At 41.5% G+C, this 1,153,433-nt stretch overlaps 2 protein-coding genes, 1 long non-coding RNA gene and 1 other non-coding gene across 20 annotated transcripts; 2 read left to right on the forward strand and 2 right to left on the reverse strand.

Moving 5' to 3' along the window:
* Positions 1-8,745: 8,745 nt before the first annotated feature.
* Positions 8,746-195,743, forward strand: USP6NL (USP6 N-terminal like). 4 transcript variants are annotated; one of them, XM_045874435.3, is made up of 15 exons: positions 8,746-8,884; positions 26,718-26,804; positions 113,251-113,318; positions 115,377-115,459; positions 125,728-125,767; positions 137,005-137,085; positions 144,595-144,702; positions 150,097-150,206; positions 153,076-153,124; positions 154,697-154,817; positions 157,606-157,700; positions 158,367-158,432; positions 158,525-158,624; positions 161,300-161,452; positions 192,166-195,743. In XM_045874435.3, exons 2-15 carry the CDS (start codon positions 26,801-26,803, stop codon positions 193,572-193,574), a joined length of 2,487 nt encoding a protein of 828 aa, XP_045730391.1. In that variant the 5' UTR covers positions 8,746-8,884; positions 26,718-26,800; the 3' UTR covers positions 193,575-195,743. The 4 variants fall into 4 exon arrangements, with proteins under 4 accessions (XP_045730391.1, XP_054363343.1, XP_045730393.1 ...); XM_054507368.2 differs by lacking the exon at positions 8,746-8,884 and adding an exon at positions 14,758-14,906; XM_045874437.3 differs by lacking the exons at positions 8,746-8,884; positions 26,718-26,804 and adding an exon at positions 109,206-109,348.
* Positions 101,555-101,663, reverse strand: LOC123845082 (U6 spliceosomal RNA). Its single transcript, XR_006790927.1, has one exon. It is a non-coding gene; the product is annotated as a U6 spliceosomal RNA (small nuclear RNA).
* Positions 195,744-208,744: 13,001 nt separating the features above from the next.
* LOC123841954 (uncharacterized) lies at positions 208,745-320,793 on the forward strand. 2 transcript variants are annotated; one of them, XR_010411715.1, is made up of 8 exons: positions 208,745-212,706; positions 214,501-216,896; positions 219,994-220,069; positions 220,514-220,677; positions 222,048-222,169; positions 277,542-277,608; positions 311,391-311,470; positions 320,439-320,793. It is a non-coding gene; the product is annotated as an uncharacterized LOC123841954 (long non-coding RNA). The 2 variants fall into 2 exon arrangements; XR_006790331.3 differs by having other exon boundaries at positions 208,745-216,896.
* CELF2 (CUGBP Elav-like family member 2) lies at positions 304,562-825,872 on the reverse strand. 13 transcript variants are annotated; one of them, XM_045874438.3, is made up of 15 exons: positions 825,511-825,870; positions 704,852-704,887; positions 463,153-463,349; positions 414,343-414,425; positions 383,780-383,828; positions 375,819-375,953; positions 367,372-367,451; positions 363,141-363,299; positions 359,540-359,603; positions 350,354-350,488; positions 324,292-324,411; positions 317,783-317,980; positions 313,264-313,407; positions 309,889-310,060; positions 304,562-308,514 (listed from the first exon to the last, which is right to left on the reverse strand). In XM_045874438.3, exons 1-14 carry the CDS (start codon positions 825,561-825,563, stop codon positions 309,933-309,935), a joined length of 1,581 nt encoding a protein of 526 aa, XP_045730394.1. In that variant the 5' UTR covers positions 825,564-825,870; the 3' UTR covers positions 304,562-308,514; positions 309,889-309,932. The 13 variants fall into 13 exon arrangements, with proteins under 13 accessions (XP_045730394.1, XP_045730395.1, XP_045730397.1 ...); XM_045874439.3 differs by having other exon boundaries at positions 317,783-317,962; positions 324,280-324,411; XM_045874441.3 differs by having other exon boundaries at positions 317,783-317,962; positions 825,511-825,868.
* Between the last annotated feature and the right edge of the window lie 327,561 nt (positions 825,873-1,153,433).

Genomic DNA, 1,153,433 nt, shown 5'->3' on the forward strand with positions numbered 1-1,153,433 from the left:
GAAAGTATTTGCAAATCTCCTATCCGAGAAGGATCAAAATACACAAAGAACTTTTACAACTCCGCAATAAGAAGACAACCCAATTTTTAAAATGGGCATAGGATTGAAAAGACATTTCTCCAAAGAAGATACACAAATGGGCCAATAAACACGTTAAAAGATGCTCAGCATCATTAGTAATTAGTGGAATGTAAATCAAAACCACAAGACATCACTTCACACTCACAAGGATGGCTATAATCACAAAGGCAGAAAATAAATAGTGTTGGCAAGGATATTGAGATATTGCAACCTTGTCACTGCTGGTGGGAATGTAAAATGGGTCAGCCCGCTATGGAAACCAGTTTGGTAATTCCTCAGAAGGTTAAACATAGAATCACCGTAGGATCCCACATTTTCAGTCTTAAGTGTACATCCAAAGTAACTGTGTAATAGGTACTGAACCAGATACATGTACACACATGTTCATAGCAGCATTATTCACTATAGCCCAAAGTTGGAGACAACCCAAAGGTTCATCAGTGGATGAATCAGTGAGCAAATGTGGTATATCCATTCAATGCAATATTATTCAGCCATAATAAGGAATGAAGGACTGGTACATGCTACAATGTGTATATGTTATGCTAAGTGAAAGAAGATGGACACAAAGATCACATATTATATCATTCCATTTACATGTAACATCCAGGGTAAATCCATAGAGACAGAAAGCAGGTTAGTAGTTGCCAGAGCCTGGGGAGAGAGAAAAGGGAGAGTAACTGGTTACTAGGTGTATAGTTTCTTTTTGGGGTGATGGATATGTTTTGGAATAACATACAGGTGGTGGTTGTACAACATTGTAAATGTATTAAACACTACTGAATTGTTCACTTTGTTTTTTTAAAAATATTTTTTATTTATTAATTTGACAGAGAGAGAGAGCACAAGCAGGGGGAGCAGCAGAGGGAGAGGGAGAAGCAGGCCTCTCTCCGAGCAGGGAGCCCAATACAGGGCTCGATCCCAGAACTCTGGGATCATGACCCAAGCCGAAGGCAGATGCCCAACTGACTGAGCCACCCAGGGGCCCCTGAATTGTTCACTTTGAAATGGTTTATGTGATGGGAATTTTACCTCTACATTAATCTTCTATGAATGAGTTAGTAGGAGCAAAACATGCAGACATGTATTTAATACCTGTTACCAAGTACTTTTCAGAATTGAATTAATCAATACTCCAATTCTGAGCTCAACATTCAAAATTGATAGGGCAGAAATCAGTGTTACCTGAAGAGTGAGTGGGATGTATTGGAAGGTAAGATGGGCAAGCAAGGCTTTAAATAACTTTGCCTCATACAGTGAGAAACTTAATTTCTTTTCAAGGATTTTAGTTAGTGTTTAGTCCTGTGAATGTATCCCTGAGAGAGTCTCAGTTTGGTGTTAGGATGTTTGCTGTTCGTACATCTAACACTCCAACGCATGCTAATCCCCATTTTCGACAAAGAGAGACCAGGCTTCAGGCTCAGTTCCCTCTGTGAGCAATGCTATCTAAGTGGTCTTAATATCATTCTTGTTTTCTGTACGTTTATTTTTACTTTTATCTTCCATTTATGTTATGTGACACCTGTTTTCCACTTTAGTGATTTGCATTATACTTTAGATAGTGATGCAAAATTTCCTATTTAAATTAAGGAGGAATGTGAGTCAACTTAAAGAGAAACAATACATAAATAATAATATAAATGGTATGAGGACTTGGGGAAAAACGTAGGACTCAGATGAGCACTGGCATAAAGAAACACTTTAGATTTGGAATATGAGAACCTGAGTGTCTCACTATGCAGCCAACTCTGGACACATCCCTAAGCCCCTCTGAGCTCTCAGTTCCTGCCTACCTCACAGAACTGTTATGGCCGATACTTTACAACTTTACAAATGTTAATCATTATTATTAAATTATTTGTGTTGGGTAACATCTGTATTGCAAGGGCTGCATTTCCCAGAGTCCCTTGCCAGCATGGTTCTGGTAAGGTGTCCTGGGATTTGAAAGGAGTAAGGAGCGTCCCTTTCTTCCTCTGGCGGCAGGGGCTGACATAGGTCTTTGGCAGATGTACGTTTTTCGGTGAAGCAAGACACAAAGAGTGCCCCTGACAGGTACCAGCTTCTAAGCTGCAAGGGAACTGTGACATCGGCCGTGATTTCATGTCATTTCCTGTGATTTCTGATTGTGGGTGCAGCGGCTGCCTGACATTGATCGGGTCCACACCTGTGGTGGACTAACCTAGGACTCAGTGCTGGTCCCCTTCCCCCATTCGCTCCTTCCAAAGATTGTGTGCATCTGATTCCCTGTGTTAAATATCTTCCTGCTGGTGATACCTTGACTAGTTTCCTGAACCCTAATGGAGATATGATTAGTTTTATTGAATTTTTTAGAAAGCTTCTGTTTAATAATAATCCAATAAGAGTTAACATTTGTTGAGTGCTTACTAACTACTAGGCATTGGGGTAAGCCCTGTATGTGCATAATCTCATTTAGTTCTTTTAAGACCGCTATGAGGTAATTTCTATTACTATCTTCATTTTGCAGAGGGGGAAACAGGCAGAGGGTTACTCCCTGACCTAGGTCTCCGAGCTGACAAACAGTGGAGGAAGGATTTGAATCAAGTGTTCAAGGACTCCACACTATATTTTCTCACTCCTGCACAAAAAAATGTTACTTCAGGTCTCCAGTAAAGTCTACTTCATGTCTGAAACCAGAACTGTTTTGGAATTCAGAAGTTTTGATTTTCAGAAGGGTGACATAGCACATATACTTACTACATGTTACTTGCGGGCAGTGTAAGTGGGATCTTGGCCAGGACCTTGTAACCAAACACCCTGATAGTTCTGTAATGGGATGACGGTTCATATGAAATCAAATAAAGGCCATAAATAGCCGAAGGAAAGTCCGGTTGCTACCAAATGAGTTTAGGTGCCACACTTAGGGGGAAAAACACTTTTGGTTTTCAGAGCTTTTTAGATTTCAAAATTGCTGATTAGGAATTATGGACCTGCAATCTTCATGAAGTTAGCAAATAGAATAGAGAAGTTGAGTAGATAAAAAAAAATTTTTTTTCCATCTATTGTCTCATTTTAATTGAATCTTTAGTACTGGCTATTTGTGACCACTTCTTTCCTTTTTTAGCCAAAGCATGTGGGCAGGAACTTATTTCATGTCTGTCTAAGTCACATTTAATTGTAAGTACCTTTACTTTGCAGACACCAGAAGGTTAAGGTCGTTATGATGTTTCACATTGTCCAGAGTCAAAGGAAAGAGCCAGACAAAATCAGCAGAAACATGCTCTGGAGTACCTGAGGATCTCTTATATAGTTCACCTTGTTCTTCTATAACTTGACCTTCTTATTTATTGTTTTAGCTTCAATATAGCTAACTATAGCTTTAGCACTTTATTTTTAATCAACTTATTCCAGTTATCAATATGTGGGTAGCAAACCACCCTACACTCAATGGCTTAAAACAGCAATTACTTTTTTTTTTTTTTAGTATTCCAACTACATGGTTTTAGTTGAACAACTTGCTTTACAATCTTATAAAATGTTATCTGCTGATCATGTACATTAGCATCCCCAAGACTCCTCCTTAAAGCAGGTTCCCTGGCCCCATGGAGACCTGTGGACCCTGAACCGTGAATTTTAAAACTAAACATTTTTATTTTGCAGTAATTATATATTTATAGCAAGGTTGCAGAGATAGTACAGAGCATTCTCCTATACTTCTCAGCCAGTATCCACTAACATTAGCATCTTACAATGGAATGGTACATTTATTAGAAATAGTGAACCAGCTCTGTCAATTGCAAGCGAACAAGCAGAAGGCGGTTTGAAACAGCAATTACTTTTTGCTCCCATTGTTCATGGGTTGACTAGGCTCACCTGAGATGGCCTTATTTGGGGTTTCTCATGGGGTCACAGATACTCAAGGCATCTGAAGGCTCAACTGTGCTGGATGCCCAGGGTGGCTCACCCACATGCCTAGCAGTTGATGCTGGCATTGGATGGGGGCTCGACAAAGGTTGTCACCTATAAACATGAAAGCTGAGTTCAGGGAGGGAGGCCACTAAGGGTATTTCAGAGACTTGGGCAAAAGCTGTAGGACCTCTTACCATTCTGGTCTTAGAAAATGTATAGCATTTAAAAAAAAAAAAAGAAAAAATATAGCATTACTTCTGCCCTATTCTTCTTCTTTTTTTTTTTTAGATATTATTTATTTATTTGAGAGAGAGAGCACAAGTTGGGTGAAGGGCAGAGGGAGAAGCAGCCTCCCTGCTGAGCTGGGAGCCCGATGCAGGACTCGATCCCAGGACTCTGGGATCATGACCTGAGCTGAAGGTAGACACTTAACCGACTGAGCCACCCAGGCGTCCACATCTGCCCTATTCGTTTGGTCAAAAGTGAATCACAGAGCCAGCCGAGATTCAAGAGGAGGACGGTATGCAAAGATGTGAACATTGGAGGCGTGGGTCACTGGGGACCATCTTTGAAAATTAGCTGCCATACACTTTATATAGATTTAGGTACACAAGGGTTTAAAAGTTAATTAAAAAATCATACACACAGAGGCAAAAGTTTTGTCACCCTAAAACAGGGACAAAAATGCCTTGAAGTTGTACTTCATGTTTATTTCAATATCATATAGTACTTTTTAATACAACTCTGTTTGAGGAGATTTAAAAAATAAAGGGCATGGCACCTAGGAGGTGGTCAAATGGAGACTTCAAGTATGGCAACTTTAAGTCGAGCGGGGAGAAGCAATTCTCTAAAGCTAGAAAAACATATAATGAGACACTTTCCAAATGATATAGCATCACTGTAGATTTCTGGCAAACCATGATAACCATTTTTTGGGAGCAGGGTGGCTGGTGAGCATAAGGGCAGAGGAGATAATGAGAGTCAGCCTTTGTAGTTGAAAAACAGTCATTCTTACTTATTTTTTGTTTTTTTTTTTTTTGAGTCATAGACCCTTTCGAGCTTATGATGGAAGTTAGGAAATTTTTGCCGAGAGAAAATGGATATTTTATACCTTTGTTCCTCCCTCCCTCCTCCTTCTCTTCCTTCATCCCTTCTACAATTATTTATAGAGAGTTGTTTCTGTACCAGACACTGATCTGGACCAAGGGATAAAATAGGGAAGAAGACAGATTAAGTTCCCCAATCTCATGTCATGCACATTCTTAAGCTAGAAAAAAAGCCCCGGGGGCATACTTGGGTGATGCAGATAGTTAAGCATCTGACTCTTACTTTTGGTTCAGGTCATGGGATCGAGCCCTGCATTGGGCTCTGTGCTCAGCATAGAGTCAGCTTGAGATTCTCTCCCACTCTGCCCCTCCTGCTCATGCTGCCTCCCTCTCTCACAAATAAATAAAATCTTAAAAAAAACCCCAACAAACCCAAGTACACCAATAAATAAACAAGACAACTCCAGATAGTTGTAAGTAATGAACTATGAACACAACATCTTGCATACAATTTTATGAGGCTCACATTTCTTCCACAAATTTTTTCCTCACTGCATCAGTAACTTCTCTTTTGAACCAAAAGATAACATTTTCATATGAGCAGTGTTGATGTGGCTGTTGGTTATCCATTGCTTTTTTACTTATACCGGGTGCACAGACATGGACTGGTCTTTTTCCCAATAGTGAAGAACAATTATATGCAGTGTCATTGGAGGTGACTTTCCTAACTAATGGGAAGAGCATCGGTTCCTTATGAAATTTCAGAAAGGACTGCTGCTAGTGAGGGTGAAAATGTGCAGAGCAGAATTTTCCACAGCTTTATTACCCCCTTCTTCACCCTCCTCTCCCCCAACCCAGGGAGCTATCTGCTTACCCCTATTAAAAAAAATTGGAATGGATCAGATAGCCATGGATTCACATTTCGAATTCTCAATTTACAGGAGACTCAAAGGACCTACACTTTCATCCACATTCTGATGATGACAGTGAAGGATGGATGATTTGGAGGATTTTCTTCTCTATGTTCTTATGTTCTCACCTCAAATTGTACTTCTGGCTTTAGTAATTATAGCATCCTATGGGGGGGGGGTTTAAACATGCACTCTTACCTTTGTCAACATTTTAAGTATTTCCATTATCATAACTCATAGTTTTTGCAAAAATGAAATGCAAATATCCCTCTATCTTATTCCATTATAGTACCTGAGATGTAGTTCTAAACCTTTGGTATTTGTGAAATATTTTAATTGGCAACACAAACTTACTCTGTAGGTCTTTTGACTTTTTGGTGCTTTATTGTTATCAAGCTTTTACCCTTTGTATTTTAATATCTGGCATTTCACATTGGAATGAATATAAAAATGGGATGAATCTAATATAAATATAATTACTTAGGGGTCAGCAAAATATGGCCTTGTGGGTCATACCCATTTATTTCCATAAGTAAGTTTTTAGTGGAATAAAGGCACACTCATCCTGTTATATATTGTCTACAGCTGTCTTCATGTTTACTCTATTTCCCCTTTAAGAGAAAGTTTGCCCATCCTTGATTTAGGGGAAAAATGATTCTATCTTTATATCCTTGATAATCACTGACATAAATTCTATGTTTATCGTATGCCACAGATAAGTGAATTTGCATGCCTACCCCAGTGTGAAGCCCTACACTGGGGATATAAAAACAAAAATCTGTGTTTGCCATTTAACAATACCTCCAAGATGCTTAAACATACAAAAATCATGGCAAGCCCCTGAAGTTATACCTACAAATACTGGTTTTATATTGAAGTGACAGAACTCACTGGTGACACTTTGATTTGGGGGAAAAGGTGGGGATTTCTGAACTTTAACTGTATTAGAGTCAGACTGCTATTATTGAAGCATAAAATTGAATCAGTGGTGCTCATAATTAGGTCCAAAATAAAGTTTTAAAAAATTACCCATATAAGTTATGGAAAAAACATATCTGAAATTTCCACTTTATTTTGCCAAATAAGCCTGTGGCCAGGGTTGTTCGTTCCAAAATCCCATTAACTCATTGAGTAGTGACTTGGGGTTCCTGTTTAATGATGTCTGCAGTGATGTCCCTTGAGTAACATTTTCTCGTGTGTCTCTGTGGTTCCCAAGGTCTCCTTAAATGATAAGCACTCAGCCAGACATGGCCATTTAATTCAATAAACATTAATTGAGGACCTACAATGTGCAAAGCAAACTGCTGGTCTAGGGGGACTACAAAGCTGGATGAGTGGGGGCTCCTGCCTTTCAGAAATTCAGGTATCTCAATCTGGGTAATCGCTAATCAGAGCACTCCAGAACTTTTGGAGAAGTGTTTGGGTATTGAAAAAGTTTCCCATGTCCTGCCAACTCTTGATCTGTTTTTACCCCAATTCATATATCCAGTTTTGGATCAGCCTTATTAAACGCTAGTCTTCACAAATCTGGTTTAAATGAATAGCCAAAGGGAAGTATTAATTTAAAGAGTATATGTGCGAGTAAGACCAACACTTGTGAGCTACAAGGAGCCTTGGCGACCATCGAAGACCCAGTCTTACGCAGTTGGTGAAGTTTGCATCCTTCAACAGAGGCTGTGATCCCACTTCCTCTGTCCATCCTCTGTTTCCATATTGCACCCAGCACCCAGTTTTTTGGTGTCCATTTTCACCAGCTGGAAAAAAGATAATGACAACAGTGCAGAGTTGCCAGCGTTAGTAACTCTAGTTCCTGGAATCAAGGACAGGAAGCCTTTGTTATTTGCACACCCTAACTTTTCTAGCTTCTATTGAATAAATCACTTAACTGTCAGCTAATTACAGTGTCGGAAAGTTTACATCATTCATCTTTTTATGGCACCTCTTAATGGGAGACTCTGGAGATTAAAACTCTTGACAATTTCCATGATATAAAAAAGGAAAGCTGACCTAGAGAAAGATGGGACAAAAGATGAACATTTGGGAAATTTTATGCAGCGATGGGATCTGAAACAGTAGCCTATTTAAAGTCGTGCTGATTTGAACACTTAAAGTTCCTGAAAAATGACAGAAATGTGATTTCTATAAGAAGCAATACCATTTTATTGAAGGAATGATCATTTTGCACCTACTAACTACCCGGTACTCGCTTGTTCCAGGTGATAACCTTATGAGGAAAGTACTATTATTATGTCACTTTACAGACGAAGAAACCAAGGCGCAGAGAAAATCAGAGTGTCCCAGTTCTGCCGGCTAGTAAGATGAGCCAGAAATGGAAAACGCGGCAATCTGGCTGCAGAGATCATGCTCTCTCGCCCACTACTCCATTGACCTCACCCCTGCTCGCACCCATCCCTTGACCTTTTCAACTGGACAGCTTAAGTGGGTCGTTTCCGCGCGCTGCCTCGAAGCCCCGCTTCAGGTTCAGGGTCTGCAGTGCGGAGCGGGTCCTTCTTCCCTCGGCCGCCGAGGGTCAGAGGCGCCGCTTCTCCCCGCAGGATCTCGGGGAGCTGCGCCCTCGTCCCGCAGCCCTGGAAGCGCGCCCCCGTGGACAGCGGGAACGCGGGAGCGGCGCGCACGTGCCGCCGGGAAGAGGCCGCCCGGCCGCGCCAAGATGGCGGCGGCCGCGGCCGCAGCGGCGACGGTTGGCGGCGGCCCGTGAGGCGGGCGGGGCCGGCGGCGCGGAGGCGGGGTCCCGGGCGAGCCGCCCTGGGAGGCGGGGGCCGTTTCCATAGCGGCGGCAGGAGGTGTCGCGCCGGGGAACTTCCTGGTTCCCGGGCTCGGCTTCGCCGGGATCCTCTTGGAAGGAAACAATGGGGCGGAGGGCACTGCGGTAGCCGCCGCCGCGCCGGGACCTGTTCGGCTGCCCCGACTCCCCGCTCTGCCCCCTCCCACAGCCTCCGCCGACGGGACCGGCCGGAGGTAACTTCATTTCCTCGTCTCCCACCGCAGGGGGCCGGCCGGCCGGCGGCGGCGGTCTCCGGGGTTTCCTCCGGGCAGGGGCTGGGGTTGGCCCCGGGGAGCCGGACGCCGCCATTCCCGGCCCCGGGGAGGTGGACGGAGCTGCGGCTCCCTGCCTCAGCCGTCGAGGGTCAGGCTCCGGAAACGTGTGCGGGGCCGCCCTGGTGCCGCCTGGAACCTCGATCGTGGGGCTCTGCGGGAGTGATTGGCAGGCTGGCGGGCGCCGTGTGGGGGGCGCTGGGGCGCAGGGGGCGTGCGGGCAGGGTCTGTGGCGGACGGTGCGCAGGGGGACCTGATGGCCGGTGAAGGGGGCCGGTGGAAAGGGCCAGGGTCTACCAGACCCGGGGAAGGGGGAGCCCCGCTGCCTCCCCCTCCCCCGCGGAGCCAGCTCGGGTCCCCGGGAGACGTGTCTCCTTTGCAAGTTTCAGTTGCGTCCTGCGGAGTCCAAGTGGGCAGGACTGAGGCAGACTTCGTTCTTTTAAATTATTGCCTTCGTGCCGCGGAACTTTGTTTCGACTAGGCTAGAGGAGGATGGGGTGAAAGAGGGATCTGGAGAGCCTGGAAATCTGTGCGCCTTTGCAAAGTTTGCAGAGTAGTTTAGAGCTAACAGCCGTGTGATGGTGCAGCATATCTAATGCGTGAGAATGGTTGCTCGCAGGTATTTTAATGCCAGGAAATGCGAGGAGTCTCTGAATCCACATTTCTATAAATTGAAAGACATTTCTGTAAATTGGGGATTAAGCTCTTTCCGCCTCCCCCCCCCCCGCCCCTTTCCCCGCATTTTAATCCACAGTTGATTTTTAGTCAGTAGACTAACAGCAGTGAAATGAGTCCCTTAGGGGACTGGGAAGGATGTTTGAATTGGGGCAATACCCAGTCATGGGAAATAATGTGACACAAATGGGGGGAAAAAGTGGGTACACGATCTAAAATATTTTGCTTGCTGGAAGAAAGCGATTTTAATCCTATATTAATCCATTTATAAATGGAATTAAGTCTGTAGCTCAGAAAAGTTGAACAGAACTTTAGAGATCATCGTGGCCAATCCCCTCATATGTTGAATCCCTGGGAAGTTCTATTAGAGGGAAGTCAGGGTACTTTTTTCTTTTGTGAAGTCACTTTAGTAAGAATTAAGCTAGCCAGCATCAAATGAACAGTGGTTTATTTGCTTTTCTCACTCTGTCAGACCCTAAAATTAAAAATATTTCTGAGTTTGCCATTTTTGATAATAAAGTTTGTAAACATAGTTATGTTTTTACTTAAAATGAATATTGACCCTATATTGTATTCTACATAGAAAATTGAAATACGTCAACATATAAAAGAAAAAAAATATGCTAATAAAATTATAAATTAACTTTTTAAAAGAAAACAGGTATCCCGAGTTAACAGAAATTCCTTTGCTGATTATATAAAGAATTAGTGAGTACTCACAAAGGCATTTGAAGAAGCATCTTTTGCCAAACGTTAAGAATTTGGGCCCTGAATCTTGGTGTTTGTGCCTACTTACTGTTTTGAGCTAGCCTGTCAGACTCCCTGGTGTACTTTTTTCTGAAAAGGATAGCCCATTACCAATTATAAGTGTTTTGACATGAAATACCTCCTAGTGAGGACAACTGCCACTGGTTAAACAATCCAGTGAGTAGAAGTGTCAGCTTTGCCGCCATCTGTTAATTGACTGGTCATCCTTAGCATTTTTGGGGAACCAAGACAACTTCCTGGCAGGGCGCATTCAATCTGGGCCTCCAGTGCCAAGCAGAGGGTTGTACTGGTTAGTCTTGGCCACTATGTGCACATCTGTCTAGAGTTCCTGTTATGTTTTGTAGCCTGTGAAGGTGGTTGAAAAAGAGACCAGTAAATTAAAGTTAGTGGCAAATTGAAAACAAAATTACTTTGGTTAAAATGTGCTAGGCATGTTAAGGCGGTCTGAAGCTGGCGGAACACTTTGCCACAACATTAAAAGTTTGGGAATTGCTACTTCACTTAGAGAGAAAGAGGCAGGTGATTACGTTTTCTGGTTTATGTTTGCAATTTCACTGTAACCATTCTTGTTTTGTTTTAGTGCAATGGTATTGTTATCAACACTATTCTGACCATTTATTACCGGAAAGTTATAGATTGTCCCTTCAGGGTGATTTTTGAAAGGCATATTGCATTTAGATGCAATTCACTTGTATTTAGAGTCTCTTTTTTTCTTCATTAAAAAGTATCTCACTTTTTACAGTGTAAGTCAATAAAAAAGTAATATTAACTAGAAAGAAAACTGTCTTCTGCCACATTTCATTATAGTACATGGGGGTCAGAGCATGGGAATGAGAGTTGCAAACACTTGGATTCTCAACTAGTCTGTGCCATTTCCATGTAAATAACTTGATTTTTCATGTAAGTAACTTACTTTTTAAAGGCTTGTTTCTTTTGGGGCAGAATCATAAATGCAGATTTGTTCATTCAGCAAGTATTTCTTGAGTGCCTTCTGTGTACCTCATGACCTCACATGAGGTACCTTGTTTTCCACCACAGGGGCATCAGTCCTTTGAAGTAAAGTACAGGGAGCTATAAAACCTCTGACTAGGGAACCTAACCTGACTCAGGGGTGCCGGGGCAAGCTTTCCTGAGGAAGTGACTTGTAAGAGCTGAAGGATGGAGGAGATAGTAGATGAAAAGGGGAGGGCAGTGGGTGAGACACTCTGAGGATAAGGGAAGAGCATGTACACGGTGCCTGAAGAGTCTGTCATGGAGGTTAGATAAGGATGCTTGTGCATGAGTTAGTTCCTCACACGGCTTGGCAGCAACCACGGTTCGTTGTGTAGAGAAGGCTCTTGGCACCATACTCCAGTCATCTGAATGAAGGGCTCAGTCTTGTTCCACAGCCATTATGGAAAGGGAGTCAGTCTAGTTGACTCTCGCCACAGTAGACTGGAAATGACTCTCTGTACAATTTGGTGTCTAGTTTTTTTTTTTTTTTTTTTTTTTTTTAACTCTGGCACCGTTCACTTGTGAGTTTCTGTATCTGAAAGACAGGAATTAAATGTTAAATAAGATTCTTTGATATCTTTACAGAGATACTATATGATATGAATATAGCATTTTGATTTAATTTTGCTAGCATTGTTTCTTTGGAAGCGCTTAGGCTACCTCACTTAAAATATCTACTTCTCACAAAATGGTAGTAGCAATCCACCCTAAAAAAAAAAAAAAATATATATATATATATATATTATATAAAAGTGGCAGGTAGTTTCATTTGCTTATAGGAAGATCAGGAGTGACTGGAGTTTCATATCTTGTTTGCTTATGTGGTTTTGGCACTAAATAGATACTTAGTTATTCTCTGAAAGAGGTACATGTTGCACCTGTGTCTTGCTGACATTTGTGTGTGTAGAAAAAGTTGTAATTGTATCCTGGAATTTTCCTTTCACTAAATTAACAAGTGAATTAAAAAATACTAGAGTAATGTTTTTCATGAAATAAGTGAAAGAATATTGTTTTTAAGTTTCTTAATATGTTAAATTCAATAATTTTATATAGATCAGTAGTGGCAAATTAATATTTTATTATGGAATTAATGCAGTATTTATAAGCTAGTTGGCTCTCTGGACTTTTGCTCCTGTTTCTTTTTATTTGGTTTGGACATTTTAATGCTTGTTAGCATATCTGTAGTAAGATAAGAAAAGAGAAGGTGAAATAAGATTTTGAGAAGTCAGTCACAATGGGAAAAAATTGAATAGATGTGGTTAAAATTTTATAAAAGTTAGGTATATGTGCATTGGTTAGATCTGTGTATTTTGCTTATGACTTATAAAAATGAATTGGCATACAATAACTATTGACATTAATGTTTAAAAATTAAAAAAAATCTATTTGTCTTACCTGTTTTTCATGTTTCTTTTTTCTCATTTTAGCTTTGTTTTGGATTGTCCTATTAGAGGTTGGTGGGCGGGTTGAGAGGAGAGTGCATGGGGCACAAGTGCGGGGGGGTGGGGGGGAGGGGCGGAGGGAGAGGGACAGAGAGAATCCCAAGCAGGCTCCACAGTCAGTGTGGAACCAGATGTGGGGTTTGATCTCACGACTCTGAAATCGTGACCAGAGCCGAAATCAAGAGTCAGATGCTTAACTGACTGAGCTACCCAGGTGCCCCTGGATTGTCTTTTTAAAAATGATTATTTCATTTACCTCTTTTTTATTAGCTTGGGATTATGTATTCCTTTGCTGTTCCTTAAGTGTTTGCCTAAGAAATTCTAATATGTTTTCTCAGCTTATCAGAGTGTAGTATTAATTGAGACTTCCACTCTTTTTTCCAGAGAGTGAAACATTTTAAAACATTTAAAAATATTTAAGTTAATTTTCTTTCTTCTTTTTTTAACCTATTTCGTTGTTACTATGTTTTAAAATGCATATATGTTTTAAACCCCAAAGATGTATTTCTGTTGTTTTACACTGTTATAATTCAGTTAGACTTCATTTTCTTTTCCTTCGTTCCTTCTTGTGTTACTGACCGTCCAACTGAAATAGTTTTCCTTCTGCCTGAAGAATACTCTTTAGTATTTTCTTTAAAATAGATATTGTATTGACAAATTTTCAAACTTTTTGTTTGAGAATGTTTTTATTCCACCTGCATTCTTGAAAGATGCATTTTGCTAGGTATAGAATTCTAGACTAGGGATACATACATACATATTAGTCCTTTGGAAAAGAGATTATTCTCTAATATTTGGCTTTGTTTCTATTGACAAGTCAATTATAGTTTATCACTTTTTTATTGGTAATTTGTTTCTCAGGCTATTTTTGAGATTTTCTTTTGTCTTTGGGTTTCAAATAATCCTCCCCTTTTTTGCTTGGGGTATATACCTTTTGATGCTGCGTCTGGATGTCTTTCATCAGTTTTGGATAGTTCTCAGCTATCATCTCTTCAAATATTGCTTTTTCCCCATTTTCTTGCTTGCTCTTTCTGAGACTTCAGTTCCATGGTGATCAGAGCTCACCAACTCCTGTATGTATTTCACTTGTCTTCTGTATTTTCCACTTTTTTGTTTTTTTTCTGTTCTGGATATTTTCTTGTGGTCTGTCTTCCAGTTTACTAAGTTAGGCTTTACCTCTGTCTAATCTGCTCTAAATGTTATTCTCCGGGTTCTTAATTTTGGTTAATTGTATTTTGCACTCTAGAATTTCAGTTTGGTTCCTTTGAAAATCTGCTGTGCCGCTTTCATAATTTCTAATTCCCTATCAAAATTTTCAAGCTTTGTGCATATCTCTTTGAACAGAGTAAGCTATCCCAAAGGTTTTTTTCTGTGATCTTTTATTTCTCGAGGGGTCTTATATCCCTGTGTGCCTGCTTATCTTTGATTGTGTACTGTTTATTCTATTTGAAAAAAATATTTCTAGAAGTAATTATAGATTAGGTAAAGGCTTTTCTAGTTGCTTTTGCCAGGCACTTGGGATTACCTTTATTCAAACTGAGGTTTTTTTGTTTGTTTGTTTGTTTTGAGTCTATGCAAGGACTGGTTTAGTGTACTTCTGTGTTATCTCTTCTGGGATTCAGCTTTTTGGGGTCTTATTCTAAAGCAGGGGATGGCTCCCTTGGTGGATCTTGTGCTTTGACATTTTGTCTTCCTTCCAGTTTTTTGATTAGGCAAGCATTTCCAGGAGGTAAGAAACCCCAGCATGCCCTGCTCCTCTCTGTTCTCTTGGACTCTGCCTGGTAATTCCTTATTACCTTGTCAGTTCTTTGATTACCATCCTACCCCACCTTTTTTTTTTTATTTTAAAGATTTTCTTTCTTCCTTTTTTTCTTTCTTTCTTTGACAGACAGAGAGCTTGCACAAGGAGGCAGAGCGGCAGGCAGAGGGAGAGGGAGAAGCAGGCTCCCTGCTGAGCAGAGAGTCCAACGTGGGGCTCCATCCCAGGGCCCTGGATCATGACCTGAGCTGAAGGCAGTCACTTAATTGACTGAGCCACCCAGGTGCCCCCCCCTTTTTGAGTTAAGGTATAATATACATATAATAATGTGTACTAATCTTAAATATATGCCATGAAGAATTTTTATAAATGTAATGAAGTGTATAATCATATCCAGTTGTTCAGTACATAGAACATTTTTGCCACCCCAGAAGGCCCTGTCGCACTCCTTCACCATCCATACCACCTTCCTTCCCTGCCTCAGGTAACAATTACTCAGTTTTCTATTACCATAGACTAGTTTTGCGTTTTTTGGTTTTCTTGTCAAAATAGTATCACACAGTATGTTCTGTCTTGTGTCTGATCTGGCTTTTTCATTCATCATTGTATAGTATCAATGAAATTCAGCTATGTTGTTGCACGTAGCAGTAGTGTTTCTCTTTTATTGCCCTGTAGTTGTTCTAGTTACTGTGGCACCTAAAAAATTGCCTCAAAACTCAGTGATGTAAACAGGGACAACATTTATTTTCTGCACAACACTGTAATTTGGGCAGTGCTTGTCTTAGCTTCATTTGGTTTCAAGTAGGGCTGCTTGAAGGCTGGGCCTAATAGTATTTGAAGGTTTGCTCACATGTCTGGTTGATGACAGAAAGTGTGCTCACAGCTCAGTGGCAGTGTTCCAAGGGCTAGAGTCCTGCACCCACGTGCAGTGGGGAGAGGGGTGGAGAGCCCTTGAGCCAGACAGATGCTAGATTGCCTCTGATGACTTGGCTTTGAAGCTTAATGCAGTTTTACTTCCACTGCAGTCTAGTCTTTGAAGCAGTTATGAGCCTGCCTAGGTTTTTTAAAAAAGATTTTATTTATTTGATGGGGGTGGGGGGGGGGAGAGAGAGTTAGCACATGGTGGGGGAGGGGCAGAGGGAGAAGCAGACTCCCTGCTGAGTGGGGATCCCGATGTGGGGCTCCATCCCTGGACTCCGGGATTATGACCTGAGCCAGAGGCAGATGCTTAAACTGATTGAGCCACCCAGGCGCCCCTAAATAAATAAAATCTTAAAAAATATCATTTCAACTTATTTTTTTAAAAAATAAGACCTGAAAAAAGCTGAATCAGTACTAGTATACGTAAGATACTTAGTTTACCAAAGCATTTTTTCGTGCATAATCCCTTGACCATCTTGAGTGGTGGGTGGGTTGGAAATTTTAGCTCTCATTTTACAGTTGAAGAAACTGAGTCTCAGAGCAATGAAGTGACTTGATCTGAAGTCCTGAGCTGGTTAATGGCAGAGCTGTACCTCTTGCATCTAGGACTTCTTACATGTTGAGTGATTTTCTTGCAAGGCTCACATTTACTGAATTCCAGATTTTATTGACTACATGAATTTTCCTCTCTTCAACTTTATGTATTTACATTTTATGGCTCATAAATTTGCTCATTTTCATTCAGCACAGGGTCTTTGCATGAGCTGAAGCTCTTCACACCCATTTCCCTTACAGTACTTTTGTCCTGGATGTGTTTGGTTAGCGGCAAGATGGCTGGGACCAGGTTTGTCTTGATTTTTTATCTTAAGCCCCTTGAGAAGTTTTTGCATATTGTCTACCTAAGTATTTATTGAATAGATGGATGGATTCTTGTGTTTAGAATCTAACTAGAGATAGTCTGGAATTTTTAGCTGACTTTTTAAATGATGCCAGGCCTCTGAAAATCAGATATATTGTATCCTTCATTTTAGCTTTTATCTGTAGAGCTCAGGCATTATGTGCAGTTCTGATAGTATGTATCAACTGCATTAGGCAACTACAACATGTGAACAAATTACAAGCAGCTTTTGAAAGGTTCTGCCTCTGTAACTGTAAGTAAGGAAGTTCCGGAAAGGACATTTGTTTTCTTTCTTTCTTTTTTTTTTTTTAAAGATTTTATTTATTTATTTGACAGAGAGATGCAGCAGGAGAGGGAACACAAGCAGGGGGAGGGGGTGAGGGAGAAGCAGGCTTCCCCTGAGCATGGAGCTCAATGGAGGGCTCCATCCCAGGACCCTGGGATCATGACCTGAGCTGAAGGCAGACGCTTAACGACTGAGCCACCCAGGCACTCCAGGACGTTTGTTTTTCTAAATACCTAGAAGTTGACCTGTTTACCAGTGTATAGCTACTAGAATTTGATAAGTCCTTGTGGAAACCTAACTCAAATTCTACCTGCAGAAGGGGAAATTAGACCTCATTCTTATCTGATGCTTCATTAACATACACGTGTAAACAAACCGAGGAAATCAAATGATTTCACATTTCGCCCATCTTATTCTCTGATCTTATTAGCAGGAAGTACGTTGTTGATTTAGTGAATAGGATAAACAAACCTCTTTTCTCTCTAGCAATGATGGAAGATTGCTTTACTTCTCTTGAGCTGGGAAAATATTTAAAGCTGTTCAAATTTAGCATTGTGTTTCAGGGAGTATAAATTGCAGAAAGAGCATTTTTTTATAGAATGACCAAGAATTGGGAAAGTACAGTGGGGACACTTTCTACATCAGTGAATGATGAGTTTAATATTAACTGAAGTTATTTCTTTATCCGAATGAGAAGGCATTACCTGGGAATGTGCCTTGACATATATATTTGAACTAATGAACTATGAATCTGAATTAAGAAAAAAGGTAGTAGAATTACAATGATGTAAGTTTCACAGGGATAGGACCTTTGTTTTGTTCTTGGCTGTGTCTCCAGAGCCTAGAACATTGCCTGGCTCATAATAGCTGCTCAGTAAATATTTATTGAATGAATAGTAAATTTCTATATTATTTATCTGTTTTAAATTTAAAAACCTAACATTAATCATTTAAGTGTTTGTTTATAACCCTTTGGGAAATAAATTTAAATTGGTTGAGGCATCATTTCTGATAATTCTTGCTGACTGTGAGAAAGTTGCATAAAGTACATTGCTGAGCACTCATTGACTCCGACATTAAATTTTCTTGAGACATTTAAAAATGGATACATGAGAGTCCATTACATGTAAATTGCCAACAGTTCATTTAGTCCATCCCTTACTATTGGACATTTAAGTTGTTCATAATTTTTTTTTCCTGTTACAAATAATGCTTCAATGAAGGAAATTTTCTTAAGCTCTTTCTTGGGATGGCAGTTCAACAACACATAGCAGTGTTGCAAAACAGGATCTAGGAATTTCTACTAGAAAATGAACTTGGGGGGGCGCCTGGGTGGCTCAGTTGGTTAAGCAACTGCCTTCGGCTCAGGTCATGATCCTGGAGTCCCTGGATCGAGTCCCACATCGGGCTCCCTGCTCGGCAGGGAGTCTGCTTCTCCCTCTGACCCTCCCCCCTCTCATGTGCTCTCTGTCTCTCTCATTCTCTCTCTCTCAAATAAATAAATAAAATCTTTAAAAAAAAAAAATGAACTTGGATTGTACAAGTCTGAGGATGAGATCAGAAGCTTTCGTGATCAGACAGCAGAGTTCAGCCAGCACAAATGATAACAATTCTTTGCTGCTTTTACGCGTGGATAATGTATAATCATCAGTCTTTGCACATGAAAGCTCTCTTGCAATTTGTAGTGGAGCTGCCTCTCACTTGGTATTGTCTTTTACTTTTAAAGAATGAATGAGTCACTACAACTCTTTCTGCCTCTTAATCATAGTTTAAAGATTACAAATGCATTTAACTCCTTTATATAGGTGAGAACACATGTTATGTTACGTTTCTTAAAAAATATTTATTTATTTATTTGAGAGAGAGAATGAGCAGGGCAGGGGCAGAGGGAGAAGCAGGCTCCCCACTGAGCAGGGAGCCCGACATCGGGGCTCAATCCCAGGACCCTGGGACACTTAACCGACTGAGCCACCCAGCAGCCCCATGTGGTGTTCCTTTTATTTATAATCATTTCACTTATGAATTTTATTGGGAGATTTTTTGCTTTTTCATATTAAAATATCAAAATATTATATTCATACAAAAAGCTATGTGTAATGTGTGTTACATAATGGTGTCCATACTATCCGCTCCTTCAACTTAAGTGATAGAACATTATCAATACCCTCTTGGATCACATTTTCCTGCTTCTCTTCCTCTATCCTACTACTTGTCCTGAGGAAACCAGCAGCCTCAACATTAGGGTCTAGCATTCTCTTGCTTTTCTGCATAGTTACAGTATATGTGTGTATGTCCCTAAACAACTTATTGTTAATTTTACGTATTTTGGAAATTTATGTAAATGGTATCAGTATGTGTGTGTGTGTATGTTCACAAATTTAGTGAGTAAAGTTTTCTAGTAAAACTAAAACTCACAAATTTAATTTGCATTTAAAGTTAATATCCTTATTCTCTGTATTAGTCATCGTTTGCAATAATAATGCTGTGTAACAAACCACTGCAACATTTCAATGGTGTAAAATGACACACATTTGTTTCTAGCTCATAGGTTTGGCAGTCTCTGCTGGGTTTGGCTGGGTTTGTTTATAGGCTGTGGGTTGGGTTCAGTTGTGTGCTAGGTTTCTACTCATTCTAGGACCAGTCGCTATCGGGGGTGCATTGTAGGAGAGCAAGAGAACTCAGACAAGCGCAATGCTCTTAGAACCTCCTCTTAGAACAGTGTCAGTCCAACATGTAATATGGCCAGGGCCCCAAATCCATGAGGTGGGGAGTATACGCCACCCCTAGGGAAGCCACAGCAAGAGCATGGGTGAAGGAAGACATATGAACAGAGGATAGTGTCTGCCATATCTTCCTCCTGAATAACAGCATAAAAACTTGGAATATTTCCATTCTTATTACCTCCTTTCTAGATTACATGCTGTTGTTCAGGACTTTAGGTCCCTTTTTTTTTTTTTTTCTTGGTAACTCCTAATGTAGAAATCATACCTCTAAGATTTGTTTGCATTTAGTCATGTTTACAGGTTTTTCTCTCCCATCTTTCTTATATTTCAGACCTTCTCTTTGGCATCATTTTCCTACTTTGTGACTGTAACTTTGGACGCATGCTTTTTTTTTTTTTTATTATCATGTAATGTTAATTACCATACATTACATCATTAGTTTTTGATGTAGTGTTCCATGATTCATTGTTTGTGTATAACACCCAGTGCTCCATGCAGAAGTGCCCTCTTTAATACCCATCACCAGACTAACCCATCCCCCCAGCCCCCTCCCCTCTAGAACCCTCAGTTTGTTTCTCAGAGTCCATTGGCTCTCATGGTTCGTCTCCCCCTCCGATTTCCCACCTTTCATTCTTCCCCTCCTGCTATCTTCTTCTTCTTCTTCTTCTTCTTCTTTTTTTTTTTAACATATAATGTATTATTTGTTTCAGGGGTACAGGTCTGTGATTCAGCAGTCTTACACAATTCACAGTGCTCACCATAGCACATACCCTCCCCAATGTCTATCACCTAGCCACCCCATCCCTCCTACCCCCCATCTGTTTACTATATCTTCCCTCAGTTTGGGTCTGAAATTTTCATTATTTTGTCATTTTTCTTGAAAAGATAGTTTAGCTGAGTTGAGGATATAATTATAGTTAAGAGTTTCTTCCTCTTAGAACTTTGAAGATATTCTAGTGTCTTCTGGCTCCTCTTGTTGCAGTTGATAAATCAGGTGTAAGTCTAATTGTTGCTTTGTAAGCAATCTGCCTTTTGTTTCTGGTTGCTTTTAAGAACTCTTTGTCATTGATGTTTCACAGTTTCACTATGGTATCTCTAGGTGTCAATTTCTCTTTCATTTATACTTTCTGGAATTTGCTGAACTTGAGTCTGTGCATTAGTATCTTTCATCAGTTCAGATAATCTTTTTGCAGATTCTCTCTCCCTCATTCTTAATGTTCTCTTTCTAAAACTCCAGTTAGATACACATACTAGATATTTTAATTGATTTTTCATGTCCCTTAATCTTGCTTTGTATTTTTTCTTTCTTTGTTGCATTCTGGATAATTTAAATCTGTCTTCTGGTTCATGGGCACCTGGCTGGCTAGTTGGGAGACCATGTGGCTCTTGATCTTCAGATTGTGAATTTAAGCCCCATGTTAGGTATAGAGATTTCCCCCCCCAAAATAAATATACTTAAAAAAAAAAAAGGTTATCAGATCTATCATGTGGTTCATTAATTCTCTCTTTAGCAGAACCTACTTTGCTGAACTTGTCTGTTGAGGTTTAATTTTAGTTATCCTGTTTTTCACCTGATTTTTTTCCAAATCTGTTGCCTTCTTTTTTGCTCATATTTTCCATTTCCTATTGTATTTTGAAACATTACTGTCCTTTCCTTTTTCAATGTATTTGTGATTACTTACTTCTGTTGAATCTTGCTTATGCCTATTTTTAAAAGTTTGAGCTAATTTTTACTGTAACTGTATCTGTGGAAATGCTTGTGAGACCTGGCTTAAGAGTGCTTTCTCCCAGAAAGAATTTGCAGTTGAGGACACTGTTAAACCAGAGTGGCTTGATTTCTAGGCTTGAGATTTTTATAACATACAAGTGTATGGATTTGAACTTGAAACCTGTGTGAAGATTGGTTTTGGTTACAGATTTCCAGTGAATTCTCCCTTCCCCTCCCCAGACACAAATAAACCTAGATTCAGGAGAGAATTCTTCTGCTTTTCTTTGGGGCAGACTTTTTTTTTTTTTTTTTCATAGTTTATTCTTTTTATTGAAGATGTAGTTCTGCAGGGGCCAGGCTTTATGTGCTTAACTGTAGTCTGACTTCCCATGTTGTACAGTGTGAAGCTTTGACTTTGTCCCATGCTTGACTGTCAACACTGAAAGCCCTTCAGCATTGTCCAATACAATTTTCTGTGATAATGGAAATGTTACACATCTCTGCTAATACATCAACCCAGTAGACATTAGAAATGTCTAGTATGACAAAGGAATGGAATTTTAAATTTTACATAGTCTTAATGAATTTAAACTTAAAAAGCCACATGTGGCTAGTGGCTACAGTATTGGATGGTGCAGCTTGGTTACGGGAGATTGTCAAATAAATGCCTCTAGGGCCATTGCTGGCAGCCTTGCCTACTGACCACTCTCTCTTTGTGCTCCTGTTCGTTTTTTTTGGTCTCTAAGGATTTTTCTTAGTTGCTTATGAGCTTTGCTATGCATTTAAAAGAATAATTCTTGTATTTTATCAAATATGTTTGATGTCATGTAGCAAGAGGGTTCCCAATCCATTTGGACACAGGAATCTCAGAAACAAATACCTGACAGCTGTATTTTTAGTTGGAGAAGTACTTATCTTGAATGATAAAAATTGGAAAGTTCACAGTAGAGTAGTGGAAGTTCTTCAAATGGAAACTGACCGTGAAGTTAAAAATTGTGAGGAAGAATTAATTAAATACTTCTTTGCCATCCTTCTTATTCTACCAAAAATTTAAGGATGTGAAAGATAAAAATGGAGCTGTGGCTAAAGTTCTTAAAGTCTTACACATCATCTTCACCTTCTTGGTGTGAGTAAGTTATTTTACTTATACAAGAGCACTTGAATGAAAAGGTGTATATATTTAATTTAGAATTATTTTGCATATGGATGGAAAAAAACAAATGAATTTGAGAGATTGTAGGGAATGGTGGTGGCTAAGGGATAAGAAAAGACTTTGACATTCATTCAATGCTGAAAGTATTTGTTTCACTTCTGGCTTTAACAGGGCCTGTATTAGTTATTTAATTGGGGGGATTTCAAAAAATCTAAATAATGAGTCCTAGCTATTTCTCAGGTAGACCCTTTGCTGAATACTTTAGAACTGTGTGGTTGGTTTTGATGTTTATTAATAAAAAATGCCTAGATTCTTTTTTTTTTTAATTTTTTTAAAAAAATTTGTCAGAGAGAGAGAGGGAAAGAGGGAGCATGCATGCACAAGCAGAGGGAGAAGCAGGCTCCCTGCTGAGCAAGGAGCCTGGTGTGGGGCTCCATCCTGGGAACCTAGGATCATGACCTGAGCTGAAGGCAGATGCTTAACCAACTGAGCCACCCAGCCATCTCTAAAAAACACCTAGATTCTTTGTAATAATTTTCGGTTATTTTAGGATTTGCTTGCTCTTTTTGGAGCCATAGGTACATTTGATTCTTTTTTTAATTTACATTTTTTATTGTGGTAAAATATACATAAGATTTAACATTTTAACCTTTTTTAAGTGTCCAGTTCAGTGGCATTAAGTACATTTACATTGATGTACAGCCATCACTATCCATTTCCAGAACTTCTCTCTTCCCAGACTGAAACTCTGTCCCCATTAAACACTAACTCCCCATTTTCCCCCACCCTCAGCTTCTGGCACCCACCATCCTACTTTCTGTCCCTGAATTTGACTTTTCTAGGTGCCTCATATAAGTGGAAAAATAGGTTGTTTGTTTTATATATGACTGGCTTATTTCATTTAGCATAATTGTTCTCAAGATTAAATTTGATTTTCTAAATTTATAATTTGTTATGAGAGTAAAAGAATGGAAATCCCATCAGCTTATAGTGGAGATTGGCATTCTTGTGTATTTCTTTCAGTAGGAGAAGTTAGTAAACAATAAAATAAGTTACTATCAATTTGGTCTCCTGAAAGAATATTATTAGAAATAATAGAATGTGATACCATATGTTGTGGTTTATAATTCTATTAAATTTAAGTTTTAAAATAATTAAAACTGGGACTGCTGAGCTAGTTCTAGAATAGATTATCTGGTGTTATAAAAACCAGAAGTCTTTTCAGATCCTTTGAGAGGTTTTAACTGTCTAAAAGTGTCAGAAATTATTTTAAGGTCGTGTAGTGCTTGCAATAAAGAAAAGGATTTGGTGGAGTTTGCTTTACTTTTAAATAGACCCTGAGTTCCCTGTCAGGATGGGTTGATTATCCTTAGGCTGGCTCACCATTCATGTATATCAAGTTTTTTTTTTTTTTTTAAAGATTTTATTTATTTATTTGAGAGAGAGAGAATGAGAGAGAGAGCACATGAGAGGGGGGAGGGTCAGAGGGAGGAGCAGACTCCCCGCCGAGCAGGGAGCCTGATGTGGGACTTGATCCAGGGACTCCAGAATCATGACCTGAGCCGAAGGCAGTCGCTTAACCACAGGCGCCCCATGTATAGCAAGTTTTGTTACAAAAGTTAGAGGAGTCACTTGAAAGAATCTGTATTAGTTTAGCATGAGTATAAATTCTCATGCTGAGAATAAACAGCATGGCTCAAGTTCCTAGAAAATGAGTTTAAAGGACAGATTTTATGGAAATACTCCAATATACCTTTTATGTGAAACTGTGGAATTAAGACAAATTACTTTTTTTCCTTCTTGGATGATGTGAAAAACAAAGTTAGATTTTTTTTTTCTTTTTTGTATGTCCAATGGGAGGGGATAGCATTTAGAGAAGGAGAAAGAGAATGTGCACACGTTATCTTATGTTCTTCTGAACTGCCTTGTTGCTTAAAGAGTTCCCAGACTACCTACTTTGAGAGTAGATAGGAAGATCTACATTTCAAAGCTGTGATTAGGGGTAAGGAATCTTGAACCAGTATATTCAGTTATAAGTAATTTCAAAGTATGTTTCTATATAAGAACTGCTCCATGACATTTCACAGTAATTCCAATACATGCATTGCTGCATATTTGTAAAGTATATTTATTGCTTTAGATAGTAAGGTTATAAATCCACTGTTTATACGTTTTATTATCCTGGCATATTTGAGGTTACTATTTTCAGTGCTAAGAAAATTCTTGATGTCTTAGGAACTTCAGTCCTTGAATACGTATTTGTTTTTTTTTTTTTTTAAGATTTTATTTATTTATTTGAGAGAGAGAATGAAATAGAGAGAGCATGAGAGGGGGGAAGGGTCAGAGGGAGAAAAGAAGCAGACTCTGCTGAGCAGGGAGCCTGATGCGGGACCCGATCCCGGGACTCCAGGATCATGACCTGAGCTGAAGGCAGTCGCTTAACCAACTGAGCCACCCAGGCGCCCTCTTGAATACGTATTTGTTCAGCATTTTACGATTATGGGTAGGAAGGGCACACTACTTAGTACAGAGCTCTTTGATGTTGCCCTTTAGGAATTTTAAATGTAAGATAAAAAACTTGATATAAACAGGAACAAAAAGTCGCTGGCCAAAGAGACTAGATTCTACAAGAGTAAGTAAAGTCCTGGATCATCTGTGAACGTTTAATCTCCTTTGTGTGTCTGTGACGTGGGATTGCTTTCCCATGTCATCATCATTCAGCATGTTCCAGGGGCATCATGTTTGACCTCATAGTTTCCTGGGAGGGAAGACCGGTCTGATAGACTCAGTGAAGCGCCATCAAGAGAGTGTATTTATAGTGAGAAACTTGCATCGTGTATTCTAAAACTAACATGTAGATTATATGTTGTTTTAGATTTTCCATACAACTTCTCATTTCCTTTGGGATAATTGGGTTATCTGGAAATGAAAATCATAGTATTTGCTGCATAGATAAAGAAGAAAGTGTGTGGGATGGGGGTCAGGTGACAACGTGGCAGCACTATGATTATATGCCATTGCTAATTACAGTATACGAATCATGCTGTGCATACAGATTTTCATTTTGTAAATTTGTATTTCTCACATATATTACATGACATGAGTAAAGAAGTATATAGATGGGACAAGCATTATTTCTTCAAAAAATGTTACCCTAACTTTAACCTATTTCAGAATCAGAGGTCCTTAGTATTATGCTATTTTCTTAATTGATTTAGAAGATCAAGTAATCATCACTTCTTGTAGTTGCAAAAAGTAGTTTATCAGTTCGTGAAGAAAGCTGTACATGAGGAAGCACAGTGCAAATTTTGTGTCGAATTTTAATTTATCTGTGGAATTTTATGTATTAGATTTGGGGAGGCACTTGTCATTCATGGATGTGTTGAAATATAACATTAGTATTTCAACACATCCATGAATGTGTTGAAATATGCCTTTATGCCTCTTTTTCTTTAATATATTAATGAAGTAAGGAACATATAGTTCATATTTATACTAATACAGGGTGATACTTTATCTTATACTGAAGTGAAAAGAACCAAATATGAAAATTTTCATGTAGTACTTATGAAGTGTATTTTAAGAATACTTACAGAAAATCCCTTGAAAGGAAACGTGCCCCACATAGTTGGGTAGATGTAATGGCGTTGTGTGGTGAGAGAATTTTTCTTTCTATTTTGCTGCTGTTGCCAATTTTTTAAAACTATGAAACCATATTTTATAATGAGGAAAAGGCCCATTATTAGAGAACGTTTATAGCAATAACTTTGGTCATCTTTATTTGATAGTGTATATGAATTATTTATGTGTAATAAAAAAAAAATTTAGCAGGCGTGATGTGCTATATCTAGCCTAGATAGAGTGCTTCCTTTCTAGGATTTATTTATTTGGGAAGGTGGGAGGGATTAAGATTTTAGTAAGTGAAGACCAAGGACACCTATTAATATGTTTCTGTGTGATAATTACTTTATACATACTATTTGCTTTTGAGATAACTTCTTAAAGACAAAGGAAAAGGGGCGCCTGGGTGGCTCAGTTGGTTAAGCGACTGCCTTCGGCTCAGGTCATGATCCTGGAGTCCCGGGATCGAGTCCCGCATCGGGCTCCCTGCTCGGCAGGGAGTCTGCTTCTCCCTCTCCCACTCCCCCTGCTTGTGTTCCCTCTCTCGCTGTGTCTTTCTCTGTCAAATAAATAAATAAAATCTTTAAAAAAAAAAAAAAAAGAATTTTTGTTAAAAAAAAAAAAAAGACAAAGGAAAAGATGAATGTTTTAAAGATTGGTAATTTTTTATATTTAGATGACCACCAGAGGGTTCTTTTGGGAATAGAAAATTGTTGAAACCAAATTATTTTCATTTCCTTTTAGAAAATTTTATTTTAAATGCTGATGTTTAGAAAAGATGATTTTTTTCTCTTTGTTTTCTCACCAGGACATGTATTCTTCTGAGAAGCCTTGGGCAGCAGATTTTGGTTTACTCTCCGATTGGGACAGCCTACAGAGACATTTCCAGTCATGAGTAAGTGTCCGTCTTTGTTTCATTTCAGGGGCCTCAGGAGCATTTGTGGAGTACTCAAAAAAAAAAAAAAATTTGTTATGGGACAAACTGGAATTATGTCACTTCGTCAGAGATTGGATAATCTGGTTCAGCCCGATTGTGCACCTGTCTCTATTGAAACAAGGAGATCCTTTCTGTGTTTCATTTATTCAGAGAAGTTAGATGTGCTGAGGAAATCTGTGTTGTTAGTTTCTTGGCTGATTTAGTTCTATTACCCAAAATATTCTGTTGACTTAGTCATTGGAAAGGGACTCGTTAGAAATGTGAAGAGGGAAACAGACTCATAAATATATACGACAAACTAGTGGTTGCCAGAGGAGAAGTGGGTGGGGGAAAAAGAAAGAAAAATGAAGAGGGAAAATTTAAATTGACCATAATTATCAGAGGTTTAATTGTGTGAAGCTTAATCATTGGATAACATGTGTTAGTATTATATTTAAGCAAAAAAATAATCTCTTTGTTAATGTCTTTGATGGAATGAGAACCAAGTCTGTCCTATAAGACTTAGCAAATTTGATACAGATTTTATCTTCTCAGTTGTAAAGGGGTTGTACTATACGTAATATTTTCTGCCATTCCAATCCACTTTTTCCTGTGAAGAGGAGAGCTGGATTTTACTATTTTGTATTAACTGTTTACTTTTAGAGAGTGAGGAAAGAGTTAAGATTTTTACTCTGATCACATGACAGTTTGATGTACTTTTAAAAAAAGTACAGAGTTTTTGATTATGGGAACTTTGGAATAGAGTGAGCATTTCCTTCTGGAATATAATGTTAGTTTAAAAATTTTCACATGTAATTCATAATGATTATATTTATCTTAATATGGATAGTTATTCTTATCGATTGAAATAATTAGGCAGTTGATAAATGAAAGTGAGGCTGTTATTGTGAAATCTTTGAGTGCTTTCTACTAATAATATTGCAAGATGTGTGCTTTGATTTTCGAGACTTTTCAGTGGGCTCCTTTTTCAGTGGTGTACTTTGAATAAACCAGGATAGTTGCTAGATGAGTTCAAATACAGATTGAAGAAGAAGCAGCTTTTGATATTTCAGCTCCATTCATACGAAATTTTGTGAGAACGTTTCTCTAACGTAAAGTGCCAACTCATAGTAAAGATGATAATGTGAGTTTATGAAAACTAAGAAATGTCAGACATTTTAACTTAAAAATGCTTACTACATTTTGGGAAATGTACATTTGACTTTGTAATTTTAGTTGTTCAGTTAGCATCACTGTTACAGAGTTCTTTGAGGACAGGTGCCCTGTGTCTTTCATTTTTGAATCTCAGCGTCTAACAGTGTCCTGTACACTGCTGTCCCTAAAAATTCAGAGCCCTGTGCTGACAAAGGCAGAGGTGAGGGATAGCTCGTTAGGTGACTCATAATAAACTATCTGAACCACATATAGGTTTTTACTTGTGAGTTACAATGCCTGTATTTCGTTTGTAAGATTTTTATTGGTTCTTTTTAAATATCCACTAGTTCTTTTTTTGTTTCTGCTTGTTTTTATTTAAAAAAATTTGGTTCTTTTATTATTCTTTTATCTCTTTGTCTATCTTTTATGTGCTTATTTTGAGTCTTTTTCAGATCACTTTATTATTATTATTTTTTTTTATTTTGTCTCCAGTGAATTTATATTGTGGTTGTTGATACTCTTGGTGTTTTCATCGTGTTCTGCAATCTTGCAGGCTCAGTCTGATGAAAATTCTTTCTCTTTCTCCTGTGTCTTTGTCTTTTTGTGATTTTCCCTGCTGGTCTGGCAGCTTTGCAGTTGTCTCTGCCTGCCTTTGGAGTTCCCAGATCAGAATCAGGTCTTGTGTTAGTGGATCAGAGCTCCAGCGCCGTGGTGATGCTGGTGATATCACAGATTCTCTCCCTGAGTCACCTGGCATTAGGTCAGCAGCTTCCTCTGCGGTAACTTCAGCACCGTTAGCAAAAGCCCTTTTCAGTCTAGTTTCGTAATCCAGGATGAGTGCCGCCCCTGCCCCTGGTTTTAAGCAAGGAGCCTGGCTACTGACCCTGCTTCACTCGGAACTCTTTTGCATACAGTTACCCCATGGGATTTACTTCCTGCTGCCTTTTCCTGCTTTGGGGCCTTGCACTGTGTTCTGTTAGATTTCTGATCTAGAGATGTTGAACATGTTTTGGGGCATAGGTAGGTCATTTTAGTGACTTGTTTTTATACTTTATCTGTTATTTCTCTGTGTTTGTTGTGAAGACAAGGGAGACACAAAGATTGAACATGCCATTGGAGGTTTATGACCATGAAGTCCAAACTTCTTATTTCACATTGAAGATTAAAAGGGCCCCAACAGTTTCTGCTTAGTTCTCTAGCTGCTAGTGTTCCTCTTCGTCATGCTTGCATCACTTTCCTTGCTAGCCGAGCCCCATCGTGCTTCCTCCCTGTAGCACCCTGCTTGCCTCACTCTAGTTCCTGTCCTACTGTTTTAAAATCACGTGGTTGTTCATTCTTATCTTCATGTAATGTGTAAGATCCTTGAGGGCAAAAATTGTGCTAAACACTTTTCCTGGTACTTAATAGGTGCTCAATAAATAATGCATGGATTTGGGTGTTCCTAAGTAACATCCTTTAGTATGGGGTAGCTATTCCATGTGTTACTATTTTTAGGTGAAATTTAAGCTGATCCCATGTAAAGGGAGATTGAGGGGCGGGGTGGGGGCAGGGAATGTGTGTGTTGTGCGTGTGTGTGTGTGTGTGTGTGTGTGTGTGTGGAGTGTGGCATAGGATAGAGTGTTCCGAGAAAGTGGAGCAGTGTGAGAAAGGCATGAAGGCGTGACTACATGTAGTTGAGCATTTGGGAGCATAGAGATGAGGAATGACAGAGAGACGGGGAGAGATAAAGCTGGAGGAGGTGCAGTCAGAGTTTGGGGCAGGGACGTTCCAGGAAGTTTGCATTTCACCATGTAGGGCTTAGGAGCTGTTAAAGGATTTCAGTTAGGGGAGCAACTGAAGATTTTGTTACAGAAAAATTACTCTGACAAATAGACATTTTGGTTAGATATAAGTTTAAAAAGATTGGTTACAGGCAGTTTGACTTCTTCTAGATTTTTTCTTAGTTTTCCGCCCATTTTAGGCTTTCTTTGAAATAGACTGTGAGTTGCGTTTCTTATTCTTGCCAATGTGATGGCTTTTTCTACTGACAGAAGTTATTCTTGAGTAGACCACCGTAACCATAGGTTAGGGAGTGTTACAGTGTCTATATTATGATGCAGTTTCTAGGGGGTTGTAAGTTTTCAAAAAGGTGGGAACTGAGTATATCAGAGTTTCAGTTTTTGAAAAAAAAATAGTGAAGAATCATGGTACAGCTTAAAAAATAGGAAGATACTATCATTAAAGTCTAGATAGAATTTCCAAACCTAGATTTGGGTGAGAATGATGGGTAACCAAAGTTTTTTTTTCAATATTTCTTTAGAGATGAAAAGAAAGGTTGATACTTATGTCTGGGTGGGTTTCTCTCAGAAGCATTTCCTAACCCTTCCCGTGTCATGAAGCACATAGGACGTGGTAGAAGTTGTACTGCATGTGGGGTAAACTGATGGAGTTGTTTGGGGCTTAGGCAACTGGCTCTGACACCTCAGACCAGGCTGCTACTTGTGCCCAACTGTCCTGAAAGCAGCGGGGATCCCCTTCTCTGCACACCCTGGCACCCCGGTTGGGATGCCCCAGCTAAAGCCTAGAGAATTGCTTAAATGTTTTAAGATGTTTTTCAGCTTTTAGTTTAGATTTTTAATATTCTGCCCAGTTCTGAGGCTAGATATTTATCTGGTGGAAAATGTATTATATGGTGCTGCTATGAGTTGTGCGTTTCGTTGTGGATTGTTGACTTTATTACAATCCACAAAAAGCCTTTTGATTTTCAGTGCTTAAATTGTGTTTTTTTTTTCTGTATTTGCATATGTTGCAATGTTAAACACTTGTCAAGATTTTTTTCAAAATTTTGTTTTTTAAATTTTTTATTGTTATGTTAATCACCATACATTACATCATTAGTTTTTGATGTAGTGTTCCATGATTCATTGTTTGTGCATAACACCCAGTGCTCCATGCAGAACGTGCCCTCTTTAATACCCATCACCAGGCTAACCCATCCTCCCACCCCCCTCCTCTCTAAACCCTCAGTTTGTTTTTCAGAGTCCATTGGCTCTCATGGTTCGTCTCCCCCTCCGATTTCCCCCCCTTCATTCTTCCCCTCCTGCTATCTTCTTCTTCTTCTTCTTTTTTTTTTTTTTTAAACATATATTTGCATTATTTGTTTCAGAGGTACAGATCGATGATTCAACAGTCTTGCACACTTCGCAGCGCTCACCATAGCATATATCCTCCCCAATGTCTATCACGCAGCCACCCCATCCTTCCCATCCCCCACCACTCCAGCAACCCTCAGTTTGTTTCCTGAGATTAAGAATTCCTCATATCAGTGAGGTCATATGATACATGTCTTTCTCTGATTGACTTATTTCGCTCAGCATAACACCCTCCAGTTCCATCCATGTCGTTGCAAATGGCAAGATCTCATTCCTTTTGATGGCTGCATAATATTCCATTATCTTCCATTCCACATCTTCTTTATCCATTCATCTGTCGAAGGACATCTTGGCTCTTTCCACAGTTTGGCTATTGTGGACATTGCTGCTATAAACATCGGGGTGCACATCAAAATTTTGTTTTATCAGATGGTGCCAAAGATGAAGTATTTGTATGAAAATTGTTATATTTAAACTGTGGCTATAATTTGAAATGGACCTCTTAGATCTTTTTTTTTTTTTAAGATTATTTATTTATTTATTTGTCAGAGAGAGCACAAGCAGAGAAAGCGGCAGGTGGAGGCAGAGGGAGAAGCAGGCTCCCCGCTGAGTGCGGAGTCCGATGTAGGACTCAATCCCAGGACCCTGAGATCACAATCTGAGCCAAAGACAGACACTCAACTGACTGAGCCACCCAGGCATCCTGGACCTCTTAGATCTTTAATGGAGATTGTAACAACAGGAGTAGTTCTTGTAAAGAGCATTGCTCAACAATTTCAAATGATTATTTTGGTGGAATGGGTTAAGCAAAAACAAGCCAAAAAGCACCAAAACCCAAAAATGATTATTTAGGGTACTATTTAGTTTTATTTTAATGTATTTTAACTTGAAAAAATAAAGCTTATCTGCTCTACTATTTTTAAATTTTATCTTATATATTTTACTTCACTTTCTTCAGGAAACTTTTGCTCTGTAACTAATAGTGACTTATTTTCTAAGGATTTCTGTGTCAATTTTCTTCTGACTTGGCAATCCAGGAGTGAATCTCTTGCATTGGAGTGTTTGATCCTGCCCTTTGGCCTAAATAAAGGAGTGAGTTTTTTGAGGTCACTTCTGAATATGAAACATTTCTCATTTAACTGAGGAAAAAGTAATGGCAGTGAATAATTTGGGATGCAGTATATTTATGGCTTTCTAATAGAGTAGGAATAAATATCTTCGTTCTGTGGAGCAGTGGACTAAAAGTTCATGCTGAAGTGAAAACAATTTAATATTTGTTAGAACAGGTAATGTTATAAATAAGTGAGTAGATTACTAAGTCCCTCAGTGGTGGCATAAGGATTCTTCTGAGTCTTATTAAAGCAATGAATAATACAAGGCTTTCCCTAAGTATTGGCTAAAATTTCTGTCTAGGATAATTATGTAGCTATATATCTTGTTTTATGGAATAGCTGTGTACCTTAGAAGTTGGGTAGAGGTTAAAGAAAAGAAAACTTAAGTTGAATTGTATTTTGAATACTGGGGTATTTGCATTTAACAGAATCTTGAAAGAAATCCCTTTGTAAAGTATATATATCTATTTGTCGTATTAAGACTCATTTATGTTTGATAAGTTTGGATTTTGGAAGATAACCATTCTTAAAGAAAATATATACTTGACCCTTGAACAACACGGGTTTGAACAGTGCCAGTCCACTTATAACATGGAATTTTTGGATAAATACAATATAGGACTGTATGGTGACAGATGGTAGGTACCCATGTGGTGAGCATAGCATAATGTAGAGTTAGAGTTGTCTGATCACTGTAATGTACACTTGAAACTAATGTAACATTATGTGTCAACTCTACTTAAAAAAAATACAGTGCAGTACTCTGAATGTATTTTCCTCATGATTTTCATAATAACAGTTTCGTCTCTAGCTTACTTTATAGTAGGAATATAGCATACAGTACATATGATGAGGTATATGTTAATCAACTCTTTATCTGTAAGGCTTCTACTCGAGTACACTATTAGTAGTTAAGTTTTTGGGGAGTCAGAAGTTATAGGAAGATTTTCAACTGTGTCAGGGTTCGATACCCTTAACTCCCGCCTTGTTCAAGGGTCAACTGTAAAATCAGAATTTTAATTGGGGGGGGGATTTGGACGTGGATAGAGACTTTCTGGTTGTCATAGTGACTGGGGAGACCTGCTGGCATATAGTGGGCAGGGCCAGGTACAGTGTATAATAGTTCCTGTTGAGAAACAGCATTTGTCTTTTTTTTTTTTTTTTTAAAAGATTTTATTTATTTATTTGACAGAGAGAGAGACAGTGAGAGAGGGAACACAAGCAGGGGGCGTGGGAGAGGGAGAAGCAGGCTCCCCATGGAGCAGAGAGCCTGATGCGGGGCTCGATCCCAGGACCCTGAGATTATGACCTGAGCCGAAGGCAGACGCTTAACGACTGAGCCACCCAGGCGCCCCCAGCATTTGTCTTAGTTATCAGAACCATGGCAGCAGTACATGGTAGGTAAGGTGATGAAGAATGCCAACAAAAATTGCTTCTCAGACAATTTATTAGATCAGTTTCTTAGTTTAAGATACTTCATTGTGTTAATACTGACCATTGAAAATGGAATATACTTTACTTTTAGCTAATTTATCATCTTTTTGACCACTTGCTGCAGAAAAGTGAGTAATTCTTACAGTTTGATACTCTGGGAAATTTAATATGAATTTAAAGTAATATTTCTTATAGAGTATAGTATTAAGTTTTTGTTAGGAGATGATTTGCATTATCTTGTATCTTTTTGTTTTGTTATGTTTTCAAACTTGTAACAAGAAAAGTTGTAAAAATAGAACCCAAATTCTTCACATACCTTTTATTCGATTTACCAATTGTTTACACTTTGTCCATTTGATTCTTTCTTGCTCTCCCCCTCTCTCTCTTCCTCTGTCACATACACTCACACATCTGTATATATATATATATATATAAAAAATTGATTTGTAGTTAAAACATTTTCTGTGAAAATCTAATTTCCTTTTATTAAAAGTCATACAGATTTGTAGCATAAATGTCACTTACTGTAATATTACAATATAATCTCAGTAAAGCTTGTAAATTACTTTTCCTAGTTAAATCTTAAAATTTCAAACCATTTACCTAGTGTTGTTATGCTATTGTTTAAAAATGACATTATTTACATAGGTTTTGTAAGCCTGTCATTAACATTTTTATTTTTGATCTACAATATATTACATAATATAGATAAACTTGGTATCTAAATCAGCTTTAATTAAAATTCTTCAGTATAACACAAACGAGGGTTCTCCAACCTCTATATAATAGTTTTAAGATACTTTGTTCTTAAGAGAAATTCTTTTAAAATCCCGTTTTGAAAGAGTTAAGTTTGCCAGTGGCAGTCTTCTTTTTTTTTTTTTTTAAAGATTTTATTTATTTATTTGAGAGAGAGAGAATGAGAGACAGCATGAGAGGGAGGAGGGTCAGAGGAAGAAGCAGACTCCCTGCCGAGCAGGGAGCCCGATGCGGGACTCGATCCCAGGACTCCAGGATCATGACCTGAGCCGAAGGCAGTCGCTTAACCAACTGAGCCACCCAGGCGCCCGCCAGTGGCAGTCTTCTTTAAGAGTCCCAGAAACCTGGGTTGGCTGTGCTATTAACTAACCATGTTATGTATGGTCATTAGCTTGACCTCTTTAATGTGCCACCACACCCTGTCCCCCCCCCCCCCCCGAAAACCTTCTACCGCACCCCTCCCCATGTCCTTGTCATAAATATGGGAACTGGACTACATTGTCTGGAAGCTTTCTAGCTCAAAAATTTATGATTAAATCCATGAGAAAATTTTCATTTCCAATTTTGCCTTACAGGAACACAGCTATTGAATGAAACAAGAAATGCCTCTATTAAGCTAAATTAAGAAAACTTAAACATGCAGTTTTCAGGGTTTTGAGGCCTGTGTGTGTTGCTCCTCATTGGAATCTGTGTCCTGGTTACTTTCAGAGGTACCTTTGTTCCAAATGTAGGCACATGTTCTCTGTTCATTCTGCTTATTCGCTAGGCAAGCAGAGATGGAGGGGAATGTATATTTAACATTAGTACTCTTGAATATTCATCTTGTTATCTCATTAATTTCAGAAAATAGTTTGATTTATACAGTTTATATTTGAATCCATGTTATTAGAAGTGATGTACTGGTTTAAAATATTCCATTTCTCTTTTACGTTAACTTCTCTAAAAATGAATTTCTGTATGAAAATATCATATATATGACTTTTGGTATTTTGTTTATTGAAAGACATAATGGAAAGCACAACTTAGTGATTTTTTTTTTTTTTTTTTTTGGTACTGTTGTTTATACAAGTTCAACAAAGGTAAAAACCGCATCAGGGAAGGTCTAGGGAAATGACACCTTACAACAATGGCACTGATGAAGGCATAACTTTACAACTAGGAAATAGCTGTGTTATAAACCTTAAATGAGAACTCAGATCACTTCAAAGGAGAGGAAAAAGGAAAAGAACAGTTGTGTTGGATCATTTATTCTACTTCTTGACTCACTGTATAAATTAGATCTGTGTAGAGTACAAGAGCTCATGCTGGTGCAGAACCCTCCTGAGTGCAAAGGCTGAAGTCTGAATTCTAAAATTTTGAGAAATAGATGAATTCTATGCAGAAGAAACTTGGCAAAATGTCTTACTTTGACTATAAATAACATAAGTGATATGTATTATATGGTCTGGCTAATAAATCTACATATATTAACATTGAGTGTTTTCTTTTTTTTTTAAAATAGAGTCTGGACAGCTATATATTACCCTTTTTGCCTTAAACACAAATAGACATTTTCTATTAAGGGAATCTGAGCCTGTCAATTTGTATGATGGATGTCATTATATAATTGTCTCCTCATTTCCCAGAAGTGTGAAAAATTTCTAAGCCTCTATCTTTCTCCCTCAAAATTTAACTAAAATAGTGTTTTGATACTCTTTTTTCTTTTTTGGAGATGGACAAGGTGACTATGGAAGTAATTCTTTCTAGTCTCTCTTTAAAGCTGTTGGTTAGGGGCGCCTGGGTGGCTCAGATGGTTAAGCATCTGCCTTCGGCTCAGGTCATGATGCCAGGGTCCTGGGATCAAGCCCCGCATCAGGCTCCCGGCTCAGCAGGGAGCCTGCTTCTCCTTCTCCCTCTGCCTCTCTCGCTGCTCATGCTCTCTCTCTGTATCTCTGTGTCTCAAATGAATAAATAAAATCTTTAAAAAAAAAAAAAAAGCTGTTGGTTAGAAAGGGTCAGGAATAGAGTAAAAACATCTTCTCAATTCTTCGCCTACCCCAGTCTCCCTCTCCTACTTCAGGCACTGAGTCATAGGTTAGTTATTAAATTCATGTTCAAAGATAGTGATCATGTGCAGACAGTTGATTGTAGAGTGCTATTTTTTGCCCTGAATTCAGAAGCTGACTTCTGCTGGCATTACCTAGGTATCCTGGAGTCAAACTAGTTTTCTTTCACACTCACACATTTGGAACAATCAGGTGTTAAATTTTAAGCAGTGGAACCTGGAAAGATTTCGGTAAGACACTAATGTACACTCATACACATTTGTATTAAATTGTGGAGCATTTGGAGTCACAGTGTCTTTTAAAAAATACAGTTGCCTGTTGGCAGATTCTAGCAGAATGGGATAGAAATGGAAGTTACAGGACGTGTTAGCAAGGGTTTTGACAATCAGTCTCCAATAAAATACCGTTTGATGTCTTCACTGGTTAACCTTGTTATGTTCTAATGCAAAGTGAGGTAGAATATGTTTGATTGATTCTAACCTAAAAGAAATTTGAGAATGCAGACATGTGCACATACTTGAATTTTTTAGGTAAATTCACAGTAGTTGGTCTTGTGTATTTTCTTTAGGTAATAACTTTTTGTCTTGGTCCAGGTTACCCCGTACAGAGTCAGTAGGGCCATTGTGATTTTCTTGTTTTTGCCCAAATCAGCCTGAGACCTTTTATGGGAGCTTTGTACTAATATGTACCTATAGGTGTATGTACTGATATATATGGGGAACTTTGCCCAGAACAGGAGAATCACCCCACTCCAACTTTTTAGGTACCCAAACTGACTTTGTTAAGAGGAACTTGGATCTCAAATGATTCCTTAGTAGAAGTAACTCTGTAGGTAAAAAAAAAAACAAAACTAATTTAAAATGTTTCATTTGTATTACAAAGGTGAAGTCATTATTGTCTTTTCCCCTAAAATGTGATGTAAAAATTGTTAGCCATCAGAGGTTTTGGTTTAACTGAAGAGATGTGCTTTTCTAACTCAGTGCTGAGCTGCATTCTGATGGAAAATGACAACGTTGAGATCTGCAAAGTGTTCGTCTTATTTCTTCCTTTGATTAGTGTGTTTCTCTTCTTAGGTGAAATTCTGCCTCTCCTTCCCAACCAGCGCAACCTAATTTTTTTTAATCGGATCAGTCCTTTATTTTTTTATTTCTGAAAATATATTAAAAAATACATATTACTTATTTTGGAATTATATGAGAGTAGGTTGCATATATCATACTACTCTGCCCATTTGTCCTTTAGTGTGTAATTCTGAAGAACAAGGACGTTCTCTTTCCGTAACCACAGTAAAATGACTAAATAGGTGAATTATGTTTATCTAGTCTACAATCCTGTTGTCCTTTGAGTTTCCCAACAATGTCCTGGAGAGCAGATTTGCCCCCAGTGCAGGGCCCAACTGGGTGTTACCCACCAGCTGCATTTCTTTGTCAGCTAGACTCTAGTCTCCTCGGACCTGGGATAGTCCCTCAGGAGTTCTTAATCCTTCGTGATACTGGTGTATTTGAGGACTGCAGCCCAGTTGTTTTGTAGAGTAGCACTCAGATGAGGGTTGTCTGTGGGTTCCTGTAATGAATGGGGTCCGTCCTAACGTGTGTGATGGTTTGGGGGTGTTCCTTCAGGAAGCTTGTCCGGAAGAGAAAGGAAGACTGCATGGTGATCTCTTCACTTTTTTCCATTTAGCTCTTCAACAGAAAAACTTGGCATTTCTTCCTTAATTAAAATAGGATTCATATCTCTTGCATAAGAATAGGATTTATTGCTCTACTTTACTAGTTTTTGTTTTTATTACGAAGGCTTGAGAAAAATGGCAGTGAGATATTTTCTAGAATATGAGATGAGCTGGAAAGGAGACAACATTGAGCTTTTATCAAGAGAAATTTCTTTCTGCACAATTCCTGTTTTGAATTATGACAAAATCTCACTGTTGAACAAATATTTTGAACGTAAAAGGTATAGCACTATTGAATTTGTTTTGTAGCAATAAACAGCTGAAGCTCTTTATGTATCACTTGAGATTGCTTCACTAAGGATTAGCTTTTCTTATAACCTGGTGCCTCTTTGTCTTTGTCTTAATAAATTTTCTTTAGCTAAAAATAGAATAAATGAACATATCAAGACTGATTCTCATTAGGTTCTAGAGATTTATGGATTATATTAGATTTTAATGTGAAATGTCAGGATACTTACCATCTATAGTTATGACTCTTAAAAGTTTAATACTTGCAAGGTGTAGTGAAAGCTAGAAAATTAATTTGGAATATTGCAAAGTATAAGATTTAAATCTTGCTTTTTTAACAACTTTGAGACACATGATGCTATAAATTGATTTCTTAAAATATTTTAAGAGACATGGTGTTTGAATCTGATTTTAAAACAAATTTTAAGGAAGGGAATATATGATTTTGAATAAGTAATAATTATGTCTTTTAGTATTAACAGATACTAATGAGCACCTCCAAGTATACTGCTGCTGGGTTGGTCTTTGGGGATAAAGACATGAACAAGACAAACATGGTGGGTGGCCTCTTAGAGCACAGAACTGGTGGGGAAGATGAGTACTGCACGAGTAGCATGGTATTATTAATATCAAAAGGGGAATGCAGGAGTCTGGGAGAGCAAGGGAACCTATCTGCACGGAGGGCAGGAAGACCATTGTTAGGAAATCATATTCCAGCTGAGGTCTGGCTAAGTGAAGAGGAGGAGGGAGAGGGTTTTTTAAAAAAAAAAAGATTATTTATTTGAGAGAGAGAAAGAGCATGTTTGTGCTTGTGATGGGGGAGGGGCAGAGGGAGAGAGTCTTTCAAGCAGACTCCCCCACTAAACATAGAGCCCCACGTGGGGCTTGATCTTGAGCTCAATCTCAGGACCCATGAGATCATGACCTGAGCCAAAACCAAGAGTTCCCACTTAACAGACTGAACCATCCAGGTGCCCTGGGAGAGGGTTCTTAATAGAGGGAACAACATCTGTGAAGACCTGGAGTTGAGAGGTTGAGATTAAGAAATGAAGGAAAATTTAGCATTGGTACAAGTAAGTAGTGGGAGGAGATTAAGTTTGTAATTTTAGTTTAGATAAACACCACAATGTTGCCTCCATCTTATATTTTATTTCCACTCCTGTCACCAAAACTAATCTGTTTCCTTCGTCTTTACAGTCCCCTTTCCCGTTGTACATTAAAGTAAATACATTTGGAGATGGGGAGAAAAAGTCATTGTAACCCCATTACGTTAAAGCAGCCGTTTGCTTTTTTGCATATGACCCTGTGGTCTTGTCCAGATTGTGTGCGTGTGTGTGTGTGTGTGTATATTTTTAAAATTTATTCATTTATTTGAGAGTGGGTGGAGGGGCAGAAAGAATCATCAAGCAGACTTCCCGCTGAGCACGAAACCTGAAATGGGGCTGGATCTCATGACCTCAAGATCATGACCTGCCTGAGCCGAAACCAAGAGTCAGATGCTCAACTGACTGAGCCACCCAGGTGCCCCCAATACTATATATTTTTATATAATTGGATTCATAATGTATATGCAATTTTATATTTCAATTTCTAACATTGAGTTGTATTTAGACAGTTATCGTATTTCTATAATTGTTTTTCATAATGCAAAATCCTAATTATCATAGTCCTTAAAGATAATGATGCATGGTAACTTATTTAACTGTTTCCCTATTGTTTGGTTATTTAGGATGCTTCAATTTTTAAAAATGTTTGCAGAAGGAGTATCACTGGTGAATTTGCCCCTTTTCTTTAATAAAACAAATTAGAACGAATTCCTTAGGCTAGATTTATAGTATTGAAATGTTTTTGCCTATGTTTGCCTGTCTTTCTTAAAAGACTGTACTAATTTACAATTACTGTGGTCATTGGTATACAAGGATATATTTCACCATGACTAGTTTAGTGGGCTCAAAATGGTATTAAAAGTTGCTTTTAGTGGCATATGTTTGATTTTTAGACAGGATAACTTTTGTCTAAATTGTGGTAAAATATATATAACATAAAATTTACCATCTTAGCCATTTTTAAGTGTACAGTTCAGTAGTGTTAAGTATATTTACATTGTTGTGCAACCAGTCTCTAGAACTCTTTTTATCTTGAAAAACTGACACTTTGGGGGCGCCTGGGTGGCTCAGTCGTTAAGCATCTGCCTTCAGCTCAGGTCATGATCCCAGGGTCCTGGGATCGAGCCCCGCATCGGGCTCCCTGCTCAGAGGGAAGCCTGCTTCTCCCTCTCCCACTCCCCCTGCTTGTGTTCCCTCTCTCTCTGTTGCTCTCTGTCAAATAAATAGATAAAATCTTGAAAAAAAAAAAACCAAAAACAACTGACACTTTGTACTTACTAAACAACTTCCCTTTTCCCTTCCTCCATCCCTTGGCACCCACCATTCATCCTACTTTCTGTCTCCATGAGTTTGATTAGTCTAGATACCTCATGTATATGGGATCATAAAGTATTTGTCTTTTTGTGACTGGCTCATTTCATTCAGTGTAATACCCTCATAGTTCCATCCATGTTGTAGCAGGTGCCAGAATTTCCTTCCTTTTAAAGACTGAATAACTATTTCGTTGTTTGGATTACCACATTTTGGTAATGGACAAGTTGGTTTGCTTCCACCTTTTGGCTACTGTGAGCAATGCTCCTATGAACATAGGTGTACAAATACCTCTTTGAGACTCACCTTTCTTTTGAGTACATACCCAAGTTCTTTTGAGTATATACCCAGAAGTGGAATTGCTGGATCATATGGTAATTCTGTGTTCAATGTTTTGAGGAACTGCATACGGTTTTCCGTAGCGGCTGCACCATTTGACATTGCACAAGGGTTCCAGTTTCTCCACATCCTGGCCAACTCTTGTTATTTTTTGGTTTTTTTGATAGCAGCCATCCTAATGGGTGTAGAGATGCTATCTCATTCTTAGGATAACTTTTTTCATCTGTTCACTATTTACATTTTTTCTTGTATCATATCATTTTAAAATAGACCTTTCTCCCAAAATGCGTATTGAAAAATCACAGATTTTAACTCTGGATGATGCTTTTGCATCTCCAAAAATTTATTATGAAGCAATGTAGTTTTTTAATATATGTGTTGGAACTTTATATGTTTCTCTGGGGACACAGGTCATTTTGTGATGGTCAGCAGAGAGAGATAATGCATAGTGTAGTATATAGAAAAGTCAGAGAGAGAAAAAGGTTTCGTAAAGGGAGGAAGAGTGGAGAGTAACAGGTACCAAAGATCAGTTTTGCCTGATGTATTGTTCTGTCAGGGACTCTGTTGGTGGTCTTACTTCCTGTTAAAATTAATGTGTTATGGTGAATTATAGATTTTGTATAGTGGAAACTCCAGAAAGATCTTTGTGAATGTTAGAGGGACTTCTGTGTTTAAATACACAAGCACTTTTGTGAATTCTATGGAAATGCCTATGTCTTTATATTTTTCATACATATGTATTTGTGCATGTGGACATTTGATCTTAAAGGCGATGTTATATTGAATTATGATTCATCTAGATTGAATTATGATTTATTCCAAGATTTGACTGCTTTTTAATATGTGTTTTTTATGGTAATGAATTTTTAAAAACTAATAATGTTATTTGACAGCTTTTGTAGATTCTGGGGTAGGTCAGATTGCTTGGATGCTGTGTTTTCTTTGAGTTCTTGATTTTGAAATAAAGTCATATTTAAGTTTCCTCATTATGATTAGAAAGTCTCTTTACCTTCTATATTTGTGTGTCCATCTGCATGTGGCTTTGGGAAGTCAGAAGAGTCATTTCTACATAAAGGGAAGCTTTCTTTAAAAATTCAAAATGTGGTAATTCAGAAATTGGAATATGTTCAGTTATAATGTGCTATGTATATATCCTTTAATTCCTACTATTTTCCACTTAAAGACACTCCCCTGTCATCTTGTACTTACTTGCAGGAGTTATTTCAATTGTAATTCAATAATTAATTGTATAATTATGTGTTTAGTGTCATTTTCTCTTGGTAGAGTAGAAGGAGATTGATCACCCTTGTAATACCAGCAACTAGCATTGTACCTAGTCTCTGCTTAATAGTTTTTGTATGGATGAGCAAAATTTTATTGCCTTTAAAATGAACTTACGATATGTCAGTACATGAAGAATTTCTAGGTGTTGTGAGGATAAATTGGGATATATTTTCATTCCCCATGTTTGTGAATCGTACTTTGCACATATTTATGACAGTTTCCACTGAGCCACAGAAAAGTATAGAAGCTTCACCAAGCTATTGATGTTTCTTGGCTGCTTGTTATAAGCAAAATGAATTGCCCTTTTATAAAATACCTTTAGAAATAGGTTTTGAAAAAACTGCTAATTACATTAGTACAGTTATTTTTGTTCATAAACAATTACTACCATCTAATATGCCTTGATATTATGTGAAAGAAGGATAATGTCATCCATAACACGTATTTTGTGGCTCATTCCACATCCTGCAACTTCAGGACATTTTACCTTCCTATCTTTTTTATTTTGTCTTACTTTTTTTCTGTGAAAAAAATCTGCAAAGATAGTTCATTAGCTTTGACAGCGTTAATTTTTAAATACCCCATATGAATTATTAGGAATTACTGTAAGAGCACCTGAGCACTATTTGGACAGAAAATATTACAAACATTTGGTATAGAGAAAGGTAAGTGGACAAAAGTCAACAACTTTTATTTTTATAATCAACATACATTTTATTCCATATTGATGAGTTTATAGCAATTGATTCTCAAAATTGTAGAACAAAGTATTTATATACCACCTGTAAAATCTAAGTAGAATGACAAAGAAATAGAAGTCTATTAAGCTGATTTATTAACCCAAGAGGAGAGAAGTCAGAAATGGGTTTATAGTTTAATATTCAAAAGCCTATTCTATTTGCTGGCCAGTTGACATCTTGAATATTTACAGATTGTTTTTGTCACAACAAGTTTGGCCTCTCACATTTCTTTTTTCTCATTTATCTACATGTTCTGAAAAAACTGACAGTAGTTTAATTCTAAAATATATTTCCAGGAAAGCCAAAACAGTTTTCTGAAAAGTGCATAGAAAAAACCCTAAATCATTGCCAAGAATGAAAAGATGCTGGGTTGTTATTCATATGATCAGAAAAATTTTTGGACAAAGCACAGTGCAAATACCCTTGTCTGTGTTTATTTTAGAAAAAAGATGTTGATGAAATATTTTAAAGTGTGAAAACATATCAATTCCAAAACAGTATGTATAATGTTACCTAATTTTTGTAAAATCAACAAAAAAAGTACATGGATAAGTCTAAAAGGTTGTTAGCAGTGCTTATCTCTGTATGGCGGGCCTAAGAGAGATCTTATTTTCTTTGGACTTGTTTTCATATACTTTTTTCTACTGTGAACGTGCATTATTTTTGTAATAAGAACTACTAGAGATGTATATTTACAAAAAGAAGAAAGTAGAGCTCTTCTAAGTTAGTTTGTAATTCTTCAAGATTCTAGGGAGTTGGTCTGAATTATCCACAATGTTATTTGTGAGGACTAGTAGTATAATTTTGTTTTAAGATATACTGAGTCTTGGGCACCTGGGTGGCTCAGTTGGTTAAGCGACTGCCTTCGGCTCAGGTCATGATTCCGGAGTCCTGGGATCGAGTCCCACATCGGGCTCCTGGCTCAGCGGGGAGCCTGCTTCTCCCTCTGACCCTCTCCCCTCTCATGCTGTTTCTCTCTCTCAAATAAATAAATAAATAAAATCTTAAAAATATATATATATACTTCTTTTCATGTGGGGCCAAGAAAGATGGTCCAGTGAATTTGTTCATTGTTTTATTAAATGAATGAGAGAAAGAATACAAATGAGGTCAGAGTCAATCTTGTTTTTTCTCTCTTCCTGATGTTTTGGTTTTTTTGGTGAGTGAGGAATGGTGGGAGAAGATTTCTTTCCTCTGCGTAGCTGATTTTTCTTTATATCATTTGACATATAGTTCCTGTTATTGATCCCTTTTGAGCAGAAAGAAGTTGACTTTGGCCTTGTGTTTTCATTGGGAGAAAGGAAAATGGCATAACCTGGAGTGTCCCAATAGGTGTGTGGGGGAGTGCTCTTACTGTACTGCCTCTGGTTCTTCTCTCTGGGCTCTTGTCTCATTATGGGCTCTCCCCGGCCTCCTCTCTCATGCCCCACTCTGGGAATGCTGGATTGGGAAGTGATGGGGAGGAAAAATAAGATTGTGCTTTCGGCAAAAACTAATGATGTAATGTATGGTGATTAACATAACATAATAAAATAAAATAAAAGATCGTGCTTTCGGGGGTTAGCCAAGAGTTTGTGGTTTTGGGGGTGGCCATGCTAACAAAAGACAAACGTAGGAAACAAGATTGAAGTAAGAATTTTTTCTGTTGTAAAAAAGAACTAGCTCACAGCTGATTGCAGGCAGTCCATTGGGAGGGCCCCTATTCCATTTCTTGTCTCTGGAGCCACATTGGGGCTCTCATGTGTAGACAATGTTTTTGTTTTAAGCACTCCAGTTAAGGTCTGTACTTTTTTGGATTTATCTTTGTATTGTTTCAGGTATAGATTATTAAGTACATATTAAATATAGATTTTCTTTGTCATTTTCAGAGACTATATTTTAGAACACTTTTAGGTTTACAGAAAAATGGAGTGGAAACTACTGGGAGTTCTCTTATATCCCCTAAGAATACTCCCCGCCTTCCCGGTTTCCCCTCTTACTAACATCTTGCATTTGTATGATTCATTTACTGCAGTTAATTAGCCAGTATCAATGCATTATTGTTAACTAAAGTCCATAGTTTACATTAAGGGCCACTCTTTGTGTTGTACATTTTATGGGTTTTGACAAATGTATAATGACATGTATCTGCCATTAACAGTAGCATACAGAGTAGTTTCACTGCCATAAAAATTCCCTGCGCCTCCACCTATTCATCCTTCTCTTCCTCTTCTCACATCCCTGGCAATTACTAATCATTTTACTGTCTCCATAGGTTTGCCTTTTCCAGAATGTCATATAATTGGAATCATACACTATGTAGCCTTTTCAGATTGGCTTCCTTTACTTAACATTTAAAGTTCCTCCATGGTTTTTGTGTGTGTGTGTTTGTGTGTTGGTGTGTTTGTGTGTGTTTGTGTGTGTGTGTGTGTGAATAGCTCATTTACTTTTATTGCTGAACAATGTTCTGTAACCTGGATATAGCAGTTTGTCTATCCATTCACACACTGAAGAACAAGTGATTGCTTCCAAGTTCTGGCAATTACAAATAAAACTGCTATAAACATTCATGTACAGGTTTTTGTGTAGATATAAGTTCTTAACTCATTTGGGCAAATAACAAAGAATAACAATTGTTGCATAAAATGGTAAGAATTTGTTCAGTTTTGGAAGAAACCACCAAACTGTTTTCCAAAGCGGCTGTATCATTTTGTATTCCCGCCAGCAGTTAATGAGAATTCCTGTTCCTCCGCATCTTCGACAGCATTTGGTGTTGTCAGTGTTTTGCAGTATAGTCATTCTAATAGATGTGTAGGGGTATCTCGTTGTTGTCTTAATTTGGGAAATTTCCTAATGACATGTGAGGTTGAACCAACTCTTTTCATATGCTGAATTGCCATCTGTGTATCCTTTTTGGTGAGAGGATACGGAATTTTAAAAACCAAAATATAATTCATTTTTTTAAAATAGTAAAATGTGTTCTGTATAGAAAAGTATAACAAAATGAAGACAGTAAAAATTCATATGTAATGCCATTATTCAGGGGAAGAATTGTTGATAACATTTTGATATTTTTTCTTTGTGCATACATCTTTCTCTCTCTCTGTGTGTGCATGGGTGCGTGTGTGTGCGTGTGTGTGTGTGTAATTCCGTAATAGTGGAAGCATAATTTTTGTACCTTTCATGTTTACTTGTACACATTAACTTTCCCTATGTCATTCTTCTAGAACACAGTGGTCCTTGGCTGAATGTTAGGATCATTTGAGGGAACCTTTAAAATTTGTGATGCTTGGGCTGCATCTCGGACAGTGAAGTCCAAATCCCTGTAGATGGACCAAGGCATCATACTTTTTAAAACTTCCCAGGTATTGGGCGCCTGGGTGGCTCAGTCGGTTAAGCGACTGCCTTCAGCTCAGGTCATGATCCCAGGGTCCTGGGATTGAGTCCCGCATTGGGCTCCCTGCTCTGCGGGGAGCCTGCTTCTCCCTCTCCCTCTGCCTGCTTCTCTGCCTGCTTGTGTTCTCTCTCTATCTCTCTGTCAAATAAATAAATAAATAAAATCTTTAACAAAAAAAAAAAAACAAAAAACTTCCCAGGTATTTTCTATGTGTAGTGAAGATTGAGAACCATTGGTCTCAATATTTAAGAAAAAATGTAATTCCTCAAAGATAACATGAACTGTGATACCCTTTTTATAAAGTTTGGAACAACCACACTGCAACACAGGGGTGGGTGTCTGTGTGTGTGTGTGTGTGTGTGTGTGTGAAAGAGGGGGAGGAGATAATATTAGATAGATATAAGGGGAATCAAGAGAATCAAGGGAGTTTTATTAGGAACTCTTTTTTTCTGGATACAGGATGTTTGTTACTTTGGGTTGAAGCAGGGGGATGGGTTGGTGGTTGGGGGAGGGACTGTAGATTAAATGCAGATTATTGTTAATGTCATAGTTTTTGTTTTGGGTGGTTGCTTTGTGCTGTTTATTATTAAAAATAAATAATTGAGTATATAAATAAAACTGGGCCATGCACAGACCAGTGATAAGAACCAAGGACTTTGATTAAACCAACTCTTTGTGCCAGAGGCCCAGTAAGGAAAAATAGTAAATAAGCAAAACTGTTACATTCCTCTTATAAATGTACTTAGTAGGGTTTGATTATCACAGTGGTTTGATACCCAGTGCCATCCATTTGAAAAATGAACAAGGTAGGGGTGCCTGGGTGACTTAGTTGGTTAGGTGTCTGGTTCTTAATTTCAGCTCAGGTCATGATCCCAGGGTCTTAAGATTAAGCCCCATGTCAGGCTCTGTGCTGGGTGTGGAATGTGCTTAAGATTCCCCCCACTGTGCATGTTTTTTTTCCTCTTTCTCTCTTAAAAAAAAAAAAAAAAAAAAAAAAGGAAAATGAACAAGCTATTCCTCAGTAGCCAGAGATTTTATATGCTTTTTTTTCTGAAATTCTGTATCCATTCCACTTTCCTCACAGAGGTTTTTTTCCTAATGTACTTTGTCAAAACAACAAATATATGATGAATCTTGATGAATAATTATTCAGTTTAAATGAATTTTTTATTGGAAACTCGTCTTAATGAGTGGGGTGGGCTGATGTTACTTATTGTGCTTTGATTACAGGAATTGTTGGATTATTTTTGTTCTCGGTCTCCCATGTTTTCACCTCCTGGAGCACTGCGCAGCAGTGAGGTGTCTGAGGGTTGGCCTTTTTCTTGTGAAGTGGATCAAAGGTGGTTGCGTCAGGGGAGGTGGAAACAGAGGGCCCCTGCTGCCTGCATCTTCTCAAGCAGCTCAGCTGTAGTGATGAGTACATGTACAAGTTAAGGATCTGGAAATTAATTCTTAAAGAGTGCCCATGCCAGAGTAAGCCCAGAGGTGTGTGTGTTTTTAAAATTTGCATTCCAGGAGGATTCAGAATGATCTCTGGGGCAAAGAAAGCATATGAGAATGCATATAAATGTGTGTATACGTATATACACATATACAGACCTAACAGGAACACAGCATAGTACAAATGTGGAATTCTTTTTTACATTATTTGGGCCTTTAAAATCCTTTGCTTTGTATGATTTAAACATACATGAATATGAATACATATATATCCTTTACAAACAAATAAATATGCATATATAGGGCTAGGTAGTCAGAATTTAAGTTTAGTTTGAAATAATTTCAGACTTAGGAAAATGTTATAAGAGTAACACAGACAATTCTCCTATTCTTTTACCTGGATTTCCTAAATGTAAGTTTTTTTTTAAAAGATTATTTATTTATTTATTTATTTGACAGAGAGAGAGAGAGAGAGACAGCAAGAGAGGGAACACAAGCAGGGGGAGTGGGAGAGGGAGAAGCAGGCTCCTCACTGAGCAGGGAGCCTCATGTGGGGCTTGATCCCAGGACCCTGGGATCATGACCTGAGCCGAAGGCAGATGCTTAATGACTGAGCCACCCAGGCACCCCCCAAATGCTAAGATTTTACCACATTTATTTTCTCATTCTGTATTAATGTAATTTTTTTTCTGGACCCATAGGGGGTAAATTGAAGTATTTCCCCCTAAATACTTCAGGGTGTATTCCTAAAGTCCAGGCTGTTCTGTTATGTAACTGTAGTGTCATGGTCATAGTCAGGAAATTAACACTGATAACGTGTAGATGGTGTTCACACTTTCCCAGTTGTCCCCAGATATCATGTATTTCCCCTCATCCCTTTCTGGTCCAATATCTAACGTGGCATCATGTGTTACGTTCTAGTTAACCTGACTCTTGAGTCTCCTCTGATCTGTAATAGTTCCTCTGTCTTTTTTGCCTTTCATAATCTTGACATTTTTTTTTTAAAGATTTTATTTATTTGTCAGAGAGAGCGTGCACGCACAAGCAGGGGAAGCAGCAGGCAGAGGGAGAAGCAGGCTCCCCACTGAGTGGGGAGTCTGATGGGGTACTTGATCCCAGGACTCTGGGATCATGACCTGAGCCGAAGGAAGAAGGAAGACCCTTAACTGACTGAGCCACCTAGACGCCCCCGATCTTGACATTTTATTTTACTTTTTAAAGATTTATTTATTTATTTATTTATTTATTTATTTGAGAGAGAGAGAGGTGTGAGAGAGAGAAGAGATCACGAGTGGGGCGTGGGGGGTAGAGGGAAAAGCAGATTCCCCGCTAGTCAGGGAGCCTGATGGGGAACTCGATCCCAGGATCATGACCTGAGCCACCCAGGCACCCTGACCTTGACATTTTAGACTACAACTTGGTTATATATACTATATTAGAATATGTGGTCAGATGCATTTACTGTTGCAACATGTGATAAAAAAAGAACAGAATGAGAGAAACAAAAAGCTATTGGTTGCTTAGCAGAAGTTAAGGACTGACAGTAGTGAGTCAAACTAATTACTTGCGATTTTCATTTTCAAAACTAATACTGTTATCAGTGAGATGGGGAGTGATGATAATTGGAAATTTATGGAAATATGAATATAGATAGTCTTCTCTTCCACTGATCAGATATGGAGGAGAGAGCTGACTGAAAATAATGCCCTATAGAGCCCCTTCCCTGCATGGAAAGAGAAAAATACTGGGAGAGAGCAAAGCTAACAGAAAGTACTTTTCAAAAACATTATGTTTTTCTAGAAGAGTGAAAGTGATTTCTCTGGAGCTGGAAATGCAAAGAACTGAAAAGAAAGTCAGTGTATATACCTAACATGGGCAAGGGATAGAAAGAACTGGGAGAACTTGATTTAAGGAGTTTGATTTAGATGGTGATTTGTCTTTATCAGGTCTTCAGAGGGAATCATTAAAGAGCACAGTTTTGATTTCAGGTTTAAAACTTGGTCTTTGACTCATCTGAACTTTCTGATTTAGTTTGCAAATACAGATATTCTCTTTTAAAGAAAACAGGTAGTTAGGATAATTGCCCAGTTTTGTCCTCCATTTGCAAACAGTTTCTCACTGCCATCGATCTGTAGCACTGCCTTAAATTACCACCCATATGGAGAATACATTACGGGTGGATATATATGCACATGTTATATAGCACCTCTTTTTTGAAGAGCTCAAAACTTCACCCTGAATTTTAAAACTATACATTTTGACAAGAAAGGCGTGATATCAGAGAAAGCGGAAGCCTTTGAAAGGTTTTGGATTCTATGTTTTACTTCCAACCTTGGTTGATTGACTGTGTACCCCAGTTGTCCAATTGAAAAATGGGAAAATAACAAATAAGCCTTTAAGTGTGAAGGCAAACTGCCTTTGATTTGCTTTGGGATCCATTATGTAATGATACATTAAGGATATCAAAATGATAAATGGGAAAGAAGGAAAACAGGGGAGGACAGTTGACAGTATGGTAAGGGGAACAAATTGCTAGGGGAGATTCACTTTAATAAATAGAACTTGTAACCACGTTAACCCGAATGTCAGTTCTCTCTTTTAGTTAACCCTATAGGTTGACTTTGAAAAGGGTAGGTATGTGGTAAGTAGAAGATGTAACGAAGGTATTCAGTATTAACTGAGCATCGGTGCAACTTGGCTATTGAAAACCGTGTGCCCAAAATGGCAGTTATGCTCAATTTTTAAAAAAATCTCTGGCCCATGCCTCTTCTGGTGAGGCCAACGAATTTACGAACCCTTTAGGATTCCTAGTGTGAAGTGTGAATGTAGACTTCTCTTCAGGTACTAGGATGTCAGTCAGAGGTGTCTCTGTGAGGAGGAGGGCAAGGAATTTATAGGATAGTTTTCGAAGTTTCATATCTATTAGGCAGACCTGGGAGCGTGGAGTTATTAGCAAGATAGAATTTTATTTTTATCCACATTTTATTTTCTGTGTTTCAAGTATGAGATTTTTGAGAAATTGGAAAAAAGTATTAAGGCTTTGCAGTGCAGGGTATTTTGGTTGACTACTTCTGAGTGTTTTTAAAAACTTGCACATAGCATCTGTGATTGGCTATATGAGAATTTATAGCATAGCACTTTATTTCTCCTGTCATGACTTTTGTGAGAAAATGTTTTCATTCACTGTACTTAGTGATTTGCAGCAGATTACCCACATTTTGTTTTGTTTTGTTTATAACCCGTTAATGCTTTGCAATGTGATACATTTGGACTTTGAGGATGGTGGTTTTCACATGTGCTGAAATCACTTTGAATCCATTTCAAGAAGATACAGCCTATCCTTTTGTTGTTTCTTATTAACTGCTTCAGAGCCTTCATGGATAGCTAAGCAAAGCATGTAATGTATTTCTCTGAAGTTGAACTGTGCTCCTGCTTGAGCTTCTGAAAGCAGAAACAGCAGTGAGCTCTTGGTGATGAAACCTGTTGGATTTCTGGAGGAAGCAGCGGAGTCTTTGGCTTGTTAACTAGCAATGATTCAAGTCTTGCAGATTGTAAAGGAGCTGGTGACACCATCGAGGCAAAAAGCAGCCAAAGTGAAGGAAGGTAGGAACATCGTCAGAATGAACAGTCGGAGCACTCAGAGGTTTTTACAAATATCGACCTAACGAACAGCTATAAAAAAGGAGTTTTGAGTTATCACGTATGCTTTTGCTCTTCTTATATAATGGTAACTGAAAAGGATCAGGTAATGGCATAATTTTAAACATGCCTTATTATTCCTATTTTTAAATGACAAATTAGAAGCATATCTTCTTATTAAAAGGTATGAAGAATAAGGAGAGGTTATGACATATCTACTGCAATAGTATTTTTCACACTGGAAAAATCCTGTTGTATTATGTATTTTGGAGGTAGGAGAGTAATTTATATAATCCTCTCTTAATTTTAAAATACAAATGTTCCTGGCAGAAATCAGAAAGGAACAAGCTAGGATTCTGCCTGTAGCAGGGCAAAAGAACTAGATGGTTCTTATTTGTGTGGCCAGCTGATGAAATAATAGTTATAAATATTAATTCAGCCACTGAATGGTAGTTTTTTTTGCCTTTTTGAGTGAATAATTACTTTTTTCTGTTTATGATTATATGCTTAATCAATGCTGCTTATGTTTAAGATAGTTCTTTATAGCCTGTGTCAGTTTGGGATATGTTGAAATACATTTTCAAAATCTTTCTAAATTGCCATGTCTGACTTACAGATCTTAAAATGAACTAATGCAGATACACCTTTGAAGAAATACTTGTGTTTTTTACTTTTTTAAACATTTGAAATAGTAAATCTCCAAAATGACAATAAGGAATTGATTTTAAAAATGCAAGTTTATAAACTTAGTTTATAATGCTGTCAATTTCATGAATTTAATCTATGATTTAAAATCAGTCAGTTGATAAATTTGCCTATCAGCTTTTTCACATGTAAGATATAGCATTCTGTCTTTATATGATTCAAATAGCATAAATATACCTCAGATAATATAAAATACAGATTATTTTGGGTTTTTAAAAAAACTCGATATGATCTGTGTTTAAAGTAAAGCTTATGAGATTCCTTAAGTCTTGTGCAACATTATTTGGGATGATGGTATGAAATAATATTGTGACATATACTATAATCAGCCACATATATAGTATTACAGCTGAAAGAAACCTTAGCCCATCTTGTCTTTTCTCATTTTATGGAAGGACATGGTATTTAAATGGACAGAAATGCATGCCAAATGCAGAGAAACTATTGTCATTTACCTTGGAAAATATAATATTTAGGATACTTTACAATTACTTACTCCTGTTTGCTACTTTATTTCTCCTTCTTTTTCTTCTATAATAAAAAGGACTGCATTCCTATCTCTGAATAGCAGGATTCTAACAATTAGGCATTAAAAAAAAAGCTGACTGCTTTTACTAATTCAGGAGAATATAAATTAGTTAATTGCAGTCTGTTTGAAAATGTCAGATTCATACGGTTTAACCTTTACAGATGGAATTTTTTTTATTGGAATGTTTCTTCTAGTTTATATGTTTTCGGTCATAATCATAATTACTTGGAATACATCCAGGGAAAAAAGTAATAATATTCTTCTTGTTTTTCAAAGTGCATATACATATACAGCATGATCATATTTGATAGGAAATGCCATATGAATATAGGAAAAATAGTACTAAAAGATGCTATATACTAAAGTAGTAGAACAGCTTTTGTTCTTAGATTCTTTTATTTTTTTTCAGGCAGAATTTTCTATGACCAGGCAAAACAGAGGCATCTTATATATAGATTTTTTTTTCATTCTTTCTTCCAAACCTATTCTTACAGTGTTTTTAATCATTTAGCTAATATATTTACTGTTAGTTTTATCCTTTTTAAAAATATTGTTACATTTTGCCAATTTTTAATATTGATAAACGGAAAAACAAAGTTCTATAAACAAATATAAAACAGTGACCTATAAAAAGAGTTTTTAAACTAAAATCTTTAAAATACAACATGAATTTGGATGAATGTAGAGCAACATTTAAAGTATTTGTTCACATTCATATGAGTAAATAGTATGGAAAAATTGATGTGTGAAGGAAAGTATCAAAGTTGGGGATGAAATAATTATGATAAATGGCTTGAAAAATTTTCATAAATTAGTTTTCCTTGGTATGAGATAGTAAGCAAACTCAATATATTTTATTATAAGTAGGATTCAAGGGTATGGTGAAGGATTATCTTGAGAAAGGAGGGAGATTATACAATATTCATGAATATTTTCTTTAAAAATTTCAAAATATCTGCCAAATCACTGCTTTGTCATTTATTGAAGTATCAAGTATCCCAACCTACCCAGCACTTAGTGAAATACATTACTAAGAGTTCATGTTAATGCTCTTTAGGAAACTTAGAATTTTGCAGCAGTTAGCATTATAAGGAAGGGAGAGAACTAGTAATGTTATTTGAAGGATAATTTTGGTGGATCTATAATTCTTTCTTCCAGTAATACAGTGGGGAGCTGATGGAAATGATTGACAGTTGTAAGATGGTTGAAATACAACCTTGGGCAAAATAAAGGAACATTAGGCAAAGGATAAGTGCTCTTTGGAAAAGTATCCTTGTCTTATGGGAGAGAGGGTCACATATACATGTATGCGCTCACTGGTTTGTCCCTTCATCATGTATTTATTCGTAAAGCCCTTATCAGGTGTCCACTATTTGCAGGTCACTGTGTTAGTCACTGGAGACACAAAAAAAGATACGATCCCTGCCCATGCCTGGGGCATAGTACACACTCAGCTATTTGTTGAATGAATGAATCAGTCAATGAATGGAAGAATATAAATTTGTTAAGATAAACTAGTTTGAGAGTTAAAGCAGTGTGATCTTGTAGACCAAGGAAAGGGATGGGATAAGTGATTTATGCTAAGTGGAAACACAAACTGTCACAGTTTTCCTCTTGAATGTCCTGGTGAGGCTCCATCTTCAGGGCCACATTTGAGTAGATTTGGAAGGCTGAACCCCATTGAGCAAACTCAAGTAAAACTGGACAGTCTGTTCAAATGTACATAAGGCACACATGCAGTCATTGTGGCTGTGTATTAGTGAGGGGCCTGGTTTTCTCCTTTTTTAAAAGCTTCATGTCTATTTGGATAAAAATATTTAAAAAATAGTACATGTTTCCCTATCTTGTAAAACGGAAGTCTGCTAAATATAAGTATGATTCAGGTTCTTCATTAAAAAAATTTTTTTAGGTTGCAAAACCCGATGACAGTCTTCATTAAAATTATTCTTAAAGGAAGAGTAGATTTAGAGTGAGACCCTGAAGATCCCCCCTGTTAGTAAAACATAGAAGCTTTGGTATCTGTCCTAATCTTTTTATTCCTACTTTCATTCCTGAACACCTCTCCTCTACATTATTAAACTAGCCTCCTCACTCATTTTATTTGATAAACATTCACTGAACACTTATGACTTCTTAGATGCAAGGGTACAGTATCCTCAAGAAATGCATGTGCAGTGGCAAGAGACAAAAGTCAATAATTACAATAGTATGATAGGTATTATAGTAGACAGTGTCGTGGGAACCCCATGGGGAACTGGCCCTAGTTTGGTAATTAGAGCAAAGGAATTAAACTCTTTAGTGAAGTGACAGATGCTCTCATTTGAGCTAAGTATCAGAGGATGCATAAAAAGCTAGCGAGCTGGGGGCAGGGGATGGGGGAGAGTGTATACAAGCATCCTAAGCAAAATGAGTAGTAGAGGGTTGCTCAGGTACCCAAACATGAAGAGACTTACATACCATGTGAAGAAGTTTGGAAACTTTTAGATGATAATGGGAGAAGGTGAGAAGAAGACTGGGCATGTGGTATTCAGTCATTTAACTCTCTATTCCATCCTTCCATTGCTATCTGAGATAACTTTCTGAAAACAGTTTGTCATGGAACCTGGAATTTGGACTTACCCTGTATTTCTACTGTATTACTGGGTCTCTCCATGCACCGTCTGTGCCGGCTCAGCAGAATGCTTGCTGTTTCTCAGACATGCTGCTCCATTAGGATGGGGGGTTCTTTCCCTCCTCCAACAATTACATCCCTTACCAGGTCAGCCTACGAGGCTCAAATGCCACCCTTCTAGAAAGCATTCCCTAACTTTCTCCCCTCACCCTTTTAGGTCAGAATTAATCATTCCTGTGTGTTGTTTCAGCATTTTACTTTTGCCTATTATTATACCTTTAACATTCTGTACATTATGGTTATAGTTGTTAAGTTGGTCAGTGTTACTTGAAATAGTTGACCCTTGAACAGTATGGGGGTTAGGGGTGCCAACCCCAACACAGTTGAAAATCCACATACAACTTTAGACTCCCCAAAACTTGACTACTAACAGCCTACTGTTGACCGGAAGGAAGCCTTACTGATAACATAAACTGTCGATTAACACATATTTTGTGTGTTATATATATTATATACTGTATTCTTACAGTAAAGTAAGCTAGAGAAAAGAAAATGTTACTAAGAAAATCATAAGGAAAATACACTTACAGTACTGTTCTGTATTTATACTATAACTGTACATCATCTGTTTACAAGATGAATCATCTGTCAGTACCTACATCAGTATTGTCTTAATATGATACAAAACATTGTAGCTGTCATACGTCTTACTAACACTAGACATCAGAAATGGAAAGATAATGTGAAAAAGAAATGCATATCAGGTATAACGATTCGCGCATTGATAATAAGAAAGCAGCAGTAAGATTGCTTTATGGTAGCCTTGTGTAATCAATATGATTGCTTCATGGGAGCCTACCCTGTATGCTAATGAATAAATCATATAAAATTTTTATGGCACACAGTGTTACGGTCATATTCATAATATAAGAAACATTGTTAGGTTTTTGAAGAAAAAGCCCCTACCTGTGATGCTAGGCTGATATGCAATTCTTCCAAGTATACTGTATAGTAATGTAATTCTTTGAAAGCAAAGTTATAAACAGTAAGGAAACTAACACATTATTAATTTCATATTAAACATCACCCACCTTATGCTTATCTAAGGATAGGCTATCCACTTCCATATGAGTCTTGCAACGATGTTCTACATGATGAATACTTAAGTGATGATGGTGACACAAAGCATCTCATGCAGTTCTTGCCTATAGTTACTAGATGTTCACATGAACACACATACACAACAGATTAGTGTACTAACTGTATGGCATGATGATTATTTACTGTTTATGAAGTAGAAGTGGATCATCATAGAGGTCTTCATACCCGTTGTCTTCACATTGAGTAGGCTGAGGAGGAAGAGAAAGCAGGGGTTGGTCTTCCTGTGTCAGGTGTAGCAGTGGAGGGGGAGGGGGAGGCAAGGGAAGCAGGCACAATTGGTGAAACTGTTTGGAAATACATCATAATTTCTGCCTGGCTTTTTTTGGCTTTTTCGTTTTTCTAAAAATGTTTCTCTCCTGTATCAACCCTTCTTCCACCATTTACTTTAGTTTCAGTGCCTGTATCATAGAAGGGTCTATGTTGTAAAAGAAGTCAAAAGCAGTTTTGAATAATTGGACCCCTTCTGCCAAATTATCTGATTTCAGTTTGTTTTCTGGCTCTGCTGCTTCTATGTCTCCTTCCTCATTGTCCAGCACTGGTTCGGAAGCATTCATCTCCATCAGGTCATCTCTTAATTCCTCTGATGTGGTATCTGTTAGCTCTTGAATTCCTCTAAGTTCCATATCTTGAAACCCTTCACCCCCTGCCCCCATCTTTTTTTGCCATATGCACAATCTCTTTCGTGGTTTCCTTGATTGGCTCTGTTGTAAATCCTGTGAAGTTGTGCACGACATCTGGACTCACAATGGCATCTTGAATAGTGTAATTATTTCCAGACTTTCATAATGTTCTTCTCTCTGTCTCTCTCTTCCATGGCGATAACAATCCTTTCTTTAGAGTGCCATGTAATGAGCCTTCAAGGTCCTTATGACCTCCAGTCTAGAGGCTGAATTAGAGATGTTGTGTTTGGGGGCAAGTAGACCACTTTGACAACTTTGGTGTTGAACTCATGGGGTTCTGGGTGGCCAGGGATATTGTCCAAGATCAAAAGAACTTCAAAAGGCAGTCTTTTACTGGCAAGGTACTTCCTCACTTCAGAGACAAACCATTGGTGGAACCAATCCAGGAAAAGGGTTCTTGTTGTCCCATTGTACAACCCAAAGACTTGACAGCTGGTGTTTATCTTTTCCCTTCAAGGCTAGGCTTTATAGATAGGGACACTCTGATCATAAACCTGACTCCATTTGCACAAAACAGTAGAGTTAGCCTGGGGCGCCTGGGTGGCTCAGTCGGTTAAGCGTCTGCCTTCGGCTCAGGTCATGATCCTGGGGTCCTGGGATGGAGTCTCGCATCAGTCTCCTTGCTCTGCGGGGAGCCTGCTTCTCCCTCTCCTCCCCACTTGTGCTGTCTCTCACTATCTCTGTCTCTCTCAAGTAAATAAGACAAAACAAAACAAAACAAAAAAACAGTAGAGTTAGCCTGTCCCTTCCTGCCTTAAATCCTGATACTTTCTCTTCCTTACTAATAAATGTCCTTTGTGGCATTCTTTTTTTTTCTCTCCCCAGGAAAAAAAAAACCCTGCATTAGAAACGTGTTCAGGCAGATATCCTGTCCCCTCAGTGATTTTTCTTAAGGGTATCTGGAAACTTGTCTGCTGCCTCTTGGAGGGCAGAAGCTGCTTCTCCTGTTATCTTGACATTTATTAAGCCAAACCTTTTTCTAAAATTATCAAACCATCCTTTGCTGGCATTAAATCATCTGACTTTAGATCCTTTATCCTCTTTTTGCTTTAAGTTATCGCATAATGACTTTGCTTTTTCTCCAATCATATTAGGCTCTGTATAGGTGTGCCTTTCTTATAGCAATTCTGCACCCACATAACTGCTGCATTTTCAGTATGAGATAAAAGGTATTTCATGCAAGGTTTTCATGTCTGCTGGCATAGCTGAGACAGTAGCTTTACAGATTTCCTTTTCCCTCTTTTTCTTCCTTTTTCTTTCTTTCTTTCTTTCTTTCTCTCTCTCTCTTTCTCTCTCTCTCTCTCTCTCTCTCTCTCTCTTTTTCTTTCTTTCAAAATGATCCTTATGCTGGATTCATTTCTCTTGAAATGGTGGACAGCTGCAGTTGCAGACCTCAGTCTATGGTACATATCAAACAGTTTTCCTTGTGATGTCATGACTGTTCCCTGCTTGTTGGGAGCACTTCCAGCATCACTAGTGGCACCTGGTTTAGGTCCCATGGTGTTATTCAAAGTGTATGGTATAGTACTAAACTTGATGACAAATACGCGAGAACCACCAGAGATTACTTTTTACTGCCATACACAGTTTATAGGAGAGACAAACTCCTCATGTGGAAGTGATTAGCATCACATGGTTGGCGTTTTAAGTGGATACTTGCAACACTTGAACTCACCACAGTAGCAGCAGGGGGTGGCTATGAAATTATTACAGTGGTACAGTATATACTACAGTTAATTTTATGCAGATGATTTAATACTGCATCATTTTTTAAAAAGATTTTATTTATTTATTTGACAGAGAGAGACACAGCGAGAGAGGGAACACAAGCAGGGGGAGTGGGAGAGGGAGAAGCAGGCTTCCCGCGGAGCAGGGAGCCCGATGTGGGGCTCGATCCCAGGACCCTGAGATCATGACCTGAGCCGAAGGCAGACGCTTAATGACTGAGCCACCCAGGCACCCTTAATACTGCATCTTTACGTTTGTTTACATTTGATTATGAATGGTGCTGTGTATGGTTTGTAAGTGTGTGCATACGTTTTGATAAATTTTAACTTTTATAATAGATTCGTGTCTATTTTATGGTAGTAAATGATAAAATTGACTAGTATCTACATATATTTTATACACTCATGACACACCTTTTTCTTAGTTTTTTCAATACATTTCTAGGCTATGCTGTTTGCGAATTTTTTCAGATTGTCTCAAATCTCCAAAAAGTTTTCCAGTATGTTTATTGAAAAAAATCTGTGTAGGACTGTACAACTCAAACCCATATTGTCCAAGGGTCAACTGTAATGTTTTGGCTCTGAACGTTTTTGCTTCCATTCTGTGTTTTAGCTGTGTTTTAGAAAAGAGTTAAGATTGTCAGAAACTGATCTTTAGATATATGAAATACCATAGCTAATAACGTAACAGTGGTCAAAGAAAGGTGTGATTCCTTTTGAGATATTTTGTAATATCTGATAGATAATGGTTTTCAGCTGATAGATAATGGTTTTCCGCTTATATTTAAAATACACATATTTTGCTGCACATATTGACTAAGCTTGAGAAGCTGAAGTCACAGTATGTAGTATTCTTTTTTGTTTTAAAGATTTTATTTATTTATTTTAGAGAGAGAGAGAACATTCATGTACAAGTGTGGGGGGGAGGAGCAGATGGAGAGGGAGAGAATCTCAAGCATACTCCCTGCCGAGCCCGGAGCTGGGCCCGGGGCTCCATTCCAGGACCCTGAGATCAGGACCTGAGCCAAAATCCAGAGTTGGCCACTTAACCGACTGAGCCATGTAGGTGCCCCAGCATCTAGTATTCTTGATTTAGTTGTTTGTTTGAAGTTTTTTATGATTTACAAAGAATTTCAAGCTCTTGGCCAAAAAAGAATTACTTAATAAAAAGTTGAGAAATGACTACTTCTGGCAAAAGCTGTTCCTTGCCCACCCAATATCCACTCTCCCTCAAATCTTTACTAATGACAAAATTTTAATTTTGTTTGGAGTGATACTGTGATCAGTTAAAAAAAGCAAACCACTTAAACTATATTTTCTGAGGTGGAAGTGAAAGGTTGCTGGAGATTTCTGGGAATGTTTTGCTTTCTGAGATAGTTGTCACCTCTGCTTCCTTGTTACATCTTTTTTTTTCCTACCTGGAACATGAATGTAATTCCTGGAGTTGTAACAGCCATAATGTGACCATGAGGACAAGACCAACATGGTGGAAGAGAAAGGTAGAAGTCCGGTCTTCTGTGAAACCAGTGGGACCAGTGAGCCACCTGGTTTTGCACCATCCTGATTTACCTCTAGACCTCTTAGTTTATTACGTGCAGTCAAAGCAGTCCTCACTAGTATGTATCCAATCTGATAAAAAATAAGAGGCAAAAGCATATCTTTTAAATAGCAGAGTTTCTTAGCATGCAACTCAAGCCCTGTTAGAATCTATTTTGTTTTTTGTTGGGGTTGGGTAGTCTTAATGAGGAATATCATTTATCCTAAGTTAAAACACAGATGTGGCCATTATAATAGGATGGGAGGAAATCAGAAGACCTGTGATCTAGTTCTACCATCATGTGACTTTAGGCAAGTTAGTGAACGTCTCTGTGTCATGTGTCATGTATCTATCTTATTATGAAGTGTCCTCTAAGATCTCAGAGAGTACTGACATTCATATTCTGTTACTTTTCCTCTTTTTTTTTTTTTTTAGATTTTATTTATTTATTTGACAGAGAGAGACACAGCGAGAGAGGGAACACAAGCAGGGGGAGTGGGAGAGGGAGAAGCAGGCTCCCCACTAAGCAAAGAGCCCCATACGGGGCTGATCCCAGGACCCTGAGATCATGACCTGAGCCGAAGGCAGACGCTTAATGACTGAGCCACCCAGGCTTCTCTCTGTTACTTTTCTTTTCTTTTTTTTTTTTTTTTAAAGATTTTATTTATTTATTTGAGAGAGAGAGAGAATGAGAGACAGAGAGCACGAGAAGGAAGAGGGGAGAGGGAGAAGCAGACCCCCTGCTGAGCAGGGAGCCCGATGTGGGACTCGATCCCGGACTCCAGGATCATGACCTGAGCCGAAGGCAGTCGCTTAACCAACTGAGCCACCCAGGCGCCCTCTGTTACTTTTTTTAAGGCCATTTTTTCCCCTATTGTAACCTCTTAGGTTAAAATAGCAGATTCATAATGTCTACCTGGCTGTCTTCACTGTTTCCACACACACACATAGTAAATTGTGTTGCAGAAGTCTTAGAAAGTTGTGTAATTGGCTTAAGTATAAAAAGCCTTCAGAGATTTTTCACAATTTACTGCTATGTTGATACACAGTAATGTGAGTGATTTAATAAAGAGAAAGGCAGCGCAGAAGAGGCTAATTGAGATCATGGACTATATTCAGGTAGATTGGGGTCTCAACCCTGCAATTGCTTCGCACTTTTTAGCTGTGTGACCTTTGGCAAGTTACCTAACATCCCTGTGCATCAGATTCTTTATCTGAAGTAGGGATGATAATAGGATGTACTTCGTAAGAGTGTTGTGAGGATTGAAATGAGGATTGATACAAAGGACCTGCACAGTGGCTGGCATGTAGTGAGAGCTAAATGTAAGCTGCTGTTAATGTTTTTGTTGGTTCTCATTTTTTTTTTTAAGATTTTATTTATTTATTTATTGGAGAGCGAGTGAGAGAGAAACAGCATGAGAGAGGAGAGGGTCAGAGGGAGAGGCAGGCTCCCCGCTGAGCAGGGAGCCCGATGCGGGACTCGATCCCAGGACTCTGGGATCATGACCTGAGCCGAAGGCAGTCACTTAACCAACTGAGCCACCCAGGCGCCCGGTTCTCTTATTTTTATTGTCATTCTTATTGCCATTGATACTGCACTCCTGATATGTTATTTGGCTGCTAACTTGCTTATAGGTGTTTGTGTCCAGGACAGAACACAGGGTTCTTTGTGACAGTGGTCGGACTCAGTATAGTGATGTTTAATCTTTATAACAGTTTCATTTCATTTATACTTGGAAAACTTTAAGCAGTGCATTTATTCTTTAAATTTAGAAATGTAATATTTGAAGTCAAAATTGTGTGTGTGTGTGCTGTGGGCAAAGTTAATTGATAAAAATTTTATCAAAACTTTGTGTTAGGGAAGTATATTTCTATGTGCAGATCTTAATTAATAACCTGTTTTAAAAGGTACTGTTTTAAAGAAACATGGGTCCATTTTATTGTTCATTGGTCCAGTGTGTCATTGTCTTAACTGTGGTGAAGAATTTTGGAAATAATATAATGAATTTTACAATTACTCATTGCTTGAAACTCTAAATTATTTGAAAAGTTTTCTTTAGGTTGTTTAACTTAAAATTGAATGCAGTGGACATCTCGAGCAACATTCCTTTCTTCCTCGTCAGTAAGGCTGTACTCTGTAGTAATTAAGAGCGTCATCTGAACTCTATCCAACATGGTACACTAACCACTAATGCATGGTTATTTAAACTTCAACAACTCAGTAACTTAAATATAAAATTAAGGAAAATAAAAAATTCAGTTCCTCAGTCATGCTAGCCCCATCGTAAGCACCCAGTAGCCACGTTGCAGAAAGTCCTGTTGGACACCACTGGATAGATTGTATAGCCAGACCGCCTGGGCTCATGTCTTGAATCCACTACTTTCTAGTTATGTGACCTTGGGCAAGTTACTTAATTTCTCTGTGCCTCAGTCTCCTCATATGTGAACTTGGATTAATAACAGCAGACAAAAGTTCTTAGAAGGTTGTTAATGGGGATTAAATGAATCAACATTTGTAAAGTGCTTAGAACAGCCCCTGGCACATAGTAACTATGTGTTTGTTAAACAAATGTGCATGGTGTGTTCAGATTTATCACAATTTATCACACTTTATAGTTAGTAATGTGTAGTGATTATATTTTTGTCCCTGATGTATTTTTTCATTGACCGTTAGAGAAAAAAGTTTATATATACCAACCTGTTTGGGTGCATTTTTCATTTTTATATTGGACCACTGTTTCGAATAATGTTTCTCTCACACATTTTAGCTTAAAAATTCATCGTGAGTGTTCTTTGCTCTCAGGGTGAAGCATAGTCTGCTTTGTTAGGCATTTTGGGAGTTCCATCCTGCCTATCCCAACTCACTTTTCACTACCATCAATTCTAGCTCTTTGTTCCATTTTTTAAGTTAATCGCTACCTTACTTGTTAAAAATACTTAATGGTGATGGTTTCACTCTTGAAATGGTATATAAGCTGTGCCAGAATATGTAGTGCTAGGATCTGTGCATTCAGTAAATGCTCAGAGTATGCTTGTTGGATAAAAGAATCTTCAGATTTTTAAAATGCAGTCAGTATTCCTATTAATATCAAAACATACTTGTTCAGGTAATCTCTGAAGTAAAGGGAATTCAGAACCCATTCTACCATCTGTGATGTCAGTATCTGAAATGTGCTCCATTGCCCAAGACTCTACCACTTGTCTATATTTGTCTCAGTGGGGAGGGGTCTGGATAATAGTTCTTGTCACTGTAGGTCACTACCGTACAATATGGTGACATGTAAAGCACCCTCTGGTGACACATTTGGTGATTTTCTGGATGATACATTCTTAAAGGATGCTGATTTTATCTTGGTTTCCTCACTTCTTTAAATGATCTTCCAAACTCTTTGGTCTGCTGCTTGTTGCTTTTCTCTGTGTTTTTCCTGATTATACTCAAGTGCTTATCACAGGGATGTAACAAAAGGAGGGAAAAAAAGTTAAAAGGAAAAAAATACCATTTCATGTAACAAGTAAAACTTAGTTTTTATTTTTTTATAATAATGACATCTAGGTATAATTTAGGTTATTTTTCACTTTAAACAGGTTATTATCTCCATTAAGAGGAAAAAAGTGTAAAAACTTGGATGTAAACTTCTGCTGTAGAATGGTGTATGCCCGTGGTGTAAGATGGTGCGGAATCTCTGTGTGTTACTACAAGTTGCGTCATGTGAAAGAATAGCAGTGGCAAATCCATGGTTATCTATGGATTGGTGCATTTTGGATTGCGTGTACGATCACAAATACATGTTGTGCAAGTTACCATGTATTGCATGTTATATGATGGAGAAAAGAGTGATTATTATAAAACTAGTGATGTGAGTCAAATTTATATGTGGTCTTGCAGTGTAATTGGAGATTCTCAGACATCTTCTCTAAGACATTCGGTGTCCTCTGTTGCTTTCTTAGGTTTTTTAGAGATGGCATGGGGGAATAGTTGGGTACTGGTAGAAAAGAGGTACTAAGTTCTACCTGACAATGATTTAGATAACTCTTTGCATGTATCTTTGCTTATTCTCCTATAACATATGTTCTCATGCTTACTTTTTAAAGTGCTGTGCCTTTATTAAGCTTTGAGCTTCGTGAGGGTAAGGACCACAATCCATTCATTGTTTTGGAGAAAAGTTAATTCTGAGGAATGCAGTAGTTCATGAACTTGCCTGGTATTTGTTTCTCTATAGCTTATTAGCAAAGTGATGAATGCACATATGGATAATAGGTAATTGGGATATTTAATCAGTTACCTAATGACTGAGAGGATTTGATTCTTACTTTATATTATTTTATTACTGAAACAGACTGGCCAATAGATATTATAAACGTTCTCTAGAGAACAATTAGGTTTGCAATGAGTTGTTTTACTTAGAATGCTTCTTGGAATTAAATGTTTATTTGTACCACTATCTTGATATAATCTAAATGTAATTTAAAAGTACTGCAGTGTCTTCATTCAGATAACTTGTTACCCTTTAAAAATGGGCTGCTCGAGTATTGTTTCTCTTCCATTTGGCAGATACCAGATGCAGTAATTAATAAAGGTCATTATGCTACTTAGTCATGGCAAGCTTTTAATGACTATTACCTGAACATCTGTTAGTTTCATCACTGCATTTACCAAAAATATCCAACACAGTATAGATGCTGTACTTTGGAAATCTGACTCGGGCTAATCTAAAATACTATTTAAGAACATTTTAATATTTTTAAAATTTTAAATAATTATGAGAAAGCTCTTATCTTTCTGTAAAGTGAACAATCAAAAATGTCAATGAAACACTTTTGGAATGGTTATACTTGATAAGCCTGGCATCCTGTGGGCTGAATTCTCAGTGTCTAGGAATTGTTTGTCCAGAATTGGGTGGGGGGAGCTGTGACTTTCTCATGCATTCTGCTTATCCTCTGAAACCTTGACTGGAAATGTGGGGTTTGGAGTGGAGTTGAAAGGAAAGAAGAGTTCATCCAGACTCTGCTGGAAGAAAGTTGAAGAGTGAGAGAGGGTATATTGATTATGAGGTTTTCAAAAATAGGACCAAGTATTTTTTAAATTTTGAAACAATTACAGTGCTCGATTTTGACATATACTACAATTGAAATAATTACAGAGTCACAGCAGATAGCAAAACATCATACTGAGAGGTCCCATGTACCCTTCATCCAGTTTCCCCCCCACGGGAATATGTTACAGATCTGTAATTAAATATGAAAACCAGGATATTGATATTGTTGTGACTTAACAGATTTTATTCATATTTCACCAGTTCTGCATGCATTGTGCATGTATTATGCATGTATTATGTAGTTTATACAATTATCACATGTATGGATTCGTGTAACTACCAAGCTTAAAATCAGGCAGAATGGCTGAAAGTCCAGTGAGGGTGCACTCTGCAGGGTAGTTACAGTGGTAGAGTGATGCCTTGAGTAACTCAGCTCTTTTCATTTTTCTCCTCAGTCATACTCAGTCTTTGTCCTGATGTTTACAAGATAGCTGCTACATCTCCATCCTTAGGTCCCAAGAGCCAGACCAGAAGAAAAAGGAAAAGGGGAAATCCAGAACAGGTGTCACCTGTATGAAGAAGGCATAGCGTTTCCTTAAACCACCAGCCAGAACTGTATCACATGACTACAAGGTGGCCTAAGTAGCAGGTCTTTTTTAACTTGAAACATTCTTGCTGAAAAGATTTGGGGTTCTGTTGGAAAGGAAGATGTAGGAGTATTGGATAGGCAACTAGCACTGTTCGTTGGAGAATGCAGATTTAAACAGCAATGAAATATGTGTGCCTAAGACTGGCTAAAATTAAAAAATAAGAATAATGTTCAGTGTGATGAAAGAGGTACTAATATATTGTTTGGTATACTTTTTTGGTGGGCAATTGTGGTATTCTTTATCAAAATTAAAAGTTGTCTTTCTTCTGGCCCATTATTTCAAATCTGTGATTCTGTTTTGTAGAACACACTGTTCCTGCATATGTACATAGAGATCTTCACTGTGGCATTGTTTATATAATATGAAACCACCTGAAATTATCTGAATAACTATCAGGAGAAAGATTAGTATGTAAAGATATATCCATTCAGTGGAGTACAGTACAGCCAGCCATTAAAAATAATAAGCTTGAGGGGTGCCTGGGCGGTGCAGTTGGTTAAATGACCAACTCTTGGTTTCGGCTCAGGTCGTGATCTCAGGGTTGTGAGATCAAGCCCTGCATTGGGCTCCCTTCTCAGTGGGGAGTCTGCTTGGGATTCTCTCTCTCCCTCTGCCCTTCCCCTTGCTCATGCTTATGTGCACGGGCTCTCTAAAATAGATAAATCTTTAAAAAAGTAATAAGCTTGATTTGTATGAACAGACCTGGAAAATAGCCATGAGATATAGTGAGTAGAAAAAAATTACAGAACAGTGTGCATAGCTTGGTTCTATTGCCTGCCCTCTAGTATGTATGCATGTGTTTATGTATGTGCTCTTCTGCATGAGTGCGTGTGTGAATGTGTATGGTATGATTATACCTGTTTTGGAATATCTGGAAGAAAAAGGTTTTATAGAAACACACCAAAAACAGTTAACGTTGGGAAGTGGGTTCGGGAAGGCAGTATGTGGGAAAGAGATTTCATTTTCTTTATACCCATCTGTATTGTCTGAATATTTTATAAGTATGTAATAACTGTTCAGTTAGGAAATGAAGTGTTCTATAATGTAAATTTTATTTTTTTTTTGGATGCTTGAAGCACAAACTTTTGTATTTTAACTTTCTGGATGAAACTACTTAAATTTTTATTTTGCCATTTTATGCCATAGAGTATACTAAATATTTTTTTCTGAGTAACTCAGGGCCTAATGAGATATTTAGGGCTGCTGAATATACTCCAAATAGATTTAGATTAAATGCTTTTTAAATCTTCCTTATAAATTTTTTAACTTTCTGAACTCTTAGGCAGGCAGTTACTTGTCCATTATCAGTGTATCTGCCTCTAATAGCCCTTCCTATTTCTGATTTTCTGTTTTAATCTTCTTTGACTTGGGAATGAAGCAACCATCAACCTGGTTTTAACTGTGTCTAAAAATAGTTCTGAATAAGAACAGGATAAATTAGTTCTGAATGAAAGTTTTGGAGGGATGTTCTAAGAATGTACCTGAACTTTATTGTTTGAACACCTGTTTTTTAAAGGCCTTTTTTCTTCTTTGGTTAGCTGTGTTTTATTTGTGGGGGCTTGGTATGTGAAGACTGCTATATCTCTAGGGATCTTTTACAAACAGATAACCCAACAGTGTCCTCTCCCATTTGGAGAACTTTAGTAGTAAGGAAAGGGCATAGGAGGTTTTAGGCTGGGGTTGTATAAGAAAAAAAAAAACCAACAAACCCTGAACCTTCAAATATTTGCATTTTCTTTTTGTTCCTTAATGATAAGATGGTTCTTCCCTTCGTTGCCAAGTTCATAATTAACCATTGTAATGTGTTCAGAGCCTGTAGGTCACCTGGGGTTTGAATCTTGGCACTGTCAGGTACTAGCTGAGTGACCTTTCTGATCCTCAGTTTTCTTACATTGTAAAGCCTATTTTACTTACTGTCAATACATATTTTATAATTGCCTAGAGGACACACTCAGATTGCTGTGAACATTAAGGGGAGATGGTTTATGGGATGTATCTGGTACACAGTGAGAACTCAAATAGTGTAGTGTATCTTGATTATAGGGTCCATGGATGGGGAGTGTAGGGGATGTGTTGGGAATTTCACAACCATAAATTGGGACCAGACTTTCAAGGATTATTTTTGACACACTGAGATTTATCCTATAGATACCCAGAAAGCAGCAGGATATGAAGTTAGCATTCAGGTGGTGTAGGGTAGAGGGACATAGAAGTAGGATTCATCATTTTGGGAATATATATCATCACTCATGGGAGAGAAGATGAGGAGAGAGAGAGAACCTAAGGAAACCCTGTTAGTAGGGGAGACAGACCCTTGAGATGACAATATTCTCCTGTATGAGGACATTAGTGCATATACTTGTACAGGTGGAATTTAGTCGGGAGCAGGGGAAGAAGAGGGCAGGGCTTCAGAGTCTTTTTGGTTGCTTTCCAGTAGGGCTCTTGCCAGCCTTACATCCACTTTGTTAGTAGCTGTGCATCTGGATGTAGCTGGAGAATCCATCACAACATTCTGACTAGTTGTACTTTAAATTCATTATCATGAACTTTAGGGGGCTTTTCATGCTGCGTAGCAGTCATATTACCTTACTGCCTTCATATCAGTGACGATCTCTGTTTCCCTCCTTTCCTCAAACCTTCAACATCTCCTCCCCATACCGGGTTCTCAGCTGGTTGTCATCCTTCTTTACTAAGAAACTTGAAGGTAATTGCTTCAGTGGACTAACAGACTAACACTGTCATAGTTAGGTACATCACATCAGCTGAACCCATGTACCGTGCCGGTTCTTATTGTAGATGAACTGTCTCTGCTCCTGTGTAATGCAGCCCCTCTCCTTGTGCACTATTCTCTGTTCTCTCATCCATTCCAAAACGTAGCTCACTCAGCTCTCTGTTATTTCTGTTTGTCATTAGTGTCCCTCCTCTAATGGATCATTCCCATCATTACACTGTATGTTGTTATTTCTCTCATCAAATGAAAAATTTCTTCATTTGACTTTACCTCCCTTGCCAGCAGCTATTCCATTTCTTTGTTTCCCTTTGCAGTAAAGCTCCTCCAAGGAGTTGTCTGTACTCACTGTCTTCAATGTCTGCTCTTCCATTTTCTTTTAAATTCACGTTAGCCAGACTTTCGGCCCCATGACTCCAATTTAACATTGGTGATAATCCAATTTAAAATTTGCTTTTAACATCGTTAAGTCTTATTTGAATTAGAATATGTTATTCACACCACTTTAAATTCCTGTGTTAAGTATAATGTATTTAGGGAAATGTGTAGACTTTACCACTCATCTGTAGTTGCTATGGTTGTATCATAAAGAGGAACTTAAAATGGAAACAAATTTTAATTGCTGTTCTATCATATTGGGTACCACGCTTGTTGGCTTTGTAATATTGGGCCCCATATGTCTCTTTTTGTGACTGTTTCTTAATCCTTCCTACTACTAAGAAGTTGTCTAACTTTGACCAAAGCAGGTGGTTTCAGGTTTCCTCTAATATGTTAAATGAAGTTGTGAATGAATAACTGAGCTGAGTGAGCATGAAAATAATTAGTGTGCAGGAGGTGTAGTATAGAAAGAAAACAAAATATTCAGCAAAGTTAATCTGATGCATAATTAATTATATCCATAATTGATATGGAGTTGTATGGTTTAGCTTTTAGTAATCTGTTCAAAATTCTTTTGAGGATATGGAGTTATTTTAGAATTATTTTAAAATCCTCTGGTTATGACCCCTAAGGAAATAGTCAGTGAGCTTTTTTCTTTCACAAAAGGAATATAAAAAATCCAGTTCCTCAGTTGGTGGTACCCCTGAAGTTGAGAGTAAGATTAATTGGCTCAAAAGTGTTGAGTCTAATTAATTTGTTGTTAAAGAGAGATCTAGAGAGGTCTCACTCTTCCTGACCTTTCTGTATGCTAAAATCTCCCACTGTGTGGATTGGTCTATTTTTCCTTTTATCTCTCATTTTTGGCTTTATATATTTTGAATCTATGTTATTAGGTTCATATTTACATCTTCCTCCTGGCTTGATTCTTTTGTTGCTATGAAATGTTCCTTTTTATCTCTGGTGATGATTCTTGCCTCAGTCTGCTTTGTCTAACATGCATACAGTGATAACAACTTTAAATTCATGTTTGCATGGTATATCTTTCCCCATTCTTGTTACTTCCATCCTTATATTTAAGATGGGTTTTCTCCTCCTCCTCCTTTTTTAAAGATTTTATTTATTTGAGAGAGAGAGAAGAGAGCATGAGGAGGGGGCAGAGGTAGAAGCAGACTCCCTGCTGAGCAGGGAGCCCAATGCAGGGCTTGATTCCAGGACCCCAAGATCGTGACCTGAGCTGAAGGCAGCTGCTTAACCGACTGAGCCACCCAGGTGCCCCAAGATGGGTCTCTTCTAAGTAGTATATATCTGTATGGTTTTTAAAAAACTGATTATTTTAGGGACACCTGGGTGGCTCAGTCAGTTGGGTGTCTGCCTTCGGCTTGGGTCATGATCCTGGGGTCCCAGAATTGAGCCCCGAATTGAGCTCTCTGCTTGGTGGGGAGTCTACCTCTCCCTCTCCTTCTGCCCCTCACCCCACTTGTGCTCTCTCTCTCACTCTCAAATAAAGGAATAAAAACCTTTAAAAAAATAAAAACTGATTATTTTAATCTTTTAATTGGAATGGCTCAGTCTGTTTACATATTACTGTCATGTTTGGGTCTAAATCTGACTTTCTGTCTTCCCACCTATTTAAAATTTTTTTCCTGTCATTTCTTACCATCTTTTACATTATTCAAATAATTTTTATTATCCATTTTCATACCTATTAGTTTGTTAGTTATAAATTCTTTTTTTTTTTTTTTAAGATTTTATTTATTTATTTGAGAGAGAGAGAATGAGAGACAGAGAGCATGAGAGGGGAGGAGGGTCAGAGGGAGAAGCAGACTCCCTGCCAAGCAGGGAGCCCGATGCGGGACTCGATCCTGGGACTCCAGGATCATGACCTGAGCCGAAGGCAGTCGCTTAACCAACTGAGCCACCCAGGCGCCCTGTTAGTTATAAATTCTTTTGCTACTCTTTGGTGTTACCCTGGATTGTATTATTCATCCTTGACTTATTAGAATATATAATAAATTAGTGCTGTTCCCCACTTCCCAGAAAAATCTAAGAATCTTAAAATACTTTAACTCCACTTACGTCTCACCTGCCTTCAGGCATTATTCATGTATGCTTTAAATCTTTATATATTTTAAGCCCCATGTTCTTTATATCCATGCATTTACTTTTCTTTTGCTCTTTGTTTCTTCCTTCATGTCTGTTCTTCCACCAGGGCTTATACTCTTCCATCTGAAAGACTCCTTTTTATTATTTTATATATGGATGCTGACCATTAAGTATGTCAGTTGTTGTTTGTCTGAAAATATACCTTATTTTTGGATTCAGTTTTTCTTTTCAGAGTTTTGGTTTAGAAATTTGCTATAAGTCTTACTGCTGTGCCTTTGAAGGTTATCTGTTTGTTTTTTTTTTTCCTCTTAATGCTTTTAAGGTTTCTTCTTTGTCTTTAGATTTCACAGGTTTTACTATGATGTGTCCAGGTGTTTTTTTCCTTTGCATGCATTTTGCTTGAAGTTTGTGTTGCCTTTTGAATCTGTGGATGCCATTTTTTTTTTTTTTTTTAAGATATATTTATTTGACAGAGGAGAGAAAGAACAAGCAGGGGGAGCGGCAGGCAGAGGGAGAGGGAGAAGCAGGCTCCCCGCTAAACAGAGAGCCTGATGTGGGACTCTGTCCCAGGACACTGAGATCATGACCTGAGCTGAAGGCAGACACTTTACCGACTGAACCACCCAGGCGCCCCTGGATTGCCATTCTTGCATATTAGCTCTTTAAAGCTGTTTCTGCCCTATTATCTCTATCTTCCCTTTTGGGACTCTGATTACATGTATATTAGACCATTTCCTGGTGTGTATATGTGTCCTATGCTCTTTCATGTATTTTCCATCCTTTTTTCTCTTCTTGTTTCAGGGTATATATTTTTCTATTGATTTGTATTCTAGATTATTAATCCTCTCTTTAGCTGTGTCTAATCTACTGTTAAGCCTGTCTGTTGAATTTTTAATTCAGTGATTGTATTTTTCAGTCCTAGAATTTTCATATGATTCTTAAAAAAAAAAAAAAAGATTACACATCTTTGGTGAAAATCTCCATCGTGTTATCACTTTTCCTGAACATACTAATTACAGAATTAAAAAAAAAAATCTGTCTGAAATGGCAATATCTGTCTTACCTTGTAGTTCTCCCCCTCGCTGTTTTTGGGGTATTATTTCTTCATATGCCTGCTAAGTTTTTATTAAATGGTAGCTATTATATATGAAAAATTTGTAGAGATTTTGGATAAACTTGTAGCTCTTGGCAGGCAGTTAGAGAAGAGGCAGAGCAACTTAGTCCATCATACCTGAGCTGTCTGAATTTTAGGATTTATAAAAAAGGCCTTGTTTATTTCTAGCTCTCCATGAATCCTAGGGTATAGTCATTCAGGGACCTCAGCTGGAAGTCTGGGGTGCCTATCAGTTTCCTGCCGAATTGATGGGTCCCAAACTCCAATTTTTGTCTTCTTAGGACTTTGAGACTGACAACAACTCTGTTTAGCTTTTTAACTGCTGTTAGTACTGTCTGCTTGGCAGTCTGTGATACTTATGAAAGGGCAAATGTATTGAGGAGTTAAGGAGCTGAAATTTTAGGTTGACTTCTGTTTGTTTTCTTTCTCTGTGGGATTTTGGCCCTCAGGCCCTGGCTGTCCTAGCTACCCTGAGCTCTAGTGTGAGACGGAGAAATGCTGATTTTCTGTCCTTAGCAGTTTTATCTGGAGTGGGCAGTATTTTTACTCCTTTTCTCTAGTGCAAACTGCCCTCCCCCCCACCCTCCGAAGCAACCCATCTTCCTTCATTCTTACTGTCTGTAATACAAATATGATGGCTGGAGATCTGGCAACTATCTTTGCACCATGAGGTGACTTTGAGGATATAAGCCTTAAAGAGGATGTGAAGAAGAAAGAAGGATTGAAGAGCCTGAATTCCTGTTGACTCTGAGTCCTCATATCAGACCTAGATGATTTAGTTCTAGATTTCCTAGACATCAGGAAAGAAATCAGCATCTTCTCCTGTTTTAGCCTTGCGATTTTAAATTTTGTGATATTCCCAGATGAACTTAATACCAATTAATAAAGTGAGGGTTCCTGGAATCAGAATAAGTATATACTCACATAACATACTAAGAGTCACTACTTCTTAGCCTTTTATTTAGTTGTGACATACATAGGAAGTGACACGCACCCGAGTGAATAATCTTGTGGACAGGTCCTCTAATATATCTGGCGTACTTGCCCAAATGCTGTCACTTTAATTCCACAGAAGGAAACATGAAAATTCAAGTTAGTGAAAGGAACGTTCCGATAAGGAAAGACTTGACAAATCAAGTGTTGTTAGTTATTGTTATTGGCAAGTTACTTATGACATACCTGCCACACTAACCCAGTAGACCATACGGGGGGATTACAGTACACTGTCTTGAAACAGTGTTTTCCTTCCATTCAACAAATAGAATTCCATGGATAAAATATGGTTGTAGACTAATGTGGTGGTGGGGGAAATGAAAAAAGCAAGGGGTGATTGAAAAAAATATTCAGAAATTAGTGAGACATTACATGTAGAAGGATCAAAGAAAAAAAATGTTAGAGACGATGCTAAGCTTTTGAACTTAAAATCTGGCACAGTAACGATATTGGTACAGAAATAGGCAAATTAGGGAGGGGTTCCTTGCAAGGAAATAAATGTTTCATTACTTAAAATTAAGAATATGTTTAATTTAAGAAATAATTCTTCCTCTTGGTAGATATGAATTCTTTGCATAATGTGGATTGTATTACACCAACATAAAAGAATTTTATCTTATTCCCACCCTAAAGGCTGTTGCAGGACTTTACCTAACCTGAGGTTGCAGCTGTTCCCTTACATATTCCAAAGCTGTCTATCCATAGACCGTATTTTAGGAACTAGTTTTAAAACCATTTACATTCGAATGTATGTGGTAGAACTATGACTCCATTGAAAACAGGAATTCAGCATAAAGCAGCATTATTTCCTTATTTTGACAAAGATTATAATTAGCATCTTAGGACTTATGGTAGTATCTGTTCACATTTTTGAGGTATACACTTAAGAATGACTCACTATCTTGACTCACTTGTTCAAGTTCACTGTCACTCAAAAGCTCTTTCTTCCTGCTTTTCTTTTTCTGGCTTTTCTTTTTTTCCCCAATGAATAGAATTATTGTAATAAGTCTCACATTGCTGAATATAACCTTTGTTTTTTCTTAATTGCTGCGCATATGCCACGCCTCTAGGCATATTCAAAGCTTTTACTTTTGATGGCTGGCATTTCGCTGTTCAGTCTTGGCAGGAAGTATAGTATAGTGAGAGCTAGTAGTGTGTAAGAATAGTGAGACAACAAGTTCACTTGTTAATAGAATGAATGTATAAATAATACATAATTTATGTTAGTGAACATATGCATCTTTTGTTTAGGAATGTACTATAAATTTAGTTGTACCCAATTAAAGCCTATTCCAGGAACTACCATCAGGCTTCATAATTGAGCTGGCCTGATTGTTTGAAAGAATATTTGATCAAACAAGATTCCAGGCAAATAATCGGAATAGTCCTTAGAGTTTATGATAGGATCCAGCCAATAACTTGAGACTCGGTGAACAGACCTAAACAATCCATTGTAGAAATTCAGTGAGTTTTGCTACACTGCATATAGACATTAACACTTGATTACTTGCACAAGATTTGGAGACATAGAGGCCTATTTGTGGTACCACTGCTTTATGACTATATAATCATTGTCCAATATTAACCTCTCCAAGTCTCAGTTTTCTCATCTCTACAATGGTACCTGTGTCACTAGGGTTGTGATTGGGATTAAATTAGAAAATTCTTGTTCATTCATTTAGTCATTCAGGAAGTTTATTGAATCTCAGTGATGTGTCAAGTACTGTGCTAGGCACTGGTTTAGAGTGGTAAATAAAATGATATGGACTGATCTGTGGGTTCGGTGGAGAAGACTGAAAACAAACAAGGAAACAAAGAAAATAATTATAAATTGTGGTATTTTCTGTGAAGAAGATATCAAGGTGCCATGAAAGAGAACAACTGAAGGAAGAAGAGGTAGCTCTTAGGTTGAGATGGGAAGAGTGGTAGCTGTGAGCCATATAGAGAGCCAGAGAATTCCAGACAGACGGAATAGAAGAATCTGGGATGGCCCTGAGGCAAAATGAAAAAAGGGGGATGCTGTGCTATTAAGAACTAAAATAAGGCCTGTGTGGTGGGAGTATTGTTTGCAAACGGTGAAAAGTGGGATAAATAGCTGTTTGTGATCTGTGCGGTGCCTACCCATGGGCCCTGATTGATGTTAGTTGCTATCATTGTTACAATTATAATCATTTCTTACTTTATTTAGAGGTCACTTAAAAACTTGAAGGAAGCAAATAGCTTCCAAAGTAGATGCAACAAAGTCAGTGCATTGAAACCTGTGTTTGCTGTTTAGAGAGACCATTAGCCCCTCACTCAGAGCCTGTTGATTATTTTTCATATTGTGCACATAAATTTGGTTATTTGATTTTATAACAGCCTAGAAATGGCAAACTGGGTGTAAATTTAGAGATTCTCCAAAAACAGCAAGGCATTAATAAAAATAAAACTCAAAGTGATTAGTGATTGTTAAAAATGTGAGATGATGAAATCTTTTTTAAAAAGATTTATTGAGGTATAATTTGCAAACAATGAAATCCATCCATTTGAAGCATGGAGCTTGATGAATTTTGATAATTTTATAAAGTCATGTCATCACCACCACATCTTGAATATAGAAAAGTTCCATCAAGAATCCTAAAAATTCTTGTTTTCTTATGTCTCTTTGCCCTACCACCATCCTCACTCAGGCAGCCCCTAATCTGTTTTCTGTCACTAAAATTTAAAAAAAAAAATTTTTTTTTAAAGATTTTATTTATTTATTTGACAGAGAGAGAGAGAGAGACAGCGAGAGAGGGAACACAAGCAGGGGGAGTGGGAAAGGGAGAAGCAGGCTTCCTGCCGAGCCGGGAGCCCGATGCGGGGCTCGATGCGGGGCTCGATCCCAGGACCCTGGGATCATGACCTGAGCTGAAGGCAGTCGCTTAACCAACTGAGCCACCCAGGCGCCCCTAAAATTTTGCATTTGCTAGACTTGACTATAAATGGAATTATACATTATGAGGCTTTTGTATTTTATTTATGTTGCTGCATGTATTAGTAAATTTGTTCCTTTGCTTTGTTGAGGGGTATTCCAAGTAGAGATCAACCATAATTTATCTTTTTGCCAGTTTATGGACATTTGGGTTGGTTTCTTTTCTATTATGAATAATGCTTATATTAACCTTCACATAAAATTCTTTATGAACGTGTTTTCATTTTGGGCACCCAATCTAATAAAGATTTTCTCCTATATTTTCTTCTAGAAGTTCGATAGTTTTTGCTCACATATATAAATCTCTTGTTAGAGTAGGGCATTAATTTTCTACAGGATACCTGGAGGCCAGTGTAGAGGAAGTCTTGGCCAGCTGTAGGGAAAGTCAGAGGCCTGTCCTGGCAGCATTCCATAAGAAGCCAGATTGATCCAGATAGGCGCAAGATGGTGGATGCCACATGACAGGAAACCCCTGACCACATAAGGAAGAAAAGGCAGGAAACCCTGCTTCCAAGAAATCCCTGTCCCAAGTAATGAATATTCCACTCCCTAGTTCACAACTCTCAATAAAAGATAGAAACCCCCAGGGTGTGCAGCTCTCTCTCTTGAACTTGCCTTTTCTCACATTTCCAGAGTATACTTTTCACTTTAATAAACTTTCCCACTTGTGTCAGTGGTCCACTGTGTTGCGTATCTGTCCTTGAATTCTTTCTCGTGACAAGACCAGGAACCTTTGGTGACTCTTTTGGGATGGGCCAAGTCAAGGCCCCAGGGCCTGGGGTCTCCCCATTTCACCCAACAAACACTGACTTACTTTAATTTTTGTGTATTGTGTGAGATAAGAGCCAAAGTTCGTTTTTTTTCCTCTATAGATACCTAGTTATTCCAGCATCATTTATTGAAAAGATTTTTTCTCCATGAATTATTTTGAAATCTTGAAACTGTGAGATCATGTTATCATTTGTAACCATTTTCTTTCAACAAGAATTTAAGCCTGACAATAGAGCTTATTCAAATATAAATAAATCCATCTTGTAATCTTACTGATAAGTATATATTTTAGGAGGCTGTGGGAATAATGAAAGGAACTGCTTTTCAGGGCTAATTCAAGTTAATAAGAATGTGCTTGCTGGTAAGGTTCAAGTGCTGGTAAGTTCTGAGAATTTGTAAATTGCTAAGGAATGAAATTCTGTGCCAAGTTAGTGATATATGATTATCTTTAGGAAAGTCAATTAGAAAAATATTAGAGTAAAGGTGGTCTTCCTTACATTTGCAGACTTTAAAAGGAGACCTGGGCCAATTAAAAAAACAAAAAAGGAAAAAAATCTACAGTGGTCACTGATTCTAAGAAGAAAGTAATGACAAAGAAATTTACATTGAATAAATAAAAATATACATAGGAGCTGTTTAAGGTACCCTCTGAGTTTAAGGATTTGAATGAAAGATGGAAGAAAAGGCTTGTAACCTATAATGAATGAAAAAGAGTAGTAAGTACTTTAAAAATAGTGTCAGGAAGAATCAAATGCAAATGAGTTGACATCTGTGAACAGTGTGGAGTATGATAAAAAACACCTTAAAAAACATAGTTTGATTCCTGGAAATCTGTAATGACTACATAGGCCTGCTATTCAGAGCAGGTCATGTAATGTAAACATGAGAGAGAAGGAGTATGTTCCAGACTTTTTTTCTTCCGTCTGCTTGTTTTGGTTTTTGGTTTTTGGCTTTGTTTGTTTGTTAAAGCAGAATTATCTTCAAACAGAAGAGAGAATAGAAACGAGAGGTAATTGAAAGCCAGGGTAGGTTAGGGGATAATAGCACCTTTTAAGTTCAGGTCTTTAGGATTAAATGAGTTATTGACTCAGACTATTTTGGAATAATTGTAAATAGTCTTAAGAGTAATAAAATACAGAGAAGATACTGGGATCAAAACTCAAAAGAGGAGTAAGGGTAGATTCTGGTTACTAGAAACGATTGAATTTCATGATAATTGTAATCAGCATTGTAGCTTGGTTTTATTAATAATGGCTTGTGAATGGATTTAAAAGGAAATGATCATCTTTAGGAGCTTTTCTGGGCATAATAAAAACAAACTAATGCAAATTTCTTGTTTTGCTGTCACTGAATAGACATCTGAAGGAAATGTTGGAGATAGGTTTTGTTTTGTTTTTTTCACATTTCTTCTTTTAAAAAATTATTGTGGGGGGCGCCTGGGTGGCTCAGATGGTTAAGCGTCTGCCTTCGGCTCAGGTCATGATCCCAGAGTCCTGGGATCGAGTCCCGCATCGGGCTCCCTGCTCCTTGGGAGCCTGCTTCTCCCTCTGCCTCTCTCTCTGTCTCTCTCATGAATAAATAAATAAAATCTTTAAAAAAAAAAAATTATTGTGGGGGCAAAATTGGTACATAACATTATGTAAGTTTTTCTTTTAACGTTATGTAAGATTTAGGTGTACGACATTATAATCACCATTATGATCACCACTAAAAGTCTAGTTACCATCTCTCACCAAACAAGTGACCTCTTTCACTCATCTTACCTGACTGTCCACCCTCCTCCTCCAGTAGCTACCAGTCTGTTCACTCTATCTGTGAGTGTGTGTGTGTTTTGTTTGTTTGTTTTTAGATTCCACATATGAATGAAATTATGTGTATATATCTTTCTCTGACTTATTTCACTTAGCATAATACTGTGGGATTCATCCACGCTGTTGCCAGTGGCAGGATTTCATTCTTTCTAATGGCTGAGTAGTAGTCCATTTGCTTAATCTATTTATCCAGTGGTGGACACTTAACGTTGTTTTCATTTCTCAGCTATTGTAAATAATGCTGCACTGAAAACAGGGGTGCATATATCTTTTTGAATCAGCGTTTTTGTATCCTTCAGCTAAATACCCAGAAGTGGAATAACTGGATCATATAGTAGTTCTATTCTTAATTTTTTGAGGAGCCTCTCCACTGCTTTCCATAGTGGCTCTACCATTCACATTGCCATTAACAGTGCATGAGAGTTCCCTTTTCTTCACATCTTCTCCATCACTTGTTATTTCTTGTTTTTTTTTTTTGATACTAGCCATTTTGACCAGTGTGAGCTAATATCTCATTGAGGTTTTGAAGTACATTTCCTAATAATTAGTGATGTTGAACATCATTTCATGTGCCTATGGGCCATTTGTATGTCTTCTTTGGATAAATGTTTATTTATACCCTTTGTCCATTTTTAAATTGGATTATTTGTTTTTATGCTACTTATTTATATGAGTTCTTTATATATTTTGGATACTAATCCCTTATTGGAGATATGATTTGAAAAATTTTATCCCATTCAGTAGGTTGCTTTTTCATTTTGATGATGGTTTCTTTTATTCTGCAGAAGCTTTTTAGTTTGAGGTAATTCCATTTGTTTATTTTTGCTTCTATTTCCCTTGCCTTTGGAGTCACATCCACAAAAATATCACTAAGACCAACGTCAAGGAGCTTACTGTCTGTTTTCTTCTAGGAATTTTATGGTTTCAGGTCTTTCATTCAAGTCTTTAATCCATTTTGAGTGAATTTGTGTGGTGTAAGAGAGTGGTCTAGAGTCATTCTTTTGCATGTGGTTGTCCAATATTCCCAACACGATTTATTGATGAGGCTGTCCTTTACCAATATATGTTCTTGGGTCCTTTGTCATAAATTAATTGTCCATATATGTACGGGTTTAATTCTGGGCTCTGAATTATGTTCCATTGATCTGTGTGTCTGTGTTTATATTAATACCATACTATTTTGATTACTGTGATTTTGCAGTATAGTTTAAAATCAGGGAGCATACCTCCGGCTTTGTTTTTTCTATGTCCAAGATTGTTTGGCTTCAGGTGATTACATACAAATTTTAGAATTATTCATCCTCGTTCTATGAAAAATGCCATTGGCATTTTGAGAGGTATTGCATTGATTCTTCGGGCATTATGGACATTTTAACAATATTAATTCTCTAATCCATGAGCATGAATACCTTTCTGTTTATTTGTATCTTCTTCAGTTTCTTTCATCAGTGCTCATAGTTTTCAACGTACAGGCTAAATTTCACCTCCTTGATTAATTTTATTCATAGGTATTTTATTCTTTTTGCAATTATAAATGGGTTTGTTTTCTTAATACCACTTTTTGATAATTTATTATTAGTGTATAGAAATGCCACTGATTTCTGTATGTTTATTTTGTATGCTGCTACTTTACTGAATTTATTTACTAATTCCAAGAGGGTTTTTGTTTTTTTTTTAAGGTTTATTTATTTATTTTAGAGAGAGAGAGCATGTCTTAGCTGGGGGCAGGGCAGAGGGATAGAGAGAGAGAGAGAGTCTCAAGCAGACTCTCTGTTGAGTGTAGAGCACCACATGGGGCAGGATCTCACAACCCTGAGATCATGACCTGAGCTGAAATCAAGAGTCGGACACTTAACTGACTGAGCCATGCAGGCACCCCAATTCCAAGATTTTTTTTTTTTTTTAAGATTTTATTTATTTATTTGTCAGAGAGAGCAAAAGCAGGGAGAGCAGCAGACAGAGGGAGAAGCAGGCTCCCCGCTGAGGAAGGAACCTGATGCAGGACTTGATCAAGGACCCTGGGATCATGACCTGAGTCGAAGACAGATGCTTAATCAACTGAGCCACCCAGGCATCCCTCCAAGAGTTTTTTGATGACATCTTTAGGTGTTTTCTATAGAGTATCAGGTCATCTGCTAATAGTGACAGTTTTACTTCTTCCTTTCCTATTTGGATGCCTTTTGTTTATTTTATTTTTTTTCTTGCCTGATTGTTGTGGCTAGGACTTCTAATACTATTTTGAATAAAAGTGATGAGAGTGGGCCTCTTCGTCTTGTTTCTGATCTTAAAGGAAAGATCTTAGCTTCTCACCATTGAGTATGATGTTAGCTGTGGGTTTGCCATTTATGGCCTTTTTTGTGTTGAGTCCATTGCCTCTATATCCACTTGGCTGAGAGTTTTTAATTGTAAATGGATATTGAATTTTGTGAAATCATTTTCTGTATCTATTAGTGATCATAGGGTTGTTATCCTTCATTTTGTTAATGTTGTGTATCATGCTGATTGGTTTGTGGATGTTGAACCATCCTTGCACCCTTGGAATAAATTCCACTTGACCATGGTGTATGATCCTTTTAAGTATTGTTGAATTTGATTTGCTCATTTTATTGTGGATTTTTGCATCAGTTCTCATCAATGCTATTGGCCTGTAATTTTCTTTTGTTGTGTCCTTGTCTAGTTTTGGTATCTTGGTAATGGTTGTCTCATAAAATGAGTGTGGAAGGAAGTATTCCCTCCTATTCAGTTTTTTGGAAGAGTTTGAGAAGGATAAGTATTAAATCTTCTTTAAATGTTTGATAGAATTTACCAGTGAAGCCATCTGGTCATGGACTTCTGTTTGTTGGGAGATTTTTGATGACTGATTCAATCTCCTTACCAGTAATTAGTCTATTTAAGTTTTCTATTTCTTCAGTATTCAGTTTTGGGAGATTACATGTTTCTAGGAATTTATCCATTTCTTCTAGGTTGTCCAATTTGTTGATGTATAATTGTTCCAGTAGTGTCTTACGGATCCTTTGAGTTTTTGTGGTGTCAGTTGTAAGTTCCCCTTTTTGTTTTTTATTTTGTTTGTTAGAGCCCTCTCTTTTTTCTTGGTTAGTCTAGCTAAACATTTGTTAATTTTGTTTGTTTTTTCAAAGAACCAGCTTTTAGTTGCATTAATTTTTTTCTTTCTTTTTTTAATTTCAATTTTATTTATTTCTGCTCTAATTCTTATTTTATTCATTTAGTGACTTTGGGCTTTCCCCCCCCCCCCCAGCTCCTTTAGCTGCTCCTTTAGCTCCTTTAAGTTAGATTGGTTATATGAGATTTTTCTTGTTATTTGAGGTAGGCCTGACAGTTACAATATACTCTCTTAGAACCATTTTTGCTGCATTCCAAAGATTTTAATAGGTTGTATTTTTGTTTTTATTTCTTTGATGACTCATTTGTTGTTCACAGCATGTTTAATTTGCACATTTTTTTGTGTTTTTTTCCAGTTTTCTTTTTGTAGTTGATTTCTAGTTTTATACCCTTGTGGTTGGAGAAGATGCTTGATATGATTTCAGTCTTCTTGAATTTGCTGAAACTTGTTTTGTAGCCTAGCATGTGATCTGTTTTAGAGAATATTCCATGGGCACTTAAGAAGACTGTGTATTCTGTTGCTTTGGGATGCAATGTTCTGTATATGTCTATTAAGTCAATCTGGTCTAATGTGTCATTTAAGGCTGATGTTTCTTTTTTAATTTTTTGTTTGGATCTATCCATTAATGTAAACGAGGTGTTAAAGTATGCTACTTTGACAGATGTCAATTTCTCCTTTTAGGTCTGTTGATATTTGGTTTATATATCTTGGTTGTGTGCAGATATGTTGCATGCATATGTTCTTATAAATATTATGTCTTCTTGTTGAATTGATTACTTTATCATTATGTAATGGCCTTTTTATCTACTATTACAGTCTTTGTTTTAAAGTCTGTTTTGTCTGCTGTGAGTATAGCTACTCCAGCTTTCATTTCATTTCTATTTGCTTGGAATATCTTTCTCTATCCTTTTACTTTCAGTCTGTGTGTCCTTCTGATCAGAGTCTCTTGCAGGCAGCATATAGGTGGGTCTTGTTTTTTAATCCATTCAGCTGTTCCATGTCTTTTGCTTGAAGAGGTTAATCCATTTACATTTAAAATAATTATTGATAGAGATGTACTTACTGTAATTTTGTTCATTGTTTTCTGGCTGTTTTCATAGCTCCTCTTTGTTCCTTTCTTTTTCTCTTTCTCTCTTCCTCTGTGGTTTGATGGCTTTCTTTAGTTTTATGTTTAGATTTCTTTGTTATTTTCTTTTGTGTATTTGCTATAAGTTTTTGCGTTGTGGTTACTGTGAGGTTCACATATAACTTCTTATGTATATATAGACTGGTTTTAGTTGATAACAACTTAAATTTGAGTACATTCCAAAACTATACTTTTTTCTCCATGCCTCCCACATTTTATATTTTTGGTCTTATTTTAGATCTTTTTTGTGTATCTCTTAACTAATTACTGTAGTTTAAGTTATTTTTACTACTTTTGTCCTTTAACCTTCATACTTGCTTTATAAATGATTTATCCACTACCTTTACTTATATTTACCTATATTCTAGTAAGATGTTTACTTTTGGATATTTTCTTGTTATTAAATAGTGCCATTTCTTTTTGGTTTAGGGAACTCCCTTTAACATTTCTTATTAGGCCAGGTTAATGGTGATGAACTTCTTTAGCTTTTGTTTATCTGGAAAATTCTTAATCCTTCATTTCTGAGTGATAATCTTGCCAGGTAGAGAATTCTTAGTTGGAAGTTTTTCCATTTTAGTATTTTGAATATGTCATGCCACTCTCTTCTGGCCTCCAGAGTTTCTGCTGAAAAATCTGCTGTAGCCTTATGGGATTTCCCTGTGTGTAATTAAGATTTTCTCTTTATCTTTTAACTTTTACCATTTTAATTATAACCTGTCTTAATATGGATCACTTTGGGTTCATCTTTTTTGGAACTGTCTAGGCTTCCTGGACCTGTATGTCTGTTTCATTCTTCAGATTGGGAAAGTTTTCAGCTATTATTTCTTCAAATAAGTTTTCTGGCCCTTTCTCCTGCTCCTCTCCTTCTGGACTTCTTCTGTAATGTGATTGTTATTCTACTTGATGTTATCCCAAAGGTCCCTTAAGTTATCTTTGTTTTTTAAAAATTCTGTTTTCTTCTTGCTGCTCTGTCTGGGTGAGTCCTGTTGCTTTGTTTCCTAGTTCACTGACTCAGTCTGCTCTATCCAGTTTGCTGTTGAACTCCTCTAGTATTTTTCAGTTCAGTTGTTGTATTCTTCAGCTCTGTAGCTTTTGTTTCAAACTTACTTAAATTTTCGGTCTCTTTGTTGAGGATCTCACTGTCTTCATGCTTCTCCTGAGTACAGTAAGCATCTTTATGACCATTACTTTGAACTCTTTATTAGGGGGTTTGCTTATCTCCATTTCATTAATGTCTTTGCCTGATGGTTTTTTTTTTCCCATGTTCTTTCTTTGGAACACATTCCTTCGTCTCTTCATTTTTCTTCTTTGTGTTTGTTTTTATGTATTAGACAAATCAACTGCCTTTCCCAGTCTTGAAGGAGTGGCCTTGTATAGGAGATTTCATGTGGAGCCCAGAGCACAATCCCATCTCACCAGCAGATCTCGAAACTCAAGGGGTGTTCCCTGTGTGGGCTGCATGCACTCATCGCATGTGGCATGGGGGGTGGGGAGAAAACTGGCGCCTGGCCCAGATGTGACAGCACAGCTGGCTGTGCTGTGCAGATGAGTGGGTTTTCAGCTGGGTGCCCCACTGGCTCTAGCAGGTTAGAGAGATAGTTCCAAAATGGAGCCTGCTGGTGCTGACATTAGCAAGGTAGGATGAGGTTGTAAAAATGGCACCACCTACTAGTGTCTCCATCCCTGGAGAAAGTCTCAGTGGTTCCCTGCTTGTATGGCAGGTGTTTTAACATTAATAAGTGGGTCTCCACATATGATCTAGGTACTTTTCAGACTGGTGTTGTTTACACTGGGTCCTGGAGTGAGTGAGTCTGTATGACAGCTCCTTAAGAGTGGGTTCTCCATTCCCTACAGTTTAACAGCTTTCCTGGACGTAATCCCTATTGGTTTTCAAAGGCCAGTATTTAGGAGGCTCTTCTCTCATTGAGGGTGTACGTGCTGGGTGCCTGATGTAGAGCACAAACCCCTTACTTGTGAGGGAAAAGTTCTTTGTTCTTGAGATCCCTCCTGATTGTTCCTGGGGTATGTTTTTGCTTTGCTTTGCTTGCCTCTTTCTTTCTTCCTTCTCCCCTTCCTTCCTTCCCTAATTTCCGTTTCTTTCTTCCCTTCCTTCCTCCCTTCCCTCCTTTCCCTCCTTCCCTCCCTCCTCTCTCGTGCTGTCTTTGCCTTTATGTCCTTGATGCTGTCCTTTGTTGTGGAGGCTCTGTTCACCCATTTTTCTGGTCTTTCTCAGAGCAACTTCTTCCATATGTAGTTGTGTCTTTGTTGTACCCATAGGAGGGAGTTAGTTCAGGATCTTACTATGCTGCTGTATTGAGCCCAACCCACCAAGATACAGGATTTATTTGGGTGTTAGAAATGTATTTGATAAAGGCTTCTGGGATGCCACCACAGACTATAAGAAGTGATAGGTCTTGTAAGGATTTTATATTTGATTGATGAAATCATATTTAAATTAATTTATTCATGTCAGAGTCAAGGTTTTTGCTAATATGTCCTAGGATCTTAACTTATTCAGCAGTCTTTCAGTGGCCAGCATGAAAATTTTATTGTAATCACTGGGTTTGTGAAGGAAGAGAGAGAGTACAATGTTGATAGAGATAGCTAAAGTAAGGTTATAAAATTAAGATTTGCCAAGATCTTTTCAGGCTAGAATAATAGACCAAAGTAAAAACAAGATTAAAAGTGATAAAATGTCATGTTCTACACTGTGTTCTACACTGTGTTTGAGATAGCCCCTAAGAGGGGCCTGAGATACTTCAATTAAGTGTATGCCAAATACGAGCTCATTAAATTGACTACCAGCCAGGAAAGAAAAGTGAATTTAGATGCAGATCAAGAAAGGTAATAGAGCTGTTGTTTTCTTCACATCAGACATGCTCTGGGATTTTCTCTTGAATGTGGGTGTCACATTTCAAAGGGGACTTTAATAAAACATCATGTGTGGAACAGTGTGAATATCTTAGTGATTTGTATTTATAGGTTTATCATGTGGAAAAGCCTAATTTTGTTTAGAACTGAAAGGATGACATTTCTAATAATAATTAAAACATTTCAAGATGGAATAGACTGACTTGTGAGTTTGTGAAATTTTCAACTCTGGAGGCATTAAAGGAGAAATTCTGTGACATCTTATTAAGTATGTTATCGAGAGGATATTAACATTTGTGGGAAGTTGAACTAGATACACTTGAAGGTCCTTTACAATTCCTTTAACTTTTTTTTTTTAACTTAAATTTTTGTTTTGATACCTCTACAGTCAATTTTTATCAATCTTATCCTTAAAACTTTATTAATAACAAATACCCTACCTTATATGGCACTAAAAGTTATAAAATACTTTTATGAGCCTGATTAAATGTGTTCACAAGAATTCTACAAGTTGGGCGGTTTAATGGTTTTTAAGCAGCTGTATCTTAATGACTGAGAGTGTGGCTTCTGAATCCCAGACCATCTAGGCTCTGCCACCTGCCATGAGACCTTTGGAAACATGAGCCTCTCTTTCCTCATCTGGAGTTGGTGATAAATTATTCTCTCTATATGGTGTCTACACCATAGGGTTGTTTGAGTTTATGATCACATGCTTGAGAATATATGCTTAGAACATGATATGCTTAGGGGCACCTGGGTGGCTCAGTCGTTAAGCGTCTGCCTTCGGCTCAGGTCGTGATCCCAGGACGGTCCTGGGATCGAGCCCCGCATCGGGTTCCTTGCTCTGCGGGAAGCCTGCTTCTCCCTCTCCCACTCCCTTTGCTTGTGTTCCCTCTCTTGCTGTATCTGTCTCTGTCAAATGAATAAATAAAATCTTAAAAAAAAAAAAAAAGAACATGATATGCTTAAAATAGTATCTGACACGTAGCATTTAGTTAATGTAAACTGGTCCTCTTATTGTCATTATTTCTTTTTTACAGGTGAAGAGACTGATCTCATGCATTTGTAACTTGCCCAAGTTTACATCAATAATAAGTGGTAGAGCAGTTATTAAGAATTCTGTTGAATTGAACAAAAACAAAATAAGAAATGGAGTGAAATTACTGGTCTATGGACTCATTTTATATTAATGTGTGTAAGAGTATTAATTTCATTTTAATTTGTTAAATGAATCCGTCAGACTCTTGTGAAACTATTATTACAGATTTTGGGGAAAGCTTTGTTTTATGTATGTTTACATATATACACACATTCCAGGCAAAATTCAGTAGGAAAATACTTTCTAAAGCATGTTTTAAATAAAGATAACCATGAGAAGGGGGGGAAAGATGGCAGAGGAGTAGGGGACCCTATTTCAGCTGGTCCCTGGAATTGAGCTGGATATCTACCAGAGCACTCTGAGCACCCACGAAACCAGCCTGAGATGTAAGAAGATCTGGATCTCTACAAACAGAATATTGCAGGTGGTTGGTTTTGAGGTATGAAGCGGAGAGCCATGATTCTGTTGGCAGATATGGGAGGATAAACGGCAGCGGGAGGGTGCCTGGCCGTGGGGATCCTACACCGCCGGTGAGTGACAGCCTTGTGCGCTGTGGACGGGCACAGACTTGCAGACCCGTAGCGTTGGGAAAAGGACTTCAGGGCAGTCCCCGGGGTGGAAACCGAGAGCGGCGGGGTTGCGTGCACGCGAACCACAGCCCCCCGGACGGAAACCCGGAGTAGCGAAGTTGCTCACACTCGAACTGCAGCCCCCGGGACGGACACCCGGAGCGCTGGGGTCGCGCTGGTGAACTGCAGCCCCCAGGGTGGAAACTTGGAGCGGTGGAGTTGCGCGTGCGCGAACTGGGAGCAGCTGGTGGTTTTAGAAGCACAGAGGGCAGAGACGTGCCCCAACCTGGAGGCAGGACTGGGAGCACTGCAGAGGGGCGCACAACCAAGGATGCTGCAGTTTATAGCAGCACAGACAGAAATGGAGGTCGTGTGTCCTGGAGGGCTCACTGAAGAACAGACTGCGATCTCTCTGCTTTGAGGCAGAGGGTTGGAAACGGTCTCTTCTGCTCTGACTCGCAGAAGAGACGTGGAAGGCCGCCAGGGAAAGGCGCCAGAGAACAAAAGCCCCAAAGACTGATTCCTGCTGAGCCCATCCCCCACCACAGGGGGGCAGGGCAACTCCGCTGGAACAGGGTTGCCTGAGTAACAGCGAGGCAGGCCCCTCCCGCAGAAGACAGGCTGGGAAAACAAGAGGCCAGCAACCCTAAGGTCCCAAGAAAACAGCTGCATCTTGCTTGGGTTCTGGTCAATAATTTGGACTCTATACATTCCCTCAAGCACCCATCAACAGAATGACTAGGAGGAGGAGCCCCCAAAACAGAAAAGACTCAGAGATTATGACTTATGCTGCAGATTTACAAATGGATGCAGATATAACCAAGATGTCGGAGATGGAATTCAGTCTAGCATTTGTGAAGACAATGGCTAGAATGGAGAAATCAATTAATGGCAACATAGAGTCTCTAAGGCCAGAAATAAAAGGTGAGTTGGCAGAACTTAAAAATGCTATCAATGAGATCCAATCCAATCTAGATTATCTAACAGCTAGGGTAACTGAGACAGAAGAGAGAATAAGCGACCTGGAAGATAAAAAGGGAAAAGAGGAGGCCAGGGAAAAACAACTCAGAATCCATGAAAATAGAATCAGAGAAATAAGTGACACCATGAAGCGTTCCAATGTCAGAATAATTGGAATCCCAGAGGGAGTGGAGAGAGAGAGAGGACTAGAAGATGTATTTGAGCAAATCGTAGCTGAGAACTTCCCTAATCTGGGGAATGAAACAAACATTCGAGTCCTAGAGGCAGAGAGGACCCCTCCTAAGAACAAGGAAAACAGGCCAACACCCCAGCATGTAATAGTAAAACTTGCAAATCTTAGAACCAAGGAAACCATCTTAAGGGCAGTTAGGGGGAAGAGATTCCTTACGTACAGAGGGAGGAACATCAGAATAACGTCAGACCTATCCACAGAGACCTGGCAAGCCAGAAAGGCCTGGCAAGACATCTTCAGGGTACTAAATGAGAAGAACATGCAGCTAAGAATACTTTATCCGGCAAGGCTTTCATTTAGAATGGATGGAGAGATGCAGAGCTTCCACGACCGGCAGAAGCTGAAAGAATATGTGACCACTAAGCCGGCCCTGCAAGAAATATTAAGGGGGAGTTCTATAAAAGGAGAAAGACCCCAAGAGTGATCTACAACAGAAATTTACAGGGACAATCTATAAAAACAACGTCTTCACAGGCAACATGATGACAATTAATCCCTATCTTTCAATAATCATTCTCAACGTGAATGGCCTAAACGCTCCCATAAAACGGCACAGGGTTGCAGATTGGATAAAAAGACAGGACCCATCCATATGTTGTCTACAAGAGACTCATTTTGAACCTAAAGATACATCCAGACTGAAAGTGAAGGGATGGAGATCCATCTTCCATACCAGCGGACCTCAAAAGAAAGCTGGGGTAGCAATTCTTCTATCAGACAAATTAGATTTTAAACTAAAGTCTGTAATAAGAGACACAGAAGGACACTGTATCATTCTTAAAGGGTCTATCCAACAAGAAGATCTAACAATTGTAAATATCTATGCCCCCAACATGGGAGCAGCCATCTATATAAGCCAGCTGTTAATCAAATAAAGAGTCATATTGATAACAATACGTTAATTGTAGGAGACCTCAATACTCCACTCTCAGCAATGGACAGATCATCTAAGCAGAAAATCAACAAGGAAACAGGAGCTTTGAATGATACATTGGACCAGATGGACCTCATAGATATTTACAGAACATTCCACCCTAAAACAACAGAATACTCATTCTTCTCGAGCACACATGGAACTTTCTCCAGAATAGACCATATACTGGATCACAAATCAGGTCTCAGCCGATACCAAAAGATTGAGATTATTCCCTGCATATTCTCAGACCACAATGCTCTAAAACTGGAACTCCATCACAAGAAAAAATTTGGCAGAAATTCAAACACTTGGAAGCTAAAGACCACTCTGCTCAAGAATGTTTGGGTCAACCAGGAAATCAAAGAAGCACTTAAACAATTCATGGAAATCAATGAGAACGAAAACACATTGGTCCAAAACCTATGGGATACTGCAAAGGCGGTCCTAAGGGGGAAATACATAGCCATCCAAGCCTCACTCAAAAAAATAGAAAAATCCCGAATTCACCAACTAACTCTACACCTTAAAGAACTAGAGAAAAAGCAACAAACGACGCCTAAGCCACGCATTAGAAGAGAAATAATTAAAATTAGAGCAGAAATCAATGAATTAGAAACCAGAAACACAGTAGATCAGATCAATGAAACTAGAAGTTGGTTCTTTGAAAGAATTAATAAGATCGATAAACCACTGGCCAGACTTATCCAAAAGAAAAGAGAAAGGACCCAAATTAATAAAATTATGAATGAAAGGGGAGAGATCACGACTAACACCAAGGAAATAGAAACAATTATTAGAAATTATTATCAACAACTATATGCCAATAAACTGAGCAATCTGGATGAAATGGAGGCCTTCCTGGAAACCTATAAGCTGCCAAGACTGAAACAGGAAGAAACTGACAACCTGAATAGGCCAATAACCAGTAATGAGATTGAAGCAGTGATCAAAAACCTCCCAAAACACAAGAGTCCAGGGCCTGATGGATTCCCTGGGGAATTCTAGCAAACATTTAAAGAAGAAATAATACCTATTCTACTGAAGCTGTTTCAAAAAATAGAAACAGAAGGAAAACTTCCAAACTCATTCTGTGAGGCCAGCATTACCTTAGTCCACAAACCAGGCAAAGACCCTATCAAAAAGAATTTCAGACCGATATCCCTGATGAATATGGATTCCAAAATCCTCAACAAAATCCTAGCTAATAGGATCCAACAATAAATTAAAAGGATCATCTACCACGACCAAGTGGGATTTATCCCCGGGATGCAAGGGTGGTTCAACATTCGCAAATCAATCTATGTGATAGAACACATTAATAAGAGGAGGGAGAAGAACCATATGGTCCTCTCAATTGATGCAGAAAAAGCATTTGACAAAATACAACATCCTTTTCCTGATTAAAACTCTCCAGAGTATAGGGATAGAGGGAACATTCCTCAAGTTCATAAAATCCATCTATGAAAAACCCACAGCGAATATCATCCTCAATGGGGAAAAGCTGAGAGCCTTTCCCTTAAGATCAGGAACACGTCAAGGGTGCACACTCTCACCACTGTTGTTCAACATAGTACTAGAAGTCCTAGCAACAGCAGTCAGACAACAAAAAGAAATAAAAGTTATTCAAATTGGCAGAGAAGAAGTCAAACTCTCTCTTTTCGCAGACAACATGATACTTTATATGGAAAACCCAAAAGACTCCACCCCCAAATTGCTAGAACTCCTCCAGCAATTCAATAATGTGGCAGGATACAAAATCAATGCACAGAAATCAGTTGCTTTCTTATACACGAACAACGCAACTGTGGAAAGAGAAATTAGAGAAACGATTCCATTTACAATAGCACCAAAAACCATAAGATACCTCGGAATAAACCTAACCAAAGAGGTAAAGGATCTATATTCTAGGAACTACAAAACACTCCTGAAAGAAATTGAAGAAGACACAAAAAGGTGGAAAAAGATTCCATGCTCATGGATCAGAAGAATAAACATTGTTAAAATGTCTATGCTACCCAGAGCAATCTATACCTTCAATGCCATCCCGATCAAAATTCCAATGACATTTTTCAAAGTGCTGGAACAAACAATCCTAAAATTTGTATGGAATCAGAAAAGACCCCGAATCGCCAAGGAAATGTTGAAAAAGAAAAACAAAGCTGGCGGCATCACGTTGCCCAATTTCAAGCTATATTACAAAGCATTGATCACCAAGACAGCATGGTACTGGCACAAAAACAGACATACAGACCAATGGAACAGAATAGAGAACCCAGATATGGACCCTCAACTCTATGGTCAAATAATCTTTGACAAAGCAGGAAAAAACATGGAATGGAAAAAAGCCAGTCTCTTCAATCAGTGGTGCTGGGAAAATTGGACAGCCACATGCAGAAGAATGAAACTGGACCATTCTCTAACACCATTCACAAAGATAAACTCAAAGTGGATGAAAGACCTCAATGTGAGACAGGAATCCATCAAAATCCTAGAGGAGAACATAGGCAGTAACCTCTTTGACATTGGCCACAGCAACTTCTTTCAAGATACATCTCCAAAGGCTAGTGAAACAAAAGCAAAAATGAACTTTTGGGACTTCATCAAGATAAAAAGCTCTGCACAGCAAAGGAAACAGTCGACAAAACAAAGAGGCAACCCACAGAATGGGAGAAGATATTTGCAAATGACACTACAGATAAAGGGCTGGTATCCAAGATCTATAAAGAACTCCTCAAACTCAACACCCAAAAAACAATCAAGTCAAAAAGTGGGCAGAAGATATGAAAAGACACTTCTCTGAAGAAGACATACAAATGGCTAACAGACACATGAAAAAATGTTCATCATCATTAGCCATCAGGGAAATCCAAATCAAAACCTTACACCAGTTAGAATGGCAAAAATGGACAGGGAAAGAAACAACAAATGTTGGAGAGGTTGTGGAGAAAGGGGAACCCTCTTACACTGTTGGTGGGAATGCAAGTTGGTACAGCCACTTTGTAAAACAGTGTGGAGGTTCCTCAAAAATGTAAAAATAGAGCTACCCTATGACCCAGCAATTGCACTACTGGGTATTTACCCCAAAGACACAGATGTAGTGAAAAGAAGGGCCATATGCACCCCAGTGTTCATAGCAGCAATGTCCGCAATAGCCAAACTGTGGAAAGAGCCGAGATGCCCTTCAACAGATGAATGAATAAAGAAGATGTGGTCCATATATACAATGGAATATTACTCAGCCATCAGAAAAGATGAATACCCAACTTTTACATCAACATGGATGGGACTGGAGGAGATTATGCTAAGTGAAATAAGTGAAGCAGAGAAAGTCAATTATCATATGGTTTCACTTATTTGTGGAACATAAGGAATAACATGGAGGACATTAGGAGAAGGAAGGGAAAAATGGAGGGGGGGCGGAATTGGAGGGAGAGATGAACCATGAGAGACTATGGACCTGAGAAACAAACAGGGTTTTAGAGGGGCGGGGGGAGGGAGGATTGGTTAGCCTGGTGATGGGTATTAAGGAGGGCACATACTGCATGGAGCACTGGATGGATCGTGGATCACTACATCAAAAACTAATGATGTATTGTATGGTGACTAACATAATAAAATTAAAAAAAGATAACCATACTTTCCAAAAGATTTTTGGTGCTTGATAGCATTTAAAAGGAAGTAGGCAATTAACTTTGGCTTGTGTTGGCATTCCATTCTATTTGCCAAGCAATTTGAGCTTCTGATTTCTAGATCTGTCATTAGATTTCTAGAGGGATATAAGTCAAACTGAAGGCATCTCCTAGAAGAAAAGTCCAAATTGGCTCATTTATAGTGTTGAAATAAACAAAAATGATCTCACTAAAATTCTGTTCTATCTTTAGATAATCACCTCTAATAATTAATTCGTTAGATGCTCTGTGGTTTTCTAGTCGTGTTAGAAACAGTTTGCATGGTGCAGTAACATAGTTGTCCCCTGTAGATTGTGTGATGTGCTTTAAGAAAGATTGTTACTTTTGTCTTTCTCTCCTTTTTGGTAGGGTCCTGTGGGGAACACATCTCTTACGGTAATGATTCTTTTATTCATTTATAAGGTTGTAAACATCTTGAGGGCAGATAGGATGTCTTAATAATCTGTGTTCCTCAGTACTTGCAAAGAGCCTTTGTCCACGTTGAGTTTGTGAAATTAAGCCAAGGAACTCGTTAGATTGGCTGTATTAAAAATGGTCAGTTAAAGTAACTTACCATTCACAATTATAGTAATGTAATCCATTTGTCAGCAAGTTTATTAAAGTTATGTTCTTGAAAAGAACTGCTGTAGGCAAAATTGCATTTGACAAGATCAGTATTATATGAAAAAAAAGTTTAAGGGATAAAAAATACCCTCTAAAGGGCTTTAAAGGCATTTCAAGAACACTATAAATGAAAGTTCTAGGAGACATCCATTTCGAAAACAACCTACATTTGTCAGCAATAAAAATCCCATTGAGTAAGTAAGTGAATTGGTTAGGAAAGTTGTAGTGTGATTTGCTAAGGCAAATTTTCCTGTAAATTTTGTTATTTGGCTTGTCCTTTTTTTTTAAGTAAGCTCTATGCCTAACATGGGGCTCAAACTGACAACCCCGAGATCAAAAGTCGCATGCTGTACTTACTGAGGCAGCCAGAGGCCCCCAGGCTTGTATATTTATTTTTAAGATGTTTGAACTAGCCCATGATAGCCTAAAACTTAATGACTTTAGCATTTGTATTATCCTTTTTTTAATTTTTTGCCGTTCTCAGTAAAATATTGGCTGTTTCACAATCATTGTGTTGGATAAAAACATGTTTCCCTGGGCCTGGCTTTCTATTCATATATTGAGAAGGTGGGATATAGATTCTTACTTTTCCTCTTTCTGCACCATCAGAGCCCCTCTGCCTGGCTGGCCTGCTAGAGGAGAAAGTCCTAATTGGTTTTCTTGTCGTTAAGGGAAGGAAATGGTTACACACTTGACATAGTTTTTATCTCTTTGAATTTACATTCTTCCTTTCCTTCCTTTGGAACAGTAAGGAAAACTGTAAGATGAAGGCATTCTATTATAAAAGCTGAAGTGGCCCTGTACTTGACCCTCCTCTTGTTTCAGGTCCCTACAGGCTAGAAGAAGGTTGTGGTAGAGAAGGGAACATTCGCTAGTGCAGAGGGAGCTACGCTGGAGTAGCATGAAACCTTAACCTTCTCCCGAGGAGGGACTTTTCTCTTAACATTAATTATCTTTACAATTGTTAATATTTTTTTTTTATATTTTGATAAGGTGGTACATGTACCTGGTAAACAACTCAAGATGTACTAAAGGTTATCCATTGGAAAATAAATATTCATTCACTTACCTAGTGTTAATCTCCCCAAGACAAGCACTGTTAATTTTGTGTATTTATGTGCATCTCTAACCCCTAACAGGGTATTATATGCACTATTCTGAACCTTGCCCCCACTTTTTTCCCTATTTCCAGGTTATTTTGGAAATGAATCCAAATCATTATGTAATTTTGCATCATGATTTTTAATAGCTGAATTAATGGACATTTATGTTGTTTCCAGTCTTTTTTGATGGATTGTGAAGTTGGTCACGCTTATTTTCTTGTAAAAGAGGAATTGGGGTGGCTGTTATAAATGCATTCTGTAACTTCAGATGGTATACTCAATGAGTAGGAAGGAGACAGTGCTTTCTAAGAAGTGTTTTCCTTAATGAGAAGGATGGCAGGTCTTTTATGTAAAATGTGTTTTTATAATCAATCTCCTTGGAGTATGGTGGTATTTCCTGTGGAAATTGGTATAACTCATCAGGTACAGCATTCTCAAAGAGACTTTTTCCCCCTACTTAATCATGTCTTTGAGTTTTACTCTACCTGCTGTATATAAAAAGTTCATTTAGAGTCTGACCGAACCTGTATATAAGTTTTTGGCCAGGTAATTGAGAGTGAGACATTGGGATGGGGATGAGATATGTAGCTTAACAGTAAAGAAGCCTAAGTTGGAATTTTCAGGATATCCAGACAGGATGTCATCTGGAGCCCAGTGGCAGCCCTTTGCTCTTCTTTCATGGGTCAGTTGCATCTAAGATGATTGTCTTTAAAAAAATCCTGAGTATAATGGTGCTGTTTTCTTTGAAATCTACATTCTACTGCTGCTATTTTTCTCAATTATCTTTTATTCAATTCTGGGAAAATAATGTATGTGGTGGATTATATAGGCATAATATTGAAGGAATATGTATTTGGATGTGCTTAGATTTGTTTTTAAAATTGGCTTTTTGAGCAGAATTTGCATCATTAAAAAAGGTTTTCATTTGCCATTATCTTAGTCATTTAATTCTTTGATTCTGGTCGTAATGAATGAATACCCAAGTAATGATGATATGTTAGTTGTATCAGAACCAGAGTTATTAAATTTTTACTATGTTTATTTTGCTTTCTTTATGGCCTCAAACTAATTTTAACCCCTGAATTGTCTCCTTTTGTTCTTTTCCTGCATATACTTAACTTTTGCCCCAGGGGATTGCCTTCTGCTCCAGTTGTAGAGGGTGGGTATCATGAAAGGAGAAATGATAAAAGTTAGGAGACCTGCCTTTTTTTTTTTTTACCCCAGCGGTGGACATGACTGTTGAGATGCATGCTGTTAAAATAGATGAACCTGTGTATTTATGTGCATCCCTAACCCCTGACAGGGTGTTACATGTACTATTCTGAACCTTGCCCTTTTTCTTCTATGGATCCTACCTCTTTACTAACAATTCATGGCTTTCTGTCCTTGTCCACATGGTTAAGTTTCTACCATCTCCTAAGGCCTGGCTCAGATGTTGCCTTGTAGGGAAAGTCTTTTTTGGTCTTTGCTTTTTTCCTGTTAACTTCTCTGTAGCATTTTTAAAAAGACCTCTATGAGGGAGCATTTGTCACATTATTTACAGTGATTTTTTTTTTTAAAGATTTTATTTATTTATTAGAGAGAGAATGAGAGACAGAGAGCACGAGAGGGAAGAGGGTCAGAGGGAGAAGCAGACCCCCCCGCTGAGCAGGGAGCCCGATGCGGGACTCGATCCCGGGACTCCAGGATCATGACCTGAGCCGAAGGCAGTCGCTTAACCAACTGAGCCACCCAGGCGCCCTACAGTGATTCTTTATGTGTCTGATCCCCCCAAGAGATTGTGATCTTTATGAAGAACTACGTTTTATCCATATTTATTTTCACAGTAGCCAGGTGCAGTGGCAGGAATTTTCGATTTAGTGAATATCAGAAAACTTAATCCATCTCATTTTTCCAGGGGAAAGCTGATCTTTATATTCTTAATCTGATCTTCATTCACTTACATGACTTATTACTTGGTATTCCAAGTGGAATTTTAGGTGTCCATAGAGATAGGGGAGAATTATTTTGATGACTGTAGATAACTTTCTTCAAAAAATGTTTTATAGATTTCCATCTAAAACCTCCTAAGAGAACTGGGGAGCAGGTTTGTTTTTCAGGCAGCATACTATTTTATTTAAAGAGCTTAAAATGTGTTTGGGAAAGAATGTTTTTTAATTTGCTGACTTATGGTATTAATGTGATCTGTCTTTATATTAAAATATAATTTATAATAAAAGTAATATATGCTTATTAATGACCACGGAGGAAAAAATACATAAGTGTAAGAATAAAATAAAATCTGTAGTTCCTCCTCTCAGAGGTTAAAATGTTTGTTAGCATTATGGTGCATGTCATTCTTGTCTTTTTTTTTTTTTTTTAAGATTTTACTTTTAAGTAATCGCTACTCCCAACCTGAGGCTCAAACTTAACAACCCCAAGAGCAGGAGTCACATGCAACTGAGCATATTCTTGTATTTTTCTTTTTGTGGGTTTTTTTGTTTTCCATGGTAGTTGATAATTTATTGTTTTATTGTTTGGTATTGAAGTAACTTTAGTCTTCATATGGCATAGTTCTGGAGAAATGTATCATTTAAGGGCGCCTGGGTGGCTCAGATGGTTAAGCGTTTGCCTTCGGCTCAGGTCATGATCCCAGGGTCCTGGGATCGAGCCCCGCATCGGGCTCCCTGCTTGGCAGGGAGCCTGCTTCTCCCTCTCCCTCTGCTGTTCCTCCTGCTTGTGCTCTCTCGCTCTTTCAAATAAATAAATAAAATCCTAAAAAAAAAAAAAAAGAAATGTATCATTTAAGACCTCTGTAGATCACATCTAGAGGGTTTATGTTGTGTTACCATAGCAAATCAGAAGTACTTCCAAAATATTACCAGCTTTGTTTTTGAGGCCACTAAATTTTGCATGGGTTTTTTTTGTTTGTTTGTTTTTTGTTTTTTAAGATTTTATTTATTTGACAGAGAGACAGTGAGAGAGGGAAAACAAGCAGGGGGAGTGGGAGAGTTGGAGAAGCAGGCTTCCCACTGAGCAGGGAACCCGATGCCGGGCTTGATCCCAGGACCCTGGGATCATGACCTGAGCCAAAGGCAGACGTTTAACGACTGAGCCACCCAGGCGCCCCTAAATTTTGTGTTTTGCTTTGGTTTTATTTCACTCCCACCATGGGATTTGGTGTTTGTGAAATGAGTAGAGAGAAACAAAGCTACTTTGATAGGCACTAGCTAGGCATGTAGGCTCACTCGTCTGCCAGGTGACCTGCTTTTGTACACAGTCCATGATTCAGATTCATGCCTAAGGAATATTGCCAATTGTTACATGTGATTACCTTTAGGAGTGTTGAAACTGATGAAACATTAAAATTTTTCAAATGCCAATGAGGAGAGCTGGAATGGTTTGTACAATATTTATATACTCTGTAATTGCCAGTAGTAGGTGTGTTGGAAATGTTGTTTTTTAAAGTTTGATATAATTTAGAATTAATGAATCTTTATACTGAAGAACCTATGTGTTGTACTTAGGGGGAAAAAAGATGTAGTCAAAAGGGTTTAAAAAAAATAAATATAGTCCTGGGTTATATTGAATAGAGGGTATAAATCAAAGACAACTAAAAACCCATTGACAGGGAGCCCATGTTTCCCTGCTCCCTGCCTGGGGTCTGGTGATTGGCAGATGGTAAAGCATTAAAAAAAAAAAAAAAAAAAAAGGTTTAATTCTATCAATTTGAGCTGCTCCAGTTTAACATTTGGAAAATTTTGCTTACTTGTTTGTAATGACCACAGACTAGGAAAATGCATTTTATGTGCATAAAACTCCATGGCAGCTTTCTGGTATCAGTGGAAGGAAATTTTGAGACCTTGGGTATCTGAAAGTGCACAGGAATAAGTAATTTTGGGAAGTCATTTTCAGATCTAGGAAGATTTTTCTTTTTATTGGAGGAGGATATTCAGTTGTGGAAACACAACCAGCACACATGTAGGTTTGAGCACACTGACTCAGCTAACCCACTTCCTGGTTATGGTGCATTAGTTTCTTGGTAGCGTATACCTTTTTAATTTACAGATATGCAGACATATTCTCTTTCTGTCTTCACTTTTGTGGCATAATGGGCAAGAGGACAGGCTTTGTAGCCTTCCAGATAATGGGTTTGTATTGAGGCTTTGACCCTTAACATGGCTTGGACAAGTTGCTTGACCTCTTAAGTTTCATTTTCTCATCTGTAAAATATAAATGATAATAGGGCTGTTTGAACATTCAGTGAGCTATTGTATGTACCTAGCACAGTGCCTGCTGAGTAATAAAAGCTCAATAACATGAGCTTTTAATAAGCACATTCTTATTCCTTCCTGAGCAGCCTTCATTTTTGCTACATCTTCTGGCCAGTTTTCTCTTCAAAACCACCTCCTTGGCTTCTTATTGACTGGAGGGCATTTCCTTGGCCTCTTGCCCTGATTTAATGCTACTTTGAGGATCCCTTTTGACAGATTCTCTTGACAAACGTTTGTTCATTTGCTTGCCATTTCATTTATCCAAAGATTATGTGGAGTGATTAAGAGCACTCTGGGGCCTTATTGCCTTAGTCCCAATGCCACTTCTATAACTTCAAAGCTGTGAGATCTTGCTAGTTAATTAACCTAACAATTTTCTTGTCTGTGAAATGAACAATAATGATACCTACCTCATAGTTTGGATGTGAGGTCATTACACGAAATAACATACATAAGATGTTTAGATTGTGCAGAAGAAATGCTAGCTGTTATTATGAGCCAGACTGTTGCTTGATGTTTATTTTATCTAGTCTCCTCATCAGTGACTTTCATATGTGTATAGCACTTTTGATGTTTATTATATAAAATAAATCTCACTTATACAAGGCACCCCAACACAAAATTATTGGTATAATAACAGTAACAATGTAAAGAATGGGGCACCTGGGTGGCTAAGTCGGTTAAGCATCTGCCTTTGGCTCAGGTCATGATCCCAGGATCCTGGGATCGAGCCCTGTATCAGGCTCCTTGCTCAGTGGGGGGCCTGCTTCTCCCTCTCCCTCTGCCTGCTGCTCCCCCCGCTTGTGCTCTCTCTCTCTCTCTCTCTCTGTCAAATAAATAAATAAAATCTTAAAAAAAAGTCATGTTAAGTGTTATATTAAATACACATACGTATGTGAGATATGCATATATGATGTTCATAGGTTTTGTTAGGGGAGGTGGTGAATGCAACTCTATGTTATGAGGATTATGTGGTGCTGTGCTTGGAGCTTAGGGCACTTTTTAAAAAAAATTATTTGAATGAATGACAGCTTCAGTGTGATATGAACACTTAATATTTATTATTTCCCAAGTTGCTGGCATTTGATGGCCATATTATTATTATTTTTTTAAGTAGTGTCCATGCCCAGCGTGGAGCCCAGTGCAAGGCTTGAACTCACAAACCTGAGATCAAGACCTGAGCTGAGATCAGGAGTTGGCTGCTTAACTAACTGAGCCACCCAGGCACTCCTCGATGGCCTTATATTCTGATTTGAATCTAAGGGCCATTCAGGGACTAAATAATACTTGCATTGTCATACTTTTTTTTTTAAAAAATGTATTAATGCAATTCTTTCTGTGTGCTACTCTGTTGTTCTAAGTGATACTGAGTTCTTGTTTTTGTATGCCATTTTAGGCACAGTTTGTTATTTGCATATCTTTTTTGATTTAAGGAGTGGAAAAGTTACCATCGGATTGAGAACAGGGTTTGCCAAATTATCTGTGGAATTAGTTATGTACTATTAAGGTGGGCATTCTATGAATTCTCTTCCATCCCCTTTGCCTTATATGTGGCCTATAAGAATCTGCTGTAATTGTGTCATTACTCGTTAGTACCCAATGGGCTGAATTCAACACGAACTTGTAGTGAATATAACTGTACATGCATAAAGTTCTGAATGAGCTGAAAGAGTTGTGAAAGTCAAGTAAATGAAGTAGATTCAACAGAATTCTTTCCATAATCATAGAAATTAATTATGAGGGCATTTGAGTTAGTATCTACTAAATGCATAAAGTATTTTAGCAGAGTTAACTTTAGTATCCATATGGTGATTAGTCGGTCATATATTTTTGCTGTTTTTTGTCTTTTTTTGTGTGTTTTTGGAATGGTTCATGAATTTGCGTGTCATCCTTGTGCAGGGGCCATGCTAGTCCTCTCTGTATTGTTCCAATTTTTCGGTATGTGTGCTGCTGAAGTGAGCACTGCGTGTTTCTTGAACATTTCCTATTATTATCCTAAAACAAACAACTTATAGGAGGTATGGTTGCTTAGGATCACAAAGAATATTTCATTTAAGTGGTTCTTGAACTCTCTGCATCATTGGAGTCTATTTTGCACAAATAGTAACAATTCAGTGTGGTAAGTTTAGAAGGCTACTGGAAAGTAGAAAGCAACTGTGAAGAATCCATAAGAATCATAGATATTTTGTTTCTAAGAAAAAAAATGTAAGGACTAGCAGAGGTGAGAAGAAATATAAAAAAGATCATCCATTTTTAATTCAGCAAAATAGCTTGGTGGTTAGAAATAGGGCTTTGAAGTCAGGTAGTCTTGACATTTAAGTCCTGTTCTGCCACTTACTTCCCCAGGACCAGAATGACTTAACCTCTCCACACCTCAAGCTCCCCATATGTAAACTGGGGATAGACATACAACTATCAGAGTATGTTGTGTGAGGATTATATGAGGTTATATGTAGTAAATGCTCAACACAGTGTCTGGCACGTAGTAAACTCTGACTAGACAGGTTGTAAAGTATCCACAAACGGAGTTGTTACCAATGAGTCTTGTGTCATCTTCTAAAACAATCATACTGCTGGAAAAGCAGCTAAGGTATAATCCTGAGTTTGCCAGCAACTGTAGGCGGATCTAAGTGAGTAAAATGACTCATAGCTTGTCTTGGTGCTAAGTATCTGTTGTTGGCAATTTTGTCATTCAACCCTGCCCCCAAATGTGGGAGTTGCACTCATATTCAACAGCTAGTAATTATGCTTCTCATCAGTAGTAATGGTATTTAAATATTGTTACATCACTCCGTATCCTTTTTCTCTGAATCACCTTATACATAAGCGTAGGAGTTTCTAGTCTGATTTGGGGAGTTCTGGGGAACCAACAGTGATACTATTTCTTCTCTTTGAGAAGTAAGACACAAGAGACTGACAGATGGAGAACAAAATGTCTCCTCTATTGGCTGATCTGAGGACATGACATTAGATCTGAAGTGAAAAGGGCTTATTAGCCCATCTTGACTTAGACCGACCCACTGGGTGACTAGCATAGCCGAGCAACTGCAGGCCTCCCCTCAGGACAGGTGCCTTCATGCATGGAGAGTAGACCAGAGGGCATGCACCCAGAGTGGTGAGAGAGAGAGCAAGGAGCTCAACCAAGCCACCCTCAAAAGTCCTGCCCCCATAAGAGGAATGAGGGAAGAGTGGGGGGAGAGTTCTGGAGTGTTCCTTTAGCTGAAGTGTCTCCACATGGACTTGAGGCATGATGGTAGCGCACTCAGCCAAGTGAACAGGACCTTCCTGTCAAGAAAGTGAGACTGTGATGTTCTGTGAGTAGATTGGGGAGCTAGATCAAGGAAGATGTGAGTAGAGGAGTAGACTGGAACACAAACACACGCAAGTCTCTGGTTTTCTTCACCTTTCAAGAGGCTCCTCCTTTATCTGTCTGTCTGTCTATCTGTTGATAGATCGATCTGTCCCCTTCCTTCCTTTCCTTCTTTCCTTCTTCCTTAATGGATATGAAGGACTTGTAAGTAAACAGAAGTGCGAATTAGAAATAAATTGTGACTTCTCATATCTGAATTTTACAGTCTTAATAAAATTTTTAATGCTACCTTGAAATAGAATAAAAAAACAAAGCTGGTAATCTTTAGTAAAGGTATATTTTTGCAGTGAAATTATATCTGTATAATAGTTTAAAATCTAATTGTTGGGGCACCTGGGTTAATCAGTTGAGCGTCCGACTCTTGGTTTTGGCTCAGGTCCTGATCAGGGTTATGGGATCGAGCTCTGCCGCTGTCAGGCTCTGCACTCAGCATGGAGCCTGCTTAAGAGATTCTCTCTCTCCCTCTCCCTCCCCTTCAGCTCCTCCCCTGGCCTGCTAACTGCCAACTAAATAAAGTAAAAATCTAATTGTTAAAAATGAATTGATATATTAAGTGTTTAGCTGGTTGAATAGTTCACAATAGTAATTAATTTTGAGGAGTTATTTTTATCTTTTTAAGAAATATTTGGTGAGTATCTGCCCTGTGTTAGGCACTGTGATAGATACTAGCAATACCAAGATGAATGAGATAACTGTCTTTTCATGGAGCTTACAGTTAAATAGACATGCCAATAAGTATATTCAATAAGGTATTATGGGTACCAGTTTGGAAGTACGCTAGAACAAAAGAAGCAGGCCAGTTCTCCCTTATGCCAATGGGCATTGGTAAGGTGGGTCCACTAGAAGCAGGCTGTAATTCATGATTGAATTTGAGAAAAAAATGATCTTCTCAATTATAACAAATCTTTGCCAGTAATTGTTTTTAGGACTTTAAAAGTTATTTTGTTTCTCATCTTTCTAGAAAGTAGGAAGCAAGTAATAGAAGCCTACCCAGGAATTATTAAGACTATAATTTTAAGTATCTTTTTAGTTATGGAAATATTAAATACCTCGCTAATACCGGGTGCTCTTTGTTTGAAATATTAGAGCTGTGTCCTGTTTTGAAGGGTCTTAAAGTGTATGCTTACAAACAAAGTAACAAACAGCCAACCTATCAGTTATAAAATGTTGATCTTTTTATTTGTATAAGGAAGACCCAGACTTTAAGAATTGTGGGGGAGACTGTGAAAGGGAGCTTGAGATGGCAGTTGGGAAACTGATTGGAAGAGAAGTCATTTGAGCATTAGCTTTACAAAGGTACTCACAAAAGAAGGCCAGTGGGTACCCCTTGCTTTGGCCTGTATAGCACTATAGGTCTGTACAGGTCCCCTTGGATCACTGTGGAGGAAAGAGGGAGATCAAGCCAGGAGAACTTTGCTCCCTCTCTCCTCAACCTCACCTACCTGCCTTGCTGGGCAGTTGGGCTTCTATATAAGAATTTGAAGAAATGTGTTCTGCAAATTTAATGAAAAATTTAAAAACTATTCATTTAAAGCATGATATAGTAGAAAATATTGATACCATGCTGGTAGTGCTATAATAGAAGTATTTTGAGTGGAAAGATAAAAATAATTTACACTGATAATTAAAGTAAAAGCTAAAGTTGAAGAGTATTTAAGCTTATTTATTTTGAATGTGTTTTATGGTATCAGACAATGCATATTAAACCAGAGAAATATGAAGCTATTGTATGGATACTTGTGTGGCTGTTTTGAGAGCAAATCTGGGCATTTCTGAAGACTTTGGGTTATGGCATTGATTCTTTCATGTATTTAGCTTCTAGCCTTTGGCTGTCCCTTCCTTGATCACGATTATTTATAGGAGTTTTATAATTGCAGCTATGACACAAATCTTTTGTTGTCTTATTCCCAGTGAACATGAGAAAGAGAGAAGGAAGCCAATGACTTTTCTAAGATTCTTAACTCTAGTGGAGGGAGGAAGAAGGAGAGAAGAAGGTTTTGGAGGTTGTACAGTTTTTGATAAGACATTGTTTAATATGGAATTGAGTAAGTTATGAGAGATGGAAGTGGGACCTGGCCGGAGTGCAAAGTAATGTTGCATTATAGATGACCTCCCAGTGGAGGGAGTAGAAGGGACATGAGGAGACACTGGGTTAGTTCTCACAGGACCGGCAGGTGGTCGGTATCCCACGGGATCCTGGCATGCTGTTTCAGAATAAGCTTTCTCTGTGGGGGGAGGGCGGGTATTTGGAACTTGTAGGTGCCCGCACTTAATGTCATCTTACACAGAATGACCAGTTATAATAAGTGGTATTTCAGATTCTCTTGTGACTAGTGCATCTTCCTTTATTTTGTTTTTAGTTATGTTTTAGTGTTAATGTGCTTAACTCTGCTTATTCCTCCTTCGAGTATTCCTTCCAGCCTTGGATCTAGAGCATGACAAAATTTAGCAATGGTGCCTATTACGATTTTACCATGAAAGATTTTACCATATATATATATATTTAAGATTTTATTTATTTATTTGAGAGAGAGAGAATGAGAGACAGAGAGCATGAGAGGGAGGAGGGTCAGAGGGAGAAGCAGACTCCCCGCCGAGCAGGGAGCCCGATGCGGGACTCGATCCCGGGACTCCAGGATCATGACCTGAGCCGAAGGCAGTTGCTTAACCAACTGAGCCACCCAGGTGCCCCGATTTTACCATATTTTTGATATGTCTTAGTTCACAGCATGCTAAGAAAGTGATCACAAATAACTGAAACCATTGCGTAGGCACCCTTGGTGCAGAGGGCCTCTTTTGGTTGAAAGATGTGGTGGAATGAAGGAACTCAGATCATGGACAAGAATAACTTATTCAAATTATTTCAAGAAAAAAGAGCATCCTTTGTATTGAGCAGGAAGTGAAAGCCACTGGGAACTGAAGCATGAAGCAGCTTCAGGGAGAGGTCCTTCTGTCTCTTTTTTTAGACTGAACTGTCTCTGCGATGGTGACTCGCTTTGCTCTGCACATCAGGTACTGTTTTCCTCTCTGCAACAGTTGCTTTTTCTCAGCTTCCTGGTAGTTTCTGCTTCCTCTGTTTTTCTGCTCGCCTTTGGTCACCACTGCCTCGGAAGCTCTTTACCTCATGATGTTTCATCTTTAACTCCCATTAAAAATGGCCTCTCATTTTATCCTAGTTCACATATCCTTAGAGAAGACTGGTCGAATAGATTACATTAACGCATTAGGAAGCTTTATAGCTGTGGAAAGGTTGAGGTAGATCTGTTGAAGTATTTGAGCCAGCTGAACTCTGTGTTCCGTGACAGTGTGCTGTACCTTGCCAATTAGCCACCACAGTGGGGGTAGTGGCATTCTGGAAGTTGGGAGATGCCACAAACCAGGTCACTGAGCCCTTACTTCTTCCCTCTAAGAATCGGTTGCTAAGCCCTTATTGGCACACCACTGGGTAGATCTATAGGTGTTGATATGCACAATCTCCAAGATGTACTATTAAATGAAAAAGAGTAAAGTGTAGAATTATTTATAGAACAATTCTAGTTTTTGACTAGCAAAGGGAAATTGACGTCTGTGTGCATGCACGTGGGTACATGCAGGTTCCTGTATAGTGCAGAGCATGTTTGTCACAGGTCACAGTAGCTGCTTTTAAGAAGGCGGCTTAGGTTTGGAGTGGGGTCTGTGTGTGCAGATCAGAGTTTGGTTTTGGACACTTTGTCTGCAGTTGCTTGTGAAGATTAAAAGTTCATAAAATTCTTGTGTAATCAGAATCATGTCAGTATCATATAATCATAATAATGTCAGTATCATTTACTCCAGTCTCAAATATTACGATGTACATAGGAAGGAAGTAAAATCCTACTGTTGAAAGTGTCGAGGTCACATGAATTCATTTCTCCTATTTGCCAGTCCAGTTCAAATGTACAAATGCCTTTTGTACATTTCTTTATATTTGACTGTGACTTTTAGCACTTTCTGCTTTGCTTGTTCTAAGATTTCTAACAGTCCTTTCACCCTCTTTTTGGAGTCTTTCATGTATAAGCTTTTACCGTATCGCTAATAATACCCACTTTCTTCCTGAAGACACCTTGTATTCCCTATTCTAATTTAGGCTGGCTGCTCTCTAGGCAGTTACACAGTGACATCTGGAAATGTCTAATTTTAGCCTCCTGAGATTTCATGGGTCCTGTGTCTGACCTTCTTTTTGGTTCTGTTAAAGAAAATATTATTCTGGCACTTGTTAAAACAACAAAGAAGACTTTGTTCAGGACGATTGCAGTTAGGGTCAAGACGGTCAGCAATAGTGGAGAGAGATCGGGCTCCCCTCCAAACGGTAAGGACAAGTAGGGGTAATACAGGCAGAGTAAAGGATTCAGCGGGTAGAGGTGACATCAAGGGTACCAGAGTCCTTGCTACAGTGACTGAACAGGATTCTGGGTAAAGGCATGCCAGGGTGACCAGCTATCAGGGTGTGGGGGGACTCCTGCTACAGCTGGGCTAGGCAGGCTGGAGACAGGATGAGGCCTCGTCAGGAAGAGGGTTTGGAGGGGCCTGACTAAAGTTTGAAAAAGGAGACAGTCTCTGTCCATTCTTTCTGTTGTTGTCTTGCTTTTCTGTAGTGTATTCTGAAATTCTTTTTAAAAGAAACATTGCATAGGCAGTGAACTTTGAATCATTGTATTGGTTTCCTATCACTGCTACAACAAATGACCACAAACTTGGTGTCTTAAAACAACATAGATTTATTCTGTTACAGTTCTGGAGGCTAGAGTCTGAAGTCAGTTTCACTGGGCCAAAGACAAGGTGTCAGCCTGGCTGGTTCCTTCTGGAGCCATCAGGGGAGAATCCGTTCCCTAGTCTGTTCTAACTTCTGGAGACCGCCTGCTTTCTCTGGCTAGTGACCCCTTCCTTTCTCACAACACTGCAACCTCTTGCTTCCATCGTCACACCTTCTTGTCTCCCTTTTATGTGGTGCCTTATGATTATGTTGGGCCTGTCTGCATGATCCAGAATAATCTCCCCATCTCAGGAGCCTTACTTAATTATGTCTGCAAATCCCTTTTGCCATATAAGGAACATTCACAGGTTCCAGAGATTAGGATGTGGACATCTTCTTGGGGGGGTGGTGGAGTTCATTCTTGAGCTCAGCACAACTCATAATATCTAGAAATGTTTTTATTTTTTCTTCATGCTTCATTGATAGTTGGGCTTGGTATAGAATTCTAAGTAAATGATAATTTTTTCCTCAGAACTTTGGAAACAGAGTTTCATATGTTTTAGCTGGTAAACAGTTTGGTATCAGTCTGATTCTCATTCCTTGGTGTATGACTTGAAATTTTTCCCTCTCCCTAAGCTTCTGCGATCTTTTGCTTATATTAAATATTACAGATGGCTTAAGCTGAGTGTAAACTTAATGCATTAGTGTCCAGTTAAGTGTAATTAATGTTCACAAGCATGCCTCTAACATGGCTATTACATGCAAAGTGGTTTCCAAATTGTAGGTCCTTGACCATTTGAAAGAAAGAAGGAAGCATTGAAGGGAAGTAAGAAAAAATAAATAGAATGGAATAGAAAATTTCATAGTGCCATCCTACAGTAGTTATACACATTGTTTCACAAAACATTTGTTTCAGTTGTATATGTGTGGTGTGTTAAAACTTTCCAAAACCTTCCAAAATTTAGCATGTATTCACTTAGTGTCTGAAACAGAGGCTGAGTTTTCACATTAAAAATTATGTTAAGACGTAAAATGTACTTGAGGAGAACATTCCTACTTAGCTTTAGTTTAATGTTTTTAATAAAAATTGTCTTTGTTGCTTCATGACAAATTTTATTAAAAGTAGTAGGCATGTGGCTAATTTTGCAGTACAAGATGAAGGCATGTTATAAAGCTGCTTGTTTCAAGCTCCTGTTTGTTGTCAGATGGAATGCTGGGTGTAGGCTGGTATGGTTCATACTTGGGATCTAGCCTGAAAGACATGTTTTTACTCTCAACAAACATCATCTTTGTTTGACTATCTGTAGTCCGTGTAACCACAGAAAGGTCTTTTCTTCTCCCCTAGAAACGTTTTCTTTCTTGTGCTTGTTTCACAAATAGTTTAAAGTAGAGCTGCCTTCCACTTTTCTGTTTCAGTTTGTTGCAAGAATGTGTGAGGCACCACCAAACACTCCTGGTGTGCTTGAGAACTGTAAAATAATAATGAAATCTTGGAGTAGATAAGTTTACTTTATGAGGACTGAAGCTACCGTTAATTCCCAAGGCCAGACCAGTTGTCTAACAAAGGGTAAAGTACTTCCTAAATTGGAAGAGTTGATTTTTTTTTTTTTTAAAGATTGTATTTATTTGACAGAGAGAGATACAGCGAGAGAGGGAACACAAGCAGGGGGAGTGGGAGAGGGAGAAGCAGGCTTCCCGCGGAGCAGGGAGCCCAATGCGGGGCTCGATCCCAGGACCCTGGGATCATGACCTGAGCCGGAGGCAGACGCTTAACGACTGAGCCACCCAGGCGCCCCTGGAAGAGTTGATTTATATATAGTAATTATCTGTCAGAATGTACAGTAGGAAAAGTGTTGTCAGTTTTGTTTTAGTGGATTTGAAATTTACTAACTTTGACTGACTTGTTCATTACAATTTGGGATTAATTGAATGATACTAAGCTACAATGCCTGCTTTTAAAAAATGTCATTCAGGAGGATGCTTGCTTCTTAAAAGTTCTTGTGTTTAAAGGGAATTAGAGGTCTTCTTAAAATGTTATAGTTGTCAGTTTTTTAAATGCTTCATAAGATGCGATAGCAGTCATTATCTTCCATAAATTTGTGCCCAGGTGTGTTTTCCTGTATACTTGAGTATTTAATGTCTTTTGATTTTTACTGCTTCAAATATGCCTTTTTTACTTTGGAACGTTGTTACGTTAGATGTGAAGTCAATAAAAATAATTTGATTTAATTTGGCTTGAGTAATGTAATAGAGATTTTTAAAATTTAATAATGACATGTGATGTAAGTACTGAGGAACACAACTGTCACTGTTTAATAGGTGCCTGGAACTTTGTGCACACTTGAGCACAGACACAAGACAGCTGTTGATATCCCTTTGTGGTCAGTGTTTTAGGGCAGACTCTTTGTTCTTGGAATGGAATTTCTAAATAAGCACTCACAATGAAACCAAAGGGAGGGTTCTAGTGTAATTCTTAATAAACTTCTCAACTCTAGATCAGACAGTGTGAAACAAAATATAACTACAGTGAATGCTGTATAGGGATATTACTTCTTACTCTAAAGATGATTGCCTCACAATGTAGATTACTAAATAATGTCTCTACTACTCCCTGTTGGAAAGAATTGGCATTTAGATTTAGTCTCTTCAGAGAAGCAGGTTTGGCTATATTTTATAAAATCAGTCTGACTTCAAATTCATGCTTTTTTTAGAACACATTTGTCAACATTACAGAATTTTCTCTCCACAGGGAAATGCAATGATAAGAAATTTCTAAGGGAACTTAAAGATTTAGAACTTACTTTATTTGATTTGGAGGACTACTCTAATCATACTAAAGTACATGATCTTTCATAAAATTAAGATAGAATTTCAATCAATTCCAGTATGGCCTCTATTAAATGCTTAGATTTTCCTTTCTGGAAATCTGTAGACTATAGAGATGAGCTGTGGAAAGCTTTCTATCTTATAGTTCACCACAATGATGCTTTCTTGGGATACTTTGCATCTTCTCAACTCCATACTGTTTCCAGTTCTTGCCTTTATATGTTTAAACTTGTCATTGTTAAGTAGGAAATAGGGTTGAAACTCCTAGGATGGGTAGCAGGAATGAAGGTCTGATACAGAATATATTCAAAGAACACACTCATCCATTGAATTTGATCACCATAGATACTCACGCTTAGTTGTTCTGATAATGGAAGTGGAATTTAATAAGTAGTCAGCTTTCTTAGTTCGAGTTTAATTTCTATTAATTTACTTTCCCCCTTTGTAGAAGTGGGAGTGTAATGTTGTGAAGCTGGGCAACAGAAGAGGGAAAAGGTATTGACAGAGTTCTGTAAGTCTAGAATAGTAGGGTAATGAATATATAATTGAGTTGATTATCCTAGACTTCTGATTACATTAGTTCATTGTGAAAATCTAAACAACTAATCTGCATTTTTGTTAATTTTATTGAACCATTCCATTATTTATTCACTTTTCCCCCAAAGGATAGCATATTGACACTTTGTAGTCTGAGAAAAGCAGTGACATAAATACACTTTTTCCTCAAATAAATGTTTAAAAATTTACAAATTCCCATTTTTACCAGTTTTTACTATTATATTGATGACTTCATTGGCCTAAATCCCTAGAGGTAGAATTGTTGGGGTATGCCCATTTTTAAGATTCTGCAGACATATTATTAAATTGCTTTCCCCAAAGATTTTTATACACTAATAAGTCACCCCTCAGAGTAAGCTACTGCAGATTTCCCCATGCTATTGTCAACATTGAGTAACATCAATCCATTTTGTGGTCAGTCTAAGATAAGTACAAAGATATTTTAAAACTTGTATTTCTAATACGTTTGTTTTTTTTTTATCCCCATGCCTTGGCTTTTAAATTTAGATTTTATTTTTATCAGAGCTATACTTGGTTTAAAGATTCAGCAGTCTGTACAGCTTATTTTGAAAAATAGCTGACTGCCATACTCCTCCCTCCTCACAGCCCACCCCACAGAAGTAACCACCTTCCACTCCCCGGGCTGCTTCGTTTCTGTTCTCTTCCGTAGTGCTAGATGGCATGCCTGGATTGCCCCTTCCGCTTCTGCAGTTTCAGGCCGTATCTGCTGGTCTCCTGCTGCGGAGAGGATATGGTTTTCTTCCCTGCACCCAACCCCTTCCACGCTCGTGCACATCCTTTCAATCTCAGGGAATTGACCCCTTTCGTCAGTACTCTGTGTTCAGCCCCACCCTTCCCGCTCCTCAGGAGCCACCATTTGCTGGGCCTTTGATGGAGGGGATTAGTGAGTTTCAAGAAGAATGGATATAAAATGTATGTTCCATCTGGCATCTTTCCCTGGAGGTCCTTTCTTGTGTCTTTAGTAATCATTTTTATAAAGTAATCCTTAAAATTATTGGCCATAGAGTCAAGACTATCTGGATTTGAATTCCAGTTTTGCTCTTTATTAGTTTTGTGACCTTAGACAAGTTCACTAAAATCGCTAGGCTTCATTTTTTGGTCCATGTGATAGAATTCATATGATACCTATCTTAGGGTGTCCTTGTGAGAAATAAACGTGATAAGGCATGTAAAGTGTTTTTCACAGTATCTGCTGCCTGCAGATATCTTACTATCTGCCAGAGACTTACTGAGAACACAGATATGCTTCTGGCTGCTATTGTTACTCTTGTGAATTTCTTGCTCATGGCCTTTGCCCAGATTTCCAGTGGAATGCTTGTCTTTTTCTTCCTGATAAGAGGTGCCTTTGATATAGCCTGTTACGGGTCTTTTGTTTTTCTTTACGGTACTTGTGATGTCTAATCATATGCATACTATTTCATGTTATGATCTCTACTGCTGTAGTCAGATTTGTGTTTTTCAAAGATACATGGTGGTAGTAAGAGAGAAGGGTATGTGTGTGCTGTAAGATGGAGATTATCATAGTAGTTGGGACAGTTGATGAGGGGGACCTCGGAGGCCAAATGAAGAAGTAATTCTTTTCATCATGTAGGAGAAATATATTTTTTTTTAACTCCTGAAGTATATCTTATACTGGTTTGTTTTGTGGACAAATTACCTCAGTTTGTAAAAGCCTTCTTGAATGTTCTTCTCATCGTACACCCAGGTGGATTTTATCTGAAAACTTAGAGCTTTCGGTTTGTTTCTACTTTAATACTTATTTCTCTGAAATTAGATCCAAAATTGCTTCTTGAGGGATAAGATTTATCGTCTCCCCTACGTTAATGCTATGTTAACAAATTTGCTTTCTTTTAAATATCATGTATATTATTGAAATGGTAGATGCATTGATATTTCAACGTTGGTAGTTACAGATACTTAACTCAGCCTTTTATTTGATTTTGCTGGTTTGTCCTTTTAGGCAATACCGATTTATTGTTTTATTTTTGTTTTGTCTTAGTTTTATAATTAATTAACTTTATGGTTCTTTAAAAAACGGTTCATCTAAATTTGATCTCTCCACAGATTCGGACCAGGATGTAGCACTCAAACTTGCCCAGGAGCGAGCTGAAATAGTTGCTAAGTATGACAGAGTAAGTATTCATATTTACCCTTTGAATAAGTTTTATTAGAAAAAAAACATATAAATAGAAATGGATTTGGTGTTTGGAGAGCTTAAATTAAATTACAGAAGCAGTTTGTTTACTTTATGTGACAATGGAAGTCGTCTTTTTTTCTCTGACTTCATCTCCAGATTCTCTCTCCGTCTTTCCCTCTGCTCCAGCCACTCTAATCTCACACCAGGCTTGCACCTACCTCTGGGCCTTTGCATTGCTGTTTCTTCTGCCTAGAACACTTTAATCCTGGATATTCTCCTGCCTCATTGCCTCACCTTTTTCAGATCTTCACCCAGATCCTGCCGTCTTAGTGAGGTCTTCTCTGACCACACTGTTTAATAACCCCCTTCCCCAGCTCTCTGGATCCCTGTTCTCTTCTTTATTTTTCATTATAGCCCTTATTATATCAGCATACTTCATATTATATTTACTTTGTTTGTTGTCTGCTCTCACTCCTAGAACGTAAACTCTGAGGGTAAGGATTTCTTTTGTTTGCTTTACTCTTGTATCCTAAATATCTGGAGTAGTTCCTAACTCATGCTAGGTATTCAGTAAATATTTGAATATGTCCGTATATAGAATTAAATACCCATTTTATTTATAATTTATATATGCTATTAAAGTTTTAACATGGATCTGAAAATTTGAACTTATACATTATGTATACTCTCCATTACCATTTTATCTCTGTTAGTTATGGAATCTGGTTTTTGATGCCCTAGAATATCACAGTTGTTGACAGTTTACGTATCTCCTTATTATTACTTTACCCCTTGAGGTCTGTAATAGGTTGTAGGCAGTGATTTATAAATGTCATGTTTTATATTTATCTCAGTTGCATGTAATTTCATATCTGTTATTTTTAATTATTTGTGAGAATAATAGGAGCATGAAATTATAGAAAGCCATCTGGACTGTGCCCTGCTCCCAGGGAGGCCATACAGGCAGGCAGTGCTCTACTTAATAGTTACGTTCCTAGAGTTTGTTTTTAAATTGGTTGTTTGGAGCATCAGACACAATTTCCCATTATTGTGAGTAGGTTTTAGTGGAGTCTGGAAAACCTAATTAATTTATTTAACTGCTTAGTTAATTTAAAACCAATAGAATTATCATTCATTCATGCTTGTATGCATTTTTTTTTTCCATGCAGTTAAGTCACACTTAGAAACTAGGCTAGCCATTGTGCAGTCATTGATAAAATATACGCACATGGAGGGGTCCACAAGACAGTTGGGTATTGAATCTGAAATTTGATGGATTGGTGTAGACATTTGAAGTTCCTACTCTAATCGGTGCTGGTTAACAGCTTCAAAAGTAGAGTGAGAAGAGCAATGGGCTGAGGGCAGTGCTGTGGGCACACTGACAGTTAAGAGGGACCCATGAAGACCCATCAAAACAAGAGTTGGATGGTATGAGGAGAACCAAGAGAGGCTGGTATGATGGAGTTTGAGGAATGGGGAGTGAGCAATACTGAGAAATGTACTGAACAGAATCCACTAGATAAGAACTGAACAGTGTCCACTGGATGATCTGTCCAAGGGCAGATCATTTTTGACCTTGGCAAGAATAATGTCAAGGCTGATGTAGCTGTGAAGTAAAGAAGTAGAGACACAAGATGGATAGCTTACTGTTCTGAGAAGTGTGGATGAAAGGCAAGAAAGAGTTTTTCCTATGACATGTTTAGTCAAAAACATTAAAGTTTGGCAGTTCCTTCTTGAGTGGCTTTCTTACCCTTCGTTGCTCTGTCTTTCCCAGTTGACTTCTGACACAAACCCAAGTCTGATCAGGGCTTAGCTGCGTGTCAGCTGTTGGTGGAATACGGGATCTTCTGAAGCTTGTAACTGGGAAGTAGTGATTATATTGCCAAAAGTAGTTTGTTTTTTTTTAAAGTTAATTTAGGTTGGTAGTGTCTCATTTTTAACTCTTATTATTAATTCTTAAAAAAATTAACTCTTGTTTTGTGGTCTTCTTGTTTTAAGTAATTATTCAGTTTTATAAATTCCCAATAATACCCTTCTTTGTCCCCTATTACAGGGACGAGAAGGTGCAGAGATTGAACCTTGGGAGGATGCTGATTACCTTGTTTACAAAGTCACGGATAGATTTGGCTTTTTACAGTAAGTTGCATTGTTTGAAAGCTAACTTTTTTATTATAGTGTTTCTATGGTGACCTATTATATTGATTTTCTTTATTTTTAATCGCACAGCTGTGAATAAGATTCCAGGAGTAGTCCTGCAATGTGCTTTTTGTTATTAAATTCCTGGCATTTTTCGGGGCGCCTGGGTGGCTCAGTCGTTAAGTGTCTGCCTTCGGCTCAGGTCATGATCCCAGGGTCCTGGGATCGAGCCCCATATCAGGCTCCCTGCTCAGCAGGAAGCCTGCTTCTCCCTCTCCCACTCCCCCTGCTTGTGTTCCCTCTCTCGCTGTGTCGCTCTCTGTCAAAAAATAAATAAAAATTTACTTTAAAAAAAAAAAAAAATTCCTGGCATTTTTAACCTCTATGATTAACATTGAACTATATAGTTAAGAATACAATCTTTAATATTTGTTGTATTTTAGTAAGAACATAAAGTGCAATAAATGAGTTATATTAATAATCTAGCAGAATTAAATGGAAATGAATAATAATTTGTATTTCAAAAATAATTACAAAACATTTCATTTTATGTAAATGCATTTTTTAAATAATTAGCAATTAGAACTTTAGTGTTATGCAGCCTAGAAATGAACAATGAGAGGAAATGCTGTTGATCTTTCCCATAGTTATAAATGTCTTTGTGTTATTGCTTCTCAGAATTAATTCCATTTATCCTGAGTATGTTATATAAAGAGTTGAGAGAGGTCTAGACTACTGTAAAGGGGCTAAAGTGATTTTGACTCTTGAAAACATCCTGCTAGTGATGCAAATTCTGCCTGTTCCAGTTCTGGCATTGTTTGGGCAGATCCCTACAGGCTAGAGACTTCTCTTCATCTCTATAGTTTGTTTGCTTCCATCCAATTTAGTGAGTAATTTCTCATTCAAATTTATTCTTTTCCAGTCTGATTTACTATAAATAGGAAAAAGCCAGAGTTTTTTTTCTTTTTAATTTTAGGATATATGATTACATTTTGAAGGAAAAAATATAATTTCTTGATAGTTCATAGCAGTAACTTGTAGTACTCAGACTTTGTTTTCTCCTTCTGTTGAGTTTTCTTGCATTTAGAAAGTATTTTTTGGTATCTTCTTTTTCTTTGGGTAGAACAAGCAAACAAAGTTAAGAGAAACAGCTCTGGGAGTTAGAGAATGTGTGCCCTTCTTGTGGCTTCACTTGTTGCAGTTAACCCTTTCATGCCTCATCTGTAAAATGGAATCATCACTGCTCTACATACTTTATAGTTGAAGCTTTGAAGAAATAAAATGGTAGAATGCCATATAAAGGTCTGGACAAATATAAGGTGGTGTTATTATACCCAATGACATTAGCATAACCAGAGTGTTCTCTTGAGTAGTTATAATTAGAAGACTTTGAACTTTAACAGACCAGCAGAGCAGTATTTAACTATGATGAAACGCTCTTCTTAAATTAAACCCCCACTTCCACTTTTTTTTTTTTTTTAAATAAATCAAACTTGGCCACAAATGTGGCAGGAAATGGTTACACATTTGTGTGGGTTAGTGTGCAGATCTGAGATATGGGATAAAGTTTTAAAGGACAGTTTGAGCTTTTAGCCCCATCAAGATCAGTGGATCCCAAACTTGTCTGCACACTAGAATCAGCTGAGAAATTTTTCTTAAAAATAAATTTCTGGGCTCTATCCCAGATTTTGATTCAGAAGGTGCAATATAACTTAGCTTATTTTGGCCTTCTCAAGTGACTGTATATTGGGAGTGAACCACCAAAGGAGATGTTTATATCATAAAATGGTCTAATATAGTATAAGCGACATGTGAAAAACCTGTGCATTCCAAAAGGTTCTAGTAGTTACCTAAAATCTCTTTTCTCATTGCTTGAAACATGTTTAGTCCATCCATTATTTATCTTACTAATATTAGCTAGTATTTATTGAGCACTTACTGTGTGTCAGGCACTGTTCTAAGCCCTTTACATGGATAACTCATTTATTCCTCTCCAAAACTCTTTGGGGTAGGTACTCTTTTTATCTTTTTTTTAGATGAACCTGAAGCAGAAAGCGGTCAACCACCTGGCCCAAGTTGTGTTGACTGTGTCAAATGTGGGCTGTAGACTTCGGCAGTCTTATTACAGCAGGGCCTGTGTTCTGAACTTCTGCAGTATACTGCCTGTTACTACTCTCCTGTATTTTAATTAATTAAATAAATAAATAATTAATTAATTAATTTTTAAGATTTTACTTATTTATTTGTCAGAGAGAGAGAGAGCACAAGCAGGGGGAGCGGCAGGCAGAGCAGGCAGAGGGAGAAGCAGACTCCCCCGCCAAGCAGGGAGCCCGATGCGGGACTCGATCCCAGGACCCTGAAATCATGACCTGAGCTGAAGGCAGCCGCTTACCGGACTGAGCCACTCAGGCATCCCTCTCCTGTATTTTAAATGAGAGAAACACAAAAGTGCTTTGACACGCCTAGAAAGAAATTTGAAGGCAGTCACTTGTATGAAGGTATATACATCAGATAGCTAAGCTCACCACTTCTTTGAAAATGAAGCCAATTGGTACCAGTTCTCATATGATCACACTAATTTTTTAATTTATACCATCGTGCAGTCCTGAAGCATCCAGCACAAATGAAAATAATGAAGCAGAGAAATGGATTTTAGTGTAATGTTAGGCTTTGTTAAATTTTACCAAACTTGATTTTTGTTACAATGCCTACTTTAAGTAAAACACATTCTCCAGAGGTTGCTGCTGGTGCCTTCCACTACTTGTCACTGTAGCCTGAAGTTTTTTTTTTTTTTTTGCACTATTGAATAAAGTCAGTTGGCCTAGGCATTTAGATATTGCCTTCTATCACACCTTGATCGAAGAGCCTTTCTTTCTGCTGTTTTAGTTCTCTGCAATTTTTGATTGGTTCTGCAGTGAAATTGGGTTTTAAGTGTCAATGTCAGTACAATACAGTGGACAAAAGTAACTTTGTGATCTTCTCTGAAGGCTGCTGACTTCATATCTAATTACAGTTTTAGTAACTTAAATTGCTTGTTATGATATGTGGCAGTATTAACAAAAGCAGTATAGGCCTAACTTGGCTTTATAACAGATTTCACAATAAATATAAAAATGGTTGCCAAACCAGCTTGGCTTGATGCTGCAACGGGAAGGTCTTTGTTTAGGATTCAGAAATGGGGAGTTATCCCTGGTCTGGATGCCTGTGACAGAGTTACATCTGGAGAATGGAGAAATCAAGTGTGTTTAAGAGTTAGAGAAATTTTGAAATTTGAACTTTCAACATTTTTATCAAAAATAGTCACTGCTGGTCTGTTCAGCTTGGAATGCTTGGAATTTGGATAGTGATAGAGCTTTTAGGTCAGAAGTTATTAATAGAATTAGAAGGAAATTGTATCAAAAATAAAGATAAAATTAATATCAAGCTTCAGATTTTCAACTAATCAAAAGGTGTATATTTGAAAAAATTAGCAAATTGTCTGTAGTTTACTATGACTATATAAATATTTGAAAGCCAAAATAAAGGTGTTTTTGTTTTTAAAGAACTTCTGTTTTGATGACAAGAGCTTGCGAACTCTTTCTACTTGTCTAATCCTTTTGATTAGAGTAAATCTAAACTTAGATAGACTTAACTGCAAAAAACAAAATTTAGTCAACATACTCAATTTACTGATTTTAGCAAGTTAAGTTTTAAGTTACCCGGTGAAATTTTGTCTCACAGAAATATGCCACCTGAGGTATTGAAAAATTACAGGCACATATACTCTAGTTAATAATTCTTTTAAGTTTAAAGCAGATGAAAACAGATTGAGTTAAGGCCCCTCTCTTTCCAGGGATGACTGTGTTGTTGTTTTTACTTACTGTGTTTCTATGAGGTATGGCTTCTTGTTGTCAGCGTGGCATTTTCTTTTAGCAACTTCTATGTACCTCTTTCCTTTAGAGGACAAACCTTTGTTTTTTAAAGTGGGGTCAGGCAAACATTTTCTGTGAAGAGCCGGATAGGAAATATTTTTGGCTTTGTGGACCTTGTGATCTTTGTCATAATGATTCAACTCTACTGTTGTAGCGTGAAAACAAGCACAGACAATACACGAATGAGCATGGTAGTGTTCCATTGAAACTTTATTTACAAAAGTGGGCAGTGGGCCGGATTTGACCCATGGGGCTGTAGTTTGCTGACCTAAAGGAATATTCTGTACACATCCAGACTTTGGTCTTTCTTTTCTTCTACTTGGAGAATATGTAAGTGGCAAGGGGAAGATGCATCTATGCATGCCGGCATGTGTTCACCCTTTTATTCCATACTTTCACTCAGCAACATTTAGTGCCCTCCTGCAGCCTGCCAGCCACTGTGCTTGAGGCCGGTGCTGTGCTTTACATGTGTATTTTAGACATTGTGTGTAGCTTTTGGAAAGGCAGCAATCCCCTGCTTTCTCCTTGGAAGGCTGTGAAGATTAATGCACGCCATCACAGAAATCTGAGGAGGAAAAGTTCTATGGCGATCAGTGTTGTGCACACAGCAGATTTTGTATAAAAGGTTTTAGGTATGGGGCAATAATGCAAGAAAATCCATACAGGAAAACTTGACCACATCTTTGCTCTTTCATCCATCTAAGCAGTCTCAAGACTGTTTTCACAATTCAGCATCCATCCATTATGGAGGGAATGGACCTCATCAGGAATGAGGCCACATAAGACAGACCCACAGCTAATATCATACCCAATGGTGAGAAGCTGAAGCTTTTCCTCCGAGACCAGGAACAGAACAAAGATGCCCACTCTTGCCACTTTTAATCACATAGTTAGGTAAGAAAAAGAAATAAAAGTCCAGACTGGAACAGAAGAAGTAAAACTGTCTCTATTTGCAAATGAAATGATTTTATATATAGAAAACCATTAAGACTCCACCAAAAAAATTGTTAGAACTGATAAATGAATTCAGTAAAGTTGCAGCATACAAAATCAATATACAATAATCATTTGCATTTTTATATATAGTAAAAGCTATCAAAAAGAAATTAAGAAAATAATTCTGTTTATAACTGCATCAAAGAGAATAAAATAGCTAGGAATCAGTTTAACCAAGGAGAAAAAGATATACTCTGAAAACTGTAAGACACTGATGAAAGAAATGTAAGATGATACAAATAAATGGAAAGAAGTTCCATACTCATGGATTGGAAGAATTGATTTTGTTAAAATGTCCATACTATCCAAAGCTATCTACAGATTCAGTGTAATACCTATCAAAATGCCAATGGCATGTTTCACAAAAATAGAATGTGTACGGTCTTAAAATTTGTATGGAACCACACAAGACCAAAATAGCTAAAGCAATCTTGAGAAATAAGAACAAAGCATCATACTTCATGATTTCAAACTCTATTACAGAGCTTGAGTAGTCAAAACATTATGGTATTGGTGTAAAAATAGAAACATAGATTGATGGAACAGAATTGAGAGTCCAGAAATAATCCTATGCAAATATGGTCAGTTAATTTACAACAAAGCAGCCAAGAATATACCTGGGGAAGGGACAGTCTTTTCAGTAAGTGGCGGTGGGAAAACTGGGCAGCCACAGGCAGAAGAATGAGTGTATTAAAGGCTTAAGTGTAAGACTGGAAACCATAAAACTCCTAGAAGAAAACATAGGCCCTAAGCTCCTTGACATCGGTCTTGATTTTGATTTTTTGGATCTGATACCAACAGCAGAGGCAACAAAAGCAAAAATAAACAGGTGGGACTACGTCAAACCAAAAAGCTTTTGTACAGCATATAAAAAGGGCAGCCTACCAAATGAGAGAAAGTATTTTCAAAATAGGTATCTGCTAAGGGGTTAATATCCAAAATATGTAAAGAACTCATACAACTAAGTAAAAAATAATCTGATTAAATAATGGGCAAAGAACCAGAATAGACATTTCCCCAAAGAAGACATACAAATGGCTACCAGACACATGAAAAGATGCTTAACGTCACCAATCATCAGGGAAATCCAAATCAAAGTCACAATGAGCTATCACCTCATATCTGTTAGAATAGCTGTTATTAAAAAGACAAGAAATAACAACTTTTGGCAAGGATGTGGAGAAAAGGGAACCCCCGTGCACTGCCTGTAGGAATGTAAAATGGTGCACCTACTATGGAAGACAGTATGGAGGTTCCTTAAAAAATTAAAAATAGAACTACTTAGGGACGACTGGGTGGCTCAGTTGGTTAAGCATCTGCCTTCACTTAGGTCATGATTCCAGGGTCCTGGGATCGAGCCCCACATTGGGCTCCTTGCTCAGCAGGGAGCCTGCTTCTGACCTCTGCCTGCCGCTTCCCTTGCTTGTTCTCTCTCTCTCTGTCAAATAAATAAATAAAATCTTTACCAAAAAAAATTAGAACTACTTATGATCCAGCAGTTCTACTTCTGGGTATTTATCCAAAGGGAAATCACTATCTCAAAAAGATTTTTATACACCCCCTGCCCCGTGTTCATTGCAACATTATTTACAATAGCCAAAACATGGAAATAACCTCTAAGTTGTCCATTGATGGATGAACAGATAAAGAAAATGTGTTCTCACACACACACATACACACACACACAGCCATAGAGGCATATTATTCAGCCACAAAACAGAATGAAATTTTACCATTTATGACAACATGGATGGACCTTGCGGACATTATCCTAGGTGAAATAAATCAGATAAAGACAAATACTGTATGTTATCAATTATATGTGGAATCTAAAACAACCAAACAAAAGGGGCACCTGGGTGGCTCAGTCGTTAAGCGTCTGCCTTTGGCTCAGGTCATGACACCAAGGTCCTGGATCAAGCCCCACATTGGGCTCCCTGCTCAGCGGGAAGGCTGCTTCTCCCTATCCCACTCCCCCTGCTTGTGTTCCCTCTCTCACTGTCTCTCTCTCTCTCTCTTTCTCTCTCTGTTAAATAAATAAATAAATAACTTAAAAAAAAAAATTAAACAACCACACACACAAAAATGAACTCATAGATACAGAGAACAGGTTGCTGGTTGCCAGAGATGGAATGGGGAGTGGTGGCGGTGCTGGGAGGTAGGCAAAATGGGTGAAAGTGGTCAAAAGGTACAAATTTCTAGTGATAAGGTAAATAAGTCCTGGGAATGGAGTGTACAGCATGGTGGCTATAGTTAATAATACTGTACTGTATATTTGACAGTTGCTAAGGGAGTAGATCTTAAAAGTTTTCCTCACAAGGGAAAAGCCAAAAAATGTGTAGCTGTGTGGGGTGATGGATGCTAACTAAACTTAAAATAGTAATCATTTTGTGATATATATATATTACATATATATATCTCTCAAATCATTATGTTGTACACCTAAAACTAATACAATGTTATATGTCAGTTATATCTCAAAAAATTTAAAAAATAAATTTAAAAAATGCATATGAAAAAACACTTGGTTAGTGGGAGTTCAGTAACTGTTTGGGGATATGATGGTGTTCCTGCACAGACAAGCACATCCTGGGGTGGGGGTTGTGACAGGGCAAAAGGAAATAATGTAAAATATTGAGGTGGAGGGAAATCCAACACCAAGTCTGTCTACTTCTGGATATCGCCTAAGGCCGACTTTGGTTGTATGTATGCTCCTGCATCTCGCTCTCCCAGGGTTTTCAGTAGTATGGTTCGGTGTCAGGGTGGGGCAGGATGCTGAGAGCAGTCCTGTCTCATCTTGAAGCTCACAAGTGCGTTCTGTAGGACTTGAGCACACAGGCCACACGGCCTGAGCAGATAGATGATCAGCATCATTCCACAGACAAGTGCAAAATTTGGTTCTGATTCAGTGTTGGGAATAGGCACAGTGAGGTTTGTTAGTCTTGTTTAGTAAATAGGAGGACACCAAAGAAATGTACCCAGTACCTTCAAAGAACTAATCCTTTGGTAAGCACCCAGAGTTGGCACTTCATTTGGAGTTGGAAAGTTCAAATAAACAGTTATCAGGGTCTGCTCAAATCAGCTGTACAAAAAGTACAAAAAGTTACTCTTGCCCAGGGCAGCCTACTCACCCCAGAAATACCGGTCTTAGTGTGCACAAAGGGTTCAGATGTTCCTAGTCTTTCAAGATGTCACTGCTGACCCTATTCATCTAAGAAATAAATTCCAGCGGTGCTGATAAGCCCTTTTTCTGCCAGTAAGTGAAGAATGGATAGATGTACTTTTAAATTAGAAGTTACATCCTGTGCCATTCATACATCATTGGCTTTAGTAATCAGGATTACAGATTAGCAGGGAAATGTAGACTCTGAGCATAATGAAAGATATAAAAAAACCAAGGTGTCACCTTCAGTAAAGGTGAGTGGACACTTTACATTAAAAAAAAAAAAGACTTTTATATTAAATCCTCAATTTTTTTTTTTTTCTTCTTGAGAATTGGTTTCTTAGGCCTTTCTTCATATACTGCTGCAGAATCTGAAGATCTTGTTCATCTTGGTTTGAACCCACAGGGCTAGAGAGATAGAATTGAGCGTCTCTGTGATAGGCTAAATGACTGTGACTAAGTGAAATGTTAGCTTTCTTATCTCTGAAGTGAAGGGTTTGGCCTATCTCTCTAAGATCTCTTTTGGCTGTTACACTTTCTGTCAGTTCCATTGCTATAGGTTGGTTTGTGGTTCACCTAAGGACTCTTCAGAGTAGCAAAAGAGTGCCTTTGAACATACTGGACTCTTGAATACTAATGTACTATACTCTTAAAAATGGTATTATGTTTAAAAGCGATTCATTGTATTCTAAAAAAAAATGGTATTATGTGGTTCAAGAGAAAGAAAGACAAGAATCTGTGTCATTGCGAAAACATCAGTATTACTGAGGTAGCAGTTCAAAGCACAGAACTTTGTTACAGATAGCTCATTGTTTTTATATTACTGGCAGTTAATACAAGAGTCTCAGCATGCTTTAGGTTAGAGCTGATATCACAGTATTACTGTATCAGAGAAATGAATTTGGTCTTTTGTTGTATATTTAAAAATCTCATCCCCGTTGAAGTTTTGACAAATGAAACTTTCCTAATTTATAGAATTAGATTTTCCTTTCCCTTTTTCTTTTCTTTCTTTCTTTCTTTTTTTTTTTTAAGATTTTATTTATTTGACAGAGAGACAGCGAGAGAGGGAACACAAGTAGGGGGAGTAGGAGAGGGAGAAGGTTTCCCGCTGAGCATGGAGCCCGATGCGGGGCTCGATCCCAGGATCCCGGGATCATGACCTGAGCCAAAGGCAGACACTTAACCGACGGAGCCACCCAGGCACCCCAGATTTTCCTTCCTCATTCATAAATCTTTTGGAGGCTATTTTATTTCCTTATAGCGTTTTAAAAATATATATATATATTTATGTAAGGTTTTACTTATTTATTTGAGAGACAGATAGCAAGAGAGAGCAGGAGTGGGGAGGAGAGAGAGCAGCAGGCTCCTCCCTGAGCAAGAGCCTGATGTGGGGCTTGATCCAAGGATCCGGGGATCATGACCCAGGCTGAAGGCAGACACTTAACCGACTGAGCCACCCAGGCACCCGGATCCATATACCATTTTTTTAAAAAGCAATCAGTTGTTATAGGCCATAGTTTGAGCCAGAGAGTGGAGGTGATGTTGTAGAGTAGAGGTTGGTGAACTATAGCCTGCAGGTCACATTCAGCTCACCACCTGTTTTTGCAAACATTTTGTGGGAATAAAACCACACTCAGTCTACTATTACCTGTGTCTACGTGTGCAATACAGCATTACAGTTGAATAGTTAATGACAAAGACTGTATGGTCTGCAAAGCCTTATGTATTCACTGTTTAAATATTTACCTTCACAGAAGAAGGTTGCTGACTCCTGGTCTACAGGAGTGTTGTCCAGTAGGACATTCCTGCAGTGGTGGGAATATTCTTTCTATATACACGCTGTTCAAAACGATAGCCTCTGTCTGTGTGACCACTGTCGTGCACTTGAACTATGGCTAGGGTGAGACTGAAAACCTGAATTGTTAATTTGAACTTAACATTTTAGATTAAATAGCCACATGTGGCTGGAGATGACTGTCTTAGACGGCATATGTCTAGAGATTTGAAGATGGGGACCTTGTGGGTTCAGAACCGCTAATTGTTTTATATTGAATTTGGCAGAATGGAAGCTTATGTAATATGATCCATTCTTGTGATGACGATACATGGTTATATATCATATGTACCCACAGGTATATGATTTTTTAAAAGTTCACTATGATTTCAGCTATTTCATATATACTATTTTTCATTTGCAGTGAGGAGGAGCTCCCGTATCATAATGCAGCTATGGAACGGGTGAGTCCAGCTCTGCATGTATTTATCATTATCAGTGAATTATGTTTATCAGAGGAATAAAATCTCCACCTTTGTGATTTTGAGTGCCATGTTCTATGTAAATGGTGCAGGCATTCAAATTTCACTCTAAGAAAGTAATTAACGGTGAAACAATTTTAGGAGATTTTTGGAACTTCTGATAGATACTTGAAAAGGAGAAAGGTAGCAGTTATCAGAGACTTGTATTCTAGACAGTTCTCAGTCTAGGAGTGCTTCACATGTACAGCCTTTGAAGAACACAAGCGCTTGGGACCCTCCTGAGTCTGTTAGGTCAGACTCTCTGGGCAGGAGCTCACGTAGGTCATTTGTGGAAAGCTTCACAAGTGATTCTCATGTACTCTGTAGCTCATAAAGCAGGATTCTAGACCAGGAACTTTTTGTAATAGAACTATTCCATGAGGTTGTAACCAAATTTCCTATGAACAGCAACAACAGAAGTTTGCTTTAATCAGATAAGTCTATTAGCTTTTAAGGACTTAAATCTTATGTAAGTAAACTTGTCACTTTTTTTTTAAAGTTAGTGTTTCCCCTTTTTTCATTATACTTGGCTAGGCAGCTGGTCCCATAGCTGTGTGTGCATGAGAACTAGGGATTGAATGTTTTAAGGTTGGTCAGAATCTCCCTCCCCTTCTCTGTTTTTTTCTGTACCAGGAAATGAATTGCAGAATGAAAAGCAGGCTACTGATTGGGATTATCTTCGGTTTATTTTTGATGGGGGAAGGAGGCTGAGTTTCAGATAATGGAGGTAAAGAATTGGAATGAGAATCTTGAGAAATACTTTAGAAAATCTTCCTAAAATAAACAATTTCTGAAAATAAGAAAATGAAGCATACCTTTAAGATGCAGACAGAATTGCCATTTGAAGATTCTTATAGGTACTTTCTACAGTTGAGTTCTCTTGTGACTGCCTCATTTTCTCCCAGTATCATAACCTTGATGTTTTGGCAAATGAATTTCTTTCTTACAGTAGATACATTATTGAGTAGCAACTGTGTATCAAGCACTGGACTAGGTACTGCCTAGAATACTAGGGTCAAATAAAGAGGTAGTTTCTGCCTTTGAGACACTCACTGTCCGTCCAGTGACTAGAGGAAGATCAAGTGAGACAAAAGGTGGGAGATTATTGGTGGCTTCTGTCAGTCCAGTTTGAAATGGGAATCTGAGAATCTGTTCCCACTCTCTGACCATTTTCCCTCTTGTCTAGTGTCCTGACTTCACTGATCCTTGGACCTCACTGATAAAACCACTGTTATATTATCCTTCACCAAACTCATGTCTTCATTCCCCTCTCTCTACAGCTGAAATTCTACTGTAGGTCAGTACAGTCACTCCCATACACCTTCACCTCCCTCGCCTCTCTTGCTGCCTCTGGACTAAAGTCCAAGCCAACTTTCAGGCAGGAAAGCATGCTGTTACTAGTCAATTTTTGCTCCATTTCAACTATTGGAACATTCTCTTTCCTCCTCAGACTTCCAGTACCTCCTCTGTCCTCTCAGCTCATGTTCTTTTTATTTCTTATAAGAAAATAGAAGCAGGCAGAGAACTTCCACAAACTTCCACAACCACAGCTACCCACCTGTCTTCATCTGTGCTTATAGGCCCTCATCACTGTGAGTGATTAGACTTGTTCAGGGACATCACTCGAGCTATCCTTCCCTCCCTCTCCCGAATTCTTTCTCTTTCTGCTTGATTGTTCCCATCAGAGTAAAATTTATTACTTCTCCTGTAAAGCAACAACAATAATACCAATCTTCTTTTGCCCCATTTCCTCTGTAGAACTACCCTGATTCTCTTTTGCTCTTACAGCAAAACTCCTCGAAAGAGGTGTCTATACTCTCTTTTCCATTTCTTTCCTGCATTTCCTTCTTGCGTGTCAGATTTTTAACTTCCCACCCTTATCCCCACCCCCTTCTGGCCTGTATTAGGGTCTCTAATTGCCTTTGTACTGTGTCATCCAGTAGGCAGTTTTCAGTTTTCCTCTTGACCTACCAGCAGTTTTTGATGTGGTTGGCTACGGTCTCATTCTTACACATTCTTTCTTCCCAGCCTTCAGACCCTCAGGTTCTCCGCATGTTCTTTCCTTACAGGTTGCTTGTTCTCAGTTTCCTCTGCTTGTTCCTTCTCATCTCCTGGATCTCTGTACTTTGAGGTACCCCAGGGCCCAAGCCTTTGGAACTTCGCTTTCCTGTCTGTATTTTTTCCTTGTTAATCTCATCTCGTCTTTTGGTTTTAAATGCCAACCGTATGTTGATGACTTGGCTCCCTGAATCCCATACTTGTATATCCTTGCATATACATTTAAATGTCTACACTTAGATGTCTGACTTAATCTGTGCACTTAGATGTCTAACAAATGCCCAAACAGGAGTTTCTGTTGTTTTCTCTCTTTTTTAAAAGATTTTATTTATTTATCTGACAGAGAGACACAGCGAGAGAGGGAACATAAGCAGCGGGAGTGGGAGAGGGAGAAGCAGGCTTCCCGCGGAGCAGGGAGCCCGATGCGGGGCTTGATCCTAGGGCCCTGGGATCATGACCTGAGCCAAAGGCAGGCGCTTAACGACTGAGCCACCCAGGTGCCCCTGTTATTCTCTTTAAATCCATTCTGTTAACAGACTTCCCTGTGTCAGTAAATGGGAGCTCTACTCTTCTGGTTGTTCAGTCTAAAACTTCTAAGTTATCTTTGACTTTCGTTCTTTCATAGTCTGCATTTCATTGGTCAGCAATCCTGTGAGCTCTGCCTTCAAAATGTATTCAGAATTTGATGACTTACCATCACCACTTCTGCCACCCTGTTCACTGTAACCTCTCTTCTGGAACTTTCTATCTTCCTGCTTCTGCTATTTTCCCCCTTTCTCCCCCATGATCTTCCTGTTCACCAAAAGAGATAGAATGAGCCTGTTAAAGTAAGTAAGATCATGACACTCTGATTAGAACATTGTGTTGCCTCTCAGTCATATCCACAATAAAACAGGAAGTCCTTAGAGTGACCTTCAAAGCCCTGTATGATGTGCTTTTTGTTAAGGCTTTCATTTCATCTTCATTGCCTTCTCTTCCTTACTCATTGGCCTCCGTAGTGGTTCCAGAACATGCCCGCCATATTCCTTCTTTGGCTGCCTCCTCTCTGGGGCACTTCCCGGCCTTGTCCCACAGTAGCTACGAGACACCTTCCATTTCCTTTGCTATTTACTCACGTATCACCTTCAGAATAAGACCCTCCTCCCTGACCATCATATCTAAAATTGGGAACTCCCTCCCTCCACACATGCTAATTATCTCTCACCTTCCTCTGTTTTTCTCTTTAGCACCTAACGCTATTTCACATTCTAAATATGTTACTCGCTTCTTTTTTTGTCTGTTTGCTCACTAGGTTGCCATCTCTATGGGTCGGTTATCTACTCTGTTCACAGCTGTACCCCCAGAACACAGAGCCTTGCATGTAGTATATGCTTAGTAAGTGGTGGCTTAATGCATAATCCAATGAATGTAACAGCTGCTTTATAACACTAAATATGGACTTAAATACTTTTGAATGTTACAGTGGCCTTTATTTGAGAAATTAGGGAGAGAAGAATCGGAAGGTATCTTTTAACAATAGATACCCATATTTGGCAAAATATAATCTGGCAACCCAGTATAGACTTCTGCCTTCATTGCCCCTGCTTGTTTTTCTTTTGTATAGTTTTCTGGTGCAGAAAGTTCAGAAGTCTGGGAACTGGTGATATAGATGATTCAAGAAGGGTGACAATGAGGGAAAGAAGAAGTAGAAGACAAAAACTAATGCAGGATGCATGCTTGAAGGAGGTTGTCTTTACATTTTTGTTTTTTAAGAAACTTGCCTGTAGAATAAAAGACCTACCCAGTTATGCTTATAATTAATTGGTTGTTTACTTTAAAGAGTTTAATAGGAAGTCACTAAAAAAATCTTTGCATACCTTAATAATTTAACATTAAGACATAATTTTATATTCATTTGCCAATCTTTTACTGGGAAAGAGACAGGATTCTGAGGCTGCTCATTGAGATTCCATTTATGCCTTTTGTATAAGTTTTGTCTAAAGCTGCTCTCCTATTACATGACCTGCCTTTTATACTCTTGGTCTCTTTAAAGTGGAATGAGAACTCTAGACACACACAAAGCAGTCTGAGACTGTAAACTTTTTAGTTTATCAGAATTTCCCCCAATTTTTCTGGTTTAAGTTTAGTTCATTATTCTTCAGTGACTTCCTAGTCCTAATGGCCAAGCCTGCAGTTTCCAGGAAGCTAATAAAAAATTCTGCATGTATTACTTCATTGAATAACATCAATGGAAATAGTACCTTGCTGAATCCTACACGTATTTATTAATCTTTACAAAGCATACACTTGAAGCATGTACTTACTGTCTTTTGGGAAGACTTGTACACTAATGCGTGGTCAAGTAATCGTGGTTTTAGTTCCAGCTTTGCCATTATTTTGCATAAGGCCATTCTCTGTTTAAAATAGGGGTAGTAGTCGGCAGTCCCCCCAAGAGGATCAGTGTTGATATTGCAGAGTGCTTTGGATTCCCCCAAACAGGCATTTAAACAAACAATCACATTCATTATATTTACCCAGCAGAGAACAATATTAATAATGGATTATATTGTTTCTTTGAGCTTAATTGATGTTTTTAATAAGGAGGAAAGGATATGTAAGGCTATGAATTTTCATGAATTCAGCTATTCCTTTATGTAATGCGGTATTTTGCATAGCTTATAGAATATTGGAGCCTATTCATATCTTTAAAAACTGTATCTTAATTTTATGTGGTGTGAAATCTTACTCAAAATACATGACCAATAGACTTTTTAGTGTCGTTATTCTGTCAAAACAGGACTCTCCTTCCTGTACTTCTTGTCCTCTCCTGACCTCTGCTGGTGAGGTCTAGGTGCGTGTGACTCTGGTCCACTGTCCTCAGTCACTTGTCCTAATACTCAAACAGGAGAGACAAAAAAAGCATCTGAGGACTTGAACTTTAGTAAAGTTCCAAAATTTCTTATTCTAGAAGAGAAGGCCATTTAACATCCACCCATGTGTTGTGTATATGTGTAGCCATTACTGTTGGGGTTATTAACATGTTAACAATAGGAAGAGCCTGGGACTTCACAGGAGATAAGTTAGTACCATGTGGATGATTCCACAGTTGCCAAGTACTTACTGTTCAGTTGGTCCTGCATAGGGTTAAAAATATAGTCTGAGATCACTGGAGATTGAGAAGCAGCAAAGAAGACATTGGTCCCAGCCAGTTTTAATCCTTATACCTTCCTTGCCTGGGTAGAAGGGGCCAGTCCGACTCAGAGGGGCATCAACTTAGGACAATCAGGTATCAGATTGCAAACTCAAATGGAAGTTTAGTCCTTTTCTGAAAATAGCTCCTGGGAAGAAAAGTGCACAACAGTGTACCATTTTCATAGTCAGTGGAGGTAACGGAGAGATAGCAAAGGGAATATAGGATAGACATAAAGACCTTGGCATTATTTTCCTTTTGATACATGTTGTTTTGACATTCTCAGGGGAATAGAATTTTCTTATACTATGGTCTCCTATCTGATTTTAACAATTGCAGTGATGAGCTCACCTAGTATCCAGATCTTAGTTTTTGAAAACCATTCCCCATTAAAAAGAACCACTGTTTTTTAAAGAAGTGGCTGCTCTAGGTTTAGGGTAGAAAAAGTATAAAGTAAAGTGACCATGATTATTTTGTGCCAGATAGGGGGGCATGTCTAAAAGATGCACTTGAAGGGGGAAATCTCCAACCAGATAAGAGGCAGTTCTGCCAAATTTGAGACAACTTGAGCTTCTAAAAGAATAATGATGATAGTGGATTATAACACATTGAATAAAATAGTTCTTTTATACCATAGTGCTATTTCAAAGGGAGGAGGGGCTAGAAGAGAAAAACTTTTAAATAGAAAAGTGTCAATTAATAATATAGAAGGAATCATAAAAAAAACCCACCACATCATTTTAGCACCATCAGAATCAGAATCTATTCAGGCAGGGATTATTAGTGGATGATAAGACCATTGAATAGAATTGTTAAGGAACAGGATGTTCACACTCCCTCAAAGTGTGCCACACAGATTACAGTTGACCATTGACCATACAGTGGAGGCAGGGGTGCTGACCCCTCATGAAGTTGAAAATCCACATACAACTTTTTTTTTTTTTTAAAGATTTTCTTTATTTATCTGAGAGAGAGAAAGATAGCGAGAGAGAGAGTACAAGCAGGGGGGAGGGACAGAGGGAGAAGAAGAAGCAGACTCCCTGCTGAGCAGGGAGCCTGACACAGGGCTCCATCCCAGGACCCTGAGATCATGACCTGAGCTGAAGGCAGACACTTAACCGACTGAGCCACCCAGGCGCCCCTACATACAACTTTTGACTCCCCCAAATCTTAACTGCTTAGCCTACTGTAGACTGGAAGCTAACATAGATGGATAACATGAATAGTCAATTAACTGTTAATAAATACATTTATTACATTTATTAATATGTATTAATCTACTTTATATGCTCTTATGTATTAGATACTGTATTCTTACAATAAAGTAAGCTACTGGTTTAAGTTTAGTTCAGTTTAGTTAAGTTTAGTTTCTTTTAGAGGAAAGAAAGTGTTATTAAGAAAATTGTAAGGAACAACAATGAATCATGGAACACTATGTCAAAAACTAATGATGTAAGGTGTGATTAACATAACAATAAAAAAGTAAAAGAAAATTGTAAGGAACAGAAAATACATTTACAGTCCTGTACTGTATCACATATAAGTGGACCCATGCAGTTCAAACCCATGTTGTTCAAGAGTGAACTGTAGAAGTATATGGTGCACTGTTCTAACCTTCTGTAGGTTTAAAGTATTTCAGAACAAAAGTTAGGAGAAATAAAGGTGTCTGTATTTGAAATCAACAGTTATCTAATTCCAATTTTGTATAGACTTCTAACATCAGTAGTTCTGTCTTTTGGCACTGCTTTGAAAAGTGTTGCCAACATGATGGACTGATACCATTTTTACCATTATGCTACATAAGAGATACTGTTATAATTCATTTCTGGTTATTTCTATGTTACAATGATTGAATTGCTGTCAAAAGTATTTATGATCTTGTTCCATCCATTCATCCTCTTTCTCCTTCCTACCCCTCTACCTCTGGGGTGACAGAATGCTATTATTTGTTTCACAGTGCTGTTTGCTTATCTTTTTTTATATAAATTATGTTTAATTTTAAAATATTTATTTGACTTTTTAAATATAACTGCCACTATTTTAGGTGATGAAATTAAATCAGGAATATATGATATGGTTCCTGTTCTCAAGGAGTTTATACTTGAATAATAACAATAATGATAAGATTTGGGCATTTAGGGCAACTAAAACACAGCTGTTAGGTGTTACAACAATAATCATAATAATTCTTATTTTGTAAACAAGACAACTAAGATACAGAGAGATTAAGCAGTTTGCCCCAAATGAAACTATGAGAAGGAGCAGAATTCACATTTGAATCCAGGCCAGCTGGGTCCTTGGTCCATGCCATAAAATGCTGAGTAAACAGTTAATTTTGCTTGGAGCATGGAGGCATTTGAGAAAGGTTCCAGACCTTTGACATTTGACTGGGTCTTGAGAGGATACGTTTTACCATATGATGGTGGGGAAGAGCATCACAGGCAGACAAATAGCAAACTTTGGTTAAAGAGGTATAAAAACACATCATGTGCTGGGAATGACAAATATTTCAGAGTGGCCAGATGATACAAGTAGCAAGAAGTAAAACTGGAAGGTGAATGGGACCATATTGTGAAGGGTCCATAAAGTTTGAACTTCATTTGTAGATAGTGAGTAGCCATTGAAGCGTTTTTAACTGTGACACATTTTAAAAAGTTGTAGTAGGTGGGATTGAAGACCATCAGGGCTACGAGTAAGGAATTAGTGCCTTCATCTAGGAATTAGGATTGCTGAACTATGTCAAGATTCTCACTTTCTCTTCTATTCTAGTTTGTCTTGGTGTTACTGAGTCCATGACAAGATGGTGTACCTTACCCTGTTTTTCTAGAGCATTCACGTTCACATTTGTCATTTGTGATTTCAGTTACTTCTTACTTCAGAATAAGTTCTGGAACAGTTAGTGGTAGCATGTTTGGTGATAAAGTATATTTTATCTACGAGTTAGAGATTCATGAGTGGAGGGGGGGCAGGCGGGACAGTCACTTGCACTCAAGTCAGGTGTGGCTGAATTGATGGCATTATGGAGTTAACATTTAAACTTGATGGAACTACTGACACTTAATTTTTAAATCCTGCAGCCCGGGGCTTTTCCCAACATGTATCTTTTTTTCCCCCCCTTCCCTTTGGGGAAAGAAAAGCATACTTATTAATGGTTTTTAAAATTGTGTGTGTGTGTGTATTTTGTTCTTGCATGTTATTGTGTAGCATTTAAAATTGTGTATATGATAAGAAATAGAATACAGAATATGCCTTTAAAAACAAAGAGTAACTAGTTCTTAAAATGATTCATTGATAATTCATAGTCATAAAGGTGAAGGATAGCAAGAGACCTGCTAGGTCTCAGCAGGGTTGTTCCTGGCAAAGTGTATGTTATTATACTCTTGGGTTGGCTTGAATTATTTGGTGTTTTCCTGTTGGTGGAGAAAGGGATTGTGCTTTGAAGAAGTCAGGGGAGGAAGTGCAGAAGAACAAAAAAAATACTAAACTTAAATCAATCTTGATTTTTCACAGCTTGGCCTTCTCTAAAGTCACATTTAACAGAAACATTAATTAGATTTCAGTGCCCCACTGAGCTTTAAAATTAAACATATTTCTGGAAACATCAGCAACATTTTATCACTAATAATATAATGAAGAATATGCTTAGTCTTTTGAAAAATGGGAATTATAACAATATGTTTATTGCTCATGAGTGATCTTTTATTATGAAAAACACATCACAATTTTTAGAAAGAGTTAAGAAGTAATTAAAGAGTTTTAAAAATATGCCTAAAAATAGGGGCACCTGGGTGGCTCAGTTGGTTAGGCGACTGCCTTCAGCTCAGGTCATGATCCCAGGGTCCTGGGATCGAGCCCCGCATCTGGCTCCCTGCTCCGCGGGAAGCCTGCTTCTCCTTCTCCCACTCCCCCTGCTTGTGTTATCTCTCTGGCTGTCTCTCTCTCTCTGTCTGTCAATTAAATAAATAAATAAAATCTTAAAAAAAATATGCCTAAAAATAAAATTCTCTAAAAATATTTTCATTTTTGGAAAATGAGGATCTTTTCCTAAAATCAGGATTTTCTTTGGGATTTTATGCTTTTAAATCTAAAAATATTGGTGGTGGGCATATGCCATCTGCCTGTGTGAGGCTGGGTGGAAGACCGTTGATAAGGAGCTTTCCTCGGAAACTGTGGTCGCGTGAGCTGCGAAGAGGACACGTGGGAAGCAGGAGACCTGCTGCGGTGGCTCAGAGGGCAGGTCCTGAAGCCTAGCTGCCCGGTTGTGAACCGCTCTTCACACTTGAATTTACTGCATAGGGAATCTGAAAGCCATTAGACTGCCTTGTGCCGCTGTTTCCTTATTTGTAAAATAGGGATGATTATACGTACCTCACAGGGTTGTAATGAGCACACTGTTTTGAGCACAGAGTAAATCTTCAGAACTGTTTTCTTTGCTGTCTAGTCTTTCATTTCCTGTGCTTTTGATTCATAAACCTATTACACTTACAGAGGCCTCCAGAAAAGAAAATGTGGGCTTTGGGAATTAACAAAATAGCGGAATCTCAGCTCACTCATAAGAAACGATCACATTGGGCTCTTTTCCTGAAAATGAAATAGGTGCCTGCTCTGTGCCGGGGACTGGGGAAACCGCACACGTCTCCGCCTTCATGAGGCGCAGAGGTGTTAAGGGAGAATGCAGGTTAGGCGTGCAGCAGCTGTGGGCTCCCTAACTCGGAAGCCAGGTAGGAGACAGTCCTACCACCTGGTCACAGACAGGCAGATCACTGCTGACTTCTTGGCTGAGAAGGGTGTTTCTCCCTGTCTGAAAGGATGGAGTACAAATGTGCCTTCTGAGGGTTTAGGCTTCCACAGAAAAGGGACAGAGGAGCTGTACATGCCCAGATCTTTTTCTAAACTTACTAATTAAGTCGCTTTACCACCTTATGAGTGAATAAGAGATTGGACAGCAGGCCCGAATAATTAGGAAAAAACATCCCTTCTCCTGGAAACCAAAGAAGGGAGGAAGAAGCATTATCTGTACCACCTTTCCCATTCCCCAGCTTTGCTCCAATTCCGATTTGGTGTGACATCCAAGACCCCTGCCTATATTTTCAGCCTCATCTCCTGATGCTTCCTTTTTTAGCCTTTTAGAACTACTGTCGGCCGCCCGCGGTGCTGCACCGTCTCAGAACGACATTTATCCGTGCTTCGTGGAATATTCAGTCCCACGTTGCACTTGATAAAAATCCTAATAATCTTTCAATTCTTCATTTAGGGCTTACCTTCTTTAACATTTCTAGGTGGATTTGACTGCTTCTTCCATTGTGACCTTGTGGTCACCTTTTCTGACCGTATGTTGTCATACCTGTCACAGTACCATCCATGTCCACGACAGTTGCCCTGACTTGCCCTGAACTTTCTTCAGGGCAGCAACTTTTACTTACTTTTGGATAAATTTTTCACTAACAAATTGCTAGTTAGATATTAATCTCTCCACAAATAAATACCCAGTTCTCCTTTATAAAGAATCATCTCCATCATTGAAAACATTAGGATGCTAGAATTCAGTAAAATATAAAAGAAGAGAATGGAATTTTGAAGTTTTTTTTTGTGGCTGCTTTAAAAATATTGCAAAATATTTTAGAACTGCCTTTTGGTTTAATTTTGTAGAATACATAGGGTTTTCAGTGATTAGTTTAAAAACATTGGAAAATTTAAACAATTCCTTTCTCTTTACCTGTCCCATTGGAGCATCTCCCATGTATCTTAACTTCGGCTATGGAATACTATTGCTACAACTATAATCACTTATCTAAGTTTTTAAAGTTAGATAGTGTATTTGCTTATCTAAGAGCTTAACTGTTTTAGTGTTTTTTTTTTTTTTTTTTTTTAGCAGCATTTTCTTTGACTTTTTTTTGTAATTTGTAAGTATGGAAGACTCAAACAGTAACAATGAATTTCAATTTTATTTTAGCAAAAGCAACTGGAAATTGAAAGAACTACTAAGTGGTTGAAAATGCTAAAAGGATGGGAAAAATACAAGAACACTGAAAAGGTAATTAAAATGTTACTTCTATCTGAAACTACACAAATTCAATGTGAATTTTCCCGATAAAAGTTTCTCTTAAGTTATGGAAGTATATTAATACTTTAATTTAGGGGCGCCTGAGTGGCTCAGACGTTAAGCGTCTGCCTGCAGTTCAGGTCATGATCCTGGGGTCCTGGGATCGAGCCCCGCATCGGGCTCCCTGCTCGGCGGGAAGCCTGCTTCTCCCTCTCCCGCTCCCCCACTTGTGTTCCTGCTCTCGCTAACTCTCTCTCTGTGTCAAATAAATAAATAAAATCTTAAAAAAAAAAAAAACTTTAATTTAGTTGGGATGCCTCAAATTAGGAGTCTTTGTGTCCTAACAGAATATCCAATACAGATAGGTTTCAGCAGTTTAGAGGCTGTTCCGGGTAGTCCCGAGGGAGGATGGTTTCAGGAGTGATTTGCTTCAGCTGCTCCATTGCGTTGCCTGTGCCTTAGTTTCGTTTCCTGTCTCTGCTCTGCCTTCTGCAGTGCCAGCTTTCCCTTGGGGTTGGTTTCCCTCTGGGGTCAGAACCCGTGCTGCAGCTCCGGGCTTCACACCCACACGTCACACTGCTCAGGAGGAGGGCTGGCCTTGGCAGCTTTCCCTGAAGCAGGAACAATCTTTCCAAAACCTTCTAGCAAACCTCCCCTTAAATGTTTTTGCCCTGCAGAGTTGGTGCTGAGTTTTAAACCAATTAAAACATAACATACACATCTATTACTGTCACCACCAGCCTCATCACAAAAATCTTTAAACATTGGGGAGCTGCGAAGTTCATGGTGGTGGAAGTTTTTTTTTTTTTTTTTTAAAGAGAAAGGGGCTTTCTTGAAATAAAGTTGGGAATATCAGAGCTAACCCAAGAGAAGCAAAGTTAAGTCCTTTACTACAGGACTCCTCAGAGACTTTACTATTATAACACGTGGTCGAGGGACCACACCTTCAAGACGGACCTTAAACTGACTGAAACTTACTCGACTGTGGAAATCTTTTTGTCATAGAGCATCTTGCAGGACTAATGCCCCTTTTCTTTTTGAGCATCCTAAGTACCCTTATTTAAAGTCTGTTAGACTCTTTTATTATTTTATTTTCATCAGGAGTTAGCTCATTTTGGGGTTGTTGATTTTATTGTGTGTTTTAGCATTAGGTTGGAACTCAAGATGTTCTTTTGAGAGGAATCAGTTCAAAGTAGAATGAGAGGAATCAGTTTTGAAAGGAATCAGTTCAAAGTAGAATGTTAGTTATGCAGAGTGGCCTAAAGTTGGCACCTACTTTACCTCATGTCTGTGGGAAGATTGCTCAAGTGGTAATTACAGGGTAAATGTTGATGCAGCGGCACTTACACTTTCATCTCAACATTTGGTCTAATAAGATATTTGTAGAATTATACGGCTTTGTGTTCTCCTTGAGTATACATAGATCTATGAAAGTATGTAAGCCAGTGTAAAAATGAGCAATTCTACCAGGCCATTATTCTGACAGCATGTCTGACTAATGTAGTTCCTAGCAAGAGAGATTTGAACAGAACTGTTTCTTTGATGTATAATTTTAAAGCACTTTCCCACAACTATAATGCTGGAATTATTTGATAATATATATGGTCCAATTTGGTGTGCAACAGAATGTACTTTCTAAAAGAATTGCTGCTTTCAGTTCATATCTCATTTTAAATTGCACTGAGGCAAAAAAAAAACGTAGCATGTGTTTTTCTTCTCTTTCAAGAGGAGGTGAAGTTTTCTCTCCACAGATTCCTTACTTACATAATGGTAACACAAAGAAATTTCTGCAAGTGTCTTGAAATTAAAATATAGCTGTGATAGAGAATATTTGGATCTTTAGAACCCAAGCTTTAATGAAAGGCAGTTTCCATTAAGGTTGTTTGTGTTGCCTGTGTGTCTCACAGTTCTCACGGTGCCTGGTTCAGTAGTACTGAGTTTAAAAAATATACTCTATTAAATGAAGTCATCTCTGTTAGCTGGAGACATTATGATTTAATTAGTCATGATGTAATTGTGCCTAAGCTATGTCACAGCAGAGTACCTACGACAGATACACTTTTTTCCTTTTTTTTTTTTTAGTCAAGTAACTGAATGGACCTTATATTAGTTAGCGTTTTATTTTACTGATGGGAGAATGGAGGCACCAAGTTTATAAATAAATTTCTCAAGGTCACACAGCTTGTTCGTTGCAGCAGGAGATCCCATGCCCACACTCAAGGGCTCGTTTACCGTACCATCTTTCATGTTTGCTTTCCCTTTTGGTGTTTGTCAATAAAAAGTCAGAAGGAAATAGAATGTAGTTATAAGAGCCAATAGGGCCTTGTGTATGGTTTAAAACTTTTTTAGATCTGGCCGTGGGGGACTCATGCCTATCGGAGGCAGAGATGAAGGAGTTATAATGGAGCAGGGATGCTTTAAGAAAACGGAGAGACAGTAAAGAGATAAGCAGCTCAGCATGAACTCTTGTTTCATGGTAATACACTTGGAGTGTTGCAAGTCCCCCAAATGGAGCCCTGCTGGGTGGGCTACAAAGTTGGCTACTGGCCAGTGTGTGATGTGGACTGGTGCATTCATCACTATTTTGAAATCACTAAGGTTAGAAAGAGGTATTGAAAATGTTAGGTCAGTCAGTGGAATTGTTTTTTAGTTGATGGATGTTTAAATATATCTTTGTGACTGAAATAGACTACTTGATTCTGTTGGCAAGGGAACAAAGATACTGAAAGCAAAAGGTGGATTTCAGGGAACCTTCATTTATTTTTCCTTAAAGATTTTATGTATCATATCCATAAAATAAATTTCTAACAGGATTTTTAAAGGTAGTACTTTTTAACTTGGAATATTATTAAATATTATATCTTAAATCCAACATACATTCTATATCATGATTGTTAAAACTCTGGTGTCTGGGGGCACCTGGGTAGTCAAGTCGGTAAAGAGTCCAGCTCTTGGTTTCAGGTCAGGTTGTGAGATCGAGTGCCATGTCAGCCTCCATGAGCAGCATGGGGGTCTCCTTGAGATTCTCTCTCTCTGTCTCCCACTCATGCTCTCTCTCTCTCTCAGATAAATAAATCTTAAAAACAAAACCAGAAACTGTGGTCTCTGAAGTCAGACTAACTGAATTTCAGTTCTTCTACAGTTTATTAGTTGTATGGTTTGGAGGTAGTTATTTTTCCACATCTTCATTTTCTCATCCGTAAAATGGGGATGATAATAATAGCATGTTCCTCTTTAGGAATGTGATAGTACAGCCTCCTTGCTCGGCTGGGAGCCTGTTTCTCCCTCTGCCACTCCCCCTGCTTGTGTACTCTCTCTCCCTGGCAAATAAATAAATAAAATATTAAAAAAAGAAAAGGGAATGCGATAGTATTACAAGGAATAAGTTGACATAGAAACACATATACTGGCTCCTAATAAATAATCAGAAAATGTTAGCATAACTATATTACTAAAGTCATTATTACTAGATTCATTTATTTTCCTCACCCTCATCTCCTCATTTCCCCTTCCTGGCAAATCCATGTGGATCCTTAGTATTGATCTTCCCTAACTCTGTAATGTAAAATTCATTCCTCCCTTCCTCTGATACAATATTTCTCATACAGTCTCAAGGTGAGAGTTTCTGTGTTGGACCAATAAGAAGTAGCCACCACATTCACTGCCCTCACCCCAGCATCTTTATTCCTCAACTTTTTCTGGTTTTCCCCTCCAATCTTTTGTGTCCTATGACATAAGGGCTAACAGCTCCTGCACATTTAGACAGTATAGTGCCTACTGTTCTCCTTTTCCCACTCTGGCCCCCTCTGGGGAGTCTGTCTCTGTCACGACTTCTCCTATCAGGGTGTGACGCTCAGCTCTGTAGCAAGGAGTATTTTATAATAAAGGGATATCAGTTTATGGTATCAGTGTATCTGCTTACACATAGATCTTCCCTGCTACTGTGAGCTCCACAGAACTTTTTCATGTTTATAGCCAGAGCACCTACCTAATAAGTGTTGGCCACAAAACCCGCAGTCATTACGTAGTTGCTTTTTAGAATGAGTGATGATGTTCATTTATGAGTTGGAATAAACAGCTATCACCTGCTGCTGCTGAAGTCTTTTTTAGCTGTAATCTCTTAAGAGGCAGTGGGATTTGGCAGAAGTGCCCTGAAATAGGACTAAGAAGGCAAAATTCTTTGACCTAGGCAAGCCACTTCTCTGTGCCCTGGTCTCCCAGCATTTAAGGTGGAGTAGCACTTGCTTTGCCTACATTACAGACTCTCATAGAAAATATGAGATATTACTTTGTCAGTTGAAGGATTCTCAACAAATGTAAACTGGACACTGTCTGGAGAATAAGCAAATTTTATTTGTATCTGTCATACTTGATATAATTCCTACTTTGTTTTACAAAATTTCTAAAATTTCTATGATAGGTAAAAATTTGTGAAAATTATGTTACCATAATGTCAATCTGTCATATAAGAGTTGTGAGTATTTGAAAAACAAATAGGCATAATTTATTTTTTTTCATAATTTAAAATTCTTATTTTAGGATCTCATAATTTAATCCTTTTTCTGGTATATGTGACTTTGTGTACCTCCTAAAGCTGAATTCCAGATACATCCCTTTTTATATTCCCTTTTTTTTAAATTGAAGTAGAGTTGACACATAGTGTTACATTAATTTTGGGTGTACAGCATAATGATTTGACAACTCTGTATGTTATGCTTACCTTTTAAATACAGTTTCATTATCATTTTAATGCTTTCTGCTCTTGGATTCCCTTAATATTTTCTGATCTGTGTATTTTAGTAAGTTCACTTGAGCAGAACAGTGGGTACTAGCTACATGCAAAATGATCTTGGAAAGATGGTCTTTGTTTTTTATAAAATGTAAAATAAATATCTTTTGCTGAAAGATGGTGACATCTTGTGTGTGCCTTGGGCACATTACTTAACTTTTTTGTGATTCACTTATACCATCTGTAAAATTGGGATAATAAAATCTCATGGAATTGTTGATGTGATTAAATGAGAGAAACATCTATTTTTAGTTTAAAATAGTTTCTTGCATATAGTAAATGCTCAGTAGAAGTTGTGCCTCATTTTTCATTTTAGCCCTGGACTAGCACTGGTCCATTAATTTTTGCTTTCTACCTGAATTTCTCTATTATTTTTTTTTAAGATTTTATTTATTTATTTGACAGAGAACACAAAAAGCAGGGGGAGTGGCAAGCAGAGGGACAGGCTTCCCGCTGAGCAGGGAGCCCAATGGGGGACTTGATCCCAGGACCCTAGCTAGGATCATGACCTGAACTGAAGGTAGACGCTTAACCGACTGAGCCACCCAAGTGCCCCTGTTATTTCTTCTTAATATAATCATGATAATTTGATTTTTTAAAAAATTTACTCACTTTAAGATGAAAAATAGACATTTATGTATAGTTGTTGAATACAGAATTGGATGAAAGCAATAAAATAATGTCTGAAGTCTTTTCAAGTAATAGAGTTTGAGAAATACATGTCAGGACTCTCGTTTTACTCATTGAAAACATCAGCCTAATGGAGATTCACATCCATCAAAGTTAATCTGCTTACCTGCCATCATATTCTACTTGGCTATTAAACTTTCACTTTTCACATTTGTGGTAGTTTCCACACCTTCCTATATTCATATTAGATGCTTATAGTACAGCATCTTTACTTTAAAAGTTTAGGAGATAATTTGAAAATACTTTTCGTGGGTGATACTCCTTTAAAAAGTATAATGGTAGGGCACCTTGGTGGCTCAGTCGTTAAGTGCCTGCCTTTGGCTCAGGTCATGATCCTGGGGTCCTGGGATCGAGCCCTACATCGGGCTCCCTGCTCGGCGGGAAGCCTGTTTCTCCCTCTCCCACTCCCCCTGCTTGTGTTCCCTCTCTCGCAGTCTCTCTCTCTGTCAAATAAATAAATAAAATCTTTAAAAAAAAAAAAAGCATAATGGTAAATATTACGACTTTGGAATGAATGTAGATGACAAACTTTCTTTAGGAAGATAAATCGTAAATTCATTTTTTTAAAAACCACACTCAGTTTGCAGTTAAAGGTGGTAAATGTTTAATATGTGGGAAATGTTGCAAGTAGCAGAGTCTGTTTTACACAGAACTTTCTGTATATATTCTTCCAGTTAGAGCTACTGCATGAGTTAAAAAACTTCCAGGATTCTAATCACTATCTACTAAGATTTCAAATTTGAGGCATAGTATGTTTATACCAAAAGAACAAAGCTGAAACTCCTTATGGAATTATCTAATTGAATCAACTTCACAATATCCACTATTTCACAGTAAAAGTTGTTCTACATTGTTACTCATTCTAAGCCACATCATCATTTTTATAAAGCTACATCATGACTTAGCTTTAGTTTAAAAAAGTGAAGTAGTATATAGCAGTAATTGAAACTCTGCTTCTTAACTCATAACTTGTCAGCATTTCAATTATTAGAACTTACATCCTATTTTCTTAGCCATACTATTAAAATATATTATTTTGATCATAAAGGTAATTGTGTACCTATTCTTACCTCACTCCCTAAGGTTTCTGCCATAATTTGTTTAGTCATTTCCTTGTTTGGGCATTTTCTTTTAAGTTTCAAAGTTTTATTATGCACAACTTTGTAATGACCATAATAGATTTGTATGTTACTTTGAATAATTAGCTTTGAAGAAAAAAGATACAATTATGGGAAGATGGAGAAGTAGATGAAGTCTTAGGATTCAGAGTGACAGCGTATAAGGACCTAAAGAGTTGACAAACTGATGATTTATTCCTTATCTCATTCAAAAGTGATGACAGGTTATTCCTGGAGAACTGCCAAAATCAAAAAGAGGAGAGGAAAGCGGGAGTGTGGGGTGGAGGCATGGAGGGGAGGGAGGGAGGCACAGGGTGGTTGGAGGTGGGAGGAAAACTGAAGATTGCGGGTGGCATTAGCTGAGTTATGAGCTAGACAGGATATGTTATGTTGATAGGTTCTGGAAAGCCCCAGAGAGAAGATGCTGCAGGAAAAGATATTAGGGCTTACAGTATTCTCTCCACTCCATGAAAACACTTTGGGCACAAGGCAATCTTTTTGCTATTTGGGGCCTTTTAGATGTATGGGGGGAAAAGGAAGAAAGTATGTAACTAGTTGATGATATCAACAGGGAATGTGTAAATTAGATGTTCACACCTTAAAAAAGAGCACTGATTATGCTTTCATGCTGCATGAGAAGCACCTTCGTAATGGTATGAAAATACCAATGTACTAGGCGTACTTAACATTTTCATCTTTGTGTATTCTGCCTTCCTGTGTATAGGCCTCCCTGCTAGGATTTGAAAAGTAGAGATGATGGGATCCAAGTGTGCCATGTCAAAATGTATCAGTTGTCATGGATACTTTGAAAATAAAGGACCAACAAATATTAATTAGTTTGATTTGAGGGGTCAGTCTTAGATTTTTGTCATTTATAACCTTCAATTTGTTTCTTTCAATAAGTTTCATAGGAGAATTTACAAAGGAATCCCACTCCAGCTCAGAGGTGAAGTCTGGGCTCTGCTTCTGGAGATCCCTAAAATGAAAGAAGAAACAAGAGACCTCTATACTGTGAGTATTTAAAGCTAACTTGTTATTTTGAAATTGAAAAGTAAAACCTATTTCTTTTCACTTTCAAGGTGATGTAAGATATTCGTATCATTTGAAGTTATATTAACATGATACTACATTGAGTTGTATAAGCCTATTTTCCTGATTGTTTGGTTTAGTGCAATCTACTTCCTAACTTGCGAACAAATACTTCAGGGAAAATGTTATTTTCTGTATCAGTCAGTAAGTATCCAGTGCTTTTCACATATTTGAAAAGAACAGTGTTGGGGCGTATTCATGAGGAAAATTGACTAACACCTGATTGTAACTGCTCATATGCAGTGTAGTGTTAATAAAGAGATCTACAGTGTCCTTTCTAGACTTTGTAGGAAAACAGCAGTGGGATTCAGTTTATCCAACAGCTGCCTGTGTGTGCTTGACTATTTTCTTCTGGGTGTGAGAAAAGAATTTTTCTCCAAGACTAGTAGGGATCTCTAGGTTTTGTTATTTGTTAATCAAAAGTCAAACTTTTGACTCCGTGATCCATAGTGCTTTCCTTAAATTAGTTAATACATTACATTTACCTCCTTGTCATCTCAGCTATACCCTTTCTAAATCTAAAGTTTATATTAACATTTGAAAGGAATGATTATCTAAAAATCTTTTTGAAATATGTTCCTCAGAAAATGTATATAAATAGAATAAAATGGATAAAAGAACAATTATTTATAATTTAAACCCAATACCAATTATAAAAGGAGCCTTGGAATACTCTTGATATTTTCTTTTCTTTTTCAAATAATGTGTTTGTGTGTGTATATAATGTTGTATCAAGATGAAAGATAATAAATACTGGTTAATTTAAAGAGTTACTTTTTGTGTGTCTAAAAGATTTTTTAAATTAGCTGTTTGGGCCCTACACAGACTATGAGTTTATGTCTTAGGGTTTTAGAGTTTCAAATTATTTTAGTCTGTTGATTAGATATTTGCTTTTAGTATCATGGTTTTAGAGCCAGTATTGAAAATGGTGTCTGAGAAAACATATAAAATCTAGCCCCAGCACCTAGTACAGCGTGCCGGTATATGGTAGGTGCCCATTAAATTCTTGTTTAATTAATGAGAGGAGACAGTTATTTTTCTTTAGCATGCTGTCTTTGTTTCCTCGGGCTGCCATGAAGTGCCACAAACGGAGTGGCTGCAGACAGCAGGGTGTCTTCTCTCACACCTCTGGAAGCTAGTGGCCTGATACCAGGGTGTCTGCAGGACCCTGGTTCGTCTCAAGGCTTGGGGGAGAGTCCTTCCTCGCCCCTTCCTGGCTTCGGGCATTGCCAACGCCATTCCAGGGCTTGCAGCTGCCTCAGTCAGCTCTCTGCCTCCCTCTTCACACGACCTTCTCCCTGTGTGTGTCTGTGTGTCTGTGTGTCTGACCTGATAAGGACGCAGGTTACTGGACTTGGGGTCCACCCTAATCCAGCATGATCTCGTCTTCAGTCAGTTACATCTGCAAAGACCCTATTTCCAAATCAGGTCCATTCACAGGTTCTGGGTAGATGTGAGCTTGGAGAAGGGGCACTATTCAATCCAGCACACATTCTAATAGCAGAACTGTGCTTTCAACGATCTTTTAGACCTTTTCTACATAGAATAAAATGATCCAGGCACTGATTAACATGAGAGATCTATTTAGTAAATGCCAGGCATACAAATAACAAAAACAAAAGAAATGACTTGCCTTCCAGTACTTTCAAGGTTATTTTTTCTAACACTATGATGGAAAAAAAATTTTTTTTAATTTTTTTATTCTTTGAGTTTTCCCGGCGCCATTATTTGATGGTCCTTCTTTCCCACTCTTTCTTACTCTCTCTCTCCAAAGATGGTATGAGTTGCTCTGTTCAGGTTGGAACTTCAGGAGGAATAGAACTATTAAGATTTTTCTCTGGTGGGTGAGACTTGCTGGTGCCTGAGCTGGCGCCCTCATCTACCTCTTCCTCCTGTTCTTTTAGGTGTACCTCAGTGTCATTTATCTCTCTTGTGTGTCGTGCTAGATCTCACACATGGCAGAAGTTCAGTCCATCATGGTTAACAGCCTCACCTACAGCCTTCCTGGGGCTTCATAATCTTGTTAGCCAAACACACTGCGATATTGTGGATCTTTCCAGCATTCCACAAATGCTTTCCACTGTACCTCCACTTCAGGTTTATAGGTTCATTAGATCCTGTTTCTTTTAAATAAAATATATATTCTTGTATTATTGTGACACTCATGGGTCTCAGCCCACCCAATCTCAGAGATAACTGTAGAAGCTGCTTTATTTACCTCCTTGCACTAAGATAAGAAATATGCTTGATTTCCTGTATTCTGTACATTTGTTTGTAAATATTCTAGGACCTAATCTTTCTGACCTACTATTTTTTACCTACTAACTGAAATTTGTTTCTGTCTTGAGGCCTTTTTGTGTTGGATTTTCTTTTCCTCTAGAGAAACTGATACTATAGATGTATTTGGGTGATTTTCTGCCTTTGAACTAAATTTTATTGTAAAGCACATTTTATCATGTCCTGTCAAAACATTTTCTTTCTGTGTTTTGACATCTCATTTTTTTACCAGGAGACTTGTAGAACAATCATTGAAACCTCTTTACTTGCCCATTACCTTTAAAAAAAAAGAAAGAACAAATATGAACAGATTACCATTTTTAAACTAAATTTTGGTAATATCTTCTGGATCAACTTTTATCAGGGATAGTGTACAGTAATATTTTAGTGGTCGTGTGATTTTAATACAATACTATAAATATCTCCCTGTGTATTTAGGACTCTGAAGTATACTCTTGTTACTCTTCATGATTTTAAAAGCTACAGAAGCTGCCCTTGTCTGAGCTCCTGCCTCAAAACATAGAGAGTACATGTAGTCACAAAACACTTGACACATACACACATATTCCAGATAGCCTACTTCTTTCTACTTTTAGCTGAAGTCAGGAATTAGCAGTTATATTTTCATATGTATTTATTGGAGTTGATTCAGGCAGAGATCTGTATCACCAGTACATGGTAAACGAGTCAGTATAATATATGTATATAAATGCATAATTATACATTAGTGTGGTTAAGTGTAGATTAATATAAATTTTAATCTCTTATCTAGTTCAACTTGGGAGATTAAATATCCTCACTCAGCTCCCTTACCCCGAAATGCCATGAAACTGACAGCAGGGAATTTTTGTAAAGGCAAAAGCCCACAAGGAGTAAGAAATAGGAGAGAGAGTGGCTGCCAGTGTCTGGAAACCAGACAGACATTTACTAAACTCAGCAAACCCGAGAAAATGGAAGCCCGGGCTGGCTGATTTCGATCTCAGAATCTCCAGAAGGCTTGCTAATTGTCAGCTGCAGGTGCCTCTGGGAGTGGCGGTGAAGCTCAGAACTGTGGAAGTTGTCCAGAGTCCGTCACAGAAGCAGTTAGATCCTCGACGTCCCCCTCCCACCCTGGCCACGGGTCCAAGGTTTACCATTTGGAGAGAATGAACCAGAGGGCCTCTGGACCGGAGAGGACCCATGGTCCTGAGGGGTGGGGCAGGGGGGGCGAAGAGATGGCACAGAGGAACTGCATGTCCTGAGCTGGGGGCATCCTGGCCTCCTTCCCATGCTGCTCCCAGCACATTGGCGGCCAGGTGCTTATCTTCCTGACCAGAGACCAGAAGAGACTTCTCTGAGGAATCTGCCCAGCCTAAGGACATAAACCCAGAGATACTGACTTCAGGGAAACTGCCCAGCCAGATCATTCTGCAGTGGAGAGACAGTCGTGAAGCCCCACCTCTGCACACAGAGCTTGCCGTCAGCTTTTTAGTGTTCTACTTTTAAATATAAGCAGACAACGAAATACCACTGTTTCCTTGAGGAAAGGAGCTAACATTAAAGATACACGAGAACAAATGGAAAAAAGAAACGTGTAAGAAACAGACTATAGAGCAGCAAGAAGAAAACTTAAAAAAACGATCACAAGTATCTTCAGAGGGATCAAAATAGATATTACATCCATAAAGCAAGTATAGAAGCCTATAAAAAAGAACCTTTGAGAACAACAAAGAGCTTATTAATCATAAAAAATTATAATAGAACTGAAAGATTTGAGAGAAGGTTTGAGAGTAACAATTGAAGGAATTTCCCAGAAAGTAGATGATAAATTCAAAGAAATGGGAAATAATACAGAAAATATAAGAAAGTTAAATGACAGCCGGAGATTCCACACTCTAATAGTAAGAGTTCCAGGAAGAGAAAATGGGAATGCAGGTGGGAGGGATGAGGAAATCGACAAAGGAATTACTGAAGAAATCACTCAGAACTGAGAGACGTGAGTCCGAGTTTATAAGATTGAAAAGACCCATCAAGTGCCCAACCCTGTGGATAAAAATAGATGCAAATCAAGCACAGAAATGTAAAGTTTCAGGACATGGAGAGAAAAATGCCTACGAGCTTCTAGAGAAAAAGCAGATTTCATACAAAGAAACCAGAATTAGAGCGGCAACACTGGAAACTAGAAGACAGTAAAGGCAATGCCTTGTGAGCAAAAATATTTTCCAATTTAGAATTCTAAAACAGCCCAACAGTTAAATAAGAAGGAGGTAATATCAGACTTCTGAAGTTTTCAAAACAATTTATCTTCCATACACCCTTCCACAGGAGCTACTGGAGGATGTGCTCCTCCAGAACAAGGGAATAAACCAAGAAAGAAGACATGAGACCCAGGGAACAGGAGACCCAAGCGAAGGAAGGCCTAGCCGCGGGTGAAGGGGGACCCCAAGACCCTAGCTGTGCAGCAGGCTAAGAGGTCCAGGAGCCCAAGGCTGGAGCAGGGTTGAAGGCTCTGGAGAGACATCTACACGAAGTTGAAATCGGAGATTACCTTTTCCATTGCGACAGCACCAGAGGAGATGGATGCAGTTTAAAGTGAGTTTGGGATTGGATTAGCAACAAGCATGTAGAAAATGAAGCAAATCAAGAAACAAGGCAATGATTAGCTCGAAGGAAAACAAAAATATTGTGTTGGAAAGAAAAAAGAAATCCTAGCGGACTGTGTGGCTCAACTGTGAAGAGCTTTTACGTAGTCTTATTAGCAAGGCAGACTCCGAAAAGTGCTTCATTCCAAATTAGAATCTAACTGTATTGTTAAGATGGGGGGGGGAAGGTGGCGGGAGGAAGGAAAGGATGGGTGTGGGAGAGTTGGGGCATTGGTGGGAGGGAAGCTCTTCATTGTGTGCCTTTTCACATTCGTTGGTGAACCACAGGTGTGCTTTTCCTAAACCAAAACAGTTTTTTAATGATAATTACTTTATGATTTATTATTTTAATGAGAATTGTCTTCAACAACTGATTTCCATAAAAATGTGCTTTCTTCCCCCCTTTTTTTCTCTTCAGAAATTAAAACACAGAGCACGGGGTTGTTCACCTGATATCAGACAAATAGACCTTGATGTCAACCGCACATTTAGGGACCATATTATGTTTAGAGACAGATACGGTGTTAAGTAAGTAAACATTAATGTTATGAAATGTAAATAGCATTTATAAAGAGTGTTTATTAAAGTCTTTGTTAACTTAAAACATGAGTGAGTAGAATGTCTTGTATGAACCATAATTTTGATGCAGGTCCTAAAGGTTTAAGCTTTTGCAGATCGTTTGGTCCGTGTTGTGTGAAACCTAGGATCTAGGCTCCCTTAAATTTTTTAACCTTTGACGTAGTAGATGCTATTCGGTTGGTAAAGAGTCATTTTATGATCTGGGAATTCTTAAAAATGTAGTAGCTACTTTTATTAAAATCTTAGTAAAGAAATGGGAGATTGTGTTACTTTTTGAAAACTATGTCAGCGACAAATAGATCCCTATAAACTTGACCCCAGTGCATAGCTGAAACTAAAACAAATGAGGAATGAATGACTGAAATGAGTATTACAGTTTACGAATGAGAGTTTTGCTGAACTCTGTATCGGCTGAGTTCAACAGGAGAAACGGAAACCAGTAAGAGACGTGTATTCAGAGATTTGTTGAGAGGAATTGGCTTGTAGTGGGGGCTGACTAGGCAGGTCCCGTATCTGGAGGGCAGGCCACCAGCAGAGACAGTCCAGAACTCCTGAGCACAAGCGGAGCTGCTGTCCACAGGAGGAGCTTCTTCAGGGAGGCCTCACATCTGCTCTTACAACCTTTCACTCGATTGAATCAGGCCCACCAAGATTATCTAGGATCATCTCCCCTACTTAAAGTCAACTGCTTATGGACTTTAATCACATCTAAAAAATGCCTTTTTTACAGCAACATGTAGATTAGCTTTTGAATAATTGGGGGTTGTAGCCTAGCCAAGGTGAGTGACATCAGTGGTGTACTGACCGTTAGAGTACATCCTTGTCAACTCAGTTTCCAAATACAGGTAATACAAGGTCATACTTCACCTAACATGATAGAACTCTTTTGCCTAGGACTGAAACTAGTCTAACCCTTTCCCCCCAAGAGGATGCGAAGTCCTTGGTAATGTTTACTCTTTTGCTTTGACATTCTATAACCTAAATACCACAATATAAAATAAACTGTTAATAATATATCTGTCTAGGGCGCCTGGGTGGCTCAGTTGGTTAAGCAACTGCCTTCGGCTCAGGTCATGATCCTGGAGTCCCGGGATCGAGTCCTGCATCGGGCTCCCTGCTCCGCAGGGAGTCTGCTTCTCCTTCTCCCACTCCCCGTTTGTGTTCCCTCTCTCACTGTGTCTTTCTCTGTCAAATAAATAAATAAAATCTTTAAAAATATATATATATATCTGTCTAATATAGCTAATATGTTAGATGAAAAGGGAAAAGGAAGGAGGAAAACAAAAATATTTTTAAATATATATAAACACATATACCAAAATAAGGAAAAAATGCTCAGAACAATTATAATCTATCTTTTTCTTTCTTTCTTTCTTTTTCTTTCTTTCTTTCTTTCTTTCTTTCTTTCTTTCTTTCTTCTTTCTTTCTTTCTTTCTTTCTTTCTTTCTTTCTTTCTTTCTTTCTTTCAAGATTTTATTTATTTATTTGAGAGAGGGCAGGAGAGAGAGCAAGTGGGGTGGGGGGGGGAGGAGTAAAGGGAGAAGGAGAAGCAGGCTCCATGCTGAGCAGCGAGCCCGATGTGGGGCTCGATTCCAAGACCCTGGGATCATGACCTGAGCTGAAGGCAGACGCTTAACCGACTGAGCTACCCAGGCACCCCTATAGTCATCATTTCTGTGGCTAGGCACATAGTTATGGCTGGTTTCCGCTACCTATTTCATATTCCCTTTGCTCTCCACAGGACCTCAGCTGGTCATGGTTCTCAACCTGGTGGGGTGACCTAAATTTTAATTCTGGACCTTGAGCAGTCCTGCTTGAATTAGATTGCTGTAGTTTTCCATTGACTTTAATCACAAGGCTTGGCTATACTAAGAGACACCCTAAGTATTCTCCTGTGTTCTAGTCCTACTCTTCCTTACATCTGTTGTGTAGTAGCAACTCAGTTGCTCCAACCAGTACAGTTACCTTCTTTGCTTGTTGATTCAGAGAGACGTGGAGCCCAAAGTGATTGGGTGGCAGTCTCAACTTCTAGTTCAGTGGAATCATCGTGTCTCCTGGTGGAAACATTTCTCCCTTTGGAACTAGGACTTCTAGACCAGCAGAGCTTAAGGCTGATGGGATGGGAAGCAAACCGTTTGCTAGTGGGCTACTAGGGATAATAGTGGGTAGAGTCATCCCCATTTCTGCCCCTTGAATCTTGGACCCCAGCATCGTGGCTGTGGGAGAGAGAGCGCTAGATATTGGTGGCTGATTGAGAACATATATGGCCTCCCAGAGGATGTGCCAGCCCTGCAAGGTATTGTACCTAGCCTGCACTGTAACTGAGGCTTCACCGGGCCTCCATAGTTCTATCAGGCTGGCTGCTCCTATGGGGATGATTTTATAGTGAGAATAGTTGCCCTCCTTTGTGAAGCCATTTTTGTTTTTTGGTATACATTCTATCAGAATGAATGTCAGGGGCACCTGTGTGGCTCTGTTGGTCAAACGTCCGACTCTTGATTTTGGCTCAGGGCATGATATCGGGGTCATGAGATCGAGCCTCTCATAGGGCTCTGTTGCTGGGTGTGGAGCCTGCTTGAGATTCTCTCTCTCCCTCTGCTGCTCCACCCCCTTTAAGAAAAAAAAAAGAACGAATGTCATCTAGTCTTAAATTTAGACTGTACAGAGTATTTGTTTACATTTGAGCTTGGGATCATTTATTACAGTAGTACTTTTGTCTAGATTATCTATTTTCAGGCAAACTTTCTTTTTTTGTTTATAATTTTAAAAATATGTGAAATAACCAAAATATATTCAATATAAACTTTCTTTTCTCTAGGCAACAGTCCCTATTCCATGTTCTTGCTGCATATTCTATTTATAACACGGTAAGTTGGAGCATACCCACTCAGGGCTCTTTGAGTTGTATTCTGAGGAACAGGAGGAACTCTTTGGGCACCCCCTGCCTTTGTGGATCTTTTCAAGGCTTCTCTGGTGACCTTGGGATCTTAGAACAGAGCTGATTCAGAAATGGGAAAAACCACTTTATGCCAGTGAATCTCTCATTTTACCCTCTTTCTCTGGGATTGTTCTGTTGTGGTGTTGTTTGTCTTATTTTTATTTTACACAGTCGTGCTGAGAATGAGCAGGGATAGAAGTTTAGGAATTTGGTGGGCAGATGAATTTTTGCTCAACCTTGCTCACCCTTCATCACTCCTGGGAGTTTGCGTTTCAAGGTCACATTTTGTTTACTCATTGAGGGCCAAACAGGAGACCATGTGTACCTACTTGCTAACCCTAGGAGTAGGCTACAAGTAAACTTTTTGGTAATAGAACATGTTGTTCTTAACATATCTATCACTCGGGGGAGATGATAATTTGGGGAAAGATAATTAGTGTTGAACCTAATGTGGATGTTAAATGCTTATTGATTAGGTTCTAGAGAGGACAACCTTGAACCTTGGGTGTGTAATTTCTCTTAAAACCTTTAAGTTACAAGAAATTTCAAACTAGGGCAAGTTAAAAAAAGAGTTTATTAAAGGCCTTTTTTGTAGAAAGGAAGTAAAAGTTGGGCCTCATGGAAATTGGAGCTGGAAAGTGAGAAGCCTTCACTGAGAAAGAGCTACTACACTTTCTGTCTCCTGCTCTGGGGCCACACAGTAACTGATTATCTCTGTAAACTGCTTGTTCTGCTGTTTCTCCAAATTGCTTTCTTTGCCTACTTTTCAGTTTTCCCATGGCTTAAATTGCACCCACAGACTCAACATGACCATTCTGTTTAAATGCATCTCACCATCTGATTACAGATATCCTGGAGAGAGTATGTGATTAGTCAGTGCAGCCAATTAACTCTTCCCCTGGGGTCAAGTGACCTCTTCTGCTCCATCAGCTTTGGTTCATATGGCACAAACATGAACCTCTAAGGCCATATTACTAGCAGGGAATACAGGGAGAGTAGGCAGTTCTCAGAGAAGGGACATAGACTGGCTGGGTATCCCAAAATGTGTCTCTGTAAGGGCCAGGAAATCTAGAGGAGACAAGACAGCAACTTGGGAACTATAGAAGGAGACAAGACAGCAACTTGGGAACTGTTACAAGGAGAGAAACTTGGCAGCATTTGAACAAAGAGGAGGAATATTGAACTGAGAATAATATATACAAAGGAAAAAGAAACTTTTAGTTTTCTTTACAGAAGGTATAATGGTATTGAATAGGGCACAATAAAAATACATGTAGCTTGACACTTTGCCCATGCTTCTACATTTATTTTTGAATACAGATTTATTCTTTTATAGTATATAGCTCAGTGTTGTAAAGCTGTAGTCTTTATCTGTAGAATTGTCCATTATTTCATGTGTCTAAGCATTTTCTGATTATTTTGTTGGGCAGGTTTTTATATGTGCGTATGCATGTAATTGGATCTTAAAATCCCCAGTTTCTTTGTTCTCATTTATCTTCAGGAAGTTGGATACTGTCAGGGGATGAGCCAGATCACAGCTTTGCTCCTTATGTATATGAATGAAGAAGATGCCTTCTGGGCCCTGGTCAAACTATTCTCAGGCCCCAAACATGCTATGCATGGTAAGAAAACCCATATAGTTCACCAAAAACAATAAACAAGGAAGGGAGAAAAAGGTAAATTAAATTCAAAGTTTGAAAGATGCTTGGTAGGGTTAAGTACAAAAACTTAATGTCTGGGGCTGTTCAGTCAATTAGTGTTTGTGAGTCATTTCTTATCTCCTCCTTTATTGAACTTTGCTAAACTTTTCTGTTCACATTTATATTCCTTTATGTTTACCTCAAGGTACACTGTTGGCATTTTGAGATTCCTTCCTTACTTGCCCCCAGTCAGAAGAAACTAATTTAGGTTTGGAGGAATTTAGGAAAGCTATATTAATGGTAGAAATAAAAGATGCCTTTGACTAAAACTTTTAGACTGTCATGCAGTTTTCATTTCAGTGAAATGTGTGTTTTGGTTCTTTTAGCCGTAAAATTGATTCCATTTTACAATAAAAGGCTGCTGATAACATGTTGTGGGTATTTCATTATTTAATATCTCAAAACTTGCATGAACGTTTGGTTTACAAGTTAGGAGATTGTTTTTAATAACCTTTCCCTTATATCTGCCAAGCATATACAAGAAACTTTAGAGTTTGGATTGCATCTTCTTTTGGAAATAAAAGTGGCATTTGCCCATTTAATGCAAAATGATTTTCCCAGTGCCATCCATGTGATAATACCAAATTAAAAACAAATTTTTAACATGAATCACTTGAAGAATAGATCATCTAAGTTCCTTTTGTGAGTAAGCTTTATGTGGTGAGGAACCTGTCACGTGTTTAAAGTGATATTTTAACATTTTCAAAATTATGACTATAGTTTATTAATTCTCACATTCTTACCATGTGGTTTTTGTGGTGGTATTTTGTGTGTGTGTGTGTGTGTGTGTGTGTGTGTGTCCCCGTGGTTGCACATTTGGTCATCTCCCTCACTTTTCCTTGTGAATATTTTTTAAATGAATACTACTACTAATGATAACTGTTTCTGGACACTTTGCATCCCATCAATAGACTCCAAAAGTAAGACGCAGTATATCGAACTGCCATCCAGCAGTATCTTTTGAAAAGGCATCTTGAAGAAAAATAACTCTCCCTCATCCACCTTTATTTTGATTTACCATGGAATAAATGGTGTTGCTGATCTGTGTTGAAGTACAAAGGGATGTTACAGTTTCAGTAGTACGTTAATTACTTGGAAAACTGCCCAAGTCTAGGAAAGTCATTTCTTTTGAACACACCTGATAAGCTTACATTCAGCAGTTGTCACCAGTCTAATCTATAAAGTAATATTAATTTTACTATCCTAATATTTGCATTTACTGTGCAGGTTAGGTCATTATTTTGGATAAGTTAGTATTTAGAGATACTTGTTTGTAAGTCTGCCTATGGAATTTTATCACTGAGGGTTGCCTCAGTTCTTTGCATCTTTTACATGATAGTGATGTCACTTATAAATGTCCAGAATAAAGTGAGGGCTGAAGAAAATGAGATTTTAAAATACCAAGTCTGGGATATCACTACAAGTGAAGTAATGTTAATTATCTTAGCATCCTTGAGCTAGTATTTATTACTGAGGGGCATTGCCTTTTTCAAAATGAGACTTTTTCTTGAAATTCTTCTAATTCCCATTCCTATCAAATTGACCATCAAAGTGGCACAGATAGACAATACATATTTTTTTATGACATCAGAAAATGTTACTATGGGAGGAATAGAATCTCTGTCTCTGGAAATTTTTACACATAAGTATGTTGCTTGAGTTCTTGGAGGAATGCAGTTTCACTTTTTGAAAGCAGGTGTTTTTGTGGGGAGAAAAAAATGGGACTCCAAGATCAAATAAGTCTGGCAGAGTGAGTTAATCAAGCACACAAAGTTTCTTTAGTTTATAAAGCATGTTAGAAAGATTGAGAAGCCCTTATGCATCCTGAATATGCCAGAAAGGTTTGTGGAGCACACAGTACTTCCCCTGGATTCTTTTTAAAAAACTTAGGACATCTATTAACATCTTTCAAAATTACATAAAACCCAGGTTGGAAATAACTAATGTGGAGAAATGATAAATCTGTTGAGTGTATAACCTTTTTAATGGATCGTGTAGAATATCTGAAAGGAAACTTGTAAATAAAAATAGATGTAAAGTTCTATGAGTTAGATACACAAAATCAGTACTAACTTACCATTTACAATTAGTTTCTTCCTAGAAATCTTAGAGATTCTGTTGTATAATGAGATGGGATAAACTCTAGTTTCTGATACAACATTGATCATTAGTGTCATTATGTCTTAGCTGATGTCAGATATCACAGAAGGGATTAAAAAGTGATAAAAACCTTGGAAGCATGATACTAATGAAGTTTTTAGAGTAAACCTGAAAAAAGGAATAAAATGTTTGTTATGTAGCATACTGACAATAAAACAAAATAATTCCTCAAGATTAGAATAACTTATAAGAAATTTGTGCATTTAAGATATGCTTTAAGATACTTGAAGAGAACAGACAATCCTGATAAATGGCTTCAGTTTTCATTTTTTTCTTGGTTTCTAAATTTCCCTTTTAATTCAGAAATATTCTGTCCTCTTTTATATTTTTACAAGGTTATAGGAGATCTTTACCAAACAGGTACTAGATTGCAAATTTCATTGCCCAGAGCTTACACACAATTATTTCCTTGGTGAGGAGGATAAGTATCTTAGTAACTACTGGATTTTTGTTGTTGCTGACAGTTAAAAATGAAAGAAATGTGTTGCATTTTGAAAGGGGTTTTTGTTGCTATTGTTTATGAAATACTGTTTTTATGTTTGTATTCTAGGCTTTTTTGTTCAAGGTTTTCCTAAACTCTTGAGGTTTCAAGAACATCATGAAAAAATACTGAATAAATTTCTATCCAAGCTTAAGCAACACTTGGTAGGTAGATGTGACATTGACTTAACACCCACTTACACCAAGGATAAACCTAGAAGAATTGAGTGCAGCCTTTGGTCCCAATTGCTTTATTGATTTGCGGTGTTGTCCATTTCATTTACTATGCATTTGTAATTCCCAGGTGTTTGAAGAGCATGAGATTTGTGGAATTTAGTATTGATGAATCATCACAGCCCTAACTCATAAAATCAAACCACTTCTTTGCAGATGAGATATACAAATGGTGCAGTTTTTAACGATATGTGATTTCTTGGTAATTTTGGAGGCCTTTTTATTGCACCAAAAATACTTTAAGGGTCATACAAACTCTGTCCTTAGTGAACCATAGACATGCTGTACTATGAAACATGATAATTTAGTGAAGCAGAGATACTTCACTGTAAAATGTATTATAGAGAATCAAGATGTTATATTACAATCCTATAGAAGAAGGATTTATTCTTAAGGTGATTTCCAAAAGTGAGATTGAGGGAGAAAGAAAGTAAGGAGAAAAAACTAGAAATACTCCAGCATGCAAAAGATTTGGAATGAAACGGTGTTATGTTTAGCTTTGACAGCTACCTCCAACAGCTTTCGTAACTTTTAGTATTAGGTTGTCATATTTTATTTGCTGCAATCCAGAAATTTGAAGTCTTTGTTTTTTTTCAGGATTCTCAAGAAATCTACACAAGTTTTTACACAATGAAATGGTTTTTTCAATGTTTCCTTGATCGTGTGAGTATTTCTTTACAAAACCCAATCATAAAATTATAAGTACCAGACAAGAGTGAGCTGTTAATCTTATCTTGTTTTGTTTTTAATTATAGACTCCTTTTACACTAAACCTCAGAATATGGGATATCTACATCTTTGAAGGAGAACGAGTTCTTACCGCTATGTCTTACACAATCTTAAAATTACACAAAAGTAAGAAAATGTTTAAGTATAAAGATTTCACAAAGATCAAGGCTTGATTTAACTCTGATTTCTCATTCCTCACCCAACTTCAGATTTATTTTCTTTTAGTGGTGGATTTAAAAAATTCTTGAAAGTCAGTGAAGAAATCATGTTCAGGTGGTAATCGGCTTCCATCAGTTCTTTCTCATGGCTAGAAGCTGATTACATTGCAGAGGTCTTTGATTTTTTTTTTTCTCTATTTCAGTTTAATTTTCCCATTTAAGCAGTAGAAAGCAATGTGTTGGTTTCACTAATAATATTATTCTTACTAAGTATTTGTTTCCTTATTCCTAATACTGCTTTTCATCAGTCTGAACTTCTGGTTTGTAATCAGAGAAGAGAGAGACCAAAGAAACCAGGCCCTTAGTTCAGAAGTCTGGTGAAGATATTTTCCATCACTGTTTCCTCCATCCAGGCAAAAGCACCCATATCCAAGCTGTAGACCAGAGATGGGGCACCTCCTCCTGCTCATCTCTCTGCTTGACTGCATTGTGGCCTCTGGGGCAAGTACAGTCACTTGTTGGGTTAATGCAATATTCGGCTGCAGTACTTCAAGGGCTCTATACATTTGGCACGTGGTGTCTTACTTTAAAAATCAAGAAATGAGAGTTTTCTTCTTGAATGTGAAGAACCTTATTATCTTAAAGTCTCAGTTCAGTCTTTAAAATTAAAACTCCTCCTAGTCCGTCGTCTTGTAACTCTGCAGAGAGGAGAATCATTGAAAGCTTTAGAACTTCATGGAGCACTTGGAGTCTAGCTCTTACAACGTAGTTCCACATTCACTGATCATTCTCCTCCCTTAGGTTATTCTTGAATGATCTTCTGTTCAGCTTCCCAACTAAATTATAAGCTAATTGAGTAGTTGGGGGTCACGTTTTGTGAGGTTTTTTTCCTGCTGTGCTTGACGTTGCTCTAAGTACATGTTAGGTATTTTAATATAAAATTGTTTGATTGCTTACTTGAAAGGCAGGCCTTTGGACTGTCCAAACTTTAGAGAGAAATGAAAACTCCCTGTAAAATCAAGTCTGTATTAAAGATAAGGATTCAGAAGTGCTGTGGTTCATTTCCCTTACACCCAGTCCTCACTCCTCCAGCATGCAAACCACAGCATCCAGAGAACTGTCTCCCAAGACTCACGATCTGTCTGAAAACTGCAGGAAATCTGTCTCTGTCTCTCCCCCACCTGACCCCCCCACCTCCTCCTCTTCTCTTTCCCTCCCCTGCCCCTCTTCTCCTCTTCCCGCCTTTCCTTTCTTTCTGGATTATGAACTGACCAAGATGTGGAACAAAAGTATACTTTCTATTAAAATATGTGCATATTGGTTTAATGTTCACTAAACAGCAAGAAAGTGGAAACATGATGTTGTATTTCTCCATAGCTCTGTTCTCCGTCTTAAATTATGTTTTATTTATATGAGCCTTGATTAATTTTGGCAAGTGAAAAGTTTCTTCACCCTTTGCAAATAAACTTTAAAGCACAATACCTACTTTATATCCTATCATATCATCACACTAAATAGCTGTTGGAAAAAATGTGTCTACTGCTATGTAGTTTTTTCTCAGGAAGACAAGAGCTCAAGGACTTATATGAAGTTTCTTCACCGCCATATGAAGCTTCGAAAACTCTGTCTGGGCACCTTAACCAAGAGTTTAGCTAAAGCTCCTAAGATTTTGTTCTTGTTTTTTTCCTGATTGTTTTAACAATATTTAGAGACATTGTTACGGGAAGTTTATCACACACTGGTTTTAAACAGTAAAAAAAAAAAAAAGTAATAACCTAAATGTCCAGTATTAGAAGACTGATAAGTGAGTTATAGTACATTATAGTATATCTGATGGACTCAAAGTATAATCAGTTTTTTAAATTGATAACGTGTGTACACACATCTACTTGTAGGGCAGTGGCTAGTGGGATCGTAGCTGATTTTTGCTTTCTACTTTGTATCTGTAATCTGAAGTTTTTTAATTTTCTTTTTTTATTTTTTAAGATTTAATTTATTTATTTGACAGCACAAGTAGGCAGAGTGGCGGGCAAAGGGAGAGGGAGAAGCAGGCTCTCGCCTGAGCAGGGAGCCTGATGTGGGGCTCGAATCTAGGACCCCGGGATCTTGACCTGAGCCGAAGGCAGATGCTTAACCGACTGAGCCACCCAGGTGCCCCTGTAATCTGAATTTTTTTAAATAAAACTAATTTCATAAGTAGAAATACAAATAAAGTTAGTAATCAGATTTTTTGGAAATTCTGAAACCGTAAATATAGAGACTTGAAATAGGTTTGCCTGTGGGAGGTGGAGTTCTGTAACAGTAAAACAGAAAGCCCTCATGTCATCTTGGGTGGCCTGTTTCTCTAAGAAGTGCTTGCTCTGGGTCAATATTAATGTCTAAGGTGTGATGTTCTTAAATAAACCCATGAAAAGGTATTTAGCAGTAATCACCTCTCCCTTTCTCCCCAAAGAGTAGATGTGACTGCTTGGGTATCAGAAAATACTTTTATTTTAATTGAGTATCAGTGATGTTTACAGTACAGTTTACATAAGTTGTATGCTGTGCCCTTTTTAAAAAATACTGCACCAGAATAGAATACGTTACCGTCTCAACCTGAGTAACTGTTGACTCAGCATTTGTATTTCTCTGATTTGTTCTTAGAACATCTAATGAAATTGTCTATGGAAGAACTTGTAGAATTTCTTCAGGAGACCCTGGCAAAGGATTTTTTCTTCGAAGATGACTTTGTAATAGAGCAACTTCAGATTTCTATGGTGGAACTAAAGCGTGCAAAATTAGACCTTCCAGAACCTGGTAAGAAATATTCAAACACTTTCTATATAAGTCATAATTAAAGTTGGGAAATGATGCAGTGAACACGGGCCATTTCTGTTTCAGAACATAAGCATTATGTGTACTTGTGATGGCAAGCTGTTTATGGCTTTGTGCTTATTTTAAGAAAAAGCAAATAAACGCATTAATGAAATCTGCCTCTCCTAATAGAATAACTGTACTATCCCTGTTTAAATTTAGAATGTTTGGATGGCAAATACTGATCAAGAGAAGTAATCATGGTGCTTTAAATGAGCTAAACAATAACCTTTACTTTCAGCATCTCATTTTGTAAAACCATAAGGAATAGCAGAGAAAATAGAAGATCTATTTTATAGAAGAGGACCCAGATACTGCAATGCTTCTGTCTGAAGCTACAGAACCAGCAGATGGCGTTATTGACACTGGAGTCTGAGCTTTCTGACTGCTGATCCAGGGCACTTGGCAGTATGTCGCAGTGTAGATAATAGATTTTATTCGCTTATTTCAAAAGCTCTTCCAGCACCTCCTAGTAGATTTTCTGTGAGGTGCTGGGCAAGAGATTCAGCAACTGAAGAGAAAGACATGCTTCTTGTCTCAGGGTGCACACAGGAGACACAGAATTTATATAACTGATAACAAATGAAGTGTAAGTAAATAGGATAAATGGGGGAAGGATCAAAGGAAGGGTCGGATGAAAGGGAAGAAAAAAGAAAATGTGGAAATATCTCAGCAGGAATAACTTTTTTAAAGTTTTGACCTGGTATTGCTTGACAAGAAATTGTTTCCTGAGAAAAAGTCATTTTTCGCCAATTTCCTTTCTTGTCTTTGTTCCAAGCCAATCCAGCTGTGATGCCCTCAGGTAGAGTAGGAGGTAGCATTTCCCGGTCAGTGTGGCACATATTTTGATGTCTTCTTGAAGATGTCTGTACAGAAAAACAAGCAGAGATGCGTTCATGGAAAGCACATCTTTTCCCCTTTGGTAAAAACCAAGATGCTCTGCTTTTAGTTACTTCATTTTGAGGGGTCTAATTGGTATTCCTCCGAGTTCGTTCTGGGTCATCAAGATTCACTAGAAAACAAACTTACACAGCAATGATTGATGGTAGTCAGAGGCCTTGTGCAGCATCACCCGTGCTAAGTGAGGACACCCCTCTCATGTTCAGTGTACTAATGTCCGTTCCCCACTGATTCTTTACCGTAGCAGGGAGCGCCCGTGGAACAACAGTGACTAAGTATTCTTGCCACTTTAACATTTATTTCAAAATATGATGCCTTTTTTTTCCCAAAAAAGTCAAGACATGTTTTAGTAAAAGACATACAGAGAGAAAATATTGCAGAATAGGATGATTTAGCATCTAACTAGGAGCTATTACTTTTTGAATGCTTAGGATGGGCCACAGGCTACATGCATTATCCCATTTAATCCCTAAAAATAGCTCAGAAAAAGTACTCACCTGCCTTTTACACGTGAATAAACTTAGTAGTATATAAGATCTTTTTACTAGGAGGTGGTAGAATGGGGATGGAGAGGGGAGTGCGGATAAAGGGAGAGGGAAAGATAAATAACACCAGGCACATTGGCTAAAGCTTGCCCTGATCGTACTGATAAGGTGCAAAGTGGTGAGGTAGCTCTGCACTTTAGGACAATAATCTGTCTCTCATCTGTATTTCTACTACTACTACATTTACTTTCTGGGCTTTGTGTTCTGTAGCCTGCCCAGTGTCATCCTCTTTAAATTACTGCAAGCTATATATGGAACATTAAGATAATTAAGTAGTCATTGTAGTAAGAAATTTTAACATCCTATCATCTTAAAAACACACATGAGCATGTTATTTCTTTGTAGCTCCTTATGAGCTGCCTCAGTTTGCAATTTGTTTTTCCAGACCCACAGAACACATGGTATTTTAAATTGTTATTTTTTTTTTCTGGTTGGATAGAGTTTTCCATTGTTTTGATGCACATTTCTTTAATTTTGATTGCCTTTTTATTGGGCATTTTAATTTCTTTTTCTATAAACTTCCCTGTTCATCTTCTGCCCATTTTTCTCTTGCTGTATTTATGCACGTTCTTCCTAAGTAAAGGAAATTGGCCAGTTTATTATATGTGTTATAGATACTTTTCATATAGAATTCTTAAAAATTTAATCCCTGTATGGCATCTCACTTCTGTGTCTTAGGTAAAGAATTTTCCACATGCTGAATGAAAAATATTTGGTTACCCACATTTTCTCCTGCAACTTTTTTTTTTTTTTTATGCTTAAATCTTTAGTCCATCTAGAATTACTTTTGGTTTAAGGGAAGAGTTTTAAGGGTGTGTCTTTAATTTCCACAAATTTGTGAATTTTCCAATTTTACTTCTGTTGATTGACTTCTAACTTCATCCTGTTGTGGTCAGAAGATACTTTGTAGAACATCTATCTTTCAAAACGTGTTGAGACTCAATTTGTGACTTAACATACGGTATGTCCTAAAATGGTTCATCTGCACTTGAGAAGAATGTGTATGCTGGGGGTGCCTGGGTGGCTCAGTCGGCTAAGCATCTGCCTTTGGCTCAGGTCATGTATCGCAGGGTCCTGGGATCGAGCCCCACATTGGGCTCCCTGCTCAGCGGGGAGCCTGCTTCTCTCTCTGCCTGCTCCTCCTGCATGTGCTCTCTCCTCTCTCTTTCTCTTTGGCAAATAAATAAAATCTTAAAAAAAAAAAAAAAGAATATGTATGCTGTAGTTGGTGGGTTAGGGAGTTCCGTAAATGTCTGTTAGATCTAGTTGGTTTATTGTGTTGTTTACGTCCTCTATGTCCTCATCTTCTGCCTGGTTATTCTGTTACTGTGGGCCAGGCATTGAAGTTTCCAGCTATTTTTGTTGAACTATTTCTCTCTTCAATTCTATCAGTTTGTCTGGCATATATTTTGATGGTCTATTATTAGGTGCACACATGTTTGCTGTTATTATATCTGCTTAAGATATAATGTTCTTTTTTGTCTCTTGTAACCTTTTTTAGATGTATAGTCTGTTTTGTCTGATTTAGTATAGCTACCCCTACTCCCCTTTGTTACTGTTTGCTTGGAATGTCTTTTTCCATCCTTTCACTGTCAATGTGTTGGTATCTTTTGATCTGAAGTGAGTCTCCTGAAGGTAACATATAGTTGGATCATGTGTCTTTATCCATTCTGCCAATCTCTGTCTTTTGATTTAAGAGTTTAAACTGTTTACTTTTAAAGTAATTACTGATAAGGAAGGACTTCTGTCATTTTGCTGTTTGTTTTCTATATACTTTGTCCTTTATTTCCTGGATTACTATCTTTCCATTTGGTTGATTTTTATTTATTTATTTATTTATTTATTTATTTATTTATTTTAAAAGATTTTATTTATTTATTTGAGAGAGAGAGAATGAGAGAGAGCAAGCACATGAGAGGGGGGAGGGTCAGAGGGAGAAGCAGACTCCCCGCCGAGCAGGGAGCCCGATGCGGGACTTGATCCAGGGACTCCAGGATCATGACCTGAGCCGAAGGCAGTCACTTAACCAACTGAGCCACCCAGGCGCCCTGATTTTTTTTTATTGTGAAATGTTGAAATTACTTATTTTCTTCTGTGTATATTCTATAGCTACTTGTGTGTGTTTGTGTGTGTGCGTGGTTAAAGGAGTTATATTTAACATCCTAAAGTTATAACTCTCTAATTCAGATTTGGATTAACTTCAATAACATACAAGAGCTCTGCTCCTTTACAGCTCCATCCCCAGCCCTTTCAGTTGTTGATGTCCCCATATGACATCTTTATACAGTCTGTGCCCAAAAACATAAAGTAATAATTCTTTTATGATTCTTTTATTTTTTTATTATTAACATATAATGTATTGTTTCAGGGGTACAGGTCTGTGATTCATCAGTCTTACACAATTCACAGCACTCCCCACAACACATACCCTCCCCAGTGTCCATCACCCAGCCAGCCCATCCCTCCCACCCCCCTCCACTCCAGCAATAATTCTTTTAAATGCATTAGTCTCTTAAATTATGGAGAAAACAAAATGTGGAGTACAAACTGAAGTTACAACAATACTAGCTTTTAGACAAATAATTGTTTTTTTTAAACCATTATTCTCTTAAATCATATAGAAAAACAGAAAGTGGAGTTACAAATCATTGTTATAGTAGTAATAGCTTTTATAATTCCCTGTGTTTTTACCTGTACTCTGATCTTTATTTCTTTTTTTGATTTAAATTCAATTAACCAACATATAATACATCATTAGTTTTTCAATGATTCATGAGTTGTATATGATAGCTAGTGCTCATCACATCTTTATTTCTTTTTATGCCTTTGAATTTCTGTGTAATGTCCTTTCATTTCACACTGCACCCTTGAACATTTCTTTCAAGGCAGGTCTAGTGGTAATAGACTCCCTCCACTTTTGTTTATTTGGGAATGTCTTAATTTTTCCCTCACTTTTGAAGGACAGTTTTAACAGATATAGGATTCTTGGTTGATAGTTTTTTTTTTTTTTTCTTTTTAATGCTTTGAATGTATTGGCTGACTTCTGGCCTCCAAAGTTTCTGATGAGAAATCTGCTTATAACCTTATGAGGATGAGGATACCTTTTTTTTTTTTTACTTTTTATTGTTATGTTAATCACCATACATTACATCTTTAGTTTTTGATGTAGTGTTCCATGATTCATTGTTTGTGCATAACACCCAGTGCTCCATGCAGAACATGCCCTCTTTAATAGCCATCACCAGGCTAACCCATCCTCCCACCCCCCTCCCCTCTAGGACCCTCAGTTTGTTTTTCAGAGTCCATTGGCTCTCATGGTTCATCTCCCCCTCCGATTTCCCCCCCTTCATTCTTCCCCTCCTACCATCTTCTTCTTTTTTTTTTTCTTAACATATATTGCATTATTTGTTTCAGAGGTACAGATCTGTGATTCAACAGTCTTGCACAATTCATAGCGCTCACCATAGCACATACCCTCCCCAGTGTCTATCACCCAGCCACCCCATCCCTCTCACCCCACCCTCCACTCCAGCAACCCTCAGTTTGTTTCCTGAGATTAAGAATTGCTCATATCAGTGAGGTCATATGATACATGTCTTTCTCTGATTGACTTATTTCGCTCAGCATAACACCCTCCAGTTCCATCCACATCGTTGCAAATGGCAAGATCTCGTTCCTTTTGATGGCTGCATAATATTCCATTGTATATATATACCACATCTTCTTTATCCATTCATCTGTCGATGGACATCTTGGCTCTTTCCACAGTTTGGCTATTGTGGACATTGCTGCTATAAACATCAGGGTGCACGTACCCCTTCGGATCCCTACATTTGTATCTTTGGGGTAAATACCCAGCAGTGCAATTGCTGGATCGTATGGTAGCTCTATTTTCAACTTTTTGAGGAACCTCCATACTGTTTTCCAGAGTGGTTGCACCAGCTTGCATTCCCATCAACAGTGTAGGAGGGTTCCCCTTCTCCGCATCCCCCCCAACATCTTTCGTTTCCTGACTTGTTAATTTTAGCCATTCTGACTGGTGTGAAGTGGTATCTCATTGAGGTTTTGATTTGGTTTCCCTGAAGCCGAGCGATGTTGAGCACTTTTTCATGTGTCTGTTGGCCATTTAGATGTCTTCTTTGGAAAAATGTCTGTTCATGTCTTTTGCCTATTTCTTGAATTGGATCATTTGTTCTTTGGGTGTTGAGTTTGATGAGTTCTTTATAGATTTTGGATACTAGCCCTTTATCTGATATATCATTTGCAAATATCTTCTCACATTCTGTCGGTTGTCTTTTGGTTTTGTTGACTGTTTCTTTTGCTGTGCAAAAGCTTTTTATCTTGATGAAGTCCCAATAGTTCATTTCTTGCCCTTGCTTTGCTTGCCTTTGGCGATGTTTCTAGGAAGAAGTTGCTTCGGCTGAGGTCAAAGAGGTTGCTGCCTGTGTTCTCCTTCAGGATTTTGATGGACTCCTGTCTCACATTGAGGTCTTTCAACCATTTGGGTCTATTTTTGTGTGTGGTGTAAGGAAATGGTCCAGTTTCATTCTTCTGCATGTGGCTGTCCAATTTTCCCAACACCATTTGTTGAAGAGACTGTCTTTTTTCCATTGGACATTCTTTCCTGCTTTGTCGAAGATTAGTTGACCATAGAGTTGAGGGTCCATTTTTGGGCTCTCTGTCCTGTTCCATTGATCTGTGGGTCTGTTTTTATGCCAGTACCATACTGTCTTGATGATGACAGCTTTGCAATAGAGCTGGAAGTCTGGAATTGTGATGCCGCCAGCTTTGCTTTTCTTTTTCAACATTCCTCTTGCTCTTAGGGGTCTTTTCTGGTTCCATACAAATTTTAGGATTATTTGTTCCATTTCTTTGAAAAAAGTGGATGGTATTTTGATGGGGATTGCATTGAATGTGTAGATTGCTGTAGGTAGCATTGACATCTTCACAATATTTGTTCTTCCGATCCATGAGCATGGAACGTTTTTCCATTTCTTTGTGTCTTCCTCAATTTCTTTCATGAGTATTTTCTAGTTTTCTGAGTATAGATCCTTTGCCTCTTTGGTTAGATTTATTCCTAGGTATCTTATGGTTTTGGGTGCAATTGTAAATGGGATCAACTCCTTAATTTCTCTTTCTTCTGTCTTGTTGGTGTATAGGAATGCCACTGATTTCTGTGCATTGATTTTATATCCTGCCACTTGACTGAATTCCTGTATGAGTTCTAGCAGTTTTGGGGTGGAGTCTTTTGGGTTTTCCACATAAAGTATCATATCATCTGCAAAGAGTGAGAATTTGACTTCTTTGCCGATTTGGATGCCTTTGATTTCTTTTTGTTGTCTGATTGCTGTGGCTAGGACTTCCAATACTATGTTGAATAGCAGTGGTGATAGTGGACATCCCTGCCGCGTTCCTGACCTTAGGGGGAAAGCTCTCAGTTTTTCCCCATTGAGAATGATATTTGCTGTAGGTTTTTCATAGATGGCTTTTATGATACTGAGGTATGTTCCCTCTATCCCTATACTCTGAAGAGTTTTGATCAAGAAAGGATGCTGTACTTGTCAAGTGCTTTTTCTGCATCTATTGAGAGGATCATATGATTCTTGTTCTTTCTTTTGTTAATGTATTGTATCACGTTGATTGATTTGCGGATGTTGAACCAACCTTGCAGCCCAGGGATAAATCCCACTTTGTCGTGCTGAATAATCCTTTTAATGTACTGTTGGATCCTATTGGCTAGTATTTTGGTGAGAATTTTTGCATCCATGTTCATCAGGGATATTGGTCTGTAATTCTCCTTTTTGAGGTGGTCTTTGTCTGGTTTTGGGATCAAGGTAATGGTGGCCTCATAAAATGAGTTTGGAAGTTTTCCTTCCATTTCTAATTTTTGGAACAGTTTCAGAAGAATAGGTATTAATTCTTCTTTAAATGTTTGGTAGAATTCCCCTGGGAAGCCATCTGGCCCTGTGCTCTTGTTTGTTGGGAGATTTTTGATGACTGCTTCAATTTCCTTAGTGATTATAGGTCTGTTCAGGTTTTCTATTTCTTCCTGGTTCAGTTTTGGTAGTTGATACATCTCTAGGAATGCATCCATTTCTTCCAGGTTATCTAATTTGCTGGCATGTAGTTGCTCATAATATGTTCTTATAATTGTTTGTATTTCTTTGGTGTTGGTTGTGATCTCTCCTCTTTCATTCATGATTTTGTTGATTTGGGTCATTTCTCTTTTCTTTTTGAGAAGTCCGGCCAGCGGTTTATCACTCTTGTTAATTTTCAAAGAACCAGCTCCTAGTTTCGTTGATCTGTTCTACTGTTCTTTTGGTTTCTATTTCATTGATTTCTGCTCTGATCTTTATTATTTCTCTTCTCCTGCTGTGTTTAGGCTTTATTTGCTGTTCTTTGTCCAGCTCCTTTAGGTGTAGGGTTAGGTTGTGTACTTGAGACCATTCTTGTTTCTTGAGAAAGGCTTGTATTGCTATATACTTTCCTCTTAGGACTGCCTTTGCTGCATCCCAAAGATTTTGAACAGTTGTGTTTTCATTTTCATTGGTTTCCATGAATTTTTTAAATTCTTCTTTAATTTCCTGGTTGACCCATTCATTCTTTAGTAGGATGCTCTTTAGCCTCCATGTATTTGAGTTCTTTCCGACTTTCCTCTTGTGAGTTCTAGTTTCAAAGCATTGTGGTCTGAAAATAGGCAAGGAATGATCCCAATCTTTTGGAACTGGCTGAGACCTGATTTGTGACCTAGGATGTGATCTATTCTGGAGAACGTTCCATGGGCACTAGAGAAAAATGTGTATTCTGTTGCTTTGGGATGGAATGTTCTGAATATGTCTGTGAAGTCCATTTGGTCCAGTGTGTCATTTAAAGTCTTTATTTCCTTGTTGATCTTTTGCTTAGATGATCTGTCCATTTCAGTGAGGGGGGTGTTAAAGTCCCCCACTATTATTGTATTGTTGTCGATGTGTTTCTTTGCTTTTGTTATTAATTGCCTTATATAATTGGCTGCTCCCATGTTAGGGGCATAGATATTTACAATTGTTAGATCTTCTTGTTGGATAGACCCTTTAAGTACGATATAGTGTCCTTCCTCATCTCTTATTACAGTCTTTGGTTTAAAATCTAATTTGTCTGATAGAAGGATTGCCACCCTAGCTTTCTTTTGGTGTCCATTAGCATGGTAAATGGTTTTCCACCCCCTCACTTTCAATCTGGGGGTGTCTTTGGGTGTAAAATGAGTCTCTTGCAGACAGCATATTGATGGGTCTTGTTTTTTAATCCAATCTGAAAGCCTGTGTCTTTTGATTGGGGCATTTAGCCCATTTACATTCAGGGTAACTATTGAAAGATAGGAATTTAGTGCCATTGTATTGCCTGTAAGGTGACTGTTACTGTATATTGTCTGTGTTCCTTTCTGTTCTATGTTGCTTTTAGGCTCTCTCTTTGCTTAGAGGACCCCTTTCAAGATTTCTTGTAGGGCTGGTTTTGTGTTTGCAAATTCCTTTAGTTTTTGTTTGTCCTGGAAGTTTTTTATCTCTCCTTCTATTTTCAATGATAGCCTAGCTGGATATAGTATTCTTGGCTGCATATTTTTCTCATTTAGTGCTCTGAATATATCCTGCCAGTCCTTTCTGGCCTGCCAGGTCTCTGTGGATAGGTCTGTTGCCAATCTAATGTTTCTACCCTTGTAGGTTACATATCTCTTCTCCCGAGCTGCTTTCAGATTTTCTCTATGTCTCTGAGACTCGTAAGTTTTACTATTAGATGTTGGGGTGTTGACCTATTTTTCCTGATTTTGAGAGGGGTTCTCTGTGCCTCCTGGATTTTGATGCCTGTTTCCTTCCCCAAATTAGGGAAGTTCTCTGCTATAATTTGCTCCATTATACCTTCTGCCCCCCTCTCTCTTTCTTCTTCTTCTGGGATCCCAATTATTCTAATGTTGTTTCGTCTTATGGTATCGCTTATCTCTCGAATCCTGCCCTCGTGATCCAGTAGTTGTTTATCTCTCTTTTTCTCAGCTTCTTTATTTTGCATCATTTGGTCTTCTGTATCACTGATTCTTTCTTCTGCTTCATTTATCCTAGAGGTTAGCACCCCCATTTTTGACTGCACCTCATGAATAGCCTTTTTGATTTCAACTTGGTTAGATTTTAGTTCTTTTATTTCTCCAGAAAGAATTTCTTTAATAACTTCCATGCTTTTTTCAAGCCCAGCTAGTATCTTTAAAGTCATGATTCTGAACTCTAGATCTGACATCATACTAATGTCCGCATTGAGTAGGTCCCTGGCAGTCGGTACTACCTCTTGTTCTTTTTGTTGAGGTGATTTTTTCCGTCTTGTCATTTTGTCCAGAGGAGAATAGATGAATGAGAGAACAAAATGCTAACAGGGTAACAATGTCCCCAGAAAATATACTCTAAACAAATCAGAAAAGACATGAGGTCAGGGGAAAAGAAAGGGAAAGAAAGAAAAAAGAAAAAAATAAAGGTAAAAACAAAAACAGAGCAAAGCAAAAAGAAAAACAGAGTATGATCAAATATGATCAGGCTGGTGCATAGATCAGTGCCACACACTAGATTTTGGTTGTCTTTTGGTCTGTTAGAAGAAAGTGCCTCCCAAATTTTAAAGAAAGAAAACTTATATATGTACAAAAATAAGGGTTGGTATGATGAAGGGATGGAATATGACTGTAAAGATGAAAAGTATAAAAAATTTCATAAAAGGAATTGATAAGAAGTTGTTTGAAAAAAGAAGAGGATTTAAAAAAAAAGAAAAAAAAGGGGAGAGAATGTGATCAGGCAGGAGAGTAGAACAAAGCCATACACTAGAGTTTTAGGGTATATTTTGATCTGTTAGAAGAAACCGTATCTCAAAATTTTAAAGAGAGAACAACTTATATATATATGCCAAAAATAAGGGTAACTACTATGAATGGATAGAATATGACTCTCAAAATGAAAAATAAAAATGTTTTTTAAAAAAGGGATTGATAAGATGTTGGTTGAAAAAGGGAAAAAGAAAAATTAAAAAAAAAAAAAAAGTTAAAAAAAATTAGCTTTGAAAGACTAAAGAATTATGGTAAAAAAGCCATGGATTCTATGTGAAGTATTCCCCTAGCGCTGGAGTTCTGCCCTTTTCATTGATAGGTAAACTTGGTCTTGGCTGGCTGTTCTTGCTGATCTTCTGGGGGAGGGGCCTGTTGCCATGGTTCCCAAATGTCTTTGCCGGAGGCGGAATTGCCCCGCCCTTGCCAGTCCAGGCTAAGTAATCTGCTTGGGTTTGCTCTCAGGAGCTTTTGTTCCCTGCAAGCTGTCCATTCGGCTTTGGAGGCCGAGAATGAAAATGGCGCCTCCCAGTCTCTGCCCTAGAGGAGCTGAGAACTCGGGGCCCAGCTCCTCACTGAGCCCCCAGAGAAAAGCAGTCAATCACTCCCATCTCCCCGGTCTCTGGCCGCACTCCGCGCTCACCCGGCCTGTGACTGAGCGTTTCTATCTCTGACACCTGGACTCGGTGTGGAGACTCCAAACCCAGCAGATCCCTGCAGTGCGCTCCTGTGCCGCTCCTCCCAGGGGAGGAAAGGGAGTCTCCCCGGATCTGCCGCTTGTTGGGTCCCTGCTGGAGGAGCAGTGGCCCAACTGTGCCGCGGATCACAGTTTTTGGCAATCCTGACCTGAGACCCCACGCCTCAGCTCTGTCTCTGCAGCCGGCTTCCCTGCTCCGATACCTGGGAGTTCTGCTGTACTCAGGCACCCCCAGTCTTTCTGTGACCCCAAGGGTCCTGAGACCACACTGTCCCACGAGGGTTCCACCCCCAGCTTACCCACTGGAGCGACGTCCCTCAGCGGAGCCGACTTCTAAAATTTCCGATTTTGTGCTCTGCGGCTCTATCACTTGCCAGAAGCGGCAGACGGAAGCCCCCTCCCCCGCCGTCTATCCTCCCGAATATTGCCTCGGATTCACTTCTCCGCATGTCCTACCTTCCAGAAAGTGGTCGGTTTTCTGTTCAGAGAGGTGTTGCTATTCTTTTCTTCGATCTTCTGTTGAGTTTGTAGGTGTTCAGAATGGTGTGATCCCTATCCAGCTGAATTCCTGAAACCAGATGAAATCCAGGTCTCCTACTCCTCCTCCACATTAGGTTTTAATCCGAGGATACCTTTTATATGACAAGTTGCTTCTCTCTTCCTGCTTTCAAGATTCTGTCTTTTGAAAGTTTGATTGTAATGTGTCTCAGTGTGGGTTTGAGTTCATTTTATTTGGAGTTCTTTAAACTTCTCAGATGTTTATATTCATGTCCTTAATCAAATTTGGGAAGTTTTCAGCCATTATTTTGTCAAGTATTTTTTCTGCCCTGTCCCCCTCTCCTTCTGGGACTCCCATAATGCATATGTTTGTCTGCATGATGGTTTCCACAGTCCCTTAGGCTCTGTTCACTTTTCTTCCATCTTTCTTCTTTCTGTTCTTCAGACTTGATAATTTCCATTGTCCTGTCTTAAAGTTGGCTGACTATTTCTTCTACTGCTTAAATCTGCCTTTGAATGCTCTAGTGATTATTTAATTTCATTTATTGTATTTTTCAGCTCCAAAATTTCTGATCTCTTTTTATGTGTTCTCTTTATTCATGTTATCATTTTGCTTATACATGATTTTCTTAACTTTATCCACATCTTCCTTTAGTTCTTTGAGCTTCTTTAAGACATTTATTTTAAAGTTTTTGTCTAGTTTATCTACCATTGGTCTTTTTCAGGGACAGTGTCTGTTGATTTATTTTTTTCCTTTGAATAAGCCATGCTTTCCTGTTTCTTTGTATCTCGTGATTTTTTTGTTGAAAACTGGGCACTTGTATACAATGATGTGGTAACTCTGGAGCTTTCTCCCTTTTCCCCAGGTTTGCTGTTTTTTTGTTGTTTTGTTTGTTTGTTTTATTATTGTAGGTTGTGTCTGTGCCAAGGATCAGCCTGAAGTGTAAACTTAAGTTCTTCTCAGAACCTTTTCTGAAACTTTCCCTGCACATGAATAGTCACTTTCTAATTTTACCCATATATGTAGTAGTTTTCGAATGTCCTAGTCTTTAATATCTGCTTCCCAGAAGGGGGAAAAAGTAAAGAGGAGAAAAAAGGGACTGGCCCTTTAAAGTCCCTGAAAGTCGCCTAGAGGGGCTTGCAACAGTGGGGGGAGGTGCAACAGAAGTGGCCTCCACCTCTTTGTCTACAAGTCTCTGATGGAAGCAGCTATCAGCAGCCAGAGCACAGCTCTCCAGTATGTGGAGGACGAGTTCTTTTTGCCCATCCTGGTTCTCCAAGCTGCATGCACACTGCTCCAGGAACAGTGTGAAGCTGGCCTGCCCTGTGGCCGGGGGTGGGTATGGGCAGTGTCTACAGTGCTGAGAGCTGAAGTTGACCAATATTAACTGCAGTTTACCATTCAAGCCTTTTCTTGGCAATTACAAGCTTTCAGTAGACACCAGAGTTCCAGAGTAGTTCTATAGACAGATCCTAGGTGGGGAGACAGATTCCTGGCGCTTTTTATTCTGCCATCTTCCTAGAATCCTCTTCTTTTCAATGTATTTCTTTCTTTTTTTTTTTTTTTTTTAAGATTTTATTTATTTATTTGAGAGAGAGAGAATGAGAGGGAAGAGGGTCAGAGGGAGAAGCAGACCCCCCGCTGAGCAGGGAGCCTGGTATGGGACTTGATCCCGGGACTCCAGGATCATGACCTGAGCCGAAGGCAGTCGCCTAACCAACTGAGCCACCCAGGTGCCCCTTTTCAATGTATCTCTAATGTTATGGAGCAAGTTTGATTCCCTCACATTTTCTAAGATTCTAGAGTATAGAGTTATCAACAAATAATAGTGTTTTTTCTTCCTTTTAAATATTTATGCTTCTTACTTATTTTTCATCTCAAGAAGGTACCAAACTTACTGTTTTTTCCAAATTAAAAAAAAAAGTGGATGTTGAGTTGTTTTTTTTTTTTAATGGTTTTTAGGTACAAATGAGTTAATCTTTTTATTTTTTTCTTTTTAAAACCTTTTAGTATGGTGAATTTTATTAATGTATTTTCTAATTGTGAACCATCATTACACTTCTTGGATAAATTTCACTTAGTTGTGATAAATTATTCTGGTAAAGTACTCATGATTTATACTTGCTAATATTTTACTTAACTTTTTTGTTCTTGTTATTCCTGTGTGGATTGCAATTGACTAAAACTTCTGTGTATTATCAGGTTATTCTAGCATCATACTTTGGAAAGTTTCTTCTTCCTTTGTGTTCTGGAAAATTTTATGTAGTATTAAAATTGTCCCTTAACTGTTCAAAATACACTTATGAAACTGTCCTAGTCTGATATGCTTGTTTTATGGGGAATCACTCTTTGATAACTTTATCCTTTCCTGGTTATTGGTTATTGTTTTGTTACTTGTTTTGTCTTCCGAGGTCAGGGTGCATCATCTATTTTTTCTTAGAAAGTTGTTCACTTCAGTTTCTAAATTTATTTGTATAAAGTTTTACAAAAAGCTTTTCAAACATACACAAAAGAGTGTTAAAGACCCCCCCCCCATGTATCCATCACACAGCTTACTGAATAATTTTTAAGTGAAAATAAAGACCTCATGATATTTCACCCTAAATACTTTAGTCTCTATGTCTAAGAAACAAGGACTTTCTCCTGGCTAAGCACAGTGCCATTATCAAACCTCATAAAAATAACAATATAATTCTCAAATATGATCTAATACCAATTCCATATTAAAAGTTTTCCAGTTATACCCAAAACTGTCTTAGCTGTTTTTCCTCCACCAGGTTTTAGCCAGGGACCCACTTTGTTTATATGCCTGTTAGGTCTCTTAATGTGCAACAGCATCTCCCTCTCCCTTGCTTCTCACCCCTGCCTTTTATTTTACTCCTTTGTCAGTGATGTTTCCCATTGCCTCAGAGAATGAATGTCACCTATTTTGGAGTAGTCTGAATTTTCTTTCCAGTAGTCATTTAACTGGTTCCTGTAGCCTCTATATTTCCTATCAGCTTAGAAGTTAGATGTAGAGGTTTAGTTAGATTCAGATGAAATAGGAGGCAAATAATGACTAGTTTTATTACTATCAGTGATACTTCTTGATCCCTGGCTAAAAGGTAGTGAAAACCAGATCTCTTTCTTTTAAAAATAAAAGATTTTTTTAATTGCAAGAACTTTTCAATTAGCAAGTGATCTGTGGCATAATGTTTTGACACTTTACAGGTATCCACTTTCCTTTTAATCTTTCCCCTGATGGTTTTAGCTTCCATTAATAATCCTTGCCGAAAACAAATTATTTCATTACAGATTGTAAAGTAGTTATTTTCAAATTCCATTATTTCTTTTACATTTATCAACAGATTGTCTTCTGTAACAGAGTTTTCTCTCCTTCATCAACAGGGGCTCTTTAGTTACCCTAAGATGTATTTCCTACTGAAAAGACAGAATAAATGCTTAATTTTTTCTTTTACCAATTTTCAGAGTTAGGAGTTGATGTTCTTGATTATCTCCAGTGGCAGAGAGTGAGCTTTTGTTTTGGCTTTCTCACTGTGAATCCATGGAATTTGATATATTCTTAATATTTCAATCAGATATAATTATTACTGTTTTAATGTTCACATTGTTCTCACGTGGGATCTCCCTTAAACTGATTTCTGTGTTCTTCTGACTCAACACTATTTGTCTTTAAATACTTCCTTTTATGTGCAACAAGGTATTTCTGGCTTACCCTAAAAATCCCCTATTGCTCAGATTTATTACACAAATAATTTATGAATATATCCTCATAAGAACTCTAAACAATCTTTGCAGTATGTTGAGTGAAGTATGAAGGCTTTCCATTACTTCAGGTTGGGGAATATTCTTTGAGTCCTTTTCCGTTGCTTTTACATATAAACTTGTGTTGAAAGCACTTATATTTACATAAATGTACACAGCTTTTTTGTAACTTTTATCAACAAATGTTTCCTTCTCTTCCTAATTTGCTGTTTATATTCTTGTTTGTGTTGTTAGTCTTCGTTTGTTAGGAGTATATCAAACCTTTCCTTTATGTCGCTTATCTGATTTCCAGCCATTTGTGCTCTGTCTTACGTTATTTCTGTTTTATTAATTCTATCATGCCTTTCTTTTTGACCGCTGCTGTAGTAAAAATGTACAAAGTAGTTAGAAAGTTTCAGCTCTCCATCTCTTAATGTAACTCAACTCTGAAGACCCCAGTTTAAATAAACTGTATGTCAAGTTGACAAAGCATTAAACTGACTCCCATTGTTTCCTGCATACCCCGTTGGCTCACGATCTTGAGGTGGAACTATCCCTTGGTTCTCCTCAGCTATCTATCTTCTATTCGCAGGAGGCCGTCTGGCAAAGATGTTATCAGTTAGGGAAGTCACTCTGGTTAGAAAGCCCATGTTGATCCACGGTGACTGCCCATTCAGCCCAGCTCTAGCTTATGACCATATGACCTTGAAGAATCAGGAGCATATTTTTCTTAGAATAATTGAGAGAGCCATTTTAATTTTTATCTTTTATTTTAGGTATCAGAAAACATGAAACTTAAGGAACCTTGTTAAGAAAGGAAAGCATTTTGTTGCTTTTAGCTGTGGTGCATGTCCTTTTTCATCCTAGGGAAATTGGGATTTTTTATTTTGTCTCTTTACAGCAAAACTTTGCTGGCTTGAGGATTGCCTTTTCTCTTTTGTATGGTTTTTTTGTAATGGTAACCAAAATTTTGACTGGAATGGGGGAAGAAAATGTTCATTTTCCCATTTTTCCTGCGTATTTCCTATCATGGTAAAATGTTCAACTTTACCCCATCTTCTTAGTCTCCAAAACCTCCCCGTTACCCCCTCCTACTAGCACTCCATCCAGTGACAGTCCGTTTAGATGTTCAGACACCAAGTTCTGTGTTTCTTTCGATTCCTCCTCTCCAGCCTCACTCCCGGGGCTGCGTCGTCTGCACTGGAAGCCCTGACTCCTGTGTTGCTCACCTCCTTGTCTTGCCAGAGTCATCTGGTGAAACGGCCAGCCCTTCAAGGGGCACTTCTGTGCTCAAGGGAAAAGATCCAGGCCCCTTAGTTTGACCTAAGATACTCTCCTGGTCTGCCGTCTGCTTGTTTTCCTATTTCCATCCTTCCTACCTCCCCAGACACTTTTAATATAATAACAATAACGGCAAACTTTTGAGTCTTATAAGATAGCCTTCTTGCAAAATGCTTTCTTTACATACACGTGTCACTTAATTTTTTTCAACAGCCCTTTGGAATAAGATTATTGACTCAGGTTTGTTAATATCCTTGAGGACAGTTTTTGGTGCACAGAATTATTGAGGTTTCTAAAATTAGTATTTGATTTCTTATAGTTACAAATCCCGAAACCTAGTTCTTCTTTAGTTTGTTATTTCAGCTTATAGAAGTCAGTGGGAAAATTTGCCATTCTCTTTTAAAGGGCACGTTAATGTTTGGTTAATGTTTGGTTCCATTTAAAAATGAACTCCTACAAACATTTTTTTTTTTTTAAGATTTTTATTTATTTATTGAGAGAGAGAGAATGATAGAGAGAGAGCATGAGAGGGTGGAGGGTCAGAGGGAGAAGCAGACTCCCTGCCGAGCAGGGAGCCCCATGCGGGACTCGATCCCGGGACTCCAAGATCATGACCTGAGCTGAAGGCAGTCGCTTAACCAACTAAGCCACCCAGGCGCCCCTCCTACAAACATTTTAAATTGCATTTATAAATTTAATATATGCAGTTCCTTAAACATCAACTTTTAGATTTAAAAACAAAACCTTGCCTAGTTCTTAAATAACTTCTAAATGTGATAAATTTAAGAATTTGCTGAACCTTGAGTCCCTTAAAAATTAGTTACACTACTATTTATAAATTTCAAATCATAAGTTCAAATCAGTGACTTAATTGGCATGAAAAAGCAACTTGGCCAAATTCTCTTAATGTAAATATATGAAATACTAAATATGGAGAGATTCCTTAATGCAAAAAATACAGAATTAATCCTGTGTTTAATTCTCTTCAGTTTTTCTATGCTTAATTCTAGATCTTTATGAATGAAAAAATGAATTTCAAATACATTTGAAAGGTACTTTGTTTGTCAGTTGAAATATAAGCCCGGACTCCAACTGAATTTTCTCGTCAGTGACTGAACTTCCACTTTTTATTGTCACTGGGTCCATGCCCCTCAGATGGCTTAGCCACATAGTCCAGACACTGCAGATCCCGCTTGCACATCACCTAATTCTTTGTTCTCCTTGAGGAAGTCCGCAGCTTTCCACCCAGGAGGTTTGGACTTTTGCATTTTTTTGCCTTTTACTTTCACCTTTTACCTTTAAAGATCTTTGAACATGATGGAGTCCTGTGTTCCTTTGTTTTTTATCTGGAAGGACCGTAAACCTTTTTTTTTTTTTTTAAGATTGTTTTTACACGCACGAGAGAGAGAGAGAGGGCGTGTGCACGGGGGCGGTGGGGGGCAAAGGGAGAAGCAGGCTCCCTACTGAGCAAGGAGCCCGATGCGGGACTCAATCCCAGAACCCTGGGATCATGACCTGAGCCGAAGGCAGACGGTTCACCGACTGAGCCACCCTGGCCCCATGGAAGGACCATAAATCTTATATTAAGAGACATTATTTTAATTTGGAATAGTTTTCATGCTCGTTCTGCCATCAGTAGTAGTAATAGTAGCTTATAGATGAGGAAACTCGGGCTTTGAGGTTAAGCACTGCCCAAGGTCCCTCCCCGGTGACCAGGCCTGATTGCCAGACCAGTACCATACCTTACGGCAGACTGGCTGCTGCCCCTCAGGGTCCGCTGCCATGTCGTGCACTCCCATTTTATTGCCTTGGGATATGCTTCTCCCCCAAGGACACCCTGAACAATTCTCCAGGTGCCTCTGTCCTCTTCCATTCTGTTTTAGTTTTCACAACTTGGCTTACGCATCATCTTCTCCTTCTGAAGCCTTGTCAGCTAGTCGCAGCCTCCCAAATCACGGAACTCAGACCCCTGGGGTTTTGTACATGATGTGTACCCAGTGCATGCTCACAGTGCTTTGCTGCTCATGTTCACTTGAAGTCTGTGTTGGACAGTGAGTTCTTGAGGACAGTGACATGTCTTCATGTGACCAGCACCTACTTCAGTGCCTGGCATATAACAAGCATTCAATCAGTATTTTTTCTTTTTGTTTTTTTTTTAAAGATTTTTTATTGATTTATTTGACAGAGAGAGAGACAGCGAGAGAGGGAACACAAGCAGGGGGAGTGGGAGAGGGAGAAGCAGACTCCCCACTGAGCAAGGAGCCCGATGCGGGGCTCGATCCCAGGACCCTGGGATCGTGACCCGAGCTGAAGGCAGCCACTTAACCGACTGAGCCACCCAGACACCCTCAATCAGTATTTTTTAATGAACTCATGAAGTTTTAATCTATTTTTTAGATAATAAAGACTACCATCTACAAAAGGTTAGCTAGTATGAGGCAGTTTTTGAGGTAATGGAACTATTTTGTATCCTGATTACATACACACACACAAAGGAGTCAACTGTATTGTCAGTTAAAAAAAATAAAAACTATCCCACTTTTTGAGGGTTTAGGTGGGTTTTCACTTTTATTTGTTTATTATAATAGAATTTGATATTATATGTGCTGAACAGTTTATATATATACACATATATGTGTGTGTGTGTGTATATATATATATGAATTGAAACACTAGGAAACACAAAGTGCAGATTTAAAAAATTAAGTTATTTCAGGGGTGCCTGGGTGGCACAGTCAGTTGAGTGTCTGACTCTTGGTTTCGGCTCAGGTTAGCTCTCTGCTATGGACTGAATGTCGGGGTCATGAGATCAAACCCTGCATGGGGCTCTGTGCTCAGCGGGGAGTCTGCTTGAGATTTTCTCTCCCTTTCCCTCTGCTCCCCCCACGCTCATGTGCTCTTGCTCTCTCTAAAATAAATACATAATCTTAAAATTATTTCACAAACATCTATTGAATTTATGTGGTATTATATAGATTTATAAATGTGTTTAAATAATTCTCTCTGCTTCCCCCGTCTTTCAAGTTTTGTCTGATGAGAAAAAAAGTCAAGCCTGTGAACTAACTATGATAATTAAAGAACACATTTTTTTTTTTTTACTATCATAGCTGTAAATACAGCAAACTATTTCACTATAGAAAGGAGGTTTGTTGAAGGTTATAATAATCCTTGAATTGTATATATTTATGGCTAATAGTACATTAAACAGAAATAAAGCCATTTGATTTTTCAGATATAAACTTGAAATCGCTGATTTTTGTGACCGTATTTTCAAACTCAGTTGGACTTAATATTTGGTCTGGAAAGGAGTAAGATGGCTCCCAGAATAATTTTCCTGACAACAGCCCCTGCCATTTCTTACTGAAAACTGTTTAGAACAGTCAGAGTACATATATTCTGTCGTTGAAATTTAAAAGTAGGATCTTCCTCACAAGAGAGAGCACTTAGAGCACTTTGCTGTAATTCTGTGTCTCTCTTGTTGGGTGCATAAAGCTGGTAATACCTTCTGAGACATTTGACCTATAAGGTTTGTAGTTTAGTGTAGTGTCCACGGGGTGGCAGCAGAGACCTGAGTAAGATCAAAGATGGACAAACCTGAGGGGATTTGAAGGATTCTCCAGTTTTGGGGTTTTTTTGGGTTTTTTTGGGTTTTTTTTTTAGGGATGGCTAGAGTAATCTTTTTATTGGCTTTCTTTTTTTTTTTTTTTTAAGAAAAAAATGTTTAAAAAAAACCCCACCTAATAAACTCTTTTGCCTTTATTAAAATATATCAAGTTGGCACTGGCATAAAAATACCACTTTTGATGGAACCCTAGTAAAAATATCATTAATGTGGTATTTTCACAAAGGTGTCCCTGTTATATATGATAGGAATTGTGGTGCTTTCCTACCCGTTAAGAGTAGGGCAGTAATTCTTTTAGACACCCCTGTTTTCAAGGGGAAGAAGAGAATTAAATAATAGGCATGGAGTTTATAGTGGGGTGAGCACAAACAGTATTGTGGCTACTGAAGAGTTCAGAATGAAGTATGGAAAATAAATATTAATATATATTGCCGGTGTATAGCCATTTGTTTTGACATCAGTTATGTTCCAATCTTACAGTCACCCTTGATTGCTTGGGCGAAAGGAGATAGGTAAACCAAGCAAAGCCAAGTTCAGCAGTGTTCGTGTGTATGTGTGTGGGGGGGTTCCAGTAGGGTAGGATGGGTCTAAGGATTGTACAAGAATGTTTAATGCTTCTTTAGATCACTTTTGTGGGAAAAGGGCAAAGAATATTATTAGCTTATGAAAGTATTATGGGTGATGGCATTTGTCCTTCCTGAGGGGTCTACACAGTCTGTCTTCAGCTCAGTGAGGTTGAATAATTCATCTTCAGGAAAGCATTGCCTTTATCACAAAGTCAAGTAGAGTTTTCTTCCAGATTTCATAATTACCAAGCTCGGATTGCCCTGGCATAGGGTCCTTGAGTTTGGGTACTACCTTTGGAGTGGAGTGGCCTCTGCCTTGCCCAGTTTTTGTGAAACTCCAGCAAGTCCCCGCTCAGACACGAGTGTCTCTAGGAAGGGAGATGCTGCTCCGCTCCTCCGTTCCCTGTGGCCACCTCCACTTTCTGCTCTTGTGCTCTCCTTCCTTCTCTTTCTCCTCCTCCTTGTCATTCACCTCCCCTCTCTCCCCCGCTTTCTCTCCTCACCTCTTCTTTGCCCCCTTTCTTCTCTGGTCACTTCTTTCTGCCCCTTCTCATACCCCCTGCCCTTGAGAGAGACAACCCTTTTCCGCAGCCGGCGTTGCTCCCAGGGCCAAGGACCTGCGCTGAGATGCGGGCCACATGTGTATGTTTGATCGCTGTTGGGTTACTGAGAATTCGACACCAGTTAGAGATGTTTGGTCAGTTATGGGGGTAACTCGAACATGGCCTACCGTGTCCTCAGTCAGCAGGTATTTATGGAAAGTAGATGCTGATGCCAGGATCCTGAGCCATGTCAGTTCCACCTGTTGATCTTTAGCACCTCCCAGGGCACAGATCACTATGGAAAGGAGGGATGACCAGACACTGTTGTAAATGAAGCAAATCCCAGTCTGCAGGCTGGCCCTGGCACCTGTGAATATCCTGGCCCTCCATAGTCTCACGTGTGTTATTATCTTTAAAATTGGGATGAATTGGGTTTTTGAAGTCCCTATATTTTAGAAGGCTCTTTCTTATATCTCTGTCTACTGCCTCTTTCAAATTGTTTTTACGTTCTTCTATGCTTATTGAAAATCTCTTTGGGGGCAGAGAGGCCGTATCCTTTAAATGTCTTTGTACATTTGAGGTATTCACCCTATACCTCCTACCCGGCCCTAGTACCTAATGAGAGATTGCCATTTAGAAATTAATTAAATGCAGTGTCACTTTGCACTGGATTTTTTTCCCCTCTAAACCCTGCTACATCTAGTTTCTTAGCTGGTAGATCTTAGGTATTTATAACCATTATGTTTCTGTGCTGTTTGTATGGACAGTGTGTCAGTACTCTACTCATATTAATTACATACGAATGAATAGACATTTTGTCACCACCTCACTTGTAATTCCATTACTATCTTAGATACTAGAGTTTGGGATCTGAAAGAAGTCACTTTAAGTAGGTTATTGTCTACTAGGGGAAAGGGACCTGTGTTTTGAGCTACCATGAAGGAGCTTGGAGATGCTACTTTCCTGGTATTTTAGAACAGTCACAGAATTTTTTCCCCAGTATGGATTTGAGCCTCTTGCCCATTCAGTAAATAACATGTTAAAGTTTTCTTTTAATTCTATGATGTGTAGATGCGCAGAACATTAATGTCCCTTCCTTAGAAAACTTGCTGTATTGACTTGAATATAAAGCGGTGTTAAATGTAAGGTGAAGGGGCGCCTGGGTGGCTCAGTCAGTTAAGCGTCTGCCTTCGGCTCAGGTCATGATCCCAGGGTTCTGGGATCGAGGCCCGCATCGGGCTCTCTGCTCAGCTCGAAGCCTGTTTCTCCCTCTCCTTCTGCCTGCTGCTCCCCCTGCTTGTGCTCTCTCTCTCTCTGCCAAATAAGTAAATAAAAATTTTTTTTAAAGATTTTATTTATTTATTTGACAGAGAGACACAGCAAGAGAGGGAACATAAGCAGGGGGAGTGGGAGAGGGAGAAGCAGGCTTCCTGCTGAGCAGGGAACCCGATGCGGGGCTTGAACCCAGGACCCTGGGATCATGACCTGAGCCAAAGGCAGACGCTTAACAACTGAGCCAGCCAGGCGCCCCTAAAGAAATAAAATCTTAAAAAAAAATAAATGAAGGTGAATACTTTTCTTACCCTTTATATTGAAAAATTAAATCTCCCATGAATGTATGTATGTCACATACCTTTCCATTTTGTTTCATGCATGAATTACCACCTTGGTCTCTCCATTACCTTTTTCTCAATCTTCTTATTCCTTCTCTTGAGAAATATATGCCTTATATCTGTAATCCCACATTTTTACTCTGTGTCCTCTTAGTCTTTACCAATATGTGCTTTTTATATAACTAAAGGATTTCAGGGTGGAAGTCTACAGATACTAGAATACAGCCTTATTTTCTCCAGAGATGTTCCATTTTCTCTCACGGTCCTTTTTCCTCTCCACTTTCTTCCTTCTACCTCCCCCAAGTTTTTTGTTTGTTTGTTTAGTCTTTCCCCTGGATTGGTCCCTTACTAACACTTTCTACTCTGGTTCAGTTAGTCCAAACCTGGAATCTTGCTTAAATTCTGGGTTACACACTTACAAAGATGCCCTCTCGTGTCCGTCATTGTCAATAAGTCAGTCTACCTGAATGTCTATGGAAAATGCTATGGAAGCCAACCCTAGATTGACTGTCCCTAGCAATACCGTGGCGACCACAACACAGAAAATGACATATGGGAATCTGCGAAGTAATGGAACTCTCATTACTGTGGATCTGTTACTGCCTGTGTCTACCTTCCACATTTGTTTTGTTCAGTTGTCTTTTTGATGTGGTTATGTAAAATAAATTTTAATTACTATAGTTGATTTCATTACATGTCAACATTGAAAATATGCTAGGAACATAAAAGCAGATGATTATAAATACTGAAATATGTGATTTTTAACTAGCAGAAAAAGGCAATCCATAAAATTAGTGTTTAGTACAGCAACTCAGTTTTGAGATTGAGGATGTAGACTCTAGGGTAATATCTTCATTCAGGCTGCTGTAATAGAAATACCACAGATTGGGGGCTTTAACAACAGAGGAATATTTTCTCATAATTCTGGAGGCTGGGAAGTCCAAGATCAAAGTGTTGGCAAGGTTGGTTTCTTCCCTCCTTGGCTTTAGCTGGGTGTCTTCCTATGTGGTCTTCCCTCTATACCTGTCTGTGATTGTACATCTCTTCTTAGAAGGACGTCAGCCATATTGGATAAGAGGCCCACTCCAGTGTCCTCGTTTAACCTTAATTACCTCTATAAAAGGCTTATCTCCAAATGCTGTCATATTCTGCGGGATTGGGGGTTAGGGCTTCAAAACATGAGTTCTGAGGGGACACAATTCAGCCCTTACAATGAGGTAATTTTTAGGCACAGACTTTGCTGAAGAAGGGAAAACACAAATCTGTCTTCTGGTGAATTATCCCCACCTCTAGTGCCCAGTCCACCTCAGAGGACGCAGAGCACGCAGCTCTCCACTAGGGCAAACACGCTAGGCACGGCCCGCCGCCTCACACATGTGACGCAGGCTCAGACTCTCCCTCCCTCCAAGTGTCACCTGTCTGCGATATTTGGGAAGGTGTGACGACAGAAGGAGAAGGGCTGTCCCCCACCTGGCCCAGAGCCCCCTGTCTGACCGCTACTTCTCCAGCAGGGTGCCGCCCCTGCTCTGCCAGGGGCCACTCCTCACTCCACTGTTGACCACAGCTGGGACGACCCCGTGGGCTGCAGTCCTCGGTGCAATATGGCTGCTTTCCTAGAAGCCTTTGCGGAGGGGGTGGTATCATACCTCTCTTTGTGGCCCCATCCACTGCCCCACTCTGAAGAGAGGTGAGGGCACTAATCCCATCATGAGATGTAGAGACCCTTATGACCTAATTACCTCCCAAGCCCCATCTCCAAATACCATATTACATTGGGGAATTCCAGTATATGAATTTTTTTTGTGGGGCGGGGCAGGGGAGACACAAACATTCAGTCCATAGCAGAGAGCTGACCTTGGAAAAACCTAATTACAAGTGAATCTGGCTTTCATGGGTTGTGAATCGATACAGATGGAAACACTGAAGATAGGATATGTGCATCCACAGTGCAGGCTGAGAAACATTTGCAGCTTTCATGCGTAGACTGATGTTCTGGGGAGGCCCCATGCATGCGCGTTGCAGCACCAGTTCTTTTTGAAGTCTGGTGTTGTTGTTGTTGTTGTTGTTGTTGTGTAATACTGCTCTGGAGAATGTGTGGAACATTTTCGGTTATTGCCCATGAACTGCAGTGCTGGTGGCTCTGGGTGCCTGCTGCCGAAAGCCACTGGAGTGGTGGAGGAGTGGAGCAGCTTAAAGGGCTCAGCGGGAGAGTCTCTACAACTAATCCAATTTTGTCCTGTAGCAGCACATCTCGCAGGCAGGAATTAACCACTCTCTGGGCACCACTGCTTTCCTTTTCTTCTTGATGGTTATGTTTTTCATCAGGCTCCCACTCACCCACCTGGAAAGGGCGTCGTGGTGATTGGCTGATATTTTTATCTGATGGAATATCAACCAGCCATTGAATTAGCCACTCAGGTTACTGCTTTGTGCCCTTAGAAAATTGTCCTAGTGGGGACCAAGAGGAAATTCGTAAGTTCAGTTTTTCTTTTATATAGGTCTTTATATCTTCTTGATAATTTGTTTGTTGGTATCATCTGCCTACAGGGAAGAAGGAATTCCTGTATTTATCTGGGACACAATGGATAACTACTTGTAGAGCTGGTGAAAGCTTTTTTGGGGCCACAGATTTTAATTTTATTTTTGTTGATAGTTTTTTAACCCGATAGGCTAAATAACTCCTTGTGAATATTCTCGACTCGTGCTGCATTTGAGTCCCCTTTTTACTTTGATTCTAGCTGTTTCCTATGAGGCTAGTCAGACACTGAACTGGAATTGCCTCAGACTATTTCACAGACAGCATTCATAAACACGGACAACTTTCAGAGGTTGGGTTATCACTTAAAATATTGTGTCCACATACTGTAAAATGCCTTTTTTATAAAAAGATATGAGAACAGGGACACCTGGGTGGCTCAGTTGGTTAAGCATCTGCCTTCGGCTCAGGTCACGATCCCAGGGTCCTGGGATTGAGCCCCGCGTCTGGCTCCTTGCTCAGCGGGGAGTCTGCTTCTCCCTCTCCCTCTGCTGCTCCCTCCGCTTTTGTGCTGTCTCTCTTTCAAATAAATAAAATCTTAAAAAAAAAAAAAAGATACGAAAGCAATATTGGTTGCACCCTCTGTCACTGAGCAGTATCGAGTGCCGTCTTTAATCCCGGAGGCCCTTTGCTCTGCTCATCCCTCACAGCCCACACCTAGCACATGAGCAAGTGTGTGGACCCGACCTTACAGTGTATGTGAGAAGCAGCCCCTTCTCATGAGTTCCATCCAGAGGGCTCTGGAATCAGCTCTGGGTTTGAACTGTGCATCTGCCACTTTCCAGCTGGAGCCCCTATGCAGGTTCACTGGTGCCTTGGTTTCCTCTGTAGAACGAGAGTCACAGTGGTGGCCTAAGTTATATGCCTGTTGCTAAATGCTGTGTGTACAGCTTTTTGAGCGGTGGCTGACACGTGGTAAGTGCGTAATGAATATTAGTTATTACTGTTACTGTTATCAACAGTAATTATTACGTAATCAAAGTCCAACCCACCAAGGTGAACTTGGTAAGATAGGTATCAGATGATGTTTCTGTCTTGCTGAAAAGCCCTCCGTGAGTTGCAGTTAACTCGGAAGGAAATTCAGAGTCCGTACTGTAGTCTTCAAAGCCCTGTGTGATGTGATTCTTGTGTTCCTCCAGGCTCATCCCCGGCTGTTCTCTTCCTGTCTCCCCCTCAAGGCACAGGATGCCTTTGTTCCTGCCAGAACTCTGCCGTGTTCGGTCCTGCCCCACCCCAGATCACTTTGTCTCCTCCTGATGCTAGCTGTCTTCCTAGCTCTGCACAGCCAGCCATATACGCTCCGTGGGGACAGGGGCTTCAGCCTTTGTGTCCTCTCTGGATGGCCAGCACCCTGAGCAGTGCCTGGTACATAGTGTTTGCTCGATACGTATGTATTAATGGTACATGAACAAAACAAACTAATTGCCAGTTCACTGTGTGTGCTTTCACATGTGCTTCAAAAATATCTCTGGAGTTTAATGAATGTGGCATAAAAGGCAGAACTGGAATGAAAACACGGGTCCTGGTTCCCATTCAGCATCTGCCACGACCGATCTCACGGCTCTCTGAGACTCTGCTTCCCACTCTAGAATACAGGCAGAACTAGGTCTTGAACCCTCGGACTCTGAGCAGTTGCCCAGCTGAGGGAAGAGGACACAGGGTGACTGTCCACTTTCATCAGAGCAGCTGTGTTTACATTTTCTTTATATATTGGGGCTTCATATGAAATTCGGTTTGAAAAAAAAAAAAGAGTCTGCTTTTAAAAAGTTTAAGAGCTACTGGATTAGAAGAGCACAAAGGTTGGGGCACCTGGGTGGCTCAGTCAGTTGAGCAACCAACTGTCGATCTCAGCTCAGGTCTTGATCTCAGGGTCGTGGGCTCAAACCCTGCATTGGGCTCCACGCCCAGCCTAGCGTGGAGCCTGCTTAAAAAAAGGAAAAGAAAAAAGATAGGAGCACAAAGGTCATTTTTAGCCTAATAATTCTGATTCCAGTAGCTTAACTCTTTAAAGGATATTGTTTCTTCATCATTTTCTGTTCTCTAACCCCCCCAAAAGAAAAATTCACTGAATATTTTTTTTAAATATCTTAGAAGTAGGATATGTGGGTAAATAACAAAATTATCATCCATCAAGACTGTGAGCTACATGAAAATAAAGACAATGTCTGTTTGCTCATGTCTCGTGGACGCATCACTTAGCACAGTGCCTAAAGCCGAGCTCAGTAAATATTGTAGATGGATGCGTGGGTAGATATATGAAGAGAGCAACAACATATTGTTAAGTGAGAATACATTATTTTGTAATATAAACCATGGAATGTTTACAAATGAAGTCTGTTGTTTTTTCAAGAGGATATTTATTGGATATCTACATTATAATCATTTTAATTTTTTAAAACTCTTTTAAAGTTTTGTTCTTTAATTCCAGTAGAGTTAGCATACAGTGCTATATTAGTTTCAGGTGTACAATATAGTGATTCAACAGTTATATATTACTCAGTGCTCATCATGATGAATGTGCTCTTAATCCCCTTCACACATCCTCCACCCACCTCCCCTCTGGTAACCATCGGTTTGTTCTCTGTAGTTAAGAGTCTGTTTTGGTTTGTCTGTCTGTCTCTCTCTCTTTTTTTTTTTCCTTTGCTGCTTTGTTTTCTTAAATTCCACATGTTAGTGAAATCACATGGTATTTGTCTTTCTCTGACTTACTTCATTTGGCATCATACTCTAGCTCCATCCATGTTGTTATATATGGCAAGATTTTATTTTTTATGATTAATATTCCATTATGTATGTATATTACCACATGTTCTTTATGCATCTATCAGTGGACATTTGGACTGCTTCCATATCTTGGCTATTGTAAGTAATGCTGCAGTAAACATATGGGTGCATGTATCCCTTTGAATTAGTGGTTTTATATTCTTTGGGTAAATACCCAGTAGTGCAATTACTGGATCTTAGGGTCGTTCTACTTTTAACTTTTTGAGGAACCTCCAATACTGTCTTCCACAGTGGCTGTACCAGTTTGTATTCCCACCAACAGTGCACGAGGGCTCCTTTTTTTCCCCCACATCCTTGCCAACACTTACTATTCATTGTGTTTCATTTTAGCTATTCTGACAGGTGTGAGGTGTTATGTCATTGTAGTTTTGATTTGCATTTCCTTGATGATGTGTGATGTTAAACATCTTTTCATGTGTCTTTTGGCCATCTGGATGTCTTCTTTGGAGAAATGTCTGTTCATGTCTTCTGCCTATTTTTAAATTGGATGATTTCTTTTTGGTGTTGAGTTGAATAAGTTCTTTATATATTTTGGATACTAGGTCTTTATCTGATATGTCATTTGCAAATATCTTCTCCCATTCCGTAGGTTACCCTTTAGTTTTGTTGATTGTTTCCTTTGCTGTGCAGAAGCTTTTTATTTTGAGGTAGTCCCAATAGTTTAGTTTTGCTTTTGTTTCCTGTATCTGAGCAGACATACCTAGAAAAATGTTACTACGGCTGATGTTAGAGACATTACTTCCTGTGCTCTCTTCTAGGATTTTTATGGTTTTAGGTCTCACATTTAGGTATTTAATCCATTTTGAGTTTATTTTTGTGGTGTAAGAAAATGGTCCAGTTTCATTCTTTTGTATATAGTTGTCCAGTTTTCCCAGCACCAGTTGTTGAAGAGACTGTCTTTTTCCCATTGCATATGCTTTTCTGCTTTGTTGAAGACTAATTGACCATCTAATTGTAGGTTTACTTCTCAGCTCTCTATTCTGTTCCATTGGTCTGTGTGTCTGTTTTTGTGCCACTACCATACTGTCTTGATCACTACAGCTTTGTAATAGGACTTGAAGTCTGGAATTGTGATACCTCGAGTTTTTTGGTTTTTGGTTTTTTTTTTTTTCAAGATTGCTTTGGCTCTTCAGGGTCTTTTGTGGTTCCATTTTAGAATTGTTTGTTCTAGTTCTGTGAAAAATGCTGTTAGTATTTTGATAGGAATTACACTAAATGTGTAGATTGCTTTGGGTAGTATAAACATTTTAACAATATTTGTTGTTCCAGTCCATGAACATGGAGTATCTTTCCATTTCTTTGTGTCATCTTCAATTTCTTTCATCAGTGTTTTATAGTTTTAAGAGTACAGGTCTTTCACCCCTTTGATTAAATTTATTCCTAAGTATTCTTTTCGGTGCAATTGTAAATGGGATTATTTTCTTAATTCTCTTTCTGCTGCTTCATTATTAGTGTATAGAAGTGCAACAGATTTCTGTACATTGATTTTTGTATCCTGTGACTTTACTGAATTCATTTTAGTAGCTTTTTGGTGGAGTGTTAAGGGTTTTCTATATATAGTACAAGTCATCTGCAAATAGTGACAGTTTTACTTCTTCCTTGCCAATTTGGATGCCTTTTATTCCTTTTTCTTGTCTGATTCCTGTGGCTAGGACTTCCAGTATTGTGTTGAATAAAAGTCGTGAGAGCGGACATCCTAAAACTGTTTACTGAATGGCCAATTTATTGTACCTTCCTTTAGTTCTTCATTAATTTTCTGATGTAAGTTATGTAAAATATAAAACTAAAAGTACCCAGTATGATTTTCTTTCTTTTTCTTTTTTAATTATTTTTTTTCCTTTTTTGCATTTGCAGTAGGATCATTTTAGAGTTATTAACTTTGAGATGGAGTACTCTTTCTTTTTATCATGATGTTATACTATGGCAGGTACTTGAGATAATAATACTAGTAATAATAACAATAATAAGCTGTTTTGGGACAACTTTGAGACTACAGTTGGTCATCACCTGCCTTTTCAATTTGGCAGACCTGCTTGAATTTGATAGGAGAGGTTTTACTGAGATTTCAAAACCGTTTTATTTGAGGTAGGTTAAAGCAAAAGTAATGTAATGGTAAGACATTGAACTACTGACCTGCACGATTGTTTTAGTAATAAAAATGAGAATATCAGCTTTGCATTTTTGAAAAAGCCTGTAACAATGTATCTTAAGAAAACATAAGAATTACATGTTGCATAATTGTATAAACCTTACTCATAAGTTCATAAATATTTCCACCTGCCTGCTGTCTAAAAAGATTTTGCATTTTGCTATGTTTTAGTATCAGTGTCTCTAAAAAATGCTTCTTCTAAACCCCTAAAATTCTGTGGCATATATATATATATATGTATGTATATGAGTGCACATGTGAAAAGCATGCAGTTGTTCATGGTGTGGTTCTTATATTTGATACTATTTACCCCTGTATGTATATTACTTATGAATCTATCTTTCCCTTTAGGTAAAGAGGATGAATATCCAAAGAAACCTTTGGGACAGCTTCCACCTGAATCTGCTTGCATTAGTCACCTGAGCAATGGACAAAGAAGTGTGGGCAGGTCAAGTCCCCATATGAGCAGCAGAAGAGAAAGTGGCTCATCGCCTCACAAAAAACATGAGCATTCCCCTCACCATCAGAGTAGAATTGGTACACCAGAACGAGTAAGGGCGCTAAGACGGAAATCAGATGATGAAGACAGTAAAAAGCTTAAAGATGAAGCAGATCTTCAAAGAAAACTTCCATCAGGTCCACAAGACAGTTCCAGGCAATATAATCATGCAGCTGCTAACCAAAATAGCAATGCCACTTCAAATACCAGGAAGGAATTTGTGCCCAAGTGGAATAAGCCATCAGATATTTCAGCTATTGAAAAAACTGCCAAATATGTTATCGAAGGCAAAAATAGGTCAGCACACCCCGCACTTACAGTCACCATCCCAAGTTCTGCTGATACTCGGGCATCAAATGTAAGGCAGAAGATGAAGGTCTTGGATGCTGATGAAGGGAAACGGGGCTCTACTGCGTCCCAGTATGATAACGTACCTGAAAATGACAACAGCGTTTCCATTGAAGAGGCACTAGAAAGAGCCTACTCCCAAAGTCCAAGGAACATGGTTTACTCTCACAGCCCGAGGAAGCACGTGGAGCCAAGTTCTAGTCCATCAAAAATATCAAACAAGTTTACTTTTAAAGTGCAGCCTGCAGGTTATGCAAAATACCCATCTCTGTTAGATGGGGAGGAGCACAGGACAGTGCACCCTCCATCCTACAGTAACCCCCCTGTTTACCATGGAAATTCTCCCAAACGCATCCCTACTGCTAACAGCAGCTTTGCATCTCCACAGTTTACCCATGGGACTCAAATGAATCCTTCCCGGAGACCTTATGGCTCTACCCTGTCAGTCGATATTTCTCCAGAGAAATCTTACAGCCGCCCGCTTCCTGTGGTGCTGCCCTCCAGCCGCATAGAAGTTCTTCCCGTTGACACTGGTGCCGGGGGATATGCAGGCAATTCAGAGTCACCAAAGAATGGACAATTCATCATTCCTCCCATGGATTATCTGCCAGATAACAGAAAATGGTCGGAAGTTAGTTACACGTACAGACCCGAGACTCATGGACAGTTGTGGACTCAGGATGCTAACCGTGGCCACTTGAGCAATTTACCAAAATATTCCGCCTTTCAGCATGTTCCCTTTCAGGACCATAGCCTCCCGGCAGTTTCAGTAGATAGTCCAGTGCGATATAGAACTTCCCCAGGTTTAGAAGATGCCAGTTCCTCTGGGTATCAATATTCAGGGCCCTCACCTCCAGTGTATCACTACAGAAATCGGGATGGACTTTCTATTCAAGAATCAGTATTGCTGTGAGAATTTATCTATACTTGGTAAAGACAAGAGAATAGAAACCATTTGAAACCTACATTGCTATGTTTATAATTGCCAAAGCAGTATTTTATACTATTGTAAACATAAACATCTTGCACAATTCCAGTGTATGCTAGTAATAAGAATATATAGGAGTGTTTCATCCCCATGTAGATGCTGCTTATGATGAGCATTTTTAAATTGCATCATCACTGAACCTGTTAAAAAGAATTTAACATGGAAACATAGCAATAGCATTTAGGGATGCACGCATAATGATAATTCATGACTTGGTTTCATTTATATCTTTCTCCAAAACCTGAGCATTTTTGCGCCATTAGCCCATCCTGTTTTGAGTAACATTAGAAAGCACTGAAAAACTGTGTAGAATAGATATTTTTAAGGCTTTAGTGTGTGTGTCTTTCAGTAGATACCAGAAGGCCTCCATGTACACACATTTGAACACAGAACTAAAGGAACATTAACAAAATTAATTTTGATCTACATCCATGAAATGATTTACTCTTCTTCCTTTCCTTAACTTGTCTTTCAGCCAAGTTCCCCCCCGCCCCCATATTTTTCCCCCAGGTCCTAGAGTGCCATCGGGTTTTGCCCTGACTTCATGCAGCTTCTCTGCAGTTGTGGCCCTCTTCTTTCCTTCTGAAAATTAAAGACACTGGAGAGAGAAAGGCTCACCACTGAATGGTGCTTAAACCCTGGGGCACTTGGAGTAAGTTCATGGCCAAAGGTGGGGCGCTGCTCGTACCCCACGATCAGTTTTAGAGCAGTTTTGGTGCATCTGTGCCCTTTGTTCTGGTCTGCCTCTTGTGAAGCTCAGAGCAGAATGCTCGTTGCCAGATGCAGGGAAAGTGCTGCAATCCTGCTCTCTGTCGGTGCTAGCAGGAGGGGTTGCAAGTTAGGCTCCTCAAGCACTCACATGGGGCAGCAGAACAGACTCCTTTGAAATCCATTTGAAAGCAGGATTAACAATATGGTTACTTCTTATTTCTGCCCTTTAAATTCCTGCAGGGCCTGGGCTGTTCATTTACATGAGCTTTTTCTGGCACTCTTTCTTTAAAGGTTGGTAATCAGTGGATATTGCTACATTTAGGCCATTAAATTATCATTGTGTAAACTTGTAAAAATGATCCTAATTATTAATAGGAGTCTAAGGTTTTAATCTTTTTTAAAAAATAGTATGACTTTCATACTTCCAAAAGTCTCCTTTTTTTCTTTTGCAGTGAAAACAAATTCAGGTTCATGGTTAAAAAATTAACAGTGTCTTTTAAAAATAGTCTATTACACTACAATTAGCAAAACATGGGGACAGTTTTGGGCACCCCCAGAAAGCCTGACTTTGTGTTTAATTGGAGAGCTGGTTTTCAGCATACTTCCCTCGGGTTTGAGCAAGGACGAGAGTAGAAAACCTAACATCGAGGGCTCTTCTTGTTGCAAGTTGGGGCTTTAAACTTTCAAGGTACCGAAGTATGTCTTTTCAAATGAGAGTAACATTTGTTTAGCTAGCGAATGTGACGATATTTTTTATGTATATAATGAGTCTAATGTAATTTTAATCAACTTGGTAATGATGTTATTAAACAGCAAAACAAATGGCAGTGTGTTAGCAGCTCCCTGCTCTATGCTAAAGTGCACACAAAATCCCGCTCTCCCTGGGCTCTTGATTCAGATCGTGTGGAGGCTTAGAAAGAAATGTAGATAAAACATGTAGCTGAGGATATTAATTCCAATTTTTAAACCATGATTCTGTGAACTTGTAATAAACCAAGCTGTATAATTTAGGTTATGATAGTAGCATCTGAGCTGCTCCAAAATATATGTGTCAACAGTGGTAAATACTGTAGATTTATATATATATATACATATATATATGCAAAATATATATATACACACACTATTTTCTTATGTCATCTATGACATTTTTATCTGTATACTTTTTTTGATGTGATTGTTTTTAACATGCTAAAAGTAATAAGTATATTTTGTGTCTTTCATGTGCTTTTTTTCATGTGGCAGAAGTGCTCTGTATCTCTGATGCTTCTAAAGCTAATTTTCTTCTAATTGAGGAGATACTGCTCAGTGTTTGCCTACACGACTTTATATATCTATCACAGTTGTATGTTAAATGCTTTATTAATTTTCGGGAGTACTGTACTTAGAACTCACCTTTCCTTTATTTTATCCGCCATTATTAATAGCAATAAGGTGTTTCCAGTCTTCCCCACTATAAAATGTAGTTCTCTATTAGCTTTTCAAGTAGGAAAATTTAATTTGAACTTATTTTGCTACCATACAATTTTAGTCTTTCAAATTTATCTTTTAGTAAGACATAAATAATGGAATGATGATAAAAGATGAAATAGTATTAGTAAAGTGGGTTAAATAGAATCATCAAACTGTATTTGGTGAGGATCCTCATGGAGCGGAGGCTGATCTTAATGCATCGCTGGACCTGCTGTAGATATTTTGCCGTTATTCACTCTCTTCTTTACAGCAGTCACACTATAAGCACTTCAGTATGGTTTTTGTTGTTTTAATATTTAGTTTGAAAAGTTAAAGCGACTACACCCAGAGTCTCCAAGGGTTTTAAAACTTTGACTCTTTCAGGTACTTTTTTTTTTTTTTACCAGATTTTAAAAAAATAGCTTTTTAAAGCTGAGAGAGATGTATATATGTAAATGTAAAAGTCAGATATCAAAGTATTGTAGGGGAAGAAAATAAATTATTTTTCCTTCTATCCTGCTGGGTTCTCCAGCCAGGCCCTATACATTGGTCTGACAAAAGCAGATCAACAAGAGAAAAACAGAAGCTTATTAACAGGTGCATCCTGCATTCACATGGTGCCCAGCCCTGAGCAACTCAAAGGAGGGTTGGACTTGGGGTCTGTGCACCTAACTTAACAGGGAGAGGGAGGAGGAGAAAGGCACTTATGGGAAAGCAAGGGACTATTTGGAAAGCTAAGTGGGCCCTTAGGAGAAGTGATGGGCGGTGTGATAGTGTGTGGCAGGGGCTGAGTGTGGTGCCTGGAGAGAGCAGAGTTGCCCGGGGAGGGGATTTATGACAGGGATTTTGAATTTTGGGGGAAGGCTCTGCTTTCAGGCAGATAAGCAATTTCAGAACTCAGATGCCTTCAGCTCAAAATCGTTCTTATGCCAAAGTGGTGTATTTTGGGGTGACGTGCCCTGATCCCCCTCAGTGGCAATGATAGAATGTTTCCTGAAAGAATTGAAAAAAGATTGAATAGGACATTTCAGGAGAAGAAAAATATATGTTTACAGGATGTGGTGTGATTGCTTTAACTTTTTTCGTTTTAAGGAGATTCTAATACTAAATTTTATGTCATACTGAGTGTAATTTTACAGTGAAGTTTCATATTTGTCATTTCAGATCTCTCCCTCAGGGCCCATTGAAATACAGGCACAGAAACAGTACCTCTTCAATACTTTGCTGAGATCTCCTTTCATTTCCATGAATAGAGAAAAACATGCCATGCCCACAAATAAGGATTTATACACAGAGGACCTACAGCTCAATCTTCTGGAAGTATTATTACTCTCAGTTATCTTTCTGACTCACACCTTTATTTTTAGTATGCATTTGATTGTGGGTTAATTAAGATTACAGTTTGGGGATTTTTTTTGTTTGGCTGTCCTATAATGGATTTTAAATATCCCTCTGTAATATGGATATTAATGCTTATCAATCAGGTGGTTTTAATAAGCCAGACTTTATTTTTTCAGTGACCCAAGATAGAATAAAAAGAAAGGACTCCACTTAACATTTAGTTATGAATATACTTTCAGAAGGATTTTCAGTTATCCATAAATCTAAGCATAATTGCTACCATTTTACACATAAGAACAATGAGGCATAAAGGAACAAATTTTAGATTTCATAGGAGTGCATCTCGACCCTCACTACTCTTTAGAATTATCTGGGGAACTTAACAAAAAAATGTTCTTCTTGGTTTCTACCTCAGGCACTTAAGTCAGAATCTCTGGGGTGGAACCCAGGCATCAGGTAATTGTATTTTTTTCCCCTTTCAGTCAGCAAAACTCTTTAAAAAAAAAAAACCTTCTAAATTTGATTTTGATTGTCTTATGGTCCCAGTATGAACTGTCTTTTTATTTTTATTTATTTATTTATTTTTGGATTTTATTTATTTATTTGAGAGAGAGAATGAGAGAGAGAGAGCATGAGATGGGGGAGGGTCAGAGGGAGAAGCAGACTCTCCGCTGAGCAGGGAGCCCGATGTGGGACTCGATCCCGGGACTCCAGGATCGTGACCTGAGCCGAAGGCAGTTGCTTAACCAACTGAGCCACCCAGGCACCCCCAGTATGAACTGTCTTAAAAATTCTTAACAGATCAAAGTTTAGAAACTGATTTCAGGTAAGTTAGGAAAAATTCCACTGGAAGGATTCATGTTACCAGCCATCTCTGTAAATTTTGATGAACTACTGACAGTTGTGCAAAGTATAAATGGCTTCAGATGAAAGGTTGCATGACCCTGTACCTTCTCTCATCACTGCTTACAATAGTGCCTCAAACTAGGTAGAGCTTTACTAAGGTTTCCATTTTCCTGGACAACCTCTGTCATTTTCCTTAAGCGACATGCTAAAAATAGGCCTAAGCTATTTGCAAACCTAACTGCATTTTCCCTATGTGAACAGCTGAGAAAATGTGCATAGTCTGGTTATTCACCCGGCCAGGCGGCATTTTATTGAGCACCTGCAGTATACTCGTTGTCTTAGGGCCTGTGCTAGGCTCACGCTTCCAGATGGGAGACGTGCTCTTTAAGTTGTGTGCCTCAATTCAGTATTGGAGACATACACAGGTGATTATTACAGGCGTAGAAAGGCCACGGCTCGGGAGGGTCAGTGGAGGTTGGTGGGGGAGTTGCCTCACTGCTAAGCCTGAGGATTAGTAGAACAGACGGACGAAGGGAAGGGAGAGCCAGGACATGGCTGCCGAGGGCATATGGCGTGAGCACCTGCATAGTATGTAGGGGGACGTTTGCCACTGTGATGTGTGTGTGTGCAGGGGGGGAGTGGAGTGTTCCACAGAGAGACCAGATGATGGGGCCCTTCCACACCATTGAACTCGATCCCGGAAGCCGGTTTTCTATGGTATGTTCACATTTCCTGTGTGGTCTCTAGAGGCTACACAAGAGGGAGCAAACCTGGAGGAAGTTAGGAAGAGTGCAGCAAGTGTTCTATCCAAAAGGTGGTACAGAGTGTAAAGGGAAGCAGTTTCAAAGAAAAGGTTGATTAATTTGAGAACTAATTACTAAGAAAAGTTGGCCCAACTTAATAATTGTTTGAATGTAATCATAATAAGAAAAATAGTGAATGTTACTGAGTGCTTGCTATGTGTCCGGCCCTGTGCTGAAGCATTTAACGTGCATTAACTCATTTAATTCTCACGATAACGCTGTGAGGGATGTGCTCTCTAAGTCCCTGTTCCCGTGGGACAACAGGTGGTTGAGGTAGCTCGCCCCACAGGACACAGCCAGCCCATCATGGAGACAGGACTTTAGTCCACGCCATCTGAATCTAGAGCCTCTGCTTCCTCCCCAGCCCAACAGCTTTAAGAAGCTATCATTTCCCTGCCATAAAACTCACCCACATTAGTGTACACGTCAAGGATTTTTTAATAAACTCACACAATTGTTGCAACCATTACAAATGCAAGCCAATTTCAGAACATTTCCATCACCTCCCAAAGCTCTCTTGTTCCCATTTGCAATCAATCTCCATTCCTGCCCCAGCCTCAGGGGCATATTAATGCTTATCAATCAGGTGGTTTTAATAAGCCAGACTTTATTTTTTCAGTTTTAATAAGCCAGACTTTATTTTTTCAAATCTACTTTCTCTCGCTCGCTCTGGTTTGCCTTTTCTGAACATTTCATGTACTTGGAATCAGACAGTCTGTGCTTTTTGTATCTGACATCCTTCACACTTAGCATAATGTTTCTGAGTTTCGTCCATGCTGCAGTGTGTATTAAGAATTCCTTTTTATTCCTGAATAGTGTTCCATTGCGTGACTATACCACATTTTGTTCATTCACTCTGCCAGTTGTAGACATGTGGATTGTTTTCACATGCTGCTGTGACCATTTGTGTACAAGTCTTTGTGTGGACATGTTTCCGTTTCCCTTGGGCTGTTGCTGGCGTTAAGGTAAGTTTATGTTTGACTTTTTAGGAAAGTGCCAGACTCTGTTCCAGAGTGTACCATTTTAGACCACCATCAGCATTGTATGAGGGTTCAGATTTCTCCACATCCTCACCAACACTTGTTACTTTCTATTTTTTTTATTATAGCCATTCTAGTGATATCTCCTTGTGGCTTTGATTTGCATTTCTCTAATCGCCAATGATGGTGAACCCCTTTTCATGTACTTAGGGGCCATTCGTGTATTTTCTTTGGCGAAATGTCTGTTCAGATCCTTTGCTCACGTTTAAATGGGGTTATTTTCTTATTATTGAATAGTAAGAGTTCTTAATATATTCTGGATACAAGTCCTTTTATAAGACATGATTTGCAAATATTTTCTCTCAGTCTTATGGTTTCTTTTGTGGTGCAAATGTTTTTAATTTTAATGAAGTCCAATTTTTTCAGTTTTTCTTTATGAATCATGCTTTTAGTATTGTATCTGTCTGCCTAACCCAAGGTCACAAAGGATTTTCTCCTATGTTTTATTCTTCTAAGAAGTTTTATAGTTTTAGCTCTTACATATGGGTTTATGAGCCATTTTGAATGAATTTTTATGTATGGTGTGAGGTAAGGACCTAAATTCAGGTGGATATCATTTGTTACAAAAAGACTATGCTTTCCTCATTTGAATTGGGGACCTTGGTACTTCTGTCAAAAGTCATTTGACCATATTTGTAAGTGTTTATTTTAAGGTTTGAAATCAGAAAGTGTACATCCTTCAACTTTATTCTTTTTCAAATGGTTTTGGCTATCTTGGGTCCTTTACATTTCTCTATATATTTTAAGATGAGCTTGTCATTGTCTGGGAAAAAAGAAAAAGGAAGAAGAAAAAAAAAACTGCTGGGATTTTTGCTCGGTGTTACTCTGAATTCATGGATCCATTTGGGAAGAAATGCCATCCTAACAGTGTTGAGTCTTCCAATCCATAAACAGAGATTGTCTCTACATTTATTTTAATCTTCTTTAATTGCTCTCAGCAGCATTCTGTAGTTTTAGTATGTCTTGCACTTCTTTTGTTAAAATTATTCCTAAGTATTTTGTTTTTCTTGCTCTTGTGAATGGATTGTTTTCTTCAGAGCCCACATGCTTCCCCATCATTCTGTACTGCCGAGGGGAGAGCGAGTGATGAGCTTGAGTTCGGCAGTGCCCAGGTTGGGTGGTAGGCTACATCATGGGGCCACCATCTGATAGACAGAACTCAGAAGATGAAACAGGCTTAGGTTTAGTGAGAAAATGACATGTTTTGACATGTAGAATTTGAGGAATAGGGAGTTGACAGATGGTGTTGTCTGACAGACAGCTGACCGTTCCAGAGAGATTTGGGACTTGCTTGCCAGCACGTAGGAGGTAAAGCTGTGAGAGAGTACTTGTCTAGGGAGAAGATGAGCAAGCTAAGGATGGGGAGATGGGGGGGGGGGAGTTGCTGACATTTAAGAGGTGCCAGAGAGAAAGGAGTGTGTGAAGGACTCAAGAGGGAGTGGTCACGGACTGGCTCTGCAAGAGCTCAGTGCCCAGTGACTGACCATTGAGCTTTGGAGCCAGACTGGCTCGAGTTTGCACTTTGCATCAGTGGTGAAATTGTGATGTAACAAAGCCACAAAATCCCCGTCCTCGTGGAGCTGATGCTCTGATCCACTTCCTCATCTGTAAATGAAGACTGGTGTTTATTTCATGGAACTGTGAGTTGGATGAGTTACTTTGTGTAAAGTGTTCAGCACAGCATCATCACAGTGATAATTTCAAATGTGATCTGTAATCACATGCCACCACCATGCAAGGTTTAGTGACAAGAGAGCATGGACTTTGACTCCCAGAGCTGAGTCTGGTGAGGAGCACAGAGGTGGACAGGCAGGAACATGACTCCTCCATGGCTGGAGGAACAAGAGTTCCCAGAAGGAAACGATCAGCAGCAGGATGGCCTGGTGACTGGGGCTGAAGAGGATTTGGATCTGACACCTGCTGTCATTCCTCAAGCCTCAGATTGAGGGGTTGGCAGGCACAAGTGGGAGGTGATGCGGCTCTCTCTGGAGGTTTCCTTGAGAAAGGAAGGGCAGGTGCTGAATAGGAGCTGTAGGGACTGATGGGTAAAGGTAGGGAGTGGGGGGAGGGATGTATTTACGCGGAAAAAATCATGCTAGTTGGAAATCAGTTTTGACCGTTCAAACACACTTCAGTACTTCTACAAAGCAGCCCCTGGTTTTATTCCAGTTTGCTACTTTATGTATTCATGAGTATTAAAACACCAATCATTAAACTTCCTGTAATTCAGAGTTTTCACTTTAATTTGGAGGAAAATCGGCATAATCAATATAAAGCAGGCTGTATCAAGAAAGCGCTTACGTACTGTCCATGAATATCCCTGACGTTGTAGAGCACTAACTTAGATCTTGCTGTTTCCTAATAAGAGAGGCATTGCAGAAGTAGTGTGTGTGCAGACGATGGAGAGGTCGGCTTCTCTGTAAGGTCAGTAGGAGTCTGCAATGAGCTGCTAAAGCTAAATCACTCTCGAATGAGTACCTAAGCTCTGCCACAAATCCATGGTGTGACCTGGGGCAGATCACGGGGCCCTCTGGAATTCCGTTTTCTGGTCTGTCATCTCTGGAGGTGGGGAAGGAGAGTTTGTCAAGGGTTCTGCCCCAAACACTTAAGAGGAGAGTGCCTGAGGCCTCTTTGTCTGCTTTGTGCCAGGTACCTGGTCAAGTGCTTGGAGAAGTGTGGTAAGCAAGGGCCAGAGGTCCCTGCTCTCATGGAGCAGATAGTCTTGTGGGGAAGGCCCACATGAATTACATGGTTACCAGCACAGTGGACCACCCGCATGGGTGGCAAGGACCCGGGAGGACGAGCCCCTGGCGCACGGAGGGCCTGTGATAATGGCAAGCAGGAAGATGATGCACAAGGGAAACAGTGTGGCCTGAGTTGGACACGTGGGGGAAGCAGCCACAGTGATGGGCAGAGGATGCTGGCACACTGCCGTGGAAGGTGCCCCAGTTCTCCCAGTGCAGCCCGGGAGTAAGGAGAGCAGAGTAACAAACACTGATACAAACAGCTCCTAACATGCAGACAGATTTAAGTTGTCACCCATGTCTGCACCTATGAGTCATGCCCTTCGTGGAGCCACCTTTGAGAAGGAAGGACAGCGGTGGCCCTGTGCATTTGCAGTTTGGTAGAGAGAACTGGCATTCATCACATCTGCGCTGTGGTCTGAGTTTGCCGCTTAGCAGCAGTGTGATCTTGGGCAAGTCCTATTCCCTTTCTGGGCCTCGCTTTCTTCCGCTATAAAATGTGGGCATTAGAGCTGGGACGGTTAGGAGGAGGTGGTCTAAGACGGTGGATCCCGGCCACGGCTGCATATAAGAATCACCTGGAAGCTGCCAAAAATATTCACGCCTGGGCCTGCCCACCCCAGACCAGTTAAGTCGAAATCCCCAGGGTGGGGCCCAGGAATTAGAGTTGCACACCTATAGCTCAACAACCATTGTGTAGCATACACTGCAACAAAACCCTATGTGTTTTTCTAGCTCCCACATCCTTGCTTCATATTAAGGCATTTTTATTTAGAAGTTTTGAGAGGTGTGATGAAAAAAAACTTGGGCTTGAAAACAAGCTTGGAGACATCTCAGCATTTCCACCAGCCTTGCTGGACCTGTCTCATGAACAAAATAGGAAAAATGAGGTGTTCCCTATAAGATTGTTCTGAAGATTAATTCAGATAATGCACATGTCACACAGTGCTTGGAACAGAGATGCTTTACAGATGTTCAGTGATGAATGTGTTTGTATGAGGAAAGGGCTGTTATTCATATTTTAAGAGGGTTTTTTTTTCCTTTTAGACTTGTAAAGTACCCCCAAATGGAATATGGGCAAAGAATATTAAAAGAACATGTACAGGGGCGCCTGGGTGGCTCAGTTGGTTAAGCGACTGCCTTCAGCTCAGGTCATGTTCCCAGGGTCCTGGGATCGAGTCCCGCATCGGGCTCTCTGCTCTGCGGGGAGCCTGCTTCTCCCTCTCCCACTCCCCCTGCTTGTGTTCCCTCTCTCGCTGTGTCTCTCTCTGTCAAATAAATAAAATCTTTAAAAAATAAAAATAAAAAAATAAAAGAACATATACAGATAAAGAAGCCCAAAGCTATTAAACATATTCTACATCCCCATTAATTAAGGAAATTGAAATTGAAACGGTGATTGGCAAAGACAGCAGAAAGGATGTCCATGCCCTGCTAGGGAGAGGAAAATTGCATCCCCAAAATGTACCGCTTTCCAGTGTCCACATTTATATGTTGTACTCTTTGGTCCAACAGTATTGCTTCTATGAACAAAAATACAAGTGGGGAAAATACATGTGAAAGAATATTTCTTGTACCGGTATTTGTAACTGAGAAAAATTGGAAATAACTTGAATGTCCATCAATAAAGGATAGGTTAAATTATGGTATAACTACATGAAAGAATACTGTTCACCCTTTAAAAATATGTGGGTAGCTTTACATGTATTGATACGGAGAGATGTCCATGATTTATTGCTCTGTGAAAACAGCTACAAACAGTATTCACATAGCCCTTGGTTGGCTTTCCAGCTTCTGGCTTCAGCTCAGATCAGCCTTGTGGTGTTGATGGTCATGGGTGCCTTGGCCATGGGGGCTGCTCACCGATGGTTTAGGAACTGTGGGCTCTCTAGGAGGGCCGTGGAAGTTCGGTTTGCATGAAGGCTTTGGAGCCTTTTAGGACAGACAGGAAAGAAGGGTTTAGAACGTGGGACGTAAGAATCTAGTTGAAGCAAGACAGGGAGGTGAGGAGGGGAAAACACCCCTAAGAGGGGGCGGGGCAAAGCAGAACATATACTCCCAAATGGGGTCACCATTTAGGCCTTTACCAAAAGTGAACATGATAGGGCTTCGGGGGAAATTCAGCAAATGCCAGCCCTCATCAGACAGCCTCTCAGACTGCTGCTCCTTCCCCTTCAACAGCGTCATTTGCTCCTGGTTTTTCGTGGGGGGAGGGGGAAGAAGGAGGGGCAAGAAAATCACAGAGGTTCCTGGCCCCAGCCCTGACAGGCAGCAGGGGTCACTGGCCAGGAACCACACCCCAACTTCCTGAGGCCGGTGTGGGGATGAAAGGGCACTCTTGTTCCTACCTTTGAAGCTGAAGGTCAATGATGCTCGGTCAGTGAAAGTTAGAAAAGCAATAATAATAATTTTTTTTTGAAAGGCAGAAATCTTAGAAATATGAACACCTGGAAACACGGGGGGAGTCAGATGCCTCATACTCTTTTCCTGCTGCATGAGTCAATATTGGATTTAAGGGCTTCTATTTAAAAGTCCATCTGGGAAGCCAATCTTTTCCTCCCTGGCTGGCCCTGATGGGAAACAATGGCAGGTGTTTGTTGGTACCAGAAAGGGGTAGAAGAGGTTTTAAGCCCGGACTTGTGCCATATTTTAAATATCACTGGATGCTCCATTAGTCCAGGGTAGGCTATTCCTTTGGATTTTATGGATCAGTAAAATAAATATTCCCCAAGATTTGAGGCACTGTCATAGGGCTGTCCATTTTTTATTTTTCAAACAGGTTTACTAAAAATAGGATAAAGACTTACACATGAAAAAAAAGAAAGCATAAACTCAAAAAATGTTCTTTACATTGAATATAGTTACCCTTTTAATATACTGATTTTTTTTAACACCTCATTGCAGGCAGGCAAAACGGTACGGCTCAGCTCTGATGCACACATCAGCATTTAAAGGCCACTGAATTAGTGTCTCAACCCCAGATGATATGATTAGATTGTTGTGGTTTGTAGAAAATTAAATTCTTTAGCCAAACCAGATGCTAAGCTTCTGCCCAGAATCAATATGCTATTAGAAGTCCCGGAAACTAATAAACATACCATAACTATTAATTTATGGATAGGTTGTTGGCAAATAACCTCAGAGAAGGAATCCAGGATTGAAACAGCTCTTGGAACACCAGATGGAGTGTGCAAGTTTAATCAGAGTCCTGGGAAGGGATCTGTGCCGTGTGTTTTAAAAATCCACTGTAATCTATGAGTTAAATCTGAGATGTGCTGAGAGAAGCATAGAGAAGTAGAACCTAATTGAAGCTGATACAGGAAATCATAACTCATGCAAAGAAACGCAGGTGTTAGGTTTACCGTGAAGTATGTTGATGAGAAGCAGGGACAATGGACCTCTCCAGAATCTTGTCACCGGGCAGCTTCACCAGAACACATGAGGCCAAAAGGAACCTGGCCTGAGCAAGCAGATGTCCCCCATTTCGAGTGGCAGAGCTGACACTCTGTGCCTGTTGGGGCACCTCGCAAGATGATGGGCCACAGCCAAGCCCAGGAGGCTTGTCTGTCTGTGGCAGGCTCAACCCCTAACACTCTTCCTGTTATGTGATGGGTAGTTTACAGATGAAGAAACAAGCCCAGATTTGTCCAGTGACTTGACCTCGAGCAAAGGACCAGAGCTCACCTTTCCCCACCGCAACTCCATCCCACAGCAGATGGAAGGTGGACTGTGGCCAGAGAGCCCTCTGCCCAACGGGGAAGAGGACAGAAACCCAGTCACATGTGGAACCAACCAGCCAGCAAGCCCTGGCACCAATAGTCAAGAAATGGCATTTTGGCCCAGTTAATATGGGTGAAAATAGCTTACCGACATTTAAGATTTAACTGCAGCTCCGTGTAGATTGGTCTGTGTAATGATGTCCCTAAGTAACTCTACATTCATTCATTCAACACAGTGTTATTGGACGCCTGCTGTGTGTCCCTCGGAATAAATGAGTGTCCATCAGAATAAAGTGACATTTTGGTTTACTACACTCCCAATTAAAAAAAAAAAAACCTATTTGAAGTCCAATACGCCTGACTGTATTATTGCAATAACTTGCTACTCAACGGCACGATCTCAAATTGTACCTTTAAAGCCCACTCGGATTATGTCTTTCTCCTGCTTTACACACCTTCAGAGGCTCCCCATGACCATCAAATTGAATGTCCTCACTCAGCCTGGCTTTCGAGGTGGCCCATGACCTGGCTCTGTTTGGAGCCCCAGCCTTCCTGGAAATGACTCCGTGGTGCGCTGGGGGGTAGCAAAGTTGGATGTTTGGGTGAGAAGTAACGGGCTTTGCTGGCATAAGAGATCAGCAAAGAGCTGGACTCTTAGCTTTGTGCTCCAAACTCCACAGCACTCTACAGTGGGAAGGCCACCTTCCACGGTGCCCAGGTCCATCACCCGCCAGGCCACTGGCAAAATTACAGAGCATGGTTTGCCTTTAGTGTTCTCCACACCCTTCCTGTCTAATCTGTAACGCTTCGTACCTCCTCCTGCATCTGAGACTCTCACCACTTCTGGAATCACTCTCTTGCAGACGTTAACATATTTATATTCAAATAAGGGTGTCAAATCTCAGTTATGGGTATCTATCTGGTGGCTTAGAGTTTTCATAGACCTTGCTCTTCTTACAGTTTCAAGGTAGAAACTTTTTAGGAAAGAGTCAGTTTTTAAGTTGGAAGCTAGACTGCACCATCTCTTGTCCAAGTCGCTGATTCTTTTTTTTTTTTTTTTTAAGATTTTATTTATTTGAGAGAGAGAGGGCAGGAGAGAGAGAGAGAGCAGAGGGGAGGGGCAGAGGCAGAGGGAGAAGCAGGCTCCCTGCTGGGCAGGGAGCCCGACACAGGGCTCGATCCCAGACCCTGGGATCATGACCTGAGCTGAATGAAGTCAGACACTCAACCAACTGAGCTACCCAGGCGCCCCCAAGTCACTGAATCTTGAATTTTTAATTTTAATGTGCATAGAAATCACCTGGGGGGGGGTGATTTTAAGATAAAATCTTAAAAAAACAGAAAGAAAAGAAATCACCTGGGGATCTTGCTGAAATGCAATTTGCTCCGAGGTTCTCTAGCCCTTCCGAGCTCCCAGGTGATGTTGATGCAGCTAGACAGGGGACCACGCTATGAATAACAGAAAGAAGTTCAAGTTCCTGAGCCCCATCCCACCCATGCCAGGGGGCCAAGCATTTTCCTGGGGCCTGAGGCAGCTGGCCAGTGTGGCTCATAAAGCACATAGTAGTTGGCCTCTGCAGAGCTCATGGCCATCAGTGAGATGGCTGTATGTCTTCTCCATCTGAGTCTCTGCAGACTTCATTCATTTCACAGCCCTGCGCCTTTGGAGGCTCTAGTCTGGCTGTTGGAGATGGTGCTTCTCCTCTGTAGAAGGCCACTCAGCAAGTTCTTGAGGAGAAAGAGTAAAGCATTGCCCTTTGGGGGTTCCTGAGGCAGCTTCCTGCAAGTGAAAGAAGTACCTGTTGCCATTTCCTCCCTAACACATAATTTTTCTTCCTTTTCTACCATCTGAGCAGCAGCTCCTGGGTGTATGACACTCAGCCCTCCTTTACTTCTATCTGTGTGTTTCTATGGAAAAGGAAGATGATAAAATTTAGCTAGAGCAGGCTGTAGTTGGGAAGTTATAACCTACCTAATTCCTTAATTAAGCTATCAATTAAAGCTATGTCTGTACCACCTGCTATGCCTGGGCCTCGTGCCATGTGGTGGATGCCAACTCTGACAAACCCATCCCTCCGAACCCAGAGCTCCTGACTCGTTTGTTTCCAGTAAATCTTTAGTCATCGCTCTCCTGGCCTTCCCCCATCACTTTTTCCTAAAGTACTTTTTGAAGTTCACATGCAGATAGGTTGCCCAACCCCATTCGTCATGCATATGGGGTTACAGAATGTCGGCCTCTGCCAGCAGATTTCAGCTGGGCCTTCTGAAGGTTATAACTTCTGCAACTTCTCTGTTGACCATCCGGCAAGGAGCCAACCGCCTTTCTTGCCGTAGAGGCCCTGAGCTTCACCCCAGAGAGAGGCATGGAGTAGACTGCTCCGAAAGAAAAAATGGAGTCAAGGACACAGAAAATGAGGCTCCTCTGAAGGTAAGCTCCATTACAAACCTCTCTTACCTAGGTGGATGTTAAATAGGCATTTGTTGAAAGAGTGAATGAGTGAAAATAAGCAAGAAGAAAAAAGCTGTTGTATATGAAGCACGGTTGTCATTGCCAAATGCCTTGGTTGTTTTCCTGTTTTCCCCCTCGTTGCCTGTATGGCTCTTGTCTGGAATAGCTGGGCTCTCTGAGACATCTGCGATGTCACCCTCCCGAGAAGGTGAGGAGTAGCTCAGTTCACGGGGTCGCGGCAAGTTCTTCAGCTGTAGAGTGGTCCCTGCAGGTCGTGGGGCTTGTGGACCTGGTCCATGTCAGAGTTTATGGGATTAAAACCCATAAACTGTGACCGCCCCCCCCCGCCCCAGCTCAGCATGCTTTGTGATTTATCAAGCTGTTGACTGACACATCTGGGAAATGTTTACTCCACTGTGAGTAACTCAGAGACCTGCCACTGACTGCGTCAGAGGGCCTCCCTAAGAACTAGCATCCCAGAGGTGAGACTTGACCTCTAACTCTGCTCTATTCTTCACCTTGGGCGAGCATCTTTATCAAAGAGATGAACTCTAACCCCCACATGCAAATGAGGATGATGCCTACCACCAGCAGGAGGCGGAGCCACATGCTAATGGTGATTCCACTGTACCTGCACCTAGTGAAAGATGAGGGGAAAGGTACCCATGGGGCCGCCATCTTTCCCTTCCCTACTGAAGAAGTACAAACGTTTTCTCCATTTTAGTTTCAAAACCAAGCAAGGATCCACACATGATCAGCTTGGGTATTTTCTAGATCATTTAAAGCAAAGAAATAGTATGCTGTATTCCCTTCCCCCACCTCCTCCAGTGAATGCTTATTGAGCATTTGGCATGTATTAGGCACTGTTTCTAGGTACTGGGAATACAGCAGTGTACAACAGACCCCACACCCTCCTGGGCTTACATTCCATTCCAGGAGGGGAAACAAGGCAAAGTCAATAATACACAGTGTGGTAGACAGTGAGAAGGGCTATGGCAAAAATGAAAGCATGGGGGAGGGAAAGAGAGAGTTGGGAGGGGTTGCAATTATAATTAAGATGATTGGCAAAGACCTCCTGGAGAAGTTGACTGGAAGAAGCTGAGGAAGCAAGCCATTCAGATATTTGTTAAGAAAAAAAAAAAAGAGTCTTTGGGACAGAAGGGATAGCCAGTGCAAATGTTCTGAAGCAGGAGCAGGCCTGGTGTGCTTGAGGAACCAAAGGAAGGCCAGAGAAGCCAAATCCAACAATGTGCCGGAGGCCGGGTGGGGAGGGGTGGTGTGGTGGTGGTGAGAGAGAGATGGGAGAGAGAAGTCCAGAACAGGGGCCAGATCATTAGATCCTGAGGTCATTAGGACTGGGCTTTCATCTGAGAATGATCAGAAACCACTGGTTATTGAGGAAACAGTTGATGTGACTTCTGTTTAACCACAGTTCTCCTGGCAGTGGGTCAAAAAGCTGGTCAGGGCAGTCTGCACATCTCGGCCGGGAACTAAGGGGGGGTGGTGATGAGAGCTTGGACAAGGTAAGAGAAGCCAGTGGTGAGAAGTGGTCAGTTCTGAATCTATTTTGAAGGTAGAATCAAAATGCACTGCCAGTCAGTTGCACGTGGAACGTGAGAGAAGGAAAGGAGACGGCATCCCCCCAGCAGTTTGGGGGTTTTTCGGCTAAGTGGAAGGATAATGTGCCATCAGCCAGGATGGGGACGATGTGGGAGGCATGGAGGGGATGCAAAGAGCTCAGTGCAGGGCATATTAAACTTGGGATAGGATGTCAGGAGAGTAAGAAAAGCGTACCTTCATTGAGCTCTTCTTGTATGTCAGGCACGGGGTGAAACATCTCGCATATATCGTCCAATGTACTCCTTACGACAGCGCTGTGACCATCTCTGTTTTAGAGATGACAAAACTCGCAGTTGTGCCCATTCGCAGCCATACAAGACCTCACGCCACTATAACAACAAAAAGTAGATCTTTCCCCTTTAAATTTTCTGTCCTGGCCGCACAACTTCCTGGTTGGCATTGGCTCATCAGCCTGTTAATGAAGATAAGAGTTTGCTTCTTGCTTCTTGCTCCTTGCTTCTACTGAACAGTGAGAGATTATCAGCTTTGTTCTGCTCCTGGAGCCTTGTCGATGCTCCATAAACAGTAGCATGAGGGAGGGAGGAAGCATGTGGAAGTTGTAGGCACCAGCCAGCCATGCCTGGACCTGACGGGGCTCCTTGTGAGTGGAGGAGCCCAGGGATGGGGTACATCAGCTCACCAGGCGCATGGTGGGTGCATGAGAGAGCTAAGCTTGGCAACTCAAGAGAACAGAGCATTCAAGTTAGCAACCAAGTGACCAGCTGGGCTTTGTAACTACAGGTGTCTCAAATAGAAAGTAAGAGTCAGCCCCAAGGAGGCGAGCAGCATGAAGCGAAGTGTGAGCAATGGGGGCGGAGAGGCTGTTCAAGGCTAAGTCTGTGAGACCAGGTGTGCTTAGGTGTTCCTTTGTAGGTGAGCTCCTCTAGCTGGGGGAGTTTTCAAGAGGCCAAGAGTGTGTGCTGAGAAAAAGAGAAGTAGAAAGGGCTCTGGTGGTGCCCCACTCAAGGATTGTATTAGTTAGCTATGGCCAAGTAACAAATCACCCCAAACCTCATGGCTTGAAACAACCATGAACATTTATTATGTCACCCAGTTCAGGAGCAGCTGAGAGCATCTCAGAGGCTTCTTTACTCCCATGCATGGCACCTGGGCGGGAAGAGCTGGAGCTCCTTGTCCTCAGGCGTCTCTCTATGTGGTCTCCACTCATGGTCTTTCCAGCATGGCGTCTTCCAGATGGTGACACTTCCTATATGGCAGCTCAGGGTTCCAAAGCTGTATGTCCCCAGAGAGAGAGAGAGAGACAACCAGGAGGAAGCCATACCCCTTTTCTGGCCTTGCCTTGGGAGACAGGCAGCCATGTCTCCTGCTGTGGTCTGTCAGGAGCAAGCCCCGCCACCCCCCCACCCCCAGCCTTTCTTCACAGGGAGGGGAATCAGACTCCACCTTTTGTCGAGAGGTGTATTTAAGAATTTTCTGGCATGTTTCATAACCGCACAGAAGCCTGTGACATAGTCTGGCGTCCTCCTAATTATGCTTGTGTCAGTAGGAAGTCTCTTGGTCCCTGCAGTGGCTGGGGATTCACATCGGATGTGTGGAGGGATGATGCAACACGCGGACAAGGAGCTCGATTTTCTGAGACGAGATACTGTGCCTACGTGGGTACCAGGAAGACTCCCAGGCCTAGAAACACTGTTTTCTGTGACTCGGGATGGCTTATATCGAGTAGATTGTGAGGTAGTGACCCCACAGGGGTACAAGGTGGTGTTAGGGAATGCAGGAAACAAGAAAGGGGCCTTGACTTTGGCGTGTGTTTGATTTGTGAAGGCCTGTCCTTGGAAGACAGTGGTGTTCTAAACCTGCTGTCGCCACCAGTTAGTTGTCTCCATGACTGTTAAAACCATTGGCAGTCGAGTGCCGGCACCACCAGACCCTCGTTCTACTGACCCCAGTGTGAATGGCACTTGGGGTTCCGCGTGTGGAAATTGGACTATGGATAATTGTTTTGTTAGAGGGGAATTGGGAGGTGTAACGCATTCAAATGTATTTCTGAGCAGTATTCGGAAGCCTCCTGTAAGGACACTGATTGCAGGCGATGTTTGCCTGATGCCAGCTAATTAGGAAAAGCCATTCTGAGCCTAGCTTGAGCGAGCCCAGGGAAAGATAAACAGAGTCGCTGTAGCTGGTGCATCGCCGCACCCCAGCGAAGCTCGCAGTCTCCTTACCCTTGATCGAGTTTATTCTATGCACAGACTTCTGCTAAAGGCCGCCGTGTCCCAGCGTGCCGGGCCATCGCCAAAGCGGAGTAGCACTAATAGCAGGAGTTCTATCTGCTGCTGCTGAATGAGCAAGAGGAACCTGACCGTCACCAGGAGTGAGTCCTTGGACTGTTTGGCATGGTCCACAAATGGGTCCAGACATCACCACTGCGGGATCGATGCGGGCTGGTGGGGCTTTTCCACTTTGGGGTCCAGCATTCCAGACCGACTTGTTCGAGGCCAGGCAGATGCCTGTGAGGTCAGACCCCAGGCAAGCATCTCTTAACGTGGGGTCGGTGGGATGTCATCAGGTGAATAGTGCAAGTGTTAGGCAAGAATAAGTTAATCAGTACGCAAATAAAAGAAGAGAGAAAGAGAAAGTGAGCAAATATATTTGGAGAACTGGGCTCAAGAAAGGGAGTTTTTTCACTTCTTTTGAAACAGGATCTCTCAGAGCCTTTAATCTGCCACTATGCACTGTGCCTGCCCGAAAGGAGATGAGGCGTTTTCCACGCCTCATTTGACCAGTGGAACCATCTGCCTGTGACCACTTTGGGTGACTAAGTATTCTAGCAACGACTTCGAGATGTGCTATCCTCCACCAGAGCTGCATGAAGGGTAGCCCCAGACCGGTGGTCTGCTGTGGGGGAAGTACAGAAATTGAGAGAAAGCTCTTAGCATCTTTTCTAGCAAATGCACAGAGTATTTTGTATTTGCCTGTTGAGCCTGAAAACAATGTCGTGGGGCTTATATTTTGTATGTCTTTTTTTATTATTATTAATTTTATGTTCCTAGTAGTTGACTTTTAGGACAATTTACAGAAAATATCCATCTGCAACACACTGAAAATGTACAAAAGCTGTCCTTGCCTTCATAATCTGAGAGCACGCCCACCAATATCTAGATCTTTCAGGCACCACATCAAGAGTGCAAAGGTTATCCCGGAGGGGCTCTGGCCTATCTCCTAGCATTCCCTATCCCTGCCTGTCGTGGTCCATCCACCCTGTGGCCCAGAACGAGGAGCCACGGCATGTGCCTCGTCTGAAGAGCAGTTCAGGAAGGGCCAGAAGGAGACAGCCTTGGCCCCATGCGACCTGCCACGTGTAGCCCCGCTCACGTGCCCGTCGCCCTCCCACCCTGGGAATATTGCTGACAGCTCTTTGAAAACTTAAGAAAGTATGACAGGCTTTCAGGAATGGTGACTTCCCACCGTGGCACGGAGGCACGGGAGGATTTAAGCAGCTTGCTTTAAACAAGGCTTGGCTTTTGTTCTCCCTAATCGTGCTGGTCATGTGGGGTTTTTTTTCCCCACAGCTTTCTGAAGTGTTCTCCAATAGAGGACTTCAAGCTTTTAAAAACAGTAATTTTGGTAACAATGGTAATTACTTTAATTGGAGTTCTTTAAAGGTGGATCCTTCTTTCCCACCTCCTCTTAAGACGTGAAGCATGCTGTCACCCATTGCGTCACTCCAAATCAGCGTGGTAGTTTTTCCTCTTTAGAGCTATTAATGGGCAAGGTAGGAGGGGAGTCAAGAAACTTCCAGAACTCACTATTTTTTAGTCTAAAATAATGACAAGTAATTTTTCCCTTGTTTCCCGGAAGTGGTAGATAATCAGCTTTATGTGTAGAAAAATATGCACGTTGCATATGACTGGGCTCCCCAGTTAGGCCTTTCACAGAGGATTAGGGCTCTTAACGCCCCACTGGGCTCCATTTCGTCACAAAGCCTTTGGCACAATCTGTTGGGCTGTCATGTTTCTGGGGGCCTTGTGTAGTTATTAAGTGACATTAGGTAGCCCTGCATAGGGTCTTTTATTCCCAAATAGCCACATTCTTTAGAGTAGTTGTTTGAGCTGCTTGACACACCCTAGGGAAGTAGGTCAAGTATCATAACCTTCCCTTTCTGTAGGAGACGGGTGAAGGGCAGCAGAACCTTCCTGAAGGAACCCTGTGGCTGTGGGGTCAGGGAGCTCACAGTGATACCTCCAAAGACCAGCCTTCCCTCGGGGCCCATCTGGACAACCTCCTCTGCTTACTTCCTTTCCTATGACCATGGGCCAATCCTTTGGCTCTCGGACTTCTGTTTCATGCTAAGTTGTGACGTCCTGATTGGTGTTGGGTGAAACTGCTGTGAAGTGTGTCCATCACACATACCTAGAGCAGAGGAAGCCTGGGGAGCTTTGAACTTGGCCTCTGCAGCTCCTTCTGGATTGTGACGAGCAAAAGCAAGTAATTTGCATTGTCTGGTTGTCATTCATTTATGTTTTCACGTCCTTTCTTTGCCCCTTGTCCACATTTTAGGAAGATAATAAATATAAATGTTTCCTCTATAATTTTCTTCCCTCCCTATACCTATATCAATTTCTATTTATCTATTGTAGGGGAGGAGAAATTCTCCCCTACCCTCTCTGGGTCTGCAGCTGGGTCTAAAAATTAAATTGACATAAGACAGATTGGCAGGAGAAAAGCATACAAGTTTAATTAAATATTTGTGTGTATGTGGGAGCCATCTTAAGATAATGAAGGCCTGAAGAAGTGACCAGAACAGGAAGTTTTCATACCTTTTAGATAAAGAGACAATAAATTTTTACTTATCAGAAAGACAGAGGGGTTTGGGCTAGGAGTAGTAAATTATGCAGAAGTATCTAGGAAGTTACGGGTCTGTTTAACATTTGCTTGTACAGATCTTTCGGCCTCCATTTCCTGGTCTCTGGTAACAAGAATGTTTCTTTCCTCCTGGGACAGGGCGGGCACTTTCATATGGGAGTTTTACCTTCTGCTTTCAGGAAGAAAAAGGAGGGTCCAAGTGTCTTACACCTGCTGTTTGTTTCTTTCCCTTCCTCCCTCCCTCCCTCCCTCCCTCCCTCCCTTCCTTCCTTCCTTCCTTCCTTCCTTCCTTCCTTCCTTCCTTCCTTCCTTCCCTTCTTTTTCTTATAGGCTCCACGCTCAACATGGAGCCCAATACAGGGCTTGAACTCATGACCCTGAGATCAAGACCTGAGCTGAGGTCAGGAGTCAAATGCTTAACTGACTCAGCCACCCAGATGCCCCACACCAGCTGTTTCTTAAGTCTTTTAACTCAAAATAATCAATATGCCAAAGTGGCCTCCTTTGAGGTGACATGCTCTGAACTCCTTCACCATCCGTCCTTTACCTATGTCTGTCTGCCTGCCTATCCACCCACCCATCCATCCATCCATCCATCCATCCATCCATCCTCCCACCTGTGTCTCTGCCTGCCTGTCTATCCATCATTCATCAAGAGCCTGCATGTCCAGGCCTAACCAGTTTGTGACCACACCTCAACCATACTTCATCTTTCCATGATTTCCCCAGCTGCTTGTTAGTCTTGGGAATTGTTAACCTTGGGTCCCCTCTGTGCTCAGGGTCTCAGTCCTCCTGAGATCTCTCAGAGGTCCAGTTTGGGGGTTGTAGTGTTGCATACATGCTCTATCTTTGGGCCAGGCCACCGTTCCTCTCCCTCAGGCTGTTGTCCTTAGCAGAATGCCAGCTTTGGCACTTGGCACTGTATTTTAGGTACAGAACAGGCTTTTCCCTTAAATTCCTACCCCACAACAGAAACCAGACTGGGTTGACGAGCTAGGGAGGAAGAGAGGGAAGGAAGTACAGCATAGGTAAGTGATAAGCCTACTGGACGTGGCAACCCTTAGAGTCTCTAGGTGGGTCTGTCCTGGGGTCCTTTCCTGGGCTCCCCCATCTGGCTTCCTTCCCTTGGAAGGCTTTGTGTATGTCCCTGATTCAGGGTCCAGCCCAGCTGCTGGGAGGCCCAGAAAGAATGTCCATCTCTCCTGTCAGAGGCTGGCCTCCCTGATCCTTGTTCCCCATCTCAAGACCAGCCTGTTCCCAGGATGATTGATAATAAAAACAACCCCTAGGTTTGAGGGATACCTGTTGGCCTCTGGAGTGCTCCCTTGCCTTTTGATCCCTGACAAAACTGGTCCATCCAAAGTGGCTGTCTAACACGAGTCCTCACTGGGCCTTAAAACTAAGCTTAGTGCCACAGCATCCCCAAAGGCTAAGTGACGACAAGCCCCACCCAGGTTCCCTGCCCTGGCCTTTCCTCCTTAACTGGTGGGGGAATTCTCCAACCCAGTCTGGCCTCCTGCAGACACATCGCCCCACCGGCTGCAGGTATAGTCACCGCAAACCGATTCCTCCACCTCTTGCCGACTAATTAATTTTCTTTTTCAGGTCCAGGTCTGATTCTGCCATTTACTCTGTGCAGAATGTGGAGCTTCTCAGCCTCAAGCATCCACATACAGGCCAACAGACTCAACAAGCATGGTGAGTATTTGCTTTATATTCAGTAATCGAAGTAATGGTTTTGTTGCGGATTGTCGAATGTGACAGCCAAGAAAGAATTCTTGCGATGTTCAATGGTGCAGCTTAGTAAGTTTATGGAAGTAGCACAGGGACAAGGCCTGTGGACAGAGAGGGCTGCACTTTTGCTGTGTGAGGCTGGTGGTTGTACGCTTGGTGCTCAACAGGAAGGGGATATGCAGGGAGTATTAGATCATAAACATCTTCGAATTTCTGCTCGTAAAACTACTTTTGCAAGATTTCTCTGCTGCTTATCATTCAGCTCGACATTAACTATGGGTGAGATTTACAGGCAGTCATGAGACCCTTTAAGAATGTAGCAACCAGCACGTATTTGATCCTTATCGAAACTAGGCAGGCTGTAGGTCAGCCTTCCGGGGTAAGGGTGAACATTTTTCTGCTTCTATCCCTCATCGGTTTAAAGGGGAATTCATGGGGCGCCTGGGTGGCTCAGTCATTAAGCGTCTGCCTTCGGCTCAGGTCATGATCCCAGGGTCCTGGGATCGAGCCCTGCATAGGGCTCCCTGCTCCGCAGGAAGCCTGCTTCTCCCTCTCCCTCTCCCACTCCCCCTGCTTGTGTTCCCTCTCTCACTGTGTCTCTCTCTGTCAAATAAATAAATAAAATCTTTAAAAAAAAAGGGGGGGGGGAATTCATTGAAGGAATTCATGTAATGGTTCCTTTCAAAAAAAGAAAAAATCAATCTGCCCCCAAAGGTGAATTCAAATTTCTTCTTTTCTTGCATGTTTAAAATGATTTTGAAAAGGTAGCAAGCAAAACCCAAAAAAGCCTTAGTTAGGGCCTGGGGTTCTCTTTGGGCATCCTGTTCCTCTCCTTAACTTTCTCTCAGGCTAACAACTGATCTTCCTGCCCGAGCTGCTTTGAGACAAGTCTCTATATGGTGCCGTGAGGCTTACCCCTGGAAGCTCTCTGACCCCATCCCCTATTCCGACTGTATTTGCCTTCTCTATCCATTCCTTCCTGTCCTCTTCTGGGCGGAGGTGAAGGAGACCATACTGTGTGTCCAGTTTTAGCTGGGGCACAGCAAGGGGCCAGAACCCCCTTTCCTTGGAAGCAGTCAAGTGGGAGGGAGCTTCCTTTCTCAGTTCCTGGCCTGCAGACGCTCATTATGAGAAAGTATTTAAAACTTGGAAATGAGGCCAAAAAGTGGACGGCATGTCATGTCAGTGTCGAAATGAGCATCATTTGATAGGTCTGCCCAAGGATTACTTAAGGATGTGCAGCAGTGGTTCTCAGTTTGTCATGACTGGTGGGGAGTGTGGGAGTGTGGGAGTGTTGCTGACAAGTAGCAGGACAAAGGCCACGATGCTGCTAAACATGCCACAAACCACAGAGCAGGCTCTCACTGCAAAGAATGACTCCATTCCCTGCCTTCTGTCGATTAAAGGTCTCAGAAATTCTGTGTGAACTTTAGATTTTTGACAGACAGAGATGGCACTGATTTCTGTTTGGTGGAAAAGATAACCCAAAGGTGGCAGTTCATTACTCCATAGGACAGGAACCGGTTTCGTATTATTTTGTATTAACCTAGCCCTCAGATTCTAACAGCCCTTCATTAAATTGCCCATAAATATCAAGTTCCTCAAATGCTCTGGGAGCTGTTATTTCTATTTTCATCATTAATTAACCAATTGAATGAAATCTTTGACGTGTTTATTTCCATCCTGTAATAGTTAGCTGTTGCTGGGTAACAAATTACCCCACACCGTCGCAGCTGAACCCGATACTAAGCGTATTATTTTTGCATAGTGTCTGTTGGGGCAGGAATTAAAGAACACCTTAGTAGGATTGTAGGGCTTGGGTTCTCTCACAAGGTTGCAGTAAAAGAGCCAGCCAGGGCTCTGCGGCCATCTGAAGGAGGCCGGCGGCCATCTGAAGGAGGCCATGGCATGGCTCCTGTGCACCGTTGGCAAGTCCACGCTCTTTGTCGGCAGAGGCCTGCTCAGGTGCCCTCATGACGTGGCCGCTGGCTTCTCCCAGAGCAAGGGCCCCGAGCGAGAATTAGAGGAAGCCACAGTGTTAGAGCTACCTCGGAAGTCGCACGCTTCAGTTCTCCAGTGTGCTGTTGGTTCTGTGGGTCAGTCCCATTCTGGAAGGGATGGACAACACAGGCCTGAGAACACCAGAGGGAGGGATCTGTAGGCGCCATCTTGGAGGCTGGCAGCTGCACTCGCCCTCTGTCCCGCAGCGGTTCATGGCCTTCCCATGTGCAAGGTGTGCTCAGCCTCTCCCAAGGCCCCCAAAGCCTCATCCTCATGGAGCATCAGCTTATCCATACTGACAAGGCTCCTTGAGCCCTCAAATCCACTTCTCTCTGATCCGAAGTTTGTGAACTAGAGACACAAGCCATCCACCCCGTCCCACACTCAATGACAGACAACAATGGGACAAGCAGGCGACGATGCTGTAGGCCATCCTGTTCGTCCAGGGGGGAAGGTGGGGATGCACCCAAGTCACGGGCTCAGAGCACTTGTGAAAGGCAGGCAGCACCAGCAGACAGCTCCCGGGGCAAATTCCGTGGCTCTTGCACCCACTCCACCTGCCTCTGTTTCTCCCTCTGGGTCATCCTTCCTTTTCCTGGGGCATCCTTTTCTCAGCCTGCTTCCCACCTGTATCAGGTCTGGGGTCCAGAGGCATCATTTCAATGTGTGCTCTCTGTGCCTTCCAGCCCATGCTGGCCATGTTTCTCCCACTATGATTCTCTGTAAGACTTTGGGGCTCATTCCACTGGAAGAAAAAAATAACCCTCAGCTGTCATAGACACCCGATGGAAGACAGGGTTTTTCCAGCCACCCTGTCTGTGGGACTTACTATTTGTTATAGCAGCCCAAGCAGACCAAGACCCAATCACACTTCTGGATTCATCTTTAGACCAGATTTTCCTGACAGCGCCCTGCACTTGTCTTTGGCCCGGGAGCCCTTTCTTAACTTTGACACCATTTGGCATCGGGAGAGGTCGAGAATTTCCCAGACCAGGACGTCGGGCTCCCTTTTGTCCAAGGGCCCTTCCTTTAGCTCCCTCTTCCTCTTGCCTTTTACCAGAAGCAGCAAGAAGGCAGATGGCACCTCCTGCGCTCGGTGTGGACCGTCTCCTTGGCCAGATGACCCCGTGTGTAAGGTACATTTTCTACTTTTCCTGTTCCTTTAGGTGGTGAGGCTGGGAGGCTTCCTGCCACGACTGCATAACTGTTTCTACGAGTTTTCTCTGTCCTTGAAGCCCTTACTGGAGGCCCTCCTCAAAGACAGTCATGCTTCTGTGGTCGGGTTTTCAAGGCCATTCAAGTTTTCACTGACACGTCCCTCAGAGTCCTACACGACCAGGTTCCAAACCACAAGGGAACTTTCCTCGAATGTCCCCCGACTTATCTGGAACTTGCATACCAAGAAATGAGGGGTCCTTCTTAGAAAACCAACTCCCACTTGCTCCCTGCAACCCCCTTCCCCTCCAACCCTCTTCTTTTTATTTTTTCTTCTCTCTCTCTCCTTCTCTCTCTCTCCCTCCTTCATGGAGTGGGATGTGATTTGTTGGTCAGATACACTTTATTCTTCTTGTCTTACCCAGAGGTCACAGCTCTGAAATTTTTGGCTAAGCACTGAAGCCACGGCAGGTCCTTATCTGATGTGGGAGAGGCGGGGGTCCCTGGCCAGGGGGAGAGCAGGAGCATTCTCGCCCATGAACACGTCACGATGTCGTTTAGAGCCCGATCATGCCGCCTACCATTCCAGGTACGATTCCATTTCATTGCTTTATGGCTCGTATGAAGCAGGTTTGCTGATGAGAATACAGAAAGGTCATGTAATTACCTCAAGGGCACATGGCTTGTGGCAGAGCCAAGATTTGAAAATAAGTCTTTGGCACAAGCCCATGACATTTCTATCACATCCAACAGCGTATTGTCTAAGGGTCCCCTCAGCGTTCAAAGAATGGGTTTCTCTAAGTCGGCTCCGCCACGTCCCTGGGTTCCGTGGTGGAAACACCAGGTGCTGGGGGGTGGGCTTCAGTTAGACAGGTGGAAAGGCACATGGCTGTCCTCTGCAGGTGCTTACAGGAGAAGGTCAGGTCAATGCCAATGACTTAGTAGGCCCACCAGGTTGACTAGGCGTACGCTCGGGGAGGTACATGGGGAACGTGTGACACCCAGAATACAGTGGTTGCTGCCCCACAGCCACCAACCCTCCACTCCATCACGTGGCTCCTTGGAGTTGCGCCTGAGCCACCTTTATGTGTGGCAGCCAGAGGGGGCTGGTGCTGCCCCTCATGGCCCTTGCTTGAAATAGCTTCCTGCCCCCACTGTTCGCAGGAGGGAGCAGCACCTGCTGTCTGGTCCCATAACCGAGATCAGCCTCGGCCAGAGAAGGGCCGGCAGAGTATGATTTGTTCATTCGCACTCTCTGCTCCTGCCACGTGGAAGGAGGCATGACAGCCCACTCGTGGGTGCAAATAAACCTGTGAGGGTGTTGCTAACATTGGAAGAGGCATACATGGGTTTTGGGGTCAACCAGATCACGGTTAGCATTGTGACTTTGGGCAGGTGACTTAACCTCTCTGAGCCTCTGCGTCCTCATCCACCAAGTGGGATGCCAACCTCTTAGATTGTTCTAAGGGTTAAATATCAAGCATTTGGTGCCATGTTGGACAAACTGGAGGCATTAAAAAATATGTTTCCTCATTTAGGAATAAGAAAAGAGGTTTTCATTTGGGAAAAAGGTCTTATGAGTGTGCAAAAAAAAATTAGCTCGTCTCAGCTTAATATAGAAAAAGATATTGCAGGAGCATGAACTTCTATGCCTCCCCCCTGAAGAGTAATGAGGGTCCCTCCTGTGTAGGGTCAGGCGGTCTGCAGGTCATGATGCTTGCTGGGTCCATATTATGGACCCAAAGCTTGTGTCCTCCCACCAAATTCATATGTCGACTTCATTATCCCAAGGTGATGGTATTAAGAGGCGGGGCCTTTGGGAGGTGATTGGGTCATAAGCAGGGAGCCCTCAGCTTTCATGGCCGCTGTGGGTGCAAGAGAAGTGCTGTTTGGGGAAATGATCGGTTTGCCTTCTGGCTGGTTGATGGATGCAAGATGAGCATTTCCTCTCTTATTTAGAGCTCTGATACAACCTGGACATCCGCATGCTTCCCAGTGCCGCCAGCCCTTTGGAATATTCATAGTCTGTGCCTTCACGTGTGCTTTCCACAGGACCTGCTCTGCGCCAAATTCATTGCGAGGTGTGTGCCACCTGCATGTGGTTTATCTTACTGACTCCAGTGGGTCGGAATCCCTCGGAGAGCTTCGGAAGGTCTGATGCAGTTTGGATGCCAGTATATACACTCTCCACAGAGGATGAGACACCCTGTAGCCTGGCCTCCTCTGTGGAGAGTTGGACTCAAGTTCGGGTCTGTGGATGTGTGCTTGAATAGCTGTGGGAAGGAAGCAGGGCGACTGTCCCAGGTGTGCTTAGCTGCAGGGAGCCCAGGAACCCCTTCCTGCCTGGCACATTCAAGGGAGCCTGAGTCAGAAGGAGCAGGACCGAATGGGGAAGCAGGTAGGACGTTAGCAGCAGCCAAGTGAACGTGGGTCTCACGGTGCAGGTCAGGGTCCCAAAGCTGGGGTGGATTCTGCAGGAACCCACAGCCACAATCTCGAAAAGTAGCCTTTTGTCACCTTCTGCCCTGGAGCCTTAGGCAGGAGACCAAAGCAAAGCACACCCCAGGACATCAACAAGGAGGAGGAAAGAGCACAGTGGCCGGGAAGGGCCATCAACCCTGTCCCAGCAGAAGCCCCTCCCATTTTTGTTTCGCCCCAGAAACTAAAGACCCATTGCTTCAGTCAGTCACTCATCATCTGTCAGCCCCGAGTCCATCCTTCTTTGCTCCTCCGGGAACACTGAAGCTGGACCCTGCGAGCGTTTCTCCTTTGCCTGCTAGAGGAATGCTGCCCTTCCAGCAAGTTCCTCTGCGTTTCCCTGCCAGCCTGGTGTCTCTGACGGGGTCAGGATCCCAGGCTCAGGATGGGGGTGGTCCCCGTCCTGCTCCGTGTTCCCTTGTGTCCATTCTCCCTCTGCCATGATGTCGCCCCGTTCCTGCTTCTGCCCCCTTCTGGGCCCCTTCGGGTTCCCTCCCAGCCTTTCCATAGTTTCAGGTCACGGTTCTTTATCTTAAATGTCCCCACTCAAATGACCAGGGCAGTCTGTTTCTTCGGCCTGGACCCCTTCCTTTACTGCAGGGAAATGAAAGGGGCCAAAATAAATCCTCCTTTGTTCCTAATCCTTTAAGGAAATGAAATCCTCAGAGGAACTGTAGCCCCCAAACTTCTCCTTTATTGCATACGGGGTGTGTTTGGAGACTCCGGTGGGGTGGGGTGGGACACAGAACGGACCTGGTATTTCTGCTGGGGTCCTGAGCTGGGAGCACTCGTGGCTGGGGGCGCGGGGGCAGCCACCCTGCCTGTCTCGTGGAGGCTGAGGTGGAGTGAGCCCTCACAGACGTGGTGGCACAAGGATGGAAAGCCCCTCTCGTTCTGTTTCTGTCCATCATTCAGCTGAGCCCCCTTCTCCAACTGCACAGTTAGTTCTGTGAGCCAGTAAATTCCTTCCTTCCTCTCTCCTTCTGTCCTTCCCTCTTTCCTCCCTGCCCCCCACCTCCCCTCCCCCTTCCCCTCCTCCCCTCCTTCCCTTCTTCCTTCCTCCTTCCCTCCCTCCCCCTTCCCTCCCCCTTCCCCTTCCCCTTCCTCCCTTCCTCCCTTCCTCCCTTCCTCCCTCCCTCCCTCCCTCCCTTCCTTCCTTCCTTCCTTCCTTCCTTCCTTCCTTCCTTCCTTCCTCTTCTTCCGGTTGTTTTTTAAGTGGGGGTGAAATTCACAGACCATAAAATTAACGATTTTAAAGTGAACAGCCCAGGGCATTTAGTACATTCACAATGTCGTACAACCGCCACCGTGTCTAGTTCCAGAACATTCTTGTCACATCAAAAGGAAACCTCACAGCCATGGAGCAGTCACACCTCATTCTCCCCTATCCCCCAGCCCCTCACAACCACTAGTCCACCTCTGTCTCTCTGGATTTGCCGATTCTGGATATCTCGTATGAACACAACCATACAACACGTGACCTTTCGTGTCTCTTAATACTTTTCACTTGAAAACTTGATGTTTTCAAGGCTTACCCACATTGTTATCAGTTTGACAGACAGTTGGGTTGTTTATCCCATTTGGCTATTGTGAATACGGCTGCCATGATCATCTGTACAGATGTATTTGTCTGAACATATGTTTTTAATTCTCTCGGGTATAAGCCTAGGAGCAGAATTCTTGGGTCATACGGAAACTCCATGTTTAACTTTTTGAGGAAATCACCAAACTGTTTTCCATGGTGAAATGGATTTTCATAACCTTAAATCAAGCTCTAACAAAACACCACAGGCTGGGTGACTTTCAAACGACAGACATGTATTTCTCCCGGTTGCAGAGACTGGGAGTCAAAGGTCAAGGTGCTGGCGTGGTTGGGGGAGGGTCCCCTTCCAGGTCATAGGCTTCTTGCTGCGTCCTCACTGACAGAAGGGACTGGGGGGCTGTCAGGTGTCTCTTTTACAAGGGCACGAACCCCCTCCCAGAGCTCCATCACACCAGGCGTCAGACTTCAGGTGTGCCTTTGGGGGGCACACATGCAGGCCACAGCCATCAGAACCACAGGGGTCACTGAGGGACTTTAAGCTGAGAAGTGACAAGGTCAGATCTGTGCTTTCAATCCTGGCTCTGACTACCCTGTGGTGGGCAGAGAAGCAGAGCTGCAGGGAGATGGGTAGAGAGGCAGCTGTTTAGGAGAGGGGTTCACACCCCACAGACTTGGGGAGAACTGGTGGGCAAGAGAGGAGCCCCGTTTCTGGGCCCGGGGTGGGGGTGGGGGCAGAGAATAGCCCTCAGCTGCCAAAACTCAAACTGGCCCACTGATGTGGGTGCCATAGGGTGGCGGGCAGAATGGGCAGGCCCTGTAGTCAGGCGGTGGGTGGGCGAACCACAGCTCCAGCGTTTACCAGCTCTGCAACATTGGGGCATTCCTAATGGCTGTATGTCTCAGTTTTTGCGGCTATGAATCGGGGACAATAGGATAACCTGCCCACGTTACAAATGAGATAATCAGTGTGAAGTCCTTGGTACAATGTGGGAGGCAGAAGGCCCTCCTCAACAAAGACGTCCACATCCTACAATCCCGGGAAGCTGTGTTATGTTACACAGCAAGAGAGACTTCGCAGATCTGATTAAGGTTATGGACCTTGAGTAGGGAGATTATCCTGGATTGGCTGGGTGGGGCCAGTGTAATCATGTGAGTCCTGTTTGGGCTATATTGTATCCTCCCCAAATTTATATGTTGAAGTCCTAACCCCCTTTACTGCAGAATGTGACTGTAGTTGGAAATAGGGACTTTACAGAGGTAATTAAGGTTAAATTTGGTTATTAGGGTGGGTCCTGATCCTATATGACTGGTGTCTTTCTCTGATACCCCCTGGGACCAGGTGCTACTGAGGATTTCATCAAAACAATCCACTTGAGGGGCACCTGGGTGGCTCAGCCGTTAAGCGTCTGCCTTCGGCTCAGGTCATGATCCCAGGATCCTGGGATCAAGCCCCGCATCGGGCTCCCTGCTCTGCGGGAAGCCTGCTTCTCCCTCTCCCACTCCCCCTGCTTGTGTTCCCTCTCTCGCTGTGTCTTTCTCTGTCAAATAAATAAATAAAATTAAAAAAAAAAAAAACAATCCACTTGGGCCCTATTCAAATGTATTCTACTTAACCAGAGCATCTTCTGACCCGTGGCACTGCCCAAGGGATGACCAGGGCCCTCCCACCCCATTTCTGGCTCCTGGGCAGGTGTCTCCCACCTAGGATGCAGAGGTATCAGCCTTGGAATGAGCCAATCCTTTAACATCTTCTTTGACATAAAGTCTAAAGACTTTCTTTGGATATTAGTTGTCACCCATTTAACCCATCAAGGACCCAAATCCCTGGATCAGATTGGAACATTTCACAATCTCATCTACCCAGCTTGAGTTTTCATGAATTTGGCTTACAAAGGGGAGGTGGTGGAGAGTGGAGGAGGGTGCAGATTTGGTTCCCTCTGCTCCAGATTCCTTCAGAGAGCAGAATTAATGGAAGTATGCCAAGCGTGCTGTGTCTCATTTAGAACATGTTAAGTTGCAAGCAACAGAAAGCCAGCCTAAATGGCTTGAACACATACAGGTTTATTGTTCTCACATAACCAGAGGCTCAGAGGTCATCATTGGCTGCCTCTGGTTCTGCTAATCTTCGATGTTTACCCAAGGTCTTTCTTTGCCTCATGGTTGCAAGATAGATGCTACAGCCCCAGACATCATGTCTGTGTTCAAGGCAGAAAGAAGAGGTGAAAAGTAGAACCTACCATGTCTGTCCCTTTAACAGGAAAAGTAGAAGTTTTTCCCAGAAATGTTCTCAACCTACTTTCATTCTCAACCTCCTTGGCTAGAAGTGGGTCATAGGGCCACCCCTAGTTGCAAGAGAAGCTGTCACATCGAGGAACAGGATTGTTGTGGTTTATGATCTGGTGCTGGGCGTGCGGCCACCGCGGATCCAGAGGAAGAAAGTTAGTGGAGGCAACTGACAGGTGGCTTTCTCTGGGCTTCTTTTTGAGAGTCGCCTCTCCATGCAGAATGTTTTAGGTTGAGGTTAGTTTACAATGCTTTCTTCACACCAGCTGTCTTATGTAGGCAAAGTTGTTTCTACAAGTGATACTATTCACATCCCGACTGAGCGGCCCGGTGGTTTGACCTTCGCTTGCCAGGTTAGAGGATGCCACTAAATCCTCTCTATTTACCAGCTATTCTGCTCAGAATGTGTGAGTATTTAGAGAGGAAATAAGGCAGATGGGTCTGAGGCTTCAGGAGGAAGTTGAAGGTGTGAAGGAAGGAAGTCCTTCATTAACAAAGGAATCTTTTCAATCCCAGCCAGGGGTTTGTTAGCAAGCCCAGGCACCAGTGGGGTTGCCCATGGGAACCAAGGTGGACTTTCTTCGCCACCGGGTGGTGGCAGGTGGCAGGTGGCAGGTCATGAAGAGGGTACGCAGCCCGGCTGCCATGCTTCTATGTAGATTTCTTCTTTAGTTACACATTTCGGGGGGAGGCGAGCAAACAAGGGATAGGGGATTAGAGCCTGATTATTACTCAGGGAGACTTCTTTCCCTGGAGGCCCCTGGAGAGAGATCTCGTACAGGCCACTGTTGCTGATATTTCTCATTCTAAAAAATAAAAAAGAAAGATTTTTCAACCCAAGACAAAATTAGGTGGTGGCTTATGAGAGGGAGAGTTTCTCATGAGTGGACACCACATTGTTCTTATAAATAAAACCTATGGTAAGTTTAAAATAGTATATGTGTTTGTTTGTTTAGCTGGGAAAATAAAAAACTTTCACTGGTTCTTAGGCCTTCCCATCTCTCAGCTTTTCTGGTCGGGGGGTGCTTTTCCTGGACCCACCAGGCCACGGAGCAGCCAGGAGGCTCACGGGAGGGTCCACGGCGAACCACTTTGGCCCCTAGGGGGTGGCCCTGCCAGATGCATCTCTTTTTCAGTGATGGAATCAACATGTAAGCTGACTTGCACCTAGGATTCTGATTTTTGTTTCCCTGATGTCATCCCCTTAACTTGACCAGATGCTGATTTTCGGCTTCGTTAATTATTCCGCAGGAAGGGTGCAAGCCTCGCTCCCGGGCAGATGCGGAAACAGTCCCTTCGGGAGAGGACTGGCAACTTGTAGCAGGGGGAGCCTGGCTCTGACCTCACGATGGAGCTGAGGAAGCCAGGGTCGGGTTTCCTCCAGTTGGGGCGGGGTGGGGGGCTTACTTCCTGCTCCCTGCCAGGGCCGGGGGCAAAAATCAACATTTAGGCATTTGTGAAGGAAAGGGAAGTGGTCCTGCCAGGAATTTAGCTCAAGGTGGTGGTGCTGTTATTTCAGGAACCTAATTGGATCTTTCCCCCTTATGTCCAATTTGCCTTAATTTGGGTCTCTCCAGAAGGCTCTGTTTTCCTACTTGTTCGTGTGAATTCAGTCCCATTCGCTTCTGCTGATGGACTCGCCGCAGAGTGCTCGGAAGCCGTGTCCCTGCGGTCCCTATCTGCCGGCTGGGCTCAGCGCACACCTCAGCTGCAGCAGGAGGCTGGTTGTGTAACAACGTGCTTTCCATTCCCCGCCTCCCGCCCTGACCACAGAGCAGAAGGTCTGCATGCGAACGTATGTGGGGAAATACACGCATGTGTACATATCTATGGATATATATAGAAGTATGTGCATGCATGGAATTTGCTTGTATTTATAAAAAGTAATGACAAAGCCAAAACTGCAGAGGTGCGGGGGACAGGGAGAAAAGCTGGGTTTCTCCGGTCAGGCTGCCCGTGGGTCTGGATGAGAGCATCCCTGCTTTGGCCTGCCCCCAGCAGCCTGCCCCCCTGAGCTGAGGAGTCTGCAGGGCCAGGCGCAGTGGAGCTGACACCCTCCCTTCTAGATCATGGGACTCGAATTTCCTACCTACATGGCTCCAAGCCCACTCTGAGGGCCCATCCCAGGACCCTCCTCCCATGGGCAAACAGCACCTCAGGGAGGCACACTGTGCCCCCAGAGGGCTGGCCAGGGCCTGACACACCCGCAGGTATGTGTGCAAGTCCTCTTGTGGGACGGGAGGGTGTGAGAGATGGGAAGAGTCGGGGAAAGATGGGGCAGGCTCTCCCCAGGCCGCCATGTTCCAGTTCAGAACTCTGGGGAGCCGAGAATTTTTTTTTTTTTTTTAAGATTTTATTCATTTATTTGAGAGAGAGAGAATGAGAGAGAGCATATGAGAGGGGTTAGGGTCAGAGGGAGAAGCAGACTCTCTGCCAAGCAGGGAGCCCGATGTGGAACTCGATCCCGGGACTCCAGGATCATGACCTGAGCCGAAGGCAGTCGCTCAACCAACTGAGCCACCCAGGCGCCCGGGAGCGAGAATTCTGAATGGGAGATTGGTCTCCATGTCCGTGGCAAGAAGCCCTCATCTAAGTAGGACGAGAGGACATAGTCTATTTAAGAATTTGGTGGCTTGATTTATAATTTGAAATACCTATGGGATATGGACCTCTGTCTGTGACCTTGTCCTGGGGCCCCCGAATATCAAGGGCAGTCTACTAAATTCACCTTGCTTTATTCATTTGACTTCGGAATCACATAGATATTTTACATAACTATGAAGTAAAATTTTATTTATGAAATTAATTTTATTAAGAAGAAGGCAAAACGAAACAGTGGAACTGCACTGAGTTTTGAACTGGTGACCTTACCTCCCAGAGAGGAACTATTTCAAGTGACTATAAAACACAAGAATTTAACTCTGTGTCCCAAGTTGGGCTATATTCTGAGAAAAAAACTGTGAACCATTTTTTAAAGTTATATTCCTGGATTCTGTTGTTCGTGGTAGTGTCGGGCATTTTTATTCTGAGACTTTTGTGGGTGCATCGTGGAGTAGAGCACCCGAGTTCTTTTGTGGGTGTAGTGAGGGAGGACAGGACTATTTGCCCCGGAAGGAAGGACACATATTACGCTTAGTGACGTAAATAAAAACCCCATAGGCCTGAATTTGAATTGGAAGTTTTTGCACGAACTCATGTATTTTATCTTTAAAAAGAGAAGTATTTCATGGTTTGGTCCAGTAAAGAGGCTTGGGGACAATGGAAACCACCAGAACCCAAACGGAGTGTCTAAATATCTAAGACTATTTCCTGCCAGGGGGAACCAGAGCTCTTCCAAGTTTGGGATGGGATGTGTTCGAGGTGAGCTCAGGTATCTCGACATCCCCAAGAGCTGGGATGTTCTCAAAGATGCTGACAGGGCCCAGCTGGTGTCATGAACCAGACTGAAGAGGCTCCCAACGCCACTGCAGCTGGAGGATCTCAGGGCTATTTTAGGGAACAAATGGTTATACAGTTGCCCCCAAAACTTACTGCCCTCCAGTGAGCTTTCAGACTATTTGCTTCTGGTTCATTCCATGGGCACACAGTCTACTCAAAAATCTCTCTTGGACACAGGTCCTCTTTTATTTAACGGCTTACACGGCCAACCGCATCCTGCTCCTTTCAACGTGACTTTCTTGAGGGCGTCTGAAATGATGAGTCTGCGTGGAAAGCAACAGCCTTCATCTGACTGGTGCTTCCAGACTAGATGCCGTGGTCTGGCTGAGAAGGCTCTGCAAGGGGCCGATGAAAAGAGCTCTGAGCTTGCCGCAGGGGGTACTACCATGGGGGAGGGATCATCATGGGGGAGGGATGTGGGGGAGGGAAGCAGCTGGATTTTCCAGTCAGTTTGGATTACAGGCCACAGACAGAGTGGCCTCGCTCAGCAGAGCTGTCCCCTTAGCCAAGCTGTCCCCGTCCATCTTTGCTGGCAAACGTACCCAACTTGATGTCTCTCTTACAGTGCCTTGCTAAATGCATCAAGGATCAGTCCCACCCATTTGAAAAATCACTTTTCCTAGAACTACAGGCTCCTTAGGTGCCTGGTCCATCTTCCGAGTTATCGAAGGCAACTGATCTGCCAAGTATTTCGCCACCTAGTAACACGGATCAGCAGCTCCCTGGCCTGCACTGTGCCTGCTGCCCAGGTGCGAACACTGTCTGCCCGCGGGGTTGAATTTGACCTATTCCATCACATCTGCATTCCCGCCCAGACCAAGGCAGAATAGGAGGAAGTGGAGTGCAAAGAATTTCTTTGTGAAAATAATCTGTAACTTGCACAAATCATTCTGCCCATAGTCCATTGGCCAAAATTTAGCCATAGAGTCACACCTACATGCACAAGAGCCCGGGAAATGTCACTTCTACCAGAGATGCCAAGTGCCCAGCCAAATTCAGAACAGGGGTTCTGTTATTAAAAGGACAAAGGGCAAAATAGATCCTGGGGTGCAATGAACGTTTCTGCCCTTGGGATTAGAGCTCGCCCCGGGGTATTTTTCCTTAAATCTGTGCTGTCCGGGACATAGACATTTTCTGTCGCTCAGAATCTCATCATGCAGCTCCTGGTTTAAGTCAGATAAGGGGGAGGGGCATCAGTTGGGGTGATGTCCTCTCTTCTAGATGGCCATTCTGATCTGGATTCCCAGCTGCCCTGAGGCTGGTATTGATAGCAATAGTAGTAGATGACCATTTATTGAACATCCATTGTGCAGTGGATTTTTTTTTTGTGATTCGCATGCATGTTCTCAATCTTCACAAACCCAACAAGGTGAGTCTTCAAATGGCCACATTCTACACTAGGAGACTGTGCCCAAGACTGTAATGGAGAGAGCTTTCTCACCAACATTCTCACTCCCCAGGGTTCCCATCATGGGGGGCCAGCACGGTCCCCTAAAAGGAAATGAGAAGCTGGCTGATCCTGAATGACACTTGCATTAACTTGTCTTTGCTGCGGGATCAGTATGTCTTGGAAACTAGTGATTTCCGAAGTGGGGGTCCATGAGTCTCGGAGTGGGGGTGGGGGTTGGGATGGCTCATCGGAATGCAGGAAGACAATGCCAGAATGTTCATTTGTATTTATTTTTACCTCATCCTTTAACCAGTTCTCTTGTGTGCATGCTTTCTAACGTGCACACCATAATCAGCACAGTAGTAAATGTATTTAATTTACAAGTAGATATACAATATGGAAGTGCTTACGAGGCATTTGCAAATGGTGGGGTGCTTGATTTAAAAAGCTTGGAGACCACTGATATCCATTGCTGCTCCCCCGGCAACCTGGTGCTCTCACGCCCAGGGTGGCGGGAGGGGGAGTGGAGGGAGGAGGGATGAGCATTCTGTGGCAACCATGCTTTGTTCCCCGGGCCAGAGTGCATGGCTCTGCCTGACAGCCTGAGGAGCTGGGAAGGTGCACAGTGTTGACCCATCCCAGGCAGCACTCACTTCCCACGGCCAATTACAAATCCATGCAGAGCCCCCAGAAGGTGCAAACCATTCCTCAAGGCTCCCCCGGGTTTGCTTTCTCTGTGAAACATGCACCTCCCTTGGGCTCCTTCTCACTCCTTCTGTGTGTCTCCTTGAAGTTTGCAGCCCCAACCTCACTCTATCCTGTGTAGGCAAGTGGGCAAGTCCCATTTATGGACCCAGAATTTTCCAATGAGAGTGCCAGCCAGGCCAGCACACCCCTTTCTTGCTACTACTGATCCCCTCATCGCAAAAGTCCCTGTGTTCTGTGTAACAGGGGTGATGGGTCCACTGTTCTCCCTGTTAGGGGCTGAATTGTGTTCCCCCCAAATTCATATGCTGAAGTGCTAACCCCCAGTACCTCAGAATGTGGCCCTCTTTGGAGATAAGGTCTTTACAGGGTCATCAAGTTTAAGTGAGATCATTCCAGTGGGTCCTAATCCTACATAACTGGTGTCCTTATAAGAAGGGCAACATTTGGAGACAGAAGGTCACGGGACCATGCAGGTGGGGACTGACAAGCCAAGAAGCACCAAGGATCACCAGCACACTCCCAGAGGCTGTTGGAGGGGAGAGGCCTGGGGCGGGATTCCCTCCTGCTCTCAGAAGGAGCCAGTCCTTGATCTTGGCCTTTGCCTTCCAGAACTGGGAGATAGTAGGTTCCATTGTGGAGCTGCTTCAGTTCACGGCAGTCTTAGCCAACTACTACACTCTGCTCTCTGTGGAGTCCCCGCCTTGTTGGGTTCAGTCCCATCTTGGTAAGGGAGTGAGGGCTTCTGTCTGCCCATCGGTGGAGGGCATCCAGGTCTCCATCTGCTGCTCAGGGAGGCTTGCGAGTGTCTAGGACATGGACATGGCCCCAGGACGGAGTCAGTGGAGACATGGGGGTTCCAGGCTCTGGTCTCGCCTTCATCCTTCTAGACCGTCCTGCACTTCATTCCTGCTTCATTGCCATGAGGGTATTCTGTCTCCTTCCTCTAGGCCCAGCCTTACTCCCTCCAAGTGGAAAAACTGCCCGTAGCAGGGCTTTGTCTCTTGTCTGCTAGTAATTTGCCTCGTCACAGAAAAACTGACTTGCCCCTGGGATACAGCAGACAGTTGCTCCCAGATCGAGAGTGAGGACTGCGTTGTGCCTGAATTGCAAAGGTTTTTAAATGAGGAGTCACACAAAAGTATAAATACTAAGTTCTATCAAGTCATTCACTGAAAAGGGTAGAAAAATATAAAATCAAGGCGACCTCAGTAATTGAGGATGCTGGATCCCTGTACTGCATGCTTGGGCTGCCCTCAGCCTCTCTTTCTGCATCTCTTCGGGGAAAGCTGCCTCTCCTTCTCTGGGTAGAATCCACAAACATGGCCACAGAACTTTCCAGACTCACAATCCTCTCATTTTTCCTCATGGGCTCTGTTTCTAAATTCTCTGAGACTTTCATCTTCTCTGCTCCGAATCCTCTCTTTTCTCCAATACTGGAGCTGGAGTTCCTCGGATGAAGGAAGTCTCCACCATCACATTTGTCCTGTCTTCGAGAGGCAGTGGGAGCAGTGGGTAGAGATGCCCAGCCACGTGTGAATTCCATGAGGCCCCGTCTCCCACCAACTGTGGGCCCTTGAGCAGCGACTTCAGCCACGTGTGCCAAGATGCTCGCCTGTCACCTGGGGAGGTACTGGTGCCTGCTCATGGGGCTGTTGTGACAATTAATGAGTTAGCTCTCGTAACAGGGGTTTAGTAAATATTACTGTGCTCTGACAGCCCATCTCTGGGGCCCAGTTGTCATAGTACACATTTGCTGTTTGAATAAATACGTCCTTCCTGCTATCCTTTCCTGGTGCCCACCTTCAAATTAAAACACTCCAGAGATAGTGCTTCAAGCATGGTCCTTGCCGGGTGTTTCAGTCTGGGTCCAATCAGGAGACAGACACCACACAATCACTGGAGCAAGGGAAGTTGAATATGAGGAATTATTAAGCCGTGATGGAAGAGTAGCTGTCCCTCTCCCATACTCTACTGGCCGCCCCTTAGCATCGCACTCGCAACAAAGGAGAAATGCCACAGTCCCGCCCGCTATCACTGCGCAGGTACTCAGGGGGAATCTGGACCCACTAGGCAATAAATCGACAACTGGTGCATGGGGTGAAGATTGTGGTATTTATCCACAAGTTAAAATTATATGAAGAAATTTAAAATCATGTTTTAGAAGACTATTTGATTCCTTGAAAGAATCTTTGTGAGACATTAAGTGAGAAAAGCGAATTACAAAAGCAAATAGTACAATGGAACCCTAGTTTTATAAAACAGAGAAAGAAAAAGAGCAAAGCTCTTCATTTCACAGAAAAAGATTCCTGGACTTCTTTTCCTTCCTCTCACTGCCTATCAGCCCCCCTTCTACCCTTTCCCGTTATCTGGTTAGAATGATAAAGTGAGAAACAGGTGGGCCAGGGCTGGCCACCTTACATAGTAGAGAACGGAGGGTTTTAATTCCTTTTCTGTCGACTGCCTCATCCCTCACCCAGGAGGAGTTGGGAAATTAATACTGAGCTGTATCGAATTGCAACCAACACATACTCGTGGGTACTTTCCCCATCCTTTCTGCTCTTAGAAGTCCCCCAGGGATCCTGGACTGGCCTCTCCTCAGACCCAAAAGGACCAGAAAGGCTTTGTACGCTGGCTTCAGGAAGGGCGTGAGGAGATACGATTCTCCTTATTATGTAGATCAGTGTGTGTCTGTGTTCTCGTGGGAAAAAAAAGCAGCCTGTGGTTGACGGTGCTGGTTAGACCATGTTTAAAGTGGTTCTTTGCTGCTCTGCTTCTCAGAATCTCTGTGAGCTCTGGGAATCTCTCTGTGGTGTGCAGCATGTCCCGGCTTTTATTTTAATTCATGTGTTTGCTTTGCAGGACACAGTTTGGAAAATGCTGCAGTAGAAAAATAGGAAAAACGTCTACACACATTTTTTTATGTGTGTTAAAATGCATTTGATCTCATAGCGTCTTTTCTTATACTAGTGATTGACTTCTGTTACAAAGTGTTTGCTCATAAAAATATCACTGCATATATGTACACATAGATACATATACACACGCATCCATGCACATGCGCACACACATTTGTATACATGCATGCACACATACATGCACACACAAACACACATACACATACACATACATACATATGCATACATGCATTTACACAGATGTAATACGTGCACACACATAAACGTGCATATATACATATATAAGCACTGACAAATATTGGAGGATTCTATGCTCTAGGGGCAGCAGCTTCCACCTTTTGGGGTGAAATTCTGGATGACTGAATCCATCTGTGTGGTTTTCTCCACCATTTCTATGGTTATTTATTCCTTTGGTATTAAGGCAAGAGTAACTGTGAAATGCCTTCTCTTGGGTTTCCACTGTGGCATTTAAAGCCTTCTGCTGGGTGCCACTCGGAAGGAGAGCCCCTGTGTGCTCCCCATCAAGGTGACCACACAGAGGCTGTCTCCCACGTCAAATTTCTTGATGAGGCAGCGTCAACGCGAATGTCAGCGGGGAAGGTCCCCTGACCCACTAATGGGCTGTGTCCTGATTCGGCAGGACCTGCTTTCCTTTCAAGGGCCACGCTGCTGTCTTCTGAGCCGGTGAAGCCTTGACCCTCTCTGACAATGATTACTTCATGTCAAAAGGGAGCCATGCTGAGCTGTCTAAATCTGACGGGAAAAGACAGAGCAGCTCCCATCCAACTCTGGGCCATGAGGCTCCAGTGGAGGGTTAAAGGTTCTGGAATGTTCTGTGGAAAGACTTAATAGCCTTTCCCGTGCTCCCTCCTGCTAGCCTCCTAAATAGGATCTCACCAGGCTGCAGCGTCCCTCTGTGGGAGCACAGGCCTTCAGACAGTGGCACCATCCTGGGGCCCAGGCCCGTGCTCTGAAAATAGGGCAAGAAAGATGGCCTGGGGCTGCTGGCTGACCATCTTCAGGGCAAATAACCTGCATCTCCTGGAATTTGTTCGAGGAGGAAGTGGGGAGGGCGCTCTCTAGTCTAAGGAGAAATGACCCATTTAAAACCCTAGGTGTGGATTTCGCACGGGGCTAACCAGCACCATCGCTTGCCTCCTCCCACCCTTTCCCAGGCTGTTGCTTACGAAGTGCGGACCGCGTGCTCTGGGCTGCCCTGGGCCTGCTTGGAAGGAGGGATTCGTCCCGGAGAGTGACAGAGGGCATCTCATAGCTGGGGCTCCCAGCGCGAACGGACCCCGGGGAAAGTCACCAAGAGCGGGAGGGCCTGGCTCCAGGTAGCGCCTCCTCAGGCAGAAGCTGGTGGAGCTTCAGGTTAGAACTTCCAAGCTCAAAAGCACCAGCGCCGTTCAACTCTGATTTCTCTTGCTTTGCTCTGCTTATGCGCACGGGGGTGGCAGCAAGGAGATCGCCTGCTTCCTGGTGGCACCAGACCCTCTCTCTTGTGCGCTTTATGTTTATACACACGAGTGTAGAATGAAGGTGGCTGGTCACAGCAATGGCTCGTGCTTTTAGAAGGCTTGCTATGTGCCCGAAAGAAATGCTTTCAATGGATAATTTTGTTTAAGCCGTTCTTCTTCTTCTTCTTTTTTTTTTTTTTTTTAAGATTTTTTATTTATTTGACAGAGAGACAGAGCACAAGCAGAGGGAGCGGCAGTGAGAGACAGAAGCAGGCTTTCCTCTGAGCAGGAGGACAGCTCCTGACAGCTTGAGCCCGGCCCGGGACTCAAGCCCAGGACCCTGAGATGAAGGCAGCCGCTTAATCCACTGAGCCACCCAGGCATCCCTAATTTTCATTTCTTTTAAAATCAGAAGAAACGCAATGTCAGTGGGGAAGGTCCTCTGACCCACTAATGGGCTGTGTCCTGATTCGGCAGGACCTGCTTTCCCTTTCAAGGGTCACTCTGCTCTTTTCTCAGCTGGTGAAGCCTTGGGTCCTGGGTCCTGGGATCGAGTTCCACGTGGGGCTCCCTGCTCAGCGGGGGTCCTGCTTTTCCCTCTGCCTGATGCTCCCCCTGCTCGTGTGCTCTCTCTCTGACAAATAAATAAAATCTTTAAAAAAAAATAAAATGAGAAGAAACAAACAAACTTTTAGGTTGAAAAAAAAAGTTGTCATATACGCTATTAATGTATTCATCTTTGTACCAACACAGTTGTAAAATATAATTTTTATCTGAATTTTTGGAGGATTTGCCTACGAAGGTCGTTCTGAGGTCCCGCTGTCTGCTTTGCTCAGTGCGGATCCCCAGGGCCCTGACCAGGGTTTGCACCCAGTGGGCACTGAGTGAAAAGGAAAGGGACAGCTGTAAGGAAAATAAAATGCATCGTGACAGTGATGCTCATGGGGAGTTTCGTGGAACTCATCCCTATAACAGAGCCTGAAAGATGCAGAGGAGATCAGGCTTAAAAAAAATAAGGAGCAGGAGTGAGGTGGAAGAGACTGCTGCCAAAGAACAGAAAGGGCGCCTGGCTCTTTCTGGGACTCTGTGAGCCTGCCCCGGGGGCGGGGGGAAGCAGGGAGCGGGCATCCTAACTGTGAGCTCCGTTCCCGGGGAAAAGCACAAAGCAAGCAGTGGAGGGTCCTGGCCTTTGGCTCATTTAAAGACAATTGAAATAAGAAGGCAAGATGACAATAAAGAGTTTCCTGGCACCCCAGCAGGAGAGCCTTACACTGCAGGATCTGAGCTTGCAGCGGGGAGGGGGGCTCCGAGTCCTGCCCGCAGGGGCACCCTGCCTCTTTTAAGTTGCCCCAGTTGAGCAGCCTATGTGGGGTGAGCAGAGGGAGGAGAGAGCCTGCACACATGACCTGCTCCAGAAAGATGCACAAAAGCACATTCTATTTATATGTTAGAAACGGAGAGTAGCCGCAGGATTTTTGAGAGGCGCGTGCCCTGGCCTCTGCCTCCCTCGGGCCATCCCCATCCCCAGGGGGGTGGATGCAGGCAAAGCCCCTGCTCCGAGTGGCACACAGGGGGGTCGGGGGGGACACTGGCAGCTGGGGCACGCCCCCAGATGCTGCTCCTGTGACAAGCCCGTGAAGGGAAGGGGGCTGCATTTGCAAGCCGACGTTTGATGTTCAAGTGCAACCTGGTGCTTTGTATGCTGCTATTCACTGTTATTATGTGATGGCACGTGATTAGCAGAGCTGCATCCCTCGCTGGGAACCTCCTCCTCCTGCTCACAACCCCCACAAAGCCCTGGAAGTGGGTTGGGATCATGGGGGGCGGGCACACGTGAGCCGGTTCCAAAGAGGCTTTACCCCTGTGCGGCTTCCTTTGATCAATGAACACCTGCAAGGCAAAGGTCTGCTGCTGCCGAGATGTGCTCACATACTCCGCCAGAGCTGGGCGTGGGGGTGGGGAGGGAGACACCATTCCTTTAACACCCCATAAAACAACCCGAGACCCCATTTACACCCCCATCCCCACTCATTCCAAAGGCCACTTTCTTCTAGAATAATTGGGGGTTGTCTCACTTCTGCTCCAGCAACGACCACGCTGCTGCCTGCTTTTCCGATGCCCCCGGGGAACAGAACTACCAGCCCGGGGATTCTGCCCACTTCCTTTGTCCCTTGGGGCGCATCAGCCCCGGGGCATCTTCCTGACAGCTTGGGACGGTAGAGGTGGATTCAGTGCAGAGCCGACAGGCGGCCAGTTAAAATGCGGCCGTTCCTGTGCTAAGGGGGCCCCCTGTCAGTCCTTCCAGAGGCTGTCTTTTTATTGGGGTTCTGCCCAAGCCCTCTTCATTCCAGAGCTCCCTGTCTGTCCAATCATCCAGGGAAATTCTACTTTTATTTCTTGCATAGCTCTTGCTTTTTTTATGCTGAGCTTTGGATCCTGCTTTGGCTAGATCCCTTTTATCTGGGTGAGGCCTTTTGAGGGAAGGAGCAGGAGTTTTAGACCCCAAAGACCCAAGAAAGCCTAGATGGGGTTTGTCCACCTCCCCTGCAGCTCTCTCCCCTCCCTGCACAGCAGTGATTAGGATCTGCCCGAGGGCGCCATCCTGAGACGGATGCTAGGGTCCTGGGAGGGCAGTGACATCACACGTCCTAGTAGCCTCCCTGATTTTGTGGCGCATTGGGGCGGTTTGCCAAGTCGCCGGGTGAGGTTATCATGTTTGGGGAGCGAGGCCATCTTGTGAAGTGTCCTTACTCCTCACTGCTCGGTAGGATGGTTCTTGCATGGAAAAGTTCTGCACTGAGATCATCTTTGGTCTTGGATCCAGCTGTTAGATCTGGACAGGGAAGCTTTGCCTAGTCATTTGTGGCTCTTCTCCATGTTCCAGATGGGGGTCACATCTGGTTTAGAAAACCGAGAACCCCAAGGAGATCATCATTGGATCTCTATAAAGATCAGGGTCCAGGTGTCCTCCCACGTCCTGGCTGAAGTCTGAGGGTGGGGCAGAGCCTCAGGGGTTCTGAGTGAGTCTGAGTCAGAGAGGACAGGCCAGGACATGGGCTTCCTGAGCGGGTTGGTCTCGTGTGCGCACATGCACAGGAGTGCACCTCCTCGCACAGACACATGCGCACATGCAGACAGACACACATATATGCATGTGTACACATGCATATACTCACACAAACACGTGCGTGCCCACGTATGCATCACAAGCACACCCTTACGGCTTTGCTGTGGTCACAGTCACACACATAGATCGTGTGCCTAGGGATTTGTGTGCAGACCAGGTTAGCTTTGGAAAGAAGAGTTCTTGAAAGGTATTCTGTCCAAGTGTGTAGGTGGTGGATGACAATGGCTACAGTAGAGGTAGTCCCCCAATCAGGCTTGTGAGAGCAGGCAGTCTTTCAGGGGATGGGAAGAAGATGAGGTTTGGAGGGGTCAGGGAAACAGAAGGATATGAGCTGGGTCTTCACAGATAGGTAGGAGTTGGAAATAAATGAAAGGACACGGGGCATTTAAGATGAAGGAGGCAGTGTAAATGAAGGTTGAGGACGTTAGTATGTCTGGTGAGAGTGGGCTGGTGGGACCAGAAGGGCAGGTGGATGGGGAGAACAGCCGTGGAAACAAGGTTGGGCAGATAGAGTAGGTCAGACAAGGGGGCTCGAAAGTCTGCACAGTGGGGTGAACATTTGAAGCCATTGATGTTTCTTGAAAAGAACAAGAAGAAAAGGAATAGATATTTACTTGCACTTCCCAGTCAGTGGATTCTATGCCAGGTGCTTTACATTGATTTAACCTTCACTGTAATCCTGTAAGGCAGGATATTATTATTCTTAGTTTTACAAATGAGGCAGCTGAGGCTCAGGGAGATGGTATCACCAGCTCGGGGTGGTGCAACGTGTAACTGATGTGGCCAGTTCCAAACTCACTTCTCCCGGTTCCAAAGCTCCTGTTTGTTCCCTGCATCATGCCGCCTCCCAAGAAGAGCAACGGAGCTAAAATTAATTTAAGGAAAGATTCATCTAGCTGCAGCAAAGACACAGACAGATTGGAGGCTGGGGTCAGGGGACTTTCTATTGAAATGAACGAGAGTGAGATGAATGTACAAGATGAGCCTGGAACAACTTTTCACACCAGAAAGTGAGGAAACTATCAAAGTGGACACAGTAGCCAAAATGGTTCCTACCGGCCAAAGATGAGGCCATTCGAACATCACTTAGGGTAATAACTACAAGGAATTGACTGCAACGGATTAAAATACATCAGAGATGTTTATCTCCAGGCCTCTATAACGATGCTAAAAGGAGAGAGCTCATTGGCCAACTCTTGACGTTAGGCAAGCGGTTCATTCTTTGGGAAACGTGTATAAGAAGGGGAAGTCTCAAGCATTCCTTCTGTTTTTTTCCCCTATGCAGTTTCTCCTCTTAGAAGCATATTAGCTAACACATGAAGAAGGAGCTAGAGAATTAGGGCAGAGCCATGTGTCTAACGAATGAGTGGATCTGGCACCAGCGTCTGCTCGAATCACAACAAGAGCTCACCAGGTGGATACCGTGCCTCCTCCTGGAAAGACCACCACTGCTTCGGATGTTTCTTGCCAAAACCAATCGTACCTGAATTGGTTTAAGTCTCTAGATCTAAATATGAACTCGTAGGAAATTCAAAGGACAAAGAAACATATTAAGTGACGTCTTGGGGATGCGACCGGCAAAACCCAGACCGTGGGATCGCTGACTGGGTATTTGATCATAATCAGAAATTGATTTCATTTCTAGAAGGAATGATAATGGTTTTGTGGACTTGTGCTGAAAAGCTCTGATCTTTTCAAGAAACCATCTGAAGTATTTACAGATGAGATGAGATGATGTCAGGGGTGGGAGTTAGGAAAGTGGAGGGGAAGTTAGGGATAAAACAAGGCTGGCTATGAGTTGGAAATTGTTGAATTTAGGTGGTAGGAAGGCATGGAATTACCTTCTCTACATTGGCATATATTTATTTATTTATTTATTTTTATTTTTATTTTTATTTTTTTTTAAAGATTTATTTATTTGAGAGAGAGAGAATGAGAGAGAGAGAGAGCATGAGAGGGGGGAGGGTCAGAGGGAGAAGCAGGCTCCCTGCCGAGCAGGGAGCCTGATGTGGGACTCGATCCAGGGACTCCAGGATCATGACCTGAGCCGAAAGCAGTCGCCTAACCAACTGAGCCACCCAGGCGCCCCATTGGCATATATTTAAAATGTGCTTCAGGTGGATGATGCTGTTGACGCAGTGCCGATGGGAGAGTGTGTATAGCGAGGTGGTTTCAGAAGGGATGGGAGAACGAACCAGAGCTGGGTCCCGGGCACCAGGGGGAGGGAGAGGCATGGTTGTGTCTAAGCCTGTAACTGCCCCCCCCAATCAGTGTGCCCCCAGCAGTACGGCCTGGCACGACCCAGGCTCCTGACTGCACACGAGCATAACTGCTTGGGGGGAGCTGAGAACTGCCGCTTGTTCATGATCTGTTGCTGTCCCAGCTCCGAGGTCACCTCCCCTGTGATGTCTCCTGCAGGCAATCATGCCCTTGTCCAGGCTCTCCAGCTCCCCATTCAGACTTGCCCGGGTGACAGTCTCCCTTGCATTTTAGTAGGTTGTGTTTGGTGCCTTGTCCCTGCCTGCCACGCATCCCCCTGGGGAAGGGCCTATGAGGGAGACCGGCACAACTCCCACATGGGGGGCATTCACAACCTGCCTGTTGGTCATGAACGGGACTGCCCCCTCGTTCCCCTGGCAGGCGAGGAGAAGCAGGCAGTGGCCATAAACGGAAAGCACAGGGTGCAGACTGGACTGCCCTTCATGGCGTCTGACCCTGGCCAGGAGGCGCTCAGAACCCAGACCCTCAGCTGTTTCCATGGCCCCATGAGCAGCTGCTTCTGAATTCCTTCCTCTGAGTCAAGGGCACTGAGGACCTGGGACCACAGTGATCCTGAAGGTGCTTCCCCTCGGGTCACGCTCGGGGTCCAGGTACCCCATGTGCCCCCCACTCTGCTCTGGGAGTTCAGAAGTTGCCAGTATAGGCAGCCTCGCCCTGGGAACGTGGGGAGAAGGTCCAGCGATGGGGAGAACTCAGGCCCACCCAGCGCACCCTGGAGGCATCCCAGTCTCTGCTCAGATTTTGGGGGGCTGGGCTGCCTGGGGCGCCACCTTCTGCCAGCGCTGCTGAGACCCCATGGGCTCCCGGGGGTCTTGGACCCGTTCCAGGCCGAGTAGTTACAGTCTGCCTGTTAAACTCCCTCTGCAGTCTCAATTGGGTAGTGTTGTCATTGAGTTTGCTTTTTCAAATCAGCTTTCAGAGTGACGTCAGCTGACTGTGCTGCTAGGAGCTGTCTCACAAGGTGGAGACACAGAGCAGAACCACGGGCCTTCATTCCCGAGCCCCGGTCCCTGTCCCCACTGCTGCGGGCTGAGACCCCTCGGGGACAGATGCTGGTGGCTGGGGTGAGGAGGTGCCGGGGGCCTTCCTGTCCACTTGTCATGTTCAGCTCACAAAGGCGCAGAGCAAGAGGGCTGTGGTTCTGAGTGGCAGACTCCTAGTGTGGGTCTGCCCGGTAGCAGCCCACCAGGGTCCAGCCTGGCTCTCCGAGGGGCGATGCCTAAGTGGGATATACCGCTGCCACATCTCCTGATTTTAACATGATGCACTTTGGAGTCTTGGAATTGTTTTAGTCTGTGAAGTCCGGTCGCCTACCTCCAGGCTGACCATGTGGCCCACCCAGGTTCCCTTGGCTCCATGGCAGCCAAGCAGCGTCAGCATGAGCAGAGCAGGGCCCTCCCCAAACCCTGGGTCAGAAGGACCTAGAGAGTATCCAGCCCAATCATGGTCAGACATCCTATAGCCACAGAACCCTTCTTGAAACTTGTGTGTAGCAGAGAGCAAAGTGGGGCTGCTTGATTCATTTCCCCTCCCCCATGCCCTCCTTCCCACCCTCCAGTGCTTGAATCTCACGCCTGGTGCAGATCATGGGGTCTTTTGGGCAGTGGTGCAATGAGGCAGAATCCTGGGGCCCCTCAGAGCACGGCCCGAACCCACTGTCCAAGTCCAACCTCTCATTGTGCATGTGGGAAACCGAGGCTTGAGGTCACATGCCTGTGATGGGCAGAAGCGGGACCAGAACTCCCTCAGCTCCTTATGACCTGTCCAAGGTTCTCCTGCAGCAAAGGCACACCCCTTTCTGTCTCCTCTAGCACCCCTGAATCTGAGAGCAGGCACATAGGGGTGCCTGGCACCCTCAGCAGTGCCCACTCTCTCAGGCTGGGCACCCCTTGTGTGTCTGTGGAGTCATGGGCATGAGGGCCTGGAGACCGAGAGCTTGATGCTCACATCTGGCTCTGTGGTGGTGCACCCATCAGGAGAAGGACAGCATCTGAAGGTAGGCACTTGTGTAAATAAGCAGGAGGAGCCTGGCTCGGCTGGAGCAAGGCTCCAGAATGGGGATCCCTGCCGTCAGTGGGGTCGGCATCTGGAAATAGGGACACTTGCTTCCTGCTGACCCAGTGAGGCATGGGGGCAGGAGGCCTGGCCATTCATTCTCCTGGAAGGCATCCTAACACTCCTCTCCCAAAATATCACCATCTAAAGGTCCCTTGGTTTCAAAGAAGACTGGAAAACCACCCACCAAAATGGTAATGATGGCAAATACTTCATAGCACGTGGGGCCCTGGGAGAGGAACACGTGGAAGTCACAAGAAAGAATGAAGTGGGAGATTAGGAGGAGTCCCCTTATACCCCCCCACACCCCCCAGTTAGCGACGGGGGCATCAGTGATTGCCTGGTAAGAAAGGAGGGTTTCAGTGGGTTCTCTTCCTATCTGGGAGCCCTGTGCAGAATCATGAGTAGTGGTTAAGGCTTCAGGCTAAGCGTTGCCTCCTCCCGCGTGTCTGACACGAGCTCTCAAGTGCTCCTGGGAGTTGAAATGAACCAGGTAGGAGTGAAAGCTTGGGAGCCAGGTGGTGGGGTTTAACACACTGGCCGTGAGCTTGGACCGCTTCACTTCTCTGAACCTCAGTCTCCTCGTCTGTAAGATGGGATGATAGCCGTGCCTACATCACTAGGCTTGCTGGGGCATAAAATGAAACCATCTGTGGAGGAAAACAAAGTGCCCGGCACAAAGATGGTGCCCAGCAAATGTTAGCTTTCTCCTACTGTCTTAGACATGACTTATCAATCAGTAGTTTCCTCTATGATGAGTGATGGGGCCCAGGAACTTAGGAGAAGGGGGTGGTAGGACACAGGGGACTCGGAGAGTGCGAGTCAGGGGCCTGAGTCTTTGCGGGGTTTCCTCTTGGTGGCCCTCCTTTCCCTGCCTGGTGAGCGGTAAGGAGATCTGCTGGGGTGCCTCAGTAGGAGAGCTCTCGGGGTCACAGGGCCCTCTTGAACCCTAGCTGTGGTCCCTCTACTTGCCACGGTGATGGCTCTCTCCTGGTCCCCCAATATGTGACATAACTGGGCCGGCCAAGGCCATAGACTGTGAAACTTTCATGTCCCACTTGCAACCCCGCACCCCATACATCCTCTTTTCTCAAATGGCAGGCTGTCAGGATTCCTCCCTCTGCAGGTTTTATGATGGATGGGAAGGTAGGAGGGACGAGACTTAGGTGGGTCAGACTATAGGGGAATTTGCTTGAGGGGTCCTGATTTGCCTGGGGACATCACTCCCCTGCAGAAGATATCCCAGCCTGGTGGGTCAGGAAGGCCCAAACCATGAGTCTCTGTTTCCATTTGTTTTAGTGTGAGTGATTTTAATGGGACCAGTTAGACAATCCACCTTATGTGTGTAAGGCCCTTGACAACACTTGTCATGTGTGGTAAGAACCATCTGCTGTTGTTCTGTAAGAAAATAAATGGCCGGCCGGCCTGCCATGAAAGACTGCTCCTAGCTTTCTTGTGCCTGGAACCCCTAGACCGTGTTGCTCTGCTTTATGCACTTTCTTAAAGTCGGCCAATTTCTAAGCAAGTAATCATGTTTGGGGGGGGGGGTTAGGGCTCAGGGTCAGACGGGTGGACAGTAAGGGGCACTCCATTTTCTTATGGCCCCTGGCAGAGGTCACAGTGGAGTCCTGGCCAGAAATTGTTTCAACCCCAGAATGTTCCCTGCTTTCTAGCAGCTGCAGACACGTAGGGGCCCGTTTGGCACACATGGCTGCTCAGAGCATCTTGGTAAACTTCCGTATCCCGATTATCCTGTCACTGTCAAATCCTTCCCTGTCCCTGGAGAAGGGGTCCTCACTCAGGCCCTGTGGTTCCAAATCAACACACACCAGCTGTGCTTAGCTGTGTCCCCTTTTCCTGGCAAACAGCCCCCACAGCTTCTAAAAGCCTCTTCTGGCTCCAGTGATCTCACACACCCCTGCCTACCAGGGAAATCAGCCATGGAACCTTCTGGAATGATAAATTCCAGAACTCTGGCTTAGTCACTAGGATGCACAAATGAATGTCTATTCTGTTTATAACCACTACATCCTGGTAAATCCATTCTTCATGCTCCAGATCTTGCATGGTCAGGAGAAAGTTCTTCCAAAACACTAAAAACTTTGGGGCTAGAGTCAGTGACCTTTTCCTCTCCATTTCCTCTTCAGTGACATGGTAGAAGGGTTGGTGTCTCTCCTTCACTTCTCTTAGGCCATTAGTGGGAGGAGATGTTCCATTATCTGAGCTCTAATGAGCCCAGTACCTGGAGAAGGGCCTGTGGGGGTGATTTAATTTGAAACTCAATGGTCCAGTTTTTCTAGCTGGCTTTATTTTGGATCCCAGAGCCCACAGAGTGGGGGTGTCCTGTCACAGTCAGATCAGCACCTGGAGTTTTGAGGGTGATCCAAGGCAGGGAGGGAAGAGGAAAGGATGAGGGAGGAGAGAAGAGGAGGAAGGAGGAGGGAGGGAGGGAGGGAAGGAGGGAGGGAGGGAGAGAGGAGAGAAGCCAAGTTCAAAGGAAGTATTGCCTGTTGTTTTTGTTAATAACTATGGCCCTTAAAATTGTCCAGGCCCAGGTAATGGTTCCTGCATGTTCTGTGGTTTGCAGCTTTGGGGGCCTAATCATATTCCTTCAGCTTTTATAGTTGATTCAAATGTTGTGGAGAAAAAATTTGGCTGGCCTGTGGGCAGCTTGGTGGCCTACTTCCATGTGGTAATGGGATGGTTCCTGTCTGCTAGTCTAGAGCCCAAATGGCCAGGGGGTACAGGTGGCAATCTGAGGACAAACCTTATGAAAAAAAAGAAGAGTGAGCCTGATTTTTATGTTTCTCACCAAACCTGTTGTGTATTCACCCATCAGCACATTCCTCATTAATTCATCCATTCAACTCACATTCGTGATCTACAGAGAATAGCCCTCTCCTGCAAGCGCTCCCCACACATACACCATGTCCCTGGGTTCCATCTTTGATTATCCTTTGTCCTTGCTCCTCTTTTCTTCCTTCATTTGCGTTAGAATGGGAGAGTTGGACCGTCTCTTTCCCAAGGCCGATGTTCCCTCTGGCTTCCTCAAGATCCAAAGTTCCTTTTCTCCTGGCTCTCTTCTGACATTATTTAAGTGTTTGGGTGATGGGCATTCAGGAGGGCGCTTGTCTTGATGAGCAGTGGGTGTTGTATGTAAGTGATGCATTCTACTCCAGAAACCAATCTTGTGCTGTATGTTAAGTACCTAAAATTTAAATGAAAAAAAAAAAAAAAATTCCACTGGGGTCCCTCACCTCTCAGGTGTGACTCCATCCCTCTCCTCCCATACGCAGCCCAAAATGGCCAGGAATGTCCCCTCACCTCCTCTTCCTATGGAAACTGGGCTTTCAGCCCTACACTCCCTGCAAGTGCTCTCACCCAGGGCACGATGGCCTCAAGATAGATGAACCTCACGGCCACCCTCTGTCCCTGCCGGTTTGGCCATACTACCCTGCTGAGCACTCCCTTGTGGGAACATTCTGGTCCCCTGGCTGTGGTTGCTCTCGCCTCCCTGGTTGGCCCTTACTGACTTCTCCTCCCGGTCCTTAAATATCGGTGCTTCCCAGGGCTCCGCTCTGCCTCTTTCTCCACCCGCATCATGCTATTTCAGTTTACGTGCACATCCCCACTGCTCCCCAGACCTCGAGCTGTCCTCTGCTCCGAGGCACCCTCATCTGCCGCCTGGACTGCCAACGCCACCCACCCTTGCTCCTCCAGCTCTTTTTCCGCCACGAAACCAGAATGATCTTTCTAACGTCACGCAGTTTGTCACGCCTCTCTTCTTCTTGAAACTCTTCTTTAATCTCAAGGTCACCTCAAAGCTAAGGTCTAAAATATTTCACCTGACCTACTGGTTCCTTCATGATCACACTTGCTCTTTGCAGGTGTTTTCTTTCTGGAACACTCTTTCCAGGATTGGGTACCTGGCTAGCAAGTAATAAGCTCTCAGGGGCTAAGTTGTGTGCCCTAACCTCCAGAATGTGACTATCTTTGGAGACAGGGTCTGGAAAGAGGTAATTAAGTTAAAATGAGGTCACTAGGTGGGCCCTAATCCAATGTGATTGGTGTTCTTATATGAAGAGGACATTAGGACATAGACATGCACAGAGGGAAGACCACGTGTAGACACAGGGAGAAGGTGGTTATCTACAAGCCCAAGAGAGAAGCCCCCAAAGAAAGCAACCCTGCCAACCTCTGGCCTCCAGAACTATAAGAAAATAAATGTTTAAGCCCCCCAGGCTGTGGCACTTTGTTATGGCAGCCCTAGCAGATTGAGACATGGGCTTTAAATGGGCTTAAATGTCACCTAGTCAGGGAGGGGCCTTCCTTGACTCACCCTCATAAATTCTTCCTCTATCCTCCATTTCCCTTTTGTAACGCTTCTTATGTGTGGAATTCCGTATTCGTCAGTGGCTGTGTTCCTGGCAAGTCCTTAAGGTTCTATGAGAGGTGGAACTTGTGTTTGTCCTGCTTATGGCTATATTCAGTGTCTAGAACATTATCCGGTGTCTAAAAGATGTGCCAGTAAGTATTGGTTGCATGACTGACTGAATAGACAAGCTGACATATTTTAAAGCATTGCTGGGAGGGTCCTCTGAGCTGGAACACCACCGGCTTCATGCACGCTGATTTGAGGGGGTGTGAGGAAGGCCACGCGGAACCCTGATTCCTTGGTCTCGTCTGTATCCTTTGCCCTCCTTGTGTAGGAGTGAGCTAAATGATAGCAAAATTTTAAGATATTATTAGAATAGTAGTGTGGATTTGATAGGCAGATCCTATTCACCTCTTTAGTGAAGAACCTACCTGGAAAACAACAGGTAAGAGGAAGGTGTTGACAGAGAGGAGGTGGAGTTGGGGAAAGCAGCCAGAGGGCGTCAGGGTGGGGTTGGGAGCATGGGGGGTGCATGGGGAGGAGGATGCCGGAAAGGTAGGTTTTTGCAAGGAAGACACTCTTCAACCATGACTCATTCTCGGGTAGGGTCTCCCTGGAATAAAGAGGGGTCCAACTCTTTACTGGCTGCTCCTGTTTGGTAGCTATTGAGTGAGACAGATGTGGAGGGAGGGATTCTAGAAGGCTCCCTGAGACATACCCCAGGATATGTCTGTTTAGACTAAATTTCTCCTTGTAGTACTTTGTCCTTTCAAAATGAGGATGGGAGAGGTACCAAGGTTCCTCAGAACAGGAAGGTAAAGAGGCATCTCTGGTCTCCTTTTCTCATTTTCCACATTTCCCCTTTCCAGAGCATCCCCTCACCTAAGCTTTAGGGTGACCCCTCTAGCCCAGGAGCCCACCCCTCCTTGAAATCTGTCCCCTCTGGGGCTGGGTTCTGGCCCACGTGTGCATCACATGACCCCTTTCTGCTGGCATTGGACTGAGATGGGCCCATGGGCCAGCCAGATTCTGACCCCAGGGGTTCAGAGGTGGCCAGCTGGCTTCCGCAAACAGCTGGGTGTGTGGGATATTCACCTACCGTGGGCCTTCACGGCCCCCTGTGTAGGCTGAGAGGTGGAGGACACCGGGCTGCAGAGAGAGGGGAACGAAGAAGAAGAAGAGGGTGCAGGCAGAGTGGATGGGAAGCAGGAAGACCCTGGGAGAGGCCTGGGTTTCTGGAGATTTTCTAGGTCCTTGTTTCAGAACTTCCCTTAGGCCTGCCTAAGTGTATTTCCATGACGGACCCCTCCGTCCTTGTAGTCTGCCACTCCTTTTCTCTTAGGCTGGTGTCAGCTCGTTTATTTCCTTGTGACCAAAGGTACCTGTGACCTTTTGATCTTCTCCCTCCTCCTTGCTTTTTTCTCTCTCCCCAGCTGGCCTCTCTCTTCCCTCCCCTGTCCATCTCTTTTCCCTTCCCTTCCCTTCCAGTCACTGAGCCCAAGGGAGGGGAAGTGTTGGGGACAGAACTAACATGATGGGGTTAGTTCCTGTCAGCCTCAGCCATTTGGAGGGGGCGCCTCCAGGCTCCGTTTGCTGGCCTCTCATCACTCACACCCCAAATCTCGATCTGCTTCTTGGAGCTAATAAGTATATCTCTCTTGTGCTCCCAAGTTCAAAGCCGCTACCCTAGCAATGGAAATAAGCACTTGTTTTTATATAGTTATATCTAGGGCCATTTTCATTTATATTTTTATATGTGTTGCTTTTCCCCAAGAGATCCTAAAGAAGATATGAGTTCCTGGGGAGGGTCCTATTGTCCTCATTGGGTAGAAGTACCACAGCATGTGTGTATATATCTGTGTTATATATAGAAGAGAATCACAACAGTGTGATTTTAATGAAAGAGGGAGGAAGTAAAAACCTTTAAAACACGTCGCTGATCAAAATTTCTCAGCCCTCTACTTCATATTTGTTCATCTTCCTGAAAGAAAAGTGCTACAGTAATGACTCAGACATGCTGGGCTCAATCTCTCTTTATTGAAAATGTGTGTTGTTTTTTTTTTTTTTTTAAAGGAGTTTAATTGAAGTAGCAACATCAGCCAGGCTCGCTTTAATCACAGCCTTCCATTTGTGTGGCGAGTGGCACCGAGCTCCGGAGAGCCACTGACTGGAGCAGGGGAAGCCTTCCTCCCGGGAGGGTTCCAATGGCTTTCATCACGTTTAGTTTTTCTTTTTCAGTGAACGTATACTAAAAATATAGGGTGAACAGGTGGATTTCCAGAGCGCCACTTGGTGTGAAAGCCTACTATTATTTATTCTGCCCCCCCTCAAAACGTCCTTTTGAGTCTTTGTCTCATTGGTTTCCTGCCCTCCCAGTGTCCGTGCCGGATTGTGGGACTCAATGGGGGATGCCCACAGTGCTGGTGTTGGCAGTGCCTGGGTCAGCATGCCTTTGGACTTGACCCGCTGTGCCCCAAGGACACCTGTGCCCACCGCTGTTTGGCATCCATCTCCCTGTCTCCTCCCGAGGAATGTCTTCGGGTTCCCGTAGGCTATGCCCAGTATGCTGACTCCATGGTCCATCTGCTGGTGCTGCATGTCAGCTGTCCCTGGTCCTCTGGCCCTAGCATTTGGGGGAACAGCCTCTATTTCCATCTTGCACCAACTTGGGAGCAGAACTCAAAACGTATTCATTCCTGCATGCTTTAGCAGGAGTGTCCCCGTAGGATTTACAGATGCTCTTGCCAGTAAGACAGATAGAGGGGCTGACATCACAGCAAACTACTTAAAGATCCATTTAGATGTTTTTTGCTCTCAATCTTTTCTCGCAGGGTTTTTATATCTCCCTGTTCTCTGGAAGTCCGTGACCTGGGTGGCTGCTCTCTCGTCGTTCATGCAGAGCACTGCAGCCTTGCCCCAGCTTCTACTCCAAAACCTGCCCCCAAACCCCGTTCCGGGGCTACACAGTTAACTAGACCCACTTTCCATAAAAGGCAGTTAGGCGATCGTCCGATAATTACGTCACTCTCCGTAAGTGACTTATCCAAATATTCATTTCAAGGTGATTTCTCTGCCTAAGAGAAATAATTGGAAAAAAATTTCTTTTTTCGTCATTGACTTTTTATTTGGTGGTTGTAAACGTTGTGTCATATCTAACACCCATTAGACGCCACCCCTTTGGATTCCCATAGATACCACGCCGTCCGTGAATGCTTTCAGGAAATTCTTTTGAATACCCTCTCTGTGCCAGACGCTGGTGTGGAAAGCTGACTGGGGAAAACTTGGGGCACAAAGGAAGAAAGGAAGCAAGGCCATCTGGAGGAGTAGAGGTGGCCATGAGCACACACTGGTGGTCTAACCAATCCACCAGCCTCCTGCCTGGTGTCAGCGTCTTCCCATTGCTGACGAGAGAAAGCTCGTCCCTCTCAACCCGGTGTGCGAGGCCCGCGGCAGTCGTCGGGTACCTCCCACTACTCCTCTGCACTTCCGCCAAACTGGCTAGTCCCATATAATGCCACTAACTGGGTGCTCTTAATGTGGCTCCTTATTTTCTGACCAGCTCACATCTTCCCCCCCACCAAGCATCCATCACAGGCTGTGTGCACCCTACACATACCACCTTAATCCCACCCTATCCATATTGTAGGAAGCCAGAATGAGAGGGCAGCACCCTGAGCTGGGCCTGGCTCCCTGTCCTAAGAGAGGGGGTTTGGCGCTTCCCTACCTCTGCACTATTTGGGGCGGCTGCTGCTGTCTCTCTCTGTGACATTTCTCTTTTAGTCTCTAAGACCTGAGCTTGTAGCATTTCTCTTTCTTTAAAATTCCTGTGGCCTCTACTCTCTCTCTTCCTCTGCCCAGATGGATTATGAAGACTCTGGAAGACCCTCAGGCAGCTCACCAAGCCCGAGGCTTTTTGTTAACATTGTGACTGTCTCCAGCGAAGTCTTGGCTGGGCTCTGCTAAGACTCTCTGCCTCCTCTTTACTGCCTTGTCTAGGAACCTTTCCAGTCTCGTCTGCAACTCCGGGCCTCCCACTCCCTTTCTGCTAGCAGGTAAGACATTTAGCTTGGGTTTTCCCAGAACTCTTTTCTCCAACAGACCTGCCTCCCCTTTCTAGAAGATATCTTTGCTTGAAAATTTTAGATCAGAAGAAGAGGCTCATACCCACCTCTCAAGTAGATTCTAGAACCAAGGTTCTAAGACCTTCTTACTCTGGGAGGCTATTCCAATCTCCATTCCCATACCCCTTGCCCCTGTAACAGCTCTGTAGCAGGGCAGGCCCCACCTCTGGCTCTGTGGGACCCTCAGTATGATTCTGACACAGTGGGACCTTGCACCAAAGTTTGGAGAGCCAAGATGGCGGCCTCTCCCACTTTTCTCATGTCACTCAAGCTCCTTATCTCTTTCCCAGAATATGAAGTAAAGAGTGAGTGAGAGACAACCGAAAGGACTCTCTTGTTATTTTTTCAACCATTAACAATGGCTTGTAGCCCACACTCAAGATGAGTCTCTTACTTGGGTTGACTGGAGCTGGGACTTACTCTATGCCCTTAGTTGTGACCAACTTGGCCACCATCCCACTAAAGCAAACAGACATGAGCACGGGAGATACCAAGGATGTTCAGATGGATCTTAAGGTCTTTGGTGAGAAATATAAACTTGAGAGGTGGGGATAGAAGAAAAATCAGATGTTAGATATCCACCTTCCCCCTCTCCTCCAAATCCGCCATCCTGGTCTAGAAATCTTGTGACTTGTACCATCAAAGAATGGAGCCATCTTGGCTCAGACCTTTGGGATGACCCCTCATAGATGTCCCCTAGGCCACCTTTCCTGCTGTATTGGCTACTTCTTTCCTCCCCATACAATTTTTCTGCTCTTTTAACTCCTTCCTCTTTCCTCCAGACCCCTGATTCTCCTTCTCCACTCCCCACCACCAGCCTCCACCAGAATTCAAGGAATTTCACATTCCTCCCACCGTCTTGTGATCGTTCACTGCCTCTGGATACAGCTGTGAGCCAGCGACGCCATCCATTTTGCTGCTTGGCAGAATAAAAGGGGGTGATGGTGGTGATCTGCTTTCAGTGACGGCTGTCTTTTCCTTTGATTTACTTTACATTCCTAAAGCCAATCACATACATCTCAGATTGCAAGGGGTGATTTCTGCAGCAAGTCCCATCACTTTCACATTTGAGACTCAAGAGATGCTCTGCTGGTGTCACTGACCCTATTACGCTGTAAAACGTCCTGCTGGACGCACCCCCCACTGTGCCTCCTGGCATTGTGAAGACCTCTTCTGTTATTTTGGCTCTGAAGGGCCCCATGCCCAGCCCCTTTCTGGCCATAGGACAGGGTGAGCTTTGGGGCGGGGTAGTGCAGCCACACTTAAGGTTGGAAATTACTCTGAGGTGGTCTTCTCTGGGACCTGCCATCTTGCAGACAAGAAGCCCGAGGCTCAAAGAAGTCAAGTGACCTGCCAAATCCCACTGTCAACAAAAGGGTGGCAGAACTGGGCATGGAAGTTGTCCCACCTGACTCTCCAGCTGGTGCTCTTTCCCTCCCATGGACCCAGGACCCAGGCACGCTTTCCTAGCTGGGCAGCCCCAGCGACTTCTAATAAGGTGGAGTCCAGCCTTCCAGTGCCCCCGGCAGTGGTACCCAGCTTCTTCTCCAATCCCTTCACGGGGGAGCGTGCCGTCTCCTGAGGCAGCCCACATACCTTCGATGAACACGTCTTTCCTTTACAGAATTGAAATTTGTCTTTTTGTTGCTTGCATTGGAGGCCCTGGTTCTACCTCTTGGGGTCAGTCCTGAGTTGCTCTGACCCCTCTTATGGTGATGACAGTTGTCGTGGGAAGCCTGCAGCCTCTCCCTTGGTTTTCTCTTCTCCAGGTGAAACAACTCTGTTTCCTGTCTACGATTCTGACACTAATGTCAAGGTGTGTGTGTGTTTTTCCTACACCATCAGACCGTTAGCTCAATTCTGACACTGTCTACTTGCACGTATCCTCAGATCCTACAGGTTGAGGGTTGGGTCCTACAAGTCTCCCCCCGCCCCATTTCAGATGCAATTCCAGGTCCAGGTCATCACCTGTGCTCCTGACTGGCTAGGGATCAGAGGTTCCAGCAACCCAGGCTTTGGGTTCAATTAACTTGCTAGGGTGGCTCACAGAACTCAGAGAAACATTTTACTTACCAGATTTCTGGTCTATGAGAAAGGATAGTAAAGGAACAGCCAGATGGGAGAGATGCGCAGGGCAAAGAATGGGGAAAAGTCACCGAGTTTCCATGCCTTGTCTAGGCGCCCCACCTCCCAGCACCTCCGCCCATTCACTGACCCCAGAGCTCTCTGGACCTGTCCTTTTAGTTTTTATGGAGGCTTCATTACATAGGCACGATTGATTACATCATTGGCTGTTGGTGATTAACTCAGTCTCCAGCCCCTCTCCCCAACTCAGAGGTCAGCGGAGGGACGGAAAGTTCCAACCATCCAATCACATGGCTGGCTCCCCTGGTGGCCAGCCCCGGTCGTTAGGTGAACTTGATGCTTTCCAAAAGTCACCTCATTAACACGACAGTGACACCTTTATTGCTCTCACCACCTAGGGATGTCCAAGGGTTTTAGGAGCTCTGTGCCAGGAACAGGGACAAAGACCAAATATATCTTTATTATAACTGGCTCTATCACAGTCCTCCATTGTGGAAAGCCTTCTTCCAGAGGTCTCCTTCCCTGTCCCCTGGGGCTGAGATCCAGATGTTCTGCGTGGTGGGCCCAGAGGACTGAAGATCACCTGCTTCCCTTGGTGGCCGCACTGTGCTGCCCTCTGCTTTCAGATCACCCCAGTGCGTGGAGCAGGAGAGGAGACCACCCTGTTTGGGGGTCCTGCTCCAGGAGCTTCTGCTGCTCACCACTGCCGCTTCCCAAGCTGTTCCTCTGCTCTGCATGGCCAGGAGCAGAGCCGGCGGAGGAGCAAGGCATCCAGATGCTTCTGCTAGTCGCAGAAGCTGAGCTAGAGCCAGGGCTGGGCATCAGGGAGGGCGGCTCAGCCAGCCTGGCTCCCGGGAGGAGCTCCAGGGAGGAGCCTGCTTCTGAAGCAGACAGATGAAGAGGTCAGCAAGGTGCTCTCTCCACACGGCAATTAACTGGCGAAGGTGGCCCCGCGTGGATATTTCAATCGCGTGGTTGGGGCCCTTTGCCATTCGGGCTTGGGCTCCAGAGGGGGGCCCGCAGCACGTTCCCACAAAATGTTGAACAGTTGGCATTTCTGGTGGAAAAGCCGATTTTTGGAAGGGTGATTTCTTAGCTCCTCTAATTAATGAGAAGCAGAGATTTCAGAATGGCAAATCGAACTCCCTCTGGCCGGATGCACATTTTTTTTTTTTTTTTTTTGCTCTTCTGCTTCTTTGCTTTTCATGCCTTTAAGTCTTTTTTAAGAGACTAGATAATTATAATAATAATAAACCCTTAGGTAGACTCCATTTTTCAAATGTAATGGGAATACACAGGGCTGAACAGAGGGGCTCCGAGAGGCTCCAGGCCCCAAGGCTTGCCTTGGAAAGCACGGGGCCCAGACCCTTCTCTCTCCTTTGGTCTCCTTGCTACAGTCATCCTTCAACACAGGCTGGATGGTTTCCGTGCTCTCAAAAATCCTAAAGAGTCCCCACTTCCCTGTAAAGTAGGATCCAAATGCTCCACACTGGCCTCCAAAGTCCTCTGTGGTTTCCCACTCTTCCAAGACAAAAGGAGCCCCGTTCTTCCTTCCTTCCTTCCTTCCTTCCTTCCTTCCTTCCTTCCTTCCTTCCTTCCTTCCTTCCTTCCTTCTTTTCTTTTCTTTTCTTAAAAAGATTTTATTTATTTATTTGAGAGAGGGAGCATGAGTGGGGCAGGGGGGGCACGAGGGGGAGCAGAAGGAGAGGGAGAAGCAGACTCCCCACTGAGCAGGGAGCCCAATGGAGGACTTGATCCCAGGACCCTGGGATCATGACCTGAGCCGAAGGCAGATGCTTAACCGATTGAGCCACCTAGGCACCCCACAAATATTGAGCTCCCGGGGGGATGTGATGTTCTCATCCTCAAACCCTTTGTGGGCTGGATGGGGGGCCCTGGGTGCCATGCCCTTTCTTGAAGGGCCCAGCCCCCGCAGCAGCCAGCCTCGCTGTCCTGCCAGGGGCCTCAGTGTCACAGAACATCAGAGCTTGGTTTAACCTGGTCACTTTATTAAAGGAGATAGGTCCAGGGAGGGCACAGGGCATCCATATCACCCAGCCAGTTACTGGCCGTGCCTCCCACTGCCATGCTGGGAGCATGGTGGTTACTCTCCTTGGTTGAATATTCTCCCCCTGGCTTCTTACCATGGTCTCTGGCATTTGCTTGTCAGGGAAAATGAATTCAGCGTGAACAAATCTTATTGGAAGAGAGACCCATGGGGAATGGGTCCCATTTCCCTGGTGGCCTTTGTCCCGTTCGTTCTCACTGACTCCAGAGGCAGTCCCATCATCACGGTTGTCCCAAGGCCCAGCTGGGGCTGGGTGGGCTGGCCTCCCGGGGTGGCCCAGACTGCTGCTCCTGGTGATCCGAGGTGATTATCCCCCCATAAAAGTGATGGATGGTCTCTTACCAGACTGTAAATCCAAAGCTAAGCAGTTTGCACTCATCTGCAAATCAGCTCTTTCTGTCCTGTCTCCCTGATCGTGGGATTGTGTGATGCAGCGACTGTTCCCAGGATTCATGACTTTAATTATGCTTCTTCCAGGGGCCTGAGTTTATTGCGGAGGCTGCTGGGCCAGTGGATTCCTTCTCGCCTTTCATGTGCTCACCCCACAGGAGTTCTGACAAAGTGCTGATTTTCCAGTCTCATTAAAAGTAGCCCATTAGGGTGAATGGGGCCTGGGGCGAGCATTTGCACACCTGAGTTCTTGGAGTGTTTGTGGGAAGCCCCGGGCCAAGTGGGAGTGTCTAGGATGGCGCTCTAGTCCCAGGCCCATCACCTGGCCTGCTGTGTGATCTTAGGCAAGTCCTTTGACTTCTGGTTTCAGCTTTCTCCTTTGTAAGTAGTCCACAACCCTCATTGGCTGTCTGGGAATTGACAAAGTAATAGGGAAGCACTTGGTCCTAACAGCGCACCTGCTTATTAAGCAAGTGCTCACATGGGCCAGGCTCCTTAATGCTCGCAGAACTCATTATTTCCCACTTGACACACAGCAGAGCCAAAGCTCAGAGGGATTCAGTGATTTCTCCAAGATCCCATGGCAAGAGAGGGCAGAACCACACAGAACCCAGGTCTGTCAGTGTCCACAAGCAGCGTGCTTTACCATCGGGCTTTGCTGCCTTGTATAACTTAAAATGTCAGCTCCTCAGTTTCCCAGATCAGTAAAATGGGGCAATAAGTCGGTCTCTACCCTCCCTCACACGGATAGTCTGAGGCCAAAGGGACTTTAAGGCTCTTTGGGGGAAAATTCCAAATATGCTCAATTTTACCAGCCCCTTGCAATGATTAGTTCTCCCCTAGTGGAATGCCTGGCCAGGACGGAGCATGGAACAGAGCAAAGGCCAGTGGCCTGGGAGGCCTGCCTGGGTCCCTGGGTCATCCCTGCACGCTCTGTGCTAATGGAGGAATAGCCCTTAAAAATCTCCAGCGTCGGACCCTCATGGATAAAATCAGAAGCTTTCAGAATGTCTATCTGCCCGGACCCTCCCCAGACCAATCCACTTGGCCTGTGAGTGAATCAGATGTGCACACAGCTGAGAACCACAGGCCCCATAGCCTCCAGGGGCCAGCCAGTCCCAGATTGCTGTGTTTTTTTTTTTTTTTTTTAATTTTTTTTTTTTTAATTTTTTTTTATTCTTATGTTAATCCCCTTACATTACAACATTAGTTTTAGATGAAGTGTTCCATGATTCATTGTTTGTGCACAACACCCAGTGCTCCATGCAGAATGTGCCCTCCTAAATACCCACCACCAGGCTAACCCATCCTCCCACCCCCCTCCCCTCTAGAACCCTGTTTGTTTTTCAGAGTCCATCGTCTCTCATGGTTCGTCTACCCCTCCGATTTCCCCCGCTTCATTCTTCCCCTCCCGCTACCTTCTTCTTCTTCTTCTTCTTTTTTTTTTTCTTAACATATATTGCATTATTTGTTTCAGAGGTACAGATCTGAGATTCAACAGTCTTGCACAATTCACAGCGCTTACCAGAGCACATACACTCCCCAGTGTCTATCACCCAGTCCCCCCATCCCTCCCACCCCACCCCCCACTCCAACAACACTCAGTTTGTTTCCTGCGATTAAGAATTCCTCATATCAGTGAGATCATATGATACATGTCTTTCTCTGTTTGACTTATTTCACTCAACATAATATCCTCCAGTTCCATCCACGTCGTTGCAAATGGCAAGATCTCATTCCTTTTGATGGCTGCATAATATTCCATTGTATATATATACCACATCTTCTTTATCCATTCATCTGTCGATGGACATCTTGGCTCTTTCCACAGTTTGGCTATTGTGGACATTAGATTGCTGTGTTTTTATAACGTATCGGGTGTCTGCTATCATTCTAGAGTCAAATCAACTAACATATGATCTACCCTTGCACCGCGAGTAGATTAACGGGGGTGGAGTAGCTCTACGATGAGGGCTGGGGCTTGGAATCAGGTGTCCCCAGTTTTATTTTTATTAATTATTTTAAAGTATTTATTTATTTGAGAGAGAGAGCAAGTGAGTGAGCAGGGGGGAGGGGCAGAGGGAGAGAGAGAGAATCTCAAGCAGGCTCCACGCCTAGTGTGGAGCCTGACATGGGGCTCGATCTCATGACCCCGAGATCATGACCTGAGCCGAAATCAAGACCCGGATGCCTAACGGACTGCACCCCCCAGGTGTCCCCCGGTGTCCCATCTTTGATCCTGGCCCTGGGCCAGTCCACTTTCTGTGAAAACAGAGACACCAGTTTCCCTTTCTCACTCCACTTCCTCTTCTGGCCAAAGAGGCTGTTGCCTCCTCGGCCAAATTGTCATGAATGGAAAACCCGGTGGAACGTCCAGCCGTGCAGCCGGGACTGATTTATGAAGCCAGCTGTCTCGGCACAGAGAAACCTCCTGCGCCCTCTGTTTTGTTAGCACCTCCTGGTACTATTATTTCAGGCTGCAATGAATTTCAATTCTGTGTCTGTTGTTTTTAAAAATAATTCATGCCACCCCATGAAGAGGTTGAAGTGCCCCTGAAATGTCATTGAGCTGGTCCCTTTATTTCCAGCCTGGAAGGCTGAGCCTTCATATGTTCCATGTGGCCCCCTGGAGGCACACATGTGGTGAGCTGGCAGAAGTGGGACAGACTGGGGCTTCGGGGTCTGACTCCCATCCCATTCTGTCACGTGAGCCATGTGAGTCTGAGGGTGTGGCTTATACTTCGGGAACCTCTGTTTACTCTCTGTCAAATGCGAATCAAACGACGGAACCTGCAAGGGTTCTGTGTGCAGAGAAAATGATCTAATTCCATAAAATGTGTCCAGCCTTGATGGGCTGTGAGAGGCAGTCCAGGCTCAGTGCCAGTCCCGGAGGGCAAGACGGGGGGGATGAGACAGCTCCACCGGTGACCTTCCTGCCCCGAGCTCAGAGACCGTCCCAGCTGTTCCTTCCTCACTCCCGGGGCTTCCTCAGGAGGAAGACACAGCAGGTGCACTGTCTCAGGCTCACCGTCCCGTCCCACGTGATGGGCAGCATCTTGTTCTTTAAGGAGAATGGGAGGACCACAGGATGAAGCAGGATCAGCGCGGAAGTCTCCACATTGATTTTTTGGATGTGATTTTCATTCACTCACGCGCTCAACCAATGTTTATTGAGAACCTACTTTGTACCAGGCGCGCTTCTAAGTCAGGGGATGGCCCGCTTTCTCCATGAGGGGCCATATGTATTGATGGTCTCTGTCACAACAGCATTTAGCCATGTAATTTGAAAGCAACCGTCGATAACACGAAATCAAATGAGCATGTGCAACAAAACTTTGTTCATAAAAACGGGCCACAGGCCAGGTTTGACTTGGGCCAGACTTTGCCCGGCTCCTGCTCTGGGGGCTTGGAGTAGCTCAGGGGAGAATAGAAGAGACCAAGGAAGAAACAGAAGCCCTGCCTCCCCGAAGTTTACATTCTAGGGGTAGGACAGACAAGACACAGTAATGAGTACATCTCCCCGGTATTCTAGGAGGGGAGACCGTGCTGTCAAGAGGCAGAGCAGGGTGGGGCCATGCGTGCAGAGCTGCTGTGTGCGTCTCGGCTCAACTCTGCATCCAGTGAGCTCTCGGGGGTGGCTGGGAACTGGCCATGAGGGGGTTATTTACACTGTGGAATTGAGCAGCGGCTGGGAAACCAGTTGTTATGCATTTGGCAGCGCATCGCAGGTATAAGGAATGGACGGTGCTGGGGTTCAGTGGCTGAAGGACTGGTCACGGTGGGCCCCAGTGAATAAGTGACATTTGAGCTGAGCCTGGAAGGCTATCTGGGGAGGGAGCTTTCCCACGCCGAGGAAGCAGCCATGGTGGGAACATGTGTGGCATGCCGGAGGCCCAGCCAGGAGGTCAAGGTGGCTGCAGAGGGTCAGCAAGAGGGAAGATGGCAGGAGAATGTGTCTGGGCGGTGGGGGCGGGGGGGGGTGGCGGTGGGGAGAGGAGGAGATGCAGACCGTGCAGCTCACAGTCAGGAGTGTGGAAGCTACCAAGGAACTCCAGGTGGAAAAACATGGCGGCCGCCTGAGAAGTAGTGCCCCACCATATGCTGACACATCAGATGTTGAATCCCAGGGAAAGAGAGGCGGGCACCAAGTGCTCAGGCTTTAGGGCTGACTCACTGGAAGGGTAGTGTTGTTATTAACTGAGGGAAGATCAGACAGACTTTGGACATAAGTCTGAAAGGTCTGTTTGAAGTCCTAGTGAAGATGTTGACGAGACAGTTGGGTGTTCAAGTCTGTCGTTCAGAGGAGAGATCCAGGCTACAGAAGCAAAGGGGACAGTTGTCCACATATGGGTAGTAGCTAACTCGAGGTCAGCAAAGGAACGAGTGTAGCTGAAATATGGGAGGGATTCAGTGACCACACCTTGGACGCTTTTGAGGAGATGTGAAGAAGACAGAAAAATGAGTGACCACCAAAGCAGAAAGAAATTTTTTTCTTTTCCAAACAAAAAGCGCTGGAAATCATAATTCAAAGTCAGCTCAAATTGTCCCTACTCTGGGCACCTTCTGGAACCACTCCAGCTCCGTGGACTCTCTTCTCCCACGAGCACCTCCAATAGCTCCTGTATAGGCCACTCATTTGGCACCTCTGACATGCTGCCTTGGGTCCAACCCCCTGTCCCAAGACAGGGTCTTGCCACCTCCCTGGGCTCTAAGCCCCTTGAGGGCAATGACTGTGCTCTGGATCTCTGTGTCCCCATACAGTCTGGCAGGCAGCTTTGCACACAGATAAATGCACACCAAGTGATTAGCAGATGGGCTGAAGTTGGAGACAGTGACAGGATTCATACGTTTACTGAGCACCTAACACGTGCAAAGCAAAGGGCTTGAGCTTTTTCTAGGAGAGCCAAATTGCTTTGAAAAATCTATCAGAATATCAGGTCAAAGAAGGATTCTAGGAGAAAAAAGTTTGAAAAAGAATGGGGCACCCGGGTGGCTCTGTCAGTCACGCATCCAGCTCTTGGTTTCGGTCATGATCTCAGGGCCGTGAGATCCGGCCTGTGGCCTCTCATCGCTCTCCCTCGAGATGAGCCATTCCCGGAAGCCTTCTCCAGGCTGCATCACCATGCGCCCCTCTTGATTCTTCCTTCCAGGAACATGAGACTCATTGTCGACGTGAACCCTAGAAATGCAGACGAGGGGCCTCAGTGCTTAATAGGTGGTCTGACACCTACTACTTGATTTTTTTTCTTAACCAGCGATGCCATTCCCTTTTGTCCTCGAGTGGTCATTCACATGGAAAGTTCTGGCCTCATTTTTCTTCTGCATGGTACCCACAGTCAAGAGGCTCCCCCGCAAATGGCCACTGTGTGGTGTTCTTGGTGCATTTTCTTGTCAGTGTCTCTGCCTCTCTCCCTCAAATCTCTGCGTCGGTTCTTGAGGGCAGGGCTGGTGTCTTCCATTTCTGTGTAAGTCTGTGCGCTCTGCGTGGCCACCAGGTGACTGACTGATCCCTCTTTAAAGCTCAGAGGACTGTATGCTTAAAACTTTTCCTAGAAACCAGGACTCAAAACACTGCCTGCATAGGGTGGAACACGATGGTTATTTGAATGAAGGGAACCTTTGAAAAATGCCCTTTCCTCACCGCGGGCCTTTACAGAGAAACAGACCTTGCTGACCGTGGCCTTTCCTGTGGATTTCATCCTCCGTAGCTAGCAGCGCGGGGGCTGCCTCTTGGAGTTGGCCTCTCTGTGGTTTCTGCCTCTCTGGTGTCCAGGTTTATGTACCACTCAGCAGTTTAGGCTGTTGGCTAGCCCCTCACGCCCTGCCGCCCCACTCAATCACAGACCCCAGAAAGGTCCAGAGCTGAGAGTGCTGGGCAGAGCCTGGCCGCTTCCCTGGCTGTGGACCCCATCCTGGGAGGGACCCCACCTTAGTCGCAGCACAGCCCAGCACAGCAAGGACGCTGGTGGCAGTCCCAGTGTGTGTGTGGCCCGGGGCAACCCATGTCTTCCAGCCTCAGTTTCTTACTGAATATGAGAATAAGAACCACAGCACATAGTAGCTGTGGTGGGTTGGAGAGCGGGACCCCCAAGTTCATGTCCACCTGGAACCTCAGCACATGACCTTATTTGGAAACTGGGTCTCTGCAGATGTAATGAAGGGAAGAATTGGGATGAGATCAGTTTGGGTTGGGGTGGGTCCTAAGTCCAGTGAGAATGTCCTTCTAAGAGGCAGGAAAGGACACACAGACACAGGAGAAGGCCGTGGGAAGACGAAGCCAAGACATGCCAGGAACCTCCAGATGCTGGAAGGGGCGAGAAAGGACGAGCTTTCAGAGGGAGTGTGGCCCTGCCGACCCCTTGAGTTGTGGCTTCTGGCCTCCAGCACTGGGAGAGAGAAACCTCTTTTGTTTTCGACCACTAAGTCTGTGGTTCTCGCTATGGCAGCCCCAGGAAACGAATCCGTGTGTTCTGCACAAGGTACAGTGAGTTATTCCCAACTTCCTTTTAAAGAGAAGGCTGGACTGTGTCCATAGGCTTCTTGGGGAGAGGAGCAGGGGTGTCCCTGGAGGGAGATCCCCAGAAAGTTGGCAGGTGATCAGTGGAGGCTCCTTTGGGGCAGAGCAAAGCCTGGTGGGGGCTGGGGTCGGGGTGAGGAGTCAGTGCTGCAGAAGGGTTAACGTGTCCCTTCCCATCTTTCCCATGCCTACCCACACTGACCGCACACAGCCAGCAGTCTCCCAGAAACCCCAGGCCCTCCTGAGCCAGGAGTGGAGGAGCTTCAGAGGTGGCTTCACTGAGCGTGGGCCCACGGTGTCCCCAGGAGCAGGAGAAGTGCCCGCAGACTAGGAGGGGTGGGGTGGCGAAGGTCAAAACACACCCCCAAGACTGGGGTCCTTGGCTCCTTGTAGCTAGGCCAAGTGCCCTGGGACCTCTGTCAACTTGTCCTCTGTCCTACCTGTGCCCCAGGTCAGCTGGGGGACCAGGGTCTGCCGGGGACCCCCTCCCGACCCGCCACCCACCCACCCCCACTGCTTGGCCCTCATCTGTCATAGGCCTTCCTTGGCCCTGCTCAGCCATGCTTCTGGGGTCCACAGCTTTGCTCGGGGAGCCCCAGCCCCTGCTTGCCTCTCTGACGGGACCCAGATGCTGCCTGGACCGATTAGCCCCTCTTCTTGCCCTGCTGTCCACCTACAGGCTGAGGGCCGAGACATCAGGCACACGGCCTCCTGTCTGTCCCTCCTTTGTGCCCCCTCTTCCCTCCTCATCGTCCTAAGAGCCCCTCTCCACAAAAGCACCCCTTGACCCAAGGATCCAAGGAAGAGAGGCAGTGAACGAGCCAGCCCCTGGGTCTTATAGCATTGCCCTGAGCCCCTCACTGAGAACCTGTGACAAGATGTCCCAGGAAGAAAGCACTGAAGAGTCCCCTGCTCCTGGAACTTTCATGCTGGTGCGAGGATGCTGAGAAAGGGTGTGCTTGGGGCGGGGGGGGGGGAGGGGGGGTGGAGCAGGGAAAGCAAGGGGCCCCTCCAGGTGAGGGGAGCTACAGAAGGCTCTGGGCGGAGGGGACTGCTCAAGGGGAGACCAGGGAGATGGGGGGCAGAGGTGAACTGCTGTGCAGGGGTGAGAGCTGCTCAGAAGCAGGTCCTCTCAGGGCAGTGCTAAGTTTCCTGGTGGATGGCCTACAGAGGGAGGGGAAGAGGGAGTGGCAGTGGATCTAGGGTCAGGGCTGTCGGCAGACGTGGGGTGATGTGGGTCACACGCTGTGGTGGGTGGGGAGTCACCCAGCATCTGGCCCTCTCCCGCCCATCCTCTCTGCAGCCTCTAGGACTGGCCCTGGGATGGGGGGAGGCTCATGAAATAGAGCCCGGTTATGGGCTCGGCCAAGCAGCTGACCTACGTGGATAGGTGGGCACATTGCTGCTCCTGTCAGGCAAGACAAGGCAGCCTCAGCCCGCCTAGTCTGGGCGCCGCGGGGGCAGCCAGACCACCGCGTGGGCCACACCAGGGCCCTGCGTTTTCTCCCGAAGCCAACGCTAAACCAGTGATTGACAGGCAGGAAGTAATTGCACCACATTTGCCTTTTTAGAAGATTGTCTGGAGGTCATGTGGAGGATGGATGGATGCGGCCCAGCCCAAGGAGGGCGGAGGTAGGAGTTTGCTGAGACTGAGTGGAACGTAGCCTCCATGGGGGTGCGGAGAGGTGGGGGGCAGGTGAGAGCTGGCCTCAGAGGTGAACTGGGACCGGAGCCTGTGGTCACTGAGGATGCTGCCAGGCGTGGGGGTCACACACAGGCCACGTGCGCTCCGGGTATCGGGGCTGGTGCCCCCACACTGTGGGCCCCCAGTAAATACTCGCTCCAGTCCCTCGTGGCTCCCCCTAGCCTCGCCTGCCCTCTTGCCCTGCATTTCCCACCCCCACCCGTCCCGCCTGGGTCTGGGGCCCTCTATGCACCAGGCTCCCTCTCAGACTTTTTCTCCGTTTGAAAACAGATGTCCCTGATGGGCTACACAAGCACTGTGACTCTCTAACTCTACCGAATGTGTAATTATAGCAACACAAGCATCAAATTACCAAGGACAAGTAGCTGCAAAGTAATTATATGATTCTTTGTTACTTGGAGGGTTGGGGTTCCCCCCGCTTTCAAAGCTGATTCCTTTAAAAGCTCCGGTTTGGTGGGGGGTGGGGGAGCAGGTGGCAGATGGGCAGGACCAGACTGCTGAGGGGGTTCAGCATCCTCTAGGAGTGGCCAGGGTTGAAGTGAGGGAGATCTGTGCCCCTCTTCCTCCTCCCAACCCCCTCGCAAGTGGTATCCCTCTTCCCTCCAGGAGAAGGAGGGGAGAGCTGGCCTGGGGTGGTGCCTGGGGTGCCGAAGTGTCAGGGACATAGGGGAGGAGTTGGGGAGGAGGTGGGCATGGGGGAGGTTATTCCTGGGGTCTCCAGAACCACCATGAAGGGGTGCAGTGCAATGACACTGTATCCTCAAGATGAACCCCAGCCCCTTGGTCTCACCCCATCACACGCTTCCCAGGGACACTTCAGCCTCTGCCAAGGCATGAGAGGCAGACGTGAGAAGGCAACCTCAGTCACCCAGCCTCAGCCACGGATGGAAGGATGCACAGTCCCGGCTCTGGCCACGTCCCCCAGTGGACGGAAGGCGGAGGGGCAGGATTCCACTGGGGCCTTCGCAGTGCCCTTCTGGTCCCAGCTCTCCCCATCCGCAGGCGTTCATTGCTGTTTGTGGTACTGTTGTCCCTCCCACGCGCCCTGACCAGCCGCTGACCGCCTCACTGGGACCCCTGCCCGGCTCAGAGCTGCCCCCGCTCACGCGTGTGCAGGCGTCAGGCTGCCCTCCGCATTGGCCCTGCTCAGGGTTGTGCGCACAGTAGGTGGGGAGCGGTTGGAGAGTCAGAAGGAAGTGTGACCTGGCCATAAGAGGCAGGAAATCCAGTGGGAGAGGACCGCAGGGACCACGACGAACAAGACCTGTGCCTCTCCCACAGGCTCTCATGCCATCCTTGATGTGAAATTGTCTGCCCCACACCTCTCATCCACTTGATCCGCTCTGTTAGAATTTACGCTCACTTGACATAATGCCCCTGAAGGATTTGGTCAGCTCCCTGCACCAGTGTGCCTGTGGATCCTTCCACCGGTACCGGACCCTGTGGTGCTCTCACCACCCTGGGTCCCCGTGTGCCCAGCCAGGGACCAGGTCCCAGGGAACTGAGCTTGTGGACGTCCTCAGGCATGCAGGGCGGCCACTGTTGAACACTCTCTCTCCATCACACCCATTATGGTTTAGATTACAGAGCAATTATCCTTCTGAGCAGCTGTGTAACTCACAGGTCACATCCATTCAGCTTGCTAATGGTGTTCAGCAGACCCACGCTTGGGAGAGCCCGGGAAGTCGGAAACAGGCCAATGCCCTAGCACCAGGACACTCCTTGGTGCTGTGGAGAAGTGATAGGACTCTCTCCATCCACACTCCTAGGTCCATGGATAGGAGTAGGGCTGGGGTCCAAAGGGGGTTTCCCTCCAACCTCATGGGTAGCACACGGCCTGGGCCAGAGGAGCTCAGGCCATAGAGCGTGCCCCCACCCAAAGTGGACAAGGCATTTTGGCTGGATTCGGGTGTCATAAAATCAGCTCTTTGACCCAAGTGCTTATTTGACTGGGGGGGTCAGAACTCCATTTCTAGGTCTCCAGAGGGCAGAAACCCAGAGGTCATGCCATCAAAACATGGTAGTCCCAGGGGGCTCCCTGTCCACACAGCCGTCTGTCTCTCTCTCTGGGGTGGGGTATTGATTGGGGTATTTGGAATTCTAGAGTCCTAGACCTCAAGAGGATGGCCTCCCAAAGCACTTAACTGTGTTTAGTTTAGTGAGACTTAGAACTTAATTACCCAGGGGCGCCTGGGTGGCTCAGTCGGTTAAGCATCTGCCTTTGGCTCAGGTCATGATCTCCAGGTCCTGGGGTTGAGCCCCACACCGGGCTCCCTGCTCAGCTAGGAGTCTGCTTCTCCCTCCCTCTCTGCCCCGCCCCCTCTGCTCAGGCTCTGTCTTTTGCTTTCATTCTCTTCCAAATAAATAAATAAAATCCTCAAAAAACAAACAAAAACTTAGGATCTAAGATCTGGAGCCTCGTCTCATGCTCTCCTCCGTGTCCCTCTGGCTCAGCATAACCAGTTTCACGTGCAACATCATGTACTGTATTGCACCCCTGCCTTGGAACCCGCTCTCCTGGAAGGTTCCATGCCACTTTTATCCAGACCGCGTCCTCCTCTGTGGCTCAGTTACGCTCACATCTTCCCAACGGGGCCCCTGGCCAACTCAGCGGGTGAGAATCTTCTTTTTCCCAAAAGGAGAGTCTATGTGTTTTTGCCCTCAAACTCCTCCCCTCCCCAGCTCTCCCAGGATTCTTCCCAGGGGTCTGTTAACCTGAGGAACTAAGGAGAAAAAAAATCAGCAGAAAGAGCCAGTCATGCCCCCAGGCTCGACACTGAGACAGGGCCTGCCATTTGGAGCCAGGTGGGATCTCTTTTCAAAGAAGGCCTTGTGGATTTGTGCCCAAATTCTGGAAAGGGAGGGCCGCAAGTGGAAAGCAGGGAAACAGTTTCACTGCATATCTGAGGGGCACCAGGAGCCAAGGTGGCCCCCCGGGGTGCTCAGTGACCTGTCCTGTGTGGATCGCTGCTGGAGGGCCTGCCTGGGAGCTGCAGTGGGGTGCAGACGAAAGAGAGAAGAGCACCTGCTCGGGCCCTGGGCCCTGTGGCTCCCACGTCTGCAGAATGACACGTGGGAGGTTGTGCGCAGCTGACCTGGTGGCCGCTGGAGGCGAGTGGGAGAGGTGGACCATGGCCAGCCCCTGGTGGCCGAGGATGGCGCTCATGAGCACGTGGGAGAGGTTCTCAGGCTGGGGTTGCCAAGGCCCAGGGACGGCAGGTGGGATGGAGCCAGAGAAATCCTGTTTTATCACTGGTATGTTGATTCCTATTTTTGAAAGGGAAGACTGGGATTACATACGCAGATGTTGTCTCTGGGTCTGGGTGGTGAGTCCCATGAGGTCAGGTGCTCGCGGTCCTACCAGCCTCCTCCTCATGGAGTGAGTGGCCTTCATCATTAATTCAGCTACATTTTGCAGCAAGGTAATTATGGAGAAGATGCCAGGAAGCAGCATTGCCCAAAGCTAGCCAGTCTATAGGTGCTGGGTTTTGATCCTCTGGAAGCATCTTTTGAAGAGACATGCCTCCAACTTTTTCCAGGCTAAAATGACTACACTCCTGCTCTCTGGAGTGGAATTTTGGAGAGTTTTTTTTGCATTATATCAGATTCCAAATTATTTTCTAGGGATAGTTGGCTTTTCTTTCCTTTTTTTTGTCTCTCTTCCTGTTAATTTTTCTTCCCTCCTGCCTTTGACCTCGCCATCGTCCTTCCTATGGGTATTTATTGAGCACATAGTCATTGAGAGGGAAGGTGTCAGACTGCAATCAAATCCTGGCTTCACTGCTTACTAGGTGGGAATGTTGCATGAATTAGTTGCCCTCTGTGTCCCTCAGTTGTCACAGCTATGAAATGAGGGATACAGTGGGCTGTTGGCAGGATTGAATGGCTTGCTATATAGAAAATGCTTGGCACAGAGCAAGTGGTAAATAACAACGATGTTAGCTATGATTATTTAGCACAGCAGGTGTGGTGGTCATGCCAGGTGGACATAATTGGTGTTATCCCTGCCTTCATGGAGCCTACAGTTAGTGCTACAAGATGTGCCCTCCATTCCCTAGCTCAGCAGATTGTGGTAACTCAACATCCCTAACTGCACTGGCTGAGTCAAATGGCTGAATCCTAGGCTGTGCAATTGTAAATTGACCATCACTTAATACCTTTCACATGTGGCTGAGAGACATGTTACATTTTTTAAATCAATTTTCATTTTATCTGAGTAAAGCATGCACATTATCAAACAAGTTAAATGATAACTAAAAATTTAAATCAGAAAAAAAAAAAAAGACTCTTCTGGCTCCTATTGCCATCCTATCTTCTTCCTTCTTCCTCGCCTGGGTGGCTCAGTCGGTTGAGCACCTGCCTTCGGCTCGGGTCATGGTCCTGGGGCCCTGGGATCCAGCCCCGTGTCAGTCCCCCTGCCTCTCCCCCTGGTTTGTGCTCTCTCTCTTTCAAATAAATAAATAAAATCTTTAAAAAAATACTTTTCATTGTCTTTATTATTTCTTGTAGTATTTAATGCCACATTCTTAAATAATATAAGTATTCTGTATTGCGATTTGTCAGTTTTGTGGAAGATGAGGAATTTTACTTCCTTACACCTGTCTCGTTTCCTATCCTCCCACTCTGGTTAAATCACATTTTTTATTAGCTCTTTCTTCCATATTTTCTGTGGTGACTCTGTGAATATTGTTCATTGCTGAGTCAAGTAATGTACCGTGACAATATTTTATTTCTTGGTCAACTTTTATTTTTCTTAGAGTTAATAACTGCATTATTCTGTCGTCTGTTTAGGTTTTTCCTATCCAGTTGCAGATTTTATTTATAGGCAGTCCCCCCCCCAAGTTCTATTTCAGTCCTTAAAATTTCTGTTTCCCCCAAGTTCGGTTTGTTTTGCTACTTCTCTTTCACGATGAAGACATTCCTCCAATGCCTTGGGACCCTTTGCAGTCCATTCATATTTAAGAGTGATTGATGTACAAGAAATTGATTGGAGCTTGTGGGCCCCTGTGGGGCTGCCTGCCTCGGGAGCTGTACTGGGTGTGGAGTGGGTGGCCAGTGGGCTTTCTCCTTGGAGCCCCCCATGTATCATTATCTGTTGGTCTTTCTTTTCTCCAGGGTGTATCAGTTTCTCTAGAGAAGGATCCTCTATTCCCTACCTAGGAATATCCGCCTGTTTCCTGGAGTTCTGGAGCCAGGACGGAGCAGAGTTTGGGTTGTTTCTCCTGTCAGTGTGCAAGCCTTCATTCAACCCTCTTACGTACGGTCCTGGGCCCTCCACCATCCCCTCCTCAACACCTGACAACCATGAATCCCCTCTCTGGTTCAAGGTCCTAGCGTTCCTGGGGGGTGGGGTGCTTTGGTTACCAGAATGGGTGGACTTAGGGCCTGGGAGTCTAAGTTCTCCTCCTACAGACTTCCAAACAAACTTCTTGCTTTCACTTGTTCACTTTTCCCTGCCTTTCACTGCACCTCTGCCTCTGGTCCTGGGGGCTTTCTGGGCTGCACGGCAGATCTTTCTTCTTAATCCAACTCTTTACTGTGGGCCCTTAGGTATGACCTTCCTGCTCCCAGCTTGGTCATGTCCATCTGTTTTTTTGCCTTCACTTTGGGTCATTCCGTTACAAAAATCCTTTCATTTCATTGAAGATGAAGTCTGTATTTCTGTTTTTTTTCTTTACTATTTGGGATGAATATAAAAAGAAAAGTTGTCAGAAATGCCTTTATGTGGTATCTTGAAGCTAGTTGGAAACAATATTCAGTAAAGATCCCTGAAAGATCCATAGTCCTTCCATACATCTAAATGATCTAAAATAGTTTTTGGAATTTAGCCAGAGCCACTAAAAACTGCACACCTGAAGCCTAGTGCATTGTGGTTCTTGAGTGGCCGAGTTTCATATTGGTGTGAAGCCACCATCCTATAATAAGTCCCAAGGAACTCATTACTGTGTGTCCTAGAAGGAAGCATTTGAGGACACTGATCAATACGTTAAACGTTCTTCTCTTGCAAGGATCCTCAGGAGAATTTCTTCGTCTCATCCTTGAATGGTGTCTAATTGTTTTTTTACTGAGTGGCTGGTTTGCTTTTATTTTTTGATCTGGGTAAGCGTCCCTTTTCCCTTGGCTTCTCCATAGCTCAGAGTATGTAGAATTGAATTTGGGGTTCTCGTCTCATTTCTGTTGATATTTTATCTCCACTCATTTGTCTTTGCCTTTGTTTCTTCTTTCTCATCCACTCCCGGTTCTTGTTCTCTTGTTCTATCATTTATGACGGTCCTCATAAACTAGGACGTTTTGAGGAACAGATCACCCAAGCTTCTGTGACCCACACCCAGAACCCTGATCTCTGATCTCCTAGTTTTGGGGTCAGCCCCTTTGAGACAGAGTCCAGGTGTTTCAAAGCTCTGTGATCTATGGATTTATCATATTCTAAGTATTGGTTTCCCACTTCTGTCCCCCTTCCCCGGACATCGACTGCCTCTAGGTCCAATCTGGGCATGAATAAGGGATATATACTATGGTGGATCCTGAAGAAATGTGGAGAGATGGGAAGTCAGGGTTCTCTCCTTATAAGACAAGCACACTAGGATCTATCCAACCAGTGGGGCTTCACTGGATGCTACCTGGGCATACAATGCTAAAATATATGGTGATACCAAATGCTATTTTTGTCATGAAAGACATAGCTTGGAATTCCATTTTCAGGGAATTCTTGGGATGGCCAGATCTCTTTTTCCCGAAGTGAGCCCATAAAGAGGAAGGGCCCCGGGCCTGTCTGTCTTGGGCCAGGGGTGGAGCAGTTCATTCTGTGAGGCCAAAGAAGACAGTAGTTTGCCTAACATTCTGGTGTCCAGTTGCTACTTTTCTTTCTAAGGGAGGTTTCTATTGCTTCCTGTTGTCTGATGTTGATAGTGCGGTGGGGATGGCCTTAGTCTCTGATTTGTTATTCAGTTACAATTTTGAGTTATCTTTAATTTCCTTCTTATCCATCTGGCCTCCCCTTCCTCACTGAGGGATTTGGGACTTGACAGGGACTTCGCCCAACTCCTTCCCAAACCAGTGGTCCAACTACCCATTAAAGATTCTATTAGCTTCCTATTGCTTCTATAATAAATTACACAAATTTAGTGGCTAAAACAACATGAATTTATTATCATTAAGTTTTGGGGTAAAAAGTCCAAATAGGGCTCACTGGGCTAAAATCAAAGTGTTGGCAGAGTTATATTCCTTTGTGAAGGCTCTAGGGGAGGATCTTTTTCTTGCCTTTCCTACTTTCTAGAAGGTGCACATTCCCTGGCTTATGGCCTCCTGCCATCCTCAGAACCAGCAATGGCAGTATTTCTCACATTGCACAGCTCTGACGCTGACATTTCTGCCTTCCTCTTCCACATTTAAGGACACTCGTAATTTCAGTGGGCCCGCCCAGATAATCCAAGGTCATCTCCTTATTTAAGATCAGTTGATAATCAACCTCAATTCCATCTGCAACCTTAATTCCCCTTTGCTATGTAATATAACATATTTGCAGGTTCCAGGAATTAGGACGTGGACATCTTTAGGGGGCCATCACCACAGGGATCAAGTATTTAGTGAACACTAAGTGCCAGGAGTTGAGCTGACAATGGACAACCTGGAAGGCAGCTTGATGTCCATGTGTCCCGATTGATCTAATCATCCCCACTCACCACTGTTCCCAAACTTATTCCTCTTCATGGATTATTGTTCTAAGTCGTACAAAATAATGGTACAAGGTCACTTCCAAAATACTGACACTGATGAAGCTGAGATGAGGAACAGTCCCAGCACCACAGCGATCCCTGCATTGTCCTTTTAATTCATTTACTTTAAGAAATTGTGGTAAGATACACACAGCATAACATCTATATACTCATAATCCATCTTTTCTCTTGTTGATGGAAAATTAGATGGCTTCTAATTTTTTTCTGCTGTAAACAATATGGGAATGAACAGTCCCAGACATATTTCCTTGGAGACATGAGCAGCAGTTCTGTACTCAAGAAGGGCATGCCTGGGTCACAGATCCTGAGAATGTTCAACTTTGCTAGATCTTGTCAAGTTTCTATCCAAGGAAGATGCCACCAGTTTATTCTCCCACCAGCAGTCTGAGAGTTCCTTTCTCTCCACACTGAAGAATCCGATTTTTGTTCTGAAAAGATCACTCTGGTCAGAAAGCACAAAGTGAGTTGGGTGGGGGTTTGGGGGGGGGGTGGTGGGTGGTGCAACAGAGGCCCAGGCATCTCGGGGCCAAGAGCCAGGTCAGCCAAGTTTAAGTTTCCTCAGCTAAAAAACTTGTCATGGACAACTTTCTGCAGAAGATGCTCCGCTGCCTGTTCTCATTGTCCCTTGCATCGTTGGGCTGGCAAGAATGGGATGATGCACTGCTCAAGTGTTATCAATCAAATGGCAAATTGTGTGGGCCACCAAACTTCTATTCTTTGTAGAAAATTATTATTTATTTTTTATTGAACAAAACTCAAGGCCGAGAGGGTGCTCCGTTGTGCCCTTCTGTGGTAGGCGTGTTTTCTCTGTTTTGGCTCGGCCCCGGGCTGTTTGTTATGCGTGCGTTGTATTGCAAATGTGGAGCAAATGAAGCCCAAATATGAAATTAATACTGTGATCTGTTTTTCTCTTTTGTTGTCATAACAATCGGTGGCTCTTGAAGCAAAGAGAAAGTTAGAATCGTATGAAAGGTGTTTACACCATGTATACTCCATCCTGCGTTATTATTTATTGCTATAGTAAGTGTATTTAACATTAGCTTAGGGAGGGTTAACTGCTACTGGTTTTTGCCTGATGGTTTTTCTGCTCACCCTTCCAACCTGGTTTTGCTTTTGACCTTGACTTTTCCTATAGTTCTGAGCAGGAAGAAAGAGGGAGTTTGGGTCAGATGCCTAATGACGTCATGACTCCTTATGTTTAAGCATATGACGCCATATGTCAAGCGTCCTTCGCTTTTCTCCCCAGTCCTGAGAGCAATGTTAAGTCAGGAGTCTTGGTTAGAAACAAAGCAGGACCTGGAGTGCATTTTCCTCCTTTCTTTGCCCCATTCCTATCCTCTACACCTGAATAGGAGGCCCATCTCTCCAGGAGCAGAGATGAAGAGAAACTGAGGAAAGGAGACCTGGAGGAATTTATGCCTTGCAGAAGTGTGGGAATCAATATGACAAATAGAGAATCGGGATGCTGGTCCCCTAAGGTCATTCTCTATTTTACTCTATTCCCAAGGTTAAATACTCAGCTGCTGAGAGCCTTCTCTGGCTGAGGTCCTTACCACTCCAACCGTCACAGGCTACAATCTGCTGGGTCACAGGGCGGCCGACATAGTGAAGCTGATATGGTGGGAAACCCCTCTCCCCCACAAACTAAATAAACTTACCCACTTGGAGGCCCACTTGGGGACTATCTGGTGTTGTAAGCTCTTTGAAGGCAGGTGCTGACCTCCTTTTATCAGCCTACAATTCCTAAAAAAACATAGGGCACACACGAGAAACTCTGGAACTTCATCTGTTGCTTGTTTGGGTCATCGTAACGTATCTTAAGAATATGCTAGTAGTGCGGGAAGATTGTTTAAAAATGTACAGCTCTTGGTGAGTGGTGCCCATTTTAGAGATGATAGAATGAAAGGGGATATTTCTTTCTTTTTTTTTTTTTTTAAGATTTTATTTATTTATTTGACAGAGAAAGACACAGCGAGAGAGGGAACACAAGCAGGGGGAGTGGGAGAGGGAGAAGCAGACTCCCTGCCGAGCGGGGAGCCCGATGAGGGACTCGATCCCGGGACTCCAGGATCATGACCTGAGCCGAAGGCAGTCGCTTAACCAACTGAGCCACCCAGGCGCCCGAAAGGGGATATTTCTCACCCTTCTTAGAAGAGTCAGTCCTTCAGAGGATCTTTGTCTGTTTTCTTCTTCGTTGGGGTAGAACATGGGCAGAGGGGGCCACATGGCAACCCCCCACCTAGGCACTGTGCAGGAAAATCAGCGCCATTGAGGCCCTAGCTGATGACAGATTTAAAAAAATGTCCTATTGTTGTCCTTTACTGCCCAGGGGACCTTGAATTAGGCCTAAAGCCCAGGGCAGAATGAAGGCCCTTTCTTGGGTGAATCTCTTTTTGAGCACAATAGACGCAAACTTAGAACGGGCCTTGGTTATGTCAGAGATACAGGCAAAAAAGAGCCCATTAGTTCTAAGAAAAATCAACCTTTCTCTGAAGGCTAAAGTTATTTTCCATCTCAGATTCTTGTATTCGGGTGTGAACACGCGCGCGCACACACACACACACTCTTAAAAAGAAAGGATAAAGAGAACGAAAATGGGTTTGGAGGTCCAGGTTAGCGCGTGAGTGGTCACAGTATTATTACGCAGGAGGCAGATGCTTGTGACTATGGCAACTTCACTCCAGAGGGAGAAGTGTGAAATGGAAGGAATATTAATCAGGTCGGGGGAGGGAAGATGCTTAGGGAAGGGATGGGAGTGGCAGGCGGGTCCAAGACGGTTGGGTAAGGCTGGGTCTGGTGCACCTTTGGGAAAAGCTGTCATGCACTTTAGATCTCCCTTGTTTGCTCTGGGCCCCACTTTTCTGCCTGGATGCCATCCCAAGTCTAGGGCAGAGACCCCTCTAGAACGTGGGCTAAAGACAAACATGAAGCAAGGTGCAGTCGTTCCCAAACATGGCCTTTTTGCTTTTATGACTAAGCTGATGGAAATATTCCATTGTAGTCATATTTTCCCTCACTCAGTCATCTGTCCCTCAGATCTAGTCCGTGTGTGGCCGAAGCCAGCACTGTCTCAGTGGACCTAAATTGCTTAGAAACTGTCACATCCACCACCTCAGTTCCGTCACCAATTCTGCCTAGAAGAGTTCCTATCACGGTGTGTTTATTTTCATGCCAGATCCTTCACTGAGGTGTAGAGATGTGAAGTAACTTGTCCAGGTTCACATAAAGAGTGAATACCTCCCTTCAGAGCCCTTTGCCATTCTGCTTGTTTAAACAAGTCCCAGTGTGTCTGTGTGTGACGAGGGACCACTGGAGCTTTGCTGAATTTTCTTTGGTTGAATTCCCTTGTGTCTACATGGTCTGAATGTCAGTGACTAAAACAGAGTTACAAGACAGCAGCTTGTGGTAACTGCTCTTACAGAAATGTGTACTTCCTACCTTACACAATATAGGACAGTTTCATGTGTTCCAAATCAATTCCTGACAGTACCCAGCTCTGTGGATCGTGCAGATAAAATGCCCCTGTTATGCTTCCTTTAAAAACACTTAGGAAATGTGTGCATTTTTATTTGTGTGGCAAGATGATATTGTGAAATATTAACATAATCTCCCATCTCGCAAGGACACACATATTTTGCCCTTGGCACTTATCCTGCTTGAGGGTATCGGAAAACAGGCCTCTGCTTTTCCAGAGTGGCGTTGGCCAGACTTAAAGAATAAATATGCAGGGTGCTCAGTTCAACCTGAATCAGATCAATGACATAGAATTTTTAGCATAATTATATCCTCTGCAGTTTTGGGGACGTATACTAAAAAATTGTCATTTACCTGAAATTCAAATGCAACTGGGTGACTCGGATTTTCTCTGGCAAGCCTACTCCAAAGGAAGGCGAAATCAAAGAACCAGAGTAACAAAGGCTTGGCTTTTAAGTTTAAAAACTGTGGGTTAGCGTAAAATAAAAATACTAGGAAGACTACTTGCTGAGTGGTTTTACTTTTCTGCATGAGAAGAAAAGAACTCGGGCGTGGGGAAGGGGCAGAGGCTGGGGCCAGAAAAGAAAGAGGCAGGGGTGAGCGTAGCTGTTCCCCAGGCTTCTCTTCACCCTGCACAGAGCAATACATTCCCCATCTACCCTGGGGGACCGTGGAGCAGCCCGGCCAGGGAACGGGGATGTAGGCGTGGCTTATGGCAGCCCCGCCCCTGTCCCAGAGTGCAGTGCGCAAGGAACTTCCCAGGGTTCCCTGCGGCTCCACAGGTCGGTCCGGCCTTTTCGGAGGCAGAAGTGGTGTCCCGGCATGGCGTTAGCAGGTACGTGGGGCCGTCCCTCCCCTGTGCCGCGTGGGAGCGTGTCCTTCTGCCCCCCAGTATATCAGCGCGCTGTTCGTTGCCTCTGACAGCTGGCTGCGCTCTGGTAGCCGCCCTAGCCGCCAGGGCACGTCCAGTGGGCGGTGGGAATGAACCACACTTGCCCTCCCGGGCCAGGCAGGTAGCACCTGTGTGCTGCGGTGGTTATCAGGGAAACCACGGAGCAAAACCTGTGCTGTTTTACGGGCTGCGTGGTCTTAGACAAACACCTGACACTCGGCTGGCTTACCTGCAATACGGCGGCAGTAATGCCCCTTCATGGGGGCATTGTGAGGATTAAATGAGATGATGTATATAGCGCCAGTATAGTGCAATGCCTGGCACGTAGCCGGGGTGCCGAAGGTCCCTTTCGTTGGGTAGAAGCAGTTTGTCTTTGGGCAACCCCCTGACCGCACCCTCTCTCCTCCTTTCAGGCTCTTGAAGCCGTGTATCCTGTCCTTTTAAAATCACCTCTCAGCGAAGGGCCGTTCAAGTTTCCAGGTGAGAAAACATTGTTGTTTAACGTCTTCAGGATAATTGACTTTTTGCCTTTTATCTAATTGTGGAATGCAAGGCTTCGGTTTCTGAGTGAAGCTTGTTAAGGGAGGGATTTTTGGAGCAGGGAGCCCTTCCTTGCTGTGGAAATCACAGTAAATGGCGGGAGCAGCCTGAGAGGAGCAGGGTGTCAAAATGCTAGGCCCCGGGGCTGGGCACTGGTCCTGGCAAACAGTGATGCTCTTGTGTGTCCAGCAGTTGGCCGGGAGATGCCTGGCGGCAAAACTGCAAACTGTTACCCTGTGACTTTCAGGGTCACACTGCAAGCAGATGTCTATTCTTGGTTGGGGCAATTAGCCTGAAAGTGGAAAGTCAGCAGGAAGAGAACAAGACCTTCACATAGGGAGGGACATGACTGATGGACATTTGGTTCAGTTTTCAGCTGCAAGGGAGGGAAGGCGGCTAATTAGAGGAGGTAATACTACCTGGGGATTTCAGCTGATCCAGGTGGAGTAGAAGGAGTCATTGCTCCTCGTAGGAAATTTTGTTGTGGTGGTTTTGAGGCAGTCACTTTGACATGGGCATGGCAAGAAGAAAAAAAAAAGTATTCTTTATTACCAGGTAGTGTGCATATTCAGACATTCTGACCCTTAACGCATCCTGAACTTCATTCTTACTCCTGAGGGAAGCTCAGGGGTGCACTTAAGCCACGAATGGGATAAGGATGTGAAGGGCATCAGGGATAGGGTGAGGGTTTTTGAGCAAAATAAAGATTGAAAATGAAAATGTATAATAGGCTTATAAATTTAGCTATGAAAGATGTTCCTGTGTCAAGTAGCCATTTCAGACATAGTTTCACGGATGAATGTGGAACTTGGCAGTCCTCTGGCCAGCGTGGGAGAGGGAGAAGCGACTAAAACCTTCCTACCTGATAGAAATCCCAGGCTTCTGTCATCAAGTGGGGAAAGGAGGAAGGCTGAGGGAACAAATGGGATTTTGAATGGAATGGAACCTCGTGGTGAAACAGCCTGGCTTTCCCAGAGTCCCCACACAGACCTCCTTTTGGGAAGGGGAGAGAGAAAACCCCATCCTGCATCTTAGTATAGGCCCTTTTCCCTCCTGTTGACACCTTCGAAGGGTGAGCCCAACCATTCCTGTAACTAACTCTACCCATTACTCAAGTCTCCCAGAGCTGTTTCTGTCCCCCACCTCCTGAGATCAAGTCCAGGAGAGATTTGAACCTGACATGAACGCATTTAATTACCCAAGTCCCCTCCCAGAATATGCTCCTACTCCTCTTGTATCTATCTCAAGGATATTTGCTACCATCTTTTCCCCCCCTTCTTGTCATGCTTAAACTTCCTGTAAATGTCACACTTGATATTTTGCTATGTTTGAAGTACCTTTAAACCTGTTTTCCTTTTCTCTCATGTTGACTGCTCCTTTCTTCTCTGTTTAGCTAAACTATTACAATATCCTTGAGCCTAGTTTTTTTTTTTAAAGATTTATTTATTTGTTTGTGAGAGCACATGCTCAAGTGGGGAGAGGGGCAGAGGGAGAGAGAACCCCAAGCAGAGTCTGCGCTGAGCATAGCACCCGATGTGGGGCTTGATCCCATGACCCTGAGATCACGACCTGAGCTGAAACCAAGAGTTGGTCACTGACGTACTGTGTCACCCAGGTGCCACTAATTGTGTCGTAATTACACATCTCTGTCCAACTAGTCTGTAATCTTCTCTTAGACAGGAGCCCCCAGAACACTTAACGGCTTAGTTTCTCTACCAGTGTTTCCCAAAGTGTGTCTTAGAACACTGGTTCTGCTGGATGTTAATCAACACTTATAAACCTGCTCATGGCATTATAAGTACTTTGCTTGTAGGTAGGTATTGTTATTACCAAATCCATTTTGTCGATGAAGAAAATACTAGCTACTAAATGGCAGAGCCATCCAGAGTTCAAACACAGGTAATACTATCTTCTCCATCAGGCTACAGGTATATTGCCTCTCAGGTTAATAGGAATTATGTGATACAGAGTTTCAAGAATGAATGCCCAATTTAATAAACACTGGATTAAACTAAGTTAAATAGGCGGATCTTTGCTGCAGGGTACGAGACTTCTCAGAGCTTTTTGTATGTTAATGCACACTGTGAATTTCCAAAGGAAGGATGGAATCAACAGCATTCCTTACACGTTCTTGGCTACCAAACCTTATTTTTTCCCCCATAGATTATCTTGGACGTCAATGTCTGTGGAATATAATTTGGAAAATATTACTTTAAATCAGTGTTTCCAAATTCATACCACATTATAATTAATAAATTATCCAAATTTTAAACTGGACAGTTGTATATGTGTATATTATATATTTATCACATTCTCCCCTACCCTGCCCTCAGTTTTATTGAGATATAATTGACATGTATCCTTTACAAGTGTGCAGCATCATGGTTTGACTTACATTTATTGTGAAATGACCACAATAGGTTTAGTTAGCATCCATCATCTCATTTAGATATAATAAAAAGAAAAAGCTAAAAAAAAAAAAGCTAAAAAAAGAAAAAAATCTTTTTCTTTGTGATGAGAACTCAGGATTTACTCTTTTAAAAACTTTCCTATGTATTATACAGCAGTGTTAGCTCTAGTCATCATGTTGTACATTACATCCCTAGTACTTATTTGTCTTATAACTGGAAGTTTGTATCTTTTGACCATCCTCCTCCAATTCCCCTAGTTCCTGTCCCCAACCCTCCCACCTTCTCTTTTTCTGTCCCTTTGGGGTTTTTCTTTTTTCTTTTTTTTGATTCTACGCATAAGTGAGATCATATAGTATTTGACTATCTGTCTGACTTATTTCACTTAGCATAATGTCCTCAAGGTCCATCCATGTTGTCACAAAAGACAGGATTTTCTAGTATTTTTTTATGGTGAATAATATTCCATTATATATATGTACACCACAACTTCCTTATCCATTCATCCATCTGTGGATGCTTAGGTTATTTCCATGTCTTGCCTCTTATTTATAAATAATGCTGCTGTGAACCTAAGTAAGGATGCAGCTGTCTTTTTGAGTGTTCCTTTTCTTTTTTCTTTCTTCTTCTTTTTTTTTAAAGATTTTATTTATTTGAGAGAGAGAACGAGAGAGAGAGAGCATGAGAGGGAGGAGGGTCAGAGGGAGAAGCAGACTCCCTGCTGAGCAGGGAGCCCGATGCGGGACTCGATCCCGGGACTCCAGGATCATGACCTGAGCTGAAGGCAGTCGCTTAACCAACTGAGCCACCCAGGCACCCTTGAGTGTTCCTTTTCTTTGTATATACAGTTGACCCTTGAACAATGCAGGGGTTGGGGGTGCCAGACCCTCCCCCCACAGTAAAAAGTCTGTGTATAAGTTTTGACTCCCCCAAAACTTAACTACTGATAGTCTCCTGCTGACTGGAAGCCTTACTGATAACATAAACAGTTGCTTAATATATATTTTGCATGTTATGTGTATTATCTACTGTATTTTTACAATAAAGTAAGCTAGAGAGAAGAAAATGTTAAAATCATAAGAGAAAATACATTTACAGTACTGTACATATATTTACTGAAACAAATCTACATATAAATGGACTCACATAGTTCACACCCATGTTGTTCAAGAGGCATCTGCATTCCCAGAGGTGGAATTGCTGGATCAAAGAGTAGTTCAGTTTTTAATTTTTTGAGGATTCTCCAAACTGTTTTGCATAGTGACTGTACTAGTTTTTAATCCCAGGTGCACTGCACAAGAGTTCCCTTTGCTCCACATCCCTAGTATCTGTTGACATTCAAACAGGTGTGAGGTGATATCATGGTTTTGATTTGCATTTCCCTGATGATAGTGATGTTGAGCATCTTTTCATGTACCTGTTGGCTGTTTGTATATTGCCTTTGGAAAAATGTCTATTCTGTTGCTCACTTTTTTTTAAATAATTGAAGTATAGTTGAAATATAATACTAGTTCCAGGTGTACAACATAATGATTCAACATTTACAAACATTATGAAATGCTTGCCACATTAAGTGTAGTTACTGTCTGTCACCAGAAGAAGTTATTACAATATTATTGAATATATATATATACACCTTATGCTGTACTTTTAAGCCCCATGACATACTTACTTTATAACTGGAAGTTTGTACCTGTTAATCCCCTTCCCCTGTTTTGCCTATCCTCCCACCCTCTCCCCTCTGGCAACCACCAATTTGTTCAATGTATTTATGACTCTGTTTTTATATTTTTGTGGTTGGTTCGTTGTTTTGTTCTTTAGATTCCACATAAAAAAGTGAAATCATTTGGTATTTGTCTGATTTATTTCACTTAGTCTAGTACCCTCTAATTCTATGTTGTCATAAATGGCAAGATTTCATTTTTTTTTTTATGGCTAGGTGATATTCCATTGTATATGTATATACCACATCTTCCTTATCCATTCATCCAGTCGTGGTCACTTGGGTTGTTTCCATATCTTGGCTATTGTAAAGAATGCTGTAGTAAACATAGGGGTGCATATATCTTTCGAATTAGTGTTTACGTTTTCTTTGGGTAAATACACAGAAGTGGAATTACTGGATCCTGTGGTATTTCTATTTTTAATTTTTTGAGGAACTTCTATACTGTTTTCTCACAGTGATTGCACCAGTATGAGTTCCCACCAATAGTGCACACGGGTTCTCTGCTTCACATCCTCACCAACACTTTCTTATCTTTTTGATACTACTCATTCTTACTGGTAGGAGATACCTCATTGTGGTTTTGATTTGTATTTCCATAATGATGAGTGATGTTGAGTATCTTTTCATGCGTCTGTTGGCCATCTGTATGTCTTCTTTGGAAGAATGTCTCTTCAGGTCTTTGGCCCATTTTGCAGATTTTTTTTTTTTTTTTGGTTTATTTTTTTGGCCTTGAGTTTTATAAGTTTTTGTATATTTTGAATATTAACCCCTTGTTGAATATATCATTTACAGATACCTTCTCCCATTCAGCAGGTTGCCTTTTCATTTTATTTATGGTTTCCTACACTGTGCAAAAGCTTTTTATTTTGTGATAGTCCCAGTAGTTTATTTTTGCTTTTGTTTACCTTTTCCTCAGGAGACATATCCATAAATATGTTGCTAAGGCTAATGTCCAAGAGATGACTGCCCCTGTCTTCTTTTAGAAGTTTTACCGTTTAAGATCTCACACTTATATCTTTCATACATTTTCAGTTTATTTTTGTATATGGTATAAGAAAGTGGTCCAGTGTCATTCTTTTACATGTAGCTGTCCCGTTTTCCCAACACCATTTATTGAAAAGACTGTCTTTTCCCCATTGTATGTTCTTGCCTTTGTTGTGGATTAATTGACCATGTAGGTGTGGGCTTATTTCTGGGCTCTGTGTCCTGTTCTGATCTGTGTGTCTGGTTTTTTTTGGCCAGTACTCTACTGTTTTGATTACTGCTGCTTTGTAATATAACTTGAAATGTGGGATTGTGCTGTCTCCAGCTTTTGTTTTTCTTTCTCAATATTGCTTTGGCCATTTGAGGTCTTTTGTGGTTCCAAATGAATTTTGGGATTATTTGTTCTGCTTCTGTGAAAAATGTTGTTATTTTGATAGGGATTGCACTGAATCTGTAGATTGCTTTGGGTTGTATGGCATTTTAATGATATTAATTACTCCAAGCCACGAACATTGCATGTCTTTCCATTTGCTTGTGTCATCTTCAGTTTCTTTCATCAGTGTCTTATAGTTTTCAGAGTACAGGTCTTTCACCTCCTTGGTTAAGTTTATTCCTAGGTATTTTATTTTTTTGGTGCAATTGTAGATGGGATTATTTTCTTAATTGCTCTTTCTACTATTTCATTAGTAGTGTATAGAAGTGCAACAATTTCTGTATATTGATTCTGTATCCTGCAAGTTTACTGAATTCATTTATTCTAATAGTTTTTTGGTGGGGTCTTTAAGGTTCTATCTAGTATGTCATCTGCAAGAAGTGACAGTTGTATTTTTTCCTTACCAATTTGGCTGCCTTTTATTTCTTGTCTGATTGCTGCAGCCAGGACTTCCAGCACTCTGTTGGATAAAAGTGGTGTGAGTGGGCATCCTGGTCTGGTTCCTGATCTTAGAGGAAGCACTTTTAGTTTTTCATCAGTGAGTATATGATTTTAGCTGTGGGCTTTCATATAGTGCTTGTATGATACTGAGGTATGTTTTCTATGAACCCACTGTTGAGAGAGTTTTTATCAAGAAAGGATGTTGTAGTTTTTCAAATGCTTTTTCTACATCTGTGGAGATGATCATATGATTTTTATCCTTTCTCTTGTTAATGTGACATATCACATTGATTTGCAAATATTGAACCACCCCTGTATCCTAGAATAAATCCCACTTGGTGGTGAATGATCCTTGTAATGCATGTTGTTGAATACCTCACTAATATTTTGGTGAGGATTTTTGCATCTATATTCATTAGGGATATTGGCTTGTGATTCTCTTTTTTTGTCATGTCTTTGTCTGGTTTTGGTATCCAGAGTTCAACTTTGTTAATTAGTAATTGATCTGTTGAGATTTTGTATTTCTTCTCGATTCAGTCTTGGAAGATTGTATGTTTCTAGGAATTTATCCATTTTTTGTAGGTTGTCCAATTTGTTGGCATATACTTTTTTTTTAATATTATAACTCTGTGTTTTTGTGGTATCAATTGTTATTTCTCCTCCTTCATTTCTGATTTTATATGTTTGAGTCCTGTCTCTTTTTATCTTGTTAAGTCTGGCTAAAGGTTTGTCAGTGTTTTTATTTTTTTTCAAAGAAGCAGCTCTTGGTTTCATTGATCTTTTCCATTTATTCTATTTCATTTATTCCTGCTCTGATCTTTATTATTTCCTTCCTTCTAACTTTGGGCCTTGTTTGTTCTTTTTTTAAGCTCCTTTATTTGTAAGGTATGATATTTTTCTTGTTTCCTGAGGTGGGCCTGTATCACTATAAACTTCCCTCTTAGAACTGCTTTCACTGTATCTCAAAGATTATGGATCATTGTGTTTTCATTTGTCTCCATGTATTTTTTTTATTTCCTCTTTGATTTTTTGGTTGACTCATTGGTTGTTTAGTAGCATGTTGTTTAGCCTTGATGTGTTTGTGTTTTTTTCCAGTTTTTTTTTCTTGTAATTTATTTCTAGTTTCATACCATTGTGGTCAGAAAGATGCTTGATCTGATTTCAGTCTTCTTTTTTCTTTTTAAAGATTTTATTAGAGAGAGAGAGTGCGCGTGCGTGTGTGCAAGAGCAGAGGGGAGGGGCAGAGAGAGAGGGAGAGAGAGAATCTTAAGCACACTCTGCGCCCAGCGTGGAGCCTAATGTGGGGCTCAATCCTATGATACTGAGATCATGACTGGAACCGAAACCAAGAGTTGGATGTTCAACCAACTGAGCCACGCAGGTGCCCCTGATTTCAGTCTTAAATGTATCAAGACTTGTTTTGTGGCCTAACATGTGACCTGTCATGGAGAATGTTCTATGTGCACTTGAATATGTATTCTGTTGTTTTTAGATGGAATGTTCTGTATGTATCTGTTAGTTCCACCTGGTCTAATGTATTGTTCAAAGACATTGTCTCCTTGTTGATTTTCTGTTTGGATGATTTATCCATTGATATAAAGTGGGGTATTAAATCCTCTACTATTACTGTATTATTGTCAGTTTCTCTTTTTATGTCTTTTAATATTTGCTTTATGTTTTTAGGTGCTCCTATGTTGGATGCATAGATATTTACAATTGTTATATCCTCTCCTTGGATTGATACTTTAACCATTATTTAATAACCCTTTTTGTCCTTGCTACAGTCTTTCATAAAAGTCTATTTTGTCTGATACAAGTATTGCTACCCTCGCTTTTTTCTGCTTCCATTTGCATGGAATATATATATTTTTTCCATTCCTTCACTTTCAGTCTGTATGTGTCTTTAGGTCTGAAGTGGGTCTCTTGTAGGCAGCATACAGATGCATCTTGTTTTTATCCATTCAGTCATCCTGTGTCTTTTGTTTGGAGCCCTTAGTCCATTTACATTTAAAGTAATTATTGATAGGGATACACTTATTTGCCATTTTTAAAATTGTTTTCTGATTCTTTTTGTGGTTTTTCTCTGTTCTTTGTTCTCTTGCACTCTTCCCTTGTGGTTTGATGGCTTGCTTTAGTATTATGCTTGGATTCCTTCTCTTTATTTTTTGTGTATCTACTGCAGGTTTTTGATTTTTGATTACCATTGAGTTCATATATAATATCCTATGAATATAGCAGTCTATATTAAGTTGATGGTCACTTAAGTTCCAACTCATTCTGAGAAAAGCACTAAATTTTACTCTCCCCTCCACGTTTTATGTATATGGTGTCATATTTTACATCTTTTTGTTTTGCGTATCCCTCCACTAATTTTTGCAGATAAAATTGAGTTTACTATTTTTGTGTTTTAATCTCCATACTGATTTTATAAGTAATTAATTTATGTTTACAGAATGTTTGCTTTTAGCTGTGAAATTTTTTCCTTTCTTAATTTTCTTCTAATTATGGCCTTTTCTTTCCACTTAAAGAATTCCCTTAATATGTCTTGTATGGCTGGTTTAGTGATGATGAACTCCTTTAACTTTTATTTATTTGGGAAACTCTTTGTCTTTCCATTTCTGAATGATAATCTTTCTGGGTAGATTTTTCTTGGTTGTAGTTTTGTTTTTTTTTCCCCTCAGCATTTTGAATGTATCATGTCACACTCCCTTTTGGCTTATAAAGTTTCTACTGAAAAAATGAGCTAATAGCCTTATGGGTTTTCCTCATATGTAATTGTTTTCTTTTTTTCTTGCTGCTTTTAAAATTTTCTCTTTTTCATTACCTTTTGCCGTTTTAATTATTATGTGTCTTGGTGTGGACCTCCTTGGGTTCTTCTTGTTAGGGGCTTTTTGTGCTTCCTGGACATGAATGTCTGTTTCCTACTCCGGGTTAGGGAAGTTTTCAGGTATTATTTCTTCAAATAAATTTTCTGCCCCCTTTTTTCTTCTTCTGGGACCCTTATAATGTGAATGTTATTATGCTTGATATCATCACAGAGGTCCCTTAACCTATCTTAATTTTTAAAGTTGTTTTTTCTTTTTGCTGCTCAGCTTGGGTGCTTTCCACCACCCTCTCTGTCAGATTGCTGATCTCTTCTTTTGTGTCCTCTAATCTGCTGTTAATTCTCTCTACTGTGTTTTTCATTTCAGTAATTGTATTCTTCAGCTCTGACTGGTTCTTTTTTATATTTTCTCTGTCTTTGTTGAAATTTTCACTGAATTTATCCACTCTTCTCTCAGGTGTGGTGAGTATCTTTATGACCATTACTTTCAGCTCTTTATCAGGTACTTTGTATATCTCCATTCCATTCAGCTTTTTTTTTTTTTTTTTTTTCCTGTGGTTTTGTCTTGTTCTTTTGTTTGGAACAAATTCTTCTGTCTCCTCATTTTGTCTGACTCTGCGTTTTTTCCTATGTATTAGGTAGGTCAGCTCCATTTTCTGGTCTTGAAATTAGTGGCCTTATGTGGAAGGTATCATAGTCTTCTGAGACCACTAGAACCAGATGCTCCCAGGGTGTCACTTGTGTGGGCTGTGTGTGCCCTCCTGTTGTGGTTGAGCTATGACTGCTGCAGGCCCACCGGTGGGCAGGGTTTTTCCCCTCTGTGGCTAACTGAGAAGCCCTGCTGCAGCTTCTATGGGTGTGCTGGTAGGCAACGCTGACCCTCAGCCTGGCTGTCTGCAGTGATCTGCCCCTATTGCTGTGGGTGCACTGATGGGAAGGTCCTGCCCCCACTGTAGCTGTTTGAGAGACCAGCTCTTGTTGTAGCTACTATGGGGGTGCTGCCGGGCAGGGTTTGCTTCTGGCACACCTGGCTGAGAGGCCTGGCTGCAGCTAATGCTGGCATGCTTGTGTGGGGGGTGAGCTCCCCCACTCCTTAAGGCAGAGTTGATTGGGAGGGCAACTTGTTTCGCTGGGTCTGCCCTCCCTGGGTGTTGTGGGGTGGCAGTTGCTTTGGAGGGGGGCATCAGTCCTGACCAAGGCTGTCCATTGGGTGTGGTGGTGTGGGAGTCACTTTGGAGGGACACCTGTCTGGGTGGGCTGATGGTGTGGGCAGTCCACAGGGGAATGCTGGGGCTGCAAGTGGTGTTAGCAAGGTAGATGGAGAGTGTGAGAACTGGTTCTTGCACATGTCCACCTATCTAGGATGAAGGAAGGTAAGGAAAATGGTGCCCGCCAATACTTTTCGAAGTTCCTACAGTTCTCTTCCCCTCTGGCACAATGTCCTAAAATTAGTCAGTAAATCTCCTTTATGTATAACCTATGCACTTTTCAAATTGCTACTTCTGTGCTGGGTCTCATGCTGAGTGAGACTATATGCTGGCTCTTTAAGAGCAGAGACTTGGTTTCCTATAGTCCTCCAGCTCTCCTGGAGTTAAGCCCTGTTGCTTTTTATTTATTTATTTATTTATTTTTATTTTTAAATTTTTTATTGTTATGTTAATCACCATACATTATACCATTAGTTTTTGATGTAGTGTTCCATGATTCATTGTTTGTGCATAACACCCAGTGCTCCATGCAGAACGTGCCCTCCTCTGTACGCATCACCAGGCTAACCCATCCTCCCATCCCCCTCCCCTCTAGAACCCTCAGTTTGTTTTTCAGAGTCCATCATCTCTCATGGTTCGTCTCCCCCTCCGATTTCCCCCCCTTCATTCTTCCCCTCCTGCTATCTTCTTTTTTTTTTTTTTTCTTAACATATATTGCATTATTTGTTTCAGAGGTACAGATCTGTGATTCAACAGTCTTGCACAATTCACAGCGCTCAAGCCCTGTTGCTTTTTAAAGCTCCAGCAGTTACTACGTACTGATTTTCAAAGCCAGATGTGATGGGGACTCATCTTTCAGTGTACCTCCCAGGGCTGGTGTGGGCCTTGATCCCAAGCCTTGCTCCTCCATGCTTGTGCTATCCCTTCCACTTGTGGGTAGCCAGGTTGGTGTTTTGGTTCCTGACCATGTTTCTACTTCTGTTCTATTCAATGTGGGTTTGTCTATGACTTTAGTTGTGGAAGATCTGTTCTGCCACCCTTGTTTTCAAAGTGAGTTGTAATACATGTAGTTGTTGCCTTGGTGTATCTTGGAGCTGGTGAGCTCAGGATCTTCATACTCTGCAATCTTCCCTCTCTTGTCTTTTGCCCTCTTTAATTGGATTATTATTTTGTTATTGGATTGTATGAGTTATTTACATATTTTGAATATTAGACCCTTATCAGATACATGCTTTGCAAATATTTTTTTCCCATTCTGTAGATTGTCTTTTTACTTTGTTGATTGTTTTTCTGTGCAGAAACTAAATTTAGAATTTGATGTAGTCCCATTTGTTATTTTTTTTTTTGTTTTTCTGTGCAGAAACTAAATTTAGAATTTGATGTAGTCCCATTTGTTATTTTTTTTTTTGTTTTTCTGTGCAGAAACTAAATTTAGAATTTGATGTAGTCCCATTTGTTATTTTTTTTTTTTATGGCTTGTGCTTTGGGTGTCCTATCCACAACATTGCCAAGATCTGTGTCAGGGAGCTTTCCCCCTATGTTTCCTTGAAGGAATTTTATGGTTTAGGGTCTTATATTTAAGTCTTTAATCCATTTTGAGTTAATTTTTGTGAGTGGTCTAGTTTCATTCTTTTAGATGTGAATATCCAGTTTTCCCAGCACCATTTATTATAGAGATCAGCTTTTTTCCATTGAGTATTTGTGGTTTCCTTGTCAAATATTAGTTGACCATATACACTTGAGTTTATTTCTGGGCTCTTGATTCAGTTCCGTTGATCTGTTGTCTGTTTTTATGCCAGTCCATAAAAACTGTTTTGATGCAGTGCTTGAAATCAGGAAGTGCGATGCTTTCCATTTTTGTTCTTCTTTCTTAGGATAGTTTTGGCTATTTGGGCTCTTTGGTAGTTCCATATAAATTTTAGGGTGTTTTTTATATTCTCTAAAAAATACCATTGTAATCTTGATAGAAATTGCATTGGATCTTTAGATAGCTTTGGTAGTATTGACAATTATAACAATATTCTTCCAACCCATGAACATGGATTACTTTTCTATTTATTTGTGTCTTCTATGATTTCTTTCATCAGTGTTTGGTAGTTTTTAAAGTAAAGATCTTTCACTTAGGTTAAGTTTATTCCTAGGGATTTTATTGCTTTTGATGGTATTGTAAATGGGATTATTTTATTTCCTTTTCAGATAATTTGTTGTAAATTTATAGAAATGCTGTTGATTTTTGCATTTTAATTTAACTTTGGTTAATCTTTTCTATTGTTTTCCTGTTCTCTATTTTATTAATTTCTTCTCTGATCTTTATTATTTTCTTCCTTTTGCTTACTTGGGGCTCAATTTGTTCTTCTCTACTTCCTTAAGGTGTAGAGTTAGGTTGTTTATTTGGGATCTTTCTTGCTTCTTAACGTAGGTGTTTACAGGCATACCTCGGAGAAATTACAGATTTGATTCTAGGCCACTACAATAAAGCGCTATCTCAATAAAGTTATTCAGATTCATTTTTTGCTTTCCCAAAGCATATCCAAATTATGTTTGCACTGCACTGTAGTAAGTGTGAACTAGCATTATGTTTAAAAATGTAATCAAAACTTTATCATTTTAATTAAAAAATACTTCATTGCTGACAATGCTAACCACTGTCTCAGCTTTCAGCAAGCAAGTCATAATCTTTTTGCTGGTGGAGAGTCTTGCCTAGACGTTGATGGTTGCTGACTGATCAGGGTGGTGGTTACTAAAGGTTGGGTTGTCTGTGTCTATTTCTTATTTAATTTTTTAATTTCATTAAAAATTTTTAATTCCAATGTAGTTAACATAGTGTTTTGTTAGTCTCAGGTGTACAATATAGTGATTCTACAATTCCTATATTACTCAGTGCTCATCAAGATAAGTGTACTCTTAATCCCCTTCACCTATTTCACCCATCCCTCCACCCATCCCCCTGCTAGTAACCATCTATTTGTTCTCTGTGGTTAGGCAGTTTCTTAAAATAAAACAGCAGTGAAGTTTGCTGCATTGATGGACTTTTCTTTTCATGAATGATTTCTCTGTAGCAGGGAATATTGTTTGATAACATTTTTCCCCAGTGGAATTTCTTTCAAAATTGGAGTCATTCCTTTCAAGCCTCCCACTGCTTTATCAACTAAATTCATGTTGTATTCTAAATCCTTTGTTGTCATTTCAACATTTTCGTAACATCTTCACCAGGAGTAGATTACATCTTGAGAAACTACTTTCTTTGTTCATTCATAAGAAGCCACTCCTCATCTGTTAAAATTTTTAGCATGAGATTGCAGCAGTTCAGTCATGCCCTCAGGCTCCCTTCTAATTCTAGTTCTTCTGCTCTTTCTACCAGTTACGTCTGCAGTTACTTGCTTCACTAAAGTCTTGATCCCCTCAAAGTCACCCATGTGGTTTGGAACCAGCTTCTTCTGTATTCCTGTGAGTGTTGATATTTTGACCTCTTCCCACGAATCATGAATGTTCTTAATGGCATCTAGAATGGTGAATCCTTTCTAGGAGGTTTTCAATTTACTTTGCCCAGATCCATCAGAGAAATCACTATCTGTGGTAGATATTGCCTTATGAAATGTATTTCTTAAATAGTAACACTTGAAAGTTGAAATGACTCCTTGATTCAGGACTGCAGAATGGCTGTTGTGTTAGCCAACATGAAAACAACACTAATGTCATTGCACATCTCCATCAGAGCTCTTGGGTGACCAGGTACATTGTCAACGAGCAGTCATATTTAGAAAAGAGTTTTTCTTTTTTTTTTACCCTGAGCAGTAGGTCTCAACATTGGGCTTAAAATATTCAGTAAACCATGTTGTAAACATATGTACTCTAATCCAGGCTTTCTTGTTCCATTTTTAGAACATAGAGTTAGCATAATCCTTTTTTTTTAAATTTTATTTTGTTAGTCACCATACATCATTAGTTTTTGATGTAGTGTTCCATGATTCATTGTTTGCGTTTAACACCCAGTGCTCCATGCAATACGTGCCCTCCTTAATACCCATCACTGGGCTAACCCATCCCCCCCCCCCAAACCCTCAGTTTGTTTCTCAGAGTCCATAGTCTCTCATGGTTCGTCCTCCCCTCCGATTCCCCCCCTTCATTTTTACCTTCCTACTATCGTCTTTTTTTTTTTTAACATATAATCTGTTACTTGTTTCAGAGGTACAGATCTGTGATTCAACAGTTTTACACAATTCACAGCGCTCACCATAGCACATACCCTCCCCAATGTCCATCACCCAGCCAATGCATCCCTCCCACCCCCCCACCACTCTAGCAATCCTCAGTTTGTTTCCTGAGATTAAGAGTGTCTTATGGTTTGTCTCCCTCTCTGGTTTCATCTTGTTTCATTTTTTCCTCTCTTCCCCTATGCTCCTCTGTATTGTTTCTCAAATTCCTCATATCAGTGAGATCATATGATACTTGTCTTTCTCTGATTGACTTATTTCACTTAGTATAATACTCTCTAGTTCCATCCACGTAGTTACAAATGGCAAGATTTCGGTGTTTTTGATGGCTGCATAATATTCCATTGTATGTATATACATCTTCTTTATCCATTCATCTGTTGATGGACATCTTGGCTCTTCCCATAGTTTGGCTATTGTGGACATTGTTGCTATAAACATTGGGGTGCACGTACCCCTTCGGATCACTACATTTATATCTTTGGGGTAAATACCCAGGAGGGGTTAGAATAATTATTAAGAGCTCTGTGGTTTTTGGAATGGTCAGTGACCATTGGCTTCAACTTAAGTCACCAGCTGCAATAGCCTTTAACCAGAGTCAGCCTGTCCTTTAAAGCTTTGAAGCCAGGCCTTGACTTCTTCTCTCTAGCTATGACAGTCCTTGATGGCATCTTCTTCCAATAGAAGGCTGTTTCATCTGCATTGAAAATCTGTTGTTTAGTGTAGTCACTTTGATTAATTATCTCAGGTAGATCTCCTGGAGAACTTGCTGCAGCTTCTTCATCTGCACTTGCTGCTTCACTTTGTACTTCGATGTTATGGAGACGGTGTCTTCCTTAAATATCATGAAACAACCTCTGCCAGCTTCACACTTTTCTTCTGCAGCTTCCTCACCTCTCTCAGACTTCATGGGGTTGAAGAGAATTCAGGCTTTGCTCTGGCTTAAGGGAATGTTGTGTCTGGTTTGATATTCTATCCAGACCACTAAAATTTTATATCAACCATAAAGGTGTTTTGCTTTCTTATTATTTGTATGTTCACTGGAGTAGCACTTTTAATTTTCTTCAAGAACTTTTACTTTGCATTTATAACTCAGTTAACTGTTTGGCACAGGAGACCCCGATTTCAGTCTGTTGCTGCTTTCGACATTCCTTCCTCACTAAGTTGAATCATTTCTACCTTTTGATTTAAAGTTAGAGAGTTCACTTGAACACTTAGAGGCTAGTGTGGGGGTTATCAATTGGCCTAATTTCAATATTGCTGTGTCTCAGAATAGGGAGGCCCAAGGAGAGGGAGAGGGATGGAGGAAAAGCTGGTTGGTGGAGCAGTCAGAACTCACATAACTTGTGTCAATTAAGTGTGCCATCTTGTATGGGTGTGGTGTGTGGTGCCCCAGAACAATTACAGTAGTAACATCAAAGCACTGATGAGCACAGCAAATATAGTAATAATGAAAGAGTTTGAGACTTTGTGAAAACTACCAAAATGTGACACAGAGACATGAAGTGAACAAATGGTGTTGGAAAAATGGCACCAACAGAATTGCTTGATGCAGGGTTGCCACAGACCTTCAATTTGTAGAACACCCAGTATTTGTGAGGCACAGTCAAATGAAATGCAGTAAGATAAGGTATGCCTGTTTTGTTATGAAGTTTCTTCTTAGAACTTTTTTTGGTCCATCCAACAAGTTCTGGTATGCTGTGTTTTCATTTTTGTTTCTTAAAATACTTTTTATTTCTCCTTAGTTTCTTTAATCCATTGTTTGTTCAGGAGAGTGTGGTTTAATTTTTATTATTTGTGAATTTTTCATTTTTACTCTATTGAATTCCAGTTTTATCTCATTGTGGTCAGAGAAGATGCATGGTATGATTTCAGTCTTCTTGAATTTGCTAACCCTTGTGTTGTGGCTAACATATGGTCTATCCTAGAAATTGTTCCAAGTGCAGTTGAGAAGAATGTTCTGCTGTTGTTGGATTGAATGTTCTGTTATGTCTGTAGGACCATTTAGGCTATATCATTGTTTGAATCCATGGTTTCTTTATTTATTCTCTACCTAGGTCATCACTCCATTGTTGAGAGTGGGGTATTAAAGTCCCCAACTCTTAATGAAGTGCTGTTTAGTTCTCCTTTAGCTCTGTTAGTTTTTGCTTTGTGTATATAGTCACTCCAATGTTGGGTGCATAAATATTTAAAATTGTTATGGTTTCTTGATGTATTGATCCCTTTATCATATATAATGACCTTCTTTTCTCTTTTTAAACCATTTTCGGTTTAAAGTCTATGTTGCCTGATAGAAGTATAGCTACCCCAGTTTTTGCTTTTGTTTTTGGTTACCATTTGCTTGAAGTATTTTTTTCCATCCCTTCACTCTCAGACTGTGTTTGTCTTTAAGGCTAAAGTGAGTCTCTTGTAGGCAGCATATTGTTGGATCTTGTCTTTTTATCCATTCAGCCATTCTCCATCTTTTGACTGGAGAATTTAACCCATTTACGTATAAGTAATTATTGATAAGTAAGGACTTACTATTGGCATTTTGCTCTTTGTAGTCTTGACTCAAGCTAGTTGTTTTTTTTGTTTGTTTGTTTATATATAGATCTGTTGTTCCTTATTTCTTACTGTGCTGCCTTTTATTTTGTTTTGTTTTGATGTCTTCTGTTGTCAGTATGCTTTGACTTCTCATGTTCTTTGGTGTAATTTCTACAGGTTTTTCCCTTGTTACCATGAGGCTTACATAAAATATCTTAAAACTCTGATGCTGTTTTAAACTACCAACAACTTAACCACATGTAATTCCTGTGCCTTACACTTTTGTTTCTTCTCCCTTTTACATTTTCGTGTTATACTTTTCATATTTTTTATATTGTGTAACTAATACTTTTTGTATTTATGGTGATTTTTACTACTTTTTTTAACTTTTAAACTAGAGTTGAAAGTGAATTACATACTACCATTACTGTATTACAGAATCTAACTTCGATTGTATACTTAAAATTACCAGTTTTACACTGCTTTGTTATGTTTTTATGATGTTGTCTAATATCCTTTTGTTTCTGCTCAAACAACTCCCTTGAGCATTTCTTGTAAGGCAAATCTAATGGTGATTAATTTCTTCAGTTTTTGTTTGTTTGGTAAAGGCTTTATCCCTCCTTAATTTCTGAAGGACAGTTTCACTGGGTTTGGCATGCTTAGTTGACAGTTTTTTTTCTTTTAATATTTTGAATATATATCATCCCATTTCTTTTGGCCTAAAAAGTTTCTATTGAGAAATCTGTGGATAGTCTTATTGGCATTCCCCTTTGTATGTAACTTCTCTCTTTTCTCTTGCTGTTTTAAAAATTCTTTCTTCCTCCTTTGACTTTTGACAATTTAATCATAATGTGTTTCTGTGTAGACCTGTTGTGGTCACTGTGTTGTGGTTCACCCTTTTTGGGGTCCTTTGGGCCCCTTGTATCCGGAGGTCTTTTTCTGCCAGGTTGGGGAAGTTTTCAGTCATTATTGCTTTAAATATACTTTCTATCCCTTTCTGTGTCTCTTCTTCTGGATTCCCATAATGTGAATATTCTTTCTTTTCATTGTGTCCCATGAATCTCACAGGCTTTTATCACTGTTTTTCATTCTTTTTAAATTTTTGTTCCTGAATAATTTCAAATGTCCTATTTTTCAGGTCACTGTTTCTTCTGCATGGTTGAATCTGCTTTTAAGGCTCTGTATTGAATTCTTCAGTTCAGTATTGTATGTTTTAGCTCTAGGATTTTTTTTTTATGGTTTCTGTTTCATTGTGGAGTCCTTATTTATTCATGCATTGCTTTCCTAATATTTAGTTTTCTGTGTGTTTTCACTAAACTTTTTTAAGGTGATTATTCTGAATTTTTGAAATTCATAGATGTCCATTTTTTTTTTAAGGGTCAGTTTATTAGAGCTTTACTAGTTTCTTTTGGTGGTATCAAATTTACGTAATTTTTTGTGATCCTTGATACCTTCCATTGGTATCTGCACATTTGAGTAAGTGGTCGCCTTTAAGTTTTTGCAAGTTTGCTTTTGTAGAGGTAGTTTTCATGTATTAGTTTGGTTTGGGTTTCTGGATGTGTCTGCTAGTAATGTCTTTGGGCTGGTGGGGCCTGCTTTTAGGGTCTGTTTTGGGGGGAAGGAACTGTTTGAGTTCTGAGGTCAGAGTGGAGGGTTGGGCCATTTGCTGAGAATAGCTGGATAGGACTGTTGGCTTGGTTTCCTGCCAAAGTGAGGATGTAGGATGGGTTCCTTAGTTGCCTAGATTCTTTGGTCAGGCTTACTAGATGGTCCGGACTGGGTACTATACTCATCAGCAGTAGGTGGGACTATGAATTAGCTTTCTGCTGTTTGGGGACCAAGAGTGTGCACTGAATATCTTGGTTAGGTGAGGCCACTGGTTTTGCTCTGCAGACGGGGAAAGCCACATGCTGTGCTCTCTGTTCCGGTGCCATGGTAAACAGGGCTTTTGAGTGGGCTTCACACTTCCTGGTAAGGTTCTTTTGTCAGGCCGACGGAAGGCTGTATTCAGCAATAAGTGGAGCTATAAATTAGTTTTCCTGCTCAAGCATAGCAGGAGAGGCAGCTCCAAGGCCACTGAGGCTCCTTGTAGTCTTGACTCAAGCTGACCTGTGCCCCAGGTTCCTTGGCCAAACAAGACGCCTGGCTTTGCTCTGGAGGTAATCAGCTCTGCCCACCTGCCCCCTGGCTTGAGCATCACTGAGTTATGCAGCAGCTTCAAGATGTTCTTGAGGGCTCTTCCTGTCAAATGGGGCTGGGAGCCATACTCTGCAGCAGATGGGGCTATGACTCAGCTCTCCTGCTTGGGTGGGACTCAGAGGGCAACTCCTAAATGTTCCATAACAGGCTTTCTGGTTGGGAGGGGCTGGGAGCCATCCTTGATAGTAGGTGAGGCTGACTCAGCTCTTCTGTCTGGACCTGGGTAGACCAGGCTCCAGGGCCAGCAGAACTCTTTATTAGAGGACCTGAGTCCAGCAGACCCACGCCCAGCTGAGTTTCCTAGTCAGACTGTGTCACTGATTTGGTTCTGCAGATGAGCAGATCCGCTGGTTGGCAGTACTACTTGGGCTCTACAGGTTGAACTTAGTCTCCCGATATCTGAGTGCTAGTTGTTGTACACCTGTCCCTGCTTCTCTGTCACAGTCAGATTCCCTGTGATCAAGCCCCACAGAATCTCCTGTATACCCTATGGGGCAAAACCAGAGTAGGGGCTCCCATGAAGCAACCCACAGTGTTCGGGATGGGGTTGGGAAAAGAGAACCCCTGGGCTCTGTTTTCCCACTGGAGGAACCATATGCTCAGAGTAGACTTCTTGGCATTGTGCTGTGCTGGCCTGGGGGAAGGGCAGTGTGGTCAGCGTGTAGTGTGCCTCTTACCCTTCCGGTGTGGTTTGTATTGGTCTCTGTGGTGTTGGGGGGTGCTTTATCCTCGCTCCTGTGTTCTAGGATTCTCTCAGTGGTGTCTTATCCGTGAATAGTTGTTAGTGGTTCTTCTTGTGAGGGGGGAGTGAAGTCTGGAACAACCTAAACAACCTATGGCCATCTTAGTGATACCAGTCCTGTCCCCTTCTTTAATGACAGAGTCCCCAGTATTTCCTTTTTGGTTGTTCTCGCCAACTTGAGGAGGCTGCCTTTCTCACCTTTCATCCCAGGAACAGGGAAATTGAATTGAATTGGAAATCCCTTTTTCTCTGGAGGCCGCTCTGCAGAGGGTGGGATTCCAGGGAAAGCCGGCAGAGGTCACCAGCATGTTCTGGCGTCGGGGCTGAAGTTGCTCCTAAGAATAGGGGTGGATCTAGCCCTGTTGGAGAGCTGAAGGAGGCTCCTGGATGGTGGGGCACACTCACAGTGGGATGGGAAGGTGGGCCGAGTAGCAGCTGGGTGGAGAGCAAGCTTGTGCACCCTGGAACTGCATACAGGTGGATGGTGACTGCACCTTCGGCTCTGCAGGACGTCTCGTGCCACAGCCTCCATCCCTTGTTCCCGCCAAGGCTCTGTCTCCCCTACTGGTCCCCTCCCAGGCTCATTGTACTCTTGAATGGGAAGGTTCTCATTTGTTTCAGGTCAGAGTTTTTGAAGAGGTGGAAGTAGGGGATGGAACACGTTCCGTGGACTGGTAGGGGTGTGCCGTAGTTGGCCCGTTTGGAGACATGACCTGAGCACGTAGGGCCACTTCGCTCAGCTCTGCCTTTTGTAGAGACTTTGGTTTATAGAGGACTTTAGGGCCAGCTGCTCTGCTGCCGTCATCCATTTTATTTCACTGTCTCTCAGGACATACCTTTAAGCTCTAGCCGGGGAGACATGGTGTCTGATAGCGCTGAGCTCTGCCAAGGACTAGAAAACCGGAAACAGCTGCCATCTCTTTGTGGGTCTTCAGTACCTAATTCCATGTGGGCACCATGGGATATGCTGTCTGTTGTGCAGAGACAGTGTTTTGTCTGGACTACTACTCTTTCTCATTTGAAGGGTTTCTCCTCACGGGACACAGATGCTAATTACGGCCGTTTCCTGGAGGCAGGATCATGCATTACTTCTCCTTGCAGTCCCTCCCCCTCCTAGAGGGCCTCATGTGTGGTAGCTGCTTACTACGGATCTTTTGAATAAATGAATGATTAACTGATGCTGCACTATTTCTATGGTAGCTATTGACCTGTTGGGACACATCACTGGATACATTCCTGGATGCCAGAGCTAAGTGGCATCCCAGTAGCAGCATCAACTTTTTGCCTTTTCAGGGCCGTTCTAGTGACTTAGTTGTACCATACTGCCTGTGGGCTGGTCCAGGCCCCATCCTGCTCACGGTACTCAGCTGGCAGATTGAACAGTAGCTGCAAATTGGAGTTGACCTGCTGCTCAGCAATGCCTTAGGATCATTTGCCTTTATTCGTAGTTGTTTTTTATTGATTTGTACTTCATTCTGTAGCTTTTCTGGTCTCTTTATATCTAGGAACAGTCCCTAGATACAAAATATTTTGGAGAAGGTGCAAAATTTAGCCTAAAAAACGATGACAGTACACTGAAGGTGTCCTGACCTAATGGTAGGAATGTCCTTCCATTCAGGACCCAGTGGCTGATTAGCCCTGTGGCAACAAGGAAGAACCTGCATATTTGGGACCCACAAGCAGATGAGTGTTCTTCTTTGTCCCTACCTGTGTCTCAGGCCTCCTATAGTGGTTCCTGACTTTTGCCAAGAGGCCTCCAGTTTCCACCATCCTCAGCCCATACCATAATCAGACCTCCCTCTCCATGGGTATTTCCTGAGTTGTCCATTTAATAAGGAATGCTGTTCTCCAGCCCCAGCAAGATCACCTGCTACATTGATATATCCATCTATCTATCCACTCACCTACTCTTTTACCCTTCTATCCAACCACCCTCCCTCCCGCCTTTCTGCCTTTCCATCCATCCATCCATCCATCCACCCACCCACCCACCCACCCATCTAGCCACTCATCTTCCTATTCGGCCTTCCATCCATCCAGCATTTTTGAACAGTGACTATATGGCAGGTACTGTGTGAGGCACTGGGGATACAGTGATGAATGAGAGACAGGCTTCTCCTTCAAAGAGCTCACGGTTTAGCTTCAGGAGACAGACATAAGCAACGTGTAAACAGCGCACAATAGTGAATGTTACGATGCATTGTGGACAAAGAACTATGAGAAAATAGAAGGGGTAGAGAGACGAGGAAAGAAGAAAGGAGAGAATGACTTCAAAGGCAGTGAATATTTGTCACAAGGCTTAAGTACTGATAAGCCTCTTTCAGAGTTACCTTCTTCTAAAGCAGTGTTTTAAAAATCTTTTGTGCTTTTAGTAGAAAAATGTCTTTTTCTTAAATAAAATTTACATGAAACAACCAATAAATAAACCAAGCAAAAGCAGAGTGCCTTTGGTTAAATTGGGGGTGGGGTGAAGATGGGGGTGGTGGTCTAGAAAGACCTCTGCCTGGCTGCATCCAGGCTTCTGAAAGCCCTGCCCTCTGCTCTTCTCAAGGTGGTCAAAGTTGTTTGATTCTGGTTGTTGCTGAGGACACAGCTTTGTCTTGGAAGGGCATAGAACCTATAGGTTGTTGCAGGCAAATCCCTAGATGATTTTGACACCCACTTAGGACCCAGACTGGATAGCTGGACTTTTCTTTTGGGGAAGAGAGACCTAATTATAATACTTAGAGGTAGGAAGGGGTGGATTAGAGTGAGGAATCAGTTGTCCCTTTTGAGAATGGAGTTAGTTCTTGGTCCTCACGGCTTAGAGCAGGACTGTGTGGGTGTGCTAGCCTATAAGGTAGGGTGGGCAAGCTTCTAGTGTATCGTTTCTCATGAGGAGAAAAGCCTCTTCCAGGGCCTATTAGTGTAGAGAGCTCTCTGCGAGGAGCTGTGGGATCTGGTTGCGCCTTGTCCGTGTTTGTCCCAAGAACCCAGGGAGAGCTGTGGGTCTCTCTGGGGTTGGCGGAGAGGACGCATGGTAGGAGAGAGTAATAGACCAGGCCAGCAGAGAGGAGCTGACTCAGTTGGTAGATACGACCACTGTTACTTCCTGAGTACTGGCAATGTGATAGATCCTGCTCTGAGTGTTTTCTGTGTATTGGCTTAATTAATCTTCATAATCACCCCATGTGGAAAGTATTTTTTTAACCCGTTTTGCTAATGACATTAAGGCACAGAGAGGTTACGTGGATAATTAGTGGTAGAGCTGGTATTCAAACTGAGGCAGAATGGCTCACTGGAGAATGCTCCTTTAACACCAGCTTCATGTTAGAAAGTTCATGCAGTCTCAGAATAGGGCATTTTTATTTGGGGCTTTAACTATAATTGACCAGTCTTTTAGATTTATAGATCTAATATCTATATATTTGTGTATTTTTTATTTTTAAAAACATCCTTAGGTATGAGTTGGTACCAGGCTACTTTGCTGCCCCACAGAAAAAGATGAAAAGAAATGTAGCCTTTCCCTAAAGTCCCACCTGCAGACCCTCAGGCCTCACTCTGAGCCAGGTCTCCCAGCGTACAGCCCCTGGGTGGCTAGTCCACAGCGGGGGGAACCACTGAATTGGGGCTAAGATGGAGAGGGCATCTGTTGGTGTCCCTTCTTCCCTGACCGAACCTCAGAGCTCTTCTCCCCATTATTACCTTGGATGTCTTCTCTTAAAAGAAGAAGATGCCTTCTAGCTATGTGACAGGTGCTTAAGGCAAGACTATGAAAAAAGTACTTCCTAGGGCACCTCCATGTGTAGCCAGCTTTTCAACACTTGAGCCCAGGTCATTTAGAGCAGTGGTTCTCAAAATGTTAATTTTTTCTTCTTCTTCTTCTTTTAAACAGAACCTCTTTCCTCTAACCCCAAACTACGTGGCTCCAGGAAGCATAGTCTGTCAAGACCTTTTGATATAACTACCCTTGACTATTTCTCTGATCCTTCACTTTCACTAGAAGTTGTTTTGTTTTTGTGCCAAATTGATGAGTAGGAGGTTTGGGGTGGGAGGAGGCAGAGACTGGAAGAAGAATTTCGGATTGTCTGTGGATTTTCATTAGCCATGCTCTCTCTGTCCCTCATTATCAGGGATTACTAAGATTTGTTTTATAAAGGATTAGGATGTCTGTGCCATTTTGCAAGTAGAAGTTGAGGAGTTTTTCTTAGAATCAAACATTAATCAAGAAAAACAAATCTAACATAAAACCCCAAAGCAAAAAAATCCAAGAGAAAGCTCCATTCTGTTCAGACTTATGGCCTGTAGGAAAATTTTCAAAAGTATTTCTTCAAGGGGCCAAGCAGCAGGACTCCCATTTAAGCTTTGCAGCTGTTGTAGGATGTCTCCCTCACATATGGCTTTGAAATTTTACCCTTCTTCTCCGGAATGATCAAACACCCTCTCTTGCTTTCTCTCCTTTTGCAGTCCTGAATAGAGGCGCCATGGCGCTCCAGCAGCGTAGAGAGAGTTTCCAGTGTCACATCACTTTGGAAAAGCACTGACGCAAACCAGCATTATTCCTGGAGCTGCCTTTCTTTGTCTCCTTTCTTCTGAGCCTGAAGAGATCACACTCAGAAAGGCAGTTGGGTTTTCTAGTTTAGGGCAGATTCTAGACGCTTTCCAAGGGCCTTGGGCCGTGAAGGGATTGCTCTCTCCTGCCACCCATCGTGCCCTGGGTAGAGGTTTGCCATGGTCACCAGGAAGGGGATGGTTTTCCAGATGTCTCTTGCTAAAATGTGCTCGGAAGAACTTCCCCCCACTCCATTTTGTTTCCAAAGAAAATTTATTGAATATTAAGTCATAAAGCCAGTGATATAATTTTAATGAAAAATATCCTGTATCACTCAAGACTTAAAAGAACAAAAAAACCCCTTAGAAACACTGCCTTGAAAAATAATCACATTAACTTTACACACAACAGAGTCCTTTCTTAAGCTTTATTTAAGAAATCGAGTACTATATAGTTCAATATATATAAGACACATCCAGTATTGTGTTCCTGATAGCAAGTGCATAGATTTTGTTAAGATATCATTTCACTCGATATAAACGTTTTATGGTCACATGAAGATAATATTCCCAGTGATTTTGCCCAAGCATGAGAGGAGAAAATAGAACACAGCAAAAGTAGTGAGCTACAACAGAGATGAGAAACAAAAACAGCGAATTAGCAGAACAGTCGATTCCTGATAAGTGAATAAGCTGATTGCTTGGTCACAATGTTTTATTCACTTATCAGGAATGTTGCACAGTACATCGATGTTCACTGTGTTTCCTAGCCTGCAGCTGAGAGGCCCAGCCCGTGGGTTGTTGGGAAGTGTCATGGGCTGCCGTCAGCACGGTAAATGGTGACAGTCCTGTAATCTCCCAAGGTGGTCCGTGGGTGGCAAACAGATACACCTTGCTAACTAACACTGCAGCGATGTTTTACAGAATCAAAATGATAAGAATGAATTTAAGCAGGGACCAACTTTACAGTCATGAGTGCTTAAGGAAACTAGCATTTTTGTCCCCTTCTTTGGAGAATTACGATTTTTGTTGTTTTTCTAAAAAACAGCAACAAAAAAACTGGCTTTGTCTTTCCCTTCTTTTACTTAGCATGAGTATTTTGCCTTATACCAAATGGTGGATGGATATATATATTCATTCTTGTATTATAGATTTTAAAAATAAACACTTGCATCTTGGAAAGAATTGATCACCCTCTTTACCCCCTTCTCCCTCCCTCACACCCTCCATCAAGAAAAAAAAAAAAAAAAGGAAATCACACCCTTCGCCCTCTCCCCACTAAGGTAAGCAGTGGTTTTCAGAGGCAATCTGATGAAGGCTATGAGATTTAAAGCAGAACTATTGGCAGGAAGTCAGCTCCCATCTGTGCAGGTTTGGAGCTGGTGGAAGTCACTTCACTGAGGTGTTCGGCCTATGGGGGAAAAGAGCCTCCTTTCCTCCACCTCACCAGGTCCCTCTGTTGTTGAGCCGACTAGAAAAGACCATTTGGGGCCAGAGGGGCCGCCGAAACCAGAGGGTGAAGGGCTTGAGCACCTGCGGGGAAAATCTCATTGGCAGCGGGAGGAAGGCTGCCCGGTGCAGGGTGGCCTGAGTCAGACAGAGTTTGTGCGTCTGAAAAGCTGGAAGGAGAGAGAAGACAGAGGGAGCAAACATCAATGGGATCTTTTAAGAGCACTTGGAGAGCAGTCCGATTCCTGAGCATAAGAGATGGGCAGAGATGGGAGGGTGGCTGGAAGCTTCGGTTTCAGAGGGCATACAAGGAATAGTTGTTCCTTTAGTTCTCTTTTGGTAACTGGGGTTGGGGTGATAATGGGGGACAAGGTGTTCATTCAGGAGGGAGTTGTGTGGATGCATATGGCATCCTTGGCTTTCGTTTGGAAATGGATGATGTATCATGAAGACGTGAGCATGAGAACCTTTACCTCCTTCCCCTCCCACCTCACCAAGTAAGAGCTTCCTTTTGAGCACTTGGAAGTAGTCCCTTTATTTTCTGTTATTTTCAATAATTAAAGCTGCTCCTGGATTCAATCAGCTCTTAAAAAGAAATAATTTAAATTACTTTTCTATACATAGGTGTGACTGATAGGAACGCGTAAACTTAAGTTTAACCCTTTCCCATCTCTATTCACCAGGTCAGTGTGTCGTTTCTTCCCTTAGAGCTCAGCTCTTTGAAAAACGCGGTTAGTCCCTAGGAAGAGTTGGTAATGATACGCCTTTAGACTTGTGGGGAGGTGGAAGGAACCCTAGCTCTGCTTCTGCTCCTCTTAATATTTCTTAAAGTGACGCAGCAGCGAGCCCTAGGAACTGCATCTGCGGGGGGGGGGGGGGGGGGCGGAGGCGGGGACAGGTACCAGTGGGGTCAGAAGACCGGAAGAGGTCTGGGCAAATCCAACTCTGCAGGCAGTTATTTAGGTGAACCACAGAAATAAGTATCAGTCTTGGAAGCGGTGGTTAGAATGGGCTGTTGTACAGAAATCAGAGGTGGCTGGTGTGCATTTTCCCCTTTTCCCCAAATCAGATATTCACTTAGGTGGAATCGACTGTATCTTTTTACACAACATATAGAAAAAAAACAGATACGTGAAACAGTGAGGTGTGTAGATGTATCACCAACATATAATGACTACCAACAATACAACACGCAGAGAGAGAAACAAGTATTAGGAAAATGGTTTAATATTGGAGACAGAAGCAAAAAACTGCATCACACAATAACGTACGTTACAAAAATAAGTTTGACTGTTTCAACTACACGGTTATGTTCACAATGAGGACAGAAGAATCAGAAAAAACTTTGATCTAAACAGCAAAAAAGCAAACCCCTAAAGTTGTAACTAATACATTTATCCACTTAAAGTGACTGAGTACTTCTAAATCTAATTACCTTATTGTGTAACTGCACAATACAGAATAAAAAGTGAAACTTACCGCTGTATTTTAAGACAAAATTCTAATGCTAGATATAAGCAAAGGGAAAAAAGAAATCAAGCCAAAGTTTTTAATTCTCAAAAGAAAAGCAACTTTCTTTCTATCAACCAGAAATCAGACCTGGAATCAGTCAGGGGCCACTAGAGTAAGCCACAAAAATTTCCATTTTTTTTTAATCTCCAGTATAAAAAGTTCCACTGGTACAAAATGCGTAAGTACAATCAGTTGTAGAAATAGGAAAGCCTGCGTATTTTTTTTTTTTGGCTCAAATTCCATCAAACAACAAAATCCAAATGCATCAATAAAACAAACAATACTCGTAAATGGTCTTACAGTTTCCACTAGGTTGCATTAACTTTGGCTTTTCTCAGACAATATTTAAAAACTATTTTGTAATTCTAAACAAAATGATATTATTAATCTACAAACAACAATTCTCACAGCACAAAAAAACACAAATACATTTTTTTGTATGACATTATTCAAAAAGGTAATGAAACTACAGGTTTTTTTAAAATTTTATTTCTTCTTGTTAATTAGCACTTAAGATAATAAAAACAAACAGTAAAATGAGTCCAGAGTAGCACAAGCCAAAGAACTATAACCCCTATGGTGAAAGAAAGATGAACTTGTTACACCTTTGAGGACTGCCATTTTATCACAATTCTCTAATTTAGTGTAAAAATGACTATTCTCTACACTTGATTTTAAAAAAAGCAGTTTCCCTGTGTGTTTTTCCTTCTGGCACAGGCCCTTTGCACCCTTGCAGCTTTTTTTTCCTTTGATAGTAAAAGATAAAGTGAGTAAAAGGACAATTTGTCTCTGAGGAGGGTCAGCTTTTAAACAATGCAAACATGCAGGAAAAAAAAGACTTTCCCCTGAAATGTACTGTTTTGGTCGCCTGCAAAATAAGAAACACCCAATGTGAAGTGCCCATCCTGAGCCTCTTGTCACCGGCATTCAAGCTCCTCTGGGGGAGATGCAGGTGGGTGAAAGGAGGACAGTCTGAAATTCAGATGGTGGTGTTCTCTTGTGTGCTGTGCGTCCACAAACCACCCTATGCTGTATGCGAGAGAGAGATGTGTGCGGACTCCTGGTATTAAGCTGATGGCTGCAGGAAGTACAAAATAGCCCTCAAAGGATGAAGGAAGGCCCCAGCAGTAGTAAACACGTGTGAGGATAATACAGATCATTTCATTGTAAGTGCATGTGCTATAAGAAGGAAACTTGTTTTATGTTTAGTTTTTGTGGTTTTTTTTTTTTTTTTTTGCATCGTTAGAGGCTAGTCCTTTCCATCCCAGGGCTATCACGTCCACATTAAACTGAACAGAGTGGTGAGTGGGAAAAGGAGGAAGGAAAGGGAGCCAGCAGTTTCTGAACTCCTTTAAAGACAAAGACGCTTCCAGGGCCTGCTTTCAAGAAGGCAAGAGTTTGTGTTGGGGCCTCAGGGATGACACTGGGATTTGTCAAGACAGTGAGAGTTCTGTTCAACGCGAAGTCGAAGTCAAAGTAAATGGCACTTTATAGAGTGGCAGCAGGATCTGGTGCTAGGTATTTGGTCAGTAACTGTGATAAAGAACAGAATTGGACTTAGATGGTCAGTCCCCTTTCAATGATTTCAATTAATAAAATCAACAAAAAGGCAGGGAAAGAAAGGACTATCAGCTTCTAACCCCAGGCACCTTGCTTAATCAGAGGTATCTCCTGGGATCAGAGAATGCCCAGCACAGTGGCTGATTAGAAACATCATTAATTGGGAGTATTTAAGAAACAAAATCCTTTAAAATACTACCCCATCACAAAGTCGTTTAACTGGAAGGCATATGAAAATATTCTGAACTAGAACATACCCCTACACCTGATCTCAAAAGCATATAGAATTTAAGGTTAATAATGTAGGTGCTGAATCTACCTACCATCTCCCTTAGAAGGTTTATCCAGTCAACTGTTTCTAATTAAAACCAGAGAAGGAATTTCAGCAGCACATTAGTTTTTTTAAAATGACCAGAAATAATCAAAACTAAAAAAAAAAAAAAAAAAAAAGGTGTAGGGAGGAAAAAAAAATGGAGAGGGTGAAAATATATTTTTTCCCTTCAGATTTGCCTTGTGTTTTTTTTTTTTTCTTTTGGATCTCAACCAGTGGGTAAAAAAAAGTAGGAAAGACAAAACTCAAAGATGTATGGGGGGGAGGGGAGGGGAATCCAAATTATAAACACCCTGGAACAAACAGAAATGACAAGGGTATAAAAAGTTACCAACGCTCCAGACAGCTCTGGGTAGAAAGGGTTAGAAGTTCAAAACTTTCTCACCTTAGAGGTTTCCATATATTATGAAGGAAATACATCGTGAGGTTGCCATCACAGCATTGATGTGCAGAGCGGTTAAAAAAGTGAGACATGGGCACTTATACAATGTCTTACAAAAAACATCATAGAGAAATAACAAACAATAACAATTTCAGGCAACAAGACCACAGGATAGCAAGTTAACAAACTTTTTAACCTCTTTTTTTTTTGTTTTTTGTTTTTTAAATATTAGGGATTTATACAAAACACATAATAAAATACCCATGTTATCAAATTACTTCTCACAAGAAACACACTGAAGCTCTAGGAAGGAAGTACCTTTGGAATTTGGCACTATATATTTTCACTTTTTTTCTTTAAAAGAAAAAAAAAATCACATTTTGCTGAACACAAACACATCTAAATAGTCCACAATAAAAAAAAATGACATCAATGCTTTACAAGCCAACACAAAACTTATTCTGGAATAGGTTTTTTTTTTTTTTTTCCCCTCACATGAAATTTTTTTTTAAGCAAACTTTTTTTTTTTGAAATTCTTTAAGTAAACCAATTCTAACCTTGTCTTATCAACAGAGAACATTAAGACCGTAAGACTCATGATTGAAACCACAACTTAATTCACAGAAGCACCAACATAACACAGTTTACAGTAACCTTTCTCCTGTACATTGAAACAGTATAAAATATAGGTAATTTCATGTGCATTAAACCATGGATTGTCTAACTGTGAGTCAGTTCAGCAAAAGGTGACACAAATAGGTAGCATTTGCCCCAAAACAGGGTAAATATTTTTCTTATACTAATCTACAAAAAGTGGTTCTATATATATATCTTAATGAGAAAGTGAGCCACCTAAAATGGCCTTATCAAAAAACTTTACACTGCCTGAAAAATGTAAAAACTATTACAGACCTCTAGAGACTTAAAATCAGACAGTTTTTTTTCTCAAACTGTTTTTGGAAGTAGTCTGTTAGAAACCAACATTCTGTGTCCCTGGACACATATTGCTATTGTTACCAGTGACCGGGAAGAATGCCAATCCCTGTATAATACTTTCAAGTCTGTTTTATGAAAAGAAAAAAAAAATAAGAAAGAAACGTTTTTGCCACAGGTTTTTTTCTATAATTTGTCTAATAATAAATTTCAGTCTTGCATGAATGCAGCAATGTTTTTCACATTGACTTCCCAGAATTCATAGCTAGATGAGGTCACATGCAAATTTCAAAGGTCAAACTAGATCAAAGGTCAGTAGGAGAACCAAATGTGATGTGAGGTCAGAAAGACATCAGAAACAATGACGGGACGATGAAACTTTTTTTTTTTGAGACGCCACAGGGACATGCTAGGCAAACGGTGAACTAACGGGCATGAAGATGTCTAGGGAGAAAACAAGGGAGAGTAAAAAGTTACACAGAATCTACGCAGCAGCAACAAAATCACTCTTAAGGGTGCAGGAGAAAAACTAATGCAAATCTTAGGTCATCCCGGGAGTCTACGAGCCATTCCCGTAATTTGCATTTCTTACAATCTTTATCCACAGCACAATGGAACCCCAAGAGAATCCATCCGGAGGAGGAGAGGGGATGGATTCCAGGAGTTTTGGGGTGGGGGCTGGCGAGGGACAGGAGGGGAGGATCCAGTTTCAACGGATGTAACATATGGGGGAGAGTCAGACGACCGAACTATAAACTAGATAGATCATGGAAGCTACAAACAAAATCGTCAGACAGATACGAACAACAAGAGGGAAAAGCATGAACTGTAGGCCTAGGGTTCAACGGTGAAAAAAAGCCCATTCCTAGAACGATTCCTCTAGAGACTACTTCAAAAGGATCTAGCTAGCACAGAGAACTGCTCTTTAGGTACCCAATAAGTTAACAATAGGCAATAAATAACTTCCATTATTTCTGAGGCAGTAAAAATTTTGTACAAAAATAGAAATGCTTTTTTTACAAATAAAATTTACAGGCCTGTGGCTTTCTTTTTTATTTATGTATTTATGTATTATTTATTTATTATTAAATTTATCTTTCAAGAAACATCAAGTATTTTCACTCATTTTTATTTTATTTTTAAACCCTGTAGCTTTAAGAAACAGATCTCTAAATCTTTTTTTACATTAATCCTTTCTAAAAACTAAAATAAAACAACAAAATAGACAACCAGTGTAATAATCTGACCAATAAATGTCATGTTTCTTTGAACCCTAAAATAAAATCCTACTTGTTAAAACAAACCAAATGTAGTGGAAAGACGTTTGTATTGTTTTAAGTGCTTCTCCTGGCTTCTCTCTCGAGCTAGGCCACCACCTTAACCTCTAAACGGTTGGCGCCCTCCTAGGGATGGGCGCGGACAGGAGGGGTGAATTCACCAGGCAGTGCTCTGGGGCACCAGGGGTCTCAGAGTTAGAATTGCACGTTAGCCTTTGTTTGCCTTTTAAATTCTCAAGATGTCATTTATTTATGTGTATTTTTCTTTAAAAAAAAAAAGCAAAAAACGAGAACAAAACGAAAAAGGTAAAAGGAGATTCAAATTGCAAAACAAAGGAGAATACAGTGGCACAACTGGAAGAGGAGTTTTACTTGATAGAAACAAGGTAGCCCAAGTTTTTAATTATGGCGAACTGGGTGGGGGGCGGGGGAGGGGACATGGAGGCCTTATTGTAAAAATAACCGTCTCTCTTGGTAAAAGTTGGCAATGTGGTCCTCCTCTGCCTTTCCTGTTGAGAACAGGCTGGCTTGTGGGACTTACCCTAAGAAAGCTAAAATAAGAGCAGGGAGCCTCTGGGGTTAGGCTCAGTAAGGTTTGCTGTCGTTTTTGGAGCGCTTCAGCTGGACCTTCAAGCGTTTCATGCCAATCTGAAAGCCATTCATAGCCTGGATAGCAGCTTGCGCGGACACAGGATTGTCGTAGCTAACAAAGCCTGGAAGACACAAGGGGAAGGACGGTGGCAATCAACACGGAGAGGCAGCGGAGTAGACAGCAGGGAGCAGGACGTCGTGGGGGCGGGGGCTGGAGAGTGTCACTGTACGTGGTGGGCAGCGTGGGCACATCCTGTGGGCTCGGCTGGGAGCAGCTCTGCTCAGTTCAGTGTGTGCCGGCTGTGGACGGACGGGGTGTGTTTTACGGCCACCCCTGGGAACATCCACTGAGAAACAGTGAAAAAAGCTGGTCGGACTGGGAATTGGGTATCATGACAACAACGCCCTCCTCTGTGAAAAGCGAAATCTCAGACTCTCAGACTCCTGGTCTGTTTACTGATTTCGGTCAAGTCTGTGTTTCAAGCCCCTTGAAATCCTTCGGACAGAACCCCTGGGGGTGCTCACAGAGGCAGAGGCATAGATACTCCGGGGCTCGCAGGGTCCCCAGAGGCTCACGTGTCCCAAGCAGGTGTGGTTTAAATGAAGGGCTGGTAACGGTACACTGCAAACACCCCGACTCTCATTCCAGTTCCCCGTCTGTGTCCACACAGCCCACACCTGTTCGACTGTCGGATGGGGTCAGTGAATTAACTCTAAGATAATTTGTACTTGATTTTTAACATTTTGGAGTTATTTCTGAGAGGGACCTATGGACCCAAGGGAAATGCCGGCCCTTTCTTATCATCTCAACTTCCATTTTCAAAGCTCCACTGCATTCAACAGACTGGAAATTGCTACCTTATACCCCCTAAGAATAAAGAGTCTGAACAGCTTAGGGCTTAAGAGCCATCCTCACAGACTTCCCAGTGTCTTTGTCTGTACAAAATGGCAGGGAGGGCGTGCTTTTGAGAAAGGGCCAGTGATGCTCTGCAAAGACCCAGAAACAGACTTCTGATCACATAGTTTGCTCTAACACTGGCGGTGGGGGTAGGAGGGTACATGCAAAACTTTCTTTAGGTAATGCTGATGTAAAGGTGTTGAGTTTGTACTGTGCCTACTTCTCGTGTTGAAAGGAAGCTATTATACTGGGTGAATTTCAGTTCTCAACATCAGCTGTTCAGAAGGTTCTATACTAAGCTTCAACTATCTGCTATTAAAGTCTAAAGCTAAAGAGAAAATTCCTTTACAAACTGGAGGAGGAAGAAAAGGACATAAATATACCTTCAGCAGAGTTCTCAGCCGATAAAAATGAGCATATGGTATAATGCAGAAAAGCTTTTCATTGGCAGGCTGTACTGCAAAATGGTGGTACAGATTTTTACTAAATCTAATTCCCAGTATAAGTGCTCTCGAATCCAAGAGTTTGGCTCTGATTTTCTCCTTTCCTTCTAGGTCGTTACCCAGAAGCAGCAAGATGATTAAAGAATGGAAATGGGTCAAGGGTGAAATGGATAATGAAACCCGGCCAAGAGGTTAGCATGAAAGAATGGGCTACCTAAGGCTAGCAAATCTGGGACCGCCCCCCCCCACCCCCCCCCCGCAAATTAGGCCGGCTAACTGAGAAATGTAGGTTTGGGATGCTGCAGCTTTTGATAAAAATTGAAAACAGTGCATAGTGCTAAATACACTTGTCTGCTGACATTCATCGGTATAGCCTGCATTATTACACCTTGGTTGATACAATCTCTTTTCAAGGCACTAACTGTTTTTCTCAAAATCAGACCCTGAAGCACAATCCCTTTCTGATCTGCAAATAAGCCCAGGACATTGCTTAGTGATGAGTATAAAAGTCTGTCTCATAACCTCGCGCAGGGAAGCTCCGAGTGGTAAGCTCCCACCGAAACACACACGCCCCCTATGTAACCACTCCCTTTCCATTTCACTTGTTGGTGCGCCATCACAAGGGGGTTTATGTACTTGTCATAGTAGCAGCGATAGTGGGGTGGGTTCAGGCTGACACCCTGGCCACTTGGGTAAAAACAGTGACTTTCAATGGTTGACATACTAATTCCCCTAACAACAGAGGCTTCAGACCTTCCTGGATGATGGCACAGAGATCAGAAAGACGTTACGATAATGGGGTTTTAGAAGCCAAAACATTCTCTCTACACCCGTTGCCCATTACCAGTTAGCCGGTACTAAGTCTGAATACCACTCCTACCACCTTTGATGCTTTTCTTCATACCATATAGTTCTCTTTGTATTTCCTCTGGTCTGGATCTACTCCACTTTGTTTTGTGCTGTTACTGCCTACTCCCTCCCTGAATTACTAGACTGGAGGAATGATGAGGGCAAATGTTCAATCTCAGACTGGGCCAGAACTTGCCAAGCAAGTAATCTATACTCTGAACATTCTAGACTCTCAGCCACTTTGGAGACCAAAGGGGTTCAAAAAGCAAAACAAGAAATAGATTTAATGAACGCTATGCTCCTGCTTCTAAAACATTAGGGCCAGTGGAGAGTGTGCCTCTCAGGGAGCACAGACTGCCCTAGGAGGCAGAGTCTGGGCTGCGTGAGGAAGGAGGGCACGACGGCCCAGGCCACTGAGGACCTGGGTTTTCCAGCGTTCTCTGAATGCTTGCATCTCCGGGCTCTGCATCCACTCGGGCAGGCCCTGCAGAGCCCATCATCCCAAATTCTGGCTCCCGAATCAGCATAATGCAGCACTTCCCGGGACCGGACAGGCATCAACTCCCCGTCCCAAGCTTGGGGGCCTGCAGGGTGGTGGGCAGCCTGGCCACACCCCTACTGTGAAGGTATGTGAGAATGTAGGAAGCCTTCCCATACCACATGCTACCCGGATCCACAAGTGCCAGAAGCCTCCCGCACCTAGAAGGCTACGGAATTCGTGGCAGAGTGTCTGCAATACTACTCTGTATCAGGATCGCCTAAACTACGCTATGGTCCATTAACTATCTCCCTCTGCTCAAGTTCGTGGTTCCATCGGTGGGGCTTGAGGAAACTAGTGAAAGATGACTAGCCGCGTGCAGTAAGACCCTGAGTAGCACAGTACACAACATCATCTAAGGCATGGGCATTTAGTTTCATTTCCCAGATCCTTCCTTTTTATGTAGCCCCTTCCTCTGCTTTTGACTAAATGACTTTGCCCGATCTGCTTACATGGATCCAGAACACCAGGAAACAGCACCACCCAGGGAAGGCCCTATCTGGACTTCTCAAATATTTGCCATTTACATTTTCCTTCCCATGACTCCTCACACTTGGGAATGTACTGTAATATTCTGGCTTGGTTTCTTTTGCATACCAAAGCACTTGCTCAGATTGGTCTGTTTGTCAATGAAGACTTTAGCAGAGATAACATTTCCAAAAGGCATGAACATCTGCAGAATGTCCTGGTCTCCAAACTCCTGTGGAAGGTGGTAAATAAAGAGGTTTGCACCCTCTGGACCTAAAGAGGAAAAAAAAATCAGAGTAAGGTATTCTTCGCTTCTTAGTTCCCAAGGCCTCTTCTTAGGACTGCTTTTTAACAACAGATAGCCTAAGCATTTGCCTTTCTCTCTCATACTAGAAGGGAATGAGATAGATGGATAAATGTCAAGTGCTGGTATGTCTTTCAGGACGGGAATCATCCTTCAGATGTTCCTGATTTCCAAAGACACTGGTCAGCAATAGCTGTCTTTTCACTGATCATCTTCTGTGGCTCGCATTTGCTTAGTGTACATATTTTCAGTCTCCTCTTCTTGGGGGGTGAGGGTGGTCCCCATGGGGTAGAGGTGGGGAGGAGAACGCAGGAGTGGGTTTTTCCTGGGTGGCTGTGTTCTGTTGTATGTATAGACGATCTCTTGGAGTTGAGAGTATCCTGTGTGTTCTAAGCAAATTGCAGCAATTTAGAATAATGGATATAGCAGTAGTGTTGCTTGGATTTCTCAATCATTTACCTAATTATCCATCCAGTTTTGATTTGCCAAATCTCTTAACACAGTCTAATAATCATTTTTATTAGAAATGACTGGCAGTGAGTCAAGGCAGGGAAAAATAGGTAGCTAGAGTTTCACAGCTGTGATAGGAATTATACCACTGGGGATTAGCCTTGGAAATGAACGCACAAGGTGCAGAAGCTAGGCAGTGACCAAGCTCAGAGATGTCACTTTCCAGAGAAACAGGAAGCAAGGGCAGAGTACGGAAGGTCCTCTCAGCTACACTGGTTAGAGAGGTAAGCTCTCCTCCTTGTCTTCCCCATCTCTCTAGCCACCTGCCCAAGAGCCATCCGAAGGTGAAAAGGAGGGAATCTGAATGACCTGATGGGAGGCAGTCATCTAACATAGAACAGGCAAGGAGGCTTTCCAGGTCCAAGGCCGCCTGGGGTAGTTACCAATCCCACCACCCCCCCCACTTGTCTGGAGAGGCCCCCCCCCCCCCGCCAAGGGCTGGATGTCTCTAAGATGTTCTAAGTTCGGGGCGTGGTGTCTGGGAGGGAAGGGTGCTCACAAAAACCGATGAAGTAACCTTGGCAGCTGACTCCTGGAACCTTCACTGGCATCCAGGGGAGGAACCAGAGCTGCCTGCCCCACTGGGATGCCGCAGGGGGTGTGGTGGTGGTTAGTATTTGGGTCTAAGAAAAGTAAAACTGGAGAAAGAATAACTTTGTAAAACTAAAAGAGAAGAAACATCTTTGTAAAGAAGAGTCAAACCAAGTTTCTCCCCACAGAAAAAGAGTGTTCTAACGTGTGGGACTTTTCCCAAGGATGTCTTCTGGAGGCAAGTTTCTAAAGCCACAGAGATGAAGCATTTCAGTTCAACATGACCACTTTAACTTTCTGTGTCGCTCACAATTCCCATGGACATATCCACATTCCAGTGCCAAGGAGGCAGTCTGTAATTCAAGGGACACAGTTGTAGGTCTTAGGTCCCCAAATGTTTCCTGGTTTACTTAGTATGACTAGGTGAAAAACCAAAACATGGGAAAGGGGTGTTTGGAGTGCCACCAGGCCGGGCACGGCTTCGGCAGTGTGTGCTGGGCAAATCTGGCACCACCCAGATTTCATGTGCCTTCTCAGTAAAAGGTCCACATGTACAAATGAGGATTTATGGGACCCACTGCAACTTAATGTACTCTGTCAGATTACTGGCTACGCCTGGACAGTCCTGGCATTCTAGAACACTGTACATTCCGACTGTATCTGTGCCACATGGGGGGACCAAGAAACTATGAAAAAGGTCAATCTAAGGAGGCTCTGTTCTTTATTCACCATTTTCTCAGGTAAAGTGCCACCAGCATCTCCTAGTGTAGACCCCACAGTTTTCATCACCCAGAAATAGTTTGATTTTGCAAACTGCCAAAATTGTGAACACTAAAATGAGAAAAAGGTGACTCGATGTGGAAAACCTCTCTTCCGTGCAACGAAGGCGGCTGTTGCCATAGATACCAAGGGCCGAAACACAAAAACACGTTTTTGAGGGTTCCACCTATGTATCCACCTCACTGTTGCTTTTAGTAAGAACCTGCTGACAAATCACGCATTCCTCGGATCTCTCCCAGTACATGTCATTTTAACTTACTGGAGTTCTCTGTTAGAGTGTTGGTCCCAGCTGGCTGGGTGCTCACATTTTGTATTTCTCAGCTAGGGCACTTGGTCTAGCACAGAGCATTGGGGTATCTGTGGCCAACGGCCAGCACCCACCAGCTGCTTCGTGGCCTTCCCGAGGCTCTACCTACTTGTGTGTGCGTGACCGCCTCCTGCAAATCAAGGAACACGGGAAGGTATTATTCAGGAGTGACAGGAAAGGTGGTCAACTTTCCTGGATTGAGGTCGATAGGGATGCCATAACCCTTCAGACGATTTAGCTGGGGAATATATCAGAGCCACTTTAAAACAACAACAGTAGCAAAGCCAGCCTGGCTCATTTTCCTATGGGAAAATATATACTAGGGTACATGACTAAATGCATCAACTTGACTTTCAACTCTCTGAACTAAAGGACAAAACCATAGAGCAGAAAATCTAAAAATCTGTTTAGTTGTGGAATTCATTTTTTTTTCCTTCCAAGTATAACCTGCTTTGAAAATTATGTTGTGGTTAAACTAATATTAGGATGGTTTACATTTCTTGAGAACACATCAACTGGGTGAAAAGAAGGTGATCAGAAGAGAGGTATGAGAAGGTGGGAGATGATTAAAAACGCTAAACAAACCAAAAAACACCACCACCACCACCAAAAAAATCAAAACTAAACCATGCAACTGGTACCCCAATACCTAAATGTCAATGACCCCAGGTTGGCAGCCATTATTCACATTAATCCCGGACGGTTAGCTACTGCACAGGCAATCGCAAAAAGGCAAGGCATGGAGATGTGGGGCAGTGAGCTGCGGTGAAGCAGCAGAGAACAGTTGTCTCAGGGCCCACACTCTATCCTTGCACCAGTACATGGCGAGTCCACTGGTGACGTGTTTCTCGGTGACATCCGTCATGTCGCTTGCTCTAAGGCTCTGCTGGGCAGTGGAGCAGTGGCCAGGATTCTTTAAGAATCCGGCCGGGAACTGGCTTTTATGTTTTCGCCTAAGAACATCATTATCTCACAGACCCCTCCTACCACAGTCATCATGGCAGTCCGACCCCAGACAAGGGACCTCAGTGCAGGCCCTTCTTTGGGAAGGCAGGGTATTTATGACGTAGGGTCTCCACATGCCTCAGGAAATACAGTTGCCTGAACGGTGGTGCAGGTTTTTAAAAATCTACACTAACAGTCACAGCTAAGAATAAAGAGAAAGTTGAAATAATGAAGAATTTAGATTTTCATATATCTCATTTTTAACGATCTCTTACTTATAAATGGAAACAAACCTTTGTTCTACAAGAGTATCTTTAAAGCTGTGTCCCTTTTAAAGTTCACAACTTTACAAAGTGAAAACATTCTATTCTTATAGAACACCATATTTAAAATACTCAGACAAGAACAGTTTGGAAATGTGGGGTGAGGATAAAGAAGGGAAAGAAATTTGTACAGACTTCCTCAGCAGTACTTCCCTATTCTAGCCTCTTATGCCATACTCCCAACAGGTGTGAAAGAGAATAAATATCATCATGGTGCAGAGTTTGCTTGAAAGCCATTTCTACTAAGGAGAAGAGACCAAAGGAAGAAAGGAAAAGACAAGCTCTCCCTCTTTGGACTGGTTCATTAACTGTTCTAGAATTAGCTTGAATTTATTCTTAGCATTCATTTCCTGAGACTCACTTTGCCTCATTGGCAGAGAAGCAAGACCATCAGTCACATACTTACTTCCTCAGAAGACCCCCGATTCAACACAGACCCAGCCGATCCTGATGGTGCGTTTCATCCTTACCCTGGAAACTTTCGCCTATGAAGAGTCCAGCTAACCAGCCACAGGGCGTGGGGACGCCCAGATACCTGGGACATGCCTGGGAAGACCATCGACTGACCCCTTCCGCTAGGGAGCAGTTAATGTGTAGGGGACGGCCCCTGCTGACTTGGGAGAGCGGGTTCCTGCCAGGTTTCTGAGGGCAGCAACTACTAGGTAACTGCGTAGAAGCACGCAGTGGGTGAGAAACAAGTCTGAGGAGGGAAATTAAAAGACTGATGAAAAATTACAGCATAAAAGAAGTACGAGCCTGAGGAGGACAGGAGAGAAGACTCAAACCAATGGCTTAGTCGTGTTAGGTTTTCTAAAGGAGAAAAACGAACCCCACCCCATGAAGGGCAGAAGTAAATAACGGCTTTCTCCTAGGACGCTGGCTCCGTCGAGTTTCTCGGAGGCCGGCCGTACGGGCGCCTCGGCCGTCCGGGCCCGGGCGAGCACCTACCTTCCTTCTGGCTGCCCGCGGCGCTCTGCTGTTGCAGCAAGCTCTGGCTGTACAGAGTGGGCAGTGCCGCGGCCGCGTACTGCTGAATCCCTGAGTAGGCCTGCGTGAGGGCGTCCATGGTGCCCGCCGTGCCATTCGTCAAGCCCGTGGCGCCAAGTCCTCCATTCAGAGCCGCCATACCTGAGAGCATTTGAGCAACTTTACAAAAAACCCAACAATAGAGAAGAGAAATAGCACTTTTCATTAGTGCTTTCCAAAGGAAGTTAGAGAATCATTTGACACAAGTAACAGCAAGTGCATGCAGCTAGCACAGCGATGAACCCAACATGGAAGTGAACACAGAACTATGAGGCAGCACGTTGTCACAACGGGGAACACACAACAGAACCCACGAAACCCGCTGAGCAATGATGCCGTCACTCCCTAAGGCCAGTGAGCAGACTTCACGGAGGCACGAAGTGAGACAGGACGTTGCAATTCCATGCACGGTGCTACTGGCAAGTACTGGTATCGTTTTGAAATGAGAGCCTTTTCCTCCGTAGAGCCCAGAAGCATGTAAGAAAACGTGAGTGACGGGCTTTAACAGCTGTGCACTTAAATCCATTTCCTGGGCGCTCTGAGGAGCATGGGATGGCTCAAGGGTTTGCGGAGAAAGGGATAAAACTTGTCTCCATCAGCGGGCTGATGAGATGGTCCCGGAGGCCAGCTCTGTCCCCAGGGAACCTGTGTGCAGCCCCCTGAAACAGCTCAGGGATGTCGTCAGGGACAGGCCCTTAGGAAGACTCGTCTAGCTGATTAAGAATGAAAGCCCAGCAAAAATGGGGACCCTTAATCTAACTGTAGAGAACTGAGGCTGCTTCCTCAGTGGGAAAGGCTCCAAACAGAATGGGGCCAACTTAAGCAGCAGACACACACGCAGATATGAATCCGGGTCACGGGAGCGTGCACCCCTGAAAGCGCTCCATGTCGTGTTTTCCCATTAACTGAAGTGATACCCGTGTCTGTAAGCTGGATCTTGGCTATTCACGGATGGGAACTGGATGCTGGCCAGCGCTTGAGTTTTTTTTTGTATCTTGGCTGCTCTTTTGCTCTGTTATGGTTGCTGACTGTGCCACATTTTCCCCGAGTACTGAGTCAAAACAAGCAACACTTTATAGAGTGCTAACTTTCGTATGAACTCAGGAAATGGAAGAGGTGACATCATAATAGCCTTTAGTTGCCTTTATGATTAAAACATTTAAAAAAGATTTGTTTTCTGGGAAGAACTTACTGAAAACATTAATGAAACTCTTGAATGGATTAGGACTATTGATTAGGGCTATTGAAATAGCAAAGATGACTAACTGAAAAACAAATTGGCAAGAAGTCTAATGAGGACAGAGGACCAGATAAAGATGCTTAAGAAATGATACAGAGGAATCCAATACCAGAATCACATCAACACCCACCAGTGTTCTTGCGTGCCATCCACAGAAGATGGAGCAGGTGGGGAGTGTTCTACGTACTCTCAGCATGCCTCGGTTACTCTGACAACTTCATCTCATCTCTTAGGTGAAAAGGACTACACACAAGATATGAATTAGACCATGGCTTAACAGCAGAGGAAATGCATAGTGCCTCAAGTCTGGTATTCTTCCAGGGGGGCTTGAGGGGACAGAAGTGGGCACAGGGTGAAGTCACCAAGTACAGTCTCCTCAGTACAGACACCGCACGGGGGGTGGGGGTGAGGAGCCTCTGAAAGACAGAAGAATGGAATAAGCCTCCTGAAAAAGGAAATCCTTGCGGGTGGATCTAGCAAATACAAACGAAGCTAAGAAGGTGCCGGCCAGCAGAGGTCCTGTGGACTCTGCTTTAAGTTTCTTACTGAGAAGCATTCTATGCTCTAATTTTTTTTGGTCAAATAAATGCTGTTAAAGAGCTTGGAACTAGTGTGTCCTCCGAATTAAACAGTCCCTCAGACAGCAGCTGATCCCATTTACCCGACTCAGGCCTCTCTCCTCCTCCGTCCCTGGTATTCGTAGGGCTGCTGAAGGCTGGGGAGTAACTTCACTTTTCTCCTTTCGGTCTTATTTTATCCTCACCTCCCAATATTTGTGTGAATGCAAAGAAACAGCAATGGTTCTTTTCTAGAAGGTGAGAGGAGGGTGTAAAATAACTCCGGAGGAGCTGGGCACAGTTCAGTGCTGTTTGTTTCATTTCCGTCAGGCTGCGACTAGGTGCTAGGGACACAGACGATCACGCCGTGGGGCTCAGCCCTCTAGAAAGCCGGATCCCTGGGTGGGAAGGAATTCTAGCAGGGGAGTGAGGGGTGACTTGCCACTCTACTTCTACCCCGAGGCAGGAGAGTCTAGGTGTGCATCGTGGCGAACGGGGCTGCTCGGAGCTCTGCTGCTGTCACCGGAACGGTAGAGCCCTGCATCTCTGGTGCCTTGTCAGCTAAGGGCCTGGCGGTTTGCAGCCAGTGGGCCTCCCTGTGCGTCGTAGCTTCCCCAGAGGCCGGACACACGGTGGGTGTTTCACTGCAGGGCTCACTGTGGCCCTGGACTCCCTTCCTCTCTGGTACATGTCTCCCTTTTTTTTTTAATCATCCAGGTCAGGTGAATTTTCTTCTCTTTCCACCTTTCTGCCATTTTTTTTTTTTCCTCTTGAAACACAGAAGCAGAATGAACTTCAGTGCTCCTGAAAGACGGGATGGGTTTTAGGACTAGAGTCATCGTGAGGCCTGCAGCCCTACCAAGTGACATTCCAGCACATCGTCACTCCGTTCCTGCCTACACTTCACGGTCCTTGGCCGTGTTTTTGGACTACATCTCAGGGCAAATCTGCTTTCTGAAGGGCTCTGCTTACTTCAAGTGATGCCACACGTGCGGGAGGTAGTTGTAGCTGGCTTGACCTGCCTGAAGCGAGGCTGGAAATGGTATTGGAGGCACCAATGGGTGCCGATGCGGAAGAGGGGACTGGTAAGGGCTCTCCAGCCCGGGCCTTTCCTCCTCCATGGTATAACCATCCTTTTGAGCAAAAAATAAGGGTACAAATTCTGGCAGGTGCATTGAGAATATTAAAAACCAAACTATCCTGGAGGTTCTGGGGGATGTGTTTGCCAAAGCCAAGGTAGAATAAGGTAATTGATTACCTGGCAGAATTTGAAAGACCATCAAAGGAAGATTTATATTAAATAATTATTATATCAAAGATAACACTTGTCAATTCAGCTGCTGGTATCTGATTACATGCACAAACTTTGGACAGTGTTTACAGAGGTTTGAAGAAAGTTAAGTTGAATAAATGTCTCACCTTAAAAGAATGGGAATTTTCTTTAAAAAAGCCAAATGGATCAATCATTTCATCCCATTAAATCTAAATTCCCATGCATGCTGTTTGGACAAGGAACAAAATGACAGATGTGCCAATCTCAACAAGGGAGGATCTTTGCACACGGTCTGTGGACAGTCAGTACATATCCTGACTACTGAATCATAAGGAAAATACATTTGTAGTACTCTACTGTATTAACTGAAAAAAAATATGCATATCAGTGAGCCCGCACAGTTCAAACCTATGTTGTTCAAGGGTCAACTGTATTTCCATAAACACTATTCACCAGGCACTTGTGCTTGGTTATATTCTGACAAATCCTAATTTTAAGCACTATATGGTAAGCCATTTGGAAGAATGGTGTGATCTGAACAAGGAAAAAAAAAGTATGTCACTTGACCTACGTTAAAACACCTACACAAAGTCAGATACGGACTCTTGGGTGGATATATCTGCAAAAATATTTTGTTTTAGTTCAGATGTACAAAACACATCTTATGTACAAAACATGTCTTGAGAACACTCAAATAATCCAAAACTGAAAGCTCTGTTAGTCAATCACCACCCACATTCCTTACCTCTGATCTTGGCAACTTTTGCTTTTAGCTTTAGGCTTCTACTCTACTTTTTTTAAGCCCCTCCATTCATGAATGTATAAGGGAAGAAAAGGGCTATCAAATTTGAGTTCAATTCAGCTACTTGTCTTCTAACCAAAACTTTATTTTGGGAGGAGAGGGGCCCTGTGGCAGTGAAGAGGGTAACATTTTTACAAAGATGAGTTAATTGGGAATTAAGGGGATTCCATCTACCTACATTCTTCCTGGCTCCTTTGTCCATGGGAAAGAGACGGCTCTCTTTGGACAACCGGAGAATTCTTTCAGTAGCAAGTCATTGTTCCTGGGATGGAGTAAGGTAGGAAACAGCAGTGATATGGAAGCTGTGGCCACCTTTTTTAAAAGCTGCCTCTATTCCAGTAACGTCTTTTGAGTACCTTCTTTGAGAGTTATTCAGTAGGATGGGCAGCACGATCACATTCAGGCAGGGTGGTCTGAAAGAGGACACTCTATGTATTTCCGTTTCCTCTTAGTATTTGAGAAAAGGAACAAATACCAGCTCCAAGCCAGTGTTGGGATTGTTAAATAGCTCTGTGCTAGTAACATTTACCAAATCAGAAGGAATGTAGTTTTGTTTGTGATTTTTGTAAATGAGCAATTAAACATTTTCCTGGTTCACACCGTCTGGTAGGGGCTGTTTGAAACGAGACACCTTCTCAATTCCCCGTCAACTATCCATATTTGTTGTGCCCCAATTGCAAAAAATTTAGAGAACAAAACATTTTAAGCCCGTTGTCCTTGCCAGAAGCAAAATTTGTGACACAGAGCCCACACAAGGACTAGTCCTAGTTTCTTGGCCTTTCAACAGAGCCCCTCTCTAGTCCCTCATGGCACTGATGGGAAAACACCAGCAAAGCACGAGAGACTGGGATGGAGAGAGACAGGACCACACAGACGGGAGGACAGCACACAAGCAGTCATGAGCACGTGCTGAGGAGGACAGCCATTCCCACTGGCCTGTTACTTTGCAGACCAAGGACAGGACAGGCAGGCGATCAAATCAAAGTCCTTGTTTTAGGGGAACTAGGTCCTGGGGCAAGAGAAGCAGCATGAAGGGATGTGTGCAAACACACTTGTCTGCAACCGAGGGGAAGGAAGTGGGTTGGAGCGTCTGCAGAACAAGGTCAGAAACAGGAGTCAAGGCAATGACGGCTCCTCCTGGGCCGTTGGGAAGTGGGGAGCTGGAGGCAGTTTTACTGGAATAAAACATTCCGTTGTCACATGGTTACCACTTCGTGTACTGTTTGCTAATCAAGTCTATCCTATCTGGAAGGAATAATCTTTTTCTTTTCTTTTTGGCCTACAGTAAAACTCAGTCCCAGTTTTCATTTTTCTCAGCCATTTTTCTCTAAATAAAAGTGTTTAATAAAACTTGAAAATTTGATAAGTTCTAGATTCCTTTTTATCAAACTACAAGGCATTCTTTTTGAGATTTTAAAGTACAGAACGATTGGGATTTTTTTGCTTTAAAAAAATTGTATCATCTGATCATCCCTTAAAGACTGTTCACTTCTTGGATCATGGCTGAAACCAACTTGCCAAGGACCCCTTTCTGAAAGCTGAAAGTGGGCAGGCGTTGGGTTGCCCAGGCTGCATGGTAGGTCACTGGGCCCCCAAATCAGAATCTCTTCGGGCTCTCCTGGGTTGGGCTACTCTCGACTCAGGACTGAATTGAGGGAAAAGCAAATGAGGTGTCCCCCTCTGTGGGCGGAGGATCACTTTCCCCCAGTGTAGAGGCCAATGCCAAGCACAAGGCTAAAATAGGACTTGTTCTCTGTCTGGGGACTATCTCCAACCCCCCCAACCCCCCCTCCAGCCAAAGATCCAAAATGGCAGAAATCGGCAAGCTGTGTAGGACAGAACCTGGAGTTCCTCAGTGAGTCCCTAGGTTTCAGGCTGAAAGGATTCTGTAAGCCGGCTGCCCGACTCTGCCTTAGCCTGCCAAGGTAACATGCGCCTCTTCAGAGATGAAGATGCTTGGGGGGGGCGGGGGAGTCCTGTCTGTGGGTGCTTACAGATCCCGTACCGCGGCCGGTGGGGCTCTGCACTCCGCTCTATTTCCTTTTTTCCAAGGCCTCGTTTTTCCTTCTCTATATATGTCATGACTCTTTAGAGCAAGAGGACACCCGGAAGATCATCTAATCCAGAACTTTCCATTTTCAAATGGGACTCTGAAGCCTGAGGTGGGCGGGCCAGCATTTGCTCAGGACTTTTGCAGGTTGGGAACTGGACCCATGCGTCCTGACTTCTAGTCCCATTTTTCTATTAAAACACACTGCCTCTCAGAAGAAGAGACCCCAGCCAAACCCAAACCACCCCCGTGTGAAACCTGTAGCTATCCGTGCGCCACAGGAACCTAGGGATGGATGCACATTCTGCATATTAGAAGAGACTGGGGGTGGTGGGGTTGGGTGGTCTTGGAGGCAGAGTGAGCGTAGACAGCATTTGCCTAGCACGGCATGTGCTCCTCCATCCCAAGCTGTAGTTCTCCCTGTTCCCTCTCCTTTGCAGGTCGTTACTGGGGGAGAATTTGGGGGGAGGCTGTCCACCAGAGCAGCAAATACTCACTGTTTAGGGTACCTGCTAGTGCGTTAATATTATTCAGCCCAACAGTGGCTCCCGCCAGTCCTTGCAGCGTCCCAAGGGAGGTCAGAGAATTCATGGCTGCACCAGCAGTGGAGTTGGGGGTTGAAGCAGCCACTGAAACACAAAACAGGACAGGAAGACGGGGAGAGAAAGCACCAGATGAGTGAAAGCCAACCGGCCCCGGAAAGTACTCGTCTTCCCACAACGGACGGAGTAGGGGCCGCTCAGGCACCAGGACCCCGGAGCCGCTTCCCTCCAGGCTGGGGCCTTATCCAGGTTCACCAGGGACCAGCACCCGGACCAGGGCGGGGGGGGGGGGGGGGGGGGGGCAGTTCTTGGCTTTCTCGGTTTCTGCTTCAGACTCTGCATTTTCTTTTCTCAACGAAATTTTGAAAAAAAGAAATCCTCCATCTTCCTGAATTTGACTAAAGACTTCAGGGCCCAGGTGGTGGTGATAACAGAGTGAGGAGGGGTACGAGATAAAACCATTCTGTTCCAAACTCTCTCTTAACTACCCCTCCCCCCACCCCGCCTTTTAGGTAACAGGTTTATTGGGATGTCATTCACATACCGTAAAATTTATCCCTTTAAAGTATACAATTCAGTGGGTTTTAGTCTATCTGCAGAGTTACACAGCTAGCACCACCATCTAACCGAATATTTTTCTTACCCCAAACAAACCCATCCCCATTAGCACGCATTCCCCGTTCTCCCCTCTCCACAACACCCGCCCCCCACTGGCACCCACCCCTCTACTTCTGGTCTCTATGGGTTTGCTTCGCCTGGGTATTTCATATAACTGGAATCATACGAATTGTGATCTTTTGTGATTGCTTTCCTTCACTTAGCAAAATGTTCTCAAGGTCCATCCACGTGGCACAAGTCAGTACTTCATCCCTCTCTAACTGCCGAGTAATAAATACTCCGCTGTACGGAAACACTATATTCTGTTTATCCATCCATCAGTTGGGGACATTTTGATCGTGTTGACTTTTGCGCTAGTATGAATAATGATGCTCTGAACATCTGTATACAGCTTTCCTGTAGCCAGATGTTTTCATTTCTCTTGAGTGTATATGTGTGTGTGTGTGTGTGTGTATATATATACACACACACACACACACACACCCAGGAGTGGGATTGCGGGGTCATATGATAAATTTATGCTTAACGTTTTGAGGAACTGCCAGACTGTTCTCCAGAGCAACTGCACTCCCTATCCCTTTTACACTTACAGTGGCTTCTGTAAATAATATTTCAAGTATCTTACATTTGTATACAGTTGTATAGCTTTACACTCCGCTGACTTTTTCCACGTACATCACTTCCCTTTATCCTGGTGACGGAGGGTAAAAGCTAAACTGAACTCCAACCAGTGCTAAAAGAAGCATCTGGTCCATTTCTAGCTGTGAAATCGAGGATGGCCAGGAACTTTATCCATCCTTCTGGAATGTTCCTGCTCAGCTGGAGCTCATCCTTGTTCTGCCTTCAGAAGCCACATACCGAGCATTGCTTGAAATGCACCTTGCTTGGGATCCCTTCTGGATGAGGTCAGATCAAATGCCCAAAAAATGAATTCCCCACCTTGTCACATTTCTGTCCACACATGGCATTAGCTTTCGACATCTCATAATGTGTATGTGCTTTCTTTCTCTTTTTAAAAGAAAATTATATATAATCCAGTGTTTTTCATCCTTTGTATTAGGAAACTTTTCAAATACACACACAAGAGACAATAACATGGCAAACTCCTGTAAACTCGGGTCCACATTCTAGAATATCTGAGAAGCAACTTACTCTATTTTAAGGCATAAATTCACACCTTATGTCACCTCACCTCTATATACTTCAGTATGCAACTCTAAAAATTGTGGATGTTGTCTTTAAAATCACAAAACCATTATTACACCTCACAAAAAGAACAATGGTTCCTTGGCTTCATTATGTGATAGTATCTTCAGGATTTTTTCACCTGTGTACATGGATAAGATGGGCATTTATTTTCTCTTCTTGTGCTGTCTTTAGTTTTGCTAATTAACTTCTGCTAACCTCATAAACTGACTCAGTGCCTTTATTTTTGCATTTTCTGGAAGAAATTATATAAATTTGAAATTACCCGTAACTTAAATGTTTGGGAGAATATGCCAGTAAAAATGATACGGACTTTGTATTTCTTCATGGGATGATTTTAAAATACAGATTATATTTCTTTAATAAACAGGATTGTTCAACTTTTTTCTTCTCTACCTAGTTTTATTAAGTCAGTGCTTTCTAGGAGCTTGTATATTTAAGTTATCAGATTTATATTGGCACAAAATTATTCATATTATGCTCTTAATAAAATTTTAACGTTTACATTTAAGTCCTATTTTTTTTTTTTTTGTCTGCCTGAGCTGTCCGTTACTGAGAGAAGCATGTGAAAATCTCCCACTATGTTAATACCAGTTTCTCCAGGTCAATATGGAAATTTTTTGGAATACACCTTGAAGCTTTCTTGCTACTTGCATAGATGTTTGTAAATTATTCTATCTTCTGGTACAATAAACTTTTCGTGGTGATCTTCTTATTTCTACTTTTACCTTGAAATCTGTTCTGTATGATGTTTAAAAAAAAATAAAGCACCAGATTTTTTGGTTATTTGAATGGTGTCTCTTTTGCTATTATTTTGCTTTTTTGTCTGTTTGTATTTCACCTCTATCTCTTAGAATCAATATATACACAGGTTTTAAAAACTATAGCCTAACAATTTAACAGTCTTTTACTAGAAATGTAAAATTTGTGCTATATGTCCTGCCTATAATTTTTCTTCTTCTTGCCTTCCTTTAGGACTATTACTACTCTTTTCACATTCCATTTTCCCCTCCACTACTCTGAAGGGAATGTATACTATTTCTATTCTTTTATGTACTACTATAACAATTTTAACAGTTAAACGTAACTTATGAAAATCAAAGGTAATCATTACCTTTATTCCTTTGCCAGAACATTTGCCAGAATGTCTTTCCATTTGTGTATGTTTTTAGGACAATGTCTAGAGATTTTAAGTGGTTGACTTTTATAATTTTCACCAGTTATGGTGGTTTCACCGGAGAAACGGTTCACAGATATGCTCATATTATTGTTCTAGAAGTACTTCCCTGGTGTCACCTAAAACTGTGTGAAAATTCTTCAGGCTTTTATTCCTGGTTTAGAATCAGAACGTGCATAGTTTTTACCCCTTACTCCCTGGCACAGCAGTCTGGTGAGGGCTGTCACATGTAGACTGAGGCAAGATTTAAATGTATTTGTCCATGGGAAACAGTCCAGCTAGGGGACTTCTGTTTCCGGTAATTAGGTGGTCTAGGTTACCAGGGAGACTCTTAGTAGAAAAAAAGAATTAAAAAAACTAAAATGCTTAAGAAGATATTTTTAAAAATACTGTTAATCGCATCAGTAACTGGAAACTTAGTAAGGAGCACTTAGAAATCAAGGACTCAAGTGAAAAGGGGGAACCCAGAGAAGTCATAGTGCATTGAAGGCAGCTTTCTCCTTAAGGGCATTTGGTGAACCATATAAATTTTGGCTTTAGCCAAAGCATCCCAGTGCCTAAGAAATACCAGAAAGTCTAGGGCTTATCTGAGGTATAGCATCTGACAGGACACCACCCCCACATAAGTCTGGAACCCCAAAAGGCTAAACAATCTAAGGATCAACAAAGAATACTCCCTCTTTGCCCACTATAGGGAAAACTGCTTGTTTCAAAACTTAGTCCTGAGGCTGAGGAGGATGAGGGCAATTTCTCTGATAATGTTTAACAATAATCAAGCCCTCATGTGAGTTTGCAGCCCAACTTTATTTAATCTGAGTGGTCAAAAACTCACATGTCTAGAACTTAGAGTGATCCCAGGCCTGTACTTCTAGCATCTTCAGAATCAAATATAAGTCATCCTTGAAAGGACCTATTTTCACCCCCAAAGAATTCCCAGAAATAAAGTCTGAGATAGTTAAGTTGACAGTAAAAAAAAAAAAAAACCCACAAAATATACAAGTAAACCAAGTACCAAGAATAAGCAGCAGCAGAAACAGAGTTAGACACCATATTTCGATCTACCAAGATTTCAGATATTGGACTTGTTAGCACACAACAGAAAGGAAGTGCGTTTAAGATGTTGGCAGAAATTTAAAAAACTTTGAGAAGTGAAAAAAGCATGTGATTATAAAAAATGACCAAGCACACTGACAACTAAATGAAAATCCTAGAGGGGCGCCTGGGTCGCTCAGTCGGTTAAGTGTCCGACTCTTGGTTTCAGCTCAGGTTATGATCTCAGGGTCATGACATCAAGCCCCAGGTCAGGCTTAGTGCAGAGTCTGCTTGAGATTCTCTCCCTCCTGCTCATGTTCTCTAAAATAAAATCTTAAAAAAAATCCTAGAAATGAAAAATATAATAATCAAAATACAAAATTCATTGGGTACATAGGTTTAACAGTATATTAGATACAGTAAAAGAGAGAATTTAGGGAGCTGGAAGACAGATTTGAGGAGTTATATATAACAGAAATTGAGGAAACATGAGATACTGAAATGCTGCAGAACAGATCTAACATGGCTAGATGAAGTTCAGGAGGAAAAGAGAGAATGGGGAGAAGGCAGTATGAGAAGAGTTAATGACTGAGAATTTTCCAAAACTGTAAGATGCCCTGCCCCCTCTCCAAAATCCATACATTCAGGAATTCCAATGAATTCCAATCAGGAAAAAGAAAAATACATAATTAGATGCACTACAGCAAAAAAAGCATAAAGCAAACAAACAAAAATGCAGAACACCAAAGACAAGGAGAAGATCTTAAAAACAACTAGAGAGAAAAAAAATGCCTTCAATAAGACATTGAAGTGACAATTAGATACCTCAGTACCTGGCATCTCAACACTAGTAATGGAAGACAGATTAGGAAAAGGTGCTGAGATAAACTGTCAACTTAGAATATCCAACAAAAATACACTTCACAAATTAGGACAAAATAAAGAAGTGATTGTCACATAAAAGCTCAGACTTTTTTTTTTTTTTTTTTACCAATAGATCCTCACTAAATGAAGTTCTGATGGATATGCTTCAAACTAAAGGAGAACATTCCTAGATGAACAAAAACTGAAAGAATTTGTTGCTAGCAGTCCCTGTGTTATAAGAAATACTAAAGCAAGTTCTTCAGGCTGAAAGCAATATCCCGGACAATAATATAAATACACACGTACACACAACAATACCACCACCACCAATAAAGGTAATTATGTAGGTACTTAAGTATAATTGCACTTCTCTTTTCTTCTCTTAATTGACTGAAAAATCAACTGCTTAAAGCAGTGTGTACTAATTGTACTGTTGGGCCTCTAACATCTTAGAAGTATACTCCACAATAAAAGCACAAAGGAAGTGGGTGGGGGAGACAAAGATGCATTGCAGCAAAGGAAACTATACCAGATAGTAACCACAAAAAGAGGTGCAGAGAACTAGAGATGGTAAATAAGGAGGTTACAAACTCCATAGATACATACCTGCTCTCCTTCTTTATTTAAAGTACAAAAAGTAATAATAGTAACTATATGTTATATAGTATAAGATATATAGTTACCTAATATATTGTAACTATATATTAGGTAACTCTATGTTATACTATATAACTGTAACTATATATATATATATATATATATATATATATATATATATATATTAGTAACATACATAGACACAATATGTATATAAATAGCACAAAAGGGGATGGAGTTACAGATAGGAGGAATGTTTCCGTATCTCACTGGCATTCAGTTGGTATATATCTGAAGTAGATTCTGGTAGGACAGGGCACATGTGGTAAATCATAGAGCAACCACTAGGAAAAGAAACTTTAAAAAATATGGAGGAAAATCACTGAAGAAATTCAAATGTTATAACTAGAAAATATTCACTTGGTGCTATAAGCCATAAAGGAGAAACCAAAACAAAACAACTTGAGACACATGGAAAACAGGAAAACATCACACACAAATGTAACCTGATAAGAACATTAAATGTGAATGAACTAAACAATCCAATCAAAAGGCAGGGATTGTTAAATTGGATTAAAAAAAAAACAAAAACAAAACACAAAACCTAGATCTGCCTATACTGTCTACGGCAGACACACTTTATTTTTTAAAAAATTTATTTATTTATTTATTTGACAGAGAGACATAGCGAGAGAGGGAGCACAAGCAGGGGGAGTGGGAGAGGGAGAAGCAGGCTTCCCGCTGAGCAGGGGGCCCGATGCGGGACTCGATCCCAGGACCCTGGGATCATGACCTGAGCCGAGGGCAGATGCTTAACGACTGAGCCACCCAGGTGCCCCGGTAGACACACTTTAGATTCAAAGGCACAAACAGGTTGAAAGGAAAAGGATGTGAAAATCTATCCCATTCACACAGTAGCCATGGGAGCTGGACTGGCGATAGTAACGTGAGACAGAAGAGTTCTGCAACAGTCTGAGAGAGAATGAAGACCTGGTCAATTGCCTGCATTGCAAAGGACTCTGATATACTTCCATGAAAATGTGCATCTCTGTCCTGATGAAATTTAGCTAATAAGAGCACTCCGGTGCCGGCATGTACGGACTGTCAGAAAACCCTTGTTCAGGACTCCGTTTTTCCCTACGCCCTCAGAGTCCTCATTCAGATCTAAGAGAAGGGAAAGGAATAGAAAGGAGCAGGATGAGGAGAGGAGATATTCCTCAAACAGCACAGGAAATGACTACGAAGCAGATGGGGATAAGGTTCGGAGGGGAGTAAATGGAGTAACCGGATCAGAATATCCTCGCACTCCTCTGAGCAACTCAAGCTTCTCTTGCCAGAAAGGCCCCCAGACTCAGTTGCTGTCCACACCAATGACGACGGATGGGTGCCAAAGCACTCAGGTCAGTAACCTGGAGAAAGCTGCCTGTCAGTAAGGGGCACCAGCACAGCCCTGGGAAGACTTAGGACACCCGTCAGCACGCTGCTGTGGGATATTCTCCGTAACGGGGGGAGACAAAACATAATACCTCAATCTCTGCAACTTAACATTTTTCAGACCTCTTTTATAACCCAGACCTCATTAGTCTCTAGTCCTTCCTGCCGCCCCTCTGGGCGGTCACCCTGCATCTCCTCTGTGGTGGCAGGACAGGGTCATGGGGGTTGGCTAGCATGGGCATCCCTGAGGAGGTCAGGAAGACGTTTCCGGCTGGGCCTCACAGATCCTGAAAAGCGAGGCTCTGGCTCTAAGTAACACATCATGACGATCTCCTTACCCCCTTTTACAGACAGAAAACCAGAGGCAAAATGGGGCTGTAGCTGAGACTGAGCGCTCGGGACCCAAATGGTTTCATCTCCACAAGCTTCTGTTTCATCATTTTTAAGGGGGGGTAAAACAAAACAAAACAAAACACCCAACTTAAAAGGTTGTGAAGACTCAGTAAGGTGATCTACGTAATGAACTGGGCACAGCGTCTGGTACCATCTGGGGATTTTTAGACTGCCGTCGATTACTGGGTACAGACCAGCTGAGGGGACGTGCCTATGTGGGATACGTCTCCTAAAATGAGGAGCAAGGAGGTAAGCTGTCTACAGAGCTTCAGTCACTGATGACCGGACAGGCACAGGGTGACCCCCTTCTTCCTCACAGCGAGTCACTGAGCAGAGTGTGTGCACAGGCCCCGAGCCCCTCTCCGTCCGGGCGGCCGCCCAGGGACCCCCCGCTTGCGCTCAGCTGCCAACACCCAGAGCGGCAGTGAGCACACGTGTCCGGCACCCACTTCTGGCTGGAGCTTCACATGGCGGCAGGGGGCAAGGAGCCGGCCACCCCTCAGGCCCTGTGGGCGACCTGTCACAGCCCTCCCCTCTCTAAGATGGGCTCAAGGAAGGGTGGCAGAAAGCCTGGCAGAAGCCTGTCTTGATGATTCTCAATTACGATGGCGAGCAGCGAGCTGGAGGGCTCTGTAGACATGCACGCGCGGAGTGTGGGCATGGGGGACACAAGCGAGGAGGGGGGCTGGGAAATCCAGCAGGCCCGCTTTCTCACAGACGCTACAAAGAGGGCTCGTTAGGTCTCGGTTTGCTCTTCATTTAGAATCCCAGGAAGGCTGGATACAGCGAAGTGGGCCTGCTATTCTGTGGTGTGGGGCTCATGCTGGTAGAAGGCTGGGAGCGGTGGGGGGCTGGGGATCAAGCAGAACGGTAACACAAGTGAACTAAGTAACTTGCCTTTGAATGAAAAGACTCCCTGTGCTCCTTAGCTTCGGGCAGGACTCTGAAGATTCACCCCGAGTCTCCGCTGGAAAAGACATCTCAGCTGCATCTCTAGCCACCTTTAAGAGTCCTTTGAACTCTAGCAAATTGTCCACTTAAAGCAAGAAACCTCAAACTTGTCACACAGCCCATCTCAATCATGTGCTGTAAAACCAGATATTCAGCAGACACACAACAGAAAAAGAGACCCCAGACACGGAAGACAGACACATGAAATGCCCTCCGACCCTCATATTTTCCTATTTCTGTGTCGGCCGGCTGGCAAGATGCTGCCCTGGCTAACTGCGTGCTGCCCACCTAAAATGCCCTTTGGTCTCCCCTGACAACGGTATCCTTCGCTTTCTCAGTTAAACTGTTCATGACGTGTGCCAAAGGGACACTGGGGGGGGGGGATAAATACACAGGGGTCTTTGTTGTCCACGGCGCCTCTTTCAGGAGAAGGCTGCTCGGTGCACGACCAAGCCAAGCACAGCCCTTGCTCGCACACTGCAGACGTCACTTGTCACATGTCACATCGTAAGCCTGTTTTACTCCTGCTTAGAAGCCACGGATGAACCCAAAGAAGTCATGACTGGCCGGCTAGCCAGGAAATACAATGGCCACGCAACCAACAAAAGTCCTGCATTTATTACCTCGCGCGACAGCACAATTCTGGGCCTTCTATGAAGAAATGTGGGAGGGTGAGAGGGTTAGTGGCTAGGGGAGGGGGACGAGGCGGGAAGGGTGAGCACGTGCCCGCTTCCACCTGGTCACGGGATTGCTCTGCTCTTCTGAACAGGTTAATTCATTGTTGGGAAGACGCCATGCTCAGTTAATTCCCAGACACCTGTCGCAATCTAAGTGATAAGATGGGTTCTTTCTCCTTGGAACGGTGCTAGATCTTGGATCAACAATATATTGAGGAGAGTGTCTCCACCCAGGTCAGAGCTTCAGGTCACAGAAGGAGTGCCTAGATTGTTAGGTCCCTCGCCAGGCCAGAGTGAAAGAAGGAAGGAGGGAAAGAGAGAAAACAGTCCTAGACGAGCCAGAGGAATAACCAGCTGGCTCACCCACCCAGCCCAGAGATTTCTCTCCCTCAATCTCCATCAACAGTAACGGATAGAGCTGACTTCCACACACATTCCTTCATTTCAGGTTGGATCCTCTGAGACAACCCACGAACTAGACTGGGAGTCTCTTCTCCACCTTGAAGATGGGAAGCAGAGGGTCGGGGGCTGAGTGGATTTGCCCGGCGCACACAGCAAGAGGCGGTTCGCGATGGGGCCAGCTCTGTAGCTGTGTGGGCAAGTCCCCGGTGAGGAGGCCCTCGGGGTACCTAACAGCTCTGGGAGAGGGGCTATTTGGGAAACTTTCTCAAAGCAACCCAAAATACAAGCGAGTTGAATCTTACCTAATTTACAAAAAAAAATGTTTCATTTGGTTTCTTTTTATGTTTATTCCGGAGATAAATGCTTATTCTTCTTTTTCTGAGCTTTCTAGAGAGAAAAGGCCTTTTGCTTCACTTTCCAGGAAGACATCCCCCTCTCTCTGCTGTGCGGATAAACCGGATGTTCCCCCTTCCAGCCCCCACCAGCCTCGATCTCCCCAATGGGAGTCAGGTTGCCTAATGTAGCTGGAGAGACTAGAAAGGACCTGACATCCACGGGGCCGCTGAATTAAAACACAAGACATCAGCAGGTGCTTGATGAAGGCCTTCCTGTTCTCTCTTCTCTTTCTGTTCTAATTTCTACATTACTGGGAGGCCATTTAAGTTTATTTGGGTCCCAGGGCTATGTCTGGAGAGAGACAAGATTTACTACTATATGCTCTATGGTTCCCCCCAAAGATGTCTGTGTCCTAATTCCTGGCACCGGTGACCATGTTAGGTGACATGACCAAGAGGGATCACAAGCTGCTATTCAGCAGGCTTTCAGATGGGGTGATCACCTGCCTGGGTTCCTGCCAGTGGAAAAGCGATTGGAAAGCACTGGAAAGAGGGCGGTGTGAGAAGGACTTGCTCTGGAGATGGAAGAAGGGGCTGTTTGTCCAGGAGAAGTCTGCAGCCTCCAGAAGCTGGAAAAGCAGGTAAACGGATTCTTCCCTAGAGCTTCCAGAAAGGACCGAGCCATGGTGATACCCTGGTCCCAGCCCAGTGAGCATGTTCAACTTCTGACCTACAGTCGTAAGATAAGACCTCTGCATTGTTTCAAGCCACTAAGTTTCAGGCGGTGTGTCAGAGTGGCAACAGAACTCGAATACATTCTCCACTTCAGTTCCAGCAGGCCTCAAGCGAATCACGGCGGCAGCTCGCACGGAGGGCTGAGCATGTGTGGCCTTTGTTCTAAGCATTTACATGCAGCAGCTCATGTAACTGTTTACAGTTCTCCTACGAGGCAAAATTACCGGTGGAAGCGCACACCCAGCTATAGGTTGGAGAGGCAGGATTTAACCCAGCTCTCTGGCTCCAGAAAGTTAACATTATGCTGAGAACAACTTAAATTCCTATTTTGCATCTTGCATCGCTCTGTAGCTGCTGTTGAGATGGCTTTACAGAAGCAACGAGCTCGCAGTCATTGAGACTGACCCTTGATTTTGGGGCTCTGGCCCTTCCCTAATCTGTAAGACCTTGGGCAATCCCTCCACTTAGCTGAGGTTCAGGATGATCCTCAACATGGGAATAATGCGACCCACCCTGAGAAGTGACACATGATACTCCAAAGGTCAAATGAGGTGGCACTGATGTCTGACGCACAGTACATGACCGATAAACACCGCAGAGGCTCTGTCTCCGAAGGATGCGAATCCGGTCATCCTGTCCTCGGATTCACGTAGAGCCGACATTTCCCTGTCGAGGGGCAGGTGAAGGCACGGATGCCCACCGGCCCTGCAGCCTGGGTCCGTTGGCCTTGTCGTCAGGCATCTCAGGCCGTGTGCCCCACTCCGAGAGCAAGGAAGGGGGTGAGCAGGCCTGCCAGTCAAGCTGGGGAGACACATGGTGATGCAAAGGCAGAACTGAGCCCAGAGAGGAGACGAGGCGAAGAGCCGGTTTGGGGTGTTGGCGTCAGAAAGGTATTCTCTGTAGCTCAGGAGACCAAAATGAGGCTCACGGGGTGAAAGCCTCAAGGAGGCGGGTAGAGCGCAAAGGAGGGCAGTCTGCAATGGCAAGTGGCCGCAGACGCATGGCCCCCCCCCACCCTGTTCGTGGAATTAGGAAAGCAAAGGTGGTCAGGTGGTCCCGTTTCCGGGGGTTTGTGCGGACCCTGGGCCTGCGCTTGATGGCTCTGGAGCTCTGATAATCCAAGTTTGGAAAAGTTCTTACTGTTTCTGCTAGTGCTAAGCACAGGCTGGCTGCATCCCTTGGAGGGGAAAAAACCAGGACTCCAAGCAGGCAGAACTCGCCGGGTATAAGGCGGCACTTTGGTGAAGGTTCCTGTCTTCACGGCCCACAGGGTAACTGAGGGATGTGAAAACCCATGGCCTGTGTAGGCCCGCAGACTGACGGGGTCCACACCGACATAAGCCCAGTCAAGCTTAAGATGCAACGTAGCTTCTACCTTCTCCTTTCCTAGGAGAAGCAGCCGCCCCACAGAGCACAGCCGATTCAAATCCTCAATGACTCCATCACAGAGAAAATGACGAGAGAAAGACCAGACTTTGGGGGCGGAAACTCTCTGACCTGGGGCCCAGGGCTGCTGAGATGCTCTGAGAATTGTCCTGTCCATGGGAGGCAGGGACCACACTGTCCTTTGAGGGCGTGGTAACCATGCACACATTTAGCGGAGAAAAGTCACTTTTTAAACATGACAGTCGAGGACCTCCTACACCACAATCACCTGGAGGTGACCTCAGACTCCTGGAACCAAAATCTCGGGGTGCAGGGTGCAGGACCTGATTTAACCTGCCCTCCTGGGGTGGCTCTTGCTCACTGAAGTGTGAGAGTCACTGGTCTCAGAGGCGTCCAGGCGCTTCCATCAGACTGGGTGTGGAAAAGTCTGGGGCCTGAGAAGGTGAGAAGTTTTGGGGAGGTAAGGTTTGGCTTGTGGTAAGAAGGGTACAAGAGTAATGGACAGATAATGGGCACCAGATATTTGACGAATGAATAAATGAAAATAATACTGAATGCTGAGGCAGGTACACTGAAGGCTGTGTCCAGTTTTTCTTAGGACAAAGCCAATTGAAGACCTTGATTAGCGCGGCCAAGGGGATGCCATTCGGCGTTACACTGTGCCTCACAGAGGGTCCCCAAGGCCACAGCTGGGCTGTCGGCTAAGTGAAAGACTCTCCTCTAACTGTTCTTGTTGCTCACAGGCCACAGAGAGTGTGGGCAAAGCCAGTTGTTACCCTGTCACCAAGACAGGCAGAGCTACCCTTCCATCCTCTGACATAAGTCTTTCGTAGAAGGAACCAGATGCTCGCTCTCCTTTTCCATGCTGGCACTCCTATGGGCCTCCTCGGTGGACGGGGGTGGGCACAGGGCCCAGGGCCAGGACCAGCCTGGAGAACCTGCCCCTCCCCTTAAACCGAGTCAGAGACACACAGGTAAATACCGGCTCCTTCTCCTTCTGTGCAGAAGGTGGGATGAAGGTCAAGAGTCCCAGTCTGGGGTGAGGTGGCTCCTAGCACCTTCCTTTTACAGGTTCCAGACCCAGAGAGAAACGTAGACAGATGGCCACGAGGGGCTTAGGAGTCTCTCCCACTTACCACTTCCCCATTTACCACGTACCTCCTACCCAAACGGGGCCCCGTCCTCCTTGTCTGCTATCCGTGTCTAGCTCCCATCGACCCCGAAAATGAGCGTGCTTCCCAGGAACCCAGTGCATCAGTTTCCCCACGTTTTCCCCTTGCCCTGGACAGCAAGAGATTCTGCTTTGAGCTACAACAAAACAACATGGACAGCAGCCGGCGAGAATCTGCCTTCAGCGCATTCATTAAACATTTCCACCCACGATCGGATGGCAAAAGCAAAGTGGCTTTGTGCTTTAGAGAATGAAATAACTGCAAACGGCAAACTGTCTACCTCGACCACACATACTGAGGACGCGGGAGCCCTCGGTCGCCCTTCTGCCCCAAACAAGCTTGGACGCCGTCTGTCGCCAGCTCAGGGGAGCCCGTGAGGAGGCAGGATAATTAGGCAATGACACGAGCACCGTCATTATTAGCTAATCACAACCCTGGGGCGTTAACAAAACACGGAGCCTCTCTTCTCCCAGGGGGCCAATTACACCACAGGAACCACGCCTCTTATTTTAATTTATTCCCTATGAGGTTTTTTGCGGGGTGGGGATAGAGGGAGGAGGGGAGGAGGCTGTTTGTGTCAGAAGGTGGGGTGCAAAGGTGTTCTGATGTCACTACTCGATGGTCTGTAACAGGCATGTCGTTGGTCCCACAAACATCTGTCCCCCATCGCTTCACCTCCCAAGGACAGTGGATGATGCGGCTTTGGGCGACACGGGGCCAGCCCGGTCCCCCCCAGGTCTCCGGGAGATGCGTGAGAGGAACTCTCATGTCTAGAGGACTGGCTGAAGCAAGCCCCTTGTCTGGACCCTGACGGCCTCCGAGGCCTTATTAGAAGGCAGCAGACACAGTGGAAGGTGACAAAGTGGTGCAGGCACGGAAGGAGCCCACGGTCTTCTTCCCTTTAATTTCTATTTCCACATGCTTGTTGGAGCTCTCACTAGCTGATACTCTGAGGAGAGACATTCGTCAGTTGTCAGCCAACCTGGAGACCTCCCCACCTTGCCTCGGTTCCAGTGTCCTCCCCAGTCCCATGAAGACAGACGCTTAAGAAGGAAGGCGTCAGGGGCACCTGGGTGGCCTGGTCGTTAAGTGTCTGCCTTCAGCTCAAGTCATGATCCCGGGGTCCTGGGATCGAGCCCCGCGTCGGGCTCCCTGCTTCTCCCTCTCCCACTCCCTGCTTGTGTTCCCTCTCTCGCTGTCTCTCTCTCCGTCAAATAAATAAAATCTTTAAAAAAAAAAAAAAAAGGAAGGCATCACTTGGGCCACAAGTGTGAAAAAGTCCCTTCATATAAACTCAGTGGACACGGATCTAACAAGACCAGAGCCAAGAGAAAACTGGACCTGTTTTCCCTTCTAGCGATATTCTGCTTGAGGATTTACCAAAATACAAGTATACACATGCCCTCAGATGGCCCCAGATGTTTGTTTTTCAGATGATGGTGAACACGAATTGAAAAAATTGTTGATTTCCTCACAAGGGCAAGAACATGTGAATGGAAAAATCCAGAACTGCAACTCCAGGTCCTCCGGAGTTCCTGCTTTTGCATGTTTTGAGGCATGGCAGGACGGACTGTCATCACATCTGCCACTCTCAGCCCGTGTTCCTTCAGCAAGTCATTTAACCCTGCAGCCTCCCGTGGGCTTCTCAGGATCACGAGCGAGGCACCCGGACAGATGATCCTCAGGACTCCTTGTAACCGCAGAACGTGCTGATCTGACCAGCTCTGTGCTCCTGCGAGAAGGTGTGGGAAACGAGCCTCTGTGGGAAGCAGGTGCATGTTGGCGGGTCACTGAAAACCTGTCCGAATCTGGGTTGGGGAGGCCCAGGTACGGGGGGCAGTTTGCACAGAGGGACAAGGCACTCATTTCTGGGAGGCAGATCTTCCTTTGGATGAGAGGCCAAGGTCGGCCAGGGCCATGAGCTCAGCCAGCAGGGTCCTCGAGCGGGGAGCCGTGGGCCGCAGGTGTGCGTGAGCGGGGCGGCTGCCCTTGTGAACGGCCGCCAGCTCGCCCAGGGCCTCAGTGCCCGACTACGTGGCGGCCGCTCCGAGGACGTCCTGCCCCGTCATGGTTCCCTCACGCTCTCGAATCCACGGTGTGTTGGTTCTATAACCTCAAGTCCAATTTGAGGTGCTGTGGGAAGTTCACCGCCCACTTGTTCAGCTGAGCCCCAGAGTAGAGAAAAGGAAGGAATGGGTCTCCTCCTTGCATGTACATTCTAATACTTTCAGAAGGGTGGGAAGACATTTTTTCGAGGGCAAAAGGTTCAGCGGAAAATATCCCTGGATCTTCTTCTAGTTTTAACCTAGTTTCCTGTTGTCAACAGAACTTTTTATCATCCCAAAATAATGAAATAATTTTTCCCATAAGATACTTAAATGTTGTCCTTTAAAAAAAGCGACAGTGTGCATTCTACATACGTATTAACCTCAATATTTCCGTAAAGGGGAACAATTCCACTTCACAACTGAGAAAGCTAAATAAAGATGAAATGACTTGCTCTAAATAAGTCTTTCAACTCTTGGTCAAGATGTCCACATACTCTAGAAAGAAAATGAAATTGTAACTCCTCTAGTACATTCTCCAGATTACCTATTTTTTTTTAAACCTCTGCCCTGGGTATGAACTTTTTTGTCTCTAGCACTACATATTTAAGTTCTTAACCTAGACGTGATGGAAGTACCTCTCTGTTCTAAATTCCTTGCATCCTCACCAATCCTGACCTCTGTGTGCTCATGTCTCCTTGGGGAAGGAGGTGTTCCCTCTCTCAAGGCTCCACTGTCCCTGTCCACAGCGCCGACTCGGGGTTCATGCCCCATCACGCACATTGTTATGCACACACAGTGTGGGGGGAGAGCAAGGCGGGGCAGGGTCCCCTCTCCCAGCTCGTAACAGACCCCCACGCAAGGCCCCGGCGCCGCGGGACACCCACTGAGGAGGGTTTGACTCCATCCTGCCGACCACCTTCCGACTCAGCCCATCCTTTCCCCCCTCATTGGCCTCTTCCTATTCTCTTTCATTCTGGCTCCTCTTTTAGCTTAGAAACAAGTTCCAGTTTTCTTCATCATCATCTCCGTCCTGATCCTGATGCTTTTATAGACTTTTTTTTTTTAATCACTGCGTTTCATAACACTATCACATATCAGTATGTCATTCTTGTCTCTGGTCCCACATTCCTCGTGTCTCACTGCCTGCAGAGCTGTGACATCTACTCCACGGCAGTGACCGGCCACGCCAAGGGGGGACCGAGGGCCTAACTGCTTCTGTGCGCTCACCTCTGTCACCTTCCTGCTTGAAGCTCCTCTGCCCGGTCCCGAGACCCCGCTCCCAGCAAGTGGTTCCTCCCGTCTGTCCCACAAATAGTCATCAGCCAGCACGGCGTACCCAGTCTCCTCCTCAGCTATGTTCGGTGATTCTAACTCAATGGTATCATCCACCCCCACGCTGAGATCAGTCCACCTCACCTCCGTAGCTGATTTTCAACCCACTCCTCTGACTCTGAGCTCCATGACAAACTCAAAGCCAGATACCCAACCGCTTGGTGGGTGCATTTGCACGAAAGGCCTTTTCACAGGTGCTTCAGCTCAATCGAATGCAAAATCGAATCACCATGGGCTCGAGCTTTCCCTCCTCCTGCCTTCCCTCTCTCTACTAACGAACACACCGTGACGCGGGTCCCCCACACCACACGCTTCTGTCCCCTTCAAGCCCTCCTCTCTGTCCTCACTCACATCCAGTCAGTGCTCAAGTCCCATGGCGCACTTCCTTGTGCTCAAAGTCCTTAGATGCTCTTCACCGTCCACCAGAGAAAGTTCTGGCTCCTTAGCCACAGAGTTCAGGGCCCTCCCTGGTCATCACTTCCCATACTTCTCACGCTTGTGAACAAGGAGAGGAGTTTCCATTTGCTGGCCAAGTCCTTCTTCTGTAGTTTCTCACGTTTGACACATTTGCTAGAACTTCTATTCCTTCTTGACATCTCAAAATCCTACCCAGTCTTAAAATTTGGGCTCAAATGTCAGCTGTTCTATTGAAAATGTCCCCACCTCCTCAAGACAGAATCTGTCCTGTCACTGATACCTCGTACCTTACCTGACTTCCTGCTTTTCAACTAGATTGATCCGGGTGGTGCATTTTGCTTATTTTTTTTTTTGCATGTGGCCACTGCATCTAGTTTATAGCAGTTCGTGGGATTAAACCATCTATGAACTAAAGGTTCCTACTTTGTTGCTTTCAAGTCTTAAAACATGGAACTTAGACCATAAACCTCTGGGAAGCTGTGACCGGCAACTTTTGTTGGCAAAAGTTGGTTGCATTTCCCACCTGATATAAAATATAATTAAGCGATTAATACATGCTTTTTACCAGTGCTACCTGGTATCAGACAGCAACATGGGTAGTTTAGTGGGGAAGAGAATCTCGCTCTGTTGTACAGAAAATAAACCTCTGAGCTTGTACACACGTCAGCAAGGGATCTGATGTGGGTCTGCCACACAACGTGGGAGACTGTGCAGAACGTTATTTACAATGAATCACTAATACTGGGCCAGCACAGAACCCCAGAGCCGCTCCAAGCAAACATACAAAGAACGAGAGCCAATATCTGAAAACATTAAAAGGTGTACCCCAAACAAGGCAGGAACAAAGCACTGAGTGGTAAGGGGGAAGATAGCCCTAGGCACGCACACAGGACCCGTCTGCCCCCAGGGCGACGGGACAAGCAGGGCTCGGGGCACAGGTAGAATCGGCTTGCATAAGTCCAAGCATGGGCTCTGCAGAGAAGTGGTGATCCATAAGTATCTCTACCCCCCTCAGCCGGGCAGCTGTAGGAAGCTTTAAATTAGTTCAGGACTGTCCGGAGATGGCAGTCTGCCCCACGTCAGGGGCACCTCACCAACCGCGACACCAGGATGACTTAGGGAATGAGCTGCCTTTCTGCAGATGTGGCCCAACGGACTTCTCATTTTCTTGAGGCTGAGTGAAAACATCAGGGAATTCCATATCTAAATGCCCAGCGCACCCAGAGCCGAGTGACACTCCCCTGGTTGGGAGGCATTTACATGTTGTTTTTTGTCTGTTTTTAAACCCTAGAGGTAGGATGATCAATGCCAAATAAAGAAGCACTACTAGACAGACAGACAGATCACTCCCAGTTACTTTTTACCCCCCAAATAAGTTTTGAATGCCTAAGAACTTTGGAAATCATTTGGTTTTTGTGAAATGCTTGGGTTGAGAAGCCACAGAGCAGAAGCCCATGTATACTTACTCTCTGGACTCCTACCACCTGCCACATCTACTCTAGGGGTGCACACCTTCTCAGGGCTCTTCGCTCTGTTAAAGGTGCAGAACAACGGGCAAAGCTTATGGAAGAGGGAGAAAGCTGAGGAAGAAAATTCCTCCCTTCCCCACTTGTCTAATTCACAAAATTTTAACAGAACGTAAACAAAGTGTTGGTTATGGTTTTTTAAAGGGTGTCAATGTTATATTTTATATTTCAAGGCTCACCAAATCATTTGACTATAGTGGACATTTGGCTTTTTGAGAAACTAATGCTAGAATATAAACTACGTAAGGGCGGGGGTTTTTGTCTGCACGGTCCACTGTGATGAGTTTCAAATGCCTAGAACAGTCGTGGGTGCGCAGGAGACATTCAGCAAATGTGTGTGGAACAGATGAAAAAGTATACCCGAAAATTATAGTTACTATGGTGGCATTTTATTTATGGAGCTTTTACATTATGTTCAACTCCATTAACGTCAATGAAAATAAAGTGAGCCCTGTAATGTCAGGAACAAGTTAACACATGGAAACCTTCTAGAAAAAAAAATGTTGAGAGTTGCACGAAGTGAGCCAAGAATGGGATTGTCCGTTCTCTTTCTGTAGCAATAGGGTGTAAAGCTGTTAGATTCAACCCCACAAATAAACAGCAAATTTTAACAACCCTCCTGACTAAAACACTTAAAAAGTGTAGCTAATGATGGGGAAAACTGACTGTTTCGAGACTTTTCTTTGGTAACAAGTAGTGAAAAAAGATGAGTGTCTGGAGGAAAATGGGAGGGTCAGGGACGCCGGTCAAGGCTGAGGACAGTGTAAGTAGGAACAGCCTGGGCAGCTGACTGGGCTCTTGCTTTCGCTGAGCGGTGCGGGCCGTGGAGGGCCACGTGGCCGAGCGAGGCACACGTGCTTCAGGTTGCTGCTGGAGGGTGATCTCTCGAAAGCCCGCACTCAAGTAGATGGTTCTTGACAAAATGAAATGCCTTTATTCGACTCTCATGCTTATATCGTGACATCAGGACGTTTTGAAAGCCAATCTTCGTATAGTGATGAGAATAAAAAAAAAGTTTATGTGATTTTGTACTAACGGAAAGTGGTATGGTTCGTCCTTCAGGAACCTGTCAGACCCGAGTATTCGTCTGGAAGGTGTGGCTCCTGTGGGATTCCGGACGCACCGGGTCACGGGTCAAAGGTGGGTGGGGGGACCCTGTCACTCGTCACCATGGCAGAGCCGGCTTCCCCCTTAGAGATGGGTGCCGAACAAATGCTTTAAAACACCTGCATTACAACATCGTCATTTGGCTACGCGACTGAATTAAAAACCACCTGACAGTCTGTGATGAGCTGTTCCCAAAGCAGGGCGGATTACAAGTAAATAAACCGTTCCTACTTTGAAAGAACTTACTATCTAGACGGTGAGAGACAGGGCATGTGCTCAAACCGTCCTGCAGAAAAAGTACGTGAAGTGTTCTAGTACGAGTGTGAAGAATGTACCTGGGTGGCCCAGGAGGGTAGATGGCATTTCTAGAAGCCTCTTCCCTGCTTGACACTGCAGGTTTCCCTTTCATCTCCACCCACGAGGAACATCTAAGGGAGCTCAGGGTTAGAACTAGCGAAGTATTTATGCTAGAAATGTAATGTGGAAACACTTAATTTTTCCTGGAAGGCTTCTGGTGGAGGGGGCATTGGCAATGATTCCTAAAAGTCTTCGAGTATTAAAAGCAATTTTTATCAATTCCTAGAAAACATTCTTTTCCTGCAGCTTAATTTACGTAGCATAAACTACACTTTTTATGATGTGCCTTAAGAACACCAAATTGACACCCATAGATTAATCTTCCCAAGCACTGACACTGCAGTAAATCAGCGATGTAGGAGATTTTCACAGGAGGAAACAGGAAAAGGCACATCCGGCCGAGAAGCCAGCAGGAATAAAGGCATAGAGGCCGACAGTGTGTTTGGGGAGGATGAAGAACGGCCTGGTTTGGCTGGAGAGGTGCTGGTGGGGGGCGGGTGCTGGCAGGACAGTGTGGAGGAAGACCAGGGAGCACCCTGAATGCCATGCCAAGCGGCCTGTTTGACTCCAGGGCGCGCCGAACCACACGGAAAGTGTCTGATGGAGCCGTCTTGTTTTGCCAACAGTGGGCACAACGGACGGAGGGCCAGGGCGGACGTGGGGGCCGCTCTGACAGCACAAAGGGAAGACTAGAGCTGCGTCCACCTGGAGGGGGGAATACAGGACGTTCCAGAGAAGGAACCAGAACTGCCTGGATGCGTGGAGGATGAGACGCACAACCAACCTGGAGGCTGGTCTGAAGTGGCCGAGGAAAGCGGAGATGAGCCATGTCGTGGCGGCGCTGCTCTGTGGACCGAGTGGCTCTCAGGCTCCTGGGGTTGGGGGATCCCTGGAGCGGCCTCGGGGGGACATGGCCTCTCCCAGGGCCCCCTGTGTGTCTGTCCCTCTCCCGGCTCTTCACACTCCACCCGGCGCTCCTGTCCCCCACGTGTGACAGCTGGGCGGCGGAGGTGCGGGGCCCAATCACACCCGTGACACGGGTTCCCGCAGGGTTTGCACGCAGATACACATGTGGGGGACAAACGCCTCTGGTCACGCCGAGAGCCTCTGGGGTGACCCTGAGGATAACTCCTCATGCAGCTGCCCTGGTGACAGGGGCATGTGACGCTGAAGGGAACCACTCACCGTTCCTTCTGACCTGAGGACCCCAGGAGGTGAGGATCACATGGAAACAACTCTAGGCTCCGTGAACCTTAAACAGCCCCCGAGGAGGGGCCACCATGTCCTCGGGACTGTGTCTGTCCCCGCCTTCAAGGAGGCAGGCCACCTCTTGAAGACGGAGAGGAAAAAATATTGCCTCGGATGTAAAGGGAGAACTATTTGAAAAGCCAACGGTGGGAATGGAAAAAAATATCCTCCCTAACATTTTAAAATGCCTTATATACTATCAAGGAAATTATCTATTATCCTGAAGTGTGCACTTGATTGAGTGTACTTGCGGAAGCATTTGGAGAATTTTAGAACATCTTAAAAAAAAAACAGAAGGCAGTCAGTGGAATAACGGGGTACATGAACGCAGTATTATGTTTGAGACAGAAAATGCCAAAGACACGTGCCTGGGTGCTGAGAGTAATGCTCCCTCTCTCAAGCTCTCAAAATCACCCGGCAAAAACAACAAATCCACGAGCGGGGGAGAAGACCAACATTACCATCTTTCTTTAAGACCTCACTGCACACCTTGTAGACAATTTCTTCTTTATACCAACACAGAGACACATTCCTCAAAAGCAGGTTCAAAATTTGGAGAAGAAATGACCCAAGAATTAATTAACTAAATAGGAGAATGAAGTAAACAAAGGAAAAATTATCATATCAAAATAAAAGACAAGAAACACGATTAAATTAGGCTTCAAAAGACCCGTGAGAAACCCATAAAAGGCGTAATATGCATTTACCTGGTTTTTATTCTTTCATGATTTAATTTCTAATTTTATTCACTACCATCTGATAATTGCATGAAACACTTATGCTAACCATGGGCAATTTAAACTATTTTAATTTTTATTTCAAGGCCACGAGACAAAGGAACCTATTTATTGCCTAAGGGGATTTTTTTTTTACCAAAAATTACAGCTTAATCTTTCATGTTTTAAAGCATAGATTGTTTAAAATCATTTATAATAATGCTGTAGGGAGACTGTGCCTGGGTATGCAAAACTGAAATGCTAAATTTACAATTATTAAAAAAAATAATAGTTTGGGGGATTGACTTGTCCCTTTCCTTTCAAGACGGATTGGTCTGAAGTGTAGGGGACAGCTTTAAAAACAGGGTAAAGCCAAGGCCTGTGCGGGACCCAAGCAATGGGGCATCAGTGCATTTCACAGATGGACTGAACATGATGGTAGGTCCTGTTTTTTATTATTTAAAAGCAAATAATGGCATTAGCCTTGGGAACTACTTCATACACCTTTTATTTCATAGAAAATTGCTCTGATGAAGTGGGGGGTCATGAATTCTACCAGCCGCATTTTCTGTGACTTGGAAAAAGTCCCTGGTGGAAATTAGAGAAATAATTTACTTTCACTTAAATGCCAGATTTTTTTGGTTATGCTTAAGAAAAATAATTGACATGGAGACTTAAAATCCTTGCTGCTGCTACAGGTCAGGATTCTAATGAAATACTTTCAGCTGTTATGCAAAGCATTGCTCAATAGAGAGGAGGAAAACCACTTTCAATGGTGCCCCAGCAGAACTTAGGGAAGGGCAGAACGCCTCTTTGAGAGCAAAGGTAAGGACACTTTGCTCTGGGGAGAAGGAAAACAGATCTCAAGACACATTTTCCCTTTCGTTAAGAGCTCAGGAAAAACCTGAAAATGGTCAAATGTGTTTAAAGTTCCTTAAACACACAGGCCATCTTCCTCCGCTGTCTGAGTACCCCCCACTGGAAAAAGGTTCCAGCGTCTTTGAGCTGCTGACCCTACTGGATGGAAAGCGTGTGGATCCAGGGACATGGCGGCCCCCTCCTCTCTGCTCCCGGCACCATGGCTTCCTTGCTGGTGAGTGATGGTGCCAGTGCCCTCCCACCTTCCCGCTTGCTTGCTCGCTCTGTCTTCACCTGAATGCTCCTTCCCTAGCCAACCAGGTGGCCTCCAGCTCCATTCACTCTCCACCACGGTCGGTCTGGTGTGTCCTCACAGCACCGCCTGGCCTGGCATATATGGGGGGCGCTGACCTGCTTATTTTCTGAGATCCCCGAACCAAGTGGAAGACGCCTGAGAACAGGGGGCACGTCTGCTCTGCTCCCCGCCCCCCCTGGCCCCCTGCACCCGGGCCAGGGCCTGACACCAGACAGCCCCTCGTATCTGTTATCTCTCAACTCCGCTGTCTACACTGACCAACTCATGTCCTGTGTGCACTTGACTTCTTAAACTGACAAGTCTTCTTTTAAAGAACGAAATATTCAAATATTAGTTCTGATTCCCCAGAGCCAAGGCACATTCCAGCCCAAATATCACAATGGGAGAACATATCTTAATAAAGTCAAATGAACTCTCACAAGCAAACAATAGGCCACATATCATTAGCCAAACTGTCCACTTATGATAATGGTCCGTCTCTGGAATGGCAGAATAATTTCTATGTCACTACAATACTCAAAATATCAAAGTTAAAGACTTTTAGGGCTGATGGTCCAAACTGTGGGCTAAATGGCTCCTTGCCATTTAAGGACAAATTTTTTTTCCCTACTTTATTACCAATAATTACCAATTATTTCCTACTTTATTCCCTTTATTACGATGTGGTCAGCTTCTGCTGGTTACTCTTGATAAAAGGAAGAGAAGATGAAGACCAAGGTTGGAAAAATTATAATTTACTTTTGCCAAATATAGCTAACATTGATTTGCCTTTTTTTAAAAAAGCTACTAATCCTCTTTATTTATTTATTTTTTCTAAAAGATTTTATTTATTTATTTGAGAGAGAGAATGAGAGACAGAGAGCATGAGAGGGAGGAAGGTCAGAGGGAGAAGCAGACTCCCTGCCGAGCAGGGAGCCCGATGCGGGACTCGATCCCAGGACTCCAGGATCATGACCTGAGCCGAAGGCAGTCACTTAACCAACTGAGCCACCCAGGCGCCCCCCTCTTTATTTTTATATAAGCAAATAAAAAGCAATCAGATTATAATGACTTTCAGTTTTTTTCTCTCCAAGTAAAACAGAGTTAAAAACATGAGCTTCTATGGTGAGCACTGTGAATTGTGCAAGACTGTTTAATCACAGATCTGTACCTCTGAAACAAATAATGCAATATATGTTAAGAAAAAAAAAAAAGAAGATAGCAGGAGGGGAAGAATGAAGGGGGGGAAATCGGAGGGGGAGATGAACCATGAGAGCCAATGGACTCTGAAAAACAAACTGAGGGTTTAGAGAGGAGGGGGGTGGGAGGATGGGTTAGCCTGGTGATGGCTATTAAAGAGGGCACGTTCTGCATGGAGCACTGGGTGTTATGCACAAACAATGAATCATGGAACACTACATCAAAAACTAATGATGTAATGTATGGTGATTAACATAACAATAAAAAACAAAAACAAAAAACCCACATCAGCTTCTGACTAAAGATACAATAAAATGTGTGTATGATACTTTGTGCTCTTTTAATGTAATCATCCCATAGTCCCCATAGGGGAGATAAACATCCTTATTTAAGAAAATGTTTTTCAATCTGATTTATAAAAAAGGTAAATCAGCGAGGTCAAATGGTTAACTTGCTTTTAAGAAAAGTCAGTACTATTTTTATAAAGGGGAATTTATGTCAAAGATGCCTATTTCTTTTTTTTTTTCTTTAAGATTTTATTTATTTACTTGACAGAGAGAGTGCGTGCGCACAAGCAGGGGAAGCAGCAGAGGGAGAGGGAGAAGCAGGCTCCCCGCTGAGCACAGAGCCCAACACCGGGCTCGATCCCAAGACCCCAAGATCATGACCTGAGCCGAAGGCAGACGCTTAACCGACTGAGACAACCAGGTGCCCTGAAAAAGGTCTATTTCTTAAACAGGGTCATCGGAGGATTTATTTAAGTAACAAGTTTATGTACTGCATTAGAGTTGTGACTTAATTTGCTGGAAAAAAACCCAAACAAACAGCTGAAAGTTGATTTTTTGGAAATACCATCTACTATGCCAAACGAGGCCCGCATATGGTAACGGTACATTTTGGAAGACATTTTAGAGAACCAAGTCAACACAGCTCTGTGCTACTGCTGGGGAGGACAGGGCACGCACGATGAGTTCCCCCGACCTCTCCTAAATGTCCCTGCGGCGCGTCTCTGCAGCCTGGACTTGGGGAAATGTGTGCCATACCCAGGGTTTCATCACCAAGCCACAAGCTTGGCTTCTGAGGGGGGCACAGGCTCCCTGGGCGGCCCCACTGCTTCCTGCGGTCAAAAGCCTTAAGAAAGCCGGCCTGCCGTGTTTTTTGGGTTCTCCTGAAAGCGAGCCCCGCACTGGCCCATGGGAGTTTCTTCAACACCCTGCTAGTGTGCTGGGCAGAGCCGGCAGAGGGCCGTGGGCTTTGCAGGGCTGGGAGGGAGCCCGGCCAGCGCCCGGCCGTCCTCCTCCATGCACCCGGGGCAGGGGGAGCCTCATCTATCAAGGCCTAGAAAATTCAGAGAGGAAGAAAAGCCAGCAAAACAGTTTTTAAGACACAAATCATGGTATCTAAGCAACCACATTATGTCTGGCTCGGATGAAAAGAAAAATGGCATCTGCTTTTGAATAAGGCGACAACATTTCCGAAGAGAAAGACTTTAAATTGCATCGCCCAGAAGGCGACTGGGAGCCAACAACAAGGATGTTCCTCTCTAGACCGTGGGTTTTGAAAGCAAACGGGCAGGGGCAGGATGGAGTGGCTGCGAAAACAGGACGCCGGAATGATTAGCGATGTTGAGATGCAGCAGAGAGTTCTTGAATGGCTAAGGACCACGACAAAGAGAGCCGAACACACAGGAGGGAGAGAGGGAGGCCCTTCCTGGAGGCGCCCGCTGGAGCGCTGACCGGAGTGGGCGGGGGCCGGCCACCAGCTCGGTGGTGGAGTCCCTCCCAGAACACTCTCTTCCTTGTCTGCCTGGGAAAATCAAATGCACAGGCCTTGGCGCTCGGGGTCTTTAAAAACTTCACACGGGTCCAGCCCCCCCACCCCCGACGCCCACAGCCTGCGCTGGGCGCCGCCCTCCCCGCGTCCCCAGAGGGAGGGCACCCCCTTACCGGGACTGGTGAGGGCTCCCAGGGCGCTGCTTGTGGTGGACAGAGGGTTTGCATTGGTGGTGGTGGCTGAGGTCTGGGCCGCGGCCGCGGCGGCCGCCAGCGTTGCCAGGTTCTGTAACTGCAGAGCATTCATGCCTGTGGAGGGAAGAGAAACGCCGCGTGAGCAAGAGGCCCGCTTGGCCGGGCTCCAAACACGAGGGCAGCCGGCGAGAGCAGGGGCCCCGGGCAGCAGGCCCTGCGAGGGCACGCTCTGCCCAGCTGCCTTGGTGACTCGGGCGCCCCCGCGTGTCCCAGCGGAGCCACCTACTGCTTGCCCGGCTGCCTGTCCGCACCCAGGCTGCGTCCCCGACCGCCCCCTCCCAGGGCCGCAGAGATCATCGGGAAAGACGAGGAAGATTCTGTGTGTGCGCTGGCCACGCAGCTGTCCGGAAACTGTGAGCCGAGGGCTGGGCGGCTGCAGGATGAGCCGCCGGGGAAGCCCACTGCTGGCACCAAGAAGGTTAAAAGCTGCTCTGAACTTGAACTGCTGTGGCTTCCTGGTGCTGCCACCTTACCAGCTGTGGGACTCGGGGCGAATGGCTTCCCCTGGTTTCCTGCTTAGTGAGCGGCACTCTTCCCTGCTGCTCACCTCCAAGGGCAGGTGCCGCTTAAATGAGATGAAGATCGCAAACTGCTTAGCACTGTGATGGGCACCGCATCAACACCCGTGTTAGCGACTCTTACGGATGTCCTCTCTCCACACTTACTGTAAACGTGAACCCTAAAATGTGACCACGGTAGGAACTCACCAAACATCTGAGGAATAAAAAAGCGAAGGAATAAAAACGGCAATGCTGTCCTATTTTTATCTGTAAAGTGCTTGTATTTGCATTTTCGTGTTTTAAAGAAGGAAAACGTCTTTAACCAGAATGGATCTCTGGCTAGTGAAAACGAAGAGAGCAGTGAAAACAGCAGAGAGAAGTGAAACTTTGCAAGAACACGAGGGTGGGATCAGCTGAGATCTGGAGGTGTCATCTGTCATGGGGAGGCTGCCTGGCCTGGGGGGGGGCTCGGGGGTGGTGCCCGCATCGCCTCCCCACCTCTGTTTTGCAACCCAAGGGTCTCTGAACATTCAGTCTTGTCCATGATTCACTTCACACTAAAGTACAAGCAGGCAACCATGGTTTTCTCCCTACACAGAGGAATTTTATACAGAAAGATACTAGTGTTAAGTAATCCGCTTAATTTTACTTTCTTCTCATGTCTCAAATCCAGGTACTTAATAAATGCCTACTGAGCAAATTTAATCTGCTTTAGAGAGACTGGCCAGATCACAGCTTCCTTCTGTGTTGGGGGTGGTGGTGGATGGAAGGATGAGAGAATGTTCTAGCAACATACCTGTGAAAGCCCCTAGCCACGGGCGTGGAGCCCTCCGCCTAAGCACGGCTGCGAGCACCACTGCTAGGCTCACTTATCCTGCTCCTCCAGCCTGGCTGCCTCAGTCACAAGCCACTTTTACTCAGAAGAGAGTTCCTGATGTTTTTGCTGCAAAATGGCTCCTCATTTTGCTCAAAATGACACTGTCTTCTTCCAGGAGACATCCAGCCTTCTTGGCTTAGGGGGGAAGCCAAACACCTGTTTCTCAAAATCCACTTAGGGCCTGGGGATGCTTCAAAGCAGGACACAAGTTTTTGTGGAATCCTGCTAACCTCTGCAAGGGAAGTGCAGACTTCCACCAACCCTGTTTTCTCCAGTTAATGCAACTGGAGTGAGGACCAGTTCCCAGCCCCGACCCCCCACATTTCTGCTTTTCTTGATGCAGAGGCGTCCCTTCCTTCACCCGGTCCTGTGTGGCCAGGGCCTGGGCTGCACAGCTTTCTCTGCTGGCGACAAAGAGCCACGATTTCCTAGAGGCCACGCCTCGGCAGGGGCACCCATGGTTCTGAGTAGAGCAGGTGCCAGGCAGGCTTCTCATGCTTCACACGCGCTCCCTTCCTTAGTGTTCGTAACAAACCTGTGGGACCAAGTCACTGGTGGCCCTCCCCACACCACAGGCTGAGAAAACAGAGCCCGGAGAGGTCCAGCCCTGGGGAAGCAGAGCCTCTCACAGCGAGCCTGGCCTCTCCCTGCCACCGCGGCCTCCCCCCGATAGCTCCTTCTGGCCTTCTGGTTCCATCTGCAGCTCTTCTTTCCTCCTCTTCCTCAGGGCGCTTGCTCTCCACTTACTTCACTCAACTCTGCACCCTGAAATTTAGGGGGGATGGAGCAGAGGAGAGAAGGGTGGTGAGCATAAGACTTCCGAAGGAAATGTGCCTGGGGCACTCGAAGTCCACGTTGACCAGCTCCTCACACTAGCCACCACGGCCCGGTGCATGTCCGACGGTGGGCACAGGGGGAAGCTGCAGGGGGATGGCAGAGCCTGGCACCACCAGGCCTCAGTCCCACTTGCTGGCCTCCCGGGATCTGATGGGCAGCCTTCTCAGCGCTCCCTGCTTGGTTCGGGGCTCGGGTCCCCGGGAGCGAGGCCTGGGGTGCGTGGTCTCCAGCGGGAGCTGAGAATGGAGTTAGCCAGGAACTGGACCACACCTGTGTCCTGCATCTGGTTCTCTAAATCACAGAATCGATCCTTTAATTTCTTAATGTGATTTCCTTTTCCATCCATTACCAGAATCCCCAACATCACAGATCACTGGTTCCAGATTCCTCGGGGAACAAATGGGCCGTGACCTCCTTCTCGTGAGGACCGAGCGTGTTGCAGGGCTCTGTCCCTTCGGTGTGGTCCTCAGCTTTAGTCAGGGTTCTTAACCGCCGTCTGCCAAGGGGAGGCCGGGGGGCTGAAATCATGTGAAGAAGCGTGTGTAGCATGGGCACCATGTTCCTGGGGACAGAGCCTCGAGGTGAAGCAGCTCCCACCTACCAAGGGGCATGAGTCCTGGCAGAAAATCATCAAGCTGGAGGCCTGGGCTCAGGCAGCGGCTGTGTCTGGGCTGGAGTGGGGGGTCTGAGGAAACCAGGACTCGGAACAGACTGTGCAGAGGAGGGGAACCGAGGACAGAAACAGCTCTAGCTCCCGTTCTGAAGACGGATGCACAAACAAGACCGTGCAGGGAAGCCAGACGAGCCAGGGACTCTCTCGGAACTTCCAGGCTGAGGCTGAACCCAAGGGGCACGCACACTGAGCCGGGACCCAGGAGCCTAAGGCAGCGGGTCAGCCCCCTCTGCAGGGCTCACTGTGGGCTGGCCACGGGGCAACAAGGCTCCCGCTCCCTGCGGCGTGGCCTTCTGTCCAGCCCGATGGAGGCCCAAGGCTGGTCCTCTAGTGTGTCCCTGTAGGAAAACAGCCTCCCATGGGTGGTGAGGGCCCTCTAAATGCTGCTGGCCCACCACCCTGGTTACAGGGCCAGTCCTGGGGTACGACAAGCGCCTGACAAGTTCCTCCAGGGCACAGGGATCTGGACCCTTCCCTGCCAACAGCACACAGCCCTGGTGGCAGATGCTCGGCTCTTCCTGCCCCCTCCTGTGCTCCCACAGCCAGTGTGGACATCACACATACTATCGGTTCTATTGAGGGAAGGGCCTTGGGGGCCCATGCTGTCTCCAGAAAAGCCACCTGCTCTGAGTAGGGAAAGCAGCCCTATAGCTATGCATGTGAGGCCCTCGATCCTCTCCCTCTTCAACCACACCAGACCGTCTGGGGCAACTCTGGTTCTCCGACGTCAAGCATCTGCACACTCAAGCACACTGGCCTCCTCTGGGCCCAGCCAACACTGGTGGGGCTCTCTGCATCCCCATTTTGGTTCTTTTCTGTCGTTTTCTTGTGTCTTTGGGGTGTGTGAGCCACCCTGTTCCTTCCTCGCTCAGCTCCCTTCATGGACCCTCCGGGCTGTCCGCCCACTGGTCACCCTCTCCGTCACCCCCGCACGGTGATCTGGAGGGGGCGCCAGACAGAGCGGCCTGGCCAGGGGGCTGGGCCCCAGCCTGGGGAAAGGCTGTCTCCCAAGAAAAGCAACCGCTTTTAACCTCACCAAGCACTCTGCTCCGAGGGGCGCCACACAAACCAGGGGCAACAATCTGGGTGACTAGAAATACAAAACATTTAAATACATTTTATGAAATCCCACAGCATGCCAAGACCAAGATGGTAAAAAAAAAAATTGGGAAATATAGGCATTCAACTTTTCATTCGTTACTTGGGAAAATAAAAATCCTTCTCCAGACGAAGAAATGATGTACAAAACAGATGTGCAATATGCCTACTTGAAATTTAAGATTTAAAAAAATTATTTATAAGGAGAAGGGCATGAAAATTTAATTTAATGTTCACCTTAGGTAATTTTGTGTCTTATTGTTCATAGCAATTACCATAAATCTGCATATCAATAAGCAAGAACAGATGTCAGTTGTTACAAGTGCTTGCCAATCAGGTCTGTTAAAAAGTGACAGATGGGTGGTTATGGAATGTTCTCATAAGGCCTATTAGCACATTCGCAGTGAGAGGGTGGGAGGCTCCGCTCCAGGAAGGCCTGGTGATCTTCTTCGCGAATCCAGAGCCCCCACCTCGCGACTCAGGTGCCTCCAGGCGCAGAGACCCTCAGGTCTCCCGCGCACCAGCTTCTGCAAAGGTCTCCCCCTCTTGTCCTCTTGTCCCAGACGTTCTGGGACGGCCTTCTGGAGAGACAGGATCCCGCGCCGAGGAAGGGAGAGCGGCTTTGCTGTTTTGAGCACTGTGCTGTATACTCTGTTACTTTTAAAACTTAGGCCAGATTTTCTGGAAGAGAATTACTACCAGCTTCACGGACTCGGTGGAGTGCAGCAGTTCTGTCTCGTCTATCAACACGTAAACTCCTTTTGGTCGTAGCTCCGCAAATGCACAGATAAACTCTTCTTCTTCTTTGTTGCTCTGTAAATGTTTAACTTCTTTAATGACGCCTCCGCGTGCTGGGGGTGGGGAGGGGGAGCCAAACCAAAACTGCCCTAACAAAACCCAGCCCACTCTTAACACATGTGCAAGGCCTTCCAGAATGAAGGGAGGCCGCTTTCCTGTGCTGCTTCTCTGTGCACTGTTTTGGAGCGTGCTCTGCATTCCTGACCTATGGCTCGGGTTTGTTATTTGGCCCGTGAAACCATGTGCAGAGGAAGGTCACTGCAGTCTGTGTTGCGGAGACACGGAGCACCGGTTTACAGCTTTGGCACAGTCCGGAGCTCGGGTTCGGATGCGCCTGAAAGTTGGACCTGCCCCTTTCTGGCGCAGTGACTTGGGGCAAGTTTGTTAATGACTTTCTAATCCTCGGTCGCCCCACCTGTGAAGCAGGATGCTCGTGCTCCCTGGGATCTCTGTATCTGGGTCCGTCCTGTGCCCTCGCCCGCGGCTGTGGTCTCACAGCCTTATTATTTGACACTTTTCTACTTCAGTTTTTTCAACGGCAGTGGGGTAACGAAGTGCAGGTTTTGTCCTTGGCACGCTGTGAGGATAAACTGCGTGATGATTTCAAGGAGCGCCGTTAAAAACAAAATTGTGAAATAGGACCCTTGCTTATCTATCTAGCACGGTGCTCTTTTGAGAGGAATGCGGTTAGAAGAGAAATTCATGACCGAAAAGTCACTTTTCCCTAATTCCTTCTTCTTCTGGGAAAAAAAAAAAAATCCAGACTCTTAGCCCAAAGTTTCTGAGATTTCAGAAATTCATGGGACAAATATCACAGCTGAGTGAGAAATGGACAAGTTTTTCTTAGAGGTTTTAAGAGGGAAAATAAAATCAATCAACTTTAAGGATGCATGGAAAGTACAGGTGAAAGCATTCAGCTTCTAAAGATTTGAGCCTAATCTAGTTTCTGCTCTTAAATTCTATATTCAGTAAAGGTTCCCTTCTATAAAATCACGAAGCACATGTGAAGTTATTTTTAGTTTGAAAGGGAAATGGTAAATTATTTTGGGGAAACAAGTATAGTTGATGCCTCATGCCATTTTATTGAGACAAATACTTCATGACTTGTCATCGATAATTTTTCTCTTTTTTTGGCTTTATTTTCTGCTCAAACAGAAAGTGTTTTACTCATTCGAATGAGACATTTTAGACTTCAGTGATAAACTTCAATCTCCTGAAGGATAGACTGTTATATCTTGAGAGTTGTTCACAAAAAATTATTGCTGGTTTCTGAAATGATGTTTCTCTCTCTTTGGTGACAGCGTTCCAAGCCAGACTGCTTGAACTTTACAAGTGGAATTTATTTTATGGCGCCGTAAGACGTAAAAACTGCTTTTGAATCATGCAGGTGCCCATCTGAACTGTGCCACAATCTCAGCCCCTCAACAAGCACTTTAACCTCAGGTGAGATTTGGGATAAGTGGCCTCTTAAGATTTCATCCTATCGTGTCTACCGGATGTTATGGACCATGCGCTAGGTCACGTTTGATAGTGTACCAACTATTGCCAAATCCTCGACAACTCAACCGTGAAGATACCATCATTAGTTTATATAATGTTTTCTTGGCTTAGAAGGTAAGGCTAAAGTCAAATTTCTCAATTGAAAGAACAGGGCGTTTAACTTAAGCTTCCCTGGGAATATATCCAAAATATCAATTTCCATTTGTCGATTTATAAATGTAGTCACCCATCCACTCCAAAATAGTCAGTAGCACCTCTCAGCAGGGCCAGGCTGAGTGCCTCTTGGCTTGGGAGTGTTTGAGGAAAGTAAGGAAGGAAGGGCTTTAGGGCACCCCTCCCATATTATGTGGGGTGTCAGGGAAGCCTCCTTTATTTTTTAAAGATTCATTTATTTTAAGAGAGGGGGGGGGAGAGATCGCGAGAGCGAGCGGGGGGTGGGGGGGTAGTGGGGGAGGGGCAGAGGGCTAGAAAGAATCCCAAGCAGATCCTGCACTGAGCACAGAGGCCAACGTGGGGCTCGATCTCATGACCCTGAGATCATGACCTGAGATGAAATCAAGAGTCAGATGCTCAACTGACTGAGACACCCGGATGCCCCAGGGAAGCCTCCTTCAGAGAGGTACTTCTATTACCAGTTCACTTTATAATACTGGTCTGGATGACTGGGAAAGACAAAAGTTAAGCCCAGCTTTGGGAGAGGATGAAAGAGCAGGAGGCCATATAACTTGATTTTACTGGCAAAAAAAAAAAAAAAAAAAAAAAAAAAAATATATATATATATATATATATATATATATATTCCAAACCAGTATTTCAAATAGGAAGATGAAACTTGATTTTCCCTATGAATGAAGAAACCACCTTTCTAGAAATCACCAAGCAGATGGAGCCCTGACATCAACATCCTTGATCTAAACGTTCAAGGTGATGGTAGACAATGGACGGCTCAGCATTTGATTTCACAGCCTGTGCAGACTTAGTGTGCTGAATTTTAGATGTTGAAGGTTCAAGAACGGGGTGTTTTGGATGGCCCAGAGCATTTACGGAATGCCTTTAAATTCGCCACCTGCTCGATGCACCTTCTAAAGTGACTCCCGGATAGCCTTAGTTTCTAAATGAGCGCGCAGAGCATGTAAATGCTAACATCCTGACCTGTGGCTGGCAACGCAGAGGAGACCACCGTCTAATGAAAAATGACAGGGCGCTCTGTCCACCCGGGAAGATGTGCTTGGCAGTTGCCTCAGGACCCAGTGACCTTCTCTGCATAATTCAACTGTTGGAGTGGGAGAGCCAGAGGCTTCCTCTAAGGAAAGACCCTAATTTTGGATCTGGGTGGGTCCATACCATTAGAAGGAAAAATAAATCTTGCATTGGCTGAAAATATGACAAATCTTCACATTTATTGTAGAGCTTGCAATCTGGAGGTTTTCTCTTTAAAACACAGAGAACTCCCTGGATATTTTACTGTTGTCTCTCCAATTCCCTTCGCAGAACTAAAAATTAACTATTTGGTGTGATCCTTAGCTCCAAGGCCAGTTTCCCAAACTGTATTCATAAAGATACTGCTGAAAGACTGAACTACTTACCATTTTAACATCTATTTTTTCCCTAGTAAACCAAAAGCAGTATTACAATACAACACACTGGCAGTGTCAGAAGATTTAAAGCCCAGCAAATAATTCTGCATTTTTTTTTTTTAAACTGTAGGCCAATATATTCTGTCAGACGACAGGTTCCCCTTAGCCTGTAGGGCTGCAGGGGAAGGCTGGGCTGAGGATCACAGAACACATGTGAGGACAAAGTCCTTCCAGATCCATTCAAAGTGAAACAAACAAACAAAACCAAGGATAGCTTTTTAGAAAAAAAAAAAAAATGAGAAAAAAGGAGTTCTCATAGTGACAGGAAAAAAAAATCTAGCTTCTATTCTGTACTGTCAGGTTTCATTTCATTGAGTCAGGGTGTCCTTCATTAAAAACAAATGGTGCTTGATTCTAATGTGCCAAAAATCTGTTCTTCTCCTTGTCCTCTCCCCCCCATCTTTCTGGAATCAAACGAGGGAAAAGTGTCCTTGCTGTTCCTCACGGCAGGTGAACAGCACCTGTGTTCTGATAGATTGTGCGCGCTGCCTTCCCTGGCCCCGTGGAAGTTAGGGTTGGAGCCTGGAAGGGGACGCCGTAGGAGTGACCTTTCACTAATCACTGCACCTCAGTGACTACTGACATAGCTCATTATACAAAGAAATCCTTTATGACCCAGCTTTCAAATCCAGCCCCACTTTGATTTTCTCGAGAACAAAGATTATACTTGCACATAAAAGCTTCTGATGTACACTTCTGTCAACTGGGGTACCAAAGTAAAAAAAAAAAAAGGCACCCTGTTAATTGTCTATGGTTATCAGGGGACTGCAAACTGTATCAAAGATAGGCCTGCAATCTTGGCTTTCATTATGGAGGTCAGAATATTTGTTGACTGCTTATTAAAATTTTAGAAGGACGTCAATCATTTTGGCTGCCCTGGATAGAAGGAATCTTATTGGAAATTCCCCAGCAATCGATCCCATTAAAAAACAAAACCAGCAGACAACTCTGGAGGATACGACGGAGGGCTTCGCAGCCCCTCCGGCTCCCACAGTTTGAGAAGCCCGACGTGGGAAAGCAGCCCCCCAGCAGCGGACTCTAACTGTAACACCCGAGTCCGAAGGCGAACACGGCTGCTCATTGCTCTCTGTTCTTCGTTTTTCCTGCTTGTTTTCTTGGCCCTCTGAAGCCAGCCAAATTCAGACAACAGCACGGTCCAAAGCAAAGGCATGTGTCATGACTTACCAGCCATCTGCTGAATGCCACTGAACGCACCCAGGTTGCTGGAGGAGGTGGCTTGCTGCAGAAGCTGCAAAGGGAGGGAAAAGCGGACCGTCAGACCAAAGCGGAGACAGGACCAGGCAGCTTCCGAACCAGGGGCGGGGGGCGGGGGGTGGGAGGGTGGGAGGGGCGTCCAGCTCCCTGTACATTTATACAGTCGCTTGCTGCTTCCTATTCATGGGATGAAGATTCCCACAGTTGGGGCTGTAAATCCATATTAATGTCTAATCTCTATTAAGAAAGAGAGACACCGGGGAAACTCAGTAACACTGCTACCTAAAAACAATCAATTTAGTCTTTTTAACAACCAGGTGTTACATCTATTGAAACCAACGTGGCGTGACTAACGCGGGCTCTCTGTAGCCTAGCGGTTACCACAGCTCAGCTCTGTCAATCAAGGCCCATCCCTCGGTCCAACAGCTCAGCGGCCTTCATCCTCCATGGGAAGCACCTGGATTCATCGACTCTTGGGCCAACAGAGACATCACCACGGTAACTACAGACACACACATACCTATGCACAGCCACACAGGTACGCCTGTGACCACAGACCAAGACAACGGTCACCCATCTGAAGCTGGTCTTCATTGGCAGAGGGGAACATACAACTTGTCAGGATTTAGAAGTATCTGGTGTGATGTACAATGACACTGTGCATTACAGGTATGTCGTTATCTTTTTAAAAAAAAGGTTAACATCCCTGTCTCTGCGTTTTTCCCTGGCGCTTTCAAAAACACATCTTACCCCCCGAATCAGTGGGTATCACAAGGTAAAGGCAAGTGGTTACTGTTGTAAAGTGCTGAATTCAGCTGAATGATAGGTTAATTTAGGTGCTATACTGCTAACGTAGGTTTACTGATATCCTCTTTTTGATAAGGTAGATCAATACAGGCTTCGTTTGGAGGTAGGAGCAAACATATAGTTATCTCCTATGCACAGATGTACACAGATACCAAAAAGGCAAAGATTCACCAAATTTATTATTGAGAAATGTTATGAGACTATGTGCTTAGGAGGAACAAGACCAATTTGTGATTTTTTAAAAACAGCTTTCAGAATTTAGTTGGAGCACTGGAGAACCACACAGAGAGTCATTCCTCTGGGCAAGGGTAGGTTTTTTCAGTTCAATACCAAGCAAAGTCTACAACTTGGACAGGACTCAGAAATGGGCATCTATCCACTGACTTAAAAGCACCAAGTGGAATGGAATCTCAGTGGCTGATTCAACCTGAGTCTCAGTTACAATGATATTATGGGGATTAACAGTGACTGGTACCAGAAGAATGTGATGTTTACTCATCCCTCCTGACTCGATGAAATGCACTGCCGAGGTATTACACACAGACTCAGACACGCACACGAGGAACAGTGAGGAAGAGGCAGCTAGGGATTAACCATTTTGATAGAGAGAAATCCCTTCCTTTGGTTTGATGTCGTGGGTTTCCCATTCTCTTGTGGTTACAAGCCCTTACTCCCTTTCCTACTAGGTATGTTTAAAAATTAAAGCGAAGTAAAATTAATAAGCTTTACAGCTCATTGAGGAATTAATACTACCTAATGAGGTATGTGGAAATACCTGCAGTGTCCTTAAACTATTACCCAGGACTCTATCCACTGATAACCATTCTCCGGTGGGCCAGAGTCAGAATCTACCCCTCAACCCACAAGTAGGGAATGTCTTAGAGGCTCTTCCAAAGAAATGGACTTCCAACTGAAAGGGGCAGAACAAATATGGCCGAGAAAGAATGGGAGCCCACAGTAGGAGCAAACATAATTAAGATCATAAAAAAAGTTTTTATAAATGAGGTTGAGATGAATTCTGAATTCTTTTCCAGGGCACAGAAACAATTTGCAGATGCGGTCAAAGAAACGTGTGCCAGAGATTTTCGTCCTCCGTGAGCCATGGGAGAGGTGCCAGAAAACTGGGGACAGGCGCAGGTGTCTGGGTTTTTAGAAACGATGGAGCAGGAGGCTGGATTCTTAGAAATTATGAGAAGGTGAGCCTGACATCAACCTCTGATCCCAATTCTGATATCCATAAACAGATGGCCTGTGAAAAACTGAAAAGCACAAGTTTGGGGAAAACAGCTGACTGTTAAGCTAGACTCATTTCTTGTTTCATAAACTCTTAGAATGAGAGACCAAGAAAACACTATGGCAAAGCAAATACAGATTTTTAGCTCTGATGAAATCGCTCATGATGTCTTTGTGGATATGACTGAGAAATGGCTATAAGGTGACGGTAAAGTCAGTCGATGTCTTTATTAAAGGCTCAGCTGAAGATGGGAGGAGCGGGTACCTCCTTCATGAAGCAAATGTGTACCGAGTAGGAAGTACAGCCAGACCCCACTGGGCACGGGCCCGGCTGCGTAAAGGGAGGAAAACGAGCCAGAGCAGAGGGCTGCGATCCCGCTCGACAGACCGGTCTAGGTGCAGTTGCATAACCTCTCGGAGCCTCTTTCCTCCCCTACACGGGAAGGCTCTTCTTACCTTTCACAGTCAGAGGGAGGACTGTCGTACAAACCGCGCAGGCTCTGCTACAGAGTAAGGCTAATGGATCCTGCAGTCCCGGGAGGGACAGTTAAAATGTCAGGTGACAGAATTAGGAGAGAATACACATACACGCATGCATGCACGCACGCACACACGGGCACACCCCAAGAGGCTAGGACACCGGGCCCAAACTTGCGATATGAAACTATAGTAATCAATGTGAAGTCCAGCCTGTAGGTGCCAAAGCAGAAAAACGGGGTAGACCACCACGATTTAGCAGTGGTTCATGTAAAAATAAATAAGAAGCTGGACCTTCTGCCTCACGTGTGACGTGGTTAGCACGAGGACCCCTCTCAGGCCACGCAAAAATATTTTAAAGTCCACACTAGGGGTCACTGCCCTGTGTGCTGTTTAGATCTTACCAGGGGAACCGACTTAAATTCTGGTCAATGGATTTTACTAAAGACATAGACGGAGATGGGGTAGCACAAGGAATAGCAGGAACGTGAAAGTTTAAAACAATGTCACGTAAAGGAATGGTTGAAAGAACTGGGTTTATTTGCCCTGCAATAGGATCTCATTTTTGGGTTCCGAACGGATGGGAGAAACGTTTGATTTTGTCAGCGCGGTTCCACAGGGAAGGGCCCGGACCACCGGATGGAAGGGCCCATGGGGCTTCGCGGGGAAACCTCGATGGGACGCGCTAACCTCTGGGGCCACACCTGCCTTGGGGTCGCTGAACTGCCGTCAAGCGTGCTGCGTCCCTTCTTATGCAAGATGTTATGAGGTCTCTGAAACACACCGGTTAGCAATTTAGCCTCGTGGGACTCGCCTCAGCCTCCATCAGGCCAGAATGACATGAGTCATGTCCTCACGCTACTCAGGTTACCTTGGAAAAATTTTCTGCATCAATGCTGATTTCAAATGATTTCCTGAGATTCAAAATGCCCCCACATGGAATTCTTTTGAGAACTTGGCGGGGGGGTGGGGGTGGAGGCGGTTTCGGGAGGCACAGCGGGGACGGCCCCCCTCCGCCCTTTCGGGGCCCAGGCGCCGGCGGTCCAGCACTTACGGCCAGGTACTGCGGGGTGAGTCCGCCCAGACCCGTCAGGTTCCCCCAGGTGGCAGTGTTGAGCTGCTGCATCTGCTGAGCTAGCTGCTGCTGGAGGCGCCGCTGCTCCTTGTCCTTCTGAGTATCGGCGAACTTGACTACGATGGGTGAGGAGCAGCCCTGTGGTCAGACACAGCGGAAAGTGAAGAGCGGGTTACCGCCTGGCTGAATCCTCTCGTGACACTCAGCCCTGGGTCTAGCTCTCTCATCTCAACTATCTCTGAGCACACGGAACCGTCTGGAACGGTTGTATTTTTTTTTTTTTAACAGTCTGATACTCCTTCTTCTTCTCTGACCAGTACCATCAAGAGAAACTTCCAGACACTGTCACTGGTTTCTCTGGGGATCTGGCGGGCGGTGAAGCCATTTGCTCTCTTGCTCTGGTTATTAAACTGCCTCTCCTCCTCTCTTCGTGTGTCTTCCTCCAACTTTTCCAGGACCTCCTCAGAGACAAGAGACCTTATCATCGTTCTTTAATTAGGCTTCCTGGTGTGCTTGTCTGCAAGATAGACTTGTCTGTGTGTCTGCCTGTTTCCGCACGTGAGCAGGGGACAAAGGAGAGACGCTTCCGTGGGAAGGAAAACGTCCCTCGTTCATGTATTTATTTTTTTCACTCTTCCCAATTCTCAGTGCTGCATTTTTGAACTTTGGAAAGCGGGTGTCCTCCCGACCCAGCACTACAGATAGGGAGAAGAGGGTTTTGTTTTAGGAACGCGGATGAGGGCAGGACAGGTTCCGAGAACACAGGCACTGCCCAAGGTAACTGTCCGTGTTTTCAGAGAGGTCTCTCTTCCTTCTCTGACGGACCTACTCTGTCCACCCTGCTCAAGGCCCCTGCAAGCCACAAGGCTCGGAAGTATATTCTAGTGAAAGGAGCTGGATCTGAAATGGCAGGAGGCGTCTACTTGGCTTCTATCATCAACGGATCTCACCATTCTAGGTGCTTCTTTTCAGTTTTCATTCCCTTTAAAAGGCAGTGAGTAAGGGCAATGAGTGAGCGCATGGCCAAAGATTATAAAATAGGACGAATTCATGTCCGAGATGGATAAAATCATTAGGGAAAATAAGGGCCTGAACTTCCAGCATGAAGACTTCCCTCCCTGGGCCCCTCTGGAACATTCTCCACTCAGTCAACACTCAGCAGAGACATGGGCTCCTCCCTCCCTACCCTTCTCTTTCTTACTACAGCTTGCCTACACATTTCATCACCATTAAAGCCGTTAAATTTTGCTGAGGTAAAAAGAAGTCATTCCACCTAGGTGTTTTAAAAAAAAAAACTTTCATTGAAACTCAGCATGATAATGGGCCTCTCTCTCTCTCCTCTCAGAAATTTTATATTCCTACTTAAATGAGCTCTCTCTCTCTCCCTCTTTCCCTTACCTTCGGGTCATTTTTCTTTCTCCTAGAAAACAAACCTGCGTGTGTTTTGTTTTATCACCTTGGGTAGTTACTGGGGATGGAGCTGTGAATATGTGAGGCTACTGTGTCTGTTATTACCCAAAATTAAAAAAAAATGTGAGAAAATCGAGGTGGCTGTTTCAGTTTGAACTTCCAGCGTACTGGTCTTCAGCTCATAGCCACAGCCACAGGACAGAATGTTAAATGTCAGTCAACCGCATGAAAATAATATTTCCACCACTTAAAAAATCTATACTTCATTTTTCTTCTCTTTGTTGCTTTAAAGAGAGCAAATACTCTGAAGATGGAAATTATACAGAGGGAGGGTTTGTATGGAAAGGGTTGTTACTGTTGTATCAAATTTGTTCCATAACAAATCATAGCATCTCCTCCTAAGAGTACATTTACTATTTTTTTTCTTCCTTAAATACCAAAAAAAAAAAGAAAAAGAAAAAAAAAGATAAAGAAGCAAAAAATTAGGCCCAAAATAACTTGTTTAAACCATAAAAAGGAAAAACGGGATGGGCGTAGATTGGAGGAAAGTGGAAAAATAGAAGGTACGATATAAAAATTATTTTAAAGAACATGTTCTTTTAAACATTCAAATCATTTTGAATTCAAATTTCTTAGATAATACATCTTGGTTAAAGATGTGAGCCAGAGTCCTGAAAATAACAAAATTAGTTAAAAAAAAAAATCCAACAAACTTCGGTTGTACAACTAGAATGTGACTGGCATACTACACAGTCTTCCATTTAAATGTCAGTATTTTTTAAATTCAACAAGAAATTTCAGTGTCTGAGGGCCCCTCTGTCTGAGCATGGGTGTCCAGATTTAAAAACAAGTGCACCAAATTTGATTTTTTAAATAATAGAGATGTTAATACCAAAGGATCAAGGATTTCTTAAGAATGAATATGCCCCAATCTCTATAGCAGATTCTTTTCATTCTAAGCCTATTCTTCTTTGGTTCTGGCTCATACCCAGGTCTGTACTAAGTTCCTGAGCTCTCTCCCTGTAGGAACACAGGAGAACACAGACCAGCATCCTCTGCAGCTTTACTCAGGGGGGCACTGATGGAGGAACTGGGGTTAGAGCTGAAAGAATTTAGGTTAAAAAATCATCTAAGGTACAAATCACTAAATTACAGGAAATAAAAATGATTAAGAATGAAGCACATGTATGGAAGATAATAAATACAGGTGAAAACTTTTTTTTTCTTCCCTAACCGTACTTTCATTTTTATCTCCAAACTGAAAGGTAGCTGGGATTCAGACTGATCCCCAATAGCGGAGCAGCCGGAGAGAAAGTGGGGGACAAACACAGCATTAAGATGTGACTGCGTGTCGTACAAGACTGCATCCCTAGGTATTTCAAATCCTGCTAATTATCTCCTATTGTGGCCGATTTTCACCTGAGCTTGCCTTCAGGTAGGGGGGTGTGAGTGTCTTAAAAATGCATTGCACTGAAAGGAAAACACAGTGATTATATAAGATATGTTAGGAATATCAAAGTCAAAATGAAGCTCGAAAAAGACAATAGGCTTTGCAATGCTGATATCAAAACTCAGAAAAATACAGTAAACACTTAATGACAAGGCCATGCACACTCCTTTCCCCCCTTGTCCACCCACCTTCCACCTCACTGTAAAAAAAGTTGCCCACAAAACATGACGCAGAATGATCACTTAGCTCCCAGCATGCTTTGGGAGATGCAGCATTGCAAAAAACAAACAAAACAAACAAATAAAAAAAATAATTAAACCCCCCAAAAAACGGAGGTAAAAAAAGCGCAAACGATCCATAAAGAAATTTTTGCACATTAAATAAAATTGAAAATATTTTGCTTTTCAGAAGATGAAAACGTAACTTCAGGTAACACCACAGGGCCACCTCCAGAAAAGATCACCCATACACAGATATACAGAGTACAGAACATGCACTCCCAAATGATTCTACCAGACAATACAGAATAAGTAACAGCATATCACTCTTGGAATGCTTTTGTGCAAAATTCTGAAAGGCCAGACCCAAATCACAGACTAGAAGTACAGAGCCATCTATCTACGTGTGTGGGTGAAACGCCCACATCAACGTATCGATCTTCCCCCAAAGCTAGTATCTCTCATTAGGAGACCAAATTTGAGCCTTTATGTTTCTTTTATCGTGCGTTTTTTTGGGTAAAAAGACAAATCTAATTTTTCAAGGGATTCTCATACATTAACATTTTCACTGGTTAAACAGTGTAGGAGAAGTATTAATTGTCTCCTAACATTCTTGATGCAAAAAACACAATTCTGTTTGACTAAAGAGAACTTGACCCCACATTTAAAAAAAAAAAAAAAAGAACAGAAAAAAAGAAAAAGGGGGAAAAAAAGAACCCTGTGATCGGCACAGGGCAGGCTGCAATTTGGAGGGAGGGCTGTCAAGGTTGACTCCATACCAACCCTGGACCAGGAATGGACTGGATCCTTTAGAGGTCGAGAAGGAGTCTTGGTTTAAATTGCATCATGATGCTACGTTGCAGGGCCTGAGGCCAATGCAATAAAAGGCTCAAAAAAATAATGTACAGCACGTGGAAGGTTTTACTAAATGCATTTCAAGTCATTAGGGGAAAAATTCAGAGAAAGAGAGCGAGAGAGAGAGCGAGAGAGAGGATGAATATGAATGAATGGAAGAGATGGTGAAAGTGTCCATCTGTGATTGTCATGTGAACAATCCGCACAGGAGAGAGCTGCTTTCCCATTCCCCATCATTTGCACAAAGAAAACAAAGAAAGGGCAGATGATACAGTACCTCCATGGTCTGAGACTGATGCATGGCTTTGATTGCATTCTGTGCCATTGCCCTTGTAGAAAATGTGACAAACGCACAGCCTGTGGGAAACAAGGGGACAGGGAGCAGGAAAGACAAAAAACAACAAGACAAAAGGGTTGGACGCTTGTTAAACCAACACAGTCTACGAGAACTGCCACAGGACGCCACTGTTCTCAGTAGTACATAAAAATCAACAACTTCTCTTGGTTTTATCGTAGTTTGCTTTTTACTCACAGTGCTGACTTGCTAATCTGACCAAAGCAGAAAGGTTTATTGACTAGTTTATTTTTTAAAATGGAGACGAGGGGAAAGTATTGGGCACTTTTTTTTTTTTTTTTAAAGCCACGGGGTGGGAGGTTTGAAATTAGCAAGATCTAGTTTGCATTTTCTAAAATAAAAAGTTGCTATTTTACATTTTTCTCCTTGGCTGATCATCTTTACTTAGGGCATCCACACATTCGGGCTTTTGGATTTCAAATTCTAGTGTTGATTTTTAAGCAGCAAATAATAAAATCCTCACACCAAGGGCCATTTAGCAAATAAATGCCAAAGGCTCAAAATGTCAGCAAATAAATACATCTCATCTCTTCTGGATAGTTAAAACATATATATGTATACGTATACATTGATGCGATTCCAATGCAGAGAAATATACCCCATCCTGCAGGAACTGTTTGGTAATTATTAATTACAAACAAAAACAAATGCTCTGTTACTCTGAGAATAGTCAATAGTGCACATAAGGCAAAACTTTAAAATCTGCGTTGGATTTCTTAGTTGTAGAAAATCTTTATGACTTTTCCACGTTGTGGTTTCGGGTATGCATCAGAGATCTGACCTAAAGTCTAACATCCACAAGACAATGTAGAGTTCTCTGCATGTTTCCTGTGAGACCCCTTGAACTTTCCATGGTTCTTTATTTCTCGTGCCATAAACTAACCAGAACCCACACTGCCTGCTCCCACTCCTGGTGGTAGGTGCTGGCCACCGTGCAGGTCACCGCTCCAACGACATGGCTCATTGCCCTTTTCGCTAATAAAAACACTGCCTTCTAAAATTTACATTTTATTCATCGTGCACCCTTGGGCTTCTTAGAGAAAAAGACTGTGAAATTAATGCAGATTCAGGCTGATTTTATAATAATACCACAGCACACTAAAAGCTTAGCTAAAGCAATGCAGACTTATTTCACTTATGATCTCTAATGACTTTAAAAGTGCATTGATTTTCAGCTTCTTTAGCTCTGCACAGTTTGAACTTAGGTATCAGAGAATAATTCAGTGTTCCACTCAATTTCTTCAAAACATTATTATTATTACTACTTAAAAGGTTTCCAAATGAAGCAGATCTAAACACTGAGAGGCAGAAGCCTGTTGTCATCTCCGCGTGAATGCGTGAAAGTGGGATTCTGGCATGATTATTGCCCCTGTGGCCAGTAAGCCAAAGAGAATGTCCTACATCCAAAAAAACCCCAAAAAACCAAAAACAAAAAACAAAAAAAAAAACCCACAACAAAACCAAAACCCAGCAGATTGTCTGGTTTATGTGAATCAATTTGTGAGCCATAAAATATATTTTCTTCTTTTGCTCTGCATATGTACCTGGTGAGATTATCAAGTCAATACCATATTAGCACCTTTTAATCAAACAGTAATAAGAGAAAGCAACACCTGCCCATTATTCCCAAAGCACAAAAACATCCAGTCATGAAAATAAGTCAATGCATTTTTTTTTTTTGCATCATGCTGTAATTTTTAATACAACAAAACTCTCAGTACACGGGAGAGTCATCTCTCATTGACCTCCCAGTTCAGCTGGCCTTACAAAGCCTGAGGTCTAGCTTGCTATGAATGTCGAGCTGTTTCATATACTTCTCTGACATTATAGCAGCTAGTGAAGCTTACTATTAAACACACTGCCTGCACCTCCACTGGCTGTAGCTTCTGTCATCAGTGAAAGCGATCTGGAGCCTTCTCTGAGGCATCTAGAAGATGTGTGTGACAGATGACAGTACGTCTATGGGCTTCCATATTGCGAACTCCGCTCTATAATTCAAGAGCCCCAAAGTTACCATCCGTCTTAAATACCCCTTCAAAAACATTGTGATTATCATCGACATTATTAACAGAGGAGATAATGCTAAGATGATTCTTCTTCCGTATCTTGAGACCACAGTGGAATTATTTGCTTTTGCAAATAATCTAATGGAGATATATTTGACATCATGTGAAACCTGGCCTAACTCTGCTTTTAATAGTCAAGAAGATTGTTTCATTCACTTTATTTGCTCTTATTATCCAGGAACATGTGCCAAACTGACAGTTTCCAAATGGAGGTTAAGAATGCATTAAAAAAACAAACAAACATGTAAAACGTCAACAGAAATCAATAAGGCACAGTTTATGCATTTACCACAATTTCAGAACAAGCAGAACTTTTTAAGTAACTTAGTGAGAAAGATACAGCAATTAGGAGGTCTCAGAAGTATTAGCAATAGAACAATAAAATTCCATCTCTATAAACTTGAACCATTGCTCTTTCCTCTCTGAAACCTGCAATTAAAAGCTCGACTGATGCTTCTAATTATATAACTCTTACTGCATCCAAAAAAATGATCTGACAAATCTGATGACTCCTTTAACCTTTTTACTCTATTGGCAGTGGTGCAATAAGAGAGAACCTGTCTCCTCAGGGGCTCTGTCAAGTTCGGGGCTGTGTGCTGTGTTCAATTACTTAAGAGGGAAAATTACTGTCGTTTGTAAAGTGAGAGCGTGTGTTGAAAATTTCCCTCTCTCTGCCATTTTGGATGAAGTTCTGCAACTTCAGAACCCAATGTTTCATGGCTTGGTAGCTTGTTAACCTTTGTAGTTTCTGCTCTAGTAGTCCTATGGCTAGATTTTAATTTTCTTTTCCATGGCACTGAAAACATGGTGGTGGCTTTAGGATTAGGCCTCAAAATCTGTGGCTTTTCACTAATATAGGGTCACATAAGCTTCTTCCATCAAGACTGGCTGTCAGCTGCTTCTGCAAGCCAAGGAACTGACTTCCCATTGGACAAAAATAATTTAGGTCAACTGGCCCCTTCTACTAAAAATGAGCTTCTGGGTGCAGTGGAGTCCTTTGAATCTTGAAAGGATAACTGCTCTGACCTTGTGGAGTCAGCCCTCTGCTGTTCTAGAATGTCTCAGGGTCAGCCCTCTTCTGTTCTACATTAGTGGGTGTACTGTCTAGGTAGTCAGTTCTCTGGCTACTGACTAAAATGCAGGAGAAACTAGAATGGGGAAAAAGATCACATATACCAAGATAATGAAGCTTTGTTGTTGTTGTTAGGTAAGATAGCCTGTATATTATTGTCTGAAAGCCTCTCCAAATACATAATAGCTGAAAAAAGTAAAGAAAAATTCCATCCTTAACTGCAGCCAACCTGTAATTTACCTTACAATTATTTATTGTCTCTACTTTCAGAATGTCAGAGATTGCTCACAGAAATGAAAGGAACCGAACTCCTCCCAGTTCGGTGAGGTTGCCTTCTTGCTGCTAAAACAGATAAATGATTGACTGGGGAAAGGTTTCTCCAAGTAATTTCCTCCTACAGACAGGATCTAAGGAAAGCACGTGGCCCTGTCACAGAGAAGATTCTGGAACACATCTATTACACTTGTCATCTCAACTGAAAAGCTCTGTTCACACAGGTGTTCTACCTTTTCTCTCAGCTGGAGAATTTTGAGAGAACTAGGTGAATTCTTGGTCTGCACCAGAAATAAAGGAAGAGAGAGTGAGAGAGAGAGAAGGAAGGAAGGAAGAAGGGAGGAAGCAGGCACTTTTAAAAGCACGTACGATGCCAGGGCCTCTTGCTTTTCTGCCTCTTCTTTGAAAGAGAAGCAGCAGTCTGCTCTATTTCAACTGAGGGAAGTGTAATTTAAAGTAACTTGTGCGGCATGAAGGAGCTTTCGGCCTATGGAAGACTTGTTTATAAATTCCTGTTTGGCCAAAGAAAGTTCTTAATGCAGCCAATTCTCCTCGCTGTATCTTTTTAGCAGTGGCAGAGTTTATTAAACATATGCTATCAGTATAACATGAGAGCATCCAAACTAATACTCAAACGCACCATCACCAGCGCTGGGTTAGTTTATTTAGAACTGGCGTGGAGACACAGCTCGTTTATCCACCTGAGGCTGAGTGTAGAGCAGAACTGACTAGTTTGCAAAAAATCTCACCCCCGGGAGGAGGTTCAGAGACTGCACTCAGAACGAGTTGACAAACTACAGGTAATAACCCAGGGGTATTTGATACGAGTTTCCACATATGTTTAGATACTAGGTGGGCACGCCTAAGATGTCTTGATCAAAACCGAGTCTGCTCTGTGTACGTGTTTTAAAAGTCAAAAGCCCTGTCCTAATATTCTGATCAGATATAATGGAAACAAATGAGGATTTAATGGCTAAATCCAAGCTGTGCTTGCCAACATCCCTGAAAATATTGCCAATTTCATTTGTCAAGGGTTTTGGCAGGAGAATGTTGGAACACCATAAACACAGCTGGAATATTCTTAAACAAGCAGAAAGTTACCTTACATGGCAGTGAAGATCTGACTACACTTTATGGGGAAAGAAAAATGAGATAAACTCTTTAATTGTCTCCAAGTTAGAGATAATCATTGCCACGGTGCAGACAACCCTGTAGACTGTACCCAAATTGTCCATTCTGACTGTGGGATTATGGGTAAGGGAGAACATGTGTATTTTAGGAAATCAACAGGCTGAGGAGACACTGACAGATAAATGCCTTGGCTGAGAAGGCTCCAGCTTTCATTTTGAGAGCAAACGTCCCATTTGACTTCCCATGCATGGACTCGTGGTATGCTGCTTGCGTTCTTGAAGAAGGTTCATTCAGCAGGCCTGGGGGGCTGACCTGCTATTGCAGAAGGATCTGAGTAATATGAAGGGGCTTGAAAGCATCTCAAACCAGGTTTTCCAAATTAGAAAAGATGGTAGAACGGGTTATTGCCCCCAGAGGGGAAAATGCATGTTTAGATGTGGGCATAGTGCGTAAAGAGAGTCAGGCGCCTGATATTTGCTGAGTGCTGGTTTCAACGTGCTTGGTAGATGCTAGGTGCTGTCCGTAGATAGCCATGACATTTCCTGGGGGGGCGGGGTGGGGTCTGATCTGGAGCATGGCGCAAATCTGATGGGACTTTACAAATGGTCTTTCTTGCCAATATGGAGATGATGATTTTTGTTTTAAAGACAGTGATTCTAAGCCAAAGTCCAGAGCTGTGGGTCCTGCAGCCCACTACTCCGCATCAGTGGGGGACCCTGATCCTACAAGCCTGGAGAAGCCTTGGCTTCGTACCCTGCAGGGAGGCAGAGAAGCTACAGGGGTGGCAGAGAAGGCATGACAGGAGATGCCTATGGGGGGAGCCAGCGCCCCTAACTGCCTCTTTTGTCTTCATTCTTGTAGCGGAACTGGGCAAAAGCGAAGCCAGAGATGTGAACCACTTTTCTGTACCTCAAAACTTTTTTTCTCACTAGTTTATACTCGGTTTAGTATTAGAAGGTGCTTTTCAGAGCAGCCAATCTTTCCTTTCACTTAATTTTTATTTATTTATTTGTGTCTTAAACAGCTGAGCCAGCAACAGGCATGGAGACCAGAAATGCTGAGCACCCTTTATCTGCAGAGCCGCTAATGGGAGACACTTATTAATATTTGATTGAAAACTGCAATTCTTTAATAAAAGCAAAATAGCACGAAAGACAATTATTGTTCTTTTAACAAATACACTGATTCAGGAGCCGTCCCCTGTACCCAGGAGTCCCTGGTTCTCACTAATTGAAAAACCTACCGCTGTCTGGCTTTATATTTCAGAACAAATGCTTATAAATGAGAATTTCCTTTTTTTGCCGTAGGGAATTCTCATCAGTTCACCAGAAATTACTTTTCTGTGAAGAAGAAGAAGAAGGAAAAAAAAAAAAGCGGGGAGGAGTATTCTACTCTTTACACTGAGCCAGCATCTGCATAAAATACGGATGAGAGTGGCTCGCGTAACTTGTCTCAAATCGGCTGCTCCTGGTGTCCAGTGCTGGCTCATCAACCACATGGCAGATCAAATTAGCCAAGCTCTCTCGCCAAGTACTGCGTCCTGCTCTTTCCTGCGAAAGCTGGGGCGGCTTGAAAATCTCATCTGCGGAAATAACTCATGGAGGCTCAAGGAGCTCTAGACACTGCAGGCACCAACGCTATTCATTACCGTCTCCGCCGGAGGGACGGAGAAAGTGCCGGGTGGACCCGGTCCCGCAGAGGGAGAGCAGAAGCCGAGGTCTCTCCTAAGCCGCGTGGATGGCCCGCTTTGGCAGGAAATCCGCCACATGCGCTGGGAGGTGAGTGGGGCAGCTGTGGTGACTGCTGCCCTTTACAAAGGGGGAAACTGAGGCACAGAGCTAAGGACAAGGAACTGACTATGGTTGCGGTTCACGTCAGAAGTCCTGGGACTGGATTTCGGGGTCACTGGCCTCTGGGCCACTATAAGTTTCACTACGATTAATTTAAGGGCCTTCCTTTCTGTTCTTTCTCCACGCTGTGTGTCCTGGCAAATGGGAAACCGCTAAGACAGAAGTGTGACTGAAAATAAGAAGAGCAGAGAAGGGTGGTTCGGATTGCTACACTGGCAGCAGGGCAGGGACTGCGGCAAGAGGATCACGTGTTTCTCCCTGTTTTCTTCTTCGTCTAGCCACACTGCCTTTCCCTGCAGGGTTCTCCCCCCCCCCGCCCCCCTCCCCCCGGGCTGGTTGGCCTGAGCGGGCGCGTACCTATCAGGACTGCCAGCACAGTCAGATGACCCCACGTGGCTGGAAGGCTCTCGGGGCTGGGTGTGCCGGGGGATGGCACGATGGTCCTGGCACCCTCCTCTCCTGTGCGCTGCCGGCCCCGGGGCTGCTGTGGGCGGCGCCGGTAGCAGCGTGGGCGGGCAGCTCCGGCTCCGCCCCAGGCACTGTGTCTGCGCATCGTCTGCGCATCGTCTGTGCATCGTCTGTGCATCGTCTGCGCCTGCGCATCAGGGTCCCGCTCGGCGCCCATCTCGTGCAGCTGCCAGAGCCGCCCGTGCTTGCAGCGAGGCCGACTGACAGCCTTTGCAACTATCGGGGAAGGCTCCAGCTGTCCCTCCCTTGCCTCCTTCCTTTTAAAACCACCTTCGGAAGAAGACCGAGGCACCGCAAGCTGGAAGCTGTTCACCTCCTCCTACTGTTCCCCTCGGCTCCCTCCCGTGCGGGGCTCTGCAGGTGGGTGTAGGCGGGAAACTTTTGTTCTCTGTGCCTTCCATTCTAGCAGCTGACATCGTGAAGTTTTGTGTGTCAAAGCCAAAAGAACAAGTGTTCTTTCTCACATGGTGCTGCATTCAGCTAAAATGAGGGAGATGGGGGAAAATCCGTGCTTGGGGACTTAAGGCCCAGGCTTTTCTTTCAGCATGTGGTCAGAGACTGGGAATGAAAAGAAGTTTCTAATTAGCCCCAAGGAAGCTGCGTCGGTAAGTACATTAATAGAATGAGATCCTCTCTGTGTTGCAAACATATGGATTTCTTAGAAGAAGTGGAACGTACGTTTTATATATACACTCTGACTCCAGCCTCCTGGGCTGTCTCAGGAAACACAGTCTGATGGGGGTGAATGCTCAGTGACAGCACTTAGGAGTGGTTTAGGGAAGGATCTGTGTGACGCTGTCCAAGGAGAGGCAAACATGGAAAGCGAACACTTATTTCCCGCTGCCTTGGATAGCTGCTTGCAAAAATACTGGTTTTTGTCAGTGCTCGAAGCCACCATATCTGCTTCTGTCACGGTGACAAAGAGGAGCCTACAATCTTCTGGACCAAGTCATCTCTCTGCCACTTAATGGACTTTCTGCGCTCAGGCCTCCCGAAGTTTTGTTCTTTAAAATAAAACCCTCATAGCCCAGGATAGGCCCAGTGCTTCTGAGTGCCTACCTGCTCTGCGCTACATGGGAACACTGCCGATTTTCCTTGGTTTCTATCGCTGTCAAGAGGCCCATCCCCTTCATGTTTCTCTCGGGCAGAGGCAGGAAGCCAGAGACTAAGATGAAAACAACCCATATTCTTTCCTCCTCCACATCCCTCCCTCACCCCCAAAACATACTTCAATCTGAGATCGAAAGAGGTGTATAACGACAGGGCAGCCTGTCAGCTTCCCCGCTGGCTGGGAGAGCCTGAGCTAATATGCCTTCAAAACCTTCTTGACCTGAGAAATACAAGGCGATCCCTTCTGCTACGGTGAAAAGTTCACGGTGGATAACTTGATCACACGGGACACATTACAGGGTAACCTCTCGCTGCGTGCGGTGGCTATGTCTACCTTGATTGTGACACAGAGTTCCAATTAGCATTTAAGGGAAGAGACTTTATAGACGGCACACTCACCTCGACTCAGCCCGTCGGGTCCCCGGAGAATCCGGCATTCTTCTATCTGGCCAAATGGAGAAAACATCACCCTGATATCATTCTCATTACATTTCTTCGAAACCATTCCTATGAACAATTTTCGGTCTTCCACAGCTAGGAGATAAAAATAATGAATGAGCAAAGGCCATTTTTATCCCTTTTCATGTAATCAATGCTTCATTACCACATCAAGCTGGGGGCCCCCAGTCATGTGAGAGGAAGCAGCGCCCCAAGGCCAGCTCTTCTGACTTCCATGCCCCGCCCCCCAGCTCTGCTCTCCCACCCAGACCTTCCCAGACACTGCCTTCCTCTGTGAGCTCGTGCTTACCCCTACGACACCTTCAGAGGACAGGAAACCTACAAAAAGTCCTCCCCTTCCCGCCCTGTTTGGAGACTCACAGTGCTTACTAATATGTTAAAGCTCCATGCAGTTGCTAAATGCTACTGTGACAGAGAGATATTTTGGAATATGCCTTTGAATTTTTTTGTAGGTGTTCCTTAACTTGAATGACCGAGAAAGAAAAAGGGTCAGGGAAAGAAAAATGGGATGAACAGAGGAAGTGCGATAGGAAACAAAACTTTTAATAGGGCACTCGGAGAAAACCTTCTCCCCCAATTTCAAATAGCTTTGCCCCATGGATCCAGACAATAAGAAGAGATAAGGGAGATGCTCATCTCTCTGGAGAGCCAGTAAATAACCTGTCTGTCCATCTGTCTGTCACACTGGCTGTGCAGCTCTAACCTGGACAAGGCATGGTCTGCACCTGCAACTGAAGAGTAAGCCAACTGTAGGGAGAAAACAGGGCTGTGGCTACTTGAGAAGCCCATCGGGACGGCCAGATGCTCAGGGTGGAGCCCTTAACGGACAACGACACGCCCATTCTTAACCTTGGAAACTGCCAGGAGGGTAAGACTGGGGAAGGTTTACCTCTGATGACCTGGGAGATTTTCCTCAAAATCTACAAGCTTGCGCTCAGGATAAGTGGCCTACATTTAGCCTCAAAGGCTCAATTATCACTGATTTCAGGACAGTGTTCGCAGCCTTTTTTTAGGAAAGAGAAAAAAAAAAAAAAAAAACCCGTTCTAGACGTCCATGGGGAAGAGTCTTGCTTACTTCCTGTGTTGCATTTTAATCCATTTCTCGGGACCGGGAGCAAGGGCAGCTGGAGGTGGTAGCACCTGAGGCAGGCCGGCTTAGGGCCTTGCCGTCCACCGCTGTGTTCGTACCTCCGTGTTGTGTCTGTCTCATCATCTCTCCATTGCTCTTCAACTGGCTTTTATCTCTGTCTCCCTTATTCCTGCCTTGGACAGTGTCTCATTTTCATTTAAACAACAAGAATGTATTTTAGGCTTTCCAGGGCCAGGTGCTCTTGGTGCCTGGGTCGAACTGGCCTGGACACCCCCGACCCCGCGCTGGGGCCCGGGAGAGATCTGTGGGGGAAGCAGGGATGGGACACAGGGAGGTTTGCTCTGAAGCCACACCCGTCCACGAGGGGAACCCTTCTGCCTGTGGTGTCCACTGCAGTAGCTAAAGCCACGCGTGGCTCCTGAGCCTTGAACCGTGGCCAGTGTGACTGAGAAACTGAATTGTTATTGTGATTTAACTGTAACTAATTTAAATTTAAAAAGCCACAGGTGACATTCTAGTGGACAGCGCAGCTCTGAGAGGCCTGAGTGAGGCAGCTAAGTGCTCCTTCCTGTACAGCCCAGACTGGAAGGGAGAGACTTGAAAGATGTTTTGTCTCACTCTAAAAGACACCCACCCCACCCCGTGGGGCAGGGAGGGAACTTGCCTGGGGTCATTCAGCAAGGAGGGGGCCTAACCTGGACCACACCTGCTGCCCCGCTCCTGGCTCCAGTCCTGTCCCCGGTGGTGCTGTTTCCTACGAGAGCAGAGGAGTGAAAGGAGGCCTCCAGGGGTGGGCAGGGCCAGGTCAGGAGACTTGCCTGGTCCCAGCCCTGCCATTGAGTTGATGTGAGACCTTGGGGAGTGAGAAAACTTCTGTGGACCTTGGTCTTATCATCCATAAAATGGGTTTCAACTCTTCTCTATCCTTGCTGTCTTTCTTAAGGAACAGAGAGAAGTGGGGCGGGGTGGGGGGGTGGGCAGAAACGCTGAAGCCCAGAATCCCACCCACCAGCCGCGCTCTGCACTTGGGCAGCTCCTGAGATAGTGCAGAGAAACTCGGGCTCTGAGGACCATTGGAAGCCACGATGCCACAGCACCTTGAGCTGCCGATTGTGTGCCAAGAGCTTGAGAAAGGCATGTAAGCTGGCCTTTAAGGAGCACAGGGAGAGACTGGTAGAAGCATGGGGGCAGCACAAGGTATAAGGAAAGGAACACCCTGTCCTGGGTGTAACTGCTACCCAGCAATGGGTACGTCAAAGTGGACGTGGGCAATGGCATCACTGGCTCTGAGTCGTAGGGGGAAGCTGGTGAGGACCTGCCTTCCTCCCTGAGATAACAATCTTACATTTAAGAAGCGCTTTTCTTTCCCATCAAGCAGGTGAGCTACCAGTGGTCTATGGGTTAGTGGTGGGAGTAGCATCTGTGCTCACCAACAGCGGGGTCACCAGGATGACACGGTGGCCCAGAGGGAACACGGCATCCCCCCGATGGGAAGGAACGGACTGAAGCGCTGCAGAGCAGGGAGCGGCCAACTTCTAGTCGCAGTTGTAGCCTTCTCCCTGCCCCCCATCTCTAGGACCTCTACCTGAGGAAGCTGTGGCTAATATCTTCTTGAGACTAAAAAAAAAAAAAATCCTATTGAATTTCTTCTTATTTTGAAGGATCCCGTTTTAGTTCTTTCAAACAAAAGCAAATGATAAATTGCCAGTGAGTCCTTGGTTTCACTGGGAAACCTATCATGATGGCATGGAGCTAAAACACTGCAGGTTTGGAGCTCCAGGGTGATGCAGGCATAAGCTAAATGTGCAGCTCCCGAATAAGCTTAAAGGATGATTTTTCCTAAGAGGCATAGTAAGAACTGGAAACAACTGCTCAACAAACCCTGGCTTCCGAGGCATCCCGCCGGCTAAACCTGGGCAGGGAGATGGAAGAGAACGCTCTTTTCAATGCTAAGTAGCAGCCAAGGAAATAGAACGGAAACCTACACCTCCCAGATGCTTTCCGAAATGCCGATGTCCTCCCAGGCGTGCGCCCCATCCAGGAAGCTGGATGTTTGCAATCACTAGAGCCCTAGTACCTCTGTGGCTCTAACAGCTGGGGCCGTGCGTGCTTTAAGGGCAAACGGGGAGAACTACTCACTCCCCGCTTTCTTCCCCCTCGAGTTTTCCCAGTGAAAATTTATTTGTAAAACCTATTCCTGGGATTCCCAGTCTGAGGATCCTTAAACAGCTTTGTCAGCATTTTAAATAAACATAATTATCGTGCATTCACTGAACTGTCCATCAATTTTTGATGAGTTTCTTGGTGGGGTTTTTTCCACCAAGTGGAAGTGAGTGCGGCTCATTTAGGTTTTCAATCCACGCGAATGCGGATTGCTTCAACAAACCTGTGTTTACAGTATCCTGTTAAGTGCTTTACGGAAATTAAAAAAAAAAAAAAAGGAAGGCAAGAAAGAAAAGCCTACTTTCCTTCAGGATAACAGATGAATGAGCAAGGGGCGATACTTTTTACCCCGAGTGCTGTGCGGGTGGGGCGACCCCATCACTCATTACGACCGGACTGGAAGCTATTCCATAACCAGGGACCATTTCAAGCTCTCCTCCCGTGGCATGAGAATGGGTTAATATTTTAAGTTTTAAGTGGGGACTTTTTTAAGTTCGAGGAATAGAAACTTCGTTTTTGAAAAATCCCTAATTGTAAGTCTGTGCGAACACCCTGGTGTACAATCTGTCAAAGTCACACCTGGATTCAGGGCGGCCTGAATTAATTAACAACTTTTCAATGTGTTAGTGCTAACATATGGCATTTAATTACTGCCTCCAAATCCGTGAGTCTCTCCACTTTGAATTTCAAAATTATTTCTTCCTCCTCCAGTGCATTGGAAAGTGACCGGATGGGGATGCCCTGTGATTCCCATCTTTACTGGAGGCTTGCAAACCTGCAACCTCCCTGACCACGTTCCATCATTTTGACCCTGTGAGCTCTGAACTCAATGCATGGACACCAGGGGTTTCAGAGGCCTTGAGAAAAGAGAAAGGGCTTACTTGGCATTTCTGGATGTGAGGCTCTAAGGAGCCCCGACAAGTTGTGAGGTTGGAGGGTTCAAGCAGGATGCATTTATGTTCTGTCTACAGAGTAAAACAAAACAAAAACACCAACCCTTTCAACCAGAAGCACGACATAAGAGTGAACACTGGCTGGTCGCTGAGACCCCCAGCACAGAACCAAAGGCAACCTCTATGCTTTTCTTATCACTTACTGCTAGACAAACTTCAGATCCGGCAACTGCATGTACTTTTCAATCTTGCACAGGTGGTACCTTTTCCTGCATAGCAAACAAAGCTGGAAAAGAGGCCTTCCCATGGTATACAGAATGAAAGATAGTAACTATGTGCTAGGGTATGCTGCAATCCAGAATCCACACCTCCTCAATCAAGCCTCTTCCCCTGCCATTACTCAACTGTATGCAGTGGAAGAATGGTAAGAAAACTTGGAGTCTGTGAAATTTGGGTATTTATTCAGTGTGTTCTTCCTAAAGACCCCAGTATTTTATTGCTGATCCAGAATGGGATTTTTTTTTGAACACCTGGCACAGTTAGAAGTAAAATGCTATGAGTTTGCAGAAATATGCTAGAGGCTGCAGCTTAAATCAGAGCCAATTAAGAGGGCAGGCTCTAGGAGACCTGGAGATCTGGAAAGCCTGTGTAGGAAAATGCTGAAGGGCGGGGCAGATCCAAGAGCAACCGAGTGTGTTTGGGCTTACCACAGTGGTTCCCTTTGTCAGAATCTCTAGATGGATGAAGGCTTCAAAGAGCGATTGCTTTCTGGAATTCATTTGTCCATCACTAATTAATCAGTGATTAGCAGCCCTTTCTTGCTCAGCAAATACAAAGTTTCCGAAAGCCGAACATACTGATAATGAAGATGGTTACTGTCTAACTGTGATGAGTCCTTTGTGCTATCCATAAATGTCAGCAAACTCAATAAAGGTGCAATTAGAGCTCGTTATCTCTCTTTCACAACTCCAGGAGCTATTGAGAGCATCTGAGCCAAAGAAATCTTTGTGCTCTATGAGCTTTGGAAACCACGCTTACCTGTCAAAACTGCCATGTGAAATCAGAAAGGACTTGCACCTTTTATCACTTGCTTTCGAAAATGATACATCACTCCTGATTCCTCAGCCAGGTCCAAGGAGAACCCTGAGGCCTGTTCCGTCTCTCAAGGTGAGGCACAGACTTTGCACCTCCATAAGGAAAAATGCCTTAAAAGGAGCTTTCAGTCCACTTACACTTTTTGACTCCCCCCCCGCCCCCCCCGGAAACTCAGAAAGTGAAGGTCAATCTATAAAGCAAAGGAAGAACTGGCCCAACGAGAAGGTGTGTGGAGGTGGTTTTTCCTTCGTGTGTCCGGAGCCGTGCTTTGGTAGGAGCAGCAGCCTCGGCTGCCCACAAAGCATAACACCGCCGCTCACCTCCCACAAGCGCACCGATGACTTAGCAGAGCAAATATTCACTAAGTGCCAGGCATTAGGCCAAATTCTTTGTAGATGTTAACTTATGTACTCCTCGAAGCACCCCGTAAGGTGGGCGTCACAAGAAGGATTCAGACTGCGGACCACCGAGCGCCCCCCTCTTGCAGCCAGAGATATGGGGCCTGGGTGAGGTTACAGAACCTGCCCAAGGACCCAGTCAACACGTGCATGGTCAGGCAGGGGTCAAGTCTGAGCTCCTCGAGATAGCTTTTACCTGCTACCCTGAGTTGCTTCCTGAACAATGGCATTTTTAGGTATCTTTGCATCTTAGTAATAACAGTGTCTAATCCTGCTTGGCAAAATGGTTGGCTGAGGGCGGTTCTACTCTGTTGCTGCCATTCTAAACCCAGAGCAAACATCAGCTTCGGAGTCCAGAGCTGACACTAGAAGCAAGGGTGACCAACCAGTTGAGACCTCCAGGTCGCTAGCCTATAGAACGGGTTCTCTAAGTCAGGCGTTGTGTCCACACAGCGGCAAAGCTAAAGAAGAAACCCTTTCATGGCCCAGCTACTTGGGTATTCCAGGTCAAACATCTCCAGAGGAGTTATCTAATTCATCCTGTTTTTATAACAGTGACCCAAGGTTCAGAAATAAGACCACACCTCCTTCATGGCCCTTGTCCTGACCCAGGCTAGAGAATTAAGAGTCCAAAGACAGGGAGCATCTCTTAGGGGCCAGGAGCTCCCAGATGACTTCACAGACAGGGTTCATCCCCCGAATACACAACTCCTCTCTCCCATGAGGAACAGAACAGACTGTAAATGTGTACTTCTGGAGCAAAAAGGCTCAGGAGTCAGCATGGGCACCTGGCCTTCTGCCTGTAGATACTCTCAGTGCAGAGCCCTATGAGGCCAGAGAAAAATCCGGGAGGTAACAATAACCCACATTTTAGAGAAGTGGTGCTCTATTGTTTGCAAAACACTGTTGTATCTTATGTGAGTCAAACAAAAAACAAAAAACACCTATCTATGGAGGTAGTGACCATGACCCCATTTCATGAATGAGGAGATCCAAGTTTGGTTGTTAAGTGACCGTTAGATCAGTAGACTCAACGTCAGTAAGTTCCATGGGGTCAGGGCAGTGTCTTTCTTAGTCCTTCCCCTTATTCTGCTTCAGACTCAGGGCCAAAGCCCAGCCCCTAGCAACAGGCCCCACCCACAGTAAGTCATCACGGGGTAACTGCTGAATAAAGGGGTGAAGTCACCTGACCAGGGTCCTGCAGGAAAGCAGGGTGAGGTTTCGGACCCTCTGATGCTGGATGCTGCCTTTGCGGTATGTGGTACGGGAAGAAGGGAACAGACTCTCAGACAGGGGTGCAGTGGTGGAGGAGATGGGTGGGGAGAGGGGGTAAGCGCCCAAGTCTACTCCCTGACGGATCAATCAGGTGCTGGTGGTACCATGCTCTGACTTGGAATTTTCTTCAAAACTTCCTAGTCTGTGAAGAAGCCAGAAAATGGGATGCACTACAATTAGCAAAAAATGCCTTGTGGAGAGATTTAGACCCCAATCATAATTTACATTTGCAGATATGCAGATCTCTGAGTGCATGGCTTCTGCCCTGATTACTAATTAATGAGGTGCCAACCTGCCTGTGGAAGCAAACAGTGCTGATTATGTCAGTCTTGGGGGACGGAGACGCGTTGAGGTCTGAGAAGGTAGAAGATTCCTTTAACATACATTTCAGTGAATTCAAAGAACAAAATGGGGACAGAAGGCGGGTGTAAACGGAAGCAGAAAGTTAGGAGAGAGAAATGTGGCTATTGGCCCTTCCGCATCTTGGAGAGGTAAATCTCGATGATTTCACAGACATCATCCCATGCATATTTTAGTACTGAGCGTCCATTTATGTAATCAGCTGGCTGAATTCTGAATGAATTTGGATGCAGATGCATCGGTACAACTTAGAGAAGAGTGCCATAGAGGAACACACCAAAGGAGGAGAAAAGACAAGCAGCATTCTTGGAGGGTAGGCCCTTTCCCGCTCATCCACTTTACACACCCTGAGGTCCTTCCTCTCCATCAGGTGTCCTGGGATGCTTGCTCGGTGGGAGGGGATCAACAAGAGGCAAAGGCCACAGAGTTACCACACAGAGCAAGCCCCGAACAGAGGGACACGGAAAACCATTTCTTGCAATGTCTTCAACAGATCTTTACACCAGAGACGTATCCCCCACTTTTCCCAGAGCAGGAAGCACATGGGGCCGGCTCCTCCCTCCCCCGTCTGACTCCTTCATTGAAAGAAACAGACAGTATTACATGAGACAGTTGGTCACCACCTACCGTTTGACTTTTCACTATCTGCAGGTTTCATCTGAATGGGATGATGCATCTAAAAATACAAAAGTGAGAAAGTAAAGGCAGATTGAACAACTGTATGAACAGTCTCAGAAACCCCACACTATTAAACTTGAGTCCTCAAACTGTTACAAGGACACATCAGTAATAACAGGATCTCTCCCCGTCAAAAGTAAACGCATGAAAATGCAAGCCTGTGGTGACGTTCAGGAATAGAACCCTTTTGAGTCACTGGGCCCTGCGACACAGGATTGGGCTTTGTAGTCGGACCTGAGTTTGAAACCTGGTTCTGCCACTCAGTATAGTTTCTGCCCATATCTTATAGGCAGTTCTGGCTCTGCCGTTCATCATCATTGCCACATGATTTTGGGCAAGCGCGCTAACTTCTCTGAGCCTCAGTTTCCTTATCTGTGCAACAGAGGTAACACCTGCACGGCAGGAATGAAATGAGCAAAGGCATATAAAGGGGGCGCCGTGAACAGGGGCCAGGACATGCTGGGAAAAATGAACTACTGTTATTCTGTAGTATATTACACATTTAAATGCAGATTGTCTTTGTTTTTCTTCTGGCCATGCTCTCTGCTGCAGGGATTTTTCTTAGACCTCAAAATTATGAGTAATTTGAAGGTCTAGCAGTTGATTGATTTAGGCGCTATTACGTAATTTTTCTCAAATACAAAGTATGACAGAGGAATGCAGAGCTACTAAAGGGATGGAGGAGGGAGGGGAGGTGGGAGGGAGGGGCAGGAGGCATGGATCTGACGATCAGGTTCGCTTGGTAGGTGTGCAGGAGTGAGAGGAACCTGAGACAGAGTGGCGCCAAGGTCCTGAATCGTGGTGCCCCTGGGTGCTCTGTGGCTCTTTACACAATGCCCATCTCACCACCGTGCACGATCCACGGAGTTTACTCCAAGCGCAGAATGCTACCACCATTTCCAATTAAAATAAATTCATCCAACCACTTTCAAAGGTCCTCTCGCTTTATATTTCATCATACCCCAAGGAACCTCAGAGCCACAGTGTAGATGGAATCACTGGCCTTGCAAATGCTTTTATTATAATGGGTCCCGTTCTCTCTGAACCTTTAATTCCCCCAGTGGACTTCCATCACTTGCAAGCCCCAGCTCTGGGTTTTATCTAATTTAAAGGAAAGGGGAATGGTACTTGGCTCTGGCACTTAAATGATGGAAAATTATCATCAGGCAGTTAGGGCCATGTGTAGCTAATGCCTGGCAGGGTCTTCAAAACACAAGGGGAATGGGAAAGAGGGAGTACTATCAGGGGACGAGAGGCTAAATAATTCAGGGCTGCTTCATTTATCCTTTTTTTTTTTTTTTTAATGTTTTATATATTTATTCATGAGAGTCAGAGAGAGAGAGAGAGAGGCAGAGGGAGAAGCAGGCTCCCCGCCTAGCAGGGAGCCCGATGCGGGACTCGATCCCAGGACCCCGGGATCATGACCTGAGCCGAAGGCAGACGCTTAACCATCTGAGCCACCCAGGCACCCTGCTTCGTTTATTCTAAAAGGCAAGATGCTCTTATGCATAGAACATAGGCCTTTACATGTGGGGTCTACTCGGATTCCCACTCCATTAACATACTCAATTTGTGGAGGAGAGACTAGAATGAGAATGGAATGTTCAGGGGTCAGCAAGTAGAGCAATCTTTTCAGAAAAGACTGGAATTTATCCCTAAAAAGCAGACAGAAGTAAAATGTGGAAAAGTCCTGGTTTGGGCTGGGTAAGGTGGGCTCTATCCTACAGCTAATGCTTGGGGAAGATGGGCTGAGTCCATCTCAGGGTAGGGTAGCTTCTACCCAGGGTAGAAGGTGGCTACCCTTCTAGCATGGCTTTATCCATCTCTTCAGCAAAGATGGGTGAAGTACCCACTGTGTCTCAGGCTCTAGGCTAGGAACTGGGGAACAAGGCCCAATAAAGAATTTCAGGCCCTTCGGGTGCTCAGTGTGTATGGGGGAGGCTGATGTGTCAACAGCCCCAGGAGCAACATGGGAAGTGCTATGCTAGACAGAAGAGCAAGGGGGTGCAGGAGCTCAAGGGAGCAAGCACTTCATTCTGCCTGGGGAGGAAAGTGAAGGCTTCTTAGCAAAGGGGATATGTGATTCGAGTCCTAAAGGTCAAGTTGGACTTGCTCGCAGAAGAGGGGGAAATGGCATCTGAAACCAAGAGAATATCCTGTGCAAGGCACAATGGTGAGAAAAAGCATACTTCCTCCTAGCAAGGAGGCCAAAATGTGTGTGGGGAAGGGCGCAAGAAGGAGATGCGAAGGCAGTTGGCACCTGGGTCTCAAGAGGATCCTGTGTACTAAGGAACTGAAATTGTGTCTAAAAGTCAAGTCAGGCATAGAAGATTCAGGTAGCAAGGGCAACAAGATCAAATCTAAATTCCAGAAAAGTCCTTTCTGGCTACGATGTGGTGGATAAATTGGGACAGGGTCAGGGGGGGCCGCTAAGAGGCTACTGCGGACATGCGTGTGAAATCGATGGTCTAAACCTCAGAGGCAACTGGCTGGTTGTGGGGATGAGGGGGAATGAGAACCATCACGGGAGCATGGCTCAAAGAGGGGAAACATGAGAAAAGTAGTTTTGGGGGAGACTGATTAGTGCAGGTCTGGACATGCCACACTCGATGTGACTGGGGCTGGAGACAAGTTGGGTGCCACAGAGCACCCAGGCTGTAGTGACGGCTCTGGGGCCATGGGCATGGGTGAAACTGTCCATGAGGGAACGTACAGTGAAAAGAGCCAAGAGCCAAGGACTATCAAGAGAACCATAGAGAATATCAAGAAAAAGGAAGCGAAGAGGTTTTGAGCAGGAATAACTGGTTACGCAGGAGCCCCGCGGGAGAGCTGTCAGAACAAGGTGATGGTCAGAGCATGCTACGATGGAAATGCCCAAGTATCCTTTTGGATATGACAATACGATTTTCTTCTGGGAACTGATCAAAAGCAGTTTCTGTGGGGCGGTGGGGCCAGAATGCCACACTGCAGGAGCTGGGGAGTAATAGGGAGGAGAGCAGCAGGAGATACGAGAACTGCACACGACTATCTCAAGAAGATTCGCTCATTGGAGTCTGGGGCAGAGGATGAGGATGTGGCATCTTTCTTTTCCAGAGAGCAAAGACAACAGGCCAACGTGCTGAAAAGGGTCAGATGAGAGTCACAGGTTGAGGCAAGGAGACAGGAGGTGAGTGTACCTACACTATGTACAGGACACAAAAATGAATGAAGAGGACTCTTGCCCTCAGCGAGCTTCCTATCCATCATGGCAGCTGATGTGCACAAAGAGAAAGAAGAACAAATAGTGGCAAACATCAGAAAAGGGGCCTAGACAGAGTGCTATGGGCATTCAGCCGGACCTCTGATGTGCACGGAGGTCTGGGGCAGCAGCTCTGGGAGCTTCTGCAAGAACAGAAATCGTTCTGCTCTAAAGCTGTCAAGGGCCTGGGGAGCATTCAGCCCAATGCTCTTCATTTATACGTCTGAAGGGAACCGTGACTTCACGCACAGCTGACTGACGACAGAGTTGGGATCAAACATCTAAGCTCTCTCCATTTCATTCAGGGCCGATTACCCCCAGATCACACTGCTTCTCTACTAAATGTCCAACATGGGACTTGGACGCACGAGCCTACAATGAAGGACCGCAGGCCCCACCCACTGAAGGCGCTGCCGTACCCCACCAGGCGGAAGTCACCTTCCCTCCTTTGACCTCCCTGAACACTTCATCTACGCACTTTATGATGAGTATTACTCCAAGACTTGACTCTTGGTTTTCCTGCAGCTGCCGAGAGACTCAGCTCCGTTTCTGACCTGAGACTGCCCCGAAGGCTCTGGAATGTAAGATCAGTGGTAAGAACATGGCCATTGCCACTGCAGACTTGAACTTTGCTCTGGTCCTCCCCTGGCCCCGAGAGAGAGAAAGTCAACTTCACATAGTTGGATTGTCGGAGCATGGTGAATTCTGAATGGGCGGTCACCCTCCTTCAGAGGAAGGTGGTGAGGACTTTGGGAAGGAAGATGAAGACTGTGGGGATCATGTGTGTACAGCACTGTGACCTTCTTGGAGAGGGGTGTTCAATCAGTACTATATTAAGAATGGCTCATTATCATGGACAGTGCATTTGAGTTATACATTTATGGGATATAAACATCAAGGAAGACCAAAAAAAATGGTCTGGAGGAGTTGTTTTCGTAATGTTGTTGCACTTCCTCAAAATTTCATTATTCCAAAGAAGTCTGGGAGATTTGTTGAGTGGAGCGAGAAAGTGACGGAAAGGAGCCGGCATTTAGTGGAAAGTTTCAAGGTGTAATAAAGGGATTCCTTTCCTACGACAGGAAATGGTTCAAAGATTTGACACAGTCAGACTAGCACTACGCATTTGTTCACTTATTTCTTCGTTTACCAGATGCCATGTTAGTGAGATGCTGCGAACTCACGGATGGAAGAGTCTGGTCCCACTGGAGCTTATAATACAGTGGTGCTGACAGCCACATCAGTGGCACACCCACGCGGAGACACGCAGCGTGGGGACTCAGAGATGCTGGACGCAGACACAGGGAGGGCGAGCCAGAGAAGGTGTCTGAGCCAGAGCAGAGTTTGAGTTCAGTCCTGAAGGAATCCTAACGCTCACCAGGACCCGAAGGAAGGATGTTTCAGAGTAGAGAACACACTCTGAGGCACAGAATAAGAGAAAACCAGCCATGTTGCTACAAGAGAATGATGTGACGACCTTCTGACTAAGAGAGGAAGCAACAGAAGTCACTAAAGAAGGTCATTCACCGAATACGAAATACCTAAAGCAGCATAACCAGGCTAAGAGTGAGGGATATGCTCAGGGATTGGAGAATTTCAAGTAAGATGAAAACAATGCAAGTCTACTCAAGCTTGAATTAAAACTTGGAACCAGACTGGTGGCCAGCAACCCTACCCTCACCACGCCATCAAGAACGAAAGATGAAACCCAGGGTGTCCAAACCACTGCTTCTCTAGACTATGTCTGTTGCGAGGGGGGAAAATGGCTACCCCTGCACCCCCTCCCCCCCGCCTTTGGGGGATGGGCAGGGGGTGGGGCCCGGAGCCTGTGTTCTGCACCTGGAGGTCCCAGCTGACAATAGCAGACTGGACGAAGGACCAGGGAATTTGGCAGTCATGCTTCCAATCCCCTAATGCCTCACCAGTCCTAAGGCAATCTCAGAGTCAGGCTTGAGGGTGGTTCCCTAGGGGAGGACAATCTTCAAGAATTTTTGCAAGTCTCCTAAGAGACACACACTAATGAAGTTGAATCTGCATCTCCATAAGCATACAGGGTGGGCAGAGTCTGGAAAAAAATCTTCAGGGGTCTGTATTGTCATGATCTAACCAATGGCACCTCTGTTGGAGGAGTCTAGGAATCGTACACACACCAGCCTGTGACACCCACAGGGCGGTTTTCCCGAGGCACAATGAAACCAGAGTGCCCAGTCTATTACTAGTGTTCAAGTCAGCTTGTCCTTGGAGCAAAGCAAGACCATGGGATTCCCTGTTGGCAGAATACTTGTCCTGGGGACATGCCAAGATCAATCGTTTTGGAAACGGATCCTGTTCATGGCAGTAAATTTGACTTAACACATTTCATCAAGTTTGCATTTCTATGAAGAAAGCCTTCTAAATCTATTTCCTCGAAGATTTCTTTGCACATGAATTTGTCATTTTATTGTAGAACAACATTTTGCCTCCAGTTACGCATTAAGGTACTGGTTAACTTCTTGGTCTCTAGCCCTGTTTGTTTTTTAAAAACAGATGAAATCTAACAAAAAGGGGAAATTTTAAGAGCTCCTTCCCTCCTGGTGGGAGGAGGGTGTGGGGGGGATGACTGGAACCGAGCATGTTCCTTAGAAATCAGTTTAATTTCGGTGACATCTGTGTAGTAAGTGTTCCATCCCACGTACAGAAGGTGGAAACTCCCAGAGAAGAGGAGAGTTACTGCAGTTCACTGAGCTCCATTTCTTGGGGACCTGATGAGGCTTCCAGTGAGTTGGGGCTTCTTGAGGTTAAGGGCTGAATCTTGCACCAGATTGGAGTATGGCATCAACAACGACACCACGCAGGCTGCCGTCCCGACGTGGGCACTCTCGTGGGACGCTGTCGGTGGGCGTCGGGGCACGCCAGCCTTCCAGTATAGAGCCTCCCCCTCTCTCCCCCTTTCTCCCAGCGCCTCCTGAGTGAGCGGCCCTTGGCCTTCCCTCCCCTTGTCCCCCCCCCCCCCCAACCCCTGGTCTTCAGAATGGCAGGTCTCCTGATAGGACCCGACGCTCCTCACTCCTGAACGCATTGACCTTCGACGCATCACAGAAGCACCCGGCTGCAGCTCGTGAAAATGAACAGGAGGACGGAACGTTGGAGCAGAGCCGTCACGCCAAGTCCGTGGGGGTCACCGCACGTACAGGGAGCTGTGCAGAGCCCCGCCCGCATCACGGGTCCTGTCACATCACAGCGACAGGGATGGGCTGGCCCACAGAGCAGCGGCTTTCACGAGCTATGCTCTCGGGAGTCCCCATTATACCTGCAGTCTGGCGGGATTTCGCCAAACCTCTCCGCCCCGGTCCTGTGGTGAATGAGGGGGAACCTCTGAGTTTCGACAGCCAGTGTTAACCCCGGCCTCGTCTGGGAGCTGGAGGGCCTGGGGGAAGGAATCAGGCTGGTTTCTCACACCGAGGGGAACTCGTGTTGAAACTTGTTTAACCCCAGCCATCACCCATTGATGAGTTAACCACCTTTAACACGAGATTCAATAAAACATGCCATTTCTTAACCTAAAGTGGGTTTTACAGTCACTCTTCTGCATCTCATTATTAAACCTGTCTTGACCCCTGAGGGAACAGCCGTGATGGTACATATTATAAGCTCACTGCCCATAAAATATTTAAAGGGAGAGAAGGGGGGTGGAAAGACGTGACTTCACACGAGAGCCATGCACCAAGTGAGAAAATGACAGGACTCCAGCCCTTCAAGACCAACGGGAACTTTTCTCTCCCTCCGTGATGATGCACATACAGCTCGTGCAGACCACCTCCAGCCTCACTGTACAGGACACCGTGAAGTACCCAAAGCACCTGTACTTCCTGCATTTTTCTGAAAAAAGGTGGTAGAAGTGGCAAAAAGGAGTTTCAAAAGATTTGCCTTCCACTGGAACGTGCCATGCCCGCAGATCGAAGTCCGTATTGCCGGGGGGTCTGCCGTTACGGCGAGGCACCCGAAGCCACGTTGGCCGGCCCGGCTCTCCAGGTGGGTGACTGCGGCATTTTCGGTCATGGTTCTACTAGGCTCGGCGTCAGGGAGGGTGGAGAGAGACCAAGGTGGCTTCCGGAATGTTGACGCAGCCTTACTGAGGACTATAGTGTGGTCAACTTGCGAAGATACCTTTAACAGAATGGCACCTCTGCAAGGAGTCGGAAGACCCAAATCCGTGTGCTGCATCAGCTACAACCAGCCCATAGCTACACCTGGTAGGTGAAGTAGAGAATGCAGGCAATTTTTGTGAGATGTTTTTTAAAAGATTTTATTTATTTTCAGAGAGAGCGAGAGAGCACAAATGGGGGGGGGCGGGGAGAAGGCAGAGGGAGAGGGAGAAGCAGGCTCCCCACTGAGCAGGGAGCCCGATGTGGGGCTCGATCCCAGAACCCTGGGATCATGATCTGAGCTGAAGGCAGACACTTAACCGACTGAGCCACCCAGGTGCCCCCAATTTTTGTGAGTTTTTTTGTTTCTTTTTTTGTGTGTGAAAAACAGAGGAAATCCTTCCTTCTCGTTTTTCCTGTGCCAAACACTGTTGTAGGCTCTTTATGTGTCTAAACTGTTCCAACAACCCTGAGACAGGTATAAATGGGGAGCCAAGGAGGGTTGGGGAGCGAGAGAGCAAGGGATATGTAACCTGGCCAAGCCCGAGAGCAAGTCAGCGGTGGAACAGGGATTGAGACTCAGGCTTGTCCCAGGCTGGAGCTTCCGTCCCCAACACTCCTCCATGCTGCCCCTAGCATATATCCACACAGTTGTGCTGCAGGTGAATCTCGGGTTTCTAAGAAACAGCAAAATTACCCTAACTTCCCTCTTCTACACTAAACATAAAGATTGTCTAACTGTAAGTTTCTTTCCTCTTAGACTCATATATGAGCATGTGCAGTGTGCATGTGTATATGTATGGATATATACAAGCGTGTGTATTGCACATGCACGTAAGAAACATTGTAAGTTAGCCTCAGAACAGGAATTACTGTGTTGCCTCCATGGAAAAGGTAGGAAAGAAAACTCAAATGGCTGTAATGATGGAAAGAAAAAACCCACAGCCTTAGAGCCATGTATGGAAATTACTGCCCCAGCCAAGGAGCCATTTGACTGTGAAGGAGCTGTGTGTCCTAATGCAGAGGTTCAGTGCTGATTCTCCCACAGTCCCTTCATCAGGCCCTCCTAAACAAGACACACACGATGGAATCAGACCCTAAGATGTGTTTCATGGCCAAGCTATCTGAAATGTTCCCTACCTATATTGAGAAGTGGACTGATGAAGACCAGCCTTTACTATCACCTATTCTCAGAGAGGAAAATAATTTTGAATCCCTGACATTAACTGATCCTACATTTTGTGGTTTCCTCCCAAACTGGTAGTACAGTAAAGTACACTGGAATCTATAAATAATCAATCAGTGTGGACCACTTTTTGTTGGCTAAGCATCATTCACACCAGAAAGCCCTGGCAGTGGGTTTCCTGTTAAGCGACTGGATTGTATGATGCCCGTCTATTTGAATATGGCTTTGGAAAGTCTGCAGAAAATGGAGTGCGGAGCTGCCCTCTCAAGACGGGATTCCTTGGTGGAAGCACAGTGCATGGGATTCATCTACACTTTGAATCCCAGGGCTACTCCAAATTGCTTTTGTGTATGGCCACCAACGGAGTTAACACAAAAACTTGGCAACCAGTATTTGCTAACCTAAATTTTTATAGAAGTGATCTAAGCCAAGGAAAAAAGTGGCTTTGAACATGATGACAATAAAGAAATAAAAGTCACCTTTTCTCTTCCCAAAGCAAATCACAAGTCGGGGAGAAAACTCAGAGTGGAAAGAACTATTTCTTCCTGATAGCCACTGACCGATACACGTGAAGTGCAGAGCGCTGAATAAAGTCATTACTATCATTATTATTTTAGCTAGCATAAAGGTTTCCCTGAGGTGGGGAGAAAAGGTCCCTTCCAAAGCCAGGATAACATACTGGAAGGAATGGCTTTTCTTGCTCACCTGGGAGGGATGCAGCGAGTTTCATTCAACTCCCAAATCCAGGAGAAAAACCTACAGAACCCAAATTATATATCTGCTTTTGGCCCATCGGGCTGCAGGGTAATGACACTATCTGTTTACATTTCTAGTACAGTCATGGTGCGATACCAGAGGGGGAAAAACAAGCAGCATAACCATTCAGTCCTGGAAAATATATATTTTTTTAAATAAAATAAGTAAAATAAAATATGGCGGGAAAATTAGATTACTCTGGGTGGAATTCTAGGAGGGAATTTGGAATCTGTTATGGTGATTAAGTCATCATTTCTGACAGATTACTCTAATTGGCTGTCAAGTGACATTCCACAACCCCATCTGTAACTCGGCGTCCTAGTCACTCAGCCTATGTTACCTTCTGTACATACACCATATACACTCAAGAGAAGCCAGGGCCCGGCATTTATTATACTCATTAGCTGTGATTAGGTTCTGTGTTTTCATACTAAATAGTAACACAAGCTTCCATTTTGCTTTATGTGCTCTTAAAATTACAAGAAAAATGAATAGGCTCAAAGGAAGAGGCATGGGATGTGAATGAAACAGAATTGTTACAACAAAGTGGGAGTGTGTCACTTTCCGCTTTCTGGAGCCTGGCTATTCAAGAAGGATGTTGCTCTGTTCTTAGTTTGACTTTTCTTGGAACTATAGTATATTACTTAGAAAGGTTAATCTCTGTCTCTCTCTAACCCTCCAGTCAAAGTTGGTACCTCATTAGCTGTTATTTCTGTAGAAGGGCTCTGCTATTGTGTTTACCAACATTATTGTGAATAGAAAGCCCTTTCTTTGATGACAGCTCAGGCCTCCCCTCCTCAGTCACCGCATCTTTGGGATATAAGAAGCAATTTATCCAAGCATTTGAGCTCCCAAATAAATTTGGTGAAAAGCAAAGCATAACTAGTTAAAATTGTAAGACTGCACCTTGCTTTGTCTAGAATCTTGAGATCTATATATTTTAATGACAAAAAAACCGGAGGGCATAAAACAGTTCTAGAAATGAAGACAAACGGGCAGACTCACTGTAAGGAAAGGCTTGTAGGATTACAGTGCTGTGGGGACCGCCCCAAGTACCGCAGAAGACCACACGAGGCTTTCGTATGACAGCTGGAAGATCACAATCACTACTGATTAATGAGCCAAAATTAAGAGAAAGGTAATAATTTGCCCTTATTACTAAATGGGAAATATACAGATATCCTTTCTAATCATGATTTCTTTTTGATTGTGGAATTGTCTTCCAAAACCAATGGATGCTCCAAGAGTCATTCTTCCAGATGTTACCCAGATGCTAAATTAGACATGCTGCTTAATTGAGCCATGCAAAATACACACTGAAATAATAATGCCTGGCCTGGCCATTAAGGAGTGGTTTAATGACCTGGGTAGTTCATTTATATTTCCAATACTATGACTCCACATGCCACAAACTTAGCATAATCTCATACTTTAAGACAAATGAGTCTGGTTTAAAAATAAATTATCCTTCTGACATTAGCCTTTGCCGGTAATGGCCATCTTTGGGCTCAGCTCTCACACAGCCTTGGGATAAAGGAGAACCCAGCCTGCCAGGCTCACGGTGGCTCCTTTCTCCAACAGTCCTGTTTTCAGGTCGTTCACCACTACCTTGTTCTCCCCACCCTGTGAATGGGGATGAGCTGAGCCCTGTGTTTGTGCCTGGGTCACTGTGCCTCTCCAGCTGGCCTTCACTCTGCATGGGGATCCCTGCTTGTTGACCTGGCCCTTCTGTGACTGTTCACTCCCTGTGAACCCAGCCCGGAGTCCTGGCCAAGCGGGGGGCTCGCCTCCTTCCCAGGGCTCGACCCTGTTACTGGCAATCCCTGGTACTGCTTCCCAGAATCCTCTCACTCAGGTGCTTTTGGCCACACCCCTGCAGCGTCCCCGCAGGAAATACCCTTTGGATGGCGCAACCTGCTGGACTGCACTTGAGTTCCGGTCAGCCACTGGAAGCTTGCATGCTGGATGAGACAGCTGCTGGGTGTGTTTCCCCAGACCCTTACCTGACTGCCGCTCTGGCTTGGCCCTACATTTGCTGAGTTTTCTTCCCCTAGGAATTCTCCGTGTAGATCTCATTTCCCTGCGATTTGTTTTTCTTCTTTACTCCTCACTATTTCCCCTGCGGCCACCTTGTTAGCTCTTGGTTCCTGCTCCCTCAGACTCCTGAAATGACCCCCTCACCTCTTCTGGTCCTTGCCTTCCAAGTGTCCCATACACCACTGCCTTTTTAATTTGCCTAAAACTCTGGTCTAGTAATTTCTGTCTCTTGCCCAAAAACTTTCCATGATCTGCCAAATTAAATTCCAGCTCCATGGCCTTTCAAACAACTCCATGCTTTGACCCCAAATTACCTTTTCAGGCTTATTTCTCATGACTGCTCAACATTTCTCCTCAACTCTAGTCAAACTGGACAACTTCATCCACATGCTTATCCACAAAAAGGCACAGCGTCCCTCCTCAGGCATAAAGAGACAGTATTTCCTTTGCCAACATAACCGCTGTATATTCGTCACCTAGGAACACCTATATGTTATTAGGTTGAATGGTGTGCAATTGCCATTTTGTAGATCATAAATAATTGAATATTGACAACTTTATAGGCTGCAACCTTGTCTACTGCGTGGCAATGAAACTGCATTATGTCCTTTTCAATGGACTCATGAGAAGCTCCCAGTGTTCAATTGATGTAGGCTCTTCCCTTTGTGAGGTTTGGAGAGATTTCCAGTAATTCATGTGCAATATTTACAAGCTGTATGAGCTCAATTAAATGTGAACTTGATGACACAAAGCAAAACCCCTCCCCATACCAACCGTGGAGTTTATGGGTGTTCCACATGCAGCACGGGGCTCCCTGCGCCCACTCTCTGCAGCTTCAACGCTGTTAAGATTAGCGATGCCTTATCCCTTAATCTCAGGTTCCCTTTCAACTTCAAGGCAAACTAAAGCCACCACAAGAATACCCTTCTATCAAGCAAATCTTTAAAACCTCTGGTTCAAAACTAACTTGGAAAACTTAAGCCGCTGTATCTTCTCTTGAACCTTCTGACGGGGTACCGGTGTCTCATCAAATCCATGGAAAAGCCCCACTGAATTTTGTATTCTACTGATCCTTCCCTAGCTTAGCGTCAGAGTCCTGAATTGTTTGAGTGGCTCTGCCAGCCACGTTTATTAATTAGTGTCTAACATTTCCGTATCTGCAAGTTGCAACCTCTCATAAAAAATGCATGGTTTGATTGGCTTAGGAATGACAACTCCATTTACATCAGACAAATAAATACGATACCTCACTCAGGAGCCTTTCTCCATTTGTTTATTTAGCTACCTCCATGGCCTTTGGGATTTATACTAAGTGAATGGAAGCAGATAACTAGTGTAATTTCCTCTCTTAATCACGTTTAGGCAAGAAATGATTAAGTATCTTTTTTTTTTTTAAACAAATGAGGCTGGTTTTTAAAAAATTATTCCCTACTAAAAATAGATGGCAAGTTTGAAAAAAAAATGCCTTAAGGGCTATTTCATATTAGCCATGTTTAAAATGCAAATCCATTAAACATCTGATATTGTTTTTAGCAACTCTATTTATTCATCTCATCTTCTTATAGTAGTCCTAAACTTTGGTTGATATTTTGCCAAATGAAGATCTCTCCTCCAGTGCAGCTAATTCTTTATGAGTTCGAGTTTAATTTTACTGTCTCATTTTGCTTCCTACCTTCTATTCTCAGGTGTGAGATCGTTTACCAACTTTGGAAATTACTTGTTGGCAGTGCTCAGGGAAATTATGACAGTTCAATTGTTCTATAAATACCCTTACCCTGAAGCTCAGTCTCCTGAAGATCAGATTCTGGTTTAGGCCTTCCAATATACAGTACTGTAACCAAAATTCAAATGGCAGAGGAAAACTCAGAGAGGGGATACATTAAGAATATGGGAGACATTTTATATTAAGGAAGAAAGGCAAGAAGCCTTTCTTGACAGCACTTGATCTGCATTGGCTCATCTATTTTGATGCTTTCTTCTCTGAATGAGGTCTTGGGAAATTTGGGATGCTTTATTTTCTCTGTAGTGGAGAGTTACCAACACAAGGTCTGGGTTTGAGTCTTGGCTCAACTTGGCCAATTCCAAGTACCTATGGTCAAGCCACTTGACCTCCTTAACCCTTGGTAAACTATTTGAAGCAAGGATCATAATGGAAACCTCAATGCATGATTTTGAGGACTGAATCAGATTAAATAATAAGCTGCAGAGAAACCTAGGATTATAAACTCTTATTTTCTTAATTCATTTAGGTGTTACAACCAGAGTAAAAAATGCATTGTGACCACATGTGTTTGTGCCTCACCAAAAATGACTGTCTTCTGGATTAAAAATGTTTGAATAAAAAAAAAAGAGTAGAGTAGGGGTCTAACCTGACCAAAAGGATTGTAACAGAGAGCCCAAGTATCAAGACCGCTCTCCCACTCCCTCTTGTACTCCACCAGTTTGTAAAGAACTCTTGAGATTTTTTTTATATTGAGAGAGTGTCGATGAATAAAAGCTATTCCTGAGAGTTCATGTATTCAACACCTATTTGTTGAGCAGCATCTTTAGTATGAGGCTGGGCTCTGAGAGCTCTCTCTCCTTGAGGCATCTTGAGCTTACTACGGGAGAGACAGGTAGTTGAACATCTGGGGAGAGTAAGATTCAGCAGTGACAGGTTGAATCTCAGCATCTGCTACAGTGGATTACAGTGAAGGAATATTCGATTCCACCTTCACAGAAGTGAAACAACACTTGCGTGGGATCCAATGGCTGGAATGCAGTGTGTGAACAAGAGCGTCATAGAAGCTGGAGAAAAAGTAAGGGACACAGTGTGGAGGTCGGATCTCACCCTTAAGACCACCAGGTGTGTCCATTTTTTCTGCCGTAAGACACAACACAACCACGTTCACACACTCCTGCAGCGCACTGGGGGTAACATGCAACCGCAGTGTCCTAATTCTACTCCATCCCCTCCCACTCAAGGGAGTGCCTGGAAGATGAATGAGTGTAGTCATTATAGGGAGAACTTTGAGAATCTCTTAATCCCTTCTGTGCTTTTACTAGCTGTGGTGACAACTCGTCCCAACTGATAAAGAGGGCAGAATTCCAGAGATGCTGCTAAGGGAGAATACAGGATTTCCTTGCTGATCAGAAATGGGGTACTGAGATGGGGTGGTATGGGAAGAGGAGGGGTTGAGGATGACTTCTGGCTTTTTGTCTTGGGTGGTGTCCCCAACCACTCAGACAGGTAGTACGTGAAGGGGGCCTGGGTGCTTAGTTTTACTGCTGCCTGTGGACCAACTGCATGGAACTTTCCAGTAGCAGCTAGAATCAGAGAAGTTTGATATCAAGATCAAGATTTGGGAGGCAGCAGGGCACTGGAAGCAGAGGATGAATGACGGAAATCAGAACTCGTGCAGAGTGAGAACGAAGGGGTGAAAACAGAACCCTGGGGCAAGCCTAGTTCTTGGCTTGCTATCCTCATGAGAAACAGCACCGTCCTTTTTATTGGGAGAAAGTAGGTTTTCAGTGACTTCTCTTCGCTGTGTAATGAAAGCTCCTGGAAGGCTTATGGCTTAAGATGTCTTTATAGGTTCTCTTTTACACTCAGCTCTGCTCCACCCCGGCTTCTTCAGCGTTTCAAGCTTTAGGCTTATCCAACTTTCCCTTGGGTAAATTGATACCATGCCTAGCCAGCCAGTGTATTTATTCTTTCATTGTTTAGAATTTTGTTAAAGTCAGAGCTAAATTTTCATTTTCCCACTAAGGCCTTTTAAAATTACCATGGGAAATAATTAACATCGACATTACCAGAAGACTTGAAGGGCATATCATGTTCAGAGGAGAGTCAAGCTAAGATGCTTATGAATGCACCCAAAAAACTCCAACTACAACATCTGTCCAACCAAATGCTGTCAAAGATACTGAAGGTCATGGTCCATGGGATGCTATTTTGGGACCCAGGCACTGTGTACAGATGCCTTCGAGAGACCTGCTTCATAAGAGGTCCATGACTTGTATGCAAAGTGTTTTTCCATTTTCCTTTTCCCATCCCTGAACATGAGTGGCTATCTCCTGTGAGGCGAATTACATAGAAATATAACATGAGCATGCCCTTACACACCGACACAACACACTTCTGCTTAGCCAACATCGTCAAAGTACCTTGAGGAGGCATCACCAAAGATTGCTACAAAGACCAAAATGTCTTCATCCTTGCTCGCTCACTCCCTCCCTTTCACGCAAAGGAGATTTCATGGTTAGTCAACTGGGTTGAGAGTCTAGAGCTCATCTTCGCTAATGAGCCAATGTGCTGACTGTGGCCGCCACATCCTGCTGCTATGAGGGGTATGGACTTGTGCTTCTTGCCAAGGCCAAGGGTGAGGGGCTCAGCCCCTGGGACTCAGGCATAGTGACTACCGATGGGAAAGCATGGTGTGTCAGTCTCCAAAAATGCCTGGTTAGGAAGGAGAAGCTCCGCTGCAGCCCCAATCTATTAATTCATCTCTAATCAGAGACTGAAACACAGAAGTGGGGAGAGCAATGCGAGGATGAAACCCAGCATCTGCTGTACACTCCTCCCTGGTCCTTCAGTATCTCCCTTCTCAAGAGGGGCGGTCTGCTCCCCTCGCGAGTCTGGCTGGTCTTGTGCTTGGACCATAAGCTGACAGCAGGCAGCACAAGGGTTGTGGCCTGACTTCTGAGGTGACGTCAGAAAAGAATGATGCTGATGATGTTTCTGTCCTTGGGGCTGCACAAACTCAGTGGAGGGCTTTTCCTCATGAGCCAGTCATTTGGTTGTGATCAACGAAATAAACACAAGGTGTTGGCTTGCCTAAGTTCCCAGGGAGGCCTGATATTTGACTCTCCCCTCCTATGTGCCTTTCCCGGGTCCCCTTTTCCTAGGGAGGCCTGATAATTTGACTCTCCCCTCCTATAGGCCTTTCCTGGGTCCCCTTTTCCGTGCCGGTCTAACACACCCTCAGCAGGTATGGCACCCCACATGCGTCCTCCCCTCGGGGTGCACTCATCTCTCGGTCTGGCCCGTCTTGACTTCCTTTCCCATCTGGTTCCTCTGGTCACTTTCTGCTTCTCATTCGGTCACATGTTGACGCCGGTCTGACAAGGCAACAGCGGGACTTAGGCACACGCTGGCTGTGTCGGTTTGAATTTCTCTGTGAAACAAATGACTCTGGGCTTAGAGACTGCTGCCCAGGATGTCTGTTGTATTTCCAGGGATTGTGAGCAACCCGACGTGGGAAACACGTCTCCAGATGCACAAGAAGCAGGGGTGGAACCCAAGAACCCGCTCCAGGGAAATCCCACAACCACTCTATAGGGCAGCTGACGTTCTTTGTAAGCCTCCCCAATTAACACACGTATACAGGTTTATAAAGTACCTCCTCCTAGGAGGCAGTATGTTCTACCCTAGCATCATGTGGTCGTTACATTTTCTTTGTCCGCGCGCGTCTCTCAGGCTGTGGCTGTGGAGAGAGACAGGGCAGTAAGGGCTTTGCTCCCCTGTAAGGACCTGCAGGTCCATGAATGGTCAAACAGCAAGGACTCTACACGCCTACGGTTTCTGCAAGGTGGGACCGCACTGCCGAGTATTAGGGATTAACTCTGTGTGGCAGCAAATTGTTCCTCTTGCTTTAGAATGAGCTTATTCTGGCCAGAAAACCTGCGCTTAAAATAGCACCAAGTCCATTCATCCTCTTAGAGGCTGGGGCATATTAATTCTACGTAAGCCTCACTCATGCGGGATTTTCCGGCAGGTCTTGGAGAGCCGATGGCATGGAAAAGACCCAGTTGCCCATATCCAAAGAGGCTGCCGGACAACAAAAGACCTCCTCATATGCCAGTGACCTCTTTACCTCCTTCCCGACCTGTCCCACATGGTCGGGTCACCCAGATCACTTTCGGAAGCCTGCAAGGAAATGAGGGAAGGTGGTTCTGCCTCCAGTCACAAAGCAGCTCCGCCCTCTTGAGCACTGAGATGCGGAAACATACCCACCCTCCTGCAAGAGGTACGCATGCATATGCAGTCAGAGCTGTCTAAAAGTGAACTGTGATAGAGTCCCAGGATAACAGTCCTGGTGAGCCCTGGTCCTACCGGTGCATACGCATCAAACTTTGCTATGCGTACACAGAACCTGGGATCTAGGGCAAATACAGGTCCAGGGCGAGGCCCCAGAGTCAGCGTATCTAACACATTCTTGATGATTCCAGTGCTGCTGGCCCATGGACCACACTCTGAGTAGCAAGGCTACCTGCACTTGTGGGAGGGTAACCAGCAGGTGGGAGTGCTCCCACGCATCCAAATGAGAAGAAGGAACAAGGTTAATCGAGTGCTCCCACGCATCCAAATGAGCAGAAGAAGGAAAAAGGTTAATCACCATCACCTTACCCTGGGGGTTGATGGTGATCATTCTCCAACAGTGGTTTCCAAAGTTGGCTGAACACTGGGATCACTTTAAAAATACCGATACAGGGCTCCCCGCCCCTGAGAGAGTCTTATTTAATTTGCCTGGGGCACAGCCCAGGCATATATAATTTCAAAAGCTCCCCAGGTGAGTCTATGGTGCAGCCCGAGTTACTAATCACTAGAGGCAAATGGACTTAACTTGGGATGACTTTCGCTTTTCTTCATCCCTTCTGTAAAAGTTCATCTAGTTCACCTGTCATTTTAGGTAAATGGCCAGGAAGAACATTATTCCTGAGTCTTTCTCAGAGGGTGGAAAGGAGAAAAGAATCACCACGTTCGGCTGCCTCATATCATACAGTGGTAATGCCACGGACAGGGGTCATTTGGGTCCTGAATTTCTGATTCTTTAAGTGACATGTTTGGTATAATCTCGTACAGGAATTGTGGGGGCGTGAGGTGTGGACAAGAGCAACAGTCTCGCACTGCTCCTCCCACTCCACCTCGCCACCTATTCTGGGATTCTGCTTCCTCATCTGTAACATGAGGGGTGGGCAGTACTGTCTCCAAAAACACTTTTAGCTTCCACAGTCCATGACCTCTGATGAGACGGGGTCTATTTTCCTCCACATGCCCCCTCTTCTTCTGCTGACCCAGAGAACCACATTCAAGTAAACAGAAATCTACTGAAAGCAGCCCCAGGATTTCCTAGGTTTGGGACTCTTCTTTTCCTTACTGGATGATATTTAGTTTTGGTTAATGACCTCCAGGTTTTCCATCTGGGCAATGCTGACTCAGGAATGATTTGGGTAACTCAGTGAATAGGGTTCTTTAATTGATGCCCCAGTGGCACCTGTGAGTTTTGGTAGGCTTTGTGATTATAGTTAATGCCTCCATGAGCTGTAGAAGAAATCTAAGATACGGCTCGTCCAAATCTAGGCTGAAGCGCCTCTCCCTATTTAAATGCTAGTTTGTAAATATTAGTGAATCATCAGATATGAAGAATGGTTAGGATTACAGGTGAAGTTAAACTGAATTAGAGGACAGTTGTCTTTCACATCATCCTTGTATCTAGGTGGAGGAGGTAAATTATTAGCCAGAAGAGACATTCCATGATTTGTTAGGGAACTTTTCTGTAATAGTCAAAACTACTTTAATGCTCTTAAATTTGGAATGATAGTCTTCTCGTTGAAAGCGCAACCAGAGGGGGAAAACAAATTATTACTCACTGTTTTATTATTTACCTATTATTTTACTATTTTCATGAGCTCAGGTGTATAATTAAAGCCCTGGGCACAGTGCCCAAGATATAGTAAGTGCTCAGTAAACGTTAACTATTACTATTGCTACTTGGTTAAAATTATCTAAATTCTGAAAGTCACTGAAAAATATCGGTCATTTAGACAAAACATTTACAAAACCAAAATTTGCCAGAAACAAACTTCTGGAGTTCTAGAACTACTGTTCTGCACTTACACCCAGCTTACAGTATATATGCAATGACAGTAATTAACTTTCTATTTCCTGATCCATGTGACTCGAGGGCACTGGGTCCACGGTGCACTGGACCTCATGCACCACTTAGTACAAAACATCTGGCATGGTTTCCTGGTACTGTATTTATATGTATGCTTTTCTGAAGAAACTAAATACAGTGTATGTATGGGTAAGCGCACAAAGGGCAGAATTTGACCCGCGGTCACCCAGTTTAACTTTCAGGGTGGAGGTGAGTTTCTAGGGAACCTAGTTCCTCACTTTAATTTGGTCCTTCCGGTCCCTGATAAAGGATGGGAGCATAGGACTCAGTGGCCCCGAGATCACAGAACTCCCGGTCTAACTCCATGAACCATAACACGGCGTCCTGGCTCCTGCTGTCACCACCAGGCCCGTGGCAGTGGTGGCGGGCACGTGACCAAGTCTCCATGACACACCCATGTATCTACATTCACGTCAACAAAGCAATCGTGGCATGATGCCCAGACGGAATTAACCAGGTAACTTGCCCTCCTGTCGCACTCAGCCTTTGGTCCTACCTTGCCTGCCGACAACGGGGGGGAACAGAGCAGGTGGCTGGATGGGGACAGAGAGAGGACACCCAAGCCTCCTGGACTTGAGGGAAAGCCCCTGACTATGTCGTGGCTGTGAGCGTGGCCGCAGAGGGGGCTGTGTGCGACCCCATCCGTGGCGCCTGCTGCTTCTTTCCTAGTGTGCTCTTCTGGGGTGCAGTGCCTGGCTCCCTGTTTTCAGAAGCAGAGGATTCAGATGCTTCGGGGGCCCTGCAGACTCAAGAGTAAAATACCGGGGCGGGGGGCGTGATGATTGAGGGTGGCTGGAACGTCCACCTCTTTGCCAGCCCTCCTGCACGGCCACGGCCTGCCTGCTGGCTTGCTGCTTCATGCTCGGATGGTGAGCCACGGGGTTTGTGCCTGATCTTCTGAGATGAGCCCAGCCCCCACTCTGCCCTTCCCCTACGGATGGACACAGAGCCAAGAGATGGAGGGGAGGCCAGATGGACGGAGCAGGGCATTAGAATGCAGATTGGGGACTGGGACCGAGAGCCTGTGGCTGCAGATAAAGAAAAGGACCCTAATAACATGAATGTTAATGAGATGGTGTTGGTAAAGCTACATTCCTCTGAAGAAAGGTGTTGCATTTATAATCACTTTTGCAAAGCAGTTCCTCTTACAGGAGTGACTGCCTTTGATGGGTAGCTCCCTCTTTGAGAGCCTGGTGTGAGGAACCTCAGATCCAAGTCACAGCAAATGGCTCTCGCCGCACCCACCCATGAGGCCGGTGGTGTCAGCCTGGCCAAGAGAGCTTGGCTTCGCATCTCTGGCAAAGCGGTGGCATCACGTGGCATCAGGACCGGCTCTTGGGGGAGGGCACCAGCTGCCTTCCGGGGAGGCCTGCTTATTAGCGAAGCACCAGGACCCAGATGCTCTGCCCCTCGGGTGAGCTCACCGTGTGACACGGCCAGCTCTAGCGGTCAAAGAGCTGAGGATACAGATCTAGTTCAGGACAGCTCCCAAGGGAGCAGACGCGGGCGTTCCGAGGGGATCGATGGAGCGATGGCAGTACTAGGGGGGAACACTAGCCGCTGGTCTCCTGAAACGGCGGGACCCAGCCGGGCCCAGGACCCGCAAGCCTCCGCGCCACCAACAGTGGCCTCCAGGGTCAGGGGCTCACGGTCACCAGCTGTCTAACCCTGGACAGTCACTCCTGAGTTTCCGTTCCTCACCAGCCAGCGGGGCCTTTGGCTACATGCCTTGTGGAGATGCTGTGACAATTCCAAGTGATAGAGTCACAGAGCCTCCCCATGGTGCCTGATTCCGTGGACAGCCAGCACACGGCGACTTCTGCAGTGGTTTTGTTGCTGTGCTGTGCCGGCCTCCCGAGTCACGCTCCCTACCCCTAGGATGTGGTGAACATCGTGCCGAACCCACTCTCAGGAGACCACGCTCCTGGGGAGTTTTAGCAACTGTGGCTCTAATTCTAGTGCTGTCACTGCTTGGCTAGGGGAGGTCAGAGAAGTTAATCTAATCTCCCAGTGCCTCAGTGTCCTCAGTATAACAAGGTGAACGCTATCAATACATCACCTGAAATATTTTTAGAAGGGATAGCCAACAACACTGTAAAGCCATCTACAAACACAGGTGACTCACTCACCCCTGTTAACTGGGGACAGGAATCAAACAGGTGACAGATATCCACCAATAATCCTGAAGCCTCATCAGGTTAAGTGCCCTTACTTGTCAAACCAAGGCTGTAAGCAAGGAATTAGACTGGCTCGTTAGCCCTCATCACCTCCCCCTCCTTCCCGATGGTGGGAAAGTTATGAGTGGTGGACTCTCTGTTGGTTCAAAACCAGAGGGGCATGAGAAGTAGATGTCCAGAGAATCTGAATGGTCCAGATTCTTCTGTACAAGGTACAGTTGGCCCTTGAACAATGGGAAGGCTAGGGGCACCATCCCCCGGTGTGGTCAAAAATATGTGTATAACTTTGGACTCTCCAAAAACTTAACTCCAAAAGCCTAACTACTACCAGTCACATAAACAGCCCATTAACATGTATTTTGAATGTTATATGTATTATATGTTGTACTCTTATAGTCAAGTAAGCTGGCAAGAAAAAAGTGCCATTGAGAAAATCCTAAGAGAAAATACATTTTACAGTACTGTATTTATATATAAAAATCCACCTGTAAGTGGACCCACGCAGTTCAAACCAGCGTGGTTCAAGGTTCAACTGTCTTCTGAAGTTACTGACGCACAGCTGAAGCAAGTCATGTCCATCTGCCTGCCTCCCTTAGATGAACAGGCAGGCAGACAGACAGATGTACACACAGATATTCTTCCTTAAGTAGGACATCACTGTAGAGAAAGCACAGGAGAACAGTCCTGCAAGACTAGAAAGGACTCTAAGAACCACTGAGTGCAACCACTTCGATTTGCAGAGGAAGAAAGGAAGCACTTTCCAGAGCGCCTCGGAGCTGGTGGGGAGGGGACGGCAGTACATGTGTGTGTTGAGTACTGGTGGGAAGTAATGACAGTCAGGGACGATACAGAGTGTCAAAGAGAACATTTGTCACCGTGTCCCTTCTCTGCAATCTCCTGCAGGCAACTGTTTATTGTTTATGCTTTCATCTTGGTGACTTGTGGGTAGGGAGAGCAGTAATGATGCGGTCCTGAGATACTGCTTTATTATCAAAACAACTTTAACAGCTTATGTCATAATACTAATGAGACCCCCTGAGCACCTGTGCACAGTGACAGTCTGCGGCTCAAATGAGCAAAGGGTACATGAAGCTTCTTTCCCTGCCCGCCTCCCAGGGGCTGGCCTGCTTGCCTTGCACTCACCGCACTGGATCTGGCCCGCTGGGGGTTCTAAGGCTCCCTTTGATCCTGGCCTCTCTTCCCCCAGCTCGGCCATTCTCCGTGTTGTGGTGGGTGGGGAAGAACCCTGGGGAGAACTCTCTCCACACCCACCCAGGTCACATACTTTTTCATGGCCTGGAGCTTGAGGCTGAGAACTGGCCAGCCCACTTGCACTGGACACAGTCTCCTGAGCTGTGCCCACCCCACCCCGTGACAGATGCCCATGGTCTGTCTGGCACGACAGGAATGTTTTCAGGGGACGAGTTCTCATGGGGACTACATAATACTCTGAAGGCATAATTTGAACTATTTTCCAACTTCATTATTTTTTTTTTTTAATTTCCCCTGGGGTTGTAAGTTCAAGCCCCACATTGGGTGTAGAGATAACTTAAAAATAAAATCTTTAAAAAAAATTAGAAAAAAACCTTTCCCCTTTCATTTGATTGTCATAACTCCTTCCTCTGCAATTCCATCCAGAACTTTAATCAAATTCATGGATTCTCCCCACAATCTTCTTCTGAAATCTTATCAACCTCTAATGGAACTGGGATCTAATGAGTGAATTTAATATTCTCGAGGTAGTCTCGGGATATCAAAGAGAAATAAGTACCTCTGAAATCTATTCTTTTTTTTTTTTTTTTTTGCCACTGTGCCACCCTATTGTGTCCTCACATGTCACCAATGGGATCGCAGTCCTGCTTCATGACACGGGGCAATTCTGCACCCTCGGCTGGGCCCCTGAGCTCAGGCATTTGCACAGATGCTCTCTGAAGCCCTCACAACAGTCTGGGTAACTAGGTATGTAGTTGAGACTATGCTGTTTGCAAAACCAGGGAAGCAAGACCTTCCACCCAAGTTCCATTTTACTTGAGCGAGAGAATGAGAGAGAGAGAGCATGAGAGGGGGGAGGGTCAGAGGGAGAAGCAGAGTCCCTGTTGAGCAGGGAGCCCGATGTGGGACTCGATCCCGGGACTCCAGAATCATGACCTGAGCCGAAGGCAGTTGCTTAACCAACTGAGCCATCCAGGCACCCCGCTGCTCCCCGTTTTAACCCTGGGCCGGCTGGGCTGCTTCGCTTGGTCATTTCCAACTTTTCACCACCAACGACCCCTCATTTTCTCCCACAGACTTCCTTGTATTGAGTGGGTCCTATTTTAAAAGTAACCAGGTTTTCATTTTAGTTAATCAAAGCCATACATCACTACGTGCCGATCAAAGCTACTAAACTGAATGCCTGCCAGCCTAAAGCAGAAGTACCCTCTGCTCAGTCAGGTGGCAGGTAAAAATTTTATGGTGCGTGAACTAGATGAGTTCCAAGGGCTTTTTGTGAAGTATTAAAAGGTGCTTTCCCAGACCTCTTGCGATTGGCTTGCAGACTGGGAACCAACTGGGCCCTGAGATTCTTTCAGCACCCCTGCCATGCCTGCCCGATCTCACTTGGGGCTGCTTCTTTCTGTAGCTTGAGCCCTTCTCCACGCTGGCCTGGCTCCAGGCGGGCAGGTGCACCCCCAAGGAGCTGCTCCCTACCCACACCTTGACACTCACTCTCCATCACAGTCACTCACAAGGTCATCTTAAAAAAAAAAAAAAAATGGTCCTTACTTTTCGTTTAGCTTTCATTTCTGCAGAACTTAGGGTTATACTAAAAACAATGCAGGCAGCAGGGGAATAGCTGCTTTGGGCAGGTCCTACGAGGCCAACAATTTCGGCCCAGGCCCCATCGAGCAAATGCAAATCTCAAGAACGTAAACCAAATCGATGTTCCCAGTTTACACACTACATGGCACATGCTTTTGGTATGTTGGGTTGCTACCCGAGAGGAGTTCACACCTATACAGCCTGTCAAGTAGAAACAATGTCTTCGAAACACATTTCTTCAGGGGCTCAGAAAGCATTACATACATTATCTCATTCAGCGCCTCCTCTTCTGTTAAGAAGGTGGAAGGCAGGGAGGGATTTACACCATTAAACGGCAGTTTTCAAGGGCCCTCGCACATGCACTGAGCACTCGCCATGATCCTGACTCGAAGCAGAGACCAGCCAACAGACGAACCAGCGTAAGAAGGATAGAGTTCACGAAGCCTAATGCAAGAAAGGGGACTACAAAGTAATGAAGGCTATGTTGGCCGGCCAGACAGAAAATGGGATTTTAAGCTCTATCTTCCTGGTTTTATTTATTTGGCTGAATTAATACCCGCATGTGGATGTGTGTGAATATATATCCATCTTAAGTATATAGAGACGTACACAGAGCTCTGGGTATAGGATATAAATTACCTCTCTCTCACACATGGAAGAGCAAATCTATATTCATCTTGGATTTTGGAGCACTTGGAACACTTGTGGGCAAAATCGCCATTTTTCGGGAACAAAACTTGACTCCTCTGGAAATATTTTGTGAAACTAACTCATTTGGGCACTAAATATCCAAGAGCTGTTTATTTTTTTTTTATTTTTATTTTTTAAAGATTTTATTTATTTATTTCAGAGAGAGAGAATGAGAGACAGAGAGCATGAGAGGGAGGAGGGTCAGAGGGAGAAGCAGACTCCCCGCCGAGCAGGGAGCCCGATGCGGGACTCGATCCCGGGACTCCAGGATCACGACCTGAGCCGAAGGCAGTCGCTTAACCGACTGAGCCACCCAGGCGCCCTGTGATTTTCCTTTCTTGATATTTGAAATGTTTTTTTTGTTTGTTTTTTAAGATTTTATTTATTTATTTGACAGAGAGAGAATGAGAGACATAGAGCACATGAGAGGGGGGAGGGTCAGAGGGAGAAGCAGACTCCCCGCCGAGCAGGGAGCCCGATGTGGGACTCGATCCAGGGACTCCAGGATCATGACCTGAGCCGAAGGCAGTTGCTTAACCGACTGAGCTACCCAGGCGCCCCCAAGAGCTGTTTATTAAGCATTAAGCATGTACAGGCATGGTGGGCTTGCTTTGTTTTGGGGTGATTCAGTTATAAATAGCGTGGCTCCTACTGTATTCTCTAGTTACCGGAGCAGTTCTGGGCAAACAATAAAAATTCGATGAAGACTTGTCGAATGAGTGCATGAATGTTCTGTGTGTTCTACATGATACACGATTTTGAGGACTGAATCCTGCTCGTGCAGATGTTTTGGTCGTTTCTTCCTGTTTTAAGTAAATGGCATCAGAGAAGAAACTTTATCTAGCCCGGCCTAGTTAGGCTTAGATTTAAGTGAGATGGTTTTGGGGCAGGGGGCGGGGAATATCCATGATATGATGAGATGGGGTTTGAGGGATTTTATGACAGAAATAATAATGATGAATGATAAAAATAATCATCAAGGCTCTGAGAACAAAGGCTTAAATACTTATTAATAATTAGAAGAGGTGGTTCAAAGAAAATGAGCACCTCAAAATGCATTCAATGGGCAAATTGAATTTGGTCCCAGTGAGAGCCTAGCTGTTCTGTTGAGAGAATATTAAACCCCCAGCATTCCACTCTTAAAGGACACAGGGGTACAATTCTATGGAGAGTTGCATGGAAAGCCACCTGGGAGGAAAGAGAGTGCCTACCCGCGTCGGTAAATGATCTCTTCAAGGGCAAGCCAAGAGGGGCTCATTCACTTCATGTGGGTGAACACACTTGTCCCAAGAGGCAGTTTTATTTACAGCTTCTTCCTACTGGATGAGGCTCATTTGTTTTTATATCTCCAATCTACGTGCAGTCCTTGCTCACATTGCATGTGTTATTATAAAACACCTTTCAGTAAGCCACCACTAAAATGGAGTGCTCTAAACAAATGTTCTCTCAGGGCAGTAACTCCTTAATATAAACTGCACTTAATAAAACTGGTCGTGATTCTAGAAAGAAAGGAAGGAGTAAGGCATAGGCCGAGAAAATGTCTGGAAGAAATTTGCAATTAATATTTTACAAGACATTTAGATTCTGATTCCTCCTTGCTGTTAAAATTTAAGAGCTTTTTCAAAACTGTATTCCTCTCTGTTATTACCTCCTTAATTAAATTAATTTATACAGTGAATGCTCTAATGATACTGCTGTAGATTTTCAATCAGAAAGCCTTATTGCTAGAGACAGTATGTGTGAAGACCTTGAAAGAAGAATGACCTAAGGCACAGTGCAGGCATGGGCACGGGGCTCTGGGGCCCTGGACGTCTGACTATTGAAAAGATCGTGGGGGCTTTCCTGCGCCTCAATTAAGGTCTTTATTTTATTTTTTAATTAAGCTAAATCAAGTCGGTGAGAACAAAATGAATCTCGCAGGTCGCCTTCACAAAGATTTCTCTCTGGGAGATACAACGGTGGACGATGACATTTTCTACTGACTTCTTCTACCAGGTAGGCTGTGCCTTCCTGAACAAAAGAAGCCACCTCTGAGCCCGACTTGCCATCCTGTCAACAGGCGGAGGCAACCAAAATCTGTCCAGGAACACGAGTGACTCGGCTTCGGCAAAGGTCAGGTTTGCAGCCAGCCCAAGGGCTCGTCACGTGGTCCTGCCTGACATACCAGAGGTCTTCTCTTCCGGGTGATGGGAGTCTCACTCACTATGCAGCTGAAGGGCAGGCATGCGCACGCACGAACTGCTCTAGCTTAGTGCCTGGCACACAGTAGGCACTCGAGACTCCTTAGTGTTTTGTTAACCTAACGGGATGTCAGGAGTAAATGAGGCATTGTGCCTGAGATGTGATCTGCTGCTCAAGCATCAGGCCTCTCTTTCCAGAGGACGGCGGGGTCAACCCAGGGAAAGGACCCCCAGATGCTCATTCTTTGCTCCTCCCTGTGCTGAGCTGTTGAATTGGCGCCCTTTGTTTCCAATAGTGTATTTCTAGGATTTCTGGTGAGCATTTCAGAGGATGAAAGACCCAGTGTCTTCCTCAGTCACATGGCGTGAAAAATGTGCACTTTCACTCTGCACTGATCTTTCGCCCTATCCCCCCGTCCACTATGGAAAGGGTCTCTACGACCCACACATGGCATGAAGGAAGGGTGCCTGAATAAGATATCCCATCAGCATTTTTTTCCTCTGCCATACTGAGTTCTTTGTTTCTCTCAAGACCAAAAGACGGGTCCCTAAACGTCAATCAAGTTTGGAAGCACGATAAAAGTTCTCTATGATACAAAACATCAGCTGCAAAAGAAAATTAAACGGGGGGGGGGGGGGGCGGGCAACCCAGCGCTATTTGATCTTGTTTTAAATGGAAAGTTTTGGACACTTTAGGAAAAATAAAAAAAGCAGCAAGTGCCTTTTTAATGGATTTTATCCGCAGGAAAAATGATAAACAGAAAAGCTTTAAAGTGTCAGCTGCTGATGTGTTTTTCTTTATCCCTTTTATTTTTATTCAGAAAGAAATTGAAGGCATATGGCAAAGTGCATCATTAATTTCTTATTAATTTCATAATCTGAAGGCAACCAGTTAAAATAGTAGTGCTACAACTTTAAATTACCGAACTCACTTGGTAGTTAATGAGAGATTTAGCACAGCAGGGGGTCTGTTAAATTAAGTTGTGCCTTCACATCACAGTGAGAAAACAGGTGTATATTGGTTTAGAATTATGGAAATGTTGACTAATTCCAAGGCTTGTAATCAAACAGCAAGGCACCCTGCAATATTTTTCCCCCCAAATATGCATTAATCTTTTATGTCTGGTTCCATTTCTTTCTGTCCACCGAAAGCTCACAGCTGAAAGGAAACCAACTTTCATGTTTTCCCGATAGCTGTTCAGGGTGATGTTTATCAGACAGAACTATCCGTAAATGCAATATATGGAACCCTGTTCCCACTTACCTAACTTGAAGTGGCAAATGTACCAGCACTGTGTGCACTGTGAAGGCTGGGAGCCTACAAATCAGACCTGGCTTCTCACGATTTCCCTTTAACCCGCCACAGGTAATGGGGCAGATGAAGTTGAACCGGAGAAAAAGAAAACCAAGAAACAATCCCCAAGCCATCTTTTTCAACTCCAGAATCCTTGCACTTAATGGGTCTCCAAAATCACCATTCCTGACTTCCACATGCAGAATTTTTAAGAAGAGAAAAAACAGAATATATGCAACATTTTTTTTTTTTTTTTTAATACTGAAGATGCTACTTGTTTGCTAGGAAAGGGTCAGAGTAAGATGTCCCAAACAGAAGCAGACTTGCCAGCCCCTTGTATGTTTTTCAACATGGCCCACTCATCATATTAACTCTGGGCTTCTTGAGAGTGTCTTCACCACTAAGGACGGCATACTGGGGAGTTGTGCAAATTTTAGTGGAGTGGATGAATTTAAATTACCCAAGCTTTGCATTAATTTAAAATAGAATGTGATTCGGCATTAATATACCCTAAATGCTAAATAAATTCGTCATCTCAGGAGTTTTTTAAAATATACCAGAAGGGATTTTGTGTGCTGATTATTATAAAGTATTTCTTTTTAAAAGAAGGACTACAAAGTGGTCTTTGGGTTTGATTAGGAGACTGAGAAATTTAAAAAAAAAATTTTTTTTTTCCTATTGTCGGCTGAGCCAGTAAATATTTGTCTTGGTTGCTTCATTTGATAATGTGATCTAACACTGCAGGCTTCTAGAATTTATATTGAAAAAAAAATCCATTTATAAGGAAAACAAAGCTGAAATAATATTAAAAAAAAAGTCACTGAGCAAAAGCACTTAGATATACTAAAACCTGCCTTACTAAAAAACCACCTTAAAAGTTTCAGGGAGAAGTAGCAAAATGGGGAGGGAGGATTCTGCTACCACATGCTTGCTTTTCTGAATCCTCTGCTCTTTGATTTGCTTTAAGGAAAAGGGAGGAGCCACAGAGGTGGGACTGAAGACCATGGTTCATAATTTATTACTTTTGGGTGGCTAAGAAGCTAATGGTTTGAAAACTTTTTCTTGAGTGTCTTGCCACTATAAAATACTATGAAATTTTCAATGGGCCTAAGGTGATTGAAACAAATGCTCTCCTTTCTGGGGGTGATGGGGTATAAAATGCCTATGTGTGCATATGTTAGCATGTGAATACACAGGTGTCCGCGTATGTCTACAGAGACAGCAAAATGGCAGCTGAAAACATTAGGGACACTGTATTATCTTTCTTATACTCTGATCAAACCAGGTTTCAGTGAAATTATTATTACACCACTTACCACAAGTTAGAACCAACGCACATCCGTAGGATATTAAATGAACTCATCACTGATATTTGGGTCAATGGGGAAAATACGCAAACAGCACAAGACACTTTACACCAGCATGCAATATATAAAATTGCCACAAAACCCCAGAAATAACGTGTTCTGATGCAGTAGCTACATACATCAGTTCACTTCTAGTGAATTGTACTAATCATCAAATATTACCAGGAATGAAATGGAAAAAAATTGTAAGCTTTGTATTTTCTGTTCACTATCAATAAGAAGCCACAAATTAGGCATTAAAACATTGACTTTGTTAACCATCGTTGACTGTTGAGAAACCATTAGGAGGTTTAATATTATGGCTGTACAGGGTACATTTTGTCCTTTCAAAAGAAAATCTAAGACTAAATTTCAAAAGGGGCTCCTGGTGAGTAAAAGCTTTTCCTTTTCCATCTGCTTTTCTCGTGTGTGTTGGATTTTTTTTCCCCCCTTTTAAAATCTTAGCCCACCCAATACTCTTTGGCAGCCGCTGCTACCCAGTGGGGTCACTCTGATTTTCTAACGAGGGGACATACTATTTGAGAGCTCTTTCCATCAGCATTAATGCCAGTCCTTCTTTATGGGCCGGCCAGCTGGTTTGGCTGCTGAGGGGAAGAGAGGGGTCAGCACACACTCCTCAAAAGACCAAAGTCATTTTTGCCACTAAGAGCCCATAACTAGAACCTTCAGTTGAAAGGACCATTTTCAAGCAATAAAGTGATTTTGGTACAAAAGTAAACCGACTCACCCCAGGTAAAGTTTTAATATTGTGCAGTGCATTCTGGGCCTCAAGTGCAGCTTTTCTTGTATAAAATGTTACGAAACAACAACCTACAGAGAGAAATGAAAAGGTTTTAGAAATTTCTGTGAATGCTTTGCTTAGATATAATGGAGACTATGGCGAACAAATAATCTACTTAAAAGGATGCACAATGTAAAAATAATAAAGTGCATGAGAACAGTAATAACATCTCAAGCTTTTACCAGTGCCTTTCACCCAAACCATATTTATTAGCTTTACCCACGTTGGAGATCGATTCATAACTCTGTGCACCAACTACCTGGAACACAGCTCTTCAGGAATGAGGGGGGAAGTGGTGGGTGACATGTTAACGGGGCTTGTGTAGCTACATACAGAGAAGTGTTTAATCACAGTGACAATGGCAGGAACTTACAGTAATTACAATTTCCTTAAAGAATATTCTAGAACGTCACATTTTTATTTTTATTTTTTTATTTTATTTTTTTTAAAGATTTTATTTATTTATTTGACAGAGAGTTAGACAGAAGAGCACAAGCAGAGGGAGTGGCAGAGGGAGAGGGAGAAGCAGGCTCTGCACTGAGCAGGGAACCCGATGCAGGACGCGATCCCAGGACCCTGAGATCATGACCTGAGCCGAAGGCAGACGCTTAACCATCTGAGCCACCCAGGCGCCCTAGAACGTCACATTTTTAAAACACTCTCTAGACTCAATGGTTTAGACCACTGGATTATAAGGTTCTGAAAATCTGGGATACTGCTTTCTTCTTTTTTATCTTCACCATTGTGTATATCACAAAGTTCCATATATGAGATACTCAGTATTTGTTGGCCAACACGCAGGGCTATTTTAACCAGTTTGGAAATTCAGTTACGGTATGGGTGGGCACACGCCCGTACCCATGTTTGCACACACTGTCCCACGTCTTATTAGATATGGCTACGGCACATCAACCAGCAACTTTTGGATTCCTTATTTCCAAGAGCAGATGGGAGTCTGGGAGTCCGGGCTGAATACCCCCCGGGAGAGGCCACCCAAGCCCCTCTTCCCAACCAACTTCCTCCACCAAAGAAAATGGTGCTGAAGCCTTGTACCATTACTTCTGCATTCTGAAGGATGGCTGACCCCTTCTTCAGTTTGTAGCCAAAGATACTCGTTAACGCAGCTGTTTAAATTAGATAGTGATACCAGTTAATGATCTGTTCATCAGCATATAGGTTCTTAGCACAGCCAGGCTTGGGAAAAGGGGGTGGAAAAAATGTTTAAAATTTTAAAGAAAGAAGATAATGCCTCTGAGCTGTCTTTGTAAGTTGTGCTGAGGCAGAAAAGGGGGGGATGCACTCATGAAGACTGTAAATATTTGACCCTGAGTGTACTAGAGGGTCCTAAAGCATGGAGCCAGAGAGTTGGGGAGGGCTTTGAGAGGTACTCACACCAAACAGAGTATATACACCAAGTACCATGACAGAAATGCACAGAACTCTGGCATCAACCTTAGTTCTATTTAGGGGAATAAAGTAAATAAGACCAAGGACAGTAAAAAAAAAAAAAAAATGGCAGAGTTGACAACAGGGAGTTGGCATTGCAAGCCATCAAAGGTTGGCTCAGGCATTCCGGTTTTTCAAAACAAAAACTCATTCAAAAGAGTACAGAGGGGCGCCTGGGTGGCTCAGTCAGTTGAACGTCTGACTCTTGATTTTGACTCAGGTCATGATCTCGGGGTCATGGTATTGAGCCCTGTGTCGGGCTCTGCACTCAGCTCGGAGTCTGCTGGAGATTCTCCCCCTCCCCCTTTGCCCCTCTCCCATTCATGCACGTGCACTCACTCATTCTCTTTCTAAACAAATAAATAAAATCTTTAAAGAGTGGGAGAAAATAAAGTTCAATTCCATTCATTCAGCATTTCTAAATACATCTACGGTGCTTCCTCCTCATTTAGATAAGAAATTTGGAAACTTGTCATATATTCGATTTTGTTTTAGTCTACCAAGATTAAATATACAAAATACACAAAACCTTCACCTTCTGGACAAAGCACAATACAATCTTTGCTTCTTGGCACTCAAACTACAGTCATCCAAGGATTAGAAACTTCTAAAATGTAGGAGTTCAATTACATGATGGAAGAAATTGAAAATCATTAAGTTTCTTGAAAGAATCATAGATAGTGGACTGACCATTTTTATTATTATTTATTTATTTTTGAGAGAGAGAGACTGAACTGGGGGGGCAGATGGAGAGGGAGAGAGAGAGAATCTTAGGCAGGGCCCAAGCTCAGTGTGGAGCCTGACATGGGGCTCAATCTCAGGACCCTGGGATCATGACCTGAGCCGATATCAGGAGTCGGACACTTAACCGACTGAGCCACCCAGGTGCCAGACTGACCATTTTTTTAGATGAGTTTTTCACTTTAGCTATTTTGACTCCTGTGACCAGAGTTCATTTGACCTGATTGTAGTTTTTTTTTTTTTTTTTTACTGAACTGTTCAATTTAATGAGTGACTCTGGCTTTAGTGGCATGATGTGAGCCCAAGACCAGCTATAGGAATTGCTTCGGATCTAGGAAGAAGTTTAAACAGGGAAGTCAAGTCCCTGCTTCCAGCAACCCACTGCAATCACTCTAAGAAGAAGAAGAGGAAGACAGAAATACCAACTATGCTTCACTGGGCTTGGCCTAGTAAGAAAAGCAGAGAGAGACATCGTAACCTCTGCCTTCTGAAAGCCCCTCACAGAAGCTCAGGAACTTCTTCTCTCCCTCTCCTGGGCTTATGGTGTTGGCTGCTGGAGAAGGGAGCAATGGGGAAGCTCGAAACTTCAACCACGATAACCAGAGCTTCTGGATAGGGGCAGAGTCTGATACCCTCATGCAGACAGATTTTGGGACGGGGTTATTTAGAAGAAAGAAGACTTAACAGTGGAGTGGAAGTCATAAGGCATGTGCTTGCCTGGAGAGAAAGCAATTCAGAAGATGAACAAGAAAGCCAGGGTGGCCAGGCTCAGAGCTGAGAAGGAAGTGCAGACCAGCATACAGGGATGGTGGAAGGGCGGGCAGGGGCACCGAAAATGGCGAACTAAAGACAATGGTAAGATAAAAGCGCAAGGAGCAAAGATGATGCTCCTGAGTAAACCCCGTGTGTGGGTCCAACCGGAAGAGCTCCGACCAAGCTGCAACGGTCTTGGGAATAAAAGAAGTGCTCCTGCCTTCAACGTCTGAACAAAATCCCTACTACTTCTCACTGCCTGAAATCCGCTAGGAAGGTACAGTTTGTTTCAATTTAAGTATTAAAATGCTCCCCATGGGGATGGAAACATCTAATTGTTCTTAGCTATTTACATCTTCGTGTCAATTTGGCTAAAGCACTTTCCTCTTGAACAAAGTCTGTAGTGAATAGAAGGTGGTGCGTGCGTGTGTGTATGTGTGTGTGTGTGTGTTTAGAGAAAGGACAAGTGAGCAGTGTGAGATAGGGAGGCAGAGAGGAAAGGAATGAGGAGATGAGTCTCATGTCCAAAAGGGCAGATGGGAAGATACCCCAAATCTCAAACTCTTCCCAGGTGCATCCAGTGTCCTCTTAGCTTGTGCAATCAGGGTTACCTCGACAGACCCTCTTCAAACTGCGTAGCTCTCGCCTCCTTTACCCATTGAAACAAAGGTTTTTTAGAGATTATGCCAAGCTAAGGTCTAGTTGTAGTTGTAATAATACACAGGAGAACATCCTGGTTGATACTGGTGATCTGCTTCCCGACCCCCAAACCAATAGCTCAGCCCCTCGGTGCTGTGCTTGGGAATCAGACTTAGCACCTTTGGAAAACGTGGGCACAGCTCCTCCCCATGACCCCAGGCGTGGCGAGCAGGGGCTGGGCTGAATTTCTGCCTCTGCTTGTAGCCTCAGCTGTTTACCCTCATGCACTGAACTACTTGCACAAACACGGGGGTTTTGGGGAAGACAACAGGATTGGGAATATCACCTCAAGACTCCACTTTCGGTTTCATATATTTGGTTCCTGAGTGACTTAGACAGAAATAGCTTACTTCCTCTATACCTTAGTTGCTTTAGTTTCATTACCTCTTAATCCGAGAATAAAAACCAGGGCTGCCTAAAATCCTTCTCAAAACAACATGGATATACGGCCAAAGTGTTTTGTTTAGAACAAGTTTTTAAAAAGTCAAAATTATTCTTTACTTTTCTTGAGCTAAAAATAACTTACACTTCATTTCAGCATGCATACTAATTCACCTAATAAAAACAGTGTTTGATTAAAGTTCTCTTAAAATTTGCAGGATAAATACAGAAGTACAAATTCAAGTAGCCACCTTAGATATGGTAATTTGTGGTTTTCCCCCCAAAGAGATATTAGTCTGTACACCACCAATATAAGACTCTTATTTCTGAGAGTACCCTCCCAGCTAATAACGAGTCTTTTTCATCCATCCATCACTTGATACACTCACTTAAAATCTTAGATTCATTGACCTGCAGGGATTATTTCAACAAAAGGAAGGGAGAAATACTATTTGCCTTGATGTAGTCATTATCATGGCAAAAGGTCAGGAAGCTACTACAGATCCCAGAAAACCCATGACGGTTCAGCGAAGTTGGGATTTTCTTTCTTGCCTCCCCTCTCTGGATGTACAGCTGTTAAGGGAACCACCTGTCTCTTAGATCTCCCTGCACCAGCTGTAACTCAGGTCTGAAATTTACTGGATTCATTTTCAGGTCAGCTGCAACACCAGATGGCTCCGCAGTCCGATTCAGACCTCCCTTCTTAACGGGTTCTTTTTCAAACATCCTTGTAAGGTGGGTGGTTAAACACCTACATTCGCAGGTGTTCTTCCACAGCCCGCGGCTGCAGCAAGCACCAAGGAGACAACCCCTCCGGCGTCAGCAGCGTTCTGGAATCCCCCTCTCCCAGTTGCCCGTGGAGTGCCGAAGAAGGTTCTGCTCCATGTCTGAGACCAGAAGTGACCTGGCAGGAGGCTCTGGGGGATTAGCGGGGGCTAATGCAGTCTGGCCAGTCAGGTGCTGCGACAGGCCCTCCAATTTCTGCTCAGTGCGGCTGAGTTACGCTGGCCCTGCATGTCTCTACCTTGTCACACAGCCTCACAAGCAGGTGTGCTGGACGAGTCCTGCCACCTTTATCCACCCGTTCAGGAGTCTCTGCCCGTTGCAGAAACTCTAAAGGATACACATGATGTCCCGCCCACACGTTCCTATATAGCATCTCACTTTTCAACAGTTTTGACAATTCATTGTATCATTAAGGGCTTTGCATTTCGGAGCCACCCTGCCCACCCCAAATCCATCTTTCACGGGTCTATTTATCAATACCTCCCTGTGACTCCTCACCAGGGCTTTTTCAATTCATGGGTGCCATAGGTTTGGGGGTAAAACTTGGGAGGTGATTCCAGAACCAAATACCAGTGTGTTAGGCCCACGTGGAGCCTAACAGGTGCCCCAGGAAGGACTCCTCTGCTGATCACCACGAGACGCTGGTGAGTCTGTACACACCTTGGGGAGGGGTAACCTCTGAAAGCTGGCCGACCACTCACATCTCCCTGGGAATTCAATTTGCTGCTTAGCTTGGAACATACCTAGCAGAGCTCCCAGGAAGGCGACATAAGATACATCAACTTTGATGGTAAAGAAGGCCTAGAAAGATCTTGGGGGAGCAGAGAGCCCTCTATGAAGGCCAGCCTCTGGTTGGTCAGCAAGCAGCAAGTAGAGGCTGGGCCCCGAAAGAGTGAGTCAGAGGGACTGGGAGACTTTGGTCACCCAGATTCCCACACTTTGACAAGTTTAGCAATGTGGTTGCATATGTTCTGCATATGAAGCAATGCGCAATCAGCATTATAATTAATTGTGTGATATGAGTAGACCATTTTGTCTCAGAAGTTGAGAGTGGCAGTTCCCACAGAGGCTAAGCGCTACCTTCTCCAAACAGGGTAGTTGGTGTCTGACTATATCTCTTCACAAAGAGTTTTCTGCTGTCATGAAGAGTTCCCTCTGGTATTTTGCCGGCTTAATTGCAGAATAATTTGAGGCACTGTTAGGTTTTTGCTGTTTCCAAAGATAAAGCCCCAAGCAAGACAGGCCAATGGTAACTACATACACACACACACACACACACACACACCACACACACATCAGTAGTGTATTTAAAATCATAAAGACACTCAACTTTACTGAAAGACTTTAATTTTAAATGATCAAGTAGATTTATCCTCCAAGAAACCATCTGGATTATCACAAATCTTTTCAAACCACAGCTGTTTCTCTTGAAAATCTTTACTTGGAAACTCTTGGTAATAATACTCACAAAGAAAAATAAATGCACTGCTTACGTAGAGATCACCAGTTTCTATCATGGCTTGCCCTGAGTCAAACAGCACTCTTGTTCATATTCTTCAGTTGGAGGGCAGTGTGGACACAGCCTTAGAGAATGATACCAAAAACCAGGTTTTAAAATTAGCTCTGGGGCGCCTGGGTGGCTCAGTCGGTTAAGCGACTGCCTTCGGCTCAGGTCACGATCCTGGAGTCCCGGGATCGAGTCCCGCATCAGGCTCCCTGCTCAGCAGGGAGCCTGCTTCTCCCTCTGACCCTCCCCCCTCTCATGTGCTCTCTCTCTCTCATTCTCTCTCTCTCAAATAAATAAATAAAATCTTAAAAAATAAAAAAATAAAACTAGCTCTGCCCTTAGGAAAACCGACACCATACTCATTAATGAAATTTCCTCTGAGGTTTCCAAACCTTGCCGCACTGGGGAGGGACGGAACGAAGGATTAATATGCCGTGGAGACGCCATTTTAAAGACAGCTTTAAGTCTTTTACTCTAAACTATGGATGACAAGGCAGTTTGTACTACAGAACCCAGGCTTAAAGACGGGAGGTCAGTGACTTCAACGGTTTTCAGTTATTGGAATAGTCACTGGTCAGCTACCGGATGGAAGGTTCGGATCCTGCGCCAACAACCTACACTCACAACGCGTTGCACAGGGAGCCAGCCCTCCACACAGCTACTCTACTGGAACTCCTCATGATTCTCCTGGAGCCACCAGCCTAGACTGAGGTAGTTGCTCCTTGAAAGGTACTCTCATAAATAGGAGAAAGGGGCTTTCTGGAATGTTCTAGTCGTAAATGTTGATTCTTCTTTTTTTTTTTTTTAATTTTTTGATGCTACTCTTTTGTAATATCTTAATGTGGAAGATGGTGGAACATCTTCTGAAATACGTAATTTTCCGTATTAAGTTATTATAACTGAAGAAGAACATCAGGATGGAGGAAAGGCGGCAAAAAAAAAAAAAAAGATTTCCCACAACTCTGGCTAAGCTGATAAAATAAAAGTATATCACGTTTGGAGCGTACAGGTGTTGTGCCCTGAACACCTGTCTCCCATGTGAACTCCATCCATGGGGCTGTTCACATCCTCAAGTCCATTCAACATACCAAACACGGGAAATTTACATGACTTTCTAAATCTCAGCCAATAAAACACTTGAAAACAGCCACAAAATGATCATCTGATGACTGAACGCTGTACTTAACTTATTTCCGTTAAAAACAAAGTAATAGTCCTGGCAGACATATTTAGCTCAAGATACATATGAATTCAGGACATCGGCAAAGCCATCATGTTGTGAATTGAGAATTCCTTTCAAGGCTGCCTTTGAATTCCGAGGGGCCGACAGATCAAGGGACGAAGGCTAAATTAGTGAACCCGCTATGTTTTTATTCTTTCTGTGAATGAAGCTCTCTTTTGTATGCACATTTGCAAGCAAAGCAGGTGCCTGCCTTACACAAGTTGAACTGCAATTGGGATCTTGGCTTCTTGTCAAGTCAGGAGCACACAAACCAGTTTAAGTCAAAAGAGGACATACTTCCCATACTTGATTCCCCTTGTAATCTCTTTTCTCCCCCAATCTTAGCCACTATATAGAGAATTTAATACTTTTTTTTCAGAGTCCAAAGGTTGCTGATCTAAGTGGTACATTTTGTGCTCAAGTGAATCTTCCACACACTAAAGTTTTCGACTATCAATCACTGGCCTCACCCTTGCCAAGACCCCCGACTTTCAGTTTCTACAAAGCAGTTAAAGGTTAAAAAAACCCCATCAAAAATCCCCTGAATTAAATTTTTAAAGAAAACTCAGCAATGACCTTAAAAACAAAACAAAAACAAAAACGGGAAGTAGTTTTCCAGTGGTCTAGAAGGTGACCCCTTAGCAACTTGAGGAAAAAGACAATGACGGGATGCCATTCTTAAACCGACAAAGACCCTTCGGAAGGCGAACTGGTCCACTGGAGAGGCATGGATGGATCCCCTTCCTCAGCCCAAAGCCTACCCTCCAAGAGCTGGCCCTGACAGGGAAGACCCCCCGCAAATGCAACGTTGTTAAGTCATGGCTGCCATGGTCCTAGGTGTTTATCCCTTCTACTCTGTCCTCACAACCTGGCTTGCTCTAGAGGAGCGCAAGATGGGCCGTCACCATTAATGCTCTGATTTCACAAGCCACATTTAACATCCAGGCCCCTTACTGGGCACGTTTCTGTGAACCTGTGTACCACACCTTCCTTAGCGTAGCTCCTCTGAACTTGGGACGCGGCACCAGGACGGCCACAGTGAAGGAAAGGAATAAAACAAAAGCAGCAATCAAAGCAGACATTAGTTAGCTATGGGAAGGGCCTGCAAGAAGATGAAGGGGTTTTGTTCTGCACCGCACCCCTTTTTTGCTTTAAATTCAAAACTGGGGGAAAAAAATTAGAGGAAGTTAACAGGTAATGGCTTTCTCTTGGCTTCTGTACCTCTTCCATGGATGGGATTTTCCAATTAGTTAATGCTAGTCACCTAACTCTCCTCCCACGATCACACAAGTAGCTAAGAGCAAAGGCATCACCATCCGGGTAATTACTGATTGACGGCACCTTTCAACGTCAATGCCGCCGATCAGAGGAGAAAATGCCATGAGCCACCAAGAGGTTCTGCCTTCCTCTGAAAGATCCCCAGAACGGCGGCCACCTCCTTTCATGGCACCAAAAATATCTTCTTATAACCTAGACACCCCTCGTTTTAAACTTCGGACAGTCTCCTGGGACAAGCTTTATTTCCCTCCCTCTAGTTGAGAGTGGGACTTCCCTGGCTAGAATGACAGCTGCCCAAAACAAATGCCACATCCTGTAGAAATCAACTTTTAATAAAACCGCATCCAATTAGCCGACCCGGACTGCCGTCCCCAGCAGGGTTACTGCTCTACAGCAAACCTCAGCCAATTTTCCAACCAAGGCGAGAAGAGGGATCTCACCCACTCCGAGCAGCCCCGACCGCTTTCCTCAGACTCCATACCTGACCCGCCGTGACCACATTCTGTTAACTGGCCACCAGATCTAGGCCACCACCAACCTCCTGCTGCCCTGGGGCCTTCTCCTGGAGGAACCATCTCCTGATACTCCCATGGCCCTGTGAACGAACTCAGGCACGCTTTCTAAATCTTCTGCCAAGAAAATTGAGTTTTTCTTTCTTTCTTTCTTTTTTTTTTTTGACCTAGATTAAATCTACTGCATTTTCAAGCCTTTTGGGAAAGCAACTGAGGACGAATGTGCAGAGCTTTGTGTGCCCTGCAACACTTCCTCACCATTATTATGTAAATCCCAACAAGAACGCAGCACAGATCGAAAAAGACATCAAGGGCAAAGATGCTGGAATCTGCTCTCTCCCAGTCCCTGGGCCTCTGAAAAAAACCCACTTATGTTGAACCACTTCAAATGTCTAATAGCTGTAAAAGTATCTGAAGAATTTTAATGTCACCTTTCCCCCAGATAGCACGAGCCCTGCATTTAGCTGTTTCTTGAATGCTCCAACTCCGCTCTAAGCATGGGAAGGCCAGAGGCTTGGTGCCTTTGCTTGTGAAGGAGCCATGGGGGACAGGATGAAGCAGGCGAGCAGCCTCCTTTATTGGGAACGTCATTAGATCTCTGGAATGCAAGGTAACAGGCGAACTGTGGATTTGGTTTTCATTTTTTAAAAGACTAATTCTAGAGTTGACAGGAGGACCTTATTTTTTCTCTGAAGGTAAGAAAAACAAAGTAACTTTAGGTCGAACCTGACAAGCCAACTGGAAGGATGGCCATAGCAAGTAGTCTCCCCAAAACCGGCGTGGCGGCCCGGGTCAGTCTCCTCAGAGTCTGGGTGATGAGGCGGTGATGGGTACCCATGGCGACGGCAGGAACTGCTCCTTCTCCAAGGGCCTGGCCACTTGAGTGGGGCGTCAGCGTCAGTTCACCAAGAGAATTTCACAGAGATGAAGGAAGGCATCCCAGGGTTAAATGTGGTAGAAGGTAGTTCTACCCTGAATCCAATTAAAAAGGATTTAGGTTCCAAAGTACTGAGGGACCTCATTAAAAGGAAGTTTCTAATATAAGTTTATTTCGTAGGATGAATTCTCTTGAGGACAGGATGGCATTATAATTAGGAGCCTAGCAGCAATGAGAGTAAGTTGAAATCATATCTGTTTTCCTAGGATTCTCAATTCAGCACACTGGGCTGTATGATGCTTTCTGGCCAGACCAGTCTCGTGAGTCTCAACTTCTTGATCCTGCTTCAATGGTGGGGTCACTTACATTCATGGACACCTCACATACGGGCCCTGTATCGTTAGCTTGGGTAAAATAAAGCTCAGCTCAGTTATTTCAGCACTCATCTGTGGTACCGCTGTATTCTATTTTACGGGCCTGTTCTAAGGCTGGGGCTGCACTGTCCTAAGAGGTATTTCAATCTGAGTTAGAACCAAGGTATTTTTTTTTTTTTTTCCTAGAATCAGAGTGTGGAAACTCCTATCTACTTCCTACCTCTGGTCTCTCTGGTCACCCTGAAATGGAGAGGCACAAAACTGCATCCTGGCTAAGGTAAAGATCTGTACTGATTCTGGTCTTTTTCCTGTGGTGGAGGATTCGGAAGAGCTGATATTTATGGCCTTGATAACTGTCTCACCCAGTCCCATGGTAACTGAGTCATCTTTCATGTGCATGGAGATCAGGGAGGGAGATATTTTTACAAATTGCCTGGAACAGCAGAACTCATATGAGAAATGCACTTTTGTAGCCGACTATAAATTGATGTTCCGGGGATAAAAGGCAAGTATCCTTGGGCCCGGAGTTCTCATGGCAGAGACTATGACAGTTTTCAAAGCGACGCCGAATATTTCTGTCCTGCTTCATTCATAAAGCTTGCCGGTGAGTGAAGGAGTCACCCCTTATCAGCATTTTAGACTGACTGGGCATTTGACAAATTTCTTAACCTCTTTCAACCTCTGTTTTTTTATTTGTAAAATGGGGTTAGTAACAGCAATTACACCACAGGGTTATTCTATTAAACAACATAATTGATGAAAATGGAGGACACAGCCCTTGACATAGACATCAGAGTGCTTAATAAATGTGCCAGATTATTGTCCACCTTGAATTGGTTACGTTCCTCCAAAGCCCCATGCCCAAAGAGACAGGTGAGGGACAAGGCAGCATCGCCCCAATGTCACAACACAGGAAACCGAGGCATAGAAAGGCCACATCAACATGCCTGCCACAATGTCGCATGGCTCCCCGCTGGTCTCTCGATGGAGGGAGACAAGGGAGCCTCTTTTGTAAGTGATGACCACTCACCCTTTAATAGGGTTTGGAATTGATTTTGTTGTCTTGCTTTCTGAAGTAATTACTTGGAACTAGCCAAGTTCACCCATTTGCATGGTCTTCGACTACTCCGAACATCCATTTACATGGCCTCTGAAGTGTCAATCAATTTTAATGGAATCATTTTGATGACTTCCCTATTCAGGGGCCAACAAAATTTTAGCCAACTGTACACTTGGTGGTACTCCCCCAAGGGGCAAAAATTCCCTAAAACAGTTTGTGATGTGAAATAAAGCCCGTCGCCATCTAATGGGCACACTCGGGTTTCATTATTATAAAAGGAGTTTAACCACAGGCTTGTCACTTCCCTTGATGTCAGCAACAACAGAGGAGGGAAAACAGGGACACGGGGCTGCACACAAGGAGAGGGCACTCTAAATGTCTCGGATCAGGGGACGCAGGGGAAGAAAATGTGAGGAAGAGAACTGGGGTACATGTGTCCAAAGTGTATTTAGGCACCCCCTGAATAGAGGGGTTTCCAGGGGCTGGATTTCATTTTGAGAGTTGCCATCACCGTGAAAAGACTCGAGAAGAAAATCACTGATCGTCTTATAAACTGCTGTCTTAATCACAGTGGAGGTGTGGCCTTAGTATCAGGCCTATCTAAGGACTGCTGAAGGTCTCTGAGTGCCGGGGGGCCACGTTGAAAGGCTCCTTGGTCCCCTGCACAAGGCGCAGCACGGTGCTGGGCATCTACTTCTTGATGGATTGTCCTGGGGCCATTTTCCCATCTGTCTGCCCCACAGCAACACGGCTTTCTTTCAGACTTCATGTTCCACGAGCCTTCCTGATTGGGGCGACCAGAGATAAAAACCGTCCATGCAACACACTGTTCACCTCCGGAGAAAGGGCTCTGGTTTAGCCGACCAATTTCTGAGCTAAGATAGGTGTGGTCTACTGGTTGAGTGAGACAGATTTTGTTCCATTGGTTTAGTAAGATCATGTATACAGAGCACCAAGCTCAGAATCTGGCACCTAGAACCCATGGAAGAAAGATTAGCTGCTTTTCTTCCTTCTACTGTAGGGTATCATTTTAGGGGCACCAGGAAGCCTTCTTCTACATCTAGGATGATTCAAGAATTCATGCCAGTGGGGACACTTGGGAAAGTGGAAGGGGGTAATGTCAGTGATTATCCCAGGACAACAGGTGGGAACCACAGGGCGACTGCAGACAAAGCTCCACACACCCTCTCCATCACTCTCCTGGTCCTCACTTTCCACCCTGGGGCCCAAATCCAACGACACAGACTGTGTGCCAAAGACCACCAGGCCTCGTTGTTCTAAATCTCACCCCTCACATCTACTGAGTGCAGCCTTCCATTTTTCAGGAAACTAAGTAAGTATAACAGATTATGGATACAAGAAAAATATAATACACGGTCCATGCACTTGATGTATTTAATATTTAGTTGTAGACTTAAGTGCTCATTCTTTAGCAGGTGGAGAGAAGATTCATCTTCTTTGCCTACAGAATCTCTCCCTAGAAAACCTCAGAGGGAAAAGTGAAATATCTCCTTGATTTCAAGATTACAGAAAATTCTACACGCCACACACTGATTAGCAGCCATTTGGTTTCACTCGAGAAGAACATGCCATCTATCAGCCAGCCTTCCCCACGCCGCGCACACACTCAGAAGCGGGATTTGATCTAAAAACTTTCATTTCTCTCAATCATTACCAATGACACTTATTCTTCTGTGAAACCTTTAGAGAAAAGAGAAAAGGAATCTCCTGCAGCCTCCCCCTTCCATCCTGAGATGACTGGTTGAAGATGGATTTCCAAGCTTGTAGCTCTTTTGGACTTAAGGGCTGCTGCTTGTGTGGATTTTGAGCACAAGATTATTAAGACCCGGATGGGAGGCAGGGCAGGCTGCAAAATCCTCCGCAGTGAGCTACAGGGCGCTGGGCACCACAGATCAGTTCCACTGCCAAGCCTCTGCCATACTCACTCGGCGGCCTAATTGTGCAGATAATAAATGATAATGACACTTCTTTGCAGTTGGAGGAGATCCTCCCCCATCATGAAGGGTCTCATGGTTAGTTCTAGATTTTATTCAATCTTAGGAAGATCAAGAGCTCAGGCAATCCCCAACAGTGGAGGTTAGGGGGATCTTTTATGGTTTGTCCTGGGGCACTTTTCATGTTAGCGGGAGGAAGGGTCACCTTCTCAACTGTAATTGTCTTGGGCTAATGTTAAAGTTGGTGTGAATTCGCTGAGCACGCTCTGATCCGTCAGGAGGGACGTGGTCCACATGACTGCTGGGTAGCCGAGAAAGTCGTCTGGGATTCCAGTGTGCCGTGAGGAGCAACAAACAGAATTCCTCACATCTCATGTCATTCTTCTGACATGTGCAGAAGGCTGGGTGGAGAGCTTTCCCTCCTTCATGTTTGGACTGAGGTCACTGATAAACAATTCAATCACTCTTCATCTAATTCTGTTGTGCTTTTTAATTCCTATGGTGGTAGGTTTCTAAAAGATTCAACGTTATGACGGGAGGCAAAGTAAACTCCTAAGATTTCATTCCCAGTCCATCTTACACACTATGTGTTAAGAGCTGTCATAGCTGCTATATTCCAAGTATCTGACATAAACCGTAAAGTAACTCTGGGTCTAAAATAAACCGTAGAATAACTGTATGGACAGATCTGTAATAGTGTTTACCCGGGGGAGTCAGAGCATAACCTTGTCTATACAACATGGCCGACAGCCAAATTCTAAGGCTAAAGATAGTCAAACAAGGGTGCCAGGAGTTAGATTCGGTTCATCTGGTCTGCCACCATGCCTTATAACATGATTCCCAGCCTTGGACTGCAAAAATGCACATAATACCTTTCTACAATCCAATTGCATCTTATAACAGTGTTTCTCAAACGTTCCTAAAGATCACCACCACCTGGAGTGTGTGCAATAAAACAGATTCCTGGAACCCACCCCGGGGTCCTACTGGGTGTGGACGTCCCGGGCAAAGGGCTGGAAATCTGTACAGATGTCCCCAGGGAGGCTTACTCTCTAAGAAGTGTGGGAAGCTCTTCAGGGAAAGACCCCCATGGCAGACGCCACCTGCTGTGGCCACACGCTCATCCTCTCCTTCCACCGGCCAGGACTGGCGTGGAAGTGCATTTGCTAGCCTCTTGCCGTGTAACTCACGGCAGTCTAAGGGAAGGTGAGTGCGGGGGATATTTGCTGCTTCAGGGACAGAGCTGTTATTATTTTTTTAAGATTTTATTTATTTGATAGAGAAAGAGTGAGAGTGCACGCACACAAGCAGGGGGAGCAGCAGGGAGAGGGAGAAGCAGGCTCTCCACAGAGCAGGGAGCCCGACGCAGGACTCGATCCCAGGACCCCAGGATCATGACCTGAGCTGAAGGCAGACGCTTCACCGACTGAGCCCCCCCAGGAGCCCCAGGCCAGTTAATAGATGGGACCTAACTTCTCCGTATCTTCCTTCCTTTTCTTCTGGATGGATCAGACAGGGAAAAAGTAAAGGCCCCCGGGCGAAGGCAGAGCCAGAAGATGCAGCTGGCTGGATCCCAGACCAGCAGGTGGGGGAAAGCTGCCCACCACCAAGAACACCCAGAAAGGCTTAGTAACATGAGCAAGAAAGAGACTTCTGCTGTGTCTGAGGCCCTGACACGGTTCTGGGTCTATCACAGGATGTGAGCCTACCCCGGTTACTGCAACACCTAGTGGTAAAAGATACAAAAACACAGTTGAAACAATAACAAACATGTCAGGCCACTCTGCCCACACCTTCAGCACACCTGCCTGACGTGGCTGATACAAACACGCGGGGAGGTCGGAGTTATGTTTCAGAAAGTCAGAAGGCGGTGGATGGCTCTAGAGAAATCAGGTAGATGAAGTGCATGATGCATTTAAGTTGGTTTCATGGTTAGAATACCTCCTCTTCCTCCTTCTGTTTCTTTTTTTTGAATGAACCACTTGGTAAAATTAGCTAGACTGAGAGGAAGAGGTAATACTTCTTGATAGGCAGGTCTACATTTCAGTCCTCAGCGATGAGCAATTCTTAATTCCACTGGCTTGTAGGATGAGATTTAGTCCACAAATAAGTTTTTTTTTGTCCTCTCTTTCAGTTTTTCCTCCCTTACTCTTTCCAGGAGCACTTTTTCAAAGTTGCATATCCAGTAATTCAGGCTTACTCCCAACTCCCTTCCTCTACTGCCCTAACCCATTAGCATTCTCAAATGACTGTGGGCACCAGGCATGGGGTACTGTGCAGGTGTGCACAGAAATCTGACCTGCAGAGGTTTTGGGGGGTCTGGACATGGCAAAGGGGAGGAGCATTATCCTGGACCATTTTCCTGGGGTGAGATATGAGCTAGCGAGAGGTGTCTTCTAGCCCTTCTGGTGCTTGCATAGCTCTGTAATTGTTTTAAATCCCTCTTAAGAATATTCAAAAATAAGCACATGCTCCACTGTAACAGTGTGTACCAGACACCAAGGTGTATGCAATGAGTATCTACGTAGCAGGTATTTGAAAAAATTTAATAAATTCACCTCTTTTTTTAATCCTCCTTGGTTGTGATTTCATGTGAATCTAAACAGGTGTACAGAAATATATCTTTGGGGGCGCCTGGGTGGCTCAGATGGTTGAGCGTCTGCCTTCGGCTCAGGTCGTGATCTCGGGGTCCTGGGATCGAGTCCCGCATCGGGCTTCCTGCTCCTTGGGAGCCTGCTTCTCCCTCTGCCTCTCTCTCTCTGTCTCTGTCTCTCATGAATAAATAAATGGAAATCTTTAAAAAAAAAAAAAAAAGAAATATATCTTTGGTCTAAGAAGAGGCTTTCAGTATTGTGATCTAAGAACAAAGGAAAATTAGTATTTTGAATGGAGTTAAGGGTGGGGTTGAACAGCAGAGAGACAGCTATGTATAAACGTGACCCTGAACAAGTTTGCAAGGCAGCTGGAAATCCTCCAGGCTCACCGGTTCTTGCAAACTATTTATAAAGCTTCTTTAGTGGCCCCGAAGAGTTAACGTCCTCCCCCACCAGCCCCTCACGGGAGCACTTCCTTAATGCTGGAAAGTTTAGGTGAAGGTGAACACCCATTCATTCTCTGCAACCACAATGAGAAATCTGGAAGGACTGTCAAAAATCTGTCCCTGGAAGACCTGCCCTCAGAGATCTTCTCTGGAATGCACCACACCTCCCATGACCCAGTTTTGTGGCATTGATGCTGGGGCATTTCTGGGTGCTGGCTTTTTCATTCTATTAAAAAAATTTAATAAATTCACCTCTTTTTTTAATCCTCCTTAGTTGCGATTAAAAAGCCGGAAAGCTCCCAGGTGAGAAATTCAGGCCATACAATCAGGACACATCTAGGTTATCTGACGCCTCAAGACTCTGGTTTTCTCTCATTAGTCTTCATCACGTCCCCTGTTCTATGCTAAGCCTTCCTCAGTACTGCTGTAGAGAAGCAATGAATAGATTTCATAGAGAGTTAAAAAAAAAAAAATTCTAAGTTTCCAGGCATCGGGGCTAACTTCTTGCCTGTCAGCAACTTTTAAAATATTGATGGCTTTTTCCTCATAACAGACAAGCTGAGAGGAGTCTGGAGGGCCTGCTCTAAACTGTGACTAGAAAGGGACTCCATGTAATTAAATGTATTTTTCAAGAGAAGGCATACTCAGAAAGGAGGGCAGGGGGCCACATCCATCAATCCCCCTTGCTAAGCCCGATGTGTCTAATCCAGACTGTAGGCAGAGCAGTAATCTATGGGCCTGCTCTGCTCCCAGGCCTGACAGCTTCTGGTACTTGTAGCTGGTAGCAAGAGGAAGCAGGACCCATGTTCAAGTAATGAGAGGGGCAGCCCTTGGCTGGAGGGATGGAAGTCTGTTCGGAGGGAGCGTGCTGCATATTCAAGAGGGAAAGAAGAGGCAAAGGGACAATTAGCAACTGAAACAAGGAGGGTAAAAACTCAGAGGAACAAACAGAAAGCATCTCACATGTCTCCTTAACCAAATGGCTTTTCGCGCCTCCAGTCAAAGATGCTGGCGCCAGAGAGAATACTCCTGGGTTCTAATAAAACTATCATCTTTGTCTTGTTAATCTCTCATCTGTAAAAAGTAATCACACAACTGTACATCAGACTCATCCCTGCTCTACAAACCCCTGTCCATAAGGTATCCTTGCTTACCCAACAGGTATGTGATGCTTGGTCCGCAAGATGAGAACTGCCCCAGAATGCCATTTGTTGTATTCTTTTTTCCTATACACAGAAAAACTTACATTCCACTTTTGCTTCAAAGACAGGTCATGTAAGTTCATCAACAGAACTTTATATAAAAGATTCTATTCCAAGTCTTGGGTCTTCCTCGAAACATCAGTAAGTTGTCTATGGATTACTGCTAACATCTTGGTAAACAGGAATAAATATCCCTTGAGACTTCAAGTTTATGGAAAAACAAAAAAAAAAACAAACCCAAAACCCTATGGTGTTTTTCCTTTAGATGAGCTTTGTAGAAGATGCTAGATCTGAAGCAGACCAAATGACCTCTCTTTCAGGTCTTCTTCAATAGCTGGCTATGAAAGTAAAACGTGAAAAAGTAGATACTGGTCTAGAATCTTTTTTTTTTTTTTTTTTCAGATTCACATAACTTCAGATATCTTTTGATTGCTTTCAGAACAAAAGAAAACTCTAAGCATCAGCATCCTTGTTTCCAAGGGGCCTACCTAGGTCTAGAGGAGGGAAGGAGAAGTCTCCTCTAGTCAAGTTTATCTAAAAACAAAAGATCAAACAAAGGTAGAAAAGACATTGGCTCCAGATTAAGTGATCCGTCCCCCAGGCCGCTGCCCTAAGCTTTTTCAGGCTCCTAGGAGGTCTGACCATCACAACCCGTGTGTTCCCTCTAGGAAGATAACAAAATACAACAGCCCAATTCAGAAAAGGACTTGCTGAATACTGTTGCTTTATCAGCTCCTGCCTTTGGCTCCCATGTTTCAACTGCAGCAGAATAATTATTTCTGAGATTGTATGCTGCCATACGGAATAAACTGTAACCTGGAGAGATACCTGACTGATTACACAGCCATCTTTTGCACATTTCATCAGTCTCAAACAGCAGATAAAACAACTATCTCATGTGCACCACCAGCAGGTTCCAGATGAACCCTGCCGAGTTCAAACCGGTGGAACCAACTATCAGCTGATTCCAATTTAAAGCAATAGATCACTGGCAACGTTGACAAAGTTAGATGGAGTCTGCTTACCAGGTGACCTTGCCTATACAGTGGAACTCAACTTTTCCATTAAAACAGGGTATCTTGCCACCGCCTCGAAGCTGCCACAACAACACATTTGTGAAATATCAAGAAATATCCTTAAGAAATCTGTCAATGGCATCAGAAGAGATATAGAAGATCCCTCAACAACACATGACTTAACATCAGCAGTAAATACACACCCATAAAGGAAGCATGCAGGAATTGGGAGATTTGGGTCTCCATGCACCTAAATATCCATTTGGGAATGGAGATTTTTTTAAAGATTTATTTGACAGAGAGAGAGAGCGAGCGAGAGCAGGAGCACAAGCAGGGGGAATGGGAGAGGGAGAAGCAGGCTTCCCGCTGAGCAGGGAGCCCGATGTGGGGCTCGATCCCAGGACCCCGGGATCATGACCCCAGCCGAAGGCAGATGCTTAAAGACTAAGCCACCCAGGCGCCCCGGGAATGGAGATTTAAGGGGTGCTTGCCCCTCCCCCTGCCTCTGACTGCAGGTTGAACAGGACTGAGATTCTCTGCAGGGGCGGCAGCCCCGCCCCTCCGGAGCCCGTCCGTCGGTGTCACTTCTACTGTGTATTGTTTAACAGAGGGTGGTTCACCGAGGGACAGGGACGGTCAATCAATGTTACTGCTGCTTCCCTTGGACAGACGTGGACAATGAACTGTACCCTGGAGAGCGCAGAAAATGATTCTGGTTTTCTCTTTCCCCGGTGACACTGGATAAGGAACCCTTTGCTCCCCTAGCATCTGCTGCTTTTATGGGAACTGAAACTCGAGATGCGAATGGTTGCTCCTGAAGCCACAAAGCCTTTTTCATGGAGAGAATGGGTGTAGTGCTCCACCCTGCAATGGAAGGACCCTGGAATTTGCAGTACCGCCTGGTGTCATGGCTCAGGCACTGGCCCGAGTCCCACAGGGTGGCTTGAGTTCCTGATGTCCGAACGCGGGCAAGTCACCGACCTCCCTCAACCACAGACCCCTGTGCTATACACCAACCCCACCCTGCCCAGTCTTGGGGCCACTGCGGGGAATAAAGGAGAGGACGAGGTGACATGCTCTACGGACAGGTGGAGTCCACGCGGACGGAAGTTCTGATCAAACAGGCGATCAGAACGCTCTAGTTTAGGGCGCCTGGGTAGCTCAGTTGGTTAAGCGACTGCCTTCGGCTCAGGTCATGATCCTGGAGTCCCGGGATCGAGTCCCGTATCGGGCTCCCTGCTCGGCGGGGAGTCTGCTTCTCCCTCTGACCCTCCCCCCTCTCATGTGCTCTCTCTCTCTCATTCTCTCTGTCTCAAGTAAATAAATAAAATCTTTAAAAAAAAAAAAAAAAGAACGCTCTAGTTTATATAAACCTGGATGGGCCGCAGCAGAGGCTGAGCAGCTTCGGGCAAAGTAGTCTCCGTGTCTTCTCTCCCTTTACAAAGACGCTAACAAGGCTCGTGTGCCGCTCAGGGTTGCCGTGGAACGACAGGTCTAAATGACTCTAAATTACATATTCATGGATTTATATGATAATACAGCCGCTAACCAATAAAAATAGCCCAATTATGAATTCAGGCTATACGAACATGCAAAGAAGAAAGTCATTTTCAAGGGGCTAATTTTTTCCCTTGAGGTGCTGGTGCCCCTCAGACCCGGACCAAAGAGGTTTAAATGAAGACTCTGTTCTGCCATGTTTAAGAAAGAGCATTAATATCTTGTGTGACTACATCTGTGAATGAAGACACCCAAAAAGCCATCATGTTTTCAACATAGGTTAATAATAAGTCTATTTTTCCACCCACTCTTTGGCCCAGCTGTAATGTTCTTGGCCTCAAGTGGGAGGCAACGTGGAACAAGGAATCAGAGGACAAATGATACACAGCATCGCAGTGCCAGTTCATATAAAATATTACCAGGTTGGAAATGGCTGTTTATTGTCTTAGTGACTGTGACTCCTTCCCCCTCCCTTGCGGTGGGCAGAGGGTTGTGGCAACAAGGCCCGCCAACAGAGCTTGGTTTACAGTGCCCAGGTAATGGCAAATTAATTTTTCCTAATTCCAATCAGATGCCAGCCAACCCTTGAAAGACAATTTATCTCTTGTCTTGTTTTCTTTGGCGACGCTGTTTGCTGTAAAAGCAGGTTTGTCGGTCTGGATGAATGTGGCCGGGGTACGACCAAACCTGACGATCAGGGAAGAGGAAGAGTTTATAAAAAGAAAGGATTCCAAGGCACGGCTCTCAGACCTGGTGACCCAGCACAGACAAACCGCAGAAACGGCGTCAGGGAATGGCAGATCTGCCTCACTGCTGGTCGGAACCACCTGCTTCGTGCACAATCTCCTCTGGGTGCTGGGTGGGCTTCTGTTTTCTCCACTGCAGAAAAATGAGCCAAACAGCAGTTAACACTCTCAGAAAGCACTGTGGGGGATATTCTAGGAAAAGGTCAGCACAAAGTGTCAAGGGTGACATTCCTCTGTTGTAAGAGAATGAGAAATATTATCACACCTTAGAGAAGTGATAGGAAGTGAGCTTAAGTTCAGAGTGGAACACGGATAGTAAGTATCAGATATTTCCATAGCCTCCCAAAGGGCACTCCCGAAGCTCCTTCTCAGCTATGGGAGGGAGAGACATTGTCGTCTCTCTACTACCCGGGGGTGGGACTAGTCACCACAATGCCTAAAAGGAGCTGTTGGAAATGATAATTCAGAGTAGAGGCCACTGAGATCAAAGCTCACCTCCGTTCCTTCCTGAGATTATGGCATGTCCAGCATAGAGCCACTGGTATTTTTATAACCCATATGGCGCTATAAAATATGACCGTGTATTGTTTTCTGTGAGATAGGCTCCAAATAGAAACGGAGTCGACTTCCTCCATGGCAAATAATACCTATGGGTATTCGCAACCATGTTACTTTCTTCCACATTCAGAAACTGCTACCTGACTCTGTATCTACTGAAATGTAACATTCTATTCCTAGTAAAAGAGCATCACATGTGAGCACATCACTCAGCTTTGCTAACAGCAACACAAGGAGCTAAGTCACATGTTCGGGAGAGTTTACTTTAGGGATCCAGACGGTTTCTCTTAACCCAGCCTCCTATACTTTTCCTCCTATGCTTCTGTGATCAGGATTGGGACCTGGAATGTTTCAGGGTACCCTCTGCAGAAAACGTCATGGTTCTAAAGGGGCTGGATGAATGTAAAGGTCGGCTTACTTGAGTCCCTAGGCAAAAATTTTCGACGTTTTCATTTCAAAATGAAAACAGAAAATTTTTTACTTTTTAAAGCTCGAGGTAAAAAAAAAAAAGTGAAAAGTTGTAAAACAGAAAAAGCACCAAAACGAGATCATGAGTCTGATCCCCAGGTGACCACATTCCTAGCCTTGTGACTATTTAAACTGTAAATCACCATCTGCTCCTCCATAAAATGAGGATGAGCACACTCTTCAGCCTCCTTCCCAGGATTCTACTGAGAATTAATGCTGTATAAATCTGTGAACGTGAAGCACCATATAAGCACATGTGCTCTAGCTTTTCTTGGAAAAGCTATTCCATTAACAAAGTAATACAAACATGCGTAAAACAGTGCCTTAGATCACTCTTTTGGTTAAATGGGCACTATTTATTTCTCACAGCAGAAACTGTATTGGACCCACAGAAGGTGTTCTCTCTCTTATGCTGAAATTCTACCATTAGGAAGGTCTGATTCATAGTTCGGGTCCTGGCGTTGCGCAAACAACAGCGGCGAAGGGGCATTGGCAGGAGCACAGATCTCAGCGTTAATTCAATTATACCCCGTGGTAGAAACCCGTCCTTAGTTACTGCAGTCTGTGCTGAAATGTTCTTCTCTACTCTTTTAAACATAATTGCTGCACTTATCTTGTCAAGGTGAGACTTCTGAGTTGTTCTCTTCATTCACATAAACCTGCGACTGCTTGCAGACCCTTAGTTGTAAGATCTGGAGACCGAAATTAAGTGCCTTATCCATCCAAAACACTTCCCTCCCCTTGTACCTGGTTCCCATCCACGCCGGAACCACATCCCCCACCCTGGGAAAGGCTAGTATGACATTCCACGGGACAGTCCCCACAAGCTCCATGAGGGGCTCACCAGTGGGGGCATTTGTGTTGAGGGCAGTGAACTACCACGCCTAAGTCTCAAAGAAATGGCCTGCAGAGGGTGTTGGAAGCAATGTTAAGAAAAACAAAACAGAACCAGGTCATGATTGCATTATCTTTACATTAGCCGGGCTGAAATCTCAGGGATCGCCAAAGTGAGTGGAAAATGTGATGACAGGAACACCCAACTGCATTTATTTAGCGCCTGACCCTTCCTCAAAGCATCTCTCCCTGTCCAAGTCCTTCTGACGTCTGGCTGCACATCTGATTCACCTGAAATTTTGTAGATGCTGCTGGGGCCCTTGTGCAGAGAAGTTAATTCAGAATTCCTGAGGGTGGGGTCCAGGCGCTGATACTTTCGCTGCTTCAATTCTCTAGGCGATTCTCATACAGACATTCTCGCAGGCCAGCGCCTCTCGTTGGAATCTCCTACCACCATCGTGAAAAGCGCCCTGAGAAGGTATACGACTTACTCCCGGTCACACAGGAGAACATTCTAGGTCTGAATCAAAGAAGTCTTGGCGTCCTTTCCCAATCAACACACTTACTTGTAACGTTATAACAGACCATCAGAGACGTGGCTGTGATGGGAGATGTCTACGGAGTAGCAGGAGCTCCCCCCAAATCTAGTCCATTGGTCGTAGCAACTGCCACAGCCTCCCTCCGCCGGTCAGAGGCACGGTGGCAGGGCCAGGCAGGATGGTGGTGGCACACTCTCCCTCCCGGCGACAAGCAGGTGAGAAATGGCGTGCTGGCGGAGATGGCAGGTGCCCTGTCATGCTGCTGGAATAAAGGGGGGCAGCCTGGTGGTGCTTCTAAGGAACTGCATCGTTTTCTCTCACTTTGAATGTCGCTGGGACAAAGTGGGGGGTCTTCCTCGGGCGGGGGGAGGTATGGGCACTGCGGGTGTGAGCCGGAGGAGCCCCATCTGAACCATGGCCGGGCTCCCACACCCCGCTTACTCCGAGCAGGTCTGACGAGACCACAGCCCAAAGGACCACACAGCTGTGCACGTGGGACAGCTGGCTCCTTAAAACTGATGGATGGGATTCCACGGGGGCACAGGGGGCTGGAGAGAGGAACAGATGACGATTCCTCACTGCCAACTGGCTCCTCTGGGCGAATGGCGGTAGCTCAAACAATGCTGCCTCCATACCTCCACAGGAAAATTCCCTGCGTTGTCAAGTTTCTAAGAGGTGAAAGCGACACGGGGACAGGGACTCTGCATGTGAGCGTGGGGGGAGGGGTGCAAGAGAAACCAGAGAAATAGCATCTGCGCCTACACGTATCCCTCCCTCCTTCTTACTTGAGATTTCTCTACATTCAGACTGCGGATAATCAGTTTGCTTGGAAATCTAAACACTAATGAAATAACCATTAGCTATTTCTTATTTACAAAAGCAGCCTGGTGATTTGGAAAAGACCTGAGCTTTGAGAATGAGGATGCCTGAGGGTATATATTCCGAGGAGTCCGCACTAAATGAAAAGCAAGGGCAGGCAGAGGGCTCGCTTAAGCTCTCATTTCCTTCTTGAGACTACTACGTATGGAGCTGGTCCCATGGCGAGTCCTGGTCCAAGGGTGTCTCCCCTATGATGACACGAGAAACTGGCAGATCTGTGACAGTCTTCCTTCCCGGGGACACCTCTTGAGACTGCGGTCCCAGGGTTCTTGTGATCCAGCCTCTTATCAACAGGAAGACAGGTTGAGCTTAACTGAAGCCAGCGCCTTCCCAAGCCACCCATCTTGCCTCATTTACTTTGTATGTTAGAAGTGCATGGGCAGGATTTTCAAAGTAAGACTAGTCACTATAAAGCTGAACAGGGAAGAAGAGAATGAATGTTTGTGAGTGCCCACTATGTCCCAGGCACTGGGCCAGGCACTTCGAGCTCAATGCATCGGGTCCCACGTGTAGATGAGAACACAGATTCAGAGTGCATAAGCAGCTTTCCCAACCCTCCCACAGCTAGCAGGTACTGGAACTGGACTCGAAACCCAGATTCACCTATCAATCATCTGTCCATAACATGGACTTTTTAAATGTACTGCTCAGTGGCATTGTGTATGTTCACAATGCTATGCAACCATCACCACCACCCATCTCCAGAACTTTTCCATCTTCCGAAACTGAAACTCTGTGCCCACTAAACAACCATCATTCCTCCCCTCTCCTGGTGCCTGGCACCCAGCACCCGGCACCCACCATTCTACTTTTTGTCTCTCAGAATCAGACTACTCTAGGTACCTCAAATAAGTGGAGTCCTTTCAATGAATTTTTTTGAAAAGAGATAGAAAACCCAAAAAGTCAGGAGTTTAGTCTTGTGCTTTCTCCTCTCTTGAATGCGTCCAGTATTTCAGACAGGTTTAGGAAGACAAAAAAGCTGTCCTTACCACATCCGTTGATCCAGTCTACTTTGTGGAATTTTTTTTATTTTAAAGAATAAGTCTATTGAGAGGACCTCCCATTGAGAGTCACCACTGTGATTAGAGGCCTATTTCTTGAACCAGGTACAGCAATGGGTTGTGGGAAGACAAAGATAGCAATATAAAAACCCCTGCCTTTAGAGTCATTCTTTAAAGGGACAATGTCGACTCTCATTTTCAAAATGAGACATAGAGAAGAAAGAAGGAGATACAGTAGCTCAGTTAGGAGTAGGACTAAAGCATCCTGCAGATGATCAAATCTCTCCACTTGCTTTTTAGCCTAGAATATTCTTCATTGATGGGCTAAAATTTCATCAATACCTTTTCAGGGTTGATTTCAATTAAGTGTGTGTTGAATAGACATATAAAGATTGCTTTACACTCTACACATCATATATTTTTCTAAGAGCCTCTGAATGAGATGTGAATAAATCCTCAGAATTTATAGATACTTAGAGGAGCTAAGATCTGTGCGTAAATAAGTTAATACACGGTGGAAGGTGATAGGGTGAATGCAAGAGGCACATATGAGTCTTTAAGAAGTTGGAGAAAGAAAAGATTATTTTCAACCTGGAGATTTACTAAAAATTTGTTGGAAAAGGCAGGTCCTGAAAAAAAAGGCAGGCTGTAGAGAGAAAGAGATGGAGTCCAGGAATTCCATTTTATAAAGAATCAATCTGTAGGAATGGAGATTATGAAGGCAGTTAGGAAAAATGGGGCATGGGGGATTATGGAAGATTCTGAAAAACATCGCTAAAGACTCTGAGCTTTACTGACTGGGCAATATGGTGCCACTAAATGCTCATGTACTCTTATCAGTATTGTGACTCCTCTGGATAAAAAGGCACCCTGAGAAACGAATCCGGAGTAAGAAAAAGAATCAGGAAGAAGAGACCTCTGCTTCTGGTCTAGATGGATAACCTTCCAGCCTGAAAACAGCTGACTGCTCTAAAGAGTTTCCAGGCCACAGAGCAGGGATCAGGAAGCCAGGTGGAACTTGGCAGATATCCTGAGCTGAGAATTTGGAGCTGAGAGTCTGGGGAGGAAAGACAGGTAGAACTCACAGAAAGAGTACTGAGAGGAGAGAGCGACAGAGACAGAACCTCGGGGATCTGAAGATGCTCCCCCGAAGGACTTAGTAGAGTACCTATCAGTGCACATGAGTAAAGAAACTATCAAAGATGGTGGGGTGGGGGGCACCCAAAAGGATTAAAAACTAAGAATAGTGCCATTCCCACCAGCCAGACTGGAGAAACGACTTCATGGCACATTGAATGGAGAACTCAGAAAGGCCTGATCTCAGAAGTAGGAAAGAAGTAGCCCTAGGCTGGGTATTGTTCCAGACCTGCCTAATACACCCCAAAAGCAAGATTCGAAAGACTGAATTGCTCTCAAGTATCTTAACTGCACTGCAGAACAGAGCTCAAAATTTTTTAGAGGCATACAAAAATTCCCAGAACCCAGTAAGATGAAATTCATCATGTCTGGTATCTTGGTAAAGATTTCTAGGCACACAAAGGAGGAGAAAAACATGGTCCATTGTGAGAAAAATCAACTAACTGAAACCACCCAGAACTGATACAGATGTTAGAATTAGCAGACAAGGTCATTAAAATGACTTTTATCCCTGTATTTGTATATTTCAAAAGATAAGTAGAAATTTGGAAAATATCAAAAGGGCCCAAAATGGACTTCTAGGGATTATTTTTTTTAAAAAAGATTCATTTATTTGAGAGAGAGCAAGACAGAGAGAGCACAAGCAGGGGGAGAGGCAGAGGGAGAGGAAGAAGCAGACTCCCTGCTGAGCAGGGAGCCCAACACGGGGCTCGATCCCAGGACCCTCGGATCAAGACCTGAGCTGAAGGCAGACGCTTAACCATCTGAGCCACCCAGGCACCCTGGACTTCTAGAGATTAAGAACTATAATGTCTGAGATAAATGAGACAGTGGATGGGATGAAAGGCCGATTAAAGATTAAAGAAAAAATTAGTGAACTGTGTTTCAAAATGCAATCTAGGGAGACGAATTAAGAAGAGGAAGAGGAGGAGGAGATTAGTGAGCCATAGGATGACTTCGAGTGGCCAAGTATGGGAGTAACTGGAACCCCTGAAGGAATGGAGAAAGGGGACAGAAAAAATATCTGAACAAAGTAAGGGCTGAAAAATTCCCAATTACTATGAAAACTATAAGCACACAGATTCGAGAAGCTCAATGAAGCCCAAGAAATAGGAAGAAAACTAAATGAAGACACTTTATAATGAAATTTCTTAAAACCAGTAATAAAGAAAAAAATCTTAAAAGAAGACTGAGGAACGAAGAATTATTAATGAAGAAACAAAGATAAGGATGACATCAAATTTCTTATCAGGAACAATACAACTGAGAAGACTGTGAATCACTCACAGATACAGAGAATAGACTGTGGTTGCCAGAGGCAGGGGATGAAGGGTGGGGGAAATGGGCAAAGGTGGTCAAAGATGCAAACATCCAATAGTAAGAGGAATAAGAGCTGGGGATCTAACGTACAGCATGGTGACTAAAGTTAAAAATATTGTACTGTATATTTGAAAGTTATTAAGAAAAATCTTAAAAGTTCTCTGCACAAGAAAAAAAATTTGTAACAATGTGAAGTGATGGGTGGTAACTAAAGCTATTGTGGTGATTATTTTGCAATATATACATAAATCAAATCATCACGTTTTATACCTAAAACTAATACAAAGCTGTATGTCAATTCTCAATAGAACTGGAAAAAACAAAAAATAAAGTACTGAAGGAAAAATATCTGTCAACCTAGAATTCTATACCCAGTGAAAATATATTACAAAACAATGGTGAAATAAATGTTTTTAGACATACAAAAGGTGAAAGAGTTTACCAACAGATGATCCACCCTATAAGAAATGTTAATTGAAGTCTTTCATTAAAGGAAAATGATACCAGAAGGAAACAGGGGTCCACACAAAGGAATGGAAAGCCCCAGAAATAATAACATGGGTAAATATGTAAAATATTTTCTTATTATTTAAATCTCTTTAAAAGAAATCTGACCACCTCAATAAAAATAACTATGTAGTGTGGGGTTTATGACATATGCCGAATTTGAATGTATGATAATAATAGTGTAAAGTCTGGGAGGGAAAAATGGAAGTATACCACTGTAAGATTTGCAAACTATATGTGATGTTGTATACTTTCATTTGAAGGTAAATTGCAATAAGGTAAAGATCTATACGATAAACCCTAAGGCAACTCCTAAAATAACAAAGCAAAGAGTTTTATAGTTAATAAAGAAGATAAAATGGAATAAAACAATCTTAAAAGGAGGCAGAAAAAGAGGAAAAGAGAATAAAGAACAGATAGGAGGAATAAAAAGCAAACCATGAAATGGTAGACCTATACTCAACTTTATCAACAATCACATTAAATATTCATGAAGTAAATACTTCGATTAAAAGGTAGAACTTGTTACAAAGATTGAAAAAGGAGTAAGACCCAAATGTTGGCTATCCACAAGAAATTCACTTTGAATATAAAGATACAAATAGGTTAAAAGTGAAAGAATGGAGAAAGACCACTGCAACCCTCGTTAAAAGAAAACTTGAGTTTTCTATATATTGGTACCTATCAAAGTAGATTTCAAATCAAAGGATAATACCAGAAATAAAGATTATTTCAAAATAAGAAAGGGGTCAATTCATCAAGAAGACATAAAAATTCTAAACATTTATGCACTGAATAAGAGAACTTCCAAATACATAAAGCAAAAAAAATGATAGAACTGAAAGGCTACACAGAAAAATCCACAATAATATTTAGAGATTGCGATAGTTTTTTTCAATAATTGATAAAATGAGGACATAGAAAATCAATAAGGATACAGAAGATTTGTACAACACTATCAACCAAGCCGACATTTGTAGAATATTCAGTCCAATAACAGCATGATATCAATTTTCAATCACACATGGAACATTTACCAAGACAGGCCATATTATGGGGCATGCAATAATTCTCAACAAATTTCAAAGTCTTCAAGCCATTCAAGGTGTGTTATGTTCCAATCACACATGGAACATTTACCAAGACAGGCCATATTATGGGGCATGCAATAATTCTCAACAAATTTCAAAGTCTTCAAGCCATTCAAGGTGTGTTATGTTCCCTGACCACAGTGAAATAGAATTAGAAATCCATAATAGGACAATCTCTGAAAAATCTTCAAATGTTTAGAAACTAAATGACATACTTTTAATAACCATAGGTCAAAGAAGAAATCAAAAAGGAAATTAGAAAGTAAATTTACAACTGGATGAAAATGACATCACAACACATCAAAATTTGTGGGATGTAGGTAAAGCAGTTCCTAGGAGAGAAGTATTAAAAGTGGTCATCAAGAAAGGAGAAAGATTTCAAATCAATGACCTCAGTGGAACTTAAACAACCAGAAAAATGAGAGCAAATTAAACCCAAAGAAACCTTAAACAACCAGAAAAATGAGAGCAAATTAAACCCAAAGAAAACAAAGAATAAAAATCCAAGTGGAAATCAGTAAAATTGAGTAAACAAAAAAACAAAAACAAAAAATCAAGAAAACCAAAGGCTAGTTCTTTGAGCAGACAAATAAAATTGAGGTATTTTTAGCCAGAGGAAGGAAAAAAAGAGATAGCATAATTTATCAATATCAGGAATGAAAGAGGTGACAGCACTATAGATTCTACAGATATTAAAGGGATAAAAGAACATTATATGCAGCTTTATGCCCGTAAATTTGACAATTTAGATGAAACAGACATATTATCTGAAGGAGAGAAACTCAACAAGAAACATATAACCTGAACAGACTTATAGGTACATATATACATACATTCAGTACATTTATGTCTATATATACTAAAAAAAAATTGAATCTGTGCTTAAAAACTTTCTTCTCAAAAAACAAAACAAAACAAACTTGAACCCCAGATGACCTCTGCATGAATTCTACCAAACATTTAAGAAAACAGTAATACAACTCAACACAAACTTTTCCAGGAAATTGAAAAGGAAGGAATACTTCCCAAGTCACTCATGAGGCCAGGATTACACCAAACCAAAATCAGCTGAAGAAATTAGAAGAAAACCGTTTAACAATATTCTCTTGAACACAGATGCAAAAATTCTGAGTAAAATTTGAGCAAACAGAATCCCATAAGGGCTGCACATCATGATAAAGCGGGGTTTATGTCCCAGCAATGCAAGGCTACTTTATTTTAAAATTTTATATTTATTTATTTATTTATTTATTTATTTATTTATTTATTTATTTATTTATTTATTTATTTATGTAATTTATTAGAGAGAGAGAGAGCACATGTGCGCATGCACACACAAGCAGGGGGAGCAGCAGAGAGGGAGAAGCAGGCTCCCCACTGAGCAGGGAGCAGGACTTGGGGCTCCATCCTGACCTTGAGATCATGACCTGAGCCAAAGGCAGACGCTTAACCGACTGAGCCACCCAGGTGCCCCATTTTGTTTGCAAGGCTACTTCAACATCAAAAATCAAACTGTGTGATTCACCGAATTTCTGAACTAAGAAAGAAAGCCATAGGATCATCTCAGCAGATGCAGAAGGAGCAACTGACAAAACCCAACATGCATTCCTGATTATAATTCTCAGTGAAACAGGAAACAGAAGGAAATGTCCTGAACTTGATAAAGGGCATCTATGCAAAACCTATAGCTCATATCATACTTAATGGTAAAACAATGATTTTCTTCCAGGAATAAAAACATGATAATGATGTCCATTCCTACCATTCTATTCAACTCTGGAGTGTTTAGCGAGTGCAAGCAGCTGAGGGAAAAAAAAAAAAAAGACACCTATTTTGGAAAGGAAGTAAAACTGCCTTTTAATGTGTGCGTATGTGACTGTGTTAGGTTTTCTTTGATACAAAACCAAAAGCATCATAAGTAAAAGAACACATTAATAAGACTTCATCAAAACTAAAAACTTGTGCTTTTAAAAAGAAACTGTTAAGAGATTGCAAAGACAAGACAGACTGGCAGCAAGTGTTTGTAGAACATGGACCTGGTGAAGGCCTTGTATACAGAGGAGGTCAGAAATCTCAAAATTCAACAGTAAGGAAATCCAATTAAAAAACTGGCAAAATATCTGAACAGACACTTCACCAGGAAGAAATAGGAATGTCAAATAAGTGCACAAAGAGAATGATTAACGTCTTTAGTCATATGAGAATTAAAACCACAATGACATATACCAATAAATATCTATTAGAATGATTAAAATTATAAACACTGATTGTTCCAAGTGTTGGCGAGGACATGAAGGGACTGAGACTCCTGCACTGCTGGGGAGAATGTAAAATGTTACCATCATTTGAGAAAACAGTTTGGTAGTTTCTTACAAAGTTAAATCTACACCCACCATAGGATTCAGCCATTCCACCTCTAGATGTTTCCAAGAGAAACAGAAGCACACAAATATCTGTACGTGAATGTTCACAGCAGCCTTTTTTGTTAACAGTAAAAAACTGGAAACCACCCAAAGGCCTTGCACAGGAGAACTGAAAAACACTAGTATATCCATTCAACGAAATGTGACTCAGCCATTAAAACAAAGTACTGATAGGCATGAAGTACTGATACTGAGTCTTGAAAGACTTAACGCTGAGTGAAAGACATCAGGCCAGAAAAAGGCACATCCTTATGACTGTAGTTACATGAATTCCAGGAAATAGAAACTTAACAGCAACAGAAAGCATCACTGGCTGCCTGGGGGTGGGAATCAGGTAAGGAAGGGATTGCAACAGAAGAAGAGGAAGTTACTAGGGGTGATGAATAGGTTACTTTCCTTGTGGTGATAGCTTCAGAGGTGTACCCACGTCAAAATTTACCAAATTTTACACTTGTAGTAGTGTCCGTTGTGTTTTGTATTTGTTATGCCTCAAGAAGGCTGCTGGGCTACACACAATAAGAAGGTGGTATGAATGGCAGTGAGGAAAGGAATGGAAAAAATGGCTGGAAGAATACAACATGCTCAAGTTCCGAAGATCTGGAGCTTGGCTGGCAGGAAAGGAGGTGGCACCATCAAGAGCGACAGGGACAAGCAGCAGAAGACAGGCACGTTCAAGCTGTGGGCATGGGGTACATCTCGTTCCAAGGCGCAGTTTAAAACCTCGGCCTAGAAATCACAGGCCAGAGATACAGCCTTGGGACGCTCCATCCTTTCCTTCAACCCCCCCACCCCACCCCCCAATCCCTCTTGTGTGGATACATTTTCTTCTGTGTTACAGTCTGAGTCCTCCAGGGAAGAAAAACCCCACTTTGGAAAGTTCCACTCACCTACATGTGACCTTCAGGGAATTTCTAGGCTCACACCCAGAGGTAAAACCCACCAGGTCCTCATTTCACAGAGTTCTAAAAACGCACTCAGCAACGTGAAGCTTTCAGAGCCTTATAAAAAGCTGTATGCGTTGGCGCTAAGTGAATAAAGTGATGTATGAAAACTCGAAGGGAACAAGCCATGTGCGCCCCAGGATCTAAGAAACTAGAAATGGGTAAGACCTATGAAGTCATTTCTCTGTTTGCTGTCCCACTCCCTGTTACATCAGTCCCTGCCAGAATGGCACTGTTCCTGAGAACTGCAATGTGGCTCTCCACGCCGGAGCCAAAGGAAACATCTGTAAGTCTGGCGGGGTTTCAGGTGAGCGTGCTGCTCAGAGGGCACGGAGCCTGCCCCGGCAGGAGACTCGAGCTACAGAGTCAACTGCTTTCCTCCTTCCTTGTTTTATTTTAAATGTCAAAGCTTTTCACACTACGGTGACACTCTAAAATGATTCTCTTACTTCCGTTGCTTCAGTTGAAACAATATTTTTTCATGCTCCATAGAGTGCCCACCAGCTGATTCAAAACCAGGAATGCAACGGGGCACTCTATTTCAATGTGCCATGAAAAGGAAAAGGAGGAAAAAACAGGTGGACGAAGCTGGTGGGAAAAAGTATCCCTTTCTCTTGAATGTTCTTGCATCACTCATGCAACCGATGCCTAGGACAGTTCGAACGCCCCGTAGTAAACAAGTTCTATGAGGTTCTATATGGTGTACCAATGGACTAAAATAGCCCCTGATTGCCTGCCAGAAGCTTCCAGTTCAGTAAGAACAGTGCCCAGGCACCTGCAGCATGACAGAAAGCACTGTGCGTGGGGAGAGGGAGACAGGGTGCCACAGGGATTTCAGTGGAGATTCTAATGAGGTGTCCAGAAGGAGCTTTTATGGATGAAATGACATTTGTGCTAGGCTTTGAAAAGGCCAGCATATAAACAAGCGGAATTGGGAAGAAGAAGGAATAACACCTCTGGGAAGAGGAAACGGACGGGACACAAGGCATAGAAGCCAAAATCCAAGAAGTGCTCGGGGAAGAATTCAATATCCCTCAACAAACATTATTAAGCACCTGTTGGTTACCCGCTGCACCAAGTGGCAGGCATACAAAGATGCCAGGGGAGTGTGCCTTTTGAAGTGAAATGGATGATTTCAGTATAATAATAAACACCACGAATAGAGACACACCCAGCGTGCTCTAAGGAACCCCCAGGAGCATGGAGTCTCAGGACAAACTACTTAGGTCTCATTTCCTCACGTGCCTCTTCACTTAGATGTGTTTGTTTGCTCAGGCTCTATTTTTTCAGCTGCAACATGGGCTCAGTACATAGTATTCGCCTCCTAGGAGTGTTGTGAGCATCTGTGCAATCACAGGACCTTGTAAGACTGTAATCCTGTCACCGTCACCCTTTGTACAGGACCTGGCGCAGGGCAGATACTCCACATACATACCACTGGTTGTTGGGTTCAGACTCCCCAGAACTGATCCTGATTTTGCTGAGAGGCCAGTTTGTTCTGGCTGCAGGCTGTAGCAGCTCCCCTAAACTCTCTGAACTTCAGGGTTCTCTCCCAGAGCGGACGCGGAGTAGTAACGTGCCGCTGCGCTGGGGGTTCTACGTATGATCCCCGCGAACCCGCGCAACCATCGGGGCCATTTTGTAGATGAGGAAACCAAGGCATGGGGGCGTCCAGTAACATGCTCTTGGTCACAAGCCAAGCAGCCTGGGGAAGTGGGTCAGAAACTAGCACTTTACCTCCAGGGCCCCATTCATAATCCCTGGAGCCGCGTGGCCTTTCTGGTTCGACCACTGGCTGAGTCCAGCAGTGTTTTATTGGAAGCTGTCATTTTATTTGGTAGGAAAGGGTGAGTAAAAGCTAAACACGGCATGGAGATTAACCTGCACCAGGAAAAGCACACACCTAAACATCATACCTCACATCTGTACAGAGTTTTACAATTTAGAAAACACTTTCACTGGTGTGGTTTTTTGTTGTTATTGTTTGTTTTTGTTTTTCCTTCTGACACCACATTGCTGAGGGCCATACGTAGGCTAATGAATACAGCCTCATGTAATGGACACCTCAGCCCTGTATATTTGGGGGTGCTGACAGAGATGACCTAGGGGCAGTCATCCCCGGGGACAGAGTGAAAGGTTTGTTTCAGAACAGGGCACCCCTGGGCACCCCACCATTCTCCCACGAGACCCTGAGCTCCCTGTGGCCGTGGGCCACACCTTCCGTCTCTGCATCCCCAGGACACGCCACACTGCTTGGCACAGAAGGCTCTTCAAACACGTTCTAAGAACGGTTAAAAGCCTCTCTCGGCTTTTCAGCAGTAACTCTGTAAAAACAGGTAAGTTGGTGTTGGACCAGAGAGACGGAGTCTTCCCCTCATCCATTCAATCTGCAGCTAATTCCAAGGGCCCATTTCATGCCAGGCACTGAGCTTGGCACTGCTGTTTCAGGGATTAAAAAAGACACAGACTTCTAACAAGGAAATTTATGCTGGTTGCATGAAAGATACTTATGAAAATAAGTATTATAAATTCTCCAGGATTTTCAAAGTGTGCCTGGGGCTTTGATTTTTACGGTGCGGTATTATGTGCCTATTTTTATTTGAATGAATGCCAGGGAAGTAAATGGGAGGCTAAATTGTCTTTTGAACTCCACATACAATATTAAGGCTTAGATGTAAGGTCATCTGGAACCCACATGGTGTAGGTAAAAGAAGTAGGAGCATTATGAAAATTACTATGAAGGATGTGTTCGATTTTAAGACCAGATCAGCAATTTTCTCTGGCATTATCAGCCTTGCTCCAAATATCACTTAATCTTTGTCTCAGGTTCCTCTTTTATAAAGTGGGGGTGTGCTCTGCCTGGGGCAGTGGGGGAAGTGGCTGGTGGGGCAGGCAGGAGAGGATGTGATAGGGCTTAACGGTTTCCTCACTTTGAAGTGTTCTAAAAATAAAGCGTTTTCATGGCGAACACGGCACGGAATATTATGTCAACACAGCATTCCGTGTTGCTAGGGCAGTCCGACCGATGGTTTTTACAAATCCTCACGCGGCTCTTCAGCTAATGCAGGCAAAGGGCGAGCCACAGAGAGGCAGGCCTTTCTCTTTTCGTCCGAGCATTCTAGGCAGGGCACCCTGAAGGGAGGAGGCAGGCCTTCCAAACGACTCATCAGCCTAGGTTCAACAATCAGACTCTGCCATTGGACGCAGACTCTTCTGGTGGCCTCTTAAGCTGTCACAGTTTTATGTGCCTTGGAGTTTAATCTGTGGAGTAAAAGCCTGACATGTCCCACTTAAAAACTGTTCTCCTAAGTCCAGATTAGTGAACAATTAGGTAGCGAGGAAAACCCAAAAGACCTGATTTTTTTAAAAATGTGGCTTTAATTTATTCATTACTTTTTCTTAAGTCTTCCTCCCGAGAGATGAGAGCAAAGCCTGGACTCTCGGAGGCACTGCCTCCGCGGGGACGAGGGCGCGGTGGCCGGACCCCCTCAGCTTTCCGCCCCCCAGGGGGCGGCACACAACCCATATTGGACTTGCAAAACAGCTAAGCCCCGCCACCATCTGGCAGCTGTACGGGGCGCCGCGTAAAATGAACCGGTGGTCACAATCCAGTTCCCATTAGACAGATGTCCACTTCACAAAGAGAGCACCACACTCAGCATTGGGCTTGGCAAAGAGGAGAGAGGCCTGAGCCTGGAAATTGCGTTTCCTGGTTCCGCCCGAGCCAGGTTGCTTGCTCGGGGGTGCGGAAGTGGGCCAGAGGGAGGATGGCAGGTAGGATGGCAGCAGCTCTCAGAGGACTACTTTATGTTCATTGACCTGTCTCACTCCTTAGAAAACACCTTGAAACACTTCTCCGAGGTCTTCTCACTCAACCTGCTGAGAAGCAATGTTTTCATAAACTAGGTTTTGGTTTATTGAGCCACCGGGTGGCTGAACTCTAAGACCACCACCGGGACATTGGGACCTCACCCAGGGCCTGATGGAGACTGCCCGCAACCCTCTCTCCAGCTTCCATCTCAGTCTCAGGGAGAACACGCAGGGCAGGGCAGGCAAATTGCCCCAAATGAACAAGTTAGCATTCAATCCTAAAGAGAAAGGGCAAAAACAGTGGTCCTTTATCTCAAAACGTCCTATCTGCCTGGACAACTCATGAACATCTTGCAGAGGACTTAAGAAAAGAGAACCCCACTTGCTGTTCTGCCATTGACATTTTTGATTTAATCTAGAGAGTGAAGCGAAGTTGATCGGTTCCCCTGCCAGCCTAAAGGAAGTGGGAGGTGCAAAGGAGAGGTATGTTTCCTGCAATGGCAGGGGTGTATAAATTAGGCAATGCTTTCCATTGATTTTTTTTTTTTTAACACATCCAAACAGTTTGGTTCACATCCTCTTTTGAATAACCGAAAATTCTTTACAAAATACACACACACATACACACACACAAATACCAAATACCCAGCTATACAAACACCAACTAACCTGACTTGAAGGAGAATCTTTAAGCAGCAACCCAGAAGGTGAAAAACAGGCACTTTTACCGCTTTATTGGGTTGCATTAACTCTGCGCTATCCTGGTGTCAATTACTACGATGGTTCTCAATATTAAACACAATCCAATGTGCCGAGCAATATGACGTAAGGCCTACAGTTATTATCCAGAGTCCATGGAAATTTGGGCCAAAGCAAGATAATCAGACACAATTACTCTGAAAGAAGCTGTTGTCCTCAAGGCTAGGACAGGAGGATCAAGAATTTGGAATAATTGCTTGGGTTTGGAATCTATAGGAGGCCCTCTACAGAGTTTCAAATATTTGTTTGGCCAACATTTATACTCTGTCCCCAGAGATCACTGGTTTTTACTGATGACCCCTCCCCCTGCTCCCTCCCTACCACGTTCTTTTCGTTCCCTGTAAAATGTCTATTTAAATCACGTCTAATATTTTCTAGCAAACTAGTTGAGAAAGAAGCCTTAGGTTTCTGTGCAAAAAAAAATTTTGCAAACCCTTCCTAATACACACAGTCTACAAGTCTGGATGCTATGACTGCTTTTCCATCCCTGTCTTCTCATGCTCTACTTACTATATGCTACTTCCTGTCCTTTATCCACTTCCCACCATATGCCAGGCCCAGCACCAGGCACTTAACATTCAGTAGTCTATGGATAATTTATTCCTCTGTGGTCTACTGCAGAGGGAGTAACACATCCATCTGAAGAAATGGTGTTGGAAGAAACGAACTTTGTGTCGCTACAAAGTTTAAAACAAATGTATGTGTGTTGTATAAGTATACAAACACAAGTACACACATACCTCCTACAAAGGATTCGTCACTCTTTAGCATCAACTGGATGTAGATCCATCAGGCAGGGGCCAGACATCCTTCCACAGGACCCTGTACCAAAGACGTTACACGGGAAGAGGGTCCTGGGGGCCAGCGGACATATCCTCCATATCTGCACTATCCTACAGGAGGGCAGCAGACCACTCTGCATTTAATGGAGAACCCTCCAGAAGGTTCATTTAGTGAAAACATTAGCCTCTTCCTGTCCTCAACTCCCTACAGGGAGGAGAAAGAAGAAGGAAAATTAAAGATAAAGGGGAAAGAGGACATATGGGGCACGTTGCTGGAAAGATCAACATCGGACTCCTTCCCCTAACTCTCTTGCTTCACCTTTCTTATACAAACAGCCCAAGATTTTCTGCACATGGGGCCACTTGAGTTACTTTTCGAAAGAGACAATGTTCTCATGCACAAAATGGGACACTGTGTCACCCAAAGCTGACTCCATTTCCAAAGAACTTATGGCCATCCTGTCTTTAATACTGTTCCAATTCCTTCTCTCCTTCTGGGTCAAAGAATGTGGCCTCTTCATCTCTCTGTTCCCAGCCTGAAGTCCTACGCCTTGCACACAGTAGGCGCCGATAGATGTTTATTGCCCTGTGATGGTGCTTTGGTAAACACGGTGTTAGTTTTCTGGGCCACACCTTTCATCTTTTCTAGTCTACATGAAATGGGATCCATGGCTTTCAAGGTTCCAAATCCCTGCTACAAAAGCTGCAGGCATGAGGCCTCATGGGAGCGCTGGCCAGAGGTCCACTCCTGAGGGCTGTGAGTTAGCGAGCTCGCCATCTCTGTAACTTTCATCATGTTCTAAGCTCACCACCTCTTCTATGTCAAAGTTTGGCTCAAACTCTACACTTTGCTGCCGTGCCAACATTTTAAGTCTGAGCAGCAGAATCCAGGGGTTTAGCATTAATTGAAAGAGCTTATCTATATATAGCCTCACTCTGCACTTTAGCATCTTCAAAACTTCAATCATATTCTTTTTTTTTTTTTTTTTTTGAGAGCACAATCCCTCTCTTTTTATGTTTTGCTACAGCCTTCCTCCCTTTTCATTCTTGTGACTCAATGCTCTCAGGCCTTTTAAGTTAACCTCCTAGACCTTTCCATATGGGCTCACCTTCCTAGACCTCTGTGATTCATGCTGCTCTCCTCTGGAAGGCCTCCATCTCCTTGATGCATTTTCAATACCATTTCCTGATATCGGGCACGGTGGCCTATAGAGGAGCGAAAAAGCTCTTTGTGCAAGGTGGTGGATTACCTGTTCTTTATCACTTGGTGTCTGCTATTTTCATTTGTAACGTTTAGCATTTGGGGCCGTTTTGATCATGAACTTGTCGGAGGCATTGTTTCTCATGCCCCCCACCCTCCCTATGACTGTGTCCCTCTAGTGTCTCTGATGCAGCTCCCGTTAAACTATTGGACTTTAGGAAGCAATTTTTTTCACCCAAAACTAAAAAGAAAGCAGAAAAACAAAAAACAAAAACCCAGCAATTCATGGGCCTAGCCATGTATGTGTCTGGTTGCAGGACTCATCCTCCATAGACTTAAGGTCTACCACACCCCAAAATACTTTATAATGATCAGCTTCTGGGTCAATCAAGGAGTGTGATGAGTGGATACTCCCTTTCAATCCTTCATTTCATCTCTGACTCCAATTTATGATCCCCCTAATGGAAATAGAGAAATTACATTTCTTTATTCTTCAAATTGATCACTGTCCAAAGTATATTTCTCTGATCGGGTTTCTCCAATTTGAATTAATGCCAGAACGTGGAAACTGGATTAGGGGCATCTTTCTCAGGAATTTACATAGAGAGTGAAAAAATATTGATCCTAATACCTCTTCCTGTGGTGTCTCAATTGCCGTCCCCATTCTCCCAGACCCATTAGTTTTTACCATTATAATCTGGCCCTGTTCAGCTAACTAGCTCTCTTTTCCAGCTGTAGCAAAAGCTGCTTCTAGGCTGCTACCTATGTGTCTGTCTACGGGCCTTGAGAAATCCATGTACCCCATAATTCATCATGCCACGGGTACCTTTATTGTGTGTTTTCTTCCCCACCATGTGCTCACCAAAGTAGACTGGACAAACCCTCACGCCCTGGACGGCTCTAACTCTTTAACACATATAATTGGCCTAGTTCACTGCAAATTTCTCTAGTGTGATACCTCATGTATCACCGAGATACCTAATGTCTGATTTTCCACTGAATTTCACAGTGGGGGTCAGAACATTTCCAATTCTCTTGACCAAGTGTCCAGAAAGCCAGTGGACTACCAGCCGTCATTTCTGTTCCCAGAATATGAAAACCGCTATCAATCTGTTGCTAAATCCTATTATTTTAGCCTATCTTCTACTCTCTTCCCCCCCCCCCCCCCAATTTGGCCAATTCTCTTTTCATCCCTTTTTAGTCTCCAGTGGTCTTGAAGGTCATTTGATTGTTGTGCATTCATTCATAGTGGCCCATCCTGGCACACTTAAGTCTGGAGGGAGAGCGGGTCTCGTAAGAGGTTTGGGCTAGCCAATATGAGAAAAGAAAGCATATGAATGGATGATCTCAGCATCAGTGAAGTTTGGACAAGGAACAAAGAACCCGAGACCTCATGCCTAAATCTTGTTAGCATCTGGGGCCATATGTCCAAGAAGATTCAGTCTCTAAAGAATCTATGAACACAGGAAAAAGGGTTGTAGCTGTACAAACAGCATTGTGCATTTCACCGTGGTTGGGATGATTAAAGATAATACACTTTTTCACACAAGCTATGTAATGACTTTATTTATATTTTTAATGCCAGCATTCTAAACATCTCTAAAATCTAACTTAACTATGGTTTAACAATAAATTCTAATTAGAAGCAATGCTTGAAGGAGGAAGAAAGCAAATCTTTCAACCTGATTGCCTGATCATCTGGAGCATTTGGAGTGGAAGTGAGGAAGGGAGGGTAGGTCATGGTACGCCAACTCTCAAGCCACGCATATGTGTTTCAGAGAACTGATAGCACCACTCTAAGAAAGCACTCTCTTTCTGGCCAGGAACCCAGACTTCTCATTTCCAAAGATGGTTTCATAATGACCCACAGTATGGTAAGCCAGAGTGGTTCACTTGTGTAACTGATGGGAGAACATGTCTAATGTGGAGAAATCTCGTTGGGGGCAAATAAAAAGGCAAATAAGACCTCTAGGCAGGCAAACTACAAATGCACTCACTGGGAAATGCAAATTGTGAGATCATCTAGATTTAGCTCTTTTAGTCAACCTGTAACATGTGTTGGACGGATCCCAACAGACAGAAGCCATAGAGCCCTGGGCTTACTTTTCATGTAAATTTCTACCAAAAAAATCCATTTCCCTTTCATCCAGAGTCTCTTTTCTTTATTCTCTTGCTACACTGATTCCAGAAAGGCAAACCTACCAGGGACAAAATGGCTGGGGACCAGCTGATGTCCCAGACAGAGGAGAAGAAAATAAAATGGTTAGAAGCAGCCTTAAGTAGTTTCTTTTCTTTCTTGATATTGGCTCTCTCTGGCTCCCTCCTTCCTTTTCTTCCTCTTTTTCTCTCCAGAGATGTAAGGATCAAAATATGCCTAGGACAGATACTATCTGCCAGGGGAGAAGCTGCCCTTTGATAGAAGTGACAGAAATTCAGAGCTGGGCTAGACAGGCATGGTCCAGTGTCAGCACCAGAGTAGGGGGTATTTAAAAGGATTCCTTCTCACTATAAGCCAAAGGAGGCTAATTTAACATTTTTCTTAATTTATCTCCATCAGTGCTGTGGGTGCAGTCTGTATAAGTCAAAATAATTTAGAAGTCCATTTAAGAAAATGAATCGTTAAATCTTTCACACAGCCATATGATAAAACCCCTGAAGCCCCCACACCACCCTCACAGACATGTGATAAGGATCCCTGCCTGCATGAATATAAAAATTCTGACTGCATTTTACATTTATCCTGTAGGACCTCAGTCAGCCAACAATGAAGAGATGTCACAGGAAGTTACACAGTGATTTCTGCTAACGTAAAATTAATTCAGGATGAAAGACCCTTCCTGTGGGCCACTCAGGCAGCACTACCCAAACTGGGGCTGTCCCAGAAAATCTAGGGCAGCAACCCTAGCTTCCAAGAGATTTAGGGCAGAAATCCCATCCCTACTTGTGTGCTCTGAAATGTAAAATTGGTTCATCTTTTTGCATTTTGAATTCTTTCTCAATTACGGATTTCAAGACGACATCGCTTACATAAACTGGTTCCAAGTCCATTTCTGGTACTTAAGGGAAGTTTCTGACAAGAGTTCTTTGAGGAAGAAAGGAGAGGTATGAAACATGAAAATGTCCCCACCCCAGTCCTCCAATGGGATTCCTTCAATAAAAAGGTCAAAGGTGTTCTCTGCAAGCCTTTCACATTTTAAAGATTAAGGTTCAAGAAGACAGCTCCTCTCTTCAGACTATACCAGCAGCATGCACCACTGTCCTCTCCCTGAATATGCAAACTACAGGTAGCTTGTAACACTGTTACTGTAAGGATAAAGGAAACGGAGATGCATTCTCTGAACGAGCTTGAGATGATACATAGTTCTAAGTCTCTTACAGGTTCTGGAGCTTGCTCTCATTCTTCCCTAACACGGAAGAATGTTCTGGACTGGGGGGCAGGGAGGGTGAAGGGGCTGTCCTCTTGTCAAATTCTGAAATGAATAAGATTAGGTTTTGGTGCCTTTCATCCTTCTCCTGGAGAGGAGGCCAAACTCCGATGTTACTAATGAATTCCTGCAGCCTGAAGTAGAGGCATCTGGAAGGGAAGGGGCAACTCATGGTCTGTCCTAGTGGAGGAGCAGTGCGGGAGGGACAAGGGTCGAGTCAGGCGAGGCGAGCTGCTGTCCAGCGAGCCTAGCTGCAGCCTGACCATCAAGAAGATGAAATACCACCAAACGCCACAACCACTACGAAATTGCTCTCTGGAAACTTAATAACTCTTCCCAGAGGAGCCGTGAATTTAATTTTTGTTCCACCCAGAACACTCTGGGCTCTAGGTGCTAGAAGAGCTGCAGCTACATGGTCCTTCCGCCGCGACCTCTGAGCACATTTCGAGAAAAAAGGAAGTTTTGTTCTTCAGGCCTGTGGCACACAGTGATATAGTTGACAAAAGCCACTTCCTGTTTCTAGCTCTCTTTGGGGTAAGAAGTTGCAGGGGGAGGGAGGGAGGAAAGGAGGGAGGGAGGGAAGGAGGGAGTGAGGGGTGATCAATGAGGCATGAGGTCAGGAACGAGGGCCTGGTTCCATCCTCCAATTTCAAATGTTAAATGATTTCATTCTAGTTACTGAGCACAGACCCCTCAGCTTTCCTTCCTGCAAAATCAGAATAACAACATTTAACTTAACACTCAGTAATAATATTTAACACTTGAGCTTATTAGCACAATGTAACTAGCGTTCACGACGGAATATGCTTTTTCAGGGTGCTATGATCCCGGGGTACGACTTTGAGGAGAACAGAGCTATCAAGAGAGCAACGATCCGAGGAACATAGTTTACCAACACATGGAGGCTCTGAGCTTGGGCTCAATGGACACACCGCTGTACCTGCCACCTGGTGCATGGGGCCTCACTCGCGATTGATCGCCAAGCCCAGACCAGAGCTACCCCTCTGCCTTTATCAGCTTCCCTGCCTTAGGTCTCAGAGGACATTCTCTCACACCGAATACCCTTCCTGACCTTCTCCCGCACCTGTCTAGGTCCTCTCCAGCAACAGGTGATCCCGTGTCTGGGCTCACTCACAGAACCACAAGCCTCAGGGCCCTACTGCCCAATCCTCACCATCCTGGTGTCATGGGGCCTCCCTGCTCTTCAGCAATCCTGCTCTTCTTCTGCGTTGGATTTTCCAAAGCAGTCGTTTTAAATCTTTTCCCTTCTCCTTATGACTTCTGTTCCACTGGCCTCCTCAAGAATGAGCTGTCTACTGAGAAGACGAGGGCATCTGTATTGTCTACTTCCCCCCATGAGACTGAAATGTGCTTGTTGCTACTTCCTTCTAACTGCTCTGCTGTCTCAACTGAGGTCCCTTTCTACCCTTTTCCCTGTGCTCTTCAGCCACTCTTTCTATCTCCTCAAACACCCTGATTCCTGTCTTTCTTATGCTTTCAGTATGTCCTTTTGCTTCACCTTTTTATTATTTTCTTAAAAAAAAAAAAAAAAGGCCAGCCTACTAGAAAGGGCAGTCTCTACTCACAGCCCCACATGTAAACCTACACTATCCGTGGCCTCCACCTTCTGAAATGCTCTCACGCCCTCCCGACCACCAAAGCCACTGGCTTTGCTTGGCCCACATCCTTCTTGGCGTTACTGTGGCACCTCAGACTCAACGGGATCAAAACTGAACTTACTCTTCCTCTCTCTCCCGTTCCCTCCACTGCTGACTGCTCTCCCATGCCTCCCAGTGAAGGCCAAGTCCTCCTGCTCATCCCCACCTCAGCTGAGTTATCAAGCCTCCCTTCTTTCCACCACCATCATGTCTGTGTCACTCAGGAAGCGCCTTCTCTGCGGCCCCGGCCACCGGCATCTCTGTTCAGGCCCCGTGCGCGTCAGCCAACACACTGCCCCGGTCTCCTAGTCTCTGTTCCCCTGGCTGCCAGAGCCTTCACAGACCCTCCACTGTCTCTCCAATCAAATTCTAATACTCTGGCCTGAGAATGAAGGCCTTCTAAGAACTGGCTCCAGCCTCTATTTCCAGATGTCGTGACCTTCTCCTCTGCCATTTCATTTCATGGACTTCACATTTCCTTTGAACTCTGGCAGGACTCATAGCTCCCAGAACCTGCCCTGCACTTTTTCACCTCCCTGCCCGAAATCAGGCTGGTCCGTCCACTTGTAATGCTCAACACTGTCTTTACTTACTGAAATCCTATTTTTCTCTTTTGAGATTTGGAAAAGATGCCATGTCTTTCTGTCTCCACAGCTGCTAAGTATTCATTCCCTCCCCGAACTTCCAGAGTTCAAATAGGCTCCTCTCTTTCTTATCCTTATCCCATGGTCTTCAATATTATCGTGACCTGTGCACTGGCCTCATGGTCCCTGTTAGATTTCAAGTTCTTGGGGACAGCGATGATAACAGCAACTATAACAGTAACCATCGCCTTAGTAACACAAGCTCCTACCACCTTTCAGCTCTGTGCAAAGCATATAACTTCATCTTAGCAACCCTAGGAGGAGAGCCCCCATCCTCAGATGAGATCAGGTAACATGCCCAAGGCGGACACCCAAGGAGTGGTAGAGCCAGAAACAGAATTTAGGCTTGTCTGTCTTCAAAACCAATGCTCTTAACTACTAGGTGGTAATTTCTCACCACCCACAGACTCAACCAATAACTACTAAATAAAACATCATCTCCATGAGTCCTGGTAGATGGGATAGTTCACCAAGCTGGGTTCCTCAGAGTTGCAGACTCTGCCTAGCCAACACATACATTAACAGGGAGAAGGCACAGACAGTTTAGGGTCTCTTAGAGGACGCTTTAAAAATATAGAAGAAAGTTTTTATGCTTCAAGACTTAGGAACATCAGGTGCACAATGAAAGAAAAACCTAATTCACCTGGATTGGGTAATAACCTGATTTTGTCTGTTTCCTTGGAACCACTCATGTCATTGAGGCAATGAATCAAGACTACTCCAAGAGCCCTACTTAGATCATTTAGACCATGTTTAGTAGAAAATTCTGTTATCTGACGCTATGCCACCAGCCCTGGGAAAACATGACGACCATACTCTGCTGACAGAGGACCAATGCAAATGCGGGGTCCTACTGCACGTGTGCACATGAAAATACCGCATGGCACACACAGGTATGAGGTAAAGACAAGCTGTGGTTGCTGCTCTCTATATGCAAGTGGCTAAGGGCTGTAATCCTCGGAAGGGAATGTCATTATGCAGCTCAAATCCCATCACAACAAATACCGTTACAACAGAGATATCTGTATAACAAAAATCCTTTCAAGCTTTGGCTGAAAGCCCACGTACTTCAAGCAATATTTGATGTGAGATTTGGAGTCCACAGTAATGGGAATTGGCCTATATTTCCAAAGGTAAGATTTTAACGATTTCATCTGTAAATTCTCTCCCACGGTACCATGAGTTGGAGTGATGTATGATCTAAGCCCATGAGCATGAAAACCAAACACAAAGCCAAGGACCAAATCAACCTTGCTCGTGAAGGGCAGAAGTCCTTCCTTTCATCTGGGAGCACTGAGGTACAGGAGAAGGCCTCTGAGCCACACCCTGAAATGGAGCAGAACAAAGATGGTGTGTGGCCTCATTTCCCTGAGGTGAGCACATGGTGGTACAGTGTGTGAAGACAGAAGGACTGTGTTCAAATTCCGACTTACTAGCTGGGCCCCCCTGGACTGTTGCTTAACTTCTACAGAGCCTCCATTTCCTCATCTGTAAAATGTGACAAACAGCACCTAATTTCAAGATTTCGGCAAGAACTGAAAGAACTGACTCCTAAAACAGGGCCTGGTGCATAGCATACGTGCTCACAAAAGTTCGTTCCCTCCTCATGCCTCCTCTCCCCTCCAAGACTCTGGGCTTATGCAAACTATTTAAACGAGGTTAGTTGTAAGACCTAGTGAATGAGGTCAACAAAATGTATAGTTTCAAACACAGCCTGGTCAAGACAGTGCTCAGTGGAACGCTGGGGAAAAAAGAGAAAATGGTAGAAGAACTAGAGCATGCACACTTTCATGACTAAAAGGAGGGTCTTCTGGCTAATGTAAGCTCTGTGTAAAATCAAATGCAAGTAATCAGGCAACAAAAGAAATGAGCTTTGATCATATATATCAGAGGTCATCCTGAAAAATGCTGATAAAATGAAATTTGGAGGCATGTCTTCCTAGACTGGGATGTACTATGGCTAAAGCTCCAAAACACTCGCTTACTGCCCCTGGCCTAGTTCTCCGTGGGTGTCATTCTAGATGGCAGGATGGCCCTTATTTGCTGACCTTTTAGCTCTAGTCCAGTGCACTGTACTGTCTTTCCTCGATAGGATGCTACAAAAATTAAATATTAAAACAAATTCTAATCTTCTCCATTTGGGACACATGCAGGTAAGTAATTCAGGAATATTATCGATAGACTTCTCAACATTGCCCCAATTTGTGACATTTTAAATGCTACTGAATTTTAGATATGTGATTTTTTTTTCAAATTATGGGACAATCGAGTTTGTGGGGACAAAATTCCACGTAAGCTATTTGGAGAACACTCTTGGTGTTACACGTCTTGAGACAGAAAACGGGAGTCCTAGGGAACATAATCTGAAGGCATGTCTGTTCACCCTTATAAAATGAGTACTGGCTTTAAAATTCTTCAAAGGTTTCCCGAAGTGCTATCAGACCGCAGCAACTAGAGAGAACATGAGGTGGCCCACCATTTCTCAGAGCATCAGTCTCAACAATGATCTACTCCTCTCCCTTCACCTTGACAGTAAGAAAGAGGCTCCGAGAAAAGTGTGTGCTAACATTCATGTGTTCAACTCAAGGATATGTACGTTCAAAGCCAAACAATGAGTTTGCAGGACCTCTCCTGAGAGGCAACAGAAAAATAAAATAATAGGGCAGACCCAAATTCCAAGGCACAGAGAAAAAAGAAAGTGCAAGAGCCACTGAAAAGACAGGGGAGCCCTGGGTAGACAGCCCAAGACATCAAGAACAGAAAGAACAAAAATACGAAAGCAAGATTACAACAGCGACAAAGACCAAATGGTAGCAGCCGAGGAGATATTTTTAAATTTAGTTTGCACAGAGCTTGCAAAGGACGATTCCAACACACGGAAGCTTCCGCCCGGTAACGAGCTTTCTGGTCTCTATTTTAATAACTGAAACCCCCTCTCCCCATCACCCTCGTCTTAAAATGGAGGCAGTAAAAACCACCAGATTGTACACTTGAATCTTACCACTGGTAAGGGCGTAAACCGCAAGCATTTTTGAAGGTGTGCTAACTATTTCAGGCCACTAGGGCGCTTCTTCCCGCCCGAAAAGGCACATTTCACTTAATGACCCCCATCTAAACCCCAAGAATTGATGTCCCTCTTAAAAAGTGTACCCTTTCTTCCTTACACCAGTGGCACCACACTAACTGTTCGGGAGGCATTTCAGGGTCCCCACAGGCGACGGAAAAGTAAAATGCAATTGTAATTGCACGGGCAACAACGGGGAAGGCAGGGGGAGAAAGAGTTAGCTTCTGCAACGCAAGGCTGAGAAACACGGTTCCTTAGAGAGGCATCCACTCCACCCGAGAGGAGCCTGCGCTGCCGAGGAAGCCACCTCGGGAGAGCAATCACGCGCCTGGACAGAGGCGCGGCCGCGCGCTCCCGCCGCTCCTCCCTCCCGCGCGTCCCGGGCCGGCTCGGTCCACCTGTCCGGCAGGCGGGCGGGCGGGCTGACGGGCGGGGGCGCGGGTGCCGGCGCGGGGAGGAGCCGGGCTGGCCGGAGGACCGGGGCGGCGGTGGCGGCTCCCCTCTTGGTCCTCCCTCCCGCGGGCAGCCCCGCCGCCCCCCCCCCCCCGCGGCGTCCCCCGACTGCACGCCCTGCGCCCTCCCCTCCCCCCGCCAGCCGCACGCGTCCCCCCAGCGGTCTGTACCTTTGCTCTGGGGAGGGTTCTGACTCCGGTCCCGGAGGACGTTGATCTGGTAGACGGCTCCGTAAGGCTCAAAAAGTTCTTTCAGCTCCTTTTCCGACCAGGACCGGGGGATCTGTCCGACAAACATCTTAATGGCATCTGGGTCTGGTTGGTCTGAGTGATCCAAAGCGCCGTTCATCTTGTTGGTTGTGCCGTTACTGTCAAAAAGGGAACCGGGAGCCAGAGTTAGGGCTGCACGGTGAGGGACAGGAAGAAAAAGAATGGGGGTGGGGGTGGGGGCGGGGAGGCGGAAGGAGGAGGAAGAGGAGCACGGGGCAAAGTGCCTAATGAGTCGGAGAAATTTGATGAACTAAAACAAAGCACAGGCACCATTAGGTTGCTCCGCGGCGGCAGCGGCTGCGGGCTCTCACTGCAAGCTGCTATTCAGCATCGCCGCCCGAGCACAGGGCAGCGCCCCGCCGGCTGTCACCCGGGGCGTGGACATCTTGAAGCCCGGCTCGGGAGGCAGCTGCAAGTTAAGTGCAGGTCTCGCTCTGCAAGGCTGCCACCAACGCATCCGCAGCGCTATCAGCCCCACACTGGCTCTCGTGTGCAAAGAAGGGCAGGGCTGGATTTCTGCTGGATTCTCCCCCGCCGCCGCCGCCGCCGCCCCCGCCCCGCCTTTTGGAGGTTTTTTGGAAGAGAGGAGAGAGGTGGTAATAATAAAGTCACATGAAAAGAAAATGAAACACTTGGCAGCCCGTCAGATGACTAATGCAAGATGCTGGTGATGAATTTGCAGAGTGCGCGAGGCATCCATGTGTGCATCAAATTAGTACGTTGTTGCTGCTCAGAATGGAAAGTGCTCCAGCAGTGTATCTCGGAGCGGCGGATTGGCTGCCCACGCTGGAGAAAAGGACCGGGGCGGGGGCTCCCGTTTAAAAAGCACATTGTTTATGGGATCCAGGCACAAAGGGTTTAATTCAGAGAGGAAAAGGCGATCTCAGAAATGCCTGCTTTGTGCAGGGAAAAAAAAAGAAAAAAAAAATGCAGCCCCAGAAAGTTGAGTTCCCACTAAAGGACACTGAATATTTCAAATCTTTCACACTCCATAAATTGCTCTCTGTATATCTGACTTCCAGATGTTGTACTTGAGTTCTAAACAATCACACGTTTGGGAGAGAAAAGAGAAAAGTCTGCCTTTTCTTCTCTTAGCTTCAGTAAATATTTGGGGCTGATACAAAGGCGAGACCATAAGCTTTTACATACCAATCTTCTTTAATGCTGTTTTCCAAAACCCTCATTTGGAAGAGAGAACACTCTCATTTAGAATTCTGCCATTCTAGTCAACATCATGTAATATGATGATGAAGGCATTCATTTTTTTTTAAGATTTGGATCCCTCCTATTTGAGCTGCAATAAACAGTAAAGCAAAATCCCCTACTTTCTTCATTCCTCCCAACACTCCTTAATGCACCCTAAAGCCACCTACTCTGCCAAGTGACAAGGCTGAATGCCCTGAGCAGCATTCATTTGCAGTACTGTGTTCTTGATTTAACATCCCATCCTGTGAAAATAAAATGCACCTAAGCAAGTGCAAACCCTGCAGATATAGTACCGCCAAAGGCACTCCCATGACCATGGGCCAGCCCCCAGCTCAGGAGGCAGAAAGGTCAGAAAGGGGCCACCTGGACTTTACTTCACTGCAAATGGCAGGTGTTATTTCCCGGTAGCCTGGGGGTAATAATTAGAAGATAGTCAAGGATCTTAAGCAGGGTTCCTTATTAGGTTAAAGACCACAATCCAGGACCACCAGAGCACCTCTAGTCTGCTGTGGGCCTAGCTAGGGTTACCCTGAGCCCCAGATAAAAAAAAAGACCCTGGGTGATGGCTAAAAGACAAACAAAAAGCCTGCAGAAAGGAGAAATCCTGAATTCAATTTAATCCCGAGAGGAAAATGATGGCAAATACTCTTCACTAGGTCCTGGCTCCAATTTCCACTTCTTCTCATTCTCCCTAGTTTACCACTTAATTTTTTTTTTTTTTATTCTTGAGATAAACAATCAGACTAACTTGAAGCACTTTCAGAGCTTTCTCTAATCAACCTTATTGTTATAAAAAATGTTCTGCTGAATAAAATTTTGAGGGCAAAATCTTCTTTCAACAATTTAGGTGCAATGTGATGCTTGTTTATGGTAGAGGTTGATCGTTTATCTTGTTCTTAGGCACCTATATACTTCTTTATGAATCACCCTGTGCAAATTCAGTGAACGCTGTAACCCCACCGAGCTGATTCTGGCACACTGGAGGTGGCAAAGCCCCACGCAGAACAGAATGTCGTGCTCACAGCTCGCTGAGAGCAGAGAGTGTGGCAAGATGTATTTCTGGGACAGGAAGGGCTGTGGTTACTGCTGCTGACAACCAGCTAGGATGAAAAGAGGAAGGCACTGCCACAGGTCTCAGCTAACAGGGAACGGAAGTTCCAAAAATGGGGCTCTTGCATCTCGGCTCTACAGAGCACAGTTAATACAATGGAGGCATTAGGGGACGGTATCCCAGTCCTCATGCCTGAACTTAGAGCAAGCCTCCCATAATTGCCTTCCCCGTAAGGGGCTTTTTCGTTTCCTCAAAAAATACTCACCAAGGCGCCTAAAGGAAGGGAAGCGGACAAGAGGGCTTACGCCTCATGCCTTTGCTCTTTATGTTGGTAGGTGCATATTTATAACCCTTCCCCATCAGCCATCCTGCAGAGATGCCTGCAAGACCGCCAATCATCCTGAGGCAGTGGGCTGTCAGGGCTCGGGGCATGGGCTCTGAATTCCGGGGCCAGTCCTTCCGATCTGTGCCACTCTGGGCCTCAGAGTCGGGTGTCTGCTACAGAACATAGCCCAGAATAAGTGTCTAAGAAGTGTTGGCTTTTTCTACTGTTAAATCGCATCTTTGCAATTGTGATGCACTCGGAATGAGTGACAATTACAAATCTTCTTTTCAATCCCCAATTTTTCATAGTGGAGACTCAAACACAATTCATATCCTAAATAATAATGCCTATTCTTTAGTGAGGACATACATGCCAGATACTGTGTGAGGTGCTTTACACTCATTATTTCTAATCCTTGTAACAACCCTAGGAGAAAATTTTATTTTCTGGATGCAAACATCAAAGAATTAAGTTCCTTTCTTAAGGTTACTGGCTTATATACTGTAGAAGCAGAATTCAAACCTAGTCCCAATGGGCTCCAAAGCACGAAATATTTCTAATCCATCATGTGGCTGAACACTGTGCCAGGTCTCCCTTGGGCTGAGAGTGAATGGCTCAGGGTAAATCTAAGAGAAGACAAGGCCAAGAGCAAATCCTATTGGGTCCCTAGAATCACACTGTCAAATAAAAGGCAGCACTAAAGGAAACACACACACACACACACACACTATCTATGAAAAGGAGGGGGCCAAGGGCTGAACTTGTGGCTCCATTAAGACTATGTTAAAACACACATTTTTCTCAATCATCACATAACAACGTCTCCATCTCCACAGATCTCCTTCCTCTCTCCATCCCCACAGGGTGACATCAATGAGCACCTCTCATCCACATCTACACATTATTTCCCAACTACTTGCCATTTTGCAAACAACTGTTCCAAAGATTACCATCGAATGCTAAGCGCATGACAATCCGTTAAGTAAATTCAACAATGTCTATTTCTTACACAAACTACCACAACAGCACATCTTCTCAATCAAAAGCTTCTGTGCAGGACAGGTGGTCCTAACCTCGCCGACCCCACATTGCTGAATGCCTCACCGAGACCCTAATGGTACTACAAAGGACTGGTTAACTTTGCTCTAATGCAGGCAAGCTCCTCCTTCTTTGGACTCCCAGCTTTCTTCCTGGCTGATGCTTGTTTCTAGCAGAGACTTACTGACTTCTTTTGTCCTCAAGAGGCTGTAAGCGCTGACACTTCTAAGGAAGCCAGAAATTATGTGTCCAACAGTTAAACCTTTGGGGGTACTTGCCAGAGGCCACAGAGAGCCAATGTGCTCTTCACAGAGGGGTAATTATGGGAACAGATAACCCAAATCTCAGTAAGATCATCTATTTACTAGACTCTGACCTCAGGCTTAGAAAATTAGACTAGCTCACTTCTCTGTATTCCCTAGCCATCTTTAGCACCTATTACAAGGCAGGAATTAGATTCAAATTCAAATACTTATTGAGAGCCTCCTCTTTGCCAGAAAACTCTGCCAGGTACTTGACATACGATATCACAACAGCTCCACAAAGTTGGCATGAACAGGGAAAATATGCATTCCCTGTTCTGGAAATGATGCCCCTGAGAGTCATGGAGGTAAAGTGACTTTTCCAATGTCACACCCCTAAGAAGAGGCGTCTGCAGAATCTGGACACATTAAGATGTAAAGGCTAATTGTCATTGCTCAGTATTCCATAAACTGGGTTTCTCAAGGCTGAGGTTTCCTGAAGACTCAGTGGCCACGCGCAGGCACCGGACGAAAGCACATACTTCTCGGCTGGCATCTCACCTACAAACTGCAGGAGACTGAGCGCCAATTCTGCTCTTGCCGGCTGTAAGGCTCCTCCAGGACAGATGCCATATGGAATCGGACCATGAGTTAGAGAGCACCAAGCCAGCAAGCATTGGTGGTATCAGTCTCAGAGCCAAGACGAAAACATAATGATGTTTGGGGGGAAAAAAAATGAGTGCGCTTACTTTTTTGCTTTTAGCACAGGCACTGACCTACTTCCCTACTCTATTTTTGCGTAAAGAAAACTAGATCAAAGGAGGACATGCAAAATCTTCTGAGGTTCCTCTAAGCAGTCAAATGTTACTAAAATTATAATAATTTTTCAACATATCATTGTTATTAATTCCAGGACAATAAGCTTTTATAAGGCCCAGTGAAGTACAGGTTTCCTTTTGGAGAGTGGTAACAAAACACCGAAGGTTCCTTTCATCTTGTTGCCTAGAAAGCAACTTTCTGCGTTGTATCTCCTCTAATCTATAGGAAAACTAGAATAACAAACTTACAAAATGGGTATAAGAAATGATAAGTGGCTGTAAGTAATTGTACTAATGTTGGGGGAAAAAAAAAAAGACATAAAATGCCCCTTCAGAAGATATACCAAAAGGATGCCTTGTCTTGGAAAAATTTTGTATAAACACAGCTAATCTCCCTAATGGTTTATCAACAATCTTACTGTTCCTTATCCTCTTCATCTACCTGATTTTTGTTTTTTAGAGGATCTTGTATCCATGCTGCCCAACCCTGGGCAGTGATGGAAATGTTCTGTAATTGCACAATCCAACATGGAAGCCAATAGTTATAAGCGGCTACTAAACACCTGAGAAGGGTGTAGTGCAGCCGAGAAGCAATTTTTAATTTTAACCTTAATTAAATACCTCTAGATGCAAATATACTTAAAAAAAAAAAACTAATGAGAGTTGAAATTCACTAAAATATTATTTCATCAGGAGGTTTTGAGAAAACAAGAATAAGGGGCCAGGAAAATGACACCAAGGCAGGAGCGTTGTGTGTGGGGTAGTGGGCTGCATGGCCGGGGTTCTCAGCACAGCTCAGCATTACATTCACTGAGGGGTCCCAGGTAAACCACGCCACCACTCTGGACCTCGGTTTCCTTACTTGAAGAACAAAGAGAGAGAGAATCGTTCTCATCTGGCTCGTTTCTCTAAACCTGCGACTCTGCTTTGGGCCCAGATGATGATGTATAGAGAAGATAATTTAGGTAATATGACCAGCTGCCTACAGCCTGAGGGCAATTCCCCGTCTGTGTCTGAATGCAGTCCCCTGGGGCTCACAGGTGACGGAGGCACAGGCTGGAGAGCTGACGAGGTGCCACCTACTCCTTGCAGAGCAGCCCGCAGGCTCAGATGGAGCTGCTGAATGGGCTGATGACTCAGGGTGGTTACCAGAGCATCATCTCTTTCAATTTGTGCCAATTCGTCCCAATAGCCCAACTGCAGTCCCATCACTTCAGTCAGATGACAGGCCACTCTTTCAAAGGGCTCAGGAATCGTTTTTTTTTTTTTTTTTTTTATATCACTTGTACTTAAGTAATAGCACATGGAGAAACAGGCTTTGTTTGGTGATCACAGGAAATTGTCCAAGACTGAGCTGCATAAGGCAAAGGCAGAAGGAAGCTGGCGAGGAGCCTGGAGCCTTCTGGCGGGCATGGGCAACAACAGGATGGGCATGAAATTCAGTACTATGAACCATCTTCCACACTGTCCAGGTTGTTGTTGCTTATCATTTAAAAACACAATTCTCTCCTCCATCGACTGGCAAATGTGGCGCCCAGGGTCCAGCACCAGCCACTTCCCACACCGCACCACGAGCAACCCGGCAGAGACCTGGACATGGCCCCGCTCGGAAGGCACAACCCTCTAATTCTAAACCTTCCACGGCCTCTCACTTTGGAGAAAGGAATCACCTGTCATCAAACTTCAAGCTCTGGGAATTGTACGTCCTTTTGAAAATGTACTGTTTCGGGGTCACCATGATGGAGGAAAACGTCCATCTTCTGTGGCTACCTTTCAACACAGCACCTTCGCCACCGGACTGACACAGCTACGGTTTAATTACAGTGGGATTCTGAGTCGCTGAATGGTTTTGGTAAACATAACAAGACTCTCTGGATGTGTGCTCTCTCACCAAGAAGATGACAAAACCAAGGGCATTCCTGTGTTTACCTGGGAGGTACTGTCACCTCGGGTCACCAAAGTTTTGCGAGCCCAGGCCACGCCTGTTACAGGATGGGACCCCAAATCCCCGAGGAGCGACATCTGGAGGCCAGCTGCTGAACTCACAGAAGATTAACTGGAGCAAATCATACCCTAAGTCACTGAAGGAGGAGACAACGCCTTTCTCCGAAGGGTCAAATTGTAAATAAATACGTGTTCCTCTTAAGCAAAGTTCAAGTTTCCCATAAGAACACGTATGCAGAATACATTCATCCCTGTGCTCTGACAAAGTGGAAAAAATATCTAGCTTGTGAAGAATGTACAGGACATCGATTTCATTCACAGCTGACTAGGGAAGAGCACACCTGTGATAGGGCATCCTGCTGGATTGCTGGACTTAATGTTGGATTGTATTTGGAGGGAGGTCTAAAAGCTATACATTTGTTTACCAGGGTGAAATGTAACCTTGACTCGTAGGAAGTGACTCCCGCAGAAAAGACCACACAGCACAAGCGTCTGGACTCACCAAGTAAAAGGGAAACCTTATTACCTTATCTCAACTTGACGGCTAGTAAAAAGCAGATAGCTGGAAAACCCCCACAAAGAAGTAAATTTGGAGGCTTCCGGGGGGTACCTGGAGTCTGAACATACAACAGTCCTCTCTGGGAAGGCAGTGAGGTGTCAGCTCTGGATGGCCCCTGCCCAGGGAACTCATTTCACTCAGTGATTTATCAGAAAGGGTTCAGTGGACTTCAGAGCAGAGCACAAGGCATTTGTATAGGGAGAAGTTTTTTAGACGAACTTTTAGAAATGGCAACAGGGAAATAATAGTCACAAAGAAGATTTATATTGGGCTTCACATTTTCAAAGTCCTCGAGGAGCTCACATTAATTAATCCCCCCCTAAGGCTGAGGTCAGTATTACTGCCCCCACTTTGTAGATGGGAAGAGGGAGTGGGGGGCCCCCTGGCTCTGGACACATGCCCCTTTCTAGGTGCCCTCCCCGTCTGATTTACCTCCCCATGGCTCAGTGCTGTGGAATCCACCTGTCTGCCTGGGCAAGTCACTGTACCTGGTCCTTCTGGCTGATGGGGAAGATGCTGGTTTGGTCCCATCACGTGAGTGAAATGTGAATCATTATGAAATGAAGACAAATGTGGGGAAACTCCCCATACTGAACACGGATCTTCACCTAAGATGTCTCCTGTAGTCACCTGCTAGCAGCAAATGATGAAAATAAGGGACATACACGGAGAGGGCAAACAGCACGGACACCACGTCAGGTGCCCCATCCCTAGGTATGAGCCACCGTGTTTCTTGAGGCACGTAACTCCTGCTGCCGGCCCCGGCTAAACTATTTTGCCAGGAGTTACTGATGCAAGAGGAAGCCAGCAGGGAGGGCTGACAACACTCTCCACTCCCTGGTGGCAAACGTGGACGGTTCTCCTTTGCCCGTTTCTGTCAAACCCACTGGGAATTGATTCTCCCCCCAAATCTTGTTTTCTTTCCTTCAGATGACGCAGGTACGGAAGACCTGCTTTATGTCAGGCACGGTGCTAGATTTGAAGGAGAGTTGAAAAAGAGGTCACTGATGCCCCGAAGCCACTCGCAGCCAACGAAAAGAGAGTGCACAACGTGGAACCAAAATACGAAGCGATAGTGCCCAGAACAGAGGGACAGACGAGGGCCTGCAGTAAGCCGGCCACAAGTGGGGGACTGGGCCACGGGGACTGGCACGTGGCATTCCAAACATGCTTCTCAACACGCTTCACCCTGGTGGTCAAAGCTTTAAGTGGCATATGAACCAATCAGAGGCAAAGGAAGAGGAGCCAAACGGTTTCAAAGAAAAAAGGCTATGGTAGGGGGCTGAAACTTGACAGAGAGCAGCCCCAGCGCCCCCTCCCTCCCGTGGAGCTTGCACTTGACACGGGGGACCATGACACGCTGGGGAGACCCATGGCTGGGACGGCCATCATGGCACTGCCCCCCTCGAGCTGGGAGGCACAGCCCTGGCTGCCCACCTCCACTGACCATGCCAGAAAGTGGGGGCCCACCAGCATCCACAGAAGCCCTTGCACCTCTCCTGTGGCATGACGTCCCACGGAGGCCACCTACCCTGTCGCTCCTGTTGTTCACCACCCTGTGTGTGGCAGTCCCTTCCCTCCTGGTCCGCTCAACCCTCCAATCTGCTCTTCTAGAGTTGCAGCAAACAGAAGGCTCTGGACCACCACAAACAGCGTACCGAACAAGAATCCTTCCCTGTCTTCTTTTCCTCCAGTTTGGTTTCACGTGTGACTTCTGTTTTTCTGAGCGGCTCCGTAGGGCCTCCTAACCCTGCCCCAAATCTGAGACCAGGAACGACACCTTACACAGAACACACACATCATGCTCATCTCCTGCTGGCCCGGACCTCTCCCCATCTCAGACCGCCGAACCTACAGAAACAGTAACTCACTGAGCCCCCAGTCCGGTACACGGTGAGACTCTGAAATTCGCGATGTCAAGGATGTCTTCCTCAATCACTAATTCAATAGGTATTTATAAAGTGACCCCACGATCCAGGCATTCTTCAAGGTGCTGGAGAGACAGCAATGAATAAAATGAGGTAAAACTGCCTTTAAGGAGCTTATTTCGGGGGGGGGGGGCATAAAATGACAAAATAGGAGAATCTTCCAAGAGATTAGAAAGGGGTCATTCATTTCAATGGAGAAAAATGAAGCCCGGGATGGAAACGTGGAGTGTCGGTTGGAGGGGTGCAATTCTAAGTAAGATGTTTAGAGAAGACCTCATTTGGAAGGTGAGCATGGGGCCTGTCCAGACTCAGTGTGCCTAACATATATTTTCTGAATCAAGAGATTTAATATAGCAAGAAGGTTTTAGAGTTGTAAAATTTAAGTCACATGTTATGCAATATTATAAAGAACCATGATTATAAAGAACCATGTTATCCCACTTGGCACTGTTCTATTGAATCTGAGGATCGATACACCTATTACCAATGAGTTACTGAGTCACGCCTATTTTTCTCTAGATGCCCTCTGGGTCCACTTGCCCCGGCACTGCCACTGTCCTAATTCTGGCCATTCTGGTGATAAAACCATTGCAAAAACCATTCAGGGGGCTCTCCTACTTTGGTCGAAAGGACAAAGACTTCACTGACCTCTGTGCTTGCCCTGTATTCAGAACTCTATCTACCCTCCCGTTAAATATTGATTATCTGTCCATTCATTATTCATTTTATCATTTATCAATGGCAAAACTGAATCTCAGGCTGGTCCCTCCTCAACTTGCTTTTGGCCTACCTTCCTTGGTCAGAAATGATGTGTAATCAAGGAGTACAAGTTAAAATGAATGGTGGCCTAAGGGATGCAGCCAGCAGTATAAGGCTTGATATAAATGTGCTGGAGGTTAGTGATGCCACGGTTTCCTTCCACTGATCTGGAAAATCTAAAGTTGACAGTATATCTAGGAACTAATTACGTCATATTAATGACCGTTCAGATCACAGAACGGCATCCATTTGTGGGAGAAGATACGTATTTCTGTAGACTAACAATTTGTTAGGTTCAGATGTATTTCTTTTTTGGGGGTAGTGCCTTCAAACTCCCGCATTTGTGGAATGCCAGCAAGAGAATTCAGGAAAAAAAAGGACCTCCGAGCAGTCAAAACGTGTGTCACCAAGTTCCCGCCCTGATGTTTATGCCCTTTCAATTCTTTGGGGAGCTTCTTGATCCATTCCTCAAAGATTCTTATGCTTTATGTTGGTTTTTCGCAGCCTTGATCATCTGCCTTTCAGACCCACAGGAGACTGCAGGTAGCAAAGGAGAGGGTTTGCAATCGGTGGCCCAGAGAGTGATGTCGCTGGCTGATTTCGAGGGGGCGCAGCTGTGGAAAGCCCACTCCGAGCTGGGGCTGACCTCTGTTCTCCACGGGTTCCCAAGGACAGCTTCACAGCGGAATAATTAACTTGTATAATGGCAATTTTGTCTCACTGAAAGGGCCACATTATGCTCAATAACTCCGGGTAAGAAGGCAGGGAAATATATAATTCATCGTTAAGAAGGATTCCTTCAAAATGAGACAATAAGGAACTTGCGCCTTAAAGGATACACTTTCAACTCGAGTGCAAACTTAACTAACAAGGCTGACTCATCCTGCAGGGACCTCAGGAATCTGAGACTTTACTCTCTCATCCTAACACATGATGTGCCTCAAAATTCAAGATCTGGGTACTAATTTGCTGTCGTTAAATGCAGCGGCTGATTTTGCCAGGACACTTCAGCTTTTGGGGGGTTAATTTTCCCAAGTTGCCTGTTCTATTTTTACCAGCTTGTTTTACCAGCTCTTGTTGCATTTGGCTGGGACAAGTGAGGGAGTTGGGTGGGAATCTGGGGAGAGAGGAGTTGCTCCCTTTGGGGGATTTTGTTTTCCTAAAGTAAATTATGTTTGTTCACTGATCAAGAAGTAAACCTTAGTTCTTTCTCTTTAGGACATCACAAAAGATGATGTTCGGGGTTTGAAAACTGGAGATTAAAAAGCCCATAATGGATGCCTGTGATACCATTCAAAGAACTAGTCATGAATTTTCTAGAAGCTTTCTGTCCCAGCATAAGAAAAGGAAACAAGAAGCTCTATAGAGATTGCACTAAATTCCTAGATAGCAATCCAAAACGTTCGTCTCTCCCATAGTCTGCTTAAAGAAATTTGCAAAAGTAATGGAAAAACACTGCCAAGTCTGTAGCATTACTCAAGGAAGACTTCCAGAATTCCATGCACGTCAGCTCCTTGGGTATGTTTCCCTATGATACAAACACACCAGTTGGTCACGCTACAAAACTACATGTCAAAAGGCAAAGTCCAAATGACATTCTACTTTGCTAGTTTTCAAATTCCGACATCACGTCTTAAGATGAAATCAATACCAAATACCACGTTTTGATTCAGAAATCTATAAGCCCCCCTCCCCCAGCATCTCATAAATTCCATTTAGCATCTTAAACCACCAATTAAAATAGGCTTTGACATTTAATTTGCTTATTTCTTTAAAAAAACACCATCAGATCTAACCCCCTAAACAAATAAGAATAAAAATCGGATTATGTGCTAAATTATAATAGCTGTTATTCTAAGAGGCTGAATATCATTATATCAAAATTCCCCATAGTTGATTTTTTTAAAGCCATTTCTTCATTTTTCGACACTACATCTGGCACAATGAATACAGATGATCATTTGTTTATGTATCTGTCTAACTGCCTTTCCCAAACACAGCCAGATGGAGTCTTTCAGAATCAAATTAATTTCAGATTAATTCACTCTGGACCCACTCCAGTTTCATGACTCTTCGCTTTGAGGCATCAACCAAATTGATGTGAAGTCATGAACTTAAAAGAGCACAGGTTCCTTGATATCAAGGGGGAATAAATAGTACAAGTCAGTGGTCGCTCCCCGTTCCCAGAAAGAAACCCATCCTAAGGCCTGACCAACGTTTCACCGTGTCAGAGTCATCCGAGAAGAATTTCCTTGTGGATCCATATAGGAAAATGGTTAATTTCACATCCAGTATTCACAAGGCCTTGGGATGATTCCAGTAAAAATGAGCGACCTAATGACTAACGTCAGGACCCATTACGTCATGGTAAACTTGCCATATACGCAGAGCCAGGTACGGCCCCCCCGTGAAGCGACAGAGTTAATTCTAAACACCCAAAGTGCACATTCTCCCTCTCGAGCTGTGGGTACTGAACTAGACACAAATGTAACCAGGCTTTGCATGCTGTCAATCTCGGTGGATGCCTTTATTACCGTACTTGTTTCAGTTGCAATTTGGGTTTCCATGGAGACACAACAGTCAGCTCTAGAAAATTATAAGATAAATGTCAGGTGGTGATAACGGTGTTAATGAAGCTTCGGTGACAAGCAGCTCTGTGTTTCAAATAATAAGCTTATTTCTATTAGCATATGTATAACCTGTCGAAAAAACCTGGAAGAGAGTATTAAAAATGCAAGATCTATCTGTCTATATTTAAGAGGAGAGGGGATAGACCCCTCTGGAGTGACTTAAATTTGGTGGGTCAACCTGAACAAGAAAAAACAAAAGTAACGGCTGGTTTTGTGGGAAAATTAGGCACCAGTGATGGCTCCCAACGATGCTTTCACTGACATGAGGCAACACCTTACTTCACCCAGTACTGGATGTTTTTCTTTTTCTTTTTTTTTTTTTTTAAAGATTTTTTTTATTTTTATTTATTTGAGACAGAGAGAATGAGATAGAGAGAGCATGAGAGGGAGGAGGGTCAGAGGGAGAAGCAGACTCCCTGCCGAGCAGGGAGCCCGATGCGGGACTCGATCCCGGGACTCCAGGATCATGACCTGAGCTGAAGGCAGTCGCCCAACCAACTGAGCCACCCAGGCGCCCAAATAAATAAAATCTTATTTTTTTTAATTTTTTTTTTAAGATTTTATTTATTTGAGAGAGAGAGTGAGATAGAGAGAGAGAGCATGAGAGGGGGGAGGGTCGGAGGGAGAAGCAGGCTCCCTGCCGAGCAGGGAGCCCGATGCGGGACTCGATCCCGGGACTCCAGGATCATGACCTGAGCCGAAGGCAGTCGTTTAACCGACTGAGCCACCCAGGCGCCCTGGATGTTTTTCTTATAAGGTGGTTAATCTCTTTTGTTTCTGGAAGAGCTCAACTCACGAGGTCTGACCATGGCAGACCGCAAGCTTCTGAGAAATAAACGCCAAAACCAGCCTCGTGGTTGGCTAACTACCACTGGGTCGCTAGAATCCAGAATCTGAAACCACCTTTGAGTAGTCTACTGCTAAACGTGTGCCGCCGAAATTTTCCCCAGAAGGACCTGTCAGGTCCCTCAAAACTGCCAACTGTGGGTTTCCGTAAGCTTGATGCATTGGACACACACAGTTTCATGCTGTGGAAACGTGAAAACAGTGCAAGGCCAGATTTTAGGAAAAGTCCGTGCAGGAAAAAGAAGTTTCCTTTTGTTTGGAAAAGATGATTCAGACGTGGAACACATTTTTTACGTTCTCCTTGTGAATATCCTTAAAGATCCTCAGGTATGACAAGGGTGATAATTCTGCCAATCAAAGACAAAAGAAAGACCCGCCCACAAGAACTTCTTCACAATTCAATGCTCAGTGACCTGGCCATAGGGCCTGCTGTTCTTTCATTCCCCCATATTCTTCCTTCGTTTATTTAACAACTTTAGTGAGTGTCAGGCACTGTGTTTCAGAACTCACTGATGAGTTAAGACACAGTCACTGCCCTTACGTTTCTCATTGCTTAATGGCTTGTGCAACTGAACGTCCAAGTTTGAACCAAGTATCACAATATTTTTTTTTTTCCCCTCCCCTGTCCAATGTTTGGTCCCTTTTGAAGCGACTACATGACTATATTTTTTCTGGGGCAAAGCAACTCCTTTTGCTATAACTCTACATTGGGATGAGCTGACTGCTGCAACCCTCCCCTATCCACCCTATCTCTGTCTGGATTTCTATAACAAAAATACCATAAGCTGGGTGGCTTAGAGGCAACAAGCATCTACTTTTCCCAGTTCTGGAGGCTTTAAGTCCAGGGTCCAAGTACCAGCAGATTCAGTGTCTGATGAGAGCCCACTTCTTGGTTCATGGACGGCTATCTTCTTGCTGTGTCCTCACATGATGAAAGGGGTGAAGGAACTCTCTTTTCTAACAGCACTAACCTCATTAGGAGGGTTCCACCCTCCTGACCTAAGCACCTCCCAAAGGCCCCATATACCTTTTGATACCATCACCCTGGGCATTAGGTGCCCACATATGAATTTTGGGGAAACACACTCATTACTACTCTCGACTCCTTTCCTCCCACTCCACTTTCCAGGAAGAAGATGGATGGGGTCAAACCCAAGGTTCGGGATGTCACTGGGCTTTGGTGCTAGGGCAGAAACGTGTGGTGCAGCTTTTGAAGAAGTTACAAGTTACTGTTTCCCCATGAAGCATTTTTCTTTTTAGAATGTTCTCTTCTAACTCCATATGGCTGGTGTACCATGTACCAGGGCTGCCTCCCACTCCAAGGAGTGGGTGCCTCTCCCAGCTTTGCAAGATCTAGCATGACAGATGGAGATCCAGGGGGAAGTGGAAACAGAATGGTTCAATCCTAATGCTCCGGTTTTTAGGAGAAAGGTTATACGACTTTCCCTAACAGCCCGCCCCTACAGTCTTTCCTCCCTGACTGAAATCACCATGAGGCTTTGAAGACCCAGGGATCTCAAGCTAGGGTTTGGTCCACAAGAAACAGCCTCAGGCTTCCATTTAGGGTAAGGCTTAGCTCATAGAACACAAAGATCTCCTGGCTCTCTTGTGGCCAAGCTGCCTCTCCAGAGACAGGGGTCCCACCCACGCCACGGCTTGTCGCCACACAGTGTCCCCTGCGCATGCATTACGGTCCCGGTTCAGGTGTAATAAAGCTGACAGAAGACTCCAGAGTTCAAAATCTTCTCCACCTCACTCAAGAGTAAGGAATATATCCTTACCTCAAAGCAAAATAAAACAACACAAAACCAACCAAAAACCAGCAACAACAACAACAAAAGCCTATAATATCATCACACACTCCAATGCTCCTCGATTTCTCTTCCTGTTATCCCACCCAGGGAAAAAGGATGGGAGGAAAAATAACTCAAGAACACATATAAATTCCAAGACATTAGCAATGGGATTCTTTAATAGGGCCAAAGGGGTCATCCGAATCCGGGGAACACAAAGGGAAAGTCATGAGGTTTAAGTTTAATAAGTCAACTTCAACTATGGGGCTTATAGACTGAAAACTTTTCAGTTGTAAATCAAGTAATGTGATACTATGTTACTAAAAACTGGATGAAGCAGCATCTGTGGTCATGGAAACAAAAAGATTATACACAGCATGCCTCTGACCAACCAGTTAAATATCCTCAACCTTTTAGGGGCTTTCTTTTGACTAGTACTCCTCATTTTCTTTTGCTCCTGTTAGAACTTTTCACAAAATTTCACATCAATCTTGAAAGGCTTTGGAGAGTCAAATCTTGAGACTGAAAAGTCACCTACAATGATTATTGTTGATATTTTGAAATTATTGAAATAATTATAGTTATCTTTAATAACACCATCACAAAGCATATTACAATAGTTCTTCAATTTTAAAATGACAGCTCTAAACTGGGGCAACCAAAATTACGATCATAATTTTCCAGAACTGACAATATTTGCTAAATAGACTCCTTGAAGAGGAGGAGGTTATACGCGTGGGAAATAAATAGGAGATTACAATTTAAGTGTGGCGGAGTTTTAACAGTGAGTGCAAAAGTGAAAGCAGAAAACAAATCGCTGCCTAAGTTTTTGTTTCGTTTTCTTCTTGTTGTTGCTTAATGTTGAGAGGTTTGACTACATTTAGGTGGCTTAGCCTTAGGGGACAGCAAGTAGGGGACAGGTGCCCACTATGACCAGCATAGCCCCACCCTCTGCTTTGAAAGGTATCACAAACAGCTTTCCAATTTTGCGTGTTTGTTTTTATAGACAATGGTATAAGGACAATCAAATCACATACACTGAAGAGGTATTACCATAATCATTCAAGTCATTAAAAACTACTATGGAAGAAGCCCTTCCAAGATAACGTGGAATAGATTGTAAGTTCCTCTGGGACTTGGGGTGACAGGGTTCATGCTTCTCTGAAAATGGGACACACTACAGAAATAGCATTTCAGTCAGTAACTATGCCAAGAGCATGACGATTTTAAGCCACAGACAGTGGGATACCTATGATCTTGTCTTTAGCTGCAGGTTTACTTTGAAAATCATGATCCGTTTGTTTTTCTAGAAAACTGATGGAGGGAAAGCAAAACTACCTGGAAAGATTCATGTCTTATGTTACCAAAAACAACAATGAAACAAAAACACCACTGAGGCTGAAACCCGAAAACTCATCAAGGACAGGATGATGCAGAAATTTTAAAAACAACACCCAAATCACTATGAAAATGATTTTAATTCCCCTCCCAAGGTCATATGGCAACAATTTTGGAAACCACATTTCCCCTGGGAAATATAACTGTGTGAGGTTTTCTGTGTCCACAGTATCATGAATATATTTAACAGCACAAGGCGCTGGGATTTTGGAGATCAGCTGACTAGAGACAGTACCCCTGAAGGAAGGCATGAATCCCCGAGGACAGGATGCATTCCTATGGAGGGAGAATCCAAGATGATAATCATGTACCTGCTGTAACTATACACATGCTTTGAGATCAGTGTGTTTTTGAGGCCTGCACATAGAGGTTTCATTAGCGACCCAAAATATCACGATCTCTGTGGACATCTTGGCAACTTTCCACCTCAGCATACAGGGACCAGGAGTGCAAAGCACAGAAAGATCTAGAAATAACAGGAATGCCAGATGTGTCCTAAAGCTATGCTCAGAAAGAGCAAACCCTCATGTTTACTTCAGATACTGCTCCTGGAAATCCCACCCCCTTTGGTCGTGAGACTTACAGTCATGTGTATTGCATTTACAAAAGGGATTTGTTCTTTTGGGAATTTTCACCTAGAGGACATAAAACCTAAAGATCTGTGGCTTTGGCTGTGTGGGAAAGTCAAAATGCATCAGCTGATGAAGGCAGGGGATCTCCTTAATATGCACATTAATAATTTAGGTGTGGGAGGGAGGCATTGGGCGTAAATCAGTAGAAGGTTCCCCTGGTAAATGGGTTACTTGTGATAAATGGGTTCTAGCTAGGAGGCAGTTCACCTGTGAATCCGGGATGATGAGATTTACTGAGGCAATTTTTAATTCACAAACTGGACCTTATTGACAGGCTACCAGCATTGTTTTGGGTTTGTTTTTAAGACAACAATCGATAACAATGGCAACTTGCTTGGCTGACTGGAGGGAGATACTGCTTTTTTTTTTTCTTTCTCTCTTTAATTAACAATAACATTCAAGACCCTGACAGAGAATAATGGTAAAATAAATTATGGAACCACTTACGTATGAAACCATACATTATTAAAACTACTCTAAATGGGTCCTTAATCTAAATAAAGATGGTCATTTTAGGAAGCCAAGCATCTCAAGAATTAGAAAGGACACAGTGTTATTCTGACCCAAAATATAAAAGGTGTGTCACTTTGCCAGCCGACCAAAGTATCAACTGCCCTTGACTTTTATTATGATTCATGTATGTCTCTACCGCTGCCTGAGTCTCAGCTTCAATTAGTTACAGCCTTGTATTTCTGTTGGCTAAAGACAGGAGAAAGAAGCAATCGGGCAAAATTCACTTCCAATATTTACACTTTGCGTATCCCAAATGGTCAACAAAAGCAATTCTATCCATTCTATACAGTGTGAATGAGCGCAAGGACCACCTTGGGCAAAGCATGAATGATGATGCATGATGGGTCACGGTGCAGGATTCTCTTTGCTGCTAAAAATACCGACTCTAGGATGGCTAGCCTACCTTTCACTGTGTTAGTTTTAAGACTAGGCATCCTAATGAATGCAGTAGGAAAAGCACAGGAACCCCTTATTAAACCAGGTCCTTGCCATACAGGTTCCGTTTTTACTGCTGCTTAACTTAACGTCAATAAACAAGAACGCAGGGTTTTCTTGGGCAGCTCTGATGGTGCTAAGCTCTAGAACTCCTTTAAATTTTTTTTTTTATTTATTCATTTGAGACACAGAGATACAGAGAGAGAGAGAGAACATGAGCAGGGAGAGAGGCAGAGGGAGAGGGAGAAGCAGGCTCCCCGCCGAGCCAGGAGCCCGATGTGGGGCTCGATCCCAGGACCCTGGGATCATGACCTGAGCTGAAAGCAGACGCTTAACCATCTGAGCCACCCAGGCGCCCCTCTAGAACTCCTTTAATGTAAGTTTTATTTTAACCTATGTATAGAGCTCTGACACCATCAGGGCAGCTGTCATTCTGATGTGTGGCTCTCCACGGGGTAGAACCTTCTTTGCTGCCACCATGACCACTGCCCCTGCCGGGAGGAAGGAAATCTCACCACGTGGGGAGCCTGGGCATGGCTTTGCTTGGCCGTTTTACACACATAAAAATGAATTTTCAAGTGACACAGGAGCTTGCAATCTCCAGTCTACGCCATGGAGATAATTATGATCAGAGCAATTTCCTCTCTATAAAAGCAGCCAACAGTGATTGCATATACTCCTATAACTTACAGTCCACATCCAATGCAAGAGAAATCCACTTGCCTCACATCCATTGCCACGTGATTATGAAACACCGAGCTCAATCATTTTAACAGGCTTACCCTACTTAACAAAGACATCCTGGTTTGTATGCATGGGGGCCACGCTCAAAAAGGCTTATGGGGACAAGCTTTGCACAAGCATTTTATTTTTTAATGACTACAGAAGCTCTTGGGGCTCATCATATTAAAGGAAACAAAAAGGGAGGGAAGTAGCATTGGTTTTTAATTACTTCTACCTCTGAAGCTAACTGTGTTCAAGCAAGAATTCTTTGAACATCCAGAAACCAACCCAAGTGCAGACTTTCTGACTTGGCCAGTCGTCAAGTTCTGCCCATACCACTGCCCCAGGCATGGAGATTTCTCACTGACGGGACAAGGCAGACACTAATAAAAAGTTGAAGTTCCTCTCCCCAAGGCATCATCCTTTGCAAAAACAAAACCCTGAAAATCTCAGGTAGTAATTTCTCTTCAATCCATCACTTCTTATTCATTTCTGTGGTCATCACCCTAAAGTATCTGTGTGTCTAAGCAGAGAGCCTGATGCATACAAGGGATGGGTGGGTGGATGGATGGATAGATCAGATAAATAATCTGTCTCCTCAGGTCCTGATCTAAAATTCTAAGGACTCCTTGTAACTTTTATTAAGGCACCATTCAATCTGAGTCAAAGTTTGTAAAACCGTATTTACCATTTTGGCTCCAACCTTTTCTTTTAAATAACATCCATTCTGATCTAGTTCGGTTTTCACGTGCTATGGCCTTGGGCTGACTGCTGGCACTGCCTTATTTTTTCACCTAGGAGACATGAGGGAGATCAGGCAAAGATAAAACTGCACAGCTAAACACACTTAGGGACATGGCTGTGGGTTGTAAATGGAAGAAGAGCAATCTAATGACACGGAGAGCCAAGGTGCCTCTGGATTCAGAAACAAAGAATCCTGACCAGTGACCCAACGATATACTCCAATCCACTTTGCGTGTAATTTTCCTTAGCCAGCTGAGGATGAATAGCAGACACACAGGCCACACAAGGGATAATAACAATAAAGTGAAAGGGGAAAACAGTTTCTGGTCTGCATTGTAACAAAAATGATTCCTCCCTTTATTAGGAAAGTTTGATTGCTTAAATCATCACCTTTTACACCTTAAACTTACACAATGTTATAAGCCAAGGATATGTCAGTAAAGCTAGAAAAAAAGAAAATTCAAATAAGTCTGATTATCAAGATCTGAAACACAGCAATGTTTATTCATTATTTTATCCCTTTTATTATTTTTTTTTACAATATATGTAGAGATATATTTGTTGTGTAGAGATATATTTGTTATGTTAGAAAAAAGATATCCTAGTGAAAAGCTTGGGGTCAATTACATGTTGAGCCCTTCTGGAAAAATTCATATGATTGCATGTAAAATACTAAAAAGATACCATTATTTGAATCACTCATTCATTCAGTATTTATTGAGTACTACAAACTGTTTCTAGAAGTGTGATGATTGGAAAATAGGGAGGGTGTTGATGTTAGCCAGACCCTAGTTGAAATCCCAGCTCTGTAGCATTCTTGCTCCCTAACCCTGGGCTAGTTACTCAGAGTCCCAAAATCTTCCACTAGACAATGAGTTTGCAAGGACCTCTCTCTCTGTGCTAACAGCACTTGGAAAGAGTATGGGTGCTCTTACAACATTCTTTGATTTTTTTTAGTCAAGTAATACATGAATATGGAAAAAATGCATACACGAGTAAGGAATAACTGTTTCTCATGCAGGGTAAACAGCAGTATACAAAAGCCACATTTTATTTTATTTTATTTTATTTTATTTATTTTTTTTTTTTTTAAGATTTTATTTATTTTTTAGAGAGCGAGCGAGAGAGAAACAGCATGAGAGGGGAGAGGGTCAGAGGGAGAAGCAGGCTCCCCGCTGAGCCGGGAGCCCGATGTGGGACTCGATCCCAGGACCCTGGGATCATGACCTGAGCCGAAGGCAGACGCTTAACCGACTGAGCCACCCAGGCGTCCCACAAAAGCCACATTTTAAATGAAAGCCACGTGGCCTAACACCATCCCAAGCATCCAAGATGCTAACATGAAGCTTAGCCAGTATTGAAAATGATGTTTAAGGAAGAAGAATGAAGGCCCTTCGTCTATACGAGAGGGGCCTGGCTGGATCCTCTGGATGCTGCTGGGTTTCCATGTGGCTGTGCCACCCTGGGGCTGAAGGGGGTTCACAGCCCCCTCTCTCTCCGCACCCCTGCTCTCTCCCCACAGTCACCATGCACCTACCCGGCAGCTCACTTCCTCTCCGTGCTTCGTCCCTCAACATCGTCACCCTTCCTGAGCGTCTGATTTGAGAATATAGATTTCCCAGAGCAATCCCGCCCTTGAAAATCTCCACCCCACCCAACGGTTCTGTGTGAACAATCTTACCTGATTCTCATATTAAGTGTAATCACTCACCAGGCAATCGTGTTTCCGAACGTGGGAGCCCCACATACAACCTGCTATTATTTGCTTGGTCAGGACAAAAATGCATCTCAGAGCCGCTTATGAATCCCGATGCCCCTGGAAGCCCATCTGAAGAGCAGCCAGCTTTTCCAGTGATACATAAAAGTATCTCTGCCACACAGATGCCTGAGACTCATTTGTAGACCAATTACAAGACTGGAGTGGCAGCAATGTTTTACATTTGTTCTGTTTTGTATTTTTAGCCCTGGCTTTTTCCTTTCGTGGATTATGGTAAATACAACATTTGCTTCCAGAATGTGGGACTTGCTAGGATCATAAAGGAAAGTGCCTAACAAGCAGATTACCTTTGGCTATTGCATTATAGGGATGCAGACAGTTACACTAAGTGGCTGGCTTTAGTCATATTCCAATTCTATTAAGCTGCCTTGCTTAGAAACACAGAAATAAACAAGGGAACCTCAGTGCACAGTGTTTTCAACTCCTGGCCCCCAATTAACACATCCCATGGGAGGCCTTCTCTGGGGAGGAGGGGGGAGAAGTCTCTTAAAAAAAAAAGTCTAGGTTTCTGTAAGTTTGTTCTTGAAGTTTCTTTTTTCCCTTACCATCGTGTCATCTGCTTTCTCAACATCAAGCTAACAAAGGAATCTGGAGAACAAAGTAAAATAAGCCCTATAATTCTACTGGAAACCACACACTATGCCCATTTTATGGAGCCAAATATGAACGATTTTGCATGGAGCACTGTGTTTGGTCCTGGGCGGATGACATTCCTCGTGACTTTACCTCCCACAGCTCAATCTGTTAATACAACATCAAATTACAATCTATGTATTTTGCCTACTCGCCCAACTACACAAATCATGGTGAAGATGAGTGGCATATTTTCTTCTCCTCTTCCCCACAAGCCTGTTGCTCTTCTGACCTTGCCATAAATTAGCAAGATACTGAGTTGTCAAGGTAGAATGTCTTCCAGAGGCAATTACAGTGAAACTTTGTTCCAACATTATGACATGTGACATTTTCACTAGATAATGTCCATATGAAACACACCAACGGAGGGCCCAGTGCATGTACCTGCAGATGAAAGGGAAATGTGCCATGTGGCCAAACATTAAGGAGCTCGCGGTCCGGGCCGTGATGCCAGGGATATCTGGTAGTGCTGTGAACAGGTTACTGAGAGAGAGAGAGGTCACCTGCAAGTCTGTGCATTTTATTTAACAGTTCCCTCTTTCTTTGAGGAATAAGGTAAAGATGTTTTTCACTGCTCTAAAAATAACATTAAAAAAAAAAAGTCAGGGGTAGCTTTTGAAGAGAAATGTATTTTAATAAAAGATGACAATACATGTGAAGAGATGCTCTGAAGAGCACTGGAAAGGTTGACACAGGGTCTGGGAAAGACGGATGCCTTGGTAAGGATTTCGACCCAGGGGATAAACTGCATGACCTATCACAGGGCACGCTAGGCTGTGTGTGGGGCGGAGGTCACCGACGTGAGGTACTCAAGAGATTAGAAAAGTGGGATGAGGAGGGGACAGAATGACATGCATGTTAGAAAACTTCCAACTAAACCACCTGGGGTGAAAACCGCTCCAAACACAGACATCCTAAATGCCGACAAGGGTAGGTAGAGAGTACAGCAAGAAATGTGGGGTGTGAGGGGAAGCAAGCCAGGCCAAAACATGGCGTCAAGGGAATGGGAAACCAAGCACTGAAATCTCAAGCTGTGCTGGTAGAGTCCCCAGGACCTGGTAAGAGGTGCACGTGGGTTTCTGAAAGTCTCTAGCATTTCAAGAGGGTGAAGATTTTCAAATATAGAGGAGTCATGATTATTCAACATGAGCAAAATACTTGATTGAGCTGCATGTCAGGATCAAAAGAAAGTAACAGAAAGAAGCCCCTCAGGAATTGGTGGGCCGAGGACCCCTTTGGCATCTCAAATATCTACGTGATGTGGAGTTCAAGAGTGACAGGTGGAGGCATTCCAAAGAGAACAGGAAGAGGTGAAGGAGGCAGCAGGGGAGGACGTTCTCCTTGGGAGGAGGGCATACCCTGGCTTCCCTGTAACCCATTTCTAACTGACCTGACCTTAAATCTCTCCCACCCGCTTATGCTACACATGATCACTGAGTTCTTTATTTCTGAGCCTGGACTTCTAAGCCCTTGTCATCACCGCTCTCTTCAGGATCGCCTATACATACTTTTAATCTTGACATTCAAATTATTCACCCTTGGATCCGAATGGCAATTCCAGTTCTTTCCCTATTTCCCCTACCAGAACCCTCGGCCACAAGCTTTTATATCCTGTTGTCTGCCTCTGCACATTTCTTCATTCCATTTCTGTACCCTAGAATTAGCTTCCTACTCCATCAAGAAGCAAATTACCATTCAAGATACAGAGAGTGATTAATTCTTCTCCAAACCAACCATACAGTTCTTGTCTATATAAGCGATCTGATGAGTAATCACATTTTATGTAATCTTGTATATTTCCACCTTATATGTTTACCTCATTATTATATTATTTAACACATGGGACTGTGTGGTATAGTGCAAGATCTCACACCTCGGAGTCCAAAGACCTTGGTTGGGGTTGCAACACCAGTGCTCACAAACAGGGCTGTGGAACATGAAAATACATCTGGGGTACAGTCTTTCATTAATAAAATGTTGCCTGTAATAATGTGAAACATCATAGTTGCTTTAAGGATCAAAAAAAGATGTTGCATGTGAAAGTACTCCACAGACTAAGACAATATTATACAGTTGACCCTTGAACAATATGGGTTTGAACTGTGCAGGTCCACTTATACACACATTTCCCCCCCAAATACAATACTGTCGATGTATTTCCTCTTCCTTGGGATTTTTCTTGGTAACATTTTCTTTTCTTTAGCTTACTTTATTGTAAGAATACAGAAAATAATAGAACATACAAAGTATGTGTTAATCAACTCTATGTTATTGGTGAGGTTTCCCGTCATCAGTAGAAGGCTATTTGTAGTTACATTCTGGGGGAAGTCAAAAGTTATATGCGGATTTCTGACTGCATGAGGGCTGGTGCCCCAAACCTGCATATTGTTTAAGGACAAACTGTCTACTACATCCTCTGTTTTGATCTTTCTTCCCACCTAGACTCTCAGTGTCTTGAGGGCAGGAACCAGGTCTAAACAGTCCTTGGGATTTTTTTTTTTTTTTAAAGATTTTATTTATTTATTTGACAGAGAGAGACACAGCGAGAGAGGGAACACAGGCAGGGGGAGTGGGAGAGGGAGAAGCAGGCTCCCCACTGAGCAGGGAGCCCGATGCGGGGCTTGATCCCAGGATCCTGGGATCATGACCTGAGCCGAAGGCAGACGCTTAATGACTGAGCCACCCAGGCGCCCCAGTCCTTGGGATTTTTAACTTCATCTATCAAGGCACCTCAGGATCTAAGTAAATGCATCAGGAATTAAATAAATATGCAATGATTCATTATTTTGCACTTCAAAGTCAGTGGCAAAGGGCCTGAGGAACCAAGGCCTGTTGCTTTTGTCTCACCAGTGCTCCAGGAATGCCTGGTCTACACCACACTAACTCATTTTCCACTTGGCTCCCAGAGGAGGCTTTTGACAATGCAAACCTGTCTCTGTTGCTCCAGCTCCCTTAGATAATCTTCAAACTCTTCAGAATGATCAAAATTTTTTAGGAGCTGGTCTGGGGCTGATTCCACAGCCTCTCTTTTACCCCTGTGCATGCCCCTCAAAGTCTGTTCCAGACCTGCTGGTTTCCAATGGAAGGAACTCCCTCTTCCCCCGTCCTACCATGTGGGGCTGCCTCAGCTCCATTCCATTGGCCGAATCTTATTTTGACCTTGAAACACTCTTTAAGGAAATCTTCTCTCTCACTCCAGTCCCTGACTCCAGAATACGTCAGAGTACCACAGTACCAGATACATGACTTAGGGGGCAGGCTTCCTGACAAAGGGGGCATACCTTCAAATATTCACTCCCAGAGCTCAGCACAGTGCCTGGCACAGGGTGAGTGGTTAAAATTTATACTGAATGAATGACTCTATGGATGAATTTAAAAAAAATTAAGTCAGCAACTCTACTTTTAATGCAACTGAGGGATGGGCATTATTTCAGAAAATTATAACAAATATGAAGACATTATATCTGAAAGAGCTAAATTTATGTGTTAAGCAGAATTCAGTATTTTGTACAACTCTTCAACATATCAAATTTTTTTTTCGTGATTAAAAATATGTTCTTATAAGATGTGGTACATATACACAATGGAATATTACTTAGCCATCAGAAAGAATGCAATCTTGCCATTCACCACGACATAGATGGAGCTAGAGTGTATTATGCGAAGCAAAATAAGTCAGAGAAAGACAAATACCGTATGATTTCACTCATATGTAGAATTTAAGAAAATACAGATGAACATATGGGAGAGGCGTAAAAAAAGAGAGAGAGGGAAACAAACTATAGAGACTCTTAGAGAACAAACTGAGGGTTGATGGAGGGAGGGGTGGGGGGTGGGTTAAGTGAGTGGGTGTTAAGGAGGGCACTTGTTTTGTTGAATCACTGAATTCTACTCCTGAAACCAATATTGCACTGTATGTTAACTAACTAGAGTTTAAATAAAGATTTGAAGGAAAAAAAAAAAACATGTTCTTATAAAATGAAATGAGTCTTGTCAAAGCAAACACAACCACTGAAGAAGAGAGTTGCCTGAGGCTAAAAGGTAGACCAAGGCAGAATGGAGATGATTCTACGTCCACAGTATTTTACAGAAAAGCATGCTAGATAGACAAAATGGGCCACTTATATATACATCAAGGGATGAAGTCTAAAATACAATTCCTGTTCTTTTGGGTACCCAGAAATGGGAAAGCATAAAAAACTACCAACCAGATTTCTTTTAAGGCAAGTTTAATTACTGTTCAGTATTTCTGATTAACTGATTAAGCAGGGAGACTTTTCTAAGACAGAATGCTGAGCTCACCCTCCCATAAAAACTGGAAGTGGGCATTTTTACTTTGACTTTAAGTGAAATCCCAAGAAACTGTTTCTGGCTTAAACTCCTAGAAAAGAATGCAGATGAGAAATTGAAGATGGCTTAGTCTAGAGGCGTAACAGCGGTGGTGAGGAAAAGGGGACTAAGAAGGAAAGGCAGCGTGGAGGGATTTATTGAGAGTCTGGTCTCTATGACTTGAGAGAGTGCTGAATAAAACATAATTGAATGAGGAGGCCTAATTTAGGGTGCTGGGAATGGAAAGAGGCGGGGGGAGGGGAAAGAATAGGAATTTGGAGAACTAGGATTTACAGGATAAGGCAAGTAACCAGATGTGGGGGCAGGGGGAAGAGAGAAGAGGAAAGCAGAGAAGATTTGATAGGTTTTATAACCTAGAAGACTCAAGAGGATTCCTCTTAGCTCCCTGACAGTCATGGCCCCTAAAGGAGGGACCAGAATAATAACGGAAAAACGTATACATTAATTGCCCTGAAATAACTCACAAAAATTGTTGATAGTAACTTTCCCCCTGTAGGTCTCGCTTTTACATAAAAATTACATAATCTCCATGAAAGTTTCATCCCAAAAAGTAACTGAAATATTTATAAGGAAACAGTAATATGGCCCCTTTTAGCACATAATGCCATTAATATTCATGTAAGGTTTTTTAGTTATTTAAAAATATTCCTCAAAAAGTAGATCAGTGGTTCAAAAATAATCCTGAATTTTAACAGGATTTCTTTTCTCATTCTTTTAGAACTATTTTTTAAACTGTGTTTTGTAAAGATAAGCTTTCCTGAAATGTAATTTTTATAATTCAAAAATTTACAGTTACAACTGAAGTACAAAAGACTCCTAAAATGTATAAAAGGATTTAAAGGTACTGGCAAGCTACAAAATCCTGGTAATTTTTTCCCATTGTTTGAAATCATACTGATTTCAATATAAACGGAGCATTTGCTCATCTCGGTTTCTTTACAAGTAATATTCTCAGAAGCATTATTGTTTCTGTAGATACTCTCTATATGGGGCGGTTGTGAAATTCTCAATGTGATGATGGTAATTCATTTTCATGACTTAAGTAATTGAGCCTATCTTTAGAGTTATTAATTATAATTACCTTATACTGTACTTCCAAAGGAAAATAGAATAAATAGGATGTAATCACTCCAACCATACTGTAAAAAACAGTAATTACATATTAACTTCCCATCAGTTCAGTCACATACGACTGCACGGAATTCCTTCAGTACGTTCGAGGCTCAATTTACACGATAAGCACGGACTTTCCCTTACGCTTGATAATTTACGGCCTTTTCCAACCACCAAGGTTCATCTGAAATCATTATACACTGCTTAGGAGGGAGAACGTGGCTCTTGAGTAAGAGATGGTTTCCTCCTGAACGCATGCCATGCACTTCACCATCCCCACTCCCTAAAAGAGAACAGGGTTTGACATCTGTTCAGCAAAAGCAGTTCGTGATACCTGCCCCAATCCTTTTACAAGAGAAATTTGGCAGCATATATTCAGGCTAATGTCTTCGGTTAGATTATAAAGTCTTGGAGGGCCGGCTTCATTTTGGTAACCGCCATGGCACGCGGCACCATCCTGCGTGTTCGATGCCCTTGGAATGTGTCTGCAGAAGGAATAAAATCAAGTCTCTAAAGGAAAAGACATGGGAGAAGCACGTAAGAGTTATGTTGCTTTGGACAGCGCTGGATGCTCACAAGTTTGCTGTGCTTCAGCTGGAAGCTGGGTCTGGGTGGTTGAGAGCTGCGGGTGGGGCACAGAGCAGGTGTTCTCCAGCATGGCCCGGCCCCCTCTGGGGACTTTGGCCTTAGCCTCAGGGCAAAGGTAATTCTATTTTGTATCTCTGTTCATTTTTTTTTTTTTTTTAAGAAACACTCTAGGGGCACCTAGGTGGCTCAGTCGGTTAAGCATCTGCCTTCGGCTCAGATCATGATCCTGCAGTCCTGGGATCAAGTCCTGCATTGGGCTCCCTGCTCCGTGGGGAGTGTGCTTCTCCCTCTCCTTCTGCCTCTCTTCTCAGTTTGTGCTCTCTCTCTCTCTCAAATAGATAAATAAAACCTTTAAAATAATTCTAATATTTAATAGGTACACAGCTCCAAGAAACAACAGCTGGTGGGAAGTAAAAATCCTATAATTATTACTGTCAATATTTAAATGCCTCTTTTATGGGGATTGCCATATTTTGCTACAGTATAGCTTCACAAAGTGCTAACTTTGTTCAGATCATTGTTACCATCCTAAATTGAGCGTTTACTGGTTGGTAGATCCACCAGTAAATAATGCATTTGTAAATTCCTATCATCCTTCAGGTATATATTATAAAGAAACACATTTGAAGCTTCCAAGATTATAGATCAATGAAAGAATATGGGTAATTCTATTAAGAAAAGTTTACCTGTCTGTTGAAGTGCGTGTAGAAATGGTTGTGGGAAAAGGTCGATAAGTTATTTTGTAGAACCTAATTTGCCTTACTTTTTTGGGAAGGGCATATAAAAAATATATATATACTGGCTTCTTCTAAGTAACAATAAATAATGATGATGATAATCAGAGCTACTACTGAGAGCTTATTTTATGCCAGGTCTTTGGGTAAGCATTTAACAGCTATTAAGTTATTTAATATATTCTCTATCCCTATTAGGTAAGTACTATTATTGAGGCCATTTTATACATGAGAAAAACGAGTCTAAGAATTAAGTCCCACAGCCACAGAGTCCAGTGAGGGAGTCATAACATGAACACAGAACTGTCTGACCCCAAAGACTAAGCCTAGCACTGTACTCATGCACAGCCCTGTATGGATATGGCCTCTAACCTCTGGGATTTACAAGCATCCAACTACTGAAGAATATACCTTCCATTCAGAGTCCTTAAATCCCCGAAGGGCAATCCCAGGAGATCTGAGGAATATCACACAGGACATTTCTTTTTTCTTTTTTTTTTTTTTATTCTTATGTTAATCCCCATACATTACATCATTAGTTTTAGATGAAGTGTTCCATGATTCGTTGTTTGTGCATAACACCCAGTGCTCCATGCAGAATGTGCCCTCCTCTATACCCACCACCAGGCTAACCCATCCTCCCACCCCCCTCCCCTCTAGAACCCTCAGTTTGTTTTTCAGAGTCCATCGTCTCTCATGGTTCGTCCACCCCTCCGATTTCCCCCTTCTTCTTCTTCTTTTTTTCTTAACATATATTGCATTATTTGTTTCAGAGGTACAGATCTGAGATTCAACAGTCTTGCACAATTCACAGCGCTTACCAGAGCACACACCCTCCCCAGTGTCTATCACCCAGTCACCCAATCCCTCCCACCCCACCCCCCACTCCAACAACACTCAGTTTGTTTCCTGCGATTAAGAATTCACATAGGACATTTCTAACTCACTCTAATCTATTGACTTCTTTAAAATTCCCCAGAGAGGATATCCCAGTGTCCTCAGCAATGTGAGCCCGTAGCAATCTCTAGTATCTCAAATGATCAAAAAAAAAGTTTCCTCTATCATAACTTTTATTTGAATTAATGTATTCTGGAATCATGCGCTTTCCAAGTGTGCCTTCCTTCTCCTTGGATTTTTCTTATGTATGTCTGTATAATATGTGTGTACATGTGCAACACACACACACATTCATTCAAACTAGGTAGCATTTTGAGAACAAAAATACTAATTTTATCTGAATATACCCCTACATAATTAGGTAATTAACCCTTACTTTATGACTGGCTAACAGCAAAGCAGCAGAATGATATGCGCCCTGAAGCAGAAGTGGCCTTTGTTTCAAAAATTCCAAATATTCTACAGTGTAATAGGGGATATTTTAAGTGCTATTTAATACTAAACATTATTTTTTTTAATTCATGAAGTAGGATGGACTCAGCATGGGGAAAAATCCAGATGGAAGGAGGAGTAAAGAGTAACACCCAGAATACTGCTAATTACCGTTAGCACCACTCCGCAATTAACCATGTACTAGACTGTGGTTTCTTTGTTACAGTCCTGAATTATTTGACTATTAACTTTCATACATGCCATTTTCGCAACCAGACTGCAAAATTCTTAGAGCCTAGGAACAATGTTATGCTATCAGCTCAAGTGTGTAGCACAGGGCCTTTCTCTTAGGGACAGAATGAACACTGGTGAACTGGCTGATTGGTTGAAAATGTCAGCTCCCGGTTTTCAGGCATCTGCCCGAGCCTTACCATCCAAAGCCGAGTCACATTTCTAAACACGTGTAGAACAGCACATTCAGGCTCCACATCTGCTTCTGTGCATTTCTCTCTTCCCAGCATCTAGTGAAGCACCTGGTACGTTAGAGACCATGATAAATATTTACTCAATGGATGCAACTACTCTCAAAGAGCTGAGAATCACCGAGAAGCTCAGAAGTCCAAGATCACAGGCTTCACCCCAGAGAGTCTGCTCCTGGGGGTCTGGGGAGAGATCCTAGACTCTGCACCAATGCCCCCAGGGACACTGGTATTTACAGACCTCACACAAGCACAAAGCTTATCCATCTGCTGCCAGGACTCCGCAAAAGGTCCTTCCTTGGTCAGGGCAGCCCATCTATTTGGCCACAATGCAGGGGAGCAGTTTTGGCCAATTTTATAAAGGCAAGACCGACGAGAAACATGACAAAGGCACAGCAGCTGACAGCACCGCTTGCCCTGGGACCTCAGTTTGTTATCTTTTGAGAAAGAAGAAAAAAAGGACTCTGGATATTTAGAATATTTCTTAGAAAGGCAAGAGACTTCCCAGTAGTGTATATCATGGCCATTGGTACAATTATTTTCATTCTCAGAAAATCTGCTTGCTAAGTCATGAACTAGAGTGGAGACAAGTTGGGAGAAATGCATTTTCCATCGACAAAGCTCATTTTTTTTGGACAGACCGAAAGAAACATAATGTACAAGCCATGTACTTGGTCCAGGCTCCTCACCACCCCTATGTCATGCACACATACACACAAAAAGACAAGTCAGGGAAGGGAGAAACTGCTAAAAAGAGGTGCGCAGGTTAATATAGAAACTGCATATGAATTATTTTAAAAGAAGCACCGAGATATTGATGGCACTGTGGGGGAAAAATTAGGCAGTATTTTAAGCTAAGATGGGGCATAAAATATCACAAGACACTGTACCCGAACGGGGTGGTGTAGGTCACGTGACTTCTTGGGAGGAACCGTGCTTGAGAGGCAGGACCAGGGACCCAGTCTTCCTCTCGGCGTCACTTATCCTCAAAGCATCAGTCAATATGAACACCTACTCTTTTAGAACTCTGGGGAGTTCTAAGAAATTGCATTGGAGGATCACATGAGAACCTCAGATCTCCAACAGTCCTGATGCTGGGCACTGTGATTTGGGTTTTATCCTCTCAAGCCAGTGGCCAGAGTGGTTTCAACTTTTTAAAAGGAAAGCGTTTCAATCCAAATTTACAGACACCTGTCCCTTCAGTTTTCCAGTTCTGCCTCATCTCTTCCAAACAGGAGCCATCCTCTGTGCACCGTGGAAGGTGCAGGCAATGGCAAGGTACCCACGTATTCCCGATTCTCTCCACTTGCCCTACTTGTCGGGTCCTGCTACCCACGGAAGCACTAAAGCTTACAAACAAGCTTTCATACCAAAGGTCTGTGGCGCAGCAGGCACTCTCCTCAAGGTGCAGGGACGGTGGTAAAGTGGAGCCACACAGTCCCTGCCTTCACGGAACGTGCCTAGCATGGAGGACCGGCTTCCCCCTAGCTAACCACAAGAAAAAGGAGTGCAGAAAGGAAAAGTCCATCATGCCTTGGGAGACCCCAACAGGGATGCCTGACCAAACCCAAGTCCCACGCCTCCGATGAGGTAAGAGTGAGTTCTATTTAAAGCCTTCCTTGTGGCTCTCTCAAATTTCCAAGGGGAAGCATCTTCTTGGGGAAAACTTTGCGACCGGCTCTTTCAGAGTCCCCAAGAGCAAATCCACCACACCTCTGTACGATGAATAAGCTGAACCATGGGATGTGAACACAGCTCTCTGAAGAGTAACTGTAGACTCACAGGGAAGTAGGACAGGCACAAGTTCTTGCAGGGGAACAAAGTTTCTTCAGGCTGGAATGTTTGGCTTTACTGCAACATGTCCTTCACTCTGGCAGGAGATGGGGAGGGGAGCAGTATTCGTCTCCTTAAGGGAGTGTGATGACATCCTTAGTAAAACAAATATCATTATGCCCATAACTCCAAGCTGGACAGAACATAGCCAATCACATAAAATTCTAACCAAAAAAACCCAAAACAAACAAACAACAAAAAGAAACCACGGGAACCTATGTGTGACAGAGGAAAGCCAACTGTGAAAGCATGACAAACTTTGCTACACGAGTATTACTTTTTTCACTCTCTGCTTAGTGCTTGCTAACTTGGGGCAGGGGCATCTTGAAAGCTTTCAAAGTTCTTTGTAGGTTTAGTCCTAAGGAATGACTCCTCCTCTGTGAGGCAGCTGTGTCTTTTCCAAGGAAGAGGCTGGGTAAGGGAAGTCAGGCAAAAAGTACCAATGCTCCGGGATGGGGGACAGGGTGCAGCACAGAACTTACTTGGACCTTTGGTGATTCCAATTTCCTCTACAAAGCAGAGACTGCTCTAATGAGTATCATATCCAATTTGGATACTTACTGGATTAAATAAGGTGATATAAATGTATCTTGGATTAGCCTATTGTATATTATTTCCCCTTTGTTTTTAAGAAATATGAGGTTTTTATTAAGAAATATTGGCTTTTTCCCCCCAAGAATGTATTTATTTATTTATTTGTCAGAGAGAGAGAGAGAGAGAGAGAGACAACAAGCAGGGTGAGCATCAGGTAGAGGGAAAGGCAGACTCCCTGTTGAGCAAGGAGCCCAATGTGGGACTCGATCCCAGGATCTGGGATCATGACCTGAGCTGAAGGCAGATGCTTAGCCGACTAAGCCACCCACACATCCCAAATATTGGCTCTTTTGTTCAGAGGTGAGCACATTCCATATCTTTACATGTATATACAAGACTTCCCTCTCACAAGGATCATTATTGTGATCACCATAAATTGCATGATCATTGCGCATGCCTCTAAATTGTGAAATGTGAAGAACCCTGTACTTTTACTGTTGTTCTTGGTACCAGAGCAGATACTACTGGATCAAAGAGCCAGTATTTCGATGGAAATAAAGGTCAACATTTGAAGAAAAGAACCAACATTTCATTGGGGGAGAATCAGTATTTGAATGAGGGGATCAAGATTTGAATGGGGTACCTCTAATAGCTCTTACTTTCTAGATTCTGTTTAAAGAATGATCTAAGGTAAGAAATCAAGGGTCTTGCCATCTGTCAATTCAGGGTTCCAAGACACCATTATTTTACTGGATGCTCCTTCCTTCATGGTTCCTTATGCATTCAAGGATCTCTTTAGGAGAAATAAGAGGTCTCTTCCTTCCTTCCTTCCCAGACTCTCCTACTTTCCTAATTAATGACAGAACACTCGCTGGATTCTAGGGTAGAGCACACATGTAACCTCTATGTTCTTCAAGCTCCTTACAGTTTTATAGCTTCGAACATAATGGCACTAATTAATGGCATTTCTATCACTCATATGTGGCCCAACATTTCCATCAGTCCTTTCGGTAATACCCTAGCTTACATAACCATCAGTACCAGAATCCTGAGGTTACTCAGAATCCTTACTTGTCCCGTTTTGAGGCTGAGAAACTTAGCTGGTGCTTGAAGAGGGCAAACGTCACTGCACAAATGACCAATCTTTTGGATGCATGCTTCACAGAGTCCCCTGGGTCCACTTGGTGGCCCTGTTCTTCCGTGTTCTAGGACACCCTTTGGACGTGGGATCAGTTAACACTGTGTCCATTTTCTCTCCTAGGCAGGCATTTAGCATGGCTTTTCATTTAATTCTTTTGCCGCTGGAGTGATTTTGCTGCCGTCAGACTGTATTATGGATATTAGGTCTTGAATGAGCTGTAACTTTCTGCAATTGAAAATTTATAACACAAAGACAATTTCACTGGGCTCTGTCGCTGTTTAACACACAGTCCCTTGAGTACTCAGGGATTTCTATGACATTACCTCTACTGCCCACATGTGCTGAATTACGAAGGTGGCTTATTTTCATTCCCTGGCTGTTCTCCTGAGCCAATTCAGCTTCGTTGGGATAAAAATATATGTCCATATTTCCTTCCCTTGATATTCTACCCTCATCTGTACCGGGCTTTTGCCCTTGGAAAACTATGACCTGCGTGTAAAAAACTGGTACAAATGGACAAATAAGATAATGATTAAAACTGGCCTAGAAGCTTGTTTTAGATATTGGATCTTTAGCAAAAAGCAAATCTTTTGGAAGGATATCGATGATTTTTCTCTTCCATGTAACTGACTACACCCTAGTGGACATGTGAATTGGCAGTGAAATTCCTAAAAACAAAGCAGGATGGAGTGAATCAGGATAAAGCAGGATGACCTGAGGATAACTCAACTGAACCACATATTTACAACAGATAATAAACTGTACTTTCTGTTAAAAAAAAAAAAAAGTTTGAATAATCACATTCTCCACTTTTTAAAAATGAGAGTTTTATCATTAACACAAGATTTAAAGGTCAATATCCATCCACATTATTATTCAAAATCTATTATGGATTTTTTTGTGAATTAGTGTTAGAAAACCAGTTCTTTCATTAAGAGCGATCATTCGGAAGTGCTGGCTTTTATGTCTCACCAGCTGCAAAGCTAGAGTCTCGGGCCAACCCTTTAAATGGTCGTTCTTTTTCACCATGCAATCTTCTCTTTCCCTGAAGAAATCACCAAGACCAACTTACTACCGAGCTGCAACTAGCTGCAAAGTGTATCCTGTGTATAACATTTTGTTCTTCCCCGTCATTCCAAGGAAGCAACCACAAGATAGCTGAGAACATCTCACAGTGGTTCATGGACCCATATTAACAGAGTATATAGACAAAGCTGGGAAGGTAGTGGGAGCCTGAAGAACAGAAGATTCTTTATCCACAAAATTCGTGGTGGTGATTTGTTATCTTTGGACTTTATGAACAGTTACAAAGACTGGTATCCAAGTCAGCTTTCAGAAGAAATCTATAAAGTCTAAGATAACCACCAGCGGCTAACTGGAACCTTTTCTCAGCTAGGAGGATGAATCTCAGGGTTTAAAGTTTAGCAACCTAATAAAAAAATAAAAAATAAACTAAATAAAATAAAAATAAAAATAAAACTTAGGAACCTAAGCCCTGCAAAGATGTCATGGCAGTTTTTGCTTAGTGACCAAGCATACAGTGTCCATCATCAACCCTGAGGCTCTCAGACCAAACATATGAGGGCTGGCTTCCTTTAGGACAAACTTACAGGCACTGAGATCTTTGAAACTGTCTTCTTGTCCTCAGGCTTCTAAGGCATCATGACCCCAACTCAATCCTCACTATCCTGCCAAGTTTTTGAAGAAGTCAAATACTCAAACTTTCAAGCTGTTTTGCTGTGAACTGTTTTCAGTGGAACTGCAATTTGATGCAACTTATTTTGCTTTACAGTACTTTTTCGTTAAAAGACCACATTTACCTGTAACAGTGGCTGAGCTTGTCTTGGACGTTCAGTGAGTATCTCTCTGTCTTATTAGTCAATGCACTAAACTGCCATCTTAGGGGTTTCTCATATTTCTAATGCATTTCAACATCCAGTTGTGCATAAACCAGAAGTGAAAAGGTGCAGCAGGAAAGAGAATGAAAGTGCCCTAATAACAGACTAGGCTTCATTAATACTCATTCTCCCAACAATGAGTTGTTTAGTGTTTACAAATATACAAGCACCTACACAAGTACACATACACAAATACACACAGATACAAGCACACAGACCTATACAAATATGCATATACTAATGCGTGCCCATATACAAATGTACACATACAATGCACATACACATACGAATGTTAAAGATTATGCTAGTGGCGTTACAGGGAATAAAAAAGAAATACACTGTACTCTCAAAAATATGTATTCTGGCTAGAAATAATGAAAAGCACTTACACTTCAGAACTCAGGGCCATTAATACAAATATATATTACATATACATATATATATGTATACACACACATACAGAACAATAGAGACATAGGTATATGCACTTCAGACCTCAGTACTTTTTTTTTTTTTTAAGATTTTATTTATTTATTTGAGAGAGAGAATGAGAGACAGAGAGCATGAGAGGGAGGAGGGTCAGAGGGAGAAGCAGACTCCCCGCCGAGCAGGGAGCCCGATGCGGGACTCAGTCCCGGGACTCCAGGATCACGACCTGAGCCGAAGGCAGTCGCTTAACCAACTGAGCCACCCAGGCGCCCCAGACCTCAGTACTTTTAATACAAAGTAGCCATAAATGCTTTAGAAGAAGAAAATGCTATGGGGCATCACAGAAAACAAAACTATAGCATGGCAAGTAAGGAGGGAAAAGCAGGCAGTCTGTGAGGATCCTCAGGGATCTCATGAGACAGCTTGTACCCCAAATGGTTTCGTATTAGGGAAATTACGACAATGCTGGCATAAAGTACGTGTCTGCTGAATGAATGGCTGAAAGTATGAATGAGCACAGATAACTGCAGAGCGGGAACACTCAGAGTATTACAAGGCTGCAGGTAATATAAAATGCCAACCACTAATAATGTGTCCATCCTAAAACTGGCCAAACCTCCCAGACTCACCTGGCGTCCACCGATACGACGGTTTCCTTCTCTTCTCTTACTAATACGCTGCATTTTGGGTCTCAGCGTTGATTTAGACACAGCTCTGTGGATCATATTAATGAGCTGCAACCAGAGTTAACCAAGGGAAAGGCAATTTTTTATACACATCATCAACGTTTCAAGATGTTTTCTTTTTTTCTGAAAACAGTTGAAAAGATGATTCCTGTCTTCTAACTACCAGTACACACATATCTACTTGTACATATAACGCTATCTTGGAAATTTCTGGAGATAGATCAGACTCCTCTCTTACTCCTCGTTTAATATTAGAATCTACTCTGCAAGGGCTGTATTGATCTTGTAAGTACACTGGCCCCTTGTTGGCCTCTTGAAACATAAGAGCAGTCACGTGTGAGCAAGTACTTCACAGATGCAGAGGTGACACAGGGTTCTGGAAGGATTCAAGATTCCTTGGTCATTAGACAAGAAGCTGTGAAAGGTGATGGAAATAAATACAGGACACAGAATTACAAACTCAGGTATAGGTTTAACTGTCTTCTAAGATACTGGTCATCATCAGTGAATCCTTGTTACCTGTGATGGTTTTCTAGACAGCATGTTTTAGTTACTCAAAGGAGGTGTAAAATGGCTCTAAGCTGCCAGAGTCATACAAAAAAATATTTATTTATTTTTTTGTCAAATGGAGAGAAAGATCCTATTCTGAGTGATGGCAAGAAGATTTGAGGAAATATACTGAGAATTATAAGCGGATGTTGACAGAACGAGAGGAACGGTTAGCAGAAGCCACACAAACCCAAAGGCTGCGATTTTAAAAACAGGAAATTCAAGTAAGCACAGAGCATTACTCTGTTTGAAAAATAGCAGATGTATAAATTAAGTTGCCAAGGAAGACATCAAAAACAAACAGTATAAATGAGTTTTAGGAGACAAGTAGACACTTTAATGGGGGCAGCAGGGATTTAAGGCTATAGTGACAAAGGAAGGAGGTGGGACAGAGACACTGAGAGGTGACAGGCAGTGTGACAAAACGCCATCACTATTTTAATAGCATCAACTCTGGACCACTGTGCCATTTTAGAGTAACTGAAAATGAAGAAGCCACGTTATTAGATAATAGATCATCGGTTTATTAAGAACAGGAATGAAAGGAGGAACTCCATCCCTCACAGGAGGAGTATTTTCAAAATTTAGTTGTGAAGGGTGAGTTATCCTTTCTGAGTGATTCGGTTGCTTGTGTGAAACTCATTTTTTACCGAAATTACCCATCGTACACCTGCCTCTCCGTATCAATGTATCATACCCAGAGGCTCTTTCCCTGTGGCCACGTCACAAATAATACAAGTCTCTGAATAATCCCAATTCCTGGTTCACAAAAGCTTAGATTTATGCCCAAGCAAGTTAATTTTATAGCCCACAAGAGAAATGACTCTTCTTCCGGAGCCAAGGGTATGACGCTCAGGAGCCCAGCGTGCACAGCACCTGCTGTTCAATGCTCTGTGCTCGCCTGGGCGCAGAGGTCCCCATGCTGCATTTGTGTAAGTTCCTGGCCATTTCCACCACTCATCAGGTCAGTTTCAAGAGAGAGCCTGTTGAGCCTGAAACCATCATCCTCAATGGTCCATCTAAGTGGGTCCCGTTAGAAAGGGAGTCATTTAGATCGAAGTAGCTTATAACAATGTCCTGTGGTCAGCAAGCAAATTCTGTTGTGCACCTGTTTGTGATCTACCTGTGGTTCCAAGAGAGAATTTCAGTCCACGGTTTCCTCCTCCATCCTGGTCTACAAGAACCCACCTCATGCTTTTCTTTAAAATGAGCACATGTGAATCAGAGGGAAGTATTATGTTGTCCACAGGCTACCGAAAGTAATTATTAGAGGAATTTATGAAAACATATTAAGGGGATTTTGAATCCGTTGAACATCTTTTGAAATTTTACATGTGATTACAGACTGTAAGCTCCATGACAGGAACCAAAAATGTTATATGAACCACTGTATTCCCAGATCTACTTGCAGTGCTGGGCACAGAGCAGGAGTGCATTACTAAATTTCCTCTTTGCCTGAAATAAATGGTCAATAAGTTTTGGAAATTTTCAAGAGTCACTCAATGTTACATTTTAAAATGCTGAATCAGTTTCTGTTTTAGATATGAAAACATCAAGTGAATTACAATACATATTTGTATTGCAATTTATTTTCAACCAAGCAACATTTACCCCAACCCATTTCTATCTTTAGTAGGTATAAAGAAGCTAAGTGATATTATCCTTTCCCAACCAGGCACGAAAACAGTTGGAGTCAATGTCATTTCACAGGGAAGTCATTAAGAATAACAAGCACGGCCATGTTAAGCGTGTGTAGGTATGTATATACATATAAATCTAATCTTTGAATTTGAGAGACAAGGTGGGGGAGGGAGGAGGGGGTGAGAAAGAGAAAGGGAGGGGGAGAGAGAGAGAGGAAGAGAGAAAAGGAGGGAAAGAGAGAGAAGAAGGGAAGGAGGGAGAGAGGGTGAGGGGGAAAGAGAAAGAGAGAATACATATCCTCATGTTCCTGCATATATTAACTTCATAATGATGCCATGTCTCGAATCTTTGTTAGACATCCTCCACCAGAGGTCAAGGTCTGGCAGAAGTACTTTCAGACTGTGACCTGTCAATGCCCTCATCCCTGAAGAAGGCTGGCCGCTGTCCTAAATGGTAAGAATGGCCAGTTCTTTTCCATGAAGAGCAAGTATTCCACAATACTAAGGAACTGCCACCATGAAGTTCTCAGCAGCAGAAGCCTTAACGATCATTACAGAGTATCATCACCAAACGTGCCTCCTTGGCCCCCCAATGCCTCAGACTCGGGCTCCCCCCACACATACTCCCACGTAGTTTCTAGAGTCATGACGGACTGTTCTGGGGCCTGTTATTTTCAAACTTCTTTTTCAGTTTTTTGTTTTTGTCTTCTTTAGTGGCTCAATGATGGGAATAGGAAGAGTGTCAGAAATGGTAACCATAAAGGACTCCTCAGAAAAGGACTGAAGATAGAAAGCATCGTTCACAAGCCTTGGCAATGTGTACCACGGTGTGTAGCTTGAGGAACTGCCCCGTCACGTCCCTGGTGCTGGCCTTTCAGAATGTCCACAGACACAAGAACACTTTAGAAGCCACGGATCTCCCTGCTTGTGGAAGAGGTCTCCTCCCTTCACATCTGTGGCTTTCACTCCACAAATCTGCAACTGGAGACTGAGGGACCGGGAAAATGGAGGCAACTCCGGAGGTCAAGTTTATCTGCCCTTATTTTTCTTCTTTCTCCTTGGCGACTTGAGAAAGACTGATACTCCAAGTTGTACATTTCAGCGCCAGATATTGCAACTATACTACAAGGTTTTTAAGGACAGAGAGATGCTTTCCCTTCTCCGGGGAGCTTCCCTCCCTCTCGCCTCCAGCCTATGCTGGATCAGGACCCCTGCTCCTGGCTCCCATGTGCAAATCATTTATTTCATGACAGCAAGTTCACACTTGATAACAGCTTTGTGGATGTGTGTCCAAGATTGTTATTTTCCTGAGGACCAAAGTCCTATTTTGTTAGGCAATGAGCTTGGCCATCATCAACACTTGATATGCGTAACTAAAGCTTGAATTGATCTGCATGAGACCATTTTTTTTCCCATGACTTCTTGGTTTGAAGAGGCCCATTCCTCCTGGTTTAAAATGAGCAAATGTAGGAGAAGGGAAAAAAGGAGGCTCTGCTCCCTCAATTATCAAGTTAGGAAGGTTTTGGAAAACTAACTATGGAGGGATTACTTTCTGAAGACATTTTTTTTAAAGATTTATTTATTTTAGAGAGAGCGAGCGAGTGCAAGTGGGGGGAGGGGCAGAGGAAGGGAGAGAGAATCCTCAAGCAGACTCCCCACTGAGCACCAAGCCTAACATGAGGCTCCATCCCAAGATGCCAAGATCATGACCTGAGCTGAAACCAAGAGCTCGATGCTCAACAGACTGAGCCACCCAGGCACCCTTGAAGACATTCTGAATGAGCACAAATCTGTGAGTTTCTGCAGTCACAGTTTGAAGGGCACAGGTGGTTGGAAACAGGCACAAAGAGTCAATTGATTTTAACATTAGGTTTTTTGACTTTGTCTAACAGGCGATTTCTGAACATCATAAAAGCGTTCTTAATTTGGCTCTGTATTGTGTAAAGCAGATGTCCTTGGTTACTAAACTGATTAGTAAGTGGTTTATATTATTCTAATGGTTACCATCATTATTGCAAAAGAAAAAAAATTCCAGTTGAGTAAGGCTGCAAAGCAAGAATGTTCTGCACAGTATTGGGGCTGAGAGGATGTCATATGCAGAAAGGATCCAGGTATGCAGACAAGGCCTTGCTGCAGAGATCCATTTGCTGTGCAACAGCGCTATGCATTTTAAAAAAATGAATGTTCCATTCGGTGGCTGCTTAAAAAATACGATGGAAGGCAGGACAGAAACCAAAGGTAGCTCCCAGAGATGCCTTTACCACCTGGAGCATGGATCTCACTTGGATCTGAAGCACTCCAGACCTTTTAAAATGGGCTCGCGTTCTGCCATGATTCTAGGCTATGTGGTTACCTGGTAAATACAGATAAAATAATAAAAAAGGATGACACCGCTGCTCCGTACCCCCGTCATCTGTATGAGACCTTCCTCAGTAAAAGGCATAATAATTTCCATGAAAGACATAAAAATCTCTATTCTCTCCTGTCTTCAGACCATTTCTCTCAGCACACTAGGCTCTATGTGCCCAGGACACGACCTCCCAAAAGACTTTCTCTGCAAAAAGCCCTATGCGGGGGCGCCCTGCATTCAGAAAGAGACAAACAGCAAAAACCATTCTTTTCTTCGAGTCAAAGACAGCAAGGAAATAATCTATCCTCTCAGCACTGGGCACTATTTCCTCATTCCACTGATCAGAGCTTGTAACTTATGCTTATTTTTGTGATTGTCTGGCTAACACCTGTCTCCTCTATTTGACCATGAGCTCCATGAGAGCATGAAGCAGCTTTGTTTTTGGTGATTCCTGTTTCCCCAGCAGAACATGGAGTCTGGTACTTAGTAGGACCTCAAATCTTTGTCAGGGAAGGGAGGAGGAGAGAGAGGGACAACAGTAGAGAGGAAGGAGAAAGGGGTAAACTCCAAAAGAGAAAATGCTGCTTAATGGTTGGGTGTTAGAAAAATCTGCCTGGGGCGCCTGGGTGGCTCAGATGGTTAAGCGTCTACCTTCGGCTCAGGTCATGGTCCCGGGGTCCTGGGATCGAGTCCCGCATCGGGCTCTCTGCTCCTTGGGAGCCTGCTTCTCCCTCTGCCTCTCTCTCTCTGTCTCTCATGAATAAATAAATAAAATCTTAAAAAAAAAAAAAAGAAAAATCTGCCTGCTTGATTTCATGCAAATAGTCCAGACCTACACATGGTCAGACATCTTACATGTGCTGGATATTCACAAGCCCAGAGAGAGTGGCCAGCCTCAGCAAACACTAGGATAGGTCTTAAAATTTTATACCAATCATGTAATTGGACCTATCAAGGGAGAAATTGGTTTGCTATGCCTGGGAATTGGTGGGAATTTCATTATTTCTGAATTTGCAAAATAGCGTTTGGTTGAAAGGTCTAATTGTGTAGACTTGTCAACTTCTAGGGCCAGATCTGGGTCCAAGTTGGTGGACCTGAGGGTCTTTGTCACAGAAACCGCAGACACTGAGCTCATTTACTGGCTGAACATCTACCTGCAAGCTCTTGGCGCCTCTGTAAATGGACAGCCTAAAAGCTGCCGATTCGAGAGGCACTGGTTGGCCAATCCATGCGCTGTCTGACCCACACCTGCAGTCATTCTGCACTTCAAGGACTGCAAGCTTCAGACAGGAGCACCGCTGAAGTATTTTTAAGAGCCCGAGTGTCGGCTCTAGTGCTCCTGCTGCAGGTCTCGATATGGCCCTTCTCCAGATCGTCATCTAGGAAATCAAGGGCCACACCACCAGAGCAGGTGGAGGGGCTGGAAGGATTGGAGGTTGGGATGGGGGGGTGGAGGATGAATCAAGAGGCCCCAGATGCAGGAAAGGTAGAAGCAGAGGCTCTTCTGGAGTCTCATGGCTGAATGGAGCATTCCCATTGTCCTTGGGTTTTTGAAGAGCAAGAGTGCCCTCCCAGGGCAAGCTGGTACTTGGAGGTGGGTCTTTGGAGATGCTTGAGATTTTCAGGAATTTCAGCTTCAGAGATGGTGGGGGTTAGTGTGTCTTCAAATGATATAAAGTAAGCCTGAAGTCTGATTTTTCTCTTGGTAAATTCCTCTTTTTTCCACAACAATGGAACTGAAATCCCATTAGAACATTAAGAACCTAAGAAGAAAACCCAGCAAAGTTTTACTTTCTGCTTCTCGAAGGCAGGAGCACAGGGATTGAGGACGGTCTTGCCGTTTGATAAGTCAACTACTCAGGAAATATCTACTCCCCAGCACTAGAATCAGGGAGTCCTGTTTTCCTTCAGTGTGTAAATCAACTGCTAAAGGCGCATACTTTGTCCGCAACTGCACTTCCTGGTACAGAAACTCACAGAAGTCAGTATTCCCTGCACCTGGGGAAGGTGCTGGACACACAACAGGTGCTCCAAGAATGTTCGCTGTCTTGGAGGAACCTCTCCCTTCCCCTGTGGAATTAGCACTGTACCTGCCTCCACTCAAATTCTGGGTATGTCCGGAAAATTAACTGTTGGGAAACTGAAGGATGAAGAAGAAACACAGTGGATCCTGGTAGTGTTACAGGATTGTATACAGTTACCAAAATGCATCACCTATACACTCAAAGAATGAATTCTACTGTACGTAACTAATACCTTAGTAAACAAAGGGGGGTGGGGATCCAACAACCAAGTTCATAGTGCACAGCCAGGATTTGGATGGAAATACAGCCATCCTCTTGACCAAGAAGTGTTCCAGCCCATGCGCCTGTTAGCAATTTGTATTTCTTCTGTGAAAAGCCTATTTGTATCCCTTACCCATTTCTTTATTGGGTTTTTGAATTCTAAATTATAATTTGTAAAAGATTTTTAAATATTAAAATATTAACTTTGTCAACAAAAAGAAACTAAAGATTTATAGTGCAAACATGACATTTCTGAGGATATTTCCTCCCAAAATTGATAGAATAATTAATAGACTGTTAGAGGGAACCATAAATTTGATTCATGCTACAACAGAAATTTTCTCTATTATTTTAAATGCTAGGGAAAGGTCCATGAGAGTGCTTTCACAAGAAGTTATGTTTGCTATCCTGAATCACTGAAAGCTATGGGAATGCAAGGTTTCTGAGCATGCCACTTAGGATGGAAACAAGAATTTATCTAGCTTTCTCTGAAGCAGCTGGTTGACACTATTCCTCAGGAAAGATGGATGACAGTAAAGTAAAATCTGAATTTTAGAAAGCACGTTGACTGAATTCCACCTACTCAATTTATTGCTCTCTTTTATCAAATCCTCTTCAATTGATCTGTTCCGGTTTACTCAAGAAATGTAAAGTTTCAGGGGAAAAAAAATCATGCCTCTGAACCATCACACCTTCGTTGTTAATACGGGGAGACAGAGGTGTCAAGGTTACAACTGCCTTTCTGGTGCATCTTCTTACAGAAAAATCATTAGTCCCCATTTAGCTTCAGCTTTGTTTCTGTATCTGGTCAACCGGAGGGTGGCCCGGGAAAGTGCCTTCAGCAGCCCACCCTGCCCAGTGACTCTGCTCACCTTTCTTTATGAAGTCACCCGCTGAGACAGGCAGGAGCCCAGAGCGCCTCCATCCTCACCACAGAGAGTGACAGAGGAGTTAAGTGACTTGAGAAAGGTCAAACCACCAGTCACTGGTCAGGACCAAAATAGAATCGGGGTTTGCTGACCTCCTTGTCTCCTGCTCAAATGCTTCAAGGACAAGAGAAGTGACTCCTGAGCTGTAAAATAAGACTACAGCTTTTGATTTTCTCATCCTTGAAGAAGATGAGCTGAGGCACTTCTTTAACTTTTTTTTGCGGATATCCAAATGAGAGCTTGTTGAATTGGTGGGGGAAACCAAAGGCCAAGAATCCAAAAATTGGTGACTTCAGCTTCTCCAGTGACTAGCTATAACCTTAAGCAAAAATGTGAGGCTGTCGTGCCATGATTTTTCTCTGTGAAATGGGGACGTTTTACCATGTAATGAATATACCAACCTTTTAACATAAGTAACGTATCTTTGAGTCCTGTTACTCAAAGCTGTGGGAATGCAAAGTTTCTGGGCATGCCATTTACGATGAAAACAAGAATCAAGAGGAGCAGACATCCCGAAAACACTACTCTGCGTGTTGGCTTAGGACTACTGAGAACAGGAAGGAATCAACACATTTAACCGGGGTTTACTTATTGTGCAATTGGGCGAGGAGCCCTGGGCTCTGACACTACTGAAATAGATCACCTTTGCTGTGCAAATCAAGCCTGACACAGGGCCTTATTTAATTCACAGACATGCTCATATTTCTGCAAAACTGAAAAAAAAATAGCTTTTAATTACTATTTGTAGAGCATCTAAGACAATTAAATGCTTCTGATTACCCTTTTGTTTTTTAAAAACATAGACTCAGAGAGTAAACATTTCTACACAGCCATTAGAGCAAAATGCCTTTTGAGGGAGAATGCTTTGAATACATTCTGCCTTATAAAAAAAAATGTATAAAAGGACAGCACAGAAAAAAGCTGTGAGGCATGACATGGCCCATCATGTTGTGCATGCATGAGTTAGCTCTTACACGATCAGAACCAGAAGCTCAGATGAATGCTTTTCAACCTAAGCCTGATGCTTCGGAAGTTCAATGTCACATCACCTGGGGTCAGTGACAGGGCCACTGAAAGGTGGATCTTCTCTGGGGAGTCAGGTATTTTAAAAATATCCAGGCAAATATGTTATCACCTAGAGTGGAGACTCTGTTCTAGGAATCATGTTCACATCCTGATCCTGTCGTAACTGTAGTCTTTGTTTCTATCCTAAATATTAAACAGTCAAACATAAACCCCCGATAGGTTGTCCAGCACGACCTCAAGTGAGACCCAGGTGAGGAGGGGAGTTTCAGAGCACCTGCAGGGAGTAACAGATAAGCGGGAGCCACAGGAAGAGAGCAGGATCCCTTTGTGCATTCTCAACAATGGAGAAACGCTGGTCTTTCTGAATGATGCCTAACCCATTCCTATAGTGCTTTACCCTTTATAGAATACTTTGACTTTGTGATAGCAATAGGATTTATATCATTCTACCCATTTGGCAATGAAAGTACTTGGAATGGTGATTCTTCCAAAGCCACACAGGTAGTAAATGTCCGAATTCAAACGCAGGTCTTCTAAACCAGCACACCCCATTCAACAATACCTCTTAATGGTCTTTATAAAAGATGCAAGTGAAGGGCGCTTGGGTGGCTCAGTCGTTGAGCGTCTGCCTTCGGCTCAGGTCATGATCCCAGGGTCCTGGGATCGAGCCCTACATCGGGCTCCCTGCTCCGCGGGAAGCCTGCTTCTCCCTCTCCCACTCCCCCTACTTGTGTTCCCTCTCTCGCTGTGTCTCTCTCTGTCAAATAAAAAAAAAAAAAAAAGATGCAAGTGAAGAGAAATGACATAAAGGAGTAAACTACATGATGTTAGAGAAAGAATCACTGGTTGTCAGTGTGATTTACAAATCATGTCTTGAATTGCTGGGAAGAAGCCTAACACAGTGCTTTGAGCATGGAGTCAGGAGCCAGACCACCCAGATTCAAATCCAGGTTCTGCCATTATCAGTTGTGTGATCCTGGACAAATTACTCAACTCTCTGTGGCTGAGCTGCCTTATTTTTTTTTTTTTTTGGTACAACATAGTGATTCAACAATTCTATACATTCCTCAATACTTACCACGATAAGTGTGGTTCCCATCGGTCACCATACCTTATTTCAATATTACTGACTATATTCTCCATGCTGTACTTTTCATCTCTATGTCTTATTCATTGTATAACTGGAGGTTTGTATCTCTCAATTCCCTTCCCTTATTTCACCCCTCTCTCTTCCCCCTCTGGCAACCATGAGTTTTTTTCTCTGTACTTATGAGTTTATTATTTCTTTTTGTTTTTTTCTTTTTTTTTGGATTCCACATATAAGTGAAATCATATGGTATTCATCTTTTTCTGACTTCTTTCACTTATCGTAACATCCTCTAGGCCCATCCACGTTGTAATAAATGGCAAAATATCTCATTCTTTTTTATGGCTGAGTAATGTTCCATTACATATGTGTGTGTCTGTATACACACATGCCACATCTTTATCTATTCACTTAGCGATGGACACTTAGGTCGTTTCCCGATCTTGGCCATTGTAAATAATGCTGCAATAAACAGAGGGGTGCGTGTATCTTTTTGAATTAGTGTTTTTATTTTCTTCTGATAAATATCCAGTAGTGGAATTAGAAGATCATATGGCATTTCTATTTTTAATTTTTTGAGGACCCTCCATACTGTTTTCCATAGTGGTTGCACCAATTTACATACTTAACAATAGTGCACGAGGGTTCCCTGTTCTCCACATCCTCATCAACCCCTATTTCTTGTCTTTTTGACACTATCCATTCTGACTGGTGGGGGACGGTATCTCATTGTGGTTTTGATTTGTATTTCCCTGATGATGAGTGATGCTGAGCATCCTTTCATGTGTCTGTTGGCCATCTGGATGTCTTCTTTGGAAAAATGTCTATTCAGGTCTTCTGTTTTTTAATTGGACTTTTAGTTTGGGGTTTCTTGGTGTTGAGTAGTATAAGGTCTATATATTTTGGATATTAATCCCCCTACCTGATCTATCATCTGCCAGTATCTTCTCCCACTTAGTAGGCTGCCTTGTCATTTTGTTGATCATTTCCTTCACTGTGGACAAGCTTTTTATTTTTCTGTAGTCCCAATAGTTTTTGTCTTGGTTTCCCTTGCCTGAGGAGACATATCTAAGGCTGATGTCCAAGAGATTACAACCTATGTTTTCTTTTAGGAGTTTTATGGTTTCAGGTCTCATATTTAGGTCTTTAATCCATTCTGAGTTTATTTTTCTATCTGGTGTAAGAAAGTGAGTCCAGTTTTCCCAGCACCATTTATTGAATAGATAAATTGGGTCCAGTTTTCCCAGCACCTTTGTCATAGATTGACCAGATAAGTGTGGGTTTATTTCTGGGCTCTCTAATCTGTTCCACTGATCTATGTGTCAATTTTTGTGCCAGTAACATACTATTTTGATTACTACAGCTTTATAGCATTTCTTGAAATCTTGGATTTGATACCTCCAGCTTTGTTCTTTCTCAAGATTGCTTTGGCTATTTGAGGTCTTTGTGGCTCCATACAAATTTTAAGATTTGCGGTTTTAGTTCTTTGAAAAAGGCCATTGGTATTTTGATGGCAGTTGCACTCAGTATGTAGATTGCTTTGGGTGGTATGGACATTTCAACAATGTTGATTCTTCCAATCCATGAGCATGGTATATCGTTCCATTTGTTTGTGTCACCTTCAATTTCTTTCATCACTGTCTTACAGTTTTCAGAGTATACGTCTTTCACTTCCTTGGTTAAATTTATTCCTAGGTGTTTATTCTTTTTGATATCAATAGGATTGTTTTCATAATTTCTCTTCTGGCTACTTCATTATTAGTGTACAGAAGCACAACAGATTTCTGTATATTAATTTTGTAACCTGCGATTTTACTGAATTCATTACTAGTTCTAATAGTTTTTGGTGGAGTCTTCAGGGTTTTCTATAGTATCATGTCATCCATAAATAGTGACAATTTTACTTCTTCCTTACCAATTTGGATGCCTTTTGTTTCTTTTCCTTGTCTGACTGCTGCAGCTACGACTTCCAATATTATGTTGAAGAAAAGTGGCAAGTGTGAATATCTTTGTCTTCTTCCTGATCTTACAGGAAAGCTTTCAGTTTTTCACCATTAAGTATGTAAATTTCCTTATTTTTACAGTGAATGTGATAGTAGAACCTACAGGTTCACTGACTTTATTTTTTAATAAAAAAATTTTTTTTATAGGTAGAACTTTAAGAGCAATGTTTTTTTTTTTTAACTTTTATTTAAATTCCAGTTAGTTAACATACAGTGTAATATTAGTTTCAGGTACAGAATATAGTGATTTGACAGTTCCATACATCCCACCAGGTGCTCATCATAACAAGTGCACCCCTTAATCCCCATCACCTACTTAACAGCCACCACCCCCCCACCTCCGCCGGCCGTGACCATCAGTTTGTTCTCACTACTTGAGATACAACCTATTCCCTAGGCTCACGGGGATCACTCTTCTCTCAACAGCTGAAAAAACTGTGGACTGATTTTACCAAATAATTACATGGGTTGATCCAAGGAAGAAACCTATTCAGCCAAAGTGGTGACCACTCCTCCTTGTAGCACTACCATCATGGCTTCCGACCTGCAGCCCCTCCCGTCAGTCTGGTTAAGCCCCTAAGTCTGAGGCCTCACATGTACAGCATATATATGAATAAACAGACTTCGCATGGAATAAGCCCATCAGACTCATCAGCGAAACCTCTGCATCTTAAAAATCATTCAGTCTCAAAAACGATGTCCAAGATAGAGTGCTGAAAATGATCTATTTGGATAAGACCCAGCCGTTTACTGCTAGTTAAAACTGCATATGGCTTGGTCTTTTGATCTTCTGAAGGATTATCTGTAACTTTCTGTGGTCTAGAGTTGTTGCAGGGAAGCAGTTCAAATGCATTAATTTATAATAGTGAAAGGATTTTATCTTAGAAATTACTAATCCCATCCCACCGGATTATGGCTATTTAAAAAAATCATTTGCTATTTTCCTGCATTTATCATGTGAAAACCAGGATATCCTCGCACCATGCTGGCTCCAATAGGGTGAATGGTCCTTCATGCTTTGCCTTCACGTAACAGTTGTCAAAGCAAAAATGTCAGATGGGCTTCAAAGGAGAGTGGTAGAAGATGTGAAAAATCAACCAATTTTTCACTCTATGATAGGGTGAAGAGACCTTCATAAAATCGATTCCTATGAAAATTATATCTTTCGTACCACTAACAACTAGCAGCTCCAAACTGGATTAACAATGGTGATAAGTAACTCGAATCTACGTATATTTTCATCACACATTTCAGTATTTTGTTTCTTAGGGCTATTGTTTTTCCTCTGCAGCTCAGTCAAGTGTCAGCTATGACTTTTTGAGTAGCTTTGAGTAATGGGATCAGCTAATGTTCTGTACATGAAGAAATTCCATATCATTTGCTTCTCTAAAAATACTGCTGCCTGCCACTGGGGCCAATCAACAGTGATGAATAGCTAAAGGGACAAGTAGGTCTCTAAATTTACTTCGTATCTGACAGCACTTCAGCAGATACGGATAATGGGTCCCTATGACTCACAAATGCAACTCCCTCCTACTACAAGCAAGCCCTTTCTTTTCCAGATGAGAAAGGGCAAGGATTCCTAATGACCCAATACGTTCTTCCCTTCTCCTTTTCAATAAGCCAACAAAAATTCGTTAAACGCCTGTAGTATCAGGCTCTATGCAGCTTCTGGGCTGGATATAAAAAGCTGAAAAAGACACACATCCTTTTAACCGTTGTAAGTCTGTTAGTATGTGGCTTATGACTCTATCTGAACTAATGTTACCAATCAAAATGAAGCTGAAAAAAATATAAATTTGTGTGCATGCACATCTCCCTGTTTCTAACTCACTGACCTTCAGATACTTGAGTTGGTTAATCTGCATATTGGACAATTTGCAATATGCGGATTGCCACACATTCATGTAGAGCCACTTTTATTCTCTAGGTGTCTAATTTGGATTCACCCATTCAAAAATGTTTATAAGGCTCCTAATATGTGCCAGACACTCTGCACTGCATGTTGGGAACTCACTGGTGATACAAAACAGACAGAAATACATGAAGTTATTTACCCATTGAACTGATGACCTTACAAAAACATGTAATTGTGAGGTGTTGGTTATATGTTTTGGCTGATCAGAGCTTATAATTACATGCTTCTTACTAAGATTATTGCATTTTCTGCTGTGGGTGTTTAGACAAGGTAACATCCTTTCCGGAGTATCAACATTTTTGTGAGGTCTAAGATGTTAGGATACATTTAAATTTCTACCAAAGAATTAAAGGGCCTTGGCCAGCCCATTACAACTAGACAATCACTTAGTAAGACCCTTTTCTCTTCAAAATCCACCACCATCACCACATAGAGAGCAGTGTTCGATTGCACTGAAATTCCACCCATGTGTTTTAATCTCAAGTTCTCCTTTGATTATGACTGTGAGAGTAGAGCTAAGTGACAGTGTTAGCTAGTTTTAAATAGCCACAAGTGATTTACAACAAATCCAAATTTGGTGTTATCCAAAGATTTGACATAACATGTAAAAATGGTCAAGTGTTCTTCAACATGCTATATATTTACGGATACTGTCAGTTTTTCTCATTAACACCCCTTCACATCTGTTTTATCCTGGTATTTTACATAAATACTATTGGCCTCTAATGCTGTGGATATTAAGAAATTATTATTTTTGTGTTCAAAACCTTTTTAGAGGTCTTTCTGATCATCATTCACTCTCCTTTAATTTATCGTTTTTATTCTCAGTATGTTCTGTGCACCAGGCCCTTTGCTAGGCACCAGGACTAGAAAGACAAATGAGACACAGATAATCCTTAATTGAGCTATTATATCACGTTAAAAAAAATTAAGCAGGAGAAACAGGGAGGAACATAATAATCAAAGCATAGAAGCATTTCCCAGAATTGGATTTGTTATGAGCTGTTTTTGCCCAATTACTACTTTAATTGAACCATCTATAATTCCTTCCACTTATATTTTTAGTGTAGAGGAAGCCAGACACAAGATGTTACCCATGAAGCCAGAAGCCAGCACATTTTTTGACAGCAGAAGCTCCCTCAAGTCTATTAAAATCACCAGAAGAAAGAAGAAATCAACAAGTGATGGTTCTGGAAAATGACATCTAACAAGTCCAGAACCGTGGTTTTGTTTCTTATGCTCCTGGCCTGGCAGCATGGGAGGGGGGGTGGGAGACCCAAGGCAGAACCCTAACTCCGGCAATTATGCACATGGGGACCTAGGTCAAGACAGACTGCCATGTTTCCTAAGGCGTCTCAAGAATCCAGCCCTTCCAGGACAGCAGAGGCCCTTCCCAACCCTGATTTAAGGAATACTTGCTTCTGATACAAGATGTTCAGGACAGTTCAACATCATCTCCCCACTTGAGTATGCAGTGTGTATGCACACATGCCCATATGGAAGACCACCTCTCCTGCCACTGCTATCCCCACCACTCTGTCTTTAGCATAATTTTAATTAATGAGAAAAGTCCATCGAATGTTATCATCCCCCTTCTTCCACCTTTGGATACACTGCTATATTCCCTTACCAGCCAATTAGTGATAGCATACGGGAGAATGAATCCTGTAATATTCAGTGCCCCCAATTCCCCAAGCACCATCTAGTGGTGATGATAATTATATTAATGGTAATGATGATGCTGATGATGGTATTCTCAATGAATTTAAAACACCTAAAAAGGCCATCTTAAGAGTGAGTGGAAAAGAATCTTGATTTTTCCTTTTGGAAACATTTCCTAAGAAACGAAGTGCTCGTATTACCTTGACAAGAATCACCAAGGTCTCGAGGTTAGAATGCAAGGTAAAGCCATCTCTATTTTAAAATAAGAAGATATTGATTCACTGAGCAATTGAAAATTGCATTTCCCTGTTCACTGGCTTTCCAAATACTGGTAGTAAGACAATAAGGTGTTTTTGAAGTCAGGGCCCAAGCTTCAGGTATGGGCTTCATGTGTGAAAATGCAATGCTTTTTCTTATTAAGTCTCAGTTTCAAAACTACCCTCCATCATTATTTCATTGCGCTTGCCATGTCTTTTGTCTGTAAGTAATTTTTTTAAAAAGATTTTTATTTATTTATTTGAGAGAGAGAATGAGACAGAGAGAGAGAGCATGAGAGGGGGAAGGATCAGAGGGAGAAGCAGACCCCCTGCCGAGCAGGGAGCCCGATGCGGGACTCGATCCCGGGACTCCAGGATCATGACCTGAGCCGAAGGCAGTCGCTTAACCAACTGAGCCACCCAGGCGCCCCTGTAAATCATTTTTGTTGACCCAACTTCTCTTGCCTCCCAAATGCCTATGTTAGAACTGATTATTACCAGTGCTTCCCCCTAAATAAGTCTTGTTGTCCAGTTTATTGCCATGTGAATTCCTTCTCCTTAAATAAACATAAAGGCGTGGTAGCTCAACCAACAGCTCTAGCCTTCCAGTTAAACGTGTGTGTTTGCGTGTGTGTGTATAAAGTCAGTTAGGAATACACATGTGTGCGTAATACACACACACTTCACTAGAAAGATCAGTCTGGCCTCATTTTTCTTCAACTTCTGTAGTTTCTGATTCTCTTTCTAAAATCGAATAACCCATAGCCTCAAGTTTGGTATGTGTCCGAGTTACGGATCTCTGGAGAATGCCCTCCACTTCCCATGTCAGAGCTTGAAGAAACTAAAAGGCTTACGACCCCCGTGGCTGAGATGAACAGCAACGTGGAGGAGCCTAGAAATCAAGATTTTCTTAAAGAGACATTAACATCCAATAAAAACGTGGTATGTAGAAGAGTGTCAGCTCAGAATCTGATGGACATCGCCAAAATTCTGTTGTATTGCATGTGTATTTGAAGGTGTCAATATGGAAAGTCCCCTTGAAAGCCTAAAATGCATGTAAGAAACAAGTAAATAGATCTAAAAAAAAAAAAAAAAGGCTACCCTGAGGTATCCCCAAAATATTTCATGTGTCTTCTTTACAAAAACCGGGTCTATCACACATGTTGTATGGACTCTCGTTGGAGAACTGGCCTCTTCTATCCCAAATATTTGACTATTGTAAGTCAACGAAATTCTTAAGATGCAACTTCTACTTTATAGGAGAAGTCTCTTTCTAAAATGTATTACTGTCTGATGTATTGATTTGTTCTCAAATTGCTTGTGGAAACACACTGAGTTTCAATGTATCCACTAGAAACTCAGGGCATTTTGCCTGTACTATGGACACAGTGGAGGAAGATTCATTCATATGATTTCAATCATTTTTCATCTATAACCTCTATGACATAAGGGCAAGTTGCTTAGTGAAAGAGAGAATGCTTTCACATCAGCCAGACAAGCATTTACAATCCTCTGCAATCCAGAAACCAAGAATAGTTTCCCATTTAAAGAAAAAGAAAAAGAAATCCTGTTTATAATTGAAAATAGCCTTCCTCTGCAACTCTGTTAGGCTTTGCTGGGAAGAGAAAAATTTCTTAGTTTATGAGGCAGATTGCACTGAATGTGGATCACAGAAAAACTCTGCTCATTCTTCTTATGAATCAATCTTAACTATGCTGACAAATATTCATCATTTACTTTTTTTTTTATTTATTTGACACAATCATTTACAAAAGCATCAAAACAGTGCCTCTAATCTCTGTGGCAACTTTCTTTCTAGATGTTGCTAGAGGACGTACCCGGCAGAGAGGCAACTCTGTGTGGTCGTTATGCCCATCTTCAACAGAGAAATTTAGGAAACAAATAAAACAACCAAGAGCAAGGGGAAGATTAACATTAGGAGCCCCAGAGTAAAAAAAAATACCATTCCACTAACACTACATCTTAGTATCTCATCAAAGGATTTCCAATCACTTCCAAATGTCAGCTCCCACTGCAGAGGCAGATGAGACAGTAGAAACTGAAGGGCACAGACTCAATGTTCAGTGTGGTTATCTTCCAGTCCTCGAGCCCCTCTCCCAACACGCTTGCTACACATCCGCGTAGTTGTGCCATTTTGAGCAGGAGGATATACAGTAAAACCTGTGTTCTACTGCTTTCCCCAAGGACCTTGTGCCTTGTTAGCCATGGCCACGGCGGCCACACTCTCAGACGCTACACTACGAGGGGCTTACGGTCAGGTCGGCACACTGGAGGATATTCTTCCTTTGGCACATTTACTCTGCTCTTCTAGAAGTGGCCCTTCGTTGTGCGCACCAAGAATGGCAGTCCCCTCAGAGAACACTACCCAGATCACGCTGGCTGCTCTCCTGCCTTCCTCCCTGGGCCGACAGCAGATGCAAGTGACCAAGCCTCCCTCCTTCCCTCTCGTCTCTGATGCTCCGCCTCAGGCTGCCACCTCCGATTCAAGTTCTTCCGCTTCTACTTCACAAATTAACATATTTACAGACCTAACAGTGTCTAGACCAAGCAAAGCCATGGTGTAGGAGCCTAGACAGGGTTTGGCCCACACTTAGGTGAAAGACTGGGCAGAGCGCAAGAGGGGAGAGTGGCTTAAAACATAATTCTGTTCCATGACATTTTTTTCTGTTCCACTCAGCGATAGAGAGAGCGAGCCTCTCACATGGAGAAACATATTTTTGTAATGCCTCGAAAGACAATGCATCAGGGAAGGAATCACATTAATTTTTCTGAGACATCTAGGAAAATACAAAGCATCAAGATGACAATCCAGGCAGTCCTGGATTGGCTGGATTCCCATGTGCTTCCTAGACTCCTACCAATAATTCACCTTTGCTAGGAAGGAAGGAAGGGAAGGAGGGAGGGAGGGAAAAAACAGAAAAATACAAAACATCTGTACCCAGTAGTTATGAAAAATAACAGGCATAAAGAGCAAAAAATCTGTTCACTGAATGAAATCACTAGAAACCTATAAAACGGACAAACCAAAGTAGAAAGTGAGGCCGAAAACCAACCTGCTTCGCCCGTTAAGAGGGAGGCAGCTGGGGGTAATTCAGAGAACACGGGCTGCTCTGGGGCACACCTGGGGTACAGTCCTGCGTCTGCCACGTGCCCACAGGGGACTTGGATGTCACTAAACTTCAGACTCTTCAGGTAAAAATGAGAGCACGAAGTAGGTTATATTTAAAGGCGCCTTCAGCTTTGAAGTTCTAGATAGAAACTCCTTGAGTCCATACACTAGGTGTGTGAGAGCCCAGGGATTCCTGGTACCTCAGATGCCCAGGTGCGTCTACTGTTTGAGAAACGGAATCAGGGTCCTGTCACAGATCCACGTGTATGTGGCAATTTGTCCTATGACTGAGCAACACCAATTAGTGGGAAATAGATGGGTTATTTAGGAGATGGTGTTGTAAAAACTAGCTTTCTGTAGAGAGAAAATGCTGGATCGATACCTCTCCACCATAAAAACAGAACAAATCTCCCAAAAGCTCCCCCCCGAATGTCATAAAGGTCTAGATGTGAAGTATAACCATGAACCCAACAGAAATAGCTATTGGAAAGTATTTTCGATAACTGGGGATGAAGAAGTATTTCTTACGCATGATGTTCTTCTAAATCACAAAGAAATACAATGATGGATCTGCCTACAACAAAAGACACCAGACAAAACTGACAGGAGATAACTGCCATCTCTAAAAACGGACAAAGGAGGAATATCTAGACTATAGAGGAGATCCGCAAGAAACAAACGAACAAAAAAACAACAGAAAAATTTGCATACAATATGAACAGACAATTCAGAGAAGGAAAAGCTCAAATGGTGAAGAAGTATATAAAGAGAAGTCCAAGCTCACTAGGACCCCGAGAAATGCCCATTTACATGACAAGGACGCAGCCAGCATCAGAGTTGAATGGGAAAGTCAAAGAGAGCCACGTGGCAGCTTGGGAGGTTGCCAGGCTCCACCTCCCACAGTGGTGGGAGGATGGGCTGCCCCCGCTGCTCTGCAGAGCAGTCCTCCATGCTTGGGGACACAAGCGTGCTCATGCCCCCAGGATCCTGACAGCGCAACCCACACAGGCTCTCCCACAAAGCCAGAGGATGACATGAAGGTGCACCCCAGCACTGTTCCGGAGGCAGCAAAGACGACATCACTACGGAAGCGAAGGGATAAAATGTGGCGGATTTCTGGGATGGCACATCACTCGGGAGCCACAAGGAAGGAATAAGATGCACACCCAGCAGCATAAGCAGCTCTAAACCCAGAGATGATTGGAAGAAAAAAAAAAAAAAGGAACCAGAATCTATAATATTGCCTATGTATAAGATTCATCTGTGCAAGTACGTATTTTCGAAGGTCACACATACATCTAAAGCAACATTAACTGCATGACAGCAGTGACCTCCGAAGGGCATGGGAATGGGGACAGGAGCTGCAGGGGGAGAGAGATGCATGAATGGAGGACAGTGATTCTGTCCACCAGCTCGGGACACCTGAATGGGCAGTGGGAGGACCTGGAGAAGGTGGTAGGGCAAGGAGGGGGGAAGCTGGCTGGAGGCTGACCTGTTTGCTTCTCTTGAAAACTGGAATGTGGACAGGTTGAAGGTGTGAGAAGCCAGAATGCTGGACTGAAAGCTTTTGAAAGAGGATTCATCAGAGGAGTTGAAATAGTTTCACTTCCAGAAATACACGTTGGTTAAAACACAGCATGGTGTTCAATCAGTAAGATCAGTTAAGTACGGCTCGAATACTGATACTTATTTACCAGGTACTTGAGACTGTAGCAGGCGTAGATTCAAACTAAAAGCAGCCCTGCTCCAGATGTGTTGAGATACCCACAGTCCTCTGACACCTCAGCTACCTAAGCCCCCAAATCCATAGGACTTATCGCATGAGCCGCATGAGGACTTGGGATACTTCCCATCAGTGTGAAACATGGATCAAGGGGAAAGTCTGTTTTCAAGAACAAAGGTCACAGGCTGGTGGACCACGGGTCAAATCCCGCTTAGACAAGGTTACTGAATTAGCTGCCAACATTTACATTTTGCATTAAGAACAGATCCCTCGGTCCATGCGGAGAACTGGAGAAATCCGGGACAACGGGCCCGCATGCCTGGACCTGCTAGAGCCACCTTCCTAGAGCAGGTGTGCAGCCCTTTGTGTGCAAGAGCCCCCTCTCCCCCCCCGGCGCAGTGCCCACCAGGCCCGCACGGGCATCTGGGGCTGGTGATGCCGCCACGGCCGGACACGACACGCAGCTGTGCAGCCCGGAGCCACAGAGGAAGCTGGTTGTTGGAGCGGAGCAGGTCACTGATGGAAACAATGTAAGTCTTAGCTTTATACAAGCATAAGCCCATTTCAAGTGGGACATCTGGAAGGGCTTTACTCCCTCCGGAATGCACCAGAATTAGCAGAGGAAATGGGGCAGGGAAAGGAAAGCAGTCCCGTTCTCCTGTGTTTGGAAGATATTCAAGCAGATGGGGTTCCAGAATGACCTTTCGGAAGGAGGTGAGAGCAAGCCTGGACAGAGAAGACGCCTGCACGCCAGCCCTCCCAATCCCCGAGGGCCAGTAACCCCCTTCACAGTCACTGTAACTACAAATCCTGGCTCCCTGCTCAGCGATTAGCACCGTCCATCAAGAGGACAAAAACACCAGCAATGACTGTTTTGTTCCACACAGCAGTCATTGTTTAATTTTTATATTAATTTTCTCACTCTTGCTTCACACATGTCCTTCAAATGTCCTGCGGATGCTGGATCCTTGTCCCCATTACAAAACTTGTATGGAAATGAAGGTTTTGCTTATGTTCTAGGATTAATATTACAAGTGTCAAGATGAATTTAAATGTCCTTTTTTTTTTTTTTTTTGCTTCAGTCTGTCTTTAAAGGGGCTAGCACCTTCTTCAAATGATCAGGGCATATATGATAAGGTGCACATATGGGATTGACAAGGACCTTGGGGCAATTCTTTGAAATGGAAAGCCCTGGTACAAGTAGCAATGTTCTATGAAAACAGTTGAGGCACTGCTTACATGCACTTTGTTCTGATTTGTGTTTCATCAGAGACCATCAGTAAGTGAATAACATACTATAGTCAGGTAACAGTAAGAGCTAAGAAGAAATCTTAAAGGTAGGAGCTTGCATGTAATTGGGGTGTAATACTGTCGTGCGTGGTCTACAGTTAAGTTGGGGGGGCTCCAGCCTGGGTGGATATCGGGGAAGAGTGGGCACGAGGTGCTTGGAGAAGCACAGGGAGGCCAGTGTGAGGAGCATTCTGAGTGGTGGAGGGATGTCCTGACATGGGGAGCAGGCAAGGCAGAGAAGGTTTAGTGTGAGCTGGGGCAAGGAGAGAACATCGGTGAGGTTATGGACTTAGAGAGGTATCCAGTGCCTTGAAAGGAAACCAAGAGTCGACCTGTAGTGGGATGGCTGAAAAACACAGCTGGATGCCAGAAAAGGCCAGGGGCTACAGAGGTATTCGGGGGTTGCCGGTGTTTTGGGAATAAATGAAGTCATGGCCGACTCATCCCAGTAGCAGCTCACACCTGTTCTCTGCGCCAGCAACTACTGCCGATTTACCCACACACCATCTCCATGACACCCCCTCGGAGAAGGGACTTCATTATTCCCTCCACTGAGGAGGGAACAGGACCTCAAGAAGCAAACCAGCTGATTCAAGGTCATGGCTAGAAACCTGCAGAGTCAGGTACCAACCCAGATAGTCTGGCTCCAGAACCTCTGCCCCTCATCACTCATGTAGAACAGAAAAAGGACGACTTTTAATTTTTCACCCAGTGAAAATGTGATGTCTTGGTCAATCTGGATTGCAGAAAGTCATTTCCCATCACACAAACCCAACTGGACTTGTGTCTGGATCACTGATTTAATTTTGCCAATCAGGAAATCAGAGGACTGGAAAGAAGATCCTGGGCTCCACTGCTTCTTAGGCAATCAGGTTTTCATTCTTTCACTGTGGATCTGCAGAGAAGGTGATCCCACAGCTGTAAGTGGCTGTCTACCCTGGGGTCCCACATCCCTCATTCCTCAGCAGGTCACCTGTGCCTGTCCCCATGCCCCGGGGCCAGGCTACACACCAACTGCATACATAGACGCGGAGGCTCTGAACGTCCTCCAGTTTCCCCTGATGACTCCCACACCTACCAACTCCACAGAGCATTATCAGAAAATGAACTATAACTTGTGTCTAATGATTTTTGTTCTTCTTAGTGCATTTAGTGGGCTTTTTTCTTAGTTCAAGGGTATTTTTTTTCCCAAGACTGTTTTTTATCTCTCTAAATACATTAGGTTCACAAAGTAAACCTCACCAGAACATTTTGTATGTATTTACTGAAAGTTGAAGCCCAGTTTTTTTTAATATGAATGTTACAGAATGTGATCATCTGAAAGAAAATTATAATAGTTTATAGCACATGACAAAATGCAAGCAAGTCACTTAGAAATACTAGAAGAATAAGACTCTAAAAATTCCTTTCGCGGCGCCTGGGTGGCTCAGTCATTAAGTGTCTGCCTTCAGCTCAGGTCATGATCCCAGAGTCCTGGGATCGAGCCCCGCATCAGGCTCCCTGCTCGGCAGGAAGCCTGCTTCTCCCTCTCCCACTCCTCCTGCTTGTGTTCCCTCTCTCGCTGTGTCTCTCTCTGTCAAATAAATAAATAAAATCTTAATAAATAAATAAAAATTCCTTTCCTCCAAATGCATGGAATTGTATATGATGACATAACCTATGGTGCATTAATCGTGGTATGATGTGAAAAGCAGTCAATACCAGTGACAATTGGATTAGTGCTGGAGATAAAAGGTTAAGAGCAAAATTCAGGTGTCAGTCCTTATTTCTTTGTCTAAGTATTTCTCATGCTTTGCTGAATGAAAACAGAATGACCCACCATAAACAGCATTACCTGACTTCTCACATTTCAGGAGAGGATAAACTTAGGAGTTACTCAATTTTGCTCATCTAATTTAAAATACCCAATAACTTATCCTTCTGATCTTAATAACAATATATCTTACAATAGTTTTTATTTGATAGAAATCAAAGTCTCTATCATTGGACTGCCAAATACATGCAAGTGTGAATTCACCCACTGGTTATCTATTTATTGGATATTTATTGGGCTTCTACTAAGGACCAGTTATTGGAACCTACAATCTTAAAGAGAACGACCATACAAATAAGTATGTACCAGGTACAGGGTTTAATTTAATGTGTCGAGTGCTTTACAAAGTTTATAGAGGTCATTATGAAGACCCTATGAGAAAGATACATGCTGTGATCCCCATTTTACAGATGAGAAAAATGAAGTTCAGGGAGGTCAAATAAATTGAGTGTCATTGTTCCTGGTGAAATCGGGTTTCAAGCTCCGGTTTACATAGTTTAAAATCCTGCACCTTTAAAAAAAAAAAGCACTAGACTGTACTGTCTCTTAAAAATTATTAAAATGTATAAAAAATGTATCCAACTATATACTTATCATGGAAGTAGATAAAAGGAAACAATGTAGCCCTGAATGTATAGGAAGCCATCACAGAAACACTACATCTGAGTTGAATCTTAAATGATGAATAACTCAAAGATGGAAGCACGCTGTGGGGTTGGCTGTGGGAAGGCAGACATTTTTTTCAAATACCAGTAAGAGGTCTTATGCAGTTGAGTGACAAGCGTATATAAGTTGCTAACTAAAAAGCTGGAAAAAAGCAAGCTGGAGCCACATGGTGAGGTGCCTCTGGAAATGCTAAGCAGTTGAAACTTCAGCCACTGGGCCAAGGGAAGCGCTAGAGGAATGCAAACAGGGAATGACATGGCTGGGTTCTAGAAAAATCCGTGACTTCAGCATGGAGGCAGGGAGGGTGGCTGAAGAGAGTAATTGTGCAAGGGGGTGAGAGTATGTTCTTGCATGATGAAGAGAAGGGGACTCAGTTTTAAAAATGCATTTAATAAGAAAACAGGATTGAGAGTTCTGTGAGCTGTGGTCGAGGGAGGGAGAAGGTGTTAAGCAGGATTCTGATGCGCTGTTTGGGTGACTTTTTTAAGGCTTCTGAGGACAAATTAGAGGGGGAGTTAGGAATTCCATTTTACATGGAATGTGGCTGCCTGTGGGACATATGGAGATGCCCAACAGAAAATTATTGGAATTCAAGAAAAGAAAGTAGGGCTTGAGATAAAGATTTAGAAGTCAATGTAGTATGTATGGGTGATGTTTAAAGCCACAAGCATGGCTGAACTTGGCACCTGGAGGATAGCTGGGCCCAGAGTTTCAGGGACAAACAGCACATCCCCACCATATAGGCCACCATCTGCTTCTGATGCTAGAACAGAAGCCCATGTATTTTAAAATCTGAAAACTCTTTAGTATACTGAAGCCTCAGTAAGACAGAGTTTAACTTCCAAAAGAATCGATAGCACATAGATTTGTTCCATATTCGGCTAGGGCAGAAACTGTTTACATAGGGAAAGTAAAGTTACTCTGTGAACTGAGAGTTGCTTAGATATCTTAATTTTTTTCTTAACTCATACCCCCCAAAATAACCAGTTAATACCTTTTTCTTTCAATCGATGATTTTAAAACTTGCATATTAGGGAAAGTATCTTGCAATCTATTGAAGATCTATTTTTATCATGGACTGAAAAGCTTAAGTAAACAACAATGGCTATTTCTGTGAATTTATTTCTGCTTATGCAATGGATGCACTGGATTATAGTCTGACTAAGGGCAAGCGTCAAACTTTGCAAACTCTGAAACCTCAGCATGGTGAAGGGAGAAGGGGACGTTCTCGCTCTACCCCAGGAGCTCAATCAAGAGCTCTGCCATTAGCATTAATTCAATAAAGGGCCCCACTGCTTCTGTGTGGAAGAAATTACACTTTTAAAGAATACATATATTAAATCTGGACTATAACTTTATTATGGGAGTTTGATGTGTTCTCCCAGGAAACAGCTTTAAACCAGGATACGTCAGCAATAATGATATTTTTCCCGTCATTATCCAAATTGTCAACAAAAGGAAAGATCATTATGATCCCATATAAGAGAGAAAGAATGGAGCAATAAACTAGATGCATTTCCCACAGGATGATATAAAGCAGAATTATTCTAGGCAAGGGAGAGACAATGCTGGGGAGGTAGAGGTTGGAAGTTTTTCTGTTGTGTCAGAGAGGTGAAAATATACCAGTCAGCCAGTCAGAAAGGGCAAATCCTTGCTGCTTAGAAAGCAACAGCTGATTTTTTACAAAGAAATTTAGACAATGCCCTAGTTAATAGAGAAAGCCACATGTTTTACTGTCCAGGTTGTCAATTTCTCTGACCTTGAAATGCCTCCCTGCCTTGGGTTCTAGGACATACAGCAACATGGGACTCTCCCTTGTTGGGCTGCTCCTCCTTGGTCTCCGGTGCTCTAGTAGGTGAGGGGTTATTAAGCACCTTCACTCACACTCATGACTGAAATCATTCCTGTCTATACACATGCACAACTTGTATCTCCATCCTGGCCTGTCCCACGTAGTCTAGACCTGTGCATTCAAATTACCTATTGGACATGTCCACTTGGGTGTCTCAAAGTATCGCAGCTCACTCCACATACCTAACACGCAGCACTCCTGATCATTTTCTTCCAACCTTGGCTCCCTCCCAGGGACTAGCTCTCCCCACTCCACCACCACCTTCACTCACTCAAGTACTCAAGAAACTCTGAGCCATCACTTAAGCCTCTCCCCCTCTCACCCTCCAAATATAATTCATCATAATGTCCCATTGATTTCCTCTCTCACTGTCTCCCAAGATTCAGAAACAAAGTATTTTAGAAATAATCATCAAGTCTCAAAATCTAGATGGCACCAAAGACACTTAGTGGAAAAAGTACTTCTTGGCCTGCTGTTTTGACATTTGGTCATCTGCATTTTCATATGGATTTTGTTTCATTGCTTTACACTTTTCATTTCACAGATGAGAAGAAAACCAGACACCTGGTATACGAGACCTCTCAGTACTACAAACACAGAAGGAGAGATAGATTTTCCTGCCTCTCCTGAGCTATCTGTTCATGGGTTTGAACATACGTGAATGCTAGCCACTTCTCTGCTTTGAAAATGTCTCATGCTACAAAAATGTTATGGGACCTCTTTCTGGACAGGAACATGTACATTATTACATTCACAGACTTAGGTTTAATGCTCAGCTGGTGGTTGGGGGGCAAAGAATAGAAGATGGGGTGTCATTTTTCCTTTTAGGTACATGAATGAATTTCATGGACTTCTAAAAGTTCCTTTTCTATTTCCTAAACAATATAATCCACCTATATTTATTAGGAATGCCTATCTGGCCCGGCATGAAGAAGGCCCCGTGTCACTTGTGAAGAATGTGCTCATTTCTAGGAATGGAAAAGGGGGAAAGAAGCATTTCCATAATTAGTATCACCCTCAGCCGATATCCCAGGGCACCACCTTGTTGGCCCTGGGTGATTATGCATGATAAATATAAATTGTGTTTCCGATAATCAGGATAATTATGTAATACATACTAAATTCAGAATCCTATCGCTAAAAATGGTAGCAACCTACCACTGTCAAATAAAGACTGTAATTTACACAGCAGTGAACAGAAATAAGATATTCCATGAAGAAAGGCCAAATCTATAGGGGTAATAACATAGGAATGTGCTGAACTGAGAAATAATTTTACGTGATCATGAGTCACAGTGACTATAAGATTTCAGTCAAATTTAACTGATTACATTGGTGTTAATGCCATCACTCCTAGCCAAAAGCAGAAATAGAAGGAAACCTGGAAGTCCATGTGCAGGCACTAGTCTTCTTTTTAATCCATCTCTGAAATGTGTTTGTCTTAGGCAGACACCAGGTAAAACGCCAATGAAGAGAAAAAAAAAAATCAACCCCGAGATAATTTTAAATGAGAAATAAAATCTGGAAGGAAGCCATGCCAGAATTTATTGAAAAACAGATTTTTCTCCTTCAAAAATGTTATTAAAAAATACGAATGTTTTTGTGACTTATTGCCAAGTTTATTTTGTAGGCTCTCTGCTACTCAGATGCACCATACTGTACAATGTGATGGATGGGGGCTATTAATAATTTTTACTGAAGAGCAGAACAGCCCATGCTACACACCGCTATTAAAAAGGTGAGGTATTCTGAGAGTACATTCATTTCCTCATAAAGTCACATGTCACATCTCCCCCTGGATTTTCAAATAGTTCCTTCCGACAGACTCGTGTACTCTGCGGGTCCTGAAGGATGGGCTGGCTGGTGGGAAAGGGCTGTCACTTTGCCCCAAGAGGACAGTCCTAGTTCTCTGGCCAAATTTCCATCTGAAGGCATGCCTGTGTTTTGGACAGTGTAACCCTGTTTGTATTTCTGTCTGTTATCTGCATTTTAAACCAAACCCCGTTTTATATATTCTGTTCCTACACTGCCCTCCAGCTGGGGGAGGCATGGCATAGGCGTGGGGAGCCTGTCCACTCTCAGTCCTGGCCAGCTCCCTGGGGGGGCATTATCACCACAGACAGAGTCCAGCCTTGGTCCCCCTGGCTTCCCATCAGCCCCATGACCAGCCACACTGAGGAAGGACTCGGAGGCTTATCAGCGGATAGAAAGATCAGAGAGACCACTAACTGGGGTCTTAATTATTGTTGCTGAGAAAATAATATACTCATTATACATATTTGTACATATCATGGATTCCTTGTCTTATATTTTTTTAAAGTTTTTTATTGTTGTTAATCCCCATACATCATTAGTTTTTTTTTTTTTTAAGATTTTATTTATTTTTGGCTTAAATAAATAAAATCTTTAATTATATCTCTTTGGGGTTTGGCTTAAAATGCAGATAACAGACAGAGAGAGAGAGAATGAGAGACAGAGAGCACGAGAGGGAAGAGGGCAGAGGGAGAAGCAGACCCCCCGCCAAGCAGGGAGCCCGATGCGGGACTCGATCCCGGGACTCCAGGATCATGACCCGAGCCGAAGGCAGTTGCCCAACCAACTGAGCCACCCAGGCGCCCACATCATTAGTTTTTGATGTAGTGTTCCATGATTCATTGTTTGTGCATAACACCCAGTGCTCCATGCAGAACGTGCCCTCTTTAATACCCATCACCAGGTTAACCCATCCTCCCACCCCCCTCCCCTCTAGAACCCTCAGTTTGTTTTTCAGAATCCATCGTCTCTCATGGTTCATCTCGCCCTCCGATTTCCCCCCTTCATTCTTCCCCTCCTGCTACTTCTTTTTTTTTTTCTTAACATACATTGCATTATTTGTTTCATAGGTACAGATCTGAGATTCAACAGTCTTATATTTTTAAAAAATGAGAGAGTGCCCACAGTAACTGACTCCTCTTTCCTGGGACGGACAAGATTTCAGGGGCTACCATCTCTTTTTCTTCATCTTGCTTTTTTTTTTTTTTTTTTTCCCTCTCTTCCCTTGCTAAGTCCTCCTTTTCTGAGGCTAGCATCTTCATCTCTCTCCAGCACACTGGGGTTTGAGCTGAAGTCCAGGTTCTGCTGCCCCAGGGGTGAATGGGGCAGAGCAGAAGTGAGAATCAGATGTATCCCTTCACCTGCTAAGGCTGGTATACCTGAGCCTTTACTTTGGGCTGAACCAGAGCCAAGGGCACACTGGATCTTGACCCTTCACAGAAAGAAAAGGCAATGGCTCCCGAGGGCCTGTCTCTGTCCATGGCAAAGAACATCCTATTCACCAGCTTCTTTATCCCAGTCCTGCTTGGTCCACTCAATACAACAGGTGGGTAACAAAAAACCAGCTCACAGTTCAAAAAGACAAAACTCTAAACCTTTACTCACTCTCTGGCTTTCTTTGAATAATAATCCTGAATTTGCTTTTCTGGTTAGTGTCTAGGGACAACCTGTCATTTACTCGCAAGGCCTCATCACCTGTGATGAGTGGTCACTGCCTGTCAGACTTTAACAACTGAAGCACGATCACAGGAGTGCAACACCCAGCTTTACGGGACTTGTGTTAGAATTTCATGTGGTTGGGGGCAAGATGGGTCATATTCCAGAAGGCGGAGCCTGGAGAAGATACCGACCTAGGGCCAATCTGGGAAAGCCCCAATTGTAGGTGATTGTAATGGCAGAGTTTATCAGTAGATGGGAGAGACCGGCCAGTTGCATTGTATTAGAAAACCCTGGAGAAACTCAGGTACCCACCAGGATCCTAAAAATCGGAATGGAAGAACAGGTCATGGTGCATGCAGGCACTGGTCACAAGGAACTGATGCAAAGATTCAGATTCTGGAACTAAGGCAGAAGGTCCCAGACAGATAGTTAAAGGTGGCTTGTGACTTAGCTACTGAACTAGCGTACTTCACTCCTTCAAATCTCCTGGTTCTGGAGTTTAGGGTCGAGTGGAAGCCTATTATAGTGGGAGGCAAGTATTTTTAGGTCAAGGAATAGAACCAAGCAGGTCATCTTATTGGGTATTTTAATTTTCCCAGGCCAGATTTCCATCTCCCATCCATTTCTCTTACCCTAAACTCCCCTCTTCATAAATTTACTTTAAAACCTTTCTGATCTTTCTTCACATGGATCAAGAGTAGGCAAAGGGCTTTGAAAAGCAAATGGAATGACTTTATGGATACATAGCCAAAGGGAAGAGATATAAGCATTTTTAAAGGTAAGTTTCTTATATTAACAGTTCAGTGAAATAATTCTATCTTTGCTCTCTTGATTTTTATTACAATACCCACAGACCACAGAAAAGAATGGGAAGGTCAGCCCAACTTTTGTTAGGATACTAATGGGAAAGGTTATAAATCACTACATTGCACGAAGATAGAAAAATATGGAAACTGTCAAGATAAAACATGGTCAGGAGAATTTTGTGAGGAACAATAGTATTCCTCAGACCACATTTTTTTGAACCAGTGATTAAAAACTTCATTTCCTTGTTGGCTTTAACATCTAGCAGATTGGCATGCGTTTGAAAGCATAAGGAACTAGTACTAAAGAAATGCAAGAAGGAGAAGGAGGATTTGGTTAGTAATAAGCTTATTCCAGACCTCTTCAGATTAAGGTCAAGTATAAAATTCTCATTAGTTTCCAGTTTATTTAAATCAGGGCAGCCATGATTTGAAAGTCACCTCCATCATCCTGAGCTAAGAAGTGTGTGAGTAGGTCCACAAAGCCCAACAGGAAAAGTTATCTGTGGTTTCCTCTTTTACAAAGATACTTAGAATTGCTAGGCTCTAAGATTTTTTTTTTTTAAAGATTTTATTTATTTTTTAGAGAGCGAGCGAGAGAGAAACAGCATGAGAGGGGAGAGGGTCAAACGGAGAAGCAGGCTCCCCGCTGAGCCGGGAGCCCGATGTGGGACTCCATCCCAGGACCCTGGGATCATGACCTGAGCCGAAGGCAGACGTCTAACCATCTGAGCCACCCAGGCGCCCCTAAGATTTTTTTTTTTAAGGTTGTATTTATTTTGAGAGAGAGAGAGAGAGAGCATAAGTGAGTGCCAGCAGGAGGAGAGGCAGAGGAAAAGAGAATCCCAAGCAGACTCGACACTGAGTGCTAAGCACAGAGCCCTGATCACAACCCTGAGATCATGACCTGAGCCAAAATCAAGAGTCGGACGCTGAACTGACTGAGCCACCCAGGTGCCCCGATTTTTTTTTTTTTTTTTGCTTTTAAATCATTTTGGTCAAATTCTCTGAAAAAGGGTTCCACGGAGAAAAGCTTTGCTAAAACCCCACTCTGCCAGCCCTCCAAGCCTAGGCTGCCGTCAATTAGCGCATGAAACAGACTGGAGAGATGGCAGCATTTTCCCTCTTTGATTGTTAACTGCTTTCATTTTCCATTTTATTTAAGATACTTAATTTGTTTTTAGTGATTTACTCTTCTTTGTAATTAGATGTAGCGATTAGCAAGCATCTTTTCCTTGGCAATGCAGTTTCCCTTCAACGGAAATGAGCTTAAGTTAACATCACAGTTACCACTACCAAGTGTAAGGATTTGTAAAGGGGAAAACAACCGACTAGACTCCCTCTCTTGTGATTAAGTAATGCAAAGGAGAGGTAAGACAAAGAAAGAGGTAATTAGTAGGAGGGAGGAACAAAATGGAGATTTTTAAATGCAGAATCCATTCATAACACAACACTTCTCAAGAGAGCTGTTCTAATAGATTACCTTGCCGAAATGCATTATTTAAGTCTTAGTTGTTTGGAGCGAGAGGTAAATGCATCTTCTCTGCACTGGGCGCATGATGCCTTTCGAGTAAATGCAGGTCAATGTGAGGCTACTTACTTGTCTTTGCAAAATCAGATATGATGTCAGCACAAAGGCAGAAGGAGATAAAAGGGGTTATTAATACCTAAGAATGTGACACAGATGCCCAAGCATACTGTGTGACAACACAGAATAAATATGGCAAAACATTAAATTGTGAAGACCAGGGACTTTTTGTCTGGATCCTCTTTCACAAAGGGTTTCATCCCTTTTGTCCTAAGTGTTCATCTCATATTTTGTAAGAATCTCATCTCAGTGTCTGCTGTCATCATGATGAATGCCGGAGCCTGGCTTCTCCTACTGGGGAGGATCGCGTGTCTGCCTCTGTCACTCTTTTTTTTCTGGTCTCCAAACAACCCACCTTTTTCCATTTGAAAGGCAATAAGGCCTTTTCCCAAGCTGAGAGGCTGTTTCCGAATGACAACTCCCTGTCACAGTTAAAATGTGAGCAAAAGACATGGAGGTTTACACGCCTCTGGTGAATCTCAGCTGCCCCGACCCTCTGCGGGTCACGGATTAAAACATCCCTCGGCTGCATCCTGGCTCCAGGTAAACCAGCGTGAGTGGATGGAGAAAATAAGCCAACCCGGAAGAGCTGAAACACGGGCCACACACAATCACAGAGGGCTGCTCTGACGGCACTCGGCATTTCCGTGCAAATGACACGTTCTGGAATTAGGCAGCAGACCACCAGTTTGCTGCTTCCAAAAAAAAAAAAAAAGCAAGGATTCTCCTTTTAATTAAGTCACAAACTCTGGCACCTAAGTTGGCGTGTGTGAGCATACCTGTGTGTGCGCACGCTTGCCTCTTTCACGGTGGAGGATCTCAAAGTATTTTGCTCACAACACAGGAAGGAACTCCGTAAATCCCCTGCACAGAGTATCACAGGGCGATGTATCAGGGCCAGTGCTGACGTCGGTGCATAATTAAAAATACCAACAAAAAATGAACGCAGATACAATTAAAAAGGATGAGTGACTGCTAGGAATAATAAATAACTTCCAAGATCAAAAGCAAACCGAATCCAGTTATTACTCTAACCAAAAATATCAAAATGTAATTATACTGTTTCCACACATCATTATTTGCCATTCCGGGAAATTAGGACGGACACATTAATTAATGGACAAAATGATATTCAATTAAAACAAGTGCAGTGCATCCTTCAAGGGTTTGCACGAGAATCCTTGCCAGCATCCCCGGCTCTAGGAGTTTTTACCAAGAAGTCTTGCGCATGTTTATCTGATGTTTAAGGTTTATCCGCCAGGGACATATTCTTCCTTGTGAAGATTCAGAAACCAAATGACAGATGTTCTTGGCAGGGGCACGCTGTAGGCAGGCCTTTCCCACAGTGCTTGAAACGCTCTCTCTCTCCCCCTTTTTTTTTTTTTACCTTTAAAAATAAATCAGCAAATGTATTTAACATAGAGACACGGCTCTTGTTTCCATTTGCTTTTTGTTTCCCTTCCAGAGAAAATGTTTTCAGGCAAAGGCTGGTTGCTATGGAAGCTTTATTGTCAACCACTTCAGTCTTAGAGGGTTGGAGAACATTCAACCATTTGAGTCACCTGATCTACTCAACATTCCCAAGTTCATTATAATAAGAATGAGGAAGAGGCAGGCAAGGTGATTTCAAAAAAAAAAAAACAATGCAGCGCTTTGCCCATAAATGGACAATGCATAGCTGAGTCATGGGGACCTCAATAATCAGGACTGCTTCTGACACACTTTTCTTTCCAAAGCGACTCTTCTAAATGATGGCATTTTAGAAAAATAACACAGATTCTGAGATTTCTAAAAGAGTGCGCAGTTCCTGTCATTGTTACGTGCTTAGTGTAAAGTTAATGCCCTGCTCTTCAATTCGGTCAGGCAGCTAGGTCTCCAGCAAGTTAATTTGCCATAGAGATGCGTTTTCATAAACATGAGTACAAATAAAGCATTGGAATCCACAAAAACTAGTTTTCCAAACTGGCGTGAAAAATGGAATGGCTTCCAACCTACCATTTGGACGTCCAGTCTCTGGGAACTCATGTGGGCTGTCATGTGGTCGATAGGATCTCATCCCAATACCATTAGCAGAAATGAACTGTAACCAATTGTAAGCAGCTACTAATTGCCCATGACAATGATGGAAAATACCAGCTCAACCTCAGAAGAGTTCATTTAGGCTGAGTGGTAGAGGTACAGTCTGAAGCTCTCATAATTATATCACAAGCTGACCTTATTAATTAGCCATTCTGGAGTTCCAGCTGTAAAACAGAGATCAAAAAAGGAGTGGTAGGCTGGGATCACATTGACAACTTGGGTCGAGTTAAAGGAACTGACTGGCTGATTGAGCTGGAAAAAAGGGCCTGGATAAATAGAAGTAAAGAATGAAGTTTTTCCCCGGTGAATTCAAAATTGCTCAATTGTTCTGTGCATGTGGATTATTATTAGCATCAAGTTTGTTCACAAGTTTGCTGGATGTATCAGAACCATTTCTGGGAAGCCCAGTTTGATGGCATCTCTCATCTCCATTCCTAGCTTATATATAGGCGCGTATTTACTTTAAATACCGAAATAAATTAAAACTGATACTAGCTTGAATTTCACAGTACCCTTTGTGAGGACAGAGATACCCCGGGGTGAAAACAATGTTGCCTGTCAGGACTTTTAAGGCTCAACTCCAATCCTGGGAATAGGCAGTTGGAATTTGCACATTAACTAATTCCCAGACACCAAACTGTTGCCATATGATAAACACCCTCTGAAAAGGAAATAGGCCAAGTGTCCCATAAGATGATTGACAGCAGCATTAACTCCTTCTTCTGTCAAGAAAATCAACAGACTACAGATGCAAAAAAAAAAAAAAAAAAAAAAAGGCTGGAGGAGACCATTATAAGTGACCACATCATTTTGCATCTATTGGCATGCTAATTCCCCAACAGAATAGGAAATTAAGACTGATGCCAATCATGATGCACAGCCTCCTGTCACACACTCTGGAAGTGGGGTACCGCAGTGGGCATCATCCAAAATGCCAGGAAGCGCATCTCCTCTTTAACTGAGAAGTGCAAAGGCAAGTGAAGTTGCAGATTCAAACATGGCGAAAAATAAGCTCTCTGGGTCCCGTGTGTGGATGGCTATTCACGCAGCTGTGAGGGTGGGTGTTCGTTTATCAGTCTGAGATGCCATGGCTTGAAATTAAGGCGCAAGAGGACCAAGTGGTGTCCGCAAGGTCCTCTTGCAAGAGCCTGGCTCTGTTTTGGTCACTTCCATTCTAATGAAGGGAGCTGAAAGTTGAATTAAAATCCTCCAGGCTCTTTGAAAAGTAGAGAGGGAAAAACCTTGGCCATTGTGTGGTGTTAAGAAAAATGACCTAAAACTTACAAGTAAGATGGGTCAGGGTAGTATACCAGGTTCTTCGTTGTCACAACGGGGCACTGTTAGACACTTCTGCCCCACGATTATTTTAAAACTCTCTAGAATGTACCTGTGTCTGATTTTGATATGTACTAATTCATTTGATAGTACAGATTAACTTCTAGATACATGTTTGGCTCAAAAGAGAACCCCAAAGGTGTCATTTATTACTTTCTAGGATATTAATCAGTTTTATATACAATCAAGAAAATTTATGCTAATATTCTTTTCTAAATGCCTATAAATACCCAGTTACTCAAATGCTTTGTAAATCTGTGTTACCATCTTACCGGTTTCCTCACTGATGAGTTAAATAAATCTTTGACACTTGTTCATTCTATACTTGACTGAGAGCTACATTTGACCATTTTGGAGACAATCCTGACAGCAAGGTCACTGTTAGTCATTGAGGAGGATTCTAATGCTTACCTTTCTCCACTTTTCTATGGGTTAAATTTTACAAAATGAGTTCAGAAACTACTGGACTGGTGTGTATATAGGCTTCCCCCCCCATCTTTGATTTGACTTTTCCTTGTATTGCTCTCCTATCAGCAGAGAACATGCTCATTTGACTGCAGAAACCTACATTTTAATATTTCCTCACAAGTATAGTTTAGCTACTTAAAAAAAGCCAAGAAAGGCATTAAAAGAAAAGTCAGAGCACATTAATTTTCTCTGAGGGGCTGTCTCACGTGGTCATGGCCTCCTTTCTTGTAGGTCCTGGGCATGTGGGTCACTCTTCTCTCAAGGCCGACAGAGGTTGATTAACTTCTATAAAAGAGGCCACGTTTCTCACAAAAGCCTTTGTTCCTGTGCCGCAGAGCCCCCAAGGGCAACTGCCTCACCCACATCTCCTGAGAGACCCGAAATTTCACTTTGTGCCCTCAAGTGCGGGGACACCATAGCAGCTTGTTCAAATGACGAGCCCTGCATTTGTTGGGGGAGGGGCGAGGCCCACTGTCCCCGATCATGAGCCCCCTCCTCCAGGAAGTTAGTGGGACAAAAGTCGAATCAAACGTTCATGCTGTGGGCATACTGCTTTGTACCTTTTTCTGGAAATCGTCCTTTGCGGTAGGAATTTCAGAAGGTAACTCAGCTAATTGATACTTAAAAGTCTACCCATGACAGTACATGAACTAAGGGTGATAAAGGAATGATGCCAAATGCAACAATTCTCTTTTTAAAAAATATGACCACGTTACAGAAAATTTAGGCAATAGAAGACGACATACAGCCTAAGACAACCACTATTAGTGTTTTGATGTATTTCCAGCCTGTATTTTTTAAGTTTATTGTACACACACACACACGATTTTTCACTTACACTATGTCAATTTCACCTATAAATTGGTGAGGGTAAAGCCTAGCCCTCACTGACCTGCTTATGAAATTCTACTAGATCACTTATGTCCTAGTCAAGTTCTGACAAACAGAAAATAGTAAATAAATATTAGCCATTTCTCCTGATTATTATTCTAATTATAAGTGGCCGAAAGATATTCCATTAAGCGGAAAGGGCATAATTTCTTTAGGTATTTCCTTATTGCTGGATATTTAGATTGTTCTCAATTTCTTATGATCATAAATAATGCTGTAACTTCATTACCTACATTTCTAAATTACAAATCTATCTTTTGGTGATCTCTCAGCTGTGTCTGTTAAAACATCTGAATATTGTAACCTATGTTTCTTTTTAAACTATTAAATAGAAGAAACATGGAAATTCCTTTAATTTTTAATTGGGAGGGGGAAGAGAAGTTTTTTAAAGAGGAGTATCCAGGATCAGACACGATTTACTCTGTATTCTCTAATTCAATATGGAAGGGAAATGCTATTTATATTCTTTTAAATATTTATGTATATAGAAATCTCTTCAACTTGCCAGGTCTCTGAAGTGCCTTTTGCCCTCGACACCGTCAGAGTTAAAATGCTCCACGGGCCACTCCTGATTGCTTCTCCTTTTCTGCTAACTACTTACTCCATAAAGCTTTTGCTGCCTGGCTTTTGCCTCTACCAGCCACTGAACGGACTCTTCTCAAGATCACATAGCACTACTCCTTTTTAAAGCTTGTCCTTCCTTCAGCTTCCATGACCGTGTCCTCCTGAGTCCACTGCCCCCTTCTTCGGGGGGCTCCTCAGCCTGCCCTTCTCAATGTAGGGCGAAGGAGCTGTGATGGTCCTTGACCTTCTTCTGGCACATACCCTCTCCCTGAAATGTTGTGCTATCTCTAGACTGGAGTCTAATTCCAGGATTTTCAGTTACTATACCCTTTTCCCCTCCCAAGTCCTATGGGCACCTCAAACTAAGCGAGTGCGAAACTGGTCATCTTTGCTGTGGTCAACTGGCAACCTCTGCCATGGCAGACTGTGTCTTCCAAAGGTGGCTGCCATGACCACCCCATCCCACGGGCTCTTCTGCAGCAGAAACTGCCACCCCCCCGACCCCCTCATGGAGAACGGGAGTCCAGCGGGAAGGGGCGCTGTTTGACTTTTGAGGCTAGGTCACAGAAGGCTGTGCAGCTCTTGTTGGTCCTACTGGCCCCCTCCCCCTACAGCAGTGTTCTCTCTGAAAACCCAGGAGCCGTGCTGCAGGAGGCCCAGCAAGCGTGGCCAGGCGTAGATGCGCTTCAGCCACCGGCTCCAGCTGAGCTCGGCTTTTCAGTGAACCAGTCCTATACATCATAGGGCAAAGATTCTCCTTCTCCCCCAGGCCTTACCATGGCCTATAAAGACTTACACAAACAGGAACATAGATTCTAACAGCTCCATCCCTGAGATGACCCTAGCCCTCCCTTAAAGTATCTGCCTGCGAAAACTCAAAGCTGCCAAAAACATTTAACATTTGTTCCAACACCTTTGCATGGACCTTTGTCTCCCAGCCTCTGTGGAGAGTAGGAGCCTAACTTCCATTAAGCACCAGTTAACAAACCCAGGTGGGTGTCACATGGACCAATCCCTCCTCCTTCCAGCTTTTTGTCATTTTTCATTTCCTGACTCTGAGCCCTACCCTCTCCCTGTTCTGAATCATTCTACCTTTAAAACTCCAGTCCCCTCTGTACAAATCAAAGTTGAGTTCAGTTCATGCTGGACTCTCTTTTCTGCTCTAATGGTATATACTAGTGATTAAAGTCTGTCCTGACCACTTTACCTGGTGTGGGGCCTTGTTGATCTTTGAACAGGCACATATAAGTGAAGAAGCTGCCGACGATTCCAGTCCTTAGCCCACTGAGACACTGGCAGTCGTCTGAACCTTGCCAGCTGAGGCCCCAGACACCATGGCTATTCCCTGTGCAGATTCCTGACCTGCGGATTCCAAACTGACAGGGTCATTGTTTAATGCCGCAAAGTTTGGGATGATTTGTTATGCAGCCGTAGGTACCTGCTACATCCAACAAACGCACCAATTCTTCCTGGCTCCCTCTGCTGCCTGAGGCATAGGTCTTGGCATATCCATTTACAGGCTGGGGCAGAGTCTAGATGAGCAGCAATACCCCACATCGGCTCTGCCACCGTGCTCTGCTGCCTCTAATCCATTCTGTCTATTACTGAATTAATCTTTTTAAACCACAGGCCTAACCATGTCATTCCCTTGTTACAAAGCCTTTAAAAGACATCCAATGTCTAGAGAGAAAAGTCCAAACTCTTCAGCGTGGCATGCTAAGTCCTCTAAAATGTGGCCTAAATTGATGCTCCCTGCCTTATCGCCCATTTTACACTGCCCATTTAAATCCAACTGGATTAGTCACTCTTCTCCAGAGATGTCCAAAATTCTTCCATGGCTTTGCCTCAAACGCCTCTTCTCATCACCAGGAGGATACCTTTATGCTTCCTTTCACGCATAGCTCTGCCTCACCAAATGTCCTCAGCACTTAACTGCCTTCGTCCTGGTCTGTCCACCTTTCATCTTGTATGGATATTTGGTTTTGCATCTTTTCTCCTCTACTCTCCTGCCGACTTCATTAACAGCGCATATCCTGTCTTGGATATTTCTCTATCCCCATTGCCTAATACACTGCCTTGCACAGAAAGGGCATTCAGTATTTCTATCATTGCTGAGAGTGTATCAGAAACGCAGACTTTATTGGAAGGGAAAAAAAGTGTAATCATCTGCCTGGAAATTTGTTCAATCTTAACATTTAATGAACACAAATAAAGTTCAAGGCCATCGGAATGTTCACCTCTGGTTTGTCCTTCGGAAGTTCTGGGAAGGCAGCACTCCCTAACTTTAGGTAAAAAAAAAAAAAAAGAAGCTTCGAGTGCAGTTTTAATTTCAGGTGCCTCAAGAAGAGGTCTGTAAAGGAACATACTTTTGCTAGTGCTGTGTGGTAATACAGTTGGTTTAAAATGCATGTATTATGAACCCATTTCTGTGGGAATGTATTGTTGTGATAGGCCAGTTATTCCCAGTGATTGAATAATAAAGAGTCAAATCCAGTCATAAATGGGATGCATCTCATTCCAGGCCCTGCTGGAATGCACTGGCATTTGATAACGAAATGATGGACAGGTGCGGCTTGTTGTATAATAATGAGGCGATTTCCATGTCAATCGCGATGCCTTCGAAAGGCATCATTTAGGAGGGGAAGCCAGTTGCTAATTTCTTTCATCTGTGCAACTCTGGCTAGCTCTTTCCAGCAGTCAACGACATATATGTTTATGCCTCTTGCAAAAAAGCTGGGAGTTTTCAGGTTTCAGATGAAAGTGTTTTCTCAATGGGTGATGCTAGATTAGCATCCAGACACCACCTAAATATGTAAGAAACACACCTCTCATCACCTAGGGACCCTTTCTTTGTTGTTCATTCTGTTTGGTAGCTGGTATCTGAGGTAACCCACATACTGCGTGAAGATAAATGATTTCACCAAACTTAGCAAAAATTCTGAAATCCAAATGCTAACTTTATAGATACAAGATAGCCCTGAATTCCTGTGCTATTTGTTCTTGAGTATTCTGGCTAAATTCCTTTCAGAGCCTGGAATTGTACAATTCTGTTGTCTCCTACAGCCCCAAGTCTCTCAAAACCACCTCACATCAACACAGTGACACACAGTCCAGCCAATGTTTCCAGAAAATCAAACCCTTGATTCTTTTAAAAAACCCAATTCTTGAGGATCAATTTCCCTTTCGCTGGTTGCTCCCCTCCCCCCCATGAGCGCCTGCCCCTTTAAGAAGGCTGAAAACACCTTTCCCTGGAATTTGCAGAAATATATTTTTAAATGAAATTTTATTTTGGTCTCACCATGCAGGAAGCTATTACCCGTCTGTTATCTTTATGTGCGTGATTAGGAATAATAGCTGATTTGTGAAGTTATCTATTACGGGAAATAATCAAGATTAATGAGCCCTGTGGCACTTGCTGAATGCCTCGAGAGATTTATTGCTCAGGCTGTGCATTTCTCTTGTTGTGCTGTTGGTGCTGTCAGGTTTTTTTTTTTTTTTTTTTTTTTACAAACGCAAATGGAGACATGGATTAATTGTGGAGAGGAAAAGAGCTCTTTCAATGTTATCAAAAATTGGGGACTGCTTGGTCCCATCTCTCTCAGTGACATGGTTTTATTTTATATAATGTGGTTGGAGTCCAGTCCCCATCTGGCTTTAGACCCAGGTAGGGAAAGTTTAGCTCACACCCTCCATGGCTCATGGGCTGTCCACATGGGAGTCCTGTCTCCAAGTGGAGACTGACCCTAGCTGGACAGAAAAATACGGCTGCCGCTGCTGACAGTGCCCAGTGTCAATCACTTGCTCGACCAGGGAGGGGTCATTCCCCGCCCCCCCTCCCCCCGGGGGGACTGCCCCCTAGCTCCGGGGCTGCCATAGACGGCAAAACGAATGCCACGGTGCCGATGTATCTTTGTTCTGAACGTCTGGATTCATTGAGGACAGTTCTGTGTCCTATGCATCTCTGGAAATGGAACGGTGATCCTGGATTCAAATGAAACGTCGGCAGGACTGCTGCTATATTGTACCAACTGGGTAGTTAACATACAGTTGCAAAGACTGTTTCGAACACAAAGCAGATAGGAGGTAGAAACAAAAAAGCTCCAGTGGCCAGCTCCCGTTCGGGAGAAGCAGAAGAAGGTGTCAAGTAAGGGCAAAGGTGTCTTTGCCTGCCCGCGTTCGAATCGCTCTCGGCAACATGCACCCCCACCGTATGTGAAGTCTTTGAGCCTCAATGGCCCATTTGTAAACTGTGGAAATAACAGTACTGGCAGCACAGGTTGCTGGGATGGCTCAAATGAATTAATACATGCACCAGTACTCAGGAGAACTTCATAAATGTCAGCTATGGTTATTGCTTTATGTAAGTTTGTCAAAATGTATTTGCAATCCCCTAGACCCTGCATCCATGGTGTTCTAAAATACTGGTTCAAATCTGCAAGTGCCCAGTCTCCTTTCGTTTTTTTTTCCCCCCCAATTGACAAAGTAAGGGTAATAAGGGATGAACCCCAAAGAGGAGTGAAAAGGTCTAGCTTCTAGACCCAGCTCGGTCACTAACAAGCAGTATGATGTTGGTAAAGGCACTTCCCTATCTTTGGGTCTAGTTTTCCAGTCTATCAAATACAGAATTGGGAAATGATCTCAAGTGTCTTCAGTGATGGTATCACATAAACCTATAGGTTGTACTCCCTTTGTGTTAGGGGGAGGAACAGCACCAGGAGTAAATGCAAAATCAATGTAACATACCTGAAATTTTATGTGAATGGAAGACAATCCTATCAAAGGTATATCTGAATATTTAGAAGATTGCTACCCTTACCCACTAATAAAGCCACAGGGTGTTTATCTGTAGACATTTTAGTAAGTCAGAGCCTCTAAAAACTTACTTTGCAAAATACAGGAATAGCAAAGCCTCCCAATAGGATACTTTTAATGTGCTCAAGCTTGCATTTCCATAATGATATTAAAAGGGCCATTGGGTTTATTTAAAAGCATATATACTGATGACCTTAGCAGTTAGACGATAATGGCCTTTTTGTTGAAGGGGTTTATAATCTAGACCATAATTCTCACATTCTCTTGGCCGAACTTAGAATACTGTTTCTTTTTTCTTTTATGTTTTTCCCAAAGACTTGTTAATTACCAGGTAGAGCCGGAGCTTTCAACACCAATAGGAAATTGGCTATTTTTTCCAGCAATATATTTGTTTTCAATTTAAAAGCTCAAATTGCTGCTTGTGGATTATACCACTTATAAATTCAAGAGTATGATTTCTTCATTTCTGTCTCCCAACCTTACCCTTGAGAATGCCTGCTAACGTACTATCTTCTTAAAGCCCTAATCAAATTCCAAGATGTCATCATCAACCTTTCCAAATGATACTCATTTCCCCCTTCACAGAGCCCCCCAGGCCTTCACACCTCGAGTGTAGAATTCTGCATGGCACACTTCATTGTGCGCTATGGCATTCTGTCATTCAGCCCAATGAGACTCTAAGCTTAGGGACCATTTCTAGCCCGCATTTACTCAAAAAATACAGTCAACCTTGTGTCTGTGTATTCCTCTATCTGTCCAACTAGATAAAAAAAAAATACAAGGACTAGGTCTTCATTACTGTTTGTTTCCATGGTTTCTGACACATACCATCCATAAAGCTGCTGCTCAATACAAGTTGTAGAACTAAATGATTTCACTTGTTGGGGTTATCCCCAGCTAGAGAAGAAGAAAGTGGATTCTTCTGGAGGGAAATGAATTATCCAAGTGGTAGTTTTTTTTTTTTCCCCCCTATGCCAAAAAGTTATTTGCTCAGACCACTGACAATCAGTATAGAATGGATCCATCAGTGGGCTGGTGACTGCTCTGAACCCCTGATTATGGGGTTCAGCCCCCTGGATTGAGAGAATGGTAAATGAAGCCTAAAACAGCCCATATTTGGTTGTTGTGATTGGTAGCAATTGGCAAAGGGAAGCATGAAGACATGGTTACCACTCGCCAGGCTCTGTTTCAAAGCCCTCTCCATCCCTTCTCTAATTTCCTCTTCCCTACCACCAAATGCAAAAGCATTATTCACCACCACCACCCCCTTTTAAAGACAAAGGAATCGAGGTATAGAGAAGCTACGTGGCTTGCCCACATAAGTGTTGGAACCAAGACTCCAATTCGAGCTGAGTGCAGAGTCCTTGCTCTGAACCACTCAACTTTGCTGGAAGGGTCAATGACAAATGCATTTCTCACCCACTGCAGGAAAAGAGGAATCAGAAACATGGAAAAGACAAAAAAAAAAAAAAAAAAAAAGCAGAGGGTTGAGCTGAGGTTTTAGAGGGAGGGGGCATGACATGCCACCTCGGTAAGAGCTCTCAGGGAGAGTGTTCCACCGTTCACAGGCTGGTTGTTGGGCACATCCCCATTGATGCCGATGACAGAATCAAATACATAGTAGAGTCCCCAAACTGCCCTGAGCACCAGTCCCCACTGGCTTCTCCACCTCTCTCTTAAATTCAATCACATTTAAGTTCAAGAGCTCCTATAAGCCACTTGCAGAGCGAGCCAAGAAACTGAAGTACACATTTGCTTCCTATTATTAGGAATCTGCCAGTTGGCATAGCCCCCAATAATGGGCATCTGTCAAAATGATAACAGTACTTTCACCAGCTCGTTTTTATTCTCCCAACAGAGGTGTCAGCTGTCAACAGATTCTGGGGTATGAACAGAAGGGTCATTATGACCTCTGACCTCACTGCCAATCAGGATAGGAAAAAAAAGAAAAAGCACAGCCAAAGGAAATGATACATATTGGGACAGGACCTGGGGTTAGAATCCTTCCTCACAGGTGACAGTTTCTGTGGAGGGAGAATAGAAACATTTTTTTTCTGGAATAAATGGAATTCTTGATCTGGCATCTGTTTGGAGACATTAATATAAAGTGAACCTCATCCCGTTCTAAGTATTAGGACACTAGTGATTTCATAAGGACTGGGTCTTACATGCCAAGGGGCTATCTGAAGGATGGCCAAGCTCTGGTGTGTTTGCTTGGAGGTCTGGCTTGCTTTGGCAGCTACAATAAACATCTTAGAGTCAGCAGGCTGCTTCTACCATGGGTAGAATGGATTTTATACCATAGGCAACCAAGTCACAAACCATGGGATTAGCTGTAGACTGCCATGTGCTTCACATCAAGAGTAGAACGAATTTAGGTTTCCGTTTATATTTGGAAATGTGACATACTGGCCGTGGAGATTTGTAGTCAGGAAATCACAGCATTTTAGATGTAGAAGGGACCTCAGAGCTCATTTAAGTAACCCCTTCGTTTTATAGATGGGAGCAGAGAAAGCCAGGTGGGAGAAGTGAATTCACACACAGTTCCTTGGCTGTTCACAACAAAGAGAAGTCTGGAACCCAAGTTCTAGGATTCTTAAGGCATCACGTTTTCCACCCTGCAGGGAAACATGGCACACGGCCTTGCACGAACCAGTACTTTGTTGCTCAGTAAATAGCTGGGTGATCTGGAAATCTAGAAAACCTGGAGGGAAGAGAGTTTGGAGAGAGGTATCACCACCTGGGCCAGGTCATGGGACTCATGTCCGCCATTATTTCAATGAGAGACATGAGCTTGCCCATTGGCTGCAACTGGACAGATTTTATTAAGGGTCCTCTGTTGGAAAGAGCTGCAGGCTGCATATCATTTTGGGGTGTGCTTTTTGGAGAGTAATTAATTAGAGTTCTGAAATCAAAGAGCACTTGTGGGTTAAGCGGGGGGGGGGGGCGGGGGCGGGCAGTGTGTAAGGGAGCAGGGAGGACTGGAGTCCAAAAATTATTTAACCTCCCTTATTCCTCTCTCCTCCATGGAACCCTGGCTCCAACCAGAAGAAGGAACCCTGAGCCCCATCCCCAGTCCACTGGAATACTGACCATTCTCTGATAAACTGGCCAAAGTTGCAGGAAAACTCAAAAGTTCCGGGGAAAGAAAAGCAGGCCTGGATAGTGTGATATTGACCTCGGTAAAAAAAAAAAAAAATGTGTGAGTTACAAGTTATGGAAGAAAACCCCAATATAATGGGGAAATCAGAGTCCAGGGACAATGCATCCATTAAATGACCAATATACCCTGAAAGTCTTTCTTTCCCAGGAAAGGATACCAAGAATTCCCAGCTCGTACACATGAGAAACCCTTCAGCAATACTTATTTACAAGAGTGGTCAAGAGACTGTGTCAAGTACTTTAGAGAAAAATAAACCTATCAAAATACCCTAGTCCAAACTGCCATCTACTTCTACGCGGATCCCTCATGAGAATCTTCACATGGAGGTAGGTCCCAACATGTCTGTTTAGTGGATTCTCTCTCTTTTTTCTATCTCTGCCCTTCCAGGTTCTGGCTGGAATGTGAATCTCCAATTTGCCACAGTGGCAAGACAGGGAAGCAGGCTTCTGATGTAGGGTCCTTCCTAGGAACACATTCTATCATGAATGCCATGCTCTCATCCTAGCATTCGTTAGCCAGCTTTTTAAAGTCAGATTATCCTAGGTATGACTTAGCTTAATGTCAGTACAGACAGTGAACTTGAATTTTCAAGAGACACTCTTTCAGTTATGATACTGAGATTGAGACATCCACCCTCCCCAAGATTTCTTCTCTCCTTCCAGGCTGGTCTAGTAAACAGGACATCACTTGGTAAAGCTAGCTTCTTCAAACCACCTTACTTTCTAACTGATGCTATTCAACATGCGACCAGACCCTGCTATATGAAAAATCTTATCTGTAACAAGGTAAGTTGGTAATCCTTCACTTTACTACAGACTTTATGACAAGGTTGAGGTGGCCCTCTCCTCCAAAATAAGCACCTTTTAAAGAACCATTTTTGCACATTTCTACGAAATAGATGCTCAAGCAACATTTCAGAAATTCAACCCCAATTTTTGCAAATACCGAACAAACTCCTCTAACAAAGCCAACTTAGAAACAGAACACAGAAACTCGTGTGCCTCTAGGAACCGACAGCTGGCTGTCATTCATTCGAATGACAACAAACATGGGTCAAGTGACAGTTCATAGGATTTCCTTTCCATTAAGTGACTATATAAAGACTTTGATTCAAATTAAATGCTGTCCCAGCAAAGGGACACCATTCTCCTCTACCCCCAGGACAGCACCTTCCTTTCCTTACCACGTAAGTTTTTTTTTAAAAAGATTTTATTTATTTATTTATTTATTTGACAGAGAGAGAGAGAAAGAGCACAAGCGGGGGGTGGAGGGGAGTGGAAGAGGGAGAAGCAGGCTTCCTGCTGAGCAGGGAGCCCGATGTTGGACTTGATCCCAGAACCCTGGGATCATGACCTGAGCCAAAGGCAGTCACCAACCAACTGAGCCACCCAGGCGCCCTTTTAAACGAAGCACATAGTGAGGTTCTCTCAACAGTATGCAGTGAAAAGGCCCTTCAGTATCTGACTCAGTATCATGCACACATTACATGCTCGCAAAATGAGTGTTTGAGAGGAAGGTAATGATCAACACATACAGAAACCTCCGGGACTAATACTGGTGCTGCCTGAAATTTATGAGGTCATACACTTCTCTAGATGCCCCCTGTAGGTCAGGAATCTACCTTCTGGGTGATCTTGGGTCAACTTCCAACTCTACATTCCTTATCTAGTAGAGGAAATAGAATAGTCATATATGTAATCATTATAATAGTAAATATATGTAATCATTCGCTCATTCATTCCATGAATATGTACTAAGCAATTGGAATGAGCTAGGAACTGGGCACTTACCCAGAAATAATTCATTAAAGATGGTAAAAGACTTATAAGCAGACAGATTTATTTAAACAAAGATAGAGGGGCGCCTGAGTGGCTCAGATGGTTAGGAATCTGCCTTCAGCTCAGGTCGTGATTCCAGGGTGCTGGGATGGAGCCCCGCATCGGGCTCCCTGCTCAGCGGGGAGCCTGCTTCTCCCTCTCCTTCTCCTGCTCCCCCTGCTTGTGCTCTCTTGCTCTCTGTCAAATAAATTTAAAAAATCTAAAAAATATAAAGAAAAAGCAAAAGGAAACTTTTAATGGGGTCTCTACTTGGAGCTTTAATACATGACCCAAGTCTCATAATGAGTCTGTATTACTTCCCTTTTTTAGGTGAAAAAATTAAAGTCTGTGAAAAGTGAAATGAACTGCTTAAGGCAACCGTGGCATTGCCAGCATTTGAACTACTGTCTGCCAGTGCAAAACTCTTCCCATTCTGTTACTAGCGCTCACCAACATGGAGAAAACGTTTACAAACCGGGGAGCAAATGACTTTTATAATCTTTGTTATTCAGCCAGATTCATTTTTTTTAGTGTTATGACTCATACAAATGGCTAGCAACTAACAGATCCCAAAGTAATATTTTTTATTACTAAATGGTATTGCTGTTTGCACTGTACTGTGGTAATTCTGATCACACACAATGATACAGCCGGGTGATAGCAAAAGCCAACCCAGGAGATGAGGCTGAGTGACAGCTTCTCTTTCTATTTTGAATAGCTAAATTCCACTGATCTGCATTTTCCCCATATCTTGTTGAGGTGATAGCTGTACATCAACCCAAAAGCTAGATATATGCTAAAACCAACGTCTACTGATAAAGTATGAAGAAATTATAGAACAAGAAATGCTTTAGGTCATAGGACTTTATTTCCAGTAGATTCTAAAAAAAAAAAAAAAACTTACGAAATTTACATGTTTTTCTAATGTGCTCCCCTCCCCCAAGTCCCTCTGAACAAATTTAAGAATGTTTTCGTTTTTACTTCAAGGCCAATAAATCAGAGAGGATTCTTAAAATCACAGAGAGGGCAGGGAGGTAAAAAAAAAAAAAAAAAAGGAAAAGAAAGGCAGGGTAGTTTTGTACATTCAGGGCATGAAGGACATACACTGCTATCACACCTCAACTGTGCTCAAGGAATACAAACAGCAGCTGAAAGGAGGAGGCAATCTGCTCAAGCGAATTTATCAATTGTAAAACAAATCTCTTTTGGTCCAAAAGTGTTTGCTTACTTAATTCTTTAATCATATTACATTTCTACCAAAGATGGGAGTAGTAGAATTCCCTGAATGAAAGAAATGGACATGCCCAAGAGCACCATCACTCCCAGATCATGCCTATTGAGCATCCACAGCTCTGGAATCTCTCCCCCACAGGTCAAGAGCACAGTCCGGGGAAAAGAATACAGACCTGCTGCCTTGGATTCTTCTCTATAATTTCTGCAGGCAGTGCATGAAGAGACAGAACCATTCACACTTTTGTGATCCGATACAATAACTCCTTCATCCAGCTTTTAATGGGTGTTAGATTTCTATCTAGCCTTTCTGAGTAGTAAGTTTGTAGGGGGTATAGACTGATTGCGAAAGATGGGAGGAATCTGAGAGAAAAAAAGGTCTGAGATAAATAAAACTGCCAACTCTAGAAATCAGTCCAGCACTAAAGTGAAGCCAGTGAAAAATACATTTAGGAAATCTCTCTCTTCCAGGACTTGGGACCAGGTATTCTCTATTCATCTGCACCTTTAACGTGGGCAGAACTTGTTCAACTCCGGAAAAGCAATGAATTCGTTCCCATTGCAATCATTTTCTCTGAGCAAAGCATACATTTATGAAAGGTGAAATCTGTAGCACCCATGAGAGAAATGTTGTTGAACTCTGCTTCCCATTGCATACATTCCCCACAAACTGCTTTTAGGATAATACAAGAAAGAGTAATTACGTAGCAACTGGAAGAGGAAATTAAAAGAAAATGTAGGCCGAATGTCTTCAAGAAACCCTCGATACCTCTATCAGACTGCGGATTGCCCTCCAGAGGAATGAACCCAAACCTTAAATGGAAGAAACATAAAGTCTTGTAAACAATGACCTTGAACTAGCAGAAAATGGTCTGCTGCAGTCTACCTATGCAGGTCACTTCCCAACCCTCATTTGAAACTTTCATTCCCTATGCTATGCTTTTCTCAAGGATTATTTTAGGCTTTAGTTGCAAAGCTCCTAACGTTTTTTTTTTTAAGCATTATTTATGTCTACATCCTGATGTAACAGTTTGAAAATCAGACTCCTACAGATTTTGCTTTGACTCACACAATTTCTAGGGGAACTGGAATCCATAAAAGTGAAATGAATTTTATGTTTATGTGTACTGTATAGTTAAGATTATGGGTCAGTCGTTCATAATTCATCTGTCAAGAGAATCACCCTGTACTTCAATAGATCTCAGAGGGCATCAGCATGTTTAACACACTCGGCAATACATAACTTTGGAAATAATGAATTTCCAGTTTCCACTTTACATTTTACTAATTGAACTAAAACACATATTTTTATAGGGCTCAGAAGACTTGCATCATTTTCGGGAGACAGAAGAATACATATACAAGACTGCTTATTTGGAAGATAGAAATTTCTAATGCCAACAAGGTGACCTAATTACTTTTGATATTTTGCTCACATTTATGGTGTCAAGTGTCTAGTTATAAACGCATTCCAGAACACCTTCAAAGCTGGACTAATCAGGACTAACCCACCAGGAATTATTCAGGAATTTTTCCAGTGTAAATATTCCCCACTTCACCTGAATTTGCCTTTAAGAAGAAAAAAAAGAAAATATGAGCAATTAAAATCATGGTAAAAACTTCCATCAGAATAAAAGCAGCCCATCACCCAGTTACCCCATGATGGGCATGAAGGAGGGCACGTGATGGAATGTGCACTGGGTGTTGTATGCGACTGATGAATCACTGAATTCTACCCCTGAAACTAATACACTATATGTTAATTACATTGAATCTAAATAAAATAAAAGAAGCAAATGAGAGGTCTCCTGTTCTGGCATGTTCTGGCGTTGGCACATATTCCTCCCATCTTACACAAACTGTTCCTACAACCATTCTGTACACGGAAAATCTGGTATTTAAAACGATAACCCTGGGCATCGTATGAACCACAATCACCACGGAGACATTAGCTTGTCCCAGAGTTAATGGTTTTTAAAACTGCAAAGAACTCAGGAAATTGCCACTTTATAGTGAGGAAATTGAGGCCCAGAAAAATAGTCATTTGCCTAAGGTCACTGAGCATTAAGTGACAGAGCAAGAATTCAAAGCCAGATCTTATCTACAAGCCCAACAGTGCTCTCACACCTTTCTCCTTTACTCTAACCTGGTTTTTTTTTTCACTTTTATTTTATTTTTTGTATTTTATTTTATTTTTTAAATACATAGATTTTTATTTTTATTTTTTATTCTTATGTTAATCCCCATACATTACATCATTAGTTTTAGATGTAGTGTTCCATGATTCATTGTTTTCTGCAAAGCTACATGCTCTCAATAACCAGTTAAATTTGCAAGGCAAGTTCTACCCCCCCATCCCCTTTAAGCCTGAAATTCTGCTATTGACTACCAATGCCTTGATTTGTGGATCTCAAACCAGGTGATTTAAATTTTCCTCAGGCTTAGGAAGCTGAAAACAGATAATGCCCACAATCCAAGCAATGCCTGTTGTCCATCGAGTTTCACTTGAATGAAGGCACATCATTTTAGAATACGCCACGAGAGGCTCAAAACACCCACGCAGCTAGAGCCAGGCTCTTCCAAGCGGATGCGGGGTGCCATGTGTTGCACTGTTAACTCAAACTTCCCTTGTTATCAGTCACTACTTAACTTAGTTCTGGATTGTAAAACATCCTTAGAAGGCTCACTTCAGAAACATCCGAGCAGGGAAAAGCAGCTGTGGATCTAGATCTGTCCGTGGATATTAAAACAAGCATGCACACTTAAAGCCCTCAGGCCAGGTCCATGCAACTCTTGCTGTATAATGTATCAAGCCCAGCCCCTTGCAATGCAGATGCACTGCCTTTTCCTTACACTGGCCAAAGGACAGATTCTGTCCCCTTGTGTTTGGTGCTAAATCTAGCCGCCCTGACCATCATTTAGGATTCTAAGATGAAAGCCCCATTGCTTCCAGCATCCTTCCTCCATCAGCAGTGAGGTGCCTTTTTTTTTTTTTTCCCCAAGATTTTATTTGAGAGAGAGAATGAGATAGAGAGCATGAGAGGGGGGAGGGTCAGAGAGAGAAGCAGACTCCCTGCTGAGCAGGGAGCCCGATGTGGGATTCGATCCCAGGACTCCAGGATCATGACCTGAGCCGAAGGCAGTCGCTCAACCAACTGAGCCACCCAGGCGCCCCCATCATTTAGGATTCTAAGATGAAAGCCCCGTTGCTTCCAGCATCCTTCCTCCATCAGCAGTCAGGTGCTAAGCTTTAGTTCAGTGAGGCATGTGTCCACCTGGAAATATTGTTAACAAGCTTCCTCCATCTATGGTGATAAGTATTGATAAGTATTCCATCTACTTTTTAAAAAAACCTAAAGAACTACTTTTTTATGTCTACCAGCAACCTAACTGGACTTTAAAATGAAAAACAAACAAACCCCAAAACCCAAGAAATCATGACTTTTATTTCTGAATAACTCAAGATTAAAAAACAAAACAAAAACTTAACTTTCTGAAATAATCAGTGTTTTTTCACACTAAAAAAACGATGCATCATTTTTAAGAAGCTTTTAGCAAAAACAGGAAGAAAAAGAAAAGTTTTCTTGATTTGCTCATTTGGAGACTGTGAATGTTAGCAGTAAATTAAAGATTGCAGTTAATTGAGATGTTGCTCTAATACTAGTCTTTTTTTCTTGCCTAAAAAGTTTCTAACCATTATTTCATAGTATCTGCTTGCCTGCCTCCTTGATGATTACCACTCTTGGCTCCTAAGAATTCTGAGAGCTTCTCACTCCCCATTTCATCCTTGCCGATGGATGAATGTCAAGGGCTCTGCTGCACGTATTTTATTCCCCCAAGACAGGTCTCTAGTAAATGCTAAACCAAATGGAAACAAAGAAGAGAGAACATACATTCGCTTTTTAGACCCTGGACACCTGAATTCATCTACTCTATTTACACAGCAACCTCCCTTTAAACGTATGGGTGGGTCTTTCTAGAGCAAAACCCCTCCCAGAGGCTGGTGTCGAGGGTCACATGACAGTCTCTCACAGACTTCCCTGATTACATCTGCCAGATGTCTATATGCTGGGGCTCCACACACTCGCTCATGGAATCTGTGATTCTTTATAAGGTGTTGTGCCACGGATCATCTTTTTATTGGGCAATTTTCACACTAACCTCCACTCTTTTCTGTTTAAAATTTGTACGTGCACATGATGAGCCAGGGGGATGCTGGAAGGTGGGCGCGGGGTGGGCACTATGCTTTCTCTATTTTATAAAATATAAACATGTCTTCAGATGACTTACAAATGCCCCTTATAAATGAAGAGCCACACAGTGGGGCTCATCCGTGTCTCTGCCACCCAGAAGTAGTCGCAAAGGAAGAAGAGGACAATCACATGGTCCTTGGCAAAGGGAAAGATCATTCACTCACAGGGCCCAAAGATGAGGACAGGGGAACGTCCTCCCATCCTAACAGCAGCATAGCCAAAGAATATCATCAAAAACATCCTTCAGGTGCACCTGGGTGGCTCAGTCGGTTAAGCTGATTTCAGCTCGGGTCATGATCTCAGGGTCCTGGGATCCAGCCCTGCCTGGGATCGGCGCTGGGGGGAGCCTGCTTGGGATTCTCTCTCTCTCTCTCCCTCTCTCCCTCCCTCTGCCCCTCCCTGGCCCTCTAGCTAAAAGCAAAACTAAACAAAACAAAAACAAAATAAAATCTTTGTTTCTTTCAGAGTCAAGGAGGTTTTTTGGGAACCTACACGTAAACCACTTTTATGAGAAAATAAATTCCAAATTCAAATATGTGACTTCAAATGAATGCTCTCAACTAATCTGCCACTTAGAGGCCATCCAGTTGTGCCGCTTTAGATAACCGAATGCAATAACCCACAGTTATTATGGGTATGCCTATGTCTGGGCAAAGCTATCCAGTGAGTATTCACTAAAGAAATGGTGGTTCTCCTAGGCAGAGGTTCAAACAGAAATTTGCCCATTTGATCATTCAGATTTGTAATGCATGATTTATACCTTTTGTGGTGTTCAGAACCGCCACTTCTCTCTCCACTGCATTTGACGTATTTCTGTACCACAAGCTTTATCTCTGCTTACACAAATGTTGCCAAATAACACCGGATCACAGAGTGACCGTAGGAAATGAAGGGCATCTTTTAGTACGTTTCAAAGAATAGCAGGTAATTTATTTCACACTGAATATTAATTAGGGAAACCGAGAACAGCAACCAGACACGGGCTAGAAATCTTTCCCTTTAATTCCAAGGGGTTCTAAGGCAGTGCTAGGTAGTTTGAAAACAAAGGTATTCAATGATGAAATTTTACTTTAGAATAAGCAGGCATACTTTCCAAGAATGGAGAACTAGGCTAAAAGCCAGAATCACTAAGTCATTTCCAATCTTTGGCTGTTTTTTAAAAACTCCCTTGAACAGTAATACCCACTCCCTTTGAGCCTATTTTGAAAAAGTTTTAGACCCCTCAGGCGTTAATAGTTGAACTTTTGGTATCTGATGACTGAGAGTATACAAGAGGATATAAGATGTTGAATTTAGTAAAGATAATTTTTTTTTAACCGATCAAAATAGCAACGAGATTGGACAAATGTTGTAACACAGACATACTCACATAGACTTCACATGTGAGTCTACAGCCAATGCTTGATGTGTTCAGAGATCTCAGAACTTTTGGTAATAACTGCAGTCCCCTCAGGGGCCTGGGGCACAGAAGTTGGAGGTAGTCTTTCAAATCCCAAGATTCCAAGTTCTAGGACTCTTACGAAAATATTCCCACTTTCTTTACATTTGGTTATATTGTGAAAATGTTTTTTGAATTATTTCAAAATTAATCGCCAAAATAAAGACTGTAAAGAAATTCTAAACAAAATTGTAACTTTGCTTCCCAGAACTATGTAAAACACAAAAGTACATCGGTGGGCTTCCATGTCTGTATGTAACCCCGTGACCCTCCTCTACTCTACTGTACCCAGGGGAGGTCCCCTCCTCTTCTGCAAGGTGGGTGTTAGGAAAATTAGCATGCTGCAGTGCTCAAGGCCATTTCCATACCATGCTAAGCCCTCACCAGTGAGCCACAGTGGACTCAAATATGAAAACCTCTCCAGCTGAAACCACACAGTCAGCATATCGAGTGTGTAGGCACAGCGCCTGCTATTCCGAAGGTATCAGTGAATTTGGCTGGTCCTCTAACTGTCCGAAGCTAGTAACTCATTAAACTTAGACATCTTTTAAAAACCAGATGACAGGGTGCCTGGGTGGCTCGGTTGGCTAAGCGACTGCCTTCGGCTCAGGTCACGATCCTGGAGTCCCTGGATCGAGTCCCGCATCGGGCTCCCTGCTCGGCGGGGAGTCTGCTTCTCCCTCTGACCCTCCCCCCTCTCATGCTCTCTGTCTCTCATTCTCTCTCTCAAATAAATAAATAAAATATTTAGGGGCGCCTGGGTGGCTCAGTTGGTTAGGTGACTGCCTTCGGCTCAGGTCATGATCCTGGAGTCCCGGGATCGAGTCCCACGTCGGGCTCCCTGCTCAGCAGGGAGTCTGCTTCTCCCTCTGACCCTCCCCCCTCTCATGTGCTCTCTCCCATTCTCTCTCTCAGATAAATAAATAAAAAATCTTTAAAAAATAAAAAAAATAAGATTTTATTTATTTGGGCGCCTCGGTGGCTCAGTTGGTTAAGTGACTGCCTTCGGCTCAGGTCATGATCCTGGAGTCCCAGGATCGAGTCCCGCATCGGGCTCTCTGCTCAGCAGGGAGTCTGCTTCTCCCTCTGACCCTCCCCCTCTCATGCTCTCTCTCTCTCTCATTCTCTCTCTCAAATAAATAAATAAAATATTTAGGGGCGCCTGGGTGGCTCAGTTGGTTAGGTGACTGCCTTCGGCTCAGGTCATGATCCTGGCGTCCCTGGATCGAGTCCCGCATCGGGCTCCCTGCTCAGCAGGGAGTCTGCTTCTCCCTCTGACCCTCCCCCCTCTCATGTGCTCTCTCTCTCTCATAAATAAATAAATAAATAAATAAATAAATAAATAAATAAATAAATAAAACAAACAAACAAACAAACAAAAAAACCAGATGACAAGTCCCAAATGGAGTTGCTTATGCTAAACCCCGTATCACCAAACTGAGACTTAACTGAGTTTTGGCTCTCCCAGAAATGGAATCTTAAACCAGCCCATCAGGAACTGCCTCATCAGCACAAGTTTGGTCATCTGCCCGATAGACCCCTGCCATCTCCTAAAGGAAACTGATCTTGCAATAGCCAACCTGCTTTTTTGCCTAGTGTAAATCCATGTTCCTTCTCCCTTCTGCCTAGAAAAGTCTTTCATTATGTATAGCTCTGTGGAGCTCCTTTCTCTCTGCTACATGAGATGCTGCCCAATTCATGAATATTTGAATAAAGCCAGGAAGATCTTAAAAATTTACTCAGTTGAATTGCGCTTTTATCAATATACACTAAATGCTAGGAAATGTCCCGTAACTGTTACATGTTGCAGAGATTCCTACAAGTTCACTGCACTATTTCAGTTCCTTGCCACTACTGTTATCCATCCATTTTAAACTAAATGGATCAATATTCCTAGCAAAAGTCATCCGGAAAGACAAAATCATGAGAATGGGGGGGAGGGAAAGATCCCCCCACCAAAAGCTTTCCTAGAGTTAAATGCTACAGTACTTTGAGACCAAACGGTCAAGGCTTCAGGGATAGGTCCATCCACAGGGAGAGCAATCTCCGAGGCAGACGGAGTCACACTGAGGGTAAGCATTACACTCCTAACTTTTGAGACATCCCAATGTTTTGTTTTGTTTTTTTTAAAGATTTTATTTATTTATTTGAGAGTGAGAATGAGAGAGAGAGAGAGAGAGCATGAGAGGGGGAGGGTCAGAGGGAGAAGCAGACTCCCCGCCGAGCAGGAGCCCGATGTGGGACTCGATCCAGGGACTCCAGGATCATGACCTGAGCCGAAGGCAGTCGCTTAACCAACTGAGCCACCCAGGCGCCCCCTGAGACATCCCAATGTTTTATGATTAAAGTATTATGGCTATGATTTGGTATATTTTAGTTTAAGCATGTTAATATTCATTTTATTATAAGAATCATATTTATATAATTTGCATAATATGTATTTTGTATAATATAGAATTTATATTTTGTATTACATATTTATATATATTCTTATAAAAGTATAATTTGTGAGATAGATAATGCAACATAATTCTATTAATATTAGTATAGCATTTTAATATAGTTATTCAAAATACGCTCTTTTCATTTTTCCTCCATTTTAAAATACACTTTATATTTCAGGGACATTTGCTTCCACCTCCAGTTAATGTACCTCTGATTTATAATGAGAAAACAGAACTCACCTAAAAGGACATCACCCAAATGGATATTTCAAAATGACAGTAATACTTGCTCAGCCTATGAGTATTTTTTTTTTTTTTTTTAAGTATAGTTGACACAGCACAATGTTACATTAGTCTCAGGGACACAACACAGTGATTCCATAGGTTTATACATTCTGCTGTGCTCACCACAAGTGTAGTTATCATTTGTCCTGATACACGGCTATTACAGTATCATTGATAACACCCCTTATGCTGTGTCTTTTATTCCTGTGAATTACTCATTCCATCACTGGAAGTCTGTATCTCCCAATCCCCTTCACACATTTTGCTCAAACCTCCACACCCCCTTCCCCGCTGGCAACCATCAGTTTGTTCTCTGCATTCATAGGTCTGATTGTGCCTTTTGTTTTTTCATTTGTTGTTTTTGTTTTAGATTTTACTTATGAGTGAAATCATATGGTATCTGTCTTTCTCAGTCTGACTTATATCACTTAGCATAATACTCTCTAGGTCCATCCATGTTGTCTTAAATTGCACAACCTCATCCCTTTTTATGGGTGTGTAATATTCCATTTCTCACATGCGTGTGCACGCGCACACACACACACATATCTTCCTTATCCATTCATCTACTGATGAACACTTAGGTTGTTTCCATATCTTGGCTACTGTAAATAATGCTGCAATAAACACAGGGGTCCATGTATCTTTTCAAATTAGTGTTTTTCTTTTTCTTTGGGTAAACTGGATCACACAGTATTTCTATTTTTAATTTTTTGAGGAACCTCCATACTGTTTTTCCACAATGGCCGCACCAGTTTGCATTCCCACCAACAGTGCACAAAGGTTCCTTTTTTTTACCACATCCTCACCAACACTTGTTATTTCCTATCTTTTCTATTTCAGCCATTCTAAGCCAAAATGTCTTTCAAACTTAATGATTATATTCTGCTAACTTCATTTGGGTAGAAAACTATTCTTGTGTGTCTATCTGTGGGGGGGCCGCCTTTATACAGATTCGTTTGTTTTAAAATCCAGAGGGACGGAAGATCAGGCTCGGGAAATGACAGCAACATCATTCTGCCCCCAGCCCCTAGTCTGAAGTGCCACCCAGAGTTGGAATAGTCAGTGCTCAGACCCATGTGCTCAGACGCGAGGCTGCCGGGCCTTTGCAGAGGCCAGTGGTCATGCCCCAGCCTCACAGACTCGGCACAGACCTGAGTTTACACACAGAAAACAAATGCCCAAGTCCTTAACACCATCAGCTGTGATTGTGGCACCCAAATCTTCTCCTCAAGGCAAAGAAACATCTTGTCCCATGCACTTAAGAGAGGTTCTCTAAATTTCTGTTAGATGCAGACAAGGAACAAAACTCTAGGAGAGCACAATGAGCATGTCTTTCAAATCAGCGCCTCCTGCAGGTCAAGTGTGTATCAAACAGGTACTTTGATCTGGAAGAAAAATTGCCAAAGAAGAAATGAACAGTATTGTTCCACTTTGCTCCCAGCAACTCTTTCTTCTCTTTTACTTGGAAACGTGCAATGCAGCTCTACGTGCTTGGACAGCCTGATCCTCTGTGGCATCAGAACAATACAACGTGCGGGCCATCGCTGAGCTGCGCCGGTCACCATAAACCCTTCTGTCTGCTTCAGTGCAGCACCGATCCAGCAGAACAACGCTGGTTAGGACTTCTGTTCACTCATGGTTTTCTCTGCACAGATCTCAAAACATTTTTCTGACATGACCCCACTTACGCAGGACTTAACAGGAGCAGGCTCTGCAGGGATTTCAGATCAGATTTTTCCCTGCCCTGGGCTCCTGGACAAAGTGCTGAGGTGACAATATCTAGGCTGTGAGGAAGTGGAAACCAATCCTACACCTTTCCATGTTCCTAGAGCCTCTGGGAAGCAAACCCGTGTTATTATTGTCATTCTGCAGAAGGACGAAGTCCAGCACGACAGCAGGTCAGAGAAATGTCCCACGAGGCAATGCCAGGAAGGAAGGAGAACTTCCTGGTCTTCAGTTGGTTCCATACTGACAGATTGTATGAATATATGACAAAGCACAACAATAAAGACAACCCCAAGGATCTGGGTTTCGATGTGAAAGATCTCTTGGGAGAAGCAGCCCGTTATTTCAACTGAGATGTTATCGTGGGTAAGAGACAAAGTAGGGATCGACTACAAAACTGGGCGTCCTTCACAGCCTGAGGACGAGAACCCATGCCTGCCCCCAAAACCCAGGTGGAATTCGAGAAAACTCTTGGTGGTTCAGATAAAGGGAAAACATTTTGATTTAAATTAAAGCAGAATGAGCCTTGACAAAAACGTAAATGAGATTAAAGTAAAATCTCTGTTGTATTTATGTGGCTTTGTGAAATGACCAGGTTTTCCCCTAACAGCCATATTTCTCAAATTATCTACACGCCTTTCCTCGCCTCCCATCCCACAGCTAACCCAAATCTGGTCTGTAACCTCATCATCACTCTACCGAGGAACTGCTCAGTGCTTTTTGGAAGGTGTCACTCTTATCTGACCCCTCACTTAGGTGACATCTGTCCCCTCCATCTTCCTTCACACAACACCCCCCATGTTCTCTTCGGTGCTACTGGCCCCCTTCCTCTGTCTCTTTTACAGGCTCCTCTTCCTCTTCTAGGCCAAAATTACTGGTCATCCCAGAGGCTGGGGCGTGGATCCTCTCTCACTTTATACTTCCCCTTAACTGATTTCGCACTTGTGCAAGATTTTAATAATTAAAGATCTTACACCCAACTAAATGTAAATGAATCACAATGTTAAAATTTCCAGCCCAGAAAGCTCTGTGGGGTCCAGTCCCACATACCCGACAGCCTACTTGATACCTCTTCTTGGATACTTCAAAAATCACTTCAAGTGGAGGAATCTTCCTTTGAAATGTAAGAGTGGTAAGGCTGGTCCTCTGCTTGAAACCCGTGTTGCCTTCCCCTGCTCTTAGGATCAAGACAAAAATCTTCAACAGGCCTACAGAGCATACATCAAGCATCCCTGCTCTTGTCTCCAGCTCCATTTCAGTCTGCTCCTCTTGCCCTCTGCACTGCAGCCCCACGAGCCTGCATTTAGTTCCTAAAATAAAACAACTCTTCCCCTGCCTCAGGGCTTTGGCACGTGCTGTTCCCTCTTAATTTTTCTTCCCTCACATTTTGCCTGCTGAACCCTCTGTATTCCAAGAAAGTGGACATCACCACTTATCATCTGTTACCAATAAGCCCTTTAATTTTTTTAATTAAAAAAATTTTTTTTAAAGATTTTAATTATTTATTTGAGAGAGTGGGCAAAAGAGAGAGGAGCATGACTGGGGGGAGGGGCAGAGGGACAGGTTGATGAGCAGGGAGCCTGATGCAGGATTCGATACCAGGACCCTGGGATCATGACCTGAGCCGAAGGGCAGACGCTTAACTGACTGAGCCACCCAGGCACTCCAGCCCTTGATTTTTTAAAAACTGTTTTGGAATGAATTTAATGAATAATTTACAAAAGAATGAAGGGAGAGTGGAAAGAACTTTATTAGAAATGTTAGGAAGAATTTAGGGGCACCTGGGTGGCTCAGTCGGTTAAGCATCCAACTCTTGATTTTGGCTCAGGCTGTGATCTCATTGGGTCATGAGATGGAGTCCTCAGTGGGGCTCTGTGCTGGGCATGGAGGCTGCTTGAGATTCTTTCTCCCTCAGCCTCTTTCCCCTCTCTACCACTCGCGTGCTCTCTCGCTCTCTCAAATAAATACATACACACACACTATTAAAAAAAAAGGAAATATTAGTAAGAATTTAAATGGCAAGCCCAAATTTGTATTCCCTATTTTCCTGACTGTGAAGGTCCAAACATCCTAATTGGGCTTCATCTTATGAATCCAACTGGCTGCCCATCAATAGACTTGACTGAGCCTAGAACATACACATCTTGCAAATGCTAATTCCAGTTTCCAATATGCATCTCTAATGAGTTCTACCTTGTTATTACTTCTGGTTCTTCTTACAGTTGCCTCATCAAAACAAAGTATCTTTGAACATTTTGATGGCTCGTAATTCTGCTGATAAGAGCACAGTCATTTTCTTGGCTTAATTGCACCATATTTTCCTTTTTAGATTTACTAATGCCACCACGAATGAGAATGACAATCTGATGATCTTATTTTCCATTTCTACACCATCTATTTCTTCTAACCACCTCTGTGTACGTACCACATTTGTCCACTCAAGAAGCATATGAAGAAAATTTTTGGTGCATAAACATCCTCAAAGATGAAAGAATACGGGCAAAATGCATGCTAAAGTACTGTTGGATGATTAACTGGATAAGAATAACGTATTTTCATTTTGTCCTTTGAAATGCATAGTTGGCTCACTGATTCCTGAGTTGGGGAAAATTCACATAGGATATCTCTGTCTGAAGAATCACTCTGAGATTTTACAATTTCACCACCATTAGAGTCTAGAGAGCTTCTATAGGTCTTTCTGCATTTACCTTCTAACCATGTAATAATCATGAGATGACTTCCTCCGTCAATTTTCTTCACCATCATTGGAGAAAACATAAAATTCGGAAAGTTCACTTATGTTCAATTAAAGATTTTTAAAAAATAGGTACAAAGATGGTGTCTCTAGACTTCTTTTATACCTTCTTGAAAGATGATACAAAACCATAGTAATGCAGTAAGAAAACTCAAGGACAATATAATGAATATTTATTTCACTATTTTATCATCTGTATAGATTATTCCATCATTCTTTGCATTTCTATTCCAATGTTTTCTAGTTGTTTTTTTGTTTGTTTGTTTTAGCATGGTCAGGAATAATTGATGAGTAAGGATGCACTCATTCTCAGATGATTAAATAGCAAATTATTTCAAGATAGGAAAGATCATTGTGATCCTACAATGTATCTTAGATTTGTAGGAGTCCAGTGGAACCACATGGTAATGGTAAGATAGAATCTATTGTTTCCTGCTTTAGAAGAAAAAGTAAATTTTCTCTTTGCTCCTTGGCAGACCTCTAAGAGAGCTAAAATTTATGAAACAGCAATATGTAAAAACAGGTAAAACTGCTCAAAAAAGAAATTCCAAAAATGAAAACGGGATCCAATGAACCCTGATGGTAAACTGAGGGTTAAAGACACCTACTCACATTTAAAATCAGCATTGTTGCTGTTATCTTCAGGGAAGGTTTTCTGGACCTCCCTAAGGATGTCCGACTTCCCTGTTACGTATTTCCCTATCATTTTTCTCTTTCAGAGCACTAAGCACAGCTCCGATTTGACATTTATTGGTCAGATTAGTGTGTATTTACTCAGTGTCTGCTCTTTCACAAAACCATCAAGATTAGGAGGGCAGAGACTATTGGGATCTTGATTTCCCGTCTAACTTCAGCACCTGGAGTCAAGCACGGCAGCGATCTTAGGGAAGTGAGTCCAAACTCAGTTCTGTTTTTATCTCTCCACTATGTGAAATAATTTTCATTGCCCATTGCCGTTTCATAGTTTCTCTCTTTAAGATTATATATTTTCTTTCTCCCCCCATCCCACCCCCGACTGCATGATCACGGACAACAGGAAAGGAAATACCCGCTGAGCCCCGACTGGGGTCAGGTGACTTACACTTACTGGTTTTTAAAGTCTCAAAATCTTACAAAGTGAGTATGATATATTCTCATTGTACAGATGGGAAACTGGTGTCCAAAAGGTTAAATCATTTGTCCAAGGTCACAGAACCAATGAACAGGAAAAGGGAGATTCAAATTCATGCCTGATCTGACTCCAATCTGTGTTCTCCCCATTCCAGCCACTGAAACATACACCAGGGAAGCGTGTTCTATTTCTTCTACAAGGATCCACAAACACGGAGGTTCTGGCTTGGGAGGCAACGGGTACTAGGTGGTATTGTCTAGAGAGCTAGGATTCCATTTAAATCAGTATTTAGATTTGGTTTATCTGTGTGGGTTGTTGTAAGATTTTCTGCAAGGTTTGTTCTCTCCTTGCCTTCCGTGTGCAATGTTATTTAAAAGTAGAATATACGCCACACAGGCATGGAGCATTTTCATCTTCCTTGGAAAACAGAAAGTCAGCTCCAATGGATTAGTAATGGCAATGTGCTATGTAGATGTTGCACATCTGTGGAAGTTTTCCTCAGCAAATTTAAGAAGTTCCCCAATGAGGGATTTGCCTCTTACTGGCACCTCCAAAATATATTTCCGCTGGCTATCATAATGCTTGTTGCCATAAAACATAATGACTTCAAGTACGCCCAGTGTTTTTAAATCTGTGAAATATGTGCACATTTATGCACTCACATAAGAGGTTATAATGGCTCCCTGCTTAGAGCTGACTTCACCTAAGACATTTCCATTAGATGCTTAGGTTCTTCCTTTCAAAATGAAAAGGCAAATTCATGAGACGATATCCTTACGAGCCATAAAAAGGTTAGAGTGACATTAAGTGACTAATAACTGGATGTAGGAGGGAATTGGGAGTGAAGGGAAGTCGCAAATTCCACTCCCTCATTATAATCTCTACCTGTAGGCAACTGCATCTATCCTGCCCTGTGATGGTGATTGCGTACCCCAGGGGAGCGTCACCCAGACTGTGCTATTTACTGCCCAGCAACACACACTCTAGAGGGTTTGATGGGGAGGGGCCTCAGCATTAGCTGGGGTTCTTTGCTCACAACACATACACAAGTCTCTTTGTCTCTCCCCACCCCCACTCTTGGGCACACAGGAAATTGGGGGATAATTTGCTATGACCCCACAGATGACTCTGACAACTGTGTCCCTCCTGACCCCTGGAAGACATGTGTAGATCCATAAGGTGTAACCCATGTACAGCCCCTCCCCAGGCTGACTTTAGATCTTCCTCTACTCTACCAGGTCTGGGAAGGGGAAGAGCTAGGTGAAAATGCAGGTTGCTCAACAGGAGGTCTGTGGATGACTTAGGGCAGGGAGGGCATGAGTGTTTTACCACTGAGGTCGAGAGCCAGGAATCTAGAGACACACTGCCTGGGCATGAATATGGACTCTGCCACTTGTGTGGCCCAAGATCCTTGGGTAAGTCCCTTGTACCCGCCAGGTCTCAGTTTCCTTACCTGTGATGTGGAAATGACAATATCGATTGCTTACACCTGTTGTAGGGGTTACAGGGCTTCATCTATATACATTGAACGGCAGCCTACCCAACACAGCAAATGTTAACTATTATTGTTATACTTGTCATAGACATAAAAATAAAGAGGGAGCCTGCATTTCTAGAAAATAAATGAAATTTAAGGGGGAAAAAAGTAGTTCCCAGACATCGGATGGGCACGGAGACACGGAGTAAAGCCAGACTGTCCTTCTCAAGGCTTTCTGCATCACTCGGAATAAAGCCAAAGTCCTTCCAAGGCCCTCCAGGCCCTACGTGGTCTCGACCCCCTTTACCTCTGTGACCTCATCTACTCCCACCCCCACCCCACCTTACTCCCTCTGGCTCACCCTCCACCCTGCCAGGCACACTCCTGGCATTTCCACTCCATTGCCTACCCCACGTGACCGCCTGGCTAATACCCCTCCATATCTTTCCTGTTTTTGTCCCCATACCTCCCCTTTGATGAAGCCCACCCTGACATCTGTTTAAGATTGCAACCCTTCCCCCAACAGATCTGCCACTCCCAATTTCCCTTACTCTGCTTTATTTTTTCCCCATGGCACTTATCACTTTCTCATGTAAATTACGGGTTATTTTTAGTGTCTATCTGCTCTTCCCCCCACTGGATTGTAAGCTCCCAAAGGGCCAGGGGATTTGTTGGTTTTGTTCACTGATGCTCCATAAATATTTGTGGAACTTAATATTCTAGACTGACTTTAAGTTTTCCCCTACTGGTTTGAAGAAGAAAACCTCATCCTCTTCCCATCTTGCCTTGGCTACATCAAAACCCCTTATTATTCAAATGATCCAGGAAATCCCTAACCATTCCAACAGACCCTTTGCTGGGTAGTAAAGGAACTAGTGTTGAATCTGTTTCTACCCATCTCTTTCCAAAAGAAATCTGAGGTAGTTTCAGGGGTAAGGAATCTCCCTTCAGCAATATGGGAATTTACCTTCAGACCTACTGGAAGACACCTGAAGGGAACAAAATGATACTCTTGCCTTTTTTTTTTTTGGCAAAAGCAATCACTGTGATTAAGAAATATACACTTTCATATACAGCACAGTCTCCATTTCCAAGACAGGTAGAGATGCTCTGGTAATAGAAATGGCTGTCTAATTCGTGGCTCCCCCCAGATCCCAGTACACGCTGGCTGTCTCCAAAGAGATAACGTTCTCGAACGGAAGGTGCGGTTCCCAAGGCAGGAAGAGAAAACCAACCTGAAACTATTATCAATTGTTAAATGGCCCCATTCCTTTACCACCAAGGTGCTTCATGCTAATAAAGATGAGCTTGAGAGGATTAGCAGGGATATTCCAGGTGACAAATTACACACACATCCTGAGAAAGAAATATTCCTGGAGTTGACACCAGGCCTGCAAAGCCTTTGCCGCATTTTTCTGCCTGGTCTAAGTTTAGACGATCCTCTGACCACAGGAGGGAAAGTCTGCACTGTGCCAGGCTTACCCCAGCTCACGCGACAGATTTTCATCTCTGTGACTTCAGGTCACATTATCACATGAATGAACTGCTATTTAGGTCAGATGAGACTCTCTGCCTAATTGAATGTGCATCTTATCCTTGGTGTTCATGCTCTATATATCAGGATTTTAGATAGTTATTGGGGGATGGGGAAGAGAGAAAATACTGGCTTCGAGACTCAAAAGGGACTGTGATAATCATCCTCAGTCTGACACAGAACAACTCAAAATGCCTGAATAATTTAAAGCCTCTCATTCTTGAATGTTGGGTTTACTTTTAAACTGAATCACTACTGTTTAAACTGATATTACTTATGTACTCCCTTCTTCCGCAGTGTTAAACGTATTTTTTAAACTAAGAAGTATTGCTTCATTTTAACTCTGAAGTTAAATTGGAAGTATTTTGTATGGCGGAGTTTCTTAATGTTATAACAGGCAAACAAAAATAACTTTGGCTAAATGACCACAGAGCTCCATGAGGGGTGTACAGTAGAGAGGGACCTGCTAAACTTAGCGAATTAATCCAAATCCTACATGTGGTTGAAGAGAAACGAAATCCCAGAGTCAGAAAAAAATGTCAAGTACTATGAAGTGATTCCGACCACCTAACCCAGACCCAAGATTACGTTAAATCTATCAGTGGAATGAGATGGTTCAGACATTGAAAAGGCGTGATAAAGAATCGTTTACCAAAACCAAGAAATATACACTCGGAGGAGGGAATCAGGTGCTGGAATAGGGCCTGGTACCCAGCAGACCCTTAAACTATTTGTGGAACAGACTCTCAAATGAAGTTTCCTATAGTTCAGTTGAGTGGATACAATTCCACTGGATGAACTCTGCTCTTTAGGAGCCATATTAGAATACTATATAGAAAGCAAAAAGCAGGGCGCCTGGGTGGCTCAGTCGTTAAGCGGCTGCCTTCGGCTCAGGTCATGATCCCAGGGTCTTGGGATCGAGCCCTGCATCAGGCTCCCTGCTCAGCGGGAAGCCTGCTTCTCCCTCTCCCCCTGCTTGTGTTCCTGCTCTCGCTGTCTCTGTCAAATAAATAAATAAAATCTTTAAAAAAAAAAAAAAAAAGAAAGCAAAAAGTATAAAATCCACCCCACTCCCCCAAAAAACAAAAAGATGTTCAGGCTCTATCTTTCAGTAAGACTGACTTAACTGGTTGGGGTGGGACCCAAGCATCTGTGTTTTTCAAGAATTACCCAGGTGATTCTAATGCACAGCCAAAAATAAAAACCACTGATCTATACAACACTGAATTCTTAAACCTAAACATTTTTATATAATAATGTTTTATCTACATTGACAAGCAAGAAGCATATTCCAAGGACATTTCACATCAAGTCAGGAAATAAACCTCATATCTAGGACGCTTTAACTTAAAATGCAATTCCCAAATTACTCTGAGATAGAAATGCTATGCCCAGTGCCTCATGCACAGTGGTGCTTTCAAATAAAAATTGGTAAATAAAATCCTACAGCTTTAACTACTGATGCAACTGTGTTTCCATGTCTACACTTTACAGATAAATCACAAGAGCTGTGGCAGTTGCTGACCCATCTCAAACCAGCATCTCTCATTTAATGATTTCAAATCACTTCACAGATCTCCAGTGGGGGAGCAGATGTCGAAGACACAGCACTTGCCCCCCTTACATATAACGTGTTCCTACACAGCCTGTCTCAAAACCCATCAAACAAGATGGTACTCGAACTCAGGTCACCTGAGGAGAAAGCTAAAGTGGGCAGATCTGGGGCTTTGAAATGCAGAGAACGTTTAACATTAAGAAACTCCGCCATACAAAATACTTCCAGTTGTACTTCTCCTGTAATTATTTGACTGGTAAGGACCAAATCTGGTATGGGGACATGTCACGCCTCGGGAGGTGTGAATCGTGGTGGGAAAGTGGTTCTAAGGCTGACCTATCTTGGAAGAGTTGTGCTTGAGGGTCAATCATGCAGAACCTAGAAGCTGAATCCAATTACGAGGTGTATCCATGTGATCTTAGGTATTTGAAGAAAGTAACACCCCCCTCGGGCACCTAGGAGACCCCAGGGCTGTTCAGTGACTTGATGAGACAAATGGCAATTTGACTCTTTGGATACCCTGCTCTCTGGGCACAGGCAGTCCATGGCCTCCTCTCCCCCCCTTGACTGGATGGCTCCTCTCTTCCTCTCCCATTTGGAGCATAAGCTTCTAATTAATTGCAAAGATGAGTGTTTCAGATAAGCTTTTAAAGGAAGAGAACCCAAGACAGAGAACTATGGCCAAGTCCGCTGTTTCTGAGTTTCTACTCTGTGCAGTGCACTTGAACCCTGAAGCTTGTGGTTCATCATATCAAGTCAAATCACTGAAAGGGAAGGGGTCTAGGTTCTTCCTGACACACCCTGGCAGGAGACAGAAACCCTGCACGTTGAAGGGATTTCAGACATTCAACAAAATGGGTTTGGGAGGCCTAAGCTGCCTTAGGTAAAAGTCCCTCTCTGGTTCCCTCCCAGCTTCCTTCTGGCTGAATTCATTCACCACATTTCCTTCCTCCCTCCTGACCCTTTACCTTAAAGCATGGGGTTATGTGCTTACTGCAACTGCGCACACCTTTCCTCCCTCCTTGCCTCTGTCCCAGGTTTCAAGGCCTTGGGGCAATGAAAGGAACGTGGTCACATAGATGAAACAGTGACAACACACCAGAGGTTGTCCTTCAACCTTGAGAAGCACAGCCTTGAGAAGCTCTCCCTCTGTAGGGGAACTTTGCTTCATTGCGGGGCAAGGATCCCCTTGTCCTGAGCACCTGCTTATCAAGGGCTCTTAATCTGCCTTCCACTTCATGCCGACATTGCCCTAAATCCCTCAAGGCAGGCCACATTTATTAAGCCCACTGCAAAGACAGACAAACTGAAGGACAGGGTCACCATCCCCATTTAGACATTAGATTCAAATCCAATTAAAAAGGGATTGAGGATCTGAACACAGATTATTGGCTGACTTACTGAAACCACATCATCACATGGTGAAGCCCTATGATCCAGCAGACAAGGTGGGGGGGGGGGGGGCGGTACAGAACACCTGTATTCCAGGGGCAGTTCTGCTCCCTGGTGTGGGACCCGGAAGGAGGTCCTTCACATGTTTGCAGCACCACCATCACACCCAAAATACGGTAAGCAGGGCTTTGCCCAACTGGCTCAAGGGGGTGGCTGAAAAATAACGCTTGACACTTTAATGCAACACATTATCACTGAGCTATTAAAGCCAGTAGAAGCGAAGTGGAAAGCAGATGTGCTGTAACTCACTGCAATGAGTCCTTTAAAAGTTTTTGTCATTAAAAAAAAAAAAAGTTTTTGTCAAGGAAACCTACAGGAGAACAGTTGCAGCTGAATGCATTCTACCGACGGACAATGTGCCTCAGCTCAGGCCAGCAGGGTCTGCTTTACTTCTTATCTACTGCACTGCATTGAAATACTAAAATCTAACTGGGGGGCATGCTGAATTCTCCCGTGGCTCCAGGGGAGGGCATTTCAACATTAGATCTAGGTGGGTTTTTTTTTTCCCCTTCAAATAATATATTTCCAGTTGGTTGGGAATAAAGTTTTTTTTTTTTTCATTTTGTGTAGACTCCTCTTTATTTCTAGGCAATCTAAGACCTAGACTTGAAGAAAGGCGGAGGAAGAGGAGAAGAAAATTCCATTTAATATATGTCCTGCTAACAGTAAGTAGAATTAGTCTTGCTGGGTTTTTTTTGTTTAGATTCAATTAGCCAACATATAGTATTAGTTTCAGATGTAGTGTCCACTGATTCATCAGTTGCATATAACACCCAGTGCTCTTCATATCACGTGCCCTCCGTCATGCCCATCACCCAGTTACCCCATCCCCCACCGACCTCCCCTCTAGCAACCCTCAGTTTGTTTCCTATGATTAAAAGTCTCTCATGGTTTGTCTCCCTCTCTGATTTCTTCCCAGTTTTCCCTCCCTTCCCTTATGATCCTCTGCACTATTTCTTATGTTCCACGTATGAGTGAAACCACATGACAGTTGTCTTTCTCTGACTGACTTATTTCACTTAGCATAATCTCCTCCAGTTCCAACCATGTCGATGTAAATGGTCTTGCTTCTTATAATTGTTCTTTGTGGTGCACTGCTAGCAAATGTCAGAATCTCACTGGATGCAGTATCTTAAAACGCATCACTCTGAGAAAAGGTCTGGGGAAACAGGCCAAGCAGAAACATTTTGTGGCTCTTGTATTCCCCAAGTCAGTACCCTGACAATCGTCATCCCTAGTTGGGTCCTCACCCTTAAAAAGCCAGCTTCAAGGGTTTCACTGGAGGGGGAAAAAAAAAAAAAGGAATATTTCAATGCCTTTGAGTGTATAATTAGTGTTTGTATCCAAAAAGGCCAGACATTCTTGGATTAACACTTATTCAAATGAAATCCTCCCCCACAAGACCCTGTCTTATAAGAGTTCCGTGGTGAGTAGCTGTTTATCATGCCATTAATTTGTTTTTCTTTTTCCTCTTGTTCTCTCTACAGATTAACATTTAGCAAAATGAAAATTTCCTCCAGGTAATTACCTGGCTGTATTTCAAGGCATTCATAAAAACGACTGTTCCCTCTGGTGAGGGATTCCGCTCATCAGGCACAACAATTAGGGCAGTGGGTTTGGGAGCTCGCTCTGCTCTGCCACCCTGGGCCAGCAGCCCCCTCCCAGACCCAGGCCTGAGATGCCCTCAAGGTCCCGGGCTCATTAGCTCCAGTGGCATCTCACTCAAAGTCAGGTCTGGGACCTCTTACTCTTTCAGGGGCTGTATCTGCTGCCTCTCGAGATGGATTTTTCATCAGGGCCGAGAGCTTCCCTATTACCCAGATGGTTCCAGAGTCTACTGGTGCAGCTGTCTGCTGATCCTCCTAGCATGGCCTCCCCTGGGCCCACTGTTCCATACTCAGTTGAGAGCAGGTGACTGGATACGCCCACTCAGCTGGTGCTGATGCTCTTCTCCTCCTGGAGGGGTGGAGGGTGGGAGAGGGAGGCCCCTTCCCCAGTGCGTGGTTAGGAGCCTGGCCTTGACTCTACATTTTCCTCCTAGGAGCCTCACCTTTCACTGTATATAAAAGTCCCCTAGTCCTAAGACCTCCAGGTTTCGGGGTTTTTGGGGGGCGGGTAGGGGAGGGGAAAACTAAGTTTCCAAAGTCAGTTCCAATGTCTATGCCCTTTCAAAATTTTATTCTTTCAGTGGAATGCCCTGATTGATTGCAAGGATTCCCGTCTAGCACTGGCTCTTATTTAGCATCTTCTTCACCTCTTCTGGGAGTCATGGTCCACTATTTTAATGAAAATAAATCCTCCAACTCTGATTCTTCTTACATGTACTCTAAGGCTTCTATCAGAAAATAAATCCACTTTTTGGTAAACATTTCATTCTTACTCGTAAAATTTATAACCGTTGACTCCCTTCCTTTCCAAGCCAGATAATTTCCCCTTCCTGTTAAGGGATCCTCAGAGATCCAACTACATCCCCTCCCTCCTTCTTTCTCTCCCTTCTCTCATTTTGCATCATGAGTGTGTTTTATGGGATTTATGCTCAAAATTGCATTTTACACTTTATCTTGTACAGATGGTCATGGTATTGAGATTCTTGTACAAGCTACCTGAGTACAAACTACAGAGCATGCTATTAGCCATGGGTTCCTAGCTATGTATTTTATTTTTATTTTTATTTTTTTAAAGATTTTATTTATTTGAGAGAGAGCGCGCGCACAAGCTGAGAGGCAGAGGGAGAGGGAGAAGCAGACTCTCTGCTAAGCAGGGAGCCTGACGAGGGGTTCCACCCCAGGACCCTGAGATCATGACCTGAGAAGGCAGACGCTTAACCAAATGAGCCACACAGGTGCCCCCACCCCCTTTTTTAAGATTTTATTTCTAGCTATGCATTTTAGAAAAGGCAGAAGATCTGACCATTCATTCTAGCCATTCCTATCCTATAGAAACAACAAGGCCTCATTTATGGAATAACCCTAAAAATACCATGGAGTGTAAAAGGGCATATATAAATGCAGAATGAATTACCTGTGTGACTATAAACTACATTTTAAATAGTTTTATAGGGTAATGGAATATAAAGTACCATGGTACACATATAAGTCTACCAAAAAAATCTCCAGTTTCCTTCAGAGATTTTTGATCTACATGGGAGCTCAGTATTCTCCATTTTCAATGGACAAACACACTGAAAGCAATTCTGCTGAAAACAAACAAAAACTCTTTCTAAATGCATTTCTTGGATTTAGGCCATTGTCACAAAATCACTACTCTTCTGTGTGGCTCCCCTGGCTGCTTTTAAAGCTTTGTTTTCAAATACAAAAGCAGATTTGAGCATTGCTTGTAGTGAGTGCTGTAGATGGGATTTAAATAATACAGCAGTTGCGACTGAACAGGAACCTTCAGAAATGGCTGGACAGGGGATAGACTAGATGGGGAGAGGGAAGACGGAAGAGATTCACTTGTAAGACTCTTCAAGATGGTGGCTAGCATTGGCACTGGGTGTATGGAATATGTGGTGCTTTCTCAATGCTCTCAAAGAGTTTGGGTGAGCAGCAGGGATTAAAATCAGGTGTTTTCCAAAAATAAAAAGTTTTGTTTTTCCTCTTCAGAACCTATTCTACAGAATATCAGGGTTAGAATAGGTCTTAAAAACCATCGAGGACCAGCACATCTATCCTGCTCACCTACTCAGGAGCTCCTAAGGCATGAGGGCACATGGATAAGAAGGAAATTATTGAAAGGAGGAAATGCATTTATGTGAACTTACGTTATCCATACCTATGTTAAAACTATTCCATATAAAATGATCACATTTTGTCAGGACAACAATTCACTTTATCATTCTTTCAGTTATTCCAATTCAGAATCTTGGTAGAAATGGGAATTTGCCCTATTTATAAAGTGCTCTGATTACGATGAACTTGTAGTACTAACTGCAGAGTAAGAATGAGTATCAATTGGACTTTTAAAGGCATTCTACAAATGAATAGCCTACCTACTTGTTTTGTGTGAATGTGTATGTATCTGTCACCCATACTTACCCTGTACTAGTAAAGGACACAGGGAGAAAAGACAGATGAAGCATGAGTTAACACCTTTCGATCAACATTTTTTTTTTTTTAAAGATTTTATTTATTTATTTGACAGAGAGAGAGACAGCTAGAGAGGGAACACAAGCAGGGGGAGTGGGAGAGGGAGAAGCAAGTTTCCCGCCGAGAAGAGAGCCTGATGCGGGGCTCGATCCCAGGACCCTGGGATCATGACCTGAGCTGAAGGCAGACGCTTAACGACTGAGCCACCCAGGCGCCCCTCGATCAACATTTTTTTTCCTGTTTTTTTCTGGGCAACTAGAAATCTGTATGAATGATACATATGACACATGGAGTAAAGATTATGACCGTTATGGTAATTTCTACATTTCAATCAATTTTCATCATCTACTATAGCTAGCTCATGGATTTATATCTCATAGAATATGCTGGAAAAGGGAGTTTATGGTCTTCCCTTAATAGTATCGTAAACTTGACTGTTCAGATCTTTATTTGACCTTCACGTTTCACCTAAGCGGTATCTGCGCACAGAATCTTCTCTGGTCAACTGTGAGATAAAATCAATAAGGATAATGTAGTAGATTTTTCATAAATTGAAATTACTGAAAAGATAGTCCTATTAATATTCACTGAGATTATCTACACAATTTTAAAAATTAGGATGAAAACTGAGGTTAGATTTTTTTTTAAATGTCTTTCCTTGTCAAAATAAAATCTTAGCACCTTAGGCACATCCCTCCTTGTGTAAGAGCCTCAGCCCTAAATATCAACTGCATCTTCCCAAAGACACTGAAGTAACTACGGGATGGTAAAATAACCCAAAGAAAGATGAAAGATGGAATCATTTGTGCAGGAGGGGCAAAATGGACTAAGAGGCATGGATGGATCCCATGACCACTGCTGTATAAATATGCACCGGCTTCGTAGGCGTCCTAAGGCACTGACTATGCACACCCTGTGTGCAGGCTCTTTAAGTACCTTATTACTCCTCACAACTCGAGCATCTGGGTTAAAGAATCTGTTGCTTTCTAAACACATCAGCTGTTATACATTGAAATTAACTGTGGCTATCTTTGGGCAGTACCAAAATGGGATATTTGTTTTTCTGTATTTTCCAAATGATCCAAGTGTAGTTCCATTATTTATAATGTATCATTAATAACTATAAACAAACTGCCAAAAGTACGTTCAAAATGAGCTAATTGAAGAATCAACATACATCTATGAATGCGCAAATAAATTGGTTCCGTCTCTTTTCAACATGTGTTTCTTGGGACAAGAAATAACAGAAATGTATTGATATAAAAGAAAAAAAATCTTTAGACTACAAACGGGAGAAAAGAAAAAGACAACAACATGAGATCTCCTCCTGATCCAGCCACAGCACACAGCTGAAATTGACTGTGAATGTGCTGGAATAGTTTTATTTTCTTGGAAATCTCTCAGGTGGAAGAACACACCAACAGCCATTTTCAGGGATGGATCCATGCACTAGGAAGCCCTGAAGGAGACCAGAGCATCCATCTACTTAACTGAAGAAAGACTGTTGAGGAAAAACTAATTAACAGTTGATCTAAGGAACAAAAGAATGCTCGTGTTACATTTTGTTGAGAAATTGGCTGTAATAATAATAATAAATGTCCAGAGAATGGGTCACATAATTATAGCATTTATGGTGGATAATTTAAAGGCATAGATGAATTGGATTCTTCTCAAGGACTCCTTCAACCTGTGAGAATACAGCTTCTTATCTTATGATCTTGGTTTTCCATAAAATAACAATCTTTGAAATAGCAGACCCTCTACTATAAAATTATATTGAAGAGGTGTTTTGTGTGTGTGTGTTTTTTGTTTGTTTGTTTTAATAACTCAGGCTTCAGGCAGGAGGAAAGTTAAGTAGGGTAACATGGGATTTCACGCTCAGGACAGCAACCAGCTCTGAGGCATTCATATGGAGCAGTCTGTTACCGAAACAAAAAAAACTAGATTTTGACATTGGAAGACCTCTACTACCTCACTTGCTGGCTGTGACACCTGAGTCCACCCACTTCATCTTCCTGGGCTCCAGTCTCCTTCTGTCTCCCGCTGCAGTAACAGGGCCATCTAATTCACGGACTCGTTGTTTGGATCAGACAAGATACAGGTTGTATAAAAACTTTGTAAAGGATCCTACCCTCTAAGTGTCAGAGAAATTTATAAGGACCCAGAGAAGTGCCAATGAACAAGACCATTACATGATAAAAAGCAAATTATATTTTATCTATCTGCAGTTAGCTTTTCCCTTTTAAATATGACGCTGCTTGGTTCCGAACAGGGCAAAAGTCCATTTGCTAAAGCCAAAGGACAGCATCCAAGGCCCCTGCAACAATGATCATCTCCTAAGGAAACATGTATCAGCACTTCCCAGTTTGGTGGTTTCTAAGGCCGAATAACACAGATAGGTATTTGTATAATTACTTCTAGGGGTGCCTAGGTGGCTCAGTCGGTTACACATCTGCCTTCGGCTCAGGTCATGATCTCAGGGTTCTGGGATTGAGTCCCACAATGGGCTCCCTGCTCAGTGGGGAATCGGCTTCTCCCTTTCCCTCTCCCCTTCCTCCACCCCCGCTTGTGCTTGCTCTCTCTAATAACTAAATAAAATCTTAAAAAAGAAATGTCTATCTTAGGTGTCTGCATCAACCAAGGTCAGATCACAGCAACTACAAACTAGAGTATCTGAGCTAAATTTTGTAATGTCTTTGAAAAAAAAGGTTATGGTCTCCATTGGTTAAAGTTTTCTCAGAGTTCTGCTGAACAGTCCACAGACCCGATTTAACAAAGCAGGAAGTATCAACAACAAATGCACATAACACACATAAGAAAAAAATCTTGGAAGTCTAGGAAGCAGTTTGGGTCATTAAATTATGTGGTAATCCTCTATAGTAGACAACAGGAAGACCTTTTATTATGAAGCTTAAGCATTTCATCCTCAGTGAAGCCTTGACCAGCTCCACCCCGAATTGAATCAAATCCCTTGCTTATATATCTTAAACTAGCTTGTAATTGTGTCTTTGTGTGATTACTGGAGGACTACCTCTCTTCCTCTCAAATAGAAGCTCCATGAAGGCGGTCATCACATCTGTTCTGCAACCCTACCTGGCCCACAGTACGGTGCCTGTCATTTAGCAGGTGTTCAACATGCACTGAACGAATAAATCAAACGCAGCATCTGATTAGGGGAGGCACTGGGTTGGGTTTCATAAATGCGCACTGCTTAGTTAGGTTATCGTGTGTATTCTAAGCCAGCTGAGCTGGAGAGGCCAGCCCAAAAGAAAACAACCTATAGGCGACTACCCCTGCTGGATTTAAATATTTTCCATAAATAATAAATGGATAATTGAAAGAGAACGGTCTATGTTTCCATTGCTTTCAATATCCAAAATGAAGTTAGCATCCCATATGAAATGTGGCAGAAAGTGTATTTTCAAGAGACCATCCTTGTAGGGCCCCCATTCCACCCAACACAAGTTCTCTTTCAAGAAGGATCTAAAAGGCTAATGTTTTCAGGCAGCATTGCCCCCCCCCCTTTTTTTTAAGAAAAACTGGAAACCGAGGACTATGGAGATTTAGCCTGGAGTCCTTACCTCTCCCAGGCCCTGCCATCTTCCACCTTTAAGAAAGTCCCCACGCTCAAAGATCACGCCGGATCACACAGTGTACCCACCCGAGCTTTCGCGCACTAAGTGCAGACCCAGGCCTGGGAAGCAGGTGGGTTGTGCCGGGTGTGGGTTTGTTGCCCTGCCCTCCCCTCACAAATGGGAGTTTTATGCAGAGGGAGTGAGGACACAAGGCAAGGAGGCAGGCAGGTGAGAGACATGTTCACCAGGCTAGTGGGTGAAGGTGAAGAGGGGTGGCAGGTAAGGGATGCCGGGCAGTCTGCAGAGCTCTGAGAGCCAGAGTGGGAAGGGTGAGTACAGGTGTTCTGGGAAGAGGCGTGGCCCCACAGGACGGCCGGAGCCCCACTGACCGGGCCACGCGGGGCGGAAGGGAGCGGAGAGGGGCACGACAGTCGGGGGACAGAGTGACCACGTGACGACTGACAAACATGGGCTCTACAGAACCAATACAAGAGAAAATGCGAACAGTGGAGGAGAGCACATATGGGGTCTGCACGGAGCTGTGGGTCAGGGAGAACGGCCTCGCAGAAGCAGACCCAGCCCAGCAGAACCAAGGGAAACCCACACCCTCGGCTCATGAAAGGCCACGTTCTGACAATACCAACGTGCCCTACTCTCCAGTTTCCACCCCTTTGTAGTGTCAAGCATCTCCTGCGTGTCCCAGAGGTATGTGAAACCCCAAACCATCCAGATGCCCCAACGACGCGCTGTCATGATTGTTAAACCTTGCATGTTCTTCTACCATTCAAAAGACATCAGCGCGAGCAGGATGTTTTCAAGCCTCTGGATTCAAGACACTGGATTTCTCTCTGGGAACTGCAGGGACAGAGGCTGGGACAAACACGCCATGGAGTTCCCCGCCCTTAGCAGGAGGCCAGTGGGTCAGGAAACCCGGAGGAAGCCTGCCTGGGCTGCAGACCCTGAGGAAACCACAGACGACTGCCTGTCCCTGGGGACCCCCAGCAACGGCCCGGCCCCACTGGTGGCATGGGGGACCAGCAGTGTTTATCACCCCTCTGAGGGAACACAGGGTGGTACAGCTCCAAGATGGCAGGACCGGTGCTCCATATTGTTCTCATTCCCCTGCGTCCCATTCATGAGTCTCTACTCTGCCCCCCAACTGTGGGAAGAGTCAGTGAAGGCTGTCACACCAAGCATTTTCCTCCCTGTGACACCTGGAGTGCAAACACAACCTGTTCCAAGAGAAAAACCCAACCACCTGCAGGACATGGGCAGGACATTCCAATCCACGGTGAAACCGTGGACCTTTCCATCCTCCCTTCTCTGAGTCCAAGTAGACTCTGGAAGCAGGGCATGGTGCTTGAAAGGAGAGGGGCACAAATGAAATGACAAGGTAAGTTTGACTGGGACAGGGAAAAAGAATGAAGAGATCCAAACTCAAGCAAAGGAGAGGACAGAACAACAACAACAAAAAGATCAAGTTGGAGGGGCGCCTGGGTGGCTCAGTCGTTAAGCGTCTGCCTCCGGCTTGGGTCATGATCCCAGGGTCCTGGGATCGAGCCCCACATCAGGCTCCCTGCTCAGCGGGAAGCCTGCTTCTCCCTCTCCCACTCCCCCTGCTTGTGTTCCCTCTCTCACTGTGTCTCTGTCTAAATAAATAAATAAATAATTTTAAAAAAAGTTGGAAGGAAAAAAGGAATGAAAAGCACCAAATGAAGGCAGTTTTTGAGTGGCTCAGGCTAAGGTAAAAATCAAAGGACCAGGCTTGCAGTGGTGTTATTGTTTTTCTGGAGACTGTGTCCTTAAACTCTCCCCACCTACTTCTGCCATAAAACGAGGAGATACAAGCAGGGCATCCACGCTCACATCATCCTGTTGACATGAGAACACAGCAACGGAGCCATGATGGGGTCCAGCCCACTTGAACACACTGTTACCTTCCAAATAATTAAAATATTGCTAAAAGTCAAGTTGCTGGGACTCTCAGTCCCGGCTCGCATCTGCCATCCAACACTTGGGAAGTCTGCAGAGGGCGTGTGGGGGGAAACATACGCAGAGATGTGATTTCAAAAAAATAAAAAAGGCACATAAATGAGTACAGCTATCAAAAACAAGGCTGAAGTTTGTTTTTTATTTTTTTTCTTCCCCAGCAAGGAAAAAGTAAAAGACAGAACAGTTTGTACAAGGTTACATAAGAACATGCAGAAAACAAGAAATGGTTTCTTTCTTGCCAATGTTTCAGGGTAATAGGTTACACCCCAGATCCCACTCAATTCTGTACACATTTTGCAGCTCCTCTAGCTTCTGATACAGGAAGGCAGCGTGCACGGACAAAGGGAGGACTGTAAAATACCTAATTTCTGTTTTCCCGACAACTTCTATGATGTTGTGCTCCCTGCCACTCATTTAAATGAGGTACTCTGAGCTCAGAACATGTACGTGCAACACACTGATGTGTGTGTGCAGTTTGGAGTTTTTCACCAACTAATTCACATACCTGCACTGGTAATTAGAGTCAGTGAATGAGAACCAGATTGGCGGAAACAGAAAATGACAATGCTCTGTAATGGACCACATTAAAAAAGTTTGGATTGCCCCTCAAGAAGACAGAAGATGACCGGGTTCTTAAATTCTACCTTCGATGTTTTATGGATGTGTTTTCACAGCTCAGTGGATCTTAATGAGCATAATATCACTGTCAAGTGGGGGTGATCTACCTCTTTCCAGATGCCAATATTCCTCACGTGGGGGTGGAGGGGGGGGGATGACACGGAAAACAAGGGTTGGTGGCACGGGGACGTTCACTCTCACAAACACACACCCTGCAATGAGGAGTGAGGTTGTGCATAGTGACTGAGATGCACTGCGTCCAGAAAGCTAACCATCTCTTTATAAAGGGCATGTCTGGTTTCATTGTTTGCCATATTTACATATGCCCTATGAAACAGCTAAAAATGCACATCCTGCTCATTGCCAATTTTGAAAAAGCAGCAATCACCCCAATGCAAAGGGGAAAAAAAAAGTCAACTTTTCTATTGTCAGTAGCGTGAATAACCTGCAGCTATAAAACTCTACTCTTTCCTCTGACAGAGCCTCGGAGATTAATAGCCTCCCCGGCTCAAACTACATCTCCTTGGCACTTTCTAGTGACTGAGAAAAGCAACATGACCCACAGAATATTGCTAACTGGAATACGGCCTCAGGGGGGCATTGGGGGAGGGGCAGAGGGCGAACAAGGAACGTGAAAGAGTACAAACTGGCAAGCAATAATTCTGACATTTGGAGATGTGGCTTCATGGGCTTGTTTAAATTATGAATGACTGACTTCAAATAAACATTAACTTGAATTTTCCATAAATTTGAAAGGTGACATCTCAGAGGGAAAAAACAAACAAAAAAACAAAAACCAACCCCAAACTTGTGACTTTTCTGTAATATTTCACCCTAGAAGTAATTTAGCCACAGAACGCTGGGTGAATGAGGCAGTGAAATTTTGTCTGAATATAATAAGTAATACAGAATGAAAATTTCTACATTCTAGAAAAATCTAACCAGAAATCAGCATTCAGTACAGGCAGGCACTGAGGCCTTAAGTAGTGACAAAATTACTGATGACTGGGGTTTCCTGCTTTGGAAAGGGAACCGATATTGTGTCTCTCGTATCTGCACAGGAAAGAACAGCTTTCTACATCCTTTATCTCTGAGGCTTCCTGAGGAATCCGAGATGATGATACCACCAAGGGTTTTCACGGAGCCTCGCAAGGTCTGCTCCTCAGTGATACCACAGGATGTTCCACCGGAAGTTTCCAGGGCCACTGAGAGTCTAGAAACGCCCCTCTCTTCTGGTGTCCACGATGCCTACCGGCCATATTAAATGTTCTGACAGTTCCTGAATTAAAGAAGTAGAGACTTTAAGCCTGCGTTTGTAAGCTTGCTGGATTTTTGCTGCAGAGTCCTTTTCATCCAGCAAACACCCTGCTAGTGTTCCACGGAACCCACTTTGGAAAAAACACTAATCTAAGAACAACTTAGGTGCTGGCTGAGGGCAGAGAGTGGAAATCAGACTGAGAAGACTTGGTAGAAAATATATCTAAAGGTCTTCAATATTTTCATATACAAGTCTCCCTTGCCAGTGGTCAAAGGTCAGTGGAAACTGAAACTCAGGATTTTTTTTTTCTATTTTAATGAAGGAAAATATCATTTTCCTCTATAATTTGTTGATGCTCAAATAGGAAGAGTTTAAAGGACGTGCAAAACAACCCATCTCTCTACCCTCCCCCCCCACCCCGCCCCAAATTCTTTTCTGGTGAAGATATATCCAAGTGCTAACAAGTTGGAAAAACAGGAGGGAAATAAACAATGCATTTGGCAATGGGATAATTCCAAACAATCCTTCCCCTGCAAGTCCAATTTGTTTTGTATCATTTCTCCATAAATCTTTTTCTTCTCCCCAGTGACTCAATCAAATGTGAGCTTGGTGGAGGCAATTTCGATCAAATTTAAAATTTTTAGAAAACGAAGCAACAAGCCGAAAGCTTCAGCTGTCTGTTAATGGGTGGAGACACGGAGTGAAATGAGATTAATGATAAGGGACTTCTAAAAACTCTTTGGGAGGTAGAAGGATCCTCATTCACATATTAGTCCTGAGGGTTCTGTTGGCTATTATTAGTGTTCTCTCTAAAATGAGCCAGGAAAAGAACGGGTAAGGGAGGGGAATCTTGGAGGTGAAAATGACAGCACATCAGGGACACAGGAACCATGAAAATTAGCACGGAGCCCACACGCCCAGGACATAAAAGAAATCAGGACAGTCTTAATGAGATTCAGGCAGTGCACTTAATGAGAAGCTTAATACACTTTATCTTCCCTTTATATTTCATTTCGGTGTCATTAGACGCAGCGAACCAACAAGTATTTATTGAGTGCATACTCGGTGCCTGACCCCAGGGCCCAGCGCTCTGGGGAGGTCTCAGATTGGTTCGGGACATCGGGTGTCCTGGCCGGCAGCAGCAGAACCACCTGGGAACTCGTTAGAAATGCCGATTCTCAGCCCCACCTCCCGGACCCACAGCATGAGAAAGTCTGGGCACAGCCTGCCCTGCATTCAAGGCTTTTCGCGTGCCCCACAGCAATTTGGTGCTAACGTGCACTGACATTTGGGAATCATTGGCCTACGGTCTGGTAGGGAGACATGAAAACCTTCAACAGTAGCAGGTAAGGAAATGGAGCCAAAACGTGCAGACAGCTCAGTCTCACTGATCACACAGACTTCTAAGGAGCAAGCCATTGCCATTTAGAACAAACTCAGGACATTTTTTTCTTTCTCTCCCCTCCAGCCCTAGAAGCTTATGCAAGACGAAGGAAGAGTGTGGGCTCTCATCACAACAACTCAATGAGCACACAAGCTAATGGGTGTTCTGAGTGTCTTGGCCAGATTCAGTGCTACAGAAAGATCAATTTTTATTCTTTAAGTAGGCTATAAACATATATCGTACCTTAAGGGGGTCTCTCTCTGTGTTATATTTGTTATTTTCAACGAGTTGAATGAGATACAGTTCTGTGTTCTGGGGGAATACATTTGCATTTTATTGCCCTATTTAAAGCCCTTTTACTACTCTCTACCTGACAGCCATCCTAGCATCGCTTTGCTAAAGAATATTTCTTCAGAGCGAGCAAATATTTTTTTAAATGATAATAGTAATAATTACAGTTAACATTTATTGAGCATTTTATTACGTGCCACGTACTTGATATAAACCATCTCCTAGAATTCTCAAACTCACGAGGTGGCTGTTATTCATCCCATTGTACAGGTGAGGAAATTGAAGATTGCAGAGATAAAGTCTCTCTGGTACACAGTGCGCTCAAGAGTGAAGGTAAAGTTCAAATTCAGGTGAACCTGACTGTAGGGAGCAAGTCTTTAACCACTGCATCATATTCTCTTGAATTATTTAGTGTACTGGAAGGCACTGGGACATTATCTTCACCAAAGTTAATATTAGCCTCACTTATTTTTGGCAATTGCATGAAATGGAATAAACAGACAAGAGGAGGGCTGGAAGGTACCTGAACAATCTGGAATCTTACGTCCTAATGTGCAACACCACAAGAAGAATAAAACTAATGTACAAAAACATATAGATATACTCTGTCAATATCCCTTTTGGTATTGTGGTATCTCATGTTTTAGATAAGATTCTCAATGGCAGATTCTTGTCCTTGGATATTTATTATTAAACTAATAGAGGGGCACCTGGGTGGCTCAGTTGGTTAAGCGACTGCCTTCGGCTCGGGTCGCGATCCTGGAGTCCCGGGATCGAGTCCCGGTATCGAGTCCCACATCGGGCTCCCTGCTCAGCGGAGAGTCTGCTTCTCCCTCTGACCCTCCTCCCTCTCATGCTCTCTGTCTCTCATTCTCTCTCTTGCAAATAAATAAAATCTTAAAAAAAAAAAATTAAACTATTAGAGCTCTATGTGTATAAAAGTGAGGTCCTTATTAGTAGAACCACAGAAATAAGATATCACTACAATATTATATCCTAGGGTATTATAATACAAGGCTATTATCACGTACTTGGCTAATAGGGTCCATACTGTCACAACGTATTAAAGCCAGACTGAGTAATAAAAATGACAATAATATAACCATCATCTTTGGTACTTTGGGGGGAAAACAGTCTTCAGATGAGGCCTCCAAAGCACCTGCCTATAGCATTACAGCAAATTTATATGTGAAGAAAGTGTGCTAGAGAAAGGCGTACACACATGTATGCATAAATGCCTGGAAATCTCTTGCAAAATGCAGGAAAGATTAAAAGCTGGCCCAATATAGGCTGACGGCAAAAAGATTCTGAGTGATGTCAAGAAGAATAAAATAACCTGCTCACTCAACAGTAATTTACTGAGCGCCCAGCACGTGGCTCAGTACTATTCCAGGCAAGAGGATAAGACAAGAAGTTCTCTGCTGTCTAGGGGCTTGCGTCCCAGAAGACGAGGTGGAAAATGTACAAATAAGTAAATCTATACTGTAAGGTTAGAGAGAAACACCATTCAGGGAGATGAAGTAGAGAAGAGCATAGAAAGGAACGGGGCTGCTAGTTGACCATGAGGGTCAGAGACAGGCTTCCGATGAGGCAACATGTCAAGCAGACACTTAAAGGAAGTGCAAGCCGTGCAAAACATCCGGGGGAAGAGGGGACAGCAAGTGCAGGGCACCTGAGGGGAAGGTGGAGAAGGCAGGGACTGAGAGCAGCGGGCACGCAGAGCCTTCAGGACAGTGTAAGGACACTGGATTTTGTGGAAGGTGTGACAGGAAGCCGCTGGGCGGGGGACTCGCATGATCCACCACCCAGGGCAGGACCATGTCCTGGGGAGGCAGCGACGGCGTAGCGATGGCGGCTCGGGGCAGTGGGAGCAGAGGGGCCTGAAGACGAGTGACTACGGGATGGGCATGGGGTGCAGGGGATTTGTGCGGGAGCTGCACGTGGAGAACGACAGAGAAACTGAAGAGCTGACGGCTTGGCCCCGTGTGGCTGGGTACTCGTTAGTGAGATGGGCATGGGAGACAGGAGAGCTGATCGAGAGTTCGGTTTGGGACGAGTCTGAGGTGCCGGAGACACATCCAAGCGGGCACGGACAAGGGGGCGGTTGGCTATTCAAGCTGCTGCTGGGAGAAGAGGCTGAGTGGAGACACAACGGATGCGATCATAGAGGAGATGACACAAACAATCCTTTCTGGTGAGGGGCAAATGAAGATAGATAATTCCAGAACAATTATTCTCTCATGTCTCTCTCACCCAGCTTTCCCTGAGGCAGTGTGGCCGAGAGAAAGGTGAGGATGACCAGAGACACGCATTCCATCCCTGGCCCTGCCTAGGACACTGGGGTTTGCTGTCCATATCCTTCCCTTCTTACCTACAAAATAAATAGGAGTAGGAATGACACCGCGACAGACATTGACAGGTCTTGGTGAGGATATGGAGAAGCCAGAAACTCCTACCACACTGCTGGTGGGAATGTAAAATGGTGCGTTCACTGTGGAGACAGCTCAGTAGTTCCCCCAAAAGATAAACACTGAATCACCCTATGACCCAGCGGCTGCATTCCTAAGCACAGACCCAACTAGAAATATATTCACACCAACACTTGTACATGAATGTTCACAGTGGCGTTATTCCTAACAGCCAAGACAACCTAAATGCCCTTCCGCTGATGAATCAGGTGGGGTCTACCCATGCAGTGGAGTAATCCTCATTCATAAAGAGGGATGGAGTACTGGTCTACCCTGCAACATGGGGCACCTTGAAAACATAGGCTACATGAAAGCAGCCAGACACAAAGGTCCACACAGTGCGTGACTGCATTTATGTGAAATGTCCAGAACAGGCCAACCCACAGACACAGAATAGACAGTGCTTGCCTACGGGAATGGGAGGCAGGTTGAGAGGGGACAACAAAGGGGATATGTAGGGCTTCCTTTTGGGGGTGATGAAAATATTCTGAAAATATGCTTTTGGGGTGATGATGGTCACACAGCTTTGGAATACACTCAGACCATTGCACACTTTAGAAGGCTGACTATTACGGTATGTGAATTATATCTCAAATAAAAACAAACTAGAATAACACTAGAGGGGGAAAAAAAGACTGCCAGTTTCTCAGAGCAAAAGAAAAGGAAAGCAGGCTGACCTCTGTTGTAAGAGAAACATCAAGGTGACCCTTTCAAGTTGAGAGGGAACAGTGAAGTCACTTGTGAGCTGGGATGGCCATGACGCCTGCCATTCCTGTGCTCACGTCCACCTCAACCACCACCCCAGTCTTCAAACAACTTGAACATTTAAGCGCCCCGTGTAAAGTTCATTTAACTTACAGCACTGTGTCAGGCTTTAAAAGGCTCTGAATTAAATAGAGTGTCTCCTATGGAATACTCACTGAAACACGAACAGAAGGGGGGTAAATATAAAATGTCCTTTCTCTCCCCCCCCCCCCCAGAAAACCAACTCCTTGGTAATTTCCTGATGTATCAACCTAGCGCTAAGCTCCCAACTTTCCTGTTCATCTTATTAATGAAATACTAATCACGCAAAAATACATCATCACAAACATTCCAGACTACCCTGATTCTAACCATTGCTAACTGTGGACCCACAACTGTGTCCCAATGATTAGATCATAACATAATTTTAGTAAAATCCAGATACAGGGTGATGAGACTAAGCTTAGGAAGCTAGAGCTAGGTATGCCCCAAAGACATGAAAATCAAAATAATCCTGGCAGAACTCTTTTTACATATACCAACTGGATTGTGACCATCCAACCAGATCAGCTTACACACTTTAAAATCTCCAGGATCCATTCAATTCCAAAGGGATTCCTGTTATGTTGGGATGGAAGGTTACAAAGATCCTACTGGGTAAACATTGTAGAAAAGGGCCCAGAGAGATCTTTTTACACAAAGTAACTTTCTCAAGAAAATGATCTGGAAAAACCAGATGTGAAAAGTTTGTGTAACACGATGGCGCAGAAGAAACTGGACATGTGTTGAACTAAGAAATAGTTCTATTTTTCACATGAAGTCTTACAATCTCAATCCCGCCTCTCTCTGCAATTTTAACGTTACTTTCAAAGCCTCATGAAAACGAGAGGGTTTGGGAACTTTCTCTGGTGTGGTTTTCCAAGTGCTCCTGCTCTAGGTTTTAAAGGGAAATCCCAAAGAATGTGTGTTTATAGTAAGCCACTATTCACAGTTCTTGGGTCTTGATGTCACCTGGTCACCTCCCCAGCTCTGTCCTCCTTAGGAGTGGAGACTGTGTCCTCCCTCCCTGTTGGGGTCTGCTTCTATGTCTTTGTGGTCTCACTACCTGTTATGGAGTATCTGTGTCTCCCTCTCTCCAAATCCCTATGTTGAAGCCCTAACCCCCCAAATGATGTTATCTGGAGGTAGGCTTTGGCGAGGTAATTAGGTTGAGATGAGGTCATGAGGGTGGGGCCCCCTCTGCGGGGATGAGTGCCCTCGTAAGAGGAGGAAGAGACCAGAGCCCTCACTCTGCCTTGCATGGAAAGACACAGCAAGACGCTGGTCTATGGCCATGGCCATAGGAAGAGGGGCTTTACCAGACACCGGGTCTGCCAGAACCTTGATGCTGGACCTCCCAGTCTTTCACAGTGTGAGAGGTAAGTGTTGCGTAAGCCGCCCAGTCTGTGAGAAATTGCTACAGCCTCCTGGACTAAGACACCGTGAGTGGCAGGAGGCCAGAAGAACAGCAACCACACAACCTGTCACGGAGATGAAGCTCAACAGCAGGCACCACGAAGCTGGAGGGTGGAAGAGAGGCTGAGAGGCAGAAGACGCAGCGGCTGGAAGAGAACTCGCAAAATAGGAAGCTAGGAAAAAAAACGATCTTTTCTGTGAATGGGGAGACAACTCTGAGTAACAGATAGTGACTGGCACAGAAGCCAAGCCTTTAATATTTGCTGCACCACAAAATAACAACGAAAATCATTAGACAAGGAAAAGGGAGAGACCAACCAGACCAGAGTGACAAATAACAGAAACAAAATAAATTACTACGTAGGAAATACAGCCTCAGACAGGGTTTTCCTGGTGGCTCAGAGTTCTACCGCTCCATAATTAAAATTCCATAGAAATTATACCTTTTAAAGTTTCCGTCAACTGTTGTTACTTTCATTCTGTGATGCAACTTATTAGATGTGAAGATGTTATTATGGCAGATTAAGATCTTACCAAGTACTAAACCTAAGTCAGTGTGTTGATGTAACAGAGAACCTCTTTTATAGCTTCTCCTAAAACAGTGTCTCGGTCTTGTGAATGCTTGCTCTGTATGGTCTCCATGTTGTCGGAGACGATTCAGAAAACACAGGGAAGGTGTGGCCAGGTCCACAGATACCGTGCTTCCCTTCCGCCTTGCCCTGCCTCGCCTGGCACTTCCTCCTTCCTACTTTCCCTTAGAATCACATGGTCCCATTGTCAATGACACGAAAATTATACAATTTTTCTAAATTTGCCCTTTTCCTGAGAGAAGATGAAGTCGCTGAAGATGGGAAATCGTCAATTAAAAATCTGCAATAGTCCAGATACATACTACCAGTACATTCTGCTCTTCTCAATCCCTGGAATGTTTTTGAAATCCTTTCGGCAAAAGGGATACAATAATATTAGCTTGATGGAAGCGTAACAGAGAAAATACTACCTCCGTCCTCCCTGCCCCAGCCGCTCAATGTAGACTACACATCCCAAAGTCACTAGGAATTAAAAAACGTATGTGCATATTTGAATTGCCTTGGGCCCATGGTCTCCTTCAGGATCACTGGCATAAAAGTGTAAAATGTAACAGATACGTAATTATTCCTCATTTAGTAAAGAAACTAACCTGAAAAACTGATAGAGAAGTTCTCACTTCAATGACGAAAGTTATGAAGCACATTTAACATTCATCTTCCATTGAGTGGCTTTAAATAAAGCTTCAGAAATAAACTTGTGACTCAAAATGTTTTCTTCAATAATGTGCATTGAGAAGCTTACGAAGCTTAGGCAAGGAATAAAACGTGCATGTGGGCAAATATGGAATAAGCAAAGTTGTGTCTCTTGGGGTAAGTAATTAAGCCCACAGCTTAGGCCCTCAAGTTGTGTTATGGGGGCATGGGCAGTGCTCCCCGTGACTACAGAGCTCCCTGCCCCCAGAGTCGGAATGCCAAGAGCTCAGGAAGGACTGGCATTAGCTCCGATGACAAGCTTTTCACGGCCCACATCCTGGCATATGGTAGGAGCTCCATGAGCATTTGCTCAGTTAAATTCAATCCTCAAAATAGGAGTTCTCAACTTTTCTTCCGTTTTCCTTTGATTCGATGTGCTCACGCCTACTCTGTGCCATATGGAGCGGGAGGTGGTAGGTGCTGTGGTCAGGAAGCTCACTTCATCTTGGTTTCTGCGCTGAGGGTCCTACCGTCTAATGGGAGACCCTGGCCAAGACTCAAGATGCTGTAAGACCACGGTAAATGCCACAGATGGGCACTGTGGCTTACGTGTCCCTGTACATGCATGTGCCCAGGACACAGTGGCCGGAGAGGGGCACTCAGCTTGGGATGGGGGGGGGCTGTGGAATGAGAAGGTATTGCAGTTGGCTTCCTACAGAAGGGCTTACCTTCCCCTCCTCCAGTTTAAAGATTTTGTAAAGCCTTCCATTTTTAATTCCAAAATCACATTTAATAGGTGGGTTTCATACTGCCAGAAATGTTTTAATAAAAATGAACCCAACCAGTACCATTTAAAATAATTATCGTGATTTCAAGCTCATGTATGAAGTTCCAAATATTAAAATGGTTTCATGTGGGATAGTTATACAAAGGTTATAGCACATTTTAAGACCATAATCCTTAAGAAATAGTGTTTTACCCCCCTCTGTAATTTATGATACATAAATTTATAGGTGTAATATGTACAAAATCAGTGCTACAATGGGTATTCTAAGTTTCACTCCGGAATTCATTTTCAGAGCTGTGTAGTGCATAATATTTGATTGATCACAGAAATCCCATCAGAATTCCTACTGTCCCTGCACTGTAACTACTACCCCCTCAATGCATTTTGGTAGAAGAGTAATCATTTTCTAATAGGATTCTCTTCACACTTTGCCTAAGTCGACAACCATCCTGTATCAATAACTTAATAAGCACTACAATTGGAAAGACCATTCAATTTCACACACCACATATCTCCACCGGCACAACCTGGTGATGTAACACAGTGCAAACCACCTCTGATGCATTCTTTCTTTAAAATGTAGGTCTGAGGCTATGCAAGAGGACTCCTCAAACAGAAGCCCAGACATGGGTGGGGAAGAGAGAAGGGAGAAGGCATTTCTCAAATGAGGCTGATGCGTACCCCCAGGACCCCGACCTGTGCTCATCCTTGCTGGTATGGCTTGGTCCTCGCAGGGGAAGCCACTTCCAGGGACAGAGGGACACAGCATTGCCCACAGATGATGTGGACCCTCTGCCTACGATCAGAGGAGGCAGATTTATCATTTAATGTGGCTTACCTACCTGGAGGTGGAGAGCATTTTTATAACATCCAATAAAAACCACAAACTTAAATCACTTTGGTTTTGCCGTAAGCCTAATAAGGAGGAATCTAAAGCTTTTTACTTTGCCACGCCAATTAATTCAACCTTCATTCATTCTTTCTTGCTGTCTTTATGATTTTTTTTTTTAAACTAAAAAGTTCTAGGCTGTGGACCAGAGAACATCACGACGTGAAAGCCAAGTATTACAGCAAATCCATTTCAAAGAGAAAACTAAAATGTCAGTAAGAAAGGAAATAGCCCAAGCTGGGCTGGGAAGGAACTTCATCTTGTGAAACACCAAGTCTAATAAATAAAAGAAGAAACAACTATTACTGTTCTTTCAGTAAATTACAAAACCCTTTGTGGGATTCATAATGCTCTTAATAAATTGTTGAAATGGGACCGTGGCCAACTCAGGAACACTCAGGAAGCAGCCACAGTGGAGCAGACAGGCTCCATCCACCACCTCCCATGACTGACACCAAGCACAGGCTGAGGCAGAAACACAGCTCACCAAAAGACACCCACATAAAATTAAGAGATCAAATGGTGAGATCCAGCTTCCCCCCACCCCCATCAGTCTAGGCAGTGTGGTTGAGGATACAAGCTTTCTAAGAAAGAGAAGGTTGAGAATGACAGGCTGAGAGCCAAGGAGCAAGTGATGCAAGATGCCCAGTTAGGAGGCAAGAAGACCTGGGTGTGGGGAGTTGGGAGGTAAGAGACATGAAGAATCAGAAAAGTAAAAAGAACCACATGCCACAGAGATCAAGTGAGGAATTTTTAAGATGACAGTCATTTTGACAAATATCTAGAAGATATGCAATGAGTACTTGATGACATAAAAAACACCGAGCCATACTGATGCTCTCCCTCAGCCACTGGTGAGGAATAAAGTTCATTTTAAATCCCCAGAGAGGACGTGGGGTCAAACTAGCAAAGGAATAGACCCAAGGGAATGGGTTTTAGGGGGCTAAAAGAGATTCAAGACACCACCAGATGGCAGCACAGAGCCAAATACGATTCCCCATTTATTCCTCTAGGATATATAACAACACTGGATCACAGGAATGGCCAATATATCACTCGAATGTCTACTTTTATGCTTAATAAAAGATAAGATTAGAGAAATAAAAATCGGTCCCCACAGAAAGGTAAATATTGAGGCTGAAGCAGCCTCTTGTCATTGCACAGAACAGACCCTCAATTAGTAACTGTACCTTTGCTGTGTAAATGGCAGGGGAGAGTAATTAACAATTAATAGAAGCTGCCCTCAATTTAAAGCCTCGAAGGGAAGTAATTAAATTTAGTAGAAGCGGTAGCCTCTAAACAAAGATACATAACACAAATACAAAAGGAAACACAGATTTGAATAATAAATGCAAATTAGAAACAAGGTTTGACTACAGACTGAAAAGAAATGATCCTAAAATCCTAAGTCTCTCTGTTCAAGAGACCGGTTTATGAACCTGTTTTAATCTAGGCCAAGGTCTGATTTGAATCCTGGCTGATGTTTCTTAAGTACAACCATGCTTCCAGAGTATTTATGCATGCAGATCAGACAGCTCCCCGCAGTTTGAATTAGCCGTACAAGTACCTTTCATATCAATGCAGCTATACTTGATATATACAGTGTCAACATTACTACCAGGCATGGAAATCGCAAACACTGCTCTGCTTGTTGGTCATGAAACAAAATTGCCAAGCAGAATCTGTGTAGCTCCAGAGGGTAAATTAATGCAGGCAACACGGTTATCAGCAGTCTTTAGCTTGCCTCTGGAAGCTTCTAACAGAAACAGGGAGCAGAAACGTTACATCTGGCTACAGCTGCACATTACATGGTCCATTGAGACTCAGATGCTGATGGCTGAACTGAATAACAAACAGCTGGGTATAAATGTAAAAATCAGGAAATCGATTTTAAACACACATATTTCACAAATCCTCTGAAATCCCAGCACTGAATGAGAAAGAGCAATTAGCACTGAAGAGTGCCAAAGTATCCTGGGGATTAGAATTCAAAAATATACCTGGGCGCCCCAGTGTCATTATCCCTTGGCTGGGCTCTCCTGTTATTCTTTCACAAAGGGCAGCGTTGGATCATTTTCTCGTTTTGGTCATGCTCCAGCTGAAAGTCAGCAGAAGTAACTGAGCTTCTTTGAGCTTTCAGGATGAGGGACTGGCGTCTCATGAGTTTAACTGGATTGAAGGGAGAGGATGCTCTGAGAAGGCTGGTGTCGGGGTCCCCCAACGCCAAACCCGGGTATTCAGACAAGGCTGTAGCCAGGAATGTCTGGGACACCAGATTCAGGTCAGAAAGAAACCTAAGTTACTGAGACAGCACATCCCAAAGTGCCCAGCAGGGAGCAGACACATCAGGAACGCAGAATAACCTTTGGTTAAATTTGTTAAATTTTCTATTAATGTGAGGATCTGGGTATAGGAATGGGTCAGAGAAAGAGAGGCTAGAAATTGCTTTTTTTCTAAATGTTCAAAAACACGGAAAACCCTTCTCGTGGGAAGGTTTGGGTTGGTCCTATGTATAGACTTTTCAAAGCAGGCCAACACGTCTGTACTGTATTTAAGAAAGCTAGTGATATGGGATTGGATGCGAGAATTTATCATCCAAACTCGGGACACTTTTTAGGCTGACAGAGGTTCACTAATAAAGACGACGCCAGGACAACTGGTAGAAACTGGGAGTATCCCGCTAACCAGGACACCTACTCCCTGTATCTTGAGCACCAGGGGCAAGATAAGGAGCTCGAGGTCCTATCTAGAATGCCAGGTAAGTGGCTGTGATCCCATCGGCTCATTTTCACTCTCCGTGCCCACTTGTCCTCAAGATTCCAGATCTAGTGTAAACTAAAGAGTCTGTCTACAGGGAGTTCAGGGAGCAAAAGGGCAGACTAGAAAGAATCCAGATTTCTTTGCTTGCACAATTAATTCTGTGGACCACACCAGATCCAATCGGACCACACCAGATCCAATCGGACCACACCAGATCCAATCGGACCTGACGGGCTACTATATGTCGCAGCTGTTTTAGAAAAGAAAGAACCACAATAGTAGAGGTTTTAATCATTAATGCTGATTTCCACCTCCCCCCCCCCCCACCAATCTCTCAAACCACCTGGATTCTGCAATCCAAATGGCCAAGATCATCAAAGTGCCAATGTACATGACCATTTCCACCAAGACACTCTGTTTTCTCTACTGGGTTCTTAGTAATAAAGAACACATGAAATAGGATTTTTAAGAACTCTAGGAAGGATCCAGATAAAGGGAAAAAAAAAAAGTGATGAGGCAATATTATGTTATTTACCTAATGTGATCTACAAGATGAAGAACGAAGGTCTTCAGAAAGATAGAACAGTTACATTCTTATTTCCCAACAAGAAAATCCTTTATTAGCCCCAAACAACACAACAGTACAGATCCTTCTTCTTTTAAACCAGTGTTCCCCCAAAGAAGAAACAAAGTCAACAGTGATGACTAAAGCTCAGAGTAACCAAATGTTTCACTTAAAGTAGGAATTACTGTTAACATTTTATACAATTTTGTTACACCTAGAACAGGTAGGCAACCATCCAGTACATTACGAGATTTTAAATATTTTTGTTGAGAATGATGATAAAGATAAGTTACAACTCTTGCTCACTGGGAGGCAGTTTAGAGTTAAAAAAAAAATAGATTTCAGTACAGAAAATGTTTAGGTGGTTTCCACATGACAACAAACTGATCGATTCAGCCAATAGGTCAGCTGTGACTCATAAATCCTAAACTCCTCAGCTGTCCAACTTAATTTTAACTATTCAATCTGTGGTTTAAACTGAAAAACTGCCATGTACTTTCTGACTTGTGTTGAATTTACCACACCGCCGTGGAATCAATTTGCTATTGTAAGGGCCAACAAGAAACCTCGAGAATCAGGTAACTTTAAAAGCTAATTTACTTTGGTTCTGGGCTAATTACATTTCTTAAAGTAAGTTTCGCTGATTGGTTAAGAATCCAAGCTATCAAAAGCCCAGGCATTTAGAGACATAAACACATAACCTGTCAAAAAAGGGGCCCTGAACATAAGAGAAGGGTATTTGTGACTCACAGAGGGAATTTGTGAAATACACAAATTGAGTTGCCCTCCTTTATACCTTGCGACTGGGCAATTATATTAGGGAGACTGGCAATGTCTCAGTTTTCACGGCAAAGGCCTTGCCTCAAAGACTGTAGCCATCCATTTACATTAAAAAAAATACAATAAATAAAAACCCACAACACTTGTTGATATGTTGTATTACACAGAAGGCATTTTACCTGGACACCAGAGTTATTTCATTTTAATGCTATGACTGTTAAAAATACTGAATACAGTTAGTTGTTTTCATGTTATATGTAAAGTGGTCTGTCCAAACCCCAACACACCCTAGAGTTCCTAATTTAGGTTAGAAAGTGTAACCCAATATATATATCGGGAAACATCCAATTCACCAGGTATACACAGGCCTAAACTTCAACTATTCACAATTTAATTATCACCTAATAAACAGTCTGTGACATGTTTGTTTGGTTACATGTCTGTCCTACCTGTCAGGGCTTCACAGAATCAGGAACACTCTGTGGGTTCTCTGAACAACCTCAGTCAAGTGTTTCCTCTGCTCCTATTTTGGATTAAAGCATCACCATGATTTTTCTTCAGTTTCCTGAGAATTTGAACTCTACTAAGGTCTGGAGAGTGAGTTGTGACATTCTGAACCATCACATAATAACAAATACCTTAAAAACAGTAACAACAGAGTAACAATATTAATCATAACTTCTTCCTCCTGTTTGCTTTACCTCCAAAACCAAGGAACATTCTTCTATTTCATTGGTTCCCTGGGTGTTAAGATGGAAATAAACAATGAGTGAAATACTAAGGTATAACATGTCAGATTCTTTTTTTTTCTTAATTCCAAGTGGTGTAAGCTCTCACTAAAATTAGAAAGAGGATCTCATCTTGTGTCTAAAAAAGCTAAATTGGCCAGCATGTTTATCATGCCCCATGGCCAGGCTCTCAGACCAAAGAAGAGCCTACCATACAGTAGTGTCTACACTGGAGTCTGTTTGTTTTAATCATGCCCTAGGTGGGAGGGGAGGCAGTGTAAAAACACAGTGTCACAGAGATATAATAGTATCTGCCCCAGGAAGGCAACAGTGTCTGCATCTCAACCAACTCTCTCAACTTGGCCCATCATATTGGATCTAAATCAAACTGGTTTCTCATTTCACATCCTGGAAATAGAGGATTTGTGAGAGGAGGTGCCACTATGACTGAGGGGACAAAGGAGCAAACCAAGTACTAAAACAGTAATAGGATTTTCTTCCAATTATATGATCATCATTGGGAACCTAGCATTTTGACAGAGTGTTCAAACATCGGAGAATGGAGTCGGTATCATGTAGTTGAGAGCCATGGTATTGGGCCTTATAGTCTGATTTCTGAAAGCCTTATAATGAGGGTGGAGTGGGTATACATTCCATTCTTTGGCTGTATTTTTGTTCAACAAAGCCTGCAATTTTCAGTCACTTGAAAATGTAATTATAGATAATGTTTGCATCAGTAGCAAGAATACAATAAGCACACGGGGCATGAAAACTCCACTCAAATCACATTCCTCTTAGATTGCGACGCTTGTCTCCTGCCAAGAGTAAAGGCATTTCGACAAGCTAATACTCGATATGAAATGGTTTGAGGAGTGGACCAACCCATGCATGGATTCTACTCTAACTTGACCATTATCCCTTCCTTTACATCAGGTATCTAGCCATGAAGCGGAAATCAATGATGCTGAAAATCCAGAATCCCATCAGATGTTTATGCACTTGAGCATAAGCGGGGAGGTCCAAAGTTTATAGACACTTGAAATGGATGGGATACCATACCCAAGGTGACACAACTGTCAATCATCCTAAATCCTTTGGTCCAGAGACTCGCTTATGCTCTTGCCTCCTTATCTGGTCCACTTACGAAGGAGGTGGTGAGACCGCAGGGAAAAGGATACTGCATAGAGTCACCAACTGAGGGGGTACAGTGGAGACTGAATGTCACCTGAGAGCCTTTTTCTAATTTACAAGGTGGCCTGCTTTGGGCTCAAGGTGCCCCTGAGAAAGGCCACGTGTCCGTCAAACGTAAAAATTAAGAGTTTGGAAGTAAATGAGGGAGAAGGCCAGGTGCCTAATGAAGTCCTCACAAGAAACCTTTTCATGAAATATATGGTTATCTTGAATGAAGAATAAGGATCCACCTTAACATTCAATGTTAATGGCTTCTTTATCTCGGCAGTAAGTGAAATCTGAGGCATTAAGAGATCTCGACACTGCTACGGTCCCCCTTCCTACTGACGTTGCTCACAACACTCTTGCCTTCTAGACTCAGAAATTGGTCCGGCTATGCAATAAAATCAAGAACAAGCAATTTATGTGAAAGAGCATGTAAAAAGCAGATTATTAGGTCATAGCTAAGAAACTGTATTTCATACTCAGAATCCCCATTATCAGCTGCCAACTCGCCAACATATCCAGAAATTCAATCTGCTTATGGTCATGGAAGGGTCTAAGAATCCCTCAAAAGACAAAAGCAGCCTCCCAGACCAGAACGTAAGAGGGCACAAGAGAAAGACCTCAGGCTTTGGAAATGGGCACCTGGAAACAGATGCATGCTTCCATCATCTAGAGCCTTCTTCTCATTTGCAAAATAGGAACGATACAACTTACCCTGCAAAATTTTTCTGACGATTACTGATAATTTATATAAATTCCTATGCCTAATGCCTGGCCTCTATCCTCAGCTAGTATTATAAAATTTTTCAGAAGGTATACCCACAGGAAGGCGGCATCCTTTAAAGCATCAGTAATCAAGAGAAAAACATTTAACAAGGAGTATTTAGTTGTCAAAGAATTATAGCTTTGTTGACACGAGAAAACTTTTTTTGGTTTCTGGGTAGACATCATTATTTTATTGAACAGACAACTAGAAATCAATTTGGATCAAAAGTATCACGTTCTGAGTAGACCTGAAAAACAAGACACAGGGGCAAGATAAAGGCCACCATGTGGCTTCTGTGGCTGACAACAGTCCAATTTTGGTCACTTTTTATAACAACTAGACACAAAATCTTGGCCCGACCGAAAGGCTGCCTATAAAGTTAATTAGACTTCTTTGACACTGAGAAGATAGAATGTGCTGATTGCAAAGGATCAATCAATTAGCGCAAGAGCATTTGTCGTATCTGGGCGGTGGGCACCTTCTCCAAAGGTTTGGCCAGCTTTGGGCCACAGGCCTAGTTCTCCTTTCACAATAAGCTCAGGATCAGCTGTCATCTCTGAAGGCGACCACACTCCCACTGCCTGGTTCACCCTCATGTAGAGTGTCTGTTCCGGGAGGCAGGGCACGCTTAGCTTTGGGGATCACACTAGTGACCTGGAGATCCTCAGTCAACATCACTCTCTCAGCCAGAGCAGGTGCTGACTGTTACCCTGGCCCATCCTTGGAGAACATCCTTCAACCAATGGACTCAGGCTGTTGGCTTCTCAACTGAATTTGAACAGGTTGATCTCAATCAAGTGACATAACATTAGGAGCAAATCTTCACACTAGCTAAAGGCAGCTCTGGTCTCTTAGGACTTCAAGGACCCTATCACTAGGTTGTGAGAAGTGCCTGTCTATTAAAGCACAGACGAGAGTAACTATGATACACCTTACAGCTGGGCACCACCTGGATACACACTCTAGACCCACTGTGCCACCTCATAAAAATCACTGATTCCTTCTCCAAGTCATTTCCCCCTTCAGAGACTCTCCTCTCATCTCTAGGCATTCTGTGGCCTGAGCACCTAATGAGATGCTTAGGTGCCAGGGCCTACAACAGTCCCTCTCCATATTCACATCACTGAAATTGTTTTCCCAATGGCTGGGTTTCTGCTAGGGTTAGGAGTCCCATTATTGGGACCCAGCCTGGGTATTGTGCGGCCGATTCTCTTCCCCATAAGAAAATCAAAATCTATTTCAGCTGGTGTAGAGATGGGCTTTTTCAGAACACGCATATGGGGATATTGGATGAAGATATTGCTTTTTGCTTCAGCCCTATCTCAGAATGGAAGGTCTGACCACAAGTTCACAGTTGGAAGATGAACTGCATTTTATTTCTCAATCATCATGCAGAGAAGGGAGAGGAAAAAAAAAAAAAAAAAGTCTTTACAATGTTTTCCTGGGGACTGAGCATTTTCTGGAAGTTTATATGGGAGCAATACTGCTTTATGGGTGTTTGGCTGAGACTTTAAAGCACAAATGTTCTGAGGGAGAACACATTAACTGGTCAGCTGTAATGAGGTTTCACTGTACCTGACTCTCCCAGGAAATGCAGGTAAACTTGTGGTCAGTTTCAAGTACCAGGAAGCTATAAAATATTTGGGTTATTCTCTTCCCAACATTAACCTCAAAATAATTCTGTGGGACAGGTAAGGAGTGTATCTTAATATGCTTATTTTCTATATGAGGAATCTTGACAAGTCACCTGAGGCCAGAAATGGGCATGGAACAAACCAGAAGACAAGCCCGCGGAATAGCGGAGACTGTTGTTGAGTGAAGGGTGTTTAGTCTTGAAGAACGACCTCCAACCCGCTGCTGGAGACACCCTACGGCAACATCCCTAGTGATTTCAGCCGACTCCACCCAAGCAGACCCCAGTGCAGAGCAAGTGCCCCCAACGAGCAGAAACAATCCAAGAGGAAGTTATTTCTAACTAAAAATTTAAACCCACACACAGCCAGTGGAATTAAAATGTTTCCTAGGTTCTTCCTTGGAGAAAAGTGAATTCTGGGGCCAGTGTTCACTTAAGAAAGAGAGAAGTGCTTTGCCTCAGTCTCCACTCCAACACAGCGTTTGGTAAGGGACCTCTCAGGACCAGGAGGAAAGAAACTCCTGCTCAGGAGTAATCTAGTTAATGCAGGAAAGGAAGATTTAAAGTTGGTATTGGAAACGACCCTTTGACATCTAAGAATAAAAAGGAAGAAAAAAAAAAAGAAGGGGGGGAAAGTCAGGAAAATACAGCTTTTTTTGTGAAAAGAAATAAGAATCCTGACAGGTAGCATCATCATGCAAGATAAACATGACTTAATATTGAGAAATTGCTTTGGCACCCAGGCACCAGTGGTGTTCACCAGCATTCAGGCTTTTCAAGGACTTGTGGGTTGCCTTTCAATCCTGACACCAAGGAGAGATGGCTGGGTGGACAACGGGCGTCACGAGGAAAGATGTCACCAGCAGGGACTGAAGAGAGTAATTGCAGTTGGAGGCCTCCTGGTGACAATTTTGAGAAAGCAAACACAGCTGCAGCAGAGCCAAATATAGCTGCCCAAGACAATGGCATCCATAAAGTTAATCATTCCGAAATATGCTCCCCTTCTGCTCAAGCAGAAAACTCAACACCCCTTCTATAATGTAGGAAGGCAAAATACAGTTTTATGCACAGAAACATGCAGCTGCTCCAGCGGAATTTCCTACCAGTGATGGCCCAGGGGTTTCCACGCTGGTCTCCTCTGCTCCCGATTCTGAGAGCTTGTGTCGTGGACGGAGGTGGCCCCTTCTCTTCTTCGAATGGAGGAAAGCTCTTCGGGAAGGGCTTAATAAAAAGGGCTTAGGGGGAAGCCTGGGTCGCTCAGTCGTTAAGCGTCTGCCTTCAGCTCAGGTCATGATCCCGGGGCCCTGGGATCGAGTCCCTGCATTGGGCTCCCTGCTCGGCGGGAAGCCTGCTTCTCCCTCTGCCACTCCCCCTGCTTTGTGCTCTTTCTCGCTCTCTCACTGACAAATAAATAAAAATAAAATCTTAAAAAAAAAAAAGGGCTTAGGGAAGATTAAAATAAGAGAACGAAAAAGCTATCAATCAGGAAAACCTGAGAAAGGCAGAAAGCAAACTTCAGAAGCAACTGTACTGTTTGGGGCCTAAAGGAAATCTGGGTGGGTGCAAAGAATCGGGAATGAAGAATTAAACAAAGCAGCCCGACACAATAAATATACATTAGTCCTCTCCCAGAGCCTGCCTTCCTCATGCTTTTCCACAGCATCTTTGTCTTTATTATTCCCCTAAGGTTTTTCAAGGAACAAATGAAATGTCAGGTTTCAACCTTTATTTGCTTCACCTGTGCGACACCCAACGTCTTATCCTGGAGATGCAGGGAGAAAACAACTGGGAGGGGAACGAATTGAGCACGTTTAGGATGGTTTCCACCAATCTGCTCTACCCCCTCACAGGTCCCTACATCTCCTGTAACGTTAGCCTTTTTAAGATGCTCCATACATGTGCTGAACTCTCATTAGGCACAATGAAAATTTCAAGGACTCTCTGCAACAGGGACAGCAAGCTATGGGATAATGATCCACGTATCACTGAAGAGGGTGGTTGGCAGTGGCCAAGGGGCACAAGGTGAGGAGTCTGATCTGGCCAGCACCAGCTGTGTCAACCCAAGAAAATGGCCACTTAGGGTCAACTGTCTAGGGTGCTCTGTGAAGAGTCTTTCTTCCTACTCCAAACCTAAGAGATCCTGATGGGAGCAACATCTCAATTTCAACTGAGGAAAGAGAAGGGGACCCCAGGTCCTGGGACTTTGCAGCAAGTATAGAAAGGGTCACCCAAATCTCAGCTGTTCACCCAGGAAGGTGGGACAGCACTATCAGGGGGGACTTCTTTTCTCACCTTTAATAGAGGCTACTCGGAGGTTCTGGCCCAAAGAGTCAGAACATCATCCTGAGACGTATTTCTAGCAGGATCACCAATTTGAATACACCTTTGGTCAAGATGCTGAACTTTCTAAATCTTAAAATTTTCAGTTGTGAAGATAATAATGTGTAAACACAGGCACGTTTACATATGTTACAACATGTTACATATGTTACAATGTATCTAACAACTTGATAATTTTTATAGCCAAAGATCACTAAGGGGGAGATATTTTATGAAAGTAAAGAATTATGCCCCATAAGATTACTTCTAATGTATATATATTTTCACACATATATACATGCATGTATACGTATGTGTACAGACACACACACACACATTTTATGCCTACTGACTACAGCCAAGTGAAGAACACTATTTTGCTCTTTTAACTTATGAAAGGACAGGCTGATTTTATTTTTGGCAGATAAATGTAGTACAACTCTCCTGCTATACGGGGAGACCAGGAGAAACAAAGACATAATTTATGGGAAAGGATATAAAATACCACCTTAAAATTTAGTGAGCCCAAGTCAAACCATGAACTTTCTTTACAAAAAAGCATGAAAGCTAGGATTTCAGCATAAAATCACAGAACTTTAGATCCTAGGAGGAAAGCTGAAGAACTAAGTCACTCCCCTATGGTACTCAAAACAAAACAAAACAGATTGTTTTTAAGCTGCCCAAAAGTTATGTCAAAATGTCAAAGCAATCAGCTGAAATTAACTGCATTCTGAAGAGTGAGTCACCACCATCATCTGTACAACTGGGGGGATCTTTAGGCGCTAATGGAGCCTATAAATGTCAGACAAAGCAGCTGATGGGTTGGGGGAACTTGATGTCCATGGTTATGACAGAAGCATAAGCACTCTTATTGAAGAGATAAATGACTTTGACTTCCTTAATTATTAAGACCTTAAAAAGGGGCACACCTGGGTGGCTCAGTCATTAAGCGTCTGCCTTCAGCTCAGGTCATGATCCCAGGGTCCTGGGATCGAGCCCCGCATCGGGCTCCCTGCTCAGCAGGAAGCCTGCTTCTCCCTCTCCCACTCCCTTGCTTGTGTTCCCTCTCTTGCTGTGTCTCTCTCTGTCAAATAAATAAAAAATCTTTAAAAAAAAAAAAGACTTAAAATCAAAACATCCCATAACCCCATTTTTAAGGCAATGTTACTTTTAAAGGAATCTTGTGACCCGGTCATCTATCTGTAGGACTGACTCTTACCGTTCTGCTGACCAAAAGGGAGCACAGATCATTTAAACGAAGACCTCCTCAGAATAGATTTATTTAAAATCTGACCTTAAGTTAAAGGCCATAGGAGTCTGGTAGAGAAGTTCAAAATAATAAACCAAAATGATATTCTAGTCTAAATACAGCCTAAACTTAATTTACATAAATCTTCAGGAGGAAAAAAAAATGGGTCTAATAATTTGCTGGCAAGTTGGCTCTGAGGCATTCATTCAAATGGAGTAATTAAAATTTAACCAAAAATGGAATTTATACTCATCTGTCATTGTGAGAGCCGTAGGATTACATATTTATTAGCATTCCATTTTAAAGTATCAGCTGATTTTAAAGTATCACTCTCAGTATCTGAACATAATATACAATCTGCAGTTCACAAAACAGACCGTTCATAAAACTCCGGGTGTAGTGCTGTGAACGTGTAAATCTCAAATATGCTCACCAGGCATTTCCACCACCTAACCGGAATTGTATTTCTATAAAACCAGTTAGAGTAATCACTTTGTTATGATTTAGAACAAAAGGGAAGGGTGAAGCAGTTCAAAGCCTCCCTGTTTCCCCCTTTCTTTTAAAAGTCCTTTTTAGGAGGAGTCCAAAGCTCACAGTAAATGAAAAAGAAATCCCCAGGAGGATAAGGAGGTTTCCATCCCTTCACATCTAGATTCAGAGCATGAGACGATTGGATGGCACAATTAAACAGTGATGATGCTAAAGGGGAATAATTATTTTACAATTACCTGAAAGCATCGCATTTACGGCACTAATTAGTTTTTGTTTCCCACAAAGGTTTTTCCAGGAATGTGCAGCTCCATTTCTCTTAGCTTTAGCAAGAGCTCTCTCTTAAGGAAAAATAAAAATACATTTTCTGCACTGCTACCCAAGTGGTACGCTGTGAGGCTGGCTCTGTCGTGTTACCGGTCCCTCCCTGGTAGTGGAAACAGACACGAGGGCATGGGACCTTATTGGTGCTAATGAACTGGAAACCATTAATACTTTGCAGACCCTCCCTTCTGTGGTGTGTAGAACACATATCGCATGGACAAAGAGCTGACTCTTTGTGGTATCCTAATCTGCAAACAAAAAGAAAAACGTGAGCCTCCCCTGAAAAAAACACAACCCTCCAGAGTGAATACTCTTAAGTTGGAAATAAAGACCTCTCAAGTTTGGATGAAGTTCAGCACAGGAACTGCAATGCTTCGGTGACTTACGATTTTAGCTCCTTGAAACAGGTTGAAAATATCAGGTTTTCCAGGGGAATGCCAACCATATAAAGGATGCTTACAGTATTGTTTAACAGTTGCGAGGTGGATTTTAAAACGTGCTATTATGACATCAGTGACCGTGCAGAAGTTTACATATAAGCCTCAACAAATGAGCACGACCCCTCATTTTGGCACAATAGCTAGAGGTCAGGTCCCTGTACTGGTTGTAGGACACTCCAGTTTATCAGAGGATTTTGCATGCCAACGTAGTACCTGTCGTTAATGAGAATCAGCATTTCATCTGTAAACAACAAAACCACAAGGAAGGGGGGTAAGGAGAAATGAAAAGTTTGCAAATTTATGTAAAAAAAGGGTGGGGGAGTAGATTTCAGTCTTATCAGAGGCCAAATATACTGCTGTTACAGCTATTGGGGGGAACGGGGAGAACCACTCTGAGGTGGAAAATATTCTAAATGATCCCATGAAATCTTAATTACTAGGTTCCTATCTGAAAAATCTGATCTCCTTTTTTATCTTGTCTTGCAAGGTTCTTGTTGCCCCCAGTTCACAGCATCTCATCAACAGATGCTGGAGTAATCTCAATCCAGCAAATTACAATTAAACAGCAATACTTAACAATTAACATAATACCTCTAACCCAGATCAAAGATAACATTAGTGTTCCAAAACGCCAATATGGGATGAGTTTTTGGTTTCAGGAAGCAGCTGATACTAAAATATGTATTGCTTACTGAGAATTGCTACCTGAAAGTACACTTTTAGAATTTTCCTTAAAAACCCATATATATATAACTCTTCTTTTAGAACCTTCTGTCTTTAATTCCTCACACGATCATCAAGGAATCAGGTGATAAGTCTCAGTTATCACTGTATTTTCTTATTGGCATTTTCCAAATATACTTCAAATGCCATCTGGGGAAAAAAGGGGGGGGTAGGACCCTAATGCTTTTGACCTTCATCTTGCTGGTACCTTGTAAACCAGAAAATATTTTTCTGGTGTGTGAGTTTGAATCAAATATGAAGAGTGTGAGTTTGAATCAAATATGAAGTCAATCCTGAACAAGCGATATGTATTTCCTATAAAGCTCAACCATTCTCGTGTGGCACAATTTTGGTTTCCTGATAAAAACCTATGTCGAATATTTAATTCACAGTTCTCTCTTCTCTCCCCAACAACATTGGAACTGGCATTTCTGTAACACACGCACAAGCCAACCGCAGCTTTGCTATTTACTGCCTCTGAGGCATGGGCAAGCATAGAACCTCTTTAAACATGACCTGTAAAATGGGTAGAATACACCCCCTGCACATCTGTTGTCAAGGTTAGAGACAGGTAAATCAAGTGCCTTGGCACACAGTAGGCATTCAATTAACGACTCATGTTATTGTCATTTAAGGAGGGAAAGGGAGAAAGCAATAATTGCCTTGCCTCCCAGAACTGGTCACATTACCCCAACAATAGTTTCTTAATTTAAAAGGAGGAAGTTTGACCAGATGGTCTCTAAAGCCCCTTTCAACTTGAACAGTAAGTCCCTAGAATCACCTTTCAGTTTAACTGCACACTGATAGACGTTTTTCCAGTTATCTTAACTTGGGAGGACTTAATGAACAAAAATGGTGAATTTACCAAGTTGATGAATTTACACTCAGGATAACTTTTCTCGTTTCCAACAAGGTTACTTACTGAAGATGAAAAAAAAAAATAAGATTTCATGTTAATTTATTGCTAGCTTCTTGGTGTCTTATTCTAACATCACAGATCAGAATAATTTTAAAGCTGCATTTGTCGATTTTTTTTCCACCTGCAATTTCTCATTTCCAGGACATTATTTCTTAGATTTTTCTGTTTAAAAATTCAAAAACATCTAAAAACCCCCAAATACCTACATGATCCTTAAAAAGGTTAAACAAAGGAAACACTCATCTCCACCCCTGTCCCAAACTGCACCAGTTTAAAATAACATTTTTAAAATCAGTTCCTATTCCTATTTTCATTATGCTTTGCTGCAAACGATATTCTATAGCAACACAAAGACAACAAAACATTAGTAGTTAAGATTATTTAAAAGGTCTATTTCCATTTACAGTTTCGACCCTGAACGCTTAAAAAACCAAGACTTTAAAGCATATGTCCTCACGTTTCAGACCCACTGCAGACTCTCACATGATCTGGGCTCTTTAAACACTGGATGGCTTGTGGGGCCACCAAACATAATAATTCATCTCAAAAGGTATTTGTTCATCTGCCTTGAGGACTCAAACATATTACATCTTGCAAACTTATGTAACATATTCTTGTGGGAGAACACCATTGAAAATATGTCCTACTGCTTTAGAAAAATCAACACCAGAAAAGCCCCTATGCTTTATTTAAGTTCCTTTTAGGAATAGGCCAACATCTAGCCGACTGCAATTTAGTCCAAATGGCAATATACCATATGTGACAACCAGTCCCCAAAACAATAAATCTGCACAGCTATCTTCCCAACTGCATGCATATGGCAATCAGATACACTGCTAGGTGGGTTTCAAACATGTTCAGCTTGTCATATGCCCTCCCACACAACTCTGTTCCCCAAAGATAGTCTCCAATGTGAGTTAATTATGAACTATTTTGGAAAACATGCTACAGTACTCTCGGGGCTAAGAAGACAGAATAGTTATCTTGGAAACAAATATTTACAAATCCTCTTTCTTTTTTTAAAACAGTTCAATTAAGCAATAGTTGACAGCACTGAAAACAATGAGAGTTTGGTTCCAAAAGATACCGTCCTGAAATAACTAGTATCTGGAAGAGAAGTAGGGTAGAAGTTATGGTAAGGTTTGCATAGGAGACTCTGTGGCTGAGATACAAAGGCTCTATTCAGAGCAAACAGTTTGAAAAAGCCACATTCATCCACCAAATGAAAAGGACGAATTAAACTTTCATAATTCATAATTTAACTGAGAAGCGTCAGCATCTTTCGGAGACCATTAACATATTAAATTCACAGAGCATTCATTAGATGTATATGGTCACCTAAGTAGCAGGTGATCATAAATTCACAAGCATGATCAGGACAATTCTTTTCCCCCCACACTCCTCTAGAGAGCAGAAAACACAAAACTTTCAATAGCAAAGGTGCAAACAAGTATTATGTATCTATACAGATACATATATATATACCTTGAATATATATATATATATATATTTTTTAAGGGGGACAGGACAAGATCTTATAAAACATGTATCATGGGAACGTTACTAATCAAGATAAATTTCCCAGAGAAAACTGCCAAAAGGAAATTCAATATTTTAATTTACGTTATCTGATTATCTTAGTTGGGACAATGAACCAGAGCGAGTGTACAAGCAAGTTAACATTCTTCATATCGACTGGAAGGACAACTGCACTTAAGAGATTCTATCATACCCCTCCCCCCACTTTTTTTTTTTTTTTTTTAATCCTAGGGGCTCAAATAATTAGCCACTGCGGAGTTTCTCAAAATCTCTCAAACTGGGCGCCTGGGTGGCTCAGTCGTTAAGCGTCTGCCTTCGGCTCAGGTCATGATCCCAGGGTCCTGGGATCAAGTCCCACATCAGGCTCCCTGCTCGGCGGGAAGCCTGCTTCTTCCTCTCCCACTCCCGCTGCTTGTGTTCCTGCTCTCGCAATCTCTGTCTCTGTCAAATAAATAAATAAAATCTTAAAAAAAAAAAATCTCTCAAACTCATAACACTTAACATGCTAGAAAATGAATCTAGCACCGTAGGGGAAAGTTAGTTGCCAGAGAAATGGATCATAAAGCTCTGAATGGCCTACAAATTGCAAAGGGTACAGTAAGGTGCCAGAAAGAATATGGATGTGAAATCGTACAGTGGGTAGAAGAGGAAACATTTTATATATACTCTTACCAGGGATAACGGTCCTTTTCTTTTTTCCCCACTAGATTAACTGCAGCCTAGATTCACTAGCAGATGTCTTGCCTGGTAAGAGAGAATTTTATACATTCCAAGTCTAAAATGGACACAGATCTTTCAGACCCGCTCTGGCAACCCCTTTAGGTTTCTTTTTCATAACACGACTGAATACGAGTGGATACTATTGACTCCATAGCGCCTGAGCTGATAAGAGAAACTTTCCTGTCAAGACCAACGAGCCAGATAAAAATTAGATCTACTTTCCTCAGAAATCCCAGCTCTTTACTTCTCCCAATAAACTCTCCACCCTAGTTTGACATGTAAAACCACCAGGATCACATTAATTATTAAATTATAGACCGCATATCAGACAAACCACCATGATTACGTAAAAATTACCTCTAATTTCTGCAACAGAGTACACCGGGCTATTTTAATGCCTTATAATTATCCCCCCCCTCCCCCCCACCTTTTTTTTTTTTTTTTCCCTCTTCTCTCCTTCCACTCTCCCACCACCGGAAAGGAATCTTTGCAAATGTAAGTGAGAGGAGCGGGTAATTTGGTAAGAAGGGATCTTTAAATGGGCCACGAGAGCTCCATCAGACCCGCCTTTCAAATGACACGAGCGTGCACGCGCACCCCGCCCCGGGACGCCGCGCCCCGCTCGCCGGTCCCCGCCGGCCGGACCCCCGGACCCCACGTCAGGCTCGCCGGTCCTCACCTGGTCCCCCGCTCGCCGGTCCCCCGCCGGGAACCCACGCCCAGCCGGTGCCGGTGCCGGTGCCGGTCCCCGCCCCGACCCCGACCCCCGCGCCCCGCTCGCCGGTCCCCGCCCCGACCCCGATCCCCGCACCGCTCGGCGCAGCACGTCCGGACACTCGCCCCGCTCCCCGCGCCGCCCCCGAGACCTAGGGAGGCGGCAGCTCCGGAGCCGCCAGCGCCCGCTCTCGCCCCACTCGCGGCTCCGGGAAGGAGACCCGGCGGCAGCCGCCGGGCCGAGGGCGCGGGGAGAGCGCCCCGCGTGCCCCGCGGGCTCACACTTACATTCTGTCGGGAACTAGCAGGCGGCCCTCGACCATCATGTCCGGGAGGAAATCCAGCTTGAAGGCAGAAGTCATGTTCTCGGCGCGCGCTCTGCGCTCGGGCGGCGGGGGGCGGCTGTGCGCGCGTCCGAGCGGCCGCGGGCGGCGCGAGACGGGCAGGGACAGGTGCGCGCGGCCTCCCGGCGGCGGCCGCCCGAGCCGGCACGTGTCACATTCTCCCCCTCCCGCCCTCCGCCAATCCCCTCCGAAATCCAGCGCCCCGCGACGGTCTGCGGAGCGCCAGGTGCGGCGAGCGGGGGCGGAGCTCCGCGCCCGCCGCGCCCGCCGCGCCGCCGCTTAACCCCTGCGGGCCCGGAGGGAGGGGCCCGGCGAGGCCGGCGGCGGGGAGGCTGAGCTCACCAGCTTTAAAAATGGCCAGGCTTTCCTGGGGTCCCCAGCCTCCGGAGGCGCAAACCAGTTCACCACGCTGACTCGGTCCGGTTCCACTCAATTCCCTGTCTCCACGGCGCCTGGCACGAGGCCCGAATAACCGCTGCAGCAGATTTAGCGCCACTGTATTGCCAAAGCCCTAGTTCACACGCCGGTCAAAACCCAACTCCCAAGCCGAAGAGAAACGGAACCCTCGGGAGTTTTTGCTGAAACGCTTTTCTGCGCGATAATAATAGTAACAACTGATACAGCATTCGTGGGTTAGCCCAGGCAAACATCAGATGAATGGCCCAAGTGACATTTAGGGACTTATCTCAATGCTTTAAGGACAAGGATGACTCCGTCTCCACACAATTACATTTCCTTTGTATTCTCTCGAAAAACGAATTAGTTAGGATAAGGGACTGAAAATGTCAATCGCAGTAATCATGTTTTCTTTTAAGGAGAAATCCAATCTGTCATTTTCTAGTATTTAATAATAAACGACCGAAAACCAACTTTGACTTTATCGAAAGGCTGTGGGATCTATAACGTAGTGGACATGAAGCTTAACACCCTTTAAGATTTGTGACTATTTACTAATAGGGCTTGAGGAAAATGGCGAAAATCTCACAAATGAATAGAAGCAGGGAGTTTAATTTTCCCAAGTGATTTGCAAAATTCTTGAAAGGTTAAGTAAGTGGTGGGGCATGCTCATTCACTGTTGTCATTGTTTTGTTGTTTGGTTATTAGGATGAAACCAAACTTTTCACAATGTCACAAGTACGTAAAACTCCTATCTCATGTGCTAAAGCGTCATTAATTGCATACCAGAAGTTTACAGTTTCCCTCTTTTTTGGTCATCACTTCTGTTTTGTAATGACATCACACCTGGCGATGTAGTCATGGTAACCAGGGGATTAAACAAGTAAGTCACGTGTGTAGTCAAATATATCAGGTGTGAGATGTATCGGACACCATAATACGGAGAAAAGATCTTTTCTCACCAACTTCTTGTGTGACATGAGAACTGACCATCTTTGGAGATTATGAAGGAAAAGAAGTATTTATATACCAATTTTAAATCCAGGCTTGATGGATTGAGCACTACGAAGTAACAGGACTGGAGTATTCAACTAAGTCCATACATCCTTAATGGACTTGATTTCTTTCTTCAGCTGAACAAGATATCTGGCTTTGACCAACATAGTTCTAATTCCAAGACCAATGTAGGGCTAGGACTAACCTTCATTTGAAAATATTGTCTTTCTGAGGAACGAGGTCTAGGTTCATAAGGAATTGAAAAACAGATGCAATAAAATGAATTCTTAGATCCAAATACCCAAACTTTTCCTGATAGCACTAATTTCCATTTATTCCCTATTCCTGCTACTCTAGGCTGCCTTCGAAATTATAAGACTTTTGTTGGTCTTTCAATAATCTTAATAAAGTAATTAACTGGATAAATGAGACCAACCTTGTCAGTTCTTGGTTTTCATGTATTATTTATATAAATCCCAAATGTATATAATGAGCTGACCGTATAACAAATTTATTTTAAGAATGAACAGAACTGGCCTCCAGAACAGAAGCAAAACACAACCGCATTAATCAAAGAGAGAAAGATTTCCAAATCAGCTGTGGAATAAAGCTACATATCTACATTCTGTAAGGTAGAAAAAGCTTCATTAACATGTACACTTCTGAAATATTTATTTTCTCTTTAATTGCATGTGAATTAGTTGGGAGAAGCTGCAGGGAAGCCCTCTTACTGACTTAAGCCTTCTCAGCAGTTTGTTAAATTCTAGCCTCAAATCCCTTGAGGCAATAGTGGATTCAAAGCAGCTTTTAATCATACTATAAGGAGGGTGAAGTAGTATGTAAGTAGGTCATAGAGAAAGAATTACAAGTGCATAGGTTATTGCCTTATTTAACAACTACAGCGTACCCGAGTTTTCAAAGCACATTTGCTTTTGCCATTTGCAGTTCGAAAGAAAACCAGGGTCAAATACAAAAGGAAACTCACTCTCACATGGGATACCGTGACGATGTGAACCAAGGAATGCTTACGGAGTGTAGCTGAGTTTAAATAGTTTGTCTGCCAAATACATAAATAATACAGTGATTGTACAGGTACTTGATGGAGGTGCCAAAGAGAAACAAAATACACACACATACACACACACACACACACACACCCCATAAGGTGTTGTTTCCATGATCATAGCACATGCACAATAGCCCTTTTAAAAAATACCAATTTCAAAAGCTCTTGAGTCTAAAAACGAAAACAAAACCAAAACACCCAACCAAATACCACCCGATGAAAAGCGTAAATTTCTCTTTTCACGGCTTTGGCAGAAGGAAAAAACAAAAATCCAAAAACAACTCAATGGGGCCCTTTTAATTTTCATGCAGTCATGAGCCATCAGGTATCATGTTTTGGCAGTTGGTGTTATTTGGCAGACAGTTCCACTGGGCCGCTGTTGAACACTCGGGTTCAATGGAGCTCTTTTATAGCCAGGGATCTTATCAACGGCACTGAAAGGGGATGAGGCCGTCAGGGGGCCCCTCTCGTGGACTTGACCTGGTTGGTGTCACCTCTGTATGCTGCCATCACTGGGGACGGTTCTGTTGGGAATGATGAAGTTTCCTCACAGTTTTCACTTCACGGTAGAAAAACCTTAAGCTCTTCCCTAGGCCCATCCCCCTACCTTCCCTAATTGTCTTTTTTTTTTTTTTTAATCAACTTGCTATTCATTTCCCAAACAAAAGGCAATTCAAGAATTGGAAGCACTTCAAGGGAAAGTTTCTGAATGACCTCATTTTATATGAGGCCTTCCAAGGCAATCGGGTGCACCGTGCTGTTTCAGCAAGCCGCTTCCCCCCTCACGCCTCATCTCAAACTGAGTTTTCTCTAATGGTCATTGTTTGAGCACTGAATTATCACTGGCATTAAAAAAAAAAAAAAAACACCACGAAACTCTCAATAGAAACAGCGTGCTAATAAAATGCATAGAGTACACACTAAGAGAACTAGAAGAGTCTTATCCCCGTCACCCCACTCGATCAATGAACCAGAACATAGTCCTCTGATTATAGAGCTTTCAACATTTTGGCACAAAGTTTATAACCATATCTTACAGACAGGTGCTTGATATATGGTGATTAGTGTTTACAAGCAAACAATTTTTTCCCCTACAGACAACCTTGTATATTTTATGACAAGTTTCCATTTTTTAATGGTTCCTATACACAACGTCACACCTTGCAATCTCTTTAAAAGCAGAAGACTATCAGCTCTGTTATCAGAGATGTATCAGTACTGTTCCATCTACTCAAAAAGCCTCCTTCACAAAAGGGTCTCCCCTCCCCCCAACTTCTGGCTCACCATTGCAAACTGGAATCCAAAACATCTTTCCCCTATCACATTTTCAAATTCAAATTTTATTAACATAGCTGTTTCGGCTTAAAAAAAAAAAAAAAGCCTAATGTGCTCAGAGCCACTTGGAGCAAGAAATACAGGCCCTACAAGGGGATTTCCTATCATTTCTAGCCAATAAATTTGAAATCCACATGAATTTTAAGTACCTGAGAGAGTATCTGACTTTGTGGCCATGTGTTCTTGGCTTACCCCAGTTTCATTAGCAACTTGCAAAAATAAACAATGGTGTTTTTGATCTGCTTAAAAAAACCCAAACAGATCCTTAAGTGATACATATAAATATCTTTTCTTCATCCCATAAAGGTATCCCTTAAAAAATACTTATATGGCTAATTATAAATTTAAAATGATCACTTTATTATTCACCAACTCCCCCCCCTCCCCCCGCCCACTCCTATTTTCAATTGAAAGCTTCTGGAATGGTGACTGTCACATTCCTAAAATGACTTAAGTAAAATTAAATGCCAATAAAGATGAAGTAGTTATTAAAGTCTTATTTTACATTTCTACAGGAATTTTAGTCACTCTCCCTTGAGAACAGCTGCTACTAGCTTTCTGCAATCTTGTGTTTTTCTGAATCTGTTTTTAATAGAGCAAAAATACATAATGGTGAATTTATCTTCCTTCTGAAGAGGCCCTCAAAATGAAGATGGTTCTTTGTATACATACCTTCGTGCTCCGAAATGAGAGGCCCCTCTTGAGTTTCCAGAAGCTTCCATTCCAAGGGGATGAAATGCTAACACCGTGGGTCTCTCAGACGCAGAGCCCAACCAGCCCATCACTTCCCTCCCCACCTTGCCCTTTCCCTTGCCTTTCTCCATGATACCGCCACTGCCTCCTTTTTCTCCCCCTTCTTAGCTTTCTCTCTCAGATGGCAGCCAGGCAATGCCAGAAGCTTCCCCCTACAGCTGTGTCTGAGGAGGCAGGTGACTACCAACGTTGAAGGGAGTTGCGGTTGGTTGCTTATCTGCAGGAGAAATCAAGTTTGCCTCGCCTTGACCAAAGCTGGTTTCTGAACTGGGAACAGCTGTCTCTGGGGTGAGCCGTGGGATTCCTTTCCAGACGTTACCAGAGGGTGGGAGGGGGAGGATGCAAGTCTGTGTCCCATGAAGTGAGGACACAGAACATGAACATGGGGAAGAATGGAGAAACGGTGGCCAGAGGAAAAAGGTCTAGTGTGGTGGTTTGCACACGAAGGCACTCAGTGAAAGCCTCTGAAGGAATGTTCCAGTGGCCTCTTGAAGATCCCGAGAAGGGTCGGACTACACCAGGTACCCTTATCTGGTGCCAGCCTGGCGGCAGGAACAAAATTTATACCTATCAGAATGAGGCGTTTAATTCTCTGGCAGTCTGCCCTCCAACAGCCCCCTCCCAGCCCCCGCAAAAGGTTTTCCCCGATTGGCCACAAGTTCTCATCTTACTGTCACGTGTTGTTCGATTAAAAAAGGAGAAACGTCTGCTTGATGAAGCGCAACAGCTGAGCGGCAACAGCTGGGTGGGTACAGCAGTGGGGCAGACATGAGGTCCAGAGAGAGAGAGAGAGAGAGAGTGTGCAGCAACAGGTGGGGGAGAAGGAAAGGAAACAAGGAAACAGGAGATTCAAGCCTTGGGGTGGGGCTGTCTGAGACAGATCTTGGCAACAATCAAAACCTCAACTCAGGAGGTATGACAGCCCCCTTTGCCGGAATCTCTCTCTCTTTTTTCCTAAACAAATACATCTGGAAGAAGAATGAAGATTAAGAGAGCAAAATCTTGGGTTTCTGTAAAACAAAACACATGAATCCGCTTTACCCACAATGGTGACGGATCGCCTTCGAAGCACTTTGGTTACCAGGATCAGAAGCCATCTGATAGGGTGCATGCAGGTCAGACTCTTTAAGGCAAATGCTACTTTCCAACGGAGTGGAAAAAGACGAGAAGATTTAAGAACCAAACCTGTTTGATTCTGCATTTGATTCTGTCAGATTGTTGACTGACACTGGAAACGTATCATTTAATTTACTGATTCATCAGCTAGACCTCTGTCATATGCGTGGCCATCCTTTCCTCGTAGGGATGAATGGCTGAAAAATCAAAATCTACCATGATCCTCAAATAAAAGGTGCAATGTGTTAACCTAATTATTACTACAGCAATTATATAACAAAGCTATTAAAATGACATGTAGGTTGAAAATACATTAAGGTTTTGAGTACAGGAAATTTATTTTTTCCCTATAATAGGGTTCAAATCTCTAGCCATTTTTAGCTTATGATAGAGGTTTTTAAAAATCCCAAATGACTTTTTACTTAAATTTGCTTTTGATTCTAATTCCCCTTGAAGTCCATTAGGGGCAAAAAAAAATTTCTTTTTCCTTCTGCTTAAAAGAACTACCCAAAATCTTCATGGGAAGGTGGTGTAGCTATCTTCCCAAGCTAAGTGGAATGTGTTCTATCTTACCTCCACTGCTGAGTGTAAACCTTTATGTTACCCCACAGTTCAGTCTCAATACTCTCTGGAGGCTCGTAGGTGCATTTGCCCTATTTCATAGGAATATCGCAAGGTTAGGGAGCAGGAGAGGTGTGGAAGACTTTGGGTCTGGGGAAGAAAGGAGAAGAAGTTAAGATTTTGTTTTGCTTTGTTTTAATAACGGGACACCTGCTTTCTCCTCCTCACTCACCCCACGCTTCAGACCAGATCACCTCCCCGTCCTCTGCATCACACCCCCGATAGCTTTCTACCTGCTGCTCTTTCTCCGTTTCATGACTGTTGTGAGTTTCTGGATGGCTGGGACTATATCTCATATTGAGCGCAATATATATCTGTGCCTTGACTGGTTATGATTGCAATAGGACATCTTTTGGCCTCTCTTACAGTCAAAAAGTTACATTTCAACTTGATAATGCTTTAAAATTCTCTCTTTCTCCTGCCGTCACACCTACTCCCATTGTACAACTGAAAGGCTGAGAAAAGTGAGGCAAAGGATGCTTTAATTCAAAGACCTCGTGAACTAGAAGACAGATGAGTGGGGATAGAAGGCGAGTCATTAGAAGCCGAAAGCAAACACCACTGTGATTTTTCCTGTCGCATTCATTATTTTTCTTTTCTTACTGTACCACTTCCTCGGTGGCAACACTCTGAGGCACGTACCAATCAAAGGCCATGGTGGAAATGCAGCACCAGAGGAAGAGATGACTTTAAAGTGTCAGATATGCAATAGTTATGCTTTCAAGTTGGCACAGGAGGAGTTTGGCTGAGTTCTGAGTTCGAATCCCTCCCTTTTGAGCTATGTGTCCGCAGGCCTATTACTTTACATTTCTCTCTCAGTTTTTCATCTTTAAAATGGTAATAACGTAACTACCTGCAACTCTTGGATGCCTGTGAGGATTAAATCATATAAATTAAAAAACCCACCTAATGTAGTGCCAGGCATAGACTGTTAATAAATTTTGGTTTTATTCTTTACTTCCAATCATAATCCTAACCCCCCCCCCCACACACACCACCCAACCCCGCCAACCCAATCTTTGTTTAAACCTGGAACTGGCAGGTAGAAAGTAAAAGAGAAAGCCAGTTCTAATCCTATTGTTCTTGTAGCATTAAAGTTTCACTGACACCTTCCATTTTGAAGGCCAGCAGCCTAATCCAGAGAGAAGGTAAAGGTTTTGGTTTACAGAGAACAAGCACTGAGCATCCTGGGGCTTGGGGTGACGTCTCTATCCCTTTTCAAATTAGGTCAGTTTCCAAAGAGAAGGTCCAAATGAATCCTAACTGCTGACACCAGGAACTTAGCGCCTCTTACCACCAACTCCGAGAGTTTTCATTTTCAGAGATGCTTCCTAAATCATCTCTGAATGAATGCGTAAGCCAGTTCACAGAGTCCAAAAGGGACTTTTTACCCATAGCAGCTGCAACCTTTCTTAAAACAGGGATTAAAAAAGCCAGGAGGTCATAGGTGTATCATCGTTATAACTTTCAACCTCAAGCCCTCCTTGACCAAGACAACAAAGTTTGTCGAGCTGAATAATTTTCCAGGAAGATTCTAGTTTCTATTTTTCTCTGAGAGCATGCTGGCAAGTTCTGCTTTATAAAGTCCAGTGATTCACCAGGATCCTAAGCAGCCAATCATGGGCAGGTCAACTTGGAATGGGCTTAGATGGCAGCTTGAGCCGCCCTGGTAATACACGTCGCTCCAGGCTGGTGTCATCTCGTCCCCACAGACGCCATTTCCTGTTAACTGTGATGGTCTTGACATACAAGAAAATGTGCTGAGATCAGTCACAGCCAGAAAAAAAAAGCCACAGAGCTGATAAGCATACCTGTGCATGATAATCCCTTACGACATTGCATGAAGCAGAAGGTTGTGTGTGGGGACAAAGGGTACCTCATCCCACATCAGGGTTAACCAGCACATTTCTGAGTTGAGTGGAGGTTCACACACACACACACACACACACACACACACACACACACACACACTCTTACGTGTGCGTCTAGCTTCCGTGTCACTCCCATCTCTGTAGATTGCTACCATGTGGCTGGAAAGGTGCTTCGGCTCCAGGACACCTCATTTCAGCTCTTAATGGGCAACACATTAAAGCCTCACATATGCTTTCCTTCCTCTGACACCCTCTTCCCAATGTCAGTTAAGTAAAATGCCACGAATTTCAGTCCTCTGCAAACCACTGCCTTGTCTTGCCTACGGAACAGAAGTCACTGTGAGTTCAGAAAAACTCCCAAAGCCAATCACAATCAGAGAAGCAATAGTTTTATGAAAGGGGGAAACCTGCCCCTCTCCACCAACCCCCCAGGAATTACCAAAGTGTGGGAAGAAATTCAGCGACGGCTGATAAAGATGAACCAAGGCATTACCACGACGGAACGGACCGTGCTTGCTCTTGCTGGAAAAGGTGCCGAGAAATGCTACGGAGCTGGGAACAGGCCAATGAACGAACTGCGTTCTGTTAACGACTTTACAGACCTCTCCATATGAGAAATGAAGTTGGGCATTTCTTATTTCCCCACTGCCACGGTTATACCAGCTCACGGTATGGTCTTCCTCTATAAATTCTGGCCCCTTAAACTTGGAACCACCATTCCCACACAAACCTCCTCTTTCTGCATTTTACCTGTCCTGGATGTTTCCAGGGCTGAGCACAATGAACTTTCCATCAGCCACATTTCCACGTAATTAACCCCCCGATGACAATAATTGGTATTGAGTCACTCTTTGAATGACTTCCTAGGTATTCAGGCACAATCTGCACTTGCCATAAAGTTCTAGATATGAATATTAATCAAATGCTCTCCTTTGTTTTTCAGCCCCAAAGGGGTATTTTTGGAATGGCACACACTCCTATTTTAAAAAAGAAAAAAAATGTGAGGTTTCATTTGAACAGATAAAAGAGTATTAATACCCTGAGCCTATAGATCTCAGTCTGTGGCCTGCTGAACACATCTATGTGAGTATTCCCAAGGCTCGTGTGTGAAGGGACTCTGGGTACAATCATTACTCTATTGAAAGAAGCCATTTTCCCAGTTTGAATCTTTTGCTATTCCTTTTCTGCAAGTCGTGGCTTAGAATTAAAATTTACTTTGACATTTTGTTTAGGTCACTACAGAGGGGGATCATCACACATGGAGGCTAATGGCAGGGTACAGATTACGTATCTTCTTACTGCTGTGGAATTAGATGCAGACAAGTTTGCCAACTTCAGGCAACCTCACACCGTCCCCATCAGGCTAAAGGAAAGATATATACAAGCTGGACACTGGAATGGGGGTCCCTGAATTCCGAAAGCCGATGATCAATCAAACCACAGGAGAAGCAAAGTAAGAAAGGATCTCCCTTGTTCTTGGACCTAATTATGACCACCCGGGGATTAAAGTGAATGGATCACAGGTAAATAATTGTAAATATAGTCAAAAATTCAACATGGAGGCTTCCAAGTTATTTCTTTATTTCAGTGTGCTACTGACAAGCAGGTAGGGAGCAGAGATGACTACTTTTCTCCCAAACCACAGAAAAATTGCTTGCAGCCTTTGTTTGGAATAAAAATTTCCCATGAAAGCAGAATCTAGGTGTGCTGGTAACAGTGGGCTTCAGATATAAAGCTTCGCCAATTACCTTTTATGTGCTCATCCTAAAAGCAATTATTGGCATACCTGATGGAATGAGCAGTTAGATCCCATTGGAAGTAAGAGAACATAATAAGGATGCATTTAAAATCCACTCTATTCACAATGGATAACTTCTGAAATATTATTATACTACAGATACATTTTGGGTCCACCCAGGTTCTGGATATACTGTCAACAGAAAATTTATACTTGAGAATTCAATTTATTTAGCCTGAAACATTAATTTTAATAGTTCTGAATTAGATATTTTATAACATTTCAACTTAAGTTAAAAAAATTAAAATGCATGTCCAAACTCTAAAAAATAGTTAATGTTCCCTGTGTGTTTATAAGGAATGTGTTTTGTTCCTTATTTACTGAGAGCATCCCTAATTTGAACCATAGTACAATTCAAGAGGAAATATTTGTAACTAAATATTTAAAAAGAATTTTTTTTTGCCCTTTAAAATGATTTCCCTTCTGTGTTTAAAAATTAGGTCCTTAATCTTCCTTTATAAATTTACTAATATTTTTCAATATTTTGCTGTGGCATGAACAACCAATTAAGCCAGATACTCAAGTGTTAGATAAGATAAATTTTTTAAAGAAACCAACCTTAGTAAGATGATTTTCACGTAAATCAATGAGCACTGAATATCCTAGGACCAGTTCTTTTACATTAAGCATGAGAATAAGAATGGTTTCAATATTTGAGAACTTTGAAACAGATTTTCCCATTTCCTCTTTTTGAACTCTGTTTTCACCTTAGAAACCAGTGCTTCTGTTATAAAAAGCAAGATTTTTGAAGACATGAGAAATGTTTGCCCTGCATAAAAATTCAGGCACATAACCATATTTTTTTGAGCACATAACCATATATCAAAAACCAATATGTTCCATAGAGACCTTTAACTTAGTAACTTAAATAGGCTATGGAACAATAGTTTATGACCAAAATTCTAAGGGCAAAAGTTCTCACGTGTCCTTGAATTTCAAAACTGTCTATCTACCTGGATGCCGAAAGAGGAGGTAGAGGCTAGAAATTACAATTTACTTAAATATTAGAAATATCCCCCTTAACTTCTCTTTCCTGCTACGTTCCGGGAGTCTACCAAATAGGCAAATTTAAAATCCCCCAGCATTAAACACTGTAGAGCCATGTCTGATAACAAGGTATTTGCCAGAATGATAATGGTATTACAAGCAGTCTCAATCAATACATTGCTTTCTGTAGTTAACAGAGAGGGAAGCAATAAATCTCTAACTTAATCCAACCAACATAGCTGCAAAATGCAAAAAGCTTTATGAATGGTAGATATTAAATTTTTTTAAAAGCGCAAAACCAGAAACAAGCAGTTCTAAAAGCTCTTCATTCTGTAGAGTCTATACAAACAAGATTAAAGCAGATAAAAAGGGTGTTGAGAAAGAAAAAAAAAAAAAGCCCCAGACATGCATTAAGCTAGTTTGACAGCTCCATTGTTCAACCGGTCCCATTGTCAGACCCAAAGATGTATTCAGTGCTACAATGTCTGCTAGCAAATAAACAAAAGACTACATTTTTCAAAGCAGGATGCCAATTCCATCATAATTCTTTCTCTGTTTCCCAAAAGGTCAGTGGTGGCTCATTCTTGGTATGTGATCGAATCCTAACACAGATGCAAGAAACAAATATTTGCTTTCAATACATAGGAACCCAGGACGCCATGCATGAACAGAGGTCTTTAAACAGGTACACATTTTGGCAAACAGGATAAAGTGATCCAAACCTGGTAACACTGAAGGACTATTTAGGTAGGCTAAGTCCAGATTAGAGCGGTATTTGGAACGCAAGTCTAATATGGAGTCTCCTTAGCTCCTTTTTCGGTGATTATTCCATGCAGAGTGCATGATAATGAGAGGCTTAGACATTGTAAAGGAAAAGACAAACCAAGAGCCAGATTCAGAGCCTTTAAAATTATCCACTGGCCACTCACAAATAGCAGGGAACAAATACATGATATGCTTTCAAAAGGCAACGAGTGCAAATATAACTCGCACTGGGCAGTCCTTTTCCTTTCTCTCGCTGGCTCCCTTTCTCCCAGTCCTTGGTCTCGATTTCGTTTCCCTCTCTTTCTCTCTAGATTCTTTTTTTCCCCCTCTAAGATAAGGAAGCTACTTGATGCCGAGCATGATTATTGTCTCAGCCAGCTCTAGAAACTAGAAAAGCACACATTAAAAACAAAGGACACAACAACATACCTTAAAAGCAGCTCCTCATTTCTCATAGTAACAGCGGATTTGGGACAGCGCATGCTTTCTACACTGATAGACTGATAGTCTCAACAAAAGCTGGTTCAGAAGTACGCTCAAACATCAATGCCACAGTAGCTGTTCCCTAATGCGCTCTCTCTCTCCCTCTCTCTCTCTTTCCCCACTCTCTTCTCTAGTCAAATTCTGAATGGTGGAGCAAAGGGGCTCCTGCAGATTCACTAAGTAGAAATAATCCTCTCTGACAAGTTATGTTGTCTAGGCATATTTTTACATTAATACACTGTGCTGCCTATAGGGGTCTTGTTTGCATTCACTCAAGCCTGCCTGGTGTTAGTTCTCCTAATTACCATCTTAAAAAATTGGAAAGAAAAATAAGTAACTCATTTACCTTTTTCTTATACATATCATAGCAAAGCCAATGCCACATTTTCTTTTGGCTAGCAACTATCAGCAAGCATCGCAGATGACTACCAGAGGATTTGGATAGGGCAGTGTGCTAAAAAGGATTTTTGCTTCTCTTTTCTGGGACACTGAATTCACAGTTGGATTCATCTATTCCTTTCCTCTTGTCCTCAGGAAGAGTGACAAGGTCAAGACCCTTAACCCCACCCTGGGTCAGGGATGCAGAAGACAGAGATCGGGGGACTTGGAAATATTTTAACTCTGTGCACACCAGAGCTCTTGCAGATCAGAGCATAGTTCACCTGAAGCAGGACATCTAAAGGAGGCAGGCAATGAAATGCAAAGATTGTTTGGTCATATTGAAGTCCCAGCTGACACCGGAGCATCGTCCTCAAAAGACCAATTAAATGGTCTTTTCCAAAATAAGAAAAATCAGCTTCCCTGCTTCATTATACTCAACGGGCTTAGCAGATACAGTCAGCCAGGAAAATGCACATTATACTTCTGTTTATTGGAATTAGAAGAATTCCATGCAGATTAGCCAAGTAAAACAGCAGGTTAAACACATAAAGAAAAGATGAGATGCTATAGACAGAGTGGTCAGTTGTCCAGAAGTGCAAACTAAGGCATCATTCCTCTGTGCTCACAGGAAGCCAAGAATGCTCTCAGTTTGGATGGAACAATGCAGGGCACAGCCTGAAACAGAGCTGGATCACTGAGCACTGGATTCTTCACCCCCAGTCTCAAAGTAGGTCCCTGTCCTCCATTAGCACAACCATGCACCTCAGTAATCATCTGGAGTTACAACGTCCATGGGAATAATAGTGGGGTGGGGAAAATAATGGCGAGCTCTGTCTCTCTCCTATTTGAGGATCTGGAACACCCAATATCTTGCTAGATCTGTGACCTCTGAACTTAGTCTTGGTCCACAGCTAGGGAAATGGGAGATGTTCTGGAAGGTGTTGAGGGTTCTTCAATCTACTGCACCATAATCTCGCTTAGTTTATCAAGGCACTGAGGACAATAAACAGCGGTGACTGATAGCAGTCACCATCCCTATTTCTGGATGATAGTGAGACATGATGAATAACTCGACAAAGGTCAAATGATGAAATAATGTTTGTCCCTAAAACAGTCATATTTTTACATTTCCCTCCTTCATTACAGCACAGGGGAGTTATAGAGTGAATATACAAAAACTAATTACGTTGCCAAAGAAAGATATTGTATAAAACCTAAGATGTTTTTTAGAAGCAAGATAAGTATCACATAAATGAGCGTGGAACCAGAGAGACCTTGGAAGGTGAGAAAGAGTTGGAGCCATTCCTCTAGTGACTTGTGGAGGCAGAAGTCACTTAGCCTCTCTGTGGCTCTCTTTGACCCCCGTTCTTAAATGGGGGGCAACAAATGTGAATTCGTTTAAAGCATCTGAAGCTCCTGTAATGAAACTGGGTGTGTCCTGTCAGTGCAATTTTTTTTTTTTTTTTTTTTTTTAGGAGTGAGAGAGAGAGCGAGAGCGAGTGGAAGGAGGGGCAGAGGGAGAGGGAGAGAGAAAATCTCAAGCAGGCTCCCAAACAGGGTGGAGACCAAAGCCAGCTGGATCTCACAACCCTGAGATCCTGACCTGAGCCAGAATCAAGAGTCTGATGCTTAACTGACTGAGCCACCCAGGCGCCCCCTGTCGGTATCAATATTAATAAAAAGTGGAATGAGTCACCTGACATTGGCCATGGTTTTGTCTATTAGAAAAAATCTTAATATTTTCATAAATTTCTTTACAATTTTTTAAAAACAATTTTATTGGGGTATAACTGACATATAATATTAGTTTCAGGTGTACAACGTAATGATTTGGTATTTGTATATACTGCAAAATGATCATCACAGTAAGTCTAGCTAACATCCATTACCATAGATAGCTACAAAATTTCTTTTTTTTTTGGTCATGAGAACTTTTTAGACTTACTCTCTTAGCAACTTTTAAATATGCAATACAGTATTATTAACTACATTCACCATGTTGTATGTTAAATCAACATGATTTATTTGATAACTGGAAATTTGTACCTTTTGGCTCCCTTCACCAATTTTGGCCACCTTCCCCTCTGTTCTCTATATTTATGAGTTCAGATTGTTTTTTAAATTCCACATATAGGTGAAATCATATGGTATTTGTCTTCTCTCTGACTTACTACACTTAGCATAATGCCCTTAAGGTCCATCCATGTTGCAGCAAAAGGCAAAATTTCATTCTTTTTAATGGCTGAATAATCTTCCAATGTGTGTGTGTGTGTGTGTGTGTGCATGTTCTTTATCCGTTCATCCACTGATGGACATGAAGGTTGTTTCTCTATCTTGGATATTGTACATAATGCTGCAATGAACATGGGGGTGTATATATCTTTTTGAGTTCGTGTTTTCATTTTCTTTGGATAAATACCCAGAAGTGGAATTGCTGGATCATATGGTAGTTCTATTTTTCTCGAGCAACATCCTTATTGTTTCCCACAGTGGCTGCACCCATTTACTTTTCTACCAACAGTGCACAAGGGTTCCCTTTTCTCTACATTCTCTCCAACACTTGTTATTTATTACCTTTTTGATAATAGTCAATTTGACAGGTATGAAATGATATCTCATTATGGTTTTGATTTGCATTTCTCTGGTGATTTTTGATGTTTAGCATCCTTTCATGTACCCGCTGGTCTTCTGTATGTCTTCTTTGGAAAATGTCTATTCAGATCAATTTTTTTCTTTGCTATAGAGTTGTAGGAGTTCTTTTTTTTTTTTTTAAGATTTTATTTATTTATTTGAGAGAGAGAGAGAGAGAGAGAGATATCACAAGTAGGCAGACAGGCAGGCAGAGGGAGAGGGAGAAGTGGGCTCCCCACTGAGCATGGAGCACGGAGCCCGATGCAGGGCTTGATCCCAGGACACTGGGATCATGACCTAAGCTGAAGGCAGATGCTTAACTGACTGAGCCACCCAGGCGCCCCTGTAGGAGTTCTTTTTATATTTTGGATATTGACCCCTTATCAGATAGATAATTAGCAAATATTTTCTCTTCTTCAGTACTCTGCTTTTTCATTTTGTTGATGGTTCCTTTGCTGTACAGAAACTTTTTAGTTTGATGTAGTTTCACTTACTGACTTTTGCTTTTTTTGCCTTTGCTTTTGGTATCAGATCCAAAAATATCATCACCAATACTGACGTCAACGAACTTATTGCCTATGTTTTCTTCTAGGAGTTTTAAGGTTTCAGGTCTTATATTCAAGTCTTTACTCCATCTTGAGTTAATTTTGGGGTATGGTATAAAATAGGAGTCCAGTTTTATTCTTTTGCATGTGGCTGTCCAGTTTTCCCAACACTGTTTATTGAAGAGACTCCTTTCCTCATTGTATATTCTTGGTTCCATTGTCATCAATTAATTAATCATATAAGTGTGGGTTTATTACTGGGTTCTCTTTTTTTTTTTTTAAAGATTTTATTTATTTGACACAGAGAGAGAGAGAGTACAAGCATGGGGAGTAGCAGGGAGAGGGAGAAGCAGACTCCCTGCTGAGTAGGGAGCCTGACACGGGGCTCAATCCCAGGACCCCAGGATCATGACCTGAGCCGAAGGCAGACGCTTAACCAACTGGGCCACCCGGGCACCCCAAGGGTCCTCTGTTCTGTTCCATTGATCTATGTGTCTGTTTTTAGGACAATACCATATTGTTTTGATTACTATAGCTTTGTAATATAGTTCGAAATTGGGAAGTGTGATGTCTCCAGCTTTGTACTTCTTTCTCAAAACTGCTTGGTTTATTTGGTGTCTTCTGTGGTTACATATAAATTTTAAGACTGTTCTACTTCTGTGAAAAATGCCACTGAACTTTGAATAGGGATTTCATTGAATCTGTAGATTTTTTGGGTAGTTTGGACATTTTTACAATACTAATTCTTCTGATCCATGAACATGACATATCTTTCTATTTATTTACGTCTTCTTCAATTTCATCATTGTCTTATAGTTTTCAGTATACAGCTCTTTCACTTCCTTGGTTAAATTTATTCCTGGTAATTTATTCTTTTTGATGCAATTGTAAATGAAATTGTTTTCTTAATTTGTCTCTCAGATAGTTCATTATTAGTGTATAAAAACACAATAGATTCCCGTATTTTGATTTTGTATCCTACAACTTTACTGAATTCATTCATTAATTCTAACAGAATTTTTGGTGGCCTCTTGTGTTTTCCTTATATAATATCATGTCATCCACAAATAGTGACAGTCTTACTTCTTCCTTTCCATTTTGGATGCCTTTTCTTTCTTTTTTCTTGCCTAATTGCCCTGGCTAGGACTTCCTGTACTATGCTGCATGGAAGTGGTGAGAGCGGGTATCCTTGTCTTATTTCTGATCGTACTGGAAAAGCTTTTCACTTTTCACTACTGAATATGATGTTAGCTGTGAGCTTGTCATATATGGTCTTTATTATGTTAAAGTACGTTCCTTCTATAACCACCTTGTTGAATACTTGTATACAATTTCTAATGGGGGCTAAACTATGAGGCAAGTACTAATGTATAACAATAATGCATTTGCTTATCCATAAGGAGATTCTTAGCATCAGAAGCTGGTGCTGCAGTCCATGCATCTATTCCAATAGGGAAATGAATTATGGATCCACAGTAGTAAGGAATGGAAGTGAACCAAACCATTAAAGATTTATATTTTCTCCACTCCTTTTTTAGTCTAGGGACCTAAATAATGAGACAGCTATTGAGATAAGTAAGACTTTAGTACTTGTCCAAACTCCACTAAGATGAACAGATTGAGGGTCTTACACCCCAGTTGTGCTGACTTTGGGGTTACAAAGGTGAGTGAATAGAAAGAAGATGTCTTATTTCTAACATTTACACATTGTGTGGTAAGTCTTTGTCTCTACATCCATGGGGATTAATCTCTGCACTTCTTAATCCACCCAACAGAACTTTCTCATAGCTAGTACTTAATAAATATTTGTTAAATAAAGGAATAAATTTATTTTTAACATGGGAACTTTGGGGAATGGACCATTTCATTTTCACAATTCCTTTATGTAGTTTCCTTAACAAATATGTGGGAAAAAACCCATAACAACTCACTTTTTATTCTAATTCACGCATTCAGTTGGCGTAGCTGATGTCACTAAGAATTCCTTACATGTTGCTGTGTTTTAAATTTCAGGACTTTTTCACATTTAGCAGCTCATTCAATCCCCATAACAACACTGTGGGGCAGGAGGAACTGGTATCAGTGCCTTCTCAGTTGAAAAAGTTCACATGTATAAAGACTGAGCAGCTTGCCCACAGAAGGTGCAATAATGACTGAGTGTGGGAATTCAGTCTAAACCAACCCCTGGGCCCACATTCTTTCCACTGCTCCACAGTGTGATCCAGTGTTTCCACTGTGGCCAGGGGTTCACGGCATACCCAAGCAAGGCATGGTTTTTAAGGAGTGTATAATGCAGTGAACTTTATGTTTTTTTTTTTTTTTTTAAGATTTATTTATTTATTTAGGGAGCACAAGTAGGGGAGTGGCAGAGGGAGAGAGGGAAACTCAAGCTGACTCTTCTGAGCATGGAGCCCAACATGGTGCTTGATCCCACAACCCTGAGATCATGACCTGAGCTGAAATCAAGAGTCAGATGCTTAACCAACTGATCCACCCAAGCGTCCCAAACCTTATGCTTTTCTAACGCGATGGTAATAAATGTAGAGGATAGATAATAAATAAATGGAAAATTGATTAAAAGGGGTTTTTTTGGCTACTAGTATTTACTGATTCCTTTCAAAACTTTATTTCAAATGAAGATTGAGTTGAAACTAGACAGACTAAGCAGTTTAGGGGATGATTTTTTTTTTTGAGGTCATCTACAACAAGAGTTGATTTTTAGCAACACTGATTATTACTAAGTTTGGTTTGTAGGGAAAATTTTTCAAAAAGATTATGATTGGCAAAGAACAGCAACAAAAAATTTGTTTATCTCAATGCCCTCTATACCCCTCTCTATGTGTTTTTAACTACACAAATTGAAATTTTAGCTAATAATGCTAAACTTGGGGAGGGAAAACTGAAAAATGCCTGCAACGTGGGAATATGGGAGTGAGCTGAGAATCAGTCAGATTTCTTGACCTTTCTAGATTTGAGCTTCCCAAAAATTTTCTCAAAGGTAAATTATATGTGCATTTATCTATGTTTAGGTAATTTCTAGAATTAAGAGCTGAATTTCAAAATGCAACATTAACAACTCCAACTTTTTTCTGGCTTCTACACCTTATAATCTTTGTACTTTGATATTTACATTGCAAAGGTATGTAGAAAAGAGTGTTTACATGGAAGTGTACAATGTGATGTGTGCTAGAGATGTAGGGCCATGCAATACAGAGTCCTTCTTTAATGAAGGATGGGATAGTACCAAAATCCAGCCCAACTCTTAGCTTCCCATCCAGAAAGAACAATCTTGGAATATGGAGGCCCCAAGGGCATTAAATCTCTTTAGCTGCTAGTTTTAGAGACTGTCTTAGTCCATTTGGGCTGCTACAACGAAATACTATAGACTGGGTGATTTATAAATAACAGAAATTTATTTCTCACAGTTCTGGACACTGGCAAGTCAAGATGCCAGCATGGTCATGTTGTAGGGAGGGCCCTCTTCCTTTTCATAGCTGGTATCTTCTTGCTGCATCCTCACATGGTGAAAGGAGCAGAGGATCTCTGGGGGGGGTCTCTGTTATGAGAACACTAACCCCATGCCTGAAGGCTCTACCCTCATGATCTCATCACTTTCCAAAGACCTCATTCCGTAATACCATCACATCGGGCATTAGGATTTCAATAAATGAATTTTGGGAGACACAAACATTCAAACCATAGCAGATACAAAGAACTACAAACCATAGCAGATACAAAGAAGAAGATGAAAAGAACATACAGAGAATGCATGAAGTAAACATGAAGCAATGGCTGAGGTCTACATGAAATGGATTTCTAGTATGCTCAGTGAGGGACACATAGTAGGTGCTCAATAAAGTTGGCACATCTGTGTATGAATGGATAAATTTCTATCCAGAGCTGGTCTCAAGCAGAAGACACAGAGTTTCCCTGGTCAGCTTCATCAGCCTCTGAGGAAGGGTCTCCATGGGCAAAATGGAGGCCAAGTAGTGAAGTCTGTCTACAGGGGTGAGCCGAGAGCAGCACCAGAAGCAGGGGCTGGAATGAGTGGACTATGGAGCAATCCTGTTCTCTCAGACTCCGCGGCTCTCTTTTGCCTTGAGGGGATAACCCTCCAAAGCCAAAAGGACATAGGTATCACAAATCACTACCTGAAACATAAAACTGACAGTTGGTTTAAAGTAAACCCTGGCAGTGTTAGTAAAGGAAGGGTTTGATGGTAACCTGAGGATTCATGTAACATGAGTTCCTGTCACGGGAGCACTCAAATGTTACCTCCAAGTCCGACTTCAGAAGCAGGAGGTCACTATCCCAGGAACAAGCCCAAGGCCCCCAAGTTCTCAACAAACATTCCTTCTATAAGCCAAGGGGCTACTGACTCGTTTCAAAATGGAGAGGTTTACTGGGATGAGTAGGGCATGGGGCTGAGTAATTAGCAAGAATAATTGGAAAGGGGGCACCTGGGTGGCTCAGTTGGTTAAGTGACTGCCTTCGGCTCAGGTCATGATCCTGGAGTCCCGGGATCGAGTCCCGCATCCGGCTCCCTGCTCAGCGGGGGGTCTGCTTCTCCCTCTTCCCTCTCGTGCTCTCTGTCTCTCATTCTCTCTCTCTCAAATAAATAAATAAAATCTTTTAAAAAAAAAAAAGAATAATTGGAAAGTTCCTTAAAATAAAGTGTGATATTTATCAATAAGTAGATATAAATAATAAACCATAAAGTACTTAGAGCTCCAAGAAGCCACTGGAAAATATGCACTAGATAAATTTAAGAGGTATTATAAAGAGTAAGGATGACTGCTTGTTATAAAGGGAAAAGGCTATAAAGACAAATACCAGGAAGTGTGTCTGGACAACTATTTCTGGGTAGGTAGCAAAGAAAGTAAAGGAATTCCCATGGAACAGATGGGCTACTTAGTTGATCAAATAACTAACTCTGGTTCATGAACCTTTATGACTTAGCAAATAACATGTTTACAACTGAGCAGTGATTTTCGGCCTAATGTTTTGTCAAGGACCACTCATGGGCAGATGGGAAATCTTGAGAAGGTCACAGGTGACTATACTTAAGTTAGGCATTAACATTTGCATGGAGAATGGGCCAAGTTTATGATTGCTATTTTTAAGATGGACCCATGCACACAGAGCTGCCTTTCTGCCTGTTCAAACGGCCATGTCGGATAGGTTCTGTAAGTTGACTCTTGTTCATGAGTCCTCAATGGACATGTAGACTTTGGTGCCCTTGGGGATCCCTCTTGCTTAGTGGTTTTGATCCTAGGGGATCCTAAGGAGTAAATGGCACAAGTATAAGGAAGGTTGTGGGGGGAGCAGACAAGTCTTCCTCACGGGAAGGTGAGGCCAAGATTGGGGATTTGCATGACCCTATGGCAAAGATGAAAAAGAAACTCAGATGGTTCAGGAAAGTGTTCCCGAAACCCCCACAACACATTCCCAGCTCTTCCAGAATATGCAGGTGCTTTAAATGTTACATTTCTTTATATAAAACTCTGAAATTAAATCATCTGCTTGTTTGTTTATTATGTTTCCTGCATCTGAAACTAAGTCACATGAAAGCAGAAACTTCCCCCATTTTAACACAACTTCAGAACAATGTGTGGCATATGGTAGACACTTAATAAACATTTGTTCAATGGCTGGATTTCTCTGGGAGGCACATTCTTCTTGTTAAGTGACTGGATCTCAGTGGCTCACAGCTATCTGATACAATTTGTGAAACACTTTGCATGCTCAAATATGGAAACTAAGGCTCGAATCTCTGAGGACACAAAGATTAGGAAGGCCGGTTCTTGGCTTTAAGTACGGTAGAGATTCACTGAGATGGAATGATTAGCTTGCTGTTTTAATCATTTCTTTGAACTTTAAAGTACCATTTATATGGGTTCATAGAAAATCAAGTGATAAACAGATATAGTTCCCTCCTTTACTTTCCATAATGCTGAAGTTTGGGAGTTGGTAAATTGCAAGCAGGTAGGACTGGGCATTGATGATGAGATGCATGGACAAAACTTTCAGAATCAAGAGCAATGCAAATTGCAGAGTGCTTTTTTTGTAATGTTCTGGAAAAAGCAAGTGTCCTTAATGGGTAAGGATTAAGAATCAGAGGCCAGTCTAATTTTGGTTTCATTCATTTTCAGGAGGAGATCTACACTGTGTAGTTAACTCTATAGTTAACTGTGCCATAGCACCAGGAGTTGGCAAATGCTCCTTTGTGCCAGGGAAGTCCTGCCTTTCATTCCTGTCACTCACTGGGGTCCCCGAGGTCGACAGCAACTCACCTTCTTGTCACTTCTATCCTCCGCCTGTTATTAGAAACAAAACAAAACACATATTTCCTTAAGTCAGTTCCTCAGGGGATGTATCCTCACTTTTAAAAGGGCATTAATTTGATTTTGTTTTATGTAGCAGGGCTAGACGTTCAACATTATTTTGATTTTCCTATTTCTGTTTATACACACACAGAGACACACACACATACACACACATATATATACATATGTATATATCACATTAAATATAGTTACATATATTAATCATATTAATATTATATATAACTTGTATATATAATAATACATACATTAATGTTGGTATGATATATATGGTAAACGTTCTAAGAACATGACTGAGTTATGATCTTCAAAGGGAAGCTTCTAGAGGCCAAAGGGATGATAGAGATGAGACAGAAAGTAGCCTGCAGCTAAAGAAGGAAGGACATTGCATTCCACACTAGAAACTGGCCCTAGGAAGCCATGAACAATTTTACAGCATCTCTGGCCCTAGATGGATAGCTGTTTTGGAAGGGACAATAAAGCAAGAATGCAGATAAGTCTGGAGGTAGGGAGGGCAGTCGGGAGGCCACCGTACAAGCAAGAGAGGACGAGGTGGTCTTTGAAGTGGGTTCTTCTATTTATTGGAGACGTTCCATGTAAGATTAGATCACTCCCTTCATGTCACAATGCAGCCAATGGAGATCATCATCCACATTACACTACCTAGGACACGGGGGTTGGGGGTCAGGAGAGGCCACGCTGACAAATGCAGTATGTGGCAGAGATAGGGGGTCAGGCTCAGCCCTCTTCTCTATCCCACACTGTCTATGTGGTAGCTATCCAGAAGGCAGAAAGGGGGGCAAAAGATAGCTTAGGGATAGAACCATTATATGGACCACTGAATGGGTAGAACAGAGAAAACAGAGGAGGGGAAGATAATTCTGATGGTGCTAACATGTCGGCTTGGCAGATGATGATTCTGCTAACCAAGATGGAGCCCAAAAGGCACAGCAGGGGAGACAGGAAAGGTGCAGGGTCCACGCGGAACCAACTGAGCTTGAGATGTGGGTGGCAGTCCTCCTGCGTGGATGAGATCAGCTAGGAGGAGCACTGTGGGGACAAAATGAGAAGTGGAGCAAGACCACAACCCCAGGGCAAATGAAACACTGAGGAGGAGGCACAAAAGATGCCCCAGCGAGAGGGAAGAGTGGACACATCACTAAGGGGCTTAAACATCACTGGAGAGAGAGAGAATCTACACCCCTGAAGTTTGGACTTACCTTGCTGGCTAGGAGATCATGAATTATTTGTTTGGATGTGAAATGAAAAAGCAGGGCAGTAACAAATAAGAGGCAGGAACGTTTCGAAAGTTTCAGGACTCAGTTGGGCACTGCGGTGAGAACTCTAGAAGGCAGCCTCGTTTGAAAAGGAAGCAGGCCACTTCCATACCCACATACCACTGGGAAAGGAGCCGGGGCTGCGCCGTCGGGGATTCCCAGGTGAAACCCCTCTTTGCTCCAGCCTGACTCTCTAGCCGAACCTTCAGCGGCTTGCCCTGACTCCCGAGTTAGAATTGAAACATGCCCCACTGTTCTTGTTCGCCTCAAGTTCACATGCTTCTGATGGGCTGGCTCGATCCAACAGGTCAAAGAGGCCGACAGCAAAAGTCGTTTTTGAAGGTGTCTATGAACTTTGCCAGATAAGGATTCCAAAAGTTATAAGGAACCATAAAACTCTAGACTTGGATGACATTCCTAGGGTCGACTGTTTTCAACTTTTTAGCGAAGCATCATAGAGAAAAGTAGCCATAAGCGTCCAGCTCCCCGATGTTCACAGAGCGAACACAGCTGTGCAATCAGCATGCAGGTCAACCCGTAAAACCTTTTTTTTTTTTTTTTTTAAACCAAAACTTGCTTTTAATTCCATAACCAAAGCAGGATTTGATGAATATAAATATCTAGGAACTAGAATGCTTGGAAGTAAAAATTGCCTGAGAGACAGTGAGAGTCTGTTGAAGAAAACTTTCTCAAGAACTCACCTACTTTTCACCATCTGCATGACCCGAATTCAGGCTACCGGTCTCTAAGGGGCCTCTCTCCCTCCAGTCTCACTGGCTCTGAACCACTTGGCACGTATCAGCAGTTATGTCTCTGCTACTGCAAAATGGTCCCAGTTGCCTCCTGCTCAGCACCCCTCAGAGGCTCCCTCCTCCACCCTGAAGATGAAGTCCAAGCCATAGATCATGATTCACAAGACCCATCCCCACCTCCAGCCTCATCTTACGGTCTTCTTGGCTTGCACTATGCCCTTTGCACAGGTCTTCTTGGCTTGCACTATGCCCTTTGCACAGGGAACTTCTTTCAGGTCCTCACCCAGAGGGTCTCCCTCGCCTCTGCACCAGGCTTTGAGGTTGCCCACATGCGCAAAACTCTCCAGCGATCCCACCCCCTCACCAGGTTTATTTCTGCGTATCCTTCAGGACTTGGCTTAAACATCAAGTGCTGGGCACAAAAATAGTCACTCAGAAATACTTGCTGGCTGGCTGGCTGGCTGAATACAGGAGTAAGTCAAGGACACCATCCCGGCAGCAAAGGAAACACAAAGATGTCATAATGTGGTCCCAGTTTAAAAAGGAAACAAAACTATGATGTAATAAACCAACTACACTTTTTGTATCTGAAGGACTACCATGTTATTACCCACAGTTGAATTCCAAAGAGGTTCTAGAAATGGCCCCTGCCCTCGGGGAACAGACAATCCTATTAGACACACAGAATTTAGCCACGTGGAGCAAAGAACAATACAGGGTCTGTTGCTGTGATGTTTTCTAGGAGTTGTAGGAAGGAGACATCGTAAGACTGGGCTAGAGTAATCTGAGAGTCCTTCGTGGAGAATCTTGAAGGGTATGCTTGCTTTGGGGGAGGATGTGCAGGGAAAGCTTGAGGGCACCCCCAGCAGGGGAGACCAGGCTGAGGAGGATAGTTTATGTGGGTGACGGCGAAGAGAAAGTCTGGGTCAAACAGCACAAGTGTTGGGCAATGTGAGGGAAGAAAAGAAACTAGGAAGTGTGAGGCCAGGCTGTGACTCTGGTAGATAGAGCAAAGGCATCTGGATTCAACAAAACAAGCATTGGAGACTCCGCGTTGTTTCTGGATCAGTGAGTGAGACTGCTCTCTGCATATGCCAACAAGAAGGCCGAGAGCAGACCCAGCAGCTGGTAGCTGACAGGTAGGCCATGATGTTCCCAATGAAACACAAACAACTCTCCCATAATATAAAAATATCCAGACTTCGAGACCACGTGGAACAAGAGAAAGACAAAGACATTGCAACTGCAAAAATAACGACATAGCCCCTTCTTCCAACTGCTTCTTTACGAAGGACGACTCTAGCTCTGCTCTCATTTTCTTGCTCTCTATACAAAACCTACCAGGGTACCTGTATTAGTCTGTGGGAGCTGCTGTAACAAAATACCACAGACTGGGGGTGCTTAAACAACAGAAATCTGTTTTCTCACAGGTCTGGAGGCTGCAAGTCCAAGATCAAGATCAAGATCAAATCTTACAGAAAAATCTCACCATGCTGTATAAAGTCAACCCCCCTCATAACAACTATGTATGTAGCTACCATTTATCTTTCATCAATCTATCCATCCATTATCTATCTGCTATTTTTCCATCCATCCATCAATTTATCTCCTATTGATCTCTTTTACCTATCCATTCATTATCTATCTTCCATCTATCTATCCATCCATTCATCACCTATCTCTCCATCCTATCGAATTTGCTTGCCTGGTTGAACCCAGACTGATATACCCCTCTTCTAAGATATTTCTCTGTACTTCCTTGAAACCTTGAATATACTTCTCTTGTACCATTTATCATACTCAATTGTGGTAGGTTAGATTATCTTGCCAATTCTTCCTGCCTTCCCTCTACCATGTTGCCTTGTAATGCACAAGAATGGTGGAATATATTTATTTCCCTACTCCACTGACATTGGGCTTAACAATGTGACTTGCTTCAGGGGTGCTTGGATGGGTCAGTTGGTTGAGCGTCCGATTCTTGGTTTCAGCTCAGGTCATGATCTCAGGGTCCTGGGATCGAGCCCCACGTCAGGCTCTGTGATCAGCATGGAGTCTGCTTAAGGATTCTCTCCTTCTCCCTTTGCTCCTCCCCCTGCTCATGTTCTCTCTCTCAAATAATCTTTAAAACAAACAAACAAAAAACAATGTGACCTGTTCCAGCTATTGAAATGTTAGCAGGTATTTTATTAAATGTCTTTGTGTGGTTTAGTTTGGGTCTTCATTCTGTGCCTGCCATGAGAAAACCATGCCCCAGAGAATCTGCTGCCCCTTCCACCTGGGCCTCAGAACAAACACACATGAAGAAGATCTGAGCCCAACCTGCAGCCTGGAGCCAAACACAGCTGACTCATGGCCTGAAAAACAGCTACCCAACCTAGATCTGCCAGACTACAGTTGACCTGCAGACCCATAAGTGTAAGAATAAATGTGTATTGGTTGTAAGCCGCTGCACTGTGTAATCATTTGTATGCAGCTTTATTGCAGCAATTGACTAGTGAATTAGTTTTCTTTTCTGTGCCCCAATTAGAGTGTCGGCTCCTTGAGACTAGAGGCCATGATGATAATTTCCGTATCTCTGATGCCTACTAAGATGTCTGATACATGGTAGATGCTCAATAAATATTTGTTGCATACCAAAATAAATAAACAGATTACCAAATGATCAAAGAACCATAATGGAGAGAGGCACGGCACAGGGGTGTCAGGAAGTAGAAAGTAATAGAGATGCATAAAATGGAAATGGGGGAGATGAGTCTAGAAGCAAGTGTAAGCATAATATGGTCCATGCACAATTTTATGATCAAAAGTTATCTTTTATTTTCAGATGCTCAAAGGTTCAAAAGGCCATAGAGGTTCCATGTGACTCAAGTCATCTTCAAAGAGCATTTTTTTTCCCCTACTGTACACTCTCATAAATCTTTGGGGGCAGCTCACAACCAAAGCTCCCGTGCCCGTCTGTAGCCACCTACACTATAAAGGAAATCGACAAGGATAAAAAGGCTGAACCTCCTCCAAAAACAATCAGAAAACAAAATACCTGGAAAGTAAAACTTTCTTACTCCTCCTTCAGGTTACCTTGTCTCTGTGTAATGATCTAATCTGATGGGGGCTGTTTATGGCCACCTTGACCCATGGATCATTTTCGTTGTTGTGAAAAGACCTGTATGATGGCATATCTGAAGCTCTCAGCCTGGTCACCAGGGGTCTATACAGCCTGCTCTCCCCAGGGCAGAGCTTGGGAGCTGAAAGCAGGTCTCTGCAGCAGCAGTCCTCCCAACTGGGACTGTTGTCACATTCCCTTAGAGCATGTGTCACAGGCCTGTCATTAGAATCACTCCTTACAAGACACATCTTGAAGGATGCCAAATTCATTAATGTCTGTGGGTGAACTTTCCAAACCTTTTCCTTACATTAAACAACACACATGCACACACACACACCCACACGTGCATGCATACCCACCACCACAGATACACACACACACATTCCTCTGTGCGTTGGAGAACAAAAGAGAGGCTGCATTTTGCTTGGTGTCAATCATAACTTGAGATTAAAGTTGCTGTTTTAAGCATTTGAAAGTTCTACCCGCCAAACTCATGCTTTCTCTGCCTAAGCTCTGAACTTCAAAAGCAATACTTCATAGGAAAACACACACACCACAGCAAAACACACACATACACATTAACCTCAAAAAATGCTATAAGGACCTGAATGCATTTCATTCCCATTTCTATACATGAAGGCTTGTAGGCAGAACATCTGTAAAGCCATGAAGGTTGTACAAAGCTATGGGGAACCCAAACTGTCCGCCAGGATACCTGAGCCATGTTAACATACGCAGAACAGCGTGTTGGTGGATGAGACTGTGAGCACTATCCTGAATCCTGCTTCCAGGTTGTTTCAGGCTGAAACAAACCCTGTTGTAACAATTACTTATCCTGAAATCTCTGGAAAATAATTTCCTTTGTGTAGTCTATATTTAGCATCTTGCTACAAATGAAACTTATCAATATAATATACTGAATTCCCACTGAGCATATAATACTATTAAAACTTTAACATTAAAATGTTCTTAATTTAGATACCATTAACTCAGATTTAGTGATAATTTGGACATACAGTGTGATTCTTTTTTTTTTTTAAAGATTTTATTTATTTATTTATTTGAGACAGAGAATGAGAGACAGAGAGCATGAGAGGGAGGAGGGTCAGAGGGAGAAGCAGACTCCCCGCCGAGCAGGGAGCCCGATGCGGGACTCGATCCCGGGACTCCAGGATCATGACCTGAGCCGAAGGCAGTCGCTTAACCAACTGAGCCACCCAGGCGCCCCTTACAGTGTGATTCTTGTAAAAATAACGTTTATTATTTTTAATGATTATAAAAGCAATTCATGTTCACAGTGTTGCAGAAATACATTTAAGTATAAAGAAGAAAAACTATCATCACCTAAATCTGACTAGAAAAAAGAACTGTGTAACTTTTGGCACATTTCCTTTTAGTCGTTTTCAATGCATATACTTCATCTTTCCACATAAAATTGGGGTTGTGTGGATCATATTATTTTTAATCCTTTTTTTCCCAATATGAGCAATTTTTCTCCCATAAGTAATGATTTTTGAAAACGTGCTCCAAGGATTGCACGTCATTTCGTTTTACTGATGTCCCATAGTTTATTTAGCTACTTTCCTAAGGTTAGATATTTACAGTGTTTCTCAATTTTTACTTTCACGTAGAACACTGAAATGAGAACTCTTAAATGTGAATGTTTGTGAGCATTTCTGATTTTCTTCTAAACAAATTTTTTTTTTAAGATTTTTATTTATTTATCTGAGAGAGAGAATGAGAGACAGAGAGCATGAGAGGGAGGAGGGTCAGAGGGAGAAGCAGACGCCCTGCCGAGCAGGGAGCCCCTGATTTTCTTCTGAGAGAAGGGAATTGTGTTAAGTCTTAACATATATTACCAAATTGCTTTGCAGATTTGCAACAGTGGACACTCCCCCACAAGACCAAAGTACATGACTCGGCACCCTCTCAAACACACTATTATTTAATTTTAAATTTGAGAACATGATGAGTGAAATGTGTTACTTCACGGTTTCATTTGCATTTCTTTCTACTGAAGATAAATATTTTTCCCTAATATTTATTGTCATTTGTCTTCTCTGATGATTGGTCAGTTCATGTACCTTCATCATAAACTGGGGATTTTTGAATTGAGTCGTTCTACATATATTTCTGTATTGTAATTCTTTTTTAAAAAGGATGTGTAAATTTATAAATTTCCCCCAGATCATTATTTACTTTTAATTTTTTCCCCCTCTGGTACTAAATTTTAATATTTCTATATAGCTATGCATTTCAATAATTTCCCTTATAATTTTATTTTTTACATCAAAGGTCTTGCTCATCCTAAAAGTAGATTAATCTTTGCCTTTGTGTTTTGTTGATTTTTACTTTTACTATTTGTTTCATTTAGGATTATTTTGGAAAGTAAGCTGCAACCTGAATTTTCTTTCACAAATAGGCAATTTTGCCGGTATCATTGATTACTCGATCCACTCTTTTCCCAATGGTTTTTAGGGTATGGTATGTTTATGTATGAGATTCGGTGCTACTGAGTTTCTCTGTCATTCCTTATGTTGGAACCTCATTGATTTAAGCAGGAGAACTTGGTAGCTGTGTTTTATATCATCCAGGATGGCAAGTACCCTAATTATTACTCTTCCTGTGCAAAGGGAACTTCAAGTTGAAGTTCCAAACAACCTTGCCCATTTGAAAAATCTCTACTGAGATTTTGATTGGTATTTGAAGGGAAAATTTATATCTATTTGGGAAAATTGAACATCCTTATAATATTTGCTCTTTCCACCTGGAAAGATGGGTTAACCTTCAATTTACTAAAATCTTCATTTATTTCTCTCTCAGGGAGGACTTAATGTTTTCTTCAAGTAGTCTCCTTATCTTTTACTACCGACTTTTAGTAAAGTTGTTGATTTAAACTATTTTTTATTACACTATCCTTAAATTCTTAGAGGTTTTTCAGTGATCACCTTGTTTTTTCATGTTTGTATTCATACCATGTGTAAATGATACATTTTTCATCTTTGTTTCTAATTAGCATATCAGTATTTCAGTTCCATGTGTTATTGCTATGACCAGAGCTTCCAGAACATCATTTAATGAATGATGATAATTTGCAAGCTTGCTCATTTCTCATCCAATGATTGGCTTAAAATACCTGCTTTTTATTAAGTTTTTGAAGTTCCTGGTTTTCTAAGGAACCCCCCCCCCCCACTTAGGATTTAATTTTATTATATATCTTTTTTTTTTAGTTTTTACTCTTTTTATTATTTTTTTAAATTTAATTTAATTTTATTATGTTATGTTAGTCACCATACATCATTAGTTTTTGATGTGGTAATCCATGATTCATTGTTTTTGTATAACACCCAGTGCTCCATGTAGTACGTGCCCTCCTTAATACCCATCAACATGCTAGCCCACCCCACCATCCCCCTCCCCTCTAAAACCCTCAGTTTGTTTCTCAGAGTCCATAGTCTCTCATGGTTCATCTCCCCCTCTGATTTCCCCCGCTTCATTTTTCCCTTCCTTCTCCTAAAGTCCTCCATGCTATTCCTTATGTTCCACAAATAAGTGAACCATATGATAATTGACTTTCTCTGCTTGACTTATTTCACTTAGCATAATCTCCTCCAGTTCCATCCATGTTGATGTAAAAGTTGGGTATTCATCCTTTCTGATGGCTGAGTAATATTCCATTGTATATATGGACCACACCTTCTTTATCCATTCATCTGTTGAAGGGCATCTCGGCTCTTTCCACAGTTTGGCTATTGTGGGCATTGCTGCTATGAACATTGGGGTGCATATGGTCCTTCTTTTCACTACATCTGTGTCTTTGGGGTAAATACCCAGGAGTGCAATTGCTGGGTCATAGGGTAGCTCTATTTTTAATTTTTTGAGGCACCTCCACACTGTTTTCCAAAGTGGCTGTACCAACTTGCATTCCCACCAACAGTGTAAGAGGGTTCCCCTTTCTCCACAACCTCTCCAACATTTGTTGTTTCTTTCCCTGTCCATTTTTGCCATTCTAACTGGTGTAAGGTGGTATCTCAATGTGGTTTTGATTTGAATTTCCCTGATGGCTAATGATGATGAACATTTTTTCATGTGTCTGTTAGCCATCTGTATGTCTTCTTTGGAGAAGTGTCTGTTCATGTCTTCTGCCCATTTTTTGACTTGATTATTTGTTTTTTGGGTGTTGAGTTTGAGAAGTTCTTTATAGATCTTGGAAATCAGCACTTTGTCTGTAGTGTCATTTGCAAATATCTTCCATTCTGTGGGTTGCCTCTTCGTTTTGTTGACTGTTTCCTTTGCTGTGCAGAAGCTTTTTATCTTGAAGAAGTCTCAAAAGTTCATTTTTGCTTTTGTTTCACTAGCCTTTGTAGATGTATCTTGAAAGAAGTTGCTGTGGCTGATGTCAAAGAGGCTACTGCCTATGTTCTCCACTAGGATTTTGGATTTGGGTTTACACTAGGATTTTGGATTTGGGTTTAATTTTATTGTATATCTTTAAAAATTTTTTTTAAATTTAAATTCAATTACTGTGTATCTTTTAAGATCATTTATTTTTCCTTACTGACCTGCTGAGGTGATGTATTTTATTAACAGATTTTCTTTTTTTTTTTCTATTTTTAATTTATTTTATTTTTTTATTCTTATGTTAATCCCCATACATTACATCATTAGTTTTAGATGTAGTGTTCCATGATTCATTGTTTGTGCATAACACTCAGTGCTCCATGCAGAATGTGCCCTCCTCAATACCCACCACCAGGCTAACCCATCCTCCCACCCCCCTCCCCTCTAGAACCCTGTTTGTTTTTCAGAGTCCATTGTCTCTCATGGTTCGTCTACCCCTCCGATTTCCCCCACTTCATTCTTCCCCTCCCGCTACCTTCTTCTTCTTCTTTTTTTTTTCTTAACATATATTGCATTATTTGTTTCAGAGGTACAGATCTGAGATTCAACAGTCTTGCACAATTCACAGCGCTTACCAGAGCACATACCCTCCCCAGTGTCTATCACCTAGTCACCCCATCCCTCCCACCCCACCCCCACCCCAGCAACCCTCAGTTTGTTTCCTGCAATTAAGAATTCCTCATATCAGTGAGATCATATGATACATGTCTTTCTCTGTATTAACAGATTTTCTAAAACAAAAACATCTTTTTATTCTTGGCACAAACCATAATTGGTTGTGGAGGATTTTTTTTTAATTTTATTTTATTATGTTATATTAATCACCATATATTATATCATTAGTTTTTGATGTAGTGTTCCATGATTCATTGCGTATAACACCCAGTACTCCATTCAATACATGCCCTCTTTAAAACCCATCACCAGGCTAACACATCCCCTCACCCCCCTCCCCTCCAGAACCCTGTTTGTTTCTCAGAGTCCATAGTCTCTCATGGTTCATCTCCCCCTCTGATTTCTGCCCCTTCATTTTTCCCTTCCTACTATCTTCTTTTTTTAACATATAATGTATTATTTGTTTCAGAGGTACAGGTCTGTGATTCAACAGTCTTGCACAATTCACAGCACTCACCATAGCACATACCCTCCCCAATGTCCATCACCCAGCCAGCCCATCCCTCCCACCCCCCACCACTCCAGCAACCCTCAGTTTGTTTCCTGAGATTAAGAATTCCTCATATCAGTGAGATCATATGACACATGTCTTTCTCTGATTGACTTATTTCGCTTAGCATAATACCCTCTAGTTGCGGAGGATTATTCTTTTAATGTATTCTATCTTTGAATTATGTCAGGGGGAATACATCAAAACACCATTGTAACCAGAAATCCCCCCATATATGTAATTCTTTTGGGGTAAAATTTTAAAATTTAAAATTTTTTAATGATGTAACTTGCCATTTTAAAGTTTAGAAAGCACATTTAATATAGTCCTGTTGTGATATATTTGTTTTCTTTTTTTTTTAAAGATTTCATTTATTTATTTGTCAGAGAGAGAGCATAAGCAGGGGGAAGGGGAGAGGGAGAAGCAGGCTCCCTGCTGAGCAAGGAGTCCGACACAGGACTCGATCCCAAGACCCTGGGATCATGACCTGAGCCAAAGGCAGACACTTAACCGACTAAGCCACCCAGGCGCCCCAGTGACATATTTGTTTTCATTTAACATACTTCATTCAACTAAGTAGTATATGTGTTCATTAGTTTAGTACAATATTTATAAATATAGTTTACATTTGGGAAATTCTCCAGTTTTCAGAGACTGTTTTGAATTAGGTTTTAACGCACTACCAGGAATGAACAAAGTCTCTGAAGTTGGGTTAGCGTCTTTCCACTGCAGACTGATCAGATGCTTTAAAGTTACTGGCCACCTTGTTGCCTGGTTTCTGCAGTCAAGAGTCTTAATAGCCTTGCCAATCTTAATTTCTTTCATTAATACCATGAAACATGTTTCAAGTAGTAGAATCAAATTGAGATGGCGGTATTCAAAAACTTAAAGATCACCATTGCCAAGAAGTCCGTCCATGGCTGACGTTCAGAAAATCAGTGACTTTTAGCTTCTTCCCATCACATGAGCAATTTATACACTTCTATAGCATTCTCTTGACATTTTCATCAGTTACCCCTTGGATTTGTGCCTTGGTACTACTGCCGAAAGTCCTCAGAGCAGGGGGCCCTCTGTGAGTTCAGTGCCTTCGTTAATAATCTCCTATGTACCTTTACATATGGCACTAGGCATGCATGACCACTGGGGTTCTGGCTGCCAACCTGTCTCACACGTTCCTTCTGAGCCAGACTGGCCAGGCTGCAGTGAGGGAGGCATGGGGAGATCAGCTGAATCACCCATTACGGCTGTGCCCCAGTCATGTTAGGTGTGGTTTAAACTCCTTGAATTCATGAATTCAATTTAATTAAAAAAAAAAATCACCCCAAAGCTGCCGTGTGCATGGAGCCATACTACAGAAAAAGAAACTCAGTCTGATTATATGAGACTCCTTTCTCCTTCCTAGGTAAATTAAAATTTTAATTTCTGCTAATTAGGTATCAATATCTAACCTAATCTCAATATTTTTAAAACTACTGAAAAATCATCCATCATGCTTTTTCACTTTTAATGTGATACATTTATCTCACATAAAACCCCATAAAACCCATAAATTAAATAACAGTAGGAAGATGCAGTAAAGCAGATAAATCTTTACGAGATTAATCAGACTCACATTAAACTTGACTCTGTCCAGATTATAAAATATCTTATAAGATATCAGGGGGGAAAAACTCTATTGGTAATTTGACTTATCTCAGAGTCTAGCAAATTAGGTGGAAATTAATCTTTTGAATTTTTTTCCCTTTTTCATTGTTTGAAATACACAGAATATATTCTATATTTTTAAGGTTTACACTAAATAAATTCTATTGTTATTATAGGTATAAGGAAATGAAGAAAAGTAGGAATTAATTAAAATTTGGGGAAAAATATAGGAATGATTAGAATGCCCTCTCAAATGCAGTTATGCTTTTATATTTTGATCTCAATATAGAGACTGTGTTAGCCAGAATTTCTAGATGGTAAGTCCACAAATTTCTGGGGGGCAGGGGGAGTCCAAATTTCCCAAACAAACATGGCCTGCATGCTTCTTCAGTGGCTTGACAGGATAAGGTCAATGCCTGTTGGCTGCCGAGGAACAGGGGCCCACATCATCAGTGTGGCCAGCGTTCTGGAAGCACGGAGACCCAGCCTCATGACCACACATTCATATGTCTTTAGGGAGGTGAAGGAAAGGAGAAGAAGTGAGAAGGGGGACTCTGGGATTGCAGAGTGGAAAGAAAGCTCCAACTCTTTTATATATTATGATAACAACAAGGAGTAAGGGTTAAAGGTGGCTGTTGCTAATTCCAAATCTCACCAAGAACCCTGTTCGTAGCATGAACCAAACTCCCACACACTGCATCAAAATCTTCACAAAAGGAAACTTGTAGAAAGATGATTACCAAGCACATACATGAAGACAATGTGTTCTTTGTGATCAATTAAAGTGCAAGAATAGTCTGTAGTGGGGCGTCTTACAAAGGCCCCTTTCTTCTCAGTAATTTAGAAAAGGCAGATCTATCAAACTTATGATAATGCATTACTATGCTGATTTAATTGTCAATTGCATATTACTTAAGTGTACTTTAATGATCTATATAAAGCCTTATTTTTTTTTTTTTACCTCTAATAGCTATTAATGGTGGTTAAAGAAAATGAAGCCACTTTACTGAATTGTAATGTGGGGGTCTATTAAGAATAAGTTTTTCAAAATGATAAAATACTATCACAAAAGTGTGAACCCCTGTATATTTTAATATTCCTGAGTAGGTCAATCTTCATTCCTCTTGAAGAACATTTCCTTCAAATTGCACACAATTACAGTTTAAACATCTTCCTATGTGTCATATGTAGAATAAATTTTACCTAATTCCCAGTCAAATGCTTCTTCAGAAGATGGGGAAGGAGTGGGGCAACCTATTATTACATTTCCTCTCAAAGTTTCACAAGGTTTGCAATGTGGGTCGTTAGAATAAACTTGGGTGAACACACACAGCCCTGGCTCCCTTCATCTGGGCACTTGTCCCTTGCTTTGAGAATTATTACAAGAATGAATGAGATCACCTGAGAAAAGCATCTTGTGCTCTACGTAAGGACAAACATTTGATCAATTCTAGAGGCAGATGTGCCCCATTTAACACAACAGAAACATTTTTTTTTTTAAGATTTTATTTATTTATTTGACAGAGAGAGACAGCGAGAGAAGGAACACAAGCAGGAGGAGTGGGAGAGGGAGAAGCAGGCTTCCAGATGAGATCATGACCTGAGCGGAAGGCAGAAGCTTAATGACTGAGCCACCCAGGCGCCCACAACAGAAATATTTTTTTTTTAAGATTTTATTTATTTATTTGAGAGAGAGAGAATGAGAGACAGAGAGCATGAGAGGGAGGAGGGTCAGAGGGAGAAGCAGACTCCTTGCCGAGCAGGGAGCCCGATGCGGGACTCGATCCTGGGACTCCAGGATCATGACCTGAGCCGAAGGCAGTCACCTAACCAACTGAGCCACCCAGGCGCCCAACAGAAATATTTTTTAAAAGAAGTGTCATTTACATTCATATATTAAAATACTATTTTAAATATACTAGAGGCCCTGACTGATTAAACAAAATTTGTGGTGAATTCCTTTAAGAGAGAAGAGTTGTTTTGTAAGCAAATAATTTCCCAGTGTATCTGTAAGCTTGACTTTTCTGAATGGACTTGTCTTTAAAGGGGGACACATTGTCCCCCTAAGGACCTCTGAACATCCACAACTAAAGACAAGCTGAAAATGTACCTTTCCTTATCCTCTAGGACACCCACTAGACAAGGAGCTATTAGGAATATGAAATTAAATATAATTAGAGTCAGAATAAAACTGCATGAGGCTTATGTCCACATAACCTAAAGTGATTTAGAGACTTTACAATTATCTCTTTAACTTGTAACTGTAAGACAGTTAAATAAGCCAAATTAGTCAAAGCAAAATACCCATTTTAGATTCTTAGTTTATTTTATTTGGCCACCTACATTGATCACATTAAGCAGCTATCCAAAATTTATTTAATTTTATATTTTATGGCTGGATGTTAAGTGTACTGGAAAGAAGATGGATTTTAGAGTAAGACGAAACTGCAAGTGCAATTCTGACTCAGTGACCCTCTGTGGTTCCTTGAGCAAGTTTCTTATCTGAACCCCCTCCCCCATCTGTAAAGCAGGGATGATGCAACCTTACTTGCAGGTTGCAAAGATAAAATAATTGAATAGATGTCAAGGACCTGTCACGTAATAGACACTTCATAAGTGTTATGTTCCTTATCATGATCTCTCCATCCCTGAGGTCTTAAAAAAAATCAGCAAGCTCACATAGATGAGACTTCATGCTCCACTCAGTACTTCAATAACTGAACGCAGAGGTTACATGCAAATTGAAAGCCTGGTTTTTAAATCATTGAGGGAAACTTTCAAAACCTACATTAAAAATATATATATATCTCTTCACTAGCACCTAGCAGAGCATTGGGCCTTTATAGACAATAAAAATCGTAGATTGAATTTCTGAGTGCAGGGGAAGAGCCATGCTATATATATGTTTGCTCTTCAGGTCAACCCAGTAAGCTGTTAGGTGAGGGAGGATGTGCCAACTTGCGTACAGGTTACTTATGAAGACCCTCCCCCAAACACCCTTGGTTTATTTCACTACGATGTGTGCATAGAATGCTATATGGGAACATGTGGTATTTAAGTAAAAATGTTTAAAGTACATCATTCAAGCATTTTACTAATTTTAATATTTTCATCTTTATGAGCCCATGTGTCTGTATTTATCTTCTGAAAAACTGGTGAAAATTAGTACCCCAGCCAACCTGCTGGGTTAAGATGCAGCCTTCAAGTCAGTGAAGGGTTAATAACCCCATTCACAGAGCAGAACTGCTGGGGTAAGGGACTTCTTCAGTCCATAATCCTGACAACATACTTTTTGACAATTTAAATGCATAAATATAGAAGCACGGTGTTCCCATAAAATTTCCAACATGAAAAAAATCAAGAGGAAAGCTCTAGTAGGCCCTAAGAAATTAAAGTCACTTCAAAAGCAAAATCATTTTAGAAATTGAAGATTTGGGGTAGTTATGAACAAGAATGGGAAAACTGGAAAGTGCTTGATACGTTAATTAGCTTTAAAATAGCTGCAGGGAAGATGTAATACTCCAGTTGCCTGAATGAATATGCCTCAGGTCATAAAATGAATCTAGTCTTGGAGACGGAACCAACTTCTTTCCTTCAGATCAAAGCTGAAAGTACAAGGTAATAAGAAGGTGTTAGATACACTTTCTTACTCTGATTTGATGAGGAGCTCTTTCCTGGCCCTCACTGCTACTCACTCTGACCTCCCCTCCTTTCCCTTAGGCCTCTAGCCTGGTGGGACTGGGTTCTAGTCCGCCATTTCTTCAAGGGACCCAGATGTTGCTAGATTAACCTCAAGTCTGCCCCCAGGACAGCCAAGTTCATACATTTCTGGAGCAGCTAATGATTCATTTCCTGTTGGTTTGGAAGCTGGTTTTGTCACTTGAGAAATAGAACATAAGGGGCATGAATTTGGAGGGTTCTGGATCATCTTACACTTCGACCTATGATTTCTGTGCAATCCAAGTGTGCAAAATTTTGAGGGCCAGGGTGTCAGGAAGTAGCGGAGGTGGTCTACAAAGCAGTCAGGAACAGAGGCTTAGAAATGTGACAGACCAAGGTTGAAATCCTGAGTAACTGTGTGGCTGTTGTTGTCTCAGTTTTCTCAGTCAAAGATGAGAATAATACAATTTTACCTGCTTAATAGAGTAGAGAGGATTAAATGAGAAAATGCATGAACAGGGCTTGGCACAATGCCTCGCACATAGAAAGTGCACAAAAAATGTTAGCTATTATTATTTCTATAATATCTCAGCAGGAAAAGGTGAGGCAAAATGTAATAAAATTAGTGAAGCCCTAGAAAGGGGAGTAGCTATGGTCAGCACCGTTCAAAATACTTACATTTTCTAAGAGTTTCAGTGAAAATGATGCATGCATGGGCACTAGAGGATGATGTATATATTTTTGTTATTTATAAAGCAGGTATAGAAATGCAGTGTTTTAAAAATATAGATGCCAACCTATGGAGTACTTATTAACTTGTGCAATGACTGTAGGTGCAGATTGTCCAAGCCTCGATCTATCAGACTACGTGCATCTTCCTTCTTCTAGTTAATACTTTTTAGTGCTCTCAAAATGCAGCAAGAGGCTACTTCTAAGTGAGTGGTAAAAGCCAATAAATGCTTTGACAGGTGAGTACAGTTTAGTGAGTTCATTCCCCACTCAGCCTTTCAACAAATCACATCGTTCTAACATCTGCACTAACTAAAGAGAAAAGATCTTTGATTCTAGGTATTTTATAGAAGTCTATATAATAAAGTGGAATCCAAATGAGAAGAAAGGAATGAGATAAGTAGGAAACATTCATTCATTTAATAATATTTATTGGGCAGCTAATATATACCAGCTCTGGGAATTCAGTTAACATGTCATGGGCCCTGATGTGCCACTGACCCACAGCCCTCATGTGCTAGTAGTTCAGGACTTTGTGACAATCTTTGGTATAAAAACCTACGTGTAGATATGCACAAATTAATATGTGATCCCAGGACAGGTGTTGAATAGCAGAATTAAAATAAAAAAAAAAAGTAAAGGAGGGCAAAGGTGATGAGAGGGGTAGGGTGGGTTAAGGGATATTTTATATATGCTGATAAAGAAGGCCTTTCTCCCTTTTGCCACATCTACTGCGAGGAAGACCATTCTCAGCAATCAGACTGTCGATATTCCAGGAAATGTCGATATCACTCTGAAGGGACACATTATTATTGCGAAGGGCCCCAGAGGAACTCTGCAGAGGGACTTCAATCACATCCATGTAGAACTCAGTCTCCTTGGAAAGAAAAAGAAGAGGCTCTGAGTTGACAAATGGCGGGGAAATAGTGCGAACAGTACCAGAACATGGTCAAGGGTGTTGCACTGGGCTTCCGTTACAAGATGAGGTGTATGCTCGCTTCCCCATCAATGTTGTTATTTGGGAGAATGTTCTCTTGTTGAAATCTGAAATTTCCTGGTTGAAAAACACATCCCAGGGTTTGGATGAGGCCAGGTGTTGCTTGTTCAGTATCTCAAGCCCAGAAAGATGAGATAATTCTTGAAGGAAATGACACTGAACTTGTATCAAACTCAGCTGCTTTGATTCAGCAAGCCACAAGAGTTTAAAAAGCAAGGATATCAGAAAATTTGGGGGTGGTATCTATGTTTCTGAAAAAGGAATAGTTCTGCAGGCTAATGAATAAGATTTAAGTTGTCCAGCTACAGAAACAGTAAGATGCCAGATGATTTTTCAGACCTATTTGTGATATCTTAAAGATACAATAGAAGCTGTGTTCATTGGGGGTGGGGGGAGAGAAGCCCTTTTTGAGGCGGTGATATAAGACCAGACTCAAATAACAAGTGTGTAAGAGAGAGAGGGAGAAAGGAGAGCACATGAGCCATCAGAAAAGCATTCCAGTCAAGGAAAGAGCAAGCACAGGCTCCCGAGGCAGGATCCAGTTGGTGTTATAGAGAACCAGTAAGATGGCCAGCACAGCTGAGCAGATTTGCTGAGTACAGCATGGTAAATGAGAGGGCTAGGCTGCAGAGAATGTGGGCTTTGTAGGACACAGTGAAAACAGAGATGTAGCAGAGCCTCAGATTCAAGAAGGTCTCTGAAGATAATATTTTTTTTTGTAAAATAAGATGAATACCATTTTGGGAGGGAAGAGAGAAAAAGACAAAGCTTCTTTTAAATAAACAGGCTCATCTATAAAGATAAAACTCTATGATTTGGGAATAGAAATTCTAATGCATAACAAAATAGAGCACCAGCACAATCACTGGAAATGGTAGAAAATAAAATAGAACCAAGGTTTGACAATGTCCCACATGTCTGTTTTTGCGTTTGTTGCCTATGTTTTTGGTGTCACATCCATGAAATCATTGCTAAGACTGATGTCACAATGTACCCCCCCATTTTCTTCTAGGAGTTTTACCATTTAAGGTCCTATGTTTAAGTCTTTAATCCATTTTGAATTTTTGACTTTGGTGTGTGGTATAAGACAAAGGTCCAAAAACTTCCATGTAGCCAAGGAAACCACAGAGTGAAAAAGCAACCTATGGAATGGTAGAAAATATGTGCAAATCATATTATCTGATAAGGAGCTAATTTCCAAAATATATCAAAAACTCCTACAACTCGGGGTGCCTGGGTGGCTCAGTCGCTTAAGTGTCCAACTCTTGATTTTGGCTCAGGTCATGATCTCAGGGTCATGAGATCAAGCCCCACCCTGGGCTCTGCACTAGGTGTGGAACCTGCTTAAGATTCTCTTTCTTCCTCTCCCCTTACCCCTCCCCCCTCTCTCTCTCTCTCTCAAAAAAAAAAAAACAAAACACCCCACAAAAAACAAAACAACAACTCCTATAACTCAACAGCAAAAAAACTAACAACTAGATTTAAAAATGGGCTAAAAACATGAATAGGCATTTCTGACATATAGATGGCGACCAGGTACCGAAAAGACATCCAATGACACTAGTCATCAGAGAAATGCAAGTCAAAACCACAATGAGATATCACAGACACTTTTTAGGGTGGCTGCTCTATATTAAAAAAAAGACAGCGAGGGATGGCAAGGATGTGGAAAGACTGGAACCCTTGTACACAACAGTTGAGAAGACAAAAAGGCACAGCTGCTATGGAGAACAGTAAGGAGGTTCCTCAAAAAATTAAAAATAAAACTACCATATGATCTAGCAATCCCCCTTCTGTGTACACATTCCGAAAGAACTGAAATCAGGATTTTAAAATGACACGTGCACTTTCAGGTTCACTGCAGCATTATTTACAACAGTGAAGATGTGAAAATAACCGAAGTGTCCACTGATGGATGAGTAGATAAAGAAAATGTGTATATACACACACCCATATATACATACATACACACAATGGGATATTATTCACCCTCAAAAAGAGAGCCCTGCAGTATTCGACAACATGGATGAACTTTGAGGACCTAATGCTAAGCGAAATAAGCCAGTCACAGGACGGATACCTCATAGTTCCATTGACCCGAGGTCTCTAAAATAATCAAACACAGAGAAGGAGAGAGTGGAATGGCGGTTGTCAGGGACGGTGGGGCGGGGCGGGGGGGGTGAGGGAGAGGAGGACATGGCTAATCACCAATCAGAGGGCATAAAGTTTCAGTTATGCAAGAGGAGTAACTTCTGGAGATCTTCTGTACAACATTGTGCCCGCAGTTAACAATACTGTATTGTACTCTTAAAAATCAGTCAACTGTAATCTGTAATTGCTCCGCTGTTGTTACTTTCTCTGACATTGGAAGTGACTGCGATTTCTCTTTCTCGCTCTCCTTGCATTTTTTGTCTCTTTCATCTGTTTTTAGCAATTTATTGGGGGGAAAAAAGTCAGATGTCTTTTAACTGAATTATGGGGCCTAGAGTCCCGGTTTGCTTCGTGTTGACTTAACACTGTCTTCTTTATCACCTTTCGTTTTGTCTCTACAAGTGCTGTCAACATTCTCTCTAAAAACAATGCCCATTGGCTTTCTGCAAACCAGCATGGTAACAACAACAACCACAAAATCTTCTTATCCAAAAGGGGCTGGGGACATAGTTACTAAAACCTTTGCAATTATAGAATTTTTCTCCTTCAGTTTATTAGTGTCAATACTCCATTTTCCCCCGATTCCCAAGTTTTGCCAAATATGTTCTAACGTCGTGCTGCTCCTACAAGCATCGTAAAGTTTGATTTGCTTTTTAGCAGAAACACTCTGCAAATTGTAAAGTTATAATCCAATGTGATTTTTATTGTAATTGTCATTATCATTACTGATTATTTAAGCAATTCCCACGATGCTCTGCCATCATGCCTTCTTGGATATACAACTTGAAGTTTGCTGATCAGTGACTTTCTAGGCCTCATCTTATCTGGCCAGGTGGAAGGCACGTGCCTGGAACCGAGAAAATAAAGGAGGGTGTGCAGGAGGGACCACCCCCCCCTCGCCACCCCCCCCAATACACTCCACCTCAGTATTTCCTTGTTCTCAGGCTTCTGTGTTTCAATCACCTTTTCTCCTGGACAATGCTGGCCAACTCTGGGGCCAGAGAGTGAACAGAAGAACTTCAAGGGCAGAGGATTGACTGGACCTTGAAAGTTGGAATACAGTTTCTAGGGTTTTCGAAATAAGAAGTCCGGATCCTAGAAATGGGCTATGCAGTCAACACTAACTGGGTCCTGCCAAGGAGCCAAAACTGGTTCCCAACTTCTCAGAAGGCATGAAACATGCTTACATAAGATTCTCCTTGCTCCTGAATATTTTTGTTAATTTTTCTCACAGGCATCAGTAATCCTGATGTTGTTGGGAAACCAGCTTTACAACTGTCCCTTCCTATGTTCATAACTTTTTTTTCCTCTCTTCCTATTCCGTTTGCAGGCTCAGCATAATAGCCTCCAACATAATCAGTAGCTGTTGAGTCTGGCCAATTTCTTCCTGCCCCCCTGCTTCCTAGACAGTTGGTAGATGTGGCTCTGGTATCCCATTCATAACCTACTATAATATTCCAAATTGTTGTTATTGCATTCTTGGCACGTATGGTACAACTTTGAGTTTTAATTCAGTCAATTATTCTGGAAGCTGGTCAAGTTGGAACTGCCAGTCTCCTATCCCTTTTATGTCTTGAAAATACACAAACCACATCAGAGACCTAAGTGCTACATGGAATGCTTCCGGTCTTGCCTTCTTAATTTGCCCCCTATCCAGGTCATCGACAAAAACATAAATATAAGCAGAAAATCTTGAGCTAACCTATTTTTTTAACACAACTTTTTAAAAAGAAGCAAATCCTGTCTGATTCACATTTGATTGTTTTTCCCCCCGAGACTTAAATGATCAGAACTGCAAGACGGCAGTGAAACTGTTAAACTACAACAGAGCTGGGTTTTGCCAAGCATTAGGCTAAAATTAGACATTTGGTTTCTGAATAACTGAACAGTGGTGTAGAACCAGTGTCTTGGGAAGTCTGGAAATGTTTTGAGAGCAGTTGTTTTGTTTTGATTTTTGAGTCATGTAATTTCGATATGAGTCAAGTATGATGATTTCACAGAAACGTTTTTGTAAATCTATGATCAACTTCAAAAAAGAATCATCTAATGTACCACCTTTCTCTGAAAGAAAAAAACCCTTATACCTTCTTTAGTACATTCACTCCCATGGAATAGTGAAATAGCAGCTAAAATAGCAACATTTATTGAGCGCATTCACTGCACTGGGCACTGGTTTTAACTCTTTGTAGGTAAGACATTTATTCCTGACAATAATCCGAGGAGATGGGGGCTACCAACATCCCCATTTTACTGGGAGAAGAATCTGAGCCCTGAGGAGCCAGATGTCATGTTCACGGCCATAAAGCTATGAAGCAGTGGAGGCAGAATTTGAGCTGAATCCAATTCCAGGGCACACAGCTGTGAACTGCCAAGTAGACAATGATGTACCTGAATGATAAGCCCAATGAAGACAGTGTGCAAAATTTTTCTATTTTCCTTTAAAAAAAACTGCAAAGTTTCCCCTCATAATTTCGGAAGGGGATGAAATTCTGAAAAATGCTTTCTTTCCATTTCTGTGCTTCAGAGTATCCAAATCAACTCACTCCTAATCTTTAAAATTTGTACATTTCACACCAGGAAAGACAGTCAGAGAAGGGAACATTTTATTCCCAAGTGACATTCTGGGTTTAACTATCCTTTGCAACAGTTTTGTTTTGAAAGATCTCTGTGGCTGTATAGGAACCAGCCAGATGTCAACGATGAGTCTACCATGTACGATATTCCCCGGAGACTAAAAATACTCCTTGCTGATAGAGTATCTGGAAATACCACGCGAACACCATCGGACCTGATGCATCACTAAGTGTTTATGTCAACGTCTCTGAAACAACAGATGTTCTGGGCTCCTGCTGTTCCCTCTGAATAACAAAATGACTTGTGGGGAGCTGAAGTTTCCCTCACTTTTCCACAACAGTTTCAGGAAGAACCAATGAGTTTTCACTGTCACTTCGACTTCTGAAAGGAGCCTTAGACACTGTGGAGGTCCTGGGATCCACCTGTGGCTACCGGCAGATTTCTGCAGGTGTTTGCCCGTGGGAAGCTGTCAAGAGTCCGTCCAAATCAGGGCAATGCTCCTGACAGAAGAAAATTAACCAGCGGGAACTTTCTAGGTGCCAGAACATCTTTCCGGGACACAAATATGTAGGTGGAATCTGCACTCAAAAATAACTCAATGATGGGAACGGGAGAAAAGACGATGGCTGAGCAGTGCAGGCAGAAGAGCAGTTACCTGGAAAATGTACCGGGAATGATGAGGTCTGACATCCAGGATGCGACCCAGAAAGGGACCCAAGGTTGTAAATGAGCAGCATTTTGAGTTCCCTCAAGGGAAGATAGGTAAATCTCGAAATTCAGATCCTAAAAGGCGGAGGGAAAATGACATTCAATAGAAATGGAGATGCAACTGTGGTGTGAGCTGCTGATCATCAACACCTTATAGCCACAAGCGCTCAGCAATCTCCAAAGCCTCGTTAGGTGCACTGCGTCATCTGCCCAATCAGGAACCTGGGACTAGAAAGTGGAACCAGGTCCTGAGCCCAGAAAAGGGGATAGAAGTAAAAGGGGACAAATCTAAAGGCAATTTCAAGTTCTCCTCCCTGAAACCGAAGACAGGAGAAAGGAGCAGGGTAAAATAGCTTCAAGTAAGAAGAATCACCAAATCTGACGTGAGATAAGGCACGCTGACTTCCCCAGGATAAATGCAGATACAAACGGCGTCTGCAGCACAGCCCGTGATGCTCAGGAGAAGCACTAACTCTCAGTCAGAAGACGCACGTTGCGGACTGGGCTCAGTAACTTACCAGCCGCATCACCCAGGGTGTGTCAGTTACCAAACCCCAGCCCACTCTTCTTTATCTGCAGAACAACAGTGAAGGGACCTGCCTTCCACTATCTACGCAAATGCATTTATGGTATTGTTTGGCATTTAGGAGGCATGCGAAAATGTCAGCTTAAAATGATAATTGGATTGCTCTCAATCACTTACAAAGGTGTCTCAGGATAACAAATTCAAGTCTAAGATCGCCACGAGGCAGATGTTGTTCTCATCCTACAACGAAGGAGAACTGAAATTGAATGGTCAATTTGTGGACCTGGCATTAGGAATTGGGTCTTCCCATTTCTGACCCCTAGATCTTTTCATTGGGGGAAAATAAACCATCAAAATAAACTATCCCAAGTCACAAAGGTAGAAAAGAGGAGAGCGTGAGCTTTCTGTTACATGTTTTCCCACTAAAAATTGCTGGCTTTCTTCTCCACCATCTATCTACTGCTGATTACAACAAGTGACAAACACTCATTTTCAGATAAATATCTAAATAGTGTTCTGCCAATATGGGAAGATAATTTTTTTTTGAGTCAGAACACTGCAAAATCGCTATGTGCTTTGCCTTTACAGTAAAAACAGAAGCTCAACTCCACCTTGTGAACTGCAAATTCATTTCAGTCTCGGTTCATGAGACTTGGACTAGGCAGGACCCAAAGTTTCTTTAAGATGGTCTCTTCAATTTACTTATCAGAGTCGAGAGGTGGGACTAGGGAAAGGAGCAATACAGCAAGCATTTCTTCTCCTTTCACTAATAGTAAATTGCTGTCTATAATCCCATAGCCATCGGGCATAGCTTAATGCACTAAGCTTCAGGTTTGCTATGCCTAGGCTGTTTAAATAAGTTCAAATCCCAGAAGAGTCTATATGACTCCTCATCTCCTTGAGTTTGATCATTACATTTCATAGATTTTTATTATGTGAGAGACTTAAATAAGGCTTTATAACCCAAATCCGGTTTATCTTATGGAGACTCTAAATACCTTGTACTTTTTATTTATCTAAATATTGAGTTTCAGGCTTACTGTCTCTTAACACCTTCCCAGCACTTAGCGAGGAAATTGTGTGAAAACTTTTAATTAGGATGAGAATATTCTGGTGGAATCATGAGCTACATAATTTATATATGTAATCTTTCAGTACAGGTGAAAGAATGGAGGTAGGAGATCCAGTCCATGAAGGAAAGACAAATCCAACATGGTACCTGATAGTAACCGCCATTTATTGAATGGCTACCACGTGCTTGGCACTTAATGTGAATTATCTCATTCAATCCTCATGGCTCTCCTATAAGGCAGATATTTTAATACCCAGTTTACAGAGACTTCCAGATGCTTTGTCCAAAGCCACATGAGCTGAAAGAGGAGAATAGGATTTAAACACAGGTGGGTCTGATCCCACGTCCATAATGTTCCATTTACGTACACCGCCCTACAACCACTGCATGTCTAAATAGAAAGTAACAACAAAGTATACAGAAGGCACCAAAAATGGAATTGTAAAGTGAAAGCCCAAGCCAGGACGACAGCAGGACCCAGGGACTCGAGAAGGGAACCTGGGTCAAACTGTCATAATTTTATATCAAGACTGTCTTTAAAGAGCTGATGACTGATCTTCCCACTCACACCATGCCTCATCCACATGGTGAGTAGGCAGGCTTATGGGCATGGTCTCTAGAAGAGCCCAGTGTGGGTGGGTGCCAGGGTGTAATGCCCTTTAAAAATGTCACAGGCGAAAGTTCTTATACTCAGTAGAATGTGTACTCTGCTGAGATGGCGTGGTATGGAGAGCTGGGGCCCCAGAAGTCATACCCCATCTGGGATCATGTTCTGTTGTCTTCTGCTCTGTCTAGTCATCTCCCTAGCCTTCTGCATTCTTTGCCATGAAAAAAATTCTCCATCCTCCGTTCATAGCCTTCTATCACATGGCCATCCTGTTACTGAATCTGGAGTGAAGCTACAGGCAAAATCAGCTGTGCCCCACGTTTTCTGGGAAAGCTGATTCAATGGGTGCCACTAGCTCATACCATACAGTCAGGAACAAAAACAGGTCAAAAACAAGGGGTGGGAGTGGAAATAATCATATCAATCTGAAACATGTTAGATTTAAATTGCTTGAAGATCATCCAGGGGAGACATATGCTCAAAAACTGGATATAGAGTCTCAAGCACATGGGAAGTTCAGAAGTAGAGACCTAGACGGGGAATCACTGATATTCAGGAGATACATTAAATCACAGAGGATAAGCTCACCCAAGGAGAGAATATATAAAAAGAAGAGTAATGGGTCAACACTAGGAAATACAAAAGAGAGAAGGAGAGAGAGACAAACACAGAAAGAGAGGAGAATTAGGAGGACAACCACAAAAATTAGAGAACTGGGAGAGAACAGTGATGGGGAATCATGTTTAAAGGGCAGCATTTCTCAAAGGGTATTCCTAGTTTTATAGTAAGATAAGCTTTACAGATTAAAGTAAAACTGCCTTGCTAATTTGTACCGTGAATCTTTAAAGAGGATTATATAGAGAGAGCTTTCTAAAAATATCTGACCACAGAACTCTTCCTTTTACATAAAACCTATTCCCCTCCTTCAAAACTCAGGTCCCCTAGAGCACACTTTGGGAAGATCCAGAGGGAGTTTCCCTAAACAAGAAATTGTGACCTCAGTACACAGAGAGAGCCAATATATAAGTATTCAATAAGGGCTACATTTTGACAATTAGCAAGGCATTGATTACCCTCACTGGAGCAGTTTTAGTGGATCAGTAAGGACAGAGGCAAGGTAACAAAGGACTGAGTAATAAGAAGGTAGAATGTGAAAACAGCACACGTTGCTTACTCTCTCCAGAGACCTGGGTTTGAAAGGCAAGACACACAGGGTAGGAACTAGAGAGGATGTAGTTTCAACAGCACATTTCAGGAAGAACTTTGTGCACATTTATAGCCTGGAAGGAAAAACCAGAGACAGAGAAAAGCCACAAATATGTGGGTTGAGAGAGTGGGTAGAAGGGGTAGGTGAGGGGACAAGGCACAAAAGACGCGGACAGGAACCAGATGGAAGAGGGATTGTGGAGTGTGCACATACAAATAAAGTAGCCAACCACAAGAATACAGAGGAGGAGCAGCTCAGGACGGATGGGAAAGACTAGGCAAGGCTCCTTGCAAGAGGCAGCCTTTGACCTGGGCCTGGAAGGAGCGGGAGAGAAGTAGAGAAGACAGGCACAGCAGAAATGCAAGCCATTCCAAAGGGACAGGAACCAGAAGGAGAGGTACGGAGATGCTGAAGAACAGAGTGTGCCCAAGAAAGGACATCTGGGATTGGCATCCCAAGTCTCTTTATCCTTAGCTGTTTCCTTTTCATTGGATGTCACTGATTCCATGTAATAGGATGTCTAATTGACTACAGGATCCTTAACAATGACATACCCATCCATCTGTTGATTTGTAATTGGGGGCCCTATTTTATTATTTGATTCCCGATACCTAAAGTCACACAACCCAAATTTTCTACTAAAAAGGAAAGGAGAGTAAAGAAACACACAGTTTACTCTTAGTGGATTGAAGAGTATAAATAGACAAGCTGAGCCAAAACCAACCACAATCTTGTGAGTAAAAAAAAAATTACATGTTTGTTTTGCTAATCTGGAACTAAGAGTCCAGTCAAGCAATTTATGCAAGACCAGAATCTGGAAAGAGGAGTGTACAATAGATCTGAACAAGATTATATTTTCCACCTTGTTGGAACTACATCTTTTTCTAGACAAGAAGATGGGAGTTGTTCTTGGTGATTACTGTTTACCACTTACAGGGATGAAATAATCAGTATTTTTGGTAATCGCCTTAAAAACAATTATTTTACAAGGTTTTCTTGCCTCTGCGATTCAAAGCAAGAACTCACTAAGTTATCTCTAGCTTTTGGAGAAAGAGTGAGTACTGGGGCTCGGGCTTATGCAGAAGGCATTTCTGCAAAACATTTTTTGCTCTACACAGACTGCATAAACCGAAGCCTCTCAGCTGTTTTCCTCTATAACATTCCAACTCTTTAGCTAACGTCATGTTAATAAATAATAACAGAAATGGACACTATTCCGTTCTAAGGATGTAGTTTTAATCAGAAGGCAGTCCCCTTCCATTCCCTGATGAGGCCTCATTGTTAGTCTACGTAGCAGCTGGGGGAGGTTGTTTCCCAACCCAAGCAAGTGTTTAAACAATTATTAAGTGGCAAATTGGTAACCTAAGACACCAGTGCCACCAACATCCTACTGAAGACAGGACCATTCAATGTACCTATCTTTAATTGCCACCGACAATTCAGCTTGTCTGAGGACAAACCTTGCCATTTCTGTGGGGAGGCTTCTATAAACAGACCTCAAGTACCCACTCGTTACTTCAGATGTATAGGGAATGCATCTGGATTTGGTATGTATTCCGAGGCAAAGAACTAGAGAGACCATTCCTTCCTTTTTGTAGAGTGGGTTAGTGAATACATGACCAGGTCTATGAGTGTGTGTGTGTGTGTGTGTGTGTGTGTGTGTGTGTAAGAGACACAGAGCCCGCGTGTAATATTGCATGAATTTTTGTATGTATAGCAAAATAGGAATGTTTGTCGTTTGCTCATTATTATGTAAATTACGGGGACAGACTGATTGATCTACAGGCAATTATTTGCTCTACTTAATGGCTAAGTCTCCACTTGGGATAAGAAAATGCACCTTCAAATCCTGGAAGCCTCCCTGAGTCACAGTCCTTAGAGACACCTCCTTGTTTCTGTTTTCCCTTCATGCCCACCCTTGCCTGTGACTTATTGGAATTCAATCCATGCCTTTTGGGGTTTGCCCAAGTCCCCCATTTTGAAACAGTCCCCGGATACTTCTGCCATAATCATACCCCCAACCTCAGCTGTTCTTCCTCTCAGAAAAATCAAGGTCTTTGTTAATCCCGTTTCTGTATTATTAGAGTCAAAGTATTCTCATTCTGAACAAGAGAAAAAAAGGTGTTTTAGACCTTAGAGTCATTACCTCATTATGAATTTTACCTCCAGTCATTAGAAGTGTATCTCTTTAACCATCCCCAAAAGAAATTTTATCAGTGATCACAATGGTCTTGCCTTTAGTCTGGATTCTTTACCAAGAAAATATTGCACGTTAAGCAACTGTCCCACTCTGATGCCTGAACGTCTTTTACCACTTCTTAAACAAAATCCATTGATATGGTGTCATTTTTGTTACGCATTATTTTCAGCCCAAAAGAACAGAGGGAAGTACGATACAATGCCCAGGCAGCAGCAAGTCAACTAAAAGGATCCCGCTCCCTGGGCAGCCCCACCTCTCCCAAACAGCAGAAAATACACAGTACGCGTTGAGTTCTGGAAATCAGAACTCCTCATTTCTCCATTTCGACATCAGAAGAGACACAAAGCAAATTATTTACATAGTTTAAAATACGGCATGATATATGTATATATGTATATTTAACTTTGGGAACATCGCTAGGTGGCAGCTGGTATTCTAAACATCATTATGCATTCCACCCAGTGCAATGGAATACAGATTATTTATAAAATGAAGAATTAGGTGCTCCACATTTAAAGGCCAAGATTTTTTTCTAGGTCAAAAGAAGGAAAGTTTTAGCAATCCTTAAAAAAAAAAAAAATAGATGCACTGCCAATTCTTGCTTATTAAGCAGCAATGATTAAGTTGGTGCTTTTCCCAGCACCCCCTCCCCGCACAGGGGGTGTCCCCCCGCTGCTCCCCCCCATGGCTGACAACTCTAGGCATTTTGTTGCTGCTTCATCGAGCACCGAGAGAAAAGGGAGGCCAAGGCCATTTTGCTCCTCTTACCAGCTCTTAATACCAGTCCAGAGGGACAGATAGGCTGAACCTGTAGGCTTAAAGCAAAACTCTCAGATCATGGTGGATCTTAGTGACCTATGCTCTCCACTTTCTAAGTACTAAAGATAATGAAGCATTTTTCCTTTCCTTTTCTTTTCTCTTCTTGTCTTTAATAACCAATATCATCACACCATTCCCACTGCAGAGCACAATTTTCACATTTGCCTGAGACACTTTGGCTGTTGGCCTATGCAGAAGGACACCCACCTCTCAGAACACTCCAACTACAAGAGGCATAACTGACCAAGGACCTCAGCTGCTGGGTTCTGGAACCATCAGCACACTGGCTCCAGGTCATGCTTCTCACAGGCTGATCCCAGCCACTGACTGGGCACAGAAGGGATATTAAAGACAAGCCCGTTCCTGGAAGACACAGGACAGCTCTCACTCAAGGACTCCTAGAGCCTTGTGGAATCTTTGTCAGACTGTCCTTGGGTTTGGGAGCTTCCAAACAGCCTTCCCTTCCCTCAGGTCAGCCGTGCACTGCTGTCTGGCCGCTCTGCCAGCCTCTTACAGTTCCTGTCCCATTTCCTCTCACAGACATTTCTCCTCATAAAATCCTTACACATTTATTTCCTTCTTGGTGCTTGCTTCTCAAAGTACCCAAACTCATACAGACTATAATTCTATGTGAAATCAGGTGTAGGAAAGGATGAATCAGGAATCAATGAAATCCATGTAGGCATTAGGCATTACATTGTGTGTGTGTGCGTGCACACCTGCACATGTGTGTTTCTTCAGGAGTTCCCTGGTTCACAATTGGCCAACTTGGAATAGCTGTTCTGGTTCACCCTAAACAATACCCATCAGGTGGACAGAGGAATTTCTTTTTCTTTCTGATTTGTCAATGATGATTACTTTCTTCTATTCCTTTAGCCCCAAATGATAAGAGAACCAGCTGTTACCTGGGATTGGGCGTGGGTTCTGAGGCAGTCCATGCAGTGACACCGGGCTCCAGGGCTGAGGCTAACTCACGATGCCTTGCAGCTATTCCAGTCCTGTCTCTGGCCACCTGGTCCTGTCTACTGATTTCCTCAATTCCCTATTCCCAGACATGCTTCCCTTTCTCAGTGGAGAAGACTTGCTCAGCATCAAGTACTTTGGGATTTCCCCTGAAGAGCAAGTGAAAGAGTGTCCCAAAGAAACATCTCTATCAGCAGCTGTAAGTTCTTTGTAAATGTGAACAAGAGAAGATTGAGGGTACAGTAGGAAGCCTATGGGAGAAGGTGAGAGAGGAAGCAAACTACCGTGATGGTGACTGAAATATCTAAGTAAGCTTGTCCATTGCTGGTCCTTGAGAAGAAAGATAGGAGTTATGAGAAAGAAGACCGGAAGTATCCCCAGTGGTTTATGCCACATGACGGGCAGCTCTCCCTGGACCCTTCAGCCCCACTGTGCTTTGCCATGACCCAGCAATGGAAGAAAGACACATCCTTCTCCCACATCACTGTCTGGCTGACAAAAAGGGAAGGGTGAATGGAATCTGAGTGAGCTGCAGCAGAGGTGGGAGTAGCTCCATAATACTGCATGGTGGCTAGCACCCCAATGTGCCAAGGAAAACTCCATGTATCCAAAACAGAACTTCCATCTCCTCCCTCCCTCCTCTTCTGTCTGGGGTCCCTATTTCATTGGTGGTGATTTGTATCACTGTAAATCCCAAGAGTTTCCCCTGAGAAACCCAGCATTAGGATCCATGGTATTATTAGCACTATCTCTGGGTGCATTATGAGTTAGAGAGACATTTGCTACCATTGCTTATCACAATTCTTCTATGGCAAAAAACATTTCGAGTTCCAAGCAACAGATACTAAATAAACTAGAATATGATCCATTCATAAGCTGGGTAGTAGCTGTGCTAATGATGTGGAATACATCCTCACTTAGAAAATTATTGTTATCATTAATCAGTTAGAGCTATTCATTCATAGTCTGATATATTTGGAGCTCAGCTTGATTTCTTTTAAGTCTTTTAACTTCTCTGCTTAGCAGCTAGTTACAGGACAACATTTGTTTCTATGAGTAATGTTGCTTTGTGCTCTTAAACTCCAATTAAAAATTGGTAGAGATCTGATATATCAGCAAACAAAATTTGAAGGAGACTTTAAACATTAATCGGATGTGATGATTCTCAGGATATGGCCTCGGGATCAGCAGCATCAGCATGACCTGGGAATCATCAGAAATGCAAATTATCAGCCCCACTCCACACCTCCTAAATCAGAATCTCGGGGATGGGGTGGGGCCCAGAGTTGCATTTTAACAAGCCCTCCAGGTGATTCTGGTCCATGCTCAAGTTTGGGAACCACTCGCTTCACGAATCTATTATCTTTAGACTAGGGATTATATCAATCATGGGTCCTGTAAGTGGTTTTAAGTGTGCTATAGGTAATAATCCCTGTAGAAAGCACTGAAATAACTACAGGAATGAGTCTTGCCTTTTATTTTTTTAAAGATTTTATTTATTTGAGAGAGAGAGAGAGAGAAAGAGCGCACAAGCAGGGGGAGGAGCAGAGGGAGAGGGACAAGCAGACTCTGCACTCAGTGAGGAACCCAACCCGGGGTTTGATCTCACGACGTTGAGATTATGACCTAAGCCGAAATCAAGAGTCAGATGCTTAACAGACTGAGCCACCCAGGCGTCCTGAGTCTTGACTTTTAAAAGAGTTTTCAGTCCAGTTGGAGAAACTCACACACATGAGATTAGCAGAAAGCTGACAGGACAATAAATCATCAAATGTGCACAAATTGAACTGTACTACAGGATATTTAAGAGAGGGAAACATATTGTTGGACTATACCTATTTGGATATGATTCAATATTTGCCTTACAAATCTATAATTCATATTGATGGCCAGATATCCTTCTAGTAAATGAGGAAATAAAGAGGCTAAAGCCTTTTTTCCCTGGACCCCAAGAATTGGGTTAGGGCTAAATTTAATCTTATCTCTAAATGTGCTTTGTTTTCATCTTCAAAGACAGTGACTCCACAGCCTTTCTGAGCAACTCCTGGCAGTATTTTACAACTGTGGGAGCTGAGGGAGGTTTTCATGCCCAGCTGAGAGCTTTTCTTATTGACCAGAAAAAAAGCTCTTCATAGCTAATTCATAATTGCTACTGTGAGACAGTGGGATGGGAAAGCATTTTGTAAAGTTTAAAAGTTCTGCAGAAGTTAGGTATTTGCTACCGTTATTATTACTATTGTTTGATTTAAACAGTGGCACTGCTTCTGCATGAGAAGGCTTAATGATTGTGTTGATTCTAAAATGACTACGCGAGAAGGGAAGGTTCACATGCAGTGTAAAAATTAAAAAAAAAAAAAAAAAACCCATGTCCTCATTCCTTCAGTAGATGTGTCTGAAAATGTACAACAGACAAATCAAAAGCCCCAGGCTTTCTGTTGCTCTCAAGATATTTTTTTTTTTAAGATTTTATTTATTTATTTGAGAGAGAGAGCAAGCACATGAGAGGGGGGAGGGTCAGAGGGAGAAGCAGACCCCCTGCTGAGCAGGGAGCCTGATGTGGGACTCGATCCCGGGACTCCAGGATCATGACCTGAGCCGAAGGCAGTCGCTTAACCAACTGAGCCACCCAGGCGCCCTCAAGATATTTTTTTTAAGTTGCTGAAATGACATCAAATCAAATCCCTTTGAAAGGTGGATGGCCTCACGTATAATTCTATAGATCTGATCCAAAAACTCAAAAAAGGGAATCATTTGCTTACTTTTGGTGGTCATTAATTCTTTCTTTCTTTCTTTTTATTTATTTTTTTTAAGATTTTATTTATTTATTTGACAGAGAAAGACACAGCAAGAGAGGGAACACAAGCAGGGGAAGTGGGAGAGGGAGAAGCAGGCTTCCTGCCGAGCAGGGAGCCCGATGTGGGGCTTAATCCCAGGACCCTGGGATCATGACCCGAGCTGAAGGCAGACGCTTAACCGACTGAGCCACCCAGGCGCCCGGTCATTAATTCTTTAAAGTTACAAAAGTACCAATTAGTAAATTACCTTTTCCAAGGCACTAAATGACATCTTAAAAATCTGCAAGTGTTAAATCACCTTCCCAAAGTGGTCAGTTTACCCCTTAACCACTGATAACATCCATCCAAATAGCTTCAATTTCTTTAGTGCTAGATTCTGATAAACATAAGGCACTTTTATAGACATTATCAAATCATCCTTAACACCAAAGTTGGTGTGGGGAAAGGGGACCCCCCCAAATGATTTTCGAACTTCCCCAGTAAAGGAATATCATGGATTTCAAAGATTTTAATTATAAATTTGTCCAATAGTTCCAAAATAATATCCAAATGTCATGCTTTCTTTTTTATTGGTCATGTTTTATGACACCGAAGAAGATATCTAGTCTAATATCTTCTTGATTCTAATTTATCCTTTCTGGCTGAATGGGAACATATGGTATTAGAATTTAGATTTTGGCCTAGGAGAACATCTTTCTGAATTTTTTTGGACAACTGTGAATATGGTGGGAACTCAACAGCCTTGTTCATGAGGCATCTCCTGGGGTCAGTAGGCATTTCCAGGCTAGAGCAAGGATAGCTGAGGACTCATTGCTGCACTTATATTGGGATCAACATGGTCAGGTGACAGCTTCAGGAGGGTGAGCCCCTTTCTTTGCCTAAATGGTCACCACTACCCTATTCACGTGACTTTCACCCTGACTTAAGTTTGCTACTCTTCCCTGAAAGTCATAAATTAAGTCTAGTTCATGAGCTACCTTATTATTTTCCAATAAACCAAGTGACTAAAAGCCTCCTTCAAAGTAGAAATTGGTCATTACAAACATATGTGGGATAGGGTGGATCTATCATTAGAGGTGAACACATAGAGGAACTATGGAGAGATTTCAGTCTGTCAGGCAACAGGGAGCCCATGTATGTTCTTGTCCCATTCTTCGCCTAAATCTCTCTAGGTTTTAGCTTCATGGATTGCTTGTATACATACTTCCGACAAATTGTGAGGGAAAGCTCTAAGCCTCAATGCTGGAGGAATGTGAAAGACCCCATTCAGTGGTCAACGTTAAAGACAACCACCTTAAGTGTGGAATAGAAGGGAGATACTTTTTCAGTGTTGCTTAAAACAGAATTTACTTAGAGAGAAGGTTAGTCCATTTGACTTACCACGATGGTATTTTACATTAAATCATGACACTTGGAATGCAAGGATCAGACCATGCAACAGAGCAGAACCTACCTCAGCATGAGCCAAGGGTTTGGACAAACTTTGGAGGTCTTCAAAGAAATATAAAATTTTTCTCTGACTTTTTTCCTATCATCTCCCCTCTTCCCTCTATTTCCTCACCAAGTTGTTGGAAAGAGACTTCTTATTATACTCTATTTTCTCTGTCACTTCAAGCACAAAAGCCTCTTATGGCAGAATTATGGTCTTATCCTAGAACAAGTGGTGGTTCCAAGGGCTCTTCGAAGTTTGTATGTTGCTGCAGAAAGCCAAAGGAGACAGGGCAGGGCTAGAGGACTGGCACCCAGGACCCCATTCCATTTCTTCCAAAACCTCCCCCATGTGCTCCCATGGGGCTTGTGGGTTAAAAGTGGGAGAGAAGAAACAGTCTTTTATAACTTTGGATTCGATTTTCGCCTTTCATCTGGACTTGGATTGGAAAAAAAAAAAAATCTAAAGAGAAAAAAAAAAAGAGAGGAAAATGTATACCCAGGAAGACAATGAAAGATTAACTGAGAAAGCCCAAATTAAAATAATGTGGAAAAAATTTCAAACATCTTTTTTTTTTTTTTAAACTAAATCTTCAGTGTCACTGGCACCATTTTTAATTATAGTCAAATGAAGAAATCTACCTGGATGAGAATGTCATGCATTCCTCCTTCAAAACAGTAATATTTCACAATGTATTTCTGGTTTTTCTCTTCAGGAAGTCAATATCACCAACTATAAATACACAGTGTAATCTTCTGTCAATAAAATGAGGTCAGCTTTCCTTTGGGTCTCCTTTAAAACTTGAGATCATTATCCCCTACTCCAAATCCCCTCACCTACTTAAAGAACTTACCTCTTCTCTCTTTTTTTTTTTTTTTAGGGAAAAGAACGGAGGCGTTTTAATTCCCAATTAACTCTTTGGCCTTCCTCAGGCCTCAAAAGAAGAAAAAAAAAAAAGAGTTATAAAAGGATCATATTGGAATTCAAAGTCCATTGAGCAGCTGCGGGCTGTGCTAAAGAAACAGGTAGAGGTATCAGAGCAATGAAAGAGATTCTCATCGTTGTTATGTTCTCTTTAATCCCATTAACCAAAGAGAATGCTGTACTTTGAGAAATTTAGGAGCAGCGAGTTGTCTGGCTGGGGGCGCAACTAGTTACAACACCTCCCTCTAAAATGTGCCTGGCATATTTAAACCTATAAAGCTAATGCCCAATTAAGAAGAAAAAGGAGGCATGGGCGCCTGGGTGGCTCAGTTGGTTAAGCGACTGCCTTCGGCTCAGGTCATGATCCCGGAGTCCCGGGATCGAGTCCCGCATCAGGCTCCCTGCTCGGCAGGGAGTCTGCTTCTCCCTCTGACCCTCCTCCCTCTCATGCTCTCTGTCTCTCATTCTCTCTCTCGCAAATAAATAAATAAAATCTTTAAAAATAAAATAAAAAAAAATATAACATATAAAATTAAAAATAATTAAGAAAAAAGATTTATGAATCCTCACAGATGTAGGAAACTACACAGAAAGTAAAGCAAGTCAAGAAGACACGATGGGGAAGCTACAAGGTCAGAAATTATTCGAATATATGTATATATAATTTACAAAATTATATAAATACACATTATAAATATATATTAAATTATATAAATATATAAATATATAAAATACAAGTTGAAAGGGCAACATGAACAAAGACTGTCAGCGTACAGGTAATGGAACAGTTAACTCTGTGGATCAGGAGAAGGGATTGAAAGCCTTGATTAGAAATCACAGAAAAGGGGGTGCCTGGGTGGCTCAGTTGGTTAAGCGACTGCCTTCGGCTCGGGTCATGGTCCTGGAGTCCCGGGGTCGAGTCCCGCATCAGGCTCCCTGCTCGGCGGGGAGTCTGCTTCTCCCTCTGACCCTCCCCCATCTCATGTGCTCTCTCTCTCTCATTCTCTCTCTCTCAAATAAATAAATAAAATCTTTAAAAAAAAAAAAAAGAAGAAAAAGGAGGCAGATTCTCATACCTATTAGGTTCGCCGTAAAAAATAAGAACGACCTAATGCCTTGAGCAGAACAACCAGCCAGATATAGCAAGGAGTCTCTGCTACCCTGCTCTGTTAGGAAAAGGGATGTGGTTTTAAATCAAACACTGTTTAACACTTGGAACCACCACTTGCTTTACTCTCATGAGTATCGAAAATACTAGGTATGCATTACCAATTTGCAAGATACAGAATGCAATAAAATACTTAACACTAAAAAACATGGAACATATTTTAGTCTTTCCCTGATGATTCAAGACATTTAAGAATATTTCACTCCCTCGAGGTCACCACCACGAACCGCAATTTTCACTATGCCCAGTGAAGCATGGGTATATCAATTAATAGAAGTTTCCATTTGACAGAATGTTCTAACAACTACCTTTAACAGTATATTGTTTCTACTGGGTGGGTGCTGGACACAACGTGAATACCAAGCAGTTGGGCTTTTTTTTTGCACAGGAAGGCAGCCCATTGGTTCAGCGCCTCGAAGAGTACTGGCTTCCTGTGGTTCAAATGGCAAAGATTTAGGGGAAAGAAGACTCTCCATTAACAGTGGGTAGTAATGGAGAGAGGAGTACACGTTGCTTCCATTCCTCCACCATTATCCTTACAGCACGCATAACAGAAAGCTTTCCAATTGTAAAATCTCCAGCTTCTAGAGCTCCAGTATCCTCAAGGAAGAGTGTGCCACAGGCTGGAAGGTCTGCTAGGAAGTTTACTCTCTGGCTATAAAATCCAAACAGCAGTTTAAAGCCATCCTGAGTGGCCGGAGAGTTTTGAGAGTTTCAGAGACTGAAGCAGGAATCCTGACAGCTTCATGTGTATGCTGTGCTGGAATAAAAGTATGCTGGTGTTAATCTTTTTTCAGTTTGGGTCACACAAGGTGACAGCTACTGGTGCTAATTGAAAAGGAAAACGATAATTCAATGCTGTAACACTTTTCACCTACCTCATGCTTTTTCATCCAGAAGACTAAAAAATGTTTGTTTTTGTTCTTGTTTTTATAAAGGAAAATAAGGTAACTTCCCCCTGGGGTCTGGGTCATTCTCTGTCTTTGAAAAGTCCAGGCAATACCTATGTGATGAGAGTGCCTTCTGCAGATGGGCCAGAAAGACCCGAGGAGGAAAAATGTAACATTCAACCCTAGAACCGCACTGAAGAACACAGGCTGGAGATTCAAGAACATTCTTGCCATCCCGTGTCTGTCAGAGCACCCAACTGGAGCCTTATCAATCTCCCCTGTAAAATGTATGTAACAATTTTCTAACATTTTTTTTTTTTTCCTGAGCAGAACTCAAAGTGTTTTAAATACTCAGTAAATATTTATGGATGATAATCACAGTCTTCCATTAAAAGTAAAATGCCACATAGAAACTATGACGGGCCATAAAGAAAGCGTACCTAAGCTGATGACGGATCTGCAGAAGGTCATAGTTGGAAAGTACCACGATAGGTGAGGTGGTATAAACAACAAACATTTATTTCTCATGGTTCTGGAGGCTGGAAGTCTCAGATGAAGGTGCCAGTGGGTTCTGGTTCTTGGTGAGGACATTATTCCTGGTTTGCAGATGGCCGCCTTCTTGCTCCATCTTCCCATGGCGGAGAGAGATGATCTCTCCAGATCTCTTCTGATAAGGACACTAATCCTATTCATGGGGGCTTTACTCTCATGAGGTAATTACCTTTTCTAAAAGTCCCCAAGTCCTAATATTATCCCACTGGGAACTAGGCCTTCAACATATGAATTTGGGGGAGGGGGTACTCAGGCAAGCAGTCCATGGCATTATTAAACTGGATCTGGAACTTCCTGGGACTACAAAACTATGTCGGCCTAGTTTGTGACATGCCAACCCAACATGGGACATAGGTACACAGTAGTGATAACATGGCCCTATTTTTTGGGTGTTTTCTAACATATCTGAAAGGCAGAGCAGTGAGAACACACTTCAACATGGAGGGCAGGGCACTCAGCTTTCCCAACCCCAGGCCCTCGGTCCCAGCTTTGCCAGGAGGCTCTGCGTTCCATGCACGTGCTCTGTAGCACCTCAGCCTGGGGCAAAATAGCTCAGGCAGATGGCTGGGTTTCTCACTTCCATCTCACTGGCTCCACAGTTTGTGCCATCTTCCCCTTTTAAAATGTGGTTCATTCTAGAAACAGCTGAATTGGTACACATAGTACTTCTGAGGATAGATCCACGGGAAGTCAGCCGCGGAGCCTGCGAGAAGCACTATCTCTGGGAAGAAGCCAAGCACAGATTTCAGTAGAACATCTCCCTCAAGCTCGAACAAGTTTTTCTTTCTTGTTGAAACCTGTTCAATTCCCTCCCTCCACCCTCCTCTCTAGACAGATGGACAGACAAGGAGACGGATCCATGCTTATTTTGGTCTAAACATTTCTTTTGACGAAGTATAGCTTTCAGCCAGGCTCAGTTACGTATTGCTCAAGTATCCTTCACATCCAATCTGTCTACTTCACCCCAGCCTGCGGAACGCTTCATAAACATTCCCGAAGTCCCAACACTCTTCAAAAACAGACAACAGAAACAGCAACGCTAACAGTACTTCCCAGAATGATCTTCTCCCAAACTACAGGAAGCGCTTCTAATGTCTCATGTAAACATCACCGTGGCCATCACCGTGGCCTGGCGTGAAGATGTAGTAGACAATACCATCCCAATGAGGGAAATGGGGACACTACGGAAATCTCAGTCAGTTTGAGAGTAAAGGACTTGTAGATCTGTTCTGGCCTCCACCACCAGTTCCTACCCACCAGCTAGCAACTCTTTTGAAGAGTCATAAATGCTGAGACCAGTGAAAAGCTGGGGAGCTCTGTCAGTGGTCAGTCATTTTACTATGAGGCAGGGACAGTGGAAGTTGTCATGTGAAGTCTTGTCACTGACCTTGACCTGTCTGCTTGCTTTCTAGGAAGTGAGAGAGAGACACACAGAGAGAGAGGACGGAGTGAGGGATTATTCGACAGTCCACCAGGCAAACTCCTGAACAGCTGTTTAAAGCAGAACCTGGTTATTCCAGTGGTTTCTTAGGGTCTTAGCTCACACTGCCTCACAGGTGAATCAATTCATCCTTTTATATTCAAACAAAGGGCATTCTGGGATCATCTTTCAGAGAGGGAGTGACTCCCTTAGGATGCATACACACAAAAGGCACGCTAATTCTACCACAGTGCTAATCATTACTAGTAATATACTGCTTTCAATAAATTAACCAGTACCTGAGGTCATAGGTAAATACATGAACCAGTTTGAGTGAATCAGTGGGAAAACTGGTTACATAATAGACTATGGATTACCATATGTGGAAAAGTCAACAATTCCAGAGTGCTAAAGCCAAGAGAGGACTTGGGAGAGAAGATGGATGCTTTTCCATAGTTCGAGGGTTGTCCTGTGGAAGATTCTACACATGCTCCTGAGGGCCCAGAACACAGAGCTGGGACCCACCACTGATGATACAGGGAGGCAGAATTTGTTACATTATAAAAGGGTCTAAGATTTCAGGGGCATCTGCTAGGTGTGAGTCACTCTGGAGGGTGCTCAGAGAACTGCTTGCCCCCCATCCTGTACAGTGGTTATTATTTAACACCGTGGTAGAGAGACACCTGGGTGGCTCAGTTGGTTAAGTGTCTGCCTTTGGCTCAGGTCATGATCCCAGGGTCCTGGGATCGAGCCCCACATCAGGCTCCCTGCTCAGTGGGGAGCCTGGTTCTCCCTCTCCTTCTGCTGTTCCCCCTGCTCGTGCTCTCTCTCTCTCAAATAAATAAATAAAATCTTAAAAAAAAAATAACACCATGGTAGAGAAGTTAACAGCCGAGGATCAGAGAAGTTGAGACACTTGCTTCAGGTCATAGTGCTTATAAGAGGCAGAAATAGGATTGGCTCCAAGTCTAGGCCACTCCCAAGAGTGTGCCCATGTGACAGTTGCCACCCACAGGAAAATGGCTGCTAAGAAGGGACAGGAACACGCACCTAAACACAGCTTCTGGAACAGCTTCCACCCGCGACAGGAAAAGCAGTCTCTCTAAAGAGAATCTTAAAACCCTAAAACTTGGAGTACAGGATGCTCTGGAAGAAATAGAGTGGAGAGACCATAAGCTTGCATTCATCTTTCCTTCACTTCTTATTAAGGGCAGTTTTGTGGCAGCAATAAAGTAAAATAACTCAGTTATCGACGTTAGGTAAGCTCCCCATCAAACACCGAGAAAAAAGGGAAGAAGGATGTTGCTATAAAAATATCTGCAAACTGATGCATCCACATAAGACCACTTTAAAAGCCAGGGCAGGTGGATTCTCAGTTGCCCTTTCCTTCCCATGTCTGTCTAACAAGTGCAATCTTTCCTCACTTCCGTCTGAACAATTCCAAATGATGACTTGATTTGCAGTGATGGGCCTGGGAGGAAGCCGGAAGCTCTGCTAAGCATTTTGAGCCTCGTCCTCCTTTGCCTCTCTGAGCTTCGGTCTCCTTGTGAGTAGCATGAAGGGACTCCTGTGGTCTCTTTCTCCTCCGCCTACACAAACACCAGCACATCCCTATGACAACATCCCCACGTCTTGTCTTATGACTGAAATTACTGTGTATGAGCACAGCATGTGGCTAAGAATATCACACAATGGATGACAGCCCAGGAGCCGGACGACTTGGCCTTAAATCTCAGCCCCCACCCCAGGACTAGCTGTGAGACCTGGCAAAGCATTTACCCTCCGTCCTTCTCTGAGGCCGAGTTTCTGCATCCATGAAATGGGGGTATGGACAGTAGCCCCTGCATCACGTGGTTGTCTGACCATTCAATGAGTGAATGAGTGTGTGTTATCGTTACTATGATGGGGTGGCAGTGTCTTCTGCGGATCAGCTCATCTATGGGCCTTTGAAAAAGCCCCATGTAAAGGCTCTACTCCAGAAGGTGGGAGCAGTAGATCTGGGATGGGGCCTAGGAAGCTGCCATGTCCGAGGGGGACCCGGATGCACAGCTAGAGGCAAAAACGCCGTGGTCCCCAGAGGCAGGCAAGGCTGAAGTACTCAGTATGGTTGAGTGAGAAGCACACAATGCTTTAGACTCACACAGGCTTGGGTTCAAACACGGGCTTTGCCATTTCTTAGTCATGTGGCCTGAAGCTAATCACTTATGTCCGGTGCGTCTCAGTTTTCTCATCTGTAAAGTGGAGATAATTAGTACCATCTTTCTGAGAGTGTGGCTGTGAGGCTTAAAGAGAGATCTGTGAAGGCTCCAGCAGGCAATCAATAAATGATGCTTTAAAAAATGTATACGGGGGCACCTGGGTGGCTCAGTCGTTAAGCGTCTGCCTTGGGCTCAGGTCATGATCCCAGGGTCCTGGGATCGAGCCCCACATCGGGCTCCCTGCTCGGCGGGAAGCCTGCTTCTCCCTCTCCCACTCCCCCTGCTTGTGTTCCCTCTCTCGCTGTCTCATTCTGTCAAATAAAGAAATTAAAAAAAAAAAATGTATACGTATCCTTACACAGATTGCTCAAACCAGAAGGAAAGACAATAGAAATAGGAGAAGTGCTGGCTACTTGGGACCTTTGGAACAGGCAGTTAATCTTTTAAGAACTACGAATTATAATTTTTTTAGATAACAAATACACCTGTATGCTACTTTTTTCCCCCCTTTTGGACAAAACAAATTTATGTACTCTTGGCTACATATTGCCTTTTTCTTTCTTTTCTTTTTACTTAACAATATATCTTGGAAATTTTTCCAAATCAGTACATACAGAAGATCCTCATTTTTATTCTACAGAAACATGGTATTCTGCTGAAGTGAGGTCTCATGACTTAACTGGTTCCCCATCGAAGGGCAGGCAGGCAGTTTTCGAGCATTTTCTTGTACAAACGGTGCAGAACTGAATAACTCTTAAATAGATCTTTTCACACAAATATATCTGTAGGATAAATTCCTAGATGTGAAGTCACTGGATCAGAAGATTTATACATTCGTCATTTTGTTAGAAATCACCGACTCACCCTCTATAGACTTTGGACCAATCTGTAACCCCATCGGCAATGAGACGGAGCCTGTTTCTCACACCACTGTCAGCATACTCTCTTGCTAACCTTCTGGTCTTTGCCAATCCAATGGTCACAGGGTGGTCTCTCATAGTTTAATTTGCCTTACAAGTACAGTGGTGCCTATTTTAGTATGGTTTAGGACACTTTGAATCCTCTTTTCTGGGCAATAATCATATCCTTTGCCTATTTCTCTGTTGGTTTGTTGGACTTTGTCATTTTGATTTATAGCAGCTCTTTACATATTTGAGTTGGCAGGCCTTGGTCTGTGATATGAATTGCAAATATTTTTTTCTAGCTTGTCATTTATTTTTTGCTTTGCTTATTGCTATTTTCCCCCCGCCCTGTATATGTTAGTCATGCAGATTTTTTTTTTTTTTTTAGGGAGTTAAGTTTATCTACTATTTCTCTTATGGCTTTTGGGTTTTGTATCATAGTTTTAAAAAGGCTTCCCCACTCTGATGTTATCGGAGAATTCTCTCCTAACAGATTTATTGTTTTGCATTCTGCACTGAAATCTTTGATCTATCTGAAATGTATGCTGGTGTAAGGTACATATCTAACTGTTTCTTTAATTGACTGAATTCTCTTATATTTAGAGAAGAAAAATTTATAAGAAATTATATGTACGGTAAGGAAAAAAAAACAGCCTTGAAAATTTCAAGCAAAGAGAAAATGACCAGTTCTTTGTGGTAGGTAACTCCCAACAGCCGACTTTCTTTCCGTTTTCCTGGTGTGAAAGCACATTCGATATTCTTCTCCTTCTTTTCAACAGTTGTCACTCATTTACTAAAAATATTAATCTTCACAGTGAATCGAATTAAAAATTACAGATGGTAACAGTGAGTGAAAATTTCTGAAGATGGCATCATTGTCCCCCTTTCAGATGATTCTTTTTTCGTGTGGGCAATCCTATCTCCTTTATCTCCAATGCTTTTAAACGCTTCAGTGCAATAACAATATAATCATAAAAGCTAATTAGTAAAGATTTTGTGTCTTGTTAATGATGCACAATTGATTATGGCTTGAGGACAGAATGAGACTAACCATTCATCCGTGAGGAGCATTGCATTTTATCTTCCTACAGTATGGAGGTGATGGCATTTTTATTACTGTTCTTCTATTATGTAGACATCTGAACCAACTCGCCGGTCTGCTTTTCTCTAGTATCATCTTTTACTATTGCCAAACCTGAGCCCCTTAAAAATGTACAGATCATTCTGGATGCCTGATTACAGGAAGAACGAGGAAAATTAATTACACATGGACCAAATGGTGAACAACAATCAAGGCATCACTACTCCACTCTATCTTTGCTTGAGTTTTTAGACTATATTTCTTCCCACAGAGCCATAGGCCATAATCATGTTCTACAAGTGCCTGAATAAAAATCACTTTAAAGTAGCCACTTAAGTAACCATAATCTTTTTTTTTTCTGGACCATCTCATAGTCGCTAACTCTTTATTAATAAATAGATGTCACTAGACACAGATATAGTTAAGTGTTAAAATATTTATGTAGAGAAAGGGACACTATAACAGAGACTCTGGGGCTCCCCAGCAGATGTCACTTCCCGGGGTTCATGCCCTGCCACATTCCTCCCCTGAGTCCAACTCCCTTCCTCCTTCTTCTCTGTCTTCTTTCTCGGTTAAAGGTTTCCTTCTCCACCTCAAGAGTCTCCAACTCCAAAGCTGTTTGCAACTGTAGCTGCTCTCTTTGGAGGTATGGTGCAGTACCCAGTTTTTCAAAGGGATGGGAGTTTGGCTCTTGGCTGAGTTGGTGTGGATCGCACAGCCGTGATGAGAAAAGTACATACTAGGTGCAGAATTTCAACGGGTAAGGATTAAGAGTTTGTTATGACACAGATCCTCCCTCAGAACATACAACGAAGACAGTAATTCTGGCATAGTAACTCCCTGTTGCTATTTCCTGACATTTGAAAATGTCCAAAGACATTCTCCTTGGATGCCTGCAGGGAAGCTCTGGGGCCTTCACTCCCATGGCTCCTGTGGCCTTCACTCCCGAGGGCAGCACTGTTCCCTGCCCGACCCCGAGCCCTGCTCTGGCTCGATGCTGCCCTGTCTCCATTTGCCTTCCACTCCCCTTCTTCACTTTGGACGGTGGGGCTGAAGTGGCCCCGGGCTGGTGGGACAGCTCCAGAAGCTCCAAGTGTGGAAGACTGAGAGGGAATCTCTCATTGGAAGAAGTGTTTGGCTCTTCGGAGAAGAGACCTAGACATCTCTTCATCCAGAGTGCCCTTCCTCTCTTGTGTCAGTGTGTTTGCTTGGCCATGGCTTCATTATATCGGGGCTGCTGGGCCAAAAAGCAAGATGCAAGGTTGCATGGGGGACCAGAGCATCATTTAAATAGAAAAGTGTGAGCCACCTTCCTTCCTCTTTGCCCAAGAGTAAAGAGGCTGGCTTTAAGGGAGAGACACTGGCTGAACTGGGAAGCCTGAGCAGAATGCACAGAACTGAGGAAGGCTCCAGTGTTCAAAACAAGCATCCTTGGAGGAGTGAGACAGCATGGCGCCATGTCCACCCATCCAATCGCCCTTCCACTGGCGGGTGCTATTCACTGAACAGAGACTTACCAAAATCAGGGCTTGAGTACTTGGAACTACAAACCAGAAGGAGGTGCTGAAGATAAGTTCGCGGGAGCATTGAAGAGTGTATCCTGATGGCTCTGGGAACTGACTTTTATAGACACCCAATGTCTAGCTAATGAGATCATGCAATAGGGATGGTCACCAATGGGATGTGAGCTGCTTTCACGAGTTACCACAATGAGATCTCAAGAGGATGACTGTTGCCCCGTACCATCCAACAGAGTTAAAGTCTGACTGTGCTGAAACTTGACTTACAAGGTGTTTCTCATGGAAATTCTACTTTGGTTTGGTGCAGACTTAGCCTGTCGGACGCCATGCGTGACCTACCTTCATAACAGGCATTTAACAGGAGACATCTTACTGTGCGCTGATGGTTCCTGTTGTTCTGTTTCATATACTTTAACTGAGCTTTTACGTTTTATACTTGTGGCCTGAGGCAACTTAATCACAACCATTGCAATTTTATATGCAAAAAATGACAAATAAGTAAATGGTATTCAGTTTCCAAAAGAGGGTGGCAGTGGTGGGAAATCAGAGAAATAGTCACAGTTCCTGTCTCCCTGGTGAAATCCTTGCACGTCCTCCACACTTCCCTGGAAAGGGCAGTCCCTGGGAGAGGGGGGAGAGCAGACCCCTTTCCCCACCCCCAGAATAAAATCAACAGAATATTAAGGACCATACCCATCGCCCCCTGTGGTTGCTACTATTTACAAGAACATTGCGCAGTTCCTTTGCCCTTTGTCTAGACCCCCATCTGAGATCCTAACGGGTTTAAGCCTCTTGCTCTACAGGCTCAGACCCAGTGTTTGCTGGGGCCATGGACAGAAGCAGACCCTCCTAAAGGGCTTCAAGGTACGTGCTCTCAACTGCAACTTCCTTCCTCAGCGTTCCCTTAGAGTAATTTCCTTGGGGTCTCCAGCCACCCAAAGCTATAGGACACTCTCAGAAACACCCTACAGATCACGGTCCTTCCCCAGCTCAAGCCTCCCGCTCTGTTCAAGAGCATACAGTGAGGGCAGAGGCACACAGAACCTGCAAACCAGTTAAGAGGCACAAGTGTGGCCAGAGCCCCACCCAGCCCTCCCCCAGGGGATAAACTCAGAACGAAGGAGGGAAGCATGAGGAGGGATGGCTCCCTGTTTGCCACAGTAATCCGAAAAGCCCCCTCAAGCAACCGAGGATCAGAAAGGGCACAAATACTCTTTTAGCATAAAAAAAGTCAACCTGAAGAATGTGAATCTCTTATGTATATAAAGGAAGGGTTTTTAGCCAGAAACTGATCCTTATGGTGTGAGTCTGGATTTCTAGGTGGGATTTAAGAAGCAATCCTCTGCAACCCCGAGTGAGAACCCCTCCTGTCATTCCCCCATCCATGCCATCCTGTCCTTCACTTTGTACTCTGCATCCCCTCTCTCTTGTCTACAGTGGTGAAATGAGGCTGGGGAGAGACCCCTTAGAGACATGTCCCACTTGGGAAGCAGTCAGATTTGAGGACTGATAGGATATTCCAGAAAATGCAGGGGCTTTGGAAGTAGGACAGAGATTAATGGAGAGAGAAAGAATATGGGAAGGGAGGGGGTTGTAGGGGCTGGATGAGGCAGACTTGAAGGAGGAGGGACCATCCATAGGGAGCACCCTCAGGTTCTGGGAGGGGAGACTTCACATGGGGTCTTAGTCTGCTCCCAGGGCTCTAACACAACACCTTAGACTGGGTGGCACTTAAACAAAAGAAATTTAGTTCTAGACACTGGAAGTCCAAGATCAAGGCACTGGCAAGGTCATGTTCTCACGAAGGCCCTCTTCTTGGCTCATAGCTGGTATCTCATCACATGGTGGAAGGAGCTGGGGAGAGGGGTGCTCTCTGCTGCCTCTTTTATAAGGTCACTAATCCTATTCATGAGGGCTCCACCCTCATGACTTAAGGCCCCACCACTAATACTATCACTTTTGGGGGTGGGGACTTCAACGTATGGATTTTGGGGGGACACGAACATGCAGAATGTATCATAAACCAAATATTTTTCACCCTGAATTTCCTTCTCCTTCCCACTGGAGATTGCCCCCTGGCACCCCTAATTCTGTTTGAATAAATACCAACTTCACCCATTGTGTGTATGTGTGTGTGTTCATTTGGGGGAACCAAGGTCAAGGCACTATTTGGAACTAAATGAAAATAATACAGAAAAAACCAGTTGCTCTTCCTCTGCTATGTCCAGTGGCAGGCAGCACACATTTTAGATAAGTAGAGTGGGAACTAGCAAGATGTGCCGGAAGCCAGAGGCAGCCAGTGCGTGGGGCAGAAGGAGTTTGAACAAGGGATTGATCACATGAAGAAGGACCATGGGAGGTGGCGAGGGTCCATGACTTAGAAGGCAAAACGTTATGGCCTCTGTGCAAGGCAGTTTGCTCGTCTTAGAGAATGATGTGTGCAGGTGGAGAGGGAAGTTCTCTGTGGTTCAGACCACTGGGCAGAATTGAGCCTATAGTGGAGAAGACCCCCCACTGAAAAATGGCCAAACTTTGCCCTGGCTTCCTGAACATCCTCAAGGCCCTCTGAAATGTTCTGAAAACAGCTAATGAGGTTGGAGGAAGAAAAGGTTGGGGCCCACAGACCTCTAAGAAGCTTGATAAAGCAGCAGAATATCAAGGTGAATGGCCAAACACAGAAGCATCATGAGACAATGTGAAGTTCCGGCAGCAAGCCCCACATTTAGGACCACCCAAACATTCAAGGGCACAATGCTCCAGGCCTAAACTTCAAGGGCACCCTTGTGAGGCTACTCCATTTTCTGCTGCTACTCTGGATAAGAAAGAGATTTAATGGCAAGCTGTAAACTCCCAGAGACTCCCTTCCTGGTGATAGAGAAGAAAAGCATAGCAAGGGCTCCACTGGACAGCAAGCTTTATTGCAGGGCCGCCCAAGAATATGGAATTGTAGGGCTGTGGTGAAAGAAAGTACACCATGCTGTGGTTCCCGTAAGTCCTCCCATATGTGTCAATGCACCCACTCTCTCGTTATGTGGTCTGACGTGGTTTTTGGTAAAATGCACACCCCCAGCTTAATTGAGAGAAGTGGGCACCACGGCGGTAGTGGGCCAGGATCCTAGATCCATACCAACCCTAATCCCTTCTGAGCATTAGCCTGTGTGACCAGGCCTGAGTCAGTAATCCGCATCTTCTCATTTCTACTGTGTATCCTGTGTGCCTTCACATAGAGCCAGATGGAGGCTGGGAGCAAAGAGAAGCTTCTTCTGGCTCACCCCAGCTGGTGAAGTCCAGAACATGGCTCAGTTAGCCTGTGTCAGATGGCTTCGTGCAAGGTCAGGGGTCTGCAGCCTTACACTAAGGGGCAAAGAAGAAAAGGAGCACAAGGAATTCTAGTTTGAGAGGATGCCTCAGTGCATTCTAGGTTTTGTGCTACCTCTCAGTGTCTCATGGAAAAGGTAGTTGGGAAAATGAATGGGAGGGGCTGGTGTTATTTGGCAAAATATTACGTTTAGAAGGGCATTAGGGGGCATGAGTAATGGTTCCATCACTGGGCTGGACTGTCGCACAGGGGTATGCTTGAAACTATCCTTTGATGTGTGTCAATTTCGTGGAACTTCAGTGAATGAGGTAGGACAAAGTATATACTAACCAAGGGGATCACAGAGCTGAGTCCTACTTCTGCCCTGAACACAGGCCTGTCGCCCTAACCACGGAGAACAAATCGAGGTATGAGGGCTCTGTGGTATTGTCAGAATTGGTTGCTGACACTCAATGATTTGACCTATGGCTTGAGGCAGCCCTCGAATGGATGAATGAGCAGGCAGGTCCACTGTTGCCCTGAACCACTGAGGAGCACTGGGAACTGGGACATGGCGTTTGGGAAGTTAGTGGACCAGATCATCAAAGTGCCAGAACTGACTTAAACCAAAGGGCCCTTTGTATTACACATAGAAACGTGCTGTGAGAAGTGGGAGGCAGGTCAGTGTCTAGAGGACCCTCAGAGAAGGAACTGCATTACCAGGGTTAGTTAGAGTCGCATAGCAAAATCAATGCCTTACCAGGCTAAACTACTGTTGTTCTTATGGAAAAGGATAAGGATTACACGTGTGGAGGCCTTTCCAAGGTTGCATGGATACTAATGTTCTTACCTATGTATTGGCCGGCCTGAAACTGGATGCGGCCTTGGGATGCGTTGACAGAGCAAAATTTCACCCTCCAAAGGTTCGCCTGGGCTCAGCAGTAGAGATGCTGATGCTGTTGCAGGTGCCCAGGCTTGGGCCATCATCCCATTGAGAGACAAAGCCTAATGGGTGCCTCTCTACTGGAGGGGGGGTGCAGGGTGTGGTCCAAAGTCTATGGGTCCCTCTGGGGCTCTCCCTTTGCAATCCTCTTACGAGACTGGAACAGAACATGGAGAGGAGGAGATCCAGAGCTGTGGAGATGGCTGAGGGGAAGGGCTGGTAGAGCAGATGAAGTTTCTTCCATAGACCTGGGGACTCTGGCCCTGGCAGTAATGCCCACTAGCCAATGGGAGATGGACCCAGGATTGCAGGGTCCTGGCTCAGAACCAAATGATGCTGTCAAATTATGAATTCTGTTCTTCTTAATGCCGAGAGCACACCAGACACACAAAAGTGCGAATAGGAAACAACAACAAAGTTTGTTTGTTCAACAAATACTTATGGAGCAGCTACTCTATGTCAGGTCCCATTCTAGGCCCTGGGGATATGGTAGTGAACAAGAGACAGAAATCACTGCCCTAGTGGTGCTAACATACTGTGGGAAGAGACAGACCAAGAAACAAATAAACTAGTAAATATGCAGTATGCCCAGTGGCAGTCAATGCTGTGGAATAATGGCTGGGAACTTTTACAGAGAACTTCTTTGTCAGGCAGTGTTCTAAATACTTTACATATGTGAACCTATTCTGTCCTCACAACAACCCTGTTATTGTTATATCTCCATTGTACGGATGAGAAAACTGAGGCCTCAAGAGGTTGATGTAACCACCCAAGGTCATGCATCTGGGAAACTGAAGAGCCAAGAATTCCCTCCCCCATGGGCAGTATGGCCCCACAGTCCACACTCTCGGTCATCTCTACACTGCAGGGGGAAGGGGGGCAGAGTGGAAGGGATGCTGGGGGCAGGGTCGGGCTGGGAGGGGTGGTTTTAAATAGGGACATCATGGAAAGCCTCATAGGGAAGGTGACAGCTGAGCAAAACCCTGCACAGAGGTGAGGATGGGAGACAGGCGTCTATCCAAGGGAAGACCATTCAATCGCAAAACCCTCAAAGCTGGAGGGAGAGGAATACGGGGTTGGCCTGGCTGGGGCAGAGTGACCAAGGTGGGGACCAGGAGTGGCTGAGGCCGAGCTTCCTGGGCTCGGAAATGCAGAGGAGGCCTGTGGCTTTCAGTCCGAGTCTGAGCGGAGGTGGGGCATGGTCTGATTTTCATACTAAAGTTCTTACTGCTGGGCTGGGAATACATGAAGGATTTCTGGGGCAGAAGCCGGGAACCAGTCAGAGGATGGTTGAACTCCAACAACCCAATGGATACCATTGCAGGCAGGAGGCAGGAGGGGTGAGCAGGCCTGAGGGCCCCACCAGGCTCATCCGGAAGTCTGTGTGGACGTGCCCCAGGGCTGGGCAGGCCCCGCCAACTGCACTGTCCACACAGACCCGCTGACCTGCAGAGCAGGGTCTGGAGACTCTGGACACCAGAGGAAATACGAGTTTCCATTCTTGGCTGCCCTGTGCTCACCAGATATTACCCATTGACATTCTTGGGTGACTTACGTACAAGCCGTTCTCGCTTGCCTCACCTCACTTACTTTCCCTCAGGGCTCTGATTCCTCCTCATTTCCTCAACCAATACTTCTGTGGGAATAACCTTGAACTCCATAGCCCAGCCCACACATCTCTAACTTCCACGAGTGCATCTATTGTTCCTTATTTCCTATCCCACAGACTCAGCTCCACGACCCCTCCCATGTGGCTCTTCCTCTCAACCTCCCCGATTTCCTGACCACTGGTCCCCGAGGTCGGATGTGTAGTTGTACCTCAATCCTCCTTTGTTTTTTGCTCTTGTCCAAATGACTGCAATTTCTATAAATTATTATCTGAGACCTCTCTTTCCATTCCCACTGCCATGCCAATGCCCCTCCCGTTTCCCTTACTCTCTCCCTCTGGATGATTCTGATAGTCTCCCAACTGGTTGCTCTTCTCCCAGATCCATCCCTCACTATGGACACTTGCGAGCTCAAGCTTGCCAAAGATGAGCTGTGACCCTTGCTTCGAACTCCTCAACCACTCCTCACTGCCTGGTGTATAGGCACACGTGCCTCAGCGTGCAGTCAACAACCCCGCAATACGTCAGAATCTGTATCCAGCTTCATTGTTTCCTTGTGTAGCCTCTACACACCTAATCCTGCATGCCACGTGACTTGTGAGTCTTCTGCACGTTCCTGCCTCATGCTCTTGGAGCTTGGAGTCCCACCTGTCCTCTACCAGCTTTCTCAGCTACCCTCTTCATGAAGACCTTCTTATTCCCCTGAAGCCAAAGCACTTCTCTCTTCTAAAATGACATATTTCTTTTATGCATTTGTGGTACAGATGAGGATTTTTGTCCTATTGCAATATTTGTGACCTTGGATGCAGAAAGTTGAAGGCATTACTGAACGTCTGTAAGCATCTAGCAGGGAGTACTCTAGATGCTAGATACCTAGGTGCTAGGTACCTGGGTATAGATCCTAGGTACCTAGGTGCTAGGTGCTCACTTACTCATTAATTTCTTATTCTGCAAACATTGAAAGCTAGGCATCAAGGACACAAAGGTAATAAGATACTGTTCCCCTCTTCAATATACTTGTTAGGTATTTAACACAACATGAAATAATTTACAAATTACGGGAGTGGTAATCCGACCATCCTCAGTTAACAATTATGTTTCATGCTACCTTCTACTCCTGCCCTCATAAATCAAGGTAATTACTTGGCAATCTGGCTAGGCCTTGTAAGGCAAAAGAGCTGTTCTTGTCTTGTGTCAACCAGTGAACAGGGAGGAGAGGAAAAGGGTAAATGACCCTGCTTCCCATCTGTGCCCAATCAGCTCTAAATCTCCAGGAAAAATGTGCTCAGGATCGCCAAAGACAGATCCTTCTAACTGTGCCTCAAAAGCAGGGTTTTGTGCAGTAGGTAAGGGGCTGGCTATAGCAGGTATGTAAGCCTATCTGAAACTTGGTGTTGATCTTTTATGTTTGAGAGAGAGCGCGTGCACTTCTAATGGATTTAGAAGGTTACCTTACCTCCCCCAACTGTACGCACGGCGCTCAGAGCGGGGCTCTGAAGGTCTGACTGTGGCATGCACTGCACATTTTAGAAAGGCCCCATGAAGTGGAAAACACCACTGTCTGCTCAAGCTCAAGTGCCATTCTGATAACTTCCCAACCTTTCATCCAACAACATCTAACATGCTGAGATTTAAAAGATGTGTTCTCGGGCGCCTGGGTGGCTCAGTTGGTTAAGCGACTGCCTTCGGCTCAGGTCATGATCCTGGAGTCCCGGGATCGAGTCCCGCATCAGGCTCCCTGCTCGGCAGGGGGTCTGCTTCTCCCTCTGCCCTCTTCCCTCTCATGCTCTCTGTCTCCCATTCTCTCTCTCAGATAAATAAATAAAAAATCTTTAAAAAATGAAAAAAATAAGATTTTATTTATTTGGGCGCCTGGGTGGCTCAGTTGGTTAAGCAACTGCCTTCGGCTCAGGTCATGATCCTGGAGTCCTGGGATCGAGTCCCGCATCGGGCTCCCTGCTTGGCAGGGAGTCTGCTTCTCCCTCTGCCCTCTTCCCTCTCATGCTCTCTGTCTCCCATTCTCTCTCTCAGATAAATAAATAAAAAATCTTTAAAAAATGAAAAAAATAAGATTTTATTTATTTGGGCGCCTGGGTGGCTCAGTTGGTTAAGCAACTGCCTTCGGCTCAGGTCATGATCCTGGAGTCCTGGGATCGAGTCCCGCATCGGGCTCCCTGCTCGGCAGGGGGTCTGCTTCTCCCTCTGCCCTCTTCCCTCTCGTGCTCTCTGTCTCTCATTCTCTCTCTCTCAAATAAATAAATAAAATCTTTAAAAAAAAAAAAAAGATGTGTTCTCATCAGACAGGAGACTCCAAGATGGGGCCAGTGAGTACCTTAAATGCCCCCTAAAACTGAAAATAAGGACAATGTGTGTAGTCAGTGTCTCGTCATGGTTAGGACTCTGGAGCAAGTCTGCTTGGGCTGGGACCCCAACTCTACCACTTACAAGTTTTGTGACCTCAGAGGAGGTCCATCTCTCTATGCTCCATCTCTAAGTGGACATAGTAATAGTCCTTAGAAGTGTTACTGTATTGAATGAGTTAATATTTAAAAGATGCTTAGAACAGTGCCTGGCAAGCATTAGCACCATTTAAGTGTTTATTAAATAAAATAAAAATTGGGGGTGGGGCGCCTGAGTGGCTCAGTCAGTTAAGCTTCCGTTCAGGTCATGATCTCAGGGTCCCTGGGATCGAGCCCCACGTCCGGCTCCCTGCTCAACGGGAAGTCTGCTTCCCCCTCTGCCTTACCCCCAGCTCACGCACGCACTCTCTCAAATAAATAAATAAAATCTTCAAAAAAAATTTTTTTAGACTTTACCATTTTTTTAAAACATCAATTTTAAGAAAAGCAGCATAGGGAACCTGTGCCCATCAGTAACCCCACACGGCATGGGGACCCCTTCCTGACCTCACCATTTGTGTGTAGGATGACTCTCTGTTCCCGACGGTCTGGGGGGGGGCGCCAACATTATTTGTAGGAAAAGGAGGGGAGTAAGTTCTGTTGTACACAGTAAATTTTTATACTCACTCCTCTCTTAAACAGAAGAAAAACATCTAAAGAGGAGGGGGAAAAAATCTTCTCCAAATGATACTTGAATAAACCTGAACAAATGAAAGCTCTGTGGGTGACGTAACCCTCTGCATAGGTGACACGTAGGCTACAGCATTAATGAGCATCACGTGCGGCTCTGTGGGGAGAGAAATTCCCCAAATTGGCCCTCTTTATGCCTTGTTTCCTCCTTTATGTGCAATTTCATCTTTCTGGGGCCCACATAAATCTCTCTCAGCTAGTATTATCTTCCCATTATGAGTGAGCAGCCATAATGACAGCCACCTGTTTTAATGACAAAGCCAGGATGTCATCATTTTCAGCAGAGTGTTGTTAATCTAAGTAACCTTTCCCTTCAGGAACGCCATCCCCACCCTCATGCAGTTACAAGCCATTTCCAGAGCACCTGTGCCCCCTCTAGTTTTAAAAGGTAAATTCCTCCCCAAGGGGGCCCCCTGCTCCTACCCCAATCCCCTGCTATGCTATTTGTATAAATCTTGCACTTGCGGTCGCGATGGTTTTCTCAATCACACCAGCAGGGGGAAAAAGTGGAAGATGGAGACATATTGTACGAGCGAGCACATTAACACCCTGTAATAGCCCAGTCAGAAATTTGTCAACGCAGTTAACCGCCACCTTCCCGGGCTTCCGTCCTGGAACAGCGACAGACGCTGCCCCCGGGCCCTTGCGTCGCCTCCCCGCCCCCGGACGTCAGGGATGCGGCAGCCACCAGACCTGTGGGGTTCAGCTTCAGAGACAGCCAAGATCAGCGCTTGCCACTCATCCGCACAGAGCCGCCAGCGCTCTCAGCACCTGCCCTGAGCCCGAGCGCCCGTCCCAGGCTCCCCAACCCCGTTCCCGCAGCGAGGCACGGACACTGCCAATGTGGGAACGGTCTTGGCAAGCCCAGCTACTGCAAGCCCACGTGGCTCTCGACTTGCCTGCATCCCTCAAGACACAGCGTGGCACCAAGTGGAGGCGACACAGGCCTCAGGTCGGGGGCTGGCTCCTAGTCTTGCCAACCGCAAGCCCGCAGGTCAGCCTTGGCACCTCTGACGAAAGGCTGTGGTGAGACAGGGGGACACTTGCCAGGCCTTGGCAGGGAACAGGTTCTGAGCCTGCCTTACCTGCTTTCCTCCCTCCCTTGAACACCTAAGTCCTCACCATCCTCCCCATCCTCCCAGGCCCGGGCTGAGTCCCACCTCCTCCATGAAGCCTTCCCAGACTCTCCCTGCTTGCACTGCTCCCTTCCTGGCCACACTGGGAACTCTTCCCCTCTTCCCATTCTTCTTCTCTTGTCTGTCCTGCTGTACACACCTGCTCATCCACTGCCCAAGAGCAGGGGGCAAGGCAGGAAGGAGGGGAAATGAAGTGAGTTGTCTTCACCCTAGCCTTGTCCTTCCTGCCCTGTGTCAAGCTCATCAACAGCATCCCCTGCTCCTGGGCCACTGGCCTACTGTTCCAGTCTACTCTTGGATGGAATGTCCAGGAGACCACTGATGCCACCAGTCCCACAGATTGCTCTGAATCCCCTGCTACCTTTTCTTTCTTCCATCTTCTTTTTTTTTTTTAAGATTTTATTTATTTATTTATTTGAGAGAGAGAATGAGATAGAGCGAGCATGAGAGGGGGAAGGGTCAGAGGGAGAAGCAGACTCCCTGCCGAGCAGGGAGCCTGATGTGGGACTCGATCCCGGGACTCCAGGATCATGACCTGAGCTGAAGGCAGTCGCCTAACCAACTGAGCCACCCAGGCGCCCTCTTCCATCTTCTTTAAATGGAAGTGTGGGCTCTCTCCTCCTCAGCTGATCCTCCACCTGTGCTCTGGGAGACATACCCTCTTTCCTTCTCAAGACTATACCCCTTTTCCCCACCCTCTCTACTGACACCTTCTATGCATTTAGACATGTGTACATCTCTCCTGTCTTTAAGAAACATCCTGCCTCAAAGCCCATCATTTTCCACCAGTGACCACTGCCTCTCTCTTGTCCCCTTTGATGCTGAGCTTCTTCAGTGAATTTTCTAGACTTGCTCACTTCCTTTTTTTCTTTAAAGATTTTATTTATTTGAGAGAGAGAGAGAATGAGAGAGAGCGAGTACATGAGAGGGGGGAGGGTCAGAGGGAGAAGCAGACTCCCTGCCGAGCAGGGAGCCCGATGTAGGACTCGATCCAGGGACTCCAGGATCATGACCTGAGCTGAAGGCAGTCGCTTAACCAACTGAGCCACCCAGGCACCCAAGACTTGCTCACTTCCAACTCCTTTCTAAACCCACTCCAATCTGCCTAACTTCTTACCTCTCAGGTCAATACTTGTGCTGGATACCCCTCTCCCCCTAGTCCAGGCTCTCTGCCCTTCATATGCAAAATTCCTTCCAGGGTCAAATATGCTCCCAAGCTTCAAAGGTCATCTGTTTGCTAATGACTTCTGAAATTATATTTATATCCACACTGAGGGAAGAAGTATTTCAAGAAGAAGGAAATGGTACACGATATCAAATACTGCTGAGAGGCTCAACAATATGTATGCTGAAGTGTCTATACGTGGGATTGGATTTAGCTATACATGAGTCACTGGCAAACTCTGTGAGGTTCTGTTGGTGGGAGTAGCGGAAAAGCTCTCATTTTGCAGATCAACCATCACCTAAACCTGATGAGGCGACATGTGCCCACGGCATACTGGTTATATCATTTCATAGGGAGTATAGTCTGGGCTTTCTTACTCCTGTGTCAGCAGAACACTCCCCTTTGGGCCCTGGCCAGCCCATCCTGCTATGGTCAAGTTACAAAGTCAACCCATTCAGGAACCATGTGGGGTAGGTGACAGAACTAGTTTGTTGAGAACAATGTTTTGCCTAGGGCTCAAGAGCATCCCATCCCTCCCCAAATCCAGTCCTATATTAGGTACCCCATTGTTCCCTATCAGAATCTGCTCATTCTAGTAATTAGTGCACACTTAAGTTTCTGTTCTTACCATCTATCTAGATCCCAGATGCACTGGTCCTTCTCCTTTCAGAACTCAACCAACTCTTCCTTCAGTGCCATGGGGGAGTTCTGCCTCTCACGGGGTGTCCTTCCATAGTGATACCTATCTCATCATCCCCTAGAGCAGACACAGAGTCCTGCCCTGAGCCTACCCTTGGCTTCAACTTTGGTTCCTTCTTAGCTATGGTGGAACAATTTTCAATTACTGAAGAAATAATTAATGATCATATTTTTATTGGCCCTATGATTTCTTCCTTTTTCACCATCAAGGTATTAATCCACATCACCACAAATAAGTGAGTTTGTCTTAGAACACAACATTTAAACTACAGCAAAAAACAAACAAACAAACAAACAAAAAACCCACTCTCCATCAGATTGCAATTTGGAATCATATTTGTGTAAGCAGCTTCTATAATGGTCCCCAATGATCCATACCTCCTGGTATTCATGTCCTTGTACAATCCCTCTTTTGAGTATGGGCTGAATCTTGTGACTCATTTATAATGAAGGGAATACAATACAGTGATACAATATCACCAATGAGATTAGGTCATAAAAAGACTGTGACTTCCATCTTGCTGGCCATTTCTCATATCTGCCTACAGTAGAAGCCATCTTACCTATGGAGAGGCCCACATAGCAGGGAAGTGGGGGGAGGCCCCAGTCAACAGAAAACCAGGTAGTGGAGCCTCATTCTAATAGCCCACAGGGAACTGGATCCTTCCAACAACCACGTGAATGACCTTAAAAGTGGGTCTTTCCCCAGTTGAGTTTTCATATGAGATCACAGCCCCAGCCACAAACCTCACTTGCAGCTTTGTGAGAGATCTTGAAACACAAGCCCTCAGCTAAGGCATGCCCAGATTCCTGACCCAGGGAAACTGAGATAACATGTGTTTGTTGTTTGAAGCTGCTAAGTTTTGGGGTAATTTGTTACAGAAAAACAGGTTTAAGAGTAGGGAAGAAACACATCCAAGACATTTTTTTTTTTCCTGAATCCCAAGTCAAGATGGAGATAGAGAAATGCATTGCTGAAAACTGAACATGATGACAAATGTGGTGTTAGCGAAGGTCATTTGACTTTTGATTTCCAATGTTAACTATTAAGAAGAAAATAATATTCAATTCCCACCATCCCAACAGAATAAATGGAGGAGATAATGAGTTGTCGCTTGCTTGGTGTCACTTGTTTGTTTTATGTAGCTGTTTTGCGCAGATGGAAAGTGAGTCTAGCATCCAAGTGCAGTGTTGGCATTAATGAATTACCAAAATATTCTTTTTTTTCTGGGGTAAATTTACTTTATAACTACCACCATTGCCAACCAAAAATTAAATCAATAAATCAGGATGAGGAAATTGTCAGGAGCTAGGAGTCCTGCTAGAAGAAAGCAAGTGTTTATGGGTTGAATTCCCACAGCACTCTGTAACTGGCCTGTCACCCAATTCCAGGGCTATGGGAGGCCCAGAGAGAGAGAATTAGAGAGAGAGAGAGAGAGAGAGAGAGGCAGTTGCAGGCCTGGGGGCATGGAAACCCTTCAGTACTCTGGGTCCATGTGGGCCTTAGTGTCTTTGAGGCACATTTCTCCACTACTCGGAAAGGGAAAAAAAAAAAAGCAATCATTGCCAAACTCTTTTTGTTTGTGTTTCTGTTTCTGGCAAGGAATAAGTGTTTCTAACTTATTAACTCTTTGCTAGTACTATCAAACTCTGCACGCTTGATACTGCTTTCCCACGTGCCTCTTTTTCTTCTGGTGTGATCGGTCTCCCAGCAACATCACTCATGCCCCAGAAAGAGGGGCATGAAAGCAGGCGTGGACTACCAGTTATGATGTTAACACAGTTGTCATAGTGGGAGAGGGTTGCCTGGTACAGAAATGGCCCTTTGAGGTTTTTTACGTATTCACTGATTCAAGGGACAATCGTGAGTGCTTCAAAAGTTACACATGATCAACACTGGCAAATGAGCCAAAAAACAAAAAACAAAACAAAACAAAAAACCCTAACAACAAACCCACTTATTTTTGGGAGGAGCCCTCCCTTAAGCCCTCCTCGCAACATACATACATACTACCCACACATACGAACATATTCACATCCATGCTTGGTTAAAGAGAAACACTCTCAGGTGATAACAATCTACCCACATAATGAGAACTACCAGAATAATAACTGCAAGCAATACACGCTTTTTCTAGATATTCCTAAGCTTAGTGTCATGTATTTGAAACATCTATGTGATTTACTGAATGTTGTTCTCTTCATTCAAATATGTCAACAGAATGTAAACATAGCTATTTGTGTTGTACTGAACATCTTGCTCTCTGCAAACATCCAGGTAAGCAAAGTAATGTTTCCATTGCTGTCTAGATGCTAGACGTTTGCTGTCCCAGCCCTTCTTCCCACAACCAAGAAGCCAGTCACTTTCCTGTTTTCTAGTCTAGGGCTTAGCTTGGATAATCCACACAGCTAGCTCTTCAACGATTCACTAATACCTAGAAATTAGCTGGAATGTTGGACATTCATACACAGTAAATAATCAAAGATAAATATACTGTTAATCTTTTGAAAAATTAAGTGGCTATAAGGCAACTGTGGATGTTCAAGGTGGAAGTCCCCTAGTGCTGACCCCTCAAATTGAGGTGGTTGATATGCCGACTATTTGCTCTCATGCTTACCCTGTCTTTCCTTTGCCCATCTCCACATGCATAATAAATTTGGCAAGCACAAAATTTAGATATTAACTTGGGGACCTAAGTCAGAAGTAAAATACCATTTAAAAAAACTCTTTCTGGGTCACCAGGGTGGCTCAGTCAGTTAAGCGTCCAACTCTTGATTTCAGTTCAGGCCATGATCTCAGGGTCCTGGGATCAAGCCCCACATTGGGCTCCATGCTCAGTGTGGAGTATGCTTGGGATTCTCTCCCTCTCCCTCTGCCCCTTCCCCCAGCTCATGCTCGCTCTCTCTCTCCCTCTCAAAATAAATAAATAAAATCTTAAAAAAACAAAAAACAAAATACCTCTCTGTAATATTTGATGTAGCGACATTGTCGGCTCATGTGTAGCCAATGCTGGCTTTTCCAAATCTTCTGAGTCATTCATTTTTTTCCCTCCCCTCCTCCTCTTCCTTCTTTTGTTCACTGAATAAATATTTATTAAGCATCTGCTAGGTTCCAGGCACTGTAACAAGTGCTGGGAATAGAACAGTGATGCACTGATAAGATACTGTCCATGCTTTGCTTTAATGCCCTTCGTTTGCCATGAGGGTCACCTGCAGATCCTTCCCTAGAAGCCTGTGAATTTCTGCCTCTTTCTGTCTTTCAGAGGGTGAAAGAGCTATTTTCATGGCCTTTGGAGTGCTTGGCCTGAGCACAGGGAAGATGAAGTACCCAAGAATGGATGTTCCCACAGGAACATCAACCACTGAAGGATAAGCCATTATGGACAATAGCCCAGCTGGCTTACCTCTCAGTGGAACAGTATCCCAGAGGTGCCTGGTCTGCTTGGGTCCCCATTGCCCAGGCAGTAACCCACTCATGAGCATATGTTTACTCACTGTCCTCCCTTCCTGCATCAGTTCCCCACTCCCTCCTGTCCTTGGACTCCAATCTTTGACTCAGGATTAGCTTTTGGGGAAACTCATTGACCTGACAAACTCACTGGGGAGACACAGAAAAGTTACCAAATTGTCACAAACTCCTATTTTTTTTTCCAAGTAGGAAAATAGCAGAATGCTAAACTAATTCAAATCAAGAATCATCTAAACCTAAGCTGCCTGGTAGGTTTGCAATGGTATTTTTAACATATCCCTAAGTGTCGTGAAAATCCATAAAGTATTAATTCAAGTGAAATTTGAAAGACACAGAAAACACAGGCATATTCTCTGAAAGAATTATCGTGTGACTGGCATTTTTCATTCTCTAAATTTAAAGATAATCCTTTGGCATTTGGGTCTTTGGACTGGCTGTACGGCTCAGCTTTTTGTGAAAGCTAAAAAAACATTTCCTATTCTGCAAAACAGCATTAGACCCTGAACCAAACCAATTCTTCTTGGTAAACTTTACTCGAATGCTATCTTTTATCAACATCACATGCCTATTAGAAAACAAAGAACAGCTGGCTTTTCACTAAAGTGATTATTTTTCATTATTGAATTCTGAATATTCAGTGTTACCTGTCTTTCTCTCTCCCCGTCTTGAGTCATTGCAAATTAGATTGCTATATCCAAGACACCTTAGTTTACTTCAGTAAAGGGGACAGGATGAATAGGAATAGAGGTAGAAAGAGAGAAGCAATGTTACTTCTATAATAGTTTTCAGCTTCATATGGAATGAATAAAACAAAGACAATTTTAACATCTGCGCAGAATGTCAGTGTCCAGAAATCAGCTCCATAGCCCATGAAGTGACGACAGTGGTGAAGCTGATTCCTGAATATGAGTATGAACATAGATTTTCTGTCATGCCACCTAGACTTTTATGGTCTATGGTCCCTGTACAGAATGGACACTCAATTACTTGACATAAATAAAACTTCATATTTGCAAAATATAAACTTTCTAATAGCCAAACTTCTGGTCTCTCCTCCGATTATAGCTTAGATGTTGTAAACTCAGAATTCAAAGTCAGATCTTGATTGATATTGTATCCTAAACTTATACAGGCTTGATAATAGAACACTGCCTTTATTTAGTTCTTTTCAATCTGCAGGCTTCTACAGTGGTTTTATAGTTACTCAGAGTTTGAAAAGAAATTACTACTGCAGTGGTGATGTCTTCTCAAAAAGTAAATAGTGACAAGCCAACCAGAGATAGGTAGAATAGTATGAATAAAAGCATCAATTTCTGAAGGCTTGGATTAGAATTTGGTAAGTGACTGTTGCATCTTGGTGGTTTCCGTGGCCCCTTGTTGCTGACCTGGTGGCCCGAGGACGGGAATCCTTAGAACTCCCATGGAAACTCGCTAGAAATGCAGAAGGTCAGGTTTCACCATGGCCAACTGAATCAGAATATGCATTTCAATAAAACCTTCTGGTGATGTACACGTGCACTCAAATTGGAGAAGCACTGTTGTACAACATGATATAATATAGTATAAATGGAAACAACTGAAAACGAAGTTTTTGTCCTCAGGGCCAGGAGGGGAGTGGGGCAGAAGTTATCAGAGAAGTGTGGGGGGAGGGAGGTCCAGATAATCAGAAAGTAAAGGGGTTTCTAGGCCTATGGCCCCCCAAACAAGCCCTAATAATAACGGGACTTCATCCACACCAAGCAAATATCAGCTTGACCAGCAAGCCTGAATTGGGTGGTCAAGAGAACTTCCTTTTGACTCTCTGAAGCTCAGTCTATTCATCTGTTAAACAAGGAAATGACACAGAATAAGCTCCGTCTAGCTCTAAAGTCCTATCATTCAACATACAAAAAAGCAACAGGGCTGAGGTATATAGTTGGGGGGGAGAACGTTCATGTTAACACAAGGATATTTTCATAATTCTTGTGCAGATTTCTTTGTGATCTTGGGGCAATTTTTACATTAAAATGGGATTATTGTTCCACTGAGTAACTTTTTTTTTTTTAAGGAAAAACATTTATTTGTGAAGAATTTATTTTTGTATTGAGAGTAACCATTTCTTCACCCTTGCTTCTTCTAAAGGTCTTACTGCTTCTTTCTACTTTCCGAAAGTGAAGTACACTGCACACATGTATCAGAGAAGGGAGAGAATCCAGCCGGAGGTGGAGAGGAAGAGAGAAAAGTGAAGTATGTCGGCACTTTCGGCACTCACTGGGCTGAGAAATCATGGCACCCACTCTGACTTCATTGTGCACTCCAGACCTTGGTTCTTTCATGGGGTCTCACTTCCCAACTCTAAAGTAATGCAGTCCACCCTCTGCCCCCCCCGCCCCTTATCCACAGGAGACACATTCCAAGATCCCCAGTGGATGCCTGAAACCTTGGCTAGTACTGAACCCTATATACACTGTGTTTTTTTTCCTATACAAACACACCTATGGTGAAGTTTCATTCATACACCAGGCACAGTAAGAGATGAACAACAATAACTAACAATAAAATAGAATAATTATAACAAGATACCATAATAAAAGTTCTGTGGATGTGGTCTCTCAAAATATTGTATTCTACTCTACTCAACCCTAACTCTTTTTGTGATGATATGAGATGATAAAATGCCAACGTGATGAGCTGAAGCGAGGTCAATGATATAGGCATGACACTGTCAGGCTACAATTGCCCTTCTGACTATGTCAGAAGGAAGCTCATCTGCTTCTGGATGTGGTTGACTACGAGTACCTAAAACCATGGAAAGTGAAACCATGGAGATGGGGGACTACTGCCCTGTCCTTTACTGTAGCTAGAACAGGAACATAATGTTTTATTCGACACAAGCATCTGCGTACGATGTTTGAATGGCCACACACACTGACAAGCAAAATTTAAAATCTACATGGTTCAACAACCCCTGGGCTCTAAGCTACCAGGTAGCTTCTTTGGGACCGATTTTCCCTTAACTGTTATACCGAAAGTTGTCCTGAAGCATCCCCAAACTAATCTCTGCTCTTTTACAGGAAATTGTAATTTATAATGTTTAGGCAGTGCCACAGTGAGGTTATGAAATAAACAGCTAAAACGTTGCACTACTTTTGGGTTTCAATTCACTGGGATATTAAAGAGAAACTCTTGCATGATGGAAGTTGAACTTGGACAGAACTTTCTCAGCTGAACACTGTCAGCTGCCGGAGCTTCAGGCAAGAACCCAGAAAAGATAAAACTCCAGTCATGATGGAATTAGCCAAGCAGTACCAGGCCAAGGCCAAATGAGAGAAGGCGGCATACACCACTCTGTTGTCAACCGAACCCCTCTAACAATGTCACATACCAAATTTTCGCAGTGAATGTTAGCAACAAGATGGCAGTTAAGGTGGGTGTTTAAAAGGAAAGCATAGTTGAATATGTAAGGCACTCCAGAGGACTCTTTGCTTTATTCCCCTGAGAAGTTTCCAGAATGAACTAGAAACCATTTAAGTATTACACTTATCTCTGCTGCAACATTACTTGTCCTCGAGGACTCCCTATCAAATTTGCATCTTCCCTAATTTGGCAAGGGACACCACTATGAAAGACAACTGCAAAACCCATTTGTGTATATGAAATGACAACGAAACTTTCACGCAAACAACTCCCAAGACCACCAGAAACGTTCATCTAGATATCTGGCCTGATCTCAAACTCAATAGAAAACAACCCTCTTTGTAACCCCACATTTCCCAGCAAATTCTTCCTCCAGACCTCCCTGGGTTTTGTGGGTGATACCATGACATTCCCAAACTGGAAACCTGATAATCATTTGGACTGTTCTCTCCTTCATTGCCCGTGTTTAAGCAAATCATATTGATTTGTTTTTCCCAGTATTTTCTGTAATCTACCATTGCTTTTTTCTTTCCATGGAGCCCAGTCTAATTCATGCATTTATTACCCTCATTTGAGCTATTTAGAAAACTCATCTCCCATTTACTCAGTAATTGATTTGGTGCATATTTGAGCCCCTACTATGTGCTGTAGCCACTGTGTTAGGGGTTTGAGGATAAAAAGGGGAGCAAAATGGACATGGTCTTAGTCCTCAGGGAGTTCGTGGGCTGGTGGAGCTCTTCCCATTACGATACATTTTGCAGGACACCATCAGGTTACCTTACAAACACACTCTGAATCATATATTCATCCTGCTCAAATGCCTCCAACAGCCTACTGAAAATAAAGCAAACCAAAAGGAAAACTCTTCCGACCATTTTAAAGCTTGCAAACTGGCTTCTACCTGCTTCTCTAGTACCCTAATTTATTACTGTCTCAACAAACCATCTGGTTGAAACCGGCTCAATCTTCATTTCAGGACACTCCATATTTTTTGCTCTTTGTTTTGTTACTGCCGTTTCTTTTCCCAGAAGATCTATATCCTCCACCATGATATTTTTCAATTGTCATACCAAAAATGTTCTTTCTCCCTTCTGAACTTCAGTATTTGGTCAATTTACATAATACTTAATGTATTCAATAAAAATGTTCCTGACTTCTCATGTGATAGACTCTGTGCTAGGGACTGGAATCTAAGGAAGAGCATACTTTCTCCTATTATAATTCACATTTCCACCTTTAGAATCTTTTGGTTCTTAAAGGCAGGGATCATAGTACCTTGCAACCTCCATAGGACCTCATATATTTCCTTGTTCACAGGGGTAGTCAATGATGCAGCTAGTAATAATGATATTGTTAATACCAACAGTCATTTTAAAATTTCACTATTTATATGTCAAAAATCATCTTCATTATTCATTAAATATTTTTTTAATGGTGAATTATCCACAGAAACCTATTTCACTTAAAGCCTAATTTGGGAATGATGTCCCTTTACCTTAGGAGGGGAACTTGGTGCACTATAATGAATTATGAGCCACCAGATGTCATTCTTGTAGATGCTAGTTCCATTGGTCTGAATCTGGGTGAGGAAGGGTCTCGAATGTTGTATTATAGTGGTAAAGTAGAAGTTCTACTTATTCACTGGATACTCGTGCCCCCCATATGGAGTTCTCTTTAGAATCCCTTATGTAGCTCAGCATTACTCCTTAAAGTTACATCCTCCCTCCCCCACAAAAAGCATAACAAGCAGAGGGTTAAGGATGAATAGTCTGGCTAAATGGTGAATTTATTTTCTCTGTTGGCTTGTGTCACTGCTCCAGTTTGGTTTTATATAGTGTTATGTGAGTTTAATGTTGCTTATTTGAAAAATGAAAACAACAGAGGATGCTTGAGTGGTTTGGACCCAAAAGGAAATCTGTATTTTTGCCAGAAAGAAGGAAAAGGGAAATCCATAACAAGAACATTTACAAAACCTCATCCGAAAAGAAAGGTTCGTAAGGTTTAAAAACATGTATATATACATAAAAGTGAATTTTATTAATTTATATAATACTGGTAGCTTGAAAATCCCAAACCTCAGTGGAGGCAAGTGTTTCCGAAGGTATAAAAACCAAACCAGCCCTGAACAGGGACAGAAACTCTCCCACCTGGTGTTCTGTCAAAGCTCGGTGGACAGCAAAATCAGGAACCCTTCAGGGAAGCCAGAACAGCTTTTTCTCCCCATGAGTATATTTTCTACAACAAAGTGGTATTAAGTAAATATGAGAAAATTGTATTTAACGTATAATCTTATCTTGGCAGTGTCCCTTTAAATGCAAAAGAAAATGAACGATAGGAGATTAGGAAACAAAATTATCCAAGAGGCTACAATAGCTCTTTGAATGTTGGAGTCAGGAATTCTCCTTATTCTGCTCTGGCTTGCCTTCCTACAGGCTGTGTGTGTGTGTGTGTGTGCGTGTGTGCGCGCGCGCGCGTGTGTTTTCCCTTCAATGTTCTCAAGAAGTGCAATTCTGACATAGCAAGTAAGGAATTCTAATTGCAGAATTATATCTTCCATGGAAACCATTTTCTACTCCTTTGCTCTAGAAGCTCTGAAGATATGGATGCTTCCACAAACAGAATGAATGAAGCTCCAATTCTCTATGGTGACAAATTCAGGAAACGGCAGGTTTTCTCTTAAAGAGTTTAACAGATACACAAAAGCTCTCGTGTGCAAATAATGGAATTCTCAAATTGGGATAAATGCGTTTTTAAGAATTTTTATTTTGATCATTTATTTCAGGTAACATTGTGGATAATATAACATAGCTTTGAAATACAGAGCAGATAAGGAAAATCTAAAAGGAAAAAAATTAGGGCAGGCCTTTATTAAATTTTAAAGTATGCCTTTGCTATACTCTTATAAAGAGCCAAATAGGGTATCAAAATCTCTGGAGATCACCGGTATAATTTCTTTATCATGTTCCATTTAAAATTTAATTATGCAGTCTACAACAAGAAGAATCTGAGCTGTTTAAATAGGTCATGCAGTGAGTAACTTAACGATATTCTAAAGTTTTCCTTGTAAAGATCGTTCTTTTGATAGTCTGTTACACATCAGAACACTATATTATAAAACAAGTGTAATTTAATTCAGTCACTACGGACTCATATACATCTACAAAGAATGAAATGTTTTGATTTAGGTAATTTAGAGAGGTAATGAAAGTCAAGTTTCTGAGAGAGCTGCCCATGTTGGATGGGCAGTATCTGCATATATACTTTCTTTGTGTAATCATTTTCATGCAGGATAGCAAGGTCAATGGAATTTTTTATTTAACGTTTGGGGCATTTTGCTTTATTATTTTTCAATAATCATTCATAGCAAGGCAAAAACCTCCACCACTGAATAATTAAGATATGAATTAGAGGTGGGTATGGCCTCTGGCTTGCTGCTACTCCTTCATTCCCCACCTCAAATTTCAACCAGCATGGAACTCTAATTTCTTTATAATAAAATAACAAAGTAAACACTGTGTTGAACACTTTACTTATATCACTTCATTTTATTCTCAGAACAATTGGTCTTATTAGCATCCCCATTTTTCAGAGAGAGAACATGAGGCACATAGAGGTGAAGACACTCATCCACGATCACAGAACTAGTAAGTGGCCGAACTGTAATTTGAACGCGTGCTGGAGTTTGGCTCCACAGCAAAAGGGAAAAACCACTTCACTAGGCTGCTTTTTACAATACAAAAGGGACCTTGTCTTAGATATGGACAGTGCTCAAATGTTGGTGAAAATAATTAGCATAAATCCATCTTTGAATGGACCACTATAATAGGTACCATGTATTGATTACTTACTGTGTGCCAGACACTGAGCTAAACTTATTCTATGCTTTATCTTCTCCCACGGACACTCTGATGCAGGTATCATAATTTCTCCAAATTTACAAATGAAAAACTGAGACAGATATTAACTAATCTGCTCAAGGTCACTCAATTAAGAAATAGCAGACACAAGATTCAAGCATATCTAAAGCCCAATCTTCTAAGCTCTATGCTAACACATACTCAACAGCAACAGCTCCAAACAGCCTAGTAGTAACAGTCAAATTTAGGTTGGTAATTTTTCAGCTATTAAGATGAATGTTTCTGGGTGCCAAGTATATAAAGCAGTGAATAGCATGTGAAGGTGAGAAAAGGCAGAAATCACACATCTGGTCTACCACTGGTTCTCTGGGTGAAGGCTTCTTCAGTGCTTCTTCCCCCCCACTTCCTACTACCTCTACGTCCCCAAATCTAGTATGTTGAAGCCCTAACCCCTAATGTGATGGAATTAGGAGGTGAGGCCTTTCGAAGGTAATCAGATTTAGATGAGGTCATGAGGGTGGGGTCCAGATGTTGGGATTAGAACCCTCAGAAGAGACACCAGAGAGCTTTCTCTCTCCCCCCACTCCCAGCCACAAGAAGATATGGCAAGAAGGCAGCCATCTGCAAACCAGGGGTCAGGTCCTCACCCAGACACTGAATACTGAATTGGCCAGCACCTTGATCTTGGACCTCCCAGCTTCCAGAACCCTGAAGAGTAAATGTTGTTTAAGCTATCAGTCTATGCTATGGTATGGTGTTTTGTTATAGCAGCCAGAGCTGACTAAGATACTTTCTAATTCAAACTTTTATGCCCTCAGATGGTCAAAGACTAATATAAATATTTTTTGGGGGGCCTAACATATTCAGGCACTGCTAGGCACTGAGGATAAATAATGAATAATAATGGTTTCTATTCCATGAGAGATGATGGACTCTGAAAAACAAACTGAGGGTTCTAGAGGGGAGGGGGGTGGGAGGATGGGTTAGCCTGGTGATGGGTATTGAGGAGGGCACGTTCTGCATGGAGCACTGGGTGTTATGCACAAACAATGAATCATGGAACACTACATCTAAAACTAATGATGTAATGTATGGGGATTAACATAACAATAAAAAAATAAAAAAAAATAATGGTTTCTACTTAGTGGAGAAGGTGTAAAAGTCCTCCATTAAACTGCAGTATCAGGTAACACAATGCTAGGAGAGGAGTTAGCACCTGGGGCTTTGGAAATTAACAGAAAAAGCATAAAACCTTTCAGGACAAAGAAGCCTTCATAGAAGAAATGGCATCTAAGATGTGTGGCTTCTTTTTATTGTTAGCTAGGTAGTAAATCTGAGAGGGAAGGTTCTGGGGATTGTAAGTTCTGGGGGTATAATGGTGTCCTATGTGCAGAATTTTAATTCCTTTTCTTTCCCCAAATCCATCCTATTAATTTGCCCAGATTGCTCTTTAAAAACAGTTTAGCATGTTCTCTGGATGAACAGTATCAAAGAGAATAACAGCTCCTCAGACTGGGGTCTAAACTCTTCACATCAACCAGTCATCCCCTAAGCTCCTCTTCCCACCTCTGCACATGATCCAACAATATGGTATCACTTCCTGTTCTCTGCATATCATCCCTGGGCCTCTGTGATGACTTTCCCTCTGTGTGGAGTACACAGCCCTCTCCACTGACACATGCTTCATTCTGACCCATCTTCTCAAATCATGCTCAGGTTGATTCACGATGCAGTCCTGTTTCCTCCAATCAGAAGTGGCTCATCTTGTTGCTGAAAGCCCTTAGTGCCCTTTGTTTGCTTATCTAAGTTGTCTTATCTATCTTATGGCATTAAACACTTTCCACCCAGCACTCTGATGAGCTGTGCCTGCTACACCAGACTAAACTACTCAAGGGAAGAGATAATGTTCTGTTTGTTTTCTACCAAAGGGCCTACAACTATCCTTGGCATATAGTACTTGGTGTGCCTTTGCTGAATTAATGAATAAATGATAGATTTTGTAAATGTTTAACTGCACCAGACTTGGGTCCAGGAAAGTTGGGGGAATTATTCTTTCTTAGGGATTATAAAGACAGGAAATGTTCATCAGTTCCAGATTACTTAGTAAGAGGTTGGCCTGGAAATACCAATATTTTTTTTTCCCTACTTCCTTCACTCCCCAGCCCCTGGAAAACAATTTTCTACTCTCTGTTTCTTTGAGTTTGATTGTTTCGTTTATTCATTTGTTTTGTTTTTTTAGAGTCCACAAATAAGGCATACCATGCAGTACTTGTCTTTCTCTGTCTGGCCTATTTCACTTAACATAAGGTCCTGCACATCTATTCATGTTGCAAATGGCAGAACTCCTTCTTTCTCATGGATAAATAATATTCTAGTGTGTGTATGTATGTACGTATGTATATAGACACGTCTTCTTTATCCATTCATCTGTTGACATTTAGGTTGTTTCCATATCTTGCCTATTTTGAATAAAGCTACACTGAACACTGGAGTGTAGGTATTTTTCTGAGATCCTGTTTTCATTTATACTCAGAAATGAGACTGCTGAATCATATGGTAGTTCTATCTTTAATTGTTAGGGGAAACTCCATACTCCACAGTGGCTACATCAATTTACATTCCCACTTGTAGTTCACAAGGGTTCTCTTTTCTCCACATGCTCACCAACATTAGTTATCCCTGGTCTTTTTGATGATAGCCATTCCAACAGGTGTGAGGAGATATCTCATTGTGGTCTTGATTTGCATTTCCTTGATGATTAGTGATGCTGAGCACTTTTTCATGTACATATTGGCCATCTGTATGTCTCCTTTGGAAAAACATCTACTCAGGTCCTCTGCCCAGATTTTAATTGGATTGTTTGTATTTTGACTATTGATTTGTGTGAGTTCTTTATATATGTTGGATATTAAGCTCTTATTAGATATATGATTTGCAAATATTTGCTCCTGTTATTTGGAGTTTGAACTGAACAGATTCCATGTAATGGAAGAAAAAGACTAAGATTTCCGATTGGCCATATTTCTCAGTTATAGGCACTGGGTTTTAAGTTAGATGTCTGTGCCCTGTGGAGGGCTTTGGTAAGTAAAAGAATCTCATATTTCTTGTTGTCTTCAATATGAAATGCTATCTTCTTTAGAAATTAGAAGATAAAAATGTTGGTGACACCAAAAGAAGAGGCAACGAAAGCAAAAATTAGCAAGTGGGACCATATATCAAATTACAGAGCTTCTGAACAGCAAAGGAAACTATCAACAAAATGAAAAGGCAACCTATGGAACAGGAGAAACAATTGAAGACCAAAATTCCATAGGCGAAATTGTAATATAATGACTTTTATCTCTGGTAGTCACATAAACAAGCAGTTCTATCTTCTTGGTAGAGGATCTCAAATAATAATCCTATGGCATTTGCTGGCACCCTAGAAATCGGGGGCTCGGTTACAATATATTTAATATTTATATTCCCTAATCCCCTCAAAGAAGGCACAGACAAAAGGTCAAGTTGTTGGATTAAAATATAAGAAAAAAGTCCAAGTTTTTCTTTCATGACTTTCACCTTCGGGCTCTGCCTCCAATAGCTAAAATCTCATAAAACATGGCCTCTGAGTTACATACTTAATTATCTTAAGCTTCGTTTATCAGTGATCCTCAACGAGCATCCTGACCTCTGGGTGTTGTGCTATAAGAACTATTGTAGCACTTCAGCTACTTCTACTAGGGTCTATTCCATTGCTTTATTTTCCATACTATTTAGTTTCCGTACTACTTTATTTCCATACTATTGGGAAAGTGAACTGTGTCAGCAAAGAATTAAAATGCTCTCCCTTTTTCAAAAATAGCCACCAATAGTACATGATTATACTAAAACCTCCATTAATATAAATCTCGTTTATACCTGTACTCTGCTATCCAAAATCAAGGGCTAGCTCTGTATAAGCATCATTTATATTAAAAACCCAGCTGACCATAACTAATTTAGTGCCTCCTTTCCATCTGAATAGTTGGGGGTTTTACCATAATTTAATTAAAACACATCTACCTAAACTAAACACCCTTCACCATTAAAAAAGATCTTGAAAGACATGCTTGTAATGGGAAAAAACAAAACAAAAAACAACCAACTGTTCAGATTGCTAAATTGTTCTTTGCTACAGCAAAATAAAAGTGGGGAGTCACCTGTGAGACTGAAAATGATCATTTTTCACAGTTCAAGAGCTAGAAACATACATTCCATTTCCAGGACACTTCAAGACAAAAAGGGCAGCATGAATAGTACGTGTAGCCAGTTTAAATATTTGTTTTAATCCCAACAAGATCATTGGTTTTAATATTTATAATGTAATCACAATGCTTAGTGCATGTTGCTCATATAATCTAATTTTTTCTGGTGACATATTATTACCGGGCTTTAATTTCAGCAATGGCAAGAATTCAAAAACACATTTAGGCTATCGTTAGTAACGAAAAACAAACCTGGTACCTGTTCAAGCACCTTGTGCACATATCTCATTTCAACTTCAAAGCATTTTTAACTACCAAGACACAATCCACTGCTACATGATTTGTACATTTTCACAGAATATTATCAACCAGCGGCCAACTACTTTAAATTAATGCCATGTAAAGCAATTAAAGTTGAAATACTCCACCCCTGTGCAATATTTGTAAATGGCCTTTCAGAAAATTTCAAGATAGTCAAAGCCAATGAAAACCAAACCATAAAACTGCTTTCAAATGGTACCGTCTTTCTTCCCAGCCACATATCACTAGTTAGCAGTTGCCTGAATTCTCCATTTTTCCTAGATGTCAAAGCATAAGCATGTTTTTAGGACTCAAAGGATAAAAAACACAAAGTGTCATGTTCCACTCATCATTAGCCGACCAACAAACAGAATGACTACAGGTGCCTTGTTCTAAATAGCACCAAGGTTTTCCGGGGCTCATTTGCACTTTGCCAGTGACAGGCTGGAGAAATGTGCAATAGAGGGCTGGAAGCTGAACGACTGATTGAATTCTACAAGACCGTACAAACAAACAAGTGCTAGCAAAAGAAATTGTCTGCCACCAGCAGAAGGATTCGTCACCAACATTATTAACATTATTTCATGTTAATGCGAGGCAGAGAAATAATTGTCAGTGGATAGGTCCCACACTGCCCTGGAGAAAGTAAAAAGATACCTGAGACCACATTAGAAGAAGCATAATTGAGGAAGAACTGACATATTATTTCTCACAACCTAATTGCTGTGCATTACAATGACTGTGAATTGCAGTTAGGATGGGATTGTTGTCATGTTTATTTTCAACATGATGCAACATTAGAATAGCAACAACCCATGAAAAAAAATAGGTAGGCTCATTACCAAAATACCTCCCACCAAACTGCAGAAGGGATCAGATCCTCCCTCAAGTAATAAACCAGCTACAACGGAAGACCGTTCACAGTGAATACGGGCATTGGCTCTTAGTATTCACAACAGAACACTACTTAATAGAATTCAAGGTGCACACCAGGTCTCTCAGACATCTGAGTAATTTTTATCTGCGTGATTATAGCTCCATGTGGGTTTCATCTGACAATACGAGGGTGGTCTGCTCCTCAGCCGTCCTAGAAAAGTTTGAAAGTCATTCTGCATTCCATTATTTTGGGATTAACTTCCTCACCATAAACATGTTCAAGTCTCTCTCTCTCTCTCTTTCTCTGAAAATGACAAATGCTTAGGTCTTCACAGCAAACTTTCTCCAGAGTGAAAGCACAATGACAAACCCAGTGGGGACACACATACCAGAACACACGTCTGCTTCAAACCCTGCAAACCGGCACGGACTTGAAAAGTTTCCTTGGGACAGTATCCAAAGAATTAAGACATAGAGTAATTTAAATATTTGGATCACAGTAAACAGTTTTTTTTTTTTTTTGGCAATATTAATCATGATCCTATAAGCAAAGATTTTCTTTACATAAAAAAAAGCAACCAAATGTGCTTATCTCCTGGAGCAGATGGTGACGATATGTACTTTCTCCCTATTCCCTAGTGCTGTTCATTATCACATTCTGCTGGCTCTTCTTTTTCTTGTTCTTGAGATTCTCATCATTTTCATTTCCAACAGTTCCCAGGAAATACCCTATGCCCTATTCACTCATTCATAAGTGGTTATGGAGCACTTTTAAAAACTAAGGAAAGATGCTAAGTGCTGCCTACAATGCCCACTAAAATACCTCTTAAAATACTGTCACTCCCTTTTTTCTTTTCTTTCTTTCTTCTAATAAATAGTAGTAATCATTTTTGATAGCTAGTTGTCTATAATATGCATCCTGTTAATCATATCTTATTTCCTACAGTGACATAAAATATCAAACATATAAGGCACACTGATCAATGTATATATTGATTTCTTTTCCTGGTGAGACAATATTACTAAGTTTTTATTTCAATGACAATAAGAAATACAAACATATTGTCATCAAAACTATGATGTAAGTTCTTTCATGGAAGCTAGGAATTCTTTCATAACTCTGTAAGTCCTTGAATGCAATCACAATAGTAGATACACTGAAGAAAAATACAATTCATTTTGCTAATTCCCATGAATAAAGGAAGCAACATGTTTATGATTTCTGCAGAGAATATAGCTCATGTATATATATTTATACATCTCCAAATGCATGATATAACTTTCAAAAAATGAGAATGATTTCTCTAAGTCATACATGGGCATTTCTCTCATTTCTTCTTGGTTACATCTCTTATATGTGACTCATACACAATTTTTGGCATTTACATTGCCAAAATATGAGGTCTTAAAATCTGATGTGAGGAAGAGAAAATTACAAAGGCCTCTCCAAGAAGATACAGCACTTCTTTTGAGGTGCATCAGAAATCATGCAAAGAGTAAGCAAAGCCAACTTGCTCACCTTGGTAGACTTCCCACTAACTCGGTGGTTGTCTCTCTGGAGGAGAAAAAGAAGATACGTATGATTAGCTTATTTCAGTAAATTATAAAAATTTGTTTTATAAAACCATAACACAACACACCAGGGCATTATAATATCATATGTGTGAAGAAGATACTGTATATGCACCTGTTTAGAAATTTACAATCGACTAATCACATTTCTCATTAATTCCCATAAACATTTCAATGGTTATTTTCAATGTGATTTTACACGCATGCAAAATATCTGCCTCTGCTTTCTGTTTAAAACATTAAAATTTGAAAATGTACAACACACAGAAAGAAAATAGGAAAGAAAAAAGTCCCCAACCACCTTTTAGGTATTTCGCAGTTAAACAAAGCACCTGTATTTCTTTTTCCAAGAATCCTTTAGGAACAAGTTTCTTTAAGAATGTGTCTCTGTGTTGATGATCTCTGTCACCTGAGGTTTATGAAAGAACACTGTATAGCACAAAATCCAATTCTTTTAGTAGCAAATTGCTGTTTTTTATTTCTTCATTACAGTGTCCTACCAGGTGGGATTTTTGAAGGCACATGCTATGGTAATTCAAATGGCACAAAAGACAAGTCACTAATTGAAAGCTTTATAATATACTAATAAGAACGACCAGAGACAGATTTCAAAACTACCTTTTTCCTAATTGCAATATCCTATCTTTCAACCAGAGATGTGTTCTTGGAAATTACAGGAAGCAAGGAGTGAGAGGTGGAGATGGAGGCTTAATGATGAGATATTTTAAAAGTGGAGGTGGGCTCAACTTTGTGTTGGGGGATTAAAGGTGCCATTCTTAGGAACAGTGGTACATAATCTTCTTCAGGTCATATAATCCCTTTAAGAATCTCAGTAAAGATACAAATCCCTTACACAAGGTAAAATAATAATACACCTGTACATAGGCAATGAAATATGGTGCACAATTGTGGAAGGTTTGTGGACCTCCTACAACTAACATGTCAACTCCGAGTTAGGAATCTCAGCCTTAAGCTCACACTGTCTTTACTCATCTTGACCATCCACATAAAGGGCTTCCTCCTCCAGGAATTCTCTCTGGCCCTCCCAGCCTCTAGAACTCTCTCCCACCTACTGTCAGTGACAGTCCTTGGGCAGCACAAGGACTCGCCGGCTGCTGTACAGCCATACCACCTTCAATCAACAAACAATTTATAAATGAGTGAATTAAGTTGGGCTCCTATAGAAATATTCTTTCCTAAATAACCAGACAATATTTTTTTATTCTTATGTTAATGCCCTACATTACATCATTAGTTTTAGATGTAGTGTTCCATGATTCATTGTTTGTGCATAACATCCAGTGCTCCATGCCGAACATGCCCTCCTCAATACCCATCACCAGGCTAACCCATCCTCCCACCCCACTCCCCTCTAGAACCCGCAGTTTGTTTTTCAGAGTTCATCGTCTCTCATGGTTCGTCTACCCCTCCGATTTCCCCCGCTTCATTCTTCCCCTCCCGCTACCTTCTTCTTCTTCTTCTTTTTTTTCTTCACATATATTGCATTATTTGTTTCAGAGGTACAGATCTGAGATTCAACAGTCTTGCACAATTCACAGCGCTTACCAGAGCACATACCCTCCCCAGTGTCTATCACCCAGTCACCCCATCCCTCCCACCCCACCCCCCACTCCAGCAACCCTCAGTTTGTTTCCTGCGATTAAGAATTCCTCATATCAGTGAGATCATATGATACATGTCTTTCTCTGTTTCACTTATTTCACTCAACATAATACCCTCCAGTTCCATCCATGCCAGACAATATTTTTTTAAAGATTTATTTATTTATTTTAGAGAGAGAGTGTGAGCACAAGTTGGGCAGCGGGAGAGGGAGAGAGAGAATCTCAAGCAGATGTGGGGCTCCATCCCATGACCCATGAGATCATGACATGAGCTGAAATCACAAGTCAGATGCTTAACTGACTGAGCCACCCAGGCGCCCCAATAACCAGATAATATGAAACCTCCAGCTTTTATTGCTACAGAAACTAGTTTTTGAGAGAAAGCCTCCATTCCTTTAGCAAAAACCACAGTTGAAAGTTTTGTCTGCGACACTGTTCAATGCTTTACATGTATTCCTCTCTTCTAACAATTCCCTGCCTGCATGAGAAATTTCTCATTCCAAACAGAATCAGAACTGTGGGTACCCCAGCTAAGAGGCACCCCTCCCTTTAGTCCTCCTTTATAACACTGATGGTAACAAGCATCTTTTAAATTCTATTTTAGTATTTATTATTTTGTAACTTGAGGCCAACATATGTGAGTACTCAACAAATATTTGTTCGATTTGCAAGGAATGAATTAATGAACTTTTCTGACCTTCTTGTTGCCCTGGAGGGTTAGATCTATGTTTAGAGCTTGCTCATAACAATAGCAGCATCCCAGGGTCAAGGTACATTATCTTTCCTTCTTTCTAATCTTTTAACTCTTTAGCTTTGCTTTCCGTATTATATGTACTTTAATATTATGAGTCCCCCTGGTATCTTTTCTAAAAATGTTGGACATACATTATAATATATCCACTTAAATCACACTGTGCAGCATTTCTCGGCCTCACACTATAATGACAGTTAGGGCTGAATCCTTTGTCATAAAGGCTGTTCTATGCATTGTAGGATGCTTAGCAGCAGCGTTGACCTCTACGTACTAGATGCCAGTAGTATGTGCCCCCCACCCCCACTTTGTGACAAATAAAATGTCTCTAGACATTGCTAAATGTCCCCTGGGGCGGGCACCTGGGTGGCTCAGATGGTTAAACGTCTGCCTTCGGCTCAGGTCATGATCCCAGGGTCCTGGGATCGAGTCCCGCATCGGGCTCCCTGCTCCTTGGGAGCCTGCTTCTCCCTCTGCCTCTCTCTCTCTGTCTCTCATGAATAAATAAATAAAATCTTAAAAAAAAAAAAAATGTCCCCTGGGGCAAAACTGCCCTCTGTGGAGAACCTTTGCAGCAGAACAATAGAACTAAAGTATCCATAATTGACTTCTGTTTCAAAACCTTACTGGATTGAGCAATATTCTCCACTCCCACGGAAAAACATGGCAACCAAGCCCTGTCAAGAATGCCCGTCTCACTCTGGCTCTTGGCACCTAAGTATGCATGCTGACTGAGAGTAGGCTGTGTTTGTTTCCCAACCAATTTATGTTAGGGAGACTCATTCTTATTTTCAAATCTAATTAAACAAGATATAAAGCCAATGAAAATGGACCATAGAAGAGTTCTCATTTCTTTGAAAACTAAGTGGTATTCTTTGGAAAGAGCAAAAATGACAAGTAGCTTAAGAAAAACGGATCTTGAATTAGGACTAGGGGCAAGACAACCATAAATACTGGGGGATGAAAGACGTGATATTCACACGTGTCTTTAAATTCTTATTCCTCTTCAAAAATAAACTAGAGGGGCGCCTGGGTGGCTCAGTTGGTTAAGCAACTGCCTTCGGCTCAGGTCATGATCCCGGAGTCCCGGGATCGAGTCCCACATTGGGCTCCCTGCTCAGCAGGGAGTCTGCTTCTCCCTCTGACCCTCCTCCCTCTCATGCTCTCTGTCTCTCATTCTCTCTCTCGCAAATAAATCTTAAAAAAAAAAAAAAATTAAAAAAAATAAACTAGAAACAGGTGGTAAATTATAGGTGTAATTTATGCATGAAAGACAATGCAGGACTCCACTCAGTAGATCCACATACTCAAAGTGTTGGCCTTACTTTTAGAGAAGAAAGGCTGCGAAAGAAAGTTCTGCTCTCCACATAGGAAGTACCCATAGGGAAAATTTATGTTTTACACGAGTGTGTACTCAAAAATGTACATTAGAATTACAGACATTACTTCATAGGAAAAGTAATTTTTAGTGAACATGCAGGAATGGATGAACACAGTTTAAATTATAAGATGTTACCTAAAAACCCGATGATTCTATTGGAGCATGTAGCTCCATGATTTTAAGAAAGAACACGAAGAGGAAAAGAACCATTATATCTGACTACAGTAATGCAGCTGGAATCACCAACCAAATGCCATTTTCGAGATCAGCAAAACACTAGAGCTTTTTAAAACGACAACTTGTTCATTTTTACCCATTTACTATTGCTAATAAATAATCTGAATTATTCATGTTTTCATGAATGTATACCTTTTGTAAAGAAATCCTTGAGGAAAATACATTTAGCATAATATGCTACACTTCATCTGGATAATGCTCTATCAAAACCCACTTGAGAGAACAAAAGATCATACAGAACATTTTTAGGGCAGTGAAACCCACTCTGTATATGATACCATAAAGGTGGACACATGTCCTTATACATTTGTCTAAGCTCATAGAACATACAAGGCCAAGAGTGAGCCCTAATGCGACCTATGGACTCTGGGTGATAATAATGCATCAGTGTAGGTTCATCGATGATAACAAACGCACCATCCTGGTGGGGGATGTTGATAGTGGGGGGAGGCTGTGTATTTGTGCGGTCAAGGGGAATATGGGAAATCTCTGTACCTCCCTGTCAATTTTGCTGTGAACTTAAACCTGCTCTAAAAAATAAAGACAAAGCTTTTTTCAATGAACTTGCATACGTTGCTAATGTCCATTATTAACATGACTTTTTAAGCATAATTCATCTTCAGCACTAATATTTATTTATCCAACATATTCACTTAACACTTAGCATATGCTCAGCGCACACCATGCTGGGTGCTTTTGAGGTACCAAGATGAATTAGATCCTGATCCTTCTTTCCAAGTGTTTCTACTCCAGTAAAGGATATTATATAAGGTATAAAGTGGTGGATACTTTTGAATTTTATGCTACTGAGAGCTCTTCTAATCCAAAGACCATGCCTTACTTGTTATTTTGAATACTCAGTTCCTAGCAAAACCCAGACACCTAGTATATATGAGTGGAGTAAAACCAAGAAACATTTCTATTTGCAGGTAATTCCCACCTCCTACATTGATTTCATAAAATGCCCGTTGGAATTGTAGCAATTTCACTAATTTCCTTTCTTTAGTTACCATTACTAAAATAATCTGATTTCATGAAGAGAGCAGAATGCTAAAAACTAAGTGAAAACAATGATGAAAAAAACAACAAAGCATACTTCTGTGTTCCAAGACATAGAGCTGTCCTGGGGGCTAAGAAGGAGACTGAAATGATGGAGGGCGTGCGACAGGTTGCATATCCTTGGGCAATTTCTTCTGCCTCCTGGCTCTCTAAATCCCAGAATGTAATAACAATGCTGCCCTTTGATCTAGAGTTGTTGGATCAATCACCAATGTGAACAAACAAGAAAGCTCTCTGCAAATCTGAAGTTGTGCTGTAAATTCAATGTTATCAGAGAAAAGAAAAAAAAAAGAAGAGAAAAGCACCTTTCAAAAGAGATGAGTGTCCCGTGGGTATTACACAGCTTTTCTTTTTTTGTAGATTATTTAGCATCCCTTAAAAAAAAAAAAAACCTTTAATTTTAAATGTGGAGAACATTCGCCAGTGCACAGTGGTGCCAGGTTTTATCATCTGTCTGAAATATCGTTCTTCCTCATCATGTCCTATCCCTTTCCATTCCTGAACTATGCAAACAGTTCTTTTTTTAGGAAGTGTTGAAGCAAGAGCACACCATCTATTTCTGTGCAGCTTGCCAGTTTCCAAAATTAGCTGACAACTATAAAAGAGAGGACAAGAGCCCCCATGCTGATGGTGTGGCGGCACGATAAATATTTTTAAGACCTGGAATGCTTCTCTCCAATAGCAGGTACCTTGGATTCCTCCAGAAGTCCCAAGACTTTTAAAATGTCAAAATGCATTTTATTCTTATTGTGTGTCCTGCAAATGATTGAATGTTTCAGTCACAGAAGAGGTGAGGTTTTCTTTAATTAAGAGTGAAAGTATGACAATGAAGCAGATTTTTTTTTCTTTCTTTCCTATTTATTTATTTATTTATGTCACCTAGCGTGGGGCAAAGTGTGGGCATTTAAAGTTGATCTATTTCCCAATATGACACCCACAAGAAGATTCACTTAGAAGCATCATTACAAATGCATACATTAATTTAAGACCATTAACTTTTGTCTTACATGGTGAACCTTAGCTCCAGGAAATCTAAAACACCGTAGAGATTTCCTGTCTGATGAAGAAAGCCCAAAGACACTGTTCATTCCTCTTAGCCCAACATCGTTCTCTCCCCATCAGTCGTTTATCTGTCTTTATGTTCTCTTTGCCTCTTCTTTATTTCTTCCCTCCTGCTCTACCACTCCTAAACTCATGCTCACGTGATTAAAAGATCAGTGTGCATGCTGCCGTGCCCGAGTGTCTGTGCATAGACAGAAGCAGTTATTCCCACGCCATAAAAACTATACACACCCACACAAGCTCACACTTTTCGGATTCTCATTTAATACCAGCCACTATTATAGGCCATTTACGTGAGTTTACTCACTTAACCCTTATAAAAGCTTCATGTAGTCGTCACCATGATAAGAACACAATGGAGATGAGAAAAACGAGGCAGAAAAATGTAAGTAGCTTCTTAGAGCCATGTGGCTAGTGGATGGGGCCAGGATTTGAATCTAGGAATTCTGGTCTCAGAGTCCATGGTTTTGACCAGGATGCTATATTGCTATGCAATATTTACAAGCTACAAAATATATGTGTGTGTGTGTGTGTGTGTGTGTATACATGCATTTTTTTTCTTTCTTCTTCTTTTTTTTTGCAGGATGGGACCCCAGCAGAAAAGCAGGGGGTGGGGGCAAACCTACAGAATCAGTTGGAAGGGCAGTGGCAGGGCTGGAGGGAAGAGGGGTGGGAAAGAAAGCCAGCCAAGGTGGCCTGGAGACAGAGGTCACATTGAACCCTCCATGACAACAGAATGAGGGGGAGGAGAGTGGGGTCTCAGCGGCTGGAAGGGGTCAGGTTTGTGGCAGGGCGAGGGTGGGGTCCGGCCTCATCTGAGACCTGCAGGCTGCCCAGGCCTGTCCTGTGGCACAATGCAGGCTGAGGGCTCAAGCAAAGCCCCTTGTGGGCAGCACAGGAAGGAGGGGCCCAGAAGCGCAGGGAAGGAAATGGGGTGGACCCTGGGCAGTGGTTCTCAGGGTAACGGGGCTGCTGCCCGGCAAGCTCACTAGAGGTAATAAAATGGGGGCACATACAAACACACACATATTTTATATATATATTTATATTTATGTACATATTATATATATATAATACATTTACTTTTTTTTTATAAGATTTTTTTTTTTTTTTATTTGACTGAGAGACACAGCGAGAGAGGGAACACAAGCAGGGGGAGTGGGAGAGGGAGAGGCAGGCTTCCCGCGGAGCAGGGAGCCCGATGCGGGGCTCGATCCCAGGACCCTGGGATCATGACCTGAGCCGAAGGCAGACGCTTAACGACTGAGCCACCCAGGCGCCCCTATAATACATTTACTTATTTGGTTTGGGTTGTGTGCTATAGCAGGTAACAAAGAAATGGCCCCACTATCAGGAACTTTACGATGTAGAAGGGGGAGATAGACCCAAAACTAATGAGCACATGGATATTTATTATTACCTTCCAGAGTATGGGTAACGAAGAAGAAAGGAGCAGGGTAGGCACAGAGTGCTACCGGGGGAATTATTTTCTACAGGGTGGCCAGGAAGGGCTCTCTGTAAGGAGACCCAGGGAATGTGTTAATGCGCGAAACACACCCACTCCCTCTCCTACCTTAACTTGTTTGCCCGTTTCTCGCCTTGGCACTCACTATAGCATTTCACACTTCTTTTCAGCAACTATTCAACTAGGACCCACTGCATGAAGCAGACAATTCTAGGTGTTGCTTTGGTGGAAAAAAACATGATAGGCGGTCTGGATCTCTATACTCAACATGCTGGCAAAGGAAGAGGGGAGACCAGCCCCTCGGATACACTCATGACCTCACTTAGAGAACGTCGGGTTTTGGCAAGAGTTACTTCAGGCTGCTTCAGAGGCCGGCCGGCCCCCAGACCCACTCTAGCCAGCAACACTCACAGAAGGGGTCCTGCCTGCTGACCACCTCCACGAGAGCACCACTCCAGGCTCCTTGGCCCAGCCCACGTGTGCAGAGGTGACCTCTCCCACACTCTCGGGCAACGGCCTCAGGTCTACAAGGTGGCGTTTCTCTTTAAATCACTTTTGGTGTTTGGCTCCAGCTGAGGGTTATCACCATGGGGAGATGGAGCTTCCTTCCACCAAGTCCCGCAGGAAACAGGGACAAACTACAGGGGTGTTTAGATGTAGGGATTTGCATCCAGCAGCATGCACTCATGCAATTTGAGTTGTCAGAAGACTGGCTACATGAAGATTAATTCAATCTCGGGGCGCCTGGGTGAGTCAGGCGGTTAAGCGTCTGCCTTCGGCTCAAGTCATGATCCCAGGGTTCTGGGATCAAGCCCCGTTTCAGGCTCCCTGCTCATTGGGGAGTCTAGTTCTCCCCGCTCATGCTCTCTGTCACTATCTCTGTCACTATCTCTGTCTCTCTATCTCAAATACATAAATAAAATCTTAAAAAAAAAAGATTAATTTAATCTCATCACCTCATCCAGCCTCCTAATAGGGCATGTCCTATTCAGAGTGCTTGCTAAGATTTCTTTTGCCTCAAAATTTCTTCGGATTATTTTAGCATTCCTTATGTAAAACAGCCACAACTGTATGCCTTTCTTTGTGTTCTTGTGCTCCAGTGCCTGGAAAACAAAATCGCCAAAGATTTCTCTCCATCAGCTCTGCAACATGGCCCATCTGGCCCCACCGGTCACCTGTGAGGGGCCCCTGAGAATAGCCCTGCTGCCCCTTCTGTCATTTTGAGACAGTGTTAAGGGCTTTTGTTTTCCTTTCTTTCCCAAATGTCATCTGGACACTTAACTAAGGAACTTAGCACCTGAGAAGGGGAGGCTTGTCCTCGACGCTGCTGGTGGCATTGGGAAGAGAGACCATCTCCACACACACACTTGGGTTTACCCGTTAATCATCCTCCTCTATGCTCCCGAGTCTACCACAGTTAAATCACGTATCCAGGAAGGACCTGAATCGGCCACGAGTAACAATTCCCACTCCTTAAAACTCACTTATTTAGACTTTAGAAATAGCAAATGTAACCAGCCCTGGAGGATGGTCGCAGAGCCTACAAATGGCACATGACATTTCATTTACCAACTTGTACTCTCAGAGGCAAGAAAGCAAAAGCAAAACCAAAACAAAAACCAGACAATGTACATGCAAGGCTGTATGCGCATGGAGGCTAAAGAGCATCCTACTGAAGAATGAATGGGTCAACCAGGAAATTAAAGAAGAATTAAAAAAATACATGGAAACCAATGAAAATGAAAACACAACTATTCAAAATCTTTGGGATGCAACAAAGGCAGTCCTAAGAGGAAAGTATATAGCAATACAAGCCTTTCTCAAGAAGCAAGAAAGGTCTCAAGTACACAACCTAACCCTACACCTAAAGGAGCTGGAGAAAGAACAGCAAATAAAGCCTAAACCCAGCAGGAGAAGAGAAATAATAAAGATCAGAGCAGAAATCAATGAAATAGAAACTAAAAGAACAGTAGAACAGATCAACAAAACTAGGAGCTGGTTCTTTGAAAAAATTAACAAGATTGATAAACCCCTGGCCAGACTTCTCAAAAAGAGAAGAGAAATGACCCAAATCAACAAAATCATGAATGAAAGAGGAGAGATCACAACCAACACCAAAGAAATACAAACAATTATAAGAACATATTATGAGCAATTCTATGCCAGCAAATTAGATAACCTGGAAGAAATGGAGGCATTCCTAGAGATGTATCAACTACCAAAACTGAACCAGGATGAAATAGAAAACCTGAACAGACCTATAACCACTAAGGAAATTGAAGCAGTCATCAAAAATCTCCCAAAAAACAAAAGCCCAGGGCCAGATGGCTTCCCAGGGCAATTCTACCAAACATTTCAAGAAGAATTCATACCTATTCTTCTGAAACTGTTCCAAAAAATAGAAACGGAAGGAAAACTTCCAAACTCATTTTATGAGGCCAGCATTACTTTGATCCCAAAACCAGACAAAGACCCCATCAAAAAGGAGAATTACAGACCAATATCCCTGATGAACATGGATGCAAAAATTCTCACCAAAATACTAGCCAATAGGATCCAACAGTACATTAAAAGGATTATTCACCATGACCAAGTGGGATTTATCCCTGGGCTGCAAGGTTGGTTCAACATCCGCAAATCAATCAATGTGATACAATACATTAACAAAAGAAAGAACAAGAATCATATGATCCTCTCAATAGATGCAGAAAAAGCTTTTGACAAAGTACAGCATCCTTTTGTGATCAAAACTCTTCAGAGTATAGGGATAGAGGGTACATACCTCAATATCATAAAAGCCATCTATGAAAAACCTATAGCGAATATCATTCTCAATGGGGAAAAACTGAGAGCTTTCCCCCTAAGGTCAGGAACGCGGCAGGGATGTCCACTATCAGCACTGCTATTCAACATAGTATTGGAAGTCCTAGCCACAGCAATCAGACAACAAAAAGAAATCAAAGGCATCCAAATTGGCAAAGAAGAAGTCAAACTCTCACTCTTTGCAGATGATATGATACTTTATGTGGAAAGCCCAAAAGACTCCACCCCAAAACTGCTTGAACTCATACAGGAATTCAGTCAAGTGGCAGGATATAAAATCAATGCACAGAAATCAGTGGCATTCCTATACACCAACAACAAGACAGAAGAAAGAGAAATTAAGGAGTCGATCCCATTTACAATTGCACCCAAAACCATAAGATACCTAGGAATAAATCTAACCAAAGAGACAAAGGATCTGTACTCAGAAAACTATAAAATACTCATGAAAGAAATTGAGGAAGACACAAAGAAATGGAAAAACGTTCCATGCTCATGGATTGGAAGAACAAATATTGTGAAGATGTCAATGCTACCTAGAGCAATCTACACATTCAATGCAATCCCCATCAAAATACCATCCACTTTTTTCAAAGAAATGGAACAAATCATCCTAAAATTTGTATGGAACCAGAAAAGACCCTGAATAGCCAGAGGAATGTTGAAAAAGAAAAGCAAAGCCGGCGGCATCACAATTCCGGTCTTCAAGCTCTATTACAAAGCTGTCATCATCAAGACAGCATGGTACTGGCACAAAAACAGACACATAGATCAATGGAACAGAATAGAGAGCCCAGAAATGGACCCTCAACTCTATGGTCAACTAATCTTCGACAAAGCAGGAAAGAATGTCCAATGGAACAAAGACAGTCTCTTCAACAAATAGTGTTGGGAAAATTGGACAGCCACATGCAGAAGAATGAAACTGGACCATTTCCTTACACCACACACAAAAATAGACTCCAAATGGTTGAAAGACCTCAATGTGAGACAGGAGTCCATCAAAATCCTAAAGGAGAACACAGGCAGCAACCTCTTTGACCTCAGCCGAAGCAACTTCTTCCTAGAAACATCACCAAAGGCAAGGGAAGCAAGGGCAAAAATGAACTATTGGGACTTCATCAAGATAAAAAGCTTTTGCAAAGCAAAGGAAACAGTCAACAAAACCAAAAGACAACCGACAGAATGGGAGAAGATATTTGCAAATGACATATCAGATAAAGGGCTAGTATCCAAAATCTATAAAGAACTCATCAAACTCAACACCCAAAGAACAAAGAATCCAATCAACAAATGGGCAGAAGACATGAACAGACATTTTTCCAAAGAAGACATCCAAATGGCCAACAGACACATGAAAAAGTGCTCCATATCGCTCGGCATCAGGGAAATCCAAATCAAAACCTCAATGAGATACTACCTCACACCAGTCAGAATGGCTAAAATTAACAAGTCAGGAAATGACAGATGTTGGCAGGGATGCGGAGAAAGGGGAACCCTCCTACACTGTTGGTGGGAATGCAAGCTGGTGCGGCCACTCTAGAAAACTGTATGGAGGTTCCTCAAAAAGTTGAAAATAGAGCTACCATATGATCCAGCAATTGCACTACAGGGTATTTACCCCAAAGATACAAAAGTAGGGATCCGAAGGGGTACGTGCACCCCGATGTTTATAGCAGCAATGTCCACAATAGCCAAACTGTGGAAAGAGCCAAGATGTCCATCGACAGATGAATGGATAAAGAAGAAGTGGTATATATATACAATGGAATATTATGCAGCCATCAAAAGGAATGAGATCTTGCCATTTGCAATGACGTGGATGGAACTGGAGGGTATTATGTTGAGCGAAATAAATCAAACAGAGAAAGACATGTATCATATGACCTCACTGATATGAGGAATTCTTAATCGCAGGAAACAAACTGAGGGTTGCTGGAGTGGGGGGTGGGGTGGGAGGGATGGGGTGACTGGGTGATAGACACTGGGGAGGGTATGTGCTCTGGTAAGTGCTGTGAATTGTGCAAGACTGTTGAATCTCAGATCTGTACCTCTGAAACAAATAATGCAATATATGTGAAGAAAAAAAAGAAGAAGAAGAAGAAGGTAGCGGGAGGGGAAGAATGAAGCGGGGGAAATCGGAGGGGGAGACGAACCATGAGAGACGATGGACTCTGAAAGACAAACTGCGGGTTCTAGAGGGGAGGGGGGTGGGAGGATGGGTTAGCCTGGTGGTGGGTATTGAGGAGGGCACATTCTGCATGGAGCACTGGGTGTTATGCACAAACAATGAATCATGGAACACTTCATCTAAAACTAATGATGTAATGTATGGGGATTAACATAAGAATAAAAAAAATAGCAAAAAAAAAAAAAAGGCTGTATGTGTACATTTTAAAAGCTTTGTTCACAAAATGACATCTCTCCGAAAAAACCAAAAACAACAACAACAACAAAAGAGAAGAAAAGGTATATTTTCTTCAAATTCTATGCTTCCACCACGGGGGCGGGGATCAGGTTACTAAAAGGTCTCTGCATTTAATAGTGCTGGGTTATTGTGTTCTAAGCTTTACTGCAATTCCTAAGTGGGTTTAAGGGAAACTCTACCAAAAAAATTATTAATCAAAAATAATTTTTTTCTTTGATACATCAGTCTGAAAGGAGGCCCATTTTTCAATAACGCCTAATTTTTCTCTATTAGCTCCTAGGGATGTAATGTCACCAATCAGTCCTCTTAATGAGAGAAAATCATTCCCACTCCTGATAATTTCTGGATCAAAGAGGGATTTGCAAATACCAGCTTGCATTGCAATGTTTGACTAATGGCCTAATCCATCAACCGACAAGGACTGGTACCAAGTTCATTACCACATATTATTAGCATGTATTTATTAATTTGCTCAACAAATACATTTCTACAGCTCCTACTACGTGCCAGCATCTATGTGCTAGGGATTGAGCAGGGAATAAACATAGACCCCTCCCTCACAAGTTTGACCATGTAGTGTGGAAACTATCCCAGCAAACGCTTACACAAAGGAATGCCTGCTTATAAGTCACAGGATGAGATTTTATCTGCCTCCATCCCCTGACGATCTCCGTCAAGGTTTCTGGGAATAACAGATCCAGAGAGACTTCATCAGCATAACACCAAAGTCTTGACTGATGAACCAGATATTTTGTCTTACAGATGCTGCCCTTTCCAAGAACTAAATTCAAAAACCACTGCCCAGCTGAGATGGATGTGAGAACTTGCAGGACATTGCACCATCTGGAGAAGGGCTCTGGCCTGGGGGAAGGTGGTGGAGGACTGAAGACTCGTGGGGGACACAGGGGAGGAGAGAAGAGGGAGAAGGTGGTGGCTTCTGACAGCCACGGTCATACTCTAGGCAGGATGAAGTGACGGAATGAAAAAAATGTAGAGATGGTTCCACCACCTCCTGACTCGTGGTCTGTTCAGGATCAGAGAAGAGTCCGATTACTTCCTGCCCCTTTGCAGCAGAGACCCGGAGGTCTGCCGGAGAGCGCTGGCTGCCGGAGGGCTCTGAGGAACACAAGCTGGAAACCAGGACTTGGGGCCTTGTTGGTTTCTGCCCGATATCCAGGAGTAAGAGACAGATATGCTCCTATTTGGCATGGAATGTAACCATGACCTCTGCCAAATGAACATCCCTTCAAAGAGCTTCTCTATGTCCGTCCATGGACTCTGCAGTTGGAAATGGGGCTCAGGCCAATGCATTGAGGCCCTCCTTCCTCCTTTTTTAATGAAAAAAAAAAAAAAAGATAAAAAACAGAAATTCTGTCAAAGCTGACTCTGGCTATAGGGTTAAAAGCTCGTAACAGCCATTCATAGAAATTGAAAAGTAATATTGTGCTGATGTGATTTGGGGGAATCTTATTTTTTTGTTTGTTTTTTCACTTTCCAGTATAGTTGCCATAAACACATAATCAAATGCTGAAGCCAAAGAACTCACTTCTTCTCTCCAACAGTATATTTACTTATTTTTAATCTACCCATTTATATAGTTCTCAGTGAGGAACAACCATGCTATTACCCCTCATCTCCCAGACCAGTCAAGTGGAGTTCCAAGAGGTTCCAGAATTCATGATAAAACAGTCAAGTCAGGGAGCCCAGCCCTTCTGACTATAAAGCCTGGCATAGATATCAGAGGTCTGGGCAGAAACACAGAACTCAATCTGAGTTCTGGGCACAGAGAGAGAGGCGAGATGAAATTTCTCATCCAGGGGACCCTTTCACCTTCTTAAATTTACCCATTCAAAATAACAGGACTCCAGTGCTATCCGCAGAGGGGTAGTTAATGCTATTTTAGATCCTTCTTATTTTCCCGGTCGCTTCTTGGACTCTGCTGGGTAAATTAAATGCAGTATTCAGCACCACCTCGGAAAATTCAAATCTGTGTATTCAACCACGATGGGTCATGTCCAAATCTCTCATTTAACAATCGCCAATGTGCCTTTTCAGTGGCAATAGGAATTTTGAACCAATCCCAGACAAAATCTCCAACCTTCAACACATTCACAGATGACAATTATATCGCCACAATCACTAAAAAAATAAATAAATAAAAATAAAACCAACAGAAATGGAATCAACAGTAAAAGAGCTAAATTATAGATAACAGAATATTCATAAAACTATACCTCATATCATGAATGTGGGTGTACTTTCTGTATGCCAGGATTTCTTTAGCCACTGGTGATATTCAGCATATTGCAATTGAGTGCAATTACAGTTAGCTATAATTAAGAACAATTACAGCTTTTATTTCTACTTGTTCTTTAAAAGCACATTTGTAATAAAACTTTTTTTAAAAGGTGAAGAATATAATTATACATCCTTATAACGTCTCAAATAATTAGTTTGACTAAAGTTTCTTCTGGAACAATTTTCATTTTAACTGTCAGATCTGCCATTTATAGTCAATGGAACATACTTTTAAAAAAATTCCATCATTAACCTTTTTCACCCCATATAGCTCTATATGAATTATTGGTACAAATTGGAGGTTTCAGTATTTAAATCTCTAGGGCCTGCTGTATGCCATAAAAAGAACTTTCCCTCTTAGTTGTCTATGTGTGTGGATGTTCATGCATGTACACATGCGCACGCGTGTGTGTCCTTTAAGAAAAAAAAAGAAATGCTACATTTTTAGAGTATGTTTTCTGGCTCAAGATTTTTGGAAAAAAATTTGCTTGTGTTAGAGACATTCTCTAGTTCTATATTACAGAACACTGTCTCTTTGTTTATTTACTGCATATTTATGCAGGACCCAAACTATGCAGTGCCAAAATGAAGTCCCTGGATTGTGACAAACCTGTGTCTTGGTTTAGTAACTCATGGATTGTCCGTATCAGCGGAATGGGACCAGGGCCTCATCAGGATCAGCGAAATGTTACCTCCTCATAAATCTGGAACTCCAACTCAACTCGACCCAATCACTGTTTATCCTCCTAGAATGTAAGCCCATGAGAGCGAGGATGATCTCTATCTCTGTCACCAGCACCCAGATCAGAGAGTGGCCATAGAACATGCTCACTAAGTTGAATATGTTGGAAAAATGAAGAGTGGTGTTTTGTTTTGTTTTGTTTTGTTTTGTTTTAGGTCTTTCCCATTTATGTTGGGAATAACTGAAAATTAATCACCCAGCTGACTTTGAAGATAGAAGAAAATTAGTTAATACAACTCTGGAAATTAAGGATATTTTCACTGCTTATCTGATTGAATTAGCTGTCCTGGGAAAGCCATTGTTAGACAAAGTCTGCACACCTGGATGGGGGTGGGGGTTGGAATGGATCATCTTTTAAGGTCCTTTTCCTTGGATTATCTAATACCCAACATAGATGGAATCTTAAAAGCAATTAACATAAGCCTAACACAGGCTTGTGTAGTAGTGTGTGGGGCAGATAAGTACAATCTCATCCAGAAGACAGACCATCAGTATCAAAGATGCTAATACACTGAGAAACTGCTCCTGTTAAAAATACTCTCAATATTCAAAATACTGAAATAGATTTGGATGCAATTTATATCATAAAGCTTATTTATTCTGTAACAACCATCCATTACTACATACTTACTATGTTTCAATCGCTTTGCTTAGCACTTCACATAAACTTTCTCTCATTCTCCACAACTGTTTATTAATATGCCCATTTTTCAGATAAGGAAACTGAGTCTCAGAGAAGTCAAGTAAATTTGAACCCAGGCCTGTCCAACTCTAAAATAAACAGTTAAAACAAGATAACAAAACAACTCATGGCAAATCACAGTCAAAAGACACCAAAAGTAGGATGATAACCTGGGAGGGGCATTTCTATAACGACCTAATGGCCCAAGTGAGGGAAAAAGGGATCTAAGAAAAAGTTTCACTCCCAAATTTACTTATAGATCTATAAGCTTTTATCTTACTGGTTCTCAGACATACTTTCGATGAAAAAGATCCATATGTACTAGAAGTATTGAAAGGGAGTATCAAATGGGTCAGGTTTAGGGCTACAGGCTAGCTTAAACTACTTCTGGGTATCTATCCTTGCCCAAATGCACAAGAAGGCATCGACATGGCCATTCATCGTCATTCTGTCTGCAACTGAAACCATCTAAATGCCCACAAATAAGGTACTGGCTACACTGTCCAACATCCACAGTGTGGAATACCTATGGAGCAGTTAGAAAGAATGAGGTAGCCTCCTGTGTTCTAAAATGGATAGAATTCCAAGGCATGCTGAATTATAAAAAGAGTAAGTTGCAGAATATACGTTGGGTTTTATGCTGTTGATGTTAAAAACAAACTGAACAGGAAGTTCCGCAAGTACGTTTGAGTATGGAAATGCAGAGAAACAGGCCCAGAGGATATCAGCAGGCTGATAAGCGGTGGCCTCTGCAGAAAGGACAGCAGTAGGCATAGTTCAGTCTTACACACAGAATTTGTTTTTTTAAAGGGCTGCCCAGCTGACCTGAGGGCCCAGTGAGACCGCATTTCCAGGACAACAGCAGGGCTTTCAGCCTTCTGGAGAAAGGAGGTGTCAGGGCCCTCCACGGTGCACAAGCTGATTGCAGCATCTGCTGAAAGGTGACAGGAGCCGGGCACCAGCCCTCTGTCCCTGCTCCATGGGGAAGGCCACTGCCTGGGGTCTGAGATGGGGCAGCGGGCACGCATCATGCTCTGCGCATGCTACCTGCCTCCCACTCCAGAGACACCTGCCTGCCGTGGAAGGGACACTTCCTGTACCCAAGGCTGGGCCAGGTCCAGCCACATTCCCAGCAGGTTGCTCACGGTGTCCGGGTGTGCATGGATCTGGGATCTGCCACGTGGGGAAGTGTGACGATGAGCCTGACCACTTCCCCAATGGCTGCGCAGGGGGCCTCGCATCCTCCAGGGGCGCTAGAGATCCAGAGGGCCCTTGGCAAGAAGGCTCAGCAGCACACGAGGCACCGCTCTCTGCCACCTTCCACGTTCCACCAAAGGCTTCTAGGACTGGGTGAGGGGGATATAGGGTGGACATCCAGGTCCAGAGAGCCCCACCCAAAGAAAGGGCAGTTTATTAAAAAACTCAGTCACTTGGTCAGCCTGGTTTAAGAGTATGAGGATAGATTCCTGAAATATGTGCAAAAGACAATTTTTAATGTATTGAATCAAGTTTAGATGCCCTCAAGAAACTTTGCTATTTCCAGGGACCCTCTGGGGACCCTATTTTGGTAAGGAATGTGATCAATCTTTCACTTGTTTTAGAATTAGTATTTTCATAAATCATTTTGCTTATTGGAAAATTTTATAACTTATAGAATTCTCTGTGGTAAGGGTTAAGGAGAAAGTAAGGAGGTATTTCTAATAATAAAAAAAAAAGAGTCTTAAACCACAACTGTGCCCTGCATTCTATATGTAGTCATTCACTTTTTCATCTAACATCCTGGGACTAGAAAGGTTGGATTTTTCTGAGTGGAGCCCTGAAGTTCCAAAAATATCACAGAGAAGCTGTGAAAAGTACATGTGAATAGAACCACCTGAGCAAACATTCCTGTGGAAAATGTCACTTAGCTTTACATGCATAGTTCCAGGCCAGTCTTAACTCAGATTAGGAAATGATATTGGGCAGCCTTAAGGAAATTTTCACTTTCCTTTCACTAACCTAACCTCCCAGACCACTTCCCTAAAAGTTGAAATTTCCTTCCTTCTCTTCCTTTCCTTCCCTCCCTTCCTTTCTCCCTTCTTTTCCTCCCTTCTCCCCTCCTTCCCCTCCTTCCTTCCTTCCCTTTCTGCTCCTCTTCCTTCTTTAGGAAGAGTTCCTCTTAGCTTTCTTAAGGTGTAACTGATATACAATAAACCGAATATACTTACAATGTAGGATTTGGTAAAATTCGACATATATATACACTCATGAAATTATTGCCACAATCAAGTTAGTGAACATACTCATCAACCCCAAAAGCTCCCTTCTGCCCCACTGTAATCCCTTCTTCCCATCCCCCCTATTCCCAAATCACCACTGATCTGCTTTCTCTCACTCTACATGCATTTGCATTTCCCAGAACTTTATATAAATAGAATCATACAGCATTAATTTTTTGGGGGGGGTCTGGCTTCTTTTACACAGCATAATCCTTTTGAGATTCATACATGTTGTAGCCTGTATGGATAGTTCCTTCCTTTGATTGCTAAGTACCATTCCATTGTAGGAATATGTCATGGTTTGTTTATCCAGTCTCTTCTTGGTGGACATGTGGGTTGTTTCCATCTTTTTTGACTATTACAAATAAAGCTGCTATAAACATTCATGTACACATCTTTGTATAGACATTGTGTGCTTTCCTTTCTCTTAGGTAAACATCTAGGAGTAGAATGTCTACATTATATGGTAGGTGTATATTTAACTTTTAAGGAAATCACCAAACTGTTTATCTGCAGTGACTGGAACATTTTACATTCCCACCATTAGTGTATAAGAGCATATGACAGGTCCAGTACTTCTCCTCTCACCATGATTTGGTATGATCAGTCTTTTTAAATATATTTACTCTAGAGGCGCCTGGGGGGCTCAGTCGTTAGTTAAGTGTCTGCCTTGGGCTCAGGTCATGATCTCAGGGTCCTGGGATCGAGCCCCACATTGGGCTCCTTGTTCAGCGGGGAATCTGCTTCTCCCTCTGCCTCTGTTCCTACTCCCTGCTCATGCTCTCTCTCTCCAATAAATAAATAAAATCTTTAAAAATATATGCTTTTTCCAATAGGTGTTTATAGTGGTAGTTCACTGTGGATTTAATTTAGACTTTCCTAATAACTAATGATGTTGACAACCTTTTCATGTGCTATATATCTTCTTTGGAGATGTGCCCGTTCAAATCTTTTACCCAATATTTAAAATATTGGGGTTTTTTTCTTATTGAGTTTTTAGGGGTCTTTATCTATAATTTACAAATTTTTCTCCTGTTTGTGACTTGTCTTTTTATTCTCTTAATGGTTTCTCTCAAAAAGAAGATTCTTTTTTTTTTAATGAAGTCCAATTTACCAACTTTTTGGATTATTCTTTTTAGAGTTGTATCTAGGAATCTTTGCCTACCCAAAATCACAAAGAGTTTCTCTAATGTTTCCTCCTAGAAGTTTTATAGTTTTAAGTTTGGATTTAGCCCTGTGGCATTTGGGGTTAATTCTTTTTATCTGGCATGAAGATCAAAGTCTGTTTATTGTGTTTGGAATGTCTAATTGGTACAGCACCATATGTTGAAAAACTTATCATTTCCCCTTTGTATCCTTGTTATAAATCAGGTTTCCATATATGTGTAGGTCCCCTTCTGGCTTCTCTATTCTGTTCTCTTTACCTGTTTGTCTAATTTTGTATCAATATCACACTGTTTTGATTACTATAGTTTGATAATAAGTCTTGAAATCATGTAGTGTTAGCCTTCCAACTTTGTTCTTCCTTTCCACAGTTATCTTGGCTATTTTAGGTCCTTTGCATTTCCCCATGAATTTTAGTCAATTTCTACAAGAAAAGCCTGCTGGGATATTGACTGATATTGCATTAAATCTATAGATCCATTCAGAGAGGACTGACATCATAACAGTTGTGAGTCTTCTGAATCATAAGTCAATGTGCCTCTCCATTTATTTAGGTCTTCTCTAAGTTCCTGCAGTTTTGTGGTTTTTAGTGCTCAGATTTTCATCTTTTGTCAGATTTCTTCCCAAGCACTTAATATTTTCGATGGTATCATGAGTAGTAGTAAATAGAACTACAGTTTTCTATTATATATAGATCTTATATCCTGTCAATTTGATAAGCTTATTAGTAGCACTAATAGCTTTTTTTTTTGTAAATTCTGTAGAATTTTCTAAATAGGCGATCATGTTGGTTTTGACTAGACATTGCACTTCTTTTTCAGTACTGGTGTCTTTCATTTTACACTTTTATACTGCAGTCTTGCTGCTTACACTTGCTCGAACCAGTGTAATGTTGAATGAAAGTAGAGAGGCAGACACTGTTTTGTCCCTGATCTCAGATGCAAACCATTAAGTCTTTCCCTATTAAGTATGACAATAGCAGAGAATTTTTCATAACAGATTGAGGAAGTTCCTGTCTGTTCCCATTTTGCTGAGACTTTTTTCCATGAATGGATGTTGAATTCTGTCAAATCCTTTTCTGCAGCTATTAGATGATCGTAGGGTTGTTCTCTTTCAGTTTGTTAATACAGTGAATTACAGTAAGTGATTCCCAAATGTTGCATTTCTGCCATAAAACCTACATGGCCATCATGAATTTTCCTTTTTACTTGTTGTGGATTCAAGATGCTAAAATTTGGTTTAGGATTTTTGCATCTATGTTCACATGGATATTGATCTGTAATTTTCTGGTAGCATCTTCATCTGGTTTTGGTGACAGGGTGACACTGGTCTCATAGATTGAGTTGGGAAGTATGCCCTCTTTTTTGCTTTTCTGGTAGAGTTTGTGTAGAACTGTATTATTATTTCCTGAAATATTTGGTAGAATTTGCCAATAAACCTCTCTGGGCCTGGAGTTTTCTTTGTGATAAAGTGTTCAACTAAAAATTCAATTTCTTATTAGATATAGGGCTATTCAGGTATTTTACCTCTTCCTGAGTAATATGTCTTTCAAGGAATATGCCCACTTTATCTAAGTCAGCAGTTGGTCCATAGCCTATAACCTAAGAGTGTTTAAAAAAAATTTTTTTTTTAATTGAAAAAAAATATGTGACATAGACCATGTGTGGTCTTCAAAGCCTAAAATTTTTACTATCTGGCCCTTTACAGAAAAAGCTTATTGACCTCTAATCTAAATTTTGAATTTACTGGCATAAAGTTGTTCATATTATCCCTTATTATCCTTGTAAATAGCTGGAGAATCTCTAATGTCACATGGTTCTTTTTTTAATATTAGTAAGTTGTGTTTTTCCCCCTAATCAGTCTAGCTAGAGGTTTAGCCATTTTATCAATCTTCTCAAAGAACCAGCATTTGGTTTCATTAATTTTCTCTGTTGTTTTTCTGTTTTCTATTCTACTCTCATCTTTATTGTTTCCTTTCTTCTATATCTTTTGTGCTTAATTAGCCTTTCTTTTTGTAGTTTCTTAATGTGGAAATTGAAGTCACTGATTTGAGACTTTTCTTTATTTCTAATATAGGGGTTTAAAAGTCCCCCATAAAACTGCTTTAGTGACATCATACAAATACTGATATGCTTTGTTGCTGTGTTTATTCCGTTCAAAATATTTACTAATTTTCCACGTGATTTACTTGATACTTGGGTTCTTTAGAAGTATGTTGTTTTAGATTCAAATATTTGGAGATTTTCTGTTATCGATTTCTAATTCAATTCTGTTTTGTCCAAGTGTGTACTCTGTGCCATTTGAATACTTTTAAACTCATTGAGACTTGTTTCATGGGCCAGAATGTGGTCTATTTTGTTAAATGTTCCATATGCACTTGAAAAGAATATGAATTCTGTTGTTGTGTGTAATGTTCTATAAATGTCGATTAGGTCAATGCAGTTCAAGTGTTGTTCAAATCTTTTATGTTCTTACTGATTGCCTGTCTGCGTGTTCCATCAATGATTGAGACAGGAGTGTTAAAATCTCTGACTACTGGGGGACTGTCTGCTCCTCTATCAGTGTGTGCTTCATGTATCTTGAATCTCTGTTGTTAGATGCATAGAAGTTTAGGACTTCTATCTCCTCTCGATACACTGATGAATTGACCCCTTTATTGTTACCAAATGACCCTCTTTGTCTCTGGTAATATTCTTTGCTCTGAAATCTACTTTGTCACTATTCATAAAGCCATTCCAACTTTCTTTTGATTAGTGTTACCATGATGTATTCTTTTCTTAGGAGAGCTGTAACAAAATACCAGGAAACGAGTAGCTTAAAATAACAGAAAGTTGCTTTCTTGCACTTCTGGAGGCTAAACCTCCAAAATCAAGATGTCAGCAGGGCCATGCTCCCTCTGAAGACTCCAGGAAAGGACCCTTCCTTATGTCTTCCAGCTTCTCTTAGCTGCCAACAATCCTTGGCGCCCCTCTGCCTCGACTGTCACATGTCCATCTTCCCTGCGTGTGTCTATGTCTCTTTGTCTCCTCTCTTCTTTTCATAGGACAGCAGCCATACTGGATTTAGGGCTCGCATTAATCCAGAATGTTCTCCTCTTACCTAGTTACATCTGCGGAGACCCTATTTCCACACAAGGTCACATTCTGAGATTCTGAGTAGACATGATTTTGGAGGAATACTACTCAACCCAGTGTCTGCTATCTAGACCCCTAAAATTCACATTCATACAACATGCAAAATATATTCACTTCAACACCCCCCAAAGTCTTTACCCATCCCAGCATTAACTATTTTTATTTAATGTTTCAAGTTTTTATTTAAATTCTAGTTAGTTAATATATAGTGTAGTATTAGTTTCAGGAATAGAATTCAGTGATTCATCACTTACATACAACACCCAGTGCTCATCACAAGTGCCCTCCTTAATCCCCATCACCATTTAGCCCATCCCCCACCCACAGCATTAACTTCAAATTCAAAATCTCATCTAAATATCACTTCAAAAAAAGTTAAATATCATTACATAAAGCGTCTAAATTAGGTATGGGTGAGATTGTGGGTATGGTACATCCTGGGAAAGTTCCTGTCCATGTGTGGGCACGTGATACTTGAAAATAAGTTATCTGCTTCCGAAGTGCAAGTGGGCAGACATAAGATAGACACTTCTATTCCAGAGGGGGGGAGGGGAAGAGGAGCAGATGGGGAGGGGAGGAGGGGGAGAAGGAGAGAGAGAGAGTGAGAGAGGAGCAGAAGAGGCAGGGGGAAGAAGGGAGAGAGAGGGAGGGAAAGAGAGAGAGAGAAAGAGAGAAATGGAAGGAATAAAGGAGCCATTGGTCTAAACAGCTTTGCAGCCCAGCAGGGCAAGTTCCATTAGGTTTCAGAGCCTGAGGCTAATTCTTTGAGGCTTGATCCATCTTCTGCATCCACCACGGCTGAGCCAGCTCCTGGCTTTCCGGGCTAGCAGAAATCCCGTCAACCCCTGCCTCTGAGCCCATGGAGGCCCCAAGAGCCCCTCCCTTGGGTCTGCCTCTCTGACCTCTCCATCTGCAGCTCTGTCCTCAGAGCCTTTCTTCCATTTTATTGAAATTTAGAGCATGTTTGTAGCTGAGTGGTTCCATCAGCTCTTTCCTGCTCCTAGAATCCCAGAAATCAGACAGCCTTCTGCCTTTTCACCCTGTCTTTGTCCGCTTCTGTCCAAATTGTAAGTGTTTTGCTGATAGAAGGTTCTCAAAAACCTTGTTGGTCTTCTGTGTATGTCTTGGGGATCCACAGCACTACACAGGAGGATTTGCTACAGATTCTTCCTGGATAACCCATTTCCATTCCTGGCTTCTGCTGAGATGATTGATTGAATCCCTGAGTCACACAGCTGATCTCTTCAGCAAAGGTCTGGCCGGCCACCCCTTGGCATTGTTTCCAGAACACACGCTGGATAGCCTGATAATTTTCCGAGGCATCAAGTTCTGCTTCTTTTTGCTTAACAGTTCCTCCCCCAATTTATTTTTTTCCTATCTCATTTTACTATAAGCAACAGGGAGAAACCAGGCCACACTTTCTATACTTTGCTTGAAGTCTCCTCAGCTGAATATCCAGGTTCATTGTGTCTAAGTTCCACTTTCTACCAAGCATCATAATGCAATGCAACCAAGCTTTCTGCTGCTTCACGACAAGGACTGCTTTTCCTCTGGCATCCAATAAGACGTCTATTCTGAGGCCTCCTGAGGGGCACCTGAACGCTCGTGCCTACACACATCCTGTTCACGATGATACATGCATTGTCTACGACAGAAGCTTTCTCCACCGTGGTCTTTACGTCCTTGTAAGCCTTCACCAGAATCACCTTTAATGTCCAAATATCTACCAATAATCTCTTTGAGGCAATCTAAACTTTTTTTTTTTAATCATGCACCTCCAAATTCTTCCAGCCTCTACTCATTATCTAATTCCAAAGCTACTTTCACATTATTAGTTATAATAGCACTCCCCATACCAAAATATCTATTGTTTTCTTAGGGCTGCTGTAACTAGTTATGAGAAACTGAGTGGATCAAAACAATAGAAATGTGTTCCCTCATAGTTCTGGAGGCCAGAAGTCTGAGGTCAAGGTGTTGGCAGGGCTGTGCTCCCTCCTCTGAAGGCTCTAGGGGGGAAGCTCTTGCCTCTTCCTAGCTTCTGGTTGTTGTCACCAAGCTTTGGCATTCCTTGGCTTACAGCTACACTATTCCCATCTCTGTCAGTCATCCCATGTCTTCTTCCCTGTGAGCGTCTCCGTTTCTGTGTCTCCTCTCCTCTTCTTATTGGGACACCAGTCAGATTGGATTTAGGAGCCACCCTCCCCCAGGATGCTCTCATCTTCACTAATTACATTTGCAAAGACCCTATCTTCACATAAGATACATCAGATTTTGGGTGGATGTGAATTTCCTTTTATTTTTAACCTATTTATATTTTTACATTGGCAGTGCAATTCTTAGAGGCAGCAGATAGTTGGGTCTTGCTTGATTTAGGACTTATTATTCCCTATTAAGACAAGACCCTTCCATGTGCTAGACACACTGCCCTGTGAATCTTGAGGTCTTCCTGTGTGGCTATGGAAACAGGCACCATTCTCAACCCTTAGTGAGTGCCAGGCACTATTACTTCTAATCCTTTCAGATGGCTCTTCCCCCAGCCTCTAGTAGCTTCTTCACATTCATTAATTGACTCAGCTGACTACTCCAGAAGGACCTTCCGAGACGTCTGGAGTTTTTTCTCTATGTAGCTCTCTGTTCTCCAAGACTCACGTGAACCCCAGCCATGTCAGTGTTCTGAAACTCTCAGCTTTGTGTCCTCAATTCAAGGAGTCCACTTGGCTCCACCCCAACACACCCGCCATGCTCTGGCCATGGCCTGGAAATTCTCTTAAGACAGTAAGCCAGGGCAACTGAGAGCTCACCTCATGTGTCTCTCATTTCTTAAAGATCACTGTCCTTCGTCGTTTGGTGTCCAGTGCCTTGCAAACTATTGTCTCTCTCTTTTTTAAAATATATTTTACTTTTTTACTCAACTTCTAAAATATATCTTGTCCCTTTTTCTTGTTGTTTCATCAGACAAGAATGCAAGTCCGGTGCCTGTTACTTCACCTTGGTCAGGAGGAGAAATTCCCCAGCTGGCTTTTCTTGGATTGGAAAATAAGCTTCCAATTTGATAATTACAGTCAAGATTAAAATGTGTCTGGTGGGTAATACTGTCAGGTTCACATCAAGATGACTGATATCTCTTTCCTAGGAAAACAGTGTTACCAGGTAAGTCCACGAAGGACATCAGGAGGTGGCACAGTAATGTGGATCAAAAGTCTCTGAACACCTGGGTTCAAATCTTGGTTCTGTCCCATGTAAGCATGTGACCTTGAGCAGGTTTCCTCCCCTGTGCACCTCAGTGTCTTTGTAAAATGTAGCTAAATCTGGACTCCTGGGGGGATTTAATGTACTATTAGATATCAGTACACCCAGCACAGTGCCAGGCATGTAGCAACTAGCATTCAATTCTCAATTAAATGTTAGCTGTTATTGGTACTTCTACTTCACAATATTGCGAGAGACTACAGGTGTAAGCAATGCAGGGGAAATTCTCTAAAAATACAGCTTTGGTTTCTCAATGCACAGACACTTTTCAGCTTATAAAGAGAGTATGAAATCCTGTTAGATTTCCAGTGGATCCATCATCAGAGTGGATTCACCAGAGGGTAGGAGAAGGGGGTTCACCATGGGGTAGCATGCATTGTAAGTTTGGGAATTGCACGACAGGCTGCTTGTCTTCAATACAAATTTATTTTTCAGGTGGCACATTTTATAGTTAATCACAGTAAATTACTCTTTCTAGTTAACCATCACTTTCCTAAATTCAGACAAGCTTTCATAACTAACTGCCTATAACCCAGACCTATTGGTATGATTGACTGTCCATGTTATCTTTTAAAGTGCCCCATGTATCTGTGGCTTTGACAGAGAGAATCCACTTTGGAACAATACCAGCAAAATCAGGTTACTCTTAGAATCTCACGGTGTGGTTGGGCTACTTACAATATCAAAGCTTAGCAATTTTACACATTACATTAAAGCAATTGTGTTGGTGCTACAGACACACGTTACCAACTCTTATCCTCAGACCCCAATTTTATTCTATTTGGCTTTTTATAATCCATTTTCAGGCTCACATTATACCTCCTCTTTGAGCTGCAAATTTTGGCCTCTGGTCCCAAGAGGTAAACTTCTGAGATTACCTCCAATTCTTTTGGGACCCAGATGAAAAATCTATCACTGGGACTTTCTCTGCCCTATGTAGGAACTTCACCTACACCCTATGTAGGAATCAGGTCAAAAACATTTTTTTGTTAAAATTATCTTTACAGTGGGCGCCTGGGTGGCTCAGTTGGTTAAGTGACTGCCTTCGGCTCAGGTCACGATCCTGGAGTCCTGGGATCGAGTCCCGCATCGGGCTCCCTACTCGGCAGGGAGTCTGCTTCGTCCTCTGACCCTATCCCCTCTCATGTGTTCTCTCTCTCTCTCATTCTCTCTCTCTCAAATAAATAAATAAAATCTTAAAAAAAAATTATCTTTACAGTTCTGATTCACATTCGTCACTGCCACCCTTAACATGGTCATTCCAGTCCAAGAACTTTGGTTCTAGAAAGCATAAATAGCACTCAGTGCTTACCTTCCTAGACTCAGTCTGCTCTGGATATCTGCACAGTAGAGCCAGGTCAGGGTTTTAGGCCCTACAGCCGTATGCAAGAATGTAGTGGCAGCTTTCGACTCTTACAAACCTTACATTCTGCTCCTGCCCGACTCTGGGGTTTCAGCTGGTTGCTCCCGACCTCATGGCAGTTGATATGGCAACCATTTGGACTGGGGAGTAACTGTTGGATGCCTCAGATATCATGACACTTCTATCATCTTAGGGCTCAAATAATTAAGATCTTTCTATATGTGTAATTGCTTCCAAGCCATTCAGTAACTTGCTGTGTGGCCTTGAGCAAGTAATTTACCCTCTCTTGTGTCTCTGTGTGAAATGCCCTGCATCTGTGAAATAAGAAGAATTTTACTGACCTCTCTCATTGGGATTCGGGCTGGATTAATCTGTTGCTGTATTTAAAGGGCAGTTAATTCTAATCCCCGCTTCAAAGCAAAATGTGCGAATGTTCTGTTCTCACGCTGTCCGGGATGCCCCAAAGGAGCCAGTGTTAGAAGGAAAACAATCAAGAGGAAACAATCATGAGAAAAGTGATAGCCACATTTGGCTTTTTGGCCCTTCCTCTATTCTCCTCTCAAGCACTACTTCCTCCACCTGAAAGGAGGTACTGACTGTTGACAAACACATTTTCCTGTGCTCACCTTGGACAAAAACAATCATCTTCGTGTGCCTCTGATCTTCTCTAGTGCTGCAGAATGCCCCCCCCCCCACAACCGATGGTAAACAAGACTTAGGAGTGACATGGGTAGTTTTCCAGTGAATTGGGGCCATATGAAGAGCCTGACAGTGGGTCAGAGAAACGACCAGTTCAAGTTCAGTCTGTACCCCCAGATAGTTCAGGTTACCGTGCAAACTGATTTTCCCAGTACTATCTAAGGCATATAACAAGAAAAAAAACCACATTCATGAGACTGTTCAGGAAATGGATCATGCTGATAACTTGCAATTTCTATTTCCAGCCTTCGTGGCTGAAAGTCTTTTAAAAAGCAGTCATTTCATTGAAAGTAAGCATAGCCTCCAGGAATAGACAGGTGTGCCTTCCCATGTGGATGGAGAAGATCTGAGGAGCTCCCACTCTGAACACGAGTGTGCATAATATCAGGCTAAGGAGGAATGAGGTACAGAGAGAAATTCAGGAGAGATGTGACAGAAACAGCCCCAGGAACCTGGGCTGTAGGCTTCTCGTTGAGGAAGTGACTTGATGTCTGTGGTCCCTACAGAAACTTTCTGCTCTAATGGTCTTTGACTGTGACCCCAGAAAAATCTTAGAAGCTGTTTGGGATTTTTAGCAAATCCATGCTTTTCACTCATTTTCTTATTGTTTCTTGCTCTCACAAGCAGAGTTCAAGAAAACAATAAAAACAAGGTAGCAAATTAAGAATAAATAATCTATTATTAATAATCTATTAATAAATAAATAAATCTATTTATTTGGGCTCTAATTAAATGAAGGATTTTATTGTCTATCATTGCTTGTACTACTTGATAAATGTCCATGCCTTACAGTAATACAAAACCCTTAAGACAAATGTATTTTTAAGAATAAGCCTTGCGAGCAATACCACTCCAAGAAGGAAGGGTCATAAGCAGACCTTGCATCTGTCTAGCACTCAGTATGCATTATGTCATTTGGTTCTCCCAGCGATCCTGTGAGGATTGAAGGCCCAATATTAACAACACTTTACAGATGAAACAATAGGCTTAGAGTGATTAACAGACTCTTCCAAGACCACAGAGGTAATAAGTGACAGAATTGAGATGCGAAGCCAGAGGTTATTTGACCTTAAGGTCTGAAGCCCTGTAAATCCATCCATCCAGCTCATCTAGCTAATAAACATCGAAGGCGCAGCACAGAGCAGTGGCATGAAGTGAGGCCTGAGGTCAGATGTGTGCTGAAGTCCCAGCTCTGCCTCTTAAAGGCTCTCCAAGTTACATCAAGGATCTGAGCTGCTGTTTGTTCACTTGAAAAATAGGAAGTAGGATCCATACATCCCAGAGTTGCTGTAAGAATGAAATTACATGAGCTGATGTATTTAAGAACTTGGTACTGCATCTGGCACATAGAAGGAATTCAGTACAATCTGCCTATTATTATTGTTATTATTATTATTGCTATCATAGGTGATGAAAGATAAAGCTTCTGGATTTTGTCATTTCCAGCTTTCAATTCCCAGCATCCTCAGCTACTCTTTCCAACCTCTTTTAGAAGAAGGAATAGTGATTCTTCTACTGAGTTTGACTAGGAAGGTTACAAAATAAGTACTGTTTCCTTCCCACCCAAATGACCTGCTTTGGCTAAGGATTTCTATCAGAGAGGGTTGACAACACAGCCAATCCCCAACTGCTCACACTAATGTGGTCAGGAAATCAGTATGAATACTCCTACACAGGTAATCCAAAAGTTATTTATATTGGTTCTGACTTAAAATATGGATGTTGAATCTTCTGGAAGTAATTTTAAACAAAAGAAAAAAATCACTCTGAACACTGACCTGCCCTACTCCCTCTTTCTTCTATAATCACCGTTCTCTCTTTTCTGCTGTGGATTGTGACCAAAACCCAAATTCACTTCTCCCAGGAAGCATCCTCACTTCCAAGGCAGAGAGGAACATAGTGCTTCAGGACAAATGCTTTCAGTGCTTTCAACAAATGGACAAACAGTAAATGAAATCACATTCATGTTAATCAGACTGGATTGAAAAATCAGGAAGATTATAAAGCAATATTTTCAAGGCTTCATTGTAATAATGAACCACTGAATGCTGTATTATGCTTTTTAGTTTCCAAAGCAGGTTTTCCATGACACGCTATGGAGCTCAGCCAGTTTGATAAGTTCGCCTAGTATCATGCAGCTGGGGAGTGGCAAAGGGATGTGCGCTTCTGTATCCTCAAACTCCAAATGTGTGGTCCTTCCTCCATACTTCACTTTGCGTGGTATGGACAATTCAGCCCTGAGCACTCCAGATGTGGAGATAATGATCTATGGAAATACCACTGATTTCCAGAAGTTTGGAGAATAGTTGACTGGATGCTCTTCCATCTGGGTATGTCATTATCTCATTCTCTTGGGCAATTAACTTTACTCTCATTTTGAAATGGAAGAGAAGACAGTCATGATAATTAACTACATTCATAAGTCACGAAAACTCTGTTCGTTGGGCTAGATCTGGACATTGCCCATTACTTTTATGAGAAAGCAAAGGTCAGATTGACATGGGCCAGAGACCACAGGAGGTCTTTTGAAATAAAAGTTGTCACCTAGATCTTGCATGTCTCTGGTTCTTGAGTTCTGCCAGCCTATGTGCAAAACCTCTGATCTTAATGAAGAAACTACTCACAATAATACACACTTGCTTTGGGGATGGCAAAAAAAAAAAAAAAAGTATTACCTACAGTGATAAACATCAGCTTATTTATCACTGCTTTGTACCATGCTGCCTAAAAAAGTAAAACCCCAGGGCCCCATGAGTAGAGTACAGTATATGATTTCTTTGGAACTTCATTATGTGTAGATTAACCCCTGCAAAACACTTCTATCACATGGAATTACTGGAAAGAGGTGAAAACAACAAGAAAGCAAATCCATGGATTTCAGAGTGAAAATCCCCTAGGCTTACTTTCTTCTCTGTTGGATCTGTCCACATGAACATTTTATATTAGAGGATTTTAAATTCTACAACCCTTTTCTGCTTTCTTCATCAGAGAAGGTTTTACATTAAGAGTTTTACATGCTTGGACCAGATAAGAAATACAAAAGAGGGTGATAGGCTATCCCTTGGACTGGCCGGTGTTTTTTCTCTCTGGGCACAGAGTCATTCAATCACTGATTAAGCACTCACTGAGAGTCTATGATCTGCTTGGCCAAGGCAGGAATACAGAGGTGAAAGTCACTGGGGGCTCAGTGCCCCAAGAAGCTCACAATCTAGTGGAGGGGGGCAGACCATGTTGGAGATCAATAGCAATGAACTGGTCATAAAAGAAGGAAGTACAACGTGTTAGTGGATTTCAGAGAAGAGATACTCACTAGTTTTCATGAGAGATGGCAATGACTGTTCTGGACCTTAAAGGAGGAGTAGGATTTCACCAGAAGAAAAGTGTTTCAGGCATAGGGAATAGCTCAAGCAAAGGTGGAGAGGCATGAAAAAATTCATTCACATTTGGGGAATGCGGGCTTGTCAGTGAGGCTCAAGTCATGCGTTCATGGGACACACATGATAGCTGCTGGAGGAGGTCTTTCACGTAGAAGACCCCGCCCTCCAAGTGTTACATTCATCAACATTGGGATTCATGTGTCTAACAGTTCCTTACAATCACATGCTGCTCTGTAACCAAGTGATCATTTTTAGCTGTGCTTAAAAGTGATGCTTTGACATAAAGCTGCTCCCCCAACTTTTCTCCCAACAGACTTCAATTCACAGGAAAGCCTCCTCCCTGCCCCTTAATACCCTGTGTGCACAATTAAATTTCCTTTGGAATGTTCCCAGTAAGCAAGTCATACCTTAAAGGATTGTTCTTTATGCTCCCATCAAACCCGAGGTTTTTTTTTTTTTTTCACCATTTAAATCTCTTGTCATTTAGAAATTTACTAACCCAAATAATGTGTCATTTCATCCATTAATCTTACACACATACACAATTTGACATGCCCAACAGCCCCCCGCATGCCCAGCTGGAGCGTCACTGTGCTTCCGACTTTGCTCCAAGAACCTTCGGAGACAATTTTTAATTTTTCAACTTCTTGTTCTACCTGGAGCTATTATATATTAATTTCCAAGATGTAAAATAAAAGGACACCTGTAAAAAAAAATACTCCTTTTCAAAGTGCGTAGGATAGTCTGGAAGTGGCTCGAAAAAATACATACCAGCAGCCACGGGGCCTCATCTCTATTATGTGCACATGGGTTTCTGTACTCAAAGTACTTGTTATTCTCACGCCACAGAAGCCCAGAAAAATCAATGGAACAAGAGGCCTCGTCGATTCAATTGAACTTTGCAAACTACCGCACTGTCATAATAATATGCACCGAACAGCCTGCCCAAACTGCTTACATAATGCAGCTCTTATCACATGAGATTTATCAGCAGCCACATTTTTCTTAGTAGGCTGGAGCCCAGTGAAGTCAATGGTGAGAGAGACCCATTAATCACAGCTGAACTTTGTGTGCTATCTGTGATACCTTGCAAAAGGAAGGGTGATAAAAAAGATGCATAGTGACACTCACTGTCAGAAATGCTTACGGGATGATGTGCTCATATCAGATGGCTTTGCAAGTTGGATTGGCATTAAATATTCCACAAGTGGAGTTTAGAAAAAAAAAAAATAACAATGCTACAAATCTGGGAAGGAATAGCTCTAGGCTTCTGCCAGTCCCCAGTTATTTTAGACCTGGCGACAGGGAGTTAAGGCTTAAGAGAGGCTGCCAAGGCACCTGTTCTAAGTCACAAATTCAGGAAGTTGTGACACCCAGACAAAAATCTGTACCCCCCCACCCCCAACCCCTCCCTGTCTAGAAATGCAACTCCCGTGACAGCTCCTTGCTTGGCATGTTGCAAACAGCTTATAAATAATGTCAACACGTTACTCATTTACTTTTTTAATGCACAGAAATGTTCTGGACTTGTTCCTTCCAGTTGTCAGACCATTCTCTGTGTATCTCTTCACAACAGTCTCATCTGTCCGGAAGTCTAAGTCTCAGGAGGGCAGCCCCTCTGTCAGAACTTTGCCAGCTTTCTGAAATTTGAAAGGTTCAATGAGGGTGCTAACATATTGATGCTCAAACTTGTTTATGGAAGGCTCATCTAAGGAATGACAGCGGAATCCCAATGGCTTTGTCTCGAAGGAACAGTCAAAACAGAGTTGGGCGGTCAAGTGTCTTCTGTTGGTACCGCTCACCTGGGCTGAAACCAGTGCCTAACACTCAGCAGGGACTCACTAATTACCTATAGAAAGAGGGGGAGGAAGGAAAATAATCCTGGATGGAACACTGATTCAAAAATATAAAAGACCCTCTGTCTAGACCATTGGAATAGCTGAGAAGATGGAGTCCCTTCTGGTTTCATGAGATATGGTGGGCAGAATAATGACCCTCCAAAGATATCCACGTCCTGATCTCTGGACCCTGTAAATATGTTACTTACATGGCAGAAAGGACTTTGCAGATGTGATTAAGTTAAGGATTTTGAGGTGGGAGAATACCCTGGATTATTTAGATGGGCCCAATGTCATCACAAGTGTCCTTATAAAGGACAGAAGGAGCAGGAAATTCAGAGTCAGAGAAGGAGAGGTGAAGGCAGAAGCAGAGGTGAGAGAGGAGGAAGGTTGCAGGTGCAGCACCCTTGGCTTTGAAGATGGAGGAGGGGCCACAAGTTAAGGGTGCAAGTGGCCCCTAGACACTGGAAGAGGCAATGGGGCAATTCTCCCCTAGAGCCTCCAGAAGGAATTCTGACCTCCAAAACTATAAGGGAATACCCCTATGTTACTTAGGCCACTACATTTATCAGCAATAATAGGAAAGAGATTTCTCTTTTGCCTGCCAGGGGCTTACAGAGCCATTTTTGTGATTTAACAACATTGTTTTTTGACTTAGTTTTCTTCTTATATGTAACTGTTTTTGTAAATTTTAGAAGGTTCATTGAGGTTCATGATGCAGCTCATCACCATAAAATTCCTGTCTTCCGCTTATTTCTTGCTAATCCAAAGCCGAGATTCTAGATTCAGACAACTGTACTTCTGATATTTCTTACATAATATTAAATAACAACCATCTATCGTTGACAGCTTTGTTATGAGTTCCTTTTTTTAGCACACCTAGAAAGCATTTTTCCTTTAACATATACCTTTGTGTGATGCAGATACACATATCTGTAAGGACCTATTTTTTAAAAAGATTTTATTTGAGAGAGAGCAAGTGAGTGAGAGAGTGAGAGAGTGAGAGAGTGAGAGAGAGAGAGAGAGAGCACAGAGGGGCTCAATCCCAGGACCCTGAGATCATGACCTGAGCTGAAGGCAGATACTTAACTGACTGAGCCACCCAGAAGCTCCATCTGTAAAGACCTATTATTTAATGTTAAAAATCAGTCACTCAGCACTAACCATGTGCCAGACACTGCCCTAAAGGCAGAAAATGTGACAATTAATAAACTATAGATAGATGCATTTACACAGATAAGCCCTGGATACAAAAAGGACTAAGGGGTCCAAAGAAATACACAGTGGTACCCTTATAAGTGCAAAGACATGGAAGGTTGGTTTTCATTGGGAAGGCTTTCACAAAGAAGAGAAAACTTCATCTAGGCCCTCATTTATATAGATTTTTCTCAAGTTCAGGAGAACATCATGAGTAGGCAGTTGTGGTCATTTAAGTACAAGGTATGTTTTAGAAATGACATTGGGTCTTGAGATGGTTAAAACACTGTGTGTGTGTGTGTGTGTGTGTCTCGAGAGTGGCAGTAGGCAAAAGAGTGCAACAGATGAAACATATAAGAAAGGAGAAGATGAATTCTGTTCTTAGTCTTTTTTTTTTTTTAAGATTTTATTTATTTATTTGAGACAGAGAGAATGAGAGAGACATAGAGCACATGAGAGGGGGGAGGGTCAGAGGGAGAAGCAGACTCCCCGCCGAGCAGGGAGGCCTATGCGGGACTCGATCCAGGGACTCCAGGATCATGACCTGAGCTGAAGGCAGTCACTTAACCGACTGAGTCACCCAGGCGCCCATTCTGTTCTTAGTCTTAAAAGTCAGAGTAAAGGGGCACCTGGGTGGCTCAGATGGTTAAGCGTCTGCCTTTGGCTCAGGTCATGATCCCGGGGTCCTGGGATCGAGCTCCACATTGGGGTTCCTGGCTCAGCGGGGAGACTGCTTCTCCCTCTCCCTCTGCCTCCCCCCCGCTCAAGCTCTCTCTCTCTGTGTCTCAAATGAATAAATAAAATCCTTTTTTTTTAAAGATTTTATTTATTTATTTGAGAGAGAGAGAGCACATGAGACGGGGGAGGGTCAGAGGGAGAAGCCGACTCCCCACTGAGCAGGGAGCCCGATGCGGGACTCGATCCCGGGACTCCAGGATCATGACCTGAGCTGAAGGCAGTTGCTTAACCAGCTGAGCCACCCAGGCACCCATAAATAAAATCTTAAAAAAAAAAAGTCATAATAAAGAATGTAGACTTCACTTTGAACAGAATGAAATTAAAAATTAGGGAATGCTGAGAGCACACTGTTGTTCAGATTTGTGTGAACTGAGACCCCGACCTTCGATCTTTCCAAGTACTGCCGGGTTAGCAAGGGACAGCAGTTCAGTTCAGAATGGAGATGAGAAGCATCGGTTACCTTCTGCATCACCAAGATCTCTCTTGCCAGCAGTGGGCATGCACGGGTCCAACCCTCCCAAGGCCAGCTGCTGGATAATATGCAGCTTCTGCTCTCAGGGAAATCCAATTTAGTTATGGTTATTCTTCATGGAGTCACTAGTAGGGAGAGTTGCAAAACTGGAAGATGACCTTTGAGATGACTGTCAACTCAGCCCTGGCTGTTTTTTCAATGCATGTTTTGTTGGTTTTGTTTTCAAATTGAATGGAAAGAAAAAGGAGAAGTTCCTTGGGATTCCTTGGGATTCCTCACTAATTCCTAAATCATACTGCCAAAAAGCTTCTGATGAAGAGCCGAGGAGGCAAAGAGGAAAGAGGAGGGAAACCACCGTGAGAGCGACTAACTTTTCTTTTTAAAGAATTATTTATCTATCTATTTACTTAAATTTTGGGTAATTAACATACAGTGCAATATTGGTTTCTGGAGTAGAATTCGGTGATTCATCACTTACATACAACACTTAGTGCTTCTGACAAGTGCCCTCCTTAATCCCCATCCCCCATCTAGCCCATCCCCCCACCCACCTCCTTCCATCAACCCTCTTTGTCCTCTACCCTTATGAGTCTCTTATGGCTTGTTTCCCATTCTCCTTTGTTTTTCTAACTTTTAATACCCAGCTGCAGGACAGGAATGTGTTAGGTAACCACATGAAATAGTCATTTTTGTAAGTAGAAGTGGTCAAGTATCAGCAGTTTATTCTGGTTTAACCTGTCCTTCTCCTCCGGTCTCCCATTCCCCCTTGAGACGAGCCTCCCCTGGACACATCCAGGCCCAGTGTCATCTCAGAGCGCGTCACCACAGTGGAGGCAGCGTGGGGTGGTGGGGCCCTCGCACACACCCACCGGGGGCCCTCACGGATACAACCTGAGGAGCACACAGCTCTCTCCAGTTGTGGCTAGAAACGCTACTCTCGGCAGCAGTGGCCACGATGGGTGATAGCGGCGTGCAGGAGAGACCAAAGAGTGCCGGTTGATGTACGGAAGGTGCCTTCCAAGTAAGAACCCTCCCAGAGATGCTCGGGAAGTTCAACATGATCACGTGACTAAAACATCTTTTTTCCTTATGATGTAGGAAATAACACTTTGCAATATGAAAAATGCTGTACTTCTCAAATTTTATTTCTTAAATGCCCACTTTCTATGGGGAATTTTAAAGCTGGAAATAAACACAGTGAATCTCAGTTAACATACAGTCTCATTTCCTGTTCTGCAGTTTTGTTTACATATATATGTTTGTCTGTATATATGCATATATATATACTTACACATATATATACACATACACACACATACACACACACACATTTGCTCCCCCAGTCGGTATTTAAATTTGCAAAGCTTGCCAAAGACATTGCTCTTGAAAAGTGGCATAGATATGCATGCTACTCACGGAAAGGGTGACTGTGTCTGTTACTAAGTTAGCAAAATTGACAGAGTATTGGTGGGTATCTTATGATGGCCTTGTTAAAATATAATAAGAATGAAAGCAAACTATTTTTTTTACTCCCAGTGCTATCTTATCTTAATTAAAAAGTGTGGGGCTAACATTTCAAGACACAGGCAGAATGACAATAGCACTTTTGTCATCCTCCAATGTGCAGAGCTTAGGAAATAGGCAAAAAATGTTAAAAATATCAGAGCATACTTAGCCCGAGGTTGCATTGAGGGGGCAAGCAAGCATCCCAAAGCTTAGTGTTGTACCCACAACATGATGGTGAGTATTTAATGTTTTAAATTTTGGAATAACAGAATAATAACACAATAAGAGTAGAATAATAAAAGGCATTTTATATTTATTTATCAAGGGCCCAAATTGCAGGAAAACCTTCGGGGAGGAAATTCACATGGGGCATATCCTTGTCATTAAGTATACTATTTTTCCTCTCTTAGTACATTACTGAGTTTCTCTCATCGATGAAGGAATTGCTTTTTAGTGCAATAAAACCCAATGGAATAATTCAATTTGTTCATGTTAGCAGTGGGATTTTCCAATAATGAATTGAATTTCATAAGGAAAAAGAGGGTCCATTTTCATTGCTGTGAATGAGGATTAAACCAATATAAACTTCCTTCCCTGTTCAGGAAAGTAATTTAGTGACAACAGAGCACTTTCCCTTTGTGGTCAAGTAATGAGAGTAGAGATGAATGTCAGAAACTCCAAGGGAAACCACATTTCAACCCTGCTCTTCCATGGCAGTGTAAGCAGTCCTGGGGCCATTCCAGGGAGTCTGTGATTTTTTTTTTCTTCTTTCCTCACTTCCCTTCCTCACTGTTTCAACTTCCCTTTCTTGCTAATGGCTTTATTTTAAGAGACAACACTAAAAGTGAGTAGTAAGATGCCAGCCCATAGCAGTCTAAGTGATGCTGATGACCACTATGGAAGAAATGGGAAATCCAGCCAAATAAATAGATATGGGAGCAGTACTTGCATTCTTTAGAATTATGATGGTGACCTGCTAGCTATGCCAGGTTCCCTCCCTACAGTCTCCTGCCATGTCCTTCAAAATACATTAAAAGATACAAATGTGCAGTAGCACTACCAAAGAAAGCTACCTATTGAAAATGTCATTGATCTCTGGCAGAAATTTCCCCAACTGCCAAATAGGTGGATCATATTGAAGAAGGAGTACTATCCAGCCATGCCTAGACTTTGGAAACTCAACATGGTAGAGTCGTACTGGATTCTGGATAGCTGGGCAGCAGAAACGTTGTGGGGCATGCACCCGACCACTTGCTCTCAAGCTTCAGATCAAGAAAAAGGGGTTCTAGAAGCACCAGATAGACTGGCAGAGGAGATGAATCTCCCATAGACACCGGGTGCAGGAAATCTTTCTTTGTTAAAGAATCAGTTAAAAGAACAACAACAGATATTTGATGTGGGGGTCTATGAGAAGTGCTGCCATAAAAGAAATGATCCACTATCCTGTAGATGCACTGGAAGTATAGCTTACAAAGGAGGACACCAATAGTATTATTTTGTCATTAAGAGTGTGGCGGGGGGGAGGTTTGGAAGCCAAATTTCTGGCCTAAAATCTTAAGTTGGCCATCTATTGGTTATTTAGCCTACTGGGACTCCCATTCCTCATCTGTGAAATGAAGAGGATAACAACACACCACATGGTGTGAAGATGAAATAAATTAAGATACATAATGTCCTTGACAAGGTAAGGGTACACTGCTTGCTGTCACTGTCATCGTCAACATCATCATCACCATGATCATCGCCATTACATGAAACCACAGACTAGGGAACGCCATATTCTTTTCAAATGTCAAGGAAGCATGGATTGAATAAAATAAGAGATTACAAAATTAGAGGGGGCACGGATCTGGCTAAGGTGTGACAAGGCAACTGACAGAGAAGAAATTCATCGAAGAAAGTAAACACAAATACCTAAGTAAATGAAAATGTGCATTTAAGGCAATGACAACACAGAATGGACAACGTGTAGAGAAGCACACTGTTGCTGAGGAGAAGTTACAGATAATTTATAGGAGAACAACAACAAGTAAAAACGATCAAATTGATCAAACTGATAATCCTATATCTAACAAATCCACTAGTCCCAAGAAATCAGAAAGGAAAACAAAACAAAGCAAAACACCTATGTAATACTGCATCTCTACGATGCTAGAACAGTTTCCCCTCTCCCATCTAGACCTTTTAATAGTTGTAAAAGCAGGAGGCTATCTTCTTGTTGATGTACGTATATATACACACACATATATAAACACCCATGGACATATGTATATATACAGCTATAACTAAATCAATGATGTATAGTACAATTAGTGGGATCTTAAAATAGAAAAAAAAAGTTCAGTAAACACTTTCTTGAACTAAGAAAAACCAACCAATAGGAAAGGATTTATCTGTGTTCCAGAAAAGAATATTAAGTGTAAAGAGACACATAACTACACACATACCAAGCTTTTTAAAATGTCAAGACTGAAGCAAAATATTCACATCAAACATGAGATTGGGAATATCACTAATTCTTAACATTTTATTTCTGTAAAAAGGGAAAGAGATCTGAGGTATGGTTGAAAAAAAAAAAAACCCACTTCATTATGTTATGCCTGGATGATGGGTTTTCCTTTGTCTAATTTTACTAATCTTTGGACAGTGGCATAGATTTGAAATATTTTACATTTAATAAAAGCAGTCTCCCTTGCTCAGACTTTTCTTTCTCCACTTGTAAACTCCAGTAAAAAATGAAGTCAAACTTTTTTCTGAAGGAAATAGTTGGTTTCTCAAGAATTCTGTACACAGCCAGATGGCTTTCAGATTTTAAGGCAACAGTTAAGTCTTGCTTAGATATGCAAGGTCTCCGAAAATATATCATCCATGTACTAGTTCTAAAAATTTATGCAAATCTATTCCAGTTAGAAGTGAGATGAATCAAAGGCAAAACTTGAAGCCTGGGAATGTCAAGGTGTGAAAGGACTGTGGTAAGTAATCAGAGAAGCTAAACCCATAGGATTACATTCAAATCACAGCTGTAAATAAAGTCGCAAAACCAAACACGAATGTTAAAAATAATTTCTGAAAGAAAATCTCTCTGTGACAATTAACAATTGAGTGATAAAAGTTATGAGGCAGTAATAACCAGGGTCTGGACTTCTCTCCCACACAAGGATTAGCCAGGAGGTTAATTTCTCATCATACAGGAAGGAGGAATGAAAATAATGATTCTTCACTTGCATCATTAGAGTGAATAAAGTTTTCTACCTTCCAGAAATGTACCTTCCTCATCATTGGAAAGAATAAAAGCAAAAAAGACAAAATTAGGCAAACAGGCACGTAAACATGAAATGTATAAAATGACAGAATTTGGTCTACACATTTTGGCCAAGACAGAAAATCAATGTGTGAACAAGGTTTAAAATCCCCTTTAAAAATGAAGACTCAAAGAATTGGTTTCAAAAATCCAACTATAAATTTGTTGTAAAGGGAAGCAAGAGGACAGATAAATGTTAAAGGAAAAAATATATAAAAGCTAGTATTTACCAGGCAGCCACACATAAAAAGAGAGCAGAGGTGGTAATAATAATCGAAAGTAAATATGAACTAAAGACAAGAAACATTTAATGAGAAAGAGTATCATTTTCATTATTAAAAGTTAAAATCCTTCAAGAAATTATCCACCATGTAGGTGACAATTCTGGTAGCATGTCAATAAATCAAAAATTTAGGAATAAAGAAATGGACAAAACCAAAATTCTGTGAGAATTCAACTCACTCAGTCTTTGACAGATGAAGAATTTTTTAAAAAAGGCAAGGAGATAAAAGATCGGAATATTGTAAAATGGGTAAATTGAATAAATACATATTTAATTTTATATGGCAGCTATCAGGGAATTGTTACAAAACCCTGGATCCAATCATAGGCTATCAAAAGATTTTTTTAATCCCCCAAAAAAGAAGGAACTATGAATGCTGTAGATTCTGACCAACCACAATGCAATAAGACTGGAATTTCATAATGAAAATTTACAAACTATTAGAAAAATTTTAAAACCTTTACTAACTAATATGGACTAAAAATGTTAAAATACAACATGTGAAAGTTTACAAGTGGGTAGATTTATTAAGCAATGAATAAAAATAAATTAAGCATATTTATGAGAGTAAGAAAAAGATGAGAAAACAGGAAGATGTAAAAGATAATAGCAGAAGTTCTAGAAAGAGAAAACACAAATAAATTCAGAAGTTAATTAGTGAACTAATTATTTGGGGGGGGGTAGAAAAATGAAATGAAATCAAGACCATGAAAACTACAAAGGCAACACAAGTAAAAATGAACAAGGGGGACGACATTAAACTTAAAAGTTTCTGCCCAGCAAAGAAAACCTTCAACAAAATGAAAAGGTAACCGACCAAATGGGAGAAAATGTTTTCAAACCACATACCCATAAGGGTTTAATATCCAAAATAGACAAGGAACACTACAACTCAATAGCAAAAGAGCAAAACACAATTAAAAATTGGGCAAAGGATCTAAATTGACATTAAAAAAAAAAAAAACCACAACACACAAATGGCCAACAGGTATATGAAAAGGGGTGCTCAACATCACTCATAATCAGGGAGATGCAAATCAAACCCATTATGAGATATCATCTCACACCTGTCAGAATGTCTATTATGAAAAGGACAAGACATGACAAGTATCAACAAGGTTGTGCAGAAAAGGGAATCCTTGTGCATTGCTGGTGGGAATGTAAATTGGTGTAGCCACTATGGGAAACAGTATGGAGGCTACTCAAGATAGTTACAAAAATACATATATTTAAACTAGAACTACCAGATATCTGGCAATCCCACTTCTGGGTATATATTCAAAGAAAACGAATCATTTTCTTAAGGAGATATCTGCACGCCTGTGTTCATAGCAGCTTTATTCACAATAACCAAGGTATTGAAAGAAGCCTAAGTGTCCATGGACAGATGAATGGATAAAGAAGATGTGCAAAATATTATATATATATAATGGGATATTATCAGCCTTCAAAAAGAAGGAAATCCTGCCATTCGCAACAACACTGATGAATCTGGGGGGCATTATGCTAAGTGAAATAAGCCAGAGAAAGACAAATACTGCATGGTATCACTTATATGTAGACTCTAAGACAAAAGTGGAATGCATAGGAACAGAAAAGAGGAAAGTGGCTGCCAGAGGCTGGTGGGTGGGTGAAGCAGGGAGGTTGGTAAAAGGTAACAAAATTTCAGCTACCCGGGGCGCCTGGGTTGCTCAGTAGTTTAAGTGTCTGGCACTTGATTGCGGCCCAAGTCATGATCTCGGGGTTGTGAGATCGAGCCCCACCTTGGGCTCTGTGCTGGATGTGAAGCCTACTTAAGATTCTCTCTTCCCCTCTGCCCCTCCCCTTCTCATTCCTTTCCTAAAAAAAAAAGAAAAAACAAAAAGGAACAACAAAATTTCGGCTACAAGATGAGTAAGGTCTGAGGTTCTAATGTATAATATGGTGACTGTAGCTGATAACACCATACTGTATAACTGAAATTTGTTAAGAGTAGAATTTAAATGTTCTCACAAAAAAAAAAAAAAAGGCAACGATGTGAGGTGATATATGGGATAATTAACTAGATGGGGGATCCCTCCACAGTGTATACATATATCAAATCATCACTTTATACATTTTCCCTTACAATTTTATTTGTCAATTACACCTCAGTAAGTTTGGGGAAAAAAAAAGAAAAGAAAACTGAAACCAAAAAGTAGTAGGAAAAATGACCTTCTTAATAGGCTCCCATTATCAGGTTTACTGGTGAGGTTTTTCATTTTCCTTAAACCCTTCACACTTGAAAAGAAACAACAACAACAACAACAAACTTTTGGGCACCAATCAGTCCCTACTACATGATTTGTTTCTGAGTATAAGGAAAAACATCAGAAGTACTGTGTTTATAATCAGTTATTGTACAAGAATCCTCTCTTCGTCCTGGACAGGCACACAACTCTCTCAGGACCCAAGGATATGCTGCTCTGCCCACAGTCCTTCCCTGGTTCTCGCCCTTTAGACAGCAGGTGTTATTCAGATCCGTGTTTGGGGGTCAGAGAGAGTCAATTTCCTTGTCTTCCAAGACAATCGTGTCCTCGTCCCCTCATGGAACACAGAGACTTATTTCCACTTCTGTTGGCTTTGGCCTGGTTGCAGCTCCTTTGAAGAGGGGTAACGTCAGAGGACATACAATATTACAGGTCTCCCTAGCCTGCCCTTCATGCTTCAGAGACTGGGCCCTCCTCTACAATCCACAGGCCCCACAGATTTTTGCAGCAGAGAATACAGCCAGTGTCTCTATAACCCAAATCTCATTTGAAGAACACTTCAGGTTAGTCACAGTTCCCTAAAAGGCTTTGGATAAGGAGATGAGCTTTTCGGGATCCTTCTTTATCAGACCGTACTAAGAAATGAGGCCTGGGAACTTCTAGAGTAGGTTTATTGTCCTATTGTCTTGTTGTCTTATTGTCTCTCTGCTCTGAATATTCAGGCCTAACAGGTGAGTGCACTTGGTTTTCCAGATACTTGTTAAGTTAAAAGATGGCAGAAACTACAATATATGCCCATTAACAGTAGGCATGGAAGAAAGGCTGAGTCTTCCCAAACCCAAATCCCAGGCTTATCCTCCCTGGTAAAGCCCAACCCCTGAGAGCCCCCATAGAATGTGTAGGAACCAATCCTTCCTCAGTGAGTAAGGAACGGCTTTTCCTTGTGCTGCCCCCTGACTCACACTATGTTCTCTTATTTAGCTATTCACAGACTTAAGATTTACGGCCCTTGAAGATAGGAACCTTATATCACCCTCCTGACTCCCATTAGATTGAGCACATTTTCTTCTACTTAGCGGGCTGAATAAATATTTGCTGAATGGATTTAAAAATGAAAATTGAGCTGCTTGAGTTCACCCCGTGTCAGATTTCTCAGGAGGTTAGATGTCAGGTTTTCTAATTAGGAAGATGGTCAGTCTGTGATGCCATTACTGTTGGACTAGACAAGAGAGTCCGCAAAATGTGTGTGTGTGGTGAGGCGGTGGGTGGGTGGGGGCAGTGCAACTCTCTGAAAACACCAGAATTCCTGGACTGGGTGAAGAGGAGGCTTAGGAACAGGATTTCAAGTTATGAAGAAGAGTTACAGAGAGGCAGCATTTATTTCTGTGTAGAAGGCCAAATGGACATAAGCTAATGGGATTACGTTCTATTGGGAAGAATTTAGGTCAGGCAGAATGAGATTCCTGAACTGAGCATCAAAGGATTTAGATGGTTGCCCTGTAGACTCTTTTCCTAGAAAGCCTTTTAAATAGAACTGCCATCTATCCATTCAGAAAGGTTTCAATGTAGGCCTTCCTGGGAAAGTACTGTTAAGTTCAACACCATATTTTATTTACAATTCTGAGAATCTAGGATATAAACGACGTCAAGAATGAGTTTTACAACAACTTGGCTCTAAACAACTTAATTTTCTTTTTCTTTTCTTTTCTTTTTTTTTTTTAAGATTTTATTTATTTATGCGCGCGCACGCGCACGCGAGAGAGAGAGTGCGTGTGCACGCATGAGTGGGGAGGAGGGGCAGAGGGAGAAGCAGACTCCCCGCAGAGCAGGGAGCCTGATGCGGGACTCGATCCCAGGACCCTGGGATCATGACCTGAGCCGAAGGCAGATGTTTAACGACTGAGCCACCCAGGCGCCCTAATTTTCTTTGGAAACACATAGCCAAAGTGACATTTCTAGTTCGGGCTTAACTAAGTTGCATTTAAAACTATTAGCCAGACATGGAGCACTGGGTGTTATGTACAAACAATGAACCATGGAACACTACATCTAAAACTAATGATGTAGGGCGCCTGGGTGGCTCAGTTGGTTGAGCGACTGCCTTCGGCTCAGGTCATGATCCTGGAGTCCTGGGATTGAGTCCCACATCGGGCTCCCTGCTCGGCGGGGAGTCTGCTTCTCCCTCTAACCCTACCCCCTCTCATGTGCTCTCTCTTTCCTCTCATCCTCTCTCTCAAATAAATAAATAAAATCTTTAAAAAAAATAAAAAATAAATAAAACTAATGATGTAATGTATGGGGATTAACATAACAATAAAAAAATAAAAAATAAATAAAAAAACTATTAGCCAGAGTGTGGCATTGCTTCGTCTATACATTTGAGCTGTGCTGAGGGGCAGGTGTCCGGAGAGAGACAGGAGGAGCCGCTGTTGTTTTCCATCCTTGCTGCGGGCATGGTGGTGGATTCTCCAGGCCTCTTCCTTAAAAGTTAGCTGCGTTAGAAGAGTGACAGTGTTTACTTTCCATTGTGAGGAAGTACAGTGTTGTGCGGACTTGGAGTTAACCGTCATCATTTGATTACCTAAAGGATAACTACCTGTGGGTACAATCATCCCAGTTATTTCCCTGGAAATGAAGAGACAAGGAATTAATGGCCCCACGTCCATCCTTACAAAACCGAAAAAGGATGTGTCCTGGGAGTTAGGCCTGTGAAAAGTACACGATCAAAACTTCATTTGTTTCCGCAGACAATGCATTCCAGGGCAGTGGGAGGGGCTCGAGTGGCAAACTGGTCAGAGCTCTTCATTTTCCTTGACCCTGACCTTCACCCAGAGCACGACAGAGACAAGGAGGTGCTGGGATAAGGCCGTAACAGGTCCAGCTGCTCTCACCTGTGCATATGAGGGAAAGAAAGCCATGTTTTCTATCACAAACAATTACGTGGTCTCAATTCTAATTAGAAACAAACACTCTCCGCCACAAGTAGATATGTATTGTTCCTCAGAAAACCTTCCACTCACCCACGATAGGGAGAGTCTGGTCAGCATACGCCACGGCTGGAGAGAGCTCGGGCCGAAGCTGAGGGCATTAGTGCAACTGTGGGAGGTGCTCGTCTCGGCCTGCCCATCTGGTCATTTGTATACAAGATCTTTAGGCAGCATCCCTCCCACAGAGGGGACAGAAGCCCGAACCACAGGCTTGCGAAGGTGAACGGACAGTGGTGTAGCACAGACGTGCAGGCCGGGCTCGAGGTTGTGTTCAAGGGAACTGGTTCACGCACACAGGAGGAGTTTGCTCAGTGTCTTCCTCCCTTCGAGAGGGTAACTCATGGTGCTCAGAGACTCACAGAATGGTCCGTGGTTTATATCCCAAACCCTCCATGTAGCAGAGGACAGGGCGGCTCTCGGGCCCATGCTGGTGGACAATGACATTGTGATCAATATTCTTCCCTCTAATTTAGGGATAAAAGATCCCAATATAGTCACATTGTGTGCTTGTGTGTGTGTGTCTGTGGAGGGGGACCTTCTGGGCTCCTCACACTGGATGGTGTGGGGGTAGTAGTTCTGTGCACAGCTGGGAAATCGCTACTGGCAGGCCACCCATCTTCAGTTTGGATTGCTGGGCTTCTTGTGAGGGCAGGGAGGCCCAGTGACCCATTGCTGCTCTTTCCACTCTTGGCCATCCCCCTTGGTCTATGAATTTTCCACCTTGGAAGGGCACAGCTTCATTGGCGTGCTCTGGTTCAGGCTGCTAGAAAATCAGGTCCTTTCTGGTTGAATGACTGAAAGAGACACAGGCTGTCAACTGAGGAAGCTAAAGGCTGTGCCCGGCCTGTTGAACTCATGGGCATAAAGTAGAATGGATGGTTGGATGGATGGATGGATGGATGGATGGATGGATGGATGGATGGATGGACCCAACTATGGATGGGAGTGAACTGGCTCCCTCCTATCCAACCCTTCCACTCCACTCATTATCTCCCAGCCTTTCCCAAATTCCAGGTAGCTGAGAGATTCTCCCATCTATTCAAAAATTTTTTAGTCATACTGCCTTGAAGGCTGGGATGAAGGAAAGTTGAATCACTGCCTGCCTACATCACTGAAGCCCTTTTGGCCTATTCATTGTCTACACCAGTTGCTCACCAACATGGAGCCATACCTGAGAGTTTTTAGACGTAAGAGGATTAGGACTCTTCAAAAACAATGTAAAGCTGCTCATAGAAAAGAGTGTAAATAAATTTTCCAACTGCCATTCAGCCGAGGGAACGCAAGTTTAAGAATTTCAAGGGAGGATTGATCTTCACACACGCAAACATATGTGCATGGTACCAACACTGACTGAACACTGCTATGCTTTAAGAAAAGCAGCTCTGAATCTATCTCTGAAATTTCACCTTCACACAAAGGAATGTATGATGATGATTCTTTCCTGGCAGCAAGTTTTAGTAGGAGGAAGGAAGCATAGGAAATCCTGGGAGAATCATTCCTTTAAGGGGAGGAACGTTCCATGGAGCAGGGAAACCTGGCACATGGAGGGAGGGCTGAGGCAGTGAAGAGCCATGTCCATATTTTACGAGTTTATCTTGCAGCCATCAGAAAATCGAAGTGGTCAAACTGCATTAAAACTGATTGGCTTGGGGCACTTGGGTGGCTCAGTCAGTTAAGTGTCTGCCTTTGGCTCAGGTCATGATCTCAGGGTCCTGGGATCGAGCCCTGCATCAGGCTCCCTGCTTAGTGGGAAGCCTGCTTCTTCCTTCTGCCTCTGCCTGCCTCTCTCTCTGCTTGTGCTCTCTCTCTCTCTGTTAAATAAATAAATGAAATCTTTAAAAACTGGTTGGCTTTATAAAATGCAGCCCTTTTTGCCACATCTCCTTTTAGTGAGTCCCCACTCTGTGAGAGGAGAGTCAGAGAGGGGACATATTGTGCATCTACTTTCTTGTCAGTGGTGGGCCTCTCTGGGCCAAGCTGGGGACTCTGTCTCTGAGCACATTTAACTGTAGGGTTAAATGAAATCTCAGCAGACCGGCCCATTGTGACAGCTTCCTCCAAAGCATCATCCTGCTTCTCAACCACTTGGCATTTCTTCTACCATATTACAGAAGAAGGCATTTCTCCGGTTGGTATTCAAATGGAAACTGACATTTGGTTCACTTCTAAGACACTCTGATGTATGTGAGGCTTTTTTTTTTTTAATAGGGCCCTTTCCTCCAACCCAGAGATTAAAATGAGCCTCGACATAAACCATAGGGAAGAGGCATAAAAATGATTCTAAACCTCACCTATGCTCAGCTGACAGCTGTAAAGCACAATTGTGTTTTAATGATAAACCTCTGGAATGGCTCAGGTAAATACAGTGCCATATGCAAAGCTCTCAGGTCTCACAAATGCCACCAGTGCTTATGATCCCTGTGGGTAGGTTTTCTCTTGCTGTGTTCAAGTCTGAATGGAATATAAATGCACCATTAAATGTGCCCTCGAAGTACAGAGAGTGGCCATTGCATAGTTAAGTGAAAAAGGCAGCATTTTATGTCTGATAGAGCAGTCATCTTGTAAAGAACAAATTGGTAGAGAGAGACAGGGGAAAACGATGTATGGAGAGTGGCCTCAACAGGACAGGCAGATGGAAGTCTAAGTTCTTTTATAAATTCCTTTTAAATAACACATTTTATTGAGCTGTTGGAAGAAAAATGCAGATTCTTTCTGAAGCTTAGAAAGAAGGTGCCTATCCCCAGCCTCCCACTCCAACACACACCCATCAAAGCGACTATGATCGCCAGCGCCATTGTTAGTAAGAAGGGGGAAAGAAGAGAAACAAGAGTAAAAGTCATCTTTCACTACAGCAAACAAAGCAAGTTTTGCTTGTCACAGTAAATGATGAATGGCTACCTATCACTTTCCCAAAGAGAGAGAAACCAAAGATTGTGTATCAATTTTTATAATTTTAAAGCTCAAAGATAATAACTGCAGAAATGGAGCAGACCACATAAAAATCCCCTCTGAAAATGTGATTACACATAAAAATCCATAAAAACGTACAAAGTGATAGATGAACCAAAACTACACAAATGCAGTTTTTTATCCTTTTGGAACGGAGCAGAAATGGCATATGTAGAGAGAATGATTTTATTTTGTATTTTTAAAAGAAATATTTGGAGCTTATTTGAATTATACTTCTGGTGGGAATTGAAATATTTAGCTGGAATATTGGGTTTTATTTTAAACTGAATTCCTTATTGAAGAGATGAAGAAAGGAACCACCGTGAAGTATTAGCAGTAAGGCTGACCCATTTCAAAACACTAAAAAAGCCACACATAATAGAAGGTAGTACATTTTCTTCCCACACTCTCTTAACCCCCAAAGGGTCTGTATTCAGTATTCTTGATAATTCTGATAAGGAAATCATCTTTGAGCTATTCTAATTAAATCCAGGTTACATCTGATATTTATTTCTTGAGATTCTTTTTTTTTTTTAAGATTTTATTTATTTGACAGAGAGAGACACAGCAAGACAGGGAACACAAGCAGGGGGAGCGGCAGAGGGAGACGGAGAAGCAGGCTTCCTGCTCAGCAGGGAGCCTGATGTGGGACTCAATCCCAGGACCCTGGGATCATGACCTGAGCCAAAGGCAGACGCTTAACAACTGAGCCACCCAGGCACCCTTTCTTGAGATTCTTAAAATTTACTTTTTTTGTGTGTGGTTACCCTGCTAAATCTGTTTACCATCCCCCTGCTTTCAATTTCATATCAATGAATCTGGAACATGTCTTGAGATGCAAGTCTCCTTTGGCTTATTCCATAGAAGTTATCGAGTTAATCCCCAATTTTTTCCCCACACCTTACAAATATATATTATTTTTTATTCATTTTAAGATATTTTGTTTGCGTTGGGCCTTCAAGGGCTTCATGATGTCCCCATAGGTAAATTTAACCAACAGTATTGTGCAATAAAATGTGCTTAAGTTTTTTTGCATTTAGAAATCACACCAATAATTTGTATTTCTTTAACGATTATGGTTGATGGAAAAAAATGCCCTTTTCTCTTGAAAACCTCAAAAAGCTTGTGTCAGAAGTCCTTAGAGGTCTGCTTAATATTGTTGAACAATATATGTTATTCAACTATACCGTTGTATAACACAGGTGAGGTGTTTCCTTTATGTTGCAATCCAGGTAAAGTATATCGTAAATAGAGCAGTATGGTTTTTGGTATGTAATTTCAATGTATTATTTACATCAACTAGGTTTAGGGAATATACAGAGGCTAGCTTAACATCATGCCAATCAACTCTGTATTTTTTTTTTTTTAAGATTTTTATTTATTTGAGAGAGAGACAGGTATTGACAGAGATAGTGAGAGAGAGCACAAGCGGGGAGGAGAGGGATAAACAGGCCCCTGCTGAGCAGGGAGCCCGACTTGGGGCTCTATTCCAGGATCCTGGGACCATGACCTGAGCCGAAGGCAGCCGCTTAACCAACTGAGCCACCCAGGTGCCCCTCAAGCCTGTATTTTAAATGGCCATAAGGAAAAAAAAAAAGAACACATCCCATAGGTTAACTTTGCTTCTAGCAAACCCTTTCCTCCACACCCTTAGAACGGCAGCTGTACGAGGAGCGAGGTTCTGAAAATCAACCATAAGGACTCAGGAGAAGGAGAAGTGGACGAGACTACAGGGTGGAAAGATGAATTCCAGAGGGAGCTGAAGGTGGAGATTAAGAAGCTGATGGCTTACTGCTAATTTCTTTATACCTTGGTGAAAAACCCAACACGTGTTGTATAAACTTCCAGGCCTCAGCTGTCCCGATTCTTATTAGAAGAGACCTAGCAAGACAAACAATATGCTAGGAGCATGGGGGTACCTGTTATAAAGAGTCTGAACTGCAATTCATCTTACTAAACATCTTGGACACCAGCCAGCTCAAGAATCGTAAAACACCTCAGAATACGAGATGCTGTCACTGAAGAAACCCTGTTTGCTTATCAAAGAAAAGGCAACCAATTAATAGTTTTATTACTAATACCATTACCCCAAGGGCTAAAATTAGGTTTATTTATTTATTTTAAGTTCAACCCACTAAATGCCACGCTAACACCCAACAAGGTACAGCTCATATTACAAATGAATAACTTAATTAAAAAACATTGATTTTGCTCATTGACTGCTGCAAATTTTATTAAATATTAATGATAACATTTTGTATTTTTTATACTAGTCATGAAAGTTTTATGTGCTCTCTCCCCTACAGCAGCCTTAGATTTTATGACAAAATCTTAGGCAGCTCAAAGTACAAACATAAATATTGCATTGGCCAGCTTGGTACAATATATGTGTGTACATAAGCCAATAAGAGGATGTTTGTACATTTACCCAAATATGCACCGAGTTAGGAGGGCTGACTCAACGAAGTGAGGGAGAAACTTGAATGGTTTAAGTTTGTGTTTTATTTTAACTGCCAACAAGGGTCACCCAGAAACTACTGGAAAAAGCACCCTATGAAGTGGGACCTCAGAACCCTATAACCAAATGTGTACTCTCCCCAAATCCTCTGTGTCATACAAAGCACAAACATGACTCCAGAAATAACGTAATTTTACATTCCAAGCCCTCTATGGCAAGAGGTTTCACCAAAAGGACAACATTCTCCTCTTTCCTTACCTGGTGGGGCCCCAAACACTAAAAGCTCATCAGCCTACAGAAGAGACTTCACAATATTTTGTTGTTGTTTCTGTGGGCTTACTTTACATGTTTATAGTAGAGCTGGTACGGCTTTGGACTTTTATCAGAAGGAACCCTAACCTTGTTCCTCCCAGCTCTCAAATGAAAACCATCAATGTTCCGAGTCAGCTGACAGCTATGTGAAGTGAATCAGATGACACATTATTTGGGATGTTTTTTCCATTCTTTGGAAACTTTTTACTTAAAATTTTGTAAAATGTTAGCAGAATGCCGCTACTTTGAACTTCTGCAGGGAGTTTCTTCTCTCTGTGTCTCAAAGTCATTTAAACAATTGAGAATTTAAGTCACTTCCTCAAATCACCTCAGAGGTCAGAAGGACAGGTCAGGCCTCTGAGTTACACAAGGCTTTCCAAAACTTAACAAACTTCCTTAGGAATACAATCATAGCAACCCAGACTTGAAAACAAAGTTTGAGCATTATTAAGTACTTGTTAAAAAAAAAAAAAAATCCAGCCGTACTCTGCATAGTTTGCCAGTGCCCTCCCAGCAGAAGGTGAGGGAGGGAGACAGGATAGGAGGACTGCTTTCCAAAGGGAAAGACTTCACATGAAAAAACACTGAAGCATTTTCTAGAAATGAGGAACTAAAAGGCAGACTGGAAGATCTTTCAAATAGATGCTTTTTTGAAATGCAAAATATGTTTTTGTAAAACATCGTTGGAAGGTAACATGCAGAAAGCAATGTATTCAATTTTTGTAGTTATGGGTGACCTAAGTACGCTTGGCTGCTTTGCTCTGTATCCATTATTCGTTGTGTAGCCCCCTCTGATCTGCCACTACCCCCAATCTCAACTGTCCCTCTGGGCTCTGGGAGGCTGAGCCCTAAGAATGCCTCTCCCAGCCCTTGACAGCAGGCTCCTGTCGGGTTGGGCCAAGGAGCGCAGCTGGAGATAAAAGGGCAGAAGGAGAGAGAGAGAGAGAGATGGGGGTATTTCTGCCCTGCTGCTCCTTACGTTTGCCTCTTTGGAAAAACCATGCCCTCTCCTTGCTCCTGGATCCTGCTTCTGCCTGCGGTCTCTGGGTTCCCCCACATTCCCTGTACACCCAGGCTGTACACCCAGCAGTGTTCATTACAAGACTTCGGAACCCTGTGAATGAGAATTTCTTTCTTTCTTTCTTTTTCTGCTAAGACTGTGACTGACAAGAGCAAAGGAGCTGTAGCTCCTACTAGGTGTCCTTTCCAGGTTGTGCTACCTAAAACAACAACTTCAGACATCAGGTCACGGGGGGCTTTTAAGAAAGGAGCCTTCTAAAGAAGGCTTTTTGTCGTCCATGAGACGACAAAAGATGAAACGATCACCAATCGACATGCCAGTCGCTGCCTGCGTTTTTCTGTGAACTTACAGACACACAGAATGCCACGCAGTTACATCAGTATCATATCCCTTTCTGTAGCGGAGTCAAGTCTCTCCCTGATGGTGAGCACTCGGGGAAAAACGAAAACAAAAACCCCCAACCATTCCTGGCTATGGTGTTCGGTGCTGGACCTGAGGGCACGCGCTCTGTAGGTCTGACACATTTTGAAAGGAACTAGTGTCCCCAACTCAGCTTGACTGTGAACCAGGTCTATAGAGCCACCTTTAGTCCTCCCAGGGAATAAATTAAATCTGCATCTTGACTGTGTTGCCTGGAAGAGATTGTTAAATTATTTATGGTGCAATTGCAGGGAGTTGCTCTTCTCCGCAAGTTGAGGGTGGGGAGGAGTGTATTCTGCCTGCTGTCTACTCTGGGCCACTGTGTTCCTAAGTCCAGTAATGTCTAGAGAAAAATAACAAGGCTGGAGGCAACCAAGATATATTAACAAAAAAGCGGCAGTAAATCACTTTTCACTGTTCGGAGATGGCTTTCCGCCTGCAAGGGCTGCCGTTTTGCTCTGGTTCTGCCTGGGACCTGATGGATGTCTGCTGATGCCTGGCTGGAGAACGTGGGGCAGGGGATGGGCTAAGGACCACATGGATTGAAGGGTGAGGTTTTAAAAATGGGAATAAGAAGAAAGCCAAGGATTTGTGGAAGGGATTTTTGCTAATCTGGAAACTCCTTCCAAGTTTTGCTCTTAGTTCGTATATATACTCAGTGTCAAAACAGCTTTACACCGAGCATCAGAAGACCTGACTGTTTACATAGGGCTGGTTCAAGGATGGATTTCTTAAAGCTTCTGGGTGATTTACTGGTATTCTGAAAATCACTGAAGGATGGAGAGCCTCAGGGATGTTCCCACTAGGGGGGACCGTTCCTGTGGACGTTTATCCCTTGTGCCCTGATGCCCAAATGGCTTTCACATGGAAAGAAAACCAAAACTACTGTATAACTATAGAGAAGATTTAAATGCACATACTTGGTGCTAACACATTGACGCATCCAGGTAAAATGATCTCAATGACTAATCACTGATATTTTCAGAGATCCATTATGGAATGAGGCAGAGTGAAAGCATATACTGTGAAGGAGGCACACAGAAAAAGTGGACACAGCACAGGAGGAAAGACAGATGATGAAAAGACTTCCTAGTTCGTATTTCTTCCTAAATCCAGAGCTTAGGAAATGTTTTGTCCTACTTGCTTGGACAGAGAGAAATTCTATCCTAAAATGTATATGCAGGACCATCTTTATTTCAACTTGGAAGGGATATTATTTTATCTAACTTCGTTGGAACTATAACAAATTAAATCCGTTATATTTACATGAACATATTCTCTTCATAGACCTGAAAACCTTCTCCATATCTTATCGAATCCCTCCACATCCGAGTTAAGAGGCCAGTTTATTACCTCATTTTCCAATTAAAGAAAGTAAGGCATGGAAAAAATGAAATTTTTTGCTTTCCTAGATAAATAGAAAGATGTGTAGATGGACAGATGGGTGACAGAAATATAGAAATAGTAGTAGTTTTATTTATCCTGATATTAGCATGTGTTATTATAACATTCTGACTTTTATACTTGTGCTAAACACTAATTAGTTCTCTAGTCTAGGAAGAGAGATGCTAAGTCTGAGGTAATACCTAGCACTGAAGTTAGTACCAAAAATGCATATTATGAAAATCCACATGTTTGTTTAATTCTTCCCCTTTCCTACTATGTTTAAACTGTTTAAAAAATATTTATTTATTTTAGAGAGAGTGTGCAAGACCAGGGGTGGGGGTAGAGAGAAATCCAAGCAGACTCCAAGCTGAGCATGGAGCCCGATGAGGGGCTTGATCTCCACGATCCTGAAATCACTGGGCTGAAACCAAGAATTAGAGGCTTAACCAATTGTGCCACCTAGGTGCCCCTAAACTTTTTATTGAAGTATAATACACAGAGAAAAGTATACATAAGTAATAAAGTCATTGACCTCTCTCTCTCTCTCTCTATATATTTTTTTAGCGACACAGAGATAAGAGCTTGCTTATGGGCTAAGTCAGGAGCGGAGCCAATAGGAAGAAAGCAGATGAAAACTAGATTTTCAGTACTGGCAGACTGTAAGTCCCAAAGGTGACTGTAATAATACCTCCCATCCCATATGTCCTTCTGCAGAGTGACCTTGCTATTCCTTCATCAAGCGGTAGTTGATTTCTCCACTCATATCTTTCTCCACTCCTCTTTCTCTACTCGTGTCTAGGCGGGCTCTGTGACTGCTTTGACTAATAGAATACAAGTAGACACGACACTGTGTCATTTCTGGGCACAACCTTTAAGCTACTTCAGTAGTCTGCCATTTGGAATATTTGCTCTTGGCGTGCTCTCTCTCAGAACCCAGCATTGGGCTGTAAGTAGCCAAACCACATGGAGGGGCCATGTGTAGGTACTTCGCTCACACTCCAGCTGAACTCCCAGCCAACAGCCTGCATCAACTGCCAAACACCCGAGTGTGCCATCTTGGGTAGCCTGCTCAGTGAAGAACTCAGATGACTATGGCTCCAGCCAACGTCTGACTTCAATTGCATGAGAGAGCCCAGGGAGAAATGCCCAGCTGAGCCCAATCAACCCACAGACCCATGAGAGATAACAATAAATGGTTTTAAATCCACTCATTTAGGTGGTAGTACGTCAACCAGACACAGATCACTGGAACAAGTACCAAAACACTGATACAGAAATTTCACTTCTAGAGGAGGAAAGCAGAAAAGGGACAAGAATGAGCAAGATGGTACATATACTTGCAGATTGAATGGATGAGAAATGAGAGGCAAAAATTTGGAAGCAATGGCATTTGGTGAGAAAGAGAAAAAGGGTATCAGGCTTAAGAAAGGGATAGATATTTGGAATATCATATATGTGCAACTGGAGACAGTCCAGCAAAAGTTTAGGGACACATTTGAAGACCAGGCTGATGTTGTAAATCATCATTCTGAAGAACAACATCTGCCTGGGGCTAGGATTTCCTCCATCTGAGTTTGGCTGTGCAGGGTAGGAGAAGAGAAATCATATGACTGGACTGATCTCAGATTACAATTTTAAAGAGCAGATGAGGAAGGAAGGAAGAACAATACCGCCGTGGGTTCTGGTAGGTATTAGTTAAAGCAATGGACCATGGCTTTTAACCTGTGTAGGGAAAGGAAATGAAACTGGGAGAGACCTGATTTTAGAAGTGAAAGAAAAGAATCTGCAGAAAGTGGACACATAAAAGATTAGCTATGTGAGAGCAAGGAATGAGAAAGCTGGAGAGAGAAGTTTTGATCCAAAAATAAATGTTATGAATTCTTTGACGCATTTGTATTTTTTATGACCTCGTTATACTTAAGATTGTTTCACCTATAAAATATTTAAAGGCTAATAGATTAAAAAATCCAAACCCGTTACTATTTCTACCTGTCATTAAACATGCCTGGATAGGAAGATGATTCACAATGAAGGGTTAGACTGTGGCTTTATTTGCCAATATCCAGTGCTAAGAGCTGACTGGGTGCAGCTTTCTAGATTTGTGCTCAGTGACATCATGGTGTTAGCTTGAAATTGGCCGTGATGGAACATATACATTACAGAAATTTGCAGACACAACAATTCAGGGCTTCTGTCTGCCAGAGGGTGGGTTGTTAAACATTTATCAGCACACCACTACTCACTCCCTCCATATACCCTGTTTACCACAAGAAAGAGATTTTAACTTTCTATATTTCTTACAAATGTGTATCTACTAACTCATGCCTTATTCTTCAAAGGACATGCGTGGAGGATCATTTCAACACAAATGCTGAGTTCAAGATAAGTAATTTATTACATGTGAAGACACACTTCTCCCTCTTTCCTATGCCAGAACATTCCAAGACAGAAGGAAAAAGTCAACAGAACAAGCTGAAGTAAGCAAAGTTCAGCCATGTGAAGATGTAGGTCCTATAACAGCTATGGAATTGAAAAAAGGATTAACTCTGAGAAGATTATTTTAAGAGATTGAAAACTGGCGTACTTTGTTCTCTCTTCTCAGTGAGCTTGTGGCAAAGAAGAATTGAAGTCAGGATAAGTGTTCTCCTGGGTCTTTGCAAATACACCCACCCATGCTACCTGCAAGTCACGGGACTAGAAATCCACCCCAAAATGCCTGTGTTCCTTCCACGTTTAGTTTGTGAACACTATAATATTGGCACTGTAAAGAATGCTAGTAAACCAATCACTCAAATTTTTAACCTCTCCAATTTGCCCCACAGTGTAATTGACATATTATAATCTACAGCAGAACAGGCTCATTCTCTCACTTCATCTTTTTGGAGAGGTGTTTTTTGTTTTGTTTTTTCAGTTCAGTTTTTCAAATACTGTCTGCATTTTCCTTTCTCCCTCATTTTGCTTTAGGATAGTAACAAAAATTAATGAATTAGCACAATAAAAAGGAAAGGTTACTGGGAATATGAATGAAAACATAATCCTCAGAGGATCTCAGCCTGATAAATTTGAAGGAAGACACAAAAATGTTATCTACTAGGCAAAGCAAACCTGGGAATTTTGAGCTGTCCCTTAGTATGCTAAACTATATTAATATTTTTTTTTTACATTCATGCAATAAAAACTTATTGAGAATGACTTAGATGTGAATATAAGGGTAATAAAGCGCTTTGTGACTCACTCTCAGAATTGCAATACAGACTTGAAAGGTTTCATTAAAATTAGAAGCATTTTAGCTTGTTCTGTTTCTATTAAATGGGAACAAATTAATGTATTTTATTTGGGGGGAGGATTAGAAGAGATGAATGTATAATAACTGGTGTTGAAATGCTGGGTGATATCTTTGAGACAGGAGAAAAGCACTAACAAGGGCGCCTGGGTGGCTCAGTCGGTTAAGCGACTGCCTTCGGCTCAGGTCATGATCCTGGAGTCCCGGGATCGAGTCCCGCGTCGGGCTCCCTGCTCGGCGGGGAGCCTGCTTCTCCCTCTGACCCTCCCCCTCTCATGCTCTCTGTCTCCCATTCTCTCTCTCAGATAAATAAATAAAAAATCTTTAAAAAATAAAAAAAATTAAAAAAAATAAGATTTTATTTATTTGGGCGCCTGGGTGGCTCAGTTGGTTGGGCGACTGCCTTCGGCTCAGGTCATGATCCTGGAGTCCCGGGATCGAGTCCCGCATCGGGTTCCCTGCTCAGCGGGGAGTCTGCTTCTCCCTCTGACCCTCCTCCCTCTCATGCTCTCTGTCTCTCATTCTGTCTCAAATAAATAAATAAAATCTTAAAAAAAAAAAAAAAAGAAAAGCACTAACAAAACCTCCACACTGCTTGAATGCTGTTTTGTGACATTCTTTATCCAGGTGGCTGTTTTGTGACGTTCTTTATCCAGGTGGCTGTTTTGTGACGTTCTTTATCCAGGTGGCTGTTTTGTGACGTTCTTTATCCAGGTGGTTTCAACAATAATCCCATTAGGCACTTGCAGGTGTTACGCTAGTCACTGGAAGGCTTCCTTCCCTATTTTCCCTTGAATACAGTAGGAAACATGGGAAACAGACCATGTTTCCTACTGAGAACAGATGAAGAGTGAGGCACAGGGTGAATTCTGTGTAATGGTTACTCTGTTTCATGAATGAAAATTATCTAACAGGGAAAAATAATTTTCCTCATTTTTCCTTCCAAGGGCACTTATTAAAATGGATTTTTTAAATGAATATGCAATGATACAGCAAATTAAACCTGCTGTATCAAAACAACAACACACTATGAGATTTTGAAAATACCCAAGGTTCTTTTATTGTGTAAGGAGAAACTACTATATTGTGGATATATATTTTTCATTACTGAACTTCAAGACGATAGAATTTGGAGACAAGCAGGGACTTTAACATTTCAACAATCTTTTCCTGAGGGAAAAGATTGGGGACATAGATATAAAAGCTAGTTTGTGGTGGACTGAATGTTTGTGTCCTCCCAAAATACTTATGTTGAAGTTCTAACCCCAGCATGATGGTATCTGGAGGTGGGGCCTTGGGGAGGTGATCAGGATTAGATGAGGTCATGAGGATGGGGTCCTCATGATGGGATTAGTGACCTTATGGGAAGGAACAGTAGAGAGCTTGCTCACTCCCCTTCTGTGGACACAGGCAGTTTGCAAGCCCGGAAGACTCACTAGGATCTGACACCTTTATCCAGGACTTCCCAGCCTTCAGGATGGTGAGAAAACAGGTACCTGTAGTTTAAGCCATCCAGTCTATATTTTGTTATGGCAGCCTGAGCTAATTAATAAATAGTCTCTGCCTTCAAAGAGCCCAATCTAGAGGGGGAAGGTATACACATGGTTTCAGTAAGAACTGTGGCAGAAGTATGCATGAGGTGCTAATGCAAAGCACTACTGAGGATTTACGTACTTTTCTGAGATCTAATACATAATGAGGTGAAGAAACTGTGCCTATCTGTTAAAATGATTTGGGTCAAAAATGGTTGGTGGCAGAGCTGAATACTATCCGAGATATTGCATGTATGTTTGTGTGTTTATATAGATAAATCCATTTTTTACCCATTCACTCAATTGTTATTAAGCCCTCACTATGTGCTATTATCATAAACATTGATATGCATATCTAATTGTAACCTCACAACCACCCCAGCTCCATTTGACAGATGAGATAACCGAGGTTTAGAGAGATTGACTAACTTGCCCCAAGTCACATAGCTAGTACCACTGGAGCTGGGCTTTGAACCCAGATACCTGAACATCAATGTTTTAGGAAGGTAAGAAATGTAAAATGACTTGGAGGAAATTAAGTTGTAAACAAATGCTGATCAGTAGATCCCTAGCATCTGCTAACATGCTATTAACACATACAAAAATACATAAGCTGTATAATTTTCTCATCAGTAAAATTGGGGTAATACCTTCCTCAGAGGGCTAATGTGAAGATGAATGCTACTCTAGTGAGAACGTTTCTGTCTCTTAGCCCATGTGGCTCAGCTGGGAGGAGGGATGAGAGGGCTCCCCATTCATCCATATTCTTTCTAGACCATTGCAAAACCTCTGCTACTTTGAGGCTCACAGCATTTGGCTGCACCAGCCTCTCACCATAACTGGTGCCATCCTTCCTAAGCACCCTTAATTTAAGTTGCCATCATTTTAAGGAACTCTAAAATCTATGCAGATGACACATCCAACACTCTGGCTCTCAGATCTTGTCTGATCACTTCCTTTGCTGCCCCGCCCCCATCCCAGCAGCACACCCTTGACTTTGCCATCACATCTGCAATCACAGGTTCATGCAGTGCATTTCCCAACACAGCCTCCTCTCCTTCCAGCTCACTTGCTTAAAGGGCCCCACTGACAGGGCCCATCAAGTGGATAGAGAACTACTTCCCAACACACAGATGCCTTTGCTTTCAGCCTCTTTAATTCTGGGTTAACTCAGTTCAGATTCCATGGTCCCTCCACCAGTGCCATTCTCTTTGTCCTCTCCTCTCATCCACATGGCCTGAAGAGAACATTCCCTACTTACCAAAGTCCTTGCCTAAAGGTATTAAAACAGAATATTGTGTTCCATCACAACTCGTTCTAAAGGCTGAAGCTGATAACAAATTCTGAGTGACCCAGGACACCAGACTTTACTGGTCCTCTACACCCAACATGGGGCTCAAACTAACAACCCCAAGATTGAGTCACATGCTCTTCTGACTGAGCCAGCCAGGCTCCCATAGAGAGGGATTTCTTTTTAGTTTTCTGTCCATTTTTACATCCATATAGAAAATGAGGTTATATTAGTCAACCCTTTGTTGAGAATATATGAAACTTCCCTATATGTACATGTTTTCACCAATCAGAAGAAGAGTAAAACAATTCTTCTCTCAATAGTTTTCTCAGAACTTACCTGAAAAGTTTTTAATACAGTATTATTTACTTGAACAGTAACTCTATCAATGGCTTAGCAACCTGCAGCTTTTAACGAATTAACTTTAAAATAAAAGAATTCTTCAGAATTCTTAGAGAAAGGTTGCTTCCTTTATACAGACTACAACACTTTTAACAGAGTCAAAATAAGAATTCTAAACATAAACTTTTTCCATGTGACCATGAATATTTTAGATTATAATAAAGATACAATGAATTTTACTGACATTACATTGTCTCCACAGGAAATAATGAAATATTAAAGCAGGCACTCCAAACTTTGCATGGAGTGTCGATTTTGAAGCATGTCTGCAAACTACTAAACATTCCTCCCATTGAAAGGTAGGGTCCATGTGCCCTCCTCTTCAGTCTGGGCTGACCCTGATGACTTTCTTGCAACCAAAAGAATACAATGGAAATGATTCCAAGTGGGTTCTGAAGCTGGATCAGAAAAGGCTGAGAAGTTTCTGCCTAGTCCTCTTAAGATGTTTGTTCTGGGGTAAGCCAGCCAGGTGCTACATAAGAAGTTTGAAATTGTCACACTAGAAACTGTCACACTATAAAGTCCACATATAGGCATTCTGATTGACGGTCCAATTAACAACCTACATCAAAAGCCAGGCAGATGAGTGAGCCAAATTGGATGCATATGCCCCAACTGAACCTTCAGATCATGTTGCAGCCCTGCCAACATGAGAGACCCTAAGTGAAAACTGCACAGCCACATCCTTCTTGAATTCCTGACCTACAAAACTGTGAGCAAAATAAAATGATTGTTTTAAGCTAAGCTCAGTGATAATTTATTCACAGTTAATAACCAGAACACATGGATATTAGAACCATTACATGCTTAAATGTCCTCTGTTCATCTGGTCTAACTTACAGCCTTGCAAACTATATATTAATATTTCCAAAGACATATCCCTCCATAGATAGAAATCATATGTTAATATAAAGAGCTAGCTTTATTTTATTTATTTATTTATTTATTTATTTTTAAAGATTTTATTTATTTATTCATGAGAGAGAGAGAGAGAGAGAGGCAGAGGGAGAAGCAGGCTCCCCAGGAGCAGGGAGCCCAATGTGGGACTCGATCCCAGGACCCTGGGATCATGACCTGAGCCGAAGGCAGACGCTTAACCATCTGAGTCACCCAGGCGCCCGCTAGCTTTATTTTAATTAAAATGTCCCAAAAACCTTGACTGTAAGCATTTTGGAGAGCTGGGCATAATGAGAATTTTAAAAAATAGGTTCACTCTGCCAATTCCTTTTAAAAATTAGACCTGTTGTGTTTTAAAGATTATTTCTAATTATATAATGATTAGGGAGTCAAGGGCCTTTGTCTACCTTTGAGTATATTAATTATCTTCTGTCTTAGTTTCACAAATTAAGGATATAATTTTTATCTACCTTGATCCTGTCTTCTAGGAGAATTGGAATTTTTAAAATAAACTTTGAACACTTTTCACTTTAAAAGAAAACATTTTTTATAATTTCTAAAGTAGGGATTTCCAATTCTTACAAGATATTAGGGATTTCCAAGTAAGGAGGGGGACTGGGAAAGCAGAGAGTGGCCGATTGGTTGGTAAAGTGGCTGGAGGCTAACTCTTTCGATGAATTTACCTACCACACCCTTCAAAGCTGAGAAACATCCTAGGGATCCTCAAGTTTTACAAGACCATGCAAATATATTTTTATTTTATAAAAATGTACCAAAATTTATCAACTGAATTAAAATTGAGTTTTGCTATAGTATCAAAAGGAAAAAGGGGCACCTGGGTGGCTCAGTTAAGCATCCAAATCTTGATTTTGGCTCAGGTGATGATCTTAGGGCCGTTGGACTGAACCCCGCATCAGGCTCCTTGTTGGGCATGGAGCCTGCTTAGGATTCTTGCTTTCTCTCTCTATCCCTCCCCCAGCTCATGAGCTCTCTCTTGCTTTCTCTAAATAAATAAATAAAGTCTTTAAAAAAAATCAAAAGGAATAAAATTTACTTTTTTTCTCTTATACTTTTGATAACTTGTCATTCCTTTTTTATAAGTCATACAACTGCCATCAGGACACTCTAGTCAGAGAGAGAAGTTCTTTGAACTGATTAGGACAGACATTCTCAAAGTGTGGCCTAGGGACACCTGTGGGTCCCAAAAACTATTTTTAGGAGGTCTGTGAAGTCAAATTATTTTCCAAAAAATGTTAAGACTCTTTTTGCTGTTTTTGATCTCATTCTTTCTGAGTGCCCTGTGGCATTTTTCTAGAGCCTGCACGGGGTGTGGTATTTCAACAGACCGAATGCAGAATTATACATGAGAACCCAGTTGTCTTATTATGTAAGATACTAAAAAGGTTTGCAAAAATGTAAAATAATACCACTTTTATCACCAATTAATTTTGGTAAAATATAACTGTTTTATAAAATTATTAACAAATTATGAATACATTTTCTTAAAAAACTATTAACATGTAATGGATTTACTATTAAATGAATTAATATTTTTAAATTTTCTCAGTTTTAATTTCTAAGTTTAAATATTGATAGATGTAACACATATAAAAAAATTCTTTGAGAATCCTTAAAATTTTTTTTAAATGGAAAGAATGATGGGAGACCAAAACATTTGAGAACTCCTAGGTTAGGAATTCATCTGAGGAAATAAACATTATTTTACTAATAACTAATAACATCTATGTTTCTAGGTAAATCAAAACCTTAAACTTTTAAATCTGTGTTATGCTGCAATACCCCAAAATTCTAGTAAGAATGAGAAACATCACTGTGTCATATATGGGCTAACTGATAGACCTAGGTAGGCCAGTTATTTGGAGTTCTCTGAACCACAGATCCCAGCTAGGGTAAAAAGGTATGTGTGTGCATGTGTGATTATTTGATAGAATGGCAGAAAACCAAGAAAAAATGTCCTGTGTGAAATACCATTAATTGAAGTATTAGGTTATCTTCTTTCTAAATCTCTCTCCTCTTCTCTTTTCAGACTAGATAACAGAGGCAGGCTGTTGTTACTGTTCATCATTTCCTTGTTAGCTTAGCAAAGTAGGTAATATGAAAAATATGAAAAATGGTCAGATCCTCCTGTTCCAAAGTGTTAATACTCACTCCATTTAGCCTTTTGCCTCTGAACCAGTTCAATGAAAATACCAAATCACTTTTAAGAAGTCCTGAAATCAGATTCTAATTAGAGTAATAAAAATTAACCACCCTGACCAACCTGAGCCTTCGACCAAACCTTGATCTGATTATTAAGTTCTAAGGAAATGTGCAATTCATTGTTGATGTTGCTGTTTTTTTGATGAATTGCTTTCAGGTCTTTAGAATCACATTTTTATTGAAAACCAAGTGAAAGGTGACTAAGTGTGGTTAAAAAAAAAAAAAGTGTGTGGGGGGGAACCCCACATAATCTTCATAAGACTTCTTGAAAAAGTCCAGTTCTTACAGTGCCTAGACATGATAGTCTGAAAGTCAGTTTTTCAAAGAAAAATAAATATTTACTTATTATCTGTTAGTTATTGAGTACCTTGTGGGAATATAAAAATTATACAAGGGGTGCCTGGGTGGCTCAGTCAGTTAAGTGTCAGCTTTCGGCTCAGGTCATGATCCCAGAATCCTGGGATCGAGCCCCGCATCAGGCTCCCTGCTCTACGAGAAGCCTGCTTCTCCCTCTCACACTTCCCCTGCTTGTGTTCCCTCTCTGGCTGTATCTCTCTCTGTCGAATAAATAAATAAATCTTGAAAAAGAAAAGATAAAAGAGACCACATTGTCTTAATATTAAATTATACCTGTATGCATAGAGCTTTATCAAGAGCTGTGAGATAAAACTACATTCCTTCTTGGTTTATAAACTCTTTTAGCTTTCTGAATCTTTTAACTGAGTTAAAAGAATTATATACAATATAATCCTATTATATATGTATATATATGTATATATGTGTATGTATGTGTGTGTATATATATATGTATATATATACACATATATATACATATATGTATATGTATATATCTGAGAGCAGTAGAGAGTGAGAGGGAGGGGGACAGAGGGAGACAGAATCTCTCTCTTAAGCAGGCTCCACACCCAGCACAGAGCCCACCATAGGGCTCCATCTCAGTCCCTGAGATCATGACCTGAGCCGAAATCAAGAGTCAGATGCTTAACCGACTGAGCCACGAGGTGCCCCAAGACAATATTATTTAAATGTACTACTGAAAAATAAAGACTGTACACCCTATGTGCTTTTCAGAAAATATATCTATTTCTGCATTTTTAAAATTCATTCAACAACTATTTATTGACCAAGTACTATGTGCCTTTGCTGGAAATAAGGCACTGGAAAAGAACGAATGTCATGGAGTTGATATTCTAGTGGGGTAGATAAATTAATATTTAGTATAATTTTGATTACTTATAAATGCTAGGAAGAAAAATAAAACAAGAATATAGAGCGTGATAGGATGTGAAATGGGATATATTTAGATAGGATAGTCAGAAAGACTTCTCTGATGGAGTAACCAAGTAGATTACAAATGGCCACACATTGTTTTTATCTCAATGTACCCATCTTTTTGAAATGTGGCTTTGCTGTTTCTCTCTCCAAAAGATATAGTTTATTTCTCCAGCCTTTGAATCTGGCCCAGATCATGTGATTTGCTGTGCCAACTAGACATAAGAAAATGGGACATAAGCAGAGTCCTGAAAAGTAGTCATCTAATGGGATCTTCTCTCTCTTGCTACTCCTTCTACTGTATAAACAAATCAGCACCAGACTACTGAATGATGGCATCCCTGCTTTGTATCTGTGAAGTTCTTGAATTTTGGTGTCTGTGGTTTTCATCATGTTTTTAAATATTTCAGTCATTATTTCACCAACTATTTATTCTGCTCTCGCTCCCTTCTGTGACTCCAAATTACATTTAAAGTCACTTAAAATTGGTTCATGGCCCCCTGCTTGTGTTCCCTCTCTCTGTGTCTCTCTGTCAAATAAATAAATAAAAATCTTTTTTTTTTTAAAAACAGGGTGCCTGGGCGGCTCAGTCATTAAGCATCTGCCTTCAGCTTGGGTCATGATCCCAGGGTCCTGGGATGGAGCCCCACATTGGGCTCCCTGCTCAGCGGGGAGTCTGCTTTTCCCTCTCCCTCTCCCCTAGCTTGCGTTCCCTCTCTTGCTATGTCTCTCTGTCAAATAAATAAATAAAAATCTTTTAAAAAATAAATAAATAAAATTGGTTCATGGCTCAATGGAGCTCTGTCCATTTTTTTCCAGCATTTATTCTGATTTCTTTCTGACTTTGGATAATTTCTATGCTATGTCCTTAAGTTCAGTGACGTTTTCTTCTATATTCTCTAATATGCTCTTTTGCCCATTTAGTGACTTTTAAAATTTTTAGAAACTGTATTTTCTAATTCTAGAAATTATTTTTGCTGTGTTTTATATATTCAATTTCTTTACTCATTACATCCATGTTTTCCTTTAAATCCTTCAGCATATTTATAATAAGCTGCTTTAAAATCCTTTCCTGCTAATTTTATCATCACAGTCATTCTTGGGTATTTTTCTATTGGCTTATTTTTCTTTTGGTTATGCATTACATTTTCCTGCCTCTTTGTACATCTAATACTTTTTGATGGGATGCTGGACATTTTAAATATTACACTACTGTCTTCCTTTAAACTATGTTTTGGTAGGCAAATAAGTTAGTTGTGGGTAGCCTGATTCTCCTGAGACTTGTTTTTTAGTCTTATTAGAGTGAGTCTACAGTATTCTTTACTCAAGGGCTAATTTAGTCCTACTCTAAGAAGTAATATTTTTGGGGTCTTTTCTGAATAATTTGGGTGTTCAACAATGTCTCTCCACTCTATCTGATTAGAATTCAAACATCTCCTAGTCCTCTGAACACTTGGTAAAGTTTGTAATTTATAGGATCCTTGGTACTTCTTTACTCAACCTTGTGGATATTCACCCAATCCACGAGAAACTTAGAATCCAGTCAAAGACTTAAAGTGATCTTGTGGATTTTTAAAGCATTTTATTTGCAAAGCTTCTTTTCTGGTTCTCATCCCTGAAAACTCCATCTGGTTAAGCCTCTCTGAACTCAAGTCTTTGTCTGCTCAATTCATTGAGACTGCTGTTCCCCCCTTGGGTTCACCCTTCCTGTACTGCACTCCTGAAAATGGCTCCAGGCAGAAATCTGGGGTGATCATGGGACTTAACCATTTGTTTCCCTTCTCTAAGGGATTAGAATCCTGTGGTGCCAGCTGTCCAATACCCAAATTTGACTTGTATATTTTACTCAATGTTCTAATTGTTTACGATGAGAGGGCAAGCCCAATACTAATTTCCCCATCAAGTATGGAAATGGAAGTTCAGAAGACTATTCTTTACTTGTTTGAAGAAGAAAGATACAGCAATGTTACAGGCCAGTGGGAATGATCCAATCAGAAGAGAAATCTGGTGAGGTTTGAGAGAAGTATTTCAGAAGCAATTTCTTCAAGAAAGTGAGAATGGATGTAAACCAATGCGTGACTAGAAGGATTGACTTTAATAAGCAAATGGGAATTTTATTTATTAGCCCGGAGTTAAAGTAATATGCTAACAAAGTCAAAATAATAAAGTAAAACTTAGTATGTAATAGGAATACTATATCCATTATGTATTTTTTGATCAAATGATTTGAGTGAGAAGAACAACAAATACAATAAAGCATTTGTTCTTTATCTTTGGCCAAAATGGAGTTATTTTTTTCATCCCAAATTACAAACCTTTAAATATTTAGTCCCTCTGTTTCACTATGCATCTATTTTCTTTTGAGGATCTCTATATCTAGAAGGATCAAATAAAAGATATAAAAAATACTATGTGTGTATGAATTATTGTAGATAAATTCTACAATAATTTTGTGCTTGTCAATTGATTGGTTTAAAAAAATTAGCATTCTATTACTTTCTAGTTAGGAAAACCAATGTAAGTTTGCATTGAGATTAATAACCACATAATAGGGTTAGTGTTAGGATTAAAACAAAATATAATCAATGTGCCAACCATAGTTGTCACTGAATATCAATTTCCATCTTTTCTCCTCCTTAGGTAGTGGAAGTTCTAGTTCACATAGTTCTGTCTTCCATTTAGAAATTTTAAGTGTTCTGGAAACATTAACTTGGAAGATAATATTAGATCCCATTCACCAAAGAAGCCTAATGAATTTAGTTCTTTTTCTGTCCAAATTCCCTTATGAGACTTATTCTTAGATCCAGTTTCTCCAAACTGAGATCTCCTTACTACCTTTCCTGATTTTTGTATCTTTTGTTCATTGATGGATCTTCAGGTCCTAGAATCATGCCTAGCACACAGTAGGAAGTCAGTAAATATTAAGTTGGAATTAATGCTGTTAATACCTCCAAGGACCTTAGTATTCCATGGAACAAATTCTGGAAACTATTGCCATGGAGCATAATTCAGTTAACCACCAAGATTTTTTTTTCTCTGCGCTGAGACCTTCAGTAGCACAATGAATGGGAAGTTTTCTTCTTTGTGTATGTCAGAAAGAGGCTATATCCTAAGTCTGGTAGCTAAACCTTTTAAAGTCACAATCTGTGTAGGACTTATGGGCCAGGGATATTGAAAGGATTAAATCTTTCTATGCTCTGCTAGTCTTTGGTGATAGGGCACTATATTTCCTGTTATCAGAGCCCTTGTCCTTGGCTCTCACCCTGGTGCCAATGGATTTAGATGAGCAGGCTGTGCATTGCTGTTGTGTGTACATGTGTCAGCTGCAGGAAGTCCGTCCTAGGTGACAGCAGTGTCGCTTTGGTATCACATCCTCTTTTACACCTGATCACACTTGCAGGTGGGAATGCCAAAAGCACCTTTGAGTTATAAGGCTGGAGGAAGTGACTGGGAGAATAGATGCCAAATGGACATCTTGACATGCAGAGGGGGCCTGAAGACCCCCAGTGTGAGTGCTGTGAAAAGATATAAAGCTTGCACATCATGCACAGATTCTCACTGCGACTGGAATGCAGGGCACAATGTGGTAACAATTCAGGAACCAGGGAGAGGTAGGTAGACCTACATTTATGACCCAAAGATGAAGTTTCCTATGCAGGCAAAGGTGGACTTTGATGGACTTCTGTCTGCTTGGCATAGCCGTATCTATTCTCATGGTGGTGATGATGTGAACTTACTCATCCATACTTGACAGGAGAGCTCTGTCCCTGATTTTCCTCACCTGGAATCCACTTCTGCCCACTAACATGTAACTAAATCATTGTGTAACAGAACCCAACATTATCATGAGTGAGAAGGGTCTTTACTCTTCTTGTCCCCCAAGACCTCTATGCCCTTAAGCAGATCAAAGCAATCAGCTAGGAGATTGGGGTGGGGAGAGGAGAGGAGTGAGGATATCTGACTTGCACTCAGATGTTTTAATATTTATATGTGAAGGGGGAAATATCAGCTGACAGAAAGATGAGTCATAAGAATGGGTTTGGATTGAGAGCTGAAGGTTGGGGGAAGAAAGAGTCCTCAGGTTTGTGGTGTACTGAGGTAGAGAATAGAGAAACAAAGAAAGGGTTTGGGAAAATGTGTGGGTTAGAAATTGGACACAATGCATTTAAACTTTTTGGGGGGAAATGCAGATAAAAATGGGATCATTTTTGCTAGTAATATTCTTGGTGCCTGGACTCTGTTCCTTTGAATGAGTTACTGGGCCAGAAATAAGCTTCATAGATCCTGGGGTTTACTTGGGTTATGTCTGAATAGAGTCAATTTCTTACCTGTGGCCTTTTTGCTGACTGCACCTGTATGCTCATTTCTAGAGTGAATGGCCATTCAGAAGGAGCCATTTGCAGGCCTGGCACAACATCTTGTGAGTAGACACAGCACATATATAACTTGACTCCTGATTCTGCCTTACTTTGCAGTTTTTCACAGCCGTGGGCTGACAGCATCTAAAATAGGTACACTGTCCCTAAATAGTTCCTTAGGGTGGGCCAGCTCCAGACAAAGCTAGAGCAGGTACAGCCTTGTTCTTAATGTCAACATTCCAGAATTTGTTCTCATGTTGATACAGAGCCCTCTTAATGTTCCCCAGACAACTTTGATGTTAATATTTATGTATTCTTGACTTGGTATTCTGCCAGTACCAGGAGAATGCATATTTTAAATGGACTATTAAATGAGGGTTCATTCTTAATAGAAAAATATTCCCAAATGATAGAATTTTAGAAACTGTACAAAGAAGGAATTTGGGGATGGAAAAATTGCCTTCTCAGTACTCTTTAAATACCACACTCCTTGACTTTTGTATATGTGTCTTTTTCTCCCTTTGACATCCTTGTCAAGGCAGACATTCATCGTAACCTGGTCAGCCAGCATGCATTTCTCCTTTCTAATGGCTTCTCCATTTTCTCTAGGGGAGCCACACCTTCTACATTGTGGGAAATTCAGTGCAATGTTAAATTCTGGTGTCTGGCCCTCACTGAGGAAACCAAGAAGGCCAGATCCTTGCTTTCATTGTTTCTATATGGGCAGGAGGGAGGCACATGATTTAAGTCTTGTGATGGGAGGCCTTTCTGCTAGACTTTGGCCCATAAGCAAGTAATGTTCTGACCGAAGAATGCTTGAAGCGCATTCTTCCTGGCCACCATGCCTCTCCAGCCACCTGTTCCTACCAGAAGACCACTCTATTTACGTGGTTCTGTTTCCTAGACCTCCAGAGCTGCTTTGGTTTCTCCTCATTTCCAAAACTGGTTCTGTAGCCCTCCAGTGGATTTTCTGAGCTACCCAGATCCTTTTACTAAATAGCTTTTTTTGTTTACAGTAGCGTGATAATTAAGCCTGTTCTTATGACTGCAACCAAGAATCTAAGACTGATAAACTTGAAAAATACGAAGTTAAAATAATGATTAATAGTTGTATCATATATGCACAAATCATCCTGTGCCCAAGTAAAATTAAAATGTTAATTCTGTGTTCTAAAAAAGGATAGACAAAAATAAATTATATGTTTCGGTCCTGCCTCCAACATCAGCTTTTGAAAAGTAAAGACCTGAATAAGGGTACTTCATCTTATCCTGTTTTGATACGTGTGTGTGTGTGTGTGTGTAAACTTTTCATTTTGAAATAACTGTAGATTCATATACAGTTATAAGAATATAGAGATCCTTTATTATTTACCCACTTTTCCCCACTGTTAACATCTTATAAAACTTATAAGTATGATATCATAAGCATGATATTGATGTCAATACAATCTCTGGATCTTATTCAGATTTCCCTATTTTTTTATGAACTTTTTAATGTATGTTTCATTTCATGCAATTTTATCACATGTGTAGGGTTGTGTATCCATCACCACAGTCAAGATACAGAACAGTTCCATCAGAACTTCCATCCGTGAAGATTCATCATGCTGTCCTTCTATAACCACATACCTCTCTCGTGCCCTCTTCTGTCCCTAACTCTGGCAACCACTAATCTGTTCTCTTTTGCTATAATTCTGTCATCTCAAGAATTTTATATTAATGGAATCAAATAAGCATTTAGCCTTTTGGAATTAGCTTTTTTTCACTCAGCATAATTCCCTTAAGACCTATCCAATTTGGTGGTGTAAATCAATAGTTTCTTTCTTTTTGTTGCTAAGTAGTATTCCTGGCGTGGATGTACCACAATTAGTTTAAACATTCACCTGTTGAAAGACATCCAGTTTGTTTCCAATTTGGGCTATTACAGATAAAGCCGCTCTGAACATTCACGTACACATTTTTGTATGGAAATATGAATTCCTTTCTCTTGAGTGAACACCTAGGGGTAGAATGTTTGCATCAGATGGCAGCCATATATTTAACTTTTAAAAAACTACCACACTGATTTCTAAAGTAACTGTATCATTTTGCATTCCTACCAGCCCATATAAGAGCATTCCGGTTCCTTCCCATCCTAACATTTGATACAGTCAATTGTTTAATTGTAGCCATTCTAATGGGCATTCAGGAGTAGCTCATTATAGTTTTAATTTGCATTTCTCTAGTGACTCACAATAATGTGGGGAATCTTTTCTGTGCTTACTGGTCATCCATATATCTTCCTTGGGGATGTGCCTATTCAAATCTTTTGTCTATTAGAAAAACTGAGCTATTTGTTTTCTTATTGTTGAGTTTTGAGTTCTTTATATATTCTGTATGTAATTCATTTATCAAAGATATGATTTGTAAATATCTTCTTCCAGTCTGTGGCTTTTTTATTCTCGTAAAGATATCTTTCAAAGAGAAGACTTTATTTTGTTACATTTTGTTTCAGTGAAGTCCAATTTACTAATTTTTGGATCAGGGTTTTAGAGTCCTATCTAAGAAATCTTTGCCTACACAAAGCCACAAAGATTTTGTCCAATGCCTTATCTAGAAGTTTTATAGTTTTAAGTTTTATATTTAGGTCTGTGATCATTCTGAGTTAATTTTTTGAATGTGCTGTGAGGATCAAAGTTTACTTTTTGCATATGAAGGTCTAACTGTCCCATCATCATTTGTCATTTGTGGTGGGAGGACAAGTCTGGTACCAGAGAGCTGCTATGAACATTTGTTGTGTGAACTTAAGTTACTTTTCATTTCTCTGAGATGGATGCCCAAGAATGCAATTGCTGAATTTTAATAAAAACTGCCAATTTTTTAATATGTGTTTGAAAAAAGACGCGTGGGTTAAGAACTTGTATGAATTCGGCTTTTGCTTCCTAGGAAAATTCTTAGGAATTTTGAGCAACTTACTGAATATCTTTGTGCCTTTGTTTCCTTATTTATAATTAGGGGAATAGTATTATCCACCTCACTGCGTTGCTATGAGGATTCAGTGCATTAAAAAGTATTTAAAAGAATGCCTAGCATGGAAGGCACGGTCAGTAACATTAGCTGGTATTGTTGGCAACTGGCATTGCTACTATTATCTTTTGTGGCTGTTCATCATCTTTGAATACCCTTCCTATATTCTGAGTATTTCCCACATTATGAGATCCTAGGAATCAGCCAGAAAACTTGCATTTCCATCTTTCCTAGCAGTTGGCAGTAAAGGCATGTGACTTGGTTCTACCAATCAGGCATAGCTATTCAGAAGTGAGCAATAAAAGCAGAGGGCCATGTGCCAGCAATTCACTCTTTCAAAGAACTTCTAGGGGCAGCTGTAGCAATGTTCTAGAATTCAGTCCCAAATGACATAGGTATGAGCAGAGAAGCATTGGTTTTTCTTCCTGGAGAGAGCCTTATCTTTTGTTTGGGCTTTTTATTCCCTAGCTGTGTAGCTTCAGAGTGTGGTTGTCAGGTCTTTTTGGAGATTACCAAACTAATATTATTTGATATTAGCAATATTAATATTATTTAATAATTTAGTTAATATTTAATAATTTTCCTTGCCATTTTAATTAGCCAATTTTAAAAGGTCATGTGTGTGTATGGTTTAAATAAATTTGTTAGACATATACACATATACACAATATAGGAAACGTTTTTAGCCATATATAAATCAGAAAATATTTATTCATATGTATACAGGACATTTGAGGGACAGTTGAAGAACTCTGAATGAGGTGGATTGTATCATAGTACTGTTTTTCACTAATTTCCTGATCTTGATAATTTTACTATGATTATTTAACAGAATATTTTTGGTTCTAGGAGATACACACTGAAGAACTTATAAGTAAAATACATCATCTATAACTTATTCTCAAATGATTCAGAAAAAAATATGTACAAAAGATGCTCGGGATGCCTGGTTGGCTCAGACGGTTAAGCGTCTGCCTTCGTCAGGTCATCATCCCAGAGTCCTGGGATCGAGCCCTGCATCAGGCTCCTTGCTCAGTGGGGAGTCTGCTTCTCCCTCTCCCTCTGCCTGCCGCTCCCCCTGCTTGTGCTCTCTCTTGCTTTCTCTCTCATGTCAAATAAATAATATCTAAAAAAAAAAAATACGTACAAAAGGATGCTCAAGCAGATGTGGCAAGACGTTAAGAAATAGGAAATGTGGGGGCGCCTGGGTGGCTCAGTTGGTTAAGTGACTGCCTTCGGCTCAGGTCATGATCCTGGAGCCCCGGGATCGAGTCCCGCATCAGGCTCTCTGCTCAGCAGGGAGTCTGCTTCTCCCTCTGACCCTCCCCCCTCTCATGTGCTCTCTCTCATTCTCTCTCTCTCAAATAAAAATAAATAAAATCTTTAAAAAAAAAAAGAAACAGGAAATGTGGGAGAAGGGTATATGGTATCCTTTGTACTATTCTTGCAATTTTTCTGCAAGTTTAAAATTACTAAAAAAATTAAATACAATGAAATACAAAATTTAAAAGGAAAAAAATTAGTCAAAGTGGATTTTATTGTTTGTAATTAAGAACTGTATTAATAAATAAGAATTATGGGGAGTTGAGGATCAAGACGGTTTTTGTCAGCTCAGGCTGCAATAAATAGCCTGGGTGGCTTATAAAAAACAGAAATTTACTTCTCACGTTCTGGAGGCTAGAAGTCCAAGATAAAGGCACTGGCAGAGTGTCTGGTAAGAGCCACTTCCTCTCATAGCTCTCTTCTTGCTGTGTCCTCACACAGTGTGAAGAGAGACAGCAAGCTCTGGTCTTTTCCTTTTCTTCTAAGGACACTAATCCCATCCTGGGGGCTCCACCCTCATGACCTCATGGAAACCTAATCACATCCCAAAGGCTTCACCTCCAAACACCATCACATTGGAGATGAGGACTTCAACATGTGAATTTGGTGGGGGTGGGGTGAGGACACAAACATTCAGCCTACAGCAGAGAGGGAGGTTGTCCTCATGATTTCTCCCCCTTCACCTCCAGAACTGGACAACCTCTCCTTGAGACCGCATGAGGGCAGTCGATAGTCATGGGCTGGAGAAGAGAGGGCCTTTTTAAACAAGGAGCTCTGATGTGGCCTAAAACATGGTGGTGTCTCCTCCTACCGGACTCCCTTGTCACACCTGCTCTTCTAACGTCCCTTCTCTGTCTCCCCCACAGGCCTGGGAGGATGACAGAAACCACACAAAGCCAAAACTAACACCCCCCTCCTACTCTGAAGGGAAGACACTAGAAATTCCTACACCATCACAGGAGCCCTCCAGAGAGAGAGACAAAATGGAACTCTTACCTCAGCGAGCCTTCTATTTTGTGTGGCTCCGAACTGTTTTAATTAAAGACTGCTGTCTTAATCCCATTCATAAATTTAAACCAACTTGAATTTCCCATGAAGCGTCTTTTGGTGAAAAGCAAATTTCCTAGTCTTTAGCTGTTTTTAAGCGTCACACGGAATGCTTCTCAAGAGCGCGATACCTAAGACGATCCCACCTCCATAGTCAAGGCACTGTTGCTAATTTTACAGAGCGCAGTGCACCAAGGGGAAGGTGTCAACGCGAACATGAGATTCACAAAATGGTTTCACTCCCTAACTCAAGACCATTCAAACTTATTTAGGTCCATACTATTTTTATCTCAACAAAGAGGTACTGAACACATCAAATAGAAAAGCTTTTACCTAAAATGCACTTGTTTAAAAGGGTACTTTCATATAGGCATAGGAAATGAAATCTCCTCTGAAGGATTTAATCTGAACTGATATGCACAACAGAGCAGGAAATTGTAATCTCCAGTTGTCTGATGGACTTGTATACCTGGAGGGTAAGAGAAAGGAGAGAGAAAGGTAGGGGCGTGTGTGTGCGAGATCATTCCACATATATGTGCTGTGATAGTCTCCCAGTTAAAATTCAATGCTTACAATATTTACTTGAATATAGTCATTGCAATGTAGTCACCTTACCTGGATGTGTATTAAATACTGTATTTTCCACTTCAGAGAGAACGCTATAAAATCTGGCTGCCCATTAGCATCGCGGAGGCACTTCAAACTACACCCTGTCTGAGTCCCAGCTGAGACCCAGGGAATCAGAATCTCTGCAGGGGGCGGGGGGGGGGGGGCAGGTGATCCTGTGGAACAATGAGAGGCCAGGAGCCACCACTTTAAAATATGCATTCTGCTTTCTACAATAAACACGCTCCTGAAAACAGAAACCTTTTAAAATTCACAACAACCTGATATTGAAAGTCCTTCTATAATGATGCTGTTTCAACAGGAAAGCCATCCTCCCTTTTAGAAACATGAATCTGATTTTTTTTTTTTATACTGTTATTTGTAGCAAATCATGTGAGTATTTACAGAGCAAGGCACCTGGACTAAAATGAACGTGCTTTTCTTCATACATGTGTGGCACGGGGATACCACCTGGACTTCACATTCACATTTTTTTTTCCTCGAGAACATTTTCTCATTTGAGCCTATAAAGCAAGTAGGTCAGATAGTATAATCACTGTTTCACAGATTAATAGGAATCGGAAAGAACTGAAATGACATTTTTGAATTCTCTTTGTGACAAGACTAGCACAGTTTTCTTTACACCTAATGCAGTGCTATTTCCCCCCCTCTCTCTACATATATAAATACATTGATATATAGAAACTACTTTCATATAATATATACTTCTATATAATAATATATAATTGTATGTATATATAACATTACTGCATATTACTGTATCTTTCACTTGTGTTTATATACATATTTGTTTATATATATAATATATACACATCTCCTGTACATAAAAATACTAAGGTACTGCTTAGGTGTTTTAGACTGCCTTCATCAAGGTTAATAACAGACTTAGCTATCAAAATTGTACAACAAATATGTAGGTAATAAAAGAAATCACATCAGATGTATCTTTCTTAACCGTAGGCAAGCAGGTATGGGGAAATTGCAAGAGGGAATTACAAACAGAAAAGCAAAACCTGTAATCACTTGAAAGGGTTCAAATCTTATTTAAACAGCATGTACAAAATTTGGTGCCTGAACTCAATTTTTATTTTAGGAAAACATAACTTTTCCTTAGATTGTTTTCAAACCTCATTTCAGCAAAACAGAGCTTTATCTCAAGATTCCTATGTACTGCACTCTGCTCGCAGGCATACCTATAAGGGTGTCTTTCTGCTTTGTGTTAAATGTAAACTCAAGGTATAAAGCATCCATAACAGATCTGGATCATTCCGGGATTCACACTGGCTTTGCATGTCGTACTCTCTCACTCAGAAGGCAATTACTGCTTTCTCCCACAATTTATGGACTATCACATACATAGATTCTTCTGGGATTTTTGGAAAGTTATTTGCTTATCTGAATGATATTTGCCAAGATGAAAAGACACCAGCGGATTCCTTTAGACTCTCACTGACCAGGCAGCAGCTGCTTTATTGATACAGGGAACATCTGTGAAAGATTCTGGGCAGTGAGTGGGGAGATTTCATTGTCAGCAAAAAAGCTCTAGGAACCACCAGGTCCTGGAAAGCACAAAGATGCTGGGAAACAACACTGAAACCTTGGGATACAAGAAGGCCATACTACACAGATTCAAGCGTGAAAATGCTGGGACTGAGCAGAAGAGGCGGGGGAAGAGATTTCTTGCTATAAATAGTCCTGAAGATTGTAGAAGGAAAGGCCTGCTCCGATTTGAACTCAGGGAGCATGGAAGGATCCGTTCAAATTACAAATGCCAAAAATAAAAGTTACCTCCTGAGCCAATGAACCATTTTACAGATGGGGAAACTGAGCCAAATAGATACACATACATTTTGACTTACTCTATTGAAGATTTGCTCATCACTGAGCCAAATGGTTACATAATATCCACTTTCATCTTCTGCTTTTAGAAGCGCTCTTAGCACCTCTTCCTAAGGCACTTTCTCTTGGAAAAAATAGCTCAGAGACAGATGGCAGGATTTAGCTACAACCCTGTGTGTGTGTGTGTGTGTGCACGCGCACATGCATGCATGTGTGTGGTTTTATTATTTTATTAAGTTTTAAAATTTTAGGGAGTTTCCATACATATCATCACAATACCAGAGGGCTATTTATAAAAACAACTCCCATTTTCTTTGGAACAAATTGCTGAAGGCTAATGGGTGGAAAACTGGGATTGCTCTCTTTCTTTTTCCCTTTAAGAAAACTAATTTGCACTTGGAAACATGTTTAAAACAAATTTCTCATCTGAGGCCCTCAAAGAATAAGCTTACCCTCTCAGAGACTCCAGTTATTCAAGCAAGAAAATTGGTCAAACTATTTCCCCCCATCCATGATGGCAAAAGCCACTCATCATTAAATAAAACATTTAAGCAGTCATATAAATATTCAGGCTACGAAACTGCTTAAGCAGTGAACAGGAACTGGAATTAGAAGACCAGTCCTGTCCTTGAGCAAATAATTAAAACTTCACTGTTTCTCACTCTTGTCTACAAAAATGCAATGAAAATCCTGGTCATTCATCTATCTAATATGAAGCTCTGAGAACTAATGATTAGTTACAAGGCTCCTTCTCAAAAGAAAGTCCTTGTGGCAGAGAAGAGCAATATATAGCATCTGTACTTTTCCTAGTTTCCAATACAATACTGATTGAAAATTTTCTGTCCCTTTGTCAGGTCATATGTCAGGCCCTGTGCCAGATTTTTCTCCTAACCTTAATCGAACTCCCCTTCCTTAGGGACCTAAAACATAGCTACAATTTCCTAATGTAAGAAAATCCCAAGAAAAGTCAACAGAGAGTACCTAGAGGAGAATGGTTTAGGAAACCTCCTTAGTGTCAGGCACAAGACATATGCTGATTTGCACAACTGATTTATAGACATCATAAAAGAGTCACTTGCCAGCATTGCCCTAGGCTCCTCATTTTTCTGGGAATAAAAGTGCAAATAGCAGTAGGGTAAATCCTCCCTGGACTGTTTCCACTTAGCAGAATCCCCTGTGCTATCCAAGTTCAAATGTCTTAGATACAGAGTTCTTTCTCTTTCTCTGCCTCTGTTTCTCTTTGTCTCTACTTCTGTCTCTGTCTCTCCTTTACACTTTTATTCCAGGAGAAGGCAGCAAGAGAATCACTGTTTTGACCAGAAGTATGGATTAAGACTCCATATTTTCTTCAACTTTTCCAGACTCGACCCTTTGGCTCACAGTGGGGTATGGATGGCTTTCCCCTGGGTTTGAATGTTTTAAGATGGGCACTTCATATTAGAGGATGATCTAGGGAAAAGCTAGGAAGATATTTGATCCTCCTAGGTCTCCCAATAATTATACTCTTGCATATTGGTCAGAGGTAACAGATTAGGTTTTACCAAACAGGTAACTTCTCTTACTGAGAACAAAATTAGCAGGTCTATGAGGCAGAAACCAGAATGGGAGCAAAGAAGGAGTAAAGTCAAATAAAAAGTATCCCTAAGAGAATCCAGGATTCCACAGTTGGAAGACCCTTAGAAATCAACAAACTCAATTTTATCCTGATTACCCAGTGTAATTTTTTTATATCTCTACTGCCAAAGAATTCACTATCATCACTTTTCAAGGATACTCATTTTCATAGTTCATGGAAAGACAACTGGGGCAGACCCAGAGAGAAGGTGGATCTGCAGTGTTTGGGGGTGATTTTGTTTCAAAGATCAAAACGTGGTCAATGCTTCACACCCCTCTCAGTAATTGACAGATGAAGCAGGGAGAAAGTCAGTCAGAATATAGGTGATTTGAGCAGCACAAGCAATCAACTTGATCTAATTGACATTTACAGAATACTTCAACAACAGCAAAATAATTTTCTTCTTAAGCTCTCAGGGAACATTCACCAAGACAGACCACATCCTGAGCCATAAAACACACCTTAACAAATTTAAATGAATAGAAGTCACGCAATGTATGCTCTCAGCCTACAATATATAATTAATCTATATCAATAACTGAAAGATGGCCATAAAACCCCTAAATATTTGGAAATTAAATTATCCCTTCTAAATAAGTCATGTGTGGAATAAGAAGTCTAAAGAGTACTTTAAAATAACCTAAATGAAAATAAAAATACAACCTAAGAAAATCTATGATACATGGCAAAAAGCAATGCTTACAGGGAGATTTATGGCATTAAATGCATCTATTAAAAAGAAGAATGATCTAAAATCAATAACTGGTTTCTACTTTACGAAACTAATGAAAGAAGAACAATCTAAGCTGAAAGCAGACAGATGAAAACAAATAACTAAAAGTTGGAAACAATGATTGAAAATAGGAAAACAATAAAGATAATCAATGAAACCAAAAGCTGGTTTTTTGATAAGATCAATAAAGTTAATAAATGTCTAGCCAAATAAGAATAAAAGAGAGGACACAACTTGCCAATATCAGAAATAAAAGGTGGGTCATCATCACTGATCCTATGGACATTAAAAGGATAATAAAGTAATATTACAAACAACTCTAAAATCAGATTGCTTAGCTGAAATGGACTAATTCCTTGAAAGATACAAGCTTGTGAAACTCATGGGAGAAACAGACAATCTAAAGACCCTTATATTTATTAAAGAAATTTAATCAATAGTTAACAATCTTCAAAACAAAGAATCAGGTCCAGGTGGCTCCACAGGTGAATTCTACCAAGCATTTTTAAAAGAAATATCAATTCTCTACATTATCTTCTGGAAAACAGAAGCAGATCCCTCTGCTTCTTAACTCACTCTAGATCAGCATTATCCTAATATCAAAACCAAATAAACACATCGTAAGAAAGAAAACTGCAGGTCAGTATCTCTCATGAATATAAATACAAAAATTCTCAATAATTGTTAGCAAATCACAAACAACCTGTAAAAAAAAGTCATACATCATGACCAAGTGGATTTATTCCAGGTATAGAAGGCTAGTTCAACATTAAGCAATCAATCAATGTATTCCACCATATCAGCAGGCTAAAGCAGAAAACCCTTATGATCATACCAATTGATGCAGAAAAAAAGAAACATTTAAAAATCCTAACACCCATTCATGATTTCAAAAACTCTCAAAAATACAGGAATGTAGGAAAATCTCCTTAATTTGATAAAGAACATCTACAAAAAAACCTAAAGTTAACATCATTCTTAACAGTGAAATACTGGATACCTTTCCCCTAAGATCAGGAATAAGGCACAGATATTTTCTCTCACCATTCCATTTTAACATCATACTGGAAGTCTCAGCTAATGGAAAAGGGCAATGAAAAGAAATAAAAAGAGGGGTGCCTGGGTGGCTCAATCAGTTAAGTGTGTCTGACTCCAGCTCAGGTCATGATCCCAGGGTCCTGAGCTGGCTCCCTGCCTAATAGGGAGTCTGCTTCTCCCTCTCCCTCTGCCCCTCCCCCCCACTCGTATGCTCTTTCTCTCTCAAATAAATAAAATCTTAAAAAAAAAAATGCTTTACAGATTGGAAAGTAAGAAATAAAACTGTCTTTAATTGCAGATGACATGACTGTCGATGTAGAAAATTGCAAACATCTACAAAACTCTCCTGACAAGTAAAGCAAGATTGCAGGATACAAGATCAATATACAAAAGTCAGTTTTTTCCCCACACATCAGCAATAAACAATTGAAACTTAAAATTAAAGAAAAATACCAGTTTAATAGCACCAAAGAAAAGGGAAATACTAAGTATAAATCTGACAAAACATATATAGGACCTGAATACTGAAAACTACAAGAACACTGATTTTAAAAAATCAAAAGTTTAAATAAATGGAGAAACAATCTGTGTTTATGATTTGAAAATTTCAACACTATTAAGATGTCAATTGTTCCCAACTTGATCTATAGATTTGATGTGCTCAGAATCCTAGCAAGTTATTTTGAGAACATTAACAAACTGATTCTAAAATTTATATGGAAAGGCAAAGGACCAAGAACAGTCAAAACAATATTGAAGAAGGAAAACAAAACTGGAGGATTCACACTATCTCATTTTAAGACTTACAATTAAGCTACAATAATCAAGACAGTATGGTCTTAGTGAAAGAAGAGACATACAGATCAAAGAAACAGAATAGAAAATCCAGACAGAGTTACACAAATACAATCAACCGACTTTGTTTTTTAAAAGTTTAAGGTAATTTCGTGGAGAAAGGATAGTCTTCTCAACTTCTCAAACTTCTAGAAGAAAACATAGGAGAAAATCTTTATGACCCTGTTTGGTGATGATTTTTTTTTTTGATATTACATGAAAATCACAATCTGTTTTAAAAAAAATGATAATTTGGACTTTATTAGAATTAAATCTAGTTTGAGAAAGATACTGTTAAGAGAATGAAAAGACAGGGCGCCTGGGTGGCTCAGTCGGTTAAGCGACTGCCTTCGGCTCAGGTCATGATCCCGGGGTCCTGGGATCGAGTCCCGCATCGGGCTCCCTGCTCTGCGGGGAGCCTGCTTCTCCCTCTCCCACTCCCCCTGCTTGTGTTCCCTCTCTCGCTGTGTCTCTCTCTGTCAAATAAATAAATAAAAAATCTTAAAAAAAAAAAAAAGAGAATGAAAAGACAAGCCAGGGCGCCTGGGTGGCTCAGTCATTAAGCATCTGCCTTCAGCTCAGGTCATGGTCCCAAGGTCCTGGGTTCGAGCCCTGCATCGGGCTCCCTGCTCAGTGGGAAGCCTGCTTCTCCCTCTCCCACTCCCCCTGCTTATGTTGCCTCTCTCACTGTGTCTCTCTCTGTCAAATAAATAAATAAAATCTTAAAAAAAAAAAAAAGACAAGCCACAGATTGGGAAAAATATTTGCAAAAGATATATCTAATAAAGGACTCGTATGTAAAATACACAAAGAATTCTTATAATAAAACAGGTAATCTGATTAAAAAACAGGCAAAAGATATGAATAGATAACTCAACAAATAATATGTGCACATGGTACACAAGTATATGAAAAGATGCTCAGTATCATTTGTCATTTGGAAAATGCTGATTAAAATAATATGAGATAGCACTACACATGTTTTAGAATGACCCAAATCCAAAGAACTGACAATTCCAGTTGCTGGTGAGGATGTGACACAACAGAACTCTCATTCACTGCTGGTGGGAGTGCAAAATGGTATAGCCATGTTGGAGGACAGTTTGGTAGTTTCTTACAAAGCTACACATAGTCTTAGTTTATAATCCAGCAATCATCTTCCTAGGTATTTACCCAGCTGATCCAAAGACTTATGCCCACATAAAAACCTACACATGAATATTTATAGCAGCTTTATTCAGAATTGTCAAAAGCTGGAAGCACCAAGGTGTTTTTTGATAGGTCAATGGATAAACAAACTGAGGTACATCTACATACTGGAATACTACTCAGTGATAGAAAGAAATGAGCTACCAAGTTATCATGCAAAAACATAGATGTATCTCAAATACATACTGCAAAGTTAAAGAAGCCAGCCTGAAAAGGCTACATACTGTATGCATTTATGTATATGACATTCTGAAAAAACCAAAACCAAAGAGACACTAAACATCTGGGTAGTTGTCCAGGGGTTGCGGTGGGAGCTTGAATAAGTGTAGCACAGGGAAAAGTCTAGGGTGGTGAAACTATTCTCTTTGATACTGGTGGATACATGACACTGCATTTGCCAAAACCTTTAGAACCTTACAGCACAAAGAGTGAGCCTAAATTTACACACATTAAAAAAAAATCGTTTAGGAGTTCAGGGGATCCCAGGATGCAATTCAGAATGGGACAAAAAAGAATCTAACTGTATTCACATGTGAAACAACCTCACAAAAGGGGAAAGATTCTGACCTAAGTAACTCTGGAAATGAGTGGAGTATGTAAGACTAAAGACAAAAAGAACTACACATAAGCACTGTACTCTAGCTGATAGCGTTATTTCCAAGTGGAGTTTAAGTATGGGTTAACATTCTGAAATCACTATGACAAGTGAAATTGAACACTTAAGTTAATGGATGGCATAGCTGAGATCCAGGTGTCTCACTGTGAGAGTGGGAATCTGCAGATAAAAAGGGGGAAGTTAATGGATTAGAGTTGGAGACATTAGTATGAACTTATCTTTAGCTTAATATTGCTATGGAGTGTTATATGCAGAAATATTTAGAGATATGTGTATATGCATGTGTTATTATACATGCCCATATTTCTTAGCCCTGTCAGCTCCATGGGTCTACATGCAATGACAACCCAGTAGCAGTCAGCATACCTATTACCCTGATCTTGGTTCTAATACCATTCTCCAATAAACAGAAATGAGGACCCTTAGAGAAATGGCTGATACTAACACTAGGGTGGGAAAAATTCAAGATGCACATGGAGCATCTTGTCTTTGAGCAAGGAAGTACTCAAAACAAAACATAACCAAAATCCCATAAAGACAGGGTTATTTCAAAGGGGCTAATGAGACAACTGGAAGCTCCCAATCGCCAAAGCTGGGACAATTTGAGCAACGAAATGAATAAAGTAGTGTTAGATTATAAAAACATAAGATAAATATCCACCAGCTCGCCATGATATAAGTAAATGGTTTAATAACTAATTAAATGGAGAACAAGAGACAAATTTCCCATGCAGAAGAACGCCAAATACCCCACCCTCAAGTAGGTAGAGCATAACTCCCTACTGCTTAAGTGTGGGCTTTGCATTGTGACTTCTTTCCAAAGAGTACGGTATGGAAAGGAGGGGAAAAAGAACAACTTTATAGCGGAGACACGTGGCAGACACCAGGTGATCAAGTCAACATCAATAGTGACAAGCCATGTTGATAGACCACAGCCTTGGCATGATGTGATGGGAATGGTGGCACTTAGCTAACTTTGTGGCCTTCCTCCCCAAAACCCACCACCCAGTCTAATCGTGAGACAAACATCAGACAAGTCCAAAGTGAGAGACATTCTATATGATACCTGGCCAGCACATCTCAAAACTGTCAAGGTCATCAAAAACAAGGAAATCTAAGAAACTTCACAGTCAAGAGGAGACAAAGGAGACAGGGAGACTAAATGTAATGTGATACCCTCCATGGGACCTCGGAAGAGAAAAAGGACATGTACAAACGAAGGAATCAAACAAAGTATGGACATTAAACAACAACAACAATAATAATGTATCAATATTGGATCATTAACTGTAACATATGTGCCACTTACTACAACATGTTAATAATCATGGAAAGCGAATGTGAGGTATATGGAAATTGTGTACTATCTTTGCAATTTTCCTATAAATCTAAAAACATCCTAAATGTTTTAAAAAGATATTAAAAGCAAAACAAAACATGGTTACTGGATCAGGATCTTATCATTCTGCTAGCCTTTTTCCTCAGACAGGCATCTATAGAGGTGTATGGGTAAGTCTGTTCTTGACACTGACCCTAAAATTAGGAATAAATGAGTGGATAACATCACCACCAGTCAGGCAATTAATCCCATGTACTAATATGTATAAGATTACATGTTGGGAAAATGCTAAGTGTAATGCCCATTGCAGTCTCTAACCTTTGGTAAGATAAAACATAAAAGATAACATGAATAAAAGCAGTATTTGATAAATGTCACAAGAGGGGTTATAGACAGAATGTGCTGTAAAATTCAAAGGGTGAAAAAATCAGGGCAATCATGAAAGCCTCCATCTGGGAATTGGGACACAAAGAAGTGCGCAAGGAATTCTGAAAGTAAAGGGAGCAGGGCAGTGCATAGGGAGTCATCTACAGCCTCCCACTAAAGAAGGAACAGAATCAGACGAGAGTTTCAGGTGATGGTTCACTGTCTCCCTTTCCTTCTCTCCCCTTTCGGTCCACTCCAGAATGGCTTCTGCCCAGCCACGCCTCCACTGGTCATCATCTACTTCAGCATTAGTAGTAGGGATCGTTCCTCCTTGAAATGAGCTTCTGTAACACCCCCACTTCCTGATTTCCTCTTCGCCTCCCTGGCTACTGTTCTTTGCTGTTCCTTCTTTCTCTCTCCAACCTTGAAGTGACCTATGTTCTTCCAGTCCTCTTGTTCCCTTTTCTTCTTCCTCTGCATGCTCTCCCTAGTTGACCTCATTCATTCTCATGGCTTGGTTCATTTCCATCTGTCTGATTTTATTCCACAATTTGTATCTGTAGTAGAGAATTCTTCTCTGAGTTCCACACATACAGATACAGCTGTCTGTGGCAGCTTCTCATGGATGCCTAAGAGTTATGTCAGAGCTCTCTGCAATTTAAGATCTCTGAAGTTGTTCTCATGATCTCCCATTCCTCCTTCTTAAATTGTGCTCCAATATCTCGCATTTCCATAAATAGCACTACCCTCCTCCTACTTCTACACAGAAATATGGGAGATGGTGATATTGACCTTTGCCTCACTGTCCCCTCGAATCCATTAGCTAGTTCTATCGGTTTTACATTTTAAAAATTACCTGAGGGGCACCTGGGTGGCTTAGTCGTTTGAGCACCTGACTCTTGATTTTGGTTCCGGTCATGATCTCAGGGTTGTGGGATCAAGCCCTGTGTTGGGCTCTGTGCTTAGCAGAAACTGCTTAAGACTCTCTCTCCACCCCTCCCTCCCATGCTCTCTCTCTCTCTAAAATAAATAAATAGGGGCACCTGGGTGGCTCTGGTCATGATCTCAGGGTTCTGGGATCAAGGCCCACAACTGGGCTCTATGCATGGAGCCTGCTTAAGAGTCCCTCCCACCCCACCCCCTTTTCTCTCCCTCTCTCCCTCTTAAAAAAAAAAAAAAAGTGAAAATTACAAATAAAATGTGGTATATATCTACAATGGACTATTATTCAGCCTTAAAAAAAGGAGGAAATCCTGCCATTTGTGACCACGTGGATGGACCTAGTGGGCATTATGCTAAATGAAATAAGCCAGACACAGAAAGATACACACTGCATGATCCCACTTACACGAGGAATCTGAAACAGTCAAACTCATAGAACCAGAGAGTAGAATAGTGGTCAGCAGAGGCTGAGGGTAGGGGAATGGGGAGCTGTCATTCAAAGGGCACAAAGTTTCACTTATCCAAGATGAATCATTTCGGGACATCTGTACAACATGGGTCCTATATTGTACTGTATTACATACTTAAAAATTTGCTAAGAGGGTAAATATTATCATAAGTGTTATTATAAAAATAAAAACATTAAAAATAAGTAAATAATAATTTTTAATTACCTTAAATGTGTCTGTTTCCTCCATTCCCTAGTCCAAGCCATTGTTCTCTCTTGCATGAGGCCCTGAAGGTGCCTCCTAACAGGTTTTCCTACTTCCTCTCTTATTTACCTCAATCCTTTTTCTCTGCCATAACAAATGCCAACCAGTTACCCTGTACTGAAAATACCTGTGTGGCTTCCCTTGGCTCGTAGGATAAAAGTCGAAATATTTAACGTACCCTGCTTGGTCTTGCCCCATCTCCACCTCTGGCCTCACCCTGCTTCACATTTTCCTTGCTCCTTGTACTTCAACCACAACAGCCTTCTCTCAAAACCTAAAATACACATCTCATCACACAACAGCCCTCACAGTCAATGTGAGCCCCCATCTCACACGGAACAAAACCTACACTCTTTGACAGGAACTACAAGGCCTTGTGTGAGGAGACCCCTGATCGCTTCTCCTGTCTCATGTCAGGCTCCATTCCCCCTCACCCTTCATCACCCAGCCAGACAAGCTCATTTGTGTCTTGGTGCTTTTCGCCTGCTGCTGCCTTTGCCTGGCCATCTCCCTTCTGACTTTTCACAAAATGAGCTCCTTCTCAGTTTAAATATCACCCCTTAAGAGAGGCCACCTTACTTAAGTGGGCTCATCACTGTCCTCTATCCCACTACCCTACTTATATCCTTTGGAGCTCTGTGGTCTTAATATTAAGAATTGGCTTATATGCCTTGGTCTATTTCCTCCACTAGGTCATAAGCTTCAGGAAGATAGGGTGACACCTGTTTTGCCTCCCATGGCATTCAAGGTTAGGCTCTGATGCATGGTAAGGGCTCAAACATTTAAAAGATTAATCTGATCACAAGCTGCATGACACAAAGCAAAGTTGGGAGGAAATGCAAGAGTCCAGGTATCATATCACTGACTTATACCCCAGCCTCCTATATAAGAGAAAACAGAGAGAAGGGAGGCACAAATGTGAGAGCTATATTAAGAAGGTTAAGACAGTCATCACTGTGTTACTAATTTGACAAGTTTGGAGAGAAGAGAAGAAAGGAACAGAGATGATCCTAAGGTGTGGAGCTTGGGCAGATATGCCGGCTCATCACCGACACAAGTGCTCTGGAGAGAAAGTGGGATAAAGTCACCTTGAACTGCTTGCCTATTAGGAATCTGCCCCTTAAGTATATCAGGTTTCCTTCTGTGCTGTTTATGAACTTTATAATTTTATTATGTATCACATAAAACCAAATTTCCATCTTAAGTGTGATATTTAAGATATCGAGTGAGCTTTCCAGTTCTTCTGGAAAGAGAAAGGCTTTGAGATCAAGTAAAAAAATTGGGTATTCCTCCCAGTCTGCCACTCCCTGGTGTGTGTCCTTGGCATGTTAATTAACCTCTCTGATTCTTGGAATCTTCTGTAAAATGAGAACACCAACTTCATGTTGTTGTGAGAATTAAAATTACACACATGGCCTGGAATGGTCATGGCACCTGCCTTGCAGTCTTAGACATCCCAACCCATCCCTCATCCTTCCCAATTTAGGTCTGTTCCCATCCTCTCCTTGATCTTCACAATTGAAAATCCTTGATTATATTCTTGCCTAGTTTCCAGTGACAATGTGAGAATAAATGAGATAATACGGTTTACTCCTAAATACCCACTTTGTAGCTTATTTCCAGCAAGTTCTTACTATTGGTTGAGCCTCCCCCTGGCCTTAGGAGATGTCTTGGCAGCTTCTTTATACCATCAGTTGCTAAGCACTATGGAAAAGGAGCTCAAATTGAATATCAGTCTAATAAACACAGTTGGTAAGGAAAAATGCCATGTACATTCCAAAATCAAGCATAAATGCCTTTTAAAATTATTCGTGGTTTTGAATTATGTCTGGAATTGCTTCATTTACATTAACCAGGTTGATGAGAATGGGCTACATGCCATATTTCTGAAAAGACTTAATGCTTTTTGGAGAGAAGACAAACCATAAACATAAGGCATTATCACAAAAGTTTTATGCATGAGAAATGATCCTCAAAAATATGAAGGTTAAAAAGTGGCTATACTTTTCCTCTTTACTAAAATTTTTGCTTCCCAGAACTCACATTTTAAAAATACTACTTACACCTTCTGTGTGTGTATTAGTCTCAAAAACTTCAAACATTGCCAGTTGATGCACCTGGCATGGAGAACTCGAAAATGGTGTACGATGGTGGTTCCTAGTAAGGAAAGTAGATTTCGGAGGGAGGTGTCTCATTCATGACTGTTTTTAGTAACAGGCTGAATTTGCATTTCATCTTCTCTCCCCTAGAATTCTAGTGCATTGGATGTGCCTTCTCAGGGGTTGTTTTGTTTGTTTGGTATTTCCACTCTAAAAACAAGGCATGGGGCAGAGAGGAAATAAGTTTGAGACTGTTCTCAAGGACCCTAGGGAGAAGATCCTGCAATCAAGATGGGTCCTAGACTCTGAATCGTGGCCTATGTAGTCAACTGATTCCACCTGCACACTCACCACAGAGCTCCAACTGCTCCTAGAAAGGGTTACTCTTTCCTTGGGTCTACTGTTAGAATGGCAGGTGTCAAGAAGTTGAGTTTGAGTGTGAAGCTGCAAAAGAAGAATGTGCTTGTGCTATGGTTGATGGTGATCCCATTTATTTTCATGTCTGGTGTCTTATGAGAGGTCCCAAGGACATTCGACTGTATCTGTGGCTCCAGAATTCCTGGGCTGAGCCCATTTCACAAAGTTCCCTAAAGTGGTGTTCACTCAGCAAGTATTTATTAAATGTCTACCATGTGTCAGACGCTGTACGGTTTTCCCTGAGGGGACACTGACACAGGACAGGTTGCCTTGGTGGAGGGCAGGCTTCGAGACCATCCTCAGGGGTCCCAAATGTGCCTGTGAGAGTCAGTGATCTCCTCATATATGGTGAAATAAAGAGCTGTCTCTTACCCCTACCTTGTGGACAGGATAAGTCCAAGAAAACGAAGCTTATTATCCCATTCTCATGTTTCTTTCAACATCTTCCTTTAGGACTTATGGAATCACCTCTTTGGGCAGAGGGCCCTGAGGCAACACCGGGGCACAGGGAAGACAGAACTGCCTCTGTGAGCCCTGATCCAGAAGGGCCTTTGCTACCCTTTGTGTCAGCCATGACCCTCAGCCAACCCCGAGGAGGTAAACACCAGGGAATCTGGGATCGTATTCAAGTATCTCAAAATATTCATTTCACCATAAGAAGTCAACACTGGAGCAATTTGTTCTAGAATAATGCTAACATACTTGAAATTTGCAACTGGGAATTTAATTCATCTCAGTGTATAAGAACATTTCTGTCTTTGTTCTGCTGGCTTTAGAAAAAAAATTTTTTTTCTTTTCCCCAGGATACCACCACTACCCATTTCCAGCACTTTTGATTTATTTGAGGCAATTCCCTCTCATGCTGCCTCAGACAGCCCTACACTTAAGCTAGATCAGGGACTGAACATAGAGTTAAGCGAGTTTGGAGTAATCAGAAATTTGGAATTTGATATGGTGATGTCTTTTGTTTTTCACACATTACAAAACAAGTTAGGGGAGTGGATTCATTGACAGATGTGTATGATTGTGATGAAAAAAGAGTTTTGCAATATATTTGTGTTTTGCAGCTAGGCAACCAAAAATGACTAACACACAGGAAGTATGTACTTGTGTGCTTCTTCCAACCAAATTATGGGAATTGCAAATCTCTTATGCTCTTTACATGAATATTCTCTATGTAAAAATAAAGAAATCAATAAATAAAAGAAATAAAGGCCCTTGGGTCTAGAGGGCTTGTTTTGGACGAACTTCTCTCCTACAGTCCTTTTATTTTCTTTCTTTAGTTAGTCCTTCCCACAGGGCATCCCGAGTGGGAAGATCTGTAAAAAGAAAAGAAGGGAATGGATTGTGAACTATTAATTAAAAACAACAACAACAACAAAAAAACCTTCAAGGACCCAAGGAAGAATATTATAAAATGAGGAGTCAGTCTTGGCTTCGTTATGGAGTAACATACTATATGATCTATGTTATATTTTTTTTTAAGCTTTCAGGAAATAGACTGGCATTGAAGTAAACACTATTGCAAAAAAATAGCTATGATTACATTGTAACTCAGATTCCAACAATCTGCCATAAATACTGTTCGTATTATTTCTGTAATTCTACAATATCTTCCTGTTGAACCTTTTTTTTTTTTTTAAATCCATGGCATTTAATAGCCCACAATTTGTCCTGCCCTATGGAAATCTTTCCACACGCAAGGTACATGATTGCTTTTGTGTATCCAAGTGAAGGGACTTCTATTCTGGGATATCATCCATGGATTTTAAAGAAAGGAGTCTTACAAAACTTCTTGACAGGAATTGTTGTATCTTGACCCTCGACTAGCTATATCGTTCAAAAGCCTTTCCATGCTGATTCCAGGCAGCCAAAAAGGTAAGTGTGATAGAATAACAAATAAATGGTGGCCAGAGAAACAGAACTGGCCAGTGGGTTACGGGTTGCTCCTACTGGATTTTAGAAAATGTAGTTGTATGTGAAAGATGATATTACATAAGTTCCAAAGATTAACTACTTAGAATGTTGAGGGACTCCATTAGAACACATGCATCGCATTTATAGAAGTCAGCCTCTGCAGGGCCGGCAGCCAACCATTTCAGTTCCGACAGGGCAAATGTGAGCAGCTCACGTATGTCCCAAGCGCCTCAGTCTTCCCCCTTTGCTTCTTATCTCTCAGGAGGTTGGCTGCCCAAAGACATAGAGGCAGAAGTGTATTTTAAAGGCTTTTAATAGAAAGGTACCCAGAAGAAATCCATGTATCTTACATCCCAAAGCCTGCTGTACCTACATATCTAACAGAGCAATTACCCTACATTAACTGCTGGTAAGGAATGAAGGTATTTAAATCCAAATTACATGAAATTAATTAAGAATTTTTTCAAATTCCCTATTATAGACAAATTGATCAGAATCAACCAAAATTTCAAATTCATGAATTCATAGAAAGTCATCTCTGGAAAGAACCTTATCCAGAAGGCTAAAGATGTTATCGATCTTAAAATGAGTCTTAAAGAGAATGTGATCTATCCAATCAAGGTCTATAGTTTAATGATTAGATAGGGACAAATATACAGGTTTCCTCACTCCTGGATTAGGGACTGATTTCTGATTAAAAGTATTTTTAAACAATTCCATGTTTAATAAGCAAATAATCATGACTATTGCAGACTATCATTCTTTGCTTGTTTACTTAGCTTTCATCAAAAAATGACTCAAAAGTGGGCAGCATAGGTAGGTTTGAAAGTCAATATTTAAGATAAACATTAGTCCCTATTATGCTGATAAAACAGCAGAAGATGATACTGATAATAACCATCCCTCAACACAGGAGACCATCTTTATGGGTTTATTCTGCAACCTGTAAATTCACATTAGAATTTTTTTCTTTCCATGTATACTCCTTTTGGCTATTGTGAGACTTTGAGTCTTTTCTTTTCTTTTTTTTCTTTCTTTCTTTCCTTATTTTGAGAGAGAAAGAGTGTGCACATGCATGTGTGAGGGGTGGGGAGGGCCAGAGGAGAGGGAGAAAGAGGATCCTAAGCAGGCTCCACACTCAGTGCGGAGCCCTACATGGGGTTCAATCTCACAATCCTAGGATTATGACCTGAACTGAAATCAAGAGTCAGATGCTTAACCGACTGAGCCACCCAGGAACCCCTAGACATTGAGTTTCTTTTCTTTTCTTTTTTTTTAAAGATTTTATTTATTTGTCAGAGAGAGAGAGAGTGAGAGAGAGAGAGAGCACAAGCAGGGGGAGCAAGGAGCCCAATGCAGGACTTGATCCCAGGACTCTGGGATCATGACCTGAGCCGAAGGCAGATACTTGCCTGACTGAGCCACCCAGGTGTCCCGACGTTGAGTTTTTTAAAGGCATATGGTATCTTTCGTTTTGTGACTCAATGGGCAGTGATAAAAGGCAGATAAGTACCCCTTCAACCTCCCCTTTTCATGCCATTGATAAATATTACTGATCAGGCTCAGCATCATTTCCAGTAAGTCTATACATTTATTATTTAATGCATTCATTTCATTCTTATCATAAATAGTCATTGAGTACCCATTAAAGTACCTCAGAAATATCAGTCTCAGCCCTGGACATTCTTGGTCTAGCATATTGTTTGGAACATAATAGATGTTCAATAAATGCTGCTTTTATAAATGAGCAAATGACCAAATTAGTTTTATTTATTTACTTAGTTATTTTTAGTTATGGTAAAATATACATAACATAAAATTCACCACCTTAACCACTGTTAAGTGTACAGTTCAGCAGCATTAATTATACTCCTACTGCTGTGCAACCAATCTCGAGAACTCTCCCATCTTACAAAATTGAAACTCTATAATCATTAAGCTACAACTCCTCATTCTCCTTCCCTGCAGTCCCTGGAAACCACCATTCTGCTCTCCCTCTGTATGAATCGGAGTACTATAAATACCTCATATAAGTGGAATCAAACTCTATTTGTCTTTTTGTGACTGGCTTATTTCACTTCTCAGAGTGCCCTCAAGGTTCGTCCATGTTATAGCCCATGTCAGCATTTCCTTTCTTTTTAAGGCTCAGTAATGTTCCATTGGGTGGAATTCCAAAACACTATATTTTGTTGATCCATTCAGCTGCTGATGGACACTTGGGTTGCTTTCAACCTTTGGCTATTGTGAATAGTGCTGCTATGAACATGTATAGAAATACCTCTTTCATACCCTGCTTTCAGTTCTTTTGGTTATATAACCAGAAGTGAAATTGCTGGATCCTATGGCATTTTATTTTTTAATTTTTTGAAGAACCACCATACTGGTTTCCATAGTGGCTGGACCTTTTTATATTCCCACTAACAGTGCAACAGGGTTCCAATTTCTCCATGTCCTTGTCAACCCTTGTTATGTACCTTCTTTTGATCATGTCATCCTAATGAGTTGATGTGTTATCCTGTGGTTTTGTGCACCTAATCCAAATTAGTTCTATTTTTTAAAAGTGTGAAAAATGAGATTTGTAACACACACTTCTCCACCCATGATTTGCATTATTTCATCTTTATAATAAATGCATCCACACACATGCGTGTGTGCATGTGTGCACACACACACACCCTTTTGGATGGTATTTTTTTTACATATGGGGAATACAAAATTAATGCCAAATACGACACAAGGACTTTTTAGACGTATTTTAGGGAGTAACTACGCTTCCCAAGCATAATCCCGTTGCACTGGGACACACAAGGGGATATGAATAATTTCCACATCCAGAGGAAGGGCTCTCACATCCACAGTCTACTCTAGGTCATCCTCGGTAACTGGGGCCAAGGACATGATGAATTCGTAAAATCTATGGATAAGCCCTATTTAGTCATTTCTTTAAACATTTTCTTCCCTAATGCTTTTACAGAGTGGTTTGTTGCAAAGATAAATGATTTATGTTTTGTTATTCTTTTTCTAGTGTATATCTTCAAAAAGAGACATTATGGAGAGGTCCGAGTGTTAGTTGTGAAATAATTCTTAGCAAGTTAGTAAAATGAAGGAAGAAGGGCAAAAATCCCCATGTAACCCACTGTTTAGATATTTAGCTTTGAACACTCATGGGTGGATAGTAGCATCTGTTCATGTGAACATAAAATATTTGTAAAATGGAGAAGAACATGCCCCTTGGTGGCCCGAGGATCTCGGTCAGGAGAGTAGAATTCCTTATATAGCTACCTACAAACAGTTTGACCACAATACAATTTTCAGGAAGCCAGAGGATTACTTAGTTCTATCTAATTAGTGCTACACCACCTGGAACATTCCTTCACCCCTCATTCCCTAAAAAGTCCTCGAGAAAGGAAGTTAAGTCATTGCATTTTAGATCCAAGTAGCTTTGACTCTGCATAGTGTGTGTCCTCATCTATAAAACAAGGGATTTGAATCTACGGATTCTAAAGGCCATCCACGTCCCAGCACTGAAATTCTATAATTCTGTCTCTCTTGATTACTTTGCATGAACTATCCTGGTGCCCACAGCAGTGCAAATTCTGGACCCCACAAGCAAAAATCCAAAACAGGACTCCTAAAGCAAAATGAGTAGTCTCAGTTTCCTAAGGTTATTCAGGTGCTCTTGTGGATATTTCTACTTTCTATTTATTGTTTCAGTTTCATCCTCTGGATTTCAAATTTCTCAGAGATAGGGCCTCCTGATTATCCTGAACACATCTACCAAAGAACAGAGATCCAGATTTTATCACAGAATGTTCTTACAGATAGAGCTGCCCAATAAAAATACAGGATGCTCAGTTAAATCTGAACTTCAGATGAACGATACATTTTTTTTTAGTGTAAGTATGTCCTGTGCAATGTTTGAGACATACTTACACTAAAAAAAAAAAAAAAAAAAAAAAAATCAGGGCACCTGGGTGGCTCAGATGGTTAAGTGTCTGCCTTCGGCCTAGGTCATGATCCTGAGCTCCTGGGACCGAGCCCCGCATCGGGCTCCCTGCTTTCTCCCTCTCCCTCTGCTTGCTGCTCCCCTTGCTTGTACTCGCTGTCAAATAAAAAATCTTTAAAAATATATACATATTTTAAAAAATAAATTTAAAAAATCTGTTTGTTGCTTATCTGAAGTTCAAACTTAACTGCAGAGCCTCTATCTTTATTTGCTCAATCTTGCAACCTTGAGAGCATGAGTCCTGGTGGATGTGAAGCCTACTGTGGGCACATGTGGATGAATAACTGAGGAGATTGCACAACCTCCATGCTTCTTGGTTTCCTCACCTCCTGAATGTAAATAAGAATCATCTTCCTCAAGGGAGGGCCAACTCAATATAAATGGAACCCTGGAAAGACTAATGATTCTTTTTCCTCCATCCAATTAATATTTATCAAATACCTGCATGAAATTTGTTTAGTAAAAGTAGGAATAAGCTGTTTTCTTTTAATAATAAATTAATGCTCAAATGAGAAGTTTTAATTTATCAGCAACTAAGCCTCTTACGGCTTGATTACTGTGGCATCTGTTTGCTTATGTAGTCCCCTAATCTGACTCCGTTAAGGGTTAACAGCAGAGATTGTACTTCAGGTTCCTAGTATGGCTCCTGGTACAGAGTCCCTGCTCATCAGAGGTAGACAATATTATTATTATTATTATTTTTTTAAAGATTTTATTTATTTATTTGACAGAGAAAGACACAGCGAGAGAAGGAACACAAGCAGGGGGAGTGGGAGAGGGAGAAGCAGATTCCCTGCCGAACAGGGAGCCCGATGCGGGACTCGATCCAGGGACTCCAGGATCATGACCTGAGCCGAAGGCAGTCGCTTAACCAACTGAGCCACCCAGGCGCCCGACAATATTATTATTCTTAAAATATCTCTGTATGAAAAACCTGCCCCATAACCTGGAGATGGATTTACAAGCATCCTGTAATGAGAACTTCAGATCTGAGAGATGATTTGGTACAAATTTGTCATTTATCAGATAAGGAAATTGAGGCCTTAGGGAAATTAAGTTATTTACTCAGTCTCCTGGCCAGGCAGGTACACAGCCTGGTGTCCTCTGCACTCTTCATAGTTACATCGTAAGACTTTGTGGACATGTACGCTACTGCTGTAGATATCTAGAAAGCTGAAATAATTCATGAAGGATTTACCCCTACAAAGCAAAAATAAGAGGCATATTTAAACATGTGTGCAAATATTAACTGTACCATTATGACAGTTTATAGGAACACAGAGATTTTACTATCACCACTGGAAGCTTAAACCTTTGGCATCTTTCCCAAGAAAGACCCACTGAAATCATACAAGGGAACACCAGGGAGGTTGAAGCTAATGATCCTACTAGAGCCATCTCCAAACAAATGCCAATTTCCAATTGTGAAACAGCTCAAATGAGTATCCAAGTCTCTTTGGAAACTATTAAGATGCTTGTGCAGATTACAATTACAAATGCTTATTAAAACAGCATGCCCAAGAAAGCAGAGAGGACAAACAACGATGCTCAGAAAGGTCACACCGCCTGATGAAATATTTCCATGAGGCAGCCCAGCACCATAGTCTTCCCCTGGTTTTCCCTCCTCATCAGAGTCTAAAGAGGTGTGAGTGAGTGCTGGACTTAACTTTCCGTGAGAACTGAAGCTTTCAGCTTACAATTCATTGTTCTAAACATTTTCTTGTGTTATTTGGCAGCTTGACCGTGCAGGCACGTATCTGAGCTGACCTCCTTTGGCTGGGGTTCCCTCGCAGTCTGCTCCGCAACAGAGACTAAATACTTCCAACACTGCTTAAGAAAGGAGTCATTCTAAGTGAGTTTGCACTTTGCATTCTTATGGAAGGTATGGCTTAACAATACTAGCGTTAAATGCTCCAGTCAGGAGACCGCACATAATTCTTATCCCAACCTCACGTGGAGAAGGACACGGGGATGCCTGACGTGTGTGCTGAGGGCTGGTCTGACATGGATCTCACATACCCTCAAGTTCGGTTTGCTTTTATTCTTTGCAGAGTTTTGGGGCAATGCCTCCGGTTCCAGATATGCATTTTTTTTTTTAAAGATTTTATTTATTTATTTGACAGAGAGAGAGAGACAGTGAGAGAGGGAACACAAGCAGGGGGAGTGGGAGAGGGAGAAGCAGGCTTCCCGCTGAGCGGAGAGCCCGATGCGGGGCTCGATCCCAGGACCCTGCGATCATGACCTGAGCTGAAGGCAGACGCTTAACTACTGAGCCACTCAGGCGCCCCCCAGATATGCATTTGAACTTTGGGAGTTTGGCGGAGAAAACGGAGAGGTGAGAAATATTGTGAGATGAAACAAATGGAGAATTCTAGGAAACTGTCTTTGCTCGCCAAATAAATAGCGATCTCACTTAATAGCCTCCCATATAGCACAGCTCATTATTTAGATGATAAAACAAAGGGTTTCCACAAAGTTCTTACATAGATTTTTAATATTCTAGACTTTCTACGTTTAAGCTTTAGTAACTAAGATCACTTGTATCATAGGAACAAAAATTCTCAATGGTCTTTAAAGGGAAAATGAACTTTGATCTCTCTGTTGTGATGATATCCAATTCTATCAGCCATAAAATCCTTTCTCTGTCCATATATGTATGAAATTTATATATTTTAGAAATTATGTACATTTAATAAAGCATACAATAAAATTTATACATAAATATAAGTATGTACATGTATTTTTTGGTTTAATGTAGTTATTGTTCATTTGTCAAAGGAGCTGAAAGAAGCAAACATGCTGATGGCATGAATTTAGGCAAATTTGGTGCCTTGTTTTTCTCATCTATATAATGAGGATGATAATATGGTACCTGCTTCACAGGGTTGTTGCAAGGGTGAAATGAGATAATAAGTGTAAATATTTAGGATAGGGCTTGGCAAATGATCATTATTCAAGTAGCAGCTGATATTATAAAGGATTTATTATTGATACTGTTATCTCTGCCACATTTAGTTTTGTATTTTTTAAACGACTAAAATTGTTTTGATGGTTTTCTTATATATTGGACACAACTCGGTCACTCCACTTTTTGTCTGTAGGAAAACACACACATGTACACACACACACGTGCATACACGTATATGTACGCATGTTTTTTCAAACCAAAAAGCAAATACACACACATATATACACGCATACACACACACATACGTGCATACACACACGGCTCAGTTTGCAGACTCCCTTACATGATTTCTCCTGCCTGTAGTTTGAAAGCATTATGTGCAGAGAAGAGGGAGCTCTAAATCGGACAGGTCATAGCATGAGATGACTCAAGACTCCCCATTCCCAGAACCAGATGGGGTGATAGTCCTAGAACAAATTTCCATCACTGCAAGGGCTCTGATCCCCTCACTTCTCCCTTCGTCCTGTAAGACTGTGCTAGAAAGGTCTGTAAATGCAGAATTTGTGCAACTAAAATGCTTTGAGACAGTGCCCTGATATTGGATTTTGACTTACTAGTATGTAATTTCAACTACAGGCTCATTATACATTTATTTTTAACTAGAACTCAAGAGAGTACAGGTCATATCTATATATATTTTTCCGTTTCTATGTAGCACAAACATGCTTTAAAAAGTGTCTTCTGATTGTGATTTTTTTTTTCTCCAAGGAAACAACAAAAGAATAGAATTTTTAAGGGCCTTTTTGCTCCATCTCAACAAAATATCCTATTTTCAAGAGCCCATATACATGCAGGCTCCAGTCAAAATAAGTAAATAATTTCTAAAAATTCCATTTTGGATTCATCTGCATCCATCATAGCCCCTTACAAGTGAAAATCCTAGAAATGTAGAGAAATTATCTTTATAAGTGGATTCTTTGGAATGCATCAATTTTAGGCACTGTATTAGGGCCAGCTAGCTGCTTTCTAATCAAGATGAAAAATAAAAATTTGTAATAAATAGTCTAATTTTCTTTACTTCAAATGGCTAGGTTTCAAAACTTATCCAAATACATGTTCTCTCTCTCTCTCCTTCTCCCTTCCTCTCTCCTTCTTTCTCTCTTTTTCCCTCCTTCTCCCTCTTCCATATGAAAAAACAGTAGGCAAAACACCAAGATTGGAGAAAAACAGTAAACTAGTAAGTCAGGTCTACATACAAGTAGTACAGAGAGTTAATTGCTTAAAAAGACACCTTTTCCCCTGAGGTTCTTCAATTGAAGTTTGAACTTTTTCTTACTAAACGCATATAATCAATCTGTGGAACTTAATCCAATGGGGTTTTGAGGGCATTTTATTTTGAGGAAAAATAATGTCCTGCCTAAACCGGTAAGGCAGCTTTGACTATTGACTTAAAAACACATGATTGTGTATGCATTACTCTTTCTTTTAAGTATTATTTATATAATGCCTCCCTTTTAGGCAGGGAGATTCCCTTCACTTGCTGCCAAAGCACCTCTGAGGTCAGTAAGAGGCAAAGGGGTTGCACCTGCATTCATATCAACGGAAGCGAAGGTCAACAGACAGCAGTGTTTACATCGGGGCCTACTCCTAGAGGCCAATGCTGTTCCAGGCTTTGGAGATACAAAGATGGATAAGGTCTAGAGCCCCCTGTTAGAGAGCTTATTGCCTTTCAGCCAGGGAGGAAAGAGACTCTTGAATTAGTAGCTACAGTACAGGGTGACTCTTGCTAGGCAGACATATAAACAGGGTACTTGCAAGAGAACAGGAAGTCTCACAAGGCTTGCAAGTAGGAGACCAATGAGCACACTTGTCCTTTAAGACGATAATAATAGCAGCATAGTGGGAAGCACTGGGGTCATGAAGGAAAGTGGCAGGAAGCCCTGTGAGAATCTAAGAGCATTGGAAAGAAACAACGAAGGCCTCCATCATGGCAGAAGCAGTAAGGTAGATGAGAAGGACCTGAGCTCAGGAGGTGCTTCCAAGGAGAACATGGAAGTATTTAATGACAATGAAATACATGTGGGAGGGACAGGAGCTAAGCCATGGACCACTGGCACTTTTCAAGCCTCCATCCGAGGTCTTGCTCTCTTCCTCTGCTAATGTCTCATGTAGGCATTTGACAGCCACATGCACATTCAATTATCTCCCCTACACAAATGATTCACAGATTTCTCCAGCTAGCTCGTTGGAATTCCAGAAGCACAGGGTCAATGCGCTGCTTGAGATGTCTTCTTAGCTGGGTTGGAGGCACCTTGGACTCAAGATTCCTGAAATCAACCCCAACTCCGGTTCTCTCGGAGACTTCAATCTTGGCAAATGACACCCCCATTGTGCCAGACACTCATGAGTCATTGTTGAAAAATATGATGGGTTTCCATTGCTCTGAGGATGAGTGAGCAAAATCTTCCACGTGGCCCAGATCATGCCTTAATACCTTTTCCTGCTCTTTTTGCTACTTAAGCCCTACACACATTCTGCTGTCAGCTTAACTATCCCACAGGAGCACCTTTCCGGACACCCCTAACTAGGTCAGAGACCCATATATAATTCTTATAGCACGACATACACCTATTTACCCCTTAGCACAGGTACCATTTTGTATTTATTTTTATGTTATCTCATTCATGTGTTTCTCTATAACCAGACAGTAAAATCCATGAGGCAGGGACCAGGTCTGTTTATGCTCACCACTGAATTCTCCTCCTCTAGCCCAAAGATGGTACACCTTAGGTACTCAATAACATTTGCATGAAAACAGACTAACCGAAAAAGTCCATGGTTTCTAATGAGGAAGAAGAGGGAGATGGATGAAGTCATTGCTCAGAGTTGAGAACAGAGCTAGACCATGGATTTGGTCTGAGGCAAGCTATAGACCTCCATAGGATACTCAGGAAGGGGATGGAATATATGAAATAGTTTTGAAAGAAGTTTCGAGAGAAGCTGAAGAGTCATTATGCATGAGTACTTGAAACTTTGCCCTGCTAAGGGTGCAGCTACAGAGAATAGTTGCAAGCTCACATGCCCCCCGGGACCCCCCAGAAATGGGACAGCAGGAGACAAGTGGCCGTGGGCATGAACCAGAGGATGTGTGCTCTGTTGTAAGGCATGCACACTCAGATCAAAACAAAACATCTTTTCAGCAAGACAAAATACTTGTGTAAATTCCACCCAGCCCTTTTGGAGGGCTGTTTGGTATCTTGGAGAGTGGAGGGGAAAAAAAGGTCACAGATAAAGACCTAGGAATGCAGAGAAGAAGCCAGCAAAGGCGAGGAAAAAGCACTGATCACCGAGGATAGAACCAGTGGAGTGTGGTCTCTCGGAAGCTGAGAGAGGAAACTTCTTAAAGAGGAAGGGTGAGTCAACGATATTAACACCTCTCAGAGCTCAAGTGCAAGGACGATTACAAGTAGGCCACTGGAGTTGGACCAGCAACCTCAGCAGGGGCAGTTTCATGCAAAACTTAGGCTAAAATTCAGGGTTTCCAGCTCTGGAGCCAGGCTGATTTCAGCGCTTTTTCTGTAAGTGGGGTTACTGCAGAGCACGGCCTCTGCCCTTGGTTAACTCGGGTTCCCTTCTGCTCAGCTGAAGTATCTCACTTTCTCCTTCAATGTTATTTTAAAATTCCAAATAAAATTTAGACCAATACTAAAACAAAATCAAAGAAAGAGTAATTGTGAAAATGCTTCACATTATCCTAATAAGCTGGAGAGGTAGATGGGACAGGAATTATCCCCATTTTCTAGATGAGAATACAGCAGCTCAGGGAAAGCTGGGGCTTCTCAGGGGTCACACAACCCGTTATATGCCCCCCATGACAATTAGCCCGAATGTGGACTGCTCCCTTGTGGCCACACTGGATGCATCCCGGTTAGTCTACTTGGTGATGTGCTATTAATAGCATCAGCCAAGCACACCCCTACTACAGGAAACACACACACACACACACACACACAGGAAGCCAAGTTAACCGTGGTTCAGAAGTTCAACTTTCCCCACAGAAGAAGCCATCCCGCTCCCTGGAGCTAGGGAGGCTGGGACCTTCTGCAGACCCCAGAAAATAGGCTGCCTGGTTTTTTGCTCATCTGCCTCTATGATCATGTCTTTGATGGAAGCTGAACCTCATCTCTCGAGAGAAACCATTTCTTCTGGATGTACTACATAAGTGGCTGGGAAGTCAGATCTGCTCGAGTCCTCAGCTCTTGGCACCTGTACGTACAGTCGACATGCCCATGCCAGCGACATGACTATCTTGGTCTGGCGAGAGATGTGAGGGTCACCGCGCATGCGCCTACAGGTCTCAAGAATGCTTACTAACCCCAAACTAACGGCATAGGATTACCTCATAAAATTTTGCTTGGGAGCCTCAAAACATAGTTTCTGAATAGATACTGCCAAAACAATTTTATTTACCTCAAAGTCAATCCCAGGAACATCAGAGGTGTGTGGTTTTACGTACAAGAGACATTAACAGCAACAGCAGCTTGTTGAGTAAGTACTATGTAGCAAGAAATTCTGAGGATAGCAACAGGTTGGCTACCATTATTTGACTACAGAACAGTGTTATTGCCCCAAATTTTAAGAGTTTAATAGAGAGGGATGGCTCATCTCTAAAGCTGACTCAGATGAAACATCGATTCCCTTCATGCAAACTCCCCCCGCTCCACTGCCTATAGTGTTTGCTGTGTACCATCTGGATATTCTGGAACCAGTTTCCAAGTCACCTGTCTAAATTGCTGACACCACATAACTCTGACCTACAGACTTCCAATTTCCTTTTCCAACTCCCAATTTTCATTCTTAAGGAAGAGTCAGAATAGTGCCTATTAACATATTTTATCTTTCCTGTACTAGAGGTTTTCATGTTGAAAATTCTAGTTACAGCCTCTGGTTACATGCTGTCTTTTTAAAAGAATATCTGCTTAACTTTAATCCATTACCTGAATCTGGACTATACTAAACTCAGTTGTTATATGGAGTCACCTGTGGAGAGTTTAATGGAAAAGCAAGGCAGCAAATTAGTGCCATATGATCAGCTTGAATAATAGTAAGTTTGTTTACCCAAGGTCCCTCTGAAGAATGGACTGTATTTTTAAGATATGACTCGTTTTCCATATCTGCACAGAGACTTGCCATTACTTAGCTGGACATTTAATTTTCCACATATTCATTTTCCTCCTTACAGGCAGCTCTTTGGCTATTCAGTATGTGCATACTGCAGAGAAAAATAATTATAGGAAAGGGGACACAGAGAATGTCATAATTAAACCATGCATTTGCAAAATACATTCAGTATACCCGAAACATCGTGATTGCTATAATCAGGTAGATTAGGTTTTCAGCAAATACTTTTTTAAACAGAGGTTTATCTAAAGTCAGAAGCGAGAGGCAGCCCTCAGAATCACCTTATAACACAAAATTAACTAAATTTGTCTCCAATTATTTTTTTTGAATCAGATATAAAGAGAAATCAAAATGTAAATCAATGGATCTGTGAAACATCAAGGCATTTTTCACGACCTTCTAGAACAGGTTTATTTTTCCCTCATCTGAACTCACATTAACAGAAGTCTCTGTGTGTACCAATGGCAAATGCAGAAACTTAGTGCCTCAAGATGTGATTTAAACTTTGATTTCACAGTTTGGGGATTCAAATTCAGAGCAAATACAGTCACAGGGGTCAATGAAAGTAAAAGATCTATGTGGGAGAATGGTGTTACCACAAGTTAAAAAACAGTCATTGCTTTTTTAAAGAAAAAACACTGTCTGCCAAAAAATACGAAATGATGATCAAAAGGGATTTAAGCCAATTACTGGGGCAAAAAAACCCGAGCTATGAAAGAGTCAAGGACTGCAAATCCTCTTATTTCTCTCTTTTTCTACGCCACGGTTTATATGCAAAATATTTCTCTCTGATCCCCATCTAACTAATGGGCTCGTTGAGAGTGCGGGTGATTGTGCTGATTTGCTGAATGGTGACCTGCGGAGAATAAGTAAAAAGACAAGGAAACCAATTTTATGGAAACAAAAAAAAAATTAACTAGAGAATTAAAGCTTAATATAGCTTTATCCTCTAGAGAGCTCTGCCTGATTGCAGACAGAGCTTAAAACCAGGATTTGGAAGCACAACACACTAGTTCCCTTATGAGATCTCTGCCCAAGATATGTTCAATAAATGGAAAACCACCTTTGCCGCCTGCCTTCTGTAATGAGAGAAGACAGGAAGGCAAATACTAGTCTGGGAGCCAGGGAAACGGGTTTTACTCTCCAACTCAGTTACTGGTTTTTAATGAAACAATATCCAAGTTCTCAGGAGCTGTTTGCCTCAAACACACTCACCCCCTCCTCAGCGATGAAAACAATGACCCTTTCCTTCCTTTCCTACAGAAATATGAATTGAGCAAATTATGCTGTTCCTTCCTGCCACTTTCTGTCCATCATCAGCAATGCCAGGTGCCCCTAGTTGAAATCTGCCTCCTGTTTTGAGGGGACAGCAGGGAAGGAGGAGGACAAAGGTAGCCAGTCAGGAGGGGACCTGATTAGAATCCAGGGTGGGGCGGGCGCCCATGGGGGAAGAAGTTATAAATAAAACTAAGTCTTTAAGAAATTCTGCCTCAAATCACTTTCCAGTGGTCTTCTCTAAGCCCCATTCTCGTGTAATTCTAGTTCTTTGACAGGGAAACTGACACTTTTGATCCGGTAATTTAACGGCAATTTATTGTGAAGTGGTAATTTATTAAGTAAGAGTCAAGAGTGGAGAGAGCTCTCATAACCAAGAGTGTTCCTGACTCAGGTCTTTCTAGACAGAACCTATGGGGCTTGATTTCAGTGATACCCAGAGCCTCACCAGACTTCTTTTAATTCCTTAATTCTTCTGTCCCCACCCCCCCCACCCCCCACACTCCATACAGCGTAATTGGAAGTAAGCCTTAAAACGTAAATTCCCTGATGTCATCTTATGTTGATTTAAATTCATAGTAAGCTATAACTGATCTCTCTCTCTCTCTCTGAAGAGCCCTACAACACAAGAGGAAGCTGTAAAAGCCCTATTACTTTATTTGGCCCCAGGGCCAGGTCTTAATCCTAAATTTCTGCAAAGATACTCTGCTTATTCTACAGTGATTGTGATGAATGGCTCGTCATGGTGGGGGCAAAGAGTTATCTGTTGTAAGCAGGAAATGTGCGCTTCCATGAGATGCTAAATCTCTCTGCTTGCTATGATCATACATGTATTTAATCTAGCATTCATTCCATAAATGAGATTTATTTTTGTTTAATACAAAAATGCATGGCCACATCTTGAAGAAAAGGTTAATTTTGTGGTGATGAACACAGCAATAGTGGGTATAGACCAAAGGCACCGAGAATCAAGTTATATTTCTTTAGAAGTCATTGTCTCTGGGTATCGGGCAATAAATTACCCCATCTGCCTTCTGTCCACAGATTCCTGCAATCCTTGTTGGGCAGGTTTTACAAAGATCCTCTTTTCTTCCCTTCCTTGGTCTCATTTCACGACCTGGCCCCTTCCCCAAAGGGATGAGTTCTTGTTATGGACTGATGAGATCCCAGGTAACTCTCAAGGACAGGTGAGAAGTGCTGGGTCTTCCCATTAAAGGCAGAGTGTGCTCTGTTTCTTGCCTCAATCTGGCCCAAGTGAAAAGTGATCCTGGGTCTGAGACAGTCCAGCCATCCCTCCCTCACTCCTTATATACTCTCTCTTCTTTCCAGGGGCCAAAGCCCAGTACAGCTTAGGCCAGCTCAGCACAGAGCATCTGGAGAAACATATTCTCTCTTGCTGATTTCTCTAGTTCAGGTTCCCTACTTCTGTCCAGGCTGCCTTGGCGCTGAAAGGTCTAAAACTCAGGGGAGCATATATAGTCCTTTGGCTAACCTAGGAGTCAGCAAACTATGGCCTGTGTGCCAAATCCAGCCCACTGCCCGTTTTCGTAGAGTTTTCTAGGAATACTGCCATGCCCACTCATTTGTATATTGTCTCTGGCTGCGCTCCAATGGCAGAGTTGAGTCGTTGTGACAGAGACCATATGGTTCGTCAGCAAAGCCAAAAATAGTTACTAACTGGCCTTTTATGGAAAAAGTTTGCCAACCCTTGGTTTAGACCATTGTAAAACGGAGCTGAAATATACCTGCGGCTGAAACATTCCTAATGAACAGACCGAGGTTTCGATGTGAAACAGAGCAGAAGTTATTTGGGACAATCTAGATTAGATTTGGGGGTTAAAACGGGATATTCTACGTAGTCTGGCCCAACTTATTGGATTGATACATATTGGGGTTTTGAGGCAATGCTACATTTAGTTATAAACTATTATCTTGCTTCAATTTGTCCTTGTTTCTCTTAGGCCACGAGGGTCTGGGTTTGGCAGAACTGGCAGAATGGGAGGCTAAGTATCATAGAATGTTTCAGCCTCCCCCCACAAAGCGATTCCCGAACAAATGGTTTTCAGAATCCTCAGCTGAGAAAATGATGGGCCCCATCTTGGTCCTTCTCTCCTCAGTCCCTCTGGAAACGTGTACATGAAGGGTAGCCACAGTCAATAGCAGGACCCAAATATTCTTGGGTTTCCTGAGCATAATGCTATTGAACAGCACCCAATCTTACTCTCCATCTGCGTGTAAAAGAACTACATTTGTTATGTCACTCAAATGTGCACATTTCATAAATACCCAGCACAGTGGGCCTTCTGATAGGGACATAATTTCTGCTTTCATGGAAGTTGCTCTATAACCCAAAGGAACAGATAAGAAAATAAAAACAAACACATTCCATTCTGCACAGCAAAGAAACCATTGACAAAATAAAAGGCAACCTACCAAATGGGAGAAAATATCTGCAAAGGATATATCTGATAAAAGGTTAATATCCAAAATATACAAAGTACTCTTACAACTCAATAGTAAAAAGCCCAAATCACCCAATTTAAAAATGGGCAGAGTACCTGAATAGATATTTTTTCCAAAGAAGACACACACCGGGCCAACAAGTACATGAAGAGGTGTTTAACACCATTAACCATCGTGGAAATGTAAATCAAAACCATAATGAGATATCACCTCACACCCATCAGAATGGACAAGCAATAACAAGTGTTGGCAAGGATGTGGAGAAAAGGGATGTGGAGAAATGGTTGGTGGGAATGTAAATCGATACAGCCATAGTGGAAAACAGTATGGAGGTTCCTTAAAAACTTAAAAATAAACTGAATGTAAAAATAGAAAAAAAAAATACAGCCCGGCAATTCCACTTCTGGGTACTTACCCAAAGCAAATGACAACAACACTGATTCAGAAAGATATTTGCACCCCCATATTCACTGCGGCATTATTTACAAGGGCCAAAATGTGGAAACAACCCTAGTGTCCATCAATAGATGAATGGATAAAGATGTCTCACACACTCTCTCACACACACACACACACACACACACACACCCCATCAGACACAGAATGGAAACAGAATGGAATACTCCTCAACCATAAAAAAGGATGAAATCCTGCCATTTGTGACAACATGGATGGACCCCTGAGGGCATTATGCTAAGTGAAATAAGTCAGACAAAGAAAGACCATATGATCTCCCTTACATGTAGATTTTAAAAAACAAGCAAACAAACAAGAAAAAAACCATCAAAACCCAACTCATAAATACAGAGAACAGATTGGTGGTTGCCAGAGGTGGGGGAGGGGGTGCTTAGGGGGATGGGAGTGGGCAAAATGGGTGAAGGGGCTCAAAAGGTGCAAACTTCCAGTTATAAGATAAATAAGTCCCGGGGATGGAATGTACAACATGGCGACTACAGCTAATACATACATACATACATCTTTAATACATCTTTAATACAGCTGTACCGCATACTTGAAAGTTGCTAAGAGAGTAGATCTTCAAAGTTGTCATCACAGGGAAAAACGATCCTGTAACTATGTGTGCTGATGGATGGAAGTGAACTAGGCTTACGGTGGTGATCACTTCCTAATTTATGCAAACAACGAACCATGTTCTGTATTAATTACACCTGGAAAAGACCCCACCTTCCAAGTAGTCATTTAAACTACATCCCTGTAGCGTCGTAACTAAATGTTGAGGGAGCTCTGGAGAGGCAAGTGGCCGATTCGAACAGGGTTATCAGGCAACGTTACACTCAGGAGCTCCAGTTAGAACAAACCTTTTAAACACCTGGTTTCCTGGGGAAGAAGGTAAGAGCATTTGAGCCGTGGGGCACTCGATAACGGTTGTGATGGTCAATAATGATGCTAAGGACGGCGGCAAAGAAAGGTCATATGCAGAGTCTCAGAAGCAGCACTAAGTGCCATGTGTAAATATCAAACTTAAACTAGGGCAACATTTTTCCAGTTTACAAAAATCTTTCACTTACCCACCAGGAAACACAATAAAATATATAAAGCTGCTGTTTCCACGGGCCTCTGACAATTCTTTCTGGCTTAGACATTTGTGTCTCTGTAAGAATGAAAAACTAGGGCAATGAAAAACAAAAATGGAGTTCCGAAGCTGTGGTTACCTGACGCACCTGCAACCTGGATAAGACTGCAATATCCAGCCCCGCAGGACCCGTCCTACGATTGCTAATGTCTGTACGTGTCAGCAAAGCTCATCCCTGGAACAGCTGATTTACATTACAGGCCTGGTTCAGAGACAGAACATCTGAAAACAGGTTTGTAGTTTAGGCCATCAACTCTATGGAGGGATTGGGAATAAAACAGCCTTGAAAGAAAATAAGGATCAATATAAAGAGAATTGCTTTGCTGCGAGAAAAACTTGACAGTGTAGGAGAAGGATGCATGGGATGGCTTGGAGGTGCGCCTGCGGGAGGGTGCCTCTTTGTTCTACCGCACATTGATCATATAATTTTACAGATGCGGATCCTTCGATATAATCTGGTTCCATCTCTCATTTGACAAATGAGGAATGTATGGATGTCTGTGCAAATACTAGCTCGGCCAAATGCACTGTCTGCGGATATAAAGGATGCAAGTGGATGGGAAGATGAATCAGACAGGGACCTTCCCCATCTTCAGGGAGTTCTTCGTTCTGCTAACGGAACTAAGATGTACATAAATGTCACAGAAGAGAAAATGTGCACTTGCATTGGAGGCTCTAAGGTTTCGATTCAGTGCTATGATCATTGAAGGGAAGAAAAATCTTCCTTCCTGTTGAGAAGAGGGTGGGGTGGGGTGGCACAGAGCGAGGTTTAGTGAGAATTCTCAGTCGTAACTAGGAAGTATCAAACCTGGGTCAGGACTAGGCACAGCTGGAGACAAGAGTGGTAAACACGACAGACAACCCATGTCTGTGAATAATATGGTGTTGGGGTGGGGTAGAGATTTTTTTTAATAGACTTGAAGAAAGAGGAGAGTGATCAGTGGATCCCTCAAGGTACCCTCTCTCTCCTTGCACAAAAGTGGAGAGGGGAGGTTAAGCAGGGGCTTTGCATGAGAACAGACAGGAAACCTATACCCAGAGTCCTCTCCTTAAGCATCCTTTACAGCATGTGATTCTAGGATTCTGACACTTTGAGCCTGAACACATGTGTGAGAGGCAGGTAAGTGGCACATTCTGCTTTCTGTTCCTAAATGATAGAATAAAAGTGGCCTGTGATTCTTCTTTATTTTGTGAAAACAGTTTCACTATGATCTCTGACCTTTGGGAGATGTTACCTGATCAGAGGAGGAATTTTTTCCTGCATTTCTCTTTTTTTTTTTTTTTTTTTAAGATTTACTTATTTATTTTAGAGAGAGGTAGGGAGGGGCAGAGGGAGAGGGAGAGAGAATCTCAAGCAGGTTCCGTGCTGAGTGTGGAGCCCTATGCGGGGCTCAGCCTCACAACCCTGAGATCACAACCTGAGCCAAAACCAAGAGTTGGATGCTCAACTGACTGTGTCACCCAGGCGCCCCCCTGTGTTTCTCCTAACAGGGGATTCAAATGATCTGGATTTGTTGGTTTTCTACTTGATACTTTGCTAGTTCAGCCCACAAGTGAAACAGACCCATCTAGGGTTGGGGGGAAACATACTTGTCAACTGAGTATATCTCTACTGATTATTTGTGTCAATGGAGTGGAAACAACTTATGAGGGTTTTTTTGGTTTTGTTTCAATGCTGGAATGAGACAAAAACGTGATGTCAGTAGCATCCAACCAACAGATAACAGGATTTCTCTACATTTTTATGTGATTTTATGTCATTATTAGTTATGTCATGGGCTACATTAATCATGCTTTGTGAAAAATAGTACATTATTCTCCAACATAATAAATTACTTAAAAGGCCCAAGTCTTGTATTCACTTTTCATAAACACACAGTTCATTCTACCTTGAGAATCATTACTGTTCTATTTTCATAGCCTACTTCCCCCCTGCTCTGCAAACTTTTTTTTTTTTTTTTTTTTTTTTTTTTTAAGTACCCAGCAGTAACTGGGTCACAATTCTTCAGACTTCCCTAAGGGAAAAGGAAGAATGATGTGGTGCACATTTTTCCCACCTGAGACATAGTTAAGTTAAGGCAACATGCTTCATCAAGTTACCAATGTACCAAAGCAAGGTGCTATGTCAGGACAGTATATGACATCCTCTGTAAGTGCTCTGGCTCTTCAAAGTTGAGTTAGCCAAACCCAACTCCACTTTGTGGCCAATGGGAGCAACAGCACCAACACCGACGTCATAGGGCTGTTGCAAAGATTAAATGAGCTTTTAAATATAAAGCACTTAGCATAATGCCTGGCACAGAGAAAGCACGAATAATTCTTATGTCACCCTCAAAGAGGACTAACCCCCGCTCTGCAGATGGCCAGCCTACCCTCAGTGGACATCAAGAGAGCTTCCACATAACCTCTCTCCACTCCAGGCATCTCCAAGAGGTCACGTCATGGAAGCTGAAGAGTATGTACACATGGCCTTCATTCAAAATTACAGAGCATGTTTTCCTCTGTGAATGTGGAATTCATTTTGGGAGATTTATCAGGCATGTGAAAGGGGAATGTCTCCTAAATGAGCTAGAGCAAAAGCAATGAGAAAGAAATAAACGGGGCCAAACAGTAACTTAAAACATGTCAGGATCTGGTCTATTTTTTCCATCAACATGTGCTGTTCTCATTAATGAGAGTTTCTCACACACTCTGTAAGGGAAAAGGCAAAAGTGTATCTCATTATACTGTTAAGACTCATCTGAACATTTAAGGGATATGATAACCCATAAACTTTCTCCAGACTATAATCGCATCTTTGTGAGGTCACATGCTCATGACCTAAGACATCTCTGACCTTTGAAATATCACTAAGGCTCTTTTAAATTTTTTTTCCCAATAATGAGGCAAGTTTACAATATGCACTTTGTCATATGAGATTTGAAAACATTTCTCTGTCAAAGCCACTTCTATTTTCTTGTGAGTCAAATCATTAGCCTAGATAATAAATGAGAGGTGGACTATGGCCAATGGCCCAAACCCGGCCCACTGCCTGTTTTTGTAAATAAAATTTTATTCCAAAACTAGGAGCTGGTTCTTTGAAAGACTTAATAAGATTGATAAACCCCTGGCCAGACTTATCATAAAGAAAAGAGAAAGGACCCAAATAAATAAAATAATGAGTGAAAAAGGAGAGATCACAACCAACACCAAATAAATACAAACAATTATAAGAACATATTATGAGCAACTCTATGTCAGCAAATTAGATAATCTGGAAGAAATGGATGCATTTCTAGAGATGTATCAACTACCAAAACTGAACCAGGAAGAAGCAGAAAACCTGAACAGACTTATAACCACTAAGGAAATTGAAGCAGTCATCAAAAAACTCCCCAAAAAAAGAACCCAGGGCCAGATGGCTTCCCAGGGGAATTCTACCAAGCATTTAAAGAAGAATACCTATTCTTCTGAAACTGTTCCAAAAAATAGAAATGGAAGGAAAACTTCCAAACTCGTTTTATGAGGCCACCATTACCTTGATCCCAAAACCAAAGACCCCATCAAAAAGGAGAATTACAGACCAATATCTCTGATGAACATGGATGCAAAAATTCTCACCAAAATACTAGCCAATAGGATCCCACAGTACATTAAAAGGATTATTCACCACGACCAACTGGGATTTGTCCCTGGGCTGCAAGGTTGGTTCAACATCCACAAATCAATCAATGTGATACAATACATTAATAAAAGAAAGAACAAGAACCATATGATCCTCTCAATAGATGCAGAAAAAGCATTTGGCAAAGTACAGCACTCTTTCTTGATCAAAACTCTTCAGAGTATAGAGATAGATGGTACATACCTCAATATCATAAAAGCCATCTATGAAAAACCCACAGTGAATATCATTCTCAATGGGGAAAAACTGAGAGCTTTCCCCCTAAGGTCAGGAACACGGCAGGGATGTCCACTATCACCACTGCTATTCAACATAGTACTAGAAGTCCTAGCCACAGCAATCAGACAACAAAAAGAAATAAAAGGCATCCAAATCTGCAAAGAAGTAGTGAAACTCTCACTCTTTGCAGATGATATGATACTTTATGTGGAAAACCCAAAAGACTCCACCCCAAAACTGCTAGAACTCATACAGGAATTCAGTCAAGTGGCAGGATATAAAATCAATGCACAGACATCAGTGGCATTCCTATACACCAACAACAAGACAGAAGAAAGAGAAATTAAGGAGTCGATCCCATTTACAATAGCACCCCAAACCATAAGATACCTAGGAATAAATCTAACCAAAGAGGCAAAGGATCTGTACTCAGAAAACTAGAAAATACTCATGAAAGAAATTGAGGAAGACACAAAGAAATGGAAAAACATTCCATGCTCATGGATCAGAGGAAAAAATATCGTGAAGATGTCAATGCTACCTAGAGCAATCTACACGTTCAATGCAATCCCCATCAAAATACCATCCACTTTTTTCAAAGAAATGGAACAAATAATCCTAAAATTTGTATGGAACCAGAAAAGACCCTGAATAGCCAGAGGAATGTTGAAAAAGAAAAGCAAAGCCGGCGGCCTCACAATTCTGGACTTCCAGCTCTATTACAAAGCTGTCATCTTCAAGACAGTATGGTACTGGCACAAAAACAGACACATAGATCAATGGAGCAGAACAGAGAGCCCAGAAATGGACCCTCAACTCTATGGTCAACTAATCTTTGACATAGCTGGAAAGAATGTCCACTGGAAAAAAGACAGTCTCTTCAACAAATGGTGTTGGGAAAATTGGACAGCCACATGCAGAAGAATGAAACTGGACCATTTCCTTATACCACACACAAAGATAGACTCCAAATGGTTTGAAAGACCTCAATGTGAGACAGGAGTCCATCAAAATCCTAAAGGAGAACACGGGCAGCAACCTCTTCGACCTTAGCCACAGGAACTTCTTCCTAGAAACATCGCCAAAGGCAAAGGAAGCAAGAGCAAAAATGAACTATTGGGACTTCATCAAGATTAAAAGCTTTTGCACAGCAAAAGAAACAGTCAACAAAACCAAAAGACAACCAACAGAATGGGAGAAGATATTTGCAAATGACATAACAGATAAAGGGCTAGTATACAAGATCTATAAAGAACTTATCAAACTCAACACCCAAAGAACAAATGATCCAATCAAGAAATGGGCAGAAGACATGAACAGACATTTTTCCAAAGAAGACATCCAAATGGCCAACAGACGCGTGAAAACATGCTCAACATCGCTCGGCATCAGGGAAATCCAAATCAAAACCTCAATGAGATACCACCTCACACCAGTCAGAATGGCTAAAATTAACAAGTCAGGAAATGACAGATGTTGGCGGGGATGCAGAGAAAGGGGAACCCTCCTACAGTATTGGTGGGAATGCAAGCTGGTGCAGCCACTCTGGAAAACATTATGAGGTTCCTCAAAAAGTTGAAAATAGAGCTATCCTATGACCCAGCAATTGCACTACTAGGTATTTACCCCAAAGATACAAATTTAGTGATCCGAAGGGGTACGTGCATCCTGATGTTTATAGCAGCACTGTCCACAATAGCCAAACTGTGGAAAGAGCCAAGAGGTCCATCAACAGATGTTGGATAAAAAAGATGTGGTGTATATATATAATGGAATATCATGCAGCCATCAAAAGGAATGAAATCTTGCCATTTGCAATGACATGGATGGAACTGGAGGGTGTTATACTGAGTGAAATAAGTCAATCAGAGAAAGACATGTATCATATGATCTCACTGATATGAGGAATTCTTAATCTCAGGAAACAAACTGAGGGTTGCTGGAGTGGTAGGGGGTGGGAGGGATGGGGTGGCTAGACATTGGGGAGGGTATGTGCTATGGTGAGTGCTGTGAATTGTGTAAGACTGCTGAATCATAGACCTGTACCTCTGAAACAAATAATACATTGTATGTTAAAAAAGAAGAAGATAGCAGGAGGGGAAGAATGAAGGGGGGGAGAATCGGAGGGGGAGACAAACCATGAGAGACTATGGACTCTGAAAAACAAACTGAGGGTTCTAGAGGGGAGGGGGGTGGGAGGATGGGTTAGCCTGGTGATGGGTATTAAAGAGGGCACGCTCTGCATGGAGCACTGGGTGTTATACGCAAACAATGAATCATGGAACACTGAATCAAAAACTAATGATGTAATGTATGGTGATTAACATAACATAATAAAATAGAAAAAAAAAGTTTTATTCCATCACACCCAAGCTCAGTCATTTGCATATTGCCTATGGCAACTTTCACACTACCTTGGCAGAGTAGTTACAACAGAGGTTGTGTGACCCCCCAAACCCAAAGTATTTACTATCTTTGCCAACCCCTGGTCTAGATCATTCTCTTGTGTAGAAAGAATAAATTCTGCTTGAATAATAGGTACCTATCTGATTCTCAGAGAATTTAGAAATGTTCCATGTTATCAAATGCAGTCACTGCAGATTAGAACAGGAATGAGAACCTGAAGATGAGATTATTCAACTGGGAGTTAGGAGTCCTTCATTCCTTCCACATCACACAGCATGACCACTGTGATAAATACTGGCATTTCAGTGTGAACAAAATACATAAAGCCTTTGGCCTCGTGGAGTGTAAAATCGATGAGGGGGAGACAACCATTGACCACTTCATTCTTTTTTCATTAATTCATTCGTTATCTGTTATGTGCCAGGAAATATCTTAGGTACTGGTTATACACCAATTATCACACAAACCGTCTATTCTAATGGGGGAACAGAGGGAATAAATAAGTACATATGAAAATAGCAGGTATTAGTAAGTGCTACCAAGAGAATATTAGTTGAACTACACGAAATTAAGATTTTTATTGGCCAAAAATTACTAAATACTGGCAATTGGATATAGTTCAGCCTATCAAGGAGATATGCTATCAAGTGACTTTGGGCAACTTTAAATTAGGGGGATCAGGGAAGGCTTCATTGAGGAGATGGCATTTGAGCTAAGACTTTAATGACAAGCAGCCTCCTGTCCCGCAAACAGCTAAGGAGATTTCCAGGCCAGGAAAGAGAGTCCTTGATGCAAATATCCTAAGGCCAAATTAAGCTTGGCTTGTTTGAGGAAGAGAAAGCGGACCAGAGAGGGTGGAGGAAGATGAGCTGTGGGAAGGAGAGAGGAGGCAGCCTGGAGACGTAGTCGAGGGGCTAGGTCAGATGGGGTCTTGTAGGTCAGGATGAGGATACTGGCTTTTATTTGAAGAGTAAAGGGGAGGCTTTTAAATAGGAAAGTTACATGATCTGATTTATGGATTCCGAAGTGTTCTCATTCCTCTTGTGTGGAAAATAGGCCACAAGAGCATGAATGGAAGCAGCGAAATGCTTGAGGAGGTAGTGTGGAATTCTGAGCAAAACAGAACGACAGCAAGGAAAGGGGAGGAAAGTGGAGAGTCTGTGAGTGTCTGAGAGTTGAAATCAACAAGAGCTGGTGATCGTGAGGATGTAATTAAGAGGGGGAAATGAGGGATTGGGAGGATGCGTAGCTTTCGGATTTGAGTACCTGGCTGGATAGCCGTGTGATTCATAAACCTGTGAACACCGGAAAAGAGCCAGGTCTTGGGGGAGATTATATGCACAGTTTGCAACCTTGAGTCATCTTTGGGACATACAATTGGCTTTGCTGAGGAGATGTCTGGGAGCTCTGAGGACAGGTCTGGGCTGAGCGTCTCAATCGGGGGAGGAGGGATGGGCATGGAAGTGAAGGTGGTGAATAAGCCCCTCAGAAGATGGGGGAGTGGAGACAACTTGTCCTGCTGATGAGTTCTATGACTTCATTTATCACTTCATCTTCTGGGCTCAACTCTCTCATCTCTCAATGGGAGAATTAAGCTAGACTTGGGATTTTCTAGACTCTTCCACACAAGTGATACAGGGGCTGGGCAGGGGCACCAGGGAGGCCAGGTATCCAGATCTCCACCTGGTTAATTCCCCCCCAACTGTCAACTTTTTTCCCCCAAGAAGTATCAGTGAATATTAAATCTCATTTAATCATATGGCCAGGCTTGTTCCTTTTGTTGTCACTTCCTTTTTGCTCCTCTGTGTGCTAAGCATATTTTTTTCTTGATTTTTAGAGGATTTTGAATCTTTGAGTGAAGCTTTTGTGTTTGTGCTTTCTTGATGGTCAAGAGGGGAGTCTCCTTGGTGAAAACAGTTGGCGTGCGTTTTGGTGGAAGTGATGCCCATTGAGGTAGACCGTAATTAGAACAGCCAACGCACCCTTCCCAGACTTGATTTTTCCATTTGACAAAATGGACCTAGGCTGGAAGGACATCAAATATGCAGTTCTTGAGAAAGGTTTATGATCTGAACCTGGGTGCCCCCCACCAGGTCGTATGTTGAAACACTGAAATGTGACGTAAGCAGATTTAAAAATTGTGCCCTGTGATCACTTTTCAGGAGCACGAGGTGTGGCAGAACCCCAGGTATGTGGCCTGGAGCAAACACCTGAAAATACTCCAGGTTATGCGGGTTTGAAAGCCTTTCCGCCGGTATATAGCAAGCATTCTGCTCATCTGTTAATCAGACAAGGGCAGCAATGGTGCCCCCTTTCTGCATTGTAACTGGGGCTCCCACACCTGGATTTCGGACATTTTACTGACATAACTCCTATCACACATAATGCCCTGTATGGCGTTAGCATACACCTCTTCATTCTCCTGCTAGATTATCCCACTTATGAGGTCATGTTATATCTTTCCTCTTCCCACGTATGCTAGGCAGCCTCTTATTGCTGGCCGGCGAATGGCTCAATGAATCAGAATTAGCCAAAAGGATGCCTCATTGTACACAATTATGGAATTTAAAATGCAATCCATAAACACTAGCCCCTTTATAATCCCTTATCCCAGGAGAGGATTAAACACAGTTAAAAGCTGATGGAATATGCTTACCAAGAAGAGGTGTGGACAGAATGAACTTGGGGTACCCTAAGTGGTCACTGTAAAAATGTCGCTCTTTCTCAGGCCTTGCCAGTCCCAGTTTGTGAAGCTTTACTTATTTTAGCCACAAAGTCAACTTCAGTTATGTTAGGCACACATTGAGGGGAAACACAACAGTATCACTGAGTTTTAAATGGGTTAAGACCTGGATCATTATCTAAAAAGGCCTTCGGAGGGCTGCATTGCCACAATTTGTAATCGGAGTCACACACATTTCTGAGCTAGGGTCCACCTTATCCACTTGCACAATACTGTTAATAAGTTAATCACCCAAAACAATGTTTTTAAAAGCACTCTTAAGAAACATTTCAATTTTAAAAGTAGGTTACTAATCCAGTTAAAGAAGCACAATAAAATTTATTTGAATAGCTACATCAAAAGAACACTTACAGAAGTACTTTTCCATCTCTTGATTAAAAATAAAATTTAAACCTACAAACAAGAAAGTATCACAGACAGACCCATTAAAATGTTCGTGCCCTTTCATCTAGAAATCTTGGGAATTATTTAATGAAAGCAAAAAGCTATGTGCGTGGATCCTTCAGTAACCTTTCTCAAATGTCACCTACTTCAGGAACCCTTTCCTGATGCTCCAGATGGACAGCCTGCCTCCCTGGAACCCCAGAAATCCCTTGTCCCTTTCCTGTAGCATTTCACGTGGTCTCACCTGCTTCTCAACAATGAACTTCTTGCAGCCACCATCTGCACGATAAGAACCTTTCTCGTCTTTCTGAGCACCCAGAACAGTGCACCAATAACACTGGGCTGCTGGTTCGTGGGAGAGTTGTATCCTATGCAGTCAGAAGTCCTTTAAGGAATCTAAATACCATGACAGGTACATGAACAATAAATACTACATCCCATTATGTTGTCCTTCAGTAAGAAAATAAAAAACCTTCTGCCCTTTTCTTACTCTTCAGAAAAGGGAAATACTACCAACACATCACTAATAGCTTAAGCATAACTTTTCAGAAATTTGTTTCCAAGTAAATGAGTTGAAAAGACTACTTAAAACACACACGCACACGCACACACGTATATAAGCTATCGGCACAAAGATGTTCATTGTGTTGTTGTTCATACAAATCAAGGACTGGAAACAATCTAAATTTTCAATGAACAGAGTAATATAGTAAAATGAGGTACATCAACATCACGGTGCCTCATTAGTCATTGAAATTATGGTTATGAAGAATAGGTAGAAACATGAAAATACATTTGATATTTAACTCGAGAAAGGGCAGATTATAAAATGGCACATACTATATGATGTACATGTATAGCGCAAAGTTCTAGAAAACAAGAGGTATGATTTAAAATAAGGAAATTAAAATGAAGATTGGCCATTTTTTTCGTTATTTGCTCTTTCTATTATGTTGTGGGCTTTTAAAAAGAATACAATTAGACAAACACTAAGGGAGAACTCTTAAGAGGGAAATAAGTAAGGCTAATTAATACAAGATAAATGTCAGGAAAAAGAGGTCCCAGTAAGGTACACACTTCTATTCCTTCTTTGGGTCTTGGTTTGGTTCCAATGGAACCATGCTTGGGGGGTAGGTATTTGGGACAACATGACATCATGTAGAACGACTTTTGATAAAAATCCCTCAATTTAACACTTTCATATTTCAAAAATTGCCCAAAGTGGGTTTTTGCTGGGAAATAGCATTTGGTGTTGAGTGGAACCTAAAATTCCTCCTGAAGCCTACCAAAGGGGCCAGCTTAGACCCAAGTGGGGGTGATGCATGAGCTCTGCCCCTTTGCGCTCCTTGTGTTCTAATTTTCCTGGGCCTCTGAGAGATGAAGAGGTCAGAGTTCACCTTCTTAGGGGCCGTCCGAGAAGACCCCAGCTCATAAATTGTGCTCATTCAGTTTTAGGGTCTGCTGAGCTTTTCATACGACTGGCTTTGCCAAATTAGACCTGGCCAAGAGGAGGAAAACGAACCCACGTTTCCCCAGACTCTCTCACAGGAGGAGGAGGAATGCGGTTCTCTGGAAGAGGTCCCGAAGAGTCGGGCACATCCCGGCTCGCCCGGGGGCCTGAGCGCCCCGGGGACGCAGGCGCGAGCGTGGGCGCGGGGTCCGCGGGGAAGCCGCTGCGGGCCCCCCACCTCGCGAGCACGGCCCCTCCCTGGCCCCCCGCCCCCCCTCCCGCCCCCCCTCCCGCAGACGAGGCCTCCCCGCGCCTCCGGGGCGCCTGGGCCGGGCGCGCGGGGCAGGAGGTCCGCCCGTGCCGCCGGCGGCCCGGCGCGGGCGGCTCCGACGACACCGGCTTCCCCGCGGGCGGGGAGGAACTTGGCGGCGAGCGGGACAGCCGGGGCAGAGAAAGAAAAGCGGGCCTACCTTAAAACTTTCCAGTCTCTGAGTGGCTCCAAGTCGGACAGGAGGGACACCATGGTCTGGGGGCGGGCGGCGAGCGCAGGCCCGGGTGGGGAGCGGGGCGAGGGGCAGCCGGTCTCGCGTCGGGCCGGGCGGCGGGGCGCCGGCTCTGCCCACTTCCCCGGCCGATGAGCGCTCGCGCGTCCCGGCTGCTCTCCACCCCCACATCAGTCCTGCGCTATATTACTTCCCGGCCCGGCTCATTTCTCCACACCACCTTTTAAAGCCCCTGTAATCTGCTCCAACTGATCAAATTTGACCTTTTTGTAGCCCACTTTATTCCAAGCACAGCTCTCGGTTAAATCTCTCTTTATTAACACCGTCCTCCTTGGCTTTCTTTTGGAACAAACACAGATCAAGCCTGAAGCCTCCAGACTTTACCAGCAATCATTTACAGATTACGGCAAGCTGCACGCAGCCTCCTCCTCTGGGGCACTCCTCCTGCCTCGCGGATTTTTGCTTTCATATTCCTGTCAGAAGACTGGTTAGGTTTCTTTCTTCGCGCGTGTGTGTGTGTGTGCGTGTCTTGGGTTCTGGGACACTCGTGTGTGTGTTTGTGTGCGTGTGTGCGTGTCTTGGGTTCTGGGACACTCGTGTGTGTGTGTGTGTGTGTGTCTTGGGTTCTGGGACACTCGTGTGTGTGTTTGTGTGCGTGTGTGCGTGTCTTGGGTTCTGGGACACTCGTGTGTGTGTGTGTGTGTGTCTTGGGTTCTGGGACACTCGTGTGTGTGTTTGTGTGCGTGTGTGCGTGTCTTGGGTTCTGGGACACTAGTGTGTGTGTGTGTGTGTGTGTCTTGGGTTCTGGGACACTCGTGTGTGTGTGTGTGTGTCTTGGGTTCTGGGACACTCGTGTGTGTGTTTGTGTGCGTGTGTGTGTGTCTTGGGTTCTGGGACACTCGTGTGTGTGTTTGTGTGCGTGTGTGCGTGTCTTGGGTTCTGGGACACTCGTGTGTGTTTGTGTGCGTGTGTGCGTGTCTTGGGTTCTGGGACACTCGTGTGTGTGTGTGTGTGTGTGTCTTGGGTTCTGGGACACTCGTGTGTGTGTTTGTGTGCGTGTGTGCGTGTCTTGGGTTCTGGGACACTCGTGTGTGTGTGTGTGTGTGTGTCTTGGGTTCTGGGACACTCGTGTGTGTGTGTGCGTGTGTGCGTGTCTTGGGTTCTGGGACACTCGTGTGTGTGTGTGTGTGTGTCTTGGGTTCTGGGACACTCGTGTGTGTGTTTGTGTGCGTGTGTGCGTGTCTTGGGTTCTGGGACACTAGTGTGTGTGTGTGTGTGTGTGTCTTGGGTTCTGGGACACTCGTGTGTGTGTGTGTGTGTGTCTTGGGTTCTGGGACACTCGTGTGTGTGTTTGTGTGCGTGTGTGTGTGTCTTGGGTTCTGGGACACTCGTGTGTGTGTTTGTGTGCGTGTGTGCGTGTCTTGGGTTCTGGGACACTCGTGTGTGTTTGTGTGCGTGTGTGCGTGTCTTGGGTTCTGGGACACTCGTGTGTGTGTGTGTGTGTGTGTCTTGGGTTCTGGGACACTCGTGTGTGTGTTTGTGTGCGTGTGTGCGTGTCTTGGGTTCTGGGACACTCGTGTGTGTGTGTGTGTGTGTGTCTTGGGTTCTGGGACACTCGTGTGTGTGTGTGCGTGTGTGCGTGTCTTGGGTTCTGGGACACTCGTGTGTGTGTGTGCGTGTGTGCGTGTCTTGGGTTCTGGGACACTCGTGTGTGTGTGTGTGTGTGTCTTGGGTTCTGGAACACTCGTGTGTGTGTTTGTGTGCGTGTGTGCGTGTCTTGGGTTCTGGGACACTCGTGTGTGTGTGTGTGTATGTGTGTGTGTGTCTTGGGTTCGGGGACACTAGCATCCGGCTTAGAGCTTCCCCTCAGAGGCTGGAATTACATGACTGTTAGGATTTGTTTTTTAAAAATAATTTGGAATCGGGCTGCTAACAAGCTAGAATTTACTGTGTGTTTTCTGGCAGTGATTTTGCTACACCGCTTTTTTTTTTTTCTTCTCCTTTCTTTCTTGTGTTTGTAAATAGCATGAGGGAGGGGATGTAGAATCTCTGACTGTTAAGGGAAAAGGGTGTGGGCTTTTCTCCCTCAACTTGTGTATCTTTTGTCCTTCCTTTAAAGCTGAACATCCTTTCAATGATCATCTGAAACTGTGCATAGCAGATGTTAGAAAATATATATATATATATATATATCTCAAGAGTAGGATTATTTTCCTCTAGCATCTCCAGAGCATCTCCTCTCTGCTGATGTAGTTTCTTTGTGAGTGTACAGATTCCTTATTTTCATAAAGCACTTCCTCTGAAGCATGGTTTTCTGCTTTCCCCCGGTTCCAGCTAAGACTCTACAGCTGAAGCTCTTCCTCTTGTCCTAGCAGGACTCTGGAGATAAAAGACCTTGAAATCATCTGGTACAGTGGGCTCCGGACAGAAAGTCTCTCAGGTCACTAAGATTCCTCTCAGAGCTGCGTGCCACATGAGCTTTACTTGATATTCTCTCTTTATCCATCAAATTTCTCCTTTTCCTACACTTATTTTAAAAGGAATTTTCAAGGTCATTACCATAAATGGAAAATCAGCTTCACTGGTCTAATAAAACAATTGACCCAGACACATAAACCAGCTAAAGGCACTGATCTAGGGCTTTTTTTTCCCTCTTGGTTGAAAAGAGAGTTTAACCAATGTTAGGGGGTGTTAAGGAGACACTCACACGAACCGGGGACTTGCCCAACAAGGAAGAATAAAGATTTATTTATTTTAGCAGGGGGTGGGGAGCAGAGGGAGAGAGACTCTCCAGCAGACTCTGCCCTGAGCATGGAGCCCGAGATGGGGGGCTCCATCCCAGGACCCTGAGATCATAACCTGAGCTGAAACTAAGAGTCAGATGCTTAACCCACTGACCACCCAGCCACCCCAGGAATAGTAAAGATTTAAAGGGAACATGAGGGCGCCTGGGTGGCTCAGTCAGTTAAGCGACTGCCTTCAGCTCAGGTCATGATCCTGGAGTCCCGGGATCGAGTCCCGCATCGGGCTCCCTGCTCGGCAGGGAGTCTGCTTCTCCCTCTGACCCTCCCCCCTCTCATGCTCTATCTCATTCTCTCTCTCAAATAAATAAATAAAAAAAAATAAATAAAGGGAACATGATACAATTCAAATTTTGTGAATACCTTACTACCTAAAATCATCAGCCAGGAGGAAGGATTCCTGTCTCTTGCTTTTAGGCAGAACCTACCAAGAAAGAAGATCTCTGTTCTTTCCAGAGTCTCTACAGGGAAAGATGTGGTGACAGCTATTGGAAGCATGCTGCTTTTATTATCAGGAACTTTTCCTAGTCAACTCCAAATGCCCCCTCACAGCATTTTAAATCCGTTTCCCATCCCCCTTTTCTCGAAGGACTCCATCAAAATATGCAGCAAACACTCAGCCAACATATGTTTGTTCTTCTACAGTCAAATATACTTTCCTTAACGGCTGGAAGTGACTCTCTTCAGAAGTACAATCCTCTTTATACTGAAATTAAAAAGAAGTTTATACCTTTTACCCCAACTATTGCCTCGTTGGGGCTTCATGCTTCTTCCTGGGCTGTATTATTGTCCCACTGGGGATCTTGGGCCACAAAGTAATAATGTGGAAACATGTACATAACACTTCTAATCCCCAAGGACGTCACCAAATGTGGGTGATAATAATAACATTTGTGCAGAGTGGACCTCCAAAGGGTTTCAAAGGCTTAGATAATTTGTAACGTGTTTCTCCCTTTAGAAAGTTAGCAAGAGAAAAACAAAAGTTTATAATGAAATAGTTTCTGTGACTGTAACGGCATCATTCTTATATCATGAACCCCCCACACCACTGAATTCAGATCTGGGGAAAGACAGAGAAGGAGGCCTTAACTCTTGGGGTTCAGGGTTAATGGGTGAAAGGGGGAGGAACTTGGCTTCTGGTCACAGGACAAAAAGACAACAGCATGCTCATAAACTATGAAATAACATTTTAAGGCATTAGTCCTTCCAAAAACTTTTTAAGGCAGTAGAAACTTTCCTCTGAAAAAAGTCTGCACCAAATTCAAGTAGAGAAAGAGACAATAGCAGAAGTTTATTACTAGGTAGAAGGAACTGTTCTCATTTCTTTCAGGGTATTAACTTGTTCAGTCCTCATAACTAACTTGTTAATGAGGTGAATTACCAGAAGCACCCCCATTTTGTTAATGCAGATGAGGATATTTGGGCACACAGAAAGCAAGCAAATGGCGGGAGCTCCCAGGGCTAGTCGCCCTTTGGGGGAGGGGTGGGACCCAGAAGGTGTGCCTATGGGACCCCAGGAACAACCATTGCAGGCACGCCCCCCCCCCCCAACAGAGAGGAATATTTGGGCAGAGAGCCTCTGTTCAAGGGTAGGACTGGGGCTGGGATCAGGTTAGGGATGGGTAAGAGGGGTTGCTTAAATCTCATGCTTTTATTCCTAGGGCTCCCTAGAGAGATCCTAGCTTTAAGGACACACTTTGAAATCCACTTCCTGGAAGTACTTGGTGACGAGGGAGATGAATGATCTTTTAAAGGTCGTATTGAGTCCAAAACACACAGAATATTTTGCCCTTTGCTTTCTCAACGCTGAGGACCAAGTGTTTCCTTACATACCTCTGGAGTAAGCCCACGTTTTCTATATCGCGGATTCCTTTTCCCCTTCCTCCAAGGACTACGTTCCTGATTCTGAACAGCTTCACATCAGATGGATCCTTCCTACTAAGAGAAAGCCCATCAGAGTGATTTGCTCACTAAAGACAAACAAAAATACTGCTCTGTTCAAAACTGGGCCAATGGGTGTACCTGGGTGGCTCAGTTGTTAAGCGTCTGCCTTTAGCTCAGGTCATGATCCCAGGGTCCTGGGATCGAGTCCCGCATCGGGCTCCCTGCTCTGCGGGAAGCCTGCTTATCCCTCTCCCACTCCCCCTGTTTGTGTTCCCTCTCTCACTGTGTCTCTCTCTGTCAAATAAATAAACAAAATCTTTAAAAAAAAAACAAAACAAAAAACTGGGCCAACGACTCATCTATAAGTCAGGAAAAGCAAGAATAAAATTTCTATACATAAAACACAAAGGTTAAGGTTACTTAGCCTTGCGCAAACTCGGGCCAAAAAATATAATCTTCCTCCATGTCACAGTATGAATTACAGGATTTAATTTGATCTGTGTTCCTTTTTTCATATTTTCATAAATTTGTGCCTTTAAAAACTCAGATTACTTTGTCATTGCTTATAATGGCTCTTCAATAGTTGGCTCTTTGGAATGCTCCCTATGTATTAAGAAAGAATCCAATCCATAAGAAGCAATATTCATGAATTGTCTTACTATTACCAGCGCGAGACTCAACATTCTCCTGTTCATATAACTAAGGGTTTTGTGCTATCCCTGCCTCTTTCCACGTACAGAAACCCAAACCCAAATCCAAACAGAAGCAACCCCACAGTCTGTACCTTTTCCATCCAAAGAAAACCCCAACCCCATGAGCCTGTGATCTCCACAGGTATTGGGCTTAAAGTCACCTGGAAAGCACATTGAAAGGCAGAATCTCAGTAGGGAGACAACAGCAGGAGCCCAGGAATCTGCATTTCCCACCAGACCCAGGACCTTGCAGAAGACCCCGAAAAATGCTGAGAAAAAGTCAGCAAGCATGAAGTTTACCAGGTCATATAGCCTCTCACATGGGCGTAGTCAATGTCACTGGAGCCAAAGCTGAAGATCTGTGGAAGCTCATCTTATATGTCAGAGGATCAGGAAGCACCTGGAGTTGTGAATTAGCCAAAGAACAAAAGAAAACAGGCCTTCTCCATCAGCGGGATGTTAGACTAACTCCTGAAGAGAGGTTTGGAAAGCAGGTATGAAGTCTCAGGAAATTTCTCTCCCACAAAATGTCTAACTTCCTGAGAGTAAAAAACTTAAAAATTAAAAAAATAAAAAATAAAAGCACCTTCGCTAGGGAAAAAAATACACATTTTATTTATTTATTTATTTATTTATTTATTTATTTATTTATTTATTTGAGAGAGAGAGAATGAGAGACAGAGAGCATGAGAGGGAGGAGGGTCAGAGGGAGAAGCAGACTCCCCGCCGAGCAGGGAGCCCGATGCGGGACTCGATCCCGGGACTCCAGGATCATGACCTGAGCCGAAGGCAGTCGCTTAACCAACTGAGCCACCCAGGCGCCTTTTTTTTTTTTTTAAATGCAATCTTTTTTTTTTTTAAATTTTTTTTTTAAAGATTTTATTTATTTCATAGAGAGAGACACAGCAAGAGAGGGAACACAAGCAGGAGGAGTGGGAGAGGGAGAAGCAGGCTTCCCACTGAGCAGGGAGCCTGAAGCGGGGCTCGATCCCAGGACCTTGGGATCATGACCTGAGCCGAAGGCAGACGCTTAACCGACTGAGCCACCCAGGCGCCCCCCCAAAATACACATTTTTAATGTCCTCTTTTTCATTCTCTGTTTGTCTCTTGATTCCTAGGAATATGATTATCCTAAATAATTTTTTTTTTGTTTTAGGAAGTCTTGCTTTACACTTATTTGTACCTGATTCTGTTACTTCCTGATAAAGATTCTTTCTCCTTCTGTTTCTCCCAGGCTTTTTTTTCTCTTATTTGCCAGCTCTTAACTTCTCCTCAAGTGGATAAGTTCCCTCTGTCCCTATAAGAAACTGAAATGACTAATTGGAAATGCATTCATTCTACTTCTGTTAAAGCAGCTTTCCTGGTCTTGTTGATGTGCTAGTGTTTTAAAGTTGGCAGTTGGATCCAGCCCAGAATCTCCAGCACTTGTTCTTGACCCTGGAAATAGGATCCAGCTTTGCATGCTTTACATAGCAAACCATAGTGTGGTAATGATGATAGACAAGGGTTGCCAGATAAAACATAACACACTCTGTTAAAACTGGATTTCAGAGAAACAACGAGCAAATTTTTAGTGTGAGTATGCCCTCCCCAATAGGGCATGGGACATTCTTACAATAAAAAAATTATTTGCTCCCCCCCACCACCGAATGCCAACTTTAACTATGGGCCCTGTGTTTTTATTTGCTGAATCTGATAACCCTATGCTAGATTGATTCTTAAATAAAAATAGCAAGATTATGGTGATTATTATTTTTCTATTTCTGGTGGTCTATAAAGGCATCCTGATGTCATTGGGTAGGCATCAAAATGCATTTATTTAAAAGTTCTTAAAGCTTTTCTCTTGTCTTAGTTGTTATAAGCCAAACATAAAAAGCCACATTTGAGACTGCTTTTTCAACAAAGCAGGGATTTGATTAAAGTATGCTTGTATCTTATTAGATATTGGATATCAATATTGGGCATTAGGAAATGCCACCCAGCCATCTTGTCTTAAGCCTGGCTAGTTGAATGCATTTTTAATTGGTGGTAGCATTGATATGCTCAGATGGACTAAAGCTGACATTTTATAAATTGGGCAGCATCTTTATATTTATTTTATACAGAGTGACTTGGCAGTTAACACAGCTGCTGTGTTTTGTTTTTGTACCACACATCAGCTCCTGCTGGAAGAAATCTGTACCTGAATAGTTAACCATTAATCTTCAGTTATATAAAATGTGTATTGTACATATCCTCACTTTAATGATGTCTGTAGAGATGAACTTCCAAAGATGGTCGGTTTTTCTTCTTCTTTTTTTTAATAAATGAATATAACTTGAATGGAATTTCAAGTGCTTCCATGTTTGGCTCACAACACCTGATGCAATGGAAAGCCTATGAACAGAGACGTGTGTTTTGTTGCTACGTCAATGGCTTGAGAATTACTATTATGGGACACTAAAAAAAAATTGCTATTATTTATTTTGTTAAAATTCTAAAGGGTCTCTGAAGAGATAGCTTCGAAACCTGCTAAGTATAGGGAAAGGCCAAACATGTTATTCAGGGTCTACGTATGTACCAAATATTTTCTACTGATGCAAAGGCCCTTCTAGCAATTGAGAAGGAATGCTTTTTTCATTTGGAACCTTAGTCAGCTGAACAGGAGGGCAAAGTGGATTCAAGCTGGGGGAGGGGAGTGTGGGGTCTTTGCCAGGCATATTTTACAAGTGAGAAAGGAAGAGAGAGGAGACTCACACCCAGCCCGCTGCTTTTCATGCCATGCAAAGGAATCAGAGGCCAAATTTGATACATACAGTGGGAAAGAAAGGAAATTCAAGCTTTAACTCCTATATTGCCATGGAAGATGAGATTTTCAAAGCTGTGTAATGTCCTTCTTTGAATTCCCAGTCTGCTTTTGTTAGCATTCACGGCTTACACCAACAGGGACAAAGGAATGCCCAGAAAAAGGATGTATTGTCCAGACAGTCCCCAGGGCCCAGGCCTGGGAATAAAACCTGCAACATGGATCTTATAATCTTGTTCTGTTTTTCTTGAAATGGCAGTTTCAGATTGCTCTGGTGTTTGTGTCCTTACAGACAGGACTCCTCATCGGTTTTTAAAAGGGAAATCTGAGTTTCTGAGACAAGGCAAGCCCAATGGCCAAGTTGCCAGTCAATGAGACAGTGTCAATTTCTGCCCCTGGGGGAGGACTGCCTGACCAGGACTATTGCCCTTGAATCACTAGGAAGAAAAGATAAGCTTTGCATCATTCTCCCTGAATCGAACCCCCCTTTTTAAATTATTGAATTAATAGACATAAAATTTACTCTACATAACTGCTATGCTTGTGTGAACTCTTAACCCTAATTATTATAAACTCTGTTTACAATTTGTTACAAACAATCCACAGACCTGCACTGCTCTGCTTTTCAAACACTGAGGAGTTACTGATGCAAAGTATGCTACAAAAATTCTAAAAAAAAAAAAATTTAGATACTTTTAAAGAATAATTTTAGGGTCTGTATTGAATGAATAGAAACTATATCCATTTATATTGTTGAAGAAACAAAAAAAAATGCACTAAACTCTTCTAGTAAAAGATTAAAAATTAAAATCAATTAACTTAATAGCCAATTGATGCCAAAGATTCCTTAAGTCACCATTTAATGAGAAATTTTAAAATCACTTATAATTACATTAATGCTCTAAAAATTGGGACTCGAGCTCAGTGAAAATAATTCTTTGTTGACTGACAAGTTTGGAAATTACTAACTGCTTGTGACACCGCTCCAACTGGTTCCTCTAATTCCTATTTTATTCTTCATTAGAGAGAGGAAAACAAAACACAGCTGCCAGTTTGCCACAATTTAAGATAATCTCAATATATGAAAATCCAAGTGTACTGCCCAAAGATTACGTTTAGATTACAAAATATTGTGAAGAGTTCCTTAATATATTTAATTTCCTCTGGTGTATGTAAGCATTTCCTTAGATCACTAAACAGTTGAGACACAGTTATAGGTAGAAGGGCCTAGAAGTGAAAATTAGAGGGAAAGTGTGTTGATTTAACAAACCTATAGCACTTACTATGTACTAGACACTGTTCTAAAGTCTTTGCAAAAATGAACTCACTAAATCCTCATAACAACCTGTGGGGCAGATATTATTTCTGTCTTCATTCTACAGGCATGGGAACTTTTTAGGTAAGAGGGAAGGTAAATGATCATTGTAGGGTCATAGCAGAGGCAAGATTTGAAGCCCATGGGTCTGGCTTTAGAGTCACTCTCATTCTGTACATGGCGGGTATCTTGTAATTGACAATCAGAAACAAGTGTAAAGCATTTTAAAGTCAAAATGTAATTCAACTGGGTGATTGAATTAATGAGCATGGTGATTTCAATAAGACTTTCCCATGAACATATCTAACTCATAGATCAAGGCAGAAAGCAGAAACCATAGGTTTCTTCTTTTTTTTTTTAAGATTTTATTTACCTATTTGAGGAGAGAGAGAGAGAGCGCATGTGCACAAGCAGGGGGAGGAGCAGAGGGAGAAACAGACTCCCCACTGTTGGGGAGCCAGAGGCAGGACTCAATGCCAGGACCCTGAGATCATGACCTGAGCCCAGGGCAGATGCTTAACTGACTGAGCCACCCAGGCGCCCCACCATAGGTGTATTCTTAGATCTCTGAAGATGAACTGATCATCCATTCACCTCCCTTTAAAAACCACTTCTCTCAGCGTCCTTTCTGAGTGAGATAACTATAGTAATATAATGACCACTTGCTTGCCTTTGTAAACATCCATCCCTAATTGGTCCTACATAGGAGGAAACAACCCCTGCTTCAACCCTCATATATGTCATTTATACATACTCTACCAGAGCAAAAATATGCATATAAAATCTCTATAAGAATCAAGAAATATAAGTTAAAATACAATGAGATACAGTGTTTTACCCACTAAATTGGTAAACATCTTTAAATGGTTATATGTAATGGTAGAATGAGGTACAATTAAATGGGCCCACTCATATATGGCTGCTGAATGTTTAAACTGTTGTCAAGAAAGCCATTTGGTAATAAGTGCCAAAAATTTTTTAAAAAATATCCTTAGTATTTGACCCAGAAATTTCACTTCTAAAGGTTTTTATTTTCGAGATTTATGCAGAAGGATATTCATTGCAATACTAATGATATTAATGAACTATTAGAGGCCACCTAAATGTCCAACAATTTAAGGTACATGAATATGTTGTAACTATGTTACAATGTTTGTAACTACAAAATGGGATATTATGAAGCCATTAAAGCCATGCTTTGGTGGAATAACTCTGAAAAACTTTCCAAATAAGTGAAAAATGTAGGACATAGTACGTTAAATATACATATTATCAATATTTTGTGTTGCTACCAGGGATTGGAAACTCAACTGCCAACAGTCCACAGAGGCATTCTAGTGAGTGAAACTGGCAAGGAAGAGGTCCATTAAAATGCAACAATCTTCCTTTCTCCAGTTTTTCTGGAATATTCAGTCTTCTTTCTCTTTTACCATTGTGTTTCCTCCCCCTACCACCCATCTTTCTTTTTCCCACTCTTATTGAAGACCAGACACAGAAATATCTATCTATACTGTACACACGTGTAATTACTCGCCATGGAAATTCAGCACACAGAGGAGTGAGAGCGGCTCGCTAGAGAGACGAGCCTCTGGGGGCAGGAGTCCTACCCAATCTATTCTTGCCGTAACAGGTGGAGCCCACAAGTCACCCCTTCATTCAAGGATGACAGAAATCTTACTTTTTTAGGTGAATTCTGATTTGTATAGTTGACTTAAGATTTTACACACACACACACACACACACACAGAGCGAGGACCAAACAAAACACATTGAGAGACTTCAAGTTTGTGACTTCCAGTATCCACACTTACGTGCAGGAATGCAAAAACAACTGTTAAGAAACATATAAAAATACAATGACTAGCATCATTTTGGACGAGATTGGGTGCATCAGGGGTGGTACAGCTGTAGATAGCTAGCGTAACTTCAATCGTTTTATTTTCTTTTACACGTTTGCTATTTCCTAAGTTCTCTCCATGTATTTTTTTTTCTCTCCATGTATTTCTTTTTATAATCAGAGATCTATGACCTCCTCTTGTATTACTGTATCTATTTAGTAATCCTTTTGGGAGATATAGAGTAGTTTAAAAAACATGCATGGCCCTCTTTTGAAGTTTGTCTCCCATCTTACATTTCTAGGTATGTCCACACACCTACATGGTTATAGATCATGTTCTTATTCATGAAATCATTACTTCTAAGCTGTCAGAAGCTTCTTTGAAAAACAGGAGTCTAAAAACTTGTCTCATTTTTTTTTTTTTTACTCCTATGTGGCTTACTCCTGTGATTTTCTGCTTAAATTCAGCTGCATTTTTCTTTTCTTCTTCAAATCACATCCAACCTTCTCAATTATAGCTAGGTGATGTTAAGCTATTTTCTAATCTAGTGGTGGAGACCTTTGATGGTAAAATGCTGGCAGTTCACCGGCCAAAGTGCCTTTTATTTTTTAAATGATTAGGACATTCCATAGCTGTTTGGACAGGCGTGGCTTTGGGAACAGAAAAGACAATTTTAAGGTTTAAGTTAGCACTGCCACCTCTGACGCATGCTTCTCTGGACAGTCACCTTAACAAAAGGGGATTAAAAAAAGAAAAAGGAATGTAGCCAACAAGTACAGTACTCAGTCTAGGAAAAAAAAGAATGTAACAGGCTCAGGCGATTGAGGGTTAGGATGAAGTAACCGGTGAAAACGACAAAGCCCTCTCTTTCTGTTGGACAAAGCATGCTTTTCACAAAGCTCAAAACGAATTAATTACGGAATTATGGCTGCACACATACGGTAAACTTTATTCACCCTGACCCCCTCTGGGTGTCTTCTGTTTAAAGGGTGAGGCTTCTTGGAAACAAGCTTGTTTGACCATTTCTCTTGTTTATAGAGCATGCATTTTACGAAAATTGGGAACACAGAGAGAAAAATCTGGATTTCATTTTTAACCAGCCATTGTTTTTCTAATTTCTCTGTTTTCCTGAAAGCATATTGTATTTTTTAAAGTATTAAATAAAAAGAGAAAATGAAAATTGTTCACATTATTATAGAATAAAAACAAGTGTATCCTAGCCATTAGGCTGACATTATTCGATCAGAAAATAGAGTAATTCATTCTCAAAGGAAGGCTTGATAGAATCTTTAAAATGAGGTGTGTGTGTGTGTGTATGTGTGTGTGTGATATCAAACCTTAGGGCTTTCTTTCCGCTGAAGCATTAAAAAGTGAGAATTCTGATTTCTTGTTGACAATGTTTAAATGAATATGTCAATTTATAATTACAAATGGAAAGGGAAACTTTTTATAACTGAATATTTAACATATATTACAGTCATAACACAAACTACATAATGTGGTTCTTGCCCCATTTTGGCCATGCTTCTTTTCTACAAAGGAGGGATCTCAAATCACTCACCTTAAAACTTGAAAATAGTTTCCTGAGATGGTGAGTTCTCTATGAAAATGGGGGTAGATTATTCTATGGCCTTTCCTTTAATGTCTATGTGTGTGTTTTAATAACATAATCCTTACAGGCAAATAAAGATCAAAAGGAGTCGAAGGCAAGTATTTCCTGTAGGGGCAAAGGGTGCAGAGAGGTTAAACTCACTATGTTTGTGATTTTCACTTTGCTTAATTGTAAAATGCTTCTTGTTTCTATAGCACCTTTGACCTCCATGACCCCCTGAAAATAAGGCTAGGCCATTTATTTCCTGTCAACTTGATTTCCATTCTTTGAGTTGAATCACAGAGTATAGAAAACTTGTCAGAGCAGATTGAGAAATATAGAAATATTTCAAGGGTTTCCGCTCTAACTTCCTTTTAAAAGAATTAACCTTTTACAGTTTTTTTTTTCTTTTTCCAGATGAATCACAAGCTGTGACTCAAGACTTCTCATCATCCAGATCTAAGTTTTATGACTGGCCAACTGTATGCCTTTGTGATGTCGTGGTGTAGGGCCATTTTTAATGCCTTTTCTGAATACCCACATGACCAGAAATCTGTAAGTAGACAGTCAAAGGAAATATTTATTCCTGATAACACTTAATATGGGCCAGGCACTTTATATACATGATCTCTTTTAATGCTCACATAAATACTATGAGGTATGGGGCGCCTGGCTGCCTCAGTCAGTGAAGCTCTTGATTTCGGCTGAGGTCACGCTCTCAGGGTCCTGAGATGGAGCCCAAGGTCAGGCTCTGCACTCAGTGGGGCATCTGTTGCCCTCCCTCTTCTTCTCCCTCTGCCCCTCCTCCCGCCCACTCACGTGGGCTCACTCTAAAAAGAAATAATTAAAATCTTTAAAAAAAAGACTATGAGGTATGTATTATTATCATCCCTGTTTCACAAATGGGGAAGTGCACAGCCATTACACGGCAGACCACAATCCCAGCTCACGTGTGGCTGACTCCAGAATCTATGCTTTCCCAGTGGTTTTCAATCTTGGCTTGGAGCTTTCACATCTCAATGTCCAGGACAGCCTCCAGATGAAATCAAAATGGAATCTCTGAGGGCGGTATCACCCAGGCATCATCAGTATTTCTAAAAACTTCCAGGTGATGCTAATGTGCAGGGTGGGTTGATACCATTGCCCTACAGGGATTTTCCCTTCCTTTCCTCCTTCCTTCCTCCCTCCATCCTTTCCTTCTTTCCTTCCCTCCCTCCCTCCCTCCCTCCCTTCCTTCCTTCCTTCCTTCCAAGAGAACGCACAAGAGCACAAGCGGTGGGGGAGGGGCAGAGGCAGAGGGAGAGACAGAATCTCAAGCAGGCTCCACGCCCAGCATGTAGCCCAACACAGGGCTCAATCTCATGACCCTGAGATCATTACCTGACCCAAAATCGAGAGTCAGACGGACTCTTAACCCATGGAGCCACCCAGGCACCCCTAGGGACTTCTTTATTGATCACCACAAAAAAACAAGGGTTGGCTGTAATTCAAACTTGAGCCACATGCATAGGGAAGTTTTATGAATCTTCATTTTGTATTTGAGAGTAACCCTTCATAATGGTTTCGGCGTGCAAATACGGTGGAATTTGACTTGAAAAATTTAAAATTATATAATTAGGCACTTTCAACTTCCGCTGTAAGCATTCACGGATCCAAGCCTGACAATATGAAATCAGGCAGTGGAGGTGAGGGTACAGGGAGGACAGGTACCCACACATCAGCCTCCCATACAGGTGATGTGGGTCCACGTGTGTCCAGCTAGATATAGCAAGCCATCTAAACCCCAGAAACCTTCCTAAAGGCAGCAAGTTTGAGATCATGACCTCCCATTCTTATTTTGCTTGAGAACAACCCCTGCTGGAGACTGAAAGGATTCTTGCTCAGAACTTCAGCTAGAGGGCATTTCAGGTCTTCCAGAAATAATAATGTATTAGTTTCCTGGGGCTGCCATAACAAAATACCACAAACTGAGTAGCTTAAACAACAGACATCTATTGTCTCACAGTTCTGGAGGCTAGAAGTCTGAGATCAAAGTGTCGGCAAGGCTTGTTCCTTCTGAGGGCTGTGAGGGAGAAGCTGTTCCAGGCCTCTCTCCAGCTTCTGGTAGCCTCAGGCATTTCTTGGCTTATAGATGGCTGTCTTCTTTCTTTACGTGTCTTTGCCTCTGTGTTCAAATTCCCCCTTTTCATAAGGCCATAGTCATATTGGATTAGGGGCCCACCCTAATGACCTCATCTTCACTTGATCACCTACCAAGACCCTCTTTCCACAGGTCCTGGGTGTTAGGAACTTCAGTATCTTTCAGAGGGACACAATTCAGCCTGCAACAAATACCGTCTGCCAATGGAAAGAAGTTATCACTAACTAGAAATTGTGAAAATCCCCAATGAGAGGAAATTTCTTAATTTTTCCGAAAGAAGATAAGAACTATACCTTAAACATGTATAGCACTTTAAAGCTTAGAAAACATATTCTTAGACACTAACTCATGACCCTCACAGAGGCCCTATAGATTTACTAAATAAATGAAAATCAGAGAATTTGATTAAACACTTTGGGGCCACACAACTAATAAGGGTGGTGGGAGAGGTGGGGTCTATGGTTGAAGCTGTCATCCAACCCCACAATCTACTGCTGACCCCAAATAAATTAGAGGTCCAGCCTGACTCATCACAGACCATGAAGCATGATGGCTGAGAAACCTCACATTGACTGAGCTGATGTCACAAAGAACCGGAATGGTCTGACCATGAGAAGGCAAAAGAAGGTGAAAATATTCTCCCTCATGGAGCAGAGCATTCAAGATGAGACACTGAGGGGATAAAAGGAAACTCAATGCTTCCCATAAATACTGGTTATTGACAAGGGGAGAAGGACACTGAAGACTCGCTCTTTCAGTAAGTGGGTTCATTTTCACAAAATGCTTTCTTTGATGGAATGCTTGATTTCTTAGTGTTTCTGTGATGACTCAATAAGAGTAGAATGTTTTATCAACCATGCATGTTGCTTCTTGAAACATGCTGAGCCCCTAGTGGAACAGTTACTCAGAGTCTATAATAACTTCAACTTAATACCCATTGACAGGGGCACCTGGGTGGCTCAGTCGTTAAGCGTCTGCTTTTGGCTCAGGTCATGATCCCAGGGTCCTGGGATCAAGCCCCACATCAGATTCCCGGCTCCTCAGGAAGCCTGCTTCTCCCTCTCCCACTCCCACTGCTTGTGTTCCCTCTCTCGTTGTCTCTCTCTTTGTCAAATAAATAAAATCTTAAAAAAAAAAATCTTTTATTCTTATTCTTGACAGATATTCATATGTACAGAATTTGGGTGGGACTGGGGAGCTCCACAAAATGGCTCTTTGGCTGTAGACTCTACATTAAAATACAACAAAACAAACAACAAACAAAAGAGCCAGAGTATTCAAATCATATCAGTATATGTCCAAAGGTAGGATTTAAAAGGCACTTTCCTTAAAGAAAGTGTGCTTATCCCTCTTGAGAAAAACAAAACAAAGCAAAATAAAACAAAAACACAAAACCCTCTCCTATCAGAGATACCAGGACTAACCAGGTATGAAGGGTCAGAAACTACCCCTCTCTCCCTCTCTTCGTATCTTATCTGCAACCAGCTTCCCCTCTCTTCCTCTGTAACTCCCAATCCTGACCAAAATTTTCCTCCAGGGATCCACCAATATGGGCCTTTGAGTGGGATGTCTGAGACTAGAAAGTTGTCAGTTTTCTTAAATATCGTTCAGGCCAATGACCATTTTACAGAAAACAACAACAACAAACAAAAGAGCCATGTACTTTGCAAATGTCAAATCCTTATTCAAGCCAGGGCCTGACCTGAGGAGCAGTGGGCTCCTCTATTCTTTGGACCTTTCCATTCCACCTTTACAAAACTTCCAGTCTCTCCTTCCTTCTCCTTCTTCCTGTTCCTCTCATCCCTTCTCTAGACTCTGACCCCTTGCTCCAGCATGGAGCATGGCAGTAGGAAGCTTTCTGTTAGCAAGCACTGGTCCCAGCGCTCTTGCTACAAATTGAACAATTGAGGCCATCTAGAAAGCACTGGACTCAGTGCCCTCCTTGATGCATCTTTACACTTTTTGTGTTGACCCTCAGTGGAAATAGTGTGTATCCAAATTATAAATGGGGGAAATCATTAGCTAGGCCTGATGCAGCATCCAACTGGTTATCAAGACCTATTGTCTACCTTTACATCTAAGCACAAATGTCATCTCCTCCATGAAGCCTTCCTGGACTTCCAGCAAGAATTTTAGTTGTTCCCTCCAGTGTTCCCATTGCCCCATATATATATCTCTACTAGAACCCACTGCTTCATAGTTGCTTGTATCTTTGTTTCTCTCCCCAGCAGACTGAGATTCACAGAGTTCTTAATTGTGACTCATTTTTTATTCTAAAACATGTATTCATTTATTTATTCTTCTCACATATATTTATTGATCACCATTATTAGTCAGACTCTATGGTCTGAGCAAGGCATGTTTTGGTCTAGTTAGAGAGATAAACAAATAAATAGGTGATTACTATTCAGAATAAGTGGAGCAATACAAATCTCAGTTTATAACTCAGATGTGGAAGGAATATGTCTTTATTTTTTCTTTAACTTGGCTTTATTTTTTTGAGTTCCTATGTCACCAGGGAAGCTCAGCTTTCAGTTAATGTATAATTTCTCCCCCTTTTCCTTGCTTTAGTCTAAGTTCTGGGAGCTTATAATTTACTAAGGTTTTGGAGGCAGGAGGGTCACCTGATGCTTAAGCATCTGTGTAGATATGTGCTTGTTTGGACATCCATGCAGAAAGGCAACAAGACATCTCACATTCTCACCTACCTGGCCTCTCCAGGTTGTATAGCTTTTTCTCTCAGGTCATTGTAGTGCTTAAGATTCCTGTTGAATCTTCCCTGAGAACTTGACCTCACCAGGCACTATGCCCAAGAAAGTAGGATAGATCCTTCATGCCCCAACACACTTGATCCCTCTTTCTTCTCATAAACTCAATCATAGTTTTGCTCCTACTATGATGGGATATTTTCAAAAAATGGGGTCTAGGATCCCTTTCTGCTGGACCCAGATATGCCAACATCTACTCTCATCAGGAAGCAGATTTTTTGGGTGGTGGTCTAAATAGGGAGGGGGATGCTTTCTTCTCTATTTCACTCAAAAAAAATGGTGGTTGGTGCTACAATAGGAGCATATGAGAGGGGAAAACTGGGATTGGAAGTAGGGCATAATTTGGTGAATTCTTGCAGGAGGTAATTCTAGGCTGAGACCTGAAGTTGTCAAAGAGAAAAGAGGTGTAACCCAAAGACTGGTGTGCAGGCAGAGAGAAGAGCTTTGAGAGAAGTGAGAGGAGGGGTGGCCAAGGGACTGCCAATAGTTTGTCATGATCAGGGCATGGACTTGGAGGCAGGGAGTGATAATCAATTTGGAGCAGCGTAGGCAGCAGCCAAATCATGGAGGGTTTTGAAGTCATGCTTAGGAGTGTTGGTTCATCCTCAAGGAAAAGGGGCCTGGGGTGGAGGGCCACTCACAGATTTTTAAGTAGGAGATTGTGTGATTGATTTGCACGTTAAAAATACCAGCCTGAGGGCAGTTGAGAGAAACAAGACCTAGGGAAGTGAGACTAGTTAGGTAGCATGACACTGACAGAGGAAAGAGATGTGAGAGGATCAAATCAGGAGAGTTGTGGAGCAGGTAGAGGAGAGTGGGCATAATGGAAAGATGCTATGAAGGAAGAATCAGATTGAACTGAGCCAGTCATCACATGTTGAGGGTGATGGAGAGAGAGGAGTCAGGTATGACGTCTCTGATTCTAGCTTGAGCAACTTGTTAGATTGGGTGGTATTCTTTAAGACAAGAAGTGTAGAAGGAGGCACTGCTTTGGAGAAATGCTTACAAATTCAGTTTGGGGTACAGTGAATTTTTAGTACATGGGGACATATCCATGTGAGGATGCGAAGGGGCTAGTTGGACACACAAGCTCAGAGCCTGGAAAAAAGATCTGGGCCAAAGACATCATTATCACAGAGTTGTATTTGAAGCATGTGCAATAGAAGATATTTTCCTGGTTGGGTGTGTAAAGTAAGGAGGAATTAGGGCCCAGAATACAATACTGAAGAATAGCAACCTTTAAGAGTAAATGGAAAAGAGAATCCCACAAAAAAGACTGAGGAGTCAGGGAAGGGCAGAGATGAGGAATAAAATTCTAGAGAGAGGGTGTCATGGAACTCAAGGGAAGAGAGGATTTTAAGGAAGAAGAGACTGGGTGATTGGGCCAAGTGCCATGGAGAAGAAGAGAAGAGAATGGGTAACCTTCGCCATATCACTGTCAGAAGAATGATGGAAACAGAGCCAGAGGCCAAGGAGCAAGTGGAACAGAAAGAAGACATCATCAGATCATCTGAAGCTCCTGCTTAAAACTCCTTATTGGGCTCCCATCACATTTAGGATAAAACGTGAAATCCTCTACAGGACCTAAAAGGCCCCCGTGGTCTGTTCTTTGTCCGTCTCTACGACTATATTGTTCCTACCTTCTCCCTTGACCACTCCTAGAGGCCCCAGGCCTCCTTTCTGCCCTTCAAACACACCAAGCTCATTCCTGTTCCAGGACTTTTGCATTTTCTGCTCCTTTGCTCTAATGCGCTCCCCCAGATACTTTCAGGCTTGCCTCCTTACATTTTAGGTCTCAAGTCAAAAGTCACCTCACCCCAAGAGCTCTTCCCTGAGCAATCTAGAGGGCATGTCACCACCACCCCACCCATTGCCCCCCCTTTACCACACAATCCTATTTTAGCTTCTTTATATTATGTATCAGTTCTCCACATTTGCATATTCATTTATTTGTCTGTATTTATTTTATGTTTCCTTCCATGAAATGTACATTCCTTAAAGTCAGGGACTCCATCTACTGTGTTTGAAATTATATTTCCAGCACCTAAAGCAGTGCTGAGTAAATGTTCAATGACTATTTCTTGGTTCACTGGAAGTGTTAGCGACATATAAAGAACACTTTTAAAAAATTACCAGGCAGGAGCTCAGGAAGATAGTGGAGTAGGAGGACCCTGAGCTCACCTGGTCCCACATTTACAACGAGAAAGCACCCACATCCAAGTCAATAAGCTAGAGAGTGACCCAAAGACTTGCAGAACAGACTCCACAACTAAATACAGAGAAGAAGCTACATCTGAAAGGTTAGGAAGTTCAGAAACCAGAGGGGCTGAATTCTCTAAGTTTGTAAAATCAGGGGGACATGGAGCCTGGAGCTTTAAAAGTCAGCTGACTCAGCACCTGGTGAGCCAGGAAGGCAAGTGGTAGCTGGGTTGCTGCCCTTAAAGAGACAGCAGCCTGCCCAGAGAGGCAGCATAAAAATGGCAGTTTACACACACAATGCCAGAACAAATGGGTGACAGACCTGTTCATATTGATTTGGATCATGTTGAGGGGTCTCTGAAAACAAGGGAGCTGGTATGTCCCATTTTCTTTTTTTCTTTTTTTTTTTTTTTTTAGATTTTATTTATTTATTTGACAGAGAGAGAGACAGCAAGAGAGGGAACACAAGCAGGGGGAGTGGGAGAGGGAGAAGCAGGCTTCCCGAGGAGCAGGGAGCCCAATGCGGGGCTCAATCCCAGGACCCTGGGATCATGACCTGAGCCAAAGGCAGACGCTTAATGACTGAGCCACTCGAGCGCCCCTGGTAGGTGCCATTTTCCTTCCCTGACCCCCAGCAAAAACACAGAGCCACCTGTGGGAGGCAGTGCTGCCCAGATACTTGCTACCTAACCTGCTAACAGTGACCACATGCACAAGTTCTACTGAGGACTTGCCCACTACAAGCCTGCTGGCCTCAGTGCTGGGCTCAGGCAAATTTTGTTAAGGGCACTCATGTACCCCACTCAGCCACCAGGTGCACAGTTGCCACCCCACGTGTTGTGCTCAGCCTCATGCCCCTGGCCACCCTGGCACACATCCCCTGGCTGCCATAGCGCCTCCAGGGATCCGGCATAGGACTTGTGGCCCAGTGCAAATTTTGCTAACACCACCACCCTGCTCTCAAGTTCCCAGTGGGCACGGCCCCTCATAACTGGCCTGCCTGGATCTCACTAACACCACAGAGAGCAAGCACAGCCCCCAACAGGTAGAGTCAGTGCAGATGACCGTACTGAAAGGAAAAGTGACTCAGACACAACACCCATAGGATACTCTCCTGAATGCCAGGTTCTGGTGAACAGGGGACACTGCACTGAAGGGCACCTCTTCTTCATAAAATCACTACTTTCAGAGCAAAGGACACTTTCCTAACACACAGACTTCCTTAACACACAGAAACAGACACAGAGAGGCAGACAAAATGAGAAGACAGAGAAATGTATGCCAAATGAAAGAACAGGACAAGGCCACAGCCAGAGATCTAAGGGAATTTAAACAATGATCATAAGATTATTCACCAGACCTGAGAAAACAGTGGAAGACATGAGTGTGACCCTTAACACAGAGATGAGGAATAACATAGCAGAGATAAAGGGCTCAATAAATGAAATGAAAGCAGGATGGAGGAAGCACAGGAATGAATTAGTAACCTAGAATACAGACTAATGAAAGTAATCAAGCTGAACAAAAGAGAGAGAAAAGAATTATGCAAAATAAAAACAGACTTAGGAAACCCAGTGATTCCATCAAATGTAGTAACTTTCATATTATAGGAGTCCCAGAAGAAGAGAGAGAAAAAAAGGCAGAAAATTTATTTGAAGAAATAATAGCTGAAAACTTCTCCAATCTGGGGATATTCAGATCCAGGAGGCACAGAGAATGCCCAACAAAATCAACAAAAGCAGGCCAAACCAAGACATATTGTAATTAAATTCACAAAATATAGTGATAAAGAAAAAAATTTAAAGCACAAGACAAAAAAGTTATTAATTTATAAGGGAAAAATCATAAGGCTAGCAGGAGATTTTTCAACAGAAACTTTGCAGGCCAGAAGGGAGTGGCATGATATATTCAAAGCACTGATTAGGAACACTCTGCTGCTAAGAATATACTCTATCGACACAGTTAGGTGATCATTCGGAATAGGAGGATAGAGTTTTTCAGACAAACAAGAACTGAAGGAGTTCATGACCACTACACCATCTCTGTAAGAAATATTAAAAGGAACTCTCGGAGTGGAAAGGATAAACCAAAAGTGACAATATAGAAGTAGGAAACACAAAAGCAGTAAAAAAAAAATATTTCTGTAAAACACCAGTTAAGGAACTCTCAAAAAAAGGATATAAAGTATAACCTATACCTAAAATGTGGAGAAGAGAGAAGAATGGATTCAAACTTAAGTGACCATCAACTTAATATAGACTGCTATATATAGAAGAGGTTATATACAAACACATTGGCTTTGAATGACATACTGGACCAGATGGACTTAACAGGCATATTCAGAACATTCCATCCGAAAACAGTAGATTACATAGTTTTTTCAAGTGTACATGGAACATTTTCCAGAATAGATCACATATTAGCCCACAAAACAAACCTCAACAAATTGAAGAAGATCAAAATTATACTATGCATATTTTCTGACCACAATGTTATGAAACTAGAAGTCAACCACAAGAAAAAATCCAGAAAGACCACAAATAAATTACTACTAAACAATGAATGGGTCAACCAGGAAATAAAAGAAGAAATAAAAAAGTCTATGGAAACAAATGAAAATGAAAACACAAAGATCCAAAACCTCTTGGTTGTAGCAAAAGTGGTTCTAAGAGGGAAGTTTACAGCAATACCTCAATACCTTCTTGCTACCTTAAGAAGCAAGAAAAACCTCAAATAAAGAACCTAATGTAACACCTAAAGAAACTAGAAAAAGAACAACAAACAAAACCTGAAACCAGCAGAAGGAAGAAAATAATAAGGATTAGAGCAGAAAGAAATGTTACAGAAACTAAAAAAACAATAGAACAGATCAATGAAACCAGGACCTGGTTCTTTGAAAAAAATCAGTAGAATTGATAAACCTCTAGTCAGACTTATCAAGAAAAGAAGAGAAAGGGCTCAAATAAAATTACAAACGAGACAGGAGAAATAACAACCAACACTACAGAAATACAAACAGTCATAAGAGAATATTATATAAAACTATATGTCAACAACTTGGACAATCTAGAAGAAATGGATAAATTCCTAGAAACATATAAACTATCAAACTGAAACAGGAAGAAATAGAAAATTTGAGTAAAGCAAAGAAATTGAGCCAGTAGTCAAAGAACTCCCAACAAACAAAAGTCCAGGACTAAAGGGCTTCACAGGCGAATTCTACCAAACATTCTACCAAAACCTATTCTTCTCAAACTATCCCAAAAAATAGAAAATGAAGGAAAACTTCCAAATTCATTCTATGAGGACAGCATTACCCTGACACCAAAACCAGATGAAGTCACCAGGCCATATCACTGATGAGCATGGATGCAAAAATTCTCAGTAAAATACTAGTGAGGCAATCTGAAACAAATAATGCAATATATGTTAAGAAAAAAAGAAGAAGAAGAAGAAGGTAGTGGGAGGGGAAGAATGAAGCGGGGGAAATTGGAGGGGTGGACGAACCATGAGAGATGATGGACTCTGAAAAACAAACTGAGGGTTCTAGAGGGGAGGGAGGTGGGAGGATGGGTTGGCCTGGTGGTGGGTACTGAGGAGGGCACGTTCTGCATGGACCACTGGGTGTTATGCACAAACAATGAATCATGGAACACTTCATCTAGAACTAATGATGTAATGTATGGGGGTTAACATAAGAATAAAAAAAAAATAAAAAAAAATAAAGAACACAAAGCAGAAAAAAAAAATACTAGTGAGGTAAGTTTAACAATACATTAAAAAAAATCATTCATCACATTCAAGTGGGATTTCTTCCTGGGTTGCAAGGGTGGTCCAATATTTGCAAATCAATCAATATGATACATCATATCCATAAGAGAAAGGATAAGTACAATATGATCATTTCGATAGATGCAGAAAAGGCATTTGACAAAGTACAACATGTATTCATGATAAAAATCCTCAACAAAGGTTTATAGGGAACATACCTCAACATAATAAAAGCCATCTATAAAAAACCCACAGTGAACACTATCCTTAAAAGGGAGAGAAAAGGAGAACTTGTCCCCTAAGGTCAGGAATAAGACAAGGATGTCCACTCTCACTACTTTTATTCAACATAGTACTGGAAGTCCTAGCCACAGCAATCAGACAAGAAAAAGAAATAAATGGCATCCAAATCGGTGAGGAATAAGTAAAACTTTCACTATTTGCAGATGTCATGATACTATATATAGAAATCCAGAAAAACTCCACCAAAAAACTGCCAGAACTAATAAACATGAGGTGCCTGGGTGGCTCAGTTGGTTGGGCGTCTGACACTTGGTTTCATCTCAGGTCATGATCTTGTGGTTGTGGGACTGAGCCCCACATTGGGCTCTGCACTCAGTGTGGAGTCTGCTTCGGATTCTTTCCCTCTGTTTCTTTCTGCCCTTCTCCCTCCCACTCATACATGGGCATGCTTTCTCTTTCTCTAAAATAAATAAATAAATAAATCTTAAAAAAAACCCTAATAAATGAATTCAGTAAATTACAGGACACAAAACTGATGTACAGAAATCTGTTGCATTTCTATACACTGATAATGAAATGGCAGAAAGAAAAATTAAGAAAACAATCCCATTTACAACTGCACCACAAATTATAAGATACCTAGGAATCAAACCTAACCAAGACATGAAAGACCTGTAATCTGAAAACTATAAAACACTGATGAAAGAAATTGAAGACAATGCAAAGAAATGGAAAGACATTCCACATTCATGTATTTGAAGAACAAATATTGTTAAAATGTCTATGCTACCCAAAGCAATCTATATGCTTATTGCAATCCCTATCAAAACACCCAACAGCATTTTTCACAGAGCTAGAACAAACAATCCTAAAGTTTGTATGGAAACTGAATAGCCAAAGCAAACTTGGGGGGGGGGGGGGGGGCGGCGGGAAAAGCAAAGCTAGAGGCATCACAATTCTAGACTTTAAGTTATATAACATAGCTGTAGTAATCAAAACAGTATGGTACTGGCACAACAACAGACACATAGATCAAAAGAACAGAATAGAAAATCCAGGAATAAACCCATAATTATATCATCACTTAATCTTTGACAAAGGAGACAAGAATATTCAATGGGAAAAAGACATCCTCTTCAACAAGTGGTGTTGGGAAAACTGGACAGCAACATGCAAAGAATGAAACTGGACCACTTTCTGACACTGTACACAAAAATGAATTCAAAATGGATTAAAGACCTAAATGTGAGAACTGAAACCATAAAAATTCTAGAGGAGAACACAGGTAGTAATTTCTCTGACATTGGCCATAGCAACTTCTTTCTAGGTATGTCTCCTGAGGTATGGGAAACAAAAGCAAAAATAAACTATTGAGACTACATCAAAATAAAAAGCTTCTGCACAGTGAAGGAAACAATCAACAAAACTCAAAGGCAACCTATGGAATGGGAGAAGATATTTTCAAATGACATATCCAATAAAGGGTTAGTATACAAAATATATAAAAAACCTTATACAACTCAACACTCAAAAAGCAACTAATCCAATTAATAAATGGGCAGAAGGCATGAACAGACATTTCTCCAAAGAAGACATACAAATGGCCAAGAGATACATGAAGAGATGCTCATCATCACTTATCATCAGGGAAATACAAATCATAACTACAATGAGATATCTCACACCTGTCAGAATGGCTAAAATCAACAACACAAGAAACAACAGGTGTTGGCAAGGATGTGGACAAAAAGGAACCCTCGTGTACTCTTGGTGGGAATGCAACGTGGAAAACAGTATGGAGGTGCCTCAAAACGTTGAAAATAGAATTACCATATGATCCAGCAATTGCACTACTGGTTATTTACCCCAAAGGATACAAAAACACTAATTCAAAGGGATACCTGCATACCGATGTTTATAACAGCATTATTTACAATAGCCAAAATATGGAATCAGCCCAAGTGTCCATCAATACACGCACACACACACACACACAACACACACGGAGGAATATTATTCAGCCATAAAAAAGAATGAAATCTTGCCATTTGCAATGGTGTGGATGGAGCTAGAGAATATAATGCGAAGTGAAATAAGACAAATACCATATGATTTCACTCATATGTAGATTTAAGAAACAAAACAAAGGGGAAAAGAAAAGAGAGAGAGAGAGACAAACCAAGGAACAGACTCTTAACTATAGAGAACAAACTGCTGGTCACCAGAGGGGAGGTGGGTGGGGGGGTGGGTGAAATGAGGGATTAAGGAGTGCACTTACTGTGATGAGCACAATGTGTTGTGTGGAATGGTTGAACTGCTATATTGCATACCTGCAACTAATATAACCCTGTATGCTAACTAACTGGAATTAAAATAAAAACTTAAAAAAAAAGTTACCAGGCAGTATTGAAGACCTGGCTTAGATTTGGGACTTTGAGTCTCTGGTAGCACCAATCTTGGCTGATTCTCTCCTTGAGGGTAGAAAGTGGTGAATATGGCACTGACCCACAGTCATAGTTTTACTGTGACTCTTGGGAGGAAAATGATGGAACAGATGGGGGCTGTGGTCTGGGCTACATGGGGAAGGAAGTAGAGAGAAGGGCACTCCTCTATAGGCGAAAGGTCAAAGTCAAAGATGAAGAATCACAGAATGGGGGTCCTGGGGGCTGGACTTTAAAACATATAGTGATGTCTGCGCTCCCACTCAATTCTAATATACAGCCAGGGTTGAAAACCACTGAAGGCAGAGAACAAATGTATCAGATTGACCACATTAAAACTTGGCACGCTGCTCAAATAGTGAGCCTTAAGTTGTTCCAATGGCTTATTTTTCTGATGCAACACACTAAGCTTTATTGAAGGAATAAGCTCATATATGTATAAATGCCTAAAAGAATCTTCAATGTCATTATTAAACCAAACCACCAAAAATAATGCAGGACCTGGAACTACAAAATGAAGCAAAAGGCTTTCAGGTGAAGTGCTTCAGTTTGAAAAGTTATAGGAAAATTTCTCATTTTCAGTTTTTATACCTCTATTTTATGTATTTTAATGCCCATAGCGATGGGCTCCTAGAGATTTGCTCAGGCAGACACACCCCGTCCCCCCGCCCCCCCACACACGTACACACAGCACAACAGCCCCTTGACCGTGAACAGTCTGAAAGGTAGGGGGTTATTTTTTTCCTTCTCTTGTTCCATATTCTTTTGAAATCTACACCATATTTGGGTTGAAAGAGATGTTCTATATATTTTTCAGTAAGCGGTAGATCCTGTTTACTGAATAAATGCTCAATCAGCATGTGTCAGTTTAAACTTCCTCATGCTATCTCCCCGATTCAAATTTGATAATACAGATCTTTAAAGATATACCTTTTAATGAAGTGTTATCATGCTGCTAAATTTTCTTCTACTGTATAGAAATTAAAAGCAACATTTCTCTGGCCTAGAGCTAACTTTTTATGACTCCCTTGGTACTCTCTTTTTTTATCTTGATTTTTTAAGATGTTCAAATAAGTGAGTTTTCTTTTTGCTTGACACATTTTCACATATGTTGCCTTGATCTTTCACATCTTTTACCCATATGGGAGACTGCCTTAGAAATAAAGGATCTGTGTTTAATTATCTCCTGGGGACAATTTAAAGGGAAATCCAGAGTTTCTCCTCTGTAGTTCTACCTTAAAGAGGAATAAGAAGCAATGGTGAGTTTATAGCTTTTGGCTGTTGATAGAGATTTCTGAGTTCCCTCTGTGGGAGTACTAATCCCACCTGTTCACTTGGGTACGTCCCAAGCTCATTGATTCAGACCTTAATTTGTGAACATTTACATCAGGGCTGGGCTGACGTATATGGCATGCATTTCACAAAGGTTTGCTTAGCAAATTTGCAAAATATAAAAAAAGATAAAAGAGAGAGTTTGAATTGAGACCAAACTAATTTTATCCAACTTTGCACATTTAACAATTATGTAATGTTTCTATAATTTAGCTTTAATAATTTTAAAGCTGAGTTTTTAAAAATCTAGAATCAGATAGTTGACATTTTACAGTTAAAACTGGACTGAGAGAGCTCAAATGGTTGACCTAAGATCATGCATCTGATTGGGGGAAAACCAAGGTTAGAAGGCAAGTTCGCAGACTCACTAATATGCCATCTTGCGTTTGCGTTTATTCACCAAAAACAGGTCCCCAGGAAACTTCCACTAGTTCGAGTTGTTTCTGTTCCTGGATGTAATAATGCTTCTCATAAAACACATTCTACCATCTAGAACTTTCCCCCCAATTTCCCTTCCTGTTGGCCAGTCACATTATGAGTGTCTATTCTATTCTGCTCTAGTATTAGACGTATCATTGTAAAAGGCTTTCTTATCCACGCAGATAAATGAATCCAGAGAAATGAATAACAGGTTGATGTTCTTAGGAAAAATTCACCTTCCATGTATATGTATTAATCAGGTCTTTTTCTGTTGTAAGAGACTGAAATTGATACTTTTGGCTCCCATCAGTGGGAAGGATACTGGGGCAGCACACAGGATTGAAGGAAGAATTCCAGGAACGAGGGACGGGAATAGGTACTCATATGTCATTTCTGCTTACCTTTGCTTGGCTTCATTCTGTAGGCAGACTCCTGCCAATATCTGGGAAGATGACCACCAGTGGCTGGAGATTTACACTGAATTAGCAACACCACTATAAATGATGGCTTCCAAATCCATTTCTTGAAGCTCAAAAAAAGTCTCTGATGAGTTCTTCCTAGGTCATAAATCCCACTGTGTCCAGAGGAAAATGACACCAAAGTTGTCTCGGATATCGCAAGATGGATCAGAAGTGAATACAAAAGTGAAAAGAGGGGGCACAGAAAAGCTTCATAGAGAGACAGCAACGACAACCACCAAAGTCAACTACATATAGAAGGAGTTACTGATTTGAGGAGCTGGAAGAAGGCTCATCTATTCCCCGGGCGTTATTCCATTGACTTACCTCTTTAATGGAGATATTTGCAAAAATTCAGATGTTCAGTTCCCATCCCAGAGTGACTGAATCAGAATTTCTTAAGTTGGAGCCCAGGGGGAGCTAATTATTGAAATAGCACAGCAGGGGACTCTGCTACGTCTAGTTAAGAACCACTGTTTTAAGTCATTATCATCAGGAGTCTATTTTCCGGATGGATAACATATCAAGCATTCATCAGCCATCAATATCTTATCATGATTAGTTCAACAGATTAGCCTAATTCATTTAGCTGGATTTCAAAAGCATGAAATACAGGATGAATACAATTTGATGGGAAGAAAAGAGGAAAGGGGGCTGGCACTAATGGGGCTTGGCCTGGGCTACAGAGAGGTGGGATGTGGCATTACAGTGGGGCCCTGCACAGTTAGAAATGATCTTAAACTCATATTCCAATTTCTGACCACAGTCCATTATTCTAACTCCCTCACGTCCTCATTCTTTGCAACCTCTCCTCCGTCTTAAACATCCAGTTCACGATTTCTCAGTTTTGTTTTCTAAATTTATACTGGCCTCATTCTACTCTCCCACTAGCCTGGACTATAGAGCTGATGCAACTCCTTTGTAACTTCCTCCTTTTAGGACCCCCAGCCCACCAGACCTCAGCCCTTGATCAGTGCCATATTTTGCTTTATTCCCTCCTTCTTGCCAGGTGAGGCTCACTGTTGAGGAAATTGTACAATGACACTCCAAAGTTTTGATTTATTATGCTACCTCTTTATCCTATTATCATTAGGGACTAGGTCATATCTGCCCTGTTCTCATCAAGCCACCCACTCAACCCGCAGGTCCATCATATCCTTTCTTCCCTACTTCACTGAGAAAATTGGGGCCATCCAGCCCACCAACTTGAACATCAAATTTCTCTGAATCTAGATGTGGACCCTTACTTATCACTTTCTCTTTATTCTCAGAGAATGAAGCATTCCTCTTTTTGTTCATGGTAGCATCTCTACACGCTCCTGACCAACAGAACTCTTCCGTGGGTCCTGTTTTTTCTCTCTCTCTCTATTCCTTCTCTTTCTCTTTGTGGGGTACTTGTTGTCTGCCTTCTACTTACACATTGGACCTCGTTAAGGATATATTCATGGTCCACTCATCTCCTCCCTTTAGATTATTGCCTTAGGTGATCTCATATATTCTTATATTTTTAACCACCAATTTCAGACTGATGATTCACACATATTTCCAGCCCTAGCTTCCTTCTAGATAGTCCTTGCATGTTCCATGGGCATGTCAAACGTAACATATCCAGAACTGACTGTATCATCTTTTCTGCCAAAGCTTTATATTCTCAATCCCAGCTAATTGTACCACACCCTCTCAGGAATTCAAGTTCAGAAAACTTCAAGTTACCTAATGTACCTCTGTCAATCACCTCTGCTCACCTCAACCTCTATATCTAATTGGTTATGAAGTCTTACTGATATCACCACTTAAATATATCTCTAACTTCTTTCCTTCTCTCTGACCCTCTGTAACCACATTACTGGTTCAGACCTTTATCGCCCTTTGCTTGGACAACTGCAGTAACATTACAATTAGTCTCCCTGCTGTTATAAATTGATCCTCTATTCTTCAGCCAGAGTGATGTATGTAAGAGGTAATTCTGATTTTTACTCTTTCTGTTTAAAATTTTACAGTGGATTGACATTACCTACTGAATCACCATCTAGTTCCTGATTATGACATAAAAGATCTCCCATGATGTACTAGTCCCTAGCCAGCCACTGTATCACATTTTATGTGCAAGTAACATACAACTGATTGCAGTTCTCTCTATACCCTGTGCTAGCCTCCGTGCCTTGATCAGATGATTCTCCCTTCCTGGAATTCCTTTCCCATGATTTGCTGGACCAATTCTTACTCATCCTTTACGACTTAGCTCAGGAGTCATCTTTTTCAGGAAAATTTGGTTAGTCCTCCAGGTTAGAAGAAGTGCCCCAATTCTGTAGTGTCTCTCCTGATAGATCGTAAGATTATCAGGACAAGAGTCACTTCTTTAACCTCTATCTACATTCTTATTCTGTAGTACAGATGCCAAGTTAATAATTAGCCCTAAGGAGATCCAGAAGAAATGAGTAAATTACATGAACAGATAATAAATATCTGTTTTACTGAGTTGAGGATAATTTGCTGAAATAATTCCAAAAGGAAGTAGTAAGAAGTAAGAAGACAAAAACTCCCTGTGCTTACTTTATAATTTTGTTTATAGTAGAGCATATACTTGGTGAGTAGAAGCAATGATGGAGAGGAGAGGGCATTATTAGCACCATAGATGACAGCTATGGGTACAGATACAGACCCTAATAGAAAACAAAAATTAGAAAAGAAAAATCAGGACCTGGACAAGGGGAATGGCAGAGGTAGAAAGCTTGTATCAGACAGTCACCTTCTTCAAATCCTCTTGACTTTACTGGTTTCCGGGGCCTTTGGCCACTTCTTCCTGCCTAGTAGTTGCTTCAGCAAACTCTTAAGAGCTCCAACCTGCCAGCACTTTGCATCATGTTCCTGCCACATTACTTCTTATCCCCTACCCTCAGGCTTTGCTTTTGATGCTGAGGTGTGAGATGCCCCCATGCATCAAGGATTCGTGATTGCCCCATGGGTATTCATGATTGCCCCATGGATATTTGTGATTGTCCCATGCCCCATGCATGTGTAGCCCTGGAAGATTGGGGGCAGCTGCTGCATGGACCAAATCTTTGACCAATTGGTTATGGGAGCTGGCAGATAAATTTTTACTCCCTACTTCCCACAGATGGATTGTTTGAAGATGAAACTATTCATACAGCCCTTTCAAAGACACCCCCAGGAGACTGAATAATCAATCATGCTGAATACCAAGCAGCAGTCTGCTTACTAACACTCTCTGCATGGGCTGTCTTTTTCTCTGCCTCACTCCCTCTTTCCCTCATCTTGCTTGCCTTGCACTGTACTCCCTAATACAGCAGCATATACTTATTTATTTATTTTATTATTATTGTTTTCATCCTAGGCTCTGCTCCCTGGGGAACCCAGGATAAGCAAGTTGCTACCAGGGATGGCCCTTGAAAACACACCCTAAGGATAGCATTTTGGAAACTCTTGATTTGGAATTTCCAAATTCCAAATAGGTAGCTCAATCCTATCATGTGGTACAAGAAGGGGCAGGGAGAGTATGTCTGGAATCCAGGGATAAACTGTAGTGTCTCCTGGTGCTTTCGTGTTTAGTGGGGAGAGAAACAGACAGTTACAGCAACTACAGCCCAACAAGGAAAGGACAACCAGTCCCTCAGTCTCCTTAGTCCCTCCCTAAGGAGATCCAGAAGAAATGAGTAAATTACATGAACAAGTGGCTTGATCTACTTTGTCATCTACTTCTAAAGTGCTAATACTTGTCCTTCAGTTCACACCTATAGCATCATGGTGGTGGTGGTAGGGTTTCGTATGATCAGTTGAATGTGTTGGGGCTGTTTTATAGTTCATTGATAGGTCAGCATGATATACTGATACTAGTATAAATTAGACTAGTGTTACATTTTAGCTCCAATAAAGCATAACCCCAAAAGACAGTGATGAAGGGAAATACACTCACTGAGCAGGACTTCTGGCAGTATATTTAGTTGTTCCTATTAGATTGATGGAGAAGTGGTCTGAGATAGGGATCTATAGGGACCATTGGGAACAGTGAGTGAATTGATTGGTTTTTCGGGGGCTTAGAAGAAAAAATATTGGAAGATCAGGGACAAAGAGGTCTGTGGATGGGCATCTGTGAGTTGGCACGAAGCATGCAGGTCTTTGTGTCTCATGGTAATGCCCAAGGGAGAACATCCACTGAATTAGAGGGTCTCAAAAACTAGGGAATAGGATGACTCATTCTGTGTACTCAGCCTTTCCATCTTTGGCAGCCCTGGTGCAGGTGTCATGGATCCATGAACAGAGTAGCCATGGTGGCAGGGATGGAAGTTAAACATGAGCCCAACAGCATGGTCTCCCTCTCACCAAGATGCATCTAGATATTGCTACTCCTGACTACCCAGCCTCCCAGAAGCAGAGCTTGATGCTGAGCCTTCCTATGCACCATTACTCGAGGAGCCAGGTCAGATACTAGTGCAGGTCCCTTACACCAGACCCTTCCATCCTGATAGACATAGCAGTTTGTGGTTCACCTTCCTTCTTGTCAGGGCCTCAACCTATTGACCTATCCTATATAAGAACATCTTAGACATATTTTATGACAAAGGAAGTGCAACTACGAGCACACAGCAAGAGAATTCTCTCATTATTCTATATGAATCCTTACCCGAAAGAGCTGGCCTTATGGAGCAAAGGACTGGCCTGTCAAAGGCTCAGCTAAGGCACCAGCTTAGGGAAAACATCCTACAGGTCAGTGTGTGATCCTATATCTATTAGTATACATGCAGTTCTTACTAACCAGTGTCTGATATGTTATGTTCTTAGTAGCTAGAATATATGAGCCTGGGAACCAAAAAGACAGAAGTAGGATTGGCCCCTCTGGCCATCATCCAAAGGCCAAATTATCACATTTATGGTTCCGGCTCCTGCAATCTTCGTTTCTACTAGGTTAGATGCTCTGGTTTTCAGGATTGGTGGCTGGGACGTCCACTGGGGTCCTTGGTTTCTCAGGTCAGTATGTCAAAAGCCAATAAAGCAGTCCTTGTAAATTGGTAGCTCAATCCTATCATGTGGTACAAGAAGGGGCAGGGAGAGTATGTCTGGAATCCAGGGATAAACTGTAGTGTCTCCTGGTGCTTTCGTGTTTAGTGGGGAGAGAAACAGACAGTTACAGCAACTACAGCCCAACAAGGAAAGGACAACCAGTCCCTCAGCCACGAAGCTTTGGTCAGCCCTCCAGGTAAGCAACACAGACCAGCCATAGTGCTGGTTGAGCATAGGGGAAGTCCAGAACGGGGGGTGGGGAACGATCTATCACGGCTTCAAGACCAACTGCAAGAATGGGGTTGTAGTTGCTTCTGATAGACTCATCTATCTCCGGGGCCCTTGGACCCTGGCTCTGGCTTAGCCACTGCTGCATAACCCGCCCTGCTTGGGTTCTGGCCAATTTCCTGCAGGCAACACCCAAGAGCAGACTTTGTCACTGCAGCAAGCATCCCTGCCATCATGCCCTGGGCCTTCTATTTTTATAAGAACTGAAGCAAGAGAGGCCTTGAGACTTGCTCATTGCCATGTTTGTGCAACTCAGATGTATGGGGCAGTTATCCCATGAAGTGAAACTTGACTGGTGAGAGATGGGAGCTGGCAGAGAACGTCTTCCTCTCTCCTTCCCCAGACACATGGTCTGGTTACACTTGTTCACATGGCTCCTTGGATGACAGTCCTACGAGATCAAGCACCTAGTGACACTCAGTCCCAAAGTGGCCAGCTTGGTAATGATAACCTGCCCTATATTGGGTCTCATATCCCCTTCTTATTCCCCTTTTCTCTTAATCCCACTTTCCTGGGATTGTACTCTCTAATAAAATATTACACATAAGCTTTTGCCTCAGGCTTTACTTTCTGGGAAGCCTAGCCAAGGCTGAATTGAAATAAGAACGCAGAGATTTGAGGTAGAGTGAGTTTGTACAGAGGAGCTAGAAGCAGATGTTTAGCTGGGCAGCAGGGGAGGGGGGAGAAGTGGGGGAGGGGCCTTTTTTCTTCTTGACTGTTTTCCAATTCAAGACATTTTGAAATATTGGCATGAGGATTTATAATATTATTAAAAAGACATTAGGAAGAGTGGAAAGTAAGATTATGAGACACGTAAAGAAGGGGACCATTTCCTTTGTGCTTTGGCCTTGACTCGTCTCAGAAGACACTTTGTGCAGAGCACACGTGCAGTGCAATGTAGTGCCACTCTATTGTTTGATTAGGGTTTATTTATTTTTATTTTCTAAAGGTTTCATTTCTTTATTTGAGAGAGAGAGCACAAGTAGAGGGGAGGGGGCAGAGGGACAAGCAGACTTCCTGCTGAGCTGAGCTGGAAGTCTGACGGTGCTCCATAGGAATCCCAGGACCCTGAGATCATGACCTGAGCCAAAGTCAGATGCTTAACTGACTGAGCCGCCCAAGCCCCCCTTTGATTAGGTTTTAATGAGCAATTGTGTTGGAGCCTTGAAATGTTCTGCCACAAGCCTGTGTGTTTATCCCTCTTATGTGGAAGCCCAGGTTAGGCGCGTGGAAATGGCTGAGTGTGAAGGCATGGCATGGGATCTGTGCCAAATTGTCAAATGGAATTTGGGTGGGAAGTGTGCCTTTTAAAAACTCCTGTTTGAAAGACGGTTTGATTTGTAATTTTTAAAGGACATGTGATTTCCCTTTCAAATGTGAACCATTGGGGTTTTATTGTCATTGTACACAAGAAAGTGTATCATAAACAACCTCACAGCGAAACATGTTAATCTTCCTGAAGAGTCCCCCTGACATCTACTTTCCTTTTCTTCCCTTTTGAATTTTTACATGACCCCAGAGTGGCTCTGTTACTAATAGGCACGAATGGCTGAATGCACACTAAAAGCATGGGGCGCTGCTAGTCTGTGGGTTACCATTTAAAACTCTTTCAGATAGTAGCACAGCGTGAAATACTAATTCATTACATCCACAATACCATCCATTAGTGCTTTCTCATCCTGGAATTTAAATAGTCCAAAGCTGAGAGAGTCACTAAAGAGTAATTAATACAATAGCACAATTCTCCATGGTTCAGGTGATATGATGGACTGACTTACCTGTCACAAATAAGTATTATAGGAGCCGGTCTCCTTCTGGTTTGCATTTTTAATCAGTCTCCTCCTTCTCCATGTTCCACTGTTCTTTTTCTGGCTGGATTTTATATTTTTGCCGAGTGAGGGTACATTTGACCCTCTGTTCCCGTGATCATGCTTCATGCTATTTAAAATAGCTCCACAGTTTGAATGGCGGCACCATTGCAAAAACTATGCACAAAAGGGACATGGTTTATAGGTTTGGGTCTCACCTGTCATTATCTACCTTTCTGCCTGCTCTCCCTTGAAGGGGAGCAGAATTTGTCACCCCCAAATACGCCTGTTTGGCATACGGATTATTTTGGACTGATTATTTTTAAGAACTAGCAGACACAGGGAAAACTGACAACCAAGTCACCTTCTTCCAAGAGCTTTTAGATTTATAAGGGAAATCACCATTTGTCAGGCTGTCTCCCTCTTTGTACTAGGAAGGGAAGGATGACTAAGTCCCTAGAAACTTCTCAATGGACAAGGCAATGATTTAGATCTCTGCAACAACCTTACTCTTGTTACTTGTTATTTCCTGGTAACCTCTCAGTGATAGGCCTTGCCCACTGGCAACATCTGTCCTTTGTCTCTAGCTGAAGCTGGTGTTAAGGTGATGGCTTGGACCATTTTGGCGAGTTCTTGTTTTCCTGGGTCTCTCCCATGTATACAGGAAGTATGCATGTTATTAAAGTTCTGTTTGTTTTTCTCCAGTTCATCTGTCTTTTTATTACAGAGGAGTCTCAGCCGAGGACCTAGAAGGAAAATTATTTTTCCTCTTCTTCCAATCTGCTTCATCTTCTTTCATATTCAGGGTACAGATTCCTTATAAAAGAGCTATTCAGTCCTAAGACCCTTTGGAGATAGTTTTCTTGACCTAGGAAGCCTGCCAGTTTTTGTGAGCTGCACGGCCTCCCTATCATACTCAAAGACTCTGACTCTTTGGGATCTAATTTCTATGCCCATTATCAAATATATCTCATAAGCAACTTCACACGGCTCACTACAAGGGGTATGGTTGCTTTTGTGCAGAGTAAGTGGGGGGTTAAAAATCTCTTGCAAATGGTTGGAACTGTTCAAATGACTTATTTGCATAGGAGAAAAACAGGTGCCCCATAAATACAAGTTTGGCCAGCATTTTAAACTTAGCAACACACCTTCCCATGCCTTATCTCGTTTGATTCCCACAACTGTTCTCTGAGTTCAACAGCGCAAGTATCATCAGGTATATTTTTTTAACAGATGAACTGAAGCTCAGAGACGTTAGGAGATTGCATATAGAAAATCTTGGATTAAATCTAGGACTTGTAACATTAAGTTTTAATTTCTAATCTGAAGGCCTAAGACTCCCCAGAAATGACAGCTCCAAAAACATGGCTGTTTTTCAAATCGTTGTTTTATCCTTCTGGAATTGTTTGTGGGAGAGAGCAGTACATGGTTGTACTCATATAAAAGCCCACTGGCACAGGGTGTGTATCTTATATACGATATGAATCCAGTATGAGATCTTCCCCCCAAATCTAGAGGTTAGGCTTTCCCAGAACATTCTGGAATGTTGTCTCAGTTCCTGAGCACTTGTTTGAACTCTACTGACATGTAAACATCTAGTCTTGGTGACTCCTCTTCCAGGACTCCCAAGTGTCTCTGTAGCTACCATCTATTCTCTCTTATGTCTCTTACATCAATTCTCAGATGAATTTCCTACTTAATATCTCTATCTCCGCATCTCTATCTCTTCTAAGTCATGCTTCATATTACTTCCATTTGCCTTCTGCCAGCATGATTCATAGTTAGATGCCGTTACAAGCACTGATTTTTGTATTGCTCGATTCAACTGACACTGCCCAGTCACTCCTTAAATTTACCACAGGGTACACCCATCTGCCTCTTCTTTTTTTTTTTTTTTTTTAAAGATTTTATTTATTATTTGACAGAGAGAGAATGAGAGAGAGAGAGCACATGAGAGGGGGGAGGGTCAGAGGGAGAAGCAGACGCCCCGCCGAGCAGGGAGCCCAATGCGGGACTCGATCCCGGGACTTCGGGATCATGACCTGAGCCGAAGGCAGTCGCTCAACCGACTGAGCCACCCAGGCGCCCGCCCCATCTGCCTCTTCTTGAAGCATTCTCTTCCTACTTCCATGATGCCTCAGTCTCCCACTTTGGTCCCTACCTCTCTGGTCATTCCTCCTCTGTCTCTTGTTGGATCATCATCCTTCTCTATCCAACCCCTAATGTTGAAATGCCTCAGAGCTCAGTTTTAGAATCTCTCCTTTTGCTCCTGATTTTAGGCTGTCTCATCAGTCCCAATGGCTCCATTTATCATCTATATGCTCAGAATTCTCAATTTATATCACACACTCAGATACCTTTAATATTAGAGTTCTCCAGAGAAACAGAATCCAAAAGATACATATGTACACACACACACACACACACACAGGGGAAGACATTTATTAGAAGGAACTGGCTCATGGAATTATGGAGGCTGAGAAGCCCACATCTGCCACTGGGAAGCTGGAGACCTGAAAGAACCAATGCCATAGGTCCAGTTCCAGTCTGAAGACCTGAAAACCAGGAAAGTCAATGGTGTAAGCTCTGGTCTGAAAGCCAACAGGCTCCAGAACCAAGATCTGATGTTTGGGTTCAAAAGTCCAAAGTCATGAAAAAGACCGAGATCCAGTTGAAACCGTCAGGCAGGAGGAGGTACTCTGGCTCACAGGGGGGTCAACCTGCTTATTCTAGTCAGACCTTCCATGGATTAGATGAGGCCAGTTCACATTTGGGAAGGCAATTCGCTTGACTCAATTTACCAATTCAAATGTTAATCTCAAACAGAAAACATCCCTACATACACACTCAGAATAACATTTGAACAGATATCTGGGTGCTTAAAGGTCCAGTCAGGTCTACACACAGAATTAACCATCACAACTTTTCAGAAACTTATACATCTGACTACCTAATTACCAGGGCTACTTGGATTTCACAAAGGTAGGTACCTAAAATTTCACCTGTCGAAAAAATAATGTACAGGCTTTTCCTTCAAATTTATCCCCCCCCCCCAATAGTCCTAAAAACTGTAAAATGACACCATCACCCTTTTAACTGTTTAGGTCAGAACCCGAGAGCTGCCTTTCACACCATTTTCCTCACATTTCCCTGAATCATCAATTTCAGCCAATTCCAATTCTGAGGTTTTTGTTGAAGCTCTCTATTTTTTCCCATTTCTATTGTTACTTAATTCAGGTATCATAATATGTTGTAAGAACTATTGACCAAAATGATGATCTGCAGACTTTGAAATTCCCACCGCCCAAATCCAGACTCCATAAAGCACTGAGGGATTGCTTAAAATGCTCATTAAATCATGTTACCACCCAGCTTAAAATTCTTCTATGGCTTCCCATTGCCCATATGATAAATCCAAACTCCTTAACAAGCCCTACAAAGCCTTGCATGATGTGACCTTTGCCAACATCATTAGCCTTATCTTGTCGATCTTTTTCATTCACTATGCCCTGCTGGGAGTTTTTTTTCAATTCCTCCCACACAGAGTGTTCTTTTCCACCTCGAGAATATTACAGATACTGTTCTTTCTGCCAGAAACACTCTTGGCCTTTTACTGACTTTGCCCAGACAAGTTCTGTACAGCCTTCAGGACCCAGCTGGCATGTCACTTCCCCTGGGAAATCTTCCCAAGTCCCCTGATTAGGTATACGTGTACTTAAAGCACCTTGTGCTTCTCCATTTCAGCTCCCATCATAGGTATCCTTAATTCACTGCTTTTGTAATTACATTTCATGCCCATCTCCCCTACCAGACTCTAAGTTTTATCCATCTGAATTATTTGCATCTTGTGAGTGATGCAGGGCTCATATAAAGTATGAGTCATTTAATGAATAAATGAATAATGATTTTGTGAGTAAATGAAAGGATGAACCATTGAAGTAACTGGCTCTTCTAACACAGTTGGCTACCAAACCAAGTAACAGTAGCAGAATCTCTTCCCCATCCAAGTGTCAGTCTGGATCATGAAGGGGATCCAAAAGGCAGTCACAGATAACTCCTAGCATCCCAAATCCTTAGAGATAAAGAGGAGAATTGTGGGAGATAAAGAGGAGGTCTGGATGTACCAGGGCAGGAAGAGTAAGAGTCAGAACAGTAATAAAAAATGTAAAACCCTGGCTAGTTAAGCTACTATTTCTATTAGGAATAGCACTCTTGGAGTGCCTGGGTGGCTCAGTTGGTTGAGTGTCTAACTCTTGATTTTGGCTCAGGTTATGATCTCAGGGTCGTGGAATCGAGCCCCATGCTGGGCTCTGTGCTCAGTGGGGAGTCTGCTTCTCTCTCTCTCTACCTCTCTCTCTCTCTCAAATGAATAAATCTTTGCCCCTCCTCCCCTTGTACCCTCTCTCTAAAATAAATAAATAAATCTTAAAAAATAGAAGAAATAGCACTCTCTTTTCTAGAATATAATTTATCTTCTCTGTGGTTTTCCAAAGGCATACATATCCAGGAAAAACATGGCATCTGATACTGATACTCATTTTTTGGTGAGAAGGGGAAGGTAAACATTTAGACTTTTAAAACCACTGGAAGGACCTTCTATCACAATGATGATTCTCCTATCTGTTGCTAGGGCCACATGGCTCAACTTGGGGGTGACGCCTTGTGTGAGCCATTGTTGGCTGCTGAATGAGATCACTGAGTTTAGGTAATATTCACTGCTTTATGGAGGATGGGTGTGTTAGGCTTGGCTTCTCCATCTATGAGTGACTATTTCATCTTGATTTCATGGAGTATTACTCTTTGAGATTTGGCTTCAGTGATGAATTTATATGTTGTGCTCAGGCTCAGAGAATGGATGGCAAGAACAGTGTTATGAAGCAATCAAGGATTAGATGTCTCCTATCACAATGAAGCAAAGATCCATGTCAACTAAAGGGAACTCCAGCTTTTGACAAGGTTAAAAACATTCAGAGGACTGTCTGACAGTGAGGCAATAGAGAAAGCTATCCGAGTAGTTTTGTTCAACAACGGCAGTTTTAATCAAAAGACAAATGAAGTTAGAGGACACATTGCATTGATCTTAGGGAAACTGAGAGATGCATATGCCAGGGGAGCAAGACATGTACAAAACAAAGGAAGAAAAAAGGAGAGGCTCTTATTTTGGACTGGGTGGCTTATTGCATTCCACCTTATTAAAACATGCTCGAGTCTGTCAATTATGCAGTGGATGCTGCATTATAATTTTTTGTTTACCACCATGCAATGTCTGAACTATCTTTTCCCATTAAGGTACCAAGGTCAATGATACAGATAGTTAACCAACTGATTTAGTGCATTAATTTTCCTTGAAGTTCAAGCATGAGTCTCACTATCCAGCCTTGAGATTCCTACTCCACATAGACACCGGGACAAGGGCTGGCTCCATATGGAACACTGAGGCAATCCACAGCTCAAGTGCTGTCTAGCAGCATCGTGTGTCTACTTAGATGATGATGAATGCTATCTTTGTTCCAGGCAGGAAGATGTCATTATGCTGGCTCATATTGCTGACCTCCCAGGGCTTCCCACTAAGTGTTGCCAAAGGGTTGCAGTGCCGATAATTCCTTACAGAGCTCTGAAGAGAATAAAGCGGAGAGGTAAACCTGATGAAAATTGGATAAAGAACCCAAGGTGAATTGAAGCTTAATATACCAAACAGCAGAGAGCGTGGCGGCTTTCTTTTCCCACCTCTTGTTTTCCGTTCCACAATTGTAGGCAGCACTCCAGCTGTTATTTCTGCCCTCTCAAAGCATTCTTCAGTCACTCATATCCAGTCCTGCACTTCACCTATCAATAAAAGGAACTTGCAATCTTTCAACACAGAGATATTATTTCTGCTTCAACTGATTCCAGGATGCCACAGTTCACAATGAAAATCTGCAGATTACTGATAGCTCTGTCAATATCATTCAACTGCTAACAACACTTTATTTGTGGTACCTGTAGATAGAGTGTAGGCATCTGAACCCATCAATAAATGGAAAGAAAGTCCTGGGGCTCAAAACAATTTGGTTTTACAAGGAGCCTGGTTTACAAACTTTGCTGCTTCGTTACAGAAGAATTCTTTACAAGTTTTAAAGGATGTACGATGTAATCATCTTCTAACAACTTCAATGGTACGATAGTAAGGGCAAGAACTGTATGCTAAGAGGATTGTTTGCTGTAATGTATTATTGTTTTGTATCACAGGTGTATATTCAATCCCTTCAAACTATATATTTAACAATAAGCTTCTTATGGTTTTAGAAAATAGTTCATAGTCAATCTCACTAGTATTTTTATTCTTAGGCTTTTGAATATCTTTTCCTATGTTTCTTCATCATTTCTTTTTCTTTTTCAGCCATTTTCCTCTTTGATTTTATGGTCTTTCATATACACAGATACATACATACATACACGCATGTGTCTTCATTGCCATTGTTGAATTCAATGAATTCAAAGAAGTTTTGTTTTTATTACAGATACTGACCTTTTGTCTAATGATTAACAAAACTATTGATTCTTTAAGTCAATCTGATTTATAGGGTCTTGATATTCACACTGTTCTAGGATGATGAGTCTTAGAAAATTACTAATCATGAATGAATTTCAGTGAAGTGGTAGTACAAGAAAAGAAATATGAAAGAATCAATAAAAAATATCATTTTTATCACTGGTTAATGTAATTGAATCAATATCACTGAGCCATTGAAAGTCAACATATCAGAGAGATATATTCAATAGAAATCTACTTTCTTTGAGATGCCTCTGATGTTCAGTGAAAAATGATTAAACAAGTAGAAAATAAACCTATTTGATACAGTATGGATTTTATAAATCAAGATTTAATATTACTTTAGGAGAAATCAAAATAAATTCTCTATCTGAAAACTATGAAGGTACTATTATTTTCAGGAGACCAAACAACAACAACAACAACAACAACAACAACAAAACCCGAAAAACAACTCTACCCAAACATAATGACTTCATCCTGAATATCTCATGGTGGGTCTATTAGATACTATGGGCCAATGCTCATAAGCAGAGGTATTTTCTTACTGTATTCCTTATGAATGAAATGATAAAGATAAAATTTCCTTACTACCAAATGCTGTCATGGCAACAGTGACATAACTACCATCATTAGTAATCAGGGAGCTAAGTTTTCTTAAATATTTTTAAATATACACTGAGCACCTTTGAAAGATCTTCGCCATCAGAATATTAAGTGACCTGAGAAGTATAGCTTTTTTCCAAAAGAAACTACATAGAAATGGAAAGAAACAGCATCAATATTTTTGGTGAAACACCATGTTCCTGGCATGATTTTAGGTACACAGGATACAGAGAAAAAAAAATTATTCTTGATGTTCTATGAAATGGACTCTTCCCAAATAAATATTTACTAGTTTTCTCCAATGATATATCTGTAAAATTATTGTTGGAAGTAGACTCTTTGCCCAGGGAGCATTTTATATTTAACAGAGTTAACACATCTTAATACTGAACAACAGAGAGATGATCATTAGAATGGTAGCCTTTGGTTCTACTGGTTTCTTTGAAAAACTGAAGTAGTGGTTGTTCTTAGTTGCCTACTTAGCATCTTTTCTCTCATTTCTTTTTCCCCAGAGAACCCCAGTTTTGTTAAAGTATCTTCTTCCTTTCCAGTCAACTCAGGTGTCTCAGGTGAGTCTGAATCCACCCACAGTTCCAAGAGTGAGCATGACTGGTCTGGTTAAGTTTGTAGGAGGGGGTCATGTGATAGAATTTGGCAACAATGGCTCATGGACATCATGCACGTGCAGGATCATCTTAGGAGAGCTCTTCCCTGCTGTCCTGGGAAAGGTTACAAAGACGACCCTTTCTCTTTTCCCTTTGAATAATCTGTCCTGTGCAAACATTGGGTGTGGAACTATTGCTTCATCTCAAGACCAGCTGGAGGAGAAAGCTAGCAGACACAAGAAGGCATAACCAAATGAATTGCAGGAAAATGACGTGGCACCAGAAGATTCAGGCAAATCTTGAAGCCTGTCTTATCCCTGCATTTCCAATGTTTTGGGCCAATAAATGCCCTTACTGTTGAAGCCAATTTGAACTGGATTTTCTGTTACTTTCAACCAGAGTCATCCTAAATAATACCTAATATTATCTAAATAATTGGAGTATTAGTAACTATGAAGAAGAGGCAATAGAAGATAAATACCAGTATGGAAGAAATGCATGCTCTAAGTCCAAGTATCTGGTGAAAATGATCAACAGTTGTATTGATTATCTGCTAATCACCTACTAATTCTTCATATGTCCTAATATGAAGATTTTTAAGACATTTTGAGATTTTATGCCTATCTTTTATCATTCTTTATTTTTTCTTCATTTCTCTTTCAAGTTTTCATCCCAGTATTGGTCTTTTGTAGACATGATCTTGGAATAAATTGGAAGTGACTGATTAGTGTCATTTCTGAACTCAAAGAAGATGGTCTCTGTTCACAGGAAGGAAGTAATCTATTTAAGGAAAGAAATAATCTAAGTTTTAAAACACAATAATAACTAACGTGATACATGAAAAATATTCTTATTGTTGACTGATTGAAGCAGACAGTGTGTGCCTCAGGAACTTGGGATGGTGTGACTTAAGGCTTTGTGGAGAAGAGAGGGAGACAGAGAGGCTTGGGAATGACAGAGAGTTATTTGGGCCTTCAAAGAACAAGTAGAATTCAAATCTACATTTGGCAAGATGGAAGTCTAAGATAAGACACCTAAAAAATCTAGACTTGAACCTAGGAGCAATGAAAATAGACCTGGGACCAGGCACCCTTATAGCATCAAATTCCGAGATAGCAGAGTTCACTCTGAAGCCATTTTTTTATGATTATGCGCACTTGTGTTTATCACTTGAAGCTGGTCTGGTGCCTTCATGTCTCCTCTAGGACCTTAAAGAACATGAATAAGAACACTTCTGCCTCACCACTGAAATGGTTAATTTAAAATGTTTTTCAAGTCGAATGTTAAAAAAAGCATAAATATCCAAACAACCTTTGTTTATATTTACTTTTTTTTTTTTATTTTATTTGACAGAGAGAGACACAGCGAGAGAGGGAACACAAGCATGGGGAGTGGGAGAGGGAGAAGCAGGCTTCCTGCTGAGCAGGGAGCCCGATATGGGGCTCGATCCCAGGACCCTGGGATCATGACCTGAGCCGAAGGCAGACGCTTAATGACTGAGCCACCCAGGCGCCCCTGTTTATATTTACTTCTAATAAGAGCTATAAAACATGTCTCAACAAGCAGCAATTTAATTACATCCATGCATTTGATCTGCAGAATATCCTGTTCATAATAAACCCTTACCTATAAATACACATTGAAAATACAAATTAAGCATCCATGTTAAGCAGTGTGGTCTGTTTTCTAGATGCCCTAAGTTTTGCTCTGGAATTGTTTGTATAACCTCAGGGAGGCCCTATATTCTTTGTATGGTCCATTGCATAAAACTTCAGTTTTAATTTGGGAAGTCAGGGACATGTGACTATTTTCTCAAGGTAGGAATATCACAAAGAATTTTGTAGCTTCAAGTCAACTGCTCATCCTAGGAGTTTTTCCAAAAGACTTGTGAATTTCTTTATATAAGAAAGAAATGCTACTCTTGATTGGTTGCCCAGGAATAAAAGCTATAGTCAATCACATGGTGGGCTTCCCCATCGCTGATCACATTTCATTTTGGGGGGTGTGTTCACTTTTCATAAGATGCTATTTGTTAGCAAATTTCCATAACGTTACCAGTGAGCAAAAGAAGAGGATGTTCTACTACTTCTAAGTGGATAGGATAGGGAGCAATGGTGGAGAGAGTTGGAATTCTATGGTAAAGTGTTTATTGATTTTTTTTTGTGAATTACTCTTTTGTTGTAGAATCACACCCACACACATACATACCCATGGATGCGTAAAAACCCAAGCACTCTCTTGTACTTTGCCCTGGTGTGCACATTCATACACATAGAGCTTTGAAAATTGGAATTCAGTTTTAGTAAGGAATTTTAAAAAGTGTGACCCTCTATTTCCAAAGAGACATAAGCTTCCTATGATATTGGATTTAAATTTTATTTCACATTGTGACATTATATACAAACCCACTAAATATGCACAAAGTCAGACATTTCACTAAGCCATACTTGCCTTTTGAATATGAGATGCAGTCTAATAATTTTTTATTTTATAGTACCTTCATTGAAAAATAAACAAGGAGGGGAGCCTGGTTGACTCAGTCGTTAAGCGTCTGCCTTCAGCTCAGGTCATGATCCCAGGGTCCTGGGATCGAGCCCCACATCGGGCTCCCTGCTCAGCAGGAAGCCTGCTTCTCCCTCTCCCTCTCCCACTCCCCCTGCCTGTGTTCCCTCTCTTGCTGTCTCTCTCTCTGTCAAATAAATAAATAAAATATTAAAAAAAAAAGAAAAAGAAAAATAAACAAGGAAAGTTTACAACCCATAACACCGATGGGTCATATCAGTTGAAAAACACTGTCTTTAGGTACATTATGTAATGTTTCTGGACAATTGTAATGCATATTAACATATTTACGTATTGGTTTGTTAATATGTTAACTAGATTCTCCTAAGTCAGGGATTACTACTAGAATAATTCTGAGACTCAGTATTTCTCAGTGTTTCATTTTTAATGTCATCATGGTAGAAATATTTTTGGGCCAGCACTTTTTCCTCCTGGGTAATATCAGTAAATTATATAGCCTAAATTCTTTTGGATCTCCAGAAATCTCTTGAAACACAAAGAAACACCAAAGCAGCTCACTTCTGCCATGTCATATTTCTAGAACCAACTTTATTTAAGAGCTCCAGCTGTTCAGATGTTCCTAGTGGCATTTTCCAGTGCAAAGAATATTCCACAACATGATGAATAGATTAGCAATTGTTGATAGTGACGGAAAACCTCCAGGGAATATCCATGGGCTGGATTACAGGACTAGACTCTCTCCCATAAGGAGTACAAGTCAAGTGGAACCAGGATTTGGCACAAGCCCTATTGTTGGAAATGCTGAAAAGCAACACTTCTCTGCATCCTCTTGTGTGTTTTCAGTTAGCATATCAGTAGGTTAGGTAAAACTTCACCTTCATCAATTCAATGACCTAAGCAGGTCATAATTTGTTGTTATATGCACATCTTTTGCAGAAAGGATATTGGTCTGCTTGACTTGGGAATGCATTTTAAACTTTAATCAAACAAGAAGAGGTAAGTAGTGCTTGGCAACAAATGAATACATTAGTGCTGGAAACCACACTGGAGTATTTAACTTCTCACTCAATTTTTAAAAAATGTCCACTCACAAATTGGAAATATGATACATACATTCATATATATACATATATATGTGTGTATATACATATATATGTATGTATATATAATCTCCAATGATATATAAGTCAAACTCATTAAAGCATAATAGTAAGCTATGTTTCCAAAACCAGTACAAGATTTGTGCTGATTCATCTCTGTTTTCACCTTACTCCTTCATGAGCATAGGGTAATAACTAATAAAGCTTAGTCATGAAATCTACAGCCCCAAGGAGAGGTAATTTGACAGATCAATATTAAGATTGAGTACAATGCTTTGCCTCATCAGCATGAAGCTCTATTCAAAGGAACTGTGGAAGAAAAAGGCAAAAGGCACCATCTGGATGGAATGAAAAAGTGGCTGATACACATAATGGCTTTGTTAATGGTGGTCTATTTTGCCCTGAAGGAGTTACATTATAATTCTGTTCCCCTCAGAGGCAAATTTGATTCTGCTTCAGGTGTGGGTCTATATCTGAATCAGAATTTTGTTCTTTTACTTTACTATCTCTGGACTAGAGTCCACTGACCATGCTTTAAAGCAAACATCCTCATAGGACACTGGACAGTCACTCCATTTGATATAATTGGCAGTGACACTTTTTTTGGGGGGTGGAGGGGCAGAGGAAGAGAGAGAGAGAGAGAGAGAATCCCAAGCAGCCTCCACACCCAGCATGTGAGCCTGGTGTGGGGCTGGATCCCTCAACCCAGAGATCACAACCTGAGCCAAAATCAAGAGTCAGATGCTTAACTGATTGAGCCACCCAGGCACCCCAACAGTGATAGTTATTTTTAAACAAAAGGACAGGGGGAGGGGCTACCAGAAAATCTGCTTTATAAACAGACGGCCAAACCAAGATTGTGGAAAGATTTGGCACAAGCCCAACACTCCAATATGTCTCCGAGAAGGAGATATTGTTAGAACAATGGAATCTTAAGCCTACTGGATTCTATTAAGAGCATAAGGAATATTCAGGGATTTCTAGACATCTCTGAAACATTTTGAAATCCTGGAACAATTATTTTGAGAAGTGAGGTTTGTTATTTTCGTAGGTCTTTAGATCTGCTTTAACAAAGGGATTTGGATTTTACAGATGCTAGTGTCTAAGTTGGAATAAGAATGGACTGGATTTGGTGACGCTGGGGACCTCACTATCTGCACCCATGGCAACTACATTGGAGCAGTGTCTCACCACATCAGTTTCAAGGACGCCTTTACCAGCTAAGCTTTAATTAATGATAAATCAACAGACAGGTGACAACCATTATATTCTTTCACCTTATCACTGGGGCTAGAATTAGTGACAAAAAGTTTTAATTAAATTTTAACTTCAGGGGTGCCTGGGTGGCTCAGTCGTTAAGCGTCTGCCTTCGGCTCAGGTCATGATCCCAGGGTCCTGGGATCGGGCCCCGCATCAGGCTCCCTGCTCTGCAGGAAGCCTGCTTCTCCCTCTCCCACTCCCCATGCTTGTGTTCCCTCTCTTGCTGTGTCTATCTCTGTCAAATAAATAAAATCTTTAAAAAAAAATTTAACTTCATCTAACTTAATTGACTTTATATGAAGATGGAACATACATACATGCATGCACACACATATATTTGCATGTATGTATTTGTTTAGTAATTAAAGTTTTCCAATTTCTTATTTTATATTAGAGAATTTATGGGGAAAGTGATAGTATTTAACCCAAATTAATCCAGTATAAATTTAACCTTCTGCAAGTGTCATTCTCAAACATAAAATACTTAAGAGTGCCTGACACATAGTAAATGTGCAATAAATGTTTGTTAACGATAACAATTTTACTTGTCTCATTTGCCTGCCTTTGTTCAGAATCTCTCTCTACTCTTCTGCACATTTTCCCCATGAGCCTGTCCATGTGATACACTGGCTATAAATAATAAAAGTATTGATCTTTTCAGTGACTTAAGAGAAAGTAATGGCCCTGTTTTTCATAGATCCATTCCATTCATTTCACTTAGGGGTAGGGGTCATATCTACATGCTCCTCCTAATTCCCCAACGCTCCTGTCATGGTCCCCTTTTCTTGTAGGGAATTACCACCACCTTTAATTTAGAACTGTGGGGAAGGTTCGTTATAAAACATTTAAAAACATTTAAAAGCATAGAGAAAATATGAAAGTCACTTTAAGTCTCATCACCTATTGATAGCCATAACTGACATATTTACTAATTTCCTTCGTCTTTTTTTAGATGCATAGATTACTTTCAGTCTTTAAAGAATACTAGGGTTGGGTGCCTGGGTGGCTCAGTCATTAAGTGTCTGCCTTTGACTCAGGTCATGATCCCAGGGTCCTGGGATTGAGCCCCACATTGGGCTCCCAGCTCAGCAGGAAGCCTGTTTCTCCCTCTCCCACTCCCCCTGCTTGTGTTCCCTCTCTCGCTGTCTCTCTCTCTCTCTGTCAAACAAATAAATAAAATCTTTAAAAAAATAAAGAATACTAGGGTTATCCTACCAATGTGCCCTAGTGGCCTACTTTTCACTTAGACATTTTAAATACTATTTCATGTCATTAGATATTTTTCAAAACCATTATTTGCAATGACCGCTTAACATTCCTTTCTGTGAATATATCCTATTCAACCTTTTCTTTGCTGTCAGACATGTAGATTGTATCAATATTTTGCTATTATAAATAAATAGTAATATTCTTTGCACACTGATTATTAGTAAACATTGTTGACGGATTCCTCTCACTCAGGTGACATCCACAATTTGATGGATAGGATATGAAGCTGTAATTTAATTCCTTCCTTAGGAGCACTGTCAGCTTGTTGTGATGTGTCTGTCTCATGACACAGCCTAGTGGAGGGCAGCAGAAGGCAACGCACCTTCTGTAATGAAGCCAGCCCTCAGAGCAGCTCCAAGTTGATTTTATATCCAGCCCAAACTTCCCCTAGATCCAGAATCACTTATATTCTATCATAATAGAACAGCACCGGGCACAGAGTGGGCAGTCAATAAATCCTTGTAAACTGAATATCCAAGCATCTGTTGGACATTTCACTTGGTTGTCTTATAGGCATTTCAAACTTAACACACCCACATGCTAAACTCATAATAACTGCCATGAATCTCCCATAAAACCAACAAAACACCACCTATATCTCTCTCCCTCCTCCCCATCTCAGCAAATCGGACCATGACTCACATGTGTCAAACCAGAAAGCAGGGAACCATCCTCCACACGTTCATCTCCCCCACCCTCCCCCCAGTAAGTCACGTTGCTTCCTGTCCAGAACCAGCCCTTCCAACCCATCTTCTCGCCACCGCTGCAGCCACCACCCTGGTCCGAGCCACCATCAGTTCACGGTGAGCACTTCTTTCTGGTCTTCGCACTTCTACTACTGACCTCTTTCACACAGACATGTTTTAAAATACATTTGTGGCCCTTTGAACATAACATGTGAACTCAGACTCCTTTACCAGGACTCACAAGGCACTACCCGATTTGCCCCTGCCACAGACCATTTTGTAGGTTCTGTGGAGATTCCAACGTGTCTCATCCTCAGGGTATCCACTTCCACTGTCCCTTTGTGTTCCGTATTTGTCTCCCCCTTCCCTGTTGCCCTTCACAGAGCTGGATTCTTCTTACACTTCAGGTCTGAACCTATCCCACCTGTTCTAATACCCATCACTCTCTGTCAATGTATTTCCTTCACTGCTTGGACCATGATTTACAAATACATTTATTTTTATTTTTCCTTTGTCTCTCTCTCTCAGTGAAAACTACAAGAAAACAAGAGCCATACTACCTTTTCTATTTATAGGGTTTTACTCACTGCCTAGCACAGTGTGTGGCACATAGTGGACCCTTCAGGGATATTTGAAAGGAGAGATATGACCTTAGGATCCATCACTCTGGGATGGTTTGGGGATAACTTAGAATAATCTCCATCTATAGGTCCCCCAGCTTACAGGATCCCAAAGAATGCATCTTTTCCTAGTTGGGCAATCCCAGGAACCAGTTCAGTGTTTTTTCAAAGCTCCCTGAAAGAATTCTATCCCTGAGAAAATTCTTGATGTTTATTTTTTTTAAAGATTTTATTTATTTATTTGAGAGAGAGAGAGCGAGCACAAAGCAGGGGAAGCAGCAGGCAGAGGGAGAAGCTGGCTCCCCGCTGAGCAGGGAGCCCGATGTGGGGCTCCATCCCAGGACCCGGGGATCATGACCTGAGCTGAAGGCAGACGTTTAACCGACTGAGCCACCCAGGCGCGCCTTGATGAGTGTTTAATAAGTTCAACAAATGGTTTCTAAGCTCTTTCTTCAAGGTGGCCATATCCTACAGCCCGTGTTACACTCTGACTACCCAGCTCTCCCTTAGACATGAATCTAAGTGTTGACTTCTCTCTGACTTCTCATCGCACACCTGGCCGTACCGCCGAGGCAGGGCCTGCTTATAATGATCCCAAGGAGCATGGTTCCGTGGTGATAGTGCACTTATCTACTTTGTTGCCCTTGAGGTGTTTCAATTATCATTGTAATCATTTCATGATATAATTATTTTATTTTATTAATTTTTACTAAGAATAGCAACTCCAAAGCCAATACCATGCAAATTTCCAGTTTTGAGGCCTAAGAGATTTAGTAACAGGTGTAAGAAAATCAAGAAATGGACTCACAGTGATTGCTGGTTTCTGCTGAGTGTTCAGCACAGAGATGACAGAAAGACAGTGAGGATTCTCTCTGACAATATGCACTGGGGCTTATTTCTTGGGTTTAGCCTCACTCAGAAGCTAAAGTGAAGATAATTCACTTAAATGTCTACAATTTCTGATTTAGAACTCTATCAGATGGCTAATCAACCCCAAAGTGAGGTCACTCTCTCTCTCTCTTTTTTTTTTGGCTGAGCCTATTTAACATAACCTCTTTCCAAGAGGCTGCTAGCACTAGTGAAATTCTTAAATTCTCCATATGCAGAGAGTGTGATTATAGCACATTTTGCCAAATAAATGCATAATTGAACATTAAACATCTGGTTTTTAAAGTCTGTGTCAATATTGTCCACGTTCTCTGTTGTCCTGATTTTCTGCAGATTTACTTGTTGCCCTCAAAGAACACAGATTATTCGGTTTTCATAATAACAAATCCTGCTGCAGGATTTAAAAGTAAGACAGTGAATGAAAGCAGTGAAAGGCAGGACAGCTGATTTGCCTTAGATGAATGGTGAAGATTTAGGCGACACAAGAATTCATGCCCTGGACTGGCCATATAATTAAAATGAGAAATGACACAGGCCGCAGCTAAGCAGTTTGGGGAATTACTAATCAGGCAAAAATGCAAAATAGGGACACTATTGTTTAGAATGCTCGTTTGCATCTCTATGTCACCCAGTCCAAATGACAGGCAGGAAATAATATCAGCAAGATGCAGACAACATTAAAAAATGTTTAACCCTCCTGTAGCACAACATGGATGGGAAGAACAGATTATCAGTCTCGTTCAAGTACAGGAGTATTGAGGATTTACCAAGGAGTATGTGACTTACCCAACGATACCTACGTCAAGGTGGAAGATAGGGAGTGTTGATGATCAGCTAGTTCCCTGGTCTCTTTAGAGGGGTCATCCTCCATTAGACAGACATGAGCAGAAAAGAATCCACAAGTAGTGAAGCAGAACGAAGGTAGGTGGTCTTTGCAGGGATAGATGTACCCACTGGAGGGGAATGGAACTGGTTTACAATTACACTAACTATTGGCAAGCAGGCCAGTTAAAAGGAGGTTAAACACAACGCACAACTCAAACCCCCAGGAGGAAGCATGCTGCTTTGCTGGGAAGGATCTGCCAAGTTCTCTACTTCAAAGAGAGCTCAGTAGGGGTGCAGACGAAGGGAAGAATTTGGATGAACATGTGAAAATGTTTACATGGATCTAGGAGAAGAGATTGAACAAATTCACATGGACTAGAAAACTGCCTTGAAAACCATACAAAGAGATATGAGTCAAGAAAGGAAAATGATTCAGTGAGCGAGCCAGGTGCTGAAGCAGCAGTTTTGACCAACAGAATGTTATTGTGCACATGAGTCCTAACGCTGGTCCTCTAACTTCTTGCTTGTTGAGTGATGATGGAAAAAAGAATCACAAGTAGGCCATGTCCGCAAAACAGGCCTCTTTGCAAATGTCTCTTCAGTTTTTATCAGAGATTTTTTTTCCCCCTATAGCTTTACATGGCATAGTTTTGACGGATTTGACAGCCAGCACATTCTGCATATCTTTTAGGGAAGGAGCTTTTCCCACAGGAATAAACTAACAGTCATGTCTCTGAGTTGGCTTTTCTGAGTCTTGACGCTCTGGTTATGTCCAGGACGTCTGGCTATGCATGGACTGTTTTGCAAACCTCATTTGTGAACCCCACATGCCAGGAAAGTTTGGTAAAATGGAAACAGGGGAAGGTTGCTAACTGGCTTCTGGTTTAGGTAGAGAGTGGATTTAGGCAGGAAGAGATCCTGCCTCTTCACACAGAGCTTCCCTGTGACTTACAGATCTTGGTCCTATAGTCAGAACATGAGGGAGAAAAGAATTAATGGCAGTATTGGCTAATTTAATGTCAGATTGGAAAGGGCCCAATTCAGACACTCAATGGATGCTTGCTGAAAAAAATAGGAGAATCATTTTCTAGTATGACAGGGACAGATATAAAAATATGTTTTGAAGTAAAAAAAATGCAATGTCTTTTCATTGCAGAGGCTTTTGGTAATTGGCATGGAGGGTGGGACATTCTTGGTTGGACAGGACGAGGTATGTGGGCCACCCACAGTGGTGTTCACTTGCTAGAGATGTCTGGGATGGCATAGGATCAATATAATCACTTGTGTCAACTTTTCCTTAATTGGGAACAAGTAGATATCATAGGGAATTGCTTTGTAAAAGTACTAGTTAAACATTTTAGAAATGCACTAATATAAATAAGTACTAAATTGCATGTCCTATTACTGCTAATTTATGACCAAAGGATTTCTCCTTGTTTTTGCAAATGTGAATAATTACACCTAACATCTCCAGGCACTGAAATTATATGCATTTGAATGATTTAGGATGCAAAATAACACTGATCGTTTTTAAGCTCAATGGGAGAGAAAATATGTGTTTAGAAGAGACTGTGACTTCTAATGCTACTCTCATGGTACAGGTGGTAGAGTGAGCTAATAACATTTTCACTTCCTTATGTGGACTTGAGATTTTAGAGCTTCTTTGAGCAGTTTTGGATCATTTTCACTGCTTCAGATATTTGTAAAACAGTCTTACCAAATTACTTGGAAAAAGTCCACTTACGAGCAAATAGATTAAAAAAAAACTGTGTAGAACACAATGAGTGTGAAGAAGGAAAAGGGATACTAAGAAAAATTTTACCTCTGTATTTCACATCTTTAACTATCAAAGATGACCAATGATGCTGAACTGGAGTCATTTCACTTCCAGTAGAACCCCTTATTCCCTGTTTTGATTTCCAGGGTTTCAGTTAACCCTAGTCAATGGCATTCTTAAAGTGGATGACCCTCCTTCTGATGTATGGTCAGAAGGTCAATAGTAGTATAATACTACATCACAATGCTTGCATCAGTCATCTCACTTCATCTCATCATGTAGGCATTTTATCATCATGCATCTTCACAAGAAGGGTGAGTACAGTACAATTATATACTTCGAGTGAGAGAGATTCCACATAACTTGTATTCGTATATTGTTTTAATTGCTCTACCTTATTATTAGTTATTGTTTTGATATCTTACTGTACCTAGTTTATAAATTAAACTCTATCATAGGTATGTATAGTATATATAGGGTTTGGTATTATTTGTCACTTCAGGCATTCACTGGGGGTCTTGCAATGTATCGCCCAGGGATAAGGGGGGACTACTGTATATCTATATATTTATGCTTCCAGAAATCTATTTTTTCTCTAGTTTCTCACTGGAACATTTGCCTTAAATAGTGTCTTTAAGAGTTTATATGGTCTGGGGGCAGAGCAGGATGGCGGAGGAGTAGGAGACCTGGATTTCATCTCCTCTCAGGAATTCAGCTGGATAGGGATCAAACTATTCTGAACACCTATAAACTCAAAAGGAGATTGAAGAAAAGAATAGCAACAATTCTCTGAACAGAAAAGCGACCACTTTCTGGAAGGTAGGACGTGTGGAGAAGTGAATCCGAGGCGATATTTGGGAGGATAGATGGCGGGGGAGGGGGCCTCCGTCGGCCACTTCTGGCAAGTGATAGAGCCGCAGAGCACAAAATCAGAACTTTTAGAAGTTGGCTCCGCTGAGGGACTTCGCTCCAGTGGCTAAGTAGGGGGTGGAACCCTCATGGGACAGTGTGGTCTCAGGACCCTCGGGGTCACAGAAAGACCAGGGGTGCCTGAGTGCCGCAGAGCTCCCAGGTATCGGAGCGGGGAAGCCGGCTGCAGAGATGGAGCTGAGGTGCAGGCTCTCAGCTCGGGGCTGCCATAAACCATGATCCACAAGCAGGGACCCAACAAGCAGTAGATTCGGGGAGACTCCCCTTCCTCCCTTGGGAGGAGTGGCACAGGAGCACACCGGAGGGATCTGCTGGGTTTGGAGACTCCACACAGGGTCGGGTGCCAGAGATAGAAACACACGGTCACAGGCCGGGTGAGCACGGAATGCGGCTGGAGACCGGGGAGCCGGGAGTGACTGACTGCTTTTCTCTGGGGGCTCACTGAAGAGCTGGGCCAAGTTCTTGGCTCCTCCGGGGTGGAGATTGGGAGGCCGTCATTTTCACTCTCGGCCTCCAAAGCTGTATGGAAAGTGTGCAGGGAACAAAAGCTCCCGAGAGCAAACCCGAGCAGATTACTTAGCCCGGACTGGACAAGGGTGGGGCAATTCTGCCTCTGGCAAAGACATTTGGGAACCATGGCAACAGGCCCCTCCCCCAGAAGATCAGCAAGAACAGCCAGCCAAGACCAAGTTTACAGATCAATGAGAACAGCAGAACTCCAGCGCTAGGGGAATACTGCACATAGAATCCATGGCTTTTTTACCATGATTCTTTAGTCTTTCAAAGTTAATTTTTTTTAACTGTCTTTTTTTTAAATTTTTTTTTTCCCTTTTTCAACCAACATCTTATCAATCCCTTTTTTAAAAAACATTTTTATTTTTCATTTTTAGAGTCATATTCTATACCTTCATAGTAGTTACCCTTATTTGGCATATATATATATAAGTTGTTCTCTCTTTAAAATTTTGAGATAGTTTCTTCTGACAGATCAAAATATACCCTAAATCTCTAGTGTATGGTTTTGTTCTACTCTCCTGCCTGATCACAATCTCTCTCTTTTTTTTCTTTTTCTTTTTAAATCCTCTTCTTTCTTTTTTCAAACAACTTCTTATCAATTCCTTTTATAAAATTTTTTATAATTTTCATCTTTATAGTCATATTCCATCCCTTCATCATATCAACCCTTATTTTTGTACATATATAAGTTTTTCTTTCTTTAAAATTTTGGGAGGCACTTTCTTCTAACAGACCAAAACACACCCAAAATCTAGTGTGTGGCACTGATCTATGCACCAGCCTCATCATATTTGATCATATTCTGGTTTTTTTTTGTTTGTTCTGTTTTTGTTTGTTTTTATCTTTATCTTTTTCTTTTTCTTTTTCCTTTTTCTTTCTTTCCCTTTCTTTTCCCCCAGCTTCAGGTCTTTTCTGATTTGTTTAGAATATATTTTCTGGGGACATTGTTACCCTGTTAGCATTTTGTTCTCTCATTAATCTATTCTCCTCTGGACAAAATGACAAGACAGAAAAAATCACCTCAACAAAAAGAACAAGAGGTAGTACCGACTGCCAGGGACCTATTCAATAAGGACATTAGTATGATGTCGGATCTAGAGTTCAGAATCGTCACTTTAAAGATACTAGCTGGGCTTGAAAAAAGCATGGAAGTTATTAGAGAAACGCTTTCTGGAGAATTAAAAGAACTAAAATCTAACCAAGTCGAAATCAAAAAGGCTATTAATGAGGTACAATAAAAAATGGGGGCGCTAACTGCTAGGATAAATGAGGCAGAAGAGAGAATCAGTGATATAGAAGACCAAATGATGGAAAATAAAGAAGCTGAGAAAAAGAGAGATAAACAACTACTGGATCCTGAGGGCAGAATTCGAGAGATAAGCGATACCATAAGAAGAAACAACATTAGAATAATTGGGATCCCAGAAGAAGAAGAAAGAGAGAGAGGGACAGAGATATATTGAAGCAAATTATAGCAGAGAACTTCCCTAATTTGGGGAAGGAAACAGGCATCAAAATCCAGGAGGCACAGAGAACCCCTCTCAAAATCAATAAAACTAGGTCAACACCCCGACATCTAATAGTAAAACTTATGAGTCTCAGAGACAAAGAGAAAATCCTGAAAGCAGCTCGGGAGAAGAGATATGTAACCTACAATGGCAGAAATATTAGATTGGCAACAGACCTATCCACAGAGACCTGGCAGGACAGAAAGGACTGGCATGATAGATTCAGAGCACTAAATGAGAAAAATACGCAGCCAAGAATACTATATCCAGCTAGGCTGTCATTGAAAATAGAAGGAGAGATAAAAAGCTTCCAGGACAAAGAAAAACTAAAGGAATTTGCAAACACAAAACCAGCCCTACAAGAAATCTTGAAAGGGGTCCTCTAAGCAAAGAGAGAGCCTAAAAGCAACATAGACCAGAAAGGAACACAGACAATATACGGTAACAGTCACCTTACAGGCAATACAATGGCACTAAATTCCTATCTTTCAATAGTTACCCTGAATGTAAATGGGCTAAATGCCCCAATCAAAAGACACAGGCTATCAGATTGGATTAAAAAACAAGACCCATCAATATGCTGTCTGCAAGAGACTCATTTTAGACCCAAAGACACCCCCAGATTGAAAGTGAGGGGGTGGAAAACCATTTACCATGCTAATGGACACCAAAAGAAAGCTGGGGTGGCAATCCTATATCAGACAAATTAGATTTTAAACCAAAGACTGTAATAAGAGATGAGGAAGGACACTATATCATACTTAAAGGGTCTATCCAACAAGAAGATCTAACGATTGTAAATATCTATGCCCCTAACATGGGAGCAGCAATTATATAAGGCAATTAATAACAAAAGCAAAGAAACACATCGACAACAATACAATAATAGTGGGGGACTTTAACACCGCCCCCTCACTGAAATGGACAGATCATCTAAGCAAAAGATCAACAAGGAAATAAAGACTTTAAATGACACACTGGACCAAATGGACTTCACAGACATATTCAGAACATTCCATCCCAAAGCAACGGAATACACATTCTTCTCTAGTGCCCATGGAACATTCTCCAGAATAGATCACATCCTGGGTCATAAATCAGGTCTCAAACAGTACCAAAAGATTGGGATCATTCCCTATTTTCAGACCACAATGCTTTGGAACTAGAACTCAATCACAAGAGAAAAGTTGGAAAGAACTCAAATACATGGAGGCTAAAGAGCATCCTACTGAAGAATGAATGGGTCAACCAGGAAATTAAAGAAGAATTAAAAAGTTCATGGAAACTGATGAAAATAAAAACAGAACTGTTCAAAATCTTTGGGATGCAGCAAAGGCCATCCTAAGAGGAAAGTATATAGCAATACAAGCCTTTCTCAAGAAACAAGAAAGGTCTCAAGTACACAACCTAACCCTACACCTAAAGGAGCTGGAGAAAGAACAGCAAATAAAGCCTAAACCCAGCAGGAGAAGAGAAATCATAAAGATCAGAGCAGAAATCAATGAAATAGAAACTAAAAGAACAGTGGAACAGATCAACGAAACAAGGAGCTGGTTCTTTGAAAGAATTAACAAGATTGATAAACCCCTGGCCAGACTTCTCAAAAAAAAAAAAAGAGAAGTGACCCACATCAACAAAATCATGAATGAAAGAGGAGAGATCACAACCAACACCAAAGAAATACAAACAATTATAAGAACATATTATGAGCAACTCTACGCCAGCAAATTCGATAACCTGGAAGAAATGGATGCATTCCTAGAGATGTATCAACTACCAAAACTGAACCAGGAAGAAATAGAAAACCTGAACAGACCTATAACCACTAAGGAAATTGAAGCAGTCATCAAAAATCTCCCAAAAAACAAAAGCCCAGGGCCAGATGGCTTCCCAGGGGAATTCCACCAAACACTTCAAGAAGAATTAATACCTATTCTTCTGAAACAGTTCCAAAAATTAGAAATGGAAGGAAAACTTCCAAACTCGTTTTATGAGGCCACCATTACCTTGATCCCAAAACCAGACAAAGACCCCATCAAAAAGGAGAATTACAGACCAATATCTCTGATGAACATGGATGCCAAAATTCTCACCAAAATACTAGCCAATAGGATCCAACAGTACATTAAAAGGATTATTCACCATGACCAAGTGGGATTTATCCCTGGGCTGCAAGGTTGGTTCAACATCCGCAAATCAATCAACGTGATAGAATACATTAACAAAAGAAAGAACAAGAATCATATGATCCTCTCAATAGATGCAGAAAAAACATTTGACAAAGTACAGCACTCTTTCTTGATCAAAACTCTTCAGAGTATAAGCATAGAGGGTACATACCTCAATATCATAAAAGCCATCTATGAAAAACCTACAGTGAATATCATTCTCAATGGGGAAAAACTGAGAGCTTTCCCCCTAAGGTCAGGAACACGGCAGGGATGTCCACTATCAGCACTGCTATTCAACATAGTATTAAAAGTCCTAGCCACAGCAATCAGACAACAAAAAGAGAGAAAAGGCATCCAAATCGGCAAAGAAGAAGTCAAACTCTCACTCTTTGCAGATGATATGATACTTTATGTGGAAAACCCAAAAGACCCCACCCCAAAACTGCTAGAACTCATACAGGAATTCAGTCAAGTGGCAGGATATAAAATCAATGCACAGACATCAGTGGCATTCCTATACACCAACAACAAGACAGAAGAAAGAGAAATTAAGGAGTCGATCCCATTTACAATAGCACCCCAAACCATAAGATACCTAGGAATAAATCTAACCAAAGAGGCAAAGGATCTGTACTCAGAAAACTAGAAAATACTCATGAAAGAAATTGAGGAAGACACAAAGAAATGGAAAAACGTTCCATGCTCATGGATTGGAAGAACAAATATTGTGAAGATGTCAATGCTACCTAGAGCAATCTACACATTCAACGCAATCCCCATCAAAATACCATCCACTTTTTTCAAAGAAATGGAACAAATAATCCTAAAATTTGTACAGAACCAGCAAAGACCCCGAATAGCCAGAGGAATGTTGAAAAAGAAAAGCAAAGCTGGCGGCCTCACAATTCTGGACTTCCAGCTCTATTACAAAGCTGTCATCTTCAAGACAGTATGGTACTAGCAAAAAAACAGACACATAGATCAATGGAACAGAATAGAGAGCCCAGAAATGGACCCTCAACTCTATGGTCAACTCATCTTTGACAAAGCAGAAAAGAATGTCCAATGGAAAAAAGAGTCTCTTCAACAAATGGTATTGGGAAAATTGGACAGCCACATGTAGAAGAATGAAACTGGACCATTTCCTTACACCACACACAAAAATAGACTCCAAATGGTTTGAAAGACCTAAATGTGAGACAGGAGTCCATCAAAATCCTAAATGAGAACACAAGCAGCAATCTCTTCGACCTCAGCCGCAGCAACTTCTTCCTAGAAACATCGCCAAAGGCAAAGGAAGCAGGGGCAAAAATGAACTATTGGGACTTCCATCAAGATAAAAAGCTTTTGCACAGCAAAAGAAACAGTCAACAAAACCAAAGGCAACCGACAGAATGGGAGAAGATATTTGCAAATGACATATCACATAAAGGGCTAGTATCCAAAATCTATAAAGAACTTATCAAACTCAACACCCTAAGAACAAATGATCCAACCAAGAAATGGGCAGAAGACATAAACAGACATTTTTCCAAAGAAGACATCCAAATGGCCAACAGACGCATGAAAACGTGCTCAACATCGCTCGGCATCAGGGAAATCCAAATCAAAACCTCAATGAGATACCACCTCACACCAGTCAGAATGGCTAAAATTAACAATTCAGGAAAGAACAGATGTTGGCGGGGATGCGGAGAAAGGGGATCCCTCCTACACTGTTAGTGGGAATGCAAGCTGGTGCAACCACTCTGAAAAACAGTATGGAGTTTCCTCAAAAAGTTGAGCTACCATACTACCCAGTAATTGCACTACTGGGTATTTACCCCAAAGATACAAATGTAGTGATCCAAAGGGGTACGTGCACCCTGATGTTTATAGCAGCAGTGTCCACAATAGCCAAACTGTGGAAAGAGTCAAGATGTCCATCGACAGATGAATGGATAAAGAAGAAGTGGTATATATATACAATGGAATATTATGCAGCCATCAAAAGGAATGAGATCTTGCCATTTGCAACGATGTGGATGGAACTGGAGGGTGTTATACTGAGCGAAATAAGTCAATCAGAGAAAGACATGTATCATATGATCTCACTGATATGAGGAATTCTTAATCTCAGGAAACAAACTGAGGGTTGCTGGAGTTGTGGGGGGTGGGAGGGATGGGGTGGCTGGGTGATAAACACTGGGGATGGTATGTGCTATGGTGAGTGCTGTGAATTGTGCAAGACTGTTGAATCACAGATCTGTACCTCTGAAAGAAATAATGCAATATATGTTAAGAAAAAAAAAAAGAAGAAGATAGCAGGAGGGGAAGAATGAAGGGGGGGAAATCGGAGGGGGAGACGAACCATGAGAGATGATGGACCCTGAAAAATAAACTGAGGGTTCTAGAGGGGAGGGGGTTGGGAGGATGGGTTAGCCTGGTGATGGGTATTAAAGAGGGCACGTTCTGCATGGAGCACTGGGTGTTATGCACAAACAATGAATCATGGAACACTACATCAAAAACTAATGATGTAATGTATGGTGATTAACATAACAATAAAAAATTAAAAAAATAAGAGTTTATATGGTCTGAATGGTACCCAACCAAAGGTAATTATCCTTTGTGTGTGATATTCTAATCATTTCCATAGCAACCACTTATGGGTTAAGATGTCACAAAGAGGATTGAGACTTCATTTGTGGAATAAACAACCGGAATGAATCATCACTAAGATATAGATGCTGCTTTTGCATTGAATAAATGAGTGGGAAATAGACAAAATGGAATAGCAGTATTTTCCAATTAAAAAATTCATTGCACTTATAAGTTGCCTGTGAGTGAGGGAATCCTTAAATGTGAGTTTGAGCAGATGGTGTCCTCTCATCAGGGGTGATAAAGACCCAACTGTATGTAGCCATTTAGAGATTAGAGGTATTCTCTGTTTCTCAAAGGGCAGTCCTTTATCTAGCTGCATAGCATGAAACACTTTGCAGAAAAAGTGTATTATTGTGTATAACCTGCAACATGTCATTTTAGTTTTTCATCAAAAATGCTCCAATTTCTCCTAATCCAAAGAAGCTTGCTTTGCTTCTAAAGACTGCCCCTCATTCCAATGGAGAGAGCCAGCTGCATTCATACAATAAATCACAAGGAGCATCCTTGGGTACTTTCCAAGTTTGGACAAACTGTTTTTGGGTAAAGATTAAGGCTATTATGGGATCACAGGGATCTATAGACTGTGGAAATACTTTCTAAAGTAGGAGGTAAACTCCCTGAAAAGCAAGACTATTTCCTTCACCATTTACGCAGAAATGGAAGCAGTCTTGGGCACATAGTAGGTACTCAAAAAGTATTAAGTTGATGAATAAATGAAAGTAGCAATGGCTACCATGAGAGCAAAGTCAGAAATGCCTATGATGTAACTTTTAGAAGACTTTACCACGAAGTTAAGATTCCAGCTTCAAAGAACACAAACTTGAATCTCCCCTTTGCACGAAGTTGCCACACTCCTTTTTTTTTGTTTTGTTTTGTTTCAGTTCTTTTTTTTTTTGCTAAAACAGATCATAAATCCTGTCTTAATGTGCATTTGCAGTGAGATACAAGACCCTGGCTAGGGGAGAGAATATTTAGCCCTGGTTGTGGAGAGATGAAGCTACAGTGGCAGGTGGAGACCAAGCCATACCGGAAACCACGACAAGAACTGGCTGTGCCTCCCGCCATTTCTAGTTAAAACTTTTCTCTTTCTCCATGGATAACTGAATGCTACCTCTTTCCTCCAACCTGATTTATTCCTAGTTGACTTCACCTGAGTGAATATGTTCTTGTAAAGAGATGGTGGAGAGAAGGGGGTGTGTGGCCATACGTAGGAATAAACATTACCTTGATTAAGGACCTAAGTGTAAGAAGGAAACCATACAAGCATTGGAAGAAAATATGGGTGAATTCCTCCTTAACCTTGGGGCAGGGAAAGGCTTTTCAACTATGTCTTAAAATCTGGAGGTAATAAGAGATTGACATCTCTTACTACATAACAATGGAAATATTTTACATGGTAGAAACCTCTTATAAATAGTATCAAAAAACAACTGATAAACCTGGAGACAATATTTATAACATATAGACAAAGGGCGAATGTCCCTAATATATAAAGCACTTTTAAAAACTTGAGAGACAAAGGATAAAAAACTCAGTAGAAAAATGGGAAAAGATCCAGACAATTCATGAAATGTATATGAAAAAGTTCTTAAACATATGGAAAAACATCAGTATCTTTAGAGTGTAATCTTAAATTTTAAATTTTAATGAAAAAATAAATATATTTCTCACCTATCAAATTAGCAGAGATTAAAAAACATCATAACACAGGCTGTTGTTACACGTTACTAGTAGGAATACAAATTGATAAAAAAAATTCTACACGGGATTTGGCAATACCTATCAAAGCTACATACGCACTTATCTTTTGACCCAAGGGTTTCACTTTCTAGGCAGATGCATCTAAAAACAATAGGAAAATGGATATATGTGTAAGATTATTCCTTATAGCATTGCTTGTAATTGCAAAATATTGAAAAAAAAAACCCCTAAATACACACATATAGGAGAACCATTGAATAAACTATTGTATAGCTGCACAAGAGAGAAAACAAGGGGGATTTCTGTGAACTGGTATGAGGAAATTTCCAGAACATATTGTTAAGTGAAAAGAACAAAATGCAAAATAGAATCTATAGTATGCCACCACCATGTAAGAAAATGCACACGTATTTGCTTACTTATGCACAAGAAATACAGAAAAGATAAACAGAAACTGAAGAGACTGGTTTCCTAGCAGAGAGTGGGTAGGGAAGGGTGAGGGAGAATGGGAATGGAGCAGTCTGATAAGGAGGGATTAACACTTTTCTGAGTATATCTTGTTGTATAGCTCTAACTCTTAGAACTGCAGTTTCATTTCACATAGCCAAGAAAATCAAGAACAAGAAAACAAGATGTGTGGAAAGCCCAAAATTAAATATTAACAAAACCAAGTGAACCTAAAAATGGATTATAAATTGGTGACAGAACAACACTGAAGGGGGTAGGGAAGAAAAAAACTAACCAAAATAACTTTGGGAAACAATATTATGATTAAATGCTGTAAATCCAAAGACAAAACACACACACACACACATACACACAGCTGTATACAAATTCAATTATTAAATTTGTCACAGGGGTATGGGTTATAACAACTTTATATGTATATTAGGATTGAAAAAATAAGTAAATACATTGTAGATAATGAAGACTAGGTTCTTCACTGTTAGAAAGAAGTCATAAGGAAGGTGAAAATGAACCTATGGTATTGGATTGGAATCTCTTTCTCTCTCTGAAAACAGATGGATATAGAATTACAGCTCTCAGTGTGTATGTGTGGGTTGATATACATACATATATTTACTACCCCTTTCTGCTCAGAGGTCCTAGATACAATGATTTTTCAGTAGTAATTGCATACCTTGGGTCTAGATTTTGGTTTCTAAACACTATTTTCCAATAAAAGAGACAAGGGCTCCTTGGAGATGTGGTTTGTTCCAGGGTTGGGGTAGAGAAATACAAGAAGAACCTGAAACATCTTGTGGTGCTGTAAGTAGCAATTGCTCCAAAACAGATGGGGGCATGTTTGGAGTCCACCCTAAGAAGTTCCTCATGGCAAAGTCTGGAACAATTTGATATATTTATGCTTTTTATATATTTTATTTAAAAATAAATAATGATAGGATTGGATAGAATGGTGTAAGTTCATACTGATATGAATACATAAATAAGGAAGAAGGAATGCCTTTTTCTTAAGGATTCCAACTAATAAATATAGAAAGAATGAAATAGAAAAATCACCATTGGACAAACAACCCGGTGATAAGTGTTACAGACAAGAGCCACAAAGTGGATGCCAAAATTAGGAGACAAAGGCTTGATCAGGAATCAGGATATTTGCATAGTCTCGAAGTCCTACAAGGGATAAGGAATTCCAAGAGAAAAATAGTAACTCCATAAGTGGAAATATCCAGTATACACACTGTAACCAAGTGGTCAAAGTCAGTTTCCCCAGTAATAAGGCATATCAGCCTCATGAATGCCCAGAGGTGATGCACTGAGAAGGGCAATGTCATTTCTAGGGTGTTCTTGCCAAAATAAGTAACCTCCTCTAATTAGGAGAAAATATCAGACAAACCACAAATGAGGGATATGCTACAAAATAACAAAATAACTCTTCAAAAATGTCAAGTTCACAGACAACGAGGGAAGACTAAGCAACCCTCACAAATTGGAGGAAACTAAGAGATAAAGGGCAACAGTGGAAAAACTGGTGAAATTTGAATATGGTCTACAGTTTTGTTAACAGTCCTGCATCAATTTAATTTCCCAGTTGTGATCATTTTATAGTGATTACGTAAGATGTCAACATAAGGGGAAGTTGGATGATGAGTATCAGGAACTTTTCTGTTTTTACAACTTTTCTGAAAGTCTAAGATTATTTCAAAATAACAAGGTAAAAAGGGGCACCTGGGTGGCTCAGTCAGTTAAGCATCTGACTCATGATTTCAGCTCAGGTCATGACGTCATGGGTTGTGGGACTGAGCTCTGCATGGGGCTCGTGCTCAGTGGGGAGTCTGCTTGAGAGTCTCTACCTTTGCCCCGCCCCTCTTTTTCTCTCTCAAATAAATTAATAAATCTTAAAAAAAAAAAAATAAAAAAATAAAAAGGTGAAAAAAAAAGGAATACAAGGTGCAATAAAATTTGTTCCCATTTCTGTGTCCCCATATGGTACAGTTTTTAGGAGTTTGCATTGATCATTGGTTAGCAGTGGTAAAACTAAACATTTGGAAGGTTTGAATAAAAAAATAAACAAAAATCAACTTCACAATTATTTAATAATTAAATAAAAATTGTGAAAAAATAGAAAATAAGCAAAAAGAAAAAAGTAATTGGTCACCTCACTATTAATCTGCCCAGATTTTCCTATGGACATGTATATGCATATATGTGCATGTATATAATTTTTGTTATAATCAGATTCTGTTTGATAATTTGCTTTTTTCACTTAAAATTAAACTAGTCACATATTTTGTGTAAATACATATACACTTAGAGCTTCACTTTTTTCCCTTTTAGTAGACTTCAATTTTTAGTAGGGCTTTAGATTTATAGAAAAATTGAGAATATTAATACAAAGAATTTCCTTATACTTCACACTCAATTTTTCCTACTATTAACATGTTATATTAGTATGATAAATGTGTCAAAATTAATGAGCCAATACTGATACATTGTTATTAAGCAGAGTCCATATTTTATTCAGAGTTTTTTTTTTTTTTTTTTTTTTTTTTAGTTTTTACCTAATTTCCTTTTTCTGCTCCAAGATCCCATTCAGGATACCAAATTGCATTTATTTGTCATGTCTCCTTAGGCTTCTCTAGCCTGTGACAGTTTCTCAGATTTTGCTTATTTTTGATGACCTTGACAGTTTTGAGAAGTACCAGTCAGGTATTTTGTAGGATGCACTTCTATTGGAATTTGATGTTTTTCTATTGAAATTTGATGGAGTTTTGGGAGGAAGACCACGGAGCCAAAGTGCTATTATAAAATATTGAGGGTCTATACCATCAATATGATTTATATTAATATGCTGATGTCAGTGTTGATCACCGGTCTGAGGATTGTTAATCAGCCTTCACTATAAAGTTACTCTTTTTTCCATTTTTCCATACAATACTCTTTAAAAAGAGGTCACTACATACACCCCACATTTAAAGATAGAGTCTAATTTTAATGGCTTCAGAAATATGAAGTGTTGTGGTATATTCAATCAATTTAATTTTTGGTGGACAGAGAGAGGGTTTTCAACTTTTAATTACTATAGAGAACCTTTGCAGTGCATCCTAACCAGAAACATTTATCTGTTCATGTATCACTGATTATTTCTTTAGAATAAAAAGTAAGAATGAAACTCCTGGGTCAAAAACATATGTGGCAAGGCATGTGACACATAGTGCAAAGTAGATTCCAGAATTTTTGTAGGAATAGTCCCACCAGCACACATTAGTAAGAGCATGCCATTTCTTTATACCACCTGTGTATAGATGGTGTGAGTGAGTGTGATATAAGAAGATGTTGGAGGGACGCATGGATGGCTCAGTCAGTTAAGCATCTGCCTCTTGCTCAGGTCATGATCTCAGGGTCCTGGGATCTAGCCCCACGTTGGTCTCCCTGCTCAGCAGGGAGTCTGCTTCTCCCTCTCCCTCTTCCTGCCACTCCCCCTACTTGTGCTCTCTCTCTCTCTCTGTCAAATAAATAAATAAAAAAAAGAAGATGTTGGAGGGCTGGAGAGAAGCCCAATTGTGCAGGACGTACAAAGAGTTTGCCTTTTATTCTCAGTGTAATGGGAAGCCATCAAAGACTTGTTAGTAGGGGAGAGACCTGATCTGCTTAACGTAATGTATGTCATGCCTTCATTTCTTAAAATGGTCAATTAGATTATGGTTGGGTGTTTCTCTTTGACCTTGGCTTGAGGTCATAAAACAAAGGCAATGTGACAGATGACCTGCCATTCTTTCTTATGCCGATCTAACTTGCCATCGAGAGGGGAAACACAGAATGTAGGGCTGGAAAGAGAAAAGAGAAAAGAGTGCCAAGAGGATTTATTCAGAGGGAGGGTCTCGGGTGGAAGAGTGGGATGGGGCAAAGAATGGGGAGAACCTCCCCACTGCTGAAGGTCTTCCGAATGACTGCTAATGAATTCCACCTTGCCGGCTGCACATCATGTACTGCATCGAAATGAAGAGCAATGGGGAGATGAGAGGAACAACTCCCAGACAGCTGACAGTTTTCTGCTAATTTTGCATCCTGGCAGCAAACACATTACCCAGGATGAGAACATAAGGTAGCATCAGAAAGAGCTGTTCAGGGATAATTCTGTGTGAGACACTATATCTATCCTTTGGTGTGACTTAGTAATTCCTCATGCAAAGATGTTTATCACACTTGGGATGACAAAAGGCTCATATAAAGCACTAGAATCTCCTAAATCTTCATAGCGTTTCAAAAATGAGGATTAAAGAGAATGATAGGAACAGTATATGAGCTATTAAGCAGACCCATCAGAAAACTTTTTAAACATTTAGAGAATAGTTAGACAGGACCAATAAATATATTAAAGAACAAAATGCTAAAACTTTTCACACGTTTTCTCTCTAAAAGTCCCTGCCATTGATTGGGATGTATAAGTACCAAGGTTCTTTAAACATCTCAGGAACAACCAGATGGCACATCCATCACAGGGCCTACTGAGATTTAGAATTAATCTTTAATTACTTATTTATAATTTATAATTACCCAGATAGGGGCAGCTCATCCTACTTGAGTAGTTTTCTCTGTGGGATTAAATTGTGCCATTTGGAAAGCAGGTTGACTCTTTCAATCCCTAGAGTTTTAGAAACATGTATGTCAGGGCACCACATCATCACGAGCAAGATTATCAGTCAATACTCATACAAAACTACTGAACAAATTGGTCTTAGTGGGTGACTTTTTAAAAAATGATGAAATCATCTTAATAACTGAATCCTGAAAAATTGATGGTCAGCACATTTGGGCCACTAAGAAGGCTGAAGAGATTGTGTTTGAACTTTTTCTTTTTCTTTTCACCCCTAACTCAATCATCTCACCCTATGGGGATGATTTTGTGAGCCAAGACAAGCAAGAGAGCAAACAAAAATAAAGACCCAATCTACTTCTCTTAAGTTGCATTATTTTAAACTATATTTTATCAAGTGCTGATATACAGATATTCAAATTTTGCCAGTTTGATATGCTTGATACATCTCTGTAACCAGGTATGCAAAACAGTTTGGAGAAGGGCAAAAAATGAATAGAAATGATCTCAGCAGCAAGAAATTCTGAGCTAGAGAGTGGGCTACATTCCTAGCACCTTTATTTTAGAAGCAAGCAGGCTATCATGAGCATTTATGGGAAAATAACAAAAGAGGCAAGGAGAAAGCCCTACCAGTATGTTGGGTCAGATCCTTTGTTAGGGTCTTGTGTCTTGCTTGGGATGTGCAGAAAGAATCCAAGACAAAGAATGAAAAATAGATTCTAAGATGGCAGAATTTCAGGACTGGACTGGTACTCAAGAAAATCTAGTTTAATTGTTTTATTTTATTTTATTTTTTAAAGATTTACTTATTTGTTAGAGAGAGAGAGCACACAAGCAGGGGAAGTGGGAGAGGGAGAAGCAGGCTCCCCACTGAGCAGGGAGCCTGATGCGGGACTCGATCCCAGGACCCTGGGATCATGACCTGAGCTGAAGGCAGACGCTTAACTGACTGAGCCACCCAGGCATCCTTAATTTCCCTATTTTAAAGATGAGAATGAGTTAGCCCATGGAGGTTTGGTGACTGATCTAAATTCATACATTGAGTCATTGGCAAGCTTATTCATTTAGCAGGTGTTTATTGGCTATATATTGACTGTATTGAGTATTATTGCATTTTAGGCACAGAAAAGAGAGTGGCAAGTAAGCTGTCATTCAGTTTATCTTCCTACCACCACACTGCTTCTCTCAAAAATGACAACAGGACACACTACTGTTTAACTTAACCTAGGAAAGACTAAGGCACAATAATTGTCCACAAGATTATGAAATATTCCGAGGAAGAGGTTGACCATTTATTATCACCATAGGGATGCAAACAAGACAAATGGGTTCATGTTACAGTGGAATAGAATTCAGTTAAAAATGAGGAACCACTTCTTGGATGCCATGGTGATTAAGCATTGTAATTATTGAGGGAATTTGTTGATAGTATAAAATGAAAGAGATATTCATGTTTTCAACTCTAGTTTTCTTACAAATTATTCATTTTGTTTCTCATGAGGTTCTGTTTCAAATGACTAATTCCATGGGTTTTCTTACAAATTATTCATTTTGTTTCTCATGAGGTTCTGTTTCAAACGACTAATTCCATGGGTTTTAGTCACAAAGTTGTTTTTGATATAAAGCATATCATTGTTGCTCTCTCCAAGATGTTAAAATTCATAAAGACAGTTGAGCTGTTGTATTACTGTGTTTATGCACTTTTTTTTTCACATCATACTGCTATATAGAAATAGTCCAGGAGATATGACGGGGATGGGATTCAAAAAAGTCAGCTGTAAAGTTAAATTCTGAATTTAACTTTTTAATTTTTTATCACTGACTTCACACCAAAATATGGAAGCCACGTATCCATGGAAATATTTTGGTTCCTGATGTTAATAATAGTCTGTAATAATAATTCCCAAGGGTTGAATTCCCTTGATACTTTATACTTGTAAATCATATAATACTCTCAAGCAACCCTCTTTTATTCCCATTAAAAGATAAGGAAACTCAGAAGTTGAAGTATATTGCCCAATGTCTTGCCATAATGGCTGGTGGGACAAGGTTTGGAATCATAAGTTGACCATGAAGGTAGTGAAATCTGAGTTTTGGGACCCCTCATTCACACAGGCCCCTTCAAGGCCCTGGGAGGTGCCCTAGAAATTGTGTTTATGAGACACTGCATCCAGCTTCCTAGTTGGCCTGGGACAAAGTATTTATTGGCCTATGGGGCTTCCTGTGCTAAAACTGGGACTGTCCTGGCAAACTGGGATGGTTGGCCATACTATTATAAAAGGTCATATATATATTTTTTTAGATTAAAAAGTGAGATATCCAGTGATCACAGTGGACTGAAACAGCTGTCTTCTCCCACTGGGAGCTGATTCCAGGTTAGGAATGGCTTCCAGGACTACTCCTATTCCCACTTGGCCAGACCACCTAGCCCTGGGACAAAATGATGCAGGGGCAGAGGTCCAGTCGTGACATAACTATATCCTAATTAGCACCCTGTACTGGGAGCATGTGGGAGGTGGAGGGAAAACAGGATGTGAAATGTACAGATCAAGAAGCTGTGCTGTAGAAAATTCTTCCAAATTTCAAAGCTCATCAGGAAAGAAACTTGAAAAGGTTCTCCCAAATTTAACAACAATCCTAAATAGGTACATACTATTACCAGTGACAAGTTGCGAAGTTTGGAAGAACTCACAGTAGTGGTAATAATCACCACCAGTTTCTGGTCATTCTGGAAGACTGAATTACCTTTCTGTTTTTTCATTAAAAAGAATACAAGATTGATATCATATCAAAAGGTAATCAAAGACTATGAAGCCAAAAAAGATATGGAAAAAATCATATTATTGAGGTATGTTAAACAGCTATTAATATATTTATGTTATTTTTCTGGATTTTTTATATTTCACAAATTTGTAATTTCCTGTAATTTCTCATCCTAAATAGATACTTCTGTGCTAATTTTGTTTTTGTCATTTTGTATCATTCTTAAAGAAGCTGTACCAATTTAAGTTTTAGGTCCCACAAAACCTGGGAACCACCCCTGAATGGACCTATGGTCTTAGGTGAGACAGATTCCACAGGATGTCCTCTCTCTGCTGTCTCCCCTGGGCACACTTTCCATTTCTTTACATGCTTAAAGTCTGTTCCTCTGATCACTGTAGTTGGAACATTTATCTGTATCAACAGATAGAAAAAGGGAAAGTTTGAAGAAAAAATACAAATTATGGGTGCGATTATATGAAATGAGAAAAGCAAATCTCTTAGAGAAACAGACAGGTGGAATAGACCCTGGCATAGACTTCTACTCTGCAGAATCAGCACCGAAATATGCATCAGGCACTCTGCTTCTCCCTAATGAGTGTGGTCTCCATCGCTTGATTCATTGCTAGTAGATTGCACTCTGATGCTCCTTTTAATGACAAGCTCTTTTTTGTGTGTGCATGCCATACACAGGTGAGCCATTTGGCATGACTAGGAAATTAGATATTCTCGCTAATCTATATTCAGGAATAATAAAATAAGTTATTTGGGGCTACAAAATTTAAGAATTGAAATTAACTTCAAGAATCATGTAACTCCACCCCCTTATTTTATGGACATGGATATGGAGGGCAAGGAAAACAAATGTTCTTGCAGTGTTTAAGGCTCCTCTGGAATCAGTGACAGGCCTGTTTAAATTTTTCCCCATAAATTTAAATAAAATTAAATATACCTAATAATAAAATATCATACTTATATTGTACTCTTTTTAAAATGATTTTGAAATAACTTTGGGATCTTCATGCCTGAGATTCATCTTAAGGAATACAAGTCTACATGACGTTTAAATGCACATGAATCTCACCTATCCAGTGAAAGGTATGAGTCCTACGTCTTTTCAAGATTTCCTTTTCACTTTTCTAAGTACTGTTTTGCCACCACTGATCTGAGTTGCAGACTAAACTCATCAAATATATGTTTAATATTAATATTATTAGTATCAATGATAGTGACTATTTATTGAATATGTACAATGTACTGACCATGAAGCTTACATGATTTATTCACTCATGACAACAACCAGATAAATGCCATTAATTAAAAAGTGAGGGGTCGCCTGGGGGGCTCATCAGTTAAGCGTCTGACTCTTGATCTCAGCTCAGGTCTTGATCTCAGGGTCATGAGTTCAAGCCCTGTGTTGTGCTCCAGGCTGGGTGTGGAGGCTACTTTAAAAAATGTAAAGAATGAGAAGGTTCAGGTAGGAGCAAATGTCTTGCCCTGGACACATAGCTGGGAAGTAATCCAGATGGGGCTTCAACTCATATCTTTCTGTGTTAACTTTTTTAAAATAAAGAAAACTGTCCATCAGTTAACTTCCAGAAGATAACTACTCTATGCTCCACCATTGCCTGATATTTTCTTTGTAATTTCCATTGCTTAGCTAATGACCCCCATTATAAGTTTCTCTTCATGGAGAGTTTGGGGGTAGCTTTTCTAATTCCAACCTGACTCCTGAAATATGGCTCCTTTCACACCGTCTGGAGGTTGCCTATTTGTACAGGTACATTCCTTCTTCTGTTCCTTCTGAGTCATCTTGAGGTTGTACATTTGTTGTGCTGAATGTTGTATAGATATATTAAATAAACGACTTATTCAAAGTAGGACTGTTGGTGGCAGTATTCCGAAGGGTAATCTTTCTAAATAATTTTCTCTTTGGAAGTGTTGTTTTGACAAGCAAGGATCCTCAAATATGGACTAACCACATTTTATCTCTTATTTTACATTTCACACTGCATTTAAAAATACCAGTTTCCATATTTCCATAACAGATGCTGGAGAAGTTTTCTATCCACAACTTTCAGAACAGAATGTCATTTATGTTAGATCCTCATTTTTCCCACTTTATATAATTATGTCATTTTTTCTATTAATTATGCATGTGCAATATAATGGAACCATCAGTTCAATAACATTAGTCATGGAAAGTCAGAAAACTAGTATCTACCTGAATGACCATGCTAATCCTGCTATTTATGTCAAGTCTGTTCTTCTATATTGGTTAAGAAGATAGTGACTGAAGTTACTTAGGTGTGTGTGTGTGTGTGCGTGTGTGTAATTTTCTGCACCCATCTTTGTCTCCTTAGCATTTAAACCCACTTTGGAAAGAGATTTTCCACTGGAGGAAAACCTTCAGGTGTGGACTACTACAGTATTTATGGTTCAGTCTCACTTGCTCCTTTGGGAATGGGATGGAGATTGGGAGCAAGGTTAAATTTTAAAGATGTATACCATGTGGCATTTTGGTAGGAGAAGCAATGTTTCTCGGGAAATATTAGTAGCCACTCTATCCTTGTACTACTGAGGATAATCTGAGGGACTGAGAACAACAAAAGGTTATTTTCCCTCATGCATTACGCCCACAAGTTAGCTGAGGACTCTGCTCATTATAAGTAACCTGGGATTCAAATTGACAAAGCAGCTGGTACAAACATTGAGAAAGCGGGGAAAAAACACTCCGCTGGATCTCACACCAGCAACTAGAGGGTCCAAGCCTGGAAGTGACCCAGATTACTTCCCTTCACAACTGATTGGTAGAAGCACTTCTCACGTGGCCCCACTGAACTTTGTGGGGACCAAGATTCCAACCCTCCCAAGTATCTGGAATGCACAGAGGCAAAATTATTTTATGAACAGGATTGATGGTGTTCATGTGGGGTATATTTTAACCTTCCTTCTTTTGATCTCTGCATCTAGCCATCTGTACATTACTTCAACATGTGCTTATTTGGTCCCTAGTATGTGCAAGTTACTGTGCTAAGTGCCAGGGCACAGAATGATGAACCCACTCTTGGTTCCCGAGATTGGTGTGTGGAGTGGAGGAAGAAAGCAGCAGATTTACAAAAGATTGAAGAAGTCCCCCAATAAAGTTCATTGATGTTGAACTGTTCCCATATTTCTATAATCGCGGGATGTGGCACTTTTCCTATCTTAACCTATAGGTGATGCTGAAGATTTATAAATCATCAAGTATTTTCTACTGTTTATAATCCATTACTTGTCCCAGGCGGCAATGTTGAAAAACGTTTGTGTCTATCTACTTTTCCAGCTATGGATGTTAAAAGTTTGAGACCCACCAGGAATAACCAATATAGTTGGGAGTATGAAAGAAGATTAATTTTAATTTGTTTTACTATCCAAGTAGTAATGCACAGCTTTCATGGTAATAACAATAAGCTTATCATCAATAATTGTGTTGGTTATTTTTATACTTTTCTTTAAGACTCTTACATAATTCTACAATGCTGTTACTTTTTGGGAGAATTAACTACAACTAGAAATATGTTAGAACCTGTGGTTTTTTTTGGCTTGTTGCTTTCTAAGAAGAGAACCACAAGATAAATCTCACCTGAAGAAGCCCTAGTGAGAAGGAACAGGGCTTTACCAATCTAAACCAATGTATACTTCAAATCAAAGACATGAATTAAATATTTGATTGGATTTATTTCTTTTATCATCATTAGTCTAGTGAATTTGGATTTCAAAACATTAGGAACTTATCAATTTACTCATCTGCTAAATAGAGGGCACAGCTAAGGTCTTAGAACATCTGGTCAAAAGATTGGATCTTCTTCTCCCGTGAAGACTGGGATTTTTATCTGGTATCCTCAGTTTGTCTGCATAATTTTTTTCCCCACAAATTGGTATTTAAACCTCAAAACCTTTAGCTAACTACATCTGTCATTGATATTTTATTGTTTAATTTTCTTTTTATGGAGCCAAATTACATCTCTCCCACATACAGCCGGCACTTTACATGTCTAATTTGTCGACATGTTCTATAATGATAATTTCATTGATTTAGAAAGTGACATTATGAGCAACATATGTTCAGTTTAGCAGTAGACCTTGTTATGGCAATCAATTTTTTTCCCCTCCAGAACTCAACTATATTCCACATTTAGAGGCGGCAAAATAATTTAACCAGTTCATGTTCTTAGGGTTTAAAAAACGAGAAAGAAACCTGTTTTCCTAAGAGAATAAATTTTCACTTGGTGCAGTTTGCAATGTGCATATATTATCACTATAGACCAGAGGCAGGTGAAGGGAAATAAAGCCATAAAGGCATTTAGTAAAATGGAAAATGACATAGAAAAAATGTTTTCACGAAATTCCTTTGACTGTCTCCTACCCTCTCCTGTTCACCCCACAACCTTAATCAACAGTTCTGCCAATATCTGCTGGAACTCTCCAGAGCAGCAAGTGCAATGCTAAGCACTGGGTTTCCCTGGACGCTTTCATGCCCCTTTCATGCTCTTGAGTGAATTTTTTTCCTTATCCCTATACTTAACGGAAACAAAAAATAAAATCTCGTATTTCAAGATCCAGCTTAAAGGTCACCTCCGCTCACAGGCTCTTCCCAACCTCCTTCTCCAGGTAAGCATGAATCATGCCCTCTCCACCTGTTGTTCGTGTATGTGACTCCCTCCTCACTCTCCTGTAAGCGACTTGGGGGAGGATCTTATTCATCTTTGTGTCCCTAGCAGCTCAGTGGCTGGCTTATTGTAGTGCTCAATAAAAATGAATTGGATTACATAGAAAATATTTTCCATTTGACAAAGTTATTGTACCCCATAAAGGAATCTTTAAGATGGCATCCTGTTTTTCTTTATCAAGCAATCAAAGGCAGGTGTTCTGTGCTGTTGCTGATGGCGATTTATAAAGCCAGCGAGTTTAGTTCAATATCAAGACAAAGTGGAGTAGTTTAGAAATGATATGGGAAAGAGCTGAAAGGAGGTATGAAAACCTCTAATAATGCTAGAATATGTGGCTGCATAAAAAAGGAAAAGTGGCATAGGAAAACAGAAGCAAGTAGACCTCTTATATATAAACCATATTTTTGCCCAAAAAGAATTTTCAGGCCTTAACTTATAGTAGAGGCTAATGTCCTACAGCATTGAGATCGACTCTACTATGTAATTATGATAGCCAATGTAGCATTATTCTTAATTATAAAAGATTAAATTATGTTTTGTATAGGATGCTTGTAAAGGTAGGAAACTGGGCAAATACATTAGAAATTTTTTTTTTTAAACACTAAAACAGAAAATCTGTGTCTCAAGTTCATGACCAAGGTGGAACAAACACATCCATTTCTCCTGTTAAGTAGAGCTAAACAGTTGGGATAGTATATATATGAAACTCACATGAAAAGATTTGGAAAGGTGGTAAGACAAAGACAGCCCAGGGAAGTTCCCTGGGACCTGGTTAACAGCAGGGTGGCGAATTCCCTGGATTTTCTTTGTGCCTCAAGTATCCCCAACTGGGGACCACAGAAGGACACTTCAATGAGTATAGACAAAAGACGTCAGACCAAAAGTCGGCTCTCTACCAAGAGAGGGTTGTGAACACTCAAGACAGAAAACTTGCAGACAATAACCAGCCAAAAGCAATGGAAAAACTCCTGAGTCCCACTCTCAGCCCTGGATGCCAAGTCTGTGCTTTCTTCCCTGAGGAATGATCATATCTGTGTATCAAAGCATACCCCAGGCAACCAGACTAGTGTACATCACTTAACTGGTGATAACATCCCACCAAGAGAACCATCATCACATTCTACATTTACCACATGGGGACGTGCTACTCACAGAAGTTGTTATCTCTGGCCCAAGTTGGCAAGCTCATAAGTGGAAGAAATAGAAATAGAGACGGGTCCATCTGGCTCTAAGCCATGCTTGTCCCATTTCAACGCACTGTCGTAAAACTTCATCCAAGGTGGGAACACAAATTACATGAGGTGAAATTTATTACAAGCAAGTTGGGATTTTCGCTGGCAGTCCAAGGAGGACCACCAGCAGTGAATATACATTCCATAAGGCCATAAAGAAAGAAATCCTTTTTGTTCTTCCCCCTTCAACCTTGTACTGCTATAGACTATTTAATAGCTACTACATTCCACCCCAGGTGATTGAATCGATCACTTTGACTGAGTTTGTTTATCACCCTGTCAAACGGGAGAAGTGTTCCATCCTCCTTTGATAAAAAAAAATCCTATATAAATGTAAACACTTACCAGTAGAGTTATTATTATTATTTCTGTTAGTGGCAGCTAATTAGAGTCACTTTTCAATTCAGATCCAGAAACAAAAAAATTGATTTTTCAGTAATACAGAAAGAAAGCTACCCTTAGGGAAATTACAGTCAATAACTGAGCTATGAATTGGAATTCTGGTAAAAGCAAAAGTAAACCCAGGAATAATTCACAAAAGTTAGTCCTGAAATTGAGCATTGTTTCAAAGCAGCATAAAACTAGGGTTGAAAAGTAGTTACACTAATCAGGATGAAATATTTCAAGCAGAGCTGCCATCTTGTACATTTTATTTATTTGTTTGTTTGTTTGTTTATTTATAAGTAGGCTTGATGCCCAGCATGGAGTCCAATGCAGGGTTTGAACTCATGACCCGGAGATCAAGACCTGAGCTGAGATCAAGAGTTGGTCGCTTTACTCACTGAGCCACCCAGGCGCCCTTTGTACATTTTAGAATTGAACTAAAAATCATACTCGCTTTGGAGCTTTCTGAATTTATATGAAAATTACTGTCACTTATAAACATCCCAACAGATAGACATGAAGTCAATTCCTTTGGGCCATTTGGAGTCATTTATATAGAAACTCATGGGCTAGAAACATGTAGAGGAGGTGAGGATTTGAGAAAGAGATGAACAGTTAGTATCTTTTCAGTAGGAATGCCAGGCTAAAGAGTGAACACACAACAATGTTGCAGTGTACATTGCACTTTAAATCACAAAGGAGTCAAACAACCCATAATCAAACTCTAAGTTCAATTTTTAGTTGAGAAAACTGAAGCCAGGAGAGGGGCAATGACCCAAATTTGTACAACCTAGCAGAGATGGCCCTGGAATTAAAAACGTGTCATGATTACTACATGGGTGTTTCTGGTTTTCACTAAAAATAAAAGGAATGGAGTTTTTATTGAAAATGCACAGAGGTGACTTACCACGGTTGTGTCCAAGGGAGGGGGCCTCGACTTCTCTGCAGCTCTAAGTCATCCATCACAGGGCTAGGCTTGGGACACAAATGTGAGGGACTCAAATTTTCATTTACTGAATATATCAATTACTGATTCTAGATTGCTTTGATGAAACAGATCCCTATGTAGTGTTACTGGCCCTTTAAAGATTAAATATGGTGTTTGCTTTAAAAAAAAAAAAAAAAAAGAAAGAAAAAAAAGCCGTAGTCCTTTCCTTAAAATGATATCTAAAGAAACTATTCGACCAAGATGTAAAGAATACAGACAATGAGATGTGATTTTTAATAAGTATAAGAAATCATTTTCAAATGCACTGACGTTTCTTGGGATATTATACGGCCTCTTTTAATTTTCATCTCCTCCAGAATTCTCTTTCTCTTCCTCCCCAGGATGGCACAGGAATTCTCTACTTTATTCTTTCCGCCTCCCTAACATCGGTTCTCTTGTCCATGTAAGTAGTGTGGTCTTGTAGTTAAAAAAATGAGGGACTATGTAGCACTTTTCAACACACTTCAAAAAACTGGCTTACACCTCAAGGTAAATGCTAATTGGTGAACTGTTTGGAATTTCTGGAAGAATTTCCAGCAACGCAGGCACCTGGGTGGCTCAGTTGGTTAAGCAACTGCCTTCGGCTCAGGTCATGATCCTGGAGTCCTGGGATCGAGTCCCACATCGGGCTCCCTGCTCAGCAGGGAGTCTGCTTCTCCCCCTGACCTTCCCCACTCTCATGCTCTCTCTATCTCATTCTCTCTCTCAAATAAATAAATAAAATCTTAAAAAAAAAAAAAAAAGAATTTCCAGCAACTCAAATGATATTCAAATGATAATTAACTAAGAGCTGAAAATGTATTCGGAGTCTCCAAACACAAGAGGAGTCTTTAGCAGTGTCTGATACAGCCACACTTTTCACTGGATCTGTTTGAGTAGCTCCTGGGAATTTCCTTTCTAGGAGGTTGGGGACACTGCTTAGAAAGACTTTTAAACCAAAAGCTCTGGTATGTCAGCTTGCCAAAAGCCAAGATATATTTGACCTTTTTTGAGAGAGTGACACTCACTTTTATACACTCATCATGGAATGCTTCCCATTAAAACAACAACGAAAACAGCCATCATCGGCAAAGCACAGACCCAGGCAGATGGTCACATACTCAGAAGATGAATTTAGGGGGTATTTTGTATTTCCAATTGACTACAACTGGATCAAAAGTCCTGTTCCTCGTAGATACCATTGAATTAAAATTCAGAGAAAAGACAAAACACGAGAATACCATAGTGCACACGGATTCATGAGGAATCAATTTTGCAGTGAAGACTTTAGCATTTCCTTTTAGAAGAATCAAAATAAGATTAATATCAACATCTGAAATTGAGAAAGGGATCATTTCCTTGTCAAAACAGGAAGGGTCTTTCTTCATGATCTTTAACTTGTCCAGTCCCTAAATCCCAGTTGTTGTCACCTTGCCCAAATCAAGATAGCCAAGAAGGTACTGTAAAAGGAAATGCTAAAGTGTGCTTCTGGAAAAGAGTGAGGACTTCTAATTCACTCATACGAGTTATTCTTAATTTCTCTGGTCCTCATGGGATGGCTGGTCATGGCAGTTCAGGTGTCATTTATAGTTCATGAACAGCAGAATCTTTCCCTGTTGAAACTCACATGTTGATGCCTTTTAAGCATTAAGCTACACAATTCTTTTCTTGAAATTTTTTAAATGACTTATTTATTTATTTGAGAGAGAGAGAGAGCACGAGCTCGAGAGGGGCATAGGGCAGAGGGCAAAGGGAGAAAGAATCTCAAGCAGACTCCCTGCTGAGCATGGAGCCTGACACAGGGCTTGATTCCACAACCCTGAGATCCTGACCTGAGCCGAAATCAAGAGTCCGATGGAAGAGCTATCCAGGTGCCCTGACAAAATTCTATTCTTGAGAAAAAATTTTAATTACAAAAATAATTTTGTTGTTAGAGGTTGGCTTTCAGTCAGAGTTGAGAGGAGGAAGGAGAAGGGCATAGCAATTCAGGCTTTAAGGAACCGCGCTAACTTACTTAATTTATTTTAGGGAACAAAGTTATTTAAGCTACGCAAATTTGTATGAGCCTACATGTATGTCATACCCTTCAACTTCTTTCAAATATTTCTTACTCTGCGAAGGCCTGCAATTTTAATAAGACTGCATGTATATACATCATTTTACTATTTTAAAAATGTTTCCCTACACTATGTCTTGTTTAATCACTGTAACAGCCTGCTCAATGGGCAGGGTGGACTCCATTATTCTCAGTAAGCATGGAGGGATGCTCATTAATTCATTCGTGGAACCCTGAACCTAGAGCACATGCTAGGGTTTTGCTGCCCCCAGAGATGACAGCATTCACCTGAAGTAATGCAAGAGGAAGGGACCAGGGCAGGGGAGATGCTGCTCTTTGCTATAACCGACTGGTTAGTGATTTTTGAAGAGAAGGCAAGTATGCAGTGAGAGGTGAATACTATTAGCTTATCTCCAGTGAATTTTGAAAAGGTGATAGATATATCTGTTGTCCACGAGAAATGCAGATTCTTGATAGAGATTAAAATTTAATTCAAGAAAATATTCATTGTGCTCCATTTTCAAAGGACGATGCCAAGAAGGATCAGGAGACAGGGTATTGATAAGCAGAAGAAGCATCAGTGAGGGTGAGACACTGATGTATTATTTTGCTCCAAAACTTTCACTTGGTAAACATTAATCAAACAGAGCAAATAGTAGCTTTGAGTTCTACTGATTACTTTTCCTAAACAGACACTAAATATTTGATGGTTGGGTATAGATTGCTGTTAAATTCCGAGTGAGATTTCCGTGTAGATTAACAGGGGTAAAATGCATTAAGTGTGGGTAAACACATGATTAATATTTCAAGCTAGATCCACTGGGCTACTTTTAAAGATTGCCCTTACCCTACTTCAAGACCTCTGCCCAAACCGAGTATTTGGCTTCTCTTTTCCAAATGGAGCCCAAGTAACTTTTCACCAAATGCAGTTGCATACAACATTAAGGCTCTGAATTTAAAAGAAGATATGTTTTTAAAAACTCATAAAATGCAAATGTTTATAGTCTCTGAGCAGAAGTTGCAATCTGTGCGAAAGTGCTTTACCCACGCTAAATTGACTAAAACATTACCTGTCTAACATGGCTTAATTATCTTATTAATCTGTGTTAGCAGGCAGAACATTTTGTTTTACATCTGGGCGGGGGGCCTAAAGGATAGTTTCAGGGTTTGCATTCGTGTTTGTCCCAACTGACTTTCTTAAGATGTTATTTCTGCTCACCTTATTGGGCACGAGATGCTGAATTCAGTTTTGGAGAGGGAGCCTATCAGTAGGTTTGCAACCTCATCTCAGGCAAGAACCCAGCTGGGTTACATGCAATAGTTGCTCATGGGTGATACTTGGGTCTGACACAGTGGAGGATCTGCGGCATCGGGGAAGAGTGTGCGTTTCTGTGCCCAAGATTTGAATCCAGACTGCTACTCATCACCTGGGTGAGCTTGGGCAGGCTATTGAACCTCTCCAAGCCTATGTCCTTCTCTATGGGCCAGGGACAATATGCAATCCCAAGTGCAATTTTTTTTTTAAAGATTTTATTTATTTATTTATTTGACAGAGAGAGACACAGCGAGAGAGGGAACACAAGCAGGGGGAGTGGGAGAGGGAGAAGCAGGCTCCCCGCAGAGCAGGGAGCCGGATGCGGGACTCAATCCCAGGACCCTGGGATCATGACCTGAGCTGAAGGCAGTCGCTTAACCAACTGAGCCACCCAGGCGCCCCCAAGTGCAATTTTGAGGATGAGAAATAATATATGCAAAGAGTCTTGTGTGGTACCCAGCTCATGGTAAGTTTTCAATAAATTGTAACTAGTAAAAAAAATCACTTGAGTCTTGATCAAATGACTGGACTCATGATAAAACAGTTGTGTTGGACAGGGGCACCTGGGTGGCTCAGTCGGTTAAGCATCCTACTCTTGATCTCAGCTCAGGTCTTGACCTCAGGGTGGTGAGTTCAAGCTCTGAGTTGGGCTCCACACTGGGCATGGAGCCTACTTAAAAAAACAAAAAAGTTATGTGGGATAAAGAAGTTTAGATAGGCAGACCTCAATGGAACTCTTAAGCTTCTCAGATTATCTCCAAATTTCTCTATTTTTTAACCAAGAACGTCCAGTCAACATGGACGTCATGTATACTATGTACATTTACTCCAGCATTTACTACTATCCTGCGTACACAATGTATGTATGTAAAGTATCCTTTACTACATCTTACATACATACTATAGGATAATCTAACCCTTGGCATTGCCCCTTTCTTCTCAAAACCCTTGTGCCTCAGATTCTTTATGTAGGGGAACAGGTGCAGGTAGAGAAATGAATTAGGGAAGGGAGGTACTATCTAAAGAAACTATCCTATTGGTTGTTACCTGCTTTACATAAGTGATCTCATGTAATCATTTCTACTATCAATTCGTGGGCTTTCCAAGAGAGGGTGCTGGTGGCGGAGACTATCTCGAGCCGTTGGATATCGATGGCAGCATCAAAGCAGCCAGGAGGAAACAGGCAAATTAACTGATGGCAGGGAACAGGCCATTGATGAGGGTAATGGTTTCTTATATTTGCCTGGCATTCTATAGTTAATATAGCCAGGTTTTTAAATTTGTTTATTTCACTAAACCTATGAGATAAGTAGTATCATTATTATCCCTATTTATAAATGAGTTACTTGCCAGATGCCCTACCCAGAGGTAAGTCAGAGATGGGGCCTTCGGGGCCTCTGACTCCAACCCAGTACTCACCATCACATTTCCCGGCCTTGCTTCATGAAAAGAAGCCCATCTGATTTGCTCCATTGGATTAAGCTGTCGCGTTTTAGGACTGAATGAGAAATCTTGAACTTTAGGCAGATGAAGGGCCTAATAACCAGTTGGGACCTGTGACTGACTCGATGGCTGCTGTGCCCTCCTCACACCTAGGGAAGGATCCAGACCAGCAGATGTCCCATCAATGGCAGTGAACTTGTCGCCCTGTGATAGTGAACCTGATTGCCCTCTCTCCCAACACTCCAGACTTCTGGACTGAAAACTGCTTCTGTCCTTGTCACATTTGGTTATGTGTTGCTCTGACCCCCACCACCAAAGTCGGAATCAATAGCTAGCATTTACTGGTGCTTGCTACGTGCCGCATGCTCTGCTAACTGTTTTACCTCTGTCAATCTTTATAATCACCCTATGGAATAGGTACTATTTTAATTCCTCCTTTACAGATTAGATGAGGCACAGAAAAGGGTAAGGTTACACAGCTAGGTCAAGATTAGGAAAGAAGCCCGGATAATTTGGCCCCAGTGCTATTATGCAGTTCGTAGAGTTGAGGGGGGCACTTGACCACCGTCACGCAACCTACAAAAGCAAAACAAAGCTTCCAGTAATTAGTTATCCTGGAGGGAAGTTAGTTAGGCTTCCTCAGAATCAACGGGGACGTTTCAGTAATTATTTATCTTTGCTTCTTGAAAATGTTCGGGCTAAAGAAGTCTGGAGTGTTGGGAGAGAGGGCAATCAGGTTCACTATCACAGGGCGACAAGTTCACTGCCATTGATGGGACATCTGCTGGTCTGGATCCTTCCCTAGGTGTGAGGAGGGCACAGCAGCTGCACAGGGTATGGTGTTCAGTGGCCTGACTTTGGTCGGCTTGCTGGAGGAGACCTCCTCGTGACAGCTAGGTCTCAGCCAAACTGTTGAGCAGGAGGGTGGTGAACCTCCCATGTAGCTGTTTGTTCATTAAGTGAATTGAGGGAAGGAAAACAAACCTATTTCCCCGGAGCAAGGAGCCGTCGAGTTCTTGCGTGACGACGACTGTGTTTGCTGCGGCATGTTGTCAGCACTCCAGCTCTGTTTGCACATTGAACATTGTGTTAATTGTGCAAACACAGTGAGGCAGAGCTGTTCCTACCCTACCTCTGAGGGCTCTGCAAACATGACCAGCTGGTGTGCGGGGCTTTCCATGTTCTATCCCCTTGGTGTGGTGGGGGTCTGAGGGTGAAACTCACTCTGGAACCAGCCCAGTGAAAGATGGAGAAATGCCAACAGGAATGGACACGAGAAAAGCAGAACAAAATTTACCAGGACTGTGGTGTTGATTAGTACCACACAATATAGTATAGTGTGACAGGGACATCCTCATGATCTATGCTGTGGGGCACGTAAAGCTTTTCCATCCCATGAAAATGACTGTAAAAAAATCTCAGACTTGCAGGTAGTGAAGTCGCCAGAAGGATAAAAGAATAGAAAAAATGATGTGTCTTTGGTTCAATTTTTCTAGTATTCTTTGGCTTCCTGTTCAGGACAAGATAGCACCCACTTTTTCAAATATGGCTCTCAGATGTGTTTATTTAAAACCTGAGGAATTTAATGAAACTTGGATTGGTTTGTTAGGCAAGAAAACATTTATAAGTGGTTTCTTCTCCCTTTGAGACTTCATTTCTTATATTCTAGGGATAAAAATGATCTTCTCTCCCTGTCTTTAACACGAAATACAAAGTTGTATAATTTGAATGAATGCATCTTGTCGCTGGAAGAGAATAATCATAGCTCATGAATTTGCCTCAGGGGGAACTAGGATTCTGCCATTATTTTAATTATTTATAATAATTTAGGAGCCCTGGGGGTAAAGTGGGGGTGAAGAAAGTTTTCCTAGCAAATTAATATCCACAAAGACACTAACTTATAGTGTAGCATTCCCTCTGGAGAAGACTGGGGATAAATCTATTAGATAGAACATACTCTGATGGGTCAAACAGAACATCTTATCACTTCTGTCCTCTTCCTTCAGATGACCATGATTCCTTTTTTCTCTGCTTTTTTTGGGGGTTTTAATTTAAGTCATCACATAAAATGGTGATTCATTCTTTTCATTCTTTTTGCATTTTACTTCCCAGAGGTCAATCTGTGACTTAAAAGGTAGTGAAAACTCTCAATTTGGGAGGCATGAGGTTAACTATTTTATACATAAAATGGTTCATTCCCATTTACATGAAAGGAGAGAATCAAATATAAATTTATTCTTAACATAATGGGCTGAAATTTTCTTTCATGAATAAAAGTAATGGCCTATAAAGTAGTTTAAAAAGCCATTCAAGAAGCTGTTTTGATTAGGTGTCTGTATTTGACTAAGATACATTATTTTCTTAGTAAGTTTCATTGCCTTTGGTGACTCCTCTCTCAAAAGGGGAAAAAAAAACCCCTAGTAAATTAAAGGTACACGCTAGCACATTAAAAAAAGCTCCAATGGCAGGACACAAATTATTTTATTACCACACCAACTGAGACACTGATACTTCACAATTCATGAACAAATTTTCCATTACTATAGAGTCATGCTTTTATTGACTGTTATAAAATCATCATTTGTATCTTTTTTATCCTGCTGTGTTTCTATTTTATTGGAAAAGTCCTATAACAGGTATAACATCAGCTCAGATTACCAAGAAATCTATAAAATAGCTTCCTGCTACTACCTTTGGTACAGATTGAAAGAATACATTATGATCCCACTGAGTCTCTGACAAAAACTGTGATTCATATGCCCACATGATTTATTCTTATCTATCAGACATCCAGGCTTCATCTGCTCTATTAAATTATGGGAGCATTTCACTGGTATTGATTAGCTATGTTAGGCATAATTATAGCATCTGGGTCATGAAATTTAGGTACAAACTTTGGGCATGGTAATAAAAACAAAACAAAACAAAAGCCAAAAATGCTGCAGTGAATAGGAGAGTTGCAAAGGTAGGTGATTCTCGCCCGTGCTTTGGTTGACTCTGTCCACTTCGGTCTCTGATACTCTGATATGCTGACCACTTAGGGTTAAAATAAAAACCAGGATAAGAGCATGACAATAAGCTGAAAAGTAGCTCTAACTGGCTCATCTAAAAAAAAAAATTGCAAAAAAATGAAGAGAAGAAAACCGAAGGAATTCATTTTTAAGGATCAATCTCAATAATTTTTACAAAGAGTGTGTATACTATGCTAGAACTTTCATAAACCATTTGACCTGCATCTTTTGAATATTAATAGAAGAGCATTATTGATCAAATTGCTCTTGAATGCCAATGGTGATAGAATTTCTATCTGTGATTATATCTATGGGCCAGCTAGGAAATTCAGCTGGATACCTTCTCATTTCCTTCCACATGGTTTCACTTGATGTTCACAGAGAACTCTTCTAGCAAATGGGGAATGAATACCATATCTGGACTGTACCCACTTCAGCTGACTTCAAAAGAACAGGTCACATGGTAGAGGGAGTGATCCTTCATGACAGATGAGGACATGCCAGAAGGTTCGATCTTTCCTGGACATCTTAGAAAGACTTTCTAATCATCTGGTGCTCATAAATGCAAATGGCACACCAGGGTTACATAGCACTGTTTCTATTAGCTTTGTGTGTAGCTAGGTATGCATCTCAAAGAGGTTTCGGAGAGCTCAGCCCATCTTGTCCTTATAATAATCCTATCGGGCAAGCAGATAGAGGGGTTATTTTACCAGTGAGGAAAATGTTGGTTATGTAATAGAATCAAAACTCGGTCCCATGACCTGCTCCTCTGCCAGAGTTTTTGGCTCATGTGTCAGGAGTTTTTGGTTTCATAGTGAAGTGCTGTGGTAATTTTTACCCACAATCTGAACCCACAATGTAATGTAACATAGATTAATAAAGGGAACTGATGTGAAACTTTTCTTTTCCTTATAAAGGTAGTGAACCGTAAATATTATAAACAAGGCTTTCATAAAAGAATAGAAAATATCCTTTGGCCAAGAACAATGTCTAGCGACTTGAAAGTAAAAGGCAGTTACTGAACACTGAGCATAAGAGTTTTAGTATATGAACACTTATTCCATATATGCAGTTTGATTGTCTAGCTTACGGGTGGAGGATGGACTGTTGAAAATTCTATGGAGATAGTGTGGAACAAGGATATTTTTGTTCCAGTTACTGAAAAAGCAAAGGGTCCATTTTCTCTCCTTCATGGCTTTTGATTAACTACCAATGTCCTATTTTATATCATGTTTTTGTTCTTTAAAATGATCCATGAAGTTCTTAAAATGTTAATTTACTTTCCTATCGACACATTTGATGATTTCAGAGTTGCTTTATTTTTATTTCTGATAGCTCTCGAATTGGTTATGGCTTCTAGAATGTGAACTTTAAATTTCCATCTTTCTGTCATTCTTGGTCCAGTAATAATCTCTAAGCAAACACTTAAAAACACAGGAGAGCTCTCTATGAAGTCATCCAGTGATGGATCTTTCGTATGATAGAAATAAAAGCCCTTTGTAATATAAACTATTTCCAATAAGTCAGATTTTTTTTTTATTATATGGCTTTTTAAATGTTTATGTTTGTATGGTGCAGGGATGAGAAGAGGCAGGGCACATTATAGATCTAAGCTAACATAATTATTTGTCAATTAAAATATAAGCAAGTGGATGCAAAAGGAAGCATTTCACCATACCTGCTTTTATATTTTGGAGGAGTCATTTTCCCTATGATTAAAAGATATCCCTTGTAAGGAACTCATCAAAAATTCCCTGTCCTTCCAGAACTGAAATGATTGTAATTCTGTCAACATGTCATAGGGGCATATATAACCTTCTTTTATTGTGTCAGCCACAGGCATCCTTGATCTCAATTGGTGTGAATTTCATTTAATTGCCAAACTGTGGGAAGATGCAAGGTAGATTCTGTGATTTTTATCCCTAGTTCACACTTTCTTTTCCTCTTGAAGCTGAACATGTCTAACCAGCAGAGCTCCCTAATTCTGATGGCTAGCCTCTAATTAGTTATAATTCAGCTACCATCCTGCTTTAAATTTCAGGTCAATATTGGTAATTGTACCACATGCTTTCTTTATTTTTCCAAATGGAAATTTCTTTTACCAATGATGGTGCTGATGACATTGGCAATAACAAAGTAATTATAGACAAAATAATAGTGGTATAAATGCAAAAAGAAAAAAATGAGCCTCAGAAAGTTGCCTCAGTTTAAGGGTTGCTCTTGAAGGAAATTTCATATTTTCTAGTGGCCAGAACTCTGATATTTTGGAGGGAGGTTACATTTTTATTTTTATTTTTTTATTTTTTTTAAAGATTTTATTTATTTATTTGCGAGAGAGAGAATGAGAGACAGAGAGCATGAGAGGGAGGAGGGTCAGAGGGAGAAGCAGACTCCCCGCCGAGCAGGGAGCCCGATGCGGGACTCGATCCCGGGACTCCAGGATCATGACCTGAGCCGAAGGCAGTCACCCAACCAACTGAGCCACCCAGGCGCCCCCGGGAGGTTACATTTTTAATCACTATCTAAGCATTGCCTGAAAGTAGAGTTTATCTCATTGCTCTAAAACCATGTATAGCCATGTTTTCCTTTGGTGCTAGCTTGATTCATTCTCCATGACTCATTCATTCTGTCCTTGATGAAATGGTATAACAATACCGGCATCACCAGAGCTCAGAGGTAAGCAAAAATGTGAAAGCAGAATTGGATGACAAACAGGAATTGGAACCAAGCTATTTGGGATCAGGAGTTCACCTGATTAGTTCATATTTGGGCCTTACAATCACTGAAGGGCAATTTGGGATTATCTACAAATCTCAAGATGGATAAATGCACTCTGGTGGGAGGCAGGCACTAGAAAGAGCAAGCAGTGAGCTTATTACACAGCATTTAACTTATCAGGCTTTCCCCCCAATGTTTAGATTCTAGCTAGATATCCCGCAAGTGTTTATTAAGCTTCTCTATGTGTCAGGCACTGTTCTTGGCTCCAGGGATAGAGCAATAAACCAAATAGAGTAATTTCCTGCGAGGTGCATATATTCTAGCCACGAGGACAGACGAGACATGTAGCAAATAAGTCATTTCAGAAACACACTCTGTGATTAAGATAATTTCACAGGAATGACAGGGTGGGGCTGCTTTACCAGGTAACGAGGGTTTCTTCAGAAGTTGGGATCTTAATGATAAGAAGATCGCACCTTACAAGGATTTGGGGAAATGAATCTTGCAAACATAAGGAACAACTGGCAAATAAGCCCTTGCCACCAAAACAAACCAGATGTTCTGTGACAGAAGGTCAGTGTGACATCTGTATTGCAAGTGAGGGGAGGATGGTGGGAAGCAAGGGCCAGGTTTTAGAGGCCCTGTAGATGTTAATAAGGGTTGTATTTCACCCCAAGCTTAATGGGAAGCAGAGGATTTAAAGCTTTAGAAATATTTTGTTGACAGAGCAATGATTCAAAGATTATTGCATTGATCCTGGGGAGAGATGCCAGTGGTCGGCACTAGGGTGTAAGAGTGGAGGAGATGAGCAGTGGTTGGATTTGGGATATATTTTGGAGGGCTGGATATGAATATGAAGCAAAGCCAGGATGACTCGTAGGTTTGGGAGGGGATTGGGTCTGTGAGTGGACTAATAGGTAGAAGTGAATATGGAAATCAATAGTTGTATCTTGGTCATGTTCAGTGTAAGATGTCCATCAGGAATCCCCATGAAGATGCCAAGAAAGAGTTGGATAAAAGAAGATAGAACTCAGCGGAGTGGTCCAGGCTGTGGAAATAGATTACTGATGTATGGGTTGCATTTGAAACAGTGGAACTGGATGAGATCACCCAGGAGGAGGGGGTATAAGGAGAGGAGGGCTGAGGACAGGGTCCTGTAAACACTGAAATATTTCACAGGTTTTATAGAAGGATCCAGTAAAGGAGCTTAGAAAAAAAATTGTGACATAGGAGGAAAATGAGGCAAATGTAGAGCATAGAAGTCAAGAGAATAAAATGATGAGAGAACAAGAGCGTACTGGGTCATGACAAGGGCTACTGAATGTTAAGTCAGCGCTATCCACTCTGAAAATTCCTCCCTCTTGTGAGGAGGCAGACCTCTGATGGATTCACTCAGTGGTGAGCTATGACATAAGCCTGAGCTGACCTGTCGCCAGGTGACCAATGTACCTTTCCTGTTCTGATAGATTAGTTCTTTGTCTTTATATCCTACCAATCTCCATGAAACTTCATCAAACTACAGAGATATGCTAAAATCTTTTAAGGGGAGAAAAGTCAGAGGGAGAAAAGGCTCCTCAACTATTTTATAAACAGGAAAATGAAGGGCTTGAAAACCTAAGGATTCTTTGAACTCAACGCGGCTATCATGGCCTCCTCAATGCAAACCCAAAGGGAAACAGTTTGCCACCCTCCTGTGAGGAAAACAGGTAGCAGGATAAATACATTCATATTTCCCTCTATTTTCATAGTACACATGGTTAGTCATTAGAATTAAGTCCGAGGTGTGCGGAATTGGAGAGAATGCTAGCGGTGTCTCTGCTCAGTGGAGTTGAGGAATGGACTCTGGACACTGGGCAGCCAATGTTACACTGTGACTCAGAAAGACAGCCCTGGGACCAGGACATCCCAATGTCTTTCATCTTTTTCATAAGAAAAGAAAACCACGAGTCACAGGATAAAACTATAAATTCCAGAGTGTCATAGTTCCCAGCCTGTGTGATTTCTTGGTTTAACTTAGAGCAACTGTGAGTCTTGATGGAGAGAATCTGAAAAGGCCTCTGAGATACTCAATTTTAAAGATAAGTCTTATTGTCTAAGCTCCTCTGTTTCCTAGGGTTGGTGAGCTGGTTCCTTTTGTCCTGTCTGATCATTGTTTAATAGGAAAGGGGCAACACTATGGCTGAACATCTTATGTCCAAAGGAAACCAATTAACCGAGTTACATCCATCAAGAAATAAATAATAGTTATTATAAGAAATTTTAAAAATCAAGCACTCAGGTTTTTTTTTTTTTTTTTTTTTTTAAATCCCAACAGTTGGGATCAATTTGTTATCTCTTACTCCTTTTACTGGCTCAGAATGCTATTGCTTGATATGTGTTGGGAGGTCCTCAATTTCCCCTCTAAGTCACACTGGTGTAGAAGGAAGCTCAGTCTCCCCAAGGGAACCTGATGGCTTGGTGCTTGGGTGAATAACATGGCTAATAACATTTGCTTTGTCCATTCTTTCCCTTCATGGCTTCTGGCTCCATCCTGGGTCCCTTGACCCCATAACGATGTTCTGACTGAGGATTCCACGATACAGTCAGGAAAACTCACGGAGCCCTGTCTGCCATTTTGCAAGGACTCCACTCCTGTCGCACTAAATGAATGCTCTAAGCAGCAAATGAAAAGCAATTTTCCTACTAGGGTATGGGGCACAGGCAAAGTACCTTTGCAACAGAAACAAGGAGGAAAACGCATTTCTCAAAGTAAAATCTCCAGGCAGGTTAAAGTTGTTGCAATCATATAGTGGGGTGAAGAAACAGATTTGAACTAAGAGACTCCATCATCTGGAGATAATCAGTATTCCAGGCAAAAATTTCCTAAGGCCAGGATTTCATATGTCTAAGTAGGAATAATTACATGGAAGCACGAAGCACCGTTTAATGAGTGGGCATTGCTTACTCAAGAAGCATATACCAAGCACATGCGGCGTGTGGTGTACTGTCTTAGAAGCATCACTGAGTCCAGCAGACGTAGGTTTTTGATCTGATAATATGATTAGGGAAAGAATCATTTGGTTGAAAATCAATTGCAGTGGCTACCCGCTACCCAGTGAGCTTAAAATCTGAAAAGTAATTTTTTTATTTCTGTTCCTCTCTTGGAACAACTTTAAATGTCAAATTTAGTCTCAGGAGCAGTGGGGGTTTCATCTGCAGTCTCAGTGACATAAAAACTTCACAAGAAATGCTAAAATGAACTAATACAATCAGTAGAACGCTGTGGGCATTTTTGTGTCCTTCTAATGGAATACCGTTCTCGTTCCCTTTCTTCAAAAGTGAAACAAATGGCATAAAACGGAGACACTGCTATTGTTACATAATGGTAGAAGAGTCGGGAGAATGAATGAACAAGATTGTACGCGCCATCCATTTTAAAATTAAGTCTCACGGTGAGAGTGAACTACGGTTTTTCGCGTTTTCTTTGCATCAGAGTTTTTCACTGACACTACTGACATTTTAAGTCAGACAATTCTCTGTTGCGGGGATTGTCCCGTGGGTGGCGGGGTGTTCAGCAGTGTCTCTGGCCTCCCCCCACCAGGTGCAGGAGCAGCCCACCCACGCAAGCCAAAGTGCCTCCTACTGTCCCTGGGGGTATCAACGTGCCCCTGTCCCCCGTCCTCATGGAGAACCTCTGCTGTATGTTGATGCCTGACAGACAGTGGATCCTGTGAGTCGCTACTGGCCATAAGAGCAAATTTCGATTTCAATACACCACGGTTGCCTAAGTTAAATCAAGAAATCACATAGACTGGGAATGATGACCCTATGGATTTTGTAGTTTTATTGTGAGACTCATGAGTGTCTTTGCTTAAGATGGGACAGTTACTTCCTATCCTGTAACTTTTTGTGGAAAAGGAGTAGCATTCCTTAAACACAAGAATTTTGCTAGCTTCAAGATCAGGGACAATAATTAAATGTGAAAGGAGGGGAGAGATCAAACACAGCAAAAATGAAATTGTGAGAGAAAAGAATGCTAAGAAATTAGAAAGAGATTTGGAAAAGGGACAGAGGAAACTGGAGATTTCTTTTCAAAGGAGTCCCCATACTCCCGGAGTACATTCCTTCTGAATGTTAATTACAGTCTTTACCTTGGCATTTTGCTCTCATATCAGGGAAGCAATTACTGGCCTAATTCAAATTCATAGCAGCCATTAACAATGAACAAACAGATACATTATTTTAATTCCATTTGCTGCTTCCTTTCTGCTGATGTATTGACCCATGAAGCTTTGACTGGATGTCCTGTAATTGGCATTTGGCAAAGGGTGCTATCATCATCATCCTTTTCACATATGAGTATTTATTAAGCATATATTGCATATATATTACCTTGCACGGGCAGGCAGCTTAAAGACCACAGGCCAGAAATAGCCTTTGCTTTTATAGAATTTATGTAATTATGCCTTCATCTTTTTAGATAAAAATTTAGTCTGTGTGTGTGTGTGTGTGTGTGTGCGCGCTTGGAAGGGTCAAGGTGAATACCAGTATGCTAACAGGATTATTATTTCTTAACTTAAATCTCATTTCCCACTATTTTCAGTATATTATTTCAATCATATATAACTTTATTCTGGGCTCAATAATACCATGTATATCAGAATCCAAGGCAAGATCTCACAATGAGATATAGTTAATAAAAAGAGAAGAAAACAAAAGAAATAGCTCTCAAATGGAATAACCTATAATGCTTTTCCTAAAATTTCCTCTTCTTTCTTTCTTTTTCTTATCATTGCGCTCTATAATATTCTCTTCCTTGCCCTTAGTTTTGCACACTGACGTGATTTTTATGTTTTAATTTGGAGGTATTTTATATGCGCCTCGTCATTTGTTTGCTTTTCCTTCTTCAGGGCCATTTAATATCATTGTCTTGTGTCCCAAGACATCAGCCCTTACAAAGATTAATTGATTTGGCTAGAAACAGTGCCCAAAGCCATCAGTACCATGTTAATCCCAGGAAATGTGGGCAAGTCATTCACCTTCTTGGATCTCATTTTCCTCATCCACAAAGCAAGATTATGGGATTCTAGAGAGTCTTCCAGCTCTGAGATTTTTATTTCTTTTTATTTAAACCTCTATGTTCACTATAGAAACATGATCCTTGTGTTTCTCAGCTTGTGGACTTAGCCAGTGCTATGAAATATTGTGCAACAGGAAATTTCCCAATAATTTCTAGTAATAATCCAAACATTACTAAAATCAATTTATAAAGGCTAAATTGTACACAGCCTGGTTTTAGGAAAAAAATATCGAAAAGGAGATCATCTTGTTCAACTGTCCCACCTAATGCAGCAATCCCATGTACATCACCTTTGACAGATGGTCATTAGGCTGCTTCTGCTTCAATGGTGACCAGCTGCTTATGGATTCTTGTGGCAGGTCATTTATATTGTTGATCAGCTCTGATGGGGAGGGATTCTTTTCTTTATGTGAAATGAAAATCTGCCTCCCTGTACTCTACCCAATATTTCTAATTTTGCCTCTAGATTAACAAGGAATGCATCTGACATTGTCATCGTTCCGGTGTTTAATGATAACTATCACTTCACCATTATCTGACATGAATTTCATGCTATTGACCTCTTTTTCCTATCTTAAATAAAGGAAGGAAATCTATCTGCACCCTGCCTGACATCATCAAAAGCCCCTACTAGTATCAGATGGCTAGGCTTTTGCTGACATTTAATAAAGTGTCTGGAGATTGAGGGTACACACTCCAATGGAGAATTTCTAGATCAAATTGTACACTGATTAGAGAGTCTGGCTTCTGTAATTAGTACCCTAAAATTGAGTTATTATGTATATTGCCACTAGAGCATTGTACTCAAAGAACTGGCATTTCAAGTGAATTTGAATATTTAACTGAAATTGATAAAGCAGGAGAAAGCCAATCACCCCCAAAGTCAGAGCTCATGATTTTAATATTTATTTCAAGGATTGAGGTTCTATTGAAAAACTGACCTGATTTGGGAAGATAAAAGCCTGAGTTCTAGGCCAGTCGGGAATAGTTGCTCTCCTACTTATAAAATTAAAGGCTTTCTGAGTTTTGTTTGGTGTTTTCATCTGTTTTATCTTCTCTCCTTCAATTCAGTAGAAGACCCATAGGGTATCTTTGGTTGGCTGACCAATCTACCTGCTTAAAATTTTGGTAAAAGGTTAAAGTTGTAAAATCTAGGTTAAAAAAAGGTGACTGGACTATTGTTCTGGAAACGAGTATTATTCTTGACTCTGCCACTAACTACTATGATCTTTGACAATACATTTGAATTCTTTGGATCTTAAGTTTCTTAATATTTAATCTGAGAGGATCTAATTGAATATCTTTAAGACTCAGCTATCCATTTATGCTCAACAGTAATATTCTTCAGGAAGGATTTTGAACTACTTGAGAATTTTAATACCAGTTCCCTCTTGCTTCCCATTATCAGGAATAACTAAATGTTGGGTGCATTTGGTTAGGCACCTGCTAGGATGACTTAGGCCCACATTGAGGCCTATCAGTTTTATTACTGTGAGGGCAGAAGCTGAGAAATACAGTATTGCAAATGCTGTGAGTCAAGTATGAGGCTGATGGGTTGAGGTTGATGATGGAATGAAAATTTCTTTGAGATCTTGGTTATGTGATTGGTCCTTGCTAAGTCTGGGCTCCATTTTCCTAAGAGATCTGGTTGGGGACAGAGACTTGGAAGGGGTTTTCTCTCTCCTATTTCTACAACTGGTTACATGAAAGGCACTCATTCAATTTTGGTTGAATTGAATTCAAATGAATTAATGGTAAGTCCCAACAGAAGAGTTTTGTCACTTACTACTATTACCTTATTCCTAAAAAGGTAATCCATTTAGATACAGTCAATTTCACTATTTGAAAACATTTCATGACTTACAGAATTCAGCATATGCATAGATAGTCACAGAGTTCTGTCTAGATTTTAAAGTTGTGAGAGTTGACCAAGCTACATACAGACAGAGGTAATTGAAAAAGAAAAAAAAATGTGTGTGTTGGGTTTGCATTCTAATGAGAGAAGACTGGCCACAGGATAAACATTGACTTGTGTCTTGTGATACATAACATTATTCTTTTCTGCACCAAGTTTAGGCAAAATTTATGAGCCACTTATGTAAATGAATGCAGCTTGTATTACTTCCACATAGCCAATCGAAGCTTTTAACACACAGTTTCTCATTTGTTCAATCTTCTTATTTCTATAATCAGTGCCAGTGTCATTAATTTTTCTTGATTCCCTAATTTCATGGGCTAGCTCCCATTCTCTCTTTCCCCTTCCCCTCCATCAATATCATTTTTATCATTTGACACTCACCTCTGATTCTTTGGAAAACCCGAGGTCTTGTTTGTTTTACAGTGTAAGAGCCCATGCACACTCTTTTCTTTCCCATCCTTGACTGCTCCGAAGGCAGGAGGGCCCAGACACTGTAAAGTGGAGGCTATTGATGGAGGATGTGAAGCTGGTTAAGATGGGCTGCAGGGATGGGTGGTGGCATGAACAGAGAGAGGGAAGATGCAAGGTTCCCCCGTGTTACTGACATCATCCACACATTCATTCATCCACTCTCTCACTGAACAGAAATTTGGTGAGTGTCTACTTGGAGCCAGGTGCTATGTAGGTAATAGGAATAAAGATGCATAAGCAAACACATTCCTGCCTTGATAGAGCATATGGTCTACCTGAAGGATACCATGAAAGCAACATGATTTATTGAGTCCTATCAGGAAAACTGCACACTGAAGGGACTCCAGCCCCAGCTTGGCTTCTTGGGGGAAGAGTCACCTACTCTGAAACCTGAAAGATGAGGCTGAAATAGCCAGGGATGGGTGGGGAGGGATAGAGGAAAGAAGACTGCTCCTGACTGAGAGAACACTTAGAGCAACTGGCAAATTAAGGACACTTAAAACAGTTGATTTCAGCAGGGAAGTGACAGGGGAAACCCAAGAAGCTTTTTGGGGAAAATATGAACACAAACTCTTTTCTGATCTTCTAAGTGCTAAGTGAGAGGTCTGAGGCTCCACTTTAGATTTTTGTGTACAATTTCAGGTAGAGTTTCTTTACCCTGCACGTACCCTTACTCCCTCAGCCCTATCTTGACATTGAAACACAGCCTTTCATTACATAGCAGGAATGAAATGTTTTATATGCAAATGCTTCAGAGGGTTTCCCCATTGCTAAGGAAAAGACTTGCTATGAGTTTTTCTAGTTTCTTAGACAGAAGGAGGCAGACTTCAGTACTGAGCTCAGGGATCTCTGAGTCATAGGAGAAAGGAGAAAATGGGCTTCACACATTCACATGGTTTGAGAGCTTCACAAATGTATTCTGTGAACTGATGTTCATTTGTGGAAGAATCTGGAGGGAAGTAGGGCTGGAGCAGGGTGAAGTGGGGTTGGGGAATGAAAAAAAATTCTTATATAAGCTTTTTCATCTCTGCTGGGATGGGCTGGGGGGCATTTCAATGGGAATGCTGTTACTCTTTTACCATTAAATACTATGATCACCATTAAAACTTCTATTTCTATGATTAAGAGCCTATGCTGGGACCCAGTAGGCACGATGCACTGGGCATCAGTGTAGACAGCAAGATGAGGGAGAAAGCAGTATGCCTGGCTGAGAGTTAACTAAGCCCAAACTTTCCAGCAAAAATGTCTCACAGATAAACCAGAGATTATACCTCCAATGTCATGGGTGATGATCAGCCTTTTAATTTTGCAGTTTGAGATAAAGTACCCCTTGATGTACATTTGATTATTAATTATTATATTATTGTTCATTATTTCTGAAAAGTAATAACATGTTTAATAAAAATCTGAGCTACTATAATGAAAATCATTTAGATAATTTCGAGCATTTCAACCTCCTGAGGACTTCAATTTGATTTCTAAAATACAGTAGAAACTTACTAATTCAGACTAATGACAGAGAGCCCCATTGTGAATTACCAAATTTTGCAGATGAGTGGGTATGCAAACAGAAAAAAAAAATCAAGGAAAGTAAATCACACAATATGCTTTATCCATTTGTTTTGACAATGGTAGTTCAGACTTAACAGTCTATGATAAAACTGTGCTGTATATCAGTAAATGTATGGTCGCTTGTTTCATAAAGATGATGAAGTCTCGGTGATCAGAAATCTCACTATAGAACACAGACATTAAATCTCTGCTCAGAGATGGCTCTGGGACTGCAGGGGTTTCAAATAATTATCTGGCTTACAAAGTACTGAAGTGAGAACCATGGAGTTCTGTAAATGCAAAGTGAGGAACAGAGGCAAAAAGGTATTTTAATCCATCTTATGGTTGCCATTTAGTGATGCTATAATATTTTTTTCTCTGAGATCACAGATCTTTTGAGGCAGAAGAGACCTCCTATACATTCTCTTGCCCAACCTCCTATAGTCTACTACACTGCTGTATAGATTACGATTTTACGATTTTTCCTTCAAGAAAGAGGGAGATCCAACTTAAGTACACACATTTCTCCCTTGTCTGAGAAAGGGTGACACATTTTTATGTGTGGAATAAGACCCAGGCCCAGGGGTAATATTGGGAATTCAGAATCTAACGCACCTCAATTTTTATGACCCATCATTTTGTGCTACCTCCTTCTCTTCTCCTTTATATTAATCTTGATGAATGGTTCTCAACCCTGGCTGTCCACTGAACCATCTGGGGAGCTATTTAAGCACACCATTCCCCATGGGCAGATTTTCTGCCTTAATTGATGATTGAGAGCCACTGAGAAACCATACTTGAGAGGACCCACGTAGAGCTATGTTTTTATCTTCGGTGTTCTATTCTGTGTCCTTCCTAGAGCCACAGCAGTGAGGATAAATGTAGATTTCAGGGTAGGGTAGGGGCACCTGGCTGTCAGGTGGAGGAACAGAGTAGAAGCAAGCACTCAGCATCAGCGTGCCAGGTTTGAATTTTTATCTTTGGTGTTTTTAGAGGGAGGACTATTTCTTAAAATGCTTGCTTCTCTATGGAAGGAACTATTGTAGAGATGTGATAGGCCTGGTTGAGATGTCCCCAATACTGACACAGCTACTCTTTTGGGTTGGCGGGGTTGGGGGTGGGGTGGGGGCTCCTCAGCAAGGTTAAATTCCAAAGACTCACAGGTGAGAGACACATCAAGGAGTGAGTCAAATGAAAAGGAAAATTTTAGCAAGAACAAAAAGTTAAGCATACCACCAGCACTCCTCTCTCTAAAGTGAAGCCCAGATTTATTGAGAATTTGTAGATTGTTCATTTTTTGATTAATATTTCCCTTGCTCGTGGCAAAATTTACATTTTTGGGGGCCTCTCCTTCCTGTTCTGTATCTTTTTGTTTCAAGCCAGGCAAGGCTCAGGGAAGAGAATACAAGTTTAATACTGGCTTAAGCCAAAACTAATTAGGGAAGCAAACCCACTGCTCCCCGCAAAAATCAAACATTGCATACCAGAATCAAGTAAAAATGACTTTTAGATTGTCTGTTATTTGGGAATATCTGTACAGCGGCTCCTTCAATTACCGAGTCTAATTTGGAGTTGACTGCAAATTTAAGTACTTTTAGCAGGAGAAGTTCATGAGTCATTCAGACTAAATCTAATTCATTTGTACAGTATTTCTTGGGCAAAGGTGGGTAGCTAGGGATTCACCTAAGTCTGGAGAAGGGGAAAACAGCAGTGTGAAGGACTTTCTAAAGGTCCCTAAGTGAGGGCGGCAGCTGAAATGAACGATCGGATGTGTTCTCCACATCTCCACCCTGTCCTGCCTTCTGGCTTGCCTTTACTCGCCTGCTGGCATCTCTGACTGTCCCCGCCCCTAACTTCCTCTCTCCCTTTGCACAAACATGCAGAGGCTATTTGGGGGGAAAACAGCCTGGTTGTGGCAATGTTTACACATATGATGGCTACGTGCATCTCCACATTGCACACATCCTGTAAAAACCTGGAGACCGCAGTATTTGGATATAATTGAAAGGGTGCATGCTAATTTGGACCCTGTGAGGGCACTGTAACCAAGATTTACAGTTGCAAATGGTTGACAACTCAGCTATTGGGTGAAAAGAGGGTGCTGGGGATCTGATCTGACGGGGTGACCCTTTCTGACATGTGAACAAAGAAACCTGCATATCTATTTTTAACCAGGTTCTGGAGACTTCCAGTAATTGACATGTGGAGCAGAGGTTCATACTTGTCCCAGTTCCTGGGGATATTTGCATCTTTTTCGTATTTGGGTTTTGCCTGTCTGATCCTTCAGAGCAGGTTGGGAAGCAACATTAGTCTCTGCAGTGGCAGAAGGCTGAGAGTCCCTCCTCTGGCACGTGGTCCCTGCATTCTGCCTTCATCCTCTCTGTCTGGGGCTTCAGACTGGGAGTCTGATGTTTTCTATTCCAGGAAAATTGCAAACATTACTCCAAGCATTTATGAGTTGTTCTGAGTGCCGTTCGTAAACTAAGTATTGGCATCATGGTTGTTGGGGGAGAAAAAAATAGGACACATCAAGACTGCATCCTTGAGTTGAGGTATAACAGAAAGAATAATGAAGCCAGAACTCCACAGTTGGGGTTCGTGCAAATTTTTCTCAAACAAGGTAGTGATCAGATTACAAAATGTAAAGTCCATGAGTTTGGTTTCTGGGACTTCCACTTGTCTCCCTTTCCGTTCTTCGTGGTGAGACTCATTTTGCCCTGTCCATCTTCCTATATTTGGGTTTTATTCTATCTCTTACTAAACAAAACCTCTTCCTATGAGAGGGAATGATTGATCCATACTGAGGTATAATTGACAAATGGGGTTCATCTGCTAGTTCTCAGAGTGTGTGTTTTATTTTATTTTAGCATTTTAATAGGGATAAAGTCTTTAAGCCAAAGGGGTAAAACTTTTGCTTGGGGATTTCAGATATCTAGCAGACGCCATATTTTCAGTTTAAGGTGGAGGTTGGGTTTATTTTTGTTTTTGTTTTTTTTTTCTCCTGGAATTATTAAAATGTCAACATTTAATACTGAGATACAACTTCTCTCTCTATAAGACCAGTCTCCCCTAAGATGAAGGTAAGAAGAGTGTGAAATCTGGAAAATATTTTGATGACACCATTCTATCCTTCACATCCAATCACTCCAGTTGAGAGCCAGAAGCAGTTAATAATGGCTCTTAGAATAGAGACCAAAATCCTTTGGGAGGTCAGCAAGGCCCCAGGAGGTTCCAGCCTTCTCTGGCAACCCTGCTCCTTCTTCTTCCTGAGCTCCCCCCACCCTCGACAGGCCTTTTTCCAGTTCCTAAGTTATATAATCCAGTCTGCCTCAGGGAACCACCTCCTCCACATCAGGACATCTGATCATCCCTCGTCCCTCTGCCTGAAAGGTGCACCCTCACCTCTCACTTCCTCTCCATCCCCCACCCCACCTATCCATCTAGATGAATACAAATCACTCTGCAGATATTGGAGCAAATGTCACTTCCTCAGGGAATATCTTGATGATTAGATCACATCTCCTTGTTATTTGCTCTATTCTTACCCATTACAGCACTGAGACAATTTGCAATTATACCTCTATTTGTTCCATTATTTACTATGTGTCTAAGTATCCACTTCAAGGACGAGGGCTGCATATGAATCATTTACCAGTGACATTCCCATCTCTAGCACCCTGCCTGGCTCACAGGGAGCAGTAAGTAGCAGCTTACATGTATAACTGACAAATTATATCGAAACCCTGAAGTTTTGCAGGAATTTTCTACTATCCTGGTTGGATGATCATCATGATGGTTAGTTTAGTGATCAGAAAGGATATATACACTGTAGTATGTATCTCATACACCATATAGCATGCATATAGCATATATACTGTATATATACTAATTCACTAGTATAAAATTATATATTATACATATAGATACCATATATATAATATATACAAATTTACCACATTACATGTATTTACAAAGAGCCACACTGTAGGCTACTTGCAAAGAAAGAATTCATTACTGACTTATGGAATCAAGAGTGACGGGTAAGACAGCGTTGACTCTATGTGGGTGTTGTTGAAAAGCCTGACTCTAGACAACCCTTCCTTCTGTGTTGGCATGTGCGAAAATGGCTCTTCTGCTGTTTGCTTATGATAATAAATAAATGCTTTGCGAAGTCTTTCATTGCTGGCTTTTCTGTAAAGTGAAAGGGAATAAAACAGTAGTGAGTCAGGAAGCAGTTCAGCCCAAATGTGTTTGTTGCACAAGCACATTATTGAACCAGAGCCCCAGACTTACAGTTTATTGAGGATGCTGCTCCACTATTTGGATGATTACCCTGAAAACTGATGGATACATAATTTTAAGAAAGTATATGGTTTCTCCTTTTCAGGTACATGGGATTAGAAACAACAATAAAAAAGAAAGTTACAAAAAAAAAAGAAATTTACATGTGTTTCATTTACTTTGCATCAAGGACTTTGCTCAGTACTTCTGTGTTTTCTTTAAAGATTTTTCTATTTATTTTAGAGACAGAGAGAGAGAGAGCATGAGCAGGAGGAAGATAGAGAGAGAAGGAGAGAGAATCTCAAGCAGACTCCATGCTGAGCATAGAGCCCGACATAGAGCTCGATCTCATGACCCAGAGATCACGACCTGAACTGAAATCAAGAGTTGGACATTTAACCAACTGCGCCACCCAGGTGCCCCAGCACTTCTATATGTTTTGTCTCTCTTATTTAACTCTCCCCATATGTGAGAGACCTAGGTATTTTTAGTGACATCTTATAGCAGAAAAGTCAGTTAACTTGTATAACATCACCTGATTTGTGGAACTGTTCTACCACTCTGAGCTCCGTGAATCAATTCCATTGGTTTAAGATCTTCTCCTGAAGCCCTTTTTCCAGTTAAAATGAATATTCCACCATAGACTTACTGTCCTATTAGATGAGTTTCTAGGATCTACGAAATGAAAAGACTGGTATCATGTCAGGGCTTGTGGTTACCATGCCAGCCCTCATGACTGCCTATAAAGCTGGTCTGTATACAGCTCCCAGGTCTTAAACCTTGCCCTAAGCACTGCTTTGGAACATTCTTAATGAGATGGGTGTCCTGTGGTCCTTTTTCTTCGCAATGGAAAGTTATCATCCAAGAGCAACTAAATTCATCAATTCTCTATACCTCTGTCCCATTGGAAACATCCTGTAAACAACCACTACCATGTTGGTAATTCCCAGGCCTTGTTGATGCTCCTGTCTTGCTATTTATTAAGCCCTACAATCATTTGTTATACTCCTCTTCCTCCAACATCCAGATTGGATGCTTGCTCCTGGTGGCCTGCTACTTCTTCTGCCTTGTTCTAAGGCAGGCTGTCATAATAATATGTCCTATTCATGATACCAAGCATCTTAAGTATATTTCATTATCCAATCCATAAAACCACACTGTGAGATAGGAAGTATTGTAATCCTCCATTTTTTTTCTGAAAAAGAAACTGAGACAACAACAACAAAAAGTTTTCTTAAGGACATACCGCTTGTGAGAGGTTGAGCTGAGATTTATACCTCCAGGTGTCCTGTCTTTACCTGAACTATCACCAGCCAGTACCTACTGATGGGACACTTGATGGGGGCAGTTGGGCATTCTTGACTCAGTTTTCTACTTTTATTTTGGCGAATCAGTATATACATAGTGTACTGCTTTAGCATAGATATGGATAACTCTTGTTAAATAAGACACATAGATACTTTTAATAATATAGAATTGAAAGACAGGAAACATACTTGTCATGTATAACTCAAGCCTCAGACATAAGGGAATTTCAGACTGGAGTACTTCATACCCTGGAGGTGACATCTGCAACTCAGACATGGTAATGAGCCAGTCAAGTCAAGTTACCAAGTTACATGGTTCTGGAAATTTCAAGGGTGAGGTCAGAGTATCTTCTGTCATGGAGGAAATCCCTATAGTCTCAGGGGGTAATGAAGAAGAGGAGAGAATTTGGAATTTGGAGGAACGATACAAAGAGAAACTATAGTAGTGACCAGAGACCGCAGGCCCTAGCAACTGTGAGTGCCTATTACACTTCCTGCTCCACAGAGCTAGTCACTATTTAAACTTCATTGTCAATCCTATCTACTCTGACTCCTGCCATGGGACTCTGTCTGGTGCTTGGATTATTATCAACCTGGGAAATATTTTCTGTGGGATTTCATATTTGATTTCAATCATATTTGATTGGATTGGATTTTAAATTCAGTAGAAAAATGTTATGTGTATGTATATAGAGATAATTTTGTTAGAACATATGTATTTCAATGAGTCTGTAGCATCGTGTGGAACTGCTTTCACTTCTGTTTAAAATCTTTGGCTGAATATAGGGGTTTCTTTGCAGATGTTGGGAAAACACTCAGTTATTTGTTAATCCAGGGTCTTTGGCAAATCTGTCTTGTGCCATGGTGATGTCTATGGCTTTCTTGGGTGTTTGCTTAGGAGCAAATTCATTGGCATAAAACCATCCTTGAGCAACTTTTGTTAATATCTTTAGCCTCTGTGTCCAAAAACATTTCATAGTAATATGAAGTATATTCAAACTCTAGTTGCAATTTTTCATGTTATGATTTTATACTTTTTTTGACCCAATATAGAGCAAAAGTGATAAAAGATTATGGCACTCCAAAAGGATACCATTCATTTTCTTACAACCAATTCTATCATCTTGGATTAGTCTTAAGGTGTTGATTCAAATGCTAGGGAAGCTAGATGCTACAAATCTTGTAGAGGTGCCATGAATACTCAGTTGTTGGGGAGCAATGCACCCTGGACTTTCTCTGTCCTGGACAAGCAGCAAGTATCCTGTTGGTTTAGTCCATTGTGGTATAAAGTCACCAGTAAATTTGGAAATATAGTTAGCCACAAATAGGAAGAGTCTGGGCAGGATCTGGGCAGCATAGGAGAACGGGGATGATCTATTGGCCTCTTTTCTTTCTGAGTCTGGCCATTGAGATGGCATCTTTGAAATTTCATGGCATTGCTTCAGTGTTCCCTATGTGGAAAAGCAGTTCAGATCTGTTCATAAAGAAGCATTTTATCTCCTACCTCACAGGCTTCTGCAGCATAGGGTCACCTGATAATCCCATGCTGAAGTTACAGGACCACTGTTCTTATTTTGATAGTAGAACAATTAATGCATCTGCTGCCATGTGGAAATGAAAGAAATGCAGGTAAAATACCCCCCAATAAAAAACTCTAGAGTGACCATAACAAAGCAAATTCTCACAACTCAGGGAATCTTGACAAATGTGTTCATGAGTGTTAGAAATGTGGCAGCCACAGGGGCCCTTGCCGGGAATATGTGGCTTAGAAAGAACAACTGTAGAAGTTTTAGATGCTGGCATCACAAGTTGGAATGGGAGCAATGATTTTGCTATCTGGTCCTTTGAGAAGGCCCATTTCTCCTTTTGGCAGAAATTCCCAGACATGCTGGCTGTTCTGATAACTTGTTTCCCCCCTGCTTCAGGGAGTGAATTACCAGTGGATTGGAGAGTAAAGATGTGGGGGTAAGAGAAATTATGTAGATGTTGCATGCCAGCAAGACAAAGTTCAATCCCTTGAGGTCTTTAAATGGTATTAATTCTAGAAATAAGACACAAAACTTAACCTTTTCATGTTAATAATGATTTCATAAAGAAAAACTCGTTAGTAAAGGTGACAAATATGAAGTTCTATTGAATGTTTAAATTCCAGAATCTCAGTGAATGCCCTGGGGAGATATTTACCTAGCCAATGACTTTCTGATATTATTAAGAAGTAATTTATTCAAGAAAGTCTCCATTCATGAGTTTACATAAGAACAATATCTACTTTACAAAGGCTTGTGTTCTCAGTATAGCACATACCTGATTTACAATGACTTTTGGTTAAAATTTTCATTAGGTTGGTCCAATAGTATTTGATAATTTTAATTTAGTTTTATGAGATCCCAGGTTCCCATTTATAGGAAGAGAAAATGAATACAGAGGAAATAAATTTTTAAAGAGCAAATTTATCCCTTAAATGAGCTCTGCTAATTTCAGCAGTAAATCTCAGGTGGAGAAAAGTTAACCTTTAGTATTTCTACGGCAGTCCTTTTGGGCATAGACTATGGGCATCCATTAAAAAACAGCTCAGACTCAGATGCTGATATCCATAGTGATTCTATGAGACACCCTTTTGTGAAATGCTGAAGTGGAAAAGGAGCCCCAGGGTTTAAGCACAGGGTGTTTTCATGGGCCTGAGCACAGAAAAGAACAGTGGTCCTCAGGCATAAATCAGGCCGATGAAAGCAGAACCAAAATAGATGAGAAATGAATGCTACAGGATCCTGAAACAAGGGTTAAGGAGTATACAATTACCAGAGGTCAGGAATTTAGGTAGGACGGCCATGATTCAAGCTTTAGTCAAGAATGTGAAATCAGGGCAGACTCAGAGTCCCAAATATAAGATGAGAAAGCCACATCATAGGGCCCATCACTGGCGGATGGACCAGCCCTGACATTGTGATGTGGGATTTGCCCTGCTTGATTGGAAAGGGATGAGTTAACAAGAGGTTGTTATACATGTGCATGAGCGTACACACATACACACAGAAAGTTAAGTTTTTTAGCAACTAATTTTTCTGGTAAAGATACCTGATTTAGACTTCCATGGGGATAACTCCAAACTCTTTCCCAGCTAATCTGCAAATAGCATAGGGCAATGCAAAGTGAAACACTTCCCCCATTTTATCAACAAATTGAATGAACCTAATACTATTTGCCAACAAGGAAGCAAGTCCAACTTCTCACAATATTGTCCCCATGTTGATAGAGGGATTGTAGATGAAATTCCCTGTCACATCATTCAGCAGGGTCCTAAAAATGTAGCTATGGGTCTTTTGTGGGTGCAAAAGACCACAGAAGCCAACCCAGTCCCTGCCACGCCACTACCATTCTGAACTGGCCTCTTTCCTCCAGCTCTTCAATGAGGGAGAGGACTGCTAAGCAATTATTCAATGAGTTCGATCAATGTAGAAAACCACACTAGATCATTCACCTTCTATATGTCAGTTTCTGTTTACTGAAGGCTCACTTGTGTTTATTCTCTTTACCTCATTTGTGCAAATGTCTGTGGTCTATTAGGAAATAGACTGTTTCACAACTATATCTGGAACAGTCTTCTGTTTCATCAGTAGGCATCCTGGGCTATAAAGTCAGCCTCAGATCAAGTCAGGATTCAAATGAACATCAACTAAGTTTTTAGGTCTTGGCTCCTGAGACAGCATATAAAACCACCGAAACCAAAGTCAAAAGCCCTGTGTGTTAGTTGTATATGGATTATACAGTCTGTCTAAAATACATTCTGCTAGAGTTGGCAGTGAATCTACAGAATATATTGTGTGTGACTGTCATTGTCATTATAAGTTAAAGCTCTGTATTTTATAGTATATAATGAAATGAGATGATAAAAGTGACATCAAGCTTTGGATTCTAGTGTCTAAATCACCCATTTTATTCATCATTTGGCAGCTAAATGTCTTTTAAATACTGTGAAAGGTTTTATGATTTAATGTTTGCCTAAAGAATGGAAAGAAATGTGTTAAGCTGCATTACTAAGTAGAATCAAACTCTACTGCATAAAACCATCAGAAGACAGGTGTTTAATCCAGTTTTTTTGGCCTCTAAGAAGAGGAGTGCAGGGCCAAAGTTTGAGCTGGTCTATCTACCTCTGGATATCCCATTCCCCAAGGCTCATCAAATCCATGCTATGCACCAAACAAAGTAAGAGTTTACCTGTTTTCTACTACTACATTTAACTTGTTCTGAAAATCCTTTCAAGCTCTTCTTTTCTGCTAAGAAATTGATATTTTGGTCTCTGGTGGTCATTTGTGTTTAGCCTTCTGTCTTTGTTAGCTTTGCTGTGACCAAAGAGAATTCATCACTGGGTAAGAATCTTAATTCACAGTGGTTAAGAGCTCAGTGAAGTAGCTTCCAGTGCTATGAATATTAGGTGCTTGCTAGTTTTCCTGAAAGACTCTGAAGCCTATGCACCTTGTTTCTCCGATTTAGGAGCTTCAGAGCAGGACAATTCTATTCTTGTGATGGAAGGTGGCCTAATTTGACAAGGCATCATTATTTGTGATTTTTATTTTACTGAACTCTCTGTCAATAGAAAGAACTTCCCATACCCCTCCCCCACATCGTTCATATTCCTGGTAAGAATGGAAGAAACAGCCACATCCATTCCAAACTCACTTTGTTTTGACTCATCCAATAAATAATCATGGTCAACCCTCACATTCATGGAGGAGTAAGCCGCTTTGTACTGAGAGCCCCATGATGTTAGGGGACCTATGACAGTCCTTTTACTCCCTAGAATGTTCACCCATCTGTTGGCTCATATTAAAACAATCCCAATTCTCTATTATCAGTGCTTTCTCCCTTTATCCCAAGGCATGAATGCCAGGCAATATGTGAAAACTGTAACATAGATAAGTCCCCAAGATGTTATTAATCATTCCTCTAGGTGCAGGAAAGTTTTCTTTTTTGTAAGAGTAGGAGGCCATGAAGGTAGAAATTCTATAAAGGGGTGGAGAAAGGAGACCAAGGAGGGAGAAGGATAAGAAACTGAAAATTCAGAGATCCTGGAGACACTCTTGCCTAATGGCCTTTGCCTTTGGCTCTCTTAAAAAAACTCTAGGGTTTGACAGGCTCTAAATTTTTTTTTTGTCACCCTCTCAGTTAGAGAGGCTAATCCTAATATTAATGAACACTGCTGAGCAATAAAATGTGTAGGGTATCTTTCCTCTCATAACCAAGAGATCATATATTATCCAGATCACAACTGCAACCCAGGCAATGTATATGTATTTTAGGATTAAGTAACTTTTTCCTTTTCCATCTGTGCTCTAAATCTGTGCCATATGTCACCTAACAAGGTATTTTCCATTATTCTTTTATTCAGTTCACTGCATTTTGTTCTTCTTGTCCCTTGAAAATTAGCCTGTCTGTAATCAGAAATCACTTCCATTCACAGTTCAGTGCATCTACTGTAGACGTGGCAAATGCTTGTTTATGGGGCTGGTAATTGGATTAAAACATTGAAAAGAAACAGAAAAATGGAATGTATTGAAAAAATAAAAAACACAAGCATAAAATCAACAAAACCAAAACAAATTAAAAAGCTCTAATGAATAAAATTGCTATTAATGGAAATCATTTATCAGTACAATGTTTCTGAGTCTGTGGTCCCCAATATTCAATTGAAATGATATTTAAAAATCTAAGAGACAAAGGGAAAGGATTCTGAGTAGCTTTTCTGTGAGCATAACTTTAAAATGCTGATTAGTTTCTCTGTATCTTCTGGGCTGTCTTGAGAAATGGGCAGTGCATAAATCTTCACCAGGTCTGGATACAGAAATACCACAGTCAGGAAAGCACTGCTGTGTTAAGTTATTTAAGGGAAATTAATTATTCTTTCAAATTTGGATATTATTATTTAGAACTTGAAATCACAGAAAAGAAAAAATAAGTACGGCCTCTTTCTACCCAGCCTTGCTAAGTGGTATGAACAGGTGATTGCGATGTTGACAGTCATCAGGCATAATGTGCCATTTTGTCAATTCAGGAGTGATGGAGTTGGTGTATAGACCGCTTACAATCTAAAAACTATACCCATAGGCCTAATTTTCTTAACATCCTTCCAATAACCTTATTCGAAGTATTTTTTAAAAGAAGCCCATATTTTAAGAAAACAAAACAACTTGCAACAAAATAAACCAATAGTAGTATAGGAATGTGAAATCAATTAGTCATACAGGAATGCCAATATCCAACAACAGGTAGGCTTTGATATAAATGGGATCCAAAGAGACAAAGGATCAGACTCAATAGTAAACAAAACCCAGAAGAGAAAAATCCAAAGAGAAACAACAGAACCGTTCATATATTAGAAAGCATGAGAAGCAAAAATCAGATAATCAAATCCATGTGATTAAACCACCACCACTACCTTTAGCAGGTGTCTTCAGGCAGTCCATCTTAAACCTACAGAAGAGGGAGGCTCTTACCTGCTTGGCTGGATCACTCCTTTCCTTAGTTCTGTAGACCTAATGATGAAAAAAAAATAGAAGCAATTAAGTTCAGTTCTTAAATTTGAGAAAGGTATTCTATGCTAACATATCTTTTAAAAAAATGCTCATTTTTTTTTTTTGTTAAAAAAGTTGCGGTAAAAGCAATGTATAAGAATTAAGCAAGCAAGATGAATTTTGGGTTATTTGCCATTGCAAATTGCTCATTGTGCTCACTGACTTAAAGTGAAGGCACAAGTGAAATTTAGTTGCGGAAGACCTCTTCAATTTTCAGAGTAAAATGATCGTGCTGTATTTATTGATTTCTAATTTCTGCCACTCCTGTGTTGATACGATTTTTACTAGAGTTTGTCTATATTACCTTGGGGATTTTGATGTCTGATGTTTACCTTTTATTTGATCCATATCAGTTGAATTGGGGGGCAGGAAGAAAGTTAATGTCTTTCTGCCACTGAAATTCTATCAGAGATTATTGTGGGAATCTGCTTGGTCTGTTTTCCTATGTTGTAGAATCTAGAACATTAGCTAGTTGTTCTGGTCCAATGCTTACTAAAATCCATTTACTATGTGTAACACTGTTATTTTTTAACCAAGCAATACAAATTGGGTTCTAAAATGTTTTAGATGAGTTACATTTTGTTTTTGTGATTGTCAGTCACAATTGTCAGTCAAAATTGATGAATTAGTGAGAAATGAGGAGTATTCTATTATAAATGGAAAACCTGAACCCAATTCTAGAAACCCTGAATCCATTGTCCTAGGCCAGGAATTGGCAAACTATAGCCCGTCGGCCAAATCCAGCCTGCTACCTGTTTCTATAGGACTCATGAGCTACAGATGGTTTTTACCTTACTAAATGGTTGAAGAAATCAAAATAATATCTCATGGCATGTGAAAATTATACAAAATTCAAATTTCAGTTTTCATTAGTAAAGTTTTATTGGAATATGGCCACACACATTTGTTTACATGTTGTCTACGGCTGCCTTCATTCTACAAAGGCAGAGATGAGTAGCTGGAACAGAGAGGACATGGTCTACAAATTTTAAAATATTTGCTACCTGGTCTTTTTAAAAAAAATGTATTGACCCCTGGCTTATGCTGTGATTGATTTCATCTTTGTCAACCCTAATAATTAAGGTTAATCAATATAGATAGGTGAGTGATAGCTTTTATTAAAATAAAAATGACTGTGTTTCATTGTGGGGTCATTTAGGTGACTCATCGCCGATCGTGAAGGGCAGACTCATGGAAAAATGGAGTCCTTAACCATTTGTGTAGGAAGTTCTAAGCTGGCTTCATTGTTGCACTGTAGTTACTTATCAAATCTACTTTTCATCTTATAACAGGACTTCAAGACTCTCCTTTATATTTGATAAAAATATCTAGAATAGTAACACAGTATGGAATAAATAGAACACAAAGAAACAAAACAATATATAAGTATATATATAATGATTTATATGAAGCATTTGTACGATGTTCAGAAACAGAAACAAACTATATTTTTAATGAAAAGATATATATATATACATACATACATAATATATATTTCATATATGTGTAAAAAAGGATTAATCTTGCTCCGAGAGAGGTTTGGCGTTTGCCCTTTCCTCTTGGGAGATAATTTATAAGCTTTTGGAATATGTTGCCTGATGATAGTGTCATTGTTTATCTGGAGGCCAATATGATTTACATGATTTATGGCACCTAGGGGGGGGCCTTGGATCATGGACTATCACCTCAACTTCTAGAGAAGCTGAAGACAAAGGTCAGCCCAGCAGATGATCAACATGTTTATGTGACTACGTCCCAATAAAATTGGATGCCAAGGCTTGGATGGGCTTCTATGGTTGGCAAGACTATGTACATATTGTTACATGTCATCTCTGGGAGAGGTAAACCCTGCTCAACACAACTTCCCTGGGAGGAGACCACTAAATGCTGTGCACGTGGAGCCTTCCTGGACCCTGCTCCATGTGCTGCTGTCCTTGGCTGTTTTTCTGTCCTTTCACTGTAATAAACCATAACTGTTGAGTATAGCAACATTAGTGAGTTCTGTGTATTGTTCCAGCAAATTATGGAACCTGAGGTTGGTTTGGGGGACCTGCTAGCTTACAGCTGTTGTCAGAAGTGAGGGTGGTCGTGGGGACCCCTGAAAACTGTAGCATATATATACTGTTAAAATTTGTCTATACACATACATACATATCACCAAAAAATCACATTATGGTTATTGGAGTTGTATAGTGGGCATGACATGTGGTTTCTAGGATGCTAGCATCCAAGGAGCTGATGGTGGTTAAATAGATACTAACATAAAATTATTCCTTAAGCTTTACATATACATTTTATATACTCTTCTGTATTTATGATATCTCAATATTTTGGTTAAAAGAGGTAAAAACTCCCCATAGAGCATGTTACTATAAACACACATAGGCATACACACACACGAGGTCCAGGGTATGACTGAAAACATTCAGCTTCAAAAAATGTTGCCATTCTGTCCTCAGTTTATTACTCAAGGACTATTACCTATTTTTCATAAAAAAAGTCACTTTGTTGTTCAAGGATCAAAATCACAATTCCCATGGTCATGTGCTAGAACATTGGTTTTAGTTTGTTTTATTTGCTATTTGCAGTCTCGGAAATTCTGTCCCAGTTACATGTGTATCTTGGAAAGGAATGTGTGAGTTCTCTTGTTTTGACTTAGTTGTAGCAGAGTGAATGACCTCTGTACAGGTTAGATGAAATGACTAACATCTTAGCTACACAGGAGAGTCACATATGATCATAACAACGAACTATAACTTCCCCCATGAATAAGAACTGAGATTTCTCTCCCCCTTTCAGCACCTACCCCATTTCTGGAAATATTGTGTGCCTGGGTAAATAATTTTAAACTGATTGACCACAAGGAGGATTTAAACCCATCAACACTAGGTCCTCTGTGTCCACAGAGATCCATCTGTTTCCAGTTTCTAGACTCTTTGCAACCATTGCCATGTCTACACAGCACAGGCAGTACTGTCATATAGAGAGACCACCATCATCTTCCATGCAGGAAAGAGTGGCTTGAAAAAAGCACATGATTCTATACAGACAGATCACTGACCTTCTTTAGCTGTTGCCAAGTGCTTTGTGTCTGACAAATCTGATAGCCCCATAATAGAGATGTTTTAATATGGTACCAGGTAAAGCAATTTTAAGTATTCATTTAACTTCTTAAGGTATCAGATATAATGTACTGACCTTTAAAAAGAACCTAAAAATCAATAGTTTGGAAATATTTTTGCTAGATGTTGGGTGCATGAAATCTCTTCTAAAATAATAAAATTATGGGTAACAGAGGCAAAAGATTGTAACAATTGATGGTAACTAGTTACATTGAATAGTCAAAGTATGCCAAAGTAGAGTTTTGCTACAGACCTTTATCAGTGGTCCGCTCAAACAGAGGGACACATATAGACTGAAGACAGAAACATACTGGGTCATCTTATAAAGTAACTGTCTTTTTGAAGTCACCCAGATCCACGGTCAGAAGCCAATTCCTGGTAATTGCATTATCTGGGCTTCATCTGATTCCATTGTTCACATGGCCCCAAATAATCAGGCCACTCTCATTGATTAGTGGCTTGTTCTGGCCAACTGAACAACTCAATCAAATTGACCCTATGGCAACTTGTTTCATTGTTTAGTAGATAGCAGTTAGGATTCCCCCAAAGCCGGAGTCAGCCATATTTGGGTCATTTAAAGCACTCAACACAAGGCTGCTTCCAAGGAAAGAACGTGGTGGTGGAGAGCGAACCACTGGGTAGCACCATCGCATGCTCTTAAAGATGGAGCTCGGACACGCTAAGGGAGGTTCTCACAGGTTATTGTGTGTGACAGTCACAAGTTCATGGAACTTTGGGAGAAATCCTGATTCCCAGGCCACATTCCAGAGATACGGATTCAGTATTTTGTATTGGGGCCCCAGGGATATGCAATTTCAAGAACTACCTAAGTTATTCTCCTATTGATGGTCTCAAAGAAACTTAGAAAAACACTAACCCTAAAATGTCAGAACTGCTTCTAAGCTTTGAAAAGGGCCAGCTGGTTCCTACTGTCACCATACAATTCATGTGCTTAAGGCCAGGACCTTTTAGTGGCCTCACATTCTATGACCCAGTAGAAAAGGTTACATCCGATGGTCCTGTCCACAAGCCGTAGGATTCATCTGGCCATTATATAAATGGTGCTTACTTGGCTTCTATATAATTTTGAGGATGTGAAGGATGTGACCCTCTGAAAGCATCTTATTAACATCATGTAAATGTATACTCTAATGTCCCCAGAGAAGAATCTTGGCAGATTTCTTTCCCCAGACTGTACATTGCTAATAGTCATCATTACCTTACAGCTATCAAATAAAACCATGAGCAGCTGGCCTCAACTGGTCTGCTTTGTTTTGTTTTGTTTTTTTTTTTTTTTTTGACTATATTAAAAGATTTTATATTGTTAATAAAGGGAGACAATTAAAGGTTAAGTATTTAGTTCATCCAGCCCTCAGAATAATGACTATAAAGACAGTTTCAGTTTAATTCCCCAAATTTAAATTTGGCATTCACAATTATTAAAAGTGTAAGAGCTAAACTATAAACAACCCATTTTAAATTTTATCAAGTTTTAATCAGAATTTTGTTGCTTGGTAAGTGACCTGTTTTGTCTAATGGTCACAGCTGGGCTGGCCAATCAGTAAGGGTATTATTACTCTCACTGGAAACTCAAACTGGGACTGAAAGTCCACTTAATCTAATTCAACAATTGTATGCAGAGTATGTGCTGTTTAAAGCATGTATGAGACTCAATCCTTGCCTGCAAGAGAATGAAATCTTAAATAAGTAGCAATAATGTTATGAAACATGTGTAAGATCTTGAAGAAAAGTTCAAGTGCCTAGGGTTCAGAGGGAAAGGAAAGTCTATCTTGTGAGGATGAATGAACATGTATAAAAGGGGTAGTATTAGCAAAGGCAGTTAAGCATGGGCTGAGTTGTGGAAATGCGGACTCCAATCTGAGTGGTCTGCAGACTGCATTTTGGGAGTGATAGTAGATGACAGACCTGTTATCCTTCCATGTGTTCGAGTCCAGGCCCCTTGCAAGGCAACGCTAATTTCAGATTAGGATCAAAATTTGCACAACCCCTTTAGAAGGAATATGCCATGAATAGTTTGGAAATAAAATCATGTCATTTAGCTTTCCACGCTGTAGTCTTGTGGGAGCCAATGAGATGTTGTTCTGTTCCCTAGCTCTGTAAACTCACTTGTCTGCTCTGGGTCTCCATTTCTCCACCCATGCAATACAATACTTAGGACTCTACCTCATCTCAAAGGAACATTAGCATAATAAAAAACTTTTATTTGATTAAGAGCTTACTCTTCTCAAAACAACCCATATGTTATCTCTTTTGATCTATATAACCAATCTTTCAGGGAATTGGGGCTGACATTTTAATCTCTAATTTTGCAGGTGAGGAAAGTAAGCTGAGAGAAGAAAAAAGCATATTGTCTGAGACCACGCTGCTTTCGTTGAGAGGGCCACAATTTAAACCCACATCTACTGCCACTAAAAACCACCATTAAGCTGCCTCTCCTGACAGTGAGGAGTGAATAGGGTGGGTATACAAATATGTTGTAATAGAGACAATGTCAAAACTCCGTGAACTATAACCCAAGTAATATTCTTGTTCAAGTTTCTAGATTTTCTTATGTGTAATTTTTAGGAAAAAAAGAAATCATTAAAAGCCAAACAAAGAATCATAAAAGGACAACAAATAAAAGTTAGTTTCAGAGAAAGTAAAATAAACATAGTTGGGTCAAGCAGATATTAAGTGCCTCTGATATAATGCAACACTTAAAACATATGTTGTTTTTGGCCCAAAATGCTTAACACAAATTTATCAGCCTCTAAACTGCACCTTCTACTTTATAGAAAACATAACAGATAGGGGAATAAGCTAAATGGCACCAATAGGAAGCAACCAGTCTAAATCTGGAAGGTGGGGCATTCTGGAGGGACAACTTTCTTGGCTTCCTTAACAGATGAAGGTCCCAAATTGGAGGATGGAGTTGAGCAATGCAGGGATGAGTGGGAGGGAAGGATTGAAAAGAGACCTGAGGAGAATCTGGGGTGCTGTCCTAACTGCAGTGATGATCTCACCGATGACTACATTGTACGTTTTAAGTATGTGCAGTTTATTGTACGTCAACCACACTGCAATAAAATCTACACTTTTCTGTACCAAGAGCTAACAGTGATCTTCTAGAATATGATGGTCACTTCCTTATTTCAAATTCTTCCAAAAAAAATTTCTTCAACACAACCGAAAATGCCCTTAAAATGAAGTCTTGGGGCGCCAGGGTGGCTCAGTCAGTTAAGTGTCCCACTGTTGATTTCAGCTTTGGTCATGATCTCAGGGTTATGAGATCGAGCTTCGTGTCAGGCTCCACACTCAGTGGGGAATCTGCTTGAGATTCTCTCTCTCACTCTCTCTCTGCCCCTCCCCACCACACGCTTTCTCTCTCTCTCTCAAATAAATCTTTAAAAAAATTTTTAAAAATAAAGTCTTAATGCTATAAAACAAAACAAAATAAAATGAAAACAATCCTAGTCGATACAGTTGATGGTATTAAAATGGTGTTGTATGGTGACAGATGGTAGCCACACTTGTAGGGAGCATAGCATAAGACATACTTATCTAATCACTACATAACATTGTGTGTCAACTATACTTCAATTAAAAAAAACATTAAAAAACCCAAAAAATCTGTTAGAGATGTAAATGGTGGAAGTGATTCACAGAGCTGAAGAAACGCTCATTCTAAGTTCTGGATATCTGAGTCTCCCCCTCTAGGCTGGCGTTTTTCCTGGATTGTCCATTTCATCCCTTTGAACAGTAGGAAAAACTAAAGGACTGGTTCAGCTGCTTTGGAGAATTTGTGCCTCTTCAGGGCACATAATTTGAGCAGTTAATGTAGTCAAAAGGACTAATGTAAGGGTGTGCAGAGAATCATGGGTTTAGGTTTCAGGGTAAAAAGCTAAAATGAGATACCCTGCAAACTCCTGACTGGGAAATGGTAAAATGGTATGGGATATGCCCCTGGAGAGCTGAAAGTCTCAATTTTATTTCAATCTGAGCTTTCTGATTCCACCTTATGCACTTATCCCAGGTGTTCCAGTGGATTGGGACGAATGCATGTGCACTCACAGAGGCCCCTTTGAAAAATCAAATTTGCATAAGCCCACACACTGCAGAGTGTTTAAAAGATTCATCAATAAGTAGAATATTGCTCCTGCAGATAAAAATAAAAAGACTCCTTGAAATTTAGGGAACATATTCAAAAACTTCAATAATGCTTTTTAAGTTACAGGAAATATTGCGACACCGATTTAGTTGTGACCAGTGTGACAACCACTCGGGGGCCTCTCCCGCTGAAAAACATCTCCATTTCAATGTGCCAACACCTGTGAACACTCGCCCAAAGCTACAGATACCTACGCTTTCAGGAAGCTAAACGCAGGAATGCATTCTGAATGTATTATTTTTTCTAAAACAAATGCTTGTTCGATTTTCACAACATCCACTGATAGAGGCAGTCCCTAAAATAGAAAGCTGACCCCAGACACTCATCTTGATTCTATCCTGTAATTCTTTTTAAGTTACCTGTTTGAGCAATAATAACTAACAGCCATCGTCATAATGCCAGTGGATTGATTCATTTATTCAAACAGCGCGGTGCCATTCAACCTTTCTTAAAACATTTTTAAATGAATCAGGGACCCTTTGGATTGCCCAGAATGCATATTCATTTTCCTTTCTAGTCACTGCTACTCCATCAGGTTCCCATCTGATGTACTTTGGGGGGGCCTTTGGCTTACCAAATGTAGGCTGAGGTGCGTGTGGGAACATGTACGTGCAAAAACAATCCTCAGAATAGGCTCCAAGGTGAACTAGCCTCTTTCTTGCTGGCACACAACCTTCCCCTTCAGGTAGGAACCTTGTCTGTTTCTTTTGTTTCTTTTTTTTTTTTTTTAATATTTTATTTATTTATTTGAGAGAGAGAGAGAACAAGCAGTGGGGAGGGGCACAGAGAGAGAGAGAGAGAGAGAGAGAGAGAAGCAGACTCCTAGCTGAGCAGGAAGCCCAATGTGAGGCTTGATCCCAGAACCTGGAGATCAAGACCTGAGTCAAAGGCAAACACTTAACTGACTGAGCCTCATAGGTGCCCACATTGTCTGTTTCTGAGACAAGTCCCTCACCCTCTGCTACTCCCATTGCCACTTGAGACCTTTGCTTGGTTTCTTGGACTTCACTCAAGGGGAGACATGATGGGGATGGCTGGAGGTGATGACACGCAGGTTAGAGGCAAAGCTACCACCAACGTGTGGCTGCCCGGGGCTGTGCAGGGTGCTGACCGGTGAACTTCCTTCCCCTGACTCACGTCCTCTGGGTCGACACTGAGCCCATGTGGGCCTTTCCACCCGGAACTGATCTGACCAGTGAGAATCTACAAATCTACTCAGTCACTAGTGCCTGGCTGGGACTTTTCTCCCAGAATAGGGAGAGGGTAAAGCTTTGCAAGCCCTCAATAAGAAGAATGGATTTGCACTGCCAGGTTGACCAGTGGATTTGGAAACCTTGGGAAATGAGCTTGCAAGAGAGGAAAGCTAGATGCCCTCGAGCCTACCCAGGAAGGCAACAGTACCAGGGGAGGGAGCTTATCCCCTTCATGAGCAGGGAGAAGGATAAAGCATGCTGAGAACACCCCAGCCCTCCCAATCACCTGGGCCTGGCACAGGTGGAGGCATGGTGTGGAACCCTACAATAGGTTTCAAGGACCTTAGCTTCATTCTTGGACCATGAGTTGCTGGTGATTGCATGGGATAAACTTGCACAAATAGTTTATGTGGCACTTTTTTTTTTCTCTTTCCTTAGAATTTGACAAACTTTTTCTACCAAAATGAGCTGTCTTGTGCACCTTAACATTTAGGAATAGTTTGCAAGATATTGATATATCCAACCCTACCTCCCTTAGCAATCCTAAATCCTAGAGTTTATTGATGAGTGATTTGTGAAAATAGAGCGTTACTCTTCTTGGAAGACGAATTGGTGATGCACTGAAATGGAAATGAAATAATAAAATGATATTTTCTTTGTTATATCAGTATTAAATTTATTTTCAACTACAAAATGAGTGTTTGCTAGATACCAGAATTTTAATGCTTGTTGGTAGGTTTACACATCCAGGTGAGACATGGGTCTTCTGAGGGAGCCTGCTCCTATCTTCTTGTGGACAGATAATTAAAGAGATAATTCAAGGTATTTGGATTCCAAGAAAGAAGAGAAATTTATTTCTCGCTTATCCATATGTTTATGTATATCCATAATATATTCCTGGGCATATTATGTGTCTGTAATGTACAGTCATTGGAAAGCCGATTTGCAGACAATTTTGCTAGTTCCACAAATTTATGGGCATAAGCTCTGTCTTTAATTTTGATTTCCGTGGTCTTTTCCACGAGCAGGCATAGTCCTTGGCCCTAGGAACAGGTTTTGACCTTTTCAGCTCTTTTATTCAGTTTGACATTAATTTTTCTTCTTTATTCTTAACAGGTTTTCATTGTACTTAGTGAACAATACAGGGGCCCTGGGGGCTAAAATAAACCCGTAAAGTGCCCATGAATTTTAACCAAAGACTTACAGCACTACATGATTAAAAGCTTTAAATTCTCAAAGAGCAACATGATTAATCCAGTACCACGGTGCTGAGTGGCTTCACACTGGCTTCATTTGTTGGTATTGTTATTTTCCTTGGTTATATTTGATTTGTTGGAATGATGATGATTTTAGTTTGCACAGTTAATGTGAATCTCCCTCTGCAATTGCAAAAATGTCTTAACTATTTCAATAATTTTTTTTTTAAACTACTCCTAGCCGACCTTGTGAGGCAAAGAATGCAAGCCCAAGATATGCCTATGAAGATGGATTCACACACCTGGGGCTACTACCATGAAGGCAGACATAAAAACTCTTTTCAGTTTATTGTACAGTTCGTAGAAATGAAGGCAGATGGTTTAGATGCTTTTTTATTCTGTTTTTTTTTCAGGCTATTTTTAAAGATTTCTAGGAGCCTAAACTTCTCCTTGATGGGCCATCCCAGGGCTAAAGTTAAAAAGTATGTGCAACAATTTCTAGCCCAACTCAACTTCCCCACTTTCTCTTTTGCCTGTTCTTTGCACAAATAGATAAAATCCACTTTGCGTCTTCTTTGTGATACTGATTCAAATACCCATGGGTTCCTATGAGGGTAGTGTTTTTGCTTCATTTCTCCCAGTTAAAACAGTCCTATTTTTCATTAATCTTTCATCACAGAGCCTGCTTAATATGATATTGTGTGTATTTCCATATTCATGGTTAAAAACTTGAGCCCCAAATCAGTTGTAATAAAAAGTGCTACAATGTATATATCTGAATTGAGTGGTGGTTTCACTTCCTGCCTCATCTTATTATTCTGAAGCAAGAACTGTAGCTGTTCTCATCATGCAATCACTATGTCCACACTTTTTAATTGTTCATAATTTATCTTCAGCTTGCAATCTGTGAGGACTACCAAAACTGTGTTTGCCTGCCTTGGTCTCCCTATCTTTTATCCAGATTTTGAATGGATTCATAATTTTTTGACGTTAAGGATGTTAATATGCATCTATCTTCAGTGGTTTTTATCCTTAACCTAATTTGCTTGGAGAGTTCAAAGTTCTTTGAGATAAGCTCCAGAAGGCTAAGTAAATGTTAAGTTTTCAAAGTCAGTATCTCTTTCACAATGTCACTTACAACAAAATGGATTTCTTTTGCTCTAGTAGGTTAACTACTGGTAGAAAACTAAAGATGACATGCTGAACAATCTATTTGTGCTGTAATTCTATAACACGTCGCTACTATCGAGTTAGGAATATAATATTTTGGCTACATGCTGTGATTCATCTCTGAGGGAAAGGAGAGATATCCAGGGCCATGGACATGTGTCTCTGTTATCAGTACTAAGTCATTTCAAACATAAACTCACCCTCAAGATATTTTTCAATGGGTCAGCCAACTGAGGCTTCGCTTATCACCTTACCATGTAATTTCCTCTATCCACGGACTCTCTTACTCTCTTTTCTGACAACTGGGAATTATGTGAAAAATAATGAACTTTAGGTATTTCTTGCTCTTTTCCCCCTTGGTTCAGCTGCTGACATAGATGCTCTTGGGGCCACAGTTAGCAAATGGGACAGCTTTTGTAGCCGAAATTAATGTCATAGGACTTTGAGAATGACCAAAATTTCAAATTGAAAGATCACTTCCTCTTCATCAGTGTGTAAATGCCCTACCCTTTTCTTGCATTTTTATTCTTTTGGGGAATCTGGGGCTGAGTTGCAACTTCTAAGACTACCCCACTCGAACGGCCCGAAATATTAACGTGTGGCTGCTTGCTATTGAACGGCCACAGAGAAATAACCAAAGATTAATAAACGTGGCTCAATTTCATGGTTGTGGTTCTTGGGCAAGTCCTTCCTCGCAGTATTTTGAGTGCACACAGCAGCTGCAAGCTTAAAATGAAAGGTTTTCCAACTTCACCTCTTAGCCCCTGTAATATTTCAGCTGAGCCTGCCTGAGGACTTCCTTTCTTCGAGGGAAATAATAAACTATGATGAGTTTGCAATAACAGCTTTCATTCCTACCACTGTCTTATTTCTAAGAAGTGGAACAATAGCTCCTTTTATTGCTGAGAACAAGACCCTCCAGAAGAGTGGCGTTGAGACTGCGGAGTCAGAATGGGGCTTCCTTTGCACAAACTGCCACAAAGGTTATGGAAAGACATCTTGACATTGAGTTGCCATGGATGCATTATGATGGTGTAGTGACACTCCTCTCTTTCAGCAAGTGGTGATGTGCACTCTAATGAACGTGTCACAAAGCACAGCCACTGGGCCACACGATCATCCGGGGCCTCCTAAGGCCCCTCTGCCTATCCATCCCTCCACCATTGCTTGTTCGGCTGGAAAAAAAAGGTAATATTCATTTTTTGCTGTTTTGTGACCTTTTCTTTTTCATTTTTATACCTACTCTGTCGATTTAGAATGAAAATATCCCTCAAAGAAAGATTCCACTTGCTCCAAAACCAGGTCTCTGGAGAAGGGGTGAGTTTTTAGTGTAAAAAATGAGACTTCTCTGAGAAACAAACTGAGGGTTCTAGAGGGGAGGGGGGTGGGAGGATGGGTGAGCCCGGTGATGGGTACTAAGGAAGGCACGTATTGAATGGAGCACAGGGTGTTATACGCAAACAATGAATCATGGAACACTACATCAAAAACTAATGATGTAACGTATGGTGATTAACATAACATAATAAAATTTAAAAAATGCAAAAAAACAACAAAAAAAATGAGACTTCTTAGGCACGTGTATTTCACAAGCCATGCCCTTCCTCATATGGCTGCCAAGCCTGCTAGGTCTACAGATCTTTGCTATGAAGTGGCGACCGAACCTCCAGGATACAGGGGTAAACAGGCACCACCAGGAGCTACGTCAGGGCGGAAAGATTGTCAGAAAGAAGCCACATTGTCCCTGAAGTGCAAGGTCGCTAAGCAGAAGTTCAAGGTTGACAGCTACTGTTGGCTTTTTCCTTATTGGGAAGTCATGCAAGTTTTCGGGCATACACTAAACCTGGGCAGATAACTGTCATCTAGGGTCATTGGTTCTGGGCCACAGAGGTGAGCTTTTTGGAGTAGTTTCTGAGTGCCTTTCTTTGTATGGATTGTCCTATCCTGAGCCAGTGCAGGTACATTGTGGTGTGGAAATAATTTATGCATTCTAGAGACTGACCTGGTAGAATGGATGCTGTTTGAGTCCTGCCCAGATGTCGTTGACCAGTTCGATGCTCCCCTCCCCCAGCTGCTGTGAGTGTTGGCTCTTCATGGCTCACAGTTGCTTTCTTCTCTAGTGAATTACCCGTGGTCCCCACAAGAGCCACTGACCCAAAGAGATGCCTGGGAGTTTCCTCCCTACATGTGAACTCCACTGCCCTGGACGGGGGCTGTCTCCAGCAAACGACTGTGAAGTGTCCAGCTCTCCTACCTGAAGGTGAGATGCTCTAGAACTTTCGGTGAGATAAGGGCGAAACTGGGCTTCAGGTGAAACCACCTCTGTGCTTAGCTTCTTCCCTGTCTTATCCTGCTTCCCTCGCTCCCCGGCAGGTTCCTCCTAGAGGCACCATCTCAATATATCACCTCCACAGAATCCCTGTCTCAGCCTCTACTGCAAGGGAACATGACCCAAGACACATGGTAACTAAGTCTACTATTGCAACACACGAACATACAGAGGGCAATTATAATAATTTATTTCTTGTATATTCTAAAATTTATGTGCATATAATCCATCTGGTAAAATGCAGATATATGTTTATAATGTGAGCCAATAATTCCACTCCTAGGTATTTATCCCAGAGAAATGAAAACATATGTCCACAAAAACCCTTCGACAAGAACATTCATAGCAGATTTATTCACAAAAACCCAAACCTGGAAACCCAGATGTCCATCAATAGAAGAATGGAAATGTAAACTGCGGTGTGTTCCTAAAATGGAACCCAACTTAACAACAAAGACAATAAACTACTGGTGCAGACAATAACAGAGGTGAATCTCAAAAATACTAGGCAGAATGAAAGAAACCAGACACAAGAAAGTATACCACTATGTGTTTCCATCTAAATGAAAGGCTATAGCGGACAAAACTAATCCAGAGTGACAGAAATCAAATCAGTCTTTACTTTGGAGAAGAATGTGGAAGTGACTAGAAAGGGGCAGGAAGAAATTTCTGAGGTGATAGGAATGTTTTTTCTTTGATTTGCATTCATCAAAACTGATTGAAGAACACACTGACGATCTGAGCATTTCACTGTGTGTAAATTATGCCTCAATTAAAAAAAAGCAGATGTGAGAGATGCATCTTTTTCTGAGTTTTGTTTATTTTGATCATAAACTTGTGTTGAACAGGGACTGTGGTGAAGGTAGCTCAGAGTGAATCACCAAAGTGATTGGTTCCGTAGCCCCCCTATGCATCTGTTCTACACACTGTTCCATTTGGGTTCAATTTACTTCAGGTTTCCTTTGGATTAAAAGGGAGAAAGAGAAGAGGCAGAGAGAGAAGGAGAGAAATGGTGCTGATTCTCTTGATTGCGTTAAAAAAAAATGAATGTAACACAGGTCATTCTTCTTGATGACACTTTATATGCAAAAATATAAAAAGTGTCATCATTCACTCATTTTCTCCTATCAAACATTTGTAGTTTACTTGTAGTGTTGCAGGTACTGAATCAGATGCTAGGAATATGAAGAAAAATACATCATTTTCTCAGCCTTAAAAATGTGCTGAAGGAGTTGATTGTAGCTATTGTAGTCACAGAATCCTAGATGGACCAGAGTGGAACTAAGTAACGTCTGGGGCACAGCAGATGTCGAAGGGACAGGGATGGAGAGACCCATCTGGGGGCACTAGAACGAGCTTCTGAAAGGAGGTGATATGTGAAATAAGACACCCAAGGCTTTAGTAAACCACAAGAGACAGTGTGGTCCTGCTAATGTAGGACAACTCTGGATATAGGCAAACCTACTTAAGAGGTTTGCTCCAAAACACTCTATCACTTTGGCAACTGACTTATCCTTCTTTTTTTTTTTTTAAAGATTTTATTTATTTATTTGAGACAGAGAGAATGAGAGACAGAGAGCATGAGAGGGAGGAGGGTCAGAGGGAGAAGCAGACTCCCCGCCGAGCAGGGAGCCCGATGCGGGACTCGATCCCGGGACTCCAGGATCATGACCTGAGCCGAAGGCAGTCGCTTAACCAACTGAGCCACCCAGGCGCCCCTGACTTATCTTTCTTGAGCCTCTACCTCATTATTTCTAATTTGGGATAATAACACTTGCAGTGCTGCTACAACATTATACCTAGTTGTTATTATTATTATTATTATTATTATTATTATCTGGAAAAGATGATTAAGTTATGATCATCTATTAACACTTTGCCTTATTGGATTAGCAACCCAGTCTGATAGAAGCAAAGGTCACTGAAGAACTTTGACTTGGGGGCCAACAATCAAATTCCTTTCTTTGTCTTTTCCAGCTTCTAGAGGCCCCCAGCTTTCCTTGGCGCATAACCCCTTCCTCCATCTTCACAGGGGTACAGCATCCACTAGTCTCTTCCTATCTCTCATCTCTGCTTTCCCTACCAGATCTCCTACTTTCTCTCTGCTTTGTCATCACATCTACTCCAGGTTCTTGGGATTGGATGTGGACATCTTTGTGGAGGGGGTGACATTCATCCTATCACAGAATATACGTGAGTTGTCCTGAGACCTTTTTGGAGAATCTGAGAAGCTGAGAGGTGACATTGGTGGGACTTACTGGATGAGAGGCTGATTGAGGCCAGGGAAAGGTCATTGAGAGGGAGCTGGAGCTGAGGGCCTGAAGAAGCCCCACAACTGACAAGCTCAGCTCTGTGCTTCAGGGATCCAGTGTGGCTTAGGGTACAGGATGGCTTGCAAGGGTCTGGGAACTGGAGGTAAGGCCATACCTTGGAAGTCACTGCAATGGGCCAGGAGAGGTATGAACTAGAAAGTTCCCCAATTTCTTAATCATGCCCAAGATGAATTCCATGCTTAATCACCATAATGAGGGTGGAGGTTTAAAGAGAAGCATATGAAGAAGAAAAGGAGAATGAGAGGGAGAAGCATGGATTTCTTGTCTTCAGAGTTTTGGCAATGGGTAGTCATGAAAGGAAAATAACTTTCATGGGACTTATTTGTAATTACTGACTTTGAAGTTCCTTTAAATATTGCAATGCTGAGGGTATTTTAGACTTGGAAACATAAATATTTTATTAAAGAGCAAACAATTCACCAACTAACCTGATAGCAAGGAAATCCCCTCATTATGAAAACACTGGCAAGTTATTTGTATACAGGGCATGATCTCCTTGATATGCACCTGTTTTCTATATGAATTGAGGGATTAGATGGGTCAAGAAAATCTTAAAGAACAAAACCCTTATTATCAAGCTCTTGAGGTCATTTTATATTCAATAAAATAATTTGAACAGCATTTTTATAAGAGACAAGGTAGCTTATGCTTGCTCTTTCTAATAATCAGAAGTCAAACATAAATTTTAAGCATTCTTCTGGTGAACATTCATTACTTTAAGCACCTCAAACAGTAATACACATTGATTTATGAACTCAGCATCAACTGTAGATAAGATGCTACAGATGCTTCTCAAACCACAGAAAATGCTCCCTCCTCTCCCTTGAAGATTCTACAATTCTCAAAAAAAGACCTGGCATTTTCTCTGAGTTATCCAGGCAAGAAGTACAAAGTCTTAGAACATGACAAGTTCTGGCTAATGACCATCTAGATTCTATGAGGAGCAAATTCTATTAAGCCAGTTAACATGTTAAATACTTGACTTGGAAAAGAGCCAAAATGAATTTATAGAGAATATACTCATATATTCAGAAATTGTAACAATATAGGATGTATTTTATAAGGTCAAATTTGCTGAATTTAAGTCTTTTTCTACCACAGAAAAATTGAAAAAAAAAATGCAGAAAAATAGGCCTGAAATACTTTGACAACAAAAAAACATTTATTAAAATTGGCAAACAGGGCAAGATTTTGGCATCCTGTTAAATGGATAAATGAAGTTGCTTAGTCTATAGGAGATCTGGTCCTAGGTCCAGCATGTATAGATTTATATTGATTTTATTAATAAAGACAAAGCATTCTCATCAAATAGCTTGATGGTTGATAGCACTTATAAAATTGTCAATATTATTTTGGATTCCAGGCTTGAAATTTAAGATAATATCAAAAAGTGGAGATATGATCAAAAGAGAAATGATCAAGTGGTTATTTGACAATCTATGACGCCACATATACATCAGCACTCTTAAGACCCCAAGCAGCAGAAGACTGGGAAAAGTAAATGAGCAAAAAAGACCATGATGGTCCTAGTGGCCCACAGCTGACCATGTATTGGCTTTTTTTTTTTTTTAAAGACTCAATATTTAGATTTTAGAAGGACATCACCAGATAGGAATTAAGTAACCATTCTCAACAGGGGAATAGTGGTGATAACTTAAAGACTTAACGTTTTTATGGGGCAAGTGTGGGAATATATTGCTAATTTCCTTCAAGTTTTATAGTGAGATGTTAAGGTTGCAACCAAAACTCATAGGGGATTTAACTTCTCTTTGATCTTACAACTCAGTGTAAGCCTAATTAATGGGAGCAGAAAGTTACTAATAGGTCAAAGCACACTCTGATAAAATTCAGCTGATCCTTCTGGATGAATGAGCTTGTTGGTAATTATTATTATTTTTGTTTCAAAATTGCTCAAAAAATTAAAAAGACATAAAGGATCTTATAATGAATATCTTGTATCCTCAACCAAACTTAAGAAATAAAATATTATAAGTGGAGTTGGAAACCTTATACAAATCTTCCAGAGCATGTTTTCCCTTCTCATCCTCTTATTTCTCCTTAATTACCTGTATACATATATCCTTAATATAAATATAGTATTATTTGGCAAAATATTTAAACTTTATATAATTAGAATTATATCACATGCATCCTTTTGTTTTTCTCACTTAACATTGTGTTGTGGGAAATAATCATGTTGATAACTTTGCTTCTATTTCACTTTTTCCTTGTAACTTTTTAAAAAAACAGCTATATTGAGATATAATTAACATGCCATACAATTCACCTACTGAAAGCATACAATTGAATTTTTTTGGTAGTATATTCACAGAATATGCAGCCATCACCACAATCTGATTTTAGAACATTTTCATACCTCCCCCCAAAGCCCTCTGCACCCCTTAGTAGTCACTCTTCCTCACCACCAAGCTATATACAACCCCTGACCTACATCTTGTCTATATAGATTTATGTGTTCTGGACATTTCTAATATATGCATTTATATGTTATTTGAACCTTTGTGTCTGGCTTCTTTCACTTAACATAATGCTTTCAAGCTTCATCCATGCCGTAGCATGCATCATTGCTTTATTCCTTTTTATGGCTGAATAATATTCCACTGCATGGATATACCACATCTCACTTACCCATTCATCAGTTGGATGGTATCCACTTTTTGGCTCTTATGAATAATGCTGCTATAAACATTCATGTATAAGTCTTTGTGTGAACATAAGTTTCATATCTCTTGGGTAGATGACTAAGAGCGGAATTGCTGGGTCCTATGGAAACCCCATGTGAAACATTTTGAGGAATTCCCAAACTGCTTTCCAAAGTGGCTGTACTATTTTACATTCCTATCAGCAATGTATGAGGGTTTCAATTTCTCCATAACCTTGCCAACATTTGTAATTTTCTGTCTTTTTGATTATAGCCATCTTAGAGAACGTAAAGTGGTATCTTGTAGTGCTATTTCATTTTTGAATGCTGTATAGTATTCCATTTTGTGAAAAATATTCATTTTCCTGTTATTAGATACCTAGATTGTTTCCTTTCTTTCTTTTTTTCCCTCAAATAAGGCCATATGTATAGTTTTACACGGACCTTTTTGTGCACCTTTAGGAATCTATTTAGGATTGGAATTTCTAAGTATGCCTCTCTTCAACTTCATGAAAAATTGTGGTAATTATTTTTTAAGCAAGAGTGAGTAAAATGAGTAGACTTAATACTTTCACAGTGAGATGGATAGCAGAAGTTTGGATGTGCTTGATGAAAAGAATTTTGCTTCTCTTGCTAAGATGTCTTGCTCTTTGTCTATTTCTATATAAGTGATTGCTTTGACTGAAAGCTCACAATGCTTTCAAAAGGGGGTTTTTGTTTTGCTTTGTTTTATTTTTGTTTTCAATTTTCTTTTATTGCCTCAAATTGAGGATTTAATAAAATACCATTAAGGGACAAGGCTGTACTTTGCATTGTTCTTTATCATTCCTTGGATTCAGCAACAGTATCTGCAGAGCATTAAATAGTCTGAAAGTTTTCGGCAGATTGCAATGCAATTGGAGTTCTTGGAGCTAAGCCCACATCTATCCATACAGAATGAGCAGATTATGGCGGGGTGGATATCTTTGTTGAGCTGTCTAAGGAATCGATCTAATCAGCCACTTAAATCATTCCCCCGCAGAGATTGATGTGGAGGTGGCAGAAGTGAACAGATGGACTGCCACAGTCCGGGGGAACCTGAATGTAAACTCTCAGGCATTCCTGAAAGCAGGTGGGTACACTCAGTTTATCTACACTGTACACTGGGTCTTTTCATACTGCTGGAAAGCTTGCAGTCAGGACCCAGTGTTTTGGGGAGCTCTGGAGAAATCTGGGGTTATGGGAATCTGCTTACTTCTTCTAGAAGTGTTAATCATTGCATCTTTAGATGCTTAGAATCTGCTCTGCAGCCTATTATTACACAGAGGTTGTGTCTGTGAATTCAGACTGTCACCTAAGATAAGTTGTGTGGCTTTTGGTGCTATATTCCTCTATACAGGATGTACCTATATGTAAAACATACAAAAAAAAAAAATCTTGGGGATGGTCTAGCTCTTTTTTTTTTCAGAGAAAATAGTTGGCAATAGTGCCCTGAGTAAATATAAAAGAGAAGACACATCCTACCGTGTACTTATAATTCCCAACCTCCCCAATAGAAAAGACCTGCTTTTTTATTCTAAGATCGTGAAGGCAAGTATATTCAGAAAAGGTAGTTATGTTTTATTTATTAGGTCATTTAGAAAAATGAAAGCCTCACCATTCTTGGCTATGAAGAGTGTGTAAGTGTGTGTCTATGAAGAGCTGTGGTTTTACCAGAGTGAAAATATCAGGAGATAATGGTTTCTTTAGACATAGTACCTCTTTCAAAGAGAAATAGTTGGGAAATCAGTTATAGCCTAGCTGCTGAAAATCCAGGATTGAAATCTCAAACCTTGAGAAGTTATAATATATCATAAGAAAAGGTAAGGTACATATAACATTTCAGTTCTGTGGCTCTCAGGGCAGGTTGGAGGAGACAAATGGGAAAGAGCTTGCTCATCCCACCCCACTGCCTTCTTTCAATCATTGAATCAAATGGGGGCAGTTACAGTAATACTTTTGAGACGACCAAATTTCAAATATGATTGTTCTAATATTTTGGGATAAATAATCATGACATTTAAGAATGTCTTCCTTCCAGCTGCTGGGTAGTATGGTCAATCATCTTGGATCTTAAGAAACAAAATTATAAAACTGTAAAATATTTTTCAACAGGTAATAAGAGGAAATCAAAATACACACCTGGCCCATTTAAGCCACAGACCATTACCTCCAGAACGCTATATATCATCCCATAGAGTAGACTGGAAAAGCTGTAGACTGGCCTGGTTCAACCCTGTGTTATGTATTCATTGTTGCAATTATGCTTTAGCTTTGGCTCTGGGGAAAATGTATTTTTTTTTTTTTTTTTACTCACTTCAAACCTCCTGGCCCAGTTTCAGAAAACTAGGAAGCTAGTTCATTCATTTGATAACTATGTATGGAGGAGCAGGTAGGATAGGCCAGACATTGAGCTGATTAAGGAGATGTGCTAAGATGCAGAAGAGGTGATCCCTACGTCCAAGGACTTTATAGTCGAGTAGAAAAGGGCAGACGTCTGCTGATAATGATGGCAGTAAGGTACTCCAATGGGCTACGATACGGAAATAAATAGGGGGACTGGGGAGGGTGCTCTCGTCTCCAGATTGGCTGCGGGATGCGGCTGCAGAAGGGATCGGAGCTGAGAGCTGTGCTCAAGGTTCTCAGTGGAGTAAATCCACAAGGCATGGGGTCCGCAGTGCCTGGGCAGTAGGTAGTTCCATTCATTGCTTTAGCAGCTGGTGGTGGATAAAAGGCACGACTTCATATATCATGAGGCCAGTACAGCTGGAAGCTTTTTGAGGGGCGAAGAAATTTTCGCATGGAGTTTGGAGTTAACACATTTGCGTTTGAATCCTGGGCTGTCACTAATCTGTGACCTAGGGAAATGAATCATGCTGAGGGTCAATTTTCTCTCCTATCGCAATGAATTAATAAATGTCTTACCTCTTTCACAGAGCAGTGGAAAGGATCAAGTTCAATGTCATCCCAGTGTTTTTCAAACTAGTATTATAAACCCAGGGAATCACTGTGGACTAGCATTTTTACTTAATGGTGAGTGATCTACAACATTTTAAAATAGAAAATGCGTGGGCTTATCATGGCAGATAACAAAATTCAATGAAGTTTTAAAATAAAGCAAGAGACTTAAAATATTTTATGCTTGCCTGCCTTTTGGAGCTGTATCCCCATGCCCTGGGGAGCCCCATCCAGGGTGTCAGGTAGGAAAAGTCTGAGAAGTGCTGTTTATGGAGGCGCTGGGTAAAATGCGTGGTGGCGTCCAAATGGTGGTCTTCCTGATTTACAGTCACCATTTATTGATGGGTCAGCCTTACCACGTAAGAGCCGAGCTTTGGCTGTAGCTGTGGCTTTGGAATTGGTGGCTAAATTTTACCCACATTTATGTTGGCATTTACAAAGAGTTCTTATTTTGTCAAAAACATGCAGAAGAGTTGGATCAAACTGAAAGCAGCATTTAGGTAGAGGCAGTGATACTGAGCGATACTGTGCGATACTGTGGGTGGGATGGGAGTGGGTTCAAAGGAAAGGAAACCTCAGGGACCAGGGTCAGCAAGAAAAATCTTACAGCTAGGAAACAGTTCAGCCAAGCCCCAAAAGAGGCTTAGGGTTTCCACTGGAGGTTAGATGGGGCAAGTGGAGTTGGGCGTGAAGGGGGCAAGGGGCAGGGGCTGGGCTGCAAGAAGGGGGGCCAGTTGTCAAACTTAGAAATCAGGGTTCAATCCAAGAAGGACAGGAGGGGCGGACACGTGTCTGTGACCCTATGAAGTCACAGAGACATTCCGTGGCAGGAAACGTGATGCATTGTTCAGGTCATCATCACTCACACCAAGGAGGAGGCTTGCAGGAAGTGGATAGGGCAGGACGTGCACAGCGTGCCCAAGGGAGGGAGAAATCATTACTGTGGGGCAACCTGCTCACCCCACACTGGATTCCATCTCTCCACTCCGAGCACCGACAGAGCGGAGCTGACAGAGTGAGCGTGAAGCAAAGCTGACATATTAGAGAGAGGCTCTTGGCACACAAGTGCCACGCAAGTTCCACGTAATGATGTGGCACCTCGATGGCACTTGTTTCTAGTCAGAACATCCCGGTTCAATATTTTATCACAGCTTGTCATAAATATTCCATGGAACAAAACTCAGGAAGTAATACTGGATTTGGATAATTTTTCTAGTCTCGGAAGTCGTGGCAGCAATTTTCATTTTCAAAGCATCTAATCCATTTCTTAATTATGCATGAAGATGGATGTGACTGCTGTAATATTTAACACTATCAAGTGTTGTAGCAGTGGAAGAGACTTGGTTAAATAGTGAGGGAGCTGGGTAAGGGACAGAGGGACAATGTGCAGGAAACCAAACACTCCTCATGAGTGTGGCAAATGCCAGTCCCGGATTTTATGGGAAAATTGGGGGATTAGCATCAATTCCATGTGGCTTTCATGTGCATGGAGTTGTTAATTTTCATTGTTCCCAGGAACATTGTCTGCTTTTATTTGTGGGTGTTTACCGATTAGTCATTGGGGAAATAGTGAAGTCAGTGCATTTTGGAGTTGGTGTTCTACTTCCCTTTCTGTCCTTGCTTGAGACCCCCACTCTTTGTAGGTGCTCAGAACACCTAGGTAGTCTCAGATGCCACGTTTCATAGGAAAAAATGGGACCAAGACAAGCCTTAATTTATTATTAGCAACCTCAGGCCTATGAGCCCTTCTCTGGGAATTTGTGCATTCAAAGGGGAATAAGAGGTCAAGCTCCCCAGGATCCTAAGCCAAGGGAAAAATAGAAAACCTGCTTTTTTATTCTAAGATCGCAAAGGCAAGTATATTCAGAACTACAGTTCCCTGATTAAAAGAAAGTTTTAGATAGGAACCTCTTTGTATTAAGTCATTCTTCCGTTAAAGAAGAAATGTATTGAGCCCCTGTTCTGTGCCAGGCATCTGCAAAACACAGAAGATACCTAGTGAACAAGACACTGTCCCAGCATCCTGGAAGCTTGTCCGCTCTCAAGCAAATCATTTCTTTCTTTTTTTTAATGTTCAATTAGCCAACATATAGTACATCAGCAAATCATATCTGAATCACAAATGTGGTGATTAGGAATCATGAGTGGTGGTGACTCTCTTCTGAGGCGAGCAAATGGACCCTTTCCCCAAAACATCCATTCAGCAAGAGGGGATGCAACAGCCCTCATCAATGGGGGATTCAATCGTGCAAGCCAATAACCTCCCATATCCACTTAACAAGTGAGCTACATGGAATCCTACTGCCCTGAAAGAATCCCTGTGCTTTCAAAAGAGGCCAATATCCCCAGGAGATCATTCACAACCCTGGCAGGATATTTTCATTTTCAGTTTGTTTTCACAGCTGCTGGTGGAGAGGAGCTCTTTCTTAGTGTATCAGCTACATTTACTAAACAGTGCCCTGATGCACAGTTGTCCCATTTCATCTGCCTGTTGCTAGGATTTCGGAAACAATGTGAAAAAGTTGAATTCCATCTGACATATTCGAAATCATTGCTGATTTGTTGACATTCTCCCAGTTGTCCGGGTGGCAACAGTGAGATGTTCCCAAGCACACTCGTCAAAAGAGCCCGCTGCGTGTGAGAAAGGGCTGAGCAAGCTGAGGGGGACCCTGGGAAGCTTGTAGAGCCAAAAAAAAGGCTTTTGGGGTTTTGAAATAAACCAATTCAGAAAAGAAATCTACAAATACCCCTTAATACGCAGATGGCTACCTTGCTCAGGTTGACTCCACCTCTTGTGAAACCAAGGGACCAGGTGAAGATTAGTGGATCAGACTTCTTCGTGGGGGTGCATGCTGGGTCCCAGCGTGTGGTGCACTGGGATGGGCCCCTGCCTCCAACCGGGGTGAACACTGAATCTGTAAGACTCAAGCGGACACTGCTCTGTCTCGAAGCAGATACTCTGAAGTGCACACACACACACAGTGCGGTTTCCTAATTGAATCTAAAATGTAAGTGCTTTGCTGTTTAAAAGGACCTTGCTATCTTGATAAGAAAAACTAATGAGATGCCCTTTCCAGAGCTGGTCACACAATAGCCCTAGTGACAAGGACCCCTATCAAGAAATAAAGCAGAAGATAAATGAGATTTTTCTAATATGCATTTCACCCATTGTTCACAAGTGTCAGGCAGTACCGATTCTATTTATCACAGGGTGGGAGAGAGGAGACATGCTTTTGTAAAGAAAGCCTAAGTTGCAGCATCGGATTTTCAGCCATAGGTAAACCTCTTTTGTCACCTGGTAGAAAACAAAGCAAGGCTTGGGTTTGCGGGGCGGAGAGTGGAAAGTTGTCCACATTTCTGCATTTTTACCTCAGGGCTCCCAAGGGGCAGGAAATGATCATTTGGAAGACAGGTGAGAAAGAGATTCTTTCTTTTTTTTTTTTTTTTTAAGATTTTATTTATTTATTTGAGAGAGAGAATGAGAGAGAGAGAGCATGAGAGGGAGGAGGGTCAGAGGGAGAAGCAGACTCCCTGCCGAGCAGGGAGCCCGATGCGGGACTCGATCCCGGGACTCCAGGATCATGACCTGAGCCGAAGGCAGCCGCTTAGCCAACTGAGCCACCCAGGCGCCCCAGAGAAAGAGATTATTTCTGACTATGGACTATAGGAGTCTACTATTTATAACCCATTAAACGGTAACTGTGTCAAGTGTTCCAAACACAAATGGAGACTACAAAATTGCCACTTAAGATTGATGCAGTTTAGAATTTTCACAAGCTACACTAAGACATAAAGTAAAATACAGAAGTTCAATTTCAGGCCTAGGAGAAGGTTGGGTATGTTTACAGGAACTCCCAGGGCTCCTTTCTCTAGAAGGGACTCCAGGGGGATTGGTATCTATGTTGTTCCGTAAGATGCATGATTAATAAAGGAGAACACCGGACAACATTATCCGGTAGAAACCAAGAAAATATTTAAATCTCTGTGGTCCCACTTTGCAAAAATTTGCATTTGTAAGAATGACATAACTGTCAGTCATCTGATCCTGCAAAGGGCCCACTCAAGTGAGATGCTGAAAGCTCATATGTCCTCTCCCCACCCTGTTCAGCATTACAGGGAAGGTAGCCCTGTGATGGTTAAAACATTTTTAATATTTTACATTTCAAGAGAACTTTCTAATCTGCAGTCTCAGAGGGCTGTGGGCGCTCCAACTCCAATTCTCACAACTGCTGCTTACTGCGGATGCAGATGAGGAATGTCCTTGCTCTTTGAGAGGGGGAGCTGCCGCCCCCAGGCTGGCTGAGGGGCAATCCACGTGGAGTGACAGGCCTGCCTGGGCGCCTGGGATCTCAACAGGCACCCCTTCCCTGGCTTCCGGTCTAAGCAGAGAGGGCAGGTCTCCCCCAGCACCCCTACTGTCCACAGACCCGCTGGGAAAAAGAATGATTCTGAGCCAATGTTAATTTACCCTTCTGGGGACTTTTACTATGCCTTTTGCTATTTTTAAAGGAAGTCTGCATTTTTACAGTAAGCATTTCTTCTCCAAGATTCTTATATATTTTCATATTATTGGTGCCCTCTAATGTGGTAGAGATAAGCATGGGTGGGGGGGACAACACAAATGCTATCTTCTAACAGATTTTCTTTTTCAAAAGAGCTAAAGAACAAGCACAAAGGATTCATTTGCATTTCAATAAACACTTTCTCTCTCTAGTTGTTTCCGTGCTCAAAAGACATCCTCAGTCTGGGTGTGACATCATTATTTAATGCAGGCAACCATACACACTCTCAGTCCTATTTGGTAGCATAAATTTTAAGGTAATCTGAGTTTGACTTTGGGACTTTGCTGGAGAAAAGATTCGTAGCGGTATGGACGGTGTGACCTGTCTGATGTCCCTTTTGCTCCATCACTCTAGTGACAAGATAACTGGGCAATGCTGGTGAAGGAGAAACTTGCGTCAGAAGGTATATAGGAAAAACCAACAATCCTGGTGTTCATAAATATCCTTCTGCCAAGGCAAGAGGAATCCCTTCTTTCTGCTCTTCCATCTATGTCTAGCAGGCTTCCTGTTGTCTTTTTTTATTCCAGGATGGTCTTGGTTGACTATTGAATAAATGGATGAAGAATCCATCATTTACTGACCACCTACTGTCAGGTCTTTACTAGGCACTCAGAATCAGAAATAAAAGCAGTGTCGTTCCTCTCAAGGGGTTTATGATCTAGTTTGAAAGCTTATCAAAACAAACAGCATGAAAAATTATGATAGCAGATAACATAGAATGCCTCAGGAGAACAAGAAGGGAGACCTAATACAGCCTGAGGGTTACTGAGTTGAATTTTGATAGTTATTTTAATCCACTTTTATCCAAAAATTATATTGGGGGTAGGGGTGAGGGATGTGGGAGAGCCAACTGGGATAAAGAGAAATTTGTTTAAAATCTCTTTAGTGTTTCACCTATAGAAAGAAGGAAAAGAATTCTTAGTGTGTTTCTAGACACTGCCAAGTGTAAGCATGTACTATGAAGTTTACTTCTTAGGAACAACATGATAAAGTACTATATTACTGCCATTTTACAGATGAAGAAACTGAGACTAAGTCACTTGCCAAAGGTCACTCTAGGAAGTGGAGTTACCGATTTAAAGCTTGGTCTGTCTGTACACAAAGTCTATCATTTTTTCTATGACCACATGCTGTCTTCTAAATAAAAATATTACTGTGGACGAGGTGAGACTATGGGAAGTTGGTGAAATTTCAAATTTATCTGGAATGTCCAGTAAGGTATATGACCTTGACTGGTGTACCACAAATTCTCAATAGTGTAGTTTATATTCTATGCAGAGAGATTTCAAAGCTTTTCTTTTACCCTAAAGGAGGTATATCATACTCATGTAATCAACTTATCACCAGTCAGAAAGTCTTTGCTTCTTACAGCCAAGTAGATGGGACTGGGTGGTGGGTAGAGTGTGGAAGAAAACAAAGATGACGGGGCGCCTGGGTGGCTCAGATGGTTAAGCCTTCGGCTTAAGCCTTCGGCTCAGGTCATGATTCCAGGGTCCTGGGATCGAGCCCCACGTCAGGCTCCTGGCTCAGCAGGGAGCCTGCTTCTCCCTCTCCCTCTGTCTCCCCACCGCTCATGCTCTCTCTCTCTCTCTGTATCTCTGTGTCTCAAATGAATAAATAAAATCTTTAAAAAAAAAGAAAAGAAAAGAAAACAAAGATGGCTGAGGGGTGAGCCATCCATTGCCATAACTGGGCCAGTGGACTTTCACAATGAATAGTGGAAGTAGAAGGAAAATAAAGTCAAAGATTTTGTAATATGTTTAGTCAGTTAAATTTCTTTTCTGAATTTCTTTGATTCTCTGTTTCATGTTTAGGAAATAATACAAGAATGATAGCAAGATGCATTGATTTATCCACCAAATTACATTTTGACATCCATTCATTCATTCATTCTGCAAATATTTATTGAGTGCCTATTATGCTAGTCTTAGAAATTCAGCGATAAAAGAAATGATTCCTGTCTTCGAGGAACTCATAAGACTACTAAGACCACTGTATAAATAAGTCATTATAGAATCATGCCATGATTCAGGAAGATAGAGATTTCTATGGAAGTGTGCAGGACAGACCCAAATCTCTCTTGGCTGTTGGTGGAGAGGAAAGGGATAATTGAAGAAGGCTTACTACAGGGGCATGATAATTGGGGAGGTCCTGATGTATGAGTAAAAGATTTGGGTAGCAAAGTGGGTAGGACTTGGGAGAAGGTGTCCCAGCCAGAAGGAACAAACAGTAGGGACAGTCATGTAGGTGAGAAAGACTATGATATCTTCATAAAATTGCAAAAATAATTGAAGCCAAGCATCTATTGAACACCTATTATGGTCCAAATATTGTTAGGACAGAAAGATTCAAAGATTTGATAAAATTTTCATCCTCAGCATGTTTAACATCTCATTGGAGAGACAGAGATCTACATAATGGCATAAATAAAATAAATAAAGACATGATAAAAATAGTGTTAAATAGAGAGTGGAAGCAACATGCCCACAGTACAGGAGAAGTGGTGATGAGTTAAGGGATTGTGAAAGGCTTTTTGGAGGAGATGACATTTGAAATGGGGCTTGAATGATGAACAAGCTTTTAATAGACAATATCAGAAGAAGGCATTCTTGGTAGTAAGGAGAGTGTGCACAAAGACAGGAAGGTGTGACCCATTCCAGGAATGGAAGCTATTCCTGTGGACTGGAGGACACCACACACAGGAGGGGTAGTGACAGATGAGCCTGGCCATGTTGACTCCATCCCCTCCCACAGTCTTAGTCTCATTGATTGTCCCTAGGGAATCTCGTTTGCTTGGTCTAGACAACAGGGGAAGGCCTCACATTTGGAAGTTGACTCTCGGAAAAATCAGTTGCCAAACTAAAATAGATTTATTTTTAAATTTGGTAATTATTTGCCCCAGTGAGAAACTACACTAAGCAAAACAAAAAACAAAACAAAAAACACACAAACCAAAAAACAAAACAAAACAAAAAACACACACAAAAAACCCCAAAACAAACAAAACAAAAAACAAAACAAAAAAACATGATCAAATGTTTATTGGGGACTGCCTAGAGCCCTTTCATCATTGTGATAATGTTTTTCAAGGATTTTAAATATATATATATATATATATGTATATATATATATATATATGTATGTATATATATATTCAGGGCAATTAAAAGCCATTTGCCATAAACTCTTATAAAATATTGTTTGAACAAAGTTCAAGGGGAAATGGTAAAAAGAAAAAGAGTGAACTTATCATTTGCATCAATGCTTTGTGAAAATAATTATCTCCTCTAACACTCATAAAACTCTCTAAATGTTTTTCATTTTATATTTAGTTTCTTAAAAGATAGGAACATTTTCGGGCGCCTGGGTGGCTCAGTTGGTTAAGCGACTGCCTTCGGCTCAGGTCATGATCCTGGAGTCCCGGGATCGAGTCCCGCATCGGACTCCCTGCTCGGCAGGGAGCCTGCTCCTCCCTCCGACCCTCCCCCCTCTCATGTGCTCTCTCTCATTCTCTCTGTCTCAAATAAATAAATAAAATCTTTAAAAAAAAAAAAAAAAGATAGGAACATTTTCAAAAAGGCACAAGTCCTATAAATGGCAACCACTCTTTCAATATCCAAAGAGGGAAAATCTCAAGAGGTATGGTACAAATTTGTGGTATAATACAGACTAGAACATATTATTTTGTCATAAGTAAGAGTGCTGTATGCCACAAGCTGACAATAATACTAGCTATTAAAAACACTGAAGACGCTTAGGATATTCAATGCCTTAGAAAGAATTTTGTAACGTCCACGCTAATCACACAATCCAGAACTGCAAATAGAGCTAGGAAATATCTTAGTTTGTTTCCTCATGATCATAAAGTCAGTCTGGTATTACAAGCTCTCTCTTGGATTTTTTTTCAAGAGTAAGACCAAGAACCAAATAGAATCTTTCCATCCACACATGAAGCAACTCTTCACCGCCTTGAAGAGAGTTCTACACTTAAAAAGAGAATTCCATCCAGAAAGCATAGAGAATTTTGTCCTTTGCCAGTAGGTCTTGACTTGCTCTGAGGCAGATGCTGTAATTAGGCACCTATTTTCATCTTATACTCCTAATAGCAACTTCTTTGTGAGCACCTACTTCCAGAACCTTATGTGTCTTAATAGCAATGGATGCCCTCCAATATGAGTTAGATGCAATGAGAATTGGTCTCTAGATGAGCATTTCTATAAAATGTTCCTTTTCTATTAATGTCTCAAGCAGAGAATCTGGAATTAATCTTGTTCAATATTCATGATCTTCCAGGAGATATTTCACAAATTAGTGCACAGTTCCAGGCTCTTATTGGACCACAACATGACCATTTACCACTCACTCATAAATGAATGAATGGATGAGTGAGTGAGTGAATAAATGCATTCACGTAGGAATTCATGAAGGCATGAATCCTTCAATGATAAGATAAACTATAAGCTTGGAGGAGAGGATACTTGCAGCAGAACTTCAGACATAGAAACCAAGAGGCTCCATGAATTTATAGAAGCCCGGACCTTTTGGTAATCCAGAGTGCCAACAATGCTCCTCTGGTTGCATTAACTTATATAAATGAAAGAAAACAGTATTATGGGTGTTTTATTCTGTGTACCAGGCAGACATTACAACATTTTTTACAATATTTAAACATACTCCACTCTATCCATGTCAGTGCCCTTAATTAAACTGAATATTTCCCCAGATTCTGTTTTTGATGAACTATTCATAAATTGAACCAAAGGAGAGACCACATATAATAACCTTAAGATTTTTCTTTTCTTTTTTTTTCCTAAAGAAGTACAATTTCTAATTATTATTGAACTTTATAAATAATGATGCTTATTTTTAGGACCTCAGAAATTCTACTTAACCCCTATTCAGGGTGTGGAATTTAGTGTAGCTGCAATAAAGGGGCTTCTGATGTAAGGGACCAAAATGGGCTAGAATGTTCTATTCAGGTTAATTTGAGCAGAGCAGAGATCCCATGATAAGTTCAACTCATTTGAGACTCAGTGATAAATTGAAAGGTGAAATCGGAATTTTCAGATCACCATTGCAATCCAGTGCCCACTGAGGAAGAGCACGTTTCCTAGTTATATTTGCTGGGCATTCCTTGCTTTGAAATACTGAAGAAATCATGTATCAGAGTCCTGAAAGCCTTGGGTTCTCTAAATTTTGCGTGATGGCTACCAAGTTATTTTCTTACCACCTATTACAAGAGCCAGTGCTGATTTGGACATTTCTCCCCTGCTTTGAGGAAAACAAAAGCTCAAAGGCAACGGCTGCAGGATGTATTATTCTTCCTTTGATGGCCAGGGAAGTAGTACAGTGCTGGGAAAATTGGGATCTAGAAAGACCAGGTCCCAATCTTCAATGAATAAATATGTGATCTTCATCTGAATGTCTCTGCTTGGGATTCAAGCACAATACAGTATGAGTTCAGTGGATACAGTGAATTCCAATGGGATACAGACTATAATTCAACACTGATAGCTTTCCCTTATTAATTTGCCAGGGGTGGATCATTCATGTGGTGCAATGGAGAAAAGTGGATCGAGGGGGGCCAGGACACTGGGTTCCAATGCAAATGCCATTGGCTATCAGCTGTGTGTCTCTCAGAGACCTGGTTCCCTCATTTACACAACTTCATGATATCTAACACACTTTGTACCCAGAAAATCTTTCAACTTGCAGATATTGTTGATGTGTTCCACCTAAATCTCTTCCCTAGAGATACATTTTAAAACTTATACACTGATATGAAAGTAAGACTTACTTCTCTTCATCCCAATAATTTCATTGCCACATGTGCAAATGTCTCACAAGTCTGGGTTTCCAGAATTTGGTGAACCACACCCTGTTATAATCTTGCTTACAGATTCTCTTCACAGGGAAGGTCTTTTTGACAATAGACACACTTAAATTATTGACTCCATAATGTTAGGGTGAAGAATCTCAATCAATGGGGATATCCATTTCCTCAGAATTTGGGAAAAAAATGGCTATTGGGCACCTAATGGATTATTGTTAGTAGGTGTGGATACAACTTCCATGTTTGTCCTTGGTGATGGCAGAGGAATTTGAGGGTGCCATATTTCCATAGTATTTTTTTTTTCCCACTTAAATTGCCCAATGCAGTAAACACACAATTATTGTGATGCAGCTCACTGACTTTCTCTGAAACAATATACTCTGCTCTGGCATGGGGCTATTAACATAATAGAAACGTGAATCTGATTTTAGTGTTGAACTCAAGGCTACTTCAAAATGTAGAAAGAAAAATGTTAATATATGCAGCAGAAGGTATTTTAAATAAATATCTGTCATATATAGTTAAACTTGGACTTCTCTGGTGTTAATTATGGGACAATCAGAAGAGAATAGAGAGGAAGCTATTTACTGCAGGTTGAAAAGCCAAATATTAGCTCTGTGACAAAGTAAGTCAAGTGAAGTAGCAATAATGTATTGTTTTGATCATGCAGGGAATTCTTTAAAACAGATATTTTCTTGTGTATATGTTATTGATCAGATGGGAATCATTCAGATAAAAACTCTGACTAATTGGCTATTAAGATGGTATTTTGGAAGTGTTAAAAATCCATTCCTTTAGGTTCTTTGCTATATTTCTTATGTGAAAAATATTCCCACTTGATCATCTTTCCTTCAGGATATTTGTCACATATATTTCTGTTTCAATTGACCCAAATAGGCCCAAGCAAGAAGGAAAAAAATTTCCAGATTATAATAGGCACTCTTAAAACATTCTTAAAACATGAGTTGTCAGAAATTATATTATCATAGTCACCATACCAAGCCCTAAGAAGGAAGGATCTGGAGGTCACATGGATGGTATCTGTTTACCAACTAAGTAATTACCTTGCTGTGGATAGAATTTGAAGAAAATAATGCCTAAAACTCTTTTCATAGGCATGTAGAATCTCTCCTACACCAATATTTTTTTTATTTTGCTAATTATTTAGAGAGAACTTGGACATGTTTATTTTTCATGTTGTGGCTTTTGAGGAGAGCAGGTGGAGAGATAAAGCTATATGTATGTATACATATACATTCATTCCCCTTCTACACATATCTCTTAAAAACAAAGATTTTATGTAACATACAGTGCTTAAAGGAAGAAAGTCTGTCTCCTTTCCTCAGATGTACAGAGCTAATCTAGAATTAAAGGGATAAAACATGGAAGAATGGGGTGCCTGGGTGGCTCAGTTAAGTGGCTGCCTTCGACTCAGGTCATGATCCCAGGGTCCCAGGATCGAGCCCCGCATGGGGCTCCTTGCTCAGCAGGGAGCCTGCTTCTCCCTCTCCCTCTGCCACTCCCCCTGCTTGTGCTCTTGCTCTCGCTCTGTCAAATAAATAAATAAAATCTTAAAAAAAAAAATAAAACAAGGAAGAAAAAAATCAAAGAGATAAACCCTGCAGTGGTATAAGATTAGTACGTGGAGTGGCCCCCTGGAAGAAACATTGATCAACCGGTACATGGGACCTTCCACAGAGGAAGGTGGCTTGGAATGACTCCTCTGATATGTTTGAGAACTAGACTTTAATAAGGATTCCTTTTAGCAAGATCTGAAATGATTTTTTGAATCATTCAAATGTAATTTTTTTTTTTTTTTTACTTGCAGGATGAGAGCTAAATGAAGGAGCTACTTCTGCTGGGGCAACTGGACGATTTGCTAAGTTGGACAAAGGAATCACGGGAGAAGTCACATTGCATTGCATTGAATGATTTCTACTGCCAAGGATGCAGTAGGATTGCTCTGCCTTGCCCCTTGGATTAGAGTGCAGTGTCACTGGCTTTGAACAATGAAATGTAAGCAGAAGGGATGTGTGTGTCTACTGGTTTAATTGCTGATACCCAGCTCTTTGTTCGTCATTTCTGCTACACGGGCTCCACGGAAGCATGTGCTAACAGGAAGGTGCAGTTAAGGTTCGCCTGGAATGCCCAGCCAACACAGGGAGGATTGCTGTCCTGGAGAATTATCTGGAGCCACAGTAGACTTTGGTTGGGCAAGAAATGTTTGGTTGTGCTAAATCTCTAGGAATTTGAAGATGTTGACTACTGCAGCCTAACCTAGCTTATCCTAATAGAAGCTAAAAACCAAATTAAGAAGGAATATTTGCAGTTGGCATGTTATTTACTTGCAAAACACAGGGAATTGGTTGACAAACTACTACAAGCAGTAGGATAATTCAGTAAACTGTCTGGTGAAAAATTGATATGCAAAATGACAAGCCTTCATATATACAACCAAGAACAAATATAGAAGTGTGGTAGAAGAAAAATCCCTATTTACAGTTACAGCCCCAAGTTGAGAATATACCTATGAATATAATTAATGAGGTATGTGCATAATATATATAAAGAAAATTTTAAAACATTACTAGAGAACTCAAAAGAAAACTTGAATGAATATAAAAGCATGTCAAGTTCTTGGCTAGGAAGACATGGCATCATAAAGATTTAAGAATCATCTTAGGTTAATTTGTAAATTTCCTGTGATCCAATTGAAATAGCAAGATAAGCTTATTTCAGAGTACTTATGATAAAATTAAAAGCAAGAAATCCAGGGAAATTCAAGGAAAGCAGAGAAAGGGAGAGTAGGCTGGCCTTAGGACTTACTAAAATGTATTATAAAGCTATGATAATTAAAAACTGGTGATTCTGGTAGTTGAATAAGCAGAGAGCTGGAACAGAGTTTAGAAATTCAGAAATAAGTCCAAATACATACAAAGTTTTAATATATGATAAAAATGGTATTTGAAATCAGTGGGAAAAGAGGCAATATTCATTAAATAACAAGTGGTTAAGTATCATGCAAATAGCACGTCTCTATCTCACTACTTACACAAATACAGTAGAGGAGTCCAATTGTTGAAGGTTAAAAAAATTAAAATCATTAAGATACTAGAAAAACCAATAATCTCATAGTAGGAGTGTTCTTTCTAATATGACACAAAGTCCAGAAGATCTAAAACACTGAAATGAAAAATCTGGTTACATACAAGTAAAAACATTTTCTATGTGACCAAAACCAAAAATCAAATACAAAGGTAAATGAGAAACTATAAAAAAAGTTTGCAACTCATATGACAGAGTTACTGTTCTTAATATAAAAAGATACAAATTAATATAAACAACAATCCGGTAGAAACACGAGCAATGGATACAAAATAAAGCACATAGGAGAGAACAGAAACATGCAAAAGGATACCATGTCAGAGAAAAGTAAGCAAACACTACACTGAAAGATTATTGTCACATATGAGCAAAGATCCAAGCAGCCTATGAACAGTATGGGTGAGGATGTAGGAAAATATTAACTCACCTGAATTTCTGGTGGTGTAACTGTTAAAACCTCGATGGGAGTAATTTAACAATGTCTACCTTTAAAAAAAATCCCTATAGTTTTTGAACTATTATTTTAATTTCTTTAAATTTGTCTTATACACTCATGCAAGTATGAAATGAGTAAGGCTCAAGTATAGCTCCCAAAATAGTTTCTGGGATAATGAATAATGATAATAATAAAGACTGAAGAGTGATTTTAAGCTCATAAGAGAGAACATTTAAAGAAAAGCATGGTACCTCCATACACTGGAATACTATGCAGCTTTTATAAAGAATGAGGCTTCTCTACATGACTCACACTGAGTGAGCTACAAGCTATATTGGGAAGTGAGAAATGCAGCACTCAGGTGCCAAACCTAATATTGGTATATACTTGTACCTTTGTGCGTGCATAGTATAATTCTGGAAAAATATTCTAGAGCCCTGGCAGTCAGTCTTGCCTTTCGGGACAGGAACTGGAATACTTGGTTCAGAGTTAGGAAGACTTCCTTCCTACCTTATGAATTCCATACTACATGTCTTCATTACCTACTAAAATAACTGGAACAACCAAACACAACTAAACAAAAAGGAGGTTTAGAGATTTTAAGGAGAGTGCAGATTTATGATGGCTTAGCAATTCTAACGGAGCTGCAAGGGACAGATCGCACCTGAGGGCTGACTGTTCACAGTGATCCAAGTGCCAGATGGCCCAGTGTGTTCACTGTATTCATCTTTCCTAGAAGATCTAGATGATCTACGCTTCCATACAAAAGAAGCTAATACCTTTTTTTTTTTTTCAATTTGGAAATTTGGAAATGGAATTGTGCCTGCAGAATCTACAACATGAGGCTTCTAGAACTACCTGTGAACATCAAAGAAATCACTGGATGAGCCAGGTGATGACTTACAAGGTTAGACAGTGACTATAAAACTCATTTCATACCTCGCTGCACCCCACCCTTTGTGCCTATGTCTCTGAGAAAGAAGAAAGCACCATCTGCCTTGCTCCTGTGTGTGGAAGGTATGGATCGGCTTCATGTCTTAAAATAGACTCAGAAATAATAACTTCCCCACTTTGTTTTTAGTTATGAGAATATAGCTTAAAACATTTGGCATTTGAGAATAAAGCAGAAGGGGAGAGCTGGAATGAGGATGGGTTGGTATGTGGGAGCAAAAAGAACTAATAGTCGGAACCACCTGCCATGTGGTGGGCACTGTGCTAAGTATTTCACGTGGATATTTCATGTATTCCTCACAATACTAAGAGGTACGTGCTAGTAATATCATTTTATGCATGAAGAAAAGTGCAGCCTTGCAGCTGGTAAGAGGAAAACCATGTTCCCAACCCCACAGCACCAACAATTATTTTATTTGGTAACTTTGTTCAATATATTCCCATTTTCTTATCTTGCATTGTGTAGAACATCATCCTTCCTTCATGAGTAGAATTTCACCTGTGCTAGGGAAAATTCTGATGCTAAGCATTTAGAAGAAGAGGAGCTCAATGTCAAATGTGGATGCTCTCCAAAAAAGAAAAAAGTCTGGTGATTCACTAAAATCTCAACTCGTTCATGTTCCAGGAATTTACAGCTTCCCTCATGTTTTCTTCAAATAAAGTAAGATCTTATGTTTCTTAGTATTAGGCAAGTTAAGTAATTTTGTTGTCAAGTTTTAAGTCATTTCTCAATGGAATGGTGGGTGCTGGGATGACTTCTTTATCCCTGCTTTGAGACAGCTTCTGGAATTTTCTAAAGTTAATATTTTTCAGACTGGCATGACCTGTTGAGACAAACGTGAAGTATATTTCTGGGTTGGAGCTGGTAGGTTAGCCCTGAGCCCTTCAGGTTCCTTCTGTCTGCACACAGAAGAGTCTCAGGTCCAAAGAACAATTTCCAAATATATGTCCACGCTTTTGAACTTTTGAACTAGATTTTCCTTTATCCCTATTCTAAAACTCCCCATGAGTTTGGCTTTGTTTCTAATGAGGAAAGGTGCCTTTGTTACTTCTAAAGACTGCTATTTAGAAACAAAGTTCCAAATGTCAGGCTGAATCTGGAAGTGATTACTCATAGGAATAAAACATGGTAAGTACATATTTGAATGAATGCTCACAGCTGTGTTTTTTATTAGAGAAATTCAGTGAGAAGAGTTTTAATGCTGTGTTATAGTTGAGAATGTTAAGGTGTATAACATTGGCAATTCCACATTAGAGCTCCCCTGGCAACTGTCACTCTGTGACATCACATTTTAGGTAATGAGGCATAAAAATGTACACTTTGTGAACTCCACAGCAAATTCATGTGCAGGGGGAATGGGAGTGAAGGGGGTGTAGGAGCTGCCTCTGAAATCTTAGTTAAAATGTTTCAACTCTTCAGTTTCTTTGTTTGAAGCTCTATTTTTGCAGCTCTTACAATTTAGTGATTCTAACACATTGCACATGCTTTAAGTGTTAAAGAGAAAATACTCAATCCCTTTTCCTATTCCATTTATCTGACTCTCGTTAATTTCCCTTCCAATCCGTAAGATCTTGTGGAGCCATCAACAGGTTCTATTGTCCAAATCTCACTCATTTTATGAGCTGTTGGCTTAATGGCTACAAAAAGTTTTATAGCATCTAGTGACAATACCTACTGAGTGGATCTAGTTTCAACTAGTCACCAGAGTCCTGATTTTGGCTTCTATCTTTCTAATAGCTAGCTAGGGGACCAGTCACTATTGAATACAGATCTGAGTGGTCTCGGATCCAGATGGTGAGTGTAGGGATTATCTCTTCCCAGATGAGACAAAAGTCCTTGCCTAATATTCAGCACAACCCCTGCTGAGCAAAAGGAAAAGTTGGTGAGAACCGAGATACCCTTGGATGGCCTTTATAATTGCTAACTTTGAGTTGCAGAGGGAACTTTGTGCTTGTGAATGCCCTTACATTCAAAATGTGAATTGAACAAGCATTAATTCCTCAGTCCTTTCCCCCAGACGGAGCCACACAGATGGGCTGATTAAAATCATAGGTCTGTGTTAAAGGGAAATTATTGCATTAGAGGAAGCATTTGGGGAAAGTGGGCGATGGGCTGGGGAAAAAAATAACAAACAAAAGCAGATGGAGCATCTTGCTTGGCAAGATATTATTCCATTATTCTTTTATTATCTAACTTTTGAAATGGGAGCACGTAGAATAATGGTAGATACAGATTTGTCAATAATAAAACATCAGGTAAAACTCCTTCAGGGCCATAACAACTAATAGGCTATTGTTTAATAGTTTTGCAAAAGCTTGCTTCTTTTTGTCTTCATTCGTGCTTTGCAGTGGTTTGCTGAGGCAAGGAGCTACTGCATGCCATGACATCATGTGCAATGTGTCCAGATCCCTAAGACAAACCCCTCCAATTAGTACCCTGAGAAGGAGTATACTGGCCACTCCAACATCCTCACTAGAAAACAGTTCACTGAAAGAGTTCTGCTATCTTTAAGCACACTGGTTCTTTTGTTGGAGAGATTGTTATTCCCAAAGTATCTTGGTTTATGTAATCTGAAAAGAATGTAGCTCAAGTTACAATGATTTTGAAGTTTATGTTGAAGAAAGCATGATAGGCATTTGTCTAAGATGATGTAAAGAGAGCTTTAATTAAACTTAAAGAAATCAAATTTTGAAAAGGAGGTTAAAAACAGTTTGCAGACTTTCTAGGGAATATAAGGACCGTGCCATTAAAAAGGAAACACACCCACTAGTCCAATAAATCATAAACTGGATTCCAGGCATAGGAGTGCCTTTTGTGAGCACAGTTTCCTTCTAAAGCCATCGCAGAAAATTACTGACTTCTGGCTACTTCCAAAGAATGGGAAAACGAACCAGGGTAGGAGAGCAAAGAAGACCAGCACCCAGGAATATTTGGGGCAGAGGTCTAAGGTCAGGGTGCTGAAGAGATTTGGGGTAACTATTCATCAGAGTCCAGTACCTGGGAGAGTCATCATTACACAAGCTCCAAAGGGAGTGGAATCCTTGTCTTCACATCACAATCTATTAGTGCTATTGGATTAAAAATGTGGGTCCTCTCTACTCTTGAGAAGCTCTGGGGTTTTTTTTTTTTTTTTAAAGATTTTATTTATTTATTTGAGAGAGAGAGAATGAGAGACAGAGAGCATGAGAGGGAGGAGGGTCAGAGGGAGAAGCAGACTCCCCGCCAAGCAGGGAGCCCGATGCGGGACTTGATCCCGGGACTCCAGGATCATGACCTGAGCCGAAGGCAGTCGCTTAACCAACTGAGCCACCCAGGCGCCCAGCTCTGGGGTTTTAAAAGGTGATTCTCTTATTTAGTAGCCCACAAGCAGAAAAAACTTTCAGAAACACTGAGATATAACTCCTGTAATTCCAGTCATCCCTAAAGAGCCCCTCCCCATCCCCTGCCCAATCTACACTTCCCTATGAAGGTCCACGCACTTATGCAGAGGTTTTATTGGCAAGTGTGAGAACCCTGAGATGTGAAGTCATAGGGACCTAACTCATAGCAATTCTTGCAATGAAAGCAAGTTTGTCCTCCTCCTTTCAGTGCATAAAATGAGGCTCTTTTAGGGGCTGTGGAGGCCCCACTTACATCTTTATTGGATGGTCCTGGGACTTGGATTTCTCTGTTAAATTCTTTGTTTTGTTACAACAGCCACTTAGCAGGGGCTTCTTTTTCTTCCTTTTTTTAAGATTTTATTTATTTATTTGAGAGAGAGCGAGTGCACAGGCAGGGGGAGCAGCAGAGGGAGAGGGAAAAGGAGACCCCCCCCCACTAAGCAGGGAGCCTGACTTGGGGCTCAATCCCAGGACCCTGGAATCATGACCTGAGCTGAAAGCAGACACTTAACCCACTGAGCCACCCAGGCGCCCCAGCAATGGCTTCTTAAATGCCAGAGACCTAGAGTTTGGGATCAGAGAAACCCTCCAACAACTTGTGCTGACTTCCCAAAGTCCCATCAACCGTTTAGGGAATGCTAAAAAAAATAATAAAACCCTCTGAGCCCTGTAACACTTGGTACGACATCGGTCCATCAGTGGTGTTGACAGAGAAAAATACTTAACATCTTAATATTGCATTGTAAACAGGTGATTAAGGACAGAGTTTTCAGGATTTGAGGACTCCAAAATTAATATACAAGAGACAGCACATTTTAATAAGCTGTCAATGAAGTACACCAAATAGAAAATAGACTGCTGCCTGCTATCAGAGCTAGCCAGCTGAAGAATTATTCTGCTTCAACTCAGTAATATAGGAACCCTTAACAGCATTAAATATTAAGTTCTAAAATAAGCAAAGAAGGTGGGAAGAATAAAAATCTATAGCAAAAAGACAAAACCCTAGAGGGAGAATTCAAGAAAATCTGTTTATTTGTGATCTCCCATCCACCCCCATTCCCTTATGAAAGCTTTGTCAGTAGTCGATGGGTCTCACATGCGTGAAGCTGTTAATCACATTTAGGAAATTTACATGCAGTTAACTGCATATGAAACTCACTTAAGTCGGGCAGATTTACTACCCCAGATCAGTCTTACTTCATTTACTCTACTCCTATCACTAATACAAATGCACTCTAACATGAGTCTGGGAGTCTTGACTTGACAATTACCTTTTCTTTTTCGTACGAGTGAGGCCTGGATGCAGTTCCTGACCTGTTGGAAGAAGGTATGGTTCAGAAGCTCCCAAACAGGAGTAGACTGTAAATCAACAAAGCACTAACATGCTTCATGATTGGGCATGGACACACAAGATCACACTGGCTTAACGAAAGTAAACTCAAGGTGGGAGGAAAAAGTCGACATCAGCTTTTTATTTTGGTGCAAGTTGGGCGCAAATGCCAAAATGTTCTGTTTCCAGGCGAAACCTGGACTCCAGTGGCAGGTGAAGGGGATGTTAACTGCACTGTTCTATGCTTGAAACTTGTTGGTGGACAACTTGGTATTTTCAGAGACAAAAAAAAATCTCATGAAATAGATCCAGAGGCTACAGCTTTCAAGACATGAATAAAGCAAATGAGGAAAACCATCTGGTTCAGAGACACCCGGATACTTAGATCCACCCTGTCCCTTTGGGGCTCAGGATGATGAGCCGTGTGTGACTTGGACCTTTTGCACTTCTTCAGTAAAGAGGGGATGAGAAGTCCAAGTGGAACGCTCAGGCTGAGGATGGAAGAGAAGGATGCAGTGAAGAAAGGGTTGCTGAAGGAAGCTGGTCCTACAAGGAAGGACACTTTCTAACGCTCAAGTTACAAATGATCAAGTAAGGAGTTTTCACTTTGGCCCCAAGGCCATCTTATTATGGCGAAAACCTTGCTTCTCAGAGCTTCGGGATTTGCAGTTTTGAAACTTGACTACATTCCCAGCTGATCCAGCAAAGCATGATGCTCTTCATTCTATGAAAATACAGGACATCATTACTGTGCTTCTAACACATGCAATGTAGCCTCCTGTGCAAAATGGGATTAATATTTGTACCTGCTGAAGTGCCTTACAAAAGGTTGCCATGAGTATTGAATGAGTTAATTCACAACGGCAGCTTCACCTAGTACAACAGCAATGAAATCTAGCTGCTAGTGCTCTTCTTGTCATTACTGTGGCCATATTTCCATAGGAAGAATTGTGCTAAGTCACAATACTCAGAAGGCAGGTAAATGATAACACTGTAAGTGGATTAAAGGCCAGCTGGGAGGAATTCTAAATATTTCTCTTCTATCCATTCTATACCTACAGGATTAGGGAAGTGTTACCAACTTCTCTACATTTTTACTTAGCTGCCGCCTAATTAAACTAATCATGGAAAACTGTAAGGGCAAAAGAAGGTCACAAGAGGGGCAGTTCAAAGTTGGAATTTTTTAGTTATTTTGTTTATTTTATTTATTTATTTATTTTTAAAAAAATTATTATTATTTTCTCTTAGAGAGAGGAAATGTGAGCCTGGGCGGGGGGGGGGGGGGGGCGGGCAAAGGGAGAGGGAAAAAGAGAATCTTAAGCAGGCTCCACGCCTAGTGTAGAGCCCGACATGGGGCTTGATCTCACAACCCTGAGATCATGACCTGAGCCAAAAATCAAGAGTCAGATGCTTAACCAACTGAGCCACCCAGGTGCCCTGATTTTATTTTATATTATATTTTTTTTGGGGGGGGTAAATTTGAAGAAACATTCTCATCCACAGAGACTTGGTCATGGTGCTATAGATAAAAGACATTAGCAGAGTGGATATATGTGTCTATGTGACATCTTATTTTATTCTGAACAACAAAAGTGGCAGAACCAAGACCTTTCCTTCTGCCATCTGCCTCTTTTTGTCCCTGAATTTGCTCTTTCTCCTCTTATTCCCTGGAGGAAAGATGATTATCCATTAGTTATTTCAACAGTGCAGAATTCTTCTTAAAAATCTCCATAGCCAGGATTATTGCCTTAATTCTTCAAATTCTAGGAATACATCTGAATATAGTATGCTATTCACAGATTTCTAGATCTAGTGGGATTTGAGACTGTCCCCCAAAGATTTTCTGCAATCAACATATATAATAGCATCAGGACTAGGTTTATATGTTGAAAACATGGGGCAGCATTAATTTGGGTCATTTTTACAAGCCATTATATATCGATTGACCAAATTAGCTGGATGTGATGTGAATTGATTAAGGTAGCTAGATTTACTAATTGATTGTACTGAAACAAAAATCGTTTTGATTCTATAGATGCAGACCAAATCTTTTAAGTGACTAGAATAATGCACTGCGTGAGAGTTACGCCGTGGAGAAAGCTCTATGTGGCCCATGGGAATATTCTTCCTAGTGCACACTGCCTTGCGTACACTGTTCTTTCTCATTCCAAGACACAGAGATAAGTAAAAAAAGGAAAAGCAAAATGAAACGCTGAATAGTCAATGGAAATGCAGGGACAAGAGCATAATCCAGAAGACTTGCTGAGTCCAGTTTCATCAGTCTTGTCAGATGGGCACTCTACCTTCTTGGGCGTGGGGTTAAGCACATCACCCTGCAGTCACACTCCCTGGGTTCTGGGCCAAGCTTGCCAATTTCACTCATTGGCTGACACTTAACTTCTCTGCATCTCAAATTTTGGATCAGGAAATCAGGTATGATCGACCCTATCTTGTAGAACCATGTTAAGCATTCGATGAGATAAACTCACCTCGAGCACTTAGGACGGTGTCTCGCACATTACAAATCCTCAATAGATACAAGCCCTTTTTTATGCTCCTCCTCATTATTATATCTGTAGGTCCTCCCCCTTCATCATCTCTGATTTATCTTGGCTCATCCTGCTTCCTAATGCTTGGGTTCAGGTATGCTTCCTCCGAGATCCAGAAGCCGCTCGTTTTGGCGTGCTGTTTCCAAGGGAACTTCCTGTTGCACTGGCTTTGGGTTCTATCAGTGGCTGGGGAAAATGGAATGAGAGCCAACTCTGCCTAAGGGAGAGAGGCCTGATGCCATAAAACACCGCTAGTATGACATAGTTTCCCACTGCTAAGATTAGCATCTCTGCAGAATCAGAATACGGTAGGAGAGATAACTCAGAGTAAATTAAATGATGACTCTGCAATCAACTAACAAACTGCCCTTTCACTTTTAGTAAAATAGGCAGCTCTTTTCGGATGCATGTTTATGACACAGATTACCCACGTTTGCTGCCCTCTGGGAAGTAAAGAAGAGCTCTCTTCTAGATACTCTCTGCAGATAGGTTTCAAATTCTGGCAAATAGAGACAGCGATGCTATTATTCACAGGAACAGATTCCACAGGCTGTGTCTCCCATGTGAGTGAAAAGCATTTCATCAAATTGTTGTATTGTTGAAAGCAAGGTTGCTTAGAGCCGTAAAGAATGCTCCAAACACCTGCTTTGAAACCAGGTACACAAACACACATCCTGCCTGGAGTCTACTCCTTCGCCTTGTTACGAACCTTGATCTCAACCTTGAAACGTTCCGTTCTTTTCCCAATCCAGAGCCTTAACCCTGGCATTTTTCAAGAGCCAGTCCGTGCTTTCAAGATGCTTATCCTTCACTGAGTTATATTAAAAGTAGGTCTCGGGGCGCCTGGGTGGCTCAGTTGGTTAAGCGACTGCCTTCGGCTCAGGTCATGATCCTGGAGTCCCGGGATCGAGTCCCACATCGGGCTCCCTGCTCAGCGGGGAGTCTGCTTCTCCCTCTGACCCTCCCCCCTCTCATGCTCTCTCTATCTCATTCTCTCTCTCCAATAAATAAATAAAATCTTTAAAAAAAAAAAGTAGGTCTCAAAACCAAAAATACATTCATTTGAACTCTGCTTCTAAATTATCTCAATCAGAGGATGCTCTGTCCTGGTGGTGGTTAACCCCAGTTGTGCCTCCAAATCACCTGTGGTGATTTTAGGGGGATGTCTGGGCTTCAGCCCCATGGGGGAGGGGAGCATGAGGCCTAGGAATGGGTACTACTGAAAACTTCCACAGGGTCTACATTGTACGGCCAGCCTGTGAACCACTTTGCTTTTCATTTTGCCACTTTGAGTACCCTCAAGGTCCTGCGTGAGATACTCCTTTTAGAATTCAGAGCTGAAGAAATTTTTTTTTTCTCGTAAAGAAACAGCTTTCTTTCTTCTAAGTAGAGAGATTTATATAATACACTTTACTTCTTATTATACCTGATAGAAGGAAACTTACAGTAAATTTAAGGTTCAATCACAGAAGCTGTCTGAGCTCTTGTGGCAAGTATATTTAAGCCCTTATTTTTTGATTTAATTTTAATATCTTTCATAAATATGTTTGTTATATATTTTACTGTGAGTTTCTTCAAATTCTTGAGGGAATCGCTTCTTGGTTTTGCTCTCTGATTTTCTCAACTATCCAAGAGTGAAAATGGGCTAAATAATAATAATAATTACTACTACGACTACTACTAATGATATTTCTTGCTGTTTCTTGAATGCTGTATGTACCAGGCACTGTGCTAGGGGATTCATGTATGCAACCCACATCAGTTGCCCTTCCTCCTTTGCAAAGGGGGCTAAATTTGGATTCAGCACCCCGTAGTTGATAGCCTGCTCAGTTCCTGATCAGGAAATCCCTCTTGGGGATTTCTGTTCATTCTGAGCAGGAATGCCAGCTCTCTATAAGATGCTATAGCCAGCATCAATAACAACATGCGGCTTTGTCTCACATGTGAAACTCAACTTTCCTTCAGCCTTGTTATTGGAAGTCCTCTCAGAAGAAGCTTCATCAACAAACTAGCTCTTCCCAAAGAATCAAGGGGGCTGAGGATGTTTACACTACACATTTAATTGCACAGTAGACCTTTGTGATATCAAAAGTTCTGTTTTGCCCCTCTAATAAGGGAAGGGTTTGCCCACTGGTTATTTCCCTAGATTAGGGATCAGCAAAGCTCTTCTGTGCAGGATGGGAAAATAACTATTTTAGGTCTTGTGGGCCATATGGTCTCTGTCACAACTCCTCAACTCTGCCCTGATCCTACATGCCGCAGACAGTATGTAAACAAATGAGCGCTCGCTGTATTCAGTACAACTTGATTCACAAACAGGTGGCAGGCTGAATTTGGCTTCTGGGTCATCAATTGTCAATCTTGCCCTTAGAGTATTGCTTTTGATATTTTGTGGGTTCTTTCTCCTTTCTCTGTTCAGCTCTTTGTCAATTCTGTTCCCCATCCCTGGCATCACCAACAACGCCAAATGACCTTTTCTTCCTATGTAGAGTGATTCTCTCCTTTTCTCTAGAACCTTGACATCAGATGGTACCTAAGCCCCTGGGGTCTCAACTTCTACCCTAAACTGTTATGAAGATGTTTTTGCAAGCAAAGACAGTTCTCCTATTGAAAGGGATTCTGGCGCTAAATGATTAGTTTAGATTCGATTACAGCGTTCTCTGCCTCATTCAATCCTATCATCTCAACAATCCTGTAAATCAGTTGTCAAAAACACTAATGCCTTCCAGATCAGGCAGTGACCAGGTAGGTGAGACCACAGGGAGTGAGGAAATAAGAGCTGAATTGGAAAGGCATGCTATATGCTTGAAGAATTCACATTAATCTTTAGAAACGGCGGTGTTCATAGACAAAACATACCTATGGCCTAAGGTGAGCCCAACGACTACCAGCGTGCAAGCTGTTCTGTAAGGTTTTTAGGTTTTATTTCTACATGTTTGAGAGTAAGACTCAAAGTCCAAGTGCTTTTTCCACAGCTAGTAAGTGGCAGAGCACTTGAGAAAATATTAATTGAAATCCTGCTTACTATATGCCAAGCCCTGTGATTGGCCTTGGAAATACCATGACAGACTAGGGGCAGTTCCTGTCCTCAGGGGACCTGCAATTTGATGGGGTGAGAGGCCATTACAGTGAACCCTGAGAAGCCCCCAGTGGGGACTGGTTAGGGTCCTTTGCGCTTACATGACAGAGTCATTGAACCCCATCCTATGTGGGAGTGGCTTTCTGGATGATGTGATAGCTCACTTGATATGCAAAAGACACATGGGATTTCATGAGGCAAATTTTATACTGAGCCAGAAGGCCAAGGGTCCAGAGAGTGCAAAGGCCCTGAACTAAAAAGGAACATGCTCCTTTCAAAGAAAAACATGGAACATTGAGCCACATTGGGAGGGTTGCAGAAGAGACTGGTTAGAAAGAAAGACCCAGATCATCCTGCATCTTGAAATGGATTTATTCCTAAGGACACTGGGGGCCATCAAATGGTTTTAAGTATCAAATGTACGTTTTGAAAAGATCCTTCAAGCTGGATTATAGAAAATGTGTTGGAAAGGTGCAAGCCTAGAAACCAGAGTTGGGCTATGATAATCCAAATAGGATGTGGTGGTGGGCTAAATGAAGGTGTGAGGGTTGAGAGAGCTGGTCAGAGCCTGAAGTAGTAAGGCTTTGCATTGATGAATTCCAGATTGTTTTGCTTTATAGAAGGTGTCAGGGAAAGGAAATAGTCAAGAGTCATGTCTGGGATCCTTTCTGAGCCTTGTGCTGCCTGATTCTGGCACAGGAAGTTAGTGCCAATTAGAAAAGAATGGGAGGGGTGTATGGAATTGGAATATTAATGTAAATTAGATGTATGCCCTTTTTGGCAATGCTACTGCCCTTTGGCTTACAGTTACTTAGTCCTGAGAAAGTGTTGTCCTTTGGTTCTCTCTCTGATTTCCCTTCTTGTACTTTCTTTTCTCTTCTGGACCTACTCTTCCTCTTCCCAAAGCCCAGAACACTTTTGAGTTTCTGGTATTTTCATGTTTCCTAAGAGGATATTTGGGGGCTGCTGTAGTTAGCGGCTAAAACCAAGAATCTGCAATTAGAAGACCCAAGTTCAAAACCCACTTTAGCCACTGAATAGCTGTGTAACCTTTTTGGCAAGTTACCTAACCTCTTGTGCCTCACCTTAAAATGGGCTTGACAACAGTCTGTCCCTCATAGTGCTGTTGAGAGTATTCCATGAGTTCCCACCTATAAGACTGCCCAGCACAGAGCGAGTGATCAATAAATATTAGCTATTATTTTGGCATTCTGTGTAAGCCGACTTTCCTGCATCCCCATTTTGTAAACCCATACTCCCAAAGTTCTTATTCCAAACTATCACCACCAAAACTCATTCTTTTTGGAGATACAGCTGCCAGACATCTGAGAAACTATCTGATGGATATGAATTGATATTGGCCAATCTAGGATTTTTCCAATTTAAAAAAGAATGTTAGAGAGGAGGAAGCAACATTATTGGTCCTGTTCTCCCGGAGGGCACTTGATACGTAGCCTCATTCTGCCTGAAAGGAGCTCGGCTGCATCATGACACTACCAGCATAGCAGAATTTCTCATGTTAGGATCAATATGGAATCCCATTTATTCATTCAATAAATGTTTATCAAGCCTTTCCATAGAACCTGACACCTGGAAGCAACCTTCATGTAACCCCTTTATTTTATAAACCAAGATGAGCCCGGAAAGATAGAGAGACTTACTACAAACCAACATCTATTTAATGGTAGGGTCATTTCTTTTCTTTCTTTCTTTTTTTTTTTTTTTTTTAAAGATTTTATTTATTTATTTGACAGGGAGAGACAGCCAGAGAGAGAACACAAGCAGGGTAAGTGGGAGAGAGAGAAGCAGGCTTCCCGCCGAGTAGGGAGCCCGATGCGGGGCTTGATCCCAGGACCCTGGGATCATGACCTGAGCCAAAGGCAGACGCCCAACGACTGAGCCACCCAGGCGCCCCGGTAGGGTCATTTCTAAGACAGGAGGCCATGGAATCCTCCCATTTCTTCTGAGCAATAGATTCTGAATTTGCTTTATAGAAGAACTTTAAGATAATGGAAAAACATTTTTTTTGAATCTATATAGTACTTTTTACTTCCCCAAATATAGCTGATGCTTATTTGTGGTAGTTGTGTTCTATAAAAGTCACTACAAATACTAAATTAGTAAATACAGAGCCATTGCTCCTAGGGGAAATATAAGGTTAAGTTTTTCTGAGATTCTGGGCATAACATTTTCATCAACTAACCAATATATAGCTTTTTTTAATGTGTTTAAAGTTTAAAGACACCTCATTTAATATAGACTGTTGATTCATTAGCTTTGAGCTCATGGCCAACAGCACCATAGCTTATGTCTGAACGAAGTTGATCAAACACAATGTACTTTCTCTGTAAGGCATAACAAACTTCTTGCCCTAGAACCCTAGCGGCCACTGCAGCCCTGTGCTTGGGGGGAATGATAAACAGTGAAATCACCAACAAAAAGCACAAAAATGTGAAAAATGTTGCACAAAATAAACCATGTTTACAGCATGGCAGCTAAAGCAAGTAGGACTTATTGGACCTCAGCAGGGAACACGCACGTTTGGGTTTTTTGCTGCTTTATACATGCCCACAAATGATTGGAAAGTGCTGTGGGTATTGATTTTGGGGTTAAAAATAAATCTTAGTGAGTAGGCCACTTGATAGATTTGGAATCAATGAATAACAAGGATGGACTGTATGGACTATATTTTGATATATATCTTCCCAATAATTGCATGAAATCTTTTTTCACTCTACTTTTATAAATTTCAACAGAGAACAGTGAATTAAGTCACACAGTCACATAACAGGGACTAGAACCTAGTCGGCCCCATTTATTAATGGGAAGATGGTTCCTAAGCTGGGAGACAGGAGCCAGGCTAGACAAATTGAACGTTGTTCAGTTGAGCCTATAAGTACCATCAAGCTCTTCGGAGCTTTCCCAGCCAGCTCTTCTCCACACATGATCACCACCCACCATTCTACAGGAAAGACTCTGTCTGGCTGCAAAAGCACTTTGGTTCACTCCTATGTCTGCTTCCTAGAGGTTGGACTTTTCATTTCCAAACTCACCTTTGCCTGAACTCTGGCCAGTACTTGCAGAGAGAAAAATCCCCAATTCACTATCCAACTTTTCCAATCAGTGGCTTATAAACCCAGGTGGCCTCCTTTCTCTTAATAGTGCAAGAGCCACGAGCAAGGGCACTAACATGAAGATAAGGCTGGACTCCTATCTCTCCCTGTCAACAGGCCTGGCCCTCTGCTCATTTTTATTCGTGAATAAGTATCTCAATCAATTCTCCCTTGTGGAGCTCCTTGTGGCAGCCTCTGTGAAATTGTGGGGAATGTTAATCACTTACAATCAGTTCTGGAGACAGCAGAATTTTATAACTTTTGTTTTGTTTAAATGGAGCCATTTGCCATAAGATAAATCTGCCTTTACAATCAGAAAAACAACTTCTGTGGAGACTGCCTTATGAAATTTGCTGCTGATGGAGAGACATATTTCACATTGGCTTCATGGTGGAGGCCTGTGCCCCAGAGATGGGGAAAATCGCTTATTTGGAGGGAAATGGATGGGACGTGGTCATTCTTCTGCTGCTCCAGTAGAGTACAAATGCTAACAGACATCTAACAGGTGTTAAATCCAAGGGCATAATAAGAACTATTAAAATTACTAAAGGAGCAATGGGGGAGAAAGGAGACATCTGGTCAACCTATTCAACCCTAGAGATCAGTTAGCCCAGATCCTCAAATCCACATTACTCTAGAAACACAAGCTTAGTCTCCCTTCTACAGACATTACTCTGAGTACAGCCCATGGTCATGAATTCTATATTAGTTGGGGAGAGGGCCAAGGCATTTGTTTATTCCCTCATTCTGACTTAACTCTCTATTACACATTTGCTAGCACAAATAATGACATTTAAAAATTATACACATTGAGTGCAATAAAAAAAATGCAACCCTCATTTCCAAAAAAGCTGATCACCTTATGCAGGAAGGTGCAATAAATCTAAGGGACATCAGCAAGATGAATAAGCATTTCGGGCAGGTTATAGTACTCCAAAGCATCATTTCTATTTTGCACTGTGATTATCTCACCATAATCATACCCTTGTGTTACATTATTGCTCATAATAAAAGTCCACATATTGGAGAGGAAAAGTGTTTTTTTCTAAAAGCATTTTCAGGGAGAATTAAAAATTATTTGAAATCAGAGCAATAGCAAACCTAACAAGAGACCAACTTACATACTTCTGCACTCAACAGTTTGAAAGCAGGCTAATAGTAATTAAGGGGGAAAAGTCAGGAATCTGCTACATTCTGCCATCTCCATAATTAAACAATAAAACTACTATATCATTTCACAGAGACATTGTAAATACTAAATTAAGAAGCTCTGATGAAATGTCAGAAGCGTTTTCTTATGAGTTTATATCAGCCATGTGACTATCATATTGATTCTGCATGCCAATGAGAGAACATTCCACTGTTTATTTTTCTCCCAATTGCCTTCCAGAAAGTAATAAAATTAAATCCAATATGATATTAAATGTAAATATGCATGGATATTATATGTAAATACCCATTTTAAACTCTCTTTGCTTTTTGATATTTTCTGAGCATAATGTTGTCAAGCAGTAGTAATATTCCTCTCCCTCACATGGCCCACCCTTATTTCCAGGACCAAGAAAGAGAACGCCGTTTGTAATTCCACTTGACATTTGTTTCATGACTTCTGGAAAAAAAATCTGCTTTTAAAAGTTACTGAGCTAAGAATTTAAGAGTTTACAAGCTAAGAAAGTTTGATTTTCAACAGTGATGTCTTGAATGAGTGTTTGCTGTAAGCCTCATTAAACACTGCCTTAACTTTTTTTATGTTAATTTTTTTAGATTTATTTATTTACTTTAGAGAGAGAGGTGGGGGAGGGGTAGAGGGGAGGGAGAGAGAATCTCAAGCAGACTCCATGCTGAGCACAGAGCCAGATGAGGGGCTCAAACTCACCACCCTGAGATCACGACCTGAGCTAAAACCAAGAGCTGGATGCTTAACCAACTGTGCCACCAGACGCCCCTATGTTAGTTGTATTTTCCTCTAAATCTGTCACTGCATGTTAACTGGATAGTTAAAACAATTTCCCTCATCTGACTGTTGATTGAGATGTCCAGCTAGGACTCTATCCTTGCAACTCAAACATCAACAAGACTTTTCTATTTATGGAAAACAAGGATTTTTATCAGGATGAAGTGACCAGTCACCTTTGCTGAGGCATGAGGACACAATACAAGACTCTGGCTCTGAAAGTACATGCAAATTGTTCAGATGTGATAGCCCCAAATGAGAATAACAAAGGGTATCACAGCATTAGCAGAAGGGGATCCAGTGCAAATCAATTATTTTTAAGTTGAGGTCTGGAGGAATTAAGAGGTTTGCTGGCCATGGCTCAACCTCCTTCTCTCATCCTAGTAAGTATCTTCTGTTGCAGAACTTTTATCACTTTGCACACGTTTTCCCTCTATCCAGAGAAGGGAAGCTACTTGCTTCTATCAGAGATATGTCTCTTATTCAGAATGATTTATTTGCCCTTTCCTCTCTGGCTTGTATATCCTTACATCTAGCAGAATTCTTGGCACATAAAATTCTTGGTAATTGTTTGGTGACAGGATGCTTAAGGTCACATGGCTAATTAGCCACAGATCTGAGATTAAAACTGCCTTCAACTCAGGTCATGGTCCTGGGGTCCTGGGATAGAGCCCTGCATCGGGCTCCCTGCTCCACGGGAAAACCTGCTTCTCCCTCTCCCACTCCCCCTGCTGTATTCCCTCTCTCACTGTGTCTCTCTCTGTCAAATAAATAAATAAAATCTTTAAAAAAAGAAAAAGAAAAGGCTTTATTTTTCAGAGAAGTTTTAGGCTCACAGCAAAACTTAGCAGAAGGTACGGATGTTTCCCAAATACCCCCTGTGCCCTGCCCTCTGCCACCCACCAGCCTCCTCCATCATCAATATCCCCCATCAGAGTGGGACATTTGTTACACTTGATGAACCTACACTGACACATCATTATCATCCAAAGACCACAGTTTACGTTAAGGGTCACTCTTAGAATGTTGGACACTCTATGGGTTTGGACAAATATATAATGACATGGATTGATCTTGATGGTATGACACAGAGTAGTTTCACTGTTTCCCAGATTCTCTGTGCTCCACCTAACCATCCCTCCTCCCCATGGCCCCTGGCAACCACTGCCTTTTTTTTTTTTTTTAACTATCTCCATAGTTTTGCCTTTTCCAGAATGTCATAGAGTTGGAATCATACAGTACATATAATGGGGCCTTTTTGCTGTTGTTTCTTTTATGGAAACACCACTAACTGTACTTTGGATAAAAGCCACTGCCACATTTTTATGGGTGGGACCTAATATTGCAATGACTAGTCTTGAAGAGAAAATTTCACTTTTCCAACTGATTGTTTCTGCTACACAATACTGTAAGAAGTAGATAGGGTGTTTCTTTTTCTCTTTTTCCTTGAATTAAGAACTGAAATATAAGACTGTGGAGTCGTGTTTAATGTTTAGATAATGCTGTAAATGCATACAGAATCCCTGCTTCCTCCCTCTGCCCAGTTATGATGGGCTATGCTAAATTTGTGCCTGGTTTGCCTTCTGACAAATAGCTTGCTTTTACTAGAGAGTTGGCTGGTCATAAAAGAAATATAAAAGGAGATTATATATACATATAAAATATTATATATGTATATATATTTATATGCGTGTGTATATAGACAGAGGGGGGATGGGGGAGAGAGATATGGATATGTGTGTATGTGTATGTGTGTACTTGAGTGTTTGTATATAATTAAAGGGCCTCATGTGTCTCTGGCCTAATTGTCATTAATCTCTAACTTAACCAGGAAATCAAATCAGACATGGACAGAGATGACACTGATTTTCAGGATCTGTTCAGGGAAAGGGCTTTGCCACCATGTTGAATTTTTTAGGGGCAATAATTTGAAGTGATCTCAGTTGTGTTTTGTTATAAATATGGCTTATTACAACCATGTCTTCATTTCAAGTGTTTGTGATGTTGGGGTTCTAGAAGGCATTACTAATACAATAATGGTGCCCCTTTTTCAAGTGTCTTGCCAAGGTAAATGCATCGGAGGGGGCATCCTTGCAGCTCAAAGAGGAAAAGTCAAGTGAGATGATGCAGATGCATGCCAAGTTTCCTTAAAGTAACTCACTGAAGGAAGTTAGGAAGAGAAAACTATGCTTGGGCCTCTATGTCTGACTACAGGGTTAGCCCCTTGAAGGACTGTTTGTTATAGAGATTTTCTGCTGGTAACTACGCAGCAGACAGGGTGCACAGGCTTCCAGCTGCCTTCTTGCAGCCATGCCTGCATGAGGCCAGCAGCAGAGTAGTTCAGGGGGTAGAGAGTGATACACCTGATTTGGCCCCACTACAGGGTATTTCCCACTCTCTCCTGTCCAACTCACATCATAGTTGGATCATAGTAGAACACAGAGGGCATCCAGAAGAACATCCTCCAAACTCATCACTCTTATCTCTACTTTCCCATTCCTGAGAGACAGTAAGTAATATAGCCCTAAGGCCCGTTTTGCTTCCACTGTCTTTATTTGGACCAATACTAACTCACAAAACTGTCTGTTGGCTCTATTGTCAACTGTGTCTCTTTGTTTTCTCAACCCAGAATTCTCCAATTTACTCCCCCCAAACACCATAAACTGGTCTAAAAGTGAGACACTGAGCCAATTAACTTGTTTTCCTTATACTTATCAAAGTATGAGTTTCACTCTTTTTTATTGACTTTTCTGAATCCACTGTTGGCTTTTCTGGCATCGTATAGACAAAAACATTTATTGGCATGAAAGAAGAGTTTCATATATATTAAATGGAGTTCAATCAAAGAAAAACTCCTTTCTTCAAACTTCTAACTTCCATCTTGAAGAACATGCAAGTGGGTCTAAAGATAAATTTAAGATTTTCAAGTTGTCTCACATTACTGAAAACAACTTGGAGCAATAATCACTTTAAATGAACCGTCAAAAAATGTCAACTCCAAAAAAATATTACCATCCCCTCACAGAATAAAGTCATATTCACACATGCTCTAAAATTTAGAATGAAAAATTTTCTTTGGCACCATTTTAAGGAAGCATTGAGGGAGACGGAATGTGAAGATGTATCTTTACTTGTGTAGGAAGAATATTTTTACATTTCTGAACCATGAATATCATAAAGATACAGCTCTAATTAGTAATGCTGGGTGCTGTGGCACATTCAATCAGGCTCATAGCATATTCATCTTGATAGATCTTGTTTAACTGACGGAAGAAAAGCAAGGTTCATATTGTTGCAGCCTTTTAGTTTTGATCAAAATATCAAAGGTATTTCAGCATGAACTAGTTATCTTAATTGATACGATGCACAGCAAAATATATTGATCCACATGAATAGGTCTGAGATCAATTGTCCTTTTGAAAATAATATTTACATTTAGAAAGGACCCCAGAAACGCATTGAATCCAAAGGTTAAAATTAATTTCTCCTTAACAACAGTGATTAGTTGGATTCCTTTATACCTTGAATAGGTTTAAATTAATCCAGAATCTCTGAGAAGCTTTGTACTGTTGTTCCTCAGAACATATCAGAGGCAAGTAGGTGCAGGAGCTGGTGCGGCCCATTATTTTAGCACATTAGCAGATGGAGAGAACAGAGTCACAAGCCAGTTGGGTGATTTGGCCAACACCACAGTATCTACAGTGATTACTGCAATCCCAGAATAGAGTTCTCAACTCCTACCTCCCATCTGTTCTTTAAAGTGACTTCGGAAGCCAATTATCTGTTCTTTTGTTAGGAAGAATCTATTGATTCTCTTAGTAGGGATGAAGCTGGCCCCAGCCAAGGTTGCTTAGATTTCCCCACTCCTGTGCCACTTGCTCGTGCCCTACCCAACCTTCCTTACCCACCATGTTTGCCTCCAACCACAACACTCTCATCCACTAGTCAAGCCTTCTGCTTTGATGCTCCAGGAGAGGGGTATGTGTGCTCAGGTGGTAAAGGGAGATCCTTGATAAAGGAAAGATTTATTAACCATTTTCTCTGTTGCAAACACAGCTCTGGGTAGTTTGTACCCTTCTCTTATCCCAGCCTCATTAGTACTTATTAGAGTGGGACCATATTTCATCATGTACATGAGAGATGCCAGACAAATAAATTGAAGATGGTGGTCCTGGTGGTGGCAAGGCAGAACATTTACTGAACCCCTCCCCCCCAAAAAAACTGGATTCTGGCTTTGCCTGTTACACTAAACCTGTGTGACCTTGGTTCATGCATTTCCCCCCCCCCCCTTTCTGGACTTAATTCTCTCACCAGAAATACAGGCAGGACACAGTAGACCAGATGAACCCTCAGACTGTACTGACTCTAAAATTGTATGAGAATATGATTGAACTTGTTCAGTTAATGTGAGGGGGATCACTGGTTCTCTCAAGGGAGATCATGTTTGCAGGAAGGCCACTTTTCAATTCTGGTTTCATTTCAGCCAGTGTCCTCAAACCTGTCCTCAAACAGTGTAATTAGCTGCCTAACTATAGCTACCCCCCAGTCCCCAGGACATTTGAAATTTCTAATACTCAACCTGCTCATTCAGGGGGTCTCAGGGCATCTAACAGCCATATGTTTCTAAAGGGATCCAGAGGTGTTTCTGATGGGTACTTCTAGATAGGTAGTTCTAGTGAGGAGTCACTGCTGTTACCAAGGAATTCCAGAAAATTGGGGAAGATACTTGGCAGAGAATCGAGGATTTCCTGAGACGACTCCACTCACACCATCTCTCTGGTCTCTGTGTGAGTCTAGACCCACCCATTAGGCAGGCCATTGGGCTAGGGAGAGTTTGGGAAAGCTGGAAAGGTATTGATCGTAGGACCCAAGTTGAATGCTGTCTGAGAGGTCAGGTTTCATTTGCTTTTATCTCATGCAGGTCTTTTTCCCCTGCTGCCAATTCAACCTGCATAGAGTTTTAAATCTTTCCTTAAAGAACACCCATTAAAGATGATGGAATAGTCTGGCTCTCAGATCCTTTCAGCCCCTCAAGCTTTAAGATGACATAACAGAGGCATCAGCACTGTCTAATTTTGTCTTTGGAGCTAATTAAGTATCCTGTGGGATGCACTAAGTCCAGGATGTTATTTTGTGGAGAGTAATGGACAGTCAGTAAGGATGAATGATTTTAGGTCCCCGGGCCAGTATTAATCTTGTTGTCTTAAGGTAAACACATATGATGTTCCAAAACGCTCTCTCATTTAACTCAAATAGCGATGTTAATCGGCAAATCCCCAAACCAAGTATCTTTTGTGTACTTTCATGGATTTCCAGGATGTAACCAAGGTTATAACACATGCTTTTCCTTACTCAAGTGATATTTAGACCTTTCCTTTATCGGTATCCAAGAAAACAGTCTTGTGTCGCATTGAAATGCCTGGACTCTTACCCTCAATGATCTTGGGCAAGTAGTCATACCTAATTGAAAATGAGTCACTCACTAGTTTTAACGTATTCCCAGATTTTATACTTCTTGCCTGGTGTCTCGCATCTGCGGAAGGAAATTTACCTAATGGTCTTGTTCTACAATTAACAGAGAAATGAGTTCTTAATACCACTCTCTTTCTTTACAATGTTTTCCTTTTGATACCTTTGTGTTTCGGGGGGCTCTGAATCAGGACGAATGGAAAACACCTGCTGCTTTTCAGAATGGGATTCCATCCATGCTGGGCTTTGAGATCTATCAAAGAGTAAGCCTGTAATTTCAATACTTGTATTTTGAACCCACGAGTTATAAATGGAAGTCTCAATTCCTGTGGCAGGCTTTTTGTTAGGCTGTCAGGTAGCTCATTTCGCTGCTGTTTCCTATTTTTAACATTCTCTTTACATAAATAAAATGTAACACTGTGAAAAATGAAACACCTGAACAAAACATACGATGAGGTGCACCAGAGAGCACTCGCATTAGTCATTTCAAGCAGTTGGTTGACGCATGATCTTCGCTGAATGTTTCAGTGTTAGAAACATTACTAAGGTTATAAACTGGTAAGGAAATAAAATTGCTCTTGGTCAAGGATCATCTTCTAGCATTAAATAGCTTTTGAATATTTATGGGGAGCATGCAATACCACAGTGGTGTTTAAAGATGACCTCAGTAATATTTTTCCTCGGTTTCTCCTTTAATTAGAACTTTGGAGGGTGCCTAGGTGGCTCAGTCGGTTAAGTGACTGCCTTTGGCTCAGGTCATGATCCTGGAGTCCCAGGATCGAATCCAACATTGGGCTCCCTGCTCAGTGGGGAGTTTGCTTCTCGCTCTGACTCTACCCCTTCTCATGCTCTCTCGCTCTCTCAAATAAAGAAATAAATAAATCTTTTAAAAAAAGAAAGGTATTAAAAAAAAGAATTGTGGGATTTTGGGGTACCTGGGTGGCTCAGTTGATAGAGCATGCAACTCTTGATCTTGCCACGTTGGGCATAGAGCTTAGTTAAAAACAAACAAATCAACATGGAATTTCAGGTCTAGAAAGAACTTCAGAGTAAGATGGGGATAACCATTCCCTAGTTTACATGGTTGATTCTTAACAGACCCCATCTAAAACCTTAACCTGTTGTCTTCCGCTCTTGACATGCTTCTACCAAGCCATGCATCTCCAGATAAATGAACCAGACTTTTCCAGTCCATATCATAGTTGACCCATCCCAAGTTTATCAAATAAATTCTGATTTGAGTATTCTAAGGTTACTCTAGTGACTTCAGAAAGATTCAAGGTACAGCTCAAAAAAGGGTCAATAGAATTTATTTCACAAAATCTTAGTTGGTTAGAACGTGTTACAAGGAACCAAATTTGTGGATTTGAACCCCATACAATGCTACTTAATTTTCTCCTGTGTGACCATGACAGATACCTCTACCTTGTGAAAACATGTGCCATCAGCCCAAAGAGTGACCTTGGTGCCTGCTTCTGCTCAACTTACCATTAGTAAATCATGTCCAATTCAAAGGTCATTCTCAACTCCCCAATGGGTCAGTAGCACAATGCTGATTTACAAAAGACATTCATGCTAAAAAATATTGCCTTTAGTTTCAGGACTGGGATTAAAACTTAGAACTTTTATTCTCTGTCCAGTGGATTTTCCATCACAGTCTAACTTCTCCCAAAGGACTGAAACCAGCCAAGTCCCCTCGGTCACATTTTTCTCAAACACAGATAGCTCAGTGCTGCAGATATATCATTGGATGTGCCTTCACTTATAGAACCCGGGACAGCCCACAAATGCAGGCAGCCCTGTCATTTACCTCTGAAACCAAGGCTGTGTCTACTTAGTTTAAAGGGGAGGCAAGGGTTGGGACAAAGAGGAATGGGAAGGGCAGGGGAAGTAGCACTGAGCCCAACAAAACTGCAGCACTTTCTAGCTCTGAGTCACATGCAGGGTTGTAAAATGACTTATAGCCCTGAAAATGTTGGCAGAACACTCAGCATAGATCATGCATTTCAGGCACATGATACAAATGCTTTTTGGCTCATGATTACAGGCTAGCAATTTCCAAGGCGCTAGTGCTGTTCCAAATCATTGTATTCGCTTTCTGTACTAAGTCCCTTGGACTGATTAAAGGAAACCTTCCAAAAGCATGCCTGTACTTGCTGTATGACTTTGCCATTTCTCACATGGCTGAGGTGACCCCATGCTCTTGCACAGGGTTTTATAGACCATTTGTGTGAACACACACACACTCTCCCCTTTCCTGGACGCTTCTCAGAGTAAGCATGCTTGTACAACGTGGTCAAATTGGCCAGTGCGCCAATGCTTTAAGCTATTTCGTGTTGGACAATGTGGTAAACCACAGGATCAGCCATCCACTCTGATTTGACCAACAAACCAGCCAAAAGAGTAATCACATTAGGGGCAATTCAGCTCTAAAGGAAGAGGTTTTCTTTAATATATGGAAAACCTAAAGTTTCATTCTGTACTTGGGATTACGTGTTTTTATTTGTAACAATTTGTAATGGAATAATGATATAAAATATACATATACAAAGGACATGACATCAAGAATATTGCCATTTTGGGGGCACCTGGGTGGCTTAGTCAGTTAGGCGTCTGCCTTCTACTCAGATCATGATCCCAGGGTCCTGGGATTGAGCCCCGAGTGGGGCTCCCTGCTCAGCTTCTCCCTCTCCATCAACCTCTGCCCCTCCCTGCATCCCGCTCATGTTCTCTCTCTCTCTCTCAAGTAAAGTCTTAAAAAAAAGAGAGTATTTCCATTTTTTACGCAGTATTTTCATTAGTAATTACTGATTTGAACAAAATATTTGTACTAACCATGATAACGTTAGACGTGTTTTTTTGACGATTTTATCCATTATCTGTGCTCATACCTGATAGGCTGCTGGTTAGAACAGGTGGGTAATTTTAGTAAAATCTACTGGAATAGCTCTTTTAGAAAGAACAGCAGACTAATGTCAATACATCTTTTTTCCTATGCATTTATGTTTGTTCCTCAGCCTACTCATCATAATTTATATAATGATTCAGTGAATTACTATTTCTGCTACTACTGCATTATGAAGAATCTTAGAGGTCACTTTACTCTGTCTACTGGAGGTAAACCCACTGAATCTAATAAAGTCAACATTTTTTTTTTTAAAGATTTTATTTATTTGACAGAGAGAGACACAGCGAGAGAGGGAACACAAGCAGGGGGAGTGGGAGAGGGAGAAGCAGGCTTCCCGCCGAGCAGGGAGCCCAATGCGGGGCTCGATCCCAGGACCCTGAGATCATGACCTGAGCCAAAGGCAGACGCTTAACGACTGAGCTACCCAAGCATCCCCATCAAACTTCTTTTTGACTAGAACAATCAATTCATTAATTCCTAGTGAACCACAGCCATATTCTAGTATTAAAATACTAAATATATAGTGTCTTAATTTGTTTCACCTTCTAAGAGTTAGCTATTACGTGTGAATCTTCTGAACATTTCAATCATATTCCTGTCTGATGCACTCCAACCTTTACCATTTATATCACAAAAAATATTCACTTTGCAAGTTAAAGTTTTTCTTTTTAAGGATGACTTTTTTCTTCCTTCCTTCCTTCCTTTCTTTTTTCTTTCTTCCTTTCTTTCTTTCTTTCTTTCTTTCTTTCTTTCTTTCTTTCTTTCTTTCTTTCTTTCTTTCTTTCTTTCTTTCTTTTCTTTTCTTTTCTTTTCTTTTCTTTTGAAAGTATCCCAGACATTGCTTCCTTACTTTGTTTGTCTTTAGGCAGTTAGAGATCTGACCACTTTCTGAGTAGCACTAAAGACTTAGAGGTTTATTAGTAGGCTATTAGAGAAAAGACATTTATCTTTATTTTATTCAGAGAATGGATTTTTTTTATAGTAAAATAATTCAAGTTTTTGTTTAAGTTAGTGGTTTTAGTTCTAGTGATAAGATGAATGATGAAGTCTACTTTTATGATAATCGGCCCCCTCTCCTCCCCACTTTCCCAAAATAAGAAGAGAGTTTAGACAGAAATGCATCCCAGGAGGCAGGAGACAGTGGCCCCAAGGTAAAAGCAATTTAAGCTTTCATCTCAGGTTTGCTCCCTTAGCTGCTCATTCATTTTGTGGCTTGAATGGAGAATGCATTGCCTGGATTTGCAAAATTATATGGAAAATAATTCTACCTCCAGTTCATTGTCCTCTTGGCTATTTTTCTCATTTTGAAGCTGCATGGGACTATTTTGGGCCTTCCCACTATACTTAACATCACTTTAAAACAGATTTAAGTCTCCCTACAAGACTGAATTTCCAATTCTCCATCCAACAGAGCAGCATGCTATTAAAGATCCACCAGGTGTTTCAATATGCACAGTTATCTGACTCTTCTTCTAGTTAGAAATAATAGAAAATGAAATCTGAGATTTATGGGTACAGTGCGAGGTGATGAAAATACTGGTATGAAAGCAGGTTTATGACCGCTTGGTGAAGATACAAATGAGATCCAAAATATTTTTAAATGTAAATGTATACTCCTTCTTTGGATACCTTTTTGATAGGCACAGTTTCGTATTTTAGAGAGCTGCAAATCCCCCAAAACCACATCAGTTAGGAAAAGACAGGAGGAGTGATCTGTGAGTTACTGCTTATGGTTTGTCACTTTTGTGGCTCATGTGTGACGAGTTGTTGAAAGTAAAAAACCAGTTCCCTGTTGCAGTCGCTGATAGGGTTGTGATGCCTACCTCGTTTTTATAAATAGATATGTGGTCACCATGTGTCAATGAATCAAAAAAAAGAAAAGAAAAGAAAAGAAAAAGCTGAAACACCTGGCAGGAAATAAAATTCTCTTATCTCCCTCCAGCTTTGGGGGAACTCATGGCCCAAATTATAATTTATTAATTTTTTGAAATCTCATCACCAAACCTCAAGTTTGGTGTACAGTAGATATTCAATAAAATATTTGTGAAATGGGAATGAATTTGCCTAATAATAAAGGATTTTATTATTTATTATTTATTATTATCTGCTGCTTTTGGTTTATCCAGGTAATTAGTAATGAGGCGCCAACTGCGTGCATACACCTGCAATCGTTTTCTTTTCCGGCCGGGGTGAGCAGACAGAAGTAAGACTGAGTGCCCTATTTAAGGAGCCCAGGCTTGAGGCCAGGGTTCAGAGATTTTGTAAAACTGTATAAGGTCAGCAAAGCCTGGAGAGGTTCAGGGAAAACCCAAACACAGAACCCTTCCTAGTGGGTGCAGCGCCCTTCCCAGGAATCCAGAAATCCAATGCTTAAGTCACACGTGCTATCGAAGGGAGCACACATCTAGGAGCTAGGTTTGTTTTTTGTTTGTAAGAGGGAATAGAGCACAGATGGGCCATTCCTTAGATTTACGATGCAGCCAATTAGACATTTAAAAGGTTAGAGACAGAATGTTTTGAAGAGAAATCAACTGCAGTTTAAATGTGCCTCGTTTCAGTAGGTCTCTCTCGGCCGGAAGTTCAGGGAGCAGTCTGTTTCTCACTTACCCAGGTATCTTCTTTCGTTCGGTGCAGGTGTGGGCTATGGAAAGCTCTTTACAATTCCCGATTAAATCCTCTCACCCCGACTGGAGATGCATGACAATTCTTACACCATTAAACTCCTCTCCTCTGCTTTGCTGGGGCTCCCCACCCCCGCTCCCCCTGCCAACGCAACAATGACTTGGAGTGCCTTTCTCTCTGTTCTCCCTTATTCCGCCTTTGGAACATAATTTTTAAGATCCGGAGAGACTGGGCCTATCTTTCGCAGGATTTCAGTAGGGAAATTAAAACCCCATTTGGTTGTGAAGAATGCAGAGGAAAGGGAGTTCTACAGACGACGGTGCTGGCTGAACATTTTGTAGCCAACAGATCATTTGCTGTTCTTCCCCATTTCTCATCATCTGGCTGTTGGTCTGGCCTCTTTAAGACCTATTCCTCCTCCTCCACAGTATCTTCCCAGACCTATCTAATCCTGGAGCCAGGCTTTCGGGATCCGAAACCTCGGATCGACCCCTTGCAGGCTGTGGGATCTTGAGTCGCTATTTCTCCTCTCTGTGCTTCAGTTCGCCTATCTGTAAAATCAGCAAATACAAGGCAGTCCTGGCCGTACCTACTTCACAGGGTTGCACAAGATTTAAATGAGCGACTATATACAGAGTGCTTATAAATGCCACATAGTGCGTCCTACCGGTTTGCTCCTGTTTATTTATTAAACTTCGCATAAGATCATTTTAGAAGAAGGACCTCAAATCTCTCTGTTCAAGATTTTCTCCCTCCCTTGTTTTATGTGTCCAACAAATACATTGGTTCTTCTCCCTCTCACACTATCAGGACTGTCTCCTTTTTCTCTATCATCCGTCATCTGAACGAAAGCTTTTTCTCAAAGGTCTGCACCCAGATTTCATGCCTCCTCCTCAACTTTGGGATATTATTTGTTTCCATGGCTACAAATATCACCACCATGCCAGCAACTTCCATGTCTAGTTTTCCGCCAAATTATCTCTTTTAAAAATATTATAAGCAAAAATCCTTTCAATTAAGACTACAAAGTGGCATGGCAACTGCGCATGTCAGGAACAGTGCCGTGGTCTTCAGCACGACTTCAGAGACCCACCAGGCTCCTATGAAGAAGTTTTAAAAATAGATTTTGGTAATTGACTCCCTATGAATGCCAATTGAGAAAATAACTTTTAAATGAAGTCTTACTCTGCAAAATCCTCTATCTTCACATCATAAGCCAGCTTCCCCCCACCCCCCGCCCCCCGCCCTCACAACCCCCTCTTGGGATGCATGAATTACTCTGCATTTTCCAGATGACAGAGCTGTCAGTGTTCCTGAGCCCCCACCACATTAGGCTGTTAAAAACTGTTTAGGATTTAATAGCGCATTTGTGCAGGAGGTCAGCATTAAGGCATACAAATAAGAGGGCCAGAGAATAAACAATAAAGGCAACAGTGAAAAAAATTAAAAACATGTCATAGGTGGCTTGGCAGCAAAGGGCAAGAGTGATAATCTTGTCACCTTTTCCAGGCATGTTTTCCACTCTCCCCTTTGCACGCTTATCAGCCTCAAAGCTAACGCTTCCCCTGCTGTCCACATCCCATAGTGTTACTGACTTGATGGGCATGCTTCATGATATCAACTAGGGTTCAGAAACAGAATAAATCCTTTACAGTATGGCTTTGTCTATTGCTGGGAAACATAAAGATGGATTGCTAATATTTATTGCATACCTATTCTAAGCTAAGCATGGTACTAAGTGCTTTTAATGTATCTTTTTCATTTAATCTTAGTAATGCCAGAGGGATAGACTACTTTTATCTCCATTTTACAGGTCAGGAACTTGAATCTCCGAGAAGTTAAGAGCCTATGACAAGCTCTGGTCATAGTTTATAAGGGGCGGAGTAAAAATTCAAGTCTCATCAAAAGCCATGGTTCTTTTTTTTTTTTTTTTAAAGATTTTCTTAATTTATTTGACACAGAGAGAGAGACAGCTAGAGAGGGAACGCAAGCAGGGGGAGTGGGAGAGGGAGAAGCAGGCTCCCGGCTGAGCAGAGAGCCCAATGCAGGGCTCGATCCCAGGACCCTGGGATCATGACCTGAGCCGAAGGCAGACGCTCAATGACTGAGCCACCCAGGCGCCCCAAAAGCCATGGTTCTTAATGACTTCTTTATGTTATTGCCTTAGTCTGTTGGGGCCGCTATGACAAAATACCACACACTGGGTGGCTAATGAACAATAGACATTAGTTGCTCATAGTTCTGGAGGCTGGAAGTTCGAGATCAGGTACCAGCATAGTCCGATTCTGATGAGAGTCCTCTTCTGGACTGCAGACAGCCAACTTCTCTGTGAGGTCCCATGGAAGGGTTGAGCTAGCTCTATGGGGCCTCTCTCTTAAGGGCACTAATACCATCAGGAGGACTCCACTCATATGACTTAGTCCCCTCCCAAAGGCTGCACCTCCTAGTTCCATCACACTGGGGGTTAGGATTTCAACATAATGAATTTGAAGGCTACACAAATATTCAGACCATAGCAACTTTCTTCCAACTTATATTAGTTAATGGTTTTCATCAATACACCAGTCAGCTTACAAATCGGGCCCAAAAATGAGCTCAGGGAGGGCAGAGAAGCAGAGTGCTAAATTCTGCACAAATTAGAACATCAGCCCTTGGTTTTCAAAAATTGCCCAAAGTTGCCAAAATCCCACTGATTGTTCAGAATGCCTAAGTTCTTCTGCGTCAGTGAGTTATCCATCTAGACAGTGTGCTCTGAATATCCATACACATTTACAGTAAGTTACCAGGTATGGACACCCCCCCCAACTATATGCATATGTATTGTGACTCTGTAACTGGAACCAGCATGCTGTCAAGTCAGAGCCCCGGGCCCCTTCACCACACCCCAACAACATGAGTGAGGCATTTGCTGCAGTATCTCAGTTTCACATTTTGATATTAATTATTACAGCTATCCAACCTGAGTCACAGTCTTTGTGCATAACCCATGGCCAAGTCCCTGAAGAACTATGGTAACAGTTAAAAAAAAAAAAGCTCCTTGAAAGAATGATGACTGACATAAATCTATAAAGGGCCTTTTCCAAGGAAGGACTGAGACTACAGGTCATAAATATGTTCATATTTTATTCATGCCTGAGGTTCCAGAACACAATCTTTGGCCATATCAATATCTCATACTAAATACTCAGGTGGAATATAAGATTTGAAATTAAGTGCTCTGGAAGTGCTCCATTCATTAGGACCCCTACTCTCTGGACTCAATGTTTCTATCAGTTTAAGAGAAAGTATTTGAAATGCTTTTTTAGTCCAGGCACCAAAGGATTCCTTCCCTCTTAACTAGAAAGCACTATTTTGATAAATGATATCCCTTCTGCACAAAAAGGTAGTCTCCCTATACTAGATTCATTAGATTAAAGGGCTCACGCCTGGATTTTATTGAGAAGTAATATTTATGTGTTAATCTTGGACACCGTTTTCCTTTGGAACACACTGGGGAATATTTAAAGGAAGATATTTAATTGGACAAATGTGTTGCTTTATCTATAGTCAAGTGTCAGGGTCATTAGAACAAGCACTTGAAAAAGATTGGAAAACACTGCGCATTGTGGGAGAAGAGGCCTAAGGATCACGGCACTTGAAATGTGATTTTTGCTAATGTTGCTGCACTTCATTGCATTCATTTGTCCAATCTTACCATTAACTTGGAATCAACTACAAGGATTTTTTAGAGGACTGTGTATCACGCACTGGTCCTTTAAAGTTAATTATAATTACTATGTAATATCAAAAGGTTATTATACAAAATGTTCTCTTGGTCATTAGAGTTGATTTTGTCTAGGTCACATTTGTGCCTGCCTGGAAAGGATTTAGAAGTGTGGCTTATCCTTCTTAGTCAATAAACCCAAAGCATTGAGTACTTGTTCCACAGCTGCTTGTGTTTACTTTCTACGAGATTTCGGCATGCGAGATAAAAAGAAATGACATGGCCAAGGCTTATTTTAAAATATCCCCATTGTTCCAAATGGTATTTCCAAATGTACCACCCTTCGGAGTTCAATGTAGACAATTACAAGGCACTGAATTTCCTTAGGCAAATTCTCTTTCTCTTAGATCGAAACCTCTATCTCCTTCCCAAATTTAAATTACTAGAAAGAGATATATCTCTTTCTATTCTGGATGAACTCAAGAAACTCAGATTTGGTTTGTGAGTGGGAAGGGGATTAAGTTTTACTGATATCTGAGAAGAGTCGGTCTCGTGCGTGAAGTTGGAGGAACCGCTGTATTCTAGCGGGTTGAGGAGGAAGGGACACTGGTGGGAGGGATCCGAGAGAAGTTAGGGAGTTGCAATCGCAGTGAGGCTGAAAAACCCTCATCCTTGAGCACCTGGCCATCTCCACCCCTTTCGGTGCTGTGCTTCATCCCAGGGAGGGGAAAAGGTGGGAAATTCTCAAGGGGAGGAAGAAAGGACAATGGAGACCGAGGCTTTTCTCCCTTCTGAGAACTGGGGAAGGAATAAGGCAACAAAGGCATATATATGGAGGTGCTGAGCAGAAGCCCACCTGGGACCATCCAGCTCTTTGAAGCAAGGAGTGGTGAAGTGGCTGAGGGGACTCAAACTCCATCCCCTATGTTCCTATTTGCTCAATACAGAACTTCCTGGTGCTCGTGGGACACCTACGCTTTCTGCAGTAGCAACTGGGTCTCCTTCTGCACAGATTGCTACCCACCCACCACAGCAAAGCAGACCCAAGCCTCATGCACACAGTGTTCCCTGAGAGGACATTGAGCCACACGTACAAATCAGAGACAAAGGCAGGGAGTGGGTGGGCTGCCCGGGAACGATCGTCTAAACCCAGTTATGTGAAAAGTAAGTTTCTTAAATGCCTCTTTCAAAGTAAACTTGATAACGGAGACTTATATTTGGTATTGTTAGGGGTTTTATTTTTGTTTTTTTGTTTTTTTAGCAGGTAGAAGTCAGAATTCCTTTTCCATTTCCAAAATTCCTTGCTTTTTCACTCAGCTCCATCCTATTAGCCTCAGTACCTATCCCGCCCAAATGGAGCAATGCAATGGTTTTCACAAACTACTTTCAGCATGTCATTGTCAAATCTCTCCATCATTCCAGCTAACATCATTGTGGAATAGTGCATTCCTGTATATCCTTGCCTTGACCTGGTCCCTGCACCACTCTTGAGAATGAGGACTCCATTACCCAGTGACTCTTGTGTTCCCTCCTACCCCCTTTCCAGATCTATGGTGTTAGCTTTGGGCCCTCAGATCTTTAGGTTTTCCATGGATAGTCTTTAAAAGGCTTATGCAAGTCCTAAAATCATTTGGATAATTGTGTGTGAATGTGAATTTTCATGGTGAGATAGTTTATGGTTTTCATCAGTTTAAGAACTAATGACCTTGTAGTTAATATTTTAGGACCCCTTGTCCTCTACATGAGCATGTTTGGGAACTGTCCTGTCTGCACCAAGTCCAGGGGCAGAGGCTCCAGCTACTTCCACTGTGCTGCCTGGGGGCAGTTCTCCAGATGTCCAAGCAGGGACAAACCCCCAGCTCACCCTCCGAAAGCTCTTCTGCCTGAAAGACTTTATGGCAGGAGACAGATGGAGTGGCCCCTGAGTTCTGAGAATTAAAGGTTGAGGGAATTCCTAAAAGAACTGAGTTTATACCCTATATTCTCCCAGTAAAAGTTCTCCAGTTCTTATTAAGCAAAGCTGTATCTTTCTTTTCTTCTTGCCCGGTGATCCTTGATCCTCATCATTTCATTGGGAATCTGCAGTGTCTTTGTTTGGATCAGTCTTGCATTGCTGTCCCCAACCAGAGAAGGCAAAATCCTGTCCCATTTCCCCCAGGTTTTTGTTTTCCCCTCTGGTTGGCCACTTTTGGTCTTCTCTGCTTCCAGGCATTTCCCCTAGCTCAGCTCCTTCCAACCGAGACCTCTGATGGGATGATATGGTGAGCACTGTCTTATCTTCCAGGGAAGCTTCAGTCAGTTAAATAACATTGAACAAAACTAGGAATTCCAGCCACCTATGTTTGCTTACGAGGGTCTAGATTTTATGGAGGAATAAGGGTCTATTCATCTCTAAAAATACAATCCTTTAAACTCCTCATGCACTGTTGGTGGGATTGTAAATCAGTGCAGCCACTATGTAAAACAGTATGGAGGCTCCTCAAAAAATTAAAAATAGAACTACCCTAAGATCCAGCAATTTAACTTCTGGGAATATATCTGAAAGAAATGAAAAGACTATGCCAAAGAAATATTGACACCCCCACATTCACTGCAGCATTAATCATGATAGCCAAGACATGGGAATGAGCTAAGTGTCAACACAGACAAATGGATAAAGAGGTTGTAGCATATACATGCAGTGGAATATTATTTAGCCATAAAAAATAAGGAAATCCTGCTATTTGTGACAATATGGATGGACCTTGAAGGCATTATGCTGTGATATTAGTCAGACAAAAAAGACAAATACTCTATCATCTCACTTATATGAGGAATTCAATAGCAACAACAACAACAAAACTCACAGAAAAAGAGATCAGATTTGAGGTTACCAGAGGTAGGGGGTGGAAGTGGGAGAATTGGCGGGAGGTGATCAAAAGGTACAAACTTTTAGTTGTAAGATCAATAGGTCCTGGGGATGTAATGTACAACATAATGACTACAGCTAACACTGCTATATTGCTATATTTAAAAATTGTTTAGAGGGTAGATCCTGAGTGTTCTCATCACAAGGAAAAAACAGTTTCTCTTTCTACCTCTATGAGATGACAGATGTTCACCAAACTTGCTGTGGAAATCATTTCACAATATATGTAAGTCAAGTCATGATGCTATATGCCTTAAACTTACACAGTGCTGTATGTCAATTATATCTCAATAAAACTAGGGGAAAAATGAAACCTTTTGCCTAAAAGTGTAATTAGATTAAAGTTAGGCTTTCTTTTCACATTATGTAATCTCATGGCTGGGCACAGGTAGGCTTAAAGTTCAACTCATGGTGTCTGTCCAATGAGTACCCATAAGGCTAGATTCTCATTGGTATCTCAAATTCCCCTCAAAAAACTCATTATTTTTCCTTCTAAATAAGTTTTTCCTCCTATGCTAACTGTGTCAGTTAGAAGCAAACAGTTCATCCAGTAACCTGAGCTAGAAAATCTGGAGATTTCTCTTGAGTTTTTCTTCCTAGAGTTCCACATGCAATCAATTTCCTTCATCCTCCAGTGTTAACCCCCAAATATCTCTCAAACCTTTCTTCTCTGCCTCAGATACTAGTGCTCATTTCAGGCTTTTATCATCTCTCACCTGAACTTCTGTATCTGGGTCCTAACTGCTCCCTCAGATCCATAATAACAATAAAGTAATAATGGCTAATACTTAATGGGTGCTTATCACCAGCTCTAGACTATTTTGAAGTGTTTTAGATGCTTTATCTCATGTTAATCCTGGTTATAACCTTATGGGCTAGGCATTTGGTGTTATCTCCACCTGACAAATGGGAAGACTGAAGATTCTAGAGGTCAAGGAACTTGCTCAAAGAAAGATATTTAGAATGTGGTATGGTCAAGATGCACATCAAGTCTGCCTGTCTTTAGAGAGTGAGTTTTTATCACCAAGTCTATAATTTCTCTGAACTAATAGTTGTCTGGGTAGTTCTTTTAAAATATAAACTTCCTGTGTTTAGGTGCCCAAAATGGTCTCCCATTTCTTTAGCACATTACTCAAGGCCCTCTATCATCTTTACCTCCTGTGGCAGATTGTTAAGAGTACCAGCCTGCAACATATCACACTTCCCTGTATCCGTGCCCTTGATGGTCCTCTCCCACACAGACTGTGGGCTTGACCAGTGTCACATCAGCAAGTGTAATGCTAGTGAAGTCTTGAAAAATACTTTCACATGGTGCTTGCATTCTGGGAATCTCCTGTCTCTCTGGGAATCCTTTGACCTCCATAGAAAGAATCCAAAGCAAACTTCCTCCAAGATGAGAGACCACATGAAGTTATCTCAGTCATCCTACATGAGATCTCAGATGTGTAAGCAAGGACATCCTAAAACATCCATCCCTGGCCAAGCTGAAAACCAAACCAGGAAAACTGCCCAGATGACCCAGAGTCATGAATAAATAAAATGGTGGTTATTTTAAGCCAGTTTTTGGGGTGGTTTGTTTGGGGGTGGTTTGTTACACAGCAAAAGCTAGCTGACACACCTGTCTAATCTTCCACCTTCATCTCTCACCACTTCTTGCCTGCCATTAATTATCTAACAATGGCATTCTGTTTATTGGCCTGTGATTCTTCCCTCTTTGCCTTTGCCCTTGTTGAGCACTCAACTGGGAATGCATTTCCTCTCAGCCTGGTTAACTTTTATTCATTCTTTACTACTTAGTTTAGATTTTATCCCCTGTACCTTCCTTGACACTTCTCACCCTTTCTTGTGGTCCTTCAGGCAGGATTAGGTAGGTACCTCTTCCAACCATTTTCAAAAATCCCTATCATCACACTTCCAAATAATTTTATAATGGCCTATTTATGGGTCTATTTCCCGGCTAGATGTTGGGGTTTTTGAAGACAAAGTCTTGCTTTGTTCTCTCTTCTCCATCCCCTCAACATCTAGCAGAGTGGCTGACACTTAGTAGTAGCCGATAAAACCTGTTGAATGAATGAATGACAGAAGGAATAAAGGAAGTCGGGAGGGAGTCTGTAGCTAGCTGGGGAAAGGCCCCACATCAAAGGCGTTGTTTGTGTTGACACTCTTTAATTCAACCTTTATAAAGCTTCATCCTATCTCAATACAGCATGAATGTGGCAAGAAAACCCAGATGAACTTTAGGCAAAGAGGGTGGTAAGGAGCCAGGAGAACAGACATCTCAGAGATTTCAAGTGTGCATTTTGGATGATGGTGTAGAAGAGTGGTAAGTAGCTTAGAGGAAACATACAGAAAGTAGGCCTGACGTAGATTATTGAACTTGTTCAAGTGTTCAAAATGGAAATCCGAATCTGTTTTCCAATAGGTTTCCTGTAACTGGATAGAAAAGAGCTTTTTTTCCTTTCTTTTCTCTTTCCCAAACCTCCTAGTGCCATCATAAAACTCACCCTGAGACAGAGTTGATAAACTGACAGATAGTATCAGATGTCAGCCAGGGTTTCGTCTCCATCCTGAGGCTCTTGGGAACAGCATTTGAACAGATTGTTCTTGCCAGAGTATCTCATTATTTTAAGCAAATTGAATTTCTCATTGATTATGTTGAAAGGTTGTACGCTAGTTATAATTACCGGTTTTACTTAATTTCCTTTTATAAATAGGTCGGTACTCTGTACTTGAAAGTAGTATGTTGATTACTGATTTTTTTTTCCTTTTGGCCTCAGGGGCTGTTTAGAGCAGAAACTGCTGACTGAGCGAATTTAATGAAACAAATACATGTCCAATTACAAGAGGGAGTATGTGTGAGAGCACACACAGGCACACAGGTAACAAACACACACTAAGCCAAAATCCTAAGGGTGACAATGAGTACAGAAGAGGCTTTGTGTTCTAATGGCGGCTTAGACACTTTGGAACTGCTGGTGAAGAAAGCTGCCCAGCTGGGAGGCTGGAAAATGCCCCCCTTGCAGCATTCTCTTCTCTACTTGAATTGCCCTTGATTTCTACTCATGGCACCCCTGTGTCCTGATCAAAGTCAGCTCTCTAAAAAAGTGAAAACATGTTGTCTGTGAAGGGGATGATCAAATTGTCAATTCATTAAAAATGCATTTTTTTCCTAATTATAAAAGTGATGCATTTTTTTGGGGGGGTGGGGGAAGCACACTCAGAAAATGAAATCTAAGGGAGAAAAATAATAAAAATTACCTATAATCTCACCACCTAGAGATAACCACTCAGAATTTCACGTTTTCTTTAAATTTATATATATATATATATATATGTACTCATGTACAACTTTGTATCTTGTTTTTCACTAATATTAATATATTGAAAGCATATCCCCATGTTCTATGCCTTTGTAAATGTAACTTTTAATGATTACATATTACTCCATAGTGGAATAGTGGGTAGACTGTGGTATCTTTAACCATTCCATTATTATTATTAAATGTTTCATTTCATTTATCACTTCTGATATTATAAATAGCACACTATTGAACATTCCCATACTTAACCATTGTACATATCTTTCACTATTTTCTTTGGGTAAGTTCAAGAAATAAGATTTATGCATTAGGGGGTTTGAGCTGTTGTCTTTTTATTTATTTATCTATTATTTATTTATTTATTTGAGAGAGAGAGAGCATGCACACATGCGCAGGGAGTGGAGAGGCAGAGGGAGAGGGATAGAAAGAATCCTCAAGCAGACTTGCCGCTGAGTGTGGAGCCTGATGCTGGGCTTGATCTCACGACCCTGAGAGTCAGATGCTTAACTGCTTAACTGACTGAGCCACCTGGGCACCCCTGAGCTCGTCCATGTCTTAATACAAATGATAAGATTGCTTTTTTAGCAATGTTGTATCAGTTTATATTAAATGGTACATAAAACTGCATGTTTCACCATATTCTTGTGAACACAAGGAATTAAATATTCTAAAATATTGCTAATGTGATAAGTGAAAAGGTTTGTTTCATTTTTTTAATTTGCATTTCTTTTGCTCTTAGTAGGGACAAACAATTTTATTTGTCTACTATAGCAATTTAACTTACACATTTTGCTCTGCAAGGGAATAGGGTTTGAAGGAATGGGACACAGACAAATAAGGCAGGAAAATGTCCAGAGCCTAGATGCAGCTGCATGAAAGAATCAGCTGAGGAATCTATGAAGATTTTGACTTACCTGCTTATAGAGAGGCCAGGTATTGGTACTTTCTAACAGCTTTGCAGGGAGATCTAATACAGAACTAGGGGTGAGACAGAGCTTTGCCAGCAAGAGCAGACCTGTGTGGGTGGCCTGGGTGGGTTCCTAAGAGAGGGTAATGGTGGGACATGAAGGCATTTGGACTTCCACAGGGCTGCTGGTGGTAACAGCGCAAGAAAGTTGCCAAACAAGAATCCAAGATAAAATAGCCTACTGCAATTTTGCCTTTCCTTATACCACTGATTCTTGATTTGGGGCTGATAAAGCTGCCTTTTATTGTATAACTTACTCTCCACTTGGAGCTGATAATTCAGTTTGTGAATTGTTTTGGTTCCTGGGTTTTCTTGCTCCAGGGTGAGTTTAGACACTTCCTTGCTCATAAACACCTCTATGAAATGTTACAAGTAATGGCTAGCATGAGGGTTGGAGATTATCTGTGGATTCCAAATAACCAATTTTCCCTCAACCCCTGTTGCCACAAAAAATAACAAATTAACTTTCAGAAACCTTTTCTCCTCGTTCCCCTACCTCAAATAGAGACAGGTTATAGAAAGGGTGTGTGTGTGTGTGTGTGTGTGTGTCCCATTTTGGGTCGAAGTGATTTGATGGTCCCGGAGGACTACCAACGTCCAGTAAAGCAGCCTCTGCAGGGTGGGGAATGCTTCCCAAGCTGCCCATGAACATAGTACACCCAGCTGCCTCTGACTTCCTAAAAGCTGCCCTGCCAGAGGTGGGCCGCCTCAACCCTAGCACTTTTAAGATCCTAAGGACACTACTCCTAGTGTCTGTGGGACTCTAGAACTTCATCCAGTGTTTTAGAAGTGGCAGGGTGCACAAAAAAGAGTATAAGCTCTGAGTCAGGAAAGCTGGTTTGTAGTCCTGTCTTCTGCCACCAATAGGCTAAATGGCTTTTGAGGAGTCACCACATTTCTCTGGGTCTTATGATTTTCTCCCATGAGCAATGAAGACAGTGACTCCTGTCCTCTGGTATGGTGGAAAGGATGCATTCTGAGCCTCAGCTGGGCCAGGCACCAGGCACTAGTTCATGGCCTGGAGTGGTCACTGGCCTTGAGGAGACTTACCTTCATATTCTATTAAATGGGGGCTAACAGCTCCACCTACACCCACCAAGCACAAATTGTGGAAAGGTGTAGGGATCCAGGAAGTTACTATGTGTAGAAGCGCTAAGGCAGTGTGAAGTAAGGAATGCTATGGCACCAGACAGAATAAACTGGAATGTCAACGTAAATTGGCACTTCGGCTAATATTGGCATCCACGCCAGAATGAGGTGGGGGGATGTGCTTCAGCATCAGGGGAGCATGGCCCAGAATACCTTGATGACAGCCAGAGGGGTTCATGGTTCCATCAATGGGCTTTGAGGTAAGAGTGCTCTCCTTTTAAACTCATGAACTCTTGATAAAAATATGTCTCATGTGCTTCTTCAACGCCGTTTGAAATGTCAAAATACAGTTACTACCAAGACCAAACTGAAATCATCTACAACCCCTCAAGGAGCTGCCCTTTGTTACCCCACCTTCCACACTGCTATATTGAGCATCACGGCTCCAAGATAACCCCAAGGATGACAGCAACAGTTCCCCTCAATGCTCTTGGGTATCCCAGGATGATGTGCTGGTGCACCGGGACCAACCTTGCAATCCCAGAAAGCCAGAGCTGTGAGGCTCATTTGAGGTTTGGAGCAGTAAATGACAAGGCACAGGGTCCCCACGCCTGCCGGGCAGTTAAGGACAAGATTGGAGTCAGGATCATTTGTCTCACTGACCTGCTCTTTCCTTTTGGTGAAAAGCTCTCAAGGTTGAAGCAATATCCCCACTGTGGCTCAAAGTTCCTATAACAATCCTTAGGAGACTCCAGGGGGTCTCCAGCCTCCCCTGGATTTGGAGGAATGAATGAGTTACCGGGGTGACCACCAGCCCGTGAAGAGACTGCCAGTTGTAAAACATGCACAATTTCAGGCCTGCTGGCTCAGTTGGTGGAACCATTTCTATGCTTTTTTCACATGTAATCTGCGAGAAAGGGGCCACGTCTTTATTTTCAACAGTTAACATTTTATGTCAGGTAAAAAATAAGAACGTAATCTACACTGTTCTTTCCTATTCTTCCTCCTCAGGGGGTGGGTGGGGGCCAGTTCAGATGTGCTTGGGTTGGGACATCTTGTAAACTATCTCAGGCCTGCAAATATCTAATTATAAGCTGCCCTAGGATTTTCCCCAGCAAGCCCAGAAAGCCAGAAGCTAGTTTTCCGTATCAGCTAAGCCCTCATTTCTTCTCTTGAATTTAGCTAAGTTGGGCTCAGAAAAATGTAGAGGGGAAAAAGGAACAAAAAAGAACAAGGAAAGAATTGAGCTGGAAATCTCAGCAGGCAACACTGGGACTAAACCGTATAGTTCTGATGCTTTAAGCTCCTTGGAACTTAACTTGGGAAGAGACAAGAAAATACATCCCTAGACTTGACTTACTTTTTTGCTTGTTTTTATTTTATTTTTCAATCCACAAAATGATCTATTTTGCACATGAGTCAAAGTAATTTGGAAGGTTTTCTGAACCTTTAGTTGGGTAGCAAGGACTCACTGTCCACCATCCACGTGAATTTACTTGTTTGGCAAGGGTTCCATGAGCCCCACTTAATTGTACTAAGAGGGATCCCAAATTCAAACACTCTTCAGGTTAGGCAGGGACACACATAACTGAAATGAGTGAAGGAAGTTGGTTATAAGACAATAGGATGGTGAGGCCAGAGCAATGGGGATGAGTATGTCTTACCTACATGTGTCACACCGAATTCTTAATCCATCCCATGCAGGCCACACAAAACATGCACTTTGCCCAACGTGGGACCTGTTGCCTTCTCATTCTGCTCAGTGATGTGGACTCCCTTTCCTTCCCCTTTCCCTTCCTTCCTCTAAGCAGCAGCATGACAAAGCGGTTAGGAACATGGATGCTAGAACTCCAGCGATTAACCGTGTAACTCTGGGCTCGAGATTTCACCTCTTTGCGCCACAGTTTCATTCATCCGTAAAAGGATGAGAAGAATAAACAAGGCTATCAAGTGCTTAGATCACTGCCAGGTACACAAAAAAACATTACATATCTGTTTTCTTTTATTATTCATTCATTATCCATTTGTCATTATTCAAGCACCTCTCATGTTCCAGGTGTTGTACTGGCCTGACTGGGAGCTATGTCGGTGGATCAGATAGGAATACTTTGCTTGATGGAAGCAGGGGAATGAAGAATTAATATTGTTTTGCCTTTTAAGTGCGAGGTATGTTATGAACTTTTCAAACATTATCAGTTTAATCTTCAAAGGAGTTTGTGAGATATGTTTTATTGCTCCTATTTTTTAAGGAGGCAGGGGAGCAGAACTTCTCAAGGCGACATGGCCATGAATGGTGGGGCTCAGGTTTGAATCCAGGCCTCTGAAGTTTGTGGGTTTCAGACTTCTTACAGGGTCTAAAAGCAGAGCAAGTGATGCTTATGTGACCACTCTTGATTAACCATTCATGCTGGTGCCCTTCCTCACCTAGCCCTGGACTTGGCCTTATTCTTCTTACAAGGTTCCAGGCTCCACCACTGGTTAGCTATAGTTGGCATGAGAACAGGAACATATTTCTCATCCTGACAATGTTCTAGGCTGCCTCAAGGGAAAATTTTGACCAGTCACACAACCATTTTCATTGTGCAGATAAGAAATGGCCTTGAGTGAATAGGAAAGGCCACAGCCCACTTCTGGTTCTGCTTTTGTATTTTATTTGCATGATCCAGACAAGGAACCTTTTCTTCCTGAGATCTCCTGTTTATCCCCTGCATGGGTATATTTAAATCACAGACATTGAGAACAGGAAGGGACAGTAAAAAATGCTTGAGTTCACTAGCTGCCATATACAACCCACTAGGTTCCTTTGTGTATGATGAGAACCACTAGAGGAATTATATGACATCATATATATATATATATATATATATATATATATATATATGGAGAGATAGCACTAAGGCTACACATACAAGACTGAAAGACAACCTGACCCCTTGTTTTCCAGTTGTTTTGGGGTCTATGATGATGACTGCCATATATATATATATATATATATATGACAGGTAAACCATAAAACAGACTTTTAACTGTAGAGAACAAACTGAAGGTTTCTGTAGGGGTGGTGGGTGGGGGGATGGGTTAAATGGGTGATGGGGATTAAGGAGGGCACTTGTGATGAGCACTGGGTGTTGTATGTAAGTGATGAATCACAAAATTCTACTACTGAAACATATTACACTATATGTTAACTAATTAGAATTTAAATAAAAACTTAAAACATCTATATATGTATATATAGATATATATGTGTGTGTGTATATACGTGTGTGTGTGTATATATATATATATATATATATATGTATAGGTAGATTCATGGGCCTCACTCTTTGCAAATTCTGACTTAGTAGTGCTGGAGAGAGGCCCAGGAATCTGTATTTAATAAATTCTAATATATAGACAGATTAGGAATCCACTAATCAAGCCAACCCTCTTAATTTCAAAGAAAAAGAAATTATGTGATTTTTCTCAAGTTTACACAGCTAGTTAATATCAGTTAGATTAGGACTCAGCACTGCTGACTTCCAATTGAATAGGTTTCCCACTACCTTGTATAGTTTCTAAAAGGGGGCTTTGACCAAGTCTTTGGGACTATTATTTTCCTAATTTGTGACCAACATTAAATTGTAGGATTTGACTGTTAGTTTAAGGGTTGGAGCATTGCTTAAAATCAATACATGCAGAAGAACACACAAACACAAACATGTTGATGTCACCTGGGCAACACACTTATGTAGATTTCCCTTGGCCTGAATTGGAGCAATCTCAGAGGGAGTGAACCATGGCCTTTTGTTATCCCGGGATATTTCAGAGAAAAAAGAAATAAAAAAGATTTTAAAAATAGATGGCAACTAGATTTTAAGAATAGAAAACCTATTTTCCCTGTTACAAGGTTATGGTCCCAAGGGAGAGATGGAATAAGTGTAAAGCATGCCTATTTCAAGAAAAGATTAAACACAGACAGACCAGCCTCAGAGTTGTTAGAGGAAAAACATTTGCAATGGAAAAGCTTAAAAGCATGTCTTATTTTTATTAGCATCCACTTCTTTTCTGAAAGGCTAATTGTAAAATTTATAGGGCTGATTATCTCTCTAGATTAATATTTATGAATACACAATAGCAAATGTGAGTTCCAAGTGTTGTATTAAGCATTGGCTTTTCTCCTTTCACACATACAAGCAAACAGCAGATAGCTCAAGGTGATGTTAATATTCTCTCTACAATGTATGTAAACAGTCATGCCAAATTTTTCTTCCCAATTGCTGCAAATTGGTATTTACCCAGCAACTGCAAACTATTTTTAACAGTTAATAGTCCTGAAATGTATGGGGACCTTTCTGCAATATGACAAAGAGCTTGCAAAATCAATTGCATAAAGGCTCCCCTAATCAAACACCAAGGAGCAAGACTTCTCTTTATTGACTCCTCTTAACCACATTTTATTCTTATAAGAGACAGGAAAGATAATCAAAAGCACTTTGTTGTTCTTCCTGCACTTGGAATATGGAACTAATGGTTCCTTCATTTTCAGAAATGAGAGAACAAGGTTAAATATTGCAAAAAAACCACACTGCGCTTTTAAATAAATCCAAGTGTGCTTATGCCAGCACACCCAGCTGATTCCCAACCTCTGTGGTTAAATCTGAGCTAGTTCTATTATCCATATAAAACATGAAATTTACATGACCCAGGGTAAAGGAAGATGTACAGAGGATAGGATGGGGACACAATGAAAGCCAAGCTTGATGACAAATGAATGGCTTCGGGCCAGTCCTGAAAGTCTGTGTTTTAGTGTTCCTGTCTATAGACTGAGGGGTATTTTGCTATATTAGGATTTCCCAATCAGGGATTTGTGGTTTGGAAATGTGGCAGTGGATGAGCTTTAGGGATTCTCTAACTCTCCTACCCGAAACCTCATAGAAATTTATCATATAAATCAGTACATGCCTATTACTTGCTGTGAATACCCACTGCTTTCAGCAATTCTCAAAGGGCACCAGAAACTCAGGAAGGTTATGAGCTGTTGCACAAGATGACGTCTAAGGTCCCTTCCTGTTATAATTTTCTTCAATTTTTGCTGCATCTTTGCTCTAATCTCCAATTTCTTTGATTGCCCAGCCTTACTCTTATGCATCTCAAACTTATTTCTCTCTAAGCTTCCTTCTTCTAAGATCTTAAACTGTGCTATTCAACGTGGCAGCCTCTAGCCACACATGGCTGTTGAAATTTAATTAAAGTGAACTAAACTTAAAAATTCAGTCCATTAGTCACACCAGTCACATTTGAAATGCTCAATAGGCTCATGTGGTTTGTGGTTCCTGTATTGGACAACATAGATATTGAACATTTCCATCACTGCAGAAAGTCCTGTTGGATAGTGCTTCTTTAAAGACAGTGATTTCTAAGCTGTCATTCTAAGAATCTGCATTTTTAATGAGCTCCCCAGGTGATTCTGATGCAGAGGGCACATCATGCTTGGAGAGATAGCACTAAGGCTACACATACAAGACTGAAAGACAACCTGACCCCTTGTTTTCCAGTTGTTTTGGGGTCTGTGATGATGACTGCCCCACTGATCAGTCTCTATCACAAAAATCCTACTTCAGTGTCTAAGGTGAGTAAATAGCATTAGACTCCTACACTCAGAATTGGATGGGATCTTTAAGCTTATCTTGTCCAAACCCTTGTTTATTGTTTGAGTCCTCTCTAGATGACTTTCCATGAGGTGCTTGTGGAATATGCACTTGAATAGGAACAGTGATGGGGGAAAAACTTTCAAGGTAGTCCATTTGATCTGATAAAAGCCCCATCTATTTACTAGTCTTCCTTTACATGGAAGCATGTCCCAGTAGCTTCCCCTCGTTGGTCAGAGCTTTCTCTGGTCAGAGCTCAATCTTGACTTTGGTGTTTAAGGCCGATGCCAGTCAATCCCTATTCTCCAGGTGTCATGCTCTATGAACATATTTTATGGAAGCAAGAGGCTTTTGGAAAAGATAAATTTTGGGTGATCTGCCGTGGGTGTGATAGGAGAGAATCTTGTCTCTGGTTTTACCCCAGCAACCAGGTCTTGGACTTTAATGGGAGAAGGTATGGTCTCCTCATTTAGAGCAACATGGAAGCAACTTTAAGCCTAAAGGGCCCATAGATTTTTGCATTTGAATGATTTTAAAGTTTTGGAGGCACACAAAGACCACATCCTTGGTAGAGAAAGAGTATCTACCAGCAGCAATGGCAGTCAAGAAGTACTTCTGTCATGGGGCTCATGAGCAATGGAGTGAGAGCAGAAAAATACAGAAGGGAACAAATGGTATTTAGAAAATAGCCTGAGGACACACAGACATAAACAGGGACGAGTCTGAGGGGTGGGGCCAAACCCTGCAGTTATAAGTGAGGAGGGGCAGATAAATAAAATCATTTATACCCTCAGCCTGGTGCTTTCAGAGATCCTCCAGTTATATATGTCTGTAAGATCATTATGCTCTTTCAAACAATTACATTACAAGACCTTCTCATATTTGAAGACAGCTTTCGTTATTGCCCTACATCCTCTCTAAGTTAAGGTCTGTATTATTCTTCAATCTTTCTTTATTCTACATGGTCTTGGGATTTTTCATTATCCTCTGAACATCACTTGTCTAACTCCTCTTAAATTGAGAATCCAGGACTGACTGTTTTATTCCAGATATGGTTTGATCACCCTTGCATAGAATGAAACCATCATCTCCTTCTTTCCAAATCCTATACTTCTATTAACATAAATCACATAAATCACCACCACTTTTTGTTGAAGGCCAAGGCTGGCAGAATATAGACGCTCATGACCCATAATGACCTGATATTTTATTTATTTTACTTTGTTTTCTAAGATTTTAATGATCTTAGTGAAAACATCATGATATATACAGTTCTACTACATCCTCTAAATCAGCTAGCAGAGCTTGGGGTATGATAAGTACTCAAAGCCTATTGATTGCTTGAAAGTCTAAGAGAGAATATGCACAACTGAGGAAATTACAAAATAAATGACACAGTTATTACCTGGGGAAAGGATTAGGAGAGTGGGATGGTAAACAATTCTAGGGAATGAAGTTTGCCTTCCATAAAGTGAGAAGCCTGGACTCCATAATCACTTAGTTTCCTCTTCATCTCAATTTATACATTTCTATGAAAACACATACTGGATCCCAAGAAGCAAACTCAGTCATTAGCAAAAATATGACCAGCCTTTGTAATATCCTGGTAATCTAGACATGATTAAAAGCCTCACCAGAGACACATAACCAAAAGCTAGCTAATCATGAGTTCTGTCAATATATATACCTTTTGAGAAAACATTTAAAATCTTATAAATGTAACTAGTTACATCAACTAGTTATAACAAATATCTTTAGTACCCAAGCTGGGATTCAGATGCTTGGGGTAGTATGCAAGAAAACTGTGTCAAGTAAAATGAAATTTTATTGGAAAGGAAACTTTCCCAAGTTGTATAAAGAATTAGGGAAATGTTCACAGGAATGAGTTAATCTTGCTTCTGCTGCTTGAAATATGGGACTCTCTCACCCTTAACATAAGTGGTAGGTATGTGACGGTATCTTAATAATTGCCAAATCTTTAGATTAGATATTTTCTTGATTTTCAAATGGACTCAGAGACAGCCACGTAGCATTGGTCTCCAGGGCGCCGATGGCAGCTGTTGCCAAGTTTCTGTCTTCATTCCACTCCTTCTTTGAAGCCTTGTGTGACTGAAATACTCATTTGCCTGAAGGTGGGAGGGAGATAGAGTGGTCTTTTTCCATTACTGGTGTCAGTGTGTCAGCTTTTCTGAATACTATTGACGCAATTTCCATCCCTGCCAAAGTCTTCCCATCATCTCTCATCTTGACTGTCACCTCCTATTTGCAATGGTCAATCCATGTTCCAGCGCTTTGGGCTTCTCCATCAAGGCACCCTCTTGACAGTCAATGGATCAAAATCTGCACTATTTCCAGCTTAGCTTTCATAGATTGTTCCTTGACTCAAATAACTGGCTACTTCTAAAAGTCTTTTATTTTATTTTTTTTAATTTTAATTCTTTTCAGAGAGAGAGAGAGACAGTGAGCCAGGGGAGGGGCAGAGAGAGAGAATCTTCAGCAAGTCCCACCCTCAGTGTGGAGCCTGATGTGGAGCTCCATCTCACGACCCTGAGATCATGACCTGAGCCGAAATCAAGAGTCAGATGCTTAAACGACTGAGCCACCCAGGTGCCCCCTTTATAAAATTATTTTATTTTTTTAAAGATTTTATTTATTTATTTGAGAGAGAGAGCATGAGCGGGGGTTGGGGGGCAGTGGGAGAAGCAGACTCCCCACTGAGCAGTGACCCAGACATGGGGCTTGATCCCAGCACCCTGGGGTCATGACCTGAGCTGAAGGCAGATGCTTAACTGACTGAGCCACCCAGGCACTCCTAAAAGTATTTTAAATACACAAGTTACAGCTAAAGGTTATACTTAAGCTAATATCTGGGGAGTGCCTATTAGCAATTTGAATGAATAGGGCCCCAATCTTTGTTGAGTCTGTGAATACTACCCATTTGTTTGCTTGTAAACACCATATATCTTCCACAATAATCATGTGCAAGCACTGACATCTTATACTTGGCAGGAGATTCAAATATGGGTAATTCAACAGCATTTAAAAAATAAAAACACATTATCTCTGACATACGAGCAGTAATGACCACATTAAGCTGAGATAGCCAACAAAGAGCTGTAATAATGAAAGTGTAATTGTGACCTGAAAAAAAAATCTGTTTCTCTAAAATTGTGACCTTCCCATGGACAGAAGCACAAGGAAGTAAAATTTATAAATGAAAATCATTTCCTACAACTTGCACTGTATTTTCAGGTAATTCTATTGACTTCTACGGGGTTTATGCAGTCACTATGAGATCTATTCACCCGTTGACTCAATCATATAGTAAATATTTACCAACCCGACAGAATACAGTTTGTTAAGCCATTTCTATTGCCTTGTCTCTGACTCTCGGGAGATAGAATTTCCAAGAGGAGAAAGCTTGAAATTGCAAAATACGTTCATTTGGATTTTACTTTCTCATATGTATTATGATCTATGCCATGTATTAATTCCTTAAAATCAAAGTTGTAACACTGTCAGGGACTTGGAATTTGTTAGTTTTGAGCATTCTATTTTAAATATGGGTAAACTTAGGCCCAGAGGAGTGAAGGAGCTTTCTCAGGATCACATAGTTGATTAGTGACAGGGCCAGAATGGTCTTCTTGGTAAACCATAGTATCATTTATGTATTCAAAATGCAAATTGTTTTTACTCGAGAACAGGTTATAAGCTTTGAAAATTAGAAAAAGGATTTCCTGAAGTCATTCCTGAGTGAATCCATAGAAGAAATATGACCTGGAGTCTTCATTTCAAGGAGGGGCTCTAGATAGTTAAGAGATTAAAAGCAAAATTAAATAAACTAACCCTTGCAAAGTGCCTGGATGAGTCTGGGAAAGTAATAAATACTCCCTCCCTCTCCCCTTTCCTCTGCATAAAGTTGATTCCATATTGATTAATCCAAAAATGATTATAGGCTTTTCAAATGGCTTGAATTTGTAAGCTCATTCTCTCATTTTGAAGTTCATATGGAAACAAATTTTTGTGATGCGGTATTTTAAGGAAAATATTTAAATATGTTTTCCTCGTGTGGCAACTATTATTGCTGTGTAGAAGAAGAACATAATTTATAGTAACCTTTTTTGACATGTTGTTGAATCCCTAGATGTCAATCCATATCTTAAATTCTTTGTTATCTGTTTCTGTAATTCAAATCTCTCCTTCACTCCATCAGTATTCTATTTATAAATCATTCCATCAATATTTCATTGTGTTTTGGGCATTTCTTTTTTACTTTGTAGGTCCCACTCAAAAACAATTTTTTTCCCCAGATATGTGGAACTTCTAAGTATTCTAGGGTATCAGATAGTTAATGCTTCCCAGAGGAGATTAAAAATCCCTTCAATGTATTCTGAGGGGGAAATCTGTGGCACTAAAAGATGAATGATCTTATTATTCTGGGGCAGCATTGTTTCTGTAGAGAGACTGCCTATTTACCCTCTTTTACAGATGCCACCTCTTCAAGGTGGGAGAAAGTTTATTCTAGATTATATGTTTTACTTTTATCCTAATCCCAAAGCCATGCAACAGCCAGAGTTTCTAAGGCTAGTAACAAATGCAGCATGATGAAAAAGTCATTTTAGGTAACCACATAACAACCTATACTGATCCTTGAGGATCTACTCAGATGAAATGAGGCTTCTCTTTCATCTTTACCAGAGAGCCTCCAACCAATGGAGAAAGGCAAGGATGTGAAGAGTGCTGAAAGACAATGAACACAGCTCTAACATGGATGGTTTCTTCATGAGTTTAAGTCACACACTTGCAGACTTCTTGAACCCAAAACCCCAAATCCATAACATTCCTTGATGCATTTATTGAAATTTGAATTTTCTAGGAGTCCAGTTGGAAATTCCAAGAAATATGAACCTAGAAGAAACTTATTCTCTTACAGCAATGTATTTGTTTCTTCAATCACTTATTAAAATGAAATGTTTGTTCTAGTATGTGTACAGAACTAGCAGGTATTTTGAAATTTTCAAAAGAAGGAAATATAGTTCCTATGTCCTAGACCTAGAGATTATAATGTAGTTGAAGAGCTAAGACATGATAAGATAAACAGCTAATGGATATAAACATTGCTAACCTTAAAAACATCTAAAAATACAGAGTCTTGGAATGATCAGTGTAGAATTAAATTATTAGTTTTTAATAGGTAGAATTAACATAAAGATTTAAATGCCTAAAGAGTCTCTGGACCCATGGAAGGACCAAATATATGCATGAATGCGAGCAACTTAAGTTGTCCTAGTGAAAGCTGTAAATGCAATGAAGGGATATCCGAAGGAAAGCATATCTGGTTAAGACAATTATATTTTATGTATGGAGTATGCTCAATTGGTACTTTGCCCACTTTGTAAATCAATACTCTACTTGAAATATTCTTGTAGGGCAAACCCTGGATATACAGTTACATTGGGTAATTTCTCTGATGTATGGAAATTGAAGACCTCATGAAAACTGATAAATTGATTTGTTGGGAACAATTGAACCCAAATTTCACAATAAGAGCAACATACAGATTTTTACTTCTACCAAAAACATCTGAAGAACTGTACCATGTGATTTTTGCAACTCCAGTTCCTCTCTACAAAGGAAAAAAATAACCCATGGCCACAGAGTCTCGGTGAATAGATCTAGTCTGGTCTACATATTCTTCCGGGTGTCCTTCGATATTCTCATCACTCATTTTTGGCCTGAGGCAGTTTGCTTCTAGCTTCAGGGCCCCAGGTTTAGTATTTGCCTGTGCACTTGCTCAAAGTACAGTATTCTGACTCTGAGTTTCTCTCTGCTGTGATATGAGACCTCTACTTTGATGGCTTCCTTCTCCTTGTGTGATTAGTATTTTCCTTCTTGCTGTGGTAATGAGAATGGCTTGGTAAGCCCCTTTGCGGATAGCATAGCCTTTTCCTGTTTGACTTCTAAAATGAAAATGAGTTTCCCACTTACCCATGCTCAAGAAACACTCTATTTCCTGTACAACACAATTAAACATTCCACTGGTAAGAGTAACTCTGGTGTTGGTTTATTTACTTTACATAGGTTCTTCAGGATCACAAGACATGTATAAATGAGTGACGGTTAAGTGCATGAGGAATGAGAGAAAGGACCAGACTGGATAGAATTGGGCAAGATGGAGAAAACATCCCTTAGAAGATAAATTTATGCTAAGTTTTATTGTTTGGTGAAGGATGGTTGATGGATAGTCCAGATAAGGGAAAGAGCATGAGTAAAGGCACATGATGGGAATATGTAAGTCATCCCCTCAAAATGAAGGCAAATGCACAAATGCAGGGCATTATTGTACCTGATCGAGTTTTCACTGTGAGTTGAAGTAGGCTCACAGAGTAACCACAGAACAGCCAACATGTACCAAGAGCTTGGTAGGAGAGAACCCCTGTACCGAGTGCCCTATAGCTATTAACTCATCACTTTCACAACTGCTTGGAGGAGGCACTATTTTTATTTACCCTGTACAGGTGAGGAACCGAGGCCTAGGATGTTTAAACAACCAGAAATGGCATTCGTGAGTAGCAGACCCAGGACTCAAACCTAGGTAGTTTGGCTCAAAGGAGACCAGGCACTTGTTCTGAAGATTGCCTTATCTGTCCACTGATGGCTTCAGAGTTACTAATTCCTTGACTTGCTAACTAAAAGCACCAGAAGCCTATTCTGGGGTCAATTTCTTCTTTCACAAGTGCATCGTATGTCAAAACATGGGCCCAAGAAAGCAAATGCTTGAGCTCACTGTGATCTTGCTAAAGAATCTAGAAATTAATCCAGGCAGTCTCTTGGGCTTGCATTAACTATGAACTTTAGAGAAAGGGGCAACAGGGAGGAAACCTTCAGTTAGCTATACCCAGTCATCTGACCCTTCCAAGTCCTTTAACTTCTCATCCAGCCTGAAGCCCCTGATTTGGTCTCTATCTCTCTAAGGGGATGAGACAGAGCTCTTGGAGTTCTGGCCATATGAAAAACAGAAAAACTCTGGGGCTAAAGGCCTTTAGGATAAAGAAGCCAGTGGATGTCTGTATATATTGTACTTTGCAGTTTTTGCAAAGGATTCAAAATGCAGAACCTTTTCTATCAGTCCATGAGACTGATAAAATGCCCACTCTGATTTGATTTAAAGTCTCTTTTGATATGATTTACTTTTCCAAATCTGGAGATAATGCCTGTTCATGACTCTTGACCTTGCTAGGGGTCACAGGATTCCTTTGATGCTATTTTGAAAAAATGTTTTTTGAGTGGTTGAATTTTACTGAGAGTACCCAACACTCCCAGTACAAGCCAATATGAAACTTTCATTCTTTTCCCCCTTAATTATGTAACTTCAGATGGGTAAATGTCTTGTCCCTTGTAAGGCTTCTGCCTTTTATTGTCTATTCTGAACTGAATCTGTTTTAATTGGATATGTTGACCTAAAAAATTAAACACATGACTTCAGTAGCCAGAGGAAAGCTAGGCTTTCAGTTCTGGTAATAGACAGTAGCTATTTGATGCAAGGTCAGACAAAGAAATTCCACACTGAGAGTGTATTCCTTTTGTATGGCGGTAGAATGGATCCTGCGTTGGGGAAAAAAAAATCCTGGCACGGTACATAAAACACTCAACAGAAGAAAAGCCTGTCTAGATCATATATTTTGAAAATGAAAATTTCTTTACCTTTCCACAAGAATGAACTCCAACATGAAGCATGTTTTGTCAGTACTTTAATCTATATGAAACACCAATAAATTAAGGCCAATAACTTTTGCTAATAAAGCAACATAAGAAAAGTATAATCTAAACACAAAGCATGGATTTACTAAGATTTCTTCCATGATTTGTACCTTATTCTACATCAGGCTTTTATATATTCTCTTTACTCAGTGTCTAATGTGCATCAAGAATGAGTTAATGAGTAATGTGTATTCTTGTGTCTGTTTGTTCATGTGTGTGTTGCCATTATTAGGAGCACCCAGCTCAGTGAAACACGGTACACCTGCACAGTGATCGATTGTGCTTTTATTTATATTTTCAGTGTTAAAGCTGTTTTTAAAAGTTATTAAATGTACTTAGCCTTTCTAATAAGAAAAACAAAAAAAAGTCATTTGCTTGAAATAAAACATTAACATACACACTGCCAGCTCTCAATTTGTGGGTTGCTTTGTACACATTATGCTTCACAAACACAAGAATATTAAGTTTGAGCTGAAACAGTTTTTTTCCCTATTTTGTACTATGTTCATGAGAAATACCATAATTTCCTCAATGAAACTGAACTCCTGTTGGACCCTTTGGAATCCCTGATTTATTCCTGCTGTTATTTCACTGCTGATGATTAGTAATGAAGTCTATTAATTGACCATAATGTCTTTCTCATTTAGCCATCTATTTTTTCTTTCTCTCTTACCGCTGAAGTACACTTATGTCTCTTCAAGCCTAGCACTGAACTTCTAACAGTTTTATGCCTCTAATGTGTCTCTTATACAACCTTTCCTGTACCTTGTCATCAGTCAGTCCTAAACTGCTGACTTCATGCTATCATTTATCTGCCCCCAAACTTTCCCTTGGCTCAAAGAACCTATGGATTAATGTCCTTGGCATTCAAAGCCTTTCATCCTGTAATCTGTATTTTTCCATTATTACCATACAAATACCCTTTATTTAGGAAAGCTGGTTCTATGAAATAGTCTTCGCAATGCTATTTCTAAATTTGTATTCAAGACATTTTTAACTTTCTATTTCTTTTTAAAATATAGAATCTCTCTGAGGTTCTCTTTGAGCAAATCAGACCACATTGACCCTTTTCTACTCTGAACATCCAGGGTAATTTTGTAATAATCTGGGTAATTCTTCTTTTGACACTCACTATGTATCAGCTTTTATAAAATATTAGATATATTTTAAAAATATTTAAACTGAAATTCTGGAAAGTAGGGACATCGTCTTATACTTCTTTATATCACCTGTGACACAGAAACTATCACCTAAAGTGTTCAAGGAGCTCAATAAATATTTTTCCTTGATTATTTTCAAATCACATGAAATCTAAAATACTTGATTAATCAGAATGTTCTACTCCTTATGTAATCTGAGCCTAATTTATGGATTTGAATTTATATTACAGATAGATTTTATCTATATACTGCAGGATGTTTGCATATTTTATTTACAACCAATATATAATCAATATAAGCAATAAAACATACAAGTGCATGTACTCATAATGATCTATTTCCTGTTTTTTTTTTCATTGGACTGTAGATTCCTTGATAAATAGACTTCTGAATCTTTTTTGGTATAGATTACTTCCTCAAAGAATAACATATAGTTCCATACAACTTATGAAATTGTAAAGCAATGCAAACAAGGCATAAGAACCCTTCCAAGAATCCTGAAATTAAGTCAGAAGATCTAATCTTGAGGCATCCAGAAAGAACAAGGGAACTCAATAGACACTAAACTGCCCTTAGTGATTAAAAAATTAATTTTTTAATCTAATTTAAGCCTTGCAAGTAAGAAGTGTTAAAAGACGCATTTCGCAGTGTGGTCCATTGGCCCAGACTCTTTCTCAGGAACCCACACTATACATGTTGTCATCATTTAGGTGTAAAACAGAACATCATACTGTCAAGAGCTGCTCCTCATGACCACACCCAAGACACACCACTCCATTTCCTCCTTATTGCCTTCATTTACAGATCACACCATCACTTTTAGCTTATTGAACCCTCAGATTTCTGACCCTCTGCCCTCTCCTTCATTTTCATTCCCATCCCATTCTGAGAAATGGTGGAATTCTGTCACTTCCTAGAATTCACTCCTAAATTTTTTTCCTCTGTCTCATCTCATGACTCATACCCATGGTCATCCCATCACAGCAATACCTCAGAAATTTACTGCAAGGATGTGGTCTTTGACACAGCTTTATATCCTATCTTACCAAGGTCCTGACTATAACTTTTCCTTGACCTTACTGAGGCCTCCTAATGTTACTACCATTTTTGCACTAGTTACCATTGCTCAGATGCCTTTACTTTCTTTATAATTCTATTTACAGCCTGTGGTCCAACATTATTTTTATTTCCTGATACACGATCACCAACCTGGTCTTTCTCGCCTGCTTTTAAAACTGATGTGGTAGAGGGGCGCCTGTGTGGCCCAGTTGTTAAGCGTCTGCCTTTGGCTCAGGTTATGATTCCAGGTCCTGGGATCGAGCCCCACATCGGGCTCCCTGCTCTGCGGGAGGCCTGCTTCTCCCTCTCCCACTCCCCCTGCTTGTGTTCCCTCTCTCTCTGTCTCTCTCTCTGTCAAATAAATAAATAAAATCTTTAAAAAAAAAAAAAACCCAAAAAAACTGATGTGGTAGAAGCTCAGCTATTTACATTCTTTATGCCAACACTTGAGCTGCTTAATATACTTAGATTTTGGAGAAAAAATAAATTATTTGGGTGATTGGATTTACTTTTTTATTGTTAACAGTGAATAATATTTACCAACATTTTCATCAATGTCTTACTTGTAGTTTCTTCTTTTATCCCACACCAACTGAATATGTTCACTTATTATTCTTGCTGAAGTACATTGTTTAATAGTAGTTACAGTAAAGGTCTGTGGGTGGTAAGCACTCTATGTCTTTGAACGTCTGAATATTTTGTTTTGCTGTCATTTAAAAAAAATCTAGTCAATCTAGGCATAGAGTTGTTGTTGCCATTTATGTTTTTCAGTCCTCTGAAACTAGCATGACATTTACTTCTGAAAACATTTTATTATTGCTGATGAGAATTCTGATGGTAGTGTACTTGTCTGGTTCTTTTAAGTCATCTTTCTTTTTTTCTCTAGAAGCTCCTAAGGTTTTAACATTATCCTTGAGATGCTTTTATTTAATTATAACTCATCTCAGTGTGGGTTTATTTTTATTTGAGCTACTTAGTATTCATAGTATACAATTTTAGAAAAACTATCTTTTTTTTCCTTTTGCAAAAATCTCAGAAGTATGTCTCCAAATATTATTTGTCCATTATTTCTTGCATTCACTTTTCTGAAACTCCCTTTAGATGTAAAAGCATCTGAAATGATCCTCCACATCTCCTAATTTCTTGTTTATGTTTTAATGTCTCTATTGGTGTTTCAGGTGACTTTGTCAGTACTGTGTTTCAATTTCCTAATTCTCTCCTTAACTATGCTAATTTTGTATTTATGGCATCTATTGATCTTTTTAATTTGATAACTACATTTTAATTCATAGACTTTAAGTTTCTCTTTCATATCCACCTATTTTCAGCCAGTTTTTCTTTCACAGTTATTATTCTTTTGAAGTTGATATTATTCTTTCATTTATCTCTTTGAACATCCTAAGCACTTGTGTACAATTAATTTCACCAGCAGTGAATTTGTATTCTAATTACTGATTTCATTGCTTTCTTAGGATAAATTTAAGTTGTTTTTCTGCTTTCTTTGTCTTGCACTTTCTCTTCATTAGTTCCAACCTAGCAGTTACCTCTACCCTGCTTCCTGGTTACAAAACTTAGCACTAAGTCTCACAATGGTGTTTCAGGGTTCACCAGACCATTCGCTGAGCCAGGAGGTGATCTGACTCAGTTTCTGGCCCTGAGACTTTATGCTACCCCTAGCTACCTCAATAGACCCACAACTCTCTGTAACATAAGACCCCAGGCCTCTGGCAGCAGCCCTTTCATGTTATGCTATCTCATTGTGGTGGATACTAGATTAGTTTCTGCCATTTCTTTTTCCTTTTATCTGGAGAAGTTAGAAAGCTATAAACTTTCTCAGATGTGAAATAAGTACCTTCATGCTAGATTTGGAAAGTGCAAGTAAGGTAGAGGCAATCTTCCTAAAGCCTCTGTATGCCTCTGTTGGGATGCAAGGGCACAGCTTTCCTGAGGCAGTTTCAGGTGGACCAGGGACTGATGAAGCTGCCAGCACAGACAGCTCCCAGAGCAGGTGAGGTTGTATCTGACTCCACGGTATTCTGCCATCATTCCAAGATGTCTAGCTTAGAACCCGATTCTTCAACCCTCCCAATGATTTATAAGCACCTGATTCTCTGTACTAAATTCCTCTATGTTTCAAAATTCTAGAGTGCTTTATATATTTTTTAAGATTTTTAAAAAATTTATTTGAGAGAGAGAGAGAAAGCATGAGGAGGAGGGACAGAGGGAGAAGCAGGCTCCTCAGTGAGCAGGGAGCCCAACATAGGGCTTGATCCCAGGGTCCTGGGATCATGACCTGAACCGAAGGCAGATGCTTAACTGACTGAGCCATGCAGACACCCCAAGAGTGCTTTATATTTTTTTCTGCTGAACCTGATACACACACCCTAACTCCAGCTTTAAGAGTGAGCCTAAAATTAAGCTTATTTTATCTCCTACCCTGAAGAACCCAAACACACAGCCACCAATGCCTGATTCTTCAAGTGAACCTACTCCCTTACTTTTTTGCTCTGTTTTGGGTATATGGAGATAATTATCTTCTTCCTAAACTCAACTGAGTCTTTTTATTTAAATTCTATTAATATATTATTTCTCACTGCCTTAGATTAGAGGAGAGAGAATGCTGTCAAAGTATAAATTTATTACAACATCATAACTAGTGGGCCCTTCATTAAATTGGGGTTACTTTAAATTTGGGGCCATGAGCTCCAGTGGATGTGCACCACCACCTGTTTCAATTCTACTATGCTTCCACAGTAAAGTAAGCTTTTTTATTTTCCAAATCAAGAGCTTCAAAACCTCTTTTCTCTTTTCAAATACTTCTAACTCCTTCCTTCACACTTTTACTTAATATGCCACCAAGAAAATAAAAACCATCAAAATGAAACTCCTTTCTTTTCATCACCACCAATCCATAACCCTACCTGTCTCTGTGTGACCTTCTTTGCCTTCCCTCCTGTTACATCTCAAGAAGGGCGCCTGCTCTGTCCAAGATGAGCCTCTTCAGATCTGCCCTGGATCCCATTTCCTCTTACTGCCTCTAAACCAGCGGTCAGCAGACATTTTTTTGTAAAGGTCCAGATAGTAAAAGTTTTAGGCTTTGTGGGCCATGAGTTCATTCACAACAACTAAAGGCTGCTGATGTCGCATGAAAACAGCCATAGACAATAAGTAACCAAGTGAGTGTGGCTTTGTAAAGCTTTATTTACAAAACCAGATGCTGGAGTTGGGGCCCTAGTTTGCTGATTCCTGATGTGGAGCTTGCTTCTTCAGTTACCTTTTCTCTCCTGACTCACCCTTCCCTTCTTCTCTACTCATCTGCCTTGCAAACATCTTAAGAAAATATCAATGATCTTTTTGACACAAAGTCCTCTTGTAGTTATTGTCCCGATTTCTCTCCTTTACCTAATAGTCAATATTTTCAAAAGAATTGTTGGCTCACATTCTCTCCACTCCTTTGTCTTCCATTAACATTCTTCAATCCTCTCTCTTTGAAAGGCTCTATTTAAAGTGGCCTCTCCTTCTCCTCATCTCTATCTTATCACTCTATTTTCTTCATAGTACTAACACTTGGTAATTATTTCATTTGTTTGTTTGTTTCTTTTTTTATTTTTTTATTTTATTTTATTTTTTATTTATTTGAGAGAGAGAGAATGAGAGACAGAGAGCATGAGAGGGAGGAGGGTCAGAGGGAGAAGCAGACTCCCTGCTGAGCAGGGAGCCCGATGCGGGACTCGATCCCGGGACTCCAGGATCATGACCCGAGCCGAAGGCAGTCGCTCAACCAACTGAGCCACCCAGGCGCCCCCATTTGTTTGTTTCTTAAAACCCCTTCCTTATCCTCCAGAGTGAAAGTCCCTTGAGGGTGAGGACCTGGTCTGCTTTGTTTATCACTCGATCACGGCCACCCTAATTGCAGATTGTGAGAGTTCCATAAACATCCATTGGATGAATACATGAATGAGTACAGTCTGCTATTTTAGACACCAATATGCTGTTCAGGTCCCCTTTTTCAGAATTTATTTCCCCAGATGCTGAGAGTGCTCCTGACAAATGGCTCTTTGCTAGTACCTTTGCTGAAGGGAACCACATTGCTCAAAGTCATGGCATTCCTGGGGAGGCCAACCCAGTGAGTAATCAGTGTGGGAGTTACAAGGGCCTGGTCCCCTCTGGACCCAGGACCATTCTGAAGGGTTAACCCAACTTTGGAGCTCCTTGTTGAGCAAGTGGAAGCCTCTGCTGAGACTGCAGAGAACCTCAACTTTCTACCCAATTCTGCTTCAGTTCCTTCCCTTCCATCCCTTTTCTTGGGTGTTCATCCCACATGCACCCCCAGATAAATCTCCTATTTCAGAATCAGCTTCTTTAGGGAACTCAACTCAACTTGTAACACTTGCTGAAGTTTAATTGATCTGTAAACGGCAACCTGGGATTCAAACAAATTCTTACTGAATTTTAAAGTCAATGCATCTATTTGTTGGAAGTCTTACATGATTCTTTAGTTTTAAAATAAACCCCTGTCCCTTCTTTTCCTTTTTCAGTTCTCTTTACCATTAAAACTGACTTAGAGCAATAGAGTGTTTATTTTACTCATCAAATCTATATGCATCTATTATTTAGTTTAGAATAAATCTATCCAGAAATTTTAGTCTTTGATACATCATTAGGATATCTTTTCTTAAATGCCTACCACCTTTCTATTTGCAATGATCCTCCTGTCAGTAGCAGATGTGACCAGTATTTAAATATGTATAATTATACATATGTATATTTAAGTATTTATGTCTCTGCAAGCCAAAATGCAATGTGTGTTCTTTGGCTTTAGTTTAGGAAAACCTAAAAAAAAAGATTTATTTATTTAGTTGAGAGAGAGAGAGAGCACAGCAGGGAGGGGCAGAGGGAGAGAGAGTCTTAAGAGTGTAGAGCCCGATGCAGGGCTCAGCGCAGGGCCTGATCTCACAATCCTGAGATCATGACCCTGAGATCAAGACCTGAGCTGAAGCCAAGAGTCAAATGCTTAACGGACTGCACCACCCAGGTGCCCTAAAGAGAAAACCTAAAAATTTAAGGAGGGATATTGGGAAGAAACACATTCTGGAAGAGTTATTTATTTCCAAGAAGCTAAATCAGTTTCCAGGGTGTCTTTTTAAAACATCCCAAAATAATAGCCTTGGAAAATCTAAAGCCTTCGGACTCAACCTAGAATTCAGCTATATATAAGTATTATGGACTTACACATATTATATAAGTAATGGACAAAAATGACCAACCTGAAAGTTTACAAAATGTGATTGCTTCATCTTCTTTGTTTGAAAGTTAAAATTCTTTATTTTATACTGCCATGGCAGGTCCTTAGAAGAGCTTGGTGCAATCATTGACAATTGAGACACATTTTTTCTACATGTTTTCCGTATAAGAGAATGGGAAGCCCTGCAAAATTCTAAGTCTTTGGCCCTCAGCTTGATCATATCTACATAGATTATAGTTCCCATTTTCCCCGGAGGCTTCTTTTTAAATGATGTCTATGAAAGTCTTATATGGTTATGCCTAGACTCTGAGTTCCTTGAGCAAAGGGACCATGTGGGGTTTGGTTGTGTGTCCTCAGGTGCTGAATAAATGCTTGTCCCCTAAATATATGGGAATATGTGTAGGGACACATTTCTGTGTTATTTCCAAGGTTCTCCTTTACACAGCTGCTCAAGTGCAGGAAAACGGGAAAATGATGCAAAATTACAACTATGTTTAATTTCTGCTAACTAAAACATAAAGTCAAGCATGTTAACCTCAGCTGCCGCATTAATTGCCAATCTTCACGATACATCATTAAGAATTGAGCCTAAGTAAATGCAAAATTAGATAAGCAAAGCTATTACCTTCATATGTAGCTAATATAGCTCCTTATTTAATGATTACACAAACTGGAGCCCATGATGAAGGTGTTATTTGCATTACTCCCATACTTGTTAAAAGGAAAGCTTGAAGTCTGAAATTTTTCCTGCAGAAAAATTAATGAGCGTGCACAAAGTCTTCCATGGTCTTATATATTCTTGGGCCAGAAACAACCAGGAATGACCCAGATAGTCCTCTCAAGGGGGCCTTTTACACCTCTAGAGCCAGGTCTCACAGAAGTTAGAATCAGGAGCTGCATTTCTCACCCAACACATCTGCTTAGGGCTTGACAGAATGAGGGTAATTGGATTATACCATTCATTCTCTAGGCAAGACCCTTTCCCTATTCATTTTAAAGTATTCTTGTTATGTTTGTTTCCCCTCTGTCTATCCCTGTGGGTTTATGATCACCATCATTACTGCTTAGCATTTCAAAACTCTTACCTATTGTTTATTTTAGTCTCTCGTTACATAACCCAAGGAAGCAGGTCAACATTGCTATTAACATTTCCCAGAAAAATGAAGGAGTAAGGATGCAGAGACTTGCTTAGAAAGGTCCCAGCTAGTGCACAAGGACTCCAAAGCGCTGATAATAGCGTGGACCTCTTGACTACATACCTCTTCCCATCTACCTTTTCTCAGACCTGAGTGAGAAAATCAGTCCCCTTATCAATTAACTCAAGAGCATGGGTTCTGGAACCAGACCAATGTGGGTTACAAATCCAATTCCGACACATAGGGCTACACGATCTTAGGCAAATTTCTTTCTCTCTCTGAGCATGCATTTCTGAATTTGTATAATGGTGAAAACACTGAGCACAGAGTATGGTGATGAAATGATTAAGGCAAAGCTCTTCCCATGGTCTCTGCACATTGCTGTGCTCAATAAAAGGGAAGTCCTTGCTTTGGGTATTCATTTGACTCGCTATTTCTTGTGGATGTATTTTAAGTGCACCTTCTGTTTGTGTTTCTTGGTGGGAGAGAGAAAGAGCAGACAGGGATACAGTGTAGTGTGTGATTCTCTTCTCTGTCTGGGATTCTATTTTGGCACTCTACTTATTCTTTCAGAATTTATGTCTCTCTTAGAAGGGGAAAGGGCAAGTGGTAATGGCTAAAAGAGTCAGGAACAGATGAAAGAGGTAAAGGAGTGATAGAAATTATGGTAAGCACTTTGTCTTCATCCCTAGCCACTTTCACACAAATGCAATTCAAATGATTTGCTACAAGAAATTATATCTTTACAGGTATGAAGCATTGAAATAAAAAGAGGAAAATCAGTATTGCACAAAGAAATCAAAATGACTGTCTTTTTTAATTATTATTAATTCCTTACACCAAGCGCCACCAAGAAGGAGACCTGCCCAGCCTAGCTTTTCCTGACGAATGTGTTGATGTGTAGCCATTTCTGCTGGTGCATTTTTAAGCAGAGCAGCAGGGGATGTCATGTGTTGCAGCAATTGCCATGGAAACCATTGTTGTGGAATGAATAGGAGAGGTTTTAAATCCTTGGTAATGAGCTTGAGAAACTAAGTAGGTCTTCAAGTTTAACTCGCTTGAAAGTGGTTCATATTTCACACAGAGATATCGGAGGCAAAATGTGGGGGGCAAAGGATAAGAGAGAGGAAGTTTCTAAAAAAAATGCAAATAAACTAACCTAGTATGTTACACTTCTACTAGGACTTTTTAATTAAAAAAATACCAACAATGCATAGTATCAAGCCCTAAGCCTTGAGCAACACTTTTGTCTATCGAACAAAGTGTAATTTTGATATATTTCCACTGAAATCAACATTCAATTCACCTCACACAAACCTCAGCAAGTGAGAATGTGAAATATTTTTAAGGCAATTAATTAGCAGGTTTATCTGGATTGTGAGATCCTTGAAAAGGAGGGCTGAGCTTTGTCACCTTTGTATGACCCCAGGTTGTAGAATGTACCATCATAGAATAGAGAGTCTCAATATGTGTCTTATATTAGAATGGTGATCGAGGAATGACCAGTGACTAAGGGATTCCCACCTCGGCCATCAACCGTTTCTGAGGATCTCTCTTCTTCCTTTCCTTTTCATGGTTCTATAATCCTGGCACCTTCTCTCTGACTCAAGACTTTTTCAAGCTGGGTGCCCACTAGGCAGGACTGGTGATAGATGCATTGGAAGAGACAAAGAACAATGGATAAAGGGCCAGAAGAGTAAGCCTTGCTCTTTCCCAGTGGCAGGGAGCTCCTCATCCACCTCTTTTCCCTCAGCCAGAGACACTGTGGCATACATACGTGGGCTTGGGGATATAAAGTGCTTCCTGAATACTTATATGGTGAAGGGGACCCAGACACACTACCCCAAAATGTGCCCCTTTGGTGTAAGAACAATTTTTTTTTTAAAGATTTTATTTATTTATTTGAGACAGAGAGAATGAGAGAGAGAGAGCACATGAGAGGGGGGAGGGTGAGAGGGAGAAGCAGACTCCCTGCCGAGCAGGGAGCCCGATGCGGGACTCGATCCTGTGACTCCAGGATCATGACCTGAGCCGAAGGCAGTCGCTCAACCAACTGAGCCACCCAGGTGCCCTGGTGTAAGAACAATTTTGATCTGAAGGCATTTATTTGAGTTTCTGAAATCTTTGATCTGCCTGAAAGTAGAGCCTCCCCCACAAATTCAACTGTCATAAATCCCCTCCCCAGGCAACTCTGCTCTCTCCAGGCACCACATGCAGCCCCTGCCACATACTATCACACCGCCCATCACTTCATCTAAGGGCCCGCTTAGCTTTCCAAATAGTCCCTTGCTTTCCCATAAGTGCCTTTCTCCTCCTCCCTCTTCCTGCTAAGTTAGGTGCACAGGGGCGCCTGGGTTGCTCAGTTGGTTAAGCGACTGTCTTCGGTTCAGGTCATGATCCTGGAGTCCCTGGATCGAGTCCGCATCGGGCTCCCTGCTCCGCAGGGAGTCTGCTTCTCCCTCTGACCCTCCCCCCTCTCATGTGCTCTCTCTCATTCTCTCTCTCTCATATAAATAAATAAAATCTTAAAAAAAAAAGTTAGGTGCACAGACCCCAAGTCCAACCTAACCCTCCTTTGAGTTACTGAGGACTGGGCACCATATGAATGCAGGGTGTACCTGTTAATAAGCTTCTGTTTTTCTCTTGTTGATCTGCTTTTGTCAGACCAATTTATAGGGCCTGGCTAGAGAACCCAGCAGGGTGGAAGGAAAATAATTCTTCCTCTCTCCCCTACAATGGTAACTTTGTCATTCTCGGCAGGATTTTAAGAGAGAAAAGAAGGTGGTGACAAAGAAGGGCCCTAGGAAGAAGTCTTCACGTTCTGTCTCTTTATCTTTGTTACTAGTGTTTAGCAAAAGTGTTAGAAAGGCTTCCCAAAGGTTCTGTGCTAGAGAGCAAGGAGAGCATCCTTGGCTGAAAGAACCACGATGATAGTGGAGGGCAAAGATGTGAAGTCAACACCTGACCCAGAAACTAAAAGAAAAGAAATGGGAAAGGAAGGGAAGGGAAAGAGGGAAGAAAGGAACAATACCATGGGAAGCTTGAGGAATCAAAGCTTGTAGTTCCTGTGGGTAACCTAACCAATGAGGAGCTTTCCTTTTAAATCATCATATTCCAGTATTCCACAGAAAACACTGCATGGTCTCTAATATGAATGTTCTGGAGCCAGACAGCCTATGTGTCTTAGATCTGCCATTACTTGCTGCAAATTACTTCACTTCTTTATGCTTCATCCTCCTTAAATGTAACAAGTGGATAATTATATAAATAACAACAAAATTATTGTGAAGATTAAATACAATGATATATGTACATTTTCAGGAAAGTGCTAAAACATAGGAGTTTCAATAAAAAGTGATCAATAACAGTGAGTATGGTTATTCATCTCTAATTGCACAGACCTGCTCCCTTTTAGTCTTCACTGAACTAGAAACCCAGACCTGGCTGCAGAGTTGTCATTTCACAGTTTTATATTGGGAATCTGCTCTTCCTCCCTACTCCACAGAAGCTTAGGGGGGATGGAGAGAAGAGAGATGCCAGAGGGCAAGAGTGTTGTTTTAGTGCTATTTTAGAGCTATTACTGCTGGAAATACAGCAATTTGAAAATCCTGTCCTGCTAATAACTTCTACATCTGGGGAAATTCTCAAAGGAATTCTAGGCAATGACCAGCAGAGTTGATTGGTCATGTTAGTAGGTTTAGAGCCCTCTGGTTAATGCTGGAATTGGAGTTCACAGCTTAGATTTTCTCTGCAGAATTTAAGATTGAGATTGCACCACTCCCTAGCTAGGCTCATAAAGAAATGAAGTCAAGAAGAAGGGGGGAGCAAGATGGCTGCATCCATAGCCAGATCTTAGGTCATAATGCCTCCTTCTCAGTGAAGTTGACCTCATCTGTCCTGTCTTAAAATACCATACCAACAACCCCCTATTTCCTGGCTTCATTTTTCTCCTTAGCACTTATCACCTGAGATACCCAATGTTTTCCTTATTTAACTTGTTAATAAGAATCACTCACAACTAAAATGTAAATTCCATGAAGAAAGGGATTTTGGTCTGTTTTGTTCACTGGTTTATCTCAGCAACTAAAACTGTCTGGGATAGAGAAGACACTCCTAGTATATTTGTTGAATGAATGAAGTAGAAGAAAGGGCATGAAGCATGTCTGTGTACCTCGTAACACAGAGTTGGCCACGCAACTAGTAAACCCCAGCCTGATAAATGGCCTGGGATGCTAACCTGTCAGGTAAGTCTTCTACTGGGATCAGGTGGCAGTGTGGCTGGGAAGGGGAGAGAACAAACAGACATGATTCTGCTGGAGAGAGAGGAGGCTGAGAATTTCTTTGTAAGTGGAGGGAACAAGTGAGAGAATCAAAGGAGGGTATGACAGGTGACAGAACACCATCCCCAATCCCATCAGGACAGGAAAAAGTATATGCTGGACTAAAGTTATGTTCTGGACTCCTTTTTCCATGGGGCATTACATGGTTAGGCTCTTTGTTAGTAATAGTTCAGTGTGTTTCAGAGGCATACACATTATGGTAGTGACGTGGAAATATAAATTCTATGTTTTGACAAAAATAAGCATGTATGTTTTAGTATGCCTGTATTTGATTTATGCCTACCTATCATTCTTTTGAGGAAAGAATAAGGAAGTGGAGAGCTGTGCACCTCAGAAGGAATGGATTCAGAATAAAATTCCTTTGCATGGGCTGCAGGATGCTAGTAAGTAACAGCTATTCTTGGAAAGTTGACCTGAGTTTTGGGAAGTCTGTCCAGTCATAACAGAGATAAATCAGATTGAGGATTTCATGACATTGAGACTTCATTCAAGATTTCCTCTTTTACTTGGTTAATTGGTTGGAAAGCCAACCTAAAGCAGTGTGAGGTTGGCTTTGTAGTATATATTTTTTAGAAGCACAGAGAGCTATCAGAGACTTCTAAAGCTTCATCAAACAGCAAATTTGCATTCAATAACTATTTCAGTGCACATTTTTATACTCCCAGAGCTCTTTACCAAAGATCACAGCTAAGGTTGTGGAGGTCTTGGAGACAAGGGGAGAATATGGCAGGTAGCAGAGAGTGGTCCATAACTGAGCAAAGGGAAGCATGCTTCGCTCCTTTCCTTTTGCCATTGGCATAAATCCTACCTTGTAATTCCCAGGTAGGCCATTTAATTGGGTTAGAGATTTAGATGGTTTGTAATTAATAAAGAGTTAAGAGAGCCTTTACAAATAACACTTTGCTGGAGGGGTCCTTCCTTCAATTTGCATCAGTGTATTCACTGACCACTGATGTTGCTTGAATTGACATGGTGACTTTTATGCAAAGTCAGTTCTATATTACCCACCTGTTCTCATGCACACTTGATTTAAAAACAAACAAAATAATTGGTATTTTTATGAGCAGCCACTGTATGTCAAACACTGAGCTAGGCACTTTACATTTGTTTTCCTTAATCTTTCTAACATCCTGTGGGGTGTCTAACTGATGAGGAAATTAAGACTCAAAAAGTTTAATAACTTGCTCAGGGCCACACAACTAATGAATGCTAGATTCAAAGCCAGATTTCTCTAGCTACCAATTTCATTTTATTTTGCCATACTTCAAGCCTCTCAGAAGAAACACTGCTTTTCCCAAATCACCAAGAAGTGGTCAGACATGCTGAGTGTTGGTGGTAGAAGGGGATTTGAATATCGTGGTACTTATTAGAATTTGTCTTTAGATGGATGATTATTTAAACTGTCCTCAGCAGCATACACATTTTTTAATTTTTTAGTAACCACATTAAAAAAGTGATAAGAAACCATTAAAATTAATTTTAGAAGCATATGGAATTTGGAGAACCTGGGTGGCTCAGTTGGTTAAACATCCAACTCTTGATTTTAGCCCAGGTCTTGATCTCAGGGTTGTAAAATTGAGCCCAGCATTGGACTTCACGCTGGGTGTGAAGCTTGCTTAAGTTTCTCTCTCCCTCTCCCTCTGCCCCTCACCGATGCACCCCCGCCCCTGATTGTGCTCTCATGCTCTCTCTCTCTCTAAGAAAAAGTATATGTAATTTAATGTCTAAAATATTACTACTTCAACATATAATCAACACAAAAAGGATTAATGCAATATTTTATATCATTCTTGTATTAAGTCTTGGAGAAATCCAGTGTGTATCTTATACCTACAACATATCTCAATTCAGATTACTACCTTCAAAGTACTCAGTAGCCACATGTGGCCAGTGACTACCATCTCAGACAGCAATTGTGGAGAGTCAGGTGAGGCTGTCATCTTGGTGTGTGATATATTTGTTGCAGTAGTTTGCTGAACTGTAAATTCTTGAATTAACAGTGTTTGCAAGATAGATGTAAGTGTTAGAGTGCGTGTGTGTGCGTGTGTGTGTGAGTGTGTACACTCACCCAGGGAGGTGGAGAGGAGGCAGAGTTTAACTTATTTAATGTACTAAATGGTGCAGGGTATACTCTATGCCAAACAATGTGGGCTATTTATAAAAGCCACAATCTGGGTCATTCCCAGCACAAATTGCTAATACACAGGTTATATTTACAACTGAGCAAATCCAATTTTGTATTACACTAGAATTATCCTCATGAGTATAAAAAGGTCCCAGCTCTGAACAAATATAACTAGGGTTCATGCTTTTGCTTCCTGCCCTAGTATATTATTTATTTACCAATGATACATAGACTGTACAGACACAATATTTTTTTCTTTTTGGTAAATGGCAATCAATATAGAATGGAGACTGAACAGCTACCATGGCTTGGTGTAGACTTTAAGGTGAAAATTATTTTAACTGTATCATAGATAAAGTAAAAAACAGAATAGACTTTTTGGTGTCCCACATTTCTATATTTTGCTAATATAGCTTTCTAATTATTCCTCTTGAGATTCTACTTTTAGTTGTTTGTTCATGACACTTTGCTAAAACTTACCTAACCTTTGTTATATATATACATATATCTGTATAGCAATGGTGTCACCCTAGGGCTTGCCCTTGGCAAATTTGGAAGCAAGTTAATCTTGGCATGTTTCACTTTCCTTTTCTAGCCCCTTCATTCTCTGACCTTCTCCTTGTGATTCTAATGTCCTTCTACCCCAACCCCACTGCATCCTGTTCTCTTATACCCAATATATACATTGTGCTGTCTGTGGGCAAAACCATGTCCTATGTATAATTCAATTTTTAAAGTCTTCTAGGATTATTTGCATCTTAAGCTTTCTATTTCATGGTGGAAGAAAACTAATGAGTATCAGACATTGGTAAGTAGCTGGAAGGGATGTGTGTGTGTGTGCGTGCGTGTGTGAGTGTGTACCCTCACACAGGGAGGTGTCCATATCTGGACTTAGTGATGTAAGAACCACGTGAAACAAGGTCAAACCAGGCAAACAGAGGGAACTTCATTCAGAGAAATAGTTTGGCTGAGAAGCCAAATGGGGGTTACTGAGATAACCCAAAGACTGGTAACTAGAAAATTGGATAGCACTTAGTGTGGGGGGATCAGGGAAGAAGACTGTGTTTGGACCAGGGTACCAGAGGGTAGCTGGAAGCAAGGCAGCTGGAAGCAAGGCAGACCTGTCCTGCAGCAACTGGAACTCTAGGAGAAACTGTTTAAGACAGAGAAGCACCTGGCTTGTCTTCCTGCCATCTACTCTACATAGCCTCCCAATGGCCAAACTCAGCCAGAAGTCGTCTCTACAACAAAGACTGCAGGGGCCAGCTTCTCTGTAATTAGAGCAGAGTGGAAGAAGGGCAAAATGTGATGTTCTGATGTTGGAGGCATACCCTGAGTGCTCCATGTGAAGAATGAGGCATATGAGATCTGAAATGTGCTGTGCGCACACATCTGGGCCAGATCATTCTGTCACGTGTCAAGGATAATGAGATTCGCTAATTCCCTTTCCTTTGTCCCCTGGATCTAGGCTACTGTCAAATCCTGTTGCCTTTACCTCCTCAGTAATGCCTGAATCAGTTCATGCTTCTCCTTTCCTACCATTACCACTCCAGTCCAAGCCACTGATGTCTCCTGCTTGGGTTACTGCAATTACTGCCTACCATCCACCAGCATCCATTCAGACTTGAGCCACTTTTTAGTCTGTTCTTTACACTGGAGGCAGGGTAATAATCTTCTCAAACTGTGAAAATGATCATGCTGCCTTTAGAGGGATCACTTTGTATTGTGTAGGCAAGGACCTGCCTGGTCTGGCCCCCACTGACCTCTCCAAGCACACCCTGCCCATTATGCTTGCCTGAGCTCTTTCTGCTCCAGGTACAATGAGGACCTTCTTTAGGCTTTGAACTTGTCATGTTGGCTCTGCTATGGGGCTGCCGCCTATACTGCCCTCTTGTCTCAAATGCTCTTTTCCAGTTGACCTCTGCTCATCTCTCAGATCCCAGTTTAGTCATTTCTTCAGGGAAGTCTTCTCTGACTTCCCTAACTAGGATATGTCTCTCTCATCCCAACTTTGAAAGCAGAGACCTTATCCCCACTACCCCCTTCTTTCTAGGCATAGAAGGTGCTATGGACTGAAAAATATTCCCCAACATATTCATATTCATATTAACATATTGAGTCATCTTGAGACTTAAGATGCAATGCGATTTGCCTTGCTGGGTTTTGGCTTGCTTGGGACCCATCACCCCTTCCTTCTTTTCTATTTTTCCCTTTTGGAATGGGAATGTCAATGCTCTGTCTGTCTCACCACTGCATTTTGGATGCACACAATTTGTCTCATTTCACAGGGTCACATCTCAAGAGGAATTTTGCCTCAGGATGAATTATACCTCAAGACTCCCTCACATCTGATTTAAATGATATTTAGATGAGCCTTTCGACTTTGGACTTCAGACTCCATGCTGGAATGATTTAAGACTTGTGAGGTTGTTTGGGTGGAAGGATTGTAATTTGTAAGTGAGAAGAACATAAATTTTAAGGGTCAAGGGGCAGAATGCTATGGGCTGAATTGGGTTTCCTCAAAATGAAAACGTTGAAGCCCCAGTGTGATGGCATTTGGAGATGGGGCCTTTGGGAAGTAATTAGTTTTAGATGAGGTCATGAGGGTGGGGCGCTCATGATGGGGTTAATGCCCTTATAAGAAGAGAGCCAGAGAGCTTGCTCCCCCCTCTCTCTGCCATGTGAGGACATAATGAGAAGGTGGCCATCTGTAAGCCAAGAAGAGAACCCTCACCAGGGAACCAACTCTGCTAGCACCTTGATCTTGGACTCCTAGTCTCTGGAACTGTGAGAAATAAATGTTTGTTATTTAAGCTGCCCAGACTATAAAATTTTGTTATGGGAGCCTGAGCAGACTAAGACAGAAGGTGCTCCATAAATGGAGAATTAATGAATAAACAATGCTAACAGGGAAATGGCAGCCAAACCAGCTAGAAGGTTCCCTTGGGATCTGTCTCTGATCCCTGATTCACATAACGTGAAATAGCCTTTTCTCCTTTTTATCCATTAGGCAGGGTGTGAATCTGTTTTACAGCACCCCACAAAACACTTAGAGGGCTCCTTTGAGGTCAGAGCAAACTGTTTCATTTCACAGCCTGAAGCATTTTGCTTCTTTATCCTCCCTGACATGGTGGGTGTGAGTTTACACCTGGAAATAGGATCCACCTCCAGGAGGTATTGAAGGACAGGCCACATGAGGTTTTGTCCTTGGGAGAACAAATATATCGGGCAAATCTCCATTTATTTTCTGCTAGTCTCCATTAGGAAAAGCTGCAGGCAAGAAGGATACTATGTACTTCTCTCACTCCCACACAGTGCCTTTCTTTACTTAAAATTCTTTATTTCTTGCCATCCATTCATTGCTAGGTTACATTTTCTGGAACAATAGGCTACCATTTAGCTTCTCTCTCGAAGCCTCACTGTGCCTCAACCCAAGGACTCGCCGCCATGAAGTATTATTGCACAGTTTGGAGAGGCACGTGGCTCTCCCAAATGGACTTTCATTTGCACTGATCAACAGCAACCACAAAAGCCTCGTGTCAGAGATACAAGGCAACCTCTTTGTCTGAAACCACCCCCTCCTCTTTTGTTTTCTTCCAGAGCTCACTGTGCATTATGTTCCACATGCTCTTCTCTGTGCCTCTGCAGATGTGAAACTTTAAATGCAGGGTATTTAAAAATAATAAGAAAAAAAACACCCAGAAAATTACAGAGCTTTGTAGTTGAGCAGCATGCGTCTCCCTAAAGAGCTCTGTATATCAAGAGTTCAGATGGTTTATGGATTGTTGATTTGAGCTATCTGGATGACAGAAGGAAGGGGGTCAGAGGGGAGGGAAGTTAAATATCAACACTGGAAAGTACCTGAAAACCAGCTCTCCCAGACCCTGTTCCTACTCAGCAGAAACACATTAAATAGATTTGTGTGGGAGGCCAGGATTCTCCACTTGAGGATCTTGCTTGAGGATCTTGCTGTCAAGGAAGGGCCTTGTGGACATGCACACTGGGGCCATGGAAGGGAAATCACGCCAGCTCCAACTACATTCCAGGGACTAAGTATTAGTACCTATGCTTGTCTCAGTCAGTTCTCATCAAAATCCTATGAAATAGTGAAGTTGACATTTACCTCTCCAGTGGAAGTTGGGGGCACCACCGTGCACCCCACCTTCAGGACCAAGGCACTCAATCCCCCAGCCACCAAGCTGAAGGTTCACATGGATGACCTTCAATTACAGGGAGTCTCCTGGCACAAGGACTTGCCTCCTTCCCTTCCCTGGGGGCACTCCTTTCCTGGAGGCATCAGGTCAGTGTTGGGGTACAAAGACCCAGCCCTCTGGCCTCAATTTGGGGCAACTCTAAAGGGTCATCCTAGCTCCAGAGCTCTCTGTGGAATCACCAGGGGCCTCTGTTATGACTCTCTTGTGGTTCAACTTCTCTCATGGCCCAATGGCGCTTCTTTCACTTCTTTACTGACTTTATTCCTGAGAGCTTGCCTACACCCCACCCCTTGTAAATCTGCTGCTTGCAGATAGCCATCTTAGGGGCTGTTGCCCAGGGAACCTACCTGGTGTGAGTTGTGTTCCTCTAAAATTCATATATTGAACACTTTGCCCCCCAGAATGTGACTGTATTTGGAGATAAGGTCTTTAAAGGGGTGATTAAGTTAACATGAAGTTTTTAGGATGGGCCTTAATTCAAAATGACTGGTGTCCTTATAGGGGGAGGAAATTTGGACACACACACAGAGATACCAGACACTGTACACACTGAGGGATGACCATGATGACAGACAGGAGCTTCCATTTGCAACCCAAGGAGAGAGGCCTCTGAAGGAGCGAACCCTGCCCACACCTGCCTCCAGAACTGAGAGAAACTACATTTTTGAAGCTTAACCACCCAGTCTGGGATACTTTGTTATGGCAGTACCATTAAATTAATACACCACCTAAGACATCTTCTCTAGTTCCTCTCTCTGTCCATTTTACAAATGAGAACCTGAGGGTCAGAAAGGTTAAATAATCTGCCTGAGGTCTCAGAACCTGAAAGTAAGAGTCCTGAGCCAAAGTCCACACCTTTCTGCTACCAGAGATGAAATCTAAACTTCCTATTGCCACCTGCTTATCCTTCTGCAACCACTATTAACCCTCACTACAGACACTAAGAACTAAATTACACTCAATATCATTTAACCCCTGGCCAGAATGAAGGCTCCTTCTAACTGGGGTTGATCAAGAGGAACAAGCTACAGATTGCTATTTATTTGCTTTACTAATCATTAAAGAAAGCATGTTCCCCTAACCCCAAACATACTTAGAAAATTCAAGGCAATATACAACTTGAAAAATAATTATGGGAAGTAAAATGGATACTTATTTATGAAAACTACAATAACTTTAAACCAATATCAAAAGACAGATTAAGAAAACCTTGATGAAATTTCTCAGAAATAGGAAATCATGATCTACTCTTAGCCAAGGGAAAATTATAGATCCATTGAGGCAGACAAAAACCTACTTATATTTAGGGGTGCCTGGGTGGCTCAGTCGGTTAAGTGCCCAGCTCTTGACTTAGACTCAGGTCATATCTCAGGGTTGTGGGATCGAGTCCCTCGTTGGGCTCCTCTGTGATCAGTGCGGAGTCTGCTTGTTCCTCTCCTTCTGCTTCTCCCCTGCTATCTCTAGAACAAATAAATTGAAAAATCTAAAAAATACCCTACTTATATTTAATTTTGCAAAACACTGTGATCCCCATAACATAAAATAAGTTCAGTTCAAGTCTTCAATGTTCAAACATGTCAAACATACCAAATTATTTGTACTACTAGGATATTTATTACCATATATATATTCATAATTAAAGCTAAAACCTTATTAAAAGGGCTTACAGGCTCATCTCTCCAACTGTCACTACTCCCTGTCCTCGGAAAGAAAGGCTGATGGTTATCTAGGTATTCAGGGGGTGTGAGGCTGAAACCTGGGGCTGAGACTGTGACAAATCCCCTTCAGGAGGAAACATCAACCAGCACCTGCATTTTGGCAGGGGTAATTATAAATAGGGAGGTTGGCAGTGAATGATTTTGGATTGTATGTTAGGCTGGGAGGGACCTTGGAGACGCTCTAGTCCACTTAATAGATGAGGGAGTGGGCCCAGAAAGATGAAATGATGTGTTCGCAGTCACCCGCTCATTAATTTGGGAGCCAGGGCTGGAGCCAATGGCTCCCGGCTGCTCATCTGGGGATCTCTCCCCAATGACTTGCTGCCTTTTCTTTCCACAGAAACTGAACTTAAAATAAAAAGGTAACCAAATTAAAGGAAAGCCAAGAATAATCTTTAGAATAGATTTTTTGTGAGTGGTGTTCATCTTTGCATGTTGTAGGTGGGATTAATTTATACACCACGCTTGTATTCTATGTCCCACAATATAATATTAGCTCTTTGAGGGTGGGATGATAGATATTTTATATAGAACAGGTCAAAACTTGCTCAAAACAAAGGTTAGAGCACAAGGGGCCCAATAATTTCACCTGTCTGATGAATCAGGTTCCCAGAAAAATGGACACTGCTGAGATGACAAAAAACATCATTGCGCTAAGGCTACTTGCACTCTTTGCTGTTTTAAGAATAAAGCAGTGCAATTTTGTGGGGAGGGGACCAGCAGGAGTGAGAGACTGGGTGACTCACACTTGGGTCAGTGACTCCTGGTGACATAAGAGGCAAAGGCTCTAGACACTTGAAGAATAAATTGCCCATTGAAAAGACACTGAAATATAAGGCATACGAAAATATAAGGCATGTTTCTGTGCTCTGTGCTTGAATATCCTGTGGTATTCATGAAGCAAGCTCACATTTATCTCTTATTAGCTATTTTGCTGGAAAAATCAGTGGATATAAAATATCCTGCTGTCTAAGACATATTTCTGACAGTTGTAGGACCAATTGAGGTGATTATTGTGTGGTGTGGTAACCCGGTCTACAGCCTGGCTTGTCAGATAGCCTCAGGTGGGGCTATAGTTTTGGCAAAACAATGACAAGGGTGCAGTGGAAATTTGTGGATAGACAAGTACTTGGGTAAGGGTCAGGATTCAGAACACTTGTCTCTCCAAGATTCCTCCTCCCTGCCCACATACATACCAAACCATTTTTATTCATAGGTGCTTCCTTGAAAATCGAGTTTCAAGGCACCATTAAGGAAAACAAAATGTCTGTGAGATACCTCTTCCCTCCCTTTTCACTTTTTGGGGGAGGATGGTATCGTGTCCTTTCCTGACAAAAGTCAGGAAAATAATTTACCTACAACATATAAATTCATTCTAATGTAGCCTGTTCTTGACTAGAGAGTAATTATGGCGTATAATTGTCTGGGTGAGCTAGCTCATTACCCTACAGTACATATCCTTTCAGAGAAGAAGGGGGTCGCACTTTGACCCACACAAACACTTATAACCAGTTTACTTATAATGTAGTCAGCTTACCGTTAAAAATACAGGGTTCATCTACCTAAGTGTCCTGGATGTAAACTCACTAATGACCATGAAAACCCTCTCCCTGCCATCTGCATCAACTAGTCCAGATTAACCAAAATCCAGATGAACTTTTGAAAAAGATATCTACCTGAACTCTGTAAACAAAAGCATCTGTTATGCTATTTATAGATACTTTATCAAAATTCAGTGGGTACAATTAGCAATATAGAGATTATTTGGTGATGACCGCCACATTATCCTGCACTGGATGAATTTGCATAACACCCTGCATGACAATCTGTGGGAATGGCTTTCATGTTTAGTGGCAATTTGGTAGAGAACTGCCATTGGATATACGGCCCCAGTGCTTTGAAAGCTGTTTTGAATGGATTATTGGTGCCAGGTAACTTAGGTATGAATAATTTTTTAAAAGTGCTTGTTAGATTTCTTTCCCTGATTGTTATCAGTGTCGTCCTATATCCTGAGGGGTTTTTAGCACAAGGTCTGTTCTCTGAACTTCTCACTGGATTGTTATCTTTCTCCAGGAGCATAGCCAAAATTACACACCTCCTCTGGGGACGTATTCCCACTTGTCTTGGTGCTTTTAACCACAGACATGGCCTTATTTTAATATGCTCTTCATTTAAAGGCTGCTTCTGCTAGAACTCATGCATCCGCTGTTATTATTCCTCAGTGCACTGCAAAATGTCTCTTCGAGGGGCTTTGCTACCTCACTCATCTTAAAAGTATGAACTTCTCTGTTTTTTCTTTTTGTTTTCTATTTGAAGATTTACTCCTTCTTAACATAAAAAGATTATATACTTTTATTTTGAGGATGATATCACTGTAACAAAAGCATCGCTTTATTTGGGGCTTTGTGTTTTATTCATTTTTCTGATTCACTGTTGAGAAGAATGCAGTGGATGATCAGCTCATTCTTAATATGATAGGAAATCTTTGTCCTTAATTAAAACATCCTTTTTCTTACTTAGAGAAGCACACTTGGTGTCATTTCTTTATAGTGGACCTTGTTTGGGTTTCTTTGGATTGTAGGCAGAAATACAGTTAATCCAGTTATAGGATGACTAGCCAGACTAGATTAAGTAGAATATTTATAGCTAAGAATATCTGCTGTAACCTGAGTGGGGATATGTAATTGAATTTTTTTATACACACACAGATGCATGCACGCACACACATGCACACAGACCTGCCTACACACATCTCCATAGATCAGGTCTGGCTTTCAAAATAAATCACAAAAGAATACTTTAAGGTAGAAATGGGCAACCTTACATAAAAAAAAAAAAATTAGAAAGCATCATCTTTCAGGTTTTATTGTGGTCTCTCATTTTATTCATCAAGTGTTTGAGGAGAGCCAAGGAGTTGCGGGGGCTGATTGCTTAGTTCTATGTGTGTATTGAAGAGAAACAGAAAATCCATTGAGATGTGTGCATTACGGTGATTAGGAATCCAGGTGCTTCAGGTTTAAGAATTTTAAAGATGACTTTGGACAAAATATTTTCTTTTAGGTGTAGAACCAGACACTCATTCAAGGGTCCTAGAAAGAACTGAGTTTATTTTGCCACTTTTTGCCAATAGAATATAAATAATGAATTATTTTATATGTATTATTGGAAGGGCTGTTCAGATTTGTTTCAGTACTGATTGGCGAGCAATCTCTTACAATTCCATTTTAATTCCACATGTGGCTTCTGAAAGGAAAATACTCCTCTCTCTTCTCTCTGCACAGTTAAAGGTGAGAAGGGCTTGCAGAATTTTAGGCTTGCTCTTTTCTTCTTTTCTTCTTTCAGTTTTCCACTTGTTTTTGTTTTGTTTTGTTTTTTTTCTATGCAGCCATCACTTTGGTGTATAATACTAGAAGTATTATACAAATAGTCTTCTACATGGAATCTTTTAATTTTACTTTAAAACGCTTTTTAAGTCTATACACAGATCTATGCACAAATATCACATATATATTACCTGTGTAGCTCTCTGTCAGGTATAATGTCCACTGAAGCCCAGAGAGGGAGGTGATTTGCCCAAACACTTCGTCCGATAACTGAGTCAGGTTAGAGCCCACGTTTACCAAGCTGCACACTATCCTTGCTGTGCTGTATGTAACGGGATATTCCTCACATCCACTCTCCTGTGACCCTTTTCCTGGTCCCAAATTGCTCCCTTCCAGGAGGAGTGAGTAAGCTCGTCGCCTTGGCCAAACACTCCATACCTTCTTCAGCATTTTACTGACATTACCAATGGATAATGTGCTTCTGGGTTTGTGCTTATCTGGTAGCTGGAAGGAGCCATTGTTCTATTTTATGTTAGAGTCCAATTTTAACACTGGTCACTAGCACTTGTTACATCAGGACATTCATAGGTAGGATGCTGGCATCCTTTTAATTGTGTTCTCCTCCTTTAACATCTTTAGAACATATATCTGTACTTGTTGTGGGTACATAATTGAGTCAGGTTCCCAAATGCAAGCACTTGTGTTAGCTTTCATATTAACTTTGTGTTAGAAAGAGTCAATAAAATCACAGCTAGAGCCATATCTTATTAGGGGCTCATGTATTTCTCAAGGCAAAACTCACTGGATGCTTAGTGTTGAATTTGTTTGTCATTCGCTCAAGTCATTGAAAAATGGTATCTCACACAAAAGACTGTAGGACTCTCTGAAGGCAGGGGCATTATATTCTACTTCTTTTATCATAATGAACAGAGCTGGTTCTCAGGGGAAAAAAAGTATTGTCTATCTGTGTTGTCTATATTTGAGATCCTCTGGGATATGTTTGCTCTTCTTGAAAACAGAGCCATCTATTAACAGAATGAAATGTTGTAGGCTATTGCGTAGGTCACCAGCTGCTGAAAAGGAGCTCAGTCTTTGGGAGCAAGCAAATTGAACAGGTTCGTTATTCTCCAGTTTACTTGTGCAGTAATTTTGAGATCTGAATTTTAGTTTGAAAATGGAACGAGAAATTCTCCCCTCCTTCTTTTTCAGCTAAGACCTTAGCCAAACTTTGACATTTCCTCTGCGGGCATGATTGGGGATAAGGCCAACGGTTTTTCTACCTCTTGGCTCTGCACCACTAGGCAAATAATAAGTAGTAAAAGAGAGATCAGCACCAGGAAATTCAACAGACATCTAATCTGCCAGAAATCAAGACTTTGACCTGATTCACAAACCTGCTCCAGTGAAAGAATCTGCTGAGAGCTGGAAGACTCTTTTCGAGAAGGAAGCCGCCTTCCATGCTGGGAGAAAATGAATGATTCTAGGAGAGTCTTCTGCCTGAGAGATTAAATATACAAGCTGACAATGGCCAGACCATATATAAAAATAGGACTGTGACCTACTATCTGCAACAACCAGTCCAGGAAACTGACCTACTGTCCTTAGTAACCAGCTCTGGAGGCCAGCTATCTAGAAGCCAGACTTATAGAAAGCCATATCAGTATTTCTAGAAGACAGTCCAAAAAGCCAAACAAGAACCCGTTTAATGACTGGCCTCAAATGACCAGGACTGGATTGACAACTGACAGTGTTCCTAATTTTTGTCTCTGCTTCTGACTGAGAACCAACCAGAAAAAGCCAAATGTGCACCTCTAACCAATCACATGGGGTGACCCACTTCCAATTAGCCTGCCTCCAGCCTCCCATGTCAACAGCATCCAGTCAGGTCACATCTGAACCTTTCCCTTTCGTCCTTCATGCACCTTTCCCACTCAGCTCCCTGAGTCTTAGCCACAACATAAGAGATGGCAGCTGACTCTTTTTCCTCTAGCAAACTCTGAATAAATCACCTGTGTCTGTTCTCATTTGCTTGCTCTTCGTTTATTTCCACGTGCCCCAAAGTTTCTTTCCCTATCTTGTTGTATAGCAGTTAAGTATGGGCTGTGGAAACACGCCAGTCGCCTGTGTCCTTTGGTAGGTTACTTAACCTCCAGGTGTCAGAATCCTCATTGTAAATGAGGTTGATCACTGCATTTGCTGCATAAGGTATGTGAGTTAGATGACTCAATGCCCATGAAAGCATCTAGAACTATTTATTATAAATGTGACTGTGAGCCATTTTATCAGCCCTATTACAATTAAGTTCATTGTCCCATTACTCATTTCTTTGACCTGCATTATCAGGTATAAATCCTGATAAGATGTAAATCCTATCTGAGGAGGCAGCACTGGAAACTGTTGACATTTATTCACAAATTAACCTGAATTAGTAGATAAAATTTATTAACCTAGGAAGAATCCTGAAATTTTATATCAGCAAGTCTTGAGAAAGGCTTTACATGTGTGGGTCTTCAGGGTAGTGAGGTTGCTGGGACTTCAGTGGGCATCAAATGAACACCGACAGGGCAAGAACAATGAGAGGACACTGAATTTTTTAGGATGTGGTTGTGGTTGGGGGTGGGGGTGGGGGAGGATGTTTGGGAATGGACACCAGCACTGCGAAATCCATCCACTTAACGAGGCCAGGATTTTCACGGTGGACACAGTCCTGGTAGCCTCATATGTTTTAATAATTGGTGGAAGTAGATGGACTGCCTTCTCCAGAAGGAATCCAGGGCTCCCTGTGCAGATTTTCTATTTCTGTTCATCAGGAAGTTATCTCAAGAATTTATCATTTGTAACATTCACCAATTTGGTCTCAGGATCAGCCTTTCCCTCCCTGCTGTTCTGCAACCTCCTGTTTAGTCATGAATCACTGTGTGGGTAGGCAGGTCTTCTAGAGTTAAAGAATTAAAAAACAAACAACAACAACAACAACAAAAAACCGTTTTGCTCTGTCAAAAGGCAAACACAGCTTAGGCATTTGCTAGAAAATAGGCAAAGCATGAGATTTCTCTTGATGGCAACTGTGAACAGTCCCCTTAGCAGAAAGTTCCCGAGAGGATGTCAGTTCAAGCCTCAGAGCCCAGACCTGTGTGCAGCAGATAAGGAGAGCACAGGTGTGAGAAGCCAGGAGCATGCAGCCCTTTGTCTCACATTAAACTGAACCTGTTCCTGGGGAGTTCGGTTTGGGGGTAGATGTATTATGCTGTGTGTGCCGACATGCCTGCTTCCAGACTCTCTGATGAAATAGCTTGGACTTGATCTTGAAGAATCAAAACTTCACCTTGACTTAAAGGTGAACCTAACTGAGGAAGGTTGCCTCCAGCAAAAGAAGTTACATGGTTCTTCATATCAACTCTGCTGTTCAAAACTGAGACACTGAGCAACAGGAATTATTACTACCTCAATCTTTTTTGGAAAGAGATGGAGTATAAGTATTTAAAAACCAAAAAAACAAAAACAAAAAACCCACCCCAAAACAAAACAAAAACACAAACAAAAAAACCCCAGTGGAGCCAGAGAAATCCCATTCCCCCTTTACCTCTGCTGAAATACTCTTGTTTCTTAAAATTTGTTAGAACTACACCTGGCAGTTTTCCCTGAGTACCCGGGGGAAAGGAAATAAAAATCTAGGAAAGATTCCTTTATTTAGCCTGACTTATTTTCTTACTTTCTGCTTCAAGTAGCCAAGTTATTTACTTTGAAAGCTTCTGTAACTGAACATGTATATTTGCTGAGCTATTTCAAATGGGTTCTATTATGCCTCAGCCTTTTTCAGTGATGGCCTTTGCACATAGTTCTAATGCCTGGTGGTACAATTTCTAACTGGGAGGTGTTCTCCATGCGGGCTGAATAAAAGCAGTAGCACGGTGTAGGAATAAAAATAATCTCTTCAGAGTTGGTATTCCAGAGTTTCCCGTTGAGCTCCAACAGCCAAGTTCATGCAGCCCGGTTCAGGGAGTGTGCCCTTTCGGGTGTTGCCTTTGCCATATGGGTGGTGGGAGTGAACTTCCTGCCCCAACTTCCTTTGCTGCAGTTGTGATGAGAGAAATCCTAATGGGTGAGTAAAGTAGCACAGAGAGGGAGGGTCCTGGTTCTTTGGATGCCATAGAGTCCCTCTCAAGTTAGCCAAGCAATTGGCCTGAACCTTCTGCACTGGCCAACCCCATAGAGACCCAGGGCAAAAACTAAACACTGATCCCTAGGGGTGATCAATGAGGATTGTGCTAAGTCCTCTTATATAGATTATCTCTTTTGGTATTTACAAAAACAGAATAGGTACTGTTACTTTTTTTCCTTTTTAAGATTTTTATTTATTTGAGAGAGAGAGAGAGAGGGAGCATGAGCAGAGGGAGAGGGAGAAGCAGACTCCTGCTGAGCAGGGACCTTGGGGGCGCAGGACCCCAGGATCATGACCTGAGCCGAAGGCAGACACTTAACTGACTGAGCCACCCAGGTGCCCCTACTTTTTCTTTTATAGGTGAGAAAAGGCTCAGAGAGGTTAAGAAACCTTCCCTAAATCTCAAAGCAACACTGTAACTCTAGGATCACTACTCTTAACCACTTCATCAATGACTTTAGGGCCAACTCCCAGAAATCTGGAACGTGAAATAGATATTCGTATTTTTAAAGCATCTGGATGATTCTGTTATGAATCAGTGGTCATCAGACTACTGAGAAACATTGAACTATATTACCATTCACTGCCCTGCTGCTATTTATTATATACATTTGTATCCTACTTGTTTCTTAAAAAAATTTGGGAAAGATTTTAAAAAAGATGTCACCCAAACAAAAAGGTTAAAAAATACTAGGGAACATCAGAACTAATAAGGAGACCAAGAGACCAAAAAAAAAAAAAAAAAAAAAAATGCTTTGTTCCAGTTAACAGGACCAGGAGCAGTGGTATTTGTTCAGCATGATCAATCTCTTTTCCCCGATATTTCTTCTTTCCTTCTTCTTTTCCTATATGCATAGCACACATGGCTGTTTTGAGATTTCCAATCTCAATGCCAAACTGTCACCCATCTCTCTTCTCTTCTGTAGAATGTTCTGGGCTGGGCATTTAATCCCTGACTATATTATGACTAGGCTGGGCTTTCTAGGGGGCACATGAGGTTGACCCTAGTGGTAGATGATAGAGGAAAGCCAGGAGGGCAGATAGAGAGAGAGATGTAGGGGTTTAATCACAGACATGTGGGACCAGGCATGGCATGCAACAAAAGCTGGAGGGACCAGTGTACGGGTATGTGCTATAGTCTCTGCTTGCCCCTCCAGACCCATCCTTCTCCACCCTTTTCCATCTCCCTTTGTGCCCTGGAGGTTGAGCTCTATGGGCTCTGTGGGCTGTGTCATCTGGATTCTCTTGTGCATTGGCTTCCAGTTGGGGTCAGCCAATGGGGAATAATGGTAGGAAAACGGAGGCAGGGGGAAAGGGGTATTTATGTCCTGCTGATCTCCCAACCAGGCAAAGGGGTGGTTGGCAATAGCGTTCCTCTGCTGAAGGCCACACCCTCTGTCAGATAATCCTCTCCTATAGTTGCAGTTGACCCTTGAACAATGGGGGGTGAGGAGTGCCCACCCTCTGCATAGTTGAAAATCCATGTATTTATACCTTTTGATTCCTCAAGAATCTAACTACTAATAGTCAACTGTTGGCTAGAAGTCTTACTGATAAAACAGTCGATTAACACATATTTTGCATGTTATATGTATTATATACTATAGTCTTACAATAAAGCAAGCTAGAGAAAAGAAAATATTAATAAGAAAATCATAAGGAAGAGAAAATACATTTATAATACTGTATTTATTTATTAAAAAAATCTGTGTATAAGTGGATGTGTGCAGTTCAAAGCCATGTTGTTCAAGGATCAACTGGATTTTCTTATTTTCTGGTGACCACTTTCTCTCCTTGCCCCTTCATGCCTACAGGTCATAATGGGTCCTGCCCTGCCCTTAGTTCTTGTACAGGTTCTGCTTTGCCCCTCTGGCCAGAGCCCTCTTCATGCCATGAACAGTCCTTGGGGACAAGGTGTCATTCACTTGAAGGACATGGATTGCCCCCTTCTAAGTCAGGCTCCAAGCACTAGGGACACCAAATTCTCCATACAAATGGCTCCAAGCCTAGTGGCAGGTTCCACCAGGACTTTTTCTGGGCTGATCATGCACCTGTAGTATTTTCAGCCATAGCCTCTGGGGGATGGTTAAGGCTCAGCTGCTTGTGGGGGAGAGTGAACCTCATTTGGGTCATATGGGCTGGGTTGTCCAGGCTCATGCATGTGAGTCCCCTTCATGGGACAGTACAGAGCCGGCGGTTGGGAAGAAAAGGGAGGGTACAGGCTGACGGCTCTCCTTACACCACAAATTTCCAGCAGAACTCCAAGGAGTCCCAGAATTGTTAATTCAAGCCAGCTCCCAGGCCATCAGAAAATGACGTTTGGTTAGGTAAGTGGACAAGATGTATTTTATTTCACAGTTTGTTTGCTTACTTTATGACTTTTAAATTTAGGACTTATGGGAGGTAGGTGTCCATTTGTGCTCTTGCCCTGGGCCTCACACATATTAGGGATAAGCCTCCTAACTCCCCCCACCTCTGCCAGCCCTGGGATTCCCCACATGCCTTGCTAGTTTCCCCTGATGCTGCCCCACCTTTTGGAATGTTCCTATACTGGTTTTAAAGCTATTGACTCTCAGCTTCAAAACTCACCCCCCTATACATTTCTTTGTGATCCAGTTTATATCTGGATCTGGTTTACATCTCTGCTAGGTTTACATCTCTGCTAGATTTACATCTCTGCTAGGCCAACTAGCTCTTTGTTAGATTCTTCATGCCAGAGGGATGAAGAAGGGATTTCTCCCTCTCGTTTGCTTCTTGTTCTTATCAGAAGAAGAACATCTCAGTTCTTAACATGGCAGCTTCACCTTACACTCTGGTGGTGGCATTTTATTCCACAGCAGCAGCAATTGAATCCTGTTGGTCCAATTTGCTATTTGTTCTTCAAAAATTGCAGAACCAGCCCCATCATGCCCCTTCAGAGCCATCAGCTCCTGCCAGTGGAGCCCCTTCCTCTGAGGTTTGGTTCCCATCGATGAGGGCCCTTCTCTACTCTTTAATAATTCCAGTTGCTGCCTGTAATTTCTCCAGTTCAAGCTCATGTACCATCTGTGATAATTCAGTGTTCTCTTTTTACCCTTTCAGGTACCCAGTAGACATATCCTTATATTAAATTCTCTGTGTTAAAATAACTGGTGCAATTTCTGTTTCTGATGGCATCCACCATCAAACTCTTTTGAATGGCTTGATTGTGCTGTGTGCTACCTGCGGGGACCCTGAATGATATTCCTAGCCAAGAGTTATGCCCAGCAAAGTATGTCCAGCTCTACTACACGGTGTTCGAAATCCTGTCTCCAGAGTCACAGTTTAGGGCAAATGATGAGTGTTGCCATCCACAAAACTGACTTGATATTTAATCAGTGGCTTGGGATTCCTTAAATTCTCCTCAGCGAGGAACACAACACTTAGAGAAAGAACATATGCTTACAGAGCAAATGCCATTGCAAAATAGACCAGAAGCATTAGGAGGTATTTATGTGAGCAATTCTTTTCATGGTGCTTTCAAACCGTGTATGTGGAAAGCATGTAAGGTATTATTCATACAAATCACTCTAGTAAGACTCCAAAGCTTTCCTGCAGCCCCACCTGTCCCCGGGCAAAATGTTTTGTTATCTCAAATTCCAACACAATCCCACTATAACATGATTACTTATTATGTGGAGTTGCTTATGTTGTGGGTGTGGTATAAAGCACAAAAGTAAGGCTCAGTATTATGTGCTGGCTTGACATTTGGTACAATCAGAAGGGCTTTGAATGGCCTAACCACAGGTTTCCCTGCCCATTCTGCTCCTGTGGCCAAGTAAGGGCCTCTGCATAAACAGCCCTCCTTACTAAAGGGACCCAGTACAATTCCTGTTTACCCCTGAGTAGTATGCCTCGGCTCCCTGTAGGCCTACAGATTTATTCAAACATGTAAATCGCATCCTCCCATGGGAACCAGGGACCCCTCACCTTTTTGATACTATAAGGCCTACCTCCCAGAGTCCCTGGTTGTTCATTCTGTTCCCTAATGCACCACCCTGTAGCCCTGAGTGGCATGTGGTACTATCCTCCTCCACGCTGTGAGTTTATGTAACCAATAACCACAGTTGATTTCACCCATCTAGTGCTGGTGTCCTGTGTCCAGAGCCACCATCGTAACCCTGGGGTAGGGGTTCTTCCTTCACCAATGAAATGAATGGGAGGTGTTTAAGAAGTAGGTAAAACAGATCTCCCCAAATGTATCCTGGGGCTGATATAATGGGATTTGGTTCATAGAAAATATATTTTTTTCTTTCCTGCAAACTGTTCTCTCTCTCTTTTTTAAAAGATTTTATTTATTTATTTGAGAGAGAGAGCACAAGTGGGAGGAGAGGCAGAGAGAGAGGGAAAAGCAGACTCCCTGCTGAACAGGGAGCCTGATCCCAGGACTCCGAGATCATGACCTGAGCTGAAGGCAGATGCTGAACTGACTGAGTCACCCAGGTGCCCCTCCTGCAAACTTTTCTGAGTAAGGAGTTCTTAGTTTCTTATCTGGGCATATAGTCACAGATTTGTTTTAACATTGCATTTTTTTTTCTTTTTTTAAAAATTTTATTTTATTATGTTATGTTAGTCGCCATACAGTACATCATTAGTTTTTGATGTAGTGTTCCATGATTCATTGTTAACATTGCACTGTTTATGAAGAAGATTCTTAAAGATCTCTTTAAGTATGAACTATTCTACATTATGCCTAATCCTACTCAGAGAAAGAATTAAGTTGCCCCTCTTTCAAAGTGCATCAATTCTTTTAGACCATAATGATGTATCAAGACGACCTCTTGATTTTTAAGAAATACCTCAGTGGCCTGAAGTTAACCATTTCTTAAAAATGAACACACATTCTTTTCTTCTCAAAGATAGGATTTTACTTTCTATCTGGTAAGAGGGGGCAGCAGGCACAGAGTAAGAGATAAGTGAGGAAAGAGAAACCAAATTGGAGCATGGGTCCATATTTTCAATTTAGTGAACGCTCACAAAATCAATCTGTATCTCCCTTTACCCTTCTCTCTCTGGTTTAGACGAAAAATATTCTCTTTTCCAAGGTTAACCTAACTTTGTGTCCCTCACCTTGTTTCCTCTTTGGTTCATTGGAAACCCGTTTGATGTATTCCTCTTTCTTTCTGAGCTCTTTGCCCCATCAACAAATATACTCTGGTCTCCCAACTTTAAAAGAAGTTCTCTGGATTGCCTCAAATGATTGTGCTATTTTTCACCTCTCCTTTCACCCTAAACTTCTTAAAAGTGTGTCTGTATTTAGTGCTTGCCCTTCCCTACTACACTTACTCCTAATCTCTTGCCTTTTATTTTTCCAGCCCTGATCTTTTTTGATGACTTTAAAGCATTTGATCTTGTGGTCTACTTTCTCCCACTCAAACAGTCTGTGAAATGGAAGTTGGTTTTCTTGGTTGTCTTCCTATTTCAGCTGATCCTCTCTTGGTATCTTTAATTACCACTGATCTCTCAATTTTCCAAGCATATCCTTAGAGTTACTCTTTCTTCTTTCTACTCTTTCCTGTTCTAGTTCTCTCTTGGATCCTGATACCCTACTTCCTGTCATATATCTTTTCCTGGATGGTCTGCCAGCATCTCAGAGTCAACATACCAAGACATTAACTACATATTTATTTCCTCAAAGAGATCTCCCTGTCTGGGTATAGTCTTTGTCCCATCATCTCTGATTCTATTTCTCCCTCATTTGTGAATCCTACCTCTCAGAGTAGTTAAGCCATTTACCAAGGTCATACAGTTAGCCAGCTGTGATACAAGGGTCACATCAAAGTATGTCCAGCTCTACTACACGGTGTTCGAAATTTCCTGTATTAGCCACTCTGAGGTGGAGAGATGAATAAGACCTAGTTTTAGCTCTTGAAGGACTTATAACAAAGTTCAGGGGGTAGTATTCTGAAAAATTAATGACCCTTAGTAAGTTCTTAAAAATTGCTATTGTAACTTTCTACCTCCTCATAATAATCAGTAAAGGTTTGTGTCATGATTATAAAAAAACGAATTATGTTATGTTAGTCACCATATAGTACATCATTTTGGTTCTTCTGGTTCTTCCAAAATTTATATGGTCTGAATATTGGACAGTAGCCCCTTCCCACTGCCCCTTCAAATAGTTTTTATTAAAAGACAAAACAAGTCTGTTTGATCAACATTTATAGTTAAAATGATAAATGACAACTTGAAATCAAAACACGTCCCCATATTTAAGCCTGTACTGTAAATCATACTCTCCACATTCAAATGTACTCTCTCTAATTAATTTCAGGTGTTTAAAGCTGTATTATGGTAAGTTGTCATGGTTTCGAACAAGTGAAGATAATTTAGCCATCTGCACTATTTCTTCTCAGTTACAAACCCAGCATTCTGAAATAAGATGGATTTAAATCTGCAGAGACAGCATTCAGAGAAAGAACAAAGCCAGAAATGCTAAGTTCATGAAAATTCCCATCAGCCCAAATCTCCCGCCAATATTTGGAGGGTGTCTGATTGAGCGTGGCTGCTCTACATTTATGTTGTATTTTGACTGATTTCTTTCTTCACGAAAATGATATCTCCATTTATTTTTTTCCTCTTGTATCATTGCAGCATCTAATCTCCCAGTGATATACCAAGATAGCTCAGAAAGCTCCCAGATCTCTAGTGAGTAAACGATTTTTTTTTTTGCAACAGAAATATGTGATACCTAAAAGAGATATAAAATTCACTAACAGACAAGGACCCACATTTAACAAGTGATATCTAAGACTAACCTTCACGTTGGCTGTATCCTATTTAGAGATCAGGACTGCAGCAAACAGAACAATGCTGAGATATTTTTTAACTTGTGTTGTGCTGCTTCCAGTATTAGGTTGTGTAATCACAGAAACCTTTATCACAGGAGAGTATACCTCTCTCCCTTTAACTTGTGACTTCCATTTAAACTGTGAGGATTCCAGCTGTGCAAATAAAAGTGCTGTTTAGGTAACAGCTTGTGGAGAGAACTTCATGTTTCCCCAGAATGTACTTGAAGAAGATTAATGAGTCCTACATATATGCCAAGTCAATCTGTTCCTCCCCGTCAATCACCATCCCAAGAACAAGCTTCTCTATCTCTGCCTATATGTTTTCAAACAGATGCATGGGTTAAGTTTTAATTAGATAATGGAACAAATGATTACTAAAGACTTTCCAGATGCATGGCCAAGGAGTTTTACGGTGGTACCACTGTACTGTCCACTCCTGCAGTTCTCAACCAAGCAGTGACAGTAAGGGTTGAAAAGATGTTGCCTGCCTGTCATTGGAGGAAGTTGAGTAAGTTTTACTGTACTAGTTATTCAAATACTTAGGACTTAAAATAGTGTGTTCTTTCTTCTTTATTAGCCATCTTCATCTAAGGATCTCCAAACACTCAGTCAACTCCCCAATAGTGTGCTTTCCTCATAGAGTAATGGCTGCATCTACAGCCATTAATACAACTGCAATACTGTGAGAGGGATTGGAGCACCATGTCCTGGCAGAGCCTCCTGAGAACACCAGCTCTTCCTGGCTGGCCACAGGACCAAAGGGTGCTAACTATCACCACAGTTGATAAAAATCATGTTCTCTCTACAAGTGGTCTGTTTCCAGTTAAACAATGTCTAAAAGGAAAATCTCAGTTGATTCATTCGGATTCAAAATTTATTTAAAAAAGGAGACGAGAAGAGAAATTGAACATCGGGGACTTAAACACCAGGCTTCTCCTGCAGAATTCATGGGTAATCATATCTGAACCCTAAGTGAACAGTGTACTGCCTAGTGCCCCAAGGACTGGGCAGAGTTGGCTCAGTGTGAAAGATTCAGCAGTGGCTGATGTCCGAATCCAGAATTGTCTAAAGAGATACCAGAGAGAGTGATTCAGAAGAAGATCTGAGGTCAGGATCTGGGGCATATGGTCAGGTATCAGAGCCTGGCAAACAGTATTTTCCCTTCATAAGACTGTTTGTGTTGTTTGTTTCATTATCATAAAGACATTACAAGACTTTGGTCAATTATATGATTTCGTTTTAGAGAGTGATTCTCAAACATGGCATCCATCAAAACCATGTAGGACACTAAAATGCAGATTCCTGGAACTTAGCCCAGTAGATACAGAGTGAGGTTAAGGAATCTGTATCTTAAAAAGTGTCCCCAGTGGATTCTGATGTATGTGGTCCTCACTTCCTACTTTGAGAGACCTTGAGATACTATGGCTTAAAGGAACACCAATTTAGACTGAGGTAATGTATGATCACAGGTGAATGCCAAGTCAAACGCATTTCTATTTTTTTAAAGATTTATTTATTTATTTTAGAGAGAGTGAGTGTGTGTGCACACATGAGCCAGGGGAGGGGTGGGGGGCAGAGGGGAGAAGGGTGGGAGGGGGGGAAGAGGGACAAGCAGACTCTGCATTGAGCACAGAGCCCAACACAGGTCTCCATCTCACAACGGAGCCCAACGCAGGGCTTGATCTCAGGACCCTGAGATCATGACCTGAGCTGAAACCCTTAACCGACTGTGCCACCCAGGTGCCCCTCAAATGCATTTCTTTAGAAGATGTGGCTAGCTTATCTTTGAAAGATCTGGTATTGAATTAACCATTAGTTTCTAGCTTGTGGATACTGTACAGGGTAAAAGCACAAAGAGACACAACCATGATTTTCTGTGCTAATATCAGCAGAAAACTACCACCTGACCATCTTCTTAATTAGATGTTTTGTATTATAAATACTATGAGCAATCATCAGCTGCAGGTGTTGGTCCACCCTCTAGTTTACTCCTATGTAATTTGAAGACACAACATTAAAGAGACAATTCTATTCTGTATCTGGGATAAAAGAACAGTACCATTTCAGCCCTGAAAATTGTTTTTAATAAGAATTAGTGAATAGCATGCTGTACTTATTCATTGCTTCAGAAACCTTTCTTCATTCAATACACCCAGCCCATCTCTACACTCACTGTTTTCAAACAACTTTGTAGGTAACCAGGTATCAATATACAATGGTTGTATAGCAACTGAGAAAGGGTCTCCACCCTCTCTGCCCTAGCCTTCCCTGCATTCTCAACCTTAGAGCTGACAGGGCTCCTACACACCCAAAGAAAGAGTTCCCCCTGGATTGTAGGTGTGTATTTGTGCATGGGTGTTGGAGGGGGATAGCACATAGGAAAAAGAAATCAACATCCCTCTGCCTTAATCTCCCATTAAGACAGCAGAGCAGCTCTAGAAATTGTTCAGCTCCTAGGCAAGGGATTCTTCAGTGTTCTGACTGAGGCAGGGGTAGATTTCATTTACTTTAGCCATCCACCAAGGAACCAGATATGAAGGTGGCTGGAGGACACATTCATAAATATAAGTGGTCTCCAAAATATGGCTAGTGAATATTTGACTAATCTTTAAGACTACTGTGCAAAAAGAGCAGGACAGCTCTTTAATATTTTATGAACCAAGCTCTGATGTGGAAGGCTGACAGAATCTTCACTCATTAGAAAGAACATACCAGCCCTACTGCACATACCACCTCTGAATGTGACAGGGCAGAAATAAATGGCATGTCTACTAAATATCATTCAGTAGTAGCATTAGACTCTGTCCAGGAGGATGAAATGGACTGGATTTGCTATAATGCTTATTTACATTGCTTTTAATGAACATACGTGTTTAACTCACAGATGAAGAAGTGCTATTGTACACCCAGCTTCCTTCAACCCCACTCAGGCTGATAAGACATTCTCCAGACAATTGTAATTATGGGCAATTTGTAATAATAATAATAGCTGCTTTTTATTAGATGCAATAAAAATCAATTCTACATTCAATTACCATTCTTGGCTGTGCTATGATAGATAGTCCTAAGCAAATACTAGTGTCAAAATCAGACTAATAATAAGGTTTTAAAGGACAAAATCCTCCTTTTAAGATCAAAATATACCCCTTTCTTTAGGTCTCTCCCATACCACTGAGTCATGAATGAATTATCTGCATTCTTGTTTCACTTGTTTGATGATAAAGGATCTTAAACAAACATTGCCACATGTAATAGCACAAATCTTTTCAAGAATGTGACACCACAGTAATTATCACCACTCATTAAATAAAGGGAATGGATCGCGAGTACGGGCCAAACATCAGTTCAGCATTGACATGGGCCAGCATTGCAGACGGATTCATCCTGGGGGTATATAGATGGGATTACTCATCCCCAAAGTTGTTAATTTAGAGGGGGTAGATTAGCATATTCATTTCTTGGGTTCAAGAGCCAGGTTTTTAAGCTTGAGACTTCCCTCTTGTTATGTAGATATTGTTTGCTTCACGGGAACACTCCCATATTAATATTAAATGCCAATGTCAACTAGCTGCCCATGTGATAGCGAGGAAGGCCAAAGGTATCTGCTGTCCCAGAATCAGTTTTCTAACCTCCCTCCCTTTGCCCTCTAGGCAATCTGTGACTTTTGTTCTTTATGTCTTCCATCTTAGTATCATCTTCTCCCAGAGAGTTTGGTGAATTCACTTACTCCTTCTTGGTGCATTTGCTTTGTGACCAAAACAAAATGAATGTATCTCAAGTTGTGAAAATTCAAGCACCGATGAATTGAAGTAAATCCAGTGAGGTGGTTTGGTTAGCAATACTTGCATGATGAGCTAGACCTGGGGAGGTATGGGGTCTAATGTGAGACCCTCCACTAGCTGCGTGATCTTGGGTAAATCATTTAACTTCCTTGGGTAAGTCATTTAACTTCCCTGAATGAGACAATGTATGGGAAAGTCCTGTCCAACACTGAAGGAAGTTTCATATACATGTCATAGAGTCAATTTGCTGGCTTTCCTGAAATGAGCTTTGCTTGAGTGAGGATTATAGGGTCAGGTCAAAGAAATATGACCACTTAGGACTCTTCACAGTGATTCCATCATGATAGTTTGGCCCTGTCCATGCACTTACTCCTGAGGGCATCAAAATCCCAGAACAGCTATATAAGCAACAACGCTGTTTTTCCTGTAAAGAATTATTGTCAACCACTGGATGCAATAATTGGTACCTCAATTGCTGTTTGAGATTTCCTTGGACATTAGCCAGAATATCCTCTGGTGCCCCAGCCATGTAAAAAGTTAAAGACTCACAAAAGAAATAAAAGCACCATTTAGAAGAACTCAAGTATCAGAGTTACCTAGAAGAGTCAAATAAATTCTATGTACACTATGGTATATATTATCTTTAAAAGGGGCATCATGCATTAATATATTATTCTACCCTGTAGTTTGGCTAATTAAGAATAGGCCAGATTCACAGCCTCACACTTCATCATTGGAGTGTGACATCACTGAGCACTTCAGTGCTGGGAGATGGTTAGCCCAATATTAACCGACACTTATATAAGTGTGTGTGCAAAGAAACACATCTGGATCTTTTTCTGCTTGTAATGAAACCATAAAATTTTGCTTACATGGGTCAAAATAAAGTACTACAGATGATTTATTAACTGTGGTACAAGTTTAACATATCCTTGCCTGATGCTAGTCTAGAATATGCTTCTTTGCTCAGGTGACCAAAAGTCCAGCTCCCCAGTGCTTGTCTAGCCTGTGATTTACTGAAAGAGTGGCAGAACCAACCCTATTTGTAAAGGATCCATCCAATTTAAAAGAAATCCATCTATCCACCTCATTATATAGAAAAATGAATGCTTGTCTTCCGTATGACATTTGTTTAGCAATTATTGCAGATAATTCATTCATTTATCCAACAAACATTTATTTATTTATTTATTTATTTATTTATTTATTTATTTATTTTCTTAAAGATTTTATTTATTTATTTGAGAGAGAGAATGAAAGAGAGCAGGGTCAGAGGGAGAAGCAGACTCCCTGCAGAGCAGGGAGCCCGATGCGGGACTCGATCCCAGGACTCCAGGATCATGACCTGAGCTGAAGGCAGTCGCTTAACCAACTGAGCCACCAGGCGCCCCCAACAAACATTTATTGAGTAAAAGAAGAATAGGAAATGGCAAAGTGTAGGGTTGGTGGGGGATGAGCTCCAAGTCGATCTGTGGAATCTGAGATGTCTGTGGGCCATCCGGATGGAAACGTCCAGCAGGCAGCTGGATAGACATGTTTGAACCTAAGGGCTGGTTTAGAAGCCATCAGTATCTGCTGTGTATGAAGTCATTCTGAAATTAAATGGGGTGGCAAAAGATGATGGTAGAGAGAAGCTTACGAAACAGCAACAATTAAAGGTGTACAGAAGGAACTTACTAAGACGTCATCAGACAGGTAAGACCAGTCCCATTTGCTCCTTCGTAACATTACTGTGATGGTTCTCCATAAAACTATCTGAAGTTTTAATTCCAGACAAGATATCTTCAGGGAAACCTTCATACACTGAATTACAGTGGTTTTTGACTAGAATATTTTTTATATGTGACAGCCTATTATTTTTGATTCTATAATGTTTTTACAGTGATAGTTGGAAGAGAAAGGGGTATATACTTGGCTAATAAACAGATTTTTATCTAATAAGTTCAGTAGGCAAATCTTTAAAAAGCTTTATTTTTTATTTTTTAAGAAGCTGAGGAACTTAGAAATATGGCCCCATTTCAGAACGCTCTATTGTCAGGGCTAGAATGATGATTTTATCAGAAACATATGCACATATTCACACACACATATGAAGACTTAATATCCACTGTACGCATGGCATATTTGTAAGCCTCCAGGCACTAAATAAGCAGTAGATGCTGACCCTTTCCTCAATAAATATACAACCCATTCTTCTAAACAAAACTTAAGTTTCATTCCAAGTTTCAACACTACTTTGGTAATTTATTAGCTCAAAATGATGTCCTCACATCCTCAAACAGTGTGAGGCATCATTTGAATCCCGCTATATAACAGAATATAGATGACAGTGCTTGAAATCTCTTTAAAAACCAAGTCCCCATTCCTGGAAGTATCAGTGAGAGGAATTCCATCACTTCTATCACTTCTGTCTCCTAAATCATCATTTCTGAAAGCAAAATCTCCTTCAAAGCAACTTAAAATTAAGGTCATGGATTGCCTTTGGTGTGATGGGCAGTTTCATGGGGTAATAGTATACAAATGGTCATGGACCCCAATCTCAATCCCATGTTAATACTGATTGAACATCTATTCAAGAGTTTGTCCATCTTGTGTTCATACTAAGCAGGAAGTGATTTTGGCCTTAAGATCTCTGGATCTCCTAGATTATTATTTTTATTTTAGACTTGTGTATACACATACACAGAGAGAGGCACACTTATATGCACACATACACCCAGAAGGAATATACTCTTTCAAACTTCTATCATGAACTTTTCCCTCTGAAACTTATTTAGCTCAAGCACAAGATGTCTCTTAAGGGTCCCCATATACTTTGCCATTCCAGTTCTTTCTTCTTCCTTCCATTTTATTTTGATCTTTCCACATTTCTTATTATTTTAAGTACCAACTCTCTATAGAAGACCTCCTTCATTAGAAGACTTTCCTGCCAAATAGGAACATACAGATTACAAATCTCTCTGTCCGATTTCTATTTGTGCAAAATTTAAACCAAATATGCTTTAATCATTAATGCATAGAGTTTATCTATAGCATTTTGGCATCGTATAATTTTGCTGGCTGAAGAATTTGGAATGGAAGCTGGAGGGTGCCATTCATAGGTGTAAGATGCTCTTGTTTTGTGTGATCAACCAGACTGAAGTATGAAGTCTTTCACTTACTGAATGGAAATTGTGGGCAATTCCTGGGCTGCAGGGTTGGAGGTGCTGACCCCACTCTCCCACAGCCCTACTCTGGAGATTGCACCTACACCATCAGGCCTGGAAGGGCAGGGACTGTACTATGTCTCTTTTTATTGTTGCATCCCCAGTGTTAATTATAAAGAATTGTGTTCAATGAACATTTGTTAAGTGAATGAATGCTGAATGGAGGTTGAGTGGATTCCTTGATGTTCCTAGCCCAGCTGCAAGTATGAACTTCTTATTTTGATTCCAGGAAATGTCAGCTATGGTAGTAGAGACTAAGGGGGTCTCCTAGGCTGGTTTTTTACTAAGTTAACAAGGTTTCACTAGCTCCCCAGCAACATATAGCTAAGTGTACACAGCACTGTAGTAAGATGGCTCCAAATTCTGGGGATGATTCACCTTCTGACCACTAATCAATAAAAGTTGAAGTACCATGGATGTAAGTGGCCATAATCAGACTAACCCACTCTTAGAAATGGTTTAAATGCATGTAGTTGAAGTACCTAAAATGTTCCCAGATATTCTTTGAAAGATATATGTATAGTCAAGCCTCGAATGTTACTGAAGAATGTTGTAACCTAATAAATTGCATTACAACTTAATGGGCTGAAGGAACTGCATGGTGCATATAAAAAGGGAAATTTGACAAGAGGAATCTGTCAGTGTTTATCTGTTAGGTCACTGTTGCCTGCCTGTCCCTCCCAGCCTCATCTCCCAGAGGCGGACTCATGCGGCTCTCCCAAGGAGGCACCATTCTGCAGAAGACTCTAGAATCGACCCTTCCTCTCAGCAGGGGAGATTGAAAAGAGTTTCAACTTTTTGTATCTCAACATCTAGCATCTTTTCTGTTTGCCTGTTTCCATCCTAAACTTGATCCTGGTCTGACCATTGTGCTAATGTCATCCAAGGAAGAAATATGCCGAGTATGATTAATAATAACCTTTGTTTCCCTGATAGGAATATGCTATTGACATTTCAAAAATAAGGAGTGCCCTACAGGATGTTACACTTTCTGTGGGAAGATGGTTCCAATGATCCCCAACCTTGGGAAATGCTGTATACTATATCCTATTTATGCAAACCTAACAATTCAAATTGGCATGTCCAAGATTGAGAAGTGACATGGTAAATTGATTTTGCCTATTTGAGCGCAACAATTCCCAATGTTTGTTGAATGAACTTCCCAAGCCAGGAAGTTCTACTTCTTGGGTCCATGTTCACCAAGCATCCTACTGACAGTTAATCTGATGCCCCAGACACCTTGATACCAAGAAGAAGCGCTGCACAGAGTACTTGCAAGCATTTTGGCAAAAACAGAATCTTGTCTTACGCATGGAGAAGGATGCCTGGGGCCCAAAGATTGCTGGGATTATTTAGCAGTATTTGCCAAGGCTGCAGCAAGGGTGAGGGACTCATTTTTGTCATCCTTGCCTCAGATAAAAGTGACCTCACCAAGATGCTGCCACCCTATGAGACCCTGGCTGGGCTATAGCCATTCCCTTTCATTAACTGCAGCCAAGTGTGGAGCACCACTGCTCAGTTACCCCGATTCATTCCTTCTTCATTATCTGGGAGTTAGAGAAGGATGTGGTAAGTATGCAGAGCCTCATACTTTTTCTTTGTTAAAATAACACATCTGCTTATGGCTTTTTTTTTTTTTTTAAGTAGTATGGACATCTTGGTAGGACCCTGTGAGTTCCGTTTAGATGACAAATTACGTAATGAATTAAATTTCATGTACTTTGCTTTAGTTAACAAATCAAAGAGGTTCTATAGGTTTTATGAAGTTTAGCATGAGCAAACAAACAAAAAACAGAAAGAGACTCATCAATTCCGAGAACAAACTAATGGTTGCCAGAGGGGAGGAGAATGGGGGGATGGGCAAAACGAGGGAAAGGGATTGGGGGCTCTAGGCTTCCAGTGATGGTATAAGTCACAGGGATAAAAGATAAAAGGAATCTAGTTAATGGTAGTGCAGTAGCATTGTACGGTGACAGATGGTATCTACACTGGCGATCAGCGCAGTGGAATGTACAGACTTGTCCAATCACTCTGTTGTACACCTGAAGCCAATGTAACACTGTGTGTCAACTATACTTCAGGAAAAAACAAAACAAAAACAGACAGACAACAGATCAGTGCAGCCACTTCCCCTTATTACACCATTCTAGCTCCATCTTTTTTGGATCATTTAGATGATGAATCTAAGGCCCCAGGGAAGATAAGAGTTTATAAATTTTAGATAATAATAATACCTATCTTATCAGGTTATCGAGAATAACAAATTAAAGACATACACAAAATACTTAGCCCAGTGCATGACACAGATTAGTAATGCAAACCATTTTAGCTGTTATTAATCTGAAAACTAAAACCACAGAACCTTCACTCAGCTTCTTAGGGCTTTGGCTCTCCTGTTACACCCCACATCCATGGCTTCCCACGTCCACCCTGGGCTCCCACTTTGCCTTCTTTGATCAAGTGCCTGACATTTTTATGGAGCCACGGCAGCTCCATTTTGGAATGTGATACTTCCACGGCTTCAGCCCAAGCTCTTGTCCACCAGTGGCCCCCCTGCCAGTTGTTCTTGGTCTGGGGCTGATGACTCTTCTCTAACTCACCTTGATGGTCCAATGGTGGGGATACCTGTGCCCCTCTCCCAGGGTCAATGCTCTGGTTTCCAGTCATGTATATCCTCTTGCTCAGTGCCAACCCTGCATTTGCCTCAGACTCCACCACCTGAAATCTTCTCACTCCTTCAACAGAATTTTTAACAGAAACTTGCATTTCAGAAGCTGGTTTCATTACCATAGCACTATGGCTCTTGTCAGGGCCTGATGTGAAACCATCTAGCCTGACTAAGTAGTTACTAATCTGTTTGGTTTCCATTTAAACTTCCTTTTTCCCCCCACCATGTGCTCATTACTGTGGTTTATATTCAGCTTTTGATGATAGCTAACCATTTTTGTGAAGCCTAGAGCATAATAGGTATTAAAAGCTCAAGCCTTCTGATGCATCTGCTATTTGTTTTCCCTCCCTACTAATTAGCGGGTCTACATTCTCCTTTGTCTTGTTCCTAATGTATTTGTGAAATATTGTCTGGCTACCCTTTGTTTCTCTTGCTAGTTGCATCTCACATTGTGCTGTGGCTTTCCGGCTGCTGTTCCCATATTCTACATGCCCTATTCTCTTACCCTTGCCTTTAGCAGTGTGCCCTCATTTCCCCTTTGCATGTCATTTTATCCTGGCAGCTTAAAACTCAGTGTGGGTTTTGCTTTCCATAGAATCACTAGCTGGGTGAAAGCTTGAGGACAAGCTCTTAAGCACTGGAGAATAGGAATATTTGGCTCTATGGTATCTAGTGCTTAGCACAAAATGTAAAACATTCCAGTATGTTCTGGAGAGTTGACCTGCCCGGACCCAGCAGGCTGGACAGTTGGCCATGGTGTTAGGTCAAAGTCTGGATATTCTAAGGTATTCAGTGGTAGTCTTTGTTGACTTCCGTGAAGGTTGGACAATGCATCAGGTAGGAAAGGGGCTTTCATTCCTTTTGCCCTCTCCTGCTCCCATGAGCACTAGTAGAAATTTCAGATTTCTCCATAGGTCATTAAATCGATGCTTACAGATTGTTGGGGACAGTCTAATGTTGTCATGCCATTGTTAAAATGTGAAGCAGGCTCAAATCTTTTGTCTGTTACCTGGCTTGGCACTCTGAAAGATTTAATAGACCCAACTGTGAAGCAAAAAGTAGAACAATGAAGTCAATAACTGTGGTGCAGATTTCCTCAGCTGGTAATAAGATGGGGGCCCACGAGGATGGTCATGGCCCCTCTTCAGCTTAATCTTCTTACATTCAGTAATCAGCCAGAGGGTCTGGGCTCATCTAGACAGAAGCACTCCTTATCTTCTGTGGGCTGTGGAGCTCACTTCCGGCCCTCTGGAGGAACGAGGGCAGCCGCTCATCTATGCCTCACGAGCATCTCTTGAACCCAGTATTTACTGGTTTCATAGTAAACACAAGGGAGAGCAACCCAGCCAGTCCGACTCAGGATTCTCACTAGTTTTTGAAGCTGGGACGGACCTTATGGTCTGGCCTAGCTCAGCATCTGGGAGGTGGTGTTTGTAAATGGAACAAGCTGAAATTGTTCACCTACAAGAAGGCTTTCTTGAGGAGAATGGGGCCTGGCAGGAGCACCGTGGGTGTTTCTTTCATTTTTAGCACTCTGCTTTCATGCACTACATCTGTCAGGACTATTTTTCTTTTCTTTTTCTACCACTAGGAAGTCAGATCAGCTGTTGACTTGTGAAGTTCCAAAGCTTCTCTGATGTTATCCTAAAATAATAATAATGCGGACATATCTTATCTACCATAATATAAACTGTCAAAAGTAATGGCCTGGGTCATTTCATTTATTAAAATTTTGATCCATCCACTCATGATCTGAATTCCCTTTTTTTTTTGTTTTGATTTAGTCTACAATGAGGCTATATTAATTTGCTTAGAAGATTTATCCAAGGTATTCACACATCCTTATTTTAATAGGACTTTCTGAGCCTGACCTTTAAAAGACAATTGTTTCCAGAAATGATTAGAGGCTACACTTCATAAACACATAGAATCGGCCCACAAAATAGCCAAATAACTTAGCGTTTTGCTAAATTCTGTGTCTGGCTTGCTGCATGGCCTACCTCCCCAAAAATCCATGCCAGGCTGCTTTTAGATTGGTATTCATATTGAGCCTCAGATCATCCTATTTAATGTTATTTTATTTTTTTGATTGATTTCTTGGAATTTTGCTTATTTTTCCAAAAACCTGGCTCTTATTCATCCCCTTTCTGACTCTTTTTGGATTGAACTCCTAACAAGTTTTTGGCCACTTGGAAAGCTCTGTTGGGCTCACCTCAGGTGCCCAGCTCCCAACAATATGTTTCCCCATCCACATGGAGAAATTTATTTTCTTCAGAGATGGTCTCTCACCTAACCTATCCTCTTCTGCACCTTTGGAGCTTGGGTCACCAAATAGGATGGTCCTTAAAAGAAGCTACTTCTGAGTATGGAGCTGTTTGTCTCTTATAATTTGTGATACGCTATATCCATTCTGATGTTCACCAGATAAAAGTACATGCCAACACTGGGTACAAACATTGCATTTTATCAGATTCTGTGCATCATCACTTACTACTAAGAATTTTACTGAATTTTAGTTAATAATTTGTAGCTCAAGATAATAAGACAGAATTCCTACTCTTGTGGTGTTTAGAATTATAGAATCATTATACTAAAAGAGTCTGTAAACACTGCAGTACAATCTCTCTCAATATCTATGAGGAGCCCAGAGAGGTTCAATAACTTCTCTGAGGGCACACAGCAGCAGACCAAAACATGGAAATATAATCTCCTGCCTTTTATTGTATTTTTTCCTTGGCACAGTTTTAGTTTCAGGCCAACATAAATAATGTACATTGCATGTTGGTGTGAAATCTGGGTTTGAGAAAGCACACTATTTGTCTTAGGGCCTTTCTAAGTATAGCACTGAGCCTAGGAAAATAATCATAGTCTCACAACTGCTCACAACAGCTTCCATTAGAGAGAAAGACACAGATGCAACGACAAGGGGAAGCATCATTTGTGGGGTGCTGGTAGAAGTTGGCCTGGGCACTGCGGAGAGACCCCCTGTCTAGTAGTGACATGAAGCCGATAGCCAACAAGTGTGATTCGGCTGTCTGTTTAGCTGGGTGGGTTTTGAGGAGGTAGTGGGTGGTTATGACACGGTTTGTCACCTCTTCAACGGAAATGAAATGCAGCATGCCAGAGAGGCCACTGAACTTCTGCGAGAAACTGGCACACCCCAGGTGCAGGCGGCTAGAAAGCCGGAAAAGGAAATGCCATTTTATAAAAGATTTTCTAGCACATTAACCGCATAATTCCTCAGCAGGATCGTGAGCTCTGTGCAAAGTGCAGCCCTCTCCCACGTAATTGCCATAGTGGGATTGCTTCGGAAAAGCTTCAAAGCTCTTGTTGAGAGGTTCAGCAGCATTTCAGTACCTAGTGAGATTACGCCCTCCTGGCTACTCTCTTTACCTATCTTTTTAATGCTGCCAATCAAAATCGCTTTCTAAAACTGGGCTAATTTCATGAGACAACCTGACATGAGTCCTTGCCGATGTTTTCAATGCACTTGACTAAGGGATCCAGGCTGCAGATGTAAAATACGGCTCTGTGTGTCAGCCCAAACTCCAGGAGAGAGTCACATGTCAAAATATATTTCTTATTATGTGAACTGAGCTGACAAAGGTCAGGATTATGAAGGTTTGACAGCCTTCCCGTTTTTCTAACTATGATGCTCGCCTTTCCTCCTTCATGGCCAGAGTTCTCATACCAGGAAGGCAAAAATGAGTAAATTGGCTAAAAGTGTGGGCTCGAGGGTGAAAAACAGCCTGGGTCTGGATGGAAACCAGCTCCACCTCCTACTCCTTCAGGTTGGTTTCCCCCCAGCCTGGGAGGCCCGGGTCTCAGTTCAATTCTCCTTAAGCTGTAGCACGATTCAGTCACTGAATTAAGAATGCCTACCTACCTTTGACCACAGGGATGGTGAGCCTTGGCCGAGACAAATGGCATAGGGTCAACTCTCAATACACATTACATGTTGTGTTGCTGGCCCTTGCTTCGTAGGAAACATTAATCAATGCATGAATGTTTTCATGCCCCCGTCCCAGCAGGTTTAGCATTAAACCATGAGTGAGGGTAATGGAGGAGACCATGGGGGCCCCCTCAGAGGGCACCTGTTGGTACCATGGCCAAGGAATGAAGAAGCAGATGGAGCCTTCTAGGACTGGGTGTGTATGATCGTGGTGAATGAAGATGCCAGGCTGGGAGACATTTTACGGAGATGAGTAGGGTGTGTCGGAACAAATGACTTATCTAGGACCGGGGAGGGGACGTGTCCCCCCTCCAAACTTCAGAAGAGTCGGGGAAGAGAACGCAAACATAGCAGAGGTGAAGTCTGCATTTTTTTATGCTCCTGAATATTTATTTTCTGCCATCTTTTCTCTCCAGATCTATGGACATAATTTACACAGGACCCTGAGGGTAATTAAGCCAGCAATTCCTTTGCTGGTAAAATGAGAAAAGCCAGTTCGCAGTAAATTCTGCATTCCACCATGGATGTTGTAGAAACAGAACTAAAAACAGCTGCGGTTTATCTGTGCTGCAGAACTGACTGTAATTTGCTGCCACTCTTACCCTTACCACATAGCAATCAGTGTACAGAAGTACAGAATTTTAAGATGATGAATGTTTTATTTCTTAAAATAAACAGTAGCGATTTAGAAACACATTTATGTATCTTACATTTTTTTATATAGTAAAAGTATATTGGAAACTTCCTTAGTGTCAAAATCCTTACATGCACTTGTCAAAAATATCAAGGTGACAAGCTAATACGGAATTCAGATTTAAATAATAGACTTTTCAGATATATTCCGTGAAACTTCTGATTGTAGTGTTTGCACTGACCAAGCCATGCCTATTTCTCATTCATGGCTAGGTGTCTTAAGTGTTTCAGACTTAGGTCTGAGCCACCTGGGTGGCTCAGATGGTTAAGCGTCTGCCTTCGGCTCAGGTCATGATTCCAGGGTCCTGGGATCGAGCCCCATATCAGGCTCCTGGCTCAGCAGGGAGCCTGCTTCTCCCTCTACCTCTGCCCCTGCCCCTGCTCATGCTCTCTCTCTCTCTATCTCTGTGTCTCAAATGAATAAATAAAATCTTAAAAAAAAAAAAAGTGTTTCAGACTTAATAGCCATGCATTCCAAATGTTAGTGCTGGACCAACATGTGAGCTTCTCTTTCTTTCTTTCTTTCTTTTTTTTTTTAAGTTAACTTTCGTCCATCCAGCAAATTGTGGTCACTGACTTAGTTTGCTGGGTTGGAGTGATTCTCCCAGGTTAATAAACTGCATGCATATACTTGCCACATTTGTAGCTCTCTCACATGATCTCATCAGAACTGGTTATTACTGTCTTTTATCAAATCTAAGATGCATGGATTTTTTTTTTTTTTGAGACATACCGTCATTTCATTTATCACGAAACAACAACAAAAAAGTGCTGCCCACAAAAATGTGCTACAACATAGGTTAAGATGTTTCCCCATTTCAGTGATGTTCAATGAGAAAAAAAAATGTTCTTAGAATTCATGAAACACGGCATATCCACTTTTCAGAGGAGAAAACCTGCATAGTGACTGATCAAAGTTCACATAGCTACTAAGTGACAAAAACAGGAGACGAGAGTGTTTCTGATTCCAGAGACCTTTCCAACTTAGCTTGTCTAACATTGTGACCTTGAGCAGTCACGAATTCTCTCTGTGCTACGTTTCTTTTCTTCTTTGTTTCAAGGGAAGTTAACAGTGATAATAGCAGAGTGTTAGTGAGGCACACTAGGATCCTGGGTTATAAAAGATTCTTTGAATTCAAATGATCCTCTGCTCCCTTCAAGGTCACTTGATTTCTCTTTTACCAGATTGAATGATGCTCATTTTTTCCTAATTATTGAATATAAATGTTCAACTACTATATGTTAGTGTTTGAAGATTGTGTGGTAGTGGAAGATAATTCAGCTCAAATGAATGACCTTTAGTCAAGGCAATTGAGGGTTTGGGAAGATCTGATTGGGTAGTACATATCATAATTGAGTGATTTCATGAGTTTACACAGCTCATGTCGGCCAGATTCATTACATATATCAAATCAATTGAGAGAACTTGATATGTTTATAAAATGTGATCAGATGCCACCGTGGAGCTCAGTGTCACTATAATAGCTCAGAGGGCATTTCATGCACTCAGTACCCTCTGTCCTTAGTAGCTCTTCTCAAACTTGGTGGGCTTTTTTTTGTTTTATTTTTGCATTTTCAGATCTCCTTTCAAGTCAAAATGCCATAGGCATAGCAGTTTGGTCCTGCTGCTATCACACATTTACATCACCTGTTATATAACTTCTACTTTGTCACAAATGCTAATTAGCAGGACTTTGCAAGGCTCCCAGAGGTTATCCTGATTTTGCTGGTGAGGAAATAGGTGAGATTTATTTGGGAACAGGAGTTTGAATCACACCAAATGGGGACCACAACGGTGGTTTCAGGAATTAGCACTCATGTTTTGGATTTTTAAGTTCTCTGTTTAAGCTGTGGACTAAACAGTCTGGCTATTTGTTTTCTTTGGAAAAGGACCCAGAAACCATGTCTCTTGAGGGGGCAGTTCCCCTGGCCCCTCTACTACTCAGGCCATACCGGCTGCTCTCCTTACCACACAGTGAACCCCCAAGCCCATCCTGCTTTCTCCCGGGCTCATGCTAGGTTTCTGCTCTCAGCCAGGGTTCAAGGCACTGCCCTCAGGAGGCTTTCTGAGCCAGGAGGTTCCCAGCATTTAACCATCCTCTTTGCCCCATGCTTGTCACTTTCTGTGTTCTTCAAATACATTCCCGAGGAGCAAGGAATGTGCCTTTTGCTTTTCTTTACCCTTCGCCTCACCTGGAGTGTGCTGAACATAACTTCCCCAAAATAATTCATAACAAAAGGTATATTTGATCCAGTTGCTCATCATCCCTCAGTAAGTCAATTATGTACTTGCCCAACCAACTGAAAATCCGTTCCATGAATGGATCAGTCTACAGCTGCAGTCCAAGGCTAACTCTTTCTATAAACTTCTCCAATTCCACTCTTCCAAACCGAGTTTTACCATCTCTCATTCCAGAATATCGGAAATCAAGAACTTTATATTTGCGTACATCCCCCAAGGACCTAGGGATAACATCTTCTAAAGCCCTCAGGGGTTCTTTGTGCTTGGCAAAGAATATGAATGAGCCTGTCAGGATGGCAACCATCAGGAGTGGATGGCTTTAGGGTGTTTGAGTAGGTGATAGAAAGTGGGAGGTCTGCTGGCAAGAGAAAGAATCTAGGCTTTGTTTAGAGAAAGAACTTGGGCTTTGCTTACATACATTACTTTTGCTCCTTCTTTGGAGCCAATTTAGAAAGTGACAGGGTCTGTAGCCAAGTGGAATCTGAATGTTTGTTTTTCAAAATTAAGTCTTTGAAGAAAGTACATACTTTATGATTTAGATTTACAATACATCTTTTTACATTAAATGATACTATCAGCTCAGCTATTTTGCTGTCATTTGAACTTTCTACTATATGTAGGTAGCTCTGCTAAAACAATCAAACTGTAGGATAAATTGAGGTTTTTTGTATTTCTCTTATTTTGGGGGTTTCATGTTTTTTTTCTCTCCCCCACTTTACACTGAATGAAGGAGGATTTCACTTAATTGGACAAAAGTATTTGCTCTTATGGGTTGATGGACTTTGTCTTCCTCTTTAAAAAGCTTTGAAATAGAAAGTAGAAGAGGGAAATCTTCTGACCCTAATAAATTGGTTGTGCCAGGATAAAGGAAATACTGCTCTTTCAACATATCAGGACTAGTAGGACTAGTTGTGAGGATGATCTGGTTGTGACATCTGTCATCCTTTGATTACCAGAGTGGATTGGGTGATGTCATTTCTTAAGTGTGTCATAGAAAATTCATGGGAAAAACAAACAGGCATAAAAATCTACAGCGCCCAACGAACTGTTAAGGTACATAGCATTTGGTCCATTATTAATGCTTAACCTAAATCTTTTAATAGACACTGGATTATTATCATTGTGCCATATTCAGAAAAAACAGGAAATGAGAGTGCGTGTCCCAGATGATCTTATGTATCTGCAGAAAACAACCACCTTCACACCCTTTTCGTTGTGTCAGATGAATCACTGAACTGTTGGACCTCAACTTTAGGCAATAAGCAGCTTCTTATAAAGTAGGAGGCTAAAATCATCAGAAAACTATTTCTTTTAAGCTGGAAATGCAGGCCAGAGTGTTGATTTGACCACCCACTAAGACTAATAGCTTATCTTTCCATCTTCTGGTGCAAAAGGAAATTCAAAAAAGGAATGAAAGAGATGACTGTGTTTTAATTTTTAGATTCATTTATTTATTTTAGAGAGAGAGAGAGAAAGAGGGTGTGTGCTCGAGAGAGCGTGTGTGTGCATGTGATGGGAGGGGCAGAGGGAGAGAATCGCCAAGCAGACTCCCTGCTGAGACTGGAGCCCAACCCTGGGCTCAAGCTCAGGACCCTGAGATCATGAGTCGAAACCAAGAGTCAGACACTCAACCGACTGAGCCACCCAGGCACCCCTAGATGACTGTGCGTAAGAGTAGAATAGGAACTACCAAACAGCAGAATCCAAAATGTCTTTAATTAATCCTGTTAAGAGTTCCCTGTTGTCAGGGGGGAGATTACTGACATTTGGTGTGAGAAATTGCACATCCTGTCACTACAGATGCTGCCATCAGAAGCACAAATATCTACTGAGTTCCTACTACAGGAATAGAGGAGGAGGTGTCTTTCATCACAAACTGCTTGCTTCACTTATACCCTAGATAAAGCTGCTTGTTAATTTATTTTAAAAAAATGAATAATCAGAAATAAAACCTAGGATAACTCTGCCAGATTCCCATGGTCCTTCAAGAATATGCCCATTTCGATATCCCTGTGTTTTGGAATTACAGTTGCTGGATTCAACAAGCATCTATCTATGGGCAGTCTAACGTTTACAATCTCTTGTTGGCTCTACAAAAACTAGCCAGGAGAAAAAGAGATGGTTCTCACATCCCTAAATCTTTTAATCTTTTTGAAAAGAGAAAGTATGAGTGCGAAATACTAGCCTCCATAAAGAAAATATAATAGCAAGCCTTTTTATGGTTCTTCCTGCATGCTGCGGCCTATTCCAAGTGGTTTACATATATTTACTCATTTGATTCTTACAGCAACCTTTGAGGTAGGTGATAGTGTTATTTATGTTTGATAGATAAGGGAACTGAAACATGGATAGGTTGAAAGATTGAAATAAATTATCCAAGCTTTCATGATAGAACCAGCGTCCCAGATACACACACACCCACACATATATTTTTAAGTAAAACCAATCATATGAGACTCTGATTCAAACCACTTGCTTTGCTTCCGCTCTCATACAGAAACCAATCCAAACCCCCGCACAGGCTTGTTGAGCCTCCAAGTTCGGTGCTGCCCACCTCTCTGAGTTCTTCCAGCCCCTCCTCTCTCTGTCTACCTCCCCTTAGTGCCAGTGGCCTTTCTACTCTGGGAATGCCCCATACTCATTGTCTCTTTAAGCCTTTGCATTTGCTATTCTACCTGGGAGGCTCATACCCCAGCTCCTTGCATGGCTCACTATTTAAAATTCATATCTCTGCCCATCTCTGCCTATTTCACCTCCTTGGACACAATCTACAATGGTCATCCCACTGTTCATTCCGTTACTGCCTTATAAATGATTCTTATCAGTATCTAAACATTCATAATTTATGTGTTTGTTTATTGTTTGTCACTGCCATTAGACTATAAGCTCCAACAGGGTAGGGATTACATCTATTTTGTTCACTGTTGCCATCGCCAGTGACAAGAACACAGCCGAGCACATTATCAGTGCCAATAAGTATTTGGTAAATGAAGAAATGGACAAATTGATAAAGTATCACCTCAGGGAAGATAAACTTTTTGTCAAGGTAAAAATAAGTTTTAAAAGATGTTTTTTTATCTCTCTCCACTCATTCTTATGTTTTTCAGTACAACCTAAAAGAAGCTCTGCTAAGGGCTTACTTTATTAGATAGCTGCACAAGGGCTAGAAGCCACTGACTTTCTGAATCAAGAATTAAAGGATGACTTTTCATCAGTGAAAATATCTAATTTTCATTCAGGATAATAGCCCTTAGAGGTTTGTGAATAGGAAGCAGATATGATGATAAAATGTATATCTGGAGGGATCCTCACTAAAATGGAGTCTCCACCAAGAAAGATCTAATAAATCAATGTTCAAGGTGACTCTGGCTCAGATAAGTATACCTTCTTTTCTAGAACAGGAGCAACAACATCCAGTAGTAAAATGCAAGGGGAAGGACAGAAAAGTTCAGATGCCAGATTCTCCCTTGTTCACATAGAAATGCCTGTGCAGATGCTAGACCTCGGTTGTAGAAATAACACATCAAGTTACCAGGTCTCTGACGTGCCTTCACCTCCTAGCTCACTGTTACCCATACTGATGAGGAAACTGAAAACAGCATTCTTTGAGTCCTCTAGGAATGTGCTCTTAAGATATCATGCAGATATTATGCAGACATCCAAAGGAATGAAATCTTGCCATTTGCAACGACGTGGATGGAACTGGAAGGTATTACGCTGAGTGAAATAAGTCAATCAGAGAAAGATATGTATCATATGATCTCACTGATATGAGGAATTTTTTTTTTTTAAGATTTTATTTATTTGACAGAGAGAAACACAGCGAGAGAGGGAACACAAGCAAGTGGAGTGGGAGACGGAGAAGCAGGCTTCCCGCGGAGCAGGGAGCCCAATGCAGGGCTCGATCCCAGGACCCTGGGATCATGACCTGAGCCAAAGGCAGCCGCCCAACTGACTGAGCCACCCAGGCGCCCCGATATGAGGAATTCTTAATCTCAGGAAACAAACTGAGGGTTGCTGGAGTGGTGGGGGGTGGGAGGTATGGGGTGGCTGGGTGATAGACATCGGGGAGGGTATGTGCTATGGTGAGTGCTGTGAATTGTGCAAGACTGTTGAATCACAGACCTGTACCTCTGAAACAAATAATACATTATATGTTAAAAAAAAAAAAAGAAGAAGAAGATAGCAGGAAGGGAAAAATGAAGGGGGGGAAATCGGAGGGGTAGACGAACCATGAAAGACTATGGACTCTGAGAAACAGACTGAGGGTTCCAAACCAGGTTAGCCCGGTGATGGGTATTAAGGAGGGCACGTACTGAATGGAGCACTGGGTGTTACACGCAAACAATGAATCATGGAACACTACAACAAAAACTAATGATGTGATGTATGGTGATTAACATAACATAATAAAATAAAACAAAAACAAAAAAACAAAACAAAAGAAATATTTAGGTGTCCGTGCCATTTTGTCAGCGGACATAGTGCCCATGAATCAGAGGTGACCATGTGGACAAGAGCGATGTTCGAGAAGAGGAATGTGGGATCCTGGATGACCTTATAGAGCTGAGCCATCTACCCACCATGGACCATCTTCCCACCTCTGGATGGTCACAGAAGAGAAAAGTAAACCCACTGAATATCTATGGTCTTTTATCACAGCAGATTAGCCTGTACCCTATCTAACACATTCTTTACTATAGTAAAATTATTAAAACCCTAAAAAAAAAAAAAAAAAAAAAAGAATATCATGGAGATTTTCTCCAATGGAACTGAAGTGGTTACAGTCCCACTTTTCCAAGACAGAACCAAATCTGAAACAGTGACTTGGCAGGACATGTGGTAAATTTCAAAGGAGATTCCCAAAGAATGGCAGGGACTCCCAGAGATTATTCTTTAAGGTGAGGTTTTCTCCCAGGACAGGCTGGGGGTTTTTCCATAATGGAACGTCACAGACATGATGGAATTTGAGCAGTTTCCTCAAACAAGAGTGAGTGAACCCGTCCCTTTCCAATCTCACTATAAGCACCTCCTGATCTTCTTAGTACCTGAAGCTATTTATGAAAGGGAAATCAAACATGCTGGCAAAACAGTAGAAAATAAAGTTAAGTAGAGCCTCTGATCCTAGAGTGTGTCTAATTCTGAGGAACCACGTATTTCTCATTAAAGAGTGTTCTAGGTTTACCCAACCATGTGGCCATCTTAGGATTCAAGTCATTTGATCATTATTATTTCATTAATAGAAAATATGTTTCTCTTCCTTTTGAGAAATCTGGGTGAAGGCAGCATTGAAATTCTATGCAATTAGACCCAAACACAGCCAGTATCCCTCACTGACATTCCTTCCTGTGGAATATTGGGAAATGTTCCTGAATAATTCCTAATGGGAGTCATGGTTCAGATAAAACTGACAGTGCATTAAAGATGGCTGGGGCAGCTCAAGAGCATGCTGAGGCTCTCTGATCTCAGTTGTTTGGCTTAAGGTTTTGAGGAAGCAAATAGAAGCAGCTGCACTAAGGATTTTCTGCAATTAGGTTCATACAGATTCTGGAAGTTGCTTATTAGGTCTGTCACTTTCAATCCATCTGGTACTTTCATGTTCAAGTAGTATTGCGAGTTGCTCAGTGGGGTCAGTGGTTTTCCTTTTACCTGCTAGACAGCATTGCACAACCGTGAAGGCTTATCTGCTAGAGGCAGGATGCACAATTTGGCTGCCTATTGCAAAGCACATGAATTTTTGATTTGTCTGTGTGAGACAGCACAGACACCTCTTAGGAGTTCCAGTTTGGACCAGTTCAAGATTTAAATAACATTCCTAAATTGTTCTGGGCTTATTTATTTTTATTTTTTTTTGCATGTGTACTTTCCCCTGGAGGCTTATGTAACACAAAAACCAAAGGTAAGTGCTACGGAAAGCTAGCTATTTCCATTTTGTTTTATCACCTGTCTGGTATTGATTCAGAAAGTTACAGGCTAAATTAAGTGGTATCCCTGGAACAAGGCTTGACTCTTCCAGACTTCTGCCATATTTGAGGGCTCTCGGTAATAAAGACTGTATCTGATCCCTTAGAATCTGCTAATTTTCAAAACTATTCTCTCTTCTACCTTTCTCCCTGAAGTGCTTTTATAGCATCAATCTTCATTTGGATTGAGGAAATTTGAATTCAAAGACATTCAAAAAAATTTCACGTTGATACTGCACATCCTTCTCTTCCCACAACTTCCTTTCTTTCTCACCCTAGTACCTCAGTTTGCCAGAAATTTTCAATGCAGGTTTGGGGATGCACTTATTTGGAAATTCTGTACCTCTTCTTCCTTGCTACTCACTTGGTAACAACATGGGATTACGCTACTTCATACCATATCCTCTGGATTATGCAGCTATGAAACCTTCCAACTCCCAGGCCTAATCCTTAATATTTTGTGTACTTTTTTTTTTTTCGTATTTGCATCTGACTTCTTGAGACTTTGAGAACAATTTTTTTCCAATTAGGCACAGAAGGGGCCTGGGCCAGAGTTTATTGGTTTTCCTTGGCTTGTTTTATTTATGTTATCTCACTTATACTCAGAGTTTAAATTTGCCAAAAGATGATAACCAGAAATGCCCTGCATTTCTTATAACATATACTGAAATAGTGTTAGAGCAGGGAGAGGGGTTGATTTAGGAAGATGAAGTGGCTGCCTATTCTCTTTTATCTTGGCAGTTATGCAGTGGGTCCCTGCAAAACATACACCGTCTGGCTCGTGCATTTTGCCAGATGGTTTCCATGCTCTCCTTCCCACCAGAGGTGGGGACACATGGGGTGGGGAACTGGAGCACAGGGAAAGTGACTCCTTTACTTACCACAGTGCTGCTTGGAAAGAAAAGAAAAGAAAACAAAACAAATAAGCTTGCAAAATTGGTGGTGATTTCAGTGAAACATTGGTGGATTTTTGCTTCTCAAAACTGTGGTTCCTTTGAAGTATTTCTGCATATTCGTATGACGTATGCTTAGAGGAGGCCTCTTGCATTTTTGACCTACAGGGCTACAGAATCAGGAAATAACTGTAGCCAGGTTACTGGTAAAAGAAAAAGAAAGAAAATGGCTCATTTTAATGAAGTCATTGAAACTTGAGGCTGGAGCAGCTGAAGTGGGGAACTGAAATTCCTCTTGGTCAATCCTATAAACTAAATCCCAAACATCTGCAAATCTTCCTTATCCAATCTACAAAGCATATACCCGATCTGGATTTCCACTACGAAACATGATTTTAACCAGAACAGGACGTGGAGTGGTGTGGTGAATGACAGGTGCACTATGTATGCACTCTTCCAGAGTTCAGGATGAGAACTTGTGCTTCCCAAGGATAAACTCCATCAAGTTCTGCAGCCTCCTCTCTACCTTAATGGAAACTAGGGTGGGCTAGGGAATGGGGATAAATATGATGGCTGTCTCTGGCATTCAAGCTCCACCAAGTGATTTCTGGTGGCCACTATGGTATTATTTGAAAAGCATCAAATATATGAATAGCATTTGGTATTATTTGATTGGGCTTTTAGGGACCCACATTTACTGTAAAATTTGTTGGTGGTAGACATTCAGTATGAGTTTAAATTATTTATCATCAGAGACACACACACACATACACACACACATGCACACACTTGAATGCACTCACTCAACATGAGCATCCTGAGGATTTGATAAGACTTGAGTGAAAAATAAAAAAATAAAAATAAAAAAGCATGAGACCCAATGGTAGAGAACTGATGATTTCCTACTGAAATGGACAACCTGAGGCAGTTTTTTCCCTTTATTTTACTGTTGCAAGAGGTATAACAATTGACTCATAAGTAAAATATTTTTTAAAAATTAGTAAATACTAATTTCTGCTTCTGGAAAGACAGAGTAGATATACTTTTTCTTCTCAACAGGAGGTTGTTGGAATCCCTGAACATTATATATAAAACAAACATAAGAAGATTGTGATAGAACAATTAGAAAATCGCAAGGATATAGAAGATCTCAACAACACCATCAACCAACAAATATTTTATAGAACATTCCACTCAACAACTGAATACACATTTTTTTCAAATGCCTTGGAACATATATCAAGATAGTTTATATCTCATGGCTAAAATGAATTTCGATAAATTTAAAAGAATTAAAATTATACAGAGTGTGTTTTCTAGTCACAATGCAATCAAACTAAAATCAATATCAGAAAGATAACAAGAAATATCCAAACATGTTGAAAATAAACAGCCCAACTCTAAATAATCTATAGGTCATGAGGAAGACTCAAAGGAAATAAAAAAAATATTGAACTGAATGAAAATTAAATATACCATATATCAAAATTCATGGGACATAGATAAAGCAGTGTAGAGAGGGAAATTTACAGCACTAAATGAATACATTACAAACAAGGAAAAGTCTCAAATCAATAATCTAACTTCTCACCTCAAGAACATAGGAATAGCAGAGCAAAATAAACATAAAGCAAGCAAAAGGAGAAAAAAAGATAAAGCATGGAAAGCTTTGAAATTAGAATCAGAAAAAATAATAGAGCTTTATAAAAAGATCAGTAAAAGTGGCAGTAGTCTAGCAAGACTAATAAAGAAAAAAGAGTATGCAAATTACCAATATTAGAAATGAAACAGGGGACATCACTATAGACTGTGCAGACATCAAAACGGTAATAAGGAAATACTACCAACAATTTTACACACTTGTATTTGACAATTTAGATGTAATGGACCACTTCCTCAAAAAAGCATAAACTAGCACAATTCACCCACATGAAATAGTTTGAATAGCCCTATACTTATGAAGGAAATGAATGCATAATTTTAAAACTCACAAAAGAGAAATCTCCAGGCCCAGAGAGTTTCACTGGAGAAATTTGGAACCCTGATATCAAAGCCAAATATGAATTTTAAAAAAAGGATTAATATCAGTTCTACAAAGTTTCTTCCAAACAGGAGAAAACACTTCCTAATTCTTTTCCTAAAGCTAGTGTTATCATTATACCAAAATCAGACAAAAGATAATTCATAAAAAGAAAACTGCAAATCAATATCCCTCATGAATACGGACATAAAAATGCTTAATAAAATATTAGCAAATGGAATTCAGCAATATATAAAAAGACTTATACACCAAGACCAAGTAGAGTTCGTTCCAGGAATACAAACTTGATTCAATATTTGAAAATCAATTAATGTAATCTACCATACTAGCAGACAGAAAAATAAAAATAAAATGGTAATACCAAGTGAGGTAGAAAAACCATCTGTCAATCATTTTTGATAAAAATTCTTACAAAAAACAGGATAGAGGCAACTTCCTTACTTGATAAAGAGCACTACAAAAAATGTGCAACATACATTATACTTTTTTTCTTTCTTTTTTTCAATTTAAATTAAAGTTAGTTAACATACAGTGTATTATTAGTTTTAGGGTAGAGTTTAGTGATTCATCGGTTGCATATAACACCCAGTGCTCATTACATCAAGTGCCCTCCTTGATGCCCTTACCCAATTATCCCATCCTCCCACCCACATCATACTTAATCATTAAAGACTAAATGCTTCCCTGCAAAGGTCAGTAGCAAGGCAAAGATGTCTTCTCTTCATTCTTCTTCAATATAGTGATGGAAATTTTAGTCAGTTCATTAAGGCAAGAAAGGGAAATATAAAACATATAGATAATGGAAGAAATAAAAGTGTGCTATTTGCAGATGACATGATTATCTACATAGAAAACTCAAAGGAATCTACAAAAACACCTAGAGCCATTGAGTTCAGCAAGGTTGCAAGATAAATCAATAATATTTGTATATATTAACAATGAATACAGGGGAACCAAAATTAAAAATATATTTGTAATTGTTAAAAAACAAACAACCCCCCCCCAACTTTCAAATACTTAGATGCATATCTAACAAAACACTTATAGGACCTTATGCTGAAAGCTGCACAATGCTGATAAAAGAAATTTCAAGGAAGATCTAAATAAATAGAGAGAAATAGTATGTTCAAGGACTGGATGATGAAACATAGCAGAGATGTCAATTCTCCCCAAGTTGGGATATCGGTTGAATACAATTGCTATCAAAACCATTGTGTGTGTGTGTGTGTGTGTGTATAAAGGCAATATAGGGGCACCTGAGTGGCTCAGTCATTAAGCGTCTGCCTTCGGCTCAGGTCATGATCCCAGGGTCCTGGGATCGAGTCCCGAGTTGGGCTCCCTGCTCTGCGGGGAGCCTGCTTTCCCTTTGTCTGCTGCTCCCCCTGCTTGTGCTCTCTCTTTCTCTGACAAATGATTAAATAAAATCTTAATAAATAAATAAATAAAGGCAATATAATTCTAAAACCTATGTGGAAAAGAAAAGGAACTAGAATACCTGAAACAATTCTGAAAAAGAAGAATTCAGTGGGAGGAATCAATCTAACTAATTATAAGACTTATTACACAGAGTAAGTGATATTGGTAGAGGAGCAGACACATGGATCAATGGAAAAGAATAGAGAACCCAGAAAGAGAACCACACAAATATGCCCAATTGATTTTGATAAAGAAGCAACAGCATTCAATGGAAGAAAGAGATCTTTTTCAACAAATTGTGGTAGAACAATTAGACATCCATAGACAAAAAAATAAACTTTGACCTAAGTCTTGCACCTTATACAAAAATTAACTCAGACTAGATCACAGGCTTAAATGTAATACTACATAAAACTATAAAACTTCCAGAAAAAAATACAAGAGAAAATCTTCAGGTATAAGGCGGGGCAAAGAATTTTTTAAAACATTTTATTATTTTTGTATCTTTTAGGCAAAGAATTCTTAAGGCTTGACACCAAAAGCATGATCCATGAAAGGAAAAAAAAAAACGATGCATTGTAATTTATCAAAAGTTAAAATTTTGTTTTGTAAAAGACATGTTACAAAGATGAAGTGATAAGCTTCAGAGTGGGAGAAAAACCTTTGCAAACCACATATCCAACAAAGAGCTACTATCTAGAATGTATAAAGGAGGGGCGACTGGGTGGCTCAGTTGGTTAAGCGACTGCCTTCGGCTCAGGTCATGATCCTGGAGTCCCAGGATCGAGTCCCGCATTGGGCTCCCTGCTCGGCGGGGAGTCTGCTTCTCCCTCTGGCCCTCCCCCCTCTCATGTGCTCTCTCTCTCTCATTCTCTCTCTTTCAAATCAATAAATTAAAAAAAAAATAGAATGTATAAAGGACTTTCAAAACTCAACAGTAAAAAAAAAAAAAATTTAAAGTGGGCAAAAACAGGAGGAGACGTTTCATGGAAGAGGATATGCAGATGCCAGATAAACACATGAAAATATATTTCACATCATTAGCCAGTAGGAAAATGCAAAATAAAACCACAAGGGGATATGACTACACACCTATCAGAATAATTGAAATTAAAAAAAAAAGTGACAAAACCAATGTTGGCATGGATGCAAAGAAACTGGATCACTCATACATTGTTAATGGGAATGCAAAATGGTACAATCTGGAAAAGTTAGGCTGTTTCTTAAAAAAAACAAACAAACCCCTCAAAGCCCCCCCCAAATAAAACATAAGTATCATACAACCCTGCAATTATACTTCCAGATATTTATCATAGAGAAATGAAAACTGAATTCACATAAAACCTATACAGAAATGTTTATGGAAGCCTCATTCATAAGAGCTCCAAACTGGAAACAATCCAGACGTTTTTTAGGGGGTAAATAGTTATTAAACTGTGGTACAGGGTGGTACATAGCATGGAGTACTAGTCAGCAATAAAAAGGGAGAAACTATTGATAAATGCAAAACCTGGAAGAATCTCCAGAGAATTCTGCTTAGTAAAATAAGCCAATCCTCAAAGGTTACATACTGTGTGATTCCATTTATGCAATATTACTTGAAATGACAAAATTATAAAAATAGAGAACAGATTAATGGTTGTCTGGGGTTAAGGAAGGGACAGAGAGAAGTAGGTATGGATATAAAAGGGCACCAAGAGAGATCCTGGTTGTCATACCATACTATAGTATTACAAGATGTTACCCTTGGAGGAAACTGAATAAAGGATACTTGGGATCTCTCTGTGTTATTTTTCACAACTGTATGTGAATCTACAACAATCTCAATTAAAATATCAATTAACTCATTTAAAGTTTAATTAATTAAACTTAAAAAACTAAGTGAATAGGTTAATAATGCTTTGGACAACAGAGTAAAATAGATCCTACCCCCAAATGTCACATCATTATTATGTAGTGCCCAAATGAGATTTGAGATAGTCAAGATGCTACAATGTACTGGGTCTAGTTCCTATGACCCAATGTAACTGAGATGCTGTGTCCTGTTCTAGTTTACACGATGAGGTCGTATTTCACCCTCATGTTTCATGGAGCCTACACTGAGCTGACTTTGCCTGACCTGCATGCATGCCTCCCTCTTGCCCTACGTCATAGTTCCTGGTACTGCCATTAATGGTTCAGGAATGTCCAATTCTGCAGAACATCATCCCAGCCTGTTAAAGGACCCACATTATGATTCTTTCCCTCCCTTCCCACCATAGCCCAACTTAAACTACCAATACAAACCACTAAGCAAATTCATCACAGCACTAAACAATCAGGTGTGAATTACCAGTTTAACCCTCCTTCTGGATGTCTTACATTTTAAAAGAAACAATGATTTAAATGACCCTCCCATTGGTAGAATGCTTGGGGGAGATCCGGTTGTCCATATGTGGGGGGTGGTTGTAAAGGAGCAGGGAGCCTCCCTTTGACTTCTCCCCTCTGGATTTTTGTGAAGGAGAACAGGGCAGGGCTGGGAAAATACCAAAGCATATGCTTGGACTGCCCTTTCTTCTTCTCCAACTCTCTCCCATCACTCTGTGGTCCTTCTCTAATTTGTGAGTAAATATTTTAATGAGACTATTAATTGTGTTACACTATTTTGTTTGTGAATGTCCTTTTTAATGAAATGAGTTAATCAAATTTTAGCTGCAAATCCTTACCTCCTAATTTTCCATGGACTTAATGTTCTCACTTGTTACATGGTGTTTTTCATCAGTGTGCCTCTGTGTTAGCTGTTAGCTTCATGATGAGAAAGAAGGCAGAGGAAGGTGAAGGCTGACTATACTCTGCAAAATAATGCTTGCCAAAAAGGCATTGTCTTGTGAACTCAGAAGGCATTCTGTGCTAGATTTATCTAGTTCCTTTTACCCAGTTACAGTCTTCTTTATGTCATGCTTTCTTCCCTAGCTTTTACTCTTTCCTCAACCACTGGCAGTCAAAGCTCTTTCCCTAGCAGCTGAGCTCAAATAGTTCTCTTGATCAAACCCACTGGTAGCCCATCTGTGGTTTTGGCCTGACCACCCACCTCCTTACTTTTGACACTCTCTCTCTCTGATTTCATGAATGCTAACCCCCCCATTCTCCTTAAGATGGGCCTATAAACTGTTGAGTCATAATCTGCCTTTGGATGGGTCACTGGCATGTCAAACTTAATGTGTCCATCACTGAGCTGCTGATAATAACACAAATCTGCTTTCCCATTTCAGTTAATGGCAACCCCAATCTTCCACTTGTTCAGGCCAAAAATTTTGAGTATTCCTTGACCCCCTCTTCTCCCTCCTTACATCTGGTCCATAAATGAATACTCCTTGCTTTTCTTAAAAATATATCCAGAATTTGAGCACTTCTTATCACCTCTATCATCACCACCCCCATGGATGCCACCTTTACCATTTGTCTGGATCACTTCAATAGTCGCCTGTCTCTGCTTCTGCCCTTGCTCTTCATCTCTTAATTCTCAACAGAAAAGCCAGCATGATTATGATAAATTGTAGCAGATCAAGTCTCTGCTAGAAACCCTTCCTGTCTCGCGTAGAGTAAAAGGCAGTCCTTATAATAGTTTGCACCACTGGCTCGCTCTCACCTTATTACATTATCCTCACTCCGATCTATCCCCACTGGCCTCCTTGGTCCTCTTGGTCATGCCAGGCAGACTCCTGCTTCAGAGCCTCATGCTTGCCATTGGTTTCCTCTGTCTGAATGCTCTTTCAAGGGAGCAGCATGGCTGATTTCCTCATGTCAGACCTCAGCGGGTTACCTGAGGTCCTCCCCTACCACCTGTGGAGAAGTTGAAAGCCCTCATCCCAGACACTTCACCTCTCCCATTCCTATTTTATTTGTTATCAGCAGTATTTATGTCACATAGTATATATTTGACTTAATCTTACTTAGTGCCTTTCTCTTCTACTAGGCTGTGAGTTCAGTGGGCAGATATGTTTGTTTTTTCATCGCTCTGTTTTCAGCATCAAGACTAGTGCCTGGCACACAGACTCACAATAAATATTTCTATGTGAACTAAATGATTATTTTCTTTGTCTTTGTGTCTCTCCATTTCTCTCTCACTGTCCCTTTGTTGTATCCTCTCCATTCCTGGCTATTCTTTCCTTCCTCTGCTTCAAACATCTAGGTATGTCCCAAGAATTTCTCCTGGGTGTTCTCATCTTTTCTTTATTATGTTCCTTTTCCTTTTTTCCTTCCACCTGCCTCCCTTGGCCACTGATCCCTGATTCCAAGGTACATTCATCTTTCCTTCCTTTTTACACTTCTCACAGGCCTCCCGACTATTACTAGGGGTGCTGCACATCTAGATCCTGCAGGGCAAGAGAAGCAAGTGAACGGGTGGCATTCACAGAGATAATTTCAGTATTGTTTATCATAAAGGCCTTAAGTTTCCACCTTGGGTTATAGAAACAAGTTTATATGTTCTCTTTCCTTTTGTCTGATAACCTTCTTAGGGGCAAGAATCATACATTGTTCATGTTTGTATTCATCTATCCTTCCCTGCCTCTATCTATCCTTCCACGCTTTCACCAACAGATATGTGTTGGGCACCCACTACGTGCCAGGTCTTTTTCTAAGACTCTGGGAATGCAAAGTTTAGGTAGGTAAAAACCGAGATAGCATTAGAACAATCAGAAGAGCTCAAAGGTTTCAAGTTATGAAGATCAGGGACACAGTGAAGAAGACTGAAGAAGACCAAATAGGAGACTACTATTGCACTATAGGCAAGAAATTAAGGCAGTTTCTAAAGGAGGGTGGAAATAAGTAGCCAGATGTGAGAGATAGCCAATGAACGACCTACCTAGGTAGTCATTCAATAGTATTTACTAAATGAAAGAAGAAACTTGATTTGTCATAGAAGGAAAGAGTGGCTTCTAGGAACTTAGGACTTGAAGTTGCATAGATCTGAGTTTAAATCCCCCCAAGCTCAGCAGTTTGTTAGCTGTAAGGCTGTGGGCAATTATTTAATCTCTCCAAGTCTCAGTTTCCTTAGCTGGAGATATGGGCAAAATCCACCTCATAGGGTTTTTTCAACGATTAAATGAGGAAATACATATAAAGTGAACAGTACAGGGTCTAGCACAAACTAAGTGCTATTTACATTATAATAAACATTTACTGTTACTATTTGAAGAGTGACAAACAGATACTCCCAACAGGTTGAATTATCTCTCACTCAAATAGAAATAAATTAAAATATTATTTCAATTATATTCTTTTCTTTCCTGGTATATGGGGATATAAGGAGAAAATGCCTATAGTCCTCAGAAAGTGGATCAAGTATAATAACTAGTGAGTTTTCTCCGCTGGGACACAAGGGCTCACGGTAGAACACAGCAAACAGAAGTGTCCAAGTCTGTCTGTCTCTTTCTCATTGTCCATGTTGCTTTAAAACATTAAGCAAAAAAAAGGTCATTTAGAGTCATGTTAATTGTGGTATTGCCAGAGAGCAGTGGATAACTATTTCCTCTGCCAGAAACCTTTATTTCTTTTTTAAAGGAAGGGGAAAAAGCAGGAGGTGCTCAGTGGAGCCATTCTGGTCATTTGTGGACCCTGCTGCCTGCTCAAATATAGGGAACATGCATTAAAAGGTGGATTTTTTCAAGGCACCTTTGAGGTTCTCAATAGATGATATCTACTTTAGTAACCTTAAGTTCTATACTAGTACTTGGTTATTTTGAGATACAGAGTGGAAAGGGTAATTTTCCTTTCAAGAGACAACAAATTAAGGCCACACAGCTATTTACTAGCATGACCCATAGCTATCTAATGTTCCATACATAATATGAACTTTCTTTTTCTTATTTACAAAGAGATACATTTTTTAATGGGACAAGGCAGATTTTGAATGCAACCCTTGATTGCTTGTGGACTAATATTAACTTAAAATAATTCAAGCAGAGGGTATCCTAATCCTCCCTAGTTTGATTTTCTCTATTTTTGGCTAAATCCATATATTTTTTTGTATGGATAGATACATTTAGTGTTTGTCTGGGATATCAAAAGCCCAGAGTTTAATCTTGCTATGCCTTTCTTAGATGTGTTTGATAGTGATTGCAACGTTTAGATGATAAACTGTGAGAACATGGACCGGGCCCTTTACATGTTTTATATACCCCTCACTCCTCTCCCCAAGGTCAAGTACAGGAAAGAACATGTAATAGATGCTCAACAAACCCTCACTGATGGCTTTAGTGTTTATGAGAACACCTCCACGGTAGAATATCATGGTGAGGAACTTTGATAGGTGTATAAAATAATGGGTTAAAGAAGAAATTGTCAAATCTCCTACTCATATATCTATTGCTTTCTTTCTATGATAATTGGAATAATCCATCAGCTTTTCTATGTATTGATACTACTACTTGTAAGATGAGATACTGGAAAGTTATTGTCTCTAATATTAAGAGAACTTGGGATATACAGTGGTATTTCACAATGCCCATTTCTTTGGGAATGGTCAAAGACACTGGGTTACTCCCAATACTTTACTGATCAGTAACAAAATCTACTAAAAGAAAATGTCCATATGGTATTAGGAAAGGAAGTGCTTACATCAGGTCAAGTCAACTTTAAAGGAAAACATTCTCAATTCTAATATTTCAAAATCCTTCTCCATTTCACTTGTGGCAACTACCTTTTCATCATTTCCCTTTAAAGGAAAAATAGTAAACTGGACATATAGTGATTCTTACAGAATGTTCTACATGGTACAAGACTGACATTCATGTATTAATTCGATGTGTATGAAACAACCCTTGCTCTGTGCCAGACAAAAATTGCTCTGCATTTGAGAAATTGACCCCGTCTTGGGGGAGAGAGTAGGATAAACCTCTCAGAGATTATATGGTACTGATGCTGTAGGGCTCATGAGAACAAAGACTCATTGGGTCTCCATGAAACAGCAATGTATATCCTGCTCTGGATTGTCAAGGAAAGCTCAGAGCTAGGCTGGCAAAGTGGCATTTTCTAGGCAGAAGGACATCACGAGCAGGGCTTGGAGGGATGAGGGCACAGAGTAGCCTATGGCTTAGTAAGGAATTTGGGCTTTTGCTAAAGGCAGTGAGGTTTGATTTATTTTATTGTCATAAAATATACATAACATATACTTTACCATTTTAATCATTTTTAAGTGCACGGTTTAGCAGCATTAAGTATATCCACACTGTTGTGCAACCATTACTACCATCCATCTCCAGAATTTTTTCATCTTGTGAAGTCAAAACTCTGTATCCAGTAAATAATAACTCTTCATTCCTCCTCTACCAAGCCTCTGGCAAGCACCGTTCTACTTTGTGTCTCTATGAACTTGACTACTCTAGGTTCCTCATAGAAGCAGAATCATACAGTATTTGTCCTTCCATTCTACTTGGCTTATTTCACTTAGCACAATGTCTTCAAGATTTATCCATATTGTAGCATGTGCCATGTTTTCCTTCCTTTTTAAAGGTGACAAATACTCTGTTGTGTGTATAGACCCCAATTTGTTTATCCATTCTTCTCTTGCTGGACACTTGGGTTGCTTCCAACTTCTGACTATAGTGAATAATGCTGCAATGGACATGGAAAATACATGTATGTCTTTGAGACGGTGATCTCATTTCCTTTGGATATAGACTCAGAAGTGCAACTGCTGGATGATATGGTAATTCTATGTTTAATTTTTTGAGGAACTGCCTTAGTGTTTTCCACAGCAGTTGCACAATTTGAACATGCCTAAATGAGGTTCGATTTTTTTAAAGGATTTTAAGCTAGTGAGAGACTGATCATTTGGTGGAGAGAGCTCTCTGCCTGCTGTGGAGAGGATGGATGAAAGGCAGCAGAGCTGGAGTTAGGTTGCTGGCAACCAGCTTAGAGATGAGGAAGATGGGAACCAAGGCTAGCTAGTCCTGTGTGAATGAGGACAGATGATGAGCTGCAGAGATTCTCTGAGAAGTACAATCAAGTGCTTAATGAAGCTTTGTTATAATGGCATCACCAATAACCAACCCCAGCCATGGTGGAAGATTAAGGAAAGAGTAAATCCTAAACTATTAAATGAGTTACCTGGGAAGGGGTGGGGAATGGAATAACAGAAGAAAAAGAAAAAGAAAAAGATGTACTTGAGAAGTAGTGAACAAAGCAAGAGATAAGAGAAAATTTCCTAATTTTCCCTATATTTTGTTTTTAGGAACAAGCCACAGAAAACATGTTAGAAAGAGGAGGAAGAAGGAGGAAGAAGAGTGGGACAGGGAAATCCAAGGAAGAAAAGGAAAAAGACTAGAAGAAACTAATCCTATGAATAGGTTTATGAAAAGATAATCATGTAGTCTTATACACCACAGAACTTTTTAAAAGTTTATTGAGATGTACTTGGATGGGATAACCTGGTGATGGGCAATAAGGAGGGCACATGATGTGATGAGCACTGGGTGTTATACACAACTAATGAATTGTTGAACATTACATCAAAAACCAGTGATGTGCTATATGTTGGCTAACTGAACATAATAAGAAGAAAAAGATGTACTTGAGAAGTAGTGAACAAAGCAAGAGACAAGAGAAGTATATGTACTTCTCAAATAAGAATGGGGTAGTTATAGGGCAGACCAGCCAGTTCATCACTTTTATATTGTGGCTTAACTGGATTACCTATTTAACTGAGCAAAAGATCACAATGGCTTTGTGTGTGAATGTAAAGTGCACTTTTGTTTTTGAGATGAGAATAGGAATTCACATTCCATAAGGATTCACAAGTCACAAAAGTAAGAAAACCAACATACACAGTTTGGGCAATGGATTTCTTGCAGTTCAGCTGAGAAAATACTAAGATTAGACATACAGTCCAGTTACCACCCATATTCAGGGAAACACAGGGTCATCAGCTTATAAGTGTGATTAGAATGGAGATTATCTTCCTGAAGATATTGAAGAGCAGGAGCAAAAGAGTACCAAATGAATGTGAAACTATTCCTAGCGCAGACGCTGCTGGAAACCTCATTTAGCCATATTTTCGAATGGATATGCTATGCAAACAAGTGTAATTTCTGTGCAAGACAATTCTGCATTTATTGAATTTGTCTGGATGAAGTTTTTGAAATATACTGAATAAAATATATTCAGTAGATTGTAATGTTAGTGAAAGGGGCTGAAGTACCTAGACGCATTTGTTTGCTCTGCTGGGGAAGCCTCGTTGCCAAGCAAGTTCCTCTAATCTTGACCTTGGGAGACAAACCGCCTCAGAGCAGGAGGAATCAAGTGGTTTTCTAGCTGTGATGAGATTTAAGTTTTCTTTAGCTTGTCCCCCTACAGACATTTAAATAGTATTGATTTTCTTACAATAGCCACTGGGGAGCAAATAATAACTAATTTTATGAGAACTTCATATAATCTGCCCGACTACTGCTGTATTTTTATGTGACCTTCTCATTTTCAGTTTGGAAGGTCATCTTTTGGAGGTGAAACATCTCAGGTCCTAAGATGCTTCCATTTGAAACAAAGCTTATTTTCACTTCCAAGAAGCCTTTCTTCATTAATTCCCTTGGGCGAGTTTTGTCAATTCCTGTTTCTTGGTTTCCACCTGATGACAAGCCTATTTACCTCTCAGGATTCAGAGATGGGAGAGAGATGGCCATTCTCAGCCCAGAGACTTGCACTAATTTGTAACCTACCCACATATTCCTACTAACTTCCCTTCCTCCTCCTCTTCTTCTGTATTCTATGTAGTGTGTGTGTGTGTTTTACATTAATATGTGTGTGTGCATGTGAATAATTTCCAATTTATTGTGTATATGATCTCTCCTTGGCCAGATACACTAGAGACTATAATCTCTGGAATAACATTTTCATTTCTTTTTTTTTTTTTTTAAAGATTTTATTTATTTATTTGACAGAGAGAGACACAGCGAGAGAGGGAACACAAGCAGGGGGAGTGGGAGAGGGAGAAGCAGGCTCCCCGCAGAGCAGGGAGCCCGATGCGGGACTCAATCCCAGGACCCTGGGATCATGACCTGAGCTGAAGGCAGTCGCTTAACCAATTGAGCCACCCAGGCGCCCACATTTTCATTTCTTATAATTTTTTTTTTCTTCAAAATCATCAAAGACAGGTTTGCCTCCACACTGAATACCCATTAGTGTTTTCAACGGAATGAAGTCCAAAAGAATAACTACAGTAAAACTTTCTGGTGAAGACAAGGGCATTTTTCAGAGAATAGTCATGCTAGGATAACTGGCAGATGTCATGTGATAACAGAGAAAAATGATTTCTACTTATGGGAATTTTGCAAGTCTTAAGACTAAAATTTCCAACCATAGTTCCCCCCATATCTTTTAATGGCAGAATTGTTTCCAATTTAGGCAAAATTGACCTACTCTCTAGTAATTAGGTAAGCCAAAAGGCTCACTTTACCCATGTCTTAATATCAAATGGACACCATCCTAAGAAATGGTCAACAATTCATTTAAATTCGGGTGTTTTAATAGTTTTTATTTTTTGATAATATGCTAGAAGTGGTTTTCCCCATGACATACCAGAGAATTTTATTGGGAAAATCATCAAGTGTGATTTTTCAGATAATAGAAATTTATAAGATTCAATAATGTTATAAAAAACTCTGCACTCCCTTCTGACATCTGAGTCTCTATACCAAATAGTTACAAAAAGGAGCATTCCTTCTAAATAACGGCAACAGTCATATATATGCGGCATATATATATATATACATATATCTGTATATATATGACTTTCCCCCAAATCTGAGATATATTCATGTAGATTAAAATTTTTAAATTAAGGGAAATGAATGGGAAAAAATTATTTTGCTGAGATTCTAGAACTCATGAGGTTATTTAATTAAAATTGCCAACTTTGCTCCTGAAATCCTGCCATTTTACTAATTTTCCCTATATTTTGTTTTTAGGAACAAGCCACAGAAAACATGTTAGCACTAATTGCTCTCAAGTAATCCATGGACTACTTTATGACAAAACTCCTTCAGAATATTGCAAAGCCCAAACATTGCCAAAAAATTGGCAGGAAATTTTGGTCTCTCATACCTTGATGATAATCTTCAACTAGAGTTGTTATTTTTACTTGACTGAAAATCAAAACAGTGGGGGCGCCTGGATGGCTCAGTCAGTTAAGCGTCTGCCTTCGGCTCAGGTCATGATCCTAGGGTCCTGGGATCGAGCCCCGCATTGGGCTCCCTGTTCGGTGGGAAGCCTGCTTCTCCTTCTCCCTCTCCCACTCCCCCTGCTTGTGTTCCCTCTCTCGCTGTGTCTCTCTCTGTCAAATAAATCAATAAAATCTTAAAAAAAAAAAAATCAAAACAGTGAAATCCAGGGCATTTGTAATACATGCTATATATTCACTGAATTATGTGAATATTTGGGGGGCCCTATGTGAAATTATTAAATAAGGAAAATAACAAATTAGTGAAGAAACGTGAACAATACAATATCTTTGGACACAGTCAAAACAATAAATCCTGGACTAAGCTGACACTGAAAAAATGTGTCCCATTTTTAAATGATCAGTGATGAGGATTCTCAGCATAAGTATACCTAAGCTGTTCTGATTAAAATTCTGAAATCCTACAGGCGCCTGGGTGGTGCAGTTGGTTAAGCATCTGACTCTTGGTTTCACTCAGGGCCTGATCTCAGGGTCGTGAGATGGAGCCCTGCGTTGGGCTCTGTGCTCACCAAGGAGTCTGCTTAAGACTTTCTCTCCTTCTTCCTCTGCCCCTCCCTCCTGTGCTTGCTCTCTCTCTCTCTCACAAATAAATAAATAATATCTTTAAAAAATATTTTGGAATTCTAGGGATCCTCTGGATGAGGAATATGACAGGACTAACATCTCTGGACTGTTTGTAAGAAAGATGCTTTCTAGCACTTAAGTGACATTCATATTAGGTTGAATTTTTATTATCCTTCAATATTTACATTCCACAGAGTATGAGTTAGGTGAAGTGGATTTTTGGTGAAAAAATTGGTTTGGAAAGAAGTTATTCATCAATGAGATGTTATGGGCGGCTGGAAGCTGTTGTACAGGGCTGAAGGTTTGGAGTACATATCAGAACAGCGTCCTGATAATTAAGTGAAGATCTGACATGTCGTCCACACTTTGTTTGGAAGTTGGTTACCATCACCATTCCCTACTCTCTACTTTGCCACTTATAATAGGGAAGGAAGGAGGTTCAGATGTTTTGTCTTTATGCCGTTGTTGGAAATTTTGACCTTTACTATCTCTGATGTGGTTTTTCTAAGCCTTGAAGAGGAAGAATTGAAAGATGTGTATTAAATACAATCCTAGTTTAACAGCTGCATTATTTTACTGATCCAAATTAATGTTACCTTGGTCAGTTAATCTTTGACCAAGGAGGCAAGAATACACAATGGGAAAAAGACAGTGTCTTCAACAAATGGTGTTGGGAAAACTAGACAGCTACATGCAAAAGAATGAAACCAATTCTGTACACCATACGCAAAGATAAACTCAAAATGGATTAAAAACCTAAGTGTGAGACCTGAAACCATAAAAATCCTAGAAGAGAGCACAGGCAGTAATATCTCTGACATTGGCCAGAGCAACATTTTTCTAGATATGTCTCCTGAGATAAGGGAAACAAAAGCAAAAATAAACTATTGGGAGTATATCAAAATAAAAAGCTTCTGCACAGCAAAGGAAATAATCAACAAAGCTAGAAGAGTCCTAAATGGGAGAAGATATTTGCAAATAACATATCCAATAAAGGGTTAGTATCCAAAATATATAAAGAACTTAAACAATTCAACACCAAAAAAAAAAAAAAAAAAATCCCCCCCCCCCCCCCCAAATCCAATTAAAAATGGGCAGGAGACATGAACAGACAGTTTTCCAAAGAAGACCTAGATAGTCAAAAGGCACACAAAAAGATGCTCAACATCACTCATCATCAGGGAAATGCAAATTGATAACATAATGAGATAACCCCTCACATCTATCAGAATGGCTAAAATCAAAACACAGAAACAATAAGCATTGGTGAGGATGTGGAGGAAACAGTGCTCTGTTTGTGGGAATGCAAACTGGTGCAGCCACTGCTGTGGAAGACAGTATGGAGCTTTCTCAAAAAAGCAAAAACAGAATTACCAGATGATCCAGTAATTCCACTACTGGGTTTTTACCCAAGGAATATGAAAACACTAATTTGAAAAAGATATATGCACCCCTATGTTTATTTCAGCATTATTTACAATAGCCGAATTATGGGAGCAGCCCAAGTGTCCATCAATAGATGAATTGGTAAAGAGGATGTGGTATATATATACAAATATATATGCAGTTTATTTCCACTTTGGGGATTTTTGTCTCGCCATAAACTATTTACTGGAATTTGCTTATTTAATTAATAATATACTGGCTTCCATTTTTATATAAAAGCTACCATGCAATGAAAAATTGTTAAACAAAAATAGAGCCCTAAAAAGATCGCAAATAAAAATTTGCCATCTTTGTATTACAATTGCAACTTAACTGGGGTGCCTGGGTGGCTCAGTTGGTTAAGCATCTGCCTTCAGCTCAGGTCATGATCATCAGGCTTTCTGCTCAGTGGGGAGTCTGCTTCTCCCTCTGCTCCTCCCCCTGCCTGTGCTCTTTCTGTCTCTCAAATCAATAAATAAAATCTTTAAAAAAAAACAAACAAATGCAACTTAACTTCCATTTTTCATTCTTATGTTGAATTATTTGCTACAAATATACTCTTGTGTAATTTAAAGGGTTATGCATAAAGACCATCATTACTAATTCATTTGGCATTCATTATAAGACCTTTAATCATGATGTATTAATTTGGTATAAATATGGATATAATATATAATTTCTAAGTAATTCCATTATAATTTACTAGTTAAATAGTCTATTGTAATAAAAAATAGTCTATTGTTATTTCAGTATCTTCTCAAATATGCATCAAAGTGTAATGTTTTGTTTCTTTATGAAACAGCCAAAGTTAAGGAAAGCACCAAAGCATATTCCTTTCTCCAGTGTAGATACAGTCGCAGAATCTCCAGTAGGAGGGTAGTATTATAAAAATCACAAAAAGCCCATCTAAAACCACCCACGGTTCATAACACAAACAAATGTACTGCGGTGTGTTCGATTTGAAATTTCTGGAGGTTAATGCACAAACCTTCAGAACCACCCCAATCCATGACAGACCAAACCAATCAGGCTGCGGTTTGGCTTTTTAAGTAGCTGAGACCTAAAAGAGGGATGTTTGGACTATAAATAGCCACCCAGCCTTTACGTGGAGCGGGCCCCTGTTGTGGTCATTTGGCCCTTCTCTATTTTAGATTTTACATCTGTGCTGTGACTGGCAACCCATGCATGTTGCTATGGAGAGAAACTGAAACTGCAAACCAAGAAGGGGTATCTGGAAAGAACATGCACCCCACATGTTCTATGAGAGCCATTCCAGAAACCATAAGAAAAATCATCTTCCTTCTGAAACAGACTCACCTCTATGTCTCCAACTGGAAAATGCTTGCACATTCTCTAGTAAAATGAAAAACACCCCTAGACCTATACAATGGAAGAGGAAATTTCATTTTATACTGGGGACAGTGAGGAGAGGGTGGAGGAAAAACACAGTTGATCCATTTATCAACTTGTTGCTTGAGTCCTTTGTCATAATTCTCTCTGCTCCTTTTGGTGTTTACTGACCTTCCGCTGACTAATTCTTCCCCATCACTGTTGGATCCTTCTGCTTTTAACCTCCTGGCAACGGCTTCCTAAATTAATGTGTGAACAGCAGGACAACAAACCCAGGGATGTTTACCTAGAGTATTTTGAAAAAAATACAGCAGTATAAAGAGAGTAAACAATAAATAAATGACACACAATGGTGTGAAATGTGTAAGTTACTTTTGAATAGAAGACAAAAAATACAATTTATTATGAGTCATTTGAGCTCTGAGGGTTAGCAGTTGCTGTGCTAAATCACAAATAGCTAGATCATGGTATTAATAGATCATCAGAGGGGCCAGTCTCTAAGCTCATGTGTGTGTGTGTGTGTGTGTGTGTGTGTGTGTGTCTTCGTGTATAGTTGATCAATGAGAAGAGGGTAACGTCTGGGCTCCTTGCTTCTGTGTTCATAGTATCTATTCACTGTTTTTCTTATTGCTTTGTCTAGTCCAAATTTAGCAGCAAGAGGATGAGGGCTCTCAATTCCTCACCACCAACTCTTCCACATGCTCTTGGGAGTCTCTTTGACCTTTCCAGGAGAATAAAGAGGATAATCCTGCAGAATCTATAACGTTTCTTCAATTTCCAGATGCTGTTATTCTACATTTCTATGATTCTAATTCTACTCCATGCTCTAATGGATGCAATTAACTCATTTTAAAATGGTGTCTTTCTTCACAGGACTGCCAAGTATAGAATCTAAAAGTTTCTGATCATAAACACTGATGATTTGGGGGGTGATTTCACTTGCTCTCCTGTATTTTTCTACATTGGAATCCACAGATTTTATTTATTTATTTTTTTTACACCAATAATCTTCCTATTCATCCTGATTAGGCTGAGGTTCTGCAATTTGGCTTTGCACTTGTATGCCTCGCTTGGAAACGGACAGGATGGATATGGTGAACTTCAGTAACAATGGCTGCAGCACTTCTGGGAGTATTCTGGGAAGAGGTGCTACATAAGCACAAAGCTCTCTGCAGAGATGGTCTTATTCGTCCTCATAACATCTCAGGAGGTGGGTATGCTGTGAACCTTGTTAATACAAAGTTGCCGGTGCCACAAATAGAACAGAGATGATTTTCTCTCCCTGCAAGAGGAATGACAACTTTTTGCTCACATTTCTTAAGGAGAATTATCCATTGGTTGGCTTTGTGAATGCCAGCCTGGATGTATCTGTCTGATTGCTCGCAAACGTGACCTAAAGACTTATTTGCAAGAAAAGCAATATCCCAAGCTTAAAAGTTTATACTTACGCAGGCGCCTCTCACTGCAAACCAAATTGAAAAAGGTTAATGTGGTATACTGAAACAAAAATGTGTAGGACTCCTTATAGGGAAGAGCATCTGTTGAACAAGGAAATTAATACATGTTACCCCTGGACATTCATACCTTAAAAACGCAGGTCCTTGGTATTACTCATCATTGCTTTTAACATTTTAATAAAGATTATGCTGTAACAACATGAATTTTATCTTAGCAATAAGGCTCAGAAATGGAAGTCAATGTAACTAAATCTATTATCAATGACTGAGTAAGGAGTTGACTCTTATGTGAAGCCAATCCCCCTTAGCAGACCACGTAAAAATTATTACTCAAATGCCCAAGTGAAATGTCATAGTGTCCCCAGAGGGCAATTCCTGGTAGCATCAGAAAGAGTACATAAAGGGATATAAAGTACAGGCTGCCCATAAAGCATTACCAAGAAGCTATCTAAAAAAGAAAAATTCAACAAAAAGGATCATATTTGCATTGGAAAATACCCTTTTCCTCGTGGCAGATTTGGAATGCAAGATTTAAAAAAAACTCATATCCAGGAAAGCAGATATACTGTCTGCCTAATTATGAGGTGTACTAATTAAGCATGGCATTATACGGTTAATGACAGTATTTTATTTGGTATATTTCATTTTTAGACTCTTCACCTGTTGGAAGTTGAGTTAAATTTTGATCATTAAAATGCACAAACATGACTAGCTGCATATAGATCTGAGCATGGCTTAGATCCCTAACCAACCAAGAGGTCACAAGTACATTAGTTGAAATCCATCTTCAGAGGAATAAGATTTTATAACTTGTAGAGTTAAGAAGAAAATGTTTTCTTTATAGGATACTTTGAATTGTTTAATTTGCTACACTGTGGGGTCCTCCTTTCAGTGAACAAACACAGGTCTAGGGACCAGCCTAGTTGGTAGAATGTATAAAAAATGAAATTGATCTTAAAAAGACCTGACTTCTGTTTCATTCCACTACCAAACAAAGAAGACACAAAGCAAACCGGAGACACAGACAGCAATCTTAAAACTGTCTTTAAAAAAACTGGTTGATTTTATTTAAGGGCAAATAAATATGACTTTTTCATATCTCAAGGACGATAAATGGCTAATATGAAACTTTACTCGCTCTTTGGTATGTGCATTTCTCTATTTACATACTGAATTTATGTATATACTTAAGACACTGAACTCCTCACTTTCCCAGAAACTGTATTTTACATATCCTATCTTACTCAATTTTCAGAGTACTTTCTGAGGGATTATTACTATCTTTTCCATCTTACAAATGAGGAAATGGATGCTCGGGGAAGTTAACTCATGATATTTTAGATAGTAAGAAGTAGGGCTTGCTTTGAACCCAAGGTGACTTCAAAGTTTATGCTCGTTTTTACTCTACCAGTGTTGACCAGACTGTTTAACACACTATTTATCCTAATCGTACCTGTGAGAATTCAACTTAGAGGGGTGACTGAGTGATGACACACAGAGGGAGTTTTTATTGCTTGGGGTGTCCAAGAGAAGAGGGCCCACCAGCTCATGTAGGGCTACACAGGGAAACACGGGTTTGGTCAAGAGCAGGAGAGGAATGCATGGCCCAGAGCCTTCATTGTATTCTTCAGGGAAAGGAGGATACAAGGAAGGTTGAGCATCAGCACAATCTTAGGATTGGATAATTTGAATAATTTCAGCAGGCTCCAGGCTATAGAGGTGGTCCACAGTTGTCCACGACCTGGCCCTGGGGTGATCTGGGGCAGGGAAAATACTGGCCTGGTGTGTGAGTTAGAAAAAGTAGGTAGCTGGGATGTAGACAAGGGATATGTTTGTCTATGACATATATGTTTGCAGGTATTGTGATCTGCATTTTTGTGTTACCTCCAAATTAATATGTTGAAAGCTTAACCCCCAATGTGATGGTATTGGGAGCTAGGGCCTTTGGGAGATGCTTAGGTCATGTGAGTGGAGCCCTCATGAATGGGATTAGTGTTCTTATAAAAGAGACCCCAGAGAGCTCCCTCTCCCCTTCTATGTTATGAGAACACAGGGAGAAGTTGCCAGCTATAAACCAGGAATAAAGTCCTCACTAGAACGGGACCATACTGGTGCCTTGATCGTGGACTTCCCAGACTCCAGAACTATAAGCAACAAATTTCTATTGATTAGAAGCAAACTGGTCTGTGGTATTTTTAATAGCAGCCCAAACAGGCTGAGGCAGCTGGAAAGTTACTGTCTTTAGGAATTAGCTAGATCAGGGAGGAGTAGTCTGTCAAAGATTAGCAAGGCCCCCAAGATGTCAAAACATCATAAAATATAGAAAAAAAAAAAACCATTGTTCTTTGAAAAAGAAAATTGTCTCTGGTATGAATTTGGTAAATCATGCAAACTTTATACTTGGCTTGAATATTCACGATGCCTATTAGCATATTTAAGTTTGCATGAAGTCCTACAGTAAAGTAACCTTTTTAACACTGTTTAACCCAGAGTTCCTTAAATTGATTTGACCCAACACCTATTAACATTTAGCAGAACATTAATTTTCTGAACTACAGCTTTTTACCTAACTTTTTTCATATTTTAAATTGGGTGATTTTTTAAAATCTGTCATTGAACATTAATTATAAATACATTTCATACGCTTTGTGTATTGGCGATATTTCTAATGTTAAAAAAATACAAAGTGCATTGGGATATTTTGAAACAATTATCCTTCTAAACAGAATTTTTTCCCGTGCAATAAAAAGGTTTGAATATAAGCAACCACTTCCAAAATGGGATCATCTCCTCAAAGACATTCACAAAGCAAACCACTCGCAGTTCTTTTTCAGAGACAGTGAGTAAATGTGCAAATCAATACTGTTCACCTACTTTTAGCAATTCCTATAATGCTAACTCCTATACCTGCTTTAAAAGATAGGAAAATGATTCTTAACATTAATAAGTTTAAGAACATCCAAAACCTGGACATTGAGGATTTAGAATCATGCATTGCCAGAAATAACTTTTGCCTAAATTGGACCTTCTACATATGCAATGAGACCTGATTCTGTATTATTTCATGTACTGCTAAGCCTGTGTTTCTGTCAGTGAATAATTATTTTGAGTTATTAGAAGGAAAATGAAGCATAACATTTGCATGATTTCCCCCATACTACAGAATTGAGTCAACAATTAAAAGGGAAAAAAATCAGCACACAAAATTGTGTGCTCTGAAAACAAAGGAATGATCTTGTTCCCCTTCTTCCTCATCTTCCCAAGTCTTGCTGACCCAATTACAAATTTTCCGGTAGTATCATATGTAATCCAAATGGCAAAGGTACTGGCTAAACTTTTAGTCCTTTCAGAGCATCTGTGCCTAGGATGATATCTTCGAGTCCAAAATGACTCAACTCAGAAGAGGGAAATGGAGAGTGGGAAATCTGCTTACTTCAGCTTTGGAGTTAAATTGCTGCTGAGAGAATTTTTCCTTTGTCATGCTTTTCTTGCCCTAGAGAGTTATCTTTATGGTAGTTCAAAGTGAGGGCTCACTTAACTAGTTCATTCATTCCTTCTTCATGTGGTATTTATTTACAAGCCAAAATGGCTTTGATAGAAGACAAAGTCCCTGCACTCATGGAGAAAATTCTGTAAGTGGAAAGAACTAACAAGCCAATAAATAAGTTCATCAATAAATAAACATGAAAATATGTAGAAATCAGTGATATAGGGAAAATGGACAGTTTGATGTAAAGGGGAATGACTTGCTCACTGCTATGAATTCAGTGGTCAAGGGAGAACTCTCTACGGAGACAATTATTTTTTTTTTTTAAGATTTTTATTTATTTATTTGAGAGAGAGAGTGAGAGAGAGAGAGAGCACAAGAGGGAGGAGCGGGAGAGGGAGAAGCAGACTCCCTGCAGGGCAGGGAGCCCGACGCGGGACTCGATCCCAGGACTCCAGGATCATGACCTGAGCCGAAGGCAGTCGCTTAACCAACTGAGCCACCCAGGCGCCCCGGAGACAATTATTTAAACTGAACAAAAGGATCCAGGGAAAAGCATCCCATTCACATCTTCCTCCTTTTAAAATACACTGAACAAGATTCCCCATCATCTGAATAATATCAAGGTGCACACAACAACAACAAAACATAAGTTGTGTTTGAGATGAAAAATAAGTAATGGAGTGTTTAAAAAACAGTTCTCAAAAGAATGGTTTCCTGTAATGTAGATGACTCTTTTCCCACTTTGAGCTTTCTTTAAAATGCACAGATTTTAGTGATTCTTTCTGGTTCTCATTTTCAAAAGCAGTTGTTAAATAACCATCTTCAAATGCTTAAGTTACAGGGTGAGTTTGTTCCCTTCAGTTCAGGAGTTAGGAAATCTGTGACCATTTTGTCCTTGATAGCAGTGATTTTCAAATGAGGCAGCATCTCTCTCACTTGGGAAGCTTGTTAAAATATGAATACCTCATCTGAACCTCCAGTCATTCCAATATAAACTATATCCCCAAATTGTTCTGACTTCATCTCAAACTGAGGGAGCAAAAGGCTGGGCTAGCAGAGATTGGATTGTAGGTCTCTGTGTGTGGGGATAGGAGTTGAGCTACACAATGGGAGAGCTGGTTCTCCAGTAAACCTGGACACTGAGCTAAGTTCCAGAAGATCCACTACACCATTGGGTTTCCTAAGGGGTTGATGGAAGGCTGGGATCCTCAGACATTCTTCAGAGCTTGTAAAGTAAAACTTTGGGCTCCACTTCTGTGTAAACTAGAGTAACTTTTCCTTTGACTGTATTATATATTGGGGTTATGTATATGATTTCACTTGGAAAACTTCCATTTCTAAAAAGATTAAACACCATTGAACTACATAGTGGAGAAAGAGCTGGGAACTATATTTCCATAGAGCAGGCAAGGTCCAGAGTCCACAGATTCTAGGCACCAGAAATGATAGATGAGCTTTTGGACCTGGGGTAAATTTATAGGTCAAACTTAATGCTTGGTTAAGACTTTTAAGGCACAGTTATGCTTTCTTTACACAGAAAAAGGTGAACAGGGTTAAATTGTGAATAATAATAATAAATAATTTATTAAGGAACCATTAAATTACAAGATTGCATACTTTATGTCATTTATTTCACACAATGACTCACTGAGGAAGGTGTTAATATTCCCATTTTCCAAATGAGTAAATTGAAGCTTGGAGAGATTAAATACCTTCTCCAAGGTCCCCCAGCAGATCTAGAACTTTAACCTAGGACCCATCTGGTTTCAAAGATCATGTTCTTAATCACAACTTCCAAGTAGATCAGACCTTATAACAAGAGGGTTTTGCCTTTTTAGTGGTGAGATTTACAGATGATTTGATAAAGTCGTCATGATACTTAGCTCATTCCCGTCATAAGTTTATGCAGTTTAGAAATCAATCTAGATGAACCATCTCTAGTTAAGACTGAGGGAAAGTAGGAGAGGACATCTCTTTACTTCTCCATCCATTTCAGAATGTGAGAGGCAGTCCTTGTGTGAAAAGAAAGCTGTGTAAAAATTCAGGGCTGCACAAGTGCTTTGCCAATGATGTAAGGAAGGGGCAGAGGTTGCAGGGCTGGGAGCATGAACAAAAGAAAGATTAAGAAATCCTTCCAGTTTTACCAAACCACACCAAACAAAAACAATTACTTTAACCTATTCTTTGTGCTTTTACCCTCTTACTGCTCTCAAGCCGGATAAAATATTCAGTTGCTGCCAGTAATTTACTGTGAACACTTTTAAAGCTGAAATTGTTCCAGCCAGAAATAATGGAGGTCTGTTTCCAGAAATGTCTGGGGCTAAAGAAAGGCATGGTCAATTGTGTTCTTATGGCCACAGTCCCTGAATGGCAGCCACTTCTGTCATTCTGATTTAATAATTTATTTAGAATTCTCTGTCACGGACTATATTCATGGTGAGTCCAAACAAAACTGAAAGATCATTTTCCTCTAATGACTATATAACTCTGTTTTTAGATTTGGGCAAATTTACAGAGGACTCTATCTTCTACAACTGATTGTTTTTCCTAATCTAAAATTAAATGTAGTAACAGTGCCTCCACTGCTGTAAAGAGAAATGTATACATTAGGCCCTTCCTTCTAAATTGGGCATTTTCTGGAGAGTGTTTGAATCCTAGTAGGCACAAATCAAATGTACAAAATGTATAATATACTTTATGATGAAGAAGTACAACTGGGGTTGTAAGTTTCAATAAATCAAAACAGTCTACATTGGCCAGATTTCAGCTTTGAGTGGGTGGAAACCCATAATGTAATTGAGAAGTAAACAGCATTGGGGTCTACAGTTTTTCCCATTGAAGGTTTGGCTCACCTGCTGACAAAAGCAATTTATGTGCTGCAGAACATAATCTTCTATCAGACAAAAGATTGAAAAGCTGATGGCCATCTGTTTCCTTGAAGGGTATGTAAGAAAACTGCTCAAATGGAAACTGGTATCAGAGTGATATTTTTAATTGATGTTTGTCAGTGACTCAACCACAAGAAGATGAAAACAACCTCTGAAAGAGTCTTGTCTATAGCATTAAATTATGTTACTGATATTGTCACAGCAGAAATAAATAACCTGCCACTTTATATGCAGGCTCTATTTCCCTTGGGGAGCAATTATTGATATTCTTACTAAAATAATATGAGGAATGTAAAGATTCTATATTATAGAGTTTAAAATATTGTAAATCCTATAGTTCAGGGGTTGGCAATATTTTTTTCTATGAAGAGCCAGTCTATAACTATTTTAGGTGTTGCAGTTATACACAGTTTCTATCTTCTATTTCCCTTTCTCTCTCTCTCCCTCTCTTCCTTTCCTCCTTCCCTCCTTTCCTTACTTCTTTTTCTTCCTTCCTTCCTCCCTCCCTCCCTTCCTCCCTCCCTCCCTCCCTCCCTTCCTTCCTTCCTGCCTGCCTTCCTTCCTTCCTTCCTTCCTTCCTTCCTTCCTTCCTTCCCTCCTTCCTTTTAAAACCTTAAAATTACAAAAACATTCTTACCTCATGGGCCATACAAAACAGGCTATGGGTCTTTTAATCATATTTAATTTTTAGGGATATTACATAACGATAACCTTCTGCCTAGAAAATGGCTGAGTCAAGAAGATAAGGACAGGATGAGGATATGCAAATATGATTGACAAAGTTTAATTAAGAAAAGATTACCTTCAAAATTTTGGATGTCTGAATGCCCACCAGATTATTTCCATTTTCTCTACTTACTTAGCTATCAATACAACTTGGGCAGACCAGAGAGATGAAACATTTTGGGGCCCACCCATTCTATTTCAGCAGTCACGCAAAAACTCTTTGAGTCAAAGGCAGTACCAATACAGAGTGGACAGAGTTGTAATTTTTGTTGTTCATGATCTACAGTAACCTATTAAAAAAAAGCTTCATTTTTTTCTTAGAGTGGTTTTAGGTTCACAGCAAAGTTGAAAGGAAGAAAGCAATTTCCCATATGACTTCTCTAACTACCCCCTACACACACACATAACCTCACCCATTATCAATATTCCCCCACCAGGGGGTACATTTGTTACAACTGATTAATGTACATTGACACATCATCATCACCTAAAGTCCATAGTTTACATTAGGATTCACTCTTGGTGTTGGACATTATATGGGTTTAGACATGCATATGATAGCATGTATCTACCATTATAGTGTTATACAGAGTAGTTTCACTGCCCTAGAAATCCTCTGTGCTCTATCTATTCATCCCTTCCCCTCCAACCCCTAGCAACCACTGATATTTTTACTGTCTCCATAGTTTTGCCTTTTCCAGAAAGTCATATAGTTGGAATAATATAGTATGTAACCTTTGCAGATTGGCTTCTTTCACTTAGAAGTATGCACTTAAGGTTCCTCCATGTCTTCTCATGGCTTGATAGCTCATTTGCTTTTAGTGCTGAAAATTATTTCATTGTTTGGATGGACCATAGTTTATTTATCCATTCACCTACTGAAGGGCATTTAGTTGCTTCCAGATTTTGGTAATTATAAATAAAGCTGCTATAAACATTGTTTGCAGGTTTTCATGTGGACATAAGTTCTTAGCTCCTTTCGGTAAATACCAAGAAGCACAATGACTAGATCAACAACCTTAATTTTAAATAAGTTAAATTTGTGCCTTTTTCTCTTAAATATTATGGGATACACTATGGAAATGCCCAATAAGGGGGCTGACCTGGAGTGGCCACTGTTCTCAACCTTATGGTTTGATTCACAGTGTAATTCTCCATTTTAAAATATAGGATGAAGGTTAACTATTTTGAATTGCTTATCTCTCCAATTTCCTGCATTTGTGCAGATATTTTAGTCGGCTTTTATGGAAATTAAATAAAAATAATGTATTTGTTTAAATTACTTAAGTTTCTAGAGTTTCTTCTTCATTTCTTTAGTGAGAATAATTTCAATTGTGTTACTTTATTTGTCCTCACAATATCCTGATCTACTAAAGGAATACATATTAATATATATATATGTCACCAAATGGGGCATCCAAAAGGAAGAACAGTTAAGATTCTCATCCAAGAACACATGGCATATGTTGGGCTTTTAACACAATCTAGGAGAACCTGAGCATTAAAGACCAAAATGGGGACAAAACGGGCAGTTTACTAATCTCAAAAGCAAGAGGGCTATAGAAAAGCATAGCTCTGAAAAAAGCAAAAACAGAACAGTGTGATTGAAGAAAATCCAAAGATTCTCATCTTTTAAAATACTTTATAATCATTAATGCTCTGATGAAGAATAAATTTATGTTTTCCCACCAGGAACTGGTAATCTGTTAGGGTATTTGATCCTTTACTTTTTCAACACTTGCATATTAGCAAACACATTTAGTGCAAAATGTTACTTACTATAAAATATAAAAGTCTTTAGGGTTTAGACATTTGGAAGTAGGACAAGAGCACAGACACCCATTCACATACTGATGTTAGAATACCAGCAAAATGGGATTACTTTGATAACCCGTCTTCTTTGTTTCTGAAGCTAATCCCCTTTTCACTCAAGAGATGTTTATAGATACCATAACTCGGTTAATGTTCTCAACTTGGTAATAAGTGACTGCTTTTACATTCAATTAGCCCTTGGTCTCAGCATCACAATTGCTTTTCAAATATCTTCTTGATAGTAACCCCAAAGTTGAATAATTCTTGCCATTATTGACTGATAGGGACTCAACATCTTCTCTGACCTACCTGGGGTGGGGCGGGGCAGTGGGGAAGGGCTGTATGATTAAAGTTAGATCAGAAAGCAGAGCTATCGGGCAATAAAAAAACTACCTTCCCTTATAAACATGAATGGCATGAAATTGAAACAAGTTGAAATCATGGGATTTTGCCAAGAGCATTCTTGAGTTTGAGAAAATTTCCCAAGTTATTTTTCAAATGCTTCTTACTGAACTCTGCTAACTAATTCTCTGCCTTGGAATAGCTATTCAAGAAAGCATGAAAACCCACAGTGTCGATATTGGAAAGCCTCAAACTGGAGTGGAACCAGTTGCCAAAGTGACTCAGAGGCAATAGTTTACAAAAGGAAAAGGAACTGTCATCAACCACTACAAAAGAAAAAGCTAAACAGTTTAAAAGTGGAATATACAACAGAAGAAAAGGAAGAAAATATCTGCCTGCTTGAAGAAAAATGTACTCCCTGATCTTAATTGCTCAAAATTGAGAGTTTAACGGTTCATTATTTAAATGTTCAGCCTTTCTATGCATTAAAAAATACTGACAAGGTCTGAACAAATTGTTAACAAGTAATCAGGAGCATTCTTTGCTAGCCTTAAATTACCTGTGTGCACAATGTATATTGAGCATATGAGTTAGGGGCAAAATATTCTAGTTATGGCACAATGGTTTCTTTGTCCTTTTTCCACCAAAAGATTGAATTATACTTGTTCCCCAGAAAGAGGCCCTCAAAAATCATATAACTAAATTTTTGTTTCTTCCTAGATAATGATGCTACCCTGAAAAGTTGATCTGGAAACAGAAAAGAAAATTACTTTTCAATTTTTTTTTTCCCCTCTGAGTGGCCAAGCACAGAGCTTGACTAATTCTGCCAATAACTGACTTGCACACTGATAACTCAATGCCATTGCCTTGTTTGCACATCTACATCCACCTGAGTGAGTCAGAGGCAAACTGGTGTGGTAGAAAGAGTCCTGGTCAAGGTGTCAGAGAACTTGGGACCTATAGGACCAGGCACCCAATGCATGCTTCTGAGCAAGTTCTGTAATTCCTTGTGTCCAGCTGCTTCATTTTCAGAGTGGGCATGACAATAACTGCCCTACCCAAATCAGGGAGATGTGTAGGGTAGTCATGTTTCTGTAAACACAGAAAAAATATAGCTATAGACATAGATACTTCTCCAAAGAAGACATACAAATGGCTAATAGACACATGACAAAATGTTCAACATCACTAGCCTTCAGGGAAATACAAATCAAAACCACAATGAGAAACCATCTTACTCCAGTTAGAATGGCAAAAATTAACAAGACAGGAAACAACAAAGTGTTGGCGAGGTTGTGGAGAAAGGGGAACCCTCTTATACTGTTGGTGGGAATGCAAGCTGGTACAGCCACTCTAGAAAACAATATGGAGGTCCCTCAAGATGTTAAAAATAGAGCTACCCTATGACCCAGCAATTGCACTATTAGGTATTTACCCCAAAGATGCAGAAGTAGTAAAAAGAAGGGGCACATGCACCCCAGTGTTCATAGCAGCAATGTCCACAATAGCCAAACTGTGGAAGGAGCCGAGATGTCCTTCAACAGATGAATGGATAAAGAAGATGTGGTTCTTATATGCAATGGAATATTACTCAGCCATCAGAAAGGATGAATACCCACCATTTGCATCGACGTGGATGGAACTGGAGGGGATTATCCTAAGTGAAATAAGTCAAGCAGAGAAAGACAATTATCATATGGTTTCACTCATACATGGAACATAAGGAATAGCGTGGAGGACCACAGGGGAAGGGAGGGAAAACTGAATGGGAAGAAATCAGAGAGGGAGACAAACCATGAGAGACTGCACTCCAGGAAACAAACTGAGGGTTACAGAAGGGAGGGGGGTGGGAGGATGGGGTAACTGGGTGATGGGTATTAAGGAGGGCATGTGTTGGGATAAGCACTGGGTGTTACACACAACTAATGAATCGTTGAACACTACATCAAAAACTTACAACGTACTATATGCTGGCTAGCTGAACATAAAAAAAAAATCCCTTCATGCATGGGGGAAAAAAAGAAATATAGCTATAGGGAGTTGTTCAAAATATAACTCATAAGTATTCTTTCCATTATGAAAGCTCCTTAACCTTTTTTTTTTAAGTACTACTTTGGACATTCTGACCCTGAATCTTAGTCCTCCTCTTCTCCATCTTCCCTATTGACCTCCATGTTGGGGATGCCATTCCTAATTCATTAGTGAAATCTTTCAGATCTACTTTTGAATAAGTCCCAAGGCTGCCCCCTTCTTACCATGTCCAGAGCTCACATCCTGGTCCTGGCCTCATCATCTCTTACTGGCTAAGCCTAACTATTTTCCTTGCTGCCATGTGTCCTCCCCCAACAGTTTACTCTCCACAGAGCAGCCACAGCAATCCTTTGAAAATAAAATTCGGGGGGCGCCTGGGTGGCTCAGTCGTTAAGCGTCTGCCTTCAGCTCAGGTCATGATCCCAGCGTCCTGGGATCGAGCCCTGCATCGGGCTCCCTGCTCCGTGGGAAGCCTGCTTCTCCCTCTCCCACTCCCCCTGCCTGTGTTCCCTCTCTTGCTGTCTCTCTCTGTCAAAAAAATAAATAAAATATTAAAAAAAAAAAAATTCGAATCTGGTCATTCCTTGGTTCAAAATCCTCCTGATGAGTGCTTCTCACACAGAGAATTTCATCAGAAGTCCTCACCCTTCCTGCAAAGCCAGTAGGGGTGGCAAACTACCATTTTTGTACAGTCCACAAGCTGAGGATGATTTTTACATTGTGCAATGGTTGTCACATGAACATACTCCATAATTCAAATCTCAATGTCCATAAAGTTTATTGGAACATAGCCATGTTTAGTCATTTACAAACTATCTGTGGCTGCTTCCATTCATCCACAGTGCAGAGTTGGGTTGTTGCTAGGTACACATCATAGCCTGCAAAGCCTAAAATGTTCACTAGCTAGCTCTTAACAGAAAAAGTTTGCCAACCTTTGCCCACAGGGTGTGATCCTTCTTCTTTCCTACCATTCTTCTCATTGTTATTCTGCTTCAGTCATACTGATAGCTTATTCTTTTATGCTTGTTCTTGCTACGGTGCTATTTTATATGCTGCTTCCTTTTGCCCTTGGATATTTTCCTGGATATTCTATGACTTCCTCTTTCATGACTCTAGAATCTGGTACTTTTCCCAAAAGGGTCTTCCTTAACAATCTTACAGAAAATAGCACTGTTATAAAATTTAAAATGGTACATAAGAATTTTTTTAAGCTCTAATCCATGGTTTGTCAGAGCTCACACTCTCTTTTAGATACTAAAATTTGTAATTGTTAAAAATCAGTGTCAAGTATCACATATTTGATATTTAATGGCTCAGTTGGGAGGAAAAACTGGGAATGAAAAATTACATGCTTCTTTTTTTTTAGCTCTTCTAAGAGCTTACCAAGTGCCTTTGGACAAATGATTTAGCATAAAGAGCCTCAGTTTCCCTTCAATGATTTAATGATTATTCCATTTGAGCTGCATTATAAATATGATGGATAAACATAAGCATATAACAATTACATTTTTAAAAGCCTCAAGAACAGCAAGAACGATCAAACATCTATTCAGCATATTATAGCATATGTTATATTCTTACCAGGATTCTTACCAGGATTTCATTCTCAAGACTTCTCCTTAGAAAAGTGACTGCCTTTACCAAATGACTATCTTTACGTAAACTTGCAAAGCACATATCTAGCAAAGGCACCTTTATTGGCTTCCTAGCTGTCATAAAAAGTACCACAAACTGGGTGGCTTAAAACAACAGAAATTATCGTCTCACAGTTTGGAGGCTAGAAGTTCAAAATCAAGGTGTTGGCAGGGCCATGTTCCTCTGAATTCTGTAAAAGAATCCTTTCTTGCCTCCTTCTACCTTTTGGTGGTTTGTCAGTAATCTTTGATGTTCATTGGCTGGCAGCTGCACAACTATAACATTTGCTTTCTTGTCATAAGGTATTCTCCCTGTGTGTCTCTGTCTTCACATGCCTACCTTCTTAAGCACACCAGTCACACTAGATTAGGAGCTCACCTTATACCTGGATGATCTCTAAAACTTTACCGATTCCAGCCTATGGCCCTAGCGGCCTGATGGCAGCACATTTCTAAAACTTTACCAATTCCGCTTGTAATGACTCTAAATCCACTAAGGTCATATTGTGAGGTACGGAGAATGAAGACTCCAACATTTCTTTTTTTTTTGGGGGGGGGGTACAATATAACCCACAAGAGTACCCAAAAGTTAAATGGCAAGGATCTTTAATACTTATCTTCAGGAACACAGGTGAACTGCTTACTCTACAATGCATATTCTTTCATGTGAATTTGCTCATTATCATTGTAAACAGCATTTGGGGTGTGGGTGGAGTGGGAAGAAAATCAACAGTTGGTACTGTGATTGTCCAGTTTCTTTCAGTGGTATTTGATAGTCACTGTTTGAGGCCCGAGTTGAAGAAGAAGAAGGGGCAACCGATGATTTCATTATCTGCCTTATATATGGCACTAACATACTTATGATCACCACTGGAGGCCCATAGTCAGCTACAATGAGACCTTTAAGTCATTAGATTAGTGGACTGGAATCTTGTCAGTTTGTTCTAAACTAGAAAAAAATCTCATGAAATGCTGTTCATTCACAGACCTTTTTATATAAGATTCAATGCTTTCAATTCTTAAAATGAATGAGTTGTGAACATATTAACCAGTTAATAAGAGATTGTAATGACCACAGGGCAGATTTAAATTGACATACATGAAAAAGTCAAAGAATTTCCTCCTTGGATTAGTTTATTTCTTACTTTTTAAACAGTCCCTGTGACATATCAGACACACAAAACACACTAATATGCCTACAAAAGGAACGTACAGTCATGGCAGTGGAGTTAAGTGGTTGTGCCAACCCTTCCACAGATAATATTTATTAAAACTGGATAAAACATAAAAAGCCCTGATAATTTAAAGACACTGACACATGTGTCCAACAGTGTACAAAAGCTGGAAGGAGCTTATTCTTGAAAAAAAAAAAAAAGAAAGAAAAACATAGTTACAAAGGGTAAGAACTGAGGGTATTTCCCAATCCCCATGGCTACAGCAGAGGAAAATCGTGGTGGAAAAACAAAGCCTTGTCAAATGTTTGCAGAAATCAGAGTTTAGGACTGGAAAAGATCTGGAAATGTAAAGATGAAGCTCTGAGGGCAAGATAATTGCAGAGGAAGGAAACCAAAAATCCATAGTGTTTGATAGATAAACTATGCATGGTGACAGGAAATTCTATAGCCCCTGCAACAAAGCAGGAAGAGGTCAGAGAGGAATCTACTCTTGAAAGATGAAAGATGCATGGGACAAGATATATAATTTTGCTGCTTTTTAAGCTGAATACATTTTCCAGTTGCATGAAACATAGCCAGCGTAAGGCTGAAGCCTCAGGGATTTGAAGTGTCAGAAGTGAGATCCTAAGGATATGCCACAGAAGCTAGATTTAGAAGGAAATTCCTAGAAGCAAAAAAATCTATAGAAAGGAGAGCCCCAAAATATGAATAAAATCTTGGCCCAAATCCCTCACTGCCAAATTACACAGGCACAGGGAAGAATTCCAAGAGGTTAGACTAATAAAAGCATTTGGAATTCTTAAGAACAGTCCAGAGATATCAGTAGTTACATGCTACAATAGAAGATAAACATTGCATTTCATGTTCAGGAAGATTAATTGAATATTGGAATAAAAGAGCACAATTCTCAGGACACTAGAAAATCCACTGTCACAACTATGTATTATCTTTATTTTATTTTTTTTTAAAGATTTTATTTATTTATTTGACAGAGAGACACAGCGAGAGAGAGGGAAGACAAGCAGGGGGAGTGGGGGAGGGAGAAGCAGACTTCCCACTGAGCAGGGAGCCCGATGTGGGGCTCGATTCCAGGACCCTGGGACCATGACCTGAGCCAAAGGCAGACGCTTAACAACTGAGCCACCCAGGCACCCCTCTATGTATTATCTTTAATGTTCAGTTTACAACCAAAAATTACTAGACATGCAAAGGCACAGAAAGTGTGACCCATAAATAGGATCAAAGACAGTCAATAGAAACTGACTTCCAATGGTCCCAGGTGTTGGATTTAGCAGATAAAAACTTTGAAGCAGTGATTATAAATATGCTGAAATAATTAAAGAAAGTATGATGCCAGTGAGTGAAAAGAAAATCTCAAAAAAGAAATCTATAGAAAAAAAGGAAATTTGACAACTGAAAAAAATCAATAAACTTTAAAAATTAACTACATAGACTTAACAGCGTATTGGAGATAGCAGAATAAAGTATCACGAAACTTGAAGATTGATCAATACAAATTACCCAATTTGAAGAACAAAGAAAAAAAATGATTGAAGGAAAATAAATAGATTCTAAGAGGCTTATGTGAGAATATCAGTTAGGCTATTATAAATGTAGTCAGAGTTCCCGAGGGAGAAAGAGAAATGACCAGGAAACATTTTTTAAATAAGAAATAGCAGAATCTTTCCCAAATTTGATGGAAAACATTAAACTCAGATTCAAGTTACTTAATAACTTCAAACAGGAGTAAAATAAAGAAAAAACATTCCTAATTACATTGTAGTTAATCTGTTGATACCCAAAAATAACAAATAAAATCTTGAACTCAGCTGGAGAAAACATACACATTAATAACAGGTGAAGAATGCTATGATTTACTGACTTTTCTTAAGAAATTATGGAGGCCAGAAGATACTGAAATGACACAATAAAACTGCTACAAGAAAAAAGCAGCTGTCAATAATAAATTCTATGTTTAATAAAGCTATCCTAAAAAATAAAAATGAAATTAAAACTTTTTCAGATAAATAAAAAGTAAGAAAATTTATTACCAGAACCACATTACAAATAATGTAAAGGAAGGTGTTTAGGTTATATAAACATATTTCCTTTTCTTAATTTCTTTAAAAGAGAAATTGTTGTTTAAAGCAAAACCAAACAACCCCCTTCAAACCTCCCTCCAAAATAAGCAAACCCAATAAACAAAAAACAAAAACAATTTATTGATGACTTTAAAATGTATGTAAATATCATTATATAACAATAGCTCAAAAGAGAAGGTAAATGGAAATATACTGTTGGAATATTACAATTAACCTTAGAATGTATATTTTAATTTCTAAGAAATCATGAGAAAATAATTCAGAAAGATATAACTAGAAAACCAAAACATAAGTTAAAATGAAATTTAAAAAAACACCTGATTAACACAAAAGAAGGGAAAAAAGGAAAAATTAATTGAAATAGAGTTAATTTCTAGACACACAAAGATACAGAAGTGTGTATGTATAATGTATTATATATGTATATACATGTATATATATAATATATACATGTATATACATATTATAAATGTATATACACTTAATAATAACACATGAATGAAAATCTAAGAGAAACTAAGGGGGAGAAATAGACAAATCTACAATCATGGATGGAGACTTTATACTATTATCAGTAATTGATAAGACAAGTAGACGAAAAATCAGTAAGAAAATATAAGATCAAAAGGACATTACCAAACTACCTGGCAATTATAGAACAATACACCAAATAACTGCAGAATACACATTGTTTCTATGAACATTTCGAATTCTCACTCTAGTGAGCCATATGTCAGGACATATATTTAAAAATTATGACATTATGGAGTAAGTTCTCAGACTAGAATGGAATTAAAATAGAAATCAGCAACAATAATATATGTAGAAAAAATTGAAGTATCTAGAAATCAAGTAACACACTTCTTAAAAATCATGAGAAAAAGAAGCAACCACAAAATAAAATTATCCTGAAAGGAATAATAATGAAGATAATATAAACTAAAATTTGTGGAATATAGCTAATGTGGTGGTTGGGGAAATTTTATAGCTTTAAAGGCATATATAAGAAAAAGGAAAAAAAGGGCAAAGTCAGTTATGTAAGCTTCCAGCATATGAGGCAGAAAAATGGACTCCCAAAGAGGTCTCTGCTCTAATCCCTGCAACCTGTAACTACGTGACCTTGGATGATAAGAAAAAACTTTGCAGATATCACTAATGGTATAGCCTTGAGATAGGGAATAACTTGGATGGCACAATCCCATCAATTGGGTCTCTACAAATGGAGAGACTTTCCCAGTTGGGTTAAAGAAATAAGATGGAAGAAGGAAGGAAGATTTAAGTGTGAAAGGAACTTGACCCACGATTGCCACTTCAAAGATGGCAGAGGGAGTCCACAAGCCAAGAAGTGACTTTTAGAGGATGGGAATGATCCTCAGCTGATACCCAGCAAAGGAATGGGGATCTCAGTCTATAACTGCAAGGTATGGAATTTTGCCAAAAATGCAAAAGGGTGAGGAAATAGATCCTCCTCCAGAGCCTCCTGAAAGAAATGTGGCTCTGCTGATGCTTTAGTTTTGGCCCAGTGAGATTTGTCAGACTTTAGATATACAGACTTATAATGTAATAAACTTATATTGCTTAAGTCACTAAGTTTGTGGCAATTTGCTATAGCAGAAGTAGAAAACTAATGAACTGATTGAAAAAAAAAAAAAACAGAAAACACAAACTACTAATACTAAGAAAGAGAAGATGCTACTACTGATCCTACAGTACTCAGAGGATAAGAGAATCTGATGAACATTTTATGGTAATAATTGTGATAGCTCAGACAAAATATACAAATTCCTTGACTAACACAAATGACCAAAGCTAACATAAAAGGAAACAGAAAATTTAAATAACTGTATCTATGAATAAAATTGAATTTGTCCTTAAAAGTCTTCCCACAAAGAAAACTCAAGACCCAGACAGCTTACTGATAAATTTTATCAAACACCTAGGGAAGAAGAAAAATCCTAATCCTATACAAAATCTCTCAGAAAATAAAGAAGGAAGGCATACTTCCCAACCTATTTTATAAGATCAATCTTACTCTGAGAGCACACCAGACAAATAAAAGAGAAGAAAGGTGCCAACCAGTACCTTAATGAACAGAGACACAAAAATCCTTAATCAAAATATAAGCAAATGAAATCCTTGGTATATAAAAACACAGTGCCCATTCATTAGTAAGACTCTCAGCAAACAATGAACAGAAGACTTCCTTTTGTGGTCAAGGGTATGCATAAAAAACCCTCTATGAACATCATACTCTGTGGTGAAAGATTGAATGCTTCCCCCTAAGACTGAGAACAAGTAAAGGACATTGATTCTCACTATTTATATTCAGTGTTTTCCTGGAAATCCTAGCTATTTCAGCCAGTTAAAACAAGGGATAAAAGAAATATAGATTGGAAAGGATGATGTGTTTTGATCAAAAGTTGATATTGTATTTGGAAAATCCTAAGAAATACATATGCAAAAAATACTCACTAGAACTAATAAGTCAGTTTGTCAGGATAGCAGTACAGTGGTCAGTATATAAAAACCAAAAGTCTTTATATATAACAGCAACAGAAGTTGGAAAATGAAATAAAAAAAAAAAAAAACCAATTCCACTTCAGTAACATCCAAAAACATTGTATACTCAAGTTATAAATTTAACAAAAATTCTAAAATACTTGTTTACTCAAAACTACAATCCATCACTGAAACTAAAGAATAACTAAATAAATGTTTATGGATGGAAGACTCAAAGTAGTTAAAATGTCAGTTCTACAAATTGAACTATATATTAAAAACAATTCTAATAAAAATTTCACCAGGCTTTTTGGAGGGAAAAATTTATAAGCTAATTCTAAAATTATATGAAAATGAAAGGAACTTAGAATAGCCAAAGTAATTTTGAAAAAGAAAAACAAAGTTGGAGAACTTATACCACCTGTTTTCAAGACTTACTACAAAGCTATCTAAAGTGTGGAATTAGTGAAAACATAGATTATATCACTCAATAGGGACTGCAGAAGACAATCAACATGTATATGGTTGATTGATTTTTGGTAAATGGTTCAATATAATCAAATGGGAGAGTTTTTCAATAATGATCCTGGAGCTTTTGGATATCCATATAAAAAAACTGAACCTTGATTTTTACCTCATACCAAAGATAAAAATTAAAATGGGTCATAGATCTATATGTGAAAACTAAAATTACGAAACTTATAGGGGAAAATAAAAAAAAAAATCTTTGTCACCTTCTAATAGGTGAAGATGTCTTAGAATACAAAAAGTATGAAGTATAGAAGAAAAAAATTCATATATTGGTTATATGGTATGTTTTGGATTAACCCAAATTTTTAAAAAATGTTACGCATTGAAAGATAAAATTAAAAAAAAAAAAAAACACACAGAAAGAAAAGTCACATGCTGGGAGGAACTATTTTCCAAATAGATATTTGAAAAAGACTTCTCTCCAAATACGAAAGAACTTCTACAACTAAATATTGAGAGAAAAAATGGACAAAAGATTTGAACAGACACTTCACAAAAAGCCAATGAGCATATAAAAAGATGTTCAACATCCCTACTTTTCAGGGAATGCTGATTAAAACCACAGTAAGATACCACCACATACCCACTAGAATGACTAAAATTGAAAAGTTGGCAATATCAACCATTGGCAAAGATGTCTAGCAACTAGAACTCTCCTTTAGTGCTGGTGAAAGTATAAAATTTTACGGCACTTTGGAAAACTGCTTGATTTTCCTTACAAAGTTAAACATACACCTGTCATAAGACCCAGCATTTTCACTTTTAGCTGTTTGCCTGAGAGAAAAGAACTCTGGCCACATAAAGACTTGTACTTGATTGTTCATACAGCTTTGTTCATAAGAGCTCCCAAATGGAAACTACCCAAATGTCCATCAACAGGTGAATGGATAAACAAAATGTGGTGTATACATACAATGGAATGCCCTCAGCAATAAAAAAACACCTACTGATGCACTTAACAATATATGTATGAATCTCAAAAGCGTTATGTTGAGTGAAACAAGCCAGACACTAAAAGAGTACACATGGTATGGTGCCATTTACATAAAATTTTATAAAATGTAAATTAATCTGTAGTGATAAAAAGCAGATCAGTGGTTGCCTAAAGGCTAGGTGTGGAGAACAGGATTGACTACAAAGGGACACAAGGAAACTTGTATGAATGGAAATGTTCTGTACTATCTTAATTGCTATGCTGGTTTCACAGGTGTACTCATTGCGAAAACTCTTCAAATTGTACACTTAACATGGGTTCAGTTTATTTTCTGTAAAGTACACATCACTTTAGTTGATTAAAATACTGTCAAGTATCTTTCAAAATGAGGGCAGAATTTCCGGGATTTACCCCCAACCCCTCAATTAAATAGAGGTCAGCTATATAATAGGTAAGCCTAGTATAATAGAAATACTCAGAGAATAGTACATCTTCGAAGTATGTTCTTACCAGGAAAACATGCCATTACATCTTTATTATAATAACCTTTAAGAAGATGAATATTCAGGGGCACCTGGGTGGCTCAGTCGTTAGGTGTCTGCCTTCGGCTCAGGTCATGATCCCAGCGTCCTGGGATCAAGCCCTGCATCGGGCTCCCTGCTCGGTGGGAGGCCTGCTTCTCCCTCTCCCACTCCCCCTGCTTGTATTCCCTCTCTTGCTGTCTCTCTCTCTGTCAAATACATAAATAAAATCTTTAAAAAAAAGAAGAAGAAGATGAATATTCAGAGAGCGTTATCTCCCTATAATATCATCTGTAGACTACAGGGCTATTTTAATATACAAATATGGTGGAATTAAACATGAACAGAAGAGCTTGTTCTGTCCATTTCTCTGTGGCCTGCTTACATCATCCTGTAACTAGTAGATTCTGAGGAATGCTATTTGTATGGTTAAAGTGCTACTTTAAAAAGCACACAGAATATTTCAGACTCTATGATGTGGCTATAAAAACAACTTTAGTAAAATGTTTCCCAATTCCCTTGAACCTTGCTTTCTTTATTATCACTCATTAGATCAGACTCTATGATGTGGCTATAAAAACAACTTTAGTAAAATGTTTCCCAATTCCCTTGAATCTTGCTTTCTTTATTATCACTCATTAGATCAGCTCATGACCTGTTACTCAGGTCAACTACAGTTCCTTAAGAAAGTCTAGAGATCCCAGCAAAGCCACAGTTACCATGTAAGAAAGAACTACCTTATTTCAGATGATCTGGCCCACATTCCAGTAGATTCTGCACATATACAGAACACCAGAAAACTCTCTACTACAGCCCCTATTTGCCATCTAACCCACTGGTTGTGTCTCATCATCTCCAATTATGCCTTATCTCTCCATTTCTCTTGGTGTCTTCATCTGAGTCCTTGAAATGGATACCTATTTGGATATTCTATTTTAGTTTTTGTTCCTCTCTGTTTCTGGATCTGTCTCTCTGAGCCTCCCTGACTCCATTCCCCACATTTTTGAGCCAGTCTCTTGCACTTCTGCACTCAGACCCAACTTCTGGACCCAAGCCCAGAAATAGCCCTAAGTCTACTGATTAGGATGACAGTGACACCCAACATTCATTAAACAAGTATTTACTGAGCACGTGCTATGTGCTAAGTATATCTAGATGCTAGGGATTCAGCAGTAAACAAAACAGACCAAAATGTCTGCCCTCATGAAACATCTATTTTAATAGAGAGAGATCAACAATAAACAAAATACAAAGCATATGATACACTATAATGGAAATGATAAGTTCTTTGGAGAGAAAGCAGTGAAGGAGGATAAAGAAGGTTAGGGTGAGTTGTAAAAAGAGTGGTCAGAGAAGGTGATACTTGGGCAAAACATGAAGGAAGTGAGCAAGCAATGGATATGGATATCTAGAAGAAGAACGATCCAGGCTTAGAGAAGATCAGGTGCAAAATCCTGAGGTAAGAGCAGACCTGGTGTGCTCTCTGTGTGTATAAGTGCGTGAATGTGCCTAGAATATCAGGGACAACAGGGGTAAGGAGCGAGTCAAGGTGATGTGTAGGGTTAAGTTATCCTTGTTGGCCCTGGACAGCTCCCTTTTATGTGGTTGTCCCATGGTAATTATTAATATTATCAACTTTCACTCTCAAAAGTGTCCAGGTTTAAATGAAAAATTATGTACTCAATTTTGCAGTACATGAATATTACATAAAAATTCAAAAGGTGTAATATACAGTAAATGCAAGCCTTCATCTTATCCCTAAGTTCCAGGGATCCAGTTTCCCTTCTTGGAAACTACTGTTACCAGTTTCTAAGGCATCTTATTGCAGCATTTTGAGCAGAGGAGTAACATCTTCTGACTTATATTTCTAATGGACCACTCAGGCTGCGTATTAAGAAGAGACTGCTGTAGAAGCACAGGGCCAGTTGGGAAGTTATTACAAAAATTTAGGTAAGTAAAGAACTTCCTTAACTCAGCTACCCAAAGACACAAGAAAATAGAATTACGTATTTTTTTTAACTTCAGAAAAAGTTAGCATCTGTATCTTTGGGTTAGAACAGCTTTCTCTGAACCCACCAACTTCAACTAGTCTCCCCCACAGTTTCTGTCAGAGCACTTGAACTTTTCCTTCACAGCACATAACACAACTTGTAATGATCCCTTTTGTGTTCATTTGTTTAAAAATGTCTTACATTTTAAGCCTTTTTTAACCTTCTTTTCTTCTTTTATTAAAGTATAGTTGACACACAATGTTACATTAGTTTTGGGTGTCAAGCATAGTGATTCGACAACCTATACATTATGCTGTGCTCTCTGTACCATCCGCCACCATACAGTGCTATTACAATACCATATTCCCTGTGCTGTACCTTTTATCCCTGTGACGTATACATTGCACAAGTGGAAGCCTGTGTCTCCCCCTCCCCTTCACCCATTTTGCCCATGTCCCACCCCATCCCATCCAGAAACCACCAGTTTATTCTACGTGTTAATGGGTTTCTTCTTACTTTGTTTTGTTTTTTCAATTCCACATATAAGTGAAATCATATGGTATTTGTCTTTCTCGAACTTACTTCATCTAGTATAATACCTCGGAGGTCTATCCATACATTTTCCCAAAGAAGACATACAGATGGCCAATAGGCACATGAAAAGATGCTCCGTAACACTAATCATTGGGGAAATGCAAATCAAAACCACATTGAGATATCACCTTATACCAGTTAGAACAGCTAGTATAAAAAAGTGTTGGTGAGGATATGAAGAAAAGGGAACCGTCGTACACTGTTGGTGGGAATGTAGATTGGTGCAGCTACTGTGGAAAACAGTATGGAGGTTCCTCAAAAATTTACAAATAGAACTACCATAAGATCCAGTAATTCCACTACTGGGCACTAGCCCAAAGAAAATGAACACACTAATTTGAGAAAATATATGCATCCCTATGTTTATTGCAGCATTATTTACAATAGCCAAGAAATGGAAGCAGCCAAAGTGTCCCAACACAGATGAATAAAGATGATGTGGTGTACATCTATAATGGAGTATTACTCAGCCACAAAAAAGAACAAGATCTTGCCATTTGCAACAGTTTAAGCTTTTTGGTATCTGTTCCTTTAGCCAGGGTATTTCAGTGCCATTTATAGAATAGACATTTAAGAACAAATTTTGAATGAATGAATCAATGAATTAATGAAGAAATCACAAGTCCTGTCTTGCCACTTTTCCTGCAAAAATAATCTAAGAACAGCTCGCCTTCTCTCTGTGTCCATCCACCTGGGTTTCTTAATGATTAATTAACATTTGGATCAGAATAAAAGGGAAAAAATTAAACTAGTTTCTCTATTTTTACCCATGTATCTCTCTATCTTCATTCTTATAAAAACAAGAGAAAACCTGGGAGGCAGGAAGAAAGCAAAAGGATTATAAGATTTAGTATAACCAAGCATGTATATATTTACTGAGAAAATAAAAGTTGGGTATATTAGACAGTTTTAGTAATAGGCATTAGGCAACATTCGAATTTTACATTTATAATATGTTTTAAATTATTAATATATAGGTTATAAAGTGACATTTTTGAATTATTTCATTACTCGAAAGGGTTAGGGATAGGTATACACAAGAATATTTTTATGTGTTTAAGAAAACATTGCTATACGTTTTAGTTTCAAGGAGAGCAATGTTCTCTTTATTCTCTTAGGTCACATGCAGAAGTATCTCAACAGATGGTAGAACAGCATTCTTTATATACACTTACTGTTCTGTTGCAATGATTCTCTCTCGTCCTGTGGGCATTATTACATCAGTGAAGCGAGAAGAGGATACGAAATCAAGGGATTGGCTTAAGCACACATTGACTCAGCACGATGCACAGGCTAGGACTTATAGCTTATAACTGGTCATTTTGTTTAAACCACTTGACCACAGTGCCTACCCAAACTGACATTCCCCTTTCTCTTCCTTGGGAGTTACCCACCTTCAGCGAGGCAGAATTAAAAAAACACTTCACTATTTGATGGGGCCTCTTCCTCTTTGCAAAGATGAGGAGACAGAGGCCCAAGAAGACTAACTAACAAAGTCAGTGGTAATTAAGGACTAGGATTGATATTGCCTGTTATCCAGCTTAGTATTTCTTGCTTCTTTTCTTATTATAGTGGAAAAAAATACAATATTATGACTGTATCAATAATAACAATAATTTTTAAAGACCACAAGAAAGAGACAATACATACGTGACTATAGAAAAATTACCGAAGTAAATGTGAGAACTGAAGAATATGCCAGTTCCAAGAGGTCAGAAACAATACTTCAGAATTTTTCTTGATCCTGAGAGCCTCACACTATGCTAAGTTTGCCAAAGGCTAATTAATCAAACTACACTTTTTAGTCTACCAGTTAAACTTCTACTACATTGTAAGTCCCTTGATGACCAAGAGATGGCTTTTTCATTTTTCAATTTCCTACAGATCCTAACATAGTTGATGCTTAGTAAACACTTATAAGGAATTGAGCAAATGACATATTTTCAAAAAGCATGACTTATACGTTTATATTGACTTTATACCTTCATTCCAGCATTGTATATAATTTTGTCTGTGTGTGTAAAATGACAATGTTTACTCTCTCTATAAGGTATTTTTCTACTTCAATATGTAGTGCAATTATAAGGTGAAAACTATCCCAAACGCAACAAGAGCTAAATGGCAAGTGCAGAACTACTGTTAAAGAATTTTGCTCTTAAAATTGTAATGTCATAGCACTTCAGCAAGGGGAGAAGAAAAGACATTCTGGTATTATGCATGCTTAGATATTGGGATGTGGGGTTATTACTGGTTCTTTTTCTATTGAAAAAATGGATAGGGTAAAATCTAACTAAAGTAATTTCAGTGTTAGTCAATATTTTATTAATGGGGGAAAGCATCACTTTAACTGCAGCCATCTATAGAATTATGGACTGATTACTAGTTCAAATGACAGAGTCCTACAGTGAAACCCATAATTTTACATTACGTTCTGCAAGAGATGATAGCAGTTCTTCACATATAATGGTATTGCTAGCCCAGAATCTTGTTAACACTCATAGTGTGAGAGGTTGTGCTTATCTTCTTTCATTCTTATTTTGAATCAGAAAGAATTTTTTTTCAGAGATCTATTGGCCTTTATTCTTTATATATGGGACTTCGGTCAATTAGACATTTTCATAGAAGAGATGCCTCAGGTAAGAAATTTAAGATTTTAAGTAGAAGGGTAAAATTACAAAGAAATGAATCTTAAAAAAATAAGAAATGCCCGTGCTGTGGTTTGACTTGTATTTAGCTCTTTGTAGCTATTTCTAGTCACTGATTCTATGGAAAGTAGCTTCAGTTTAGTTGCTTGTTACTGGGCAACAATTTATTCCAATTATAACTGAAATGTTCCTAATAGACAGTTACTGGCGGATAAAAACAGATTTTAAAAATGAACTATTAAATCCATAGTATTTTCTCTTGATGCAAGAGGCAGAAATTATTCTAACAATTGACATTTTCTAATGTTCCCAGGTCTTTTCAGACATTTCAAGTGATTTGGGGGGCATTGGTGAGGACCCAAGGGGCAGCATGGTTCAGAGCTGTTAAATGTAGAAATGACACAATTAGATAGAATAGCTACAGAGATGGGGGACCAAATGTTACCAGCGTATGGAATGCCACATTTTCTATCAGATGCAAATGGCATACAATCTTCAAACTTTCATAGGAGAGTTTTTCTTTAGAAAAAGGTCTTAATGGTCATTTGGTAACTACGTTCTCTTTCTGGCAATCTCCCTATTATCTTTTACTTATCTACTTAAGACAAGAAGCAAAAAAAAAAAAAAAAAAAACCCCAAAAAACCCCAAAAAACAAAATACCACAGTTAACAAACAACAATGGAGAAGAGCAGGAAATACCCCTTAATATTTTATATGTATTTTTTAAGGCAAAAAAAGAGAAAATCTTTGTTCCTAAGTTTCTCGACCCAAATCCAACCAGACTCACTGACAAGCCTAACCTTTCAAAGTATATGCTAGCCTCTGAGGCTAGAATCTGGATAAGCTCAAATAAAGTTTGCCACATGGATATATTTTTAAATGAGATGTGTGGTTTGTAAGAAAGATGTCTTTGTTTTCTCCCTTCTTTATAATATTAAAATGCAGTAAAAAATGTACTGACCATAGTTGCCAACTGACATAAAATTACATGCATGGAAGGAAAAGAAGTACATTGATTGTAGATTTAACTTTGGGAACTTTATCTCATAGTCAATAGTTATGTGTTTTGAAATGGATCTTAAATGACCTGAGCAGTTCTAATGGTAGTAAGAAAAGATTGCTGAAAATTTATACCCCTTAGCTTCAGTTTCTCCCCATAACAGAGTAACAGACAAGAACATTTTCAGCACCAGTCCCAGGCACAGGATATAGAAATACTTGTTGAATTAAAATTAAAATTTGTCCTTTTAAAGAATAAAGTTGGCTTCTCCAGTCCAAGGTCCACAAATGATCTAGGCTCTCCACAGCTGACTGTCTAATGAACTCCTGACTAGTTACAGATCAAAGGGATTAAAACAACTTTACTCAGCCCTCACTTTAGTCTGTTTCATTATCTGAACTAAGGAAGTCTAGGATAATTACAGTGTTACTTAAAAAAAGTTTCACCATCGTACTTCCTGTTTGGTGAGTAAACAACAGAACAGTTATGGTCTGTAACGGACCTATTAAAACCCTAACACCCCTGCAAGCGAGTAAGTTGGAGAACTCAAGAATTCTCCCTGACAGGACACTGAAACGCCAACCCTCAATGATCAACAACTCCTTGCCATAGCGTGACAATCTTAACCCTGTTGCAACTGAGTGACCAGTCAATTTGCAGGGAGAAGCATCATCGTACACAGGAACGCTGTTATTACCCATTATAAGTATGACGCGGGGGTCACATATCAGGCAATTACACCTTTTCATTACATGCTAACCTCTCACGGCAGGAAAGCCACGCTTATGACTGCATTTGACAGACAAAGCCTTCAGCTCTTTAAAAAAAAAAAAAAAAAAAAAAAAAAAAAAAAAAAAAAGCCCAGAAGGGGGGGGGGGGCAAAAAAAAGAGAGAAAAGATAAAAAAAATTAAATTCGTTTTCTTACCAGCACGTTGCAGCACCAACTCGCTCACAGGGATGTTGCCTTTACAGGTTTCTCTTTTAATTATCCTGGAAGCAGGGAGACAAAAAAAAAAAAAAAAAAAAAGGCAAAGAAAAAGAAGCAGGGTGGTTAAATTAGCGTGCTAGAATCTTTTCAGTTTGTTGCAGAGTAGAAAAATAAAAAAGGAAAAAAAAGGCTCAGGAATTTAAATTTGCTCTCAGTTCAGGCTGCATCGTTGGGTCCCGCCCCTTCTTCCCGCTGGGTTCCACTACCTGCAAGGCTGGAATTCACAGCTACTGTGCAAACAAAAAAGGCAACAAGCATGCTGGGACCATTCTGACTGCTCTTTGGGTCTCACTTGTCCTGACAACTAAAAATCATCAGTGGAAAGGTATTCTACATTTTCTAGTTGAAGCATTTGCATGTAATTCCCTTCCATTTTAATGATATACCAGAGCTCATGATGATGGGGTTTGATTCCTGTTTGGGTTTTTTTTCCTTGCATTTTTTTTCTAAATATGCATAATAAATATAGTTACTATTATTATTTATATTTTTACTCTAATCATCTGTTCAGTGCCATCCTTTGGCGTTCCTTACTGTCCTGTTGAGCTCTCCAAGACACGTACTCTCCTGTCTTTTCCTTTTACTCATAAACATTGATATTTCTAGGGATGATAGAAATATCAAAATTATCAGTTTCCACTTCTCACTTGATTTTTTTTTTTTTTTTGAGCATAGACTATTGAGAATAATTCAAGGGACAGAAGGGCCTAGGAAGGAGATTCCATAAGCACCAGAAACTTCTAAAAAGGATGAAGTATTAATGTAAAAAGTCTCCACAACCAAATCCAAAAAGTTCATTTTCATTTTTAAGAATGGGGCAAATAGCTACAAATCATACAGAGAAATGTGCTGTACATTGCAAATTTAACATAAGGCAGCCCCTATAGAAAACCATTTTAATTTTAACAACAAAAATAAAATGGCTACTTAATGTAGGAGAGAAATTATGAAAGGTAATAGAGCCCATCCTTCTTCTGTCAGAATGTAAATAGCTTATGGAAAATTTACAACAAGCTTTTTTGTTGTTGTTTGCTAAACTTTCTTTTCAGATGAGGCTGCTATAGACTACTTTGGTATGGAAGTTATTATAAGCCTGCATGTAGTGTGGATTATGCACAAGTTTGCCTCTTGATCTGAAGCACTGCTTCTATAATGTATATAGCACTGGGTCTCCTATTAAAATATGGATTTTCTTAGCTAGTCCTACTGCTCTAACATAAGAGTACCATGCTGATTGATGTGTCATGTCACATACTCGGGTTGGGTGGCTAAGGAGTAAAGGATAAAATGCACATAGTTCTTTGCTCATGGCTGCAAATATGAAGTTATTTGTATATAGGATAGTTATTCATATATGACAGCATTTAGTTTACTTTTGCTCGTTAGTTTTTGTATTTTTTAAAATGTCTTTCCCTTATCCCTACCTCAAGTCATTTAAATGCATTTCACTATTTCTGTAGAATTTGTAGAATCCCTGAAAGTCAAGAGCGAGCTTGACTTAATGGACTTTAATGCACTTTACTTCTTACAGTGAGATTTTCAAAAGAGAAATGATTAGCCACATAACTTAAAGAAATGTGATTTAGCTTTCTCAACTGGTAAAAAAATTAGCTGAATACCAGATATCCATATTGTCATCTGAAGTTTCAAGATAAAGTCAAACCAACCAAAAATGGAAAGAGCCGAGGAGGTAAAGAGCAAAGCTATATATTTGCCTTGTATTATAAACTTTATTAGGATTATTTTTCTGCTGGCAACGAGTGCCTTCACTCAATTCCCATAAACAGTGATAGTGTAGAAAAATAAGGCAGGTCAAGTACCCAAGAAGCCATCTTAACTTCCCAGGTAGTTAGGCAATCAGCTTTAATGAAACAGTGGTAAATTACACCAACGTGCTAATTATGGTACTTTGTCACAGCATAAAATGCAATAAAACCAACCCATATCTTGGCTTAAAAAGTGTTATGCATAGATTTTTTTCAAAAGATTTAACTGAAGAGAGATTTTATTTTCCTGAAGCATTCTGTAATTTCAAGTGGCTTTCCCCCAATCCTTTCCTTTTAAAGAAGCATTCTAGAAAGATATGTAGCTGAAAAAAATTATGTAGAAGAAAAAAATTATGTAGAAGAAAAAATATGGAGAGCTAGAAAAAAGCAATGATAATGGCTTATTTTAAATTGGTGTCTTACTTCATAATTATACATTTTTATGACTAATATGCCAATAGTAAATACTTCGGTATCATTGTGAATAGCATAACACATTTTGAACATGTTAGGGTATATACAAATACACACAGAGCTGCACATGTTGGTTTATATTCTGCACATCTCTGTTTTAAATGAAGAAGAATATTTTTATGGTTGTCAATGCTGACTGAGTACAATTTGCAGAATATTAGTCTTAAGCAAATAAAAAATCCCGACACTGAACTTTAAAAAAGAAATAGGCTTTAGGAAATGTATCAGCCCCATGATTTCACTAGACATTTAACCTGTTACTTCAGAAGTTACTACTTGGTTTTGAGAAACCAAGTACCATTTTATTGTGTATCTCATAGCCAACCTGGGGGAAAAAAGTACTTCAAAAATATCCTACTGAATTGTTAGGAATTCTGTGTAGGAATGTATATTTGGATGGCTTTCAAATCATGGCAACAAGTCTTAAACATGCTGAACAAGTCTACTAGAAATGTGATTTCAAGAAATTCTTTCAATAGCTTTAATGTCATACACTATTTAAATGCTCATGCTCAGAGAAACTTAATGTCAAGGTGGGAAATGCTAGTTCATTTTTTTAAGTTTATCAAATTAATACATGTTTATCTTCTCACTTATAGTTGATGATTTTTTCAAACTTACTGCATATTTTAAAATTATTTTGTTACTTTTTGATAAATGTCTCTCCTATTCTGAATCAACTCTCTTCACTGTGATTTTACTGTTTTATCTTTGAATGGTATTTTGTGACCCTCCTGTCTTACTGACCACAAAATCCAATGAGTAATTTTTTTTATTTCAATAGAGTTCTGAGAAATTGCTCATATTTATTATATCACCTAACTATCATAATTAATCCCTTTAAACCTGATTAATCCAAAAATACATCACCGCTGTCATAAAAATGGTCTGCTACTCTTGGCTTGTCTTTTGAAACGTGTTTCCATTATTAAATAAATTTTATTAAATTTATGAAAAGTATGTTTGAGTTTTTAAACATACACACACACAGACATAGAATTCTGGATTTTAACGAGATTTTCACTATCATTTCATTAGGACCAAGTACATACAAAGTTATGGACAGTTCAGTCTGGGTATTCCGATTACAAAAGTATTGACTCAGAAGCCGACACTTGGCGTAGGATAGAACAAAGGCTGTAGGATACCTTAAACTTCTATAGGTCTTTTCTATCTTGATATATTCTCACACAGGCATATAACATATGAACTATTCTGAAGTGTAAGGTAGCCCATACGAGTGTGAGCTCCAATGGCTAAACATAATGTCCCTTTACTAGTGGTGCTGGGAACACATGATACATGAAGCACAATGGCGGTTATGATGGGAGTCAACATTAAATTCTATTTCTAAACTGAAAGTATACATTGCTCCTCTGATATGCAAACATACAAGATGTAAGCAGAGGACACTGTAAACCACAGAAAATACAAAGAATTCTGACGTTAGAGAGACATGTAAAGAACTAGAGCATTTTATAGACATGCTCATTCCTGGTTAAATTGGCAGCTAGAATTTTGTAGAGCATACTGGAAAGCAAAGCTTCCTTAAAAATCAGTTGGAGAGAGAAGGTATTTTAAGAAATTTTAAGCAAAGATGAAAGTCCAGGAAATTCAAGTCCCTATACTGACCAAGGTGACATAGGGCTTATCAAATAGGATCAGTAGAATACATTCAGTGTTTGAAAGGAGGGGTGACTTCTCACCTGGATAAAGAAGCAGACAGTAGCACCGTTCATCCTGTGGGGGCTGCAAGGAGATGCAAGTTTTGCACAGTGAGTGATGGTGAGGTTAGTTTGGAACACGTCAATGTGAGAATTCAGTTGGACAAACTACAGAAGATGGCCAGTATCTGGGTCTAGCCCCCAGACGAGTGATCAGAGGAGAGATGATAGTGATGAGAGTTGTGAGCATATAACAGAAACCACATGATGATGAGCAAGCGCTTCATGAACATGCCAAGAAAAAAGAGAAGAATTTCAGGGATGGCGAACGAGGAGCTCAAGTGACAGATAAAGAGGTAGCATGAGAAGTGAGAGGGAATGTGGAACAAGATGGGGTCAAAGCGTTCAAGAGAGATGATTTGCACTACTCCAGAGCATCAAATTCTGCAAAGATTTCAAATATATGTAATCCGGACTGGAATAGACTAGAAAATATTAATAAGAAACAGCAAGCTGAAGGCTATTGGCAAAACAATTTCATTGTAGTGGTGGGGTCAGTTGCCAGATAACACTGGTGAAAAAAGAAAATTGCTAAAGACATAATTTCATGGAGTTAACTACAACACAATTAAATTTAATTAGAATTTATTAACCATCTTACAGCAGTTCTATCTGGCAACGTAGTTTAGTTTAGGTTTTAGATAGTAAGGGATACAAAAAAACAAGAGTTCAAAGTTCCTGTTCTCGATCTATTTAGAATATATGACAATCTATTTTGAATACAGTTGGTACTTGAACAACATGGATTTGAACTGTGCAGGCCCACTTATATGCAGATTTTTTTGATAAAGTAAAATACAAATACAGTAAAGTATAAATGTATTTTCTCTTTCTTTAGTATTTTCTTAATACCAGTTTCTTTTCTTTAGCTCAGTTTATTGAAAGAATATAGTCTATTACACATAACATAGAAATATGTTAATCAACTATTTATGTGATCAGGAAGGCTTCCTGTCAACAATAGGTTATTAGTAGTTAAGTTTTTGGGGAGTCAAAAGTTATACGTGGATTTTTGACTGTGTGGGGATTGGGGTCCCTAACCTCTATGTTGTTCAAGGGTCAACTGTATATACAACTGCGTTTAAAGCTTTATTTTAGAAATCTTTCTTTTTCATATAGAGAAAATTGTGATATGATTGAAAAGACAACATAAGTAAATGTATATAAAACTATCTCTTACCAATATATAGCATTCAACTTGGCAGAAACTATGTTTGTACATAATTTTAAAGATGATTTATGGCACACCTAATAAGCCAAGAAAATATCTGTGGATAGCCTAGTCTATAAATATGAAGTACACTATAATGCACCTTATATTTAAACAAACATCCCAGAAATCACACAAGCATAAATGTATAATGTCACTTCGAATAGTGCGTTATTCAATTGTTCATTTTGGTCTGAAATGGAATTATTCCATCCTTGTTCCAAGTTCTTCACTTTAGTCACTGCCATGAGTTTTCTCAAATTAGACTCTTTATCAATTGATTTATAAGGAAGTTTAGCCTTCCCAGCTTACAGATGTTCTCCAAAATGCTCTTCAACATACTTCTATTATCTGATACTGTTAGGAAGGCAGGATTAAATGACTTGTTATTTTGGCACTTTAGCAAAGGAATATAGAATTTCATTACAAAACTCGTAATTTCTTTTACAAGCTCATGGTGAGAAAGTCTTTGTGAAAGCAGAGTTATTTATCCCAAACCATGATTATCTGTTATCTATCAGAATTGACAAAATTCTCCTTTTTTAGATGTAGGAAGAAAAACAAAGGGCATGATAGAGTGGAGAAGATAGGATTTGAAATAATTTTTTTTTTTTCTGAAATAATTTCCCACTGTCATTTAATTTAAAGCTGCTTCAAACTTGAGGATTGTAGGTATAGTTTTCCTGGACTCTGAGTTAACTTATGTTTAACAGTTTGCTACATAGTCGCCTAACATGTTAAGATTTTATTGATTTATTTAGACAGCAGTTGAACAATTCATAGTTACATTTTTATGCTCTGTCTTGCACGCTCTCCATTTTCTGCAACATGACATAAACCTTCTAGAATTTCCATTACTTGCCAAATACAGTCCAATACTTATCATTGTGGGAAAAAAAGAAAAACAAAACAAAATAAAGCAAACAATCAACAATAAAACCAACTATCCCTAAGCTCACTATTGTGAAAAGGAATGTCTTGCTTTATAATTTTGATGAAAAGGTAAGAGAGTACATTTTCATAGAAACATATTTGTATGTTTTATTTTCCAAATGGCTTAGTCAAATGCAGACATGATGTGCCTAAGTGATCTTATGTCAAGATTGCATGAGTGAAGGTGTCATAAAGATCTATGTACAACTTTATATGAAGTTTGTGTCTCACCTTAGATGCAATGGGAAATCACTGAAATATTTTAAACATGAGTGAGACATAATTATATATGTATTGTTGAAAAACAAATCTGCTAGCAGCATTTACAATAGGTTGAAGTGGTGAGAGTTTCTTCAATGATGTATTTACCTGATAACATTTTATCTTGCTTGGTTAAAAAAAAGATTTAAGGTAGTTTACAGGGAAACATATAATCCAACAATATAAAATAATGATCTTGAAGAGAGGGAAAACAAAGGCACAAATACAAAGGAAATCAGGAATTAAATTAATGAACAAAATGATACTCTAATATTATAGAAGTAAGAGGCAATTTGGCTCTAATCTTCCCAACACTGTAAAATAAAAAACACAACAAGCTTCATGTGTGATACTATCCATAAGATAAAAACAAACCAGTTGTTTAGAAAAAATACAGATATTTGAGATGAGAAATTAGAAAGACATTTCTATCATAGGTTCTCACAGAGAGGTCCCGGATTTTCTCAATACATTTATATCTTATATACAATGGGACCAGTTTTGGTCATAAATGGGCCAAACTTCTTATATCAAAGCTCAAAATAATTATAATTTTAGGCTGAAAAGAAATCAAATGCTCTACCTCAGCCCTAAAACAAACCAAGAAAACATAGTAAGCAATTGACTAGTCAGGTAAACCAATATTAAGCACTTTATTTGTGCCAGGCACTATCCTAGTTACTGGAACAAGAACTAATATTTTCTCGCAGACAAGTGGGGATAAAGACAAGTTAATAGAAAACAGAAATTGTGAGTGATGAGTAGAGGATGGGGAAGTATAGTATGATATGGGAGGACAAAGAGGATAGTGCCAGATGATAGTCAAAGAATTCAAGATGGCTTCCAAGAGGAAGTGACATCTATGCAACATCCTGAAGAAAAAGAAAAAAAACAACAACAACTAAGAGGGTACTAGGAAAATGGAAATAGATAAAGTTGTCACATTCAAAGGGAATAAAGAAGTGGACAACTTTCCTCAAATGAGTTAGCATTTGTATCTCTAGTGCCTACAACGGAGAAATCTAAATAAATTCTAAATCAGTTCCTAAGCAAAAATAGTCTCAACAAAAGTTGATAGAATGACACTTACTGAAAACAGTTAATGTCATTTACCTAGAACTTATGATGAACATTGTGTTGAATGTTGGAACTCAGAAGCAATCCCACTAGAATCAGAAAGATGAGAGTGACTTCTATTATCCTTGTTATTCACCATTTTCTTAAAGATTTTTACCAATAAAAGAAGATGAAAAGATAAGCAGTATACATTTTGAGAAGGAAAAATAAACTATAATTTGTCTTTTTTCTTTTCAGATGATATATTTATCTATAGAGAAAATTCAAGAGACTCTACGTATAAATGTAACCATTTATAACTAGCAGAAGATCATCAAGGTTACTGATATATAAATAAAATAAATATATAAAACTTAAGGGCGCCTGGGTGGCTCAGTTGGTTAAGTGAATGTCTTCGGCTCAGGTCATGATCCTGGAGTCCCTGGATCGAGTCCCGCATCGGGCTCCCTGCTCGGACCCTCCCCCCTCTCATGGGCTCTCTCTCATTCTCTCTCTCTCAAGTAAATAAACAAAATCTTTAAAAAAAAAAAACTTAAGAATATTCCTACCTTTCAGCAATAAACATAAAATTTATTGGAAAACACAACTCTCTATACTGGAAACAAAACTGTGGAGCCTTGAGGAACAGACTTAACAAAAGATGTGCAAGATCTTCTTGGACACAATTATAAAATATTATTGAAATATATAAGGTAGGATACAAATATCTGAATTACACAAGGTTGTAGAGATCTAATATTCCTCAAATTAATCTATAAATGCAAGGCAATTTCAGTCAAAATCTGATACCTTAGAACTCAGGGAAGATCCAAAATCTATTGTTTAAACTGTGCACTCAATCTCTTCAATAAAATACTGATTTCAATTTCAGAATTTTTAAATAATTTTATCACATTTACATGAATTAAAGGAGAACACAAAATGAATGTTAACAGATGAAGTAAAATTATCAAGACTGACAGCTTTAAACTGTCAAAATGTATGTAAAAATAGAGTGCTATAAGAAATATAGTAAATATTTAAATGAATATATTCAAAAATATAGAGTAGAATAAGAAAACCTGAGGACATCCCTCCTAATAACCAAAATTTCTGTGTATTTCCTCTTCCCCAGGAGTAGTGCTCTGTCTGGACCAAGACCAGATTTTTAGTATTTATCACATGCTTAGGGCTGAAAACTACTTTTATGGCTAGCCTAGGACCTCATTTCACTCCTAACAGTTTGTTTCCTCTTTAGAATTTGACTCCCTTTCACCCTCATTGCTTCTATAGCTCTATGGTACATTTAAGTATTTTAATTTTATAATGTATCTAGCACTTCACATTCTTCTCATTGGGAGAGCTGGCATGCTGTGAACACCTCCATCCTATCCTTCCCAAAATATAATGTTATTTCTGCTTATTTTTAAGTTTTATATAAATGACACCATGCTGTATTTCTGAAATTTGTTGTTTCACTTAGATTTCTACTAAGCATACAGATATTGTAGCTGTAGATAATCAATAGTCACTCAAGTAGAATATTCCATTTTTAATATTACAGAATTTATTTTTCTGCTCTTCCACTGATAGATATTTGCATTGTTTCTAAATTTTTGTTTGGTTGGTTTTGGCTATTATAAAAAGCACATACATCATATATCATCTGTTGCACATTTCTAGTTATTTTGTTATGAAAAGTGCACACTGTCAGCTACATATTAGAGGTTTTAAACACTATATGCCCAAGATTATATTGTTGGTTTATAGGAGAGAAATCTCCTAATTATGTACTTCCACAGCTTCAAGAAACACCCAAGGAAAATGAATAAAAAGAAATCTGCAATGATACATAATGAAGACAAAAGGAGTGGCTTCTAGCCATGATGCAAGAACTAATTGTTGGACTTACCTTCTTGCTATGAACAACTATAAACCTGGGTAGAACATATGAAATTGTATAAGAAACACCTGAGGTGAGCACCATATTTACCCCAGTTTTCTGCCTAGGAAGAGACTCCTAACAAAGCAGAGTATCAGTGTCTCACTGAACATGAGGAGCTGAGAACAGATTTCAAGGCTGTTGAAGCAGCTGAAATGTGCAGAATGACTGCCGCAAAGGAGGAGGCAATAGAGAGAGGGAATCCTTAGTATGTGTTCCTTGCTTAAGGTGAGTGTAAGCATTGCCTAGGTGAGAGTGGTTGTTTCAAGGTTGGGAGTGGAACCAAGAGAATGCACAGTTCCAGGAAATGCTGTTGTCCTGATTCAGTCATAATGGTAGGACCTTGTTAATACAGTGGACATTCAGCTGACATACCAGCACAGTTATACCTTAGGGGTAACCATCATGCTCCATAGTAATTGTAGTGTTTCTTAACAAAACCTAAAACTAAGTTTCAACAAAATCATTAAAGATGCCAGTAAATTTACTTTTTTTTTTTTAAACAAAAGACAACATTCCTTAAAAGGAGACATTAATCCAGACTTATTATAACTGATCATCCTTCCCAACTGGCATTCTTGCATGCCTTCTAGGCAGTAGAATAGGCAAGAAAATAAACATACATATTTATTTAACCAAAAGGAAGACATGGAAAAAAAGAAGCAATAGGACAACAATAGATGGGGCAGATAGAAAAGAAGTAGAAAGATGACAGAATTAACCCCAAATATGTCAATAACTACATTAAATGTAAATGAATCAAACACTTTCATAAAAAGCAGAGATTAGCAGACTGTATAAAAAAGTAAGACCCAACAAAATGCATTCTATGAGATTCACTTTAAATTATAAGCCACACCTAGGTTTAAAGTAAAAGGATGACAAAGTTATACCTTGTAAACATTAAATGTGTGACAACCATGAAACATATGAAAGCATATAAAGGCTAAATTTGTATCAAACTAACATTTCCAGATAAGGAGTATTAGCAGAGATAAAGGGGGAAATTTTATACTGGTAATAGGGTAAACTCAACAGGAAAACATATAGTCTTAAATGTGCATGTGTCTAGTAACAGAACTTCAAAAAATATGAAGCAAAACTTACAGAACTAAAGAGAGAAATGGACCAATTCAAAGTTAGAGTTGGCAATTTTGACTCTTCTCTCAGAAATGGTTCGAACAAGTAGACAAGAAATCAATAAGGATATAGAAGATCTGACCTCAGAACATCATATCCAGTAACTGAAGTATATACTTTCGTTTCAAGTGCACATGAGGCAGTCACAGATATACCATATTTGGGGCCATAAAACAGGTGTTAATAAATTTCAAAAGATTGATGAGAAAAAAATAGAAAAAAATTACCGATATTAGGAATGAAAGAGAAGATATCATATATTCTCCAGGCCTTATAAGAATAAGAGAACATTGTCTAAAACTCCATGTAACAGGTCAGATATAAATTACAAATCTGTTGAAAAATTCTACTTACCTTACATAAGAAGAAATAGAAAACCTGAAAATCATTTATTAAAATAATTAGAATTGTAATATTATATCTACCTGCAAAGAAAACTCCAGACCCAGACATACTGGTGAATCTCTTGAATGAATAATATCCATTTTTATACAAAGTGTTTTGAAAATGGAGAATAGAACACTCCCCCAATTAATTGATGGAGCTATAATAACTATAGTAACTAACACTACATGGACATTACATAAAAGAAATGTGCAATCCAAAATCTCTTATGATTTAAAGATATCCCAACCCAGTTGCTCTGTAATGCAATTCCCAAGAGTTTAACTAAGAGAAACAAAAACAGTTATCCCCAAAAGAATTGTACTTGATGTTAATAACTGATTTACTCACAATAACCAGAAACTAGAAATAAGAATAAGCTTAACAGATGATGGATAAACAATGTTTATACAATGGAATACTACTTAGCCGTAAAAATAAACTGAAAGATATACTCAAACTGAAGATATACTCAAGAAAATAAATTCCTCTTATAGATATTATATTTAGTAAAAGAAGTCAGATATAAAATAATGCATAGAGTTTAATTCTGTTAATATCAAGTTCTCTAACTGCCAAAACTAATCTATGCTGATAGAAACCAGAGCAGTGGTTATATGGGGTGGGGTTGGGGAGATGGACTGCAAAGGTATGAAGAAAGCTTTCTGGGGAGAAGAAGATTGTGGGGCAGTTGTTACATGGACATATATATTTGTCAACATTGAACTGTACACTTAAATCTATGCACATTGTCGTATATTTTGTATGCACAGTTTATAGTAAAAGTTGTGGAAAACAGAGAAAATAGGTGGAATAGTTACAAAACAAGGACAATTGAACTAACTGTATATATTTTAAATACAACAAGGTAAGTCTGAAGAAAATGGAATATTAATTTTAAAACAGAAAGAATATCCTAAACAAATATGTAAATTTAAATTCTCTCTGTATAAAATATTATTAATGTCCATTAATATTGGGATTTTACTGAGATTTTCATCAAAAGTGAAAATTTAAATATTAGACAAAAATAGTATGTATGTCCTGGGAAAGATGAGTAGATTTAAAATCTTAGAATCTTGTTTTCTGGAAACAAATCTTGTTTTCTAGAAAGGCTTTGTTTTGGTTTTTACCTTTATTAAGTTAAATATTCATGAAAAATATTTCAACAGTAGTCACCAAAAAAAAAAAAAAATAATAAAAGAAAGAAAAAATAGGGAACTTAAATTTCAAATCATAGAGGAAAAACATGGAAAATAAAATAAGCAAACAAACAAAGTGAAAAGGTCATAAACGAAAAAGAATTGTAATTGTAACATACTCATATAGTGATTCCTACAACCAGGGCTGGTTTAACCACTTTATATATATTAACTAACTAAATCCTCACCACAGCTTTATGGCTTTATGACTATCCTCATTTTACAGAGTAGGAAAGTGTGACACATAATTTCATAAAGCTACTAAGTGGCAGATTCAAAACTAGGCACCTTGGTTACAAAACCCATTCTTGAAACCAATATCTTATTCTTCCCCAAAAAGTAGAGCAGAGAAAATAAAAAAGAGATGGAATGAAAGGAATTCCAAAATAATGACAATTATAATAACTGTATAACTGTGTATGATAATGACAATTGGTAAAAATATAGATTTTCAAGGGAATTTCAAAAGTTACCTCTATCCCATTGTGAGTGGTATATGTACAATATGAAAAAGCTGAAAGCACGATGAAGGAATAAGATAGATAACGAAAATAGAAACCAAAGTAAATATTAGATAGCTATATTTATATAAAAGTATACTTTAAGACAAAACATATTGAGGATAGAGAGGATCACTACATAATAATAATAAGATTCTATTCACCCGGAGGCTATAGGAGGTTTGCAAACTTGCATGCATCTTATGAAATAGGCCCATAAACACAAAAATGAATAAAACTGCTTTTGAGGTTCAGCTCATGCTAGTGGTCAATAAATGTTGATGAAGTAATTCAGATAGAAACTTGAGCCCCACCTTAAGAAAATTTATGTTGTCGAATATTTTGATATGTTTTAATATTGATTGTATGTAGAAATTATCATTTTGTTTTTAAATATGGTGATGGACATTTTTGCCAATAAGGTATTTCCTCATTATCATTATTTTTGCCTTAAGTTATATTTATAAGGATGGACTACTGACTTAGAAGTTGTACACAGTTCTCAAGGTTCTGATATATATCATTTATATTGTTAAATTTGTCTCCTGAAAAATCAAACTAATTTACATTCAAATATTGACATATGAGAATTTTTTAGGTATTTTCATTTTTATTTTTTTAAAGATTTTATTTATTTATTTGAGAGAGAGCACATGAGAGGGGGAAGGGTCAGAGGGAGAAGCAGACTCCCTGCCGAGCAGGGAGCCCGATGCGGGACTCGATCCCAGGACTGCCAGGATCATGACCGGAGCCGAAGGCAGTCGCTCAACCAACTGAGCCACCCAGGCGCCCAGGTATTTTCATTTTTAAAAAGGCTTTCACATAGATAAAATGTAGTGAATGTATATTATTATAAATTGAATTTGAATTCTAGGTCATTTATATAAGATTTTTTTCTTACTTGTCATTTATATATCTTGTTTGGAGGCTGTTTTCATGTTTTGCCCAATTTTCTGATAGGGTGTTTATGTTCTTTTTAAGTTGTAAGAACTTCCATATATTAAAGATATTAAAATTTATATTTTGCATATATTAAATTTTCTGATAACTTTTTTATAGACACTTGTTTTTTTGTTAAGAAATTTAGATGTTCGATGTACTCAAATCTATCAGTTTTTTCTTTTAGGATTTTTTTTACTTTGTCACGTTGAAAAAAACTTTTACTATTGCGAGATTATATAGTGATTTCCATGTACTTCTATGCATGGAAATTGAATATATGCCTAAGTAATTCATATTTCAGTAAAAAAAATCACAATAAAAATTATAATTAGAATTGAGTAAAATAAAATTATACTGAGAAAAAGAAATTACAAGTCAAAACATGTTGAATGCTGTAATAATAGCAATAAATTGAGGGAAGTTGAGGGTCATGAATATTTATTTTAGGAGATAAATAAACCAAAAGAAAGTATAAAAATGGCAATAAACCAAAGATTAGAAACCAATGGATTAGAACATAAAGATACCACAGATATTCAAAAATTCAATAATTGTTTTCTTCAAAGGAATAATATAACAAACCTCTTATAAATGAACAATTAGCAATGAAAGGGGACATAATTAGAGATAGATTTAAAATATAATCAGAGAATGCTATGAGTGACTCAATGTCATCAAATTAGAAAACTTGGATCAAATAGACAAATTCTTAGAAATATATAAATTCTTATAGAATGCTCAAGAACAAATAGCAAGCTCATTATAACCAAAGAAATATAATTAATATTAAAAATCATCTCCAGAAAAGGTCACCCAGCTTGAATGATTTTTTCCAGTGAATTCTACAAAACTCTGAAGGAAAAGATCATTCCACTTTAATTCTCTCTCCTCCAGAAAATGGTAAAAAGTGAAAATACTCTCCAACTCATTCCATGCAACCAGCAAAATCTTGAAGCCAATCTCAATTGTGATCCTATATCCAAAACTCCTTAAAAAACCTAATGCAATACTGTATTAAAAAAGACCAAGTTACAAACTCCCTCTGGATGTGTCTATATTTACTTGAAACACCACTGAATTTTGAAATCAATTGACCACTACAGGTGGCCAAACTCTGCAAGTATGTTTCCAGGATTTCTTACCAGCTTGCTCCTGGCTGGGTTTAACCAGTGGGAAGCACTAGAGGGGAGATATGGGGGTAGAAGGAAGGGGAAAGCCAGAACATTTCTCCCTGGCTTTATTTTGGATGGAATTTCTAGTAGCAACTGACTCTTCTGTGGCTCTAGCCATCACTGGCTGGCCTTGCCATGACTCAGCTTTCACTGGGTATTCCCCAGCACAAGTGCCTCACTATCCCTGTCCTGATTGGCTTCTGCCTGTTCTATCACCTTTGTAACCAATTCCCTGGATTAAACTGTCTCCACAAAAGGACCAAGTAACATTTATATGAGGAATATAATCACCATGTTAAAAGATTTTAGGGCGCCTGGGTGGCTCAGATGGTTAAGCGACTGCCTTCGGCTCAGGTCATGATCCCAGCGTCCTGGGATCGAGTCCCGCATCGGGCTCCCTGCTCCTTGGGAGCCTGCTTCTCCCTCTGCCTCTCTCTCTGTCTCTCATGAATAAATAAATAAAATCTTTAAAAAAAAAAAAAGATTTTAAAAGACATCTATATAATCATTTTAATGATTGTAAAAATAAATTTCGCCCTTGACTCATTTTTAAAAGTCTTAGGAAACTAAAGCACTTCTATCTAATAAAAGATAGCCTACAAGATATCATTCTTAATGGCAAAACCTTAAAAAAATTTCTGGGGAATGTCTATTATCACCATATCTTTTCAGCCTCGTATTAGATGCACTAGATCCTAAAAATTAAAAAGAAAGTAGATGTAGAGGTATAGGAATGAGAAAGAAACAGATTCTTTTGTTCACAGAATATATAATTATCTATAAAGAAAATAGAAATTAATCTTAATTATTATCAATAATAAGGATGTTTGGAAATGAAGCTGGCTAAAGAAGTAAGTCAAACAAAATTTGTGCAAGACAGGAATGAAAAAAAAAAACAAGGTAATTTTATTAAGAGACATTATAAAACAACCTAAAGATATATATAGACATATATATATATATATTCATGAATTGGAAACCTCAGTATTATATTTAATTCTTCCTCAAATTGATCTATAGATTTAATGATATTTTGATCTAAATTTCAAAAGAACATTATATGGGACTTTATAAGTTGATTCTTAAATTTATACAGGGTGCTCAGAGGCCAAAATTTGCCAAGAAATTTCTAACAAAGAAAAAGATGTGTATAAGTGTGTAGGATTGCTTTACCAGGTATCAAGACCTGTTATTAAGCAGTAGACAGCGTGGTATTGGCTCAGGGATAGAAAAACCAATCAATGGAGCAACATAGGGAACTTAGAAATAGATCCATCCATCCATGAAAACTGAAGTCCCTTTTCACACTGACTTTGCAATAAAATAGGTCATTTAGTTCAAGTTTATATTCTGCGGGATTCTATGTCAGTAACTGGGCATTCTCTAAACCCTCTCAGGATGGTTCTTGCAGATGCACCGAGAGTATAAAAGGAAAATCCATATCCTGCTTAAGTGTCAGTTCTGGTAAGAATGAATTACTGGCCCTCTAGGATAGAAGAGGTCTGATGTAACAAATTTTACCCCAAGTGGCTGGCTAATCTCCTTGCATTATGATACCATATTGAGAGCTCAGGTTTGGTTTCTGCTGCTGGCAGGGTTGGATATTTAAGAACAGCAAAAGGTAGCTGAGCCTGAATGAGGAAGAGCCTTGGTGAAAAAGAGTCACTGGACTCATGCATAGCTTCATCTCTATCATCTTTTCTTCTCCATTTATGGGCCAATTGTGCAGGGACAGAAGATGGCCAAGGACAGAGCCTGCCTGATATTCACCTCCAAACTCAAGCTATCTAGCTGTTGAGTGCTTCCTTTTCTGGTAGGTTTTGATCTCATGGGCCCATCACATGTCTCTTTTCCTCTTCTTTGTTTCTAATTTTTCAGTGTGGTTCCTTACCAATCAGCCAAGTCATTGCTACAGATCATTCATTCGTTATCTTCTCACTCCAGATCACTTCTCTCCATACCAAAGTGATGACCAAGTCTACTGCTTGTAGCTCTGCAAATAGATTTTTCACCGTGGTTCTTGGAGGTCATCCCTGATTAGGACTGTAATGCATCCACTCTCTGCACCAACATATTGAACTAAGTCATTTTTGAAGCAAGGCTTTTCTTTTTTCTTTTTGTAGGGAATACTCCATGAGGCCATGGTTGTGCACTGGGGGAAAGCCAGCAATGCAACAGATGTTGGTGATATGGGTGTTTGAGGCATCTGTCCTTTTCATTTTGGGGGCCATTTGGACCTGCTAATGACAAATTCTGAATGTATAATTTTTATTGTATGATGGCTTATGACAGCATTTGTCCAACTTTATAACTTGGTGAATCTGAGCATACCAAGCTTATCATGTACAGTAAGGTCTTTTTTTTTAGTCAATTGATGTCCCATGATTAGGCATTTACAGTCTGCTAGGGCCAGGGAGCATGCCAGGAGCTGCTTCTCAAACATAGGTGGTATCTTGCTTCAGAACCCTAGTGTTCTCTACAGTGACTTACCTATTAGAGTTAGCCAGAGGCTTTACATTGTACCTTATCTACCACAGATACTTCTGGCACCATTGGATCTGCAAGTCATATCATCTGAACCTGAGGCAAAGTTCTCTCTTGCTCTGTACAATTAAAACTGACAGCATTTTGAGTCATTCAATACATAGACCGAACTACTAGGTACAAATACATTATATGCTGCCTCCAAAATCCAAAGAAAACCATCAAACCTGTGGTGGTATCTCTCCCTCAGTGATAAAGGGTAAAAATTTCAACATCTAGCCCTTTTCTTTAGATGGGTATCAGAGCATGTCCCAAATTATTGGAATCTTGTGAAGATTATGAAAGTGGGAGGTATCTGATTCTTGTGGGGTGTGCCCTCTGGCATATTTTCTACCTTTACAGGGCATCCAGATTCTGATGATACTCTCATCAGGGCATTTTAATATAATAGGATCAATACAGCAGCCATGAAGATGTTTTACAGAATGACAAGATCATCAAAATGTCTGTAGAGTATGTTGTGACAGAGAGCAGGAGAGTTGACATAGCCTTGGCGCACAACACTGAATGTGTACTGTTATTCTCACCATGTCAAAGCAAATAGCTTTGATCCTCTTTACCTATGGATATTGAAATTAATTCACCATATCAATTGATATTCACCATATCAACAGCCAAAAATCCAAAGCGTCAAAATCTGTGATGATCTGTCACATCAGCAGAGATTGGCACTACAACTTGGCTAGGTTTACAGTAATGGACCACCACCAGGCATAATGCATATACATATTTTTTTCACATAGGCCATAAAGATGAATAGAATAAGAATATAATTGAGGCCTGTTGACTGGCAAGTGATCCATTCTAGAATTCAATTAATAAAAAATGCATTAAATAGCTGTTTATGATCACGGGTAACTGGGGTTCAAGCCTTCTAGTAACTCTCTGAGGGTCCATGTACAACACAACATGGTAGAATTATACCAGGGGTTGCTCCTGAGAGTGTTTATATCCCACATTTGGGGGTTTTAGTTCTGCATAGTTGGGAAGACTCTGTGGCTTTGGAGGAAGGCTAGAGGCTACAAAGCAGATACCTCAGCAAGGTCTTTGTGTGGGAGGCTGGCAACATGCTGTGCCAGAATGAAGCTTGTATAGCTGCATGGAGATCATGTAGACTGCATGACAGTGACATGGTAAGTTATAATCACTTGCAATACCCAGAATTGTATACAAATGTTTTTTTTAGTATGACAGCTCCACAGGGTCTTAGTCCACCACATTACACAGATGCATTGAAGAGGATTACATTTCCCTGCACTTTCTGAAGTGAGGCAAAGCTATTTGATTTGCTTTGGCCAGTGAAATGTGAGTGAAAGTTATGGGCATCACTTCTGAATGGTAACTTTGAGCCAGTATGCTAGTAGCCATTTTTGCTTCCTATTGCCATGGTGATAGTTTAAGTATTGATGCAAAGTCTATCCATGAGCACACTTCCTGCTCCAACTAATCTGTGTTGGTCATCCTGTGAGAAGAAATGAAACTTTGGTTCTGTTAAGCCACTGACATTTTGAGGTTACATGAAATCTTAATACAACTTAAGATTGGCAAACTATGGCCCACAGGCTAAAGCTGGCCCACTGCCTGTTTTACTTAATAAAGTTTTATTGGTACTCAGCCACATCCATTTATACATGTATTATCTCTTGTTGCTTTAATGTTATGATGACAGAATTGAGAATATCCCTTATGGCTTCCAAAGCCTAAAATATTTACCATATGGTCTTGACTGAAAAAGTTTATTGACCCTGGTATAACTATTCTATAATCATAAATATGAACAAAAATGTCTGAAATCCAATATAGCCCCAAATCAATTAATAATGAGAATAATTATTTGGTTTTCGAAGTCATTGAATTTTGGGATGATTCATTATGCAGCATTATTGTTGCAATAGCTAGTGGATTCACCATATGATTTTATAAAGTTCAAACATGGACAAAACTCATCTATGGCGTTTGAAGTTAGGGTAGTGGTGACCCTTTGGGGGTTGTCACTAAAGGAGGACACAAAGGTTTCTTGACTACTATTAAGTTCCAGTTCCTGATTTATGTGCAAGTTCCATGGCAGTGTTCAGTTTTTGAAAATTCATCAAGTTGTTTACTGATGATTTTTTAGTTTTTCTTATGTATGTTATACTTTAAAAAAGTTAAAAAGAGGAATGAGCAACGTTTACATGTATTTATACTGAATGACATCAAGATACTTTGTTAAGAGGGAAAGTAGTCTATAGAATGGTCAGTATGAATGGTTTGGAACCATTTGTATAAAAACCAAAAGGTAGATATGTGCACATAACTTTGGTGTATAAACAAAATATATCTGGAATGATAAAGGTACTTGCCCCTAGAGAGGCTAATTGGGAGGTAGAAGTGACAATGAACCTAATTTTTCACTGTGTAACCACCCCCCCCTTTTTTTTACTGTTTTAAATTTTTGCCATGTACAAATAATGACTTTTAAAAGCCTAAAAATATCAAAACTAAAATCATAATATATATAATGCCATTACATATTCCCTTCTATTACACGTTCAGTAATTTCTAATCTTTATTACTACTGTTACTTAAAGAACAATGCAATTAACATCATTGTTTATAAATCTTTACTTCTTGGATGATTTCTTCAACATAAATTTCTAAAACAGAAGATGACTGGGTCCAGCAATGAATGACAGTTAGATACTCCTGAAACTTGAGTGAATTACTGACACTGACACTTTTATCTTGCAGTATCTTTTTCCATATATAGGTGAAAATAATACTTAGTATTTTAAATAAATGTTTAAAGTTTGGATAAAAACTTACAAAGTTTTAGGACCAGATTTTATAAAATAATCAGAGTTCTTCTAATCATTTATAATAATTCCGATTCATATCATTATTTAATATTGTTTTGTAATTCTTTTTTTTTTTATTTATTTGAGAGAGAGAATGAGATAGAGAGAGAGCATGAGACGGGGGAGGGTCAGAGGGAGAAGCAGACTCCCTGCCGAGCAGGGAGCCTGATGCGGGACTCGATCCTGGGACTCCAGGATCATGACCTGAGCCGAAGGCAGTCACTTAACCAACTGAGCCACCCAGGTGCCCCTGTAATTCTTTTTCATTGGTCTCTCATCTTGCTATTTAAAGTTAAGAGCACAAATTCAGTATGTGTAAACCTGAAGGACGATTCTCCTGATGGAAGAATGAGTGGGGGTTATTATCTAACCACTTTTTAGTCTAAGAATCACTACCTGTAATACATACATAGATACACAAAGAGCCATACAAGTTTTTGTTGTGATGGGGTTTTATCTATCCTGAACTATGTCTAAAGGGCTTATTTTCTCTTGGGTAACTCAAATTTCACAATAGATTATGTGAATTTATATATATATGTGTGTGTATATATATATGTGTATATATATATATATATATATATATATATATATATATATACACACACACACATATATATATATGTTTTGCCTAAATATGATCTTCATTTCTTTATTTGTATAGAGGAAAAAGAAGACCTGATTGTATCTTGTATAATTCCCATTTCTGGGAGTTTCTTTTCTGTGGGCTTCTCCCCCTTTATACAATTTTTCTTGGCAGAGAATGACACTGCTGTTATTTTACTGATCAATAACTGAGATTATAAATCTTTATTATTTTCTAGTGTTTTGCCAATGGAGTATTTTATTGCTGCCATGCATGTGGTCATGCCCTCAGGGGTGTCATGCAGTGTCTATACAATCAAAATATCTGGTATAAAATTCACTGCAGATTTTTTTTTCCTTGGGAAACAAAAATTCCCCAGATTTTAATGCATTAGCACTGTGGTTATCTTTGTTTAATCTTTTAAAAAAATGATTGTAAAAGCAATTAGGATAAAGAAAGCACAGCTCTTACTTCTTGTGATCATGTTTTTAAGAACTTTCACTTTAGAAGTAAAACATAATTGAATATTTTCTTCTCTACAAATAATTGTAAGCCTTCAATGCAAAGGTGATATTATCAATTCTTTAAGAAACCCCATTTAACAAAAAACTTCGTTCATGATATAGTTGGTATACAAGTAGCTAGTGTCCTTTTAACCTGAGAAACTGAGTAAAAGACATAGAATCAAGAATTTTAGGTTTCAGTGCCAATTGCCCCACTGGGAAATTCTGTGCAGATCACCCAACTCTCATAGACGGTGCTTTAGAAGAAACTGGCAGAAGTGCCTCCAACATTCTTGTGTTACCATTAAATTTTTTCTTGTTTATGATATGGATTCTAAAGTCATGCTTTTACATTATTCACAGGAATATTTGGTGGCAAGGAAAGTTAATACTTCCATAGAAGGGTTTTGAAGACTCAAAGAAGTAAACATTGCTATGTAAAGCTTATATCCTCAGAGAAGATCTCAAATTTGGGTGTGCTTAAGACCCCTGAGTACATAAATCAGCAAAAGAAAACAATTTAGGATTCAAAGGAGAGAAGAGATAACTAAAAGAAAATATAAATTCATGATGAGTTTTAGTTTTCTAGAGTTTTGTAGTAAAAGTCAGGGGTCTCAGAATTTTTAAGACATTTGTTTGCTGAGTGACGTTAAAAAGTAAAGCCAGTTTTCCCCTATGAGAAATGAAGAAATTGGACAAGATGACTCTTAGGGTCCTGTCCAGATATTCTATGTCTCTTGTATTATATTAACATCCCTTAAGGTTGCGCTTCACTTGCTGGGATATTTAAGTGCCTTGGTCATCTTCTTTGAGATTTTCTGTTGGCACAAACAAATTACGCTATTTGGGCCCAAAGGAGATGACTTGGAAAAGTATGTTAGAAATTGCAGCCTGTGTAATTCCCAGTGGTTCTGTGAAATCTCACTGCAAAAATATTCTTTGACTCAAGCCATAGCATCAAATTATAAGTGATTATTTTAGCGTAAAACTTTATCTTCTGTTATACTGAGACAGATCAGCTTGGAAACTAAAAGAAATGCTGGTGGTGTTAAAAAGATGCTCATGCTTGTAATTCTGGCACATTATGCATTTCTAATAGATCAACTTCAGTTATATCCCTTCAGGAATGCAGCCTATTATCATGCATTTTCAGATGTATCCAACATGGCATCCACATAAGGAGACAGTCTATTCTATTAATTGGGGTAATTTCATCTGCTTTAACAAATAATCCCCAAACTTTCAGTCATTCAACCCTGCCAAGGTTTATTTCTTGCTCAAGTAACAGTGGGATGTGGATGTCCGTGGACTGCGGGAAACTTTCCACTGTGCTGTGATGGGGGGGCCTACACTCTTTTCTACTTGGAGTATCCTACTGTCCTTCATGGCCAGAGAGTCCTCTACTTCCTGCCAGTAGATAAGGGAAAAGAGTATAGAGAAAACAAAGCATTTCTTAACCCCCTTGGGTTGAAGGTAGCAGGCACACATCATTTCTGTTCCCTTTCTGGTCATACCACAAGGGCAACTGGGAAATGCAGCCCCTGATGTGTGGTTACTTCGCAGAGTGACTCTATACTATGGAGGGGAAGTGTAGATGTCAACAGCTATTTCTGACTCATCTGATATATCAATTAATGTTAGGAGGCTTTTATCAAGCCTGTCCTTTAATGCTCAGGTCACTGTGTTTCTTTATTAAGTGACCACCCACACATTAGTTTTTACCAACTTCATTAAACCATAAATGGAATTTTTGGCTGAGGCCTGTCCCAAGATTGACAACAGTGCTCCTCCATTTATGACTTGAATGACTCTCATTACATTCATTACGAAAATAGGAAGGCATGCCAGAAGCAAAGTGGTTATTAGACAAAGCAGTCCTGGATGAATTTAAATGAAGATAGTCTTCCTGAGCAGATGATCTCCTTTTTTGATGATTAACTCAAAGTTCCTGTTCAATAATGGACAGAAGAGCACTATCTGTGTCATTAGGAGACCTGGTACTAAACTCTTCCCTCCCTTGACCTCCGTTTTCTTACTGCAAATAGAGTTTGCAAGTTTCCTTCATA

Source organism: Mirounga angustirostris, unplaced genomic scaffold, assembly GCF_029215605.1.
Source record: "Mirounga angustirostris isolate CCGP_5_RB_7025 unplaced genomic scaffold, mMirAng1.0.hap1 SCAF_5, whole genome shotgun sequence".
Lineage (NCBI taxonomy): Eukaryota > Metazoa > Chordata > Mammalia > Carnivora > Phocidae > Mirounga > Mirounga angustirostris.

Excerpts from the sequence above, each read along its gene's own strand:
- CELF2 (XM_045874438.3), bottom strand. The coding sequence starts at position 825,563 with ATGGTGTCCCTCCTGTCCGACTTGGAGCCACTCAGAGACTGGAAAGTT. Across the intron at positions 350,489-359,539 it reads TGGCATTCAGCAGATGGCTG|GCATGAATGCTCTGCAGTTA; the intron begins GTAAGTCATGAC and ends TTCCCTCCACAG. Across the intron at positions 317,981-324,291 it reads TAATATTAACGCACTAGCAG|TTGCTCAAATGCTCTCAGGT; the intron begins GTACCCTAAACA and ends TTTTTTGTAAAG.
- USP6NL (XM_045874437.3), top strand. The coding sequence starts at position 109,294 with ATGAGGACTGAAGCTACCGTTAATTCCCAAGGCCAGACCAGTTGTCTA. Across the intron at positions 150,207-153,075 it reads AGAGACAGATACGGTGTTAA|GCAACAGTCCCTATTCCATG; the intron begins GTAAGTAAACAT and ends TCTTTTCTCTAG. Across the intron at positions 158,433-158,524 it reads TTCAATGTTTCCTTGATCGT|ACTCCTTTTACACTAAACCT; the intron begins GTGAGTATTTCT and ends TTTTAATTATAG.